This window comes from Cygnus atratus, chromosome 7 (genome assembly GCF_013377495.2).
Source record: "Cygnus atratus isolate AKBS03 ecotype Queensland, Australia chromosome 7, CAtr_DNAZoo_HiC_assembly, whole genome shotgun sequence".
Classification (NCBI taxonomy): Eukaryota; Metazoa; Chordata; class Aves; order Anseriformes; family Anatidae; genus Cygnus; species Cygnus atratus.
Genome location: NC_066368.1, coordinates 29738149 through 30853158, shown reverse-complemented (window position 1 = coordinate 30853158; position 1115010 = coordinate 29738149). Strand labels below are relative to the sequence as shown.

The window sequence follows — 1115010 nt, the reverse complement described above, 5'->3', positions numbered from 1 at the left end:
GGGCATGGCATGTCAGAGCACAAACGTCACTACTACATGATGTGGGTGTTTGTAACTGCATTCAAAGATAAAATATTACAAAGCAACAATTACATAAAATTTGTTCAAAAATTAAAAGTAATGTGCACTCCACTTCTGCTACACCAACCAAGGCTAATACACCATGGCTCCATAAAGCACTGTATCATGCAACACTGCCAGTTGATTTCAGACATCACTCCCTATTTGGAACAAAGATTGTGGGCACCAGATAAAATCTATTGATTTCAGAGGCACTCTCAGAAGAATGAGGATGTGCTAAACCATTATAACATTTGACTGAAGATGAGTATAACTTCCCTTTAGAAATGTCTGGTATAGCCAATTTTAAAAAAATAATTACTATATTTGCTTTTCAAACATTTTAGACTGCTGAAATACAGTCTATAAAGATAGAGTAGATGAAGTGTGTCCCAATGATTCACTTTACAAACACATTCAATTGGTCACTTAGATCAAGATCTAATGGAGGTAACTTAAAACATTCATTTTACACTTCATAGAATATTTCAAGATAGATTAATCATGAAAATAATCAGGATGATTAAAAAAAAAGTGATGCATTTTGGGAAAACTGTCTGTTTCCTGAGTAAAACTCAGGAAAAATAACATTTTGAGTAAAACTCAAAAAAATCAAAAGGAAAGCCTACATTTTATTGTGGGAATATCATGGAATTTGCAAGTTAGCCAGGAACACAAAAAATTTCCACTACCGTAAGAGCAATAATTGTGTAAGATACTCAAATTATTTTGCAGCTAACTAAAATCACATGGAGCAGGTTAAATTTAAAACAAACCTTCCATATGTGAGTGTAAGAAATTCTAAGGCAGTCTTAATACTCTCAACATTTATTCCACATTTCTGATTTTTATTTATATATTTATGCTCATATATAAACCATTCACTAGGTTTAGGAGACTTTTTTTTTTGTTGTTTAAGATGACAAATCCTTAAAATTTCATCCAAAGAGAGGTAAACACATGACAGACAAATCCAATTATGCACCCTAACCTTAAAGGCTTCCGAATTCTATGGTATTGCATAAAGCAACAGCTTAGATTAACAGTATGTTTAATCATGTTATAATTAACAGCCTGGTTTAGAGCTAAGATCTGCTTACATAGCTAAGATATCAGTATAGTCACACCTAAGCTCCAATCAGTGAATTACTTTGCATAGAATGTAGATGTGTCCAAGTGCTTTATGCAACCAGGTCCTTTAGCAGTTAGCTTTTTTTGAATATTAAGGAATCAAAAAATACCTAAACATCTAGCAGCTCTTCATGACAATGAAAACTGCACGTGCAACATATGTTTGCATATGAACCTACTAACTTTAGTGCTGAAAAAATTAAGCTTAACCTTACAGATTAAGGATTTTTTTTTCTCACAAGTATCAAAGATCATCTTTGCAGCAGTCAGCTTACTTCTTCTGTGTTAAAATGATGGATAAATCAATTCAAGTCTTAAGATGTCTACCAAAGATCACCATCCTATTGCCTTGCAAATGCCTAAACAATAGAGGAGAAAACAGATGAATAATTAAAAACTGTAGAAATTCACACTTCCTTCTTTCCCTTGTACTACCACCAATGGCTTCTTGAAGATTTGAGAGAAACTAATTTTAAAAAAGTTTACTGCTTATAATGCTGTAGCAACTTCTGAAAGAAACAAAAATAGGAGTGGGTTAATTTAAACATCTCCATGCTCTGAAAGTTTAAGCTAGCAGGGTATCTACATAAACATTTCTCCTCCTTATTGATAAAAATTCTAGAGATGAAAACAAAAAAAAGCTTATCCCTTACTTTTTTTGGCTCATACCAATTATTTTTCAACTAACTGTGCAAAAATTATGCGCAAAGACATGATTAACCATTTAAAACGCATCACGTATTTCTTGGCAATGGATGGAGAAACCTTCTTTTAAAAATCCCTTTACCATGAGAATTGTGGCACAATATCGTGTATTTTTTTTTTAATCATTTTCAAATAAATTAAAATTATAGTTGATGCACCTATGAACTTTTCAGCCAGAATACATATTAATACTTAAAGGCATTACTGAACAAAAGTAATGACTTTATTAAAAAAAAGAAATGTCCCTTGAAATAGCTAGTTATCTATAAAATATGTAGCACTGTTAAATAAAGTCTGTACATCACAATAGAAAATAAAAATACTGCTATCTTTTGCCTGACCATTTACATTATGTGTACTACAGAATTAAAAAGAAAAAAGAATGTTAGAAGGCTGTAGTTGTTCACAAATCACATCAGTTCTGCATTACGCTTTTTTATCAGATGTATTTTCAAGGGAAATTTAAACATAACAAAACAATCTCCATGTACATACTTTAAGACAAAAGATAATCTGGCATAAAGCAATCTGAAGTTTTAACATTTTTTATTCAATTTTCATATTATTCCTTTTTTCTTCAAATCTCAGCTATGGCATATATGTGTGTGTGCACGCATGTATCTAATTATACACATGTACATAGGACTAGATTTTTTTTTTTAATAAAGCACAAAACACACTGTATAAATAACTTCCCTTTTTAAAGTTATCTAGAACAAGATTTACAGTACAAAGTTATAGGCACTTAAATTATCGAATAGGTTCAATGATACCAATACTGTGTTTTAATTCTTCTGATGATTCATGCAGTTGAAGCTTCAACTTTATCATACTATTTTCTGACTTCAAAGTAGAAGTGCCAAAGAAATTATAAATCATTACTTCTGCCTTACAGTAACCTCATGGAGGGGTTCTGGTTTTTAACCAACTTGTCTGGATCAGAGGAGAAAAGGAAGGAACTACAGTTTCTTGTGCATGCCAAACAGTTGGCACAATAGGACCAAATTTTGCAATTATACTAATTTATTGTATCTTCATAAAGTATCTTTCAATGCCATTCCTCAAAAATGTGGCTAACTAGAACATAAAACACCCACTGATTTATTTTTTCTCAATTCTTGAATTTTACAACTGTCCACTAAGTGTCCCACAGACATGACCTCCTGCATTTACATCAGAGCAACCCAGCCCAAAATCTTCTGCATGTTGTGGATCTTACCTTCAACAGTTCATGTATTCTGTTCTGCAGGTCTGGACCTTCACTGTATTCTCTAACCTTCTAATCTTTCCTCCTTTTGTGTCTTAAAATGATACCGGTTCTCAAGCCTTTAAAAACTTATCTTCTGCCTAGTTTTGTCGAACAGTGAGAAAGCATGCTTCTACAGCTGACTAATTCCCTCCTGTATGGAAAAGTTCAGACTATGACATGCACCTACCAGTGAGTTCCACTAAAGTGTAAAGGCAAAACCACAACATCAGTGGCCTTTCTGTTCAGATAAAAAGTACCCTACAGCAAGAATACTGGCTGCATGTGGCATTGTGAAGAATATACCAAATTTCACAGTCATCCAATTATGGAGCCCACTATTCTGTAAGCAAGATGACCAAGGCAGTCTATACCTCTAGAGAAGATTGTTTCAAGTGCTCTACAGACCAGGTAGGCATTTCTTAATTTATTAATTGTTCACATTTTAGCAGTTCTCCTTGTGACCTAAACAAGAGTTCAAATAAAACTGAGATTTTTGAAGGATAACTTAATGGCAAGGAGTAAATTCTGTAGCAAAACTCTAATTGTGGAGCCACACAATAGAGCCCCGATAATAAAACTTCGTTCATTTAAATGTTTTCTTATCTATTCCAAATGGCAGCAAAATAATCCTGGCACACACATAAAGGCATAAGGAACTGTTAAACTGAGTAGTATCACAAACAGATTCATAACCTACAAGCTGTTTCACAAAAACTTGGTATGGATTGACTAGGTTTTTATCAGGTAGAGGCAAATAAAAAGCTTATATTCTCCATCTCTGTTGAATCCATAGAGCTTGTTAGGCTTTCACAGAAAGCACTGTAATCTGAACATTCAATTCAGTACCCAGAGTTTTACTGGAGACTCACTAAATGTGACTGAAGTCTCAATGCAGCTCAAACAAAAACAAAATGTGTTATTTTACCAAGGCTGTCCATATACGTAGCATGTAGTGTACAGAGGCTCTCAGTATCACAGTCTATGAAGTACTGAAAGATTGGATTAGCAGCCTGTAGAAGCGTGGTGAGAAAATATACTGAATCTCAGTTATTTCCTCTTTCCACATAGGTCTCACCCATGTTTGGGTGAAAAAGTTCTAGGAGTCCAGCTTTGCTCTCCAATGTCAATTAACTAAGTCAAATCTTGACATCTTGTGATTCCACCATCTTGGCAAGCGTCTTCTTGATCCTCAAGGCAGTGAGTCTTGAGGCAGGATTATGAGCCCAGCATTCAGACATTAATTTCAATATTGCTCTTAAACACTGTTAAATAAGAAACAAAGGAACAGTATTGTAACAACTGACAGACCTGAGAGGTGTATAATTTTGCTTCACTGTCAAATCCAAATTAGAGAACTCAAGTCCAAACCTGTAACTTCCACATTTTCAGCAAATTTGTTCATAGAGAACTTCCTCTTCCCTTCCACTACCTAGTATTATAATAGTTGGAACTAACTGAAGTGTCTCTTTAGTTCAAAAAAGATGAATTACCACAACTCAAGAATATCAGTACAACAATGATAGCAATAAGCAGAACACACTCCATCTATACAGCAAAACAAACTGTAGACAACTTTCTCACTGAAAATGAAGAATTGACAAAAATTCTTAACCATCTAAAAATACTATGGGGAAAACTGGGAATTCCTATAAAGTAAATCAAATATTTGGAGAAGAAAAGCTGCATATGCAGCTTTCTGTGTGAAACAGTTAAGTCTTATTCATTGGATTCAAGCTGTGGCCCTTTAAAGGCACATTCATATTTAATATTTTAGTAATATCATAGCATAAAGATAATGTCTTTTGAAAAAGAAGGACTGATCTGGAATGTACCAGTAAAATGAGGAAAAAAATACCTATCACCATAGTCACAAGACATAATGCCATTAACAACCCTATTCCAGGGTCAGATATGCTGAGCTCAGGATATACTGTCCAAAATAAGGGTAATGAAATTGCTTTATATTCCACAAAACGCCTAACGTCACAAATAAATATGCTATATGCATTAAAACTATTAAAAAACAAACCAAAATTTAGTTTTAGCTTTGGTCAAAACACTAAAAAAACACTCCACTATCTAAATAGAGGATCTCACTTAGAGCAGTATTCATACATTTGGACACTGCTTAAGGATGTCTTCCTCTTAGATCACTGAAAAGATATGCAAAAATATGGTATTTTGAGTTGATTTCAAACAGATCTTTATCCTATTATTGCTGTGCGGTTCCAAAATATCAGAATAATTGAATGTAGTCTCTCTGAAGTTTACAACACTTTAATATTTCTAAACTAAAATAACCTTCTGTATTAATAAACAAGCCGAACTCATTCTTCCTTCCAGCATACTCACTTCATCACTATTCCATCTGTTAGATACTACTGGGCGTAGACGTTTGACACACACCACTTCTCTCATGTCCTCATAGGATGGATCGTTTGGCACCATGTCATAGTATGGCAACTGATACTCTTCAACAATACCTGGGGATGATTGTGAAAGAACAAGCATCGTTTAAGAAAAAAGTAATAAAATAATTAACAAAGAATGCTTCTACTCTCAAATTTCCTTAAGCAGGAGCAAAAATAACAATTTTGTACCAAATCAAATGCAACATGCCGTTATACTGTCATAAAAACCCAAAAACTTCATTATAACAATCGTTTATCAGAAAAGCTCCAACAACTATGAAAAGCAAGTTTAAAATTTAATCCCTTGCAGTTCCTTTGACTTTTTATACATAATATAGAATTTGGCATCTTCTAACCCACTCTATGCTATAAAGAAAAAGGGAGAAAGCATAAGATGGAAGAACAGTATACAAGCCAGAGGACCACAAAGGAACAGTAAAGAGAAAAGCAAGAATGAGTCATAAAAATGTGTAGAACACTGAATTAGAACAGAAGCACAATAAATTATAGCAAAATATCCCAACAATTACATTTTAGAGTTTGCATTGACGGCACAGTAGTTGAAATACATCTACATCCCACTACTTCGTTTTAGACCAGGTACTTTGGTTTTTGAGTAAGGAAAAAAACCCTGAGCTGCTTAATCGTAACAATCAGAAAGGTTTAGTTCACTGCTTTTCAAGCTATATGTTAGACAGGTTGTTTTGACTGCTTCAAAATAAGATAAGCCTGTTGATAGCAGGCTTGTTACATTATTTCCTGGAGAAGTGTTGTTAAAGCAAGACAAAGGCCTAGTAGATTTTATATATAATATTAGAAGTTTACCTCCTGTGACACAACGCCGAGCCATTTCCCAAATGATTAGCCCAAAACTGTAGATGTCAGCCATGATATACGGTTGAAAATGGTTTTTATTCAGGCTTTCATCTAGGACCTCTGGAGCCATGTAACGTTTTGTTCCCACTCTAGTATTCAGGGGAACATCAACTTCATTTGTGTCACTGTATGAAAATGTGAAGAAGTTAGTGAATTGTGGAATGCTACAAGATGTGGAATGAAATCCTATGTGATGCAATCATTACAACGTAAAGTTCCCATTTAGAAATCAATTTTTTTTTCCATATTTCCCTCTCAATACTACAATTACAATACATTGTACCTCCCTGAAAAAGATAATACACAAAAATAATTATGAGTATGGAAGATGGCAGTTTACATCTTGTTTTGCAACACATTAAAAACAACAAAAAAATAATTAAAAACCACTATAAAGATGCACATATTTGGCAGCAACTCAGATGAAAATTACTTGCAAATGCTTATGCTTTCTTTCAGGCACTAGTGTAGAAAGAGACATTTCTGTCTTTCTTGAGATTTAAAAAAATATATATATATATTCAATAGTACTGTTACCATATTTCTTTCACCATTTTCACCATTAATTTCATCAATTTCAACTCCTTTTATACTGTTTACATTTTCTATGGGATAATTTATAGTGAAACTATATGATAGCAATTACTATAAAAGGTCAGTTTTGAATAACGAATAAATTAGTCTTCTCTTCCTTTCCTCTACAAAACTACTACATGCCACAAGGAGAGGGTTTTTTCACTGTTCTCTTCTTAACAACCTATTTTCATCTTGATGCTTACCAGCATTCAAAAGATTAACTGCATTTTAATCTCAAAACAACAACAACAAAGCCCTAAAAGCATGAAACCTACTGACTCCGTCTCCATTTTAAACCGGATATCTGGTGTATTAAAAAGAATATATGAAAGAATTTTTTTCCATTATACAGGATTTGCCTATTTACCTGTTAAACTTGACTGCAAGACCCAAGTCAGCAATACAGCAAGTTCCATTTTTCTTTATCAAGATGTTTTTACTCTTCAGGTCCCTGTGTGCAATAGCAGGCTTGCCTTGTGTTCCATATATTTCTGTGTGTAGGTGGCACAGACCGCACGCAGCAGAATATGCCAGTTTGAGGAGAGCCCTGTTGTCTAGTGTAGTGCATTTCAGAAAATCATAGAGTGATCCATTTTCATGATAATCTGTAATCAAGTAAAGCTGTGTCCAGGATCCAGTTCCTTTAATATCTGCAGCTATAAAACCTATCAAATATATAAATAAAGTTACAATTTATTTGCATGTGATTTTTTTATTCAACAGATTTGGTAAGAATTCTTAAAAATATATTGTCTAGGACTGTAACAAAAGATACCCATTCCCCTTATGAAAACCAGTAACACAAAGAGCTAAGATTTCACCTAAACGAGGTCATCTGCACAGAGATAGCAGATGCATGTTTCCAACCAAGAGCAGCAAGAATCTATTATTTCTATAACATTTTACTGGTTATTATTTCTATATTTTTCTATATTTTCATTATTTCTATAACATTTTACTGATTATTCCATAGAAGAAGCCATATGCTCCTCATCCCATTCATTAAAAGCTCCTCCTCCTTCACCCTAACACAAGCCTGCCAAACAAACAACACACTGCTTCCTTACCAAGGATGTTTTCATGACGCATTAGAACAGTTTGGTAAATCTCCGTTTCTCGGAACCAACTGGCTTCTTCTGTGGTGAAAAAGACTTTGACTGCAACTTTTTCACCCCTCCATTTGCCCATCCACACCTCACCGTATCGTCCTTTTCCAACTTGCCTCACCATCTGAATTTGCTTGGCAATAGTGCGCTGAACCTACAAAAAAAAAAAAAGGAATGGAAGTGGAGAAGAAGAAAATCCAGCAGCTAAACAAAGGGTCATGGGCAAGCTGCTCGTCAAGCCCCAATTGCTTTGAATTTTAATTCTGTTGGAAAATTTGTTCTGTATTATTTTCCAATATTCTCATTCCAAAATTATTGCATCCAGGGAAGAATTGTATAACAATCTAAAAAGATATCAATTCAATTTCCTGTTTAAATAAGATGTATTCTCTTGCATTCTATTTCTAGATTATAAATTTATCATCCGTGTCACTTCCTAAATCTTTATACAAGTATTAAATGTGACATTGAATCAAAAAATACGAACAACCATAAAGCAATAAAAAACATACCTATTTCATCAGAAAGTAAAAACTAAAAAAAAAAATCTGAGTTCACTGAATTGCATACTTGTGTTACCCATTCAATGCATTTACATCTTAATGTTTGTAAGGCTCTAATTTTTCTTTGTGCTTTGCTGATGTCAAGAGTTCCCACAAGTAATCTAATTTTGTGCTTCGCTTTAGTTAACTAAGTGAAGATAGGTTCCCATACTTATTCAGTTTGTACTGTATGTTCCACAGTAATTGAATATTAAAAATAATTAAAGGATGAACTGCTTTATTCTAGGCACTCGGTACAAACCCAAACTTTGTATTTAATGGAGAGAAGTTCAGTGAAGAAAATCTTAGTTTATAATTTACCAGCAACGGTAGTCCTGATCCACTGCCAGAACTCTGTGACTGGTCAATAAGGTCTTTTAATGACTCCCCAGCTGGAATAAATGCTTCATCTTGTTCCAGGTCACGATTATAACAGTGCCTCTTTGCCATCGACTTACAATAATGCCTGCAAATATTAATGGTAGAAATAAAGTTGAGCTCCAAAACACTTAAAGTATGTAGTATATTAAATAGCTTTTTTCCTCATTGAAATGTACAAGTTTTCTTAAGAAAAGCAGATTTTGCTGTACAATTTTATCCAAAAATGAGATTTAGAGAGGTTCTTTTTAATATTAAAAAATTGTTGTAACTCATGGAGAGCACGTCAATTTATTGTGAGTCATGTACAAAAGCAGCATTTTTAACATGCAGCTCACAGCCAATGTTACTAGTGTAAACCACCACTGGTTTTGGATTAAATGAAAGGACTGAACCTTGAACCACAGCAGATGAGGCTGACACAGGTACATTGCTGCTGGAGCTGCCAGAATGATGCTAAGCTCCAGCAAAGGGCTGAACCAGACAGAAGCTAGTATGAAGTATGAACTACCATAGCTCAGGCAGTCGATTTTATAAACACAGCAGAAGTTAGAAAATACATCCTTGCCATTTAACGTTGGCAAAAACAGAATGTAAAGGTAAATCTCCAAAGCAGATCAAATTTTGGTATCAAAAGTGATTGAAGACCCAAACATACAAATATTATTGACATACTCCTGTTAACTGGATGCTTTAGTAAAGTTACGTGTAGCTTAGAAAACTGCAATGACTTTGTTATCTAGTGTAAAGGATCAAATTCATCTAAATTCTATGCTCTGAACGTTTAATTTTTACCTAAAAATGCAAACTTGTATCCACATAGACATGAAATTTAATTGCAATGGTTTTACCTCCAACCTATTCTGTTTACAATCATTTGGGAAATGAAAAATGTCACCGGTAAAGGAAGTGCTTTCCTTACTTGTAACAAAAACAGCTAAATAAGATGATCATGACAATTATGCAGACTGCCATAGAAATCAACACTGCCATCCAACGAATGCTGCCATCAAAAAGTCCATCTGTTGAAAAAAAAAAAGTTTCCAATGCAGTCTATTAATTAAACATGTAGCGTAAACATAGTTTATCTAAAACATGCAGATTACTACACCTAGGGCCCCCTACGTAAACTCTCAAATGTCAGCATTCAAGACATTTACGCTGGCAAATTATTAAAGCTTGCTAGACTCTAAGAACTACTCATCTGCTATTAGACATGTTCTAGGAATCCATACTGCTATCCCAATGGGAACGCTTATTAGAGATGAAAACATATAACAGGAATTCATTTAAACAGAAGAAGAGTTAAGCAGAATCTGGTGTCCCAGCTTGCACATGAGAAATTACAGAATTCATATATTCCAAGTTTCACAGTGTTCCAGATTCTCTAAAATTCAACTGCTTCCCCAGACTTTCAAATGGTATTAAAAGCAGTTGTGCAACAGAAAAAAAAGGGAAATGATGAATCTACCTCAAGAACATGAGGTTCATCTATCCACTTGTCTTGTTAATTTATTCATTTTTTAAACACACAGGAATCACAGTCCATATACTGGCTGAGTATTTTAAGAGTGAATAATGATTCATTAAGTTGTTATTCTTCCATTTAATATATTAGATTAGTAGCTTGTCATCAGTGACTGCAAAATTTCTTTGGGAAAACAGATCATAAAAGCCATGAAGAATGGCTGTATCACCATCACTGTCACTAATCATTATATGGTAATGAAAGAAAACAAACAAACAAACAAAAAAAACCACAAAGAGCCAAGAAAACAGTGAGTGAGGAATTATTCCAAACTTCATAAACATACATACATTTGTGCCTTTGGCACAAAAAAGGCAAACTGTATCATAGGCTGCATTAGGCAGAGCACTGCCAGCAGGTCAAGGGATGTGACCCTTGCCCTCTGTCCAGCACTGGTCACGCCTGGAGTACTGTGCCTGGTTTCAGGCTCCCCACCACAAGAGAGACATGGACATACTGGAGAGAGTCCAGCACAGGGCCATGAAGATGATGAAGGGGACTGGAGCACCCCTCCTACAAGGAAAGGCTGAGAGAGCTGGGACCGTTCAGCTCAGAGAAGAGAAGGCTCAGAAGAAATTCATCAGTGTAAATAAACAGATCAGAAGATCACATGCAGATCAAGAAATGAGTGAATGGAGTAAAAATACTGTAAGTGACTGTGGAGGAAAACTTCATTTGAAGTGGCAGAAAACTGAGAAAGAGTATGCAGTGTAGTACTGAGTTTCACATCAAAATGACTTAGTAAGGAAAAAACAAATTACTACAATACTATAATTACATTTTCTCCTTATTTTTCATCTGTTGTTCAGGAAGAAAACCTACATAGCATAAGTATGAATGCTTAGGAGCTGTTTACCTGTGCTATCAAGTGGTGGTAAAGTTGGTTGTAAATCCTGATTGCAGAAGTCAGTCCTACAGCACTCAATTGTCCGACGTAATTGTGCTTTTGGTGAATCCTGTTGAAGGAGAATTGAATAAATATTTGACTTGCAAATGTTTCCAGAGAACTCCATCAAGCCAGGACTCTACTCCAATCTTTGCTCAAGCACCATCAAGAGTCTTTTCTATCACTGCTCACCCATGACTATTCACTCCAGTCATATTCTCCTCAGTAGCAAAGAACAACATGCAAAACTCTATGATGGCAGTCAAGCTATGGAGATTTATATATTGCTTATGAAGTTTCCCTACATTATCTCCAAGGAGATCTTGGATTTTAATGACATCCCATTTTACCCATTTACCTTGCACTGGAAGTCTGAACCTTCATACTTCATGCAACCAGAAGCAAGCGTTGGTTCCCCATGTTCATCTTCCTCAACAATAGCAAAGCAATGCCCATTAGTTCTGGAATAAACAGATCAACTGTGCTTTACCAGCTTGTTTGGTGTTTAACATACAGCATTAGAGATTACCATGAACTCATTAAAAATACTGAAACTGTGGTATCTAAAAAAATTTTTTTTGTAACACAGTGGTTGCCATACAGTCTGAGATCAAACACACATTCCAAGCCCTATTTTCAAATAAAACACTGCGAGGATGTTTTCTACTAAGTTTTGGCCTTTACTACCCTCCCTCCCTACCCCCATCACTTCCAGATTGCTGGTAACCAACTACACGAAAGAGTTTGTTCAGAAACAACTAAAGTGGGTGTGTGAGTGGAGATGGGACCAAATCAGCTTATCGATTTACAATCGTATAGGTTAAAACAAACAAACAAAAAAGCTCAACATTTCCCTTGAGTCTGTTCTTGAAGCTACAATGATAACGATAAGCTGCAATGATGGAAAAGAAAGTCCCAGTATGTGAAAATTGGCTATCTTTATTTAAAAGGTACAAAAACCTGCATTAAAAAAAAAAAAAACCACACCAGAAAGCAATCAACAAACAACTCTGAACAGAACACCCACAGTCACTTTCTGATGCTGACAGCCACAAATAAAATTTGTTAATAAAAAAGGCACGTTTTTGATTTCAATAATAGATGAAAACCTCAACGATATTTTTAAGGAATCCCAAACCAATTCCCAAAAGACCGTGCTTTCCATACTTATAAAATAAAATGAAGATTTTATTAGGTCAAAATTCATTCACTCCCTCAACACAGACATTAAAGAACACAAAACCCCAAATACTTTTGTTTCCCAAAAAGATTGTTTAATTAAAGACACTCTGATTTGAGAAATGTAATTCCATAAAGTACCCTGCATATGTTCACTGCATAAGCGTTACTAATTCTCTAACAGCTTATTTCAGAATAATCATTCATATTGCCATTAGCCACTTCAGAGGCAAAAGAAATAAGGTCTACCCCGACTTTATACACTAGAGGGCGATAAAAGGCAAAAAATAAATATCAAAAGGAATTTTAAGACAAAATACTGGATAATATCTGAGAATTTTCTAGGTGTAGAGTTATGTTTGTAAAATACTGCCTGTATTTGCATTTCAAAACATGTCACCAGTGTTTGTTCCAGCTCCTTGGGTTCCACAAAAACTATATGCCAAACGACAGTTTAAGATACTTAATATGGTTTCAAGTAGAGTCAAATTACATTAGAATGCGACATGCTTTCTATTACATACCTTTGGGTTAATTCTTAAGGAAGAAAAGAGAGGGGCCTTAAACATGGAACATGGTGAATGAAGAAAAAAGGAAAGGGAAAAAGGGACATTTCAAGACATAAAAGTAAAAACATCTTAAGGAGGCAGATAATCAGTACAAAAGATTCATAAGATACCTATGCCTATCCAAGCTGAAAGCTACCCAGATGTCCTATGTTCAGAGACTCCCTCCCTGTCTTTCCCTCACTCACCTCTACAACTAACATACACATAACAAGAACAATTCTCAGTAAATGGCTATGTAAAAAAAATAACATTATCTTCTGAGTCCTATGTGAAGATATATTAGAAATATAAACAAGCATGCGGTCGTATCAGAAGGTTTAGATTTGGGTCATTTAATACTCACCCAGTTACAAAATGCTACATACAGGTCACTAAAACCTTAGTCCTTCAAAGCAGCTGGTGGGGGGCAAAAAGGATGGTTGCAAATGATTCTAAGATCCAGTTAAAGCAGTATTGTTTACATACAGGTGATTGTGGATTTTAACTCTCAGCTTTCCACAGAACTAGTCAGTTTCTAATCAAGTACAATCAAATCACTGAAGAGAACCTAAGTCAGCACACCAGAGATACTTCATGCTCTCATGAGCAAAAAGCCTCTTCCAAGAGCTTGTTCTACCCTGTATTCAATACTTACATGCATGTGTTATTAATAGCATCATCTGGACAATGTCCTGAGCAGTAACACTTAAGAAACGGTAAGGTGTCTTCTGGAGCAAGTGTTACCCCATTTGCTTGTTTCTTCTGGTCAGGATTTGTCTTCATTCCAGTGCCATGCAGCATGCTGTCTAGATTTTGTCCTGGACATTTAAAAAATAAAAATAATTTATTTTTTTAATACATTTCTGTATCTCTGATAACTGGTTAGGAACTTCAGAGGAAAAAAACACCACCACCATAACAGAATAATTTTATTAACAAATAATTATGCAAGATATCAGAACTCCCCTGAGATTACAGTAGAAATTCACGTTAATAATGTTATTCTAGAACTATCTAGATATTTTCTATCTTAGTAGTAGATCTTTCAGCCATAATCAACATAAACAGAAAGGATATTTTTCCTTTTTTTGAGATGGGGCAGAAAAGTAGCGATACAAGACTGGTACCAATTTTCTGAAGAAAGCCCTTCTCATTCCTGCGCTCAGAAAATCAAAATGCTGGCCGCTGGATAACCACAACAGTCTAATTTTATGCACGACCGAACATACTTAATATGCAATTTTGTAATTCTCTGAACTGAAGTCATTTTTTATGGATTCACAGTCTCACAGAAGAGCAGTAATAACTCCAAAATCTCTTGGGTTTTTTGATCTCTGTATGCATTAGTACTTCAAAACAGAGCTAAAGTAAATCTTGTTTGCAAATTAAATTTCAGTAAATGACATGAACATCCACACAAATGAGCTTTCAGAGAATAAAAATAGGGCTAAATAATGTTCCATGTAGCCTTCAATTTCTCAACATTAGTAGACTTGAGCATCATTTATTCTAGTTCATATTATTAAAGTGCTTTTCTGAATGTAGGCATTCATAAGAAAAATACCATCTGTCTTCTGAGGCAAGAACTTCCAGAAAAAAAAAAATTGGAACATTAACTGCCTCCTTTGGAAGATGCTTTGTTACCACTATGAGAGATGAGATTATCTTCATCCATTTCCTCCAGTTTTATCGCACATGTCACTGACAGAAAACCTCTTTCTATTCATTTCCTAACAGTATTCTTGGTACTTAAAGTCCCCAAAGTGTGAGCCAAATAAAGTCAGAAGAGTAGCGAACGGACTGTCACCTGCACTGACAAAATTTATAGTCAGTCTCTGTGGGATGCATAGCATGGAGAGAAAAGAACAGCCACCTGGGGCTGATGGAAGCTTTCAGGAATTCAGTTATTAATTCAGCAAGTGCAGGTACCTCAATACCTCTCAAAAAGATTTGCTACAAGGACAACTTTCAATTTATCTAAGAATAAAAGGTATTTTGGAGGACATTCATGGTCTCCTTTAACAGATTTTTGTGTCTTCTTGTCAAACCCACTGAACACTAGCTGTAATAAAAACATTACCCTAATGCTGCACCTTGTCTGAAAGACTTGCAGAAAAGATTAAAAACTTGTACAGCTACCACATTCTGCATGAGTCTGTTCTAACATCTGCTCTGTCATTCAGCCAAATGTGCAATTCAGTATTTGTGAAATTCGATCATTTTTTTTCTTCTAATTTTCTAATACAGTACACTGAGTGCACTGTCCTGATTCAGCCATTTCCCTGAAAGTACATTGTGTCTTCTTCAGATATAATTAAGAGTACATCCTAATTTACCTAAACGCTCAAACCACTAAGCCGTGTTTTATTTGAAATGTAGTTTTCAAACAGTACTTCAGTATTATCCGAGTTAAATATCTCCAATATGTGCAAGTTGTTTTTAACACCGGACCTTCTTGTTAACTTCACATCAAGTTTACCAGTGCAATAGGTATTTCCACTTAAAAAAAAAAAAAAAAAAAAGAAAATTTTCATGTATGAAATGGCAACTCCTCCAATGTCTGTCTACAGTTTTCTTCCCAGCAAAAACTGAAAAGCTCATTTTAATACTGTGCTGCAGACATTATACAACATTGTTTTCACATTTAAGAGCTCCTTACTTGCTCAGAGAACAGGTAATTCCACTTAATATTTACTTAAAGGAAAAGCCATTGCCTATGTACAAATATTATCTTTCCTTCTACTTCTGCTGAACTACTAAAGTATCTTTCCTTGATTTAGGAACTAAATAGTTAATATTGTAAAAAAACAAAAAACAAAACAAAACAAAAAAAAACTAACTTCAGGGACATTCCACCCCGAATACTTTACGATCTACATCTCAAAGTTGCTCATTCATCTTCCTACCCTGAACATGAAATGCGTTTTCTCAATTTGTTAGAAAAAAGCATCAAGGAACCCTTAATGCATGGCTTCTCCTAGCTCAGAAGAGAAAGAGCAAAATACTAAACCGCAGTTTGCAAAACATCCAGGCTAACATAACCTAAATCATTCTCCAGAGTTGGCAACAGAAAAATCTGTAAAGCACAACTTTTATTATTCACTGCCAGTGCAAAGGTACCATCTAACATTTTTATTTTATGACCTGTCTGGCATTTTTAAAGCAATATTATTCTTCTTAAACTAACACTGAAGCATGACTACATGTATACCACCCTTTAACAGTACATGTTAAGATGAAATTATTTTTTCCTCTTAATTTTTTTAGGATGGATTTTATAGCAAGTTTTATGAAAAATAAATACCCCAGGAAATCCATGCTAGATAACAGTATTTTCATATAATATCTTTGTATTTTGTACAGTTTATACAGGCAAAGATTTCTATTCAAAGCAAAAATACAACTTCATTATCTTTGAATGGGAAAGAGAAACAATACTCCATGGTAGCCTGCTTTTGTCTTACAGGCAATATTTGAATTGCACAAAGCAAAAGACAAAACATCACTTCACTCTCACCTTTTTACTTTCTAAGAGGACAAAGAGAACTCGTATTAAACAGGAAAGACAATTCATTGAGTATCAAGGGAAGGAAGAGCAAGGAAAATATTGAGACTGTTTGGGATTACTTCACAAGAAAGTTAATAGCCCACAGCTAGTTTTTACTCCCCACTATATCCTTCACTGTGATACTACAATTCAACCTCAGCATTTGAAGTGTGGTTAGTGCCCATCTTCAAGATGGTAGGTCTGAGGAGATGAGCAGGGATAGTAAGTTGGCTCCCATTCACCTGAGACGTGAAAGGGGCAGACCAAGACCCAAATGGGGGCACAAAGATGTTTCATTGCCTTTTTTTCCTGGTTAATAGATACTGAGTAAACAAGCAAGAGTGAATGAAGTATATAATAAATAATATTTTGTTTCAGGAATCATGCGGCACTGTTGTGCCAGCACTCTTTGTTATTGCCACACTTGAAAGCTCTGCCTGTCAAACATTCACTCTGCTTTATCTTCCTCTGGGTAGCAGAAGACAGAGATAGAGGATTACATTTTAGAGGTCTTGTGAAGCTACTTGACAATACAGTTAATGGCTTCTTTTCTACTACACGTGCAGCTGTCAGTCCCATGGATGAGCTAAGAAACACACAAACCTTACAAAACTAAGGGACTCTAACTTACAAGTTAATACACAACACTTCAAAAAAAGTAACCACATTTCAGGCACAGCAAAGCTCCTTTCTGCATTATTTTCTACCCTTTGCCCGTAAATTGCAAAAGCCTGGTGGAGCTAAGCAATATACATTAGCAGCAAATGAACAGTCACACATTGGAGAACTTGATCACGACTGTGGACCAATTTCAGCCTGTTTGTCCACCCTTGAGAATAATTCCATCATATATCATTTAAAATAGGAATTCCTCTATAGTAGATATTTTATCCCATTTCTAAAACTTACAACACTCAAATATCAGTGTGAGTTGGAGCATTCTCTTTTTGTGCAACCACAGTGCCAGAGAAAGAGAAGCTGATGGAACTTCGGTGTCACTTGCTCCAGACCATCACAACATTGTCTCACGTGCACTGCATTTCTTCTAACAGATTTCTAGAAGAAAAGTGTGAACAACTGCTGCTGACAGGAAGATGTTAAAATGACTTCAGCAGTAAACTTTTTTTTTTTTTTAAATAAAACCAGTTTGTTTTTAAATAAAACCTGCCAATGTATCATACTCAGCCGTTGATCAAAAACATCAATTATCCAAAGAACTTCTTATTCCAATCTTAGAAAAACATTAGACTGCAAGCGTATGTTAAGGAAGTACAGTATATATGAAAAACCGCACTAGGCTAGAAATGTAATTGAAAGCTTCAAACACTAATATGAATATGGATAATCCTAAAAAGGTATTGAAGAAGACAGTGAATTGCTATTAGCCACTGTGAACTGAGCTGCTCTCAATGCCAGGATGCATATGTCATTTGACCAAGTCTTCTGATCTAAGACAAGGTTTAACACAAAAAACAGTTAAGAAACACAGAGGGCAAAAAGCAAGAGACAGCAATACAAAAGCCAAAATTATGCCTATAATTTCTTATTCAACTATATCACCTCTATCTCCACAAATAAACTTGTAAGGCTAAAACTAATAGCCTACAGCAGTCAAGTTCTTCAACAGCTTTCTGAATTCATAATGGTATAGTTTTCCCCTGATTTGTTTAACAAAATTAATAGAGACATAAATAAAAACATTTTGATTCCAAAATAAATTATCCTTAAATGGGATTTATCCTTGAAGAACTACACTACTCTAAACATTTTGTTATGTTAGGAAGGCCTGGCTTATAAAAAAGAGATAGCTTGAACTTTTTTTATGTGGTAGTTTTAAATTACTTTTTCTTGCTTCACAATGCAGATGCTGCAAATCATCTACTACAAGGACTTATCACTTTTCTGCCTATAACAAGCTTTCACAATGATTTAACATGTACTGCTATATGAATTAAATCTTAGTACAACTGATACAGCTTGAAGAAAATATCAGTGCTTTCCATTAAAAAACACTAATAAAGAAAAACAACACAAAAATGAGGTTTATAGGTACAAAGAAAACATCTTCAGTACTTCTGTTAGCTCTGTATCTGGCATTTTTACCCTAATCATTCACATATGCTTTTTTTTTTTTTTTTTTTTTTGAATATATCAAGCCTGTGATCTCTAAAGACCAGGCACGTTAGAGGTAGCTCCATCTAGCAGAACTGGTCCCTAGGGGAAAAAAAAAAAAAAAAAAAAAAAAAAGACCAAAAGTCACAGCAAGTTCCCACCCTACTTGTTTAAAACCTTTCACTGCCACCCTCCAGCTACCCCAGGAGTTACACCATGGTGCTCATCACTGAGAGGTGGCCCAGCAAATGCAAGCCTCTGGTCTCACTTCCCTGAAATGTCATTTCTGAAGAATGTTTGCTGCTCTTGCGCTTTAAATACAAAAGACATAAGCAAGATTTTATTTATAATTTACTTTAAAAAATATATACTGCATTTTAATTTACATTAAATGTATTTTTAAAAAATAAAGTTACTCATAACTATCATTCAGATTACAATATGGAAATATATAATCTCTTTGTAATCCATTAAAGTAACTTAATCAGCCAAATATTTAACAATAATTGACAAGTTTTCATTTATAATAATTTAACAAGTTTATTGCAAATGTTTTAAAGATAGATGTGGCCATTAGTTGGGGAAACCATTGGTAAACAGAAGTACGATATTTTTCAGCAATAAATCAGCTTCTGAAAAGTCTAAATACCTTTTGCAGATTTTAGAATATTTTCTTCAGATTACTGAACTTAAACATATAAACTATTCCACCTGAAATTCAAGAAGTGCATAAAAGTAAACTGATTTTCTGTATCAAATCTTTACATAAAAGGAGGTACAATTCTGAAACAAGCCTCAACAGATTTATTTTCAGCTCACTAATGGACAATACCAACTTTAACAAGTCTTTCAATATTTAATATTAACACTACTTTAAAATTTAACTTCCAATAAACTTCTTCATGCATATTGAATGCAATTAATACTTCTTTGTAACTAATTTAAAAGGATTAAAATACTGGTCTCCTGCAGCATGTCTGAAGGACACACAAGAACGTGATGATCCACGTATGTAATATTACATCGTACTGTCAGGATACTGTATCAAAGTGCAAAACGTAGGAGAACACGTTTAATTATATTTGAAGCTACTTGACCACTCCATTACACATATTGATTAGCTCTGCTCATCAGTGCACTGTAAAAACAAAGAATGCTGCTCTGAAGTAAAACTGGTCCTCTGAACTGAAAACCTGCACTAGTGATAAGACAAAAGCATATTTACCATGGTACTTAATTGCCATTGAAGCTGACAAACTCTTGCCTTAGATGAGCAGAAGTAGGTGGGTGACTATGTGAAGCAGTAGTGAGTGCAGAACAACTCACAGGCCTCAAGATATTGCAAAGGCCTTCCACAACGAGAAAGGAAATACAACAATGTTTTTTGCATTTTGTTTTTTAACAGCTGTTACTCAACTTAGTTATCTGCTATCCAGACTCATTTTTGTTCATTTCTCTACTCACAGAAACCAGGGCAGCGTCCCATAAGCTGAAAAGAGGACCCAGTCCAAAAGGTGACTGCTGTGTTCCCCTGCTCCTTAGTACCAACAGCCAAACAGCAGCTGCTCCCCAGTAATTTCATGGACTTGCCTGCTTTCTGCTCTTGTCGGAAGAATATTTTCACATCAATCAACACATGCAACCACTTGTTTTTTAGAAGTTACCTATTAAGGAATGTGTGTACATATACTTGCACGTACACAGACATTTGTTATCTATCCTTCTCTCAGGTCTCGGTAAGCCCTGAAGCTCCCACTGTTCTGAAGCAGCCTCCAATACAACTGAGCGAGCAAACCTTGGTACCAGTCCCTGAAAGCACACTTGCTCAATGTTTCCTTGTCTCCCGTCTTCTCTCCTCTTTCTGTAAATTACACAGATTCTCTTCAATTCCTCCTATTGTGTGTTCTCCACCTCTGCTGGTTTCTATATGCACACTGATGCATTTTTGTAACACCTTGCAAGTATCTTCCCTGTCGAGACTGTTCTTTTCACATTAGATTTCCTCTTTCCTATGAAAATTTCAAATACTTGATAACTATCAACTTTCACACACACCCCCAAACACAACTCCTCCAAGAATGCAACAAAAAGCAGAGAGACAACTTTTTCTTGCCACCCCTAGAAACCAAACATATTTCATGTGTTTGAAGACAAGCCCTTAGGCAAGTTGCATCAAAGAAACAACATTTCAGCTAGCTCAACTTTCCCAGGACTTTCAGAACTTGCTCAGTATTGATTTGAAAGTCAGAGATATTCTTAAGAGTAATTCCTTCTTTAGAAGCTGAAATTTTATTTATGTTTTCCAGTGTATTTCAACTTAATTTAGTGAAATTTATTACTGTAATATACATTAGAAGGTATGCATTGAACCATTGTTAAAATTAAGAATTAATCTAGTTTAATTTTAAGTCACTGTAAGACCTACATATTTATCTTATTTCTATTTGGGAGATTAGAGAGGAACAATTTTGCTCCTTCAGTTGCTCCCACCTTGAGTAAAATACTGAGTATTGACTATGCTAACAGGTAACAATTTCAGTACAAAGAACAAAACAGATTTCCAACTTCTTCATTGGGAGAAGCTGATATCTCCTGCAAGAAGTAGCAAAACTGATTAAACAAGCTCTATTGCAAATTGCCAAGTCTGAAAATAACCTAGCATGGAAGAGATCTCCAGAATGCACCTGGTACCACACCCCCGGTCAAAGAAGGACCAGCTTGGAAGTTAGACCAGGTTGCTCAGAGTCATTCCAATCGAGTTTTGGACAGCTCTAAGGACACGTGTGACAAGTTCTCAGGCAGCCTGTTCTATGCTTGTTCACATTCACTGTGCGTTTCCCCACCCAAATTTTTCACCCAAATTTCATTTATTGTGATTTGTTCTCGTTACCAATATAATCACCTCAGAGCTATCTCTAAATATCTGTAAATCCAAACTTTAACTATACTTAAACTCTGCTATTTCTATCTAAATAGATTGAGCTATTTCTTGCTAACTAAAGATTGCACATTCACGATGGGATGAGGGACCGGTATTGAGGATTTCCCTCTCCCAACCTAATGTAGCCAAGACTCTGAGATTCATGTTTATTTGTATTGCTGCCTTCAACCTTGAAATCTTTGCTACGATCACAAAGCTTCAAATCAATACCCATGCTCTTCCCCAGTCCTGAAACGTGTGCATACACAGCCAAAAAGAAATGCAGCTTTAAATATCTTTAACAAACTGCAGTTCTGCACAGATCCAGAGAGAGGACTTGTGTTCCACAGAAGTTTAGCTGTGAACGTGAGTGGGATGATACCAGAACAAGCTGACAGATAATCTGCCTTGCACAGAAGCGCTCATCATTTATTCTCTGTGTAGCTGACCAGCTCTCTCACAGTCAATTCCAGGTAAGAATCTTTCATGTCAGTCTTGTCCAACTGCACCCCCAGGAAAAGCTAGGATCAACATGGGTAGAACACAAGATTTCCATTGTTAATTTGCAATATCAAGCAGTAAATATAAATGATAAAGTCTGGTAATCTGTGGAAGTGCTTCTCCCCACCTAGGTTAGCAGCTGCAGCAGTTCCCAGATACAGGTTAATAAAATGGATTCACTGACACCATCCTAACAACCACTAATAGGTTGTTAATATTAATAAATATTCTCTTTGCACCCATCAGAACAAAGTACAGCCAGTTTATTTTTTTCTCCATACAGCACTACTTTTATACTTAAGCTTCCTTTAAGCTACTTAAGCTACCTTTACACTTAAGCTTCAATTCCATATAGAGTCAGAATGAGGTGACAGCTACTTTGGTCTGTCTACTCCAAACACATTTTAATTTAACCCAATTTGAGAAAAGAACAGAAGACCTAATGACAACTGTATGTCCAGATTTTTTTTGTTAAGTGATGATCAACAGACTCACAAATGAGTATTTTCACAAACTTAAAACCAGGCTCTTATGACCACTATGTAGTCCCACCTCATCCAATTGAGTGAGGACAAGCAATTTATTTAGATTACTTAATGCCACACTATCTAGGGTGCTGGGAATGTTAGAAGGCATAGGGAATTCCACACTGCAATTTCTTCAGTGGGTCAAGTATAAAAGACTCAGACAGTTACAGGAAATTGCAATTCAGAAGGACACACCACAGAATTTCCTCAACTCTGCTGCTCACGTAAGTTGCTCCAGAGAGTACTATGTATTTCTGGTAACTATTCAAGCATTTGCTAAACTAGACTTATTCCATGATCTACCCTACAATAACATATGACCACTATACTATAACGCTCCTTGTTTTTGTCAAGCTTCTGCATGGCATGTCAAGCAGACAAGCCACCTGACTGGGAAAGAATGGTCCTGGTATTTAAACAGGGTTAAAACAAACTAACAAAAAAAACACAACCAACCAACCAACCAACAAAAAACCACAAAAAGAAACAACAAAAAAGCCACTGGAATACACATATTCTTCAGTTACAGATTAAAAATACACTTATTGCAGCTAGCAGACATCTACCTTGAACATGTAAAATGATAAGCAGGTAGGCTCCAAGCAATCGCTCATAAACTCTTAGTCGAGTCATTGTTCACTCTTAATCCTTCCTGTGCAAGGCAGTGGCCCTTCTGCTTGACAAACGTTGAGCTTAGTCCGTCCGGTGAAGCCTAATACAAGATTTGGTGCTTGACTGCAAAGATGATTTTGCAACTTTTCAAACTCTGTTTCCTGAAAGACACAGTAAAGCAAAATCTTAAGTCATTATTTGCATTTCTGGAAATAGAAAAAAACCAACTCACGATTCTTCATTGCACTGAGCATAACTAGGTTGCTCAAATAATTAAAAAGGCATATATTTATTAAGATTAATAATTTAAAACATTAGTTGTTTTTACCCTGAAATATACTTGGTAACAACCAGATCCACAGCATTTTTTTTTAAATGTTCAGATCAAACAGATTTGTTAACTCACTAGGTACAGCCATGTACTTTAGACTCTTACACAGCTAACATAGGTAACATTTAATAGATTAATGTGCAAAAGTTCACGTTTAAAAACCTGTTTCCTTTACATGAATTAAAGTTTATATTCATTATTTTTCATAAAGAAGAATTCAGCAGGGCTATTTTCTAAAAGAACAACATATTTTGTTACCAGATGAAAAATGCTTGCAAAGAACATAGCAACAAAAACCCAGCCTCTCAGCTGGATGAAAACCAAATTTGTACTAAAATACTTAGTTTAGTTAACTAATTTACTTTCAACATTACTTTCAAAGATTTTGTACTATTTCAGAAGACAAAAAACAAACAAACCTAATAACATTTAACATCGAATAATAAAAAAAATAAATTTCATTTAGTATCAATTGTATTCTAATCCCTCTTCTTGGGAACTAGCATGTTATACAGTGTTTGCTGGAGAAGACAAAGTTAGTCCAATCCACAGCATCAATGAAAATTTGTTAATAATATGTTAACTCCAATTCAAAATCCTGATATCTTTCCGGATTCCCAAGTTTCATGTACACAACCCCCCTCCCAAAAAATTACGCTATCATACGCGCACATCATTTGCTCTGAAATTAAACAGAGCTGTTCTCATTCGGTGGACAAGCACACAGATAAGACAGTCAAATTGAAAAAAATAACTTCTTCGGACCACAGTGGTCAAATATTACTCATCAGTTCAGTGCATATTTGTGGTCACGTTCTGCTTAATAAACTTTTTACAGTGATTAACAAAGGAAGCGTAATTAGGCCTCAAAGGACTACAGAGCGGCTCACACACCTAAACAGTTAAGAGAAACAAAAGCGATTTTGCAGGAGGAGGAGGAGGAGGAGGAGAACCCCGATTCTGCTTCTCTCCAGCCTCTTGTTTCAGTGGGCCTGACCCCCTGACCCCTGTCAGCCTGGCGCTGCTCATGAATGCAAACCCTTGCATTTGTGCAAGGATGTGCTGCAATTACTGCTGGTGGCCGCTTCCACCATAAATAACTCAATCTGTCTGCTGGTAAGACCCGAGAACTTTTCATTTTAATTAGTGCTTCAGAGGCATTTGCCATGGAGGGAAATTAGCGGCAGAGCCGGGAGGTGTCTGTCACTTCAATTCCGGCTGGGAAGGGGCACGCAGCCTCCGACCCGTGCCCTACTTTTCACACATCTCTGACTTCTCCCTAATGAAGCAACAAAGCGCTCGGGCGCTGGCAGCCGCGGGGCCTGCTTCGGACAAGCTGCCTCCGAGCTGCCGCGCTGCGCCTGGACACAACCGCAGCAGTGGTGTTTGCCGTGAGGGAAGGCAGGTTGTCTGTCCTACGGTCGCGCCGTATTTACAACAATATGCCTTGCAAACATCCTCAAACACTCCTAGCTTCAAAATAAACTTCCCCTCCAGGCACAAATGAAAGCAATGTGGTAACAAAACTATTCTCTCTTTAGCATTTCACAATCAAAAGAAATATAACCGATTCCGACAGCTGAAAGGGAATGTCCTTCTAATTACAAAAATGTCAGGACAGCAACATAAAACTATATATTATTGCTTTAGTTCTTGTTTCAATTGTGATGAACTTCAATCCTCAATAAAACACGTGGATGATATGAGTGGCCAACACCTTGTGTGTAGTTAAGCAAAACTTTAATTTACACCATTTTTGCAGTCCATCAAGGAAAAAACCCTCTAATAATCTGATTAAAGTGCATTTAAAAATCATTTCTGCACTTCTTCACGCAAGTTTCTGCAAGTAGCACCTATTCTCACTGTCTTCCACATTTCAAGAGGAGGAGTGTTTGAAGCTTTCAGAAAAGCTTACATACTGCGCAACACAGTACACTATCATAACATCAGGAAAAAATGGAAAAAAGACCATTTTAAGGCAATTCACTTCCAATTTCCTGGTGATTTTTGTTTCTGAGAGACAATCTAAGATAGTTCTCAAAAAATTTTGTCCAACATTGTAGGACGTAATGCCCTCAGTTTAGAACCCATATTTTGTACCTGGATCCTCCTTTCACTAATATTTCACTTTTCAGAAGACAAATATGTATAAATATATACATGAAAGTGTATGTAATAAAATGACAACAGGAACAAATTTTAATTCTCCATTTTTAAATCACTCTAGTTTTAGAATGCTTATCACCACCTAAAAGATACGTCAAAAAATGGAAACTAAAACCCAGCAGGACTGCGATTCCCTTCTGTTCCCCTGAAATGCATACGTGATGCCTTCACGTTGTTACTTGACTTATCTTTCTATAGTGTCAAGCATTCAAGCATCAGGTTTGCTGTTAGCCAGGAAAGCCCTGCAGCTGGTTCAAGGCCTTGGTTGATGGGTGCTATGAATATTGCTGTACTCACAGCTGCAGTGACCATGTCTTATGGTGTGGCAGGGAAGCTTAAGCCACAGATTTAAAAACTGACCAAACAAAAAATACAACAGATTTAGAATGAAGTGCCACAACACAAAATACATGAACATGTCCTGTTCTATTGCCCACACTTCAGAAGCAACAAACGTCAAAAACCTGACATGGGCAGACTGAGGCAGTTTATTCAGTCACCACATTAACATTCAACAGAGCTCCTCTGCCACAGCTATCACACAAGATTTGAGGTGCTTCTTATTCATCTTTCGAGCTGCTCTTCCTTTTTATGACTTCAGCTTCTGAGCTAAGCTATGACAATTAGTTCAACAGCCTATGCTGTTCCTTCTCAGGAGAGGAAACTGAAAATATTTAGTTCTTAACATTACCTGGCACTCTGATACACCTATATAGTTCCGACAGATTGAAAAAACAGACCATTTTAAAACAGACTAGGTGTTCCAGCAAACACCATACCCCAAAGAGTGGTTGTTATGACCTTTGTCTGAGAATATCTTTCGTTAAAACAAGACAAAACAACAAAAAGTACATTTGATAGAACTGAAGGGGCCACAGTTGCATCTCTTCCATGTTGTTCGTTGTTGATGGGAATCCAGAAAGACTGCAGCCATGCTGTAGCATACTAAGGTAAGCAATAGCTGGAATTTCTCCCAAAACTGCCTGGTATTAATAGTCTAGAATGACACAAATAAATGAGCACTTCAAATGTGTTAAAGCACCAATTAACTGCTGGAACATTGGTCTGCCAACACAGTAATGCTGAAGAACTTCAAAACTACAAGCCAATCAGTTGATTTCAAAGTCCTCAATGTCTATTTTTCTGTTATAACCATGAAGAAGTATTCAGCTATAATCTTTCAGAAAGTAATTTATTCCTAAATCATAAAGCCCAATTTGTCTACAGTGTAATTTATTATCTTTCTTAGAAATATTTTATTGACGGTAACGCTTTTGTTATTGTAACTTTTTTTTTTTTTGAAATTGGAACTCAGCTGTGAATTTATGAACCAGCATCGGCATCTAGCCCTACGCTCTGTATGACTCCAAAAATATGAAGCAAATGTGCACAAGATTTGTTGTATGGTCTGAAATGATTTTAGAAGTAGGGAATCTAGTTGTAATTGTTCTTTAGATGTGGCTCTGTAATATTTTTTAACAGCATGATCCCCAAACCAAATGAGCCGCACTATCCCAGATTTTAATAAAGAATGATAGTGCTGAACATAGCAACAAAGACAGTATTGTAAAAAGGGAATTTATCTTGTAAAAAGGGAATGTATCAGAAGAATTGTCAATCTCTAACTTCCCAAGAATAAGAACATTAAGTCCATTTCAACACACAGGATATGTTTCAAAACATTTGCAGCAGTACCAAGTAAATCTATTTGGCAAAGCAAAACTGGAAAATATTAAATGTAGCCCCTATGTGTAATGGGGGCAAGATGTGGTTTAGGTAATTATAAACATGCTGCCTCAATCATACGTACAACTTTGAGGTTGAACAGAATGCTGGAGAAACTGGATTGTCAGTCTAAGCCAGTATGCAACAGCAACTTTTCTATTACAACTATTAGAGCTTTAGAAAACCTGATATGGTGCTATAATTATTGATTTGCATGAAAAAAATAACAGTAAAGAATTCACTACGGAGCAGACAATAAGTAGGTCTGAGAAAAGAGATTACAACTGCAGTTCACACAACATTCAAAGACCTAGATTCAAGCTTATTTATCAACTTTCATTAGAGAAATGAGCACAAGGAGTAGGATGTTGATAAGCCACATTGGCTAACATGAATTGTCGATTCAGTTGAGTGTTGTTTCTACACAGGATTTGGATCACATGAACAATCGAAGTATTGGGACTGGAATGAAATACAATGGCACGACAGTGGCAAAGTTAAACATATTAGGAAGAATTTCTTCTCTGTGTAGCCTAGGAACTGATGCACAGGAAATAGCTATAACCAAGGACTCGAGTACACTAACTGAATACCTCATGTCAGGGACACTGGTGAGATGTGGCTAGGAAGGAGGCAAACATGACTCTAAGACCTCGCAGGAAAATTTTCCAGAGGAAACAGTAAAGCATGAAGAGCACTGTACAAGAGATAATACAACTGATAAATTCAGCATATGCCTAGAAGGACTGATAATATTATCTGGAGAACAGGAAAACCCTATGAATGGAGGAAAAAAAAGATTAATAAAGTGGAAGTTGGAAAGGAAATGGTTACACTTTGGAAATACAACATATGAATAAACACATGGAAAGATGGGCAAGCATTCAATCTGAAGAAAACTACTGGCTCAACAACGACTAGGTATGGATTAGCCATTAAAGTCTGTTTAGATCAGAAATTCGAAGACAATTTTGAAACCCTGGTTAGGTTTTAGGGAAGACCGTTAAATAGAGTCCAAAAACTTAATTTGTCTGTAGGTTATAAAGGCCACCATCTGATCTAGCTGCAGGTGATAGGAAATGAACAGACTGATCTGAGAGTCCTTCCAACTCTATGTTCATATTTATAATATAAAAAGAGCTGTAGTTAACTTTAGTCAATTCCACAAAAACAGGAAGTTTAAATGTAAGTTTCAGGTTCTGTACTGGCATAATTCTGTCAAATACTCATACAGGCCTATTTTCCTCAGACTTTTAAAACAAATCTCTATTATTTTATTGCAAGGCATGCCTACACAAACTATTTTAAAATGTGAAACTTAAACATAGCTAGTACAGAACTAGTTATATTAAAGTGTTTTTCAAATATGATACCTTAAAAATGCAGGTAAAACTGCTAAAATCTATTAAGAAATCAGAGTCAACGGAGAAAAAAAATGAAAGCCAGTTGCCTGCATGGCACCAACAAAAACTACTCCAAAGAAGGCCCTATTTGTTTAGGCGCTGATCTGTGCAAGTACACAAAAATAATTCCACTGAACTGCAGATTATATTAATCTAAAAATATTAGTGACTGCAAAATTTAAAAGCTAAAAAGATTGTTTGAATTATCTCCACGTTCTTTCTCCCTTCACAATCTGCTACAAAATTTGAAATATTAAATGAAGTGTGTGTGCATTATACACTCCTTGAGACTGAAATGAAGAATATATATCAGTTCTATGCAGAGGATGTTTATAAACATCTTTATAATGCACCTACTGCAATGGTGGATTTGTTCATTAAAAAACCATAAACCCTAACAATTACCTTCTGCAGCAGTGTTAACATTCTTAAGAAAGGACTTATTTGTGAGCAGCTGGAAGAAAAGTCACCAAAATCCACCCAGGAATCTAACAGAAATCTTACAAAAGGAAGATTTCACATTGCTTGCAAGTAACGAATGTGTGTATTACTGCAGACTTTAGAAAGCAAACTACTAAATTATGATATATCTGTCCGTTTCACAAACAAAGTTGTTAACCATGAAGAAATTAAAGCATAGCTGCTTTTTACCATGCCCAGCACAATTAGGTAATTGGGGACGCCACTCAATGGACTCCTGAATGCCCATCTTTCTGTTATTCTGGAATTCCAATTAACTGCTACAAAGTTTCTGCCATTAAATTAACAGTAATGAAATTCACTAAACTTACTTTCCCAGTGCCATCAGGTATTCAGACATATCCTTGTGTGTTATAAACATGACGCATTCTGTTATTTGAGCATATTTAAACAGGATCTCACTACATAGTTTTTATTCATCTTGACCCAGTTTCCCTCTTTCAACTGCACCACTTTTGCGATTAGCTGGCTGGGAGCTTCTGCACTTAAGAGAAGCGGCAAGTGGACACCCAGGCTCCTTCCTACCACAGAAAGCATCAATTTCTGCTATTCTACTAGGAGCTATCACCCTTAACTGGTTTTTAGTATCTGTTTATCGATTTTGCTAGTTCCTTACTGTCAACGCCAATCAATGCAAGTTGGAGAAAAAAGCCATTAAAATTGTTACAAATTTCACATCACTGTTGAAAGTATTATGTGGTCGTACTATACTGCCTATGAGACCTAGAACGTACTTTGGTTCTGAGCTATGAGTATTTAATACAAACAAGTATTGAATACAAACAAGACACGTAGGCTGAGGAAGGGAACATCCTTACTCTACATTTACTCCCATTTAAAAATGAACACACGGACCTGAAGTCAGGGCCAGTACCTTCAGAAATACAAATGCTTTTATCAGAAGGTTTTCAACACGTAACATACCTTTCAGCATTACAAAGATGACTAATGAATGTTTTAACAGCCTTACAGTGTGTTTTTTTTTTTTCTTAATTTAAGATCAATTGTTCATTAATCTGTGTCAAAAAATCCCCAAACCAGAAAACTGACAGGGCAAACTTTATTACACTTGGGTTGCATGGTGTTAGCCCGTTGCTGTTACACTGCCGGCCTTGGCCCAGCGCGGAGAAGGAGCCTCCTGGCCACCTCGGGTGTCCCAGCAAGGATGATCACGCAAATCCCCTGGTATGGGGCGAGTTCTCCAGCACCTGGATTTTGGTTGGCGGTTGTGGCACCCATTTTTTGTTTTGTGGAGCCTTTTCCTGGTGACTGCAGCCAGCCCACGGCCAGGCCTGTAACTGTCTGCAGTGGAGCCGAGCCACAACACGCAATGTGGCCTGGCTGCAGCACAGTTACCGCACGAAAAGCACTGCTCTAATGTCAGATTTGGTGCGAAGAAGAAAACGAGAGCAACGCATCTGCGATGGGTCGAACCCTCTCCCACCTCCCCATTAAATACTGAAAAACTGACTAGGAGCCCTCTCCCGCTGCCCCCGTCCCCTCCCCTGATGCCTTCCCCAGGCAGTGGGCTTTCTGTGGGCCTGCGGCCAGCTGCAGCGAGCAACGCAGCCCCCGGCCGGCCCTCCCCGTGCAGCCGCGGGCGCCCGACGAGGCTGCGCGCAGACTTCTTGGCTCCAGCGCCATTGTCCGCATGGCTGCCCCCTGCCCCTCCGCAGCGGGGATTAGCATGGCGGAACTGGCTTCCCCTCGGCGGCCAGCCTGCTCCCCTCCAGAAGACCTTCCCAACAACACGGTTTGGGGTTTCTACTTTTTTTTTCCCCTCCCTTCTCAGATTGTCTCCATCAATCGTCTTTTCCTAGTCAAGACTTCCCAGAACTAAGCATGAAATAAAGTGCTCAATAACCGTTGCTGACAAGGCTCAGAAATACCCGGCTGCACAGAGTAGTAATTAGCAAGGTCACCAGAGTCAACTTGGCAATGCTGCTCACAGAGCCTTTGCTCTTCACGCTCAAGTGTGTGAAATCAACTGCTACAATTTTACTTCTTATTTTAAAGGACATACTTCCCCAAACAGAGCGAGTAGCAAATAATTTCTAGGAGGAAGCAGCAGAATGGAGCCCCCTTCCTTTCATTTACTCCTGAAAGTGGAGTTTCAAGTTGAGAACAGGAGGGAGCAGACAGAAAGCATTATTGATCAACCCCCCCAACTGCTGGTAGTGACATCTTCAACACAGGAATCTCTGCTGCCTACCTGAAACTGCAAATACTTCTCTGGTATCTGACCAAGACACCATGGTGTCCCTTGTAATGCTAATGACATGCGACCAACATTAGAAAAAGGTCAACAAAAGAGAATTTCAGGAGAAGCAGACTGCTTGCCTCAAACTGTCAACACAAAATATAAACTATCTATATAAATATAAATAAATATATATATAAATATATAAAATATAAACTATAAACTGTCAACACAAATACTTTTTTGTTAAGCTACCCTTAAGAGGTAATTGATGTCCAAATTAACTCACACATCATTTTGTGAACAAGATAAACATAGCAAATGCTACTTCATAAATAAGCCACATCATTTTTTAAATCATCAAATTCACTCCTCATTGCTATGGGAAAGAGAAAAAATTTTCTTTACTATTATTTCCTTAATACAAACACAAAAAGACAAGACTAAGTTCAACATCATCACAACTTGCTAATACAAAATGCATCTTGGCAAGGTAAGCCTTGCTCCTCATTTTCCTCACATCCTTGCCATGCCCATGGAAGCACCATAGCCTGCTGATAGCAGAAATTTTTCAGGATAGCTGCTCTCACAAATCACTGTAGAAATAAAGCACAGTAATTCTCAAAAGCACAGTCTCTGTCAGTCTTCCAAAGAGGCCTTTTAATAATTGCACAGGCTGAATAAAGAAGTGGTAGCTGCTGCTCCTTCAAACTCCTCTAACACAGATGGGGCTGACGAAAAAAATATATTTTTAAAAAATATTACTACAGAAACAAAATTTTAGGTATGTACTTCACAAATGACATGTAACTCTCAAGTCTGTTATCCCTGTTAGTTACATTGCCCTTCTAACTTTAAATTGCTGAAACACGCCCTTTTAACCTCTTCTCATAATTCTCTTGAATTACACGATCAGTCAGCTAGCAGCCCTTCTGTCAGCCCTGAACCTCAACACTCACCCTGGAAACTCACATTGGGATATTTTTAAGAGGTTACAAGTTCCAGCCACAAAACATGAGGAGGTGACCACCTCCACAGTGAGGGCACAAGAAGTGAGCAAGCATTGTCGGTGGTAAGTCTAGCATAGCCTAAACCAGAATCACTGGCAGTTTAAATTAATATGCTGGGCTCTGAACAGCTGTGGCGATGAGCTGGCACATGCTCAATACTGCCTCGGAGGCACTGACCTCCAGCAAAAGAGCACGGAGCCCTCACACCAGCAACTCCTGGGGCTTGCGAGGACAGCCCTGACACATACAAGGAGGTTAACAAAGCTTCAGCAGGCGCAAGCAGGAAGGAGGGCAGGGGGTTAAACACCAAAATCCTCCTGAGAACAAGCATTCTGTAATTACAACATTCATTATCTAACCTCATTCTTTCCAACTTCTATGCAGTTCTCAACAGCAGAGTGATAAAAGCTCATACACAAAGCATGCCATGCTCACGTACAGAGTTATTTCACAAATACTGGAGGTATTAAATTAGATGTCTATAGTAACAAAGTGCTTCCACAGTACAAATCTAGAATTAATTCTGTGCTACATTCACTTTCTACTTTTATCCCCCGTGCTTAGCTTTTAATTGTGAAGTATGTAAGAAAGCATGATGGCTTTGGGAGAATTTTCCAGGACTAAATGAATGCAGCTGAGCCTCTCTGGCCCTGTTAGTATTCTAACAGGGTATTCTGCAAGGCTTGCTGAGATGAAAATGAGAGTTTAACCTTGATTTGCATTAAAGTTTAAGTGCATTGTAGATTCGCTTGGTTAAATAACTAGAGTAACAATGTGTCACACAAACTACTCCTCATAAGTTTGAACAATGTACTTTCATCGAATATAGCTTCAAAGACATTTCTAAATCCAAACACTGTAATCTTTCAATAAGTAGACAATGACAGAGTTCGAAGGTAATGTTTATACTTCAACAGTTATAGTCCCCTATTTCCTTCTAGTCAAGTGCTAAAGCAATGCTGTTAGATTTTTTTTTCCACACAAAATTCACTTAAACACACAAGAAGCACGACTAGAAAGCAGAGTAAGATTAAAATATTTAAACTTACAGTTTAATAGTTTTATTATTAGTATCTTTCCCATCAGTACTCATGAGATTACATCACTTCTTTTTCTTAGTGCAAACAGGTTATTTTAAATATACTAGGAAAGGAGTTATTCCCCAGTCATTCAAGATCACTTTCATGTAACGACCACATCCTGCCTTTTTCCATGTTACTTCTGTTAAGGCAATGACCACATTTAAGTCACGTAATCCTTCCACATCTCCACCAACAAAACCTTCTTTCTTTCATGATCCTTTATCCTTCACTGATCACCTCCTAGTTAGTGCACAAGTTACTTCATTTTTCAAGGATGAACAATGACCTCCCCATCCTTACACACACTTCAATAGTCCAGTGCATTTGCACCACAGAAATAGCCCATAAGCACACTTGACTTTTTACTACCATTTTATACTGCAGTAAAATAACTAGACACATCTGTCTAATGAAACTGAAGTCTAGGTTTAACCTAAGCTCCCCCTCCACTCCTGGCTTTAGTTGTAAGTAAATAAACTCTTTTCAGATAACACTATCAATATATAACACCCTATTAATAATTGATTTTTCTCTCTAAGTCAAAGAGCAGGAAGTAAGATTTATAGCCTGCTCAGAGACTGCCACAGTCCTTTAGAAACAAACAGAACACAAGACACAGCACTGGTTTTATAACTGGTCATTACATACAATCTCACACACCAGCTGTGCCATAAGCATCTGAACTTTCTGTTTTTACCAACTCCTGTGAAAGTGAGATAAATTAATATTGTCTTACACACGATGTGCTTAACTTCCCCAAACCTGCAGCTATAGGATATGGAGGAACTACTGTCAAGGTGAAGAACTCCACAGAGGCCTCAATGATGAGAATATAAATCAAATCTACAAATGGGAAAGAAAAAAAGCCTTAATAAAGCATAAAGGAAAAAAGAGTGGAATCATTACGATGATGATAATACTGGTTGTCAAACTACTACTTTCAACACTCAATGTAAACATATCAAAAAAAAAAAAAAAAAGCCCCGACCCCTCAGAGCATTCTCAGCAAAGAAATATTTTCTTGTTGACAGATCTAGATACACATACGAGAAATATTTAAGATCCAATCTCCTAAGTCTTTCTTCTTTGTTTTCATTCTTGGTTGTCTTTCTTTACAGCAAGATCAAGTATTGGCATCACCTGGTAAGGTGAAGCAGAGAGCAACCCCCCACTTTAACTTCACCATGGCTTAGCTGTACCAGTGATCTTCAGTATAATTGTCTAAGGGTTGAGGGTCACCAGACCCCATCCCTCTCACCTGCAAAACTTAAAAGAGATTCTTCACATCTCAAACATCAGGCTGAGCCACTAGGGCAGGTCTGTATAGTAACAGGTACTTCTTCCATTACAGCTGACGAGAGCAATGCAAAAATTAAGTATTACTGGCAGAACTCAACTTGCTGCTGGAAAGAACCATGTATGAACCCAATCCGAAACCTGTTTACATCGAGTGACTGTGACACAACAGTTGCATGCAAGCACTCCACAGGACCGCTGGATAAAAGAATGCTCAAGCACATGATCCTTGTCAAGCAATTCATACAGACTTTCAAGAAAAACACAGCTTGCTCCTGCATCATGAAATAGCCCCAAATCCTGTTCTTGCAATATATATTTCCTCCCATCTCTACCACTTGAAATCCTGCAAGTGCTTAACAGATCTAAAATTTTTTTATATCAAGAAGTCTAACGAAGTGCATCCCTGATTTCTGAATTTATTCACATTCTCAAGACAGAAACTAAAAAAGACAATTCTCATGCAAAACAAAATTACTTTAACTGCTTTAAGAAGTTGTCAGCAGGTTCCTCTTTCCTGTTCATAATTTTGTAAGTGAAGTAACTTCAGAAATTACTTTCTGAGGGCAGGAAAATTCAAAAAAGAGCACAAGTGTATCTTTTCTAAGTAGAACAAAATAGTACTGATTATTTCTGCCTCTCAAATCGAGCAGGTTCATTAGCAGTGCTCTTTGAACTTTCTAGATTATAAAATTGCATCAACGTTTGTAAATTGTTTTGGGTGTGGTCCATAAAGTGGTGACAAGGGAAAGGAGGAAACTAGGTAAAAACTTATGTTTCAGGGCTGGTTACTGTGACTTAATGTAACCATGCAGTAATGTAACCAGAATTAAGACTGATTAGTCAATTTAAATCTGTGAAGGAAAAAGAAAGGGTTACAGGAAAACCTCAATGAAGGGAAGAAGTTTTTATTGTGATTTGAAGAGCGTAAGGAATTATTTTTGGCAAAAAGGAACAGAAGAAGTCATCATTACTGAACCATCTCTAGCAAATGCAGCACAGTATCTTGTAATGACCAATCCTTTGTCACTTCCTCAGTATTTTTCCATTCCTTTTTCTTTTTTTCCTGTGACAGTTTTTAAACATTTAAGAAGAGTACAGAAAACAAAACCAGTAAATGAAACACTGTCGTATTATTACACAGCTCCACTGCAGTATTTTTACACACCTCTACTGAAGAGGCAGATTAGTCCTATTACCTTACCGTGGCCTTAGTAGGTCAAGAAGCAGTGTTTTGGGCAAGAGTATAAAACCCAGAGAACGGTTAGAATGCTCTTTGTCCAGATATCCCACTTCATTCATTTCTTCTGCTGCAAAACGTACCCATAACATCAATATCCACAGAGGCATCTACTCATTATGAATTTACCCATCTACCCCTTTAAATCCATTCAAAATTTTGGTCTCTACAACAGTTTACAATAACTGAATACCACTGCGTAGCTCTGCCCTACGTTTAAAAACAAAAACTCACAAACCTGGAAACTGAAACATTAATACTAACACCTTCACAAATGTTCTTGATAAGCAATCAACTGGCTGCTGCAAAGTACGTGAATGTGCCTTATCCAAACTCCAGTTTGACAAGAAAACTGTACAACTTCTTCCGCAATGCTTAGAATCATTCTACTACTCACCTCCCCCAGGACAGCGTAGGACATAGAGCAAGCTATTTTTGTTCATCCACTCAATCAGAAGCACAGTTTTAATATTCTTGATACTCTGGCACAGAGAAAAAGCACAGCATACTGAAGACATGCCTCCTAGATCACAGATGTATAAATACGTCACATACCATGTTGTAACTGCTCCCCTTAGATCTGACATTGAAGCATTTGTACATGAGCAAGCAGAATTATTTTTCAAAAGCTTAATTTTTAATCGTGACTTTCTCCTCATCCTTCAGCTTCAACCTAAGTTACATACACTAGCTTCTTCTTCTCTGAGAGGATGAATGGCCAAAGTATCTGTTGGCCACTGGGACAAATGTTTCATTTTTTTTGAGGAATTCATTTCAGATGGTTATCTGATCAGCTGTAAAAATGACAGATACATTAACACATTCAAAAGTAACATTTACAAGACCAAGGCATTAGAATATGTGCTCACTTCTGAGCGTACAGTGCGCTTCATGTGGGATTTAGTATTTCTAATAAATCCCACTGGTAACAACAAGGTCAGTCACTCTCACAAGTTCAAAATTTTTAAAAGATCTTTTCAGATGCTTTTTTTTTTTTTTCTTTCCAGTCACTGAAACAGTATGCTTTACTTTTTGTGAGACTTTGTGCCCACAGAAGGCGTCAGCAGCTGTTAATCTGAAAGCTTTTCATATGCTTTACCTAACAACTGAAGCAAACCATCCTTTTTCAAAAACTAGCAATTTGAAGCTACACGTCTGAGTAAGTGCAAGTATTTAAACACCTTGGAGGACCTTCTGCACAACTTCACTGTTGAAACTGATCATCTCATGATCCCTCTAGCATTACTCTGTCTCCAACACATTTGCATTTTCTATTAGTGTGACCAACTGCAGACCTTTAAAACCTGGGTGTATGATGCCCTGTATCTATTAGAACATGGAATAATCCATGCAAGATAACTTCCTCATTACTGTAAGCAAGCCGCAGCTTCCAGGATACTTAGACGAAAAAAAGTCACGAGCATCGAAGCTTCTGTTTTTTTCAGAAGTCTGTACACAAAACACACAAATGTAGGCAAAAACTTATGCCCTGCCCCTGCCTCCCCCCATGCATTTTCTCACCCACATGATTATTCTTGTAATATACATATTAAACGCTCTTTCTGACAACTTTTCACAGAGGAAAAACCTCTGAGGACTGTGTAAAACCAAGTCTTTGGTTCTAAATCAGCGGTCTGACTTGTGCACTCACAATGTCGCAGAAGATAAGGCCATCCACTTGGTCAGCTTTCTGCATGCACTTTGAGGTGGCAATAGCTAGGCTCACAGGAAGGGATGGATATAGGGCCGGTTCTGGCAGGTCACTCACTCTTCACCAAGGTAACACAGGCTCCCACAGCTCTCCAAATGCAGCTCTGCCATCACGTTTCTAAAACTTCGCAGTAAGGACTTTGATGTCTACGTCTCTATTTCTTATCTATTGTAATGTTTTAATATTTTACAGCCACCTGCCTTACTACTTTGATTAAATAAATGCCTACTGTGACAACATCGAACTCGTTCTGGTGAAGACAGCAGCAAGGCTTGCCTCATTTCCACTAAAGAAAATATTTGTTTGCTCATCCTACCTGAATAGTTACGTTTTCCTTCCTTAAGTTCACACTAAATAGATCGAGTAACCTTTTCCTTCATCATCAGTCATTCTAGAGTTGCGTACTTCCTTTATTTTTCCCCAAATTATATAGTCTTGCATTTTTCCTATTAGGTTGCTCTCAAAACTATTAAGAGATACAGCTAAATTAGTATTACCTTTTGGCAGACAGCCACCTCACTGGCCTTTTTTTTTTTTTTTTCCCCTTTTTCAAACTATTCCATTATGAAAACTGAGTATTTTTATTCCATTTTCTTACTCAGTTACAACCAAGCAGAAGTGGCTTAGAATCTATAGCTACCGCACATACTGGCAGCCACACCTGCTCATGCAACAGCTGAACCAGTGTTTTACATCTGTAACATTTTCCCTATACACACATACTACCATCCTAATATTTGGTTCATGTTACTAGAAGTAACTACTGCCATAATCACAAGTCACTTCAACAAAATGGGCATGGAGTAACTTTTTTTTCGTAGAATAACTTGCACCATCAACAGACAATTCTCCATTCTATGTATTATCAGATTATCCTGTTTCTAAAAAAACAGCAGTACATTTAAACTCAATGGCATATGACTAACCAAGCCATGAATATTTACTGCCTATTATTATTCAGATTATATTCCACTGTGGGTATTTTAACAAAGAGAAATTTCAAAACATAATATTTAGGTTTTAAAATAATGCAGTTACTCAAGATCCTTAAATCCTGTACTGTGTTGTAAGCAAAAAAATGTATTTTAAGGACATGATAAAAAATATGCCTTCTTTACCAAGACGTGGCTATAGTTCACATTTAATATTTTTAAGGATATCACATGTTTACATTAGAAATGATTAAACTAGTAATTTCCTATCGTTCTTTTTTTTTTTCTTTTGGACATGAAGGATATTATATAAGGACCCTTATCTAAACTAACCTTAGATTTTGCTATGTTAACAGGTAACTGTTTATTACTTTCAAATGCATTTTAACTGGACTCTTAGATTTATTTCCATGTAATTCTGTTTATCAACTCTAACACTTCAGAAACATTTCACCTAACATTTCATGAAGCACGTTATAAACTTGGAATCTCCGGAGAAGGTCATTCTTAACTTTTAATCCTAGCTCAGGGGATCCTAGTTCATATCTAATATTTTAATGTTTCAAAACAGTACCATCATAAATAAATGTTTATCTGCTTGGTTTTGCCTTGAGGGAGTAGGGAGACAAAACCTATTCTTCAAATGAAAACAGAACAAGCCGTGTTATTGTTTAGGAGATAACCACATCTTACCATTCTTAATCTAAACAGCAAGTTAACAAATAAGCAAAACAGAAAACTGTGTATGTTTCCAATTGCATATCCATGTTACAATCTCATCGTAAAATATATTCCCATTAATACAAACGTCTTCAGATTGTACGGTGAATGCATTCCCTATATACTTCTCTCACCTTCTTTTAAGTTCTTGAATTAATTTTCCATCCTACCATAAATTCCCATCCTCAGATACAGAAATAAGACAAAATTTAGCCTCCTCTTACTACATAGGAAATTGCTCAGATTTCTTTGAGATACACTACACTTTCAACAGTAGCTTCTGAGCCTGACAGGTTCAATATCAAAAATAAATAAATAAAGGGACTGTAGGACCGTATAACGTGATCTTCCTGAACCTGACAGTCCTGGTCCAGCAATCGGGAAGGTTTTTAACTTAAGCTGTCTGAGATTGAGATGGTCATGCTACTCACACAACCTGGGCTAAGCCAGGAAAAGTGGGTTTAAGTACTGCCAGGAGGATGCTGACCACAGACGAGGTATACTTTACTTTCCAAAAGACCAGCAAAATGTGTGACAACATGTTTTAGAAGAGAGCAGCTCTGCAGTGGAATCACTGTCACTTCCTGTTTTGATCAGCAGATTAAAAAGAGGACACATTTCTAGTTACTCCACTCCCGGAAAATGCTTTCAGCACACTGACCTGCATTTCCCATTCGTGGTTTGAGCCCAAAGTGGCTGAGCCTGTTTGTTATGGAATTAACTCCGAGCAAATAGTTTGCTGCCAAGGAAATTCAGTGACAGCTACCCCAACCTTACACAATAATAGCTTCCTAACTGAACTGAGATCTTGCACAGTCTTGATGGTTAATAAGAAAATCATCACAAGAACAACATCTCATCACTTGAAGATTTTGTTCTGAGACACCTGACGTGTGTTCCTGGCTACTAAACGAACAAGCTCCGTTCCACGAGCTGAGATGGCTCTACCACCACCACTTTGGGACTCTACAGGCACTAGAAGCTGAGAAGTAGGAAGCTATTCCAGAACCATCAACTGAAGTTACTGGCCAAGCAGCTCTGTATCACTGGTCTTTAATCTTCTTTTAATTATTTCCTTGCTAGAAGAAAGACAAACTAAGGGACTATATCACAGTTTAATGGAAAAAATACATAGAAGCAATCCAAGTTCAGTTTTCAACACTCTGAAGAAAACAAAGTAATCACACAACCAAAATCTTTATGTTAAATAAAGACACAACATGATACAGGAGACTAGTTGCAGAAGGTAATTAAGCATACATAGCCATACTGATTAGGTGTAAAATACTAAACCATATTTCTCCAATTACATCATGCAAATGCTGAAGACTTGCACAAATTCACAGCTACAATTAAAAAAAGATATATATCCTACTAAGACGTAAGAGAATTTTATACTCTCAAAAATAAAGTACAATTAGCTAAACTACAAGAAGTGCCATATTACCAAGAAATTCTGTATTAAAGATTAAAATAAACTAGGATTATTCCTCATCTTGAAATCTCAAAAACTGTCAGACACGTATGATATGCTTCACTGAACCTGAACATGGAGGAGATAGAGAGATTTAATTGCAACTTTTCTCTGTGCACCACCTAGGAACTAACAAACGAAGTTCCAATTTTAGATGCTAACATCTTCTTTTAAATGATATATATTTAAGATTAAAGCATTCACTTTCACAGAGTTTTGTGGGTGTCAAAATAAGAAATGGGCTAGAAAAATTCAACTGAAAGCAGGTCATGCTGTGAAATACAACACTGCTGATCTCACTCAAAGTATATAAATTGGCTGATCAACATCTGGGCAGATATACTCTGTCCACATCCAGTACTCATATTCTTTCCCTCTTTTGGCCTTCATAACCTTTTTTTTTTCATCTTCTGTCTATGTCACTTGGCTATTCAAATTAAATTACAAGGTATGAAAAGAGGAGATAAAACATGTAGGAACACAAACGACTGGCAAAATAACCTGTTTTTATTTGGTTCTAATATACTCCCTCTTTCTTGTTATTTGCATGTTTGTTGACTTACAAGCCCATAATCTTTAGTAAAAACAGAACAAGCTATGTCAAGATAGTGAAATCTTGTGGTGGAGCAGCGGTGTTATTTTACCTTTTGTCAGATCACTTATTTACCCATAGGGAAGCCATAAAACACCTCCCCCCCATCTATTGCTAATACTATTAAAAAAATATAATGGACATCGGGGAAGGAGTGATGGTAATCTATGGAGTTATGGTGCTTCTTTTTTGTTTTTCCATTTAATTTTAAAGGAAGACTTAAAAGGAAAATACAGATAGTATCTAAAAGACACATTAAACGAATTTACTGGTATCCTTTCTGTAGAGAGCTCACCTATACTTGATATCTCCAAACATTTACCTTTCCTCAAATCTCTTATATGAAAGGAGTGAGATTTTTTCATTAAAATTTAAAAGACTACTCACCTAAATACTGTGATCAGTTCTAAATGCTTTGGGAGTGGAATCGCTGAGAACAGTGGGCAAGAAACAATTGTTTTATGATGACCCTACCCCTTACAATTCTCTATTCTTATAAAAACTTGAGATTTAAGCAAACACAGCACATTAATCACTCTTCTCAATAGCAGATGTAGCTCTGGTGTTCAGAGCAGACTGCCTAGGTTAATGAAGCTATTTAATGCTACAAATAGCCCCTAATGTTTACAGCTTCCTATTAGTATGCACATGTTCCCCACAACCTCAGTTCTGAAATTCTTGTAATTACATGGCTGAAAACAGAAACTGTTATTCCTGGTACGAAAAAGAGTGACCTTACAAGACTGCCACATCTGTAGAGTCCTCCTTATTGATAAAAAAAAAAAAAAAAAAAAAGAGAGAAGAGAACTGTTATCTGTTGTCCAACTGTCTCTGTCATTGGATGAGAAATGATCTGCTCCCTCCCACAGGGAGGGAAAGGGAGGAAATTAATTTTTGGTCCTGTCACAGCGCAAAGCTTTTAATTTTCAGCACTACCCTTTACTTTTTTACGTAAGTGTGCTACATCTGTCCTAGATGTTATTTTAGCTGCAAGATGCACAGTACAACTGGCTTTTTAATTACCCTTACTTCAATATATGGAATATGGATTAAACACACAAAAAAAAAATAGCGCTTGCCTGTCTTCTTGTATTGTCAAGCATAGAATAACCTGAGTAAAACAGAAATATGAAAGAAGCTAACATACATCAAGACATGTTCAATGTAGACCAGATTAAGATCTTCCTCACCTGAAGTACTGTAGATTGACTACAAATCTTACACTTGCCAACACAAGTTTAACTTTATACCTTTGTTAATTTGTTTATAGTGTACAGGAAGTTACTACTTTTGAGTAATGACTCAGCAGAAGGAAAATACAGGTTACCTGAATTTAATGCTGATCTTTCCCTTGGAGCTTTTTCTCTAAAATTACACTTCCAAAAGAGGATAAATGCCTATATGGATAGGTTATGTGTGTCAAATATATGAATTCTGGTTAACCTTCCTTGGTTAATCTCTGTAAGTGGAGGCATCATCCTGCTTTAAGTGAACATTATTTTCTTGAAAAGGGGATTAATGTCAGTTTGTAACAGGGGCCACAATCTACAGGACTACAATAATTTGAGACACAAACTTCTTTTAAGAAAGAGCAGACGACAACTGATCAATCTTGGGAGCATAAGTCTCTGAAGCTGTCTCACCTATTATGAAACCCTGTTTCTACCCAAATGGGAAAGAGTGAGAGGAAGGGCCAACACTATCACATCTTAAACACTGTATGTGGGCATTACCTAAGTTCTAGTTAAGCAAAACTAGAACAGTGAGAAGCTAGATGTAGGAGGGCCAGTGATCACTATCTCGAAACAAAGTTAGTGCTGCAGAAGAGAGTTCTGAAATGTGTCAGAAATCTGATGTTTCAGGATGTTTGTACATCTTAATTACATAAAGGAAAAAAGCTTTAGACGCCACAAGGCAGCAAATTTGAAACAACACACCTCCATACCCATCACTCACAATTACAGGAATGACTGAGTTATCAAGGCAGTGGAATTTATCATGAAAAAACATGTTATTAATAGTAGTAGTAATAAAAAGAACAGCATAATAAAATTTTGTACCCATCAAGCACTATGCCAGAAGACAAGATGCCCAACTGGCACGTCACTTCGCAGCATAAATAGTCATTTACTTCAACTAAAGGATTACTAATAATTGTAACTGGACAGGTTGCAGTGAATAGAATTTGACTGATACGGTAAGGTAACTTTTTTCCAATATATCTCCATAAAAGAGGTCTCTGTAGCTGATACTGTTTTGTCTCTTTTCATAACTGAAACACTGAACAGAAACTAGATCAAACAGTTGTTTCAGAATGGTACTAAAAGCTCTGTTATCAGCATAAAAGGCTCAAAAAATTTTAAAGGAAAGATAAGGCGGCTGTTTATTATATGCATATTTACTCCTGAAACATTCAGAATACAGCTTTGCATGCATTTACCTTACCTCACAATTAGGAAACTGAATGAAACTGTATTGTACTTCAAGCTTCCTCCAGACTGTTTTCATCTGTACTTCCACTTCATTAGTTCAAAGGTGATACTACGGAAATGCATATTTCTATCAATCTGTAAAACAGAAAGAGAATTTGATTTAAGCGTTATCCAAAGAAATTGTATTGACAGTTTATAGTACATAATGCAAACTGCAGAAACTGATATTCAGAAGTACAGAAGCCCTCTGATATTATGAACTGCTCCTAGAAAAAAACTTCTTAGACACTTGCATTTGTGGTAGTTATACAGCTGCAGCATATTTGTAAAATACTGATACTAAAAAGCATTTAAATTTAATTTTATTTCTACTACATACACATTTGTCCTAGATGAAAGGAGATGCTTGGGAGGAGGGGTGTTAAAAACCCCTGTAGATAGTTTTCTTCTGAAAATATGCCTTTCTAATCTCTCCCAGTAACACTCTGATTCACCTGGCCTGCACCAACCTGATTAACAAACCACTAGGTTTCTCCAACTTTATTTGTTTTTAAAACGATGCAACAGATTAGAGCAAGGACACATTGTGTGGTGACACCAATGGAAAAACAACAACAAAAATGATGCCCAAGTCAATCTTTATTAAACATAGAAGAATCTGTAAGACTGAAGCCTCACAACAAAATTCCACTGGTGTCACCCCGTTAGTTCTAGTACACAATGAGCCATATACAGAGAAATAATAAAATATAATAATAAAATAATATAGTAAATAAAATATAATAATAAAATATACAGAGAAATAATCAGTAGGTTTATCATAGCTACACAAAGGTATGACTGCTCCTGGGAAGAAAAAGCAAGTCAAAAAGTTTGGGAAAGAAAGTAAAAATACTGGCAATAGGGTGGGTTTCATTTTTTGTTCGTGTTTTCGAACTGGCCTACATCCAAGCGTCAGAAGAAAGCAAGGAGCAGCAGGCTCTTACCCTGCATTCTAACAGTCGTAGCAAGCCTGACTTCTGTCAAGTCCCATGGATTTTAAACATTTACGTGGAAAGCTAATTTGGGCTTATCAGCTTTACTACTTAGATTCCAACTCGAGTATATGGCGCATATTGCCAGCTCTTCCCATTTTATCACAATGTCACAATTTGTGAACGCTTCCATCATCCAAAGCTTTCAGAAATATACAAGAATTTTATCACTAAGAACTTCTAGTCTTAAAACAGCAAAGATAACCTTGAAAGTAACAAATGCTCCAACATCAGTAACCGAGACATGCTGTTAAAAAATATACAACCAATCTTATAATGTAGTGATTTAATGCCTAATTTCTGAATGTGGAAGCCAACAGTACTGGCTGAACCATGAGCCTAACATGATTTCTAGCAGAGGAAAAGTTTCAGTGTCCACCTCTCTACTCTTTTCCTTTCTAAGCTATATAAGGACCTTTACCATTACAAGGTCAGGATACTTCTGTCTCCATGTCCATTTATAAGCACTGTTTCTAACACACTGAGGTTTAATAGTCTTGGTAATAAATAATAAATCTGTGTAAAATAGCAACCTGAAACCATCCTGAATATCAGATAGCAGCAGTTCTTAAAGACAACTGTCTCCACTGAGCAGACAGGCTGACACTTGCTTGCTATTTCTTCCACGGTAGAATTGGAAAAACATTCTTGCCATGCAAAGGTGTTTGTGGAGAATGTTTTTGCTTTTTTAAAGCAAGTTTGTAAAGAATCTGCAAAATAAATCCATCTCTCTCTCTCATCAAGACTCCAGTTCACCTTCTGTTGGACTCCAAAAGACAGGACTATAAACAGAAAAAGGTCAGTGTGCTTTCTGTTTTTACAGCATGGCCAAATCCCCTGTATCTAATATCTGATTTATACAAAGACCACTTTGTATTATTTAAAAAGCCTGCTTTGTAAAGGCATTTCTGCACACTGCTAGTCCTTTTTTTTTTAAACCATGTCCTCTTTCCAGACTCCCAAACTGATGAAAATTCTTAGTAACGTTAATTTCTATAAAGTATTCATTGAATTTCCTGATCTTACTCCCATGAATCAGATACCCAAGTTCCCTCAACAAACAAAATGATTTTAGTGAACTTCTTGATCCGCATGACTGTGTATGTTCATATTTGAATTCAAATCAGTAGTGCTCTTCAGAAACCAATCCCCCCAAACACAACTATTTTCCTTGCTTTACTTTACACAGCAAGGCAGCCTCCGTGCACAGGAAGATTTATTTTGAGTATATGTAGATCAGAAAACAAGCTTCAGAAAGCACATCGTATATACTCTAACCGCTCGCAGGAATCCAGCCACAGACTCAGAGGAGGACTGGTTTGAAACAAAACCCTCACAACCTGTATAGCATGGCTGTCAGGTTCTCAGCACCTGACAGATCTGATTCTCTTACGCCACACTGCTGGGTAATGTGGACACAGCCTCTTTAGCGACTTTCAGAATTTTTGCATCAGTTCCAAATTCATCTCTCCTTTTTTAAAAAGAACTACAAAACCTCAGAGATGAGTGAAGTTAATGCTAATTATTAATTTATGGGAGTAACCTCACTGTGTTCTATTTCTTCAATTTCTTTATCAGCATGAAATGCTACTTAAGAACATACTGAATTTTATGAAAAGCAATTGACTTAAATATTTATAGTTATCCAAAATGCTCAACTATTAATGGATTAGTTTTTCAAAATATTTAGTGTCATTCTTGATGGCATTATCCCAGAAGAAATGCTGTTGATAACCAATAAAACTATTTAATAAGTTATTCACACAATTCCATCTTCATTTTATTAGAACTTCATCTACTACAATGACTGCAAAAAGCACTAACAAATTCAAGAGTACACAGGCTCACAGCCCTTGCCACTAGTTACATATTGAATCCAGATTTATCTGGAAATTTTTGCAACATTAAGATTAAATTTAGGATCTCCATACACTATTAACTCAGGAATATTGCCCCCCAGTCTAAAGAAATGAAAAGAAAAAAACTGAATGACATTAATATACTAACTATAACATACTAGCTAACCCAAAGAGCTGTAACTTTGCAGACACCAACAGGCCACAGGGAACAGTCCAAGCACCCAGCGTGGGCTGATTTATTCTCGTTCGGCAGGAGGAAGGGCTCTCCTGCTAACGCGGGGCAGGAATGAACAGCCCTCAGCAGGACAGGCAGAACGGAGGGACTTGCAGCGGCAAAGCTCGGAGCAGAAACCAGACTCAGGCTGTGGATTCCTCCTTCTTGTCATCCCACTTATCTCTAGAATCAGCTTCCCTTCGCAGCAGCTCCCGTTCCTCCAGCTCCAGGGCCACATCCATCTCACTCCCTCACCCATCTACACCACTCTCAATGCAAAGGAAGTTGCCTGGCGCTTGACTTTCCCTCTGCTTTGTTTCTCCAAGTCATTCCTCCTGCATCCCCAACTGCCTCACCAGTTTTCAGCTCAGTTAACTTTATTTCTCTTAGATGATCTATTCCACATGAACACACCTTTTTTACATCTTGCAGTTGGGGAAAATTGGTAATCACCCTGTATTTTGAAAAGAATCAAAAAAGGAACCTTCAGTACAGATTAGAAATTTTAGAGCAGAACAAAACAGAGGTGGACGAGGGGCATTCCTATGTGTCCATAAACATCTAATAGCTGACAAATCTATAGCTGAATAACCACCACAGCTTTTAGTCCAGAAACAGACAGGAAAGGTCAGCACAGCGGAAGCCTGTAGCTGAAGGACAGAATACTCAGAGGGCTCTACCTTTAAATGGAAACTGACTTACTGACTTATGGATCTTAGGAACAGAAAGGTAAAAATGCAACTATTTGCACAGAAATTTCTGTTAAGCTCCTGTAACTCAGGTGTGCATTTTAAATGCAAAATTATGCATACTTAAGGAACACAAGTTTAGAAAGAACTTTAAAGTAACATACCAGTTAAAGTAATTCATTGGAATTAAGTACATGATCATAGAAGGATTCACGGGTACAGATTATGGGTTAAAGACTTGTCAATTAATTCCAGTTTCCAGTTACTTCTTCCTTACTCCTAACTAATCCAGCCACCACTGCTTCTCTTCTGCAGGGTTCACCAATTCTGACAGTCATACCTTTATCACAGTTTATGAAACAGAACTCTGTTTCAATGTTCCTGTGAATTCAGATCACGGGCTTGGGTGATACCAGACAGTTGGAAAACAACAGGGGCAATAACCTTCATCACTTGATACTTGGGGTTGGAGCAAAGGGAGAATGAGGAAATCAGGTGGTGCTGGCAACATGTGAGCAGTGCTGAAGGGTTCACAGCCAGCTGATGGTTCTGTTAACAGACAGGAGAGGTCTCAGAAGCAGATCTATCCATTCTAGGGCAAACTATAGCCAAAAAAGAAAAAAAAAAAGGCTTTTTGTTATAAATCTATGTATGCATAAAATATACCGCAAGCCCAGACTGTGACTGTGGAAGATGCTTTATTCAACAGTCTCATGACTGCCACTAGCAAATTTAGCCAGAGCTCCTATAAGCTAGAAACAGTTTAAAAATGGTGATAATACTGCTATGAGAAGTCTACTGTAGCCATGAAATTTGAGTGGAATTTTAAAGGGAAAGCTTCCATACCAAATTTCCAAATCCTACTTCAAAGTTCATGTCCAAGGATATGAATTTCTTAAGGAAAACCTTTTCAACAAATTTACATGTGAGTAAAACCCCACACTACATTGGTAAAGCAAATACAATATTGCCTGCAGCACACCCAAGGCTTGATGGCTTTGTCAGTGGAACACTGAAGGTATATGAGGATCCTGGAGAGCAAACAGTCCTTCCAAAATATATGGGACCATTATATGAAATAAACTGATGCTTAGGTCGAACAAGCTTATGCAGCCTCTAGACACCGGATTGCAAGGTGTGAAAGAAGAGCCTGAAAAATGGTATAAGCACATTTATCCAATCCTTGAGGCAAGCCAGTTTCGACTGATCTCCTACTTCATTAAGGATATATCTTCATGAAAACTGATTTTAAAATTTGATTTTAAGCCTGGCTGCATTCCCTTGTATTTTAATACAGAATCACCAATTTATTCTTGAGAGGTATTTAAAACGCAAGGAACAATATGATATTCCAGAACTACATGTCATGTTTCGCATCTGGCCGTGACTCTCAAAATCGCTCACGATATCACTGATCTTTTAGCACTTGTAAGTTATTCTCAGAAAGCGCGGATTTCATCATCTTCACTGAGTACTGTATGGATCCCTTATGGCAAAAAACCTTTTTATCATTTGTGGGCAGATTTACTGAACTTCAAAAATACTACCTTGAAACAGTTTGATGAAAACAAGATATTGCATATAAATAATACAGACCTAAACATCAACGGGTCAACTGAAGTACTAATCTAACCTGGCTGATGGCATGTGCAGGCAGGTAGGACAGTGAGTGCTGCTCACCAGTTCAAAATCTCAACCGACCTTTCATTTTCAGTCTCACAGGAAATACAGGGCAAATCTGTACAACTAAAAAACACAATACATCAGCTTTTCTTTAAGTCAGATCTCCCTCTTCCTAGGGAAAAGCTCTTCTCTATCGGCAGACTGCAGCCTTCTTCCTTCTGGAGCAAGATTTTTATTATGAACATTATTAGTTGCAAATGAGACCACTGGACTAGGCCTAGGACATTCACATAAGTTTTTACTCAGAAGGTATTAGAGCACTCTTCATCACATCTCACACCATTCTCTCCCTGTAAATAGGGGAGAGGGTCCCTGAACAACCTCAGGCTTTACTCGTGAGGCCTTACAACTGTGCAAACTTACACAAAGGCAGAAGACGCCCTAAGTAGGTAGTTTCTGAAGGACACACACTGCTTCACAGCTTGGTACTCTCCCTGTGCTTGTTATGCATTTCTGTTATCATCTGAGCTTCCTGCAGAGATACAAGACAAAGTGTTCTACATGCTCAAACTTCTGAAAAATCATTGCCCTAGGGCCTATCTGGAAAGATCAGAACAGAAACTCCTGAGTGAAACCGTAGCATGCAGTATGAGACAGACAGAAAAAGAGGATGCATTTTACGCAGTGACATGTATCTGTATAAATTGCAATGCACTGCACCCTCCAGAAGGCCTTGTGACACAAGGAATTTATTACTGGGGCCATGATGAAAATCCAGACATGAACCTCCTGAGATACTGACTTAGACCCGTAACAAAGGTCTGCTTTGGTGGTAGGGCCAGAAAATTCCACTAGGCTTTTACTTCCTCCTGACAGACGTAATCTCCTATAGCAGAAAGTTTAAGCCTTCTCATTCCTTAGCAGGATATCTTGAATATTTCACTCTGGCATAGTTAGCTACATCACCTGAAGTCACCGAAGGACTCCACAAGGCTGATCTTCTTTAGCTGCTGTGCAAGAAGGCTCTGCACTCACAAAGCAGCCTCAGTATTTCTTTTACTTGTCTCAAATGTTCTTCATCCACAGGTCCAATGAGTCAGACTGAAAAAATATCAGCTGACTCTCTATACTTTGGGGCTAAAAGCTATCTGACAACAGCCTGCTGTTGAATCAAAAGCAGTTATGTAGAATGCCATCCCCAAAGGCAATCCCATCAGCCTACAGCACTTGCTTGATGAACTATCCAGCTCTGATGCATCACCATGAAGAAGTCAAGCCAGAATATGACTTGTCAAGCTTTGTTACTAAAACAACTGGACTTAAGACTTTTCTTTGCAAGTACTTCTTTCATCACAGCTCTCCAAGTATCCCATACAGTCCTGAAAAGTGCCTCTGTTTTTAAGAGATCTAAAACTCAACTGTTTTACCTCAACTTTGGAGGTACCCAACAGAAAGCTAGCCCCCCCATCCACAGTCTAAGCTTGCTCTCAGAATTGTGAAGACTGATTGGCCTCACAATTAACACTGTCTTCTGCTGCATTTGACACCCCTGAAAACACGGCTAGCTGCGATACCATGTACTTAAGTCTTCCTAAATTTTGGAAAGTCGTCAAAAACACTTAGGCTCTATGCTGTTTAGTCATCAAATTTCATAGTCAACTTCTCAACGTGCTTCGAAACCTGCCTGGGCCCTGTCACTTGGCTAGTAGTTTGCCTTGTGCAGATAAAAGTAACAATAATATGTGATCACTTGGCACACAGACCTAGAGGCGCACATTCTTATCATAATACTGATCCTGGGAACGCTGCCCAGACTTCAATTTCTCTCTGACAAAAGCACCAGTGAAATCTAGCTTCTGCCTGTGCTGCAGGACCACTAGGCCGTGTTTTGCTAGGTGATCCTTTTCCTCCTCCCGCTACGATTCCTGCAAAAAGGTCAAGTGTTTCCTCAATCTGCCTTTTCATAGAGTGATTTAAATGTGATAAAGAATTTCAGGAATGCCTTTTTGTCTTTTTTTTTTTGTATTTATTTATTATATATTTGTATCTTACATTTATATACATATGTTACAACTTCAAAGTCCCAGGGGCTTGGACACTATCAAAATACTGCCTTTAAACTTACAAAACATTCCTCTTAGCTTACACACTTTCTGAATCCACTGAACACAAAAACCAAAACCTGGTACATGAAAACCATCCATCACTTTTTCATGTCCTTTCATACTAAAAACACAGTCAGAGCCATCACTGCAACAGTCCTGAGCACATGGAAACGGTGACAGAATCTTCACAGAAACCACGAATCCCTCACACAAACACACACACAAAATGGTTAAAGGCCTCCACCACAAGCAAACCCATCAGGTACGGAAGTTTTCCCAACAGAAAACAAAACGGCCTTCAAAAGGGACTACATGCTAACAACCAGGATCGTAGTCTGTCACTCCTGGGGGAAACAAGACATGCTAGAACTCAAAAAATCACTACTTTTTCTTTAAGATAAGAGAATATACACGGGTATTTTTGGCAGCTTAAACAGACTTTATGTATTGTAAGAACCCTTAAAATTAACTTTATTCTAAAATCATAAAAACACTTTAATACCTCAAAAAGTGTTCCTCCCCAAAAGCAATGTAAGCACCTGTGTCTTTGCTTTAACTCGGCCTTCTACAACAAAAGGCTCATAGTATGAATCCTTTCCACTTTGAGATCTGACACACAGAAAGCAGTCGAAGGCCAGTCATAACGTGTGTTTTTTTTTTTTTTTTTTTTTTTTTGATTCTCAGTGATGATAACAATTTACAAGGAATATGGAAACCTTAAGGTCCAGAAGTTAGCAACTGGCACAGAGACAGAGTTTAATCCTCCACCCCTGAAGCTACAAAAATACACATACTCCATTAAATGGCCTTTACTGAAACCAAAATTCTATTGGCATTAGAGGCACAAAAACACAGAATTCTTGCCTTGCCCAATAAAATCTGTTCTGCTAAACATATAAACCTTAAAATTTGCATTTGTTTCCACCATTGTGAAGTGAAATAAAAGAATCAGACAACTATCATTAACTCTTAAAATTGGCAGTGACTATTAAAGCAAGGGAAGTATGAATTAAGTTCATGCAGTGCACGTTACACCAATAACAGAGAGGAGACTGTATTTATATACTAAACCATAAATTTAGGCTCCTATTGATGTAATCCCTAGTAACACAATGGCTACTTTATTTTGTGTAACTGGTTAGTCATACTTTAATCAACACTCGAATTTTATTAAAACGTACTGCAAAGTGTTTCCCTTCAGACTAGTTAAGACTTATCAATACTGCTTTGGAAAAAAATGACTATAATAAGGATGGTCAGCTAGAGCTGACTAGAGATCCGTGCATGATTTGGTGATATAGATGACTCACCACCTGGAATAACATTATATGTAAGTTTGGTTCCCAGTAGACCCACCCATATTTCCCAGAATACAAACACATTCGTGTGAAATAGTGATAGGCCATGTGGAGAACCACCAGACTCACCTCCAAAAACCTTTAGAGCAGACAACCAAAGACAGGAGCCTTTTGCAGACAATAGCTTTTAGCTAAGAATAAGAGATCCCATCCAGCCCCCTGCTCTCTTCAGAGTCATTAACATACATTATGGTGGCACAACAAACCCAGAAAAGAAAGGCATATAAAAATACTACAAATTATTCTAGACTACTTCAGAATTTATTCTAAGTGCTGTATCTGAAACTTAACTATTCCCAAAGTCTATACAGTAGATTCTCTTGCATAAAATTTCATGAAGTCATGATCTGATATTCCTCCAGCACAAAATGTTCTGCACGGTTATCTTAAGGGATGGTCTGGTTTTATGCAATTAACTGATATTACAGAAAAAAACTATACATCTTTGGCAGAGAAGACACAGAACTAAAAATTTTGCCATTTTTTCATAAATCAATGGTACAAAACCCTTCAACTTCTATTGGTAAGGCAAAGTGAAGGTGTGCTTCATAACTCAGAAAGCTATATGATATTATCTTGGTAGCATTTGATTACATCTGATCTCAAGTGGACTGGACTTTCCTACATCTGTTTAAAAAATGGGGTCATACCTTCAGATGACCCTTCCCGATAAGGTAAGATTGATTTGTTATTCAGACAATGATTAGTCCCATCCCCAGAAAACAAGATTTTTTTTTGTTTTTGAAAAAAGATTATACATTAAAGTAAGTACATGCATCACCTCTAAAAAAAAAAAGTAATAATTACGGAATCAGAAGTATTTGATTTAAAAGTATGCACTAGGTACTTACCCTTGTAATCTTGGTCCCTGAAAATTCCCCCAAAATTATTTCAGAACAAAATGAATTAAGAAAATTAGAAGAAAAATCCTAAGTAATAAAATAAAATGGATCCTGCTAAAGCATCCTTTTACTCGTTAGAATCTTGGAAAAAATGACCACAAAAAGAAGTCACACCCCTTACCATCTGCATGATGATATGGAACTTGATTTGCAAGTCTGAACAATTAGGCCGCAGTGGCCTCAACTTCTCAAACAGAGCTCAACAGGTTAGAGAAAGGTAATGCAACACGCAGGAAGTAATATACACGGGTAACTCAGCATAGAGACAAAGCTGCCCCAAAATCCTCAGCCATTTTACCTACTAAGTCTAACAATTATAAGTTCGGAGTGCTGGAACACTGTATGCCTGTAGTTCTTTGGCCACCAAATCATGGACCCTTTCAACTTGATCTAATGACACATTTGTGGAAAAAAACAAAAACAAAACAAACAAACAAAAACACTACATACAGAATAGACCTTAAGGGTTTAGACAAACACAAGGTAGGAAAACTCAAGACAAAGCTCTGGAACACTCTGAAAAATTATCTAAATTTCCAATCTGGCCTCTTGCATGTCCTAGTGACTTATATGTTCAGAAGTGACTTAATTTCTGTCAATCTCAAATTCTCTTCTCCAAATGCACAGGACTACCAGTGCCTTCGTAAAGGAACTGAAGAAAAACAATCTTTTTTTTTTTTTTTCATTAAATTGTATTTAATACTGGTGACAGGTCACTTACAGAGAACAATTAACTGCTTGGAAACGGGTTCACTTTATATGGCAAGACCACCCATCTGTGAACAAATACTGTAAAAGACTGACTATATCCTGGACCGAATAACTTTACAAAGAATTTTTAAATGTAATCCATGAGAGGACTTAGGCACCACAAGCAGGATTTACCTGATGCTCAGCTTCTTCAGCCATGAAGAGGTTTTTGTCAACAAAGCTCTACAGCCAGAGGTTTGCTACTGCTCAAGCTGAAAAGAGCTCATCTGCTTAAGCCTGCTGAGAAGTCTAACCTGCTTGGTGTTCTGTATACATCTTTAACCACTCTAACAATGGGGGCATGTTAATGTGAATTGTAACTGTCAGACACTTTTCTTCAAACACACTTTTAATTCAATAATTTAGAGGTTGCACCATTGTCCTACAGGCTTTGGATGAACAGGGTGCTCCGAGACAGACCCAGAGAATGTAGGCAATCATTCTCCACTGCACCTACAGAAGACACACCACTTTGCAGAGCACAGCACAAGGCCCATGGAAGAAGGTGCCAGAGGGAGGAACTGTTTTTCAGCCAAACAATGAAGCATATGTGGGGTGGAAAAGGAATGCTGAAATATGGCCACAAATTTTAATATTTGCTTTAGAGCAAAACACACTCCAAACTATAGGTCACTTATTCTTGGGACACAGTGAAGGGGGATAGAATCCCCTTCATCTAAAGAAGCATGACTCCTTGGATTTCCTGTCGAAGAAAGCATGCCATCTGCAAGGACGGAGGTATAACCGTGTGGACTTGTTCTCTAAGGAAAGGATAAAACGATAACATAGTTCTCGGTAGCGTCAACAGTGAAGTCTACAGTGTAATAAAATAATATAAAAGCTTCCCATCAACACTGAGACGCTACATCAGGAAAATACATAATTTGTAAGTTATACTGCTCAGTAAGTTTGTTTGCTTTAAATTTCATGTTTATTTTAGTTCTGAAAGGCTTGCCTCCTTGCAAGAAACTTAGGATACCTGATGTTGTTGCTTTAATATGACTTCTCTTTAACAAAGGAAGAAAAACTCTGACGCTAGCAGCTTTTTCTACTTAGCAGAGGCACGAGAGCCAACAGCTGACATTTGAATTTCATCTAAATTCAAACAGGAAATACACTCAAACGAGTTATCAATTACAGACTGATTCACTCATGACTGCAGTAAATTCTTCACTGCCAGAAGACACGCTGGATATACTGCAGTTACGTGCACTTACGGTACACTGGGGTAGAAATTTACATAGATTTCCTTTTGCCTTTAACAATCTAAAATGAAATTCCTCACACCTGAAAACTGTGCCCAAGCAAACGAAGCAAAGCACACCCACGTACAGGACCACTTGGAGACAAAATTCCATTGCACAGAGCAAGGACTATCACAGGAAGATCTTTTCTTTTCCAGCATTGTCCTATTTGGTCCCAATTTATATTTAGGCTTTTACAAAAATAATCTTTGAAAAAAGCTTAAAGTAGAGCTATTTCAGATGTATGCACTATAACACCCTGTAACTTGAGTCTTTTAACAAAAAAGCTGGAGTAATAAATTGTACAGACACACTAAGTGATTAATTACCTTAAGTAACTGCTGCTTCATTATTACTCTCTGAGATATTCAAGAGCTAAGAAAACAGAGCATCTTTCCATGCTTCCTTAACCTAGGTATTTCACCTTCTATCCAAATAAGCGAATAAAATTCTTGTTTTAAGAAAGGAAAAATGCAAAAGGAGTTCAAATATAGAGCTAACCTCTGCCCCTCTCCACACTGAGAACCATCTGGATTCTATTAAATTGTCAAGCAAGTACCAGGATTAATACGAAGAGAAATAAAAGAACCACTGAAATGTTTAACATTGGTAGCTTCTTTATAGGCTATGCTAAATCTCCATATGAACCTCAGCTGATTAACACTTCAAATGCATGACATCTATTTTATAAAATTATACAGACCACTTTCACTCTCACTTCCCTGTGACTACTAAGCAGAATTGCAGCTAAAAATTTTTCGTATTATCCTACTCTACAGAGCAGCTGCCCAAGCAACTTATGAAACTGTAAAATAGCAATCAACATTGTGAAATTCAGGGGAAAGCAGTAAAGCCTTCCATTTAAGGTTGTCAGATTATCTTACCTCATATAGTTCTGTGCTTTAATGTTGTATAACACAGTGCAGATTATACAGAACAGAGTTCATGCATTTCCGAACCCAAAGATTCAGCAAGAAAAGGGCCTAACTCCAGACAAACACCTCCGAGGCTCTGAAGAAGTTCAGCCTCATCTAGGTTTACAATTAAGTGACAAGCTTGGATATGACTTACAAGCCTCACCAAAGGGAGCATTCCTCAGAATAGTTTCATACTTTAAATAGATATACGACTGAAGCATCAGTTTTCAGGTTGGCCTTCTCAGCATAACATCATTCCCACTGAACCCAAAGGCCAATTAATTTCCTTCCTCCTTGCAGAAAGGAATTTCAGCTCGCTGATGATTTCCTGGAACTTCAGCATTCTCCATGTGATGAGAATGTGACACACTTCGGAGTACTGACAGTTTTTAACGGATAGTTTCTAAAGTATTTGTGGGAAACAGAACCCAGATTCGGGGTAGCAACTTCCTTGTTCAGGTGAAGAAAGGTAAGATGCTGCACAAGAGCAAAATGAAAGGAAATGACAGGAAGAGTCATTTTTCCCCTCAAGGGTTTTATTAAAGACTGATAATTAATATTTTGCCTGTTTTTACACAAATATATATCAATTAAAACTCCAACACCAATACCATACAATTATACAGGATTACAAAAGAACAAGATACATACACAGAGTCATGACCACCTCTGCTTGTTTAAACCTCAAATGCAACTGGGGAAAAATGTAGGGGCTGTAGATTCAAGTCTTCTGAATTTGTAAGATGCTGCATTTAAAACAAAAAAAAGAACATAGCCCCTTCCTAATAAGCCACATAGTATAAGGAAGGTTGAAATAACCATCCTTTTCTTTATAAGTAGTTTTGCAAAAAAATGAAATTGACACAGAATGACACTGTCAGGCATAAGCAGGCTCTCTCTGTAGGAATGTCTCACTTTGCCCCACAGAAGTATACAGCCTTTCTAACTGTTGGCCCTACCAGCTCAACGCAGGGTCAAAAACGGGTGACTTCCTTGGCTTTCCTCTAACAGAAGGAGATTCTGCATGAGAAAGTATGTACCCAGATACGCCACTGCATTTACTTCAAGTGATTTGTTCAAGTATACACGACTGCAAGTCAGGAAACAGCTTTCAAGCATACAAGAAAGATTAGAACATCTGACTTGGTTGTGCCAGCTCTAAAGAGTCATGAGATAAAACAAGAAAAGTTACCAAAGTGAGCAGAAACAAATGAAAGTTTAAATAGAAGTTGTGCTGCATAAAAGGAGTGCTCTTGCACATTCCTTCTCACGTTAATACATTCTCAAAACTGAAATAGAACAAGTATTTGAGTAATTTAAACAGAACCACACAACAACTCAGTAACGAGCTTACAGCTCTTTATATTTAAAAAGAAAACAGAACTTGAAAGATCTAAGCAATGCAACTAAATCTTGATCAAAGAAGCATGCAATCATATTCTGGCAGTTGCTAGAACAGATGCCTGCCATTAGTTTAGTATAAGTATCTCCATAATCTAACTCATCCTTAGTTAGGAAGACTATCTGGGATAAGAACAAAAACAACACAAAACAAACGACCTTGAAGTTACAGGAAACCCAGGAATGAGTGAGTTCAAGATGCTGTAATATATTTTGCTTGTGCATGTATGTCTGGAAGTCAGGTGAGACCCAGAAATGCTCAAGTTCTTTGATATACAGAATGTCTGTCTCTAATAAACAAGAGTGTTTTATGGTAATTCAGTAATCTGATTAAATGAGTTTTAGACTGTCAAGCCAACAAAATGTCTAACTAGTTTGGACTACAAGGGTTTTCGTCTTCTTAAAAACGAAGAAGGGACTGGGGAACACATGGAGGCAACGACAACAAGGGACGCAGATACACGTGATCCAAAGCAAAGAACTCCTGACAGCATCCCTGCTAAGTCTTGCCAAGGCTTGCAAAAACACAGAACGGCCTCAGGTTATTTTGTGATGAATGAAGAGCTTGTGGGCTTTCCTTGCTTGCATGCTCACTCAGGGGTAAGGTTTATCTCTTTGTCAACAGAACCTAATACGCTGCAATTTGTTCAATGCCGATACCAGTTCTTAAATGCAGAGTTCAACAAACTGGTCTGGGAGAGGTGGGGTTTCCTTGGTTGGTTGGGGGGGGGGGGGGGGGCGGTGTATGTGTGTGTGTTTTGTTAAATAAGCTGAGACCTGCCTGTAGTTCCTCCCTACTTGTTATAAGTAGCAAAAACATTTTTAAGTTCTTGAGAGGAACATTCTTAGATACTGAAAAACAGCAGTGGTTTAGATACATAATCCTTATTGCACTATCGTAACTTGATCCTGGAACTGACAAACTCAAAACCAGCCTTGGAGCCCTATTACCTGCCTCTGCTGGGGGGACGAAAAGGGGAAAAAAAAAAAAAAGACACCTGATGATTTAAAAACACGATGATCAAGATGCTCTTAAAAGTACCAAATGGGTTAAGCCGAATACAGGAAAACACCAGCAGAAGGAAGCTATACCTTTCTGTTTGATTCAACAGGTATCGATTGAAGGAAGAAGAACAAGATTTCATTCTCCATCAGCTTCAAAGGTCATAAAACAAAGCTCATCCATTCATCAGTGATGTGTACAGGAGGGACTTTCAAATAACTGAGTAACTGGAAATATTTATACTTTGAATGGGATGAATAGGAAGAGGGCTGTTTAGGATATGGCAGAGGTAAGGGAAGGATGTGGAGAGAGAATGGCTTTGTTTCAGCCACCGCTCCTCCGCAGACCGATTAAACAGCTCCAGACCTCCGGCTGGCCATACAGCCCGGGAAGCGCCCACACCAGGGCTCCTCCACCCAGCCCTGCTGCTTCAGGTGTGCTGACTCTACACAGAGCAACAGCTCAAAAGCACATTGCCCACTGTACACAGAGTAATGAGAAATAATTTTTGCATTATTGCAGGGATACTGTATTATTTTTCTACCGGTCTTTCAGTGCCTAGACTATTTAAAACAAGATAAAAATACACATTTTAAAAATAATATTTTTTGACTCCCAATTACTCTGCTTAACTCACCCTTTAGTCAACTGCTCTTTCTTTCATTTGGTCACAACTGTTAAAAGCTTCAGTAGTTTAAGTGCTACCTAAAGTTGGAGATATTTTGATGAGCTACAAGGGCTTCTTTTCACTTAAAGACAAGACAGGATATGATGCTGAACAAACAGAAAAGGCCATTTAATACTTTACAATGTTCTGATGTTATGGTTTTAGGATAAATAATTGTGACAAACACCAATTATACAACACCACTGGGATACAGAGCTGCCACTGAAAAGCAGATAAAGAGCCTTCCAAGCCACTGTCAACAACAGTGAAACCAAAATAGTTTATGGAGAATCTAGGAACTATTGAAAATCATGACTTCTGCTATGGTGGGACTAAGAAACAGTGCACAACTATAATGGGAAGTTGCTTATAATCTGGTCTTATCTTTCATCTTATTATCTTTATTTTTTCCACTGTAAAAAGGCTTGCTCGGATGCTATTCAGTTTATGTGCTACTATAAAATAATGAAAAAAAGCCACTTTTCATATGAGAAATTTTTCCAATACAGCTGTTACAAAGAATATCAGGGGATGGAATTTCATTATCTAATCCTTTGCAAAAGCACCTCTACTTTGAAACCAATGATATTTAAATTTAAATGATAAAAAGAAGACAAATCAAAAGACAAGGAAGTAAACCTCAAATCCCAAGGAATTCCAAGGAAAGGGACTGTTTATTGAAGTCTGTGCTTAATCCAAGTGGAAAAACAAAACAAAATAAACAACCCCCTCTGCTACAGGACAACTAACTACTGGCCTGACATTTTCTTAACTTTTCTTTGATAAAACTACAGACACATTTGAGAAAGCTTTCCAGTTCAGAGATTCATTCTATTTCTTGTTGATGCTGCTATAAGTTTTAATTAACAATAAAAAAAAAAACATCAAATACACACAGTTTTACATAAAAGCCCAGAAAGATATTACATGTTTACATTTCCATGTTATAATGGTGTTTAGGGGAAAAAAAAACAACAGGTTATATAAAAGAAGCAACAGTTGCAGAAATGCTACCAATGCAGAACATAAATAAAGGAATATTTTGTTTTCTGGCTTAACTCATACGTATCACCTTACACATAAACATGATTTGCAAGCTAATGCTGGCCCTTTGAAGTTATCACCATACATTATATACGTGAGGTATAGAAATTGTTATTTTTTATCTGTCAAAATTGAAAGATGAAGTCACGGGACAATAGACTAACAGGTCTTACGTAATGCCAGTATACAGTTCATACCTGGAAAACAGACAAAGAAGAGCAGGTTAAAAAGATTCATGCCTTCAGTATACGGGGAATTTTCTCTAGTTTTGTAATCTGCCTCAAGGTTTCTGGTCCTCCATCAAGTTCCAACATGGTTTCTTTAACAATTTAATTTAAGCATTTAAACTAAAAAGGATTCTGGGGAGTTGGATGATAACATTCACATCTGGTAATATAGCCAAGAAAATCCAACTGAAAAAACCCCAACGGTTTACTAGTGTGAGACCTGCAGATAGCCAGAACACCAATTCAAAACCTGCCATAGTTTATTACTGATTATTGCAGAAATATCATTGTCGTTTGAGTTAGAAAACCCAATGTGCATAGACTTCTGCTGAACAAATTTGCTGCAAGTTTTTGGTTACATATATAAAAATAATTGCTTACAGGCCAACAATTTCACATATAGCCATTTCAAATCCTACCTCACAAAAGGAGGGTAGAAATCTATGATTAGCTCACTTAAAAGTGGAGGAGGCGGGGAGTTTATTTCTAAGTCTTACAATATGATTTTAACATTTGCAGAAAAAACACGGGTCTCACAAGAAGTACATGAAGAGTTACTCCTTTCCTGGCATACTGTTTCTTGTGTTTGTGAACCACTGCCAAATCTAACACTGACAGAAGAAACACTTCAGAACTTCAGCATTTTTTAAAGTCTTTCCATTGTTTCAAATATGCTCTTAGAAACAAACAACAATTAACATCCATCGTATTATGTTCCCTTTCCCAGGTCACGAACACTGATATTTTTTAAAAATATAAGAAATTGTTGTAGCACAAGACTACATACAGTTACTTTTGTTAATTCAGATGCTAAGATTTAAAATAAAATAGGAGCCCAGATCTATTTAGACAATTAAGTGGTCAGACAAGAAAAAAATGCTAGGCATCCACCCAACAGCTCCCACTGACAAAATATTCAGATTGAGATTTTCAGATAGCCTGTAGCACTAAACCATTTGGCAGCTCTCTGCCTCAGTTCTCTGTATACAGACAGGCTTAAATCAGGGAATAAGACTACCACAAGTAAGGGATAAACAGAAAAAAATAGTCTACATATTTCTTCATGCCACAACCTAAACCTTCAGAAAGGTAGAATTCAGGCCATCTGAAATAAACAAACTTCAGCGACAAGTAACTAATTTTAGAAACAATATGAAAAAAAATAATTCTGTGCGGTTGCCTTCCAAAGAAAGATCTACTAGAAAAGCTCACCAGTCTGACACTAAACACAAGCCATCACTCAATGCCATGTCTGTTAGCTGAGTTCTTCTCTCAACTGTGAAACAAACAGAAGATCCTGGTACACTTGGAAATTAAACACTGAAGTTCCAGTTTGCATTTTAATTACCTGATAAGCCATACAAATCAAATTTAACCATAGTAGACAGGTAAATATACGCGGCTGGTGCCGAACAATGTCAAGAGATTCCTGCTCCTGTCCTCTGCTCACTCTCTGAGTCGAGTGAAATGATGCCCAAATAAGAGGGACCCACCAAGCAAGCTGTTAGATGAGGCTAGGCAGCAGCCGAGAGCTCCCGAGAAGGACGAGGTAACCACTTACCACAAACCAGCAACCCCACATGCCTGATTTGCTGCTAGTGGCACCACTGACCCACTGAAGTTGGAAGGGACTTCTAGAAGCTGCTTACTCCAACCTCCTGCCCAACACAAAGCCAAAGTGAAGCTGAGTTACTCAGGACTTAGCCCAGTAGTATCTTGAACGCTTCCAAGAACAGCAATGCTGCAACTTCTCTCAGTAACGTGCCCCAGTACTTCACCATTCTAATTGTACTTTATTATTATTTTTTAAATCCCGTAAGAAGTTACCTTGCTGTTACGCGTAAACATTGATTTCTCACCCTTCCAAAATACACTTCCAGGAAGAGTCGAGCTCCACCTTCCTCAGAACACCTGCCAGGTGGCTGATGACACCAAACAGGCCACCGCTCGCCATTGCTCTGCAGGCGCTGAGCACCGAGGCCTGTCGGCCTATCCTCCCTCAGCTCGTGGTGGCAGCCTCCCAGCCACAGGTCACCCCGCTGCGGCCGGCTCTCTCCTCCTGGGGGCCCACACCCCGCAGGCCAAGCACACACAGCACCCGGCTATGGCTTCTGTTCCCATCTGGCAGAACAATGAGCCAAAACCATGAGGTTTAGTCTAGGTCCCACAGTGCCCTTTCCCCCCCAGTTGCAGACCAGAGACAGTACTCACTTAACCAAAGGATGAGGTTCCTCAAGTAACCAATGTGATGGGTTTGGGGTAGGTTTTTTTTTTTTTTGGACAGGTTAGTTCTCTGTCAGATCAGTACAAAGGAAATGACTTAACCCAGTCATCACAGTTGCTTGATGGAATATAACAAAAGCAGTGAAAGGTGCAGAACCACCTCTCCGGCCATTATCTCACTGCACTATCAGATGAACAAACACCTGAAAATTTTACAGAGAAAGCAACACTGGAAACATCCATCTGCACGGTTGTTAGCTCAAACACCAATTTATTTTAGTGCCAAAATAATTTTGTTGCTTGCCACGGCACATTAAGGGAAGTGTTTTTATGAAGATCTATGCAAACATTTTGCAAGGTAAGCATGTGTGGGCAGAAGCTACATAATTCCGATATGCTCGTTGCTAGCTTTCAGCCCAACTGCAGCAGCTATTTCAACTAAGGCAGAAGTCGGGTGCTGGTGATGTAGTTTTACAGAGTACTCTGCATCCACTGGTCTGCCCTGAATCTCAGCACAGTGAGTTCACCATCACCACTAAGCTGCTTGAAGTTTCTGACCTGGCACAAGTACCTAAGTAAAACAGAATACGAGTGCATTTGGAGTCATTTTCTCTCTCCTAGGCATTACACACAAAGATCTAAGCTTGACAATGAAGAAACCGTCCACCTGAATTGCACTAAAACACATTACAGATGTATATATTGGAACAAACAAAAACAATTTTTCTTCTTCTATCATATCTTTATATATTCTCAGCAGCAGCTGCATCCACTGCATACTGCTTTTCTGGAATAAAAAGATTTTCAGCCAACACTACACACATTTTCAAGGACAGTATAGGTCACAATGAGTTGAGCAAACACTAAGAGAAGTTTGGCCAAGGAATAGATGGTCAAGTCATTTATTTTTACTATATCCAGTCTCACTACGGAAATGAGATAGAGTCTCTTTTCATTTTGGCTCTTACAGGTAAATTCAATCTTCCTACAGAGTTTATATTCACATTTTAAACGTGTGCAGCGGACAGTAATTTGTGGAGCACAGATTTCTGATGTTCAGGCAGAGAAGAAAGATGCTTCTGGTAGGAGAGGGGAGAGACAGAAAAGACTCACTGCAGTGAAACAGAAAGGAACAGTTTGATCCTTGATCTGGGAGAACACAGGGATAAAGCAGCAGCAGCAGCTTCTAGAAAGAATTTTCATCAGAACAAGATACTCTCTGTGAGTGCTTTGTGCTAGCTAACTAAAACAACTGGGGAATTTTGACATAGGACTCCCAATTTCAGTGGGCGATTGCTTATATTTTTGGGAGGAGGGAGGAGAATAAAAGGAATTCCTTTGACGAGAGCTGCATTGCTAACCACAACCAGGATCATTTTACCTCTATTGCTACAAAGAGGTTACATGCCATGACGAAAAATTCCATGATCTAACAGCTTCTTATTATTTTACAAATAATGCAACCCCAATAAGTTGTATTTTTGCAGTTGATTTGTTCTGTACATTTCACAGCACTTGATATATACAGTGTTTACCATCCAGGCTCCAATAGATGTGCTATTTTGTATCCTTGATGAGACAGCCCATGAACAGAGCTGCACTTAGCTCTTGAAACAAGTCTGGAATCATCATTTATTTCATTTTTGTGCTCTCACAAAGAAGGTAGAGGCAAAAAATAGGGGGGGGGGCGTAACAACAACAACAAAACACAAAACAACATGTCAGAATTCCAAATTTTTATTTCACCCTTACTTTCTGTTACCTGAAAATATTTATGCAGCCTCAGAGAAGTACACAGGAGATGTGTTAATGACCTACAGGAGAAGCAGATATAAGCTGATATTGCCGCATCTTTAGACCATAACAACTGCAATAAATACTGCACAGAGCATTCTGTTCCAAAGTCAACTTGAAACTTTATATACAAACATAGTTATATTAAAAAAGCCGTAATGATATTCTCCTGAAGGTTTTCTTTTTTTTAAGTGGTGAAAGCTTTAAGAAGTGTGCGCTAAGTACACAGCCTCCAAGGAACAGCTGAGCACTGCTGCAAGGCAAACATTAAATGGAAATTATATAATATAATCCTTAAAACACACTACTTCAAATTGCTATTTTGTATTCATGAGAGGGGGAAAACGAGCAAAATACACCAACCTCCATCTCCCTGAAAACGATAACCATTTATTTAGAATTTACGTTAAGCTGTAAATATGGGCAGCAGCGTGAAACACCAGCAGGACACCGGATCGGAGTACCAGCTCTGTACCCCTCGAAGAACCAAGCCTCAGCGCACTGATCCCTCCCCAGCACCCCCTTACAGGGGCCGCGGTGGCCAGCAGCACCGCGCAGAGACACAGACGCTTCCAGCAGCTGAAAAACAAAAAAAACCCCGCTCCGAGAGCGAGCTGGCTCCTAACACCGCCCGCGCTTACTCGGGGCAGAGGAGAGACAACAGAGGGCCGGGGCCGAGGCGCTCCCTCTCTCTTTCCCTGCCTCCCCCGGCCGGGCCCCAGCCGCAGCCGCCGGGCGGGGGCCGTGGGCGGGGGCCGGGCGCTGTGCGCGGCCGTAACGCGATCGTACCCGGCCCGGCACGGCGGGAGCGCCTCAGCCGCCCGCACAAAATGGCCCCGGCCGGGCCTGCTCTGCCGGCATGGGAAAGAAGGCTTTTTTTTTTTTTTTTTTTTTTTAAATAAACGTGCCTCTCTTGAAGTAAAATGGAGGAACCGGGCCTACCGCACGTTTGGCTCCGGCGCCTGTAGCCGGTATGCCCAGTTATTTCCCCTCAACGCGGGCGTGCTCCAAGCCAAAGGCGAGCCTGCTCCTGGGAACAATCACTGCTTCCTTAGGCCGCGGAGGCCTCGTTGCCTTGCTCCAGCCCCACCTGGGCTCCAAGCCCCTTGGTGCCAGTGACCTGGGGAACACAGACTGCACCCAGAAACGAGAGCCCCAGCAGGAGTGCTGTGCCTTAGCAAAGGCTCATGCACCAGAACCGGGACCCCCGCATTCACAGCAATGCCACTTCATAAGCCCAAATGAAAGGGGCAACTACATCATAAATTCACTTTGTTTTTCAAACTATATCCATACAGTTCACGATGCAACCACACCACAAAGTCTTAGTTTTCACCCACCCGCATGCACTGAAATAACAAACACCATGAAGCTATGCCTCAAGAAAACACAAAAGCTGATCTTACAGACAAACCCTTTCCCTCTTTTCTAAGACGGTGCTTCTGTAGCACGAAAAAGGCTGTTGCAATTCAGAGTATTTTCCTGTAAACAAAATAGCCAAGATTTTTACCATTCTGAACATACTGAAATTAGTAAGATGCCATTATCCTACTAGATAAGAGACAAAGACTTGCAGAAAGTAAGTAATCAATCATTCTAGTAATAGCACAATGTAAGAAGAGAGGGGAAAAAAAACACGCTGAAAAAACATTTTCCAGCAGTAGTAATTTTACTTACTCAACACATTACCAAATGTTATTCTATCAGGAACAGTGAAAAGAAAAAAAAAAGCCCTCAAGGCACCTTGGGAGGGTTGCAAGTCTTTAAGGCATCAGTATGGCAACGAGGAGCTCACACTGACTTTCTTCTTACACGACTTTCATAGGAGGTGGTTTATGCTTTTGTTAGCTTAACTAAACAGGACTCTGTAAAACGCTGGTAAGGGTGGCAACCTCTACCAGGAAAAGACCTTTAGACAGTGTATTCTGTGTCTGCAGAATCGTTTTGTTCGTGTAAAAACACATCTCACTAGCAACAAAGGCTGCCAGAAACTCTTAACTGTCATCAAGTTCTGGGCCTAGATTTTAAAACATATGTAAGAAGTCAGCAATGGAAATTCAGAGCTGAAGGATCTTTAGATACACAATCCTTAACTCTCAGTTTCTGGTTCTGGTTCCCAGCTACAAAATGGAAACAATTTCTAATATGGAGATGTTGAACCGGAGCAGTGTTTTAATGATAAAACCCCAGAATTCAGTAAGGAAGGTCAAATACCACTATGATGGGGGCTTCCAGAAGACCTAAAATCTTGAAAAGAAATTACAGTAGACTGGATGTTTATAAACATCACCCTTATCTATATTCTAATACATTTAACACCTTCCACCCCCCAGAAAAACAAAACAACACACAACAAAACGCTATGGATATTTTTAAACCTTAACCAATAACCATTGTAAGTATCAGAAGCACCAACAGCAAACTATTTTACCCTTACATTCTAGGCAAAGTAAATTCAGTGTTATTATTTTTTTTTGTGATGTATCAGAATAAAAATCTTACACGGATGCCTTTGATACTTACAAAATATAACCACTTTCTACACAATATCTGTATTTACTGCAAATGCTGACTTAAATTTGCAAGACCTTATTTTACAGAAAGCAAAATGGTTGCTTTCCTGTATGCATTACATGCGACACCTTCAATTTTTCACATTATGCAAAACTCTAAATCTTTACTCACCCCCCCGCCTCACCCCCCCCCCCAAACAAAAAGGTATTACAGCTCTTATCTGTTACTCATCTATTGAATTTATTTCTGGAACAGTTACTTCTGATCTACAACTTGGGATCTGACATCCAAAGTTCAAAGCAAGGTCATGATTTCTAACTGTATTTTCTGTTTTACTTCACATTTCTGTATTAACCTCAAGGTAACAGGAAATTTCCCAAATATTCTAAAGTAAACAATCAGTTATTTTTCTCTTAAAATATATTTAATAATGCTTACTCGTTTGGAATAAAATGTATTCAAATTGTTGGTCAGGAGTGGAAAAGCAAGTATGTTTACACATTAAAACTGAAGTTCAAACCACCATAACATGATTACCCGACAGATATTAAATGCTTGCACAACGTTGTGAGTGTTGAGTCTTTTCCAGAAGGCCTACATAACAGTTCCATCCTCAGCATCTTCCCTGCAGTCATGCCTCCCTCCCTCTCTCCTTTTCTTTACACGTCAACTCCCCTCTCCCACAGGTTGTGTTCTGGTCCCCAGGACCTTTTACTCGTGTACTGCACACAAGCACTATATATATATATATATCGTATATATACGATATATATATATATATATATATATATATATATTATATATATATATATATAATATATATATATATATATTTTATCGAAGATATTCTCTGCTGGTGCTCTGCTTTCCAAGAGAGCAGTTGGAAAACATGACTCTGAAGTTTTATAAGGACATTCACAAATGCCTTTAGTACTTCACTTCAACACAGATTTCATTCCAGCAAAGATTACAACCAGTAACTGGAGTAGAAAAAAACAAAACTGAACAGATAACCAAAAAAATCCCCAGAACATACTGAAAAGGGAGAACAATTATGAAGGATTAGAATTCTGCCTTCTTCCCCAGACTTTTAGGTCTAAAATGAATCCATTATTTTAGGTTGTTATTTGATCTGTATATCTCACACAGTTCCCTTTTTTCCTTTTTTTTTTTGGTCAAAACAGGCGCATCATCAGTGGAAATTATTGTAATAAATGACAAGTAGTGTCAGGAAATATACCAACTTGTAACAAATTTTGTGGCTTCACAATCACAACCTTCTCTGAAAGCTACAGACCACATATCAAAGAAAAATACATAGCGAAATGGTGATTATCAGCAGAAAAGAGACAAAATAAATTACACTTAAATAGTTGCACAATAATTACTGTTAAAAAGCAGTACTGAAATGGAAAATATCCTCTAGCTTCTTTTCCTAGTGCTAATCTTAGGTGTACAGAGCCTGACAAAAGCCATTCTAAACCAACCATACTTCTGAACACACTTCATTTCATGAGAGAAATGCAATTGTGAACTTTACTAACAGCTTTAATAAGCACCACTTTAGACACCAATCCGTAATATAACTGTGCCCAAGTAGTCCTAGTGTGTTATAGCTGAAGTTAGTCTAACCAAATGAAGTTATGCCTATGTTACTGCTTTCAAGAACAAGGAAACAATCTTCTGAAATATGCAACTAAAAAAAAGTTATAATTAAAATATGCTTTTAGAAACTTGCACTCTGTAAATTAAAATAAACAAAAACAATAGCAATTGGGAAATTTGTTTTCATGAGGATAAAATATTTCGTGGTATACCTCCCAAAACTACAAGTTCTGGACAATAATCAATGCTTCCCACTGGAAAGAAAATGCACAGCAAAAGCATTCAGCAAATCCAGCATTTTTAAGAATAAGTGACTCTGTAACAGACAGTTTATACAAAACCTGTTTTCTAGAATAATATAATGGATTTGGCAGGTGGAGGAGTGTGGACTGCATACATACTAATGTATAAACATGGGTACTTCTTGGACCTTGTTGCACATTTCAACACTATTTTTAGATTATTCTCTCACAGCAACTGCACTGGGAAGATGGCATTTATTTCTATCATGTCCACTGTCAAAAAGTGAGTCTTCTGCTTCAAGTGCAGCAGTTCTTTGGAAAATACATTTAAGTATACTGTATTTAACTCTCAACTATATTTCCCTGTTCACAGCTATGAGCCAGCTCTGCATAATACACAGAAAAGAGCATCCACATTTCACTTACTAGATTTATGCCCTTTCAAGCTTCTTTTGACTGTGTAAAATTGCTTGGATCTGGGAACAGAATTTACGTTGCTACATAAAGATTCTATTGTTTTCTCTGTTCTTCTGAAGCTTGGGTTACCTGACAAAAACAGAACAAAAGAACTCAGTTGAAGTGACGACTCCTGCCCCGGCCATGAAGCCAAACAAATACCATGGTATTTCTTGGTTCTTACACCTCTCCTACTTTTTTCATTTCAACTTTTCTCTCCATTCAGGAAAAAAAAAAAGTCACCACCCATCAAACAAATTGCACAGCAGGCAACAGACCTAGGAAGGCCTGGTTTCCTACAGATATATGTTTTCTTTTGGTATGCATATTTTCCCAATGCAATTGCTTCAGCTGTCCCCCCATATCCTGTAGGATTTCACTCTCACCATCCTTTGCAGTGTAGCCACTTTTCTACTGACGTGCATATTCCTCTAACCACAGCTCTCTACCCGTCTCCTTCCCACACCTCCTGGTGCCAAACAATGCCTCGCTGGCTGGACTGCATGTGCATATTGACTTCCCCTCATCAGGCATAACAAGCTTACCAAACACTTCTGATGGTAATATCCTTCACCTCTGGGGACATTAACACAGCTTGATACCTTTGAAACCAGAACAGGGACAAATCCACTCCATAACATTACTAAACACCTAATCTCCAAGCTCGCTGATATGTGCAGCTCGTCTTTGAAACTTTCAGGATCAGAGCTTTGCCAAAATCCAAAGTCTCACATACTACATCAGATACAGAAACACTTCACTGAAGCAAAGGACAGCACTGCAAAAGGAAAAGAACAAAGATGAATGTGGGGACAGGAAGACAGTTTCTGCTCATCCCATTTTGCCTGAGGGGTAAGGGGAGAACGTGCTCAGCGTACACTAAGAAGTTAAACGGGAAGACTATTATTCCAGGCAATGAAAAGCAAGTTCCCAAATGGCTAACACTCCGACAGCGCAGCTCTGCCCACGAGCACCTTACGCTGCAGTCATGCTGCAGCTGGCAGGGGCATTCCATAGGCCAATACGGTGCTCGGTCTGCCCTCAGCATTACCATGCTGGACTGGCAAAAAGTGGAGCCTATGGAGAAAAAAAAATAAAAAAATTAAAAGGGAAAAAAAAGCTTTCAGGCAGTAGTTTAACTTCCTGCGGCATCACAGGAGCCCCAGTGCTGCTGAAAAGGGCAAGGTAAGGATCCACATGGGTGGTGGTAATGAGCGCAGAACTGGCCTTTCTAGCGCACCTAGCTGTTGGGCTTGCTTATCTGTAACATAAACCCGCCCTCAGTCTGCTAGTTAGTTATTCGTCTAGCAGATTTTCATTGCAGACATCAATGGAAGCCTATCTGGCTGTAGCACTGCAGTTCTTAGGAAACTATATCATCAGTCTTTCCACAGTAAGCAAAATAAAATACCTGAACAGAAAACGTTCAAGACAAGTTAGACAGCAAAAACATGTTACTTCACGTTTGATGGCAATATCATTAAACCAAACCCAATGAATGTGTCAATGAAGGCAGCTAGACGCCAGCGCAATATAACAAAAAGTAGGTGTTAAAGACACTTCTGAATACACAGCAGAGAAGCTGACATGCCTGGGTGTGTGTGCTAGTGTGATAAAAGGCCTAAGGATTAGCATAGTGATTGTACCAGATGTCTGGCTGAGTCCTCTGCTTGGGACACTGCCTGTAACCAGACCTGTCGGGAAAGAAGCGAGGAACTGCACCTTCCCTTGCCCCCTCAGAAGCCCACGCAGTTCCTAACCCAAGTTACAAGTCACCACACTATTGCCATTAATGGGCACCTCCTTCAACGCATCTGTGTCATCCCAAACTTGTGCGATACTTTTGGCCCAAGCCACACATTCCTCCATTCACTCTTCAACTACAGTATTCACTGTGAGAGGGGCAAGGAACTCCACATTTTACTGTGCTTGTAGCCTGTCTTTCCTTATGTTGTGGAAAAGAAAAAACAGCGGTGAAAATCATTCCCTATCAATTTCTTAATATCATTTAAGGTTTGATAGATTACCATCACATTTCCCGCTCAGTTGTTTTTCTTCCCCTGACTCAAGAAGCCCAAGTCGTATTGCATCCCATTAGTACTGCTGGGAGAGGGGAAGAAAAAATCCACAAAAAAATCCCAACCTTCTAGTTTTAATGGGATCGTTGAAATTGTGTTACCAGAATTATATAATACGCATGTTTATGTATAATCAATGTGCACAGCTGCATAATCACATTTTTAAAAAACGTATAATGACTCTATAGAATGCTGCTTCAAAATTGGCTTAAGCTTATTTAAGACTGTGCTGATTGCAAGAAGGGAAGTGCTGCTCCTCCTCTCGCATTACTTCACATCTGGTCTCATGCTGAGCTGGAGGGGCTGAAAATTTAGGCCTTTTTTGTAGGGTTAGTTTTCAGTCAGATTAGCAAGCAAATCTGACCTTCCACCTGGCCACAATTACTAGCGCTGATGCAAAAGTGACAGCAGAAATGAAGACAAAGAGGAGGATGGAAGAGAATAATAATAATAAAAGACTTCTAAGACTTCTTAATAACTGTAAGCAGGTAGTTACAATCTAAAGTTGGATCTTCACAATGAAGAGCTGTTCAGAAAACTACCCAAGATCTCCCAGAAAGTTAATACCTACTTTTGAGTCTGTTATGGTTTCCCCCCATCAGAATTAAATCCCATTGCACTTAGTGTACCTCACTGCTATTTTATCTTTCAGACATTCAGTAGTGCTACAGCAAGTCTACAAGCCCTGTATCCTCTACAAGTTTCACCACTGTCCACTCCCCTTTCCAAATCATTTCTGAACACACGAAATGGAACAGGCCCTGCCACTTGCTTCCCAAGAGGCTGTCAGTACCTTTCCACTGTATGAGTAACTGCAAATTCCTTATTTTTTTCCCGTCATTTCTTTTGTATTCCGTTACTGACACACAAGAGAATTATCTCCCTACTTTTTTTTTCTTTTTTTGGGTGGGGGGGCTTTTTTGCCTTTTTTTCTTTTCAGTGGACATAAATATTTCCTAACTTCAAGATGACTTTATGAACTGGATCATTGCTAACCAAATACCTGTTGCTCCTTCAAAAGTCTAATAAGGTATGACCTCTCCTTATAGAAGTTGCATGCCTCTTCCCCAGTCTGTGTATACGTGTGTGAATACTTGCATACACACATCATAGTTCACTATACCAGTTGGCCTAGTTCCGAATATCTCATGCCTATAATACTCAGTATTACCATCACGTCTGCCACCTTCACTTTTTTTCTCAGAGCAAGCAGATTTAAAATAGTAAAGTGAATAGAGAGCAAATTCATAGTGATTCTCCTCAAAACTCTTGACCCTGGTAATTTATGTGACAAATTACACATTCCAGCACTTGGTTAATACTCTGCAGCAGACAGAAGTTAGTTAGCAGACTCATAAATACAAGAAAAAAAAAATAACAAAACGAAGAAACAAAAACAGACTGGGGTGAAAATTATTTACCACTAGCCAGAATACTAAAGACCTTTCAAAAATGCTGAAACCTGGTGACTCTGCAGACAGAGAAAAAAAAATTATGCTAGCAGCTCAACTATTTTCAAAGCCAGAGCAAGTGGCAAAGCCAGTATGGAGGACAGCGAGTTTCCAGTTAGTTCAGAAGAGTAACCTAGCAAGAACGGTGCCTTCCCCCCAAGTCCTATCTAAAAAGCAGTTGGTAGAATTGCTTAAAACTTGGAAGCTTCCTTCCCTCAGGAAGATCACATAACACTTGTTAGATGAATTCTCTTGAATACATTCAGGCACAGCGCTGCAAACAACCAGGCAGATTTAACAGCTCCCTTCTCTCCCTTCCTTCCCTCTCGCAACAGCGCAGACCCACCCTACCTCCTTTTGCACCAGCTCTGGTTCATCATGTCTTTCCGCAAGTCATTTTAACTTGCTAATCCAGAAGTAACACGCTGATTCTCCCTCTGGCTGGGTTAGTTGTCTGCTGTACTAGCGGCCTGAATTAACTTAGAGGGGTACAACCAATGCCAGCCCAGGTTAATGGCACAGTAGATGGAGGAGGTAGAGGATCTGTTCACTCCACACAACAGCTGAAGTATTTGAGAGACATGGCTCCCTTACTCATCCAACTTGAAACAAACCAATAGAAATTGCAACCGACATGGCAGTAGGCATGAAAAAATTAAGAATGAAAGGCTAAACTGAAAGATAATATTCTGAGAAATTCAGAAGGAAAGATAATGAAAAGTCAAGGATTTAAGGAAGAAAGAATGTAAGGGAATACCTAGATTTGTCTAGGTTAAAACAGGTTTCTGTAAATTAAGACCCACCAACTAATGCCAGATTTACAGAGACAGAGAATGAATGCTGTGGAAAGCAACCCCTAAAAACTGCCCAGTGCTCACAGCAGGGTGAGCTTCCTCACACCGCCCAGAGTCGCTCTCGGTCAAGTTCTGGATATCTCTAAGATGGGAAACTCCTCAGCCCCTCTGGGCGACCTGATCCATTGTTTGACTAACCTCACAGGTTTTATTTGTTTGTTTGTTGTTTGTTTTTGTTTTTTAAAAGGCACAAGAGTGTTTCTGATGGTTAAATGGAATTTCCTATATTCGACTTTGTGCCTACTGCCTCGTGTGCTGTCACTGACCACCACCGAGGAGACTCCGGTGCAGTCTCCTTTACGCTCTCCCCTCAGGTATTTATACACGCTGGTAAGACACCCCTGAGCACTCTTCTCCAGGCTGAGCTGTCCCAGCTCTTTCAGCCCCACTTCACACACAGGTCCTCCAGTCCCTCAGCACCATCATGGTCCGTCACTAGCCACCAGTCTGTCGTGTACGGGGAGCACAGACAGGTCTCACCGGTGCCGAGCCGAAGGGAACAACCGCGTTCCTCGACCTGCTGGCAACGCTTCCCAGAGCAGCCCGGGACACCATTCACCTGCTTTGCTGCACGCACACGTTGCTGGCGTATGGTCTGCTTGTCCACAGGGACCCCAGGGCCCTTTCTGCAAGGCCAGTCCCCAGCCTGTACCACCACAGGATCTCAGTGGGACGGTGGCCATGCGGCTGCACGCACACCTCTGATTTCTCCTGTTTGTTCCCAGTATGTCCCACAGTATGTGGCAAGTGGAGTCAAATCAAAAGAAGCAAATACAAGTAGTAAATTGTGTGGAGGGAACCGGCACACTGACAAAGCTTCAGCAGTGGAAACCTGTCACACTGTGGTGAGGTCAGAGATGCTGGAGGGAGAAACAAAAAATGACAACAATGGAAAGCCAACTACTTCCTGGGAGGAAAAGTACAGATAGAAAGGAAAGAGGTGCGATGCAGTATTAAATGGAGAACGATGAGCAGTTCTCTGTCTGCTGGAGGAGGGCTCAGGGGGAAGGAAGCACCCAGCGCCCACCTCACCCCCTCCTGTGTTGCAGAGCTCAAATCCATCCAACCTCCCTTGCTGTCCCACTGCCTTGTGTCCTTCTGCCTGAGCCCTCCTGCCCCAAGCCCTATTTCTGCTCTTTCAAATCCTCTAGAGACCGTCACCTGTATTTGCAGTTCACTCAGAGCTTCTTTTCTCAATTTCTGAAAAAAACACCTTTAGTAGTATGTTACATAACCTCAATGTTTAAAATTTGGGCCCAAATTCTTTGAAGCAAAATTATCTTGGTCGTAACCTTTTTACAGAACAAAAGGCCATCACAGGCTCTTACACTAAGTAAATCACTGTTTCTATAACCTGTGCTCATAGGCCTATTCTAATAAAAGTAAATTTCAGTATCAACAAGCAACTGATTAAAACCAATGCTATCAGAACAGTAGGAAGAAAAAAACAGCACAAAGGAAGATGTAAAATTACACACTTTTATATCTTAATAGCTCATGAAGACATTTTCAATTAAAACCAGAACTCTTTAAAATACTAAGATAGTGTATACAAACATGCTGTGGATACATAAACATATTTAATGTCTCCAGTAGCTTCGGGTTATTGGGATTTAGGGAGAAGCTGCCACAGAGTGGTGTAATTCCACAGTTGCCTGCTGCAGACTGTCTCACGCTTTCCTCCGGAGTGCTAACGCTGGCCATTGCTGGGAGCAAAACACTTGAGACTGGTTTCTTTATCTGTACCATTCTTCTTTTACTAGTGCAGTGTCATTTCATGTGTTTTTATTGGGTTATTTTTTCTGTGACCAACGCACCTTTGAAATTAAAAGCCAGCTGAGATTAAAAGATACTCACGAAGAACCACTGAGAAAGAAAGTCACAGACCTTCATGCAGAGGACAGGCTAAATGCTACAGATGCTTGCTGACAAAGGGCATTCTTACCACCTCGTCCCTCTGCCTCTGTTCTCCCCCATCGGTTTCTAAGACTATCACCTGAACTATTCCAAAGAGGCATAAATATTACACAACAGCATTTGAAACTCTGAGAAAAAGTTTACCAATGCCATTTCTGCAGCAGAACCCCTGCCTGAGGAATGCACAGCTGCCGAGCAGATGTATAATTTCAGCATTTAGATTCCATTATTTCAAGGGTGATTTTTTTTTTTACTAGATGTTTTCAGATTTTCTATTTCCATCTGTTTTTTGACCTCCCTCAGTTTAGTCCCCTCCTTTCTGTTTTAGTTCATTACGCCAAAATAATTTTCTAAATTGGAAACATCTCTACTTTTAAAAACTTGTGAATTTGAAGAGAGATGGGGGAGTGAAGCAGGGCCAGGGGCGGAACAAAAACAGACAGTTCAACAGAGGCTCGGGTTTGAATAAAAACTGTCCTGTCTGGGTCGGGTTTTATTTCACAGTTCCTGGTTCAACCCAAATTGGCAAGTCTCTCTCACTGCATTCCTTCCATGAAATTTTAAGAGCAGGAAACTAAAGAATATCAGCTATATGGGAACGTTCCTGCACTTCACCATAGCCCTCTACCCTAACTTTTCAGTAGGAAAGCATTCCAATTCCTCATTCTTTCTAAAAAGAGTTGTATTAAAGAAACTGTAATTGTAATTATTTTTTTTAAATGTAACTCACCATGTACCAGAACAGTGTTACAAAACATTAAGATCAGTGTAAACCAATACCAGTGGCTGTCAACTTCAATTAATTCAGTAAAGATTCGATTCATGTAAAAGTAGCACCAAAGAATGGAAATGGAGTCAGCACAGTTCAAAAAAAAAAATTCACTCAGCTAACCAAAGCAGAAGACCAAGGCATCAATGATACAGTCATTCTTAAACGGGTACACACTATGAGTTTTAAAGAAAAATTATCACTAATAGAATCACTGGTTCAGCTTGGAAAACGTGACAGACATGGCTCCAAAACCTATCAATTTTCATTTTGACTCTAAGTTCACAATAACGATTTACCACTGATTTCCAGTCAAGTTTGGGATCAGGCTCTTACATGGGAGGTGTGAAGGTGCATGAATGTGTTTTTTTCTCCCCTCAAATCAAGAAAGAGTGGTTAATAATTAACACTGTAAAGGCAAGAGACTTCAGGAAAAGCAAATACAGAAAATTTCAACAGCTACAACAGTGAAAAGGAAATAGTTTCCACAAACCAGGTCTGTATTCTGGACTTCTGAGACTTCCTTTGATATCTATTTGATTCCCAACTAATCCCTGCTACATCTGCTTGTATTTGTATCAGCCAAAACACAGTAAGATTGACACTTCTTTTCTCCTCTGTAAGATGGTGAACTGAGGGAATACAGCCAAAGAATTGCTAGCTGCTTTCACATTTTATGCTAAGGAAGTTGACTGAAGCCACCATGAAAAACAATTAACTGAAGAAACATGGAGAAAATGTAAGTGATTTCAAACTTCTGTGAAGAGCTGCTGCAGTTACAACGTATAGTAGAAATTAAGCCACAATACTGTTGATCTGAATTAATAATACTGCCCTTTTCCCCTTTTAATGTACAGCCAACCTACCACGTAATAAAACTCACATTTAAAGCTACCACATTTTCATCTCTATTTTGGGAAATTCCGTTTGGGGGAAAAAGAAGTATCAGAGCACTGAGCTGCACGCTGCAGGTACCACACCCCACCAACTATTACTTCACAGATTTTATCGTATCGGAACCTTTTAAAGTATTTAAATAATGCACATACCCTTCATGCTATTCAGAACGCTGTTTCCCCCAACTAACACAAACACCAATGAATTCAGTACATGCAACTGGTCCCAGCGATGAGCTCACAGGAAGCGCTCCATCAAGACAGCCCATTTCACTACAACAATAGATCGCATCGGGAGAAACTCTGAGGCAGTAACATGCTGGACCTTAACTAAGTCTTGGGTGTTGCTTCTACTTTTACTTATACAACCTATGCATTTTAACACATTCACAAACTAGAATCGATTTTCCTGCTTTAATACTTATTTTTATTTACTACACCATCACATAACAGTCAAGCTGAGTGAAATGCGCAGAACTCGAATGAAATAGGAAGGCAACTACATGACACCCATTAGAAAAAGGCGAGGAGTAAAGCTATCTGGGTTATAAATCTGACAGATAATGATCATATCGTCTACAGCATCCTTGTACAGCTGAAACAACGGCGCCATAATCAGAAACTAACACATCTTATCTCTACCGTAACACGAATGAAGTCTTCCATCCTCTCAAACTACCCAAACCACTACAACAGTAGTTGCTCCACCTTGATCAGACCCTCCCGAGGCTGCACCCTACTGCCTCATGGATCGGGACACCGTCTCTCAGAGAAACAAGAGTAACCTAAAATTCACCCTCCCTACAGAAGAATGAAATTCTCAATATTGAAGACTCTGGTGAAAATTGCTTGGGGAAGGGTGGCGGCGCAAAATAAATACCCAGAGTGAAAAGTACTGAGCATACCTTTCTGGACTGAGCCCCTCACAAAATGGCTGTTGGGTGTATATCATTAATAAGAATATTAAGAATGCTAACATGATGTTTGCTCTCCAATTAATATAAATGAGGTGACTACTTCAACTTTTTGCCCTATTTCAAGGATAACCTATTACAATCTCCATATTATTTTTTAGGACACTATATAGCTGGCTAAATTTTGCATTTGTTTTTAAACAGTTTTTGAATAAATAAAACCGTCTGAGAAAATCAACCACTCTACAGACTTTACTGATATTTTTAAGTGTTACAAGAAAGAGAGAAGAAATTCCCTGCTTTCCCTTTAAAGTACTAACTGTTTTAGAAGGCACAGAAACTCCATGACATCACCATGACTAGGGATAATCAGCAAGAGTTTGGTAAAGCAACTGCAGAAGATTTTGCAGATCTTGTTCAAGAAATAAAAAAAATAAATCATCAGCTAGAGGCAAGTTTGCTGTCCAAGTTAAGCACACACACTGTCCCCCCACCCCCAAACCCTGCATTTTGGGAATGTTAATGAGTGAAACATGGCTCTAAGCACTCCATCAATGCTTAGAGTCCATACAACAGCTCTGAAGTGATCTATCTTTAAATTACTGTGACCCTTTCATAATTTATTTACGGAAAATATTAAGGTACATGAAGCAAAACCCAGGCACTGAAGACATGCTCTTTTAAAAACAAACAAACAAACTGGGGAACCAAGAAATACCAGAAACTTTCCCAAATACCCAGACAGACGAGACTTGAGCTGATGCTTGACAAACACAGGAGAAAGGTCCCCATGTGTAACACATCCCCGTCACATCCTGCCTCGTCTCGTTTATCCACCCAGTTGACCAAAGAAGTTACAGCAGCTCCGCATGTCACACGTTTACCTGCCATTGGAAAGAGGCGCTGTCCTCATGATAGAGGCTACCAGCCACAATGAAACAGAGGGCTTGTTCTTCTCCTTTTTTTGTTTTTAAGGACTTTGGAGGTGAGTTTGGTCCTTTTGGAAAGTCTGGCTATACCAAAATCGGTGTAAGCACCAATATCATCTGTTCTTTGATCCCTTCAATGAAGGGTATGTATTCAAACCCTTAACTGTACCTGTAACGCATTTGTGCCTGACACTGCTTTGGAAAGCTGTAGAAGTTCTTAGTTATATTGACTGATGCACAATTTAAGAGATATTCCATTAATCCAGAGTTAATACCACTATTTTCAATGCAATTTATTCTTTTAAAATATACACATAGCCTGCATTGGTTTCTCATAAAAATTTAAGTTAGTGAATATTCAAGCAAGTCCTTCCCTACTTTTTTTTTTTTTTAAATACATCGCATAGCTGTGTAATCTTTATACTTCTTCTTGGAGAACAAATACAACATTACCATCATTCCTAATTTTAAACCAAGAAAAAAAAAATCAAGCCATCCATCAACTACTTGCTTTTCAGGACTGCAGGAAGCAGACAGAACCATGCACTGGTTCTTCAGAGCGCTTTTCTCTTCGCAGTGCAACCCTCCATGGCATTTCATACCACAGCAATGCTCATCTACAGCAAACATCCATTTTAAAAGAACCTAGCTGACTTGGTGTAGTGCAGATCTGAAAAAGCACCACATTCAATCCTAAATGGGATCAAAATCTGGCTGGCCCTAACTTGTAGTAGTTCAATAAGCATGCCAACTACTACGTATAATACAGTTATTGACTTTGGTCACATCACTTATGGTTTAGACCCTTCATTCCTGAATGCAGGCACCCAGAAAAAGCACATTTATCACTTACTGTACAATATTATGTATTTATAATTCCCATAACAAAGCATTCAATTCTCATTGCAAGGGTCTTGATGAGCACCATCAAAACCACTGGGAGTTGGATCCCACACATTGGGGTTAGGAAGCTCCACTTGATCAGTGAATTCCAAGCTCCGGGGTATTCTTTGCTAGCCATTTACCAACAGCTGCCTTCTCTGCTTTGAGTAGGGGCTAGACCCGGTAACAATCAGGGGTCCCAAACCTGAACAACTTCATGATTTCAAAGGTTAAGACTCAGGTCCGGCCACATAAACTCACTGTCCCTGGAAGAGAGCTGCCAGTGGGACACACGAAAGCCTGGCAGCTGAAACTCATGGCTGCAAGAGAAGATCCTCTACAAAACCTCACGTTCAAAGCCCACCGGGGCGTGCATGCCCATTCATACACACAAAACCCAGGGGCAGTGACACCACAAACCAGTCACCTCTAAGGAAGTAACAGATGTACAGCAACGACACCCTGCCTCCTGCGGACACCTGCTGTCAACAAGAACTTGATCCCGACTGCTACAAATACCACGACATGGGGGTTTCAGTGGATATAGACTAAAATGAAGTATTTTAACGTATGATGGTCTCATGTAGGTTTGTATTTGAGGACGAGGTTCTGCCACAAGCCAGAAAACGTGTTCGATCCAGCCGAGCCTCCCACCTCCGAGAGGAGACCTTCCTACGGGCAACAGGCCCCGAAGAACCACGGAGAACAGCCGGGTACGGACCGCACGCAACCGAGGCCCGTCGGCGGGGCGCGGGGAGCCCGGCTCGGAGGGGCGATGGCCCCACAGAACCACAGCGACCGCGGCGTGGGCCCACCGCGACCCCCGCCGCTGCCGAGCCAAGACAAAACGCACCGCCGCGGGCTCGGCGGGAGGGAGGCAGGCAGGCCGGTAGGGCGCCATGGCAGCGCCTCAGCCTCCCGAGGCGTCGTGCCCGACGGGAGCCCGGCCCGGCCAGCCCCATCTTGGGCTTAGGGCCCGGCGGGCAGGCAGGGCCCGGGGAGACGGAGGGACGGAGGGAGGGCGATGGCGGCCGGCAGGGCGGCCCCCGGGCCCCCGCAGGAGCCGTCCCGGGCCGCGGGCAGCGCCCCCAGCGCCGCGGCGGGGCGGAGGCGGCCGATCGGCGGCGCCGAGGCACAGGGACGGGACGGGACGGGACGGGACGGAGCCGGGGCGCTCCGCCGGCACCCGCGGCCGCGGCCCCGCACTCACCGTCGCTGCGGGCTCCTCATCCTCCGCGGTCGGGGTGCGGGCGGACGGACGGAGGCTGCCGCTGCCCCGCAGGCCGCGCCGGGGCCCCGCGGCTCCGCCGAAACGGGTGCGCAGCGGCGGCCGCGCTTCGGGACGGGTCGGGCCGGGCCGGGCCGGGCCGGGGGGAGGAGGCGGGGCGGGGCGGGGCGGGGCGGGCTCGGCGCAGGCTCGGTGCCGGGCGGGCGCTCCCGGCGCGGGGCGGGGCCGCGGCCGGCCGCGTGCACGGCGCGAGGGAGGGAGAGGGGGAGCGGGGGCGCGCGCAGCCCGACGGCCAACGGCCGCCTCGCGCCGCCCCCCGCCCTCAGGCGGTGGTTGAGGGGCGCCGGGCGCGAGTCCTCCCCCCCCGCGTGGCGCGCGGGGCGGCCGTTGGGTGGCGGCCGTTGGGGCCCCTCAGAGCGGCGGCAGCCGCCCCGCTCCTCCTCCTCCTCCTCCTCCTCCTCCTCCTCCTCCTCCCCATCCCTCCCCACGGGCTCCCCGGGATAACGTTGGCCGGGAGGAACCGGCCGGGCCTGCTTTTCCTCCCCCGGAGCCCCTCCTCGGGCGGGAGCGCGGGCCGCGGCCCAACGCCGCCTCAGCCGGCTCGGCTCGGCGCTGCGCCCCGGGCCCTGCCGCCCGCTCAGCGGGGGGCGGCCTGGGAGGAGCGGCGGAGGCTGGATGCGGCCGGCGGCTGGAGGAGGGACAGGCTGCCGGACCCGCGGAGTAGGTGGTGCAGGGGATGAGTACGGCAGCTTGTGTTTGAAGCGAGTTGGGGGGCCTGCGTGCGAGGTCGGGCGGCCGGCGAGCAGCTGCGTGTGGAAAACTGAGGGCCTCGAACGGGCCTTTTGGCTCTGTGGAAAAATAGCACTGAGAAGCCTGGCATTCCAGTGCCTCTGTGAGGGATGAGAGTGCCGCTGCAAAGAACAGAATTATTTGCTTTCTTCCATTTCCTTTATCTCTAAAGGAATAAGCCCGGTTAGTTAGACTGGAATATATTATAACTCGTGCAATGAGCTTCTTTGCTCGCTGATAAGGTTGCTAAAGGCCATAATTTGCATTGCATTTCTAAGCTCCTCATCATTAGGGCAAATTACCAAAGTAACAATTTGTCTGTCTGTCTTCAAGGGATGTCTCCCAAGAGCAGCACAGAAGGAGCCTTAATGACAATATGCCATATGACAAGGAGGCTGCACAGTTCCCACCCTGCCTGCTGTTTTTAATCCTTCACTCAGCAAAGTGGCAGCAGGGTTGTGTTGTTGACATGGTCTTGCCTTTCAGTTGTCCCATGACATGGTTCTTCTGCATCAAGAACTTTGTACGCGAAGCCAGCTATGGGGGCATATGGATAACAAAAACCTACTGACTTTACCTTTGCTGTAGCCCCAAACACCCTTTAATCATCAGCAATTGCTAGTGTCAAGATGCCTGCCCAGATAAACTGTTTCTAGAGAGTAACCAATTGGGAAACAATCTCCCTCACGGATGCCAAACAGCCACATGTGCTTATATTGTGGGAAACGCTGGTTTGCTCACTGTGACGGCCGTTCCGCAGTCCAGCTCCAGTTTGCGTGCTAGTATCAGATAGGATCTGTGTTGTGTACTCCACTCCAGAGATGGCACCTCAGCGCTCTCACATTCACTATAGTTCACATGCATCGTACGCACAAATTGTTAGGCAAGTGCTTAGCCTGCACACCGTCCCATATAGCAAAACAAAAGAGGAAATGTAATTTCAAACCTATCACCTTTGCAGACTCTTTTAAAATGCAGGCAATTAAAGGCACATCTAGTAACTGTAGGTGGCCAGATACTACAGTGAGCAACATTTACAAATACAGGTCTTGCCTTACTAGACTTTTGGAAAAAAAATTCTGATGATGCAGAAAAATCCATTGGTGTCGAAAACAAAGCCTGCAAGAAAGAAAAGCTCACGGTGTTCATGCCAAGCAATACAGAACTTGTATGCTTATGTTTATAATTTCAAAGGAAAATATGAGTCTGCTGTTCCTCCACTCTGTCTACTATCAGATTATAGCAACAGAATAGACACTCAATATGGAAGAAGAATGCAACATGCGTGTGTGTACTCCCAAGCAGAACCAAAGCTGTTAGAGCTAGCATCTCTTTAAATAATAATCTGCGTGGTAATACAGTCCTGGGCTTCTCAGATGTTGGATAGTGATTTGAATCCAGCGAGCCTGGATTCAGCAAAAGCCACTAGCCTTGAAAGTTGTTTGACAAAAACAAATCTATTTCGAACCTTGTACAAAATAGATCGTTTTCAACCAATTTCTGATAAATAAATTTGCAAATCACAGAAGTTACTGGCTCAGCTGCTACTTTTTAAGGCACTCAGGCACTGAAGTGATATCACTCAAGTGATAGCCCCTGTCAGGTCAGAAGTAATGTTGCTGAGGATGAGGTTTGCATCGCCATGCCAATGTGTCTTTTTGCTGCATTAGTAAGGAGTATCGAGCTGTGTAAATACTAGTCTTAATCACAAAATAAATTTAGTAAAAGGAAACTACATTATCATAATATATGGGCTGTAGGAGACAGAGCTGAATCTTGATGTAAAATGATGAATCAGAACAACCTTAAAAGGTATTTGGATCACAGGATTGTGAGGGATGTCTAATGAAACATCGCGTGGAAAGTACTGGTATCTTTCAAAACAGTGCAGGACTTACAGTATGGTTCCAATTTTGTGTAGGTATAAACTGTTTTTTTAAAACGTATGGATTAACAACAAAAGTATGAAAACAATGTGTTTAGACTAAAATTCCGCACTGACAGTCATACAGCTGTGTGAGAAGAGGGGATTGCTGGCCAATGCTGATGTGTGAGACATTCGACCTGGTGATGCAAGAGCCTAGTTGTATTTCCCCTAATGAGAGTAACTGTGAAAATTTAACCTCAGATTTTTGTCAAGGATAACACGAAGAATCAAACCTGTTTTGTTCTGTTTTGCTCTGTTTACCTTGCGGGATAGGTAGAGATACCTGTTTAAATCAAAGACGAATACTTTAGGTGATAGGCACTCAGAAAGACGCAGGGTTCCAGTCAGCTAGTTATCAGTAACAGACATCTCACCTGGTCAGGATTTAGGAATCTGCAAAAACTTGGACACGTCAGGTTTTGGTAACATGAGGTATTTATTTTGTTAATGGAGCAACACTCATAGACACTGCAGTCAGAAAATCTGAAAATAAACGTGTTCATTCTACATTTGGCCAGGATGGGCTGTGGAAGCCTAGCATGAAATACAGAAAGAGCAGTTCAAGACTGTCAGGATGAAGAGAGCTGTATTACAAAAATAAAATCATGATTTTTGGATAGCCTTCCAGCTGCTTTCTTTGTCATTTCCTCTGCAGAAATTTCTTACTAGTTCTTGGAATCACTTGGGAACTGCAAATCTTAAATATCAAAAGAGATTTAAGAACAAAGGCGTATGTATAGGTAGAAGGTCATCCATGTGATAGGACATTATCTTTGTAGATCCTTCTTCACTTCAGTCTCTGGAATTCATATGTCTAAAATCTGTGGTCCAAATGCATTTTTGAAAACTGTTTGCAATTAGATGAGTGCTTCTTTGTTACTGTTACCAAGATAAATATTCCATGTTACATATTAAGAGAATATTACCCTTCAGACAGGGACACAATTTTTTCACTTTAAATGATGTGAATTTGGCTTTGCCTTTTTCCAGAATTGTTTTACCTGAAAACACATTCTTTTGATTATAGATTAATTGAGCTGTCTATTAGTTAGACATGTCATGGGTTGTATTAAGTGTTTTAAATGTAAGCATAATTAATTTGATAAGTCAGAATCAAACAATCTGTGAGGGAAGGTGTTTCGCAAAAATTTGTGCTCATGAAGCACTGATATTAAAAAGGAGGAAGTATTCATCAGCATTGCAAGCCCCGGGGAACCTTCAGCCCAAAAGGCGTGATGTGGAACCCGAGCATGGGGCAGGACTGGAGAGCACTGGGAGAGACTCCAGAGAGTGCCAGCTCAATGTGCAGAGCACAGGCGGGAGGAAACAGGAAACTCTTCCCACAGTGAAGCACTTGGTGTATTCCACGGTTCCTTCTTGTTCTCTGCCAACCAGATTCTTCTTTAGCCTTGTGCACGCAGACAGCGAGGAAGGAGGACATAAGAGCTGTCTGTACCTGTGACATGCCTTAGGCAGCTGCTGTAGGATGCAAATGGATTCCTTAATGAGCCGTGTAGTAGGGACCACAACTGCATCTTGCCAAGGGTGTAGTAATGGGAGTGTTTTGCCTGATTTTACAAGTGCTCTAGGAGACATTTTGCAGTCAAGAACCAAATTTCCTGTTGCTTTTTCTTTTTTTTTTTTTTCCTTTCTATGCCTTGTTGAGCTTCGTGTTTCTGTTTTTTCTTGTTGTTGTTTTGGTTTTTGAGAGCTAGGAATATGTTTTCCCCTATATGCAGGCAAATAAAATCTAGAAAGTCTTCATTTGCTCTGACAAGATTAAGTGTTTAGGGTTAGAGTCTAGTGCTGATTTTTAAAATGACATTCAGAGTTAACTGCCACTCTGCAGTGCCAAATGATCTGCAAGGAAGCTTTAATTATCAGCTTCTCTCTGAGAATATTTATAATACGTTAACATATATCTGCTTCTCTACCTTTTATTGTAGGAGGCGTTTGTTAGTAACAAGTTTGTTACAAGTTTGGGTAATCCTTAGATCCAAAACCATATCCTATTAGCTTTTCTCCTATTGATGCTGAGGCTTCAACTCTTCAAGACTTTTTAACAAATAATTCAGTTCTTGACCACTGCCCTTTTCAGCTACAGAAACTGAATGCTAAAATAGAAAATGTTTTTTAGCCTGCTGTTAAACAAGGAGAACTCTTTATAGTACAGAAAAATGTCTGTCTTGATATAACTTTGTCCTCAAGAGGTGTGGATTCAGGCAGCTTTGTTGCTGGCAGCTATGGTGGGTAGTGTTGGGATTTGCAAAGAGGGACATTTACAGAACTGAAAATGTTGTGGTCCAAGGTTGTTAGAATGAAAGAGATCTAAATCCTATACAAAACAAATGAACCAAATAATTATAATTAACCATGAATGCATCACCAGTAAATAAGAAGAAATGCAGCAAAATACTCTCATTTACCTCTTTTTTTCCATACTCTCACACAAACAATATAATACAGGTCCTACTAAATCAAAAAGAAAAAGATATGCTTTTATTTCAGTCACAGCAGCCACCTAATAAATCTAAAAATATGTAATGAAATTAAAAGCATAGAAATTAAGCTTTTCTCCCTCAGTCTTGAAGATACTTGAATATGCACGGGAACTTGAACAAGTTTAAAAAAAAATCACGTGCAACTAAAAGAAACTCCCGACAAACAATCTGTAACCTCCTTTGCTTCCAGTGAGAAATGGCCTGTGTCTGCAAATCTCTGGATTTGGCAGCTATACCTAATTCAGTTCAAACTCCCACTGACATCAGCAAAACATTACCTGATTAGGAATGCAGGATTGGATCTAAGATAGTAGCGTATTAAAATGCCATTATAAATTCAAAAGCTACTACCCAAAATATAAAATGTTCAAAGCAATTGAACAGCTCTCAGCGTACACGTTCAAAATGCTAAACAATAGTAGCTATTGCACGTGTGACCATCAGGAAACGCAGCTGTGCTTCTTTGTGTTACAATTAATTGCTTCCGTTGTATATAAAATTGAAAGTATTGGTACTCTGGGCGGAAAAAGGATATCCTGATACACTGCTCCTGTTTCCTTAGGAAGGCCTATTACTGAACCTTTCACCATTAATCCAGTTACAATGAATTATCCTGTGATGAATAAAGGAAGGGTAAATTGGGTGGTTAATTGTAATGTTAACGGCACTTTCTCTCTACGTTTTCACACTCTTACATTTATATCTAACTTTACTCTTTTCACATGTGCCCTCTTTGATAGCAATGGTTCACTTTTAAGTAGTGGAACTTAATAATGAAAAGTCCAAACCAAACATTTGGCTTGAAGATTGTTCCTTTTTCTTTTAATGTTACTAGATCAGAAGAAACCAGAAGACTTTGTCACTGTTCGTTAGCAGGATGAGTAAAAATCTTCTCAGCTTAAGTTCTTGTGGCCAAATTCTCTGAAGCTGGCACACAGAGATGTAATTTTTATCCTTCTGTGCCAATAAAGTTCCCGAAGCTGGAGGGGGATGGGATGAGAAGTCTTACCCAGAGTTAGGAAGCAGTAGTAACAGCCCAGCATTTCTGTTATGCGCTTTTTTTTTTTTTTGGTGAGAACTATGTGAGAGTAAAGACTGTTTGAGGTTGTACAAAATAGTGCAAATCTGGTCCCTAGTGATATATGCTGCCCCCAAACTTTAATATCTACTTTTTAATAACACTGAACTCTTCTTCGTAGGGAGCTTCCAAACAGAGAGCAGCTTCTGTGATGGCTTAGAAAATCAGTGAAGTCTCCAACAGCCACATAAGTCTATAAAAGGGGGATAATGTGTTTTGTATTTGCTACTAAGAATTTAATCTGTCAGGATGTTCCCCCTAACCATACGCATGCATAGGTGTAAGTAACACCACCAGCCTGTTTAAAATCCATAAGATGTGTAACATCACCAAATAAGTGATGTGGGGGAATAGTGGAGTCCTTCAACATGAGCACAAATAAATTCTGCCAAATGAACCGAAATCTTTGCAAATTTGAATTCAGTCTAGTCAGGGTCATAGAAAAGTAATCGCAGAATGCCAACTCAGAAGAGCTGCCATTGCAGAAACTGGTCTACATAATACAGATGGCAGAAAATCATCATCCACATAAAATACAGTTGTATTCTCCTTCTTTTGCTGCAGCAGCTGGCACTGGAAATACTGTCTCAAAAGCTAACTGTGCTCTGTCATTATTCCATAACTAGAGTTTAGATTCAGGTATGCTATATTTGATGTGATAGCTAGAACCTGAACCCCTCTGGCTAGGACTACCACATTTCTTGCAATGATTTTTTGGCCAAAAGTATGTGCAGTGTAGCATAGATGCTGTGTAATGTACATCCAGTAAAGCAGAAACTTTCGGTAAGTGTCATATATATTGTGTATCCACAATAAATCTCAGTAAATCTGGTATTTCCAGGATGCATTAGGCTGAGTACATTTCCACTAGCTTCACAGCACATTACTTTGCTTCCTACCCCCAAATTATTACACAGCTTGCAAGCATGTGTAACAGTAACTCAGTTCAGGTTTCCACATGTGCAGAAAACATAGACAAATTTATTACGTCCTCAGAATCAGCACGGGATAGAATTTCCCGGAAGAAAAAGAAAAATGGTCATGGAAGATGCAGGCCTACCACTGGCATTAGGTACTGCAGAGCAACATCTGGTTGTGAAATGTATTTGTTTTTTGTTTATAATGCATAAATAAAGTTCTTACTTGTCATCTGAAGTGGTGTGTTTTTTATATGAAGCCAGATTTTTGAAAGCGTGCCCTCCTTTCTGCTCCCATATCTCCCATGCTATGCCAAGTCTAGAGGAGCTCTCTCGTAAAGCACAAATACCTGACAACAAAAGCTAGGTCTCTGAGTGCGTACAGTTTAATGCTTTATTATTACGCTACGTATAGTGAATGGACTATACGACTCCAACAATTTAGGCTGAAATACTGCAAGTATAAAATGCATCCAGTTAAAGGGAGCCAGAGACTCAATTCTGAGTAGAGTCTCCTGTTTCAATTCACGCACGTGTTCCATACATGAATTTATGCATGGTTGCATTCATCAGCATTAAGATGTCTTTAAACCAAGCTAAACCTTGATCCCAACACTGCTTTCCAGTCTATGTATGATTAGATCTTAAAATTAATAAAATACTGTAAATGTTTCTTTTCTTCTGAAATGAGAGCCTTTGAGATTATGGATATAGATATTTATAAAGCTTCCTAGAAATCCAGAGCAACCCCTATAATGCACCATAAGAATAAAACATTCCATAAGAACAGCAACTTTCCTAGCTTTCTGGTAGCAAGCTGTATTCCTTCCACAAGGACCATCACCTTTATTAAACGGAAAGTTATATTTTTCTTTTTAATGTACATCTCGTAATTAAAGGAAAAATAAATAATAGCTTCAGTTTCAGAAAGACCTCAACTCTGTTTCAGTAACACTGCACATAGTAAGCAGAAAAATTTCCATAACATCTTTGTCATTAATGAAAATAATCTGAATTCTAAAGTAGCAAGATTATAAAATATTTTACAGTAGAGGAAGATGTATTAATGACACTTTATGCATATTTATTGATTATTCCCTCACAGTTAAAATCTGGAAAATTTTAAAGGAAAAACATGTTCAAAGGGTTAGTTTCTTATAAAAAAAAATCAGTTAGTGCTTATTACACAGAAAAATCGTGTGACTCAGTCTGACCGTCCTTATTAATACATTTGTTTCTGTTTTCTTTTGATACAATCTTCCTGAGAGAGGAGGAACTGTATTTTTAACAGATATCTAAGGGCATGTTTTATATGCATACGGCAAAGAATTTGTGCCTGAATATAATCTGAATCTCATCCATAACTCTCTGATTTGGCCGAGAGAACAAAGCATTTCATTGTGCATTCAATAATGGTTTCAGCAATCTCATTCACGCATTCCTTTCTTTCTTAATCAACAGAAACTGGCAGAATTTAAGATTCATTATTTAGGGGGAAAAACAATGCCAAAGCCTATAGTTTTGAAATCACCATTTTCTTCAGAGCAAAGTATAATCTCTCTTCTATTAAGAAGCTCTTAATGCAACACCTGTCAAGCTATTTTGAACCATGTCCTTCTCTAATGAACTTTGCTCTGTTCACTTTTTGCACCCTATTAGCTGGCATAGTACTGTGCCTCTATTGCTTCCACTTCCTACAGCTGAACTCTCCTGGGATCATGGTGCACTGTTTAGGCACAAATGGCTAGTGCAAAGGTTAAAGGTCAGAACAGACAATCTGGAAAAACAGCAATTCAGAACTGACAGCAAACTGGGTACATTCTAGTCATTCTTATGAATTGTTTTACCTTAAGCACACTGTAAACAGAAATTATGGTATAAAATAAAATCAGAGTGTGCAAAGTTGCAATTCCTTATGCTGTACTTTGAAATGCCATCGAAAGCCAAGTCTGTCCATTTATTATCTAAGTTTTTAATTAGGTTTAATATAATTAGTTGTACCTTTAAAAATACCGCATGCCTGAGGGGTGTGGATTAGGAATGCACAAAATGGCTGTTCTAATAAGCCATGCTGCTATACGAAGATATCCTTTCATTTGGAAGTACTTTTTGGCACTAGAGTTCAATGAGAACATTTAAAGCATTTTGTATATTATTTAAAGTCACTTCTGCTAAGAAACGGAAGAACACCCACCTGAATTTAGGCAATCAAACTTTGTTCTCAGATGCATCCATGTAACCCAAGACAGAAGCTACCCATTCCTTGTAAAGTTACTATAAACAGTAGTTGTTGACACAATAAGGTCTGTGAATATACAAGTCGTGCTAAGTTACAACATGTACTGTTAGTACACTACATCTTTTAAGCACACTAACATTTGTTTAAAACAGCATAATTTGGTTAATAAAACATTCAAGACTGATATACAATAAAGTTCAAACCAATGCTTTTACTTTTATTTTCAAATCTGAAGTAGAGAATACAACCTTGTATACGCTTTCTTATCGGTACTACATAACTAAAAGCTGTCAGCTGTTCACATGCCATATTAATAAATATACCCAAATCATAAACCTTTAAATGTATTTGTACATTTCTTTTATTACTAGACTGTTTTATTCATGTTGGCACAGATAATCCATGCAGAGTACAGTTACTCACACCTCATAAACCATGCTATATTCTGTTTCTGAAATAACTAGGAACTTAAGAAAAATATGTATCTAAAAGCAAGGGCACTTGTGGCATCAAGTTGACATGTCACTATTTTATAAAACCTAGACTTCTAGTATGATCACTGCAGGCAGGAAATCACTCAGTTTCAAATTCCAATGTTTATAAATACTAAACAGATTAATATCTGCTACCTGGAGACAAGTATTGCCAATAAATACTAGTGTGCCCAGCATTAGACACTAATAAGTGTGTTCAGTGCTGTGGACATTCACATTATTAAACATAAATATGAATAGCCTTTAACAAAACATTTCACCCAAAGTGCTGACCACTGAAGGACCAAAGTAAAATACTTTTCCTTGTTTTAAATTAATTTTAGAAATGTGCTATGTGTGAATCCAATACACTAAAAACTAACATGTAAATGAAGTCAGGTCAGTGTTCTGCTTTTTTTCAGATAATAAAAGCAAAGTCTTGTTTGGAAATGTTTAATTTACTCTTTTCTGCAAAAACAGCAGAAAAAGAGAAAAAGCATTAAGATCATTTTTGAAGCCTCTGACTGAAAAGAAACTGAACACTTTTTAATTAGATAAAAGACGGGTCTTCTTATTTGATCATTCAGAGGTCCAGGATCTTTATTTTATTATGTAAAGTCCCATGTTAATTAGAATGAATATAAATATTTAGAGGAACTTACGACTTATCCCAGGCATCAGTTACAAGACATAAAACATAAACAAGTACACATTATTCATCTTGCAAACACTATTTTTGTACAGCATTTATATTCAGTGATAGTTGCAGGGCCCTATTTGGAATTACAGATCTATCTACGCATCTTCCCCCCCTTATCACAAAGGTGAGATGTGGCAGAAGAGTATCAGCAGTTAGGTGGGATTCTACCCCTGTGAAAGTTAAAATACTGTACTACTATTCACAAATTTCTGGTTCGCATATGTGCAAAAAATATATTTTATTATAGATATCAAGGGCAGGTAAGTGGATTGCCTACTTTTGGACCATATTATGAAGCAGCACAAGTCAAAACAGGATATTTATTACATGATAATCCTCAGGGTATCTCTGTTCTTCACTCAGAGATATCATTGTACCTCATACGGTGATATGTAAACTAGCTTTAATCTCACTTGCTCAGACACCAGCTGGAGTCAGGGCATGCGTTACAGTGCAGATTAGCTGTCCAAGGAAATTTTCAGGACTCTGTCAAGTTAGTACAGCTCCCACTGAAGTCTGTGCTGCTACATTTTCTCTGTTGGGACTCTGCAAGCTAGCTCAGCTATACTTACACATATTGCATTCACCCTTCTGCACTGCTGACTTCAAAATTACTAGGTGGGATCCTGGATCTTTCTTGCTCACCCCTTCTGTATACATTCATATGTGAGCTTCTTGTACCCTAATTTCTTGCTACAAGACCTTTCCTTGACTGTAGCACGTCATCCTAGCCATTCCTCCCTTTCACCCTCTGCCCCACCCCGAGTATCTAATATGTCAACTTTGTGCAACTGGCCTTATCTAGCTCTTCCCTTCCTCCAGCCCCAGCTTCAGTAAGGACTTTCCCGATCTCCTCTACGCCTCACCTTTCCACACCCAACTGGAGGCCTCCCAAGCCCCCACATTCTGGCTGCTGTGGGTGCTCTGCCCTCTCTGATCCAAGCCTCACTTCCTCTGCCCCTGATGGAAGTCCTCCTATGTCCCGCACCACTGTGCACCTGAGCTCCGCACAGGCTGACCTGGGCCACTTCAGCTGGCAATCTCCTTGTAAACAGGGAGAAAAAAGGAGCAGTCCCAGCCTTGCAGCCTACCACCATCTCTGCACAGACTGTACCCCTGCCAAAGCTGCATCTGTTCTCTCTGACCACCTCCAAAATGTTATGATAGAACCGTAGTTACAACCTTCACTCCTTAACAGTGACAGCAGAGGGAGCTTTTAGGGACACTGAGGGTGGAGAGGGAGGGAGACACACACACACACACACAGATTAGATCATAAAACTCCTGAGGCGTCACATGCCCTAGTATTTTGTGTCCTGCCAAGGAGTCTGACTCCCTGTTTTGAGAGTCTGATGTTGATAGTAAGAGACTAGTCCCAGTCAGTGGGTAACACAGAAATCTGCCTACGGAGCATCTTCATTGCAGTCTTAGTATATAATATGCTGATACAAATTCTCTTAAATAATAGAGAATAATTCACACCATTTTGTTGATGGCATTCAAAAATTAAAAGGAAATATAGAATTGTCTCACAGTTTTAAAAAGGTATTTAATGAAATTAAATATGATTGATCATTATTTAATTTCCACGACTACAGTTAATTCTTCTGGAGAATATTATAAGCCCAGAGCTTTGGATTTTGTGATCAATGGAACCAGATTTAAACCAGCCCAGCACTGACTGAAAACAGAAAATGTGTTTGCTATAGAAAAACAAAAGGCTTTGCATATAATGTAGTAATTTTAGAATAATTCATGCGTAAAAAATCTGACCCTGTAGCACTCAGATCAGATCACTGCTAAGATCAGTGAGAACTATGATACCTACTGAATAAACTCAGGTCATACATGTCAGAATTGCCACAGGCAGTTTAGGTTGTTATTTTTTTCCAAGATGTGGACTGCCTCCAAGCTAACTTAGTTCACATTTTAGAACCCCAATTTTCTTTTATTTCCTCTTTCCCCCACTTCTCCCCAAAGCTTTGGATAGCTTTTCATCACTAAAAAGACCTATTTTCTTAAAATGGGCATTACCCATAGGAGGGAAAAGGCAGACAGTGCCAAGTCATTCCTGGTTACTCAAAACAGAAGGTACAAGAGGGTGCAGGTGGCACCAGAATGTGGCCCACAGAACTCAGCCTCAGCCTCAGAAATACTAATTCAAAACTGTCAGTACTACAAGCTGTCAACACACAATCACAATTCTCATTTAAACAAATTAATAAAACTTGAATAGAGATCAGGCTTTCCATTTTAAGTCCACTTTCTATTAGACATAACTGTTGTCTTCAATGCAAAAGTCATTGATATTTAAAATTAAAAATTCAAAATCATTACCAGTACTACAAGTATTGCTCTTCTGAAAAAAAAAAAAAGTTTGATGAACGTTTGAGCAACTTGAAAGTTGTAGGATAGAGTAGGGAGCTTTTGCAAGCTATTTACCACTTCCTAGTTGTAGTAAATGGAAGTGAGTCATCATTGTTAATCAATGTGAAGATCCAGATGTAGATTCCAATTTCCCACTGATATCAATGGGAATTAGAAACCAAAGCAACTTTCCATATTTTTTTTTCCACAAGAGAAAAGGCAATCTGGTTTTGAATTAATAGCCATTTTTCCTTTTCAGCCAGCCCTATTCCATTCAATTTAAGAGCAAGCTGGAAAAGCCAGTTGTCCTTTTCCATTATGATTTAAAAGTGAGGTATCTACCACCCATGTAAAAGCCCAGTGCACTAGCAAGGTTGACCCAACTTGCTTTTCTCAATCTTACGGGGGTGTGGAAGGAGTTAATTAATTCTGTTTCCACTTCATTCTCAAACTAAGTTAGTCATCGGCTCCTAGGCTTCCCAGCTACATATGCATTCAAGGCAAACTTCTTATTTGGAAAGAATCTAAAGTATTTGATGCTATGAGGTAGCACCACAACATAATGGAATAGCACACACTCTTCATAGAGAAAACCCTAGCCTATTTATTTCCCTTTGAAAGCTATGGCCTTTGGTTCTACATACTATTGTTCATGTAGCACTTACTCATTCTTTGTAGGAAAGAAAATGAGTTATTATAAAAAGGACTTTTCCTGTTATTCTTAAACACTAGTGTGTGGTCTAAGCAGTAAAACCGCTGTGGGCAGTTCATTTGAAACTGTATTTCTATATTACATTTTATATTACAGGTTTTAATCCATATTTCTCCAAACTGCTGCACTAATAATCTATTTTCAAATGGACTAGTTCTTTTGTTTTTGATTATTCATTCAGTAGGTTTTTGTATGAACCATGCAAATGCATGTTTTGCTTATAAGAAAGAGATTAAAATTAAACTTCAGAAGTATCAACTTCCTAGCTTTTACCAAGAGAAATGCTAGTCATGGATATCAACTTTGTAATTGCCCAGTTAGTCATCACTTTTTCCCAACATTACTGACTTCCAAATCTTTTTTTTAAACATTGATGGCATGGGCATGTTTCTTGCACAGTGGCTTATCCTTCTTGGAGTAGAATGGTTGACCTTCCAAATTCACATGGCATACCTAGAGTTAATAATAAATACAATCAGAAATCACAGAGGAAAAAAAGAGAGAGAGAGAAAGAGAAATGGAGAAAAAAGAAAGAAATGTGATTATCAATTTGAACTGTATTTTTTTTCTGCCCACACATTTCTTTGCCTATGTCTAGACAACACAATACAGAAGTATGTTTGATTTCCTGGGTCAAAGTGCACGCCCTGGCAGGTTTCCTACTCCATGCTGAAGTTAGGTCTTGGTTTGCATCAGCTCTCACCTCTGTATTTTCCTGCCACCACTATCCACTAAGTTCACTAGTTTCCATTAAGATGAAATCTGGACGCTTAACCGTCTTCAGCATGGCATGTGCATAGTGCCTATGCTGACCTCAAGGAACAGTGGCACACTCAAGCACATGCAGCTGGCTCAGACTTTAAGACCTGGATTCTGATCCTTGTAATGTACAATTTTACAATTTTTAACAGCTCTGGTTAGCTACTATGGCCCCAGGGGTACCACCCTGCCAGGGTACCAACAGATACTCATTCCCCTCGGTACTTTGTCCTGATATTGGTGTTTATGTGATCAAGGAATGAATCATTCAGACAGCTGATAGCACTGAAAACAAATTACTTCTTACCAGGTTCTTTTTCAACCAATAGAATTCACTGCCTGGCTGCATAAGTGCCAGCGTTGACATAAAGCATGTGAAAATGCATGGCTGAGGGCGGGGCAGCCCAGATTTAGATCAGTTTTAACTGCCCTGGAATTGTATGGATATCCACACAGGGCACAGCAACACCACTTGCAAGGTCAGAGTTAACCAGAACCACTTAAGGAAGTCAGTACATCAGAATCTAGGAGCAAGAATAATGACATTGTCCCAAATGCTTATGGCAGGCTTAAGACCTCAGTGATGTGCCATTTCATGTGGAAGGAAAACCATGTGAATGGATATAAGGAAAAGCATATCAGAAAAGGTCACTTGTTTATTTGCATATGACTTTTAGCTGACTGAAACTAAAATTAGCTCCTGCAAAAACAGCTGTGAGAACTGCATTAATGAAACAGATTTCACCTCTGCTAGAAACTGGGTTACTAATTAAATAAATACATAAGGATCCAGTTAAATGAACAAGCAAAAAAGAACAGGAAGTGTTCAGGTAAAGTGTCTTATAAGTGACTAATAGCTGTTAGCTTGTGAAGGAAAATGGCTGTCTTGGTATTGCTTTCTATGTTAGAATTTCAAAGATATTTCCATATTCACAGAACACCATTGTGCTACTCGCTTCATGTACCCTTGAAAGACCGGTAGCCAGCTTAGCCTAAGATATTTATGAACATTTTTATACTTCCTCCTCTTCAACCTGAATTTTAAAGTTCAACAAATGTTAGAAATTCTCACTTGTGGTGTGGCCAACATACTATTTTTAGCTAATTAGATGTTCTAACTATTACTACCTTAGGAACAATATACTGGGGAGCAGCACAGCTGCATGAGATCTATATGAAAAGTACCATTTATCATACGGCTTTTACTACTTTGTGCGCATTGTGGGAATACGGCCACACTATATAGCTGTATGCACACCACAGACTAAAGAGTGTGACCAACTTCTCTGTTCATTACTGTTCATTATCTCTAAACAGACTCCTTGTTGCAAGTTTCATCAAGCATTCTGAATGGAATTGTAAACTGTGCTGCTTTGTAAAATTATGGCTATCCTCTTCAGTATGGTTTTAATTTATTCTATATCCTGATTTATATTTATTTGGTAAATACTGGAAAGAATAATAGCAAATAGTGCTGTATGTAACAGTACATACAGACTCTCTAAAACTGCATGCTTTATTAAAAAGCACTCACTTGTGATGGTCAAATTTAATAATTCTAATACAAGTTTACAGAGGAGAAGAGAAATGACTCCCATTCCACTCCATCTGCAAGTAAAAAATGAAATTCAATCCCTCTGCATCCTCAGGCATATGTTAGTCATTTCTGCTTCCAGATCTTCTGATGTTACTTAACAACTTATGATAAAAGTATAAAGAAATGAGATAGTATTTGGTATAGAACCTACAGCACAAATGAAGCAGGTATCATGCCAAGTGTGTCCAAGGGCTTCAATGAATTTATCTCCAGCTTCAACAGGAAAATCACAGCCATGGCATTTTGTGCTGAACAAAGCAATATAATCTAAAAACAAACAAACAAAAACAACCAATGAATTTAGAACAAATTCTTTACCATAATCATATTACACCCAAGAGAAATAAAGTTTCCAGTGAATATTTTTTATTTTTGCCCAGAGTTTCGTACTACATTCAGTGAACCCCTCCCAAAATGAAATTTTAGAGCTGCTTTTTTCATTATTTAAATACAAATTCAGTGCAACACCCTATGTCAGTACAGAACTACAAGCTGTCATCACAAACACAGAGAACAAGCGTAAATAGTGCATGAAATTCAAAGTTATGTTTCTCACATTAGTTTAGCTTTAATGTATGTGGAAGCTATTTATACGGACAAATATGGTCATACAAAGCACAACCTAATGGCCAGTGAGTGTTAACTTTAAGGGTGGTGTAGAAGCATAGTTTAAGTTTCCATGAGTACATTTATTTCATCTATTTAATATTGAAATGCTATGCTTTTTCTGCATTAAGAAAGAATGTTATAGAAACCCCATACTGGCTGCTTAATACATTTTTATTTTGAATATCATGTCCAATATGGAATTACCTTGCCTTGGAAAAGAATAGCAAAAACTCAAAAGATATATGGAATTTGTGAGAGAAATTAGAGGCTATGGGAAAACCTCCAACTTTAAAGGGTAGGTACCCAGTCATTCATGTTGTAGGATTTTCATGCTTCACTAAGAGTTACTCTGTTATGTAAAATTTGATTTGCACAACCATAAAGACTGCATCTCCAGAGAGACTAGGCCAGAAGCATGTTAAATGGATAAGGCTGAGCTTACAGTGGGAATACCAGTTTAACCTTTGCCTACTTCCTGACCCTGTCAGACAACTCATTTGCAAGGCAAGCTCCAGTTATTAAACCATATTACTCTTTCTGTACTTTCGGAAATCCTGACCTTTTCTGATCTTAGTTGGCAAGAAGCAGTTCATTTGTACCAGCACTCAAAAAGCAAAATCTGTACTACCATGTGTTGCACATCTGGGCAGAGCTCTTTTCATATGTTGATCAATTGTAGGGGGGAGTAGAAGTATTAAACAACTTAGTAGAGAAAATACGGGCAGCAAACCACACATACTGTATTGAAGCACTACCAGACGAGTTTCTTGCCCCTGTAATAGGTAGCTTTCTGGTGAATAGAATCTACCAGGCAAGGTACACGGACAGGAGCAAAAGTGGAGGGAGAGAAATGAAAGGTAAGGTGCTCTGGAACATAGAGGCAAAAAGACCAGCACTCTGCCAGTCTATCATAAAGTGGAGAAAAATACCAAGAAGGAAACATTTGTCTGTGCAGACAGTGGAAGCAAGATCCATTCTGGATGGGTAGCTGGTTTTATTTTATTCAGCAATTGCTTTATTCGTCTGTTGCTTCCATACAACATAAAGCACATGATTACTAAGCAGTGTCCCGTTTGCCATACCTTTCTCACAGTATGGCTCTCCATCTTCCATGTGAAAGAGGCTATTCCCAAATGGCTTCTTACAAGCAGCACAGACAAAGCAACTCGTGTGCCAAGTCTGTCTTAGGGCATGCATCACTTCCTGTAAAACAAACGAAAATCTCCAGCAGAATAGCATGCACTGCAACTACCTACTGAAGAACAAATACAAGGCAGAGATGTTCTAAATGTTTAACTTGTATATCAGCCAGTTTCTCTCCTCAAAAGAAATTACTGTGACAGAAACTGAGCTCCTTTGGGAAGAGAGAGGAAATTGGACTGCAAACTTTCTAGAGCAATGTATTTGCCAAAAAGAAACAACATAGTTCAGCCAGCTGTTTGTATCAACATGCCTAGTTGCTGTAGCAGGAAATATTCTGCACAAAGATTTGATTTTTTTTCTCCATTGTTCTAACATTATGAACTCTTCGATACAAGAGTGTGATTTGTTAATTAAGTTTTAAAGGACAATTTTATCTCTAAGACCAAGAAATGCATACAAGTGATAGGTGATTTAAGTCTGATGTTTTCAAAGCAACTTAGATTATGTACTCAATTCTTCAAGACTCTCACAAGAACTCTTTAAAAACTAATGTGAAAATGAAAATAAAAGTTCTTAGATTTTAATTTGTGATTAGTCTAAAAGAGTCCGTATGTGTGTTCCTAGGCCATGTGTTCATCACAAAAAAAAGCAAAATCCCCGCAACTGACATTCTCTACAGAAAAAAAAGCTTGATTGTGTACAGGTCACAGTTTTTAAACATTTTTACACATGCTTGTGATGAACCATACTCTGTAATTGCAAACGCTGTAAAGCAACTGTAAGTCTCTTGTCACCAAAATGGGATGTCCTTAGACTCCCACCATGCTCAATTGCTTCTTCCTCCCCTACACAGATACCACGCTCATGAACAAGTATTTATGTGACTAAACCATGGAACAGACCTTTCTTTATCAGGCTACCTTAACCCTTAGCAGTTCTTCAGTCGTGTGCACAGCCACACAAAAGTTTATCCAACACCAAGAAATGGATAACACGGGATAGGAATAAATGATTGGAAGCAATGCAAGGGTTTAACGACTTCTGGCATGAATATCAGCTTACAGTATTCATGAACGTAAGTTACCCAAATTCGTATGTTCACCTGAACTCATGGATAGAGTCATCAGCCAGACTCTGACAAACCTCCTTTTTAGTCCTATCTATATAATATGCATCTTGAGCAGAAAAAACAGATTTTATCAGTTTTTTTCCATCCAGTACAGAGCAATCTGTATTCATTTTTATGTTGTCATACAGAAGTCCTGTAAGTCCAAAAGCTGTTGTACTGAGCTCTGATGCATAGTTACCTGCTAATTTGTCAATTGTACTTGTGCCCAAGAGTATGCTTGACAGTGCATCTCTGTCCAGATGTCAAAGGACCAGATGCTCAACTGGAGTAATTTTATTTAGCTTTGTTAACTTCAGTGAAATATTGATTTAAAGCAGCTGAGAATCTACATCTAATTTTATGTTGCTTCTGATTAAATATGTAGATTCTGATTCTCTTTTGAGCAATTTTAAATCTCCATTGACTAAGACAGAAGGGACTGAAATCTATTTCCATCCTTTCAATCCAGTGAATAGGCAAAATTGTCTAATTTATGTTTACCATATATCTCATTAGAGAATCACCATTGAGATTCATTAACCTCTGTTACTGTTTGCAAAACAGTTATCACTGATAAATAGGTTTGGATCCATTTATGAACCTCACTGAGCTAAGAAGCAAAAAACAGATTGAGAAATCTTATTAATATAAATAGAGGCAGCTGGCATCTTTGCTATTTTCCTGATGAAAATCCATAATGGGGAACTGATTTGTGCCAGCATTAATTAGATAAGTTAAGTCAGTACTCTCTGCTGTAAAATTACTCCTACTGCTGCAGCAAACAAGACTTGGTTGGAGCCAGAGCTTCACCATAAATGTCTAAGACTGCCATCCCTAATTGGCAGTTGCAGAGAAAAGCAAAAGCATCTACTCTGTCAATACCACTATTTAGACAGATATCAAAAGATTACAGCTAAGCAGTAAATACCAGTGTGGTACTTCTTGCTTCCTCATTTAAGAGGTTCTTATCATATATTCACTGTAACTCCATGCATAAACACACTGTTAAAAGTATCTTGTGGTAGTCCAGCCTCATTACCATCTGCAGTATGTGTAGTGCATATTTAGTTGCATCTAGGCATGAGTATATTAAGAAAAGAAGAGGCATCTATTTTTGCCTTTCTGGAATTCAGATCTTTTTATTTACTCTTTATTTTCTTAATTAGAAGAGGTCAGCAGAATCCCTCTCAGCAGCTGTGTTGTTAGCTAACAGTGAGGTACAGCAAGAGCAATCGGCCTCTTCAAGATTCCTGACTTCTCCATGGAGCTTTAGACTAAGTCTGGTATAAAAACATCCCTGTTCAAGTCCCTCTGACATAAAAATAAGGAAAAGATAGATAAGAGAAATATGCTGTGTGTTCGATAGCAAAGGACAATCCAGAAAGTGTTATGTATTTACACCTGAGAGATGGTAATTGGATTACACATTCTAAGAGTTGAATAAAGTACAGAAATATCCCTGATTTTGGATACATAAAATTTGTTATAAAATATGCTTTTCATTCTGAAATTATCAACAGCCTAGGAAATTATTATCCAAAAGGGAAATAATTAAATATCTGCATTCATTGTCTACAGTCTAAATTATTTCTATTTTCAGTGAACCATGTAGCTGGAGAAATGGTTCTCTTGCTTACCCCCATGATCTTGGTGTGGCACCTGGCACAGGTTGGTGCAAAGAACTGCTCATAACAGCGCTCACAGTACACACTATTCTGCTCTTCCACAAAGCACATATCAGCCAAGGAAGTCTTGCAGTAAGCACAGTTAAATTCTTCTGGGTGCCAAGAGCGACCCATGGCGACCAAGAAAGGACCCCTGTAAACAAACATGATTTGTATTGAAAAGGTATTGAGTGATACTGATTACAAACCCATTTTGCTAGATACTGCATCCATGTATAAGAAGCAATGAAAAACTATGAAGGCACATATTTAAAAGAAAACCTGACCAGAAATGGTACTTTGCACAATTATTACTAAAATACTTTGCCAACTGGTTAAAATATTTCTTTATTGTTTAGACATGTATATTACATTTATAAACAACTGTTGGAAAAGTAGTCAATTGTTTTTGTATCTGCAAAGCTGTAAGTGATCTTTGTGACCAGCTGCAAAGACAACAGGAAAAGACCGATGTATGTAAGACAGAAGATTAAGCTACTATTTGTAAGTATGAAAAGGCAGGCAAATTTCCAAACCTACCCACCTACACCTCACGAGAGCTCCTGTCTCCTGCCTTCTTTTCATTTCAGAGACTGCTGCATCCTGCATGTACTAGAAGTGTCAGACTATCAGATGACAACTTGCTGTTTTATTGTATGGAAGACAAGTTGGTTTTGGTGATTTACTCTCAATTGTAATTAGGTGTAGCTATCAGGATTTCATTCTTTTATTACTGGAGACTTTTTATTTCAGAATATATAAAAGGCGACAAGCAGCAGTTCCACATCACAAAACTAGCTCCTTTTAGTGGGTAAGACTGCATTAAACATGGTTTACTTCAAGTTGCTTAGCAGTCCACAGAGTAACACTGGGCACTAGTCCAGCAGAATGAATTGGGAGAGAAGGGAGAAGCATGCTATGAATCACTGGTAATAAAGTGTAGGCATTATCTTTCTCCAGACACAAAAGCAACAATTACATTTGGCTGCTGTTCCAAAATGATGTCTCATTCCTTTTCTCTCTACCATGCTCCCCTTGCCCCCCAACTCTCTCAACATAGTGGTATGTACCTCCTTCAAGGAGTACTGTAGGGACCAGAAATTTGTTTAAAAAACAAACAGTGATTTGCCACAGCATCTGTGAAACAAACAATTAGCATGTATAACTTTGCAGTGATAAAAAGTGAACCACACAATAGCTAAATGAGTTCTGGAAATGTTAAATTAATGAAGCAGACAACAGACATCCCTGCTGGGTAATTTAACTGAGTCTTAGGCTCTGGTACTATATATTAACATACAATAACCAGTCTCCCTGTGATATTTTCTTTTCTGCTTCATCCCTCTCCAAAACCTCATGACCTTACCGAATTATGCTGTTACAATGCCCACAAAGAGGAGTTCGGCTGCTGGCTGGAAAACGCTCAGCCCTCTGAATTGTTCCCCGGGCTATTGCAGGAGCCTGGGAAGAAGCTGAAACTGGAGATGGGTAAGCAGAAGTTGAGGCAGGAGATGGTACTGGAGCACCCCTTGGTAGGATGTTCTTTGTGATGGTGGTGGTGGTTTTTCCAGGTGCAAATTTCTGGGAAAAGGAGTCATCCGTTACCCAGGGAGGACGGCTTGCAGGCTCAGTGTTGGCAGGGGTGTAGGAATGAACTGGTGCTGGTGCTGTTTTAAGTATGCCAAAAGAAACCAAGAAGTATTTTAAAGTCTTCTCTTCTGATAGCAAAACAATAACCAAAGGTTCAGATGACGATTAATTATGGTCTGTCCTATTATCATTCATTAATTCTGGACTGAAGCCAAGGATTTCAGCACAATCACTGCCTTTTAATCCATGTGCATTATAGAAATGCTTGCCTCCTGGCTTTTACAGATTTTATGGAAACCATTTTCAAAGATCTCTCTTCATTTTCTAATAGGAATGGATATGAGAATTTTGTGATAATTTAGAAGGCTGCTGTGTAGTCTGTTTAAGACAGGTTTAAAATTGAAAGAGCAGATCACGTAATGAAGTTTTGGACAGAATTCCCCATAATTTCAATAAGAAGTTATGCTGAAATTTTGATCTCATTATATGCATTAAAATGCAGTGTTTTCCACAGATGTCACTATTATTTATCATTTGTAGAAAGTTATACTCCTATTTTCTGAAGAAAAATAGGCTCACACGAAGCACAAAGATAGAAAGCACTGGAAGCAACACTGATGGAGCGAATTCAGCTCACATGACCAGCAAGACAAAGGCAGCGGCACTTAGAAGAAGGCCAGGCTTGTGGTTATAACCGATCTCAGTTCTGTTCTTGGCTCTGCCACAGATTTCCTGTATAACTTTGAGCAAAGTGTAGTATCTCTGTGCTTCAGTTCCCATGTATAAAATAGAAATATACTTCCTTTCTTCCACCCTTCGACTATCAGATAAAATCCTCAGCGCAGAGACTGCCTCTGTGTTTGTATGTACCAGGCTTTAATCTTGGGTGGAGCTTTATCACATAAAAATAAGCAGAAGCTAGAGCCTGTACATACTGAGTTTTCCCTTTGCCCTTGCTCTTTTCAAAACATCAGATCTAGCATTGTGTAGGACTGAAGTTACTGCCTGAGAAACTGCCTCACTTTGCCAAGTACATGAGCACTAAAAGCAGTTTTTCCTTTGCAAAGAAAACAAGTGAAGGATTGTCAGTCTGAGGAGGAACAGAAGCTTGGAGAGTTGAAGTGTTTTGCCCAAATCAGAGCGTGTGGATTTGGGAACAGAAGCCAGGTCTCCTGCACAGTAAATCACAGTGCCAATACAAAATTTATAATTTTAAGGGGCTTGCAGGTAAAAAAGCTTTTCTGAGCAAGAAAAGGTTTCAGAATGCAGACAGATCTCTCTGGACAAAAAAGTGGTGATAAGATTATGTTCTACTTAACATTCCTCCGTTAGTTCACACTCTACCACATAGAATAACATGAGCTGATTATTGGCATGCTTGAAGCAGATATATATGAATCTACTGGGATCACCCTAGTGATCTCTCATTTTATTCTTTTTATTGAGTTCACAGTTGAATATAATGCACTTTCTTGATAAAACTTTATTATACTACAGCATCAACAATTTTTCTGTTTCATAAAACTGTATCCCACCTTAGCCTGAGGCTTCTTTTTTCACTTGGGAATGGTAAACAGTATTTAAAGATTTCAGAACAGAGAGTTTATATCCAATCTCTTTAAACCCTGGGGCTGTTGCTATTTATGTACTATGGTATTAAGCTAGGCAAAATTATAAGGCAATATTTCATCTCTAATTGGTGAGTTCAAAAGGCTCCTACCTATGAGGCTCTGTAATTAAATAAGGTGACTTCTAGCTCACTCAGTTTTGTGAAAGGATTCTCCCTCCCCCAAGAGCCAATTCTTGTTCATGCAAAGTAAGACACTGTATACCACAGAGGGCTTAACAAAATGGTCAGATATTCAAAACCAGAGATCCAGAAGTGAATGCAGGCCAGGTGCCATTTTTATGTCTTTTTTTTGTTGTTGTTGTTTAATGATTGTCTTTAGTAAGTTCAGGTTACAACCTCACAGTTTTCCACTTTTTCATCCTACATCTCATAATATCAATGTTCTGTTTGACTTTTCCCCGTTTGTTTATTCCAACCATTGTAGACAGCATATGATTTATCTGGGTTCAGGTTAATCTAGACTCCTTTGAAGGATAAACGCTAGGAATGCGTCTTTGTCTTTCATTCTCTCTACCTTCATCTATTTCTTTTACACTACTTTTTCCACTTGCCACTGTAAAAGGAAAGCAACAGTTTTTTGTTTTCTTCCCCAGTTGCTGAAAGAAGATGCCAAGGGAATTATTGAAAAATGACAAATATTGGGCATTTGCAACTGCTCTGATTTCTCCATAGTTAACTAACTTTTCAGCCATTATCATTTAATTTTAAAGGGTGGATTTATTACCACATTTTCTCCATGTGAACAGGCTGGAATCATTTTAAAATAGTTTCATTGTGATACATTAGAACTGTTTCACTAACTATGAGATTTTAGCTATTGTTATTAAAAGAGAATTATTATCTTACTATCTTATATCTCTAATCTGTTATGAACAGTTTTTTTCTTAGTAGCTACTGCCAAATAAATTCACCTTGCATGTTCATATATTTCTGAAGTCTTCCAACATATATGCAGCAGATAAGAGGTGCTCTTTGCTGCTAACAAGCACTAACATTCAGTATATCAGAGAACAGCTTCTCAGAATATCAGTATTCCATCAGCTGACCCTTAACTGTTCAAGAGTGAATACTTTAAACAATTCAGTAACTCAAACACTATCACCTGGTTTCTTTGAGCCCTCAGATTCTCTCATAGTAGGAGAGAAACAATAGGACTATTGTTACCCTGGGAGAATTGTAGAAGAGGTCTCTTAACAGCCATAGGAAAAAGCTGATTCCTTGCTACTCAGGAATTCGGAATTCTTCTCATCAGCTCTTAATTTACTGTCAATGGATATTTTCCTTCCAGAAAAAAAACCCTCCAAAGATTCATATAGTAACGTAAAGATTTGGATAGTCCCAAATGCTTTAGTTTGACATACTACACTGCTCAGAATATATGAAAGCACTATTGTTGTCTGGGGGAAGTACAAGCTGGAAGATGCAAGTACTTTCTGCCATCTAGTGCCCATGTTCAGAAAATAAATTATGTGCCTGTTAATAACATGTTACGAAATTTGTGGGACTGAGAAGGGTAAAGATCTCCCTATAGGAACAAAAATAAAAAGATTTTTAGCAGCAGAAAGTTTCCAGCAGAATTAGCTTAGTCAAAATGTTACTCTCTCCTCGCTTTATAGGGTAGACTTAATGATATACTTCCATCTGAGCAAGAAACTCAGCAATGCAGTTTCATTTTGAGATCATTTTCAGTGTAAACAAGGTTTAGTCCCCTTATATCTCAATCTGAGCCATATTAAAATAGTCTTGTAGACCTTCTTAGTGACTAATTTGGGTTTCTGGATATTGTACACATGGGGCTGTTGATAGGTGTTTTAATCTGCAAGTTGCTGGCTTGGAGTATTAAGGGAAGTAAGCATTTCATTCCCATTAACACTGAGGGCTACCATAAGGGAATCCCTTTGCTAAATTTTCCACTGCAAATCGTTATAGTTATATCCGTTATTTCAGCCTTTTCTCACAGTGGTTTTAAACAAACAGAAATCTAAAAAAAATATTTGCTAAAGTGAGAGTGCAGTTAGTACAAAGGCCTGAGATTGGAAGAAAAAGGTGGATTTTGTGGTCTCGTATGTCATCCTTTGAGAATAATTGGTCTTCTCAGAACAAGGTTGCATTTTACACTGCAGGAGAATTTATATGCATTGACAAAATTGGATGAGGAAATTTTTAACAGCCTTCATGGTTCTAATCTGTCAGTGACAGGAAACATAGGAAACACTTTTTACTCTATTTCTTCCCAAGCAGCAAGTTTGTGGTTGCTCAGAACTGAAGCTGTCTTTTAGAAACGGCTCACATTCCGAAACCAGTTTAAAGTGCTACTATGCTAAATGTATAATACTTGAAAAAGGTACCAAACAAAAAAACAATATCCTATAAAATCCCTGTTACCTCATGTGTCTGTCACTTTGGGGTTTAATTTTAAAGGTGTTTTAGAATCCCTTACTGTACATCTCAAATTTCTCATTACAACTTCCTTTGGGGGGGGGTAGCACAGAGGGAGGTGCCCGTCTCTGCTCCCTGGTCACTGATGGCAGGACACACGGGAGTGGCACTGAGCTGCACCAGGGAAGGCTCAGGCTGGACATGAGGAAAAATTTCTTCACCGTGACCGTGGTCAAACACTCTAAGAGGCTTCCCAACGAAGTGTTTGATGCCCTGTGCCTGCCAGTGTTCAAGAAGCATTTGGACAATACCCTCAGTAATTTAACTTTTGGTTAGCCCTGAGATGGTCAGGCAATTGGACTTGATGATCTTTGTGGGTACCTTCCAACTGAACTACTCTATTTTATTCTAAACTTCTAAAAAATACAGAGAGATTTACTGTTTCTTTCTCTGGCAACTCTTTACTGTTATTTGCATTTGTAATTTATCACATTATGTATTACTCTGAATTTTCTCTTGTCTTCTGGAATACATTATATCTTTGTTGTGCCTTCAAAATAAGAATTTCCCACATGCAGGCAGACAACACATACATTTGAAATGAGTTCACTGTATACATAGTAACACAGAACATAGTTTCCATACTGTGCATTTTAAGCCATCATTGTGAGGCAATGGGGCTCAAAACCAGCGATATAAGGTATTGCAAAGAAGATGCCCATCACAGTGGAAAGTAAAAACATTGCCTCTTATTCCAAGTCAAATTCAACAGTCAGCTTCTTCCTTAATAGATATACCTTCTAATTTATTTCTGTGGCAGGTTTGTGTAAACCAGTTTACACTTCCCCCCCAAATAAGTGTGTGATTTGATATTAATCAGTTTATTTAGGAGATACTTGGACATGCCACAGTTTGCTCTGAGCCATCTTACTGAAGTAAATCCTCTGTTCTCATCTTTCCTTCTTTTGCACCACAGAAATAATAACATTTGACTTCAGTGAGAATAGTATATGCTGACACACCTAACCAAAATCAAATGAGGAGAAAGTGAAAATTATTGACTCTGTGACCCCTAAATAGCTTGTTAAAGCTCCAAACTGGCTTTTTTCCACCTTTTTATATCAAATACAAAGATAAATCAATCTGTTTTATACCTAAGTAAAATTTTAACATTTAATTTTTAAAATTTAACGGGTTAATTTCAGTAGGTCCAGATACAAAGCATTACAGAAAAAAAACAGTTTAAGATTGTTAGAATTGTTGGCCTTTTCATATTTACTTGACTGTCAAAATATAAATAAACTTTTTAGTTCTCTTGCTAAGGTCAGAACAAACCTAATTTGAAACAGAACAGCATTTAGACTTATATTGTTGCCTCATGTAATTTGTTCATTTTGAAGGTTCACATTTTGGTCATCAATGGTTTTGGAAGTTCACTCCATTTGTAACACATTAATTCAACTGGGATTTAAATAACATCAAGGAGCATATTTTCTGCACAAATGAATAATCAAACATATTCCTCCAGTAATTGAATCTCTGGGAAACAGAAGCATAAGTATTTTAACAGGTCATTCTTTATTCCAAATATAAGCCTGAATTTTAGAGGTTCAATATATGGCCTTATCTATTTTGCAAATAGCCTACTCCACTTACTTCATCTCCTTCCTGACATATACATTCTCCAGATAGTTTATCAATTCTGAAGTGCCCTGGGATTCCTAAAAGGGCGCGCTAGGCTATTTTACAAATGCATTTCTTTGGAAAAGTTGGGTCACACATTGTTCTCAGAGACTTTTCCCTTGCTTTTCTTCTTCTTCCTCCTCCGTTTCACATTTTCCACTCTAAAGCATAATACAATGTAATCCTTGATCTGAAGCTGAAGCAAATCTAACAATCCAGCAGCATTTGATTCCATCTATATAAATCTTTTTAGATGTGTGTGTGTCCTATTGCAAAAATGCACATACTCTTTTCCTAAAAGAAATGCACATACATTTCAGTACTCCTAAGTCTCCTTACCTGACTGGTAGACAGAGGGCTTTATGCTGGCAGTAGTGATAACTCTTGGTTTTGAAGCAGCAGAAGCAGCAGGACTTTCACCATAGCTTGCAGAAACAGGCATTGGTGTATATGACTGGGTTGTGTTTCTAAAAGCAAAATGAAGGTATGAGCAACTTCATATATAAACAGCAGAAGTTACTGATTAGGAAATCAAGAGATCTGGAAGCTTCCATAGTATGCCAAAGGTATCGTCCTTGAGAGCTACAGAGAGAATACTTTGAGATTCATTAATCATTGCTAAGAAAGGCTTGGATGATTCTTCAGAAAGAAAAACTAGCTGGATACGGGTTTTAAATAATGCCAAATTGCTCTTGTCACAGAAGACAGCTTACTGAAGGAATAAGACAAATTCATTAAAGACATTCTCAGTTTAAGAATTGATCGGACGTCAGGAACACGCACAAGAAGTTTTGGTTTTCTGGCCCTTTACAAGCCAACAAGCCTGTTCCTGTCCAAGATAAATCAATGGGGGATTTCTCATTGACTTAAAAAGATTGCTCAGAAGCACTATTTATGGAATTTAATTACTAACTACTGGTTATATAAGCATAGTACTCATTTCAAAAAGATTAGAATGCTCTTTAAAAAAACAGTTTTCTGAAACTTTTCCATTTTTAGACTGAGATTAATTTATGTAAATTTTTCTAATGCTTGGATTCAGCTAACTGAAAAGCACATGATATGCAATACTGTGATGTGATTTCTGCATTCCTTGACTAAAAACCTTTGCTCGGGGTTCCAGACATCAATAAGGAATCATTTTTCTCCATTTTATGGCTCAAATAGTGATTCTGAGTTTGATTATATTAGCACATAGAAGTAAATGCCTCTTCTATTTGCTTGTTACTTACGATGGCTGTATTTGATGATTCTATTTGTAATAATTTTGATTCACAGACTGCTAAAAGAGCATAACAAACAAAGCAAGCAAGAGACAATGCAATAAGGAAGTACACGGAAGAGGCAACAGATAGATACTGAGATCCCTGCAGTAACAGAAACCATTCAGTGTTTAACATCTTTTATACTTACCTTCGTAACATAGCTTTACTCTTTTTCCTTTCCGTTTCACTGTCTCAATAAGCTAGATACCTATCTATTTGTGCTGAGATTTTATCATTTATTTCTATAGCATCTTTGGCTGTAAGAGACAGTTCGCAAGCATAAGAAGAGAAGAAATGTCCTGCTTTGCAAGATCAATGATTAATCTTTGCTTGTACTTTCTCTGACAATGGAAACAGATTCAGTCTGGAGAGCATGTTATAATTTTTACCTGTGACAAAACCAGCAAATTCCTTCCAGTAATGGTTAAAAAATCTTACAAACATAAAATTTTGATTTGATTTTTAAATAACACAACTATCCTGAAAACACCATTTTTTTCCTGCTCTGACAGTGCTTATACTACAGATCTAGTATGCTGAGCATTGCTGCCTCAAGCCGATTTATTTTGCTTATTTATTTAGACCTAGAAACATTGCTATTGCTATAATGATGATAGCTAGTTATTTCTATACCTAGTCGAGGACTTAAGGCTGGATTTGGGCCCATTTGGGCCCAACAGGCTCTCCAAGATAAACTATTTCACTGATTTTGTATTTACTGTAAATTCTGTTGTGCACTGTGCCATGATTTTGTAACAACCAAAGCACAGTAAGACTTTTTACTTTCCATTCAGAACATCTACTTCCTATTGGTCCCTCCATATCTATAATGCATAAGAACAGACTGTACTTGGGGTCACTGGACAGAGAATCATTCCTCTCACTGTAGCACAGAGAGGAAGAGTGATACTTCACGTACGCTGACTTCACACACGTCTGTTAAAATGCCTTTAGCTAAATATGCAGTATCTAAAGATTTTTCCTTGTTTAAAAATCTATTGTTCAAGGTAAACTAGCCCGAAAACCAGTAAAAAAAAACCACATACTTACCTTTACAGGATCAGAGATCAATATTTACTATGCGGATTAAAAGATTTAAATCATGTGTGTCATACAGCCTTAATCTGAAAATGGCACACAATCAGGAAAGCCTGCTTCCAGGGGTGCAGGGCCATTGGTGTAAAGACTCATTTCAACATCTCTTAACGCACAAAACACAAAGAAGTTCTGAGTCAGGTTAGTGATACTTAGACTGCCATGAAGAAAAATGTTTTGTTTTTTGTTTTTAAAGCTAATAGCATGATAAAACCATGCTACCAGATTTCCTTGTATGTGTAGGGAAAATAAGTTGAAAAGACAAAAACAATACCAAAAAGAATTGTATTCTTAGTATCAAATTCATGACAAAATTAGAAGCCAACTATGAAATATTTTACAAATATATGATGCATATTAAATACAGTAAGGAAGATAAAAAGGTTTGTCAGAGAAATAAAGTGTTATACTGCATCATTAAGGGTTTTAGTGAAGTTAAAAGATTTATCAGAATTTACTGAAGAAAAGGAAATAGCGTATCATTATAAAAAAAAAGAAAAAGGGGAAAAAAGAGAAAAAGAATGAAACAAGAAAGAAAGAAAAAAGATGTCCTAAGTGTCAAAGATGCTCTTAGGTAACAGGAAGCAATGGCGTATAAAAAGCAGTGAAAGCACCTTTACTGAATTTATCTGTAGCAGCCAATGGCATGTGACAGGCAATTGATTAAATACTGGCTCTGAAAACTATTAGTTGTAAGAAAGTAAACATTTCTAAGCAGATTTTCATGTTAATACTTCACTAGATGCCTATTAGCAGCAATAAACTGTTAAGTGCTTTCAAGGTAGAGTAGCTGCACAAAACATTTTTATACCTCTTCTTTGACTGGTAGCTGATGGAGGTGGAAGAATGCCGGTTGAAACTAAAATGAGACAAAAGTTGTATTTGAAAAGAATATACCAAGAAAATTGGGATATCTTGTCCTATAGTGAATTTCTTCATGAATAGGAGCTATTTTTAGTAAACGCTATAGTAAACAACATGTACATATTTATAATGATATAAGATCAGTATTACATTAGATTTTGCTTAAGTTAATCAGGGAATCACAGTGAAACCTCAATAAGGGTAACAAGTAAATGAGCTGAGTATATTGCTCCGTAAGCTGCTGTCATCCAATTTTGTTTACTTTTTAGTTGTAGAATTCTAATTCAACCACTGAGTCTTTGACATTCACCATCAATTTGTATCATCACAGAAAATTATGTATAAGTTTCTTTTTGTCAGTATCATAAGCTTAATTTATGTATCAGCAAAACTTGAATGAATGAATGTTCAATGTTCAGCTAAGTTTCCTAGAGAGTTATGGGTCAACAAGGATAAACCCCGCAGAAAGGACAAGCAGAAAATAGTTGAAATGGCAGCATCAAGCTATCACAATCAATTTCTCCATTGCAGTACCATTCTACTGTTTATGTGTTGATCGTAGCTCTGGGTGAACAGGTAGATTTTTTTCCTTGGGGAAACCATATCATTACAGAACAGATGATTCATTTATGTAAATACAAGTACTTAAGACTTTGCACAACATATGATCTGAGAAACAAGAGGGTTCAGAATGAACATGAGCCCTGTCTAAATGCAGAGCAGTGCAGAGCTGTGTGGCAGCAATCACATCACACAGGAACACAGGTCCCATTTGCCAAAAGTAACAGTAGGACCCCATCAGGTACCAGTTATTCTCCTCCATTTTGGAGAAGAGTTTTTCTTCCCTTTACCACAGACACAGTGCTTGGATTCAGACTCTAGAATCACAAGAGCTACCCCTTTTTTTAGGACCATGATCCTGACTCTCCATTGCTTCTCCTGCTTTTATATTCCCAGAGTGCTGGTCTCACTGGTTGCCCTGCTTTTACCCTCCCAATGGAATCACCAATCACATAAAGAGCTTTGTGGCTTAGTTAAAAGACTCCTGCTGTGCTTTCTTCTTTGTAAGCAAGATTGTAAGTGGAAAGGATTAACATTGCGAGTTTAAAAGTAAGGGAAATGTGATCAGTTAAAGATTAATGACTACAAACATCTTTCTTCAAGATTATGAAGATTTTACCCATGTTAGTTGTTATGTGTACATACAGCCTTGCTCAAAAAAGCAAAAGTAAGAAATAGAAGTAGATAAAACCGACCTAACAAGCTTTAAAAAAAGATTAAAATAGCTAAGGACATTGATCAAGAAATCCTCCTGCATTTTCTTGATAGACGTTTTCTAAAGTATCTGCAGGAAGAAAAAACAAACTATGGGATCAGTGGTGGGACAGCCTTAGACTCATTCTACCTGAACATATTTTACAAGACAGGTATACTGTTGTAAATAAGATTATCCATATAATTTTAGTTCAAAATAAAATATGAACTACAGTAATGCTCCAATGGTGTATGTCAAGGTGAAACCAGACCTTTTAAATCTGTATTTTTTCATGCTAATGCATTGCTTGATTTCTAAATGAAAACTATCAGATGCTCAACAATTTGAATTATAAATTAGTTTAGAAACACCTTTTAGGCCCTTAGTTAGACCACACTAGCTATAATATGTGGCAGTTTTAAAAATAAACAAACATGAAACTAGTGCACAAAGATAAAGAACGAATTTCAGCTGCAACATAACTTTCCAACAGAATGCAAATTTGCATCTTGTACCTGATTGTCAGGGAAGCAATTTTTAACAAGTCTTACAAGTTTCTGATTTGCCTTTATGTTCTAAGGCTTGTTGCATTACTGAACTACCCGGAAAGATATTACCTAAGAGAATAATATATACCTGCTGATAACAACGTTGTCGTATAACAAAGTATATGTCAGCATGATACCTCTGTCATCCATTGGCAAGTAAGATTTTAGGGCACTGGAACACAAAGCTGATTGCTGTAGATTTTATCTCTCTGACTTAGATAATTGCTGCCTATGAGCAGTAGCTTTTAGTAGTCTGATTAAAACATTGCTCTCTGAAGTGGACACCTGTTTTTCATAGATTCTCAGGGGCTTTCAGGTTGGGAAGGACCTCAGGAGGTCTCTCATCCAAGCTCTTGCTCAAAGCAATGCCAACTCTGAGGTCAGACCAGGTTGCTCAAGGTTTTATCCAGTGTGGTCTTGAAAACCTTCAAAAATGGAGACCTCTCTGCCTCTCTGTACAACCTGTTGCCCTGCTCGACTTGAAGGGTGGCTTAAGGTTTTTTCCTTAGCCAGTCAGAATCTCTCTTCAGTTTGCAATCATTGCCTCGTATCCTCCCACAGGAAACAACTGCAAAGGGCCTGGCTCTGTCCTCTTATAATATCGATACGTTACTAGAAATGAATTAATAATTACAAAGGATTTTATAGCTTCAAGGCCTCATATTGCTTCCCTTTGCTGAATGAAAGGCATGTGAAATTAAAGTGGAATGGATAATTCTGAATGAAGAAATAGCGTTACACTTGCTCTAATTTATTAGTTGTTATAGTTAGAAATATATTCTCTCATTCAAGATACTTAGGTACTTACAAGGTACTTAGACAGAAATTATCAATGAATAATACTTTTTTTTCACTGAAGTGTAAAAAAAACCTCTCTAATCTAGGGTGTGCAATAAAATAAACTTTATTGCAGTTTTACTGATGGATCCCTGAAAGTGATATATGCAATAAACGCATCTGTGATTTTATCTTTCTGGATTGCTACAAAGTTGTTCACTACGTAAAATTTTTTCATTATCTAATAATTATTCGTAGAAGAGCTAGAGCCTTTTATGAAGTTAATACTAATCTCAATGAAATTACTGCAAAAATAAGAAGTACTACATGCTCTATTACTACATGCATGCTACTACGTGAGACCTATTAACTAGCTCTTTTGCATAATTCTCACTGAAGTTAGTAGAACACAAAGGAAATCTCTCATGCAGATATGTAAAAATACACCTATCATATCAAGATTTATATGGGTCCTAAGATATAGGCTGATGAAATAAATAGATGTCCACTGACTGGCCAAAATAGTCAACTTGAATTTGATTTCATGTTCTCACTGATGGATACATTTCAGTCCTTAGCTTGGAGAAATACTAAAACTGAGTCTCTTCTGGAGCTCAGAAAAAAATAAATGGATTTTGCACACCAGTGTTATAAACAAGCTCAAATACACACAGTTATTATTATTGTTGCTTAATAAGTATGGGTCTTTTTTCGGTTATTAGAGACTTGTAACAGACTCCTAGAAGAGCTACATAGGACCCTATTCTCATAAAGCTATGCGATCATTCCAACTGACTGAAAAAGATTTGTTAGTTAAACAAACATCAGATAAAATAATACCAATGACATTTAAGAGCCTAATCTGAGCACAAAACTGAGCAAAAAGGCAGTGTAAGAATTACTTCTGAGATGTACTGAGCACTCATAATTTGAAAATTAGGTCCTCTTACAGTATTTTAAGATGGATACCCACAAATAATGAATTACCTACATAGCTAATCTCTTGGGAATTCTGCAAGTTCATACATAAAACTAGATGTCACTGGCAGTAAAAACCCTTGCAAAACCTGTTCCATTCTGTCCTTCCATTCTGGGTAACATTCTTGGTGACATTCACCAAATTCATGATGTAATCGAAACCGAACATATGACTATTGTACTTCCACTCAAATATATGGAATTGCATCAACAGTTAGTTTTACTTCTTATCTTTTAGCAGCTTCATACAGGGAATTATAGAAACAAAAAACCATGCTTACATCCTAAAATTCACAACTCTCCTGATCTTCTGTTCTGTAGCTATTTTATTTTTGCATCGGTTTCAGTGATGTGAAACCAACCAAAATGCTTTCAAGTAACAGTGCTTAGTGCTTAACTGCTGTTTTTTATGATACTCTTGAATAAGATTATTTTACCTCTAATGTGTAGCCTTCAAACTTATATGCTTTGTTCATTTCAAGCAACACCTTTGGGTGATTCGTAACTACATTTTGTTTTAAGGTAAAAAAGACTTGGGATAATAACCATTTCGAATGTATTGCTGACTCACTCTTTCATTATTTGTGAAGACTCTATTCAAATAATGAACCTTAAAATCTACTGCTTTTTCCTCTGTTAGTCTTGACAAAGTGTTAATGAAAGCTAAGAAAAAGCTTAGCAGTGGGACAGTACAGCAGCATTCTTTCTTGTGATAGATCCTATCTTTGCCTATCAGTAGTCTTTCATTAGCCACAACTAAGACTGTAATAAAAGGAGATCTGTGGTCCTTTGAAAGTGCATCAGATGCTTAAACTGTGATCCTGTGTTTTGACCGTGAGGGGGAAAAAAAAAGTCTATCATGCCTGCCTGGCCTCACTGAGGCTTGATGCGTATTTTCATTTTAAGATGGCAAAACCAGGACAAACTAACCAACTGAAATACCTTTGATCTAAAAAGATGTTTTGGTTACATATCCTAAGACTAAACCCTAGGTGTTTACTAGCTGGGTTTTAATGTGAATGATCAAGCAAGAAGGCTATTCCATTAAACACATAAGGCTTTTCAATATTCTTCACAAAACCAATCTCTTAAGAAGCAGAAAACCTTAAATTTGAGAGAGTAATACAGAACCAAAACAAATTTAATAAAAAGAAACAGAAATGAGCTTTGTAGGTATACCTAGACTGAGATGAGATAGCAGATGAAATAGTGGAAGCTGCTAATGACATGTTCTTGGACCCAAGGAAAGGCTTAGGTTGTGAAAGAGAGCTGGGGGCTGCAAGCACTCTGCAGAAGACACAGTAAAAGCATGAAAGCATGTACAAAATAATTTTACAGGGACAAAAATCACAATATCAGAACCAAGATTTGTCGGAGTTCAGGTACAAGAGGACTGCTGCATAGTCACCAGGAACCGGTTTTCTGTAGTGTACATCTGCAGACTTACAGCACAGCACAACCAAGCAACATCCCTACAGAACACAAGACAAAATGCACACATAATGTAAAAAATCTTAAAAACAGAATGTATTGAAAACTAAGACAGACAATATTTCAGGACAGGACTTTTGCCAACAATACATATTTTTACCTGCAAGATCTGAGGATGTTTGAGTCTGAATTCAAGCTAAACATTTTAATATGAAAGCAATACCAGATAAAAGATTCTCCTTAAAAGTTATTGGCATGATTAGTTGAGTAGAGGCATTTGTTTTTGAGGCATGTATTAGATAATTCATTTTTTTCATGTTACAGTTTCAACAACAGGATAAAATTGCTTAAGCCATATCATTATTTCAGGTGACATGCCTTTCAGCACAGTGCTGAATTACAGTATAATACCTTATTCAAACCTCCTTTGCTGGCTGGATGACTGGTTTTCTTGCACTAGAATAAAAACACTGGAATCCACTAGGTGATGATTTGGAAAAAAATGACTAAAGTGAAAAACTAAGTAGTTGGTATACATACATAACTTAAGTGAAATACAAAAAATTAAACAAGAAATAGAGCTAAGAACGCTTCCAAATCTATTTACAGAATTCTAAGATATGGCAGACTACATCTTAGATCTCACTTAATCAGTAATACAAACTACTTTAAATATGTGTTTTTCCTTGCATTTTTTAAAGCATGATAAAATATAAACATTTTAGGAATATTAATGTAGCAAAACCCAAAGAACGAATATACAGCAAAAATTCACTTTTACTATCCCCAAAACTACTGTAATGTGACAGCAGCATAAATCCCATCTATTTCTTCACAGACTGAGTCTTATCGCTTCTGATATACCACTATAACTCCTAGAAACTCACATTAGCTCTATAACTGAATTGCATTAGAAAAAAAAAGGTAGATCAAACTATTAGAGATGAATTGACTTAATACTCAGTGCACTCAATCATAAGATGTGTGGTTTTACTGGTCACTGTGCATCCTGTTCTACTGACATCTGCTACAATATGATAAGCTCAATCACATCAGTAAATTACTTTTTTTTTTTTTTTGAATCTTCCACTTTGTGTCGTACTTTAGAAACACTATTAAGACAAGCTGTGAGATGTTGTTTTGGTTTTATTACAAGCAGTGAAAAAACACTTTTGGTTTTAACCCCAAACTTTTTTTTTTTTTTTTTTGAAAATGTAAACTATATACCAGACAATGCTATTTTAAAAAAAAAAAATATTTTTAGGACATTTTTATTTTGCAAGTTCTTTGCAAACACGAACGTACTTTAAAATAAGAAAAAAAAAAAACAACAAAATACATAAAAGCATATAAAAAGGCTACAGCATGTACATACAACATTCTTAAGTTTAGAATGTGTATGCAGCATTTCCAGAGCCATACAGGGGTATATCTGCGAAAGGAAAAAGCAACGAAGCGTTACCTTTGGAAGGAGGATGAGAAAGACTCTTGCACTACTGAGGTGGGAGTGGTTGCTGGCGGTGTCATCAGACTGGCTGTATTTTGAGCAGCAGTAGCAGGCTGATGTGCTGAAGCATGTGGTGCAGGAGCAGAGGCAGGGCTGGTAGACACCGGAGCATGCTCAACAGGGATACTAATTAGAGTTAAATTAAATAAAACAAGAAGCATCTTAAAAAGGTGCATATTTAAACGTAGAGCATGAAACCTATGTTTGCACCTGAATCTGCAAACATAGTAGCAGGCTGTGTTACTGAGAGAAAAGCACAATGGGGGGGGGGGAGGGCGGTGATAAAAAAGACATTTGTTAGGCCTTTTCATATGAGCAGTTAAGACTGTAATGCAGTTTTTGGTCCTGACTGAAATTTATCCCAGATCTTATACAACACTGAAGTCCTCTTCCCACTGAAGCCAGCAATAGGGAGCGTGGCGTGCAGTACTTCGACAGTTGTATAGACCCTGTCACAAACTCTTTGAGTTAGGATAAATTTCACACGATATTTACTCCAGGAGCTGAAGTTTACATTAAAGAGTAAACCTCCTAATTAGATGAAGAAAAGCAATTTAAGGGATATTATTATAGTTTTGTAGCAGCAGGTTTCCTGCAGGTTCTTAAAGTCTAGAGATATAGTCAGCACACTTTTGTGCTGACTTCAGTCAGTTTTCTGCCATATAGGTACTGGAAAGATATGTTTAAGAGTCCACTGATTGTTAGCTCATCTCTGCCCTAAATTCACCCCATGTTATGCTGGCCAACCTATCAAATGATAAGACACCTCACCTTTTTATACATAAGAAGAGTACGTAATGAAAAAAAAAAGTAGCATAACATTTTACTATCTTAGGTTTAAAACCACTTGGGTGATGAGCATGAGTTATCCTTGGGGTCCTCTTGTGGCACAGATAAAATAAACATTTATACTTCTCTGTTATCTTTGATTGCAAAATAGATTTAAATGAACAAAGTCTAGTCTTGTATCCTGTGGCCATTTTGCTAACGTCTTGCACTGCTTGCTATGTGAGTGTGCAGTGCTCGTTAACATATTTTAGCCTTACACCATCACTCAGATTGGAAAGTATTATTCAGCTGTTACAGACAGACAAATTGGGTAAAGTTGATCCATTAAACAACCTTGAAAGATAACTTAGAGTTAAAAATTGAAACAATCTTTTGTGAGGTTCAGTTTGTCTCCCACTAGCTCTTCTTAACATCCAGTGAAAAAAAATATATATTTTGATGGATTTACAAGATTCTAGGTCTTTGCTGATTATGTCAATGAATTGGATATTAACAAAAGGAGAGTAATATGTATATTCATTATTTAGTTGTCAATAAAACAAAAATCACTATGTCATTTAAAAGTTCTCGGTGGGGGAGTGGGGAGTTCTGTCTTTCAGCCATTCTGTCTAATATTTTCTTTTGCTTCTCTCAGAAACTGATCTTACAAGTTGCACTCCTCAGGAGCTAGAATGAGTGTTTAGTACTTCAGAATTCGGGATACCCCTTGCTCTTCAAGGGACTGTCCCATTTCCCCTGTCCTCCTCTCATATGACCCCTTGTTCTGTGGGTCTGGTAGTCTAAGTGATGGTGTCTCTTATTTCAGCTAAGTATTTTACTGTTTGATTAGCTGAAACGGAAGCATCTTTGCTACATCCACCGATTAAACATAGCAAGTGGACTTGTGAAAATACTCATCTTGTTTGCAATTCTAGATTTCAAATCATTATGTGAAAAACTTTTGCGCCACTTTTGCAAAAGTTTGTTCATCATAATCTGCATTTAAATTCAAGATTAACTCTCCCTCTTGATGCATTTGCATTATGTTGTAAATTTTTCCACTTCGTTAATACTGCATCAATTAGATAGCTATGTAGCACAGTAGCTGTATCTTACACATCACAGCTATGGATCATGGGCTAGTCTATTACTGAGTTTTAAGATAAAGGAATACTCGCACAATTCCCCCCCCCCAGCAACAGCAGGTGCTGGAATTTTCACATTACAAGATGTTGACTCAAAATTTTGTACTTACACATCTTTGATTGAGCGAACATGAAAGGACAAACTATACGTTATTATATTCCATTTTATAATGGATTTTCATGCATGTCCTAAAAACAAACAATGATTTCACCTATTTTGTCTATTTCCACTGAAATGAAAAATTGCTACAGATATCAAAAGAATCAAAACTTCGTACCTTAAATAGAAGAAAATAGTGAGGTTACTTGTATGTCGTAACAATCTCCAAAATGTTAACCAAAACACATACTCATTGATACATATTAAAGAAAAAAAAAAGAGGAAAGAAGGAAAGAGGAGAATGTATGTAGACATGGACCTGTATGGAGACACATGTCAACTGGACAAACACATATGAACTAAATGCAAATATACTGAAATACCTTAAAAAAATTAAGATAAATAGAAAGAAATTTTATCTTACATGCTGTAATAGATTTTTAATGCAAGTAAAATGTTAGAGGCTTGGTCACATTCCTGCAGGGCAGAACACACTAACTGTTTAACAGAAAAAGGAAGTAGAATAGATATAAATGAAATATATAAAAACCTTAAAACTCAGGGTGATTTCACTACGTATGTGTACAGTTGGTAACTAATTCTCTTTTTATAGAATGAATTCAGACTAACTTGACTGTTTTTAATTGACCCACTATGAATTTTAAACAGATATTTTATGTAGATATTCAAATATTTTTTCCCCAAATCGCCACCTTTCTAGAACTTCAATTTATTATTATTATTATTATTTTTTAAGTTATTCAGGTGTGGAAGAATTTTGAGAGTTTGTAAACGTGAATGCTGTTTTATAAAAAAGTCATCTATTTTAACAGCTTCATTATTAAGTTTTCTATTTTAAACACGTATTCTGTACGCTTTTAATCTTTACGGTATTTTGCATTTTAAGGAAAATCAAAGGAAATGTATCTTCTGAAACACCTCTGTATTTGTGACAAACATAAAATGCATGATGTGAGTAAGTTAAGTGGATGAACACAAACACATACTCAACTGATTTTCACTCATGGAAAGTAACACAGATCAGTAGAGGTTAAGAGGATAATAATGGTTAACAACCATAATGAGGAAACAGAGCAACAAAGGCACTCAAACATTAAAAATAAATTGCAGATGACTCTTTGTGATCTCAGCAGAATCCTAAATTATGAGACTTTCTGTCCAAATAACAATTGAATAGATTATTACAGCTGCACTTAGTCTCCTTTATATAATGCATGAAGTCCTTTTTGTTTCAAGTCATCTAACAGATCTGTTGTATAAAATTGAAAATATAAGGGACAAAATCAAAATGAATAGGCAAAACTTATCTGTTTTACATTAGCATTTTTAGAATGAAGTGCTGGAGAAGATATTTAGAGAAAGACTGTGGAAGAATTTTGCATTTGAATATGGGAATGCTTGTAGAAATACAGTGAATAGTATCAGCTGCTGCTTTTCTGCAGAAGGTGCTTAATGGCTCTAGCCTGTATATTCTGGATGAAATCCTTAAGAGGGTCACTTTAACATGTAGAATCCATGGGAACTTGAGGTTGCTGGAATTTATGGAACTTACACATCTGCCTTTTAGGCCATGGGCATTTCTGTCTGGAAGTTAGAGATTGTTATTACCAAACCATTCCAAAGCTCCAAACCAGGTCAGTTACGCAGTTACACGTCACAGTGTACCTTTGATTACTGGATGAAGTTAGAGGGACTTTCTGGCCAGTAGTGATGAAACTGGCTTCCCTCTGACTTGTACCCGCTCCAAGCCTCACAGACCCCTTGGAGGCCACTGGCTTAGCATTGTCAGTGTTGGCATCCTTGGTGCATGACTGAGGAGGATGCCAAATACTTGAGGTCACATACTGTGGCGCATGTGTAGTAGCTGAAGGCCTGGGTAACAAAGATTACAAGGGAATTTGTAAATGAGATATTTGTTATCATGTCACCAGATTCCTAGATAATAGCAAGTTTTTGAGGGAGAGGGAGAATTCCAGCCACAGAAGAAGCTGGTTGCTTTAACAGAAAAAGGGTTGTTTGTTTTTTGTTGTTTTCAGAGATACTTGGTGTTCTCTATCCATGCTAAATAAAGCAGCACTTTAGAACATTAATACCTGCCCCTTTAAGACAGCAGTTATTATTTGTATGCAGCAGGCAAAGCTGGCGCAGGAGGGCCACACGAGAAGACTAACAAAGGTGCTGAACCTCTTAACTGAAAAATCAAGTCTGGGTTTAATAATGAAGGCTTCATTTGTCTGTCTTTTTCCTGGAAGATTTAAATCAGTAAATACCTAGTGTCCTCTTTTTGTATCCCTAAATTCCTTACACCATAGGAGATCATCATGGTACTGCATTTGAAATCGTGACAAAGCTTGACGGTTTACTACAGCTTAAGACCAGGAAAGGATTTAAGAACTCAAAAAAGTACCTTGTGTTAAATCTGGAAACCATATTGCTAGGCATATCAAAATAAGACACATAGCAAAGCTGTGATGATAATGGATGTGGAGAAAAGCTATGGTGTGACAAACCATGCAAGATTAAGGCAATGTAGTGTGACACTAACACCAGTCATACATCAGAAACTGTTCCTGGTAAAATCCAAAAGAAGAGATTTCAGTGGAGCAGCTGCACAGTCCTGTAGATGGTTTTGCAAAAGTCAAACAGCTACTGAAATGCTAATGTGTTACTTCGGTTTTCAATTTAATTCATATACACTTGTTACGCAGGAATCAAGGGTTTTATTTCATTCTTCTGACAAAATTCTTATTTTACCCAGCGTTCCAAGTGCCAGTTACCATTGCTCGTGTCATTAGTGAGGATAATGCTTACACTTGGATTTTAGTTCTATGCGACCTTTGTTCAAATGTGAGAAGTCTTAAAAACAAAGTAGTCGTGCACTGTTTATGGAGGGATGACCAAGACAGAAAAGCAGTGAGGTAAAATTTGTTTCATGGCATGAACTAATAGGAGGCATTTCTTTGCTCCATTAAATAATTGATCAGATTAATTTACTTTGTTCTATACTTGTGTGTACCTTTATAGATATATTTCTATATGTAACTGCAAAGTGTGCTGAGATTCTTTGGTAGAAAACCACTTTTGAATTGAAAGAAGTTACTTACAGGGGTATGTTTTGAACCTCAAAGCCCAGCAAGAATAAAACAACATATGCAAGAATCAGATATAAAAATGTTCTCACAATACCCAAAAGATTCCTACTTAGATCTTAAAAGCAACTTGAACAACCTAGACAAAGTTTAAAATGGAAATTGTTCTTAAAACCCCATCAAACGGGCAACATTCCATTTCAACAAGACTTGATAAAAGCTTCTCATTTTTCAGGCTTATAAATTGAGCTACTTGATCCCCCCTGCGCTGTTTCATAGTCTGTTATCATCTCATAGAAATTGGAACTCTACATTAAAAAGAAATGCCCAAAAACCTGCTTAGTTGCAACCTCTATCCTTAATTGTCCACTCAAATTGTACAAATTTCATATGGCTTTGAGGTAAGAACAATAGGGGTAAAGTGGAGGCAAATTGAATAGGAAGAAACAGAACACGCAGAGCAAACATTACCTCTTTTCTGATGCTGCTGCAACATTTTCCTTGTCTCTGTGAAAGGAGGGGATACCATATGAATAAAATAAATGCAACTCTAAGTGGTGAGGGGGGAAACAAACAAAACAAAAACAACAGCAAAGAAAACCAACCACACAGGGCAAAGGAAGATGAATTGAGGAGAAATGTTTGGTTGCCAAAAGCATCCTAGAGTGGTTGCTTGTAAATATAGCTGAGAGAAACACCTTCAGCTCTCCAAGTGAAACCCACTGAATTTGCAAGCTTCCTGTGAGCTTTTTCTCTTGTTCAATATTAAAGAAAAATGAAGAAAAAATAACAGTTACAAATCTGGCATTATCTATATATATAACTTTAGGCATAATTTTGACTTTAAATTAAGGTTCACTTTTAAAAGAAAAATACAATTGTATTCCAGCAAAACATAACCTGATGCTAACTCCAAGTGGTAAAAATCAGACTTGGGCAGTCCTCAAGGATCCAGTACTATGAAGTGATAAGGAATTAAATAGTTAACAAAGACTCACATTTGATGGACTGCATATGTCTGGCCTCACTTAAAAGTTCTCTGTCCTGCCCAAATAAGTACTAGTTTTCTCAGTTCTAAGTTTGATTAGAAACAAGAAAAGTCACCCCTTCAGAAGTGAGAAATAAGTCCACCTCAATTTCAGTGACAGAACATTAAGCTGTTATCCTGTAAACATTCACACACACTTACAGAAATAAATGATCAGTTTAAGTGCAAGCAACTGCACAGTTGTGGAAGAAGTTAACAAATGGGTATTTTTGTGAACACTATAATCCTTAAGCTCTAGACTCCTATGTTTGAAATCCAATTGTGTTAAATAACTGAGATAAGTCTCAATATTTAGCAATATGGTGGGCTACATCTTTTCTTAGTCAATAAATTGTACTGAAATTTCAGCATGTTTAAAGTTAAAATATGCCAAATTAGAGCACTTTCCATAACTGGGATCTAAAATTACAAGACACAAAGCAAATGCCCTCATTTAACCAACTGAACCTCCTTTCTGAAAAGTTCTTCAATAGAAGAAATACAAGAATTTATTTAACTTGTTTTGTTGAGTGCCAATCATTGCCTTAAATTACATTTCAAAGACTGTTCTTAGTATTTTCCACATTATTAGTAGTATTTTATATACTGGTCTGTGTTTGTTTATGTACACATGCATACATACACACATACACTTTCCTTAGTTTAGCACCAGTAAAGTTATAAACACCAGTCCATCAGCAAAGATTTGGGCATAGATACTCTCTACCCTCCCAATTTTTAAAAGCTCTTGACTAAAACGTAACCCCAAAATTAATGAATTGAAGCCAGACTTTCAAACACAGAAGTAGATCTGAAATGAGCCTCAGATGTGTCTAAGAATATTACTCTGGTCAGAATGGAAGAACCTGACTTGAACATAAATACCGCCTAATAAGATGAATTGTTCACCACTCTAAAGCAATGAGAAACCAAACACTATCTGTATGGTAACCAAGCCGCAAGTTCACTGGATGGTCCTGTGTTGGAAAGCCAGGCTGAAACAAAGTGGGGGAGGATGGATTAGAAACTGGTGGGGGATACAGGTAGGATAGGAAAGTGTTAGCATACCAAGAGCGATAATCATGCGCCAGACTTAAAAAACACAGTTGCAGCCAAAAGAGAATAAGGCATTGTTTATTTCCAGCATTACCAAATATTCATGAAAAAAATATAGGCAAGAGGAAAAGGCAGGCAGTTAGGGGTAGGGCAGAAGCAGCATTAAGCCTCTGGTGTTACTATTAATTTCAAAACTCTTCCACTCTCCTAGCTGTGGCTATACTGAAAAACGCAGAAGAATGTCACTTGACTGTAAGGTTGGAATTTTACAAAAACTTTTTCCCTGAGCATATCAGTATAAGATAATGTTGTATGACAATGGCAGGGGGAGTTTTGAAGGTTACAGATAGAGAGAGATGTATAGTAAACATACTTCCACAGAATAAAGCAAAGGAAAAGGCAGAGAGTAAAGGAAAGACAAGCTCAAAGGCACACAATAGTTCCTTGACTGTTTGCTTTCAGGAACTATTTCTCTTCCTAGTCAACAGGAGTAATTCCTGTTCTGCTAACGGTGAGAAAGGGTCAAGATCAGATCGGTCTTTTATTAGTGATCCTTGTATTTTGAGGAACAGGCTATTGAATTTCCAGCCTTTACATTCAAACTGTTTTTGCAAACTAAATGCAGAATTCATTTTACTTTTGAGTCAAATACATCGCCGGGACAGGCTTGGTAAACTTGATACCTTTACATGAAAGAATTTGGCTCAGGATATTAGGAACAGTTTGTATCTTTACGGTTACACAGGCTGCTCAAATAAACGACACTAGTTTTGAGCTACCTGGGCAAGATTTAATATTAATGTTTTTTTTCTACAGTCCCTTTAGGTCCCTAGCTAAAATGTCTTTTGATAGAAAGGCCTTAGTCAATGACTATTTGAGAGAACACTGCAACTCCCACAGCTTTCATTAAATATTGGACATGTCTCAAACAAGACTTTTATACGCAACAGACCGTCTATCCCAATAACTCGGTATGTTACACAATGGAAGCTATGAAATGTTTCCTTCTCATAAAGCCATGCTACATAATACAGTCATAAAGACAGAGTGAATGAAATGACTCAAATAGAATCCTTCCCTCCCCCACAATAGCAAGAGCTATATCAGTTGGGGTAACAAAACGCTAAGTTCATTTGCATTGTGTTCATTCAGCTTGTCCGTTCTACTGGACACTAAGATAGGACACTCAGAAACTTCAGAGAGCTTCTAATAACTGATTCTGATGAATCTGAACTGTATGTACTGGACAGCAGAACACTTTTATATTTGGAAACCAAATGTAAAAAGATTTCCGAACAGTCACGTACACGTAACAAGCAAATCGGGATTCTGAGAATGTGCATCTACCTTCACCTTAGAGGATCTAGACTCTCTTGAACAGCTACTTGCTGTTCCACTAAAACGTAGACACAGAATTATTTAATCTGTAATGAAGATCCAAAGGCATTGGGAAAGATTGGCATCCTGAGAGACCACACAGTCTTTCAACTCTTCTGTCTTTCAGTACTGAAGCAATAAACGAACACCATAGTTATTTATTCTCAGTATTGCCATGCAGCAAGTTGTTCTCATTTTACAGATGAGGAACTAAATAGAATTGTCCATGGCCAGATAGAAGGTCTGTGGCAGGGCGGAGAACTGAAATGAGTCAATCCCCAAAACTCAATTAAGTATTTAAAATATCAACTCTCACCCTCTTTAGTAAGAAATCATGGAGCTATTTTTATAAATATTACTATTCAGTTTATCAGTATTTTCCTGTATCAATCATCCAACAGTCTTCTATCAAAGAAGATGCCTGACAGATCTGTTGTCAAAGAGTAAATAGTAAACATGTTTATCTACGGATAAAATTTCCTTTTAAGAAATTGAAGTCACAAAATAATTTTAAAAAATTTTCTTATAGGTTATCTAGGGAGAAACTTGCATGAAAGTTATTTCCTAATTGTCTTCCAAACATTTTTTGACTCAAAGGCATAAGATACTGATACTGTTGGAAACTGTACACTGAGCTACACTAACTGCTGTTCTGATCCAGTGAGGCATTTTCTAGCTTTCTGTATTTGCAGCTAGGAATTTTTCTATAGACACATGAATATAAAAGCATTGAGATAGCTTCCCCCGAAGCTATATTTTTGTAACTGTAACAAACTATTATCTTAACAAAGACACCACAAGACACACAAAAAAATCATAGGCAGTTAACTGGAGATGACAGAAGATGACTATCATGCTGGTTTAGTTAAAACTTTAGCTTGGGATCAGAAAAAAGGAGTAGAAGAAGAGCTAGTCTCTCTTTTTCAGCCACTGTAGTTAAGAATGTGAGCAGCCCACGCCAAAACGATCACAGTATATCCTGCTAGTACGTCTGCTTTTCAAAACAGGGAAATACGTTTCTCCCAGAAGGTATCCTGGTTTGTGCAGACAGTGCCACAGAATAGGAAAAGCATTGCCATATATTCAGTGAAAAAAAACAGCCAACTCATTCTCAACAGGTAGTATGAAACTCAGTCAAAGCAGCTCACTAAATCACATCAAGTACCTCCTATGGATGCATTTTAGTGGCATCTACTAGTATGCTGTTACATTAAGCATTCAAATAATAAATACATCTAGAAATATAGCAGAATCTGTGTTTGTGAAAGGGAAGATAACTTCTCCAAGATTTATGTAGGGACATTTGGCATGCAAGTATGTACTCCAATTTATCTTATTGGAAAACACAGCACTTTAATAAGAACAAAGACTGTAAAATCCTGAGTATACAGAACAATTTAAGCTTGGATATTTTTGAGCTCAAAAGCTATTGCAGATAGTTTTCCCCTATCTCGGCCTTAGCTCTGTAATCAGATCTATCTGAACGGTACCCTCTAGCTTTTTAGAACCCCACTGGTAAAGCACAAACATCTGCCAGCAGGCACCTGAACACAGGATCAGAACTTTCTGTTTGTATTTGTGCACTTCTTTGTCTACAGTGCTCACAAGTTCAGCTATTGTACACTGAAAGCGATTCCCCAATCACTGAAGCATTCTCTCTCATCACGACCTCATATTGCTCCAGGGCAGCTGAGAGAAAAACAAGAACTCATTGATCTCACTGTCAGCTGGCAGTTTTTTAGAGCCAATTTTTAATTTGTGCACATTGATGGTGAGAAACTTCATACTTTCTCTACATGGCATTTTCATCTATTTGTAGGTGCATTAGTGCATCTTTTCTGCTTGGTCCCTGAACCAAGTAACTAAGTGGTACGAGTTACAGCAGTTGTCTTTTTTTTTTTTTTTTTCAGAACGTGGATTACATTTTATTTCACAGATTCCCTTAAGGGTTTTCTTACCTTCCCTCTCTCTTATTTGTAATCATATAACATTTTAGTCCACAACAACAATTGTTTACATAGAAATGAACTATTAGGAAATGGTTAGTATTTAGCATAATTCTGCTGACATGAATGCAATTTAGAAAAGCAGAATAAAAGGAAGCAGTGCCAGTGCTATGCCATCAGCCAGTTCTCCAGCTTGTCCTAAACAACGCTCTGTGAACCAGTCAGAATCCACAGACCGCAGCTCAGGACTTTGGGCTTACCCATGCCTATTGGAAAGTTGCTACATGCAATAACTGATTTTTCCTTGTTGGACTGAAGGCGATGGCAGAAAACAGAGTACAGTAAGAGATGAAGGCAGTGCTGTGCACTGGTATTTTGGTTAGCCATCGGCATCAGTGGAAGGATGCATACAGGCATCTCAAAAGTTGCACAGAAGGAATGAAAGTAATGTGAATTTCTGCCCATGCTGAAATGTGGACAGGAACATGCAGAAGAGTGCGATGGTAAAGAAGAGATTTTAAAATATAGTTCACTACACCCACACACAAAAGTGAATCTCGAGCTTTGACAAGATCTTTTAGCTTATGCATTACTTTATATATTTTGAGAAAGATTTCATTGTATTTGCTTGTTTCATCTGGAGGCCTCACTCTTTCACCTTTAAGCAAGTGTAAACAACTGGATACAGCAGACCTAATGGCTCCTATCTTTGATCAATGGGTTCTACAGAGAACCGGCTTGGAAACAAGCAATCTATGGTCTCTAAATTCACTTCTCCCACAGAACTTCAAGGAGTATTTGCAATGTTTTGGGAAGACATATTTGATCAATTTTCCCTTCTGGTTTCACTCCAACATTCCATAGAAACAATTGAGTTCATTCACTATTTCTATGTTTTTGTCACTCTTCAGGCACTAAAAGGTGAGTGGGGATCAGAATAAAATGATGTATTTATTTAGTGTAGTAATCATGGAATGGCTCTATGATTCTGTGATTACTACACTAAATAAATACATCATTTTATTCTGATCCTCACTCTCCTTTTAGTAACGATCCTTAAACGTTAAAAAAAAAAAAGCTAACCACAGAAGTCTGCCTTATTTTGTGTGCTGTTGTAGAAAAATAAGCTACATCCTTCAGAAGGACTTTTGCTAATCTGCCTAGCAAAAAGATAGGAAGTTTTTGACTGCTGGTAAGTCAGCAAGGCTAACCATTGGAAATTTTGGCAAATAAAGGGATGAAGGCACCTTAGCTTGTCTTGGTGGCATCAGATGGCTTTGTTAAGCAGAATGAAGAACGTTACTGTGCTTGGGAGCAAATTTTAGCCAATTTTTTTTACAAATATTGCAGAAGGCGGCTGATTAAAGAAAGCCATCATGTGGTACTACCAAGATCTACTACTGTCATGTACTGTGCCAAAACTCTAAATTTTTACATTTGCAAAGTGGAATTTGTTCAAATGTCCCGTTATTTTCTGAAGGTGTAATGATAGTCCTAGTCACTGAAGCCTGTGGTAGACACTGCTAAAGAAGCCACAGAATCACTTATTCCCTGTGGGAACCTGAGTGTACAACCGAAAAACTGGTCACCCCTTCCTGTCCATGAAGGAGGCTTCAGACAGCTCTGTGATACATGAGTTTGACTTCTCAGAAGTGATAAAGTAGACCCTAAAATATCTGTCCCTTACTACTGAAGATATACTCCACAACTGTACATAACGAGAGAGAAACTGCAATGAAGAGAAAATGACCTCTACGTTTTAACATAGCAAAAAAAATTTCTTCTCCTACCCATGCAGGCAGGCCTGAAAAGAGGGAGGCAAGGAAGGGAGCCACAGAACCTTCCTTCTCTTGCAATTTTTTCATGCACAGAAGGAAGAGAGGTCAAGTTCTCATGCCTGCTTTCTTAAAGGCACACTCTTGCCACGTCCCATCAGCATGCACTGCATGCAGTCAGTACTCCTGCTGCAAACTAAGCGCTGTAAGAGGTGAGGAGGAGGCCATTTGAGTAGAGGACAAGGCAACAGTATTCAGGAAAAGGGTTAGTTTAGATCAAACGGTCTTACACCACAGCAGAAGATGAGCATTTCCCTGTGTCATAACCAGACAAGCAGATTTACCTGGAAGGCCTTTTGGTTTTGATTTCCTAGTGGCATCAGCTTTGCTGTATCTTCATTAAATGCTTATAACACTAGGCTTTACTGGCAATATTGCGAAGGGCAGGGTACTAATATCACTATCCACATACTACATTTTACTATACTTATTGACATGGAGATTATTTAGAAGACACTATTGTCACCAACCCGGTGTCCTTTGCTCAGCAAAACAGTCATGGTTCAGAATACATTCAACCTGGGAGAGGTTCGCCTGCCCCTTCTCAGAGCTATTTTGAAGTACTACATGACTCACTAGTCTTCAGTGGGGAACCTAGTCTTAGCCTTATGTTCACTAACTGAGATTAGTTCTCCTAGGTGAAACAGCGGACTTCCACAAATGGTCAAGAAGCGCTGGAAGATGGGGTTGGTTAATCAGGAGCAACATACAATGAGAGATGAGCCTGGACATATTAAAAATAGGACTTAACCAGGCCAGCCTTGACCTTTAGCCGCAGCAAAGCTAGTGGCTTCTCAAAGCTACTGATGAGTTCTCACCAGATCTAAGCCTGTTACAGCCTCCAGCGATGCTATGTAGTAGAATGACAAATGCAACCCAGTTTCTCCACCTTACAGAAAAGCCTGCCTCCTCCCCAGGAAGGAAAACAAGGCCTGTCAATAGTTACACAAGGAAATAAATATAACGTTCATTTCTGGGGCTCTAAGATCACCATGACAACATAAAAGCAGATTTTTGAGGTGTAAGAGTTAAGCAACTACAAAGCAAAATATAAACGAGAAGCTGGAGAGAAAAAAATGACTGACTGAGTTTAATTAATGAAATTCAACAGTTTGGAGAATTTTTATTTTTTTTTAAGGGGATTGGACTAAGCAGTAGAAATATGCTGTGGTAAGCAATCTTGCATTAGGGATTAATAACAACACCTTCACAAAAAGGTCTTTTGGTCTTTCATTTAAAAAGTTTTAAAACTTACCAACTACTGAAGATTTTTTCTATTACTTTTTTTTCTGTGCTTACATAAAGAACTGAAATTCTAAAAGCTTGTAGAGCATTTAGATTCTATTTTCTAGCCTCCAGGGAAACAGATAGTAGCTATATCTCTTTATGAGTGAGTACATGGTATATATGCACTGTTTCTTATTAAATCTACAGAAGCGGAGGTAAGATGTCCCCTAATTACATTTGCATTAATTTCATACCTAACCAAACTATGCTTTTCTGATCATTAAAAGGTATCTTTAAAAGTAACATTAAACATAAACATTCATACATAATATAGACATTTTGTTTTTAATTATAGTACATGCAGTAGGTGTATTTGAAATAAATAGTATCCATGTTCTGTTCATAAAACATTAAGGATACACAATTCTAGTTTAAGTGCAAACTCTCTCATGTACTTATTCAGAAAACTATTTAATTTGGTTGAAAGTTTCAACTGGAAAATTTTTTACTCAGGTACATCGGGTGATTAAGAAAAAAGTGAACTGTGTTGATATTTTAAATTTTACCACAATCTTCCACACAGAAATAAAATTTACCAACTCTGAGTTGATGTCTGATCTAAGCAACACTCAGAAAAAGTTAAAATGTTGCTCTTATTTTATGCAGTTTCATTATGCTGATTTTCCACAGATGCTAGTGAGATAAGATCAGAATTTGTTTGCATTGCCATAAGGAAAATATAAATGAATGTTGTACATTAAATAGTATGTTTACTGAATTGCTATGGTACTTATATAGAAAAAAAATGAAGTGCATTTTAAAATGATATACTGCCCATGTGGTCTTAAGTAATACTCAAACATCTGTTTTTTTGTTTTTGTTTATAAATGTCAGCTAAATTTTTTTTCCTTCTTTAAACACTCATGTATTTGGTTGATTCATGCAAAATCCTCTGTGAATAGGAGTTCTTCCTGCCCACAAAACGAGAGTTTAAGTGTGCCTTGTTCCTGTACAGACTGTTGATATAAATTGCAGATGCTTGAAATCAGCAAGAAGTGTAAGATTTTCAATTGCACACATTAATCTCTTTGATCAGAATTACTGCTACCAGATAAAGGCACCTAATCTGCAGTTTAAAGAATTTTATAACAAAATTATTTCCTTAACTGGACTGTAGGCAGGGCTGCAACATAATTAACCCTCTGCTGCTGAAGGAGAGACCTATGCTTTATCACCAGAAACTTCTGCTTCAATCACTGCTAAGGACTCCTAATGCAGATTGCTGTAAGGGTTAACATCAACTGTTTCTACGGAAACCATAAATGCAGTTTAATTGAGTTGCATTTAATGATCAGAACATAAACTAGAAAGGGAAGTGATACTTCACTTGGTGTACTTTATACAGAAACATAGGGGCCTTTTGGATAGATGTGCTGCATTTTGACTGACACAGTTTAAAACTGAAGCATTGTTGTAATGCTGAAACAAAGATCCCACTCCAAGCAGCACATATTAGTGTAGTACCTTTGCTGTGTGCACATATTAATGCCATTATTGCCAGAGAATGCATAGTATTCAAATGGATGTCTGTGATGGCATTATCAATAGGTTGTCATCTAACATCTATCAATGATGCCATGTTCTCATTCACAACTAAGAATGTACTTGTTCATTTCTGTTGCTGTTTTTCCAACTACTTTGTCAGGTTTATTCTAATTCACCTAATTTAAAGGTCAGTAAGAACTACGGGTAATAGGGGAAAGGTTTTTGACCAAATTTTCTATTGTGGAAAGAAAAGTTTACCCTTTTTCAATAATCAGTTGAAGCAGTTATTTTTTCAAAACATAATAAAGTACTGTGTAAAACAGGCACATAATTATTTTAGTTTTAAATCCTTTTATTTCAGGTAAAGCATGCTGCTATATACAGAAAAATGTGGGTCAAAGCAAGAACAATACAGAATGGGCAACACATTTCTTAAAACTTACAAGATGCTTTTAAAAGCTTCAGTGCACCAACAGTACTATATATTCTTCTCACTCCTAAACACATCTAGCAAAAAGTCCTGAACAACCACATTCTATCCCTATCTTTCATCTAATGACATATTCAGGTTTCAAACAAATCTTACAGCAATGGTTTTAGCAAATAACTTTTGCTAGCATAATATATTGAAGACAAATAACACTGCTAATGTCTTATTTCAAACAGCATTATTCAACTATGCAAACTAAGCATGCTGTATTTTAGCAAACTTTAGGCTAGGTTCAGTCAGCTTTCCTTTTCATCTTGCTTTCTCCTATTTAATTATCTTTACAGCCTCAGAAGAACTCATTAAAAGCCGAATTCCTCATCCTAAAGTGAATAACTTTACTCTCATTTTCTCCTATAATCTAAGTCAAGAAAGTACAATAGTAATCTTTTCCTTCTATCTGTATATTGAAGTTACATCGAACATCATAAAGGACAAAAGCTAATCTATTTTGTATCAAAGAACATGAACAGGGTTGTATGATTATTTTTACTTTTGGTGACAGTGAGTGGATTCCAGGCTAACAACAGAAATCTATCAAAGACAGGCACTCAGAGAAAACCCCTAGCAATAAGTGTTTCTTGTATGTGTGTGACACTCTTAGGCTCTAACTCAGGACAGCAGTTAATTCTTTACTGTAATTCTCTGTCTCACATATTTACCCGCTAAATGTGGGCTTTTAACTTTTAACATTAAGGATTTGCGCCGACAGGCCGTGATGCCAGTTGCGCAATTTGGCAAAGCGTGGGCTGTTACGTTCCGTTTCAAACCTTTCCCTGTGGCATGAAGAAAGAGAGAGAGAGAAAGACAGAGACAGAGAGAAAGAGAGAGAAGAAAGAAAGAAAGAAAGGAGGGAGAAAGAAAGGGGTTAGGGAACATGACTACCACTCCCCTGCCTTACAACTAGGGCAATAGCAATTTATTTGGATTTTTTCCCAACTTTCGAATCAGTGCGAAGAAGGCTGGGCGATCCTTTTTAGACTGTGTATGAAGAGTTTTGCAGTTGTTCATTTCTGAGAAGTAACTTGATATAACTTCATATTCTGTGACTTTTGCTTCGTATTACAGGGCTGCTTTTGCTAGAAATGCAGTGTAATCCCAGTGTTTTCCTGCCAGCAGATTCTCTTGGCTCTCCCCTCCCCAACCCGAGCAGTCAGTGAAAGTTAATTAAGTAGAAGAGCAAAATCAATGCAAATATTTTCCATTCTGTAGTATCTAGGTCAATGTGCATGTAAGTATAGATACATTGATACATTTACCTTCTGCTGTCCTGTAATCAGCCACAGGTTTCAGCAGTACTTTCTATAGGTTTTCTCAATAGGAGTGAATACAAGCACTGACAGTAGCATAAATATTTCTGGCCATAATTTGGCCAGAATGAAGTGGGATTTTAAAAAGCACTGTCCTGTGAAGTGTCAACCACCTCTTGTGAATACCTTTGACTGCAGACTGAGGCACTTGAGCAAGTTGCAAGCAATGTTCAGCACCTCTCAGAGCTTAAACTTTTCTAGATGTTCTAGAGTTTGAATTCAGGTTTTGCAAATAAAAAGGTGGAGGAAGATGACATGGGATGAGAGCATAGTCAAGGAGATGTATATCAAACAGAATGGAAAATGTTATTTGCAAATGTATTTGATTCATTGCAAACAAGTAATTTTCCCTTCATTATTTAAACCCCAAATGCAAGACAACCGTGTTAACGCAGCAGAACTCGAGAGCGAAATCAGCCAGACAGAAAGGAACAGACCAGGCTGGTTTTAATCTTCAGTCTGAATATAGCACAAGACAATAAACAGAGTAAATGTCAACAAATTCACTGATATTTCTAATTCTTCTTTCTAAATCTAAGGGTGTCTTGGTGTATGGCTTCTTGAATTATCTTTTATATTTTTAAGTAATTAAAAAATATGAAGTATTTCTAGCTGAAATGCTGAAAATTCATGGTGACATTTTTTCAAGTTACATTGTAACATACTAGTTACAGTGGGTCTTACATTAAATTTAAGAATTCCCTTACTGCTTCAGAGATATACCCCTCCATTCAAGGAAGCAGTATTAAGAAACATCTGCTTGACTTGAAATGGATATCATCTTTCTGGGAAGTATTTCATAACAGTCATCACAACAGCAAATTAATGTTTTCATAGCAAGTTACAATTGTACGCGTGCCTTCAAAATAGCAGTAACATGAACAAAAGGCTGTCATGCACTGCACTCTTTAGGATTAACAGAAGGGAATACTCTGCCACCTGAAGATTCCTAAGCTTTTTAGGTTCTGTTCAGAGAGCGTGTCAAGAAGTTGGAAGGAGCAATCCAAAAGTAAGTTGTATGTTCTTTTTCCAAGCGTTTGGAAGAAATCTTTGGCCTTATATGCTGACTACACTGAAGAACTGACACAGGGAGACAGAAGAAAGCACCAGAGAAGGATTGCTCACAGTATGCTCTAGGACCAAAGTTCTCCATTCTAGCTGTTTAAGTTTTGGAAAATAAAGTGTGGTCCCCCCCGCCCCCAGAATGGCAAAACAGTTCAGGATTAACGCAACACTGAATTATACAAGACTGTTTCCACAATTCCAAAGAAGCCTTTTGCTTTTGGGAGTTCAGGAAGCCTTACAGCTGATCCCAAATGGCAGGCATGGGGCAAGGTGTGGTTGTACAAGTTACAGGGTGTCTGGAGAAGACACTAACAAGGAGTTTCTATACTCCATTACTGTGGTGGGAGAGGAGAGTTCAAGCATGAATTTTGTGCATCTGACACAGGTCCTTCTATCCTTTACAAAACCAAAAGTGGCAAAGGACCCTTGGATGGAACAGATGGGGTCCAATAAACCCAAGAGAACATATGATGGACACATGCATAGCCAGGACTATTGCTAAAAAAAAGTCCAGAGGTGGAGTAGGTACAACGCTTGAGGCAAGCACCACGCCACCAAGATTAGGCTATCAGTCTGCTAGGCTATCAGTGTGATAGGTAGAAGGCCCCTTGCACCAGAGCTCATACCCATGGCACTATACCACTGCATAACTACCCAATATATTCCCTTCTGCCTCTGCTACCAATGAATGTCCTTAAATTTCTCTAGGTAATGCAGCTGTGCCTACATACATTCAAAATCATTACTGTCCTCGTGAGAGGGGAAAAAAAAAAAAAAGGATAACACACACCTCAAAACTGCAGAAAACATGCACTGTACAGCAGATATAGTCACGTACTTTAAATTACTTCACTGTTCTCAACATATCTAATACCATGTTAATTTCCAATACCTAGTATTTTATAAACCCACAGACAACATCTAGAAAGATTACTTCTTTAAGAGAATATGCTACTGTCAGATATGCATACAGGGGAACTGTTAGGTTCAGTACAACATTTTAAATCCCACCATAATAAGGATTTGGATGTGTGCTATTACATCAAAGCACATAATGCACAACACGTTCACTACGAATTAGGCTTGCACATTTGAGGGAAGAAATGAATCCACAAGGAATATAACGTCAAGCCTGATACTCAGACATCCAGCCATGAACTTCAGTGAACTGCAGTGGAAGGCTTATAGCAGACATAAACTGAAAGTAAACGTATTGTATTTTCACAGGGATGATGACAGACATCTTTCTCACTGACTCAACGTTTGTAACTTGCTGTGATCAAAAGCTCAAAGCCTTTATGAAAGACACACGGCAGTAAAAAGAAGAAAAGGAAAAGAAGTAGTAGGAAAAAACACGCAAGTGGATCGAGTATCAAAAACACATCACAAACCAGCCAGTTTATTAGAGAAGCTACCATGATATAGGGATTTCAAGTATGCAAACAGAAAATTAGGCTGCATGCAGGATGCTCCAATTAAACTTCAATTTTTAAGCTGTGCAAAAGAACCTCTAATAACTCTTTTTCCTGGCCGTATAGGACAACATAATGTGATCACTGGTCTTTAATTCCCTGTTATCTCGCTGAATATACCCATTTTATCAGCATTATTGTTAGGTCCTAAAAGACAAATACACTTCTCCACTAGCAAAAGCAGTCCTGTGCCTCTATATTCTACAGGTTTGGGTTGCACTAATTTCAGACAAAACATAAGCAAATGGTTATGGATATGGATGGAAACAACTCCTTTACTGTATCATTCCAGATGAATCGGGTATCAGTCAGGATCATCCAAATAAATTGCACATAAGTTTCAATGCTATCACAACATTATATATTTTCATACAGTTACACCATCAAGCAGTTACACAGGGCTTGGTCTTAGGATCTCATTGCATTCACACACCCAGTAAAGTACATGAAAGTTGCATGTGCAGAGAGCTTTCAGATCTGAAATCACACTTTTTGCACCGTCTTTCCTAAATACATGCCAATTTGTTACCCTTTTCATTCAAATTATTCTAACTGATAGCATTTTAATTTTTGTGACATTTAAGTAAAAGTGTTAAAGTATTTTAAGACAAGAAAATAGTAGTATATGCTTGTATTAATGCTGTTTCAAAATAGTATTTGGTTATCAATAAAGAGAATGCCATATTTTTCACAGGGAGTTTCTTACCTTGATCTCCTCAGGGCTTCCTCATCTGGATCTTGCACTGCAGTTAAAAAGGGTTGCAGTTAGAAAAAGAAAGAAAAAAAGAAAGAAAGAAAGAATTGACTTTATGATAAAATTACAAGTTCTTTAGAAGAGTATCAAAAGCCTGTCTAAAGGTACACTCATGCTGACTTTGCAGCAGTAGCTTTTATAACAGTGGGAAGAGGAGCAGTTCCCTAGAGCTAAGAAGCAGGATGTTAGGGGGAAAGTGGCTATTACAACTACTTTCTCATTCATTTATTAGCAGTGTTTCACAGCTGTAGGCAATGATCCTACAGAGAGGGTCTGCTGTTTTGTAAGAAAGCATCAGAGGCAGCAGCACATTTATACAAGGAGAAAATACTAAGTATTTCCCTGTGATACGGGAAAGGGCCCTGACCTTCCTTCTCTCTAGATCACAAACAAGATCTGAGGTTAGTTACCAGTTGGTCAGAAAAACATTTCCATAGTCAATAAGCAACAAAGTTCAAACTCCCATTACATTCACAGTAGATCTAGGTTTACATAAAAAGCTGACAGAGAACCATTTGTACAATGCAAATGATGATCCAGGAAGTCACTTCTATAAAAGACTGTTACAGGAGAACTAAGTTCTTTATCTTTTCTGTGATGAATTGACAGCTTTGGTTGTCTAAAATGCTGAAAAGTGAAAGATTACATAGATTTGATTTGTAAATATGAAGAAGTTCGGGGTCACAGATGTTCTTCTGCTGAGACCCTTGGCAGATCAAATAATTTGCTTCTTAAAGCAAAAGTGAGTTGTAACACTTTGATTTCCTAGTTCCCTTTAGTTACATACAGGGCTCTCAGATCTTAGCTCTCGGTGACAATGACTATAAGCAGGACGTGAATTGTCCTGGACTATCGGTCACTAATACTGATGCAAGAAAATAAAGCCATAAATCTAAAACTAGAATGAAGGGGGTGTTTTGATATTTGACTTACTGTATTCCGTTCCAGTCATCTGGGCAAGGATGCGGAAAGACTTAGACTGCAGATTGGCAGAACGGCGACCCCAGTCTTCAGTTTCATCTTCAGGCTTGTTCTGAGTTTTAAGCACAGCCTGATACACCGGAGAGGCACTGTCTACATGAGGATCTTTAATAGGAAGGGTACTGCAATTCAGAAAGTGAAACGTTGTGAAACAGCACATGGTAACTTTCATCTCAACCTCGCTCTGGTCTTACAGCTTCTTGTCCAAAATAACAGCAATCTAAAGCAAGGCTTTGAAAATATCACTTTTAATGAAAAATACATAGATCAATATTAGGTGAATTAACAGAGATTATAACTTTGAAATGACCTGCTATCACTCAAACTGTATATTCAAAACTATGTGAAAATGCATGGAAATGTCTGTTCATGATTCCTCAGCCAATGCAGCCACAAGCTTATGGTGGTTATAACAATGTGTGATGGTAAAGGAGACTATGCCAGTCAAAAATATTTATTTATTTCTCTGAGCATTCTTGTCCAATATCATTTCTTACAAAAACAGCTTAATGTTGATATTATGTTTTGTTATAGTTTTGAGACAGTGTACTTTAAGGTTGCATTTAAAAATGGAAAACATATTTCATTATAAAAGTAATGTAATAGGCTTTTACATTTTTTTCCAGAGATCATTATTCTTAGCCAAAACTCTGAATTAAACATCCAGCTGCCATAACTCTGGATTCATCATTTACTAAGCTTGTGAAACATAAGAAATTTTGACTTGTACTCAAGACTACCGCCCATATTTTATATCTAAAATCTTCAGCAGCAGAACATATCTCAGGCTCTTACAATGTCCCTAATTGCGTTGAACAGTGATATATCCAGAAACTTCCAGTTTTGTACACCTAAACCAAAAGCTACAAAACTCTGTAGCACAAACGAGGTAAGCTCTCTTTGATTAATAATGCAAATGAGAAATAGACTTACTAATAGCTTTTTTATTTCTGTGAAAATTTCTGCATAGCACAGTTTAAATAGTGACAGAACTGCAGAAATATACAGTGAGGGAATGATGTATGCAGTCATATAGTAATTTGACTCCATGCCTTCTGTAAATACAAGGTCTATTTCTGCAGCAAGTGATTTATTGTAACTGGTTTAATGTGCTATTCCACGTAGAGCTTTGCAAGCAGCATGCTCAACTTCACAAAAACTGAGAAATGACTCTAAAAAGTGACGGGCCATATGGTCCAACTAACTCAGTGCTATAAAGTTCAGGGAGCAGTCACCTGCTGTAAAAGTTGCTTCTGTGCTTCAGGCTCAAACTTGGAATTCTTTAGGATGCCATTTTGCAGAGAAAATCTACAAGGAAATTGTTTTTGTGCTTTTAAAGTATGAGAGAAATCAATAAAAAGCCCCAAAGTATGTCTGGCATTCCACAAACAACAAAAAGTTACACTAATAAAAACATATTACCAGGTAATGCCTTAAATATCTGTACTTTCCAGCTGACACACATCTCTACTTCACATTGCATAACATCAGCTGTTTTAATGGATTTGCACCTGACAATAGCATGGATGCATTCTTCAGGTAAGACTGCAGTTGGCTCAGAAACATGACGTGTGCTTACATACGTTACGGACTCGCAGCGTAGGCGATACAGGGTTGTATCACACCCCAACTGCTTAGGACTATTTTTTTTTTTAATAAAAGGAGTATTTATATTCCTTATAACCCCTGAATATGCCAACTTCTCACTTTTTTGAGGACCCAGCTGGGCACAACCAACAGTTCCTTTTCTTTTGTGTTTCAGTACGGTTACCTACATGGTGGAGTGTAGCTTAGGGGAAAAACCTAAATAGGAATCTTTAGTTCAAGCTCTGAAAAAAAAGTTCCCCCAAAGCAGACCCAGGTTTTCAAGTTTCCATTTCTTCAGGCATTTGTCTTAGTATTGACTAAGCATGCAGTATCTTTTGTCTTATTACTGTCCTAGGTGACTGCTTTTATCTGGCCAACAGTTAATATAATCTTACACTTGCAATTTAATGCTGCTGAAGTTTAAAAAACTGCTGGATATGATAGCAAATTTCACAACTGCAGACTGCTGCAGACTGGATAATAAACAACTACATAAATAATACTGCTGATTTCAACCATGGACTACTGTGGCAACAATGGTATGCAAATCATGGACAGTTCAAATTCCGTTCTTTAAATGCTCTAGCTAAAATGCTTTATTCTTATATTATCACCAGTATACAAAGAAGCAGTTTAAAAGTGTATGTATAGATATGCCATTTGCATAAAGGTAGTTAAAACACCCCTAGAGCCTAGATCACAAATTTTACAGTAGCAATGTGTGGCATTAATATGACATATTAATATCTTTGTGGTAGATGATTAAGGCAGGAAATGGAGCTTGGTGAATAAACCTTCTCTAGCAAAGTGAAATACGCTCCTATAAATTGAACTAGATTAATGCAATACATTGGAATATTTCCAACTCTGTCTTTAATGCAGCAGGCCTCTTTCTTTTTCTAAAATTGTAATTATATTGCAGATGAGTAACTAGGACATATGAACCACTCAGCATGGAAGTGCAAAACACAGAGCATCGCTAATTATAAGCACTTCATAAAGCTAAATGTGACAGTTGACTCTTAGAGATAGCCAGATGATGTACATAACAATGTTAATAAGTAGCTCTTATATCTCTTGTTAATTTAATTTTTTTTCCATCTGGGTGTGCATGTGCAGAAATATCATGCATCTTTAAGCACATTACCTCAAACTGATGTTACTGAAAAAAAAAATCTGCCCTAAAGGGTTAGATCTTTTGAAGGTTTTTCATACAATCTCCTAAGATACTACAGTAGGATACTACAGTAGGATTTGACAAAAAAACTTCTCTCTTTTCCACATCATCATACAGGTCAGATATTATTAATACTAAAACAATCTTTAAAGACAGTCAAACCTCTTTGCTAAGTACAAACGTGATTTTATCTTTCACTTCATTATAAACTGTGGCTTACCATGTGAATCACTTCCTGGAATCATTACTCAGTTTTAATTTGACCAAGTCGATAACTGGTAAGTAAAAACGTAGGAAGGACTATAGATTTCTATCCCTAACGTAAGCATTCAACAAAATATTGTGACATAGGATATTAGACTGATTATACCTCATAATGAAAGCTCTGAAAGTTAAAAACAAAAAAAACCAAACAATTCCTGCAGGTTGGTAAATCATGCAGCCAAGCTGACTTACTGTATAAAATGCTAGACTTTATTTAGTTTGTACAATCACATTATTGGTTCTGCTACTGGAACTGTTAGATCTTAATCCTCATAAAATTGTTGGATTTACATCTGCTTACATGAATTGTGATTTTGGCTGAAACGGCCTAATGGAATTCAAAAGAGGTTTGACAGATATGTACTTGAAATACCTAACCACAATGTTTTATTGCAACCAACTCTTGGTTCTTGGTATATCAAAATCAACTGTAACAAAGCAACATAGAATAAGAAAAGACATGAAGTCAGGACAGTTAAACATTGCTACCTTTAAGCTCCAGCATGAGGTCTGAGTTAAGTGCAGTGTAGTTTATAAGCTTTCCTTTAAGTTTTCCTTGGTGGCCCAGTATATGTGGGTTATTTTCTAAGCAACATACACCTGTGCTGATCTCACTGACAGGAAACATCGCTGATTTCAAATGGTCAAACTGGAGAAATAATCCTTATGCAAATTCTAATGACACTGATAACAAAAGTAAACAGTGTTTCCAGCTATTGCCTGCCAAAAAGAACCGAAGCCCTTTGGATCTGCAGTGCAAGTACACTTACTGTCTTACATACTGCCTTGTGGCTTCAGGACTTACCTGTAATGTAACACTAAAAGCCCAAAGAAGAGTAATTAAGTGCTGAGACCACATTATAGGCAGAGAATTGAGACCAAATGAATCAGTACACAATTTGGTCTGCTTTTATATGAGAAGCTTCTCATACAATTATTTCTGCATTAAGCAAATTCTTATCTCAGACTTGATCAACTAGCAAACTAAAGAATAGCCTCAGTTTCCACTGCAAATTAAAGTTCAGAATAACACAAATGTCAAAGCAACACCTTAAAGAAATGAGTTACGTGTTTGATCAAATGATTGCAGGTCAGTCAATGGGTAGGCTGTTGTTACATCAACAAGAACCCTGCCTTTATATCTAGATTTAAAATGCTGTGTTAATAATACAATCTACTGAGAAGAACAAAAAAAAAAGTTACAAAACAGGCTGTAACACACAGCACAGCAGATTTAAAGAGTTTTCTGCACCTGACTGAATGTAGAAATAGAAACACGAGTTTCCTCTGGAGTCAGGTGAATGTTAGGCTTGGGAGTCAAGTTTTTAAGCATTAAGTACTATTTGCATTATATAATGCCATAGCATTTAACAGAAAATACCAATATATCAATCCATGCCTATGAAGGATGTGAACCATTACAAAAACCACAGTCACAATGAATTTCTTTCATCGTACTTTGCTAATTGGAAAGATGGGTCTACTTAACACCTGTGGAGATTCACTGAGCTACGGTCAACATGAACAAAAGGTTGAGAGGAAAGAGTCCTCCTCTCAATTAGGGAGAGTCGTGATGAACACAATGAAATAATATCGGTGCAGAAAATTAGTGAAATAAGAAGTCTAAAAAATAGAAATGGCCAGTAGAAGGGAGCACAAGCAAATACATAAAGTATCTGCATTTTGAATAAGGCTGCAGCTAGCATTTAAAAGAAACTGTTTATGCGTGTTGCTGTACCTATATTTCAGTGTCATGTGATAAGCAGTTAAATTCTGTTTTAGGTAGAAAGGTACTTGATAAGAAAGAAACAGCACTACATTCGTGCCACATATAATTTCAGTTAAGCCATAAGAAATGGGGATAAGTTTATCAGATAAGAATTGCAGAAATATGCACTAGAAAAGCAAAATCATTAAAGATCAATGGATTTTGCCATAGTCCAAAGCATACCAAAGCATATGCATAAGACATATGCATATGTACAATATGTAATCTAGGGATAGGGATAATACAGAACATTCTGTTCTGAATAATAAAACAGTAGACAGTACTAAATAAATACGTCACATTCTTTATGTATCAATCAAAATCCCACCCCCTTCTTTTTTTGAACTATGCACATTAATACAGTGGTTATTACAAAGCACGGTCATGATAAGTGTAAAGTCATCTAACTTCATATATAGTGCACTAAATGTATTTTGGTGGGGTTTACCATTTCTAAGAAGAATACTAAAAATAATTGTTACATTTTCTAATTATCCACCCTTTTAACTTCAAAATAATAAAATGCTTTCAAGCACTATCTAGAATTGATTTGTATTTTTCACGGATAAGATACTCCAGAAAAAAGAGTCAAGGAAGAGCTGTTGTCATGCACATAGGGGTTATTAGGTGTATCATGCAGAGGAAGAACATTTCACACAAAGAAATAATCTTACCCAGCAAATTCTCCACCTTGGGCTTGTGCCTGGCCTGCAATTGCATCCATGATAGCATCTTGGGAATACATGCTGATCGGAGTGTTATACTGGGCATGAATTATAGTAGCCTTGCCGCCTAGGCCTTTCACCTCAATGGGTTTGTGTGTAGACAGGGCAGAGTCCTTCAGGACATTGGGGTTGAAACGCTCCGTGAACTCCGTACTGGGTTATGCAAGAGTGAGGTTCAAAAGGGAAGGGAGGGAAGAAAGGAGAAAGGTGTGATAGTTAAGTGGGAGAAAAAGCACCAAGAGAGGAGTGTGCATGCATACTCACGGCATCTCACCACAAAAGCTTCTGTTCAGAGAATAAGAGACAACATAATAACAAGTAACAGCTCAAAGCTGGCTGTGCTCATGGATGGCATTTTTGTGTTGGCTCACAAACGTGCTAACAGAAAAAAAGGTGAGAGTTGTCACTTTAAAAAAAAATCCCTATTTGTACTATTTACAGATATTAAAATTATATTCTTACATGAATATATAAAGTGTATACACACATATATACATGCACACCTGTATATATCCATACCCACGGATGCATGTAGGTACTTCAGAGAATTCCCAGTGAAGGGTCTTACAAAGTGCTAGGAAGTGCAATGGGGTGAACAGATGTCAGCTTCGCTATTATTTAGGTTACAGTGTTTTTTGTCTGCATGATTAATCATAGTGAAATTTAGTACTCAAAGCTTTTATTGTTCAAAGCTCTCTTTGCAGAATCTAAATTAATCTGCACAAAATCTGCAGGTGGCCAAAATGTTGCTGTAACATGATAAATGCTCAGTCTCAAATCAAAATACCTCACACTGCAATCAATGGGACAATTGCAGTTGGAGGGTGTAGCCATCCTTTTCCAGGGGCTTCATTTACAAGGAAGGGCATTTATTTGAGAAATTGAACCATAAGCAAGATAACTGGAGTTCCCATAGCAATAGTCAGTTTAATGTCAGACTTCCACCAAATTGCACCTGGGTTCCTTGTACCACCTAGCTGTATATTGTCACAGTCCTAGAGTGAGGACTGAGGATTGTCTGGAGTTTTAATGAAACATCTAGAGCTCAGCTGTCAGTCACTGAAGTAACCACTCTTCTCTAACCTGTGGGAGATAAGATTTAATATCCCGTGTGCTGTTCTTATCTTGCCAACAGCAGGAGGATGACAGCAGTATAGATTCTGGATGCTCACCAGAACTGAGCAAAACAGAGCCCATCCTTTGAGAAACACAGGTATGTCACAAAGGTTTCATTTTGAACTGAGCCAAAAGCTAGAAGTGGATATATTCCACCCCCTCCCATCCCATCCCATCCCCCCAAAAATCTTATTTTTAAGATCATTTATTTTTAAATTAGTCATATGTTTATAATTTATAAATAAATTTATATTTATATTTTTATATATATATATATATTTATATAAACACACATTTATAGTTTATATTACATATTTATATATATTTATATGTTAATATTACTATATTTTTAAGATTATTTATTTTTAAATCAAGTTTCTTTTTCAGTTTAAAACCACTAGACCATAAGTTTATCAGCCAATGCTAAGTTTTGGTGAATTTCCTCCTGTGACTGAACAATATCAGCTCTGGTAGTGGAACAAGAGTGTTCCTGTCTGTCATGGGTTAGCCACAGGGGGTGTTTGAGTGTTAAATCTGAACCATCAACTCTGCATGGAGGAAAATGGAAAATCAAGTAAAGCTGGTAGCCATCTGGCTTAGTTTTCCAGTGATTATGAAAGGTGACGTGCCACCCCTGAATCCAGCCAGAGGACTCCGTTATGCTTTCAGCTTTTTTAGTGGTGGGATGCCCTGATTGAAGATGGGCTGTAGGAGAGATACGATTACACACGACTCAAAACTACTTGATAGAACATTAACAGCAACATGCTCAAGAAACAGAAACATACATACACACATGCTGTATTACAGCCATAGCTTTTAATTACACACACCACTGTAAGGGAGGGAAACGGGAAGCTGCATTATGCTTGCAGTGCAAAGTGAAAATCATCTTTTTACAAAGACATTTTCACATTTAAAATGTCCCTTCATTAGCTATTTTCAACTATGACAATATTATTATTATTAAAAAAATCATCTGTTGAAACGTGATGTGCAGAGATGTGCAAGCTGTTATACTCTTGACCTTCCAGCATGCACATGCCTTACTCTAACAATGGTCTTTTCTTTGTAATATCCTCATCAATCACCTGATCTTTAGGAACACAAAGGTCCTTGAAATCTGGAATTCAGTGTTCTCTTTTCCACACACTATTAGACGTATTGAAGAGATTCTAAACCCAAGATCTGAGAAGATTATGAATGAAAAGACAGAGGTTGAATTTGCCACTTCTAAAGAATAATGCTCAAAACAATTGGTTTCCACAATCAATTACATAAATAAAAGCTACTAACCTTAGAACAGCCTAAGCTTTCCTAACAACAATAGTCATAGTGATTTAGCCTTTGACTCATGGCATTTAAACAGTTTCAGTGATGCCTTCCAATAGTTTTAATCATATTACACATACCAAGGCAAAACTTTCACTGAAGTCAACAAGATTCCCATAAAGCAATAGAAAAAGGTACAGATTTTCAGCTGCAGAGCTTTCGTTATAACCCTGGAAGTAAACAGAAGGCATGAATACTTGTAAGGGATGCTGTGCTCCAGGACAAAGTGGCAGAAGTAAGATCCTACAGACAGCCGGAGCAAATGTGCAAAGTGAACGGGATTTTTCTGCTAAGCTGGAAAAGGACTATTGATGATACGGAAAAATGAATGCCAAAGAAAGTAAGATAGTAACACCCCTATAATGTGACTTCTGCTTTCCAATACAATTGTAACAATAATTATCAATGTAAATTGGCAAGAACTTCATTTGTCCAAAGGAGCTATATCATATGCAGGACATCACTCTCACACCTCATAAAATCAACTGAGAATGCCAGACCAGTGTACATTATATGCATTAAATATTATTTCAACTTTATGTCTTCTACTGCTTCTAACCTTCTCTTTTCAGTTTGACATTTAACCAAGACCATTATTTATTTTAAGCTGAATTTAGCCCAGTCTCTTCAGCAATTTCTTGACAACGCTCAGTTCAGAGACAGAAGCAGTAATTTAGAGAGAACCCTCTGCCCTTATCCTAGGAAACTAAAGATCAGAGCTGAGGACTCTGTGAACTTCCCTAAATAAAGCAGATCAATTACAACTTCAAATCAGTGGTGTCTTATTATTTGGGGAACATTTTTACTCAGGTCAATTACTTTTTAGATCTTTTCAATATCAGTATCTAGTACAAACCTAAATGTGAATTTTAGTGGAGTGGGCCTTCAGAAATTAACTTAATACTTACGATAAAATATACATCACTAACAACACATCAAAAAAGGCTTTGATCAGGCTCCCCAAATCCTGAAGGCATGAAGATTCTTTAAAAAGTTAGGAGGAATCCAATCCTGACTGTAGAGATGAAAAAGTCTGGAAGTATTTATAAGAACTGAGCAAACACAGATGCTAACTCCATTTGCTGTATTAGAACATCACCACGAAATGGCAAACACATCATGTGCTTAGAACATAGCACCACTGGACAGCAGTGGCAGCATATGACACTTGCCATAACAATAAGATTATTTAAAAAAAAACAATACTTGTAAGCAAAACACAGCAGGAACACAAGGGATCATGCTACCCCAGAAAGCAAATCTTCACACATAGAGCATAACACGAATACTTGGCACTGTATAGAAGCGATACTAACTTGGAAGTGGTGTTGGTTATAACCTAAAAGAAGAGAAAGAGAACAAACAACATCAAAAACAACTAAACAGAAAATAACAATAGTTTTTAGAGTGCAAAGGGCAAAAGGTATTTACAGAAGCTTACTAAAGCTTTATTTTCGGACCATCTACAAATAAGAACAAAAAACAAATGCATGTCTGAGAACCCCAACATGATTAAAAAAGGAAAAAATGCAGGGATTATAGTTTATCCACTAGGACTTAGCAAGGTACCATGGCATTTTGGCTGACCCTTGATTTTATTGCTGTGCATCCCTGAATGTGCTATTGTCAAAGTCTATGGTAGAAAAAAGAAAAAAAAATATTGGCAGAGTATATCCTCATCTGACAATACCAAATGAGCTGCAGAAATTATCCTCTTCCCTCAGATACTAAATATTCAGGGGTGAAGTTTGTTCTCACGCCATCCTCAGAATTGCTATTGCAAGATTGACTTTTTTGTCTTTTACTTGCTGGAAAATACCCAAAGAATGTTCTAAGTCTAAACCTAAAGAATATGCCTTTAAATTTAACAACCTCTTGGCTTAAATTAAACTGCACCTACATTATGCCAACAGTGGTGTAAGCCAATTAATTTCTGCATAGTCATTCCTAATTTTCTGCACATGAAATGAAGAGAGATTCCATGCATTCTGGTTTTCTAATTTGGCTATCCAAATCTGAACGTTTTATTCCATGTGTTACGTACACAGTATGAAAAAAAATATGGTCATCCTATATTCTGCTTCACTCCATAAACAAGAAGAGACTCTGATTTGCATGGTCATTCCAAAGGAACACAATACCAGGCTCAAAACGTAGGCCTTATGCAGGCCAAAGCTTGCAGCAACGAAGATAGCATGCTCAGACGGTAATATTATATTATATTATTGGCAAATAACTCTTTCTTTTGGATGGAAAAATAGCTTTAACAGGCTGCAATACTTTTTCCCTTAGTTTCTTCAAAACTTAGATAACCAGTTTTTTGCTCTTATTCCTGAATGAAGAGTAATTTATCATAGGTTGAGCAAAATAAAGAGAGTCCAGCATCAGTTAATAAACATTTCTTCCTATTTAGCTGCACAGAATGCTGTTGACAGAACCGGGCACTAAACCTTCCAAATTGCTGCTGTAACATGGCTGGATCTGGAGTGGATCCGGGATTGATACAAAACACTGGACAGCAATATTAGAGTGACATTCAAACTGGATTTCTCTCTTTCTGCTTTTGTCTTTGGGAACCTTTGATATACTGCCTTTTTTTTTTTTTTTTTATACACACACAGTCCTTTTGCAATTGGCTCATCCTGCTGCATTTTTCATGAGCGAAAAATACTCTAATGAGAAAAAGCTGCAGTAAAGGATTTGCACTTCTGCATTTCCATGGAAAAGCAATCACAGATCACTGTCTACAATTACTGTTCTACAGCCTCTAAGATTCAAGAATATTCTTCTAACTTCATAAACCCTATGTTAAGCCAAATATATCAGTCTGTTACAGGAACCAGTAGAGCTATATTAGGAACAAACTGCAGCCTGTAAGCACCTCAATGATCCTATATCCATTTTAGGTACCTACAGGACAGCTGGACACTCATTTACAATGAAACATGGTGTAACAGTATCATTTTCTGAAGTGGACTCTGATGGCTGCTTTAATCCTCTAATCCAGGTCTCTGCCTTGCAGGTACAGTTACACTTCAAAGGCAGAACTGTGGGATCCTTAAGACAGGCCATAATGACAGGAACCGCTTATTTGCATGTAAAAATATGTCTATAGATAAAAAATCATTACGTCCACACACTAGGAACAGCTCAACAGCCACGTTATCTCAGGAAAGATTTTTTTAGACGTGAAGTCGTTACTAGTTTCCTTCAAAATGAGTAAAGCTTTCCTTCTCTTTATGTTCAGTGTGCAATGAAAAAAACCTCTCCAGTTCAGAGCCACACACTATTTTAGCTTAATTCTAAATACGGACACGCATGAAACACCCAACTTGTTGCTCACAGAGGTCACACAGTAAGAAGCCAGTAACCCAAGCCACCTGGCACGTACACGCGGGGCAGGTATTTACTGCCCTTGACCTACAATGTGAAAAATAACTTAGGCTGGAATGAAAAAGAACCACGTTAGAACCTATGACTCACTCTTCATATTTATTAATGCCCCCCTTTCCAGAGCTTTCAGCACATAAAGTTCCACACTTTTAACAAGCCACCTCTGTATTTTCCACCCTGGCCCAGGATGGTAAAATCTTTATGTAAGAGTGTATCAGAGAAACACATGCTTTGTTATTCTTCAAAGCTCAAGGAAATAGTCTCAAGATTAATTTTAGTTTACTGATAGGATTTTCCAAAGGGTTTAGCTAAGCCTCTGACAGCAATTCGCACAATTAAGCTTAAAAGATTTGATGAAAACAACACCAAATTGAAATACAAAATACATGTTTAGATCTACCCCCAAACTTGAATTTTTTTTGGAGATTTTACTATACTGGTAAGTGGATGTTCATGAATGCATAATAACTTCAAGTTTTAAAGCTCCATAATTTAATAATCTTTGTCTCATCCAAAACAACAAAGTCCAGAGCTGATTTTGCAGGTCTTACAGTGCTTTCCCTGTGTGCTTGTTCATATATGAGATCAAGACTATCATGGATGATATGAAGTCCCAAGATAGTCGCACATCCCATGTTACTATCTGCAGAGCAGTAAGAAAGATGCCTCTCACTTCATGGGCAACACTCCAGTGGAAGCAGGAATGAAAGATTTAATGAACTCTTTTTTTTTTTTTTTTTTTGCATGTAAACAGAGATTCAGAATGCTCTAAAGCTCAGAGGAATTACTTGAGAAGACACATGTACTTAATAGCTCTTGGCTCTTCCATCTTTTCAGTTTGCTCCTGAGCTGCAGGATAAAAGCTGATTTAACAGAACATATAGATAATTTTTCATATATTTTATTTGTTCATTATTCATGTTTAAAATATAGACTGTTTATCACTGCTACGGACATTACAGGCAGTTAGTCAGCAAATTGACTCAAATTTTGCTCAAACTCAGAAAAAAATCTCAGATGGTTGTTCCAAGGTACAACCTTCCTTTGTTATTCAGTGTATTGCCACGGGTGGGCACTAACAGAGAGCTTTAATTATATTTGGCTGTGAATGCACACATAAAAAGGAGACAAAGTGTGGAAAAGCAACAGAGTGAAGAAAGTGAAATGTTTCCTGCAGCTACACTTCTTTTCTACCCCAATAGTCACAGTCATTATATTACGTAGCCCTATTGCAATGCTCTCTGGCATCAAAAATGTGGTTCACGTTGACTCCAGTGAGTGGTAAATGCAGCTGTGTTGTAATTTTAATAATAGAGAAATACTCAGAATGCTGAGCCATCCAAAATACAGTCCCTTCACACTCACCCCTTGTGGATGTTAAGAAGGTATGTGAAGATAGTGGGAAAAAGACAGTGAGATATACTCCCAGGAAACTTTGTGTATTGAAATCAGACAAGAATTGGTTGTCCTGAAAAAAAATGTAAATGAGGAAAGGAGCATTTTGAGGTTTATTTTGCTGATCTTGCTTATTAATTTAAACTATTTTCCTTTAAACAAGAAAGGCCTTTCTTAATTATCCAGTATGAGAAAAGAGTATAGGATTTCTTCAGATAAGTTAATTAGGATTTGAAATGCTGACTGCTCAAGAGTTGTGATGAATTATCTAGATTGCATGAATCATCTAAAGCATGTGTATGTGATCTTTTATAGGAATTAAATATCCTTTGCAACAATTTAAAACCCTTAGTTTTACTCTTAGAAAGAGCTTCTGTAATCAGATATAAAGTACTTGAAAATATGCATTTATTATCACACCTTGAATGGATTGTCTGATTTTTTTCCTCATGTAACCAAGTCCCTAGTGTTGAAATTACACTTCTTCCCATATTCATAATAAGAAACTTCTCTTCATTTTTAAACACAAATAAACAAATTTGAGATTTGTTTGCAAATTAATACATGAAGGCAGAAAAAGTTGGAAAACTTGTTTAATATAGCTCTTTCTCATGTACTGTAGCCCAAGCTGCTTACTTTACACACCTACCAATAAAACAGTCTGCAATACACTAACACTGAAAACCTTGACAGTGTGGGATCAAAGGCAGCATCTGCAGATTTTACCTTCTTAACATACAAGTTAAGAACAAAGCTGTGAGATCAGATGTGAGACAGATGATGTTCAAACCAGAGGATTCAGCAAATTGCGATTTTGACTCATTTTGCATAGGAAAGCCAATACATTAAGGAATTATAGCAAGACACTGCAGTACACTAGGATGTCAGATGCTGGTCAAAGCAATTTCTCCTTTATAGCAGCTTCTATAATGACTGGTATGGATACTAGACTCTACAAGACTGCGTGCATTAGTTTAAAATAGAAAATGCCAAAACTCTGAGGTGATTACTTCAGTCATAGTTCTTCCTCATGCTCTGGTGATTATTGCCAATCCATATTGCAATTCAGATACCAAAGACCAAGAGTTATTCTGCAACTGTACTGTGTATATATTGTGGGGGGTACTATGCAATTTAAAGATTGTTCCAGACCTTAATCACGATTACAAGACAAACGTTCAATAGGGTAGGTACTAGTACATTCATTTTTCAGCAGAATCATACTTGAATATTATTATGAACTTATTTAAATATTAAATATTTTACCATGTTACCTACCCTCTAGGAAGTCCACCTTCTGAAGCCCTTCGTCTGAGACTTAATTTATGCATCTCAGCCATTTCCCTTAGAGTCTCTGCTGAGTAAAGGCCAATAGGGTTGTTATACTGCCTTGCAGGGCTCAACTGGTGTACAGGACTATTGCCATCAGCCAAGGCAGGGCTTAGTTTTGAACCTAGATTACTCTTTGCAGGTGAAATGTCAGGAGTCACAGACTGAGAGGACATGGAAGATCTAACTGTGGTAGTCTTTAAGTAGGAAGAGCTATTTGAAAAGCTGATCTCTTGCTTGTTGAGGCAGCCTGAAAATGTTCCATTGGTTGCTAAAACACTACCCATAGGCCCAGTCGCCGTGTTAGTTAGAGGACTGAAGGTTGTTCTGTTGTCATTGATTTCCCAAGCAGGTTCCTGTAGTAGCAAACATGCAGGCCAAGAAGAGAAAAAAAAAGAAAAGAGCAATCATAGAACACATGCAAAAAATAACACATCTGCAATTATTGCTTTTTAAACATATCAATAAACTCGCAATAAATAGATTAAGGGCCAAAGCATTCAACCTTTCAGGAAAGATTTTAAATGAAGAATCTCACTGTTTCAAAATAAAGGAAGCAAAACATACTCAGGCATTTTTATTGCTTTTTAGTTCAAATCAACAAACGAAAGCTTATCATTAAAAAAGCATTTACTACTAGTCAACCTCATAGCAATAACTGCATACGAAGACAACACCGTCCATTAAGTTCTAGGATAATTAAGAAATCTTAGAAGATGTCTTGAGGTCAGAATTATTTGAAATAATATACAGACACAAGAGTCAATCTCGTTATTATAAAAATACAATTATTCTATTTTTCATAAGTACACTTGAAGTTATTGAAGCCCACACGTTGCATTGCTTTCACAGGCTCTCATTCATGCTAATTAGGCCATGCAGCATGGTTAGCAAATAGACCAACTGGACTCGAGAACAAGTATCCGCTCAATGGACAGGAATAGTCTATTCTGATCATTTCTGCATGATTCCCACTTGAAGGAATGTGTGCATGAGTATATAAATGAAGGTTGTATGATCCTACAGCTATGTCCCAGATAGTGTTTCTAACTAGGGCAGCAGGATGTATTGTTTTAGTCAAAGTCACAGCTCTCCTGACAACAGCTATACCCATAGAAGTATGGTGCTGTGCTGTGCTGGTGCTCAAATTAGAATCATACTAACAAGAACTCATCCTGGAAAAAGGCAGTACCATGCTTCATTTTCATAAATGATTTGCTATTGATGGAACTCTGTGAAACTAAAGTAAAAGGTACTATCAAAAAAGAAAAATACTGCTTTTCTCACAACACAATATAGGAAACAGAAATTGTCAAAAAAACAAAAAAAAACAACCAAAAGCTGAACGTCAATTAATAAATACAGCTCATTCTTTCAGTTTTGAGGAAGTTACATGTAAAAATTCTGTGCTCACGTTGACTAAAACATCCTATCCCTGATTCTGCCCTTCAGTTCAAGCTTATTCTGGAGTAGCACTATTGAAGTCACTGGGACTGGAGAGCACTTAGCACTTCACAGGAAGCACTGAGTACACTTTGGGTTAAATCACCTCTTTTCCTTCCATCTACTGGCAGTGTAGTGACTGCAGTTCTGTACTTTTTAGAAGGCTGCCTACCTGCAGTATGGACAATTTTATCAAAGAAGATACAAACTTCTCTTTCAGGTGGGCATTTTCTATCTTTCCTCTCAGTTCCCTTATTCATATTTTTAAAAAAATAAAATAAATTACAGTTGAAGAACATTAGTTATGGTTTGATATGGAATTTTTTTTATTTTTTTTTTAACTATTCTGCTTGTCAGCCTTTGTCCTGATAATACCTAACTCTGTGGTTTCCTTTTTTTTTTTTTTATTTGAGCAAAGCTGTTTCCATACGTGCACTATATTAATCTTTAAACATGTCTGTTCAGCAGTTCAGGCTCTCTACATGCAATGTCTTTGAAAATATTTTGGCAATTGTTTTTTGGGAGGTTGCTTCACACAATGTGAAGGAACAATTAGCATAATCAATTATGAAACTGCCTAATCTAGGGTACGATGCAAAAATTTTTCATGTTTAAATAAGAAAAAAAAAAAATCAATCTACAGCTGAAGTACCCAACAAAATATTTGAATGCCTGGCAATTTATAGATTTCTCTAGAGCCCATAATATTGATTTGTAGTTTATCTCAGAAACTTAACGTCCTGGCTCCAGCCTGATTTGGGCTACATGTGTCTTGCTAAAGGAGGAGGATCACTTTCCCCTCTCCCTCTGAACCTACGACACACTGCAGCTGTAGCTGGTACCCAGATACCTGCCTGCTCCCAGTTAAGAGGCCCACCAGTAACGCTGCCAGCAGGCTGCAGTCCAGCCTGGGGGGACAGGAACAAGGAGGGGACACTGCTCTGCAGAAGGGATGGAGCTCACAACCTGCTCTCAGTGAAAGCCAGAACACCAGCAGGTGCGGGCCTGCAGGGACATTTTGCCTGGCACTGCTTTGATTGCCATATGTAATACCCTACATGCACTTCCCCCAGCCTTTTATGAATCACAGGCCCGAGAATAATTTGGCCTCTGATTTTCTGCTTCTGCTACTATTGGTTACCATTAACATCATTTACTGATTTTCATTTTAAGGTTCACTAGAAAGATAAATATTTTATATTCTCCTCGTGGATTTTTCTATATTACATATTTAAGTTCAGGGGTTTAAGGAGTTTAGGGGAAAAAAATCAAGATAATATGACTTAGCTAATTATAATTCATTGCAAAAAGCAAACAAACAAACAAACACACACCCAACAAAATTAAAGGTCTGGAGGATAAAATTAATCATAGCATTAATACATTTAAGACATTTTGATTCAAACATGTAAGTCAGATAAAATGAACTGGGAACATTTTTTCATGGCAATAAACAGGAAGAGATTTTAGCTGGCAATAACAGCTGCCCGAGGCTGTTGAAATAAATAATCATAGAAGTGTTTTTCAGACTATTCTTTTTTTAAATAAATAAATAAAATTGAATTACGTACTTCAGCCATTACACCCTGATGTTGAAAAGGTTAACCAACCAACCTTAAGCGGCCTACTGCAAGTTTCCAAGTATCGATAAATAAGCAGAAAGCACAGATTCTCTCTAAAAATGTTTTTAAAAAGGGGCACATGCACAAGGATGTGTTCATAAATTAAGTCACCACTTGTGCAAATTAATTTTACTTGCTAGCAAAGGGGAAAAAATAAACATTAAAAACAAAACAAAACAATATGGAGGCAAGGAAGAAGAAACAGGATATAACAGAGCTATATTAGTTTGTAACCTTGAAAACTCTTTTATCTGAATTTACTGTGGGTTTCCTTTCTAAACCATGTAATAAAGGGACATGCAAAGAGTTCTAATTATACAGTATCAGTGTTAACTACTAATGAGAGAAAAGACATATTTCCTCAATCAAAATGCATTTTTGTAATTTTGTGTTACTGGACATTAACATTAAGCAAAGGGAAAATTATAGGTCAGCCGTAAGAAATGACAGTTGATGATTTTGCCAAGCTTTATGACATGAACGAGCTTTGGTTTTACTCCTCAAACAATTTCCAGCTGGAATACTAGCACACTAGTAGCCCAATGGTAGAAGTCCTAGGAACCCAGCAGTGCCAGGTTAGCAGCATCCTCCATTTTGCATTAATACTCATGGTAGTTTCAATGTAGGTGTTTTCCCTTTATCTGGAGAGAAAGGAGTGGAACAGAAAGCTGCCGTTTAATTTCTGCAGAAGAATTACTGCCCAATAATCAGCTCATTTAGCTCTTTCCTGTGATTTACAAAGTATCTCTCATTCAGTTTATTCTTGGGATGATATTTTAGAATAAACTTTTTTATTTTTTCCCTTTCAGTTCAGTTGCAAAAACAGATCAATGCAGCAAAAGGATTTCTGAAATGTGAAGGTCACATTTCTAATACTGAGCAGCAGCGTAGCCACTGGCACGACATCTCATGAAACTCAGCAATAGTAACAAGCACTCTCTTGCTGCCCAGCTTTCTCATCCCATTCTGTCTCATAGTCTCTGTGGCTGGAAAAGCAAGCTAACATTTCCACTTGTGCCAGTCTGATGCTACTCTTCAGCCGACCAGAAGAGGAGGCTCTGACACTGAGCAATGGGCTTCTTCCCTGAAGCAGGATGCTGTGATCTTGCAGCAAACCCTTACACTACGTGGGGAAAACTGGGTTTTGATTTCCCAGTGTAATGTCAGTGACTAAGCTTGAACTGACAAACGTAGAGGAGTCTCAAACTTTTGGGAATACAAGGAAGCTATGAATCAGCTCAATTTCCATACTGCAATATTTTATCCTTTTCCTTATAAATATTTAATTTATAAGAAAGGTAAATGCTCCTTCTTACATATGGGAAAAATGAGAAACAAATTTATATAGGAAGATACTTTACCAGTTTTTTGGGTCTTCATTTGACAGACCAAGTTCTATTTGTCTGTTCCTATGACCATACAGCCTTTCATAAACTCCTCCACCTTTTTGCACTTCTGGGAGAGCAATTTTAAAACTCTTTGACGACAGTAATGAACTTGACCTCCCCAGCATGCCCAAGAAGAAGCTAAATGTTACCTTAAGCTTTTTACAGAAAAGAAAATAGAGGCACAATGGCATTAAGTGACTCTGCTCAAAGACACCCAACAAACAGCTTTTGGCTCAGCCTGTTCTTCCATACTATGCTTTGCTAAAGAAGTCAGTCATCTCTTCATCTATTTTCTTTTAGCCACACAGGTTTCCAATTTTGTCATGAAACAAGTCCTAAGCATTATGAGATCCTTAATGGGACTCCGGAGTAAGCGTGCTTGGAAGTGTAGTTATATAACCAAAATTAAAGAGGCTGTCTAAATACTTTTACACAAAGAGGCAAGTGTTAAAGATACGTGTTTAGCCTTCAAGCTTCAGCTCAAACATGCTGAACTGCACTGAGGTCAATCCTCACCTGTATTATGTCCCCCTGAACAGCTGCAAGAATTCACTGACTGTTGATGACTTAGTCTCAAGTCTGTGGATTCATGCTTATTCTTGCTATTTGAATGCTTTCAGTCTTAGTTATGCCCTCCTCCCAGCTATGCCTCATCTGTGCAAAATATCTGACCTCAACTCATCCTAAAACAAAATTGTTGCATGTTTGATTTTAGAGAAGGAAATGGTGAAATTGCAAATCAGTCAAACTCTTATTTCTAATAATAGTTCTACAGCACAGCTGATGCCATACTTAGGGTTGCAGAACCTGTATCATCCATAACATGGATCAGGTCAAGAAAGTAAGGAGAAAATGTATGTTACTTGGGGAACATAGACAAATTTCTATCATGCTGAAGAACTCAGGATTTTCTTAAACCTTCCTCACATCTTTTTAAAAGAAGAAATACATGCTTGAAAATTAGTGGAAGTTAGAGTCAGATCGGCAATAATGTGCAAAAGAATTCATGTCTTATACTAAGACACTAAACTTGCAGATGCAGATTCTTTAGCTAACATTGCCATGCCTTAACCTTGACCCAGAGAGAGGCAAGAAAAACTTCCCTTGATGTTCAAGGACAGCACTACCATGAACATTTTGTAAGGCAGTTTTTTTGCTATTTTGGATATGCAATTGAACTCACTTCATGTGAACCATCAGTCTAAACACTGTCAGGCAGGGATATGGAGGAGACAGCTTCTTGCCTATGTGTCAAAGAATTCTTCATTTCTACAGTGATAACCACTGATATAAATAATAAAGGGACAAGCAAGGAACCTTGATTTTCCAGTATATTTATATATACTTAATATATTTTATATTTATATATATTTAACATACCTTATTTCAACATCCCCATACAGCTCTTTGCATGACTGAAGACTTTTTATTCTGGATTTTGAGACCTGTTTTCCAATGGTTCATTCCCTTCCAAACCACCCTCAGAGAAGTCTTCCACTTTCTACACTCAGCATTACCTTGATTACTTTCTAACAGTTAAAATTACTGTTGTCTACCTCGGTTTTTCTATTATTCAGATACATGCCTTAGCCCAAGAAGACATAAAGCTGGGTTTCACAATTCCTGTTTTTATATCTGGTCAGAAGTTTCTGTACTCCAAAACATAAATGTCACTCCTGGCCTGCTACTGGTACCCCACTCCAGCACTCCACTGCTGCCTGTTCCCCTAGGCCAAGGACTCTACCTAAAAAAAATGTCTGAATACTGTTAGAAAACCTGTTCCTCACCATACCTTCAGTTAGAAGCTACCTCCTCCCACAGACAGGTCCTTGTAAATCTTTTTTCCAGCTGCAACTACTGCCTGTAGCCCATTCAGAATAGGCTACCTTCAACATCCCCTATAAACCTTTCCTAAGCACCCACACAGAATGCTCAAGTGTAAGACAACACACTTTTGAAAAAGGACCAAGTCCTTTGATTCTCATATCACTCTGAAGGATTAAAATAGAAAATGTGAAGTGACCTTTTACTTTATATCTTTTATGTCAAAGGCATTTTTAGGACTTTTAAAAAACTACAGTGTGTGAAGTTAACTCTTCTATAGGGTAGTTAGTTACAGGAGAAAATAGTTTTGTGTGGTAAACAGCTTTGAATGTCTATGGCAGTAATTTTAAAATTAACACCTGCCAGGGAAGAAGCGCACCTAATATAGAGCCAATAAAAATCTGATGCATCTTTATACAGGCTTTTATGTACCTGTGGTGGATGGAAGTAGTCAAATCTGTCATACCTGCACAGGTGTGATTGAGGGTCTCAAATGATAGTTGTCAGTCTTGTGTTGGTGAATAACTCTGAAGAGAGATGTGTACTTGCTGCCTTGAATACTAACAGCATTCTGTGTAGTTCTTAAGGAAAATAAGTACTCTCTCCCTCTTCCTGCACTTCCACTGCTGGTGCAGTGGAACACCAGTACAACTAAAAGAATGATCCTTTTTCTTCTAGGAATTTATGTTTGGTGACTTACAATAACTTTCTCCCAGAGTGTATTTACAAAATCACGACATAAGCAGAAACAACTCTGAGGAAGATAAATTATTGATTTCTTTTTCCCTTGCCGAAAAGTTTACAAGATCCAGAGTGAAATAACATTATTTCTGTCTCAACTAATAAATAGCCATTCAGGTTCATTTCAAACTTGGCAAAATAAAATTGAATCAAATTATTCTCCCCAAGTTCATTCTCTGCTAGTTTGAATGTGTCTGCAGCAGTTAACATGGATGATGTTTACCTTCTGAGCTCTGAATTTGGAAAGCATGGCATTTATTAAAAAAAAAAACCATAAAAATTATCTACGGAAATCAGAACTGCTAAAAACTGAAGATCACCTAGTTCCCCATGTATTTTAATTTTAAGTGCTTCTTAGTTATGTTACAAGGTTGGGATGAAACTGCCACTTACAGAATGGGTAAAATTACAGCAATGGGGATTTTACCTCCTCTCCATTTATCTAATTAAGTCTATCAGCAATACAAACATCCTCCCCAGTACTTTAGCCTAAGGATGTACACCATCTTTCAGACACCCTTACTTCTCAGTGCCTCCAAAATATAGATGATGAGTTGCCAGGTACAGTCAACGAATGATGTTTCTTTTAACACGAAAATTTAAATTATGGAAGATAACCAACTTTGACAACAGAAACCAAGCCATCCGTTTTCTCTGTCACTTGCTGTTATTCACTAAATTGACTTACCTTCTCTTTTATTTCAATGCTTATTTAATAATACAACAAGAATGCAATATGCAAGTCTTCAAATGCCCTAATATGTCCCCTTTCCAAACCACTGCCTTTTCAGTTGCAGTCAGGATTTAGTTACACTGAGGCACAGTCTAATGGGCTTTTCCTGAAGAATAAACAAAAATAAGTGTATATTTTGAAAACTTTTGGTAGATTCTAGTAGTCTAGATGAAAGCAAAATCAAGAAGACAACAGATTCCAGCTGCTTGATTAGACCAAATTGTGTCAGAGGATAGCAAGATGCTTTGGTTCTGCTAATCAGAAAATAGCAAAGTACAAATTCACAAGTACACTGCATTATAGGCAGTTTTGCTACCTGTGCATTCATTCCATGTTTACTTATCTGGGAGGGCCAAAATCTATTTTCTGTAGTAGGTTTACCTTTACCCATTTTTTTTTTTATTTTATTTTTTAACCTTTACCCATTTACCTTTACTATGGTAGATAAAAATGTTAACTTTGGATGAGTAGAAATGTGTTACATACCTTCTGGTGGGGAATTACAGCTCTGGGAGAGTCAATTTTGGGTGCTGTGGTTGAAACTGGCACTGGACGTTTAGATCTGGGGATCAAAAAAAAAATATTAATCATGATTCCTAATTTTTGGATAAAATTTTACATTTCATGCAAAAATGTCGCTTCATCTGGAGTGAAAGCTAGGCAAAGCTTAGATTTTTTCTAGTGATCACACTGCTTTTCCTACATTCTCATTTGCAAAAGTCTTCGATGTCTGAAATAAATAAAGTTTGATATATTTTCTCTGAATGATGAAAAGCTAGCAGTTACAGAAGCAGCCTCTGACTTGGAAGATCATCCATTTTCCTCTACCTTGTGACGAACTGAATTTTTATAGATGCCAATCAGCCACAACAAGAGATAAATTCAGGTTTGGGCAATGCACTGGAAAATGGGACATAGAAGTCTTAAAATGCAAAAACTAAACTTTGATTCTGAGGCATCTCAAGATCAAGTCCTCAAGAGATTATTTAATACCTTAAACTATGTAGCAATTAGCATACTTCAAACTCCTGTACAGGGAGAAACATGAGCTTCATATTAGAGAATACATAGTTTCATCAGGAGTAGATCACTAGCTAGTTAACTGCACTCCAAATGCCCACCTTTCACCTGCGTATGATAAATATATGTACATGATAATTTAAAAAAACAGAGATAATCCTTATTAAAATGATTGCAAAACACACTATTCACCCTTTCATTGAAACATAACAAAGAAAGTCAATAAAGCACAGTGACAAATGTTAACTGAAGTACTTTAGGATGCCCCGGTAAGTGAAGACCTATTTGTGGAGCTTTTGTGAGAACCTGTGCAGCCCTGAATAACCCTCTGAAATCCTCCCAGAAAACATGGGAGCACAAGAGAAAATGAAATGAAAAACGTACAAATAATCAAAGGAATTGGAATTACACAACTACTACCCTGTTGCCAACCAACAGATCAGTATGCCTGGAATTCTTATCGATAAAGTTACATTTCAAAATTAGGATAGAGGAACAAAAATGAAATTAATATACTTAAAAGCACACAAAACTGTTACTCAGGCAGAAGTGATTAAGACAATTGGAACTGTTCAGTTTAGAGAGGAAATGAGTAAGGGAAGACATTACAGGGGCGTAGAAAATAATGAATGATAGAAAAAGGGGAATAAAGCTGTGCTCCTGGACATTAAGTGAAATTGAAAAGACAACACATGTACAATTGATAAAGGCAAACATTGTTTCCTAGAGTACTTGATTAACCTGAGGTGAAACTCATTGTTACAAGACAACATTGAGACAATGAGAATAGTAGGATGTCAGAATGGGTTAGACAGATAAACTTAACAAAAACTGCAGAAGATGCTTTAGGTTCAGTAAAAATTAGTAGCCATCCAGATTCTCAGTTTTCATGGCATAACTTAGATCGACAGTGGGAGACATTCCAGGCTAGCTTCATTCCTTCCTTACAGAGGGCTATATTGCACTTTCCTCTGAAATACCTAACAGTGGCACCTATCAGAGAAAGAAAACTGAGCTAGATAAAAGCTGGGCTTATCCATCGTGGCAATTCCTGCATTAATACCTAACTTCATGTTGAGCTGTGTATATGGCTTTAGTTGACATACATAAAATACCCATGTAAGCAGAAACAAACCAACCAATGCTAGGAAAAATGAGATAATAATCCATAAAGAAACTGGAAAATTTTTTTATAGAAGAGATGGAAATTACGCTAGTTTTGAGAGTTGAAGTCAAAGACAATACCCTAATTTGAAAATGAACAATCTGAGGAGACAATGAAAACCGGTATTTTGGTAAACAATAGGCAATTAACCTATGAATTTCACTGGCATACTGTATTCCTGAAACAAGAGGCTAGAAAAGGCACTAATGCTGATATTCACAGTATTCACAGTTGGACTATATCATAGTATACTTCCTAAAAAATTAATTATATGAGAAATATATACCTTCAAGTTTCAAGAACAAAAGCTAACCACTAACTGCCTAGAACAAACTTTCCTCAGGCGTGTTACTAACTAATTTTCCTTCAGGAGTGACGCTCCACCGTTCCTCCAACCATTTTAGCTTAAAAAGAGAAAAAATAAATCATATTTATGTGACATGCACACTTACCATGAAAGATAGCCAAATCAGAGAATGGAAAATATATATATATATATATATATATATATATATCAGCTGCGGCCCAGAACAAAGAGTTGCTGAAAACTGACAGCAACAATTTATGGATAGGCAAAGATTTAGGAAGAGATTCTGATCCTCCTTCCATTGCTGTCATTTCTCAGTAAACCCAGGTATTTCTGTGAAGTTGTTGACGGGGAACTGGGCATAATCAAAACCAGAGCCAGGCACAGCAGACACTAAGTGTCCTTTTTGCTTTGTCCAGTGATTACGATTTTCAGTGCTAAAGTTGCTCAGCAATTTAAAAAATTTTTGTCACTTAGAGCGATATAGCAAACATATACTGCATGTCTGATGCCAAACTGGAAAATATTTGTATTGCAGCAAAGGGATTTATTTACCAAACTACTCCATCACTTCTGTTGTTTATTGTCTATTTTTCTCAGTCATTAACTGACCACAGAAGATGTTGTATATCTTTCAAATATTACTGATAATGTACCTCTGTCATTCACAGTGCTATCCGCCTACGATTTACATTTCACACTGACTTGGAGATTTCAAGATTTTACTTGAAATCAAGGAGGCTCCTACATCTCTTTGCCCTGGATGTTTGTAGCTGTGATATTTAAAAACAGAATGATGAGGGTTGCTGGATTTAAGCACAGGTTTTCACCAGAGAAAAGGGCAGAAGAGGTGAAATCAATTTGTGGAATGAGAAACTTATGAACTTACAAAGTGATTGTTTACATAAGAGCTACTATTCCTGAGAGAAACATCTGCAAATTCAGGACATTTTTTTCCTCCCCCTTTTGCTAGATTAATCTAATCCTGCAGCAACACTTCTAACTTACATTTTTGCTTTCCAGGTCCTGAAGGTGCTGCTGTACAAAAGCAAACCTAGGTTTACATTTTAATCCACTGATTGCAAAATTATTTTATTCCAAACACTCAGGGAATGTACTTGCTTAGTAGGGCTGTGAGGAGGATGAAAGTCCAAATTTCACAAATGGTTGTGATAGTTACAGATCTGATGTTGAAATGTTCAATAAAGAGAGTTTTTTCCAGTCAAAGCAATTAATTTGACATCAACTTTCATGCACTCTGTTCTATATTTTCAAAGTTAAAAATGGAAATAAAAAGCTCGTTTCAATATAAAACCCCCCAGCCTTAAAAGATGAACAAATGAATCATTCTGGCATTTTTGGAATTCCTTCTCCCACAGTACTGGTCCTCTTCCTTAACGAAATTCAAAAGCAAGATGGATCTAGTTTTGCAAAGCAGTTCCATTTTGATGTAACTGCTGATAAAACTGTCAAAATTTCTACTTGTTCCCACCTACGCAAATACATCTTTAATTGAAGAGCACTTGACTTCAATCCTGATATTTTTGCACTTGCAGCAAAGGTTCATTAGGAGTCAACTGCATTAAGAAGAGCTGCCTGCCTAAGAAGGGCTACCAGAGAGTTCTGTAACGCAGGAACACTTTAACCCTTCCTCAGGGGAGCATAGTACCATACTTGCAGAGAGGTGACATGATCTAAGAGATAGCAGCTCTTTTTCATTTGCACATGACTTCTTTTATATTTTACAACTTTACCAGTCAGCATCTCATCTTCACTTTTTGAATTCTCAGGACAGCTAAAATCAACATTTCTTTTCTTACAGTAAGCTCTTGCTTTAATTTCCTTGCATGTGAGCACTCGCTCTTTGAGCATCTTAACAATTGTATCACAATGTCTCAGGCACTGAAAAATGGAAAAAAGATCAAGTCCACAGAAAGGTAATAAAACAGATTAAATTAGGGTTAGAAATACTCAGAAAACATTTTACCTACTTTACTTTTAATTAAATTGAGTAATTATGGAGTGGGTCAGCACACAGTGGGATGCAGAATATAGTTTACAGAGTTGGGGTTCTGATACATATTTGTTTTAATGCAATAATATTTATATTAATTAAAATTTGAAAAGAAAAAGTAAAAAGGCCAGACTAAATGTTCTTCATGGTCACCAATTTGACATGTCCATCTTCAGCCAAACAGCGAATTACATTGCCAAACACAGAAGCTTCTTATTGTTTCTAAGCCTTGCAAAGAAAATATTGTGTCTTGTTTTTAAGTTCTCTAAGCGCTGCTTGGGACATCAGTAAAACAGCCTCAGAAACTTCAAAGAGAATCACAAAAAAAAAAAAAAAAAAAAAAAAAACCCTGAGCATTTCACAATACTTCAAATATCACTGTGATCACTGTGGGGCTAGGACAAGGCATGGTTTTCCCTTATCGGGATATCATCTGTGCCTGCAATAAACTTGATAAATACTTCCATCAGCAGTTTTGCTCTCTCTATTTCAATGGTGAACACAAATATTAGTATTTGGATGGATGACTGATTTGTTAATTATTTCCCTGCACTGCGCTGCACTTGGATGGATTGTAGGACTGGCAATTATGCTTTCCAAGTCTAATGCTCATACCCATAGCAATATGTGAAAAAAATAAAAATAAAAAAAGCCTTATTCATAAATGTGACCAGCCTGAAGGGAAGCAGCTATCCAAATGTCTGTGAAAGAGAATTTGTTTGCAAGTATGTAATACCTGACTCCCGTTAGAAGGGATCCGAGCAAAGGCTAGATGCGCATGTTGTGGGAAAGGGAGGGAGAAAGAGAGAAACCTTGGAGAGTTTTGTTGAAGGAAGGAATGGAAGAGAACAGGAGAAGAAGTATGTATGAAGCTGTGATTTTAGAAAAGGAGTATGCATCTAAAAATGTTGGAGAAGCAATCAAATAATATCCCCTTCTTTTCTCTTTGACTCCTCCTGCCACACTGCATAGCACCTGCTCCATCTTTTTTACCCTCCCCCTCCTTCCTGCTAGACAAAATCTCTTCACTCCAACTCCTGCACAATCTGCCCTCGAGCCTGTTCCCTCCGAGTGGAGTGCCTGGCTACTAATGCCCCCATCACCTCTTAGTTGACTTGACATCAGCCCTCAGATTCCTCCACCCCAGCAGCAACTGTGGGCAGAATTTAGATTGCCAAGCTACAGAGAAGGGTTTTACAGAATCAAAACTGAGAGACTGAAATAGAATCAAAATAATCAGAGAGTTCAGAGCTTAATCGTCTATAACCTCACTTGAAATCCCTGAGTTCAGCATAGTTTTTATTATTCATGATTACATGGTTGTATTTATTATTTCTAATTACTGCCAGATGCTAAAAAAATCTAATTAAGGTAAACAAGAAAATAATAATTTGTTAGTAGAAGAGAAGGACAAGGCATTTGGGTTATGGAAAGATCTAATAATGGAGAGCAGAGAGTTACAAAAAGCAGGAGAGGCGCTGTCTTTATTCAGTGCTTGTATGTAGCCTATCACAACCTGGTCTAGAGATGTGAATCACTCTCCCCAGTAAACATAATAGATAAGAATTCTGAAGACTTGGACATCAAAAATATTTCCCTAAGTTCTTTAGCTGAAAAGTATCTGATGTGAAACATAGCCATTTCCCCTGCCACGCAGATAGCGTACCTCTCATTTTTAGACTACACCATTCAAGTACCATCAGGCTCCAGGTCAGTCTTGCAACTCTTGGCTTCTCAATAACTTTCTAAAGGGTGAAAGTCATTCAGCTAAAGATTACAGAGCAGCTCTTGGGGTTGCTGTAGAGCATCACCCTGAAGAACCAGCACCAAAATCAGGGAATCACAGCCAAGCCTCAAAGGTATGAGGATGAATCTATCTCCTTTAAAAAAAAAAAAGTTCACAAAAGAATAATAAAAAGCTTAATAACAACTGCCTTCTGTAGACACACAGGAGTTCAGGTGTTGTCCAAATCCAAATAGGCTTCTCATGTTATACAGATGAAGTCTATTTTTTCCCCTTGCATCTCGACTTTTTCTAAAAGCGAAAGCCAAACTCTGGATACTTTGAGCATCCTGACCACAAATAGCTTTGGGTTATTTTAATTAATTTAAATTTATTTCCTGAAGCCGTTACTGACGCACATTTACTTGGCTGGTTTTCCTGTAATTCCTCTTACTTGGAACGTGGACATTACAATGTGCCACATGGCTTTTAGAGCATTTCTAATTGACATACACAGCATATATGGAAAGAAAAATTAGAGAACTGGGATAATTAGATCTTAACTACAGTTCAACTCATTTATATAGTCACTCTTTCTGTTTCCAAGCTAAAATACGTCAATAAGCTTTCCATAAATAACTTTTTTCACCACCTTTTCTGATTGTTTAGAGGACATGAACTGTTGTGTTGTACATGGAGCCAAACACCCCTTGGCACTGTCCCACCACAATAACATTCAGTAACCACTGTCTGGGCAAAGCTTTAGAGCTTGTGAAAGACAGGAAAATCTTCAGCTGTTGCCACAAGCAACTGACATGTTTGCAAGCACTACTTGGAGATACCTGCAGAGATGCACACCCTACTTTGTAGTGTGCCGATACCTATATATTTACATCTTGCTTACTAGGCAAAACAGACAAATTAACAAAGACTCTCAAGAAACCCAAATTGAAAAAAAATACATATACCACAGCTACTACATGGGTCAAATGCTCTTTCTTCACCAATAACTGAGATTTGATGAAAAAAGAATGAGGCCTGACAGCTTTTTTAGTGGCTGATGGGCATGCAACACCACAATAAAAAGGATCCAAAGGAAACCAGTAACCTCACGTACACAATAATGCATTTCAAGATCGATCCTGTAAAGCCTTAGCATTTTGCCTGATTGAATGATTCCTCATTCCACTTCTTAAAAACACTGTCTCAGCCTTTCCAATCCGATTGAAGCAAATAATTTACATTTTGACACATCCATGCTTAGGCCAATCAACATTAATCACTAAGAAAAGGTCCCAGCCCTAACACATTGTGACCTTCTTGTCAGCTGTAACATTTGGGGTAACATATCGGCTTCCTGGTTGCAGAATGCAACCAATAACTAACTGTGTGTTAGAAAGATTATAACTGTCATGTGTATTGAATTGTGTAAGCCCATTGACTCTGATGAGATGCGCCAGTGATACTCATCATGACCTTTCCATGGTGAGTGCAACGTAATACATACAAGAATTCACATGGAGATTATCTTTAGCTCATCCATAGAATATTTCTCAGACAAATAAAAGGATGATTTTAACCTCACTTCTGAGCTGGTATTTGGGGGACAGGGAGGAAGTGATGGGCATGCTGAGAACCGTTCTAATCCCCAAGCAGAATCTTGCTGTAATGAAAACTTCACTGTCCTTTAAAGCCTTGGCATATATCCACAGTTTCCAGACTCTTTTCTAAAACTAACAAGGACACTTAATGCAGCGAGTGTAAATAGCAGTCCACTCAAGCTGCTCGTGTAAGGAATATATTTATATTCATTGCAGTTACTGACATTTATATTTTATTTTCCATGGAAAAAGCTACTCATCAATTTTTAAAGCATTAAATGTTACTACTCAAAGATGGTAACTCACAGCCTTGTCGAAATGCCAGCCTAGCATCTAGTAACAAATCCTACTGTCCTCTCATACCTGCATACAGAGGGGATTGGGTGGGCAATGGGATTCACCTCTATTTCAACAAGGACTGAGGGAGTACCACTTGTCAGCTCATAGTAATACAGGTTAACTTCCTTAATCCACTAGAAGAGTATGTCTTTTTCAATGCTCTGAGCATTCAGCATCATCAGAAATTTGGGGAAGAAACTGTGGATATTGAAGGTAAATGGTTGTCTGAAGTTCTAGAGTCAAATGTCTAGGCAAAATAGTCTCACATCACATTCACCATTATTGTTACTCTCCTTTTTTCTACTAACCTGATTAAAATTTTGAATTCACACATAATTTGATTAAGTAAAGCATGTAAACATCTGACTACTCAGCTATCATCATCTTTCCAACAGTAGATTTTGGAATACCTCTCCTGAATTCCGGTACATGCAATCACCTACAGACTGAAGTGCCCAACTGAGTAACTGTCCTATGAGGAGAGGCTGAAGACCCTTGGGCTGCCCAGCCTGGAGAAGAGGAGGCCAAGAGGTGACCTTATTGCTCGCTACAGCTCCCTGAGCAGGGGAAGAGCAGAGGGAGGTGCAGATTTCTTCTCCCTAGTCACTGATGGCAGGATGCAAGGGAATGGCACCAAGCTGTGCCAGGGAAGGCTGAGACTGGGTATTGGGAAAAAATTATTTACTGTAAGGGTGGTCAAACACTGGCACAGGCTTCCTAGAGAGGTGGTTGATGCCCCATGCCTGCTGGTGTTCAAGGGGCATTTGGATAATACCCCTAATAACATGCTTCAGTTTTTGGTTATCCCTGAAGCGGTCAGGCAGGTGGACTCAATGATCTCTGAAGGTCCCTTCCCACTGAACTACTCTCGCCTATTCTGACTTGTGCAGGTCTCCAAAACACACTGTCCACATGGTTGCAGATCTCAGTACTCAGCCCAGTCTGGATCAGAATTACTCCAGTGAACATGACATGGAATATCTAACATTACACCAGCTTTGAATTTTTTTCCTGATATTTAGCCAGTATTTTCTTGATTTAACCTGTAAATTCTGCTGATAATCATAATAGCATATTTAAACAATTTCTGTAGAACTCAGGAAGGGAACAGATTAAAGGGCAGTGCTTAATTCTTTTTTTTCTTTTTATACGCTGATATTCTTTTCTCTTAAGTGTCATCTAATTTCAGACTATATTTCTATGGCAATATGAACATATTTGTACTTGAAAATATGGTAAGAGCCTATCATTTCTAGTGAAATGTTATCAAAGCAAGTTGAAATGTGAGTAGTGTGTTTTGAACACTTAAGGCTGAGTTGTTAAATACTGTGTTCTGATAGAAGACAGGCATTCATATCCATAGTCCAGTCTGACATGGTAACAATGGACTTGCTTCTGCATCCAGTAATTCAGAAGTCCTCACTGGAGTCTTGATTGGGTCCTTGTCCCCTGAACTTTTCAGTGCTGCTGTGCTAGCCATTGAGTCCCAGGTGGGAATCCTGAGCTGTAAAAGTGTTGCTGCAGTCTCATCCAAGAAGCAGTCGTTTGGCACTGGGAATTCAGTTTCCAGGTTTTAAGATAGCAGTTGAAAGGCAGTAACAACGAGTTAAAACTTAGTTACCCCCAGAATGGACTACAGGAGATGCATTCAGAATGCTGAACGCAAGCACTAGCAAATTATCACTAGCATCAGTGTTCCTTTCAAAAACAGAAAAAAAAAAGTCACATTCACATGGGCTCAGATTCTCCTTTTATAATTAAGTAGTGCCTGAATGGAAGCATCACTAATCTGATGAATGTAATAAAATCATTCACAGAAGGAAAAATTTCCAAAGCCATACTTTTATTTTCTGTTTGGTTTTACTGATAATTTCCTTTTTGGCAATGTTTCTACAGAATAATTGGAGTACCGCTATTTTAAACTGTGCTTTCATGACAATTGCCTACAGAAAATTGTTTACCCTTAAACTGGTATATACACCCTCTTCTAATTCTTCAAGCATAAACCCAGCCTAGATCTGGTTCTGATTTTAAAATGTGCCTATCAGCAGACGTAAAACATGCACAGAATTGTTTACTATTTACAGCTTCAGACAAACGAAAGCAGTTTACAATAACCACTGAATTTCCTTTGCTTGCAGTTTGCTGTCACCACAGGCTTTATTTATAGTAGGCCTGAAATAAATACTGCAGAATCAGCCATCTTTTGGTACTGCGCAAGAAAAGGAAAGCTATTAAATATTTACCATAAATCTCTCATAGCTTTGCCTCTGATTCTTTCCCTTTTGCTAGAAAAAAGGATTATTTAGCTCCTGATTTTCCAGCAAAAGGTAGTCAATTGTGGCTGCCTGGAAGTAAATGGTGCTCCATCATTGGCATGCCCTTGGAGGGGAAGGTTGTGTCAACGCCCACCAGGCACAGAAGGCCTGCACCTTCCCTGCTCCTCTGCAGCAGCACATGGTGATGCCAAAGCAGGCGTCTTAGAGTGTCACAGGAATGCTTGTGCCAGCAGAATGAGACACACTCATATTACAGCACTTTCCAAAACTAAGTCAGTACATTTGGTGAATGTTTTCCAAGGAGGCTGATCAGATTCCTGGAGTTAAGATCAAATGAATGTTGTGGATGCTCCAGTGAAATGTGTTGACAAATAATACTGCACTCATGCATTGCATTTACTGTGAATTTAAAAAAGAAACCTATTTGTAGCAAATAAAAATAGATTTTGCATGCATCTCATTTTTCACCTGTGAAATGAATGCTGGAGGACAATAAGCAGATGGCCTAGTCTCTGTGGGACAGACATCTAGTTAAAGATGAACTTTGACTGGCCCAGAACTAAAATGCCTCAGGGCAGCTGTGTAGCTCAAGTAACCGATTAGAAACTGATACTGAAAAATGACTGAGAACTAAACTCCAGTAAGGCACAAAAGGATTAAAAGCAATCTCTTTTTCCACCAGAGTTCATCACAGAGTATTATCATAGCCTTCCACAGCATTGTCTTGCAGAGCTAGCACCATCTCATTCAGTACATCCTGAGTAATATGGGTATCTAAGGAATCACACAACAGTCTGGGTTGGAAATGACCTTAGAGATCATCTCCTTCCAAACCCCCTGCCACGGAATAATGAATTCGCTGCAGCTGTATAAGTATCTAATGTTTTAGAATATCAACATTATTGTTTGCCTGAATATTATTGTACCTCATGGAGCTCTACTGTGTAACAGTGCTCAGTGTCAAAGAACTTTCTTTCCTTCTCCTCTCACTACTGCTCTCTCTCCTGCAGAGAAATGGAATTCACTTGCTAGATACATTCTTCTGTTTTCTAAACTGAAGGAAGCAGAGCTGGCCTGGCCTCTCTTTCTCTAGGATCTAGGAATAGTCCAAATACTTCAACTCCTTAACACAACTCTTGCCTCTCTGCGTCCTTTAACTTCCCAATAGCAGCACAGGGAAGCACACTACAAGTTTGAGAACTAGGTATCCAGAAATTGAAAACAAGCAGTCAGAAAAGGCAGCATTTCACTCAAAGGCCAGTAACAAGTCAAGTTCTGACTGCCTGATCAAACCTCTGGCATAGTTGGCAAGACCTCCATTCACGTTTTGTGAAGGTTCATGTGAATCCATAGCAAGGATGAGGTGATGAAAGGTAAATTTAACAGTGAGTTTAGGGAAGGAAGTGGTCAGAAAACACTTGACACCCACAACTTCCTGTAGATATCCCATAATGGGATATCTACATGACAAACATGGACAATTGAGCGCCGGCCAGCACTCCACACCAAGCACTCACTGAAGAGCTATGTTAGCTACACTGAACAGTGCAGATTGACAGTACTTGAAGAAACACTGTTTGTGTACTCAGAGAAGTGCAGATTCTCATTGTTTGGGCAGGAAAGTATGGATGGGCAGTCTTATTGCTTCCCCTCTGCTATATTTGATGTCTTGCAGTTCTATGTCCTGCACAAGTGCTGACACCATGTACGCTTTTCTTGACAACCAAATAAAAAATAACCAGTCCCCCACCCTGAAAAAGAAACTCCACGGGGAATTTAAGTGTGATAATAAACGTGAGTAGCAGCAAACAGTGTCTGAACTGTCAGGTTATAAACAACGCTCATGAAACCTTCTTGGTCAAGATCAATAAAAGGAAAGGCCATCACTCTTGAGAGCCAATAGCCATTAGAAAAATAAAAAGCTTTTGGTCTCAGAGTGCTTACGTCTAGATTTCCTGTTCCACTGCATCCTCCTTGGCATTATAGACTAAACAAGCGAGTTCCCTGTGACTTTAGTGCTGCAACAGCGGAAACAAGCCACAGATGGCCTGGTAAGGCATTCCATGATCTTGAAAAATGTTTTGTAGAGCAATATGACTACTTCACATTAATGTCCAAGATAATCAGAAAGTAGAGCTTAAATGTTCCTATCACAGCAATCAATTCCTAATTCGCATATATGACTTTCCATTTGAAAGGATTCCTGCTTCCAAACTTCTACGCATATTAGATAATTTAGTGTCCCCATCTCTATAGCATGTACAGAAATTAGTTTTTGTTTTCCATAGTAGTAGTACAATCCACTCCAGCTCCATTGCTGCAAGCTATTTCAAAACAAAAACAAAACAAAATAAACAACAACAACAACAAAACAGTCTTTTTCCCGGTAACCAGGTCACAGAAGATTTTGATTTTGTCCTTCTGTTCTTTCTGTGGTTGAAAATTATAACCACTTGTGACCTATCCAATATTTTTTTTGGGGTGTTAACTATTCTTCCTCTCACGAATGCAATTTTCATAAAATTATGTGTTGAAAAATTTTATCTCAATATAAAACACAATGATCCAACAGAAAAGCAAACAGATGTTCTAAATATCAGAAAGGTTTTCCCTTAACTTCCAAATAACTCAAAACAATGTAAATAATTTTTTAAAAAGGTGTCATACATATCTCTTTATCATTAACATTCATTAGAATGGAGTATAAAAATGTTGGAGTTGGCCATGGGATGAGGATTCAACTACATGCATCCAAGATATTGCCCCATCACCCTAAAGTATTTGCAGGCCACAATAATTCTAAACGGCCATTTTTTAACTGGCTTCTGATATAAAGCCCATTTCAGTAAGTTTAGGATCAGGCTCCTGGTCTGTTTTATTTCGGCTGAAAATCTTGCGTAAGCACATTAGAGAGACACTTGCACATCATATGAGGTGGTAGAAATCAGTCCAGGCATCTCCCTATCTTCCTTGCATTTCTTGAAACAGCTAGACCACAACCTCAAAGAAAACTTTGAGAAAGTCTGAAACACTTGAAAAGTGGAAAGCTCTATTTTAAGCTCTTTTCTGGGAAATATATAGATCTACCCAGTGTTCTCACAAAAGCTAACAAATATGTTGCAAATTTGTTAGCATCTTTTCACTTTGTGTACTTATTACCTGGGACATGCACTTAAAGACAAACTTGAAAATTACAAAACAACGTGGGAAATTCAGCCATACATCTTTCTTTAGAGTACCCTGCTATGTCTTAGAAACCTGAGCTAAAGCTCTGTGCCCCTTAGGTGTTAGCCTGTTCCTGATGCTACTTAGCTCAACTCTGTATCAATATAAGATTTTCTGATACGTTCTCAGGAATTTTACTTTCCCATTACAATTTTTCTAATTACCACTTTCTATGCCAGTCTTTGCCCAGCCTATGTAAAAATTACCTCCTCCACAAGGCAATAAAAATGGCAGTTACTTTGCTTCGTATTGTAACAGAGCTGTAAATGTTAACGCAACTATTACAGAAAATCTCTGTGCAAGGTTATTTGACTTGAGAGCAAGTTTTCTAAAAAGGAAGCAATACTAACCAGGAAAAGTTAAGAGATCTGTTATGCGAAGGGATTCTGCAACTTTCAATCTCACAGGTGCTAAACCATGAATAAATATTCTCAGCCTGCTGTGGGCATGCACTCTGGGGATGACAGGTTCCCACCATTGAATCACAACACTTGTGATATGATGGCTGTTTCTAGAATAGTCACTAATAAATGACCAAACAAAACTGCATGTTGCCCACGTGGGAATGAGCAAAAGAAACATCACTGTTGGACTTACTTTCTAACAAGAGCCTGAATTCACAGGAAATACACCTGTATTCAATGGGCTAAATTCAACACAGAAACACTCACATAGCATATCAACCATACTGATACCTATAAAAATCCATGCCAACTTCTGCAAGAATCACAGCAGATTTTGACTGTCTACTTCATATCTGTGCCTGCTTCAAATAAATCTAACAGGCAAAGATGAAGCACATATCCCTTAGTCATGAGTTTCACAGGAAGCCCTTTGGAAAGCAAAAATTTTAACCTAAATCAACTTACTTCTGAAGAGTAAGGCTCAGGTTATAGCTGGCGGACTTGATCTTGTTCTGAGCCTCTAAGTGGGTCATGCTGTCAGTGTTGACTCCATCGATGGCTACCACAAGGTCCCCTTGGTTCATCTGTGACTGTGCTGCCTTGCTGCCAGGGGTGATCTATGTGGGAGAAGAGAGAACAAAAAGAAAAGTTCTTATCTGTGCAAGTCATTCTGCACACAAAGCACTTCTACAGAACCTGTCTAGAATTATAATGGGAGATTTCCCTCAACTACTGCTATTGCTACAGCTATTACTGTGCGGAAATTAAACAAACTCAGTTAACTCACATTTCTGAAAAGGACCGGGACAACATCTGCTTGTCATTATTTACATGTTAAGAAGTTAAATCCAGTGTAGTGGTTCTCTTACCACATATTTTCTCCTCTTCAAGGGGATAATTATAATTACTTATATTGGAGTAGTATACAGAGACATTAGTCAGAATTGGAAAACTAAGAAGTCACTATCTGCAGCATGATTTGTTGTGTTTTTCCTCCTAAAAGTCATTTTTCCCTAATTAATTCATTATCCTGAGCTGACAGAAAACGGTTGTGTGTGAGGGGCCTTGGACATGCTTTCCTTCTTTTGTAGTGATCTTTACAGGAAATAATTCTTCTTAACCTTCATTTACAGCTCCATTACCAAGATACACCACTACATATCCAAGATAATCTCATCAGTCTGTTGCACTTGACACTCAAAAAAAACCACAACAAACACCAGCACATTTAGAAATAAGAAGCCACAATGCTCTGACTACAAATCCAACTATTGTGACAACAGTTTAGAAATTCTGGTTGCTCAGTATGGCATTGCACTGTGTTAGCTCCAGATGCCTTGTAGAATGCATCTTCTTCAAGAGGACAGTATCCTGACCTCCATTTTACATAGCCCGCTCAGCCTGCAGCTGTATGACATTGATTCACTACAGCCATCTACTGAACTTCGCTCCATTAGGGAACTCCAACTAAAAGAGAAGAGCCTTCACATACCTTCAGCCACTTTTTAGTGAGCACATCAGATTCGTCCTCTGCTCTCTGCACTCAGTATTTAGAGGGTACAGACATAAGCTGTAGTCTTTTATTTTTTAGGTACCCACTTCCTTATATTCCTCACTTAAAAATAATAATAATAAATAAAAGACACTAAAAAAAACAACACCACCAACAAAAAACAACACAATAATCTAAAATGCTACAACAAAGACTGCAGTCAACAATTCTCTTGTGCCTTCTGTACATTGAGCATAAAATGAGATGTGTGTGTTTGTAAGCCAAAAATCTTGTGTGACAGGGTGAAATATGTTGACTTCTCTCTCAGTTTCTCTGATTTCTGCTTCTTCCAATCCAAAATTTAGATGTTATATCTAAAAATAAAGATACAGTGGGTAACTACAACTGACACAGAATTAGAGTCAAATTAAGAGCCAGGAGATGGTCATACTAGTGACTTGGTTTCACTTACTCTAGTGGGATATTTTCTGCCTAACACTTTTAGAAAACACTACCAAAATGGAACATGTATTTATCAGAAGAACCTATAAAGCACATATTCCTGGGCAAATTTGGATTTTTAACTATGGCCATTGCACTGGCCTATCTGAGGCTAAGAGCTACAGAAGAGCTACAGAAAAATTGTGAAAAATAAGGAAATGGTCATGATCACGGCTTACCAGCCAGCAAATGAAAGGAAGGGGATTTATAGTCATCTCTTCAGCTACGTATAACAACAGTAACAAATTCTGTGCTATATTCATTCATACAGCTCTACTGTTCTAACTCCCATTTCAAGAGCCAGTGCAGCATTGATGTCACTTTCCCTCTAAAATTCAGGTTATTATAGCTGCATAAACAGTACTACGTAAGACTTGCAAGTTTTAAAGATCGATCTAATTTATTCTGTCCATAATTCAGAATTGTAATAAGCATCAGGAAAGGATTACTTCTTCCCCCCGTCTTCTCACTGGCTAATAAATATGCTATGTAGGTTAATTGGTTCCCTACAGCTTTACACAGGAGGCACTGTTAAAATCCAGAATTCTAATTTGTAATCAAAAAATCAAAATCAAGAAATATACCTATTTTAGATAGAAGCTAACAGGCCTATCTGAGAAACTTTCAAGTGAACCCAGAGCGTGCAGTTACAACGGATATTGAGAACAGTCAGCAATTGTTGGGGACAAAATACCAGTGTACATATGGAGATACAGGAGAGCCAAATCTGAAGTGTCAAGGCACTTTCAAGACTATCTTGTTCCCATTTTTAAAGATCCAGCAGAAAGGAATGGAATGCGAAGTGTTTTTCTGTTGGCATGCTCCTTACTTTGAAAATTCAGCTCTGATCTACTATTTACTTACTAAATAATCACAGATAGAGAAGATCTGTCTTTGTGAAAATTTCAGAAATTATTTTCTATTTAAAAAGTTTAAAAAAATATATTTAAAAAATGAAGCGTGAATGTTAATTCAACCTCAAAATTAGACTGAAAATCCAGACCCAATTGTCACAAAGTCAATTCTAGTTTGCTTGTATCCCAGCTTCTCTTTTAATACAAAATTACAAAAGCAATACTGAATATAGAAATATAATACTGTCAACGTAAAATATAGTTTCATTTTGTCCACTAATGTTTTTATCTTAAAACATCACTAAATCTACACAGAGCTATTTCAGAAAACCTTTGTAATGGTCTTAACTCACTTGCTCTAGATTACAGCACAGCCTTCGGATGCTAGGTGTTGCGAGTGACTTTATTTAGGGCTACAGTGAGACATTTGCCAGAGATTCATGGTATAGCTATAATATCTGTCAATTGATTTAAAAGAAAACAAAACAAGAAAAACAAGCCAGGATACTGCTGACAGTAAGATATAATTTTAATGGCATTTCCTTAGCACCCCAAGCACAGACTTCATCTTGAAAAGCAAAGCATATTTCACCTCTCTCAGAAGAGCACAGAAATACTTGCTGCTTCAGAGATGTGGATTTTTAGCTCTCAAAAACTTCCTACAAGACAGACATCTGACTTCCAATATCCCCAGCTTAAGGCAAGTGGGCTGGCTGGAAGTATCACATGTTGCTTTGAATGCACCACAGAGAATTCTTACTACACTCTTTTGTGAGGAGAGCTGTATACTGGGTGAAAATATAGCACAACAGTGACAGCTGTGCCCTAAAAAATAAGTCTGCACCGGGTTCAGAGTAAGTGCTACTTAGCAGGAGTCCTGGGAGGCAGCGTACAAAGTGCAGCTGCTGCACCACCTTGAGAGCAGCATGTGTTCTCGTGCAAGCCCCCTCAGCTCCACTCCAAAGGGAAAGAGACAGGGATCAGGCAGCATTTGAGTGGCTGAGTGTTAAAATACTAATGAGAATGCTTGTATAAACAGATGGATGGACACAGCTTCCCTGCCCCCAAGAAATTCCTAATTTACAGAGACAAAAATACATACAGATGCCTACGCAAGTGAGAAGGTGCTAATACTGCAGCTTGTAGCATTAGCCAGGGCATCTTCTTTTCCTAGGACTTGAGCTATGCCTGCCCCCTTCCTGACCCAAGCCCCCAAATCAACAAGTTAAACTTTTTCATTTAAGAGCAGTATCTCACTAGCACTAGAAATATGCTAAAGCATTGGGAATTAATACCCTCTTCTCCTCAGGATGTCTAGGACAGAAGAAAATATTGAAAGGAAATGTTCCTTTCCATAGTCAGAAAGGCTAAAACTCTGAGATAGGATATAAGCTATCAGTTACCAGAGGCTGTAGCACATATTACTACAAGAAAAGAAATGGACAGATGCTAAGGATCATTAGAAAGTAAAATCTATTACCCTGTGGAGAAAGCAGCATTTAATCTCCCTCTTAACTTTTTGCCACTAGATTTTTATATAGAAGTTTCCAACAAACCTTCATAGGCTTTCTACGCACTGAGGCTCACAGTGTCTGGGAGTGGCAGGAAAACTTCCTTGTTTTACAGAGGGGCACGACCCACTGGAAGGGGACATTGAAACCCCTCTGCAGACCAATTAACACTGAATGCCCATATGAACCAACTACTTATCTCTGGACTGGAGACAGCAGTTCCTCTCCTACTTACATTGTGAAAAAGTTAATCGGGGAAATTTATATTATTGTTTCCCTTCCCATCCCTGTCTCCATAACAAATGTGTAACAACTCCCAAGGGAAATTCATTGGTTTTCTTAGACAATTCTGGACAAGAAATGACAGCAAAGAAAAGGAGTAAGTCACTGGGGTAGTTCATCCGACAGAAATTCACCATTTCACCCTGCACATTGCCAGAAGGCATGAAACAGGAACAAAGGAAGAAACAGCCTAGATAGCCTTCCCCATACAGCAAGCATCCCACTATCTTTGATGATGGCTTTTTTACCTTCCAGGTCTGGATGGGAGAACTGAGCAACTCTGATTAACTGTAAAGGCATGGGGCTGCAGAATACTGCGAATAGAAGTCCTTGTACATATCATTAACCACTCTCAGAGAAAGCTGTAAAAAGCAGCTACCATTTTCCCAAAGACAATGTCTGTCTGTTTTTCAGTTTACTACAAGGCTTCTTAATAAAAATAAATATTTTGCTTGGGTTTTAATAGGAAAACAAACCCCACCTTAAATAAATGCTCAGGGGATCTACAAAATATGCCACTGACACCTTGAAGAGTTTCCATTTATACTAAACAGAGCCGAGCTGGCAAGCTGCAGAGGCATTCTGAAGTGGCCTCTCAGCCTGTGCTTCATCTGTAGTTAGGAAGGAAGATTACAATACATGTGAGAACACCCGAAATAGCTTTAATCTACCTCCCTTGCGTACCAGGAGCCACAATGCCACAGCAGCACGGAGATTTTGTAGGACAGCCAGTCAAAGGCTTACAGTACAGGACACTCTGTGCTGAGATCTGTACTGCAACAGCAGAACTGCAATTAGCGCTTGAGCTGTGCAGTTTACCTCTCAGCCTTGGGTATGCCAAACCATGGTGGAATGCTACCTCCATAAACAACAAACACTTACATTCTTCTTAAAGCCTCTACAAGGCCACCGTTCATCCACAATATATAGGCACTTCAAGGGAAATGACTGAGAAGCAGCTCTTTTTGCCAAGCTAAATAGACCCAGGTGATTAAAATAAGCCAAAAGTGAAAGATTTTCAGCTGGGAAATGGAAGGACGCACATGGTCAATACTTAGGGAGAAAAGGCTTTGAGGAATATTTTAAATGAATGCAAATGCTCTTGTCCCTGATTAGGAGGAGTTGCAATCATTCCCTCCTGTGTCCCCTCTCCACCTTATCCTTGTTTAAAATAAAGGACAATCTACAGATGAGATAGTCAAACATGGATGGGGCTTTTGAAAAGGATGTGTTGGCATAGCCAGAAGACTATTCAGCTCTCTAAATCTTGTATAACATTACTGTTAATAATCTCTTTTCTCTTTTTCTTCACTGAAAAATAGCTGTTACTCAGCATCATAGCATGTACTATGTATCTTGCAGAAATGAAATGGAGGCAGAATTGGGTCATACAACAGACTTTGATTGTTTTAAGGAGCAAGTTCTTTAGTATCAGAGTTTAATGTCCTTAAAGCAAATAAAATTTGAGAAAATAGCTGAGGTATTGATGCTTCATGTTCTGGCAACCCAGTATATGTGAGTATTTCTGTCAGCTTCTACAGGACAACTCCCTGCAGCAAAATTACACGGAGCTTGTAAGTGCTTGAAGGATTACAATTGCCAAATTTCTTCAAAGTTTCCCCCTTCCTTACCTCTCTTTTATTCACTTTGAATTCATTTTAAGGCAATTGATAAGGTAATAAATTGATAACGTTCTAGTAAACAAATCTTACCTATCGATATAACCTTTCAGATTGTCACAGCTCTCAGCTTCTTGAAATCTATTCTGTTTTTTGACTTCCTGATACAATTTGTCTCATCTCCCACTACAAGCATTAGCAATAAACTGAGGGTTTTATGTCTTTTACTATTGGCCACTATGGTAAGATTTTGTATAAGTTCGTTCTTCTTAAGGCATTTCATTGCATTTAACTAAGACCACAATGCTTTATGATCTGACAGAGTTTTGATCCATTCAGCAACAATAAGGCCTCTCTGAAAGTGCATTTGAGACAATACTGTTTTAGCTTGGCATTTAGTGGCCCGCAGCCATTTCGACATTAAGCAGCTCAGAATAATAGCTTTGACTTTGAGCATGTCCTGAGGATGGGGCACAGATATGTCTGCTCTATTAGTGACTCTTCTGCTCCTGTGTGTTTGTAAGTTAGGATGCTTTGATGCAGGCTTAGACTTAACTCTTCTTTAGATGTGCATGTTTATTGAGTTCTTTTTGTTTCTGGCTGCCAGAGGAATAATTCCTCCTCTGATCAACAAAACACTAGCTGCCGGTTTGACACAGCAAATAGCAGTCCTGTCTCTAAATGAGAAATATGTAGCATTCACCTCCATGCTTTGCCTGCAGACACTACGGTAGCATTGTACACATAGTATAAGAGAAGATGAAATGTAGCACATGTCCACAGTGACAAGGATGTTGAATCAGAACTAAATTTGCAGAAACTACACCCAATAGCATGTCACTATTTTGTCTCTAAGGTTTTAGAGGCCGTATTTCCCAGTGTGAACCTGTTTCAGTTGGATGGCCCAACATTATCCATCTGCTATACAACATCAGTTACCTATCAAACACTCTTCTTAACTCCAAGAAAAAGTGTTTTGCTCCTGTGGCATTCATCCATGCTTTGTGAGAGAATAAACAAAAGCACGAGCTTCAAAATGCCAGCATGAAAAAAATCCATAAATTCAAATGAATAAAGGAAAAGGAAAAGGAAAGAAACCAAGATCCTCTGAGGAAGTGCAATGCAGAGTTCTTTTGTAATATGCTGTGCCATGTTTAGTGGACAATATGACATCCTGCCAGGTATCCCTGCAGATTCCTTGGATTTTCCAGCATTTTGCTGGATGTTTCATGAAGCAAGCAAAGTTCTAAAGACGGGATGTTTCTTTTACCTGTTAAAATTTAACAGCTTAAGCTTTGTTCAAGCTTTTGTATCAGAGATGCCAATTCCCTTTGAAGCGAAAGGAACCACATTTGTTTAAAGGGAATTGATTTGAACACATGGATATAATCTCAATGTTTACATATAACCTCAATATAATCTCTGAAAGGCAAAACTTGTGATGATGAAGATTATAAAAAGACTTATAAAACAAAATTATAAGATGACAATCAGAATTTAAATAAAAAGGAAGAAGCTTGTTTTACTGGTCCTTTACCTTAACTAATGAGAGATGTGGCTGCTGCTGAGGACAAGGCTTTGACTTTTATTGAATGACGATGCTGACCCTGGTTTTGGGTGTTTTAACCCATTACAGTGGTGGGTACAGCAATCTGCAAAAAGTTTCCACCTAAAGCTTGAAGAGAATAATGAAAAAGCAGATCTTATTTGACAAAGTACCAGCCAGTGACATATATGGCTTTCTCAAGGCAAAAGCCTTCCCTCTAGGTGAATTTTACATCCATCAGATTTGTAATCCTCTGTTGCATAAATGTAGCTAAGTACCTTCCCACACATCACACAGTGACTTCAGGGCATGTAGCAGTATTAAGCTCAACAGTTTTCAAAATGTGTTTTTGGTCTTTTTTTTTTTCCATGAACATGAACTATACAATAACCAATTTTTATGTGACTTCAGAATGGCTTCCTGTTTACAGACAAAATGAAATAATAGAAATGAGATGTTTTAACATACTGGTACTGTTTCTAGCTAAAGGCTATTTCAGACTCAAAATAAAAAAGACAAAGGAGTAAGATGGAAAAATAGTATCAATTACTGAGAAAAAACATTGATTTTTGTTCAAACACTAATTCAAAAAGGGTATATTCAGTGACCGTAAGTTCACCTGCTTGCCTTCTCCTCTCCCCTCCTCGCAATCAAGCTTGTGATGAAACAGGAGGCCATGTAAATCCTGACAGCGTGGACCCTGTACAACATGGGTCTCAGAAGCTTGTTTCATATCTTGTCAGAAAGAAGTTAGATCAGCTGGATTAGCTACATACAAAGGTAACCTGGACTGATAGCCTTTTTTCCCCAGCAAGTACTTCTTCATCAGCCCCCTTCCCTACCTGCACCATTTCGTAGGGAGAATCTGAAGAAAAAATCTTTTACAAAACACTACGCAGAAGACAGAAATAATATGTTCTGAAAAGGTACAGAAAGTCTTCATTAAACTAACATCAATATTGTTTATAAGCCAACATATCCTGAAAGGTACAACTGAAACTACAGGTAAAGTAAGAACTTGTAACATCAAGAATGGTGCACTGAAATAAAGTTCTAACAAGGATGTCCCATAAATTTGAAAAGCCATAAGCTGATGCAGAGGCAGATAATTTAGGAAGAGCTTTAAGGAATGAATGGTCTCAGCTAGTTAATATCACTTTGCCTATGGTGAGTGGCTCTTCATTTAAACTGCCCTATGTTCGAAGATCCAAACAATGCCACTCACCTTCATCACTATGTCTTCTATTTTTATGCCCAAGTTTCGGGTTGAAACATGACTCAAAAATTCCCAAGCACTACAAAGAAAGATATTCTTGGGGAATTTCCATCCCAGATAAAGGAAGGAATCTGTGATCTCATGATTCCTAATTCAGCAGAGTGCATAGTTCAAGCAGCCTCAATTTGCTTTGGATAAGTGACTGAGTTTTTAATTTGCTGAGTTTTTTTTTTTTTTTTTTTTTATACTCAAACTCCCAGTCCCTCTAGAGTTCTCTAAAATGGTACAGCATTTTTACTTTACTATCCCATTCAGCAGCATGTTCCCAACCTTGTTAGAAAAATATATCTACTTCAACAATAGGAAGAGCACAAACTTTGACTTTCGTAGGAAAAATTAGTTATTGCTGTGACAGTGAAGAAATTTGGATCCCTTGCCAGCAGTAATACCAGGGGTCTTGCCTATTTTTCAACATTCATCTACCAGTCTTTTAGGAGCCCTGAGAACCACTCTCCTGTGGACAAGCTAGTCTGGAGCAATGTTTCACTCAATTCTTTTTGGATATTTTGCTTCTCTCCTGTTTTACCTCACCTACATTTGGTGTTCACTATTTAATGGCGTAAGCAACACCAAGTTAAGGTAGGATTATTCTTCCAATGCACTCAGATTTTAGTAGAGTGCTCCAGGTAGGGCCTTGAAGCACACCCTCTATGTCTACTTCAACTCTCACTCCTCTCTACATTCCTACTTCTCTCCAGTAACTAATTGTACTTCGAAGAAAAGTAACAGTAATGACAAAAGATGTCTACAAATTTCGTAGCATGCTCAGAGGTACAGAAGCTAGGGCAAATGTTTGAAAATGGATTAGGCATTTATCTAATAAACATTCTTACGTAACAAAGTTTAGATGTGTAAGTTTTATGTGAAAATCATCCTTATCCTCCTTGGTATATTTAGCTAAGCTTTATCTAGGTGAATGTGAACATGTTTTTTAGTTTAAAATACTTATTTATGCTTGAATCAGACCATGGCCCACTACTATGGATAATGAAGCTGTGTAACTTACATATGAGAATTGTTCCACAAGGTGCTTCACTTCCATTCCAAAACTCTATTTTTTATCTTTCATTCCTTCCTTGTAAACTGCAGACCTTTTTCTCAGAAGCACTGGAGTCAGAGGTTGTAACGAGCTACGTACCTAGCCACAGTAAGTTTCAAAATTCAGCATGCCCAAATTAGGAATTTTCCTCTCCTGCTCCAGGGCAAATACACTAATTATGATAATCTGTTTTCATATTTTGTGTTGGAATAGATGTTCACAGGACATCTATTTAAGTCCATGGAAGGAATGCATTCAAGTTAAAAATTTGGCTTAAAAATGTTTTCTTTGGCCAAGCAAGATACTAACTTCTGCAGTGGAGCATGTCAAAAGCAACTGGCTTGGAGGAGGCAGCAGGGAAGTTTGTTTGATCAAGAAAATTTCAGAAAGTTTGAAGTGGGCTGCCTCTCTGTGCCCAGTTTGTCTTTTTTTCTTCATCTAGCACTAAATTAATTGCTAAACAATGAATTGTGTAGATGATGAAATAGAAGTAACTTTAATGGGGATTCCTGCTGCTAATAAAACTGTTACTTGTCTGATACAAATAAGGAATGAAAGGAACATGTGGAAAAACAAGCTAACCCTCCACTTTGATCTCAAATGAAGACTTAGCTAAACTGCAGAACAACAAGCTTCATCATCCTGTTTTGTCAGAAAACAAGCCTCTGAGTGGCTAAATTAAAGTGCTGGTTTGGACTGCATAAAGCAAAAATGTCTCTAAAGAAGACAAAAGATTGATGCATTCCCCAATATCAACATGCAAATCTCAGATCCAGCCAGAATTATAACTGATGGTATTATGAAAGTTCTGTTCTAGGCAAAGTTATATTTACAGTAATGTTTTTCAGAGCTGTACACCCATGCACAAACAATCTGTAGGCATTTTGGAGTTTTAGTATGTTGTCAGTTTGATCTTAGCCAAGTTTCTCTAAACCCTCTTTAATCAGGAAATTACTTCGTGAATGACTGGCTCCCACCCCTCCTAGTCTTTATTTTTCACTTTTTTTTTTTTTTTTAATATCCTTCTTTCCCTGGCCGCATCACACTCACTAAGATTGCTCACTCTCATGAATCATGTTTGCAGAGAAAATATTTAATAGCTGTAAGCAACAGAGCTTTGATGTGCTCCACATCAAGAACGTGCCAACTGCAACGGCAGCAGAAAACGTTTCTCAGAGTGAATATGCACCTATTTAACAACGGGAGGCTTTTACTTCAGATACCAAGAACCGGAAATAAATGAAAATTAAGATTGCTTGGACAGTAATTGGGCAGCTGGGGAGATTTCTGTGGCACACAAAAGTGCCAAACAGAGCAGTATTCATAATCTCTCTTTAGCCAAGGATAGGTCTTCTATTTATAGAATTATAAAGCTCTTCAAGAGACTGTAAAATTACATACACATATGATATGGGAGCAACACATGCATTTTACATAGAACTGCCTAATGAAGTCTGAAGATCCTCCCGAACTTTTACTAGACATTTTCAAAATAGCACCACAGATTATGTCCATCTGGTGTTCTCAGCTGGTGACAGGCATTTTCTTCCGTCTGGCCTTTCCCTCTGCCTTTTTGTACCATTTCCAAGCCTGAAAGAATTTTGGCCTCTACCTGCTGCTTCCACTTCCAGTGCATCTCCTACACAATTCCAGATAATACCAATGAGTCTTTTGGGTCATACCCAGTCCAGGATATGTACAAATAAAAATCATTCCCATCCCACACAGTGACATGAGCCTCTTATTCCATATCTAGAAAGCAACAATTCATGTTTCATATTGATGCTATTCTTCAACAGCTATCCAAAGTCAGGGCTTGAAAAAGACAATATTACCAGGTCTTTAGTCCTGAGTCACTACTAGCAATAGCATTTTACCCGCAGAATTTTCTTATCAATTTGGAAAGACTCCCAAGGTTGCAGAGGGAAATATTAAATTGAAGTGATAGCTGATATTAAAGCTACATGCATCAGTCACACAAAGATGATGTAAATGCAAACTTAGATTAACCTATTAGTCTGCTGGTAAGACACCAGAAATGTGAGGAAATTCCTTTTTTAAACAGCGAGACATTGACTGCTCTCTTCCACGTATGCACAGTGCCCAGTGTAATGGGGCCCACACCATTCCGGACACTGTTCCTTAGGGTAATACAAGTATTACAAACAAGCAATAAATGTGTTTGAGAGTGAAAAATAAGGCATCAAACACTGTTTTGGGCAAAGAATACAGAAGACTAGTATAAAGTCATCACCTAGGTATTAAAAGGAATTCTTAACAAAATACAAAAAAAAAAAAAAAGAGGAGAAACCAAGACATAAGACTTTAAAAAAAAATTCTGGATGCATCAGAAAAGAGCAAAACTGTCTTCACTCTCCACTTCAAAACATTATCATTCCTTGTCTAACTCTGCTGCTCGGTGAGAATACCACAGACAAACAGAACTGACATGAAAGCACAGATTTCAAGCTCTGTTCTCCTCTGTCCTGCAGTCCAGGCAGTAGCTCTAGCATCAGCTGCAGCCCTCTGAAGAGATGTGCAATAAGTGCAGAGCTAAAAGCTCTGCAGACAATAAGGTATTGGTCATATCTCTTGGGAGGCCCCTTATCCTTTTTTTATCATGCATGACCCTGTAAGAATGTGCAATGTGATAGTTCAGAGAAAAAGCACTAGGCTGACAAGCTGGGCTTTTGCTGGCTGCAACTCAGATATGACACAAAGTCATGCCCATCTTATGTAAAGACTGATAAGAAGGCAGTGTGCTGTTTATACTATATCAGTGTGTAATTAGAAAGTCTTGCGCTTGCATTAGTAGGTACACTGATAATCAGCCCTCAAAAAAAAAAAAAAAGAACTGAAAGTCTAAATATCAAAAGCGGTTAAATCCTTCTACAGAAGTAAGAGGAAAGAACAGAACTGTTCAAAGATAAACAGCTTTTGAAACAGCATGACTACAAGTACCTTCCCCAAGTGAGGTGTGAATCAAGCTGGTGTGGAAGTTTGTGAGTCAAGGAGTCTCACGCAGGAAATTAATTCCTTTGTGCATGCTCCTCCTGTGACCACGGCCTGTCTGGAAGACCAGACAACTTCTGTCTCTCATGTTGACAGGCAACAAGAAAATAAAACCCCTTTACACGTAAAGCAAAAGCACTACAAAAATATTATGGTCCTAATTTGCTATTACTTAGCCCAAAGTTATTCTCTTGAGTGCAAATGCAAGTATTTTAGTTTCTCTGTTAACAGCTTTGTAGCACTACAAGTGACTGCATAGCTGCCTGGATATGGTAAAGCAGTTTATATTTTCACCTCAGGCAAAATATCAACAATTTCTTCTCAAATAACATTTGGAAAACATACCTTTAATTTACAATAGGATTCCAGAAGCTCTTCTGTACCCCTATTGTTTTAGGATAATGTTTGCTGGTTTTATGAATATGGAAATAAAACTAAGGATGGTGGACAGCCTGGTGCTTGTGTCCATTTTCTGTCCTTTACTTTGCTTCCATCTTGAAGAGCACCCTTCCTGCTCTTATCGGTAGTAAGAGCTTGAAAGTCCATCTTACCTTTACATTAGAGAAACCCTCTCTAAAGAGTATGGCTGGGGCCACTGCAAACTCCACAAGAGAGCAGGCTGGGCCCACACCTAACTGCCCTCCTGCAAAAAAGCACACCTTTCACTTTGTGACAGACAGAATCATAGAATCATGGAATATCCGGAGTTGGAAGGGACCCATAAGGATCATCAAGTCCAACTCCTGGCACCGCACAGGTTTACCCAAAAGTTTAGACCATGGGACTAAGTGCACAGTCCAATCGCTTCTTAAATTCAGACAGGCTTGGTGCAGTGACTACTTCCCTGGGGAGCCTGTTCCAGTGTGCGACCACCCTCTCGGTGAAGAACCTCTTCCTGATGTCCAGCCTAAACTACCCCTGCCTCGGCTTAACACCGTTCCTGCGGGTCCTGTCACTGGTGATAACGGAGAATAAGTCACCTGCCTCTCCACTCCCCCTCGCGAGGAAGTTGTAGACTGTGATGAGGTCCCACCTCAGCCTCCTCTTCTCCAGGCTGAACAGGCCAAGCGACCTCACATCTCACATCTGACAGTCCATATCTCCTCTAGTATGTGAGCTGAAAGCTAAGTACACAGTTTTTGCAATCTTTTGAATAAATGACATGTAAGCTTAAATCACAGAAACTAATATTTGAAGATCCCTGTGTTGGCAGAATGCAGAAAGCTATCCCACGTTAGTGGCAGAAAGACAGGAGAACAGTCCATCAACAGGATCCAACTACATTAATTTGCAGTTCCATTAAGCAACTCCTTGTCAGGACAAACCTATGAAACATGAAATAATGAAAATAAAAAGATACACACAACAGATTTAGGAGAGACTGAATTTCAGATTTCAGAGTTGTACACTTAGCTCAGTGGGATGAAAAGATGTTTACAAAATCTTCTGAAGTAAATATGAGTTAATATTAAGAAAGTCACTTTTTTTTCCTGAAAAAAATCTTTTGTTTTCATTTATAGCTTTATGTAATAGATATAACAATTCAACTGGGAAACATCATCCACATACAGGAAGTGCACACACTCAAATCCTATCATAAAATATAATAATGCCAAAGAGATTTAGGGGTCAGATTTTACATAGCTATAGACAAAGTATTTGTCAATCCTTAACACAGCTATTTCCATAGCAGACAGTCATTTGAACTGTGCTGACATTAGTAAAGGAAAAAATACTAATCCATTTGTTACAAGCTTGTTATCTAACCTACAGTAGTATTTTCTGTACTTAGAAATACAACCTTGTATTTCTGAAACTTGACTTAGGAACATTCAGTGTAACGGCATTCATTAATACATCGAACTACTTAGTTGTTTTAAAAAATTCAGTTTCTTTGTATCAGAATTTGTTTTGCCATGTTAAAAATGAAAGCATTCCCATTCTGTATGAGGCCTGTACTTACACATATATGCCCCTATTCCGTGAAGGGCAGCAACCCAAATTATTACAAGGACTAAATGCTAATTAATTCTCCCTTATGAGTTATGATAAATGATTTTAGGGTGAAGCTATACATTTTCCAAAGGGGCTTTAATCACAGTTCTGTTGACAGGACTTTCAGTATGGTGGTATGCTCAGTACTACCCTGAAGTAGCTGAAGTATGTGCCACAGCAGGTGCCACAAGTAGAACATAGATTTGCTTTGACATCAGAACACAGGGTATACAGTGAGTGCAGAATTGTTTTATGGGTTTAAAAAGCATATGTCATGAATGGTTTGGAAAAGCAGAGCCTTTGGGGTACAGCATTAGAGTCAAAGCTAAGCTAATTTGAGAAAATCTTGCCTCATTATGGTAAAAGATGTTTGTACTTTATGACTACTAGAATATCTGTTATTAAAGAAACATTTTGCCCTCTAAAGCAAAAGCTTGCTGAAATAAGACCAAAGTATTAAAACACTGTTGGAGCTTTAATGGATACATTTCTGCCATAGAATTGCGAAAATTAAATATACATTTATTATACAAAATGTAAAAACATCAACATTTCACATTTTTGATAATGATGTCTTGATAAAAAATTCATCTTTAATTTTTGCACCAACTCCCAGTGTCATGGGGCACTGGTAATCAATGATAGTCCTAGTCATTCAGTTATAAAGTGGCATAAAACATGACATCTTTTACCAACGAAAAGATCTCTCTGCATCTATGACTTTGTGTGTCCATAACCTAGACTGATCAATTCCCTCTAACAAAGTAGGAGATGAAGAGCACCTCCTTGTTAGCCATAGCTATACCTCCCTGCTGACACATAACACTTCCTACAACCACAAACATGCATACACTCCTCCACTTTTCATGATGATTTGGAAACTTTCAACACTATTGTGATCTGTGCAACAAAGCTTTATAAAAATTTCTTTCTAGCTTCTAACAATTTTGGCCTTTGTAATGGCACCCTACAAAGATGTTGATGATTCCATTCCTAACACCTGAGCAATGGTAAAACCATCTAGTTTTCATTTTCACAAATTACTACTGACCGTTCTTGGCCCATCTGCAAAATCAATTTATTGTCTTACATATGAATTAAGGTCAAGGATAACTTGCAAAAATGAAATGAAATATCTAACCAGTCTGCTTGATAGCCAGCTTATAGACATGAGGTACGCCAAAACTGTAGCTAAAATTAAAGATGTGTGAAAAATAATGGAAACATCCCAAATGCCACGAGGAAAGCAGCCTACGCAGTGTACTTACTTCCTAGATTAACCTTAAGATAAATATATACATATATATATATATAGACAGAAAACCTCAAGCCTAGCTCTTAGATTAAAACTTTTCAAGCTAGATTTTCAGATATTAGAAAAAAAAAACAGCATATTCCATGGTGCTCAGTATCCTTAATGGAGTGATGTTGGCTTAAACCAGGTTAAAAAATATATATATTATTCTTATATTAGGGAATGTAGTATTTCTCTTGCAGAAATAATTTTATTTTTACATTAAGTGGTATTTTTTCCCCCAACCTCCTTTTTGCACAAGTGATTGAGAACAGGATTATTGTCCTTCAACTCTGAAGGGTCTTTACAAATATATTTCCCCTGTAACTTCATAGAAGTAGTGGAATTATACCAGGAATAAATCTGTTCCAGTATCTTTAGTTACTCTGTTTGGAAACCAGTCATTTGCCTGACCTTCAGTGCAATGCTAAAAACAGAGTTTGTCTGTCATCGAGAGCCAGTGAGATTTCAGATAAAACAGAAGTCATGGCTCCTGCAATGAAATTCCAGGACTGTCCATCAAAAGCTTGCCAACAATAGCATCTCACTCAGTCCATACTTCCATACTTTTATCAAGGTAAGAAAAAAGAGGAGATCTGACATTTGGAATTGGGCAGAGATGGTACCATTCCAAAGTATGTGAAACCAAAAGGATTCCTTAATTATATTCTACACTCTACTTAAACTTGTGACTTGAATAGCTTTAGTTCTCTAATGGTTCCAGTCATTTCTCACACTTCTCAGAAGTGTTTTTTTTTTTTTTCCTGTTCAAAATAGTCAAAGTGAAATATCACTTATTAGACTATATGGAGAACTGTTCTTCTCACTACCAACCCAAGAATCAATATAAAATAACATACAGATCAACACAAAATCTTTGTTCTAAGCCCAAGCATAAAAATTGTGAGCAAGCACTGAAGTGGAAACAGGACTCTTTGTTCTCCAAGCGTCTAAATTCCTTGTTTAAATTAAAATAGATGACTCTTGCATTTATTAGAATATGAGGCTTTCTTACAGCAGGGTAGGTGCCAGGTAAAGCTTGAACTTTCTTCCTTATGGCCCTATGCCAGTATATAGGTTTAAAGCCTTCTCTCCTTTTTCAGACCTGACCCTCTCATTTCTCTTGACACTACTCAATCCAAACTTAAACCTCAGTATACCGTCCCATAGTACAGAATGCTTTGAAGGTGAAAGATATGCAAAGCACAAATCACCAAAGTAATTTCCGTGTTTTCTAGGTATCTGTTAGTACACACACATCTTGCTTACAACCTCACTACCTTGGAATAAGTTTACACCTCCAACCTTCGTCCAGCCTTACAGTTACTTCTTACTTAGGTTTGCACTTACATGACATAACCATGCTTATGGATGGGAGTGGGTTGGAGGGAAGCTAGCAAAAAGGTTACCATGTCATCCTTAACATCGTGTGCTCATATCACAAAACTGACACTGCATATCTTAATCCAAAACCACAGACCCGTCCTAGTCTCTCTCTCACTAGTCTCTACAATGAAAATTAGCCATAAAAATAGAAAATGGAAGTGTCAGAGGTAAGAACAGAAAGGAAAAAGACAATGTCAAGACAATGTCAGGGCTCACAGGAAGTGAAAAGAGTATTTCAAGGCTAAACAGTGATTAAGAATCATATTATCAATTTTTAAGAACAGCTTACAGACAGCTCTCCTTCAAGGTGATGTTGTGGCCCTCTCCCTGTTAACTAATTGAGAATTTTAATAGTGCAAGCTATTTGCAATACGAAGTGAGGCAAATCACTAAAGAAATAGTATCAAGAGACACAACCGAACCAATGGCTTTTTGCTTGTGCTGTCACAGCAGTGCCCCACTCTGACAAGTTCAGAGCCTGTTGGACAGGCTTTGTAAATTCACTGATGGCCATCAGAACTATTGTCTAACTAGGCAGAGCAGACAAAAAGACTAGAAAAAGAAACAAAGCACTAGAGCTAGGAGACAAATCCAAGTCTCAGGTGTCTTTGAATGCTAAATGAATTAAACTGGACAAAGTAAAAAGACACCATCAGCACAACCTAGATTTTTACTTATTCTGGTAGTACAGCAAAATAAACTGGACAAAATGTAAGTGATGGTGTGACAAATGATAGAGGGAAGGGTATGTGTGTGTATATATATATATATATCATGAGGATCTGTTCAACACAGACGTTTAAGAATAAAGCATGAGAGATTTTTCTATAGGCCACTTGTATCCAAAGACAAATACACAAATCATATGCAGTATACATTCAGGAGAAGACATGGGGAGAATATTTCTTGTGTACCAGCAAAAAATATAGAACTAAACTCAACTAAAAATACACCAAGGACATTGAAAATCACCATCATCATCTATTCTCACGATGTGATATCTCTGTAAACAAACATGCTATTATTTGATCTCCTTTTATTAAAACAAAACAAACAAAAATAGGGATGTGGAGTGTTTAATATTATGGAATCACTAAAATACATGAAAATATTCAAATAAATATTGGGAAATTATTTGACATTTCAACTTTACCTCAAGGTGGTCACCACCAACTCTTGGATGGCGAGTCAGAATTTAGGCAGAAAAATGGTTTTAGTTTATGACACACTGAGTAAACTATTTTTTTACTGAGTATCACATTAATGTAACCATAGCATCAGTGGGAGGATATGAACAGAATATGGCATTCGCGCTCCTCTTTTTTCAGAGTTGTTTTGGGAATTTAGTTTTTTTTTTTTCCTTGATAATCCTTGATCCATATTTCTTTATTATAAAAAGAGGTGAACTGAAGTGGAAAAAGATAATATTTTAAAGAGTTCTTCCTATACTACCTCTTTTTACAGAATTAATAGACACTAAGACACTGTCATACCAGGGAGGATATATGGACCAGCCATTACTCTCAGACAGCAGCCAAGAACAGGTACTTTAGGAGAAGATTAAAACTAAGGACTGCTGACCTTCAAGCCAGCACATTCACTGTAAATGTTCTAGAATTAAATGCCAAAAAGATAGTTTTTTCCTAACATGTTTTTCTACACATTGAACAAGGATGCTTACCAATCAACTACCTGACATGAGCTCTTCCTTGGCCTTCTAACATTGGAGACACATTTAATGTTGGGATCCAATATTATTTTTTCCAAAACCAGTGGAGGAGGATCAAGACTAAATTTAGTCCAAAAGGGTAATGTTATTTACAAGTCCTCTTAGCAAAGCTTTCCTCAGAAATAGTTATCTGAACGTCCAGTTAATACGAGGCAAATCATTTTAAGTGGTAAATTATTTTACAACTACTCCTTTGTCCTGTTTCCTGGCTGACAACGGAGTTTAATTAAAATAAAAAAGTTACAGGACAAATTAATAATTGAGCTAAACACTCATTGTGGCAAGAGAAAGAGACATATCACAGCATGAAACTCAGATCCAGTTCTGAGTTCCAGAACTTCCCCATGGGAAGGATCAGCATCTTGCACTGTACTTATAAAATATAATACTGTACCAGAGTGTCCTGCCTCCTTTCCAGGTTGTCTTTAGGACACATGAACTCCAGGGAATTGTGGGTGGAGTGTATGAAAGATCTTATTGCAGCTGCTTGTACTGCACCTGTTCAAGGGATAAATAAAGCAGCTAAGTTCTAGTTTTGGTTTCATTCGCTGACAGTCCCTTGATGCGGAAAGAAATGATATACCACCTCCTCATCTTGTCAATCATTCCGCAAATATGTATTCAATATTGTGGAAGTGATGAATTTTCCCCCCAGAATGTTCCCACAAGCTTGGATAAGCTCTCTGACAAGTCACATACACACAGGGAAAAACTTATGGGTCATTGCTCCATACTCTTCCAGACAATAACCCTGTTCACATAAATTATCAATCCTGCAACTTCATCCCATTTTTACCAGGAAAGGGATTAGAATTAGGTCTATATGAAACCAAAATTAAAACTGAATTAATTCAAATTCTCTGGAGCTTACAAAAAGTTTATTCTGTCGTCCCCTGCCACCCCCCCCCTTATTTATGTCTGATTTCCAAAGCTTGAAGCATAATACCATACTGTATAAAAGAAGAAATATGCTAGATCTTTATGCATTGAAGATCCAGACCTTTTTTATGTGAGTCATTGGGGTCTTTCCATTGACATTTGGGACACAGACGTGCATCTTCACAGGGCACATTTTCCACAAAAGCTTGCTGTTACTCTGCAGGGCAGATTTTTTTTTTAAAAAAACTGTTTTTCTTGCTTGCATATTTCTTTAGGTCTCCTAAATAAAGATTTCTAGAAACACAATCAAGTAGATTATGTTAGCCTCAGAAGACACAACACAGGTTTAGAAAAAAGAAGCACATTCCCATATTGGGAAACTTCACTGTGCTTTACCACTAAGAAAAGGTGGAAATGTTCACAATGACCACCCATTAGTATTTTTCAGGAAAAGTAACATGTCCTACTATCCACATTCAGCAGATTTTCTTCAGAGAAAAGGTTGTAGATAGCCATCTAAAGCTGTGTTCTGTAGGGTCAGGAAGTGAAGCTCTGCAGAAATGTAGCAAAAGAAGGGAATTGCTGACGAGCAGGACAAAAACATTAGATTGTGGTTCATAGGATGTGTGGTTGTAAGAGGAGGAAAGGGTCTTCCAAAAATTCTCCATGGAAATATACTTCACTCTAAACACAGAAATGATACTGGCATTAGCTAAAGCTTGGGCTCCCCAACGCAGGGTAACAGACTATTTAACACAGCAACGCATGTAATCAGAGAAACAGGAAACCCCACAGCTACACACACAACACTTGTTAGCCTCCATAAGGTACCCTTTTTAACTAACCTCTTCCTGTATTGTTTCTACCAGAATATTCTTTCCACCTTCCCCTTCAGTCTTCTATGGGAAGTTATAACACCTTGTGGAAGGATCTGTGATTTTCATGTTCCAAATGCAGTCTTCATTTCCTTGCTCCTCCGCTCAGAGTGCACTAAATTTAAACGTCACTGAAAGCTGGAAGCAAAGAAAGGATGGCAGACCCCAGTGAGGGAGAATGTGTGGGGCTGAGCAAGGAAAGGCAGGCAGAGGAGGCAGCCCACTGCAGCCTTCTAGGCGTACAGAAGCAGGAGACAGCACAGTACCATCCCACATGGAGGAAGGATGAGTGCCAAGAGGCAACATCAGGGCTGTCCCACAGGACGACAGTCCACAGCAGTATCAGTACTTGTCCTTGCGGTCATCTGAGGCTTCTGAGAAGAGATTGCTGTTCAGATGGGTTTGGCTTGTTGTTGCTCAAGAAAACAGCAACACTTGCAGACTTTTGACCACTTTTTGTCATCAAGAAAGTAAACATGTAATAGTGAAATCTTGTTTGCCCCATCACATATAGATAGCAAAAGGACTTGATCTTAAATAATTTGTTAGACCATTTAAGTAAACAAGTGAGACAAGAATCTTCTAGACAGGAAAGTAATTTTGACAGTACGGCAGGAAGGTATTTGTACTTTGCAACTCCTGACAAAAAAAATCATCAAGAAGACTATCCATTTATTTCCTAGAGTAGGTAATCTTAACCAACCCTGATAAAAGAGAACATCTTGTTTTGGCTGTCTATTTCTTTTTTAAACACCTGCCATAGTACCAACTGCCCTTGGCCATTTTTGAACTGGCTATGACTAGGTAAGGAGAGAATGCTGACATTCTCAAATAGAGCAGGACAGTCCCAGTGACCCCCAGGATCAAGAAAAGGCAGCCCAAATTCACCCTAATACCAGAGCATTCTGATTTGGCACTATGTACCAGAATCTGGGGTTACATGTAGTATTTTTGGAATTTTGGATACCATGTCCCATTCCAGAAGCTTGAGGTAAATGTAGCATTCGTTCCAAATCAAAATAGCTTCCTAAGTTACAGGATGCTTTAAATATAGAATGAGAGTCCCACAGCGGCTTCTGAAAAGCATGCATGCCACCCTAACCAGGTATAGTAAGTACTACGATGCCTTACGGTTGTTTTTTTTTTTCATGCCACAAAGACAAATTGCCACTAACACTGGCTTTAAATTGAATAGCCATAAATTGTTTAAAGTGTGTGTCCTTGAACTAGTTACCTTTAGTGAGAATAAGGGTTTATGCCTTTAGTAACACGTATGGCTAACCAAGAGCAGCAAGTGAGGGAGCCAAAATAGCCCAGCAGCTGGAATTTGGACTTTAAGCAAGGGAAAGGAGGAGGTATGGTGCCAGCACATGAAAGGCTGAGTTCCTCCTAATCCTCAGCTGCCATTGCTACAAATCAAGTGTATTTAGAAGGATTTTGGGGAAAGGTTAAAACCTATTTATTCAGAGTCCAGGCACTAGACACTTGTGGCATAGATAATCACAACTTCAGCTACGCACGTGGGAGGTGCAGAAAGTAACTCTACCCTATTCAAGGGATTTGCATGCCTTGAAGACATTTGATCCATTACATCTTCCTAAAAGAAGAGCAAGAACTCACTGACTTTCTGGAAAAATGGCTGTTAGCCACTGCAAACAAAAAGAAGAGTCACCTTGTAGTAAACACGTTCAAGATGTCACCTGGAGACATTTGTAAGCTGGAAACTAATTCTTTTCAGGTTGCCTACATCCAGAAACAGAGTGCTTACAGTCAAAGTGACCAGAAAAAATACGTTATTTCTTCCCCCTACAATTAAGAGCTGGTTGCTCTTGTTCCCCAAAGTCTTTCAGAAGAATATAGAAACAGCTTCACATTTGGGGGAAAATTATACTTTTCATAGACCCGGAAAGGAAAGTATTTAGGACTGTTCCCAAAGGACACCTAACAGGAGAGCTGGACTAAGCTTCAGGGCCATCCTCAGGCTGGCAACTCATTTGATCAAGCTTTTATTTCGCTGAGCTGCTATTGTAAGTTAAGGGCCTAATTAACATTCATAATTCTTTCCTCATCATCTATACAGCACATTTTGACAGATGATACTTGTTTGTTTTTTAATCTACCATATTATGTAAATCATGGGTCAACACAATGTGACTCAACAGCACATTTGTTGACATCCTTGTCCTCACTCTGTACTGGCAAGAATTCAATTCTTTATGAACTCCTATTTAGTTAAATATTATATCATACCTTTATGAAGTTAGGATTTAAGAAATTTGACAATTTTAACAAGAAGCCTATTCTGAAATTTCACTCTCACGTAGCTTTTTTATTAAGACTTTAATTACAGTAGTACTAGAAGGAACAGCCCTTTCACATGCAGTATAAACCATTCTTTTCAATTAGCATTATTCATTTTAAAGCATGCACAGCTGACATTGTCAGACACAGTTTAAAATTAATTATTTCCATAAGACTTACAAGTATTGATTTTTATCATGCTCAGCAAAAGTTTCCCTCCTTCTCTCATCCTCATGATCTTTCAATGGGGATTAATAACTTACCAGCACACTGAACAGCCAGTTCTTTCTGCAACAAAACCCAGTGAACAAAGAAGAGCGGTATCTCATATCACATTGGACACCATTTAATGTTACTTTATAAAATGGTGGCATCTGAGGCACTTATGTACAGAAACTTCTAGCTATACACAAAATAAATCACATGTACCAAATAGTGGGCTGGAGCTAGCTGATTCATCAATCAATGCTAGATTATAATGAAGACCTTTCCTTTTAACACACTGCTTTAGTACTTCAAAGGCTACTGAAGGCTTTTTATAGTTATATACAAACTGGATTTTAAAAAAAATAAGGTACTCTTTACACTACTAATTAGACAACAAGAGTGACCAGATGAGAACCACTGTTGCTAGCATAGAAAGTTAATGATAACATATTGGCAGAATAAATTTCACTCTGTGTCACACTAGCTGTAGAAGACTTGGCAATAATGTATTCAGAATGGAGCTAATGACAGTGCTATCTGCTGTGTTATGGAAAACTGCCATTTGCTGAGTTCAAATATCTGACACTAATAAAAAGTATCACCTGAAAAAAAAGTGTTCAGCAGCTTTAAATACATAATTTAATGGTTACCTCCTGTTGCGTTTACTGGTTCTAAAGGATCTGCAAAATTATGTTCATTAATAATTAAGTGAATTTGACAATTTCTTGAAATACTACATCAACTATATTCGCAACTAAATTAACTTTAAGCCAACGGCGGAGGAATTTGTCACACCAGAATACCCAGTTGCCAGGGAACACTTAAATGTTAAAACAAGATAAAAACAAGATAAAAAGCAACAAAACTCATTTGAATTGTGGACTTGTTAGGTTCCTTAGGTTAAGAAACCTCCTCCTCTTCCTTCATAAAGAGGCAATAACTATGTTTATCCCCACTCTTGAGCTTCTCAGTTTCTCACCATTCTTGGGCCCCAGTTTCTTAACACACGTAACATTATGCTTCCTATTCAAGGGAAAGGTTATGTTTCCCTCTTAGAGGAAAAAGCTGAAAAGTCACTATGGAATTTATTTTTTTTTTCCTCTCCATCAAGAAATACTGACTGTATTTATAACCGAGTTAGTAGTTGCATAGATTCTATTCAGTCTAGCTTTTTCATACACTGAACTCTCCTACAGATAATGCCACACCAGCACTGGTGATTCAGATACAATCACAACACAAAGAGAACAGCTGCATTTGGCAGGTCAAAAAGAAAGGGCTTCAAACCCACTGGTTATATATTATGTCAGAACAATGAGAGCCACAGGTTTTATTATGTAACATCCTTTAAGCTAGTACTTCAGCTATTACAGACTGTTATTCGTATTAATCTGGCCTACATTCTAACAGTGCTAAATGTTTCCCCTGAAATTCAGAACAGACAGAATTGAGAAACAGAAGCTTAAATAGAGCTATGCATGATGTCTGCAGAGATACTGCATGGAGTACATAATACTGTTTATATACTCCTGGCCTTCAGCAATAAACTTAGTATTCAGTGATTACTTTAATCACACAAAAACAGGTAAGAGAGGCTGCCTTTCAGTTCCAAGCACATCTTTGCTTTAAAGGAAAAATCATTAGACCAAGAGCTGCAGTTAGTTCCATAACCTTCCTGAAAGCTATTTGGTGAACATAATACACATTCAAATCACATTGCATTATGATGCTGAGATTTCAATAAAGACTCTTCCACTGGAAATCCTGAGTTTAAGGATGTAACAATAAGCCATGTGGATTTTTCAGAATGTTTTCTGAAAGGAAGTTAACAAAATATTCTTAGTTATGTCATGATTGCTTAACCAGAGGGGAAGAGAGTAGATCTTATGATGAAACTGCTTTGTGTCCTCCCCAAAAAAATCAGGTGTTGGTTAAAAAACAAACCTTCTCATAAGTTAGTGAGCAGCTTACATGAAACATCCATTGTGATTACTCCTCAGACCTCCTCAAATACCTCATGGTATTTGCAGTCAGGACAAGGAAAGTTGTCTACCTCAGAATATCTACCACCCTACCTCTCAGACAACCGGAACAGCCAGCTTTAAATCTCTGCTCTGCTTCATTCAGAGCAGAGCCTTGAACTGAGACCCCAGTACCCAGGAATGTTCTGATCCCCAGGTCCCTGAACCCATAGTATTTATTGAGCCAGAGAAATAGAATACAGCTATACCATTAGCTCCTTCCCTCCTAGTACAATACAGATTTGCCACTCATGCTTGATGAGAGATGCAACCGTATCAAACAACTGCCCTCTATACTGTACTGTCACTCACAGCGTTAACGCTGACTACTGCGATACCTCAGATAAACAGTACCAAACCAGGGGTTTTAGGAGTTACTTGTAGAGTTAAGGCTCACAGAAATGCAATTATTTCTGATAACTGTGGCTCTAAACACACCAGAATTGGATTGCAATAGTTGGAGAGCATCAAGTAACTAGTGTTCTCTCATGTTACCAACACGTCTGTACGTCCAACAAATGACTATGTATAATAAAAGTCAGAATTCTATGACTTTGCATGGGATGACTGGATCGTTCAGGAAGTGATCTAAAAGTTACAGATCATCTCAAAGAAATATTGATGCCCACAAAATAGGTATTGTGTTACAAACAGATAAGAAAGTTTTGGAGTGTTCTTCAAAGCTGCACTGGAAGCACTTCATTTCCCTGTCACAAGGAACTATTTGAAGTTAAACTGTAGAAGACAGGAAGAATGTGAAACCACCTGTGCTAAGAAGCTACCACAGTTTATCAAGCCATAAGACAGTCTTTAGATTAAAGTCCAATGGCTTAGTCCTACTCTCAGAAGTTGATTCAAAGTCATTTGAGTTTTTTGGGGGAAAAAGGGGAAACATCTCTACTTATCAGTACTTAAAAGGGAAGGCTTTTAGAAGACAAGGCTTACCTGTTAGCTTATAGAATATCAACGATTCTAAATACTAATCTGTGGCTTTTAGGATTGTGAAGGACTTCACATTTGGAGATGAAACAAAAACTCTCACATTAGAGTTCTGGCTCTAGAACAATAACTGCTCAGTGATTAGATTCACCAGACATGGATGCTTAACATGTGACGTGGACTCAGCGTTTCAAATGAACTTGTTAAATGTCCTTAGTTCAATCAATGCAGGTACAGCTCACTCTTCTGTTTGCAATATATATTCACCACATGGCTATCCAAATGACAGCAGCAGAATGCATAGTGCTTGCCCCTGAGGTTTCCCTGCCTTCAAGCATAGAAGTAAAAAGCCAAGAAGGAATCCCTTTGCCCATCACTTGCCTGTTTTAAGGCACTGATACCTGATAGGTAATAAAGCAAATGGGAGTACAGAATAAATATTATCACATAGTTCCTTGAAGGAAAAGCAGTCACAGTGAAAGGATGACATATGTATTCCAGGGAATGGAGGAAAGACGGGACGTAATCAGGAAAAGGTGCTAGTAAAAGCATCTTTTTAATAAGGCATCTTTTCCTATTCGTGTTTCCCGTTTCTCCTCATTGCACTTACATCACGACCAGATTTCAACTACTTCTTTACTTAATAGAATAAAGCCAAAATAGTTCTCTCACACTTTGTTTAAACATTGTCTCCTTTGACATCAGGTTCTGACTTTTCATTTGGAACCCAGGCAACGTTAAAAAAATCCTCTCTATTAGGAAACAAAAAACTGACTGGACAATCACAGAGTGAATGTACCAATCATAAGCTACTGCACTGTTTTGGGTGATATTTCTGCATACCTTTCAGCTCACTGCATCACCTGCAAGCCAGTCTGTCTTACTAGAAAAGTTTGCTGTTATTCACAAATACACAAGGAGACTCTGCTGTCATATCTATCCATGTACAATCACACCACCTTAGGTAACTCTGCAATACAGCACTTGAACTATACTTAAAAGCCTTCTTAGGCAGGATTAGGTCTATAAAATTAATTAATTTTGCTCACTTCAGACAGTTCATACCAGCAGTAGGAGAAAATAAACTGCTTTGCTGCCCACGTTAATTTTGGAAGACCAGATTTGCACATATGACCAGGCCACCTGTGTCAGCTCTTAGTGGTGCCAACAACCTGCAAGCCCCATTCACTTCAGTAGGAGTGACAGATGCTCAGCTTCACTAAGAGTCAGCCAGTATTATTCTCCTACCTCTGGTACCTGCCTATTACATCTCATGAAATAATTTGTTCTAGAGGGTACGATGGCTTGTGGGGTGGGGACTAAAAAAATATCTTTAAAGTCTTCCCAGATAATTTTCTAATTCCATTGTCAAAGGAGTGTGAAAACTGCAGAGCGACCTTAACTCCTCTCCACTTGTTTTTGACTCCTCTCTCCTCATGAATACCTTGGAAATTTAAGTACAGTTTTTCTTTCCCCATAAGACGGCAATTATGATTGAGTACAAAGGTCACCTCACTTATGACTGTAAATTGCTGATAATGGGAATATCTGATCTATTTGAAGATATACTCATGTAAAAAGATGATAAAGTCCTTATAAGGTCTATTTTTTCTTTGGCAAAGGCCACGTGTAACACTGTGTTCCAATTAAAAATATCACAACTTGCTCCTATTCCAGCCCTCCCTAAAAGAAGCTATGTTCATTCCTGCATGCCTGCTTTTTCCCTAAGGCAGGCTACAAAACCCAATCTGAGCCAAAAGCAATCCTCTCAGCTAAGAACTGGGCCTCACTGAGGAAGATTTCAAAACATTTAACAGTGCTTTCTGATACTACTATTGCTAGAAATTCATCCAGCTGTGTGAAAAGGTAATTCCACCCCACCTCTGTGAATCCAACCACTGCAGTTCTACTCCTGCTCGTCACACGATTCTCAAAGGCCCCAGGAGAATCACATAGCCTTCGGGCACACTGAGCTTACCTTAGGAGATCATAACCTGTGACAACGGGTTCGCTTTGAAAGAACTGTCATTTCATTTCTGCATGTGTAAGCGCCATAGCCCCAGATGTTGAATGGCAGACTCTGTGATTGAATTACTTATAAAAAAAAAATCAACACCTTACAGTGCAGGCTGCAAAATGTCATGAAAATGCCTACAGAAGTATGTTGGTACCTCTCCGTACTTAATTTGGGTGCAATAAAGAAATACCAAAACTATTTACCAAATACCAAAACTCTTAGTGAAATTAATACAAGCGTATGAAGTAAATTTATTTTTGTAGGCTTTTTTTTTCCCTTTTTTTTTTGGCATTACAACACAGAACAGCTTCCTTTGCAATTACTGAAGAACAAAGACTGCTTTTGCAAAAGTGTTTATGAAATGTTCTTCTCATTATAGGACTTAGTGTTAAGGTAAATATATCTCTATGGAGAAAGGAATACTGTGTATTAGAGTAAGGGAGATCAAATAAGACAGAGCTTTACAGTTTAAATATGAAATAGGGTAGTTAAGGTTGCAGAAGCTCACAGATGACTCTGAATCACAATTGCTGCAGGGATCTCAATTTGGTACCTACAACAGACTAGTTGTTTCACTATGAAAAAAATCTTTTCAAAGCAGTGTAGGTGGCTCCCCCCCAATGGAGCAGACCATTTGTTTGCGTTTTATTTGTTTATCTGATTAAATCATTCTGGTATTCCTTTTAAACACTGTTATGTAAGTAACCTCTCTTGTCATTGCTCTGCAAAATATGCCTTCTGCAGGTGGTCTGTGGAGGAACAAAGACATCTCTAAAAGATCTGAACATTCTGGAATAGATTTGAGACTGACAAAAAAGGAGGAAGCTGTAGGAAGCAGCATAAAGCGGAAATCTCCCAAACCAAAAGTTACATAGAACTATCTAGCTTGGTTAGCGAATAGCGAAAGGGGAAAGCTTATGAATTTCTTTATGGCGACCCAATGATTCAAAAAAAAAAAAGCACAAAAAAAAACTTTTAAGAAACCAATTTCTTGGGAGTGGCAGTGGGAGGAAGAGATGGCTAGAAAATAAATGGACTAATCTGTAATCAACAGATACATGAGGTAATTAATTATTAAGTCACATGCTGTTTATCAGCTACAAATGGAAGGCTTCTGCATAATTTAAGTCTGCATTTTAAGCACTATCTTCTGCTTGACGTGCCTAATTTTCATCCAATTATTGCACCCCCTCCAAGAGGTGGACATATATCCTTATCTTTGTCCAGTTTGAACAGACCAAGACTTTACATATTGACAAGCAGTTACATAATTATTTTCTAGAAATACTATTTTGTATTCCCATTCATAGTTGTTCTACTCTCTTCCCCCAAAACAGACAGCACCAGCAAGGCCCCTGTCAGTAGAAAAAGAGACAACACCATACAAAATAGAACTGGAAGCTCATTTAAAAGGAGACAGCATCATCATTCTTAAAAATATACAAACAAGAAATGTCTGAGACAGCATCGATGCCAGGCTGTGCTGTGGATTTCTGTATTTGGAGTCTATATTATATTCTCTGATTCTTTGTTCAGACCTAGCTGCAAAGATCCTCTATTTTACTTGGCCAGGTCAGAGCATACATACAATTAGTTTACTGCTACTTTCCAACCTAAACAGGCCCAATGAGGCTTTTTGTTCACTTACTCTGGAGATTGTCAAGGGCATGTTGAAGTCCTTGCCCCCCTGCAGTCGGAAGCCCCATGGTCCAGGTCCATTCAGAGTCACGCTGTAAGCCATCCTGTACCTCCTTCACAAGGCACCAAGACACTGCAGAACAGAAGGATGGGGTAGAGTGATGGGGTGAAAAAACACAGTAAGAAGAGGGCAGAGTTTTATATAACGACAGCAATTTTCTTTCTGCCTTGCCTGTTCAGTCGTGCTGGGATATCACCTAAGAATAGATGGGAGCTATAATGCAGATGCTGATATCCCAGCTGAGTAGGGCCCATAAAAGGTTTGTAACCAGACACCTACTATGCAAAGACTTCATGACTCAGAGGTCTAATATAGCCCCCAGGGAGGGGGGGGACAGATCTTTCTAGGCTTCTCAAGACCCTCTTCATGTTCAGTTACTTCACGGGCAAAACACATTTGGAATAAAACATGCAAATAGAATCCCATGCTAAAATCCCAAACGTACAAATCTCATTTCTAGTCTATTAAACAATTACATAACCAGTTGTAATTTCTGATTCAGCAAATGTGTATTGTACAGTGATACATAACATACTACAAACAAGTTCTTACATATATATATACACACACCTTTCCATACATAGCAGAAAAAAAACACCAAAAATATGTGTTTATCTTCTCTTACACTGATCTGTTAAACTGAAATAAGTACCTACTACACACATGACAAAAAAACTTCACAACTTCATTTTTGGCTCTTGCTTCCATAGCCTACACTTTCTCAAGGGACAATTAAAATTTATTCTCTTGGAATGCAGATAGAAGTATGAGCTATTTCTAAGCAGCATTTAATTTCAATAGCATAAGCATAGTTTCATCACATACTTGTCATACTGTTTTGATACAAGTGTTCTAAAGGCATGACAATTAAGAATACAGTTAACTAGCTGCTTCCTCAACTCACTCCATAATTTTTCATGGTTTATATACCATTTGTGTTAGGTGTTCCATAAAAAACTTTATAACCCTTATTTGGTAACACGGGATACATTTCTGCCTTAGACTGGGAATAACTAAAGCACAGAGAACAAGAGGGAAGGGGAGAAGCTGCTGGCAGAACTAAAAAGATAAACAGCTTCTGCTCTTCGGATAAAGCTATAAACATTAAATAACACTCACCACTTTCAAGTCATTAACATGTGCAGGAGCTCCAGAAGCACTCTAGTATATCTCTGCAGCACCCTTGCTTTTACGCTCACATTACAAAGAAATTCTCATTACGTTCAGGTGAAAAACAAGCACGGACTCTCCTCTGATAATCAAAAAGACAACCAAAACCACACAATGCACTAGTGAGGGAGCTCCATTTGGTAGTGTGCCAGTCTGCCCATGCACCCATCTTAAAATGTCATAGAAAACTGATGGTGAAACTACAGAGAGCAAATATTATCATGGCCTCAGCCTTTATCTGTGGAGTTGATCAATAATTTTTCAAAACCACATACGTCTTAGTTTGTTTAGCATGCAGAGTGACAGAAAAGCCATTTGTACAAGGAAATAATTATGCACCACAAACTGTAGACTATACCACATAACCACATTTTTCAGTCCAAGGTCCAAATCAAACCACAGAAATTCACATGGGTTTGACTCAGACAGTAGAAGCGGCGCAAACCAAAACCATAGCAAGACACAGTTTCAAAGAAAAAAGGTTAATGTCTCACAAATACTTATGGAGCATGTTTACATGAACTACATTTGTAAGCTATCTCTGTATGAGGCCAGAAACAGTGATGTTTGAATGATGACTTAAGAGGGGGAAGAAAAAGGACTTTTTGCACTTTGAACCACGCCACTTTCAGCCCTTCCATTTATCCTGTAGGCCTCTTAATTCAGATACTGATTTTTTTTATTATTATTATTTTTGAAAAGGTCACAGGCACACACAAAAGAAATGTCCACTGCACTATTCCTCTCCTTTTTCTAGGAATTCACTGTGTTTTTCTAGTGCCTTTTTTTGGCTCCATTTCAAAGGTTCAGAAAAATATAAGAAAAACATGAGTAAAACAAACATGACAAGTCATTGCTTCACTAGTAAAGAAAGCATTATAGAAAAAAAATATTAGAAGAGAAGTTACATTTATATGGATGATGAACTCCATGCATGTTACCTTCCTGTACTTAAATCTTCAGTCATTTGAAAAAAAAAATAAAAAAAATAAAAAAATAAAAAATGGCAAAAACGATAACAGCATAAAACTGCACAGACAGCAAGCTGAACAGACCTAAGCATTAAGAAACAGAAATGCTGCTTAATCAAACACTATGTGCTTCTATCCTACTTTCACATCCGCAACATGCCATCTGCTTATCAGTTTAGGACATCTGAAAGGGTTTGTGAGATCCTTCAGGCTGGGTTGGGTGCTATGAAACTAAAGTGGTAATCTCATTAGGGGCACTCACATTTGAATGACATGTTCAGCTGAGGACACTTGTTTCTACTGCCTTGGTTTCTGTCTGTGTCCATACAAACATCCAGCGTAGCTTGGCACTTTTACAAAGAAAGTGCAGGGGATGTGCCTGCATCCTGGCCCACGTTGCCCTTCGACACAGCAGGACCTCTTTCATGTGCCCATGCAACCACTATCAGGTCCGCAGTTTTCTTTTTCCAGGCCTAAGTCCTTTCCTCCTGTTTTTGTTTCCCCTCTGCCAACCCGCAGAAAGCTCCATATTTAATTCTGAAGAACAGCAAACAGTAAAGAAGATTGTGGTGCAGTCACAGCTTCATTTGAGGGGATGCTCAGTGTAGCTCGTTTGCCTTCTACAGAATCCTGCTACAGGCAGATCAGAAAGCCTGTGATCCACCCAGGTGATTATTTCAATCCTGCCTTGTTTTCAGAGGTGAGACACACAGATGCATTCACCATGTCATGTATCCAGAGCAAACACAGGGAACTGGACTGGTGCAGCAGGTACGGTGCCATCATAGCTACCGTCACAAACCTCCACAAAACCTTCTGGGAAACCTGGGGATGAAATGAACTGTGTATACATAGTAGACAACCCTCTTGCTTTCAGAAGCCTGTGGTGTTTGGATTAGGTTTTATTTGCTTTACATAACCACCTATTAGACTGTTTCAAAAATCACTTTTTGTTTGCTCAAATAACAGCATTTTGTTTCTCTTGGGGTGCCTTCTTTCCTACATTCTCTAGCTATGTCAAAACCTATGACGTGCATACAGTTCCCTTCCTTCAGACAGGAGCTATGCTGAGTCAAATGAGGCCACTGATGTGAGGAGTGACATTTAAAGGAATAAAATATATATTCCAGGAGCCAGGTGACATTTTCTCTTCAGATAGCAAAACAAAAATTTGTCCAGAGCTCACAAAGCCCCCCCAGAGTTGTCCCCAGGTGACTGATAGGAACAGCTGTGAGGAAGCTGGATGGGTACCAGGCACCACGGGGCCCGCAGTGCCAGCAGGCTCTGCGCGCAGAAGCATGCTGCAACCTTCAGCAAATGCCGCAGAGCCCGGGCAGAGCCATCCCTCCAAAGCTGCGTCAGAGGCGTTACACTAGCGGAAACAATTCACATATGCTAGGAGACCATGTGGTATTACAGCAAAAGGACTTTAGGAAAGCTACAACTGCACGCTCGGGAGCGCATAGCCATCAAGTGAATGAAATAAAAACCACTAGTGTCAATGCTAAATTAAGATGGGAGGAAACAAGTCATGGAAATTCCAATTGTTCAAGTTGCTACCACTTCGTTAGGCTGGCCACATTACTCATCATGTATTTTAATTGCAATGTTAGATGTGCTCCTGGGAGAGCCTTGAATTACTGCTACTGCAGCAACAAAGTTGTATCATTCGTGTCATTTCAGAAGTAGATTGCTTGAAAGTTTATTTGACTTCTGATCTGCAACAGAATGTGTGCTTTGACACACAGAAAGACACCTGTGAGGTCATGGTTGCTATAACCCTTTATCGTTTTCTTTGAGCAAGCAAAGTACTTGCACTGCAGAGAAAAGCTGTAATTTATTTACTGATAAAAAGATCTTCACCAAGAAGGACCAGAAGAAAGGACAAAATAGCATGTATTTACTGTATAACGGCTAATCAGTACTAAAGAATTTGATACAAATATATACAAATTCTATATGTCATCAATGGAAAACATTTTTAACTCTTAATTCCTACCCTGCCAATGTCAAACCGAACGTAGAAGTAACTACTGGGAGCAAAGATTTTTTCAGCACAAGATCATTATTGCTCCCAAAGCAAAACTATTCTACAGTGCCGATGAGCTCATTGCCATCTCCTTTCCTTCACTGCTACAGCCTAAACTAAGTTCAATTAATCCTCCTTCTACTTCCACGTACAATATTGTTCACCCATTTAATCAAAATCCTTCTGTTCTGACAGAATTTCTTTCTGAGTTCCTCTGTCAAGTTGTTTTAAGTCTTGTACTTTGTACTTTCTTCAGAAACTAAATTTTCTTCCCTTGGCTTCAGCAAATTCTGCTTTGTCAGTATCTTTTTCACATGGCGGTTTACAGGTCCCAACAGAATGTAGTATTCTTAGGGAGACAGCTAGAGCAGCATAATGGAACATTTTCTCCCTTCTCTGTAACACAAAGCCTTCAGAAATACAGCTCAAACCACTTTCTGTTTGGCCTTTTGCTGCTGCCCGTATCACCTTACCAATTCATTGAATTTGCAGTTTACTCTCACTTCCAGATCATTCACCATGAATACTTTCACCATTACGGAGAAAAAAAATACACTTTTTTCGATATTAAATACTCTTTTTTACTCTGCTACAGCCTCCTTTTACTATGACGAAAGAGTGAATACACACCATAGAGCAGCCAACCTTCATATTTAGAAGATTTTACGACTTTTGAGACTATGTTAAACTGCAAACCACACCTGTGGAGAGGGGGAGAGAGACAAAGAAGATACTTTGGGAAGGGAGTAAGTCACACCTGTCCAGACTATTTACAGCCACTTTCACCCCCATATTGCAAAAAGACTTCAGTGTGTGTTACAAACTTCTCGCCTTATCAGCATCTCAATCATGGTTTTCAAAGGCACCCACTACAGCGTGTAATACTTAACGCTTCTGTGGCACCTACTTCACCAAGATATAAAGGTTTTTGTTTGTTTGTTTTAAAGAGAAAAAATACCCAAACACCTGTTGTTTAGGTAAACGTTACCAACTCCTTTTTACCTATGGAGCCAGAGTGCTTAGGTTACCAGCTTTAGGTCACTAATTGAGCCAAGAGCAGCAACTGGATTAAAATGCAGCTTAGTTTCAAAGCAGGTACTTGAACCAGAAAGAAGGCTGCAACGTGCTTTGCTGTTTTGTTTTTATTCTTCTTGCCTGACTCTGGGCTGAAACCAGAAAAGCAACCCTGCAACTACTCTAATTTGTGGCTTGCTGCAGGGAATCCTAATCAACAGTTTTGGCTTAACGAGAGAAAAGAGCCAAGAAGAAAAAAAAAAAAAAAAAAAAAGGGAAAGAAAAAGGGCTGAAGAGGCTACGTGCAGATCGCTGTCAGCTCCACAGGGCCAGGGCCAGAGCTGACATCTATGTCACAGGATTTCTACGCTGCTGGCTAGCTGCCAGCGTGCCGGAGGCTGGGCACGGCACGAAGAGGGGACAACACGATGAAGGGACAGCACGGCTCAGAGGACGGACCCCGCGCTGTCCCTGTCAGTTCACCACCTCAGAGCCCCCTCACGGCTCCCTGCGCCGCCCTGATGGAGCAGGGTCCCCCTACGTGCACGCCCACAGGTGCAGCGATGCAGGATTTCATCTTCAGTGAAGAAGGCGCCCCAAAGCTAGGTTTGACCCAAATGACTCACCTAGTTTCTGCCTTCCCAGCACAGCCTCCCCTGGGCAACACCTTCCACTACAGAAATTTTCAATCCGCGGGGAGAGTTTTAAAAGCGGCAAGGGGCTCCCACCCTGTACCCTCCTCTTGCCAAAGGCGCTTTTCCCCTTGGGCCAGAACAAGACCCCCGTTTTCCACCCCGCCGCCTCTGCCCCGACCCACACGGGGGCTGCGCGGCTCGGGGCTGAGCGGCCGAGCCGCCCCCGGGCTTTCCCCGGCCCCACGGCTGTGGCGGGCCCCTCTCCTTCCCTCAGCGCCGCGGCGCCACCCACCTGTCCCGGCCGCCGGAGCGGAGCTCGCGGGGCGCAACCGGTAACTCCAGGGGCCGGCGGGGAGCCGCGGGCCCTCAGCGGGCGGCGCTTGCGGACACCGGGGCACAGGGGAGCGGGGAAGGGCGGCGGCACCGCCCGCCCCTGAGGGCCCCGCAAGCGGCGGCCGCCCCCCGGAGCGTGCCCGGCGCCCCCCGGCTGGGCTGGGAGGAGCGTGAGGGGAGCCGCTGTTGGTGCGGGGACAGTTACTTTACGTGCCGCTTTGTAGCGGCCGGCTGTGAACTGAGATCGCCTCTTGGCGTTGTGGCAGAGCAGGAAAGTGGCAGCAGGCTGTGGGGAGCCGAGCGCCGGGGCAGCAGGTACTTGGGGCCGGGGGGCGCCGCTGCCCGCAGGGAGGCGGCGAGGCACGAAATGGCGGCCGGGGGGGGTGGGAGCGGGGGCGCCCTCGGCGGGGCTCGGCTGCAGCCTCCACCCGCCGGCCTCCTCCCCGCCGGATCACGTGGCAAATCGCTGCCTTCCCCGCTGCGTCGGAGTTATTTTTATTTATTTATTTATTTATTATTACTACTATTATTTTTTTTTACTTGCCCGCTCTCCGTGTCCCGCAGGCCCCTGTCAGAGAGCCCCGAGGCCGGTTTTACCCTCGGCCTCGTCAGCGGCTGCCTTCTCGTGTCAGCCCGCCCGCCTGTCCCGCCAGGCTGAACGCGCGGGAGGCTGCTCCTGGCCGACGGCCACCCTTTTACGAGTTAAAAAATAAAATAAAAAACCACCAAAAACCCCAAACCCGACAGGCTGGCGCTGCCTCGCGGACGGGCCGTTAGGTGCGCGTGCCCGCGGCGTAACGGCCGCTTCAGCACCAGGGACAGGCCCGGCGGGTCCTTGTGGGATCCTAAAGTCAGTGCAACAAAAAGCGCTCAGCATCTTTTCCCCTTCTGCCACAAGAGCTTCAGAACTTCAAGAGCTGTTTCATTTTTCAGCGTTGAACAGTGCTTTTACCATGCTGTCAGCCTCTATCTTGCTAACATTGCACCAAGAGGCTTTGATTCCCTTTGGGAAGATTCGGTGGAAATAAATGAGGGCAGAACCTGATCTGACCTTCTGTGGCACTTCTGTGTACTCTGTACTAGTTTCATCATATGCTATGTGTATTTAAAACCGTCCACAGCCCCAGAGTAGCATGTTTAAGGGGTAGGAATTGTAATTGTCAGAGGATTTTTGCAGTGGATCTGTGTTAACAAATATCAGGATGAAAATACATGCTTTGCTCTCCTTGGAGTTAGCCTTTGCTCTCTGCCATCCGTTGAAGTCCTCATCAAGTCTGCTGGCTTGTAGAAGCCCTCCTGCAGATGAGAAAACCTGATAAAGTAGCAGAAACGGTGACTTAGCTGGAAGATGTGATACGTACAGGGGGAAATTATCTGTATTTGATGATAAATAAAGTGATGATCTGTTAGATTATTCTGTTCTACACGGGATTGAAAAAAATCATATGAACATTTAAGGGCATATAGCTGAACCTGTACAAGACTGTTAACAACTTGGAATCTGCTCCCTGGAGAACGTTGGCAAGGAAGACTGTAGGTTGGCCTGTCATCCTGTTCTGACAAGAGGCTGATGGGTTCTGCTTCAGAATTTGGTTTTGTTTGAAACAAGGTTGAATCTGCTAGCTTGTGCATTGATAGCTAAATCGCTCAAGGCCAGAGAATTTGAAAGTATGGGAGCTCAACCTGCTCAGCAGTCTCTAAGGGAGCCTACAAACTGGTTCCCGATGACTTGTGCTGGTCTTTTGGAGGGACAGAATCCCCGATCCTCTTTTTCTAGCAGGCACTGGTCACAGTATTAAACTTTCATTTTAAACGATGTTTTACAAAAATGTTGCTGACCTACCAATGGCCTTGGAATAGTTCTGTGAAACACCTCCAGGATCACTAGTTGAAAACTAGAGACTGCTGGCAGGCCGTCCTGTGCAGACAACCCTAGCTGCTCTCTGGAAAGTGGCTTACTAAAGATTTAACTGTCCAGTCTTCTCCGAGACTCAGTCTGTGTGATTTGCTTTTGACCCATGCGTTTCAGCCCAGCCTGGGCAATTTTCTTTCTTGGGAAATTCTGATAGTTCTGCCAAGGGTTAATTCTGGGTTTTCTCCAAATCTTTCTCCAAGTCTTTTGTCCAGTTTTCTAATCACAGTCTGGTCTCCCCAGCTGCTTCATTGGCTGTTCAGCCTCAGATCAGTCACAGAAGGATTGTTTTCCTCTTAAAAATAAACAATCAAAAAAACCCACGCCTCACATATTTCATAAATTCCTGTAATACGATTTCATACCTGGTTATGGTTATGAGGCATTTTGATAAGCTGTTTGCCCAATTTAGTTGCATTGAGTGTGAACTGAAGGTACAACCATTGCAGATGGAGAAGTAAAAGAGTGATTGCCCTCAGCAAGGCTGGCCTCCTCCGCTACCGAGGGGTTCCTCGCCAGTGACGCTGTTAGGGAAATAGCGAGTAAAGTAATACATTGCAGCACAAAGTACGGATGTGCGTTCTCCTGGGATAATGCTTTTGAAATCTGATCTCTTTCCCTCGGCCACTGAAGGGGTTACAGTTCTGAGTGCAGAAGTAGTGGTGAGCGAGTGATGAGTGTGGCTTTCTGAGAGCTTTTGTTACTTTGATTGCAACCGATAACAAAATATTACCTTTAGTCTGATTTGCACTGTGTAGGTGTTATTTCTCTGTGGTGACTTTGATGTGGCTGTTGCAACAGAAGAGCTCACTTTTAGAAGAACACAGATCTAGGGTGCATTTGCACTCCATTAGCTCCAGTAAATGAAGCCTTTACATTTGTGACTGCGTTTATTGCTTACCACTGTCCTTTGCACATGCTGTGTAAGGGGGCTGGAGATTCAGTGGTCTGTTCCTTCTGTCATTAGTGAATAAAATCAATTTGCAAAACAACCCCCAGTTTTCACTTCCCCTCTAATAAAAGCCTGGAGGAACTCCGTTAAAGTGAACACTATAGGTACGTCCAGTAACAGTCTGATTGACATGGGATTATAGCTTAAATATTGACATTGGCAAAAAATCTGCCAAAGGAATCTAGTATTTTGGGTCTTCACAGTTATTTTACTTAGCAGAAACTTTACAGAAGATCTTAGGGAAATGTACCAAGCATAGCTCAGTTGAGAATCATCTTTTTAGTGTGGTTCTACCTTGTAAGACAGAGATCTGTTGTTCCCATTTTCAGTCTTTTACCACTTTTGCAAAGTTCCTAGTGTTGCCAACATAGAAGGGCAAACTCATTGCAACTCATCTTTGCTCAAAATGAGGTGGTTTTTTTTTTGAACTTTGCTCAAAAATAAAAAAGAAGGCTGTCAATATGGTAACCTTCTTGGACTGTTCCTGTCATTTCTCTGAGCTGCATTATTAGCATAATGTGCCCAGCACAGGGTCAAAGCAGAGTTAGGGCAGGAGGTAATTCAGGATGGGCCGTCAGCGGGATGGACTCCAGCAGCGCAGCTTGACTCATAACCCAGGCTGCTTTCATGCTTGGGGCCAGTCCAGCCTCAAAATGCCTACACAGTATCTACAAATCTTGTGGTCCGATTTTAGACAGAAGAAGAGCTTGAATTCTCTTCAAGTTTAAATTTGGTCTTTTTTCAGTTTATCTAAGTGTTGGCCTCTTAATTCTAGCTCACTGTTTGTCTGTAAATACTCAGGTGTAATTGCATGCTCTCTGAAGGGAAGGGTATTGTGAATGTCTTCCTGTCTGTTTCACTTGATACCTCTCTGCAACTTTCAGTTGTGGGCTGATTAATCCATCACTGCAATTTTCTTAAAACACAAACTTCAGTCCTCTGTTTTGGTATGAAAAAAAGCTCACAGTTTGGGCCCTTTACACAAAGCCTTCAAAATTTTGCAGCACTCCCAGAGTAAATGCTTTGCCCATTGAAAGATAAACTTGGGTACTGCGGTAAATTGCGTTGTCAGGGTTGCAGAGAGACTTCATGCCATACTCTCACTCAGTGCTGATTATCATCAGTGCTTACCACAAAGTAGTGCCAGCTGAGTATCAGTCTTGTTCAGCTTGGTTACCTGGTGCCTTGATCTGATGATTTGTTCAGCTGATCCGATTGGTTTATTGAAACAATTTGAATTGTGGCCTCTGAAGACTAGGGTAAACTTAGCTGAGAAAGCCGAGCCAGTTGGCTCTTCCAAATAATGGCTTAACTCAAGCAGCACTTTTCCTTGAAAACTAAAGAATTTGGAGAGCATTAAAACATACATTCCCAGAACCTTTTAAAAGAAGTATTTAAAAACAGATTTATGACCCCTGGATGGTCCAAATGAAGAGACTGTCCATCTCACCTACTTCAACAAACCAGAATTAACAAATATTTTGCTCTATCACTGGTACATTCACTGCATCAAAGCAGTAAGTGTGTGGTAAGGAGGAGTGGAACGACCACACTCCTTCCACTCCTGGGAAGTGGAAGTCCAGTGGGTCGACCCACTGGGAATGACTGCAGGTGTATGGGTGTTTCAAAGGGTAGCATCCCAGTGCCCCACCTTTCAACATCCCAGAGAAATTTTCCTGGCTCTTCAAGCATAAAGTATATTTGTTTAACACCAGTGCCTCAGCAGGTACACCAGAGTAAACTATTGTTGGAGTAGTGTGCATATTAAAAATGAAATAGAACAACCTAGATTTAAACCTGAACACAACGGTTTTCCTTTAGTACATTTATGCTAGCAATCTGCTTTGCCAGCTACATAAATCTACACACGAGATTTCTGTGCAAAACTAGATATTTGCTGCTCAGCGTCCATAGGAGTCTGTACGCAAATTCTCCAACAGAATACAGTGACAGAACAGCTTCAGAGGAGGACTTAGCTATTTAGTAATGATGTAACCAAAGTCATCTCAGTTTTCATTTGCACATTCGTCCATTCCTTTCTTAGTGCTTTCAGTCGTACTGGCAGTAAAGGAGGAACTGAACTCAAAGCACTTAGGGATAACAGGCCTAAACACATCACTGCTGCAGTAAATGTGGATTCACAGATTCCTAAGGACCTGGAATGACTTTGGTCCTCAGATTCCATGTTGCCAATCTTCTTAACCATTCTTGCATTTTTTCCTAATTTCCAGCTATGTCTGTGGCATAGGGCTATACTAGCAGTAGCTTTTAACTCCTGTGGTTCACATTGTTACTGCATCTATGGATTCATGATCTCCGGTTGTAAGAAGCTCAGACACTTGATGTATTAAAGCCTTTGGCTTATCCAACAATGAGAGGTAGAGCTGCTCACACAATTTACGGATGGCCAAGATGTGTTGTAATACTTTTGGAAGAGTTACAGAGGCTTATGGCTAGATTAGAAGGGCAGGGTGAGGGAGTGTGCTGGCTGCCACAGGCCAGTGTGATCCCTAATGAATGTGCTGTGTGCTGGTTTTTAAGTAGTAAGATAAATCAAACTGAATTAATTCAGAACAGTTTAAAATGACAATGACATGCCACAAAGTCTTCTAAGAAAGGCAATTCAAAGGTTAGGTTATTGTACAACTTGCCAGAAAACCCTGTGTTAGTGTTCCAGTTTCCATTGCAGAGTGAATGTTGCAATGAAATATGTGCTGTGTGATTTATTTTTTTTAAGAGATCTTGCAAATTGAGATTAAGTAAAATAATAACAGTCAAATTATAACTGAAGTCAAGTGTTTCTTAGGTAGAACCAAGCCACTAGCTCTTGGAGGGAGGAAGCAAGGGAAGACAAGTGCCTACGAGTTAGTTTTATGTTGAAACAGAAACCTCATGGTGTCCTCTTGACTTGTCAAATCAACCGATACTTTGAGTGTAATTTGCACTGAATATATAATAGCTGAGACTGTTATATTAGTACTTAGCCAAAGTATTTCAGTTGCTGAAGTTCCACTAAATGCTCCTTGCACAAGCAGGATCCTTTTTCAGATATCTCTTCACTCCTAAGAGGTCTAAAACTGGGGATGAGATACTACTATTGTGAAAATCTTAAGCAAGTAGGAAACTAATCATTAAGACACAAAGTGCTCAATAGGGGATGTTGCTTTACTGCCATGGGACTTTTTGTTTTCTTTTGTTTTAACATTGTTAATTGGCAAATTTAGAGCTCATTTGAGATATCTGTGAAGTGCTTCAATCCTCAGAGAATCCTCCTTAAAAAGTGGGTGAGAAATTACATTTCTCTGGAACCCAGCTTCTATCAGGATCTACCTCATGAGACTGAAGTATTATATAGTAAGTCCTTACTAGTGTTAGGACTGTTCCTACCTGCATGGCTTTGCTGGTAAGGCCATGTGGCCCTGGCCAGCTTTTAGCAAAAGAAATGCACTGATGTTAACTAAAACCCAAATCCTATGTTTCCCAGAAATAGTTTCCAATGCTGCTGGACAGGCAGCTGCATTGTTTTGAAAACTCCTGCGGTAATTTCATTTTTAAAATCTGGAATTCAGGCAGCTCAAGCTATTGCCATGTTCATGACCTGATCTCATAAGCAATTGCCTTTGTGCTGTGACCCAGTAAAAATGGAGCATGTTTGGCTGTGATGGGGATTCTTTCCATTTCAGGAGGCAGCATAATGAAAGGAAGCTGGCAGATACAGCTCTCTAACCCATGCTGTGGCCTCCTTAGCCCCTTCTCTGAAATCACTATGGTTTGGGTCCTACACATGAGAAAACTCGAGGAGGTTTGAGTCAGTGAAAGAAGCAAGGGGAAATCTGACGCCAGATGGTAACTGTCGTGTTCCTTTTGGTGATAGTGGCCTACAATAGGAAAGAGGAGAAACATGTTTTGTACAAAGGTATTGTGCTTCATGACACTTCAGGATTCTCTGTCTAATTTACAGCCACTTTATTTTGATAAATTGTGAATTATGTTTTCTTTTTTGCTTCCTTTGTTCTTGGCCATCCTCTTAAGTAACAATTTGGGGTAAATCAGGAATTAAAATGGGTGTGATTTATTGAAATGGAGTTTCACGGGATGTTTCATGGAGCTTTCATGTTTTTAATTCCTTCAGATGAAATAAATGACCCCTGCAGTGTGCAAAGTGTGCTTTTACTGTCAAAACTGCATGATCCATTTCTTATCTGATTGAACACAATGATCCAGGACCTGAAAGATTGGTGTGTTAGTTTTTTTTTTCTTTTTTTCTTTTTCAGATGAGAAATGATTTTCAGAAGGAATCTATCCAGTGATTGTGACCTACCACTGAGCTGCCTGATGCTACTACCTCAACTCCGTCCTTCATAAGATTAATCACTCTTCTTACTTCGCTGAACAGCAGCAGAAAGTGAGTTTTAATTAGTGCATCTGGAAAACAGCACTTCGAATAAGATGTATGAATACACTTAAAGGGTTCTGACGTGCTTCTGTTACTCAGAGACTTCAGCTGAGGACAGCAGCATCAAAAGGATTCATATTTTAAAATAATAGTTGAGGGATTATTATAAACCTGGATTCCATCTGTTTACATGCTAAGGTGGAAGCATCCATGCTTCCTTTAAAAGCCAGGAGGGGGCTGTATTTAATTAATGCTGGCATTGCTGCCTGAGAACATTGGGAACTGCTTGGAAAGAGGTACTCTAAGTGTGAACTAGGGAGAACTAGAAGCTGGTGACACTTCTGGGAGGCAAGACCCTGGAGGGCTTGAAGGCTGGGCTGCTCCAGGACCATCCTTGGGGTGATGGATGAGGATCTTGGCCATAGGATCTGCCTGGTAAAAGGAGCAGAGATCTGGGCTTACAGGGTCTCCAGAGGTCAGGGTTACAAAGAGAGGTGAGGTGAGAAACAGCTATTTCATGTCAGGCCCTTGGAGAGGGTAAGTGAAGGCCTGCCCTCTGGAGTAGCTAGCAAAGAGATGACTGGTCTCTGCTGGGACTGGGCAAAATGAGAAGAATCTCTAGGAGATGAGGACTGAGTTGAGCAGACTCTCTGCACCCAGTGCAACAGGATGATGGTGAGTAGTGGTGTTGGGAAGGAGTTTCTAGATTCAGATCTGAAACCTGTGGTTTAAAAAGAGAAGAAAAATCCTGGTTTGTTTTTAAACCTGCTTCTTATTTTTCTTCATTTTTAAGTGGACTTTCATAGTATGTCTAATATAAACAAATACAGGGAGAGGTATAACCTGAAATGTTGAGTTATATTGTATTCTTTGGCTATTCTTCAGTTATGTGTTTACAACTATGACCAGTCTAATATATATTTTAATAATACTCAAAGTCTGATGGAGATCTGATTTTCTCAAAATCACAGCCCAGCGCTGGGCAGATACATTGGAATCCAGAGCTTTGTAATGATAGCCACACTCTCCAGACACTGGAATTGCTGCTTAGAGTTCTTAATAATATAATCTTATTCTTTCCTTCAATAACTTCCTTCTCCCACTGATAATTTTTGCCCATTAATAGAGCAGAAACCTTACCCATGAGGCATCAGCCCTCTTTAAAGGATCTCTCACTTAAGATTGTACGCGGTAAATTAGATGCGTCTCCCCATAGGTCTGTTTCAGTGCCTTCTCCACGGATGATAGTTTTTCTTTTAACTTACGTACAGCAGAGGAAAAACTTGATTTGGTGATTTGTAATATACAGCTTCCTCAAGGTAATACATTATTATACATAGGGCTCTTCAAAGAATGTATTCAATTGCATAATACATATTTTTATTAGTTATGTTTTACCATTAAAGTGCTGATTCTACTTTACTCTTGTAACAAAGTAAAATATACCTGTAAGTGGTAACTGAAGTCAACTTGGTGAGTGTGTCTATAAATTATTTCTGTTGAGTACCTCCTGCTGAGAAAATGAATTACTATGCATCCCTCATACGCTTCAGTACAGTCTCTGGCTTTCATCTGTAATTATTTCACAATGAATTTTTCAGACTTTTTGATAACCATGTAGTGAAAGATGAAAATGTGAACAGTTGAAAAAAGAAGTATTATTTCCAGTTGTGAATCTTGGAATGAACTGCAAAAGCTAGAGAGTAGCCTCATGATGATGCAGAGGATATTATCCCTATTTTACAGCTAGCAATACTGATATACGAGATGATTAAGTGATTTGCCCAAGGTCACCCATAAAAGATGGGGAAAAAACACCAAAACAGAATCTTCAACTTCTGATTCTAGCTTTGCATTGTTGCAGTACTGTCCTTTCTCCTCTTTGTAAGAGTTGGTTTTATCAAAGTGCTTAGTGCTTTCTACATCAAATCACAGTTTGCGGCACAAGTTATCTATCAGTATTAACCTTGGCTTTACAAAGTGTCGAACTTAGGAGACTTATTAATGTACAGTTGCATGGAGTTGGGAGCAAATACTAAACTGGAAAAATATCAGCAAAATCCAGTAACTTTTAGTACAGACCTAATGTACTTTTAACTCTCTCATTTCAGTTATATATCCTGAGGGGTTGTGTAAATGTCTATGCATGCGATTAACTTTAGGCATCTGAAAAAAAATGTTAAAAATCAATTATACCAGTCCAAAGTGCACATTTGGGCATGGATAGTACATTTTAAAGTACTAGGGCTTTTGAAGGAAGGGCTTTTACATTAGGTGTTTGGTCGCTTTCTGTGTGAACCTTCAGGCATGGCACTTTGTGCTAGGGTACAGGTGTTCTGTTCTTCTAGTCAATGGAAAACATACAGTAATTGTAACCATGCCTCTAAGTGTCCCACAATCTATTCAAGAAATGTCCTTTATGAAACTTTACGTAGGAGCACTCATGCTATCCAATTATGTAGTGTCAGATTTTTGTGGCTGTCTCTGAACTGTCTTCTTGTACACATCTGGTAGTTACAGTAAACACTAAATACCGAGGAAAATGAATAATGGCTTTGTTTTTACTTTGTGGATAAAGCATGCTTTGCAAAAGTTCCCTTGAGCAAATTTTTTTTTTTTTTTACATATATGTCATAGTCACATTCTTAGTGGCTGAATCTAATTATTCCTAACAAAATAAAATGCTGAAGCTGGATGGTGTTACTGAGAGCAGATTCTTTGCGGGGAGGAAGAAACACATGTAAACTTATATAAATTAATGTGTATTGTAACTGCACTATCATAATGTTTCCCATTACTAATGTAGGAGGTAGCTATCTCCAGGATAAACTGTAATATAAGAAAATCACATACAACTCCGTAAATGTAAGCACCAGACAGCGATGGACTAAGAGGCACACCATGAGCTTTTTTTCAGGTCATGCCTGCGTTAGATTGCTTGCGGAGACAGTTTAACCTGAGCTGCAGCTCTCTCTTTCTGCTCTACAGCATATCTGAGGGTTGACTTAAGCCTGATAAAGTTAAAAAGCATTTCCACTAATTCTACTTATTCTTCAAGTTACAGATAGCATCAGAAGGCCTAATTAGGCCTTTTTTAAATGTGAATTTCTGTGCTTCATGACTGTGTATGTATTCTAGTAGCCCAAATGAAAGTGGATATTAAAAATGGTCTCCCACATAAAATCTCGTTGGCAAGGGTTGGTTACAACTTCCCTGAAAGCAGTCAGAAATGTTTTTCATACTGACTCTCAATCAATACTGCTGTTTGTGTAAGCTTAAAAAATTAAGGAATGAGAAAAAGGTTTCTGTAAAGGGGGATGAATCCCTTTCCATTTTTCCCAGCCACTGGTCCTACTATTTATCCCCAGTTTCAGGTGAGTCTTAATCTTAAGAGTCAATTTCATTGCCAGAAAGTGTTTCTAGGTAGTATGCCAACCAACCACCATGAGACAAGTACTGTGGCCTAATATCATGAGATCCTGACACCTCTGTACCCAGTGAGGTGATATCAGTGTTTGAAAAATGTACCAGCATTTTCCTATGCTGACATGACTCTTCCAGCATTTGCTTTGCTCTGTGAGCCAGGTACATAGAATTCCCGTGGTGTCTCTCCAGCGGAACCTGGCTGCTGGCAGGACTGCTGTAACCAAGCTAATGAAGAAATACTTTTCTCTAAAAAAGAGCTTTTTTCTTTCTTTTTTTTTTCCTAGTGTTGCACTTTATATTAGGCTAATAAGGCTATATTGGCTCTTGAAAAACTTTGCTGGCTTTATTAGGCTTACACTGCGCCGATCATCTATTCAGTCTACTGTCCTGATAAGGGATGTGTGAAGTTCACAGTTGTCAAGATTTGTAAGTTGTCCTATTTACAAGTTTGAAAATGAGCATTTAGGCTGCAAATCTGATGGGGTAAGGAAGATACAGTAACCTTCTTTTTTGTTCTATATAAAATGCTTAGTGCATGGGACTGTAGCCCATGTCTGAGGTTGCTAGGCATGACAGTAGTCATCAGTTATTTCTTTGTTATAAGAGTGCTTTTATATAAACCTGTTTATAACGTGGGACTTTTCACATTCCTATGACATTAACAACTACAAAGCTACAAGTACAAGTGTTTAAACTGAGATACCTGTTGCTCAACAACTGAAATACCATAGACTGATACTAACGTTGCTTTGCAGATAAAGGCCCTCTCTCTTTAGAGGCCTGTGGAAATTGTTGTTTCAGAAGCAGAGACATGCAGCTGCCCTGCCAGAGTTACTGAGATGCTAATATCTTTCCTTGAGGGATGAGAGAAGGATGAGGGCTACACAGAGCACTTCCTGCAATGGCCTAAGGAACACCTGGCACCAGTCACACTGAGAGAAATAGGGGCACATGAAATTTATCCACATTATGCCTTAAGGGGTGTAGAGACCCCCAAAAAGCATTGGAGGTGCCTTTTTTTTTTTTTTTTCTGAATGTCAAACTTGCTGTTGGTTTTATATAGGACTTCAAAAAGAAAAACCGCTCTTTGCTACCAGAGTGGAGAGAGACCTTTTCTTTCTGTTGGTTACAATAATGCTAGTAAAACTGTGTTTACACCCCTGTTCTGCAGGCTCTTTGATAGCAGTCTGTATCTGTCTTACATGAGAATGTGTGCAAATTTACTCAATGTCATGTGATGTCACTTTCTAGCCTAGTGCTGGATATAAAATTGTTTCCCAAAAGTATGGAAGACGAGGCTGTAACCTGCAAACCACAGGAACTAAGATCCTTGACAGTATGTGAAAATTGGAAAGACTGGCAGCTTGCAGCTGCCTTCCTAGGCTGTACTTCGGTCTTGACTTCGAACAGCCTTCTGTTACACGGGGTCATGATACCTTCATTGTAGGACCACCAGTAGAGCACTCAGCAGTTTTGCAGAATCGCTTGGAGGACCAGACGAAACATTTTCACTTCTGATCCAAGTTTGAATCTGAGCTGGAGCCCATGGAGGTAAAAAGCATGTCTGTGAACTCACAACAGTGCTTGCTGTTGCCTTTGCCAGCAGGCTGCTCTGTCAACAGCTGCTGTAGCACAAAAGGCCAAAGGGAAGTGCCTCAGTTTTGCCCTAGTCCTTTCACACCTCCAAGTCACTGGAACATACCAAGTGCATGGTAAACTGCAGGCAGTCTTGCCAGTGCAGAACAGGCTGTACAGTTGACTTTAATTGAAACATGAATCATCGCAGTCCTAAATTATTTTAATCCAATCAGTCATATCTCTGTTAAAGGGTGTAAAGAGACAGCAAATCGGAAAAAATGGCTGCCAAATAGAGGATACAGGACACAAATAAAGCTGCTAAGATGAGATGGAATATGAACTAATAATGATTTATTCCAAATGCCACTGGGGTTACTATGCGGATGACTTGGAGACAGATTCAGGTGAAATGAGTTTTGAAGGCTTTCCCCAGAATGATTTTTCTAGTGTCGGTAGAGGTGAAGCAAAGTCAGAGCTGTTAGTTACATAGGGAGTACACACAAGAGTTTTGAAATGCTCCCAAACAAATTCTCCCTAATTAATATATGCCTTTCAAGCCTCTTGTAAGTAGACAAGCACTAGCAGCTGCAGTTCTTTTTATAGATACAAACTAATCTCTAGTACATGTTGGAGCTGAAGGATAGACGGAACAACATGCTGTAGATTCGTGGGGCTTTTCCATGCACATACTCTTTTTATACCCTCTAAAAGTGGAAGAGAATACAGAAGAGTGTGTAGTCTTCAAGAATACTTCTTGGGAGTAAAATCATATCAGGAGTGAAGGGTCTAGCTCTTAATGACATACCATACACAAATGGCATCTTACTAACACGAGAAACAGCATGTGTGAGCTTTGACCTATTTTCTTGACAGGTTCTACCTTTTGCAACCCATATGAAACAGGCAGAATTTGCTAGCATTTCTTCTCTATTTTCACATGGCCTTCATGACAAAGGATGGGAAGAATTACATGCTTCATGTTTTCATATAATTGTAAAAGCCAAGAGAGTAAGTCATAACAAAATTCCTTAGGCTTAATGAACATCTTTGAATGTACTTCCTGTTTGAAGGTGATATGTTTCCCCCCTTCTTTTTCTTTGTTGCTAGCTGTATATATTATCAGTTTAATATTGTTTTCTGCCTGGAGACAATATCCGGTAGTGGGAGGTGGAGGGAGGAAGTGTACTACTTCTTTTCCATTTCTAATGCCTATGATTTTATTTCCATAAAAACAGCCTAGATTGTGAACACTTTGTTTCTTTTGGTGGTTTATTACCTGTCTGAACTGGCCAGTTATTTATGATCTGATATTTGGCTGCTTCAGAAGTCATTATCACCTCCATTTCTAATTTTAATAACTATTCTCTTAGTAAACCTCAATTCAAGTAAGTTTCCAAAAATTTGCTTCAAATCAGTGCCCTGTGTCTTCTGGAACCCACTGAAGTTGTTTTCCTCTCAACGGAATAAATAAGCATGTTACATTTTTAGGGTCTTATGGCTTTCTCTGATGTGACATAAAGAAGAACTGATTTACTTAGGATAAAATTGCTTGTGGGGTTCATTCATTCAACCAAAGGGAGAACTATTGGGGCTCCCTTGTTAAGAAGTGTTTCAATAGCTCTTTGTGCCATGTGCTTTTAGTTTTAGAAGGTATATATTCCCCCTGTGGACTGACTATACCTCATCATTCTTGTGATACATACCTCTATAGATCGCAAATTAATTCTCTCCATTTATACTCATGCTCTAGAAGGAGCACCAGGGAAAAGCAGAAAATTACTATTATTTCATAGCACTGTTTTCCTTTCCTTTCTGGGGAAATAAGTACAATCTCATGGACTTAGTCACCGTGGAGAAATCCTTGGCTATAAGGATGCTGCTGTTTAGAGAAGGCAAAAATTGAAGTGCTAAACTGGGAATGGTGCAGATTCCACACATATGTAGAACAATGCTTTTTTGGAGAACTACATCTTCTCCCAAGGCTTAGTTTGGAAAAGCACATCTAAAGATATAGCACTGTGAAGTGCTGGAAGGCAAATGTACTGAATTAGCCAGAAGACATTTCAGTACAAACACTGAATTGAACTCTGCATTCTTCTCATGAAACATGCTTCAGGGAAGTTGGAGGGGGCTTCCAGAAAACTTCTTATAACTCTGGAACGTTGGCTAATTGTGGGTTAAGTTGGTGTTTAAGTGACTATTGGATAAAGAAGCTCAGTATGGAAAGGAGTGTAGACTCGTTGTCAGTGTGATTCCTTTCTCTTCCCCCAGTATCTCAGAAATTAAAATAAACATCTGAGACTTCAAATTACTGCTCAAGTGCATTACCTTTCAATTGCATTCTACAAGAAAATGAAGGAAAATGTGTTATTAATGAGAGAAGGGAGCACTGACTGTGTGATTAAGTTTTCATTTGCTTGAGGAACTTCAATAACAAAGAAACCATCTCCAGAAAGTAAAGTAAGTTTTTCCCCAAATAGCTTTGAAGTTAAATCACAGTAAGTGAACAAAGGCCAGTTTTGGATCTCATACTTCCCTTTCCTCTCAAATTAATCATAGTAGGCTTGTAGGTAGGATCCATGATGTGGTAGAATATACCTGAGAAGAGTAAAATCCAAGCGAAAGAAATAACTTTATGAGCTGCATAAAGAAGAAATGATAAAATTGCAATGTGATTCAGATCAAGAAGTGAACCACTGGAGACAGTTCTGATGCTGAACAGGTTACTCCCCTTGATTTTATCCTTGCTTGTCTTGTGTTGGGTGTTTGTAGGAGTGTTTCAGGATGATGTAAGATGGTCTTCTGGATTCAGCTGGTCCATGGTTCTTGCAGAGGTAGTAGCTAAGGTGATATTCTGTCTTGCACCACTCAGCTATTGAAGTTGTTATTCTGCCTGTGGCTTTTGATCTTAGGGCTTAGGAAACCAGACCTGTATCCAGAAGGAAGCTCTATACCTTGCGCGTTGCTGTATGTTACTATAATGCTGGGTACCTGGGCTGCAGATGGTCTATGGCGAGGCTCTCCTTTTCTTGGTCCAATACCGTTCAGGCACTCACCTCTCTAAAGGATGCAAGGATTTAAAAGAAATGGAAAATGAATATCTACATGGAGATCAGATGGCATCATCTATGAAAATATGGCACATATTCAGATCAGCACTTTGCCAATCCCTACTACTATCTCAGTGCCAGACTGAAAGGATGGAGAAAGAAGTAGATCTGAACACTTTTTGCTATGCCTCATGAGGAACTCATGAGGAGAAAAAAAAAGTTAAATAAGATAATATACTGAAGCACAGACTTCGCATTTGCTACTTAACAATCTGGTTTACTTTGATGAAATACCAGGCTAATGACAGCACATTCAATTGTGGAAAAAAGTGCTGACGATGTGCTCAGATGGTCTATGAATTCAGTGAGGTAAGGAGTCCCTCCATAAAGAAACCTAGATAGATGACAAGGCACCAGTTTAGGTTCACTGGGGCAAGAAATGATGTAAAACTTAGGAAAAACAGCATGGATATTTTGAAGGGTAAAGCCAGTTAGAGAATGGAAAACAGGATTCCTGAAAACAGGAATCGAGGGAAAGATTAATTTATATTCAGTAGCAGCGCTTAGCTGTCAGTAGCACAGGACCAAAAAATGAGTGTTAGGATCAGGCTAGCAATAGCTTATAGCTTAAAAGGATTACTACTGACAATAAAGGGTTAACATGTTTGTATTGCATTTTGATTATTACTGCAAAGATAAAACTGGCTTTTCTTCACCTATCAACTCTCTTTCTCTTATTTCCCTGTCTGTCAAGAATTAGGGCAAGTTGATTCACTTGTGGTGTGTATATATATGTATATATATGTATGTATAGAGGTATATGTATAGATATATATATATCATTATGCCATAGCTTTACGTGGAAGCTTTACATGTTACATGGAAGAAGAGAGAGACACTAGGACAGCAACTTACTGAAGAAGTAGTATGGCACGTTTCAAAAACTTACCTGTATTTCCTCCATGTTGCGTTTTTGTGCTGTCTTGCACTACCCAAAACAGAGAACATGAAATAGTTACCAGTGTGGCTTTGCACAGGGGTACTTGCCACAGATTACAGCTGTCTCAAAGGGACGGCTATCTGAACGGCTATCTCAGCTTGCTTTGTATATTATTCAAAAAAGGTGTCATAAAATAATGCTTCCATACTCCACTAAAGAAATCACAGACATCATCAGGGAACCTACGGAATTCAAAACAATACTCAAATTCTTTTAATAAGTTGGTCTTCAGGAGAACCCTGTAGTACATGTGTTCTATATCAATCTCTGCTTAGTTTCAGCAGTGATCTACTCTTTGTGGACATATTTTCTGTATACTGGTGGGACTTTTGTGTAATTTTTACATGTCAGCGAGTAACTTAATTTGCTCAGAGACTGGTAGTGTCAGCAGTTTTTGTTCCCTCCCTTAGTTAGACCCATGCCAGATATTTAAATAACAATTCTTACAGTAGGTGCAGCGGAATACTCTGCAACATTCAATTCTACCATTGGTATGTCATCAGCATCTACAGCTGCCTGAAAAATGAACACAGACAAGAAAGACATAAACGACGTATAGGTATGTCACCATATCCTACATATGTGAAATAAAAAGGGTGGGAAAAGGAAAGGGAACAGAAGAGGAATGTAGTAATATACTACATGTAATCTTGTACTACTGAATATGGTAATGTCCTGAATATAGTGTTGTTTTTTTACCTCTCACTGTATGTGTTCATTTCATAGCAAATGATGAGACAACAGAAAGATGGATCAAGTAATTTGGGAAATATAAGGAAATAAAAATATTACTGAATATACAATTAAAAGCAAACACAAGACAACATACCGTTCAGATGCTAAGTTCAATATAATAGTTCCTTTGCTTGTCAGAAGTGTAACAAGGAAGCTGAATAACGAACCAGGGAAGTAAAAATCTGATGACCTTTTACAGCCTGAAAGTCATTACTTACTGTGTTAACTCATAGGTTATTCCTATGTTCTAGGCAGGAACCGTCATGATTAATTATGATAAAATGTGCAGATTTGTTAACCTACCAGTTGTCTGAGAACTTAGATACTATACAATCTGTTACCTTCTCAAAAATCCCAGAATGATGTCTTTGCAGTTTAGGTTTGGTTCTTAGGTTACTAGTTTTGGTTGTGTCTTTGCCTGTTCCATAGGAGACCTGTCTGCTAGCAGGACTAGAGATCATACTGGTGATATCGGTTTCCATATCAGTACAGCCCTAAAATGAATACAGCAAAAACAAGCACTTTAGCTTTCTTAGATTTCTGGCCAGATAGTATCATAAGAATCAGTTTTGCCTAAACAGAAATTGTTAGGGAGACAGACGCTGCATAATATTTTTACAGAAACTATGCCGCGTGTGAACTTCATAAAATGTTTTGCTTAAAAAGAGATACAAACAAAACCACCAAGTCCAAATTTGGCTTTTTTTTTTCCCTATAGGATTCACTGCAATTTAAAACAAACAAACGAACAAACAAAAAAAACATTCTGTTATAGACTAGTGTTGAAACTTTTCTAATACACCTGGTCAGTCACTTTAGAAACACTTTGTTCCATGAAGTAGTTCTAATTTATAAACTGTGTTTCAATTAATGGGAGAACATACAGGGAAAAAACAAAGAAAAACCTCAAGAATTTCCTAGGAGTCAAACGTTCTTTTCTGAACTACCTTCTTTTCCTCACTCTGTCAGCCTTTTCACTACATTTCGATTGAACTAAGAAGTCAAAAGAACATAGTGTCTAAAGAAATTGAAACGTCACTGTTAAAAACAACACTCAGAATGCAGAGCTTGACTGCTTAGATACAATGATTACCTTGACTATGAAAAACAATCACAGAGAAAATAATGGCCTTTTCATATATTTGGAAATTGTATTTAAAACAATTACAGAGTTACTAATGTAACTTTGGGTAGCAAGAGAGAACTTGGGATGCCAAATATTTGCCTTGTTTCCAGCTGCTGTGTAAGACATCTGGCTTCGCTTACACTGGCAGCAGCAAGGTGTTGAGGTCGCCTGTGAAAACAATTCTTTAATGCATTTGTTGATTTTTATCTATGTCTGATGATTAATGTTTACAAATACAGCCCACTTCACCTTCAGAAAGCATTACCTGTATCCTTAAAACTTTGTTTTCACTAGAGAATTGTTTAGTGACAAGAAGTTTGCGGTTTTGTGTGTCCGGACTCCAGATCTGTGGTCAGATAAGTACCATCCTAGAAGGATGGTCAGGCTTTCAAGGGTGCTCTGACTCTTAAGCTTCCTTTACTTTCTAAAATTCCTCTTGTTCCATCTTTCCACCCTTCCTTCAGTGTCACAAATGGGAAAGAATACAAAGGGCTACATTTTGCTCTTACACATCAGCTTTCTGTCTTTCGTTTCACTTTGACCCTTGACTTTTTCTGGAGCTCTTGTAATAAGCACCATAATGCTTATATGCTTAATGCTTAATGAAACACCTAGAGCAGCTACCACTTTGAAGGACTCTCTATGAAAATTAATTACTCTGCATCTTCCTTACTGATTCACTTTCAGAGAGAGAAGATAGTCGCCTTCTTCCTTTCTGCAGCCCACTTGTCTCAGAAGACTGGCTGGTTACAGTGGCTTGTCTGGAGGAGGGATAGCTGCTGAAAGATCGTGAGTCTTTTGGAGAAACTCTCAGCAGGGATCCAAGGAAGGGAACATATGTTGCAATGGCTGCTCTAATGGATGAGAGGTAGAACCAGTCAGATTTTTTCTGTTAGCACAAAAATTCAGTCATCATAAACAATGCGTTTATTCAGAGAGATGGACTTACGCCGCATGGACTGGAAAATTACTGGGCACAATAAAGGGTTTTCCAGATATCCAATGCCTCATAAACAATCACCCTGCAAGATCACTTATTCACAGTGTTCTGTGGAATTCAAATTTACTGCTTGGCAGGGACAAGGGCATTAAAGTACAATTCTTTGAACTGAAGGGAGCTATTAAAATGATGTTTTATCTGCTTTCAGCTTAATCAGGGCAAAAATAAAATTCTGTCCCTTTAAACTGAGCCTTGCAGAAGTACCACATAATGAATTATTTTAATCTTCCCCTAAGCAGCTATTCTAGCTTCTTCTTGCACATCTGTCTGCCTGGTATCTGTAGAGTAGTACAAAATGTGCAGTTATATTACAGTATTCTTTTTCTCATATGCAGCATAAGGAAAGTCTTTTGCACAGCTTTTCTCTCCCTCCCAGCCTTTCCACCTAGAAGTCCGTGCCTGCCTCTTCTCCATCCACTTCCCTCATTGGTCTGTGTAAAGGGTGAAACAAAAGAGTACGTATGGCTTTGCTGCCATCCATCAGATCCCACAGCCTGCATCTGAACTTGATGTGGTAATCACCCTAGATGTTACAAGCCAGAAGAAATACTATCTGAAATACGGAAGCTTGAAGAAAGGTGGGGAAGACACGCAAAATAGGGAAGGAGTGGCTTGACTCACTGAATTGCATCCTTCCCTGGCCTGGTTAGTTTAACAAACTGCTATTTGTAACACTGACAGATGTCCAGATCTCTCATGAAGATAGTTCACAAAAATTTACGATGATTTCCTCTGAGCTAGGAAAGTCTCTATCTTTTATCATGTGATCTGTAAGTACAGATCAGCATTCCATAAACATCTCTAGTTCCCATCTGCACAGTAAATTGTTCCAAGTACAGATTCCACTGACATTTATATGGCATTCAGAAATTTTCTTGGGGAAGGGAAGGTAGTCTTTCAGAGGTAGAATGAACAGGTGAAACAGAATTCAGATACTAGTCCCTTAAGTGACAAAGTTACTGTCTGATATTTTCTGGTATATATTAAACATAGCTTACAAAGTGAACTTACCTGTATTTCGGGTGAGTGATGGCATAAATGATGGGGTTATGGATAGCAGAAGCTTTGGCAATCACAGCTGGTATTGAATTCATGAAGGGTGTTAGAACATGTGAATACCTAGAGTAATGCAAATGTATTATATATTTAGTATTGAGTTCTACATAGTCTATGCAGTTATACACTGATGAGAACCCCTAATTACTGCTTCTCCAAACAGTGAGAGTGCAAAATTTTACATCTTTTTCCTGCAAGGATCAGCACCAGCCTAATTGCATTTCTGAGAAAGGTGACTTTCTTGGTGCTTCTCTTGCAGCACGTCAATTTTATGACTCAGAGGTAACCCTTGTATTGCTTACCCTAGGGAGAAAGTCTTCCTGCAGGGAGTGAATGTGCGTTCATCAGAGTATCTATCTGTTCAACACTCAACAGATGTACTTGCTAAATTAGGATAACCTAATGGGTGTGCAGAATGAGGCATTATAAGGAAGGATAATTAATAAATCATTTTTCCTTTTCAAACTTTGCTTTTTGCCTGATCTGATCTAAAAAAGAGGGGGGAATGTCTCTTATGGTGTCATATGTTTTGCTTATGTTACTGTGGCCATGCATATATACAGGTTATGAGCCTCTAAAGTATACAGAAATTATGACTGATGTCCATCTGCTGCGCCCCTGTCAGGCAATTAATTTGAAGATAGCCTGAAGTAGCCCACAGAGTCTTGGTCAGAAAAAAAGTCAATAGAACAGCTCAGACCAAAATAACAATAACATTTCACGGGTGGTTTCTAACAGGCAGTTTCTCCATGGACCTGCTTAGGGGCTATGATGACCTCTTCCTGCACTGGTAGAAAGTGCTCTAAGTGAAACGGCCCATTAAGTCAGTCTTTCCTTCCATGGATATAATTCCTTCTTTGTCACAGCTCTTCTTCCTGAGAAGGCAGTCTAAGCTCTGTCTTTCACTTAGCCTTGCATTCCCACTTGTATTCCTGAAATACTCAGATTATCCTGTCTCAGAAGGTCTCTCATATGAGTGCTGCAAACAAACAATGAAGAGGATTGCATAAGTAGGTGGCAGTTCATCATCCTGGTAAAGACATTTTTCATCATATTACGGGTAGGTTTACGCTCCGTGATGAGGAAATGGTTTGCCAGTGGTAATATAGGAACCATTTTGTCAGCTGCTCAAATGATGAGATGTCGTTTCACCACTAATTTAAAGTTTTTCTCTGATAAGATTTGTCCAAGTAACATGTTCTTCCTAATACAATATTTAACATGGTTGATCCAAATCATTCTTTCAAAGCATTGGTTAGAGGAGTAATTCTTCACAGGGTCTGGAGACCACAAAACAGTATGACCTTTATGGAATGGAGTTTTAGACCCTGAGATGAGAGGCATGGTGCTTTGGTGAGAATGGCAGAGCATTCAGCTGACAGAAACAAACAGCAGCGAAAGATTTTGTTTAGACTAACCACTCGCAGAAAGTACAACTTTAATGTAACCTGGAGATCAACAGTATTAGTGGTCATGACTGTGTTCTAGCTCAGTAGTCCCCTTCCAAAGGGGGAATTTTATAAAGGAATTTTTTGAAGGAGTTAAGATTCTTCTTTCTTTTTTTGGGTATGTTGTTGCTCTGTCAGATGTTGCTCTGTCATTAGTCCAGGACAGTAGCCACAGACTTCATGTCTGCCTTCATGTCTACCTTCCACTGTTTGGCATGCAGTGATTTTTGTCTAAGTTCATTGTAATAAAAGGCAACAGAAGGCCTCCAGGCTTGGTCTATTAATCTCTGAAAAATCCCAGAAGTATTGCCCAAAAAGCATAGTTCAGAAATAGAGGAAAAAAGCTGAGTGAAGATGTGTTGCTCACCAGCCGTCTTTATGAGCAAAATTTGCAAATTCTCAGTTGTCAGATACTGCACAGTTATAAAATTGGCCATTTGTTCAGATTTTTGTCAGTATGAGACGTGGGCCAAAAGTCAAGTTCAGCAGGTACTTGATCATCCTAAAGTAGATGCTGAATCTTACAGAACAGCCTGACAGTTCTATATGGCTAAAATGCTTAGTTTAAAGCATTTTTATTTTTTTTTTATGTGTCTGAGAGCAAGTAGTGCTGCAAGGTAGCTATGATGCATTTCTGTGTCTTTCTTTTCATCTATCTCTAGTGTTCTCACATCCCCAGTGTGATGGTCTCACATCCCCAGTGATCCCCAGCAATACCAGACAATAAAGCTGTGTGTAGATTCTGCATTAATAGTATCACACTTCTGTTGAAATTACTGTATAAAACACTGGTAATTAGATGAACATGCTTATGTGATTTATATTTACTATAATTTATACTGAGCACCAGAAAGCTCCCCAAAGGAAGTATGTACTCGTCTAATTCTGAGCTTGCATATGCATGTAAGGAATTTCAGCAGTTTGATGTAACACAAGCAAACAAATAGACTTTTGTAAATAGAAGAAGTGGAGAAAGAATCTCCATTGGGTGAATGTTTTTGCCTCCCCTAGTTAGCATTTTGCTGCTAAATAAAATTAACATAGTTCAAATGTGCAAGCATAGAGAATCTGCATGCAGAAATCACTGGCAGTTTCTTATCTTGCTAGTAATAACCTCCCTATTCCTGTTTTTTTTTTCTTTTTTCTTCTTGAAAAGTTGAACTAAGAAAAAATCAGTCACTGTGTGCCTCATTTGTTAAATGTCACTCCTGAATATGTTGTTGTTTTAATGCACTTCAGGCATTAGACTTGACAGGTATCTTTGACTTTCATCTGTCTTTCACAATTTCACACCTTTTGCTTTCACTGAATATTCCTTTGCTGATAAATTCATAATTACCCAGCAAAAGCTACCAGGGCAACAACAGAGTATGGTGACCAGGAAATGACATAAAGCAAGATGACAATCAGTGCAATCTTGGCCAGCTTCCACTCATTTTTCATCCTCTGGTACTGTTTCTGTAACTCTTTATTTCCGTGTTTGCATCCAAATGTCTGTATAGACCTAGGGGAAAATAAACATAAAACAGAAAAATGGAGATAAGGAATTAAGCAAACTACTTCATAAAATGTGGCAACAATTACTCTTATGCTATTTTGTAATATGTCTTGTACTTTTATTGTATGTTTCTGTTTGTATGTGACCAGTCCCTTGCAATTCAGTGTACTTCTGTTGGACTAATCAATGGCAAAAATCAGTGGGAAAAAAAAAGTCCTGTACCAGAAGAATTTCCACATATAGCATTGTCCAATTAACTTGAATACCTGATTTATTAAATATAGTTAGAGAAATCTTTGCTTTTGTAAGTCAGATTGTGGTACTGTACTGTCACTCTGCACTTTCTGGCTATGCGACTAGATATGCTGCTATCTACAGGACAGATAGCTACAGATTACCAATGTAGTGGCAGACACTGGCCTTTGTTTTTACAATAGGTTTTGTTTCAGAGACCTGTAATTAATTTTTATCTCTTTTTCACTTTTTGTCAAACATGGAATTTGCAGTTTAATTCCATTTTTCTGTGGAATAGTTTTTATACTCAGTTATTAGGCATCTCTGATGTCCCTTTAGTATTTTTTTTGTTGTTGTTAGAGTTGGTTAATTTCTATAGTCCTTTCTCATCATTCTGATTTCTGAGGCTGCTACTCATACCCTTTTCTGTATCATTAGCAAGAATCCTTAACAGTGCTGGTGTAAATTCAGAACCCTGAATGGCCCTTCTAAGAACCATACTTCTTACCATGTTGACAGAACTCTTGTTTCCTGTCTCAGTCATGCATATGAACAAAAAGTAAAAAAAAGAAATGTCCATTTTTGTTTTGTTGGTCCTTGTTTTAAGAAAATAAGCAGTCATTTAAAGAAAGAAATAAAAACTTAAGACTGTTGGCTACTTACTTGTTTGCCTTCTTGATAGCCTCAAATATAAAGACATAGCTGTATATGATAGCAATTAAAGGAATGAAAAAGACGAAGCAGAAAAGCAGCATTGTGTAGGCGCGGACTGATGGTGTGAAAGTCATGTAGTCCCAGGAACAGGAAGTCAGCAGACCTTCGGGAACATATGCACCTAGAAAGAATGGCAGGAGAAGGCATAAACCATGAAGTGATTCTTATTGAGCATTCTGAATGCAAAAGTTAGAGAAAGATACTCAGAATAACATGGGATTTAGACCCATTCTCTTCTAGGGGAGAAAGAGTCTAAAAAGATACATGATTCTTTGTTTAAACTACCTCTTTTTATTTTCATTTACTCTGTTGCCCTACTGTTTTTAAGTTTAGCAGTCTAAGGCTTCAGTAGATCTGAAAACTGAATAATTTTATTTCCTATCTTCATTATAATCTAAAGCTCAACATAGTCAAAGGGCATTTCTCCAAATACTTCAGTTGGTCTTGGATCAGACCCATGCTGTTTTCAGATCTGCCCAATTCCTCTCAAATTGCTTTCTTCCCAAGGAGTGAAATGAAACTGAAAATGAAGCTATAGCTACCACTTCTTTAAACTTCTGCATATTAGAGAAATTTACTGTGCAAAGGGGAGTGATTTAGTGTGCAGGTCAAATGAATATAAAGTTGAGTACGTGTTTAAAAAAAATGTCATACATGCATAATATTCTGCCTGAAATAAAACCGAATCTTTTTAGAGCAACTATGTCAAACAGGTAAAGAAATTGTCAACAGCAACTTATTTTTCCTTTGTATTTTAATTTTCACTGTTTACAGTGGTATTTTCTGTTGAACTTTTGAAAATACTGCACCAGATGTGCTCAGATGCATCCAATTATTGTGTGAGAGTTAGTACTGTGGATACTATTAGAATCTAATTATAAGACAACAACACCCTTCAAGTAATTATTCTGCCTTCTGCCATTAAGATTCCAGAATCTAAGACTGTATTGACATTTTGTTCTTCTAATACTGCCTCATTCAACCGAAGACTGCTTCTCCCAGTATTGAGGTTTGCCTGCTTAAACATGCCTCATGTTTAAGGGGGACCAGACTGACAATAACAAAAATCTACTAAAACTCAACTCAGTAACTGAGTTTGTTGCAGCATCTTTTGGGAAAACAAAACATTACTGTATTCTTACCTCAACTGAGCTGACACATTCTATTCTGGAATTAGGGAACACAATAATGGGCTGGAGTTTTTGAATGATGAGTTCATTGTAACTTACTGACTGAAACTGGTGACTCATAGGAAACAAATAAATGGTACCGAAATGGATTTGATGAGGAAGAATAACAGAAACTCTTTGTTACAATGATCAAGATGCTGTATGTGTGTTCCAATTTGCATGCATGAAATTAACATTTACAAAAGCAAATTGGTTAGTTATTACTAAATGCCACCCCTACTGGAAGCTTTAATGAAGATACCATTGGCTGAATGGACAATGTGACCGACACCTAGTGCTGTTTGCTCATCTATAATATAGTCAAGACTTATTCATGATGTACTTGCACAAAATATTCAGACTGTATTCCTCTTTTATATGAAGAAAGAAATTCAGTTTGCCACCACTCTCTTACACAGCACCTCTGGGAAGGAAAAAAGCCATCAGAAAAAATATAAATGTATCTATTTCACTTTTATATAGTTCAGTTTAGCTCAACAGAGGTAGGTAGAGGATAATAGGCAAGGACATCATTCATAAATTTTGACCTTTATTTTATCTTTTGCTCTTTGTACAATAAATAATGAGCTCAAGGAGAAGTGCCAGTGTCATGTAATTTGCTCATATGCACTGGGTGTTTTTTCTTCTGATTGAGATCTTCAGTTTCAATATGCTTTTTATCAGTTTTTCTCAAATTGATTTGTTGATGCCTAATATGCAAGCCATTGATTCACCCCCTCCTATACCTGTAACAGACCAATATTTAATCCAGTGATATGAGGGAAAAAAACTTGTATTCCATTTCACTTACTCCATCCAAAGAAGGGTGGGAGGCTCCAAGCCAAAGAGTACAGCCAGACTCCTACCAGGATTATTAGGGCCTTCTTCTTTGACATCACTCGAACAGAAGCCAGAGGTTTTGTGATGACAAAGTATCTGTCCAAGGCAATCACCATCAAAGTGATCATAGATGTAATGCCAAAAAGAGCTCCGCAGAAGGCATACAGCTCACAGCCTTTCAATGAAGATGACAGAAGTAGCAGTGAAATTAATCTACCCATGCTAATTAATTTCTGGGAGGTTCAAGTCTGTGTTTCCTATCAACTAATGTCTTCTGGAATTCATAAAGCAATGGAACTTCAGTTTCGCAGCAGTTGTAATACTATTTCAAAGCTACTGTTTATCTTGCTAATTGTATTATCCATGGAGATAAACTTCAAAGATTTTGTTTGCTTCGATTGCTGGAGACAGCAATACCTAATCTATTTTCACTCATTGACTTATGATGTCAACTTATTGACTTGATGTTCCTACTGGGAACCTTTCAGCAGTCCCATGTCTTGTGTAACTCTAGTGTTACTGCAGCTCCTGTAGAAACAGCTGGTTTGTTCAACAGTGTGTTCTAGTGACTTTGGTATCATGGAGTCATTTACATCTCAAAGTCAGTGTAACTGGAGTAAATATTCAGACTATGAATATATTCATGAGTGATTTGAATTATTCAAACAACTTCACAATTAGAAGCCAGTTTTTTATTTATTTATTTATTTATTTTTATTTCTTAACATGTGCAATTCAACACTTCATGGAAGTGTTTTGTTTTTTTTTTTAAAAAAAACACATCAGAGATACCAACGGCATGTCTCATATTCCTCCCTGTCAATACCTATTAATGAGGCAAAGACTTGTCTTCCTCATACTGTAGTTATAGAGGAAGAATGAAAGCACATTCCTTAAACAGGCTTTTTTATGCATTATTGATTGTGGGCTCCTTAGGACTGATTTGTGCACCTGTTATACCAAAGGTGAAAATCCCACTATTGAAGTCTGCAGCAGATTTGCTGTTGACTTCAGTCGTGCAAGTTTCACCTAGGGTTTAAGACTCTATTGCAGGTGCATCGCCTTCTACCTGCCGGATCAGAGGTTCTGGAAGGTCAGAATTAAGAGAAGAATGATTCAGCAAAGACTGAAGGCTGTGCATTATGATTGCTATACAGTCTAAATGGTGAGAAAGGTAGTGGATAAAAATCAACAAGAAAGAGCAGTTTTGAATATTTGATAGACCTTTTTAATTTTTTTTTTGTAAGAGGCAGCTGACAGAATCTGTACCATCTCTTCCCTTGTGGTTGAATCCCTTAATATCATCGTTCCTTTTATATTTGCTATTTAGATTGTAAACTGGTTTGTACAGGAATCAGAGTTGATATTTTTCTTAAGTACCATTGCAGCTTTTCGCGCAGTCTAGTCAACTCTTCTCATGCAACCACGACCAGATATTTTCTGTAAATCACACATTAACACTGGCTCCCTCAAGAACATTTTCTTACAGGAAATGTTCAGTTAGCATTTTTGATGTGAAAACTTGCTTTTGCTAAGCTTTCCAGTGCAAGTCCCTGAGCAGCTTATCTAGAAGGCTGTTATGCTGGTGCGTATTGAGTTGGTGGTTCTTTGTCACAGGACTCTGCCAGTAACTACTTGAAGAGATGATTGGGGAAGAATGCTGGCAAGGAAGCTGCCCCTGTATCTTACGTTGCCAGTGTCTCCTTTGTATCTCATGTGTGTAATTTTCCTGGAATTGTTCAAGGCCAGGCTGGATGGGGCTTTGAGCAACCTGGTCTGGTGGGAGATGTCCCTGCCCATGGCAGGGGATTGGAACTGGATGAGCTTTAAGGTCCCTTCCAACCCAAACCATTCTGTGATCCTATGAATTGCAAGTGTACCCCAGGGAATTGTAAGTTAACTGGCACTATGGTGAGAACATACTTTGTGATTTTTTATAATTAATAAATAAATATACAAACCTTTCTCACCAAAAATCCAGCGTCTGTGGAGACTGTTGGTGAAAAAAACTGGAGATTGCGTAATGGACATAAGGAAGTCACTGACAGCTAGATTGATGATGAATATGTTGGCTGGCTTCTGAAGGGTCCTACTCCTACAAAGAAGAGATCAGAAGGAATGTTGCTAAACACTACTGCAGTGTTAATTACGTTGTTATTCTTTCCTGTGAGCCTTGGCAGCTTCACTAACACCAAGGCACGCTACAGAGCAAGCTAGAGCAGAGTGCTTCTCATTTCCCCTGTGAGGGAACGTAAGCAAGGCTCAGTTTTTACACCCTTACACTCCTGTGCATGTTAGAGGGTTGTTTTGATAACCAGCTCAGCGATGGGGATAAAGCACGTTGGTCTCTAAATACTCTGACCCAGTGCACTGCATGTCCATGATTAACAGGAAATTAAAGCTGATGTACTCTATGGATTTGCTGGATCTGGGTCGTGCTGAGCTGCGGGAAGGGAGTGCATATCTCCCTGATACTGATCTTCTGAGCAGTGACTTCCAAATACAGGGATTAGGCAAACTCACTAGGTACCACATCAAGCATTATGTTTTACATCAATTCTGCTCTGTGACACGCATTTCGCTTGCCCAGACACTGATTTTGAAGAGGGCTGTAGCTAGCCTAGAGCATATCTGACCAGCATATGCTATTCATAATATTATAGTACAATGCCTTAAAGGGTACACATAAAAGCTCAACTGAGAGCACCTCCATTAGGGGTTCATTGTAACTTTTTTTAGCTCCTTTTTCAAACTTTTGGCCTTACATAGAAACGAAAACTATCAGAATAAATGATAGGTTCTTTGCACTGCTCCACAACCAATCAGTAGGACTGCTGTCCCCTAACTGTTGGTTTGGGAACAAGGAGATATTAACAGGTGCTTAGGGACCACTCGTTTTTATTCAGTAATCTGCAAAGTTGCTGAATGTATTTCTGTTTCAGACAGCTGGCTCAGTTTTGCGATTTCTTGAGACTGCTTTCTAGGCATCCAGTGTGTTCTCCGAACTTCTGATAAACTCGTTACTTTGCTATCAGTGTCCTTTTTTGTCTTTATAGCATCTTCCAATGAAGACAAGCTGTGTCCTCCACTGGAACCACAACTGCCATGGTTGGACTTCCTGTATGGGACCAGGCAAAGAGCTACGCTAGATCACTTACTTCATCCTTGTCTCACATATCTGGTCTGTGTGCCAGCATCTTATCTGTTCTTAAGGCCATGTCATCCATACTGAAGTGTTGGTATCTACTCTGAATGCACACACTGAAACAGAAAATGTGAGATTGCCTGGGAAAACTTGCTGCCATTTTACCTTTTTAACCTATCATTTACTACACCAGATAAATACAGGCTCAAGACCCAAATTAGTTTGGTCCATATTCCAGTGATTCAAGTTAACACCATCAAATTGTCATATATTTGTTATTGTTTAGGTTTACGGTAGTGCGTAAAGATCAAACATAAAGCAGGAGCTCACTGGCTTGACATCATTCCAATGCTCTGTCACACAGTGCTGAGTGTGACAAAGCAGAAGCAGGGTGAATAAATAGGAATGGTGAAGATATCGTTGTTGTCAGAGATCAAATATCTTTCAGATACAAAAGCTTGGATGTGGCTTTGTTGAAAGGAAATAAGCCAAGTGTTAGAAAAAGTAAAAATGAGAGACATTGCCAGTAAGGAACAGGGAACAGAGTAACTGAGAAGTAAGCAGCAGGATGAAGGAAACATCTAAAATAGTGAAGATAAGTGAGAGAGGCAGGTACAAAACGTCCCATCAGTGCACTACAGGAACTGTTCAGCCAGTAGCAAAAAAATTCACTGAAAGTTTTCTGCTCTGGCTGCATTTTTATCACTTGGTATATCGGGGTGATTGTTTGCCATTTTGCTACCAGACCACGGTTATTGGGAATTCAGAGGGGAATGGCAGGTTGCCATTTTGTTTCCTAGAGCAGTGTCTCAGTGCATTTACAATGGCAGTATGTCTGCACTGCATGCAGAGTGCAGTCCTGGTGGTGTTAAAGTTCATCCATTTCAGTATTTAAAAAAAATCTAAACCAAGATACCTGCAGAAAACATAGATGACCAGGAAATTACCCAGAGTTCCTGTGATCCCCACAATAAGAATGACTGCTCCAATTGTGTAGTGGGCATGGTCTGGGACATCCACTGTAGGAAAGGCACCAGGAACACCTTTCGCTGTCATCTTCTATGGAGTAAAGAAGTCATAGGTATAGGTCAGATTTTACTGAATAAACTGACACGTGCTTCTGTAGAAGGGGAAACGGTCAAGAATGTGAAAAGCCAGCAAGCAAAAAAGTCAGAATAAGCTAACTGATTTCAAATTACATTTACAGTTGATCATCTTCAGGGGCTATGTATGCTATCAGCAGCACAAAGGTCAAACATTGTTTTATGTGTTTACAGTTGATTTAGACTTCTGGTGGAGAAAAGCAATCTATTCTCTCCCAAAAGAAAGAGAAGGATATGGAAGAGAAAAAGAGACAGGAAGGGACCATTTGTATTGCATCTGACATTAAGTAATGAAGTGCTTAACAAGTAAATTTTCTGCAGTTTTCATTTAATGAAAGTGTCTGTACCTGTGAAGTGTGATTTCTGTTGTCCTCTAACATCACTGTCTTAGAGTTCTCTAATGAAGTAGAAATTACCTTCTATTGATAAACATGCATTTAATCCTTTAGCAGCATGGCTATTTCATTTCTCCCACTGAATAACTGCCCTGAAGACTTAGTTACCAAAAGCCTGGCAGCACTGAACAACAGTCTTTTGGAAAGTAAATAAAGGATTAGAAAAACTAAACCACAGAAACTTTATAGCATGTGTCTTGTTTGCATACCTGCCTATTTTCACTCTGGACTGAATGAAGTTATTTTGCTCCCTGTGAAGTTTGTGGTAAAGCACATGATGAAAACGTGTTTTACCTACTGATAACCCATGGCAAAATTCGCTAGGCAAATCTGAAGACTGCAGCATTTTAAATAATAGTTTAAAACATTTTCGTAGTGTCAGGAGCCACACAGAGTGTTTAGACCAAGTGACCCCAGCTAAGTAATGAAGTAAACAATAAGTCTGCAGCCAGGAAGCAGGATGACCTAACAGAAATTGAAGAGGACAGCCAAACTGTCACTGTTCTGCTGCCTTTTTGATATAAGGTCAGGCAAGGAGATTTAAACACTCACCTCTGTGCATGTGCTACTGTCCTGAACATGCCCTGGCATCAGCTCTGATCAGCTAACGTAGTTATGATAAATACCAAACCCTATACCCATTCATCCACACAGACGTATCCTGTCTCTTCTTCATAGCCAGGTTTTTCTCGTCAGGGGTGGCACTCGCTCAGGAATGGCATGCCGTGACCACTGCTCATAATTCAAGTCTGCAAGCTGCAGCCATGGCATTCCTCAGCTACTGGGCTACAAGAATCATGCCAGGGTTGAGAAGAGCCCAGGAGGTATCTTGAATAGTTTATATCTTGCCTCTTGTAAATATTATCAGTCTGGCTGTGGCCTAGGATCCAGGGCAAGGGAATTGCTTGTATCAAGGTTTGTGCCTGTACCAAGTGTAAATAATGCTTTGAGGCTGGATATGTTCTTTCCCATCACAGGTACTGGTACAGCTATCATATGCTGTCCTTCTTTCCCAGGAAAGGAAGGTTGCTGTTTGGAAAGGAGGAAAGCACGTAGAGGTATGTAGGTGTGGAGTTCTCACATTCTTTCTACAGTTGTGTCAACCACTGGCATTCACAGTTAGAGCGGAACTCGGAACTCGGAACTCGTGATTGCCTTTGACAACACCCCAGTTATCAAAGGACAAGAGTATTTCCAGACAGTAGGGGCAGACATTAGCTCTGAATAGATCTCTGAGATTGTATTCAAGTTACGAGAGACAGTTTACATTTAAAACCAATGTGCCAGTAGCAAGAGTCAAACCCCAGGAGTGTCTGAAATTGTACAGGAAATTGTCTCTGCTTGTGTGCTGAGGATCTGCCTGCAGCAATCCTCAACAGGAAGAGTGTACTCCCTGGGTTTCTTCATTAGCAGGGATGAGATGCTGGACAAATAGTCTCATCTCAGAGAGTGAAAATGTAGCTCTGGCTATTGTTATAATTGGAGCAAAACGTTATTATTGCACTAAGGCAGATATGCTAACTGAATGACAGTAGCATGATGTTTATTGCTCAGGTTCCTTCAGCAAGTGTAAGTTGGCCTCACATCATAAACATCAGCGGGCATCTTGCCCATGTAGAAATTGCTACACTTAATGCACTGCCAGTAAAATAACACAAAATCCCATGTGAATAGCAAGTGGGAGAGTCTGAGATAAAACTTAAATAAATGGGATCAGGTCTTCTTTGGTTTGGGCTTATTATTTTTCCCCTTACCTTTATGGCTAAAACATTTTTTAAACTGCTGCTCTGCAGAGACTTAATCATGATTATTAATGGAATGGAGATTTCTGATGTTTTCCCCCGTAGCTATCCATTTAATCAGAACTGGATCAAGGTAACAGAAATGAAGCAACTAAAGGAGCTTGTTTTGGCTACAAAGAACAGATTTAAAATGGCTTTGATTTAAATGAAATTTGTGGGGGACTAAGGACAAGGAAAAATTTGAAAGATAAATATAAATACACAGAGAAATATCAATAGAGGAAAAGGTTATTTAAGGGACAGCAGAAGACTTCCAAACTTCTTACTCGGGGATGAAACAAGTTCAGAATGAATAAAAATGTCAAGTGTGAAAAAAAAAAGGAATAAAATTTATAATGGAGGAGTGATAAGACATAAAAAATACTAAATAGATGGGGAAAGAAGAGGTCTGGCAAAGAGAAATAAATTCACATTTTAGTGTGGACTTCCTGGAGGCCTGTTATTTTCACCACAGGATCCAATTATCTCTGTTCCCCAAGAAATACATTTGATTATAAAAAAAAAAAAAGTCATTTCAATCTTTTTATTGGAAATACTGGTCTGATTCAAAATGTCTTTAAGTCAGAGAAAGGTGCTAACCAAGCCAAAAGGCATTAATTAGATCAGGCCTAACCACTTCAAATTCATCCCTGAGTTGCATGCATACAACTTCCTCGCTAGGAGATGAAAACACATGCCTGTCTCAAGATCATCTTACAAGGGGAAAAGATAGCGAGTGAGAAAATCAGGACAGCAGGATAATTGAGAAATCAGACAATTCCCAAAGCTTTTCTCTATTCATTTTCTCCAGCAGATAAGCTTTGTTTAGACTCTATCTTCTATTGTCACCCCCCAGTATTAGGACTTGGGTGGCATGAGAGAAAAAAATCCCACTGTTGCAATCCCCACCATAGCAATTGTCCTTTGTGAATGCTCAGCCTGAGCAAACTATTTCAATTGCATTGTTAACACAGAACATCATTGCTTTGCATGTTCTTCTGTTCAGCCTTCTTTCTATATACACTTCATAATGAAGTTTAAAAGAATCAACAGGCAAAACCAGCACTTCATTATTTCTCTTCCAAGTAGCATGACAAAACAGCTTGTTTTATGTAACATGATTCAAAACATCACCAAATGAGCGAAGAAGCAGAACTGTAAACCAAGAGGTTGGACATCTTCCTGTGGGTGAACAATGCACTACAACTTCCCTGAGACAACAAATAAAGGCACTTGCATCTGAGGCCCTGGACCACTGGGTGCCAGTATACCCACAGGGTTACTGTGCTGTGGGTAGCTTAGACGGTTATTAATTCTGTGGGAAACAGTTCATTGGGAAGCATCAACTTCCTGACAGTCAATGTAAGTATTGCACATTTCTCAAATAAGCAAACAGAATGTTTGCTTGAGAAGCTGTGGAGGACATCGAGGTAGTAACTGAAATGTAACATGATCTCTTCGCTGCAAGTACTGAGGGTCAGTTTGAGAACGTATCTTCTAGCCAAGGATGGCATTTTAGCCATCCTTAAAAGCAGGCTTTATAATATTGCTTGGGTGTGTATGAAAACTGGCCTTTTGCTAGAACTGTAAAATAATTTGTAGGTATAATAGGCAAGCTATTTATTATTTACACTGTGGTTTTGCAGAATCAGGTGGATAATTAGGGTTTGTTAAGGAAGCTGGGAAGTGGTCGCTGATTCATTCCGGCAGACGTGACAGAACACCAGTCTGCCTTTAGCCAGGACTGGGTGTCTAGCAGAGCTGCAAAACGTGCTTAATGAACAGTGATGTGGGAATTCCTTTTCCACCACAGAGTCTTAGCAGTTGGTCCATACCCTAAAACAGGGTTATTATCCCTTCGAAAGAATAATCTTAATGGAGGATATTTTTATCCTTCATATATAGGTGTAATCCTTTTCTAAATCCTACTCTGTCATTGCCTTAAGAGTCAGTGGCAACAAGTTATGAAGGCTGCTCCACATCAGTGTATTTTCTTCCAGCAGGTTTAAGTGTGTTCTTGGAGAAGCGCTAGAAAAAGAGGGAAACAACTACATTTAACACAGTCTGCCTTCTTAAAACGTTCATTGTTATCCCTAAAGAAATGCTTGTCTGCTGCCTATAACAAAACAGCTAAAGCAGAACTGGCCATATTTTCAGCTATCATTCACTATCATTGACTGAGTCTTAGAAGCATGAGCTGCTTTTAGGGAGTTTGGAGAAAAAGAAGCATTTGATAGTTGGTGAAATCTGTTTAAATCCTTGCTGTTCTGGCCTTGTCCATGTAAGCTGCAGCACAACGTGGAACCTCTTTATATTTACTGCCTGCTGCTAAAGCTGGTTGCAGGGGAGGCAGAATCCTTCCTGGAGGGCCAACAAGAGGAGATACCCTACTTCTTTGGGAAGAGAGCAGCGCACAGGCCCTTCTGCTAAGGCCTGGTGCAAGCAGAGAAGGGGTAAACATCAACCAGTTGCAGAGAGCATCAGTGTGCAACAGAACTCGTATTTCGATGTGTAATTTGCTAAGACCCTGCAAGAGGCTGGTCTGAAGAACGTTGTAAGGATAAAGGAATTCTGCAGTTAAGGACAAAGCCCTGCACTCCTTAGTGTTTTGCCTAGGTTAAAATAAAATCTAGACCAGGAATATTTGATGCCTTCATCTATTCTATCTTGGGAATGTTTTTATTATACACATTTTTCTAAAAAGGAGGTTTTCTAAGTAGCTATTTTAAAATTGTTAAGAAAGCAAACAGCAATACCAGCTCACCTCTGAGTAAGTTCTAGTAGAAGACATAACATGGTTGAGAGTCCTAGTGACCCCTCACTTCCATGGCATGAGAAAAATATTTTTGTCTAAGTGAAAAAAGGACATTGTGCAAAGAATATGGTATAACTACTACTGGTGAAAAAAAATGTTCAGAGTAAGAAAAGAAACGTTGTTTAATTGCTCTTCTGAGACGTTGGTTACTGGAATTCGACTAAAGCTAGGAGTGATGATGGTAGAAGCAAGGCCACAGATGTAAATATTTGTACTGAATATAAATCACATTTGATGTAGCCCATTCCTCATATTCTTCCTATTGCAAGAGTGTAAAGTAAGGTTTAGTTTATAGGAAAACAAGAAATCCACATAGGATAGAATTTGAACATATTTGGTTCTGAATGATTGATTAATTGATTTATTTCTCTGACATTGTTTCAGAAGTTGGGAACAGAAAAGACTAAGACAGGGACATTTTTCAGCTAGTCCTGCCTGAACACCAGATGGATTATACCTAACAAGACAAGGAAAGGGAAATGTGGACTACTATGTTGTTGTTCTGAGGCATTCATCTAGCTTTCAAACTGTAGTCACTGGTTTTGCAGAATGACTGTTTTAATGGAATAGAGCCCAGTTCCTAAACATGGCAAGTTTGGGAGTCCCACTTTGACTTTGGCAATGTATTGTGTCTCTTTGTTCTTAATTTTCCTACAAACATTGGTAATGAAGTTGCTGATTTGTACAGCATGGCTTATAATATCAATAGTAGCGTTAAGCCTTTTACATTATAACAAATCATATAGCTTGGAAAAATTATCAGAACTGAAATACTGTCATTTCCTAGAGTTTCTAGGTGCAGTTTTAGTTCTGCCTACCTACCAGAGTCTTCCAACAACTGATAGTACTTATTTGTCTTCACAGTTCCTTACTCTGATTTCTGAGCTTGCCTCTATTGGCACTTTTTCTGTGATGACAGGCAGCACAAAGAGGAGTGTAATCAATTCCACCTCAATTGTGGTTTCAGCAGGGTGACGCCAACTGCTAAGCCCTCATTCCAGTAGGCAGCAGGGCTTTCCATGGATGATGTTTGTCCCGTTGAGCAATTTGGATGGCAGATTTTCAATCCTGTCTTCTGGATTTAATCTCAGCCACAAGCAGCACACATTGGTTTAGGAGAGTTTCAGGACTGAAAGCAATCTTGGTATCAAATTAAAATGTAAAAGTTTGAAAATACTTGACCTAGGGAGAAGAAATGGACAGATAGTTTCCTCTTTCAGCAGAATAAGGACAAAAATAATTTTGAATTTTCCAGTGTGAATCACTCTGTCCCCAGAATCCTTTTCCATTTTGCTATGTGCTCTCCAGTCCCACTTCTCCCTCCCTGCTATGTTCTGCTATCCTCTTTCATTATGTTATCCATCTAATTTAGTTCGTAAGCGCCTTGGCTCAGGATACTTCTCTGTTTATTTTCATGTAATACACTGTGCATTTCCAGGTTTTATTAAAAAAATAAACAGGCTGCATTATTACTCTGTAAATAATAAAATATTTACTGCTGCTTTATTATAAATTAGGATCAAAATGTAACACCTGGTCCAACATGCTTTATGCATAAAAACTTCAGGAGTGTTTGAAACTTTCACTTTTTTTTTTAAGTAGTCACTGGGTGATATGGCTCATTTCAAAATACCTGGGGTGACCACATCAATGTTTTAAGTTGAATTTCAGATTTCAAAAACTCCAAAAAACAGCGTGGGTCTTTTTTTATTATTTTCTTTTTAGCAGTCTTTTGTATGAACAGCAGCCAAATAAAACTTTGCAGGTCTAATAGTATATAGAGATACATAGCCAAGAAAAGATTTCTTCATTACACCCCACAAACCAAACCGGAAGGGTTCAGAATATTTTTAGAAAGCCCAAAGAGACTCCATCCTGAAGTGTCATTACCACAGATTCGCACCATCACACTTTAAAGGAATTTTTCTGTTAGCATTTAACAACTGAGAAAGAGCTTTGGTAGAACTTACCTGGAAAACCTTTCTGAAAAGCTTTCTTGAGTAACTGCAAGTAACAACTCTTCAACATTTACATAAGCACTTTCTTACATTTACAGACTATTACAGAAATGATGGGGATTTCCATTTTGAATAATACCACAAGCAAGCATTGTGTTTGAACTGCTGAACAACTGTTTAACTTACAAAAACATGCTCTTTTTATAGTTTGCAACATATTCAGTGTACTTTGCCTCCCTGTCTTCTGCCCATGTAAAACTGCCAAAAACCAGTGTTTCTACAGTCCTTTCTGCAGTAGATAAAAACAGAAATAAAAAGGTTTTTAAGTTTCCATTATGTTGTTCACTATTGCATTACAACATTAAATATGCACATGTACCTTAAATGTCCATTTACAGTTCTATAAATGCCAGCTTCGCCAGCAGAACTACCTGCTACAGCTTTTAGTGACAGAAAGCACTTACTGTTGGGGCTCTAAGAGGCAGGTCCATCAGTGTGTAGGCAATCGCTCCCGAGTCATTCCATGCATCAAGGGACTCCACAGTTTTGGTGCCGTTGGGGTCCTCAGAGGGACAAAAGATCCCCCTTTGAATGGGCTGACTATTCATGTGAACAAAATCTAAGCAGCAGCAGCAAAGAAAGCAAAGCTCCCCCCTGACTTTAAGTCAGCCAATTTATCTTTGTGTGTGTGTGTGTGTGTGTGTAAAGCAGATTGTCAAATTGTCCGTCTGGAATGCTGTGAGAACTAGTGCAGAGTTTCTCACTAAAGCTTCAGATTGCTTTGCTCCATCTTCAGCTTAGCAAAGGGCAGCACCAGCAGATTCCATTTAAATACAGGAGCTGCAGGGTCTGCACATGCCCAGTTTGGTGCGTGTTACATCCAGATTCAGGCTTCACTTTAATGACAGTATAAAAGTGATGCTCACTTAAAACTATTGTTTTGTTTTGTTTTTGTCTTTAACAAAGTTATGTCTGAATTGCAATGCTATGTCCACAGTATCACTGTATGAAGAGAAAGATGGTTAAAGGTTGACTTTGCTAACTCTCTAAAATATTAGACTTCACTGCTCATTGTCAGTGTATTGGTGAATTAGTTTTTTGTACTCAATGATTAAAGAAAATGTATGTGTACAGTTCTGCTGAAATTGTCTGAACTCAAATAGATTCTGATATTTAACAAAGTGCTTGTGTGCACTTCTGTCTTGTAGAATTTAGGTCATGGTTATTTGTTGGTCCACTTCTAAAAATAAACAGGAGAAAACAGGGATAAAACCCACTGACATCATCCTTTTCTGCTCTTCAGTTTAAAAAAACACCAAACACACACGCAAATGCCGTAGGCAGAGAACAGCAAAAAAACATTTGTTTCAAGAGTTGTCTGCTTTCTTTTTTGGTTTTGTTTAGTTGGGTCATACATGAGCAGATTCTCATTCACACAAATCTGCCTTTACATTGGTTGCACTGTACAGAGTTATGAGTTACTCTGTTCCCAGCTGAAGGCCCATTATAATGGTAAAGTGCAGTTTAATTGCAATAAGGTATTTGGCACAGAGTGTGGAAAGGCTGTTCTAGCACATACTGCAGCCTGAGTACGAGTATGACAGGGTTCAGGCCTTCCAGCCAACATCAGAATGACCCTACTGCAAGGTACGAGCTTCATTGCAGTTGGTAACAAAAACAGATGGTGTGAACTGTTTCTGGAAAGGCTTTGTGAGAAGTTTGTGATTGTAGCAGGGGGAACTGTGTTCCCTCCGCTCTGCACAGACTCTACTTCTCATGTACCCTTCCTTAAATTCACACCTGCACTACCTGACCTTAAATTGAGGGAAAAGGGTTTGCATTTCTTTGTATGAATGGGAGGCGTGTCAGTACCATGGATGTGTGTGACCTGTGCCTCCATATCAAAAACACTCACCTATAGTGCTGCAGATTCCCTTTCATTGCTAGTCATTTAAGTAAGGTAGCATTTATCTTGTATCACCAGGCCACTGAGCAATAACCAGATGAGAGACTTCTTAGATTCCACAGGCTGTCAAACTGTGAGACTTTAAAAATAATTATTAGCAGACCAGTTGTGAGAGGCAGAGAGATTTCATCGAATAATCCCTGCCCTGCAGAGTTAGGTAGGCACACCCAAACTTAGTTTAAACTAGCTGTGGCTTGAGGCAGAGTTGCACTCAGAGATGGCTAATCGCCTGACAATTTTTACCTTTGTTGACTGAGATTCATTCTATAGTCATTTTCTATGATATGCTCTTCCCCTCTTATCCACATTTAGCATCATACACATAAATATCAGAGTTGGATGTGGTGTTAATGGTATGAACTTCAAAAGAAGTTGTCATGAACTTAGAATCCATCACTGTGTTTTCTTAAATATGTGGTTTGGCTGCTACAGCAAGCATATAGCATACTGTAGGTATAAGGCTGCAAATTATGATGTTGACATTATGATTTTGACATCTTGATGGACAGGACCTTTTTGGAATATAATCTTGCATTTTACTACTATAAAGGTAGGAGATGACAGAAAGTCACAGTATGAAATTGGCAAGAACTTGTACTGTCTTCCACTAAGGCATATGAAGGGAGTACAGCAGAAAATACATTTAATGATTGAAGTGGAGAGAAAGGAAGGAATGTGAGATCTCCCATTTGTGTGAACTTCATGTTCAAAGAAGTTGTATACAGTTACATTCTGCTCTTACCAAATTAATACAACAATGTTCAATACATAAAATCTTCAGGGACAGGCATAAATACTAGATCATAGACGTTTGACTCTGTTCTTTTTTTTTTTTTTTTCCTCAAATCCTCTTAGTTTTCTCCTTTATATCGCAGTTTTGGGCAATGCCAACATTCAGTCTGTTTACATACAGCTTGTACATTACATTTTCCTTTTCACTGGGTCACAGATTACATTTTTCTTCCTTCCTATTCCCTCTTCATGACAAATCAATGCACTGAAAATGTTTCATGCGCAGTTAGCCTGAAAACATCCGTCTCTTTGGATGGCATCCTAGAGGAGCCCATAATATGTTTGGCAGAGTAATCAAGTCATAAAGTAAATTTGGTGCTTTTAAAAGTAAATCAGACATTATAGAAACTGTCTTCTTGCTTCATTAGATTTAGCTGTGTTGTACATGTCCTTCCAGACAAATCAATTTGATTAGTTCATTAGCTGCTGAGAATGTATTATGACAAAATATGCAGTACAAAGGAAAGGAAGTTTCCACCAGAAAGAAGTGGATGCTAGTCCAAAGTGGGCTATTGATTTGGTGTCCTTCCTTAGCCTCCGGGGACTGCTTTTGAGAATGCTAAGCAGTAGCAAGCTGGGTGAAATCATTTTTGAAAATTATACCCTAACACTAAGATTTTTGTTCAATGGAAATGTCCTGATATGGTTACAGCTTTCTGATCCTGTGTTGTAGCTAATTGCTAGAAGCAATTCAGGTGACCTATTTCGTATGTGATGCCTCAATTTCCTTGGAAGAAGAGGAATCATGTCCTAGAGCTGCACAAGGTGTGAAGCATGAGAAATCTCATTCTCTGTACATAGTGTTTGGGAAGTAAGGCAAAGATACGTACTAAATAATTCACAAAACGTTTTCTTTTGGATTTTCATCTGTTTTATATGCAGTATTAAGCCAGAGAGAACAATTCAAAATAATTTACTGAGCAATAATTGTTTTTCTTTATAGGTAAGGCTATTTCACTTCAGTCATCAGACTTACAGACTTACGGATCTGGAGGGAACTTTGCCCTCTGTCTTTCCTGTTTACTCCTGACCAAAAACTTACATCTGTTGTATCCCTGCAAGGCATAATGGAGAAAATGTATCAGTTAATGACCCCTGGTACTTTCCAAAGCCTCTCTGCTCATCTTAAATTTTTCAAACACTTCCTCCACAGTCTTGTGTGTGAAACACAGCAGAAGTCCATTTGGCTTACAGCCCAGATCTGAATTGCCATTCAGAGTCAGTTCTGGAGAAAATAAAACCTGCCAGAATTCCTCTCTCTGAATTCTGTCATGTTGAGGTATGGTGAGAACATCCTTCCCAGTTTTAGAGCCCTGACTTTCAACTGCACCGCTTGCTACTGATAATTAACTCTTGTTCATAGCTTTTTATAAAACACAGACATAAACAGCACAAAGACCGGGGACTCTGGGGTCCTACCATGAAACTGAGAAAACTGCCTAGCAGAACAAAGGAAAGATAATCCACGGGTAAAGCTTAATTAAAGTCAGATGAGCACAGGATTTCTTTCACAATCAGTGAAAGGGAACAGTTCCTTCTCTTTGTCTGGGAGCTCTGTGTGGAATTAGGTTTTGGCTTGTCTGCAGGAACACAGAGTGGACTGAAAGAAAGGGGAACCTGATGCTTAGAAGATAAACAGGTTGCTAGGAACCTGAAGGGCCAGGAGAGTTGGAAGGGCTATGGTCAGCCAGGCATGAATGTCCCTGAGATATATTTACACAAAATCACCTGGGCTTCCTTAAACTCTCCTCATCCAAAGCCAGGATGAAGAAACAGGAACAGACCACTCAGTAACGGGCGAAGTAAACTCTTACTCTTCTTTGAAAACAGATACAGTTCTGGAATTTGAGTTACCACAAACTAGGAATGCAGAGAGCATGGAAGTAGAGTGTTTACAAGGCTTACTAGTAAGTTAGGTCATTTTTCCCCAGTTATAATGGGGAGAATGAGAGTGATAACCCTGGTAAAACATTCTGTGGATAACAAGGCTAACCTCAATTTCATTTCACTAGTGAAAAATGTAGATGTTTTTGTTAGAGGAGCATCAAATTCTTCTTGCTTTGTGGGACTGACAGTCTTCATTTCTTTATGTCTTCATTTCTTCAGTCTTTTTATCAGTCAGATTTCTTCAGTCTTTTCATCACTTCAGTCTTCATTTCTTCTTGCTCAACTTCAAAAAAAAAAACAAACAACACCAGCAAACAGCTGCTTTCTAATGTACCAAGTACAATTTTTTATCCTTGATTAAAAGGCCCACCTCATCCTCCTCAGCAGCTGGCTAGGAGGTTTAAATATGCTCTGCATGCCCTCCAAACATGCTATCTCCTCCTGTAAGTGATGGGATAGAGGAAGACATTATTCATTTGTCACTTGAGAACCTACCCACTTTCAGTATGAGCTTTTCCAAAGGCACTGCCACACTGTAAGAGTCTGAGTTCATCACAGCCTTCCTTCTACAATCCCTCCTTTACAGGATTTGTCAGCCCTAGGTATCTGCTGTACTAATAAATGTTAGTAACACCTGAAAACATGCTTCTCAGAAACATTTTCAGAGGCCTGCTTTTGTACCAGTGCCTGCAACAAACTTACTTGCTTACATAGGTGGGTGAAAATGTGTTGTTCGTTTTACACAGATATCCATTTTCTACTCTCTGTATTCTTTTTGTCTTTTAACACCTAAGATTTATCAGGTGGAAATTCTCCCCCTTCCTAACTGTTCCCAGACAGCGTGCTGCCATTTTGGCATCCCAAATAACAAAGTAGGGAGGGGGGTGTCTTCTGTGTGCATCTCCTTTGTGCTGTATTAATCGCAGAAATTAAATTTAGTTGTTCATGCCTGGAGTAACTTGGCAAGGGAGGCTGAGGCAAGAACACTCTTTGTAAATAAAATTGTTAAATTGAGTACAAAGTTTTGTATGGCCCTTTATGGGAGCATGCTCTTGGGACTCCCCAAAACTCAATAGACAAAATAGAAAACAGTAAATCAAATCAACAGAGTTTCTGCTCAGCTGTAGAAGTGAATAATTCAACTCATAGGTAGTTCTGATTTTACAGGGTAGCCAAGATCTGTGGTGAACAGCAAGAACAGGGACCATGGAGCAGTTCAGCCCCACAGCAGCAGAGTGAGAATCTGAGGTGAACTGAGTACAGATGGGCCAGACAGGAGAAACAGTTTAGAAGAGTCCATTCAAGCACAATGTTTTTCTAAGACTTACAAAAAAAAAAAAAAAGTCCCTTCCCTCTTCACCAGAGATAAAAAGATTATGTCAGTCTTCTCTGCAATGGTACCAATTTAGGTCTGTGACATGGCATTAGACTGCCACGCTATGGCAGGACACCCTCCAGCCTCTCCTCTGCCTTAGTTTCCCTGGTAGTATTCCCAGTTTACTCTAGTGGTTTATGGCTTCAAGGTCAGGTAGCTTGAAGAGGCCAACCCACCCCTGTCCCTCTGGTCTTTCCTCACAGAGTAAAAGAGCCTGAAGACGTAGTCACACACAGCACTCTCCAGCACAGCCAAGTCCAATCTGCAGTGCCCCCAGAACAGCTCATTAACTTGCTCCCTGGGCTGAGCTTTCAGGTTCAGCCTTCCCTGTCTGCTATGGCTCAACCTCTGCACAGAGCCTACCCTCTCTGGGGAACTCTGGTTAGCCAAGCTCATCTCAGATAGTTTCAGTTGGTAGCTTCCCTAATTCCAGTTCCTAAATAAGAGTTCCCACCTTTCAGCCCTTCTCACATGTGAGATGATAAAAAGCAAATTGTACTGGTGCAGTTTAGTGCCTACTGTAGTCAGTGGAAAAATGGTATTTTAAAAATTATAAAATGTTGAATTGGTAGCACTTGTTCTTTTTTTTTTTTTTAAATCTTTTCTGCATATGTATGCAACAGTTACTTCTGAAATGCAATGAAGTCGGTGACTAGAGCCTATCATGGCAGGATGTGGGGGGGGGAGCTGCACAAGTGTCTTGATGGGTAAGATACAGGACAAAAATGGAGACAGCCAACTCTCTGATGGGAAGACTAAGTGAAGAGGAACAATGAGAAGCAATTTGTACCTACACACAGCAGTCAAAGTGAAAACCCTGGGGTTTGAGAAATAATAGCTCATGATAACCAGAAAGTAAAAAAATGTGGTCTCATCTGATATTAAAGAATTATCATCTTTATCCACAAATAATAGGACTATTGTTTTCAAACTGTCCACAGAGAATACATATACTGCCCTAATGGTTATGCAGCTATTTTTCCTGGCACGTACTGTCTTGTCTGACAACATCCCTGTGCAAGAAATCCTGTCCTTTCTAGAAGTATCATCAGTGATTCTGTTAGAAGAAGAAAAAAAAAAAAGCAGAACAAGACAAGACTGTCAATCCACTCGTGGGAGAAAATTATGTTACTGCACTAATAAGCAGGCGGCTTTATCACTGACTGCAGCTTAAGTCTCAGCAGCTCATAGCTATTGCAGGTGTCCTTGCTTTGCTGTTCTATCTTGCACTGTGCCCAGTGCTTACAGGAATCTGGACAGGATGAGTAGGAAGAAACAAACCACTCAGTAAAATCACCAAAATTTCAAAATCTTCTGTTTGAATTGTTTCTAAAGACAGCCTGAAAGAGTGAGTGCAGGTGAAAAACACCAGCGGATGTTTTAGCTGAATCTGTCATAGATTTCAGTGACGAGTGCCCTGCCAGAGACAAAATGGCCAGTGGCAGCTGAAGCAGGAGGTGGCTCAAACTACAGCAGTGGGCAGGATTCTGTCAGGACTGTTGAGAACAGAGATGTTCTGAGGCATTTCTCCCTGCTGCAACTTGAAACCTCTCACACAGAGTCCAAAATCAAACAGACATAACGCTTAAGCTAGAAGAGAATCTACTGCAGCTCTGTAATCAGAGTGTCTCTGTGTACCGAGGTGTAAAGCCATATATTTCTTTATAAACTGCTCTGCTAGGGCTGTCATCCAGCCTGTCATCACCATGGACTTTGATTCCCCAAGTGTTCATGTGAGGCCTGTACAGAAACAGAGCTGCTTCTTTGTCTAGCTCTCTGCAGTAAGGACTTATTAGTACTTACTCTGCTAAATGCCTCATCTGGATCCTCACTGACTTCTGTTTCAGTTGCTATGACATCCTTTCTCTCTGACCTTGATTAATGGAATGTAACAGGCAATTATCACAAGGATGCAGACAGGATGCAAGTGTGTTGGTGTGGCTGTGCAAGCAGTTAACACCGTGGCTACGTCCCACCCAGTCTGAGCCCTTTTCAGCTGGATCCTGTCCTCTCCCAGGTCATTGCTTTGACTGCTATTGCTGGGCATCATCTTAGCTCCCCCTTTTCTATTAAATCATATATATATATGATTCACGTCCAAGGGCCTTGATGGGGTGTCTATCTCCAGCTTACCTGTCATCTTTCAGACAGTGCTGGCTTTCCAGCTCTCATACCCTGTCAGCCAGTGATGCTCATTTCCATCATTCACTTAACACAGCTTCCAACATGCATGATTTACTTGTCTTCATGCAGTTTCTCATGCTGGTGGCAGTGGCAACAAAAGACATTGACACTGGCTAGGCTGCAGGCACATGGAGCCTGCTGGCTGTATTGTCCGTGCTGACCTACATTGTCTTTTTCTTACCTGCTACTTTCCTGCCAGTATGCCTTCACTTCTCTCCATATACTTTGATAATAAGTCCTCTGGAGCAGAGACTTTTCACTCGGTGCTGGTATAATGCTCTGACTTGGCTAACGTTTCTAGGCATGAGAGTAATAAAAACAATAAAATGGTGGACTTCTGTTCTCTGGTAACATCATAAGTTTCCTCATATATACTTATTTTTTGCTGATGAATTAGTAGTTCAGTATGGCCACAATACAAAGTCAACTGAAGCTCAGGGTTGTCTTTTGATATGTATGTAGATTTTTTTTTTGAAGATTGTTTAAAAGGAATACAGAAAACCTTCTATTTTGAATCAACAAATATCTAAGAAACAAACCTATATGAACCAAAATGATGGGAAACACTAGCACTTATCCTCAGAAAGCCAAACTTATTTTTCACTTCACTCTAATTTTGTAGTTGTGCCTGCTTTGTACAAAACTGGCATTCCTGTCCATGACTTGCAGATGATGCTTCAAATCATGAAATCATAGTTGGGTAGTAATTTTACAGCACAGCAGACAAATGTAGACAAACATACCGTCTTTATTAAATTTACACATTTTTCACTGAAAGCGTATGTGAAATTCACGTGTGATCAGGAAGACTTTGTACTGTATTCTTTCTGCTCTTTCTAGATGGCTACCAGTTTGCTTGAAACAGCACGCCACACTAAAACCATGCATCTTTAAATACACAGTGAGTTTCTGGGCCTGATTACCCAAAGCAGTTGAGCTATTTCACACACCACCATACCACTTCCTTCTTGTGCCAACTGATATTTCAGAATGTCACCAGCAGGAAATGACTGACATCTCCCTGTCTAATGAAAACCTGGATCCCATGATGAAAGACATCATATTTAGATGAGCCTTATCTCACTTATGAAAGATTGAGCATCTTCTTTTCCTGGTAAGAAAACGAATGTTTTCACTCTCTCTGCAGTTTCAGTAGTGGGACTTAAGACTGCAGAACACATCAATAAAGAATGAACACTGAGAGATGTTTCTCCCTGATTACAGAAACATTTTGTTGTTTCTTAATCCTTTTTTTGCAGCATTTAGTAATGAAGGGTAGTTTTCTCAGAGCAAAATTCTCGTCATCTTCTTTGCTCCCCCCAAAAAACATTACTCAGTCAGAAAGTTAAGACTCTGCCCTTCTTGGATAAAGACTTTTTTTTTTATTAAATAAAAGCATTGTTGCTGCCTCATACACAAGAAGCAAAGGTGCTACATTTTATCATTGTTTATTTGTAGTAACCAATTGTCAGGAGGAAGAAGTAATGAGAAATACAGTCGCATCTCGCTTACACATTCAACTGAAAATGGAAGGTTCAAAAAACCCTAGCCATGCAATCAGTACAAACTATTGATTGCTATTGCATTCCTGACTATGAACATACTTAATCTATTTGGTGTTTTGTTTTCAAATTCATTGACTTGTGGAGTTACTTTCTTGCATTTCTTTTCAAGTGAGAAAACAAAACTGTTTGTTTTATATTTCAGAGGGAAACATCCTTGTGCAGCAATCATAACTAGTTACTGTCATCAGACAGCTGCAATGGTTTTGATGTGCTCTGGTGTCTTGCAGACAGCAAGTCAACAATGATCACGTTGGCTACTCTGTAAAAGGAATAGAAAAATAATCTCAGAGCAGCATTCTGAAGTTGTATACCAAAGAAATTCAAACCTATTTTCTGAGCATAAACATTTCACACATAAGGCATAGTGTATCTGTTAGGACTTGACTTCACAGTTCACCAAAACAGATATTCCACAGAAGGTATGGAAAGTTTCTGGGTCATTTTGACCTTACAGAATTAAGCTGTTTTGCAATTCCATTGTGGATGAACTCCTCAGGTAACATAGATCAACCCAGGGATGGCAGCCAGGATCAGCCGAGACTCTTGGCTATCTGACAATCCCATGGCCTCAGGGCAGGTCTGAAGTAAAACTGTGGAAAAAAAAAAAAAGAAGCAAGTCAGGGGCAGTGAGAGTACACAGGGCCAGACCAGTGAGTTCCAGAGCCAGGCACAAGCAGAGCTGTGCCAGAAACAGGTACACAGTGAAGGGCCAGGCCTACGCTTAAATGGAGCCCTATAAGCAGAGGGGTGGATGGGCCCCAGGCAAGGCCGGCCAGGGCAATTAAGACCTATTAATGCAGTCAGGGTCCTGACAGATGCTGCTTCTCAAGTTCTTGAGAAATTCTTAGTATTAGTTTTTTTCTGCTAAAATGAAGTCTTAATAAATGAGCACATTTCTCAGGTACAGAGTGCTTACTACCTTGCACTTAACTGCTCCTTAATACCCGTCTAACATCTGGCCATTTATTTAGGGTCTTAAATTTATAATCTTCCAACATTTTGGAAATTCTGAGCAAGAGATCTCACAAGGGATATTTTTACTTCAAATCACCTGTTTCATTACATTAAAGAAAGATAGCAGGGTTTAATATGTCTAAGAACATAAGAATACCAGAATGACCATTCTGAGTCAGTCCCCAGCTCTAACCTCCAACATCAGGCTCAAAGCAGCATGCTAGGAAAGAGTGCAATAGGGTGAGATGGTTGCCAGAACAAACCTGCTGAGACACAAGCTCTTCACCTCCTTTTTCCTAATAACTGGAAGAGAAATCATTCATCTCAAAATGGCACTCATGTTTTAGTGAGACTTTTTTTTTTTTGTAGATTATAAATAGTCTTACTAGAAGCTCCGAGATTTTTAGGATTTGAAGATCCGAACTCTGGGACTAGTATTACAGAGAAGTGCTTGCAACTGAAGCACCCAGAATGGCTAGCTGAGCATTTAGGAACAGGGGTTTTACATACTGCCCCATGGGTTGTTGGGTATTTAGTCCTTTAATGATCACCTGTGCTAGTGCCTTCTGGTGCACTGGTTCCTGAATTTCTCCTATATACTTGTGAGATCACTTGATGCACTTTCATCAAACTAAGAGGTTTGGGCAAAAAATTTGGAAAGAAACATTTCAGCTTTACTATGGAATAACAGATACTCCATATCCCACAGATAGTACATTTTGCTCTCTCTTCAGTTTTGGGTTTTACAAATACGTATTTTGTTTCAGCTGAATCTTACAAATTGTATGTGGAATCCAGCAACTGAGGTGGATTATTTAAGTTCTGTCATTTCTGTAGGAGCAGCAGTTTTCAGTCACATGTAGCTAGCAATTTTTATGATGTATGAGCCAAGGTGAAACTCAGGAGTTTCCCTTGATCATTTTGTCTCTGTACTGTTGAAAGGACTTCAAATATCAGTACTCCTGTTAGCAATTTACATTATAAAAACGGAGTGATGACTGTGCTATGAAAAAGCTCTTTCAAGAGAGGTTTGGTTCCCCCCCCCTTAACAATAAATGTTTGAAAAACATGGTGTAGACGTTATGACATGCTACAGACCGGGCAGCAATGGATACCAACAAAAGCCTGTAACTCGTATTTCTAGTTGCCACAGGAAGTGAAAGGAACAGACACCTTTATTTACCATATGTCTGACCAACAGGTGCTATTTTCCCACCAGATTTTGCCTGAACATGTCTGAGAGTCACATTATTATAAAACTATACTGACCCAATGCATGTGAAGATCTAGATTTAACTTGTGTGGGGGTATTTGATCATTAAGAGCAGCTGTTACTGAAAGTCATTATTGGAATACCATACAATGAAAATCTTGCAAGCTTTAATAAGAACAATATCATTTTGGGTGGACTGGGGCCATTGATTAGTATTAGAAACAGTGTAGTAGTAAAAGCACATTTTTCCAGTGATTTTAACTGCTGTGATTTTTACCTGATAAACAAGATCATCTGCTTCCCTGGGACAGTGTCCAGTTCTGGGTTCCCCAGTACAAGAAAGATGCAGACTTACTGGAACAAGTCCAGCACAGGGCCACACAGCTGGTTGAGGAACTGGAACATATTTTATATGTGGAGACAGCTATAGGACTCTTCAGCCTGCAGAAAAAGTGGCTTTGAGAGCAGGGTTCGATCTCAATGTGATTAAATATCTGGTAGGAGGGAATGAAAAGAAGAGCCAGACTCTTCTCAGTGATTTAAAATCCAATAAAAACAAAAAATAAACAACAAAACAAAAACACAAATTCCCTGAGAACACTAGAGGGTGGTCAAACACTGGGACAGGTTGTCCAGAGAGGTAGGGGAGTTTTGATCTTTAGAAATATTCAAAACCCAACTCACTATAAATCGAGAAGCCTGCTGGGAACTAGCTGTAGCTGACCTTGCTCGAGAAGGGAGTGGACTAGATGATCACAAGAGGTCCTGTCCAGTCTCAGTTTCTTTCTCTGACTGTAGGAAGAAAACTAAATTCTTATTTACCAGATGTCTACTAGCCAGAACAGCAGGAGGAACATAACAGATCAAAAAGTCTAATGTGAATAATATAAAAACAACAGTCCTGCATGCTAACAAGCTCTGAACTCAGCTTCAGGTACACAAAAAAAAAAAAAAAAAAGATTTTTCAGATTTTCCCCTCCCTTTCTCCTACCACAGAGTGAATGCTGACATGAAGAGTTAAACACTGGATACTTATTCAGGCTGCTAATTCCATTCATACTTTCGGAATAATGTAATTCAGAACTTGATAGCATTTAGTTATAACTTTCTCAGTTTGTAGACATGAACAAACGGTAACCCAAGTATATTTTTCCCAGCACATTACCGTATACTAATAGCTCCTTTCTTGAAATAAAGTATGCTAATGGACAAGTCAGAGAAGTTAGTTTCTTTGTCCAACCATTTGCCAGTTGTTTTCCTGTTCTGTCACTTGAGAAGTCACAATGGAAGCACCTACTGTCATTTAATATCTGTTAATATAATTAGCTATGTTAGTATACATTTTAAACTCAATTTTGTCTAACAGAAGATTTTTCTAGATAAAATAAACACTTTGTAATAAGAAAATGTAATATGTTTAGTTAGATAGCTCCTTTATTGCTGTCCAGTAGTCTACAGCAACCTCTCTCCTCCCGTATATACAAAAAATTTTTATGGTTTTTATTGCTAAGAAGTTCTACTAGAAATGTATTTGTTTCATGTTAGAAAAAGTAGATTTAGTGCCATTCTGATACAAGAACATGGTTGTCTGCCAAAGGAAGCTTCTAAGATGCTAAGGAAACACCCATGAAATGTGTCAGGGCCCATGTCCTTCATCAAAATAGCCATGCCTGCTTTAATTGACATGTTTTTCTAGTTGACACAATGTGCAGATGTTCTTCGTAGCACAGGTGCCCCTCTCCAGCTGAATACAAGACAATTATAGCACAATATCAATTTAAGAGTATTTAAAGACAATAAAAAGCAGGAGTATCCACTTCCACACTGTAATTACTCTGACAACTTTTGTGCAGACGAGCCCTTCAACAGTGTTCATTGTTAAATTGAACCTGAGTTTCAGGCCAGTGGTTATTCTGCAGCACCAGGGTTCCTGCAGGTAAGGAGTATGTCAGTCTGGCAGCTTGGGCTTCCCTGAACTAGCTTCACACAGCCCTGGCTCTTAAGGACCACAGTGATTGACTTGCCAGGTCTTTCACCCTTCTCTGAACTATTTCTCTTCAGCATCTGATGGCCTTGTCTTGATTGAGCAAGATATAAAAACAACCGCCCTCTTTGTTTTTCCTTTCTTTAGGAAAAGAAACAGTCATAGGTATTCAGTGGACAACAGTCCAGCTGCTTAGAAACTTTTCTGCACAGGAAGTTTAAGGAAGAAACCTTTCTTCAGGCTAGTCTGCAATATCTAGAATTCTACCAAACATTTTTGTTTACAACAGATGTTTATCACGTTTTGCCAGAGGCTTGAACAGTTGGCAGCTTTTCCTAAACATCAACTGTTAGCACAAAAAGTACAGGAAAGCTGACATACCTGCCCTTTTACAACAAATCATGATAAAGAACGTTGCCAGCTGTAATATGAATTTTTCATTTTCCCTTTACTGAATTTCAGAAGAAATTTACTGTTTACTGCAATGAGTTAGCATTGTATGAGGCAGGAGGTTAACACTGAATTAGCAGGAGGTTTACTTGCTTAAATTCAGGGTACAACTTCACACTGATTTATTTTCCAGTAAATAAATACTACTGAGTTGATTGAAATTAAATCTTTTTCCTTCACAGATATTATCAAGATACGCCTTCCAACAACCTGTACCCACCCAAAGAACTTTCTGCTGCACTTCAAAGTGACTGCTTAACTCTAGGTCTCCTTGCAGAAAAATAATGGCTAAAGAGGTGACAAGATCTAATGTAGAAAGGCATAACCCAGACATGTGGAACCAGGTACATTTTAAACTGTTTTATAACTCCTCTTGCACAGTCACCTGCACTCTATCATTTAGAACATGCACAGGCCTTGGTTTACATAGGCATGTGACTTTCATATTATCCTGTCCCACAACCGATGGAGGTGGCACACATTTTTAACAATTAACTTAAGTAGCTAAATCTTAGAGAAGTTTAATAGATAACCTAGTATTGAGTAAGGTTTCTCAAAAATACTATTTAGTACTTCAAGAAGTCTGGCCTTGAAAAATGGTATAGATCATCAGTGCTGATGGCCCGAATATGACATCTAATTAGAACTGTAGAACAAAAATAATGGGGGACTTAAAAACATAGGTGATAAATTAAATAGGTTAGTCAACAAAATGTCTGTGGTCTAACCAAAGACATAACCTATAAGACACCTGTAGAACAGCATGCAAAAACATATATATATTTGATCTGTACTGAATATGGAGGTGCTAATGACTGAGGTATATTTGTTCAATACATAAAGTAATTGGAAAATGCAGAACAGGAGATGATAGCTAGAGGAACATGCACATTGTATAAATTACTAGTTAAAAGGAGCTTAATAACCTTTGGATTCAAGGGATTGAGGAGCTAGATCTGGTTGTGTGCAGCTTGGTCACAGCCTGGATAGCACCCTACCGTAAGGCCCTGAATGGAACACAAGAAATCTAGTAGTGAGCCATTACGTACCTGGGCACTGCAGACAGCTCGGTCCCTTGTGGCATGAGGAGCAAATGGCTGTTGCAGTGAATAGGAGGCGGCAGCTCCAGCATCAGCAGCAGGTTGCAGTCCCTTGACAGCAGTAGCAGCCAGGGCCAGAGCAGCTTGTGACCAGTGGCAGAATCAGGCTCTAGAAGGAACAACGAATATGAAACACCACCATTACCTTAGAAAAAAGTAATGCTGTGGATGCTCGAGTTTTTCATTTTTGCCCTACCTTGAGTTTTCTAAAGTTTAGTGCAAGTTCCTCTTTCATAGAAAGTAGCTGGAAAGGGCCTAACATTTAGATGAGTATTACAAAAACAGGGGTTAAGGGGAAAACAGGACAGTGGAATGGGACAGACGAGCAGAGGAAGGGAAGGAGCCTAGCAAGGAACCAAATAAATCAAGCAGTTACATACCATTCATCTAATAACAGTAACAAGAGGTGCCAATTCTTTATATTTTAAGAGCAGAAATAAATCTACTTACAGCATTAATCGGTAGTGCTTGAAATCAATATTGTAACAGACTAATGGATCTGAAAAGTCATTAGTGGCACGTAGGAAGCTTACTTCCTAAAAGTAATCTGCATGAACATTAACATTAGAGCTAGTTAGAGAATATATAATCTTGCCTGTGCAAAAACTGATATTAAATCTTCCCAAGTAACCTGAAAAGCAAATTCTTATTTTTTTTCCTATAAAAATCCTAAAATTCCTTTTAATAGGTCCCTCAAAAATTTTGGGTAAAGCTTCTGAAGTTAAACATTTTTCTGAAAAATATTGAGAAAGAAAGCAGATTTAACTTTTTCAGGTTTACATCAGTAAAATTCTTAGAAAATTTCTAGCTCAACTGTCTTTTACTGATGGGCAATATGTAGAAATTTATTTCAGTAAAGCTCTATCTAGCACCAAAAGTTAATGATGTGGGAAATAATGAAGTACAGTGACTACACCATCTTGATTCCTTTGCTTTTAGCTAGATAAAGCCAAATAAATTTATCTATTATATCAAGAAATTGAAAGGCTGTTGCATTACAGGAACACTGTTGCAGACTTTGTTATTCTTTAGGCTTATCAAAACCCTTGGAACCTTTCTTCTAATAAAGAAATCAAATGTATTTTTGTAAGGAATATCTACTGACACTGAGCATGTTGATCTTGATAATAGTTTTGACATAACACTTACATGAGAGGATTACAACTTCGTAATGCAAGTTTGTCACTGAAATCATCTGTTCAAAGAAGGGACTCCTCTGGAAGAGCAGCTGTACTTCTTCAAGAATGGCCTTTGCATCCAAGGCAGATGAAAAAGGTCACTCCCAGGATTTGTTCATGAAAGACAGATGCTGCTATTAAAAGTCGATACTTGTTCCCATCCTGTTTCTGTGCTCATTCCTATCATTTATGACCCTACAGAAGACAGCTCTGTTCTGGAAAAAAAATACTCTGAAATTCTGTATGAATTATTTTTAAAAGTAACCAGCAGACATACAAGACCTTCAGAACGTAACACAAATGCTGATTATGTTACATTTCTCCTCACACTATAGGAGATTTAGTAACTTCAAGCACTACTATTAATTTGCTTGTGTTTTATCCTTTCAGTCCCTTTCTTTTCTTCCTTCTTTATGCCTCAAAGTTGCTGTTTTCTAGAGAAGTGCATTAAAAGAACCAAGTGTGAGATCTAACTGGAAATAACAAATTAAGTTGAATACATCTACAAATAAAACAAATTCTAATAAAACTGATTTCTGAACACCTGGCAAGTTCCAGAAGCGTTTATAAAGAATATATTTTAAAACATTACAGAAAGCCTGTAAGAACCAGTGTAACATAGCTTAACATCACTTACTCTCTATCAAAACTGATAACGTAGTCCCAAGCTATAAGGACATGAAGTTTATAATAAATAATACTAAAGCATGTGTTAAATTGCATTAATTTTAATGGTATCTGTGTGTTGCAGATTAAACACAGTTAGCTTTATCAATCCCTCTGCTTGTTAGGAAAGTAAATATTGATATACCTGTTTCACTAACAGATCCTTGCTAAAGAAGTGAATAATTTACAGTACACAAAATCTGGAGGTCTGGCTGTAATGAAGTGGACTAAAGTATACCCTGGGTAAAAGCAAAAACTGCCATTAAACCACACAATGATAAAGACTGGAAGGAGGGTTGAGTTCTTTCAAGAGTTAGTATATTAAGATAGAACTACTTTATATAATATAGTACATACCAATCTACCAGTTCAGAGCATGTCATCCTAGGGGTTTGAAGCCGGTTGAAAATACTAGATATAACTGTAGAAGAAACTAATAGTGGGATGGGCCCTCAAAGAAATTGTGCTCAGAATTACTTAACTAGCATTCTGTGAAAGACTGAGAGTTCAAGCATCAGTTCGTTTATTTAAAATACACTGTTCTTGTTGCACTGTAAATTTTTCCTTAATGCTGAAGTAACTTCTGCTCTCACAATTCCCCTTACTCAGGTCTTCTGCACAGACCTCCCCCCCCCCCAACTGTTCTTTCATTTTCTTTCAATCCTTTATTTCTTCTTTTATTCCAAATGGCATCTTTCATTCATTCTCCTCATTCTTACTTAATCCTTTCTTCATTTTGATATATTTCAGTCTGGGAAAGAATAAATATTTAGCTTTGTAGGAAACTGGAAAAGCACAAAAGCAAGCTATTTTTCATAACAGGATAACAGGGAAGTGGTGAACCATGTCTGCAGCAGCCTAATTTCTGGAAACCTAACAGTCCTTGCAGGGAATAATTCAGAGTTCATCTGCAAGTCCCACTGATTCTGTGTTCAAGAACTCCTTGTGTGCTCAGAAAACTAAGAAGCACGCTAACTTTGTAACAAGACCTTTGAGATGCTATCACTGCAACATTTAGCACAAATTTAAGGACTTACCAGCTAATTAACAAAGAATACATTGTAGAGATATTAATGACAAAATGAGAACAAGGAAACATGGATTTCCCTCACAAACACACATTACTACATGTTGCTGCACGCAGTGCACCAGTTGAATTACAGTCACTTGGAACAGCCTGCATTTACTCTGAAATTAGCAATTTTAAAAAAGGTTCATGCCCAGTGCTAGAAAAATATAACTAGATATAAGACCCTTGCTAAATACATTTTGACCTGTTATTTGCACTTTAGTTTTAAAACAATATCATTCTGTTTTTAGAAGCTAGATAAAGTGAATGGATTTTCTTTTAACAAATACCATTAAACTAAAGGAAGTTTTGGAGGTGCTTAGTAAACTGCTAGTTTTTTTTTTTTTATAGTCTAATACAGTCCATTGAAAACTAAACAATGTAACTGGGTTTGTGTGTTGTTCCTTCATTTGATTACATTGTTCAAGCAAATGCAATCACAGCAAGATTAACTTGTCTCTGATATAAGACACAGGGCTCAGCCAGAGGCAGTTGTTAAAGTTTCATATCTGTTTTACATGCAATTAACTGTTTTCAAGTCAGAACTATCTGATACAAACAGGGGGTAGCTTGTTTTACATGTGACAAGGGCAAACTAATTTATCTGAATATGGTTTCATTTGACACTGTTAAATTGAAAGCGGACAATCCCCTTACTTACTACCTACTTTATCACATGACAAAACTACAGTGCCTTGACTTCATCTTTTCTGCAGCAAGATATCCAGTGTATATTTGTTACTTTATAGGAAATACCTTTCTTTAGTGAAATGATAGCCTCAACTAAGCAAGGCTTTCTGAAACAGTACAGCAAGAAGTGTTTTAGCAAAGAGCCCAAGTCCTTAGAAAGACCTTTGCCTGTTCATAGTTCTTTTGTAATACATCCTCTGTACTTACCTCTTTCCTTTCTTTGTTCTCATCTGCAATGAAAGCATACAACAACTTTCTGAATCTATAGTAAAGTAGTGTTCTACCACTGAGACTATCCTCTCATCACAGAGCCCATGGAGGACCAGGTTTCTCATACTTTTGTCTCCCTTGGTTCTACTTTGAAAACAACACTTGTTACAATCTTGGTAGTACCTCTCGTAATTCCCCCTGCCATAATTTGGCAAAAAAAACAACAACACATCATTTGGTTTGAGCAATTCTCAGTGCTTGAAAAGCAAGTTCCTCCATAACGCACCATTCATTAACATGATTAGATTATATTATCTATTAGATTATGATTAATCACTAAGATCTCCAGGAAATTTGATTGTAAGTGAGGCACATACTGTTTGTTACTTCAAGCCACCTGCTCTAGTAAGGTTGGAAATTATTCAGCTGCTATGAAACAGTATCATATGATCAGATTTTTTTGTTAGCCCACTTACCAATTTGATTATAGCAAGAGGGAAAAACAGCAGCAAAAGCATTTCTTAATTGTTAGAGAAAGACTAGGAAAAAAAAAAAAAAACAGAACAAGTCACTGGTGAGGAACACCATCTTATGATCATTCACCACTTAAGGAAGGTCCTCCGTTGGAAGTTGCTCTAAGGTTTTTTGATATCTTTATGGCCAACTTGTTTCAGCAAAGAAAGGAAACCATTACAGTAATCCACAGTAAGCATCAACATTTGTTTCTATCCCTTTTCATAACGTACTACAGCATTGTCCAATTCAGACTGTAAATTGTGATTAGCAAAGAAAACACCAGTTAGGCTGTTTCTCAAGAATCCTGTGGCTCTGTCACAAAACTAGAGTTACAACAAGAGAGACCAATCCATGCAAAGTTAAGCTTGAACGTAAGTAGCCTTTCCTAAGCAGAGCTTTATTGCAAGGACTCTGACTTGAGTTCAAACAATAGCAGTAGCTCTCAGTTGCATTTTCCAGAAGCAATGTTTAGGTATAATAAATCAATGCAGTCTAACACACACTGGTGGTACTCACTCAATATCCATCACCTAAAATTGTGAGTTGAGAGGACTTGTACATACTTAACTCTATTACCTCCTTCTGATCTAAGAGTGGCAAGCCTTGAAATTCTTGACCAGGAACGAGCTCAGGCAGAGCACTCGTCTTTCAGCTTTTTAAGTGTCTAAGAATCACAATGATAACAGGGATATTATTGTGTTACAAGTAACAGATTGGATAAAATTGTTTATGGGCTCATCACTTAACAGTGGAAACTCTTGCTTTGAGTTATTACAGAACTAATACTTCATATGTAGGAAAGGCATTAACACCAATTTGAGTTTCATACGAGAACCAAGTGCAATTTAAACAATACTGTGATATAAATAATGTGAATAAGAGCATCACAGTTATAGACAGAGGGAAATGTTTTCCTAATGAAGTAGGATAATTGTATATAAGGCTTAAATTAACATATAATTATCATCTACAGTAAAACTGAGTGTAACAATCTGAATTAGTGTTTAAAGACTCTTAGAAAAATAGCAGAAGCAATACGCAATGCAACAGTATGAAACTCTTACTTTCTTATAATAGGAGGGTTTTAAGCATGAATCACCTATGGAAATATTATTGAATTAATTCCATTCCTGTAGCCCATATTGAATTACTACCATTCATTTAAGAATATAAGAGAATTGGAGTACTTGACTCAAAATACTACTTTCAGCAGCTGAAACCAATGCAGAAAGCTTTGTGCCAGGAAACACGAAGGACCAGCAGCTCTCCAAAGAGCTGCAAACCAGACATGGTAGCACAGTCAGGAGAACCAGTACTTCCATCAGCCAAGGACCAGTCAGTCCCCTGTACCTCTGAAAAACAAGCAGGACAGGCCCAGGGAGAGCAGCTAGCAGTGTTGGTCTTCATACATACTCTTAAGAGCAATAGAGGATATGTGATCTGAAATCAAGTTAAGGAACCACATCAGAAATAGATCTAAGAGATATTCAAGGTCAGATACAGCTTAAAGAGTACACCTAAAATCACACTAAAAAACTGGAGTCCAGCTTAACAAAATACAGCAGTACTAAAACTTACACACCATCTCAAACAAAGGGTAAGCTTTTAAGGCTGAGCTTAAATAGAGCTTCTGGACCCGTGGGCAGAGGCATGGGTGGAGGTACCAGCTGGAGCTGGCGAGGGCAGTTAAGGCCTGTTAGTTCACTCAAGGCCCTGACGTGTTGAAGGTGCTCTTGCTTCCCATGAGAGTGGCTTATTTACTGCTATCTGTGCAGCTATTCTATTGCTATTTCTTGTCAGACTTGATAAAGTTAAAACAAAAAAAAGAAGCCTCTCTTTCAAAGTTGCACTCTGGTTGAGCAAACTTGAATTACATTCCCAAACATTCCTCATGTGGCATTTAAAGCTACCATAAACTCTCTTCAAGCTCATGATGTGAATGATATTTAAGTGATTTTCAACTCCTCTTTTATTCTAAATTGGACTTTAACAAACCACCACGTGAAACAGCCATGAGGCTGTTCCATGTTTCCACTCCTTTTATCAACAGAGCAAGAGTATTCTGAATCAGGAAGAGAACAGAAGGCATGTCAACACCATACAGAGCACCATGCACAGATGCGGGTTTGGATTGTGGAAGCGGAATGGAAACACCAGTACAGTACTTCTTCCAGGCCAATAACTGCTGCTGAGCACTGCTTTTCAGTAACATTAACCATTCTAACCAGAGTACAGAGCTAACTTCGTTCTGAAACTTATTTGGCTACCACTAGCTTTCTCCTCTGCACAGTACGATAGCACACGGCATAGGTACATTCAAAATGATCTATAATAAAATAGATTGAGCTCTTGGTTTTCCCTTTGGAGTCATTATAAAGATCCCAGATATGGGGAAGATATACACACAGCCTGTTCTGCAAGGCATTGCTGGACATTCTTTAAAATAGCAGTTGGAGCGAAGGAGAACTAGCCATACTGATTGAAGGATCATACTGTGGCGCTCCTACCATATTCCAAACAGTAGCTGAATGGCTGCAAATGAGCACAGGCAGGACAAAATGTTCTGAGCTTTCACAAGGCTGACAGGAATGTGATCACATGCTGAGCAGGCACGAGTCATGTGCAGAGCCAGCTGTGCCAGTAACTGCTTGAAAATTAAATTGTGAAAGCAATGGGGCCTATGTAGTCCTCTGATATCTGTTTGAAGCAGTACAATTCTTCCAAAATATCCTCGGTTTGTCCAAATACAGTGCTTGAGAAGCTGTGGATTCTGTGAAGAACTGTGTTGCTTTTTTACCTTTTGTTTAAGATAAGTCAATTATATGTGCCAGGGCCAGGAGTGATTAGGCCTTAATAGCAGTAACCAACCGCAGCTGGGACCCACACCCACACACATACTTACTCTCTGACCATGGGCTAGGAGCTCTACTTAAGCTCAGGTGCGGGCCTTCAATATCTGTTTGAATTTTGTTGTAGAAATGCTATTCTGTAACTCAGCTATGGCCTTCTTGGTTGTTGGCCCCAGTCCTGATTTACAGCCTGGCTTTGTATCTTGATTTTGGGCTTACCCTTGTCACACATCTACTGAGCGCCCACCAAGTTTTGTCTGACTCTGGTTATTTCTGCTAGATGAGTTCTGGCCTGAAGTTTGACTGCCTGGCTTGACCTTGGACCTGCATCATCACCAGAACTTGCTGTATAATCTAGATGCTTGATCAAATTTGGCTACTATCCTTGAGTCAACCTTGCTCAGCTAACGGGGACTAAGTGCTACTAGCCTTGTTACTGTACTTAGCTCATTGTCTATTAAAGAAAAGCTAGTTCTTGCTGTATCCTGACAAAATGAAGCTTAGTAGCAATAGAACTAGTTTGTATGACTTTCAGGCATCTGGAATGACTGTATTTGTATTCAATAGAAAATCTCAACGTTCTTGGTACCAGTGCTTTACAGCTCATGGAAATCCCTGTGCTTGTCTTCTTGAACTGCCCTTCAGGCCATTCTCGGAGTTTGTCACTTGTGTAACCCATGTTTAAATTGCATCCTAAAGGCATGGTTCTTCCTTTCCTATCCTGAGGTGCCTGTTCTAGGTGCCAATATGAGCAAGCATGCAGTTGTGCAATAAGGTAGTATAGAGAACTGAAAGCCAAGCTGATGGAAGCTGAGCATAAGGGGTGAGACAGGCTTACCTAAACAAAGGAGAGTAGAGATATCAAACTTCTTGTAGCTTTGCTTCTAGTTATGCAAGAGTCACAGGATGGCTTTGGTTGTTCTTCTACTGCTTCTGAAAGTGATTACAGGACAATTATTTGAGTGAAAACTTTACTTAGTGCTTGAGACAGCCCCTGCTGTCAAATCTCAGTGGTAAAATAGTGACAGGACAATCCATGGATTACTACATGTAGTTGTTTTAGTCTTTTCTTGTCTTATCTTAAAAATGTTGTTAAAATGTTTGTTATGAATTACAATGGGCCAAACTGCAACTCAGATGTGACCACTCCTGTAGTATCAGTCAGGTCCTACTGTACTTTACAAGGGGGGAGGCCTGCCAGGCCAGATACTGTTCTCAGAAAGGTAGCCTGCTGAGGAACATTCCCTTCTCTCCAGAGCAGTGTTTTTGCCACTGAATGACTTCTTTTTAATGAGCAGCTGTAAAAGGCTGCAAAAGATGGCAGCTTTGCATTCTGAGTGTCAAAAAGAGGAATTTCCCCTGTCCAAAGCCATGCAGATGGAAGACAAAAAATGTTAGCAAGGCAAGAGTAGTATTTTCATTTTGTACTTCAGAAATTGGACATGAAGTAATGGAGTTGTGCAAGGCTATTCAGAAACACAGGCTGCCTGAGTCCCAGCCTCATCTAGAAGACCTATTTGTGTCCTTGCTTGCACAGAAGAGGACATTCTCCCAGAAAGAAAACAAATTAATTCTGCCTGATGGATATTACTAGAGAAGATACTGGCTGTTTGGTAGCAGAATCTGTATTTGTGGATGTGAGTTATCAACTCTTCTGTCTATGGTAGTCCTTTTGTTCTGTGTGAGAGCTGTGAGTTAACTGAACGACATGTTGTATTGAATTCTGTTGTGTGATGTGGTGTGTTGGCAAACTCTGTAGTGGAGTGGGATCAATGGTGCCAATACAGCAGTTCCCAGTCAAGCTAAATTTGCATTCCTCATAAAGTGCTACTGCTGCCTCTGCAGGATTCAATTTCCTTTCTATTTTTATATGATTTTCTAAGTCTGTAGTTAATATTAACTGACAAGGCCAGCCGAGAATCTTGGGATTTCCTATTACAGATAATTAAGGAAACTACTAATTCATGTACAGACAGATGCCTTGTGGTAAATTGCACTGCATGAATATCATTGCCTTCACTGCTAATTCTTATTCCTACTGATTACCGAATTTGTCTTATACTATAAGGTTCTATAACATGCATTGGGCTTTCTAACAATTAGACATGTAAAGAAAGCAAAGAAGCTTTTATTCTTAAATTTTTCACTTTTTTTTTGAGTCAGTTCTCCAATTTTTTTTTTGTACCTAGAATATGTGGGAGCTTGCACTTCTAAGCTTTATTAGTGGAGCTTTGAGAAGAGCTTAGAGGGCGAAGGAGGACTTATATTCATCAAGAACTCTTCCAGTGCACCTTAGTTGTTACCAAAGTGGTGTAAGATTCTAACCTAATGTAGAATCGAGCTTCTTGTTTGTCTCCAAAGAATTGTCTCTGAAGAAATTGTCATCAGGTAACCTCAAGAATGGGCTGCTCCACAATGGAAGGCTGCCAGGAGCTGAGGCTGACGGGAAGGTAGGCAGGACAGTGGCCTTGCCAACAAGGGTCGCAATTCCATGAGACCTGTGTGGCAAGAACAGAGGAGGGGCGGTGGTAGTACCACAGTCATCACCAGGCAAGTCTGTAGTGATGAGGCATGCCCAAGGCCTAATGAGAGAGCCAAGTCCGGCTGGGGATCAGCAGGGCACATTGCCATAGCCAGGCGTAGGTTTACCTACAGCATAGCTATGGATTAGAGGTTGCACTTCAAACCTGTTGAGCCAGACCAAGTATGAGGGCCTAAACTTAAATGCAGCATGAAGCAAGGCAGAGAAAACCCTGGTGAGGCTTCTCACAGCTCTTGCACACAAACCAAATGTTTGTCTGCATCATGTGTGAGCTGGCTGTGAGCACAGGCAGCCAGAGTGGGGTGGCGGAACCTGTTGGAGCACTCACATAGCAGTTGTAAACTACTCTGTTCCTGAGCTGTTTCCCAGACAGGAGGTAGGAATTTGGGTTAGATGGATCTACAGTCTTACGTGATACGGCCATTGTTAAGGTAGTGTGTTAATAAAACTTTGTGGCCTTAAAATCTTAATCTGACCATGCAAGAACAGGACTCCAAAATTCATCTGAATGAACTGCCTCAGATTGAGCAGATTTAAAGTGTAACATACTTTTGTAAAATAGTGTTTGCTTATTAGCTGTCAGCATGAACATATAATGCTGTATTCAAACAAGCAGGTAGCTGTGATCTGAGGTACAAAGCTGCATTCTTTAACATCTTGTGGAGTAGAATTGTTTCCTGAGAGACTGGCTGTTTACCTTGTCCGTTGTCTAATAGTTTGCTTCCTGTCCTCTAGGAAGGCACACGCTGGGGTCTCCTGACTCATACCTTAGCAACAAGCAGAAGGTTGTATTTGGATTGTAACGTGTCTGAAGACGATGCAACATGAGCAGAGAGGAAGGAGATCTGTGCTTGGGAGATCTGTGCTTGGGACAGATCCTTCTCAATTGTCTCCTGCAGGAAGAATATGAGAGCACTCTAATTGGAGTTGTACCAGTTCGCTCTCTTCTGCCCACACTTGGTCCCAACAGGAGAGACACCATGGCAGGTCTGGCTCTTGCAGTCCTCTGTCCCCGAAGAGCTAGCTTCAATATGCTGACTCAGACCAGAGACATCCTACCTGAAGTACAGGTGCAGCCCTCAGCTTAATCAGTAGAGTTGGTACTTTGGAGAGGGGAAAAAAGCTTTGCTGTGTTTGTAAAGTTCATTTGGAATCAAGGAAACACAGCAAGTATGGCCTGAAGGAGATAAGAGGCTAATTCTTGAACTGGCTCACCGATAGGCAGTTCATTCAGTTGAATTTCCAAGTCTTGTTCTTTTATGTCCAAATTATCAAATTGAAGGTACTACAGCTCAATCAAAACTACTAGCAGGAAAGCTCAATGCTAACTTGCGTTGTTTAAAAAAAAAAGTAGATTTTGGAATTGAGCATGGAAGATGAGCAATCAGTACAAATAAACAAGACATAAGTTTAATATAGCATGATTGTACTTGGCTGAGTATCCTTTAAAACAAGAATATGGCAGAGCACAGTCAATGGATTGTGACAAGCTCCATCGCACCAGCCTCCTTTTCTAGCTGTGTTGTACTTCTGCTTTTATCAAATTCCGTATATTCGTATCTCAGCATGGTTAGCCCCAATTATGATCATCCTGATATCTGTTAAATGAGCTGCTTTTTACCAAGCTTAGTTTCCAAGACCATTAAAAACAAAGAACAGGGTTTGCTATTAACAGCACAAAGGCAATCCATGTACCTCCAAATTGTTACCAGTTCTTTATTTCCTCTACCTGGGAATGCTGCAAAAACATATCCCATAACACACTTTTTCTATTGATCAGAATAACCAGCTGTGTGCTGAGACCTGTTATTTCTATTCATGTACTGCAGCTGCCCTAACCTACAGTGTTGGTTTTACAGAAAATGTGATATCCTGTGGGCTCTAATTTAGGTGCTAATAATATAGACAGATGAAGTTAATATATTCTAGGGTAGCTATTAGTGTATATATATGCCATCTTCAAAAAGTGTATGGGTCCCTTGGCACTTATCTGTATATGTAGTTTATCACAGTAATCCTGGTGAGAAGGGACCTCAGGAGGTCCCTCATCAAACCTCCTGCTCAAACTAGGGTCAGGTGTCAGGTCAGGTTGCTCAGGGTTTTATCCAGTTGGGTCTTGAAAACCTTCAGGAATGGAAACTGCACAGCCCCTCTGAGTAACTTGTTCCTTGGCCTTCCTGAGGAGGTTTTTTTTTCCTCCCCTGTATCTGCAGTTGGAATTTCTTGTGATATTACAGTTAAGTCCATAGGTAGATGCTATTGTAAAACAACTATATTGCAGTTCAGCTGTTTTAATTAAGAGTGACATCAGATGCATAACATAGTGCTGAGACCTGCGTGGGCCATAGGTGAAGTGCTGGTGATGGAGACAGAGGCTGATCTCTGTAAAATGTGTGCTCCAGGAGGGATATAGGAGCCCTACTCATGCTGCAATTAATTGCACTTGGAGCTCTGTCTGTAACTCAGCCAGGGTAGAGGTTGTTACAGAAACAATGCCATGACACCCTAAGTACCCAAAAGTCAAAGGTGTGTAAAACTAAATGATGTGTAAACACTGAATTGGTCTTCCATACCTTGTTTTCCCAACAAGCTTTATCTTCCTTCCCTGCAATCTAGGCAAGATTCTTCTGTATCTGATGCTGCTCATATCTTTGTAGAGCTGCAAAACCAGCATGAAATTGATGTGATTTTCTTTCACTGCTGCCCAAAAGGGGCTGAATAGCAGCCCTGGAACAGAGTAGGCTTGTTGACTTCATTCTGCAGCTGCATGACAAATCTGCCTCTAAGCCTGCAGCTTCAAGAAGACAGCACAGCATCTGTTCACATAAAAGATAGCTTTTGGCTTGTCTTTTTTTTTTTTTTTTTTTTTTTAATAATGAGAAATTTAAACTATTTGGTTTAAATGGAAACTTAGAAACAGGTGACTTAGGCTTTCCTCACTTGCCAGGAAAAGCTTCCCACTTATTGTTCACAAAGGAATGAATGGATTATCCTCAACTTAAATTAAATATTTTTGCTCCACATGTGGGGAGTTTAACATCTAATTTACAAGAAGCTTAAATCCTGGTATAATAATTATATTCTGTTATGTGAATCTGTTTAGTCAAGGTGTGAATACAAAGTCTCCTTAATTTTTATGGGCTTGTTCTTCCTATATTCCTCTCTTTCTGTGTGCATTTGTTTGTCACCATGACAACTTCCCATGAGTTTGTCTGACACTGTGCACTTCAGCAAAGTTACAGTTAACCCTGGGCCTGAACAGAGTGCCAGGGAATAACATTTGAGCGTCCAGTTTCCATGACCTCATGCATAGTTCTGCTCTGGAGTCTGATGCATCCATGTATGCAAGTTTTAGAACAAAGAATTAACATTTCCTTCACTAGATTCAAGCTGCAACATATTGCTATTTCTCCAGTACCTTTTCATTCTAATTATATATACACACTACTGACATGTTTGTAAAATCAGTATTAAATTATCACTTAAAATATTAATAGCCTGACATATAAAGGTATCCACATTTCCTTTAGAAGTCTTTTTTTTATAGTCTAGCTTAGAATTTTTTTTGAGTACTGGGATCAGCATTTAATGTGCCAGTATTCTACCTTAGAACAGAACTGCCTCACACCTGCCTCTGCCCTCTCCAGTAACTTAGAAAAATATTCCTGCCTCTGCAAACTTGCCTGATCTGTTTTCTTTAAGTCAGGAGTAATTTTTGAACTTAAATTATGGTACTCAAAAGATCTGTGCATTCCTTGATCTGGGATGCCCATGCTGGTGTCTATGGGAGCCATGTTGATTTGTGCTGCTGGGTGGTGGCTGCTCATTGCCATGCATCTTCACCCCTCCACACATTATTTTTGGTCTCTTGGGAGAGTGCACAGATCTTTTGAGTACCAGGCACTGGGAGACTTTACCAAATTAGGCTTTTGGAGTGGAAGCTTCAGTTCCTTGAATGACTTGTAGCATGTTTATTTGGGATATTTAGTTTAGTTCAGTGATAAGAGTGCCTTAATGTTAGAAAAGGTGAAACTGAGGCAACTCTAAGCCTGCCAGATGCAGTAAGGACAAAGTTTTCAATTGACTTATGGATGGAATTGACCCTTATCAATGTGATGTCTATTGCCAATTGGTTGACAAGACTGGTTAAAAACCTTGCATATGCTATTTCCTCTTCAACCTCAGAACAAAACCCTCAGTCACAAAGTTTCTTAAATATACATGCCAATACACTGAGTTAGCTCTCATAGTGGGGCCTACATTAAAAGTACTGCTTCTGCTTATTGTGCTGGTCCTGTGTGCTCCTGTTGGTAGCTGCTGTGTCTCTGGATGTACATCATGCATAATGCATCCATTCTCTGAAGCAGACCTGTAAGAAATGTATAAAGCCTTGCATCAGGCTTTGGAGTTGTAGGGAATAACCTGAAAGACGCACGGAGGATTCTCTTTTCCTAAACAAAATATCTCAAATATCTGAAATGGAAATTAGTTAGCTCGGTTGCATTACCTGATCAGAAGGGTATGTAGAAATGTGACAGCTGTATTTCTACTATAAAAAGAGCTACTCATTCCAGTCTTTGCTGAAAGGCTACTGGAAATAGCTTCTTTGAATTGTGATTCTGGAGATGGGAAAGGTAGGCTAATCTTTCTGTAGTCTTGCTATTGAAATAGTGTTCCAGGAGCTTTCTAGGACTCATCATGAAATCTCATTAACAGGGTGAGAAAGGTCAGTTTTCTATCACCTAACAGAAAAAGAATGCACAAACTACTTAACGAAAGCCAGAAAAATGACTCCCAGCTATCTCTTAGTGAATTTATTGGTATTTATTCTTTTACAAGCAGTGGCACAAATCATGTTCAGAAATATCTGTATGACCTACAAGACTAATACAGCTGTGACAAACCAGTTCAGCACCACAAATAGGAGGGATTTCTTAGAAGCAAAAACACAATCTCATCTGGCTGTGCTAATGGTGATGCAATTTTAATTACTGGAATCCATGCAAAAACACATGCAATTGAGAGCAAGTGAAGATGTATTAAGTTTAGTTTCTGACTGTAGTTAATGAAATGGTTAAAGAAATAGTTGGAGACATGTCAGTGTACTCCAAGCCAAAAATCCACTGCACTATTCTACTGTACTACTGTCAATAGTAAGATATGATTTGACAATATCCTTAGTGATAAAAATGCAGTTCCAAGAAGTTTGCAATCAGATGGCGTCAAAATCCTGTTTTCAAAAATAAGCACAAGTTTTTCCTTCAACTCTAACTCTGAATTGTAACATGATTCTCAGCCTGAGCTGCCAAAATGAATATATTTAGTGATCCTGAGGGCAGGTGCATAAAGTAATGCTTCAGCATTCAATAAATGTTTGGTAACTTCTTTATTTACCAGTAGGTGTCGCTGGAGTCCAGCAAAGAGCTATTATTACTTAAACACATCTTTTCTACTTGATCGGACCTTCGTTTCATAAACGTTTGGTATTTGTACATGTTGACTTATATCCAATAACAATGAAGAAATACAATCAGTGCCCTTTGAGATATGTTTTTTTCCACTCTTTCAGCTACTGGTAAGTGTTGATGGATAATTCAATGGCTTGGGAAAGAATTTTGATTTTTTTCCTCTGCAGCATGCCTGAATTTGGTCCAAACTGAAAATGACTAAAGTGATTATTCAGTGCAAAGGTGAAACCAGTAAGCAATGTCTGTATGATTACTCAGCCTTTACTCAATATTCCATTGGCAGGGGGGAAGAAGATGATGGAAAATCAAGCCAGAAGACTTGGATCTTCGATTTCTTTGGCACCTACACTGAAAATTACAAAGCCTGGGAACTCAATGGGACAGGAAAGATCTGCACTGTCAGCCATGGAGCAGCTTTCTGCAAGTCTGAGATAAAGCATTTAGGGAGGAAATCTAGTGGAAGCTCCACTTCTGGTGTCTGTAGGTACCTACCTCTGGAAATAAGCAGTATGCTCTTACTGGTGTCTATTTTTCTCCAGTCTTATAGGTAAATTACTTCCAAAGAATACAAATAAAAGGAAACCTCAGAGGTTATCTGTATAATCACCTCTCAATAGCTTTGTGCACTAGTACTTCATTAGTGGGATATTTCTTTGAAGATTTGGATGTTGCATCCTATAACTTGCATTAGGAGACATGGAGCACAGCACTGATCAAGGCTGCTTAGGAGTGAGCTGAAGTAGACTGTGAAATGATATTTCTTGTTTTAATGAGCTCTAGTCCTTTTTTGCCATGCCTCTGCTAGGTAGGTGATCAGCAATGGTATTTGGGTTAAAATGCGCTTTCAGGTACTCATGTATTTGCTATCTGTAAAGCACAAAAAAGCACCAAGTAGACACCTGTGGTTACCAAATGTTCTAGCTGTTTGAGATAACATATCAGAAGATGAAAAGAAAGGGGAGTTAGGTTTTGTTTTCCCTCAGTTATTAAACAGATACGGTAAAAGCGTTCTTCATGAAAACCAGCAGGGAGCCATTATGAGTTATTTGCAGCAGTCATAGCTTAAGCCTAAGCTCTTGCATAAATGCGTTTCTCCAGTCTTTCAAATATTTACCAAGGAACGACGTGATACACTGTAAACATTCATCTCAAACTCAAGATCACACATCCACTGGATAACTATAGTATAAGGAGGCTGTTACAGACCAGTATTATTAGGGTAATAATGTGCTTTTGGACAGTAAACACACAGGGCCTGTTCTGCTGTCTTGAAATGTGGCAAGATCCAGTAAAGAGTTTTGATATGTCTGAAGAACCAATTGAAACAAAGGTTCTTTTTTAGCCTTTTGCTAAATTTAAATACAATTCTGAAATACTTTATCACTCATTAGCAGGCACTCCTGCACGTGGTCTTTGACCATTTCACAGAGCATGGTAATGTTGTATGTAGTGAACCTTGTCAAATGCAGAAAGGATTGCAGAACTGGCACCATGTGTGGTGCTGGGTGTACAAAGTTCTTGTGCAACAGGCAGAAGACATTACAGCTCTTTACAGTACTGCACTCTAATTGGAATAAAGGGGTAAGTAGTTGGTTCGGAGCTGTACTGTGGCAGGAAACAACAGTAGCCACAAACTGATATTTTTGTTGCCTCCTCCTTCTTCAGGAAGAAATCTTCACGTAGTTATTTTTTAATTTTTATCAGTTTTATTTGCTAGATAATTACCTCTGCCATGAGGTTCAGGGGTGCATTCATCCAGTTCTCTTTAGTCCTGCAAGCTTTCAATTGTTCGTGGATTTGCTTTTCCAGTTGTTGTTTGTTTGTACTTTGTATCATTGTCTACAGCTTCCAAAGGCCACACATACGGGTCTCAGTGCAGCAACTTAGTTGTTTGACCTGACATTGCTATGGCTTAATGTTTTGTGACTGCTATAGAAGTGCTTGGTTTCTGGCTGAGTTCTACTCTTTTTGAAGAACAGAAACAAGTATGTAAGAAATACAAAGGTGAAAACTAAAATCTTATGAATCAACTCAAAAGGGAACAGAGTGATTATAGCATCTGTGTATAAAGAGCCACACAGAAACCTAATAAAACAGAGGAGAAAGGAATGTAATGTATTAGTGGTGGTCACGTACAAGCAGGTGAAGGAAGCACATTAGTGAAATAAGCAACAGTAATGGCTGCTACCCTAGGAATAGAACAGGGCAGTCAGTTCCATCAAGCTCTTTATAAGAAAGAAGATTTAAAACACCAATTGCTTTTTGCATTGCCGTGTCTTTCTCTCCCCATTAAGTTCTATGTCGGTACATTTTGATAGCTTTCATTAAGGACTGCCAGCATGAAGACAGATAAATTCAACAACAATGAGAAACAAGTTCTTAAAAGAAGAATTCTTAGAAAACTTCAGGGAGGAATTTTATCTGCTCCTCTTGTAAGGTTGCAAAAGATCTCAGGCATTTGAGAGTCAGCCCCACTTAGTTTTGTAACAGAGCAATGCAAACTTTATCTGACCAAAGAACCTAAGCTTCCCTTGCTTCTTTTGCAGTGGCAATGCAGCCTAACTTTAAATGAGTGTGCCTTTTTTTTTTTTTTTTTTTAACCTGGAACATGCTGGCATGTTGCGAAGTCTTCATGGAAAAAGGCACAGGCAGTTACTCTCTCAGCAGAGCTTGCTGAGATAAACTGCATAGCAGAATAAAGTTGACCTTGGCTATTATAACAAGGTGAAAGCTACTTTGTGCTTTTCCCACTAGTATTTCACCACGGGTTTTTCCAGTAGACTTGCAGGCTGATCACCTAGGGAAAAAAATTGCTCAGAACAAACACTGAGAATTTAGCCGTAGGTGAATGACTACTGTTGGTTCATCGAGTAAAACTAGTATTTCCAGAGGCTTTTATGTTGTAGAGATGATGCCGCCTCTCATATGATTGCAACAGATGGGTGTGCAGGCTGGAGAGAAGGTGGAGTAGCACAACTTTTTTTTTTTTTTTTCTGCTAGCTGCCTGGGTCTGATTCATTAGTGCCAGTATCCAGAGACCTCCTTTTATCCCCTCAAAACTAGCTCCTTGCTGCACTCCCATAAAGCATTCCTTTGTTCTGCTCAGTGGTACTTCTTTTAACCTTTCAGTTATGAAACTTAATGCCTTGTCTTGGCCATCTTGTATGATGAGAAAGCTGCAAGATAAATACAGAAAAACATGATCCCAGACTGTATCAAGATCCCCTACTTGAATGCCTTTCAGCCTTCTCAGGGATCAGTGTCAGAGAAGTAACATGCTGCCCATCGGGAATGCTGTACTAAGAAAAGCTGTTCTTGACAGAAATCACACTCGGATGCACAGGGGGCTGCAGGTCTCCCCTCCTTCCCTCCCACCCCTGCGCACTCTGTCTGATCTGAGCGCTGCAGCTCTTGGCACAGCTGTTTTCACCCACTCCCATGCTGCCACTGGTGGTTTTGCTGAACTTCCTCCAGCACACATTAGCAGTGATACTAATGTATAAATAACTATTTTCAGAGCTGCTTCAGAGAGGTTGACTAAAGCATGGTAATTAGTTACTTAATGTGTCTCTTTACCCTCCCTTCTTTGCTATGCAAATAGGAAGGGGGAAATTCTAGCCCCAATGAAGTGAAATGGCAAAGCCCTGAGTGCTCTCACCCAGGTGTGCAGGGTGACACTTGAAGGACAGGAACAGGAGGAGACAGACGTTTCACAAAGAAAAAGCAAAACACATTGAAATGTTTAACATTTTAAGTGGTACTAATTGAGACATGAAAGCACTGCAGCAGCTGTGAGTGTATCAGGAACAGCAGGACATCCTCTTCTTCCCCATCCCTTCCCACCTGCAGAAGAGGTGAGGAAGGAAGTACTGTAGGAAGCTGGTGAGAACGTGGGAGGCAAACAGTGACTAGGTGAGACACAGAAGAAGGGGGAAGAGGAGAAGAAGATGCTGAGTGGACTCAGGTGCTACTGGGTTTCGTAGTTCTGGGGGAGAAGTTCTGGGCATTAGGAAAATGGGGAGAGCCTGCCTGTGAGTTACTTGTTGGGTAATGCAAAGGAGGGAAGTGGGGCAGTGGGTTACTGAATTTATTCTCCCTTGGTGGGAAAAGGAGCGAAGCAAGGATGCATTACGCTGTTAATTTGTATACTTGATATAAAGGATACCTACTGCTATGCTCCTCCTAAAATCTGCTTGTAGCCTCATGTTAAGCTGTCAGATGCTCACTTTGACTATAAGGCAACGCCACGAAGCCTTCCTGACAGTTTCTGGAAGGACACCGCGGTCTTTATCTTCTGCGTATCTGCTGCATGGGAAACCTTCCATTTACCTGCAGTGTTGCCTCTATTTTCTTTTGGAAGAAAATCTAATCTGAAACAGTTTAAAATGTTTTAATGTCTGCTGGAAGATTGAATTCTGTGAAAGGCTCTGTACTAGGCTACAGCTTATTTTGAAAAATCTGGCTTGTAATTTCCCATTCCCTGCCCTGAAATCTCAGCACAGAACCTCAAAAAGAGAACTGGGAGGGCCGTAGGGTGTATTAAGATGAGATGTATCCAAATAACTGTCTGTCCTTCTTATACATTCCTCCTCCTCCTGTTTCACTTCTCTCTCTCATCTCCAGCTTTGATGCCTTTGTGCTGCATCTTTCAATGCTTTCTAACTTTATTATACATAGTAAAAATGTTAGTTTCTTTTGAGGGGGGAGTTACGGAATGCAATAGTAAAGCAGTATGACATACACTGGCTTTCCAGAGTAAGTTTTTAAGATGGAAAAGCTGGAAATGTAAGATGGCTGCTTACCACCCACTGCTTTCTTCATGGAGGCAAATGCCAAACTGAAGTGTTTTGTGTGGTTTGTTTCTTGTGAAGTTTGTGGTAGGTTGTTTTTTTGTTGGTTTTTTTTTTGGATGAAGGGAGATGGCAACTATCAATAATAGAATTCCACACGAGGAATAAGATGCCCATTGAATTCCACCCTTTATGAGAACTAAACTTACCTACTGCCAAAAGTAGATGGGGTTTGGCTTTTATTTGTTCTGTCTTGTTGCCTGCATATTTGAGGTAAGCCAGATAAAATGGAAATAGCAAGGTTTAACATGTTAATTGCCAAAAGTACTGAGTTACTGGGAGTAAAATTTTCAAACATATCTAAAGTAAAGTAGGTGTGGAAAAATTGTCCCTCATTTCAGCTGCTTTTTATCATAACAATGTTTGGTTCCCATGATCATTTAAGTAAAAGGTTTTACTGGACTTACAGGCTTCTGCTGATACTTAAGATAGGACAGTCAGCACATAAATTAGGTTAGCATCATCTGCTGGTCATGTGGAATGCCACCATGACCACAAATCTGCAATGTGTTAGATTACTCTGTATGGAGATTTTATGAAGACTAAAAATACTGTTGAAAATACAAAGATAACCCATGGGTTCTAGGGTTATATGAGAGCTTTCAAATTATACCCAGTTATAATCACTATACCACAAAATTCTCTAAATTACTGTTTAAATGATATAAGTAGCTCAGGCTTTAAGTCAGAAACTTATTTCATTTCAATTTTTAACATAACTTTATATCGAAATAGATTTAGAAACTATTTCCAAATAGTTTCTTGGTTTCAATTCCATATTCTTCACTTCTGATTCTCAGGATAATTTTTTTAATGTTGTAAAGGTCTCCAGAGAGCCTCGAGGTATTTTGAGCTCTCACAGTGCTGTTCTTCCCTCTTTGTCTAACAGATCAGTCACCAAATAAGACTTTTAAACTCATGCAATGGATAGCTAAACCAGTTTGAGTTTTGCATGCTGTTTTACTCTTGAAGTTTAAACAAGCTAATTAGTAACTCTGATACAAGAATACTCACAGGAAAAAAAACACTTATCCCCTTTTATATTCAAATTCTATACTTTAAAATTTGTAACCGGTTTTCCATAGCTCTTCCATAACTAAGTCAGCTGTTTAAGGTATAAATAAACCTGTAAACCTTCTTTGAAACATAATAGGCGCTTCTATGATATTTCCAATCGCCTTGTATTTCTCACAAGGCCCAGTTTATTTTATCTTCACTTTCTTGAGCACCAACTGTATGGTGTTTTTTACAGAGCACGTTCAGTGTGTGTTTGTTCTTCAAAAGTTGTACCTACAAGCTTGTGACGTATCAATAGGTGGCAGGTAAAGGCAAGCAATTGGTTTACTTGAGGGATCATTAAACAAAACATTACTTCATCCAATGCAAGTTAATGGCTTTCAATAAAGAGATGTAAGATTAAAGATTAAGAAAAAAGCCATGTTTCTTAACCAGAAGCATTGAGACAACCCTAACCTCGTGTGTGCAATGAAATAGGCCTCTTATTTTTATTACTGCTTAACATAAATAAATAGCGTTTGGCACATGTATTTTAAAACCGTTTTGCAGCGGGCTAGTGTGACCAGAAGGGTTGTGAAACCACTTTAGGTTCCAAGGCTGGGATTTTTAAAATTATTTTCCGCTTTTGCGTTGTTTTTTCACTCTACGTGAGCCACTCTGAATCTCCAAGGTGCGCACGAACACCCTGTACGTGGGTGGAGGTGTTGACTTGGGTGGCAGCGGCAGCACGGGGCAGGCCGGGCCACAACCCCGCGGGCACGGAGCCGAGCGGGGCCGCTCCCTCCCGGCCAGGCCGCCTCCCGTGGGGGGCTCCGGGCGGGCCGGGTCTAGGCCGCCCCGAGGCCTCGGGCCCCGCGAACTACAACACCCAGCAGGCACCGCGCGGCGCGGCGGGGGCGGTGCCGGCGAGGCGGTGCGGAGCGCAGGCGCGGCGGCGTCGCGCTGCGTTGAGCAAGGCGGGGTGCGATTGGCTACGGGCGGCGGCCGGGCGTGGGCCGCGCAGTGACGGAAGGAGCGGGGCAAATGGCGGCGCGATGGTCCCGGGCCCCGGCCCCCGCGCGGCGCTAAGCCCGGCGCGGAGGAAGCGGCGCCGGAGGAGGCGGCGCCGGGGGCCCTGACGGCCCTAACGGCTCTAACGGCCCGCGCGGCCGCGCCACCGGCGGGGGAGCCCCGGCGGGCAGCGCCTCGGCCAGGCGGCGGCAGCGAGCGGCGCCCGCAGCCCCGGCCCCAGCCCGCAGCGCGCCGGGAGCGGGCCCGGCCCCGCCGCCACCGCCCTCGCCCAGGTGGGTCCGGGACCGGGCACCGGCGGCGGAGCTGGAGCCGGGGGGGGGCGCGGCGGGGCCCGGCCGCTGCAGGCCCCGGGGGGGGGCCGGGCCGGGGCCGTGCGGTGCGGTGCGGGGCTGCCCCGCGCCCCGTCCGGGGGGAGGGGGCGGCCGGAAGGGAAATGACATCAGGCGGCGGCGGGCGGGCACGGCCTGACCCGGTTCCGCCCGCGGCCCCGCGGGGGGGGGAGGGAGGGAGGCAGAGGAGGAACTGTCACCGCGGGCCCTCGGCAGCGCCCCGCCGCCCCGCTGCCGGCCGCGCTCCGTCCCTCGCTTATGTAAGGCAGCGGGGGGCGGCAGCCACGAGCGGGGCCGCCCCAGGCGCTGCCTGCCCCGCCGGCCCGGGCCCGCCGAGCCCCCCCGCTAGGCGGGAGGTTTATTTCCCGGCCTCGCTCCGGGCTTCCTGCGCCGCTCCGGGGAGCGCAGCGCGTTGTGAGGGGAGAGGGGGCAGGCAGCGGGGGCAGGGGGAGGCTGGCCGGGGTTTTTGCTTCACTCTAAGCAAAAAGTAGGGCAGAACTGTAAGTAAAGAGTAAAAATCCAGCCCCGTGCGCGTTCCGAGGTCAGGAAGCGCATCTGTACTTCCTTCTCTTTAATCTTAGGCTAAGCTGTGCGTTCATACCGTGTAGTACTTATCTTCCCTCAATACTTAGCTTTCATCCTGTTTACATACTATAGAATATACATTCAGAACTTCTTACGAAACAATCTTGATTTTTAATCCTATAAATAGGTTGATCTATATTTTGGAACTCTGCTTTCTGAAAATGAAGTCCTCTTGACTACAAAAACCTTCTCTTTAAAGCTGCTAACCAAGTCTCTTTAAATATGTCATTTTTGCAGGTGCTAAAAACATAAGGTGTTGGAAATATTTGAGTCAGGCTTTAGGAGAGGAACATTCGCTTGTTGCGAGTCTTTTTCTCACGAGAGTTACATAGAAATTCAGATGTTAATAAATATTTCAATTTAGTTTCAGTCATTGTAAAAACTGGCCTTTCCTGTATAAAGTGTTCTGGTGTTGCAGTTGTAAGCATTTTCAAATGGCCTAAAGTAGAGCTAGTTACTCTGGTTTGGGGGGAGATCTTGGTTTTGCTCTTGGATGGAAGATAGGAGATGAGCTACCTGCAGGGGAGCAAAAAGTACTGGTTTGGCAGTGTCGTGCTTGGAGCAGCATGCAGGAGGCTCACGGCTCTGTGAGAAAAGGGATCAGAGATGGGGTTGAAGAGTAACAGCCACCAGAAGCACTGGTGGTCTGTTTAATTTTCAGCAGTGATCAGAAACAGTCTAGGGAGCAGCAGAATTCTGGTTGGTAGGTAAGCACGTGCCTTTAACGCCCATCTGCTAAACTGCTGGGGAGAGGAGTGTTTCCCCAAGTGGTTGTTCCCTTATCTTTGGCATCACAACAACGCCTGGCTGGTAAACTTCCAAAGCTCAAATTTGATACTCTGAATTCACCAGGGCTTAAAGCTGGGCCTAGGAATTGCTTAGTGCATATAATAAGTGAAAGTTAGCCTGGTCTGATAAAGGGAGGCTACTGTGGGTGGGACTGTCTTGCTAGAACAAAGTGGTGGAACAACATTTCTGGAAACCTCTGGCTCTTTTGGCAGAAGCTATGCTAGTGCTTCAGGTTGATAAACTGTGTGTCGAGATAAAAATGTGCAGAAAGACGATATATCATTTATTAAGTGGAATAATAATAAAGAGTATTGTCTAACAAATAGTTCCTATGGTAACTTTAATAGTGATGGCTGTAAGCCCTATTTTTGATATACTGTCCTGTAAATGAGGGCAGTTGACACTTAAAAAGTTGGATTTCTCTGAAATGCTCCCCTACCATCCCTTAGCAGGCTTTTCTCCCCTATGGAGAGCAGCTTAAGACAGAAAGATGGACTTGATTAGATTCAGACCGACTATAAAGAATTACAGTTTCCTATTGATGTTTGGACCAAAATAAAAAAGGAGACACATGCTGGTGTATAAAAGAGTTACACTTGTTTTTATGTTGTTATTTGTTCTATAGTTGGACTACTTGTTTTTTTGGGGGGGAAATCAGCAAACTGGTCTGTCATCCTTCTTAAATCGAACAAAAGTAGGAATAGAACGCACGCAAGGAGCAGTTTAATTTTAATTTTAAGCAGTGTTCCAGTTTAATTTGTTTAAATATAAACTTGATTCTCCTGGCAGAGCAAGCTGTGAATCAGGCTGCAGTTGTAACAGCCAGTGGACAGTCAGGGTTTGTGCTTGTCTGCGTAACGTGTCCTCCATGTTCCTAGCAAGGGACTGGCTCCTTGTTCCTGTCCCTTGATCGAATCACGTGCTCGTGGAGGCTTGCTGTGTACCAGTCTTTACCGTGACTGTGCAGATAAACGTGCTTGCTAAGTAGGTCCGAGTGTGTGCAGAGAACGTGGAGTTGTCATCATTATTTGTGATGAATTAGTATTTAAAGTGTCTGTAGCAACTGAAATACTTTGAAAATCCTTATATTTTTCTACAGAGAATCTAAAACCATACAGTAGTATTGGACTCTAGCAGAGAGCTGCACCTTCAGATGTGGTGAAAATACTGTTTAGTTTCCTGCTGATGCTTTGTGAGAGGAGTACCTTCTATACTTCAAAATCCAAACGTAGAACAAAGCAATACCAAAAGTAATATATTTGTAGCATATTTTTCATAAGGCCTTGTTGTGCTATGTCTTGTTTTATAAGTGTGCAAGGAACTAAACTTTGCGTTACGTTGGTAGATGAGCTGCTCATTGCAGAAACCTCAGATGTAGTGATGTTCACAGGTAGATGAGTTAGTCCTTAGAAAGGAGCAGGTGATGTGTCTGTCTAGTGCTTATGCAAAACGTAACTTTCGCCTGTGCTTGTAGGCCCAATAAATGGCAGAGGTGCAATCGTTTGTACTAAAAAGTTTGTGAATTTGTTTCTCTCTTTCTTTTCCAACAGAGAATATGAAACAGGAGCCAAAATGACATCCCGATTTGGAAAGACCTATAGCCGGAAAGGGGGAAACGGCAGTTCAAAGTTTGACGAAGTGTTTTCCAACAAACGGACCACCCTTAGCACAAAATGGGGAGAAACCACCTTCATGGCCAAATTAGGACAGAAGAGGCCCAGTGTCAAACCAGATATTTCTGAAGTTCCTAAAAAACCCAAAGTTGAAGATGAGGTAACAGAGGATCCATTTGGATTTGACAGTGATGAAGAATCTCTTCCTGTGTCTTCAAAGAATTTGTCACAGGCTAAAAGCTCCTCTCAGCTGGACCCCAGTGAAGCTGCTCAGTCTGAGGACTTTGCTTCTCTCCTTGAAGCTAACAACAGAATAAATCAGCCAGACAGCGGAGAAAACATTGCATCCAGCAAGCAGATACCTTTTGACAATACTGTTCCTCTCTTAAAAGAAAAGAGCACAAGCAAAAATGCGGAAGATGGAGAAAGCAAAGGCAGCAGTGCTAAACTTGTACCTGCAGGTACGTTTACTCAACTGTCCACTTAGTTTTATTTGGTTTTTTTGCTATTCTACATTTAGACTTGGTGCTTTCTGGGGTTGGTTAAATGTTCTAATCAAACTGTAGCACAACTCATTCTTCATGTAGAGGATATTTTTACTAAATACTTTTAACTAAAAGTGCCAAAAAACATTCTGTATTTTGCATTTTGGCCTGAGATCCTCGGTACACAAATCCTTATGGCTGCAAATTCAGATACAGTGCTTTAGGTTCCACATGGTATTTTAGTCTACCTTATGTAGAATGGAATAATAACCTTCCTTTTTAAAATTCATTCTGACCTCAGTGCTCATGTCTTTTTTAAGATGTGGTGTTACATAGTGATGGGTTGGTAGTGGTAGAATGCCAGATTTTTGAGTAATTGGCTCTAATTTAATGCAGGTACATAGGTACTTCTGTGCAGGTACAGCTTATGATCTGCCTGTTCAGTGATTTGTATAGATAAAGTAGTCATCTGAACTTTAGCTGCCTAGAGGTCTGTGTTTTTTTTTTTTAATTAGCACATTTTTATCAATGTGCATGTAAAAACCTTCAGATCTATCAAACAGAATTCTGTTAAACTTTTAGGAGCTCTTTTCAGACCCAAACAGTTCGTAAGAGATCTTTATACTTTAGAAAGGGAATTCACAGACCCCATGGTGCTGAATGCTTCTGTAATTTTGTTCAAGTCATTCTTAGACAAGATCACATGTCATATCTCATTAGAAGTTTTCATATAATGGGCTGATTAAACCGTAGCTTCTAAAATTGGGCAGAAGATCACATTAGATGAACCTTGATGAAGCTGACACCTACTGACTTGCTCTGGATTATCATAATCAACTTTAATGAGAAGAAGTTATGTAACTTTGAATTCTCAGATACAGTTAACTTATTCCTGGGATCAGAAATTTGAGTGGACTTTTTTGCAATAGACAGGAAAGATGCTGAATAGTGCAAGATACGCGTAGCTCAGTAATTTGTGAAATAATCTTACTCAAGAAAAAGCGTGGAATGTTGATGAGACTTTAGTTTGACAGAAGGATTGGTGGGATATGTAGTGTTCTTTCAACTTTACTCTTATTTTTGCTGCTGAAATTTTCCTGTTTTTCATGTTTGGTTTTTTTTGCAATTTTTTATCTGTAAGTATGGAACACCTTCAGTCTGGAAATACAATTTATGCTTTGCTAAGTTTGAATTTGGTTTTCTTAAGAGATTGGAGAGATTCATCCCCCAATATTTACAAGGAATGAAATAGTAATGAGTTTTCCTGATTGTTGATGTGAGAATGTAGCAGAGCAGGTTTTAGAATGAAATGGCTTCCACATAGAAGAGCATTGTTAGAGCAGTATTTTTCAGGTAGGAAAATAAAATATATGAACTGTGGGGAGAAAATTTGTGTTGCATAAAAGGCTGGAAGGAACAGACCTCAGCAGTTTTATTGGTGCTTCGTTGTTCTGTTACTGTGGAAAATAATATAGAATGCTTAAAACAGAAAACCTTTTTGTGATTTGCCTGTGTAAATTCCAGAACTCCCTGTTAGACAGTGCCACGTATGCCATAAGTATATATGGCTCTGAAAGGAAGCTGATGAGTCTCGGTGGATGAGGCCATCAGTGGTGGTGGTCTGGATGCCAAGAGGGAGGTTACCTCGACAGCTCACTGAAGGAACGAAAGCTCGCCTCGCATGCTTTACTGAAGTATCTGGCACTGGCTGCAAATCAGCCAGCAAGTGAAGGACAAGGTGGTTCTTGGCCTGACAACGCTGTTGTTTCAGAATGTATTCTTATGGACGGTTTACACCCAGTCATATGAAGATATAAACCCATTTCATAACTCCCAGCTTCAGAAATCAAATACAACTGATAGCGAATCTTTGCGTAACATCTTATTAAATAAGTGTAAGGAAACCAAGACTGGCAATAGTGTTTATTTTGGACAGGAAGTGTAAATGAAACTTTGATAGTTTAAGCAGATATTATGCTTGTGCGTAGACTTAACCAAAATAAATAAAAACAGTCCCTGAAAATGTCACTGAGAGCATTGAGCAATTAGAGAGAGTGGTGTAGTCAGCCACTATGAATGTAGCTACTTCAAACGCTTCTTTGTTGCATTGACTAGTGAGTAAAGTTTGATGATACTGGGCTGTCTTTCAGACCTGCAGAGATTTAGTTTGCTTGATATGTGATGGGGGAAGAGGGAACTTGGGGGAGAAAAACAGAGTAACAATAAAGAGGTGGTTTCTTGGTATGTGGTCTCCTAACGTATAGCTCATGTACTCGCACTGCTTCCACATCATTCCCTTCCCTAATCGTTCTCCCCTTTCTGGTGACTCTTGAACTCTGCCAGGTTCAACCAGACTTGTTCAAAGGGCTTACAGATTCTTGAGGGAGCAAGTTCTACCGTAGTTGAAGAGAGGGAAGGAGGGGGAAAAAAAAAAAGGCAGGCAGGTAGAACAGTATTAATATTCCCAGCGTGAGAGAGACTGCAATGTGAGCTCAACCTTAAAACCTTAACCCACACACAGCAGTGTATGTCTAGTAGAGGAAACTAGACTAAGTCTGTACTGATGTTCGTGTTGTGCTTGTTAACTTAAGTGCGATTTACGAGTCCTTGTCGTGATATTGAATGGACAGTGCGTGAGCCAAAGTCTCAGGGCTCCCTGATAGCATGTGCCATCGCTGGATCTTAATCCTTATCTCAGAATAAGGTGAAAACTGAGACTGAACACAGCTAGCTGAGAACTATGGTTTGATCTGCTAACTTTGCTCCAGATGAGGCTCCCTGCTTCAGTGCTTGTTTCTTTGGTTGTTAAAATGGTGGTGATGCAACGTCAGTTAATTTTAACTACTGTTTGGTATTAAAAAGCAGTCCCCTTTTTTGATTGTTTTAATAGTTGTGCAACCTTGTTGTAATGCAGTTGGGGATCTGTGTCGTTTATTTAAAATGGTGTGCCTTACTGTTTTTTTAATAGCCTTCAGCTAGTACTTGTAACCATCTCATTTTAAAGGCTTTGAGAAGCTGTTAACGTGGAAAGCTTCTCATAATCTTACCCTTATGTTGCTAGATCGAGACTTAACACTGTCTGAAGAATGTTCATGAGTAATCCTGTATGTAACAGGTAATTTACAGAGAGTAGGAGTTTAGGTAACTTAGAAATAGCAAAAGAGTGTTCTGTATTAGTAGTCACTGCTAGGTCACCTTTGTTAAGGTAGAACTTGGTAGCTAGCAAGTAAGTTGAGTCACTTGAAAATTATCAAGCTGGTAATTCATATCAAGCAAAAATGCAACAGTTTATTAATTAGGTAAACCTTTTATGAGATACTGGCAGTGGAGTAAGATGAAAACCTACAGATCCATACTTAGTTGGATTTCTGAAATACCCAGGAGTTTTTTTTTTAAATGTTAGACTTATTCTGTGAAGCATAAACTAAAACAGTATTAGACGCTGGATTCATGTTCACACAAGTTTTAACATAAAAACACTTAAAGCACTGCAGAGCAAATTGTGAGGTGCTAGTTTCAAAAAATTCTCTAATAACTTTTGTTAGAATATGTTAGCTTGTCTGTTGAAATCAATGTTGTGCATTTTTTCAGGTGAAATGTCAAGTCAAAGTGTGATGCAATTTAAGAAATGGGGTGACATTTTGTAACTACGTTAGTGTATGAATATATTACAAAATGGATAACTCTTGTTTCCCTGCTCCAGCCACTTCGGTTTAGGGAAATGCTGCTTATGCACTTCTGCCATTCTTATGTGGTGAGTTTGCTGTCAGCCTTTGTGGCGTCCTTCTTTAACTCGGGCTTCTGGAGGCTCTACTCCAAGGTGTCGATGTACTTCTGTGGAAAGGGCACTCATGTCGAGTGATGTTTCAAGTGGTTGGATGTGTCTCATCTGTGTGTGCCTCGTTCCTGTTCCTGGACTGTGTAATAATACTGCTTAGATTAATTCTAAGTTAAAATCTAGGTGTTTTAAATGGGCATGGATTGCTTTAAGTCTTTTGTGTTTTAAACCCTGTGAGTTCTTGAAAATATATTTTATTTGGTGTAGAGAAACAGAAAACAGGATGGTTTAAAATGTCTTCTCAGAATACAGAGCAGTGTAGGAGTGGTATCCCTTTCTGCTGTGTTGTGGTGTTAAGTATAGTTTTGGGGGTTACTGTCTAGGCAGTGCAATTTGAGTTTGTGCTTTTTTTTTTTTTTTAAGAATAAAAGGACAAATGATAGCCTATCAAGTATTTGTGAAACTTTTGTTTCTTGCCAAATATTTAGAATATTTATGAAAAATGCTCTACTGCATATTGTCATTTGTTATGTAGTAGTACTCAAACAAATCTTTGTTCCCTAAGTTCTTTCACTTATGGGACTGTAAGGAAAAAATTGGCTGTGTAGTGTGTGCTGTGTAGTTCTTATGTATTTCTAGGTAGGTTTTTAATGCCCTTGCTTCTTGCTCAGGGCTCATGTATATATCAGTAGCAAATCAAAATGACAAATGCGATCCTGCTTAATAACTTGGGCTTATGCAGTGCAGAAGTGAATGATTCAACTGTGCTTAACCACTTCAGGACCCACTATGCAGAGTCTGGCTGTATTTAGCTGCTCAAAAGGAGTACTGAGGGAGTAGTGTAACTTGCAGAAAATGGTTGCTCTGAAAAGAAGATGGTTCAAGTCACCGTGTCTGTTCCCTGCAGGCGGTCTTGCTAGAACCGTGACGGATGTGTCTGCAAAGCCTCTGCCACCTGATGATGTGGGTGGTGGAGCCCTATCTTCAGAGCAAAGTTTCAGCTTCTGAGCTCTGAGTTTGGTACCACTTCGTAATTACATTTGGTAGCAAGATTTGCCAGGGTCGTATCTTCAAATTCCTTTTTAAGCTTCTATTTTGTGTTTTAACAGTGGCTTGGACATTTAAGATAATACTTAGACTTGAGTAATCTTACCTTATCTTCCTTTGCAGGGCTGTTTAGTACAATTTATTTACCTCTTAGGGAAGAATTTCAGTTAAGTCATGTTCTGTCCAAAAATGGAGCAAAAAGTTGGGGGAAACTGAATGAGGTCTGTGCATTTGGCTGTCTTAGGAGACAGCTGGTAGCAACCATGATTAAAAAGAACAGCAGCTGTCCTCGGACTGGCTCAAAGCATTAGGAAACTGATAGCAAGGAAGGGGAAAGGTTTGAAAGAAAATATGTACCCGTAGAATTTCAGTGTTGTGAAGCTTGTCTAGATGGCTGCAGTTAAGTTGGGCATACAGGTAGCTGGAGTTTATCTGCTCAAGTCTTCTCTTCTTTCTGTAGTTTTTATGTTTCCCCTTTTTTGAAGGGGGAGGTTGTCCCGTCTCCCCATGCACGCAGTTTCCTTGCTGTGATGGTAGCCGAAGTTCAAACTACTGTGATGTGGGTGCTCGTTTTTTTTTTTTACTATAACTCAGATACTTTGAAGATTCCCTCCTTGCCCCCTTCCCCATAGACATTTTTCAAAAGTCTAAAAGGACTGAAATTCTTCATAAATTCCAGTATTTATACTGATTTGCTAAAATAGCAATACTGGAGGAAACAGTGTTTGGGAAGCAATCTTCTGGTTTCTGCAACCCATTTTTCCTAATGAGAGGAAAAGGTACTCTGTATGTCTACATACAGAGCACATGATTTTTTTCCCCAAATCTGTAGCTACCCTTTCCCAAATTATAGTGAGCTTCTTAACCCCACTTTTAGAATCTATACTTTAAAAATCGTTCTTTATTTATAGACTTCATTCATACACTTCATTTTTTAAAAGATCGAGTTTTTGACTGTCAGAAGGTCTCTTGCCAAGAGCTTCTCTCATGTTTAACAAGTTGAAATAAGTTAGCATTCAGAACAGTTGTTCGGTGCTTCTAGAAGAAAGCCTGTTAGCAGGCATGCTGCTTAAGCTGACCAAAGTACGCAGGAAAGCAGAAAACAGTTGGTAAGGCAGTCATTTCAGGTTCAAACAGCTGAGATCTGCATTAGTATTACTACCTTAAAATTAACTATGGAAAATGTTCTTCAAATTCCAACTGTTGGTTCATATGTTCATACAGGAAACTGCTACTGTATTCAGTAAAGGGTTTCAACATATTTATGAGTGGTGTCTGAACCCAGACTGACTTAGGAGTCTCAGGATGCATTTGTTCTAACGGTTATTAGTGCTGCTATGTTACTTCTGTGTGGTAAGCCCTTCTGAAAAAAGTTGGTGCCAGCTGTTTGTGTTGCCCATGACACTGTCTGGCGTTCCCTGCGAGGGGGAAGTGGTTCGCTTCCTGGATCAGCTTTTCTCCTGCTGCTCTCAGCAAGCGATGCCCTCCAAACTACCAAGGAGGACGAATGTGGCTGTTCACTGGACTTTCTGTCAGAGGTGAAGGCATGATACAGCTCTGAAAACTCCTGCTGTACGGAGTATAGCAGCTCTTCTGACAGTTGGATTCAATGTTGGACAAAGTCTCATCGCTTCAAGACTGTTTTAGTTTTAGATTTCTGACCAAATGGTCTTGCTTGCACTGTTGTAGAGTTCTTCATTGCGTAATTCTTCATTGTTAGATCAAAAAGGAAGGAATTTCAGCATTACTTCTTAAAACTGTGATATCTCTTACACTTCAGAGAGCTGTGGACTTTGGTAACAAATTGGGTGTGAGCATTGATAACATGCTCCATGGTATTTTTGTTTTTTTACATAATAAATCAGTGTATATGGAGTCACATTATAACTTAGATTGTTATCAGTGTGGATAGATAGAAATGCAAGGCAATAAGGTTAAGAAACAGTCCTGTTTCTCTTGCGGGTATATACTTGTGGAAGAAAAACAGACTTTAAGTGAGGTTTAAGGAATGTTGTAGAAGATTTTAAAGCAAGATTAGGAAGAAGAGTGGAGGAGAAATGTCAGTTTTTCCACCTGTAAAAGGCAAGCTGAAAGACTAATATATATAACTTGGATGAGAATACCTATCTGGGAAAATCGAAAGGACTGAAGTGCAAGGGGTCATGTAAGGGAACTAGTAGGGCTTAAATTTGATAGAAATTGAGAGACAGGGTATAGCTGATGACAAGCAACCTAGGCTAATTTTTACTTACATTTTAAATGGAGGAGGAAGTGCCTTCAGTAGCGAAGGAGTAAATTAGTCATTGTAGCTTTGTTTCTCACTTCCCCCAGAAATGTTTGCTGGGAAGACAGTCGTGCTAAGCACGATGCTGTGTGCAGTTTGGCCAGGTAAGTACGTGTAGATTGGTATGAAGATGGTGATGAGCTATGCAGTGACTGAAGATGCAGTGAAAGACCGGTGACCAGGCAGAAAATCTGCTGATTGCTGGCTGAAGAGGTGGTAGGTGAGAGGAAAAGTAGTTAGATTGTTACTTAAAAACAAACTTCCTATGTCTTTGAAAATTAGGCCTGGGATAAAGGCAGGTGATTAGAAGTATGAGTATTTTTCTATGCAAGAGGGGCAGTGCTTGTGTCAGGCTGCCCCTGCAGCCTGCAGGCAGGCCTACGTTTCCACTGAAATATAAGGGTTTTAGAAACAAGTGTTACTCTGGCTGGTAGCAGCTATCATTTTTGCATCAGCATAAGATAGCCTCTCAGAATGGCCGTCAGTAGCATGTCCTCCCAGTGGGGAAAAAGTCTGTGAGGAGTTGCTTTGTATGGCTCAACAGAGGTCCAAGGTGAGAAACAGTCGCGTGGTGCTGTGGGTGGTTTGGTCCTGTGCAGCCAGCCACGCGGGGAGGGTGTTGGGCTAACAGCACATCGCCTTCGGGAAGCCACTGGAGAGCTTGGCCCAAGTTTTTCTTACAGCCCTGTAATAATGTGTTTGTTGTTTACTTGAGAAATTCCTTGTTTATTGAAAATGTGTAGTTCTTTTAATTGTCTGGCATGTTGCATAATGCTGGTGTGTGGTTATGCTTCGTTAGATGGGGGGAAGAACTGGGGGCTGTATCGTGACTAACGGACCCACAGACACCAGCACAGGCTGTGTCCAGGTTTACAAACAAATCTGCTAGGTGTGTGGAGTGAACAGAGTGACTGTTTAGAGATACCACGTTACCAAACTTAAAGGCTGCTATTAGGTGATAAGGAAAAATAAAAGATGTTTTCTGCCTCACAAGCTATATGCTTAGAGTAACTAACTGACATGAAGAGGTGTAGTGTAATTCAGAACTCGATTCATCTACGTAAGCTTATTAAATAGTAAATTTGGACTTTTCATATAAAGTACTTAAGAATTTTTACTTTCAGGGTGTAACAAGAAAAGCAAACTATTCTTAAGGAAAATAGTTCTGTGATAGCAGTAAATTAAATCTCATCACTTCAGGGTTTTCAGTGAAATTCTGCAAAACAGGGATACAACTTAAAGCATCTGCAAAGAAGCAAAACAGTGTCTGTCCAACCTGCACGTGAACTTAATGGGAACTCATTTTGTTTCAAAGAGAGTGAAGAATGAGAGTTACGTAAGAATCAGTAATCGTAGCTTTGGAAGTGGTGATTCTATAATTTTAGCTATTTCGGTGATTGTCAACCATGAAACTAGTCTTGAGAGTCTAATCTTTTGAGGCTCTTACGCTTCTTATCTTATGTTTGTGCTTGCTAACAGGCAATGCTTTGCCAGATCTTGCGGGCATCAGTGGATAATGATGTTATCTAAGTGGTAAATTTTTGCCCATTTCTTAGAACTGTGTATTTTATATCCATAAGCTTTTTTTTCTGTTCCTCAGCTGTTCAGTCATAGGCAGAAAACATAGCAAAGGAGTCTACTATGTAACCTTTTCTCCTTACCAACCAAAACATTTGATTTCCAGTATAGAGTAGAGGAGAGAAACTAATGGAACTCATTTTCATATTTGGAGGAAAACATGGCTTTTCTGTGGTTAGTAAGTCTGCTAGTTTTCTGTCCAAACCAAAGAAGACACTGTATGTCTTGTTTGGGCTCTCTTCCCAGAAATGAAGATTATGATACAAGCGCTTGGTAAAGAACTGTCTTTTCCTTTAGCTTGGCCAGCTTTGAGTTGTAAAGTGATGTAGCTTTATGCCCTGAAAAATTGGTGATAGTAAAATGAAGCTACAATAAATGAGTGTTTGGGCACATCAGGCAGAGCTATAGCTCATAATGAGCTTACAAACTGTTTCTCGTCTCCTGTGTCAGTGGTCTGTTCACGTGCTGTGTCCTGTTAATGTATGTGCCCTCAATAGCTGGCGATATCAGAAGGTCTCGGATACCAGTTTTTATTCTTAATCTTACCGCTGCTGCCTTCTTGATGTTTCTTTTTTCTTGGTGATGCATCTGTCTGGGTAGTGAGGTCTCATTTGAAGAGAAATAGAGGAATGTGAGGTTGGCATTGTGCCGCCTGCCTGCCCTTCTAAAGATGTCATTGCCTCTGACTAACTTTAATGTCTGTACATTGGCAATAAATTCTGTGAATTTCTGTGGTTTAGAGTAAAGGAAACTTAGTTCAAGTCTGTAGATCTGTTTCCTCTGTGTAGTAAGTCAATCATGTTCTTTTCAGTTTTAAAACGAAGGCTTCCCCAGCTTGTTACATGGCAGTGAAGGTGCGTAACATCTCATCGCACATCAGCTGTGGAGGGCAGTACATGTATCGCACGTAGCTTCAGGATGCTTCGGTTAGCAGCCATCAAGAATTGGTACAAGTGAGAGAAAACTAACCTGGAGAGAAGTTAGTAGGGCTCATGTTTAATACTGGCAACTCTTTCTAGAGTAAGAGAAATAAGCATTCATTTTGCATACGTGGTAATATTTTGATATCTGAGCCTGTTTTCTTAGCATTGCAAGACTACTATTGACTGTTGTTTTGTTCTCTTCGCCTCCCTAGTAACTTTGGTTCCAGTAGCCAGTACAGGTCAAATCTTGAGTGCGAAAGAGAGATTTCAGAGATAGTGGTATTTCAAGTGTTGTGGAAAATGGAGTTGAACTGATTCATCTGTTGCTTTCCCTTCTCTATTCCATGGATGCTTGTAAGGAAAATGCAGTTGTAAGCGGGTGCCTAACCCATCTAAAAGGTGGGACCTGCAGCCTGCGCTACCTCCTGCCCCATCAAGTGGGCCAGTGCTGGGGGGCTGCAGGGACAGCCGTGCGGTGGGTCATGGTGCTTGGTCTGCTTGGTGTGCCCTTGGGCCCTGCTGAGCAGAAGCGAACCTCCAGAAATGGCGCTCTCGCAGGCAGAGGGACTGGTCTGTGCTCACCGTAACTTCTCCATGGCAAGTAAGGCACTAAGGCTCTGCTGCTGGAATGTTGACAGAAGAATATGGTGTTTGACTCCAGGCAGTTAGTGTCAGGCTGGAAATGTTGATTCGATTTTGTGAAGGTGAAATCGATGTTTTCAGACTCAGAGCCAAGCAACTTAGTCTTGTAAGTTAAATGGAAATTAGATTAAACTGAAATAGGGCCTGAGGTGGGGTGTACATTTGCTGGTGGTTGGTTTGGATTGTGGTATTTTTGCCAACAAAAGTACTTGGTTTCCTAAAGGATTTCTTTCCATCGACTTTGTTTAGGATTCCTTCTTGGTTTATGCTGTACCCTAAGGATCAGGGTATGAAATGGTTAACTGCAGATTCTTCCGTGATGGCAAGAGGGTTTATCAGAAAAGATAAATTTCAGTGTTTTCCTCTCCAAGTAAGAATGCTCAGTCAAACTCTGAATCTGCTGTGGGAAGTGGAAGGAGCCACTTTTATGACTTCCCTTTTCTGCATTGGCATGCTTACTGCTTTTAGGCCCTGCCTGGAGCAAATTTGGGCCAAGTTTGTATTAATGCAACTGTAAACACCATTATGGTGAGCCATGAGCTGGAATGAGGATGGCTGCTTGTAATGCGTACCCAAATGCTAAATGTGCAGCACTAGGTATTTAGTCGTTTCAGTGGAGTTTCATTGCTGTAAATACTCGAGTGTGTCATCAGTGATGATATGAGAAAATACCAGTTTGAGCCGTCTAAAGAATTCTGATAAAAATCTCAGAAGGTGTCCAGGCAACAAGATAAGTGGCTCTAGTTTGACAAAACAGAAAGGGTGTGGCAAGATGGATGAATCCTGGAGACGCTCCCAGCTCCTGGCGCACTTGTGTACCCGCTGGTGCTCCCGTCCTCTCCCCCTTCTCCCCATGTACTTTTTGGATGCTTTCTGCTATTCTCTAGCTATATCGTCTTTGACAAGCACCAGGCAGAAAACTCTGCGTTAATTACTCACTGCTACAAGGCATCTTTGCCTGGCTACTCTGGGCTGTGCTGGCCTGCTGCAGCTCTCAGTATTGCAGCTGGGTTTTGCCTGGTCTGTTCCTTGTGGTATTTGCTGCTCGTTGTAGGTGCTGAGGCCATGCTCACATGTCTTTGAACACTGCCTTATGCTTACAGGTGTTGGTCAGTGGCTGTTGCGGTTCTGTTGCTTATGCAATTAACTTCCCCTTACATTTACTTTGTGTTATCAGAGGAGAGAAGTAATGAATGTGCTCCATTGTGTGCAAAACAGTGGGGGGACGGACAGAAGTCAGGTTTAGAAATACTCGGGCTTCTGCGTTTTTAAAAAGCATATACTTTGGTCTCTGTTTCTTTGCTGTTTTGAATAGTATACAGTACAAAGTGACTGGAGTCACTTAGTCAACAGTGAAGGTAATTTGCTAGATGTCCTTTGTATTGGTTTTCAGGAATCTGTTTTTCTTATTCCATCATCAATCCAGAAGTGAAGCTTTTGAGCCATGTGAATAGAGCAATCCTTAAGAGTCCTCTTCTGCCTCTACTATAGAGAAAGGTTTGTGTTACTGTGTCCTGCTCAACTGTTCCAGTGTGGCTTCTGCTCTGGAAAAGCTACTGGATTTAATTTTTTTGTTGTTCTTTAAAACAATATATAATTAAAGATCGAAGGTAAGAAGCATAATGGAAGTTGTCTGTCTTAGTTCAACTACAATTATTCTTGTGGGTGACGTAGAATTAAAAAGGAAGTGATTCTTTTTACTCTGAAAGCAGTTTCTGGAAGCCTTGCAAATTCTTTTTTTAAGACCTTTCACCATCTCAACAAGTCTGTATGGTGTTTTTTGCAATTAGCATGATTGAACCAAATGTTTTGTGGATGAGGAGATTTTCTTCATTGTACTATGTGAAAAAGAAAGAATTAGTGATGCTTCTAAGGGTTATTTGGGAACACACTCTGAGGTAGTTTTTTCAGAGGAAAAGCCTTTTAAGATAAGGGTGAGATGTATTATGGGTGCTTAATGAAAAAATGAAGTTGAAATCTGAGACATCTTAAAGTCAAAATTATGAGAGAGATCCAGCTGAAGAATGTAGGTGTGATATCTCTAAAGGAAATACTTTTCCTTTTCTTAAAAAAAAAAAAAATCCAAATAAATGAAGTCTAGAATAGCATTCTCCCTTTGTATGTGACCTTCGAAATGAAAAGCTGAGTAGTAGTTCTCCTGTAGCTACTCGTGATAGTCACAAGGCACTTTGTGTTCTGTCAAATGTATGGAAGAGCGTTTCTTCCATCTGCCCACTAAGTGACTGCTTATGTTAAGCATGTATTTGAAAAAAATACAAACAGAATGTAGACTAGATGGATATAGAGTGAATATTATGCAGGTCTAGGTGGGCTTTTGTGTAATGTTTAAAGGTTATTATTAGAAAAATGTTTATTATTGGAAAAGTGGTAGGATTTGGGGAACTCAGTTACGTTCACACAGTTTAAGCATTTTCTTCTGTCTAGAGGAAGAAAAATTGAGTGTCTTGCAGTGTGAGAAGTTTTTATCTCTAGCGGTCATCTTACAAAGCTGATGAGAATAATCATTGTCGCTCACAGCTTTGTGAAGTTCGGTCATGTTTATCAGTCTGTGAAAACATCCTATGTGTTTAGCGAGAAAGAGTAGAAGTTTCATATCTTCTGTATTCATCAGCAATTCTTAAGACATCCCTATCTTTCCACTAGAAACTAGAGCATAAAATAAGCAAGGGATATGTATGTATGTATGTGTGGGCGGTTTTATATTCATTAACATTTAATTTGCCTGCCAGTCATTTAGATTGGTTCTCTAATACTCTGGTAATTAAATTCTAGAGATTCAAACAGAGCAAACAAATCATGATTAGTACAGGAGATTGTTATGGTTCTTTGGAATATTGTGCTAACACCTGGAAAAAAGACTCTCCTGTGGATTATATAGCCGTGTGATATTGCTGATCTGAGATTTCTTGGGAGATTTCTTCTGGTATTTGAGCCCCAAAAGAGCCTAATTGCAGTTAAAATTAGGAGGAAAAATTACATGACTCTTTTGAACTACAGAATATCTAGTCATTCACAGTTAGTACTTCTAAAATAATTTCTCTGTGCTTTCTGCATCTGTAAATAAGTTGACATGTTACACGTTTATTACAGTCCTGCTAGCTTCAGCTATAACAGTTACTGCAGACGGATATAGTAATTTTTAAAATCAAGGTTAAGTTACTGGGATCACTGGTATCGTACACCTTTGGCAATGAAGGATTTTCAGTAATTTCTGTTCCAGAAGCTTCAGCCTGACTGCTGTTGACCCACTGATGAAAAGATGATGGCATGAAGAAGTATTCTTTGAGGAAGTACTTACCTAAATATCACTGCGTAGTTTTCCACCAGTGCATTATGATGACCCAGACTTCAAGTCAAACTTTTTATCCTGTGTACAGAAAATAGCTTACTAGTTAAATTTTTCATCAACCTTGCTTACTAAGAGGAAAAAAAAAATCTCATAGCAGTTAGCAGAGGGTCCCAAGTATGAGGTGGTTCTCAACTGCTGGTGTCTGATAGGCACAAAATGAGTGGGGAGCAGGCTGGCTCACTGCCACTTGGTTGCTGTTTGCCAGTAACATTTCATGCTGTATTGAATTACTGGCTCAATGAGTGCAAAAAATAGGATGCAATGCTCTGCTGCTAGTTAAGTCTTTTCAGAGAGGACTCAGAATTCTGAGTTACTTATGCACGTATTCAAAGAGATGCAGTGCAAAGGCAGTGGAAGTCCTGCTGTGGTACAGAAAGAGCTGTTAATGGGGCGTGCTTGCCTTTAAAGATCACTTTTTGGAAGTGTCTCTTCAAAAAGAAGCACTGGTAAAACTGTCTGATGGGGATGGAATGGGTTTGTTATTTATTAGTCAGCTGAGCTGACTGGAGAAAGTGACTTTATTGACTATGACAGATGAAGAGAAGCAAGGAATTCAGGGCTGGGAGGACTGGTGTACGCTGCTGCTGCTGCCTGAACTCCGTCGGATCGAATTGTTCAGTGACGCAGGCACACAAACGCTTTGTGTGTGTTTGGTAGTTGTCTTAGAGGCAGCAGAGACTGGCGCTGAGGGGCTAATAAGGGAACCCAGGACACGAGTTGGGTTATTGGGTCCGTTGGGAGTAGCAGCACAAGGAGAGCAGCGGGTGGCTTGGTGATGTGTGGAACTGGCAATGAGAATAGGAGCCACATAGGCATGAAGGAATTAAACAACGCCATCGTGGCAAGCCCAGGAAAACGGAAATGGGGAAAATAGATGCGATGGATAGTTCTGGTCATGATGCACCTCTCAGCTGATGGCTCGGTTTGCCCAAATGTGGCTGCTGCAGTGAGGGAACAAAACTTTTTCCTCACGTAATAGGTTGCAGATGACTGGATGGGACTGTGTTGCCTGCTTGGAGTTGTACAAATACTGGGCTAATTTTAGCCCATTCTGAAATATTCTAGAACAATGTGTAGAATAGTTTTTCAGCGTATGTAACTACATAATCAAAATCAATGTTCTCATTAAGAACGAATTTTAGTTATTTGTCATGTGGATTTATTATTACCCAATGTAATATCTGATGCATGTTAGAAAAACTTATTTTTAATAAAAGCAGTGCCGGGATTGATAGAAAGTCAAGGATCATCTTTCTTACAGGGACGTAGCAGAAGAGAGCTTTAGCTCTTACTTAAACTTCCTGGTAAAGAAGTGAAACATTAAAGTGGCTTCAGCAGCTAACCACTGCTTCAGAACTAAGGAATGACCAGAAGAGTTCGGGGGTGTGTCTTAGATAGTGATTTTGAGTGAGAGACCTAAATAAGTAGTCCCTGAATATCTTTCCTTTTAAATATTTAATGCTCTTTAAAAAATATTTTTTACTTTTAAATAGTCCAGTGTTTTTTAAAATCTGGGATTTTGAGAACACAGATGAAAGTATGTGTTACAGAGTAGTTGGTTGAAGATTCATTGGTATTTTTTCCAATAATTTTTTGACAGTGGTAGCTTGTGTATATCTATAGATACAGATACATATATTTGTTTGACATCTTCAGTCTGTTTTGCAGGCTCGGTATGTACCTCATCTTTTGTGCTTTAGAATACCAACTATAGCTGTAACAATAATGCTTCAAACGATGACGATATAACACTACATTTCTGCAGTACTCATCTCAAAAAAAATTATTGAATTATTTGACTGTTTGGTTGTGATGTGCATATGCACACTTGTATTGCATTCCTTCCCTGGGAAGAGCAGATGAGATTTATTCCTGATATGCCATGCAGGTCTTCAAAATCGCAGGCATCCTTAGAATAGGAAAACCTTTCCCTTTACAGAGAGACATGCTGAAAGTCTTTTGTAACAATTCAAAGTGTTGTTTGGTAAGCGAAGGCATGCATATGTTAAATGTGTGTACTTTAAATGTTGCGTAGGTTTTATTAATCCAAGTAAATATGCGCTCAGATATGGAATAGTAGTGGGAAGGCTGCAGTTCAGTGAGAAAGTCTGGAAATCAAATTTTGTAGGTATAATTTTCTGGTTTTCATGCCTACGTGCTACAGTGGCTTTCAGTTACACAGTAATAAACACATGGCAGGAGAAAGAAACATAGTGTATGCTATCAGGCTCGCTCTTTAATTCTAGAAAAACTGATATTGTTTGGGCATCCTGGATTAATACTGTGCATCAGATTGAAATGATTCCTTGTATTATGTATTGATCGTGCAAGACAAAGACTGAACAAGATTCCATTGCCGAGATGGCTAGGACTCCTGTTCTTGACAGAATTTAGTATTGTATGTTATATATTCTGTGAAGTGTTTTTTTCTTTTTTTAATTATTATTTCTAGCTGAGTATTTCAACTTTTATGACAGGCCTCAGGTGGACTCCCAGAAAACTTGGATGCAGTGTGAAATATTACTTGTCTCCCTGAGGAATTTCAGCTAGGATTAGACCATTTTCCTGTAAAACTTGACTTGGTAGTCATTGCTTTTGGTATATTTTTTCTTTAGAGCCTAGAAGTTTTTTTTACAATTGCTATGAGCAGGGACACTTAGATGATGCAGTTTGAATCTGAAAGCAAACGAACAAAAATCCCTGGAACAGTATTTGTGCTCACTTCCTTCACCAAGAAGGTTGAAACCTTTTGGTCAGTTCAATGAAACTTCTCTGCCGCTTGGGTAAATAGTACCTGATGAATGCAGTCGGGACCAGTGCTAAAGGATGCCAAAGCCTTTGTTTTAGTTTAGGAAGCATTTGCTACATGACAAAGCCAAAGCTTAGCAGTTGTGTTCTGCCTGTGGAGCATCTTCCATTACTGTGGCCTTCTGTGCCTGTCTCTTGACAGCATGTTCTCTTCTTGCCTTTCGTCTGCTTGTCCCTGTCACAGTTGCTTCTGTTTCTGCGGTTTATCTCATCATGTGATACTCTTCCGCGCATCAGGGGCTTCTGCATCCCAGTCGGACTCCTTATCTTGCTTCTCCTGGCCCATGCTACCCCTACAGTGAGTGCTGATACTGCAGTAGGCACCTGGGTCTGTGTGTGCTGGCACTGGCTGACACAAGTTCTAACAAGATTTCTTGGAAAAAGCATGGGCAGGGCTAACACACTCGTGCATTGTTTTGGGTATGTGTGGTGCAGCAACAGAGTATGGCAAATGCAGATAAAATCTTCATGAAACTCGTGTACCAAATCCACCGACCTTTGGTTGGTATTCAGGGAAAACAAAGGCAATGGTTTCCATCCACATTCTCTGCTGTCTCAGCTGGCATTGCTATTCTGGTCAGCTGAGAACAGACCTGACAAAAAGTGCTTACAGCCACATCTGCGCTCCTTGACAGCATAAGATGCAAGTGTGGCTGTGGGCTGGAGAAGTACAAGACTAACTTTGGCAGTAGCTTTTCCTCAGATCTGTGGAAGTATGTTGTAAAAACGGCTCTTGAGAAGTAATTCAATTTAAAATTGTGATGAGGATTAATTTTTCTATATTTCTTCTGGAAGTCTAAATATTTTCATTTGATGCAGCAAAACGAGATAGTTGTTGATGTGTGTGCCGTTCTGATCAGGGCACATGATTGAGACCTCTAAGATACAGTTTGTAAGGGTCTGTAGCATGTTTAGTACAGATTTTACTGAATGACTTTTACTTGTTTCAGTTACTATCATAGGCAGTGGACTATAGGGTAATTTTCAGGAAATTTGCTTAATTGATAGGTTCTGTAACTCATGCTGATTTCCATGTCTACTGTTACATTGCCTTGCTGCTATCTAGTCCTTAGTTAGACCAGGAACATACAAATGAGTGGCTGTAACCTGCTCCTGCATCCCCTTTCCTACTATAGTTGGCTACCATAATGCATCTTGTAGTATTAGAAATGAGCATGTGCCAACATAGCCATGCCATTGATTCACGTGTTTTCATGTTACCAGTTATGTTGCCTGTTCTTTTCAAGTACTATGCAAAAGCAAGAAAGCTCTTAAACTAGGGCAACTGAAGCAGATCAGGCACTAAATTGTGTATCACAAAAGTTGATTAAAAACAAGGATTTGCGAGGGACAGCACTCTTCCTAAGTGAAGGAAGGAAAATAATACTTTTTTTCTAATGTCATTAGAAAATGAATTATAATCATCCTTTATCCCTAATTATTCATTGTAAGACACTGAAACAGATTGAATGGTGTTCTGACTTCATAGAATATTTTGTTGCAGACTTCTCCTTTTTTGTTGAGGTTGTGTACATCAGTAAGTGCTTCTATTTGGGGGATATTTTTTTCACGATGCATTTGTTTTCAAAGTGACACTTAATTCAAGCTGGTGTGTATTTTTGCTAGGGATGATGAAGAGACTTTATAACAAAGATTGTAAGCTGGAAGACGTAAAATATATCAGTGTTAATTAGGAGGATTGAGCCCCCTTTAATGATTTTTTAAATTAAGTACTGAATATTTACTGTTATAGTGATTTTTTTCAAATTTGTCTGCAAGGGTGATTATTTTCTTAGTAGAGCTTTTTGCTAATAAATTTATTTTCTTTCTTTTAGATAAAATGCAGAATTTGAATGAAGATAATGAGAAGAACAGTCATTTCACCTGTGAGAATGCTGAAGACAGTAACAAAACCAATGCTGAAACTACAGATGCTTCTAGATTCAATGCTGAAGCCAAGGACTTGCCTGATTCTTGGGACTCCCACATCGGAAAAACATCAGACTCTCCATCAGAAGCATCTCAGACGAAGGGGCCATTAAGAACTCATTTGTATGAATGGGAGGATGAAACTGAAGATACCAGAACTGGAGAGTATATGTTAGATTTTGACAGTGAACAACTCTCAGAGGTGAAGAGCAAGGATGAGGAGGGTGATAAAGAAGATACTGAAAATCCAAAGGAAGCCATTAGTGAAGAACTTGTGCAAACTATTCCTAGGCCAAGCAACTGTAGGACATATTGTAGATCTAACAAAGCAAAACCACAGGGGGCAACAAATTTTGACAAGCTAATGGATGGCACTAGCCAGTCTTTATCCAAAGCAAACAATGAGTCAAATAACGATGGTCTGAACCCAGCAAGAAAAGCTTCTTTAAGTAGTGGGACCAGTTTTAGAGGGACTGTTGGACGGACTAGAGACTACACTGTTCTACATCCATCTTGCTTGTCAGTTTGTAATGTTACTATACAGGATACCATGGAAAGAATTGATGAATTTACCACAGCAACCCCTACTGACTTAGGAGAAGCTGGGCGTTTAAGAAAAAAAGCAGACATTGCTACTACAAAAACTACAACCAGGTTTCGACCAAGCAATACCAAATCCAAAAAGGATGTTAAATTAGAATTTTTTGGGTTTGATGATCAAGATGAGGGAGGGGGAGATGAAGGTGCCTCTAGAAGTTCTGGGAGTTCCAATTACAAAATTAAGTACTTTGGGTTTGATGACCTGAGTGAAAGCGAGGATGAAGAAGAAGAATGGCAGGTAGCGGAAAGGAAAGCTAACAAAAAACGAAGTAGAACTGCACCATCTTCCTCACTTCAGTCAACCTCCGAGAGCAATGAAAACTGCTCCCAGGATAGCCAGCTCAATACTAATGCAGGTAAACAGAACTCTTCTGGAATACATGGTAAATATTTTAATTTAGTTAGCCTTTGTTTTGTTCTTTTTTTTTCAGTATACTGAAGGGTTCATCGAACAGTACTCTTGGGTTGGATATCTGAAAGTTACATTTGCTTATTTCTGCTATGGTCTTGTTTAGTGTTTTGTAGCAACCTTGAAATATGCCAGAGGTAGAGGGTTTTATTTTTTTAAAAGGAGTTTCTTAACTGTTTTAGTGTGTTTTGCATACAGTGCCTATGCCTGGCAGGCCGATACCTTCCTACAGAAGCCCTGTGTCAACCCCAGATTACTGAGCTGAGACAGAAACTTGTGCTTTTCGAATGCATTTGTAAACAGTTTGCACCTTTCTCAAGTGAAAGAGGCTCTGGGGGCTGGTGGAGTGCCAGTCAGCTACCTGACTTTGGTTGTGCCCTTGCATACTGAAGAATTTCTGCTTCCAAGTTTTCAGCAGCAAAGCTGCTATCTCTTTTACATAGGCGGTACGTTGGTGTATGTTTACACACATGAATAAAAGTGTTCATTCAGAATTTGCTAAGCATGTTCTGGTACCTTTGAATAATTGGACTATTGCTTGGTGGTCGTTGTGGTGACTTTGATCAAGGCTGAAGGTGCGTTGGTGAAGAAGAGGAGGAATAACTGTGGGGAAAGGTTTCTTTCAGCTTTTTCTTACTGAAAACGTCTAATACCAAAGCTTCATGCATGTTGGATTAAGTGTTTCAAAACACTGCTAATACTCTAGCGAACTTCTTGGCCCTCCACTTTGAAGCATGAATCTGCAAAGAAGTTTTTATCCATTCATTGATGGTTAAGACTTCTGGCAAAATGTGTTTTATGGCAATGGGGAGATGGGAGAACTCGAGTCTAGCCTTGCAGATGCTGGAGAAGCTGTTTTTTTCCCTTGTGCAAATTATTTCTGCTAATATAATCCAGAAATAACATTTTGTAGGAAAAGATCTTCATTTCTGTCTTCTAATTTTAGTATTCTCTAGGAACAGAATTGTCTTTAAGACCTTCTAATTAAAGATTAGAAGAAGACTGAAGACTTTGTAAATTTTTAAAGGACCGAGTTAATACTGATATTACAGGGGAATATTGTGTTTTCAAACAAAAATACTTGAAATCTCAAACACATTACGGTGAGAGACTTGTATTCCAGCATCTTTGGAAAACGGGTTTAACTTACGGGGCTGATTATGAGGTACTCGAGCTGGGTTCCTTTCTCTGACTAGCCTTTGGTCAGCTGATGATTCCAAGGAAAAAAATCCCTTACACAGTTAAGGCAGCTGAGATGCTGATCCATCAAATCATCCTTTCGGCTACTGTCCTCTGGAGCCTCCAAAATATCTCCTGTTTGCATTCAGCACTGTGGTCACAAAGGAGGCTGTTATACTCTGACGTATCACTGATTAGTTCTCTGACGTGTTCCGAAGAGATTGCCTTGGTACAGGTAGATGTAAATTTTTGTGGTTTCTCAGTTTCTTAAATGCACTTCTCCAGTGCCCAGGTAAGAGCTGCCTCTCAGTATGTCCACTGATGCGTGCTTCCCCTGTATTTGTCTGCTTTACTCAGTCGATTCCTGGTTTGGGTTACTGGTAACCAGGTGAGATTTGACTTTTGAAAAGCAAAACTTGAAGCTTTTTCCTAAGTTACGGCATGTTCCCTAGCTCAGTCCTGTAGTACAGATTATAAAGACAGGGAGTCTAATGTTGCCCTGAAATTTGTAAGTCTTTTTGCTATTTCCTGTTGTCTTCTCTCAGACTTCTTGTGACCTTTCAAAAGGTTAAGTGTTGTGATCACTCTGGACAGCCATTTGATGATCCTTAAATATAGTGATACTGAGTTGGAAAATTTCTTAAGGACTTTTGGATGTAAACCTTATGTTGAGGTGAAGTAACTTCAGTAAGTTACTGAAAAAAAGCTGCTTCAACATTCATGGAAAACGCAGGTTTTGAATCCAAATTCAGAAGCTTTCAGAATATGTTGCACGTAAAAACCTTCTTCACAATTTACAATATTGAAAGGTTGTAGTGCTTGCTACCTGTGTTATGTGTGTGCTCTTCTTTTTCATACTGATGAATAGACCTACAGATCAAAATTCAGTGTGCCAATTCCAAGATGACAAGTGAGATGCCAGCTCTTCCCTCTGAATTCCGGCTCTGGAAATCGTTAGACGAAGTAGTCATTTTTCTCCTATTTTATGTAGACTCAATTTTATTTTACAGAAACACTATTGACCATGTGGGCTTACTCCCAATGTAGTAGTCTACATTTCGGGCATTTTCACAGAATTACCATTGGTCTCTCCTGAGGAGCCACCAGTCTTTGCAGGGACTGTGGAACAAGTCAGGGTTGGTGGCTGGCTACTGCTTGTAGCTCAAAGAATGAAGTCATAATGTCTCTGTCTTGGAAGGAACTCAGTAAGAAGATGATGTGCACAAGCAATCAGATGTTTGGTAGAGATAATTTTGATAAGGTAACATCACCCAAAGAACATAAAATCTGTGGTGCTCTGTTAAGAGCTGTCTGACAGACTGAAGCATTGAGCTGTGTCCAGTAAGGGTTGTTCAAAGGCATACACTTCCCAGAGCACACAAGGCTTTTTCCTCTCTGCAGCTTGAGTGAGACAATCTCCTATGTTATTTATCAGTATGGGAGAAATGTTTCCCATCTACTGTAAATATAAGACTCCTAGGAGCTTTGAGATCTGTCATGGTTCATAGAAGGGTGAACTGCCCTGTCAGCGCCCCATATCAGCAGGCACAAATGCTGAAGCCTAGGGATGGCTTTTCATGTTGCATGTGCTGGCCTCATCACTCACCATTTCAGCAGGGAAGGGGGTGAGGAAAAGCCTTTGAGAGGTAGCTGAAGGGGGTTGTTTATAGGGAACAAGGCTGAAAGAATGGAAAGGGGATGTGAAGTGATAGGACGTGAGAGACTTTCTTGTTTGTTTCCTGTTTTCTTTTAAGAGAGTGAGTTGTTCTGGGGGAATTGGTCTCAAGATGCATAAAGGTTTTAATTTTTGCACAAAACTCCTAAGACTGACTTTTGAAGTTCTATGAATAAGGAGTGTTATATGATATAGTCAGCTTTTTGAAAGAGATTTGGTGCTTTCTGTTGCAGTCTCATCCTATTTTTGCCTTAATACTAATTTGGTTACTTAAAATAATCCAGACCTATTTTAGTGAAACACATTTTAGAATCTTACCCTGAAGTATTATGCAAAGATTTTCTAACTACGCTGGAAATGGGCTATTCCTCCCAGGCTGGGCAGAAAGTAAATTTGGTACACAAATGCAACTGTTCCTGCAAGTCGAGTGCAAGGAAGCACCAAAGACCAGATGGGTAATGTTGTTAGTGCAGGAAAAAATGCAAAGTAGGTGATTTCAGTTTGAGTTTGAGACGGTCTCTCACTGAACTGTGTCTGTTCTGTTCTTCACTTGACCAGTAACCTCGTCTGACGTGCTCTGGCTTTTAAATTCTTAGGCCCTTTTCACAGACTCTTCTGTTTTAATGGAGGTACTTCATCACTTTGAACCTTAGACTTGTGGTGAAGCACTCAGTTCCAGCTGAAGTTGCCGTTCCTCTTCGCTACTTGCAGTCCAGGCTTCTCTCACCCTGGCTGCAGCAGAGGCCGCCTTCTCTCTGGAGCTGCAGCCTGCCAGGGGCTAAAAATACCGATTCGGCTGGACTAGAGCTGAAACTGTGCTGGTATCGTTTCTGTAGCCAGAATACAGGATGGCTCTAGGAAAGAGAAGCCTTTAGTACCAAAGTGACTTAATTACTTGATTGTATTAATTAGTGGGGAGTTGTATCCAAGAGCAGTCTGAAGTAACGGCAAAGAAGAGAAGGTAACTTTATAAATATATATGCATATTTATGTATTTAAAAATAAGCTGCAATTTTGAATAGCACACCTGCATCTTTGGGGCAGCGTTAAACTGCTGGAAATAACTGCGCCGTCAGTTTGTTTTCTGCTTGCCCTCAAAGGTCCAGTCCTGTCCTGGCTGTGTGTGGTTCTGGTGATCTCTAAGATGCCTGACATACATAACTTCTGAACTTGCAGCCATGGAGGACTTCATTTCCCACCTGTTCAACTGGAACAGCCAGGACTTTGTTACTGCTTGCTTTATTACATTTCCCTTTAGCCAATGACAATGAAATTATTACAGAAAGTGACAGGAATTTAAATTAAAAACTGAGTAAAATTATATGTTTCGTTATCTTAATACAGATTGACATAAACAGGATAGCTCAGTTGCCCTGAAACATTGCATTAAATGAAGATATCAAGATCTATATTCTTTAATGTGCTTATTTTTATTTACTTCATGTCCTTTTTCTCTATAATTCTCATAAGCAGCACAGTAATTAAGGACTACAGTATTATTGACTTAAATTACACCAGCAGGTATGTTGTTATGGTAGTATAAGCATCACAGCTTAGCTTTTGCTGTGTAAATCAGTTCTGATATACCACTAAATGCCTGTCATGCATTCATTTTCCTTTCAGTGATCAAGATGAATTTCTTATATTCTTTCTGGAAAGTCACGTAGCTTTTTCATATCAGCATCTAGCACTCAGTGCATTTATGATGAGTGAGCTTATTTTTTTCTTTATTTACATCTCATTCCAAACGAAATCACCTTAACAGGGTAAATATTTTTAGCCAGTTACATTGAAGTCCTCAAAGCAGAGTCCTGTTTGGACTTCAGAAATCTCCTGCAGGATTACTGTCAGGCTCTAAAACAAAAGTTGGTTGGCTTTTCCTCTGGTTTTGCCTTCTAGTTGATATTTGAACATCTTTCTAATTTAGGTAAGCCAGACAAGTGATCTCAAAGATTATAAATGACTTGAAGATGGTTGGATGGAGGAGCAAAGGGCTTACATGCTTCTATATTGAGAAGGCCAATATCCTTACCTTTTTTTCTAAAAAAATATATATATATTAAAAAAATCTATATAAGAGAGCTGCTAGAAAACAAACTTCATTAACATCACTGCTTGCACATCTACTCATGCCTTTGCCTGGCTGAATTTATATTAGTAAAAGACTCTTCCCGCATTGTTTAACTGCGATTTGAAAATGAAGTTGGGCATAAATGCAGACTGATTTTAGGATATCCAGAAGGCCACAAAGGGCATTGCTTAAATAAAAATAATCCAGATTATTTTATGAAATTAATTATAAAAGCATTTGATGTGCTAACATCATCAAAAGATGAAAAATGACTATAATAAATAGAAGTTAATTTTTTAAAATCAAATTCAAAATTATCTAATTTAAATGGGATAGTTAATATCACACAAGAGTAGAGAATTCAAACAAAGGAACTTAAGTGATTTAAAAATTGTGGCCTAGTTGGTTTAGAGCGCTACCAATCATTGTCTATCACAATACCAGCTCCAGGTCTCTGCTGTGAGGCACAAATTGTTGGGCTGATGGGGTGGGTTAAAACCTCTCCTGTGTTTCTAGTGCTTTGCATGTTTGTAGTTACTGTGGACAAGCGAGTTACTTTTTAGCTCTTTATCTGGAAGAGGAGGCTCTGTCTCTGTGGGTTTGTTTGACCTTCTGTTGGAATTGCAGTCAGGGCCTGTCTTCTCTGAAGTATTTCAGAATTTGTAAGAATGTGCATCCGAGCAATTGGATTGGACTCCTTTAATTGGGAAGTGCCAGTGAAGAGCTAAGTTGACTTTTATGTAGATTTGGAAGTAGTTTTGCTTTATTTAATTAAAGATAAGGGGAACTGGCCTGTAATTTTTTCCGTCAGACTTACTTTATCCAAACATCTTTTAAAAAGCCCCACTTACTTTCAGAGGGATCATTCATGCTCCTGTGCTGACATGGGCTGAAGGGAAAACCAGCTGGTGGGGGCACAAGGCTGGTCCTCTGGGTCTCTTGGGGCGGGTTTGCTGCCTCACAGTGTTGCCAGAGCTGTCAAACTCAGTGATTTAAAATAAGGCCCCCAAGCACTTTAGGAATACTTATATCCCAGGTACTAGCTCAATTTTGTGTGCTTCCAAGTGCAGTTTGAAATTCACTTGCTCGGTTTGCATTGGATTGCGTCATCTAGGAATTTGGCTGGTCCTGTTTACTCGATGCACTGAGGATTAAAGTAACTGATCCAACCTGCTTGTATTTTTGCAGTGCAGCTTTCAAATAGCAGCTGCTTTGGAATAGATCGGTTTTCTACACGGTTTATCAGATGAAACAGTGCTTCTCTGTGCCTGTCTTCATTTCTGTTTTGAAATTTTATGGTAACTTCTGGGTTGTGCCAAGTCAAAGAACATAAGCTGCTCTCCAAGGGATGATGCTTCGAAACAACACAAGTTTAGAGAAAAAAATAGGACAAGGATTTAATTAGATCAGTGAATTGCAGGTTTATAGTCCAAAACTGGTGAATAGAAATACTGATAAAGGAAGTAAGGAATACAGCGGAAGTCCGTTTTGGGGGCCTTCAGGCTGACTCCTTCCCAAACTGATGGCTGCATTTTTTTTATTACTGTTGCAACAGCACAAGCAAATACAAGCAGGCTGCCTTCGTGAGACACAAAGTAAGGTCAATTCTTCATTCCTGTACTTGCAGTAGGAAATATTAATCTCGTAGTCTTGTACTTCTGAAGACCCTCAGATGCAGTTTAATTTGTCTGGTGCTCAGCTGTGGCTGTAAGCTGTGAACAAGCACATGTAAGCTGTGACCTGGGACTCAGAGGAGTGCACGTATGTATGGGGAAATAATAACTTGAAGATTATACAATGGGCTAGAGGTGCTATAGTGATTTTGGCAGTGTACCTTGTAATGCATCACCTGCATACTATGACTTTTCCAGTCAGTAAACCTGAGCTCCATCAAGAGCTATGTTTGAGTTGAAAACTGACTTTATGGTGAAGATTGTTTGATTGTTATATAACTTCACAAGTTACATGTTGAAATCTTAAATGCAAGAAATGCTTTAACAGTTCAACAACTTTCAGTAAGGTTTTATACTTTTTTCCTTTTGCAGAGCTTCTGGAATTCTCAGAGGATGCATCCGGTGTGCCTGAAGGCAATAAAAAATCCACAAATAAACAAGGTGATAAATCTAAGGAAAACACCAGGAAGATTTTTAGTGGGCCAAAGCGGGTGAGTAATAATACTTAGACCAAGTTCTTATTTTAATCAGCTCTTCAGTGTTAATGTTTCTTCTTCTATATTTAAACAGGCCTTTTGTCCTACTTTGTATCTGTGCTTGGATAATCATTCTTTTGTAAGATTATACCTTAAATGTGGAAAAGGAAACCTTTCTTCCAGTGAGAAAGTTCTTGTGTCAGTTACTGGGAGTATCAGATGCAAGTCTGAACTCATGGGTTGTGCAACGGTAACTTACAACCTTGATACGTTCCCTTCTAGATGGTGCTTAAGGCAAAGCACCGTTAGATGCTGTGTGGACTTCTTTCTTCTCTCTACTAAGCCATATGTATCACACTGTAGGATTGAACCTCAAACCTTTCAATTTGGCATTGGTGTAATCTTTATAAGGACAAGTGCTTTTGACAGATGGAAAAGTAATATTTTTTTCTTTAAAAAAAAGAAAAGCAACCCCAGATCCCATGCTACTGTATACCCCAACTATGTAGCATTCAGTATGAGTTTGCCATTTCATATTGTGAACAGAGCTTGCTTATTTTGCTAATGCTAGGTGTGTTTTATTTTACCTGTTATTGTAGGTCACTCAGTATTTTGAGGCTTTTGAAGAAGTGCATACAGCGAAAATTATGTTCAGCTGTTCAGCTGAAAGTTTACAGTACCAGGATCCATGTGATTTCCATTAAATGAAATTTTTATGACGATTGTCCAGGACACCTATTTTTAGCACCTAAGGCCTTTTAACATGCTTTTTGCATCGCGCATTCCCATTGTCTGGACTAGAGTGTAGTTGTCTCACAGTTATTGCAATCCAGAACTGGGGTAATAAGAGAGAGAGGGAACTGGAGAGGGAAAAGCACGTGTATTTTGTCTTTGACTTTGATTTCATTAAGTTTTACAAGACCCAGAAGGTGTATACTTGAATATAAACTTCTATATGCAGAGGAGTTTGTTCAGTAGTCTAACAATTCTAAGAGATTTAAAAAAAATATGTATATTTTCCTTTGATATGTAATGCTAAAAGATCTCAAAGCTAGTTAATTTCTTGTATTGTAAAGTATCTTCACTTCAAGTATTTTAAGTTTTTTTTGTTTGTTTTGAGAACTGTCATCTTTTTTATCCCCCCAGCTGTGTTGATATATAATCATTTTTCGTATCAAATGTGGTTCATGGGTAGAAGAAGGAGGGCAAATCTGTAATATTTTTCAAAACACACACGGGAATATTTTAATTTCAGGGTATGTGTGACCACTAAGTATTTTCAGTTGTAATGCCCTTTTGAACAGAAGTACTGCTTCTTGGTGCCTGGTGACTTTGGGCAGAATGAGGAGCCCTTGGCTGCCGACTCTTGCTTCTGGAGTTTCAAGTCAGGCTGTCGATAAGTGAGGAAGGTTTCTTTTAAAGAACAGAAATATTTCTTTAAGACTGGAGTTCCTCTGCTTCTGCTGATGATCATTTTTACAAAAGATCAGCTTCTTCTCAGGCAACATGATAGAGCAGACTGAGAAACAGAATTACTGAGAATGTAAATTTGACTGAACCTGTTTTGCTGTATTTTCACAAGTGTATAACATCTCTGGGTGTTCTGCTGAATATGGATTTTGTGTGTGTGTTTAAGTACTAATATACCTCACATACTATTCTATGATAACTTTTTATTTTGTTTTTGAATTTCTGTACTTGAAATACTTGAGGGTTTGTATGAGAACTGTTTTAATTAATTTTGAATGTATATGTGGAGAAAACCTTACAGCAGTATTGTATTATATGGGGAAAAATTGATTCAACTCTGGAAGATTCTCAGTTGGGAATACACTTAATTCAAGTGTGAGATGTGAGAATTAAGCAACCTTTTTGACCCTGCAGTGGTATAATGGACATAGAAGTAGAAATTGCTGTAATTGCAATTCAGATTTTAAACTTTAATGTTCTCTAATCATACAGCTGTTACATGGAGTTAATAATAAAAAAAAAAAGCTTGTAAAGCTTCTGGTGGTAATTAGAGGTGCTATAATTATTGTCCTAAATTATAGATATAAACTCTTAATCTCAATTCTATTTTAATGGAATTTTCTTTCTGGGAAGGGAAAGAAATGAACTAAAAGTACTAGCCTGACCTTACCTACCTGATCTTATTAAAAATACAGTAAAATAAAATTCTTGCACCTTCTTATCTTTTTTTTCTTTCTTGCAGGAACTAGCAGTTAAAAGTATTAATTATTTTCTGCTAGGTGGTGATGTTAGAGGTATGACACTTTGTGTCACACTGAGCTGAAAAGTAAACAGCTCTATTAGTTGGGAAGCAACAGGTGGTATTGTTAAACTTCAGTAGATCCAGAAAGCTGAAGAATTTTTTTCTAGTCTGCAATCAGTAGGGCTCTTGCTAACATTCATGCTTTTTGAAATCCAACCATCACGCTCCAGTGTTCAAGTCCAGTTCTTGAAATTTGGAGCATATGTGTAGTAAACGATTACAGACATTAATGATTGCTTCTAATGTCAATAGCAAATATGTGTTTCAAAAACTGCTTTTAATATAAGAAACCTCACTAAAATCACTGACTATTCATACAGATAATGAGCTTAAAAGTTGCAGTAGTGTGTGTACTTTATGTTATGTATGTAAAGCCTTAACCTGAATTCTACTTTTAAGTGACTTAATTCTCTTTATCCTGAGCCTGAGTTACAGGGGGGATATTATGTACTGTAGCAACGTAATTATGTACTTACAGCATATAAATATTAGCGTTACTTGACTTGCAAATTATGGGTGTGAAGCCTGCATGAGTAACATCTGCAAGAGTTTGTTTGCAGCTGTCTACAATTTTAGTTCAACTTGTTCAGTAACTCACCGTCCAGGTAGTAAGTCTGGGAGCTCTGTGTGCCTGTGGTATGCTTACCTACCGGTCCTGCAGGGCTTAGTTCTCCTTATACAGATGAAACTAATTCTGAAGTGCACAAGAACTTTTTGGTTGTGGTGCTCCAAATCTACTCAAGACTAAAGACTTGAAAATAGGGACCATTTTTTTTTTTTACATGAGATTTCTTGCTTCTGCCCTTCTCACCACAAATTTGGGCTGGAGTCAGCAAATAACAAAAAATCAGTTCTGCAGGAGTACTTAGTACAGTTCTCAGTGGTCTTACGCCATGCCACTAAACAAAAGCTGGAATAAAGCCTTAGAAATGGAGAAGAGAGAAGTAGTCTATCCTCAAACTTAATCTTTTGATTATCCTTAACAAGTTGATGAGTATGTCTGGTATTCTGTGCCAGAGCTATACGCTCAGTTCAGTGTTTCTCTTGTCCAGCATGCCATTTAGGTCCTCTGAATCCCAAACAGGTTTTGGGATTGTCCTCTGCTCTTAAACCTTAAATGTATGATCAGGAATGCCCTGTAACATTGTGCTGGTCCATAGTCTGTGGCTATGGGAGGCCAGCCTAGGCAAGGTGAATATGGATTACCTTTGAATATTCCAATGTAAGATTGTAAATAGAGTTACTTATCTTAAAAGATGTGGAAGTCTTTCAGCTTAAGGGAGCAGGGGGAAGACTCTAATCCTGTTGGTGCTCTTCAGTGCTGCTAAGACATGGGAAGACTTACTGTGTCATGTGAAGTAGGACAAAGGAGGTATAACAAAAACAAGAGTTCTCCTTCAATAGACGTGCACCTAAACAGCTTGTGTTGTGTTTTCTCAAATGGGGGACAAGTAGTGTGAAATTTCAAGGTACTAGGTCAGTGCTGTGTCAGGATTTCAGTGGTTCTGTGCTCTAGAATAAGGTAACTTTGGAAATTAGTCTTTTGGAATTAACTTCTTAGATTTGGATTTTTTTTGCACTATTTCAAAATATATTGTAAAATTTTTGAGTATATTTCATAAAACTTCTGTGCTAGTATTGACAGAATTCAGTTCAGTACAAAAGCCTATCAACTTTCCTGAGAGAATAAAACATCTACTTGTTATGATTGGTAACATAAGGAAGTGAGTACTTGCTACGTGGACGGTCTGCATCAGGGATTCATGGGCAAGTGTTCAGATTAAAAACTAACCTGGCTTATTAATGACTTGTGATGTCAGTTAAAATTTGTACATTTCTCTTAACTACTCACTCTTGCAATGGCAACTGGATGTTTATAAACAAATTTAAACTACCTTAAGTATTTCTTTCTCTTTTCTTGATATACTTAATTTAAATAAGAAAGTTTTTTAAACTCACATGCTGAGATTTTGCCCCTAGAATATCTGTTATATGACTGTAAAATACATCTGCCTGATGTACACGGTGAATGGGATGAAGAACGTTACAGCTGTGTGTTTTTTTTTCTTGTTATACATTCATTGGATTATGTGGGAAAAGGTATGGAAAAACCTCTTCACCGCTGACACTCTCATAGTGTTTCATTTGTGCCGCTTACTCAAGTGCTGGACCATGGGGTTCCCTTTGCAAAGCACTTCCATTGATTTTAATATATAGCGTATTGCTTAAATTATTCCACTAGCATAGAATGCATTAGCTAGGAAAAGTTGATCTTGTTGTGCATTAAAAAATAAAAGAAAATTCTAGGAATGTTTTGGCTGAAAAAGGAGTGGGGGGGGGGGGAAGAAACTTGACAGGAGTATTTGATGAAGCTGACTTGGCTGTCCTTTTGCCATACCTGTTCACTCCTGTTCCCTTCTTCCTGTAGTTTCATAAGGTACTGAAGTGAACGTAAGGTACATATTGAACTAACGCAAAGAACTCGCGTGTGTTTAGAAAATAACCCAGTAAAAGGAAGCATTTAACACAAATCCCAGTCTGGTTCACAAGGAGACTGTGGACAATTGTATCTGCTCAGTTAAGGGAACCAAAGAAGAGGAATTAAGTCATCTTAACCTGGTTAAGTCAACATTGCAACTGAGAAATGCTCACTAAACACAGCCGGCGTTAGGAGGATTACATGCATTACTTTGATCAAGTGGCATTAATAGAGTTAGGCATGACAGTAATGTTGAATACATGAATGAAATCATTGCTGAATTCAGATGTGGCTTAGCCCAAAGACTGCTTCTGAACTCTGTGGCCAAGATAGACCTGGTTTAGTCGTAACCCTCTAGACACACTTCATGTTTTATTTGAGTTTTAGGAGTAAGTGCTGTGTTTTGCTACAGCAGGATACAGAAACTTGTGTGAATTTTCAAAGCGTGTTTTTTGGATTGATCAATTGGAAGGGTGTGTCAAATCACTGCTGTTTGAAGAGCACAAATTTCCAGGTAAATTGGCTATCTTAGTGAGTGCTGAGCCAGTGAAAAATATTTTTTCTCCTTGCATGACTTCAGTGTGATTTGCAAATAGCAGGTAGCTTGTTATTTAATCGCATCTTTCTTGTGCTGTGAGCAGTTTTTTTTCTGAGTAGGTTTTTATCGAGTTCTTCGATATTTCTATTATAAATTTTAGGCACTGTGAGAAATGGTCAGTCCTTGAAAATAAAACTTACATGTGATCCTGTTGTTCCTGATAGGAGTTGTGGTAATGCAAGTTTCAGCGTATAACCTACAAGATATTTTACAGGCGGATGTGAGCTTTTTCCCCTGGTGCTTTATGCTGACTAGAAGCTATAAATACCAGCTTGAAAGAAATGCTGCGTCTAGGTTTACTTGCAGTCCAACATGAAATGCTTCTACCTGATCTTTGTAAGAATTTTGAAATTGAATAAGTAAGAAACCATGTGTGTCTCTGGGTTTGACTAATTAATCTTACGGCTCACAAGGCAATGACGTGTGTGGGAGGGCAGAGAAACTCTGTGGTGAGCTGTAGTTTTCCACTGAGCTTGTGTGATACTTTACGGTAGATGTTTATTGAAGATATCCTGCAAGTAACATTTATTTTTGCTTGCTTGCAAATGAATCTGCATTTCCCCAATCCAAACCGAATTTTTTAAAGATCTCTTTTAGATTTGATATTTAATATATGTGAAAATTAAATGCTACAGCCTTAGTAGGTTTTGGTTAATTATTTTTCCATAGCTTAATTTAAGTGAATAGTCTTTGATAAACAGCAGTGGAAATGTAATTCTAAAGTTGTGCTACATCAGTCGTAACCCTTTCCATAAATTTAACCATAGGGTCAGAGTAGACTGGTCAGAACTAATTCTAAAAACAACTGCTTATGCTTGATTTGCATAACCATTAGAAAAAAGAGTATCCCACCAGAAGGATGAACAGTTATAGCAGGGCACTTTTTGGGTGATTTTTAAATAGCTGATGCTAAACACATTGAACTGTTTTTCTGCATCCTAATTTAGAATGTCAAAATAACTTTTTTTTTTAACATTTTTTAACAGGAGAGATTATTAGTTGACATTTGCAATTTTGACTCTGTTGAGGAGTTGAGCTGAATTTTGACAATCAAAATATTCTGTAGAATGCCTGGCTTCGATCAGCGTGGCGTTAAGCCAGCAGTCTGTTTCATCAGCAGTTTGACAAACAGCAGTAGTCGGATCTGACAACCTGTGACAGCATGTTGCTGCTTCTGCAGTAAATTCCTTTCATTTACTGGCCGGTGCTTCTGGCAGATGGTCTGCCCAGTCCTGAGCCTGAACTGTTTTTGTGGGTTTTCTGTTTTGTCCAAAAACTATTAGTTGCAATGATGAATGACTGATGAGCTGTTCTAAGTGCTAAGCAATGATAAACAGTTTGTGTACTTCAAGCAACTTCTATATTGCTGAAACAAAAATGAATTTAGTAAAGTAAAAGACGACAAAAAAAAAGTGCTTCTAAAACAATTCGTTAAAACCAAAGTTTCATATCAATATGGCTATTTCAGTAAACCTTTGAAAAACCAGATTCTGTGCTAAGCATGTGTTTCGTACTGACTTCCTACTGGTTATTATTAACATTTTTCTTATGTTATTGCTGTAAGTAGACCAAGACTCCTGCCCAGCCACCCCACTTCTCCTGTGCAGTGTCAAGGAAGGGGTTACCAGCTGAGGCATGGCTTTGGCTCTGAGAAAAGTGGGGGTGCTAAGTGCAGCGTGAAGGTAACAGGCCAAGTCCTCAAACAGGGATGAGGAGCAAATGTGGGAGTTGTGTGGGAATCCCTTTCCCCTTGTGTGTACTTTACACTTTTAAGGAATATCAGCTTGAGTGGAAGCTGTATTTTATCCTTCCAGCTCCTACTGTTACTAACTCTCCTTAGCCAAGAAGCAAAGATCGTTTATTTTGAAACCAGATTCTCTTGCATTTTTACATTCTGTGTGTGTCCCCTCCCTCCCCCCAGTTGTAATTAACTGTGTTTTAGTAAATTAGGCATTACAGGATAACTGTAGGATAAATTAAATGCTTTGCTACACAAGGCTTCAGTCCTGTGAGTTCTAAAATGCCAAAAACGCTGTAAGAGAGCGAAACATAGCAGTTTCATTTGCCAGTGGGAGCTTAACTTATATGTGGATGAATATGTAAAATTGTTCTCACAGCTCCCATACGCTGTATGAGCATGGCTGGTTCACTCAGCTCTCTTGGGCCTTTATTTACATTAGGTAACAGTGCAACACAACATGAGCAAATCTTGAGTGTGAAACAGTTCGTGCTGAGGGCCCAGCATCGTGTGTGTCTGTCTGTCCGTAGCAATAAAGTGGGCAGAAATTTTGTGTAACAGCGTTTGCAAGGATGTGTTTGTCAGTAAATGTGGCAGTACGGATGCTTGCTGGCTGATAGCTTTTCTCTTCTCTTGATTTGAGGTGATGTGTCTAACGTGTTGTACCCTGTCCCTTTTAATTAGAATTACTGTAGGTTTCAGGCCACGTTGGTAACAAGAACCATATGGCTTCTGCTTCCGAGCTGACCAGCTTTGATGACGCTCGGTGTAAGCAGCGTACAGAACACCATTATTTCATTCTGTTAAAGAATGAGTCTCATGTTGATCAAGCTATCCTGTTTCTTCGAGCTAATTATCATGTTGCACTTCAATGTTTGACCCATCTTGTTGTGTCCTGTAGGCTTCCTTTTGAGCTATGAGGAAGAGAAAACATTTTGCACTTCTTCAGAAATCTGATGCAAAGAAAGCTTCAGTGCCATTTATTTCTGCCGATGGTACTCTTAAACCTTGTCTGATGACCAGCTTGTAGTTGTTCAGCCATGTGTGCACACAATGTTTGTGTACAGCATGTTTGTAGGGAGAATAGTGATTAACAAAGAGAAGGGATACAGATAAGATGGAGAAAAGGGAAGAAACGCTTTGGGTAGCCTGTAGTAGACTGGCTCTTGCACTTGTTCCTTGGGATCTTTTTTCTTCCATTTCTTTCAGCCTCTACAGAACCACAAAGTGCATACAGTCCAAGTGGTCACTGTTCTGTGTTTTAATTCAAAGGCATATGTATGGATCATATAGACTGTTTCTCTAGAAAACTGTTTTCAGAGATTGTGAAGTCTGTGTGGCAAGCGAGTCTCCAGAACCATTCAAATTAGTGGGATCTGTTTGAAGTGTTACTCCACTTGAAGTAAGTAAAAATGTTCAGAATTTGCTTCACTTAAGAATCATCAGATCATCTTTCCAAATATGATTAGCACATAACACCGAAGTAACTAATGGATGTTTGGTTTTTTATAGAGACATAAGAGAAAATATTGAGGAAAACATTAAAGGAGATTGTTATTATTAAAACATCAATATTTAATAATAATAAAGGAGCTTTTTCCCATTGTAGTGCAGTTTTTTTTATGTAAACATGAAAAAGGATTTTCAATAATGTAGCACAAGTAGAAGAATTGGATATAGCAATATTGTAGTCTGTCATATCAGTGCTTTGGAATACTGTAAAGGAACACTGTGTCTAGATGTTGAAAATGTTTTTACAGCCCGGCTCAAAACAGATTTTATATGAGGCAATCTGAAGATAAATGTATGCTTTGAAAGAGTGATTGAAAATGATGGGACTCTCTCGTGACACTGGTCTTTACTAAGAGGTGTCCACAGAGCTATTACCAGTAACTTGGGAATTTTGCATTCATGTGTTGAAAAACAACAGCTGCTCTGTCCCTGTGAACAAAAGAGCTTACTTCTTTCCTGAAATGACACAACAAAAGCTAAGATACCGATTCTAGCTGTATAGATGTTTCTGTAGATAGTGTTAAAGCAAACCTAATTTTGTTTGTTATTCTAAATGGTATAGCAGCTCATGAGTAAGTGGTCTGTGGGACCCAGAGGTGATTTATTGGCACTAATCTGTTGCTCTGATCCAAATAATGGAGATGCGATTCACATTAAGAACACTGAGTAAATGGCTGGGTTCTGTTTTGCTTCTTGTTTTTAACTACTGTTTGAACCTGCTGTCTTATCTGAAGTCTAGATTAACTTTTCTGTCTTACATACACATGGCTGAGACTGTGCTGAATTGATACCCCATCTTCCTGTTTTGAAGTGTAATTTATTTTTCTTTGCTCTGAATGGATGTTCATTCCTTTCCTTTTTCAAAAGAAACAGTCCCTTATGAGTAGTTTTCTTGCATAACATATTTGTTATATTTTTTCCTCCTCAAAGCAAGACATTCAGGGGAGAGTAGTGCTCTTAATGACTATGAATCCATAGTGATAAATAATAAAATACTTGGATTTATTTGGCTTTTTTTTTGTAGTTTTGACAAGCATCTGGTATGTGGTTGTCTTGAATGCCCTTCAAATATAAATAATGCATTTATCAGGATATCTATTAAAAATGCGTGTTTTTTTCCCACTGTCTTCTACCTTGGAAAGCATTCTTGCCTGCAAATAGCTGCTGTCTTTCTTGTTTTGCTAGTATTTTCAGAATGACTCATGTCCCTGGCTCTTACTTTCTGCTATTCTTACATCCGTGAATGGCAGGCAGTACCGCATCAATATGTGCAGTGTGCCAACTCTTGAAATTTCGGCTTTGGAGCTTTCAGGGATGAGAGGTTAAGCATGACCCATAGTTTATGCTCTTTGGAGATGATCTTTATAAAATTGACAACCCCATGCATTTTGTAAAAATCCCTGGCATTAGTTGTGGTTTTGCATCCCAGCTCACCCCTCAGAGCCACATGCAGAGTCCCATGGTATAATATACTCTTTACACCATCACTGGAATATTTGCACTCTTTCAGATATCTATTTGTGTGTAGACAGCTGTCAGTGCTCTACATATGAAAAGGGAAACTCTCTGCTAATCAGCAGAAGCTCTTAGAGCTGATTAATATTGCAGAGCTTATTTGCCTTAAGAACACAGAATTCAAAGGAGCGATGTACATCCACTTGCATCTCTTCATAGTTAATCTTGAGAGGAGGAATTCTGGAAGACAAGTCTGCGTTATTTGAATAATTGCAAGGTTGTCTTGTCTTTAAGAGAGACAGTTTCTTAAGTTACTCCTCCTTACATACTGATGTTGCATCTTCAGAGAAGCTTATCACAAGCATTTGAGCTGCTGTTTTTTTGTGCGTATGATCAAGTCTCTGAAAACTGTTCACCAGGGTTCATTTGATCTTTTCTGTGTTACTTTTCCTGGCTACAGTAATCTAAAGCAAGCCTATACAGTGCTTACTGATCGGTTGGTATTGGTGCTGTCTTTGCAATTGTTTTGAAAATTCATCTTTGTGTGTTGAAAGGGAAAATGTTGAAGTTGCTCTAAGAAGTGGTTGTAAAGGAGGGATATATTTATGTCCACATCTGTGTGAGTGTGAGAGGCTCCAAGATATCTGCATAATTTATTAGAAAAGATTTCTAGAAAATTCTGCTCTAGAAAATATTTCTTCAGAAAGAAAGTGGGTTTTCTGCAGGTGTTTGTGGTGGCTGAGTTGTTAGTGTGAGACAGGATGCAGCTGACTGGGGAGGCATGGGATCACAGGTGAAATTACTTGGATCTAGAAGTGTGAGGTAGTACTAGGGAGGGGGGCTAAAACTCATCTTCCATGGAGTTTTGATTTTTAAGTAATTACCATTTTCAGTTACAGTTTGGGTTCTGTTAAAAAGGTAACTTTTAAATGAAGACCGTCATTTCTAGAAGCAGATGTTTATTGCTGGCATTACTTGATTTCTCACATAAAAGTCAGATTTCTTCTATATTGTGTTGCTTGTGCCAAAGCAAGTTGCAAAATGCTATGTCACAAAACACTGGGATGTTCCAAATTTTGATTTTTAGAAGGGGGTTAAAGAAAATCATGGTAGGAAAGCTCATTTCAACCCCAAGGCTGCCAACACTTCTGACTGGCAATGGGCAAGGGCTGGGCCCGACTGCTGCTTAAGCACATGAGGCGAGATGAGCCTTGTGAGGTGAGGTGATCCTCACGCGATGAGCCTCGTGTGGCTGCGCTGCCCCTGCGCCTGCTGAGGGCCGAGCTGGGTTTGTCACAGTGCTCAGGGTGTGAGGAAACCAGAAGCGCAGGCAGGAGGGGTGCAAGCAAAGGCCTGATACAGCAGGTGAGCACATATAGCGTGCTCTTCCCCAAGCTTCATAAAACCAGGAGTCGTGCAGCAGCAGTGGAGCCTGCCTCAGTCTGTGCCACTGTCATTTGTACGTCAGGCTATGAGGTGGGCATGAGTCCAGGAGACTGTTCTGCCCAGCCTCACGAGTGGGCTGCATCTCCCTGCCACGTCCCCGCTGGGTGCTGAGCCCCACGCTGCTGTGGAAGGGGCCTGAGAAGCTTCTGTGCTGTGTGTAGCTGCTGGACAGCAAACTGAGGAATACTGCTGTGTTTGTATCCCTTAAGCAGGGCTAGAATAATGTTTGAGGTTATATCTGAATTTGAGGCCAGTAGGAAGGAGCATCCTGTGTTAACAGGACCTTGGCAGCTGTAATGCATTACACTGTTGTCAGAATTGCAGTAGTCAAGCTTCCCTGCGAAGTTAATAAGAATCCTACATGATATTTTCACCAGCAGTCATACTAAGCTGAACCGGATACTAAATGCACTTTGTACTTCCTTGCTGGTTGTTTGATAGTGTGTTATTTTTTTTGAATTACCCCTTATATCATAGAATCATAGAATATCCCGAGTTGGAAGGGACCCACAAGGATCGTCGAGTCCAACTCCTGGCTCCACACAGGTCTACCCAAAAATCAGAATTCAGACCATATGACTGAGAGCACAGTCCGAACGCTTCTTAAATTCTGACAGGCTTGGTGCTGTGACTGTGTCCCTGGGGAGCCCATTCCAGTGCAGGACAGCCCTCTCGGTGAAGAACCTCTTCCTGATGTCCAGCCTGAACCTCCCCTGTTGCAGCTTGATCAGGATAAGGTGCCCAGAAACTTGCACCCTCTTTGCCCCAATATAAAGCATGCACCAAGATACTCTTCACAACTGTTCCACAGATTAAATAAAGTGAATATGTAGAAAACATTCAGTGCTTCATTGCCATTACAGACGTTTCTGAAGCATTGTATCTTTCTTGATTTAAGAAAGCATCTTTATTACTAAGTTCTCTCATTTGTTCACCACAAACCCTTATTCAAGTTCATGGCAAGAACTTGTTAATCAGAAATGTATAGGGGATAATACCTATGTCTTAACCACTGTGTCAACAGTCAACTATTTTCAAATGGGGATCTATACAGCACCATTTTCCTGGTTTTGTGCAGACATCTCCTCTCAGAACTGTAGAAGCATGAACTGTTTTAAGTTTCTCAGTTTAACTCTTTGAGCCTGGTGCGATTGTCAGGAAATGGTGTCAATTAGTGCTTCTGCTACTTGGGAAAGTTCAAAATTTGAAACTGTTGCAAAAACTTCATTTTGTTATTGCTGTCTGTGACTGTTGTGGCTAAGAGTGGCTGCTGAAAGACTTCCTATATCCATCACCTCAAAGTGTCTTGTTTCAAAGAGGTGCTTTGGAAAACAGATAAAACTGCTAAAACAATTGTATACTTGCTGATGTTTGGTATGTGAGCTCTGCTTTTAAAAAAAAAATAGAAAATCAACTGAGGTAAGTTTCTTAGGACCACAACAAAGTACAGCGTAGGAGGAAAAGAGGCTTTTCTCTTGCTTGGAGACTGAAATGATTTAGGGCTTGACAGATCTTTTGGGCTCTGAGAAACTCAGCTGAGATTTTCATTCTTCTAGTATTCTTCCAGGTTTTGTTAGTCAGGCCTTTCTCTTCTTGTAAAGAATGGAAGGATGTAGCACAACGGGGTTTTAACAGTAACGTAGAAACTCCGAGTTACAAAATCTGCTTACCAGCTCTTGAAATGCTAAAGCTTTGTTACACTTCATAAGGTGGTGTGAGGTCCATAGATGATTCTGCTAGGTTTGCTACACATAGCCCACATTTTGACAAAACGATTTTTAGTGCCCAACTCCTAAAAATATTTTTCCACATTTAAAATACTGTATAGGAGCATGTGAGAAGTTAATGTAATTAAATAATTTATGCAATATTGGAAAATAGTGGAAAATTATAATGGCATTAGTCTGAAATATTTTATGCAATTAGACTGGTAAACTCATGTGCTAGAAGTACAATTCTATCTTAGCTTCCTCAAAGACTTAATTGTATTTCCCCCAAATTGCAGGACAGTAAATTTTGCTACATCTTTGATTTGTCTTGATGCATCTTTGGGCAGGAAAAATAAGCTTAATTTATTAATATGGATAAAGGTATTTTATTTCAGTATTTTTGGTTCTTCCAAGCATCAAAATCTAGGTTGATTTTGCATTTTGATTCCAAACTATTCATAATTTCTACTGATGTGGTGTTTACTGTCAGTTTTTTTCTCAGTAGATGTTTTTGTCTTTAGGAGTGTTGCAGACCTTTTGTATTTGAATAAATTTTAAAAGGAGGAAAAATCTGAAATATTTTAGCCATTTGTTTTTTGCCATTTGTAAGGGTCCACATGTATGTAAACCCATAAGATGCTTCAAAGCCTTTCAGATTTTCTGATATGTACTGTATTGACAATTTGAATGAAAACTTGTGTTGCTAAGATGAGAGAAAGGAAAGAATGAAGCTCATTTTACATTTTACTTTGTCTCTTTTCTTGGTATAGCCATTTTTGAAGTATATAGTGCCTACAAAGAAATTTGCATAAAAATAAATATCTTGATTTTTATCTTGTAGTCTCCCACAAAAGCTGTATATAATGCTAGACACTGGAACCAGCCGGAATCAGAGGCTCTGCCAGCACCACCAGTTTTGAAAACTCCCAGTGTCCCAGTAAGTAGACTGTTTATTTTTTCTCAAGTTTAGTGAATCTCCTTTTAAGATTGCCTGGTATTCTTTGGAACCAATGGAAGTTACTGATAGTTGGTAATGTCACAGTGATTCAGAATCAAGTCCACTTTGTGATGTGAGACACTGGGTATTTGAAAGAAAAGGAAATTGTAGTGGAAATACTCTACAATGGTATTTTCCATATGATTTTAATTTGTGGATACCTAAAAAATACTCAGAATTGTGTTCCCTAGCCTGCTGAAGTTAAGCTTTCTAACAGTGGACCCCATTTCATCTCCTGTGAGAACCCGAGGAATTAACTTGCTAATACCCATAAAAATCAGCAATCTGTAGGTCAAAAAGAAAAAATCTACAGAGAGATTTCATTTATTTTACCTTTTATAGTGGAGTAAAGTTTTGTTAATATCTGACTAGAGCCTTTAGCAGTATAGGAGAAATGAAATGTTCTTTATATACGTAGAAAGACCAATATTAACATATCAGATATAAACATGTATACAAGGTGTTAACAAGAGATGAAAACAATTCTTAAAAAAAATCTTCAAAAAACAGTGTTTGTTCAGAGCTTCAAGGTAATGATTTTTGGATTGTTTTTAAAGAATCTCTGAGAATCCAGGGACTTGGACTTACGTACATGTAAAAGCTGTTACGGATTATGCTAGGAGGACATTGTATATTGTCAGCAAATGTCACTTTATTTGCCATGTTATTTGCATGAGAACAGAAATCAGAATGCAGTTATTCTAGCACTGATGTGTCTTCAGCTTTTGTTGTCACCTGTTTGGGTTTTGTTTTTTATTTCTACCTTTGTGTGCTTTGTTCTGATAATAGCTCTTTATGTTTTTTGCTCTGTGGTTTTTTTTTTTTTTTTTTGCTGTCCTTACTTTATTCAGAACGGCCTTCCTTCAATGTTAACTGCACTGCCTGGAAAACACAGATGACTCATTAAAGTAACTATTAGCAGTAGTATTTGAGAAGAGCAGAATTTTCAGCACTGGGTTTTTCCTTTTAAAAAAAAAAAGAAAAAGACCCTAAACTCCCTGCTCAATTTGAAGTGTGTGCATTTGAACTGAAGCTTTAATTGCTCACTGAACCTTTGTATTGGTACTGACTTTTATGAAATACTCTGCTAGATAACTTTAAGGCAGATTTTGTCTGAGTCTTCTCAGACAGTCTTTGAATATATCCTCTTCAGATTAGTAGAATGTCTGGATCATCCGTATTCAAACAAGACATTTTATCTTTTGTCAAACTTCCACTTTGGAACCATCAATATATTAATTCAGTAATATGGCAGAGGTTTGACTGAACAAACTAATTAGGGAACCTGTTTGTGGGTTTTCCTGGTGGTGGGGTGATGTGTACCTGAAGTTACTTCAGTCACATTTTTTTAACATTGATTTCTGTGTCTGATCAAGATTTAAGAGTAATGAGGAATGAGCCATGTTCCAAATGTTCCGCGGGAATTACTGCACAGATCATCCTGCCTCTTCAATTTCTGTACATACTTGTTAGCTGAAGATACAGATAAATTTGTTTTCAATTTATGGTGAGAAACTATAACATGCAAACTGTGTATGCCAAATATTCTTCCTTGTGGCCTCTCCAAAGTCTCTTAGAATTTTCTTTGAAGGGGAAGCCTTTAACCAAGACTTGGGTGAGATCATTACCCTTCAGTGGATCTACTGCTTTCATAAACTAAGACCAGAGTCCTCCATTAAGTGCTCTAAGCCAGCTTTTCAGGGTGGTTTATTATCTTTTTGCCACCAGAGCAAATATTGAAGTGCTGCACACTGATAGAGGCAGTGTTTAATGAATACTGTGTTAATATACCAGGTTGTTTTGGCTTCTATCTTAATTTTGACTGCTAATGTACAATGTACAGCAAGAAGGCTTTCTTCTCTAATATCCCCTGTAGTGCATAACAGTTGATGCGTATTCTGTGCCTGCTTTCAGTTCTTTCCTACCTGTTGTATCTTCTAAATAGGTTTTGCTGTAGTTTCTGCTGTAGTATGCTGTTTCTAAAAAATAAAAAATAAAAAATACTAGTAACACAAATATGTATAAGGCCAGTGTATGGAAAATACCTATTTGAGGCTTTCACCATGCTTTCCTTACTTGTGTGAGAATTATGATACTACAAAAATGATGTTGGTAGTCTTCTACCTGCAGACAAAATACACTTTGGAGTGTCACGTTGGTGAGGTTAGTTTCTGATAGCTATACCCAGAGTACAACAGTGTGGTAGCCTCCAGTAGTTAAAAATGAGAGCAGTAGACACAGATTTCAGCTCAAGATTTGTTGAGACAATGATTCCTCAGTGCTGTGATCCTATGCAGACCATTGGGCTTAACGATGGTTCAGTATAGCCACCAATTCAATCCTGGAAGCTCCAGTTTGAGGGGGTAAGATACCTGTAACTATCAACAAATACTTGTTTTGCAACCGTCAGATTTGTTGCTTTACTTACCCTTAAAGAACCACTGTAAAGGATCCTTTTTTTTCAGTTTCAGAATTCACTGGAGTATTTCTGACTACTTAGAACTGTTTTTTTTAACTTAAAAATGCATGTACTTTCTGACACTGTTAATTTTTTTAAGAGTAGGTACATTATCACACTAGCTTAGGCAAATCTTAGCAGCGTAAGGCAAGGACTAAATAGTCCCAAAATGTGAGTTTAACAATTGCACACCTGTACTGTTTCCTGATGTATTCAGTGTATGTTTACATGCTCAAAACATCTGCCCATTTTAGCACTTTCTTATTAATAGGTAAGGCTATCTTCAAAGGAGGCAATTCATAAAGATGATGGAGTTTTTAAGGCTCCTGCACCACCTCCCAAAGTGATTAAAACTGTGACAATACCTACTCAGCCCTATCAAGAGATAGTAACTGCATTGAAATGTAGGAAAGAAGACAAAGAAGTAAGTATTCTTAACAAATTTTTAAGATAAAGAATTTTTGGTAATTCTAAGTACTGAAGGAACAGTGTCAAAATGAAATTTGGCTTTTCTATTAAAGATAATATTTTTTTTATCTAAACAGTTGAATGGCCTTCCTTGACTTCTTAATGTTTCCTTGCACTCGAAACTGAATAGATTTAAAACTGTACTTGTTAAGGTTATAATCAATCCCAAGAGCAACTTACCTAGGTCAAAATATTTGTCTCTTCCAGTTATACACTGTTGTTCAGCATGTAAAGCACTTCAATGATGTAGTGGAATTTGGTGAAAATCAAGAGTTCACAGATGATATTGAGTACTTGCTAAGTGGATTGAAGAGCAATCAGCCCCTAAACACACGTTGCCTTAGGTAAGATATCTTAATATAAAACACTGAACTTATTTTTAAAATAAAAATTGAATTAAATACCCATTAAAGAACTGGCCAAACTTAGAAATGTCATTTGGTAGTTAGTTACCCAGCACTTCCACTGTAAAGTGTAATATTTGAAAATAATCTTGAAGATGACAGGCTGTGACTAATCAAAAGTAGTATGAAGGAGATGAAAAGATGAAATAGAAAACTGCACAGTAAGATGCATCTTCAAAACCTGTTTGCCTTACTATAAATTAAAAAAAAAAAAAACTTTGTTCAGTGTGATTTTTGAGTTGTATACTATGTTTAAAGAAAACATCAATTCTAAAATAAAATCTGAAAGATTATAAAGTGTGCTGACTGTAATATAGAACTAATCTATGGTGATATGCTAAACTCTCCAACTGTCTTGTCTTCATTCTTTGTTGAGAAGTAACATAGCTATCATCCACTGGAACCATTGTGGCATCAGTATTAGCTGGTAGCTTTCCTAAGTTGTCTGGAGTACTCATTGCACTTTTAATGTTCCAGTTGCACACTGTCATGAAATTGGTATAAAAAATGTTACAGTTGGGCTTAGAAAAAGTTTTTGTGCTGTAATACTGGGTTCCATTGTCTGGACATAAAATTAATTAGTTCTGTACCCACATAATTTATTATCTTCTGTTTTGACACTTGTGAATTTCCTCTCTGTTTACCACAGATAAAATGCTAGAGAAAGGAAAAACTTGAAACCTAAGACGCAAGTGTTAAGGATGCTTAGTGATTTGGCTGTGGATGAGAAAAAGCTTAATGATTTCAGGAGAGTTACTATAAAAACAACTTATTCTTCACATTCCTCAAAAAAAATAGTTATGTTGCTTTAGTATAAACTCAAGAAATCTGTTATCCTGTTTGCATTTATGTTCTGAAAATAAATTAATACTGTCATGACGAGTCACGAATATTTTTCACGTTGAGTGTATTTTCCACATTACACTACCTCATATGACAAGCTTCCTAAGAGCTTAAACCAACTTCTAACTTCCCAAAATTTTATTGTGTGGTGTAACTTACATAAACACCACAATATTTTTTTCTTTCAATTAACAAATGGAAAGGAAGTCATTTTTGTAAATAAAATCAATGTGTAAGGATAGCAGCAGATGTAAAAGAGTCAGAAGCTGGTAGATGAGCTCTAACTGGTGCTGCTGTGATAGGAGACAAAAAGGCCTAGTTGTTTTTAAAACACTATACCATATGAATCTCATATTGTTTCCTTGGTAGTCACGGATGACTTGATTCCAGTATAACTCCCATGTTACTCTACATTTTAAAAGCAATATATTGCTAATTGTCCATGTGTTGGGCTGTGCTGGGAACGACAAGACAAAATTCTAACAAAGATAGGGGAGAAACGTCCATTTTGAAAAATAGAACTGTTATCATTGATAAGACTACTGCATTAACTTCAGATTTTTCCTCATATTAGTAGTGTTTTTCATCAACTATAAATGCAGAAATATTAAGTATTTTCTAGCAAAAGTAGTGTCAGACATGAGCACAACTAATCAATCAATTAAATAGATAACTATTAGATTGTGATGGAAGCTCATGTTCATAATTTCTGAATCCATACAGAGCTCTCCTGTGCCTCTAAATCGGTTTCATGTTTGATCCATTAATATTTCATTTTTAATATAACTATTTCAAATTATTTCAAGTTTTGTTTGAAAGAAGCAAGTTCAGGGAATGCTTTCAAATCCTGTTCTTGGCCAACATTTGGTAAGCAACTGCTGAATAAAATGCTGGTCTCTTTACCGATTATAAAGTTGGCTTATACAAGTTTTAGAAGAAACATCCTGACAAAGCTTGTTGGGGACTGAGGTATATGGTCAGTTGTGTTTCTTAGACTTGTTTAGCTACAGTTTTTGTAAATATGGTGATATTAGTTGTTCTAATTCAGAATTATTTTTTTCTAGTGTAATCAGCTTGGCGACAAAGTGCGCCATGCCCAGCTTCCGAATGCATCTGAGAGCACATGGGATGGTAGCCATGGTTTTCAAAACACTGGATGATTCCCAACACCACCAGGTATGGATAGATCGTGTATTTCATTTACAGTTTAGCCATACCTGTCTACTTTAAGGTCAAGCATCTAGTGTAGTGTGTATCTGGAATCAATAGTGTCATTTGAGAAACTTGAAGAGAAATGAGAAATAAGTTATTTGTGTCCTAATGACAAGTTCCCCTTCCACTGTTTACATGTTTCTAGGTTTGGACTCGTTTTTAAGAAAGCTTTTTAAAAACAGCTTTATCGTTTTATTTTTCTTCAAAATAGATTTGAAGGAAAACTATGTTTTTCTTTCAAATAAAAGTACTTGAAATTTAAAAGAAATCTTTTTATTTAAAGATGGCTGTAAGTGCTTATCTTCACACTTGCTTGCATGTGAATTGTTTCTTTTTCTCTGGCTTCTGTGGGGTTTCTTGCATGGTTGGGGCTTGTTTCCTTGAGCAGTGCAGTAATTGCATTTGTGGGATGTCTTGAATGTGTGCAGTGTTCTGTGATAAATTTCAGAAAGGTAAATTTTCAGTTTTTATGCTGATAGGACCTGAGACTTGAAAACCCAAAGCATTTTGTCCTTTTCTTCTTACCAGTTTTACAAACTTAATTCAGCTGTAATAGAAAATGCTTCTTGTGGGTGACAGTTCTTTTTTTTTTTTTTCCCAGCGGTTGAAAACCGTGCATCTATGGGGTACCCCTTGAAGTATTGTTACAAAAGCTGAACATGGGAAATATTACTTGAAGCAGATGATAGTTATGTGTATCCAGTCAGGTTTATTATTATTTTTAAATAGCTCAAGAAAAATTTGTACCCACAGAAATAAACATTCAAAAGATTGCATTTGGCATCTTACAGTGATTGGGGGGGGGAAAAGCTATCGAGTTCTAACTAGCTAATTTTAGAATAGAAGCTTTCTTCCCCTATTCATCACAAATTAGCAATGGCTAACTGTGAAACATATGAACCAAGTTCAATGTGTTCATTATTTTGTGAGCTGTCAAAACAGTGCTGAGTGATACTAGCATAAATAAAGTATAGTCATGCTATTCAGGACAGATACCACCACTGAGTTGTAAGAGATCTGCAGAGGACAGCTACAGTCACTTGGAAAATGTACAAGCTTTCTCAGTGTATTTTAGGCTGTCGTTTAACAGTTACCATTACTCCTTCATTTTTCAAAAGAACTTGCTCATACAGTTCAGAAGCAAATTGCATGCTATTATTAGTCTGCAGTAGCAAAAAGCATTGATTATATTCACTATTTTCAGTGTATCTGATGAAATGCTCCCTTCTGTCAAGAAAAAATGGAAGTTAATGTTTTAATATATATTTCTTGGTGTATATTACGGTGTTATAAAATCACTGATTTATCAAACTATTAATAAATACTAAAATATGTGCTTTAACTACTGACAGCATATGTTTCAACAGTGATCTTTTCTGCATAACCTCACTGTCTTGTTGTTTTGAGGTTGTTTCACTGATTGTTTCACTAAACTTTTTTAAGATCGATAGAAATTTGAGTATTAGTGCAAGGTAACTCTAGAACAATAAATCACACTAGGCTCAACTTGCATGTCTCAAATCCATTTAAGATGAATAAAGAGTGGGAAAAAAAAAGGTACAACTATTTTGTTGCTATTTTCTGTCAAGTATTTTGGAGATGGGAGAGAACTGTCACGATGATAGTGCTAATGGAAACAAATACGAGTGTATCCTGCATTCAGTCGTGCTGTACAGTGAGCAGACTGGAATAGCAGAAGACTTGCTTATTTCCATAAATGTATAAAATAGTGGTTGCAGAGCTGTAGTTTACTCAGCAGAGAAAACAAGATAACCAGTTATGTTATTGAGCTGTGCCCCCAAAATATTTACATGAAAAGTGCTTGCAGCACATAAATTTCTTGTAGATCTGTCTTTTAAGCTGCAGTTTCATTTTTTAAGCTGACTTTGTCTCTTTAGCTGTACACTAAAGGCTTTGGAGTATTGTTATTAATCTTTAAACGAAAATCTGTATTTTCATTATAGTTGTCAGTAGTTAAGCACAGAAATGTGTTTTTGTAATGTCTTCAGCATGTAAGTCAAAAAAAAAAAAAAGAGCACAGTCAATGTAGTGCTGAACCCTAAAAAATAACCATCTGTTCCCGCAAGTTGGAGTATAAATAGAATGAGCAAGGGAAGGCAAGGATGAGCGTGGGTGTGACTGGCCTGCTGTTTCTGGAGTAAATGTTCAACTAGGATGTCTTCCTGAATACTGTAAAGTATGGATTGCAACTCCATAGTTAAGTATGCCTTAAAGTTTCTGTCTAGAGCAAATACTATTAATTTTACTCTTTTCTCCCCACCACAACACTTGTTAGGAAGCAGGATGTGTTTTAGGCATCTTCAGGAATAAAACGGGAGGGAGGAGGGGGAGCAGGTCCACTACTCCAATCTGTATGGGTGGGATTTTTTGAGGTTTTGATTTTTGAGGATCAAAAATGAGTTGTACAGATTTCTACCTTTTCAGCTTCAAATTCTACGTATGATAGGGTATGAGTTTGTCTGAAAGCTGTGTGGTTAATTGTCTTTAACATTTACAAAAGACCGGAGCAAAATGTATGATATTCAAGAGTTACTATTTTTTAAGATTAAACCAACCTGTCTGTAAGGAGTAAGAAAAATGAGCTTTAGCAAACAATATTGGTGGCATGTAGTTGAAGCAGGCTCATCCTGCAGTTTAAGCACTATTAATATTTGAAGTCTTTGCTTATTTTGCAACATCATTGTTTTCCGGTTGCTCTTGAGCACTTGGAGGCTTACTGGCCTGGTTGCTTACAGGTTTTCCTTGTTGCAGGAATCTCATTCCTGTTAAAAGTACTTACTCCCCTCCTTTTTGCTGTTTGGCAGTGCTCCTGCAGTCTGAAAGTTTCAGTATAATTTCTTAGTCCCCACCTTGGTTCCTTTCTGATCTAAGCATTTTAAAACCTGGGTTGGAAGGTCTGAAGGGAAGTGATGACAGATGCTTATGTGACGGAAAGCCGTTACTTGCTGTGTGACAGGAAGTCAGTTGGAAAGGAAGCAACCGTGGGAGAAGTCAAGGGCTTGGTGCAGAGGCTTACGAAATGAGTCTGATTGCCATTATCATACTTCAGAGTGTCTGTGAGTTAGTGTTCTGTGTAGCGACTGAAGAGCAGTCTCTGGCTTCTTGAAATGCCTAAGAATTGGTAGTCCAGATTATAAATTCTACAGTTTCCCTCTTGACTGCTCTGTAGTTTGTATTTCAGAAACTCTTTTGAGGGCTTGAGCATTTTTCTACCAGGGAGGTCACCTTGATAATGCTGGTCACTAGAAGATAGTTTTTCATCGATGTTACTAGAGTAGGTCTCCCATTTGATGAATAACAGCGAGGAGTGCTTTGTTACCTTTGTTTTATGTGGAATGTGTTTTTCCTAGATCCTGTTCTAAGAACTGCTATTCTGAAGGAACGGAGTGTAGTCACTTTCTTACAGTTTAAACCAGAAACGGTTTCTTGAATGTAAATGATAAAATTGCAAGGTTTATTCGAGAAAGACAGGACACACATTTTCCCTTAATTTCTTTTCACTGTATGGGCAAGCTGCAAAGACTGCTGCCTTAAATGATCCAGGTGACAAATCTGGAATAGTGACATTCATAGCTAAGATGGATTTTTTTCTTTTTTTTTTCCTAAATAAACTTATGTCTTGAGGTTGTACTCATGAAAGGAGACGTAGATTTGGAAAATTGCTTCCTTTAGTATTCCAAATGCATTTTATTCACCTCTGCCCTCAAGGGTTTCCTTGACTCAGACAGAAAGGAGTTTTAACATACCTTTTGATAGACTGTCAGCTGCCTAATCCTGCTTTGGAAATGCTGGTACTGCTTCGTATGACCAGGTATGATTATCACTTGCTTCTAAAATAAACAGAGGCAGCTAATGATGGCTTTGATGGTTAGATGAACCCTTAACAAAATGTTAATCTGTTGTGACCCAGAAATTCTGCTCCTTCCTGTTGAGCTGTGCAACATTCACATCCCAGACTTAAATTAAATTCACATCACAGAATAAAACTTTTCTGCAAAAGCTTTGAAATTACCCTATATGCAAAAAAAAAAAAAAAAAAGATGCATGTTGACTCTTCTTTCAGGGTTGAACTCAATAATTAACAGTTATTTGTAGTAAAACACAAATGCACAGCTTTTTTTTCCTCTGGATGTCTAGAAAGGTTTCTGAAAGTGTTGTGCCCAGCATAACTTGATTCTCCTTGATTTTTTTCTTCTTTGTTATCACTTGGACCTCACCTGGATAGATAGGTCTCTTGGTGCAAGCGCTGTACTTGCCAGCACTAGGGACAGGTAGCTCTGGTCTGACCTCTTCACTCCTACTGTCATTTGTCTCTTTCTGACCTCCTTCTTCTGCCTTTGCTTTTCTGGATATTCACAAAGATGAATTTTAATTATTTCTTGAACTTGAAAGTTTAAGTATTCTTCAGCCAGTAAGAGGTTCCTATATACCATTTCTGTCAACTCTTTATAAGGTAGAGGTGGTCAAACTAATAGGATTAGCTTGTTAAGAACTGATGGGGAGGAGGGCTGGTTTGCTTTGTACTTTGGCTACTTTGATAAAGCAGAATTCTACTGGAAATTGAAGGTGTGTGGGGGGGAAAGGTTTGGATCAACTACTGACAGACAGACCTGCTTGATGGGATCGGAATGTATGTCGCCGGGCACTTTTTCGTTTTCCTTTCATATGTGAATGCTGTCTTTATGATCTCTATCTTTTCAGTGTTTTCTGTTACCAGCTTAACTCATCTAACGAGAATTTTCACCTACCTTGCCACATGTCCTGTACCTTTTACTTTGTTCCCCTGCCGTCTGTCTCTTCTGTAATTCCATATTATTGGAGTTAGTGCTGCTTATTCTGTCTGCAACAGAGTCCCTTAAAAGTAGAAAAACCTGCTTTTCTACCAGGGTTTTGTAAATGTATTAAATGATTTGTGTCTTATTTGTATGGGTGAAGAAAATGTTAGTAAATTGCTAGAATGAGTCCATTTATGTACTGGAGTAAGTACTCATGCAAGTGCTAGTGGAGACTGGGACTTGTCAGGTTTTTTCTTTTGTAATTTATCTTGTTTATTAAAACTTTTTAAAACTTCTACCTAACATGATTACTAAAAATATATTTATTTTCTTTCCTCTCCCAACCCAAGAATTTGTCCCTTTGTACAGCAGCTCTAATGTACATCTTGAGTAGGGATCGTTTGAACATGGATTTAGACAGAGCTAGTTTAGATCTGATGATACGGCTTTTGGAATTGGAACAAGATGCTTCTTCTGCCAAGCTCCTGAATGAAAAAGACATGAATAAAATTAAGGAAAAAATTCGGAGACTTTGTGAAACTGTTCACAACAAACATCTTGATCTCGAAAACATCACGGTGGGTATTGTGCTTTTGTTTGAAAGACTTGACACTAGTGGAATGTTTAATAAAATGGAATTAATAGTATCGGCTTTAATTTCCTATATCACAACTCAGAATTCATGACGCTGTCTGCAATTGTAAGTGTTGCAAGTGTTTTCTTTTATTGAACTTAAAATTTCCTTTATAAAAGGCAGATGAAGTTATGTTCTTCAGCTCTCTGGTTCACTGTTGACTACTGGTAAGAGCAGTTCGTTAAAGGTAGCTATTAAAACAAGTAACAGCCGTGTACTAAAGGATCACACTCAGTTTGACTTTTGTTTCTCTGCCTACATTTTCATCTATGTATGTTCATTCACAAAGAGTAGTGGTTGCTATGTGGGAATAAGAGTGTTGTGTGTTAAACTAGAGTTGTCATACAGGTACTTATATTTAATACTAATAATATTGTCTGTCTTCCAGAAACCAATTTTTCTTTGCAGGGAGTGTAGTAGCAGGTCTATCGATAATCTTATGTGTGGATAAGGGTTGGTTTTTATACTTCGTTTCTCAAGCATACTTGTTTTTTATGAATGTATCTTCAGATGCAGCAGAGTGAACACATTTTGTTTAAAAATAAATTTGGCCATGGCTCGATGCTAGTTATTGAGCTAGCTTGAAAAATTAAAGGGTAAGTTGCAAGTCTTCTAAAAAGAGTATTTTTAAAGACTTGATGACAGATTGACTGCATGAGTGGTCATAGATGGCACAACTTAGTGCTTTTGCTTTCATCATATTTCAGTATAACACGTTAAGATGTTAATTTTTTTAACATCTTTTAATACTTTCTTTAAAGTTTCAAAGATTGTTATGAGGTTTTTGCTATTTTTAATCCAGTACTTCACAGTGACAGGAGATCTGATCTATTGCTTATGAAGTGAGCTTTTTAGAGTTTTATCTCTGCAAGAGATGTTACAACTCATCAGTAACCTGAAGATGAGATTGTGTTCAGTCTTAGAGTAGTTTAAAAGATGATATGCCTTGATGAACCGGCATCTTCTTCTGTAGTTCTAGTGACTTTTTTTTTGTCCTTTTGACACCTCAACCCCAGCCCAAATTTCAGATGTGGAACAGATAGCTGAATTGGTATGAAAAGTCAGTATTACATAGCATTAGGAAGAGTTGAATTTTAGGGTAGGAAGATAGTCTTGATGGCATAATTCTTAACCTTGATAAGCAATTTAGGGTGACAAAGGAGAATTATTTCAGTGTTTCAGTTTTAGGCATATTTCCTGTAAGTATGTGGAATCTGTAGGTAAAGAACTCGGTGACTTTTCTGGCCTTTCGAATCTGCAAAAGCAGAATAAATTTGAGTTGATGTTCTCAGCCTTCACTTTAGTCTGTTGTGTGATACAATCTTAAGATATCAACACAGAACAAATTTTGTTTTCTATGTGACGATTAGCAAGGAATTAGTGTAATTACTGTCTTAATTCTGAAGACTCACATAGCGCACTATCTCAGTGCCAAGATATCTTTTGCACTACAAAATGCAAGACAGATCTGTTTATTAAGCGTGGAACAGCTGGTGTAGGTTCCTGATTGCTAAAGCATCCAGCCATGCTGACCGCTGTCTCCTATTACAGCTTTTCTTATATTCATGGTCTCAGTAGGCCTAATGTTTTTCATGAACTATAATTTCGTTTTTGTTTTCTTAAGCATGAGTTTTAAAAGGGAGAGGATATATTAAAGGGACTCTGTCCTGCAAGAGATACGTCCATGAGAAAAGAATATTATCATCACAGGTTTCATTTTTTTTTTTCCTGAGGCATCTTGATTTCTTAAAATTATATCGAGCTGTTGTTGCAAATGTGTTAAATACTGTAGTACCTCACAGATGGAAACTGGTTCCCTCCCAGCTGTGCCATCTAGAAGTAGACTATTATAGTGTACTGAGAATATTTGCAAGCCAAATGATATGAATAGATTCTCTGCCAGTTTATGATAGTTGCAATGGTAAGTTGAGACAATAATGAACTTCATGTGTGGAGCATAAAGTTGTTTTTCACATTGATCTCTGTCATGAGGTATAATATGTAATCTGTTTTGTACCAGATGACAAACAGGCAGAAAATTTTAACAAAAAATGCAAATTTTGGGGGGGGTTATAGAAAAGATCTGTACTTTTTCAAACTCAGACATAAACACTGAGAAACAGAAGGATTGCAACAGCTATTTTGATAGCTCCATTTTGTGCTTAACTAGTTATACGTTCGGTTTTTGAATATGAGCTTCAATGAAGGTGACCAAAGCTGCCCATATCTTTAACGCAGACAATGTAGTTTGTGTGACTCTGTCTGGAAACTAGTTTGGACTAATTCTTGAGTATTCGTAAAGGTGTTCAAAGGATTCTGTTTTCTAGACTGCTATGAACAACATTGAAAATGTAAAGCCAGAAATTGAAAAGGACTTCCCTGTGCATTCAATTTGTTCCAAGTATTTCCTGGTTTAGGAGAAGATCAAACCTGAAGAACTTAATCTTCATGATAGCAAATTGCACTTGGCTGTCAGTCAGCATAGCCCAGTGTAGCTGATGCTTGCAAGCTAGCTCTTATCTGTTGCATCATGATGAAAATGTTCAGAAGTGACTTCTCTTTTCAGTTGGTGAAGGGTTATTTTGTTTTTCAGTCTCAGCATAAGGCTGAAATCTTAAGGAAACCATGTTTTGAAACTTTGGTCTTAAAATTTTATAGTAATTGACATAATACTCATCAGAATCATAGAATTATTAAGGTTGGAAAAGACCTTCAAGACTTTCCTCAAAAGCAAGAATTAAATCTTGAATAACAATTTTTAGTATATACATGTTTTTAAATGTCGTCTTGTCCAGTTGTATGAATATCAAATAATATTCTCCTGGAGTTTTTGAAGTCTTACTGCCCTTTGTAGGAAGACTAAGTACTGTATTTGAAATACTATGTGGACTTTGAGGTTTCATGGAAACACATACAGAAGATTAGTTAAATCCTTTGTAGCCCTTAAGATCTCTAAGGAAAGTCTCTGTTCAGCTTCTATCAATCTGATTTAGGTTATGCCTGGCTTCAGATACCCATGTTACAAAATTTTCAAGCTCAATCTGAAAGCATGAAAAATTTTCTGAAGATGGGAAAGCTGTGGAGAACTAGGGATCTGTCAAACTGCTGTCTGCAGGTTCCTTCCCTTCGTCCCTCAAAACACTTGCTCATTTGGTTGGCATCAGAAGGGCAGTTCTACATCCATTGCTTAAAATGTTGTCTGCTATTATGCTTTTAACTTAATTTGTAAAAGTGAGGTTTTGGACCTTGTATCTCCAAGTGATAAGAAAAGTTTGAAACCAAGTGGGCCTAACTTCCCTCCTGTGGGAAGACTGAGTGAGTGGCTGCTGGCAATTAAAGGTGGTTATCTGTTGCCAGGGTGGTGAAACAGTGGCAGGAGTAATTGCAGCTCTGTGTTTGTTTCCTCTGTGATGGGGAATTGAGATGCTGCTGACTCAGTGAGCAATGACCTGTTGTAGATTTGCTGCTGCTCATGTTCTCTTGCCCCCCATGATGCTTTCATGACCCAAGGACACTTCCACTTACGTTGGAGAAATGCAGTTACTAACCTGTATGCTCATCAGTGACTCTACTGCAGAGGTTGCTTCTTAAAAAAAAAGAAAAATGAAAAAAGAACTTTTGGGTAGTAACTCTTCTTTATCAGCATTGATCTTGAACTTTCTTCTCCTTGGAGATCAATAATCTGGAAAAAAAAAAGGAAAGCAGCTGAAGCTGTCAAGGTTGGTGGGGAGGAATCATACAAATAATAACTTGGTTTTCAAAGACAACAGGGTGTTTATTCAAGCCTGGTGAGTACTGTTATTCCCAGGAGGTGCTGAGGTTTGCGCTTGTATCCTGGAATAGGCTGCACGTCTCAGAATAAGCACAGCCCTCCTTGAAGTGTTAGAAATCAAATGTGTCACGGAGGGAAGATAACTTTAAAGTGGTTGAATTTGATTGACTTTAATGGGATCTTATGGCTTTTTCTCTGGCTGTTCGTTGTTGTATTTGTGGCACATTAAATTATTAGGCTTATAGTAGTCCACATTTACTCATCTGTTTTTCAGAGATTACAGAATTCAATATTCTGTGTAGATATAAATCTTATGCATATTAGACATGTGTACATGTATGTATATAATGTTTTATTATTAACATTTGGTTTTTTTAGAAGCTTTTATAAAAACAAGATAAACAGTCTTTTATAGATGGGGTTTGTTCTGCTTAAAAACATTGCAGGAGATTAACTAAGATAATCACCTAAAATCTGTTCAACTTCAATTTGCAGGGAGTAAGCTTATCTTCAGTGCTGTAGAATTTCAGTATGCATTCCTCTTACGAAAAAAGAATCCAGTAAATATAGTAAGGTTTTTTATCAGCATCGTAGTTGAATTGTTTTCTTTAGTGCATTTAAAGTAAAGTCACAAAAAACTTGGTTAGAAACATGTATTTTACAAAGCAGCAAAGCTAATGTATCTGGGGAAAGAGCAGTGTTCACTGCAGGTTTTTTCCTACCTGGCTATTTTGTTTCTTTCCTTTCCTTCCACCACTAGTCTCTTTTGACAAGAGGAGAAGCAGATGAAAAGACGCTGTTTAGACTTTCTAAAATATTAAAAATATCTAGAAAAAGTTGAGAATGCTAACGTATCTTTTTAATCAGTACCAAGGTTTTGTTTTTTTTTCAGATGCACGCATGTCTCTATCTGTTCTTGCTCCCTCTGGTGGTTTTTCTACTCAGAAACTGTAATTTTGTTTTTGTATGATGTGTATTTGTATGATCTGATGTGTTGGCTGCAGCTGCATATGACTTCACTAATTCTGGAATCTAACTCTTTCAGACCGGGCATTTAGCAATGGAGACATTGCTGTCTCTCACCTCAAAACGAGCTGGGGACTGGTTTAAAGAAGAACTGCGACTTCTAGGTGGTCTTGATCATATTGTAGATAAAGGTATATTGGAGATCCTGCTTTTACAGTGTGCAAAAAATAGTAAATCCAAGATGTTTGATTTTCTTAATATTAATTTTCTTTGCTCAAGAATAGAAAAAATGATATATTCTCAATTTTTAAAAATGCACAATTTTATGACAAGTTATTGGGAAATATTAGTGACAAATCTCTGTGTGGGATTGAAAGTACATTAAAGTACTTTGAAGTACTACAAAACAATGCATCTTTAAGATATGTGGACTTATTTGCAGTTAAAAAACAGAATCATGTACTGTACAATCTCTTAGTAGAAAATAAAATATACAGATAGGTAATTAGTGTTGCAACAATCACAAAATTGTAAAGCCTTCTTTTAATTTACCTGGAAATGTAACAATTTTGGAATGCTGATCATGTCTTTGAGATTGTTTCCTAGTACTACAGGGTTTTTAAGGTGTAAAACACGGTCAATAGCAACTCTCTGAATAGCTAGTTAAATCTGAATGCTTGGCTTTTGAAGACATCTTATTGACAGTGGAAATTTTTTTTTTGTTTAGTTAAAGAATGTGTGGATCACCTAAGCAGTGATGAAAATGAAGAGAAATTGGTTGCTTCGTTATGGGGTGCAGAAAGGTGTTTACGGGTCTTAGAAAGTGTAAGTATGAACATTAAGTTTCTAAAAAATGATTTCTCTAAAGTGTTCTGTAAATATATAGTTATATAAGTAACAATAAATGTTTTAATCAAAGCTCTTAACATTGTGAGGTTTATCAGTGTTCCTGGAATATTGGAAGTTTTGTTCATTAATGTAGAATATCACTCACTGTCATTAAGAATAACTGTGTATAACCTGATGCTTTTTTTTAAGTTCCTCTGAAAAACTGCTGTTTGTTTTCTTTTGTCATGAGTTTGAGTTTAGCGTGAGTCTAGTAATAACTCAGCATAATGTGTTTTCTTAAAACTATAAATTGATATGTATATTATTAAGAATTACTGCATTCAGACATCAGCTAGCTAAGTGCTGAAAGAGCAAACTGCCTTGAAGGTCACACTAGGTCTGTAGTCAGTTGATTGTGTATATTGAGATGGTAAATGTTTTTCAATGAGAAGTTTGAGGAGAATTAAAATGTGTGGTAATTTTTGTAGAGCTTGAGAGAAACCTTGTGCATATGCTTCCCTACAAAGCCTCATTTTGTTGAGTTTCATATTTGTTGTTACTCTTTTTGCTTGTGACATTGTAAGCAAATAGAAAAATGTGATGTTTTAGAAATACTGCTCTGCACGTCAGAAAGGGGTGTTCATGTTCAAAGTACAGGTCAGTAAGTCTTAATATCTTAAGCCTGAGTCAGAGGGCAAGTAGCTGCAGTGATACTTCTTGACTAAAATAGCAAGATAAACTCAAGGGTACTGTAAAAGTAAGCTAAAAAATGAGTATAATGAACAAATGCAGGTGTGGCTACTTAAAAGTTACAGCACCTATCCCTTTACTTCAGAATAGTGAGAGAAAAATTTTCAGATCCAGTTTCTGCTATTATATTCCATGGATGGAATTGCCAAGCAACAGCAGAAGAGACTTGTTTAGTGGCAGAATACTCAAATTTGAATTTGAGGATGGCTTGTGATATAGTAAGATCCTTAGGAATTTGGGAGAGAGGACAAATCAGCACACCATATAATAAAAATTTAAGAAGAACTTTTACTGTTCCTGTAAATCGATTCTGTATTCCAGTCCAAGAGAATTGAGGAAAAAGTTTATGGTTGGATGTATAATAAGCTGTCAGAAGTGGAGTTGACATCAAGTCTTAAATAACAAAATATTTACATGTATATGCATGCGCGCACATGCATTGGGACTACAGTGTCCCAGGATATAGGTTCAGGTTCTGCTGTGGCAGAATATCTTCCCACAGAGTTCCTGTTTGCGGTGTATCAGGGAAGATGGTTTTATATGCAGTGCCCCAATCTTGTGGGATTACTTAAAAGGTAGAAAGTCCAAGGAAATCCTGGTACAATAAGTGAAAACTGACTGTGGATAATAACCAAGAAAAATGGAACTAAATAAAGTGGGGTGGTAGTGGAAGTGAATAGTTCTTTCAAGGAAAAGGTCGTCTCTTTTTTTTAACGCTACTTTCTGCTCCCCTTTTTAGGTTACTGTGCATAATCCAGAAAATCAGAGCTATCTGATAGCATACAAAGACTCGCAACTCATAGTCTCCTCAGCTAAGTAAGTTGTAACAAAATACATTTTTGCATAGCTCTGCATGTGATACAGCAAGAAATAAATTTGCTATACCAGAAAATTCTAGGGGAAAAAACTTAATTTCTGTGTTGCTTTTCATTAAGTAATGTTCAAGTTATTTTAGATGAGGGTATTGGTAACTGCCTGAGTACTAAGAACATGTAGTTATTGTTGGTTCTGTTGAAGTTGCAAACTGTGGATTAAGATTTTAGTACCAAAATAAGATGAGCACAGAAGAGAAGCTACTTTTGGGAAGCTACTTTTTTTCGATAGTGTTTTTATTATCTTAAGTGTTTGTTGGAATGGTGGAGCATAATAGTGAATTGACAGTGTAACTATAAGAATAGAGAAAATTTGTTCTGAACTGTTCTCCCAGCCCCACTTATCAATCAGGATGAGGTCCCAGTTGACTGGCAGAGATTGAATCCCTCTTGCACTGCTCAAGTGGTTCATAAGAAAGCAAATTAGGCTGAAAATTTGACTGTGCAGACCTCACTGGAAAAAAAAATGTCGTGGTTGTAGGCTAAATATTTTGAGTGCTCTTTAAATTAGAGAAAAAAAAATCTACTTACTGTGCTAGTTGGTCCAATATGTACTTCTGACATCTTAGTTTTGTTAGTAATTGAAATCAGCACTGTCACTTTGTCAAACTAATATAATGCGGTAGAATTATGTCTGGTTTGGTAGTGTTATGAGATGAAGGCTGCTTCTGCTGGAAAATCATGTGTCACTTACTTATCACAGAATAGGGATAGCTCTGGGGACAAGACAGGTGAACAGTTAGAAAATACTATCAGAATAATGTTGTGCCTTGATGGTCAGAGGATATGAGAGGCTGTTTGTAGGGAGAGGAGATGTGTCTTAAGACCTTGCGATGAAGTTGGAAAGAAAAACGAACTTTTGCACTTGAAATCTCAAGCTGTTAAAGCTCTAGGCAACGAAGCTTTTCTGTTTTTGTTTTATTTTCACAATTTCAGTTGAACTCATAAAAGATTTTATAGGTGACAGGCTTATCATCTATCTATACAGATTAAGCATCTTACACTTTTATCAGAAAAACACTGCATAAATTCCATATTTTCTGTTTTCCTGTTGAAATATATATAAAGTGAAATACCCTGTATGTTGTCCAGGTAATTTTGTTCTGCATCTTCTCTTTGCAGAGCATTGCGGCATTGTGAGGAGTTAATCCAGCGATATAATCGTGCTGAAGATAGTATCTGTTTACCAGACAATAGGCCTCTGCCTCACCAGAATGTAACCAACCATGTGGGTAAAGCAGTGGAAGACTGCATGAGGGCCATCATTGGTGTCTTGCTCAACTTAACGAATGATAATGGTAAAAACAAACAAAAAATACACCTCTTCTGTGTTACAGCGTCAGAGATAGTATATTAATGTAAACCTTTTTCTTATACTGATTGTTTTTTTCCATGTACAGTGCAGTAAGGCAGTATGGTAAAGTATGGTAGATGCTTGCTTTGTAGTAATCAGTAATTGGATTTTGGGAATTCGGTGAATAACTGCCAGTATGAAGTGTTAACAAGATGCATGCTTGGGCCAAGAGGGCCCAGTTCATCCTGAGGGCCAAAAGGTTTTATCCATCTGCTTAAAATAATATAAAATATAATATATAATATAATAATAATATATATAATAGATTTATATTATATGTTATCTTGTAAAAATTGAGCCTTTTAAACTCTTTTTGTTTACAGAATGGGGTAGTACAAAAACAGGTGAACAAGATGGTCTGATAGGCACAGCTATGAATTGTGTGCTTCAGGTTCCAAAGTTCCTACCTCAAGAACAGAGATTTGATATTCGGGTGCTGGTAAGTTCTCATGTTTGTTACATGAATATTAAATGATTTGCTGCCTGCTTGTGTGTTTAACTGCTCCAATTTCAAATTAAGGAGCAGTCTCTACAAACTTCATTGACCATGTCCTTAGTGAAGTACTTAAAGGAGGTTTCTGTAAGGTCCAGGGAAAACTCTAGGATTTGACGGCTTTGAGCTCTCCTTTTCTTTGTGCTTGATGGGAAAAAGTAGATGAATTGTGAGACTTAGGTAAATAAGTCTGAATTGATAATTTTCAAATGTCTTTTCAATTTTAGACATATAGTGGATGTTATTGTTTGAGATAAAGGCAGTGTCAAATTTACTTCAGCATACATAAAATGTGTCTGTGGCCTAAGTAACACTAAAACTGCACATGTGAATGGTCTTTCAAGAACAGAAGCTAAAGGTTGGACCCCTGAATCCCTAATCAATAAATTAAATCTCACTTTTAAAAACATTTAAAATGGTTTTGTTCAGAATTGAAAAATCTTGAACCTCTATGCAGAATTCTCAGTTTTGCTTCATATTTCTTTAAATCCTAACCCCGCCCTTTATCAAACTGTTTTATAAAGACGTTAGTATGTATGTATCCTGGGAAATATACAGCCTAAGGACATTCTGATAATTTTTTTTTTAGTGTGTGTAATATTCTTTGATTCTCCAATTCTTGCAGGGATTGGGTCTGTTGATCAATCTAGTAGAATATAGTGCTCGGAACAGGCACTGTCTTGTCAATATGGAAACATCGTGTTCTTTTGACTCATTCTGTACGGGAGAAGGAGATGATAGCCTAAAGATAACTGGACAGATTGATGCTGTTCAGGCTTTAGTGCAGGTAAGAAATGAACCAAAAAATGTGTTTTTCCTGTAATAGTCACCATTTTTCATTATCAGACTTTCAAGGAAGAAGAAAGAACTCAGCAGCGAAGATGCTTGTCAAAAATTTTTTGTTGCGCATTTTGAGAATGTAATACAGCATGGTGAGGGAAGAGGGGTGCTACTCACAACTTGGCAGCATTATTACAGACATCTGAAAGCTGCTCTTGTGCTCTGCAGAGCTTTCTTGTTCCTATATAGTTTATTCCTCATGCTGTTTTTAAGCAGTTGCAAAACTTGTAAGCTACTTGTAATTGTAAGCTTCCATAGATTTTTAAGTACTATTTTTATGGGAGTTTAAGATCATTTTTTAAAATCATGCTTTATCAGTTTTTTAATGTGAATATAATACATATGAGTTTGAAACACCATTCTTAAATGTTGTATCGACTAACTTCTTAAAAGAAATCCACTAATTATGTTGGTGAGTAAGCTCCAACATGCAACCTAAAATAAAAGTAACAGGATAATTTACAACCTTATAAACTTATCTCCATTAAAATTACGGATTTTTTAGCAGTTGTTCCATTTCATTATGTGAAATGACTGTCCAGCAGCAGACAAAAATGTCAACAATCAGGATATTAATAATAATAAGTATTTCAATGTACACAGCTCTGCAAAGCAATATTTAAAACTGGTGGTTATATGATTTGGGAAGTAATTCACAAGATGTAAGTGCGCAGTATGAGATTGGTTAAGTCACATTCACCTTAACATGACTTGCTAAGTCATTTTAAATTACCCTTTCAAATTTCAAATTTTTGCTTTTTATGTATCAAGGGAAAAACTCAGAGAGCAATGAGAGGATAGTTTGCATGAAAAGAAAAATGAGGATTGGTAAAGAACTAAAATTAAAAGTTGGCAGATTTTCTTGTCACTCTTCAAGCTGTCTCTCAAAGAAAGCAGTTAAGCATTTTTGATACCTAAGAGGAATCTGCCAGTTGGTTGAACATTGGGGAGCGAGGGAGGCAAGCCTTTTCTGTAGAGCACAGCATTAGTGTTGTGATAAATCACGTTACCCTTTGAAGAAGAAAAGGCTATTGTGAAGAATAGTATTGAAGGCTACCTGTATTAATGGGTGAGTCGTGAAGGAGAAATATACTTTCAAGTATTAATTCCATGTGTGTAGGGTTTAATTTATAATAGAAATATTTCTGAATTTTTCCCCATCAGCTATTTCTTGAGCGTGAGCGAGCGGCGCAGCTGGCTGAGAGCCAGACAGATGAATTGATTAAAGAAGCTCCCACTGCTCAGCATGATAAGAGTGGGGAATGGCAAGAAACAAGTGGGGAGATACAGTGGGTCTCCACAGAAAAGTCAGATAGTACTGAAGAGAAAGATAAGAAGGAAGAAGATGATGAAGAACTTGATCTTAATAAAGGTATGTTGGAGGGTTTTGATGAGCTCAGAAAAAGGCAAAAACTCTGCAATCGCATAAACTCTTAACTTGTCCTCTACTTCCTGTTTATCTGCAGTCCGCTAGGCTGAGATTTCCTCAGTGTATTCCCCACGTGAAGCTGTTACAAAGCACGAGTATGAGCAGTTCAGAGTTGAAGCATGTGAAGTGTGTGTGGGGGGGAAGTATTACTCTTTACTTAATAGTGCCTTCTGTCTGTCAGTCCCTTGAAAAAAAAAAAAAATTAGGCATGTTCTGTGTAAGAAATTCTGAAATGGAACTTTTAGGCCTTTGTAGTTTTCAAGGCCTTTTGCAGAAGAACAATATCTGCCTTAATTTTGTATTCCACTGCGTAGTGACCCTTCTTGTTTCATACTCCATTCAGTTCTTTTCTCTTTTCCCTGATTTACTTGCATGTATGCTGCTTCTGCCTTCTGTCCCCATCTTCTTACTGAGTTCTTCTTGCTCCATCGGTGGTATCTCAGGTACCTGTGTGATGCCTTGAATGTGCCTCATCTTTAGGAATTTATTTCAGGAATTTGAACATCTTTAAGCTGAATTACATGGTTTGTTTCGGGAGAATACAGCTGGTCAAAAACATTAGTTGTTCTCAGTTGAGTGGCTCATGTTAATCTTCTGATAGCAAATGCACTGCCTTGCTTTTTCCAGCCTTGCTCTATATGATTCCTCGTTTTTTCAATTCCATCAGCTGTTGTCTGTAGCTATTTGTGGTTTGCCCCCCAAAATGCTGAGCCATTAGCAAAAAGTGCCATATCTGTTACTTGTAATATGAAAATCTTCTCTTTTGTGTAAATCTTATTGGCTTATAGCATCACAGAAAACATATTTGTATTTTGTTGTGTTAAACATACAATTTGCCCATTGAAATGGTATGACAATAAAAGTACTATAAAATGTAACGAATTGAAAGAGAATGAACACCATTTTTCTGTTCAAGAATGTGTGCTTCTGAGTTAAGTAAGGAGTTCGATTCTTGCCTCTGAAGTCTCAGTGCAAAAAGATATTTTGTTTGAGAAAATAGAATTCTGGAAAGTGATAATGAAAGATTGTATTTGAAGCAGTAAAAGATACCAGTTGCTTAGAGGATACAATACGCTGTTGTCTCTTTTTACAGCTCTTCAGCATGCTGGGAAGCACATGGAAGACTGCATTGTGGCCTCATACACAGCATTGCTTCTAGGCTGTCTCTGCCAAGAGAGTCCAGTAAGGGAATAAGTCAATAACTCCAGTAAAATATTTAGTGAAGTAATAATTTGCAGTGTTGAAATGGGTTTATTAAATCAGGGTTCAATGTGAGCTGGTACACTGATGAAGCTAACTTAATGTATATAGTTCTATGAAAAATTGCCACAAGTATTCTATCCAAAACAAATCTTTTGAACATCAATATGTTTATCAAAGAAAAACAGGAATTGAACATTAACCTCTTCTGCCTTTCTACTGTTTGTTGTTAGTCTTAGCTCACAAATGAACTAACACTGGAAAGGCGAAGGAAGGTTGGCTAGCCTGTTCTGTAATGATAAAAGCTTGCTTCATTTTTCAGCAGTTTCAATAAGCAAGTTAACATCCAACTTGTTTTTTTCATCCTAGTCTGCTTTTTTATTTCCAGTGAAGTTTGTATGAAATTGTGTATGTCCACATTAGTTGAAGATGATTACCTCAGGTTGGAAATACATAATGGAAAGTTGAAGTTAAAAATGTGGAACTCTGGCATTTGAAAACTTCATAAACTTTCCTGTCAAATACATGCTCAAATGAAGATGAGGTTCAGCCTGCCTTCAGGCTTGTTTAAATTTACCATGATGGCAAAAATGTTCTTGAGCATTCTGTTCTGTACTTTACAACTTAACTTTCGATTACCTGTGTATAATTTTAGTGTTTGGAGAGGTACTGATAGTAAGTTCAAATACTTTCAACCCTTGACAGTTATGAAGGGAGATTATTTCCATGTCAGGAGAATAGCCTGGTCATTTTTTTGAGTTCTTGATAACCGTGTAGGTCCTGGGGAGGTCTGATGGTGGTCATGATCTTTAACAGGGAAAAAAGGTAGCAGGAATTGCTGTTTCCAGGAAACAAACAACTTAAATGTATGAGTTTTGAGGGACTTGAATCATAGAGATGACAGCAAAAAGCCATCTTAATCAGGCTATGAATACATTTGTCTTGCTCCATCTCACGTGAAAAGAGTAACATAATTCTTGGTGTTGGAAAAATATTTCACAAATTAAAATAAGTTTTTTTTATTTCTTAGATCAACGTGACTACTGTGAGGGAATACTTACCTGAAGGGGATTTCTCAATAATGACTGAAATGCTTAAAAAATTTCTCAGTTTTATGAATCTTACTGTAAGTAATACATATATATATATATATATATACCTATCAAATCAAATATATATTTGTGTAATTGTGTTATTTGCTAATAACCCATGCCTTTTTAGAAGTTTTTACTATTTCTGTATGTCTTTAGAAGAGCTTAGGGTGATTATCTGTGTTTTTAAGTATTGAAGACCTGTTTATATGATATTTTTGTAGTAAATAAAAGGAAGCTACCCTGATTCCATTTGAATGCTACTGTTCAGGAAAATACTGTGAATCTTCTTCCTGATCCTAATTATTTTTACTGATAAGTAATTCTAAACCCTAAAATTCTGAAATGAGCATAGCTCTCAGTATTTTAGAGGTAATATTACAATTGCTTATTTGTTACTTCTTTCTCTTATATTTTTCAGTGTGCTGTTGGAACAACAGGCCAGAAATCTATCTCTAGGGTGATTGAATACTTGGAACACTGCTAGATACTTAACTTCCGCTGCAGGCACTCTAATGCTGGAGCTACCCTTAGACAAAAGAAGAAGTCATGAAAGAAGTCCTTGAAGGATATACCAAGAGCATTCATCTGTGTCATTCGTGTTCGGATTTTTAAGGCTACCTGGTCTCTTAACCATGCATTCAGCATTTTCTAAAAGACAGTTACTACATCAATCTGCAACTATCAAAAATGAGGGGAAAAAGGTTCTGAGGAAAGTAAATAAAGAAACCATGCTGTTTATGATGCAGTGCAGTATTTAAATATTTTTGGCAGGGTTTACCCTCCCTATCTTTTTTCTTGCTTTGTTCGTGACAAGTTTCAAGGAAAAGAACTTGCTGCTGATAGTGCAACTGCTGTTTACTGTTGAGCCACTGTTTCATGCCAGCCAGGTGCAAAGGCAGCTTAGCTACTGAGGTATCAAATGTTCTAATAAAGAAGTTCTGGACAGCAGCACCGCTCCTATTTGAGTTTAATTTGCTCTTGCTTTTTTATTACTAGATTATTCCAAAATCATAAAATATAAATTTTTAAATACTTTTGTGATTTTAACTACTGTCTATATTTAAAATTTGTTGGAATCCAAAGAGGCGAGGATTGGATAGTTTATTTTTTATACTGTTTTGATTGAAATTAGGTTGTTGAACTATTTCTCAGTTCTAAAACTGTCATGGCCCATGTACTGTAAACTGATAGACCATAACACTTTGTAGTTCCAAGAAACATGCAAACCCATAGACACATAAAGCCATTTGAGAGAGGGAGTGTTATCCGCTAAATAAAAAGCAATTGTAAAAAAACAAAAAATTGTACTGTTTAAAAAAAAAAGAAAATGATTAAATCCCAGGTTAGTTTACACTTCTAATGAGCAAAACCTTTGAAATGCTGTTTTAATTTGTTTCAAGGAACCGCTCAAGATGTATTTTATAATGCTCGATACAAAGAATTTGGATGTTATAGGGGGAAGAATTTTAAAGAAGCTAAAACACCAATGGGGATTAATGTTTCCAGCTGACATAATCTTTCTATTTCATTCTTCTGTAGTATGACAAAGTTTAAATGCATACAATACAAAGCCTTAAATTGCTGATATAGCGAAGATTTTGTTCAGTCTGAGGTCTAGTTCATAGCAAAGCATTGTGTTTGAAGACTTAAATGGAACAAAAAATCCCAGAAGTTACATGACTTTGTTTTTTAAAAAACAATAAAAAAACCTTCTTGCACTCGTTATTCAGACCAACAGAATTGGTAATTATTTTTATTAAGCTGGTCTTGAATATTTGCAGACTGTTCTGAGATCTGCTTCATTGACATTTTTAAATACCTGTATGGGTAGTTACATCATGTTATTCCATTGAATTTGTAAAACTTGAAGCCATAAAAATATTAGTTCTATGTATAATGAGGGGGAAATAACAGGAAATCTAACCTGCTTTTAGATCTTGTGTTATCTCCATGTATAAAGTTACAAACTCGTGCTTTTGTATCAGTGCCAGCTGTAAATTTTTTACATACAGTGGCTGCCTTCTATGTCTTCCTATTTTTGATAATGCAGATTGTTGGGAATTCTGTAAGGAAGTAACTGATTAGCAGCAAAAATCCAATGTTGGTCATACTTTTTTGCGTTTTCTCTCATCACCTTCTAAAACTTAGTGTATCAGTGTAACTTAGAAAAGTTTTTGAGGTTGTATTCCCCTTTGTTTAAAAACTAAACAAAAACAGCTCAGTATTGAGAAACAAAAGCTGTATGTAAATCATCTCTATCAGGAGGAAATTAATGAGTATTTTGTCCATCTAGTCTTCTGATTTTAGAGATTTTCAATTATAGTGGGATTTCAAAATGATTATATAGTTTCTGTAGAGTGATGGCAAGAGACAATACAGATGTGATGTTGGGGGGAAAAGCAGGGACAACTACCTTTCTTTGTTACACTGGTAATTATTTGGGAATTGATTTACCTCAGTGTTTAACAGTTTTTTTAAATGTAACTAATTGTCAAGCACTGACAAATGCAGATCTTTTTTTTTGAGGGTGGGGGGAGAAATCACCCTGTGAACTGCAGTGCATTTTTGTGTGTTAGACCCTCAAATAACTCTGCATTAAAGGGTACTTGAGGCCAACTTGCAAATTAAAGTTTTAAAGTAACTTTTTTTCCATTGTAAATATTTGTGTAAATACTCTCAATTGGAAATTAGAACAAGTAGAGTACTTTTCTGAATCCAATCCTATTTTTATTTTATACAGTATTTCTCAGCTGTGATCTTTGGAGCAAAAGCCAACGGCAGGAAAAATAGTTTGTACCAGTTTCATGAAGTATGTCTTTGGGTTTTTGTAAATAATTTTAACTCAAATAAAATTGCTACTTTCAATACATATCTTGTCTTTTAACATGTAATAAAGCACTCCCCTGAGTGACTGCAGAACGAAGGCAGTGTCAGGTAAATTTTCAAAAGAAAAACATAATATAAAAAGAGGCCTAAAGGTAGTGCTGTATTTTGCATTGGTGTTTTGGGACAAGAGAATTAAGTGCCTGGACCCCAAGTTGATCGAACCAACTAGGGCTTGACATTTTTTGGAGATGTACTGAATCTCTTGATACATTTTTGGAGTTCTCCACACAAGTTGCTATTGATCTTAAAGCTGAAGGGGCAGGTGACAGTTCTGAAGAGCTGTAGTTGAAATAACAAAAATGTGTAAAAGCATAGGGGAAATGGGGCAGTTCATGTTATGGTGATCCTTTTTACATTATGAAGAATGTTAATAGCTGCTTTCTTCAGCAGAAAAAAATGAGAAAATTAAATTGTGTTGTTCTTTTTGTTAATAGGAATGATGCTTTAATTGATTCATGATGAATTTTTTCCATGTAATTTTCTTAATTGATCCAACTATGATACAGGTACAATATGCAGAAAGTCATCAGCTATAATAAGGGCAATTGAAACTGCTGTGTCATCTAATTGCCACTCTAACAAGCATCAGCATAATGGAATTTTATTTCTGTGCTGTGAAGGGGTCCTTCTGGAGTTTGAAACATGGAGCAGTATGTTACTAGTATGTGGCACTGTTAAAGGGAGATACAGCTTTATGTAGGCAGGTGTTTTCTATGAAATTCATAACATGCAGTAAAAGAAATATTTCCCCTAGGCTATTTTGTCAGTAGCTATGTAATGGAAGCATTATTTGTGGGTGCTTTGAGATGACATCAGCATCTTCAGATTAATAGGACAATTGTGAAGCTTCTGTAGATGATTTGGGAGTCAGCCTTTCACATAGATTATTTCATTTTCAGACTGTTTTGAAAAGTAGGATTTCTGCATAATAACAAAGTAGTCTGGCATGATCTGTATAGCACTGATTTATCAGAAGCTTTATATAAAAGCAGGTGATAGCGTTGGAGATGATTTCTCAAGCTGGCCTAGTGGAGTTGGTTTTCTGCTGTCAGCAGATTGAGTCTCTGAGCGGGAAGACTGGACAGCAATCACAAAGGTATAAAAGCTTTCTTCTTACCATGGAGTGGAGCATCTGTGCCAAGTGTGCAGCTGGAATAGTGCAGTTCTAGGGAACTGTTATTGCTGTATGGCCACTTCTGGGTGGACAAAGATGCTGGTGGGAATTACCGGTTTTTTGTTCTAACTTTTCTGTAACAGGACGTTCTAACAGGCATTCTTGGTGTTGACTGTGTTGGTAGGCTCAGATGCCTCACTGAACTAATGGAGAGATGTTTTTGGTGTCCAATGCACTAGCAAGTATTCTGTTTTCCCTCATTTTCCCTTTCTGGATATCAGTAATTTCTTCTTTGGGTATGTGGAAGTCACAGCATATTTAGGTAGCTGGGACTGTTACCAGGCCTGCCTATGTGGCCTTCTCAGTAGAGTTCTTTTTCTTCCTTAATGCGCTTCCTTGTTCAAGCAGCAAAAAAAGTGTACTTGAGTTCAAAAGGTAAAGGAACTTAAGTTGTTGCCATTCTTTTCTATCAAGCACTTATTTATATGGTGGTTTTAGTTTTGTGATTTTTTTTTTTTTAAGACTGAGATTGGAATTTGTCCTGAATCTCCTTGCCAAATGTTTTCAAAACCAGGTCAATGTAATTCTTGCTGCTGCTGTTTCTCATCCGATGTGTAATACTTTAATTTGCCTCTGGATAAAGGACACTACTAGATTCTTTTAGCTACGTGGAACAGAAGCCATTCATACATGTCCTTTTTTTTTACCTGCCCTTCAGGTCCCCTGTCTAAGGGACTCTAGTTTATTAAGACATTAGCAGCACCAGTAGGTGCAGATAAGTCTTACTGTAAATAAAAGTGAAACCATTATAAATAATGGAACTGCTTGAAGTACTTTTCCAAAAGGTAGATTGATTTACTAATGCCACAAGGATCTTCATTCCAGCTGTGAAAACTGACCTCGATCTGCAGCTATAGTGAAGTCTCAGGTTGCCACGCTTGGTATGGTAGCTGTTAGTGACAACAGACCCTGCCTGGAGATGCAGGGGATGTTGTAAGGTGTCTTGGAAAAGGCAGACTCACTGGGAGGAAAGAACTACACTAGAGAGAGTGCCTTAAATATGAAAGACACATTTGTATCTTTCACCTCTTTTTGTCCAAACTGTACCTCCAAGTCTCTTAACCCCCATCTTCTGGTACTACATGTTGAACCTCTGTTTCATCAGCTTACAAGTAAAAGCCAAAGAATTTCTTGAAATGTGTTCTTGAAAGCTAGGTTACTAAGTAATAAAAAGAGTTGTGAAGATGTTAGTACCTAATTCCTTTTATATCCAGTATATACCTTAAAATTCTAACCTTGCTTAGGTAGTCCAAAGATATCTAGAAGATTCATTGCTGGATAAACATTAATAGTAGGGTAAACTCCCGCAGTGTAAAACTTGGTGATACAGAGTAGATGAATGATGCATTTTGGAGTAAATGGAAGAGCAGCAGGGATTTTATTTAGATTTGCTGTTCAGTATTGGAATTCTTAATCAGTTTCCTGTTTTATAACAGAAGATTTAGTTGTCTGCATTTATTTTCCCAAAAGCGGGGGAGAAAGAGTGTTAACCTAGAGCATGGAACGGATTAAATGGTTCTCATTCCAGCTGTAAAGATGACTATGTGATTGCATCCTAGTATGACAGTTCAGTGTTGGTCAGGTGAGTGAGTTGGTGTGATTGTTTTTTACTCTTTTGCCGGAACTTTATAGCTCTGTCACTTGACCTCCTTAAGGGGATTAAATGTGTTCTTTACATTGAAAATAAAGACACTGAAAAGAGGATGCTCTACTGGGAAAAAGGTTTGAGTCAAAGATGCACTAAAGACTTCATGTTTAAGTGTGGAGATGGTTATTTGTCACCTGAAGAAATATTTCTGTTAAAAGACCTGAAGCAGACTTCATCAGGTTCTTCACTTGCATTTTCTTTTCCTTTAGTTTCACTGATGTTTAATGAATCTAATAGAAACTAAAATGAGAAAAGTTACAGGGACTATGATTTGAAGGAAAAAAACGAAACAAAACACAAATGCATAAACTAGAAATAGTTTAGTTCTTTCCAGCCATTGATAGACATGAAAGTGTTAATTTTGCTATGATAAATGTCCTAGTGACAGTTCCTGCTGTTTGGGTTCCTTCTCCATTACAATATTGTATCTGGTAGGAAGCCTACAATGTAGTTAAAGTAGTCTAAATTCAGAAGTCAAGCAAGCCCTGCTGAAAAACATATGGGAATGTATGTATGTTTGTAGATAAACCCATCCACTCATCCCTCCCTATGTATTTTTCTGTTACTGCAGAACTAATGCATAAAAATCAAAGTGAAGAGTGTTTCTGCAGAAATATGAATGAGAAAAAGAAATAAGTTGCTTTTGTATCAAATGAGTCCATTCAAAAGCTATACATACTCATATTTTCTGGGAATGATCCCAAAGTTCTACAACTTCTGTTTTACAGATGTGGTGTTGGGCCGTTGTCCCACGAGTTTGGCTCTTGGTAACATTTCTGGGACAAAGTTTTTAAAATATCCAGCCTGCATTGTTTTCCAGTCAGCTGTTTAATTTATAGTTAGTATCTGAATGGAATGTAAGTACAAACCATAAGGAAAAACTTGCAATGAGATTACCTTGTGTCACAGCTTTCCTCTTAGGCATGGATTTAGATTCAAAATGTTGATCTTCAGGTTACTGAGCCTCAAACTTAACAAGTAGTCGATTAATGTATTACATAAAATTGTGTAGCATTGGTGTCATTTTGCTGGCTTGTATCAAAGTTTTGTCTTAAGGAGTTTTAGGGCAAAGCTTGCTTATCCAATTAAAAAGGTCATATTGCTTTTCCAGTTTCAAGTGCTAAAATGAAATCAGACTCTAGTGGCAGAAACAGAGCATCATAACTAAATAGAATTGTACGCTAAATAGAAGTGATGCAATTGTTGTTTGTAGTCTCCTTTGTCCTAGCTATTTTTATAACCTGGCAGTATATTTAGTTTTACTATTAAAAATTTAATGTTCCCAATGGAAAAATCAGATTGGAATTTGTGTGCTGCATATAGTCACATCATATACATCTGATTTTAAACTGGAGCCTTATCTCACAATATTCTTTTTTTTTCCTTCATTTTTTCCTTCAATCCTTCAGATTACAATGAGATTCTTATTGAGGATCCTGGGGGATGGGGGGAATAGCTATTTTATGCCAGACAATCATAAAAATTTCTTCTTTCCTCTTTAGGTGTAGGTTATACTGGTTCTCGAAGAATGATTTCAAATGAGACAAAACAGTATTATACAAGACTTCATATGTCAGTTATGTATTCCTGTAGAACATCACTTAAAACTGCTGGGACAATATAGTACTCTAGAATGATTTGCTAGTCTATTATATATCCAATTTAAGACTGTAAATAACTTCTCTTTAGAGAGGACTAAATCCATTTATGTTCCTCAGAAGAGGATATAAATATACAGCTATGCTATTGTTGTCATCCCATGTTAAGATGCTTATACAAAGATTAAACATACTGCAACTGTAGTTTTGCTTAACACCTGTGGTTAGCCTTCAGATTCTCAGTAAGGAGAACGGGTTCGTGCTGCACAAGATGTAGTTTCAGCTTTTTAAAATCTTATGAAAATCACTTAATGTGCCACGGTATTTAAATTTTGCGCTAGCTGGGACCAAACAAAGTGGTTCTTGAACTACAGCTACCTATGTAATTCTACCCTTGTCTGTGAGGATTTTCACTAGATATGATTTTCAAAATGCTGAATTAAATGTCTGAATGTTCTCTTAAGCTAAGTTCAGTCTACACCTTTTCCTGTGAGAAACACTTATCAAATGCTCAATATATGTGTAGTTCTCAGCAAGACTGAAAAACCTCCTGAATCAGTGTAGTGTGAGCATGAGGTCAGACCCAGGGGAGGCTGGCTGGGAGAGGTCCATGTGGCCAAGCCTATGCACTTGAAGAAATCCACTGAGCAGCAGGGGCATGATGCCAAATACATCAGAAGAAATCAGCATGTTTACGCAGATTTTGCTGAGGTCAGTAGAAGTGGCCGGGTTGGACTCTGGCCTAGGAGCTCAAGCTGTTCACAAAGGAAAAGATGGAGTGGGAGAAGGTTCTCGATCGGGCTGCTTCTGTTGAACACCATCTTCTGCTGGTACTGGAACCCCCCTGTGCTTCCTAGGCCTGAATGCAACCCCCTCTGTGTTAAGTGGAGCCATTGCTAGCATCCTTCCAGGGAGAGGAGCACTCGGCACCACTGAAATGTACTTTATCCCAGGTCTAGCAAAATAATAATAATAAATTGCATGTTGGAAATGTTGCAGCAAGGAGAGCCAAAGAAGCTCTAAGCCCAGATTTTACTTAACTACTTTCATACATGAGATTCCACTTAAACATTGTATGTGGCTTGACTTTCCAAATAGGACTTGTGCTTTTAGAGAGGTGGAGATGATCTTCCTTTCATACAGGATTTTAGGAATATATGTATGATTAGGATATCAGGAAGAGCAGGACTGTTCTGCACAGCCTTAGTCACTGGCTTGGTTGATGATGTTTCCTCTACACCACCCACTTATTTCAGGAGTGCGTTAAATTTTCAATGTCCTGAAGATGAAGTGAGAATTCTAGACACTCAGATTTATGAAAGGAAATAATGTTAGCATGCTACTGCTAAAGCTTGTTGGCCATCCTTAACAGAGACAGATAGTGGGGACAGAAGACTTTTAACTAACAAGCTTTCCATGGAGATGAAATTAGAGCTAGAGAATTGAGGTAGAAGACCGGCTATGTAAACTCTATCAGAAGGTGGATCAACATCTGGGCCTGGCATATGGTTGCACAGCACTTCTGTTCTGAAGTGTCAGGTATTTCTTGTAAGAACAAGACGGCACTGAGAGCTATCGGGCTCCAAATGGGCTAGCAATCAGCTGGTGAGTGCCCTTCGCTTCCTGAATGAGTTTTCAGTAGTAGCTCATGCTGTCTAGAATGGGGTTGCTATCTCGCAGCATGTTGCGAAACATATCACCTACAAACACTTGCGTTGAAGACTGCATGCACTACTGCATCACTAACAACTTGGCTGCAATGTTGAGAATTTAACAAGATACAGCAAAGGTCAATATTCTGCCTTAATTTGGTGGTACGTGTACATCTGCAAACATGATGGAAGGTTCCAGAACCAGACTGGGAATAGGTTGCCAAGTGCTTTCTTGGGAAACAGCTTTGCTGTCTTCCATTGACTGCTGTTGGAAATCATGATACACAGCTGAGATCTCTTTACATCACCCTCTATACCTCTTCCACCATCTCTTTTTGACATCACCACTTAAAGATTTTACAAGAAAAAAGTCCTTGATTGCAGAAGTGTCTAAGTCTTGTCTTTCGGTGTGAGGAATGGACTTTTATTCTCTTCTCTTCTTGTTTCAGGGAAAGAAAAAAATTCTCTTGATCCAATCCTCAAGATTCTTCTAAAATGGCTTCTGTTTCAGGACATGGATGCTGACTTCCATCAGTCTAAAGTCCCAATTGCTTCTTGGTTTATGGCCCGGATTTCCAGTGCCAGTTTCACAGAAATACTGAGCATACTGAAATTGATCAATCCTGAATTTGCACAGTGCAGTAAGGACCGGCAGTGACCAGTCTGCAGAGTACCAGGGAGAAGTAGTAGAAAATGGGAGGCTGTTTACTCAGGAATGAACTCACTAGCTGATAAATGCAAAGCAATACACATAAGGAAAAATAGCTCCATATTTACAGGAAGTTAGATGGTAAATTAGCTGTTGCCAGCAGTACAAAAAGTCTCAGACTATTCAATTTCAGCATAAGGCAAAAAGACAAGTAAAACATTAGGCATTATTAGGAAACAAATTGAAGAAAAAAAGGAGCCATCTTCATCTCACAGAATGTATCTATGATGTTGCCTCGCTTTGAATACAGCATAAATTTTGGAAGAGAAAGAGAGAGGCAGAAAAAAAAAGCAGCCTTTTTATTTTCTGTTCTTCTGCTTTATACCCTGAACAGTTAGCCTTTTGCAACAGGCAGAAGAGGTTCAGTCCAGAATTCTTCAGCTCAAAGCAGAAACAATGAGCGGAGGTATCTGTCAGGGAACAACAAATGCAAATACGCTGTGGAAAATGTAACTCAGAAATGACTGTTTCTCCCAAGAGCTCTCCTGTGCTCTTCCTCCCAAGAGCAAGTTCAGTGCAATCACTAAGCAGTAGAATATAAAATAAGCAAAAGGAAGTATATTTTAGCATAGCACAGAATTAAACTGTGGAACTTGGTATCTACCCCACAATACTGGGAACTATTCACTCTGAACTTGTTGCTACTTAGCACTAGCTTTTGTACGTAAGGCAGCTAAAAGTCACTGAATTGAGGGGGGGAGTAGCGGCAGGTCTCCCTGGTATCTACAGCAGTTGGACTCTCCTTTCAAATCTGCAGCAGACCCCCCCCTCCTTACTGTGCCTCTAGTCTGTGGTAGCACATATGCTCTCCAGTGTGCGCATGCAGCAGGAGCGGCTTTATTTGGAGCCTAATTCATTGGTTACCCAGCAGTGCCCCAGATGCTGCTATGTTTCAGGATTAGCTGGGCTTAAAGAGTCATGTCCCTGGATGACAATCCTAGAGTGACAAACTGGCCTGACCCTGGGACCGGCTTCCCCAGGGGGCAGGGAGGGGGTTTCCACCCCTACTGCCAGGGAAGGATTTCCTCGCACATGCTTGGAAGGTGGCAGAGGTCTCTTTCCATTTCTGTTTCCCATGCCCTTGGTATTTGTTTTCCAGGGCTCACTGTTACAGAGCTCACATTTATTCCCTTCTTGCATCTCTTCTACCACTAATTTCCCTTCACCTCCCCGCTATCTTCCAGCCCACATATGCCTATCAAGCCTATTATAAATAATCTGTGTTCTTTTCAAAAACTGAGTCCAATCTGAATAAGCTGTTGCACTCAAATTTCATTTCCAAAAATACTAAAATACCATGTCGAGACAGCTATGCCAGCAGATATCACTCACATTTCAACCCTAGATTGGTTTCCAGCTTCTGAGGGCTGGAGATGGATTCAGTTCATTTGTCAGACATATCCCTTAAGCTGTACAGGTCACATGAAACCAGGCTGGCGAGAAACCTCCTTACCCAGCCTTTCTGCTGGTCATTGCCTGGTACATCACACATGCCTTTCAGGGGAGCTCAGCTCTTTCTTTAACGCTGTTCTCGCTGTGGCTTCCTGAGCGTGACAGGGAAGAGGCTGTGAGATGGGTTCCCAGCTACAGCGATCCCTGCAGGGGCAGCCGAAGCTGCAGGCACGCTGCTCTGTGCCTTACAAAATGCTGGTGTGAGGGCAGCCTGCGTGCTGAGAGTTGTGGCTGTTAAGCACCCGTGAAGTGGCAATGCTGAGGCCAACATCTGTCACACACTACTCGTTCTGGGTCCATCCGAGGAAGTGTGAGGGTTTTCGCATAGCTAGGAAAGTCAGCCTTTAAACAGGACTCCTCAGACTTAATTGCATATGGAAGTGGCGCTAATTCAGAGAGCATCTAGCAGGAATGTATACTGCACTGGCGTCAGTCCTGCTCTGTGTTAATTATTAAGGAGTGGTATTTTTAGTTCGCACTTGCAATAGATTCCACAAGTCTGCGACTCTTTGCAATGTCGAGTATTTAATTAATGATAACCTTTATTTTTAAGGTCCTATTGCAAACAATAGAGATGTTCTGTTTGAGGAATGTTTGATTTCTCTGCTGCTCCTTCCCTGCTGGGAAGGCTAGACAATTGTATGAGTTTTAGCTATGCTTTTTAACATTACAGAGAGCCAAGTCTGACCAGGATATAAACATAAATCCATAGAAGGGGAGAGGGAGAAAAGGTTGATTTACAAGAATATGGAGCTTCTTCCAAAGAACTGTATAAATATCTTAATTACAACAAATAATCTGCTATTTGTCCAATAAGGGATGTATACTTTTTAAAATAAGTAAATTAACTTTTAATTGCAACACCTGCAAAAAACCTTTCATACAAAAAAGATAATCCTTAAATAGTTGGCAGCTCTTAGTATCACTTGCCTAAATCCGTCGACTAATTTGCATGTAAGACCACATTACCATGACAACTTTTATATCTTGCTAAATTCTCTTCTTACTACTATTTTTTTTTTTCAGTACTTTCTTCAAGAAAAGTAATCTGTAGCTTGGAATCCCCTCCAAACGCAAGGACCTTCATCCTGCAGCTCTGAGTGCACTTTGAGTACTACTACAATAACGTACTGTAATAAGAGGCTTAAAGCATGTTACTCTCAAAACTTTGTTTATGAGCAAAGAGGAAATGTATATAAAGCCAAGAAATTATTGTTAGTATAATTGAAATCTTGACAGTATAATCTAAGAATCATTATTAGTCCTGATCTAATTATTACAGAAATCAAAACCAAACAAAAAACCTTACCAATGTCTCAATACAGTAAAAAACAAACAAACAACTTCTATATAGAAATGTCTCAATGATAATACAGTTAAAAATATTATACTCACAATTCCTGGCACCTTCCCTTTTTCTTGGTGCTGTGTTCACTCTTTCACTGCTTCTACGGGTCCTCAGATTGGGGGCTTCAGTCTGGTGCTAGGTGGCTTCAGGCCACTCACCAGCATCTGGGGTCTTTTGCTGGGATTAATAGGGTGGTGGCGGCTGCTTCTTTATCACTCTGCAATTCACTTGGGTCCTTTTTATGTTTACCAGCATGCTTTTACACCTTGCTCTTTCATCATTGGTTTGCAAAGCCATGTGGTAACCAACTTTACTGTATATATTTTACATATTTACATACATATTTGGATTTTTTTTTCTTTCTTTCTTTTTGGTTATGCATAAAAAGTGGCTTTGGCTAGCTTCAGGTCAAATGGAAAAAAGTGGTGATTTCTTTATAGCTGTTCGGTCTCTGGTGGCCAACCTCTGCCTCACCTTTGTGCCTGTATTCCTCCACACCACATCCTGTCTCTGCTTGTCAAGGCCTCTGCCATGGTCCCTGGCCTGTACTGGCTGCACGGTACATCATTACCTAGGGTGCAAGTATCTTGTTCTGCACAAAACAGTAGCCTGTTACTCCTAGCTGTATAGAACTAGGGTGGTACTGCACAGGAGTAAGAAAATGCAGAAAAATTATCTATGGCCACATGGCCAGAGGAGAAAAATGCTGTTGCAGCTAAACCAGTTGGAAAGCAAACTGCTGGCAGGTCAGCCCAAACAAGGCCTCAGCTGTGAGGCAATTGCAAACTCAGTGCAAGGCCTGTACCCTATTACTGATGGTGGTGGTCTGAGCCTGAGCTGCAGGTCACAGGCCTGTAACCCTCACAGCAGCAGAATGCAGCAAGTGTTACGGCACATCCTGCTGCGGTGCGGCTGTGCTCCAGCTGCAGTCCCAGCAGTACCAGGGTAAGGCTCAACAGGTGCACAGCACCAACATGGGATCTTTACTGCCCAGGCAGAAAGAGGACCTGGCCTGCCGCTAAGGTTTTGCTCCACGTAGGCTGGGCAGGCGCTCAAATGGAAAAATAGCTTAGTGGTGAGATCAGCCTGTTCAACCCAGGGAACTGAGAAGAGCAGCTCATTATAAAAATAGCAGGCGAAATGAGGCAATTCTTCTGCCTGTCAAAGAATGGGGTAAAGCTTCTCAGGCTCTGCTCCGCGTGTTTTGTTAGGTTGGGTTACCTCTGTCCTACAAGAGTAAAAATTGTTGGCAGAGGAAATGCTGCGTTCACAAGTATCAAGTGCCAAGCTTTTAAAACTTAATGCTACATGGCAAGCATGCTTTGTTTTTATAAAAAGGCTGCCGAACCAGCCCCAGTTTCAGCCTGAGATTTTAGATGCTGGCTTCCCTATTTTCAGGACTAGGGACTGGTTTTTGCTGGAAGCACAACGAGGCTCGGAGTCTTTCAGTGCTGCTGCTAATAAACGCGTTCCCTGAGCCGGGATGGGCAGCAACCAGGGTTGCCGAGCCTCCTGCTCGGAGGCGGAGAGACCGGCGGTGCTTTGGGCTCGGCCGGGGGGCTCCCGGGTGCCTCAGGGCAAGACGTCCTCGGCGGCTCCGTGCCCGGGGCAGCCTCCCCTCAGCGGGCGGCGCGCTGCGGCAGTTGGTCCACGCGCGGCAGCTGAGGCGGGAAAGAGGTGGGCGCTGAGCCCTGACAGGAATCCCCCCGCACAGCACCTCAGGGAGGGCTGAGAGGCAGCGCGGCGCCCGCGTTCGTGCCGCCTGGGTTCGTTTTGTCGCCGCTGCCCCCCATCCCCCCGCTGCCACGGCGGGACTCGGGGGGATGTTGTCCCGTGGTGTGAGGTGCCCCCAGAGCCCCCACGCGGCGCCCGGCGGCCGGCCCTGACCGCTGACAGTCAGCCCTGACGGAGCTGAGGCGGCTGAGCGCGCCTCTGCCTCAGGCGCTGCCTGGCGCCTGCCAACGCCCGCTGAGACGCTAGGGCCGAGACTCTGGGTTTGGGCACAGGGGACGGGTCCCCGAAGGCACACGGGGAGGAAGGGGCTCCCCGGCCCCGCTTCTTCGGCTGCCTGCCGGCTCCCGGGGCGTCCCTTGAGGCGGTCCCCTGAGGCGGTCCCCTGAGGCGGTCCCCTGAGGCGGTCCCCTGAGGTGGTCCCCTGAAGGCTTCGCCAGCCCAGCCGCTCCGCGGCGTTTGTTTGCCACCAGGGGGCGGCACGCCGAAATTTTCGCTCTGTCAGTGTTTGGGGCATACTAACTGCAGCTACGGAATTTCACGTGGAAAAGTTTTTCCTCTCATGGCAGAGTGACTTGTTAAAATGGAAACTTTGTGGAAAATAGACCGTGTCATCAGTGTTTGGCGCCACACATTTACTTCTCCCTGCCCTGTACCACACAGTTCTTTCACCCCCGTTGCTGTCCTGTATGCTCATGACCTGCTTTCATTCTATGCAATGGGTATTTCCACAAGCAAAATATTTCAAGAGCATATTTTAATTTGAAAAATAAATTTGAAAAAGAAAAACAAACAAACAAAAAAAGAACTGGACTTCTGTACAGTGCCATATGCTCAATGTGCATTCAGGAGTCCAAATGGTGGCTGAGGATTACATGTGTTGGGTAGCCTGTGGAAGGATCAGCGTGACATTGGAAAAGGTAGTTGTGGAAAGTTAGGTGTGAACAGCAATGATTTGCTGTATGTTGGAAACTGATGTAATCTAGTTGGTGCTGATGACAAACAGATCCGATTTTGAGTGACCAACATAAACACTGATATTTCTGTGAAGATTAGAAAAGAAGCTCTGCAGTGTGGGGTGATGGTGTTTGTTATTTGCAAGAATCGACATCTTAACTTGTCCCAGGCAAGTAGCAGAGTGTGTGACTGCTTACCTTCCTTTGCAGCCAGAACAGAGTAAAGGATGCATGCACTTTGACTGCCTTCAACTGTGGCACGTTGTCACAAAGTGTTGCCATCTCACTTCAGGAATAAAAATATTTATTTTTTTGTGGTCTTGGTCTGTGTTTTTTGTATTCGTTGTCTATGTTTGTACCCTTTGCAGTAAGTAGGAAAGCTTCTTTAGGCAGAAGGCTTCCTTTCTGTAAGCAAAATAGAGCAGCTCTTTATTATGATGTTTTGTTTAAGCCTAAAAGTAATTCACCATTTTCTTCAACAAAATTGTTGAATCACAAACTGAACAAAAGGGACAACTACATTGTGTTATCTTTTGCTTGCCTTTTTTTTTTTTTTTTTTTTTTTTTTCCCCAAGGCGCCACTGTATTGCTGATTTAAGACTCTAGTGGAATATGGATTAATAGAAAAGGATCGCTCTTGCTGTAGTACTCCTTCCTCAGTTCTGGAAGCTTAGAAGGTTTTTGACTTCTTAAGGAGTTTCACTGCCAAAAGCACTTTCTAATTTCTATGGTTAGATAAATACTAAGATGGAATACATAGCTTGTTTTGTGTTTTGTTCCTGACCCTGTCCATTACAGAGAATGAAAAGGACTGAAAGTGGTTCCTTGTTAAAATCTAGGCATGCAGTTTCTATTTTAAAACTCAAGTGGATGGGATTTTTTTATACTACACTACTGCTGACTTGTCTCTAGTTATACATAGTTCTTTGCCCTCTGTCCAAGCTGTTTTTAACTCCCCTGTTCTGTTTTAAAGAAAAGTGAATTGAAAAAGAAACATGCTTATAATTCAGTATTTTTTAACCTCGATGGAGATGAAAATTGAAGTTGCTCTTGAGGGAAGAATAGTAGATGAACCAGAACTATTTAATAGTATCATAGTCATAATTCATGCTGGTCACATCTTATTATAGAAGTACAAATTGTACTGTTCTTGAAAATTCAATGTTGTTTTTTTTTCCCCATCTAAAACAGGGATTCGATGTCTTCGTTTTCTATAAAGAACTTGGTGTCTTCATTGATTTCACAGCATGAAATCTTCAAGCAAAACCTGACTTCTCTAAGGAGTGTGAGGTAAATGTTAGCTTGATAGCAGTTATTAAAAGCTGAGTTGTTTTTTTTTTTTCCTGCTGAGTCACTTTTTATCCTGTATGTTTCTAGGTAATAAGTAGCTTGTTACTAACGTTTTATATGTACTTAGAAGTATAGGGAGGTTTGTGTGTATGCTACATTTGAGAAATTCACTTGCACCTAAGCCAAGTTCCTAATGATTATATTTAATCATTATGATCATGGGCCCATCCAAGTTAATGTGAACTGTAGTTAGACACTGCCTAGTGACAGAACTTCAGCATCCTCTTGAATTCAACAGGATTTTCTCTGCTAGTAAAAACACAAAGGAAAAAAAAAGGGAGGAAGTCATCCTCTTGCAGATCCATGTGTGCTAGTACTGCTTGCAGCTGCTCGTAGTTGCTCCCCAGGTATAATTTCTTGCCATCAGGTCTTGTTACCTGTTGACAGCCAACTGAGCAGTACCTGCACAACCCTAGTTCTGCTTCAGTCAGATGTCAGATCTCTGTGGCTTCAACAAGTTGAACTGCTGATTTTGCCAGCTCTGCCTACCATAGCTAAGGTACTGGAGGTACGATCATCTCCTTGTTTTTAACTGATGTAATTATGCTGTCAAAATGTTAATGTGTAAACCAAGCTGCAGTGTGTTTGCAACACTAGTGTGAACTTGGCTGTTCTAACACTTCCTTCTAATTACAATTTGCATATTGCAATTATTTCAGCTGAAGAGGATTAATAAGGTGAGAGTTGCTTCTGTCCTTGGAACTAAAGGGCATGGCTCCACCTACCACCAGCTCCAGAGCTGTCTCAGAGGCTCTCCTTGTGGCAGAAGAACATGGAGAGCCTTGTTAGGGCAGAGGCCCTACAGCCTCTCAGCCTGGGTGGAGGTGTGTATGGCTGTGAGGAGTGTGGTGGCAGGGGAGACTGTGGCAGGTGAAAGAACCGGTACTATATGGACCCTTTTGATGGAAGCAGTACAGTTAATTTGCTGCTTTCTTACCTAGCTACAAAGATCCCACCCAAAACTAACAAGGCCCCTACAGCAGTTTATATTAATGATGACATTCCAAAATCTGTATTTTAGCATTTTGGAAAATTTGATGCAGTACAATGCATGAGACAAATACTTCATCACGCTTGTAGCAGTCATCAAAGTGGTTCTGTAGGAGTGGGAAGGGAGGGAAGAGGTAAATTCTTGCCCTGACAAGCTTTACAATTTCTTTTGAGACGTGTAGAGCACAGCAGAAAGAGGAACCAGACGTTTTTCTGTGACAGCCACAGATTCTGAAATGAGAAACAGCATGTAGGAAAATTCAGCCAGTAAAAGACTGGAATATCTAGCCACTGTAGAAAGCTTTTAAGTCTTTCAGTGCTATGTCTTCATAACTGAAGTGTTACTATGCATGGATGTTGTTTAGGAGGGATGTAGCTCGAATAATTTTTCACTTTGATGACCTGGACCGATGTTCTGCAACATCAGAATGCTGGAGTAGGGAGCATTGGTTTTGATTCCTTTCTGCTTAGTTCAAAAATCTGCAAAAGCTTTATGTTAAGTGACTCAAGATTGCTGGTGTCTGTTAGTGTTAAGTTCTACAGAAGACTTACTTCTCATTTCCTAAGCCCCTCTAAATTTTCAGTGTTTTTTTTTTTTTCTTCTAAATCCTTGGTTTAGATCTTTATCACAGCTTAGCTGAGGAACATCAGTGATTTTTACTTGCATTAGTACATGACCATCAACTTCACCTCTAAATACAGTTATTCTGTTGAAAATAAATGCTTCAGTCTTTCCAAACATATGCCAACCCAAAAATGCCATATCCAGCTTTTGTGATTAAAATGAATGACAATTTCCTTTTTCACAGCAAAGTCACTGAGAAATATCTGAAAATGCACATTTCCTTTAGGATAAATACAGTGTGGCCTACAGGTCAGGGAACACAGCCCCGTGGGTCAGGGGCAGGGGAGTGTGCTGTGCTTGCGGGGTTGGACAGCTCCTCACTGCTGCGCTGTGCTTTTCACCTTCCCCATGCAGCGCTGCTCCTGGGGAAGTCAGGCACATGTTTACTAGGGAGATCTATTGGAGCAAGAATGAGGGTGGTGCAGAGGCATTTGTCTATGTCTCTCCCTCTCTTACTTTTCACCTCATGCCCCTGAATGGCCAGCTCCAGAGCATAAAAACAAGTGGTTGTTGTAACAGACAAAACAAGCCACAGAAACAATGCCTAATGAACAAGCTCATTGGTAACCTGTTCATTTGGAGCAGACATTGCAAGAGTAATTGGCAAAGGAGTGTGAAGCAGAACCAGCTGGCGGGGAGCCCTGTGATGTCCTGCCCCATGGCCCTTTCTTTCTTGCTTGGGAGAAAACGTGGTAACCTGCATTCACAGCCTTGAAATTAATCCCATTTGACACTATTCCACAAAAAAAAAAAAAAAACAAGAGGCACACCACTTTCCACTTTGATTAATCCAATGTGAATCAGCTGTAAAGACAACCCCTCCCATTATGCCTTGCCTTTCCACATGCTCTTGAATAGAAATTAGCACAAGGCTGTCAGGACCTTCAACTGGTTCTGAAATCTAGGTAGATAGGAAGGGGCTGTGACAGCTCAATTTGCTTTGCTTATTCAATTGATAGACCATCCAAGGAATGAAAAAGTTGCAAGAGATCAAAAGGAGCTGTTATTGTCCTCGCTGTCCTCTGATGGGTTTCAGATTTTCACAAGAACAAAGTGTCCGTTCCTGTGCAGAGGGAAAGACTCTTTTCCATAACTGAAACACATTTTGTCCAGGCTTGTCCTCCTCTTCCTCAGACCCTTCCTGAAGCAGGTGTGTTGTATTCATGGACATCTTTTCTTGGGTACAGATATGTTATATATATCCATGCTACCTTTAAGGACGGACACCAGCCTCACGTTGATTTCCTCTCCACATTGAAACATAAAAGCAAAGGTTGAAATGAAAAGCTTTGTGCCAGTCAATGGGCTGAGAAGGGGCAGAGCTTTTCTTACAGAGCTCCCTGGCACTAATGGTTTTAGCTTGAGAAAATGAGGTGTGTGCTGTTATACAGTCTGTCTCGAGTCCTCTCTAATACCGTATGAACCCATTAAGCATTGAGCTGAATCATCTCAAAGACCATGTTTCTGTAAATTCTGTGGAAATGGATGGCTGAATAAAGGGGAGATTCCACTTTTCTGGTTGTTTTCAAGAGGGCAATAACATATTCTGAGCTACTTAATTTGAAAACTCAATGTACCTTTGAATCAGCCCTTCTAATAACTTTTATGTTTTCATTGTCGATTTCTCCAACTCTCAGAATCCTTGGAAATTTTAGTTAGTTTTTTTTTCTTTTTTTTTCTTTTTTTTTTTTTCCCTATAATCTGTTTTGCATGGCTATTGTATAATACAATTCTTTAGTGTTTTCAATTAAAAAAATGAGAATAGCATGAGTGAAAAATACAGCAAACCACCATTGAAACACACTCCTAAATTAGAGAAAGCCTTGCAACACAAGAAAATACTAAAGAGTGAAAAGAAAATGATCAGATTAGGAGGGGAAGTTTTGCTTTAGTGTTATTGCACTGAGTATTAGCAGTGAGACTCTCACAGCACAATTGTCAGTGGAAAATAGCATTTTTAAGGTAAGGTTGTAGAAAGCTTAAAGACAAACTTCACATCTGCAGCGAAGTGAGAAGAAATGATGTCATGTTAAGGAAAAGGATCTCAGGCCCTGCTATATCTGACATTAAAATAAATAATAACTGTAGTGACCGAAACTTGATTAATTTCTGAGAAGGAGAAAGAAAGAAGAGATGGATTATTTTATGCTGTAGCACTTTAATCCAGTTCTTCCAGCAGTAGAAAAATGGTGATTCTTTATGTCTTCAGCAGAAGTGATAAGAAGCATGTGTCTGCTAGATTTCAGTCAATTCTCATTAGCTCCACTCCCATTACAGTCTCAGAAAGGTAGGGCTTGGGAAAAGGCAGTGTTTTGGTTTCCTATTGCTTTCGGCAAGGTCTCAGAATTACAGATTAAAAATAAGGAAATGCATTGTATTAAACATGAAATAACAGCAATTTGCACACTGTAAGGAAGAAAGCTGAAAAGATGTTAATAAGCATTATTTATCTCTGAACAGTGCACTGCTGCCTTTGTATGGCTAAGCTGGAAAACTGCATATATGAGTAATTTATTGTTTAAAACAGCTTTAAATAACCACAAAATTCCACCATGATCCTTGCTACTTCCTGTCATCACTGAATGTGTTGCAATCCCAGTCGCATTCTGCACTGTGCGAGGGTGAAGCAGGCTCGGGTTGCTAACATCCCCCGTCCCCAAGTCTGTAAACAGAGTTCTTGCTTTCATAGCCTTACCACTTGAACTTACAGAATTTTTGTGAAATCAGCATATTCCTGCTTGTCAGACAGTGCTTTTTAGCGTGAATTTAACTCAACTTCTGAAGAGCCAATAATACTTGAAAGCATTCCAATTTACATTGTAACTCATGCTTAGATGATAATTCAGTCTAGAAATCTATGGAATACTTTGGTTACATGAAAACAAATATCCCGCCCTGAATGGCAGTCTCTTAAAATCAGTGGGAGGCTTTTCTGATTGACTTCTGCAGATCTTGAGTCTGACCATTATTTGCTGTCTCTTTGAGCAAAAGGTTTCAGGCAATTTCTCATGCGTTCACATCTGTGTAAGGTTCAGTATGCCTCTGCTGGATGGTTGTATTGATGGGGCATGACTCAGCTCTGCCTCAGCATTCTTATACTCAGTGTTATAGGCTGGACCTTTTTCCGAGTATAGGCAGGGCTGGTAGTACTTGTACCCGTTTCTGTTACAAAAATGGCTTATGGCTTATTTGGCTTATAGCACAAATAAAGCATACACAGCTTTATAAAAATAAAAGCACAGCATACAAAGCACAAATAAAATAGAAATTTTTCATTTTAGTGATATTTTTTTTTTCCAGAATACAATCATGGGGGGATATATAATGTTAGTCCCTTATTTTGGAGCAGATACTTAGTATGCAGTAGCAATGATGCTTCATGTCAGGGAAAACTCTTCTACTCTGTACGCACCTTTGAATAAATGTCAAACTATTTAAACACTGGCGTTTATATATGTTCAGCAAAGACTGGCTAGAGCTTAACAGCTAAAATTTCTACCCATACAGAGGCTTAGACAGTGAATTAGCTAGTGAACAATGAATTCATACCCCAGCTCATTTTGCCCTTGTATCCTGTGTAATCAAGCCCTAGGTCTGCTGTAAATCATGCTGCTTATGAAAAGAGAGGTCAGAAAATCAAGGTGTAATAGAAAAAATAAACGAATGGGAATCTCTAAACAGTTTTATGAAATATGTTATGTCTGTTGTCACAGAACATTTTATTGCTAGATATTGCTATAGCATTAGGAAACAATTGAAAATCAACATTGAAATCAGATCTAATTCCTACCCAATGTTTTTTGTACATGTTCTTTTATATTTTGGACTTGAATAGTATTTTCAAAATGAGGATTATTTGGTTGGTGGTTTTCTTAAGATAATGTTTTCCTTTCTCGTGTAGGTGACTAATGAAATTTGTGTGCTTGTTTTAAATTTCTCTGAGCAACTTTGTAATATTTTTTGTGTTTTGACAAAAGCTGTTTCTTGGCATAAAGTGAAGAAGGAATAGCACTCATTGAAATAACCATATCTATCACGTTGCATCATTAAGAGAACAGGCTGATGAATGTGTCATTCTAACAGCAGACAGTTATATAGAAAAATTGATGTTGACCTTTTAACACTTTTGGTGACCCAACCTTCTTTTAGGAAAATGGGTAGGTGCAATTTCTCTTTCAAGAAAGATTTATTGTCACATAGACCGCAGGCTGGGAAAATGTGAACCAGTCTATTGCTATTTATTCCCTGGTCAGCTTTGATCCTTAGGCCACTCTATATAGGCTTCGTTATACCTGTCCCCGCCAGATATTCATTATAGGGTTTATTTTTCCATCACAGTCTTTCTGAAACTGTGATAATGACTTTATTTTAACTGTATTAATATCTTTGGAACATACAACTTTAGAATGTTCAAGTGTGTAACTCAGGGTGATTTCAGAAGAGCAATTAAGTTTGCAATTGTATTTTGGAAGACAGGATCATTATGTACCTTTTCCTTGTACTGTAGTAAGTAAATCTGTGACACAAATACTCATTTCCATGTCAAAACGATATTGCGAGTGACATTGGAGTTACATTTAAATCCGAGTAGCCTTTATTGCTGAATTTCAAATCTTACATCTTGGCTTTGATATCAGGCTCTTGAGAATTACTTTGAGTATTCTGTGAAAAGTTAACCAGTAGCCTGAATTCCTGAAACTACCCCAACTTTGTCTTTTTCAGACTTTTAATGGTGGAATTGTCTATAGCTGCTAAACCATTATTTATATAGAATAAGTGACTCTCCAAGTTCTGTTACATTTTGTTCTTTTTATTGACACACTAATTACTGGAGCTAGCATATAGTGAAAACTGTACTCTGCTCCTGCCCTCATCTGTAATCTGGAAGATAATAAGGTACCCTTAAATGCTTTTCTTTCTTTACCCCTCTTGCAAGATGAGAGTGGATCAATAGAGAATTCTGGGGCAAGCTGAGCTGGTTTTGTAATCATAATGGCTACCAATTGAATCAAGTAAAATTAATTCACTCAAATTGCTTATCTATTGTAGTTATTTTTAAGAATTCTGCTTCACAAAACGTCTCTTCACATGAATACATTTTAAAGGAAGTATCACAAAGCAATTTGTGGCTTGAAATGGGTTTCTTTGGCATGCAGGTGACAACTGAATGCCATAATGAAACAGTCAGTAATTACATGCAACTGGGAAATCTTGGTGGTCCCACCGGATCAGTTACAAAGTTCTGGTCATTTGCAGATGAGTGGCTGAGTAAGTAGTTAATCGAGCGTGCACACTAATAATAGGAGACCTCTGTAACCAAGGGCATATGGTGGGCCTTGTTTCACTTGAATAGCTCTTCCGTTAAAACGACTGTATTAACCATTAGGCTTCTCTAAGCTTGTTTTCACTTAAATCAATATCCATTGTGTTTCCTTTGTCTTTTAATAACCTTAAAATTGATCTATTTTCTCTTTGATCATGGTTAGCTGACTAGGGGGAGGTCACAGTTCCACTGCAGTCACCTGTCTGTTGGTTTAAGTTGCTGACAATTTCCTTAGACTCATTGTTACTAATTTCAATGGATTTGTTTTAAATTAGGAGATTAGAAAAAAAAGTTGAATGTCAAATCTATACCAGTAATTAGGAGGAGGGGGGGAAAAAAAGCCTCAAGCTGAGCTCATATGAGCTGTAAAAGACAAAATACAGACTGTGACCCTAAAGTAAGACATGATTTTATTTCTAAAAAGCTTACCAACACAAGTTGCTGAAGCCTTTTCAGGCTTTATATTATTTTTGACACAGCCAGATGAATGTGTTGCCAGGCTGCTCAGAGATTTTGAATTAGCTCTGTACAGCCTACAGTAAATTTAGACTTTAAGAGAAAGTTAATAATCCAATCATCTGGTTAATTACCCCAAAAGGTAGGTAATGACATAGGTATTTAGTGTGTATTGATAGTGTTTTGCTTTATAATTATAGGCTTTCTAGGCTGAAGTACTGGAATATTTTTTACCTGCAACCTTTTGTTACCTTTGCTTTCTTCACCTACTCTGTGTACAAGTTTAACTGGCATAGAACATAATAATTCTTGAATAAAAACCAACAAACAAAAACTTCTTAAAACATTCTCTTGATTCAAAGATATATTTAAAAACTTGCTTACTTTAGTTTTGCATATTTTTCTGTTGACTAAAATATTATGGGAGGAGGTAAGTGGGAGTTATTTGCAATAGCTGAATAGCTTGCTGGTTTGCAATCTCCTAGGCTCAAGTGATTGCTTTATCAGTGGGTATATTTTCTCTAACATCTTTTTTTGTTTTAATCCCTTTGAGTTAAGTTTTTAATTTTGACAGTTTATTCAATGTTTTTCTTTTAAGAGGCTTTAAAACATTCAAAACTGTACAGACTGTGCTAGAGAATGCTGCTTTGTTGGAGAAAAGCATAGCTATGTCTCATTGGGGGTATAAACATTAATCCTTATAGACCTAGTCATGAGGCAGGGTGTGGCAGTCTAATCGATTGCAGTGAGTCTGGGCCAAACTCAGTTTAATTTTTAGACATGAAATACAAAGAAATGAAAGGCTTCTTCAAGTTCCACACTAGGCATCCTGTACAGATAATCCCATTTGAGATCTTTGAGGTTTTAACCCCACTACAACTGGTTGCCATTTAGCCTTACTTGCTGAGCACTGTAATGTAGGAAAGCTGAAAGGTAAGTATAATGATTCTGCTTTTTCTGATCTTTTGTTTTACCTTTCCTACTGCTTCTGTATTGCTGTTCTGGAATGCTCAGCAGAGGTGAGGAGTTCAGCGTGTTCCATAGGGTAAATTTGATCAGAAGCGCTGCCCCACTGAGTGTAAGGTAACTGAATGTCGCTAATATTCTATTCGAAATAGTCCACAGTTTCCTCCGACTTATGAGTGGAAATTTGAAACTATCCAATGAGACATTTCTCCTAGTCAGTCTTGACTTGTGCTGATCCTTCAGAGTCAGTTTCCTGAATTCTAATGTCCTTAGGTTGTGCTCCGGGGCAGTGGAAGATGCATAAATATTCTGTTGTGAATACTTATGATTACCTTATGGGACACAATGAATTTAATGCATATTGTCTGGGTTCTTTAAAATGTGCTGATCAGCAAATATGCATGCCTGTAAGTCAGTTCAGTAGAACGATTGTGAAATAAAAACACTGTAGAACACAAAGCAGAGTTATTGTAGGACTAGGGCTTTAGAATGTCAAAAACATCTAGAGAATTTAGGAGAACAAATCCCACTGAGAGTCAAAGGGATTTGTATGGTTAAATCCTCCAGTTGTTTTAGAAAAAAACTTATTGTAAATGAATAAATATAGGGAAACTGCATTCACCCTGTCCTAGTTTTGAACAAGGTTCCTATAGCACAGCAGTGTTTCTGCAGCTAGACAGTTCTGAGTGAACTTTTGATAAAAGAGGTCCTAAAGCAATCCTGTAACAACAAACCAGTGTATCCACTCCAAAAGGAAGAAAACAAGTTCAGAAAATAAATAGACTTCACATGACAGTAGGTAGAGAAACCTGAAAAGTTACAAAGAAGACAGAAGGAAGAAAAAAAGACTCCAGAGGTATTTTTTTTTAAAACATTTATATATATATATATATATATATATATATATATAAATAAATAATAGCTATCCTAACTGATGGTTAAAAGAAGTGTAACTCTTGTGACTTCAGAGGTTCAATTTTCACTCCTGGTGTTTTCAGGAAATAGATTTGGTTGTCTGGAGTATATAAATCTCCATTATCCTGCAGTGGATGTTGTCTGCTTCACTGCTGCCTTTCATTTAAAGACTATACAATACCGTGTTATATCCAGCCCAACCATATCAATCGGTTACTTGGGAAGGTGATTTTTTGCATAGGCTGGTGTTTGCCTGCAGTCAGTCAAGTGGAGTCTAACTCAGCTCTGTTTTAGCTTGATACATATCTACATTAAATCCAAGCATATTGGAGGGAGCCCAAAAGCCCAGCAGAAGCCCAATCAAATGATAGTTTGCAGTGTGCACCAGGTATATTTCTCAAAAGTGCTTTCCTTTGAGATTAGGTTTCTGTTACAGAGTTCAGTGTTGAAGAAGTGTTATGCTTATCACTTTGAGTTCAAATGCTGATGGCAGAGTAGGTAGAGACATCCGTCCTTTAGGAGTTGTTACTGCAGTGCTGGTAATTCCTCCCTAGTTTAAATGGGTAAGCCACTGGAAGAATATTGTAAATATACTTGTGTTCTTTTTAAAGCAAAGCAGTCTTTTTTATTGTTTGTATTCCAAGAAAGGTCTGAAGAAAGCCTGAAATTTGAATATGTATCTTAGCTTCTTTTTCCATGCTTTCTGAACCTGTCCGATGTGATTACTTCATATATTCATTTGTCTCAAGTGCAAGGGTTTTACCTTATTTTTTTAATAATATTTCTAACGGATGAGGATGTAAGAGGAAAAAAAAAGTAAAAAAACATGAGAAATCAGGAAAAACCTCTAATTCTGCCTACTCAGACTGATGAAAGGAAATGTTCAGCCTTTTTATATTGCCCTTGTAGCTGTCATGATAGCTAACCACCTCTTATTTTGTTTTGTTGGAAGCAAGCTCAGTCAGAATTTCTAGATCCTCTGGGAACTGTTTTTGCGTGGGACATGATGGGGCAGCATCGGAGATTTAAAAAAGTGATTATCATGACAGTCAACTATTCACAAAGATTTTGTGCTTCTCATTCACAGATATCCCTCTTCCTTACTGGTGTTTGAATTATTTCTGGCATATTTTGCTAATAAAATGAATTATTTTTTCTAGTGCTCTGATGCATTCACAATTGCTTAGATCACTCAACAGACAAATGAATACCCCCTGCAATTTAAATTACACCCCAGCAGTCCCTGAATACTAAATATTTACAAAGCGGGTTAAAGAAATACTGTGAAACAGAACAGTTCTGCTGAACTGATGAACAGGTTCTTCCACCCTTCTAGTCAATAAGCTAGTGGATATAACGCATGGAGTAGACCACTTCTTTTAAATTAAAAAATATTTTTTGTAAATTAAAAATATCCTGTTTCTTACCTCCAAAATCAACAAATCAATAGAATTGATTCTAAAATCAGCAAATCTAGCAGTATTCTGAATGGAAATCTCTGACACTGCACAGCCCTTCTATACTGAAGAATAAAAATGGTGACAGAGATGGAACAGGTTTACCTTGGCACCTTCCTAGGTATTTACTGCTAAGAAAGCCATCCACCCCCTCTCATCTGAATTTTAAGACAGGATACCTGGCTGTAAAATATGAAATAAAACAGGACAGCTGTCATCAGAGCCCAGGAATAATGGGAAGAAAGAACATTTTGAGAAAAATTGATAAAAGGAGAAGGGGAAGGCTCTATTAACTATTGAAATGGGGAGGTTGGAACAAGGCATTTTATTTTTTATTTATTTATTTTTTTTAAGGCAAGCTGTATTTCTGTCGTCTGGGAACTGGGATGTTCTGAGGCCTAGAGTTTGTAGAAGGCCGGTAGGAACCACAAGCAACAAGAAAAAAAAAGAAATAAAACAAATGTAAATGCATCACATCACCTATGTGAGGGGGAAAACTGCATAAAGATGAATATTTTGAAAGAGAGAAAAGAAGAGTCTAGGATTGGGGAAGGACTTTTCAGTCTCTCTAGCTCAGAGGGCTAAATTCACTCTGAGTGAATGAAGAGCCAGAAGGAGGGCATGATATTCTGGTTTGAGAGATTGATTATAAGCTTATGGAAAACGAAGAGACAACAGGAACAGAATTTTTCAATTGAGAAAAGATAGTTTCTATTTTGAGGTCTATTAGCTTCCCTTGTGACTGGGAGAAATGATATATTAGTATTTCTGTGGTAAGTCAGGAGAGATAGAATTTGCAGTTATGGGGAAAAGCGAAAACTAGTCAGCAAATAAAGCTGTAGGTCTGAACTGTTTGACTGTTGCAGAAGTACCTTTGTATATGCTCTACAGTTTTTATTCTTTGAAATTTCACTATTCAAGAAAAGTTTCTTCAGGACCTGCAGAACTCTGGGTGAGTAACATCTTATTTTCCTACGCTGAGACACTTATGAAGAGCAAAGAGACCAAGGGAACTGACTCGTTTTAACAGTACACCTGCACCAGGAACAAATATGGCTGAGGACCAAAATTCTGCTTATGCATGTTGGCTACCTAGCTTCACAGTAGTCCAAATTTTAAATACAGCTTTTCACTGAGGAGGTAGATGACTTTGAATTTGTGAGAGGAAAGGGCTATCAACAGTTTGATAGCACTGTATCTTGAAATGAGCTGTTTAGAGGCATTAGTAGTACAAACCACCCTGCCTGAGTCTTCCAGTATGCCCTTACATTACTGTAGAAAGCGAGAACCTCCCAGGAGGTGCGAGAGCAGAGTTTTCAGTTCACTCTGCTGCTGGCAGCTTGTTTGACACAGCCGGAATGGTGCCAACTGGTGCTGGCTGGTACAGAAGGAGTCCTGAGTAGCTGTTCAGATCAGGCACCCTACAGCCAAATTAAGGGTCTGCTTTATTTTCTCAGTAGTAGTTCTCAATATATTTCCATTCATGCAGAGGGGATAAAATTCCGTTACTTATACCAAGGAAAAAAGGTGCAAGGAATTGTTTATGTAAAATTCAAAGAGAAGATTATCTGAATTACCCTCTGATAATGGAGGCACACAGAATTAATGATAAAGGTACACGCCTTTGTACGTCAGACCTTTGACTTTCTAATCCTGCCCAATTGCTGCAGTCATAGAGATTATTTTTGTGAGCTATTGCTCAACAAAAACAAAACAGATCAACCATAGTTTGTGGAATTAAATCAGCCCTGTCCTGAGCCATTGAACACAAAATACAAAGCTTCTGGCAAACATAAAGAGAAATATAACCAGCCTGTTCTTAAATCTGAGCAAGGAAAATGCATTTGCTGTAGCCGTAAAATAAGTGACTTGTTTTAAAAGACAAAAAAAACATCAATACGTTACTCTGGAGCTACTTTTTTTGCAGTACAGAATTGCTCCAGTGATCACAACAGTCAGGGATGGAGAAAGACTATTAATTGAGTCCGTTCCCCTGCACTCATAGAAATAATCCCCTGATGCAAATACATGGTTTATTAAGGTTGCAATGTACTTGCTAGGGGAATCAGATCTCTAATAACATTATCTGCGGAACTCTGGAGGAGTAATACTTCTTCTCTTGATGTGCACTGTGGATGGTTTGCACCAATGCTATAAACTGGTAAAAGGAGTGGTAAAAGGGCAATGGCATGAACATAAAGCAGTAAGAAAGGCCATTTGAATGAAGTCATGTAAGCTCAGGTTATCTGAAGGCATCGAGTGCTTTCAAAATATGTCAGTTTTTGATGAGGAAATTAAGATATGTTGAGACATACTTAAATTCTTCCAACAGATCTTGAATTTCAGCTCCCATCCTAGTACACTGCAACCTAGAGCAGAAAGGAGTGCTGAACTCCACCGCAAGTCTGAGGGGCAAGTGTGAGAAGAAGTAACAAATTCTGATGCTATTGGAATCTTCTCCAAATAGCTAAATGAAAGGCCAAAAGAATAGTTCTGTAAGTCCAGACTGAATAGAGAGAAAAGATATAAAGAGCCAGGTATTACTGTATTTATTGTGGAACATAATTCAATACAGGCTTTTGCTGAGTTTGCTGTCCTCTCTTCTCTGTGTGATGTGTGGCTCTTGCTCTACAGCTTAGCTGCTAACAGCAGAGTTGGAAACAGCCATATGGTACAGATGTCTGTGGTTGTATCTTGCCCAGCATTTCCTTCCTTCCACCTACTTCAGGCTTTTGTAATTGCTGTGACTGCCTCATGTGTACTTGTAGGTGCAATGGTGGGAGCACTAGGATACATAAAGTCATGGTTTTAAGCCACTGTGTTTGTAAATTGCAAGGCACATCGGGACCCTAAACTCTGAAACCTGGAGATAGCACAACTGTGTAAAAGTCTTACTTGGGTCACAAGAGAGCGCTTGTGATACATGCCTCATTTTAAACTGAGATGATGTTTTTATCACAAGAGACCCAGTTCTTCACAGTAAATTTAATTCATTCTTCACTTGCCCGCCAGATCCTCAGGTCTGCTTCTCTTTTTTCCATTGTAGGAGCTGATGTCTTCGCAACAGCACATGAAATGCAGTTGAGACTAGTATTTTTGTTTATCACGTCGTGCTTTACAAGCTCCATTTAGAATAGCACAATACAGAGGAGAAGCCCTGAAATCAGGGCTATTGCTTTTCCTAGGATTTTGGTTGAGGTTTCTGAAAGTTGTAATTCACTCAGGATTTCAGTTGGACTCACTGCCAGGGCCCCCCACAGAAGGAATCGCTAACCCTCAGAAAACAGATCTAGGTGAGGATGTTAAAAGTTGGTCATTAAAAAATCAAAATACTTAATCACTAATGATTTTTTAAAAACATCAGTCTTTTCTTTAAAACCCGCTGCTAATTGCTCACCTGTGCATATACATGTAGTGTTACAAATTTGGGATCTGAAATGATATCAGTTTAAAGCTTTGATGTTCACCTCTTAGAAAGTTAGTTACAGTCATTTTCCCCCTTCCGTGAGAGGAAACATCGAATTAATCATAGATGCAAAGGCTGCCTGCAGCAAGGTAGCTCATTAAGATTTGTTTTTGCAAGATCTGTGTTTCTTTCAGAATTTTAATCTCCATAGTATTTTTTTTCTTTGGTTGGAGTGTGTGCAGTATTCTGCAACAATGAAATGCTTTGCTGGGCCATTTATCATTCCTTGCCTTGAGCAAAGTCTATACAATTATTTTTTTTGTGCTAGTGTTCCAATCAGAAGTTTTATTGTCCTGGTATCTGCAGGCTTCTAGAACTTGTGCAGTAGAAGATTCACATTAGAGAAAATGCATTGTTGCCTCTGAAAACCCATCCTTGGAAGTTACATCTCTTTGCACAAAGTAAACTGTTTATTTTTCCATTGCTATTCTCTGGCTTATAGCACCACCTACGAGTTTCTGTCAAATTGCAGGTGCAGGCTGATCTTTGCATGGATTGTATACCTTCTTCCATGATGCAGCTGCAATTGCCTGCTCTTCCACATGCTTAGGAGAGCATCAATGACTTCAGCCATAGCAATTTGCTGCTCTTTAGGACACTGTAGCTCAGTGATTTTGTTCTTGCCTTAGGAACCACTGAACTTCATCCAATTCTAAACGTCAATACAAGTCCCTGTATCCCATTTATTCTTCTGTTCTGGATTGTAATTAACAAGGGCAGGGGAGGAGCAATGGAAGGGAGTCTTTATTAACACTGAGGATGGTCCATATGCCAAAACGTGGTAAACTAGTATAAAAGGCAGTGGTGGAAAATCAGGTCCAAAGACTGAAGGTCATTATGGCCAGCCAAAAGCAACCTTACTGTTTCTTCATCAAGTGGAGAGGTGGAGCTTGGTGCTAAAACACCTTTTTTTTTTTTTTTTTTTTTTTTTAACTTTTCTGAGTGTTGTCAGTTTGACAAGTTTGATTGCTTAAGTTCTGTGAGAGAGAAATCAGTGTCAGTCTGTGACAGGGATAACAAAGCTGCATGCCCCAAATATCAGTAAATTATTGCAATGGCTGTGATATGTAATGGCCTAGGTGGAGATTTTTCTTCCCTGTCTTTCTCAGAGCACAGTATTCCTCATGTACTTTAATGGCATTACGTACACTTCGGGAAATGTTTATCTGTAGCTCTGCTGTCAGTTAATTCCTCTCCCCACTGTAGCTGATAAACTTACTCTGGTGGAAGTTATGATGATACTCGTTATTCTTTCATTTCTGTTATAAAACGGATGTTATTTGTACTTACAAAAATATAAGGCACTTACCAATATGGAAGCACTTTACAGCTATCAGAAGAGATCACAGACTGCTCTTGCAGCTGCTGTAACAATAGAAAACGAAGCTTGGGTTCATACAGGTTCTTCTTGCTGTTGTTATGCAGAAGAGAGAGGAGAGTATTCTGTTCCTTTTGGGAAGATTATTGTATAAGTCGCAAAACTATGTTTGTCCCTTAACTACACATTTACCAGTTTATCGAATCCAAGCATTAATTATGATTTGCTTGCCATATGCCCATTTGAAACTTTCCACAGTATGTGTAATGCAATCACAGTCACTGGTTTGATTTGGGTGACAAGGCTATTAGACAAAGAAAATACTTGGTGGAGGAGAAGTGGAAAGATTCCCAGAGCAGTTGCTGCCTTGTCATGGTGTTATGGCAATTTAACAGTGCCATGGGAAGCTGCAACTTCAAACATCAGAGCTTTGGGACAAGAAGGGGGCTTTGGCAATTCACTATGTGGTTCAGGAAGTCTTGGCTTTGTTCAGGATCAGAAAAGAGATGTTAGAATCTGTTTGGAACCAGCCGGTGGTAGAGTGCTACCGCAGACCCTAAGACCCTCATCAGACTTCCCATGTGACCTTGGCCTGGTCACATGGACTCTAGTTACACGAGCAGCTGCCAAGAATTTCAGAGCTTAAAAAATTACTGCCTTGCAGCCAGAAATTTCCACCTCCTACTGAGGTGATGAGCTGTCCTAGTTAGTCTCTTCTGACTTGGAGTAGAGCAGCATGCACAGGCTGGCTTGGGCTGGTCTATTTTTCCTCTGCACTAAAACAGACTGGGAATGCACAGAGAACATTCCTATTGTCAGTTACTCCTCCATTCATTTTAACCGAAAGAAAGAGCCCCTTCCTACCTTGGAGAGAGATGGCGAGAAGCTTATTAGCTGCTTGGATACTGTGGAAATGGAAGGCAACTATGATAGAACTGGATTTTTAAATATAGCATTAAATTAATCAAGGAAACAGAGCTCTTTTTTGATAACTGCTTTGATGTTGAACCGCATTTGTTTGAACTGGTAAGGTTTCTTTTCACATCCACCTTGGTACCATGGGACACAAACCTCAAACTCAGTCTTCTCTCTGAAGTCTTTGTATTCAGACAATTGAGGGGTGCATTTAATACCCCTGTGCCCTCAGCAGTACAAGTGGTAGCTGCTCAGTTATTCCTAGTTTCTGTGCTTTAACTTCTCTGCCTCAAATTACTCATCTCTAAGAGTAGGTAATGTGGTACTTACATCACCAAGTAGCTGTTGTGTATTGGTTAATAATGTACTTTAATTGTGGAGGAGAGTTGGGTAAAGGCTAAGTAATACAGCCTCATTATGAGAGACTGTATTTACTTTTGATGCATTCTATTGTTTTGTACCTCTCCTGAGCCAGGAGTTTCCAGCAGTTAAAATTACCAAGGTGGAATGAGCTAATGCACACTCACAGCCTTAGCTCTGTTGGTTTGTTTATATTCTACCAGCCTGGGGACTGTGCAGTCCTAGCTTCACAGCATTGCAAGTTAGCACTCATTATTTCAAAACCCTACAAGCCTAACTCCTCAGCTGTTGTCTTTAAAATGCACTGATCTAGACTTTTGCTTTAGGCTTTTAAGGCACCTACAGGGCTTTGGCCTTTTTCCTTTAGCAGCCAGAGGGCTAGATCAAGTCTTAGGAAGGCATTTGCTCATCGGGAGGGAACTGGTTCCCAGCTATTGCATCTAAAACCACTATACTTCACAGCAGCTGTGACTCATACTCCCTACATTGCTCTTAGTACAGCAATAAGGGGGAGGAGAGACATGTTGGCTTCAGATTCATTCAATTTCTTGTATGCAACAGAGATTTTTACATTGCATCTGATAGATGCACAGATCATTTGTTATGTTTCACCTTCCTCTTTAACCTCTTTATTGCCTCATTTCCAGGAAACTTGGAGATAAAAGTAACCACAAGTAACAGAATGGTGTTGCTTTCAGCTGTAGACAGGCAGAGATGTCCAAAGGATGGAGCAGCAAACCACTGCTATTGGGTTGGTCTCAGGCTGTGCAAACAGTGGCTTTGTAGGCTCAGTGAAATCACTAGCTGAAGACGTAAATGGGTAGGTCCATGATGGTGACAGCACTTAATTTTTAGATCATCCACTTTCTGCTGCTGTTCCTCCCTGACCTAGTTGCTCTCCTTCAGCCTCTTCCGGTCTGTATTCTGTCGCCAGGCCCACACTGGGAAAAGTGTTTTTTTATTTTATTTTATTTTTTATTTTTTTTTCCTTAGCCTATCTCCTAACTACACAGCATGCTTCTCCAGTAGGGTTAGGTATCGTAATTTTCTAGAATGACGATTTCAAAGATGTTTTAGAATTTACTACAGCACTGAAGTGTCTGTGCCTTTTAGTAGTTGTGTGGAAATTGTGTGAATATTCCCAGAAAAGCATTAGCAAAATAATAATAATATAATAAAGTATTCCTAGCAAGAGAGCACATAATCTTTTAGTGTAAAAGAATCCATTAAATTCCCAAGTATATTACTATTACCAGTAGGTGGCTTGTCAATGTTGTGGTTTAGCCCGGCTGGCAGCCAAACACCACACAGCCGTTCGCTCACCCTCCCCCCTCCCTCTCCGGGATGGGGGAGAGAAACGGGAAAGTGAAGTCTGTGAGTTGAGGTAAAGACAGTTTATTAAGACAGGGAAAAGAATAACAATAATAATAATAATAATAATAATAATATTAATAGTAATAATGTGTACGAAATAAGTGATGCACAATGCAATTGCTCACCACCCGTTGACCGATGCCCAGCCTATCCCCGAGCAGCCGGCCCCCCACCCCCTCCACCCCAGCTAGCCACCCCTATATATTGTTCAGCATGTCGTCAGATGGTATGGAATACCCCTTTGGCCAGTTTGGGTCAGCTGTCCTGGGTCTGTCCCCTCCCAGCTCCTGCTGCATCCCTAGCCTGCTTGCTAGCAGGACAGAGCGAGAAGCTGAAAAGTCCTTGACTTGGTGTAAGCACTGCTCTACAACAATTAAAACATCAGCATGTTATCAGCGCTCTTCTCATTCTAATCCAAAACATAGCACCCTGCCAGCTACTAGGAGGAAAATTAACTCTGTCCTAACTGAAACCAGGACAGTCAAAAACATTTTTTTTTCTTGGGTATAGTCCTATTTCATCACACAACTGTGAACTTCCTGACAGAATTACTAACTCCTGGTGGTAAACTTTGAAAAGCATATTGTTTGGCTGCCATTCTGCTGACATTTTTACATTGTTTGTCCTTCCCTCATTTCATGTTCATGTCCAAATACTTTTGCAAGAGAAAGAAACTTAGTATTTGAGAATTCATCTGCTCCTGCTGTTGCTTTCCTGACTGTAGTCATAATCAACTTGTGGCATCACAGATGGCTGCTGTGGAGGTGGTTATGTCATAAGACTATGGTTTCAGGTGGGGACAATAAGAACTAGGAGCAGAAGAAATGTAAAGTAATTATACAGGTTTCACACTAGCTACTGTAATAATAAAATCAAAAAAATCACACCTCCTGATCACAGTAGTGAGGCAAAATTGTTTCTAAACTGAGAATAGCTGAAAAGTTTTGCCTATCATGTCAGGTGCTCCTTTGGATTTTGTTAATTTGCAAATCAGATTACCAACTGCTAGACAATAAAAGATTTGGTTTAGTAGTGTGTATCATGGGTTTTAGTTAGCTTTTACATGTTACATATAGGAGAGAGGTAGATTTTTTTTTTCAACATAGTAACAGATGCCCACAGTAATCCAATAATTTATAACAAAATCTGTTAGCCTGAGAACAGTGCTTTAGATACCTGTGGGCACAGCTGTAATAATAATTTAATGCTTTCTTTTAGCAGGATACCTTGGTGCCATACAGAAAAGAAGGAAAGCCAAATGATAGCAGAATACCAGCTGTGGAAGCTTCAGTTACAGGGAAATCAAACAATGGCTTTCATATGGGGGGACAGCGTAAGATGCTGTCAAAACTTTCTGCAGAACCTCTGTTGAGTTGGACACATCAGGAGGAAGTCTTGTGCTGTCTTTGCACACATGGAAGTATGCTTGAACAGAACACGTTTTTCTGTCAAAAACACCCTACTTTCCTTCTGTTGTGGTTTAACCTGGCCGGCAGCTAAACACCACACAGCCGTTCGCTCACCCTCCCCCCTCCCTCTCTGGGATGGGGGAGAGAAACAGGAAAGTGAAGCCTGTGAGTTGAGGTAAAGACAGTTTATTAAGACAGGACAATAATAATAACAATAATAATAATAATAATGATAATAGTACTACTAATAATAATGTGTACAAAACAAGTGATGCACAATGCAATTGCTTACCACCCGCTGACCGATGCCCAGCCTATCCCCGAGCAGCCGGCCCCCCCTCCACCCCCGCTAGCCACCCCTATATGTTGTTCAGCATGACGTCAGATGGTATGGAATACCCCTTTGGCCAGTTTGGGTCAGCTGTCCTGGGTCTGTCCCCTCCCAGCTCCTGCTGCACCCCCAGCCTGCCCGCTGGCAGGACAGAGTGAGAAGCTGAAAAGTCCTTGGCTTGGTGTAAGCACTGCTCTGCAACAATTAAAACATCAGCGTGTTATCAGCGCTCTTCTCTTCCTAATCCAAAACATAGCACCCTGCCAGCTACTTAATTAACTCTGTCCTAACTGAAACCAGGACACCTTCTTATCCATTTCAAGAACAATGGAAGTAGTACTGTGAGGCCTCATTTAGCCCAGATTCTTCTCTGTCCAGTTAACAAATATTCTGCATCACTGTTTTTAAGAATTAATTTGACCATAGTCCTCTAACTAATCACAACATAGTAACTTCTTCTTGAACAGTATTAATTTCCTATTGGGGATTAATATATGGAAATGCTAACAAGAAAGGTTTGCTTGAACTCTTCTCCAACTGCTCTTTACCTGAGGGCTTGGTGCTGCAGACTTTTTCCCACCTGATCATCTTAGTGCTTATATCGATCTACTCTTATTGCCTGAACTGAATTGCTGCTTGGGAACCTTGCACGGACATTGTATTCCCCCAGCTGAGTTCTTGAGTTGGTTCCTTAGCCAGAGTTTGGGTACGTAGCCCTGATGGGGCCCGGCTGGGAGCCTTCATTTGCAGGTTATGTTCGTGTAACCTGGTTCCTAAGAGCCATGAAGGGCCTCTGTCCCCTTGAGGGATTTGTGTACTCTGCTCTATGTCTCAGTTTTCTCTCTGTAAAATGAGGGTGGACTAAATCTGCCCATAAGGTGGGGAGTGCAGTGGTAATACATAGTTCAGCAGGTAGGAACAGCATCTACTGAAGCCTTCTTTCATTTCCTTCATCTTCTGGGGAGAGTTAAGCTTGCAAGGAAAGTGGACTTCTGAATGTTGTGAATCACTGACCTCATTTCTGTGTCACTCCACTGGCCCTTTTACTACTTCATATGAGTCTGCTGATAAATCTTTCATCTTTCCGTACACTATTCTAGAGAAATTGCATGTGCCAGTTACAAATACCCTCTCCTAGTATTTCCTTTTGTTAGTCTTAACCTGCTCATTGGCAACTCAGAGCAGTATCCAGTATTAACACACAACATGATGGTCAGTATCAGACCAGTGATCCTAATTTCATGGTCCCACTAAGTACACTGTGAGGACACTTCTTTTTTTATGCGGCAGCATGTAACTCCACTGGTGAATATCTTACAGAATGCTACATTCACATGCTATCAATTTAATGATTCCAGTTCAAGGTATTCTGTTCCGTTGTTTTCATTCCTATCATTTCTTGTCTTTGGATCTCACTGTTAAACATGGGATGGGCTTTACTATTTAACTGAAGTTCACAGTAATCTCATAAGATTCTTGCAGTTAAGACAAGAATGTTGTTAATTTCTTCTGTGTGTAAATTTATCTTTTCATGATTTTCTTTCTAATATTGCTTGCTGAATACAAATCCTGCTAGAACTGTTAAGATGTTCTGGGTTTTGGGGACAAGAAAAGCTGTACTGTAACTGTTTTATTCCTGAATAAGTAGAAGGTGAAGTAGGATGAGCTCAGGTGGGCTCAGCCCTTTCCAAACTTATTGGGTTACTGCATTTGAAATGGAGAAATTCTTTGCTTTGTGTTTATTCTTGTTCTCCAATTCAATTCATGCATTTGAAAAAGTAGGAAGAATTTTAAAAAATATTTGGTATCTTCAGATTTCAGGAAAGAGTTCCTACTGTGTATTTCTGGCTTATACAAGTCATCTGTTTAAAAAACAAAAAAAAATTCTCTGTTGGAGTATTACCCTCCTGTATATACCCATGACTTTTCCTTCCTTGAAGTTTTGGGCCTGTTCATTTTTTTGCACCTTTTTTTCTCTGTATCCACTGTTGCTTTAATTTCTCAAAATCACTTTACATTTAGGTCTTTATCTATCTGCTTTACCCCTCCAGTGATGAGATCACCCACTAAGCTGACTCTGCTCACGAAAGCCAAACAAGGTACAATTAAGAATTCCCACTTTCAAGTAGATGTAAACAAATAAACAAAAAATTAGAGAGCCCATCAAAGGCCTTGGAGTGCTTGCTTTCTTCTAGAGAGCAATGTGGCTTGAAAAATTATGTATACTTCACTATTTCTACACTGCAGGCCATGTGTGGGATATAGGGGAAATCTGAGAACTGCTGAACATATTCATAGTTCTCTGTGCACACAAAATCTGCAATCAAATTGACTATCATCATGCCATCAGGTTTTCCTTTATGGTTGCAGCTGGCTCAAATTGATAGTAAATGCTAGCATTGCGGCTGACTTCTCAATCACAAAAACACCACTGTCCTTGCATCTGACTATTCTCCCATAATGCAGGCTCCCTCCTCCCAGGACTCAATTTCAGTGCCACTGAACTGGTGATAAAACCTGAGCACTGACAGCACAAACAACTGACATTCTTAAAGGTAAACATGAAGACTTATCACTTGGCTGCTGCTGCTGCAGATTTTGATAGGGAGATGAGTGTTGGGTAGTGCCTATTCCAGATGAGAGGTTGCAACAGAGGGGGGAAGAAAAGTATCTGTACTTGATAATGAAGCAGTACTTAATAGGTCTGACTTGTATAACTTTGAGGAAGTTACCTCCCAATCAAATTGTTGCAATTAAATACATTTTCAAATTGCCAAACAACGTAAAAAGTAAAGGTACTTTTCATTTTCATTTTATATTAGTATGGATATTTTTACCTACTGGGCAGAAATACTGTCAATTTGACAGGACTGGGATGGTCAAGAATTCTAAATGATACTGCATGATGGGCTTATCATGTTGTTTTCGTCTGCTTAGTAGGTCCCAGATGCTAAAACCTGAGTGTCTGAGTGCAAGTTACTGTGCTTTATAATGAGGTTGGCCCATCCTTTGCTTCCTGATTTCTTTGTTCATAGTTTCCACAGCCATAGAGAATATGTAATATTGATGATCAGATCTGAGGCATACTGGCAGAGCTAACTATGATATTAGGTGTTTCTTCTACTTATGACTATACCATGTTTTAGCTTGTACAGACATTGTTTGTGCTCTCCATAGAGCTAATTATCTCAAGTGCAAATTCACTCCTGTGCAGTTCTTCTTCTAGCTTCACGTTTAGCCAACAGGACACCTCCCTCCACCACGCAATCTGTGCTCAGCTGCTGTTCAATCCTGTTCCTGCTTGTGTTTCAGAGTCATTTGCAGCTTTGAGCTTCACCACACGTGAACTGCACTAGAATTTAAAAATAAGCGTTCTCTACTTCTCTAGTTTGCCTGGTGGCTGATCTAACAGGCAATACTATTTACTACTATTTAATACTGTTATGGGGTGGACTGACATGTGTATAAGAAATTGAGAGCATATGTCAGCCCATGGCAAAGCAGAGTTTTAGGTTGCAGCAAATCTGGATTCCAGGTAAACAAACAAAATATCTTAATTCGGGGTCTGGTACTGAATAGAGGTGAAAAATCTAACTTCTTTTCACTATTCCCTAGAGGTCAACATCCTAAAAACTCCAGATGGTGTGAATTGATGCCCACCTCCTGTGTGGTCACTCTAGGGTCATTTGGCCACCCGTAAATTCCAGTCAATGCAAGGTTACCTAAGAGTTTTGGTTTTTGTTTTGCTTATCATTGAGACTACCCTTAGTCTTTAACCTATGAGAAAAAAAAAAAAAAAAGAGTAGGGTGACAGCAAACCAACACAGAGAAGCAAATAACCCCTGCCCGGTACATTGGAAATTCCTAATCTAATTAGCTGATTAGGTTTCAATTTCTTACTGATACAGGATTAAATATCCTGCTCAGTGACAGGTGACAGAGAAAAGAGATCACAGCTGTCTTCTAATAGGGGACTTCCTTTGGGGACTTGCAATTGGTAACTCCATCAAAGATGGTAGTTCAGGCCTGTACAGCGTCTTCTTGATTTCACATTATGAAGCTGTTTATCATGCAGACCATTTATTTCCTGACCAAGCAAGGATCAGATGGATAAATGATTGGATATATGCTGCATATCCAGAGTTTAAAAATATCTCTGTGAATCTGGAAAAAGGCAGAGATACTCCACATGAGCAAGGGGAAAGAGTGCTAATTGTATTCAGTTCAGGAGCATGAGTTGTTATCTTAGCTATCAACACCTTATCAACAAGTTGCATCCCCATGTAATATCCCAAATCTACCTGTTGCCTTGCTTCCTGAAGCATTTCTACAGCCCCTCCCTGAAGCAAGGCTTCTCTCTTGATTTGCTGCTTGTTTGTGTGAAAAAGCTAAGGGCAAATATAACATTAAACCTATTTCCTCCTCTTTAATAAAATATTAACTTTTCTGACAAGGGCAGTAGCCTCAGTAGCACAGACTGTATCCTAGGCTTGCTTCACCATTGCTTGAGATGGTGTCTGATGCTAGGATGTGCTCCACGTGCAATCTCTTACAGCAGAGCTGCTATATCTGAGCCACGTAGGAGTGGCCCAAAGGCTTCCATCTATCTTTGAAACATCTCAGTGTTGTCTTTGTTGTGAGTGGCTTCTGCTGCTGTTAATTAACATGGGTTGAGCCCTATTGTTTGCCAAGTTGAGACAGCAGTGTGAACAAGTCTTGCTGCAGGAGTTAATAGGTAACGCACTTTAATTTTATTACCTCTCTTTGAGGAGAAAGGGATTTTTGACCTGTTTCTTTAAGAAAAGATACAGTCTGCTAAGCTTGAAATTTGTAGGCCTGTTTAGTGTTTATCTTTAACCTATGCTGACTTCTGGAATAGAATACCCTTGTTCTTCTTTTGAGGAAGGCTTTACCCTTTAAAGAAAGTCCAGCATTGTGCAAAACTTTAGGTGGCTTTCAGTTACAATCTTCTGTAAATCATAATGCGGGAGGATGGACAGAACATGGAGAGCTGGGATTGCTGTCCCAGGCTGAAAATCCAAAGCAAGATTTCTTAAATTGTTCTGGGAAAATCTGTAATGGTTCCCCATCTTGGAATGGGATCCAGTACATGTAGGAACTTTGTGTGTATTTGGTTAAATACTTAAGAAGCTAATTTAGCTTAATAAGGATGTTTTGAGGTAATAGCTGGCCAAATGGTATCTAGAATTTCGCAGCATTCATTTTCTTTCTCAGTCTGTTTTTTGTGTGTGCTACAATAAAAAAGCAGTGCACTATATCAGTCTGAAGTGAGCTTTTCACTGAATGGATTACAAGATGCAAGAGTGAACGTGTTGTCAGATTCAGCCGTTTTGAATGTTCTTTATGACAGTCTTCAGTTCTTAATTATGTTACGTTAATTGTATATTTTTTGTTTAAAAGAATTACTCTTTCATGTTCAGAGTGTGGCAACAGAACAAATAATGAGAAAAGTACAATCTTTTTATCATGTTCAGTTCTCTCATGGTGTATTTGTGTGCCTATCTGTACAAGCTTAATAATGCTTTAACCTAGTTTTTTGTATTTGCTATGAAATAAGGTTCATAGAGGCTCATGACACTAACCTCTAGTTTAAATCTCAGGAGGAGGGGAGCACACACCTTGAAAATACTGCTTTAGGTAGCCACATGCTAGATTCTCTGGAATTATGCAGACAAACCCTGAATTACCTCTTCCTGGTGTGCATGGCTATTTCAGTAAATTAGAATATGATTAGAATAATTTCCAAGTTGTGTTGTCACATCATGAGCATCGTTGATAAGTAATCTGAGTGTGGTAGGTGGAAGAGACCTGGAATACAAGTTCAGTTCTAAATTCTTTAGCAATGTGTATTTCTTTACCTCAGAAGCAAGAGGTCTAGTTTTGAACTTCAGAAATAGAGTGCGTGAGGACCCTGAGGAAAGCAAAAATGTATCACCTTCATATCTGGCAGATCTGCTTTTGTGAGAAATGATAAATACAGATGTTAGAGTTCTGCAGTGTGAGCATCAGGAGCAAACGTCTGCTATAGAGCAAGTAAGATTCCCCCTGGCTCTTTGCATGATCTAGGGGTCTGTTATCAGTGAGGCCCCATTGCTAATGGAGTGCCTGGAGAAGGGTATGGACAGTAATGAACTGCAGAGAGCCACATCTACTAATAATCAATTACAATGAAGGAATAAAGCTTAATTTTTGAGGTTCAATTTGCAGAGCAACAGCTAAATAATAATAATAATAAAAAAGGCATTTTGTTATAAATAACACAAACTTGGTTGGTAAAACAGAGAGACAGAGTAAATGTGTAATCTTGCAATGTTTTAGTGAGTCACTTTTTGGAACAGAACACCACTGTGTTTGCTTTTGACATTTATTTGTCTCTGAGGGATGCTGCAAAAATTGAGAGAATAAGATTAAAAAATAAAATAAAAAAAAATCCCAGAGCTCTCAGATGAGGCAATTGTATACAAGACTGCAGAAACAAGTACAGAAATTGACCTCCAGGTGTTCAAAAGCAGTAGTCAAAGCTGTTTTTACTTAAGCAGTGGAATTTATTAAAGTTAACTCTGGTATAGTTTTGTCACAGATCAATTTTGTCAGAGTGGTAACGTGACAGACTGTTGAAAAACAGGTGCCAACAGAATGCAGCTCATTCTGAGCCTCATTTTCCTGCCACAAGGTGGTTGAATTTGTATCCTAGGTGAATAATAACATACTGAAATCTCTGAAATTAATAAAATAGCTCCTAAGAGTATAAAACTTCTTCAGTCTCCATGTATATTATAGGGATATACTCAGCAGTTGCTCTTCATGTGAACACTTACCTCCATATTATTTTTTGCCTCTGTTCCTGAACGTGGATGGTGATGATGAAGATGAAAGCCCAAACTGATGATGAAAGCCTGCTGACTTAAGTTTTCAAATGAATCCCAAGTAAGCCACAAATATCTAAATATTCTGTTGATTTTTTTTTCTTGTCAAAGTCTCACTGAAAAAGTGCATCTCTGAAATAAGAAATTTGGGACATATTAGAAAAATATAAGTTTTCAATAATTGTTGCCTCCCACCCCCCATTCCTGTTCCCATCCTTAAAAAGAGCTGTTATTTAGTAATAGTCATTTGATCCTGGGTATCAATGGACATAAAGTAGTGCCTGGAAAATAGCTCTTTAAACTTACAGTGTGCGAGGGATAGCCAGAAGAATACTGTCCTGAGTGCTGGTACAGACCTACTCTCTGGAGGTTAATTGAATAAATGCCTTAATTTTCTTCTATTTTTTAATGAGTTTGGGATAATTTCTAATCAGGCTTTAAAGTGTGCAATAATGGAAAAGCTAACTAGATTTTCTTTCCAACCCCCTCCTTTATCCTCGAGGGAGGAAAGAAGTTTTCCTTATTTCAGAAGCTGCTAAAACCACTCATTCAGGATTTGTGCCTGCAGACTCTGGGAATTACATAGGAATTACTAAATTTTCATTCTCTAAATAGCCAGTTGAGAGTCATTTTCTCAGCTCCTGAGCACAGGCTGAAACAGAGAACAGATTGGACAGATGTTATGAAGTGCTTTGTGTAGATATTCTCAATTCTGAGACCCAAAGCACTGACGAAAAAGTCTAACAAGAGGTGCACTGTCCAGAAGCTAGTGTTATACACAGGCCAAACACCATTTCAGGTAGCTAAAGAGGCCCCAGAATTACCTGGGTTTGATGTTTTTCTGGAACAGAGAATGAGAATCACACTAGATTATTTGAACGTTTTTCTGTTTGAATTATGGGGGATTGAGGTATGGGATAGGATCTAAAGAAAAATCAACTGCATTTTTGCTTATAATATGAAGATTAAGTATTTCACCTCCTGACTCTGAAGAGGAGTCTGATGAGATAACTGGTAGCACAACAAAAGCCCATCAGAGTTCTGCATATTTACATTAGAGGATCTGGAGGTACCTAGGCTGTCACACTTGAAATTCTCTGCTGTTATTGCCTCCCCCCCGCCCGTTATTGCCTACCCCCCCCCCCCCCCCCCCCCCCAGCTGGAGAAATTCTATTCTGGATTCCTCTTTTAGTTGGGACATGAGTTTTCAATTTGAAAACAGAAATTTGCATTTACTATAAATTAAACTTGGCAATTTTTATGATTGTTTAAGTAAATCTGGATCTTCTGTATGATTTCATTGCAAGTTCAGAAGTCTTTGCTCTGAAATTTGTTCCCTTTCCTCTGTAGCCTAATGTATCCTGCACCTCAGTTCAGTTTAGCTCCTTGCCTGTTATGAGCAGCATAGTTTCACTGGTTGTGAAACTGACTGGAGAGCAAGTCAATACAATGGCTATGAGGAGGTTTCTCCACCTTTGCGTGGAGGATGGAGGCTTTTGGTGGTTTCTGATCACGTTAGTGCTCCCACAGTGTTGCTCTGGTCTTCAGCTCAGGTTCATCACTGTATGATCACTCTCTCAGGGATTACTGAAGCACTGACAATTGCTAGCGAGTTCCGTTTAATTAAGATTAATTGTCCACTGTGCAGGGGGGCATACCAGATTTCGAGATCTGATCTCCTACCACAGTAATTCCAATTTCTACTTTCATCTGGGATGTTTCAGTGCAAAACCAAAAGGCAGATGAGAGAACTGAAGTATTTCTGCAGACTTCAAGTGGAGTTACATGGCCTGTCACTATGCAGAAAATTCCCAGATAGATGAACAACTGTGTCCCAGTTAGCATGAAGTAATTCTGCATCTCCTGTGAGCTTCTAGACATCTTCACCTTCATTCTCCACTTTTGGATTTGCAGAGGGTTGAGGATGAAGAGTTTTCTTGGTATTGTTGCTTTGTTTTTGTTTTCTTTTCCCACCTCCTTACATTCCTAAACTCCTCTTGTATCCATACCCTGAAAAACTGAAAGTTAAGTTAAAGTAGCCCCTTGATTTTTTGCTGGTATGAGCACAGAAGTGTTTGAACAATTTTTCATGTGTGTGCATGGGATTTCTTTTTGCCCCAAACAAGGATAAAATGAAAGTTTAGAATTAAACTTTTCTGTTTTGCTAAATGACAATTCAGTTTTTGCACTCACTGTCTAGTTAGCTAAGACCTTAGGAAATTATGCCATTCTCATTAATGGATTGTTTATTTTGAATAGTTCTGAAAAGCACTCCAACATTGTTGGATAGAAATGTTCTGCGTGGTGGTACATTTTGTGTGAAATACTTGACATTTTAAAATTTGGTTGGGAAGGTAAATGAATTTAAATGTTAATTTGTTACAATGAGTTTCCATGATGAAAAATTCAAAAGGTCTTCTGCTCACATTTTCAGGTCAGGAGAGAGTTTGACTTTTACAAGTCCAAATAAAAGGGATTTCTACATAATGCATCAATGGTGTGTAACTTCAAAGGGAACTTCCTGGGGCAAAGTTTCAGTCTGTCCTTGCCTAACTTCTCTGCTGGAGGGGGCTGGAGATGAGGGAATAGGCACAGTGGGTTGCTTGAAGGATTAGTGAAATAGTACAGAGGCTTTCACTTCCATAGTAGATCATCAGCTTGTATCCAGCAGAACTCATTACCACCGACCAGCTGTTAGGGGTCTTTGCTGATTGCTAGCCCTCTTTACCAAGAGGCTGATGATACTGCAGCCAACATCAACCTGAGCTTTTGAGACAGAATGAGAAGTCAGTGACAGCAGTCAGTGTTATAAAGCTTCTTGATCTGAGGACCTAGTGAGTTTGTTATGTAATCTGTGCAGAGAAATCTCTTGCAGGATCGTGGGTTTGAAGAGACTGTTGAATTTCAGCAGGTGTGTAACACAATCTCTGCAATAAATGGAGGCTCCATTTTTCCATTTTAGAACAAGTTAGGCTGGGTCTTTGCCCCCCCTCTGCTGCTGCTGGAAGGTTGCCCCAGGTTTCTGCAATGGTCTCTGCCTTTCCAGACTGCCCTGGGTTGACTTCTCCGTTCTAGACATAGGAGCACCTTGTCCTGAGGGATTTTCCCCGAGCATCATGGATGTAAACGTGGAGCGTGGCAGACCTGGACTGCATGCAGGGCAGTTAGCTGTGTTGTGCTTGAACAGAGAAGTCCAGAGTCTGTAGCAAATGCTGTGGTCACTGACAATTGACCCTGTGTACATAAAGATAATTTGCATGTGGTTTCAAATATGTGGAGTTCTTTTACTTTAGGAAAGTGGGAAAAAAAAACACACACTTTTTTTTTTTTTTTAATGCGGTGGTACCTTTGCCTGCAATAGGTGTGACCAAGTAATTAGTTTTGAGTTGTTTGACCTTTGTTTAAATTTAAAATTAGAATCTGGACATGTCTCAAGAAACAAAACAAACCAAAAAAAGCTTTTAAAAAATGGAATCCAATCAAGAAACCATTTGATGAATCTTAAATTTTATTTTTCTGCTTTGACAGCTATTGTGTCAGTGATCATTCCAACTCTGTTTAAAAGAAATTCTGTTCTAAAGAATAGTTCTAAGAGAGCTTCATGTTTCCCAGGGACTGGGAATCATGCATGTAATTTTTCAAATTAATGACAAGACTTGGATTGAGTGTGTACTTTTAGAACAAAACTGTCTTGTTAAAAAGCACTGTGTTTAGACAGCTCACAGCAAAAGGAGATTAAATTGCAGGATTGGACTTTTATATGGCTTGATTGATGAGAAAACTATGCTGCAGTATTCATTGTTCATCAAATATCACTTGGTCAGTGGCACTAACAAAAACAAATATGTATTGGATGCACGATTAAAAAATGGTATTGCAGAAATGTGCAAGTAGTTTCAGTGAAGATTCCTAGACCTCTGCAGGGGCAAAAAGCTAAGAAATGGTGAAACAATAGTGTGAGGCACTGCACAATGTAACCAGGGAGACATCAGGCACAGTCTTCTCCATAGAAAAGGACTGCTTTTTTGTGATCTCTTACCGAAGGGCATTGCAGGAATAACCTGCAAGTGTTTTTATAAACAGCTGCTTTCTCCAATTTACTTTTCTTCTCTCTGCACCCGTTTTGAAAACAGACAACCCCAACTCTTTAAGGATGTCTTTTTATTGTCACTCTTCAGATGTAACCGCCGTTGCAATGTGTTATACCTGCACATTACAAATTATGTCTACCTAGCTGCAGCACTTTTATCCACAAGAGGGGATTGGAAGCTTATCTATATGACTGTCTGGTTTAGGTATCATATATATTGTTTTGATTAATACACTACTGAGGGTTATTTTATCAGGATGAGAGAAAACCTGCAAGATGGATTCCTACAGTGTTAACCATTTAGAAAAAAACTGTTGCCATGTGGTCACAAGTACATTGTGGACATATTTAATATACATTCTCTTCCTGTCTGGAGAAGTGGATTTAGCAAATGTTGGCTTTTCAGGATTTGTACATGTGTGCACGCAATAAGAGACATGGGGATGCAATTTCCTCTGTAAGAGCATATACGCTGAAAAATAAGCAGGAATTGCTTGTTTGTTTGTAGGGATCCCGGTGTATGTGTGTTAATACACTCATCTAAATGTGGTGTTTGTGCAAATCAGTCGTGTATTACTTGTGTATTAATGTGATGGGAAAGATTCTCTAGCAAATATCCTCTAGCCAGTCTGTATGGAAACTCAGCTATGGTCTGTGAAATGTTATCTTGGCTAGTTTACATAATTCCCCAGTGAATCAGTTTGAACTCCATTCCTTTATTGGATTATTATTATTTTTTGGAAGGTAATTCTCAATACATTTGTATTCATGAGGCAATGGACAATAGGTAATTTAACACCTGCTATCTAGTCTCTGTCAGCAAATGGCCTTCTCCTACTGGGATTTATAGTTACTTCATATTTCAAAGGCGGAGAATTCAAATCCTGTTCAGTTTGCTGTGCTGTGAGCAGAGCTATAATATCTCATCTTTTGCACTGCCTTTTAGTCTGGTTTTAAAGTAACAGTGCTGCCTCTAATCCAAAAGAGAAGAGCTAAAATCTGGAGGGGATTAACAATTGTTTGATCCTGTCAAGGTCATTTTCCTCTCTAAAATAGGAAAAGGTGACAGTGGGGGGAAAAAACTAAGGGAAAATTAACCCCAGTTCAATCCCATTTACTGTGAATATTTTGTGGGCTTCTTGATTTAGTCCCTGCATTGTGTCCTCCTGTTGATTTTTGAGGAGGAAAAACCTATATATAGGTGTGAGGCAAAACTGCACGTGTGTCCTTATATAACTGAAGTCCAGAGCTGTAATCTGCAGAGGCAAAGACTGGCTATTTGTGTCTGTGTAGTTCCTGCTGGGAGGTCTGACTTAGGCTCTTTTGCATTACCCCTTCCTCTCTATTTCAGATTCCAGTTCAGGTTCCTTCAGAAATTCTAGAGAAAGTGTAAATTAGGAAAGGGGAAGATTTTAAGAGAGACTGGCATCTCTCTTGTAGCTCACATTGCATTCCCTTATTTCAAAGGATTGAGGCTGATTTTTAATTTATTTATTTTTATTTTTATTTTCATTTTTTTTATTCAGTACCAGATCTGTAGAAAGAGGATATATGCTACATTCACCCTACTGAAAAAGCCCCGTGTTTGGGAGATCATCCATATCTGCAGCGGTTGCTCTAATGTTAATCAATAGGAATAAACTAAACTCTACTCTGTTGTTTCAAAATGAGAAAACTGCCTTTTGGTTAGAAAGTAATCATCACTGCCTGATAGATAATAGACATTTATCATTATCGTCTTCTCACAACAAAACTCTGTGTAGAAGTGTTCACTCCAGGTGGCTGAGAGGCCATTAAACTAGATTGAGTATTCTTTTGGTATTTTGGCCCACATATTCAACAACCTATTGTTAATCTCTGCCTCTATCTTAACAGATTAAGAGTACTCAAATTCATTATGAATTTTATATCATTAGAGATGGGCCAGAATTTGGAGAGAAGGGGTACCTCCTAAATTAGTGATTTTTCTAACTTACGGACAGAAGCATTTTATTTATAACCAAAACATGGGAGTGACTGGGGAGAATAACTTCTTCCACGGTAGCCTCACAGAAGCAGGAGGATGGAGCAGCCGTAGCGGCTGTACTGAGCAGTGGAGTCAGGGCGTGCGATATCTGCACGATATCTGTGCGATATCTAGTGGAAGAGAATAATTTAAAAGACCTCGTGGAGAGCTGCATCTCAGAGAGATCATGCAGCCTGTGAGTATCCTAGCTAGGTTTGCATGCTGGAGTACTGCATCCCTTTTAGCTGTGTTCTTTTGGTATGGCAGACTATGTCAGGGAGCTAGGGTTACTTCTGTCCAGATGAAGGTTGTCCCCTGAACAGAAAGGGCATTGGTTTGGGGGCATGTCAGTCTATAGCACCTCTGCAGTGCACTAGGGCACACCTGTAAAACAGATTTTTGGAAGATATATAAAATGGAGCTCCAGCTCTGCTTTACGTTTACAGAGGTAAATACACCTTATGGATGGTTTAGTAGGGGCTTTCTGTTACCGTCTGTTGAATTTTGCAATTTCTCTTCCCTCTTGCTCTAGCATTTGCAGGTCTCAGTAGCAGAATTGTTGCTTGGAAACTCCATTGTCTTTTTGTATTTATGGGTAGAAAAGAGTGCTCAATTTCTGTAACTTGATTATCATGACTTTTGCGTAGATCTAATACTTCTTAACAAAGGCCATTTCTGAAGTGACAGAGTAAATTCTGTGGATATACTGTGTGATAAACTGTGTTTTCATCGAGGCTGGAGCTGTTCTGATGTGAACATTTGTCGGTATCATAATTGAGGCAAAAAATAAGTTGCATGAAAATGATCCTATTGTATATGTACTACTGTCGATGTACTATTTCTGCTTCCGTCTGTTCCCTGGAGTAAGAAAAAAAACTATGAGTGTTCAGGTTGCCATCGTCCATCTGTGGGTAAATTTGGTTGTTTTTAAATATGTTTGGTGTGTTTGTTTTCTTAATTTTCTGTTTTAGTTTTGCAGGGTATCCTGACAATCTATTTCGTGTCTTCTGGAGAAGACAAACTTCAATACCTATTAACTTGTGGTAAAAATGTAGTCTCAACATGTTTCTTTGGTGTTAGAAGTGAACACAAATTTGACTTTCTTGGTACAGAAAGACTATTTAGAGTTAAGTTTCTCTGAAAGAAAAGAGCAAGTGTGACTCATTGTATCTCAAGTCTTGTTTCAGACTGCTTAAGAAACAAACACTCCCTCCTATTCCTTAAGATTCTCATTCCTAAATAAAAAAATCGTATGTCAGGAGGCCTACTCTGTGATAGATTCACAAATAGTATGTTTGATGCTGACAACTGCTTTTTATCTCCCATATATATTAATTTAAAGGAGTGTGTAAGTATCCACCTGAGTTCATCTTAAAGGACTCCTATAGAACAAGGAGGATTTGGTTTAAGGAAAGTTTAGGAAGCAGTCATAAAATCAAGAAGCCTGACACCCACCCACCTTTTTTAAAGTTGGTCACTCTGACCTTTGCTCTTATATTTTTGGGAATCAGGTAGAGAGATTCTGAACTGCTTTATAACACTCTTGGTCAAATTCATTTCTGTCTTGTTTGAATAAGTTCTATCTACAGGGTCCTAATTTCTCCACTCACCCCTGTCCTTCAGGAGCTTATTTGAGGAGCATATTATGAATAGATGTTCACAGCTTGGCAAGGAGCTTGGTGCAACGCTTTTTGAGTTTGGTTTCTTTTGGAATATTCATGTTAAGGGTTTGGTTTGAAGGAGAGATTGCAAAACAGTGACTGTTGTCCTTTTTCTTTATTTTTTTTTCTTTATTTTTTTCCTCCTAATGTGTTTTGGAGAAGTACAGAGAAGATTGGATGGAGAACATGGAGCAACTCTCTTTGCTAACAGCATTTGTTCATGATGTGCTTTGAGAGAAAAATAAGAGCTGCAGTTGCCAGCTGCAGTTATGCTCAGAAATCCCAGCATGTGAAGGTGACTCTACCAGCACACAAAGCTTAAGAGGGCCTTTGTACTTATTGTCATCTGAGTTTAAACATTAGATCCTGTGTTTTGTGCGTAGCAAAGAGTTATAAAGAGTTAAAAAGAGTTATAAAGCCATAGCAAAGAGTTATTTTCACTCAGTTTCCAGGATGTATCAGAAGGACTGAAAACTGAGCTAAATGCAATGTTAGGCTATATGAAGTGTTAGATCAATACTTGAAATTAGTGTGTGTAATGACAGCTTTGAAACTGATGTGCGTGTGAGCATGATTGAAAATTGCATTGAGAATCTCTGAAGAGTAGCTTGGGGACTCATTTTGTTTAAAACGGAAGGAAAACAGTATCTAGGCTTTATAGTAAGTGTTATGAGTGAAGTCTTCAAAGGTTATTTAAGTGCTTTCTTGCTATTCATCATCTTCAAGAGTAGTATTAAAATTTCTGTTCTAGGGTACAGAGTTTATGGGATGCTTTTTTCCATTAGGATGGAGTGGGCTAATTGCAGATTGCAGTTTGGCTAATGCTTGGATACTTTTTTCTTCCCATCTGTGGGGGAATTTTCATATGCAATTATATGTATCTGGACTGAATAAACATCTATGAAGTACAACAGAAATGTAGGAATCCTACATTTGGGGCGTAGCCTTCCTTTAAAGGCTGGATGTGCACTAGCAAGCATCAGCAGCTGATCCGTATTTCCACATCACATCTCTTGTAAAGTTTAGAGGCTTAGACTTTCTTCTGTGGACCCGTGTAGCAGTCTGAAGGCATAGAATGGTACCAAGGTACTTAATTACCCCTATTATTCTTACCTCTATTATTCCAGTGCAGTCAGAAACATAGGCTGTTTGCAATCCTGAGAAACTGGTTTGTCTGTGTACTGGGATTATAAAGAATAAAAGGAGAGAAATGTGCTGCTTCAGTACTTTGCCATAAAGGGTCATTCTTGTTTTCTTGCAGAATATAACTGTAGAAAAAGACTTATAGCTCCCCAGTTAGGAACAGCCCCCAGTTAGGGGCTAGGTTATTTTCCTCCATTTGTGGTTTGGATGTTTTCAGCCAAGAAGAGAGCAACCTTCTTTCTCATTTTAAGGATTTGAGGATCTTCAATATTGGACCCATAGGCTCATTTACTGCCATCCAAAGTTATTTATTGTCAGGTAGGAGGCAGCACAACAGTTGTTCCTGCATGAGGACTCTCAGTAGACTTTGCTCTTAAAATTGATCATCTAGAAAATATTTTGTGAAGAACATTTGTTCCCAAGCACTTCTCTCTATGGAAACTGTTGCTCTAACTTCCCACTGATCATTTAGATATTAATTCCTATGATTTAGTGTTTCATGTGTAGTCTGCAGGTCTGTCTTTATTTTTAAAAACAGTGAAGTAATGGGATGAAAGTTGGCTTTGGCATAAGATAAAAATGAAGATGACCCACTGTTTCGAAAACAGTTAATGCTGGAGGCTTTTAATTCAGTATGGCTTTAACTATACCTGTTGTTTGGATCTGCTTAGCAGTCTGTCTTAATGTCTGAGCATGGAGCTGTGTTGAAACTGGCCTAAATGAGGTTAACTGGAAAGAAGAGAGCTGTTGTCAGCATGAAAGAGAGGCTGCAGAGAGGTGAGTCAGCAGAGGCTTAAAGCAAAACCATGACTTGCTGAGAAGTGTGAGCACCAAACTGTGAAGATTGTTAATTAAATGCTAGCAGTGAGCAGGTGGGAGAGACACATGTAACAAGACAGGAAGTTATGTAGGGTGTGCTTAAAAATAAAATCTTTGAAACAACTGATTTTTTTTTTTTTTTTTAAGAAAGTCTTTCCATCCAATCCAGTGTGCTTTTAGGATGATCTGGAGTTCCCTAAATGTGAAGCAGTTCCAGACTCCTAATGGCATAGTATGGAGATTGACAGTGCCAGTGGCCAAGGCAAAAAGGTCATTCATGGAAGTCTGGCTGAGACAGCATAAAAGTGTGCTAGTATCTTTAATGATACTACATCGGGTTCTTGCAAACCTGATGTTCGGGAGAAGTAAGTATTTCCAGCAATGACCAAAAGATATCAGACTTCAAATTGCTGTGATGTTAAGGGTTAACAAGAGGCTTTGTATACAGTCTTGGAAGGGCTGCATTTTTCTTTATTTTGTCACACAGCACATGCTTGTCTAGACAACACACAAAGTGAAATCCTTGACCTTTCTTATGAAACTTTGAAAGACCCTGTGGCACTGTACATAGGTGTAGCATGACTGCTCTGTGTGTGGAGGTGGTGTCTGCCACTTTGGCTAATTCTATCTGGTGCACTCTTAAAAATTCTTTTACAAACTTTCTGGTAGCAGAGAACAGCCATTTTGTTGTACTTTTCTTTTTGTATAGTGCTAGTACATTCTAGGTAGGAACTCTTATTTTCTGTTTTCTGTAGCAGAATCTGTGGCTGACAGCATGATATAGGTATTTTAAAGATGGAACATAGAGAGGCACATACTATACATGTAGAATATTTTACTCATCTTTCTTGCTGGCTTTATCTCAGCATCTTTTGAAGGCTAAGCTCTGCCAGCAAGATTCCTTGAGCTTTGAAGGAAACCATACTATTAGAGAACTAACTTTAAGTATACCTCACTACATACAGTGCAAAAATAACAATAATCTACCCAGAATCATCTGAGTATTGAAATGAATTGCCCATATAAAATTTATACGGATGTTTCTTTAGGAAGTACTTTTCTTCATTTTGCACATAGCAGCAATGAATATATAACAGGAGATCTGCTGGATTACCTTTCCCTGCTAAAGAATTTCTCCATTTTGTTAAGATGATGGAATTCTTTAGGATTTATTTGTGTCGTGTACATTAAAGTAACCATGGAAGATGCCAAAGAAGATTTGCTATCATCATGGATCCAAATATCTTCTTTTTTTTTTTTTTTTTTTTACCACTCCTATTGGTTCAGGTGCTATTTCTAGGGAGTAGAAGGAAAATCAGTTGCTTTGGAAAAAGGTATTTCAAAGTATCCTAATCAGACAGAGATAAAGGTCTTTCATGCCTTCGTCAGCTTCTAGGGCAATTTTTTAGGCACAGCATGACTTACAATATTCAACTAAGAAAAGTTGCAGTTCTATGTAGGCTCCAGTTCTTTCTATGTAGGCTCCAGTTCTGTGTTTTCTTCAGTGATATACAGTTTGGTAACTTGTGGTTAGAACTGTGAAAGTAAAGACCTTTTTAAGGGAAAAAAAGTCTTATCCCATATCTTAGAAAATGAGCCCTTTTCTGCGTAATAGCTACCAAGTATGTATATTCTACTAAGGAACACTACATGAAGAAGTCAGCCTCAGAACTAACCAGGTAATTGAGTTAAACTGATGGAAATAGTTTGAGGTTTCTTGGGTCCAGGACACAGCTTGGGCTTCTTCTTGCAGTAACTGCTACACGTTCCTCAGTTTTAGCCTGTAGCTTGGGTTTCCTAAGTCATTTTTCTGTATATTAGAGACAAAATCTGTATATTTTCTTAGTGTAAGGTAAGCAGAGCTTCCTATAAATTCAGTTTAGGAGCAAGGGTGCTCAGAAGCACATCATAAGGAAACCTCTCTCAGGAACTTTGGTAGAAGTACTAAATCTTTCTCCTCCCAGCACAGTCTTGCTGAGATCATCTGTAAGGCAGATAGGGAGCTTTCTTGCATCCATTGACAAGACAGGATCTCTTCAAAGAACATTATTCCTCTAGTAAAATGAGCATTTTTAACAGCACCCCCTGGTGACTCTTGTAGCAATGTTTCCTCATTTAATTATAATACTCTGAACCTGGCTCTTTGGTATAGGTGGCATAGCTAATTCTTGGTCATTTCAATTTGTCTGTAGTTTTCTTTCTTGTGTAAGACAGATCATTGATTCATGCTTGTTTGTGTAAGATGATCTTAAATTCTTGCTAGACAAAGATACTTGCTACTGTGAGCTTTTACAGCAGTTAAAAACAATATTTAGCTAAAAATAGTTAACTCAAGGTAATTACAAATGGTTTGAAGGTGGAGACATCACCTCAACCGTCACAAAAGGCAGAGATAACTTGTCATCTCTAAGGTAATGTTAACTAGTTTACCTAAAAAGTGAGCTAAATGGCAATTTATTAACTCCAGAGGTTAGACGTTTTTTTCTTCACCATGACTTCAGTTGTGGATCAGGCTCTAGCTGTTAGTTTAAATTATAACAAACTGTTCACAACAAAGTGGAAGCTGACTTGCTTTGTGCGTGCTCCAATATTAGGTTGCCATCAGATGCTGCTTCTGGTATAGGTAAGGTTCAAATGAAGTATTTCGGGTTCATGAAATACTTTATTTTTTCAGTACTTCATTTCTTATTTTCTTAAATAAGAAATAAATTCTTTCAGGCATTTTTTTTTTATCATATCCTGCATCGAGTCAATTTATGAGCTTTGAGCTGCAGCTCAAAGATTGCAACTGGAGCATTAAGCAAGGTGAACCTGGCATGCTGGCTAGGTATGTAGATCATTTTACTGCAAAGGTCAATAGACACAAAGAAGAAAGTTGAGGTTTCATCAAAATGATATAGGGACAATAGTGAATTAAGGGTGGAATTTCTTTTCTACTCTTCCTGGTATGCTTCTCTTCTGCTGTCGTGAAGAAACATGAAAAGGACATGTGTGACCTGACTTGGCAGGGACGGTCAGGCCCCAGTGGAGTCCCATCACTGGTTGCCTCGAGGAGGGTCACTGTGAGTGTAGATAAGAACAGGAGAGGCAGGTCATGGATGTTTCATTTATTCCTAATCAAGCAAAGGAATTGCAGGGAGCTGCATAAGAATTGCAAAACCTGTAGTTATGTTGCAGCAGCAGTTTCCCAAATGCCTAACTGAAAGAAGCAATACTGCAAACTCCAGTGATTTAAAAGGCTGTAGTTCCCTGTCCTTGTTTGGTGGAAGCAACCATCGTTACGATGATATGAAAAACATGACAGAACAGACTGGTGACTGCTTTAAGGATGGTTTTGAGCTCTGTTGATGGAAACAGGGTAATCAGGATAAACAGCCTCTGAGATGTGAAGTTTAATGTTCCCTTAAAATAATCATATGGTAGCCTGCAGTAGAGGATTGATAGTATGTAAGAGAGAAAGCTTCCCTCTCTTTGGAAGGAAGGCTTGCTGTGAGGAAGGTTTACAGGACTGAGTGTTATACTGGAAGAAGAGAAGATTGGAGGAGGTTAAGTAAACAGCTCTGCCTGTACTTGCACTTAATTTGAGACATTTAGGAAATCAGCATTATATAGTGCAATATACTAATTATGTGGGGTGTTTTTCCCCCCACCCCCTTGCAAACATGGATATCAAGATAGGATCCATTTTTTTAAACCTCCAGAGGAGGAGGCAGTTGTAGATGGCACTAAAGTTGTTGCTAAATCTAGCAAACTACTTCCTAACTTTCACAATGATCAGCTTGAATTTCTGCTACCAAGTACAGGGAATTGTTAACTGTGTGTGACCAATTTCATGGCCAGCTTTGTGCTTAGTTTTGCTTTCTTATTGATCTTGTCCTATTACTGTGGAAAGGATGAAAGTTAGCATCTAAAATAGGCAAAAAAGAAAAAGAGTGAATGTGTTCTGCCTGTGCCCTTAACCCATGAAATTCCCTCTGAGAGTCCTGTAAATGAAAAGTACTGGTTAAGTATGCAAAAAGAATCCAGAAATCCTGGGGAGAAACACCCTTAGGCATAATTCTGCTTCCAATTAAATTTCTTTGGAATCCTGGTTTGTGTTATACTACTCCATGTAATATGTAATTCCATGTAATATGCAATTCCAGTTCAATTTTTTAACCAAGTATGTTGATTTGGGAGGTGTTATTGCTGCTACAGTACTTTCACAGACTTTTGATGATAAGTGCTGCTTGCTTGCAGTAGAAACAAGAGTGAACATGCGAAGCAGTAGGATAGAGGAACAAATTTTCTTCAGGCATATCTTGAAGTGTGTGGGAATCTCCTCCTTTCTGCTTTTCACAAAAGGATGCAAATTGCTTCCCCTCCCCCAGATTGTATGCTGGGTAAAATTCTGACAACTGAGTTTAAATGTAAAATCCGTGGAATCTCATGCAATTTTCTTTGATGTAAAGTCGATGGTGCTAACTAGAAAGGAATTTCAGAATTTAGGTTGTACAGTGCAACTCGCCAGCAGTATTACTGTGATGCAGCACACATTGCTCTCATATTGCTGTTCTCATGTAACCTTCCACCTAGATACAGCAGGCATTGGTGGAGAATTTTAATCCTTGGCTTTTCTGAAAGAGAGACAATGATTTTTACAGACAGGGGATGGCACTGTTGCACTGCAGCTCTTCAGCCTTCCAACCAAAATGTCTCTATTTATAAAAAGGTTGTGGTATTTACCAGGAAGGGAGCAGATGAACCAGATGCATTATTGCAAGATTTTCTTGAAATAGTTCTGCATAAAATATCAGATCTGGGTTACCGTGAATTTTATATTTTGATTAAAAGCCCCAAAGATAATGTGTTAGCATGCACTCTAAATTGCATGTTAACAGTACACTTAGTTTAAGGCAACTCTATTTATTTTGGATTTGAAATGAAGCACCTATTTGAAGCTTTGAGAAATCATTAGTAATACAATAAACTCTCAGCACCATGGCTGTAATCGTTTGGATGAGAATTCAACCAGCAAGCACTTGGAGAAACTCCCTTCTACCTTTTTTTTTTAGTTTTGGCTTATAACTGCAAACTTCCTTTCTCCAAAGCCTTAAAATGTTGTTGTCTTCTGCAAGTTACCCAGAAATTCCCCGGGGAAAGAGGACAGTTCTAAAGGATGCCTAGTCCGCATGGGCAGGCACAAGTGTGTGTATGGAAGCAACCTTTGACTTGCTTGTCTTGTCTGACCACAGTCATTGGAAAGTGGCAGATAGACCAAAATGATTTCATTTTAAAGATGAGCTTTGGTGTGTAAGACAGAATAGATCTTGATCAGTGCCTTCGACTTGAGCTGGTACTTGAATGCAGTCTGAGCCTGTACTTGAGCACTGGCATCAGCACACGGCAGTGCAATATCTAACTCTGATTCAATCATTTGATGATTCTCAGATGGAGTCCCGTCTGAGACGTGCTGTTAATCACCTCAGTCTTGAGGTGATGAAAGTATAGGTAATGACAAGAAGGTCTGCGTTCAAAATACAGATGGTAGAAAAAGCTGACCAGGCTGTCACTGTAATATGAAGGCTAAAATTAACTCACTGATTCAGTCCCTTTTCTTGGAGGAGTACAGCTACTTCTGGCTGTTTTCCACCAGTCCACTGTGACTTCTTTAGTTTTACTTGAATGGTGGCTGTCTCATTTTCACCTGCATCTATATTTCAGCAAGGCATGGACAGTTGTCCTGAGCTGCACTGTGCAAGTCTGATGAGGTGAGTCAGGATGCAAAACCCATTGGCATTCATGTGTCCTGCTGAAGCCTCATCACAAACCAGCCACTTCCACTGGTACTGTGAAACCTCTTGTGGAAGAAAGGACCATGTCTGTGACTACCAGCAGAAACATCTGAAATGAAAAGAATGAAACTACTCTAAATATATAAATAAATAAATAGGAAGTAATGTAAGTGCCAAGTCTGTCTGTCTTTGAAAATTTTCCCCTATCCTGAAAATGTATGACTGAGTCAACTGAAACAATCTGTGTTTCTTGATGTGACTCCATGTCACATGTTTTTTTTTTTTTTTTTTCTTTTTAAAGGGAGAGGAAGAAAATACAGATTAGTTTTCAGGCCACTTTACTTGGCGCTTAGAAAAAAGTTTATATAAAATATGCACTATGCTTAGTTCTGGGACAACTTTTTTTTTTTTTTTTTTTTTTAACTCAACTTGAACTCACCTCTTCCCACCTCCATCCTTCCTGCCGTTTGTGGGAAGAACTGAAAGAATGAACATCTTTACTACCGGAGCTTGATTTCTCACTTGAAGGACAGGCCCTATTGCTGCCTGCTGAGGTGTGTAGGTGACTCAACTCTGAGGCCTTCCCACTCTAAGGAAGTCAATTTATTTTCTGGACAAGATAAATCAGATTAGAGATAACCTGTATGCTTCTGTGACGGTATCAAAGGCAGCCAATCAAGCTAATAATAGCAGCATTATTACAAGGCATCTGATTCTCATCCATCACTAGAAAGAGATAATTAACTAAGAAGTCCTTTGGCTTATACTAAGTCCATACCTAGATCCCAAGGGTCAAGTGCATGGAAGGCATGTACTGAGAGCAGTTTTACAGTCTGCGTTAAAAAGAGGAGTTGAAACGTTGGTCGGCTATTTTATGATACTCTGGTGATGACTTCTGGAGTATGCTTCTTTCAAAACTATATTCAACTTATCTTTGCTGAGTTGCTAATGATCGTTGCTAGGCAGGAGATTGATTGTTATCCTTAGGACACCTGTAGAAAGAGATTACAAGGATCTAGTGGAAAAAGATGCTGAACCTTTTTTTCCCCCTGGCATTCCCCAAATTTTAGTGAACCACTAACACAGGAACAGGCTAAGGGCCAGTGGAGTAGCCAGGAGCTGGGGGCTGTCTCAGAAGACTCCTTGTCTTCCTTCTGGCCATCACAGTCACATTTGTGAGGTAGCCTGGAAATATCATGAATAGAAATACACTAAAAATATCCCAGCTTTTGTTTCCTTTGGGGGTTTGCATAGTAAAGGTAGCATTATTTCAAGTGCTGTTTTATACAGTCTACTCTTCATTAGCAAAGTGCATTTTTCACCTTTAAGTTTTACCTGATTGTGCTATGCACATTTGTGTGGTAATGTGGTGACTTCTTCCTGAAAAGTAGAAATGGGAAAAGTGAACCTTTTAGTGAAGTGCTGTTGGAAGTACTGTTGGAAAATTATTTCACTTAAGAATTTTAGAACATGACATTACCTCAGGGGCTTAAAAAAGAGAGAGCTAAATTTCCTCACTTATTATTAATTATCATTATCTTAGCCTATAAATTCAAATTGACCATACCTATTAGAAAACATTCTGTGGAACATCATGCAAAACTCAGTGTTCTGCATTAAGTGCTGTCACCAAGCCAAAGTACTTGACTATGGTGTTCCTCTTGCACTTCTGCCTGCCGTTCATGATGAGGAATGTCTGTGTGAAACAAATCTAAGATATGTAGCACTTATACACTTAGCACTGCTGAAATTGGGCTGTGAGTCAAAATGTTGATGACCTACCAGGCACTGAAATGAGGCTGATGATGCGTAAAGTGGTGAAATGTTTATTTCAATACTTAGCTGATGATGCACTATTTATTTTAAGAGTATTGAACTGTGTAGTTGTAATAAGGTTTTGAAAGGCAGTTACAAAATGTCCTGATTGTGTATCTGCCACAGCTAGAGATGAATCTGAACTCAGTAGCCAAATACTCCAAATACTGCTGGATTCCAGTTGCTCAATATCTAAACCTAAATCTGGTTCTGTATTGCTATAAAATCGACAAATATGCCATTATGTGGAGACATATATCTAGTAGAATATTCCTTTACGAGGCATCCTGGGTTGGACTTCAAGATGTGAACTGTTGCACATTTCTGTTTGGATAAGAGTTTTGGATGTAGACCTTTTAAGGTTACCATTGTAACTCAGTCATTTTCTGACTTGTTCCTTTACAGAGGGAGTATTTGCACCAACACGATTATGTTGTGGATTTATGGATAAGCATTCAGAATTTTCCTTCCAACATGCTTGTGTTAGTGTTGCTTCATCCATTTAAGCTACATCCTTGAAATCTTAATATTTTTTCCTGCTCTTGAAGTAAATTCTTTTAAATTATTCTTTTAACTAGGAGATTCCTAGTTTTTTTTAAAAAAAATCTTTTACAGACTTGCAAATAATGTCTTTCTTTAAGCCATTATACTATGACCACTCCTATTTTGAAAAGATCTATTTTTCATTTCTTAGGGTTGGAAGTACTTTATCTTTTCACCTTAGTTCATTTGATCCACAGTTAATATTGCTTACTCTGAAAGAAGAACTTGTGTATAAAAGGTCATTGAGTTATAGAGACCCATAATGAAACTGTCTTTGGAAATGATTAAAGATGTAAAGCAATAGTGGCCGTAAGAGCTGTTTGGGCTGCTACATCCCTGCATCCTTTCTGTTTAGAGCAAGTAATCAAAGGGAGAGTTTACAGCCCAATCACGTTTTTTTCAAGCTGAGAGGTCTGAGGGATGGCACATTCCAAAGTGTAACATGCAGGGGCTGAGGGAAAAGGATGTGTGGGATGGAAGTGTGTTAACCAGATGGCTCCACCTTGCAGCTTTTGGGAGTCCTTAAAGGAAGTGAGGGAGAGATCAAGGCAGCAGGTCTCTGCCTGAGAGGAGTTTCAGTCAAAGGGAGATCTGTGTGTGCTCTTCACCTCAGTGGTTCAACTGGACAAGGTTTGAGCACACCCTGTAAATAAACTCCCTTGTACTTCACTTTTCATATTTCCAAGCACCCTATTGTTGAGTTGGACAATCTGCATTGTGCTAATGGGGTTCTTTTTTTTTTTACTTCTGGACATGTATAAGCTTGTATTTACCTTTTCTTTCAGATCAATAAAACAAATCCAATCTTTATAACTCTTTGATTATAGTGCTCCTATTGATAAGAAGTTCTGGGCAATGGAAACCACTCAGTATTTGGCTCACTGAAATCTGTGCGCTCCTTGGTGACCTTTAATTTAATTTAAATGATCCAAAATACCTCTAGAGACCTGTCTCTCTAGGCTAAGCATGGATGGTATCGCACTCTAGGGCTCAGCTGAGGGAACTCTGTGGCTTTTTAAAGATGAAGCATGTGGAAATTCTAGGCTACCACAAAAGCGCAAAGCAAAATATAGGAATGATAAATGTTGCACAACCTATAACATTTCTCTAACAAACATACCACAGTTAATACCGAAACACTCCGTGGTACCCATATAAGAGCAGCCTTTAGTCTAACAAGGATGAGATATTATTAGCAAGCATAAGCTGAATCATGGCAATATATATTCTCCAAAGAGGTGGAAACAACATCTATTTGTGTTTGCACTTAAGGCAGATTTCAACATGAGGGTACATTGATTATTTATTTGCTGCATCTAGAGACAACCACCATTCATTTATATGAGTTTGAACAAAATTTAAGTAGTGACATTTAAGTAAATTACAGGCAATGTTTTTCAATTTTCATTTTAGAATTATTTGTGCCACCTGAAAGCATTTTAGTTCCTGATCTCAGCTTTTCTTGCTGTTATTCACTTCTTGTTACTGCATCACATTTCATAAGCTAAGTGAGGTTGCCGTGGTTTGTTCCGACGTGGTTTACTGAATTGCCTGATCTGCTAAACCTAGCTTCCCTTAGTGTACGACTCTCTGAGTTTTGTAAGAATAGCTCACTGACAGTGGCTTGCTACAAAAACAATGTTTGACAAATATTTAGGAACAAATAGAAACTTCTCCATACCCACCCCCAAAGCCCCAATCCATTTGCACTTAGTCTTAATCTTCTGTCTAAATTCCAGTTTTTCCCGTAAGCTCTATCTTTAAGAGAGAGGAGAACACATGGTTGCTTTATGGGTACATCACTCAAAAGATTGATGTTGGAGGTTGGTTGGGTGCCCTTTCGTGAAAATGCTATGTGTTTTTGATGCTTGATGGTCTTCCTTTGACTGACTGAGGCCAGGCTGTAAGTAGCATGAGCTGCTCTTTGCGTATTAAAAAAAAGCAAATACAAAGTTATTGTCAAGAGTTTCCAATTTACCTGAAGTACTTATGTCAACCTGTCTTAACACTGAAACCTGTGAACAGTCAAACAGCTACCTCATTTTTTGGTAGAAATGCAACAATATCTTATATTTATCTAACCTCTAAGAGAGCAACGAATCTCATATTCTGGGATGGGAGGCATTATAATCCTGTTGGTTAAGACAGGCTGCTTTTTGTTGTGCTGTAGACAAATAGCAAAGAAGACAGTTCCTGTCCCAGGGAGCTGACACATCCAGTTATCTGACAGGCTGTGACAGAGGAGCACAATGAAGACTTGAGGTAACAGCAGAGACTATTCAAGGTGGCAGCAACTGAATGTGGAAACAGAAATCATATGTTGATAACCCTAAGAAACTGCCAAATCATAAATTGTCCTTTATGGAGCTTAGATATTTCTTCCTGTATTTGCTTGACCTATGAACAGCTCTGTATTTGTGGCTCCTGTTGGGATCGATAGTCCTAATTAGACCTTTATCCAGCGATATAACCCCTTCCAACTTTATGCTAATATGAATACAGGGTGACCCATTTCACAAAAAAATCAATCACAATTTCATTAATTGCATTAAAAACAGCAGATTATGCTCAAAGGGAAACTAAGCTCTGAATATTGGGCCATTTGGTGACTTAATTAGATGTTGAAGTCAATGATAGTCAAACTTATTACTGTTGATATACTCCAATATTAACCTTCATTATGAGTGCTTTAATTTCATGGCTAATATGCAAGAACAATGCAACCTTTAGGTACTGACAAATTGAATGCGGATAGATCTGATTCTAATTCTGTGCTTTAAGATATCTTTTTGATGCCTGTGTTTTATTTTTCTTTATTTTTTTTTTCAAGGAAAAAAGAGTAGTTGCCATTTTGCCTATAGTAGTTTTAGATCTCTGTGAGCTTCTCTCATGAGACACCTTCTCCTGCAGAGATCAAAGAACAAAATCACTTCTATCACATTTGTGGATCATTGCAATATATGATTTTGTGTGTTATGCTATTTGAATGACTGATTGAAATCAATTACATGAAAGTGTAAATTGCTTTTTAAATAGATTAAAATCAGAAGACAGAAGATACACTCTTCAGCATATCTATCCAATCTATTTCTTGATGTTTAATGGCTCAAGTTGTCATAACAAAGGCTTTAGCATTACATGCTGTAGCATTATCAACACTGCTGAACTGCAGCTCCTGAACTGTCAGAAATTCCATGCATTAAAAAGAAACCAACAGATGGCATTTTATAAACCCCATGTTTCATTGTCCTATAAATAGAGATTATCAAATGCATAATGAGCACCCAGCAAGAATAATATTCCTTCTCTGTTAACTACATTTATTAATCATAAGCAAGCAACTAATACCTTTTTTGTCTCTTGCTGATAAACTCTTTGTAATATACACGGTGTTATTATTGTAAGGTTGTGTTCATCTGTGAGTTAACATTTGAATGTAGATGCCAAAAATGCAAATGGCACCCACTTTTTTTGGTCTTCTGCTAATCGTATTCCTATAATGTGCATATACGGGCATTATGATTATGTTGTAGTTAACAATAAGGATGGATTTCAAACAGTTGGAAATCAGATTTTCTTTTTCTAGAAGGAAGGGTGGTAACTGGCAATTAGGTATAACGTAAGTCTGAGCTGAAAGGAGGTGAAAGAAATTGCTTTTAAAATAATAATAATGCCAGGTAGACAGAGGTGGCTTATGGATGCTGTAACCAGCTGTGCAGGAGAAATGCCAAAAGATGGTTATGGGAGCATTTGGAATGTAGAAAAGTCAATCTAAAAGGATGTTTATATATATGAAGGATACATATATATATAAACCTTACTTTTTATTATGCTTCTTTAAGACTATTATTCTGTGTGCTGTCATTATGAGACTCTTTCTGTTGTAAAGTTACTCTACCTTTTCTCACATAATTCCCTTAAGGTTATTTATTGTTTCTTTGTTGTTGTTTGTGAAAGGAAAGCAATGAGCTGCTTTTAGTCACGTAAGAAGTAATGAGCTAGACCATCCTGTTAGAAGAAAATAGGTTGACAAATCAAAATTGTGCTTTGGAACAGAGAAGTTATCAAAGAGAAAAGAACCCCTATTATTTGGCACATCTCCTGTCAGCTTGATTAAGGCCTCATTGAGGCTATATCCATGTAGTAGTTTTGGATTTGCATCAGCAGTTCCAGTGATTCCTTGGCAAAGATTCATCTTTCCAAAGGTAACAGTTATCTGGGACTTCCTCAGCTTTCAAGAAAGAAGATGGTGCCTCCCAGCACTTAGTTTGGCTTGTGGCATTCCAGGGTTTATATGCCCAGTTTTACGTATGGGAAGTAAACACTTTATTATAGATGTTGCTATACTTTTATTTGAGAAAATACTCATTTTTACAAGGAAAAAAATATTGCAAACATACAAAGAGAAGCTTTGTTCTTTTGTGAATTGTTTTGCACTGTTTGTCAGCAGATAATGTCATGAAAGGGATAAAACTGCCTCTTTGTCTTAACAAGTAATTAAACCACTAGTCTAATAATAGTCTCATTAATAGCTATTTGTCTATTAATCAAAATGCATACAGAATGATTACAGAACTGGGATTTGGACCTGTGGCTGTGAAAGGATATTTAGGGTAGAACTTGAGCTTCCACTATAGTTTTCTTGGTGCAGCCCCTCTGCTGCAACATGCTGGCCCCGAGAGCTGTGTTGGCTTTTCTGGATTCCTCCTTGGGGCTAGGGTTGGCTGTGGCTGTGGAGGAGGGCTGCATTAATGCAACTGTTATCCAGCCAGCGTGCTGCTGGGAGGAAAGGGAGTCTAAAGCCTGGGCTTCGAGCTATCCTTGGGAGGGTTGGGACAAACCCACAAACTCCATACCTGCGCAGTCATCGCGTGCCCCCTGGTATACCAGTCTGTTGCCCTTGTCTATGATGGTGATCATTAAATCATAAGCAAGGGATTAGTTTTATGCTCCTGTTGTTTATATTAGAGAAGCAAGATGTCAGAGCCTGGATTCTGTTCTAACATATGCGTTACTGTCGGTACTAGACTCTGCTGTGCTTGTTTATGAGAGTATTCCCAATAAACTTTTCACTGGTAGGGAAATGAAAAAGGACTGGAGAGGTCCTAAGAAGTCAGCTTGGAAAAAGGCCTCATGCATTTCAAACTAGCCAAGACTTTCTGGCCGCTGTGTGAGCTAGAGATAAGGCATAGAAAGCTGAGATTTTAACCTTTACTTCTTGAATCTAAAGGGAGACCTCGTAGTCTTACTTTTCTGCCTAGTTCTGTAATGAGTGGAGAGGAGTTGCCTGATTGCAGTATGCATGTGTGTGTTTCAGTAATTTTCCTACCTCTTCTTGAAAAAATAAAAGAAAACAAGTTCCATGTTAATAGACATGCAGATAGAGAAAAGAGGCAAAATGAATAATCCTGCTGAGGGAAGGCTACACTGTAAGTTTATAAAACAGTCTTGCTACAGTTGTAAACAAATTCTGTCTTGTATAACTACGTGTTGCATTAGTGGGTGGATGGACAGGCCACCTCAAAAAATCTGCAATAGTAAACATAAACACTTGAGTGAATTAGATTTTGAGAACTAGGTAGCAAAGCTGAAAAGATGCTGTTAAAGGTCATCCTTTGGTCACTTAAAAAAAATAAATAATAAACACAATGCAATAGTATGTGATAAAAATGAAGCTTTAAATGGGAAGTAAAATGATGTTGCTGTGGAGCTCAGTAAGTCGAGTTTATCAGTTGAAAACCAGGGAATTCCACTTCTGGCATTAGGATACTTCTCTTGGGTTGGTTGAGGTCAGGCTGGCTGCTGGCTGCTTGGCTTGGCTTCCTCACCTGTATTTTATTGTCCCTTGAAGTTTGAAACAGTATAGCAGCATGGTTTATGTACATACAAGCTAGTGCTGCCTGGTGCCTTATTGGGGAAGGGAGCTGGTACTTCCTTTAAATACTCTTTGTGTAGCGTTAATCGGAAGCAATACATTCTTTTTCCTGTGAAGAAGAAAGCTCGTTCTTTTTGTGAGCTGTTTTGGTTATCCTTAGCTGTATTAATTTAGTGATCTGATCCTTTGAACCTATTGATTTAATTGTAACTGTTCACTCAATTTTGTTCATTGCATTATTCCATTTTTAATTAGTTTAGTAAAGCTGTATAGTGAAGTATCTTAGCACCACTGTTTTTTTTTCATTTCTTGTTCAGCTTTGAGATGAAATCCATACATATTCAGAACAGATTAATTCCACTATGCTGCAACGAGAGTCATGAGCTCAAGGTTACTGGAACCAACACAGGAGAAATTCACTTGCCTCTTGGATTTGTTCCTTCATCAGTGTTCAAGAGTCCCCTGTAGTCTCAGACAGTATCCTGGATTGTTTTTCCTTCCATAAGCAATAGAAAGTTTGATTTTTGTGTTAATGGAAAATCGTTTGAGCTGGTGTGGTGCCACCTTCATCAATAGAGAGGTGTTCTCACCCTGTGCAAGGAAAATCACGATTCCCTTCTAACTGCAGATAGAGAGAACTTCTGCCCCAACATTTACAAGTCTAAATATAAGAAATCATTGCATTTTAAAACACATTCTCTTGGGCTGTGTTGGCCAAAGCACAATAAAATACGATGGCAACTACTGATGGAATTGAGCGGACAAGCTACTGCCACTGAACATGAGAGAAGCTTTGGATTTGTCCCCGTGCACCTGGTTGGCAGGGGTCGTGCAGGAGCCATGTACGCACAGCTTGACCTCAGGGCAGGGAGTGGTGCTGGCTGGCACATACAGGCTCTTTAACATGGCTAGGCAAATTTCCAGAGTCGTTCTCCAGCTAGTGGCAGCTGGCCCTGCAGTTGGCCTGCAGAGCTAGGGTATGTATCCACATAATGGAAGCTTGTGATCTTGTGATTTTTATTAGCAGTGATCTAGATGTATAAAATATGAGTACATCCCCGGATCATCATGATGATCTGTGACACTGAAGGACTGAATAGATTTGTTTCTCATCCTGTGGAGAATGTGTGTGGGTGGGGAAAGAGACAGAAAGATGTCACTGTTGGAGAGCTTCCACTTCTAGGGCCAGAAAAGCCTCTGCTGAAAACAGTAATGAGCCCAGGTTATAATGCAAAGCTACCAGTCCCAGAAGATTACGCAAGGTCCATGTGTACATCTTCACTTTTATTTTGAACAGGGAAGAGGGAAGTTCTGTGTTACTAACATATCAGACATGACATAACCAAAAATTTGTTAAGCTGGGTGTCTTGGGCATGTTGGGTTGAAAAGAAAAACAGTTGCAGGGAAAAAATAGTCTGTCTGTTAAATCAAGTACTGCAGTTAATAATTATGTATGCTTGTCAGGTTTGTTTTCTTAAATGGATGAAAGGATGTAACTGAATTGATATAATGTACCAACGAGCATGGTTTTGCAGGGATGTGTTCTGTTCTAACTGCTCTTTACTATAGTAGCAATTTTATTCAATGTGGAATTTAGAGGCAGGTGAAGGTTCACTAAAAGGTGTCTATAACATATTTATTAAGAGACTTATGTGCATAATGCGGAGGTGTTCGGAAGCTAGTTTGTAGCACAGAAAAACTTCTGAGCTTTCAAAAGAAACAGCCTTGGCTTTGACTCATTTCTTAGGCCCGGTTGGCCCTTAATTAAGAAAAAATCCACAAGTGCAGGTTGAAAAGATAAGCTTAGACGAAGCAACAGGACTTAAGGGTGGCAAATGCTGCTATGTCTCCTATCTCTCCTAAATGCATTTTACTTGGTAAAATATAGGAACTATGTGGAGTGATTGAATAATAGGTGCATCTTCAATTAGTGTTTGTGCTGGATTGCTTTGGACCCTGACTGTAAATCTGCCCCTTGACAGGGGAACCTGCCTTACTTAATATGTCTGAGTCAGGTGGTAGAGTCCAAGCTCTCTGAACAAACCTCTGGCGAAAGTAAAATATGCTTTATCTGTAACAGTAAGACCATCAAAAGCATAAGTGACTAATTACAATTTAGAGGTAATGCTCCAAAGGTAAAGAGGTGAGGCTTAGATACAGAATCTCGTTTTATTGTAGCATGTGATGTAAAGGTCGCTGTGTACTTGAGGATATATATTCCTGGTGCTTGTTAAGTACCAGGAGTGAAAGAAGGAGTTTGTAGTAAGAAAGGTAAGGACTGTCTATTCTTGATTTTTTCTTCACCTGCTGTGTAAAAAGGAGTGTGTTTAGCTACGTGGGTAACAGGCTTTGTGGATCAGCAGATAGATCAGCACAGATGAAGGCACTGGTGCACTCAGCCTTCCCAGCAGGAAGAAACCAGAACTAGGAAAGTATGGTCCTTCTGTGTTACTGCAACAAACCTGCTTTGCAAACTAGGATTCAGCTAGCAAAGCAGTAAGATAACTAGGAGATTTCTACCAACCTGGGAGCCAGTGGGGGTATGAGAAAAAGCACAAGCAGCGCAGAAGTATTGGGGAAGTATTTACAAGTTATTTTTGGAAAGGAGTAAGCAGCACCCCAGGGAAACTGGTCATGACAAATCTGGAGGACTTCTTGAGAACATAACAATTCTGTTGTAAAGATTTTCTACCCCAAGTATGATATTTAAAATTTAGGTCCTAGAATATATATATATATATTTTTTTTTCTTGTTCTCCTGTGTATAATTTGTTTAATGTAAAGTGCTCTTCCAAGATTGGTTTGCTTACTTGCTTGTAGAGCCTTGCATGACTCAGAACAATATGTGAAGAACATGCCTGTGTTTCCAGGGAGCAGAAATCCCTACCTAGGTATGCTCTGAAAGGTCAAATTCAATTTAATAAACTTATCTCTTAGGAAATAAAAGCATTATTTTTAGCTAGTGAGGAGGAAAAAATGGTTTGCATTTAAAAATAATAATTCTAAAGCATATTGTGTAAGTGCAAAATGCTAAAAGCTCATACTACTGAAGTCATACTGGTGTAAATCCTCAATACTTGTTGAAGTCTGCAGCATTACTTGTTACTAGTATTACATAGTCCCTGTAAAGAAAGGGATGTTGCTGGGGAACGTAATTCAAATTTGGTCCAAAGGCTGTATCCTGCCAGCATTTTTAAAATAAGACTCCTAATCAATGCCATTGCTTAGAAATCAATGCTGTATGGTATAGACATATATGATAATACAGCACTGCAGCAAAAAAAGCTATTTCAGTTGCAGACTTGCGTTCAACTGGATAGTACACAGCCGTAGTATAATATATTGTTGTGTAATGCAGCACTGTTTAGATCAGAAGTAAGATAGAGTGTATTTAAAGATATTATGAAAATATCAATGAACTTAAGAGCTTTAGAAAACACTGGTCAGTGACGTTTCCCAAGGGTGCCGTGGCAGGGACTGTGGCTCGCAGTGTGCTGGATGCTCAAAGTGCTGCCTACTTTGCATCATCCCTGCCCTTTGCATAAACTCTTTATCACAATATCTTTGACGTGTCAGAAGACCAGAAAAAAACTTTGGGGTCTTTATATGCAGTCGTTCAGAACTGGTGAGTCAGGTGAGAAATGTGTGGAATAATAATCTGAAGTTCATTTCTAATTGGAATCAATGGAAAAAAGCCACTAAAAGCACTGAGAGCCGTTGTAGTGCAGGTTGGGCTTGTCTCCAGAGCTTTTCCTATCTCCCTCAATATAAGTTTTTTTGTTTGTTTTTCTCTGTTTCATACTGGATTAAAAAAATAATAAAAAATTGGAGAGCTGAAGTCCTGTCATTCAGATCAGCAATGAAGCTTGGTTATTGGACATTTGCATCCAGACTCAGCTACATGGAATGGTCTGGACCTGAGGACCACATGAAGCATTTTCTGTTTGAAATTATTTTAAACATGAGAAATATTTGTACTTAGTGGATGATTCACAAACTTGAAATTACTTGAAATTAACCATTTGACCTGCCAAAAAATAAACCTACCGCGTCTCCTCTACACCTCCTAGAGAAGTAGGACAGCTGACCAAGTGCAGTAACTGGGGAAAGGAACTTGATGTTCTTGTTCCCCCCTAAATTGAGAACTGAATACAATGTTCATGCAACAGTCCACTCAATTAGTCATGAAATGAATCGGTGACTCTGGTGGGAATGGAGCCCAGGAATCATGGCCCTTCTGCTCCAACTGCTGGATTGTACTGCCTTAAAAAAAAATAAATAAAAAAAAAAATTTGAGCAGGAAATGTAAGAAATGCTATTCAAGAAATATGGTCACAGTTTGGCATACTGGTTGGTTTGAATTCCACCCCCACCACCCCAAGTGAGAGATGTACAATAATTGAATGCTTCGCTAAGATTAATTTTAAAGTCAGGCATACAGTGAGAATCAAGCTGATGTTTCTGTTATAAAACCTTCATTTCATCCATTCATTCCTAGAAACATGAGTATGAATTATGAACTCCATGACTGGCAACCTTTTCCTGAAGAAAACACATCCCTAGGAGAATTTATTCTCCCCCTCTCTGTGTGTGTGGCTGCCATTAATGCTAATGGAGTCACTGAAAAGGCAAATATGCCCTTGTTTGCACAAACAGCTGCAAAGTAGATGTTGCAAAGCCATGCTGGGAAAACAAAACAAAACAACAAAAAAAAACCCCTGCCAACACTCCATGACACAGCGCTACAAGTCAAAAGACAGACCTTACTAGCTGGAAGAAGTGGTCCATTGTGAGTCAGTCATTAAATATAATATGTTTTAGATTGGACTGTTGAGAAAGATCAGGTTTTCTTAAAGGTAAAATTACTTTCCACTTACAGTACTTTTCATTGTGGAGCTTTTAAAGGACTCTGCACATATAAACTGCATCAGTATTTAGTGATGGCGAAGGATTGAGTTAGTGCAATTGAACAGGTCCTTCGTCTTTGGCTGAGATGCAGCAAAGGGTAGTGTTCAGGTTCCTGGCTTGTAGCAAAATCTTTCTGCTTACACACTTCTCAGTGGAGTTTACAGTGAAGTAGGAATAAACACAAGATCAGTTACCATGTCTTGGCTGGAGGGCACAACTTTTCAGATGTGTTCAGTCTTTTCTGGCCATCTGCCTCACCATGCAGCAGCATCTATTTTACTGGTTTTGTTACTGTCTAGGTGGGTTAAGTGAGAAGCAGCAAGAATATGTTTGGTTTTCCTTTTTGGACTTTCCTATCTCTTTGGACTGCTGTGATGGCAGAAGGACAACTGTTTTAGCAAGGCCTTGGTATCTGTGAAAGGCAGCTCCTTGAACAACTCGTGAGACTGGACTCTATGTTCACTGTGGATAATTCAACATGAGGCACCCAAGATGGTTTTGAATAACTTTTAACAACTTGGAGAATGGATGCTGAATCATTTCTGCTCTCCTGTCTGCCCTAATATCTAAGAGCGGAAAGATGGTTGGATCTGTTCGGTGGAGAAATTTGTAATGTTTTTCCCTCTCAGATGGGTGCCAGTGAAGTTAGTTCAGAGATTTATTTTGATATGGCTACTATTAAATTATGAATAGCTAATACTTTTTTTTACTTGAGGAGCTGGCATCTCTATGGACTTGTACTGTAACACAGAGGTGGCAATCATACCTTTTTTGTTCCAAAACTCCCATTTTTTTGAAAAAAGGTTCTGTGCTCAGAAAAGCAGCTTACAGAGTTTAGCCCTTTCCAGTCAGTGTCCAGTGGATATAATGACATGGGGGTTGCTTAGCAATGAAGGAGAAAAGATTTTTCCTGTAACTGAGTTACACTCGCATCCCCAGTGGTCATGACAGAGGATTCTTTGGCCACCTGTGTTTTAGAGCTCTCTACAAAACACCTTGTGGTGGTAGTAAGATGTTGTGAATAAACAGGTTCCTTTTGAGTTTCTTCCAAATCAGTGTTTATTAAATAGAAATGCTGAGACAAAGATTAAACTTACCAACACTGATACAGCCTGCCTTGGACTAAAATAAGAGTGTATTTATACAACTAGGAAAATGTGGGAGGTTGCAAAAGCCTGTATAGGCCCATGTCTATTGTGAAGAAAAAGCCTGCTAAAGAAAAACGAGGCATGAAAAGGCCCAAATGGAAGAGAGGAGTGGGGAAGTAAATATGAATTTTATCATGATGCATCAGATATTGAATAATGGAATTAAGCAAACATAAGTATGAATTAAATCAAATATAGGCTGTGTGTACTCTGCTGAACTAAATCAGGTAAATATTTGAGATGAATAGTGCTTTGCCTACTTTATGGTATCTTAAAAGGCACATCAGTCCAAATAACATGTTGACTGTTGCACAGTTTCAGATTGTTTTGTAGGCACGCAACAAATTAACCAAGAACAGCAACAGTCCTGCTGTTGTGGTTTAACCCCAGTGGGCAGCTATGCACCACCCAGCAGCTCGCTCACTTTGCCCCAGCAAGATGGAGGGAAGAGAATTAGAAGGGAGAAGTTAGAAGGTTTGTGGGTTGAGATAAAGACAGTTTAATAGGAAAGAAGAAAACAAAGAAACAAAAACCATAGCCAAAATAAAAACACAGCCCCAGAGAACAACAAGTGATGCAGAAGGCACTTGCTCACCACCAGCCAACTGGCAGTGCCACCAGCTGCCGCCCTCCTTTCACTGCTGGCCGTGAGGTTGCATGGTATGGAGCATTGTTGGTCAGTGGGGTCAGCTGTCCTGGCTCTGGCACCTCCCAGCTTCCTTGCTGCCTGCACAGCATGAGAAGCCAACTTCTTGACTCTATAAGCACTCTCCTGCAGCAACTAAAACACGGGGGGATTATCAGCACATATTCATCACAAATCCCAAACACTTGCACCATGTGAGCTACTGTGAAGAACATTAATGCCATCCCAACCAAACCAGCACACCTGCAAGGAACTCTGTAGTTCAGTAACCTCTTCTTGCTCAGGTCCATTACTCCTGGAAGGTTATCATGCTATGCTATCAACCATGAAATGAGCAAAGAAGGTTTCAGTAAGCTAGAGGAATTTTCAATAAAACAACTGAAATCTTGGGCTGTCACCACAGGAGAATGACAATATGACTTTAAATACAAGAATTCCTAAACTTGTAATTTTTTTTTCATTATTGTTTCCAAAGAGAAGGAGAGCTATTTAATTTCTTTAGAAAAGGTGCAATGAATATATCTATATATTTTCTGTTACTATAGACCTTCTCTTGGGTATTGGTAAAAGAGGGAGATTGTGACAATGTTGTGTATAGAATCTTTTTGTTTGTTTTAATGCTTACAACCCCTAGACTGAGCAGCTAACACCTGGAGAAACTTACTGCATCTTCATGCCTCTATGACTGATAGAGAAGAGGAGTTCCATTCACTTTCAGAGAGAATAATAATCATTGTCACAAGCACCTGCATAGCCCTTTAAATATGTCTATATATCCAGCTTTTACCTTAGCTAGGTGTAAATGCACAGGCCATTATGGATCTGTGCTGTCAGGGGGATTGGAGAATCTATGCCCCGCTCCCAGCCAGCACCCTTCCCTCTCCCTGCTAGAGTTAAAAGATTCTCGAGAAAACTCTGGGGGTAGCTTTGGAGCAGATTATTTCCCCTGTCTAGGCTACCCACACTGTCAGTCTTTATTCTGTTTTTCCCCTTCCCAGGCAACATCCATAATTTCCCTCCAATGCTTCTCACCCTGTTTTAAGCACTTAACGTTGTTCTGATTTTTACATGGGGAAGCCTCAGCAAATGCCTATAGCAAATGGAAGGAAGTTAGAAAAAGGCAGAAGAAATGCTGAATCTTAAAGGCACTCCATTTATTCTGATCATAGGCTACAGTACAGTAAAAGTCTCAATGTTCTGGTCCTGCAGAGCTCTCGCTTAGGAAGCAGCTTTGTGCGTGCTGTTGTATGTGTGCAGTAAACATCAGGGGCTTTCCAGACGCAGGCGTTCCCTGCAGCCATAGTTCTGGTGATGTTCACAGTATGCCTTGTGCTTGCTGTGGAAGCAGAGAGGGACAGAGCCCCAAGTGCTGGGCTCAGAGCGTGGCACTGCACCAGCCTTTCAGTCCACCTGTCTGGGGTATTCTACATTTCTAATTGCAGTGTAGTTTTCAGAGTTGTATTCAAGCCGTTCTCTCCTGGTAGCAAAAACCAGTTGGTGCAGGTTTCATTCCGTGCTCTTTCTGACAACAGAAATAAGCACAGAGATATCTCATGATAGGTTAGCTTAAAATCACCACAGTGGTTTGCAAAGGTAATAGAGCTGTTAGAGATGTGCATAGAATTGCATTTGTTGCCAAGGAGTTGAACTTTGAATAGTGACTGTTACTTGAGTTGGCTATTTACCTTGCATATTTCTAACGAGAGGCCTTTCTTCCATGGGTGCTGTAAATCCAGTGGTACTTTATGTAGTAATGTGCGTGGAGTTGTCCCCTACACAATGACGATGGAATATCATGGCAACTTGTAACGTTCTTAATATGCAAAATGCTGGCAAATGGATTAGTCTGTTAGTGCTGACTACTGTCTGAACAATGTGCACCCACCGCAAAATGTCGGCGCTCTGCCCACTGCGAGCAGTGGATGGCAGAACTGAAATTAACACTCCTGTTTTTATCAGGCTTAGAAGTTCAACCTGGATCCCTTTTTTATAAGGAGGGAATCTAAAGGGGAAGGAGTAAGTGTTATGAAAAATCTAATCTAAGCCAACTTAAAAAAAATAAAATAAAATAAAATAAATCTGTGTGGCAATAGTTTCAAAGGCCTGACTTAAATCAGGCTTGAAGCAAGATGCATCGGTGTTGATGCTACAGCTCTCCATCTTGCAGAGATGCTGCTGAAATTGCTGTTCTGCTGCTGGGCCTGGTGGCTCTGTCCTTACAGATTCCTGCTCTCCTTTCAATGGCTAGCTTTGCTCCCAGAGGTTTGGAGGCCTTGATCCAGCCCTCTGATGGACAGCTGCAGCCACTAAGGACTTTATCAATGCTGAAAGATATGACTGTGGATCGTGGCTTGTTTTGCTTTCCTACTTTAGCACTTCTCTTCGTTCAACTAAACCGAGCAAAGAAAAGCAAAGGTGGAGTGGGGGTAGCTCTGCGCAGCTCTGTATTTGGGGTCAAGGTGACCTCCAGTTCTGCTTTCGCTCTAGTGCAGACAAATCTCATTGTGCTTTGCATGTTACAAATGAGTTTTTATGGCATTTGAGGTTTCCTCTGGGCTTTTTCCTTGTTTCTTGTCCTTTGGCTGTGACAACTAGCCCTCTGCCCTTTTTGGGGAGCCTTTTTCTACTGATCTATTTTATAGTTGTTTGGGCTCCTGACCTTTTTCCTGCTCCAGGAGGAAGGCCTCCTGGGCCTGGGTCCTTGTCTGTATGTAGGGTATTTGCTCATGGATTTCTCAGGAAATTCTTTAACTTGTCTAATTCACTGCATTTTGGACTTTTAATATATTATGCTTTATTATTAAAATAGCAGCCAGAGGACTTCCAGCTGAGGTTGAGGCCTCACTGTGCAAACTGAAGAGGCAAGCCTGCTCCCAAGTGCTTGGAGTATAACTGGCTGGGATTTGGATGCCTATATAAATTGCAGGGTTAATAGCTGTGTGTTTCTGCAGGTTCCTGGCCAGGATCCCAATGCACTTTTCAAACACACATAAATTTAGCCTCCGTTCCTCTGTGGAAATCAGAGATTGGTTGTGTGGCAACACGTTGACTCTGCCCCACGTAATTCCCACACATGTACTTGTTACTGACATATATATGACGGTGGTCAATACAGGTGTTTAACTTTTTAAAGAGCCTGTGTAAGTCACTAAGTGCATATTGATTTGAAGCAAATGTAAATTAGAATTAATTTTGACTTGCTAACGTAGTCAAATAAGGAACATTTCTATTGATCTTTGTCTCAGAAGCCAATTATCTGGATTAAGTGTTTTTATTACATGAAATATGGCATACGGTATTTAATCATGCTGCATTGATCGGTGTGCAACTGCATATTTAAGACAAGGACTGTAAGTAAGAGTAGTTAACGAGTGATTTATTTTTAAAAAGTGTGTCTCCTTGTACATTTACTCCCCACTTTTCCCTGTTCAAAAGCCGTGCCGGCGACTACCCCCGAACGGGAGCCTGTTGACGCATGAGGATCAACAGGGATCCGTGTTGGCATCACCGCCACTGCAGCCTCCTCCTCGCACCCCGCTCCCCCTGTACGCCCCCCCGGCGGCGGTGCAGCTCCTCCGAAGCTGCTGCCCCTGAGCACGAAGCGCTTTTGCCGCACCGCGCCTGGGTTAGGCAGGGCTGAGCGCGGCGATCCTGCCCGCAGGGAACTCACCCCGGGGCCGGAGCGCGGAGCCCGGCTGCCGGTGGCAGGAGCGCGCTGCAGCTGCGGGGGGGTCGGGGATCTGCGAGCGGGGATCGGGGGCAGCGCCTTAGCAGCGGGCTCGGGGCTGCGAGGCGGCGGGGTCCTGCGGGGTCCTGCGGGGCCCGCTCTGCCTGGCGGCGTCCCCGCGCTGCCGCTGGCCGGGTGTCCGCGCCGCTACAGCGGGCCGTGCCGCCGCCCGCAGCCTCTCGCTGATCTCGGTGCCATCCTGCCCTCGCCTCGTTTTCTTGGCAGTAGTTTTAATTACGTTTCAGGCTCCTGAATGAATTTGTTTTCTCTGGCTCCGCGGCGTATTGAGACGCTCGTCACGTTTGGGTGCCTGCAATCACTGATGCGTTTGTTTTAGGGGATGAATTAGTCTTCTGAGCCCGAGCATGTCCAATTTCTGAATTAGATTTCACTGAAAGCTGGAACAAAACAAAACAAGAAGCGGGTTTGCTGCGCCCCCACACCCCCAGCCCCCAGCGCAGGGGGCAGCCCCCCGCTCCCACCTGGCTGCAGGTTGCCAAGTCGGGCGAGCGGCGGCGGGCGCGGCCCCGTGCCCTTACCTGCGGGCTGTCACACCGGCACCGGGACCGGCACCGGGGCAGGGCGCTGGGCATCCTCCGGGCGGCGGCCCCGCGGGACCGCCTCGCCCCCTCCTCTCCTCCGTGCGCCGGGAGCACCGCCACCGGGGCAGGCGCAGGGCGGCCCTTCCTCGGCGCCGGCTCCCCCCGGAGCCGCCCGGTGCCCGCTGCCCGCCGCCCGCCGCCGCCGCTTTGCCGTGCCCCGGCGGCCCCGAGCTCCGCAGTCACGTGGCGCGGGGGGCGGGCGGCGGCGGCGGCGGGGGGGGCGCTCCGCAGTTCGCGGGCTGCCGGCGCCCCGGCACACACACACCGAGCGCTGGAGGCTCCGGCGCGCCGCCTGCCAACCCCGGATCTACCGCCGTGCGTTTTTTTTGGCCCCCGTTTTTTTTTTTTTTCTTTCTTTCTTCCCTCCTCTTTCCCCATCACCCGTTTTCCTCAGTCTTGGAAAATCCTCCGTGGGAATTTGGGATTTTTTTTTTTTCCTAGGCGGGTGTCAGGGCATCTTCCCCCCCCGCCGCCTCGCTCCACCTGCCCTTGCTCGTTTTCTCTTCTTTTCCCCCGTCTGCCTCGCCACCAAACCCGGGCTGATGTGCTGTGCGAGAGGCTGGAAATGGAAGTGTTGATGCTCTGGCTTTTCCCCTGGATATTTCAGTGCGTTTCGGTGCGGGCGGACTCCATCATCCACATCGGTAAGACAGGGAGCGCAGGCGGTGGGAAAAGAGGGACGCGGCAGATAAATAAACGGAGGCGTCGCCTCGTTGCACCGCTGGAACGCGACGGGCAGCGGCTGAGCCCAACTCCGCGGAGAGACCGGAGGAGGGAGGGGGGAAAGACAGCCGAATCCCCCCGATTGCAAAGTTAGGGGCGAAATGCGGGCTGTGCCGGGCCGGGCCGGGCCGGGCTGCGGGGCGGGGACCGCCGGGGCCGCCGCTGCGGTCTCCCATGTGGCCGGAGAGCCCCGTGCCCGGACCTGTTTACGTGGGGAAGGCTTTCTGCTCCCCCGCCGCATCCCCGCCGCCGAAAACAGCCAGCCGGCCCCAAAAGCGGGCAGGAGGAAGGCATCGTCTGAACGTGCTCGCAGGGAAAACTTTCGGGGAGATGATCCCTCGGCTCGCATCCCCTGTCATAGCAGGTGTCAGCCGAGCCGGAATGCGGGGGGAGAACTTGGCTGGGAAAGGGTTAGAGGCGAGGTTTGCAGCGGCTCCGTGCGTGTCTGTGTCTGTGCGCGCAACTGTTGGGGTCTGAAGAAGAGCTCCTTAAAACCCCCGGGCAGCAGGAAGGCTGGATCGGCGGTGGGAGGAAGAGAGAGGGGTGAAGAAGAGGCGAAGGGAAGGCTGCTGTGAACTTTTATGGCTTCTGGGAGCGAGGCACGGTAATGTCCGCGGGAAGGCTGGCAAGCAGAGGCGAGGCTCTGCAGTCACCTTTTGGCTGGCGTTGAAAGGTACCGGCAGGAAGGAGATGAGGCTGGTTAGGGGCGGAGAGGGGGGAGAGCATCACTTGTGGAAGACTATGATAGAGGAGGAGACGGGAGAACGGCCGGGGAAGGAAAAGCCGTCATTCCACCAGCCCTTTAGGGAGGGTGGGAGAATTAAAAAAAAAAAAAAATAAAAAAAATAAAGGAAGAAAGGAGGAGGGGGCCGGGCCGGGAGCGGTCCTGGCGAGGGATGCTCCGCGGGGACGGGCGGGGAGTCCCGGGGCGGGGAAGGGGCGACTGGGAGCGGCCCCGTAAGGCCGTTACCGGCGGGCAGCGGTCCCGGTGCCGGCGGAGGAGGCTCCGGTCTGCGCCTCTCGCCTCGGGAGCCCGGGGGCGCAGCCCAAGCAGACGGCATTGCGGAGCCATTAGGCAGCAAGGGGCAGCCCCGGCCGCAGCCGGGGGACTCCGGCGCCGGGGCGCCCCCCCGGGGTTGGGAAGAGCCCCGGGGAAGCGCCGAGTCCAGGCAGAGGCGGTCCCCGCGGCTCTGCACCTCGGCCCCGCTTCTCCCGCGGGGCACGTTGTCACCGCAGCTTCCCCCCCGCGCAAACTTCAGCGGCCCGGGCACGCAGGGCGTGAATCAGCAGCGCTGCCCCAGCCGGGGACAGCGCGTTTTGCTCCCGCTGCCAGCCCCGCAGGTCTGCCGCCGCTCCGCAGGGCAGGGCGGCAGGGCCGGTGCGTGCACACACCCGCTCGGCAGACGGGGCATCTTACATAACGCCTATCGCCAGCTGCTTCCGCGCTAACTGCATAGGCAGGACGGCCAAATGGCAGCTTGCAGGTTACGGGACGCAAAGCCCGTCTTCGCCTTCGCGTGGGCGCGACCCTCTGAATACCAGCGCTGCCCGCAGGCAGCAGGCGGGGGGCAGAAAGTTGGTCTCAATCCCAGGGCCGCCCCCCTGCCGTCGGTGCGGGTCCCGAGCCCCCTGCCCGGCCCGACGGGGGGCTCCGGGGCGGCGGGCAGTGCCCTCACTGCCTCTGCCTCCTTCCTCCCCGCAGGTGCCATTTTTGAAGGCAATGCTGCCAAGGACGACGAGGTGTTCAAGCAGGCGGTGTCGGATCTGAACCTCAATGACGACATCCTCCAGAGCGAGAAGATCACCTACTCCATCAAGCTCATCGAGGCCAACAACCCCTTCCATGCGGTGCAGGAAGGTGAGCCCCGGGCGGCACCCGCCCGTGCGCGGGGAGCGAGTCTCGGCGCCGCCGGCAGCCCCGGCCCGCTCCTGGCGCTCGCCTGGAAACTTTTCTTCCGTCGGGGGTCGGCGCTGTCTTACAAGGAAACGGGAGGGATGGCGTGGTGCTGCGGCGCCATGCCGTGCCGTGCCGTGCCGTGCCGTGCCGGGGCAGCCGGGCTGGGGGGGGCAGCCGCGGAGGATCCGGCGGGGCCGGGGGCTCCGTGTCGCTTCCGAGCCCGCAAGAGCCCCTGCCCTCCGTAGCCGAGGGACAAAAGCCGGGCAGGGCCGGGCAGAGGAGCGGCTCGGCCCGGCGGGGGGCTCCCGAGGGGCCGTGGGGACGGCGGCGGGGTCTCCCTCCCTGGGGAAGCAGAGGCCGGCGCTTCCCGAGAGAGGAGCTCCCCGCCGGGGGGCGAGGGGAGGCCGGGGTAGCCAAGTCGCCGGCTGAAAACCTGCCAGAGTTTACAAGATCTGACAAGTAGCAACGTAGGTAAATCATTTCGATTAGATTTTTTTTTCTCTCCTCTTCCAAAGGGAAACGTTTAAATTAATCAGCTTGCCTTTACAAATAAGACTTGAAAAATATATTATTTGTGATTTAATGAAGCCAAGGTTAATTATGGCCTATGTTATTTCAGAAGCTGCATTTTTCAGTAGTAATTATTCTAGAAACAGAGAGCTATTTATATACCCAGACTAGAATATTTAAAAAAATGATTCATCGCCAGCCTTGCCCTTACTTTTGCAGAGCACAGAGTGAATGTTTCCCTTATGAAAATTTGCATTAATCCATATGTATTTATATGTAAGTTGTGTACATGCAAATTATGGATACAAAATTACACCAAATGTTAATTTTCATGAACTCCAAACAAATTCTTCTGCTATATTCTTTCCCCCGGTTAGGTGCTACTTAATACGCACATTCAGGAGAAACAGCAATATTTACCTTTTCATGGGCCCGATCCCATTAACAATGGGATTCCTCCTAGTGCTCTGAAAGCTTTGCAAGGAGGTATGAAAAACAAGCTTTATGAAAATGGAAGAAGGGGGCTTTAAAACAAAACCCCGCCCACACAGTCACACACCAGAGGAAAATAAAAATCTCTAAATAATGGTGGAGTTGATTTATTGGCAAAGATTAACTCAGAACAATTTCATCTTCCTACACATGCAAAAGCTCAGTGTCCTGTATTGGAGCTTATTCAAATTCATGAAAGTGACAGCAGTTGGCTGGCTGAATGATTGCTTTCAACAATGTCTCTTCTCAGAAGCAAAACTTTATAAAACTATTCTGAGTGCCCTGGGATCTGAGCTGACATTCTCGTGGACAGAGTCCCTTTGCTCAGTTTTGTTGAGCAGGAGGGAACAGTCAACTGGAGGATTCTTCTTGATCTCGTAGGATTTTGTTGTTGTTGCTGTTGCTCTGTTTTGCTATTCTTGAATATTGCATTTAAGAAGACTACCTTCAAAGCAGAAAATCTGTGTTGAAAATCCGTGCTGAAGCCACAGAAAGGATTCTGGCCAGCTTTTTAATCTATTTGATACAGAGTATTTGTGCTACCTGAATATATGTAAATAAAGATGTTTCCTCCTACCCTTTCCAAGATGCTCTTTCAGGGCTCATGTGTCCGTTGCATTTAGAATTGCTCTTTGATGATGTGATCACATGCTGGAGAATTAAGGAAGTGATTGATGAATGCTCACAGTTCCAAAGAGAAATTGTCCTCCGTCACTACTTCATTAAGGCATATCAAGGTGTCTTCTTTTGGGAGGGCTACGGAATGATCCTATCTGCGAGTAAACACCTTGTCACTGTGGGCTGTGGGAGAGCTAAGAGAAGAGTGTCAGCCTTTGCTCAATTTCGTGGCTTGCTTTGTCAGTTTGGGTCTGGTCTCTCTCTCTCTCTCTCTCTCTCTCTCTCTCTCTGTGTTTCTCTCTTTCTCTCTCTCTTTAAGATTTGATTTCCTACTTTTGAAACTGTTATACAACATGCTGACAGAATGATACATGGGACATAGGAGTTGCTGGGCTATTCTTACCGTGCAAAGTTGCTCTGCTGAGTGTTACTTGGCGTCATTCTGACTATTCAGAATCTCATTGTATCTCACTGTACCGGTGCCCTGCTCATTTTGGTAGAATATTGCAGAGAGCAGTCGAAATATCCTGGAGCAAATCCTCTGCCCACACTGCTTGCAGAATGTTGCTGCTGCTACATAAAATGCCCTGACATCCACATTATTCTTCTGCGGTCTTTCTAAGCAGTGCCATGGAAATCAATGTTGCAAGCATTAGTTTCATAGCGATGGAACTTCTTATAGTAAAAAACAAACTAGAAATAAAAATAGACTGCTGTGACACTACTGCCAGAATAGTGCACACAATCAATCAAACCACAAATATTGTTTTTATTTGAATCATCTTTTACACAATTTTATGAAAGGACAGTGTGAATTATTCCTTAAGCCCTTTTTAAAGAGCGCTGCAAGCCAAGGACCTTCGTTTCAATGATACTGTGCTGGTGAAATTACGGAAAGTCATTTTTCCATGTAACAAGGTCTATTACACAGTAATAAGACTTTAGTTATTGATGGTGATGGTTATTAGCACGTGTTTGACTTGACTTTCCTTGTGCAGTCGGAGAATTTCTGCGTGGGTAGGAAGCATGGAAAAGCAGTACCTGTTGGGTTTTCTCAGTAGGAGCCGTGCACTTGCGGAACTGAAGGCCAAACAGAAATTAATTTGCCTTTTGTAAATGGAATAGTTTTCGGTGATGGAAGGTGCAGTGAAATGTTGTAGGATTTTGAATATAAGGGCTCTAGGGACTTTGCTGTAGAGAGAGGAGGGCACTATTCTGATAGTTTCTGATGACTGCAGTAGGGAAATAAAATCAGAGGCCCTTTTTCTTCAAAGACTTGGTGGGCGCTCATGATAATAATGGTTGTGTAGGGTACCAGAGAATAATAATTAGCAAAAATTGTAATTGTGTTCCATTTTTGTCTTTTATTTCACCATACATTGCAGAAAAAAAATCCAGTTGTGCTGATAGGTAAAAAGATTATTTTGGCCCCATCAAACTCATGTTCTATAGCAGAGTGTGGCAAGTGTATGGAAGGAATTCCAGAGGCAAGGGACGTAACAGTAAAGAACAGACAGACTCTGGTGTATACATAAAATTGGACTTTGTTGTCTGTTTGTGCTTATGAGCAGTTGTTGCATTTTGTCTTATATTGCTTTTATGCATATGGCAATTACTGGAGGGATAAATTTTTTTTTTTCACTGGCTATCACAAGAGAAAATATACATGGGGAATCATTGTTCTTTTCATACAATTTTAAGGAAATCAGCCGAAATCACAAACGTGATCTTAGATTATATCCTAGCTTCCAAAGGAGCTATGTGCTCAGTTTCCAATGATGGGAAGGGAAGTAGTAAGTGCTTGTTTGCGTGTGTTGTGTATTTAACCTAGTAGTGTGGTAACCTTTTTGTGATTCAAGCATTCAAATGAGCTCAAAGGTATGAGAAACACTTCAGAGCTTTTGGTTCAAATTGGGATTTTTGAGCCTGCAATTGGTGTTGAAAAGTGACTTTGCGTGTGACATATGGGTGGCAAACAAGTTTCCAGCTGGTCTTGAAAACGTGGTGGTATGTTTAAACTAAAAACCAAACAAGTCTAGTGTGTAAGCTTTTAAGATGTCACTTTTGAAGGGCGAATAGTCAGCAGTAGGTCAAAACTGGGGCACAGGAAAGCTAGTACTTAACTTTCTTAGTGCTCTTTGGAGAAGGAGATCCAAGGGAAATAGTAATTCAGAAACTGTTTAAAACCCTGTTTCTCAGTGAATGATGCTTACACATCTATGGCGCTTTCCTGGAGCTGAAACTTGCTGTTCTCTCTGCATAGCAATTTCAAATGAATTGTTTCTAATTTGAGCAGCCTTGTATGTATGCTTGTTGATGTTAAAAAGCTGTCAGCTCTGGAAACCAGAACAAATTTGGAAAATCAGAATGTGATTTGAGAGCAAGAATGGTGTTCCATAAATGGGTTTATTGTCAATCCCATGTATGCTGCTGGGTTTTCAGAGCAACTCAGAGTTGCAGATTTTTTGGATGTCTCTTGTACACCATTGAGTGAATCTGATCTCTTATCATAGTGTATAGGACTCAGGAATGATATGTGCTTGGCAGAGTTCTTGAACTATCTTGGCTCAGCGCATATATTTCAAGTTACTACCACAGTTGCTTTCTAACAGTTCTATTTGTTGAGAAGGCATAAGCTGATCAGAGTGGGGATAAGTAAGGTGAACGAGACAACTGGAGAATGGGGCTTGTTGGCTCCATTGCTATTCTTGCATTTATTTGCCTGGCTAAAATCCCAAGCAGAGCTGTACTTGTCATATGTGTATTGCCTGGTAGTAGGGAACCGCGGAGGAGCAGAGTAACTGTATACTTACATGTGTGCACATATATTGGGATTTTTGCACATAGCTCATTTTGCAAATACGAGACTTAATTCAGGTGTAGTGCAGGTGACCCAGACTGGAACCCAAAGGCAGGTCGGAAGTTGTGTCCTGATTTTAGTGAAATATAGAGTTCAGGCTTCAATTAAAGGGCTGTTTTCTCTGCTGGGAGGATTTAAACTTGAGTGGCTATTAAATATAGAAGAGGAAGACCTCTTTTCACAGCCGCTGTGAGAAGATAGCCATCAGTCATGGTGATAACACTCCCCTTGCCCTTGGGTGAGCCCAGATCCAGCCCTTTTTAAAGCTGTGTCGAGTAGGTGTTTGTGTAAATGCAGGGCAAGGCATTTTGTTTGGCTGAGCTAGGGTTTCACATGACCCAGCAGTGAAGGCTGTAGTTTATAGAGTCAGGATGTTTTAATACCAGAATGGAAGAGTACAGAGAAAAAGGAAAACATAACAAATACAAACAGAAAAAAATCTGGTAAAAAATAATAAAATATTACATATAGAATTATTACTACTCTTATTTTATTTTAATCCATGATTTATTGATTGACTGCATTGAATTGGGGAATTTGTTACCTAGCTAGAAGAAGTATCATAGGTTGGACCTACATTTTAAACATAAAACATAAAAATAAGTTCTCTTTTGACCAGAATAACAAAGGAATGGTTTATATCAATATACTGCCTATTAATTTTTCCTCCCATGGTTTCTCTCAAGTCCTTCACTGTCACATAACGTTACCTTTGTCTGCTCTTCTTCCACAGCTTGCTTGAACACAGATTTCACACTGTTTTCATCAGGACATGGTGTCTTGTTTAGAAGTTTTTGGCAGTTGAACTCTGATCTCTCCAGAAAGAACATATTGTTACATACATTTTTTTTCTAGTTTTAATCTGAGCTTTCAACACTTTTCGAAAACCACCCAGGAAGAGTTTATGTAAGGGATCCCTCCCCTGGTCAGGGAGGCCTTGCTGTGTAACTACACATTTTTTCTACTAGTCTGCTGCAGTTAAAAGCTGTTGCTCAGAGGGGTGAATGAGCTTAACAGTTTTACCTCCTTGTGCCCTTTGAGACCAAACCAAGACTTGTTAAGGACTGCCACAGTGAAGACATCTGTGACACTGTTATATCATTGTGCTTGTGTTTTTATGCTCTGTAGTTGCATGGCTCAGTGTGTTATGAGCCAGGGTGTTTCAGAGAGTTAAAATCCCAGCAAATTAAAATGTCTGTCTCTTCCGATTCTTGTGGTTTTGTTATGCTGAAAGCAGGAACCTGCAGATATCTTCTGTAGGAAGGAAAGAAGCCAATAGCCCATAAAGGAGTCCATTTGGTGCTGAGGATGTAGGCAAGCTGTTGGCAAACATCCAAATATGCATTTGTTTTGTTGTTTCTTTCCGCATGTTACTCAGGTTCTGGTCAGAGTTTAACTGCAGGTACAAAATATTTTGTACTTTTGGGAGGCATTGCCTCTGAAATGCATCCCTGCTATTGCTTTTTTTTCTTTTTTTTTCCTTTTTTCCTCCCTTCACTGGGATGTAAGGAGATTAATTCCATCGCAGCCATATTCTCTGCTTTTGGAGAGGTTCACATTATTTTGGGCTGGGTCTGAGCTGCCTGGCAAGCAAGCTCCAGACAGTGCCCTACATAGGAGTGCAGCAGGTGGTGAGGGGTCAGGGGATGAAGGAGGAGCTGTGTTTCCCAGCTTAGCATCTCAAGGTAGAAAGAGGAATGGGTGTCGTGGAAACAGTGGCAGTGTGGGTGGGACACGTTCTGAGCCCAGGGTCTTGCCCCAGAAGTGATGGAGGGGTGCAGGGCTCAGGTCCCAGACGCTTCCTGCTGTGGGATGGCAGGATGTCTTGGGTGGCTGTGTGCTTTGCAATGGAAGGGGTTTAATTTTGTCTGAAATATCATTTTACTACCTCCCTCTGCATAGCTGTCTAAGCTCATTTTTTCTCTCTCTCTAATATGCAGACTAGCTAACACCTTTATTTCCACAACACGTGTGGGCCACCCATCTATTTCAGGGTTTTGTGCAAAAGAGCAGCTGCAGGTTAGGCGACAATTCTTTTTCAGTACCTAATGGTTTTCCCCACTGATCCTGCTGCCAATCCTGCTCATTTATCAAGGAGCTGCAGTTGGGTTTCTTATTCTAGGATTTCATTATAGAAAATATGCTACATCATTAACTTGCATGCTAGAAATTATCCCAAAAGATCAGAAATAAGCAGTGTTCATAAAAATATTAGCACATGTATTTCAGGGTTAAGGATTTTCTTTTTCTGTGTTCTTTTTTTTTTTTTTTTCTTGAAGAAAATAATTTTTGGAGTGCTTTTGTTTGTCTGAAGCAGATTTTCTCAGTTATTATTGTGGAGGAGGATCTGGAAATGTGAAATGAGTATACAAAACTGCCTCAGCCTGATCTAGTTAAAATAATGGGTAAAGAAAATTATCCTAAATTGTGAAATATAAGCAGTATATATGCATGCATATATATCTGTGCAAATAATCTAATTGCTAGACTTAACTGTAATGTGTCCAGCAGGGAATACACCTTAATCTTTTCTAGGTTCAGAGTCTTCCAGATACAGATGATTAGAGGACTGACTAATTATTACATTTTGAATTGTGTCTTAATCCTAGCAGAATGAAATCAATGTATTATTTTGATGTGATTTATCATGGTGTGGTGGAACCATACAATGAAAAGAGTTAAAACTACAGATTGTTTGAACAGAGGGGGTATTATCATGTTTATTAAAAATGTTTGTGGCTTACCATAGTTATTTACTGGAAGGAAAATAAAGCGTAGTTATACAACTACAATAGTGCCTGAATGTAAGACTTCAGCACAGTAAGACTGTGGATGAAATAGTTTCTTCCGATTGAACTTTTCGCCATCTCAGAGAAACCACAGTCAAACTCTTCCTTGTTTTTTAGGCAAAGATCAGAATGTTTTTCCCACTTTTATTCATAATAACTTCCCTCAGAGGGGAATTCCTGCTGTGTCTTTATTTGTCACTGTCATCTGTTGCTTAGAGGTGTTTTTTGAATTTGCCCCTCAGAAAAAAATTACTTAGAATGCATTGGTGGAATCATACTGCTGTTCATACTGCTGTGTAGGTCTTATAATTATATGACATTAAGCTTTTTTTTTTTTTTTTCTTTTTTTTTAACATCTGTCTTTATCTGGAAGTGCCTTGCCAGAATGGAAATGGCCCACAAAGCTGTTGCTTTTCTGGAAAGAAATTTTTCCATAATTTACAGACATTTGAGTTCATGCTTTGGCCTGGCTTGAAAAATGGCTCACATGTTCAGTTATGCATTTTGACATATTTTTTTTTTGGATATACTGGAGTTTGCAGTGATTCTTCTTACATGAAGAAATGCTGTGTGGTTCTTCCCATTTGTAAACCTGCTGAAAAAAAACAGATCTGAAGCTGAGGGATGAAGCATTTTACGTACAGGGCACATCCAAGACATGCAGGCTACTGTACACAAAGGTGTGTTAGTTCTGAAGTTAAAATCTAGGTGCCAACCTGAAAATCCTTTCTATTGCACTCTTTGCTGAGGATGGGTCCAGCTACCACTGATCCTTGGTGTAGCTCTTGAATTGTTAGGGTTCTACTCCATGACAAATTTGCAGTGAGACTGTTATATAGCATACAACATTTTGAGATCTCCATTTTATATCATATATAGATCTGTAGTCCTTTCAGAAGCAGATAATAATGATATGCTAATATGCCAAGATGTCTTTCATTTACATAACATTAAGGCAATAAATATCTAAAATGAGAAATATGTTGAAAAGGTTTCTTTTATGTTTTTCCTAATAGCTTGCATTTAGTTGTAATTTGGAGACCTGCTAGCTGTGCTTGAAACTGTTCAGGTTGGTGGTGGGCTTGAAGTGCTTTTTATAGCCTGAAAGGTTTGTATTATCAGAAAAAGTCTGTCTGTACAAGCCCTGCTGATGTTAAGTTCCTTTCTTTTGATCCCCTTGTGGCATCTTGGTTCCTGTCCATTATTTTTTTCTCCTTTTGCCTATTTTATTATATATTCAGATATGCAGTAAGAATTAATATTGGAAAGCACTAACAGCTCACATTTAAAGGTAAGGAGAACCAAGAGGCATTAATTTCAAGTGGTATTTGGCTACATTAAAACACACAGCGGGGTTTCTACTGCTTGACCTTACTGAGAACCATTCCCCTAGCAACCTTTCATAAAGGGAGTAAAAGGACAGTAAGAAAACACTTTTTTCCTTATATTCAACAGAATAATATCTAAGCAATGACTTGCTCACTTAAAAATAAAACAAACTTAAACCAAAAAAACTCTTGGTCCAAGCTCCCATTATGTATCCTGTTTCTCAGTTCAACCATTTAGTCCTCTGTTTTTTAATTTACTTACCTGAGTCTTTGAGATTTTAACTAGTAGCAGTGCTGATAGATTACTTTCAGTATCCTCAAAATCACATTGACAATCTGTCTTGTTCTTATTTAGAAAGTGAATAAAAGGATTTTCCATGTAAGTGAATGTTTGTAAAGTTAATGAGAATTGTTTTTGTCAGCAGGTAAATGACTCTCCTCTATACCATTACTTGATAGGAAATACCAGTTATTTGCTGCTTGGTTATACTTTCAAAGTAGAAATTGAATAATGATATAGAGCAGCATTTACATTGCTCTTTGTTTTTGTAACCTCTCAGCTCCTGGATAAAAGTAAAACTTGGTTTGGGGGAAGATGGAATTGGTTTTTGGGAGACAGAGACTCTCGGTGTCTTTTTGGTGTTTGCAAAACTTTGGCTTATTTTTTCTTTATTTAAAAAATGCTTTAGAACTCTAAGGGAGGCTATGCTACAAAACAAACATTGTTTTGTATGGAATATTAGCAGTATTTTAATCCAAAGACCAATGTTTTCCCCATTTTCTATGCTCTTGAGGATATTTCCTACTTGAGGAATGAGATCAGTCACCTGAGAGACAGAGGAAAGGACTTTAGGATGCGGTGTGTGCAAGGGTCAAAACACAGAGGACTAGGATATTGAAGTGTGCAAGAAAAAAAAAAAGGAAAAACCCAATTACCTGCTTAAAGTTTATTTCTTTTTATTGAAACTTTATTTTTCTTTTCTTTCATCTTGCTTCTGTCTGTCTGAAATACTTTAGTCACACTGGAAGTACCAATGTTTTTGATATAGGTTGGATTAATAATGTAACCCAAAGAAAAAGCTTGCTCTCCCTCTGGTCTTAGCAAGATGCTTGCACAAGAATGGATCTGGATTTTTAGAGAAGCTGGAGAAGGGCAGGGGTGCTACCCTGTTAGCCAGTAATCAGCCTGCAGAGGCAGGCATTTCCCTTCCTGAGAGAAGAAAAGGCGTTTCCAAAGCATGCTCACAGGGCAAAATGAGGAAGGATATTGTCCAGCAGAAGTTCAGGTCAACTGAATCTCTGCTTTTAGAAAGTCACCTGCCCAGGGCTGCTTGAAGTGACAGTGCCTGTAAGTAGATTAAAGTGTCGTACAACCCACGTGAAAAGTAATTTCACATTTCAGCTATACCACATTTTTTTCTTAAAAAAAAAAAAAAAAAAAAAGTAAGGGACTGTGTATGCTAACTCTGGGGGAGCACTTGGAAGGAACATCTTGCAGCGAAGCTTTTAGAAAGGCAGTATCCTCAGCCACAAGTTAGAATACCCGTTAAATGTGTTACAGTGCTTTGGCAGCCGGTGGGGTCTTGCCTTGCCTCTGGACGGGTGCTCACAAAGTCAGTTGTGGAGGCAAGCAGAAGCGCTGTTGTCAACCATGATTAGAGCCAGCCTTCTCAAAGCAGGTGGCTGCAGTCATCTTCCCTTCTCTGCCCGTGGCAGTGGCGCTGTTGTGGCAAGATTGGTTCACAAATGGGTTTCAAAAGGCTTAACGCCTTGTCATGTGCTGAGGACAGCTTGCATTTTTGTGACCGTGGTGTGCCCTCTTTGCTTTTACACCGTTGATTAAAAATAAAACATTATGTCAGCTAAACCTCAGAGTCAACTAGGCAATGCAATGACTAGTGGAGCCTGATTCTTCTTGAATCAGATCTCCAACCCTAGTTCTCAAATTTTCATTAGATTTTTTTTTTTCTGTCTTCCATTAGAATTTTTATTTATGTATTTATTTATTTTTTACAATAAGCTAATACTTATCTCAGGAAGAGCTCTTCCTTTTGTCATCCATTTCATTTTTTCTTTGTGCCTTATTGCCAAGTTACATACTGTATAGTTGTTGCTGGTGTTTTTATAGTGTTTTTATAGTTTGGGTTTTTCACCCAAACTCCAGTTTCTCAAAGTCACCTAGCTGGTGAGGCATATACTTTCCTCTCTGTGTTTGTCCTTTTCAGAGCTGCCTTCTCACTTGCAGCCAACAGCGCCATGCCCTGTTTTGTATGGACAACAGCAGATTCATCATTCTAGTTCCTAGTGAGGTTTGTAAATGTAAACTCTTTCTCTGAATTCTGATGTCTTTTCTGTACCTGTCTTCTCTTGTATGGTAGCACATTGCTCCCCCCATACTTCCCTCTTCCCTGCCACTGCTCAATGCAATAGATTTTATCAACATGCCTTTTATGGTTTGCTGGATTATTCTATTTCCATTGCATTTTAATCATCTTGATGACAACATCTGTTGGCAGCAGTACACAGATGTTTTTCAGGGCATATTCTAAAGTTTGTAAATAGTTACTATATCTACATGAGAAAACTAAGGGTTTGTCTTTCCCATTTACGTTAAAAGAAGCAGAACTGCATTATGGAAATGAAGTGTGGGTCTATGGGAGACTTGCTGTCTTTCAGTGACTGCCAGGGGAAACCTTTAAGTTCCACACAGCTTCCTCTGTGTTACCTGCTGCAGAGAGCCCAGGGTCTGTATTACAGAATTATGTCTCTCAACCTGCTTTCACTGGTATGACATGTAATCTTCTTCTCTTTTTAATTTCATTTTTGATTTTAACCCTCAAAGTTGTGCTACTCTAACATCATAAGGGAGTGGAGAACACACATAAAAGAGAAGCCAGGGGTGCTCCTCGAGAACATCACAGTAACTCAAAAGAATGACAAAATAGCAAGAATGCAAAAAAGAAATTACAACAGTGGTCCATTATATTTGCTGTAGGGCATTCTGACAGTGCTGGCAGTTAACTGCATTCAGGTTAAAATGACAGTTTGGTCAAAAATTCTTCATAAAATACTAGTGAACTAGAAGGCAGATTGTGTATTGTTATAGTTTTGTGCCTTTTTGTTTTCTTTCTTGTGCTAATTGTCTTCAACGAGAGGTTGTCCTTTAGGCAGTTAAACAAGCAGAAAAGTCCCTTACAGGTATTTAAGAAATAAAGTTTGGTGATCAAAGACAGGAGTTCATGTCCTGCACTCATGGTGGCAATGGGGCTCCAAACTATATTTTGCTAATCTTGCTAATCAGTTTTTCATTGCCACCAGCCTGCAGGTGGCAATTATTTGTAAACCAGTCTTGTCTCTTGCCTAAGAAGTTATGGGCAGTTGTGCAGAGTCAGTGGTAGTGGTGCATGTTTGATAGGAAGCTGTATGAGTAAGGCTTGGAACAAGATGTGTTGATCGTGATGTTTTGGCTCTCTTTGAAATTTATTTTCTCAGAAAAACAAGAATTAACTGTTACTTAGGGTAATTAATAGAGAGAGATTATTTTGGATCTCTCTTTTGTATGTAAAAGGAGAAAATGTCCTTTAAAATGTTGTTCTTTTGGGTTTTCAAAGAAGTAAAGGTTATAGTCTGTAACTTGTGACAGATTTATAATGTATAAAGTTGGGTTTATTTTATTTTTTATTTATTTATTTATTTATTTATTTTTTCAGAAACAGCACTGCCAGTTGCCCAAGGGTGTAGTTTACCTTTGCACAAAACCTGTGCACAGAGTGTAAGTTAACTGTAAAATTCATACACTATAAAATGGCAGTGCATGAGACCAAAGAACTACTGTACAAGGCCTTGGAGAAAAGTATGTATCATATGCACAACACTTTACCTAGTCAAATTCAAGTTAAACTCACTCGCAACATGGTCAAGAGACAAGCAGGAAAAAGGCTTAGGCCTGCATTGCTCAGTTCACTTCCTGGGACAATTTGGTGAACTGACAAGGTAAGATGGATCTCTCTGAGGTTGAAGAAATAGGAAGAGTTTCTTCAAATGGAAAACAACATAGTGACAGCTGGAAAAGCCCTGTTGGGTCTGGTGTCCCTGGAAAGTGCCTTAAGGCAAAATAAAGGCTTGTGCCAATTTGCCATTTAAATAAAGATGTTTGTTTTTGGAAATTTGTTTGCAACTGTTTTGTTGGTGAGTTGTATTGTCCTTAGAAAATACAAACAAATACAAGGATTTAGAGAGTTCTGACTTTTAAAAATCTATCTCCATCTCTTCAGGGTTACTTCAAATATAACATTTGCAAATAGCTGGTCAGATTATCAGATTAACTGGGAAATAGTCATGGGTCCTAGGGCCTGTGGAAAATGCACTTTGAAACTTGGAATTTTAACTGGGATCTTCAAGGTTAGTGAGTTATTATAATGTTAGTAAAGTACTTGAAAATTGATAGAAAAGCTTATGATGCAGTTGATAAAATGCAGATTAGCTGAAGAAGCTGTTCTAAAGCTCAGATAAATTCACATGAGAGGAAATGAAACAACTTCTTAACAAAAGTCTGTTTATATGAGAACTATATGACTTTATTTTTTAATATTTCTGTTGAGGCTATATTGATGTTAAAAATTATGTCAAGTTATTTCAGCTTTTGGACAGAAAATCTTCTAAGAGATATAAACATAGAGAGATACAAATGCAGATGTACTTTGGTCTTGGTTTCGTAAATCTAACTTTAAAAACGTCCTTTGAATTTCTTATGAAGAGGTTTTTACTATGAAGTGTGTCCATGTTCTTTCCAGAAGATTGCCAGTTACCTTTTTTCCAGGGTATTGGTGTTTGCAAATAATGGCTCACATGGGAAAAGTGTGGCCATCAACATAACAGACTGTTCACTGCCCTTAAAAAAAGTCTGCAATGCATTCATCTGGAATAATGTTGAGATTTAAGCTGAAGATGGAAAATATTTGCTGACAGGGCTGGCCTCAAGGCATTCTTTTTCATTCCTAAATGCTGATAAAATTGCTTGAAATATTCTGTAGTGTATGGAAGGTTGTCTCAGGATGGATATATTGGCTTAAAAAAAGGATTATTCCATTCTCCCTATAATTATATTCTCTTTTTGATGAGATAGCTTTTACAGGAAAGCTATTTTATTTTTTATTTTTTTTCTACAGAAAAATTAAGTAAAATAGTTGAGGGTATTAGTTATCTTGACACAGAGGAAGGTCAGCTGATCTGGATGCTGGATGGATCGCTCTGGATACTCATGAGGTTTTAAACTGTGCAAGTTTGACTCTAACTCTGGTTGCTGGTGAATGAGAATTGCTAGCTAAAGAGAAGTGGTGTTCTCAATGCAGTTTCTAATGTGCTTGCTGAGTTCTGCTCAGCAAGGATAATGAATGTAAAACTTTAAGTTCTTGAGCTCTGTAGTCATCCTTGGGATTGGAGTTCCTCTTCCCAGTGCTCATGCTGGGTTATCACATGCTTCATGCCTCTTTCTCACCTGTCTGTAGGGCCCGAGAAGGCATCTTTCTCTTGAAACATTACCTAAGGTACATGGTCTTCTGTTTCATCTCATTTCCTTCCCTCCCTTCTCTTCACTCACACTCTTTGATCACACTGAGTACCACCAGTCTGGCCAAAGGATGTGATGATGTGTTTGGTGTCTTAGGCTGGTACACCGATTGGCTAATGCAGTTATTGCTAAACTTCATGTGGTTAAATCATAAATAGCTTAAACTAGATTTGGACTTGTGAAGAATTTTTAGACCCTGGCCATATAAGTACGAACCTGTTACTTATTTCATTTGTACTCTGTGTTTTGTGGATTGTGATCCATTTCTTAGGAGTGTCTGAACTATTTGACATAACATATCTTGGTATTGTTGGTGTCAGCATGATGGCCTGAATTTCCTTTGTTCATCTCTTGAGTCACATGGTAGTTCTGGTCTTTGGTCTTTTACTGAAGACTTTGGGATGACTGTATGCCAGTTACTTTCAAGCATTTTCAATTTCCATACCTCTGGAAAAGTTTGTGAAAGGGGGTGATAATTTAAGTCCAATTTACAACAGACTTCTTTTTTTTCTTTTTCTTAATGCCCAGATTGGTCTATGAACCACAGGCTGAAACCAGTGGTATAGGATTTAGAAAATGTTCCCTGGTCTTGCTACTCTAGGTTGTTTTCTGTAGGGAAATACAATGTGAAGGAGGAGAACTCTAGGTTCTTGGACATATGAACCCCAGAGAATTAAAATGAAGATGGGAATTTGGGACATCTAACAACCATAAACTCAGATATTGGTCTGCTTGCCAAGCTGGCTGTGCCACTGTCATAATGCGGACTAGAAATCTTTAACAGCTATACTTCACTGCTTGTAAACTAGTGAGTGATTATTTCATCCTCTGTTTATACCATTCATCAAAGCATTCAGGCAAAAGCAGCCTGGACTTGGCCAGAAACCACCTGTTATCCTTGTGTCATCAAAATTCAATTTTGCCTAAACTGCTGAGATGAGAGCTGTCTTAGCTCAACAGTCCTTATGATAAATACATTGTCTGCTTTGCCTGTGTGGGAACTGGGTCCACATTTCCAAAAGGCCAATAGGAAAATAATCGTAAGAATGGACTGGTGTGATGAACAGAGTTGAAGGAATGGTGAGTGTTCTCAAAGTTACACCCCTTTAACTCAGATACAGGCGATCATCTTACAGGTGATGGCACGCTCAGCCGGCTAGGGAAAGACAAACAGTATAGTGTAACCAGAGTGACTGCCTCCAGCTAAGTGATGAGTCGCCGTGGACTTGACTGATTTGTAAAGACGTGGAGTGATTAATTTCTAAGAGAAGGAACTACAGTCTGATATAGGCTATTCAACACAGGCACTAAAGTAAGGACTATATTGGAGGAAGTTATTTGTTGAAAATTATTCAATATCCTGTAGAAGAAATGGGCAATAAATTTGCTTGACTGTCTTCATTAATCCCAAAAGCACCTATTGCAAGACTTGTTATGGAACCCAAAGTAGGTATTAAATCTGACTGTAAAAATTATAGAAAACACAGCTTTAAAATTCATTGCCTGTTTTACTAGCGATTGGCAAATAATTCCTAAAATGAGGCATTTAAGGGGCTTGATCAGTGGAGTTCACAGTTCTTGGAGTCTTGATTAGGGTTTGGGAGTGTCTAGGTCTTTCAAGGAGGGCCTGTTTGCAGATTTATGATCAGTGTCAGATGTTTTCCTAAGCTCATAGCTGACTATTGTACAAAAGTAAGCTAAGCTAGCCAAGTATGTGTGTTAGGAGAATGAAAACAAACAATTCCCTGCAAGGGTCTTCCAGGCTGTAATGCCAGCCTTACGACTGGGTCTTGATATCCATTCTTAGGAATATCCTTAAAGAGAAAGGATCTGCTTATTCCAAAATGCACACTGCATTTACTAATTTACTATGGCTTTAGACAGTGAATCTAGAAACAGGTCTGGCAAGAGAGATGGCAGAGCTGTAGCTGCGGTAACTGGGTAGTACCAAACATACAGCAGATAAGAGTTCTGAGCCTATAATTTTTTTATACACAAAAATGGCTACATGTAGCACAGAATGTTTTCAGTAATAGATTAGAGATCCATCATTAGTTTTTAAGCACTCTCAGAAGCTAAATGAGAACAGAGCTTTGAAAAGGCATGTAGGCATCTTTGCTCTTATCATCCTACTGAGAAAATGTGAAACAGGAAATGCAAACAAAATAAAACTCCTGTTTTAAAACCCCATTCAATGAGATATATATATAATAGTTTTGGGCCCCTCGCTACAGGAAGGACATGGACGTGCTCGAGCGAGTCCAGAGAAGGGCGACCAAGCTGGTGAGGGGTCTGGAGAACAAGTCTTACGAGGAGCGGCTGAGGGAGCTGGGCTTGTTCAGCCTGGAGAAGAGGAGGCTCAGGGGCGACCTTATCGCTCTCTACAGTTACCTTAAAGGAGGCTGTAGTGAGGTGGGGGTTGGTCTGTTCTCCCACGTGCCTGGTGACAGGATGAGGGGGAATGGGCTAAAGTTGCGACAGGGGAGTTTTAGGTTGGATGTTAGGAAGTACTTCTTTACCGAAAGGGTTATTAAGCATTGGAACGGGCTGCCCAGGGAGGTGGTGGAGTCACCATCCCTGGAGGTCTTTAAAAGACGTTTAGATGTTGAGCTTAGCGATATGGTTTAGTGGAGTACTTAGTGTTAGGTCGGAGGTTGGACTCGATGATCTTGAGGTCTCTTCCAACCTAGAAATCTGTGTCTGTGTCTGTGTCTGAGATTTGAAACATCAGTTGAAAAAAATCCTTGTTTCACTTTTTTTTTTTGAAAGTTGAAGCAAGTGCAGTTCTTCTGTTGCAGATATTTCCTTATTAAAAAAAAAAAAGTTTCCTAATAGATACGTCTTGTTTTATGCTAAAACCATCCTGCAGAGGAATTTCTTCACAAAATCCTTGCAGTCAGGGCAGACTGATTGCAGCACTGCACTGGGCAGTGGCTTCGTGGCCGCTCTGGTGTCTCCCTTACAGGCCAGGCCTCTGCCAGCCTGGATTTGTGTTCCAGGTGACGGCTGCTGGCTCCAAAGAAATGCGGCCCCTGCAGCACTTGCTGCTGCACCACCTTGTGTTTGCGTTTGCACTGGAAGTCTTCTGTCAGGTACTTCAGTGGCCATCCCAGTGTCATTATTTCTCACAGAATAGTGCCCCCCCATTCAATATGTCCTTTCATGAGGAGCAACTCTGTGCAAGCTTTAACACGAGTTGGATCCCATTAGGAATCGCTGTGTTGTATAACAATGTGTGTTTTGTAACTTCCTATAAAGCCAGTCCTGTTTGATTTGGTGCAACAGAAAGGAGGCATATTTCTGTTGAAAATAGTTTTCCTGATAGAAATAGCTATGGTGCTGGGATTTACCTTTCCAAGCCTAAGTTTTTTGATACTGAACGTTTCCTATTCAGAAATAGCTGATTAGCTGGAGGCTCAGAATAAAATTAGGAGGTGTCAGAAAGGAATATCGAAGGCTGGTGTGTACCTTTTTTTGTCTGTTTGATTAGGGAATGCTTTTTAAAGCATGGGAAACAGAGAGGCTGTCATCCTTCGTACTTCTAATGGTATGTCTCAGTGATGGAGCTGTTAACTGCTCTTGAGATGGCACTGTGGATTTCCTTTCGAAATAGTCTTGAGAGATAATGCTGCTTCACCCAGATCCCTGGTGACATGAAAGGCTGAGGAGTGTGTGTCTGATTTACAGCCCCCCAAAGCCATCTTATCCAGGGGAAATCTTCCCAGGAGTTTCCATAAAGATACTTGAAAAGAACAGATCTCTGCTTGCACGGGGCTGTGAGATCTCATAAAAAGGAAAAGCATGGCAGCGTAGAGGATTTTTTTTTCTTCACTTACCCCCTAAAGACTGAAATTGGTTAAAAAATCCCCAAACCTATAGCCTATCACATAGCAAAGAAGGAGAACTTGGCTTAGACAAAAGTTTTAGCTTGATGTAAACCTTTGTGTTTTGTATAATGGCTGTGTGTCAGTTCAGTGTGAAAGACTCTAAAAGGGCTTTTGTCAAGGGGGATTTAGGTGAACACAGCAAGGCAAGGTGATACTATTACCGTCTTGTTTCACATGTAGTCTTTGTCATTTTAGCAACGTCAAAGTTTCTTGCAGTCTGAATGTTCCAAAGAGGCAGATAGATACATGCAAACGCATTGATTGTTCAGGTTGGTTATAAGTTTCAGACTTGCCAAGCAGAGTTCAAAAATCCTAGTTTTTATTCGAAGTAGGAAAAAAGGGAGTCACTTTCCACTAAATCTGTATTTTCTTACATGGAAATATTTTAGCATTCTAGACCATTTTACCATCTATCACTGCATAGATACTGATATGGTTGCTCTGTAATAATATAATCTATCTGCTCTACCTACTTGTGAGGAGCATTGTGAGAATTAACAAGTTCTGATAAGAATATTCAGCGTGTTCTTAAGTATTTTATTCAGAGATATCTTGCCTTCACTACAAGAACTTGAAGTGCTTTTCTTTTCTCTATTTGTATTAGAATAAAAGGTCAGGAAGCAGCCTTGCACTATTTTGACCTGAGAGATACGTTTTCAGATGTTGGGGTATGGGTGGGTGGTTGTACCAGTTACGTGCAATAGTATCAGAAATGGATGTTCCTATTGCCTTTTGATGGGTTTGCACCAAAAGCTTTCTGTTCCTATGTGTCTCTTCCTCACTGGTGTCTGATTTTCCATCTGAAAGAGAACTCGACAGCACATCTTGTGAGTGACCAAATTGAATAGGAAATGCAAAAGGTTCTGTTGAAGCTGCAACCACTAGGCTGTATAGTAGTAACTATTTTGAGAATGTTTTCAACGTTGTCTGAGGTTTTAAGCAGGACAATCAGTAATACTTAATTAGTTGATTAATCACACACACACAAAAAAAGCAGGACTTCAGTGAATGAGGATCACTTTTACTTAAAATAACTCTTAGCTTTCTAATTAAATACCCTTGGTCTTACCTTCTTTTTCCTGACGTTTCTTCAGTTCCCTGTGATCAGCTACAATGTTTTTAGATCTTTTTTTTTCTTTGGAGGAGGCAGGATCTTGCATGGAAGATATTTTTATGATATTGAAAAAAGGACTGTTATTTTGTAATCTTGAGAGTGGCAGTATACTGTAACGATGAAAAATCCCTGCCCAAGTCCCTCAAGCCTTGAAATTATTTTCTGTCATCTTTCCCAATCCTTCCTGTGTTCCCCTTGTTTTACATTTGTCCTCAGTGAGCTACTTGAAGGCATAGTTTGGCCCTTCGTACCTGCCTGTGATTTTCTAAAAGAAAATAAATAAAAACTGCACTGTTTGTGTTTACCTTTTAGACTCATCTTCATTTGCTACATACCTTTGATAGCTGCCAGAATGCATTTCCAGCTTCCTTGAAGGTTGAGTTTATCTCCCTTCAGATCTAATTATGTTCTGCAACTTTACTGCCCTGGGAAGCAAACGTATTTATTTTTCATCATGTTATCATATTTTTTTCCTTTAGAACATCATCTCTTCTACTTTATTCCTTTTCTGAATGTGTGAACAACATTTTTTTTCAAAATTCTTGCTTTGTATTCTGTAAATAACCGCACCCCAAGCAAGTTCCCTTTCCAGATGTATTGATGGCTCTCTGGCCCCTCTCAGTCTTGTTTCCTCCCTTATTGTTTCACATTCCTGTGCCATGAAGGATTTTCTTCAGGTTCATCTGTTTCCTTCCTCCCACCCACTGCTTTTGGTTTATTCCTACTACACCAGACTTTACTATTTTTTTTTCTCATCTGTCCTTTCATTTTCCTAGTCTGCCTTTAGTTGCGTACATCCCTTCTCTTCTCTCTTCTACTAGGGAAGCCACAGAGTTGTCAAATGCTTGTGATGTAGCGTGTCTTTTCCCCTAGTACTTTCAGAAAGCTTATGTGAAAAGAAAAAGGAAGCAAAAGTACACATTTCTAATGGTGAGGGAGACCAAAGTGCAAAGTGTCCTTGTGCCAGAAGAAAATCCTTGTATTCCTCACTCAGGAGAAACCTGAGGACCTCACCCAGAGTGGAAACCCTTTCACCACACCTTTCTGTTTTGTCCATGTTTTTTATCTTAGACTGGATGTAGGTAAATGTGGTTATGTGGGAAGTCAGAGCACGATCCATTTAAACTGACCTGAACCATCCAGGTCTCAAGCACATTGCATGCACACCTTTTCTACATCAGTCGTTCTTTCAGATTTGATGTATTCTGGAATATGTACTTTCTTCCTCTCTATCTATGCTCTATTTCCTATTTACAGTGGAAGAACTGAAACATCCCATCCTTTAAGTTTTCCCCCCCCTCTGCGCATTAGCACAGCTGGAACTCTAAAGGATACACTTCAAATGAGCACTGAATTCTTATATTGTTTGCAGCAACAAACACTGCAGTCACAAAAAGACTTCCATTATAGTCTCTGCCTTGGCTCTTGCTTCCCACCAGCACCATGGTTTCCCCTTTCATTTCTACTATTCATCTTTAAACAGCATATGTTATCTGCAGACACAATGGAGAGACGAGCTCTTCAGAAATGTATGTAATAATAAGACATTCTGCATGCTATTCAGCATGAGGTGGCTGGTGCGTTGGAATCTGTCCTTCCGTGGGAAAATAGCGATTTGTTGAATTAACTTTGCTTTGGAGAAGTAAGGTAAGGCAATGTCCCATTTTCCAAAAGAGTAAGGAAAGTACTTCATGTTAACCTGGTTTTGTGGATTTTATAAGTAAACATGAAATACTCAGTTATTCTCATGAGTTGAGGTAACATGAAATCAATTTGTTGAACCAGGAAGACAATGAACTTTTGCTTTTGTATGGGGTTTATAGTGCTGAGTATGAAACCAGGACAGAGCTGTGGGTTCAAAAGCTGAGTCTCCAGTTTGCTCATGAAAATGGCTTTGGTGTGTGACAGGGAGGCATGGGATTCTGGTCTTCCTCAGGTGAGTTCTCTTCCCTTAGCAAGCACTGGGATTTTGTACACTGTAGAAAGAACATTTTGGGCACAACAACAGTTAAGTGACAGGAGACTTCTGTGTGCGTTGATAGGAAAAGGAGGAAGGCCTTGGTTTCACTTCTTGTTCCCTGCAGGTGTCTGTGCATGTTTGTTAGGAGGAACGAATCTCCTTAGAAGAGACCAGAGGAGGCATACATGCTCTTTCATTGTTGTGTGCTTGGTGTTGCTTATTGATACATTAACAGCAGCCTGCTATAAAAACTGGATGTGCACAGTCGGCTGTGGTTCATCTTACCTAAATCAAAGGCTGGAATTTAGGTTCTCTGTATGTGTAAGACAAGTTTACAGCTTTACCCATTCCAGAAGCTTCAAAACAGCTAATCTGGGGTCTCTGACGGTCAAAATGATTGTTTAAAGGAATTGTGCATCTGCAGACTTATGTTCTGAGTTTGGCTGAGGATCTGGAGTCAAGGTTCATTTTGTTAAATGATAGGGTTCTTTGTGAGGTCTGGAAAATAACAAGTCCAGAACCATGCAGTCATCATCATCATATAGCTACATTCTGATAAGTGAAATTTATATTTTCGTTTACAGTGTTCTGGTAGATACAAAAAATGTGGGAAATTAGAGTCACTGGGCAGAGACTTTGGTGTGTCCTCATTGTGTCTCCCCCTCCCCCAATTATGTTTGAGTCTCCCCAGTTTTGTGTCTGAGAGAGAAAAATGTGTCCCATATTGTCATTACTACAAAATAATTCCTGCAGCTAAACTGTGCAAGTTTAGTGTGAGACCAGGGGGATTATCATCTACATCATGCTCTCCCTGTGTATGCTTCTTTGTGTGTCTTTATTCATTTTCTCTTTAAATTTTCAGTGTTTTCTTGTTAGTCTGTCTTTCTAGCAAAATGAATTTATTCTTTCACTTTTTTATGAAGACAGAAATAGGATGGACATAATGAAAATTATTTTCAAATACTTTTAGTAGAAAGTGACCCCCATCCTTTTTTATACTTTAACTGAAATTTAAAATATCTGAACTAATATTAAAAATCTTCTACAGCACTAGTAGTAAGGATAATCAAAGAGGCATCTCCTTTACCCCTTGCCATTCTATGAGGTACATCCCTTGGTTTTCCATTACAGACTTAATATTTGGGAATCGGAGACAGAATAGAGTGACACTTACTGACATTATGGCTTTTGGAAATATGGGCTTTAAGTCACTGCATTTTAGTAGGGTTTATTGAAGATCCAAAGTACTGAACATGTCTTTTCAATTTAATTTTCCTTCATTGCTATAATTGGAAATACAGAAATGCATAAAAGTCAGTGTAGTGTGATGGTATGTGGCTATCAAAAACTGCTTGTGCTATTCATATGAAATTTTAGTTAGATCCTGGTAGATTTTGTATTTGCCAAACATGCAGTTCTGGGAGGTGGAAGAATAAAATTGACAATTTTAGGGTGAAATGCAAGTAATTTTTCTCAGAAAATTTAAATTAAAAAGGTATTGCAACATTTCCTTGCAGTGTCTTCAAATAAAATATTGTGACTTTTTGCTTTTGGAAATCAAATAGCCCAGGGATGAACCCTAATAGTTGTTCACATTAAGCAATGGCTGGGAAATTTCTGTACCCTTTGCCAGCTTTCTTTTGTCTCTAGGTATTACTAACCAATCTATCCCAATTTTTGGCCCTAAAAATTCCACAAATTAAAAGGAATTATTGTTGAAAAAATAAATATGATGTGCATTAAACATTAAAAGAAACATTCTCTTTTTCCAGTGTTTTGGTCCTGTAGCAGATTTTCTTTCTTCCTTTCTCCTCCTTCCTCCTCCTCCCTTAAAAAACACTTGTTCCAGCTATAATTCTAAAAGCTATAACTGGTAAATAATTATGGGTAAATGAAATATCTCAGCATATTTCTGTACATGCTGACAGCCCTGTGTTCTATTATTCCCTTCAGGGAGAGAGTACGTTGTGAGAAATCAAGTCTGCAAATTATCTGCAGTAAAAATGCATTATTTCTGGCAAAGCTACAAATGGGTTGCCTGTGTTGATGCATGCTCACTGTGCCATTAACCATGTTCCTTAATAACTATTAATTAGTTTCACTGGAACTCTGGTAGTCCAGATTAATTGCAGTAGGAGGGCCAAGGAGAGCAAAAATGCTCCTTTATTTCACTGCTTCTAAGAGTTGACTGCATTTATTGATGGGAGGCTGCCTTTGGTCATTCTCTAACTGTTTGAATGATATTAGTTTTTTTGGAACTCTTTACTTGTCATGACCAAAATAACACCTATTAGCAGTGTTCAAAATTGTGATTGGGAAGATTAGTGCTCACCTCCTCCTCTGCATGCCAATATGCAACTTTCAGGACTGCACAGATAGTGTGAAGGTAATGTTATGGGATTTTCCTTCCTCCAATTATTTTTTCATCTAGTACTCTTTGTTACAAACTTGGCAAACAAAATAAGGACAGAAAAGCAATGCAGTATTGACTAATGTCCCGATGAATACAAAACAGAAATTGTAAGAGGACAAGTCACGAGAATCTCTTCCTTTGTTCTCTGAACAAATGTATCTCCTCATGCATCACAAGGGAGCTCCCATTACAAACGTCTGTTCCAGGACAACTATTTTGGTAGAGAATTGAATCTTCTTTGTTTTATCAATTTTAAGAACTGGAAGATTGTGATTTTTTTTTTAAAGTTCTTCAATAAGTCTTGTATCACGGGATCAGTTCTATTGACCCAACTCAACAGAGTATACCAGATAGATTAGCCACAATTACTGTTTATATGCAGCATTGGCTGGGAAATGTCAGTACTTTTTGAAGCTTCATCTATTTCCAGTTACTACCTAGCAATCATTCCATACAGGAATTAGCCTTATTAAAAACTTCGGCCATATTTTTAAGTTATTTATGAAAAGCAGTTAATTCTCTCTCATTTCAGAGTATTTCTGCAGGCAGACATTCTTTTATCCATTTCTGGTATGTTTGTTCTCTAGATTTCTTGGAATGTTGTTAAAACTCATACAGAAGACTTATTTGTTATGCAGTTTCTGATGTGTCCAATATAAATGGTATGAGTAGCAATCTTGAGGTTTGAAGAGGTTATCATAACATCTCAGCAGCAGCAGAAGACTCGCCTATGCATATTTATTTGTTTACTGTATATTCCAAATATATTTTTTTGATTTTCTATTGTAGTTGACCTTTGGAAACAACGTGGTTCAGGCTCTTTTACTTCCACTCCCTGAGAACCTCTCCCATCCTTTCTCTGAATGAGCATTTCCATGACTGTTGGCTTTTCATGAACCCCCCGTTTGTTCATAAACTGATGTGTTTTAAACAGACATTTATTAAACACTGATTGTTTTCTTAATTCTAATTCTGTTTTTCTCTGATATGGTAGCATTAATTTGTCAAAAACACAATGGTCATATTTTGTTTCTTGAGAAAAGCATTTTATTTACTCATTTTGCAATATTAATGTGCTCATACTAGTTTCATAACTTTCATGTCACCATCAATATCTTGAAAATATACTGTAAAGTTTGATGGTTTATGTTTCTTACAGGTTGTTTCTAATTATTTTTGATTTGGAAGAGGTAGAGCAGAACTTGTAATTTGTGCAGCAATACTTCATCTGAGTTACAAATACAGATCTTAAAACTGTCAGGTATATTGGTTTAAAAGAAAAAAGAAAGAAGTTACCATTTAATCTTAGACTACTGCAGTTAAGAGGGAAACGCTGTCTCATTCAGGTCACTTTCTAATTAGGAAGCAGGTTGGTTGGACTTTGAGCAAATTGCAGGCTTCCAGCTGTAGCAAAGAGCTCCAAAGCTTTTAACTCACTGAGTTGTAATTCAGGTTTGTATCCCACTTAAAGTCCATATGCTTGAAGAATCTTTGAGCTGTTATTAAAGACACTAAATAAATGAAACGTACAGAAATCAAGAGGGAATAAGAACTCCAGAATTACATTAATAGCATTTGCTGGTTGCCTTCAGAAATTTCTGTGTTGCTAGGTTCTCTGCAGATTTTGTGTATTGACTGATCTTTTCAGAGGCAACCTGCTGGGCAGTGGAAAACTGCCATTTTTTTTTAATTATTATTAATTATTTATTTTCTGTATTGACTGAGTCTTTAGAAATAGTTCAGTGTGAAAGCAGGGAGGCAAGGGATGTGGAGTATATTAATGAAGTCACCTGCATTTATATTCCTTCAGACTATATCCTACTTACAAGCGAAGAATTAAAGGATACCAGCTGTCTGTGACAGTGATACTTCATAAAGGCAATGGGCTTATTCATTTTGTTTTGGTAACTGCTAACAGTCTGAAGTAAATGTGAAGGCTTCTACATAAGTGGCTAGAAAATTATCAGCTATGATCGTCATCATCAGAAGGTTGATTTTCTGTCCTTGGTAGGAGTGCAGTAGTATTTGTAAAGCTCTCATATTTAGTTTAAAGGATACTGGAGTTATTTTCTACCATGACTGTATAGGGATAAAAAGAAGTAGAAGAAGAATTGTCTCTTCATATTGCATTTCTTCTAGTTATGTAAAAAAAAAAAAAAGTATCTTTTGTTCTGATGCAAAGCACTGATAACACCTACTTTTCCTTGTCATGAAATACGGCAGGCAATTCTGTATTTTTCTAAATTGGCCCATTCTCTTCAAATGGATTACTTCTGTGAGCAGCAGGGTTTGGTTTTTACTGTAAGACTTAGGCTACAACCTTAATATGTGTGTGACGTGCTCTTTCTAGGCTTTTTTTGATAATAGACTGATCGGATCTCAGCCCAATATCCAATAGAACTGGAAGTAGGTGTTTTGTTGGTGTTGTAACAATTTTGTTCTCATTCTTTCGTGCTTACAGATGTTTATTTTGTTTGTTTGTTTGTCTTTTTTTCATGATATCTCAGAGTGGTGTAGTCATTCTTTTCATAAGAGATTATACATAGAACAAATGTAGGGTCGGTTCACTCTTGCAGCTAGACTTCCTAAGACAGGTTTCTGAGTGAATATGGCATGAATGGTCTTCATTGGGACTGCACCCTGTCAGTCTGTCTGTGTGGGTGTGAAGCCAATCTAAAACCAGTCTTATTTCTGAATAATGTCTCTGTGATTTTCAAAAATCAGAAGTGAAAACGTAAAGAAGATAGGAACCTATCTGTTGAATTCATGTATTCACGTTGTCTAATGCTTACATTAAATAAAAGTAACCAAACCCCAAAACTCAGCCCTCATTTTTTCCATTTACAAGGAATTCAGAGGAAGGGACATTGGAGTGCCTTAATACCAGACTGACTCTACTTGTCAGATTCTGCACCTTTTAGTTCAGATAAGATAAGACCTATTTTATTCTCATTAGATTTATAATCCCAGAATTACTTTCAGCACAGATTGCTTAATGGAACAAAATTATGCCTACATTAGATAATATAGTAGATTTTCTTTTTGACTGAAGAAGTGAATATGACCAAACTTGCACATATATATATATATATCACTCAGAGCCTTTTAAATTGTCAATTAACTCTTGGCTTCAGTAATATAAAATGGATATTAAAATGTAGTTTAGTGATTAATCCTTGAGCTTCTCTCCATTTTTATACAAGAGTTTTTATAGTTAAGTTGCAGTCCTAATTCTGTGTATAAAATCATTGTACATCTGTTGCTCAGAATAGACAGGATATTGGAATTCCAAATAGGTACATTTTTTAGCGTTATGATAGGCATCCAAAATGGTTTTGGTGGTAAGGCATGGGTGTTATATGGTTGTATTTACCATCTTACTTTCTGAGGAACTTGTTATTACATTTTTTTCAAATACTTATAGACACTTGGAAACGGGAGAGGTGAACCCGGTCTCTGACGTGTTATCCAACTGTATGGATATTTTATAGGACAATTTTGTGCATATGAGTTTGGGGCTCTCAGTTTGCATCTGTACCACTGTGTTTTACTGCTGTAGGTCAGCATTAAAAGGAAAGAGAGGTAAAAGTGAAAATTTCTTCTGCTGTGGAAATATAATTGTGTGGCTGCTTTGTCTGGTTGTATGTGTAATTCTGTCCAACTATTATACAGAGAGGCATGTTGTAGCATGCTAGTGGAAAAGACCTAGTTTTTGTTTCAATGGCACATAAAATGAGTAGAATGTTATTTAATTCCCCAAATTCCCAGTCTGTAATTCACTAGAAGACATGATTGGTGAGGAAAAAACAGCTTCTTGCCATATAATGGTCTTACTGGTCAGTAATGGTACATGGCTTATTGAAAGAACAGCTTGCAGGTGTAGTGCTGTAAGAAAACAAAATTGTTTCATGGCAGAAAAAAGCAGAAATAATGTATGTCTATTTGGGTTATGGTTCAGTGTGATGCATGAAACCGCGTTACTTTGTCACTTGGAAGATGAGTCTCAGAGAGAACAGATGAAATTCAGTATGTGCTGGCTTTTAACCAGATTTTAAAATACTGTAGAAAGTCATAATTTGATCATTTTATTATACTTAATGTGGAAGGAAAACAGTCTTTGTAGTCTTGCTAGCTCACCTATGTATGTTGTGTAACTGACATACCAATTAAGTCTACAGAGGTCCTAATGAACATTTAACATGATCCTCACAGCTGTGTGTAACCTAACACTTAAAACTGATGTTGAAGTAATGTTTTTTTCATTGTTTGACTTGATACTGATTTTCTTATTCTAGGAAGTGATTTTTTTAAATCCTATCTAGTATATTACTGGGAGATGTAATATAGATTTGATAATGAGATTCATTTAAAAACTCACTGTTTACTATTAGGTTTAGTGTTGCTCAGATGTTATAAGACTGGTGAAACAATGCTCACGTTTGGTTCTGTGAGTACATGCAAGTCCAAAGCCATTGTTTTGCAAACAGTGTTTCCTCCACACTGAGGCCAAGTGGACTGTTATTTGTGCTGCATTCATACTGCATATTCCTGTTGAAGGTAAGTGATATCCAAAGAAAAGTTTGTCTTTTCTCCATCATTATTTGTGTGTAGTGTTTTTCAAAATGGAAAAAAAAATAAATCCCGGGATCTTTCTCGTTTTGCAATCTTTGTGTGAAATATGTGACATTTTCCTTGAATTATTTCTGTTGTTGAAAAACCTGTGTCACTACTGAAGGATGCAGCCAGATAAGGAGTGACAGTGAGAGTTGTTGTCAATATTCTGATTCTTGAAGGTCAGTAGATTTACTCTTTTTAGGCTTGCCATAGGCCAAACTGTTTTGCTGACACTGTTTATATACGTCCAAATCACTCTTTAGAATTCAGTATCTGCAAAATATTTAATCTTTGTTCTTTCATAGTATTCACAGGAGTAAATCTGCTGGAAGATCTCACATGAATGTACTGTCTTTATGACTCTAGCTCTGCTGTGATTACCTTTATAAAAGAGGAGTTATAAGCCAGTGAGTTCTGCTGAATTCCCTTGTTAACAGCCCCTATATAGTACAATGCTTATTATACCTAAGGGAAAACTAATATAAATGATATCGTAGTATGCTGTTAACAGGAGGGTGACAGTTTCATTTGCACTATTAGTTTCAGGTTAAAATCCTGGAGAGCAAAATATTTCACGTGCACTTGACTATAATTAACCCCTTAACGCCTTTCCCCCATGGTCATGTCATTTAACAAAGCTTCATTTGCAGTGGCTCTGTAACACAGCATGTGCTCCTACACATGCAAAGACCACTTCAGTGATTCCTTCTGCTGGAGACTGGTTATACTGTAGGGCAACTTGGCAGGATTAATTACTCACTCTCTGAGTTTTGTATTGCTGTTGCAAATTTTAGATGCTAAGACAGTAGGCAATTTTGCATTCTCAGAGTCTGTTACTACCTTCTGCTTTGAATTCTGTTTTTATGTAAATACTTATTGCTGGTTTCTTGGTTTATTCCGTATAGCATGGATACATAAAGAACAGCAAACACAGTTTTTCAGGAGATTGCTGGTAAAGTTGGATGAAACAGAACATTAGTCACATCATAAATGGAATAGAGTTTATGCACTGTTTGTTTGTTATATCTACAGCACTTAGCTGCAGGATCAAACTGTGTCCTGCACTGGTCTAACTTTGAGATAGAGAGTCAGTCCTCTTGAGTGCTTCACCCCTCGCCTCATACTGGTGTTGGGCTACAGAAAGATAACAGAGCACAGATGGTCCTGTTGACATCAGTGCTTAAAAGAGGCGTGTGGCTGGGTACTTTGCTGAGTTTCTACCAGGATGTTTTTCTCAGACATTGCACAATAAACATCCTGACTGGATCTAACGTGTTTCATTTGTTACTGTTGGCCAGGAGAGGTTAGGTCTTGGACAGCAATTCTTCCTAGTGGACTTGTGGCAAAGGGAGAATAGAGAATAAGGGTTTGTGGCTTGGCACCTTGTAGCTTATAGTATTGAAGGTGAAATTGCTAGGAATAATCTTTTAACTGCAAATCAATTGCTTAGCTCAAATGATGACTATCTGCTTGGTGACTGTTATACTATTAATGAACATGTTTTTTAAATCTCTGTGCATTGTAAAATATACTAGATACTTTATCAATCAAAGTCAGTCAGTATTAAGAAAACTAAGATTATTGAATTGGAAGAGCGGAGCAAAGAAAAATAAGTTAACTGGATAAATTAGAAAACAGACAAGTTTCACTGTTCCTTCAAACATCATAGAAGCATAAAGCATGTGAGTATGTTACCATGGTAAAATGCTTCCCTGAATGCTCTCTCTGCTCGCTTTTCTTGTACGTTGTGTTTCATCCTGCAGCTTAGTTGTATAGGTAAATTTGGTTTCTTTGAGATTTGCATTTGCTATAAGTTTGTGCACCCCTATTTATTCAATGGGATCTGTAGTAGACATTAATTAATGAAACAGTAGACTGTAAGAACGATGCAAAAATCACAATGATGTTTTGTACTGATTTTGACTGAGTTACAGTTAATTTTCTTCTAGTGGCTGGTATGGTGCTGTGTTCTGGAGTTAGGAGAAAAACAGTGCTAACACACCAATGTTTTAGTTGTCTTCGAGCAGTGCCCCCACAAAGCCAAGGACTTTCCAGCTTCTCATGCTGCCCTGCTGGCAGAAAGGCTTGGGGTGTACAAGGAGCTGGAACCAGGACAGCTGACCAAAGTGGCCGAAGGGGCGGCTATCCCACACCATATGGCATCCTGTCAGTAATAACAGCTGGGGGAGTAGGCTGGGGGGCCTGCCACTGCTCGGGGTCTGGCTGGGCATTGGCCGGTGGGTGGTGAGCAATTGTATTGTGCATCACTTATTTTGTGTATATATAATAACAATAAAAACAGTAAAAACAACAACAATAATAATTTTACCTTCATTTTCTGTCCTTTTAAACTGTCTTTATCGCAACCCATGAGTTTTACCTGTTTCCAATTCTCCTCCCCATCCCACCGGGCAGAGAGGGAGTGAATGGCTGTGTGGTGCTTAGCTGCACGCTGGGTTAAACCACATGTTTTGAGAAATTGATGTCTGTATCATTTATAAGAGCTGGAAACTTACACAGATTACATATGTTTGCATTGGAAAGTCAAAATAATACTACATGGTTGGATTAAAAATTAAGTAAGGAACAGAGCGTAGTAAGAATAATTCAAATTCTTTCTGTTTTAGTAATTGTTTTATACTGTTTAAGAGACTGTATCACTATATAAGTTCCAGAGACTATCACTATAAAAACTTATTGCATTTGAATATGTTTTTTTTTTTTTTTTTTTTTTTTCCCCTGTTGATTTTAGTATTAGTTTGGAGGGAACTCCATTTCATTTTGAAATTAAGGGAAAATAAACAAACATTCACAAATCAAAGGTATCACTGAGGAAGTTAGTTGCTAGGGGAAAGGTTGGACAAAATGGTCTTGGAGGTCTTTTCTAACCTGAACGATTCTATGAGCTGGCAAAGTGCAGCTGTACACTGGAACTATATTTACTCATGAGCTCTTCAGATTCTCCTGGTCAGTGGGGTCTAGAAAAAAAAATTAAAACTATTTTCTGACTTGTCTGTCTAGACAAAATGAGATATTTTCCCTTCCTTCTGCAGCAGCAGTATTACAATAAATATGCGTGGGATATTCCAGGGCTTGTAATCTTTTTTCAGTCTAGAAGATTAAATCCTGTGTGGGGAATGGTGTACTTTATTTAAAGAGCAATTACTACAGCCTCTACCATCTACTTTAGTCAAAAGGAATAATTGATTCTCTTTCTCCTGGTGTGAATCTAGCTATTCAGACTGATATTTTCTGAATTTTCATAATACAAATTGAGAATTGCTTCACTGCTAAGCTTAAAAGGTGGTAACTGCACCTGGGCTGCCTCAAAAAGGTCATGGAGACTTAGATCACAAACTTCTTTTCATCTCTTTCCCAGTCATTTTACAAAACCATATCCTGCCCAACAGAGTACTAAATAAAGCGGCTGCAGCAGGCATCCTTGCCACAGTGAGAAACATGACCATGTTTCAAAATTCATTTTTTTTTTGGTCTTCTCCATTCTGAACAGTGATTGCATCTCATAAACACGAAGGACTTGTAAATGCTATGTGCTGATGACTTATTCAGGCTTTACTTGTGAAAAGTATAATCTATTCTGCTTGTGCAGAATTTATCTATGAGAACAGTTTTACCTCTTTAAAAAAATATCTGCTGATGCTGCATGACCTCTGAATTGGAATAAACATTTAAAAGTGCATAAAATCATCATAGCTAAATAAACTGGTGAACTAGATGTCCTTGTATGCTGTGAATTGCTGCATGGTCGATGTTATTGTGAGGACATAGTGATTTCAGATGGGATTCCCTGTTTTGCTGGTGATGTGTTCTTGTGCATTGTGTACCCGTATTGTCATTATGTTTGTGCTCCTATTTTGTTTTAAGTAGTAAGATGGTCAGCTTTCTCAACTACTATGAAGAAAGTTAGGTAAATGTCCAGAAAATCAAATTTGAGTCAAAGAGGATGATGAAGTGTTCATGTGAGTCATAAGCCTAGGGATACTTCTGGTGCTCTGTAGATTTCTCAGAGGAAAGCAAGAAATGTTTCTGCTGCTGCTATTTACTTATCCTGCAGTCTCTCTCTTTCTCTGAGCTGCTGTTGCCACAGTGGGAGAAATGTTTCAGATGGATATCCAAACCTGTGTTAGGAGGTGGATTTTCCTTTTTGAATGAGTTTCTCTTTTTCTTTTTGTTATTGATAAATTATAGGGGATTAAAGTTTTCAGAAGTATTCACAGTATGTGTTACCACATTAGTAAAAAGCCACAAATCGTACTACACATTAGAAACTACTGACTTAGGTAAACTGTGCCAAGCAACTTGAAGAAAATAAAAATTTCTTGCAAAGTAAAGGATACATATCTTATCAGGTGTGATTTTTCTTCTGGAAATCTAAAATGCCATCTTCTTACTTCAGTCTGTTGACACTGAAGATTAGGGAGACTCAAACCTGTTCATGTGTAAATTTAGGTGGGAATGCTTTCATTATGTAAGACCTATGAGATTATTATAAGAAAATCTTTCTATTTCTTATAAATGAAAAAGTATAAAATAGTATTTTGCAAGATTGGATTTACAACACAATTTACTCAGGCAGGGAAAACATGAAACTGTAGGATTAGTTTGATCACCTTCCAAGAGATGTAGTATGTTGGAGGAATCCAAATAGTGTGATATGTTCAAGAAACATGTAAAATATTTTTTTACTCTTCTAGTTAACACGTGTGACTGGTGCAGCATATTTTGAGTGCTCAGAATTATGTAAGAAAGAGTTTATCTTATTACTATCAGATCTCAAATCTCTAAATGCATTCATGCATCTAGCAATACTAAAATATGAACATTTATGTTTTCGTTGTATTTTATATATATATGCAACATATTGGCTTTGATTGCACTAAAACTTCAGGACAGCCAAGTACACTATGTTCATTTGTGAACTGGATGCATTATGCAGTGTAAGACTTCCTGAAATTGGTGTTGCATATATGCAAAGCATCTTTTTTTTTTTTTCTTTTTTCTGATATACTTACTGTGAACAATTAAAACGTTTATTCCCCTCCTCTTTTCAAATTTTTGTTTGGGAATCATCTAAAAAAATATTCAAGGGCTTGTTTTAGCTTTTACAGCTACTGAATCATTATTAGGTGCGTTTAAGTGACTGATACATTTTTAATTTCTGCTAAATTCCAGTAGTTTTCCATCAGCACTTCCCATTTTCTTAGGAAATGGGGGGAATCTGGATTACAGAAGAATTATCAAGCACTGTTATAAAAAGGAGGAAAAGCTATCTGTCGTAATACTAGGTGCCATAATGAAAAGCAGACAGGGTTTTACTGGTGTCTGATTATTCAGTTACAATAATAGTTTTCATGTCTGTTGCAGTACAGTACCAAGTCTTGTAGAAGATATGCATTGAAAATGGCTTTTTGATAGACTAAATAAATATTTAGAATCTGAGCTCTGTAAGGCTGGATTCCATTAAATGAAATGTTCAGTTTGTTCAAGACTAATGACTTTCTTTCTGCTCTGGAGAGCTGGAAAACAAGAAGAAAATCTGGTAGGGTTTCTGGTGTTCACTGACATGGGGGTGGAGGCAGTCTCTCTAAATGAACTCAGAGTTCTTTGAAACAGCACGTTGTTAATGATCAAAACTATAGAAGATTATTAAGCCTGCGAAAGATTGGCTTTATGTAATAGAAAGGTGTCAAGTTGCTTAGCTGGAGCTGAGAGAATTAAATTCATTAAAGGCGGTGAAATCAGGCCTCTGGTGAGTACAAGCATCCACTGATCAATATAGCATGCTATGAAGTAAAGGGGAAGGATCTGTTCAGAATGCTAATGCCATGTGGCCGCTAGAAGCAACAACTGGGAGCTGGAGAGCTGTTCCGTGCTTCCTCCTGTTCTCTGTGCACCACCTGATGCAGAGCCAATGCGGCCAGCCTCTTTGCCTAGTACTAAAACTGTGTGCAGGGAATAGCACAAGGGTGATGATAAGAAAGGAGTAGTTCTGCGTTCACGTTTTGTGTAACTGAGACTTGGAGAATTTTGTCTGTATGGCTTCAGTCCTATGTAAGGTGCAACTGCCTTGAGTGGTCAGCTATTGCTGTCATCCCTGTGAAAGGGCAGCCTTAGTCTTGATGCCTTCTTCTCAGTTTCAGAGCTTTGAAGAGTGACTCACTGCTCCTAGGATTGAAGATTTTGGGTAGTGGCTATGCTGGAGTGGAGGGATGTCTCTGCAACAACAGGGCTTGCTTCCAGCCCTCTGCAGCAGCTCTTTAGACCTGACCTTGTTTGACTTAGCACTCGGAAGGTTTGAACTACTTCTACCTCCTTTTGCTTTGAAGGAATTGACCTAAGTGAGCGTTAAGTTTAGTTTCTAAAGTAAGGTGTGAAGATAGTACATCCTTATAAACTGTTGCACTATTGTGTGCAAAAGCTGTGAGTATTGGTTCCTCATGGGCTAAAAAACAGCTTGCAAGAGCTTTGTGTTGAAGTGCTCACAGAAAATTTAAATCTTGGGAAACCTGAGTTAATTTTTAAATTACCCTGAGAAAGAGAAGCTTCATTATCTTTAGGAAAGATTTGTATTAATGGTAAATTAATTTTTGCTTTGTGTTAAAAATACGATGGTACTGACTCATTGACAGAAAGAGTGTACATGAAGGGGCTTGTCACAGATTGTTACTGGAAATGCAAATAAAGCTTGCAAGGAACCAGGACTTATTCCCGGTCTTCTGTTGTTTTACATCTAATTTGTAAAAGCTTTCAGGATAATTTACTTAAATTTTTTTCTTGAGTGCTTAATCTAAGACTATGTAAAGGCTGTTAGTCTGTGTGCGATAGGAAGGTATGTCTGCCGGTTGAATTCTGTAGATGGAGACTTTCTGCTATTTTCATATAGTGCAACAAAATCTGATTATTAAACTGATTGCATGCAATGATGCTACTGCTCTGAAGCCTTTGCAGTTACTATTGTGAAAGAAATATACCCGTTTATGAAATGAATCAGTACCCTCCGAAGTGGTATGGAGTAAACCAAGGAAACGATCTTGTAAGAAGTTCTTGTCTGAAAAAGATCTGGCATGGCTATGAGCCTTGCAGCAAACCCATCAGCCATATTACAAAAGTCTAAAGTTAGAGAGAACAATGTTAATAGTTTGAGACAGCAGTAGTTACATAGTCTTTTATTGCCTATGTACTGAACAGGCTTTGAGGCTTAAGTATCATCAGAAAGCCTTATATACCACTTAGCTGCTTGTTGATAATGGTTTCATATAAATTAACAAAATGAGATGGCAAAGAAACTGACAATACCCCTGAAAATTCTAGTAGAGTTAAGGATGAGGAGGATTTTATATTTGGCATTTTTCTGTCAGAGTAACTGGTGGGCTGTTTGCTATTTTTGTCCAAGGTAGGTGGGAGAGGGAATGAGATTGACCTGAGGGAATGGCATGAAGCTGCAACAGGGGAGGTTCAGGTTGTATATAAGGAAATGGTTCTTCACCCAGAGGGTGGTCAGGCACTGGAACAGACTCCCCAGGGAAGTGGTCATGACACTGAGCCTGCTGGAGTTCAAGAAGCATTTGGACAACAGTCTCAGACCCATGATTTGAATTTTTGGTGGTCCTGTGTGAAACCAGGATTTGGATTTGATGATCCTTGTCGGTCCCTTCTAACTCAGGATATTCTATGATTCTATGCTTTTTTTTTGCCCCAGTGATGACTGCACTGGTTCACAAAGAGCCCAAGACTGCACCTGAGCATGCTGGTTCCACTGTTCTGAACAAATGTGAATTAAAGAGCTATCATCACTGTACTTCTATTGTTCTTGTACAATAGTCTCTCTTACTTTTAGACTACAAAAGACTCTTTAACTTTTAGGGTCAACAGTGCAAAATGATGCTTGTTTTAAACTGTTCAAGTTTCGGGACTCTTCAGAAGTGTGCATGTACTTGCTGTCTAAATATTTCAAGACTTCTTATTTTGTACTTAAATGTGAAGTATTTTCTAAAGAACTTGCCAAGGTCTTTCAGGGTGCAATAAGAAAAATGATGGTGAAGAATTATTAGAAGAATTATTTAAATGCAGATCTGGGAGGTGGAAACTTGTAACATTTAATCCCAGTACTAAAACTAATCCTTCTGTGGCATTTATTTCTCCTAGGTTTCTCCTAATCTTATTAGTACAAAACTATTTTTATTACTAACTGCCAGACATCTATCTTCAGGCTCTAGCAGTTAATTCCCATGTCTCAGTGGACCCATTATACAGATGGGGATGATACTTTTCTGTATTCTACCATTAACTTGCTGCTGTCATTATGGCTCAGATTTGGGAACAGTCCTAAAGTCTTTGGTTCGTTGTGTTTGTGACTTGAGCTATACACCTGCTCACAGTAATTTTAACTGTATGCATATGTTTTGTCCTGGGTAAGGATTATTTAGAAGGAGAACGGAAGGGGCTAACTCATATTTATTTAAAATTTAGTGCCAACCAAATTGCTAGTTCAAATATATCCTCACAGTAATCAACAAACAGTTATCCCAGGTTTATTCTTTTAAAACTATTTGTGTGGCTAAATGACCAATTGGTTCAATAGACTGGTTGCCTTTTTCAGACTATTCCTTAGGAATGGACTGTTGAGATAAATGCTGTTAATTAAATACAAATCCTTTTCTCGATTGTGCAGAAACAGCCTTGCTACTGGTTCCTCTCCTAATCTTGTTATAACAGTCCCCTGATAGGTCTCATTAGGTTGTCGTGTTAGCTGATACAGAGTCTTTTTTTACCGAGGAACAGACAGAAAAGTTAATCTTAGTCAGTAGTAATGTGTCTCAACTGCTAAAGGCTTTTTCCTCTTACTTTATTCGCTTTTGTTTACTCTCATCATCTAGTTCCTTTTGTTCTGTAGCCCAAAACAATAGACATGTATGAAGCTAGTAATTCATTTACTTTGATTAGTTTTTATTTAATCTGTCATGGTTTATTGAATTTAATTACTTTTAAATCATTAACTTAAACTGAACAATGCAAGGAGGAGAGAATAGCCCTGAGTGTCTTGTACGGTGTGAATGGGGCATGCCATGAGCTAGTTCCTGATTTGCCATATAAAGGAACTTCTCCAGACATAGAGATTTGTTCAAGGATACCTTCTATTTTATCAAGGGAATTTATGGAGATATCATTGCCTATAATTGCACTTGTTTCTTTGTCAGTGACTTTTGCTGAAGGTCAGCTACAGCACTGGCTTTCAGTTACTCACGATCCAAAAGACCGAGTCCTTTTAATTCTTTTAATAAAATTTAAAAAATTAAATTAATTAAATTAAATTTAATTTAAAAATTAAAATTCTTTTAATAAAAGAATGACTCTTTGTAATATAAACACTTGTAGAAAGTCGCACCTCGAGTACTGTGTTCGGTTTTGGGCCCCTTGCTACAAGAAGGACATGGAGGTGCTCGAGAGAGTCCAGAGAAGGGCAACGAAGCTGGTGAGGGGTCTGGAGAACAAGTCTTACGAGGAGCGGCTGAGGGAGCTGGGATTGTTCAGCCTGGAGAAGAGGAGGCTCAGGGGCGACCTTATTGTTCTCTACACGTACCTTAAAGGAGGCTGTAGTGAGGTGGGGGTTGGTCTGTTCTCCCACGTGCCTGCTGACAGGACGAGGGGGAATGGGCTAAAGTTGCGCCAGGGGAGGTTTAGGTTGGATATTAGGAAGAACTTCTTTACCGAAAGGGTTGTTAGGCATTGGAATGGGCTGCCTAGGGAAGTGGTTGAGTCACCATCCCTGGAGGTCTTTAAGAGACGTTTAGATGTAGAGCTTAGTGATATGGTTTAGTGGAGGACTTGTTAGTGTTAGGTCAGAGGTTGGAGTAGGTGATCTTGGAGGTCTCTTCCAACCTAGGTGATTCTGTGATTCTGATTTTTCTCTAGAGGTGTGGCTCGCCACTGAAACTTTATAATTGCAAATATGCCGAGGTGCAAAATCAGAAAATAAATTAGGAAAACCACTGGAAGTGCCACACTGTTAACTGAATGTGGTGACTTGGCACTGATTGGTTCATTTTTCATTCTTTTTCTTATGGCTGTATACCACGTGAATGTGATTTAGGAAAATATGTTTTTTAGCAAGATTATTTTTATACTAAAGCCATATCATAACATGGGCTGATTTAGTAGGGAAGAGAGAGAAGATGTATGATGCCCAATATCCTCAGATATTTTGATAGTAGATGTGAATCCAGTAGAAGCTGCATGCATGTGATTGAGGATGGAATTGCTCCTCAAGTCTTTTAGTTGGTAATCTGAGAAAATTCCATAATTTTAGTAGAGTTTGCATCTTGCCACTGATTTGGGGATATTTTTGCAAAAATGAAAACACTTTAGAAAAGTGCACATGCAATAAATTATTTATAGAGTATAAAAGCAGCAAATATAATGAAGTCCAAGCACAGTTTTGAATCCTAACTGAATTCATAGCCAAAATATTGATTAACTGTATGTGATCTTAAGGATCTGAACGTTTGTGTCTTTATTAAGTTGGCCTATTTTTGTTATAATTCTAGAAAACTTTTGGCTTCCCCAAAGTTATAGTAGTGAGGTAATGAAGCATATAACATAGGATTAAAAATAAGTATTGGGGCCAGTACTGGGGAAGAAAAGGGCAGAACACCTGATAATTTCAGCAGTCCGTATGATTTGATAGGGCAGTCTTCCTTAACTTAAATTGAATTAACAATGTGATGAAGTGACTGATAAAGAGCACTTACCAATTTCGTATTTCACTTTTTCATGGCTGTTTGCAGAAAGTTAAAAGTGTCCACTAAACTGCTCATGAGAAGGTGAACCAACAGATTGATTTGGTCCACATAGATTTCTATCATGGAAAATCAAAGACTGAAATGAGGTTGACTCTTGAAAGCCCTTTGTGGATGGTCTTGAATGACCTACTATGAGGTTATATCATGATTTAAATTTATATATATATATATTAGTTTCAGAATGAAATCTGTAGCGAGAGGAAAAAAGTGTTTTGTTTATTTTGAAAGCAGTTTTTGTTTCTTTATCCAATTTTCTTGAAGAAAATATGGAGGAAAATGTTACACTGAATAGTTTTCTTTGAGTTTAATAATATACAAGAGGTAATGAGTTGATTTTTATTAAGCCTTTGATTATTGAAAGTGGGGCCATATTGCAAATGCTCACCTTTACTTTTTGTGAAGAATACCTGGTGTACCATCTGTTTACTGTTCCACTGGAGACCAATAGTTTCAGTTTTGTCTTTGATTCCCTCACACTTCAGATGGAGGACCTCAAATTCTCCCATTTCTCAGAAATATTGGTAGAGAAATGTACCTGCTGCTGCAGAACTCTTTTCTCTCTGGAAGTAATTCTCTGCTTTTCCTTCTCTCAGTGCACCCCTTTCCTTTTGAGTCCTAACTTGATTAAATATTTTGAGGATTCACAGTCTGGGGATTTTCTTCTTCCTTCTCAGAAATCTTTTGATGAAGTGCATGTATCCTAGGAAGCTGATGTCAAGCTAAACTGATCCCCACAAAAGACAGATACCAATGTGCAGTGCAGCATCAGGTGGACAGCTCATCTGTCCTGGCTTCCAGATCTCCATCCTCTTCCAAATATAATTTTATTCCCCCGTCTTTAATGCTCTGTATTATGTGCATGACAAATCTCCAGCTAAGCCTGGCTCTTAGGAAAGGAATATAGGTGGAAAAAAATATGATAGCACTCTTTAGGCAACACTGAATGTTCATTTATATTATTCATACTTGAATGGACACAGTTTAATCCCATTTGGAGCTGCTTCTCTAATCTTTCTACTACAGCATTTGTAAATACATCCATGATGCTGGTTGACTGTTAAAATAGGGACAGATGAGAGTATCCTTGGAGAACAGCATTGGGAGTCCTTGCCAAGTAGCTTTATGTTTTAAGGAGCAAAGAGTGATTGCTTGGCAGATGAAAAGTGGGTGGGCTGATTGAAGTGTGGGTGCTGGTATGAATGAAGAAATAAAACTGAGAATAAGTGCAGGAAACAAATGTGCAGGTAGGAGGGACAAGGGAACTGTTTACTCAGCAACCTAATAGCCTTTTCAGCTCCAGCATAACAGCATTAAAATGATCTTGGTGATTTTTGCTTAACTGGTTGACAGCCACAAGTTTACTGTTCAAACCTTTCTCGAATTTGAATGTGTATAGGTTTGATGAAACTTGTAGCATGTTGAAAGCTGTATCCGGCAACACTGGAGTAAGCTGTGGTTTTTAGCATGAATTATCATGCAGGGTTTAATTTGAATTGAGAGTTTTCATACACATTTTCTGTATTACTAAGTGGTCAACTATTCTTATTTCTGTTAAACCTGAATTCAGACCAGGCCTAAATACCTGGCCTTTAAAATATGTAGTTAGGTTTTGATCTTCTAACATTTTTACATTTTTGTGGATAAGACTTTTTTTTTTTGTTCTGGCTTTGTGCATGGGTAAAGGGAATGATAAATTCATCTACAGGGCAAATACACTGTCTCTTTTTTTAGTATATCCAGTTTTCAGAGACCCAGATTCAGCAATATATTGTACAAAAGGGGACCTGAGGAAATGTGTTTGAACAATAAGGAGAGCTGGTAAAGCTGATTTTCATGTGTAGTGTAATAAGAAAAAAAGACATGAGGGATTACTTTTTTGTTTGTCCTGAAGGATCAAAGTCTACAGGTCTTCAGAGATGTCAGGATACACTTGAACAACAGCCATTCCAGGTTCTGCCTTGTGTAATGTGGGTAGTACAGCCTTGTGGTACAAAAATGGCTCCCATTTTCTCGGTCAGCAGAGCCCTGTGGATATTCTGACTATGAGCATATGATGAATTATTCTATGGGAAATAACAAATGTTTTCCTAAAGCCCATATTGGATTTTTAACATGCATCTGCTACTTTACCAACAGCCGCCCACATGCTGCTACAAAATCATAACATGCACATTTTGGTCTTGGAAGCAAATGTTTTGTATAGGCCTTGACTTCTACCTCAAGTCCCAAGGACCAAGGATGGTCATAAAATGTCTACATTTTTTTTTTTTAAAGGAATACAGCTTTTGTTTGTTTAAATGATACCAAATGCAATAATATCCAGGTGTCTTAAACTCCTACCAATAGTAGCAATGGAGAATTGACAAGTATTACAGGCTGAACCCTACAGAAAAGACTGTCACTTGCAGAAATATAGTGAGCACCTCCTGCTGCTACTGAAAGTACTTGCATGAAGACAACATCTGGCCACCTGTGGTTCACAAGAGCTGGAAAGTGGTTGGCATCTCTGGTAGACACAGGCAGGAAAAAAAATCTTCATCTCACCTTGCAAAAACTCAGTCATCAAATCAGATGGTACTTTCACAGTTAGCTAAGCGTACATAACACATGGGTGGCTAAGCTTTTAAAAAATCAGCTTTCAGTTTTTAAGACCTGTAGATTAGGAACAGAATAGAGCCTTACGTTTAGGAATTGATATATACCCCATAGTTTAAACAAGGAACAGATCAAAATCTATTCTCCCCTTTGCTTGCCTAATGAAGTGCTGTATTCTGCACCTCATCCTGTCATTATAACTGACAATGTCAGCAATGAAAAAAAGAGATAAAAACTATTTAGACTTTCCAGTCATTTCTGAAGAGACATTACAGAACAACCCCAAATTTCTTTGGCAAGTTTATTATCACAGGGGCAAAGTTTTAAATGATGCAGTGCTAAGCCAATGTCTATCAATGACTTCTAGACTAGATTCTTGTATCTGAGCCTGACCTAGCTCCATCCGAATAGAATGGAGTGACTCCTAATATCCCCCCCCCCCTTTTTTTTTTTTTTTCAGAAGTATTCTTGCCAATGTACAGGGGGAGTAGCTTTAAGCTGTCAGTGTCTATTGTGTGAAGCCACACAATTGCATTGTCTTCCAGAGTTATCCAGAACTTAAACAATTATAGCAACGATAGGAGTCTGGCCGTACAATCTGTAGTGCAGTAAAGGAGGTTAAAGGGTAATGGTTAGAAGAAAAATGTGTTTGCTCTTCAGCCATTGGTTATGAATGAACCCAGGGACTTTTATTGCCTGGTTAGTAAGAATGCTTCTATTTGGGGAAAGAGAGGGTTCATATTCCAAATACTTTTAATATATGGATTGGTAAGTAGGGTGAGCTGGTCCTATTCTTGCAAATGTGTTTAAAAGTAAAATAAAAACCTATGCTAAATAACGAAATTTCAAAGAGGGGTGGGAAGAGAGAGAGGATATTAGAGGACAGTTTCTTAACTTTGTTTATCAGTATTTTTCCTTTTGTTGAGTTTATTACCTCATGGATCTGTTTAATTTTTTTGTTGTGATTTTTTTTTGGATGTTTTTCTGTAAATTTTAATTTATAGTGTTGGATTTACATAATGACTGTAATTACATCTAATTATAAGTCATCTCCCCACTGAAACTTGTAATTACAGAATTATGATGTATAATGACATCCATGTTAAATTTAGTGGGGGAAAATATAGAAGAAGACCATGGCAAATGCATTTAAAAATGAAAGTATATTGGAATTGAAAAAAAAACCAGCTGAATGTGTACTACTTGGACAGGTTCTTATTTCAGTAGTGTTCACTTCCCCCCCCCCCCCCCCCCCCCCCCCTTCCCCCTTGGAAAATTTGATTGAGTTTCTTTTTAAGATAATATTTTACTTTCTCAGATTCAGAGAATGAATTTTAGGATTTTTTACTTATTTTTTTCACTGACCAGTAGTTGTGCAACATTTTGTCTAAGCATTTCATTTATGATTTACAATTAGGTTAAACCAGAGAATTAAAAAGCTGCAAACTGTGTAAGAAGTACAAGAAATAGAAACAGATTAAAGGAGAAGATCTTTTGTGTCTTAAAATCTACTTTTTTTTTTTTTTTAAGGAAAAGTAGGGCTTTAGCAGTAGTAAATATTTAATCAACAACCCAAACTTCTCTTAAAAAACAGAAACTGCAGCCTTCATTGTCTAATTAGAAGAAAGCTTTAATGAAAGGCACAGACAGCGATTTTAGAAGTTGATTTTACTGTTGTGAACAATTAATTTTATAACTGAGATCCAACTGAAAGATTAAATTTTTTTTAGTCCTGCTATAGATGGGATAGCAGCTAGATACATAGATGTGTAGCGCCGGTAGGCCTTGACAGGGATGCTTGAATATACTGCTTTGTTTCCAGGGACAGTGTGATTTTGATCTCAAGAAGGTAGAGGACAGAACCAAGTGACTCACTGAGTTGCTTTGTGTTGAAGGCTGAACGTCTAACAGAAATGAGCATCTCTTAGTAGAGTTATAGACTCCCAGGCATCATGTGGGGTATTGAAGTATTTGTGCAATAGTACAGGCATTTGGAAGGGCCACCGTACACAACTTTTCATCAGTAGGTCCGTAAAATTGCTCCCAAGGAGAGTCTGGAACATATGCTGCTGCAGGTGATGTTGCAGAACTTCAAAGAATTTAAGTAAGGGAACTCTGGAAATTCTGGTTAATATTCTATGATGAGAAATTCCAGTTCATCTTGGGCACACACTGAATACTAATGGATGATCACTTAATTATTCTGGTGCCTCATATTTATATTGCTCTAACTGATTTATGCTTGGTATGAGTGAGGAGGGAGACAGGCCTTTTTATAACAGAAAAGTGCAGGCTTTCCTGAGGTCTTGAAAACAAAGTGCAGTAGGCGAGAGATGGGAAAATCCTGACTTTTGGCACATCATGGTGAAAAGCCCCAAAGGTTCTAACTATCCTGTGTTGGTAGCTAATCCTTTTTGAAAGCAATGACAGTTGCTTGCAGTCTTCTAAAGGAAGCTGATCTGGCCCAATTCCACCTTCAAACAACTCCTCTTCTGTTGCCTCCTGAGAGCCTCTTTTGCCTCATCAGTGCAAGGTCAACGTTTGACCTTGCAGTGAGTTATCTTGTGACAGATAATTCTGTTCACAGTGCATTCTTTTGGCAGTACAGTCTTGTCAATAGCCTCCTCTTTGAAAAAATGCTTCCTGGGATTCATTTTACAATCACCACCCCATTTATAAATGGGCTTTTTCAGGCAGATGATGGTTGAGCTGAATTCAAGCACAGTCAAACCACATCACTTATAACACGGCAGGACGTTCCTCGATAGGCTGGATTTCTGGACTTGTTTATTAAAACACAAGACTTAAACACTAGACTCCACTTCCTCTCACAATTTCTTTATGCCCTTCCCCTCACAGTTTCTATATGCCCTTCTCCTCTTTTCCATTTCAGGCAGAGTAACAGCCTCCTTTACGTAACTGCCGGCAGCACGCATTTTACAACCGTACAAATGAAATGAAACCATAGAGCATCGTTGAACCACAGGCATGATTAAATATATTACAAGCTACGAAGAATAGGAGCAACATGCCATGAAGGCATCATCTATCACAATGTATGTGGGGGGAAGGAATCTGTCAACTCATTCTATGCTAAATGTGTTAAACTGATAAATTGGTACTTACACATGTGCATGCATATAGCTGTTTAGTCTCAATTTCGTTGTAAATAGATGGGAGAAAAGCTAAATGCCTGTGAAGACCTCTCAAGCTCTTGCTATGAAGTTAGCAGATTCTTGTCTGAAAGTAGTTTTCTTCCAAATGAAGTCTGAAAGCAGTTTCTGTTTGACTGAAATACCACAATGTAGAACAAATGAATGACACGTTTAATTACATCTGTGGAATTAAATAAAAAACACTGCTAGAACATATGCATAAGGGTTGCAGCTGAGAGTTTTATTTTCTGAGAAATAAATTGGTTTATTTATTATTCATAAACAGAAATCACACAAAATGGTATTTGGTGTATCTGGGTTCTTTGTCTTTAGCTTCTCTCTGAAACCACACTTGTTGAAAGAGCATTTCTCTCTTGGTGTTTTCAGAAGACACTTTCTGAGCAGCCCTTAGATACTAGACAGTGGCTCTTAGTTTTCCACTTATAAAGGTGTGTTTTTTTAAAAAAAATATATGCATATAAAATGTGTGTGTGTTTCATCTACCAAAAAGTTAGTTCATAAGGCAGAACAAAATATTAATGCAAGAAGTGAAAAAATAGATTATAGTTTGCTATAAATGGCTATGTGATCTACTTGAGTGGTGTCCAGGACACGTGGGGATTAGCCACTGAGTATGTATGAGCTCAGATAAAACAATCTTAGGCTTCTGTTTAGGAGTATTCCTGTACAAGCATGGGATTTGGAATCAGTTTCTTTACCTCTGTTTCAAAATACTCAGTGGGAATATGACAGGAAAGCCAAAGTAGCAGGACAGCAATTTGTTATTTGTGGTGCAGTGACCCACGCAGCTACCCTGAGCCTAAGGATGCAGAGCAGTTGTGTCTGCCCAGATTCTTTTGGAGCAAGGTGGTCAGGGGTGGAATATAATCAACATTTCTGTGAAGGGAAACAGAATAAACGCCTGTCATTCAGTTGGTCAGTCTCTCCTTCAAAATGACATCTCTCTCCTCGGGGATGTTTGTGATCTCCTCTTGCTAGCTGTTAGTTTCTATACTCTGTGACAATATGCTGTTTCACAGACCTGAGTATTTGTGGTGAATTAACTAGGTGTTGTACCATTTCATTGCAGATGACATTTGTTTAGTCAGGTGTCAGGTGATGGTATAAAGCTACCTTGTTTATATTCAGTGAGGAGTGTGTGGGCACCAGGCTATCTTTTGATGTGGGTTGCTTGAATCAAGGTGGGCTGTTAATTGAGAAAGAGTAAGTCCAACATGGTGAAGTTGTTGGCAGAAACAAGCTAAAGGTAACTATAAGAAAAAGCAGGTGGGAAAGCAAACACCACTGCTTCTGTGAATACTACAAAGGGAAGAAGGGAAGCCCCTTTGGAAGAAGAGAAAAAAGGATGAGGTTGCACCTGGATATGTTCCTTTTTGAATCTAGCTGAACGAAGAACTCAAGCTGTGGTTGAGAGACACTGAGAAACAAGTAGACCCAAAAAGAACTGTATGAGATTTTACAGTAAAAGAAAAGTATTAGGGCAATTGTAAAACACTACGCTGTCATTCTCACTGAACCCTGGGTTCCCCAAGAAACTCACTGGCTCCAGAAACTCACTAGGTAGGATTAGTGATGTCTGTAGGAATAGAAACAATGTTTTCTGCTCTTTTGTTTTCAGACCTGTCTATCTGAGGAAGGAAGAGGCAGAGGAGGAAAATGCCAAGGCTGGTTTTCTCCTCTCTTCTTTTCTTCCTCTCTCTTCCTGTAATGCACTGTATCTTAGCAGCCAGGCTGCAGGTAAAACAAGTGGAGCCACGGCTCCAGAGGGAAAAGGAAGGTATGACCTCTTAAATACCAGAGGTGTGTTCTGGTTAGTAATGCTCAGCTAGACAGTAGAAAAAATATGAATAGCTAAGCTGTTGATAATTGGATGTTAGGCACCACTGCCAGTGTTTGAATTTCAGCATATTGCCTGTCTTGGGACACTGTGTCACAGCCATAGTCTCCAAATGAAAAGGGGGAAAAAAAAAGAAGTTTTTGAACTTGTATCATCAGTTCTGTTATAAACTCCCAAATATTGTTAGTAAAGTTCATTTTTTAATTGCTTCTTATTATTAACATTGAATTTGCTATATAACAATTTTTCATTTATAACAAAACAAGGTCTTTCTGTAAATAAAGAATTTTTTCTCAGAAGGCTACAAAAAATATTTGACATGTCAAACTCAGCGTGGTGCTGGGACCATCTAGGAGAAAATCCAAAGAACATTGAAGTTGATGGTAGTGTTTTCAATATGCTCACTGGCTGGTTAGGGCACTGACGGATTGTTTCCTTTGACTGACTTTCAGAAGTAGTTAAGTAATGTCATTAATGGAATTTGGTGTTACCTGTTACCTTTGAGTGAAAGTTGATGTTAAATCTGGCAAGAGTAAAATATAATGAATTAGTTGCAAAAGACAAGGAACTAATAAAAATCAAATTTCCAGTACAAATTTCATGTGGTTGATCAAAAGGCAATTAAAAAATCCATGGAAATACATTAATTTTAAAATGCAAGTTGAAATAAGAGGAACAGACAGAAAATTGGTGAGACCATGCAGAAATTTTTCTTGTATCTCTGTGAATTTAAATTATTTGTGAATGCCTCTTTAGAACATAATCTTATGATTTCTTCACCAGTTGAACAAAAATTGACAATTTAAATGTTAGGTCTAGAGCAAGGGAATATTTTCTTCTTACTTGCCTACTGTATAACCACAGTTACCTGTTCCATTTTTATTGGCAATTTTCTGAAAAGAGGGTTGCTTGTTTCCTTGGGGTATTTTGTCTGAGAATAATTATTTATGTGGAAACAAACCAGGGGACATTTTTAATTTTTAAAGTAAAAATCACTAAGTAGGTATGATCCATTTTAAAAATCAATTTTCTTTCATTCAGGGTTTCTTGTACTCCAGACAATTGCTTTTTTTTTTTTTTTTGTCATGATGGCATGGGTGACTTAAGGCTAACAAATCTTTCAAAATGACAGGGTGCACTTGGTGCTCTGCGAACATAAAATGGGTTCTGTCTATCAGGGTTTTTAGAGAGTTTTATATATGGTGGAATTCATGTCAATTTATCTTGGTCAAAGCTAATATTAAAATCACTGTCAATTTCCAGGTACTTCTACTATACTGGAAACTGTTGCGATTGGTTAACATAGTCATGTTTACTGATGTCAACTTGTGATGGACTGTGTGAGTAAACAGAGGAAGAAAAATATTTAATATCTGTTATAACAGACATCCACATTTCAGTGAACTATGAAAAAGTACCTATGGGTAAAGTGTGTTATCTCTTAAAGTGTTGCTAGTCACAGAAATGTATGTGAAATATAAATGCTTTTTTTTTTTTTTTTTTGTACTGTAATACTTGCAGAGAGTTTTCCTGGAGTAAAAAAAAATAAGTATATAGTCATGAACCAGAAAATAGTTTTCTTGTTTGATAGATGTGTCAAGTTCCATCCGGTAACAAAGATGAGGCTGGATATGAATCACAAACTTTCCTGTTCCATGCATGTTCTAGCATAAATCTGATGTAGCCACAGCTGTCAGAGGTGTCACCTCACGTGTCGCTTCATTTAACCTATGTGCAATGAGGGCCCCTGAATTCAGTTCCAGTACTGACTTGGAAACTGATGAGGATAAGAGTCAGAGAAAGTGGGGAAAAACATATGCTCCAAGGAAGTTTGCAAGGTGCAGAATGAGAATCAGAGCTTTGTTTCATTGGCTGCCAGAGACCAGTTTAGTCTAGAAAATGGAAACATTTTCATTTGGAAGCTGTTTCTCAGCTTGTTAAAGAAAATGAAGAAGTTTCACTTCCCATTGTGCAAGAAAAAGCAGTTTGAACATGAGTACGTCATACAAACACACAAGTACTGGTCCCATAGCCCATGCATCAATATGATTATGTGTAATACCTGGATTTACTTTCTTCCTTTATGTAATTCTCACATCAAATGGATAGATCTGTCACATGCCAGCAAGGAAGAAGCTTATTTATATTATTATATGTAGTATATCGTTGCGGAGAGCTGCCTTTTCTTGTATACATTAAAATGAATTAGTCATATAGAAGTTAGAATCCAGATTCACAACAATTACATTCTTAACATCAGTTACCTTCATTAACACCACATCAGGTTCAATTTCAGAAGAAACATAATTCCAACAATACCTGAAGCCCCTTTTAGAAAATGTATATAGGAGTAGGATGTTGCATTTGCCAGCTGTTTGAACTTCAGCATAGGAGATAACTCAAGAGATGTTAATGCAGCAAGAAAATCATTTTGTTCTGAAAAGGCTTCACTTCATTCATCTCTGCTGACTTTATAGAGGGGCCCATACAGCACTGGTGGAAGGCATGTTTCAGCTTCTTGTGGCTCCTGGATGCTAAGCTGTTTGGTGTTTAGCAGACAGGAGTCTTTGAAACTCAGCATCTACCAGGGCTGGGAATGACACAGTGCACTGATTTTAAACAACAGAACAGCCTTCAATGTGGTGAAGAGAGGCAAGGCTTTTGTACCAATGAAGTACTCCAAAATACAGGCCTCTGGAAGCAACACAAAATATAGGCCCACATCTAGGTATAATCATATGTCAGAAAGATTTTTCAGGATAGCAAGTAATGCAGATTCGAAGAATTTCTTCCACATTGAGATTCGTTTTGAATGAAACTGTGACAGACACATGAACAGCAGTTCCTCAGGCATTGTGTTTTGTGGAAAGGATGTGTAAGGTTTCTGAGACTACTTTCTGTGCTGAAGTAAAGTGTTTGTGTAAGTGGGGGACATGAATTCAAGTATTACATGAGCACCATTTGCACTTTTTTTCCTAGCACATCTCCAGTAGTCCAGTCCTAGGCTTTTTAGGTGCAGAAGCTGCACCCTTGTTCAAAAGGATACTAACAGGGGAGGGTTTATTCCCTTCTATTTTTATAGAAACTTTTACATCCTTTCTTCCTCTCTTTTTCTTTTTCTACTTGTTGGGGGAAAGAATAAGAATGTCATAAAAGCCTACTGAAAGCGATCTTACCCCAACAAATGTTCGAGAGACCCGTCTAGGTGTTTTTAATCCTATGTAATCTCCTGCAACAATTTTGTTTTCATGATAGTTTTGTCCAGTTTCAAAGATTCAATTTCTTAATGTTTCTAGGCTCTTTCCAGGTTCCATGTTTGAAATATAACATGAGTTTATAACTTCACAACATTTCAGCTTCTTGTGGCTGGCAGGTGTGAGAGCATTGGAGGGGTTGGGCTTCTCACTGCCTGGGTTGCTGCATTTCCTCTGCAATATAGAAAGAACTGTTGTTGCCTTGAAATGTGGCTTTCTGACATACTTTTCTTTGGTTGTGTTCATGACCCTTCTTTTGCTAGGATGAGGAAGATAAGTTGTATTTTTTATTAAAAAGAAATATATACAGAGATTTGGTTCTCTGTAAGATGTACACATGGATTAGTTTGCTGATTTGAGATCTGATTATCTACTTTTTAGAAGGTATTTTGTTACTTAGAAGGAGCAGAATTAGAATTTAAAATGTATTAATTCTAAAATTATTATAAAATGGCCATTTTCTTTTTAGGTGATGTTTTAATATATCTTTTGATACTGCATTTTTGAGTTGTCTAACATTTAACACTTCTGCTATGAAAGCCATCATAATCCAATTTATATAATGAGTTAATTGCTGATTGCTAGTAATTGTTAATAATAAAATAGTCTGATAATTACCCTGTAGTAGGAACTCTGTACAAAGAGCAGAATTCCAGTTCTTGCTGAGTTCCATTGTTCATTTCATTCTTATTGTTCATCCTGGAAAGCATGGTCCTTTTTTTATAGAAGTCACCTCTCTTTTTGATGGGAAGCTATGCCAATGTGACCTGTCATGAAGAGAGACGTGATCCATGAGAGTGTTTGCCTCCAGAGGGATTTCTGTGGTTTTGCCATTTTATAAATGTATGCTCTTAAATGTTGAAACATGTATTGCCTTGAATTAGTGTGAAATTGATCTGGTCTTAGAATGAATCAGGAAAAAAAACACAATAAAAGAGCACAGAAATATACTATCAGTGGATTCAGCAGTCTTAATTGGTAAACAATAGAGCTGTAACTATTTTATTTTGATTATATTCACTAACAGAGTAATTATCATTTTAATTGATATGTATGAACAGGTGCTTATACTGAAAGCAGTTTCAAACTGGGATGCGTTATGCTTGAAAAGTAGCCTGGGTGATTGTTCTCATTAGCCGAACAGATGGCTGGACGTTTGCTTGCCATTTTATGGAGAGAGAATTATAATCTGACAATATTTTACATAGTGTGAAGTATTTATAAATCAATAAAAGATGAAATTTATACTCAGTGTAGAGTAAACGCAACTCACATGCTGGGGAATGGCATCTCCCTGATAAATATCAAGCTACTGTTCTAATTAACTCTTTTGGAGAGTTTACTTTCAAGTGCAATGATGCTAGGTCACTGACATGCTCGGGAGTATGTGGAAGCAGACCTTCATATCATGGATTTTAGTTCCCTTCCCTGGACACCATGTGTCTGATTTTGAAAACTTCTGTTTTATGTCAAGATGAGTGTGTGAGCTTTTTGCTTCAAAAGGAAACCAAGAAAGAAGTACTCTGTAAGCAAGAAATGAAGGCAATCACCTTGAATTTTGGAGTGACAGAACAGAAATGTTTGTGTTGTCTTTTCATATTCCCAGAAGTTACATAGACACTGGGCTAATAAATGTTCTTAGGTGTAGAACTTTTCTGGTTTTGATTCTGGATCCAAAAGTCATTTTCCAATGAGAGACTTCTTGAACCTTGTAAAGTCTCCTGAGAAGTCTGGCTTCCAACCAAAACCAATCAACACCTAAAACAATAAATTCAAGAAACCTGAATCAGAGTATTCTTAGCAGAGTTTGCTTGGGACATTTTATTTTGACAGTTACAAGGTATTTTAGGTAAAGCTGGATTGGTGGTGGCCAAGCACCTGTTAAGTCTTTTAGGTAACATCTCTTGCTATGAAATTCTGCACCAGAATAAATCCTCTTGGCACAGTAATTCTTTCCAGAATGTTGACTGCAGTATCTGAAAGAGAAACAGATGACCAGCTTGAGGGATCAGCAATTTCTCTTCACAGACTTAAGAGTGCTTGATGATTGCTTTGCTTTAATATAATGTTCCTGTTAATGAATGTCGAAGAAAAAAAGATTTATGAAACTGTAGCAAAAATAGAAAAATGTGAAAAAATAATTCATATTATGGAAAATATTCTAAAGTACTCATAACTTTTTTTTTTTTTTTTAATTTTGAAGCCATAAAAACTCACCTGTTTAATGTTGAGCTATGGCTTCAAACCTGGGAACAGATTTGTGGGAGCTTCTTAGAAGTCTTCTGCTTAGCACTGGGACTGAAACCAAGCTGTAGCTGCCTGCCCATTTTACTGCCCTCTTTTCATGCCTCCCTAACCACGTGTTGGGCCTTCTTATTATAGGCTTTATTTCAGCCTTTGATCCAAATGACCCTGCAGCCACACAAGAAGCCATGCTGGCACAAAGGCTGAGAGTGTCATGGACAAAGTGCAGTATCTGGGACCAGAGGGAAGCAGGACTTTTCTTGGTAACAGCAATAGTCCTTTTTTTTCTGTTTTTAGATGCTTAAACTCCTGCTGTACCTGGAGTCCCTTGGGTGCCAGGCTCGGTGCCAGGCTCAGTGGGGTCCCTGATGGGGCTGGCCCCATTGTGCCAGCCAGTGTGCTGGCCCCATTGTGCCAGGTGTTACTCTCTTAAATGAGCAGCTATGAGTCTCAGATGGTATTGAGCTGAATAAAAATGATTTTTAGCATGCTCTGACTTTCTCTCTTGTATGGGGCAATGTCCCAGGTGTACAGCTTCCAGTGATTATTCTAGCTGCACTTGTACAGTCAAACTTTCAGGAAGTCCATGTTTTGGTTAAGGATTTGAAGCTAAGACACAGAATCTTTCACTCCAGACAGACTGTAATGCACATTGCACCTAGAATAAGTTGTCTCCTCCTTGGTCCTATGGGGCTGAGAGATAAGGCATTTCATGTTAAGTGTTGAAGACATTTTTTGGTGCTGAACAACATTCCTCTTCGTTTGTTAGTGCCAGGGGCTTCAGAACAGTAAATAACATCAATAGATTTTCTCATGTTTTAGCCATATTGTTCTGCAAACCAAAGACAAGGCAAAAGACAAAGCTAAAAAAGAGTTGTTTCAGTCAAAACGTGATGAACAGCACACTTTTCTAAAACTCAGTTACAAATCATTCTGTCAACAAACTGCAGTTGCTTGGCCTTCCAAATAGGATGGTCACCATGGTAACAAAAAGTAACAGATACTTCATTTTCCCCAAACCTTTATTCATGTCATACACGGAGTGGGAGACCATCTTTCTTTCACTGAGGGAACAGGAGAAATATTTTCATTGGTGCTTGTTATCTGCTGGAAGATCTTTGCCAGCTCGCGGAGTACTGGAAATGGCTGCTAGGGCAGGTGTTCCTGCAGAGCGCCTGTGTGTGCAGGGAGACTCACTCAAGCACAAGTTGAGACCCAACCCGGTAAAGCATTGAAATGGTCCATAATGGCTGATGAATTACCAGGGGAGCTGAGAGGAGGAGGGAGGGAGAAGTGAATGTTTGGTCCTACTTGTGTCTGAGTGCTGGAAGATAAAAGCAAACTTTCTCCAAAGCTAGTTATCTTTATTTCCCATGGCAAATTTATCATCTTTCAAGGGCCCGGAGCTCATAAACACACACCTGGCTCTTGAGTCGCAATTTGCATATTGAAGCCTCTTATTGTAAGGCTGCTGTACTGCAATAGGCAAAGTTGTTTTTCCTATTATTGTAGATGCAGTCAGTTCTTTCTTAATTTAATTTTATAAACATCTCCATGTATTTTGTCTGCAGCTCTGACAGGCCATCTGGAGCAGTTTTGTTTTCCTTCTCTTGCTTTTGTCAGTTCCACATTGAATGTAGCCCTTCTCTTCGTAGTTCAATTATCATAGAGAATATAAGGAACCAGAATGACTCCGTTCAAACTGAAAATGGATCTAGAGCTAAGTTCCACATTCAGCCTGGTTTCACTTGACATACTTCAAAAGTGTCTCATGAGAGCAAAGCACAAAGTTGAAGTAAAATTGTTGAAAAATTCAGTTGCCTCTTCTTTCCTTCCACTTCTCCCTACTTACTCTTCTCTGTTACTGCTTTAGGGAGGGGCTTCTCTTCTCAAAACTATTTCCAAAGGGTTTTCTTTGCTTGGCTTCAAGAGAGAGCTGGAAAAAAATCCCTGATAGAGTTAACTATTATATGTATGAATAAATATCTGCATCATATATATGTATATATATATTAGAGAAGCAGTTTAATGTCTGGAGACTTTGATCAAGAGAACAAGTTTTCTAAAAGCATCGAAACTGATGCTTTTCACCTTCCCTCTGACTTCACCCTTCACTAGCCATTGTCTTTGAAGGAGATTTGTGTAAATGAGTGTCAGATGGTTTTGAAAAGCAGCATTGTTTCAAGGTTGGTTTTGGAGGAATTTTTTCCCAAGTCCTTGCTATATTCAGTGTTTTGACTGAACCCAATGGATTTACCATGAAAATAAATCTGTGCTCCTCTTCTTGCACAACATAATTATCAATCCTCTCCTATTCTTCATAGAGAGATGTAATTTATTTATTTTTTGTTCTTTTTTTTTTTTAAATGGGATTTTATGATGAAACATTGATCTTGAGATTTCTTGTGTGTAGTCCTTAATTACAAGTTAGATGTCAGATTAAAATGTGAGTATGGCATTTCAGTATTTTCATTTCAGTATGGTATTTTAAACTTTCACCAAAGGGTTAAAAAAAAAATAAGGTGGTAGATCTGTAGTCACCTTTTGGCTTCTGTTTTAAAGAAGAGAAACTAAATGTTAACAAGGGGAATTTTTCATTGATCCAAAGAAAAATGTTGGCATAGTAAAAATGTTCACTTGAAAAGAAAGTTCAGATAATTCCTTTCCAATATTCAGCTGAAACACAAAACTCAAAAGTTCTGAACGTATTAGGAAGGGGCATGTCCCAACTCCTCTCTGTCATTCCTGTGCTTTGCTCTCCCTGGTGATAGATAGGTTGCTACTACCACTTTACTTCTAAAGGAAATGTTATGGGGTTCGGGAAGCTGTTCGTTTGACATGCTGCTAAGGGCATTTGGGATGCTTTTCAAACTATATGCCTGATTCCTACAGTTCTTTCACATAATCAACAAGCAGACCTAGATGAAATAGATAATACTGTTAAACAGGCTTATTATTTGGCCATATAGGTCAGTAAAATGAGAACACCTTTCATATCCTTAGTCAGAGTGCTCTGGAACAATTCATGCATGGATGAAAGCATCCAAATCTTGTGAGGGCATCTTTTGGGACTGTCTGCTAGATTAATTTCACTTTGGTTTCTGTTTCCAGATAGTATCAATCTAGATAGATACTCAAACTGATTCATTATTTGAGTAATCATGTAAAGTTCCTGATGCATGTTGTTTTGTTCTTTTTGTATTCTGCATTTTGTGCCCTCATGATTATTTTCATTTAAAGATACGCTTTCTGTCAATGAGATAATATCTCTAGTGGAATTACTGTTTTAATATATTATATATCCTAACAATTTGCTCTCTTCCCTATGTCATTCTAATTAAAAGTAAACTATCTAGATTATTTCTGGGAAAATCTACAATAAAATTTGGACAGGTTTAAAAAAGTATAGGAAAATATTTTCTTGGTTCTTTTATTGCCAGCAGGTGACAGTAATCTGGTGAGACTGTTCTGTGTAGTACAGCATAGTGATGCACAAAACACAAAGGAATATGGCAGAACTTAAAACTGCCTATGGTGTCACCACTAACAGCATGACATATATTGTTTTTTTTTTTTTCTCTTTTATATTAAACATATATATTAAGAAACAATAGATCAAATATAATCTCAGACTGTAATATCTGATTACGTACATGCACAGTTTTTCAACTATGAAGCACCTGAAGGTTAGATAATATAGTTGATGGAAACCTTAATATAGTTGATGGAAACCTATCTTAGTTTACATTAAAAAAAATAATAAAAAATCTGATTTTCTGTAAAATTACTGGCCTAGTAGACTGCTTAGGTCTGTGGATGTGAATGAATAGCATGTATGATACCATGCATTTGGATAAAGAGATTTCAGTTTAATATACCCTTTTTTTGGAGTGTGAAAAAGTATTTAATGCATGATTATCTGATTAGAAGTATTTGAGGTATATATATCAGTTGGAAAACTTTGCCTTTTAAAACAGGTGTGATTAAGCACTGGGCAAGGGTGATGTGGGATCTTTGTTGGCTGACTGGTTTAATGAGATGGCTTTAAACAAAGATCAAAGGATCACATGAGCTAAATACCAGCAACATGGACAAGTGTATAAAGCCGAAAGTCATTATCCTGCAGCACAGGGACCAAATGATTTTGGTAATTTAGAAAAGATGATGAAATCAGCAGTCTGGTGTGATGGTTTTTAATGAATGATTTTGTAATAATAGAGAATACAAGATTTGGTATACCATGACATTTAAATAAGGAGTCATTATGGGAGTTAAAAAAAAAAGTGGCGGATGTTCAGCAAAGTCTTGGAATTTGTCAGATTTGTTAACTGATAAACAGTTTTTAATTGAGTTATTGTTGGTAGGGACAGTATGAAAAGAGGGAAATCATTGCAACAGCCTCCAATCTGCTCTAGAAAAATCTGGTGCTGAGGAAGTTTGTTTAGGTGAGAACTGCTAGAGGGACAGAGCTCATGATAGTTAGAAAAGAAAAGAAAGAGGAAAAAGGTTTTAAGAAGGCAGACATACAACTTTAAAATCTCTTGAGGGACAATAAGGAAAACAGTAAGGAAGGTGACCTGCTTTCAAATAGATGACATTAACAGCATAATTCAAGATTATTCTTGTGTGGAAGAAGGATAGCAGAGGAGGATTATTAAAACACCAACTTGGCTAAATCATGAGCTCCCCACTGGTTTTAAGTGGAAAGGGAAATGAGTTAGTTTACTAAGAACAGCCATAAGAGTAGCACTGATTTATAGAGAAGTACTTAGAAAACCAGGGCTGAAAATTAGATGTGTCTAGCAAAAAACAGTAAAGATAACAAGAAATACTTCTTTAATTGCATTAGCAGAAAAGGAAGACCAAGAAAAACTGTGGTCCTTATCAACAGAAGTGAGATTTTTCAGCAGATGGTGTTAAGAAGGCCAATATTCTTAATGCCTTTTGAAAGAGAAAAGTCTTCATCAAAACAATCAAGTATAAGCAAGAGAGTAGCAAAATTAACACAAATAACAAAAGGGTGAGATATCTCCCAGCTTGGGAAAGACTGTTGCACTTTGCACTTAACACTTTGATTGTTAAAATGTTTTCAGATTAGCTCAGTATCACTTTGTGATACAATATTCAAAAGCTGCTGGAATGAACCTCAGATCAGCAGTGGCTTTCCTTTGGTAGCCTCTGGAGGATGCATAAAGCTGAAAGACACAGGTTTACCCACCTTTAAAAGAGGCTAAGAAGGAGAAGGAGAAAGGGTTTATTAATTTGGGCAATTCAGTTCCTAAATACATTTCTGAAACGCACAAGCTGTTTGTAACCACCTGCAGTTTGAGGAGAAGATAAGTCGCTGCCAATCAGGTCAAGCAAATCTGATTTTGGTCTATGCTAGGAAGAGAAGACCTTGTCTGCAGGGTTGAAGGAATGGGTGCTCTGTATCTTGGTTTTATTACCACTTTTGCAAGAGTCTTTCTTGCAATTCTCTTGCAAGCTACAGAAATAGTCTTGGTAGAGCTCCTACGGGGTAATTGCAAAGATCAGAAAATTAAAAGAAGAATTAATCAATAAATCCTGTGTGTACATATTGGTTAATTTGTCATGCCTTCAACATCTGAATTTTTCCTGAAGGAGGAAACCAACCCAACACAAATACATATATACATATATATATATATATACATTTGTGATAACATTGCTTATTGCTTGCTGTTTTTTTATTCATAAGGTTATAATGTGTCACAAGCACACTGTGTCTGTTTACTGGTCCATGTGTTCAAGTGAGTAAAAGAGTGGCTTTCTAAAGAAATTCTATTCAAGGCATGCCCAAGCAGAGCTATTATACTGCATGGATATTTAGAAATGTGAACTTCATCAGTAACTTCAAGGGGGGTTTTTTGTTTTGTTTTGGTTTGTTTTTTAATTTTTATAGTTGCATTACCTAATGATGTCAGTACTAACCCATTATGTGAAATAATGGCAAATATATATGTTTTGAAATAACAATTAAAAAGAAATTATTTTTGGCAAATTTGTAAACATGCTAACCTTCAGAAATAAACAGACTTACTTCAAATTAGAATTAAAAGAAAAAGTACCTTTGTACAATGAAATGGTACATCCTTGGAAGAGTACCTTATTCAGTGTTGGTATGTACATTAGATAGCATACAAATATAACTTCCATCTTTCAGTATTAAATTCATATTATATATATATTTAGGTTATTTTGCACTTAGATAGCTCTCACTAACTTAACCTTCATGTCTTGTGATAACAGTACCAAAATATTATGGCTCCAACACATCACAGGAAGTGGTTTTTTTTATGATTAGAAAGGTGCTACAGTCTTTTTCTCGCATTTTGCCATCCCTTCTCCCCCTCTGTCACTTTATCAGGAGTCCTGTTTAGCAGTTCTTGTCTAGTTTCTAATTCTGGCTTACTGAAGCAAACATATAACCTTGTGTTTTTTTTTTTTTCTTCAGTGGCTTCATATCTTACTGGGAATCATGCACCATTCATTATGGTACTCATTCCTAAAAAAATCTGTAAGAAACATTATCTTTTATATCACTCCTCAGTCTTTATCTTTTGATCTGATGGTTGAAATAGTTGACAGCAAGAAAGCAACAAACAAACCTGTTTACAAAGAGGTCCCAGAAAGCCTTTTGTTCTGTTTACGCCATTGTGCTTGCCATATAACAAAGAATTTGGGGGAAAAAAAGTGAACAGCCTTGAGGAATTTCTTACCTTCTGCTCAGTAGAACAGGTTAAAAAACAAACAAACAAACAAAAAAAAACCCACCAACTTTAAAAACAAAAACAAAACAAAAACAACACTTTAACATAGAGTCCTTAAAATAGAGGTTAGTTTTCTTTTAACAATCTAAAGAAAGTATTGATTTGACAGAATCAAGAGGACTACTGACTCCAAAGTAAAGGTCACTGTTTTACTTCAAGAAGTTATCAAGAGTAATGCAGCAAGAAATAGAGCCCTTTGCAAAATCTGATGGCAAATGAGAACTTGTTGGAGTAAAATACTAATGACTGATTGGTTTATAATGTTTTTGTTTTCTTTCTGCTCTCCACCTTCCAATGAAAATATAGAGAAATAATCTTGAAGAACTTAAAAGTTACATTTTAGTGAAATGAGTGTAAATCTATGTTATGTCTATGCTTTGTATGTGGATAACAAAGAACACTAGTGAATTTTTCATGGTCAGACTGGATATAACAATTGTAATTGACAGGAAATGTTTGCTGGCTGATAGTACAAGCTATTGGGTGTGACATCCCATATATACACTCTGTGCAACACTATTAAAAAAAAAACAAAACAGCAAAAAACAAAACTCTGCAATGAACTCCATCTAATTCTCTATCAGCCTTCTCTACATCAGCAGCTTAGGAGACTAAGAGAGAAAAAGCTTATAAAGGATAAAATTTTTCTTTTTTCTTTCTATTTAATTATATTTTAATTGCATTATAAACCTAGCTCATAGTCAGGCTTCTGTTGCTTAGAAGATACAAGATGTCATGAATGTTCTCAACAGGATGCTTGACCTACAAGACCATGGAAAGATCTACATAGTCTGTACCTCTTCTTTCCCTTTCTTCAGAATTGCTTATAATTACTTCGAGAAGGGATTGCAGGACAGAAGAATTGTCCAGAAAGTCTCTTCTCTGCTCCATTTCCTAAGGTCTCATGGTGCCTTGTGATGTAGAAGCATCAGATAATGTTATGGCCAAAATACAGGTGTTTCTCTTTTTGAGGCCAAAAACGCAATTTTGTCACAATGTCGGCAACTTTATTGCCACATGCTGAGCACTGGGCCAAGACAAGAGAGACATCCAGGATGCTCTCTGTGAATGAGGATATGGGATGGGGAAGACATTCCTTTCCCCTTTATAAGCAGCAAATACAACATAAGTGATTTTAGCCTCAAATATACTTAAACCCAGCTGAGGCTGCTAGTGACTAGTCCATCCTGTAAAGCCCATCCTCTAGAGTCTAACCTGTAACAGCTTCTGCCAGCTGATGCAGCGAGACTGCATTTCAGGTCATAGAAGTCCTGATTGCAGTTCTTTCTTGTGAAAATGGGGAAACAGCTGTACAGAATAGAACCGGCTATCTTTTTTATATTTTATTTCGAATGCAAATTTCTGTAAGATCCAGCAGCCAGAACTAAAGCATTGGCATCTGTGGTTTGGTGATATTAATTTAGATGTTTGTGCCAGGTTACTTTGTTAAACTTTTAAATCATGTTTGTGTACTTATTTTTCCATAAGACCCATAATCCCTTCTGTGCACAGTGGCATATGAAGAAGGAAGGTCTGTTTATAGCAGTGTTTGGTCTTAGTTATTTCTGTTTTAAGAAACAGAAAAATAAAGTACAAGTATTTTAAACATTACACTAACTGCTGGTCAATATTATCTTTTAGTAATGACAATACATGCAATAAAGTTGTCCACTACATAAGTGCATAGAACTAGGTATTTAATTTGAGTTTAACAGTATATTTATCAGTTGGGAAATAAATCAGTTGGGAACATATAGATATGTATTAGCCATTGCATGAGAAGTAAATGTCTTATAGCTGTTTAATGTGTCTAATATTTATATGTTGTCAGCATACTGTGATTAACATACTACTAAATCCTAACAGATAACCAAATGAGTTAGTTAAGCTGCACTCCCCTTCTCCTCCTTTATTACTGCAGCCCTACCCTGTAATTGGTTAGCACTCATTAATTATGCCTTAAATATTGCTAACCTTTTTGCTCATGTAGTACCTCTGCACTGTTTTCCCTCACGTGGCCTTGTCCTGTACTCCATATACATGCTTAAGCTGCAAAAAGTGGTTTTGCAAATGCCTGTTAGGTGCTGTGTGAATGTACAAACTCGTATGTGCTGACTGATCACTAAATGTATGCTTCCTACATTCACAGTTTTGCATTGGACTTTCCAGTAAACTGGAGCTCCTGAATTCACAGGTTGGGGCAGGACCGGTAATTAGGATATATCCCTTTGGAGAGTCAGTAGATGAAAGTACAGTAGAAAATAAAAAGGAGTAAGAAAATTGGAGATTAACTAATAAGGCTGTATTTCTTAGATCAACAGGACCTCAGAATTTTTTTACTCTCCAAGAGGTAAGGGCCTGCTGACAGAAGCTAATTGGCTTTATTTTACTGGAGCAAAAGGTGACATTTATTTTACTGGAGCAAAAGTCCCTGCGGACTCAGGAGCTCAATGGAGGCTGGAGCCTGAAGTGACTCTCATGTCTCTTTCAGGTGGAGGCACAGCTCTATGAGCGCTGTGACCCTGCTGAAGTGACAGGTAGAACAGGAGACATGCTGATCGTGTCTCCTCTGACGCCTCCAGGTCAGCACAGGGCCTCTGCTCTTTGTGCTTCCCGCCAATCCCCTGGGAGTGGCAGTGGCAGGTGACTGGGGCAGTGCTGACAGTTGCAGCAGCCCTGAGGAGCAGGCAATATGCTTTGCTCGTGGGCTGCATCCTAGCTGCCTGCAGGGCACTGCACGACTTACAAGACTGTGGAAGTGGCTGGGTTAGGTTGTTCTCACGTAAGTGAAAACGCACGTCGTCAGATGCAGTAGTGAGAGCCTTCCCCTGAGCTGCCTGGCTGCCTTGCTCTGAAGACATTTGTAGTCAGCCCCCAGGTGGGCAAGATGTAACTGGGAGGATGGGAGGACAGTGATGACTGGGTCCTGAAGAAATTGCCTGCTCCAGATGGCAAACTGGGAGCTGAGCACAAGTGCAGAGATGAAGTCTCCAGGTACTGGCAAGGAGGAAATGGGAGAGTAAGGAAGCGGTTGGTGAGAGCTTCCTCCCAGGCACCCCAGGTGCCCCTGGCTGTTCTGTCACTGTGTCTCAGGGACAGATGCTGTTATGGGCCATTGCATCCCCATTTGGGACTTGGTGGCAGGAAGTCTGCATGGATAAACAAGGAGCTTCTGACAAAACTCAAACACAAAAGGAAGCATTCGAGATGTGGAAGCAGGATCAGGTCACCCATGAGGAATACAGAGACAGTGCCTGAATGTGCAAGGCTGGGGTTAAAAAGAGCCAAACGGCATCTGGAACTGAATCTCGTGAGAGCTGGGACTGCCTAGCTGGGAGAAGAGGAGGCTTGGGGGGATCTTATCAATGTGTCTAAATTCCACACAGAGGGGAATAAAGAGAGCAGAAGCAGGTTCTTCTGCTGAAGAGAAGAGAGAAAGTTCATTCCATTTCTTTGTCAAGGCAAGACAGCTTCTGGCCCACTGCTGTATCAGTAAAACTAAAGTAATTCCCTTATTTTTTGCCATGTACAAGTGCATTTATTCTATTTTATGAAGCTCCCAAAAATGGCTATTCTAGAGGGTGGAGGAAAAAGTAATTCTAATTTTCAATGCTACAGCATAAAAGATACAATAGGCATATGACTTCCTATTATCCATTTGGCAGGTTATTTGTTTTGTTTTGTTTTGTTTTATTTTATTTATTTATTTTATTTTATTTTATTTTATTTTTAGTTAAGGTTGTCTTTCTAATGTCTTTTGTCTAATTGAAGAAATAGTGATAACATACATATTTAGAAGCTGATAAAAAACAAACATGACTGTTCTGGGGTGAAACTTTGAAATTGTAGCTATACGTAAGGTATGGTATAGCTAAAGGAATATCAAGTGCCCTATTTTTCATTTTAATTTAATTTAACAACAGAGTTTTTATGTTCTTTTAAAACAGGGCACTAACAGGAAGAATAAACTGCACAAAGAGACTTCTATTACATCAGCATAGGATTGGCTTTGCTCTTGTGTCTTTCATTTCTGAAATTGTTGGCTGCCAGTTTGTCTTATCCTAGGACATCTTTTGATTTATAGGAGTGAATGTTTTCATTGTCTTTTAGAATGAGAAATTTGTACATGCTGGATTATCATCACAGGCAGAATTAATGTGGTTAAGATGTGGAACTTACTTTTCATTTCTTCTAAGGATATAAAATAGAGCTTCATCATTTCTTATAGTATATTGCAGGTATTATAGTAAAGCAATAACAGAAGAAAATCTGCAACAAGAAATGGCATACGGCATAATGAATAAAGTTGACTCAAATCTGACGTACCTTCTTGCCAGAATCTTATGTTATTCCTTTAGTAGATAGGTGGGAAAAATATTGACAGAGGTGGAGGAATGACATCTGTTTTATAGATGCTGGAATAAATATGCCACAGAGGATTAAGACAGTCTTTGCCCAAGGTCATGAAATAATTTAGTCAAACAAATTGGGAGTAAATATGATATCTACTACTTATGTGTTAAAATGTGACAAAGCACTCCCCATTTTTTTTATACTGATTATTATTAGGCCTTTCTCCTGTCACTTCAAATCCCTTACACTTTTTTTTATTTCTTCTGTAGGCTATTTCTCTTTTTCTCTTATGACAGTTTTATGTCCACTTTATTATACTTTGTTACTGTGGTCTCTGAACATGAAATATAAAATTAAATACAGTTGGGCCAGGAGAAAAGCAAAACAAAACAAAAACAAAACAAAACAAAAAAACAGCAAAAAACAAATAGAATAGTTTCCATCTTGGTGAAATTCTAGTTCAATAAAATCGATTAAGATCAATTTTGAAAAGGAATAAAATTATAAAAACTGTTGTAAAAATTAAAATTAACCTTCCCATTTAGAAATTAGATATTAAAAATCAGTACTGCCATTAAACTTTCAGATTTTATTGACTCAGCAATCTCATATGAAAAAATACTGCAGAATTTGTAATGAACTACCATTCTCCTTGTCACTTCCATCAGGCTGCATTGCCATGCTAGATTATAACAATAGTGCCAAAGCACAGAAGAAAGAGGAGATGTGTCCTTCATGAGGTTAAGGGATGTTGATTTTTTCCACATGAATAAAGTAGTGCAAAATGCATATCAAAATTAGAAAGTAAATCTTTAAAGTTTCATTACAGAAACAGAGCAAAGACACTTGGTATATAACAGAAGTAGTAACAGGTCCCTGTAAAGTGGACCGCGGTTCCTGCTCTATCACTCTTTTTTTTTTTTTTTCCCTTTCATTTTCTTGAACAAATTATGGCTGTCTGAGGGAAAAAAAAATAATTCTCTTGTGTTGCACTCTGTCATAAAGTGTTTTGTGGTATCAATTTCTCCTTTTTTAAGGCTGGCTGCATTGACGATCCTATTTTTTCTTTGTGACTTGTCTATACCTGCATGTTATTATTTTTGGTTGGGTATTTTTTGGAAATCTGTTCAAGTCTTTGTATTTGTCCTTGTACTGGGATAATTTTCTGGGACAAGATCATTGTTTGCATATGGCATACATTTTTTCTCAGGAGCATCTTTTGATGGTTTGGCCATGCAGAGACCATATGGGCTTTTATGCTTCACTAACTTTGTATGCTATTTTATTTTCAAGTCAGATTTGCAATAGAGAAAATTAGAAACTTTTTTAATACACTCTCTGATTTTACTTTGTGCTGGTTTTATTTTTTATTTTTATATATTCAGAAGTTTTGTAAGCATCTGTGTTCTTTATCTGTAATGAAACTTTTTCTAATTTTTACATGGATTTTGCTCTGATTTAGTCATGTGGAAAAAATCTTCCAGACTTTGCCATTTTTACTTATTTAATGATTAATCTAAAAACTAAATTAAATGAAACAGTCTAATTGTCTCAGGACTGACGTAAGCTCACAAATTTGCATTTAAAACAATATACTGATTACATTTTCATCCCACACCTGTACTGCTTTTTGTCATGTCTCAAGTACCTAAAACATCTTCCAAATGTGATGATCCTTATTACATCTTCAGCATTGAGAAGTTTTCCTTTCCTTTCCTTTCCTTTCCTTTCCTTTCCTTTCCTTTCCTTTCCTTTCCTTTCCTTTCCTTTCCTTTCCTTTCCTTTCCTTTCCTTTCCTTTCCTTTCCTTTCCTTTCCTTTCCTTTCCTTTCCTTTCCTTTCCTTTCCTTTCCTTTCCTTTCCTTTCCTTTCCTTTCCTTTCCTTTCCTTTCCTTTCCTTTTTTCTTCTCTTCTCTTCTCTTCTCTTCTCTTCTCTTCTCTTCTCTTCTCTTCTCTTCTCTTCTCTTCTCTTCTCTTCTCTTCTCTTCTCTTCTCTTCTCTTCTCTTCTCTTCTCTTCTCTCTTTTCTTTTCTTTTCTTTTCTTTTCTTTTCTTTTCTTTGGTTGTACTTTTAGAGGCAGATGTTCTTAGAAAAATATGACAGTTGGGTTCTCAGTTTCTATATGCTTTTCTGTAATTTGCTCTGCAGTACTTAATTCCAAGTGAATGTAACAAGGTGCTCTAGAGGAGCTGGCTAAGACTCTTCCAGGGCAAGCACTCAAGGACTAGCTGCAGAGATTTATGTTCCTAAAGAGGTCAAAGCACTGCTGATACGCAAAGGAGAGCTCTGCTTACCAGTGTTTTCCTTTGGAGATTTACAAGCTGAAAACAAATTAATAGGAAGGAGTGGATGTTGCTTAAATGTAGTGATTAGTGGTTAGTCCCTTAAGAAACTGCACCATGATGGCTGTATGGGTCTAATTTTCCCCTTTGTGCACACACAAAACTTCCGCTCCCATTTATGAGAATACACTCAAGTGTCAAAGGAAGAACAAACCCTGTCCTTAAGCCATCAGAGCAAGTCTCCTTGTTTCTAAGCATGAGTGGAGAGGATAAGTGAGACTATACGTACAGACTGGGCGACAAGATGCTGGAGAGCAGCCCCGCAGAGAGGAATCTGGGGGTTGTGGTTGACAGCAAGTTGAATATGAGCCAGCAGTGTGCCCTGGCAGCCAGGAGCACCAGCCATATCCTGGGGTGCATCAAGCACAGCATTGCTAGTCGGTTGAGGGAAGTGATTGTCCCGCTCTACTCTGCGCTGGTGCGGCCTCACCTCGAGTACTGTGTGTAGTTCTGGGCACCACAGTACAAAAAGGACATGAAACTGTTGGAGAGTGTCCAGAGGAGGGCAATGAAGATGGTGAAGGGCCTAGAGGGGAAGGTGTATGAGTAGCGGCTGAGGTCACTGGGCCTGTTCAGCCTGGAGAAGAGGCGGCTGAGGGGGGACCTCATCACAGTCTACAACTTCCTTGCGAGGGGGAGGGGAGGGGCAGGTGACTTATTCTCCGTTATCACCAGTGACAGGACCCGCGGGAACGGTGTTAAGCTGAGACAGGGGCAGTTTAGGCTGGACATCAGGAAGAGGTTCTTCACCGAGAGGGTGGTTGCACACTGGAACAGGCTCCCCAGGGAAGTAGTCACTGCACCAAGCCTGTCTGAATTTAAGAAGCGATTGGACTGTGCACTTAGTCCCATGGTCTAAACTTTTGGGTAGACCTGTGCAGTGCCAGGAGTTGGACTTGATGATCCTTATGGGTCCCTTCCAACTCGGGATATTCTATGATTCTATGATTCTATGAACTCTGCTTTACTGAGAAGAGTTTTACAGAAGCACAATTGGAAATATAAAAGTCAGTTTTATATTGTACCAAAATGCTAAAGGCTCTTACACAGGTTTAGGCTTTCCCACCCCATCAAACTGCTAGTCAAATGTAAGGGAACCACCTGTCTCCTACATCTTGGAGAAAGGAGGGCACTTCTTTTTGTAAAAGCTTTCCCTTTCATATCCCCTCAGTCAGGGTGGTTACAGATTGCAGTGATTACAATCCAGCTCATCTAGTGTGGGCAGCAAAGCTGTATGCCACCTTTATGCTGAAGTGCCAACACGCTCATCAGTTCTGTTGTAACAGCTGTGTAGCAGTGAAAAAATCTTATAGTTTGTGCTGTGGGCCTAAAGAATCAAAGGAGAAGTTGGGAGGTTTGACACAAACCCAAATATTTTAAGCATTTTCCAGCAAAATGCATTACATTTCCTATGCTCTGTAGGGAGAGTTCAAGTGATTTTACAGTGGCAGAACACCTGCAAGCTCATAAGTGAATGTGGGAATTTAGTAAGACCAGCAAGGTTACAGTGATGCTCAATCTGCTGGTTTCTCATGATGCTGAGTGGCTTCTCACAGCTTGATAACTACACAGCAATCAGAGGGGCTTGCCTTTTGACAAAAGGCAAAGGGGCTTCTCTTCCTTTTTTTTTTTTTTTTTTTTTACTGTAGATAGAGGAAAAAGTAAGAGCGGAGAAAAAATATTTTGGATGCATTTGCTGATACATCCAAATTATTAGCAGCCTAATGATGTTGTAGATCTCTTAGTTGCAGCTCCTATGGGTAGCAGTAGTGTGTGGGAGGTGAGCTTACTGTGAAAACAGCAGAAGTGCTTGTTTGCTGCCTTATTGATAAGAAGGAAAATTCAGTAGTACTGGTATGTTACAGCTGGGTAAGTTACATTCTGATGTGTTTCTTATGGAAAAATCAGGAGACATATTTATGCTCTGAAAAGTAACTTAATGTTTATAGGAGATGCAGGGGTTGGTTGGCAGCATACTTCATGGTCTCCTTTGAAATCTGTTTTCGGAGAGGATTACTGCTTCCATCTTCTGTTAAATTTCCTTGTAGTTGTGTATGGCTAGAAGCTCTCAGAAATGTATGTGTATCTGGGACCTAAAACATCAGAAGTGAAAGCAGAATCTTGGATAAACGTGTTTACGACTACTAATTTGAGAAGCATTTGGATTGAAGCAAGACTTCTTCCTTTCATCCCATTCTGCACTTGAAATCTTGCTTGGCAGTAATTGTCTCCTAACAGAATAGCTGTATTTATCTCTAAAATACCTGAGGAGCTAAACAATACCTAAGAGAGCACACCTTTTTCCCCCTTTCTCACTGCTTGCTTTTGACTTATCTTCCAGGGTTTACTTTAACAGTATCCATGAAGTTGTATTTGCAGAGAAATGGGAGTCCTGTAACCAAAATGACTGTGCAAAATGCACTCCTTCCAGTTTTCGTTCTCTTTATGTTTCCTGCCATGTTAAGGAGCTTTCAGCTTTGCACTATGGCAGTGGAAAAATGTAACAAAGACATTTTGCCCCGTAATATAGTGCATATCTTTGCTGTTAACATGAAAGCTCTCCAGGGCATGACATGATTGTTTTTTATGTTGGCTGATTGCGTTTTGATGTACTGTACATTTACATAACTTAGAAAATACCGGTGTGGGGATGACAGTTGTGAAGGATGACAGAACTGCTAACTCTTCAGCTTGTGACTGCAGGAAGCATTACCAGAAGTTGATTCTGGTGTAATTGTGTTGTATAGTATCTTCCACAACTGCAGAATCACTGAGTTTTTCCAAAAAGGAGTAGTTTTCAGTGAATCAGTAAATGCTCAGGCAACTGTAACAGGTGGTAAGTTAGAGTTTCTCTTTCTTATGCTCTCTGTTCTAGTTTTTAAGCCCGTTTTTTTTTTTTTTTTAATAATAATGCTATGCTGGGCCAGTTCTGTTTGGGTGTGGAAGACCTTTCCAAGGGCATGCCAGTGTGTTGTGGGGGAGTCTGATGATAATGCACCATTACTCGGACTTGTATTGTCCCAGTTCTTCAACTTTTCTCTCGTAGGCCTCTTTCCTGCTTAATGAAGAAAAAACACATACTACAGCTACTTTATGGTGTAAAAAATCTCATAACACATAGTGAGAGCTGTAGCATTTGCCACTTTTAGTAGATTTTCCTTATCTACAAATTTATTTTATCATCCTTCTGCATCATCATTATGAGCAACAAGCTAGAATATAGTTATCTGAGTTTTGATTTAGTGATTGTGATAGTCCTCACTTCCTGTCCTGAAATTGCTGTAATTAAGTAGCCGACCTGCCCCTCAGAAATGAGTGAAGATCAGAGACTAGAGATGAGGTCACCAGTCTTTACACGTTGGTACTGTGACAGCTCTTTGAGGTTCTGGTGCCTTTGTGTTGTCCACAGATAAGTATAGATGCTGACTAGTTCTTCTGCTATGGAGAAAAACCTTCTATTCAGCTAAGGAAATGGAACTTGTTAAATTCTCTGCTGTTTTAATTTCCCCACTGGCCTGAGAGACAAGAGTTTTGAAGGTCACAAACCTATTCCTCGGTTATTTTGCAGCATGGGTTTATATTTAGCTGGTCGTATTTCAGTGTCACTTTTTATTGAAAATGCATGGAGAAGGGAAAATAATAAAGTAATTGTTCTGTCAAGGCTAATAATCTTCATTAAAATCTAATCTGTTTAGTGGGTATTTTTCAGTTTCTTTAAAAGATTGTTGGAAATCAGATTATCAATAATGTGTTATACAAATTTTTTATTGATTCTGTCAGTTCATCTTTTCATAGAAAACTACATGGCAGTCTGTCTATTTCCCCATATTCTTACTTACTAATGGTATTTTTTTAAATGTAAAGGCAAATAGTTTGCAGAAATTTCAGTTTCATGGATTGCCTCGAAATCACTCTTTTAGGTTGATCAGTTAGTTACATTTCTTTATTTGGTGTGATTAACATGTGGTTTGATGGTAAGAATTTTGAAATGCCTTGTTGCTCCAATTTTGATTTGTTTATTCTGAAAGAAGAAACCACACGGTCAATCTTAAGACAATATAATAAAAGATGAAGTCCGTATTACTTTCGTCCCAACCAAACTAATCTTTATAAGCATTCATCTGATCACTTCCATCACTCTTGACCCTCCTTGATATGGAGGTATCTGGAAAGTCCCAAAGAGAACATCTTAATGAAGCAGTACAAGCAGATGAGTTTTAGAGTGGAAGGAACCACAAGAATGTCAAATTCTGAACAAATTTATTTATTTCAAGAATACTGAAGAACACAGCTTACAGTAGTTAAACAGTCACAGAGTTGTACACAGTAAACAGCCAACTTACAGATGGTGGATTAACCTAGTCCCTTTTTTTTTTTTTTGTCATATTGCAAGTATTTTGGAAATGAAAACAGAGCCAGACTCTACTTTCTGTAGTTAGCACCTGGAAGTGTTCAAAGACACAATTCACTTGTCAGAACCTGTCCATGAATTTTCTACCACTTTGAATTTATACGTATTTTTTGTGGGTTAAGTTCTAGAGACCTTTGTGTCCTCATGGAGGAAAAATCTGTACAATAGAACTAGCTTAAATTGAAAAGAACTTGTGATTTTTATGGTGTTTTTTAATGAATATGTAGATCACTTTCCAGCTTCCTGCCCTACTTGGGAAATCCATATAGCAGTGGGTGATGTTCACAAAGTCGGTACTGAGACTTGCCACATTCTATATGTAACGCTGGCTCACTCTGCCTTCGGAACCATTCACTCTGTGTCTGGGATAGCAAAGCAATTATAGTAGAGCACAGTAAAATTCTAGTAAAATCATAGTGTTTCTTTTCTTGAAGTTTTAGCTCACCTAACAAAACTAAGCAGTACATGTTTAAATGAGTAGCATTACTGTATATAATTTAGCTAGTGCCTCTATTGTTATTTGGCAATCAAATTGCTTGGTTACCTTTGGGAATACTATCACCTCCTCTTCTGAAATCCCTCACCATTCCTGCAAATAATGGTCTCAGTTTGATATAACAACAAATGTCTAATAGACAGGCCTAGAAGAAGCCAGTCACAAAAAGTGTATTTTATGAATGTGACTTGATAACACACCTGATTTTAAACATGCTTTAACTACCTAATGAACTAAACCCCAAAATCTGAATGTAAAAATAAGTGCACTTAGATCTGTTTCTTGCATAGTTATTGCTATTGAGAGGTACTCATCAGTTCTTCAGGTCTTGTGTTCTTCACTCCTTTTCACTGCCCTCCTGAAGATGAAGTGTGCAGCCTTTGCAGCTTCATGTTAGGTCATCTTTTGCCATAGAGATTATTGATTTTTTTTTAAAGTTATAGAAAGATTTAGCAACACAAGTGTGATATTTCTTTAAATTATATTCATATTTAAGAATTATCTATCCTGGCCACGCTTGTTTCTAATCCTCCTGGAAGTACACAAGTTTTCAGGATATCAGTTTCTTTAATTTATAAATCTTAATTTCATAGAGTCATGGAATTTAGGTGGATTGCTCTGATCCTAGAAATTTTTGTTGGTATCTGTACTTTCTAATATATAAATATAAAAATAAATGTATAAAGAAAGGTACAGGATACAGGACTTTTCACAGGGACTTACGGGAGAAGTTCTAATTCCAGCTGATTGCCTCTTCAGTTGAAGACTGCAATAAAAGTTGAAGAAGTTTGTGTTGAAAGACAGCTGTATGATTAAATTGGTGTTTTACTTGAGTGTGAATTTCCTCCTTTAAATGCACACAAAAATTGAATTTGAGTCTTTAAAACAGGTTTGGATCACCCAGTAATTTTAAACTTGTTCATCTATTTCGTAAATACAGAACACAGTGAACATATTTTAGGCAAACAGATACGCATGCTCTGCAGAGACTCTAACAGAATGACAGTGCATGGCTGTGCAGATGCTTGATAAACATTTAGCATCCTTTCTGCTAAGTGCCTTTTCTTTTTTTCTCTCCCCTCCCCCCCATAATTGGGGGTTTTTATCACCATGTCTCAGTTCTAGTCCCTCACTTACCCATACTATTCTAGTGCTGGTCTATTTCCTGACACACACTCTTCCTGTCTCAGTATGCCACTATTCAAAACATATAGCTATACCTGTCTCCATTAGCGTGCAGCTCCCTCTGACCAGGACAATGCTGTCTTATGTGTCTGTGTACATAAGGTTGAGCTCAACCTGTGTAATTGCACTCAATAACAATACAGCATCTTTCCTCCAATGATATTTACTATCCCTGAAGTATTTGGTAAGTGAATATTTGACCTTATCTACTAGTGCAGGAACCATAACTATTAGGATATATTCATATATTCACTAGTGTTGTGGCCACCTGTAAAAAATTTTTGTTCATTTAGATATAATTAATGTACTTTTGAGCTGATAGGGCATCAAGAGCTGCAGAGATAATTAATTAGGAAATTATTTTTGTATGCATACAGGTGCACTCATTTAAATGTCACTGACTTCATTTAGTGCTGTGCTGTGAGTTTGGACACACTGCCAATTTGATGGAGTTGTTTCTTTCTTCTTTAATTTATATATTGTAAGATACTTAAGATAGTTTGTTTTATTTTGCTTTGGTTTTGTTTTTAATCTTTGAGGAGCTCAGATAATAAATAATTTTTCCCTTATAGAAACAAAGTCCTTTTTTTTAATGTTGGTGTTTAAACACTTTAAAATAGCAATAGTTGTTTTAAAAATTTCAGTTTCAGTGTTTGGAAAGCAAGAAGGGAAGGAGAACTGTTTCTTTCTCAGGACCAGTGCTTTACAGAGAAAATGTAGAAAACTATTTTTAGAATGTGGTAATAATGATGTAATAGGTAGCTGAGTTAACATTACTTGGAAGCATCTTTATAATTACTCATACAAATTTTCAAGGAAATCTTTTTCCTGTTTTGGGGGGAAAGACATTCTGCTTGGAAAATAATATTGTAGTGTGTTACTCCTCAACACAAGTCACTGAGAACCTGATCTTGAGGCAAAGTATTCCCTGCCATTCGTTCCCTGTCCCAGCATAGCTCCCCAGGTCTGGCTTAGTCTAAACAGTTTCCTGGCAAACTGTGTTAAAAAATGATGGTCTGGATGAATCCCTTTGGATTTGTTGCAGGGCTCAGGGAGTCATAGATTGTGTTTTGTTCCCATCCTGAAGAAAACAAACTTTACTCATTGGAATGAAAGAAAAATTACTTCTATATGCATATGACTAACGTTACAAAATCTGAAAGTCATAAGACAGAATTTTAGGGCAAAAATGTAGTCACTGTTCTTCGTGTTGGTTTATCAGTATTGTTGATAGCTTTCTTAGAAGTCTGTTTTGGTGGGTTTAGGGCTTTAAAATTTTTCAGAGGATTAATGCAATGCTCTTAACATTTGAACTAAACACAGTTCAGTTAAGCCATTAATTTGCACAGAAAGATAAAGTGCTTCTCCTTCCAATCAAATTACACTGAGCTGAATTTCTAGGTCTCTTTCTTAGCAAGGGATTTTATTGCCTACACTCTTCAGACCAATCTCTATTACACCATGATCTTTGCTGTCTTATGTTTCAAAGCTTACACACTGTAAGAAGTATCAGCCGGTGTGTTGACATGTCTTCGTATGAAGGAATAGTTCTTGACATTATCAGGGAAGAAAAAGCAGAGTGTAGAGGAAAGAAAACTTTGCCAAATACCTTTCCTGCATTAAGAGAAAACACAGAACTTTTTCAAAAAATGTTGTAGCAAAAAAAATACTGTACAAAAATCAAAGCCCTTTTTTTTTTTCCACCCATGAAAGGTATTATAGTGACAATCAGGATGAATTATGTTTACTTGTGTAGTTGAAGTATACTATCTTTTACAGTGTCTTCCTGGAAGAAAGTCTCAATTTTTTCAGTATCTGCTTAGGCAAATATATTACTGAAGTATCTACAGAAAAAAGTAGGAGCTGTTCATTAAGGCACAAAGAGACAAAAAGGTCTCTTGCACAGGGCCTAAGTATTAAAAGGGTGCCAATGCAACTGTAGTGGGCTTGGCAGGAGGATGGCTGGAACAGAAAGATTTCTGCCTTGCTCTGGACTGCAAAATGTCATTACAGCTCTTCCCACAGTATTATGTTAGGATTCCCACCTTAAGTATCCTCTACACGGCCAATGCTCATCCTTCTGACCATCAGGGAAGAGCTACCAAGTGAAGTCATATGTCCAAACCTATTCCTGATCTGACAACCTAGTCCAAACTACATTGGCATTTTCTGCTCTTGTAGTGCTTGACAAGCTTGTCCATAGATTCTCTTACCACAACTAATTTTTCCAGTGTTATTCATGTTGTGAATTGTTTTCCTGATGCGTTGATCGTTTCCTTTTCTCAGCTGTCATTTTAATGCACTTGAATTATGGCTCCCCATTTTTTTTTGTTTGTTTTTGTTTTTTTTTTATTAATGTTTCCTTTCTTTCTCACTCTTGTTTTTTGCACATTCCTATTTACCAATGAATTTCATTAACCTTTTTCTTCATCCAGTCTTCTATCAGCTGTTAAGTGACAAGATCTAAAACAAGTCATTTTATTATCCCCCATGCTTTTGTCATTACAACCACTTAAAATTTTTACATATTTAAAAAATGTTATTCGTCAAGGTTTTAAATGAATTTTGAAGCCATGTAAGAAAAGTACCCCTCTCTAGTAAGGCATTTACATGAAAACGTAACTACGCTCAGAGTCAAAATGCTTCCTGAGCAAAGTTCTTAAATTAAAAACAAAACTCTGGGAGATAATTTATTAAGTTATTGCTGTCAAACATTTTGTATTATTTCCATTGTAGCATGTTATCAGGTATTGCAAGATGCTGTCTTTATGGCCACAGGTTATTCATCAATCTCCTTTTTGTTATGCTCTCTGCTGAAACTTTTTCTTATTAACTGGTCTGTTATTTTGTCTGTGATGATAACCTTTATTTCATTTTCTGAACATTTACTCAAAATTTTTTCTGCATTTCCTAGTTATAGAATAATTTTTCATTTCTTAAAATAATAACAGAGACATTAAATCTCTTTTCTTCATTCTGTAAAACCTGATCATGTATATCCATTCAATTTATAAATACTAAGCTTTTCCAAGAACTTTTTATCAGCTCTTTGTCAATGACTATTCCTAGACTGTTTGTCATACAGCTGAATTGCCTTTTTTTTTTTTTAAATGTTTATATCAGATAATGGAAGGATATAAAATTATATGTGTAGTTATTTACTGTGAAGCTCACATGACTTAGAATGATTAAGCTCTCATGAACTTAAGGAAAGAAAAATGAGCTTGCAGAATATTTGACTGAGTTCATAGCTGATGATTACTGTAATTCAGTATTCATAGTGAGAAAAAATAGTATCCATGAATTTTTGCTTTCCCACTTCCTTGCATTTTAGATTAGATTTACATGCAATACTTTTTTTATTTTTTTATTTTTCTCCCCTCCAACAGTGACCTTGCAATGTTGAAATCAATAGGACCAATGCTGAAAACAGCAGGACCTTAAAGGACATATCAGCTATCAACTTCATGTTTTGATACAGTTTGTTTGAGTCTAGTCTTCATGATGCTGCTAGGGCATGCTGTCCAAGTCCTTCTCCTCTACATTAGAAGTTTTTCCAATGTTGTCCAGAAGGCTATGAGGTTGGGCTGCAAATTTTGAATTGACTGAGGCATGTTGGTTTTTAATCTAAGATGAGGTAGCAAGCAGGATTGATTTGGTTAAGTGCTCCTAATCGTTTCTCAAGTGGTTTCCATTTTTTCATTATCCTATGTTTTCCTAATAAATTATAAGAATTTCTTTAAGTGTATGGAAAAAAATACTCTGAGAATCTGGAATGACTTAAGAAAGTTTAGGGGAAAAATAAAGTATTGTGGAAAAGTTTGCTGTGTATGGACTGAGACCTTGTTTAATGTTAGCATTTGAAAATATAAAAGGCATTTGAAGAAAGAATGAGCTAAGGAAGACTCAAAATAAAAACAGAGAGCATGAGAGTTTGGCATAGTGGAGTAGGCTCCCAATGGTGATCAGAGCCCCATGGTTTCTCTCATTATGAAATTGGAGAGGGCATAGCTGTCAAGTTTGTCATAAGAACTGTCTCACGTTGACTTAGCAATACATTGCCTATTCTGAAACATGTTTTCAATCTGTTGCAATTTTTAATGTGGCTTTATATAAAGATGTGACTCACTTAAAATGATAAACGCTTAATAAATCTAATCTAGTAAATACATCTCTGGTGACTGGTAGGCAGACTTGATGCTTTACAATATTATCGTGTGAGACAGAGGGCAATGCACTAACAAAGCTTTTGGTTCTCACATAAGTGATGTGTACTAAAAATTGATCTCTTCTAAATTAGTTATTAATCATATATCTACTTTCTTTTGGAATATCTTGACTAATGTAATAAATAAAAGTCAGTTGCTGAGCTCTAGAGAATGCAGGGTTGTATTTTGCTCATATTTCTCATGTGATATTCAAAATTTTGGAAGACAGCAAATCAGTTACTGTTGATCAAAAGATTATTCCAAGAGAAGAAGGTGAAAGTTACCTTCATGTGAGTCATAAATGAAAGCTCAAAAATCTCTTGATACAGTAAAACATATACTACACTAAAACAAATGTTTTCCTAGCATCGTAATTTTTTGGATTATTCTAAGGCAACTCTCATCTGATGTCACCTGTAGTCCTCAGATTTACTTTATCCTTTTCAGGATGGTTTGGGCCTCCGTATGTAAGTTAAACGCTATTCAAGTTCTCATCTTGTTATTGGTTTCTTCTGGTTAATGGACTAATGCCAGGTGTCTATATAGATTATTTAAACCTGCTAGCAATCTGCAATATTATTGACCATTCAGGTGTATTTCAATATTTTTAGAATCTCATGTGGGTACTTGTGTTCATGCTTAAGAAGCTCCACTACATTTAAAAAAAAAAACAAAAACAAAAACAAGGAAGAGTTTCTGAGTATGGTTTTAGGCAAATTTCTTATGTACTGGGAGCTTTGTGGTCCCAAGTGGCACATGCATTTTCCATCACCCCTCGTGATCATATCTGTTTGTGTTTGAGATCACTCGATGGAGCAACAAAATACTTTGGATTGCAGTGCCATAAGGAAGTAGATTGTGTGCTCCTCCTCTTTCTCACTGTGTCATGAGGCATGAAAGAGTCTTTTAGCTAATCATCCAGAGTTTTACAGTAAAGAAATAAATGTAATTGATTCTATGTACTTTTAAAAGTTTAAACTATTTCCTGTAGTGATGGTTCTAGGACAATGGACTATCACATTTTGTATTTTACTTAACATTTGTTTAGAAGTCAGCTGCGTAAAAATACTTTAAGGTGAGACATTTCATGATCAAAACAATATCTCTAAACATTGTGTTGCTAACTTCAGTATTTGGAAATAAAGCTCATTCTCCCAGGAGCTGTGCTTTGGTGATGGTCATCAATTACCAATTGCAGTAGAACACAATTTTTCTATTTAGGTAAGGAGCCCAGTGTTACAGGAAAGTGAGGTTTCTGTTTTTCTTTTTTTGTTGTTTGTTTTTTTTTTTTCCCAAAAAGTAAATCTCAAAGTTCACTTTCTTTAATGCAATGGCATCTGAATTCCCTATGGTTCAATTTGGGCCACTTGGGGTATAGGTGATAACAATTACTGACAGAGAACACAAAATATTTTTGCAATGCTGGGGCTATAAATGTTTGTTCTGTGAAAATCTCCAGGGTTGTTAGATTTCTCCCCTGATGTGATTCTTGTAACACTCCTTTATGACGATGCATCCCTAAAGGAAAGGTTACAACCCTCTACCGTTGGGTGGTTTAACTGCTTGCTTTTCTTCAAAAATCCATCAGTGAATGTGTTGCTTATGGATCAGATGCTCTGGCTCAAGTCAGCCACTGTACAGACAAGTTTCAGATGATACACTGTGCAAGATTCCCCACAAAATTTTGCTCATATGTCTCAGGCTTGTCTGCAATGCTGGCAGCTGTACTGCATGAGACCGAGCCTTCAACATTTAACTGTGAATGGTGTTGCATCAGGTGATGGTATTGTGAAATGCTGTCCCTTTATTCCAGAGTGACAATTTGTTCCCCAGGAAGTGAAAAGGATCTCTCTGCACCAAGTGAGACACTAAAGGAGTCCATGTAATTGTACAGCCAAACTCTACTGGTCTGTTTTATGTAGTTTATTGTAAGTCTCAGTTCTGGCTAATCTACCATTCTTTCTTTTGCACCGTATCAAAACAAATTAGAAATAACTTCAAAAGGGTAAACGCTAATAATGAGTCACTTAATTCAATAGCCTCTGCTGTCAGAAAATTACAAAAGTGTATTCGTTCTTTGCATAGGCAGGGTGCTTTCATTGTCAGTCATGAGCTTGTGTCCAAGGGCAAGCACTATGAACATTAATAGAAAGATTTCATAGGCATTTCATGCCTACCACAACTCATTTTAATTATCTTGTTTTAAAGAAATAGTTTAGCTTGCAATAAATGCCATGCTGTGTTTGAATACTAATGTTTCATACTCTAGTTCTTAAAATGTAGCACGGAATACAGATAGGACACAATAGACTAAGGGCTTAAGAAGCCCAATTCCTGTACTAAAATAACTTCATCATCTTTTCTGATCTCTTCTTCTTGTCCCATTCTTCTGCTTCAAAATCAAACAATAGAAACCACAGCCTTTCCTTGGAAGCGGAGAAGTGACTACACCTGCCATAGAAACAGAAAGAGATTCCTTTCAAAGTCTGTGGGAGATATTGGTCCATGCTATTATTATTTTTGTTGCATTATGAATAATAACAATGTGCTAACACTAAAAGCCACTTACCAATATAAATCCACATTACAAAAAGGATGGTAAGGTCCTTGAAGGCACCCAGAGGAGGGCAACAAAGCTGGCGTAGGGCAGGAGGACACGTGCTGTGAGGAGAAGCCGAGGAGGCTCAGGCTGCCCAGCCTGGAGGAGAGGAGGCTGAGAGGAGGCCAGGAGGCGACCTCACAGAATCACAGAATCGTCTAGGTTGGAAAAAACCTCCAAGATCACCTACTCCAACCTCTTACCTAATACTAACAAGTCCTCCACTAAACCATATCACTAAGCTCAACATCTAAACGTCTCTTAAAGACCTCCAGGGATGGTGAGTCAACCACCTCCCTGGGCAGCCCATTCCAATGCTTAATAACCCTTTCAGTAAAGAAGTTCTTCCTAATATCCAACCTAAACCTCCCCTGGCACAACTTTAGCCCATTCCCCCTCGTCCTGTCACCAGGCACGTGGGAGAACAGACCAACCCCCACCTCTCTACAGCCTCCTTTAAGGTACCTGTAGAGAGAGATAAGGTTGCCCCTGAGCCTCCTCTTCTCCAGGCTGAACAAGCCCAGCTCCCTCAGCCGCTCCTCGGAAGACTTGTTCTCCAGACCCCTCACCAGCCTCGTCGCCAGACTCTCTCGAGCATCTCCATGTCCTTCTTGTAGCAAGGGGCCCAAAACTGAACACAGTACTCGAGGTGCGGCCTCACCAGAGCCGAGTACAGGGGGACAATCACTTCCCTAGACCTACTGGCCACGCTGCTTCTTATACAAGCCAGGATACTGTTGGCCTTCTTGGCCACCTGAGCACACTGCTGGCTCATATTCAGCTGACTATCAACCAGTACTCCTAGGTCCTTCTCGGCCAGGCAGCTTTCCAACCACTCATCTCCCAGCCTGTAGCGCTGCTTGGGGTTGTTACGCCCCAGGTTCAGGATCCGGCACTTGGCTTTGTTGAACTTCATACAGTTGACCTCAGCCCATTGGTCCAGCCTATCCAGATCCTCCTGCAGAGCCTTCCTACCCTCGAGCAGATCGACACACGCACCTAACTTGGTGTCGTCTGCAAACTTACTGAGGGTGCACTGGATCCCCTCATCCAGATCATCGATAAAGATATTGAAGAGGACCGGCCCCAGCACTGAGCCCTGGGGGACTCCACTAGTGACCGGCCTCCAACTGGATTTGACTCCATTCACCACGACTCTTTGGGCCCGGCTATCAAGCCAGTTTTTAACCCAACGAAGCGTATGCCAGTCCAAGCCACAAGCAGCCAGTTTTTTGAGGAGAATGTTGTGGGAAACGGTGTCAAAAGCCTTACTGAAGTCAAGGTAGACCACATCCACAGCCTTTCCCTCATCCACTAAGCGCGTCACTTTGTCATAGAAGGAGATCAGGTTCGTCAAGCAGGACCTGCCCTTCATAAACCCATGCTGACTGGGCCTGATCGCCTGGTTGCCCTGCAAGTGCCGCATGATGACACTCAAGATAATCTGCTCCATGAGCTTCCCTGGCACTGACGTCAAACTAACAGGCCTATAGTTCCCCGGGTCTACCCTCCAGCCCTTCTTGTAGATGGGCGTCACATTTGCTAGCCTCCAGTCGACTGGGACCTCCCCTGATAGCCAGAAGTGCCGATAAATGATGGAACGCGGCTTGGCCAGCTCCTCCGCCAGTTCTCTCAGTACCCTCGGGTGGATCCCATCCGGCCACATCAACTTGCATACATCTAAGTGCTGTAGCAGGTCACCAACCATTTCCTCGTGGATAGTGAGGGCCACATCCTGCTCCCCATCCCCTTTCACCAGCTCAGGGTACTGGGTATCCAGAGAACAACTGGTTTTGCCGCTAAAGACTGAGGCAAAGAAGGCATTAAGCACCTCAGCTTTTTCCTCATCCCTTTTAACTAAGTTTCCCCCCGCATCCAGTAAAGGACATCCTTTAGTCCTTAGTCCTCCTTTTGGTGTTGATGTATTTGTAAAAACATTTTTTATCTTTAACGGCAGTAGCCAGATTGAGCTCCAGATGAGCTTTGGCCCTTCTAATTTTGTCCCTGCACAGCCTCGCAACAGCCTTATAGTCCTCGTGAGTGGCCCGCCCTCTTTTCCAAAGATTATAAACCCTCTTTTTTCTCCTAAGCTCAAACCACAACTCTCTGTTCAGCCAGGCCGGTCTTCTTCCGTGCTGGCTTGTCTTTGGGCACGTGGGTACAGACCGCTCCTGAGCCATTAAGATTTCCTTCTTGAAGACTGCCCAGCCTTCCTGGACTCCTCTGCCCTTCAAAACCACCTCCCAAGGGACTCTGCCAACCAGTGTCCTGAACAGCCCAAAGTCAGCCCTCCGGAAGTCCAAGACAGCAGTTTTACTGGTCCCCTTCCTGGCTTCGCCAAGAATAGAGAATTCTACCATTTCGTGGTCACTCTGCCCAAGACAGCTCCTGACCACCACATCTCCCACCAGTCTATCGCTGTTTGTGAACAGAAGGTCTAGCGGGGCACCTCCCCTGGTAGGCTCTCTAACCAGCTGCGTCAGGAAGCTATCTTCCACACTCTCCAGAAACCTCCTAGACTGCTTTCTCTGGGCTGTGTTGTGCTTCCAGGATATGTCTGGGAAGTTGAAGTCCCCCACAAGAACAAGCGCTGACGATTTTGCAACTTCTGCCAGCTGCCTGTAGAACTCCTCATCCGTCTCCTCATCCTGGTTCGGTGGTCTATAACAGACCCCCACCAGGATGCTTGCCTTGTTGGCCTTGCACAGAGGTAGGTGCTGGGCTCTGCTCTCTGGGCACCAGTGGCACCAAGCTGCACCGCGGGAGCTCAGGCTGGGCAGGAGGGGACATTGCTTTCCTGTGAGGGTGGCCAAAGGCTGGAGCAGACTGTCCAGTGAGGTGGTTGGTGCCTCACGCCTGCCAGTGTTCAAGGGGCATTTGGACACTGCCCTCAGTAACTTCTGGTGAGCCCTGAAGTGGGCAGGCATTTGGACTCGGTGACCTCTGAAGGCCCCTTCCCACTGAACTGTCCTGTTCTATCCTATCCTATTCTATTCAATATATAGATACAGTGTTAACATGTAGTAAGTGCTGTAGAGATGGCCAGATTCTCTGGTGTGTTTGCTTGATTGAAGAGGTGTTTCATTATATAGTGGATTTTTATTTTATTTATTTAAAAGAAATCCTAACCACTAATTACTGGAAGCCATCTAACATGTACCATGTGTTTAACACAGGCAGTGACTCTCCCCTTGCTTTTGTGAGATCTGTGCTAATGCAGTGCTATTCCTGAGTCTGGTTGACATGAAGTTCTATAAATGGAGATAATTTGTTTTGCCTATTGAGGCACTAAGTTGTCTGAGATAGGACTGTCTCCTCCTATAAACAGTACTTAAAATGAGGTGACTGTAACCTCAGCTAGTATTTCTGGGTGCTGTTGCATCCTAATACATATAATATACAGTGACAGCCAAAAATGAAGGATTTTCTCTTGCTTTAAGGTCCCTTGCTGTCTAGTTCTCTCTCCTCTCCTGTCTTCTGTATATATTCCCAAGCCATTTGTGCTTTCACCTCCTTCTTTCCTATGATTTTGAAAATTCAGACCTAATATATTAAGTAGTAAGAAGCCCAAGGCACCAGTGTTGTATAGGCAATCAATTATTCATGTTCTTTTCAAATATTTATTTGTGTAGTGTTAATAAATTAGAAGACAGGAATGTGACCTTTTCCTCTCTGCGAATGGGGGCAGCTATCTGACACAGCAATACCTTTAATAGGTCTTAAAAGTGTAATTGCATGGCTCTGACACTTAGGTGTCTGTTACTTATTTTTCTTGGTGGCCATTATAGTAGAGTTGAGATTTTTAAATAAGGCTTCCACATATCAGGGTTTCTTTCATGTGAGGATTTTGGTAAATGGAGTTTTATGAGAGCCTGCAACTTTTAGACAATGCACTAAATCTTTTAAAATGCGGATGCTACATTTTTATATATCCCGGTGTATTTTCATCTTGCATCTTGTCAAAAGATACTTGTTCATGTTTAAATCTTTATTGTTAAGATGTTATTGTGCACTTGATTTGTGAAGGCAGAGATTGGTTTGATAATTCAGGGTTGCTTGCAGGTTTGTAAAAAGAAATTTAGCAACTCATGGGCTCCACAGCTCTGTGGTAAAGTTTGGATGTATAATGTTTATCCTGGTTCACAGAGAAACAAGAGAATTTTCTTTTCAGATCTGTAAAGTTGGTATTGCTAGCTTGAGCTATTTAAATGAGTGTAGACTTAAGTGACTTAAACTAGAGATTCATTCATAAGGAGGTTGTTGGGTTTAAGTCTATACTTGGATTATAAAGCACTGCAAGGTTAGTTCTGGCCACCTGTCGAAGGCTGTCATATGTATGCTATCATAGTTCAAATACCACTTGCAAACAGACTATTCCAAAAGCAACTGACTGTTTCAAACTGTTTTTGCCAAACAACTTCAGTAAATTAAAAATATATATGAACAACATCATAATAAGCAGCTTAGAGTAATGGAAAAAAGCAACTAACTGTCGTGTCCCTTGTCCCCCTCCGCCACTTGAGTCTTCCTAGCTAACAGAGGAGTTCGTCATGAAAACAATTTTTAGTACTTGTAAGTTTAATGAAATATAGCCATAGAAATTAACTTGATGCCTGGATTTTTATCCATTCAGATTTTTTGGTTATTTCTTAAGCTTATTGTGCTACATTGTTTCTTTTATTTTTGTTTGTAAGAACCAAATAAGAAAAAGTGGAAAAATAATATTATAATAAAATAAGAAAAGTGGAAATCTGAAGTTGATTCTCCTAAGAGCTGTGGCTGTGCACTTGAATGGATTCAGTACAAGCTTCAGGACCTTCAGGACCTTCATTTATTTTCAAATTATTATTTATATTTTCAAATTTATTATTTTTTTATTTCATCAGAAAAAGAAAATTTAGTGTTTAGCCAGTAAACAGAACCCTTTATTGTTTATGCACCTCAAAATGAAGTGCATTTAAAACTTCTCTTTGAAAATGAGTCACGATGTTCCAAGCCTGCTTTTTATAAAGAGAAGACAGTCTTAGATTGAGAGCCTTGTAGATTCATTACATGACAAAAGTGCCAGAAAACACTTTCCAAGTGAGTTGGTGTCTGGGACCACTTGAGAAGTTGGTTCTACGTTGATTTGCAAAGGTACTGAGAAGAACTTCAGTTTCATGAGACGTTATTGTGTGTTTTGGGAATTACAGAATTGCAGAAGAATGAAGCATGTGTCCAGCGATCTTTCTGGTCTTTTTCAAAGCCTAGTTTGTCTATGCAGCCATAAATAATACTTTTTCTAACAATGTATTCCTTATTTAGATGTCCTATCCTGAAAAAAAAAGAAACTATATTCATCCAAACAGTTAGAAAAATTGGAGTGTTGTGTGTTGTTGGGAGGAGAAAATTAGACCTGTTTTTCTCTCTCTTCCTTTTTGAATTTTGTCGCTGCAAAACTGAAACATGGGCATGCAAGGTGCAGAAAATAGGACATACCATCACATCAGTATTTCCTTCCTTACACTTTCTTATTGATTTTTGGGAGACTTTTTATCAGATGTCAAGTTTTTAGAGCATGCTCTCAAATTTTGCAGAGGTAGTTTAGATGTTTCAGCACACTAGATTGCCAGTTGAGATAGACGGAGACTGATCAATGAACTTCCATTGAAAGTTTCAGTAGAATCGCTATTTTCTTGTCAAAGATTCTGACACAGTTAAATTAGCTTTTTCTTTATAAAAAGCTTTTGAATGTTGTTCAGTTCTCTCTCCTGTCTTCATTTGCCTGGTTTGTTTTCTGAGCACCAGTGTATTAGGCAAGTGTGTTTTCAAAGCAGCTTTTCACAATTGGCTTATGCATTCATTTTTCATTTTAATACTTGTTAGTATGGCTGAAACTTCAGGGTTATGTCAAGGCGCATTCAGAAGCATAGCAGTGTTGGTGAACAAACCTTGGGGCAACCCTGCCAAATCCAATTTGCAGTGCTGCAGAGTCTGTATGTTTACAAAGTATTATTGTTTGGACAGTGTACTGGGATATATGTTTTTGTTGGAAGGATTATGGCCAGGTAGTCCCAATTTACCTCTAGATGATCGTATGTCTGCCTTTCATATTAACTTTTATCGACAACTACATTTTCCTGCGTGCCTTCAGGTGTAGGATAAATGTCTGTGTGAAGAAAGTGCAGTCTAACTTGTCCAAGAACTTGTTTGTAGATTAATATGCAACTCAGAGCCACCAAAAAGCCATCAAAATCTTTTTAAAAATTTTTGAGATGTATTCAACACTTTAAAGCTATCAAATGTATCTAACAAATAATTTGCCTACTGAATGGTAGTTGTATATTGATATGGTTTCAACATACATAAAAATCTATAGATACCATTTTTTTCCAGGCATCCTTGGAAAGGGTTTAGTGTGTCTTGATGGGGAAAAATTCTCTGGGATTTTTTTTCCTTGCCTTTTAAATGGTATTTTATTGTTTTATAAGAATCCTATGCCTTCTTTTTCCTTCCCTCAACTATGTCATTGGAATCTTATAAAATGGAGCACTGTATGCACACTAGAAAAATGCAAATTTATGCAGAGTCACACTGCTTTGAAAAACAATGCTACCAATAGATTTTCCTCAATAGAGAGAACTCCCCATTCCTTCAGGATTGGTCAAGGGTGCTGTTTTCCTATGTTCAAAGCAAAAAATCATATTTGCTAGCTGAAAGGTGAAATCTTACCAATGAAGACATTTTTTTACATGGCAATAAAGATCTTTCTGTGCGTGTCAGCTATCAGCAGTTCCTGGGTCTTTACTCTTCATCTCTCTCTCATCCCATTGCATCTCCTCTCTCTCTTTTTTTTTTTTTTTTTAAGAAATAAATGTTGCAAATTTAATTTAATAAATGGGTTTTATTGCGGTTTGGTGTATATGGTATATTTCTTCTGATTGGAACAGGCATCTGCTCTGTTGTATATGTTGTTTCCCCAGAAAAGAGATGAGCTTTTACTAGAGTGATGGTGGTAGGGCTACTTTTCTGCTAGGACTTCGAACACAGATCTCATCCCCTAGAGGCAAAGTGACCAGCAGTGCGTTTCCAGAGAGAGTCCTACTTTCAGACAGAGAGAGCCTGCTCTCTGAACACAGCAGTGGATCTGTTGCCATTTTACGTACTTTCATACCTGAAGTACTAGCTGACCTACTTTTTGGCTTTGATTTTAATATTTTCCTTTCCTCAATAACTCTTTTTCTTTTACCAATAGTTAGTATAAGTTCATCTGGCTTATCACTACAGATGTAGTCTCATCTCTTTTTTTCTTTGGATTTAATCTGTGTTGTACTGAGTCTGGTAAGCTGCACTAAAGTCTAAGCTTTATTTTCAGTTATCATATTTCTTGCTTTCCTTGCTTCTGCAGAATCATTGACAGAGAATAAACAAAGAAAAGAACTAAAAGTCATAGAATGTATCTGAAAACATTAAAGCTTTTTACAAAGAGTAAGTATAATTTAACTTTATAGCTTTGATCTCTTGCATATATCCTCTAAAATGACACCCTTGCTTTTTTCTGGAACCCACTAAGATTATAAAATAAGTTTGGAGAAAATGTAAGGCTCTGTAGGAAACTTTATGTTCCATTTCCTAGATGGCTGCCTAATCACTTATTGCCTTTTCCTCAATGATTTTTTGAGAGAAAAGCCCACCCCCAAATGCACTGGGCCTCAGTGTTGGGATACAAACCTAGGAAACTGAAGATTCTAATCAAAAGTTGGCTTAGAATTTATTCCTTTTTAATGTCCTAAGAAAATGGACACAAATCCTCTAAGGAGGAGGATATTGCGCTTCATATGATCTAGCAAAGTGCTATAAATATTATGTTTTGGGGTGAAAAGACATCTCTGTTTCTAGTCTCGTGAACTTTCCAAGCCACAGAAATATTTTTCAAGTTGAAGGTATTAAATGTTTCCCAGTTTCACAAATATTTTTGGAATAACAAAAAACTTTTTGCCCCAACAAGTTATTCTAAAAAAAACCAACAAAAACAAACAAAAAAAAATCTAAACCAGGAAATGACTCTTCCAACCTCCTAAATTTGATGTGTCATTCACTGATGTATATATACAAAAATATGTAATTTCAGAAAATAAATACACTCTGTTGAACACTTTATAGCCACTAAATTGCAAATAAGTGTTATTTCCTACTGTTTCTGGTAGTGTTTTCTGTTTGAGTAGGGAAGGTTTTGTCATTGTTATATTTGTTACTAGATTTTTATGAGCAAGATTTCCAAACTTAACATGGTAGAAATGCTTTTCTGGTGTAGAAAGAAACTGCAGGACATCTCTGTTTGTATATTTATTTGATTCAAATATGAAATTCACTTATATCCGAGGACCTTACATGAAAACTTGAGTTTTATGATAGTAAATCAAGTTTTGCTATTTGTTTTAATATGCATTAATGAAAATAATTCAGTATCTTAGCACCATTGAGCAAGTTGCTTGTAAGAATTTTGTTTTCATTTAAGTTTTCGTAATGATAAGCTACCAAAAAATAGTTATTGACTGTTAGAAGAGGGTTGTAGCAGAAGCTTTGGTACACTTAGTCACTACTTACCTGTTGCTGAAAATTAGACTGTATGGTGAAAATAATAAGAAAAGAGATACCTATCAGTTTGGCAAATTAGCCTGATTTATTTTTTGGCTCTATAGAATGGAGAATTACCTCTTCCAGTTTGCACGAGTACATGCACAGTGCAAGGAGTGATGTGCTTCCTTTTATGCATGGCTCCTTTAGAGTAAACACATTCCCATGACTTCATATCAGCTGCATTGCAGTGATCTTGTCTAGCACCACAGAACAAACTATGCAAGGCTTAAATATCACATCGTTAGAGATGGAAGAGACTACTGAAATGTTGTAATTTGCAGACAAGGTGAAGAGACTTTGCTTTAAAGGCCTGTTATTTTTTCCACAGAGAGATGTGAATGCTTCATTTGACTTCTGTTTCAAATTATACAAGTTGTGAGGGTGATAGGTGGCTTCAGACACTAGGTATTAAAGTTTTTCATCTCCAGGTCACCACTTCAGATTCTGCAAGGATCAGAATCATTGTGAAACCTTGCTACCAGACTGCTGCTTTGCCAGTTTCACACCGGTTTCCAGTGTGTTATCCCTCTTACTGCTATCTCTCTAATAGTTAACATCGTGATTAACAATTTGATCAATCACGAAAGACGGTGTAAATACAGAATCAATTTTTTCGAACATATAGGTACCTTTCCAAATTCACAGCAGTGCAAAATTGGCATTGCAGGAAGCTTGGGCTTCTTCTGTCTTCCAAGAGGAAATATTTATTGTCCAGAGTTGTTAGACTAGAATCTTCTACTTGTTTCTTTCTATAAGTAATAAGAGAAACCTTGGCTATATGACATTTGATGTATTTACGTTTGTTTGTTTTTCTTCAATAATTTAAAACTATTTGCCCAGACCCACTGCACTTCTTAAAGGGATACATGTCTGTATTTTACTTCTGCTCATAGCTGAAGAATCTGTGAACTGACCTATAGGAAAGTCTGCATAAAAAAACAAACAAACCAACAAAAAAACCTTTCATAGTGAGAATGGGCCAACTCTGAATGCTCTGGCTCTCTCTGAAGTGATCATGTTTTGTTTTGTGTGTAGAAAAGATTAAAAGAAATATGTTTCAGAGAGTGGGATGCTTTCTTGTTAAAGATGTCACTAAGAATTTTCCATCATGGTAATGCAATATGGGGATACGCAGCAAGTCCACGCTGTTCCAGATGGGAAACTTTACTAATTGGTTAATTCTGCTTTAGTGCCTGGCCACCGGTTGGGGCCATGGCACAGAGAATTTTACATAGATCCAGCAGGGAAGCTTCTGCTTTATATTATCTTGAAATAAGGAAACAGCTTTGAAGAAATGAACCTTTATAGTGAGATTTTCTTAAATTATAGCATATTCCAAGATCCTCCTCTTTAAACCTTCATGTGTATCACTATTTTGAAGTTTAAATTAAAATTAGGTCTTTGTGTTTTAATTAGGATCTGGTACCCTCAAGACAGTGGCTAGTGATTCTGAAAATGAAAAACTCCATTTCAGTAAATTTGCTAATAATAGATTTTGCTTTTGACCTGTCATAACTACTAAGCAATGGATCTGTGGACAGGATGGGTGCACTCAATACTACTAATTCAATAAAGGAATTTCTGGACATTCAAACATCCACCTTTCTGGACTGTGGGAAACTTTTTTTCTTGGAGTCACTCCATTCACTTAAATGCACTTACAGCAGATGAATTTGCACCCTTAGGTCATACTTGAGGAATAATATTCATCATTTTTTTCACTAATCACAAAGTACAGAGGGATTTTTTTATTTACTTATTTATTATTTTAATGTGTTTAAAGACAGTGAGAAGCCTTGAGAGAAATCAGTATATAGTAATGTAGGCTCTTCAGAGCTTAGAATTACTACAGTGGGATCTATGGGAAAAAATGGAGTGTCCTCCTGCAGATGCAAACTTGCAGCACACAATTTGTGATAGAGATGAGGCTTAAAACAAGGTCACTTAAGTAGTTCTCTCCTTAACGTGGCCATACCTTCTGAGTTTTGTGTGCGTATGTTCTCATTGCTTAAAAAGAGCACAATAGTTTCTCAAAGGTTTTATTAGGAATGACTTGGGACTGGGAATTAACACTTTTCAAATAAAAATGTCCACTAAGATTTGTGTATGTCTCAGGTACTCAGTATAATTATGGTAGGCTCATAACCTTGTCTGTTTGGAGTTATTATACTTCAACGTATTTTGCTGGAAAAAAAATAAATCGTTAGAGAATTGAAAATGGAAGTCTATAGGAGTGTAGGCCAGCTTAGCTTTATCCATAAGAAGGAGCTTGAGATTTAGATTGGTTGAATCCTTCTGTTCAGTGTTATTTACAACACTGCTTTCAGCAATACCTTTCTTTTTTGTACTTTAGCAGTGACCAAAGAGACATTGCAGATCTCTCTCTCCAGAGAGACTTGCAATTAGAAGATAGAAAAGAGGCTTAAAAAAAATTCAGAGAACCTTTTAGCATGCCCAAGGATGTAGTACGTTGGGGATAATTTTAAAAAGACTAGTGTCAGACATCAAATAGACTTGTTGTAGACTTAAGTATTTATTACATTTTGCATTGGGTGCTTTTTTCTTCTCAGGCATATTAATTGCCATACTAGTAGGTGATTCCACCTACAGTGAGCGTATTTACATTTTCTAAAGGCATTCCCATTCTTGCAAATATTTTTCTATTTTCACAGTGGTGGGAGGAAGTGAAGAACCTCTAGTCCTGTGGTGAAGTCAGTTTAAACATTTAAATAGCAAATTCAAATCAGAAGTGAGACACTTAAAGAAATTACTTTCTGCTGGAAGATATATTTGAGTTTGTGTAGGCATGTATATGCACACATTTACACCTCATTTATACTAGGAAGCATAAAAAAATGCATTCACCAGCTATTAAGAGCTAACTTTTTTTTTTTTTCCCCCCAGAAATTTCCAAGTGCTCCATATCATCATGTTAGCCTAGCCAAACATTATCTCTGCATATCGCTACCTGATCACTGGATTAGACCTTTATTCATTCTTTGGCATTTGTAATTCCTGTTTGGGAATTTTCTTGCCAAAGTGGGCAGTCATGACAGCAACTTTACGGGGACTATAAACTCATTGCAAGTAGATCAGCAAGCATGTATCAAGATAACATGCCTAATACAAGCTGGGTTATAATCAGCTACCTAGGAGGTAAACAAAATTCATTTTCCCATCCCAGTCTGCCAATTTATCTGTGTTTCTAGTGGACAGTTGTGCTTATGTTACCTAGAAATGTTTAATTTATAATTAACTTTGTTTTGTAAATTGGTGAAATAAGATGACATCTTGTCTTCTCTCCATGCCACTAGCACTTTGTGAATCAATATACATGAACTGAGAGAAGTTTCTTAGCTCTAGCAAGGAGATGGCTGCAGCAGAAAAAGATAGGAGTCTATAAAATCTTGATCAACATAGAGAGGGATCAACTGCTCAGTCTATTCTAATGCAAGCGCTAGGGTTTATCAGGTGAAACGAGGAGGTGGCAAATTTGAAATGAAAGAATGTGTTTTTTCTTGCAACAGATTGCTGTGGAGGTAAAATCTGACATCAACACAGGGAAGACTGGTAAAGTTCATGGTAGATAAATGTACTGAAAAAATACATAGAAACTATATACGTCAGGAAACCCTAGTCTGAAAACGGTTGGATTCCTGAGCCATGCATACTACATTGAAGTTAAGAAGAAGTTTATCTTGTCCATATTCTCTTCTGTAGGAATCCTTTCATGAACCATGGTGTATAGAAAGCACTGATATTTGAGAGCATAAACATATGGGTAGAAGAAAATGTATAATTTTTAACTGGAAGAATGACAAGTTTGTCCATGGCCAAACTAGTGATGAAAATATTTATTGACTATGTTAGCCATGTTAGGTATAATGTATGATTTGGAAGATATTTGTGAAGTTTAAGTAGTCAAGATTTAAAAACATTTCTGAGATAACAGTGAAGTCAAAAGAAAAACAAAACTGACAAAGAAACAATGAACCACAACAATCATTTGTAGCCTGTAATCTGTTTTCCTGTTCTGCAGTTCTTAGGCATACTATACCAATCTTTGCATTAATTCATTTATCAAGAAAAACACAAGATACAAAGCATGCTTTTGACAGCCAGTAAATGAACACTTTGCTATCTATATCTTCTATATCTGTTTCTGTAGGAAAAATCAATAGGAGATTGAATTAGCTGAAAAATGCCAGAAAGTAAATCATGTTCTGGAGTATTTATGCCAAAGCATTGCCAGACTGGAAGATGATTTTGGTGTAGTGGGGTTTAGTGGTTGGTGAGATGATGAATGTCCGAGTGTTTCAGAACAGAGATCTAGAATAGACTGGGTGTCAGAATATGAATTAGAGTGTGTATTTGACTAATCCTTTGGTATTATGAGCCTCTATTTCAATAGCTGAAATACACAGCTCTTCAGGAGAAGTGTAGTAAAAAATTTGGTACTGTCTATTTTTGCTTTATATCTTGGTTTTATCTGTTGTTTTGAGATAAAGTCTGCATTTCAATGTGAAGAAAAACACAAATACAGACAATTTAAACTCGTTTCTTCCAGTTGCAGTAAATAAATTTGAGATTCCATTGTAGAACTCAGAAACCTTTCTGAATGTTGTCCACACTGAGCCTGCCACGAAATACAGCTAGTTCTGCTTATGTTATTGCTTAATTTGCAGAAATGCATTATCCTCTTTACATTTTTTTTTCTTAAATTTGTCCTTCCTTTTGTAACCTAAGGAATCTCAAGGGACATCTGGAGGTCTTTTCCATGTTCAGGAAAGAATGAGGAAGGACTCTGCTGCAAGAAATTAAATTGCTGGTGCAGAAAGTAGTTGAACACCACAAGGTGCTGCACAGAGCCTGAAGAAGTAGTTCAAAATAAACATGCCCTGAGTAGGACCCTGTCAAAGTGCTTGTCTACTGTAAGGATGTGAAAGAATTCAAATACCAGAGGGAAGAAAGCTTTGAAGAGTAGCTGTTTATCACACATGCTTTTGCTCACTCCTATTTAGAGATGCTTGCAGCTACTTTCTGTTCAAGCCATACAAGATGCATAAAGAGAAGCAGATTGCTTACAGGCTGGTATCATAACACATTTTAGCACAGAGAGCACTGTATTAGCTCCCTTTTAATTCTGTGCATGTCAGTACCTTGCCCAGCTAATACTGCCAACATGTTTTCCCTGGAAAGCTTTAAACAATATGAAAAAGCACTTTGGGAAAGCTTGTAAAATTCAGTCAATTTGTCACAGTGCTTTATAGTTTTACCACCTTAGTCAGTGGAGACTGAGTGCTGCATATCCAAACCAAAAATAACAAGCTGGACCATTGCTGCTTTTACATGTTCTAAATAGTCTCTGATACACAAACACCATGTAAAAGTGCTGCCTAAAATTGACTGTGATAGTAGATACATCAAAAACTACAAGGCAGATAGGCCATCTGGACAGCGAAGTAAGCTTCTGGAGGTGATTGTTCTTATTCTTCTTTTGAAGAATATTCTTGGTTTTGATAGCAAGTATTATTACTGCTTCAGTAAGTCTCTCTAGCTTCATTCAAAGACAAGCTAAACAAATTAAGTAAAACATACGTCGTGGTGCCTTTAAATGCATGGACAAACAATTAACATGGGATAATGATACACTAAAACTATTTGTGGTAACTCTCAGAATTAATGTAGATATTGTGAAGATTTTGTGAAATTGTTACCTTTTGTTTTAGTGCTAAATATTTGACAGACATGCTCCTGTAATTAGAAAGGATGAGAAATATGGAATTGCTGCTTGTAGGGGCTTCTAGAATTATTATTATTTTTTTTAAGATGACTGGTTTGCATGCATTCATATGAAAGTAGCATGACTTTGATAGCCTAACAGAAAACTACAGACACGAACCAAACAACGTAGTAATTCTCACATCGAATAGGTAATATCAAGGAGGTAATATCTGGATATTTTTTTTTCATATTCTGAATCCACATTTTCAAGGACTGATAGGTTTTATCTGAGTCTCAAATGGACCAAACCTCCCCACGCTCCAGAGTCCCATAAGACACTAGTGGGAAGCAGCTCTTACTGAAAGTCAAGAAGATTAAAAAGGAAAGCGTTATTTTTTGACTTGATTTGGGTGAAGCAGCAAGATGAAGCAATGCCCAAGGGAAACACTGAGTGTGTAGTAATGCAATCTAAAGATAGCCTTCAAAATTCGGTATCTTATTTTTGAAACCATCATGTCTCGTCGTTTGTCTTAGCTGTTACAGAAAACACCTCAAACAACTTTTTCTTCATTTTCCCCAAATAACAGCACTTTTATAGCAATGTTTCACTTCAGATATTCACAGTATCTTGTACTCAAATTTGATACTGTTGTGAAACAGCTAGTCTCACTACTTGTATTCTGACATCCTCTTGCTGTACTTGTCCCAGCAGACCTTTCTTTATTTATTTGCTTGCTTTCATGCAGACAGCTATTCCAAGACATTCTGCAAAAGAGAAATGTGCAGGGCTCCTTTGACACAGTGACATGTCAGTCTTGGTGTTCAGGCAGCACTTGGCTTGCATTTGCTCTACAACTTGTGTTGCACTTGCTGTTGCAGCACTTGGTCCTCTCCCATCTGCTCTTTACTAAAAAAGCAAAACCACTGTCTTTTCACCATTCTCTCATCCTTTGCAGTTTGACTTAGAAACAGACATTCCATGAAATGCATGCATATCGTGTGTATACGTGTCTGAGTATCGTGTAATATGGGCTCATTGTGGCAGAGCAGTCTGTTTCCCAGTCAGCTGTTCCACAGAGGCATGCCATGCAAGCTGTATGAAATATGGCTGTCAATGAGTAGCTGGTTTACTGATTACTCTTTTTACAAATGATACATTTGCTTTTGTTGTGTTTGTTATGGTTTTCTTAAAATCCTTAGCTAGAAGATAGCAAAGCAAGCAGTAGATGTGGCATTTGGCACAGAGAAGAGAAATGCCAAGCGTGGGGAAGGGTGAAAAAACTACAAAAATTTAAACATATTACAGGGACAGCAGATCTGCTTCACTTTAGGTGTTGCTTGTACACTGTTCTGAATCTATTGTCTGTGTAGCAATTGTCAAGGAGAGAAGATGAGAGAATGGAGTGATGATGGTTATCTTTTTTTTTTTTAATTTTCTTCCATATGATTATTCATGATGTTTACAATATCAAAATTAACAGCTCTAAAAAGAAATAATTGATAGGCACTGTGAGGATAATGATATTATTGTGGGGAGCTTGGTGTGCAATAAATGTGACTTGAAAGGAATCTGGAATTGGAGATGAATGTGTCAATGGGAGGAAAAAAATTAGTAACTGTATGTGATTTACAAAGCTAAATATTTGTTAACATTATATTTCACATGCAGAATAAAAAGACAAGGATACCAAATCTGAACACTTGCAACATTTCAGCATATTTTAAATATAATGATTACTGTAGTTATTTAGCATAATGACTAAAATAGTTGCACAAAGTACCTTATTTATAGCAACATTTGTAATTAGGTACTTGAACATTTGTTATTTCAGACAGGAATGTCCTGTAGAGCTAACCCATGTGAAAAGAATTCTCCAATTAAGTAATTTACATATCGTGCTTGTTTCTGTGAAAAAATGAAAAGAATTTTCTTTTTCTTGCCAGTTGTTTTTATTACTAATTTTATTTTTAAGGAAACAGTGTAAAATAACTCTTATTTAATTCTTAAATGAGACTTAGACTCAGGGAATGTCTTCAGAGAACAAACATCACAATTATTTTCCAGTTGGAGCTCCCTAAATATTATTATTTCATGGGGATTACTTGATACAAATCTGGTCTTGAAAATTGTTTTTATTGTTTTAATTCTCTTGCTCTTTTCCCTCTTTTCCTTTCTGCTCTCACCCCAAAAAATAAATAAAAAACCAAAAACAAACAAAAAAAAAACAACCAATCCAATACCTAACAATAAATACCTGGGTATGAGATACTCCTCAAAATGAATCAAGTTAATCTTTTGCAAATTAAATATTATCAAGTCCCTTAGCAAGTTTTCTCTTTCTTTCAGCAAAGTTAAATTAATGTAAATTAGCAAATGAGAGGTGATTGTGACTGGTGTGCAAGGCACATTCTGATGAAGACTATTCAAATGCACATCAAAGCTTCATCTAAAGCCTTGGATTGAAGGAAACTGCTTTGCTAGCATGAGCATTTTGAGTGCCAAACATAGAAAATGAATTAAATATTTAGGTGACATAAAGATTCTCCTGACCTCTGCTGAAGTAGTTTCTAACCCTGTGGGGGCTGAAGTTTTTGTATGCGGAGTTCCTCCCAGTCCATAGTTCTACCACTGATGATGCACAGGATGTTGTCTTGGAGGGTGAGAAACTTCAGGTCATATGCTAGCTCATCTGCTCGGTTTGCATCAGACTGCTGAACTTGGGTTTCCTGCTCCCTAGGGCTGTTGTGATCACCGATCCTTTGAGTTAAAAGGGATCATGCCTGACCTCCTTTCTTCTTTTCCATCTGACCTAGCTGAGATACTCCATAGATTTTGTTCATATCTGTAGTCTCTGTCAGCACCATAGCTTTGTGATTTGCAGTTGCGAATACACAAGCTCCCCTTGCTCAGTCTGAGGAGTCTGGGTGCCGATTGCAGGGCTGCGGGTTCCTCTTGTTGAAGGGACAAGTTTGACACTGTGATGGCTATGTCCAAGGAGAGATTTTTCATTTTATTAGGAAGGCTTGTTTAACACTTAGTACAACATAACATCTGATTTAAAGACTGTGTACTGTGGGTGATAAATGTCTTTCTGATTGAAATCCACTTTACTACTTTTAGTTTAAGTGAGGGTGACTGCCAAGGAAGAACACCACTACTGCAAGCTTTCCTTTCAAGCTCTGAAACACCTCAAGAGGAATAGAGAAGTTGTGAAACTTCTACTTTTCTCTGGAGAAAAAAGTTAGTGTAGGCGACACCACCTAGGCTCCCATTCCCAAATAATTTTGCCAAAAGTGAAGGAATGAAGAAGTTGTCATGTGGGAGATAAGTAACTGTGGTTCTGGGCTCTGAGTTTTGGACTGGCTGCTGGGTTCAGTCAGCAGAACACTCGCAGTGTTCTGAAGATGTTTATTAATAATAATAACAATGCATTAATGTCCTTTATGACAGCTTTTATGCCTTTATTTAAGGGTGGTAGTGACCCAAACCAAATCAGGAAAGAATAATAGTATCAAGCTCAAATTTTAAATATTTACTACTGTGAAAACATGTCATTCATGCCCATTAACACTGATGGTAGGTTACAAAGAGGAGAGTTTGACCTTCTGTTTTCTTAGCTGTCAAATACTGTTAAATGCTTATATATACACTTCTGTTTCCAAAGATGCTTCATTCTTCTGTAAGAAATGCTTGCTTCTCTTATTTTTCTGAAGAAGCAAAAGATGTAGCTTCATATAGTGCTTCACACCTTGCTGGAATGCAGGGAAAGAGGCCCTCCTTTGAGCCCTATATGTCATACGCACAAGCAGCTGAAGCTGTTTCTACAGCCCCTTAAAAACATGATTAAAACTTGATTTTAATCAGAAAATACCAATTGGTTGAGATAGTACCATCAGCAATAGTCACTCATGTCTATATAAGACTTTCCTGAGAAGGGGGCTGAATGTAATTTCAGATAACGAATAGCCTGCTCGTTAAGTTTAACCATTGAGGGCTGTGAAGTCAGGCTATTTCTGGCTGAATGTGTAAGTGTATGGTGTCACAGAGTTACACAAACACTTGGCATCCCTTGGGCAAGGCACTTGCTGGGATATGAGACCCCAGTGTTCTAAATCGGTCAGAATAAAGCTAATTTATGAATAGAATCATAGAATCATGGAATATCCCGAGTTGGAAGGGACCCATAAGGATCATCAAGTCCAACTCCTGGCACCGCACAGGTCTGCCCAAAAGTTTAGACCATGGGACTAAGTGCACAGTCCAATCGCTTCTTAAATTCAGACAGGCTTGGTGCAGTGACTTCTTCCCTGGGGAGCCTGTTCCAGTGTGCAACCACCCTCTCGGTGAAGAACCTCTTCCTGATGTCCAGCCTAAACTTCCCCTGTCTCGGCTTAACACCGTTCCCGCGGGTCCTGTCACTGGTGATAATGGAGAATAGGTCACTTGCCTCTCCAGTCCCCCTTGTGAGGAAGTTGTAGACTGTGATGAGGTCCCCCCTCAGCCTCCTCTTCTCCAGGCTGAACAGGCCCAGTGACCTCAGCTGCTCCCTCTAGGCCCTTCACCATCTTCGTCGCCCTCCTCTGGACACTCTCCAACAGTTTAATGTCCTTGTTGTACTGTGGTGCCCAGAGCTGCACACAGTACTCGAGGTGAGGCCGCACCAGCGCAGAGTAGAGCAGGACATTCACTTCCCTCGACCAACTAGCAATGCCGTGCTTGATGCACCCCAGGATACAGTTGGCCCTCCTGGCTGCCAGGGCACACTGCTGGCTCATGTTCAACTTGCTGTCAACCACAACCCCCAGATCCCTCTCTGCGGGGCTGCTCTCCAGCGTCTCGTCACCCAGTCTGTACGTATAGCCAGGGTTGCCCCGTCCCAGGTGCAGGACCCGGCACTTGCTTTTGTTAAACTTCATGTGGTTGGTATAGATCAGAATAAAGCTAGTTAGTAGATAGAATTTGAATGCTGTGGTCATCAGACTACTGGCTGATCTCTGCATGCCTCTCTCTACCTTGCAGTTCAGGATTTTTTCCCCTAAAAGTGCAAATTTCCAAAAGTACTTGGAATATAGGGTGTAAGTTTCTTATCCTATCTTATTTATGTGTGAAAAGCTGAAGGCCTCTGGATATTTCTTCACAACAATCTCACATCTCTCACATTAGGACCTTTCAATGACAATCCCAAACTCAGTGTCATGGGAAGGGGAATATTGTAAAGATTTGTGCCTGACCTATCTGTGCCCCTTTTTGTTAAGCCCAAGACCTGATTGTTAATTGAGAAGAATTTAAAGCTTTTTTTTTTTTTTTTTTTTTTTAAGCTGAATTTTAAGAGTCTATTTAAAGGCTGTATTTGAAGAGGCAACACTATATCCATAACATAATATTTTAGTAGGCATTTAAAATGTAAAATGTGAACTCTGTGAAATATTCTGTTGGCTTACAGAACTAATAAAAAAGAGTAATATTTCAAAGCCATCCCCTTTTATTTTCTATGGTTTTCCCATAAGCTTTCTAATGTGTCTAAATGTTAATCTAGAACATACATTCTGATTTCTAAGAAAACACATTTATTAAAAATTATCTTGCATTTCTAAGTGTCATACTCTTAGAGTACAGCTTATCACAGCATGATGGCTTTTGAAACATTATAACACAACACAAATGTGGTGCCAGGTAACATGACTAATACTACACAGTGTAATTAATGTAATACTTCACAATGTGAATGCTTTTTATACGAAATAAAAACGCGAGTGCAATTTTCAAAGATAATTAACAAGTAAAATAACCTGAAAGGGATGTCATTTAACTGTTACTCAGTGGAGCAAACAATGTCTATAAGACTTGGTAATGTACATCTCACATGCTTGCAGACTGTGCTGTTGGAGTTGTGGATAAATGTACCCGAGGAAATGATAGCAAAACTGAAAAAAATAGAATAATTAAAAAAAAAAAAAGATAAATTTATTTAATTTGTAGAAAACAATTGCACATTGCTTGAACATAAAAAAAGAAAATAAGTTTTTCTGGAATTTGTTGATTATTTATAGCTAAGCATCTCCAGTATGGTGATATTTATGTCAGGTAAATAGAAAATCATTGTTGCTTTTATGCAGTCATTGGTATTTGGCAGACAATGTTGAAAACTGTCTTGTAAAAAGCAAAAAAAAACCCAACCTTGAAATCAGAGTTTGATCAGGGAAAAAAGAATGAGCCTGTCTTCAGAATATAGTGTCTTGTTAACTTAATTTTATATTCTTAATTGTGCTCAGTCTTCTTGTAAAAGGGATAATGTCAATTCTCAACAATAGCACAATTGGACTTCTGCCTTAAAGAATTCCCAAACTTTAAAAAAATCCTATGAATTTCAACTTCCCCAAAGATGAAGGTCAAAGAAGCCCAGGAGGAAAAGTGTGAAGAGAGGCTGGGGAAAGGGGTTATGTACAGTTCCTGGAACTGACAAAAATCCTGGTCAGACTGCATATTCTTTGCTTCTGCATCATACTCAGAGGAGGCGTTGTATATGATGTGAAACATGGGTGAGACTTGTTTCTGTTTGGCAGTCAAGCAGCTACAGTTGTTTGCAAACAAATTTCTCCTCTGCTGCAGGCCGTAAGTCAGCAAAGCCCAGAGTTCAGCTGAAATTAGTAAGGCTTAGCGATACAACTAAATGAACCGTTCCCCTGGGTCTTTTGCTGAATATGGTACCTTTTAAACCTTTGCAGTATCTATACGCCACATTCCTCTTTTATACAGTAAATACCAGTATCTTCATCTTTTGTTTGTTTCTCTGAGTGGAGCTCTGTCCATGCTAGGATCCCGCTGTGCTGCCCTCACACAGATTTGCTTGCTGCAGGGGAGGATGGGGCCCTAAATAGGGTGGGCTCCTGCTACAGGTGCCAGAGCAGGTTGTTTTACTCTGCAGTTGGCTGAACTCACAAGCATTTCGGGAAGCTGGGATTTGCACAGCCATCTAATAGACTTGGCTGGGCAGCCAGTAAGTAAATAGTAACATGAAAGAAGGATTCATAGCGTGAGCCTCTGAGGCTATCTGCTCCTGGGGTTATCCATAACATCCAGCCCCAGTGCCTTGTCGGTTGAAGAAATCCATATTGTCATTGTCTGCTTTTGGTTTTGTGACTGAATTAACAGTCACAATTACTTCCATACTTACTCTGACACCTTCAGTACGTGAACATGCAGGGTGAGATTTTCTCTGTGTGTGTCTATGTATATAGCCAGAAGAAAAACAGCTCTAAAGTGAGAAAGATGTTATTTTGGTGAAACATTTGTCTTTCAATAGTAGCAGGCATAACGAATGTGAAACCTCAGAGAAACATTTAACTACTCTAACGCTATATTTTCATAGTTAGCAAAGGAGGCAACATACGATATTTGCTTTACAAAATTCAACCCTCCCGTGTCTCGTGTGGAATTTAAATGCACCTCATTACTGTTCTCAGTTATTTTCTAGAATGTCTTAATTTAATTCCCATCCATTCTCCCCTGTGGCCTTCAAAGAAAAGAAAATAGGTGGGGCAGACAAATTGGGAAGTAGAAAAATATTCTTTGTCAGCTTTTCTGATTGTGTCAGGTGCACTGCAGAAAAAAATAATCTACATTATCTCCTCATCCAAGTGGAATGCTAATCAATATCAAGGACTAAGAGAACAGCATTTGACAAATACAGGATGCTACCGACAGTTCATGTTTTAAAGTGATCAGTCTTTTTAGATAGCAAGTCTTTTTTGATAGCAAGTTGCTGTTAACTGTTGTTTTAAATGGTGAAGTCTTGAAGAGCACCACTTACAGCCTTGAAAAGGAGACAGCACTGAACTATCCTTTTACCTTCTACTCCCCCTCAAAATAAAAATGTGTTAAAATGTATTTCTCATTTAACCTCTTCGCTTAGAGAATGATCATAATAAATTCTGTTATTAAGGCTCTTCTTCTTTATGCTATATTTTTCCTTTCTGGACAAAGTTTTTCATACATTTGTATTCATTAGTACATGACATTAGTACATGTCATTATTATTAGTCATTATTAGTACATGTCATTATTAGTACATGTCATTAGTACATGACATACAGAGAATGCAGTAGTATTAAAACAAGTTACATAGGACAGATTAAACAATCTCAAAAATAAAAGATGTGCAGGTATCATCAGGAATATTTTCTGCTTTAGATAGTTTTTACTTTCTGAAGAATATTTGCTCTCACACTGGCCTACAATCAGTAGAAATCTTCAGGTCTAGAAAAAGTAACACCATACCACCTCACTCCTTTTTAATATGTTGTGAACTAAATGTGAGCTCCATGTTTTCCATTTACTTCTTTTCTGTTTTTTTTTTTTTTTCAGCAAGGTGTATAGTAGGGGCAGCCTTAGTTGGACAAGAAAATGAAAGCAGGTGACAGTCCCCCTTATTAGATATGTTCTAATTATAAATTTAGATATGTTTTAATTACAAATTAGATATGTTCTGATTATAAAGTTAGTCTCTTGTTTCCTGTACACAAGGAAATGGGATTTTTACAACTCACTTTCCCCTTTATGGCATATTACCGAGAAGTGATGTTTTCAGAGAGCTTATTGCTCAGCATCTCATACTGTGACAAGTGAGGTCAGGTAATTAATGGGGAAATATTTTACGGCACATTTATTATTATTATTAATTATTATTATTATTTAAATGAAAAGTTCCATGCTTTACCCAATATTGGGAAAGAAGACATGAACCCAATTTTGAAAATTCTCATCACATTGTTTCCGTAGCCTTGTATCATATAGTGGCTAAATGGAGCACCTGTATATTTTCTGTGGGGCAATGATATGTAATTGAATTTCCTAGGTTAGTATTTTTGTGTAATAGACAGTGACTATCTCTAAATAGTGTCTGTAGCTAACAGAGCAAAAGCCATGCTGCTATAGACACTTAATATTAGAAGTAGTCCTGATGCTTGGAATTGAAGCAAGTGTGTTTTTGCGTGGAGGTTTATATTTCTTCCCTGCAGGTACACCTGTGATAACCATCAGGTGGTGGCTGTGGTGTTTGGCCTTGATGTTCCTTTATGGATCATTGCTCAGCTGTAGAAGCTCTTTATGCTCCAGGAAAACTTTAACAAAGGGAAGAAAGGTTTGGACAGTGCCCTTGCGAGGTTTGTGTGTCCATGCCTGCTTTCCACTTACCAGAGTGTGCAGGCAGCTGTTGATGCTACAGCCCATGATCCTCTGTCCTGCTCCCTCTGGGGATGTGCAGCCATGGCCTGAGAGCCCATGTGTCCTCAGTAGTGCCTCAGGTCCAAGCTGGAGCTGCACCTTCTTGTTTGTGGATGGGAGTTAAGGCAGAGTCCCATGTTTGATAAGATGCCAGCTAGTTCAAGAAAACATGAAGTAGTGTCTTTAATGTGCCCGATTACTCTTTTGGAGAAAGGGAAGGGGTCAGGAGAAAAAGAAGAAGTTGAAGCTCTCCTCCTGTTTTATCTGTTCGATTACACTTCACACTGCATTTTGTTCTTTACCAGGAAAAGGAGCTATTAAAAAGCAGTCAGTGGAGTGTCAGGGTGGTCCATTTACCATGTAAATGGCTATAAAGGAGTACAGAGTCCATAATTAAATCTGGTGCATATTGCTCCACATATTATTATTATTACTATTGTGTAAGTTACTTTATGGCGTAAGACCTCTCTTCATGGGCTGAGATCCTATTCTGCCCACTGTACAAATTGCCTAAAATTTCTGTCCTTGTGCATCTTGTCAAGTACAAGATGCAGGCACAAAGGTAAAACTCTTCAGGCCTCTTCCTAAAGTTTTGAAGAGCTCTCTGTGTAAGATCACTCTTGAACAAATAAAAATTTCTTTCTTAGGAAACCTTTCTTTCTATATGTGCCTTAGAAGAAAAGATGTCTACCTCCTTTTTCTCAAGGTATACTTTACCACAGTAAGAGGTGTTCTCTTTCTCTACTGTAATACTAGCTTCACATGGCTTAATGCTTACTAATGACTTCAGCTTGGCTCTGTGCCATGAATCCACCTATGTCTGTAGCCTTCAACAAACCAAACTGGGAAGAATATTGGAAATCTAGCTAGAAAAACCCTCTTTAACTTCTTTGGCAGAGTGCCTGGAAAGGAAGAGAGAACACAGAATCAAAATAAATTACAGGATTCAGAAGTGCATTAAATTAAACCAAAGAAATTGCTTTCTCCTTGTATTAGTGACTACTGATAATTTGAAACACTTCAGCCCTTTGTTCACTTTGTTATTTTAGAAGAAATGGAAATAGAGATATAAGAACAGAAACCTTGAGTAATAGTACCAATGGTTATATATCAAAGTGGTAACTTAAGCTGAAATGTTTTGGTTCAGTGAAGACTCCCTAGAGTAGAGTTAATTTTAAAAGGTGTAAGAGGGATCATAAGATAATGTAGTGTTGGGAGAATTTTTGAAGGTCCTCTTGTCCCCTTGCTCAGAGCAGGGCCAGTGGAGACAAGGTTGCTCAAGACCTTGTCCAGTTGAATTCTGAATGTTTCCAAGATTCCACAATCTGTATGAGTATCAGCAGGCAAGGTATACATTTCTCCCACTTGTTAAGGGGGTCTTCACCACAGTTTCTTACGACAGGAGTGCATTTTTATTTATTTATTTATTTATTTTCCAGTTAATAAATAATATTGATCTGTCTCTGTGAAGAAAGAGGTTGTTTCCTGAGATGGTCAAATGTTCATTGTTTGAATCAATATTCTTTGGCCATTGTTCAGATGGTCCACCAAGCTATTTGTCTTCTCTGAGGATTAAGAATTCCCCAAAAGAGGTTATGTAGGTTCAATATAAAGTGAATACTAGTAGTCAGTGTATGTAAATTGCGCTCAACCAGCAAATCTGATCAGGTTATTTGGCTCATCAACTTCAAAAATAACTACAGCTAGAGAGTTTGAAGTTTGTCTAGTACGAGCATGCAGACCTGTCACAGAGTTCTGGATGCAAAGATCTTTCCACTAGGTTAGACTGCAACTTCCCTTTGAAAAAGTTGACCATGTTCATAAAGTAGGAAAAATAGTTCAGAAAGGAGAATAATCACTGTAATTTTGTCCTTGGCTCAGTGGCAAAAAAAAAATAAATAAAAAAAATCACTATCAACAATAAAAGAGACATTTATGGTGTATACAACACAAAGGGGATCTCTTCATTTCCTGTAGGTGAAGATAATCCTTTATTTATTGTGCAAATATATAATCCCAGGGGTGAGGATTTGTTGCAGAAAGTGAAATATTCACCTCAAAACAATAAATCAAAGGAACTTCAGTCCTTAATTTTTATACAGTTGTTAATCTTGGATTCATTTATAACTGCCAGAATCAACTTCTTCCTCTCAGTGCTCTGCTTGTCAATAAATGCTTAAATAAAGAGAATTTCTAAAGATGGACAATAAAAGCTTTATAAATGTAATACCAAGCATTTTGTCCCATTGGAATCTGGTAAAATCCAAGGGGAGTAGGTTTTAAAAGGACATTCCTTGGTTCTTGTCTGCTGTCCTGAGCATCTGAATAGTTTATTTTAAATATTTATTTGTTTATTTTATCCTGTGCATATTTCATTGGCTGTGACTCTCAGAGACTTCCTTCAGCATTTGTTTTCCAATCTCTCTCTCTTTGTCTTCCTTGATGGCTTTGTTGTAATGGAAGGAAGATGCAGTCTGTTTTCTAGGAGTTGTCTGGATCAGCATCCTATTGTTTCAGAAGCTGGAGTGGTTCAGAGTAATGAATGCAGTGACACAGTGGAGGAGACAGACAAGTGAAGTTATCATTATTTTGGAGCAAAAAGAAATAGTGTAGACATGCCTGTTAGTACTAGGGGAGAGAAATGAGTCTCCAGAGAGTAAATCAAAGGACGTCTTTGGAAAAGAAGGGTGGCACATTCCCTTGTAGTTCACAGGAAGCTAGAAGAGCATAATTACTCTGCCCTATCAGAGAGGATGAGTAAATGACAAGGCCCTCCTTCAGAAAGGTTACAGCTCTTTTTCAAGGATATTACTTTGGTCCAACTATGAATTAGAATTATTATAGTTATTATAGGACAGTTCTATTTTATAGCTATTTTTTTCTATAATACATGCTACAAGTTATTTTATTTTACTATTTGAGGTTTGCTTTACATAGAGCGGAGCTGGCAATTTCAGAAGCTTGCTAGCTTTTGTAACTCTGAAGCATAGCATATGGCAATGTAAACTACAAATAAGTAACTTGAGGGAAGAAAGGATTTTACGGTTGCTTATGTGAAAAATAAATGAGAGATTATTTGTAAAGAGAGATCTAACATAAGTTTAATTGAATTTCTTTGCATTTAGGATACAAGGAATTAATAATTGCAAATTTAAGTATTTAATGGCTAGTGGTAAACAGTCTTTCAGTGAGAATAATGGGCTAGAGAGATTACTGGAAAAAAGAGAGTTTACCAGTATGTTTCCTGGGTATTTCTTTGAGATGACCAGAATGCTTCGTGATGTTTTATGATTTTTTGTTATAGTTTGCCCCTAAACAAAATTCTGAGGCAGAAAAGTGATATTCTTAGCAGAATATTGCTATCCTTATTTTAAAACTGGGTAACTGAACCACAGGGTGGACTGTGGCTTTCCTAATGTGAAAGAAGATTTGTGAGACAGAACTGAAAGTTGTAACTTGTTTTTCCATGTCCCAGGCTAAAATCCCAACTCCCAAATGTGTCTGCATTTTAGATTGCAGTAGAATCTGGTGGTTTGGTTTAAACAAGCTGGCTTAGACATTGATAACAATTACTATGGTGGAATGAATTTCATTGCAATCCAGATTACTTTGCCTTTCATCTCTATAGATTATATGCAAGACTACTGAGCTTTATGAAAGCTTGGTTTCATATTCCTAGTCTAGCTAATGGAAAGGCAATTTTAGGGTCTATCCACTACACTGAAGGGTTTTGTATAACCATACTCTGTTGTATAAATGTACCCTGTTCTGTGGAGTGGGAAAGCATGCTTTGTTAGGTTAAGTCTTAACTTCTTAAGTCAAGCCCAGGAGCTATATAATTCAACCAGAGTCATAGAATCATGTAGGTTGGAAAAGACCTTTAAGATCAAGTCCAACCATCCACCTAACTACCAAGTCCACCACTAAACCATGTCCCTAAGCACCACATCCACATGTCTCTTAAACGGCTCGAGGGATGCTGACTCCACCACCTCCCTGGGCAGCCTGTTTCAATGTCTAACCACCATTTCTGTGAAGAAATTCTTCCTGATATCCAGTCTAAACCTCACCTGGCACAACTTGAAGCCATTTCCTTCTGTCCTATCACTTGTCACCTGTGAAAACAGACTGATAACCTCCTTGCTTTCAGGTAGTTATAGAGAGCGATGAGGTCTCCTGTGAGCCCCCTTTTCTCCAGACAAAACAACCCCAGTTCCCTCAGCCACTCCTCATATGTCTTGTTTTCTAGTCCCTTCATGAGCTTGGCTACTCTTCTCTGAATGCATTCCAGCAACTCGATGTCCTTGTAGTGAAGGGCCCCAAACAGCACAGTACTCGAGGTTCAGGCTCACCAGTGCCAAGTACAGAGGGACAGTCACTTCCCTAGTCCGGCTGGCCACAGTATTCCTGCTGCCATCGGCCTTCCTGGTCTCTGGGCCAGTTCATGTTCAGCCAGCTGTCAGCCAGCACCCCTGGGTCCTTTTCTGCCAGGCAGCTTTCCAGCAACACTTCCACGAGCCTGTCCCACTGCATGTGCAGCACCAGAACTTAGCCTTGTTGAGTGCCACACAGCTGCATGTGGCCCATCAATCCAGCCTATCCAGATCCCTCTGCAGAACCTTCCTGCCCTCAGGCAGATCTTTTTTTTTTGTTCCAGAGTTCCAGAAGATCTCTGTTCACCCAGAATATCCTGGTTCTGCCACGGATAATGGATGTGTAATGTTGCTTGGGATACTTACTCACTGCGCCCTACAGTTCTGCTACTGTGAACTGGAATCAATGTTTTCTTGCCTCTGGACAGTGCCACAAGACTACAGTCATGTCTGTAAAATGCCAGGAGCCAGGGGTGAAGAAAGTCATAAAATTACACATCTAAGTCCCTTAGACCATTGATGCTTTGCAGCTTTGTAACAACCCAGACTGTTTGTTGCTGTAAAATAGAAAATGAATATCATAAAATCTCTACATCCTGTCAAAGTCTAGAAATGCAAGTGTAGGGGAGAGTGGAGAAGGATGAATGTTTGATATTTCTCTCATTTATTGTTTTGAAACAGAAAAATAAATAGTGTATTATTGCTGTAGATGTAATCTCAGTTACTGACTTCTAGAGTAAGGTTGCAGCCTGCTCTATGCCAATTACTGATGTGATCTTGCAGAGGTTGGGTAGTGTTGTCAAATAAATTTATTGATGAGTTTTCTCCCTTTTATCTCCTTAGCATAGCATTATACCTTGTCTAAAATTCCTTGTTTCTTCTGCTGTGGTAAAAGTGACCACAAAATTTTGGAGTGAGTATAATTCTATCTTAATATAATCACCTGAACGTAGGGCTGCCAGAAGGCTGTGTATGTCCACGCACATAGATAGATATGCAAGTGTCCAGTGAACAGAGAATTTTAATCAAGGAATACTCTGAAGCCAAGAGCTAGGATTGCATGAAATTTAGTCACTCTCTGCCCTGTAGTAACTTAAGATTGAAACAATTTTGTAAACCTTGGCTCCCTATCTCGGGTAGCTAAAGGCTACAGGAAACAGGCTTTTCAGACCATCTTGCTTTAGAACGAAGTAAACAATCATTTAAAGGATTAGAGAACAGATAGAGCTTCTTCCCCTTACATGCTGTTATGGATAATCTTTCTGGAACAAAAAGACAATGTAGAAATGATGGAAAAAATGGTCTGTGACTGGATGGCTGAGGTGATTGATGAGAATATAGGATATTTCATGTTTCTGTCATTTTTTAATCCAGAGCAGGAAAAAGTGCTATGCTATGACAGTTGTTGAGCGGTCTGTGCAAAATTAACCAGTGCTCTTTCTACAAAATCTAAAACCTGTGTCAAAAGTTTAGATTAAATTTTAGAGCTACTTAGTATTACAAATTTTTACAGTAATGCCAGTACAGTATGTGAGGGGAATTCTGAAGGCCAGAGTGAGGAATAAAAAATATTATTCTGAAACTGGAAAAAAACCATTGACATACCTTATAAAAAGAAACTACTTACAAAATTTCTAACAACAAAGGCTTAATAAAATAAAAACATGGGGGAAGGGTTAAAAATAGGACAGGCATTCTGATGTTGTTTGAGTAAGTATTTCTCACTCTCCCAAGAGATTGAGTTAGTTTATTCAGGAAACTTTTTCATGCTTCATCAACAGATCTTTGACACTCCTTTTGTTAGCAACTTTATGTTTTCCTGAGCTGGACTGAGGAGGAGAATGTTACATCTGAAAGTTCATCTTTCATTACAAGTTTTGTACATTATCCATGTAAGACATTCGTTAACACATAATGCAAGATGCAAATTAAAATGATCTAATAAACTAGCCCATTACACAGCATAAAATAACACATCTCTGTTTTGTAAGCCTAATCTTTGTAAAGTCTGCTGGTGTAGGCACTCAGATCAGTCTTCTGTGCCAAGAGTTGTCCTAAGTTTCCAAGTAGTTGTGTAATTAAGCAGAGTCAGCAGTAGTTTTTTGATCATGGCTTCTTCGTTTTGTTTTCTTCCTTAATTACTAAGGTCAGAGTCAAAAGATCTTGTGAGTAGATGCGATATGTTTTGCCCTACAGGTATTCTTTGAAATTCCCCACTGTGTGCCTTTTCCATAAGTTTCCTTTCTGACCAAGGGTACCACGGAGGTACTCAGAAATTCACTCTGCAGTGGGTTTTTCTTTCCCCCTTGACTGTTACTGGGGAACTTTAAATCTTGGACTCTTACAGACTGATGAAAGCATGTTTTGCATTTCTACACCTCTTGCCTTGATGTCAATGTTTGAAAGCAAGAAAAGACTCTATTAGCTTAATAGGTTTGAGAATGAGAAATGCCCCCAAACAGATATCTGAACTGAAACTGAAAGCCTTCTAATTACCCGGGCAAGAGCAGAAATTATGCTTCATGAATCATTCAGAACAAGCATGCTTGTAATCTTCTTCTTGATTATACTTTTCAGTTGATACACTGAAAACACCCTCCTTCCTCAGTTCATTTGTTGGTGATGAGTTTCTTTCTGCCAGAACTAGGGCTGAGCTGATCCCTCCTGCCTGGTTCTGAAAGGTTCATCCTCATCGCTTTGATTCTTTAATCACGGCGAATCTGAAGCTCTATAATGGAACGGAAACATGTCATCTTAGATGTTAAGATGATGCACGAATATATCACTATTGATTTTCACCACGCAAAACCTTTAATTTAGCATATTAATATTAATTTTGAAGTAAATTTGAACTTTAGCTGTACTTAATTTAGTGATGGCCTAATTACACAGTTCGATACAATCTAATAATCGAGGCTAATGTACAGGACAGTAGAAGATTTTTCTTTGTGATTTAGCTGGCAGCAAACACTAATCTTTGTGTTTGTTATCAAAAAAGAAGACATCTGAATCTATAGCAGTATTTGTCTTTTCCTGGCACTCAGTTCCTGCTTTCTGTGCATGTCAGAGTTTGGTTTATTGTTTCCGGTTGTTCTGTGTTCCTATCATTCATTTTCATTTCTGTGTTTTTTCCCTTCCCTCTGTGACGCATGGCAATAATTTATTTTCCTCCTAGGCTGCTAAACAACATACTGATGTGTATATTGAATCTCATGCAGGACATTTTTGTTAGATCAGAAGCAGTGACTCAGCTTTCTCCAGCCAGCACAGGGCCAGCTGCTGAGTCACTTTGGCAAATGTCTGGGTTTTGGACAATGGTGATGAATGTGACAGTAATCAAAGAACCCCTAGAATATAGCTACTGTTTGTTTTGATTTCTTTAAAGGCTGATACAGGTACAACTGGAGTGAGAACAAGTTTGTATAAGAGTGACCTTGATCATTTGAGATCCTGTGATCATTTAAGATCCTGTGATATAAAAATAAAACTTGGTTGCTGTTCCATTATGAGAAGACACTTCATAAACTGAGTTCATTCTTGGCATAGATGCTGAAAAGGTAAATCAGGAATAAAATCAGCTTGCTCATCTTTATTATTGTACTTTATGTATTTGTATAAAAAGTTAAGGAGAAATTCCTCACTTGTTTTGCATGTGTGCATATTTTCTTTATGTTGTATGCTGTGTTATTTTAGACTGCTTAAAAACATCCTTTACTAATAAACATGGACTAATAATTACTGCAATGCAATCCCACCCCCTGTTCCTCCTTCTTTCTTTGTCTAGTGACTAAAAAATGATGATTCCAAGCCATCAGTCATCATGAGTAAAAACCTGATCTGGCACCATTTTAGATTTCTATTCTGATATCGCTGCTTAGATGAAGGCCTTAATAAAAAACAAAATTAAAATAAGGGGCATTGCAGTGGCTGCTAGAGACAGATGGTGTTAATTGATTTTATTTCTTCCCTTCACTTGCTTTCTTAAACAGAAAGACAATAATTGTTCCTTATCAGAACAGAATTTTGCTTGTCACTGATATTTAGAGAGGTTAGACTTAAAGCTCTGTACATTTTAAGATTGTAAATAGGATAATGCTGTAAATGCATAACCTTAATACATGAAGATTGACAGGACTGATCAGATAAGTAAGAATGTTCTTTTTGTGAATTTCTTTTTGTGAATTTACAATTTCCACTTGTTTGCCTGCAGGTCTGCAAGGTGGTGGGTTTATTTATTTATTTAATACTGCGGAGCCCTATGCTGTTATCAAATTAAAGTGATTTAGTTATAGTTTATCACACATTGTGGTAAAGGAAACCTGTTGTGGATGGCAAATTTAAATAAAGGAAAGACAATTTTTTCATATAAAAAAAGATATTTTTTTAAACAAAAATTGAGTGTTATGCTGGAGTTTAGGATACAAAAACTGGTAGAATGAATTAACTGAACTAAGCCAAAGTACTGCCATGATCCTGACTTATTCTTAATTCTTTTGTTCTCCTTTATTAAACAAAATAAACATTCCCAAAAGGGAAAATGTAAATGTATCCTTGGATAGGTTTCTAAATCTGTGGCTAGATTATTTGGTCTGCTATACCATGCATTTGGTCTTGCTTTCCTTGTAAATTGGCATTGGAAATCAGACGTCATATAATACTAATGTAATATTATAATAATAATCCAAAATCATATTGGATGTACCACAATCTTCAGTGATATCTGTTCCTTTTGGAAAAGCTATGTCTTTGAAGAGTGGAAGGTCATCTGATCTCAGAGAGTATGTTCAGAAGCTCCTTTGGAAACCTTTGGTATATCACACCATTTCTGAGGCCTTCTACCCTTTCTGAATTGCAGCTTATTCCTGAAAGTTTTGCAGAACACTTCACAGAGTTTTACCATTCCCACTTCACACACATTTACTCTTCTGTCTAACTCAGGGACCACTCCCTTCATTTTCATACCTCTACCATGACACCCTGACTGGACAAAATTCGAAGAAAAAGTGAAAAAAATAAAAAGATAAAAGTGTCTGTTTGAGTAAGTTAGTGCAGCAAGGATCAGCTCATAAACTGCAAAACAGACCATCTCCAGAGCAATGGAAGTGTCAAGGCACATCTTATCATGGCCGCTTCTAACATGTATCCATGGAATCCCAACAACAGAAATCTGTTATAGGGCATAATATGAAGTACTCTGTTGTAATGTGATACTGTGAGGTAAATACAGGAGTGTGCTGGTGAATCTCATAGAATTTCAATCTTTAGATTTAGATTTTCAGGACAAACTGTAACTTTCTTGTCTACGTGTTTTGTTTATTCTCAATCCCATAAAAGTGAATAATTCTTTTAAAATTGCTTAACTGAGAGCTAGTGAAAATAGATATATTTTGAAGTTAAAGAGCAGGAACTGATTTTGTTTAAAATAGTTACATGGCAACTTTCTATTGTTCCCTTGCTGTTTTCCTTCCACTTTCTTTTGGCTTGTCTCAGATTGTTGCATCTCATCCTTCATGTCTTTTACTGGCTGTTACACCTAGCGGATTCTCTTTGTCAGGAACTGTCATTCATTTTATGTCTGTACAGGGCCTAGCACAAAGAGAACCCAACCTTGTCAAAGCCTCTAGTTGCAAATAGTAATGCTAATAATTAAAAATGGCACAAGAAAATTGGATTGAGACTGGAGTTTGTATGAAACATAATATTGAATGTAATAAAAGAAAGTCTTTAACGTATAAATAGGTTTGAGAAGATACAGAGTAATCAAATTCAAATGCATTTTTTTTAGTACTTTTCATGTCATGTCTCCCAAGGTGCTTTACAGCACAATAATCATGATTAACTCTGGATTTAATCAGGGAACTAGTACAGCAATCTACAAAGTGGGACAATGAGTTAGAAGAGTGTGGAGTTGGTGAGGACCCTAGTGATAATGTTACAATTCATGAAGAGATGTCAGCGAAACCCAGAAAGTGCAGGTGTGACAAAGTACCTGGGTAATCAATTCAGTGTTTCAGAGGAAAATTTGGAACAATAGTCCACAAACATTTCTTAGATAACATAATAATGTGAGAATGGGAGGTATGGGATATGTATTTTGTTTTAGGATGCTGCTGACACATTTTAAGAGGAATTATAGCACATTTTCAGGTTTACTTCAGATTTGCTTTCATAACTGTTTTTAAGTGCAAATATCTCTCAGACATGAACTCTATGAATTGCAAGTACTGGTTTCTTGGCAACCACATCAGGAATTCACTATTTGTAGCTAGAAAGGAGGGTGTGTTTTCAAATAGACTGGGAATTTAGGGGTTTTGAAGTTGTTGATGGTAATGGAGGTTTATGGTTTGCATTTTATTTTATTTTATTTAATGTTGCATTCTTGCCCTCAGACCCTTAAGTCAAATACGCAATCAAAGTGGTGAGTACCAAACTAATCTTGAAGTACCTAAATAGTGAAAACCTAGGTAATTTTTCCTGCTTATTAGATGACAATTTTTTGAAATAGAAACTTCCCTTTTAAGGATGTTTCATCACCAGACAAATTAAATAAGGTATTTTTATATGTGTTGCAGATGGATAATGATGGGGGACTCACTCCCCATGTTTCTGAGAGATGATGGTGATAGGAACTGGGAAACTTTTCCTGCATACAGGCTTTGGTAGAAAGGGAAAAGGTTGTTCAGGTGTGGAGGGAAGAGTCTGGGAGGGATAAAGGGCATTTCATGCCTCAGTATGGCCCAACAAATTTCAAGTACCATTTTTGTCTTCTTTCTGCTTCCCCCCTCCACCTCACTGCCTCGGATTCAGGGTAAATGTTCACTATACTGGATCTTGGTCACACACTGGAACAGGCTCCCCAGGGAAGTAGTCACTGCACCAGGTCTGTCTGAATTTAAGAAGCGATTGAACTGTGCGCTTAGTCACATGGTCTAAAATTTTGAGTAGACCTGTGCGGTGCCAGGAGTTGGACTTGATGATCCTTATGGGTCCCTTCCAACTCGGGATATTCTATGATTCTATGATCTTTGTGGAGCATGTAGAAACAGATGGATGTCAGAGAGAGTAGGCAGTAATCCAGTTGCTAGAGTCCAGGTGCCTGATGTGCAAGCAGTATAAGTTCGAGCCATATTTTTTTTTTCTATATTCTATATGGTTTCCTTAAATTGATATTAAAAAGTAATAGCATGGATGAAGAATTCCTTTTAAGTCTTTTATTATGGTGAACAATTAGAATGATTTATGTTAAGATTGTATTGCTTTCTGAGCAAATGAATTTGTGGTGATGAGAATTAGGTATGATTTGGTAAGATACTGATTCTACTGCAGTTCAGGTGAAGTCAAGAGAGAGGTCAGTGAAAGGAGAAATATGAGTTATTTTCATTCTCTTTTTGGGGTTGTTGACAAAGGCTCTACAATGCATCTTCTGAATGTGTGTTGGATCAAGATTTTAGATTGTGGACTCCTTAAGATTATGGAGAGTTTTAAAATTATTCCCTAAGGGATTTGTATCCTGCTTTGGATAAATGCTGGCTATTACTAATAAAATGGCATCATTATCATGACTGCATCAAAGTTTATTATAAAGCTTTTCACTTTGTGGCCCTGCAATCTAAGTGTCCTGCTTATTTAACAAATGTAAATGAATTGATCTCCTCATACCTTCAGAGAACAGCTAATTTTTCTGTAGATAAGGAACTCGTGATAGAGATTATTAAAGGAGTTAACAGGTTTATTGTGGAGTCAACGGCTAGAAACCAGATTTCATTCTCCCTCGCCTTCCCTCATTTTATCCAGCTTTGTTCTGCTATATCCCTTTGCCTTGGAATTAAGCTCCTGTGAAGGATGTGTCATTCTTGATGGCAGTGGTTGTCCTTTTGTCTTAACATTTTATTATTATTATTTTAATGCATTTATTTTTATTTTGTGAAATGGAGATAGAAGTGCTTATATAGCCTTCAAAGGGTTTAGTAGCATTGGCTGGTTGAAAGATGCAGAACGTTCTTGAGACAGGCAACTGGGACTTTGCTTATATATCTGCTCAGGGAAGAAGAAACTCAGATTAATACCCTTTTCACACCTGGAACTTCTAATGTCTCCCTGGACGACTGATGGCTGCAGCCAATGCATTGTGTCTTTCTCAAGCTCATGCTGCATGAAGCCACAATCTACCCATATATTAATTATTTATTAAATGAAATATTTATTGTTTTACTTGCTATTATTTTCAGAATCTCTTGACATAATTATTGCTGTGTGCATTTTGCTTACAGGTATTTTAGTTTGTGCAGGAACAAAGATGGTACAATATAGATTTTAATTTTAAGAGTTAAGTAAAATCTAGCAACATATAAAGAACAACATACCTAGATGAAGTATGAATTATGCTAAAACAAATGACATTACTTTTTACTACTTCCCTCTGGAAACGGGCCATGTTTTTTAGATGAAATCCAGCAATTCAAATGAATTTTTTATATTACTTGCATGCAGCAGGATTCATTTTCTCCATCATCTAATGGATAGTGTTTATTAAATATGACAAACTCAAGAAACTGAGCTTTCAGATGCAGAGGGAGATGACTGCCTGCATTTGTTTGGCATCATCAATTTATCAAGACTTTCATCTTGTGCAGGTGATTATAGTTTGAGTTTCAATCTCTTCTTGAAAAGTTCCATTATCTTAACACTAGTATTGAGGATTAAATGATATTTAGGAAAACCACCAGAAATATTTATTAGAAATTTTATAGATATGCTATAGAGTAAATGACTTGTTATTGCCTTCATTACTTTGATTCAGTGGAGAACATCGTTTCTTGAAGAAAGAAGTATTCTTGATCCTGCTTCTAGCAAGGTCAATAGCAAAACTTTTGCCTCTCAGAGATATGGATATGCATCTTTTTGGGCTCAAGAAAGATTTTTTTTCTTCTGCTGAGGACAGATTTTGCATCTGCAGCAGTTCTTCCAGCTGAACTGTCTGTCTGGCAATGAAAAGACTGATTGCTCTCATCACTGAGGGACAGAAACGTGCATCTTTTCTCCTGATGCTCTCTCTCCTTCTTAAACACCATGGAATATAGCAGCCCACCTGCAGGAAAGCTGACCTTGTTGCATTGAAATCAATGGGGATAGTTACAACTGACTTCAACACAAAAAGGGACAAACCTAGATTTACACAATCCTTTTAGCAGGTACCTTGAATTCACCTCTGTTTTCTAACAGTTTTATACATGCTATAGATGCACAGGGTAGTTAAGGGGTTCAATTAAGGGCCAGCAGATGACTCCAGGTGAAGGACAGATTGGAGAGCAGCATGTGGGCTTGATGTGCAGCAGGGAAAAGCAGCTGTGGGGAACTTTTAAAAGGGAATTTGCAAGACCTGGCTGGAGTGTGACCTTGCTGGGTGCAGAAAGATGGCTGTGGTGCTACTGGGGGCAAGGCGTTGTGGTCTGTTGGATGTCTGCCTTTGAGCACAGTTGTAGTATTTCTGTGTTTTAGAAGGAGATGATACTAATTGCCTGTGCAGGTAACAAATAAGATAAATCTTACTTTTTTTTTTACAAATATTTACGAATTTATAAATAAGATAAATCTTACTTTTTTGGGGGTCACTTTTGCCCATTTTGACCATATGGCTTTAATTTGTTTGGGAAAAGTGTTTTATTTTTGTGAACTAGGTAAGGCATAAATCCTTTCCAGGGCTACCTTATTGTGAGATCAATGCACGGAAAGTATTTGGGGCACAAAAAGTCAAACGAACCACAAGGCTGAGGAAAAATCTATCTGCTTTGTAGCCCTAACAGCTCCTTTGGGTAGGGAGCTATTGGATTGCTACTTATCTGGTATTGAGATATGTTGGATGCCTGAAAGTCACGGGCAGGTAGCTGTTGTGCCTGCAGAGGCAACTCTGTTGCATGTTCAGTAATTATAATATGTATACATATGCACATATAAAATATTATAAGGTATATTTCAGTAGACTTGCATGCTGCTTGTTTTAGTGCAGTTTGACTTCTGCATTGTCTCTTCATTGTTAGAAAACCAGAATAAGATGATGATGATTTTGATATGTTAGGTTATGGGGCTCAAATGAGCAATACAAATTGTGGAAAAAAAGTATACCAGGAACTACTTTGTACTTGCTTATCTATTTTTATGCTGGGTAGCAAGCATTGTGCTCTGTACGCTGTGGATTGATTCTCTCCTGTTACTTGTTTTATGAAATCCTTTTCACCTATGCAAAGTGGATGCAAAAGACACAGAAAAGTCTTACTCTTAATGGTGTTGTGGATGTAGGAAACTATACAAGTTGCGAGATAATACATTGGTAGTCATGGTTCTCTTTTTGTAACACTATCCCCTTTATAAAACTAGAGGAAGTACACTTAGAAAGGTGACTGGAAAAACTTGGCAATGCAATTGCTAAGCTTGGGTATTAGGGAAGTAAGACCAAATTTCTTCAAGGACCAGTTGAATCCTACTGTGGTTTATAATCAAGGACGTTTCTGTTGCATTTTAACAGATGGTTGATTTTTATTCTTCTACTAGATGCCTTATTCACATAAATTACAGGACTATGAAATTAAACAAGGTGTACCCTATGGTGTACATTAATTACTAGCTGTTAGTAAACACAAGTTTTTTTGCATTGGCTTGTTGCAGAAGCTGGTGAGCAACTGCTCTGTGGTAACATTTGCTTCTATTTTGATGGACTTTTTCACCTTTTGTGAATGTTAATGGCACATCATGAATTACAAGGCTTTATTTCAAAGGCAGCAAAAACTGTGAGGCATCTATCAGTGGGGAGGGAGTTCAGTGTTCTTGAACTACCAGTGTGTAAACGAGCTCCTAGATGGTGGTCAGTGAGCTCTGTGGAATGTTGGAGCATGCAGGCTTCCAGCTGTGAAGGATTACTCTTGATTCCACTAGCTCATCTACACAGAGGTTTTTATTTTAGCTCACACTTTGAATGACTGATTCGTGTCATGGTGTACATGCATAACCCAGTACGTTGATTACTTTTTTCTACTATTCATAGCACTGCTTTTACATTGCTCTATCAATCATAAACTATCATCACTGAGAGCTCTTATCTGGTGTGCTGCTAATAATGATAAAGCTTGCACTGTTATTAACTGTTTGTGGTGTGGCAGAATAGGTTGCTTTACCTCTCAAAAACATGTATTTCCTGAGAGGTGGAAAGAGTGGTTGCAATTGTCAAGGATGGCTACTCTAGTTGCCTGCTACGAGTCTTTTCCCACCAGGAAAGCTTACTGGGTAGTGAAGCCCAGGCCCAAGTAGCTCTGGGAGGGGGAAAAAGGAGAACTTAATTTCATGAAACAGCAGTGTCTGCAGCCTGCCCTTGGGAGCTCCAGCCAAGCAGCGTACATCTTTAGACCTTCAGCTCCTGATAAATGGAACCTATTCCTGATTCAGGCCCAGATCTGAAGTTGAGGTAGCTCCTCTACTTTAATATAAGAAGAAATGAATTAATTTATTTGATAATCACTCTGTACAAGGGATTTCTTCCAACCCTCTCAAGTAAGAACATAGGGAGGATGTATTTATTCAAATGTTGTAAGGTATGTTAGAGATTTTTCTCTTCACTCTTGAGTTGTCTTATCTCTTTCCTGTCAGATATATGCAAAACTTGAAGGTTAAGTGTCAGCTGTTGCTGAGACCTACCACAATCCAAATAGAGCAGTGTATTAATTTGGGATTATTGGATATGCTCCAACACAAGTGGTTAGAACTTCCAGAAGCTCTGTCCTGTCCAGAAGTTGCATCATGACATGTTAGTTTGCTTGTATAAGTACTTTGTTTCTTCCAGAACTATGTTCTGTGTCAAAATCATTTAAAAAAAAGTAATTATATTTTTTTTAGAATTAAAATTCAAAGTTAAATATTTTAAATTTAAGTTCATCAGACACTTTCTTCTGACATTTATTTGAACTTTTGTCTGGATTTATTTATTCAGTAAGGATCTGTATTCTGAACTGACAGCTATAAAATATGATTAATTTTAACCATGAAGCTATAATTTCTCAAAACTTTTTTTTTGTAACAGTACTATACGGGGAAAAAATAATGAAGAGTCTGCTGCTTCTGGACAAATAATAAAGCAAACAGTCAACTCCAAATTTTTTACTTTTTTAAACTCATATGTAAGTCTCAGTATAATTGGTCATTTTAGGCTCAGTATGTGCACATCTTGCAGCTTGTTTTAGCTCACAAGTTTTAGTTTTTTTTAATCTGGTTCAGATAGGCTGACTTTTCTTCAGAGAATTTAGAAGCAGAGGCCTGCATGTGGAAGCTGATCTTTATGAGGCAAAGATTCATAGCAATTTATTTCATAGGAAGTTTAAGCTCTTGGCATAACGGCTTTTTCAAGTTAATCTTGGAGTGATTTTATGCTTTCATTGTTGAGGAATGCATTGTGCAGTGAGGATCCAGCTGTAGTATCTCTGGGGACTGTAAAAACAGCACCTGTGGTTTGTCTACCTTTGCACTCAGCTCGGACTGAGCCTCTTCTTTACTTCCAGCAGAAATGAGAGCTATGAGAAGAATTTTTTTCATGTGTGAATGAAGATACTGGACATGTTTTCATAGGTGATGTCCATATAAAGTAAACTTGAAATTGCAGCTGGGACTCAGTTGCATATGGATGTGTGAGCTTGAATCAGCAGGCTTATCATCAGCCAGTCTCTTCCCCCAGTTACCAACTTTTGGTTTGTGTCATGAACCAATTTCAGACTCACAAATTGGGCCTTTTCAGATGAAATTAAACTGGAAAATGCTCTCCAGGAGTACACCTAAAGCTGCTAAAGGACTCAGCCTGTGGCACTGAATCAATGGTAGTCCCAAGTTAACCCTTACCAGCTGATCCACTGCTTGGGAGATTTGCTCACATTGTTTTAAGTTAGTTGCTAATATACATAAAGCATTCAATTTGTGTGTGTGCGCACATGCTTGTAGTTCAAATGGAGTGGGTCATTTGGGACTGAAGTTGAGTGATGGAGGGAGAGGTGTGAAATACCTGTTGAGGTGAACTGAAAGCATCAGAATGGAAGTCCTTCTCATTTGGAGAAAAAAAAAACTTCTATTTAAACTTGGATTTATTTTTTTTTTTAGTTTGGGGATGGATGAATGAAAATCTCACCTTTCATACTGTTCACAAAAGACGGGGTGATTATGCTTTCTTGAGATATGGAAGAATCATCTTTTGTCTCCTTTGAGAGTTAAACACTGCTCTCCACTCTTATTGTAGCATAGTAGAGGCCAGCTTTGTAAGTGATTATAGGATGGTTTATTTGCTTTCAGCATCTTGCATGAAGGAGTTCCACTTTGCATACAGTATGCGTTTACTAAACTAACAAGGTGAGGGAGAAGGAATCAGTCCCTGATCCAGTCGTATGGTGCAAAATGGGACAGCTTCATCAATTTGCATGGTGTATGTCATGTTTTTAATGAAGATTAATTGAGTTCCAGTTTCAGGACTGTGCTAGTAAAAATATTTGAAGAAAAATATGGTTTAACTTCCACAAGATTAAGCAAATGCAGACTGGAGAGAGAGGAAGAAAGGCCCAATCTAAGTAATTAAGGTTGTGCAAATGTGTTACTTTCATCTTCTGCTACAGTTTTCTTTTTCTACATATCTTATACATTTTCTTCTCGATCTGCCTCCTGGGTGATAATTCTTTTTTTTCTCCTCAGAGCTTGTTGGGCCATTGTGACTGTCAGGGATAGTGTCACACTATTTATCCACAAGGATGAGTTCTGATTTTTGTGTTTTTATTTTGAGAAAGTCAAACCTTTTGATGGCTTGATATGACTGGTGTCCTTTGTGAGGCTGGACTATACCTTTTGCAGTGCTGAAAACCATTTTTTTTCCCTAGGGGAAACAAGAATCCAGCATACTGGAAAAATTACATATATCCATGCTACTACCATTTTTTGTGTGAGCTTTCATTTCTTAACAAAGCAACATGAAACCTATGATGAAGCTAACTGATGAAAATACTGTCAATCTGTCTCAGTACTCATTCCCCACAAACACAGGAGTTATGCAGAACATGATAACCCAGCTTCTGATGTGGTATCCAAGAATTAATGTGTTGTGAATAAAAAGCTAATTCTAAATGTGGCTTGCAGGTACTTGGGACATGCCAGTTAACAGCATATAACAGTTGGATGTTTTACATTCAAGGCTCTATTAAACTCATGAATACTTTGTCAAGCAGTTCAGCATCCAAGACTCTCTAGCACTCTGAAACATTTGTAATCTGCTTCGTACATTGTTCCATGACATGGTAAGAAGCTCAGTATCTCCCCCACTGCTTTATGAAAAGGTTAGCCTTTCTCTGGCCTGAATAATACATCAGTACTATAGAAATGTTTATTAGAAATTGTCATTCTTTAAGTGGTTTCCAAACCATTAAAAACATCCTCTTCAATCAAATCCAATACAAAACAGTAGTAAATCATCTTTATTATCAATACAGACTCTTACGCCAGCTATGTTTCCCTTGCAAAGCACAAAACTGTTTTGTTTATAGTTTCACTGATGTCATTCAACACCAAGTACCACAGAAGGCTTCTATTGCCTCCACCTAGTTCTGTGACAAACTGTCATACAGTTCAAATACACAATAGCTGTATGAACTCGATAACAACACTATGTGACCTTGGAATATCCTAAAAAAACTTTTAAGTATAGAAACATTTAGCACGATTGCTTTTATGGCTTCATTCAAGGATGCGTTGCTCAACTACACAACTCCTGTGGGAAGTGAGTACTGAGAAATAGATAATAACAGTTTTTCAACTCTGCTAGGTCTCTGACAACAACTGTGGAAAGAAGTCAACCGAATACTAATATTTGCTGTGCAGAATGGTCAGAAGGCACTGAGAGGTTTTTTGGGTGCTACTGGAACTGTATGTGTTATGTAGTCACTCAGCAGCCCCCATGGAAGACCATGCCTTTGCAAATCATTAAGCCTCTGGTTACGAGAAGTGCTCATCATGCTGGAGACTGAGCACTGATAGCTGACTGTCATTATATACTGTTACATTGCTATCTTTCGATAAGGTGGTGAGTAACCTGCAATCTGTGATTCCCATCTTTGTTCAAGGAATATAAGTAATGGCAGTTTCACTGGGCATTTTGGGAAATGAGTTTACAGCCTTATGTGCTTAAAACCTTGTTTAGTTCTTTAAATTGAAGGAGTTGTGTTTTGGTAAAATGAAGACCTGATAAACATTGCCCTGCAGGATAGTCAGTGTGGTATTTGTCCAGCTGCTGAGCTGGCATGTGAGTAGACTTCTTGTGAAGTCAGCAGGAGCCTCATCTCTTTGAGCTTAATGTTTGCCTAACTATTTTTTCAAACTGAATCTTGCCTGAGCCACAAGCAGAAGGAAGATAAAGAAGGATGGGGAAATGAGCAAGTACTATTGGGATTTTTCATCCAAAACTATAATTTTGACCTTTGCTTCAATTTTTTCTGAAAGTTAACCATCTCTCCTTTTTCTCCCTTGATTCTGCTGGTCATACGAACCAAGGAGGAAAAAGCTCTACCCTTTTTCTTCTGCCTGTAGCTGTGGGAACTGGCTTGAGGTAGCTTTGTTAGGCTAATGGGTCACCTTGGTTTATCTATGTATTCATGAAACTGAGACAGAAGACTTGGTGTATGGAACAAAGTCTTGAATGTCTAAATATAACTGTCACTGTTCTGTATCAACTTCTTACCACCAAATTTCCATGTGAGTGGAAAGCTTGGCTTGGCTTCACTGATTATTCAGAGATTCCTCACAAAATAACTGTTACCTGGTTACACCAAGACCTCTGTTTTGTGTTTTTTTTGTTTTTAAACAGTGGCTATGTTACATTAATGGTAATCAAATCTCTCTAATATTACCATTTAAATGTTTTTTCAAGAATGTCTCTAGATTGGAAACATTTTCTTTGATAGCTTGTGTTGTGGTAAGGCACTGCTCTTCAGGCGGTATGTTTGCTTGCAGGATAGTGGATTCAGCTTTCTGCTCTTGCATTGGTCACATGACTCCATTTGCATGAGTATTAGTGGTCTCTCCATTTGATATAAAGAATATAATTGCATGTATAGATTGTGCAGTCTTCCTCAAATGCTGAGTCTATTTTCTTTTGTTGGGAAAAATCTATCTTTTTAAAAGTACTGTGCCTAATTAAAGGTGTCTATGGGCTAAGTTATTCAATTTAAGCTGAAAATACAGCTTCTGAGAGTTGTCTACAACTTACTGAAAAATGGTTCTTCTGTTCTTTGTTTGGAAGATAAATATAATGGTAAGTTTGTACTTCACTTTTGTTAAGGCAGTATGTGCAGTAAGTGCAATTTCCCCTACTTAAAAACAAGACACTTCTTGCATCTATTCATGTGTTAAAATATTCTTTACAACAATGGACACAGATGAGGTACATGCATCTTTATATAAATGTGTAGAGTAAAATATAGCGAAGACTTTAAAACCAATGAAGACTTTAAAACTAATAAAATCATAATTTTCAACTACAGAGATTCATACTTCAAGATAAAGTGTCTTACACTGACCTGTAGACTACACGTTATTAATAGTAAAATATTTGTTTTAAAAAATTGCAAAGCCCTCTGAGAAAAATATGGTTAAGTGAAAGATTCTAATCTACTGATGTAGCTTAGAGATAATTTGATCAAATGTGAAACTCAGTAGTGGTACTTTATTCTTATGAAACTGCAGAATGTATATTTGAAACAAAGTAGTTCTTCACTGGTAATTGTCCTGTCTCCCCACTAAATAACCTTAGCCACTTAATTCGAGTATTTTAAATATGAAAAGCAAGATCTAAACCATTCTAAATATTCAGAGAAATATATTTGGGTTTGTGGTTTTTTAACTAATGAATATGAATTTTCTGTTGTGTGGTAGGAATAATGTAAAATACTTTATGGATCTGAAGAGCTTAATGTCTGTATAATATTAGGGAGTTAACTTTTTATCATTATTTTAAAGTTCTAATTCCTCAGAAATATTTGCTTACCAATTAAAAACATTTAAATCTTCGGAAGTCATTTGAATTAGATACCTATGATATCATTTATATTATAACATAGACTTCACATGTATTTAGAAATTGCCAAAGGTATCTTGAATGATAAAGAGCAACCGGTGTCACACCATGCTGTGGTGTACTCCCTATAATTTACAGGATTTCTTTTGTTTTTAATCTTGTCATTTTTTTGGTCCCTGCTACCTATGAGGCTTCTCTTCCTTAACATGTGGACTCCAAAGGAAAGGGAAAATGAAAAGTTATAAATTTTAAGCATTTAATAAAAGCAACCTAAAACAGTCTCATGATCTATGAAAAGATTACAGATTATAAATCTTGTCTGTGCACCTTTCAGAGCTGGATCTAAGGGGTGTGTAAGGATGATTTGGAAATTCCCACTTGTAATTGTGTGGGGTTTTATGATGCTAAAGCTGTAACCTGGATGCGGAGAAAGACTGAATAGGATCTTTTTGGAGCTAAGAACAGTTTTATTTTCAAATCTAGGGCTGGAGCAATGGACGAAAGTGAAATATTGAGATAACCTAAAAGTCTGTGGATCCTTTCAGGGTTTAAAAGTTAGAGGTGTTAGTGTGAAGTGGTGTAACAAATTTGCATTCACCACAAATACTACCTTCATTGGATTGCATCCATTTGTAGAAATAAGTGATATTAACGTTGACAGAAGATTAAAAGTTTCAACTCTACAAGTTTTAGGATGCTTGTCTTTTGCTCTCCTCTGGTTTAATAGAAACTCTTCCTCTCACTTGCAGCAGTAGAATTTTTTGATGTTTTCTTTGCAATTACTAGGTCTGTTAGCCTTACTACCTTTCACTTATAAGGTGTTACTTGTTAATTTTTTGCATTATTAGTTTTTATTGCGTTAGCATTTGCTTCTGTAGAAAGCCCTTGACTAATCAAAGGGAAAATCATAACTTGTGAAGCAGATATAGGTATAATCTCAATGTTTTGTCAGTGAGCTGCCCTATCCTTGGGGAATCGCTGCTGTACAGATGAGGTCACTTGTTCTCAGGAGACACTCGCTCTTAAGCTTCTCCCCGGAGAGCTGAAAATAAAGGTGGCAGATATAATGAGGGTGTTTTTCTGTGGGTTCATGCTCAGCAGTTAAATACAATCTCCCCTGCCTTTCCAGACGTGTCAGAGTAGCCTTTAGAGATTGAAGTCAGTGAAATTCTTCTAACTGTCAGAGCCTCAGATGGCTTAGCACTTCGCAAGATCAGGCACTAGATGGTAACAACCTTTGTGCACTATTGACTTGGACAAAGGTCAAATGAATGACCTGCAGGAAAAAAAAAATAGACTTCGCGCTGCCAAGGTTTTCTCTTCAAAGCTTGGCAATCCTGCTGTCGCTATGTTTTGTGCTGCAGGCACAGCATCAGTCTTCCCCTTGTATGTGATGCAGGAAGGGAATAAGGCATGCGGGATAAGTGGCTCTGCTCTCCAAAACAACATCAACATCACTCTCTCTCTTGGACCAGGGAACTAAAGCTTGAGATGACTGGAGATTACATGCAATTCAAAACCAGTCAAGTTGTAGTTTGCAAAAGATTTTTTTTCCACAAGTCTGCCTCTGTGCAAACTGCTAGCAATTCCTGATCATTAATCAATGGAGATTATGTGGTGGTGGAGATTAAATTTTCTTTCTGGAAGGCTGTCACACAACAAACTGCAAGATATTGTCACTTGGTGTGGATGACAGGAAGGGAATAGGTGGGAGGAAGAGAGGAAGGAGTCTGAGATCCTATCATTATCACTGGATGCACTTACTGTCATTGTTACCAAAGATAAAGTTACTGAATTAAAAAGGACTTTTCTCTTGTACACGTGGAAGAATACCTATAGGAAGTTCTGGTTACTTTCCCTAGTCAGGGATCACTTGTCCAGCTGTGGGCAGGCCTCCCCACTCTGGGCACCGGAGATGGTGCTGGTGACCAACCAGCAAGCAGAGAAATGCTTCGGCTGTTTATGGAGCTGGTCTTTCCATCCAGAACTAGGATAGTGCTATGGGTTATACTTTCAGCATATCACTGTGACACAAGGCAAGTTTATTGCTTTTCCTTTCTCCTTTTTTTTCCTTTTTCAGTTGAAGCAAGAGTCAGCATATACTAGAAAAGTAATTTCTGTTGAAAGGAGTCTTCTGTTGTCTTAATGGGAAAATGAAGTGAAAGGAGGGTAGTAACATACTACAATGCAATAGGATTATATCTCAATATTATGCTCAATTTTTTTTAATGATTTCAACTACAGTGATCTCTTGGTTTTCATTGCAAGCCTATTGCTGAATGATAAGCTTCATCAGATTTCTGAACTGAGTGCCTTTTGGATTTTGGTGATCTAATCTATTCCTGCAATGAATCAGCCAGTTATGGCTGTTTTAGATTAAAAAAAAATAATAATCAGGGCGTTGGTTGGATAAAAGCTGAGCTTCCCATCTCCAGGTATGTGGTTACCTCCTATACAGAACATTGTTTCAGAAATGGCTATTGCAGCACATCTTCCATTGATACACATCTGTACTAGTTGCTGAACTGTGACATAAAACCTCTTCCCGTAATAAAGAACTCACTTTTGGATGGATTTTGCCTTTTGGAAATAAGCTGTCTATTCTCACATCCATGCTGGTGATGGTTCAGAACAGGAATATGCTTTATTTTGATTTCATAGAGAATACTGAAGAATACCAAACTGATGAAAGCACTAGTACCTGTATCAGTTATTTTTGCATTAATGTGAAAAAGCTGCATGCCCAGTTGCAAGCAGAGGGAGACAGACAAGTCAAAAAGGTTAATTACTTTTCCTTTCATACCCTTATGTTTGTTTCAAATGCTCATCTCTTGTTGTGCCTGAAGGAGGCCAATTAATCTTACATACTTTTGTTTCTACCAAACGAACAGTTGTGATGTCTCACTGTTCTTTATAAAAGTGTGGAAAGTTCTGTACTGAGGAAGAATGCTAACAAGAATAGAAAACCATTTTGCTTTTTGCTTTCAGAGGCCTTTTTGAGAGGCCATATAAAGCTAAAACTTGTAGTGAACTTGGTATGAAAGCTCTTCCATCAGAAAGACAGTGGGTTATACTTGGAGAGGACTGTTGTCTCTTCTTCTCTCTACTTCAAAGTAGAGTTGTTTCATTTCCCTGCAAGCTGTATTCAGAGGTAAGGCTTTCAAATAGAAACCCACCACCAGGGAGACAGACCATCTCCCTTAGTACACTGTCTGTGCTTCCCAGCTTCTCCGCTATTAAATGACTTGTATCGCAGTGGATTTGTCACAGTGCTCTCTGACTCTTCCCTGGCTGTGTCGAAGAGGTGATGGAGTTCTGCCTGCTATTGCACTATTTATTTTCATAGCTCCATAAAAACAGGATAAATCAGTGTGAAGTTGTCTAGTGGTGTCCTTAAATCTATAGCAAGGCACATCTTTGTGTTTATCCTTATTACCCTCTCTTGTGTTTTCTGACATTTCAAAGTGTTTTCTTCAGAAGCTGTGGGGATACAAAAATGTCTAACAGCAATTCTCCCTGCCTTCTGCAGTCAGTTAACTATTATTTCATGTCTACTACATCAAAAGCATACAACTTATTAAAGCAAATTTAAGAATCTTTTATTCTTTCTTTAAAAATTCCCCTTTGTTTATATCTGTACTTACAATGTTCCTCCCACAGGGTAGCGTTAGAGTTGCTCACTATTCAGTTTAACAGTCTGATAGTTGCCTCTTGGCTGGCAGAAAATCAGTAATATATCAGGAAATTTATTTTGAAAGGATGTCAGCGTGAGGTCACCATGTAGAAAGTTGAATCAGAGGTCCAGTAAGCTTAATTATTAGAAATGGTACCTGGCAGAAGAAGGCAAAGTACTTCAGAGGTGGACTTAAAGGCTCATGCAAAGGGATCTCTGATCTTCACCATCAAAAAAGGTTAAAAATATTTTAAATTATCACTTTTTTAAACACGACACCTTTCTTTCTCTTATTCTATATCTTCTTTCACAATTAAATATTATTATTCAGAGCCACTAATGATTTTTCATTAAATAAATTTCCATGCCCTAAAAGACATAAAGCCTAAAAGGCATATCTGCAAAAATACTTCAGTGTTGTGGAAACTTTGCCAGTGATGTGGTATTAAAAGCAAACAAAATAAACCAAGACAAAATATTAAAATGAGCTTTGCATCTGCATTGCCTTTAACCGGTCATCTAACCAGACTTCTAAATATATCTTAACCCTTACTGTAAATTCAGTGAAGGGAACTCCACAACTAGCTGGTTAATGATAGAAAGCATATTTGGCCCACAATTACAAATAAAACTGAGGAAAAAGTACTTTAGTTAATTTATGAGCCTTACAAATTAAACTATTGTAAAGTTTGTTAGTTAACCGGATCTTTAAGATAAATCAAAAAGTATGTCCCATGGTCCTGGTTCCCTAGTCACTAGAGGGACCTGTCAGGTTTGTTGCGTTTCTTCTCTGCATGAAAAACAAGAACTGTGAACACTTAGGTGCTGTCCCAAGTCAGAATCAGCTAAGATACATACTCAGGTCTGGGAGCTGAAGGTGCTACTGAGCCATGCATGAAATGCAAAATGATTACTGGTTTTATTTTTCAGGCCATGGGTACAGTGGTTGTTGTCTTAAGTATCTTGGTGGGCTAACAGACCCATCAAAGGTGATACTGAGCTGCTAAAGTCTTTTGTGATGTTATGTATGACTTAGCAGATCCTGGATCCCCATCTTCTCTTTCAGCCTTACATCTGTTTATTAGATAGGACAATTTAAAAGAGCCAGATAAAGACACTATGTATGCCCCTTTTCATGTTAACTTTTGTTACAGCATTACCACTGTTCTCCGTGTAGGAGGTTGTGGAAGGATGGAATGGGCTTGAACTCAGCAATGAAAATTTATTTATTAATGTAAAGGAACTGGATATTTTTTTGAGGATGAGACGTACAGTTATTTCTGCAGACTAACTGGGCCTGATGTGTATCCAGCAGATGTATGTATCATATGGACTGACCTGAGACTTCATTTTGCAAATAACGCTGTGCGTAAGACACAAAAGTAACAAGGAGTAGGGAAACTTTGGAAGGTTACGCTGTGCCATGGAGGCAGGAGGTTACTACCAGTCAGCATCAGTTCAGGCCCAGGTTCTCTGATTCATATTTGGGTCTGTACTTATCCAGATTGTTCCTTAATGTTTTTGTATAGCACAGATGTTTTGTAAAGCTTTAAGTGATTCTATTAAAGCTTCCCTGGATGCCCAGACCTAGTCCTAAATCTGTCTGTTGGCATTACCTTATTTACTTTCTTACTGGGAAGAGTGATTTTAGCTAAGGGAATGCTGGATTGCTAACACACAAGTGTCTGGGAAATAGTTTAATTTTCTTCTGTGTGAATCAGTTGGAAGGCTATCACTCCGAATTGAGAAACATAATGTATGTCCACCCACCTGGCAGGATGTAGGATAGGCTTTGTGGCTCTTTTCTGTTTAGCCTTGAGGAAGAAAGTGGTTATAGTGTGACTATATTGGGCACAGGTGGTTTTCTATAGCTCTCAAATAAGCAGTGTTCTGGTAGTTGAGGGACTCGGAAAAGTTTTATTGAAATATGTATGGCCTAAAAAAATCATATTCATGCATGATATGACCTGTAGAAGTGGCTAGATATTTCCAAACACAATTTCTCTAGGCTTTGCCTTTTGCCTTGGTTTTGAATAGCATTTGAGAGTTGACAAGAGACTGTCTTTAGTTATTACAATATTTTGTCTGATGTATTTCTCCTCTCTTACTGCACTCTGTTAGTTGAATCTGTTAAAGCCTTCCATTCATAAATGTTTATCAGAGTTGCAGTATTAGAGTAGTGAGAAATGGTGAGGGTCGTTTAGCAAGTACAATACCACACATGGAGTCAGGAGAGCTCTTCATATTTCTTCCTGCCTTTTCTGCTCTCCGGGATGCGTCCAGTTTGCTTTGTTCCTCAGTTTCTTCCTCTTCAGAAGAACAGAGAGAAACAGATTTGTTTGTATAGTCTCATACAATGATTTTTTTGTTAAAGACTGGAGTTGTTTCGTAATCTTTGATTGCTTTTGCTTTCCAGCCAGGTCCCTTCCCTGGGCCTGAGGTTTATCCACGACCTAGAGGAATCTTGGATAAGCAATGCGAAGAATTAATGATTTCTCTTATTATCAAGTTGTGATGAATACTCTGCCTTACATGGCTTCAGAAATAGTATACTTAGAAAAATATGTAGAGAATTATTACTGTTTTTTTTGCTTGCTCTTATTCTGCAGTACAGAGAAAGATTTGAAAAACAAAACTTCTTATGCTTTCATCTTGCAGACGTCTGGTTCTTGAAGTACAGAGCGGGTCTTTACTGGACAAAATTTAGATTAGATGTAATGAAGTTGATGGTGAGTGGTGAAAGGTTCTGTACAGAATAGCAGAAGTGTCATGTGTACAGTCAGCTTCACTGGCCAAACGAATGAAGAATGGGAACTGCACCAAATCTTGTAAGTAGATTTTATGAAAAGAGGACCGATTGTTTAGTAAAGTCTCCTGAGAATTGAATCAGTATGAATTTCCATAGTAAGTCTATTGCAATTGTGCAGAAGAGTCAGTACATAGTAACTGTATAGCTGTTCAACTCCAGTAGTTTTTAAGTTGCTGTTTAACACATAGTAATTACCTTATTCAGTTTTAATTAAATGTGAAGTCATGCATATTGGAAACATGATTTACAAATTTTTCAGAGTAATGATTCCGAAGTGATTTTTCTGGGCATTTCAAATCTTACTTATGGAAATAAGATTCAGTATAATTGTTTTTCTTTCTATAAATTTGGCCGTAGTCTTGCTTTCTTGACCCATCGCTCCTTTCTCTCTACCCTACTATACAGTAGGATTTGTAAGTCTGAAAAAAACAAAGATTGAATTATCAAGTTCTTCTGCTTTGAAACCCTGCCAGCCTGTACTCAGTAATCCCAGATCATTCGCATCATCTTGGTTTGTCATCAGGTCACAGGCCAGGCCAGAGGGAACAATTGTATAACTGTCAAGGCAGAGACATGGGCACTATCATTAAGGAACTGTGAATCAAACAGGCTTCTCTGGTATGTGTACAGCCCCTGGGATGATGCAAATCACTAGTTCTGTATGCTGAAGGTCTTAACTTGTGGAATCTGTGCACAATTGAATTGCTGTGATGCAACATTAGTTTTTACCAAATTCTTCTTAGTGAAGTCAGAAGGGAAATGTTTAAGTATTGATGTTGTGGAACACTTCAACAGCACTGTATGTGTTGAAATGTACTCTGCAGTGAGGAAGCAACACCATGCCACTTGGAAGCCATCTTACCATGTCTCTCTTACTCCACAAAGTATGACCCCAGCCCTGTGCACTCTTATCTGCCTACCTACTGTGTGCTTCACTTTCCAAGAGCTGAGCCTACATTCTCACCTGGAAGAGCACAGCTTGGTACCTGGGTGCTGTGGAAGGGGAGCTCACTCTTGTGCTTTCTGGTGGTCTATATGCCCTTTTGCTGTGTGGATGCACAGAGCAGAAGCTGTTCAGTGCATTTATACAAGACCAAAGTTCTGTGTTCGTGGTGGATCACATGCTAATGGAGCAGCACGAGGGTTGGGCTGGGAGCTCTAGGAGTAAAGATCACCTATGAGCCTCAGGCTGCTTGTCGCCAGGGTTGGCCTAACTTCTTGCATTTATTCACAAGCTTTTCAGGTGTCCAACTGAATTACAAGAAACAAAACTGTGGACACTCCCGGAGAGAAAGAAGGGAGGCTCATCAAAACTCTACGTCTATGCTACTGTGAACTTCCAGATGGCATGTCACTTTTTTTTTTCCAGCGCAGAGCACCCTATGGAATTTTTCTGAGGCAGAATAAAACACATTGAATCAGTATTCCATCTTAGTACCCTGCAAATGCCTGTTAGCAAGACTCTCTTGTCTGGCACAAAGACGCTGTGAGTTAGGAGCAACTTGGGTTAGAAATCCATGTGCCAAATAACTTAGTTTCTTTCATCACGCCCAGCAGATTTTATTTAACATGCAGACTGCTCCATGTTTGGATCATCTGCTGACATGTACTTCCTTCCTGTAAGTCATTCGGAAGACAACTGGTTTTATCATGCATCAAACACATTCAAATGCTTACTCTTTCTAACTTGCTGATGGAACTCAGCCTATTTTAGTTGAACTAGCACTCAAAATAAACACAAGTGCTCATCATAAATATTTTCTTTGAAGAGTCCAAGACATAGAACATACACTAGTATTCATATTTACAAATCTTCAGACTTAATTAGCAATGTTGTATATGGAAGAAATCTATTTGAAATGCTTTTAATTTTTATTCACTCATTCAGGTTTCCTTCCCTCTCACCTTTCTTTTTGCTTTTTTTCATTTAAGCTTTCCAGATGTTGCTTGTGCTTATTTCCCCATATAAACTCATATTCTAACCTTCACCCTGGTAGTGAAGCTGTAGCAATCTTCTAAATAACACTCTTTGATTTTTATATGGAAAAAGAACAATGAGAACACAAGTCACCTTGTAATGAATATCATATTTTCTTTTTGTCATCCATTAAAAGAAAATGGAAAAACACAGAATATAGTGGTGGCTCTTTTCTGCAGATGTATCTCCAACAATTGCTTTTCAGTTTGTAATCTGAAAACAGAAGACTCATTAAGAATTGTCATCCCAAGGAAAACACACACAGAACATCCACATTCTATATGTGAAACCCATGATCTCCAGGTACAGCTGTTTGCTGTTGTGCTGAAGTAGAGGTAGTTCCTCAACTGTGAAGTTCTTTTCTTCAGCTAGAGGCAGTCAAGATTGGTACAGCTGCTCTATCTGTAACTCTCTTTAATGTGTTCTTCTGCCTGCTTACAGCAGCTGTGGTACTACCTGGCTGGATATTTGATAATTTATTTCATGTCAATGTAGCTTTTAATTTCCTTTCCTGGAACTGCTACCCTGTTTTGCAAGGGCAGAGTTAGAGACCAGCATGTTTGTTTCATAACAGTACATGAGGAAGAGAATTCATCTTTTTGAGAAAGTGGATTTCCAGCCCATGCAATGCTTGGGCAATGGAATTACAAAATTGGAATTATTGTCTGACTAGCGAAGGGATAAGTCCAATTTAAAATAGGGGATTTGTGCTCCTCCAGCTGTGCATCTAGTTTAGGACTACCAGTTACTCTGTCAAGTAGCAGTCGGCTTAGTGATCTGAAAGAGAAGCTTTCATGGGAGGAAGCATGCTCTAACTGTCCTATTTTTTAGTACATACAAACAGCTTACTGTTTGTGTATTCCTTTCCACAAGGTAGATAGCTTCCATTTAAAACAAAAACCCACCATTTTTCAAGGTCTTTGTCATGAAGCAAAAACCCCTCTGTTGGTAGGAGGGTACTACTAGTGACCCTGAAATAGCACTGTAAGACCATAACAACTCCTGCTTTCATTCCCAGGCCCCTTGAGTTTTAGCAGACATAATGCCCTCTGAAAATCAGCCCTGTCCCAGTACTGTAGGATCACCTGTTGGGTGAGTGGATTTGTTAGAACAGACCCTAACACTTACATGTTGCTTGAAACCTGTATGCTATAATGTAGGAGTCTGTAAGCCAGAGGCTGGAGTTAAGTTCTACCTTCACCTGGTACCAAATAAAAATTCTTGAGAGTTTTCATCTTTCCTGCCTCTGGAAGGAGGAGAGAAAGCACACTGTAGGAGCAGCAGGTGACAAAATGAAACATCCTCATTACTGTTGAGATGGACATAGTTTCCTAGCAGGGATGTATAATCAAATTCTTGTACATAGGGTGCAGTAGGTACACAAAGATTTCTTTTTTCTGAAAGAGTCTGAGATATATATGTGGAAGTAAAAAAAAAAAAAAAAAGACCAAATGCTGCTGCTCTGTGTTGTCATCCTGTTTTGTGCAGGAACACTGAACTGCTGTCAGGTCTTACTGTACCATTGGGAAAGGGGTAATGTTTCCTCAGTTCAACCTTTCAGTCACTGCGTCAGCCTGTGCTGGAGATGTGGTTTTATATATTCATCACACCCATGTTTGTCCTGTGGTTTTGGCCTCCCTTAGGGAAGAGCTAGCCAAGTCCTAGCACAGGGAGTTAAAGTAGTTTTGTAGCTGCTGCTTCAAATATGGAAGTAGACTAGAAAGGGAGGTGTAAATATTTGCTCTGCCTATTCCATGTCTCCTGCTTCCCCTGCTCTCCTTCCCTCCTGCCTGCCTTCCTCCCTGGAGGCAGCTGAACTCTGGCCTCACACCAGTGGGGACCAAATGAAATGAAGACCCTCAGACATGCTTGCAAATCTATTAGTAAAGCTTGGCTGGTGCTTTGTTCTGTGTGATTTATATTTGGGGCCCCTGAGGTTTGATCCGGTTAGCTGACTTATTCTACTTGACATATTTCTGTCTCTGGGTTTTGTGACACAGTGAATGTTAACTTAAAGGAAATCTAACAGCAATGTAAATTATATGTATTTTCCAAGTTCTAATTGAAATGGAGGATGCGTGATTACGAAGTAACATCTGCCACCAGAAAGTTTGTCTTATTTTTTCCTTTATGCCTATAGTGGAAGTGCAAGAAGCTGGAAGCCTCTTGCTCAGCTTCACCTGATCAGCAGTAGTAGAAGAGTGTTGAGTAGCTGCAGCTGTGACCATTTCCTTCACTGCTAAGTAGGTGTGGCAACAGTTCATATCCCCACAGATGGAGTCAGGAGCAGTGAAGCTTTTTTCTTTAGTGGTGATAACAGTATGCTGTAGAAGGGCTTTTGTTTTTACGTTTGACCTGCTAGTATCAGGTGACTGTTTTCCCTGTGTAACTCTGGCACAAGTTTGTGTGCTGCTTTTGGAGATGAGCACTCATGCTTTTGAGGCGCTTCATAGGAAGAAGTAAATCTTGCCGTGTTCATTCTTCATAGATCATACAAATCAGACATGCAGGTGCTTTTCCAGACTTCAGGAACAATGCAGCAGGTACTCTGTAGTGTCTGTGCTTTATGGACTGCTTCTGCTGTTTGTGATGCACTAAGGGCATGTCTGGCATTGTACGCAGAATGAACATGGCATAGAAAGCACATTGGGAAGGAAATAATATGATTCTACTGAGGAAGAACTTGGGATAGCTAACTAAAAATCTTCCTTGTTGGATCCATATGTCACCTTAAGCAAAATACTGCATGTAATCAAATACTACAGAGTAATTATAAAAAAAAAAGTGAGAACTTCAAATCTATATAATGCTGTTTTTTATTGGATCAAAGTACCAACATTTTTAAAAATAAACGTGCAACTTTTGCTATCATTCATATAGAACTCTTCAATTAACTTATAAGGTTTATTAATAGTTCTTTGAAGAATTCTGTTTAAAATCTGCCTACAGTTCCTGGTACTCAACCGTTTTATTTTGTCTGTGCTGGCTAATGGCTCTGCTTACTTGTTGATACAGTGCTTAAGGAAACGCCAAAGTCTTAATCAAGATTCAAAGTCTTATCTCAATATACATAATTCAGTAATTATTAAAATGGTTTCCTTCCTGCCTCATCTGTTTTTTTCTGTAATTCACACTTAATTTGAGAGGTTGAGAGCTGTTGGCAGAAACTCAGTGTTTACATGTGTTAATTCACTAGTTTATTATTGGTGCTGTGAATTGGAATAGTCAGTTCTGCCCCTTCTATCGTGGATTTATAATCAAAGTTTAAAAATTAATACCTAGTTGCAGACTTAGATATTGAAGAAAACAATGAGGTGATACCAGCCGACGACATAAATGTTAGTATTAGTTTACCAACTGTCTGACAGGATAAGCCAGCCAGAATTAAATAAAAGTATTGTGGGAGAAGCTGTTGAGGTAGTAAGCCAAGTCCTTACAAATTGTTTTGCATGAGAAGGGGTGAATTTGAATGCCTTGTTTATTGTTTGAACCTCCAGCTTCTGGTTTCATTGGCTGTGGGAGAGGGAGAATGTATTGGCTCAAACCCCTTGAATGCTTTGTACATTCATTTCTTTTTTCCCTTTTAGTTTCAAACTGAAGCATTGTAGTGGAGCTTAGTGTAGAAGAGTTTTTTTGGTTCTATCCTGTGCTCTAGGAGGCAGGGCGCTGCTGGAACAACTGTGCTGAATGCATGGATCATAACACAGGCAGACTGTGTCCTGTTTCAAACAAGGTGGCCTTCTGTGATCTATCTCTGTAGCTCCCCTGGTGTTTTTCCATTACTATTGCTATGTTCTTCTGCTATTTGACTGAAGGTATAGCAACAAGATTTAACATGACTGCCTTGCCCGCCTGACTAGAAGCAATTAGTCTGTGTAACATGAAAAAGCAAACCCAACCACCCCTCTTCCTTCCATGGTCTAAAACTCAAGCCAGTCCCACTCAGGTCTGACTTGGAGGAATGTAACTCCAACTGGCTATGGAGGTCATGTGGAATGGTCCCAGTTTTGGAACAGGTTGAATCCTTTAATCTGGAAACTGCTACTTAAAGGTATTTGAAAAGAAATCACATAAAAATGCTGCACCATGGTTGTCATCCAGTGTTATAATTAGCATGACAAACCTTTTGAAAATTGTTTGTTCTACTTAACATCTCTTATTGCAGTAATTATATTAGATTTTTTTCTTAAGATGCTGAGGGGTCAACAGCTAGAAATCCAAGGTTGCCTGTGGGTCTAGATCAGTAGCACCTCATGTAGTTTTATGGTCATTAAACAGTCTGCAGCTCTGTGGTAGGGAAGACAGTTATGATTTATTAACCGGGTGGTGTGAATAGCTAAATCTTTCAAGCTGTTCAGGTCAGATTTTATGTGAAAATTCAGATGTTGTAGATGTACACACTACCCTCAGTCCCTCTGGTCATGAGATGCACCCAATTTAAAAAGGATCCTGAAAAGGAAAATTGTTTTGTGCAAGATTAGGCTTGCTTAAGCTAAGTAGACTTAGTTTCTAGCATGATACGTAGCAGAAATGAGAAGATCTCCAAGCAATTTAAAAATGCATAGGCTTAAATAGAAACTTTGGCTGAGATTATGGGGGACATCTGTAGTTTATCTAAACTGAAATTCTATTTTTCCATAGTGGGGAGCACTACAGGACAGTGTTACTGATAAATATATTTGATCAAGTGCTGCTTCAAAGAATTCAGGGACTTTCTTGGTGTTACTCCTAGCACAGCAAGGTGGCTGAGCTAGTTGGTTTTCCTATGCTGAGCCAGAATGGTTTTCCTATGCTTCCTTATAAAGACCATTGGGCTTCCAGTGTGCGCCACTGGTGCTGGGCTGGCCAAGGGATAATGCAAAGCTTTCCTTATTTCCATCTTGGAAGAAAGTATCTTGCAATTGATAGAGGGAAGAACGATCATGTCTGTTGAACTTGTTCTTGCATTTGAAGTTTTAAATCTGAAACAATATATGAAAGATAAATGAAAACTACAACTTCAAATAATGAAAGAAGCTGTCCAGGAAACTAGTAATGAACTTGGCAGGGTGGAGTACAAAATCCATGGTAAGACTGTAGAAACAATCAAAATATGAAAAGGATGCTAGGTACCAGTGCAGTAGTCTAATGTCCAATTTCCATAAGGCCATGTCCCTTTCAAAGGGGTACAGCTGCTGCACAGAAATGATCTGCAGGAAGGCAATGTAGTGACAAAGTTTAGTTTACTAGACATTTTCTCAAACTGTGGTATGATTTCTAGACTCATGAATGCATTTACATTTGTTTATGATAATGGCAGCTTGCAAATGCTACCTGCTACTGTTAAAATTTCTGCTGGCATTTCAGTTGTGTTTTCTGAAGATTTCAGTTGTGTTTTCTGAAGCTATCTAAAGGTTAGAGGGAAAAAAAATAATTTGTCACATTAATTAGCAGCACGAGTATAATAGCCAATGTTTCTTTAAGGTCTGAACCTTAGGATTACTTATGAAAATGGCACAATTAGTCAAAAATCAGTATAATATTTCTCCTAGGAGTGCCTTAAAATGCTTGAGGTTAGGTGCACAGGTTGTCTGACTGTTGACATTTGATGGTGGGGCTGTTTTTGGAGGGTGGGCAGGGACATGGTGATGTGTAGTGTAAACATTTTCTTTAAATAATGCAAAGTAAAGCTTTATTTCTCTCCATGTTTCCAAAACAAGAATGCAAAACTGCTTTTTCAGCATCTATGATTTAAAATGAACCTTTTTTTTTTTTTTCTGGTAAAAGAAGGAATAAAAGCAGCTTGGTTACCATAGCAACGAGTATGTTGGGCTGCGGCTTATGTATCCTGAAGCACGTGGAGCTTATGGCTGGAGTGTTGCTCTTAGAAAGCAAAAGGTCTGGTTCCCTTCCTCCTTGCCCTCTGCAGAATACAGCAGCAAGCCAATTGTTTAGAGATACAGCTTTGCTTTTTCCCTTCCTCGCTCTACATTATCCCCAGGGATGTGTCTTTCCCTGAGAACTCTGAGCTCAGGCAAAAGAAATAAGGTGAAGTGCGACTATGACAATATGTAAAGAAATGCAAATGCACAGAAAGTACTAATAACTTTTGTTGAAATGTGAGTGACTGCAGTGTGGAGGCTTGTTTGGCTTTTGCAAACAGTACAGGGTAGAGTGATCGTAATACAAACAAAAGTCATAACATCGTCTTGTGTTTTCTCCCCTGTTATCCTGTTTAACAACTAGTATCATGCCAGTGCCTTAACTAAAGGCAATTTCAAGCTCAGCTCTGGGAAATATTTGTTTGCATGAAAAGGACCAAATACATTTGTTGTTTGGTGTAGAGAATGATAATTTGCATCTGGGCACGAGCTGCTTTAGGGCTGTGACTCACTGAGAACATTATTGACTGCTTTGTGGCCACAGAATGGGAAGCTGTTTTCCATGAAATCCGTAATGATGCATGTCTAGACTATGAATTTTAATGCCCAGAAGGAGTTAAAACAAAGCCCTGTGAAGGAAATGCAAAGACCCTAATGACTTCTTAGGACTTTGCATCAAGCTAGCTGTTGAGTTGAGGAGTGTATAGCTTTTCTGACAGTCCTTCATGAGATGGTGCTTGAGGACTTGTCCTGGCTCCACAGTTACTCTCTGCATTGTTTTTTTTAGAAGTACCCTGCTGTCCCCTCCATTCCCCAAATAAACCAAACCCACAAACAGATAATGGTTTGCTGGTTATGTCCATATTTTTGCAGCCCAGTAAGCTTTAATAAGGAGAGAATTCAGTTTCAGCAAGTTCTAATGTTGATGATGAATGCTGAAAAGGATATCAGAAAAACTTGAGCAAAATTTGGCATGGTAAGACAGCTGCTTGCCTGGAAAGCTTCTAGAATGGCAGGAGGTTTATGCCGTATTGTGTAATAGACCTGTTGCAAGCCACCAGTACTTGTTCCAAAAAACGTTCACTGAAGAGATACCATTTTTTTCTTTGATAGTTTGTGTTTATTGCCTTTCTGTAGCTCATTCTAATTTCAGGTTAATTGTGTACAATTTGATGACAATGTGCTGCGTCTACCAAATGCAAATTCTCTGAAGTCTTTGAGCAGCATTTCATCTTAATGAAAATGCCACTTGGAAGGGAGAAATGTGGTTTAAAAGCAGAGGTCAATTTTGGCAGCTAATGAGTTGGTGTAAATGAACAGAAATGTCTTACCAAGGGACATTTTTTTCCTTGAAATAGCGAAATGTGTTTCCTTTTCTCGTTCTGCTCTAGTAGCTACTCAGGAAGGCATGATCTTTTTCTTATGGTAGTTTCTAAGAAAGTGTTCTTTAGCAAGGCTTCATGACTCTGGCCCATTTCTAGTACAGATTAAAGTGCCTCTTTTATTATAGCTGGGCATCTTGTTGGTCAGAGATCTGAATGAGTAAGCAGAATGGAAGGTTGCATGTGTTTTGAATAATCCGTAGGGATTGGAGCGATATATGTGACTTCTAATGAGACAAAGATGATGACGTAGCTTATAAGATTTTTCTGAAGCAAAAAGAAAACCGATGTTTAACAGACTAACTGTAATGTGAAACTCTAGTCCTACGTCAGCTTTGTTTTAAAAAATATACAATGCCAAGATGAAGACATCTGAATCCAGAATTTTTATTCATGTCAAGAAAAAATAGCTTAGTCTGAAAGGTTGGTGATTTCCAATTTATCCATGGGAAATGACCTTGCTGCATGCTTTCCCCCCTTAAAAGGGGAAGAAGTCATTTTTACTCTACACAATTCTTCCCCCTGTGCTGCTCATTGAGCATTAGCCATGAAGCTGATAGTCTGAACATTGACGCTGTCTGGACATAGGACAACAAGGCTTTAATTACCCAAATAGAGTGAAAAAGTTTATATCCCATTAACAGTCCTCCAAGACTAGAGTACCATAAAGTGTAATCACTTAATGTGTGTCTGTAGCATTAAGCATGTTTAAATGAATGCCAATAAATGACTTATAAAATATAATTCATTACAAAAGTCGTGGGCATATCTAAAGTGTTGTACATTTCAGAAACAATCATTAACTAGAAACCAACGAAAATGGATTTATGTGGTTAGCCTTTTCTTCTCAGATGAAAAGTAATTCCATCTTTTGAACAAAATCTTATACCATAAGCAACATATCTGGCGAATACCAATGGTATTTAATTGGTAAACCTGTGCAGAAAGATTTTTTTCTTCTGTGAAAAATTCTTTTGTAAGAACGTTTGGTCTTATAACCTTTTCCTAGTTGTAAGTGTGGGCACTGTTAACAGGAATGCTAGCATCAGAATACAGATTTTTCTCAGAACCTTGGCAAATGATTAAACTCTGACAGGGAGATTTTTCATATGCCAAATGGGAATTAGGTGCCAAGTTCTCACTGACTTTCAGCATCTGACTGCTGTTTATTCTTCTGTTAATATTCCTTTACATATATATATATACGTATCTGAAGTAATTTGCTTCCGCTCGTGTATCTTTATCTCCTTCTTTGAGGCATGTGTGAGGAGGAGTGTGTTGTAGGATTTGGACTGTTCATCAAAAAGAGCATCATCTGTGTGCTGACAGCTAGTTGAATGTGATAGCATGCTGTATGTGGATCGCAAACCTGCGGAGTGGAAGAGGATGCGAGCAGGATTCACCTTCTGGTGACCACGTTATGCCAGCAATCAAAATGAGTTACTCAAATATATAATGACCAGGTAGTGGCTGGATTCAGTGGGTTCAGTGCATATACGTCACCTGCCAAGGCACGGCTGTTTTGGCCAATAACTTCAGACACTGTCCTGCCCGATGTCTGCAAGCTTCTTGACTTGGATCTGGGGTAAGAGGTTGCTATTTCTGAATTTAATATAGCTCTTTGCTGTCTCAGAATGGAGGAGGGTGGGTGAGATGGGGAGGGAAGACCACAAAAGTCTCTTGAAAGCCTTTGAATTTGGATGTGGGGATGTTAGCACAATTAATTGATGTTAGAATCTTCTGCATTGAAGTTTTGGAATGTAAAGCCAGTTGGCTGCTTATGTTACAAAACTCCAGTGTGATGCTAAGCAAATTGCACCAAATCAGTCTTTCTATAGGTTGCTAATTGTTCCTGGATTTTACCGGTTTTGAACCGGATAGCCAACATTTCTAATGTGGGTTACTCACCATTCCATGCGTAGAATGGGTGCAGTGAGCAAACCATGTTTTTCTAGTACTTGCCTGATTAATAAATGCATGCCATAGAAAAACTCTGGTAAGAAATGAGCATTTGCGTTTAAAGCTTAACGTGTGGAAAAATAAGGGGTAGTCACTGACACTATTTTTCCCTGTTATTCAAACCGCTTATTAGGTGAGTTCCTTTTTTTCAGTGCATTGGGTAGCATAAGAAGACTTCTGGGTGGGGGGGAGTAAGATCGTATAATAAAGATTGTATAACAATGCAAGCAAGGCTGAACTGATTTTGTTTAGGCAATCTCTGCTGCGTAACTTTTTATTGTAGGGGTGTTCATGGAGGTGTGTGCAATTCTATTGCAAAGTGAGTAACAGTGGGTAGTTCATAAAACATTAATTAAGCCATGCAGTGTGTCTGTAAGTGAATATTTCTCAATAGCTGGGAAATTGTTCCCCTTTTTTTCTGAAATATATTCAGTGACACAAGGTCAGTCATCAGATGGAGAACTTCCCTTGCTTCTTGACCCAAAGGAGGAACTGAGACAATAATTCTAAATAGTAATTTTCTAAGTAATAGCTAAGCAGTCCTCTTATTTTAAGTAGGAACATTTCATTAAGTTTCTCTGTACTTTCTAGGTAATGGTTTTTGAGCAGCATGTTATAGCTTTATTTATCATATATCATGTATGTATCATGTACTTATATAATACGTTCTAAAATGTATTGAAATATATTTAAACTGTACCTTAAACTGTAACACAATAACTTGTATAACTTTAAACTTCATATAATTGCATAGTTCTTCTTTTATAAACTAAAATTGCTTAGTTTTAAAACTCTGCAGTTCTGTGGTTTTGACATTATCAATGATAAAGAAGAGGATGGTATAACCATAGCACTATAGAAGTACCCCAGCACAAGTGAATCAGTCCATCTACCAGCTTGGTAGCTGTTAGCCCCCCTCCGGAGGGCTGACTTTGAGCTGTTCAGGACGCTGGTTGGCTGAGTCCCTTGGGAGGCGGTTCTGAAGGGCAGAGGAGTCCAGGAAGGCTGGGCGCTCCTCAAGAAGGAAATCTTAATGGCTCAGGAGTGGTCTGTAGCCACATGCCCAAAGACGAGCCGGCATGGAAGAAGACCGGCCTGGCTCAACAGAGAGTTGCGGCTTGTGCTTAGCAGAAAAAAGAGGGTTTATAATCTTTGGAAAAAAGGGCGGGCCACTGAGGAGGACTACAAGGATGTAGCGAGGCTGTGCAGGGAGAAAATTAGAAAGGCCAAAGCTCATCTGGAGCTCAACCTGGCTACTGCCGTTAAAGACAACAAAAAATCCTTTTACAAATATATCAACGCGAAACGGAGGACTAAGGAGAATCTCCATCCTTTACTGGATGCGTGGGGAAACCTAGTTACTAAGGATGAGGAAAAGGCTGAGGTGCTTAATGCCACCTTTGCCTCAGTCTTTAGCGGCAATACCGGTTGTTCTCTGGATACCCAGTGCCCTGAGCTGGTGGAAGGGGATGGGGAGCAGGATGTGGCCTTCGCTATTCATGAGGAAATGGTTGGCAACCTGCTACGGAGCTTGGATGTGTGCAAGTCGATGGGGCTGGATGGGATCCACCCGAGGGTACTGAAAGAACTGGCGGAGGAGCTGGCCGAGCCGCTTTCCATCATTTATCGGCAGTCCTGGCTATCAGGGGAGGTCCCAGTTGACTGGCGGCTAGCCAATGTGACGCCCATCTATAAGAAGGGCTGGAGGGCAGACCCGGGGAACTATAGGCCTGTCAGTTTGACCTCAGTGCCAGGAAAGCTCATGGAGCAGATTATCTTGAGGGTCATCACGTGGCACTTGCACGGCAACCAGGCGATCAGGCCCAGTCAGCATGGGTTTATGAAAGGCAGGTCCTGCTTGACAAACCTGATCTCCTTCTATGACAAAGTGACGCGCTTGGTGGATGAGGGAAAGGCTGTGGATGTGGTCTACCTTGACTTCAGTAAGGCTTTTGACACCGTTCCCCACAACATTCTCCTCAAGAAACTGGCTGCTTGTGGCTTGGACTGGCGTACGCTTCGCTGGGTTAGAAACTGGCTGGATAGCCGGGCCCAGAGAGTTGTGGTGAATAGAGTCAAATCTGGTTGGAGGCTGGTCACTAGTGGTGTCCTCCAGGGCTCGGTACTGGGGCCGGTCCTCTTTAATATCTTTATCGATGATCTGGATGAGGGCGTCCAGTTGCACCCTCAGTAAGTTTGCAGATGACACCAAGTTAGGTGCGTGTGTCGATCTGCTCGAGGGCAGGAAGGCTCTGCAGGAGGATCTGGATAGGCTGGACCAATGGGCTGAGGCCAACTGTATGAAGTTCAACAAGGCCAAGTGCCGGGTCCTGCACCTGGGGCGCAACAACCCCAAGCAGAGCTACAGACTGGGAGATGAGTGGTTGGAAAGCTGCCTGGCCGAGAAGGACCTGGGAGTATTGGTTGATAGTCGGCTGAATATGAGCCTGCAGTGTGCTCAGGTGGCCAAGAAGGCCAACAGCATCCTGGCCTGTATAAGAAGCAGTGTGGCCAGCAGGTCTAGGGAGGTGATTGTCCCCCTGTACTCGGCTCTGGTGAGGCCGCACCTCGAGTACTGTGTTCAGTTTTGGGCCCCTCGCTACAGGAAGGACATGGACGTGCTCGAGCGAGTCCAGAGAAGGGCGACCAAGCTGGTGAGGGGTCTGGAGAACAAGTCTTACGAGGAGCGGCTGAGGGAGCTGGGCTTGTTCAGCCTGGAGAAGAGGAGGCTCAGGGGCGACCTTATCGCTCTCTACAGTTACCTTAAAGGAGGCTGTAGTGAGGTGGGGGTTGGTCTGTTCTCCCACGTGCCTGGTGACAGGACGAGGGGGAATGGGCAAAAGTTGCGACAGGGGAGTTTTAGGTTGGATGTTAGGAAGTACTTCTTTACCGAAAGGTTTATTAAGCATTGGAACGGGCTGCCCAGGGAGGTGGTGGAGTCACCATCCCTGGAGGTCTTTAAAAGACGTTTAGATGTAGAGCTTAGCGATATGGTTTAGTGGAGTACTTAGTGTTAGGTTGGAGGTTGGACTCGATGATCTTGAGGTCTCTTCCAACCTAGAAATCTGTGTCTGTGTCTTGTGGGTTTTGTCGTGCTGGATTCTTCTATCAACACTAAGGCTAAGGCAGGTATTTACATTTTTTAAACAATAGTGTGTCAGGTCTATGCTGGGTATTTAGAAAAATGAAAAATTTGTGTAGAAGTCTCTCCTTTACAAAAAATGTTGATATAAATCAAATGATTGTAGCACAGTTTTTAAAATTATTAACTTACACAATACTGAAAATGGGCAAAGATATCTCTTTGGGTTGACAAAACTCAAAACATGCATTTAGACATTTGAGACAGTAGAAAAAGTGTTTGGCATTGAATGGAGCATTTTATTTGCAAATGGTAGTTTCATAATATTGTTGTATTGATAGATCTAATGAATTGTAGATGGAGCTTTTATTGCTTTAAAATCAGTGTGATGTAGTTTCAAATAAAGGGTACAAAATTAATGAAAAACTGAAATGCTTTGTTAGAAAATACCAAGAGCTTTTTGTCTTTAAAAACATGTAGACAATTGGACACTATGGAAACAAATCTGTTAAAACTTTCTTTGTCACCACATTTCCAAATTCTGTTGTTCCTTCTATGCTCTTTTGGTTTTCTGATTTGAGAGGAAAACCTGGACTGAAAGACTTCACCCAGCCTCATCTCTGCATACTTTTCAAGTAAGCAGGTGTTGTAAGGTAAACTGCTCTTTTGTGCCTTCCAACCTTTGGAGAATCTCCCTTTGCCTTTGTTAAAATGGTCTAAAGGTTGATACACTACCTAAGTGTGCACACCAGCCTTTAGATGCTTGTACTCAATTTTACTGCTTGAAAAAAATTTTCAGATTGCTCCTAACCCCACTTAGCAGCTTTATCCACTGCTTGGTTCATTTGTTGCATTAGCTTTAGAGAAGCTAAGAGTGAAATAACAGAAGGATAATCAGGTCGGGGCTCCCTGCAGTACATGTAGGGCGATGTGGGAAAGCCAGCTCTGAGCTTGTCTGTGAGCTTGGCGGAGAACACCTTGCTACCTGATTGTGTTTTAGAACTCGCTTAACTCTTCTTAAGACAAGCAAAAACTCCCATAGATACTGAACTATAGCACTGCACGGTGTAACAAGTTGTATAATAGGCCCAAGAAATAATTGACTCATAAAGTCCATCCATGTATCTGGAGATGACAAAAAACTGATCAGGAAGAAAATGTCCACTATTGCCAAGAGGATAACTACAGTGTGGAAGAGATATGAAATACACTAAACCTATAGTACCTCAGCGCATAAAAGAGACTTTCAAGCCTTTAAGTTCCTTGTTGAAGGCATCCTTTTGGTATCTGATGTGCTGGAATGGCTGAATGTCAACTCCTGCAAAAGTGGCATAAATACTGTCAGAATAAAGCTTGCTTTAGTAAGATCTAGGACAGGAAGCTCCTGCTGTGTTAAAGCCACAATGAGGTAAGTCTGCTAGTGATGAGAAAGCTGAGTGGGAACCCACTTAACTCAGATTGAGGAATTGCTGCTCTGCTGAACTGGATTCAGACCAAAATGTTTGTACCTATAAATTACTTAAGTACTTAAATTTCTCAGGGAAATTTAAGCCCCTTTGGTGTGGGGGCTGGTACTGGGAATAGGATTCTCTGGGAGTTTCGAAATGACTCCTATAGCATCAATCTAACACATAAGTTTTGTTGATTTAAAACCTTTTTGGCTCCAATGTTGTCTGCCATTCCCTCTAGGCACCCTTACCTCTGAGATGAGCACAACAGAGCATGTACTGACTGAAGGGCTTTAGGCATTATGAAGGCTTGATTGGAAAAGGTCAAAAAGATGACAAAACTGCTCTGGGTCTCTCTTGCTTGGTAGATCTTCATTTTCAAAACTTTGGTTAGTTGGTATTTCAGAAGAGGGAAGAAAATATCTTGGCCTGGGAAATAGTTCAAAGTTGAAAGTAGACCACGGTGGCAGCTCGAGAACTGTTTGTAGTTCTCTGGACCATTTGTAGGCCCTGAACCTAAAGCCGTTTATGCTGGTGAGTGATGTTTACTTTGATTAGTACGGGGGAGAGGGGAGGTCTGGATCCATACTGTGTCCCTTGCCTGTTCAAAACATCCCTTACAACTGTTTGTGAAATAGTTGTATTGAAACAAAAACTGGTGAAGTAGAAATCCCAGGAGAGGCGTTCAGTCACCAAATTTTAAACTTCCTTTTGTTATTTCCATGAGCGGCCAAACCACAGGACATGATGAAACGTCCCCAAGTTTTCTGTCAGGTATAGGATTCTGGTGACAGAGCAGGATGGTCACTGGGTGCTCTGAGGCAAGCCCCAGCTCTGTGGCCAGGCTTCTGGTGCCAGCTCAGGCAGGTGCATGCACTGCTGCCAGTGGGTTATTGGCTTAGGGCTGAGAGTGACTCTGTGGCCAGTATCCCAAGGTCCCCGCCCTAATCTGAGCCCTATAATATCATATTAACAGATAGATGACTGACCTATTTATTTTCAGAACGATTTGGGAAGTGCTGTGGGTTGCATGATGTACAAATCTAAGATTTAGAGGATTACTGGAGAACATTAAATTGTTGTGGCTGGATTGTATTCAGTCTAAGAATCTATGATCGTTCTTTGTGGAAGTTGATACATAATGTAATTTTAGTCATTACAGGCTTCCTGTTTTTTTATATTTGAATACTTCACATAAGCCAATAAACTATTGACGATTTTTCAGCTTAAAAAAATTATAAAAGGTCCAAGAGCTCATGATGAATCTAATTTCTAAAGACAGATGTTTGTTCTGTATTTGGTTAACTTAGTCAGATCCTGGACTACTTGGATGAGGAGGGGTGTGTGGGAACTGCTCCTTAAGGTCCCACAGCTCCTTCCAGCACGTGTTCTGCAGGGCCCTGAAGCAGTGGCCAGGTACCCATTATGTTATTGAGCAGCAGCTGGAGGCCCGGTTACACTGAGACTTTAACGCTGAATAACTACTGAGCTTAATCGCGTTAGCGATGTAAACATTTCCCCAGCATAGATGGCATCTGTGTCTTTAAAGTGAGTAAGGTTTAAAGCTGAGTGGATAACAAAGCTATCCAAATAATGCCTCCCTTTCTAGGTCACTGCCTTCCTTTAAAGTGCACTTCTGCTCCGAAAGGCAATCAGTGTGAACGGTGTGCTGAGCTCTATTACGTTGGTGTTAGGTTTTCATGTATTATACATGTTAGTGTTATATTTAATATTGTATCTGTAAAAGCTGTGCTACAAAAGTTGTCAGGCTTCAAATAACAAAGTATGCTCTTCCCTCAGGAGATATCACTCTAATTTTAGACATTTGGAAACAGGATATAACAAGTAGAGATGAGAAAAAAGGTGAGAAGTGGATATATTACATCAGTAAACACTCTGAATTTACTCAGTAAAAGTGGAACATGTAGAAAGAAAGGTACATAAAAGAAAGAATGACCTTTGTTAGCCCATCCTCACAGTTGTCAGCATAAAATGAGATCTGGAGGAGATGTGAGTCAGGAGAATGGAGCAGACGGGAACGTGGAGGGTACGCTGCAGCCAAAGAGCAGAACTGGGGGATGCAAAGCAGGATTTGTCATGGGAGAAATGGCTGCCTGAACTATGGAGCCTGATGTTACTGCAGTGTAGTAGGTGCCAAATCCAAAGTCCCCAGAAGTTTTATTGATAATCCTGAACTGTGGATCTGGATGAAAGAAAAAATGTACCTTAAAATAGCCAGAGAAGCCAAGAAGGTTAAGGCTAAAAACTTTCTTCTGTGCAAACAAAAGGGGATTAGTAGAGGGACTTATACAAGTAAAAGAATCATGTCAAAAAAAAAAACAGCTCTTAGAAGCTGTGTTTTGTTGGGAGTGTGTCCCTGTGTGTCGGGTGCACAAGAAGAGAAGGATTTGCTAGTCGGATCTGCATGGATGAGAGTTTTTACTGTCAGAGCTGAAAGAAAAGGTCATTTCCTAGACACCGTGGTCTTTGTCCTTTTAGTTTTGCTCTTAGGGAAAGCTCTAAATGAGTTAGTGCAGGATGAATATGTGGCCCATGAAGGGTTTGCAGTGGAGAACACACACACTGTATTAAATTGAAATATGCATAAAAACTAAATTAGACTGGCTTATAAAGTGAAGTTGAAGCCAATTATGAAAATTAAGCATGATGTAATAGTTAATGAAACCAGTGTAGCAAGCATAGTGAAGCTATTCTGATTGCCAAGAACATCTTGCTTTTACAGTACTTATGTAACCATCAGGAAAGGCCTCAGAGTATTTTTAATAATAATCACCCTTTTAAATAATATTTATTTCCCCTTTTCCTGTGACATTTTATGCTGCAGGTAGGAGAAGTTTTTTCTTTAAACTTTTGTCTGTAATTTTCCCAAACAATATTCCAAGTTACATTTCCAGGTTACATGTATTTTTATTGTCATTGTGGGCTTCTGTGAATTGCATATACTTCAATAACAAAGAAAATTCAGGCTCCTGAGGGCTTTCATTACCCTTAAAAACTGAATGGAAGACATTTGGTTTTCTGCCTTGATTTTCTTCTGTTTCAGCCATCAAAATTTAATTTCATTAGAGGAAGGAAGTACCCAACAAAACACAAAGCAGTATAATATTGTGTTGGTTTTCTGATAGCACCATTCTCCAAACTCTTGTGTTCTTTCTTTCTTTCTTTTATATATATATATATATATATATATATATACACACACACACACACACACACACATATATATAACGTGGATCTGAGCCTTACAGAACTTGGTTTATCACTCACTAGAATTTCTGAGCCTCGTTCCATCAATGGGAAGCTAGATTTCGCTTCACAAATCCCAGTCTGACTAAAGCCATATTAAAATAAGCCTAATGGAAAGCAGTGTCCAGTTTAAAATAGATTTGTTTCCAGTATAGGCTGATAATAGGAGTCTGCTTGCTGTGGATTGCCTTTTTGTCAGCATCAAGTAGGTTTTATATTTGTTCTGTGATCACATGCATATAGTAAAATCTGAACTTACATCTAATATGATGGGCTGAAAGCTGAGTGATCATCTCTTCCTGAGCTTCTTATAAGATCTTGGGTAACTTAAGCTACAGGTACCTCAGTTTCTTATATACAAGAGAAATGTTAAAAAGTTTAAAAAGGGGTTCTCAACTGTCGAAGTCCACTACTTGTAGAAATACAAGCATTTGAAAATTTTTCCCTGGAAGGAGAAACAGTAGAGGAAGACACATACTTGGGTGTGGAAGGCTAAGGTACTGACCCCCACTCTGCTTAAACCTGTGGTGGTTTAAACCCACCACAGCACAGACCCAGCACAAAACCTCAGCCCAGAACTTATTATTGGCACCAGAGAGGCACTTCATTATGGTTTTCAATCACAATGATGTGATATTGCGAGGTACTTACTTTTCAGAATACCCGAAGCATTCTTGCTGTTTCATTTTTTTTTGTTCACACTTGTAGCAAACATTCTCTGTTTTCTTTAGCTTGTGTTTGTGGATTGCTGTTGTGGATTACCCCTTCTGCTTCACTGATTTGGGAAGCCTAAAGGAGAACATTTATTTTTTCTTTCTTGTATTGTCATCTTCTGGCTTCTCCTTCCATAAATGACTATCTAGTTCATCCTGCATCTTCCTGAATTAGCCTAATTCTGGTGGATGTCACTGGCTAGAAAACACAATCAGAACTAAATGCCTACTACTGCATGGATCAAAGGACTAGCCAGATAGCAAAGACAGTAACTTTTAATAAACCATTCAGCTGTAATGTTTGTTTGCTTTAACAGAGCACCATGTACTCAGCAATCCTGTTAGTCTCATGAGAGCATCTCTATGCCATGGGTGAATTAAAAAAAAATAAATTTACCATAACCTCAGAGTTTTAATTCAAAGCTCCTATCAGTTAGTTTTCAGTGAACTTGTAGGAAATGCAAAGTGGATTAAGTAAAAAACTTGTGTCTGAGCTGCTCCTGTCTGTTTGTAAAATGTTTCTTAGTTGGAAAGCAACATGAAATGTTGAAAGAGGAACAGAAGGAAAACATTAGCCCTTAAACAATTGGTTGTCTTGAAATGCACTCTCCTGGGCATCTGTACTTGCTCATGAGTACTTAAGGTTGTAAATAAGAATGTATAAAGAGGGTTGATAAATTTTGTGTTGTTAAATAGGACTTAATCTGAACCTGTGTTAATATCTAGCAATAATGAGAAATTGTTACTAAGTACTTAGCAGTTTTCCTGTAAGTTATGCACGCAGCAGCAAGATGCATTGGCTAACAACTTTTATTGTAGTAAAACAAATAAGATTGGAATGGAACCTAAACCTGATTTTGGATTACTAGTGTTTAAACATTGGAAACAAAGTTGATGGGTAAGACTATGCTTCAAGGAAAACTAACCTTTTGAAATTGAAGACACGCTCAGTTAAGGTTTCGATGCAGTACTGGTTCTTCCTGGACTTATGTGACAAGCTTTTGATTATGGTATTACTATGTTAATGGTCTCTAACTTTAATCTTTGAAGATGAATTAGTTAACTTTTTGTTTTGTGCCTCTGCTTAGGGAGTTGTTAAAGCTAATATGAGTTATCTTGAAAATAACTTCTGAGCTTGAGTGCTAATGTTTAGACATGAAAAACTGGAAACAGTGCAACAACTCTTTGCGTTGCAATTGCATCTTTCCATTACAATCTTTTCTATCTCAAGAATCAAAGATCCTGTGCAAAGAATAAAAGGAAAGGGTAATATGACAAGAACAGGAAAGGAAGAAAAAAGCTGATTCATATTTTTCTTACTTTATTTCAGAAAAGGTGGTGGTTGTAAATACGACGCAAAGGCTTCAAAAACAGTGAATAACGCTCTATTTCCTATATTGACCAAACAGAATAGGATTTTGTACCTACACAGAACCATCACATAAAAAGAATTTGTTTCTGTAGCTACAGTAAATGCAATTACTAAATACTATCTTTTGCAGATTCCATTGTAACTTCAGGTTGCTAATGATCTTTTTTCACCACCCCCCCCCCCCCATCTGGGCAAAATGCTCATTTTGAATTTAACATAATGCCATTTTCCATCTTAGTTAACTACTTTGTTAAAAGACTTATCTCTACTAATCCTAAGGTTCTGTCTGTAAGCGTATTACAAGTACTATTACTACTTATTTTCTGTATTGGAGATAAGGGATCATGTGTTTCCAGAGAAACATCTCTTTTCCATTTTTACTGTTTGCTACACACCACTGCAAATTCAGTGTGAAATCACTGCAGAGATAATTCATAATATTCTCCAACATCTTGCATTGAACCAGAGCCACCTGGGAGACCATAACATTATCTCTGGGAATACAAACTATGTAAATACAGACTTGTGACGCAAGGTTATGATAAACTGAATAATTTTCTTAACAACAAAAAAAGAAAGTAGTTTAAAAAATGTTTAGTTTTTACTTTGTCCACAAGAACCAGTTTTTTCTCAGCTAACTGCCTCCTAATTATTCTGTAGAAAGAAGGAGACTTGTCTATTTTTTTAGGCAGATTCTTGATGAAAAATGGTAAATTCAGTGAAACACAATTCAAGCTGAACAAATGTTTAAATAGTAGAATTTAAAGCACTTCAGTGGATGCATATATGAGGGTGGTTTGAACCCATGAAGGACACAGCAGGGAAAAATATGCATGTTTCTTCATCTTAGTCATCTTAGCAATGTGAGAACTTGCCCGAGAAGTAGAATAACCTCAGTTGTTTGCTCATAAGAGCTCCTGAAATCAGGGAGCTAACTTCTCTCATTTCATCATGACTAGATGCGGACTCAAACCATCATCAGGTTAGAGACTTTCAAAATAATGTTTAAATCAACATTTCAGTTTGCTGGACTGAAACAGGAGCAAAATTAACCTGTTTAACTAGAAGGAACATCCCTAAACTTCTTCACTTTGTTCATTTCTCACAGTGTGGCGTCTTGAATTTAGAAAAAAATGTATACAAAGAACAGTAAAATGACATTGGTAGTCCATGAAGTTTTCTGGGATACCAGAAACAGAGAGGGTCAAGTCTGCGTAGCCTGCTGTTTTGTCCCTCCAAAGGGAAGAAACAGATAATTTTGCTGTTTTCCTAGCTTGTCTGAAATATACCTGCAAGCGTTAGTTTTACATAAATATAAACTTTATATGTAACTGTATTTAGTAACTGTATTTATATACACAGTTGGTGATGTGTATGTATTTAGTGCACATACATCAAGTTAGAAGAAAGTTATCAAGTTGTTATTCTAGTAAACTTATCCTTGTTGTCTTTCTTGAACGGACTTACCTGCTCTTGATTTTCCAGTGAGTCAGTTAACAGTCTTTCTATTAGAAAAACAAACTACTCACAAGGACACGAGTCTACTGGCCTGATAGGTGAAATTTTATTCCAATACCATCTTTTTCATGGTGATCCTTGCTTGGTATTTTCCATTTTGTTGTATCTATCATTTGATAGATATGGCAAATATGCATGAAATTATTGACCCTAATTGATCTGATATGGGAGTATTGTTTAAGCTATTAAAAAAGGTGGAGTGACAATGAATTGTGTAGCCAGCTTTCCTAGACATGTTCTAAATCTTGTTGTGATGAGCAGTCACAAGACCTTGGAAAGCCAGAAGACAGGGCTGTTCCAGGAGTGCTTCCTGCAGTGAACCTTACAGCAGTGCCTTCAGGTTTTCAGGATGGAGTTATGAGTGAAAGTGGCTTAGCTGCTCCCTGGCAGCTTGCTTTTTTCCATAGCTGACAGCTGGCTGACACAAAAGCCACTACGTCAGGAAGTTCTGATACTAATTCTGTGATTTGTCCTAGCACAAGTAAGAGTTAGTTCTTGGTCATCTCTTACCTTGCTCAGTAGGGAAAAACAAGGGAATGACAGGGTTGAAGCATTTGGTAGGCAAGGGTTGCTTGCGTTGTTGTGTGCAGTTTTTTGGGCATTAAAAGGCATAGAACCAAGGTGACAGATTGTTCATTCCTTTTGTACACATTAGCACTCATAAAAATAGCGAAGTAAGGAGGAGGTTTGAGCATATTCCAGGCAGGATCCCAGCTCCCTCCATTTGGTACATGGGTGGTGTTTCCTCTTCTGGCACTCAGGGATTTGATTGTTTACACAGGTTTGCTTAGCGAGTACACAGTTTAAAAAATGATTTGACAGGAAAACAGACTTGCCTGCATGTGTGCATGCACACACAAATTCATGTGTTCTGTATGAATGCATGGTGCAAGCATGTTACTTTTGGCAGTCCCTCAGCTGGGTAAGGTGGAATCATTGCTCCACGCTGTATTTCCCAGCCGCCCTGTATTGTGGGCCAGCTTGTGTTCACTGCTGGGCTGAGCAGGGCTGTGGGTGTAGCTGATGTGGTGGCTTGGGACATGGAACCCAAGAGATGAAAGGGAAGGTTAACATTATTCTTCAGGACTAACAATTATTGCTTCTTACCTGAGGTACTTGGTGTCTGGAGGAGTATGTGGGGTAAGCAAAAGAAAAACAAAGTTGAGGGAGGACGAGGGCTTTGTGCTAACTAACAAAGTGGCTTACTATGGCTCACTAAACTGTATATGCAATTTTACACCTATGTAGCAATATTGATTAGTGTGTAGATGCTGTTTATATTGTGCATGATGCAACAGCTGCAATAGTGAGGTTTTATTGTTGGTTGCAATGCAGATAGTTTAGAAAAACTTAAATGCAGCACAATGAGCTAAAAATACTTCAATATTATATGAAGCAGAGATTATTTACAAGCTGTTTCATTTAAAAGCTATTCATCAGGACTCTCAATAATGCACTTACATGTTGAGAAAAATCTGTTTTATTGAATTGCTAGACTATTAATTCAGTCTTTCGTATTATTTTAATGACTACTTTTAAATGAAATAAAATGAGAAAATAGATTATTATTCTATATTTAGTTAATCTTATGGTTGCTTAAGTAGTTTTTATTTTTTTTGTGACAAATCCTGACAAAAGCAAACACTTTGTTCCAAGCTTTCAAGTTTGATATTAAAATGTAATACAGGAAGACAAGTTAGTACAGTATTAGGGTTGTAATTGGGGGAAATTTTTTTAAAGCTTGTTTTAAGGTCCAGTTTTGTTAACAGGACCACAGTCTTACTACAGGGCTGGTTGTAAAAGATCTGTGTGCCATCTGCGGTGTTTTAAACTTAGCTGGTTGTGCTGCATAGTTGTTTTTTTCTGTTGTATGAATTGTAGACTAACTGAAAGACAAAGATATTTCAATATTTCCTGATAGCCTTAGTGATTTCAAATGGGTCAGATTTAACATCTTCAGTTGTCTTTTTCTTAACTCACATTACTCCTTGGCAACGTTAATGAAGGAAAATATAAAGGGTGGTTTGAAGGATGAAATGACAATTCTACAAAGATCTAGAGCTTTTCCATTGAGGACTGATGTTGTGCTCATATCACTTTTGCATTATAAAAAGTATGGTAAGCAGGTTAATAAAAGTACTGGAGGTTTTATCAGCAGTAGGGAAGAAGAGAATAACTTCCTAAGTTTTCCTGGGCCCTACTTCCAGGGATGAATAGTCGCCTGTTACAGTTGGAATTCTGTTTCAACAAGGTTAGACCAGACATATTTGTTCATTCTTGTTCGCTCTATCCTTTTGTTCCTATTTTTCCTTTGCCACTACCCACACTTTTCCTGTACACCAGGTCTTCCCTGTACTTATCTTCCTGTTTTCTTGCCTTTCTCTCTCCCACTTACTGCCGTTAATTAGTACTCTTCTGCAAGCTGTCTTGATACAGATCTCCCAAAGTGATCTACGCTGGCTGCAGCCAACAAATAATGGCTGTTATCAAGCCCTGCTATCACAGTCTATTGGTATTGTTATAGCAGCCATGAACTGGCTGGCTACAGTGGAATTTCTTTCTTCCTTTCTGATTTTTCAAAATGGACAATTATTTTGCAGCCTGGTAGAGCTTGTTTTTATTTTTTATTTAGTTTTAATGTATTTTTGAATTTGAATCAGAACTTCAAGACTGATAGGAGCAGTGCATTGTATTTAGATTGCAATTACAGTATCAGGTTTAACTTCTGGAAAGTAACCTTTCGACTGGCAAAAAAAAATCTTAAAATAATGCTTTTGACTTGATCAAATAAAGGAATAAATCTTGGGCAAACCAATCATGGCCAAGTTTTTTTCAGATTTCTGAGACAGGCAAAAGATTGTTTTATAGGAGCGTGTCATTTCTGTGTTGCAGGAATGACAGATGACAGCCAGTGATTAGGAAATGCTTTTGTAGAGTTATTAGAGAGGCATTTAATAAGCAAGAAAAGTATTTTAGAAAATGCCACTGTACCAAGGATATAGTTTCAGAAGGAATGACAGTATTTTCTGTGACCAATAACCTGTCTACTGTTGAGAATTAATTTGAGATGCAAAGTATAGGAAAGGTCAAATCAGTTGGCCAGAACATCTCTGGGAAAAATGAGTGTGCCTTGTTGCAAACTATCTATGAAAAATGATAAAAGAAAAAAATGCATCTTGATATCAAAGTAGTTTATGCATTTCTTTGACTGGAATGAGAGTTGGGCTGGATTGTGGAGGCAGTTTGGTCCAGCTGAGAGAAACTGGCTTCCAAATCATAGCCGTTTCCTGAGTTGGCTGCTCAGTAATGCAACATTGCAACAATGCAACAATATTGTACTCATGTCACAGTAGGTATTTGTAATAAAACAGCATGCAATTGCAAAGAATCAGGGCTTGTTTTAGTCAATATTAAAAATTACCATCTCTTGCCTTTTGTTTTATTTCATTTAATGTATACTTCAAGTAAAAAGATCAGCACTGATGTTTCTTTCAATAGTGTATTTGCCTAATATTTGTGTCTTAAAGCATAAGGAAAAATCACAATCTTTCTGCTTTCTACCTGTCAAATCTATTGGAATGCTATTGGTATTCTGGTCTGTTTTAAAAGCATTAGAGGGGGATAAAGATAGTTCTGTAGTTCATTACAAGAGTACAGTTCTGAACATAATTGAAAAATAAAGATATGTTGCCAAAATGTGTGTCGCTGTGTCTCTGACTAAGGTACTTATAGGAAACCTATCACCATAGTAACAAAGTCTCTGCTAAATAATTACCAGCAGATTTCTTTTTATTCTCTTCTATCTTGTATAGCTTGACTATAGCTTTAAATGTAGGAATTGTGTATATAAATGTTTGCAGACTGTATTTGCAAGATAAACAGGATTTACAGTCCTGCAGGCTACAATCTGTGGAAACAATGGGCAGAGAAACCAACTGCAAACCGGTAGGTTTCATCATTTCATTCACTTTCAGTTACTGTGACCATTTCTCTGAACTCTTCGTGCAGTTACATCCACTTTGCTTTCAGGATTCTTCTGGAAAATGCTGGAATAGCTTACAAAATATGGACTCTTATTGGGGACGTTGTCTGCATCTACTTTATTTCTGTCTCCAGAAATACCGTTCTGTGGGAATATTATGTTTGTAATCCTGTTGTCTTTGGAGGAATCTGCTGGCCTTTACTCTTAGCAATTAGATTAAAAAAAAAAAAAACAACAACTTTGCAGGGTTTCCTCTGCATAACAAATTCTCAGTTCTTAAAAGGTGCTCAATGTGATCAGTCTGAACTGTTTTAGTTAAGTGACCATACCTCCAACATGGTCTTGCAAACCATTGCATTTTGGTTGAATAATGACATGGTGAGGTCTTCATGCTTCTTGCTGACTTGAGTTTCATCTTTTTGGAAGGCCAAATGGATTCATTTACGCTTGCAGATCATGCAGCTTGGGGCTTCAAAGAGCTGTCAGTTGAGTGATTTCTGACTTCCAGGGGTTTTCTGTCAGGTAGTTGCTGCTTATGTTAACCAGTCTATGAACATAAATAGAACCAGACTTTTGAAGCCAGTAAATCATTAGTGTACCCCATACAACAATTAATTGAGGTGAGACAGAGGTAAAACCTACGCTAGTGGAATTTGATTGTTCAGCCTCAGTTATTTGCCATTAAAACTCATCTCCTTCTCCTGGTGAGGAATAGCCTCCACATACCTGATCAAAGAAAACGTTCACTTTTTTTTTTTAAAGAGGGAAGGGAGAGTTTGCTCTTGCTCTTGACTTTTTCTTGTGAAATTCTTGTACAGCTCATAAGAGGCTCTGAGATTAGAGAATGTTGCTGTAGAAGGTTTTTTTAATGCTGCTGTATGGGTTGAAGCTAGCCCATAGCACATTAAATATTCATCTGTTTGAGGTACAGGCCTGAGGTCTCTAAAGACCCTAGCTGCACTATATGGTCTCTAGCTGAATGTGGGTTACCTTAGAAACAGCAACAGTAGCAAGACCAGCAGCACAGAGGACCATGTCATGGTATTTTGAAATTACCACAGGTAATAGCAGTTACTTTGGAGCTGTATTATAAACCCCTTACACCATTTTAAAAGCTTTTTTTTTTTTTTTTTTTTTTTCAGAAAAATGCATTTAAAACATTTTTCAGTGTGCTCTATCATATTTGTATAGTTGTTCAAACATATCTGTGGAATGTGTTAGGAGATGACATATTAGAAAGAGTCCAGAGGAGGATCATGAATATGATCAATGGTCTGGAGCATCTCTGCTATGAAGACAGGGTGAGGGAGTGGAGGTTCTTCAGCCTGGAGAAGAGAAGGCTCTAGAGAGACTTTATAGTGGCCTTGCAGTACCTACAGGGCACCTACAGGAAAGCTGGGGAGGGACTCTTGTCAGGGAGGGCAGTGACAAGACAAGGGGTGTAATGGCTTTAAATTAAAAGAAGAAAGATTTAGATTAGATGTGAGGAGGTAATTATTTGCTCAGACAGTGGTGAGGCACTGGCACAGGCTGCCCAGAGAAGCTGTGGATGCCCCATCCCTGGAAGTGTTCAGTGTCAGGCTGAATGGGGCTTTGGGCAACCTGTTCTGGTGGGAGGTGTCCCTGCCAATCACAGTGGGTTGGAACTAGATAAGCTTTAAGGTCCCTTCCAACCCAAACCATTCTATGGGAAGTATGGTTCAGAACAGTTTTTGTTAATATCATACAAGGAGAATTTACAGATATGCAGTTTAAATATTAAATAGAATCAAAGAGATGGACTGAATTCACTCAAATTGTTTTCCAAGGAACCAAACTTGCAATTTTCAGCACTACTAGTCCTTTTAAATCTATAAACCTAAGTATGTTCCTGAAATGGACATGGAACATCTCTGCAAACAAGAAGGTATATCCTCTGTATACGCTAGGAAAATTGTTAAAAGTCTGTTCACCAGAACATAAAATGTGTGCACACAGGTCTCATTAACCCAACCCATGTAGTTCACAGCTTTGATAAGTACTGATCCAATCGAGTTACCTAACAATAATGTTTTGCAGGGTAGTATGTTCAAATTCCAAACATCCCAATTGGTGCAAAAAGTGAAAAAGAACTTTTCTGCTTCTACAGGTGATTAATTTTTGGAAATGCCCTTGAAAATAACTCCTTGTGCTCTAGCCAAGGACATATCTATTAAGTCTAATCTGTAGTTTTAAATTCTGCTGGAGATGAAGATTTATGAGCAAGGTTAGACTAGACCATGGCAATATTGTCTTGGTTAGTATAACAGCAAAGTGTCTAAGTGAATTTTAAGCTACAGAAAGTACAATTTCTTGTTCATAGTATCTATCCCATTTAATCTGTATCAGGGAAGTCATGGATATAGCATCTTAATTATTATTCCTCTTAACAGACAATTGCTCTTCTACTGACTCATGTCCTTTGACAAATGGTTAGTTGCTCTTTAAGCCACTTCTAGACTGTTAAATAGCCGTGTCTTGTTTGAAGCCACATATCAAAGGGTGTGGCCTTTCAGTTGTACCTTGTATTTATGCATTTGACTTTATCAGTACCTCCTATTACTTTGGCTTGCGTATTCTAATTTCTTTCCTTTTAATGTCCATCTGTGACTGTCAAAACCACAAATGGATTTAACTTTTAAAGCTTATTACTGATCCTGATTGCTTTGGGGATACAAACATGAAAATAAACCACTTTGCTGTTATGTACTGAGAAATACAGAGCTTCTTCTGACCATTAATTCTTACTTAACAATAGCACAGCTAGAAGCGGTCACTTTCCACCTACAAGTAGTTTGGCAAAAGTGTTTCTTCAGCTTCATTTTACATTTGTTTAGTATAGAAAAAATCCCTTGATTCTGTGTAGCATCGTTTAGATACTCAGGAGCTTGCATAAAATTATTAGATACAATCCTGTCTGCCTGTGATAACTGCAATGAGAGTGATTTTAAATTTACCCATGTCATGCACTTTCAGCTTTCAACATCATTTCTATTCGTGTTCTTTCAAAAGAGAAAACTTGTGCAAAATCTAGATTTCTTTCAATTTCATCTCTGAATCTAAGACTATGCAGTGTAAAACAATGAGATATGCCTAGGGGTTAGCTAGGTCTAGATTATTTTGAATATACCATGTATGCTAAATGACAGGTTGTACTGGGGAGCATCACTGATTAAGAAAACTAGTCTATCTGGATTTTGGCAGCAAATTCTGTAACAATGAGTTTAAGTGAACAGTTATGGAGAAATATGCTGCTTTTTAATAATAATAAAAATATAGTGTTTGCATTGCATAATATCTAACAAGGGAAGACTAAGAATTTAGTGAGGATGAAAGCAACAGTAAAACTGAATTCTCTCTAAAGAGTTCGTAGAATTTTCAAAGAATTAAATCAATTGGTTATTACTATTTTTTTTTTTTTCCCAGAAATTGAGGCTCTTTATCCTGAAGGGACATTTTCATAGCAACTGCTGAATTCTATGGAGAAGTTATGGTCCTGGCCAGCCTGCTGCTGCTGAGCCTGCTTGACTAAGGGGTGGATGTGGTGATCCCACCTTTCAGCCTCAGTCACTTTGTTCATCTGTGAAATTAACTGCATTTTGTCTTAAGAGTTAACCTGGCAGGATTTTTTTCCCTAATGTCTTCCATTTACAGTTCAGAGAGGTAAACTCATCTGCCCTTTGTTTACAGTGGCTTTGGAGTTTTGTGGAGTCAAATTTACCATTTTTAATGGTGTAAATTGAGCAGAGGAAAACATCAGTTGTTCCTGTGCTCTGAATTACAATTACAGGAGTCCTTGCTCCTTGTGAGGAAGTAACAGGAAACCCTGTATTGAATAAACCCTGAATTGAATGACACAACTTCTAACACTTCTTTAATGCCAATTTTCCTTATACTTAGAGAATAAAAATGCACATAAAATACGTAACTGATGTAGTTGTACAGTTGAATTCAGTAATCTGTTTGCAGGCTTTAAGATTTCTAGAAAATGGTCTGCGGTGGTTAAATTGAAGTTGGCACAATATGAAGATTTCCAGTAGGGTTTTGAAGCGAAGATTGCAGTGGTATAGCTAGAAAAACCTGCAAAAATATTTTTTTCTTAATTATGATGTTCTTTGCATTTTCAAAACTGAGTTGCCATTGAACAGTGAGTGATATAGGGGACCTTTAATTGTTTTCAGATTAACAGCCCTTTATTACAAGTCTTTATTATCATATACAATCAATCCCCATTAAAGAAAAAAGCCCATGTTTGTGAGTTTACAGCGGATTTTAAATTTCATGTGGCAATCATAGCATTTATTATCTCCAAAAATTATTTCTTATCTCTTAATGAAAATACCTGTCTCTTTATCACGGTGATCTATGTGCCTGTTCTCTACCAGCTATTCAATGCAAAAATACTAGAATGTATCTTGGTTTAAATTACAGGAGAGGTAAATGTCATGGCAGGGCACAGCACTACCTTTGCCCTTTGAAGCTGATTCTAAATACAAGTAACTGACTTCCTTTACACCCTTGTTAAAGCCATAAATTTGAGTAATTTATCTGAACTCAGTGTTCAGTTATTTCTTCTCCCCCTTTACCTGCTTGGTATAAATTCTGTGTACACCAGGAGCTGTGTCCATATTATTTTTAAGAGCTACAAGCAAGCATTGTTTTCTCTTGTTGAAATAGATCACATGGAAAAAAATCACAAACTAGTGCCATGGGTATTTCCAAGGGCACAACAGTGCTAATGTAACAAAGAACAAATAAGAAAATCCACCACAAAGGGATTTCAAGTCTATAAAACAAATAACTTGTATGAATATGATAATAGACCAACTGAGTACAGTGATTTCCATTGGTACAGCTGCAGGTATCTTTGAAAAATGTAGCTGAATATTAATCAGAATATTTTCACAATCTGAAAACATCACTGATAGCTTCTTGGAATTCTGAAATTCTTATCCAGGAGTTGCAAGAAAGCTGTGCTCATACAGATAGGTCAGAATTAAAGACAATGTAGAAGAGGCTACAAAGCTGAGCATGAACACCCAAAAGGGGGAAAGTCATGTTTCCATTTTTCATTTTACTATTTGAAATTTTCATCAGAAGACCTCAAGCTTGACATAAAGGCATGCCATGTGACGTGCTTTTCATTCAAGGCTAATCTCAAGCCTTTTACAACTTCTGCATTAGTAAAATGCAGATATAAAGCAAGAACAGTTTGAATTGTTAGCTTTTGCTATGCTGTTGCATGAACCAGATGAACAGGCAGTCTGCATCAGAGCCTCAAGATGGCTTCACGTGTACTGAGATGAAATATGCAGATGCTTGGCTCCTTCCCTGGCCATGCTCTCCCTTCCCATTATGTGGTAATGTGTGTGGGCAGGTGTCCATCTGGTAGAGAGGGATGTCATTGCCATGGCAGCAAGGCCTGTAGAGTGCTGGAGTCCTGATCTGCTGGCTGGAGGCCAGCAATACTCGTTGCCCCAGCCTGTGATGAAACACGAGGACATAAAGCTCCAATTCTACTGTAACAGTATGTTTGTGTGTGTTTATATACATGCATAACATATCTGTCTTAAATGAGTGTAATTCTTGCTACTGTGAGATTGCTATTGATTTATGCCTGTGTAAATGAGAGCAGATTAAGGCTTGTTTTCTGGTGTTGTGCCTACTGTGGATGCATGTAGAGCTGGGCACTTTTTCTGCATGTGCAGTCTGTTGAGGCATGTGATGTGTGTGTATATATTATATTAAATTTATAAAGTCAGATTCAGACCTGATTAAAGTAAGCACAAAATAATTAAATTTGTTTTTCCAGCATTGAATTCAATCCATAACAGAACAATCAAACAAAAACAATGGAGAAATATTAATAAGAATAATCTTCCAAGAGGAAAAAAAAAACAATAAAAGCTTTGAAGTCAACCCAAATCATGTCTGCTATAATACAAATATTTAAAACAAAGAAAATAATTGTCCTTCAGTTTTAACTTATTTTTCAGCTCTAAAAAATCATCTTTTATTTCTAAAATCTGGGTTCAAGTTTTGGTTGCATTATTTGTTTCGGTAGGGCCTCAAGGTAGTTACTTACGGCTTTTATTCAGTAAAATACTTGGATAATATGCTTTTCTTACACTTCGTATCATGTCTAAAACTTACTACGCTTATCCAATAGAACTACCACTGCTGGCTTGACCTTGTTTGGTTTTTAGGTGCAGCTGCTTTGTAGTCTGGTAATTCAAACATTTGAGGCTAAATGAATTCTTACTGTTCAAGAATTAGATCATTATGCAACTCAATTACTTGAGTAAAAATATGTTCCTATAACATGCAGTAATTCAGCAATAGAGTTAACACCTCGTTCACACCTCAAAGAATTCAAATGCTGACTTAAGGAATTTAAGTGCTGAATTTAAATGCGGTTGTCTAGCATCACATAATTTGAAACTTGTAGATAAAAGATAACTTTAATAGAATCTTGGCTCCTGTTGTCTCATATCTGGCAGAAAGTGGATACAGATCATAGTATCTATTCAATATGATTTACCTGTACAAAAGCACAAAGGAGAAAAACAGTGGGGGGGGGGGGGGGGGGGGGGGAACAACTTTGAGGGGCCAGAACACCATTACTGTACACAATCATGAGCAAAATCAGATGCAGATGTTAACTGGGAAGACCAAATACAACACCATTTCAGGAATAGAATATTAATGATTAACATAAATTAGCTGCAAGATGACTTTATTTCATGAATGTTGCGTATGTGTTTGATTTGACTGTTGTACTATTTTCTGTGTGGATTCAAGCAGATTCTGGTTTAAAAAAAAAGTCTGAAAACATCCGAGCAAGTGCCTGATTGACTTGAGTACTGCTGTGTCACTTTACTGCCACTACAGGTGTGCTTTTATAGTAGTTTTGCCTCTTGACAAAGATTTGGGGATCTTCTGGGAAAAGAATTGTGGAGAGAATGAGTCTCTGAATTTAGACTGTTTCACAGAATTGGTTGTGACTGTAATCCCACACTTGAGGTTAATGCAATCAATGTAGTCTGCCTTACCTTAAATAAGCAAGAGACAAAACTGCTGGGCAAGTCATTATATATGTCATATGTTTATATATTTATATTTACAAAATATAATATTTTGATATATTTATATATACATGTACATATTTTATATAATATTTATATCATATAAAATCTTTTAAACTGATTTGTTTCATATAAAATCTGCCTGATGGTTACAACTGCTGATACATAGTCTTAAAAATTCTGAAACTTCTTGGCCATGTGAAGAGTTGTAGCTGGCTGCAGCCCAGTGATGAAATCCCTGAGCAGACAAGGAGCTGCTGCTAGTAAGGAAAGAAAACACTGCAGTCTGCAGCTGAGCAAGGCTAACAGAGTAGCTAAGGAGAGCTTGGAAATGCAGCTGAATGTAAAGTAAACCTGGTTCTTTCAGGGCAATTTTGCAGTGTGGTATAGAACAGGAATGGCAAGCAGTGAAAGCAGCTCCTCTTTGAGAAAACTTGAGGAGGAATCAAATCTTTTTAGACCATTGTTGGCAGCTCAGATACTTAGAGACCTGAGAGAATTTGATTTAGTTTCATTAAAAGTTCACAGTGGCAAGTGAAAAAGATTGAAACATCTTCCTTTCCAAACTATCATAGATATTATCGCTAAAGTTTGTCTTCTCAAATGTGATCATCTGGTCAGGCTGGTGCAAAGAAGATGAGTGCCGTGCTATTAATTTTGAGTTACATGGAGTGGGATATCTCTTTGGTGAATCACTTAGGTCCAGCTCAGTCTGGCAGAGCAGATGACACAGGATTGTATCTGTCACAGGTATTAGTTGTGCTTTCCCTTACAAGGACTTGCTCAGAAGGTCTCTGAAAAAGTGTCAGTCCCCACACAGTGAGTTTATTCCTTTCTAGGTGGGAACACTGAAGGTGCTGGTGCTACTGTGTGCTGGGAAGCAGTGCAGATTGAGCTATGCCAAGGATCGCAGCATGAAGGGCAGACACGTTCAGTTGTCTGTCAGGCAGTCACGTGGAAGTAGCTGCTAGGCTCAGCATTTTCTCTTTCCAGTTTACAGGTGCTAACCTGCTGTGTGCTGCACAGGACATTGGTGGGGTTGGTTGTGAGTTTTTGATCCCCAAAGAATCCTGAAGTGCTCTCAAAATGAAAAACTAAGTAATAGCAGCACACTGGCCATAGCAAATCCCAGCAGCTATTAAGTGGTTAGCAATACCTAAAGCTGTGGCTAGCACTATCATTTTATTGAGAGAGGGAGGCTGTGTTGGCCACAACATACAGATTAATTCCCTCTAGGCATTTTTGAAAAGAATCATGGGGTCCTTAATTTATCTTTAAAAGTCACTAGAGATAAGCAAAAAGAAACCTGGTTTTAAGTACTGAAAGCCGGTGCTTCTGTCAGCGCAGCAGAAGCAGTGCAACTTCCACATGCTGTGTAGGGCACCAGCAGGAGTACTTGAAGTACAGTTTTTGTGAGGATTTCAACATACGTTGCCCTTCTTGTTCAACCAGGCTGCTGATGCCTCTGAGCTGATGTTGTTGATGAAGTGCTTAATGCATTCTGTATCTGCACTGCCAGTGCAGCTGGATTCCTAATCTTGAAGAAGCATGAGTAAGAGGACCCTGGCTTGAAAGATGTTCTTTCTCTGACAAACTTCTTTGTAGCTTATGTATAGTACTTTTTTTTTTTTTTAATAACTGTGCTGACAGGTTTCACTTACAGTTCATTCTGCCAATTCAGAACTCAGATAATGATACTAAAAGGACTTTCAGTCTGCATCAGCAACAGCAGAACTGCTAAAATCCTGATGGAAGAGGAAGGATAGCATTTAGTATTTTTCTTTAAACTCTTGTTTTCGCACAAAGAAAGCTTAATGCGGAGATGCTATGTGTGTTCACAATACAATGGGCTGAATACCAGCTGAATGGGCACGTTGTACTTTTGGAAAATGTAATGTTTGATGGGATGTGTATGTATACTTATTTGGGGGTTTTAAGAGGGTTATGGTTTGGGGCGAGAAGGCTGAGGTATGTAAATCAGTCAAGTTGCATTGTTTTGAATGGAGGTATGTTGTCTATAAAGGAGACCTTGCTAGGAACTTTGCATGAGTGTAACAATGGTTGGGTTACTTGTGAAAGCAAGGACTGGGAAAAAAAAAACAACAGATGGGCAGTGCTTTTCAATGACACATCATTAAGAAACTGCCATGTTTTGACATTATTATTAGCATCTACTATTTTCTTAAACCCTTCAAAGTGAAAAAAATCTCACTATTAACTCTTCCCAATGTGTCACTAAATCTCTCTGAGAACTGGTTAAACAGGCAGTATTTGAAGAAAATGGCTTTTGACTCAGTTATTACTGATTATTTTATCAAGTTTTTAATGGTTGTGTATGTAAGCACATTACCTTGAGTAGATAATTTGCAGTTGAAAGAGACCCTCAAACCCTGAGTCAGTGTGAAGATTGAAAAGAATTTTTCTTCGTACAGCACTAGGTGTTAGACCCTGGCTTTTGGTGTAAATACTGGAAGTAAGGTGTATCACTGTAAGGTGATTTTGTGCTCAAGTATTAGGGGCTTATATTCTGGAAATACGGTAGGATTCTGAAGCTCTGGTCTATTTAGGAGCTGTGCTTTTTGTCTGGGTCAGAGTATTCTGAGAAATAGTGTCTAAGTGTTTTTTCGTTTTACAAGAAAAAATCTTCTAATGAAAATCCTCTTAGTAACAACTATAAAGCAAATAACAGCTGTTCAAATTTACTGCTAAACTATCTGTGCAGAACTTGCAATCCAGTGGCAGCAACAAAGGAACTCCTTTACTTGGATAAGAAAATAGTTTCCAACCTATGAATGCTCAATGGATGCTTATCTCAGTTGTGACTGAAATTTAAGGTAAAGATAGCCTACTTGTCTTTATTGTGAGCTCTACTGCATGCTTTGCTCTTACTCGTGCAGCAGAACTTCAAGAATAAAATGGTAGCCACTGCGATGTGCTTGGCAGATGGTCTTGTAGTGGGCTTGAGAGAGCTGCTTACAATGCAGAGTAAAGAGGAAACAGTTGTGTCTGTTTAGGATTTAGGGGAACCATCTTCTTACTGGTAACTCCAGTCTGGGGTTGAGGAAACCTGTTAACTGTGGAAGAGAAGTTGGTGAAACAGCTTTTTTTTTTTTTTTTTCCTGCAAACACACACGTCCTGCTTTTGAGAAAAGAAATGCATAGGGTGTCTGTGTAGGTTAGACAAGCCAAGACAGATTTCAACTCTATAGCAGAGGCCAGACTACAAGCTTTCTGTAATTGTTTCTCGCAAAGAAGACTACTTCTGCATGTGCAAATGCTTCTTAATGCAACGTGAAGAAAGTGGTTTCATTTTACTTGTTGGTTTTAATACAATGGTAGGGTTGCTTTGTCATTGCTCATACAGTTAGCAGCCAAAAGCTTCCGTTTTCAGCTTAGGCCCGGGAGAAAATGAAATAGAGGAGATGGGAGGACATGCACCAATGTAGTTCACTCTGGTGAATCTTAAGGCAAATTTTGGACTTTGGTACCCTTCTAGTTTTGTGTTCTTGTTCTTTTTTTTTTTTTTTCCTAAAGTCAAGAAATTAGTCTCTGCCTTATTCAACCTTATAATATATTTTCAAGAGTGTTACCTGAAAAGAAAGGGAGGATGTGTGTTTGTGTGGGAAGAGTGGATGTTTCTACCAAATTCTGGTGGATGTCGAAGATAACTCTTTGGTACTTGATTCTCCAGTCTGGATGGTCCTTGGTGGAAAGACATAAAGAGAGAGGCTTGGATTTGTGGGAAAAATTAAAAGATGGCCTCTAAAACTAGGAGGTTAGTTGTGACTTTGCAGATGAAGTCATATGAGCTTTCTGGAGTGAGGGGAGTTGTGCTGCAGTTCGCAACTCCTTGCTACAGTTCTGAAAGCACAGCAGTACAACAAGGTAATTTTAAAAGCAATTTCAGTAGTATAGATGAGAAGTGACTGAAGTCTAGACAAGATTCCAGTCGAACTGGGGGACAAAGTTGAGATGAATTTTGACATTTTTTCCACTGCTGCTCTTCTGGTGGTAATGGTTTCTTATGCTCAGCACTTCTCGTTGCTGGGAATGGCAAAGAATTGCTTCTGCATCCAGTGTGTCTGAGGGATCTGGCCGGCTGACAGGGAAGTATCTCTTCATGGACTCAATGACCCTGTCCCCTTGGAGACTGAAAGTGGATGCTGCATCCACTGACCAAGGGAACAAGGGATGTTCTGTGACTCTCCTCCCCAGCTTGCGTTTCTTCTGGCTGGAGCAGCAGGAAGGCTCACCATGCAATTGCACACTGCTGCTTTGCCAAGAATGGTCTCATAAAGTCCTTTCTTTGAACTCTGATGAGCTTGGGGTGTTGCAGAATGAAGGAATACAGGTAGTAGAAGGTCATGTCCCTGGGCCTTGACTGTGCTTATATCAAAGGATACTTTTAAAGTTGTTGATAATCTGTCAGGCACCATGATGAGATGCAGAGTAAACCAGAAACTCTTTGATTTCTTCACTGGTAAGGTTATCTGTATGCATGCCAGTCTTGTTTTCCTGTTCTTAGGCCTTAGGCTTTATACAGCTATTGATTTTTTTTTTCAAGTTGTTACAACATTAATGCTTATTCAGGTAAAGATATTTGTTATTTTCCCAATGCAGCTTCACAATTCATTAAGAATGTGATGGGTTCCCATGTGCTAGTAATGATTGCTTTAATTCCAGCGAACAGGATCCCTGACAAACAGCAGGTTACATATTCACTGCTAGTTCTGTGGTCCATTACAGCAATTCCTTTTCTTCTTCACTACAGCTAGCATTAGTATTCAAAAGCTGAAAGCGTGCTGGTGGAAAGTTACCTAAATATTTATGGAATATTGCTAGGGTCAGAGTAACAAGGGCAGCAAATGAAATTAAAGATTTACACCATGAAACAAACTGACTTATCAATCACCAAGTTGGCCAAATTGTGTATGCTGTTTAAAGAAGAGATATTCTAAGAAGATATTTTTTATGAATTTCAGCATGAAATTTTAATCTGTAGCTTTGCTTTGGTATCTGCACTATTTCTTCCAAGAGGAGCGGGTGGAGAAGGCATAGTGGGAAAGGCATTGCACAACTGACAAAGCTGGCTATTGCATAGCTTGATTTCATAAGAACAGTGTTCTACATCTTCTATCTGAATATATCAGTCTTTTACACACTCAAGGACCATAAATACCTTGTGTGAGGAAAGTAATGTAAAGAGAAATTAAGATGCAGCAACCTCATAAAACTGGTATGCCAGGTCATAATTAGGAATAGAAACCAGGAGATGGTCAGACTTTGCATTTAAACTTTGCAGTCAAACCTCAGGCTGGACAAGGAAGCTCACTGTGCTGAGCAGTGAGCAAGCTGAGAATATTTTCCTGTTTTCTGGAAGGATATAAGAACCTGGATAACCTGGCATTTGTATTAAATGAAAAGTGGCATTCTTCTGTTTTGTGGAAGCATGATACAACATATATTTTGAATGGAAATTGCCTTGGTTATTGAAATGGAAACCTCTGAGCACAGAAGCCCTGCCTTCATTATTCTGATTAGAAACTAAGTGTTTTGCAATAGCAAGCAGGTAGAAAAAAGCCAAACTGGAGGGGAAGAAACCATTTTTTATCGTATTTTTTCTATCTTCAGAATGTCGTCTTGTATCTTTGGGACAAGTGTGTAAAATTTTGAAAACCAAAGTAAAGCTGCTTGTTGTTGTTCAAAGATAAATTCAAGTAGTTCTCCAAAGAGGTCTCCATAAGGTGACAGCACAATGTGAATGTATACAAATATCACATACAGAAAATGGTCTGAATTGTAAGTGGCTTTAATTAGCAGCAGGCCATCTTTCTTTTGGATTCTAGCTAAGGATTCCATAAAAGAAAACCCCAGGAATTAACTTCATATTAATGCATTTTCTAGCTTTCTTGCAGTGTAGTGCTGAGTATCTAAATGGAATAAAGTGTGGTAGTTAATTTCAGTAAAATGATTATCAATTAAAAAAATAGTCTGAAGAAATTAGTATAAAAATTGCATGCGCATGTGTTGGACACCGTTCAGTTTGGTTAGGAAAACTCTAAGACTGGACCTGTAAGAACAAGTGTGTAATCTTCTGGTTAGATATTGAAGTAGCAATTATTTGCCCTAATTAGTGCATGTTTGCTAATGTCAGTATGGCTGTGTTGTTTGGAATCAGCATTTGTGTTTTGCAAATGAAACTGGTCCCTCCTGATGACTCACTGGAGCAGAGTAGTGTTGATAATCACCCAGAAGGGATTTTTGGTATGCTTGGAGGAGATACTTGCTTGTTTCCACTAGTGGAGTGCCTGAACATTAACATTAGCAAATATTTTTGTTTGCAGATAACTTAAAGTTCTTTTGCCTTCAAGGGAAATAAAACCACAAACAATGACGGTGAAAGAGAACAGAGGCCTAGAAGGGACATAGAGAGTTTTTAATTATTATTATATGAAGCCAAAGGATTCACAGAAAGGATCTGGAATTTACTCTCTCCTGATGATACTGATTTCTTTGTCTTGTTTGGTCCTCCTCCAACCCACTCCCCTGAGGAGCAAAGTATCTGAAGTTTACTAAAATCCTCAAGAGCTTTAGGCTCAGCATTGCCCTAAATCACATCAGCGGTGAGGGCTGCAATTCAGGGAAGTAACTTTGCATATTTTCCAGCATTGCTAACTGCACTCTGATATTAAAAGTAATATTTTGCTTAGAATTGAGGCAGTCACAGGCCTAGATAAATCAATCACAGTACATGAATTGGTCAGGTTTTAAATGGGGTCAAGAAACAAAGTGAATATCCTTAGAGATTCAACTTTCACCGCTTCTTGGCCTAAACCAAAGAAACAAACAAACCAACACGTGACCTGAAGAATAGTTCTATTGCCTAGTCATTAAAGAAAGCTCTGATATGTAGGCACTCCAGTCTCGTTATTCTGGCTCATTAATATTAGTCTGATGTTATGTATGCTGTATGGCTAGTGTGGAAATTCCAAGGACTTCACCAGCCTCAGAACATCCCCCCTTATTTAGTATTCAAAGAGGTGCCTGTCTAAACATAGAGTCTTTCTTCTGTATCTTCTGTATTTTCCTTAAACTGTATAATCTTTTCCCCAGTGAGAAGGTGCACACAGCCACAGATGCCCAAGTGAAATATTCCTCTTGTTACACGGTGAAAAAGTCCCTATCAATTAAGAATTTTAGATGAAGATATTTATTACTAAGGATCATTAATAATAAATGTTCATGATTTTTTTATTAAAGGCTAAGCATGTGATATGTGGTTTCTTCAACTTTTGAACCCTGTGCAATATCTAATTGAAAATTTCTTTGTGCTACCCAAGTTGAAAGGCATCTAATATTTCATCGCTATTTATTTTGGTTAGAGGAATTAGTTTTTCCTATGAAATCGATACTTCCTACAGAGCTTGTCTTTCCCTTGCTCTCTGTTTACCAGCTGCATGTCTCTCTTAACTAAGGAGGTGCTGCTAGCATCATTGAAATTGCTTCACTGCAAGAAAAAGTTGTACAGCAGCTATATCTAGGTCTGAAGAATGGCTGCAGGGAGTCACACATGGAATTATCTTGTGGCACTGACCACCCTGAGATGTGTAAAGGTATGTTGCATAGAGAAAACAAACAGGAGGTTTCATGTGTTGAGGCACTTCAGGCAGGGCCCTAAATACAATATCTTGGTTGAAAATAATTTGAAAAAAAACAAAAACAAAAACCACAAAACTGTGTTGATGCCAGGGAAGTTAGGTATGTGGTAGCTCTACAGCATAAAATACTGCTTCTGGGTAGTGGTCTGTCTAGAGAGATGCACGTGTATTTTCCTTGCTTCATTTCTTAATATCAAGAGTAAACACACACTAGAATACAGTGCTTCAGGTATTTAAAAATGTCTGCATGTTCTCCGTTTGCCTCTACATTTCCCATGGATGTGGGCTGTAGGATGAGCTGTACCTTTCACACCTCTGTCAGGCTTCTTGGAGAAACTCTTCATATGAAAGACTCCTGAGGACTTCTGCTTTTGTATGGAGTTCCTGGGTCCTAGAAATTGCTTGTGAAGTCAAAAGGGACTCTGCAGCACTGCATTCCCAGTACTGTGGGTTGTGTATTACGCACTTACACTCTGATATTTGAACTAACTGTTGTCAGAAGAGATATAGCTACTAAACAGATTTGTACATCTTAGTAAGGTTTTAGTAAGATTTTTTCTTTTTGAAGCAGCCTTGGAAGAATTCTTGTTGGTTTCATGTCCAATAAACTAAATGTGGTGAAAATAACAGTGGTGTTTTCATTTTGGAGTTTAAGACTGTCTGTTGAAGGCAAGCTTTTTTTTTTTTTTTTTTTTTTTAGAATTACGTGGTCTTGCATCACCTTTGGAATTTAAGGGGACACAATCAAAACTTGAGAATTGCTCTATTAATGTATTGACCTGAACATCACGTTTTGGTTCCATTCCCATCCTTGGGTATAATTTATTGTGAAAACGTCTGACTCTCCTGAACTGGTAGATTTGAAGGGGGATAGAGTGTGAAGATTGAATATCTTAATATAGTACTTAGAAGTACATCATCTTTCTCTACCAGCATGATTTTGGCTTTCTTATTGTGCCTGTTTCATTCTTGTCCCAATAGAGAGGCAGTTGGTTGCTGGACAAAACATTTTTTCATGGAATTGCCATTTTTGCATGGTGTTGTCTACTAAGGGTAGCTTTAAGCAGCACATGAGTGAAATGTTGTCTGCCATTTGCGCTATGCAGGTTAGCTTCTGTAAATTCCCAAGGCTGGTGGAGCTGTCCCATGGAGAACTGCAGTGTGGATAAGGCCTCCAGGTAAGGATGTTTTCCCCCCAGGAGCTGACGGCAATGAAATATGTGTATGAATACCCTAGCTAATCAAGCTGTCTCGTGCTTGCTGGTCAATGCAGCCTATCAATCTGGAAGACATCTCAGCAGAGATGGATGGCTCTCTGTCTGCCAACAGGGAGCCCAGACATAAGTGATGACTTCTCCAAAAACTATTCAGGAGTTGCCCTTGGAGTGGTGGTTGAGAAGTTCCACCCCACGAGGAGCATGATTGCTCTGGTCTCCGCTACATCACTGTGGTGGTTGATTTCCATGCTGCCTTACTGAAGGAGAAGCAGCTAGAGGCATCATCTCCTGGGGCTGTGATTTGCATTCTGTGTTTAATTAAAGCATGACAGTTCACGCTAGAGGATGTTAAAATGTGAAATGGAACACTGTTTGCCAAATATTAGGATTTTATAGAGACTTGGAAACTCATTACAACCCAATTTTATTCATAAGTGTGCAGCCTGTTTTGCAGGGCCCATTGATTTTTGGTCTTGTTCTCTTTTGGATTTCTTTCTTGCTGAGTTATTTCAGCCTCACATAATGCTGATAGAAATACACTGGTTGGTGACAAAATATTGGAGGAACAGGGCACTAAACAAACTGTTTGTCTACTTAGAAGCTGCTTCAGGGGACAGCTAATGAGGTAGAGAACCTTTGCCACAGTAGGTCATTGTTTTTTGTTTGATCAAATCAGTCAAATTTTAACCACTTGATAAGATCGTTGGCCTGTAAGAAATGTGGTAGGTATTTTGTACTGCTTGGTAGCTTTTTACAGGACAGCTGAACAAACCTTGCCACCCCAACAACTTTGTTGATAGTCTTAGAAGAGAAGTCAAGAATTACATAGGTAGGAACAGTCATGTGGATAACTCTTCATGAACACTTCATAAACTGGGTCAGCAATTTGGAACAAAACATGAATATTCCTCCTATCACTTGTGAATTGGATCTCGAACTTAACGCTTCGAAATCAATGATTAGCAAACGAATTGACTTCATTTATTCGAGTTTTATTATGCATCAAAAACCATATTATTTTTTACAAATGTTTAATGTCAGACCATTTGAATGACTTTTTTTTTTTTGGTCCAAGGATTTACAAGAAATTTGATGGAGTTCACCCTCCTATTAATTTTGAGGTGAAGTCACGAAGATGGGGGGGTCACTTTGCTGTTTTACTTGTGTTTTAAAAAATGGCTAATCACACTTGTTCTGTGTGCTGCAGAGCTGCTTTTCGGAGACAGACATGGTTGGTCAGTCAGCCATGTACATGAGTTATTAATGTGTAGATTCAGAGTTGATAGAATTATTCACAGTCCTGCTCTTTCATCAAAAATTGAGTTGTAAACCATGGTAAGAAGTGACAGTTTCATGTGCATGAGTTGAACATCTTTCTAAAAGTCCTTTTTTGATATTGTCAGATAACCTACACAGAATCAGAAGGCAACAGAATTTTTTTCCTGAGGGTGGGGAAGCTGGCAAAGGGGGAGATTGGGAAACTGTTAGTGAGGTAACCGTGAGATGGACTCTTCTTGTGATGATTTTTATACATGTAGAGCCACTACATAATCTAAAACCTGGTTTGATTTGCAAGGGATTTCTTTTGTGTGTGTGCAGATAACGCTGTGTATGTATAACTATGTTAATACTGCTCTCTACTGCCTACCTAATGATGCTGAAGGGTTTACATTGGAACCAGAGAATGGAAACAAGTCCCCACTCTGCAGAGTGTTTGGATTAGACTAATTTATGGTGGGGTACATGCAGTCCTAGGCAACACAAGCTTAAGCAGCCTGGACCACGTTAAGCTTCTGATTTGTTTCAGCTAGTTAGCAGTGGGTTCCATTATGAGGTTGATTCCTGAGTTGTTGAACCAAGGAAGTTTGATAAGTTAACAGTCCTAGGTATGTTTTATGATATTGCTTTAATTTGTATGTATTTACCGCTTACCATTTTCAGTTTTTCCTCTGCTTAATGGCAAGTTGTCCCTGTTTGAAGTTTGTTTTGCTGCAGCATGTTTCACATTGTGAAGATCCCCTCCAGGCAACATTTTTCTAGAGCACTAGGGGTAGCTAGATTGGATCTGCTAAAGGAATGAAGGAGAAGGCCATAGAGGGGAAGGCCGCTGATGTTAACTTGCTTTCCTTGTACTTTTTCCGTAGTTGTTTACACAGAAGAACTGTACTTGCACAGTGAATAGTTCCATTATGCGTGGATGTTTTCAGTTTTGATGTGCCTCCCTGATATTTCAGTAGCACATCCATTCAGGGTGAAGTTTCTGCTGTGGTATACATCTTCCTCTGGAAGAGGGCAGTGGTTTTGCACTGCAGAAGAAACGCAAGCATGGACTTTTTCCTATGTGTGTAGCTTGTATTTGGATATTGATTTCAGAAGGCCTTGAGAAATAATAGATGTAGCAAAGGGCTAGGTTTTTCTTTGTTATCAGTCCTTGTAGTGTGGACTCATCCTTTTAATTCACAGTCTCTTACCAAGACTCAGGAAAGCACCAGCACGAAGCCCTTGCTCCGCTCCCTCTGGCTGTGCTGCTGCCTGGCAGCTTCTGTTCCGCAACCAGCATGACTGTGGGAGCTGGGTGCAGCAGGGACTGCATGGTGACTGAGTTTGTGCTCACCTTTTCTAATCTCTTATACCATGTTCTCCCTGAAATGGAATTTCCTTTGGGATGGAAAGGCATGTGCAGGCATCTCTATGAAGAAGCTGCTGCTCTAAAGAAGTGGGCTTACTGCTGCTCTGCCCAAAGGTAGGGAGGTTTTGTAGAGCAGTGGGATTGACTCACAGGTGGAATTTTCTCCTAGAGGACTGTTTGCTTTCTGAGTTGCTTTTACTACCCCTGTAAAGTGAAGCAGGGAATGCAAAAGCATGTAGTAAAAAATTAATTTGTAATGACTTCTTATACAAAAAAGCTGCAATGGTGCTTAGTAGATTCTTTAGCAGAAGGCTGAAGAACCCCATCATGGAGTGGTTTATTCTCCTCCTAAATACAGAGGAGTAGAATTCTTTGAATTGTCTTTTTTTTTTTTAATCTAAGTCCCGAAATGGGGAGAATTATGGTTTTACCTGTCATAGGAAGTTAATATTGGTGCTCTTAAGTGAATTTCAGACTGTTCCAAGGTAATTTCACTTGTTTCTAATTAATAACATTGATATAGCTGTTTTCTTGGTTAGTTCCTATACTAGAATTGTCATGCAGTAAATCATACTGGACTGTAATTTCCTGTTGATGCTGAAATTTTGTAATGCATTGGCCTACTGGTCGTCTTTCACGGACATCCACAAATAAATAAACCAAAGGAAACTCTTGGTTAAAATGCATAATTAAATTTTATATGGAGTACTTTGTGCTATTTCTTGTAATCAAAAGATATGAAAGATGCGGATTTTAATCGGTTTCTGTGGGAGAGGCTTATTAAAAAGATCTTGGGGGATTAAAGAAGCAGAGCAGGAGAGATTATAGCTGTGTTAGTGAAGCATTCTTTATTTTAAATTCTATGCATCTTCATCAAATGTCTAGTGTAATCTGTGGACGTATGATGACAGAACAGACAGCATCCAGGGAATATCCTTTGCAGTGCTATATACCTATGATAAGACCTTATTTATGTTGCATCTGCTTATATTACATATTAATGTGTTATATCACAGCCTATTACATAACCTAAAGCCCCAACAATGAGAAAGGGGAGTGGGGGACTGAGCAGGAAGTGTCCATAATCTACTAGAAATATGGCTGAAAGAATTCAGCAACTCAAATATTTTTTGTGCAACTGCAAATGATCAGAAAACCGGGCAGATTTTAGCAGCCTTTGCAGCTGCAGTACTAGAATTTTTCAATGTCAGAGAAAATTTGCAAATGAGGTATTTAGAAAATTGTTGTATGTGCTTTTTAATAGACAATAGTGACAGTAGGTATTCAACCAAATATGAATATAGAAAATAAAATTAGATTTTAGTTAGTATTTTTCTGAAATTGCATTTTGAAAACATACTACAGCAGTACTACAGCTTTATTCAGAATAAGTGGAATTTACATGATAATCTCAGTTATTCTAAAATGCTTTTTTTAACTACTGTAGATTTTAAATGATGAACCAGAAGTACAAGGCTGAGTGCTGTTTTTATTCCTATGATTAGATACATATGTGCCCAGTACTTCTCACAGAAATAATTCTGGGGTCTGATCCTTTAGATGTCAACTGCCAGAATGTGCACTCTGCATCTTCACTGAATAAGCATTACTGCCTTAATGCCGATTGATGGAATCGGAGCTTTGACCCAGCCAAGGACAGTTGGCCATCCCGAAAGACTGTTGTTTGTGTTTACAGACTATATGCTAGCTGTTTTATGGGGCCATTTAGATGACAGTAGTTTGGTGTGAATTAATACTGAACAGACAGCACTGTGTATTAATTGTAGTATTAAAAAAATGGTATGTATGTGCCTTGCAGGTTTGCCACTACCAAGATGTTTGCATAGATTGCTACAACCTTTAATGACAAATTTTGTCTTCATTGTGAATAACTTGACAGCTTTTTTTTGAAGTCTCTTATCAAATCAATATTCTGGCTAACAACTCAATCACATCTTCAAGAGATGCTGAGTGATATTATTAGGACCAAAAGGACCAAAAAGGTCAAAACTGTATACCATCTTGTTCCAGAGACTTCCTGCATGACCTCAAGTTCAGAACAATCTAATTAACGTACCACGAAACAGATGGGTTTCTAAAATCTTCCAGGCTTTCTCCCTTATCTCCCTTAACTGGAAATCCATGTGGTTGTCTTGTTGTTACCAGAGCTTAGAGATGAGTTAGGTCATTTTCACCTTTAGTTTGTTAGGCTTGAAGATTGTGAGAAATCTGTAGTCTGTGTGAAGGAAACCATGAGGCTTCAGTGAGTCATGAAGTGTATTGTGTTGCCTGATAACTTTTTCTGACTCTAACTCAAGGGTCATTTGTTGTCCAAACTGCAAACCTCTTTGTATAGGTACATATTGGAGTATATGGAGAGAGTACCTTCATGCCTGAGAATGTTTAGGGAACTTGAAGATGTTCGCTGGCTGGCTGGTCATTTGAAGTAGGGAAATTAATTCTGATGGATCTCTGGCTCAAATGTGGATGATAGTCATGTACGAATAAAATCTCTAAAGAGAGCCTTAAATGTTGTTTTTTACTGAGGGTTTTCTCAGAAATGCAGTGTTTGATTCAGCTAGGAAGCAGTATTAAAAGTTGACTTCTGCAATTAAGTAGTAAAATCCAAGAGTTTTCACATAAAATGTCTGAGAAGTATTTTATTTTGGTTTCAGTTGTGGAGAAAGTTGTCTACAAATTTCCTGTGTAACTCGTTGCTTAAATCAGCAGACAGGAAATATGGGATACAAATGGAGAATTGTGGATTACAAGTTGCTATAATTACGGAATACTTGAAAATACTGTGCTCAGTGCTTTAAATGGGGAGGAATAAGATGTATATGCTGGAAGCGAAAATCAGTGTTTGTATGTGCAGAGCTCTATTAGTTTAAATGGCTTTGTGTATCATGTTAAGATTGAATTTGGCCAATCTGAATGACGTTCATCTTAAATGAGTGGAGACTACCCTAAGTTATATGTATTTAGAGTACCCTGAAATCTGGGTATTACCTTGAGGTTTTCAAAACTGTATGGTGCCTCTCTGCCTGAAAACAGTGGTAGAAGATAAATGCAATTTTATGGTAAAATGGTAAAAATCCATTGTGAGGAATGTTTGTATTGTGGTGAGAAAGTCTTCATTTTTGTCCTGATCATATCTAATACTTTTTGATCAATGTAATGCAGTTTTATTTTCACCACAACATGCATTTTTTCTAAACTAACTTAGCTAATATTTCATCTTTGGGATCTTGATTTACTATTTTACACTACCATTGCGTAATGATATGAAATGAATATGATTTAGTAGTCTTAGAGTCCTAGTCTTTTGTTCTGATTTAGAAAAAACAATCTGAAATGTCAGAATTTCCTGTAGAACTAAAAATCTACTTTCAGTCTCATTTCAAATTTGCTTGTTACTGCAAAATAGGGGAAGCATCTCTTGGCATAAGGTGGAGGAGGCACAGAATTCCTGTGGAAGACTAGAATTTTTCAAAAGTTTAACTCGATCTCTTATTGAAGTTCTGGGCTACAGCTAGTAGTTTGAACTGTATTTTCTGAGGGAAAAATGGAGTAGAATCATCTTTTTGAGGGGAAGCAAAAAGTAAAGATCTGGCCAACTGAACCAGGGAGCAAGCCTTAAAGGAGTATAGTATTATATTACCTATTTTTGCTAATACTTGTTATACCTACCTACTGAAGCTTCATATTATGTATGCTCATTGTTGACATTGTGAGCAAGTATGCTCACTGTTGGCACTCCAGATGTGACTTCTCAATGTATATTCACCATAAAATGCAGTTTGTGAGGTAATTATATTAGAGAGCTGAACTCTGCAGAATGGTTTAAAAGCTGGAGTATAATTAATTATAAAGTGACCTCTTAAAAGAGTAGATCTATTTCTTTAGCATGATTTAATTTCCTGATAGAGATTTTGGATTGCCATCAAAACAGAATTGAATCTGTCAGTGTCTGTGTCACTATTGCCATGTCCAGCACTGTTTGCCAGCTTTCATGAGATGTGAACTATTCTGTTGGAGAAGGGGCTGCTTGGAGGCCAAGCTTTCCAGTTCAAAACTTACTTTCTAAGTGCCACGGTAGTGCTGGTAACTACTGATGTTTCTATCATTTACTAGAAATTGTAATGAGATCAACAGCTCTATTCACAGAAGTGAAAGGGTGGAGTTGTCAGGTGGTTCAGTCCAACTTTTACTAAACTCTTGTCAAGACAGGGTTGAAGGAGGCTTGTACTTTGTAATTGCAGTGCTCGGGGGCTACAGCATTGATCTAAATCCCACTGCTCTTGTCTTTTAACTTTTTGTGCTATATGTCTGCAGGAAAAGTAGGTCATTCAATGGATAAGGCTTTTTATTTGTTTATTTTTTTTAAATACGACTTTTGTATATAAGCAAGCTAGAAAACTTTGTTTTGGAAATTTCCTCAATACCTGTCTAGCTCCTGGTGATTCTGGCTTAAACTATGTTCAGCTCATCCCGTCGAGTACTGAACCTTTCAGAACTGCTTGGCAATAGCCAGCTAGTGTGGATTGCCCTGATGCTGGTTATACTGATCAGTTAGAAACTGTGATGTGAGGCTAAACGAATCTTTCTGATTCATGAGTCTTTGTGATGATGGGGGGGGGGTTGGTGAGGAACTGTCTCATTGGAATTGAAACCTTTGGGAATGTATAAAACAACTGGAAAAGTGTTAGAAGGAATTTTGTTCCATCTGAAGTAACAGGTGCACAGCAAGACAGTAGAAGACTTTAATGTGAATAGGAGCAGCTTTTGAAAATATGAATATTTTTAGTAACTTTAGGTTAACTTGAGCAAAGAAAACCAGTTGGGAGAAAAGAACAAAAGGATGTTTAGAGGCAATCCCATTGCTCACTGTGATCCCCTGAGGGTGGGAGAGTAGAAACAAGTGCCAGGCTCTGCTCCATGGGTACCAATGGCACTGAGCTGCACTGGGGGAGCGCAGGCTGGTCAGGTGGGGGCATTGCTTTCCTGTGAGGGTGACTTAAAAACTGGAGCTGTCTGCCTGGCGAGGTGGTTGGTGCCCCATGCCTGCCAGTGTTCAAGGACACTGCCCTCAGTAATGTTTGTTGACCCCGAAGTAGTCAGGCAGCTGGACTCAATGACCTTTGAAGGTACCTACCCGCTGAACTGTTCTATTACAAAAGGTTGAAAAGACGTGAGAATTCAAGGCAAAAACTAATAAAAAATTGAGTTCTGAGATTCTCTAACAATGTGTCTTTGAGAAGAAAATGAATTGAGGTTCATATATGCAACAACATAGTACCGGGTTTGTGGAAAACCCACAATTAAGTTTGATAATGCTAAAACTTAGCCAACCAGAGACAGGTGCCCAGTCCAGAATGAAGGATGGGCAGCATTCTGATCCTGGGGATAGAATAGAAAATCATAAATACTTAAAGTAGAGAGGCATTTATAGCTGAAATTCCAGTCAAGTGTCAGCCTGGCATTTGGAGAAGGAGGAAAAATTGCAGTGTGTAACATGAATTTGCACGGACCAATAAATATGTCCATATGAAAAGGTGGTGAGCTCAAAAGTATTCCTTTTAGAAGCAGAGGATGAAAGGATACAATAGCAAATGAGCAGGACGTCTATGAAGAAATGTGGCTTCTACTGAATTTAGGGTAAACATATCAGTATGGTACCAGGAAAAACAGTATTATCTAAAGAATAAAAACATATGGGTAAAAATGAGGCTTAGCTGCTATTTTGTCCTTACTGTAGAAATATTTTAAGACGGTGTCTATGCAAGAAATAAGAACAGCAGTGAGTGTTTTGCTGTACTCTAGGAGGAATATCCCACATATTACTAGGAGAAGAAAGAGGTTTTAATCATAGGCCACTTTTAATTGGCTTAACCTCCAGTATTTTTCAGTGATGTATGGAATTAAAGATATTTTAGCTAGACCCCATTATCCTTAATTTAACAGGATGACAGTAATGAGTATGGTAGAAAATAAGACTTCTCTTAAGATGAGTGCATTTAGAATTGATCATAGAGCTACAGTAATTATACATCAGTGGTCATCCTCTGCTGATTTGTTCAGTGGGAGAAATGAAAACAAGAATATTTGGCTTCCCACATGGTGGAAAATGACAACAGAGATGCTGTACCTTACATATATCTAAGGAGACAGACAGGAAAGGCAGAAGAACCCTTCAGTATTAGTTAGGATCCCAAGTGCTGCTACTGCTTAGGAAAACAAGCTTGCATTTTTTCCACATTAGAACCAAGGGTTGGAAACTGCCACATTGTCATAAGGTGCTACTCTGTGGCCATATGTCACTTCCATCTTGGACATCAGTGTGAAGTTGCCCCATGTGGAGCATTGTTTAAAACAAATGAGGAAAAACACACGCGCGCGCGCACACAAAAAAAGTCTCTAATTGAAACAGTTCCTAAACCTTGCATTTGTCTGGGTCCACATTATGCTATAGATTACTCTCGCTTCTCCCTTTTGTCATCTGCAAGGCGTTACTTCCTGTGATGTTTCTGGCTGTGCTTGCAGTGATAACTGTGGCACTGCACAAGGGGCAAATGAGCATGTGTTTGTGGGAGAACAGGCACAGAAGGAACATAAATCCATCCACTGAGTCCTGGCATGGTGGTGCCCTCCTTCTCCTGTGTTTTGGTCAGGATGTGCTTCTGCTTTTTACCATCAGCAGTGCATGTGTTTTGTTCCTTCTGTCTCTTCATGTTCATATCATTACTTAAGTTTCCATGCACTGTATTAGATGCTGTTGTGTGGCCCATCTACATGTGGGGACTTTGTTTGCATTCGCACAGTACATTTTAAAGTTATTTCTGTGGATAACAGTTTTCTGTTAGCTCCATCACCTCAGATGCCATGCACATAATACAAATGTTGTGCTATAAAGGGGTGTTGCAGATTGGAACAGGAAAGGTAATTAAAGTGTTAAATTCAGAAGTGTTGGTATTTGGGATAACCCATGATGGCTGAAATTTGGTATAACCACTGATGTTGAAATCAGAGCTGAGATGTGCAATGAATTAAGTACAGAGCCCACTGCAAGGCACAGTGGTGAGTAATTGGGAGCTATTGTGCTGAAGCTGGGGAGCTTCTAGAACAAAGCAGAGGATTTTCCTGTCGTCTGTCTTCCAAGACTTTGGTACCAATGAAACTGGGGGGAAGAGTTGTATGGATTATTATTTTTAACCCCTCTAGAAGTTCAGTAGTTTTAGTGCCATCCTTAGTTTTTGGAAGAGGCTTTACTCCTTAGGACTTACTCCTGTGAGGTCCGGGTTAGGGTTAGTGTGAGGAGTAACAATGTTTTAATAGTCTAACCCAGTGAATAACTGACTGAGTGAAATCTTCTGCATTCCAATACCCAGAACTAAAACGGGATGAGATGTGCAGAAGTGAAGGCTGGGAAGCAGTTCCGCGTAAGACACTACTGGGCACAAGGGCTGGGCAGCTAAGGGCTCTGGGGGACATTGGCAGATAATACAGGTGTATTAATGGAGCACCAACACAAATTACACCTGATGCTGGTGCACTGGTAACTTCCAGCTTCTGAATACATAAGATAAATGCGTAAGCAGAGGGTTAATGCACAAACTCTGTAGTTATGTACTTTTGGACTGCATAAAAGTCGTTAATCTGTATTTACTGTGTCTAGTCTGACATTGTCAGGATGCTTTATTCCCATGCTGATCTTGCTTGCTATGTCTTGTGTGCTTTGTGTGAACAACAGACATAAAACCCGAAGTGCTTTTTCTGTAGTTCATTTCCTACTGATCTGAGGATTAAAGGAGGTATCTCAAAAATGAGAGTAGAAAAAAAGACTTTTTTTTGGCAGTTGAGAGCTAAAGCCTTTTAAAAATAATTGTTTTCAGTTTACATTTAATAGGGATTCTCATTCTGATTTAAACAGTATTCAATATAAGTCCCTTAATTGTAATATTACTAATCCTGCTGAACACAGCCAGAGTATTGCTTGTAAATGTGTTTTTCCGTGACTGGCAGTATGTTTACAAAGATTTTCTGCTCCTAGATCTATCTCTATTCAACCCTGATAGCAATGCCAAACATTATGAAATCCATTTTATTTTCTTTCTTAATCTTTTGTATGTAAACAACTTAAAGGTATCATCAGTGAGTGTTTTAAAAGCAGAAGGAACAATTACAAACTTCAGACAGATGAGCATGTTCCTTGTTTAGGAAGTATGTGTGTGTTTGTTTAGGAGCAGTCGGTTAAAGCCCTTTGGAATGGAAGGAACAAGCTGTCTGGTGCTGCACCATGGCTTGTGAGAGGTACAGAGGGTAGTGCGTGCTGTGTGGGCACTCTCAGAAAATCTCTAGCAGTGATGCCAAATTCAGACCATTGCCTCGGAGCAGAGGAGTCTGACATCGTGGTTCGGACCTGCCACCTGTGTGCATGTGGAAGATTCTCTGCATGAACACTGGTGCCGAGTGAAGTGTGCTGTCTAGGGAGAAGCAACAGGAGCAAGGAGGAGCAGCAGCACTTGCTGCACGAGACTGTCACCATGCCGTGCTCTGGCCACAGCCGGTCTAGTGAGGTGTGCTGTTAAGAGGGAAATGTCTCTTCCTGTGTCTGTATAGTAGCACCCGTGTGGTTCTCTATTCAGAGTGATTACAGCCTAGCAGTGAGGCAGGGAAAATTGTCACCAAAAAATTCACAGTACAACAAGCAAAAGAAAATTGCCATAGAAAATTATTATCTGGGTGTGTTTGCATCCTGGTTGCACTGTGGTTGAGCAAGGCTTTTTTTCTAGGGTTTGGGGGAGGAATCCTTATTAAATTCAAGGCCAGTGAGCACTTTCGTGCTGTTTTGGTTCTTTACTTATAATTCTAGTTCTGGTGCAGGTAGCACACCACGACGTACTTTGCACATCTTAGCATGAACTTGTAGTTCTCACAAGGGAGGTATGTCCTAGGGTGGGCTGGGGTGGTTGTCTCTGTAAGGACGCTTGAATATAGTGATCACAAAGAAAGCAGCCAGAGCAGAGTGGGATAGAGGAGCCAGAGAGCTGTAGAGAGAATAGAGGGAACTCTGTTCTAATTTTTGAGAATTTATTTTGCCTATTTATTTTTATTTAAACCTGTAGTATGAAAAGCCAATAATCTATGCCTAATAATCTACCCATCCATCCCCCTGAGGATCTGCCTCAGTTAATGGGACTTGAGGTCTGATTTGTTCTGCTTATGCAGAAAGTTGTTTGCTTCTTGGAAGCCCTTTATTCTTTTAAAGTAAAATGATTTATACTGGTGTAACTGGGAAGTGGGGAAGTATGGATTAAAGCCCTGCATGGCAGCAGCCGATCTGTGCCTGTTGTCCAGTGGTTGTAGCCTGTCATTTTTGCAGTGCCAAATACATGCTGGAAAATAAGTGTGCATCTCTAATTATATTTGAAATTTGAATCAAATAAGGAGCCTCCAGGTGCAAGCTGAGTGAGGGAGATTCCCTAGCCATCATAACATGTGTTTCAGAGCCAAGAATGAGAGAGGCCAGCAGATGAGAACAGACATCCATAATTTGTCTTGCTTCCACTGTTTTCACAGCCTGACCTCAGAAGCAGCCATGGTGTCTGGCTTTGGGAGGAAAAAATGTAGCTGGTGTTTGCTCATTAAAGGACCCAGTTGCTGTATAGAATTAACAGGGTGCAGAGCCAAGTGGGTATTGAAGCTGACTGCATACAGCTCTGTGCTTTGGATTTTGGAACTATATAATGTTGTACAAATTGTATCAAAGGCAGCTTAATTACCCTGTGTTTGTTTGTATATATGCTAGATCACAATGAGAGGTCAGCTATCTTATGTGGGAGATGAGAACTGAACAAGTCCTGTCTGTGCTCACACAGCTAAGTTTGCTCTGCTTCTGGGACCAAAAACTATTTGTCGTCAGCTTTGCATGTAGTACGGTGATTCTGCATTTTGCAAGGACAGTGTGATGAATGTTTTGGCTAGAGAATGTGAAAGTTTAAAGTATGGCATGAAAAGCATATCAAACTTGATTATCTTTCTGATAGAATTGCAAATTTGGTGAATGAAAGGAATGGAGTAAATGTCATATATTTGGGTTTTAGTAAGGTGTTTGATACTGTTTCATAAAATCTTACTCAAAAAATTGATTCAAATTGACTGTGATGGAGATGCTGCCATATGATCTAAGAGTTGGCAGAGCAACAGTAAACAAAGAATAATGCTAAATGGATATGGCTGGAGCTCTGGGAAATGCCTAAACAGGGAATAATGCTATATGTGTTCTGATGTTTAATAACATAGAAAATGAAGAATATAAACTGAAATATGTGGAGGTAGCGAACCATGATAGCTCCAATACAGAGGAAAATAGTTAAATAACACAAAGGAGTATTGAAAATTTTTAGAAATGTGGATAAAAAATAGGATCAGAAGATGGATGTTGAAAAACATAATCTGAATCCAGGCTGGAGGGAACAATAATAAAAAACAGAAAATTCAGATGCTTATAGTTAAATTTAGGAAATAGATTTTTTTCCTCTTCTAATTAACTCAGATTAATTGAAAATTGAAAAAGGCTTGCTTTGGGGCTTTTGTGTTAGATCCCCCCCCAAAAAAATAAATCTCAAAATCAGACACCCTCCTAACCCCCCAAAAAAAACAAACCCCAAGACAAGAAATCCCGCAAACCTGTCCTGTCGTTCGGTCTACCAATAATTATCCCACTCTTGACCTCCCTTTGGTACCCCAGGGATCTGTCTGCTGGGGCAGATGAGCAGGTTTTTTGCTGTCCCAGCCCCATGGCACTAGGAGCTCAAGCAGTGCAGAAAAGTTTCAAACAGCACTTAGTAGGCTGTACAATTGTGAGGAATAAAAACACAAAGACTGCTGTTTCCATGGATTTTTTTGTTATATCATGGTTGAACAGCATTGATAAATATAGTCAGTAAGAAAAAGAATTAATAAAATAAAAAGGGGAAAAAACCTCCATCCTTGCCTTCTTTAACATACAAATGAGTTCTTAAGTTTTCTCTCTGAATAAATGCATCCTAGGATTGATGTTTCTTCTGTAAGAGATGTTTGACAAATACGAATGAAATGCAGTACGTTAAATCTTCCCCTGGCAATGTACATGTAATCAAATCAAAGCAAATGGCAAGGTCATTGTGTATTAATTCTCTTTATAATTTCTGAAGTTGACCTTTTCCTGTGCTGCATCCTAATTAGCGTATGCAGATCTGCGGAGCTGTGACTGATCCATTCTGGGAACGTGCAACTTTTTTTCTCAGGTTTTGGATTTCTTTGGTCATCTGATAGACTAGACTTGCTATTCAGTATTAATTATGGACAAAATGAATTTGGCATTTCTCTCACATAGTTTTTCTCTGACTGGTGGATGCTGGCGTTACTGAAAGACAAAGCTAATTGGTATTTGGAGTTCAGATGTGCATAAATCCTGATGAACAGTGGGGAAAATACTGACTTCAGTAATTGAGATGGTTTCCTGTACATTACACCCTGCTTGGCATTCTTAATCTGTGAGAGTACACACAGCCTCACTGAACATGAATAACTGTAATATAGCAGCAAAGAAGGGAGGGAATCATTGAGAAATAAAATAATCAATTGATTAGAAATGGGTGAGTTGGCTATGGTCTTATGTTCTGTGCTCACCTAAATGGAGCTGTGTCTTTGATGTCAGTGAGACTACATGTGTGCCTGGTAACAAGTTCTGCTTAGCTTGGCATGGACAGTAAGATAAAAGGAGTAAATAGGATCTGATAACAGAAATTTACTAACATTTACTGAGAAGTAGTTAACTTCTATCTGTTTCCTATTACTGGCTATTCTATATTTGGAACTTCATCTACAGAGAAGCTAAATCACATGGGAAATTTCTACAAATATGCAAACTCAAGTTTGGGAGCTTGGGATAATATTTAGCTATACCTTACTGATGTCGCAAAAAATCTTTCTGTTCAGCAGTTGTATTAAGTGATGTGAGCTCATGTTTCTAGGAAAGTAGGTTGTGTATTGTACTATTACAATGAGAGTATTTTTAAGGAGTTGTAATTTAGTAAACAATATGGGTCATTATCTTCTATGACTTCTAAATATAAGCTCCTAGAGATTCACAGCAGCTATGAGAGAAGTGCATTGAGAATCAGTACTAGTCCCAGGGTGTTACTGTAAATCGCCTTGAAATACAACGTGCTGCTCGGTTGTGTGGGCTTCATAAAGGATGTGGGCAAGTCTCAATGTTCAATCAAAATCTACAAGGATGACTTGACATCTGTTTCTCTTTTTCTAAGAAACTGAAAAGATTCACTTGATTCAGAAAAGAAAAAAGTTTATCACAGTCTTTCTGTAATGATGTTGAGAAAATATTTCTAGTAGCAAAGAGCTCTTGTAGGAAAAAACCTCCACAAAATGGAAACTGAAATTAGGAAGAAAATGAGACTAAAACAGAAGAGACTTTCTGAAACAGGAAAAGGGACAAAACATTGGATCTGTGCAATTGAGCACGTGGTGAATCCTAGAAGCCTAAACGTTATGCAAGAGACATTTGGTAACATTTCATAGCAATGTGATGCAGCAGATAAACAAGGTAACTATAATTATATACTTCTAACCTTAAGAATATTAATCTTCATATTTATCGTACTCTTTTCCAACAAGTGAAATGAAGGCATGAGGTTTTTACAGGAGGAATTATCGTTGTTGTTTTTAAATAGCTTTCTATTAGATTTTTACCAAGTGGTCATTGACAGCTTATGTGCAAATGATGGTAAACCTTACGTAGCTTATTGTGGAGTATCTGAGTATTACTGAGTTCCAGATGCCTATTGCAAAGGCCATAAGAGAATAAAAGGTGCATTTCTGCTTGGAAAAGAGTTGAGCAGAATACAGCTGTGCTGTCACCGGGGAGACTGCAGGAAGCAAGAACATGATTGTGCTGTATTTGCACTGATAAAAGCCCACCTGGTCCTTGGTGCTGTGTGGTGGGCCAGGGTAGCTGCTGCTGCCCTCTGAAATCCTCCAGCAGCACTGCAAGCTGTGGTGAGATAAGGGCTGGTCACCAGAAATCCCTAAGACAGTTGTTTCCAGTCATTTATGTAAAATCTCATTTTAAAACTGTAGATCACCTCCTGCCTGAATATTAGCTGCTTTGTATGGTGTCTCTGATTGCACTCCTAAAGCCACAAGTTTCTGAAAGTTTGAGTTGCGGAATTGTTGCCCTGAATTTATATTTACATAGGCATGCTTTTATGGGTTTTGCTGCTTTTGCTTTGATAATTAGGTGCTGTCTGCTCTGTTATAGACAGTGGAGTGCCTCAGCTGAAGTCACTTGGACAGAACCAAGAACCAGTGATTCTGCAAGATTTATTACATCTTCATTTTATTTTTATTTTAAATATGTTAGTGTGTCCCATGGCAGAATGATAATGACTTTTAAAAACAATAATTAAAAAACAGCAAAACACAAACACCACTACCCCTCAAAAAAGAAAAAATATATACAGAAAGCCTTAGAGCATAAATATTTTAAAGCAGTAATTTTAAATATTTAATACTGTTATTAAACCACTTATGATGTGTAATAATAAAGCCTATTTAAAAATACATACTTAAAAATCTTGTTCATACAGCTCTTAATCCAAATATTGCAACCTTTTTGATGCTAAAATAAAAGATTCTTTAAGCTAAATAAACTAAATCTGATTTTCAAAGTAGTTCTTGTAATTCCAATCTAACTTGTTTTTCTCCTGATTCTTGGAGGCTGCTGAACAGTCCATCCATCTTACAGTTGTAGCTGCCACTTCCCTATCATTTCCCTAAACTAGACAAACTTGCAGCCATGATTGTCAGTTGACTGTCCACAGTCTTTTTGGGTACCCTGGGTGACTCTGAGCTTTTCAGGAAAGGCGGGTACAAGAACAAAACTGATGTTCGCTGTGCTAGAGCATGAGGAATTTCCAGTGTCCTAGCCCTCCACTAGAATGTGTTACTGTGATGAAGACTTTAAAAATGATTTTTATGAATAAGCCTTATAATGTTGATGTGAGACAGATGGCTACAAGTGTCCAAAGACACACACTATTAGTTAAAAATGTAGCTGTGTCAGTTTTCTTTTAACGATGCATCACACAGCTGAGGATGAGTTTATTCCACAGCATCTGGTACCTGCATAAACCCCATGCCCTTGGGACATCACCTAGACAGCCTTCGTCCTTCACTGGGTGGAGTTGTCGTTCAGTCTGTCTCACTCCAGCTCTTCCACGTAGTGCTGCTTATACAGTTGTCTGCAACCCCATAAGCCGTATGTGCAGCATGTATCCCCTATGAGCAACGTAATTATACAACCTTAATAAACTTTCAGCCTGTTGTTGATGTCTTTAACAAATGAAGCTCCTGAAAGACAAAGCGTGTGCTCCTTTTGTTCGCCATCTTTTCATTTTGAAGTAGTGCCAAACTAAGTAGAGGACATTGGTGGTTCTGATATGAATCTAGCTGACCCTGATGGGTAATACAAGTTGAACCAAGTGCTCTCCAGATGATATTTCAATAAGGAAAAACACACAAATACCACGTTGCACAGAGACATAATTTGGCCTTCCTGAACTTTGAATATGGAACAACTCAGGTTGAAGTAAACAAATGAAGTATTTCAAAAAGTACAGTATTTTAAGCTCCTGGAAAGAAGGGCAACGCACAGTTAGGATTAGAAGACTGGTTGGAGATGATAGAAAGTATCTGCTAGGCCTCCAGCTCTGTTTGCTAGAGTATGAATTTCTTTACTGCTTGAAAAGTGCACAGGATGCACAAAACAGACGTAAGGAGGTGCAAGAAATTAACGCTATGGAGCAAACCTGAAATCTTATGTCCTTGAACCTACAACATTTTTCCATTAGCTGTTTACAGCACAAGACAGTTTTTCTGATAGTATCAATTTAAGGATTACTTTAACTTCCTGGCATTTTCTGAATTAGAGAGTATATAATGGCCATTAAATAGGGATGCTTCAACAGATAAACAGAAGTTGAAGACAACAAGATTATGTATAGCCTATTCTTTAGATCCTGCTAGGGTTGTACGTCTTTCTAATGTTTAGAACAGGCTCTGTAGTTGTTTCCTACTGCAGTGGTATTTTTCATTCATTTCAAATAACACAAATGTCCCACTTTATTCTTTTCTCTTCCTTAAATTATCTGTGAAGAATGGGGGATTTATGCTGTAAGTACAGATTATAAAATATGGTAAAGAAACATTTTTCTGAGATAGATAGGACTACAGTAAGCTTTCTTGGCCTCCTATGGCTTGTAAAATGAGTATTACTTTTGTCAGCGTGCAGTTCTCTTTAAGCTCTCGAGTTCATTCCTTCCTGTTTGGTGCTGTGCCGTTGCTTTCCACTGTTTGCCCCAGCACTACTGAGCTCCTTGTTGGAGCAAGTCAGCTACGGAGAGGAGAGCTAATGGAAAGAGAAATCACTCTCTATTTGTGCAAATAATTTGCAGTGGCAAGTTAGTAAAATTGAATAAAGAAGCAAAACAGGATGAAAGATGCTCTGAGATGGAATCGCCAACTGGAAAACAAAAAAGTTATTGCAGCAGATGAGCAGGTCAGTACAAAGGAAGTGGTGATGTAGCAGTGCTCAATTGGGTGCAGATGAAAAAGCACCTAGACAATCAGAAAACACAAATAGAAAAACCCGGCAAGGAAATAACTCCTGGTGCCTCATAATATGCTGTTTGGTTTCACTGAGACAGGTAAAGATGTTCACCATGTTTTCTGAAGAAGATGAATTTAAATATAGCTCAGATTTTTTTTTTCAAGGAAGACACTTGTGTTTATTTGTAGTTATTAGAGTTTAAAAGAATTTCATGGTCCTGCATTTCTCCAGAATATATTTTGTCTTCCTGTGCTCCTGACAAATACATTCATGTCTGCTCTCTCTGGTGTATGCATCAAGTGTTTGTTAACAGGCATAGTTGTGCCCGTTGTCACGTGTCACCAGTGTCCTCCTGGGTTTCGAGGTATTCATTGTAGATGTACGTGAAGGTAACAGAAAAGTATTCCTGCAGCCTGGATGCAAAAGTGTCTTGTCAGAGCTTGGATGTGCTATTCACACGCCCTGTGCAGGCCAAGAGAACGTCTGTGTGATAACCTTCACCCAGCTTTTTCTTAAGATGCCCTGGAAGTGCCTGAAGCTCAAATTCTTGTGCTATGTGCAGAGGCGTCTAGTGAGTTTTAGGGTACTCTGGATCAGGCTGGAAATTAGCCTTGCAATACCTACACACTGTAGCCTTCCTATAGATGACAGCACATGTTATTTCTCTCTTTGAGCTCAGATGCAGTTTCTGGTTGAGCTGAGCTCAGTGTGAGATGCCTGGCTCTGCAAATGAGAACCCACAACAAGCTCCATGCGGTAGGAAGGGCATTTGATGGTGACTTGCATATTAGCTGGTGAGGACATACCTGTGTTATGTTTGGTGATGGCTTTTTGAATGCTAGCCAATCTGCAAATGCCTGTCCTTCTGATTTGAGGCTGTTAAAAACAGAAAGGAGCTCCCTATGTGTGCTTTTATGGATAATCATTGTTAGGGGGATTGGACATAGGGATGGGAAGATGCATGCAGTTCAATTGCTATTTTGATCTGGAATGACAGATTGCTCTTTTCTGGGTGTTTTATTTTCATAGCATTGCAAGGCTGTCAAGAAACATTTCCTGCTGCAATATACCGTGTATGTGTTCCTGCACAGAATACATATGCATTCACATACATGGTAATAAATTCCAGAACTGCTATTACTGCTCAGGAAAGAGAGCTTGGATCTATTGTGGGCATTCCTCTGGAAACACCAGTTGAATGCTTAGTGTCAGTAAGAAATGGCAAATAATTTTTAAGTATTCTAAGGAAGGGAATGGAGAACAAAATAGAAAACCTAATTTTTCAAGTGTACATCTGCATTTCAAATTCTGTATGCAGATTTGGTGATCCTGTCTTGCAAAGGTCACAGTAAAACTGATAAAATCTCACTGAAGGACAAGAAGAATGGTTAAAGGTGTGGAGCAGCCTGTTAAGGGAGCAGAAACACAATAGATTAGGACTGCTGCATGAAAAGATATGATAATAGTATATAAAATCATGGATGGTACAGAAATATGAATAGGGAATGAGTTACTTGTTTTTGTAGCATGGGTACTAAGGTGTGCAACAGAAACAGGACAGGATTTAAAATGAGCAAAAGTAGTTTTCCGTGGAAAGCGCTATAAAATTGCAGTTCGTTACCACAAAATCCCCATTGGAAAAGATGATCCACATTACTACAGACTTAAAGTAAGAAATTTTAAGGACTTAAAATGCACCACTTGTTATGAAAAATTACTTTTGTAGGCTACTAAATACAGTGTCTCAGAAGCCAGTTGTAACTCAGATTAATTGCATAAAACCACCAGAACCTCTGTGAATACTCACAGAGTATTACAGTATAGACAGGAGGGTCACAAGATGTGTTCTCTTCTTCAGAGAGCCTTTCCTTAAGTGCCGGCTGCTGGCCAGTGTTTATTTAAAAAGAAAAGAGTTGGGAGGACAGTAGTACTGGGCTAGATAGCTCCTTAATCCCTTTCAGCACAGTCATTTCCATGTTCCAAGTGGGGCTTTTCTGTGGTGCTCAGCTTTGTCTTCAGTTGTCATAAGATCTAAGAGTAGCTATTATTTATTTTCCTTTTTTTTTTTGTAATTCCATGTCTTAGCTGCAGGAAGTTGTTCACCCATCTGACATAAGGTAGAATCTGAACTTTCTGTGTGTGTATTTTTATTTAGTATGAATTTCTAGGTTTAAAAAAGGCTATAAAAGTTGCGCCATTTAGATGTCATTTTCTAAACTGCTACCATCCAATATATGTTGTTTTTTCTTGCTCATCCTTGGTGTAGAGTTTCAGACTAAGAGAACAGAAGGCTTCCTGTAATATGAATTAACTGTTTTGGTACCTGTGCTGAGAAACAGTTTTCAAAGCGATGGCAGGATGCCTAATAAACACCAAAGCAACCCTCAGCTTTGGCGAGGTGTGGTGGTTTTACTCGGGTGGGCAGCCAAGCTCCACCACAGCTGCTCTCTCACTCCCCCTCCTCAAAGAGGAACGGGGAGAAAATATGATGAAAAGGGCTCAAAGGTTGAGATAAGGACAGGGAGATCGCACAGTAATTATCATGACGGGCAAAACAGACTCAGCATAGGGAGGCAGATTTATTGCCTATTACTAACAAGCTGGAGAAGTGAGAAAGAAAGGAAAGAAACCAAAAGCACCTTCCCCCCCATCCACCCTCTTCCACCTCCTTCCCCCAAGCGGCGCAGGGGAATGGGGGTTATGGTCAGTCTACAGCACTTCTTCGTCGCCGCTCCTTCTCGGTCACTCTTGTCCCCTGTGCTGTGGGGTCCCTCCCACGGGATGCAGTCCTTGCTGAACCGATCCGGCGTGGGCTGGCCAGAGGCAGCAGCTCTTCAAGAACTGCTCCAGATATGGGTCCGTACCACGGGGTCCATCCCTCAGGAGCGAACTGCTCCAACCTGGATCCCCCACGGGCAGCAGCTCCTGCCAGGTCACCTGCTCCTGCGTGGTCTCCTCTCCACGGGCTACAGGTCCGGCCCGGAATCTGCTCCGGCAGGGGTCTTCCACAGGCCGCAGTCTCCGTCAGTGCAGGTCCACCGGCTCCACCGTGGTCTCCTCCGCGGGCTGCAGGGTGGAACCCTGCTCCACCGTGGTACTCCATGGGCTGCAGGGGGACAGCCTGCTTCACCATGGTCCTCAGCACAGGCCGCAGGGGACTTCTGCTCCGGTGCCTGGAGCACCTCTCCCCCTACTTCTTCACTGACCTTGGCGCCTGCAAGGCTGTTCCTCACTCCTCTCACTCTCCCAGCTGCTGTGTGTGGCGCAGCGTGTTTTTTTCTCCCCTGTCTTAAATATGCTCTCACAGAGGCACAAAACAACATCACTTATCGGCTCAGCTCTGGTCAGCAGTGGGGCCCTTACCAAACATGGGGCAGCTTCTAGATTCTTCTCACAGAAGCCACCCCTATGGCCCCCTGCTACCAAAACCTTGCCATGGAAACTCACTACAGGAGGCGAGGGGGAGGGACAAAACATTGCCAGGTAGTCTCAGTTTTCTACTTTATGATACCAGCAAAGCAATGTACATGAGACATAGTTGCTGTGACTGGCATACTAGGTCAGCTTCCTCATTTCTACGTTATAGCCAGATATTTTATACATAATGTCTAAAATCAGGTATTGGTAGACAAGTGTTGCTGCTGTTTCAAAAAAGCATCTCAGGATAGTGTTTTTTTCTGGTTTTAATCAAAATTGAAAACAACACAATTTAATTATTAGTGTTTAAGTAAATTTTTGAAGGTTGGATGGTGGATGAATTTTATCCTGCAGCTAGATGTTACTCCAGTTTTTTTCTCAAACACTGCATAAATTTCTACAACCTATATTTTCATTCAGCTTCAAGAGCATGTAATGAGAACAAAGTACTTTACACTCAGGTATCTAACACCATCTTAACTAGTCCAAAATGTTAAGCCATAAAGAATGCATACTTACCTAGCTCTTTTTTAGCTCTTTTAGCTCTTTTAGCTCTTTTTTCTTTTGCTGATGTCTTTAAACCCAGGACTTGATCCATTTTGTTGAAGACAAATTTTGAACTGTGATGAAATAGTCATGTAAAGCTGAGGAAGGAAGGGAGGCAAAGATGGGGAATGAGGGCTTGGTTTTGTCTTTTTTGTCTTTTTTTTTTAAGAGTAAATAAATTCAGATCATCATTTACCTACATAGCAGATAAAATATTTGAAATACTCGGTGTCTTCTTCCTAAGTCAAACACCATAATTTTCAGTGATTTTGGGAGTCTTTGAATTTCAGGTTTAGTGTTCTGAAGTTTTGAAGTAAGGGGTCTTACTGATCACAAGAAGCTATAGCAGTAGTCAGCAACAGGTTTTTTTGGCATTCTCACAACAAACTAAATATAATACAAGCTGTAGCTCACTGAAGAATACCATGCCTATTTTCTAAGGGTGTCTTAAAAGTTATCTGTCCTGAACAAAGACAGGAAAGCCTCTTGTCCCTCTGGATAATTGCTGCGTGTGTGTTAAAGGACTACCTGATATTCCTTCTTTCCTAAAATGAGTAGTAGCATGGTTCTTCAGGGATAATTTACTTTCCTTGTCTGTAACTATTGACAGTGTTGCACTTGTGGATTTTTTGTAGCTGGTTTATGGCTGAGCGCACAGGCCACAAATAGTGAATTACTAATGTTCACAGGAGAGCATTATGCAAGTCAGTTGACTTGGAAATACATATACACACATGTATTTTCAAGTATGTAGTATGTATATAAATATTTCATTTTTATAAATATAGCATATGCTATAGATGGGTAATGTCCTGATCTTCTTCTTGTCTTTCTTGTTATAGATCAGACTAGTAAGCCTGTTTTAGCTGCTCTAAGATTAAATTGTTTGAATGCCTATTCTGTGTTCTCTGATTCTGAAATTCAGAGGGCATTATGACAGTCCAGCAAAGATAATGCAAACAGAAAAGTGTTTTGTTAAGGGGTAAGTGAATACTTTTGTGCAAGATATAATTGGTATATCAAACAGCAAAATCAGCAGCACAAACTCTGAGGTGCTCCTCTCAAAGGCAGGAACCTGATGCTGTGGCAAGGCTCAGTTTTCACTATTTGCTGGTTGTTTTATCTGGCGGTGTATGTAAACCCAGTGATTTTATTTCATATGGATGCTTAGGCAGTAAAATAAGAACGCAGAAAAATGAGGGCTGTGGTTCTGCTCTTTGGTTCAGAAAAACAACTTTGTTTTCAGCCTCTTCAAAGTTAATTCTTAGAAGTATGATTTAAGTAGTTAATGCTTTTCATTAACGTGTTGGGATAAAATACTGAGGTCTGTGACATACATATATCGCCTTATGCTTTGCTGAACCACGACAAATACTTCAAATAAAAAAAATCAGTACAATCATGATCCAACTGAAATATAAAACTTCCTCTGAGACCAGTAGCAGCACTGTAGAAGTTCATTATGGTTTAATAAATCACTCACCACTTAAAAGGGTTATCTGCATGTCCTGAACTTGTGTTTCCATTTAAAGCCTCTTATGAGGGTATAAGAAATGAGTCATGAGGCTTCTGATTCCAACACTAAGCAGTGGATGGTATACTCTTGCTTCAGCCATGGGAAAGGACCCTCATTTCCAGTTTTAAGTGTGGCATACATATCCTAATGTGGCATACATAAAGGTGGAGACATACTGCTGGGGGAAGTTACATCCCCTCCTTTCTCAGGTGAATAATGGAGTGAAAATCCTGTTGAAAGGTTCTGTACAGGATTTTGTATAGAATTATGAAATATCCCTAAGGCATTTTTAACCCATGAGTTCCACAGCCAGGGAGATGGCAAACTTGATTCAGTTCAATACTGCATTGTTCCTTTTTTTTTTGTATGTGATATCATTTTCCTAGGAAATGAGACAGGCTTGTAGGGTGAATTCTGTGGCTCTGGTGAATCTTGAATTCCATCCCATTTTTCAAGATTTGTCTATAAAGGGACGACCTGATGCAGGCATATCTACTGCATCAACTCTGCGTCAGAAACACATGAGACTTAACCAGAACGTCAGACCTCCTGCTCTACCTCACAGTTGTGAAATACGTGCTGCTTACGAGCTTGCCTGCGCTGCTTAGTGTGGTGTAGTACTGGAAAACCCCAGTGACTTCAGAATGACCTAGCTCACATTCCAGGAGCTGATGCAGCTGTAAGCTGCTCAGTATGGATGAAATGCGAAGTCCACATACAGGTTTATATTTGTTCTGCTTTTTCCCTTCTTCTTAGAGGTAGCAAGATTTGGTGCTATTAAATGTTTAAAGATGCAGAAGTAGCTTTATAACCACCTCACTATTCTTTTGTTGGTTACCTTTTCAAGGAACAGCTATGAGATATTTTGCTGTAATACTGAGAATGAAATTCCATTAAAATAAGAGTGCTGCAGTGCCTCTTAAATCTTACTAGAGAGCTTGTGGCTTTTACTGAAATCACAATATAATTTTCCAATGCAATACCCAATTAAACACATGGCTTTACAAAACAATGTGAACTTCACATGGAGAAACATCGGCTCTAAGGTATAGATATTTTTCACAGTCTTCAGACAGTGCTACTGTAGGTAAATGGGAAGAAACCATTCTCTGTTAAACCCTCTCAGAAGCCAGGAACCAAATCTAAGCAGTGCTGGAGAAAGGGGGAATGGAGGTGAGCAGCGGTTGCAATTAGGGAGCTGTCTGCAAAAGTATGCAAAGCACGGGATGATCAGCACGGCAAAAACCTAATGCTGAGATCCCTAGAAGTTCTGTACTATAAATAGTGTTTAATATTCTCATCTCTAATCTGGACTAGGGAAGTGCAATTAGGGGGCAAAAATGTATGGGTGACACCAATTTAGTGACTCCCAGCAAAAGCAGGTGGGTGGGTAGCATAATGGCAGGTGAAATGCAGTGCTGAGACTTGCAAAGTTGTGCCCATGGAGAAATAATGAGTTACACAACTGTATTGCGGTTTATGAAAAAAGAGCCCAAGTGGCACTGGAGAAAGGTCAATGCAAACTCGTTCGGACTGTCATGTTTTTCCTCTTTCCTTTCTGGTGACTGTATTTTGTGAATATATACATGAAACAGATTTCTGTGTTCAGACAGAAGTAAATGCTGACTAATCACATGAAAAAGAGCAGAATCTTGGAACTGTTGTGTAAAAAAGTATTCATAATCAAAGGAGGGATAATGGTGACTGAGAAAGCAGTTGAGATCTTGTCATTGCAACTTCACAGGATGCAGAGTCAAGACTTAAAACCAGCAAGAATAATTTTTTTAATTCCCCAAATTAACATGTTGAATGCTCAGGAGCTTAGTACGATTTTTATTTTTTACATTTTTAAGGATGAGACTCCTGTACAGATAATTAGAAAATCCACAACTGTGTTTGATAGGATTAAAAAATTATAAAGAATTTAAATCCTTATGCTTCAGCACAAAAGCCATGGCAATATATTGAAGAACATTCTCTTATGGGAATATGGTTTTTGTATGTGCCAGAGTAAGGTTTCATAAGCTTTATGGAGACTCATGTGGTATTGGCGACTGATATGGAAAAGAAACTGACCTACACAAACCTAGCCAGTGTTATTTTCAAACCTAGTGTTATATTCAACGTATTTACCTTCAGTGAAGGTGTTGCTTACACAGGGTGCCAAATCAAATGGTGACAGAAGAACAATCAGAATAACAGAAGTTGCCAAGAGCTCCTCAAGTTTTGCACCAAAAGAAACTGTATTCTTAAGCTGTTGTTCAGTATAACAGTGACTGACTGCAAAAATGCATTATATTTTAAAATAGATCTGATTATGGACTGCAGAAGAAATACAAGGACATTTATTTACATGAAAAACAGTTGATAGGAATTCAGATTTCTGGTCACTTGCTTTTTATAGCATCTGCACTGTTATGCTTTCAGTAGCCCAGAATAATATTACATGTGATTCTGCTGTGCAGGGCCTGAAATGTCATGACAAGTACAGATTTCTCTTCATGCTATATTAACCATTTGAACAGAACATTATTGCGTGTTTCATGCAAGTACTCCAGGAAAATACAAAGAAAAGAAATAAACAGGAATGACTACTCATATGAAATTAGGCATTGCTAACGTTTGCCTGCATAAATTGTGTGACTCCTTTATTTTTTCCTGTTTTTTTTTTATTTTATTTTTATTTTATTCCTGTTTCCAGAAATAGTTTCTTAGCTAAATCCAATTGACCCTGTAGGTAACAAAAGTTTTGTCTGTCCTGATTTGTGTAAGTGGCTTAAAGTGCTGTGCTTATTGTGGCATTTACTGCACACTGAACAAACATTGGCATTCTTGGTGAAGTAGAAAGCCTGTCATTTTTGGGTAGGGTTTCTGAACCACAGAGACTGGGAGTTGTTTGACAGATTCACTCACCATTTCAGCTGGCACATACCCAAAGCATAGAAGGAGGCCAAGCAATGCTTTATGCTGGAGGCTTTGTGTAACTTGCCCTTGAGATCTCAGGCTCTTCATAGCAAAGAACTGAAGCAAGTGGTTGCCAGCTGATGCTCACCCCAAACTGAGTTTATAGAGGCTGTTCAGTTGCCAACATTTCTTTAGCTTGCAGACCCTTGAGAAAAATGACTGTCTGTGTGTTCAAGTAGCACACAGACTGCATGAAGCATTGGATGTGGGGACTGTTATTTATCTGAGAGACCCACAGGATCTCCAGGCTGCTCTGAGGCTCAGGAGTGATGCCCAGTGTGGTTGGTAACCTGAGGGCTAGGGCTCAACCCCAGTTCTGCTCGGGTCACGAAGGAACAGAAAAGCTCAGTGGTGACTGGAGAAGGGACCAAAGTCTTCTGGCCTGGGCAACTCACCTAGCGATTTGGCGAGGATTGTTGGAGCCTGTGATGGCCCCTGCCTGATGCTCTGAGCATCTGCATCCCTGTCCAAGGCACCCCCAGGGATGCAGTCAACCTGAACATCAGCCCCCAAGGAATATAAAACGTTGGGTGAGATGTGTGCCTCTTCTGGGATTTATGGTGGAGTTGAGTCTACTGTATGGGTATGTTAAAACCTGGTATGTGAGGAATTTACCTCTTACTGCATCAACAGATGCTATATGCATGTGTGAGAAAACAAGTCTGCACTTGTGAGATGAGGTATTGTCCCAAATACACGTCTGAGAAAGCAGAAGCTTGTAGGTGAGTATTAGAGAGGCATTTAGCAATACTGATTTGCTTAGGGAAGATGGAAGTGTGTCGTGGATGTATCCATACACAGGCATCACTGCAAATCAACATCACATTTGCATGAACTCTTTTCCTTGAGGGCTTCAAATAGAACATAAGCCACCAAACCAGTTACCCTTCTGTGTTTTGTTTGTTTGTGCTGCCCAGCGATGATCCCCAGGAAAGGACTGCTGGGATGGGGACTAGCTGAAGAGATTTCAGCTGTAGCATAATACTGTCAGCTGAGAATGCAAGTACCAGCTAGTATGGTATAGTTCAGCCAAACCCCTGTAGTTTTAAAGTTCAGAAACAAATTTTTTTTTTTTGTGTGTGTGTGTGGAAGTATTTAGGTTTCAAAAAATAATAATAATAAAAAAACCATGATCTGATGATATGTATTGAAATTTCAAGGTTAGATTCAAAATAAATTGTTTAGATTTTGTTTTAAAAGCTTTATATGGTTTTCATATGAAACTCCCTGTGGGTGATCTTTGTTTTGCAGAGCTTTATATTTAAACACCTTCAGCAAGGGTCAGCAGACAAGAAAGTGCCATTTCAAAATGTTTATTCTTTTGGGATTGTGTCTGCTTTCCAGTGCATTAGTGCCTCATGGGGTTGCCTGCTTATCTCCGTGGGGCTCTGTGTGCTCTTGCGATGCCTGCAGCTGCCAGAAGGCTGCATTGGCTGGTTGGCTTCTGGGGCTTGGTGTAATCCAGCTGCTCAATCTCTGAGCACCTTGTCCTGAATGTTAAAAAGGGGTTATCCACACAGTGTGGAAGTTTTCTTCTAATTAACACAGAGACAAGGCTATCTGGGAGTGTTGATAGAAAACACCACTGTTCTTTTTGTTATGTGTTTCTGTGCATTATAAAATCAGTTTATAAACTGAATGTTACCTATATACACAGTTTATCAATTGTCCGTGTACCTGAAATGTTGTTGTACTGTTAGGTTAACAAGTTGTCTTTATTCAGAGTGCATCTTCTCACAGAAAAGATGCTTGTGATGCAGGTTGTATGTGATTTGTTGTATTTTGCATTAGATAATTGTAATGAAATTGGGAATGGCAAATTGATGGCTGAATAGGCTTTCTGTTTAGGAGATCCAAATTTGGCTGACAATCTTGCATGACAGAGATATCAAGAATGAGATTGTGATAGTATCTCCTCCCTCATATAAACGGTGCTGTAAGGTTAAAAAAAAAAAAAAAGTTTTTCTGAATTACCGGTGACCTGGCTGGTGAGTTTTTAATCTTCAGACTTGTTGGACACAAAGTTTTTTGAGAGCTTAATTCAGCTACTGTCAACTCCCTGCTCCCCTGCCAACCCAAGCATAAATAAATGACCAACAGATGTTGAGAAATGTTTTGCCTATTATGTAATTGTCGTTCTCGAGAGATCTAATGAAGATACTCTTATTACTACTCCACACACATTTATCTAATTCATATAATCTTTCTTTTGCAGTCTTTCTGTTTAGCTGATATATTTGGTTGTTGCTCGCCAAAACTTTTTCATCTCATTTTGATGTTCAAAGAAGCTCTACTCCTTAGAGTTACCTGTAAAGTTGTGAACACTTGCAGCTTCTCAAGCATATATTTAATTTAGAAGAAAGGATTCATTCTTCTCCTCCTAACATCCAGCATGGAATCATTTTTTAACTCTGTTAACGTAGTACATCACTTCCTGGTCTCCTGCATGGATAGAAGTCCAACAGGTTGGGAAAATCTAAAGTAAGGAGGAAAAAGAAATGCATTTCATTACATTGCATAGATAATATAATGTATCCTTTACAGTAGATGTTGGCCTTGGTCTCCAGAGAGTTTGGGCTGTGTCTGGCATGTCTAGATGTAAGGCGTAAAGCACTCAAGAACAGGCTAGATTTCCCCAGAACTTTAAGCTTGCTTCAAGCTGGGGCATTATTACCACCCTCCATTGGTACTGTGGTGGAGGATAATATATTATGCCTTGGGCTGTACAGCTAAGGAACCATGTTACCAGTGGAAAAAATCACTTTTCTCTTGTAAAACTGAGAAATACATGTCAGTCTAAATATATGTGTAAAATAAGACTGATCCCTGTGGAATATCAGAAGGTAATAAATGTACAAGGTCATTGCTAGACAGGCGGTCTCAAGATATAGATTTGAACTATATAAAAATATTCTTATGTAAAAATGGAGAGCCATTCTGACAAAAGGCTCCTCTGAGAAATCAGCTGACATGGCTTATCCAGGAGGTAGTTTTTCCTGGTTGCATAAAATAGTTTCAGTCTGGTGAGGGAATAAATAGCAGTTGATTTCAAAGAAGTTGCTTATTCAGATGAATCAGGTCCAAAATACAAGTGGTTCAAAGTACGGTTTTGTAATAAATATTATAGGAAATGCTCAAGATCAGAACTATGAAACTTATTTTAGAGCGTGTGGGGTATATCTAAGTATGTGCATTCTAAAGTGTGTTTCAGCGCAAGAGTGCAGTTGTGTTCCTGAAGAGCCTGCCTGTCAAGACTTTAGCAACTTTCTAAGCCAAGGCACTGGACAGACCTAGGTAAAATTTCTGTTGTCATAGTCCTAGCTTTAAAATGTGTTTTAAGATAAGTGAGCTGTGACTAAGGTTGAAAGGGACAATAATAATAATAGACTTTTAGATAGGCTGCTAATGTGCAAGCCTATCTTGGTGATTTGAATTTGTGATGAGAAGAGTCTGAAAGTACTGGTATGTATTTCTGGTATGAGAAAGAGTCTTCTGGTTGCATAGACCAGTGTAAACCTTTATTTTTTCCTCCAAAAAACCAAGAGAGAGGTACTCAAACGTGTACTTGATAAGAGAAAAGAAAGGGGCAAAACAAAATGTCTCTCTCTCCTGAAGATGTAGAAACTCTGCAGTGGTGAATGATTTACCTTAAGGGGAAAAATGCATCTGCTCTGCTGTGAAGTTCCTATGAAAAATGCTTTGTGATTTGTGAATCATTTTATTTTGAAACTTTCTTCAGAGTTGGCTTATTTACAATGCATGATTTCTTTCTGAGATTGTGGATTCTATACAAAGATATGCCTGCAGCTGCTGAAAAAGTCTATTAAAAATGGGTATTCTCCCTTCCTTTTGTCTTTTATTTTTGACAAGCTTTTTGGTGATAATACAGAAGTAGCAATGGAAAGATACACAAAACTCCTGTGAATGTGGAAGGATTGATTACTGTTTAGGAAAAAAACAAACCAACACAGTTTTTAAAGACCAAATTGAAATTAAGGCAGGAAACTCTGTTCTTAGTGGGGTCTTCAGTCAGCTGATGACCAAAGGGTTCTTCACAATGGTCTCTCACCACTCATTTTAGGAAGGAGAGAGAAAAGATTACATGTGGGAAGAGACTATGGTGCAGACAAGAAAGAGGGAAAGAAAAAGGGGGAAAGGTGAATCTTTGGTCTGAAGATATATAAACGTGGAAGAACCATGAAGATGAAGCTGTTGAGGAGACTGACAACTGGGAAATACATTAGTATTTTTTATAATTTTTTTTTTGTGCTAGCTCAAGGGCTGTCAGGAACTACTTCAAAATCTATGGTACATACTTCAGCTGTCAGAGATCCTTGAATGAAAAATTATACAGTAGTCTAGAGTTTATGAAATTGGATTTCGGGGAAAGGGTTATTTTAAGTAAATTGGGAAGCTTGGAGAGCTAGTAGTAACCACTGAGCCTGCAGAACGAGGCTGCTATGTCTGAGCTCTCAGGATCTATACCTTGATGGTGTGTCTGGAGAACTAACCTTAGAAAGACAATTTCTCGCTTCTGGAGAGACTAGGGAAAGTTTAGAAGCCCACAGTGCCAGTTCTGTAGGTTACCAGAAATCAGATAAGATCCTAGAGGGGAAAACACCTCCAGGCCTGAGTACTGATAATTATTTTTTTTCTCTTGCAGTTAAGTTATTTTTATGAAAACAACTCAGTAATTACTGAAAAGTAGGGGGAGGGGAAGAAAAAAAAAAGAATGTGACAGTTTAGATGGTATACATAGCATGTGGCTTTTTAAATTCTCCCGAATAAGACTAATTTTTATAAAGATGATTAAAAAAAAAAAATCAGAGCAAGCATAGCAATTATACAGTGATAACTGGGAGTGGAGAGGGGAACCAGCACAGGGAATATAACATAGTTATGGTCAGCAAATCTAGGCTCTAGAAGTGGTGTTTATTCGTCTATGGCATTTCACTCTAACTTGATTTGTAGTGATCCTAAAATTTGGGTTCCTCTTGCAGAGTAGATGTCCCTAATGCCTCAGACAGTGTGGGAACTGTAAGAAGTGTTATAACTTTAGGTTCTATAGGTACTGTAGGTGCTATAGCTTTTTAACATTTGGTTTCTGACTTTTTTCCCCTTGGCCTGTCTCTTGAACATGCAGATCTAATGTACAATCTAATATATAGTCTCAGAAAAGCTGTATGAACCAATAATAAGGCATATTAAGAGATATAATTGAAGCCTTGTGTGAGAAGCTGGTAACATGAATAAATAAAAATCCTCATTTGTAGTGGTATTTCTGTTTACAAATTCACTTTTCTAATAAATCATTTCTTATGTTGTAACTGGCAAAAAGAAAACTGATATTTAAAAGCAGGATCCCTCTCTGACCTGCTCTTTCTCTTTCTGTATGTGAAGTGTACCTTTTCTTTCTCTTAAACCAATCTCTGCATGCCCAGGGAAGGAGTTGATATTTGGCATTGGCTTTTTTTTTTTTTTTGTCATGAGAGCCATCTTGTAAGTTTAAGCATTTTCTTTTTATCTGTATTGAAGAATTCAGTTCTTCATGCAAACAATGGTCAAAGGTGTTGCAGTGCCCTATAGAAACAGACTGAAGATGGTGTGATCAGAATTTCGTACCAACCATTACTTGTCCCACCATGTGAGATGTTTTATTTACTGTGTGTTTGCTCCTTAGGATGTGTTCCTCTCACTCAGAGCACTGGTAGCTCCCTTGGTCTCATGTAGGATTTACCCTAACCATGTGGTAGGAGAACAGGGACAGAATTATTTTGATCTGGTGTGTGACTAAAAGTTACCTGGAGGTTTTTATAATGAGATTTTATGAACGCAAACATAACAGCCAGTTAAGCTTTATTAGTAACATATACTCTAAGTAGCACCTAATCAGAAGCGTAGTAACGTTTATGGATAGATGTCATGAGGCTCAAGTTTTTCTCTATTATCTAATTGAGTAACTTTACCTAATTTTGATAACTGTGTAATATAAAGTTGAAGGAATTGCATACCAGCTAATGGCAGAGCCTATATGTGAAACAGGCTCTTTCAGAGGAAGTTGAGGTCTTTTAATAGCAGATCCTCTGTACATGGTTTCTTCTGGATTAGTCAGTTTAGGCTTGAATACAAGTGAAATACTGTTTTTGTTTTTTTTTTTTTTTCTGGGTCTCTTTTCTGCAGTGCATCCTGTAGTGTTTTTTTATAATTAAATGATTAGCTTGATATATACATCATCATATTTCATTTCCCTCATATAATTCAATACAATGTGTGAGCATTGTAATTAATTACGGGTTTTTGAAAATTCTTAGGATGCTTTAGAATAATGTGGTATGGGCATCACTTGTCTTATTATTAAAACATTGTTAGTATGACATTTTAGCCATAGCAACCTGTATAATAAGTCATAGTCTGTGTATACAATTGTCTCTAGTTCTTTCTACTTCAACTTTATTACAAAGAAAGTTTGAAGTGAAGGTCATACTTGGGGTGTGCCCCTTTCTGCCCTGCTTTGTTGTTTTCAATGTCTCTTGTGTACATCAGTGTCCTTACTCTTCCATAAAGAGTGAGGTTTGACCACTTCTGGATGATTCTTGATTTGCCTTTCAGTGTGACTTTTCTTTGAACTTTCTACTTTTGTGGTAGATGTGGCTTGGAAAGACACTCACCTCTGCCAAACCTGTGCACCACTCTAGGTTACTGTATTAGTTTTCAAAGTGGTCTTTTCCGTAGAGTGATTTTTCACATCTAGAGAAATGTTAGTGCAAGATATAATTAGGCCAATTTTAAACAATTTTGAATAATATGAGATTTAAGAAATATCTGCATCTGTGCTGACATGAGGTAAGCCTGTTCTATTGCACCACAGTACACAGTATAATATAAATCTGTTTATCCACAGGTTGAGATTTATTTTTTTTTTAATTAAAAAAAATGCAGTCCCAAATGCAGCATTAGAGAGGTCAGATCTCATTTAAGTATCAAAAGAAGTGGCCTGTTCTTTAAGCAGCCTCTGGGTAAAAGGTGCATAAATGTTGAGATGTTTTGAAAATCTGTCCTAAGCTTCATATTGGGAGCTATCAGGTGTGAAACTTGTTTGAACAACTGGCTCATTTCATGTATTTAGATGAGAACTCTTGAAAATTTGTAGGTTTTGATGTTTTTCCCTGATTTGAGTGCTGATTCTGCTGATTCCTTACAGCAAAGCTGAAGGAGAGAGAGAAATTCAGATTGATGCTCTAATAATTCAGCATAGTTTTATTAGATGTTAAAAAGTCATGGGTTTCTGAAGTTATTCTAGGGCAACTGCTAAAAAGCAAACTTTTAGCATGAAGAACATAGACTTGGACTATTTTAATGGCACTGATTTTGTAGCACTGTAAGCAAAGATTTTTGTTTTGTCTTGAAATACTAGTGCTGAGTGAGGACTTGTTCTTTTCCTGAGTATTGAGCAAAAATAATTTTGGCATACATTGTGTTTCATGTATGAGGAAAGAAGGGAGTGTTCCTTTTAAAGCTGAGTTTAGAAAAATGGAATAGCAGCTTTAGACCGTTGCTAGGCTTGGAATATTTGCATAATTCTTGAATGCAGTTGTAAGGATACGCTGCAGAGATCTTTCAATAGATCAACCATTAAACCCTGTCAATAAATATATGCTATAAATACATACCGAGTCACAGCTATACCTACAAACACTGCAAGTCTTTCGGCAGTTGGCATAGATGGATGCATGTTGTTTGGCAAAGCTGGCTGCCTCACTATGAGCGCCCTTCCCCAGCCACACAAATTGCTTCCTGGTGTCTCGAATGGCTTATGTGCTGTTGCTGTCTGTTTTGCTGGTAGAATTAACACCTGTTGGGGGGGGAATCATGAACGGGAATGATAAGGGTCAGTTCTGAGGATGTGCATGTCTTGGGCTGGCCTCTGGAGTATGAAACTTGCTGACCGCACATGGAAGTGACTGCAGCTTTTTCTGATTTTACTGAGTCTCATAATACTTAGTTTTTCTCTTGACGCAGCAGCTCTGATAGTATTATATATGCCCCAGACGCTCATTTCGAAGTCTTCTGCTTAAAGTTTAGGTCAGTGAAAGTGAAATGCTGCCTTGCACTAGTTTGAATTCGTCATTTTGAAGTACGTGTTTTCCTGAAGCACAGTAGCAGATCAGTTATGGAGAAGGGATCACACATCAGTGTTTTGGTTTGCTCAGAATTTTCCAGGGGAGTATGAGTGTGCCACGAACGGCACGTGTTCCCAGCGTGTTGGGGAAACAAGGGAATGGAAATCTTTTGCAGCTGGTTCAGAAGCAATGTTGTGATGCTTAGACGGATGTTCCTCCCTCCTGCTTTCAGCATAAGGCAGGATACAAAGGAGAACCATTTAAAGGGGGAAGTGAAAAAAAATTATTTTTTTAAAATCAAGTTTCTCTTGGTGCTTTTTGTGCATATGTATCATTGCTGTTAATTAGACAGGCAAGCAGGGCTAGTATGTTCTTTGCTTGTCAATACTGCTCGGAATCCAAACGAGTTTCTCAGTACCGAAGAACTGGGAGGTTTTATCAGCTTGTCTGGAGCTGCTATGTTTGACTGCTTTTTGTAAATAGAGGAGAGTGTTTTTCTTTTGTGCATGCCGGAACTGAGGCTGAACCATGCTGACATTAAAATAATACTCAGCGTGTACGTGCAAAACAGTCCCAAAGGAGGCGGCAAAGTTGGGCATCCCTGCTGAATGCTAATGAAGGTGTGGAAAAAATATTTTTATATCATTATGATTTGTAATGAAAGGCAGGTGAAAGAAGCAGAGGGTGAGAAAATGGAGTTTAGTCCGTGCTGAAGGGCAAAAGAAAACAGTTATTGAAGAACTTGCTAGGAGTGGAAGTCAAATATGCAGTATTCAATAAAGAACATAGTTGTTATGCCCCTCAAATAATTGAGATGATTTGTGGTTAATTCTACCTCAGATCTTGGGGTGGAGGGTTTCACTTCTACCTAGTGCCTTAAAATAGTATTGATCCCATTGTGAGTAATGTGTAGTTCTGTAAAACCAGGTGCCATTCAAAATTACCAGAAATGCTTATTCAGTTTTAAACATTATGCCAAGCTCTTATTCTTTGAGGAAAAACATTACTAATGGAATTCCATTTTGTTGTCAATAGTACGGTTATTCTGGCGGATTAGGTCTACTGGCGGATCAGGTACTACTTAATTGTTTTTTTAGTATTAAAAACAAAAAAAAAAACTAGAAAATGTTTAAATTCTGTGATGTTTCATATCTTTACTTGAATTTCTAAATTACTGTCTTAAAAACAAAAAGCTCAAAACAAACAAAAAAGTAAACTTTTTAAAATACATTATGCAGTCTTTACTGGGTCAGTCTTCCCAATCTACCCAAGTGCAAAGCCAAGCGATACTCAGCTATAAAGTAGAGTGTTGGCTATAAGGCTGCATTTGCTCTGAGATTCTTCCCCTCTTTGGAGGAGCTAGAGGGCAGTATCTGATCTGTCCTGTGTGAAATAAGGCCGCCTCTTTATCTTTCACTATTGCTCTCAATTAATGCACTTTTTTTTTTTTTTCAGTGGCATATGCCCTGATATCATGCTGGTAGCTTTACTGTACAGGAAGTACTGTGTTCAATGAAGATTAATCCAAAATTTTTACTTGGAAAGCAACTGGTGCATTTGTTGACCACTTGGTGGCATCACTCAGTTGTATGGAAACAACTGCTTTGCCAGTAGAGCAGCTTTGCTTCTGTGCTAGGTGTTAAAGGACTTCCATGTTTTACTTTAGCCTATTAAAGACTGAAGAGAGCTATTAATATGCTTCAGGACGTTAAATGAAAGCTACAACTCTAGTTTTGATAACTTTATTCCTTCTCTGTGGTGTGTTACTTACAATTTTGAATCTTTTCTTTATCTGCATAAAAGTCAACCGAAAGCTGGTCTAGATATCTCTTCTTTCTGCCCCCCTTGATAACTTTTCAAGGATGGGAGCTAGTGTTTTATCAGGTTGATAGTGATATAAATGCATAGCATCATTTTTTATATTTCTTTTTGGTTTGCTTTTCCTGGGAAATTACTTTTAACCTCCAATTGCTGCAGTCAATATGTATTCTAGGGAAAGGTGCTATGCAATTTTGTGACTTCGCTAATGGTAAATACTTGCTATAAAACAAAAGCGTTTTGCAGCCTTCATGCTAAAACTAGATGATGTTTCCATGTGTGTATAAACCAACAATAACATTTTACTGAAAATGATGAAACATGGTTGTAAAGGAGGAAGCAAGGCATAGTCACTGTTATATATAAAGGACAGTTCTGGTAATGTCAGGAGAGCTCTGACAGTTTGTGTATGCTGACAATGGGCCCACAAGGTATTGGGTAGTAAGGCATATAGTTGAAAACAAGTTTTTTCCAAATACTGCTTCCCCTGTGGGCAAAGCAGCACAAGGAAGGTGATGTTTCCATTGCGTGTCTGCTTTGTGAGTAATGGCTAGCAATATCTTTTTTGAGGGGTGTGGGGGAGTTAATATATGTATATATTAAAATCCCTTTTCTTCCACTCTCTCCCTTCCTGTTCAGGTTAGGCTACTGAATGCTTGAAATGTAATAAAAGAAATGCAATAAAAACAGCAACTCAAGAATGGGACAGTTCTTTAATATTATTTTTGAAACTTATTCCTTGTAAACATTTCAAATTCTCATGCTTTCCTTAGCTCTCAAGATGCTATTTTTAGACACTGCTTTGTCAGTGATATTCTGACATGCTGACTACTCATGTACACTTAAGCATGCACACCAATATATGCATTTACTAATTTTCTTGAATCTTTTCCTTGTAACTGATGGCCTACTGAAATAATCAGCATTATCTTAGAAAATATAAGCAATGATGCGTAGCTGATTTTTGGATCAGTTAGTGCTTTGAGCTGGACTACTAAGAATTTTCCTTGAAGTGGAGACTAAAGTATTTGGCTATAGGACTGCATATACCCATACAATTTAGGGTAGATTTTTCAAAACAAAAAAAAAGGCAAGAAAAAAAAGTATTTTCAACTGACTTAGCAGTTTTGTTGCAGTTGCTAAGATTCAGTTGCTAAGAAAAACACCTAAATTTCCCATATCTTATGGTTTCTAAGACCAAGGAGATAATGAAGTATGGAGGGAAAGAAAATTAGAAACAGTTTAAGCAATAATTCTTTTTTTTTTTTTCAATGTGTTATCTAGTGTCGTGTTTTTAGTTGGAAGTTATTAGGAAAGTAAGTAGCAAAAAATACCTGTGGAGGGTCAAAATGGCCATTTCACTGCTGGTAAATAAATACAAAGTTTCTGGGAAGTCCAGCAGGATTATCCATCTGACAAATACCGGCTGTGCTCTGTTCTCTTTGGGTCTCACTGTTAGTTCTAATTGGAACAGAGTCCATAGTATTTGTTAGGGTTTGCATTGCCCTTTTGAATGATAGGCTAGTCACTGATGCTCTCCAAGGCCCTTCTCACAACACACTGTTATACGTGTGGAATACTTTCATTATTTGAAATTATCAAGTGAAAGACTTGGTATCACGTTGGGGTTCTGAATGTTAGCGAGTAGGGGAACACAGGACATCAGGAGCTATTGGTGAAGCTATGTCAGACTTTCCTGTAGCTTCCAAGATAATCACACTAAGGACTGTGGGATCTAAGAACACCTGGTTTCTGGTCCCAAATACAGAATAATAGATGCTTAAATAAAAGGGAGGGAATATTTATTGTTCTTAAATGCTGTATCTAAAAAACGATCCAAGTTGGACTAGTTAGGAGGTTTGTTTGGTTTGATTTTTACAAAAAGAAAACATTATTTTTGAAACCCCACTTAGTGAACCATAAGGTTGAGAGAGTGTTTAAATGATTCTGATTTTGATATTGTCCTCAGTTCGTCAATAGTAGGAGTGAATCTTTCTATAGATCAATATTTTTAATAAAAATATCTTCAGTGATATTAAGATGACTTTAATTTTGTATGCCTGATGGAGTGGTTTTGCACAAAAGCATTTACATTTTAAAGATCTTTTTAAGACCTAAACAGAATGCAAATGTAGATAGCTAAAAGTCTTGCCGCTTTTCTACATGATTATATTTGTTGTGGGCTTGTGCTCCTGACTTCATAGAAGTTTCTCATGTACTACTTTAGAGACGTTTGTTTTTTGTTTAGATGTGCGTGAAAATGCTTCTCTGTTTGTTTGTTTTTTTTGCTGAAGGGACTGTATCATCATCCTTATTGTTTTGAGCTACTGTTGGGAAGGCTGCTGTCTTTTTTCTTCTTCCATCATCCTTTTTATCTCATCTTAGTGCTCCAGACAAATCTCCCAGAAGGACTTTTTTCATTTAAGTTAAAAACAAAAAAACAAAAAACAACAACAACAAAAAAACCTCCATGGAAACACATGGATGTGTTTCCTGAAGACCTTACGTCTTGATTAAAGATACAGTTTGTCAGCTTTCTGAATGGATATGTTTTTATCTCCTAATTCTTGACTATTCCAATGTTTTACTCAAAACCTTTAGGTACATCTGCTCACTTATAAATCAACAAATGAATTGAATTGCTGGTTAAATTTTGTATAGAGGAATAACACAGTAACTAGTTCCTTGTTTGTTTGTGTATAGCACATGATATTTTGCATGTTTGCTAGGCTATTTGGTAGACTTGCCAACTGTCACCTTCAGCAGAATAAATTACAGGCCTTGATAGTTTCAGGAAATACGGGGATTTAGTTTCCCAAAAGATATTCTTCCCAGAATTTGCTATATTTTCTTGAATTTGATGTTTTGATAATATCTTTTTTCCTTCTGGCTTTCAAAGATAAACTATGTGAAAAATAACTTATCAGCCAAATTGACTGGGACAATAATACTAAGGCAAATGTAAAGTCCCTCATCTCAGCAGGATGGTAGCTTTGAAACCTAATTACAAACACTTAAGTGCCAACTTTGTTAATCATTTCATTGCAGACTACTACATCAGAAACACCAGGTATGTGAGTGTGACTGGATTTCTATTCCCTTGCTGCATCTGATGTTCTCTTCCTTCATTTGAAAATCTTTCTAAGCAAAAAGGCAGCAACCTCTGAATTTTCAAACAGTAGAAATTTTTTAAAGCACAAGTTGTTTTATTAGGATAATCTTCCATTTGCTGTGCAGTGAAGAGCTCTTAAGGGCTAGTCAAACTGGAAAAGAAGAAAAAATATCAAGGAAACAGAGGATTTATCTGATGGGGTTCAAAGTGGGTAGGACTAGCTGTAGTGACACACAGAAGTGAGAGACATCAAGGCTTTGAAGTTTGAAGAGGCAGTGTGAATGCCAGTAGGTGGATGTATTACTAGATCAGAAATTAGTGGCAGCTGGTCTATTGATAACTGTGGCAACAAAGGAACAAGTTCGTATCCTATCCTGAATAACAGGAAACCACTGAAAGGGAGGCTGAAAGACAGTCATATTGTCATGTTGCCAGGAGCAAGATAACAGTTTATTTTGGAGTATTTTGATTATATGTAGTGTGGAGAGAGGGATTTAATTATAAGGAGATCTGAGCTAAAGCCCTTAATACAAATATCCTTATGAACATGGTGACAAACTTTGTTGTCCACATGTCTTGAGAAACAGGATGGCAACACAGGAAACAATGGTAGAAAAGCAAGATCTTAAATGTGATTGTAGCAAAGCAGAATTCTAGTGTCATATGCCACAGAGTCCTACACGTTAAAAAAGGCAGTAGAGATAAGGTGCAGTAGTATGAAAAAATCATAACTGGTCTTTCAGGCTCACTTGTGGTGTTAATGGAGTTAGAGGTGTGGTCCAAGAATGTGAAAGTTTACTATGTATAGCCGTGATGTTAGAGTCAAGTTAGAAAAATGGGTGTTAGAAGATTACCCAAATATATCAACCTGTGTTACTTCTGCCAATATGACAGAGATAACATCCAACACAAAAACCTAGAAAATGATAGTGCCTACAGAGGAGGTAAATGTTAGAAAATCATGCAATAGATGGGGAATTCGTCTACTCTTCTATCATGGAAATAACAGTTTAAGACAAAATGACAAGCAGACTTGAAAAAGAGAGTTGTTGAAAGTCATTTTCAGAAGAACAGGTTAGGAGAGATGCTTCACAGAGATGATTATAAATTGGATTAATTGATAATTTAGGAAACAGTCAAGGATAAACTTGAGAGATGGTCTGCTATTAGAAGAAAATATTGACCAATAACTACCATGAAATAATTTTATCTGCTAAAATAGTTTGAATGCAAATTTATTCTCTAAGTACGGCGATCATGTTTTCACCAGGTTAACATGCATATTTCTTGCAGTATGGTTTGTGGGATGTTGGTACCCTCTTAAAATGTATCCTGACAATGAAGACATTTGATACAGTAAATTAATAATTATTGCTATTCATATAGCGGTGAAATCTGGAGGCAAGATTGCTAGAATGTTGTGTCTTTTATCTGTAGAACTCAGATTTAAAAGCACTATTTCTTGAAATTTGAGATTATTACCTACAGGGTAAATAAACAGGAAAGCATCTTTGCTAGATGAAAGTGTGGTACATCTCTAGTAAATAAGAAAGATCACTTAAGATCAGTGTGTTTGGATTTCTCTCTCCTTTGTTAGTAAGTTTATATGAACCACAGTGCTTCAAATTTCTGTATTTCAGTTTTAAGGAAATAAGGATGGGGATTATGAAATTAATGTACAAAAAGTTCAGGTTCTTTTGAGTGCTTGTGAAATTATAGCTGAGGCACAGAATTACTTATTTACTCAGTCACATGATCAGGGATGCTTGACGGTTGCTCAAAATCCATAGCTAGTATAAAGTAAAACAAAATTACAAATACTTTCTCATGCCACAAAAATTTGTGTGCAACAAAGCATAGGCATACATGGGGGACATGGGGGGGGGGGGGGGGGGGAGGAGGAAGAGAAAATCCTAAACATTCTCCCCAGTTTTCTTCTGGGATTCTGTAATCCTTTCAACGTTCTCTTGGTAATTTCAAGATGTTTTAAGAGTTGATGAGATTTTTTTAATGAATTGGAGTCTGTTGTACTTGTGTAGTTGTGTTCCCCATTGTGTTATTCATGTACAAAAAACTTTTCATAATGCGCTAAAAGCTTCTCAGCACTCAGAACAATAAGGTTTTAGAGGTTGAACTTCTTGGAATCTGTCACATTTTATTCAGCGAAAGTCTTCTATTGAAAATGACACGCACTGTTTCATATTCTGTGATTTGACTAAACGTGATTCCGAAAACATGAAACCTTTTTCCTTAGTCATTTCAGTTTATATTGCCTGCTGTACTATCGCAAAACAAAGGCAAGAGGAGAAAACACTGTGTAGCATGTACTTTCAGGCAGAACACAGTCAATTGACAAAATATCAGAATGTAGAAGCTGATTGACTAATTCTTCATTTTAACCTATTGGTACAAACTGCAAAACAGTGAGTCCCTCAACCAAAACAGACATTGCTGAGGTATATCAGCTGTGTTCTGTGGGCTGTGCGGGGAGAAATGCGGGCTGTTTGTGGTCTGTCATATCTCTGGTCTTTTTGCTGCTAGTATGTGAGCAGCTTTTGATTAGTGTCAAGTGCTGAATGAAGTTATCTCTTGTCATGCGACTGATGATCAGTTCTATATTCCACAAATAAGTGACTGTCTAAATGCAGCATCCTGTCAGAAAGGGCTTTGTTTTTTCTCTCCTGTTTGCTTGTGCAAGTAAATTGTTCCTTCTGTGGATCTGTGTGGCTTTGCTTCTCTCGTCCTTGGTGGTGGCGGCAAAGCTCGCTGGCTGGTGCTCTCTGCAGGGGTCTATAGCTCAGCTCTGCTGTTCTTTCCCTCTGTTCCCACTTCTCTGTTTCCTGTTCCCCTCCCCTACTGTGACTAAATGAATTACCTGTATGGCATGTTCAGTTTTCTCTGGCATGTTCAGTTTTCTCTGGCAAAGAGCCTGGGAAATCAAATCTGTTCCTGAACCTGGGTCTCCCATTTGGCAAATGTAATGCCTCCCCGCTGCTAAATCAGGTCAGCTCTCAAGAAAAACAAAGAACAATTTCATATAACTATAATTAACACAGAGTAAATTTAGATAATGCAGCTGTTTAGATAACGCATATGTTTATTGTAAAGACCATCAAGAAGCACTCCATTTTTCTCTGTTGCATTAGGATACATGTTGAATGCTCTGTATGTAGAGAGGATTAAACATTTTTTGTTATTCATATAAAAGTGAAAAGTATTTATTTTCTGTCTGTTCTAAGAAGATACTTGGCGAAATGATTCATTGGTTGCATTAGGCACAGCTTTATGTATTTAATTACCATGGCTTTATATAATTATTTGATAATTAACAGTTAATTATTAATAATTATTCATAACCTGTCCCACTCCTTTGGCTCTTTGGCCTCTGAATGTGGAGATACAAAAGGAAGTGTTCAGAGGAGGACAAAGAAATCCTTCTAGCACGCTGTGTTCATTTTCTTACCACTGTTCAGTCTATTTCCACCGGAGACTGGTGGAGCTGCTCCGTGACTGGGGGGATGCGTGTGCCCCCCTACCTGGCACGTGTCCTGGCAGCCCCATAGCGTGTGCCATGCGTGGGCAGCCTGCTCTTCTGAGCCGAGGCAGCACCCAGGGAAGCGGGATGGTTTCCTTTGGGCAGGCTGTGCTTGTGCAGGTGGTCACCTGGGGAGCAATGCTGCTAAAACCCTGAGCAACCCCCCAGCCCTCCTCAAGGGTTTCCCTGGGGAGCTGCAAGGCAGGTGAGAGCTTGCTGTGCTGCCTGAGGAGCTCCTGGGGACAAACTGTACCACAACTACTGACTAAATAGCTGCTGAGGTATAGCTAGGGGCTTTGGGTGGAAACCCTTTCCAGTGCTAGCTGGACATCAGGGTGACTGACCAGAAGGAGCGAGCGGTGAGGGTGGCAGCCAATGCCCAGGCCGCGCAGGCCTCTGCCGCCATCACTGCCCTCCCTGTGCTTCCAGCTCAGTAACTCTTCGTTCTTGGAAGCAGGTGGGCTCAAATGTGTACGCTGTGTTTTTAAGTAGTACGTGCTTTCCCAGATCTTTTTACAGACAACTACAGTGTTATTAATAAATGTTTAATCATTCATGACTTGCTTTCATTCTAATGAGCACTTCTGTTGTTTCCTTGTTGCTCTGAGAGGCAAGCAGTGAATGTTTCTTCATCAATTTAAAAATCCTTCAAAACTCTCTTGTATAAGACACATCCTTGAAACTGAAATCACTCTTTGTTGTCCGAAGCCCACATCCAATGTGCATGACCAAGTTAGAGGTGGGTGGTGTACTTAGAGCCCTCACAGTGAGGGCTGTAATCTACATTTGCATCGGCTTCAGTCTGAAGAAACGAGGACAGTAATGGTATCTGTTCTCAACTTCGTCTTATCTGTACAGATTGCAGATACTGTCTCCTACTGTAAAGGTACAGGACTTATCTCTGAAAGGCTTCAGCTGATACTGTAGCTGAAACCTCTTCAGCTCTGTGTTAATGGCAAGGGTAAAGCCTGTCTTGTACCCTTCATAACATCCAGATCAGTCAAAGGAGTTTTTGAGCCTGCTTCAACCCTACTTTATTTCTTTTCTTCTCCAGCCTGTGACCTGATGACCCTAGGGATCTTAGCCTTAGTGACATCCACTGGCTGTGCCTCGGCCAACGCCCTGCAGTCCCTGACGGATGCCATGCACATCCCACACCTCTTTGTGCAGCGCAACACGGGAGGCTCCCCACGCACGGCCTGCCACCTGAACCCCAGCCTGGAGGAGGAGGAGTACACACTGGCTGCCCGACCACCAGTCCGCCTCAATGACGTTATGCTGAAACTGGTCACCGAGCTGCGATGGCAGAAATTCATAGTCTTTTATGACAGTGATTACGGTGAGTAAAGCAGAGAATTTCAGACACTATGAAATTGATTTCTTTCAACTAGGAAAAGGAGAGGAAAATATAAAAGGGGAGGGGGTAGAACTTGCTGGGTTCTTCCTCAGAAAAGGGCGAAGTGTTTTAAGTGACATGGGTCTCTGATTTGAAGGAAAGGTTGCAGTGAAAACTAATTCTCAGACAAGCAGCAGAGTTGCTTAGCAACACCTACCAGGACAGCCGAAGTTTGAATCATCTCACACTTTTTCAGTAAAATATTAATAAAGTGTTGACATTGATTGGCAGAGGTCATGTAGCTGTGCAAGGAAGTTCAACATGGCCTCTACCCATTCCCTGAAAACACTCTCTATCAAAGCTAAGTACTGTTCTCTTTAAAAATTAATTTTCAAAATAACTATTACCATATCTTTTTGCACATGCTTCCTCTCACTATTCTCCATTAGGAGTAACTTTCAGTGTTATACTTCTTGGCATTAAACCAAGAGGTAGAGTTAGCTTTTTTACTACATCTGATGCATCTCCTTCAGCAAATTTTTTACTTTGGTCTGAAACTTAGGGAAAAGAAGTCTGTCCAAGGAAATTTACTACCCTGTAATGGGTGTAAAGAAGCAATAAAAAATAAACCTTGCATTGTGCCAAGCTCTGAGTGAAGGGAAGTGTGTGCATATTTTTTGTTACCCTGCTCAACTGATAGGAACATTGTTCCGTATGATTAACTTAAATATTTTCAGTACTCTCATCTTAGTATATAGCATCTGTAATGGGGGAAATAAATTTTCCATGGAATGTTTTAAAACCATGTAAACACTTTGGGTTTAAAATGGGATGTGTACGTTTTTGGTGTGGTGACTTAGTATGAACAGAATATAAAGAAAGGAAATTGAGGTGAGATTGTAGTTGGAAAGATAATCTCACATGTATCTCTGTATATAGTTTAGATTTTATACAGCCTTCACCAACTACAGTGTAGCTTTTTATTTGTATTCTTACTATATTATGGAGGATTTTCATTGGCGAATCAGAGATAACATCTTTGGTTTTGAATTTGGGCCACTCATGTTTTTGTTTGTTTGTTTGTTTTTTAAAAAAAAGGGCTACGCAAAAGGTTGACTTGTTAGATGTGCTGTTGAAGAAGAGCAAATGACCAGGCAGAAGATGAGGATGATTTTAAGTGGGAAATCAATTGAGGCTCTAACATGCTTTTAATTATTTAAAATTATTTTAAGAATGAGAAGTTGCCATGATAACTTGCATTAGAAGTAAACTGTACACTCAAAAATGTAGCAATCTAGCAAATAAGCTGTCATTTATTACTGTCCTATATAATGCTCCACTACTGAATGCTTTGAAAGCAAAAACCACAATGTACATGGTAGGTGCTCTTTTGGTGTAGCCTTCCTGTAGTGATGGCAATGTTGCTATATAGCATTAGGGTTGGACTTAGAAAGATGAAATTATTCAAAGAGTTACTTTCAAGAAGGAAAAAAAATCTTAAGGATGCCTTACAAACATCATCTTATAGCTACTCTACTTTCTTTCCTTCTAATTTGTTGCTTTAACCTTCTAAACCTGAAAGAAATTAGGCTGCTTGACTCAGGTCTTCAAAGGGGGCAGTTTAAACCCCAGAGATTCCTGGCCTTGGTAACACTGCAGAAAACCTATGTAGAAACTGTTGTCACTCATTTTCCCTGGTAGCAAACCTGGTTACTATATTATCCTGTCTCTTTTTCTACTAATATAGGTTTCTTTGCCCTTCTCTGCAAAGAGTTAATGTCTTTATACCAAATCCTGAAGCCCTGAATTTACACGGTCTGTAAATTTAGATATCAAATTAATCTTTTTCCATTTACAGCAGACTGTCCTTCACCTGTCACCCATAAAACAAACACTAAAAGGGAATGGAGGATTGCTGCAGGTATTGTTCCTTCCAGTTGAGAGCATGTTGCATATTGCAGCTGTCCGTGCACTATTTCCTCTTTGTTGTGGATGGGACAACTATCTTATACTAATTCCATCAGAAGGATGTTTTCATAAGAATTTGGTTGGAGGAGTTTCTGTAAAGAAGCATTTGGCAATTGAACCTTGCCAGCTCTGGGCAGGCATTGGTTAATACAGGATAAATAACCTAGTGCCCAGGAAATTGCATGCTGAGCTCAAGAACAGCACCTGGCTCTCAGGGCATGCCCATTGCCCTCATTAGTTTGCTTCAGCAGAGCTGTGCTTATGCATGTTCAGTGACACTTCCCCGCTCAAAATTCAGGAGTTGACTGCTGGCCCTGAGGAGGGAGGTCACCTGAAGAACACGTGTTTGTCATTATGGAGGGTTTCCAGCATTGGGTGCTTGTAGTTTAAAAAATAGTCCTTCTCTACCTACTCTATGGAAGTTATACTATTCCCTGGAGTAATGTTTTAATTTGTCCATCTGCTGATCTCTAAAAACGGGCCAATCCCTTGGTGTCCTCCTTGTGGAAACTGTCAGGTTTTCTAAAGACAAAACAACATTGCCCAATTTAAAGAACTCCCGTGTTTACAGTAATTCTGTACTATACTGGAGCTGAAAAATATTTGCCTCATGAATTACTTGTCCCTTAACAGAAATACGTTTTGTATTATAATTTCTGCACTTGCTAAATTAAGGAAAAGTAACAGACTTCGCAGTCAGAAATACAGATTAGTCACTGAATCACTGAACAGCCTAAAGAAAAAAGACCTTAATAGATTTGGACTTGTGATAAAATATGCTTTATTTGACATTTTTTCACTGAAGCAACAGATATAAATCTGTATGCATAACTTCATTGAAAGAATGTGGTCCTTCACAGTAACATGCCTAAAATTCTGTTTTTGAACCTGTAAGAAGTGGAGAGAGTTCACAGGAAAGATGCAGAAATTTTAAAGAAAATTGCATAATGCAGAAGGGTTCAGACTGTCTTTGCACCTTACCTGAAACCAGCTTTTAGGTTTTGTCACTTTTGTGGTGAAGAATTGTATAGTAGCTTGGTTCTGGAAAAGTGACCTTCCAAAGACCTCAGACCTGAAAGCTGTAGCATTCGAACTCTTCTCAATGACAGAAGATCTACTGAGTGGAAGAAAGGTCAGTTAATACATACCCATACAGTTCTCCTGTATTTGTATAAGGAAAAATGAGCTTTCATACAATTACAGAGAGATTTCATATAAATAATGCATCTTTATGACTCAACCCTTGTTTTTTCACTTCTCTCTTTTATGGTTTGTGCATAATTTCAGAAGAGGCACAGAAATCTACTTCCTATTGACCACTATGGAAGTTTTCTCCTGATGAGACTGCTGCCTGATAGGAAAATGATGGTGAGGGACTATACAGTAATTCATGTAAGCCACAGCTAAGATAAGATGAGACAAATCTCATTTCTTGCTGTTGTGCTGTAAAGCTGTTGGAGCTCAAGGCTGGAATGGGAGAGACTGAAACCTATCTTTGACATGCTGTTCTCTGCCATATCATTTTGAGAAGGCTCTCAAGCCTCTCTAATGCTTTGCTTTCCCATGTGTGAAAAGGAAAGAAAAACCTTCCTCCCTGTGTGACTGAATCGGTGTTCAGAATTTCCTTAGGAATTCTTTAAGCAACAGAATTAAGTGGTACATTCAGGAACCAACCAATTCCAGTAAGAACTCAAAGGTTATCAGGGTCATGTTAAATGTGTTGTTTTACTTTAAAGGTCTGTATGAAAATCCCATGCTAAATCAGGGTATTAGATGTTAATTTTCTGGGGAAAAAAAGAATTGACCCAAGGTTGGCAATGGCTGTCATACAGTGCTCTGTGGCACTAGGTCTAACTACCTGTCAAAGACCCTAAAATAGCAGCTAGATATGTTGTCATCCTAAAAAGCTTCAGGTGTGCTGATGTTTTGAATTGCTTTTTCATCGACAGGAGTATGTTTTGTGCAGCAGCATATATTGCATCAGTGGTGTGCAAAGGCCTATGAGAAGTGTAATGTTTTATTTTGCCGACCTCCTGGATGTAGAAACATCAGTAATCAAATTTTCTGACACAAAAATTGGTAGTGTGGCAAGTTTCATATAGATTTATACCAACCTCTAAAATGACTATAGGTTAAAAGCAGTGGGTGCTGCCCACAGTAAGACGAGACTGGGTAATGAACAGTTGAAAATGTGCTTCTGGGGTTAGCAAATAGCTCTATGGTTAGAGGAAGGATTTGAGAAGGATTATGAGAGCTGGATGTGAAAACAAAAGCAATGAGGAATATCAAGTCATAGTTTTGAAGAGAATGTGAGTAATAGCTATGTTTTCACCAGATTAATTTTACTGTTGGAAGCGCTTTGTCTCTGTGGTTATATCAAGTCTCTCGGCTTCCCTGCACGTGCATATTTTACAGTGTAAGACAAAACAGTTTTTTTTATGACTCCACTTCGTCAGTGAAACGATACTAGAACTGTGAAAGGGAGCTGCAGTATTTTATTTCTAATTTTTGGTGTTGATAAGTGACAGTGTTATCTAGTTAAGAAAAGTGTTGTACAGAAGCTTTACAAAAGAAACTTTTGAAGAACTTTGGACCTTTCAAGACTCTATGGAGCTCTCTTCCTACAAGGAGGGAAAAACCCTGCTGCTGCTACTACTAAAAAAAAAAATATTTTTAATTTCATTTTTTTTTAAGAGTAAAGATATTTTTTTTGTTATACTCATGGATGCCACATCCATTTGAATGCTTCTGGATGAATCCTGCTATGTAGAAAGTACTTGGTTTTCAGTGTGCTGTTTCCTGTTTTGTTTTGTTTTGTTTGTTTGTTTTCACTACAGCAGTTACATGGTAGTTTTATTTCAGAGTCCTAACTGTCAAAGACCCTTGATTTAAAGTTACAAACATTATTCTATCAATAGTTTTACAACTAGCTATTGATCCTGAGATGGTCTCCTACTGTACTAGAGCTTTTGTGCAGGCCACTACTCATGCAATTGTTTGATCTGCTAAGGAAACTAGTAATGAAATTTGAGATATGCTTATTTTTACACAATTCCTGTATGTAATGCTGTGAATCAGATGTGGAGCATTGGCTGTCACATCAAAAGCAAAATAAGACATTTGCATATGTTACCTCCATCTTACTTGCTTTACTTTATCATAAAAATGTACTTTATTCTTGTCCGTATAACATTAGTTATCTTCTGCTTCTTGTATCATTAGCTCAGTTGTTGGACAGCCATTTCTACATCACTAGGGCTGCTGTATTCCTCTGCAGGCTTTTGCTGTGACCATTTGTTTAACACAAATACAGGGAATATGGCACTTGAGTTCTGGACCAACTGCGCATGTGTTGGTATGTGCCAGTTCAGCACATCTGACACTATCAGAAAGTGTTAGACGTTTTCTGCATGTGCTGTATGGTTGTGTTTACATGTGTTATTAATCGCACCTGGTTTTGGTCAGTTGGAGCATCCCAGCTGGAACTGTTGCAGAGAAGCTTGAGTTGGGATTCTTGTTTTTGAATATTGAATTGAAGCAACCAGCCACAGCCTTCATTACGCTCATCAATCCCCAACAGCAATGATGCAGGAAGGGAGTCCTTGGACACCTCTGTCATTGTTGGTGCTGAATAAAAATATAAAGGGAGGAATAGACTGGATTGTAGCTCTGTTCCTTCCAACAAGAAACAGGATCCTCTGAGCATTTTTTACGTGCAAATTCTGCACTGCCTGGTTATACATGTGTAACAGCGCTACTAGATGTCTAGACTGCAGACAAATACAAAATCTTCAACTTTTACCTGGATGGAATTGGGGGGGGGAGGGAAGAGTATGTCTTGTGACATAACGTATAATCACAATTACTGCTGCAGAGAATGCTAGGAAAGAAAAAAATCCAGCCAAGTTCTTAGAGTCCCATGGGGAGTTTATGATGTCATGGGGTAAAAGGAAAAAAAAAATTGACCTTTTGGATTTTACATTGAATTTGACCTGGAAGCTATTGAAGAAATGGTGTTGTGTGTTCCTATATTTATCCTTGAATCACTTTTCTGACTGTAACGGCACTTAAAGTAATTGGTCTACTTTAATTAAGCATGGATTTTTGTCATTTGTAATAGTATTTTTTTATTTAATAATGCATCACAGCATATAACACTAAATGTAATTAAAGGAAGTCAATTTCACTTGAAATTATTACTTATAGATTAATTTTAGTATGTTGATTTTTAAGGTATACGAGTAAGTGTGCTAACAGGAGCAAATAGCAAAAGAAAGACTCCCCCTTCCTCCCCTGTAATTCCTAGCAGAGTATGTGAGCAGTGGGCAGAGGTTGTTTCCCATAAAAGCTATTCACTAAATACTTTCAGGGCAGTGCCTGTTATGGTATACAAATGGTCTTAAAATTATGGTACAGCCTTTATTCTGAGAGCATGCTATCATAGCCTCCCTGGAAGTTCACTAGTAGAAGACACCACTCAGAGATCTTTAGGGAAACAGTTCAGGCAGTTTCAGGCAAATTGTGCTACTCAAATTTGAGGCAAGTTACTGAAATAATTTTCATCTTCTGAAAAGCTTCAAAAATGCTTTGTAAAGAGTAGATGGAAGTTCTCAAAAATCAAAATGCTGTGTGTGGTTCGGCACCTTCAGAACAGAAGGCTGGCCCCCTTAATTTAAAGTAATTACATTTAAAATCTGTTTGCACCTTAAAAAAAAACTTCAAAAGCGTGTATGGGGGGGGGAAGCTCATGGAAAAATTAAATTAAAGGTTTTATTAGAAGCAGTCTTTCACTGGTTTTTCAGCTCAGTCATCCGGTCAAAAGTAATTATTAGCCTAGTCCCGAAGGCATCACTGTGCATTCTTTACTTTTTGCAAATCCTTGTAACATTTTAGCTAACAGTCTCCAGGCTTGACTTTGCTGAAACCAGTGGCTATTGGTGATTCTATTTCTTTCTTTTTTTGTTCCCCCCTTTATGCTATGAAACAGAAAGATGTTTCATAACACAGTATAGTGTCTAAAGAAAGAGCAAAGTTCAACAGCCTGGAACTGGAGGGTGCAAATTAATTCATTTTGAACAGAGAGGTCTTCGAAAATTGTAGATGTCATTTGCAGAAGGTCCTATGTTCTCAGACTTTCTTTCCCTGACTGATGGCAGTTTGAGTCTCCTGACTTTTCAAGCCATGGCATAAGGCTAAACTGTTCAGGCATGTGCGAATGACAAGGAGAAATTTAAGGATGATTTGGTGTACTTGAGCAGGGAATCTGAGGAACTAATTCCAGGAGGGGAGTCTGTTTAGTTCACATTTGTTAGGTAGCAGATGTTTATACATCCATTTAGAAACTGTTCAATAAATGCATAGCTGGAACTTGAATGGTAGAAGGATAAAGTCTGTCCTGGAGGATGTTTGCAGGCCTTCAGGCAATAACACTATTATTCTGAGAAAATATAATCACATTATCTCAATATGCAGTGAACTTCGGTGAGTAAATTTCCCGTCTCTATTGTCTTTCATGGCAAGTATGTGTGTATGTAAGTATACACATATGTAGATATATGTATGCGCAGGAGTTCATATATGGGATGAAGGAAATGCTCCCTCTGCTCCCTTTCTGCCTTTGTCCACTTCCTCCTCTAAGCTTTCTGATGTCACACTGGACAGGATTTTTTGGCATTCTTCCTAGATGGGAAAGGTTTCTTTTCTGTTTTACCCAATTAAGAGTTGGCATGGCTTCCCATCACTGCTCTGTGTTGTCTTTACTGAGACAGAAATTCTAGTCCTTCTTCTCGTATTTTCTGTATTTAGATACTGATTTTTATTTGTTTTTCCTGTTGTACACCTTTTTGTGGGTCTCTTCAGCACTCTTTGTGGTCGGTTGGAGCTAGCACTTTGACCAGGACTATTCCTTTTTTTCTTCTGATCAATGATAAACTGTGAATGAATGTACTCTGAAGGATTCTTTTTGTTTCTTCTCTGCTAGTAAAGCACAGTGACTGAGTATGTTAGAGAACAGATATTATTAGTCATGGTCTTCATAGAATGAATTAATCTTGGGTGCCCCAATGAACATAAAGCTCCTGAAATCTTTGTGGAGCATAAGTATGGGAGGGAATGTAATTTTGATGGAGTCCTGAGGGTCAAAATGTTTTTCCTGCATAGTGTGGCTGTCAACAAGTATGCGCTGTTACCATGCCTACACTGCACTCATATGCTTGTGATATATTCATATACTTTTAAAACAGGCTACAGCATTTGTATATATATATGGTAGCAAAATTATTAGCACCAGCTTTTTGTTCAACATTCAGGACCTGGAAAGATCTGATCCATGCAATCCAAGACTGCATTTAAAAGTAAAGCCACAATTAATTTTCTCTTCTGAAAATACAAGTTAGTATTGTAAATAGTCTGCACTGCAGTGATCTTTGTGGAATATGACATACGTATTATCAATGCTGTGAATTAAAATAAACACAAGGGCTGTTCACTTAGCCCCCAAAGAAATGGAAGATTTATTTTGTGTCAGGAAGCAAGGAAGGAGAGAATGCTTTTCCTTAGCAGGAGGAAAAAAAAGGGGGGGATTTGAGGGGACGATGAACAGTAAGCAAAGCTTGATTGCTTTTCAGATGGAGGTGAATGCAAACAAAAAGCTACTCTTTCTATGAGGTTATTAATACAGAGAATGCTAATGTAATAAAGAAGTAAATTCTTGTCAGCGAAACATTCTTGATTCAAACTGCACAAGTTTCCATCTCGATGGTCTTTCTCTTCAGGAAGTGATCTATGAAACTATGTTACCTGGGCTCAGGACACAATACCAAGTTGTACACTTAGTCAATACTGGAGTCATTTGTTATATGCTACATTTATGACTTTATATTAAACTATCCATTCAGTGAGGTTCTTTTTATCATAGCATCTGAGCAATTTATAGTTTAATGAATCATCCTGCAAGACAAGAGAACTGTGCTTATTCAGTTGTATAAAAATTGCATAGACGTGAGGAGTGTTGGACCTCTTGGATTTGTGTGACTATAAAGTAGGCATCTTACTCCCCTTGATTTCAGTAAGGTTATGAAGGTCGTTGATAATGTTTAGCTAGCTGTCCACAGCTTTGCAAGCTTTTCTTCTTGGCCAGAGCAGTGCAAAGGTGGCAGAGATTTACTGTTCCTTTAATTGTGCTGTGCAGGCCTTTTGCACAGTCTTCGTTTCTGTTCTGGTGTATTTAATGCTTAGATCTGTTGCTTTGGGGAGTTATTTTAAGAGTTATTTCAATCATTTTAGAAGCAAATGCATCATTAGACTGTGGAATTAAACAAAAAGTGGAGGAAAAAATGCTTCACAATTTGTATTATTCAGAGTCAGAGCCCATTAGGAATGTAATCTCAACGTCTAAATTCCATTGGAGAGTGATTTAATATTCATCATGTTATTATAGCATTTGTTTAAATGGAAATAATGCATTATTTTTGTGTACAAATTGAGTAAATAGGATCAGTCTCATTACTGGGGAACATTGAGTCCTACAGAGATCCTTTTAATACTGGATGTTTTGTTTTTGTATCTCTCTTTGGTAATCAACACCCCCAAATAAGCTGTTTCTAACAAAAACAGATGGGAGAATCATAGAGGGCTTTAAGAAAGAGTGGAAAATTGAATAAGGATATCCCTCAATTTCATTGATAATTCCCTGTTACAGGAGAGCTCTGAATGGAAGTAGAGCTACTGTAATGCTACTTGGAGCCTGCAGTTTAGTTTATCAATTTGGAAGACCTATGGGGTCAGGAACTATTGACGGTACCCATTTCCCAGACGCCTATCTCATCTATCAGTAAGAATTGAACTCTTGGCTGGGTAAATTCTTCAGTTGATATGTAGCAGAGTTGGAAGGGAACTTGGAACAGTAGTTCAGCTCTGGTGCATGTTATGACCAGCTTGAATTTGATTTCCAATGTGACAGCAATTGTTTCTGGTCTGCCTCTGGCGCCTATTTGCTTGTATCATCACCAAAAGGTCTTCCTGGCAAAATATATTTGTAGCATGAGGGAAATAGGGAAATTATGCCTTAGAAGGAACAGTTATGTTTACACCAAAAGACCCAGAGATACTCAGTTCCCGAAATACAAAGCACCTTCTTTGCGTACTGGACTGTAACCCAAAGTTCTCATTTGCCCTGATACAATTCCTTACTGATTTTGAAAGTCATTTTGCTTTGGCCCACTGATATAAATATTTGCCATTAACAGAAGTTAAGATATGTCTTGTCTTCCAAAAGCCATTATAATATCGAGAACTTTAAGATAAGAATAATATATTAACTAGAACCAATGCTTCCTTGTAATCACCTTTATCCTTCAAATAACAGAATATTTACAGGAAGGAACTGTCCCTTTTCCATTTAGTTTTGTAAGTAAGGATATGAATCCCCCTTGCTGTGGAAGAATAATTAAAGGCCAAATTCTGACATCGTATTCATAAGTTGGCACAGCCTGAGCACCAACACTTAACCGGATATCCTACCAGGCACTTGTGGTCTAATAGAAATCCTGTTGGCTGAAGGAACAGCGGTGTGTTTTAATTTTGAGTGAAGATCTTCCCCGCTGCTCTGCATTAAGGATACTGTTAGGTTACCTTGTATGGAAGTAGGAGCTTATCAAATTGTATAACAAGAGCTTGGACTGCAGATATTTGACTCCAAATGACAGTTCTGGTACCCAAGGTGCACTCTGTCTTCACCAAGCAATATCTGGTGCTGTCCTGTGCCTCTGCTGGACAAGCTAGTGTCTGTGGTGGTCTGCCTTTTTTTCTCTCCCAGCTTGTGCAGCCACATAAGTTTGGACAAGCTGTAATTAAGTGAAATGATCTGTTATGGTATTAAGATGAATAACAAGAGCAGCCTTGCAGTGGGAAGGGTGGGAGGCAAGGAAAGAGGGTCACTTTAAATGTTGGATTATGGGCCAATTAACAGGGTTGAGTGAGTACTGATGATGGAAGTATTCAAGTTTTCTTTCTCAAATCCTCCTTACACCATTAGATGGGGGGAAAAATACAGAATGTAGTAGCAGGAAGAAGGGTTGGAACCCCAAAGCTAAGTGAGTTTGGGAAGTGCAGCACCATCTAAGTAACCTCCTACTGGCCATGGAGAGAAGTTACAGTGGTGTAATGGCAGTAATGTCACCAGGGGATAGAACTGCTTTTTGTTTGTTTTTGTAGAATCTCACCGCCCTCTTCCCGACTGCAGTGCCTTTTCTGGCACCATTCACCCTTTCTTCAGCAATTCTGTGCACTATGTTCAACTCTGTATGTAGAATGAAAGCGGCCCCTGTATTTGTAGGATTTTCTCTTATATCCAGCAATACTCTACCAGTTTGGATTACTATAATTTAATCAGTTTACTTTGGATCTGTTTTAGTAATAGCTGCTGTGCGACATTAGGAAAAAGAAAAAAGAAAACTAGTTAATTAGCAATAATAGAAATAGGGAATGTCTTTGGTTGTCAGTGAACAAGACATTCAGTGCCTCTTCAGAACAGTTGCATCAGAAAATTGTTTGATGGTTTATAACATGAGGTTGGAAAAAAAAATAATTCTCTTTAGTCTTAAGTGAGAAAGAACTACAAAGTTAGCAGTGAGATTTGTCTGCTTAGCACAAGTATTTAGGATGATAGAAGGCTTAATTTCACGAAGTCAGCAACTTCCTTGCAGTGTGTTTAAAAAAAAAAAGTGTGTTTAAAAACAAAACAAACAAAAAAAAAACTGTTTCATTTTGAGGGGAAAGAGAGAAGAAAGTTTTGTTTCTGGACTGAGATCTACTTGTGTATATCCAATTGTAAATTAAAGAATCTAAATTGGTTTGTTTAAAGAATAAAACATGAAAACTTTACCTTCTTTTTCAGTGAAAGGACGTGTATGATTCTCTAATGTAAGAACAGATGTACCAGTGTAACCTTAAATGAGTGAATAGTCTCCTTGAAATCCAGATTTAAATGAGTAATCACAGGAAGGGAATTGAAGAGTTTATAACCTATCTAAAATACTCAGATTGACTCCTGAATTCTAATCCTGCAGCAGAAAAGTCTGCATAATATAGGGAAACATCTGCATGAGACATTTTTAAGTAACACGCCAGGAGGCCCATGAAAATGGTATCAGCTCCTATCCTACAAAGCATATGCACATGCTAACTGATCTAATTTTAGACTGGATTAGAGGGACTGCAAAGACTAAATATAACTTCAGAATAAAATATATATAACTGTTTGCCAAGTGGGACTGTCTACATGTATGTGAGTAGTGAGTTGTTCAGTTTGTGTTGAATTGGTTCCTGAAAAAAAAAGACATCTGTGAATACTTTCTGCATGTGTGAGATTATCTGTCAGTCTGTGTGTGACCTGTTTAATTTTGATCTTGTTAACCAATTTCAAACCAATTTGATATGGCAGAGGCCTCAAACTTTTTCCATAGGTTTTGCAAATTAGCTGGTCAATATAGCAGGGCTCTGAATTCCTACTGTGTAAAAGGTTGCAGTGTGGGCTCAACTGCAGACCATCAGGCAGCAAAGAATCAACCCAGTGGCAGCAAGAGCTTGAGGAATCCCAAAAGAAAAGGGTGTTTTATAAGACTCAAGGGTATTAAAAGCTTTTGTCAGATATTATTGAACGTGAAGTAACCAACCCCAAGACACAGTCATAGGACTCACCACTGCCATTGCTCAAGAAACAATATGTTTCTAATGTTGCAGTGTTTAATCTCTCTTGTGTTAATTAACCTTGTTTCATTTTCCCTTTCATGTTCCCATTTTTCCCCATGTCAGGAAAACTCATTGTCGTTATATTAAATAAGGGATTGAGAGGGAGTAAACCATATCTAAAATGTTTCTAAAACACTCCATAGGAGTCACTGTGCTGCCTAGGATCTGCAAAATAAGTTAAACAAATAAATAATAATAAAGCTTTAGTCATGGTTAGTGCAACATCTACTTTTTGGCCTTTTCCATTGCTTGGGACTTCATGAAATGTATTCTCCTGTGAATAATGACTTCATGGTGAGAACAGACAAATTTGAGACCCTCCTGCTGCAGAAGGGCTGGCTGTGCCACCTGAGGGAGAGGAAAGTCCTTACAAAAGTAATGAGGACCCTGAGGCAGGAGGGTGTTTGAAAAGCTCTGCCTCTGTACAAGAGGAGTGCATTTTTGTTGTGGGTCTTTATTATTAATGTAGAAGAAAGATTACTCTTGTTATCTAGCAAAACAATAGCTAATTAGATCTTTGTTTCTTAATAACTATGAATGTTTAAGTGTTAAAACATCAGGAGGAACATCTGGGGATTCTTAATGATTGTTTAGAAAACAAATAGCCTAGTTGAATTTCTTCTTATTTTTGGTCATTGTTGTTTTTAACATATTGCTCCAGTATGATCTATAGGGACATTCATTTGTCAAGGATTTATTAGAAAATTGGGGTATAAGAATACCTATGCTTTCTGTGCGTAAACGTGAGTGATTTTGGAGAAGTGTAGCTCTGTGTTCCTGAATGTTATTTGTTAGCCACCTAACTGAAAAAATACCTTGGTTGAAATGCTGCTAGGAGAAATTGATATTGATTCGAGTATTCTCTTTAGCAAAACAAGCTAATAAAAATTAACAACTACGTGTTTTTTTGCCTTAATGATTTAAAGACTGGAAATTGGCAAGCAAAAGGAGACCTGTGGGGATATATGTAAATAGCTTTGTTTTCCCATATGTCATGGGTAGGAGGATGGCTGCTTCTTTAGCTAATTCTTTATCTGCTAAAGAGATGTTTTGTTAGGAGAAAAGATACTTTTTTATTTTAAGGAAAGGCGCTGATAATGATCTGAAAGAGGGTTTTAGAACATTTAATGTTTACTGTTGTTAATTACTGTGGTAATTGTATAGAACTGGAAATGTGTGATGTTAATGCCTAGTTTATTTATTTGAAACATGTAAATACATCCACAAGCAAGTTCTTCATTAGAAAATCTTGTGTAGGATGTAGCTGTTTTGTCAGACACAAGAATTTCCCTCCAACCAGTCTTATTGTGGGGTGTTTTTTACAGAAGGTGACCTGCTGATATGAAACGTCATATGTTTAAAATGAAATGAAGCTAGAACAGTGAATCTTAATGAGCACAGAAGATAAGATGCTTTGTTTCTCCTCTTGGAACTTTCAGTTCCCAATGAGTTTTTGAAGGTCCAGTGACAGGGAGATGACCAATTCCATTTCAGGGAAAAAAAAAAGGAAAAAAAAAAAAAAAAAAAAAACAAATCTAAAACTCTGTGATACTTATCACAAAGGATGTTGATGGCTATGGTGAGGATTCAACTGAAGTCCAGCCCCTAACGCTTCTTATTTAAACTGTAGTAAGAGAAGCCTACCTAAAATCTGGTTGTTCGTGCATGTCAAACAAACCGTTTGTGAACTCTTAGAGAAAATCACTCTTAGAGAGTGGCATGACCCTATTTCATCCCTAGTTTTGAAAAGAAACTGTGGCCATCACTTTATAATAGAGGTTGTATTCATTAGCATTCCTGTACTCAGAAGGCTCTTCTTCCTCTTTTTGACACATTGACCCAAATGACTGAGTAAGGCAAGAGATTATTGAACCAGTTGTTTTTCCCAAAGCACAAGCTTCAGAAGGGGGGTGCAGCTGTACTTACAGGCAGTTTTGTTCCATTTGTTTTAAGGGTGAGGAAGATAGATCAGTATTTATTAGGTTAGGAGTGGCTTCTGCGTTCATTTCTGGTTCCTCTGACAGCCATGCGCTTGGCAGTTAGTGTGTCTATTTAAAGTACAGTCTTCTCTGTCCCTCTACTCACTTCATGCGGCAAAGGAAATGTGGAGCCGCTCCTATAGAAATAATTGGTGAGAAGCCATGACTGGTGTCACACTACGCAGAGAGGCTTATATCTCACCTTAGTTGCTGAGGCTGCACGTCAGAGTCTTCAAAATGTTCTGCCTTTCACCCTTTGTGATCACACATTGCTTTAGAGACTTCACTCAAATGTAAATCTAGTGGACTGTGTTACAGCCTTGTCCTCTTTCCACTTGTGAGTTTTGTGAGTTTCCCTTCCAATGCGAAAAGTTGCAGAGTCGTTTGGGTAACCAAGGGGCTAATCAGGGGCTGGTCGTCTTCCTTTCCCTGCAGCCTTCACAGTTAGGGACATGCATCTTTGACACAGCAACTAAAAAAGCAACGCCATCTTTTTGAGAATGTGGAATTTGTATTGTCTGTCTGTCCTTATAACTAACTGCCTGTTGCTGAAAATAATTGGTAATATTTGAGGATCAGTAAAGGATAGGAGAAAAATGGGATAAATCCATATGTACTCAAAATCCTTGCGCATGTGAACAGACCATTTAAAAGGACTTGTTATATTGATGTCCTCATGCGGGGCATGTGTGTAAATCATATGTACATTGTATGTATGTGTGAATACAAGCAGAGCCATACCCATACCAATGTGTGTAGACAAAGAGCCAAGACAGTTTGTGCTTATATTGAGGAACCTCAGTTACCTAGAGTTTGTTATTAGAAATTCAGCTTTAAATACAGAGGTAGTGTAGAAAAACAAACAGACAAAAAAACACCTTATAGAAATAAAAGTTTGGCTTGGTAATATTTAGGCACATTAAGAAAAGGGATAAAATGAAAATATTTTTTGACAATCAACACCAAGCTAAGATGCCAAATAATCCTGAGTTGCTGAAGTTGAAGGGTAGGTATCATAGGCATATTTTCTTTGAAACTGCTTACAGCTCCCTGTGTTCTCTATTTGGTGTGCCCACAGCATGTGTGTTAGCTGCGTGTACAATCTTTGCAGGTATAAATGAATTTAAAACAACAACAAAAAACCTACCACCACCAAACAAACAAAAAAAACTTGGAGGCTATGAGTTTTTATTAGCATTATAACTTTTTGCTATAATTTTATTTCCATGTAGCCCTGCTAGTTTCCTTTCCCATTCTGCTTTCCGGATTAAAATTCCTTGTCTTTGGTCTGTTCTGGAGAGTGAGTTATTTTGGAAAGGTCGGGCTATACAGGTAATGTAATATTGTTGTGCTGAAGATAACATATCTGGCAAGCTGGAGGACTGTGAAGACGTTTCAAGTACTGTGCACTTACCATCCCCAGGGTTTTTCTTCTCTGTTCTTGCATTTTTCTTCTCTCCCCTCATATATCAAATCGAAATTCTGACTTCCATCACATAACATAGCATATGCCAAGCCTTCCCAAGATAAAACAACCCTGATGTTGCTGCTTTCACCATATGAAGTGCATGAAGTTTTTCTCCTGGACTTTGGCCAGTGCAGCTGGTATGCTGTTGTCGATGCACAACACACTACAGGTAGTGTGTGGAAGACCATGTTACCTCAGTTAACATTCATGCTCAGGCTTTGCTGACTTCTGAGGACATAATCTGATAGATGTGGTTTTTGAAGTTAGCTCCATGCTTATTATAATTAAAGTCAGACAAGCTGATAAATATTGCAAATGGTTGGCTGTAAATCCTGATGATAGTCAAGGTAAAATATGTTGTAACCTACTTCAGTAACAACGCTGAAGTAAAATTAACCAAAGGACTTGTCTCAAGGTCAAATTCAGCTTCTTTTCAGAGATTAGCGTATGTCCTAAATTAAATTGAAAGATAAAAATTAAATATGATGTTAAGATACTTGCAAGTTCACGTAGTAGAATAATTTAATGTGTATTTAATCACACTTTGAAGGACTTCCACCTGAATGTCCAGATATCAGAAGAGTACGTGCTTGGAGGCAATCCACCTATGAAGAAACAGTACCTTGCTATGCTGGTCTTCCCTTCTAAACAATTTTGTTTATTGTCAGGAAGCTTAAAAAATGGTAACAAACCCTACAATTTTCTTTCTGTAGTGTGTGTGTGTGTAGGGTTTCATATTGCTATTAAGGCAGTTGACGAAAGATATGCAGGCCAGCAGAGAAATAACTGTAATACAGGAGAATGAAGATGGCTAAGCTACTTTTCTCTTGGCCCCCAAGACATTTTGATAATTGACTACTTGTTTCTGCTACCCAATATGCATTAAAAGGGCAGTAATTACGGAATCTCAATCCTATCATGCTGTATTAATTTTGTGCTCACACTGTATTGGTCTCTGTTTCATTGTACTCAGACACGTCTATGATAAACATTATGACTGGATGGTAATTGAGCTTCAGATAATACTCTTTTTTTTTTTTTCTCTGTCCTTGTATGCTTATTATTGAAAGTTTAATATGTTTACCCAGATTTCCTGTATAGAAGTGATCATAGCTTTTTCAAGAGTGGAACTTGTTTAGATAGAAAAATGTTTCTATTTTCTTCTCATGATTGATGGCTTTTTTAACTGAAGATGTATGGCAGTAAAAGTGGGGGGAAGAATGGGCAGCAGGACAGCAGAGGTTTTTATTTTTTGTTTTGATATTATGAGTGCATCAAGCTAGGAATTGTTTCATAATGCTCTGAAGGATAATTTGTGTATCAGAATCTTTTGAACAGCATTATGCCTCGACAGTGGGGGATGTGAGTCATTACTTGCTGGCCATAATCCCAAGTGTCATTGACTTTGTTCCCTGGGAACAAACAATGGGAGCAAGAGGGCCATGCTATCACTGACAGCACTCTGCCTTGAGTTGTGACTTTGGAGAAAGGAGGTTTGGCTTTAGGAGGTACTTGGTCTTGTGTAGCTCCAGAAGGGGTGCCAGCAAACCCCAGCGGTAGAGAAGAGACCATCGACAAATGCCTCCTTCATGGTGAAAAGGCATTGTTCCTACAGCTCACCCCTCCTTTGACACAGGATGTTATGAGTTATGTAGCTTTGATGCCAATTGACCAAGCCGATGAATACAGTCTGTTTCCAGTTTCACAGTGGGAGCCAGGAGGGCCTGAGTTCTGGTCTCTGGATGGGACAGCCCTCTGCTTCCTGTTACTGATCTTGCACAAGTGAGGGTGGATAAGAAAACATCTACAGTGTATTTTTGAGTAATTAAGATCCCTGCCATTTCTAGGCCGCAAAATGCTCTTTTCTTTCATTAAAGTGAAAAATTGTTTTTGGAGTTTTTTTCCCCTGATAATATCTGTCCACCAGAGATAGATGCTAGGATCTGTCCACCTACATAGATGCTAGGATCTTCAGCCATTAGCAAGGGGCTGAAACTCCAGAAATGCTGTTCTGTTGTGACAAGACAGACCTACTGCCAAGAAACATTTGGTCAGTTGAGTCTGTCTGATCGTGGGTGGGGAAGAAAAGTAATACCACGATCATGAGCTTAAAATATATCAATATATCTCTGTTTTTATATTATTTGGTTTTTATTTTCTTGTAGGTAGCTTATTATTTTTATTATTTTTGGGGGGGGGGGGGCGGGAGGGGGTAGGCACAGGATATACAGTGAAGTGCTTCTACGTATTGTTTTTGTCTTTAGATATAAATATTATTTCTCTTATATATGTGTCTTTCTGGAGGATCTATAGGAGAGAAGAGCCAAATTAATGTCAGATGCAGATGCTTTTTTCAATGTTAATCATTCCAGAATAGTAGTAAACAATCAGTGATGTTTTGTAGCCTGGAATCTCACTTTTCCCTCTAGAATTTTTCTGTATTTTTAAAAACATTAAGGAAATTGAAAAGCAGATGGATATTTATTTTTAATCTCTGGAATTATTTTGCCTAGTTTTCTGTTCATTGACAGGTAACACTTCATATGTCATTGCTGCTTGAGCCAGCACATCGATCTTTGTGCAACTTAATTTGCACTTAGTGCAGACTTTGTCATTAACATCTTTTTCCATGCTTATTTCCTTTTAACCCTTGTATTTATTAATCATGCTTTTCTCAGTACATCAGACCTTACAGCCTTATGATGCTTTGCAAGTTCTGCATTACTGGAACCAACTTTCAGCTCTAGAAATACAACACACAACACCAATGATAACTTTACAGGGGACTTAGTTGAGCTGGCCTGCTAGGTGGTTGAGAGCTCATTCCTGATTTCCTCCAATTATTTTTAAGTGGAAATAGCTCTTCACGTTTTTATATATGAAGTATTCATGAAACATGACTCTAAATCTAAGCATTGTTCCCTTATGGATTCGTCAATGCGTTTCTGTCACATACGCAATTTCTGCTGGTTTGTTTGTTTTGTGTTTTTGTTTGCTTTTACAAACAAACTTGATGAAACCATACAAGGAAAACAGGTTTTAAAGTTTTTGTCTCCAGTTTCAACATCCTAATTTAAATAGGTTGGATCTGTAATTGCGCATTGAGTGTGAAGGAATATTTGTCTTTTTGTTACATTTTCCAATTTTTAAAAAACATTTTAAAATTGCTTTGGTTCAGAAAGGCTCATAACTAATAAAAATAAAAAATGTTTAAAAATAAATTAAAAATATATAAATATATAAATATAAATGTAAATATAAAAATAAAAAATGTTTTCATAACTCTATAGAAGCATTTCTTGTAATTTTTCAGTTTTCAGTTAATTGAAAATCTTGTTAAATCAAGGTAGCCACATAGACCTACTATGAAAGCTTTCAGGAATGCTTGATTATTTATATGTATGTATATGTATATATTCACATATACATATATGTGAATGTATTTAAGAAAAATGATTTAACATGCATGTGAAACCTATACTTATTTTTCATATTTATCAGAAATTAGAGGTCTTTTTATATTTATCAGAAATTACAGGTCACTTAAAATTTGGATGGAATCTGTTTCTTCCATAGTGGATATATTTTGGTTTGTGGATTTCAATATTTATGGTGATGAAAGCAGCTCCAAAAATATTCTGGGAGAGATTTATCTATCCCTATCCACAACACAGTATCCAAAGTTTTGGACTGAGTCTTTTGACGTGTGTGCTTAGGCCAATAATAAAGCACACTATTGAGGCTAGCAGTCATCTTCCCATCAGTCTTCACTGTTAACCCGCTGTCAATAAGGTCATTGAGCAATGGATTACTTGCCAGTTCTTAAATTACAGTGTAAGAAGACATAACATATTGCCACTGAGAGAATGGAACATCACCTAATATTTTCTCTTTAGAAGGTCACTTCTAGAGTGTTGGTATGTTAGTGTGTTTGGTTTTGAAACCAAGTGTTTCAGTCTATCATCCGCCACGCCATTTTAGATCAGATTTGTGGGGTTGTTTTTCACCATGTCATGTGCACCATGCTCTGCTTCAAGCTGACAGGATGCAGCATTATGGGACTTAGCACAATCTGACATACCTGAAATTCACATTAACTTAGAGCCTCCTGCAGCATTTATGGGGAGATTCAATAGGCCAATAAGTTATTGGTTTCATAGACTGCTTTGCTCACAAAGTGCACCCTGTAAGTATGGTTGGAAAATAGATGCTCTTCTTTCTGGTTGCATACAATACAATAATTTACAAAGATATGAAAATACAATTATTTTAATGTGAGCTACCTGTTGGATTTGAAAATGTTTGCCAACTGTCTCCACTCGCCTCTGCAAAACTAATCAAGTACATTCAGCAAAAACTCAGTAATGGCATATTAAACTTCAGTAATGTTTTATCCTTTGAATACAAAACACACAACCACAAAACAACCTAGAGTTAGCATGGGAGGTTATTGAAAAGAGTGGCTCAAAGAGCTGCTTGTGGATGTTGCCTCTGCTATGAGATAGAATTATTATGGCCATATCAATAGGGTTGCATTCTTTAAAGTCCATATTTCCTTAAAAGTACTTGAAGCTGAATTCTATGTGTAATTGCTAGGTAACAGAGGGAAACATGGTGAAAAAAAGGTAATACTAACTTGGTCTGTAGAACATAATAAAAATCCACGTCAATGGACTATTTCTTGACTGCGCAACCTGCCATGTGATCATCTACAAATTACCTGTCTCACCTGTATGCTTTTGAGTACTGGCATTAGCTGACATTGGCATCAGTACAGTGATAGCTGAATCAAATCAGAGTTGAGCTTTCTAGCAATAATGCAGTGCAAATATTTTTAATGATTCTGTGGAGCATATGTGATGTCTGCGCTGAGGTTGTGAAGTGCCTTATCAGCCACGCTATCTGGGAGAAGACAGGAAATTGCATGCTTTTGCTCTGTTTGTATCTATGTATTCATTTTCAAATGAGACTCTGGGCATTGCTGAGATGACGTGCTGAAGTGGTATTCTTTTGGGGTGATATGACACTAACAGCATCCTTTGATTTTCTTGCCTACATATCAATAGATTTTGAAAGACGACCTGCAATAAAACTTAGTTATGAAATGAATGACAGTCATTTTTTGCTGAAGAATGTTTTTGATAACTGACTTTCCTCTACAAAAGGTGTTTAGTTTTTTTTTTTTGCATACTGTATAAGCGAGGGAATGTGGAATCACTGAAACATTTTGGCCTTTCAGAGAAGAGTCCAAAGTGAGGGGTAGAAGGAGTGGGGGGGAAGTTTGCCCCTTCTTCATGCTTATTTGTTAAGGTGCAGGAGAAAATAAAATAAATTTGGGGTTTTAGAAAAACGAAGGTTTTTTGGGGGGGGGGGGGGGCGGGGCGGGAGTCTGCAGTCAAAAAATTCACTGGAAAACGTGTATGTTTTTAACATGACAATTACTAGTCACTTGCTGAGACTGAGCATACTGTAAAGAAGCAGTCTGAAGGTCCATGGAGAAATGTATGAATCGGAAAAAATAATAATAATAAAAAAAAATGTTACCAGCCACTTATGCAACTACCAGAAAATATTTGCACAGTAACAAATAAAATGGCAGGGCAGGAAGCTAGAAGCCAAAGAACTGTCAGCCTGAAAGGCAGCCGAAAATCATGCCATGAGGAGCTACTCACAGGGAGTCAGTCTGTCTCTCTCCAACTTAAGCACATGAATCAGCTCAAGACCCCCTCAGAAATAGAAGTCAGAATTAAAATTGTTTGATGCTTGCATCACTTTATTTTTTTTTCTCTGAGCAGTCACTGGAAGTACTACTTTGAACTGGTAATTGTAATAGTTGTAATATAGTTTCTGTCATGGCTGGGGAGCACCCTATGTTTCTGAAAGTAAAATTTGGATTAGCATTTTCTTTTTTTTTGTACCACAGCTTTTGAAGCTGTGTCATATTAATCTAATTGTTATGTGGTTAATTCAGGTACTAACAAGAACTAAAAGCCTACTGGGTGTAAGTGCCCTGTCTCCTAAGTGCAGCTTCTCCTCACACTGATCAGTCTGATCAGTCTTGGTCACAACATTATCAGTAACTGAGCTTGTTACCTGGAAGCTGGTTTGCATGCGTTTCTGCTAGCTGCACCCACACCATTGACTGCAGTGGAAGCAGCCTAAGATACAGCCACTACAAAGCTAGCTGCTTGTCATTAACTATCACATAGCATTCCTTCAAGGGGAAAGTATATCTGCTGAGTTTCTCCTAGCCAATTTCCACTTGCCAGAATTGCTTTCTGCCAATTTTGATCGCCTCATCAGCTGGGGAGTTCTAATCTGGGTGTTTTGTATGAAATTGTGACATTTCTTGCAACTATGCACTGTATCTTTGCAAGGTAGTTCTCCTAATTTAGGAAAAAAGAGCTGATGGGATGATACAGTAGCTCAGACTTAAGCTTTTGGTTTGTTTGGTTTTCACATTTTCTAAACTGGTGTGCCCAACCATGGTATTCCTAACAATTAAAAGCTAACATCCAGGTTTGAAAAGCTCTCTAGTTTTTCTGCCAGCATTACCTTCTTGAAGAGGTCCTACGTTTCTGGTGGCACTCCTGATAGAGGGCTGCACACTTTGCACATTGTGGAGGGAGGAGTCAGTGTGCCTATAACTGGCCACCTGCTCTTGGATGGCAGGGCAATGGGCCTCGCCTTGGGGCAAGGAGCTAGGGCTGTCAGATCTACTATCTTTGTTTCTTGCCCTGGAGGAGATGTTATTGCACCGTTTTCTACCAAAATCTTTAAAAGAAAAAGGGGATTTAAAAATATATGAAAAATATAAAACTGACTCCAAAAAGATGATGATTCTGGACTGTTCTCTATTGCAGTTTGGAGAATGGAGAGAGTCTGAAAGCATCAATAGATGCTTGGCTACTGAAGAATTCTAAGTCTCATGTCCTGCAAAATTTACTGTGAATAAAACATGGGTTTAACCATGCTTTCTTCAGCAAACCTGAATATGACACAAGCCTGAAGTATTTTCAAATATGAAGACCTCAAAGCCAAACTTTCTACATCACCTGTGCTCTGTTTGCCTTTTAACTGTCACGTTATAAAGATTATTGGCCATGTTTATGGCACACGTCTATCCACAGTGGCTCAGATTTGTATTTTCAACTTCAAAGATTAAGTACCAGATTTACAGTTTGGAAAACTTGGACAGAATGCTAATGAGCAGCTCTAGTTGCTCTGTGAAGGGCTTCTTATAGTCCACTTGAGGACTTTGCATTGTGAACAGCTTTCTCATGAAAAGATTCATTACAAGAAAGGCATTTGCTACTTTCTAACGATCACCTCCTTGTTCCTGGTAAGAGTACAGACAATTTCAGAGCTACTTTCTTTGTAGTACACATCATAGAAATAGGGACACTGATTTGGCCTTGCAAGTCCAACATCCATAAACTGGGGTGGATTGCAATCTGATATCCATAAAAGTATAGTCTTCAGAGGAATCCTTCCAACCAAAGGACTTATAAATGTTCATGTGCATGGATTAATATGTTTGCAACTTTCACTGCTGAAAGTGTGAGCCATGGGCAAACAGCAAGGCAATAATGGAACTTGGGACATCATCTGCCTCATCACATTATTCTTTCCTTGCAATTCCTCCTCTTTGGTTTCTGAAGTGTGTTTAGATATAGTCTCTGTTGGCTGCCCATGTTCTTTTGGATGCCATGTGAATCTGCAATATGTAACTATCTCATTCACCAAGTCCGCTGTTTTTGTTGACTATTCTGCTGCTCTAACAATGGGAGCACCTTTGCATTTTCAATCAGAGATGCTTCTCAGGTGAATGTGGCAGCTTAAGTTTTGTGAGGATGGAAACAACTATTGCTGACCTGCGCTACTTTTTATTTTTATTTTTTAAATCATAAGTTCAGTTTTCTAGGCTTGCTAGCCATGGTGAACCTGTTTTTTTTACTCATCTTTCAATCTTTCTCTCCAATGAGAAATTATTTCTCTCTCAAACAAACAAACCCAAAAACTTATCTTATAATCTTTCTAAGACAAATACTTTCTGACAATCCCTTGAATTCTCTCTATGGAAAACTATTCCTATTCTTCCATTTTTTAAAATTGGTGGATGCCCTGACAGTAATTCCCAGTACAATTATTGATGGCATTTTAAGCTAATGTTGATCTAATCAAGGCACAATAACAAAGTCAAACTGTAAAGAGACTGGACAACACTCAAAGTAACTTCCATGTGTTGCATGATGAAATAATGAGAGTTAATTTTAACCAGACACAGATGAAACAAAAGCTTGTTCTTTCATGGTGAGGTCTTGCTGTTTGGCCAGACTGGATATTTTATTGCCTTCAGCGCAACTCTGAGTCTGTGAAGCAGTTTAACAAGCAGCTGAAAAGACTGTGTGTTTTCTGTTTCATGCCTGAAAAGTGGTTGGTGGGTATCACAGGTAATCCTTGAAATGTCCTTGTGAACATTAACCTTCCATTCCTGTTGGATCAATAACTATCTGGGAGTAGCATGTAGGAACTCCTATACAGTGAGTGGGCTTTTAGATGTACGTAACAAAGAGCTAATGTAATAGCTTCAAGCAGAATGCTTTATAATTGCATGCAAAACATTTCAAATGTACTTCAGACTATTAATACGTGTCTAACTTCTCTGCTACCTCTCCTGTGTAATGAGGTAGAAATTGAGAGATTGTTGTAATGAGTCAGTTGCTAAAGATGTTGCTCCTTATTGAATACTTTGTTTCATCTGTTGCCTGTTTTTTTCTTAAATCTGTGTTTTGTTTGTATGATGGAGATATGTAAACTTTTGAAAGCGGGTTCATTTTCTCACCTCTACTTTACAACATTAGCTCTTCCTTCCCTTGCTTGTTCACATCATTTAATTGTGGTTGGTTTCTCTTCTCTGTTTGTAGAAAGATGTGTTAGATACTAATGGAGTTGAGAAGCCATCCCTGCGAGGAAGGCTTACAAGAGATAGTGTGGGTAGGAGATCAAATCCCAATTATATTGTTGTAAAATAAAATGTCCTGCACAGCTAGACTCACATACCCGTCGTCTTCACGTTATTGTCATGCTTATGTCCCCAAGGAGACAAGCACAGTGTTTTGGCCCTACATGGGCAGACAGGGGGCAGACCCTATGAAGCAGGAAAGAATGCATAAGGCATTTGGCTCAAATTATACCTAAGATCGTAGGGATTTTTCAGCAGTTTCCTTCATATTCAGGAAACTGATGGAAAGGTTCATGTGCAGTAACTTGCTGAACAGAACAAGCTCGTGTGCAGTTTTGCTGCTCAGTACTATCAGAGCAGCTATGTGGAGACCTTTGCAGGATTCTGTCGCTTTCGATTCTAGCAGGGAATAAAGTGTTGACACTATAAAGGGGTTCTACATCTCTGGCCTCCCACTACAGGGGGTACTTTATGGGAAAGAGCAGTATTGGAGTTGTGGGCAAAGAAAACCTCCACTGATTTTGGTTTCTAAAGAATCTCATACAAAAAGTGAGGAAAGATTTTTCTGGACAGTTATGACAGCTGCACGCACCGTGGTTTGTTTTCTCCCACAAATTGCTGCTCTTCTCTTCTAAGCACAGCTCCAGCAAGGAGTCAGGAAAGTTCTCTCCTGGTGCAAGGATGTACAACTAGCTAACAAACTGATTCTACTTTGCTACTGTCAGAAAGAAAAACTCCGACAGACTTAAATTTAAGGAGGGGAGAAAAACAAAACAAAACCACAGAAATCCAAACCATGGAAATACCTCATGGTAGTATCTCCTTATAGCGTTCCTTTCCTTCTTTGTCTCCAAAGTCCCTGGGACACAGTTTCACTATTTTTCTTCCAGGGAAAATAACTTTAGTCTTGCTTTTATTATATTTTTTTCTTTAAAAACAACAGACAGATGGACAGTAAATAGCTTATTTGCTGATGACAACCCGCTCTCCTCACTTTTCTTCCATAAATGTGTTTAATCAATATAATACTGATAAAATCAGCATCTCTGTTTCTTTTTTTTCTTCTGGGGATTTTGTCACAAAGGGTTAGGTAATGTTCACCACAGTCTATTATAGTCTCAAGGTATTTAATTTTAATTGAATTTTTAATTTTTGAGTTTTACCTGGCTAGTTAGCTCTGCTAGATTTTAGCCCATGTGCAAAGAAAGTGTTGTGCATTGCCTAGTGCAGAGATAAATGGTATGTATTATTAAAGCATATCACAATAAGTTTTCCTTAATCTAGATGTATAAATATTATTTTTATAGCTCCTAGTCTTCAAGTGAGAACAGAGCCACCATCTCAAAATCCTATAAAGCATTCCAAAAAGAAAATCTTTATCCTGTAAAACTTGGAAACAAATGAAACAAACAAACTTTGCTATTGTTTAAAATGATTATAGTGCAAGAAATAGAAACGTCTGTTCTAAACATAAAGACTAAACTGAAGAGGTAATATTGAATGACAAATTAAGCAGCACAGCAGAGGTGTTGTGCAAAGAAGGGTCTTGTCAGTAAAGAACTGTGCTGTGAATAAGGCTTTGGTCCCTTTTTGGTGCATAGCTCACAAAGCCCAAAAGCAAAAAGATAGAAAAGTTTGCAAACCAAGATCAGGTTTCATGGGAATGCAGTTGGAATGCAGTATGGAATTCTTTACATTTAAGTTTGGTAAAACAGGGCTTTGCTTCTAGCAGATGAAGTAATTCAGTCTTACCAGAATATAACCTATTCATTTCTTCAGTACTTGTGGTGTTTTTCTTGGAAATGAATTTTGAATGTAGTATGCTGTTTCAACAGTTGAAGCATGCTACTTTTAGGGACATGAATGGTAAATGTCTATTTTCCCTGAAATTATGGTGATGGAAAAGAGCAAATAATTACCTTTCTTGTTATAAGATTTACCATAGTGTTTTAGCATATAAAACTCCTGTTATGCAAGTTTTCTATTTGTGCTTTTTGTAATAGCTTAATTAGCTGTATTTTATGTTTTTACAAATTCACATGATGGGTTTGATCGAGAAGAGATTCTCTGACTGCATCCAAAGACAGTTTATGAATTTCTTTTTTTTTTTTTTTTAATTATTTTCAAAAGGCATGTAGTAATCTAATTATTATTCTAAAGCGATGGGATGGTAGTCAGGGTACAAAACTAACAGAAAGGACCAAATCGGATCATCAGAGCAGAAAGTGGTATTTGTGGTTGTTAGTATCTGGTTTTAAAAATTATCTGACAACTGCAGCTTTACAGCCAAAAGGCAGTAGTTTGCATTCTGTCTTGCAAGATAGATTGCCACAAATAGGAAAGTAGGCTTGAGTGTCATTGGCATAACAGTGATACAATTACAGTGATGAATTACAGACATGCAAAATCACTGGAAAGTGCCAAGGAGTTGTAGCTATCTTTTTTATTTTTTGCTTGTAATTTTTCTACCTACAGAGGTTACTAGCGTTATAATATAATATAATTTCATTTGGAGGATATTGCACATAATATCTGCAAAATATGTTAACTGCACATCTGGTGTTCATACATAGTAGGAACTAGTGCTTGAACTTGCAGCCTTTCTCGTGTGTTAGCACCAGTCTGTTTTGTATTTTATCCTTAGTATTCTTTGGAAACAACCACGCTGTGTGCTTTTATTGCATAGAAACATGGGGCAGATGAAACCCATCCTGTTCCTTTCCACTTCTGATTTAGATTAGAATTTATACTAATTTTTCTGGAGATGAATGCAGTCTTGAGCTCCTAAAGCAGCCCCATCTAGAACACTGCTTTCAAGTAGAGATTGTGTTAAAGTATCGTTTCTGAGCCAAACCTTGAAGGATTGCATGTGTAAGTAGATAGATAACGTCCTTTCATAGATGGATTCCCAGAACAGGGACTGAAAATATTAGTAGAGTTTTATTCCAGTCCTCCACTGCTATCATTAACTGCAACCGAAGAAAAATCCTGTAAGTCAGAATTATTATTCCTCTATAAGATAAGACAAGAAATTTCTCTAATATGAGAAAGAAACTGATATTTTTTTGAAGCTATGTTGATGAAGACCTTGGGTTAAAAATATTTGGCTGATCAGGAAGTAGGAGTGATTTGATAAAGCAATGGATTGGGCTTTTATTAGTGGACACTCTGTTCGCCTGTTGCTGACCTCTCTGTCTTCTCATGCTTCAGATTTTTATACTTTAGCTTTTCTACCTGCAGACTGGGACATCATTCTTTTGTTAAGTATTTTGAGATCTGTTGAGGGAAGACCTTGGTGTCAATATTTGTGAAATAGAAACGTTTGTGTAACTTAATCTACATTTCATGTTTGATATCTGTTTTTTCCATGTCCTTTATTTGAAAAGAAAATGAATATGCTATCTGAAAGAAGTTCAAGTGCTTCAGTACAAAGATCCTCCTTTTTTTTTTTCTTCATCTATAAGAATCAGTTTTTCAGTATGTGTCTTGTGTAAGTGTGGAAATAATAGCTTTGTGGGTTTTTGTGGTTTTGTTTTGTTGTTGAGAGCGCACGTGATTTAGATAGCTTTAGTGGCACTAGCAGCTTGAAATCCAGATGATTTGCCACCTATATTTTGATTGATGACCCTTCCCCCAATTCTCCCCACGTATTCCGTAGTACTCTTGAAGATGTTGCATGTATTAGGTGCATCATGTTAGCTCTTAATATTTTCCACCTCATCTTACAACTCAACCTTTTACTCTTCCTCAGTGTCTGTTGCGCATATAGGATGGGCTTTCAAATATACTACTGTTTATAGGCTTATGAACTGTGTTTTGAAAACAATCTTAGTAAGTCTGTTTTTCTCTTTTTTTGTGTGTGTGAAAGCAGCACACTTCGTTCAAGGTCTGATACTAAAATCGTTGTGTGGAGTTACCATGCTACTAGTAGTACTTGTTGGACCTTTAATCATTTCGTCAGTATTCATTTTTATGAGTCTGCTCTGCTTTGTTTCCTACAATTTCTTTGTATATATTTACTTAATATCTTTTTTCTCTCTCTTCAAGTGAATGCTTTTCTCTAGCATTATGAGAAGGATGATAGATAATGATAGACTTAGAAAAGTGTCTTAGTGAAAAGAGGAGCCAGATGAATCATGTGCTGGCTTAGTTAAATGACTGCAAAGACTACAGGAGTGACTTTAAAGACAATATGTTGGCATTGAACCAGCATAGGATTTGTTTGTATCTTTACTGCACTGATGCAAATGAAATTTGAAACTTCCTTCAGCCCAGTCAATGCAACAGAGCAGACCTATCCCAAACAGAGCGCAAAGTGCCTTAGGCTTGAATCTTTTGCCTCAAAGCCAAAGCGAGTAGCTGCAGTGAAGTCTGGTATGCTGATTTTTTACGTGCTTGGATGTTAACAGATTTGGTGAGTTTTTCACCAAATACATTTCAGCTTCACCTTCTGATGTTAGTTAACTGCTGTTTTAGCTGCTACCATGAAGACCCTATTTAGTGCTTTAGCATAATCAGTCTCCCCAATAAAGAGGTGTTGTGTGGGGATTAGACGCTAATCAATTTATTAGTTAATTTGTGTGGAACTCCAGAAAGATGGTTAGAAAATGTTAAATGTTCTTTGTACCATTCCCACCTTCCATTTCAGTCTGCCCTCACTAATCCTCATGGCAAAGTCTGGCTTCTGACTTGCCAGCCACTAGCTGATGCTATTTGGAGCTTTCTGAGTGGGCAGTCAGAGGTTTTGGGCTCCTGTTAGGACCTGGATAGTAACAGGAGTTAGCTGGCTACAGCCAGCCTTGAGACAATCAGCCAGCTTCCTAGTGCTGAATTTCCAAATTTGTATTCTAGATGATTATGTAGTCTTGGGAAACTTCAAGTTGCTTTCTAGGCACTTTTCTCACCTGGGTGATGAGGCTGAGCCCAAAGGACGCCTCTACAGGATGGTGCTTTGAGTACACAGGTACGGCTTTTGCAAGAAACTTTAAATTTCCTGACAAGACAGTTTCTAAATGTCTGTTTTATCATGCATAACTTTCCAAATGTATTATTTATTGAGCTGACATTTTTTTCATATACAGTACTCTTATCATTATGGTAAATTGTTTAGAAAATGATCATATTTCAGTTCGGTGCTACTGTCTCACCATCATTTGAGCTGTAGTAGCATAATGGCTTTGGGACAAACTGCATTTATATTGGGTTTTTGCCTTATTGAATGTACTTTATCGGACTGCAGACACTATTTGCCTTAGATGCTTTTGCGAAGTCTTTCAACAACAGAAAATATTTAGAAATTTCTGTCACACTGTGGCCATAATATTTAATGAAGAAAGTTTCTTTAGGGAATAAGGAGACTCGATCTAAGATAGTTAGTATGCTTAGTGCCTAATTTTCAGTGTGGCAATGTGGGGCCGTGGAGCTCCAGATACAAATGACGACCAAAAGATGTGGATCATCATCATCCATGGCTGTCTTGGGAGTTCTGTCTGTTGAAGTGAACTCGGTGTTTGCAGCTTTCTGCTGAAAATGTAAGAATATTGTGTACTAACTTTTGTTCTAAGACTGTTCTTTGTCTTATGTTTGAGTAGTGAACATTTAAGTAAATATGCATTTCTTTGGATCTCAGTTGCATATTCAGTGTTTATCAGAATGCCTGTATTCCTGCCAGTATGTTTTTTTTTTCTGGTTTTGTTTTGTCTCACAGAATCACAGAATTGAAGGGGTTGGAAGGGACCTTGAAAGATCATCGGGTCCAGCCCCCCCTGCCAAAGCAGGTTCCTTGGAGCAGGCTGCCCAGGTAGGCGTCCAGACGGGCCTTGAATATCTCCAGAGAAGGAGACTCCACAACCTCCCTGGGCAGCCTGTTCCAGTGCTCCATCACCCTCACTGTGAAGTTCTTTTGCATGTTGGTGCGGAACTTCCTGTGCTCTATCTTGTGGCCATTACCCCTTGTCCTATCCCCACCAACCACTGAAAAGAGGTTGGCCAAATCCCTCTGTCTCCCATACCTCAGGTATTTATACACATTGATGAGATCCCCTCTCAGCCTTCTTTTCTCCAGGCTGAACTGACCCAGTTCTCCCAGCCTTTCTTCATAGGGAAGATGCTCCAGGCCCCATATCATCTTTGTGGCCATCCGCTGGACTCTTTCCAGGAGATCCCTGTCTTTTTTGTTCCAGGGAGCCCAGAACTGGACACAGTACTCCAGGTGAGGCATGACCACGGCAGAGTAGAGGGGGAGGATCACCTCCCTTGACCTGCTGGCCACGCTCCTTTTAATGCACACCAGGATCCCATTGGCTCTCTTGGCCACGAGGGCACACTGCTGGCTCATGGTCAACCTGTCGTCCACCAGGAGCCCCAGGTCCTTCTCCTCAGAGCTCCTCTCCAGCAGATTGTCCCCCAGCCTGTACTGATATGTCCGGTTGTTCCTTCCCAGGTGCAGGACTCTGCACTTGCTCTTATTAAACCTCATTTGGTTCCTTCCTGCCCTGTCTCCTCGCTTTATTAAAGGAAAAATCATGCAAGGAATCCCAGTATCAAAAAGGAAGGAAAAAATTAATATGCTGCCCATGATAGCTGTAATGCAACTTCACAAGATACATGTTTTCAGGCATAATTTTAGACTCAAACTGTGAAATGTGAAATGTTCTGGGGTAACTCTCAATGTTTGTAATAACTATTTTATTGCTATTTTGTGTGTTTGAGGTTTTGGCCACTGAGTTCTCTTTGCATCTTATATATAGTTTTTCTGTCATGAAAACTGTAACATTGCATGCAATGAACTTCTGAGCAAAATAGCTGTGTAATTGCAAATATAGACTGGAAGAATCTACTGTCATAAGGATACCTGCTAATTTTGAGAACCCCAGTGTCAGAATCGTTTGGGAAACTGTGTTAAACTGGAGTTGTTTCTGCTCTCTACAGGGTAAGATTACATCATGTGCCCTTCCTATCCTGTAACCTCTGCTCACTTCCTTCCTTATCTGAGCCTTTTACAAATTCATGTGTTTTAAGGCCGGAGGGGTTTATCTGATCTATCCTGAATATCACTTATGCAGCAGACTGATTGAGTTATAGTGTATGGCCTGGAGAACTGTTCACCTTGAACAAAGGATCTTAAATGGAGGCAAATTTGCTGTTCGATAGTTCTCATGGTGCCAGTAGTCTGGTTCTCATGCCTCCTTTTTCTGTCTTGGGTTTATACTTGTTTATAGTTGGTCCTCTTTTAATTAAAAAAAAAAAAAACACCTTTCCATCTGTCCATTTTTTTCTGTTAACCCCTTTACATCTTTTCATCCTTGATGATCAATGCATCTTTTAGCTGCCCTGTTCCAGCAAGGAGGAAGAGTTGATGGATGTTCTCATTCTCTGGCCTCTCCTTTATGACCAGCTCTGGTTCTTCGAAGTTTGGATCCATATGTGCTGGCCAAGGCAGGGCAGCTGCTTGTCTTTTAAGGCTTCCAGGAAGGCATTGTTGAAAACGCTATTTTCAGTCAATCATTTCTCTCATCATCTGTTTTGATCTGAGTCTAGGAGCACTGCACAAGTAGAAACAGGTTAGTGTATGGCAGAAACTTGTAGCTAAAATGAAATGGAAGTGGAATTGGCAGGAACATCATCATAAAACCCATCACAATGTGACAGGCTTCAAAAATGAGCTTGGAAATGTTCTACAAGAAGTACTAATGGTTCTTCTTTTACTGCATGTAAAAGCAAATGAATTATGCAAAGGTCACAAGGATTTTCTTGGTTCTTATGTGCATGGCTGACATTATTGCTGAAAATCCAGTGTTTAATAGTTGTCTTCATCTTGGTATTTGGAATTTGTGTGCTATTATAAATCACTCTGGTCAGCCATTCTTGTCTTGTCGTGCACTGTTCCTTTCATGGTGCTTTTATGATGACATAAGTTTTTTTATGAAACTCCTGAAAGTCTTCTCTCGTGTTGCACAATTTTTTTGAGAGAGGATCATAGGCACAAAGATTTATTAGCAGGGTCTGTAGCTGACTTCATACATTTGTAGTGATGAAGCTTAATTTAGAGGAAAAATAAAATGTATCAGGAAATCTTCCAATATAGGTGCACTAGGAGGAAACCAAGTATAAAATATAAATGTAAATATTGTGATAGTGTAGGACCTAGCACCCCATAATTAGGTGACTTTAGTACTTAATATCACTCTAGTGAGATATTACTCTTGTCTTTCTGTCTTTTCTCACACCTTTAATGCTTTTATTTCTCCTTCTGTCTGCTCTCTTTCTCTTTTTTGTTTTTTATTTTTCCTGTCCTGATTTCACTTTTCTATTTTCCTGCACCAGGTCAAACATAGCAGCTGCTGAAGAATTGCAAGAGAAGCGTCTGTTGTGTGCACAAATGCTGTACCGTACGGGTTTCTCCAGCTACTCTGCAGCTGGCTTTTTATTTAAAATGCTTCTTTCTCTCAATAATTCTTCCACTGATGTTTTCCCCTCCTGATGTTCCAACGCAGTACACATGGAAGGCTGCTCATAGAGATCTGGTGGCTATAAGTGTGTGTGGGGGAAAAAAGGTGTGATGGATATGCTGCTCATCAGCAGATCTTTTTGAAAAAACACTGCAGCTTTGCTGCTTGAGAATAAAAGACCAATCTGGGTACGAGTTTCTGAGTTTAGCAGGGATAATGAAGTTGCTTTGTTTGCTGAGCATATACTTGTTCCAAGGTGTCTTGCTCTAGACAGACCTGTAAAATGCACATTGCAGTGCCACAGCTATAGACTCTAATTCTAGCTGACTACTGCGTCAGAGATCTGCTGTATGAGAGTTTTCCTCTGAGAGCATTCCACTTTACAGCAGTAGTGCTCCTAGTATTTGGCAAACGGTATTTTATGTCCTGATGTCTTCTGCAAATTGCTTAGTTTCGACTTTGAAAACCTCCCTAGCTTGCTAAGAGGTGTAATAGTCGAGAAAAGATATTGTTCCAGTTTGCATGCTGCAAAATATGAGTGGAGTTGAAAACGTGTGGGCTAAATTTTGAGCACCTCTATGAAATGTGATTGTCATGTAGACCCCTGATAACTGTCAATGTTGATTTCCTAGGCGGCTGATGTACTTATTTAGCTGAGAAAAAGATACGTTGCACTCATAAGTTATGTTGCTGTGCACTGAACTGTACAGAATGAAGAAACTATGCTTTTGAAAGGATGAATGGCTATTACTTTTTCCTAAATATCTTATCATTTATGTCTGCACAAGGTAAAGCATGAGTCAAAAGTAGTTTAGTTAGATATTAAGCATTCTTCTGCCAGGACTGTATACTGATTTTCAGAATGTGTTTCTATGCTTCCATTATCAAAATGGGTTAGATTACTATCTTTTACTTGTTATCTCAAATACAGACCATACATTCATATAGGTACCAGGATTTTTTTTATTATTTTGTAGTTAATTGATTCAGAGTAAATTCATGCCTCAAGGCAGTCAGAAGTGAAGTAAATGTTTGTTTAGAAGCAAATACGGTAGAAGCACTGAATTGGAGGGGGGGCAGGGAAGGGACATTTTCTTTCCTTCAGTGTGTTTGAGGTTTACATCACCAGATTTGTCAGCTGAAATTCAGTGAACTCTCAGAAAACCCTCTGATCCTTTTTGGTAAGAGGGGGAGTTGGAGAAACACTCATTTGTCTACTAAAAATGTTGCATTAAAACTTGGGCTAATAAATATCACGAATAGGAAGTGGAGAAGTATTTTGAAAGCATTTTTTTGCAGACACAGCATAGCAGGAAATAACCCCCCATTTTTTCCTCAGGTACAAAGAACAAATGCAATGAGTGAAATATTTCAATGCCTTTTAATATGTGATTCCATATACTCAAAGTATCCAAGGAAGAAGTACAAAACTGGCTTTAACTGTGTTTTGATTCAGCACAAAACTTTAGTTTGAAGTAACTCTGAAAGCATCACTGTCCAAAGATTACTGGAAGGAAATTGAGAGTCCGAGGTCCCCTGTAAGGTCCCCTGTAAAGCACAGAAATTGAGGTGTGTCTTATGCTGAGCATCACTGCCTAGCCTATCGCACTAATTGTGTTCTCCCCTTTATGCAATCTGCTAGTGGCCAGTCAGAGGAGAGAAGCCAGCTGCACCTTCCTTAGAATAGCATCCCTATTTCTGGCAAGGCCAGCTGAAGCTCAGGGCACAAACTGAACTGGTGATTAGCCCTGAGCCCAGAGCTTACACAATGTATTACAATCACCAGTCTCCTTCTACATTTTTCTCCAATTTCCGCAGTAGTTCCAAGTACATGGGATATTTTATTCCAAGAAAGGTGACATTATTTACAGGTGTACTGGACCCACAATATCTGAGATTTTCTTCTGGGAAGCAATAAATATATTACAAAGGAGCTGGACAAAGTAAGAAGCTTGAATAGCAAGAAAATAAATTAACTGGTTTGTATAAAGACCAAATCTGATCTCTTTCTGAAGCTCCTGATTTCAAAAGGTGAAATTGTGAGAAAGTAAAGGAGATAACTCAAATCTTGCTGAATAAAGGAACTCAAGAACTTGAACACAGGAAGTGTAATATTTCTTAAAAAAAAAAAAAAAAAGCTAAACAAAACCAGTAACTTTGGGAAGAAGCAGAGAAGAATCTTGTGCAATAATAAAAATAAAATAAAATAAAGAGAAATGCAATAAAGAAAAAAGATAACATAGTTAGACTTGCAAAGCTCGGTAAATGAATTTGTGTTTTGATTTCACTAAGATTGATCATTGACCACTCTGGAAAACTTAGGATGGCTAATCACAGCAAGGTTAAGGGAGCAGAGTGCCATGAGTAAATCTGAAATACAATCTGAAGAGTGTGGTATGGCTGTACAGGAGATGTCTGCTAACATCTCAGCTGGAGTTGTAAAGGACTGGCTTAAGATAACACAAATATATATCCAGTTATTGTACCCACTTGGGGTACAATGCAATTACTGTGGGACTGATGAATAGCAACCACAATGGTATATTTAGGAATTATGCTTAAGAATTGCATGTAGTGGAAGGACAGAGGAGAAGAGAAATAGTAATTTAAACAGACTTTGTCTACTTCAAGTAGTGACTAGGAATTTAGGAGAGGGGGAGAAGTTTATTTTTATTTTTTAAATGGGTGAAGATACATACATAAAAAGAAAATGGGATAAAAGCAGATGAAGTTTCTAAAGGCAAAATATACAAAGCTAATGTGATATCTTTCCTTGCTAAGCCTGCTAATTCCTGAGGTATAATAAATATAGTGGTTCTTACACATTGGGGTTTTAGCAAATTGTTCCATGCAACGCTATGTGGAAAATTGTTGGTTTCAGTGGTGGCTGATATAAAAATGGCAGTAATGTCTAAAAAGAAATGGGTGACCCATTGTGCTGCAAGTGATATATCAAGTCAGGGGGGATAGTGTGAGTTAAGGATTCGTTTTTCATTACTGGCCTTGTCCTGAGAGGTAGCGAAACAGGAAATTCCCTTCCTTCCAGGGCCTCTGCGCTTCGTCCTGCTTTGAGTCACGTGCACCCACTGTGATCTTGGGTGTTGCTCTCTACAGGAGAGCAGAACAAGGGTGAGGATGGTGAGCGTGGAGCTGACATTTCTCAAGAAAGCACACAGGAGAAGCCTGATGAAATTTTCTTTGTCGCTCATCTTTTTGGGATGTCAGGAAATAGGCCTTCCATTGTTTCCTGTGTTGGGGTGTACATATGGTAGAGTAATGCAGTAGGTACTCAAATATATTTTGAAACCAGGGCTCTTAATCTCTAATTTTCCTTAAAGGGATATATAACAGCTGGTATGCTGATGACAATGGAAAGATAAAAATAAACAGGGCTTCATTTAAAAAAAAAAAAAAAAAAAAAGCCTGACTACTGTCTGTCTTTTGAGGGGTTATATCTAATGAGGAAGTCTTTCTTTTACACACAGGAGAAATGCTGCAGATACTGCTTGTACACAGCCTGACAGATATTAGTCCAAAAGACTGCTTTATCTTTCTCTCAGGAAGTTTATAATCAGAAGTGTAATCCCAACCCACAGATTTTTTTCCTTCTCTTGACTGCTGATAAGTTCCTGTCTTGACAAAGTTATCATGGGAGATTTAGATGACTGCTCTGTGCTTGTTAAGTAGAGGGATGGACAGCAAGTTGTTGTTGCAATAACTTGAAACTTCTAATACGTTTTAAAAAGTGGTTATTTGGGATGGAGTATTGAGGACTCAGTAAAACTCAGGTAGTTATCATCAAAGGGATTGTTTTGGTCTTTTCAAAGTTCCCTGTCTTATCAGCAGTGTATTGTCAAGTTCTGTGAATTCATCAGGAGTATTGTGCTATTTGTTTTTTTTCTATTCCCATCCTAGCTCCAGGATTTATGACAATGTAATTACTGTAACTCCTGTTTGCTTATTTGTTTATTTAACAAGAGTTTCTCCTGTGCCTGATTTTAGGGAGGCAGAAATTTAACCCTGGAAAATCCAACTGTAGTGCAAGGTAAAGGTAAAAAAAAAAAAAAAATTGTTTGCATTTCCATCTGATCTACCTGCACTTTTTTAAGCAAGCATTACTGGTTTTGGAGTCTCCCTTGGTTCTGGATAGTTGAAACTGGCAGTACTGACTTTGAAGTCAGTAAAGCTGAAAAGGATAATATTAATACTAGGAAACATAATAAATGTGAACCCTCCTCCTCAGGGATTTCCCATGTCTGCCAGTAACCCCAGGGTGGTGTGACAACATAGCCTGAGGTGATGGAAGCACATTTCAGTTCCAGCTGTTCAATGAGGAGGAGAGGAGCAAGCAGGAAACACCTTGCTGTACCCATGTTTAGAAGCAGCAGGCAGGGCTATGTCAGAGAACCAGTGGATCTCAGATAGCTTTGTAAGGTTTCCATAAGTCTGTATGGTTTTGACGTATGTGCTCTGGAAGAACATTCCTCAGTTTTTATATTTACCTCAATATTTTTCCTTGTCAGTAGCCAGTGTACCCCCTTAGGTTCTGCAAAACCTACTGGACCGCTCTTCATTCTCCTCATTTTGAGAAACCCTGAAGCATGAGTAGTTTTGCTGGCCACATTGAAAATGCACTCACAGGAGATGTGTAGGCAAGAGGAGGAGCAGATGCCAGTCCTGCTCACATGGCCCTTAAACCATGGTTTGGTCTAGTACTGTTAGTTCCTACTTTCTTGATGAACCTTAGAAAAGCTTTTGTTAACTTGGAGGTACTGGTGCTGGTCTTTCGCTAGCCCAGCCTGCAGATAATACTAGTGATGCATCTTGCTGCTGAGTTTTCACATCTTAGCTAACCAAGGACACGTTACAGTCCACGTTAGAGCTGAGGTGCTGACTGTTGGGGTCAAAAAACACCCATGATCATATTACATTATGAGCCTCTGTAGATTTCTCCAAGACAGCCAGCTGCACTGGAAACTGTTACTTGCTAAGGTCAATACATATTTCATTCATAATACCCAGTGGAAACTCACGTGCTTAACCCATGCCTCCCTGCCAAGTTCCTATGGAGAGGTTCAGCAGTGATTACTCACCATTACGTCAAAATGATTTTATCAGTTCCACGGTTGCTCAGTTGTTAGTGTTAATTTTACAATTCTGTTCATAATCTGCACAATTGATGCCATTGATTGGCACTGAAACTGAGTCATCTGAACATGAGATGTGGAATAGACTTAGCAATACGTGAGATTATTCAGGTAGCAGTCAGCTCAGAGGAATTAATATGAAATAATTGTGTGTAGGCAATGTTATTGTGGTAAACTTAGGATAAAATGTTGTAGAAACAGTTTAAACTGGCTAGCTCACTGGTGGTCTTTAAAGCAGATATTAAAAACTAAACAAATGCTGTATCTATTTTCTTAGGGATTTTTCTCTTTTTTTTTTTTTACAGTAGAAAGAAAGTTTAATAGCTGTGCTAGTGAATGAGGATTTATTATACAGGCACAGACAGCTCAGATGTTAATATGTGTAGAAAAATTTGATGTAATGTGTTTCAAGTCTATGAAGCACAAAAACATTATGGAAAGCCGCAGACAGCCTTTTTATTTTCTCTCTGTAAAAAGCATGACAGTCCACCATAAGATGTTCTGTTAGGTTGAAGATACGGAAAGGTCATGGCAAGGGTGGTGTGCTGCAGGTTTTAATGTTTTTCTGCATTGATATAATTATGGCACTACTGTTTTGTTTTCTTTGCCTGATTATGATGCTGTTTTCCTATGTGGGAGACTAAAAAAGCTACAGAAATTGCTCCTTTTCTTCTTGTTGTGAAATAGTTGTAACATGGGTTACAATGGGCCAGGTGGTAAAATCTGAGTGGAGCTGAGCTCCCCATCAAAATAAGCAAGCGTGAGCAGTTTGTGGGTATAAGGCAAAATCTCCATCTGTGTTTGCAGTTAGCAAATATCCCCAAAAGCCCACCTAAGCCACCAAGATGAAGGAGGAAACGTGTAGCACATGTAAGACCAGATTAGGTGGGTTTGTGATGAACGTGCAGTCTGTAACTATATACTGGTGCAGTCTCAAGCAGGCATTTCAGGTGATAACAGGCTTGTGAATCCCCAAAGGCAGATGAGAGCCCACTACGCCTACCGTGATTATTTCATTTCTTGGTTGCCTGGACTCTAAGAGTCTGCCAATATTTCACAAAGTAGTAGTAAAACTGCTGAATTTGTTAAGAATGAGGAAGAAGAGTTCTTATGTATCAGTGAAATTAAATTTAGAGAGGAGTGTTTAAAATGTGATAATAGAATTAAACAACCCCATAATTTTGGAGAAGGCACAGAGCATGACACTATTGCACAGCAAGACCACTGACATTTTTGTTTTATGTTCAGATCATCTCAGTACTTACTGTAATTGGGTTTCCTTCATGCTTCATTTGCTTTAAAGAACTATGTATTTTTGGAAGCAAACACTAATTGTTGCCCTGAAATTTCAGGGAGCAGACATCCCTGGTCATAGTGGACTATGGACTGCTTTCCCCAGATGTCTCTTTTCTCATTTCTCAAATGTTGGGCTTCTAACATGCATCATAGCACTCATAGGTTTTCTTTAGAAAGCCAGCATGGTACAAAGGAGTTAGGTGGGCATATTTTGCTTGCAAGCTTGCTTTTTTATTGCCTGGCTAAAAATTCTATCTAGCCTGTTTCTGTACATTATGTATTCTTCCTTTCTGCTTAATTAAGTATCTCTTGATTGAAAAAGCAGCTGCTCTAACTGAACACCCTGTACAACCTCTCTGTCTTCTCCAGGAAGGACTGACATCATTCACAAAGCTCCAGTTAAGCTCATAACAGAGCCACTGAAGCAGATAAATAAGGTTCCAGCCTTAACTTCCAGTGAGTTTTGAATATTTTTAAAGCCTGAGTAGAAACCTCTTGAGAGGACAGAGTCAACATGGCATAATAGTTGTTGCATCAGAAACGCACAGCCAAAGGCTCCCTGTGTTTTCACCAGTTCTGCAGGCACACAGTGTTCACTTCCTTATGCCCAGAAGTGCTCCTGTCTTCCACAGAACAGGGCATCTTGGGTCCTTATCCACTTGTGCTCATTTTGGGATCCTGAACCAAGGCTTTCTGAGCGGCAGAGCCTTGTAGGCCTGCTTGTTGTAGCCATCACTGTGACTTCAGGCACTGCAGTGTTCCCCATCACCCAAAGAAACGGGCCATGCAGCGGGCTTGTGGCTAGTGTCCTGCCCTGGGGAGGAAGAAACTTAGAGGGTTTTTGTTGTTGTTGTTTTTGTAATTTTAGCTATTTGTGTCTCCTCAAAAGAGAATTTAGCCTCCTAATGGGTTAAAAGTAATATTAGTGTTTTGTCTCTTTGGATCAATGCATTTGCTGCCTTCTTGCTGCTTTGGCAGAGGGGATGGGGAGGGTTGACCTAAAGCAGTAAAAAATTAAGCTTCTGAGAGGAGCGTGAGAAGACTGTTAGTTGCTTGCCCCCCTGCTGAGATGTGTGGGTGTCTCATTGACCATACAGTGAAGTAGACAAATTTATCACTAGCGTATAGCATTGGTCACTGTCCTTTGCAGGAAGCATACAGGAAATAAGACTTACATACAACAATCTCATGATTTAAGGGCCTAATCTGATACCTGTTGAGGGCAATAAGAAGTTTCAAGGTAAATACAATGGATAGTACTTTACAGCCAGCAGTGCGATCCAGCCCTGTGCTGTTTGGCAGCCAAGGGAGGAGGAAGAGCATGTGGCTTCCTCTGTGAGGGATAACGAGGTGGATTATAGGAATGGCATTAGGCAGGTATTATATAGAGACATGTACAAAAAATAACACAGATTTTTGATTCTGGCTGATGGACTTCAATTTCTCTCAGTAATCATGTCTGTAAAAATGACATAAATACAACCTGTGCCTGGACGCTGCAGAGCGCTGGGAGGTGGGTGGTGCGTGCCAAGGCACTGCTGCCCTCCTCTACAGCCTGCATCCTGAATGGAAGTGGAGTGCTGCATGCAGTTACCTGGTCGCCAAAGAGAGGGCACCGTTTACCAAGTTAATAATTTATCATTGCCATGGCAACTACCAACCAGTTTCACGACTGGAATATTTCCCCAATAGAAGCTTTGTGTTTCATATACCAGGTGAATCAGACTAAGGGAAAGAAACTTGTCTCCTAATGAAATGTAGTTAGATTCTTATTAGACTGTGAAATATGTGAAATCAGTGAAAGATTTTCTCCTGTCTGACTAGGTTGCTGGGTTCAATTATTTTATCTAACAATGACATTTACACTGTAAAAGAACAAAAGGAGAAAAAAATTGCTGCATTTTAAAGGACAAAATCAGTGGTAGATGCAGACCACTGAATTGAAAGTCATGCTTTAAGAAGCAGGTATTGGTATTGGTGCATTTGCTGAGAAGTTTTTATCAGTTTTTAGAGTAGCTTTCTTTTCATTAGAAGGAAAGGAATTTCTCTCTTGAAGTGTATGGAGAGGAAGTCCAGTTACATTGAATTTGAAGACAAATGGATGAAGCAGGATGTTGAATTTTAAGCATCACAAGAAGAGGTGCTGCCGTTATTAATCATGTTTTAGTCTGCATCTAATTTCATCATCTGATTTATGATGATCTGTATGTGTATATATATTCAGAATGTATACATTTTAAATTGCAAATTAGGGAGGATTTGCTAATGTCATGGATTTTTCTTTATGTACTCACTTCATACTAAAATGCAGTGGTAATAATTAAATTGTTGCTGTCATAGGTGCAAAATGGCTGCCTGCAAAGTTTTCTGTGAACAACTGTCTGCTGGCATAGTCATGAAAAGTCAGAAAGACTTCAGTTGTCTAGGATTTGGAAAATAGAAGTTAGTGTGAATTACTAGCACATTGCTGTTTGAGTGTAGGTAAGGCAGGGTGCCTTCTATATCCACTAACACGTTGAGTTAAAATCTGCTGGGCTAGTTACATACCAGCTAATACCTTCCAAATCCTAGTTTAGAGAAACCAGTATGTGGCTTTAGTGGAAACTAATCTTTTGTCCCAGAAATAAGCTTATATGAAAAAAAAATGAGGGTTTTCATGCTGTTTCAGCTGCAATTGCCCTGCCAGTGTCCCCTAGAGGTCTTTTGTAAAAATTGGCATTGCTGTCAATCTCACATCTTGCATCTATCCTTGCAATACTGTATAGGGGGACCTTTTTTTGAGTATACTGCCACTAGCTCTGAGGCTATTTGCAATTCATCCTGTGTTACCCACAGACTTTCTGAGCTGACACGTGACTTGTCTTGTGGAATGAATGTTGGGAATTTTGTATTTCTGGTTCTGAAAACCATTTCAGAAGACAAAGTTTAGTTTATCAGATTAGGAAAATAACCCAGTTGAAAATAATCACAAAGGAATAATGACTAATGTTTAGTGTGTTTGAATTGCTCTAAAATACAACTGTCTGCTCAGAGTATCAAAAACTTGAAGAACTTTTTTTTTTTGTCTCTATGACTACTTTGGTCTCTGACTAGCCAGATTAAACCACCAGGATCAGGACTGTGCATTATTATTTTCATGTCTTAAGTGCCCTCATATTGTGCAGATATGCAGATGAAGATATTGCAGCAGTTACCTTTCTGGCAGAAATTAGTTTTAAAAGGTAACAGAAGGAAGTAAATAGAACAACAGTTGTGTTTTTCAGGTCAGCTTTGAATCATTAAGAAAGGAGTCATCCAAATGTACAAATGAGAAATGACTCTGCTAGGAGGCGGGGGGGAAACATGACTAACTTTTTTGTTGTTATTCCAAGAGGCAGTTTTCAATAAAAAAGAAAAGATTAGCTAAAGACTTTATAGGTAGCGATGGATTAAGTTCTGACTGTTCAGAGTCTGGGAATTCAGAAGATATGCATAGCTTCAAGAAAATTTAACACTTTTTTGTTTGTTTGTCTTCTAGTTTGATCATTGCCCAATGTAGAATATGCTCTTTTTCCTCTCCTTCCCTGAGCAATAACAAGATCATGATCTTTTTTGGGAAGAAACAGGGCTTTAGGTCTCCGTCATGTAATACAAAAATGAGAGGAAAGGCAAGTCTGTGTAGGTGGAAACTGCATGATATGTAGCAGTTTATTTTCTAATAATTTATTTTCTGAGAGTATTTTAGAAATATTCTGTTGTTCTGGAAGTAATTCTTAATTGACAGTTTGTCTTCTCCATCCCCATCTTAATCTTGATTTCTACCTGCCCTTCAATTAGTGATTACTTTGAATGCATGATTAATACTACTGCTTAATCAAGCTATAACGTGTAGAGTTTTGCAATATGTGCCTCTGGGAACTGAGGTTCTGTTAAACTTTGAATTCTTAATCTGTTATAACATTTGACATAAAATGCACATCTTGAACTGAAGGTATGACCTATATGTGGCAATTTGGATGTGGTTTCATTTCAGCAAGCATTCCTTGTAATTCAGTTCTCATTAAGTCACTGCCAAGTATCTCTGTCAGCCTTAGCAAGAATGGTTGTAGTTCCTGAAGAGCGATTTTGACATAAGAGTACATTAAGAGTATTCATGATATGAACATGAGTTCACAAAAATTTCCTCTTCCAGAATTAGAATCTAGTACTCCAGGTCCAAGTATTGCACAGTTTCATGTCTGCACTGCAAAGTGCTATCTTCTACCTTCTGCTGAAACCTGTTGGTGAAATATTAGGTAAGGAGATGCACTTTGTATTGTCATCCCATTGTTACTAACATTATAGCATGACAAAGAAATAACAAATTTATTGGTTACAACTTCCTCTCCATCTATCCAATGTGGGGAAAAACAAAAAACAACAACAACAAAAAACATTTCTATACTACTTTAAAAAAAATGTGTTACACCTTTCTGGAGGGCTCACAGCTAGTCTTTCTTCAAGATGCTTGTACTTTTACTCACCCAAATCACAAATTACTTTCTGTTGATTATTAAGCTTGCTAGTATTTTTGAATATCCAGTAATAATATTAATTTACAAATACATGAAATATTTAGAGTAGTTTCCTCTGATTATTTCACTCTTCAAATATTTGTACCAAGTAAAATGAAGAGAGACACTACCGTGATTGTACCAAAAGCATCTTCCAAGTTTGAATGGGTGGCCATGGTTTTCCCATGACTTATTCATATGTGTAAAGTTTAGCCTCTGAAGAATGAATTAGTTTTTCGACAATTCTTAGTAACTGTGTTCACGTAATCACATCGAGGTGATTTTTTTTACCATATTTTGAAGATGTTAAAAGTCTTATGACTGTCTGGCCTTAACGTTCTGTCACTGCCTCTGGCCATGAACAAGACTATAGTATCACTCTTTACTCTTGTTGCACGCATATAAACCCATTTAACATAGCAAGTAGTGCTCATACTTTGGCAGAAGGGAATATTATGTGATTTTGCATAACCTATGAAAATATGTAGGTAGTGACTGTACCTAAAAATAATTGGTTGGTGCCATTGTAGATGCTTGGGGTAATGTAAATTAGGCCATCTATGTTATCATACATTAGGCCACTGTAGGACAGGCAGGGGTCACTTATGAGCCTGCGTGGTTTGAGACAGCCCAGAGTGATATCAGAGATGTCATGAGATGCCTGTCTGTAGATGTTTGAATTGCTCTAATGTGTCTGATGAGCAAAAGTTTCAGTTAAAGATAGGTAACAGATGGGGATATTTAATTAGGGTTTCTTTTGGGGACATTCATTTTGAAGACTACAGAAAATACTGAATTAAATGCAGAAGTTAAAAGGTCTGAGTAATGATCCTATTTGGTTCTTAAATGAACTAGAGAGGTATAATTTCTTTGTTCTTGGAAGTGTTCTGCGTTTTTCCAAGACATTTGAATGAATGTCTAAGTTGCTTCAGAACATAGTTTAAATTCCAGACTCTGGGTGAATCCAGGTTTTGTGGCTTTACTCCTGAGAAAACTGGTGGTGTTTCCTTCAGAGATAAGCCATGGGTTTTTCTGTCTCTTCTGGTGACTGCTGTGCAAATGGAAGCTAGCTATCCTGCCGCAATACTGAAGAAAGGTGTGGGGAGAAGGCTAATCCTGACAACGTGCAATAATCTTTCTCATTAAATCAAGTTCTAATGGTCACAGTCATAAGTGAGTTATTTTAAGTGTACAACTTCTGATACTTTGGTTTTCTCTCGGCTATTGCAGGACAGTGTCCCCTGTAAGATCTAAGTCCTGCATGACACACTTCAAACTAGAAAGGCATGGAAAATAGGACCTTGGCTTTTGAAACTTTTCCACCTTAAAGAGACGGCTACAAAATGAGTCATTTTATAGATCAGTTGCACACCATAATTTGCTTAAATCAAAATGATGTCCTTCTACTAGAAACAAAATAATTTAACTTGACCATCAACTGTTTTGTATTCACTGGCACGATTTTGAATGAGGCTGAACAGGTATCTTGTAAAAATCTGGAGGGAAATAAAAGCCAGGCAAAATGTTTATCCCCGGGCAAGGACGTTTTATTGCAAGATTTTTACAGTACAGCCCAATAAAATTTTATTTTTATTTGGAATCGTTACTGTAAACAACATTGTAAGGTATGAGACAAAGAAGGAAGAGATGACACAACCAAGTACCGATTTTCCAATAATCACAAGAGGGAGAAATTTGGACAGAAAAAATATGCTAATAGAGGCATTAAAAAAAATCCTAACTTGTTTTCCCATGTTAAGTGAAAGTGAGAGTAAGATGTACTCTATTTTGTTTTCAATCAAAATTTAAGTATAGTCAGTGTTATTCCATGCATCCTTTTTCACAGTGGAAGCAGGCTGTTAGAGCTTTAAGTTGTCTTCACTTTATTTGCAGTAATGTTGTGTGTAAAATGGACACGAGTATAAATAACTGCACTGAAAATTGGCATATGCTTGCCTGGGTGGCAAGATTGGGAATATTTTGTTCCTTGCAATGTGATGGAAGATGTAAATTCCCTTAAGTGAAGAGACATTAAAAGTGAAGGCCTTTGGAGATGTTTCTTTACCTCATGCATTAGAGGAAAACTCAGTGCTATACAGAACACATTAAAGCAAGATAGCACGTGAGTTTTGTGTACATTTTTTACAGTGAAACTGTCTTTGTTCAAAGCTCTTTTCTCTTCATGTTTTACACTTGAGAGTTTTACAAGCAGATAGTAGAGACTGGCTGACTTGGTGAAGAGCTATGAGCCAAAACCCACCCACTGTTTTCCAGGGCTCTGGGGTGTCTTCTGATGGTGTGCTAGTTTCTCCAGAAAGGGAGCTTTATGTTTGCTGAGATCTGTGCCTCTTCTCTACCTTTGAGGCTGAACAGATCAGATAAAAAGAAGATAGAAGTTACTTTTATAGGCCACCCATGGTTGCTTCCAAAATCAGATACCACATGAGGAAATAGTGTACTGCTTTCTGCCATGCGCTGTTCATTGGTGAAATACTTTTTTTTTTAAATCTTATTGAAACTGTTAAACCAGATGTCCAATTCTGACACCTGTGGAGAATAGAGCAGTGGTACTCCTCAGTTGTTTGAGTCTGTCCGCGGTTTGAATGGTTCCATTGCAGTTAACGTGATAGAAACTTTTTTGCGACAGGAAAGCAGAAATTCTGAAGTGTAGGTATAGAAGTGTAGAAGGTAAAAGCCCTACCTCAACCAGCCACTGCTACCCATTGTCCTAGCACACAGTGGGTGTTTGTCATCTAAACAGGGAAGAAGTGTACTGTGGGATAAGGCTAGTTTGTTAAAATTGTTTAATTTTACATGCATATTTCTGTGAACACTGTGGACATCTTTGCACTGTCAGTCATTGCTGTCCTAGTGTTTGCTATTTCCTCAGCTGTGTCAAGTCCGATACAGTCAATTCCCTAGCTCTGACATCTCTCGTGCTTGCCTGTAAGACACCGTGCACACCTGAGCTATGATCTGAGCAATAAATACTGGTAATAACTGTGATTAGAAGCAGTTGTTGTGAAATCACAGACCACTTAAATGGAAGTTTGTGCTATATTCATCATTCATGTATGGAAATGTGTATGTGTGCAAAACCAGATAATCAAATTGATGTATATGTAGTAGGATATGGAGAGAAGCAATAGCTTGAATAAAGAAAAATGAATTTTGACCACTATTGTTTAAGCTTTCCAAACACAATTTTCATAAAATCTGACTTATGTGCTGTTCAAACTTGCTAGATATTTATATACTTTTTCTAAAACATATAATAATAAATATAAGGATTACATTGAGATCTCTATTAATGTGAAATATGTATACAAAAAGATGTTGTTTCATATTGTGACACTGTTCCAAACACAGTGATTTTATTTATTTGTTGAGCTGCTTGTCCAGATCTCACAGTTGGGCCCAAATTCTTAGGATTGCTTTTTCTCTGAAGGAATTAAACTAAACAAGACAGTAACATATAGAGATCTAGTCTATGATCCAGTACTGTGCAAGTAATGCAATAAAATGTTGTTATATTTTGCTTGTGTCTAAGAAGTTAAAACCCTTTTCAATTTACTTTTAGCACTGTCTTGTTTTAATATTGAAAATACCTGAGGGTCTGTAAATACATAGTTGCGTTTAAATTTTTACTGCTGCTCTCTAAGTGGTTCATTGGTGTTTTGTGCTTTTTTTTTTCCTTTTCTTTCCTTTTCTCATTTTCACTGATTTCAGTTTACATTCAACTTATTAATAGATACCGACTGTTTTACTGTCTTATGAAATCCTTGGGTTAAGCATTTGCTTTATCTGGGCTTCATACAAACAGTGTACAGGAATTTTCTGATAATTAGGCAAGTTTAGAACAGTTTATACCACTGTTTGTAACATTTTGTACAGCTGAAGTGGATTGCTGACTCTGCTAGCTCTAACTCCTCAAACAACTGATGTGAATTAGAAAACTCCCTTGTCTACAAATGATCAAGTATCTGATCTGAATACTTGTATTATTTTTAGAAATAAGATTTAGACTCTTAGATTATATGAATGCTTTTTACATTTTCATTTGCAGCACTAAGCATACTACTACGTGTTGGTGAGTTTTGTTTCCTCTCGTGACAGTGATTACCTCTCTAATACTTGAAGCGCTTGATAGGCTTAATTTTACTTATGTGAATTTTCTTTTGGCTTTCAGTAAGAATGGTCATACTTGAAATTAACCTGGAACTAAGTATATGTTTGACCCTTAACTGAGTTGAATAAATGAACTCAGTACTTACCTACAAAATGATTCTTGTGAGTCAAACTCGAGGCATGGAGGGCAGCACAGTAGCAGCTCATGTTAGAGGATTTTTATGCTGTATTTATTGAGGGAGTAAATGGAAATCTTTAATCTGCAAGTCCTTGGTGTTTCCTAGCTGAGGTTTGAGGACCATTGATTGAAGTCACGACTTCTAAAACCCTCACTTGAAACCCAGTTTCCTCTCATCTTGGGCTGTGGAGGAGCAGAATGTTACAGTTTCACTTTGACACAGTGGGTTAATGAGAGACTCGGAATCAAGATCAAAACTAAGTGGGTTGAAGCATTAAAATGAGTTAAAATATGAAATAGAGCAATTTCTCTAACCCTTTCCCAAAGTTCTGTGCTGATATGAGTGGCTGCTTTTCTACACTCCTCACCTGGAATCATAGACTTCACTTTGCGGCATCCTTGGTTAGAGCTGAAGTACTGGCTGTGGCAAAATACAAGGGTGTAACGATAGGGGAGGGAATCAGCAGCAGATGATGATTGTGGCTTGCCTCTTAAATCAGGTAAAACTGTTGTGCAAATGTCCTTTGCAATATTAATAATTTAAGAACCGAACGGTGGTTAAATGCTTGGGGAATGCTAGAGCCCTTAAATATCATTTTAGGTTGAATTGTTATTTATGTTTCACTTGAACTGCCAGTAGCCTCTAATATACGTGTGCTGGTTTGCATCCCAGCGTGGCAAGCGATGAGTTGCTTTTGTAAACTCAGGCTTTGGACCTTTGAGCTGGAGAAGAATGCTGTTCAATGGAGTTGATGGGTTTTGTCTTCCGAGGGAACAGTTTTGGCTGCTTCATGCTGAAGCCCTTCAGACCAGACAGTCAAATGCCACTTCTAGTTAAACACGCAGTCAATCACCACCTGCCATCCTCTGAGCTGGAGAGCTGCATCTTGTAACAGATACTCCCATTTGGTACAGTACAAAAAGGATTTTCAATTTCTTAGTCTAAGCACACGCTGAAAAGCCGCTGTGTTGTGCTCTAGAAAGTGGGTGACTTGTGTAACCTTATAGACAAGGTACTTTGAATACACTTGCTTAAGACTTCTTAAACAACACATACACGTGACCTTGTCAAAACACGGGAGCTTTCGCTCTGATTACTGGCAGTGTATTCTGTAGGGGGTGTTTGTTAGCTTCAAAGGAGAATCGGCACACTTGCCTGAGAGATCAGGACGAAGCTTACAAAACTATGTGCATCATTTGTAGCTGTCAAATGGTGTGTGCTTGTTTCCTCCTCCTCCTGTTTGAAGTTTGCATTGTCTCAATCCACAGATTTCTGTGCTGGCTTATCACTGAGGAAGAACTTCACCTCTCTTTTTGTAGCATATCCCTATGGGAAGGGAAGATGAGCACTTATGAGAATATTGCAAGTGCGTTTTTTGGTGCTTTGATTCATCTGACCTCTGCTTCCCTGTGAGAGATGGTCTTTGTGGTTCTTTAAGACCCCTGAGCCTCTGACCTCAGCTGTTTGATGTGAAAGACTCCCTGTAAGAGGCTTTCTCCCTGCCATACACACTCTAGTCTTTTGACTGTGAAGATCCACCAAAGGCATGCTCCTTCTAGGATCGAGGGAACTAGAAAATAAAGTTGCTTTTTTGCCCTTTTATAGTGTATTTTCCTAGTTTATCTTCTGTTCTCCACACTGCAAGTCCCATTGCATGTTATGGAGGCTAGTGTTTACCCATAGGCATAATTAGCTTGTAAACAATACAGAACCAGAACAAATTATTGTATTTAAGCAAGCTAGGAAATTGCAAAGTTTGTTTTCCTCTGGGAGCCGAGCTCCTCAGATCAAGTTAATTTCCAACATTAAATATAATGCACTCCTTCTGCTCTCATTTTTTGAGATTCACAGCTCCTCTCTTACTCTGGTTGGGTCCTCAGGTGCGAGGTGGCATCGTGGGCTTGCATCTCTGTTCTCTGCTGTCACACTTGGAATGGAACAATCTAGAGGCAACTTTTAGGCAGAGTTTAGAAGCACAGGTCAGACTGACCTTTCTCTGTGTCTGAGAGCTATCCTTGCTCCAAAGTACTGCTAGAGCAGTAATTGAATGGATCTCACAGTGAATAATAGGAAATGAATCATGCTTGTTTAATTTTTTTTAACCTCTCCACCAGCCTACAAAGAAATTAATCTGGCAGAAGTGTGTATAGCCTCTTTTTTTTTTTTTTTCCACCCAGGTTTCTGCCTTCCCTGATTACCATGACAGGGCATAAAAATACTAGAGATGAAGGAATACCTCTGAGCTGCTGCTCTGCCTGTTGCACAGCAGTAGCACGTTGGTCCTGCGCAGGGAGAGAGAGCTCACAGAGGCAGGAACCTGAGCGTGCAGTTGTGCATGTAGGTGTGCTGGGACATGTGGCTTCCTAGCGCTGCTTTCCTTCTCTTGAAATTATATTACCCCTTCCAAAGATAATGCAAAGTAATTCAGTGCTGTCGGAAGTGCAAACCTGGTATTTTTTCCTGTTAGGTCTGACCTGATTTTAGAGAAAGGGAAAGAGAAGGTGAATTTAGTATGCTGAGGGAGCATTAGTCTGCCTCTGTGGGGTAGCAGAGGTTGGAGGATGTGGTGGCTGAGCTGGTAGAATGAGGGCAAGGAATAGGTAGAGGCTGTGAAATAATTTCTTTAGGAAGCCCATGCACCATGTTGTACTGAATGGTTAACATACTTTTATCTGTGTTCCTGTTGTTTAGTGAACCCTTTGTGATGGTCATATTTATCTTTATGACCATGGACATACTTTAGAGTGGGTCTCTCTAGAACTATGGAGTTGGTGTTGCATGGTTAAGGGCTGTTTTGCAGCCAGCACTAAGAGCTGATGTGGTCAGGTGTATGCTAACCCTAAATTTTCAAAACTCTCTCTATATTTTTGAATGCACAACTCTAATTAAAATCAACAGAAACTGTAGAGCTGAGTTTGCAAGCCAGTGCGAAGTCTTCAGGATTACAAATTTTAGCCAGCAAGAGGAACTTGCTCCATGAATGCTGGATGAGCATGCTTGAAATAAGTGAAGTGGGAAGGAATCATCAAATAGTCTGCACTAGATACCATGGTGACAAGGATGGCATAAATGCTTCAATTCAAATCATTAGCTAGTTGCAAAGTATCCATACTGTGCAAAGTTTTTTATATTCTAATGCTTTTAAGGATAAATAGTTGTAAAAAACAACTATTAACGTGCCTTATTAAAAAGTATTTAGGTTTTAATCATTATGATTGCTGTTGCCTTTAAACAAAGTTACATTACTAGTGAGCTCTGAATGTTACCCCATACATTTGTTCTTAAACAATTAAAAATATAAATGAAATATGGAATAGAGTGTGTCAGTAACAACCTGCATGGACTAGGGTTGTCAGCAGACTTGTACCTGATCCCGCAGGAAGGGAGTTCATTATTTGGCGAGTTTGATATCATGGTGTACTGTGGATGCCTACAGAGCAGCTTAGTGGGCTTGTGCTGTGTCTGTGCTGATTATACTGCTGTTAGGGGGAAGATTTCCTTCCGGTAGTGTGTCAACATAGGGCCATTTCCAGGACCAACTCACTTGAAATTTTACACTGAGCTGAAGTCAGTAAGGTAAAAAGCAGACAGTAGTTACGTCTTCCAGGTGGTCTACTTTACCCTTTATTTTTTCCTGTTCCTTCTGAAATAGGAAATGCAGCACAAGAATCATGACAGATGGCTAAGGGGAGATTAAATGTCCTGACTTTTTTTCCTTATAAGAGAAATGTTTTTGATACTGTGTACTACAGATTTCAAAATGTGAACTTGAATTTTCATATTGCTGTGTTATTTTTGAAATAGGTATAAGGTATGTATAAGCTCAGCAAAGCTAGGATCTAACAGAATTGCCTGACACCGTGGTTTTAAGGCAGCTTTGATTAGTTAAATAAGCTTTTCGCCATCTCCCCATAAACTTTACTGAGTCTTAAAATAGGATGCAGTCTTTGGTGCATCATTACTGAGCTTACAGTTTCTGAGGCATAAACACCAAGATGCAAACTGTTGGAGCTTTACACTGCCAAGAATGATAACAAAAGAAAAAGGGGGAGGTTATTTCTAAGGTCCAGGATAGTTCTGGTATGGATTCATAGAAGTTGGAAAAGACCATTAAGATCATCTAGTCCTACCATGATCTCTAAATAGTGCTACTTTTACGAAGGGAAATGGTACCCTCTGATATCAGCTGAAAACTGACTTGTTATGCACTATGACAATAGCTGTTGTTCATCTCAAATTTCTGCCAAGATCCCAGACATTCGGTAGCTGTTATCAACTACTACAACTGTTATCAGTTGCTTTTGAGTAGTCTCAGTTGAACTTTTTAAAGTAACATAAAAATGTGGGGACAGACAGTATGTGCCTTGTGTATAGATATAAATAAATGAAATACACAAGAACATATTCTCCTTTTATGTGCGTCTGCCTCTTAGTTTAATTAATGATAGCATTTGTCATAGGCTTTGTAGCAAAGGCTGGAATTTTCTTAAGCAAGGCTTATATCAGACAACTTGAGTGGCCTGACAGGATAAAAATCCAGTTGAAGTGTTTGAAAGTGCAGCAAAGGATACAGTTAGGTTGATGTTAGGAACTTGGAAGTTGGTGGATAAAACTGAAGTTTTTGGTGAAGGATGCTCAGGTAGTAGTCTGTAGTCTGTACAACAGTAGAGTGGAAATAAGGAGGGAATAACAAGAAGAAGAACGCTGCTCTTGGAAGGCTTGAACTAGCAGCCTGTCAGTCATGAAGTTTCTCACAGGGTTATACAGTCTGAACAATAGAACAGAAAGATAACTAGCATTTTGCGTGAACTGGAAAAGGTGCTGGGGCTGTTGGAAAAGCTCCAAAGAGTACATACTTGGTGTTAAAAATAACATGGCCTATATCACAGTGTCGATAATACAGAAAGGAAATAGAAGAAAATAATAACGTTACGAAGAAAGGAGCAATAACCTTCTGACTGACCCAGTACATAGATATTCAAGTATTTGGGAATGGAGCTTTGCCTCTGCAGGTCAGTCAGAGAAGATGGGATGAAGGAAGAAAGACAAGGGAAAGATGCTGGAGGATAGATTAGCATTAGGGCAGGTCAGAAATGTTAGGGCTTGTCTGAAGTAAAATGTCTTATTAGAACATGCCAACTTTGTTTGTTTGTTTGAACTCTGTATCTGGATAACATGGCTTCCTACAGTCATATTCTAGTCAAAATGACAACACAACTTCCCCAGGTCAGCCCTTCTCAACCAAGATGATGGGAGGCCCAGGCTCAAGCCCTTGTTTTGTTAGATTCCCCAGACTTGTTTTATTATTAATGTTTATTGTGTGCAGTAATTGGTGACAGACTTGAAATGACATTTAACCTTCTCATTATGTTTAACTCTGCAACTATTTTGTGTGTGTGTTCAAATGTCTCCTTTTGCATTAGAAAATGAAGAGGTAGGATGACCTTTATGCAGACAGAGGATTTGTAATTCCTTCCTACCTTAAAATATACTAGTGCACCTCACTGAGATGTATACTTGGAATTTGAAGAAGGAAAATGTAGAACTACTTGGCTGGCACGATAATTATCTCTGATCAGTAGTTTATGAAGGAAAGCAGCAAAGCTGAAATTGGAATTTTAGAACTCAGTTAAAGACTTTGACACCTTACTCTGCTTAGTGAGCTACTGCCAAATAAATACACAATTGAATCTTTTTTTTTTCTAGATGACAAGATTTGAAATGAAATAATCATATTTCACTCCTAACTGAATTTTATTGCTACTTCAGAAGAGAAGGATTAATTTTAAATGCTTTCCTGGATATTCATTTCCTTTTAAACTGGAAATTGCTATAATCAAAATGAAAACTCTTGACAGTGAATTTAAATGTTCATCTTCTGTTTCTCATCATAACTTTGTTTAATAGACATCTATAGTTTACTGGAGAAAAGCCATTCTAATTCCTCACAGGAAATGAAAGTAATTTCTGTATTAAAATTTCAGTCTGTATGGTGAACGAAGGCTAGCCTACACACCACTTTGTTCTAAAATGGCGCTGCATGATTTGTTTCTTAAATGGATTGCATGAAATTATAAGACTTCAGATATATTGCATGAACTATATGAACAGACTGAAGAAAATTTAGTCTAATTATTCAATCTGGATTTATTTTCTGAAAGTGCAAGTATAGTATCATCCAGCCTGGTAAAGTCTTCTCATAAGGTATTTGACTTAAGTCTATGCAACTTGTCTGTGGTAGCTATCCAATACGAAATGAAAGGGTTCCTCTGATTTCTTACAGCAACTAGGACTGTCAAAACGCTTTCCAATAGCAAGATACATGGTTGTAGACATACGAATTCTAATAAAACCTCTTTGTGGAATAGCTTAACAAAATATCGAATGTTATGTTACCTGTACTTCTGGATTTTTTCGTCATCCATGGTGAGGCTTCTTGGATAGGCCTTTTTCTTTCTTTCTTTTTTTTTTTTTTTTTTTTTTTTCAAGTAGGCCTATATTATAGACCTGACATGGACTGATTTTTAGCTGAATTCTTGTTTATAAGTGTAAGTAGACTGGAATAGATCTTACAAGTTGGAAAATGGTCTCAGTTCCCTTAAATTGTGTCCCTGCAACCCTCTCTGTTTGAGCCTCCTGCAAAACCACCCACAATTATGTTCTGGTAATTGGTCATTTTTCTAGTTGATAAATCCTTCACAGCTTAAACTTCTTCCAAGGTCATTTATCACCTCTGATAGAGTGGCATATAACATCTCTGAGTAAGCTTTTAATTTCCAATGTGTAAATAATCACTCTCTCATGCACCTTAGGCTGTGTAGCTTTGTTTTGACTGAACCTCTGTAGTGGTTTTCTATCTTTTTTGGTTTGTTTGCTTTAATTAGTTGCTGTATAAGGTTTTATTAGTCCTATTCATTAATTATCAGCTTTCTGTTTACCGTATACAAAAATGGTGTATTGTGTAATCTGAAATGCATGTAGTGAACATGACAGTGCTGTTCTCACAGTCTGCTCTCACATGATTGACTGTAATCATTAGATCACAGCTTTGATTTATTGTAACTCTGGGCAGTGATAGTGGGTGATGTATCATGACAGTCATGGTATTTCAGAAGTAAAGTTCAAATTATATTTTAAAAGAATTTTTCCCTCCTTTGAAGCAACACATCTGTAATCCTCCAGTAGTGTTTATGGCAGCAGGTGACTAGTGATTGATTCTCTAAAGATCCTATTAGTCCGGCACTATTTTGCCAGTATAGCTTTTAATTAGTGGTGTTTTTTGTTTTGTTTTGTGTTTTTTTTAATTATCAGCAAGAATTGATTTTTAGAATGAATCACTGGTAGTATTTTTAATAAGTCACTGACTACAGACAGATACTAAATTCCTTCATGCTGCCAGTAAGCAATGTATGGGGATGGATTTTGTCTCATAGTGGAGATGGTTTTAATCTATCCAGACCCTGGATATTAAAGATTTTGATATTGTTTGAGTTTAACTTAACTAAAATTAGCTACTATTGGTTTTTAAAGTTTAGGCAACACTTGCTGGTGTTCCAAATTAGATCCAGAGTAAGGAACTTTTTTGTAAAGGAAAATCTTTCTCTTCCTCAAATTTAAAACATCTCCATCTGCAGCATGTTTCCCCAGCCCAAGAATAGCATAGGCAAAACTGAAACATTTTTCAGAAGTGCACCATCATACAAAAGAAGAAACATACCCACCTTTGAAATGGGCTACATGGAGACATAGTTGATGGACAAGGCAAAGCAAGACAAAGCTACATAAGCTTTTCTCCTTATGTGGTTGTCTTGTGTTGTGGAATACTGCAGCAGCATCCACTGAGATTTTTATTCTTTTGTGCCTCCTCTGTTCTGAATCCCAAAGGAGAGTAACTGCCTGTCCTTCTGTCAGAGCTACTTGCACAGATAGACCGTGGATGCTCCTTTTGATATCCAGAAGTGAATATCCATGTAACATCCCCTTCATGTCTTTAATGGCATTGGGTAGATCTTGTATTTCTAGGCTTGACTAGTAAGCGTCATCTCAAGTTCCTGTCCAGTAGCCTGGGAAACTTACTTCTCAATCAACTGTTCAGGTAATGTCCATAAATGACCCTTTCTTACTTCTAAATGAAAAGTCAAGCAACTTTTTGAACGCTATTCTTGTTTTCCCCTTATGTGTGGACTTCACAGTTTTATTGGGGTTTGTACTAGGAAGTTCTGAAACTGCGACAAGGCATCTCTACACGACATCAGACCTCCAAGTGTGTTTGATCTGCTGTGACTTGCCAAAAGCCAGAGGTAGGACAGAACCGAACTATTGGAAGGATCTAAGATCTCCTGCGGCTTACTTCCAATGCGACTCTGAAGAGCAAACAATTTCACTCTTAATTTTCTTTCCTCACCTGTCTTTTCTCTGTTCAGACTTGTATTTCGTCTAAGAAGGAACCTTCTCATGAAGCGCTGGCAGCACCTATCGCTGGGTGGCTGACATGGAGACTGGGCCTCCCACGTGCTGTTATTTTGCAACAAACAAGTGCATGATGACTTGATAACAAACGAGCATGAAGAACAATGGCTAGCTATTTATTCAAATGTGCCTTGTGTATTAGGATTTTTTTTTAGATAAAACTAAATGCTATATTGTTGAAAAGATTACTTTTTCTTGTAATAATAGTTGGGAATTGCATTTCTGGAGTCATAGATACCATTACTTTTTAGTTCTATGTTGAAATTCATCACTTAGGACTTTTTTGAGGGTGTAAATGGGGAGTGTCTAAATATAGTCTGGATGTATTCACTCTTGTTTTCTTGCTCATGTCCTTCAGGAGCTTTTTTTTTTTTTTAAGAATGTAATAATCACCCATTTACACTGGTAATATGGAATTTAACTTTGTATAATGCTATGGTTATTAAAACTGATTAAAAGTTAATCTCTGCCAATGATATACGTTACATATTAATACAGTTTATATTGTTGCATCAGCAGACACGCTGTGGCTGGCTGACCGAAATATTAATCTCTAGATGCCTAAAACTTACCTGTATGTGATGAACAAACCCAGTGTTCCTCTAATGTAATCATGGGTCTATTCATTTGCGTCCTTTCAGAATTTTTAACTAGTACTGTATTATCTTTTTCACCATGGCTCAAACACTTGGTAAAGGTTAATATTAGAGCTTCAATATTATAAATGATAATGCAATTCCCTGGATGAGTAATAAAAATGTGTGTATTCATTCAGTGTATGAGATTTAATAAGCATTATCATGATCAAAATCTGCTAGTACCAAAAAACTCCTTGCCAGTGTTTTCTTAATATTATTGCCTTTCCAAAATAGTTGGATGATGTTTGCTGGAATGACCACCTGCAGAGAAGGGCATGTCAGCCTGACGAGCACAGCCTGCTGAACAGTTGGCTACAGATTATTCAGGATCAAGGCAGCAGGAAACCATTAAAAAACAAAAACAAAAAAAACTCTTGTATGTAGAGCTGGCATTTCTCTTGTGTGCGATGGGGAAAGCTGGGGGTGTGCTGTTAGTTACCTTCATAGTTCTGCAGCAGTATGTTAAAAGAAAACACACTGTTAACAACTCCTCCTCCCCCCCAAGTAAGTAAGTAAGTAAATAAATAAATAAATAAATAAATAAAAATGTTTAGAATTACTTCCTTTTTGTAGGAAATCATCCTGGCCTGATCATGACAAGTTCTTAACCCTTTTCATGAGTTTGATATTGTTGAAGTGGAGCAATGGTTCTTCAGGGGCTGATTGTTCACCTTCTCGACCACAGCCAGGCAGTAGCCTACCCTGCAGGGCAGTGGTCTCCTGCTCCTCTGCAGAACAAAATGCTTCAGCCAGCCCTGGTTCCTCTCCTCTTGCCTTCTCTTCCACAACTGCCATCCCTTGCTGCAGCAGCTCTGGGAGCTGTGGGAAAGGCAGTGCTCATGGGGAGGTGATGGGAACTGCGGGAGGCATCATGGGGAGATGTGGAAAAGTGTCATCTGTAGCAAAGGAATGTTTGGGGTAAGCTGGTCCGCAAGAGCACAAGTGAATTAGGAAGGGCTTTTGGGATGTGCCACCACACCACCTGGCCATGTCCCTTACAGGACAGTGGCCACTCTGGCTGACTTGCAGTGCCTGGGAGCGCTTTGGCCTGACATTTTATTTTTCTGAGTGTGGGGACCACACTCTCTGCTTTAGAGACAATTTTAAGTGGTGTGCAGTCATTTGGGGGTAGGGGAGAAGGTGATATGTGATTGATTATGTGGGAGGAGGAACTGAGGTGAGGGTGCTCTGGTGTATAGGTGAGTGGATGGAGACAGAATTGCTCCAAAGGAAGAAACAACTTTGAAGATTTGATAACACTGCTATGAAGAGTGATAAACTCTAATTTTATTGAACTTCCATTTGTTATACGCATGTATTGAAAGCAAAATTACGCATTTATCATTCTCAATGTAGTGTAATCCATAAAAACGATATTAGATAAATGTAATGAACCTGCAGGTTATGGAAACTCTAATTTCCAGTCTATTATGATATTCAGCTGCTGTTAGTAGAGGCTAAAAAGAAACTGGGCAACTTTAAGTGATCTTGTGACCCTTTTGTTTGTAACAGAAATCAGTTAATATAAAATCTATCAATTAGAGATTGATTAGTCTCAATTAGAGACTAATTGAATGGAAGCTGCAACACAGACACTGTACAGCTGATGAGTCTGAGGCATGAGATGTCTGAGTGTGCGTATATACACCTTTGGAAAGTCTTTACAGAAGGAGAAAGAAGTATCTGTCTAAAGACAAAGATTTTTAAAAACAAGACTGAACCTCATTCTGTAATACAACTTCTCTTAACTCCCCAGTCGTATTATTTATGTAGAAAGCTGCAACTAACAGATGCTTGTATCTTTAAAGGCTATATTTGCAGCTTGTTTTCATCTTTCCGTTACCAATGTCACACGAAGAGTAAACACATTTATATATATATAAATAAAAGGGAAAGTTCAAACTCTTATCTTACAAAAAGTCTACAAAATATGAACTTGCCATTTAGGGTTTCTTTATTTTTGATTATATATATGTAAAATTCTGTACAGTTTTCTGAAGGGAATTGTAAATCAAAGTGACTATTTATTGCGATGGGAATAAGGGATAGGTTGGATGAAAAATAAAAAAGGCGGAAAAGAAACTAAGATATGAAACATCAAAGACTGTCAGATAAACATCACAAATTCATTTGCAGTAGTGAATTACAAAATCAGAAACAAGGAAAAGTTTTTGAACTGTTATTCTGCAAACTTATTTTTGTCATAATGTGTAAAATGCAAATTCTGATGATTATGTAAATTTTTGTATGATTTACGTAGTTCAAATGATACAATACATCTTTTGTGGGATATTGTCTGAATACCAATGTAGATATTTATTTTACATATTTTTAACCTGAAATTTTCAGAGTATCTGAGTTTCTCTACTGGTTATTTTTTTTAAAAAAATACACTGTTTTAAACATTAGAAAAGGCAGATTTATTTACTTTAGAGTGAGAGATATTAAGATAGTCTACATGTTTGTTTTTCTCTTCTTAGGATAGATCCTTTTCGGAATCTTGACATTGTCCAATTGTCCAGGTTGTGATACAGAAACTACTGATAGCTCCATTTGCTTTCTTCTCTCTTTTGGCTGTTCAGCATATACCCTTTCTTTTTTGACTTCTGAGGTCATGGTGTATGAAGCCCTCATGCTGATTAGATGGAAATTTTCATGAATCCTTTTGTATACATCCAAATCCTCATGCAGTCACCTCCTTGCAATGATGCAGCACTGCTGAGAATGTACTTGGGTTTTTGTGTGTTGTGTTTTTTTTTTTCAAGTTTATGTTGTTGCTTTGCTACTTTCACAAATAGTTTTTCAAGCGAACAGAAATGTTCATTAAATTCATAGTCTCAAAGTTTTAATACCAGAAAAATGTGACTCATTATGTATCACAAGAATATAATAATTTTACTTTCAAATTAGGCTTATGGGTTTTTCCAGCTATTGCATATCTTTTTTAAAAGTCTCAAATGGGGACTTGTAAACACTTAATTTGAACCACCACATCCCAAAGGAAGCTGTTCTAATAAGCTCAGTGGCTTTTGCTAGTCTAAAAAAAAATGTTTTATCTGTTATTTGATTGGTTTGTTTTAGATTCTGGCTAGCCGAATTTTCTCTGCTGTTTTTCTGCCCAGTGAAAATAGTCTATCAGAAATTTTATCCTTGTTTAAATTTTCATTAGACTTAAACTTCTCTTCAATAGTCCAAGTAAATTAAAGCTCTTCACTCTCTTGCTATAAAGCATACTTCCCATGCTCAATAACTTCTCAATAACTTGATAACTTCAATAGATCTGTTCTAGGTTTTTAACACCTCTCTTGAAGAGTGGACTCTGGACAGGCACAGCAGAGTTGAAGTAGCTGCTTTGCTTATGCCACTGACTGAAGTGACCACATATCTGTGGTCCTGCTTGATATTTCCTGCTTACACTTCCACGAAAGGATTTAACTCCTCAGGAGTGCAGGAGTTTTTCTTATTCAGAAGTTGTATAATCCAGTAAAGATTGGCCAAATGACTAGCCACTTAAAGCCTGTAGAAGTTTTCAAGCATGATTCAGAAATATTTATTTACTTTTAAGTATTTAACAAACAAAATTATGATTTACTGGAAACACCCTCTATAAACAAGTCTTTTCTTTTGGAAGACTAAGAAAACAGTATATTTGGGCATAAGAAAGCAGTGACATTCACAGGGGGTGAGAGTTGCACTCAGTTTCATTTAGCGTGTCCTCTTTGAGAGTGAATGCACTGATTCACGTATACAGCACTTGGAGGCTCTTAGAAGCTTGAAGACAACTTCACCAGGGAGATATAGGAAGATTTGCTACCATGAAGATTTCTATCAAACTTCCTACAATTAAGATTAAGCCTGGACAGATTACTTCTAATATGCCTCTAGGTATTCTGCTCATTGACATCATTTGATTCAGCGTGTTGCAATCTTGCTAAGTCCTTGTTTTTTAGGTTACCATTAAGAAGTGTTTCTGAATGCATTTCCAGGAAGGGGTTAGGCATAAGAGGGATAGGAGCAGGGCGAGGGTATGGGGAATTCTCCCTTTGTAGACAGCAGATGGGCACAGTGGGAAGGGGACCTCTGGCCTTGTGTTGGGGTGGGAGAGAGGAGGAGGAAGACGACGAGCTGCATCCATGTGGGAACAACCCAAGATAGCAGCACAGAGGCCGAGTTTTTCTGGAAGTGGAATTTAACAGGTTTTATGAACAAGATCTTCCATGTTGATGGATCCTTGTCCTGCATAAGTGCACATTGTCTGAAATCTTACACAGTGAATCTGATGCTTGGTTTCTGGATAGGAGTTTAAAGCAATAAATATCTTTGCCTCTGAGAAAAGGAATCCAGCTGTTTGAGGAGAAATTGACATTGTTATGGAGGGGCATTATCTCCCCTAGATAATGACATTATTATTATTAATATTGTTCTGCCTTTGGTAATGGAAAGATCCTTTCAACTTTTCTGGAATCCAGGCCTGAAAACGATTCTGTGGTGGTTTTGCTGTTCATTCGAATTATTGTCAACCTCGCTCTTTTTTTCCCAGTACGAGGTCAAAAACGTAAATGAAGTAAGAGGCTTGACAATGCACCTCAGTTTGTGTTGCGCTCTTACTTTCTGTTCTTTAGTAGTTGCTAAAATAATTTGCCTCTGTATTCCTATGGCATTCTGCAGTGTCCACTTGTTTCATTTTCACAGTCAACCTTGCTATCTCTCTTCACATCTCTTTAGCCCATGGGACTATGCACCTCACTAAATGTCCTGCAAATTTCAGATGATTCATTCTCTTCTAAGTAGATTTTTTACTCACTGTCTCTTCAAATTGTTGTCAGCAAACTGCAAAGTTCTAGAGGTCTTTTTATTTTTTTTTCCCCTGATGTGTTTATCCTCAATTAACTAGTCTATATGAATTCTAATATTCTTCCTTTGGCTTCTGTGCTTAGATTGTACCCTGTTTGCTCAAGGGAAATATCTTTATTTCTTGTTATTTATTGATATAGCAATGGAGTCCTATTCCCTGTCCTCACCTCTCGCACTGCAGAGATTTAAGCAGATGTTCATGTTTTCAGTAGGACTTTTTCTAGAAGTGGCTGGAAAAGGGTACTTATTTACACATGGCTAAACCTCTCTGAATGTAAGCACGCTACGGTAACTTCTTCTAATAAAGCTAAGGATGACTCTCTCTGCACTGAACAATTCAGTTTAATTACCTCTAACCCATTACATTGTTTTTGCCAAGTTGTATGTCATGGAATGAGGTGGGGTGCTGAAGAGGCTCTGTAGAAAAGAGAGCCCAGCTCATTTGTTTTATGATAGTTGCTCCAATTTGAGCTACCACAGCAGCTGGAGGCCAGTTACACAGAGAAAAAGCCTGCCTCATCTCACCCCTCATTCCTTGGGTGCCAGCTGTATCAGCAGCCAGTACAGGAGATAAGAGAAGGTGGGAGTTACCGTATTGGAGAATAATGTGCATGCACAAATTGGAAATACATGAGCAGAAAGGGCAGGATTTTATTTATTTATTTTTTGGACTTGAAATACTTGGTAATGGCGGTTGAAAGAAAGTGTAGATTGGATCCTATTATAGTATACCTAGCATTTGAGCTTCCTAGCGTTAGACACTTTCCAGATGAAAAACAGATCCCACTGTACAAAGAATTTAATCAGTGACCCAGTAACTCTCAGAAGCTTAACTTCCAGCCCTCTCTCTGGCGTTAAAGCACGTTTTGCTGGTTGTTCATTCTACTCTTTTGAGCAAAAGCACTATGTTCATACAAACACTGAGTAGTTGTTTCCAGGGGAAAAAATGATAATGATTCTTTTTCATGCAAACAGTAGATAGTGTACTAGAGCCTTGGAGGTGCCTGGGATGTGAGGTTTCAAATACTGTCACTAGATACTCACAGCAGTGGTTTTGGGGACATGTCAAAAGAAATGAAGTGTGAAACTGTATCTGCAACCTCTTGCCAGGAGGTTTTGAAATAAGGGTGTTTCCAGCAGCTTACAAGGGTGTCTCATTCCCTGAAGTTACAGCTGTATTGTCGATACTGCTGCATAAGTCATTGTAGTTTTGTCAGGAGACATGTTGAGATAAATATTGAGTGAGAAGAAAGAAGCCACAGATGAAAACTATTAAAGTACTCAGTGACCAAGAGCAGCATCATGGTAGTATGAAGAATAATTGTATGAATGAATGATTGTATGAATGAAGAGATTTGGAAGAAATACCTGAACTGGAATGAACCTTATTTTTGCTAAAAACTTGAAGAGATTAAGGCAATAAAATTACAAAGATGTCTAAGAGAACATTGCTAGGTGTTAATTTGCCTTCCAAAGATATCCAGCTGGCTTTAATAAGAAGTGGTCTTTCAGTGATCTGGGTTATGTTCTCCTGGCAAGAAGTCTCTTGTCCCACACCTCCCAGAAATTTAACATAATAATCAAACACACTTCAAAGACACCAGAAGTGCTTAGAGTGTATTATATAGCATCAAAGCACTATGATTATCACGATGTTTATACTCAAACCTGAAGACAACTGAAAGGCATCTGCTATGCTCAGAGCACGAATGAGCTCAGAGAATGTACATTAGAGCCCTTATCTGATCATTGCATCTATGATTATGTACAGTAAGTGGAAATTATCTTACAACTATAAAGAGGCAGAGCTTGATGTGTTGCATCTCAGGAAGAAAAGCTGGGATTGATTTCACCTGGAGTGAAGAGCAAAATAAAACATAAAGATAAGAACTTGGGTATTAATGTGAAAAACTGTAGCTGGTTCATCTAGAGTTCAAACAGGCTTCCTGTGCTTTTGTAGTAAAACATCACATGCTGAATTGTTCTCATGAACTCAGCAGATTTAGTGTCTGTTCCCCCCTGGCATTGAAGTATGTAAAAATAATGTGAATGTATTAGTTATATTTGTAATCTTTTATAATTTCCTTTCACTGCATTGTTTCTTAAGGAGATGGCTCTGTTTTCCCCTCTCCAGCTATTCTGCACGGCTGGGAAAATGAGAAGTCAGTAATTACATTAAAATCTTGTCCTTTCCTTGTCTATGGACTTTCAGATGCCTGGCAGTAACATACTATCCTGTCCTTTCTGGCATGAAATCTTGTCCTCTTCCAGGCTGTTGCTTTATTTGAAGTAACTGAAATTAGCACAGTCTGCTTTGACAAACTACGTTAAGGTGTGCAGGTCTGCCAGCACCCACCAAAGATATCAGCACCTACGCAGTGCTGCTCAGCCAGCGATGTTCCTCACAGCCTTTTCTAATGTCATTTTTTTTTCCCAGTGACATTCAGAATTGGCTAATGCCTTTCCAGTAAATTACAGGATATTAATGAAGGAATTAAGCTGACTGGAGAGAAAAAGTAGATCTCTTCATGTTAACCTTAGGGTATATTGAACTTCCTAACTGGCCTTCATATTAATGTCTGCAATCAGGAGATAAAAGCTTGTCAGATTTTGCAGGAGTTGCACTGAAACTTTGTCTTAATGATTCCTACAGTTGAATCTCTACTTAAATGTAGTGAGGTATGTAGCTCTCGTTTCATTTGTTCATAAATACGCATGGAATATGCTGTAGTAATACTGAAGTTTAAGTACACAAATAAAACCTAGTGTCACTGAAGTAACTTGAGAGAGAACTCTGAATACTTCTCGCCTTTGAATGCAGTTAGGCAGTTCTGTTTTTCCTGGCTAGGCATTGAAGTATCTCTGTGTGCAGGTTTTCAAATAACTTTATAGTACTTTGTAACTGGAATTTTTCTGGAGATTTATGCTGTTGACAAACTGGGACAGTTTTGACTAGTAAACCAAGGGCTCTCTTATTGTGCTTGACTGCTTTTATCTAAATGAAGTTATCCTAATTAAACTTGGGTAGGATGTATTGGTGGGGTCAGAAAAATCTGGGTAGTGTTATGCTCCCATTTTCTCTTATCCTTTCCTATAGCTGAATTTTATTTTATTTATTTTTTTTTAATGAGGAGGCAGTATTTTCCCAACTCATAAATATTTCTTTGCTGCTGCTCTATACAGTGAAGAGAAGAAAAGCTGTGTTTTCAAGATGGCTGTTAATTTTGAAATGGAGTGCCTCAGCAAAATGTGGGAAATTGCTCTTGTCTGGGCACGCATGAAACCAATCATAAGCATGCTTTTCAAGAGCAAGTTAACTGTGCCTTCACAAAAGCTGCGTTCTCTATCACAGCCACAAGCTGATAAATACCTGGCCTGTTGTTTGGAGAGGAGAGCTGGTCAGAAAGTTGTGCATTTTTTTTTGCTGTTTTTTCACTTCTGGTTTAAGAAAGAAGGGCTTTATATCCTGAAAGATAGAAGTGCATTCTACACGTTTGAAGTGTTTATCTCGATTATTACCACAGGAATAAATCACAGCATGCAGTAGCTATGTGAACACTTATTCGTATGTTGAGAGATTTCCTACGTAGGAGGAGACTTGGCACAGAGATGCCTCACACAAAGTTAAATAAGCACTGAATGTTGGTAGGACTGAGGCCTAAAACATCTCATTTTTCAGTCTGTTCAAATGTGTTGCTTTTGTTTACAATATGATGAGTGGAGAATCTTTTGGCACTAATCTTGGTACAGTGTACCACCTCAGTGTTACCAGTTGTCTTTTCAGTAATCATTACTCGTTATTTTCTAAAAGCATGGAGCTAACAGAGGGATGCCTGAGGAGATTTTAGCTGATGACAAACTATAAACAGATTCATGTGTTTATTCTCTAGCATGTTTTTCTTCCTCTGGGATCAGTTGTGTTGCTAGAGAATGGAGTATGTGTATTTGCCATCATAATAAAAGTAGTTGTAACACAAATGAATAATCAGCAATTGATTTTTTTTTTTGTTATTTGTTACTGGTTGTTACTACAAGATGGACTAATTGATGGTCATTATATGTGACATGAACTTAGTTTTTGTTTTCAGCTCCCTCCCACCAGCACAAGACATTTGTTATCTCAGTAGGGATCCTTCTTATCTTGTTTTTAACAGAAAATACTGGAGAACAGAGTCTGATTTTGTATCCTTTTATGTTTCTGTGTATGGTTTTATGGAGGCTGTATTGTAAAAATGGGCTTTAAAAGAGTAGGAAAGCAAAGAAGGATATATAATTTTTCTGTTTTTCTGAATTCAGTGTCTGAAGTAAAATGCACTTTATGGGTCAAACGGCCAGCCAAAGGAATGAAACTTATTTAAATGCTACCATCCTAATTACAGCCTGATGAACAATATTTAAGTAAAATAGTGGCCGAGGGTCCTTATTCCTGGATTCTGAGTTAAAATATGCTCACTGTTGCACTCAGCTTGCCAGCAAGTCACCAAATACTGGCCAAGTAGTTCGGGGTAGGCCTGTTCAGGCTTGCTCCACATGAGCTAGTGTCTGCGTGGTCGTGCAGCAGGGTGATGCGGAGCCTCGCTGGTATCTGCTGCCTGTGCTGAGATGGTCAGAGTGCTCTGCTCGTGGTGGTCAGGCTCAGGCTGAGGTTTGGATACAATGCCACTGTACCACCGTGTGCTGAACGCTCTGAAAAGCGAGGAATGGAGCAGAACTGTAGCACCCACCCACGTGGTATCTAGATTTCTTAGTGTAAATAATTGTGAGTTTCATATCATCTCCATCAGTAAGGACATGGTTTTCCAAAATCTGAGGTTGGTTGAGAAGCAGTACCCTTAGAAAGAATCCCTGGTTTCTCAGTGGAGACAACTCAACACATAGATGGTCTCACCAAGCTGAGAGCCTGCAGCTCTGACAGCCTTTCTGCTGCTTGTGTGCCCAGGGCACCTGACTTTTACTAGAACCTCTAGAAGTACTACAGTGGGAGAAAGCTTCCTCAACAGATTTGAGTTATTATTAGCTGACATGTGGTTAAGTAGGTATAACAGCAACTAGCTCCTGTAATGTGTATTTATAGTGTATACTTTACTATACAGTATAGGTGTTTATAAAGTACATTGAGGTCCTTAGCTGAAAGCTGTTACATAAATGCAAGCAATAATTACTGTTGCACATATAAAAGAGTAAAGTCTTCCTGCCAGTAAGCCTACCTCAAGGGGGAATTTAATTATCTGTAGTAATTTTATTGCAGTCTCTCTTGAGATTGGAATGTGTAGTTTTTAAAGTTGATTTAAGCAAGAGGGAGACTGTCTCTGCAATCTAGTGAAAGGGATATGATTCTTCCTTTTCTTTGCTGGACATTTGGCTACACACACTTCATGTAGCTAGACAGCATGAACCCTTCAAATTCTCAGGTGACTTCAGGTTTTCTCTCAAGGTGAAGAGATACCACCTCTTGTCTCTCAGTTTAAGGCATTTCCTCTGTCTATTCAAATTGTTTTGGGATGCACTTGTTTGCTTATCCTTAGCTTAGGGTAATTGGCCTTATTTAGAAAGGACATGCTTCATGTGTCAAAGTACGTAACCAAACTTAAAATATGACAACAATTTAACAGTATCAATAGCAAATGCATTAATGCAAATGGGCTTATAGTACCACAAACCTAAACTTGCTTTTTGTTCAGATTTTCTTATAGAATCATATAGCTTTAAGAAGGTGCATCTCAGACCTTCTAAAGATGAAAAATGCATTTCCCCAATGTACTGGCAGGTAGAGGCTTAGAATTACTTATACTCGGCCATAGCAAATATTAGGCTCAGTAATATATCTTTATTACGTTAAGATAATTTAAGTGGTGAAAAAAGAGTCTTGTGATTAAACTTAGGATATATATCAGCAAAAACATAGCTTCTGTCAATACATCTAATTTTTGGCTCATAAGAAGATATGGCAGGAACACTACATAGTGTCTTCGAAAGTATTAAAAAAAAGCATTAAAAGCATTAACAGCAGTGATGAGATGAGAGGCTGTTACAGCTCATTTAAGTGGTTTACCATTGGGCAAATAGTTGGCAATTATTGCACTTGGAAGAACTAAATGGATGATTTGAATGGAAATGCTAGTTCTTCAGTGAATTCCCTTTTTACAACAATTGTAGCATATGTCCACAATTTTTCCAATGGTACTGAATTTCCTGAGGTGGTTTTCCTTGTGCTTTTGAATGCTAAGTGTTAAAATCCAGCAGGAGAGACCTGTGGTTGACCTTTCATGCTAAATGTGAAAGGGCCATTGTTGCCTTTAAAAGGCTTTTGTGCTCCCAGGCCTCCTGGGAACCTCCAGTTACCTTCAGACTGGATCAGCTGTTTCAGGTATAAAGCATCAGTTCTGCAGAGTAACTTTTAACATTTTTAATAGTTATGTCTTCCTCCTATTAAAGTCAAATCTGGAAACATTTGCTTGTACATGCAACACATCTGGCTTTATATCGTGTTCTGTCTCTTTCTCATTCATTCAGGAATGGAAACTACCAATATCTATGATTTGTCTGTATTCATAGTCCCTTTCATTATTTAAAACTGTAATAACAATCTATGTGTGCAGTACAACTGCTCAGTAAAAATAATTGTGTCCATTGCTCAGGCTTCAGCCTTTGATATCGCAAAGGGGTTCTCAGTAGACCTTTGCATTTGATTAGCTCTGATTTACACATGGTAAATTTTCAGTTTCTTCTGAGAGGTGGTCACATGTCAGCCTGTGATGTAGATTTAAACGACAAATCAGTGTTCCATGTAATTTCCAAAACTTACATCATTACATCATTTCTGATAGTCTGCTTTCTTCTTTCCAGAAACATTTTTTTTTTTTTTTGTCTGGGAGAACCGACACTGGCACATTTTGTATTTGATCGATGCTAGTAGAACTATCTAGGAAAGTAAGGTGAAAAAAAGGAAAAGGAGAGTCCCATGGGTTCCTGAAAATTCCCAGGCTAAAACTGCTGAAGATGCACTGATCTGGATGCTCATAGTTTATATTGGTTTAAGGGGAAACTGTGATGGTCTATGGAGGACAAAGGCATTGACAGTTACAATGCAGAAATATACTAGTGGAGTGCATAGAAATACACAGAAACCAGATCTGCCTGAACAATTCCCTGTGCTGCAAACTGAATTGTTGGGAGAATGTTAGAGGGAAGCATCACTGCATGATTGCTCCTGTTTTATACTCTTTGTCAGAGACAGGTAATAGAGCTAGACAGAACTGGTCTCCTCTGGTACAGCTGTTCTTATGTAAGCTGAATACTACTATTAAAAACTATTTAATTTGTTGTGCTTGGTTTTATTTTAAGATTTTTTTGGAACAACTGTTGGAATAGAGCTATGGCTTCTTAGAGTTATTGTACTTGCGTGACTATTAGTTACTGAGTTCCTTCATTTCTTTAAGAAAAAAAGATGAATTGGTAAAAGCTGAAAAGGTAAAAATTGGCTTTGAGTTCTGACATATCTAAAACCATGCAATAAGGTCACTGTATTTTTTGTTTAGCAGAAAGATTCTGAAGAGAAACTGAAGAAAGAGGAAGCTAAATCACAGACTGTTTAGAAATTGTGAATTCCATTGCACAAAAATTATCTGGCTGATAGCAATTATCTTAGCACTGACTGTTGAAATACCCAGGCAAACATGTGGAAATGTGGTAGATGGAGAGAGAGGCTGCATGCACAGAGAGATTGTAAGAATACAAGGGAATAAACTCTTCATAAAAGTAGGAAATATGCCTTACCGATGTCACTTCACATTTCTGCTGGGCTCTAATAAGCATTTACATTCAAATATTAATATAGTCTTACCTCTCCTAACACACTTTGCTATTATACTTTCTGGTCTAATCACTCTATTCACACAGTTAGAGTCACATTGTGAGTCTTTTAGGTGAAAATTTCAGTGCTTTCTAAAAGTCAAATTATTCTAGATGATTTGTACAAAATAATTCCTTTCTGGAAGCATAAGTAGTAGTCTATTGTTTAAAGGAAGAGATTTTCATTATTTATTAACATAAGAAAAGGAGTTCCGAAGAATATCCACTTTGAGTTATCTAAAATACTGGAGTATATTTAAATCCTTCAGGTAGGTTGTTATCTCTAGCAAGGACCCAAAGATCGTGTTAAAAATCATTCATTCCAAAAGCTTAAAATGCAGCACAAGTCTAATCTTCAGGATGTGCATCTGTTTCTTGTATTGGTCTTTTTCCTTATTTCTTATGTAAACATCTTGCAGTTATGAAAAAGAGGGACAACAGGTGCTGTAAAATCAAGTGAATGAAACCCATGAAAACTATGTGATTTAGGAGACTTGTTTCAGAGTGCTTATAGATTATCTTCCAAATCACCGAATCCTGAAATGTGTACTTTATTCATCTTAAGAAATTAAATTGTGTGGGGGAAGTTTTCTACCCAATTTGCAGTCAAAAGAGACAAACCTACATTCAAGCAGAGTATTCTTGTATTAAAAGTAAGAAATATCCATTAAGAAAATGAAAACACTTTTTTGTCTTCTCTTGGAGCTTAAGCATAAGGAAAAAATGCCTTGATATTGTTCCTAAAACATTGGAAAAGGTGAATATATTTTTAGAAGTGTATAAATACTAAATTAATGAAACTATCCGAGTCTCCTTGATACACTTGGCACTGCTTAAACATATCACCAAAATTATACTCTAGTAAAACTAATAGTGAAAAAAGTGTGAAGTGTAGCACCTGCAATCAAGCAAATGAAAAAACTCAGAAGCTCAGCTTTTCCTGGCTATCTCATTGTTTTTCGCACTTATTTACTTTTTCCTTTTTCAAATGTACAAATGAAAAGATAGGTGTGGGTTATTTGAAAACATAGCCTGCTGATGATACTTGAGTCCTCCTAAAGTTTACTTGTTGATGGATAAGAATGAAAGGTGTGAATTTATTTCTTGGAGTTTCTCTAGGCTTATCTTCAGCCCCACCTTGATACTTCAGTTTACTATACAAAGTAGAATGGCCATGTGCTGCTTCTATTTCTGTCAGCCGGGGTTAGGAACTGGTGTTGAAAAGACACTATACTGCTCTCTACCTCTGGAAATTCCTTTCTACAATAAGCCCTCCTTAAAGGCTAGCTGTGCCCAACTGTACAGCTGTTTCACACAAAAATGTTTAACTTCTAAGCTGCTCATGTCAGGGCCAAGAATCACGTCCTATAACTTTATGACAACAGATGTTGCTGTAGACTCTACAAAGTTTTTTTAAATATAAATAAGATCATAGATAATATAATAAAAATGGATTGCTTTGTAGATGATGACAAACTTTACCTAGAGGAAGCTAATGCCACATTTAGTATTATAACATTATAGTTGTTTTCTAGTCAGCCAGCTCAGTGACCAACATAACCTCAAGCAGGAAATGATACATTTCATTATCTCTTGTAGTCCGATAAAGCCACTTTTATAGCAAGCATTTATTTTGCAGTCACAGTGGAAAAATTCTTATCTTAGCAGTGCATCAAGGCTTTCCTTACCTCCTTGTTAACAGTTATTCCTGAAATCATCTCATTCTTCTGTTGTCAGACCTGAATGTGTGGTATATCTGTCAGAATTAGGAAGAGGGCTCTGAGCCACAGAAATTCTCTCTCAAGCCAGATTTAACAAGAAGGATGCAAAGTTTATAAGAAGTTTTCTGCTCTTATCGATCTCTAATGACATAATTCCAATTCCAACTAGTTAATTTCACATGATTGTAGTTGAGACTAGAGTATCTTATACAAATCCAATTATTATACAGTTTCACAAATGAATTTTATGAGAAAGATTCACCTAAGTGCATTTTGTGTTAGCGTCATTTTCTTTCTGGAGTGCAGGTGCTGCCTCATCAAGAACTTTGCTGTTCTCTAAACAGAAAATTTCCGGTGCTGTTGCTGAAATCCTGCTTGGCATGTTAAACATGTACAAATCAAGTGTACACAGGGAGTTAGATAATTAAAACACTACTATAATTTTTGTGGTTGAGTGTAGGTTACACCCTGAGCAAAAGTAACTATTTGCAAAGCTGAAGGGGACAGTTGGCTATAGGTTGTGCAGTTAAAGCAAACTGCTGTTTCATTTGTCAGATACTCTAGACAGAAGTATTTGAGTTTGGATTGTTATACTTTTCATATGAAGTATGAAATAAATGGGTATGAGGAATTATTTTATTAGTAATTGTTCAGGAAAACTCTCTAATGTTAGAATCTCAACATTAATAAAAAGGAAAAAAAGTCACTGTTAAGACTACAGAAGGCAGCACATATATTTTAACAAATGCATTTATGGAATCCCTTATTTGTATTAAATTCCATATGAATTTTATATGTCTTATTTCAATTGTGAAGAAAATGAAGGATTAATGGTCATAAATGATGAGAAATAGAAAATCATGACTGAATTTTTGGAATATCTCTTTGAATTGTCATGGAACAAAGAGCAGGTTTTCTTTTATGTTTTGTGGATTTGTGATCTACTAAATGTAGAAGAAAATGAGGGCATCAAATTATTTTCTTATGTGACGTCAGATAAAATAAAACTTAGACTAATTCATTATTATTTATAAGCAGATGCTCCTGCATATGTGCATGTGTTTGTGTGTTTATGTACTCATACATTTTAAGAAATGATTGCCCTCTCGGTAACAATGGCAAATAATTATTTGAGAAAAAAGGTCCCATTAAGTAAGCAACTAAATTGGTTAGTCACCGCTGAAAACACTGCTCTTCAGTTCCCACTTCCACTTCTGAGTTCCCACCAAGCCTTCTCCTCCTCCCCAGTGCTATGTAGGAACAGACATGTCAGCGTTCAGGAAGATACAGTCATGCAGTTCTTTCTAATTGCCAACACTGAATAAATTCACATTCATTTTTATCTGTTAAAAACTGACAGATTGTGCTTGTACACTTGAGCTTGGACAGTTTCTTCCATCTCCAATTTTGCTTTCTTGTCAAGCTGGAAAAAGTATGAATCCTTTTTTTTTTTTTTTTTTTTTTTTTTTTTAATTAGGAAATAAGCTGTTTTCCTTGGGGGAAAAATTTGTGAGGGAATACAAAATGCTCTTCTACGTCCAAATAGTCTTACCATGTGCATCAGATATTTTATGCTGATCTACAGCAATATTTCTAACCAGTATATCAGCAGGTCAGCTGAAAACATAAGGCAAAAAACCTAGAGCAATATCAGCATGGTTAATCTTCGGTAAACAGCTTTCCGTTGTGCAGTGATAACTTGAGATGCTTGCACAAAAGACAGGTTGTTAGTAAACTACATATATAAGCTATTTTCTTACTGTTTCTCAAACGCTGCAGTAATTCTGAAGGACAAAACTGCATTAGAAGAAAAACCTTTTTCTAGTATCACAGATCCATAAAGCCAGTATAGGTACAGTAATGAATACTAGTTTACTGAATTTAAATTAGCAAAATCCAAACTTACCTTGACAACTTTAATAAAACGCTTTAACCTGTAGACAGTAGCTGTTTGTCACTGTCATTATTTCAGCACACCTGCAATATTTAGCACTTATGTGAGTGCTGAATTCTACTAGCATATTCCAGAAATGCCTGCGTAACACTAAACCCTGTCTTTTCCATGATGACTCAGGATTTTGGAGACAAAGCACATCTGGCAGTTATTTGATAGTGTGTTAGAACTGCTGTAGATTCACTTACCACCACCAAAAAACCCATGAGTGCACCTTTCCTGATGGGGGGCTCGGCTGGAGGCATTAACTTAACAAATAAGCCTGAGTTAGGAAGGCAATAAAGTCTGCTGTGGTTGTCACAGCACTAGCTTCATTTCTATTCCTTTCTGATATTACTCTGTAATTACAGCTGCTTTCTGAACCTGAGTTAATCATATTAACAACCATTTCCATGTTTGGATAGAAGTATGAATATACTCAAGGTGACTTCGTGTTTTTGGTTTGGTTTTAATGTTTACTAGTTATCTTAATTGACCCTGTTGTATTGCACTTGAAGTAAGAACTTCAGCTGGTGTAGCCTGCAAGATGTTGCTTGTCATGTTTCATACAACACTTCTTGGGCGAGGTGAAAGATGTTCATGTATATATTTTATGGCAACGTAACACCAAGACTGGTGGTGATCTAAGAGCCTATCCAGATAGTGTAGTAAGGAATGCTACTGACTTGAATAAGGTTGTTTTTCAGTCCCTGAACTTCAGTGATGTTTGTGGTATCAATTCTTAAAATTCTATCAGGTAGAAGTTTCTTCCAGGTTTTAAAAAGTAAAAATAAAAAACGAGTGTTACAAGCTAGTTTATAGAGATTATTAGAGCTGTAGTAAAGTTTTCTGAAGAGCCTGTTTTATTATGGGAACGATAAATATATCTCTGATGTGCTGAGGATGATGGTGTAATGGGCTCATGAAACTGCTTGAATTCGTCGTGAAGGAAAGAACAGAATCTGCCCATTTCTACTCTGTAGGAAGGCTGGGCCTGAGTGTGAAGAAAAAAGGCAATTCCTGCTCCTCCTTGCAGCCCCTTGGCTCTGGTGTCAAGGGGTGGTCATGGGGGACAGGGTCCTTCATTGTGAATGAAGGGCTTGGGGCAAGGATGTACTGACGGAAGTACCACTGTCACTGGGCTACAACAGGCTGTGGTTGGGATTGTACCAGAGGTCCTGTGAGTCTCCTCAGCCAACACATTTCCAGTTTCCTCATGTATTTGAAATAAGAAATTGTTAGAGTTACTGTGGGCAGCCCCTGCAGTTTAACAAAGCAGCAATGATGAGCCGTGATTGACTTTGGATCTTCAGTGCATAGTGCCATTTTACACGACATATCTGAAGAGACATCTCAGCGCAGTTACATTTACATGTAATCTCTGTAATGTGTGTTGTCCTATAGCTGGGTCACCATGCAGACCGAGAAGGAGAAAATCATTCCCAATTTATCAGATATATATCCTCATTCTTTTCCCCAGTAAGACCTGCTGTTCAGTTTCTGTCACTATTCATAAGAGTTTGAGAATCAGTGTTATGCTGTAGAGAAAAAAGATCCAGAAAGGTTCAAGCAACTTTTCTTACGAAGATGCAGGAACTTATTGGGGGAATTTAATGTGCTACATCCCATAAAACATTTCATCCCAAAGGCTTTGTTCTTTTTCTTTTGAAAAGGCTGTTTATTTAGATGGTTATTCTAACTCACACCATTCTGCCTCACCTAGGAGCTTTAAATTTGATACTAAAAGTACAAGAAGTGTATGTGAGAAAAGAGGATTAAGTAATACCTTCTTATCAAGATAAGTTATACGTATTTCAAATAAAGTTAAGGGCTCCTAATGATATGGTACAGGTCCTAATAATATGGTGATCACGTCACTGTTATTGTTGAGAGCAACCTGGTTTAATATATGCTTTGACCTTCTCATTGCTCTAAATTTCACTACAAAATAAATACTAAAAACTCTGACACTTATTACAGAAAAATGCTAATAGTCATGAAGGCAGAGTACAGTTTGAACCAGCAGGTTTCAGCATGAAAATATAATGAAATTTGTGTTGCTCCATGTTAATGTCCTCAAAAATTGGGTTAGGAAAACCTATTTGGCTCAATCAGCTTGAAGTTGAAGGACAGAACTCAAATGAACAGGTTTTGAAATGGTTTCCCCTCTTGAAAACCAATATTTTTACATGGTAATATATCATAACAGTTGGAGTCTTTGTGTACTGTTTCATAGGTTTACCAGTGAACAGCAAACCTCTGGCTAGGCAGGGATTTGTAGGAGGGGAAGGAAAAAGCAGGGGGGTCAAAAGGAGGGCTATGGATATCTTACTTTTTTCATGGGAAAAGTAGGCATGATCTTAAGTAAGTCAGGTTGTGGTAGGAGAAGTTTAGGTGTGAGTGATTTATCGCCCATGCTTCTCCATCTCCAGCTGGATTTCTGCATTTGAACTGTGATTTGGTTGGGGTGGGGCTATCTCTTTGCATGGTGTTCAGCACTGTGGGCTCGAGCTGCTGGGGGAGCTATCCACAGCCACACAGATACATGTACCTCTCTTCCAAAGAGTTGCTCAGAGACCTCCAGGGAAAGGTAATTAATGGAGTTTCCCTGTTGGCATTTGACTATGAAAGAGAGCTGTGGAAAACAACTGTCTTATACCTGTGAGGCTCTGTGGAGTACTCTTCTGACAGCACTGCAGGAAAAAATAAAAGCATTTTTCCACCTAATTAGTGATGCTTGCCTAATTGGCGAAGGTTGATGCAGTGGTTTTTCCTTTTCTTTTTTTTTTTTTTTTTTCCCCTCCCTCCTATGTTACAGATATACGCGGACTGCAGGGATTTCTCGATCAGGCCTCCAGACTGGGACTTGATGTGTCATTACAAAAAGTGGACAGAAACATCAGCAGAGTCTTTGCCAACCTTTTCACTACCATGAAAACAGAAGAGCTGAACCGCTATCGAGACACATTGCGAAGGGCTATCTTACTCCTAAGCCCACGGGGAGCCCAGACTTTTATTAATGAGGTCAGTGAACAGTTGTGTTTGTCTATGTTTCAGGAACATATATGATGACTTATGTGATACCTTGCCAAGTTTTCAGAAGTGGCAGATTTTAACAATGCTGGTTGGTAAACAACAAATATTCTGTCAGGTGCTAATATCAGAAAATTAAAATAACGTGTACTTCATGTAATGCAAACAACAGTAAGTGCAAGTGGACAGCATGGGCCAGATGGGCGCTTTTGATATAAAAACAGTTCTGTGGGGCAAGTCTTTTTTTTCTGGTTGTCTTTCCATACCATTACTCTTGACCTGGGTTACAACCACTGTCTACAAGTGATCAGAAAATCTATTGTGCTGTATTAGAAATTAAACATAATATGTCTGGGAGTGTTGTTTTTACTGTGGAAATCTCCAAACTCATGATAAAAGGTTGTGTTACTGATGTTTGGCAGCTGAATCTGTGTTTTTATCAAGTACGAAGTAGGAATGATATATTTGTCTTTTTTTCATGATGGTTTCTTGAAATCATCAAGGCTAATTAGGACAGGGATGTGACTGTTTGGCAAACTTGTAATTAATGTTGTGCTAAGGGCTAATTTTTGGCATTAATTTGTTTTATCCAGCTTTTTAAATATTAAACAATGAATTATTTTTGCAGTGCTTTATATGTCAGAGTTGAGAATGTGTTGTATCCCCTAGTATAACCTCACATATATTCATTAGCTAATAACTTGGCATTGACATAGTTTTTTTTATTGTTGTTTTCTTGTTTGTGTAACTAACCAGGGATAAGACTGAACCAAGAAATCAAAATATGCATGAGACCTCTTTCCAATTATCAGTTCTACTGCATCAGATCCTGCTAAATTAAATATATATATATCAAAATTTAAAAAAAAAGTTAAGCTTATTAAGATTTTTTTTATATCAGCATAAATAAATCCTCCATATTTATGTTCAATGGTGATTTAAAAAAAATTAATAGTGTTAATTTTATCATGGATAAATGAGGTAAATCTTTAGTTTGGGCAGGACTAGGGGCAATCTTAACTCCTGGTTGTGCATGAACAAGGAATGAGGGAGTACTCGCCTTAGAAGCATAATCAGCTTATGCAGCTCAGTCAGTATTGTTATTTTCTTCATAGAGGACCTCCAGCAAAAATGCATGAGTTAGTTTTCCAGTGAGTACTAACAAGGTTTCCAAACCAGTTATTGATCAGAAACTGTCAGGTGTGTTTTATTATGACCCACACAGGCTAGAAAGTCTTTTGCTTTTCAGTGTCCAAGACTCCCAGAAATGTTAGCAAGAATTACACGCAAGCCTGGTCAAGACCCCGCAGGTCTCCAGAGTGTAGGGGCTAATGTATTAAACTGTTTTAGTACTCACTTCACCTTAAAGTGAAGTGTGTATTATAGGCATTAAAGCTAATGATCTTGATATATTTCCAGATCCCTGCAGGAGTTTAGCTGTGGGCAGAAATGAAAAGTAATTTATTTGGCAATCTCCCTATATTGGATCTTGATTGATTCAGAAAACCTTTATAAAGGAAAATTTAAATCTTTGAAAGGATCTCTCAAAAGGCTTGAGACATGTGGTGTGCAACATAGGGAAGAATTCACTAGTGGAGACTGGGTGAACATTTCTTGAAGGGTTAATGATAACTATGATTCCTCAATATCATAGGCAGTAAGTGCAGCTGATGATCTACAGTGTGGTTTCAGGTGGTCTGCAATAACAAATTTCTGCTTAAGTGAAATACGTATTTTTATATAATTTACATAAATACATCATTCACAAGATGCAGCAGTATAAGGAAAATTCCTTTAGATTTACGTACTTCCACAGTTAGTAAATATTTCATACTATAGGTCAAATAATGACTAAAGCTGGTTCACTATCAATAATGCAGCTTGGAAGTTGTTTTTATTTCATTTTTTTTGACACTTTTCATATTTTGGGGAAAAAAATAAATCTCTAAAAGAGGTAAATAGAAACTTAAGAAAAAACGAAGTCTTCATTTTTAAATTTTGGGTATATTTTACTTTTTTCCTGTTTTAGCTCAAAATAAAATAAGAATTTAGAAAAATATATTGGATTTCAAGTTTTGCTTCCATAAGCTCTTCTTCACTGTATGGGTCACAGAGCACTGGAATAGGTTGACTAGAGACGTTGTGAAATTGGTCTGTTTAGAGATCTTCAGAAGCTTGTGGATGCAGTGCTGATAATCTCTGAAAAACTTCAACCAGTTCTAATTAAAGTCTGTTGGCTAATAATATATCTTGATTAAAAAAAAAAAAAAAAAAGTGTTGTACACAGACACTCCTGTATAATGCAGGACAAGAATAAGAGACTTTCTTGGACAGTGTCTGGATTATGAACCCTGGTGTAAATGATTATAACAATTTTTTCTAACCATAAGTCATAGCCATCAGCCATTTGAAGCTGGCATGAGATTTAATTTGCTGTTTTGATAGTGGAAGTGATACATTTTTCCCCTCTAGAAATATGGATCCAAATTTCAGTCCTCATCTCTTGAGGGGCAAGAGATCCTATTTGACTTTGGGATGCCCACAGTTAGGGGACTCTGAAATCTAATATATGAAAAACTTTATAAAGCCTAAAAGAATTCAACTTTATGTGTTTTTTGATTGATTGTTTTTTGCTTGTTTGTTTGTTTGTTTAGGCATCATTTTTACTTTGTATTCTCAATGCTAGGTTCTGTGATGTGTCAGACTCACTGCAGCTGAGATTACTGACTTTTCCATAAATTTTCAACATTTATTATTATGCTGTAGAATTGCTTTAACTGTAAGAGAGATGGGGGAAGAGAGAAAAAATAATAATTTCAATGGTATAGGTATAAACATGGAATTGACCTTTATTAGGAAAATGGAAGGTAAATACATTTATAAAATGTTAGCTATCCCTGGTTTTGCATTAAAAGGTCACTTTGGGATTAAAGCAAACCTAATCTATGGAGAGTGTGTACCTCCTTAATCATTTGGAGAAAATTGCTCTCTTTAACATCTGCAAAAATCCTTGATATTCTTGGCATAGTGCCATTGTTTGTTTTATATGCAAGCCCAGTCTCACTTGTAACAAGTATGTAACAGCAAAAGTGATTGTTTTTTATGATTATTTTATTTTTTTAAGGCCAGAGTATGTGACCTTGCTGTAAGTCAACATATAGAAAGAAAACAGGAAAAATCGGTAACTGAGAAATGGAAGGGAGGATTTATTACTTCCAGTTACTCTTTGGCTCAGACACCAGGTTTGGAGACTCAGAAGGCTCCCCTTCTGTATGACCTGCCTGTAGAGGCAGCCAGATTTCACCTGCCTCTTCCACTTGCCAATGAATAATTCTGGGGGGTTGCAAGTAGAGGGAAATTTGTATGGATTATTTCTGTCATTAAGGGCTCTGTATTACATGGTGACATGACAACAGTTCCAGGACTAGTGCTGAGAATGATAAGATAGGAGAGCATGACCTGTGAAGACAGGTCTCAGGAATGTTGCGTGTAGGGAAGCGCATTTGAAGTGCTTCTACACAAACGCACGCAGTATGAGGAATGAAATGGATGAGCTAGAAGTCTTGGCCCAGTCCCGCAGCTACGACATCATCGGCGTAAGCAAAACCTGGTGGGATGAGTCCTGTGGCTGGTGTGTTGCAATAGATGGTTACAGGCTCTTCAGGAGGGACAGGCAGGATAGGCGAGGTGGCAGGGTGGCGATGTATGTGAAGCATGGGCTGGACTGTGTGGAACTTCAAGTTGGCGATGGCAAAGTTGAGAGCCTCTGGGTAAGGATTAAGGGACGAACAAATAAAGGGGATGTCGTTGTGGGAGTCTATTACAGACCACCTGGCCGGGACGACAACACCGATGAATTATTCTTTGCAGAACTAAGAGATGCCTCGAGATCAACTCCCCTTGTCATTATGGGGGATTTCAACTTGCCAGACGTCAACTGGGATCACCACACGGCTGACACGAGCAAGTCCAGGAGGTTCATAAAGCACCTAGATGATAACTTCTTGGTGCAGGTGCTAAGGGAGCCAACTAGGAAAGGTGCCCTCCTAGATCTGTTGCTGGAGAACAGAGAGGGTCTTGTGGGAGACGTAGCAATTGGCGGCTGTCTCGGTCATAGTTACCATGAAGTGGTTGAGTTTAGAATTTATGGTGACAGAAGGAAAACTGCCACCAAAACTTCAGCCCTGGATATGGGGAAAGCAGACTTCAGGCTGCTCAGGGAACTAGTCAGCAAGGTCCCCTGGGAAACTGCTTTTGAAGGCATTGGCGTCCATCAGTGCTGGTCAACCTTTAAGCACTGCCTCCTGAAAGCACAAGATCAGGCAATTCCAAAATATCAGAAGTCAGGCAGGCGGAGCAGAAGGCTGGCCTGGCTGACCAGGGATCTTCTACTGGAGTTTAGGCGAAAAAAGAAAGTGTACGGCTGCTGGAAGGAGGGTCAGGCGACGAGGAAGGAATACAGGGATGCTGTTCGTGTCTGTAGGGAGAAAATTCGTGTGGCCAAAGCCCAACTAGAGTTGAAGCTGGCCATGTCTGTGGGAGACAATAAAAAAGGTTTTTTTAGATATGTGAACAGAAAAAGGAGAACCAAAGAAAACAGGTCCGCTACTAGATGGGGAGGGTCTCCTCACAGACAATGACATAGGCAAAGCAGAGACGTTTAATGCCTTCTTCGCCTCTGTCTTCAATGCTGATGATGGGCTTCGGGACCCAGGGTACCCTGAGCTGGAGGACCATGACGGTGGGAATGACAAACTCCCAACTGACCCTGAACGTGTGCGTGATTTGCTGCTCCACCTGGATCCATACAAGTCCATGGGTCCGGATGGGATTCATCCCAGGGTGCTTAAAGAGCTGGCTGACGTCATCACGGGACCTCTCTCAATTATTTTTCAATGATCTTGGGAATCTGGAGATGTCCCATTGGACTGGAAGCTGGCAAATGTTGTGCCAATTTTCAAGAAGGGTAAGAAAGAAGACCTTAGCAATTACAGGCCTGTCTGTCTCACGTCAGTGCCTGGTCAAATTATGGAGAGGATGATCCTTGAAGTTATTGAAGCGCACCTGGGGGACAATACAGTCATTGGTCCCAGCCAACGTGGGTTCATGAGGGGTAGGTCCTGCCTAACAAATTTGATTTCCTTTTATGGTAAGATCACCCATCTAGTCGATCAAGGGAAACCAGCTGATGTGATCTTTTTGGACTTCAGCAAAGCTTTTGGCACGGTTTCCCATAGGGATCCTACTGGACAAAATGTCCAGCATACAACTTAACAAAAACATCGTACGATGGGTGAGCAATTGGCTGACCGGCAGGGATCAAAGGGTTGTGGTAAATAGGGCCACATCTGGCTGACAGATGGTCACTAGTGGGGTCCCTCGAGGCTCCATTTTAGGGCCAGTCCTCTTCACTGTTTTTATAAATGATTTGGACGTGGGACTAGAAGGTGTTTTGAGCAAATTTGCGTACGACAGCAAACTTGGAGGAGTTGTGGACTCAGATGAGGGTGGAAAGGCCTTGCAGAGAGATCTGGACAGATTGGAGAGCCGGGCGATCACCAACCACATGAAGTTTAACAAAAGCAAGTGCCGGGTCCTGCACGTGGGACAGATAGCAATCCTGACTATACGTACAGACTGGGCGACGAGATGCTGGAGAGCAGCCCTGCAGAGAGGGATCTGGGGGTTGTGGTTGACGGCGAGTTGAATATGAGCCAGCAGTGTGCCCTGGTAGCCAGGAGGGCCAACCGTATCCTGGGGTGCATCAAGTACGGCATTGCTAGTCGGTCGAGAGAAGTGATTGTCCCGCTCTGCTCTGCGCTGGTGCAGCCTCACCTCGAGTACTGTGTGCAGTTCTGGGCACCACAGTACAAAAAGGACATGAAACTGTTGGAGAGTGTCCAGAGGAGGGCAATGAAGATGGTGAAGGGCCTAGAGGGTAAGACGTATGAGTAGCGGCTGAGGTCACTGGGCCTGTTCAGCCTGGAGAAGAGGCGGCTGAGGGGGGACCTCATCGCGGTCTACAACTTCCTCGCGAGGGGGAGTGGAGAGGCAGGTGACTTATTCTCCGTTATCACCAGTGACAGGACCCGTGGGAATGGTGTTAAGCTGAGGCAGGGGAAGTTTAGGCTGGACATCAGGAAGAGGTTCTTCACCGAGAGGGTGGTTGCACACTGGAACAGGCTCCCCAGGGAAGTAGTCACTGCACCAAGCCTGTCTGAATTTAAGAAGCGATTGGACTGTGCACTTAGTCCCATGGTCTAAACTTTTGGGTAAACCTGTGCAGTGCCAGGAGTTCGACTTGATGATCCTTATGGGTCCCTTCCAACTCCAGATATTCTATGATTCTATGACCTGTGAAGACAGGTCTCAGGAATGCACTAAACAGCCTGCCTAAGGGAATATTACTGATATACTTGAGAATAAAGAAGAAAGGAGGAGGAGGAGTTATTTGAGGTGATGATGGGTGGTCTAGCAGGAAGTTTTGACCTGAAGCTAAACAAGGAAATTTTTCCCCCAGAGAGGTTAATTAGACAATGTGACTGCTTGGCAAGAGAGGTCAGTGAGGTATTGTCCTTCAGGGTGTTCAAGAATGCATAAATAAAACACTTGGGTAACTCAGCATAGCCATCATTCCTGAACTAGTTTGAAGGATGTGCTAGATGACCCAGGGGTCTTTCTGAAGACTTATCAGGAAATAGTTGTTGTGTGAATAAATTCTGACTTTGTATGTTTTGTATAAAGCATGCTTGAAGAGGAGAAAGATATGGAAGAGATGCTATATGTTAGTGTTTTTTAAGTTTCCTATTGCATATTTGCAGTAACAGTTGATGAAGCTTTTTTTTTTTTTTCTTCACAGAACTCATGTGGTTTGTTTGGGATGTATATTTTAATGAGATTTTTCCTTAAAACTGTAGGTGATATCAATTGCTTTATAGATTTCAATCATCCTGCTTTCCAGTATTATCACTTTTACTTTTGTAAACCAATCAAATGGAAGCTGTAACACAGATGCGTGTGGTTATTGATTTGAAAAGAGAAGGAATTTTTGGCTTTACAAAACCTTTAACTCAGCACGACTTGTTTTTTTGGCAGCTTCACTGAAGTGCAAAATATTTCTGTTTGGATATGTCTTTGAGAATATTATTACTTGCAAGTCTGTCTTGCCTGTAAACTAGTAAGCTTACTGCAATAAGGTGGCTAGTATATATGCATATCACTGCAGCATGCCAGCTGAAAGCAAAACTTCATATCTCATATGCCTAGTACTGTCAACAAGAAAAAAAAAGAATATAAAAAATGAAGAGCAGATTAATTGCATTAAAAACTCTACTCTGTGCTGGTGTGGCCTCACCTCGAGTACTGTGTGCAGTTCTGGGCACCACAGTACAAAAAGGACATGAAACTGTTGGAGAGTGTCCAGAGGAGGGCAATGAAGATGTTGAAGGGCCTAGAGGGTAAGACGTATGAGTAGCGGCTGAGGTCACTGGGCCTGTTCAGCCTGGAGAAGAGGCGGCTGAGGGGGGACCTCATCTCAGTCTACAACTTCCTTGCGAGGGGGAGTGGAGAGGCAGGTGACTTATTCTCCATTATCACCAGTGACAGGACCCGTGGGAATGGTGTTAAGCTGAGGCAGGGGAAGTTTAGGCTGGACATCAGGAAGAGGTTCTTCACCGAGAGGGTGGTTGCACACTGGAACAGGCTCCCCAGGGAAGTAGTCACTGCACCAAGCCTGTCTGAATTTAAGAAGAGATTGGACTGTGCACTTAGTCCCATGGTCTAAACTTTTGGGTAGACCTGTGCGGTGCCAGGAGTTCGACTTGATGATCCTTATGGGTCCCTTCCAGCTCAGGATATTCTATGATTCTATGAAAAAGTAATGCTAAAACTATGTATTGTTGAGGCAGGATTATTTTAATCACTGCAATTCCAACAGCAGGTGAAGATATCAACTTCCAGAGCAATACTAATTTTGTTAAATAGTTAAAATTTCTCTCTGCCCTGTTTATGTAGTCACCTTGCTGTCCTCACTGGAAAGCAAGGATTGCTGTATTTCTCTTCTTACACTGGTTCTTTTCAGATGTCTGACTGGTTTAAAGAGGGGGGGAAAGAAAAGAGAAAAAAAAAAAAAGAAGTTTTTTTCTCTAGGCTTTTGGGATCATTTCACAATGATTTGTGGCATTCCTTCTTCTCTGGTCATTGAAGCTGCTGAGCACCTTGCTCCTAGAGTGCTCCCAGTTGGCACTTGTCTGCGACCAATGCTCCAGAGTTCTCTTTCCCTTCTGCAGTCAGTGACTTGCTCTTACTTCACCAGAGCTGTAGGAATAATTTATGGCATCTTGAACACTGTACCCACAAGTAAATGTATGAAATCTTTTTTTTGTAAGAAGCAAATACCTTTATTTTTCAGAATTTAACAGGAAAAAAAAAGTTTAATACTGATTTTCTGGCACTTGGTATTTCATATTGGCATACATCTCTTTTTTATTTATGTTGCAAATGTTCAGCATATTAGTCTGTATCTCTGTTTTATATACAGTATATAAACATCTTGAAATATTGGTGAATAACTTCAGGGAAAAATATTATGCCTCTTCTGTTTTTAGAAGGTAATTTCTTTGCTTAAAGAGCTGGTAGTGATTTGTGAGTGCTGGTAACAGAACTGCAGAAATAATTCTCTCAATATTTTCAGGTAAATTATGCCTGCCTGATTTTTACTAAATATTCTGATTTTCTATTTCTTCCTCAGAATTAAAATTGTCTGCTATTGTTGACATCTGCAATACAGTAAGACGCTTTCTGCTTAAAGAGAATAATAATTATAATTAAAACCCAAACAAACCTCATTAAACTGGTAAAACCTGACTGAAAACAAATTCTCCCATTTTGAAATAAATTGACTTAGAAGCAGATTTCTTTCCATTTGGCCGGATAGCAACAACAAAAACAACAACAAAAAAATACACCTCCACATTTTATTGCAATGAGTAATCCAAGGTATGGGATTGCTGTGAGAATGTGTTTGGAGCAATCATTTACTTACAGTATAGATATGTGGGCACAGTGTAGAGAAAAAAAAAGTCATACTTTGGTGAATAAATGACTTTTTAAACTGCTTACACAGCTTCATGTAAATGACATTCCTTTTACTAGTGCAGGTATGCTTATTGGTTATACTTTCAGAAATTCTTTTTGTTTGACTCAAATAGTAATGTTAAATCAGATCTCGAACCTTAGTGTTCCGATTGTGAGAAACATGAGGCTTGCATCCCATTTTGTACACCTCTAACAATAGAAGACAACAGTTTTGTGAGGTCTGGGGAACATCGGAGGAGAAAAAATTATGGAAATCAAGTACATTGGCAAGAGTTACAGAAAGTCCTTACGAGTCTAAAAACTGCTTCCCCAGCAGTTTTACTAAATCCCTCAATGTAATGTGTCTGGTCTGAAGAAACTAGATTTCAGCTCATGTTTTTATTCTGATGACTGGGCATTTATACTTAGGGGATCGCTTTTTTTTTTTTTTTTTATTGTCATTAAATCTGTATATACAGGAACTGGGTGTTCTTGCTCTTCTGGCAGGGTCAGCATTGATACATTACAGTGTACTCCAAGAAGGTGTTTGGGACCTGAGGAGCATAACTTCATGAAGGTCTGAGCCTTCCTTTTCGGTAATACTAATGCTGAGATGTCTCTGGCATCTTATATAAACCTATTGTTTTACCTGAAACCTCATTCTGGAAAGAAATGCAAGGAAAATGTATTCAATAATGATTTAGCCCATATGGAAATAAAAATAGATGTGATCTGAATAAGCAAGTTTAGCTCAAGTTTGCCTTGGGAGAAATAGTTAAAGAAGTCCAACTGGAATAGTCACAAAGCAGAGGGAACAAGGCAGAGACTTCAGGTAATGGTGTAGTAAGTATTGCTGTGGTGGAAAGGTTGTTGATGTAGAACACAGGGTAAATGGTAGGCTGGCTAGTGAAAGGGAAGACAATTGAAAAGAAATCACGGTCGTAAGAGTGGAAGAACAGGACAATAAACTCAAGAATTTGGGAAAGAACGGATCATATGATTATGGGAGGGAGTAGACATTCTAAAAACATTTTTTTTGAACAATTAGCATTTTAAAAAAATCAATAATTAACATGATGTAAGTATGTGAAAATAAAGGTCATATGATGGAAATGCAGTTTAGGTTTACCAAAGCTGATCATTTTAGATTACTGTAGTGAAATAATAGTGTAAGGCATACACTTTCATTCAAGAGAATTTCGTTCTCCTTGTTGAATTTCTCATCCATTATATTTTTATCTGTCCTGAATGTCACCCTTAAATATGAGAGCTGACCAGCATGGTGCAAGGTAGCCTGTTCATATGGGAGGGCCATGGAAAAGCTGACATGTCCCTACAGCTGGTGGATGTGGAGATTGTTGTTGATGTCCATGGAGAAGGAGCTGGTGGTAGCATAGCACTGATTCTGGGTTAATGAATTTCTCCTTCCTTGTATTAACATGGTCAGTTCCACCAGTTGACCACTCTCTGCACAAATTTAACCTAATGACTGGGGGATTCTAGCTATCGGGAGGAACTGTATTTATAGTTTTCTTTTGAAAGACGAGAAGCTGTTAATGACTTGGAAACACAGAAATGCCATGTTGGGTCACACACAATTCACCTTCTTTAGAACTGTTTTAATGGCATCCAGTATTAGCTTTTTGCAAGAGCTGACCCAGGATGACTCTCTAGTGAGAACTAAAAAAACACAGCTACTAAAAACTATCCCTCCCCCCAACTCCTTTGTATCCAAAGGCTGTTTTTATCAAATTATTTTACTTTAGGTTGTCCAGCTGACTCCTGGAACACAGGGTAATTTAAAGACAGATTTTTTGTGTGTGTGTTTATATATATACACACAAGTGTATGTTTGTGTGTATGTATTTTTAATGCAGTGGAAAGTTAAATTCAATACTCTGACATACCTGTGGTTACTATAATATATAAATATATGCAAAACGTTTCTCTAAAATAGTGTAAATCTGTAGGTGACTTTATCATTCATAGCAAGGATAATTTTCTGCAATTTAGGTATCATTTACCAGAAAGCAGAGATTGCTAATTAATTATGGATGATTAATTTTAAAATATGTTCCTGCATTTGCATTTTGTCACTATACCAATGTTTGTCTATTATAAGACTTTAGCAAAAGCAGTACAGCTACATGAGAAAATGTGTTTTCTGTATTAAAATCAGAAGAATGTAATGGACACGAGCTATTTACTGTTTTCCAGTTTTAGCTTTTCCTGTACATTCGGTGAATTGTTCAGCTTACTGTGTTAGGGTAGCTTGACTTTGAAGATTACAAAACACATACTGCAGTTATAATATAATCCATTTTTGAACTTTCAATGCCAGTGCATACACACCATGGTTACAGGTTAACTATTCCCATGGACACACCTACAAACATCTCTAATCAGAAGGACTGAATTGGAGCACAGATCTTCACTCAGTCAGTCAATCATCTCTCCCTTAAGATGCACTTGTAGACCTGGTGTTCTTGATTAAGAAAATCACTGACTCATTTCATTACTTGTTTCAGAGGTTATAGAGGAAGACCATTTATCCTGAGAAAGGATGAGTAATAATTGCTAACAGTAATTTGCACCTGCTTTGCATCTTTTCCAGAGGCAGTTTTTAATCACTTTTAGTAGGTTAAATAAGATGATATTTACCCAAGACTTACTTTTAGGTTCAAACTAATGTGGAAAATGATTTAAGCCTTCGCTAATTGCTTGCACTAATTGTATAGCACTGTTTGTGTGCGAGATAAAAGCTCAGGCAAGATTTACGTTGGTTTGAGAACGTGCATCCCAAGCAAGGTCTAGGACTGAGGGTCTGTTTCTCTTAAAGTTCTTGCCATGTTGGGCAGACAGCATGTGGCATAGGTGCAAGGGTTAGCCTTCACCGATGCAGCACTGCCCAGTGTGTAGGAGACAACACAAATTGTTATGCCTGCTTGTTCACAGTTCAGTGTGTCCGATCTCCTAAAGAATCCAAAACAGAGGCTTGTAAGGGAGAAATGTTCTTCTAAGAGAAGAAATATCCAGGATCCTTGTGCATCATGGAAAAGCAGTTAGAGCTGATTATATTAAGCTTATAACTTGAGACAGTGTGGTAACAGTGCAATAAGATTGTCTTTTCCTTGGGCCAAGAGTGTTCTGTGTCAAATGAATAGAACAGTATATCATCAGCTTAAAGCATGATGTGCCATGTCCTTCATTTATCTCTGTACCTTAGAGGATGGCAAATAACTTAAAAATTAGCAAAGATTTAAGATTTTTTAATGGGAATATAGTCCCATGAATAATTATTTTCCTACTGCTGCTGTTAGTACCACTAGTGCTATTAATAACTGCTGTGCTTATATTATTTGTGTCTAATTATGAACTAGGATATTATTTCACTAGGTGCTGTATGAACATGTGTTCCCAAAGAATTTGTGGCATACAAGAGGTGACAGACGGAGACATCAGGGGAGGAATTATTATGGAAGTTATTCAATGACAAAAATAGTGTCTGTATACCAGCACCCTAGCAATTAGCATTTTGAAAAGACGCATGGAGTTTTAAAATATTTGTGGGAACTTTTTAAAAATAGTGGCAGGAGAAGAAGGTTGACACCAAGGCCAAAACCTTGATGATGAAATAGAAGTAACGTGAAAAATTGAATAAAATGTATATGGTTTTGGAAAATAAGATAGATAGCATATCTTTGATGTAGCAGATAATAGGGGAGCTCTTGAAGCAATGTGAAGGGATGGGTGAAATGATCAAAGCAAGGGGTTAGAGATCCTCTTCGCAGCAGAAGTGTCTGTAAGATATGAGAGGAACTTGCAGTTCTTAAGGTCAGAAAGATGAACTTTGTAGTAATCAATATGTAATGTCATCAGAGCTGAGAAAGGAGTTTTAGCATTACAGAAGGGTAAAAAGAATTGTTTATTAGAAAGGTTATGTCTAAAGAAACTGAGATTTTGGGCTTATCCTGGATGAGAGGCTTTGAAAAAGTGAGAGTCAAAGATGACACTTGGATTGTAGTCTAAATTGGCAGGTCTTATTCTCTGCTTGTCTATTTTGACTGAGAAAAAGGACTTCCTTCTCCCTGAAGGGAGTGGATTGAGAAATCTCATCATCCCCAAAAAGCTTATGAGGGTATCCAGAAACCAGGCTAACAGTTTAGACTGAGCAAAACATGGAAGATGTGTCATGGTAGTAGATCAAGATTCATCAGCATGTGGATGGCAGTGGATCTTTTTGCTTTTTTGCTTGCTGGATGGAGTTAATTTAAAGAGAGGAGTTTACGGAGTGAACAGATAAGGGACCTTCGTCGGGAGCTTGCTGAATGTCACAAAGTTTCCCCTGGAGAGGCTGTGCTGAAGAAGTGGTGTGGAAGGAAATACAGGGGAGAAGTGCTGGGAAGATGAGATTTATCAAGAAGAAAGGTGATCACCAGCATTTAAAACAGCTGGCAAGTCAAATAATAACAATTTTAGAGTTGGGCTAAGAAAAGTGAATGAATTATGTCAGCAGGAACAGTTTCAGTTAAGTGCAGAAGGCAGAAACCAGAAGGAAGAGGTTCTCCTCTGGTCTCAGTCTAGAGGGATTCAAGGCAGTGAATTGCGTGTTAAATGGGCTGTAAATGAAATGGAGAAGGGAGGATGGGGGAAGGCTGTGAAGAAGGAGGATGTCTGAAATGTATTCTGACCTCAGGGAAGAGAAATACAATAAGAAGAATTTACTGTCAAGGTATATATAAGGGTATCCTCTGATGCCTGTAATAGTAGCTGTGTGGAAGATGTCCTCAGAGGTACTTGGGGCTGGAAGGCATTGCACGTGTGGAGCAAAGAGTCAGGCTGGTGGTGGCAGCAGTTTGGTGTAGGCTGAGGCTTGCATCATCTTTTTGGATGGACAGTGTGTGCTCTCCAGAGTCACAAATTAGGGGTTGGCCCTGTTTGTCCCTACAGATCTTATTGGAAATGATGTTTGCTTTGTGTGCTGTCCTCCAACCACTGGAAAGCTAAATAACAGTAGGTAGTAGAGATTTTTCTCCCTTCTCTTCCCACAATGAACAGAACAGCAGTGTACAGAATTCCTTCATTTTAGTCTTATTGGGAAAGGAGAGCATTTTCCAGATTGTCTCTGACAGTGTCTTCTGTGGGGCAGTGTAAACTCTGTGTCGTAAGGGCAACTTCCAAGAGTTTTAGTTTTTAGTACTTTTTACTGAAAAAATCTTCATGCTGAAATTTTCATTGAAGGAAATAAAATCATATTTGTGTACATGGATTTACTGTTGGCATATGACTTTTTTTGTCATTGTTTTTCTTCATTGCATTTCAGGGTTTTATTAAAACATATTAATTTTTTTCATAGATCACTTTACAAGGTTGATCTCTTTCTGTTGAGGCAGTTACCTGATGATCATCCCAAAGCACATTAAACATGGAGGTAAAAGATTGTTAGTCCCCTTCTTTTTCCATCTGGGGCGTGGGGTACAGATGAAGAAGGCAATTTACTAAGTTCAGTTGAAATGGGGATTGAACTTCTAAATACCAAACCAAGAACTTGCCCAAAAGGTCATCCTTTCATTTGATACTGCCAGGTATGTCTTTGCTACCATTGACCTCTAGTTGTTTCATTTGATAGAACTGATAGTCCTGTCACTCCAGTGATTCTTGTGTCAGACAAGCAGCCTTTAACCCATACACACCGTGTCAAATATTATGGCTCTCTTCAAATTGCAGGTTGGCTTTAGTTTCAGATAAATAATGCAGCTTGGACATAAACTCCTACAGAGCATTTTAAGAGCTGCTCAGGTAACTTTTAAAATTTGTATTTTATTTATTATATCAAGTCCTTTCACTGTAATGGAGTTATAGTTTGCTATAGACCATGCTCTGTGAATGAGATGAATTTGTTTGGCACTGACCCATCCATTCAACTTGAAGCAATCAGATTTAAAAGCTTTGCACTTTTATTAATGTGTGTGCAAAGAGTGATTGGATTCCAAGGACAGTCTTTAGGAAAGCACCTTGAGTGATTGGTATTGATATGCAATTAATATTTGCTTCCAATTTTCCGAAGGGGAGAAAAACTAGTTAAAAATGTTTTTAAATTATATTGAAAAAACAAACAAAAAAAAAACAACACCTTGAAGTATGACAATGACTGCATGTGATTAATGCAAGTATCTTGATTTGAAAATATAACAAGTTCCCCAACATGTTTTCCAGTAAATTATAGAGAATCTGAGATGTGTATTGCCACATTAAAAAAACAACAGCAATAACTAAAGACGATAAATAAATAAATATCCCTACCTTATAGTGTTCATTTTCTAAACTATATTAGCATTCAAGATATTTTAAAAATCGATGTCAGTTCTGAATGCGTATTGATTTAAAGTCGGAACAATCTAGCAGATATAGCACTTGAGCAAGGATGCAGTTATGAATAGCTAATAAACCTAATAAACCTATGCAGTTCAAGTCAGACCTGATAGTTTGCATAAAGAGGCACCCTAGTGCTGGAAGTGTCTCTGTGTAAGTAACATGGTTACAGTATCCAGGCCAAATATGCATCCGAAGTGTCCAAATCAGAAAGTGTGTGGCATGCGTGAGTGCTGAAAGAAACAGAGAGAAAATTGTGATAGAGTTGACCTAAGAGGCTTGATGCCAAGCCCTCTTAAAACTTTGGAAATGTATGGATGGGATTCTCACTGCTTGCTTCCTCCATTAAGACCCCAAAGTGCTGCTCGCACTGCTGCGAGCACAAGTCAGCCCTGGGTGGCTGTTACGTGTAAGGGCACATAGGGTCCTGCACATCAGGACCTTTCCTTTGGGAATTATTGTGTGTAATGTAATTTGTATAGAATGGAGCTTCATATTTTTTGGTGTTTCTCTAAAGAATCAAATAGAAGAATTTGTATGGAATTCTTCAGAAGGGTTCAGACAGCCCAAGCCATCAGAGAACCAAGTAACTCATGTTTAGGTTCCTGGTTTGGAAACTCGTACGTTTAGTTTGTTTCCATCTTCAACTTTTTCTGTCTTCCTTGCATTTAAGCATGTTTATAATTGTTTTTTTAAATGTCTGTCAGGATTTTAATAGGAGTATTACTCTCTGTGGAGAGGGATTAAAAGCCTTTAAAATAGTAATACCCATACAGTTTTTTAAAAAGAAATGTCTATCTGACGATCATCCAACTTTTTACCCAAGTATTTTTTAAAATTATATACATATTTACATTAAAATAATCAGTTGTTAATTATAATGATAATAGCCAGCATCATAAGAGCAAACGTATGACTAAAATGTAGGTGCTTGTATACAACCTACATAGCAAACCATACTACGAGTCACTTAAGGAGGTATTTAAGTGTGTGGAAATATGGAAAAGCAGAGAGTAGATGTGTGTGTTCAGTGCAACTGAAATGAAAATAAAGACACTGGAACACAAATGAACCCCAGAGAGTGCAAACTCCTCAGAGTTGTTCTGTTTCAGCTTGTTGAGACCACTTGCATTTCTGATGTGCTCTACTGATTTTTCCAAATACTGTCAAAGTCTCTAGGCGTAAGTAGGTGGAGAACGGTGTCTTTAAAATACTGTAGGTGTTAGTTATTGTTTCACACAGGGAACTTGCAATGCTGATCAGAGACAGTATAGAAAGCCTGCCTCACTCAGGCTCATTGCCACCAAATTTTCTGTGAATGGTAAAGACACAAGGAGTAAAATGAAAAAAGGTCAAAGCCTGAATATGAGTGAGGAGGGAAAAGTCACTGTGGTGCTGGCAGTCTCTCAAAGTACAGAGGCCTCTTGGGGAACGTGTGAGGAGTGCTTCAGTGCAAGTCAAAGAGAAAGTCAGCCAGGAGCTGGACCCGAAGCCCTCCACAGTTTAATGGTAATTTGTGTGGAAGCCGTTATTTGTGATTTCTAAGTAACATTTGTGGAATGCTCCAAACCCAATAGAAACAGAAAACAAACCTGAATGAAACATCTGAGTGGAAGTGTCAAAACCTCAACACACTTGTGAATGAACTGAGGCTGAAGAGTCAGTTTCGACATTTTGAGGCTGTTGAATAGGGACCAAAACATTCAGAGCTCAAATCCACACTTCTGGAGAGTGGAAGAACCTAAATGATATTTTGAATAATCATTTGAGGAGCATAACTTGAACAGAAAAATGAGCAAGTCTAACTCCTGGTCAGTGTTGCTTGGGAAAAGGTAGAAACTTTTTACTTCTAGAGAATTTCAAAATAACAGGGTATGTGATACATAAAAAGATTTTTTAATTATTATTATTATTTTCCTAACTCTTGTTAGGAAGGAGTGGCTGATGTAAAAAAGAAAATTCTACATTTTCTCATCACATTTTCCTGCATGTACCTTAGTAAAAGCATTGTTTATGTGTGTGTTCTCAGGCAGCATGGTCGTGCAGATCACTTTTGGGGATGCTTGGCCTCGCTCAAGTCCACAGTACTCTTGAAGGCATGAAATGCCTTAATGCCTGTAGAGTACACGTTAGCCAGTGCTGAGCAGGCTGCTGCTGTGGACCTGGGCTGCCAGGGATGTTCAAGCAAGAGATCTTGGCAGCAGGGTCTTCCCCATCACATTCCTCTCTACAGGCAGGATGGAGAGACTGCACATGTGGTAATTTTCCCATCACTTATTTTAAAAGCAGATCTTACAGTGCTCCATCTTATGTTCAGGATCACTTTCTGATGCATTCGAGAGTACGAGCTTGACAGGACTCCCATATCCATTGACACTTTCAAGATCAAACCTATGCAAGTGATCAACTTTGCTAAAACTTCCTTGAACAGAAGAACTCCACTGAGAGAAAGCCAGCAGTTCATTGCTCACAGCAGGGCTGGGGACAAAAGGACTGTAGGTCAGCTGTATGATAAAGAAGCACAATTTGTAATTTCCATCTGTTTGTAAACTTTTGTCAGAAGCTTTCAAGAACAGAAATTAAATGCCACCTGGCAGAAGTACAGTATCAAGCAATTGTAAACCACTATAAAAATCAAATGCTTATAATCATTTCTCTGAATCTGATTAGCAAATCTTTGGTTGTTTAAAGCAGTGTGCAACTCTGCATATACCACAGGGTTTCCTTTGTTTTCTTAAACTCTGCTCTTAATATCTGTTGTGGTTTAACCCGGCCGGCAGCTAAACACCACACAGCCGTTCGCTCACCCTCCCCCCTCCCTCTCTGGGATGGGGGAGAGAAACGGGAAAGTGAAGCCTGTGAGTTGAGATAAAGACAGTTTATTAAGACAGGACAATAATAATAACAATAATAATAATAATAATAGTATTAATAATAATAATGTGTACGAAACAAGTGATGCACAATGCAATTGCTCACCACCTGCTGACCGATGCCCAGCCTATCCCCGAGCAGCCGGCCCCCCACCCCGGCTAGCCACCCCTATATATTGTTTAGCATGACAGATGGTATGGAATACCCCTTTGGCCAGTTTGGGTCAGCTGTCCTGGGTCTATCCCCTCCCAGCTCCTGCTGCACCCCCAGCCTGCCTGCTGGCAGGACAAAGCGAGAAGCTGAAAAGTCCTTGGCTTGGTGTAAGCACTGCTCTGCAACAATTAAAACATCAGCGTGTTATCAGCGCTCTTCTCATCCTAATCCAAAACATAGCACCCTGCCAGCTACTAGGAGGAAAATTAACTCTGTCCTAACTGAAACCAGGACAGTATCTTAGCATGAAACTGTTGTTAGCTGATGATGTTGTTCACCCTCCTGGCATCAGCACAAGAAAGCCCCAGTTGGCTACTTGTATATACTAGTTAATAAGTAGGTGAAAGTGAGTAACAAGCTCTATATTCTTTAAACTAGAAAAGCCATGACCAAGTTTATTGGACAGCCTGCATTGCTAATAGTGGCTGCCTTAGAACATAATGGTCACATTAATGTTCCCACAACAAGTTGTAGATAATCTTTGTCTCTGTGTTGGTTTTCACTACTTTGAAAAATGAAATCCAGCTTTTCTAGCCAGAGGATTTGTGTCTTTCTCTTGTTCTCTTTATTCTACTCTCCTTTCAAACATTTCTCTTTGTGATAAATTTGTATTAACTCACTTCTAACTTCACTCAGTAAATAGACTGAGTTTAAGAGATCTTAACAGCAAATAATAGTGGTGATGTTATAATGAGTGACATAAGCACTTAATGAGATACATTTGCAGTGTTGCAATTGCTGGCCTAAAATTAGAATTAAGAATACCTACAAATCTTTTCAGGGAGGTAATAACCCAGTTAAAGAATTGTCATATCAAAGTGCTTTGCTTATGTATAAAGCTGAAATAAATTCTTTTCACTTTAACCAAAAATTTATCCAAAAAAAAAAAAATCTCCCCAAGCTACTGAAGCTCCTATGTTGACTGCTGTAATTAGAAGTGAACACTTATGTCCCATCTGTTTTACCAAATCACTGGAGTTATGAACACTGTCAGTGGCCGTGGGCGAACAGATAAATCAAGAGGCTAGTGAGATGCTCTAGAGCATAATGACTCCCCCCAGTTTCCCACTCAGTTCATTGGTATTGATTTGCAAATGAATCTGCCTGTTTGTTTATTGGAATCGCGTCATTACTTCAGCAAAGTGTTCCAGCCAAGATGCAGCAGCTTTCCAAGGGCCCTGGATTTCATTGTTTATCACTGTCACTTGCTTGTGGAAAGATCAGAAAAACTAGCAGTGGGTGCTTGTAATAACTTTAAAAATAATAATAATAAAAAAGTTACAAAAGTACTTTGGTGCTGAAGTTATTAAAGCAACTAAATGAAGCTTAAAAAATAAGAATGCAGCAATGCTCCAGCTGTGCTTAAATAAAAATAAAGACAATGTACTATGGGGAAACCATAGCTTGTATGCCATTGCTTTTGCTCATTATGTACTTTTTAATCTAAGCAGTCTTAAAATGAATGGTTATATTCTAGATCAAGGCTAAGGAGTTGTAGGCTCTATTTGTAATAGATACAGTTATATGGATATTTCAGAGATAACTCTTTGCTATTACTGTTTTGAGGATAAAATCCAGTCAGATTTTATATGGGTCTCATAAGACATCAGACAGCAAAGTAATCAGAGCAGAACAAGCTAAGTGGATGAATAGAGATAGCTTAGACAATGGGCCAAGACAGATATTTGGTGGAAGATTGTCACATCAGTGTCTCGGATTTGGATTTGAACTATCAATATAATGAGTATTTGAGAATGCTTTGATAAACTTTTATGTTCATCAACACATTCTTTGGTTATCAAGAATGACCAATTTCCATATATCATATTCACTTCAGAACAGTTAATGATTCTGAAGCAGTGTCATTTTCATGAAGCTACCTGCTTGTTGTGTCTGTTTTCCCTGAATCTGGTCCTGCTTTCTCTTGGTCTTGCACAAGAATGAGGTCTTGTCTTTTAAAAAATTGGGCAAGCTAGCATCATCTGTGTCTGAGACAAGAAAGAGAGAATGGAGTAGTGGAGTACAGCGTTTGTTTTGCCCTCATTCTAGCAGTGACATTTCCGTTCATCAGCTGAATCTTCTAAGGATGTCAAAATGTTATTGAAGAAAACCCCATGCAAACTCCCTCCAGCTCTTTGTTGCTTTTGACAAGAGTACATGATGTCCTCTTGTGTGCAAGAGAACTGTATCAAAATGGTTGGTTTTGTGCATTTCCTGCTACTTTTTGTTGGCAGAATGACTTCTGGAAAGGTTAAAGTAATCTATTCATCTAGAATTCTGGCAGCAAAAGTAGCCAGAGATTTGGTGCCAGTCCCCTTATTTGAGCCTGACCTTGCTTTTCCTCATGGTGCTCCCTGCTTATAGTACCTCTGTAAAACTCTTCTGTTTCAGTGCTACCAATATTTTTGGTGAGAAACTTGGGTTCAGTTGAGTTCGTGAGAGAGCTCGGTCACTTGTGCTGTTCTGAGCTTTTATAATTCCAGAGAAGAAATACATGATTTCTTTTCCTCCCTGGTGGAGGGAAAGGTTCTAGAAAGGGTGGTGCTTCAGTCTGGAATTAAGTTTTGATTTTCAAATACATTGAATTTATAGATTACTTAAAGAATAATCTCTCATGCTTTCTTGACTGTAAGCAATGAATAGCTCATGACTAAAATGAAATGGTTCCACTTTGTTTTCACTAATCAGTCTCAAAACCATTTATACCATTTATTGTGAATATGCAACAGAGTAGCACAGACTATTACTATTTCACAGTAATTGTCAAACAGGCAAAACTATTTGCAGATTTTCTGTGAAAATCTGGAAAAGCTTCAGTTGTTCTTTGTCTGATTTCTGAGTCATGTCATAATGGCATAAGTCCAAATGAATGCATTTATTGGAATTAACAAATTTAAATAATGATATCTTACTCTTTTGTTGTAAGGTAGCTTTATTGATTTTTAGAATGAGAAATGTTCATTTTTTCCCCACATATTGTAATTGTTCAGTATACAATGAAATGTTGTCATATATTGCTATATAGACAATCCTTTTGATTGCTTTATACTGAGTGATCATGGCTTTCAAATTAATTTGCTTTTAAATGTCAGCATGGGTCAGCCAGATTACCATTGAGTATACTTTTTCCTGTGTGATGTAATAGTCTTTGCCATCATTCAAGAAGCTCTTACAAAGGTATGAATTCTTGCTTTCACTTGAAGCTTCAAATAACTTGCTTCCCTACCTGATCCTTGGGTGCAACATGCTATCGACCATCAAGGGTCAGGTGCAACTGTCAGACATTGACATTGGCAGAAATGCCTTTGAAAAGTAAATTTTGGTGGTAGGGTGGGCTGTTTGTAATAGCATTCTGAGAGCCTTGCTCTACTGCTTTTTGTCTTTTCTATCTCAGTAATGACATATATATATATATGTTTTAAAACAGATCATTATTTTAAATCAGTAATATTTCATTCTGTTGAATGAAAATAGTGACCTGGACGTGGCCAGACAAGGGACAGTTGCTTTTTTTTTTTTTTTTTTTCTGAATTGCCACCCATTTTCTCCACAGAAATTTTAAGTCTCTAGAGGTACCCGAGCTCTGTTGAACTCTTCCTATGTTAGCACTTAGATTACAGATCTTCCTGTTTGAATTCTTTGCATGCATACAGGAGCCCAGAGGTGCCTGTCCCAAAGACACAATACTGTCTCCCAATTTCATAATGTAGTGTATGCAATCCCTTTCCCTGGTCCCAGCGAAAGTGAGTTTTTGATTTTACAGATAACCCTTTTAAAGGTGTGATTTTATAAATGCTAAATGAATACAGGCACCTATTCAATAATAATAATAATAAAAACGATTTAGAAAAGAAAAAAAGACACCACCTGTCATGCCTCTTTTAAATACACAACATGAGAGGTTTCCAAGCTATACCATGTCACCAGGCTCTTGGAGTTAAGTACCCTGAGTAAGCTAAGAAAGACTTAGAATGGCAGTGAATTTCTCAAAGTATCTATGGAAAGTAGAATTTGTTGCTTTTCCACCTGGTTGGTATTAGGCTTTTGAAGTGCTCTCCATCACTGTTTTTTGAGTACATCGCTGTTACTTGATAACATACGATTTCTGTAGACTTGGATGTAAGATCTGTCTTCATCTTTTCCTCCTTAATTTAGAAGAACATCTAGGCAAAGGCAACTCTTAGACACACTTATAAAGAGCCTTTTGATTCTGATTTTTTTTCATTTTCCTTTAAAACAAGTGCAGCTTTTTTTCTGAAAGCAAGAAAGGAGCTGTTTCTCCGTTTACTCTCTTGATACAATTCCTAAACATTTGGGAGCAAATCGTTAAAAAAAAAATTGTTCATCAAAGAAAATCAGACCTCTTGGGAGGCTATCAAAATAGAAAGCATAGAATGAAGATAAGAATTCAGACTGTGATTCTGCTAAGGGTGTTTGATGGTTCTTGAAGTCGAAAGCAGTCTGAGGAGCATTGAGAAAGGCTGCAGGGTCATGGAATTTTGTTGGAATCAGGGGAAATGCCTTTTGGGATCAAGTAACAGTGTGAAAATTCATGAGGCTAATACCCATGTTATATCTCAGGTCTGTTCAGGAGGCCAGCAGGATAAACTGAGATGCTAACTGCCTAAACAAGGACGAATTTCAGCCTTGAGACACTAACACTCAGTAAAAGTCCTAAAATGTTGAGACAGACAGTTGAGTGATACCTTTCTTATGTAGTCAACATTAGCAGGAGCACAAATAAAGGAATGTTTGGTGACATGCATTAATGCTGTGTCATGGAGTGTGTGTGTGTTGGGGGAGCGGTTTCAACATTATCCATGAGTTTTCCTAGCCTCTGCTTGTACCGTTTATTTGAATGCTGCTTGCACTATTGTCTGCTCTTTATTTATTCCTAATCTAAAGCACTAGAAGGCATATTTAAGATGAATAGGAAATATAAGTTTGCAGAAGAGCATACAAGGACTTGTATTTGTTTTTGTGGGCGAGTCTTTTGGCTTGCCTTGCAAGAATTCTGTTTGTATTTAATTTAAATATCTATGAACAAATAATGAATTTTAAATGGAATTTAGTGAGATAGCTTTGAGATAGCTGCTAGTTCTGCTAGCAAATAGTAAATTGTGTTTAAGATTACCAAGTGAAGTATGATATAAGCTACTATAAATACCACCAATAGAAATCTAATTCATTAGCTAAGGATGTAAATGAGTTTCTTCAAATACATAGGCAAGTTCTGTATAGATGTGTATATAGCACTGAATTTATCTTTTTATATATGTGTGTATCTTAATATACTGAACATAACATATATTGACTTCACTTTAGTTAAATAGTATGAGTATAGGTATATAGTATGAATTTAAAGGTGTAGACTATAATTGACTATAATTATATGTTTTGAACTTATAATTACAGATGGACTCATAAATTAGGTGTCGGAGATGTAACTACCATCTCTATACCCAAATACTTTACTGTGCGTTTAGGCAGCTTACTACCATTGCTAGAAAGTTATACAAACAGTCATGCATATGATTTTTAATGCAATTTCTAAGAAAGACTGTATGTCTGTGTTTTGGTTAAAACATGCTTGGTAAAAGCAAGCTAACAGCAAATAAGCCACATTTCCAGATGTCCTCAATGAATGACATCTTGCATGTCAAGTTGAAAAGACACAGTCTATCTTCATTTTTTTGCCAAAATCTAGGACTGCAGGAGGTCAGGTGGAAGAAGGGAGTAGATGATGCAATCATATTTAAGTCCAATGGCTGAAAAAGATAATGTTGTCTGTTGTTACAGATCTGCGGTGGTTCCAAATTCCCTTGTGTTTTTTTTGTTTTGTTTTGTTTTGTTTTATCTAGGGACATTGCATTTTTCTTTAATTTTTATTTTCTATGCAGTGTCCAATATGGGGACTCTTCAGCCCATCTCTCCCTGATTACCTTTTCTTAAGTGTATTTTGATTTTATATGCAACCATGTAGTTTTACAAAAATCTTTAAGAGTTTTCAATAAATGCAGCCAGTTTTCTGTCCTCTTGGTAATGGCACTATTTTGTCGTCTTCTTGATGAAAAAGTTGATAGCTAGATTATACTAAATTAATTTCTGATTTAACATTATGTCTCATTACTTCAGCTTCCTCCATGACTCATTAGTTGTCCTGCCTGTTCTCAGTAGCTTGTTGGGTCTCAGGAGAAGCAGATCAGTAGAAAATTGTTTACAGATGCAGCTGTCTCACATACATGCGATTTCGAACATGAGGGTCTCTGAGGCCTTTCTGTCATTTGCATGGTTTGTAGCAGAGCTATCATTATTTCATACTCTTTCAACAATAAGGTGAAATTCAGATGTTTTATCTGTTTGCCAGTGACTGTCCCAGGCTTGGCACTGTGAGAAATCACAGAGCTGTACTGTTGACTTAAGTCAAGAAGACTGACTGGTTTACAACCAGCATCCCTATTGGAACTAGAAACTAGAAATCTTGCTTTGTAATGCAAAGCCATGTAGCTATCCTATATGTGACATCAGGTGAAACGGGGCCCGCTTCTATTAAAGCAGAAAACTGTAATTGAGCTATTTCAGTTTCACTACCTTCTCATGTTAAAGTGTAATTTAAAAAATAATAATAATAATAATATTTCTATCACAGCCCTAGGCTATCAATTGGCAGATTGGTTAGAGAGCTAACCACATGGAATTTGAAATCAATTCAGTTTCTTAGCATAAACGCTACTAGAATAAAACTCAAGAAAATTTTAGAGGGGAGTGAAATTCAGACCTAGGATGGCACTGGGCCCTTGGCCTCAGAGTAACATCTACACATGACAAAAAGAAGGCTGTTGTGAAGAGAGAGAATGGTTATGAGGGTGTGTATGGCTGGACTCCTAGCACCTATTCTGGAGTGGTGTATGTGCTTGAGTACTGCTATTAATTTCTTTGATAAAATATTTTCCTGTGCCGATGTCAATGTATCCAGGATTGTGAGTTCTGAAAATTTGTCCTGAGAGGGTGCTGGAGGAATTCCCTGGTCCCAATTACTGTTTCAGGCTGACTGTAGAATGAGGGGAGAATTGTACCATCCCTGGGCTCACATTCTAAAAGCTTGGATTTTGTTACAACCAGTAGAGCTTTAAAAGAAAAAAAAAAAAAAAAAAAAAAGAAAAAAAAGTTAGTACTTCAGCTGTAATACAAAGTTAGATTTCCTTTGGCTTTCGGTCCCTGGACATCTCAAGACTTAGTGGGTTCTGCCTCTATCAGGCCATAGGTAATTTAATTCTACTCCTCCAAATCAGGTCCATGTCTTCATATCTACATCAGCTCAAATCTGAGGTAACCTTCACATTTTTTGCTGGGTCAGACTTCATTCGTTTCCCAGAGTCAAGTCTTCCCTCCTAAGAAATGGGGGTCAAATTAGAGGCAGTGGAAGTTTTCCTCTAACTCTTCCCCTCTTGTGACTTCTCCCAGGCTTCCTTCTTGGCAGCCTTGGTTCCCTCAGAAAGCAAATTCCCATCAGCACTGTGGCAGCAGCAGCTTCCCATCCATAACAATGAGCAAAGGTAATCACTTCTTAGCATTGTACTGCTTTTAGGCAAATACTTGCCAAGCTGCTACAAATAAGTTGGTATTGACCAAAAATAATTACCTCCTGAGAGATGTTCAGTGTGGCAGGCTGTGCTCATATGTCTGAAATCACCCTCATGTTCCCTGGAGAGCATACAACAATTGCTAAGACCCAAGAAATGAATCATTATGATCTCAGCCATCCCTTCATGATGGCCTCAGATGTCCTGGAGTGGGCAGATTGACACTTTTGGCTCTGAAGTCATTACGATGTAGCAATGGCCTGCCTGGATTAGATCTTGGACCTTTTTAATATAAAACTGATCCCAGAACCATGTGGGCTGAAGGAAAACAGACCTCTGGAGCAGGTAAACCCATGTGCTAGAGAGATGGATGCTCTTTGACAGAGAGAGGTCCCATAAGACTTGCAATCAGTTCCAAAGTATTTATCATTAATCATCGTAATTCTACATATATTTTATGTCCTTTTTATAGTCAGTCATTTTGAAAGCTTGCCGAATTCTTAATCTTGGTGATTTCTGTAATAAAATTTCAGTTTGTTTAATGTGAGAAAAATGTACTTTGTTTTAATGTGCTATGTGGCAAAAGAAGTAACAGCTCAAAGGCTACTTTCTCCAGAACATTTGTTGCTCAGTGTATTCTTATTACATCCCCTCTTCTTCATCTCCTTGCTAAAAATAAGTTGATCTTTTAAATTCTTCTTACTACTAACTCTCCTTGACTTTTGAGCATCATTATCCCTTTGAGTTCAAGTTCTTTCCCCTAATATAGAAGTACCATGGGTTTCCATGTGTGTTGTCTTGCAAACTGACACCATTAGTGAGCTCCAGAAAAGGTATTTCTTTTTTAAATAGGCCAAAAAATGGAATGAAGGAGGTAATTGTATGCATGCAGTTTATCTAATTATTACATGATAAAACTAAATTAGCAACAATACAAAATAATATCATTGGATACAAATAGTCAGATGGAAGATGATGATGTACAGATATGACCTCAGATCAACTTAAGATGTTGCCAGATTTAAACTGGGAGCAGAATTTATTAACCGACCAAAGACAAATTCAAACTTTTAATAAATAATGTGGCTTTGTTTTAAATAACTCTGTAAGACCGATGGCTTCACTCAGATGTACTATTTGTCTTTGGGGCATCTATCAATGAATCAATGTCCTTTATTTGACTGGCTGACACTTATTTAATTTTGTGTAATATATGATACATTGAAAATGCCTTTCAGGTTGAAACATTAATGACTGATAGTTACCATCATTCAAATTCTGCCTGTTACAATTCATGTTTTTTTTCTCTACTCATCAAGTTTACTAATAATGATTAAAGATTTTCTTAGTTACATTGCCGTTGACAGCACTGATGATTAAAGATACAGGCAGCCTGTAGTATGGAACAGTTTACTTCTGTCCATCATTGATCTTTCCTTTCATATTATCTGTCAGTTAGACCTAAGCAGAAGTAGAAGAGAGCAAGGTTATTCAGCACATTTGTATGAGTTATTGATGAGTAGACATTAGTTAACATAATAAAATATATTTTTTAAAAATGGTTATTAAGGGAGTGATATTTTTTGCTTATGAAAAGATTGGCAGTACATTGGAAATTAGATACTTGCAATTAAAACGAATAATGTATTACACTAATATATAATACAATGGTAGTACATGGGTTTCAAGTAATTAAAACTTGTACTTCATCTGCAGTTTAAAACTTCATTATGAATTCTCTGTCTCGTTAAATGGAAATCCCCCCTTCTTATATTGTTTTGAGGGAATAAATACTACTATTCCTTGAGTATAAGACCTGAAAAATAAAAACAATATATACGAAAATACATTGAAAATGGTACACATGGCTGATCTGGAGTTGTATTTAAGTACTACATGTCCTTGGTAAGTGTTTCCTGGCTTAGATGATAGGCACATGGCTAGACTGAGCAGACTTGGTTTCAGCTTCCGGCCCTGTCATGCAGTTGCTGGCTGACCTTGGACCTTGGCAGGCTGTTACTGTGCCGTGCCTTAGTTTCCACAGTGTGAGAATAAGCTTAATGATGCTGATCTCCTCTTAAAAAAGTATTTAAGATCAAACAACACATTGCAATGAACGAACATAAGCAATGGTTGGTCTTTTCACCTCTATTTAAAGGGAGAATAAATCTATTCATCCTCACATGAGAAGTTTTCTGATTGGTCACTGATACAGAAATCAGTGCTTTCTTTTTCCAGTCTGTGACAGAAGGTGTAACTTCAGGAAATTACTTTGTCTTGCTTCTGTTTCTTCTATTCCCATCTGTCAAATAGAAATCATCACCTTTGTATAGTGTTTTTGAATCTGTGGAAAGAAATACTTTACAAGAGATGAGCGCTATACAATTTACTCATGCTGTGTTTTAACCTTCACACCTTAAATGTCCTTAGTATACCAACATCTGGGGAGGTTTCATTCAGGTTTTCATTTGTAAAGAAGTAATTGGATATAAATATTTCTTAATGATTAAACAAACTTCTCTTAAACCATTTTCCCCTCTTTTTTTTTTTTATTTTTTTTGCCACTTTTATAGTAGTAAGTTTCAAAATCCTCCCTCAGTTATGCTTCCAATCCATCATTAATACTTCCAGTCCAATAGCTTCAGAGTGAAAAGTGTGGATTTCCACTTAATGATTTCCATCTAGTTTAATGTCTTAAACTTATCTTATTATTGTAAATATGCTTTTTGGCAGCATTGAATAGAATTCAGAACAGTTTCAGAATGATATATCTTTAGTAAAAATGTGTTTGAATACATTTGGATATCATCTTAGATGCTTCCTTATGGATATCTGAACATAATATTTTTACGCATGAAGACTGATATATGTATTTGAAAAATGCTTTTTAATGTATAATACACTTAAATGTATTTTCATATTAAATACATATATTTCCCATTATGTAGGATATAATGTAGCTAAATAATGTGTGTATTAGTTTATATATTTATTGAATTATTTTTAAAACAAGCTTAAAGATGCTCACTAATCATGTAGACTTCAGATTTTTGTAACAGAAATATGTAAAGATTAGCAAACATACCTATGCATTACATTCATGGTAATTATTCTGAGATCTTTCTTCCTTATATTTAAATAGACTATAATTTAACAGAATGAGATCTTAAGACATGATGCAAAGACACAGTCTGACTAAGGATGAAGAGAGATTCTCTTTGCCTTAAGTAGATCTTCAAATTTGAATTCAGGAATTCATTCTGGCGTCTTCCTAGGAATGCATAAGATCTTCCTAAATTGTAAAATGGAACATATGATGATGTCTTCATTTTCTGTCATTGTTAACTGGTTCATTGATCTTGTTTGTGTGTCTTGGTCAGTCTGTCATGTGAGGCTGAATACAAATCAATCTGTTTTGAGAATATTCACCTCTTGACCAACTAAGAGCTAGGCTACTTTTTGCTGCATTAACTGTTGACTTGCTTACTTCAGCTACGGTTCAGACCTTGACTACCTAATGCTGCCTGTGGTATGTAGATAATTCAACTGTTTTTAAACCCATGGAATCATGCCTCACTTAATATTTGCTCCTTGCAATGTGACTGCTGCAGTGTGTTCAGAAACATGTTAATCACTTATGTTCTGGAACACATAAAATGTACAGGTAAAATATGAGCTAATGTGGATCTCTTTTCCAGATTTTACCTAGGGGTAGAAATTGAGGAGTAATGATGGTATGTGTTTACTTCATGTGCAATGAAGTAGGCCCGTTCCTACATTTTGCATACTTCAGTTTCCTTTTATCTGCGTTCCTGCACACAATTTGTCACAGCACCGTAAGCTCAGATAGAAGTGCTGCTTTATTATACTGTGAACATGACCTTTAGATGGAAGAGCCAAAATGGCTCATTGAGATAAGATAGAACAGCATAATGAATCTGAAGTATTCGTAATTAAGCAAAAAGGTATTTTGTAGACTGGAAAGGAAAGTTTTACTACAGCTGAGAAGAAAAGCTGCAGATAGTGATAAAATCAGGGTAAAATAAACGACCGAGCTCAAAAACAGGTTTTCAAAACAATGAGAGTAACTTAAACTCCCTGCTGGGTCAGACCAATCTTCCCAGCATTCTGCCTCTGAGGGTGGGAGTGGGTGGTGCTAGTTACGGAGTGCGTGCAAGCCTGGCCACCCTCTGCTGCCCATCCTCTCCCCAGCAGCCACATCTGTTGAATTAAGAATATTAAAGAGAGGTATCCTCTAGTATCTGTTTTTGACCTGTTATCTATTATTTCAGATTTAGTGGAAATGCTAGACTCCACATCCTCCTGTGGCAACAAATTCTAGTTCATGACCCAAGATGCAAAGCTTTTATGGGCAAGAAAGGGTATGATAAAAATACATGGATATGTGATCTTAGCTGTCTGGTCGTGGTGGCATAATACCTAGCAGAATAACCTGTCATTTTTTCTAGACACAAATGAAATGGTAATATTAAAGGGGCTGTTATCTTGCAAGGACAAAGTTGTTTGGGTTTTCAGAGTAAGAGGATTCCGAAAATGAAGAGTCTTGGCATAAGATAGTGATGCAAAGGTACAATGGATTTTAGCCAAAAAATAGTTTACTGCTGAACAATGAATAATGGCATGTTCAGCTGCAAAGATTAAATGAGTTTGCCTGTATTTTGGAATAAAACTCAGTGTGTGCTTTGTGAAGATGAAGTTCCATGCTCCTGTCTCTGCTCAGCTACAGCTTTTAAAAGTGTATTGCTTACTCAACATGAGGAAACCTACAGGGACTGACAGCTATGTGAGGGGGTTGGCTTTTGGGATTTTGCTTTCTGTAATAAGATTTTGAATTGCCATTTTTTGATTAAAAGAGATGCATTCCCATCTAAGATAATTAACAAAATACATCTTTGAGAAAATAGTGCCCCCCAAATCACTGATTACATGACCAATCTCCAAACAACTGTGTTATTGATTTATAGATAGAAAGCAGATTGCCCAGAATTAGTCTGAGATTTCAAGCAGCTTTGTCTGTTGGTTTAAAAGGCAGTCTTTAGGAAGGAGAGATTCACAGCATGCACATCTTTTGTCATGTTATACAAGTAAATAATCCTTTTTGTACTGCTCAGCCTTCTGTCATGAGTAAACTGTAGGGTATTCCTGTTTTGATCCTTGATTTGTGATTACTAGCCTTTTCACGGTGGTCCTTCCTCTGTAGTTTAATACTTTGTTGTTATTTTCTTAATTGTTGACACTTTTGAGGCATGCAGTTTTTGTCAAATAGGATTATGCATGCCAGCTAATTAGGCTGATACCTAGTACCCCAATGAAGAAAAAGGAAAACAGGAGTGTAGCTGGAGACTCTTTCCTTTGCTATTAAGAATCTTGGAGGAAAATATTTTCATCTGAATATTTTGGAGCAAAAAAAATCAAATGTTTTGAATTCAGTTTTATAGTGGGCATAGTATTTGGTCAAATTAATATGAAGCGATAAAGAATGAGTTTATCTTCTGAAATAAAGGCAATACTTTCATTGTATGCAAGTGTGTCTCCCTGCACTAGTAAAGCATTTAGATGATTTATTCTAATATCCATTCATTTTTATACACAAGGCCTAGAATTAGGAAATGTGGATTTTTTTTTCAATACAAGACCATGTCTTTAGAAATTCATGTTCCCTCCAGCACAATTTCGAAATAAGAACAATTAAGTGTACAGTGGTTGACAACCTTCATACATTTTACAGATAAATACGTGTCAGGATTGGGATCTTATTGCTCCCTGCTGTTCCAGCTATAACTGTTTGTTTGCTGATATTTAACTGATTGTTCTGTAAAGTCCTTTTAGATACCTTAAATAGGATTGGAAATTGCTGTATGGAAAAGAAAAACTTCCATCTTCCTCTGTTTAAGTAATGGACAAAGATTTACTTTGTTGGGATATTTCAAGTACTGTCCTGTAGCAAAAATGAATTACAGATAAAATTGTATGCTGTAGTAATTGGAATTAAGTGCTTTCTTCTATTCCACCTGTTATTTCTGTGTAAAATTGTAAAATTCTTCTGGAAATATATCAAGTTGATGGCATCCAATGCAGAGAATGTCTAGAGCCCTTCCTCCTTCCAGATTAACAAACTGATTCATCATTTTTGCTTTTTGTAGAATAAATTCTAAAGGGACTAACAATTCACTAAAATACTGGGATGATTTTTTTTGTTTATAAAGACATAAGGATGGGTCTCTTCATCAATAAAGGGGCATTGTTTGGAAGCTTATCTACAGCAGCTATAAAACAAAAAGGCAATATTTTATTTTAAGCCATATGTCTTTTTATTGCTGTTTCTACATTTCAGTTGCAGGCTCTCCACTGAGCATTATTAAAAGGACCACTTGAGCATTTTTGCATCCCAAATCTCATGGAAAATTAGAAACTTCTTTTCTCAGTGTAGTCTTTGTGTAGTCTTGTCATGGTATTTCAAACTTGGATTGCAACACATGGATGCTGTGTTTCTGTGAGGTATAGGTTCTGTTCAGTTAGCTGTAAGTGGGCTGTCTTGGGTGTGGGTGGTCATCTAGTTGTGTTAGCATTTGCTTCAGATGGGTCTACAGAATGCTCAGTGACCTTTTGAGCATGTGTGTGTTTTGGGGTGTGTGCAATAAAATTACAAAATAGTATGTGTGTTTACATCACCATACAGATACGATCATTTCCTACTCGATTTGCTCTTCTTTTGAATGAACTGTTTGAAGTCAGCAGCCTCAGGTTGAGTACGTTCTAGTTTTCTGGACAAGGCTTTTCTCCTTGGGGTTACATTTCTGCTCCAGAATGGAACTTTTAGCCTGTCTGAAAGGATGTGAGGATAAATGCTGTTCAAAAGCCACATGAATTAATGGGCAGCCACAGGCCTGTTTCTCAAACTGTCATCATTAGCTGCATTCCCTCTATTCCAGAGAAATTATGGGGGAATGCAGCGAGTTGCCCAAGGCCGTTCACTTGATCAGTGGCAGAGTCAAAGAATCAGCTCTAAGCTGTTTCATCTCTGTCTAGTGCAGTAACTCCTAGATTGCCTTGCCTCGTCAAAGAAACCCTTGCTAATTTTATTAGAGCTCTTGGCAGACTTCAAGGATTTGACAACAAGGATCTGTTGACTCTTTCCTCGAAGTGGTTACCATGGCTTTCAGTGGGTTTGTTTCTTTCCCTGACAGGTCATGAAAGCTGCTAGTAAGACACAATTCTGCAGGCACCAATGTGTGTTCTTTTAAGTCCCGTTGTTGATGTTGATAACTGAATAATCATCTCTGTTACTACTATCCTCTGAAAAACCATCCTGTTCCCTGGAGACTCTTCTCAATGGAGTGCTACATTTTTCTGCTGGAAAATAAACAAAGCATACAGGCAGGAGTAAAAGAGATGGAAACCTAGAAAACATTAAATACTTCAGTCATTTCAGTTCATGTAAAATTGAGGTTTATGCATTGGGGAGAACTCCAGTAGTTAAATACTGTGCTTTCCTGTGGGCTGTGTACAGGTATGGGAACTTTTATGATACTTCACTGTGACAGGGCATTGTCTTGCCAAGCAATGTATAGGAGGGTATTTTTCATTAAGGAAACTCACTTGTTTATATTAGGTGTTTGGCTTTAACAAAAGGCTTAAAGTTCCATGTAGATGGATCAAAGACTGAAATGAATAAACAGGTAAAATGGTAACATAGTTTTTTTTTTTTTTTTTTTTTTTTAATGTAAAATTGCCATGGGGATTCTGCTGAATGTCCTTTACTCCTGTGAAATATAATGTGTGGATCCTTGCTTTTAACATCAATTATTTGTTTGATGGGCTTTCGAGAGACTGTCTTTGATGTTCAGTGGTAGCTTTTTCTAGTGTGACCCTTGATGCTTCTTCATGGCCGGAGACCACATCAGTTGTGAAAACATGAACAAAATCCCATTTAGGTTCATTATGTTTCTATTGATTTTTGTTATCCTTCTGCATATGGTCATTTGTCTTACAAGAACAACGCCACAAGAAAGCTGAATGCATTTGCATTTCTTTCTTCCTTTTGTGATCTCTTGACTCTTTCACCTTGGTTTAGTCTACTCTTTACATTTAGCTACCCAGCAGAAGACTTATGAGGCTTCATGAATTGATATTAATAAACTAACTTGAAAGGTTTGGAGGCCTCACAGATTTTAAGAATTGATTTTGTAGCTTTGAGGTAAATTTGCATTTTGCTTTGACCTCAGTAGATGAGGATTCCTAAGAGAAGACAGTAACATTTGGGACATGGCACAAAACCATACATGAGGAAATGGAAGCTAGTTTCCATCCATCTGCCCTGCTATTAGATTAATAATTTTACATGAAGCTATAAATTAAATATTTATCAGCATTGAAGTTTTCTGGGTAATAAATCTGTGTTGAAGCACATTGAAGAATGCTGACATTGGTGCCGTATGTTGTCCAAAAACAGCATTGCAAATAGATGCAATTTCAGCTTTGTAATGAGGTAGCCACAGGCAGTGAGTGACCCACCTCCCATACTAATTTTATATCAGTATGTCACTGTAAATATATATAGATATGCTTCTTGTGATAAGAAAGACCAGAATACAAACTTCCAAAGTTAAATGTGGAAAAAAAATGAGTGCTATCCTTTAATTCCCCATGATATGTAGGTTTAGTAAATTTACATGTAATTGCTTCCCATCCTTTCAGACAATAGTAAGGGAAATAAAATTAGCTGCAAATAGCACATCCAGAGGAACTGAATGGAAAAAAAGATGATAAGCAGTTTCATGGCATTTAATTTATATCTTAGGTTTGTAGTGGAAAAGCACAAACCAGTGAGTGGACAATGGGGTATTAATTCCATTTGCTATTTAAAGGTTGACAGCCTTATCACACGAAATTCACATGTTGCATTTTGTAATGTTGAAAATCGAAAACAAACTTGATACCTTAACATCTGGACATCTTTAGGAGCTCAGACAGTGCCTGATTGAGTCTGTCAGGAGCAAGACATTGGAAGAACAGCTGTCTAGTTCATTTAAAACCTCTTTTCAATTCTTTCCACCTAGTTCAGCTGAGTTTACTGTTATTTACAGGCTTTTATGTGCAGTGCCCATCACTGCAAAAGTTGGATTATGGGAGAGTTTAGCTAAAGATATTTTTTAATGGCCAATTTATTAGCCTCAGGCTTGAAACTACATATCTTTTTTGAAATACATGTTCTGTCTTTATAGATTCTTTTCTTCCTCCAAGGTTGAGTTGAGGTTGTGGTGACAGTAAAATTGTTTTGATGCCACAGCTGCATCAGTTGCAGGCAGCGATGCGGAAACTGACTGGCTCCATTGCTTAGGGTGTACTTTAATAAGGAATTAGTCTGCAGCCCTACAGATTGCAAATTTTGATTTGGACGGAACTTCACCAGAGAGAACTTAGGTACCATCAAGTAGCTGTATTGACGTGTTGGTGTTTAAATGAGATTTTCCATGTGGCACTTCCTACAAATGTTTAGACTTCAAATGCAGATATATTGGCTAAGTTTCAGGGAGGTAAACCTTCAGCCGTAGCAGTATCCCTTCTAGCATTAATTCAGGTTTGTTTTTATTAGATTTCTCTCTTCAGCCACTGCTCAGTTCTTTGAAGGTCTCCTGGCAGGCCCACACGCTCACCAACGAAGTCTGAAGAACAGTGCAGATGCCAGGGAGGGCACTCCGAATATTGTATGATGTGGCATAGCTGAGACACTCCAAAGGGCAATATATCCTGTCCTCATATGGAGTGTTTCACATCCCATGCAAAGTGTTTTGCTCCTATGTCCTCAACTTTTGTAGGTTTTTATCCTGACGCTGGAAAAATACCTGCTCAGGAGTGTCTGCAGGTGCACCACTCAGTGAGCTCAGGGCACAGGGATGGATTTTCTGTGCAGTGTGGGGGGTGGTTGCAGAACAAACAGCACACACATTAGGGAGTAGTTAAGACCCCCAAGGAAACACTGTTTTCTCAGATTGTCTGAAATTGTTTTTGTCCTCCCTTGTGAGATATGGGAATGTTCGTGTTTTTGATAGAGTAGCAGATTGCATGTGATCTACACAGAAGACTTTTTTTTTTTTTTTTAACCTGGGGAAATAACAATAGAAATATGTGACTAGTGGCATGAAGCAGTTTTAGGTAGTCTGAACAACGAACTGAAACAAACAACCCTCCCTCCACCCCCCCCCCCCCCAAAAAAAAAAAAAGAAAAAAAGGGCAATGAAAGGGAGATGAATAATAAATTCAGTTAAAAACTGAGAGGAAAGTGAGGCCATCACTAAAATGAATGCTGTGCCAGGAGACAAGAAAGAAGAGGCTCATTGCAATTGTCACCTGCCTAGAGAAATTTGACTGATCTCTCTGCTTAATCCATCTAGTCTGAGCCTCGTGCAAGGTGCAGATGTTAGGTGGACTTGAGATTCATATTTCCACCCAAAGGGTTTGGAAATCTCAAGGATTTGAAGATGCTCCTAGGTGCACCAGAATTTATGCATTGAAAAGGCAACAGATACTTCCAGTGCTACCATAGTGGGTTTGGGATGTCCTCAGGTAGTTAGAAGTACAGAGACTAGTAACTGTTGGCTTTTATTGAATATGAATCTCCAATAAATCTTTTTCCATTGCTCTTTCTGAATAGATCATACCATACTCACTATAATAATGTGGGGGTAAAAAGGTTATATGTATACATATATGTATATGTATACAACTGATTTTTTTGGACTGTACTTGAGTGTGTGATAAAGTATGTGTATTTACTTGTTTATTTGAAGCTTACCTAGGGCATAACCTTTTTGCAAAACAAAATGTTCCTAAAATGACATTTGTTTCTTCATATTAATTGGAAAGAAACTTCTGTATAACATGATGCCAGATGTTCGCTACCATCACAAATCACACCAGAAGAAAAAAATGCAGGCATAATTATCTAAGGAAATAATGAAGCTAGAAGTTTGGGGGAGTAATTTGTCAGGTAAATGAATCTCAACATGAACTGTATGAGCATGGGCTGACACCTTATTTGTCAGAAAGCTGTTACCTATTGGGGAGGACAACTGCTTCATTGTTCTATTCTTCTTTTTTTCTCTTCCTTGCTTTCCCATATGCTGCTCTCAAAGTAGATGGTAAAACTCTGAACATCCAAAGTGACGTGTTGGAAAAACTCTTGTTGAAATAAATACTGAAGGAAACTCAGACCCTTATAGCATTGCAAAGACTCTGCTGACAACTGTTGAAGAGGACAACATGGCCAAAGCTTATTGATTCTTTCTTTACTCTGAAATTAGTCATTAGTAGATTTTCAAAAATGCCACACCTCACCTAAAAACAGTTGTTTGAAGCTTTATTTCAGGTTACATGGGAGAGCTGTTATGCCAAACTAAATTTTATTTTGAGGAGAAAAAGCAGGAAAATATGTAGTTGGTAAAAGACACATGCCCCTGCAATTATACTCTTGACAATAAAACACCTTTCCAAGACAACAGTGCTAAGGAGATACATCTTGCTTTTCAAAGTCCTCTGTAGCAGTGCGTATAGGGTTTCACTGTTCAGTCAGTTATACCCCTGAGAACTCTTTCATATGTGTGGTCTTGCAAACAGTTGAACAAATTGGAGGGGAATTCTTGATCTGGAGCTTGAAACAGTCAGATACAGAATCCACTGAGATTGTGGAGCCAGCAGGCAGCCACAACTCAGTTCTAAGGGCTGGGGGGGCACAGCCATGTTGCTAGACCTGGCCCTTATCTTCCAATGCTAAAGCCAGAAGGGATGCGTACCTTAAAAAAAAAAGTTATTTACCTTTTAGAATAAGTTAACAGATCAACACAGTGATGAGGCTATAGCAACATAATGCACTTCCTCTACATAGAGCATGGAATAAAATTAATCAAAATCTTCATCTAGAATGGATCACATTATATTGCCTTAAAAATATAAATTGTTCACTTGTTGTAACCTCATGGTTTCCAGGAATTCAGACTCTGGGACTAACATCGATATTCCTGTTACGCTGCTCAGAAACAGACTTATTTGTGTTTTATGTGACTTCCAGTTATTATTTACATCTTAAACTTCTACTTCCATAACTTATTGTAATATACCCGCAAAGTCTGTTGTTGATGTCCACATGTGCAAGCCATATTTGTTGATCCAGCTTGAACAGGTGAAGCTGCCTGAACACTTCAGTTGCATATACGCTGTTTTTCGCAACTGCTGTAGAAGAGTTGCTGCCTGTAAGACCTTGCTAGTTTTTTCACACCATTGTGCTGTGGCTTCTTGGTGTATAATCTCATGCAGTTTTATCTCAAAATCAGTTTCTCTCAAAGCAAAGTTTGTCCATGTTGAGTTCTTAATTGCAGACACTTGCTACTACGTTGTAAACAACAGTCACCATTTGACCTGTTTTCCCCAATAATAGAATGAATGTGTGTATGTATGTGTGTTTGTGAGGAGAAAAATGTGGATTTGAAATATGAGAGGCTGGGATGAGTATTTTCTTCTGGGGTCCAACTATTTTGCAATAAAAAGAAGGATATAAATATATATATATATACATTTTTATATCTATTTATATATATAAACTGTCCAAACCTCCGAAGTCACTGAAGGATGTCTTAGGAGAGTGGCAGCTGTGACTGCAGTGGGGCAGGAACGGTGTGCGGAGGAGGGGTACAGCACCACTCCTCTCAAGGACTGCCAAGAATAAAAGATTTTGAAAAACGTAATTGTGGGTAATGAGTATAATGGAAGCTATTTTGTATATAGTAGCATTACTGAAACAGTGCTTCCAATTTTTCTTTTTTAACTTCAGTGAATATACTTGTTAAGATCAGATAGTTGTGTTATACAAACAACAACTAGAGCAAAATGATGCATGGAGTTATGTTTTAGGTTACTTATCACTTGTTAAATAAGCATGATGTTGATTGTAAGCTATTCTAATTTATTAATGTCACCAGGACTAATTTGTTTTGATGGCCTGTAGATGGTCACCACAGAGAAAAAAGAAAGGCAGTAGTGACCAGAACTCCCAAGGTATACATAGAAATAACAAAGTAAATACTTGGATATGATTGTTCCTTAAAGAAATGTGAATTAGGGAAGACAGCATCAGGAAAAGAGAAGAAAAGTTTTCACAATGGTGCTGCTATCTAGTAGAACTTGGAGCTCTAGGAGAATGAAGATGCAAAGGAGGACAATTCATTTTTTCTTTTTTTAATAAAAAAAAAAGTAGGTAAAGCTGTTTCAAAAGAAAAAAGTTGGGCTTAGCTCACCTGGGGATCCAAATATTTTGAAACTTAGATGAATTTCTTTTCTTTTGATGTTCACTCAAAACAGTTTCCAGTGCATTATGAAAACACATTGCTAATTGTTTCTACCACAATGTGACACAGACTTCTAAATACTCTTCCCCATTACTGCCACAACCCCCCCCCCCCTTTTTTTTTATAGCATCAGTACAGTGAAACAGATTTTACTGCCATTTGCTGTGGGGCAGCAAATAATGCATACTGCATTTTCTGCTTTATTTTGCCACTGAGAGAGGCTGGGTCATTTACTGAAGTAATGTTTCATGTAAACTGAGAATCTGCCTTCAGAGAGGTGGGTGACTTGTGGAGGCAGAGCCCTGCAGCGCCTGCTGGCAGCTTGCAGTGAAGCCGTGTCCTGCATCACGCGGGGATTTGGGGGAAAGGACCAGTTCATCTTGATGTGCTCTGCTCTCCCCTCATCTGAGGGAGAGAAAGGCACGGGCCAAAGACACAAAGCAATGCCTGCTTCACTGTGACAGTGTGTTGAACACCACAAAAGTGAACAAAGAAAAATGAACAGCAGTGCGGTAAAATAACTGACTCATTTGTTTGTGTATTCCCAGGAGAGCATGAAGCTACTGGTCAGCAGCGAAATCTAGTCATTGCCCCGTTCAAAAATAAAGAAATCTAATATTTACTTTGTCCTCTGCTGACTTCAGGACAGCCCAGGAATTGATATTCATGGAGGATATTGATTAGATTTTGATTTAGCTTCTGGTTTTCTCCGTGTTGGTTGGGGAGGGTGAGAGCAGCTGTCAGGTCAGACTTCCTGTCTGATTTTATCACCAGCTTATTGCAAAGGCATCTGACACTTAGCGCTGGGTATCCTTTTACAGTATTTGTGAGAAGTGAGCTAATGCAAGAGTAAATGAGCTAGCACTTTGGGTGCTCTGAGTGTTAGAGGGGCTGGTGGTTGGGCCTACAAAGGAAGGGGGTCTGCTGTGCTCACCCAGACAGGCAGGGGGGAATGACCGTGCTGCAACTAAAACTGCAAGTGGTCACGGAGAATATGAAATGCCCAACACGAGGTGAGATGCTCTGAGTAGTTCTAAAAGAGTCTGAAGCTGGTTCCTTATACATATAGACTGTCCTCCTCCTCCACATTATATTAGCAAGTGCTATTTTTGCCTGATAAAAATACAATCCAATGGAATAATGTGCATGATGTCATGCAAGGGATATCTGTTGTTGCTTGGTACACCGTAACATCTGTTTATCCCATATGGAGAGCTTTAGAGCAGTCTATATAGAAACAATTCAGCTAACGGAACATATTTTGTTTTTCCTGACTCATTATTTATTTTAAGAACTCCTGTTTGGTAAAGCAAATCCTTCAAAGCTTCTTCCCTTATTATTATTTGCCTATATTTTACTTTCATTTGTGAGGTATTCACAAAAAGTTTAACTGTGATGTACTAGAGAACAATGGCTTCAGGTGGGAAGCAAACAGTAGAAAGAGTTGAGCATACAAGAATGCATGTCTAATGGTGTGAGGTCTCTACGATGTGGTTTGGAGGCAGACCATGATGCGAATATAAGAGCTGTGTGGAAGCTGGGATTTGTTTACTCTGTATCACATATTTCAGCATCATCACATTTGTTCAGTGCTGCTAGGCCATTCTTACCTTCTGCCATAGAAATTTTCATCCCTTCCAAGGCCCTGTATTTTAAGCAGTGCAGTAATAGAAGGATAATATCATGAAGAGGATTTCCTTCCAAACCTAACCATGTTTTGTCTTACCTTTTAAAGATGCATTTCCAGGCTCCTCTTCTGTACATTTTCTTTGCATGCAGGAGCACACTTTTCGACAAAACAATACTATGGCTCTGTTGTATGTCTGATTTCTTCATTTAAATACATATATATAAATATATATATGTATATTTCTTTGGAAAGCCAAATTTTGTTAGTCACTGCCTCACAGCTATAACATGTAGCTTCTACTTAGATGATCCCCTCATAATCTGATCATTTTGCATAAGCATTAGAAAATGCTGACCTCGAAGTGGTGACTGCTGTATTTATAAATGGAAAAAAGATTAATTTAATAAAAGGTTTTAAAAGACTTCTTTGTAGAGTGTTAGTCTCTAAAAAAAAAAAAAAAAAAAAAAAAAAAAGCTCCATAAAAATGCAAAATATTGTTCTTTCAAGCCTTGTTAATGAATAAATTAATTTTCATGATTAAAAAACATACCTGGAACAAAATATAAAAAATAATATAAAAAATATAAAACATTCCAGGTGAAAATTAGGTATTCCATAACTGAGAGCCAAATGAAACTTTTCTATTTATTTTATTTTATTGTTTATTTTATTGTTTTTATTTTAATTAAGCTGCTCTTTAATTGAATATCATTTCAGTGAGAGTAATTTAAGATGTAAACAATAGTATTGCAAACCTTTAGCTGAGTAATTATGTACGTTTTAATTTTAGCTCTGGGGAAGGCTTAGGACTGCTCTTTGGCAATATTGTCATGTCAACTGGAAAACAATTAAAAAAAATTTAAAATAAAATAAAAAAAAATGAAAAACAGAAATGTCAGTTATCCTGAAAAAGAATTGTTTTTAACTGATGTGAACTTGCGTCAACTCTATGGGATATAAAAGGGATTTCTCTTTGTGTGAGTTACAGGTGGGCAGGTGTTGCAGAGAATGAATATGAGAGCTGCCGTTTTGTGTGACCTGAGCAGTAAAAGGAACTCGAGCAGGACATTTGTAAGCAGAGGTGCACGCTAGAGGGTGCTAGTATTTAGCATCACTGCTAGCATTTGTGTTCTGCTCTTAGGAAATAATCGAGGGGCTGTAAAGAGTTTTCTACACAGTGTGGGAATGAGCTTCGAAATTTCTGTCCTGTCTTTGCTATGTTGTTCTCCCAAAGTATTTACATTTTGGAGTTCAGTGAAAATTTTCAAGTAGTACTGATCAAATGCTTGTGGTGTGATTTGTTCAAGAGCCTTCCCATTACTGGAGGGATAGACTTTGCATTGAGTTCAGTAACATTTGAATCACTCACCCTTCAAGAACTGTAATACATTACTTGCATATTTCTAGTATGTCTTACCAACCTCTCTGTTAAACTTTGATTTCAGTGAGGGTTATGCCTTGTAGCTTTTATTGTTCACTTACTGAAAAGCATCAATTCAAAAAGTTGAGGGTTAAGATACATTTGCCTCAAGGTTAAGGGTATGGAGTTATAGGCATAGAATTTCATTCACTGCAACTGCTTTTTCTTCTCCAGTTCTTCTCTCTCCTAATTTCATGCATGAGCTTGCTCACCTATTTATCTGTCTTTAATTTCTACCTTTGAAGGTTGTACCAATCGGTTCTAAAATATCAGTGTTTTCTTGGCATCTCTGGCCAGAATTGTTTTGCTTTGGGGAAGTGTCAGAACATCAGCCTAGGGAAAAATTGGACCCTGTCGTATAGCAGAATTTGAGCACATTTGCATTTGTCTGTAGATCAAAGATGGCTCTCGAGGAATCAGGTAATCTCCTTCATCATAACAATTGTTCTTTCTCTCTGCACATACTTCCAGAGTGAAAGAAGACAAATAGTTGGGGAATGGCAAAGGGAGGATGGAGAGGAGTGGAAGAAGACAGTGAGGCCTTGCTACAGGCAAGCAGCTGTGGCCCCTCTTAAGGGGCATTTAAAAAATCCCTTTTTGAAGGAAGGCTGGCTGTTAGCAATGGGAAATGAAGAGGCCTAGTTGCAGGGAGCAGGGAAAGGAGAAATAGATCACACACGGGTGGTCTGGGTGCTCCCTCTGTGGGGCACTGGAGGGTGTCCCTGCCAGAGAAGGGGTAGGCAGATGCTGTAGGCGACAGTGGGACTGGACGTGTGATGCATGACAGATCTGCTCTGCAAAACAGAGCGTGGCCTCATTTGTTCTTTATTGTGTTTTCCCTGTCTTTGTCTCACTCCATGCCTCTTTCCATATTTCCCAATATTTATTCTGTCCCACAAGGTTCACCTTGTGCGTTTGGCTGTTGGTGGGTTGCTGACCTCTGCTGTCTCTAGAGGAAAACTTGTTCTTGTATCTCGTTGTAAATCATGTGCACCCGTCACGGGGCAGCACAGCAGAGACTGGCCTGGAAGTGTGGCACTAAGCGGTCTGTCTGACAAAGCTGCGAGTGGGTGAGGGAGCTGTGTTTTTTCTTCTTTCCATTTGGCCTCAGCCACTTGCTATCTAATTACTGAGCACCTTGTGTAGTGAACCATACAGTTGGCCTTTTCAGTGATCTTGTAATTCAGTCACTGAATCATAGTGACCCTCCCTTTTGCCTTTTCCTGATGTATTTATAAACTTAATACTCTCTGCCTGAGATAGCAAAAGTTATAGCTTGAACTTCAAAGATGAGGAGAAATTTCAATTCTCAATAATTTACTTGTGCGCTGCACTTCTGCAAAAAACAGGCTCATCTGTAATTCCCCTTTCTTCTTCTGCATCATGATAGCATTGCACATGAACTGAAAGGAAAAGCAAACCTGTCTCCTGATTTAAGACAGAGCTGAACTTTAAAATGTACTGTGTGAAGATATAAGGAAGTATTATCTAGGAACATAGTATAGCAAACTAGTGCCCATCAGCTTTTAGCTCGCAGGAAATCTTGCCATCTTACAGTGTTAGACTTGATGCAGCGTAAGGTCCATAAGCTCAGCAGCATAGGTGCTCAACCCAGAAGCCCCAAAGAAAACGCTTGGTTTCAGAACAGTGCTGCTTTTATACAGCATGTTGCCTAAACATGTGAAGTCTCTTCACTGTGAGTGCTACGTGCAAACTTTTCTTTCCCTCCATATATGCTTGGGATTGTTCACTCACAGGTCCCAGATGAGGATCTGTCTCAGTGCCTGGCGCTGATGAACCTTATGGGCAATTGAAAATCTCTGTCCAATTGCAAGCCTTTTTCCATCTAATTACAGGGACAAATAATATAGTGCTTAAAAATCCATCTATTTTACTCAACCTGGCAGTCAGAAAGTTAGAACTTGTCTCAGTGAAGAACATTTGAAGTGTACGTAAAACTAATCTTGGCTGTTCTGGGTCATCTGTTGCTACCAACCTTCAGCTTCTAATGGGAGTGGACTCTTTTAGGGCATTGTCAATTTTTTCCACATCAGCTCGCTCCCCTGTATAGCCATTATTATTATAGAAATACTTTTAATCTTCTTTTGATTTGTTTACCCTGTTGGAAGATAAAGTGCAATTTTGTGCTGCAGTAACTAGAGGAATATGCATTATGAAGTTACTCAGTATTGTCTGTCAGCTCTTCGATAAAAGCACAGGTTTTTAGCTGCACAGAAGCAACACATTAAAATGAAGACTTGAGTATTTTCTGGTAAATTGTGGAACATCACATAGGTATTTCTGTGTTTCAGAAGATCTCACAAAATAAGCATCCTTGGTGAGGAGGGGAGAGGGAGGAATTCTCTGAAACCAGGAGACTGCTTCAGTTGTTTTAACGGATGTTTTGCAAGTGGAAAGTTGTATCTTTGAAAAAATATGTACTAAATAACTAGGAGTCCAAAAGGCTTCCTTGCATCATTAACGGATTTATGTTGTTCTTCTGGCAGTGGTTTTTCCCATCATCTGTATTTCCTTGTTCAGTCCCATTACAGGCCTGTGATTAAATTGATTGTGCAGACCTTTGTTGAGGTCTGACAAGAAAAAAATTTAAAAATCTTACCAAAATATCCAGCACTGCAAGTTTGGTCACTTCATTATTTTGTCTGTAGTGGTTGATCACAATGTATTGTGCTTTTCTTGTACGAAACAGAAGAACTTCAAATATGTTAAAATGAATGTACTCGAAAATGAAAAGTATAACATTATTGTACTAATGACATCTGCCATGAGTTGGATTCTGCAGGGAGAAAAATGAGGAAGTTGCTTACAGTCGTTCATCAGATGATGCTCTCTGCCTATCACACCACTCCTCCCTTCTCCCATAGGCATCTGCTCTTCCCAGTTACACAGCATCATCCCTTTTGGAGGACGGGCCCAGCAGGCTGCTCTGGCCTCGAAGACACATAATGCTAACACGTTGCTAGGTTATATGCCAGGAGCTGGATGTACTTGGATCTCCCAAGCAATCCCTTGATTCCCCTTAGCTGCCTCAAGCATCTCAGTGTGGCATTTTTTTCTATATAAAGATCTAAAGATGATGTGGCATAACGAGTCTTTTCCCTTCCTGATTGCAAAGTGGTCTTATCCTTCTCCTGTTGACTTTCTCTTAACATTTTCAGAGCCTGTTGGAACACCTGCATGCACTGCCATCCATGCAGCAAGCACTGCTCTTGTCACAGGCTGCAAGGGTGTCTGGTATGGGGTGACATGGTTGGTGGGGGAAGCTGTGAGTTGCACTGGGCAGTTTCTAGAAGTATTGCTAGTGCAATAGTGACCTGCTGTGCTGCGGGTTGCAGGCTGGTGAAAAGATGCTCTGAAGGAAACTGAATCACATCTATCTGAAGGAGCATGGAGGTTTTCATTGCCCCCTCTGGTTTTGAATTTTCACTTCCTTCATTCTTTTACTTCCTCTGACATGTTTTTAGGGTGGAATCGAAGTCTCTTTTTTTGTGTGTTCTGCTTAATTCTGTGGAATTTGTTGACTCCTGTAAAAACATCTGGAGGTGGCTGTTTGGCAGTCAGGTGCTCCTGTAGCAGCACCTGGAGAGCAGAGCAGTAGTAAAACATGGGTCCTGGCTCACACAAGGACATGAAAATGGTTGTGCCAGATCACACCAGGGGCTTACAGGGATCAGCCTGCCTGTCCCTGGCAGCAAATGGGAATTGTAATTTAAGAGCAGGTGCCGTGTCAGTCCCTGAGCAACCAAACACAAGTCTTGGGTTGTCTGAAGAGCTTTACAAGCCTGGAGAGTCTGTAGTGGTCACATCTGATTATTTCACTTGTTCCCTCCCTGGGCCTGATACAGTACAGGAAAAAAGAAATGAGGTGCTTTAGCATCATACTTAAAACTGTGAGGGATGATGGATGTATGACCTACTGTCCCTCCAGTTATTTTGCTGACAAACATCTAAAAAAAAAAAACTGTTTATTTAAAAACATTCTGTAAAATATAATGAAAATATATAGAATGCTTTGAAAGCATAAAGTAGATTTTATTTGAGGTTTATACTATGAACTGCTCCCTTGATTTATATCCTAATGATCTGATTTATAGCCATTCATTATTTACTTTTATTTCTATGTAATCTGATGTCTGACCCTAGTTATCTTCTTTTAGGGCTATGAGAGGAGAACAAAGTTGTGATGCAAAACAACACAAATACTTAGTTCTTCAAAGACAACAATTTTCATGCATTGCAACAAATATAACAAATGAAATTAATGTAATAAATTCTTTGAGCCCAAATGGTCGTAACTCCTGTTTTTTCATTTAATCATAATGATTCCAATACTCCTGACTTATTTAATATTTTCCAGTAAAATAGAGGGTTTTGCCCATACTGACCTATGCAGAAAGAAATCATTAATAATACATCTTATGTGATCAATTAATAATGTTAATGTTCTAAGCATTTTTTAAATCACTTAATTCTCACATGACTTCTGGGAGATGACTGGATAAATATATTGTCTCTATAATTACTATTAAATGCTATTAAACAAGGCTGAATAATTGAAAAAAGTTCAACTTTCCTGTAATTCTATGAATTTGTAAAAACTGAAATTTAAAAATGTATTTTATATATTTTATATATATATATTTTATATTTATATATTTATATTTTATATTTATATATTTTATATTTGCTGATATACAGTATATGTTCAGCAAAATATTTCAATTTTTAAAAATTTTAAAAGTTTTAAAATTGGGTTTTAAGCAAACTTTTCTGTGTTTTTTTTTTTTTTTTTTTTTTCTTTCCGTTCATTTCTGAAGTTATTTCAAAGGGGTTAAGGGGGCAGATTGCCAGTCTATCAGTCAAGGGACAGTAATGTTGATTCACAGGAGCATGCTGGTAAAGAAACATACTAATTTGTTCTATGTATAGAGCATATACATATTCTATGCATGTATAATTTGTTCTATTTGTTCTATGTATAGAGCTACCTAGAGACCTGGAAATGTTTCTTATTTTTATGAATTTGATTTTTAAATGTTATTTTCATGTATGACAAGTTTTTATGGTCTGCCTGAACAAGCAATAGATGTCTGCCAAAATAATTTTCATCTGCCACACCATTGTAATATTTATGTGAGTTTAAAAAATAATAATAATGGGGGGGAGGGGATCACATCTAAGGTCACAGAAGGATTTCCTACTGTTCTGCATGAAATACCACATGTAATATTTAGCTTTGGTCTAACTTGCACCAAACAAAGACAGCTCATGCAATCTTTTTGGATTTCAGAAAAGCTTTCAATACTGTTTCTCACAGCATCCTTCTGGACAAAATGTCCGGCATACAGCTAGATAAATATATAATGCAGTGGATGAACAATTGGATGATGGGTCGGACTCAAAGGGTTCTAGTAAACTGAGTCCCAGTGTGCCCTGGCAGCCCAAAGGTCCAGTCGTACCCCAGGGCGCATCAGGCACGGCACCGCCAGCGGGTTGAGGGGGGCGATTGTCCCACTCTGCTCTGCGCTGCTGCAGCCTCACCTTGAGGCCTGTGTGCAGGTCTAGGTGCCACAGTATAAGAATGAAACAAAGCTATTAGCGTTCAAAGGAGGTCTGCAAAGATGGTGGAGGGTCTAGAGAGCAAGACGTATGAGGAGCAGCTGAGGTCCCTTGGTTTGTTCAGCACAGAGCAGAGGAGTAGGCCGAGGGGAGGCCTCATGGCGGCCTGCAGCTCCCTCACGAGGGGAGCAGAGAGGCAGGTGCTGAGCTCTGCTCTCTGGGGAGAGCGACAGGACCCGAGGGAACAGCATGGAGCTGGGACGGGAAGGGTCAGGCTGGATATCAGGAAAAGGTTCTTCACTGAGAGGGTGGTTGTGTACTGTGACAGGCTCTGTGGGGAATTGGGCACGGCACCGAGCCTGCCGGTGTTCCAGAAGTGTTTGGACAACGCTTCCAGATGTATGGGCTTATTTTTTGGTGGTCCTCTGCAGACCCAGGAGTTGGACTTTTGATGATCCCTTTCAGCTCAGGGTATTAATCTGATTCTAAATTCATGTCACGCATTGTCTTTTTTGTCTGATGCAAACCTGATACCAAGGTGCTATGGACCATTTGCTTGGCAAATTACAATGTCCCAACTTTGACTACTGAAAGAGGAAACTGACTCGAATTGATATATAATCATTACAATCCAAGCATATTTTTTTCAGTGCATTTGCACAGTTTAGTTAGAAATACATGATCCTAGGAATTGTGTCCAGTTTTGCACATACTAAATATTTTCAATGCTATTCTTCTATCTTTAAATTTCTAAATATTCTTTAAATGGGACAATCTGTTTAACCAAATTGTTGGTACAACATTCAGAGAAGATTCATGTGTAATTCACGGCATGAGGAATCTCTGACTTATGTTGCTTCTTATATTATTTGTCACTTCCAATGTGTCTATTTGCACATAGTTCTAACCAGTTGACTTCAAGCTGGAAACAAAGTCCTTTTTGTCTTTCTGTGGAGGAAGGAAATCTGAAAGCATATAACAAATTGGTTTTAAAAGTGTTTTGTTTTTTTTTTTTTTGGATTAAGTGTGTGGAGATGGAATCGATTTTTAAAAAATGAGTGGAAGAGAGCCTCGGAATAGAATATTCCAGGCTGCCTCTCCTGTGATGTGACTGACGGGCCCCAAGAGTCTCACACAACTGGTACCAAATCAGCCAGCACACCTCTTTGCTGCTTGTGGTCGAGTCCCTTTAGTGTGGAGAAGCTTCCTTCCGCAGTGCTAAGTTGAGCAGAAAACCCAGGTGATGAACCATTATTTCCATCTCTAGGAAGAGGCTGTGCTTTATCATTATGGAGAGATACTGAGAAGGAAGTAAAAAGGGAATGAGGGGAGGGAAAAGCAAGAGGAAACATTTTGTATCAGTGTTACCTGTACTATAAAATTACTGATGGTTCTCTAGTTCATGCTGCCTTTTATAAATACTGAATTCACCTTAAGTGATGTGAGTGTTCCTTAACTGCGTCTTTATGTGCTAAGGTTCTGCTCAGACCACATTTTTATGATTGTTATAAGTCTTAAAAAAAAAAAAAAGTTTCTTCTAGAAATGTTGTCAGAGATTTAACTAGATCATGAATTAAGTTGCTATCAAATAGAGAAAGTTAATACTATGAAACTTGTGTCATGTGGAGTAATTCTTCCAGTATTCCTACATTAATAATGATAATTTTAAAAAATCAGTACCTCATAAAAGAAAGAGTGGTGTATGGACAGCTGGAAGACAAGGGTATATTGGTGATAATTGTATTCCTCTCAGTGCCCATAATCCATATTGTTTATAAGCTTTAGAAACAGTCCCATCCTGCTTAGGATTCAGTTCACATTCCTCTGCCACATTCTGCAGCCATCACATTATCTGCAGAGGCAGGAGCGACTGCAAGCAGTACCAGAATGGAGCAACACCATGACTGACCTGGGAGATGACAGCTGTTTGCCAAAGCAATTGAAAAATAGTGCTCATGATCCCCCAAAACATCTCCTCAACAAATAAATATTCTTGGCAGGTTTCCATCCCCTTGTGCTGGAAATTGTCATTGCAAATCAAGAACAGGTGGAAGCAGAGGGATGTGGGCTGTGACAACATTTACCTTTCTGTTCTTGTGCCCTTTGGAATGAAGGATAAGTGACCGTGGTCCTCTCTGTGTTCCAAAAATGTAGCAGGTAATAATTTGTTATATAGGGCTGGCATGAAAGGGGGCTTTTTCCAGATTCATCTGCATAAAAACAGGTGACAATTGCTAACTGTTTTTCATGATTAAGACAGGATCCACTAGTGTTGCACTTATTGTTTTGTCTGATTTGCTGAGTTCCACTTTACTGATTTATTTTGATTGGAGTAAGACTGATTGCTGCCTTGGAAAACAAAGTTGTCCTTGAATGACACTAAGTATTACATTCCCCTGAACATTCATTAAGCCTCATGCTTTAATTAAACCTAAGCGTTATCAATAAGTGTCGGAGGTGCTAGAACAGAAGTAGCAGAGACCTGACATACCTGAGGATTTTTTCCCTCTTGCTGGAAAATGTTTACATCTTTGTGGAAGATATCAGTGAGGTTTTTGAGATTTTTTGAGAGAGAAACTACATTAAAATGTGATATTTTTTTCTCTTTTTTTTTTTTTCCTTATACCTTAGTTTTTGATGGTTTATAAAACACTTCTTAATTCTTAAAGGAGAAATTTGATTTACATATGTATATGTCTGTTGCTTTTATATTTTTTTACCATCTCTGTCAAAGCTAATGAACTTTTGGGGAAAGGAGGAAGCTACTCTAATAGCCTTCTGTTCAGGATCCAAAAGGTCTAGGCTCTGTTTCTATTACCTGTTGTGTGATGTTGGACAAATAATCTTATCTTTCTTCATGGATTTAATCTCCAACCCATCTTTGCTGGCTTCTTAGATTCTGCTCCAAAATCTGCAATCCTGCCTTTGCTTCGTGAATATTCAGCTCCCAGAACTGTTTGGTTTAGAGACCTCTAGCTTATACTTTAAGTGGTAATACTTTATTTTTTAATGAGAACCTTGCTGAGTTTCAATAAGTTCATATATCGTTTTCTTCCTTGCTGTTGTTACAGGCTACAGTGTTTGTTTTACATGACATCCTGCGTTAACTTCTGCAATGGCTTTCACATCTCCCACATACCTCTGTCAATCACCAAGTTGCCACTTCTCACTCATCAGTGGAGAACCAACTGCCTTGGCTCTGCCACACTGCTGTCACCCAATATTCAGCTCCTGTGCAGAAAGAGCTAAATATAAATCCTTTTTATGCATAGATCTAGAGTTGCTTAACACTTGGCATCTCCATTTCACACTGTTATTATTAAGGACACAGGCTGATTTCCCAGGGTCTTTTGGCCAAGTTAAGGGCTGAATAAAATGCCAGAAGCAGTCCTGCCCGTGAAAAAATCCAGGTACAGGCAGGTATCTTGATGTTTGACGTGGCTCAAGTTCACTGGGATGAACAAGACTCTATTTAATAAGAACCCATTTACTTCTGTCTTTGCAAGTTTATCATCACTGAAAGTATTTCTCTCATATTTTCTGCCTGTCACGTCTGTGCCTATTTAGGAATTTATCCCTTCTGCAGCAAAATAGCTGTTGTCGAGTCAGCAGTTTCCTAATATGATATAATAATAAAGAATGTAAGAGATTTTGGCAAAAAATTTGCTTAGTGTATGCTATTTTATGATTAGGGATGGCACCTGGGCTTTCAGGTAAAGTGCTTGAAGAATTTAGATAATAAAATACTGTGTTTTGTGCACTTTTGCCTCCTAAAAAGTGACACATATGCATTAGAAACAGAGTAGAGATCTTAAACAACTACAGATTTGCTTTGGCCCAGTGAACTCTGGAAAAAATAGGGAGATTTTGTCCTTTGCCCTTTATTACTTATGATTGTTCACTCAGGTGAGCAGATTCAAGCATTGCACTTCTGGAGTTTAATTTACCAACACTGCTATCTGTAGAAAATGCAACAATGTACATAATGAGACAGCCATAATCGGAATTTGCTAAGGTTTATTAACACCTTATCAGGACTGTGGAAGGCTCAGCACATATGCACTTTTCATTTGCATTATCTCACTTCATGAAATTTGAAAACAGCCTAAGCTAAGGTGTTCTCTATGGCTCATTAGATCCTCAGAGCTTTGACAGAGGGGCATTGGTTGGATAAATCAACCACATGTAATGCTAAAAAAAAAAAAAAGAAAAGAAAAGAGCTTGATGAATGTTATTTATATTTGAGATTTAGTTTTTAATTACGGAGTTGTGTTCAGGGTGTTGTGGCTGCAGAGGCATCCTATGTTTGCAGAATTATCCTTAGGTAATGACAAGGACTGTGCGGAGCTGAAGTGCTATTTTTTTTCTGGTGAATCCAAACTATGAAGAAACAAAATGCCATGTATTGCTTTGTAGCAGTAATTGTGACTGAATGATCTGTTAACCGCTGTCTGAATTCTGGTTCTTAAAAGACTACAGAAAATTCTGGCACGTACAGAAAAGAGGAAAGAACAAATGAGTTAAGGCCATGAGACAGGATAGTCTTACATTACCTTCTTGGGCTACGTCAGGTAAAATGAGTGTGTTTCTGAGGGAAACACCACCATCTCAGAGGGTGAGTGTGTCATTCAGGTATCGCAGGCAATGAATTTTTACCTGCTTGAAATTGGGGTGAATAGGAAGAGTGAATTTGGGTTTGGATTTCTTGGAATTGAACTGTTTTAATGATTTATTTTCAGATTAGATTCTCAACCCAGGCTGGGCCTACTTTCTCATGTTGCCTTGATTGCATTTCTGGGTAATTAAATTTCTGTATATAAGCCATTTTGGACATACCATCTAGTCAATCTCTCTACCTTGACTTGGTGCATGCCTACTGTATAGTGAAAGGCACTACAGGTGGTCCTAAGTAGCTTTCTGGGATGGCTGTGGGCTGGAAGGATTGCAGTAGCGCTCTCAGGTTGGATTAGCCTCCTGTTACTGAGCTGGGGGTCCGTGGCTGCGTTAGCTCAGAGCTCCCTGTTCTGCTGTCCACATGTAGCACAGGATTGCCCTTGGTTCCCTTCCTGCAGTCTGGGACTCACACAGTATTAAACACATCACAGAAACTTCCCAGTGATTTTCATCTATTGAAAAAAAAAATCAGTTTGCCCTAATCCAAGGGTTCTGTATTTTCATTGTTCCTTCACATGCCAGCAGTGAAGCAGTCACTGACCAGAGCTACCAGCAGTTTTAGTACTGCAGGGTGACCCCTGCTCACCCCTCGGCCACTGCCGGCTGCTTTGCCAGATCTGTTTCTGAACTCCGCTTTCTTAGGAAGACGGATCAGTCAATACCACCCAGAAACCAGGATCAGTCCTGGTTTTGTCATACAGGGGTTTTTGTTTAGGGTAGTGGGGTCTCGTACTGGATACAATGGTTAGCCAGTTCCCAGTGCTGTCCCACCCTATAGGTGCCCAAATCCAAAGAAGCCAACCTGCAATTTCTCTTTGATCTCCATGGATTTGTACCGTGTATTAATTTCAATTACCCATTCTTCAGGTGCTTCTTATTTGGTTAATTACTTTCGCCATGCCCTAAGCGCACACAGAGGAACAAGTGCTGCATTCGTGCTACTTTTGAATATCATCTTCACATATTGCCCTATCTACACATCTGTCTTTACACAATTCACAGGTGTCTTGTTTGGAGATTTGTCAGTCTTTGATGGATGCAGACACCCAACTTGTATTTTGTCATCCAGCTCTTCACTTTCACACTCTGCAACCACCCTGTGGAGCTACAGTAACTACATTAAATATGTTCAGGCCTGCTCTAAGTTATAACCCTTCACTTGAAGTTACACTCTTCACTATTGATTCAGAATTGGCCTTCTCCAAGACTTGCAGCATCCCTTTTGCCTTCTGTAAAGTTTTTTCCTTTCATATATCATTCCCCAGTAGTCAACTTTTCCTTCTTATCAGAGAAAACCCAAGGCTTTGGTTGAAGACATGGTATGTATACTTTTCAGTATATATATACCCACCTTCTAGTGTGTATTTCCGGGCTACCTTTTTAGCCTCTATAGAGTGTGTCTCTGGAAGTCTGATTTGATCAGTAGGGGATGTAGCCTTTTATTTACCCTTTGCTCTTACCCCTGACTGACTCCTGATTATGTGCCTATAACATGGTTCTGCCTCATCACTCCAAGGCAGATGCTGGGCCTGCATTTCTCATAATATCCCAATTTTACCCCCGTGACATTACCTAAGTCCTGTAAGAACTGCCAGCGGAGATTTTGGGAGGCTTGACAATGCCTTCAGATGTGCATTAAAGCTGAAACCAAGAAGAGACATTTACCTTATTTAAATGCAGTGCTGATAGCGTAGCTCATCTGCAGCCAGTCTTGAGAGAGGAATATCAGTACAAATGATTTTCTACTATCAAACCAGTGGGCAGGGATTAAGTCTGAAATACTGAAATACTGATACTAACTACAAGCATTGATAGTCAAATGATAATTGCTCTCTGCCTTCCAGTCTTGTAGCTTTTAATTTTAAAGTATGGTAGTTTTCCAAAATCATGTTTCCATAGTGAAGTGAAATTTGATATTATATTTAATAAACTGCATTGACTTAAGCAGGAGCAGATAGTCTGGCTTTGCTAGGTCTGCAGAGCTGCGTGGCTACAGGTGAGCTGGGTGACAGAGCAGCACATTCAGCGCTGCACAGAGCATGTGATAGAGACAGAGCAGAAGCAGATACCTTGGTCTACTCCTTAAAATACAACAGATTTAATCCTTTTTCAGAGGTGTTGTCTTGCATCTGAACTTGGACCCTTCCTAAGTAGGTAACCCTAATTCCACAAGCACCTTTTTCTTGCGATTGCTGGCCCTTTATAGTGCCTCCTGCAAACCTGCTGAGGGTGCCTCTGTGTCACCATCCAGGTTGTTGATGAAGATAATGCAATAAGAGTCCTGGAACCGATATCTGGGATACTGTGCCCACTGCATGCCACTGTCAACAACCAGTGGTGACCCACTGATCACAGCCCTTTGAACTCGGTGGCTTGGGACACTTCCAGCCTACCAAAATGTCTGTTCTTCCAGGCCATACAATTGTCCTGCCAAGTGAGCCTGCTGTGTGAGTCAGTGCCACATTCCTTTATGTGTTAATACTTGTAGTCTTAAATTTTATTCAAATTTATCTTGAATGAATTGCATAATTTTTATTATTTTTAATCTGTCTTTTTAAAATACTCTGTCAATCAGAAAATGCTTGTCAGTTGAAATGATTGCTCATTAAAAAAAAAAAAAGTCAACATTACTTCTCCAGCACTAGAGGAACTTAAGCTAAAGAAATGAAATTAACTTGTATTGTTTAGATTGCATTTTACTAATCAGAACTGCAGGACAACACACATAGTTTGAATAACACCTTCTATTTAGGTAACATTTCTAGAAGGTTTCAAGGATATTTGACAGGTTCAACTGAACAAGAATAAATCAAAAGAATAAACCAATTCAATCATCATTTATATGCCAGAAGAACTTATTTGGGGATTTATTAGGGATGGAATGCCTTCCACTTGCGGAAAGGTATGCACGTTTCTTCACAATAGTTGGAGGAGACTAGCTTTGAGTAGCTCTTGATGAACTCACCAAACCTCACATGCAGCATCAGCATTGCGTCAGAACAAATACGCAACCTACGGTTTGTCAACAGGCACTCAAAATTTGTGGCTGTTCCATTGCACTTGTGTTGTGCGATGAAAGTGATTTCAATTGGGCTGGACAGTTGAGGGATGCAACCTCTCTTGTTATGAATGGCTCTGAGCTTGTTTTTTCATTGTTCTATATCCTTTAGGAATTGCTGGATTTGGGTATGTGGTGCATTCACCTTTTTCAGTCTCACATTACTGTTAAAATAATCTTAAATAATTTTGACAAGAAGAGAACAGAACAGAATGAAATCTCTTCTTCCATTCCCTCTTCTCCTTTCCTCTGAAGTAAAAACAAATTTGTCTGTGCTTTTGATGATTGTAAGTGACTGAATGGATTTTCTTCAAACTTTTTAAACAAATTTTACATGTAAGCAGCAAAAGTAACCAAGCAAAAATATATGAACCATAAATTCTATCTGGAGACTGAAATACCATAATACATTTCCAGATATACGCTTCTCTGATGAAAATGATTTTCCAACAATTGTTATAATATTGTGATTAACTTTTAGGAGTTCAGTAAAATTAGGTGTGTTTTTTTCCACATGGTTACTTAATGCTTTGATCTTTAAAATAACCTTTTGCTTATTACTGCTTTTAAAATTTTGTATGTATATTTTTATCTTACAAGAAACGAAGGAGCGTTTAGCTTGTTAATAATGTGAACTCATGTCTTTATCTTGTGCGCTTCACGCTGTTCAGAAACTGTAAGAGGGCTGGTATCTTGGTGAAGACAGTTTAAAAAAAATTACAAGGGTGAGCAGATTCCGAGATATTCTCATCTTTGAATGCCTTCCTCTGCCTTTTCCCATACTGGGTTTATGTGCTTTCAAAGACATGCTTCTCTGTTGTGCCGTCATCCAGTTCTGCACAATCGCTGAGACAGTGGTTGACTGGAGTGGTGCCTTTCATTAATAACGATTGATCCAACCTTCCTTTTTTATGTCTAAATGGTGCTGTTAAGTAATCTCTAGCATATTACTAAAGTAAAATTATGGTGCCAAAGACTAAGTCAGCATGTAACAAGTTGATGGTTAATAGGTCTGTCTGCACAGAGCATCAATGGTTATTAAAAAAGCAAATATTTTCTATGTGCAGTAATTTTACTTTGATACAGAAGATGTTCCTTTTCCTTGCTACATTGTGAACTTCAAATAAAGTTTAAAGTGATATTTCCCCCTTCCTGAGACTTAGCACAGCATTTTGATGTGGTAGTTAGTTGATGGGGAAACCTTTTGAAGAGTGAGAGCTAACAGACTACAAAATAAACAGTGAGGGCTTCTGGGCTGAAAAATAAATTATGGAATTCATGCCAGAGAAACTGGACATGCCTGTAGTCACTGACACAGGGAGGACTGAAAGACCTGCCTTTTTTTTTTTTTTCCTATCTAATTTTCATAATTTCCTTGAGTGTTTGAAGATTGGGGGGGTTGGTTTGAGGTGGCTAAAATTGTTTCAATGACAACTTTTAATTAATGTGGGTTAGTCAATTTATTAATTGTAATTTACTTTGTAACAATAGGAATGATGGAAAACTGATGAGTCCTCCAGCTGACAAGGGTGGTGTTTAGAAATGTAATGAAACTGTTCACTAAGAGTCTTAATTAATCACCGAATTGTGTGCACTGTCCTTTAGTACCAAGTCTTTTTAACTTCATTCTTCAAAAGAAGTAATTGCGCCGTTTCTCAGGGCTGCTGCAATACTGTAGCAAAGGGCCAAAATAATTAATCATCATAAGGCAGCATAAGTGATTTCAATCTTGTGTTTTTATGATCTGTGCTCAGCTCACTGAATATGAACCTTCCACTTCGTTTACCCCTGTATGTTTGTTTATTATTGCATCCGCGTGCTGATTTAGATATGCTAATTACAACGTGCCTAGGTACGGTGATGGCAGTTACGCATTTTCCAGAGCTTCTCAAGCATTTCACTGTGGTTATCTGCACCCAGGAAATTCCTGTATTTGATAAATTAATTTGGCATGTTTCTGGGCCAGTGGAGAATGTTCCTGTGTATGTCACAAAGATAAGTTGGTGTTGAGAATAAGCAGCTGCAGAGTTTTGTTCTGATGTGGAAGGATTTGGATTTGGAATTGAAGTTATTGTGACTGTAGGCTTTCCTGAGAATGGCTGCTGTTGGTCCTGCAGCCAGAGCACTGCTCCGAGCCCTAACGCTCAGCCAAAGATTAGGTGTGGCTAATTTGTTGTCAGACAAATCTTGGAGCAGTTTTTCCAGAAACAGAAAATAAAGTTCTGAATACCCTAAAAGAAGCTTATGTAAAAAAAAAAAAAAAAGTAGACTTTTGCATAAAAACCTGGTTGTGATGATTTGTATCTAAATCAGTTTAAAGAACGTTCATTAATCAGCCTGTTGCTTTTCAATCCAAACACCTGTGTAAATGCAGTCTGAGTGTTGTACAGACTCCCTCCGTGCAATGTGAATACGAAAGTCTGTACGGCAGTTGCAGGGTGTTTTTATGGCTTTTACTAATGCCTTCTGCTTTTTCTTCCCATCTGCTGCTCAACTTTCAATATTGATTAAATGGCAGCATTCTCTTTCCTGTAATCAAGGTACTCTGTAAGGCCTGCTACAGGAAATAAAAAATAATTAAAAGAAGTTAAAACAGTTTTGTTACAAAAATGAATAAAGGCAGCATTTTGTGTGAGCACAACTTATCATTGCATGAGTGCAGAAACAAACAAATTTGCAAAACTGCAATCCATATTTACGTGTATTTCTGAATAAGTGTGAATACGAATATTCTATACGACTTCCGAAAGAGATGCAGAGATTATATTATTTCTCTGCATAACTTTTATCTTTATGTGTACTTAGTGTGCCTAAGCAGATAGTAGTCTCTGGTTAAAGAAGTATTATCTCTTTTGAGGAGGGAACCAAATCAGAAATTAAGTCATTTGGCCAGCGTTTTATATAGAATCTGTTGTATTGCTGGAATTAAGTAAATTCATTACTCTTTTTAGATGTAAAAAAAAAAAAAAGAAAAAAGAAAAAAAAAAGAAAAAAAAAAGGATTTCCTCTTCAAGGCCAATTGGAGAAGTATTTTTTCTCTTTATATACTGGAACTATATCTGTGCTGGTGAATTGATCTTTAATAGTGCAATCTTTTTTTTTTTTTCCCCAGCTAGCTTTGTTCCATTACCTCATTTTGTTGCATATACAGAGGTATTTTGTGCCAGGATCTTAATCTAGTGTTTAAATGTAAGCACATGCAGAGCTATGTTGAGGTCAGAGAGCTATTCCCATAGGATGAAAATAAGCAAGGGAGAAATTAAACTGCATGGCAAGAAAACTTTATGGCAGAGATATATTAGGTTGTAAAACAGTCGTTTTAGGGAAATATTAGAAACCCATTCACTTGAGAATTTTATAACTAGAATTGACAAAACACTAGAAAATGGTCTGTAGAGGAAAAGTTGTGCAATGCAGAGCTAGATGAAATAGGATAATAGAGCTTTTCAATCTTGAAATTCAATGATTTTGGGATACTGAGCTAAATCACAGCTGTGGTATATACTTCACAGACTTCCATGTGTTATGAATACATATCTAAAAATTGGCCCATTTAGACAATGAATATGCAACTGGCTTTTCTTGTTCTCCCTTGATAGCTAGCTTAAAAGATATTGTTTGGGTAATGGCAGCCTACTCCACTTACACCACATGAAATGCACCATTCATGTGATGATGGTGCATTAAAGAAAGATGTGTGAAAAGTATCTTTCTTAAAACAATCCCAGTAAAGAAAGAGTTTGGTTTTTGTTGTCCTTTTTTTTTTTTTGTCTGATTTTTGTGTCCAAATATAAAAACCTATTCATTGTTGGTAGCTAGAATGTGCCAACCTTGATGAAGTACAGAGCTTTGGAGTTGTATTTCCTTTACAACTTGGTGTTATCCCATTTGATTGTTGACAACAAACAATCAAATTGTTTTGATTGTTCCCTAACAACCTTTCATCAGTTGAATTTCCCAAGTTATTTCACTTGTAGAAAAACAAAACAGCATGGCCATAGGTTAAAAAATAATTAAAAAAAATAATAAAAAGGAATGCTTAATCTTGCAGTGATTTTTTATTATTATTTTTAATATTCATGTTATTTCTTTCTTCTTTTTTTTTTTTTTTTTCCAAAAAAAGAAGGAATTTTGTTTGTTCAGAAACTCTTGCAATTTCATCTCTCTTAAGAGGCGCCACTGTGGTGACCAGAATTCATCACTATCTGCATGAATTCTATGGTTTTGCTCCTTAATTTACATTTAGGAATGTTTTAGGAAACAGTTTCAAAAGTTGTGAAGTTTCCTTAAGCTGAAGCTTGAGATATAAATGCTCTTAAAGCACTTAAAGCAAATTTGACATGCAATATAAATGTCATTTGTCTTTAAAAGCCATTAAAATGAAAGTCCTGGAAGAAACTGTTGTGCTGTAATCTTTAAGGTCACTTTAATGAAAATCTAATTTAAAAAATCTAATTTAGAACATTTGTGTGCTGATGATATTTTACTACAAAAGCCATGGAATTTTGCCTTAAGTTATGAAATTTTAAAAAGAGCTCATTTGACTATTTGCTATACTTATGTTTTCTTTTGATCCCTACAGACTCCTCTTGAGTAGAACTTCAGTTTGCTGCATTTGACTTTATGTGGTCTCAAACCAAGAGAGATTTTGAAGCAAACTCAGTTTGGCATGTTAACATATCTAGTTTAAAATTTCCCAAATGCAGAAAAATATTTTATTTAAATCTGTTTTCCTTTTAGTAGTTTTAACTTGACATGTAGAATCAATACCAATGGAAGAATCTGTGTCTGTGAGTCTGAATTTATTTATTTATCTGAATTTATCCAGGACTGGATACATTCTGAAATTTAAACACTGGGAGAACTGTTTTTTACTTGCTTCCTTTATCCACATGGATTATTCAGATGGATATATTTTTTAGTAAGACAATCTCTTATTTTCTTCATGAATTTCATTTGCTATTCAAAGTGATATATAAGTATATAAGGAAAAAATATATACTTATAATACTGTAGCACATTGGATGTACATGTGTTGAAGTAAACAAAAAAAAAAAGAGGACATAACCAAAAATCATCTGTTAAATCAAGGTGATTTCCCTCCTTTCATCCATGTTTTGGAGAATTTTCCCTATTTATCAACTAACAGAACTTAAAGTGAACTTGAATTTCACTGCAGACAATCATTGATTCACATGAACCAAAAATCAGAAGTACACTCAGCCTCCTATGGCAGAGTTCAATCACAAGTTTCCAAAGAACCTTAGTACCAATAATTCTTCAACACTGAAAAAGGAGAGCAGTGTTTTGATAACTGAGCTGTTTATTTACAGTTTCCTGACACTCTTATATCTGTGCTTCATCCTAATTGGCATAAGCCGTTGCTACCTCTGTATCCACTCTGCGTGCTCAAATCTCTCCTTAATATTCTACAGTGATTTTCATTTTTTATCTGCTTCTGAAATTTTGTCCTACGTGATTCAGGGATAACAGCAGCAACATCCTGAATTGCACTGTACAATTTTGTTGCACTTTTCTCTGTATTTTTAACTTTAGGAGTGCTTGTCATAGGGAAAACACTTGTCAATGCCAAATATTTTAGGTCCTGTTTCTCAGAAGGTATTGTGAATTACTTCATCACATAGTGGTTAATTGTAGGATGTAATATTACCTGTGTTTGGGTATAAAAGACTGTGCGTAAAAATAGGATCTCTTTTTCTGAACGCTGTGCTAAAGTAATGGTGCCTTGTGAGCACCATGGTTAATGGGAAGTGATTTGTAAAGGACTGCTCTCCTGCTGTCAGAACAGGGGTTTACATGTAAGGGCGTGTGTGTGTACATACAAGTAGTGACAGTTTGTAATTTCATATTGATCTTTTCACCATCAGAGACTCTAAATCTTACAGTTATAACGTGGAATTGATGGCCTTGAAATTTAGACTGTCAGGTATAAATGGTTCAAACGTTGCCCTTGTTTCAATCACGTCCAGAATGTTTTTCCAGAAGTGGTTCTGCAGGAGATTTTGAAACTGGATTTTTTTTTCTCCTGTTAAAATGCTTGCACGGTTCCTCTGAAGTTAAGAAATTTATGTGGCTTTACTGAAGCAGTGAAACAAAAAGACATCTTTGGGATTCCTATTTAGTTTATTGTCTTCATTATTAGTCTTAAAGCACAATGATGTATAATGTAGTTGATATTAAACTGGAGGAAGCTGAAAACAGATTTATTTAATTGCTTATATGAATTTCTGGCAGGTATCAAGTACCTTTTGAGAACAAGCACCCCGTTGATAAGAATTTGGGTATTTGTAAATTTGGACAAAAGAGGTAATACCGCGCTGGCAGCATTTTGCATCCATTTACGACTGTTTAAAGCAGCAGTTAAAATGTGCCATCTGTAGTCACCAACTGCTTAAAAAGAGGGTCAATGCATGCTCACTATTATCTATTAACCTGGATCAGGACATGTAAAATATCTTGTGAGTCAAGTTACGTGACGTTTCTTCACGTAACACTCAAGTTGACTGGGAACAAGCTGCAGGTACAAGCTGCATTGCCAGTCCTATGCCTTGTGGTGTTGGTTGTGAGGCTGGTGAAATAACTGCGTCGTGATGGGGAGAGCACTGGACCAAAGCCTGGCTGGGGCAGAGGGGCTGGCTGCCCACAGCAGCTCCTCTGCACCTTGGCCGGCTCATCTCGAGTCCTCCGTCTCCTTCAGCATCGATACAGTAACACGTGGTCTTTCCTCTGTTTTGAATGATCTGAGGCTCTGCGCTGTTAATTAATGTTCCTCCTATTTTTTGTCCCTCCCTCCTGCACACCTTACTGGGATGTGTGTTCTCCCTTGGGCATCGCCCAAGGCAATTGAGTTTGCTGCCTGTTTGACCTCTTATCTGATCGCGGGTAGCAAATTTGTCTTTGAAAGCATTCTGCTTGTGGTAGCGTTAGGTTGCTGTGGTAGCTGTGCAGCTGGGAAGCACACAGAAACAATTTCTCCATAATAGCAAATAAGGCCAATAAAGTACACATTGTGGTCTTTAGCTGAAAGTTTCTCCAGTGGCTTAAATTTCCAATTTTGGTAATCCAGGAAAGACTCCAGAGTTTTCTGGTGACAGGGGTTTGTGGGCACTGGCATTACTCGGTGTCAGACCTTAGCAGCCAAAGCTACAGTTAGGTCTCCAGGTCTTCTCTGTGATTTTAGCGCTAAGTACTTAATTTTTGCAGAGTAAACAAATGTAAAAAGTCAGCAACTTCCCACTGGGATATACAGTAGATTTATCCAATAAACTATTTTAATTGCCTGCATTTAAATGAAAGAACATTCGGAGATGAAGATTTTAAAAATTAACAAACTGTTAAATGATCGGCACAGTTACAGCAGTAGCAGGGAATGATTGCTGTGACTTAGCAGAGGCAAGACACCTTTTAAATTCCAACAACCACGTATAAGACTGTATCTTCAAAAATTTCATTTAGATGCAAATGTTTTGGAATATGATGCATACACAGCCTGCCTGTGGCAAAATATATGTGGATATTGTGACCAATATGGGTTCTTTTTTTCATAAATTTGATTGCTAAAGGAATTCATAGTAGGTTAGGGAAGAAATAAACAGACGGAGAGCTGAAGAAGGGCATGGCAGGCTATGTTAAAATAGAAGAAATTTATTAGGAATGTCTTCCAAGAGATCAGTATTTACAGAGTTTCTGTTATAATTCTACAAAAATCATTCATGTGCGAGAAAATTTGACTTACATGTTAAGGTTTATATCACAGACAAATGCAAGAGCTTAGAAATTAAATGCATAAAACTTGGTTTTATTATAGGATAATGTTTATGGGTGTTGCATGATCGTAGGTAAGGGAGGTAGGTAAGGGAGCGTAGGTAAGGGAGGTGCCTCTTTCTCCAGATCAGTGCCAATTGTCTAAAATACATTTGTGCATACAGATGGACTCTCCTGGTGTAACCCTAAAGTGCAGCACAAGACCTGAAGCATGGCAGACGCCCATAGGTATGGTGTGTGTATGTGTTGGATTTTATAGACCAACAAAGGGACGCGGGGAAAAAGTTGCACTATAAAAAATCAGGGAAATTTTAAAGGGAGTTTTGAAAGGAACTACAGGATAATGACATGAGGCTTTTAAAGGACTAGGAGAAGCCTGGAAATAACAGTTTTGAAAGTCAGTAAATCTTCTGGGTTTTTCACTGAGAGCCTGAGCAGCATAATGAAGTGCTGGGTTTGCCTCTCTCCATTTTTTAACCATTTTTTGTTTGTTTAGGATTTTTCGGAAGATTGGGAATATTAATAACAGAAAAGTCCTGGAGAAAATCAACACCTGTAAATAACTAGCGGAGGGTGGTTTGCAGTTGCTGCTGAGGGAACATGCATCAGATGAGAAAGTATATATTAAAAATCTGGCCTGTTCCACCTGGCTATTTTTAACACACTGCAGAAAATGTGACTGATTCCCCTATCTGCTCATACTTTTCTCTTTGAGCACTGGCTGTCATATTTCTGTCGCATGCACCACATTTTTCAATAGGTTGTCTTTTTTTTTCACCCTGTGCCTCCTCTTATTACTCCATTATGAAGATTATAAATATGTGGAATTGATCTCAAAATAGAAGCACCCGGTACTATTAACTTTGCTGACTAAGAGTGACATGGAAAGCTTTTTACTTTCATGTTGTAATTTTGACTTTGATCCCATATCTGTGGGTGTTGTTTTTTTGTTTGTTTGTTTGTTTTTTGTCGCTTTTTGTTTTGTTTTTCCTCCAGTCTGAGCTTACTTCCAACTCAGGGCACTTTCTGGTGAAAAATATTGACAGGCACACAAACTACACTGTTAGGCTTGTCTTTGCCTTTTCATTATGGAGAAAGTATTTCCACTTTTCTAGATTGACTCAGAGACCTAGTCTTTAGCTGAGGTACAGGTTTTTTTTGTTTTTTTTTTTGTGTGTGTGTGTGTGTTCTTTCTTCACAGAAGTCATCTGGCAAATCATTTAGGCACTAGGCATTTAAACAAATAACAGCCATTGTTATAAGTAAAAGTTTGTACATTCTGGTTATTACTTGGCTGTTGGAAAATAGAGCATGTTTACTTATATTATGAGTAGCAAATTGGAATGCCCATTAGAAAGCGTCTTGTATTTAGACAAAATCGTCTTTAATAGCTTCATTCATCATCATGCATGGAATGACAATATCTGTGCTTTTTCAATCCCATCCTAATATTTACAAAGCTAGACGCTGTTTTTTCCTGATTTATTTCTTGACACAAATGGTAGCAACAGAAGAACTATTTCTCCTTAGGTAAACTTGCTTTTTCCAATACACTGATTAGGTGGTGTTGATTATGCCAGCACACTGCACACTGAATGTACATAGGTAAATAAGACTTGCTTGGATTTTGCTAAGCACTTTTATTTCTTAAATTTTTGTCAAGATTCAGTTTCACTGGAGAAACATTATTAATTGGCTTTAGCTGTGATGTTTTAAATAGCCCTTACCTGCCAATATTTTCAAAGTATTTGATGAAAAATCATTAATGTCAATGGAATATACTTTTCTGTTAGCTTTAGCAAGATTTAGGTTAGGTACAGAATATGTAGGAAATACTGAAAATGTTCCATTATGCCAAGATAAGGAACTAGGCTGTGACCCTATTTTGCTCTGAATGTATACATTAAAAAATAAAAATAAAAAATATGTTCTACCTGGGATAAAGTACCTCTGCAGCAGGGATGCTAATTCCAAGCCAATGGCCATCCAGGAATGCAGAGCTGTTAGTGACAGGGAATGGCTGCACACCAGCCTCCATCAGGCAGAGTGGCCCCTTTATGCCTGTTAATACCCAGGCCACTTAGAGCTACTCTCAGAATCAGCATTTTAAAATTAGCTTTCATCTTTAAGTGACTAATAATACAAGAAAAATATAATAAAAATATAATAAGCAGTGTTCTGAGATGATCATTGGCCATTGCTTTGCAGGTTTCACAGAAAATAACCTGGATAACGCTTGTGTTATTACATTTTAACTAAGCATAATCTATAAAAGAAAGCAGTAAGGCAGATGTGCCCAGCTTTCCAAGGCAGTGCAAGAGGGGTCAGGCAGGATGCAGTGACAGAGCGGTGGAGTCTGCAGTGTGGCTGGTGGTAGAAGTGGGTTTGCCTCGTGGCCAGTCCATGGGAGAGGTCTAATGGGGTAGTTTGTAGGTAACTGAGGAAGCTGAGATCGTAACTTCCCCTGGTGTTCTTTTCTAAAGATTTAAGGCTTAGAAAAATTCTGTAAAATGGCAAATTATTATAATAGTCAAGATTCTTAGGATAACATCAACTTCTAAAACATTATTTTTCCCAGAGCTGCATTTTTATTTTTTTTACAATCAACCTGCTGATTGGAGAGCCATGCCTATCATCACATATTTGTGTCAGAAACTGAAAGAGAAGTATCTTTTGGCAAAGTTATAAATGGAAAACAAGTATAAAATGATTATTTTCCAGGGATGAGAAACCAGAGTGTAAATCTTTCATTTCAGTATGTATGGCACGTAGATTAAAATATTCGTATTTTGAACTCAGGTACTCATCAGAAAGAACTGTTTATTTAGTTGCTCAGTTATTTCTTGCTGTAAATGGTAGACTCAGATCCTATGATATATTTCAACAAATGTTTTAGTTATGTATATGTTTTCATATTGTGCAGTATGCTTTATTGTCAATTGATTATTGCATAAAAATTTTGATTGATTCTCCTTACACTTTAATTTAAAATCATTTTCATGAGTACTTTATAAGGTTTTGAATTTATTTAAAATAACTAAACTCAACACAACTCCAGTGAAAATATCTAATTATTGCATGGCAGAAAAAAGGGGAATGTGATCAAGGGACTTAAGAAGACATGGACCTTGGATGTATACCTCTATAGGAAGCAGAAAATCTTTAGGAACCTGTTCTCTGTGAGTGGTTTTCAAGAGGAGAAGGTCATCAGTCCTGGTCAGACATGCTTTTGTTGGCAGAGGTTTCTATGGATGAAAGATCTGACGTTGCTGATAAAAAGTCAGGAGTTGAGAAAAATGGGCTTGATTATTGGGGGGGGGAAGACCCTGATGAACACGATTGGGATTATTTCTATATCACATTAAGACTTTAGAATTGTTCCATCATATTTCTCTGCAGATGATGCTTCCAACACCATTGTTTGATTTCATTTGTTGAATAAAATCCTATTATTTAGCAATTCTGTACTAGGCAACTTGTATTACAGATTGTCAAGTGAGTTCAGCTTTTAAGAGAAAAGACTGATTTACCCCCTTTCTTTTAGAAATCCTATAGTTGGTGGTAATGTTAACTTTTCATTGTGCATGTTGTTTTGTGGTACATCTTTATTCTTAGTTCTAGGAGAATTAATGCATAAATAAAAATCCACTGTTCCTCTGCTGCTCTTCTGCCATTTAAATCCCTATTTATCTCACTCTAGGATGCCAGAGAGGAAATTTAATGTTGAGTATTGGTTCAATAAATGTCAGAGAGGGCAGGCAGTTTATATCCTCTTTTGCAATAAACATTTAGTTCTCCTGACAAAGGCAGCATCAGAATATTGGAAGGGAAAAATTGGTCTAGTGGCCTCTGCTTTTTTTCAGAAGCTGAAAATGAGGAATGGCAATGGTGACCATGCACACAGAGCTGAATCTCCAGAAATGATGTGCTGTCAGGGATTCAAATACTTTTCTGATCAAAGTAGGCATTTCTTGTTTATGGTGTTGAACTATGTGAATTTTGGTCTTGCAAAATGTTAGTGCTGTTTTCTTCTCATCTGTAAATATGGGGTAGGTTTAAATGTTTCATGAAAGTAGTCTCTTTGCACATATTATTTTTTGTATGCTTTGTTTGCATTACAGTAAAAGGCAATTACGTGTCTTACCTATCAGGTTAATGAGCAGCTGGAGACTTATTGGGCTAAACTTGTGTTGTAATCCCGGGTGTGCGTTAGGAAAATGCAGAAGTACTGCTTTAGAATACAACATCATGCAAGTTACCTACAGGTTGCTACCGTGACGGGTGAGTTAAGAAGACAGGTCAAAGAACAATGTGATTTTCTTTTATGTAGTGTTAATGCATGTTAGATGTAACATTTTCATGTTACAGTGAGGAAGGTAAGGTACTAATGAAAATGGAGGATTTTTTTCTAAAATAAAATATTTTTCAGTTAGAGGTGCTGAAGTTAAATCTCTTGAGTACCAGTTAATTGCCATGTCTATCAAGACAGTCCTTCCCTTCCTCATTTATCAGATTTGGAGTAACTAAACTTAGTTTCCAAAGGAGCTTCACTAAAGCAATGAAGTGGTAGCATGAGCAGAGATAGACATCTGAAGAAATCTAGATTAAGATTTAAATTCAAGTCTGCATGCCTGTAGGCCTCCCTTGATGCACTGGGCTAAGTTTGGTGAGATGCAATACTCCAGGACTGCTTATTTGGTGTAAAACACATAATGGTTCGGAAATGCTGACAGCATTAAATGTTATATATTGAAAAGGGTAAGTTCTGTGTTAGGTGGGAATTAACTAACAGGTTTATAGTATTGTTTAGAATCAACTATTATGTAGTACATAATATATATCATATTACATACACAATGTATATGCATTATGTATACATTAAATATACATAATGTATCACATGTATATGAAATGTATGTATATGACATTGTGTTGTTTTTTTGAAAATTACAGAGATCCCTTATCAATGAACTTTTTAAAATACATGTAGTTAAAAATTCTCCCCATTCTTCAAATCTAATATATCTCATCTTCACATGCCCCCATGACTCATACATTGAAGTCTTTCCATTTATTTTGAGCTCTTCTTACTACCTTCCTGCTTTTGCTTTAAGCTCATGCTTAAAAACAGGAGGAGGAAAGCCCTCAAAATGAAGCCTGCAATTTGAATAGAATTAGAAATACACTTCAGATGTAGACTTTCATCCCTAAGTGTGGTGAGTCCTTTATGCTAACACTTCTCTGTTTTGTGATCTATCAGCTACTTGTTAATGAAACTAAAAACAACTTAGCTGAGTAAGAATCTCAGTCCTTTTGTCCTTGATAAAATGAACAAGTATAAGCAGATGGCTGACATGAGTAAAACCATTGACAAAACATAACTTTCTGCCGAGAATAAGAAGAACACAGAAAATTTACAAAAGCTGCCTCTTCAAACTTCTCCTGGACACATCACTTCAGGCTGATGAAAGCCCCAACCATCAGTGTATTTTTTTTATTTTTTTATTTTTATTTTTTATTTTTTGATCCTGGAGAATGCTGGGGCACTGGAGAGCTGGGTGTATAGGACTGGGGTCTGTAGGCCTGTGATCTCTCAACCAGCCTATGCTGTTATTTACAAAGAGGAAAAAATATATATATATATATATATATTGAGACCAACAGGCTTGATAGATAACAGTCAGCAGGAAGGGATCTGAAGCTGATATTGTGTCACAAGATGAAGCAGTCAAAGTGTCATGCAGTTGCAAGAGCAGCAGGTGTTACGCTGGGGATTACAGGCAACAGCATCACTTGCAAGACGTGGTGAGCATCCCCTCAGTGCTGCTTAGCACCAGTCACACCTCAGCCGGGGCTCGGGGGTACCCTGCTGCCTGGGCGCTGCATGCTGGTGCACACCACCTCTACGGAAGGACTGACTCAGTAGGGTTAGTTAGACTCAGCACAGGAAGTCTGGAGGAAAAGGAGGACTGTGGTATGAGTGTCAGAGCAGCGGCTGACAGGACTGTGCCTTCAGACTGCAGGGTCTGTCTCGTGTCCCTGCTGTACTCTGTATGCATCGGGTGTTCTTGGATCTGGCCCCAAGCATTCAGCCAGCAGCGGCTGTATCCTAAAGTAATGATCCTGTTAAACAAGTGTCATGCAAGCATGTCATTTGGGCTGTCAAAAACAAGGAGGCCAAGCGTGATCACTTTTTCTCCCCTTCCTCTTTCCCAATTAAAGAGCTTGTTACATCTTTCTGATAGTTTAATCATTAAAAACCGTGGCTGTGAATCTTGACGACATGCAAATCAGGGATGCCATCTGTTGATCAGTGCTGCGAACTCCCCGGGCTCGGTGCTGAGTGAAGCTGGCGCTAGGTGTGCTTTCTTTACTTGCCTTGCCATGAGTGTACTCACATGATTCGGAGATCTGGAATGAGATGCCCGCTCTTTACCCTCACTGTGAGCTTATTTCAGACAACAGAAGAACAGGTTTACCTTCAGTGTCCCACTTTACCATAGCCTAAAGAAAAATCTGCAAGTGAAATTCCTGTCCGTTCTTCACTCTAACTGAGTCAGCTGAAGGTGCTCCCTTGGGTTGTCCCTGCTGGAGCACACCGGGCTGTTTCCCCCTCTCTGTCTGGCCCAGTGTCCAAGTAACCTTACAAAGGTGGACACATTCCTTAAAAACTTAACAGCTGATATTTTGAGTCAGAGCAGTGGCCCATCTTGGCTTCTGTCTGTAAGCAGCCAGTAACAGGGGCTTAACAGCAAAGGCAGTGGGCATGTAAAGAGATGCTCTCAGCATTCCTTTCTCCTAGTTTCAATAGTCCTGGAGCCAGGAGCTGCATGAGAAGTGGACTTAACCTCTGTGAATGTGCCTACTCCTCTCTTGAAGGAAGGTCTTCTTTTGATTTGTACTCATTCTTTGGAGGTGAGTTACTTTAATGCTCTTTGTGTGGAGAAGTGCTTTTTTTAAACTGCAATCTGGTAATATCATTTGGCTCTGTCTAGATCTTGAATAATCTGTGAATAATCATTTTCTATTCAACTTCTCCAGGCTATTTAAAAATTTAGAGCTGCTATTCTCTCTCTCCTCAGTCATATCTTTTTCCAGCTGAAAAGCTGTAGTCTATTTCATCTCTTTTCATGTGGAGGGGCCATTTGACTGACATGGCCAACTTGTTTCAGTATTCTTCATGGAAGAGCCCTTGTGGTTGAACCATTTCAGGTCATTACGGAATTAATAAAGAGCCGTGTTTTATTTGAAAAGACTTAAAATCTTGTACTGTACTACCAAAAAGGTTACAAAAACTTTAAAATCCTGAAATGCCACTGTTGGCCCTCTCACACCCCACCCCCCCCAAAAGAAAAACACAAACAAACCCAGACTGACCTACATACATTAATTCAAAAGGAAGTCCTACACCTAGTAATTCACTGTGAGGATGTCCATTCCTTCCTGGATAGATTCGTGTAAAACATACTAGCATTTAGAAGAATTTGTTTCTGCAGGCTGAGGCAGAATAGTACATCGCAGTTTCATGATAAAGAAAATTGTTTATGGCTGAAGAAAAGTTAATGTCTTCTATCATCTACCAGAATAGGACCATTAAAACATCAATTACCTTACATCATGTAGTGTTTCAGGGAGGGATATATCGAAGTCATCCTGTCCAGTGCTCAGAGTAGGGCTGACATGGAAGTCAGCGCTGAACTTCAAAGCTGGATTTGCTTTCTCATGGCACTGATTCTTTGACAGTGATTTGCTATATTTTCTGATTGTGATGTTGTTGCTTTCTTTTGTTTGCTTGGGTAATTAACATTTACTGTGGCCTGTGTTTTCTTTTAAGTGCATTTACATACATCAGTGCCCAAAGGACTAATTTAGATTCAATTCTTGCCTTTAAACAAACAAAAAACCCCTTAATATTTATTTTTTTTCTTTTGATACCCAGCATCCTCACAACCATTAGTTCAAACTTTGAGAGCTGCAACACAGTCATCATATATCTGAGCTTATAGGTGCCTTTGGGATTTACTGTATGAGTCTTCCTGGCAAAGACCTTTTAGATAGGTTCATTTCTGCTGTACCTTTACTGTATACACTGGGGAGCAGTTTTGTGTGACTTAAAACCGGTAACTCCACGGCTCCGGTTTCCTGCATTGGTTTCTAGTATTCCTGTGAGGAAAAGAAAACCCAGCTTTACTGTTTTCCTTGAGCTAAGAAGTTGAAGGGGTTTTATGCTCCCTTTCTGTTATGATGGAGCCTTATTGGGTCTGGCTCAAAGTCTCTGACATGCTCTCCTAGAGCTGATCACTGCAGAACTTGGTTCCTTGTGTTTATAGCAAGATTTTGAGTACAATAACACAATAACATGCATTTTTTATTTGGTTTATCTGTTTTTATGACCTTGACAATTCATTTCTTGTGCATGCATGAGACTGGTGAAATACCATTTCAAATAGTTTCCTGTTGGGCTGACCACTGCGGCAGAAGGGATTCTGTTTATTTTTTAGCAACTGTTTTTTTAGAGACTGGATTTTGAAAGCATCCTACATGGGAAAAGGTCCTTAGACCCACATTAATTACAGTAGAAACAGGGTCCAAAGTGCATATTCTGTAGATGAAAGATGGAGGAGTGAGTTGTCTTTTGCTACTGTTTTTCACTTAAATGCAGTTCTGTTACAGTACGGAATATGGCCAGCTATAATATAGTTTAAATTGCTCATTGGAAAAACACTAAAGTGAACATGGTTTCTGATTAATAATTTTTATGATCTGGTTTCACAAAGCTTCTAAGTGTCTTGTAAAATAGGCTTTCTGTGCAGACTGGCTGTTAGTCATGTTCCTTTGGAAACTGAAATTCTACTGATATTAAATGCACATGGTTAATAATGGCTTATAAAGATGCCAGAACCCTTGCATCAAAAGGACCAGCTGTATTTGAGACACTTATACTAAATGTTACTTAGGAGCTTATATAGCCTACTTTTCTTTTTTTCTTTCCCTGTTTTGATAAATTGGCTTTGCTGTCATATATGAAAATTTGGACAAGGGAGTTTCTTGAATTCATTAACTTTGATTCCTTCATAAGTAACTATTTTGGTAAGTCTGTTTATGGAACAGAACTTACCTGCAAAACAACAGATGCACCATGACAATGCATCATAGAGGTTTTTAGGCTTTTTTGTACATACTGGAACACTGAATCTCTCTAAGACATGTCCAGACTGATTAGACAGGCATTATACTTATTTTGCCCTGAACATTGGTAGAAGAAAGTTCATTGATAGGAGAAGAAAGATCATTTCTTATCATTTATAAATTGAAATTTTCATTCCTAACTAGTACTACCATGTATGGTAGAGTGCTGGAATACTTCTGATACTGCAGTGACAGTCAGTTGTTTAGTGTTCAAGTCTGTGTGATACAAACCAGATGTTATAGGCTTTAATAATGCAACATTTAGATAAAATGTTCAGCTAAGCAAAATTTCAGGAGCTTGATTGTATTCTATTTTTTATGACATGGAGGTAAGATATGGACTGCTACCATTCCAGTGATACAGCATAAGTAGGCTTCAGTTCATTTGATGTGACATCATTCCCCAGACAGTCGTGTTTCCGTAAATGCAGAATACTCTTTTGGCTAATAAAACTGGAGACAATCATCATAACAAATAATGTGTTAATTTAAATGTGGCCAATGGTGTATATTTTGGGTAGATCAAACTTCTTGACAAATCAAAGGTGCATAGAAATGTTCTATGCTGTTTTTACTTAAATTTAAATTGAAACAGTTTGTTTTAAAACAAATCAATATCACTGAATTCTCTGCAATCCAGCACATTAGAGAAAACCGAACAGAACATAAACATGCCTAATGTAATTAATTTTCTTTGTCAGATACAAGAGAGAGATACAAGGTAAACTAACAATAGTTCATAGAATGACATTTATTTCTTTACAGTGTGACTTCTAAATGTCACTATTCTCTTAAATTCAGTTGAAAGCAAAGAATCAAGTTTACTTTTTCATTATTATTTTTGCATTAAGCTATGAGAATTTATGGGTTGTTTATTCTCTCAGTTCCCTCTATTCCTCACTCGTTGAATTACATTAGAGCTGTTCAGACTGTAAAACATTCCAGGCAGACACAGTTCCCTTTGTATGCCACATACAATGTATTTTCTGTGTTCCCCCTTATTCTTGCTGTGATTACCAGGAAAATTTCCATGAAATGAGATTTTATTTTTTAAGAATTTATCCACTTGTGCTACTAAATCCCATTATGGTGAGAGCATAAATGAGCGTTGTCAAGGGGATAAGTAACAGGAGAAGATGAAATTTTATGAAAAAAAGTTTCCATTCCAAATGGACCTAAATATGTCAGATAGTTTTGTAAATTGTCTGCATGGGTGAAATATTGTACCCTTACATCTAGAAAGTTTTCAGTTTCTTTCAAGAGTCTTCACAACAATGATTTTTTGTTATTTTATTAACACTGTTTATGAGGAAACAAAATGTTTAGAAAATAGTTATTGTCACATTAGAAAGACACCATTAACCTTTATCTTTATTTGTTCAGTATGACATTTCCAACAAAATGATTTTAGTAAAATTTTTATGCTAAAGTAATACTACCAGTTTTGATTTGTTGATAGATACCCTCTTGGTTAACTTGAAACCAAGTTTCCACATAATGGCTATGAAATCAGTGGATAAGAATTTTTCATACAGAGCCTCAGAATGCCATTACATATTTTTTAGAAAATTCATAGTTGTCAGAGCTTGAGAGAAAAATTACATTTATATAACTTTAGCAGTTGATTAGTCCTTGGGTATACTGCAGAGAGTTTTATAAGTGACTTAAATATTGATAAGGGATGTGTTCTCTTGTTCACTGAAATAAAAAGTTGCAGTTTGAACTGTTGATTTCCAAAAAGCTGCGTATAACAAACATTTTACTGAAGCAGTGCATTGTTGCCTAGTGTTATTTATAGTTACTACTCCTGGTATTTTACTTTCTTTTTCCCTTCCTCATTTCTACTTTTGTGAATCTTAATTTTAAGAGTCTAAAAGTGTTTTTAAGGATTTCCAGACTGTTGTAATGCAGTATACGTAAACCAATGGTGAAGCCAAATATTTTACTCTTTGATGTGTTGGCTACCTAACAAGTAAGGTTGGCTATTACAATTAATTACAGTGTTCCAATTAAGATCACCTGTTGCTATGGTTATCTCATTGCTCTGATGTGCTAGCATCCACTGCATTGCTTTGTTGAAGGCTGCCAGCTGCCCTGCTGAGGACTGACTTTGCATTGCTCCGAGTGGCTGAGTAGTAGTAGTCCTGGGGTGATATTTTGCAAAAATCATGGTTACTTAGACACCAGGGGGAAATACTTTTTACACCTTTAAAATAGGAGATTCTGCACACTGGAAGTGGCTTAGTATGAAATAACATCTTGTGTATTACTGCCGAAGAATTCTATATTCTCTACTGAAAGTACCAGTCCATTAAAGCAATTCTGTGCAGCCCATTGCCACAGGGTCTAAGTTTCTGACAACTTTTTATGTTCTTAACTTCACTGCCTGACAGAGATTCCAGCCTTGCCAATGAGGAAGTAGGCAAGAGAGACAGTAAATGACTTGAATGAAATGAATTGCATAGAGCACATCTGCAGTTTATGGCTTTGGGCTGCCTTTTCAGTCCTGGACCAGCAGCTCTTCCCAGCCCAAAGAGGCTTGTGGTCATTATAAACAGGATTTTCACAGGGACTGCCATATGTTATGGCGTTGTTCTTGCACTGAAGTGCTCAGCATTTTGAGAACTGAGTGCATTTATAAAATTATTAATACGTTCAGAGACTCTTATCGTGCTACTTATGTTCCATCTGAGAAGTGGTAGAGAGAAAAATTGCTATTTCTATTTTTAGAGCACTTTCAGTGAGCTTACACTAAAAAGGTCATCTATGTACTCCTGTGGTGCCTTGTGTCAGAGAACAGGATCTCTAGGTGCTACCATGAAAACAAATAGTATTTTCTAATTGTAACAGAAACCAAAGATTGTTGGAGGTGGAGTATCAGTCATAAGTCTCCAAAGTAAAGTAAATGTTATTTAACATTTACTTTGCAAAAGCACTTAGAATTGCTTGCAAGATTGGGCTCTTCACTAGGCTAGACACTGCAAAATTTGAGTGAATGACTGTCCTATTTCATTTTAATAAACTTAAAAAAAAAAAAAAGCGATCTACACCCTCTGCACAATAAAAGGCCAGTATATTTCCATTTACCAGAGTCATATTTGCAGCCTGTTTGTAAACATTTTCTTTGCTGAATGTGATTTAACTGTATTAGGGCATTTTTAGAGCGGTAGATGTGAAGATGTATGGTTTGTGGTGTGGCTGATACATCTGCTTGTGTTTCGGGTGCTGTGTTAGTCAGGCTATCAGCCAGGCAGCTTTTTAATAATCTCTAATCTGTAGCTGCAATATTAGCAGATAATGTTGAAGAATGATTCCCTTTCTAGCAGGAATCTAGGTTCTTCTTCAGTTTAGTATTACAACCGCTAGATCCCTGCAGTGGCATTTTTTTCCTCCGTGTATTTTCTAATTTGATATGCTTATGCTTGTTTTTTGCATTTAACATGATGATGTTCAGTCTGGACTCATGTTTCACTATCTTGGAATTACTCTGAGTTGTTTTATCATAAAAGAATCTCAAATTATTGTGTGTATTAGGGGGGAGGAGAGGCAGAGAGAAGGAAATTAGTAGGTGGTGGTTGTTTTTATCCTCTAGAGATTCCATTCACACAAGTTTGTTGCATCATGCTGTTCCTGACAGTGTGGCTTTCCCAGCATCTCCATTTCAAATGCTGTTCTCTAGAGTCAACTGTAAAAGAAACATCTTTCTCAGACAGAGGACTTTTTTTAATCTCATTCTCTTTGCAGTTCAGAAAGGTGTGTGTAACTAGAAACATCCCAAACTTCACAGATGCATATAGGTGATGTGCAGATAAAATAGTGCCCTTTCAAAAAAGCTTCCTTTTTTCTTTTCTTTTTTCCTTTTTTTTTTTTTTTTTTTCCTGATCAGATAAATCAGAACTGCCTGACTGTGAGACGGATCTGTCGTTTTGGTAAGCTTAGGAGATAATCTTTCATATTTTTCATTTGGTGACATGTTGCAAACAGAAGAGAAAAAGGAACCTCTTCTGACAGGAGAGGAGATGCTTCTTTATCAGCAACTTCATTGATACTGATGCTGCAGTGCTGTAATCTCTCCAGATTGTAAAAAAGAATATATGTTCTTTATTTTTGTTATTTGATCAGTTCACGTGGGACTCAGTAGCTATCGTATCTGTCACCACCGTAAGTCACACCCTCCCTGTATAGTTAAATTGAGTTACATCCATTTGGATGAGAGCAGAAGCACTACAAAATAACTCTTGCCCATCTTAAGGTGGTTGCCTTTATGACTTGACGAATTGTCTAATTTGGGCTGTGACCCGGCTGAATATTCATCTGGAATTAAAAGTGATCTGGAAAAGTAATATGAAGGAAATTCTGGAACTTTAGACTTTTCCTTTCAAGAGGGTGTTGCTCAGCGTCCTTCATGAGGAGCAGACTACAGCTGCTCAGAACTCGCATGAAGTCCTTTTCATAGGGTTTGAAGGAAACTAGACAATTTGAGTGTCTATTTGTTCTTAGCACAAATAGGGCCTTACAAATCTGCATGAATCTTCTTCTTAGGACAAAAATTTCTTGATGTGTGCCTTTGCTGATTTGCCTTCATGTGCCTGTATTTGCTCATACCTGCTAAGACAAGTAATTCATCCCATACTGTGTGCAAAATAATGAACTTGGCACTTATGCAGAGGTTTTCAACAAAACATCTCAAAGCTTTGAATCTCAAAGATTTCAAGCATTAAACAATTTCAAGAGCAACCTAGTGGGAATTAACAGCACTGAGTGCAACGCTAGAGATGGAGGACAACATTCTGATGTGAATTTTTTCATCAAGCTGTCATTAAATTAAAGCTGAAACTCTTAGGTCGTTCTTTTTGAATAATGTCTTGCTGGAAAAATAAACTGCTTGTTTTAACCTTTGCTAAATAATCCCTCTTAAAACTAGTTGTTAACTTTTTAGAAAAATGATAAATACACAAAACTTAAGAAATGGGAAAAATAAGTTTAAATTCAATTTCCATGTCAGATAGGAAAGTAACATAACAAGTCTCATAGTATCAAGGGAGGTAATGAAAGTGATCGGAGTGTAGAAATACTATGTATTCCCAACAAAAGTTTTGTCTCCAATGTCTAGAACTTTTTTACTTTTTGCATCTTCTAGTAGCCTCTCAAAAGTACATAATTATTCAATTCTTTGGCCATATGCCTTTGGAAAATAGCTAGTTCCTTGTGATTTAAAAGTAATGCGTGGAACATGTAGTTTGTAAACATACTGGGTGTATATATAAAATGTAACTACACAATTATTTTTTATAGTAAAGAATTGTTTTTCATTTTCTGATCTGGTGTTTAAGCAGAACTAAAACCCACAAATTCAAGACTGTAGTTTGATTTGTGTGTGATGCACAGTGACAAAGTCCCACTAACACAGCCTCTTAAAAAATTACTCAATGAATACTTAATTTTATATTTGCTGCAGTAAAGTAGTAAAGCATTAAGATGTATCACTCAGCTATGTGAAGGATAATTTTAGCTATATATAACTTTTTGAACTCCTCATTGAAAATATGGGTAGTAAAATTTTGCTAGCAGTTATATATCAGTGGGAATCTTTGCTCGTAAGAATTTGGCAAGGATCTTGGCAACTGGTAGAGTGTCCAGCAGCAAAAACAGTAATTTTTAAACTTCCAGCAGAGTAGAGCTTAGCTTTAAGTTAAAGAACATCTCTCTTCTTTCTGCTGGTGTCCTGCATGACCTGTTTAGAACAAGTTTTCCTTTTTTTTTAATATACCTGACGTTTATAAGAGAGCATCCCAAGACACAACTGAGTGGAAAGAATCATTACCTTGCTCTTTTATTATACCCTCATTTATTCTTCTTCTTGCTTTCTTTTACTTTTGACAGCTACTGCCTTGGCTATCATATCTTTGAGCAAAGAAATCCAAATGGATTCAGAAGCTCTTACATACTACTAGTCATTGTTTTTACATAGACATGAATTGTAACTCTGCCTGTGCTGGGCGGCAAAAGAAAGCTTCCGACACTGCAGAAATGTTAGGGTTTCATCTACTACAGAAATGATGCTAGGAATATATTACCGGAAGGAAAAGGTATTAAAGTAAATCACATTTTTAATATAAACGAAAAAGTCATGGCTTCAGCTTTAGTTATGAAATTTTGTAAATCTTCTTGAGTCTCACATTTCAGGTGCAATAAAAATGCTAAATATTAACTTTGAATTTGTATATGTTCAATGATACCACAAAATCATTCTGTCACAGATGAACAGGATTTTTTGTTTGTTCCTAGACAAAATGCTCTCGTTAGAGGGTCTACATTTTAAAAGGTTTGGTTTCTTTTCTTACGTGCTTGAGGCAGAATGTTGAGTTACAGTAACTCTTGGGAAGGGAAAAGATTCACAGCACTTTAAAGCTTTGTTTGAAGGAAGATAATGAAGATATCTGAGACCGCCAGTTTTAAATACGTTGGGGATTGAATAGTGACATTTGATCCCTGGCAATTATTAAAGGCGCTTTGCACGAGTGCAAGTGGAACATAAGACAAACGTGCACAAGAGCAAATATTTACTTGCTATTGCTTATTAACAGTTAGTCTAGGGTTCTCAAATGAAACCCAGCAGGTGAGAAGACCTTATGAGGAGTTTTAGAAGTGTGCATTATATTATGCCTTCATTAAAGAGTTGTATAGGAGGGAAGATCTACGGCAGTAATAAAGAGAAAGTTCTGGTAAGTTTTTCTCCAAAAGAAGCAATCGCTTCTAGTGCAGAGCCAGCAGTAGTGGAACCTATTTTCCTCTCTTCCAGATCATTGATGATATTTATGACTGAAAACTGTAATAATATATGGGTCAAATAGCTGTATGTTTTTATCTTGCAATTTGCTTTTTCTCCTTGAAGTTCTTAGTCTAATGAGGTATCAGCACAGGAAATTCAAAACTGGCAAGAGATGCTAAATAAACAACGAGGAGAAAATGAAAAGCTGGCCATTAAAAATAGCTACTTTTTGGCTACTTTTAAAGCCTTTAGTAAATTGCTAAACAAGAAAAATAACAGTAATTTGCACCAAAATGTATGACTGGAATATTGGGAAGGGGAGGATACAGCTGTGAAATCCTGACCCGGTTCAAGATTTCTTGACCCTCTTTATCCTACTGTGGCCTGTCTGGGTCTTGACACCTAATTCTTATGCCTCCTGTTATCACATTTTTAGTTTTCAGTCTCTCAAATGAGAATTTATACAGGTATGCAGTCCAAAAACTTAATGATAGAAAATTTCTATTAATTATCCTCTTCCCCGAAGTTTCAAGAGCTGAATGCTGCATATGAAACTTAATACAAGGTGTTTTTCAAATGCTTTTTTTCACACCATCTAATGAAACGTAGGTTATTAAGTGCTGAATTTTCCATGCTGCTGTGGTGTCCTATCTGACTCAGAGAGACCCCTGACCTTGCCATGGTGAAACTCTCTTTGCTTTGGTGGAGTGGTTCCAGATGTGACCAAACCCACTGGAGAACAAATACACTATGCATACAACTACTGAATAAAGATGCTCAGCCCAGTAACATTGGCTTCAATTAAAAGCAATTTCAGAGGCAAAACTGCATGCTAATAAGCTCTACCCTCAGAAAAGTTACTAGTTAGTGGTATTTTGATCAGTGCCCTGAAAAATGACACTTCTATAGGCGGTCCTCAGCTATGGGCATAACTTGTAGTTCTTCTGAGGGCAAAAAGGTTGTGCCAGAAATCCCTTATGTTTAGTGATCAAATTTGAACAAAAAATCACTTAGGAGTTACGAGAAGTTGCTCCAGTGTACTATAATGAAGAAATATAAAATACATTTATAATGATGCCTCCACTCTTTCCTAATGCAGTTTGTACTCCAATATTATGCTCTGGCACTATGCTTAGCCCAAACAGAGATGGGAAAGGAACAGAAGGGATTTATCTCACTTTTCAAAGCCCTGTTGTAAGCTGCTTGGCGAACCCTTATGGTGATTTTAATTTATGCGTTAGCTGTAGCTAAGCCAAAGACAAAACTACTGAAGTACTAGCTCCAGCCATTTCCCAATCTACTCCCCTGCATATAACACAGGCATTATTGGTCATTTCAGAATAAAACACTGTTTAAGAGAAAAAGAAATGTTTTGACATTTTCTAAATGCAGTATTTTGACTTCTATCTCATTTCAAACCAGCATCTTGTTAGATGAAGAGAAGAAGGTATACTTTAGGACACAAAGTTTGGTTTGAGTGACTTTTTTTTTTCAGTTGACCCCAAACTGTATTTTTCATTTTTGTAAGAAATAATTTTCTGAAAAAAAAAAAGACTGTTTAAATCCAATTGAAAAAAAGTTTTATGCATTTTTTCAACTTGTCTACCAAACCAAAAAAAGAGCTATTATTCACTGAACTCTAACCAAAAGCATTTAAATACAGGAAATTACAGTAGTATATAATTAGCCTTGCCAGTAGATGTAAAAGATATATATATTCATGTATAAAGAACAGACTTTCTTGGTCACAAAAAGCATGTACTGTATGACATTGCAGAAATGACTAAGCATTTTAAAGTGGTGTGTAGAGGAAACATTTTATATTTGTTATAATACATAACATAACCATCCTCTGTCATCTTCAGCATTTTTTTTCTGAAAAGTAAGGTGTTTTTTAACTTGTGTGAAGCAAGAGTTATACCACTATTATATTAGGAGTAAATCAGGTAGCCTTTGCCTTCTAGAAATATTCTCAAAATATGAGAGAATTGTGGGAAAAGGAAAAAGAAATTTAGAGATTTATTACTTATTAAAATTTCCTAAATGAGGTGTCCTGCAGGAGAAGCGTCAATATATTTAAATGGTATATTAGCTGGTATATTTTCTGTTTTATGAGCATATTGGGGGGGGGGGAAGCATTGTATTACAGATATGTCATGTCATGAGTCACAGTCAAAGTTGTTCTCTTTTATATCAGAAGTTTCCTTTTAGTCAGTAGCATATAGGTTATGAAATCCCCAACTATCTACGTTCTTGCTGGCAGAAAAAGATACTGTAAGGAGCTGATCATGGAGAGAAATTATAGTGTCATATAGCAGATTTAATCCAGTTTTGCAAGATGGTATTTTCTTTTGGGACTTACACTGTATTATCAGGTAGAATTTTAATGTTAATACAAACATTACCTATATATATGATTCACTTTTATTTTTTGTGTCACAGTGAAAAAACAAAACAAAAAATAAATAACACCTCATCCAAATAAAACTTCAGAAGCATCTATTTTGAGATCCTTCTGAATGTGCAGAGAGAGTTGAGGAAATAAGGGAAACTGAGGAAACACTGTAATGTGAAAGGCAAGGATATGTTGATCCTGAGGGACAAGAAGTAATAAACATTCACAGTACCCTTTCAACTACTGATTGCATTGTTGCATTTAGTGTCATTTTAATGTTGGAACTTTTTTTTTTTAATAACTCTAAGATTCCTTGTTCCCTAGTTTTGATTAATATGTTTTGCTTTATTTACAACAATATTATTTATTTTCCCCTAGGCTGTTTCCTTTTTATAGCTGTTTAATTTTATATTCATAAGTGGATGTATTTTATGTCAGTAAGTATAGAGTCTTTGAATTATACAATATGGTACTGTTAAATTTAAGTCAGTATTTAATAAGCATTTACGGTTTAAAAGATTTAAAATTCATCTTTTCAGATTATATATATTTATTTTGTGCTATATTAACACATAATTATGTAAAATCAGGATTTTCAATCAAAATGTGGATTCTTGTTCAGGAAAATACTCGAGCATGTGCTTAGCTGAAAATGGAGAGAGGAGAGATGTTTTCAGAAACAGGAGTGAGAGACAACTAACTCAGAATTAATCATGTGCTTAAGAGCTTTGCTGGGTCAAGGGCATGGCTGGCACTTCTTCATGGTTCAGGCAGGCGGGACTGTATTTCTTATGGTATGTTTTATAGTGCAGACAGTCACAAAAAATGAGTTACACTGAGATCTCCATTGTATGACTCATACCGCAGTTGTTTCTTGATAGTGTGATTCACACCCAGGAAAACATTGTGTAATGAAAAGTTGTCCACTTTGTGAAATTACAAAATGGGCAGGGTTTTTTTTATTATTATTTAATCTTATCTTCACTTCAACAATAACTAATTCTCAGTATTTGAAGATGAGTCACAGATTTTTCTACTGTGTGTTATGGAAGTACACACATATCTCTTCTAAACGGTCTTCACATTTTGTTGCTATTTTAAGAGACTATTTGGCCTCTACATTGCGAGCCCTTCTAGAAAGTCCCTGGTGTTGGGCTTCTTGCCTTCTGTTAACACTGCTCCCTTGTTTTTTACTGATTCTGTGACCTAGGGGCTGGGACACAGAGCCAGGCGGTCCTGCAATTAAAAGTGGAAAAAGGGAAAAGAGCCAAAATGTAATGAGTTTTGGAGAACTATGCTTATTGCTTCTATTGCTATCAGAAAAGCAAAACAGGAGGATGTCAAATGTTGTTTCTGAGAGCAGCATATTCCCTCCATGCCCTTCTGTCGCCCCTCTGTGACTACACACACTGTGAAAGGTGGATTTGGCACAGAGAAAGCAGACTTTGGCATCACTACTGCTTTGCTGCTGTGGCTAACCTAATGTTTTCATCACCAGTGCTGACGGACATGGCTGAGGCTCTGAACTCCCAGCACAACTCCATCCCTTCATTGTTGGGCTAGTCACAGCATCATGGCATGCCGACCTGCCACTCTTGGTTGGAGCATCTCAGAGCTACAGGCCTGGACAAACAAGGAACAATCTATAATAGGGTGGACTTCTCTAAGCTCATCATCTAGGTTTCTTCTGTAATCGAAAGACACCTTTGAAGTGTGATTCACTAAACCTATCTTGAATAGGATGTATTACTGTGGAGCTGCATATCTATTTCTATTGATTTGGTATTCTAGTGAGCTGCTTGGATTAGACAAGTAATTTTATACACCTAAAGTTAGCTGAGATAAATCTCTCAGAAGTGCATGAGAAAGAAAGACTTTAATGTGTCTAATGGTGGAAAAAATGTTGTTGGAAATAAATTGTTGCTCATTACCACATTTAGCTTTATTACCTAAACAAAAAGTCATTAAGTGGTGTTGTGTGCAGTACAGATAGCTGTAAGGGACTGTGCCTTAGTCACCTGATGACACAGGATGTTCAGGTTGACAGTAATGACCATTTCATGAAAATTACTTATAAAAAAGAAAGTATTGGAATCGTCGTATCTTAGGACTGCATGAAATGCATCAAAAAGCTAATTGCACTTCACAAAAATCTCCTCGGTTTTGCAAGAGGTTTAATATGGTGAGTCATTAGTGATATTTTCCTGAATAGTCTTTTGAAAAGTTCCCCCTTGCTGTTTAAGTGAAAGGACATTCTTTTCTGCTCAATAAAGAACTGGGCAGTTAAAACCAAAAGGCATTTGCACCGCCATTCCAACTGAATGTTATTTCTTTTTTAAAGCAAATGTTGTATGGGTCAGAAATTGACACTTTGGAGTAACTATTTTCAAAGCCTCAGGAAGGATGTGGTGAAAATAAACAAAACTTAACAAACAAACAAACAAAACCACCAACACTCTCAATTAGAAAATATTACTATTCTTCATGTGTCCCACACTGGCTGCGTTTGAACTTGGAAACATACTCCATCTCTTTCCTCTTCACATTTTTGCCTGGCTCTATTGTTACTGTTCTGAATTTCCTAAGTCCATAGAAATGCAGAGCCATTCCAGGATGCCCACAAAACTCTCTATGTCCATCAGAAAACTGGCAATCTTGCTTCATAATGAGACAGCACAAGCGTTTGGAAACTGTGTCACCCAATAGCATAAAATTCTGTTCCATCTCAAATAATACGATTTTAAAAAATGCTCCACAGCCACCAACAGAGTTTGGTTATCCTGGTGGGATGATGTTAATGAGCGAGGACCTCTGGCTACCGTATGGCAGTGGAACTAGAAGGATATTCATATTCAGTTTTGGCATTGCCTTTTACTTCTTTGGCATTGACTGTACAGAAAGGAGTAAATGGTAGAGGTATTGCTTAAATCCATTAAAACATACATTGCGCCCATTGAAATCAGTGAGTTTGGTCCAGCTGTATTTGTGAGCTGAAATGGTCCCAAGTACCGCAGCACTGAGATACACTGCTGGAGGTTCACAGAAAATGCTGTACGAAGATTATTATAGACTGGATTTCTTTTTTTTTTTCCCCTGTAAAATATAACTCTCAGTTCCTATCTTGTCTTGCAGTGAGCCTTCATACCCAGACTCTATTCAGCTTTTCCTTGTATATGACTTACGAATATGTTAAACTGTGGACATTTATCCTCAGGATCTGACTTTGTGTAATTTCAGACAATGAAAATCCCATCATACTGGATGTGTAATAAATGATCAGTATGAACCTAGATTGAATTTGATCTAGTGTCAGATGTGAGAAGGTCCATATGTTACATGAATTTTATCACGCTATTTCCCTAAGCCTATTTTCATGAGTGAAATGAAGTTACATTTTGTCAAAATATTAAAGGCATAATGTATATCCATGTAATTTATCTGTTCTTCCTTTTTTTTTTTTTAATTCAAAGAAAATTTGTATTCTGTGAGATGCATTAATTTCTTGGAAGGATTTTCTGCCAAAAAATCCAGCTGGATGATTCCTTTTGTTAATGATAAACACAAGTTGTAGATTTGAAGAAGAGCAAGAGCTGAAACTTAGAGGAAGATTTTTGTATAAAATTATAAATGTTATACTAGAGAAACACTTTCTACTCTAGTAAAAAAAAAAGCCACCTTTTATTGTTTATGGGGATAATACTGATAATTTTCAGTTTTGCACACCAAAATCAAGGTAATATTTTTCCCCTTTCGTCTGATAATCTGAGTGAGATGTGGTTAGATCCCTCTGTAGCTAGCACCTTTTTTATCTTCCTCTATGGTGTGGAACAAGTCCATGTTGAAGGAACAGCTTTTCAGTTTGAGTTTTGATTTTTATCTTTCCCTACTTAAAGCGAACAAAGAGGAAGGTCTTCTCCTGCCACACCAATTAACAGAAAGTAATAGAGCTCTAAAATGTTGAACAGAGCTCTTTATATAGAACACTGTTATACAGAGACATCAGTGTTGCTGCTCATGCCTGCCGTTAATAGAGACTTCCAAATATTACCCTAGAGTGTTTGCATTTACTTGCAAATTTGTTACAATGGTGTAATGGAGTAAAAGCCAAAATTAGAGAATTTCAAATAAAGAACTAAAGAATTCAGAGAATAATGAAAAATAAATAAATAAATAACTTAATACTAGAATGTAATTTGGGGCGTAGTTTCTCTCTTGAAAGCAAAATATTCACTGTAATTAGTTCTGTGTTGCTCCCCACCAAAGCTTTTACAACACAAGAGTATATGTATGTACACAAATACATTGATATATATGCACAAATAAACAGATAATACCCATATTCATTTATACATCTGAGCAATCTAAGTTTTCCCTGGTCTTGCAATTGCAATAATGCATCTGTTTCAGAGTAGCAATCACAAGGGTGGCAAATATTAAAACTCTCATAAAGTATAAATACTCATAGGCCTTATTCAAAAGGTGCTCAGCCACAGACCACCACGCTGAGTTTGAGTTCTTTTTTTGAAGAGTCACACAATTTTTCTCCACTTCATGATGATGCATCCAAGCATAAGTTTTAGGGATTGTCAGCCCTACTTATTTTTTTGCTTGATGCTGGAATGCTGAGGCATCCTGAATCTAGGATTCTGTATGTTCTCTACATGCTTTTAATGCAAACCAGGTGGTTTGCAGATTTTTTTTTTTTTTGCAAAATTAAGATGTAAGCAATCCTAATGAGCTGCCATTATATAACATATCAAAAATTTCTGTCTATCCTGACTCTTTTAGATCTCAGACATTACGTCTGTGTACGAGCTTAATTGTGGGATATTAAATTTTTCTTTAAAGCACATTAGCAATTGCCGGAAGGAATCTGAGCTTTGGATCAGCTCTGGAGTCAGTCAAGTGTGAACTGGTTATGGGTACATGCTGCCAAGTTTGCAGGGGAGTACAAAAGATCTGTTTTCATTTCCTGCCATGAATAAATTCTAAAGGTATTTGTGCATTCTGATTGTCAGAGAACAACTTGTTCCAATTCTAGTTCAATATATATCAGTTCATCTCTAGAAGATTTTTCAAGTGTTCTTAAGTTTTCTGTGAACACTTTCTTTTTTGGTAATCCTTATGAGCAACCTTTTCATGCGAATATTTTAGCACAGTGTTGGAGTATGTACATTTTGAATATGCTGGATTTTCGAGAGATCCTTTATTACATTTTTCAGCTTTCATCCTTCTGAAAATCTCTTTGCACACATATAGCTTTAAATGAATGGCTGTTAATAGAACATCCAGAATCACAAATACCACTGAAAAAAGACTGCAAACCCATTTCTGAATACAACCTTCATAGCTGAGGAAGCTCACAAGTGTTCATTCTGAAAGTCTGCTCCATAATGTGTCCTTTCAGAATGAAGTATAGCAGTTGGGTAAATGCTGAGGAGATGTGTGGAAGCAGGAAGAAGGGGACAAAGAAAAAATACTTCTAATCCTTAGCAGTTGCTTTCACCTGTTGTTACTAGCTGTTAGAAAGATGATGGGTTGAGTTGGTTGCTTTGTTAAAAGTGAGATATTGTAAGAAACATACTGGTTTTGACTGGTTTCTCATTTTCAACATGAAACAAATCCTGAGGTATATATTTGTTTGTCAGTAGGAGTTATTTTGCACCAATCCAGACATCAAATTTTCATTCTTAATTTGTCTCTAGAGGTTTTTGTTTGGTTTAGGCAACATTTAAACACAACATTTTCACCCCCACACTTGTAACCTTCAGAGGCAGACCTTATCTATACCTGCCTCTTGTTCATACTCTGACACTCACTTTCACTGTGCAGGATCTGAAGTTAGCATCAGCTTCCCTGTATAACTAAGTCATAGCCTCTGAATTTTATCAAGGTCCAGACTCACTGGTATTCAGGTATTCTAAATGTGTTATCCTTTACCCATTAGAAATCATCTGCAGTGAGTTGCAACTCCCTGCAGATGATTTCTGTCCACAAGCAGTTGAGCTTCATGTAGCTGTTTTCCTCCTTTCTCTGTCTGGTCTTGCTTTTTCTTGTAGCAAGAGTGCTGCTCAGAAATGACCTTGTTCTGCTATGGCTTTCCACTGTGTATCATGACCCTTCTGAACAACCTTCAGATGCTACCAGGTGATCAGTCTCTGTTAGTGATAGTTAGTTCCCACGTTATACCAAGGTACAATTTCATGGAGAATTTATTGGGCAAATCATAACATGAGTCATACACTCTTAACGTTTATACATAAAAATTTCCAGACTGTTTCAGTTGCCAAAGACAAAGCTTTTTTTATCCTTTTATTTTTATTTATTTTTTTTTCTTTTTGTGTTTCTGTGTGTTAGGTCTTTTTTAAGGTTTCTAGCTTTAGATTTTAAATGAGAATTTTGTACCCCTAAAAATGTACCTTTATCTTGTGTACTTTTCTGGGTTTTGCCTTGGTAGTTTCTGAGCCTTGGAAACATTAATAAATTTTACACACGCAGCAGCTTTATGATCTAAGGAAGCATTAATAATGTCTTTTATTTTGGGCAATCAAATATTTGGATATTGAATCACTTGCTTAAGGTTAAAAATTAAATCTGGAAAGGTCAAGGAGTTTAAAATTGTATGTATTAATTTCAGCGTACATTTTGCTTAAATACACATGTACCCAGTAAAAATACTTCAAGCTACTGTTGTGTTGTTGTTGTGTTTTTTTTAATTATTATTATTTTTATTTATTTATTTTCTGTAACATGCTTTGACAAGGAGCTTCAGTTTGGAAGTGGTATTTCTAAGCATATTTCTGAATGTGCAGATTTATGTTTCATCCTTGTAAACTGTAGCCTTCACATGCCTTACAGGGTGTCACAGACATGCATTGCTCTGGTGAGCAAAAAACTTTTTTTTTTTTTTGAATGTGCAAAATGATGAGAAGTATCTTAACAAATGCTGCTTTGCTGCTTTAAGAGATTGTTGCACCTGGTGTGAATCCAGTAAGACCCTTATGTTGGGCAGGCCAATGCTAAGGGCTGTGTGGGATAAAGTACCCTTGACTTATCTTTGAGCTTGCCTCAATACTTTATAATTTCACAACACATATTACTAAAAGGTACCACTAGATAATCTCGCCTTTTTGGTTATCATGTGCCATTTAACTTATTTCACATTTCTTATCACATTTAGCATAAGGGTAAGGCAAGGGGAGTTAACCTTTCACAAATCTATTCACTGTTTTTTTCTCCCAAGTACATATAAAATCTCTATAAAAAAATCAAACATTGTATAGTTCTAAGTGGAATTACTCATTAAGTAGATCTACTTGAAGAATTTGTATCAGTAATTTCCCTTGATGAATCTTAACAGTAACCTTGTTAAAGAAATACAAACCAAAACTAATCCTATATTCTGCGAATGAATCAAAGCTATCATTCCTTGTATTCTTAATTATTGGTTGACCAGTTATGGATTAATTGTTTTATTTTATTACCTGAGATGAGCATATGGATCCAAGGTATGTAATTCTATACATCACCCCTTTATTTTCGTTATATTCTATAATAATTAATACTTTGTATTTTCCTGGGCTTTTTGAGATTTGTTAATAATTAAATTTGCTGGTTTAAACTACCTGTCAGTTAAGTCCTTTAGGATTCTGTTGGCTTTTGTTATTTACTCATTATACTGAAGTATTTTTCAGAGAAAATATATATTTTCTGAGCTGATGTTGTCTGGTAGATTAAGATTCTTCGTTTTTGCCTAGTAGAGTAGGATTCCTGATGAAAAATTACTTTGAACAAAGTGCCAAACCAAGGCATACTGTTTAGCTTTTCTGAGGTAATATGTCTATACTGTACTTGAGTTACTAAAGATTTGCATGTACTTCCAAAAAGAAACAAAACAGTAGTCCTGAAAAGTTTTTGGAAGAATGAATTTGTAATATCAAGTAGACTGAAGAGATTTTCAGTGTATTTGAGCAAGCAAGTGAATACAGGGGGTGACAGAGTTCTGTGAATTATCTTTCTCTAGGCATCATTTGGTATCTTCTAAAGACTTTTCTTCCTGTATCTCCCTCTTTCTCTTTGTCAATCAGTCCATTTGCTTAAGGACCTGAAAGAGGGGTGAGTTTGCATTGTGTTTCCAAAGGAGTACATGATTGCCTTGCTGCCAGACCAGTTGTCCTATGTAATTTGCATGTGTATTGAATAGACATCTTATGTGACAAAGGCTAAAGATTGTTCTATTGATTCAGATTGTATACATTCCTCAGCAAAGGTGTGCAAGTACAGAGGAAACCATGTGTAATGCTCAAAGCTGTTACAACTTGTTAATGCCTTGGGTGGTAGCCCAGACCTTGCATAAGGATCTGTAAGGCTGCTAGGAAGCAAACCTGGTTTGTATGAGATAATTCAGTGAACTGTTAACAATCTCTTGGGGAAAAAATATCTATCCAGTGTAGCTGTAGGTCCAGGTTTTTGCTAACAAAGAGAACAAATTAGTTTCTAACTAATCAGTATTTGCAAAGGCAAGACTTTTGTAGTGATGGGTTGAGCTTAGCTGGAGAGAACCTGAAACTCTGGGTGAGACAGGAAAGGATCTACTTGGAAAGAGTTGCCCCAGATTCCTGTTGCCAGCTGAGGTTTTCTGAAGGTGAAAAGATTTATCTTTTCTCCCAACCAGTGTCTGGGAGGAGGGGGAAAGCAATACAGGAAGAGGAAAAGCTAGAGCTTGTGCCAATGCACCTCAAATCTTCAGATTATCTTAAATGTTGTTTTGGGGAGATGGTGATGAGAAATGTCAAAGAATATTCTCAATTTGTTGCTTGAATATCACCACCATATATGTGCAATGAGAGTATGTGAATACACGGATGCCTGTGAGATAGCTTTTGTCTTTGTACAGCACCCAGACTCACTGAATTATCATTGTATTATGTGCAACGTTGATAACCATTCTCTCCCCCAAGAGATCTAAGAAGGTTTGAAAAATGAGGGTGAAAATACAGTGTATGAGGGACAATAATGGAAATGTTAGCACTAGTTAGAAAGAAAGAATTACACTTGTTTAATGCTTCAAATAAAGCAAATTATTTTGAAAAAGATCATTCCATGTCTACTGTGACTCTTGCCTTCCTCTCCCTCTCTCCTTCCTTGCTGTTTGCATTGTAAGGCAGAGGTGGGGAAGAGATGCTAAAGCAAGATTTGGGAAGTGATATTTTTTCTACATGAAAACAAATATTAGAATATGGTGTATTTATTTGAGTTAAAATTTCAACCTTTTACAGAATTTTTAGATAATATATTTAGAGAAAAAATGTTAGCTATATTTTGCCATTTAAGATAACAATATTCGTTTCTAATGCGTGCTGATGCATTCATTTACAAAGGATGAACAGGCAAAATAAATGTCAGAACCTCCCTGTTCCTGGTTTTCTGTTGGCAGTTTGTCATGGGTATTGTGATAGAAGTGGTAGAACGGATTTGAAGGATGATGAGATCTTGGTTTTATCTTTAGAAAATACATGTGTGTCATACATTTATATGCAAATGAGAAAATTCTGCTGTCTGATAAAAGGAGAAAATTGTGTTGGTGTTTTCTGCTTCAAAGAGGTGTTTGATGATTTCTTATATTTACTGCATTATATTGTTTCAGCTAATACCATACCTACTTTAAAAGGTATAAAGTCCTTTCGAATTTCTTTACAATGCTTGTGGTCAGCCTTGCGTGAAAAGGCCATTTGTTCTTCCCATATTAAAGCTTGTGCTTTCATGTAGTTCCGAGAATTTCCTATTACTGTAAATTAATTTCACTTCATTAAGTGGTTGGGTCACAGGCAAAGGAATAATAGCAGTCAGAGACACAGGAGATTACTGGTTTGAATAATGGTAAATTGGCACCCACCCGCTTGCTCTCTAATATTGGAAAGAAGCTGCTGGCTGTCAGAGCCATTTCATTAATCAAAAAAACCCTACGAATGTGAACTTCTAAGTTAGACAAGATAAAATTATTATCAACACGAACAATATTTTACAGTGTGGAACAATGGATTCTAGACCCTATGGGAGACTGTGACATGATAGTAAAGATTCAGCTTTCTGTGTTACTTTGCTGTTGCTGCAGGTCACTTGTGATTATTTCAAGTCATCCATTCAGCAGCAGTACATTACACATATAGAGCGCAATTATGAAGAGAAGACTCTAAAGAATGGAGAGTTGATTATTTAAATATTAATTTGTCCTCTATGTAAATTATTATTTCTTCTGCCAATATATTCATTAAAGCTGTTGTAGTACGTTTCTCCCAGAGGAAATCATAAGACCTAATTGAAACGTTTTAATGAGAACTGATAACTCGTGTTTATTTCATATTCTTTCTTCTAGGCCTGGCCTAGTGCTTATTGAAAACAACAGAAAAGAGTTCTTCTAATTTCAGTGGATTTCTGACTAAAGCAGTAAACCCTGAAGGCAGCTGAAGGGAGTCATTTAGCCGAGATCCACCTCTCCATATACTGAGTAGAAAGAAGTAGCATAAAAGGCACTCAAAAGCATCCTTAATTCAGGTGTTGCAGAGGGCTGTAAAACTACCCTTTGAGGAGCAAATTGGAAACTACATGGTGAGAGAAGCTGCACAGAAAGTGCTGCAGCTGCAAAGAAATTAGCCAGCCCCCAGAGCTTTGTGAATTGTGGTGGATACTTCTCCAGTGTTTGCTCTGAAACACTGCAGAGGGCCTCTTTTGTTTAGCGCAGAGAGTAAATTTCAATTATTGGTGTTCCCCTCCCCCCCCCCCCCCCCCTCCACCAAACAGGGCAAAATTGGTATTGATTCTGCTTCCTCTGCTTGGACGTGTATGTGGTCCAGAGTTTCAGAGTCACAGACCTGGCTGGAAGAGAAAAGGAAAGTGTATGCCTACAGTGGGGGCTTCCGGAAGCCCTTTGGTGCTGGCAACACACCATCAGTTCTGTTAGAGGGTGAAGGCAGGGGAAAAGCTGACAGGGCTTGCTTTCACTAACATGGTATCAGCCTTTGATACCCTGACACGGAAGGCGTGTTGATTTGTTGTTCCTAATTTCTCCTTGTAACCATGCTTGTCATGAGATTACTCAAGGTGAAAATTCTGTTGTGAAGATTAATCGGTAATTTATCATTCTTTCAAACTTATCCCTACTATATATGATACATGTCATGTAACTTAGGCTGACAGAATTCTTTACCTAGGTTATTATACAAACACATATGTAAATTCTAAAGAGTGATTTTTGAGAGCGATTACTCAAACATTTTAAATCCTACTTATATAAAAAGTATGGTACTGAAAATTTGAACCCTGTCTTTGTCACTTAAAACATTGAAGGAACTTTGATTTTTGTATCAGGAGGCTGTTTCTAACTTTTTTTTTCCCCCCAAGCCCTTCATTTTCTGTGGTAATAGTTCAAACAATGATAAATAGAAGACATCTCAGTTTATTTCAGTTATTACCACAATTATTCATTTGAGACAGGTTTTGAGACTTTCAGGCAATAGGATGGAATAACAAAGTCTAGGAGTTTTATAGCAGTTTCCCAAGCTACACGGGCATGTAACTCAGAGCAGGACTTGAGAATCAGTCAGTATATTGAGCAATTAATCATCAGTTATTAAATGAAAGTTCAAGTTGTGTAAATTATGCTTACTAGTCATGGAGAGAGATTCAGGCCTTTGTGAAGTCTGACAAAGCTGTATGACATCCTAGTTGTTTTTTAGTTGCATGAATAAAACTATTTAAAATCCAATCTGGGGTTATGCTTTTTTAGCTGCTTTTAATCCATCATGGGTTGTAGTACTGGAATTTCAAATGAGAACAGTGTAAGAATGCCAGATAGTTTTGGTTGCCTTTTTTTTTTTTTTTTTTTCTTTTTTAAGGCAAGAATAATTTTTCTAATGACTTTATAGCACTTGGCTTATACGGTAGCTGTACCTTGTGTTAGAGGTTATTTGGAGGGTATGTATGCACATATGCATAACTTTTACTTAAATAAGACTATGTATCAGCAGTTATGCTAAATGAAAATCGAGGATTGCAAAGGCTATTCACTCCTGTTTACTGATGCCAAGAAAAAGCGTCCTCTCCATATTATAACTAGATGGACAGATGGGGTAGAAAATCATTTTTGCAGGCCGATTGTCTTGGCTTTCGAAAGCTGGTGAAGACTTATTTTGCATGTTCATTTCTCACAACACAATTTCAGGTGGCATAAGGTCACAACCCTTGACGATATAGAAGGTGAGAGCTGGTGAGTCCTGTGCCTCCATCCCCAGCATAGAGGCAGAGCTCTCTGAGCAAGAAGGCTTGTCTATAAAGATAAAAATGAGTTTGGAGTAACTGAAACTGAGGAAAAAAGCTTGGGTTGGAAATTAGCCTTTTTCCATATACCTTAGTAAGCCAACACAGAAAACAACAGAAACACGTGTGGCTCAAAATACCAGCTCTATCTTTCATTGTAAAAAGAGGAGAATCAATGGTGAAGGTTTTGTGCAGCTGCTTTAGACTCTTCAATGTGTTTGGGGAGTCAGGAAGGAAAAAGTGTTATATGGTGTATGGAGAGAGGAAAAGTTTTCTGTTTGTCGAGTCTATCTACAGCTAGGGGCAAATGGTTTCATCTGTCTCCAGGTTTAGAATGAAGGAAGAAGCTGGTGAGGACTTGAGAATAAAGACTGGTCGTGTAGTTGTAATTAATTTGGGAAATATATATTCCTCTGAAATACAGAGCTTGGAGTAGCTAAGGGAAAGCAAAACTACAGCACAGGTCTTTTCGTTTGACTGATAGTTTTTCTGTTTCAGTTGTGCAGCATAGGTAGCTAAGTAATGTCTTACGCTTGTTGAGGGGCAGGAAGAAGTCAGCTGATAGTCAGCCAAGACAGATTTTAGAGAGAAGAGCTGTATAGACTTAATGAAAAGAAACAGAGAACAACTAGAGGTTAGGGAAGGTGATGTTTGAGCATGGTACGTAGACTGCTGTGAGAGGCAATTTGCACAGAGCTCAGTCATGTGGTATCTCATTTGACACAGTTAACTGAAGTGGTGAAATGTGCTTTCAAAGGCAAGAGTAAATCTAGCGGGAGAAATGGCTTTTTGCCACTTGTCCCAGAAGTGTTGCCCTCGGTGGGAAAGTTATTGTTTTCCCAGAAGCAGACAGATAATTACAGTAATGTACATATTCAAACCTCTTCAAAGGACTGCCCTCTTATTCTTAAAGCCACAGAAGGGAGTGATTACATTATATAGAGGCAGAAGAGAATCAAACTGTGTGGTCCAATGATTTTTATTATTTACCAAGTACATGCCTATTTTGACCCCTCCCCCCCCCAAAAAAAAAAAAAAAAAAACACACACAAACACACACAAAACTACTTAGAGTCCCTCTTAAAAATCACCATCCAAACTAAGTGCAAACTTTTTTCTTGTTAGCATAGCTTTTAACACAGATCTGGTGTTCTAGATCACACACGTCCTTGAATAGTCACAACAGTGGCCTGCCTATCTGTGCCAGTCTTGTTTTCCTCAGGCAAAATCTTGTTTGAGATCCCACATTGGGCTGTGATTCCCACAGACTATTCTTTCTGCTGTGTAAGGAAGAGTGGGCCTACAGGAGAATAATGTCAGTTTGCTGTTTGCTTAGAAACAGGATAGATACAATTAGCTGAATGCGTCTAATTCCGACTGCTGCTTTTGTGCTCAGTGTCAACTCATTGTGTAAAGTGCTTTTCAGCTTGGTATTTTGCTTCTGAACAATGTCTTAGTAAACTTTTAGAGTCTTTTGTCGTGTCATCTGCTCAGCAGCAGAGCCAAAGGCATTTCAAAGCTTCCCTGATGCAAGCTTCCATCAGCTAAATCAGAGGTAGCTGACTGAGCATCGCTCTTGTTGGTGCCTGTTTCCATTTAGTGACTGCTTCAGCGGATGGACATGCTGAAGGATTTTAACTGCTGTGCACGTGTTTGGGTGAGAGCTGGAGGGAAAACTGGCAGTGTCACAAAGCAGCATGAAGTAAGCTGCTCTTATTAGACACCTGCTGCTTCTTGGTAGGTGCTGAAGGAGTGGTGCAGGTGGGCGCTGCACGGCAGCACCCTGTGTTTGCAGCCCGTGGCGCTCCGTCACCTCTGCTGGGCCAGGGCGCAGCAGGCTGTCTGTGTGACATGGCACTCAGCGTGGCCAGGCCAGCCATCAGCTTCTTGGGTCAGCGCCACAAACACTGACTGGGGCAGGTCCTCCTTTTCCCTTCACTCCCTTATTTCGTGTGTACTCTGCATCGGTGGTTGTATAACCCTGTCTCCTGTGAGAAATGGGGCTTAAGCAGGGAGTTGTCCACAGATTTTTCAAGGGACAGCTTTTTTCTTTTTTTTTTTTTTAAATTCGTTTTGGTTTGTTTCCTGTGAAGAATTCCTTCAAAAGGAAGGTTCTCAGGCCCAGTCACCCTTGGTGTCAGTGGTTGCCATTGCACGGCTAGGCCTCAGCCCTGCAGGCCACCACTGCACGCAGCACACAGGCTGAGGCCACCACTCCCTGAGCCTGCCCCGGCCCTCCTGCCATGCCCTCCCCACAGGTATTTCCAACAGCCCAAATGAGACCACTCCTCGCAGGTATTTCTAACAACATATGAGGCCAAATTACTGGGTTTTATGGCACAGAGTGCCCTGAGGTAGCCAAGCCACAGCCCCACAGGGCTGCTGAGGGAGCACGGCCAGGCCCAGATCCTCCATCGACCCCAGTGCCACAGCTGTGGTGCCATTGTCATTTGTAACCTGGGAGAGGTCTCCTTACAGGGAATGACCAGCAGCTGCCAGGGTTAAAGCCCTGAGGGGTCTAGGGGGAGCCACACATCTGCCTCCACATGTACTCACATTCATCTTATGTCTATAAACACTTGAACGTTTTGCCTGTATTAGTATGTTCCACCTCGCATTTGCTTTGTATGTACTGTTTCTCTATTTCAAATCTACATAATCTTATGCATGTATATACCTGTTTGTATCTCTCTATGTACATATGTAAGCACACCCATATAATATAGAGGTGGTTGTTACTGCATGTCAAATCTGAGAAAATTTGCCAGCAGTTTTCCAATAAGTTTATGACAAATCCAGAAGTCTGTTTTTCAGAGTCTCTGCCCAGTATGGTAACAACACAGTTCTGTTTAAAATACACTCTATGCTCAGAGCTGGACATTTTGCAGTCTGTCACTCCTTGCCTTCTCTGTCAGAATATGGCCGCCTCTTTCTTACCCTGCAGCTTCCTTTTCCTGTATGTGTGCTCCTCCCCTCCCCAGCCAGCAGTGTGCCTATACATAAAGGCAGGGGAGATCACTAAGATGAGTGCATATATGCATGTGTCTGCTTAACAAGGGAGGGACAGGGTAGTTCTGGATTCTGGCCAGACAGTTTTGCCCGTGAGCTTCAGATTCACAAAGGAAAAAATACTTCTGCTGCCTTCTAGCATTCAGTTGAAAACAATCAAACCCCAGGCTTACTAGTAGCTGCAGGCATGATACAATAGGATATAATTTGCAAGTGCAAACTTACAGTGATACACTTGTAAGTTAAGGTTTTGTTTTCAGTATGAATGCTGTAATAGAGAAGCCATAAAAGGAATGGATTTATGTACATGGCCAAGAGTACATATCTTCAATGTACTCTTCAGATGGTGATATCAAATAGGGCGATTTTAAGAATCATCTTGTGGTGAAGGCCTGAGGATTATTAACAGAGTATCTCCAAATGTGCACTGTTTTCTTCTTCGGGAGCAGAAAAGAGCAGGTTCAGCACATCCTTTGCTGTGATGAACCCTTTTGATGCTACTGAAGGCAAGAAAGAATCAAGATTTTTAAAACCAGGATTACTACAGAAGACCATGACCAAGGATGAGTGACTTGAGCCCCTTGCTCTGTCATGTGCTGAGTGAGACACTTTTGCACTTGATTTTTCTGCTGTCATTTCTGACTTGAATATCATCTTTTTATTTATTTATTTATTTATTTTGGCTGTTCTATTGCAAACTCATTGTATATCATCTTGGAGTTCACCAGTTTGGAACTGGTACTAGCCTCTTTCGAAAACCACACAGTAGAATATGTTTTTTTTTTTTCCCTCCACAGAATTCTGGTTGTCATACCTATTTTCATCAAGGAAGTAGAGGCTAAGATTTCTTTGCTTATATTTGGTGTATATTTGTAATATGTATATTTTGTGATGAGCTGGTAACTGAGTTACTTTACTCAGTCATATGCACTAACTAGCTCTTAATATAAGCTTCTAAATCTATCAGTTTTGGAGGATTTGAAGAAGTATTTCAGGAACAGAAGACTCTTGAGAATGAAATCTTGTCCCCCTTGACTTGACTGGAGCTAGTATTGATCCCATGTTACATTATTAATTCCTGGACCATATGGTTTGCATGAAAAAGCTTGCCCCCCCCCCCCCCCCCCCAAGTTCTTCAGAGCTGAAGTAATCAGTTGTCTTTTCTCAGCCCTAAATTCAGAAAATACCAACTCAGCTACCTAAATAGAATGAAAAAAATACTTCCTTTTCTCTGACAGTCAAGCTTTAGTAAATAATAAAGATTATGGCAGACAATTCTTATCAGAATGGTAAAGGATTACTGCTTTTGTACTTACTGCTTTAAAAATTTAGAACACCTTAATCTTTTAAAAACAATTTGGGTTTGGAAAAACAAATTGCATTGAAGCCGACAAGCTGCTTGCCAAGTGCCAGGAGACGCAATTTGGAACATGTGAGATATTAAATCTCAAATGTCTGAGTTCCTAATAGGAACATGAGCTCAAAATTAACTCTTCTAGCTCTGGTGTAGCATGTAATGGATAAAGTGTATATTTTGTGTCTTTGTCATAAAACTCAGAATGCTACTGGTTCATTTCTGTACTGCCTTAGAGCTGTAAAATGAGAAGTGAGCTCCTGGCTTACTTGCTCATGTCCCTTGAGAACAGAGGCCGCCATAATACATACATACATATTCCATAAGTGCTTTTATATATGATCATGCACTATTGAAATTGAGCTGGCTGTATTTTGTCCTGCCACTGCTGTTCTTGAAGTGAATTCAGAAGCTCATCATAATACTCAGAAACCTTTGTATTCTCAGCCAAAATGTATCTATAATCCTATTTGTACCCATTTGTCTTTGTGCCAGCATTGTCATGTGAAGTTTAGCAATGAGGATTCTTTGGTGTTTATCCTCCTGAGGTACTTAAAATAGTACTTGAAATACAGGAAGTGTATTTTTTTTTACAGTTTTGCTGCTAAGTAAACTATACAATCTTAAATTCTACTCTAATCCCACTAGTTACTACAGGAGTCTGTCTGGTGTTGCTAATACTTCCTTACTCAATTGACGTTTCATCTGATACATCTTACAGGCTAACTTTGGGAGTACAAAAGGGTAGATCACAGACAGTATACCTCTAATAAGCCCCTGATGTTTTTCAAACTGAAGAAAAGAAGTCTCAAATAATAGCAAGGTGGTTTTTTTTTCTGTTCTCTGAGTGCATGACTTTATTTTTAATACTACTGAATTTCACTGTAACTATGTTATCTGTTTTCAGAATTCATCATGTTTTTAAATATTCTCTAGATACCTCTCTATTTATCATACTTCCCAGTTTTCCTAGGAAGCTAGGAAAGTTTCCTTTACCAGTATTTTCCAGAATCATTACTGATAATGTTAAATAAGCAACTAAAGCTCTTGGGTTGAAAAGGAGTAACTGCTGAGAAAATAGGCTAACTATAAAGCTCAAGATCTGAGGATGGCTGAGGAAATTTGGAATTACTTCAAGGTTCTCCATTATGAAGCTATCAGTCTTGGCTGTGCTTAGCCTTGTTTAAATCATGATCATGCTACCCAACATGATCAATGATTATGAATGTTTTTTCCTCTGGCTTTGAGAACACTGTACTGTATAATGTACTTTACTGTTTTGTAAGTGAGGTGTAGGCTGCTTTCATTAGCCATAAGGGAAGTTTCCCTTGTGAGTCCTTTCATATATGTATGGATGGGGTAATAGAAATCAGTGCTAAAGATGCTATATCACAAGTAAAATGTGCTGAGATTTTAAAATGAGAAACTATTAGTTTCACATTTTTCTTCCTCTGCATTTATACAGAAGCTGAGGAACATGGAAATTTGAACACAAATCTGTGTTTTTTCTAAACTTTACCTCAGAAACAATGGGAGGAAAGTTAACACGCTAAAAGTTATTCATTTTCAGTAACAGAATCAAGGAATAATCTGTTATGAATGCTGTTTCCTCTGGAGTTGGAAGATAACCTGTTGCTCCAGACAATGTAGAAAAGTTCATTCTCAAAGAAAAAATTGTGTATAACTTTGCAAACAGTAGGCAACCTTGTGTTAGATGAAATGGAAATTGCTTCTAAGAGTGGAATATGTATTCTTAAATTAATGACTTTGCTATACTCTTCTGAATAACTGCATGCAAGCATTCAAGAAAAGTATGTTTTCCAGTCAAATCTTCTCAAGCCACATTACTGTGATACATATATATATATATATATATGTGTGTAATTCTTGCTACCAGAGATTTGCCAGCTGATGAAGACTGGCGGCAATGAGGTAGCAACCATCATGTGGGCTCCAATGCATCTCTGCAAGCTTTGAGAAAGTGTGGATGCAAAATATCAAGGGTTTTGACTCAAATAGTGAATATTTGTACACCTACTAGGAAGAAAAATCTGTGAACAAAATATGAGCTTATCTGTGCCTGCTTCTCATTGGTATGTGCTGTACATGTACACAGTGCTAGCAGACTGCTGTCTTTGCCTACCTGTTTGCAAAGCGTTGCAAAAAGTCATTAAGGTTGTGTAAAGGGAGAGTTATCCCTTCCATTGCTGCTCCCCAAGGGTTTCTTTCCTCCTAGGGCAGCCTGAAAGAGCTGTCACTTGACCAGTACATACATGGAAGTCTCATGCAGCATAAAGAAAGGCAAATAGTCTTTCTTCCCAGCAGACCTGCTCAGGAAGAGTCTTCTGGTTTGAGATGGTTAAGGTGATCTTTCTGGTTTTTAGTGCTCGCACAGCCTGTGGCACAGTTTATGCATGTAAAATGTACTGTGACTGACAAGAAGGCCCTCAGATCTGTGAGGGTTTACTTTATTTATGTATTTATTTTGTGATTTAAAATGGGAGTGCTGCAGGCAAAAAAGGACTGTTTTGAAAGTGATTATGTTTGAGGCTGAGGCAAAACTAGTGTCATCTTCTTTCCTTTAAAACCAGGCAGCATTCTTAAGGAATTTGCAGAGAAGGGATAGCATGTATATGACCAGATAAAAAGGTGTATAATGGGTAGGTAACCTTTGATGTGGATGTATCTTTCCAGTTTTCTGGAGTTTAAAAAAATAAATAAATGTTACCTATGTAAAATAACAGCCTTGCATTATGATCGTCAGCTTTGTGCAAGAGACTGTGAATCATTATTAAAACTGCAAATTCATGAAAATCACAGGTCTCTTGACACTGTAGTTTGGTCCTTCAGGTTCAGAGCTGGTGCTGTGATACGTGAGTCTGGGAGCTTCAGCTACCTTGCTGTCAAGATGAAGTACACTTCTTTTAAAAGAGGAAATTAGGAATGTACTTTTTTTTTTTTTCTTCACTGTTTTGTGTTGTGTTTGTGCGAGAAAGTTTGCATCTCTCTTTAATGATATGGTTATTGTCTGCTGTTTGAACCTACAAATAATCATACTCTCTAAAAGTCTGCACAAACTTTCTAAAACTATACTGAACTTCCCATGCAAGCTCAAGTTGGAGCTTAGCTATTATTTCTGAACAGAGCTGAGGAGGCGCAGTGTATGAGACTGGTGGTATGCATTGAAATGCGTTACCCCTGGCTACGGAATGGCTGCTTGTTTTCAGAGTAGTGGGCAATCATCTGTGCTGAAAGTAGGTTGATTTACAAAGGGTAAATGGCCTGACAAGCTGTTTTCAACCTTCATACCTATGTGTAGTCAACCCCATGCAGGCATTCCGGACAAGCACAAAACTTAAACTGCTCAAGTGTTTTAGGTGATTTTTTTTCTGCTTATGTGGGAAGGGGAGAACCAAAGCAAACAAACAAACAAAAACCCCACAGCCGCCAAATGCTGCCTAGTCCCAACAAATTTTAGTTTGTTCTCTTTAGTCTGGCTCTTTCGGGAGTACATTTCTTAACAAAGCATTCAAAATTGTCTTTAAAAAGGTGAGGCTTTTTTATAGAATATTAATGTACCAAACCTGTTATCTTCAAAAAGGAATTCAGTATCTAAGTGAGCAAAATTTAGCCAGTCTTTTCAAAGACTCCATTGGGTCTTCAAAGTCAGCTCAGTGTGTGACTTTGGTGAAATTTGAAGTACAAGATTTCTGAGAGGTTGTGTTCTTTAGTTAACATTAGGTTTATATCTTTACAGAAATGTTGCTTCCTGACAGCTGTGCAATTATCTGTTGTCACCACTGTACCATGTAGTTAAATGGTCAACAGTTAGGATGTTTATAAATAGTATGTGACACTTGAGCTTTGAAAAGTAAATTCTTAGTGAATGTTTTTGGAGGAACTCCATATACAGTATTTTGCTTGTATGTACTGTTCAGTACAGTACTTGTGCTTCTATGTACTGTAAATGGAATGGCAACAGAGATCAAATATAATAAGCTTACCTATAAAAGAGAGAATAAGATTGAACAGAACCCCCAAGGTAATAGATTTAAATGATTAAGGTAAAAATAATAAGCAATGTCATATATATCACTGTAGTAATCAGCGGTGTTACAGCCATGTAAGGATCACAGAATCACCTAGGTTGGAAGAGACCTCCAAGATCACCCAGTCCAACCTCTGGCCTAACACTAACAAGTCCTCACTAAACCATATCACTGAGCTCTACATCTAAACGTCTTTTCAATACCTCCAGGGATGGTGAGTCAACCACTTCCCTTGGGCAGCCCATCCCAATACCTAACAACCCTTTCAGTAAAGTTCTTCCTAATATCCAACCTAAACCTCCCCTGGCGCAACTTTAGCCCATTCACCCCCGAAAAAAAAGCACTCACACAACGCCTGAGAATCGACAAGAGCTGTTTATTGCTGGGACACCTTGCAGGCAAGCCCGTGGGATGTCCGTGGTGTTTGGTGGCTCCAAGCTAATGCTTGCGATGGAGCCTGAGCAACGAGTAGCGGGCTCGCCGGGCGCTCCTGTGATGCTGTTGGTGCCCTTGGATGGCAGAGCACAAAGACATGCCGCAGTACTCCCATGCCTGTTCTGGCCGAGGTGGATCCACTTCCATTCGTTCCTCCACATCTGGTGGATCCAGCTCCATGGGCTCCACGGTGCTGGGCAGAAGGCTAAGCCAGTCCTTGCCCGGGACTGCCCAAACGGGATGCCTTCCGTCCGGAATGTTCTCAGGCCAGGGTGCCGAACCAGGGGGTTGTCCAGTCCGACGCCTCGGTCCCATGCCACTGTCGCCTTGGTTTTCATGCATGGATCCAACGCTGCCCTCTGGCTTACGGCCATTGCTGGGTCCCGTACTGTCTCCGGGACTATTGGCACACCTCTGCTCCCTGCGGCTGTCTGCCTGATGCTCCCGCCTTCGCCCCACGTCACCATTGCTCCTATGGTAAGGCCGAGGCCCCCTGGGTGCTTGAGGGGCCGGCCTGTTCCCTGCATCGTTGCGGTGCCAATGGTACCGCCTGTATGTGTCTGTGGGCTGGGCGCCAGAGGTCCCTTGGGCACTGGTGTCTCTTGTGCTGCCGGCACTATCCCTCCGCCCACGACACATCTCCTTCTGGTCAGGTGCATTCCTTCTTGGTGCTTCACTGGACTGCATCGCTGTCCTCGCACACCAAGGAGGCCTGCTGCTCGCCTTGCTCTTCTAGTCGTCTTCCTGCCGCATGAGCTGGCAGTCAGAGGGCCTATATGCTCAGCAAATGCTGGGCCAGCTGCAGGGGGCCCGTTTTATAGGGCCCGCAGCAAAGGCGGGGCAGTGGTGGCCACTGTGACCTCAGCAAGCCTCTGTGATGGAGTGGCCCATGCGTGGCCAAAGGCGGCTGTGTTGGGAGTGGCCTGGAAGATGCTCTCACGTGGACAAGGAGGAGGGTTGGGGCAGCTGAGGGACCCTTTTCTGGGGCTGGCTCCCCCGGGCCACTTGGCTTGCCAGAGAGAAAGGCTGCCCCTCGGCCACAGGGACTGCCCTGCACCTCCCGTCCTGTGCCCTGGGTTTATTTTTAACACTTTATTTTAGGTAATTTCATTCTATTCTTTACGGAAAAGAACAGAAGCAAGGTGCATCTTCAGCCCTAATTCCCACATGTGCTTTGTGCTCCGAGTGAAGAATTTCTTCCTCACATCACATCTAATCTAAATCTCCCCTCCATTTGTTCAAAGCCGTTATTCCTGGTTCCATGGCTGCACTGCCTGGTAGAGTCCCTCTCCAGCTTTCTTCTAGGCCACCTTTATGGGTAAGGTTAGGTGGCAAAGCTGGCCTGCCTTGGAAGACAGACAGACAAAAACAACCCAAAACCTTCTGAATTTAAAGTTACACAGAGCTATCTTTTGGCATTCACTCATGAAATGAACAGTGCCAAAGCATCGTGAAATGCATACAACAACAAGAACAACAAAAAAACCAGAAGTTAAGAGTATGCACCACAGAAACTTTCACATGCCACTGGATGCTCCAGGCATGACTGGTTCTGCATACATTTTGCTTTGCAGAAAGCATTACAAATGATCTGGGAAGCCAAACCACAACGTATCAATTCCTATGGAGCATCATTTGTTATGCAAATTGTGTAGGAATAGCAAAGAGACATTTCTCCACCACAAAAAAAAAAATAAAATGTTAAAATAAGCTACTCATGGAAAGAGTCATTTACAAAAAGTTCTCTTTTTAAAATACTCGAATTAAAAGAGTGGGATATTACGTCATTGCTAAACACAGTTCCTTTTGATGAAATAGAATGTCCTTTTTGTTTTGGAAGATATGCTAATTTAGAATTAAAGAAACTAGAAATGAAAAGCTTCAAATGAACCTGATCTACTTGACTAATGGGCATTTTAGGCTCTGGAAAATGTTCAAGCCAGGCTGCTGTTGCAGTGCATGGTTCCTCTTCCTCTTTTTCTTATAATATTCTTCATCTTCAGTGGTTTTCTTGAGTAAGATTAAACTTCTAGGTTGCTGTCTTCTGTATATTTATTTTTTGCTGATCACTTATGGCATAAGTAACAGGAAACTAATGCAGTACAATTTTAAATTATGTTATTATTACCTTTCCATTTGTGTCATTATCAAGTCATATTGTACAAAGATAATAATTAGCATTCAAAAACTGTAGGAGCTTGTGTAAAGAGGTGAGGAAGATTTGGGTCATATTTACTCCTATTTTCATAAAATGTCTTATTAGCAACTGAGAATGGTACTGCTTCAGTTGTTGGAGTGTAGACCAAGAGTGAAGTAATATGCACTGTGAATGATCAAGAAATGTGGATGCTGAAAGCACATTGTGCTTGTAGGTTCTTTAATCACTTCTACGAAGCTAATATGTACTGAGGTTGTGAGCTGACAGCTTCTGTTGTAAATGTCGGGAAAATAACTGCACCATTGACACGAGGTGGTGATCACTGGAAGATATGTACTCAGCCTGCTAAGTGTTTTTTGTCAGCGTGGGCATGCACATTTCTAGGAAGATGTTGAGGAAGGGGAGAGTATTGGATTTCTGGCAAAACTTTGTTTTACTGAAAGTACAAGTTCTTAATAAAGAATTTCCGTAAGAAAGGGTCAGGTTCAGTGGATTTTCTTATTTGAAAAAGTATGTCATAGAACCATTTTAAATTACCATTTTAACATTTAGAGAAGGGAGAATTTCGTATTTGTTTGAAATGACATTTAGAAATTTTAATTTTGCTGTATTAAAGGGGAAAAGTAAACATACACTCCTGATTCAGCTTCCTAGAACTGAGTTTTTTTCTCTTCAAGATTTCCTTTAGAGTTTGGATGTGGTACTGTGACCTGGGAAGCTTTATTTTAGTCCCTATACTAATGGTAGCATTACCAATTCAGCTTTAGAAACAATATCAGTTTGGAGTATTCTTCACAACATTATAAATGTTATAAGGAGGTTAGACTTGACTGACATTTCTCTTTGAATTTTTAGAAATACTTTATTACAGCTAGTAATGCTTATTTTATTTATTTATTTTTAATCTATTAAACATTATAAGAGTTATGATTCACTGGAAATACCAAGTGAAGAGTTATTTATTTAAAATGTAAAAGAAAAAAAAGTTCTAAAGAATTATGAGAATCTCAGTAATTCTCAGAGAAATTGTTTTTCAGTGAAGTTTTATTACCTATGCAAGTCAGCCATGAACACGAACCACACTGTTTTATCTGAAGGAGTTGCTAAATATAAATCAAGTATCTAAGTGATATAGACTGACCCCACCTGCTCTATCAGAATGGACTTTCCCATATCTTCTATCCTTAACTTATTTGTATCCAGGACATATACACAGCTTCTTAGACATACAGGTTGCTCTTTGATAGTATGCAATTAATTACTGTCAGATGTGTTGCATTACAAACTTGGTCTACATGTTGTCTTTGGAATATAACCAGTTCCTTGATTCCTAGTATTTTTTTTTTTTTCCTGGACATCCAAATCAAAAACAGAGACATTTTTAAAATACAAATCCATCTCCTGCTAATGAAAGTCTGCAGCTGGAGCTACGTTTGGCTCAGACTTGGAAAATTGCATAAAGATAATATTGATTTTGTTTTTGGAATATGAGACAAAGAATAAAAAAAAGACTAGTTAAATCCTTTCTCAAAGGATATGAAGGGAAAAAAAAAGTTGCTTTTAGAAGCAGGTCACTGGTTTAACCTTGTTTTGGACAATAGGAGCTAGAAACCATTTTTTTTTTTTCTGGAAACCTGTTCAGTGGCAAATGTAAAATGAGCAAGTAATGAATTGTAAGGGTTGAGAATATCTTTTAACACATTTGCAAAGAGCTGAGAATTAGATGTGATTACTTTCACAAGCCCTTCTTTACTTATCCTTTCATTGTGAGTAATAAATATGTTATTAAAAAAAAAAAAGTTTCTGTCTAATGCTGGCTGCATTAGAAATATGAGGAAGGAAAAGTTGACAAAGGCCCTCAGATGAACCAGTACTTTGTGATATTTGTGATATTTGCCAGCGATGAAGCTGGTTCTCAGTGGGGTTGGAAGCTGGAAGACAACTGCACAGGAGGAGCTGTGTGGCAGGGTCTGGGTCCCGGGGCTGCCTTCTCGAGGTGGCCGGGTGTAGCTGTCGGTGCCCACAGGATTACTCGCAGTGTTGCAGGTGTATCTGCTCTCTGCTGTCAGCTGCCATTACTCAGTGGTTGGCAACAACTCCGCTTTTTTTCTTTCAGTATCTCTTAGGACGGACACTTTCCAAGTGATTTTGTAACCGTGAACTCACCAGTTCACCTTCTAATTCTTTTTTTTTTTTAATTTTATTTTATTTTTCTGGAAAGCTGTGATGCTCTTTATTTTCCCACCATTAAAGTGGAAAAAATGTACAAGTAATATCCTTTACTATTTTGATATCCCTCCTAGCAAAACACGCTGGTTCTTCTTTTGTATAACGTATTTCAGGGTGGCAGCCCTTGTTTCCAAAACTGTAGACACAACAGGACCATCTGTGTTTTCCATCTGTAAGACACTTCCGTCTTGGATCCTGGGGCTGGTTACAGGGCTTCCAGATATTCCTACTACCTATTCCCCCTCGGCACGCAGTAAGGAGACAGTAGGGTTAACTATATCACAGATCCATGGGAACCTAAACTCCTCAGCACACGCTGCTGTCCCTGGAACACCGTTTGCCCGTCTCTGTTGGGACGCTCATCAGCATCTCGCCCTCTAAGTTGTGTCTGGCTGCTCATCCCTACATGCCCTTCTATGCAGCCAGTTTTTTACTGTTAATGCTGAGGTGCTGTCCCTTGCAAAGCATCCAGGTACTGTAGAAAATAGCCTTCCCTCTACTACCCAGTCATTATATGCTTGGAAATGTTTTTAGTTTCAGATTTTTGGAAAAGGGCAGGAAGGGACTGCTTCTGGTTGGCTTGTTTGTTTTCTGCAGAATTGCTTTGTTTGTGAACATAGTGGTGTTTGTTGCTTACCTTCCTAACTTCTCCCTTTAAATCTGCAGCTGCCATTAGGTAAAATAATGAGCAGAGTTAGTTACTCAGAACAGCAACATAAATGTTTGTTCTCCACAGGATTCCAATAAAATAATGTTGTCATGGATTATTGGCAGTAAATTATTCTGTTATACATTTAAAAGTAAACAAAACCATCTACATGAAAATATCTGATCGTTTTTCATGAAATATTTCATTCTTTTCTTTTATCATTGTTGATATAGGATCTGAAATCTTAATGCTCATATTTTGATTTTCAGTGTCCCCCCTATTTCATTTCTATTGCAAGTGCTCTCTACTGAGAAATTATAAACACAGTTTTCAACATTCACTGCTCTCCTTCTCTTTGTCCCAGTCTGGCCTGGTTCTGCTAATATCATTTATAGGTTGTCATGAATAGTGATCCATTGACTGAGTTTTAATTCTTTGGTTTGGGGTTTTGTATTTTAATGTCCAGTTGTTGAAATGTAATTGGAGAGGAAGAAGGGGATGCGGTCTCACAGCACCTCTTTTTTGCAAATTTGTGGAAACTATTTGCTATGCTAAGGTAAAAAGAAAGGAAAGATGGATACTCTTTAATTTCCAGTGTGCTGTTCATCTCAATAGCAGATTTTCTATTTGATAGAAATGTTGTGAGGCATTACTCTCAAAGTGTCAGATAGACTCTCTATGCATACAGAGGATATTAAAAAAAAAATAGGATATTTTGTACATATTTTTTTCACCAAAAATTCATTTTAGTGTGTGAATTCTGCTCCAGTGTATTGCAGAGCTTTTCCTTGGCTGCGGTGATCACAGAGATTTCTAGCCTGCTTTCTTTAATAAAGGATGCATTTATGAAACAGGCTGTAAAAGATCTTTCAGGATGTTTTGTAGACTTTTTTTTTTTTTTTTGAATGGCTGGAGTTACAAGCTTAAACATTAAGATCTTGAACAGCTTGAATAATTAAAAAAAATAATAAAAAATGGGTGACCATAATCTCCCAAGTGCTGATACTTTTTATTCTTTAATGAACAAGAAGCTATATAAATTGCAAACATTTATTTATTTATTTTCTGAGAATTCTGAAGGAATTTGTTTACGATATCCCAGGTCTCCAGGACCTTGCTCTTCACACTGTTTAATTTCCTTGGGCCTCTGGCAATACACCTCTGATGCACTGGTGTTATCGAAAGGTTGAAATCTCCAAGAAATCTCTTTCAGCAGTTCCTTTTAGGATATTTTAGGGTTCTTTAGGGTAACAAGTCAGTAAGTATGGTTGAAAGTCTGAAGCAAAAAATGGAAACACAAGTTTCTTCCTCCTCTCAGAATGCCTGGGTTTAGAATAATGCTTCATGCTACGTGGTGCAGTTCTAAACAAAAGATATTCATAGACATTTAAACTTGCCTACCTATCGTTATGTTTCTAAATACATTTCAGGCTTCTTGAGTGCAGAGGCATTGACTTCTGTAGGAGGTGCTGAATGGTCTAGCATTCTGATGATTAAACTTTCAGCATCCTAAATTTAGGCACCTTGTTTTAAAGACCTTGACCCAGATATGTGAACCCAGAAGAATGAGTTAGAATAATTCATTTGAAATTCCTGGGCTTTTTCAGCATCCCAGACATAACGTTTATTCGTACAAATTGCTCGCTGTTGCAGATAAATCACAAAATGTAGCCAATGCAATAACTCTGCACCTGAGCATTATTTAGTTCTGCTTTGCTAATGTTGGCAGCGCTTTGCTTTTCCTCTATATGTTACAACACCTGGCTATTTTGGCTTTGTCTGAAGAGTGTGTTAGACAGGGAATAGGAAAAAAAATCTGCAAGTTTTCATTACTATTCACTTTCCTAGTAGCTGCAGTCTCTCAATTAGGTGGTCAGCTTAATTTTCCAGACAGTTTAAAAGAAACACAAGGTAGACATTTAACCAAGGGAGACAATTTTTCACTGCATGCTGAGAGGAGGATTATCTTGTCAGAGGTGTCATCTTTAGTGGTTCACATCTACTTTGACACCAGGGAGAGTTGCATTTGCCATAATGCTGTTTACGATGATGATGAGAAATACTGCATTCTGTCTGTGATGATTTTTCTCCTTGACTTCTTTTCGGTTTCTTTTTTGGGATTTTTGTCTCTCTAAAAGAGTATATCACCTTGTGGAGATGAGAAATAGATTGAGGTATGTGTATCGCCCACAATTTTCACTCTGGTTAGTGTAGTCTGAACAAGTGAGTAAAATTAAAAACAACAACAACAACAAAACATCACTTAGGCAAGTAATATACAGGTATTTCTTAACGGAGTATAAATGAAGAGTGACGTTAAAACTGTTGTTGGCTACGCAGCCAGTTTTTGTTTTGTTTTCTTGCTAGGATCAGGTAACAGTACTCCCTTTGCCCATATTAAGGATGAATATCTTGTCATTGCACTTAAGCCTTGTAAGTTGTGGGCGTTTATTCTGAGCCAGTCATCTGTAGTCATTGTCATGAGAGAAGGTGATTCATCCCATCTGATGCTAAGTATCCAAGAGTCTTATTATGCAAATGTATTCTGGAGAGGACGGCGGTTGATGATGTTCCTTCCCAGCCCAGTGCCGCAGTCTGCGGAGCCTCTCTATATCAGTGAAGTTGTTTTTGAGGCCACACACAGTGAACAGGGAAATTATCCAGGTTAAAAAACGGTAACTGGAAGGATTTTGGTCATTTGTGTTTGTTTTTAACTAGGTTCATTTCAGTGATTCATAGGGCCATTTATAACATGGCTGTAAGAATATTTGCCCGATAAATGGGGTCCTATTGTCACAGAAGAAGAAAGGCAGTGACGTGAAAAACTGGCTTTGTGTAATGAACTGCCTCCTGAAATACATGTGTACACTGGGACTGTCTGGTTTTATTAGGTGAGATGAATCCGCAATAGTTGTTTAACTATGTGTTAAGCAGGACATTAGCAGTATCATTATCACTGTAGTGTACACCTCTTGATGCTTGGTATAGCTTTATTAGACTGCAGAATAACTCAAGGTGAGATTTTCTCTGTTAGACATTAGAAACAAATTAGAAACTTCCATGTATATCGCCCAGTCCTTCCACTGAGGTCCTCATTACCAGTAGTGCTTATTGTGCTAGGGGTCTTTTCCAGTTTTACCTTCCTGGTGAACCATGAGGGTTATCTGTGTACTGGTAAGTATGTTGTCTGATGAGGTGGGCTGTTTTAATTTATATGTAACGATTATCCAAGTCCATACCAGGAAACCAGAAAAAGTATCCATGCAAATTATAACTTTCTCTTGAGTCTTATGTAAATCTGAAGAGAGGCTGACTCATATGAGCTTCTCTTGAGTGTCTCAGAGTAGTGTTTTTAACTAACTAGGTTAACTAACAGTTAATCTGTCAGAGTTGTAATAAGGCAGAGGCAATATATTTTGGGAGGCATGTTGAAAAGAAAACCAGTCTACCAGGATCCATTATAAATGTTATAAGGAAGCTAAAACTCATGTATCACATATGTACCACAGTTGTTCATCACAGGACCTCTTATCATATCGATGTACCACACTGCTGCAATAGGCCTTCCTGGTACATCTACAGAATATCTTCATGATACACAGTACTTTGGTTTAGATACAGAAGTCAGAGAAATGTGACTGCCACCAATAAGGTACCTTTTGATCAAGTAGCAGTGAAAGAGATGGAAAAAACTGTACTGAAACAATGCCAATGGCAATGAAAGCAATCAAAATGAGCTGTTACAGTACCTTTAATGTAAATTCTCTCTGGAATATGTTTCACATGTTTTATTTATTTTTATTATATTTCTTTTTATTTTCGTAGGCTGTGGAAACCAACCTTGCATCAAAGGATAGTCACTGGGTCTATGTAAATGAGGTAAGAAAGTCAAAAGAGACAACATAGCTTGTTGCATTCATTTGTCACCATCTTCTGTTTCATGTGTTTTAATACACCAAACTGAGTATACCCTTTTACCATTTTTGCTTTTTGAATGGTACAAAAGGTAAACTTTGGTGCTGTAGCTTGGCTGTCTCAACTGAGTTGGTGTAGGTTGAATACCAAAGGTAAAAATAAAGCTTCCAATATACATTGTAGCATCTGTGAGACTATTTTAACTTCATGTTGACCTCACCCTGATGTCTATTTTCTAAGCAGAGAATATCTCAAAATAAATCTCAAATAAATACATAAGTATCTGCCAGAATCTCACCCTTCACTGCTATGAAAGCCTGTACTCACATACCATGAAACGAAAGAGTTGCAAGTTTAGCTTGTTAAGAATACGCATTTACATAATATGCAGGTTTTCTCTAGTGCAGAATTGTGTTGGTGTTTTGGCTAACATCCAGGATAGCATGGATTTAAAATGTGAGATTTCCTCTTTGCAGCAAACGGTATCCTGTCCTGCTACTATGGTGATTTATTTTACCTTAGTACCATGATGCCCTAATGGGAATCAATGCAAACTCATATTTAAAAAGCTGTGGAAAGCTTGAAATGTTGTGCCGTGTATAATCATTTATAAATCACTGATTGTTCAAGATAAATGGCACAATTTTATATACTTTTGTTTTTAATATTGATTCATTAAAGGATAGCATAATATCTAATTTTAAAAGAGCTGTATTCACTGCTTTAGTTTTATAATTTAAATGCATAATCTCCAATTTAATAACCAATTCCTTTGTTAATTTCTCATTCCTTTCTTTGCACCTAGCTAATAATTTAGGATAGATTACTTTTAATAGTAACTGTAAATTGCACTGTGTGGCATTAGAAAAGCTCCGTAATTAAGGGGGTGGGGTGGGGAGAGACTGAAATCTCTGTTTGTAAAGGCTTTACAAATTTTTTCTAGGCCTTGTTACATTTATGTACCTCCTGATTTGTCAGCTGCAGTAATGGCCCATTACAAAATATCAGCAAGATGCCCAGATAGTCAATGTTTATATCCGCATAAAGATAACATAGTGCATATTTCCTTAAACATTTATTGGGAGGGAGTGTTTGTGAATTTGTTATTGCTGCTGTTATTGTTTTGATGTTAAAACTCACTTCATGAAGCCTGAATGTGTAACATCACAAATAAAAACCTACAGCACTCATGCACAAACGTGCATACATACATAGGCACACAGACACAAAAGGTGTCTGCTCTTATTTTGAGAACTTTAATTTTTCTCTGTTATGGCTACAGACTGGATGGGGAGGCAAAATTCAAATCTAAAGTACAAATTAATTTTTCACAAGAAAAAGAGCTCAATTTCCATGCAACCCAACAAAGTATAGGGAACTTACTATTACAGGCACAACATGCAATATAAATGAAATGTATTGACACTTATTAATACGCATACTTATAAATATGTCAACATGCAATTAAGTTCAAGTAAATGCATAAACTTTTTCAGCTTCCTGAACCCAGAGAAAATAAATCTCCACTAAAAGAGAAGGAAATTTAGATTACCCTTCCCCCTGTTGTTTTTTGTTTGTTTGCTTGTTTTAGGTCTTTGTATGCTTAGAGCTATTGTGAAAATAAAACACTTTACACATCCACAGGGGTGTATCTGTAAAAGGTTGGATTCCTTAGGGCTTGCTTTTTATTTAATAGCGTGCATTTCCCTACGCTAACAAGAAGTCAAACTGAGTATGTTGTCCACAAACGTTTCCAGCTAGTATCAATGAGGACTGCATGGTTACTTGATGGAAAATATGCTATTCCTTGACTGGGTGTGGTTAGGCACTGTGATTTGCAGAATGGAATTGACTTTAATTCCCAACAGCCAAATCAGCTCTTTTGATGCAGTTCCATCCCTAGCCTGCCAGGTGTAGTGCATTCTGTAAAATAATGCCAAATACATGTGATGAATACTGATCTTGAACACCCTCTCACTATCTGCTCTGTCTCCCACCTCTCATCAAGACCATGAAAACCTGAAATTCAGACTTATTTGGCTATAGTAAGAACAGCTTTTTAGTACAGTGTTATTTCTACAAGAATTGTATTATTAAATCTTACTTGAGTTAATCATACTTTAGTGTCTCTGCACTGATAACCAAATCTCTGTCCCATATGCCAGAACAGGAGTTAAATTTCAGAGTTTCAACTTATTTTATCACTTTAATTTTTTTATATAAGCAACATTACCAAGCTAACTTAAAACTGTATGTCTTGTAAGCTTATTACACTGCAAATGAACAAATGTGGACTATTAGAGTTGTATTCAAATTGCAGTGCTCTGCTGTCAAGAGCCTGCGTTTGTTAGTATCTAGTAACCTGAGTCTCTGCTGAGGTATCCATTCAGTTTGGATGCTACTGGTGGTGCAAAACAACTCAGTCATCTTTGGAAAAAGGATTGGAAGGCTGAAACATTTCTTGGCAAATTTTTCTGGATAGGAGAATACATAGAGACAGGTCTTTTCAGGGAACATCATGCTCTCCTATGTCCTCTTTGAAGTCATTATTTGCCTTTCTCCTCATCTTCCAATATGTCATAACAACCGTACTGTTTTAAAAATAAACTTTTGTAAAGCATGTCTACTTTTCTCATTTCAGACATTTTATATTTCAAACTTGCAGATCTATTGAAAGTAGTGAAGATACAAGGGGAAAAAAGAAATGTATTTCTAATCACCCTCCCTATTTTAGATTTTTTTTTTTCTTCCTCTTCACTTTTATTTAACTAGAAATACTGAATGATTCCTTGCATTCATTTACGTAGTGGCCGTATGTGAATTCTGGGTTAATCATGCCAAGTAGCTTTTCAGAAGCCAAAATATATGTGATTTTTAAAACATTCTCGGAAAGGCAAACAACTCTTGAGAGCAATGACTAGTCCATGCTTATTGGGAGTTGCCAATAGCCAGCAATTTTGACTCTAAGGAAAATCTTTTTGAACATATCTAGTGTTCTGCTGTTTCTGTGTTCTCTGTGCTGTTTATGCCTTGATGTGTTGGTGAAGTGACCTACTGGCTTTGATAGATGTGTGTTGTTTCTTCTTGTGGCATGATGCGGGACATTTCTAAGTGCTCCACAACGCTACCTTCCCCCACTACTTTTTTTTTTCCCCTGTCTTTTTTCTTGTTTTCATTTTCTATTTTATTTTTTTTCTGTTACATTTCTTTCTCTTTGGTGCCTGATATCAAGCATCTCTTCTGGTAACTTCTGACATTTTTTGTTCTCCCCTTCTCTTTTTTTTGCATGTTTAGAGAAGATGCTGTGCACTGCCCAGGGCATATGTCTGTGGGAGAAGCACAGCAGCAGTACTTTAAACTGAATTTGTATGTGGTTGTACAAGAAACAATTCTCTAGGAGTCTGCATCTGCTTTTTTTGTTAGCAGCGGTAGAAGGTCTGCGGGTATAAATACCACTAGAAACCATGTTTCCCATTCTGTCATACGTTTCATGGTTTAGAATTTTTCTCTGTTCCAAGGGGGAGAGAGAAGATGAAGGAAATTGTTCTGCAAAACTGAACTTTGGACAAATACATATATATATATATATATATATATATATATAAATTAAACACAGCGTTTTATTTCTTTATATCAATATATCTATTTCTAATTCCAGGTTTATTCATTCATATATATATATGAGTTCATTATTTCTATGTATAAACCAGTTAAATACACAAAAAAATCAACCATTCTTCATGGAAATGAAGTGGCTACTGAATGTAACTGTTCACTCAAATGGGTTGTTTTGCCATTATCAGATCCTTTCTTTCATCTTTTTCATCACTGTTCAAAATTTTCCTTGAAACGTATTAGACATGACAGGACAGAGCACAACATTACTAGTTGAGATTGGAGAGAACTTTTCCTGAAGGACAGGTAGGTGTGAAGAGAGGATGTGTAGTGTTGCGTGTCCTAACCACACATACTTGCTCTGAAGCAAAGGAGCAGTGGGAGTCAGGCTTGTTGAATACCTGTGCGGAAATACAAACAGATACTGGAGATGACTTCTGTGCATCTCTGACAGAAATGTCCAAGGGATTAGAAATAGTAATAATGGTGGATTTTAATTTCCCAGGTAGCTGAAAAAGTAATGCTGGAGCACAGACAAGACTTCACAGTTTCTTGTGATTGACAGTGTTATCCCTTCATATTTAAAAAGTTAAGGACAACAGTCAGTTCAGATTTCATTAAGGCTACCGAGAATAGGGATAATGGACTTCAGCTAAGAGGTTCTTCCACTTGACAAATTTAGGGAAGTACTAGGGCTTTTAGAAAGATAATATGATGAGTATGGGATGTCAGAAGAACTATGGAGTTCTGTGAAGAGAAGACATAATAAGATATTTTGGTTCAGTAAGGATATTTTTACAGATCTTGAAATCAAAGAGGTATTCTACAAAAAAGAGTGGGGAGAAAGGTGGATAACTGAGGAGGAATGTAAAGGCATAATAAACAAAATGATTACAAAATCAGATTGAGGAGCAAAATCAGATTGAGGAGCAAAAAAAATACCAGGGGTCAAAAAAAGCAACAAGAAAAGGTTGTATGTAGTAGAAGGTAAAGTGTAATGTGATTACTAGGGAAAAAAGCAAGTGAGACTTTAATGTTTTTATTGACATACTTGATTCTGGCTTTATGGAAAGTATTAATTGTAACCAGTCTGCTAAAAAACAAACAAACAAACAAAAAACAACACATGTTTTAGTAGTACCAATTTATTTAGATAAATCTGAGGCAGTCCACCAGATGAAATCCAATATTGTCCTGAGTACATTGGCTGTGGCTACAAAATAGCTAGTAAACGCCTGCTGCAGGAGCAACGTGGAATCATCATAGTTAATAAACAGAATATGAATCAATACTGTTGTGGTCTTGCAAAACAATCAAATCTAGTTCGTAGATATATTACTGGAAAAATCCTTTGTAAGATAAGGGAGGCAATTATTTTGCTCTGCTTGACATCAGTGTGGACTTGTTGGAACCATATTGCAAGTTCTGGGCAAGACACTTTAAAACAAAACAAGAGGATGCAGAACAATTTTGAAAATCCAGAGAGAACACCTAGCATGATGAGAGCTTGGTAAAATATGACCCATGAGGAAAGGCTGAAAGAATTATTTTTTTTCCTGTGAAACTCAGGAGATGAAACAAATGTATAGCAGCAGAACAGATAATTAAAAGAAGAATGTGATCACATGTTCATTCTGCAAAGATAAGGGAAATGCAATTTAATCTTCAGCAGTAAAAATTAGATAGGGTATTGGGAAATGATTTATAATCTAAACGTCGTAATGAATAGGAGAAACTTCCTCCATTACCTTCTTCCGTGTCATCATCTCTATCTTCATACCTTGTTCTATTTTTGTTGTTGTTCTTCTTCAGTTTTCAGCATCCTACTCACGTTATCTTAGTGTGCTAAATATTTTCAGATCTCAGTTTGGAAAGACAAAGACAAGTGTGTGAACACCACTGGGTATTACTTTTCAGATCTGCACCTTCTGTTCTAGGTTATTTGACATACCTTTTTTTAATATGTGTATGACAACGACAGTTTATACAAATAGTCACTGTATATGCTTCTGATCAAATAATTTATTTGATAACTTTGCTGACAGACATGAAATTTATGGGAATTGTGTCTCATGTTCATTTTTCAATCAGCAAGAAACTTTATCTCAAGCCTGCTATTGAGCAAGCCAGAGTGATTGTTTGATTACTTTTTGTTAGCCAAATCCACCTTTGGGGTAGCTCCAGAGATTTGACTTAGCCAGGGATGAATCTACCATTGTATTTCTAGATATCAGTTATTCGAAATGTATATTGTGATTGCACATACTTTTGATAGAAATATACATAGTAATGAATTGGTGACACCGTCAGTGCTATAAAAATAAATTTAATTGTAAGGTATAAAAAAATAAGTCAGAAAGCCAAAGGTTAGAGCTTGTACTTGACTACAGTTTTCATTTGTTGCTTTTCCATTGAACTGATTGTTGTTGGTCCAGATTAGCCCTCATCAGATCAGATGCAAAGGGGCCTTTGTTACTAACACAAAATAACCTATTATTATGCTGATTTTTTAGTGTTAGAATTACCACATCCTCTACCACGTGGAATAGCAAATGCTGAAATTCAAACAATATTCACTTCTAAATTCTCATCTGGAACTGTAGGGATTGTGGGAAGAACTGGTCGAAATTTCATGACATTAGTTCCTTACTGTGTAAATTATCAACTAATTACATGGAACTCGATATAAAAGGTATATACTGTGGGGAAAAAAAAATACTCCTAATAATCAATTAACTACCCATGTGTGTAGTTGTCATGGCAAGACACTTAGAGAAAGGAGGAGTTCTTTCTAATAGAGCAAAGCTTTGTTACTTTGCAAAAACTGTATCGTGCATTCTTCCATTGCATTTTTCTGTGAACCACCGTAAAGTTGCCAGAATTAAGCTTTGTAAAGGAGAAAGGAATCATAGTTTTGATTGCCCTGGTAGATGCACTAGCACAGTTCCCAACATTTGTCTGTGTTCCTGGGGACTACAAGGTGGATGATTCAATACAATTCAAGATATAGTTTAATGCTATGCAGGGTAGCTTGACTCTAAGGCTTAGTACGGCTTAATTCTTTATCACTAAGAAAAACATGTTCTGTTGTTTTTCATATTTAAAAACAAACAAAAATAAATCAAACAACTTATGCTACAGCACTTTAAGATGGATAGCAGAGAGGTAAGTTGTATTTGTAATTGCTCTTGCAAAATCAAAGATGCTTTTTTATTGTTAGCATATTCTAAGCCAACCCATCTTATTGTGCTAACCTGAGCTTAATAACTAGGGCTTTTCAAAAGCCTTATATCTTTATTTTGCTGCTTATGTACAGTGCTAACCATAAATACAAGTATTTAAGCATCGGTGATCAGTTTGTTGTTGATGAAAATCTGAAATATATAGCATAAGGCTAAAGGAATAAAGTAGTCTACAGATTCTAAATCCATAGGAAAGCAAAGTATTCAGTAGTTAGAAGATTAATGAAATTCATGTAAGCTTCAACTCCAAAATAAAACTAAAGTCTAAATAACATCCAGAAAAAAAAGATGCTTCTGTATATTTTCTATTTTCAATCCATGAAGAACATTGGAATGGAAAAGTTGGAGGCAGTGAGCACTGGCAAACTACTATATCAATTGCAACTGTAAAGTATTTGGATAAATTTGTCACAACTGTGCTGAAGAGCTGCACTCCTACTGTCAGAAGTCCTCGCAGTTGAGGATGAGAAGGGAGAAATGAAATAGGAAGAAAATGCCTTGTAATTTCTGCAGGAGTAGTAATAAAATGATTTGAAAACATAACAAGAGCACAGGTTTCATCAGTGGCAAGAAATCATAGGAACCTAGAGTGTTAAAAGGACTTGGGGAACTCTGCGCTGTGTTGAGATAATGTTACCCAAAAAGTTTGGGTAACCATATTCACTTGAATATGAGTCAAAGTTCAGACAACAGTTGACCTTATTCTTCCTTTCTGGGCTGTTGACGCATTCTGAATGATTCTGGTTATTCTGCTAGCACATGTATTGTAGAGCTCCATCAATTAAATAAAGCTTTCCCAAACTCAACCCAGGTGATAAGACAGAACCAAGTACAGATAAAGTTTCTGTTTTATTGATGCTTTTCCCCCTCCACTTCCAGAGCATTCGCTCAAAATGTGCTTCTGCTAATGCTTCACTGGACTTTTGCTCAATTTTCTCATGTCTGCTGTTTTATAGGTCTATTTTCACCACCCTGTCTGTAAGAGGCAGTTTGTTATATGAGAGATGAGAAAGTGTTCCATTGTCTCTGTCCTGGTGTGACGTATTTCTTGCTTTCCATTTCTACCCTGCAGCTCCATTGCTTCTGCCAATAGTTCTCTCTCCTTTTACCACATAGGACATGCCTAGTATTTCTGCAGTTATTCATCCCTTTTCTTTCAGAATCAAATGGCTTCTCAGTCATCATCTGGGCACTTCTTCTAGAGGAAAATAATGATATAGAGATCTCTATAAAATATTTTTCAAAGATTGAGAAAAATGAGCAGAGAATAGCATGGCAATTATCAAATAAAGTGTGTCTTAGCAAGCTACTTTATCTCTCTTTTTTTCCTGAAGGGTAGCATGTAGGAAGATGTTAGGTTATGCGTGATGAACAGTGTCTTCCTAATGCAGGGCTTGTAGAGTAATCTTGGGAAAACTTCTGACTTCAGAAGAAAAATCCCTTATGAATGCAGTGTTCTTCAATTTTATTTGGAATATCTTTTTCATTTTGGCTAGAAACGCCTATGTCATGCCCTCTGAGTGACCAACAGTCAGACCCACAGGGGTCTGCAAATAGTTATGGCTTCATTTTTACTTAGGTAGAACCGGGACTGTCTAGAATTCTACTCAATCTTTCTGTCTATACGGAAGTTAGTTCCAAATTTTCTTTTAGAGAGTCACTGCAAGTGATGATGCTGGTATTTATTCTGATAATAAGAAGATAAATATTTTATGCTTCTCTGTGCCTTATTTTGTTTGAATAAGGCAGAATTTTTAACAATACTTCAAAATGAAAGTAGGGCAAGCATTCTAAGATATGCATAATCTTTTAAAATGATACAAAAATGCACAGTTTAAAAAAAAAAAAGAATTAGAATACTAGAAAACTGGATTTTTTTTTTAAGATCTAGCAAATTACACATTTCAATGCAAAACTTAATAATTTACATGTCTAAATTTATTCCAATTTTATTCCAGTAATGTATATTTACTACTTGCCCACAGAAATCTTTTGAATGCTATCTATGGTACTACAGATTTTTTTCCCCCAAAATTTATAATTTTCTTATATGCCTGAAATATAGATGTGTGTGTGTGTGTGAAACTTGACTGCATATGCACCTGCATCCTGCTCAAAGTAATTTGTAGGGTTCAGAATTGACCTAATTCTCTTGCTGTTGAATTACATCGAAACAGTCTTAGTCAGTTAGGAGCAAGGTTAGATGAGTGTGTTGTTATGAGTTCTTTTGTCAGTGAAATACACATTAAAATCAATGGCAATTTATGTTTTGTCTAGCTTTAATAGCTGTCATTTTGCATGCTTTTTTTTTTTCTGAGATAATTACTTTTTATTATGGAATAATGTTTTCTTAAATCAGAGGATCTTTTACTGTATAGGCACTCACAATGATCTGAGACAGACTTCTGGGCACCCACTGAAGACTCCTTATAACTAGAAATAAAGCTAATTCAATGAAATTATAATCCTGTGGGGATTTTTAGGGGCATTGGGTTAAAGGAAAAGAAGTGAGCTAATGTCAAATGTGTGGGAGGACAATGAGGACAGAAGTTGGACAGGTGGTCATGCAGACTTGTATTAGAATGTTTTCTGTGATATGAAAAATGTCCATGACTTAAAGTATTAACCTGTATATATATGTGTGTGTGTATGTGTCTGTTCATGTGGGATACAGGGAAGCCAGAGTAATATTAAGGTTGAATAAATCTATCTACAGAGTGAGCTGTCAAAAATGTCTTAAAAACTGCTTATTGTGGAGGATGTTTTCTGAATTTTCAACTAGTGAACAAGCGTCCATTTATAGATGTATGTAATGCATTGAGAGGAGCAAGAATAATCTAACAAATAGCGTTGATCCGAATGCAAAAATTCTGTGTATATCTGCAGCTTTGTCTCCATGAGCATCCTTGTCCTCATTGCCATTCAGTTTAATCCTCCAGCTTTCTCAGGGATATTCTTTCTGGAATTCTCTTTTTGTTCTTTAAATTATTAATGTCATTAAAATTTATATTATTCTGTCATTACCTCTAAGAAAATAGAGATTGTAATGTGAAACATAATTGTCTCATTTTGCAATTTCTGTTATGATAGTTGGGCACAACTAGGGCAGATTTAAATATTCCCCTGAGCAATATGGATAGGTATTAAGAACTAACTGAAGTTCTTTTTGTGCAGATAAATAAATAGATAAATGAATTCCCCCAAATGACCAATGTATGTTAGCAAATAGATAAATTAATGCTACAAATTCTTGAAGAGTGAACTTTGCCATTAATATGTCACATTAACAGAAAATAGTGTTTAAAGGAATACCTTTTCAATGTTGAGTTGGGTGGTGAGAACTACTAATTTTACAGATTTACACTTATGTATGCCTACCAAACTATTTAAGTGTTCCCTAAATTATTTGGACTATCCAAATTCTTTCCCTTAATGAAGGGAAAATACAGCATAAGGACACATATATGAGAACATCCTTTATTCCTGGGAAAAGTGCTCTCTCTCCATCCTCATTCAAGAAATACAATATTTACAGGCCTGACTGCAAATTGCTATTTGAGGTGCAGGGCAATTTTTCTTCCTTAAAACATCCCAGAGCCAAGCAAATGACACCATCTGTATTAAGTAAGGATTTACCCCTGTTGAAGTAGTAACATCATGGGTTCACTAAAGTCTGAAAGTGGGCATTTAATATGGAATTTGGTGAGGAGAGCTTGCATGGCCAAACCAATTCATAAGTACTATTTAGAATGCAGCGTTCACACCTAGTACAGAAAGTAATTAGTGTGCTGTCTTGTGATGTGTAACGATCCATGACCACGATTGGAAAATTGGGGTACATTTGTTTGGAAAAAAAGCTCTAGGATGGTATTAAATGAATTGCTTAGTTATCAGTTTCACGTTGTGAAGAGAATTTTCCTATGATGAACAGGAAAGAAAATGTGTAACTTTTAAACAAATAACTAGAGGAGTAGAGTTTAATTATAAGATCAGCATGAAATGTTTTTTCCTCTGTGACTTAGAACTATTTATTGAATATATGCTGTTACCCTGATGGATATAAATGTACAAGCCAACTTCACATATATTTATTTCTTCTTTCTTGGATTGTAGGCTTTTTTTTTTTTCTCTGTATTTATCACAGTCAGAACACAGGTGACCTTTCTACATGTGACATTCAAAATTTCACGTGCTTCTAAGCCAGAACTGTGGTTTTCCTAGAAATGAGCCCTTGGGGCCTACCGACGCCATGCAAGGCAAAGGGCTGCAGCCACGCCACTAGGCCAGGGAAGCACAGCCGGGCCGCTCTGGTGAAGGACGGTGGTCACCTGCCCCCCTCCGCATTTGAGGCACTCAGCCTCACTGTCCTGCTTGTGGAGCCACCCCAGGTGCCCCACTTTGTTTTGTAGGTGCCCCTACAGCCACGTGGCTGTACCACCACCCTGGCTGGAGTCAGCCTGTGGTAGGCCTAGAAAGGCCTACCTGTTTTCTTCTTTGACCGTACAGTGACTAGGCTCTCCCATACATGTGGCATGAGTTGAACTGAAGTTTTGGATGATTCATGGTCTTTTTCTCAAAAGATATCTCCTGATTCCAGTCAGTCTGAGTTTGCCAGTCAAGGGATGCAACCTAGAGGGTTATAAGTTAAGGGTATCCCACAAACCTGTTTCCCCCTCAGACCGCAGTGGCAGAAACTTAGACATCTTTTGTGGCATTAACACCCTCAGCCCCAGAGAAGAAGAATCGAAGGCCGCTCTCTGAAGGACTCTACTAGAGCTCAAGGGTCTCCTGTGGTGACCCCCTGCGAGGCAACAGGTGCAGCCCTGAATTTTCTATTAATACTCAAAATCTTTGGCTTCTTTTAGAATATATTTATTTCTGTTTTCACTCAGCACCAGTTGATCTGTCATTAATACAATGAATTTCACCCTCTACAAAGTTAGAAATTCATGTTCCTAAAAAATGATGGGAAATCAGCAAAGAAAAACTAAATTGAGCCAAAGTTACAATACTAGTCGACCGTAACAAGTAATTATAACAACCCCATGGTCATTTCACTCACAGCTTGACAGAGAAAATGGCAAGAAAAGAAAATATTTTTTCTTGAATGTTAAAAGTACAGAGTCAAGTTCACTTCTGCTGATAGCACATTGCAAGGTGTGGGCTGTGGTGACAAAACGGACAAGTACAGCAATACAAATTGTTGGCAGCCCTCTGAAAGAGGCCGTGTGTGACCTTGGCAGCGGGGTGGCCCAGATCTGCAGATTGCAGACAACCTGTGCTTGAGATGGGCTGATGTGACTTGCAAAGCTGCTGGTGGCAGTGGTATGGAGCTCGGATATCAAGCCGTTCCCTGAGAAGGGTGCGCCTGAGGGAATGAATGCAGTCTGGTGCAACCGCCTGTCATTTCCCATGGTGAGCTCCTGGTAGGAAATAGCCATCACAAGCTGTACCACTGTTATGATTTCAGGATCAGCTAAGACCATGATTTTCAAACTATTTGTTCCTAAGGTAAAAATAGAGGGTTTGTTTAGATACAAAATACATAAATGCATGTGGTTGAGTTGGCTTCAATTGCAACGTAAGGGCAGTCAGTAGATGCAGGATCTGTCCACGACCTTGAGGTTTCCTCATATCTTTCTATGATTCTGTGGACAAAAAATTACTACAGATCATACAAAATGAGGGCTGCAAAGATGGTGAAAGGTCTAGAGAGCAAGACGTATGAGGAGCAGCTGAGGTCCCTTGGTTTGTTCAGCACAGAGCAGAGCAGGCTGAGGGGAGGCCTCATGGCGACCTGCAGCTCCTTCACGAGGGGAGCAGAAGGACGGGCGCTGAGCTCTGCCCTCTGGGGACAGTGACAGGATCTAAGGGAATGGCATGGAGCTGGGACAGGGAAAGGTCAGGCTGGATATCAGGAAAAGGTTCTTCACCGAGAGGGTGGTCGGGCACTGGGACAGGCTCTGCGGGGAAGCCATCACTGCACCAAGCCTGTCAGAGTTCAAGAAGTGTTTGGGCAAGGCTCTCACATGTATGGTCTGATTCTGGGTGGTCCTGTGTGAACCAGGAGTTGGACTTGATGGTCCTTTTGAGTCCTTTCCAACTCAGGGTATTCTATGATTCTATTTATCCCACATTATTCTGTATGCAGAAATTCACATTCATATATGTGTCAATCCCTACTATAAAGTTTCACATATTTTTGATTTCATAATGTAGATAACCTCAAAAGTCTTCCCTGAGTCATTATTATAAGGATTAGTCTGCATAATTTACTCTTTTTATGGGAAAAGTACTTTCTTGTAACATTCTCAGATGTAGGGGCCCTGTTTTCTAAAGATGGTAATGTTTTCTATTTGTTGTTTTGGTCTGAGTATGTAGTGAGGTTCTATTCTGTTAAACTAACATTTTTTCTGTATACATTTTGTTTGAAGGCTTTTCTTGTTTTTTACTTAGAAACCTATTGAGACCATCTTGGTGCTTCTCTGTGAGGAACTACCTCCACAATATGTTAGTATTGCCAAAGTAGATGGTACTGTGTTAAGCTGTTTTCTTTTGTTTCAGATGATTAATTTAAAAAGTGCTGTTATTAAACACAAAATATGAACATTTGTCCTAGAAAACACATGCATCTGTAACTTGTTTTCTTCCACTGTCCATTTAAAAACATTTATCAAATAATGAAAGATAAATATAAAATGTCTAGGCAGGTATATATTTTTAAAAGTCTGTGTCTCCATTCACAGGAAATCACCGATAATGAAATATTAGAGTTGGTACATAGTGCTCTGGGGAGGATGACAGTTATCCGGCAAATTTTCCCGCTCTCAAGAGACAACAATCAGAGGTGCATGAGGAACAATCACCGAATATCTTCACTGCTGTGCGATCCACAAGAAGGCTATCTTCAAATGCTGCAGGTCAGTAGCTGTGCCCAGCAGAGAAGTCCATTTTAGGAATTTGACATGAGATAGTTTTCTGTGACTGAATTACCTCAGAGGGAGAATAAAATTAATGCAGACAAATCTGTGCATATAACTTTTGATCAGCTTTTCCTGACTTAATTCTTTATTTCCCAGAAACGAGTGCCTTAGATACGATCTTATGTCCATTAAATACTAGAAAGCAGTTGCACTAACTCAGAGGTCGTTTTGGATATAAAAAAGAAAAGAAAGAAAGAAACAAAGAAAAAGTTGTGCCGTTATAGTATTGTGGTATCACTATTTATCATATTTATGCCTATTAGACATCTGATGTGAAAGAGTTAATCTGGGAGGATAACAACTTTGATCGATATTAGACTGTGGAGCATTTCATATTTAGTTAAATGGACTGAATCCAGCTGATGTGTTCAATCTGTCCCGTTTCAATAGTCTCAGAAGTCTCTCACAGCTGATGGTTGTTTGAGCATGTGAAATAGGCACTGCTAGTTTGAGTTCCAGATTTTGGTAATAGATTTGACTCTGGTGCAGGCAATATGTCAAGATTTCTTGGTAATTTATCCCAGTTATCAAAATTTTTCTCGCATTAATTTCAGCTTAAACATAGTTTTAGTAGCTATTTCCAATGATAGTGCAAGAATTTTGAATCAGGTCTTAGGCTTTTGATAGGACTCTCTGTGTTTCTAGTTTACTTTAGTTATGGCTAAGAATTTCATCTGTAGTACTTTTGAAGCTGCTGGATAAAACTGAAAACTTTAGTAAGATTGAGTGTACAAGCTTGGTGACAGCCTTTTTGTTGTAAATTTGATCTTAACCCAAGATGGTGTGAGTATACAAAGGTCAAACCTGTGAGTTGGGAAGAATGGGTACTGTGTGTGAGGGTGAGTCTATTTAGGGCTTGGTTAGGCTGTGGGGAAGGGGCTGTCTGCAGTCTGGGCTTCTGCAGCATGGTCAGGAAAAGGGCTCTTCCCAGGGGTTAACTCACTCTCTGGCTTGGAAGAGCTTCTGCAGAGCGAGGTGTGAGGCTTACAGGAAACCAGGAGAGGAAGGGAGATTCCCAGGAAGAGAGATGCGTAGGGAGAAGTTTTTCTAAGGAACATGGATGCAGATGTGTGTCGTATTTGTTCGGGCCCTACTAAAAAAGGTTTTAGCTGTAGGAACTGAAACCTTCAAGGAAGGGGTATGGGTATTTCCTCCTTAAAGAGAACCTCTACCTGACTCAGATCAGAGTGGGTTTGGGGGGCAGACTTTGGGAAATGCCCATAACATGCACTGTCTCTCTGAGCACTGGTCTGCTCTTTCTGTGTAGGGAAAGTCTGTGCTTATCTTGGTATTAGAAAGACATTTTTGATCTTTGTTAGCAACTTTGAGGTATACTGTAATGAGAACAAAGGCCACTCGTTTCAGAGGATCAAAGCAATTTCCAGCATGTTGAAAAAATTATCTATCCTGCACCAACAAATCACTCATTGGGGAACAATCTTGCATTATGACAGGATTCTGAGTATTTCTGTCTATGCTGGTTTATGCATAATGTAATTCAGAGACTCATATGAAGGGCTGGCAGACACCTCTCTGAGGAAGTTATTTGCTAAACCAGTAATTGGTTTGCTAGCATGAATAGCCTCACACCCTGTTACTGAAGTTCACTGACAAAGGACTCTTTAGGAATCTAAATACCCTTCCTACTGCTTCACAAGTGTGGGTTTTGAGAAGCAAAACATCTTCAGCATTCAGATTTTCTGTCCTTCAGAAATATTATACTACTTTAGAAACAGTTATTAAGAGAATGGAACAGTAATGTTATTCTTTACCCATTAGTTCCTTCTCAAGGAACTTAGAAACAAGAAAGAGGTGCACAGAGGTGCACAGGTGTATAGTTAGTGTTGTGGAACTTGATTCCATAACTTTCATGTCCAGCTACACTGAAAAGGAATACTAAGAAAAATGAAGGGCACTGTTCACTGTTACCAGTCTCTCAGATTAACCACACTCAGTAATCCTGTGTTATTTTTAAGTTTCTACAAGTTGAATATAGGATGTTTTTGTCATATGCTGTTATATCTGAAGCATATCTGCATTTTTTCATAGGCTTTGCCAAAACATCTTATGTAACACCTTGTGGGCATAGAGCTCATATTCATTTCTAAGTATGACTGGCATATTATTAATGGTCCTGCAATTCAGGTACTTCCAATCTTCTGTTTCCCTTTTCTTGCTTAAAAAATAGTTCTGACCTTTTGCCGTAAAGAAGTACATCACTAAATTACCTGTTACCAGAGGCTGCAGTAGCTCCTAGCTCTGTGTCAGGCTGCATGAATCCACCAGAGGCATTGACCGCCTGCTGGCACTGAGTCCTTGCATTGCTTTGAAGTAGTTTGATTAACACCACAGTTTGGAAATCCCTGGCTCATGCTCCCTTGGGCAATTTCATATTAATAATTCTTTGTTGTCAAGGTTACTTACCAGCTATTGTTGGTTAATTATTTATTTAATGACTTTGAAGAAGAATAAGCTAATCTCTGTCAGCCTCTAGCTGTAAGATTTTATAGGGGAGAATTTGGCATTTTTTAACAAGCTAGTAAAGAAAGAAACATTTACATCATGGATTATTAACTTTGTTCTGGCTAAATTAATGAAAATCTTTTTGGCATGGTTTTGTTCTCAGTGTCTTTACTACCATATCCTGGAAAGTTGTTTTTCAGTGGGTGATCATCCCAGTTTGGCATTCTGACAAGGCTTTTAAAGATCAGGCTGTTCTGCAAGCTCATCCAAAAACTCATCTGTTCTGAATGTTCTGTGGAAATCCAATCTTACTCCATCAACCCACTTGTCAAAATTTTGCTCATACCCTTATTTCTTGCACATATAATATGCCCAGCTGAGTTGCTGCTTCAACTGGAGAAAAGTATTTATAAGGTTTTCTGTCTCGGTCATTTTATTTGAATTCACAAGACTATATTAATCTCTGTCTTATTCTTCATATATGTTTTCTGTGTCCATCTCTTCTACTTTTTATTAAGCGTAGCACTTGTTGTCTTCCACTGATGATGTGTATCCTGTGGTTTGGGCCATCAGCATTGTCAGTATCGCCTTATCTGCAGAAAGAATACTGAGGCATGTTGGGATTTAAAGTCAAATCCAGTTAATCCTATATGCCTTGTAAGTATGTATTCCTATGTGGCATTTGAATGGTGTTTAGCAAGATTACCACTATTAAACTGTTTAGATGATTTCAGAAATAGTTTTACACATTCAATTTTAAGAATTTTAATGCATGATCTATTTCTTCTTTTCAAACTCTTCCTTTTTAAATATTAGCTTTGAAGCTTGTCTACAGACTTAATTTTTGACGAAGATATTTTTTCTTTCTTCAGATCATTCAAGATGTGTTCAGTTATAAGATAAAAATGTTTTTCTGGTTAGGTTTTTAAAGAAATATTTCTCTTTAGAAATGTGATTTCCTTTACAGTTTCCTTCTTCCCTTATTTACTATTTAGACAGTTGATAAATTCAATCTATGTGAGAGCCTGTCTATATTAAAACATATTACAGGGACGCAGGATATCTGGAGTTATTTAGCATGGTCTGAATATATAGTAAGATTAGAAAAGCGAAAAGAAGAAAACTCCATCAAACTGTGTCACAAAAATAATAGTTATTCCTCAAAGGATTCAGAGTTCCACTTCTCTGTTGAAGAACTATTCCAGGCATTGCTTTGACATATTCAAAGAGAAGATGTTAAGAAGTGTGAGAGGGTATTCCTTGAAACATCTGCTCTTCTTTCCATGTGAAAACTTCATCCGCTGAAGATTTGACCATCAGACAACTTTGTAGGCATCTCTTAGCAGCTGTTTCTTTAGAGCTACATTTTTGTTTATGAACTATCTTTCTTTCAGGAATTGCTGCAATGTAACCACTATGCATGGAGGTGGCTTTTTTTTTTTTTTTTTTTTTTTCTCAGAAGCATTTGGCTTCATAAACTTAAGGGCCTGATCCTGCAATTTTATCCAACTAAACAGCCTGACTGTCATTTGACCTATTTATACTGCTGTTATCACACAACTGTTAAGTGCTACTGGGAGCAATAAATATTGATTGAGCCATATTAAAAAAATATACTTTCTGTCATAAAGGATTAATAAGCCCCATTTTTCTTTTCATTATAAACATATATTTGCATGCCTCTTTAACAAAGCAATTTCGGACTATTGGCCAGATGTTCAATCACAGTGGAAGCTGTTTTCTTAGCACTACATGAATGAAAATTAGTCTTGAACTGACTTCAGCACCCATTGCATGGGATATCTTTCTCTCAAACCCTATAGCATGTCTTTAGGTGTGTTAGCAGAAGTATGGGCTTAAAAAAATAATAATAAAAAAAAACTGATGCCCTCTGACCAAGTGCAATTTTGTGGCAGCCTGGAGGTTTGAACCTGTGGTGGTTTTACCCTGCTGGGCAGCTAACTCCACATAGCCACTCCCTCACTCTCCGTCCTCAAAGGAAGAAGAAATTACTATGTTTTCCAAGCTCAAGGGTAGAGATAAGAACAGGGAGATCACTCACCAATTACCGTCATGGGCAGAACAAACTCAGTGTAGGGTGATTAATATAATTTATTGACTATCACTGGCAGACTAGAACAGTAAGAAATTAAAAGCAAACTAGGAACGCCTTCCCGTCATCCACTCTCTTCTATCTCCTCCCCCTGAGCGACACAAGGGAACCCCTAATTATTTATATATGACAGAGGGTAAAATTATCATCTTACACTCTATTTTTCCAATTCCAGTATTACCTCCTGTCCTGCTGTCTGACTCTGTTATTCTCAGTATGCTTTATCAAGTGTCTCCTTGGACAGTGAGTGTTGGCTGTGCCAAATTCTTGAGATGTCTGGTGAACAAAGCCAATGTCCTTCAGCTGACAAGTTTGAGCTTTACACTGTAATCCAGGCCTTATTGCTAACATGTTGCTAGAAAACATATTGAGTATGAAAACACACGATTAAGAGAAATACTCATAAGAGCTAGCTGAAGGACAGTGAACATTTAGAAAATAGAAACTGTATGTAAGGAGAAGAGTGGTGTGAGATAGGTAACCAGTAAAAAGAGGGGAAAATTGAAAAAGAAGTAAAGAATGTTTTTTTTTTTTTTTCTTTTTTAAGGGAAAATTTCTGGTAGTGTAGGCTTCCAAAGAAATCTTCAGAAACCCCATTGTTTGACACACTTAAAACTAAACAAAACTGGACAAGTCACTAAATAATATACCAGTTAATTTCCTTAACATTGTAGGGCTTGACTAAATATACTTCTATGGTCTGTTTTTCTGTTGTTTCATGAAAATTTTATTCAGGTTTTTGTTTGCCTCAGTGATAATAAATAGCCCTTTGGAAGTTTAAAGCTGACATTTGAGTCTTTAATGAAAGTTTGCTTTTTGACACTGTTTTTCTCATGAATGCCAGACTGCTGGCTGTGATTTTGTTCCCCATGAGCAGCAAAGCATGTATTTAAAACATAGACATTCACACAAAGTCTACAATGGGCTCTGCAAACTAATTTAAGAAAACAAAATGGGTCAAGTTGTTAGTGTCTCTGTCCTAATAATATCCTTGTAAGCGTGCTGTTATAAGTAAACAAACTGTTGATCTTCACTACTCCTAGAAAGATGCATCCTGTCATTAGTGACACGAGTGCCTAACTGTGGTTGTCAGTACTTGAACTCTGAAAGCTGAAACACAGTTTTAGTGCGTGCTGGTGTGTGCATACGCAAACACAATGATATCACTCCCCAGGCAGCGAGCATTTCTGCTGCTGGCAAGCTGTGCTCAGTCTGAGCTCATCTTCCATCTGCTTCATCCTTGGAACTGACTGCTGTGGCCACTCACAGGGTGATTTTGGCAGCAGCAGGGTACAGATGCAGAGTTTGGGAATAAGTTTTTGAAGCAGTGGCATCTGGGTGCCTGCTTGTCTTCCCAGCTGATTTCTTCAGTGGTCTCATCTGGCTGGAATTCTGTCTCTGCTAGCAACTCAGAAGTTGGGGTCACTCTTTGTGGCTTGCTGTTCTTCCCAGAAGAGCACTTGTCTATGATTAGTTCTTCTGAACGAGCTAAAAGCAATCTTCATATTTAACTTTAAATTCGCTCTGGAAAATCTCACAGAATTCACATGGAAACCTCTTTAAAATCACATTTAGTAATGTAAATAGGAAAAGATTTCCATTCTCATATTGAAAATTTCTGCTCTGTTCAACTAGTTCATGGCACCTTTTTCTTCATTGTGAAATAAAGGTTCCCAAGAGGATCCAAAATGTTCCTGAAATAATTTCTAGAATATATAGCAGAACATACCAAAAGTTACTCACGTACAGTGCAAACTCTGTAATATATTTGTAAAACAGTCAACATCATTCTTATAGCAGATAGGTCAGAAAGCATTTAGTAATACTACATCTAGCTCTTACAACTCTCATCAGTCAAGTGAAGGAGGAACTGAAAATTACGGTTTCTTTCTCCAAACAGGACAGAAATGAAACACTTTGTTCTACTCTAGGAATTTTTGTTTTATCAAGGGGCATCCCTGCAGGCAGATCATGTCTGTTCCTCCTCTGTTCCCCCTGAGAATATATAAGTAAGGGAAATAAGAAACGCTACAGAGCTTGGAAAACCCAAAGGAGTCAAGTCCATGGACTTATTTTTTCTTCTCCCTTGGTTTGCTATCAATTCCGAATAGCTATTTGAAAACTGATTTTCAAATATACTGTTCTGTTATGTCTCAGACAGCACTGGTGGAAACCAGGTATAGCTGATCCCTTGGTTGTCTCACAAATTCCTTCATGGGTCATTTTTGTATGCAGGCGGGGTTTGATAACTAAAAATTGAAATATGTGTGCACTTGCAGTAACAACTGTATACAGGCTTTGTCCAATCACCCCTTTTTCATTTTGCAACATCACTATTCTGGAGGTTGTAGCAAACTTGTGATTTTATGGAGAGGTTTTGTGGAAGACATTTTTCTTCTAAAATAGTCTTCTAGTCTGGAGAAGAGAAGGCTGAGAGGCAACCTCATTGCTCTCTGCAACTCCCTGAGGAAGGAAAGCACAGAAGGAGGTGCTGGTCTCTGCTCCCTGGTCACTGATGGCAAAGCTGCAGTAGGGGAGGCTCAGACTGAACATTAGGAAAAATTTCTTTACCACGAAGGTCGTTAAACACTGGTACAGGCTTCCCAGCGAGATGGATGGTGCCCCGCTCCTGTAAATGTTAAGAGGCATTTGGACAATGCCCTCAGTAATATGCTGTAACTTTTGGTGAGCCTCAAAGTGGTCAGGCAGTTGGACTTGGTAATCTTTGATGGTCCCTTCCAACTGAACTATTCTAGTCTAGTCTGTTCTAAAACACAGTGATTGATGGTGCTATTGAAAGAGATTTAGGTATTCAGCTTTGTAGGAGCATGTTGTGAGCAAGGCTATTATGACTACCTTGCTTTGAAGAAGCAGTGAAGGCCTATGGAATTGTTGATGTATTAAATGGAATATCATAGAAAATAAAGGAAATTATTGTAGCAGTGGATTTAATGTGAGATCAGGCCAGAATATGTATCTTGTATTCAGTAACGTTTTTCTACACAAAAATATATACATAGTAATGAATTCAGGCAGAAGGTGATTATTTTGAAGAGTTTAAGTATTCTTATTTTTATAGCTCAGAAAGAAATTAGGAAAAAAGAAGATGAAATATACATCACAGTAAGATGATGGTATACCTTATCTCCTTTCTGGAAATATTGTTAATTCCTTGTATAGAACCCGTACTATTTTTTTTTCCTTTCTTTTCCCTCTATTTTTAGTAGACTGGAAATGGCCAGGTAAAATAACAAAAACAAAACAAACAACAACAAAAAACACCTGTAGGCTTGAAGGATGCTACTGTTCAGCTGTGCTCTTACAAAACTACTCAGGCATCAGATTAGAACTGGAACCATAATTCTGTTTGCATATTTTGTATTCTAAAAAGAATTGTTAATTATGTGAATAAAATTCAACTTACTTTTCCATTGGATGTTGACCCATCAGTGAGTAATGGGTAAAATAAAAGTTAAAACTTACAAATGCATGCAGGTCAGTATTGCTGAACACTTAGAGTATGATTCTATGAGAAAAAGTACTTTGCTGATTAAAGAGTACCATATACTAATTTTTGGGGTGGAACTGGAGTGGCAAAATTCCAGTGGATCAGTGTGCACAGCATGATGTGCAGAGTAGTCTTTCCATGACAAAAAATAGTAACTTGTTGCGTCCCCTGCAAAATTTACTTCTGCCTTGCTATGCATCTCTAGATTCATGACAGAAGGAAAGAGATAGTGTGAAACTCTGCTTGTGCAGACCCTTCTGTGCTGTCATTTATTTTATATCATTCTTTCAAATGAAAAAAAGAAAACAATTGTGAAACAAAATCCATTATGGGACTAACTAAAATATACGGGTTAGGTTGGTAAACAAGTGATTGTTTTGTTTTGCTGTACAGCATGAAGTGTTTCAGTTGTATGCAAGGTCACAGGCTAAGATAGTCAAAAATATCTCTCAGGCTTTTAGTACATTATACATGGATAATCATGTCATAAAAAGTAGATAAGAAAGGGAAAGCACTGCACCCAAGTACATCTTGTATTTTACCTTAGAACTCTCTACTAGCAAACTGTTTTTGGGAATGAGGCTGCATTTTCCCAGACCTGGAAAAGAACAGTGTCAACCTGTGAAAATACAAAGCATTTCTGCTTTGTGGCTGTTCCAAGGAAAATTGACAATAAGTTGTCAGTTAAAAGTGTGGGTTTAATCAAATTCAGTGGGAGCAAAGAGGATCCTGTCTCTCGTGGCATGTAAAAAATTTCATTTTTCCTTACATGTAAAATGTACTTCTAAGCAATTTTTTTTGTTATTGTTGTTGTTTTTGTTTGTTTGGTGGAGACTAGAAGAGGAAAAGTGTCCTATTTAATAATAAGGATTTGCTTGGTTGCTTTATTTGAAAGTTGTTTGGAAAATATCTGTGGAGTAGGGAGACAAATGCAGTAGAGCGCAAGAGACTTAACAAATCTAGAAGCTTACTTGCTGGAGCTCATATTAACTCTTTAAGTACATACTTTTCTTAAAAAGAGGAGATCTGGAAATTAGCTGCTTTGGAAACTCTGAAAAGGAGGACTAACAAGATCAAGTGGTGAATATAAGGAATGCGTTTTTTGTTTTTGTTTTTGTTTTCAGGAAGGCTAGAAAGAAAAGAAAGGAAAGATGATGACATTAAAACTAGCTATACCAAGTGGGTGAGATTCTCAGTGATAGTATTTCATGGATTTTGCATTAAGATCCCTGTTTGTATTTAGTCACTTAAATAGGTGGGTATCCTCAACATTTTTGTGTGTATTTTCTTCCTATTTTAATTCTTCCAAAATGAGTTTTTATTTACATATTTGTTAAGATATTTTGGTCAGGAAGGGCTGCAGGGTAGATCCGGGAAACTGTAGGCCTGTTAGTTTGACCTCAGTGCCAGGGAAGCTCATGGAGCAGATTATCTTGAGTGTCATCACGCGGCACTTGCAGGGCAACCAGGCGATCAGGCCCAGTCAGCATGGGTTTATGAAAGGCAGGTCCTGCTTGACGAACCTGATCTCCTTCTATGACAAAGTGACGCGCTTGGTGGATGAGGGAAAGGCTGTGGATGTGGTCTACCTTGACTTCAGTAAGGCTTTTGATACCGTTTCCCACAACATTCTCCTTGAGAAACTGGCTGCTCGGGGCTTGGACTGGCGTACGCTTCGTTGGGTTAGAAACTGGCTGGATAGCCGGGCCCAAAGAGTTGTGGTGAATGGAGTCAAATCCAGTTGGAGGCCGGTCACTAGTGGAGTCCCCCAGGGCTCAGTACTGGGGCCAGTTCTCTTTAATATCTTTATCGATGATCTGGATGAGGGGATTGAGTGCACCCTCAGTAAGTTTGCAGACGACACCAAGTTAGGTGCGTGTCGATCTGCTTGAGGGTAGGAAGGCTCTGCAGGAGGATCTGGATAGGCTGGACCGATGGGTTGAGGCCAACTGTATGAAGTTCAACAAGGCCAAGTGCCGGGTCCTGCACCTGGGGCGTAACAACCCCAAGCAGCCCTACAGGCTGGGAGATGAGTGGTTGGAAAGCTGCCTGGCAGAGAAGGACCTGGGAGTATTGGTTGATAGTCGGCTGAATATGAGCCAGCAGTGTGCTCAGGTGGCCAAGAAGGCCAACAGCATCCTGGCTTGCATAAGAGACAGTATGGCCAGCAGGGCTGGGGAAGTGATTGTCCCCCTGTACTCGGCTCTGGTGAGGCCACACCTCGAGTACTGTGTTCAGTTTTGGGCCCCTCGCTACAAGAAGGACATGGAGGTGCTCAAGCGAGTCCAGAGAAGGGCAACGAAGCTGGTGAGGGGTCTGGAGAACAAGTCTTACGAGGAGCGGCTGAGGGAGCTGGGATTGTTCATCCTGGAGAAGGGGAGGCTCAGGGGCGACCTTATCGCTCTCTACAGGTACCTTAAAGGAGGCTGTAGAGAGGTGGGGGTTGGTCTATTCTCCCACGTGCCTGGTGACAGGACGAGGGCGAATGGGCAAAAGTTGCGCCAGGGGAGGTTTAGGTTGGATATTAGGAAGAACTTCTTTACTGAAAGGGTTGTTAGGCATTGGAACGGGCTGCCCAGGGAAGTGGTTGAGTCACCATCCCTGGAGGTCTTTAAGAGACGTTTAGATGTAGAGCTTAGTGATATGGTTTAGTGGAGGACTTGTTAGTGTTAGGTCAGAGGTTGGAGTAGGTGATCTTGGAGGTCTCTTCCAACCTAGACGATTCTGTGATTAATTTATGCCAGAAAACTTTCCAAAGTGACTAGGTTCTCAATTTATGTTGATCTCCAGATTACATGGAACATTTTATTTCTTAACATTAGGATCTTAACACAGTATCAGAAGTTTACTTTTAGACGTTGATGCAACAGTATTATATGTTTAAGCTTTACAGCTGGGTGATGTTTTATAGGAAGTATGTAGCTGCATTAAGTTCAACAGCCATCATCTTCTGTGGTGAATTAGAGAAATCCAAATGTTTAGTGGCAAATTCACAGATCACCAGGGCTAAAGCTAGATGAATATCTTTTTAATATAAACAAAATAAAAACAAAAATAAAAAATGCCATGTCTGGCACCTAATGCTAACTGGTAGTTTGAGTTTAGTAAAGAGTAAATCAAGACCCCTGAATCTGTGCATTGGTTTGAAGAGTACCTGTAAATGCTGCAAGCATGTGGAGAGCACCTATTTATTTTTATATTTTTCAAACGCCTTCTCCTCGACAACTTCCGCTGCTAAAATTTTACCACCTACAGTGGATACTGCCACGTGTCAAAGATCTGATTTTGTATCCACAGCTGTGTCTTGGTTTGGAAAATTTTGGAAAAGGAATGCTTGAATGTTACTAGTATGTTGTTCTTACTACGACCTTTGTAGTCAATTATTGCTGCTGTTATCTCTCATAAGGAGAATAAGGAGGCTGAAATAAATCCTTCCTGAGAAAGTAGAACAGTGACCAGTCTCCTTTAGATTTGGTGGAGAGATGATGATACCAAAATAATACTGCTCTTCCTCCTCCCTCTGTGCAAAACAGATGCATTAGTGTTATATTTTGCTATGCCAGAAATTACAAAGATTGATCAAACAAGAGAAAGACTAAGAGCTTAATTCAGTTCCATCGTTTTCTTCTTGCTGAAATGACTGACAAAGTAGTAATCTTTGTCTTTTGTTGATGGATAGCTGTACTTCTTCTAGAGCTTATGTTTGAGCTGCAATCTTTTACATTTTTACATCTTTGCATTGCAGTAGGGTAGGTAACGCACAGGTAAAGCAAGTGCACCAGAGTCCCTTGGCCAGAAGAGCCCAGGTGCCAAGCTGAAAAGAGAAGGTGGGAGTGAGCACTGGTGTTTGTCTGAATTGCCTTAACTGTTGAATATCTCAAACATGCCTAGATAATAATTTTTGTCTTTTTGCTTTTATTTTTTTTTTGTTTGCTTGCTTTTACAGTTTCTTTTAAACAATGCTTAAATAAACAGAGAGGCTCCTTCTTATTATTGTTTGCAGGTTTCCAACCTGTACCTGTATGACAGTGTGCTTATGCTAGCCAATGCTTTCCACAGAAAACTGGAGGACAGGAAATGGCACAGCATGGCAAGTTTGAATTGCATGAGGAAATCCACCAAACCTTGGAATGGAGGACGATCCATGCTAGAGACAATTAAGAAGGTGAGAATAGACAAACCACAGTTGTTTGAGCAATTGAAAGAATTGTTCCAGTTCTTCTAGAGATTAGCTGCTTAAGAGGTTTTTGACCTCTGTTTAACTTCTCTTTGATTTATTAGAAGCAAGTGATTTACAACTACTAGAAATGATCTACTGTTATTAAACAAGCCAATGATTTATTACAAACAAATTACACACACTGCAGTGTTGTTCCAGTGATATGTTCTACTTCTGTTGCTATCATAGCTACCTTCTGTGGAGGTAATGTGATTAGAAGCAGTCATACAGATGGATGTGTGCATTTGTCGTAATAATTTCCTCAAGAGAACTTAAGGAGCTTGAGGGGCCAGCCAGTGATAAGGTTTAAGATTTAGGTTCAATTTACTGCAGCTCAACTAGCTTCATAAGTTAGCTGAGCATTGGTAACTATCTATTTATGTACTGTAGCCCAGAGCAAATGCAATGTGATTTAGCTAAGTTGTCACTAACAATTACACTGTCTTGCAGCATGTTGAATTACTTAGATACGGACAGTGCTATGACTTTGTATATGCATGGTAACCTCTTATATGGAAGATATTTAATCACAAATACTAGTGGAAAAAAGTACTAATTTTATCCTATGATAACTTTAGCAATTATTTGTAAAAAGAAACAACCTGTTTACTCATATATATCGATGAAATATTTTTGCTTTAGTAAAATGATGCAATTTCATTGAAGTGTTGTGTTATGCTCTGACCAGTCTTAATGGCACCATCTTTTGTTGATAAATTAACTCAAAGTTTAGTGTAATTTCAAGCTTCACTGCTACAAACCCTCAAAAGCCCTTAGTGATACTTTTACAGAGAGTACTCAAAATAGTACTTAAAATTTGATCTTTTCCTCATGCCTCTTTTGGAAGCACAGCAGGCATTACTCTTTCTTCTGGACTTGGATTTCATGCGTTTGAATTCAACACCAGACTCAACCCACTGCCATCAGTTACACTGAAAGGCCATTGTCTCGTGTTCCACCAAGGTCCTCCTTTTCTTTGGTGTCTGTCACTATTAGAGATAAGGACCTGAAGACTTTTTGACAATATGTACAGTGGATATGTTAGTGAAGAGATATTTCCTCAAAAAATATGTATGAGTTTGTCTGGCACTGTTAGAACTATGGAAGAACATGTAATTGCTACATTTAGAGTTCACTGTAAAATTTTTCAAAGAAGATTTGGCGTATCTTTAATAGAAAGGAGCGTTTCTAAAGGCAAATTTCTTCAATTCTAAAGTTTTTGCAAATTGTTTCCTTAGGGCCATATAACTGGGCTTACTGGTGTTATGGAGTTTAGAGAAGATGGCGCCAACCCCTATGTTCAGTTTGAAATACTGGGCACTAGCTACAGTGAAACATTTGGCAAAGATGTCCGGAGGGTAAGGATATGCTGCTTATTTCTCTCTTTTGTTTTCCTCTAAATAATATACATTCTGTTTTACAGGAGAAAATGTTATTTTCTAAGAATAAGTAGGAGCTATGCTACAGAAGATATTTACTATAAAAGAAATATTTTCTAATTTCTCATACGCTTAAATGTTGAAAGCTAATTTTATACTGGTAGGGAGGAGTCCTTCAACGTGTTTTCCAATGTACACTAATGATATAGTGACATGACAGTGCTTATGAACATGATAGTGAAGGCTGCACAATTCTACTCATGTATTTTATTTCTAAAATGATCTGACATTTGTCTTACTAAGGAAGCTAACTGAGATTATAAATTACTCAAACAGAAAAAGGTGTAAGGTGTAACTGCTGTAAGAATCTGAAATAAATAAATTAGAAAGCTCTAGAGAAGATAATTTGAGAAATGGCTGATGCTATATTGTACAAAGTAAAGTATTACCTGTCAGTTGTGACTGGTGGAGCAAGGACAGACTGGGAGTAGGGTGGTTCCATGGTTCCATGTTTATAACATAAACTGTCATGGGCTGAGAAGGCTACCAAGAACATGTTCCCGTAGAAGGGATGTTTCAAAAACAGGTGAAACTCTGACTTGAACAGTGAGGTTTTGATTGGAACCCAATCTAAAATATGTCCCTATACTGGTCATCTGGTTGAAATACTGATACTAATACTATATATTCAATGGTTCCAATATTAAGCAGAGCTGAGTAAGCCAAATTCCATGCAAAATTAACTGTTATGCTATTTTCTGTTCTTTGGCCACTGTTTCATGTGTTTCATTTTGATTTACCTGAATTATACCAGCCTAAATGGAAAAACGAGTTAAGATCGTGTGTTTACGTTATCATCTTGAATAGCTTAACGTGAGATTCTCTCAGAGTGTAATTTGGCATGACTACTCTGGACATGGAGCCAAAAGCTTGTGCTATCTGTTAGAAATTCAAAAGAAGGAAGAGAGGCATTTGCAATGCATAGAACTGCAGGAGATATAATTGAAAAACCTCTGTTGCCAGAAAATGTCTCTGAAGACTTCAGATTTGTTAGGCACCCTCCTATATTGACATGACCAGAAAAGGTTGTTTCTCAGTCCACTTTACTTGATTTCTGGAAGTTTTCTACTGCAAGCGAGGAACTCTAAGTTCTGAATACTAGCTGAGTGATGAAAAATTAAGATCATATTGGAAATAGTGTTTCCTATTTAATAAATCAGAGTTGGCATGGGAGGCCTAGAAAGCAATTTGGGATTATAAATAGAAGTACATACTTAAGTTTATGTACAAGTATGCAAAACGGAAGTATCCAGTGCCATGTTAGATGCTTAGGAGTACCCTGTTGTGTTTCCAGCTGCCACTACAGAAAAGCATGAGTCTCCTGTCAGTGCTGTGTTATTGCCAGCAGATACCTTGGGTGCCATCGGGCAACTCAAGTTCAGTTCCATTTTGATACACATTTCCCAAGTGACTTTGAATAAATCATGTAATCACTTTGTGCCTTGATTCTCCTTTGAGTAAAATTGGCATAATTATCACTCAGAACATGTTTGAGACCTTACATGGAAATTATGATGTGTTAGTATACATTACTACTTTTTTTTTATATATATATACATAATGTACATTTCATATATATGCAAAAGCTTTCAATTCAATATGTGCAGCACACTGACCAAATTGGGGTGTAATCCACATGTGTGGAGATAGCTACCATATCATGCAAAAGAGACCACAAGGCAAAGAAATGGGAAAAATGACTAAATTGGAAGATGACTAAAATGACTAAATTGGTATAGTACAGATCACTTTTGATCCCTAATTTGCTAATTTGGGATTAGGTGGTTAATGTAGGAAGGCTTAACTCTTTCTTTGGATGTTAAATGCAGAACATTACACAGTTCCAAAAATGAAAAGTAGCATAATTCTAAATGGATAAAAAGCTACTGGCTGTGTAATACTACTCTGAGTTAAAATGAAGTTCTGAAAATGATCCTCTTAGCCTAATAGAGGGAGAGCAAAAAGTCAGCAATATGCAAGAGCATATGCCCGGCAGTCTATGGAAGAATTTAGAAGAGACAATATTTCTCAGAGAAAACTACCATGGAACTACTGGTATTCAACTATTTTGACAGCCTGACTTTTTATTATTGCAGCAAAAATATGTTACAGCTCAGAAGTACTTTTAAAAGCTCTAAAAGTCATACTTGTCTTCTTTATATTACTTGAGTGAGAGATCAATTCTGATTTATTGTCAGTTGTTTCCATATCAGCCTTTCCTCAGATTTAGCTGTGGAGGGACACATTTTTGGTGCAAAACAGAGGTACTTTTCTGCATGGTTTTCATTTCCTCTGTATGAAGAACATCTGTATCTGTTCATTCCTGCCCTGACCCTACAAAAAGCCTTTGCACTTACGATCTGTGACAGGGTAGTGCAAAGGAATGTAACAATGAGTGTTGAGGCTTAAAGAGAATCCAGTCAAAAGGTGTAATGTACCTTGAGACTCAACATTCATTAGAAAGTCTTTTGTAGGGCCTTTTTGCAGAGGCATCTTGACTCTTCACAGTTGCCCTGAGATCTGGTCTTTCTGCAGCCGCAATTGTTTTTAATTTCCCCTGGGTGTGACTGAGTTATGCGTGCAAGTAAATATATGTATTTCCTGTCTTGGTACACGTTCTCCTTTCTTCCACAACTGCAACATCATATTTTTGTGGCAAAACCTTATAGTGGCTTTCATGTTTTTTTTTTTTTTTTTTTTGTATGTGCTTTCTTTTCCTTTGTTTGGACAGACTTTAATGAAAGGGAAACTTCAGAAAATGCTCTAATTTGGTTTAAACATAAAAGAACAGAGAAAGTCACTTAAGGTCTACCAACTTGCTTTACAAAAGGCTGAGGTGATTGCCTTCTATTCACTGTGTGCATGTGGAAGTTAAAATACGATGTATTCATGCTTAAAAAAAAGAGACTGGTGTGATGACCAATCAGGGTGTTTGAAGGTTGAAGGGATAAGATTGTCTGAGAAACTGAAAAAGCTTAAATACCTAGTACTTGGTGATTGCTGTATGATTTATGTTCCTAGTGCATATAAACACCTTCTAAAATAGCAACCTGAGCATCTGTATATTTAAAAAAATAAATACAAAAGGAAAAAAATACCCACAGCCTTGTAGATACAGACATAAAGGAACTGTAAAAAGTATAAAATAGAACAACAGAATCAACTGAAAAGACAAAAACTAAGGAACTTTAATACCTGATGCCATGCTATTGTTTTAAATTGAATGAAATTTGAAAGAATGAATGAATGAAACACAAACATAACATGGAGAAGGGTGGAGGGTTGTGGAACTATCTACAAAAAGTAGTATAACGTGCAGGTAAAGCCTGTGAAAAGCTGGAATGAGGCTAATAGCCTATTATATTCAAAGCTCTTTTAGATTGTCATTAGTAGCTGATATAAGACCCTTTCTTCTCATTTCACCTCTCATGCCCACTCCCTGTCCTAAAGGTGTGTGCATCAAGTCCAACACCATCCCTGGTTGCTGTTAATTGCTGGATTACCACTGAATGCTCTTCCTCTGAATGCAGAGTTTACCAACATGGCTCTTCCTTTTCTCATTTAAATTTTATTTTTCCTTTATTCATTTTTATTTTTTTACCCACAGAGAATCATAGAATTATCTTGGTTAGAGAAGACCATTTGTGCCACAAGGGACATGGATGAGTAAAGTTTGTTCACATTTTTGTTTTCGTCTTAAGTTTCCTTTGGTTCATTCCCAGCAGTGGCTGGGAGTGATCAAGTCATTTTGCTTCAATGGCTCATTGTCCCCAAGTGTAGCATGAAATTGAGCTTTGTATAATGTTTTGAACTCTGATAGAAAAGGATTGTAACAAAGGTACTTAGCTGCTAACATCAAGAAATTAAATGAATCATAGTATTAAAAATTGTATATTCCTAAGCGTTGGAGAGACCATCCCTTCAGAGCTAGTTTGTAATTGTCGGTGGCAAACTATGTTTATCACAGTAGAAGGGACATGAGGTGGGAAAGGAGGTCAGGTCTACATTAATTTCCTCTCTAGTCATCATCTACATTATTAATTGTTATTAATGAAAGCCTTTCTGTAACTTTCTGAACATCTGTGCTGGTTCATAATTCTTGTATTTCTGCAATTGGATGAATTCACCACAATATAATAGTTTAATTATCCAGCTGTGAGAGCAAAAATAAGAGTTAGGGCTCTAGAGTGGTATTCCTGACAACTCACTAACTCACATTGATCTCTTGGGATATAAACCTGCTTGTTCTTGCTTGTTTACGAATACAGTGAATACAATAACCCTACAACTGCCCTTGTAGGGCTGTGATTAGGCTTAGTTTAGATAATACTTATAAAGAGCTTTGAGATTATCTTCATCTTCATCCCTGGCAGGAAGATCTTATGTAAATGTGGAATGATATTGTTACTTAGCATATGTTATGACAGGGATCATATTTTTTAGAGCAATCTGCAATTCTTTTCCAAACTAGCTGGAATGAAGGCAGAATTAATGGTTTACACTCATGCTGTATTTCACAAGAAACATTCTGTTCAAAATGATAACATTTACCATTGGTTATTCATTTATGTCAGTTGGTATGTTTTCATTCTTTTTAAATTAGATTTTCTTGAATGATCATCTGCTTCCTAAAGAGTCATACTTGTTTCTTCCAGTACTTCTGAGGCAGATTGTAGAAGTCACTGTAAGTAGTTTTGTGATATGTTTCAAAGTTGTTGAAATCCCTTTTTTGAAGTCGGATAAAGTGCTTGAATTGTGATTGTTACTTTTAGATGAAATCTCATCATTATCATGATGAGAAATCATATGCTTCTTGTTCATTGCAAAAAGAAACTGCATTTTAGGGGTCTGCAGTGTTTACTGCTTTCACCTGTAAGAATATTGCCAAGTTGCATGATATACCAGTAAAAGTTACGTACTGAAGAGAATGATCTTAGGTGGGTACTACTGTAATTGAATCAGTTTTACTCGTATGGAAAATACCTAACTAAATTGTCTTGGTTTAGACATAAAACAGATGCCTGCCTCCTGTCAGAACACTTCATAAACATGCACTTGGGTATGGTAACTCAGTTTAATCTGTGTTGCCAAGATATCTTTCAGCTGAAATGTAAGACTGATGATCACTAAAGATCCTTTGTTACCTGCCAAAGGGAAGGGGTAATAGTTATCTGATTCTGGGTAGAATGCAATTTTTGCATATTTACATTTGCTTTAACTTTCGCTTACTGCTTGACTGGATTGAGTGTCATGGTAGAATAATTTGGAAAAAGAGTATTGTGATTCATCCTATAAATACATTGCATCAAACTGAAGAAAAATCTAGGGTATTTTCCTCAAAATACAAATCTATTTCATTTTTAGTTGTAATTTTCAGTCCAAGATGGATATCGGGAGTAAAAATAAATGCATTTCTTGCAAATTCTACAAGTTGCATTATTAATGGTGAAAAATATAGCTGAACATATAGGAAAATGGCTATGATCAATTTTTAAACCATAGAGGAGTACGATAGAAGAAATATGAAGAACCAAACCTGAGTGGTGTTTTTTTCTGAAATGAAGTGGGGACCCTGTTTGCCCAAGTTCTGCAAATTAGTTCTTTGCTTTGGGAATTGAAATATTTTGTTCTGTATGCTTTCATTGCTTTCATTGTAAAACTATAGCTGAATTATTTTACTCAATAACTGAAAACTAAGCAAGTTTAGAAATGCTTTTTTTGTTGTTGTTGCAAGTATGTGATACATTTTTCTTTAACTTCTTTGTTTTGTTTAATGTTTGGGGAAAATATTGCCAGTGGTTCTTTATTTATGGAGTTTTCATCAAAGCTCCTATAATTTAGTGGTGAATGTAGAATTCTTTGCTCATGTGCATGTTATGAAGAAAAGTTATTTCTATACTGAAGCAGGTCGAGATTTTCTGAGCTTAAGACCAAGTGAGAGGTACTTGAAAACAAACAAACAAAAACAACAACAACAACAAAAGAACACCTTCTGAATTTTTTCTTAGCATTTTGGAAATCTAAAGATTGAGATAATTTGCTATTCCTTCTTGTACAACGTCAATATGGAGCAAAGGCAGTAAGCCCACTAATCCAGAGAAAAAGTGTCAGTCTGACTGTCGTTTCCACCCTAAGGAATATCTTTCAATTGTGATGTTTGAAAATCACACCAAAATGGGAAGAATTTATTGCAAGGTGTCAGACTTGCATTTCAGCATCATATCTGCTTAGCAAAATCCCATTGAAAGATACTAATATTAATGCCAAAATACATGCTCAATTATTTTGACTAACAAATCAAATAGGTGTCATCTTGGCTTTCATAAATATATGAACAAAGGATATCTAGTATCTCTTCAGTTCTAATCTGATTTAAGTGTCAGGGACAGTTGCAAGGGCTGTACATAATGGAAACTGCAGTTTCCTTTCAGCAGTGTTTGAAATGCATTTAATTCCTCTAATCATTACTGTTGCTTTATATCATTTGGTGAACTTCAAATACATGTAGGTATACATGTAGGTATACATGTAGGTGTACAGAAGGAATGTATTATTTGAGCAATAATTTTTAAATCCAGGATAACTATGATGCCTTCATCTGTATTTTGCTCTGCATATGTTCAGTGTGTCAAAAGATGGACATTTAAATGTAGGTAGTTAAGCTATTTGGTCATGCTACAAAATAGTAGATTTAAGAAAAAGTGGCATGGCTTTTGTTTAGTCTTATTAAAATAAACAACAGAAATAGAAATAGAATTTTAAATAATTCTGGTTTTGCTTTTGCTTCTGCTATTTCATGCCAGAGTATATTACTACATACCAATAAATACTTGCTGTTCGTATTATCAAAAGACAAATTTAATGGCAAGATTTCTTAGTGGTCAGCTCAAATGTGGGACATGAAGAACTTGTAGGTCTCAGTGCCACAAGCTATCTGACTTGGTTTGGCTTAGTTCCTTAACTTCATTATACATTAAAAAAAAAAAAAAAAAAAGATAACCTTAATTCCTCAGCTTACTCTTTTGGAAAGATACATGCAAAAGGGCATCAGAGTTCTGATTAAACCTCTTTGTCCAAGCTCGCCAATTCACTGAAATAACAATACTGGGCAGAAATTGCCCGTCGGTGTTCCAGTTCCTGGCAGAAATGCTTTTAAATTCAGGACTTTGTTTTTAGACCACATGGGAAACAATTAAATGGGTATTTAAAAAAAGTACAGTCTATAATCAGTGCAAACCGGTGTCAAGGAAAGAATTCTTGAATACACCTGCTCCAGTACCGTATCTTTTGCTGTGTAAGTGAAGGAAATGGTGTATTTGGGTAAAATATATACAAAACAAAACTTATTTTCCATTTTGGGACAATGTCCTTTTACTGGAATGGAGACAGTATCAGACGTAGGTAATAACTCTTACAATGGAAGATTCCTTCTGAGCATGATATCTATGTGGCATGCTATCAGATTATTGGATGTCTGTATTTTTAATATGTTAATTACTGCAATGGACAAAAATATAAATAGAGCTCTCCAACCATATAACCGCTAACAGAAAACATTTTGAAGTTATATGTTGGCACCAAAATATATTTATGTAATGCGTGTGTATATTTTTGGTGTTTTCCAGATGAAGTAGGTACATAGGCAGAAGACAATAATAATTAAAAATATTGACAGTATTTGAGAAGTCAGTTCTCCATATTTTGCTGCAGACTGGAATAGCTATTAAATAGAACAACACATTTGAATTCCACTTATAATTAGACCCCTTCCAAGGGTCAAAACCAAACAAAAATGAACAACAAACCCCTTGAATAACAAAGCTCACCAAAATCCACTGTTAGTGGAGATTATTGGGAACAATTATGAGAGGTTGAATCTGCCAGATGAATCTGCAGTTTGCCCTAGGAAGGAAGCCATGCCCTAGCTATTTTAAGTGAAAAATATAATTGCCACTAGCCTGGATGGAAAATGGGATAAAGGTGATTTTCTTAGGTGACTGGATTCCAGTTCAGTCTGAGCTTAAAAGATCATTAAGAACCTGAAATGACACCTGGATCTGAAATGGTGACTAGAGTATCACAAAGAAGGGGGGTATTTCATTTACAGTGATCACATGCACACAAGAGTTATTTCATGAAGGCAGGGCACATGATCAGAAAGCATCCTGTTAGAACAGCGTGGACCAGACAGAAATGTCATGTAGAAGAGCTGAAGCCTGGTATCTGCAAAGGCCAAATCACTTTGCAGTCAAAATTCTCTCATGAACAATTATGCACCTGTCCTGAAATCAAGTTGGAAGTTGCAAAAATATCTGATTGCGTGCCTTAAGCCCATGGGTTGTGTTTTGTTGTTGTTTCTTGATTTGTTTGCTTGTTTTTATACATAGAATTGTACTGAGCATGAAGCATGGAGGATACTGGGAGAGTATTCTGTCTATGAATTTAGGATTCCCTGAAGAACCAGAGTGATGCAAATCTCCCTATTCATTATTAACTTTTGTATCGTGCTTTGAAATCAATGGATGAAGATGCTGTCTATCATGATATAATTCTTCTTCAAATGAATGAAGGAAATCTGTTTGAAACAGTACTTTAATGTAGTAGGACAGCGCTAGCCTGCCAATATCTACTTTACTTGCAACAATATCTTTTCTATGAAAAAATAAGTTGCGAAGTCCCGTGGAGTTTATTGATGAGGTTTGAAGAACTCAGGTGTTGGGCTTTGTTGGAAATCAGATGTAATGGGGAAGAAAAATCCAGGGAGTCTCTGTTATAGCAAAGGAGTCAAAGAGAAATATGTTGCTGATCATTATTGAGTCAAGCAGGTAGCCAGATAGAGGCTTTCTTTTAGGAAAAGAAACTGTATAGAATCAGTTACATCTGACTTAAGTTATTTGCTTAAAATTGAGTTGCCAAGCTCAGTTTCACTGAATATCATAACTAATGAGAAGAAAGAGCTTGCTTAGTTATATCAGTGAAATCTGCTCAGTCAGAATACCACCAAACAGTCCCTTCGTAGTGCTTTGCTTCAGGACAGGTGCTTACACTTGTTCCAGCTCTGTCTGGTTTCAGTGCTCTTTTGTCTAGTCTTCCACTGTCAGAAAACTTTGAGAAAACAATTGGTGAGGCACATCCTGTATCCCATGTGTACTTTTTTCTGGGGTAATGTGTCTGGCAATGACAGCTTTTGCGTTATGTAGTTAACTAACAGTCTGGTGATTTTACTGACCTGTCAGGGGAATCTTTGGTGTCAGCAGGTCAACCCAGTATTTTCTCCCCATGTTGTTTTTCTTAAATTCTCAAATTCTTAAGATTATGTTAATTGATAAAGTAGATAGTTGAGATTACAGCATCTAGGAATGGTATAAGGCTGATACCAGTTCCTGTTTTTTTTTTTTTTTTTTTTTTTTTTAAGTAAGGGCTGTAATAAGTAATAATGTAATAACCATTTAAGGAATACAGGAAGTTTATAGAGTACAAAAATAGATATTCTTTTACAAAGCAGGCTAAAACTTTCCAAATACAGTGCTTGGGCACATAAGTGACTGAAGGGACTGCAGCATTCAGTCCCTGGAGCCTTACCAGAAACTAGTCCTAAACAAGTACAAGAATTGGCAATTGCTTACATGGAAGAGAAAAAAATAATCCAATACCCAGCAACTAGCAGCATGGGTGATATTTAATACTAGGAGAACATTTCAGTTCAAGTAGTTCTAGCACCATCTATAATTTTCTTAAAGCTTTATGTTCAATTTGTTCTGCTGTAAGATTAATAATACAGTAAGACATAAGTTAGTAGATGCTTTGCAAGATTGGTGTCTGAGCTGTATTGAATCTAAGCTGCACTCTCTGTCACCCTCTGTACTCTCATTCAAGATCCCATTCAATACCAATCTACAAGGGCAGTGGAGCTATTTACATTTCAGCAGCACCTGGGGGCTATGGTTTTGTTATACAAAGAACTGCACAGATAGTTAACTATATTATTATTATGTAATACATAAACCATGTAGTTATGTATTCAGAAAAATGCTATTGTAGTTTTGCCGTACTGGCAGAAAAATGCAATCAAAAAGTAGATTTTGAGAACATTCAGTATTGGAACTCCTACAGGGTGTTTGTTAAGATAGGGATGAATAGCTTTGTGGGTCAGGTGCAACATATGTTTTTTGGGCTTCAAATTTTTCCAGGCTAAGTATAACAAGCACTGCTGTTCATTGTTCAAATTTGTGATTAAAATAATTTGAAGAATGAGAAGGGACCAGCTCACTTCTGGAGCTGAATCTGAAGTTCTGTTTGCCTTTTTTTTTTTTCCCCTCTCTTCTTTCCTATGTTTTAAAATAATTGGGAGTGAGGCATTTCTTGGTAAGTTTTCTGAACTTGTTCAGTGATATCACAAGGTAATTTCACTAGAAATTTTAGAGAGAAATAAGTGTTGCTACTTCGTGTTTTTATTAGGCTAAGTAAGGGCAAATGAGAGCACAAAATGTTTACTTCATAAGCATGCAGGAAGTGCACTGAGCTTTTGTTACTATTTTTTATTAACTGATTAGATTTGGAGGAGGACTTCTATAGAGTTACTGAAAGGATATTCTAGTGCTTCTTTTATTTGAACACAGGGAACACAGTAACCAATGAAGCAGAAAACACAGATTTGCTGTGTAAGTTAGCTTAAAATGAAAGTATGAATCTGAAGCTTGGGTACTGCCCAGAGCCTGCTACTCATTACAGGACATTTCACTGTCTTTCTTAGTTAAAAGAGTATGTCCAATCTTCTCTGCATCCCAAGACAAATCTCTTATCTCAGGGTCTTGTCTCTCTGGGTTTGATTCTCTTCCTATCATGCATCACCCATGCATGTTTAATTCCCTGCTACAAGGTCCTTAATTGTGTATTGCCTCCTGCACCTTAGAAGCACCTCTCTGTTGATGTTCAAATGTCCCCAGGGAAGCCAAAATCTCCCGTATTTCACCAAGCAATTTGTTGTGACCCCACGTGCAATCTGGCTCTGAAAAATCGGTGCCTTTCTCTGCACTGCCTAACCACAACCTTTTAATAGAACATAACATATAGTCATACAGTGGACTGAGAGATCAAATAGATGCTGCATCTATTCCACAAATCGATACGACAGAGCAGAATTCAAATCAATATTGGTTTCTTCTCTGTTTCTATTTTGAATCTTGATAGGGGGTTTGGGCAAAGACTGATAAATTGTTCCAAGATCTATAACTGTGTTATTTTAACTATAGTTTGATTTAAGAAAAAGTGAGAAAAAATGTAAAGAAATGCCTAGTGGTAAATCTGAGAGGAATAAAGTGAGAAGTTTTCATATATGTTTTCATTATTTATGTGATGTATTTCTGTAGATTTTGCCTGTGGGTGTTATTGCAAGACTTCTGTGCATTATCAGTTCTACTATGTCAGCCATGACTTACCACCTTCATAACACTTTATCCAAGATGACTCCTGTTTGAGTCTTTTTAATCATCCATATACCATGATCTTTCTCTATTTCTTCCATTCCCAAGACGCAGTGCAAAGCAGTCATTTATCATAGCCAGTAAAGAAAGATAAATGGAAAGTATGGCTTGTATTGCCTTTTGTTAACATATTGAGCTTTTGGTGAGAGTCAGATTTCTTAAGGAGAAGAGTTCAGATTAGACTGAAGAGGCATTTTTCAGAATTAACTAAAAATGTAAGGCATTAAATAGAATCGGCTTTAGAATAATTACTGTGATTAGATTATTTTTTCTGTGTAATTTACTATGATTTTTCAGTTTCACAAGAGGGAGCTTACCCTAGTGCTATTTGGTGTTTTAGCAAGCATGCTGCATGCAAAATATCTCTGTAGCAATGTCCTTTGTGATACAAGGTGGTACATTACTGAACCAGCCAAGATGGCAGGGATGCTCAACGTCCCAGCAAATCACGTGGTTTCCCCATTGCTGACTGGTTGTGATCATTGAGGTAGATTTGTCAAGTGTAACATAGTTCAAATTGGGCAGTCTGATGAGGATATGAGAATATTTATTATCTGACAGCTGATTCATCTGTGAAGAGTCAGAGCTGCCGCCATTAAAACCTTTGTCTCTGCCACAGGGAGACTCCACTTTGAAAAATTAATAACCATCATCTTAAGGGAATCTTTCTAGTAGGAAAAGGTATCTGCTGGTAGAGGGGATAAGGGTGGACATTATACTCTCTCTCTGACATATGTAAAGCACATTAAATTGGAGTCTGCTGGCACTGCCTAGCATAAAGCAGCATTCTTATTTGCATTAATGTTGTTGTGTTGTTGTTTAATTGCTTTTTTATTTTGTTCAAGAGCCAATGTGTTGTCTGCAAATTTTGTTTCTTCTATATATTCTTTATAATACCACTTAAATATCGTAGGAAGTCCACCTCATTTATAGGCTAAGCTATAGCTGCCCTTATTTTATCCTAATAAAACCATGAAACAAATTTCCTTACTTAAAATACATCATTTGCCCTTATGCATTATCCTCTGGCTTCAGTTGAGGAGAACAGTACAGCCTATTTATTGACCATTTACAACACTTGAAAGAAGGTCTTGCTGCTCCTATTGCCTGCCAGTCTGTATTTTCTGTTCTCACAGATACTGAGCAAAATACAATATAATGGCCTATACTAGTTTTGCTGGTGTCTCTGTACAGTATTTATGGTAGGTGTTTTGAGTACTGATAGTGGATTTTGAAGATAAGTCACCTATTTTCTCACCAATGGAGGGACTTGATGAAGGGAAGTAAAAAAGTCAGCTGGAACTCCTGGAAGGTCAGGAGGAATTGGAGCAGCAAGGATCTTCTCAGCCCTCTTCCCTCCCGTCTGTCCCAACATATCCTGCCCACATTAATAATGCTCAATTGTTCCATGGTAGTTGATCAGGCTGTAGCAATGATTAAATATCCTCTCCTGTATTTGAATTAACTTTCTTAGATGTAGGTGGTATAAAATGAGTTACAGTGATGCACCTACTGCTTCTTTGGTTTTAATTATTTCAGAAATCCTGTCTGTTCTGAATTCATAATAACCACAAGTATTTCCAATATTTGGGTATTCAGAATCAGAACAGTAGCAAGGCTCTGTAGAGGCAGACTTTCCTGCTGAAGAGAGGTGTTATAATTCTGATTTTGAAATGTCTAGGACATTTCACTTCTCTTGTTCTGCCCTGCTTCAGTCAGTATTTCATGGTCCAGTCCAGAAAGGCACTATATAGGTTAATACTGATCCAGATCAATGAGCAAAAGAGGTGATTGTTTTCCTTTATCCTTCAAAAATTAACAGCTTAAACCTGAAGCCATGTGTCTGTGTAAAGACATGATCCTGGACATAGTCACTGCTTCAGATCCTACAGGGTTCACCATGCTTCCTCCCTATCACCAAAATTAGCCTTAACAACAACAACAGATTCTGGGATAGAAATCAGGATGTCTGTTAGTTTAACCTGTCTTAGTTCCAGAGTTTCTTTAGTTCTTGTAGGCATCTCAAGATGCCTGATGACAAAATAAGTCATGACAAAATAAGTGGGGGATAAACCTAGGCAACAGAAAGTCCTCTTGGGGGGAGTGAACTAGGAGCCCAGGCAGCTAATTTCAGTGATTCCAGAGACCAGTGAATGCAATCATTAATGAGGAAGAGACTTCCAGCTGATCTGTAACTTAAGCAAGCTGACAAAGTCTGTTTAATTGAATACTGGTTTGACTGCCGCTCTGCTGAAATCCAAATCAGGACCGGTTCTATTGTCTTCCAGAAGTATATTTAAAGTGTGCCTTGTCTTGGGTACCTCAGACTTCTTATGTCTCCGTACGCTGAATTGCAATTTAGATGTTCTCCTTTTGTTTGTTGCTGTAAACCATTTACATCAAAATCTTTAAATTGTGGGAATGACTATAAAATATGCAAACTCATATATATGCATGCATGCATATATAGATTTCTCTGTATCTTAATTTCCTTTCTGGCATATTAGAATATTCTTTTCCTGTCAGCCACTTAAAAATATATATTCAATAAAAGTCAACAAAAAACAGTTGTTCTGAGAGCTCTGTATGGACACACATGAAGATGGAAAAAACATAGTATTAAGATTTGTTCTTTTACTTTGGTGTGCTGGCTAATGCTGTGTAAAATACAGACTTCGAGAAACAATGTGCCCAGAATAAGTGCAGGGATGTAAGAAAAATAGAAAGAATTTATGGGTAATAATCCTCAATAAACCTGACAGCCAATATCAGCTTTTCATTTAGCTGATTACAAACTGGAAATATGGGTATACTTTCCAGACTGTACATCAGGTCATGCATTAATATTGTTGTGAGGAAGAGTCTTTCCTTATTTGCTCTACATAATATTTTGAAGACAGCCCTGTGACCTCCTTTCTAGTGCTCTGGACTACCCCCATAGCCTGGTTGGAGCACAGGCGTTGCTCAGCTCTCACTCTTCGTCTCAGCAGAGGAACTGGGCTTCAACACCCAAAGGTTGAGGTAGCAGAGCTGGGTGAATTTGTTCTGGTCACCACACAAGGAAAACAGCCTCACATCTGTTCGGAGATGCTCGCATGCCACAAACATGCCACCAAGTACTACAAAGATAGTGACACCTGTGATACTTCAGTTTCCTCTAGTATCTAGAATTAGAAGTTACTAAATCACTTAGCCACTGAGGAACACATGATAGATACTTTCAGGCAATGCCAAAAAATTGGTAATAGGCATTCTGGAGTTCAGAAAGAAGTGGACAGAGGGAAAATTTCAATATAGGGAAAATACAAGCTAGTTTACTGCATGAAGAAGTATTTATTTAAATCCGATGTATTTTTTTCAAAATAATATTAGTTTTTGATAGACTGAGAGTTCATTTGTAGTCTATGCAACCTTTTCTTCCCATTTTTCAGAATGCTAAGGAAAAATTTTGCTAATTGGTTTAAATGTTTTGATTTTCAGTTAATTCCATGCAGAGATTTAAATATATATGCACGCACTCACACACGTACCTTAGCTGTTTTCATGTAAAAGATGAGGAATTCAGTCTTGAAAACCTAACTAAACGTTACACTGGTATCAGATATAATAAGTAATTATTCCTTCCACTGATACTGGCAGGCAGTGAGTACAACCAGTGCAAGCAAGAGTTTTGCACATAGAAAAGGCCACATGTAATCTAGCTAAACATGCAAAACATATCATAGTCCTCTTCTTGTTTTTCTTTTCCTGCTGCCTCTTTTTGTAATTATTTTAAACACCTTTCATTTGGCTATATGTCATTATGAGGCATATATATGCCGCAGTTGAGAGGTTATTGAAGGCATGTATTTTCTTTTCATGAATGTGTATCTGAGTCTAAATTGATAAAACTGACTTTATTGTTATTTACTTTCACTTGAGATTTCTTTAAATTAACTGAAACAGAATGCTCAAACTCTACTGATTGCTAGCTAGGTGTATTTTGTTGTTTTTCTTGCTTCAGCTTTGGCTGTCTGACTATAGGAAAACTGTCTCCCTAACTTTATGTTCATGTGAAGACCTTTGTATATCTGCAGTTCTTTATTTTTTCTCTGGAGGAAATTAGACTGTCTTTGAAATGAGTTTGATTGGATTTTTTAATTCTCTTATGATCAAAGAAAATCAGTTGATTTGCAATGACAAGAAGAATATATAAAGGTAAGAGGTTTGTACAAGGTTTTTCAACAGGTTCTGTTAGTTGCAGCATGCGATAGGACTCTACAATATTATTTACAGCCATTCACAACTTTGAAAAGATACATGTTTAAGGTTCTTATCACAGACATCCTGAACTGTGGGAGAGTAGTCTTACTTACAGAGTTATTGTCTGTGTGCAGTACTGTGATGCGGCACAAGCAGTGACATTAAAGTTAGTGAGGTAGGATGTTCTTCAAGATACAGACACAATTACTCAGGCTGTGACACAGCTGTGACTAACTATTAGCTGACTTACCTGGGGAGGACATCAGTGATTGACTGGTGGCTGCAGAGAAGCAATAAACAGTTATGTCAAATTGTTCAAACAAAATTCATTAACAATACAAAGATTCATTTTCTGAATTAGCCTTGTATACAGAGTGAATATAAATATCCTGTCTGAAGACCAAGCTAGAGAACAAGGTGCATAGACACACTGATTTCAGGTGTGCTTCAACACAAAAAACTTCAAATATCTCAAAATGACAATCTGTGTTTGGCATAACTGCGCTCAGTATCAAATTAGCTCTTCTAAAAAAAAAAAAATCTTTCACTGTTTTGTATGAATTTGCTAAGAAGAATCCAGTTATTTGTAGTTACAGAAGATTGTGGTCTGCTTGAAAAGCTCCCAGGTAGATAGTTTTTCTTTCTCTTAATATGTGCCGTCAGAAAAGTGTCTTATATATTTTCTTTAACTAAATTATTAATTCAGTTTGGGGGAGCAGGATACAAGTGCACAGAAACTGCCTTATTTATCAAAATGCTCCCAACCAGTGTCAGCAGTCCATATTGGTTTTGTATAATTGTTTTAAGGGATATATCTGCAGATGGGGAAGGAGGAGTAGGAAGGACGTTGAAGAAGAACATCTGCCTGACTTCTTGTGAAAATCAGATGCCTCTGAGGTGACCAAAGTCAAACAAATGAAGTCCAGGTGAATTTGTATCTGATCACAATCTGACTGGGAGAGGTTCTCATGTGCCCAGCCTGGTGGTTGGCACCTGCAGACTGTGCCAGGTTGCTGAGTTGTTAAGGTATTGGACTTGTTCCAAGGCTAGGGCTCACTGCTGTGCTGTGTGCATATACTCTGAGGCATGGCATTGTTCTTTCTGCACTGTCCCTTTCCTATCATATATCCTTCGTTTCCTTTACATGTATAAAACCGTTGGCTGTAATCTTTTGCTTAACTTATTCCTTGTATTACAGTGCAAATTAGCCCACTTGTGCCTAGCTAGTTTTTCCCTGAAGTTCATTTTTAACCGTGCTGTTTCTCTGTATTTGATGCATTCTTAGCTGTGTTAGTTAAAGCATGAAGTAAATTGACTTCTATTGAGATGAATATAAGCTGCTGGAATCCACCCCCCTGAAAACTCCCTTGACTTCTCCCCTTCTCTGAATCTTACTGTCGTGTACTTTGAAATTATTTACCTAGCATGTTTTAAACTGTTGACTTTGTGAAACAGCTGCTAAATTTCACCCCAGAAATGACTGAATATATCTGAAAAAAAATATGAAGGGCCCTTTAGGATGAAAATCGCTATACCACAATGATTATCTTGACTGGTGAAATTCTAAACTGCATGTGGTTCTTTTTTCTTCTAAACAACAAAAAATAAGAACCATTAAAGCATTCAGACATGTTAAAAACTTCAGACTTTTTTTTTTTTTTTAAATAAAACAACAGACGTCTACCTTTCTAAGGTTTTAAACAATCTTTCAACTTCAGGACTTGGTTATGTTATGCCCTCAGGAACCTATTCTTATTATAATTATGATCCAAATGAAATATTCTCAAATAGGAGCGCTTTTCTGTGGTAATAGCACAGTAGATGTTACAGTGAATTGATGATTGTTTAAAAGCTTTTTGCCAGTATGAAGTAGAATGGTCCAACATCTTTGAAACAAGACACTAACTTTGAGTTTAAACAAGAACTGTAATAAAGGAGAAATATGTTCTTAGGAAATGCATTGTAAATTAGTAGGTTGAAGATGAAAAGATTGAAATTATTAATAAGAGTTTTTCTTTCACTGCACAAGAATAACTCGTTCATGCTGTTGGAAGTTTTATGGTTAAAATTAAAGGATCTATGTTTTCTCATCATTGTTCTCGTCACGTGTTACTTTAATGACAGTGAAAGTATGTCATGGGGTCAGTTTAATAACCAGTAAATGCATATATTTTTGTTAATGTAAGATAATTTGATGAATATTATCATCAGTCATGCAATTTATTCTATGTTCTAGAATTTATGTGTGAGCCCGGAACAGTGGCACTTCCAAATCTGGAAAGATAAGATCATATGAGTTATGTGGTTAGTTACTACTGTATGTGACTTCTATGGGTTTGTGTGTCAGTGCATTTTTAGTCTTCCCTGTGACCTGACAGAGAGTCGAGGTAGCTGAGGGTGTGATCCACACTATCAAGCTTTCGACTAGCTTTGATAGATGACCTTCATGTCTTTCTTTTATTTTATTATTTCTGTACTTTGGAGATCCCTTTCAGATATGAAACTTGGGACAAAACATACTGAAATCAACGTGTTTGTCATGTTTTCCGGCAAGTTTTGAAAACCCTGCAGAACACTCACATCTCACTTACTCTGTAGACCAATTAAAAAAGTGATAGTTCTGTTAGTGATTAATCTGGTTAGTATCCTGTTTGGTGTCTGAAGAGTCTCTTTTGCTTTGTTTTGCTTTGTTTTGCTTTGTTTTGTTTTGTTTTGTTTTGTTTTTGTTTCTGACTAAAGCCTGAAACCTCTTCTGGCTTTTGTCTATTTTTTTTCAAGTTGTTGTTTGTTTTTCTTCCACTTTCAGAGAAGAACAAAGTCAGTGAGTCTCCTTGTATGCTTTTCATTATGAGGATAACTAGCAGTTGAATAACTTATTTATAGACATATGGAATATCCTCTGGTTCATTCTTCATGTCAAAGTTAGATGTCTAATATACACGTATTCATTTGAATACAGGTCTAAGTGTTTATCTTTGGTCCTTTTAGTACAGGAATCCAAACTGGGGTGCTTGTAGTGGTTTCTTCTCGGTTTAAAATCAAGACTGTCTAATTGCTCCAAAATCTGATAATGGAACTGGCTTTCACAGTTTGTCTCCATCATGGGGAAAAATCAATGCCTTAGATTTTGATTACCTCTGATTGGGATTCTTATTTTTCCTCTAAGAGTCAGGTTCAAATTTTTTCATACAAGGAAATGTCCATTAGTATCCAAATGCAAAGAAGAGTGCATTTATTGATCTGATATCTTTCACTTTACTAAAAAAAAATATCCTTGTTTCGAAAATAGGTATTCTTTGTACTAATGTGAGACTGAAAACCCACAATGGATGGATTTCTGAAGAAGGCTACTTAAAAATACAATTACAGCTTAGTGGAAATTTTGTTTGTTTTTGCTTTTAATTCAGAACTTTGAATTCATACGCATTTCAATTTTTCTTTTCATTGTGGCAGAGCAATCTAGACCAAAACAGTGATAGTGCCTAATATCGGTACATAAATAATGAAAACAAAATACGAGTTTGTGAGAAATTCTTAACCATCAGTCTTGATATGTCTTTCTAATTATACATTTTAGAATGTATATGTAATTTGAAAATCCAATTTCTACATAAAATTACGTATCCATTATCTGGTAGCTAGGCAACTATTCTAGGTTTTAGAGACCTATACTGAGAAATAATATCCTGTTCTCTCTTCCCTCCCATTCCAGTGAAGTCTTGGATGTACCTTACACATTCTCAGCTGTTGTGGCAGCTCCTTGAAACAAGGGAAGATGACTAACTTTTTTAAAGAGGATTGATAAAAAGCCTGATTTAGAGTGCAGAAGCACTATAAGCCTTCAAAGCACCTTGGTCCTAATCACCAGTGTCTCCTGTTGGCTCTTTTGCTGAACTGTGTCCTGCTGGTGACATCTAACTGTGCCAGCTTCTATGCAGCATTATGATGAATAAAAAAAAACCACAAGTTTTTGAGTATTCCACTTGTTGTAAGCTGCTGGTGTTCATACGCTGTTCTCAAAGAAGTGAAAAGCTGGTGAATAACTTCGGTGTCTTATATCCTCCTTCAGAATTTCACGTTGTTTTTCACAGTTTTGAGCCACAGTCATTTTTCTATGGGCTGTATCTCTTCTGGCTAATTTGTTTTCTGAGGATAGATACAGAGGGTGGGTCATAATGTGCACGGTGATATGCAGTTTATATGTAACTTGAAAAAGTCAACTTAATTGACTCCAGGGGCACAAAAGAAGTTGTATTAAATATGAAGTAAATAGTCTGCTAAATTAACTTGGGGAATAATGAGAACAGTGTGGAGGAGGATACAAAGGAGACTGAGATGGGGCAAACAGAATTGGGAATACTAAAAGCTAGACAAGAATGGATAAGTGGCAAATAATTGTATTTTTATATCAAAATTAAGCTATTGTTTGTAACCATTATGGTAGTTTAGTGAAGCAATGGCAAAAAAAAAAAAAAAAAAAGAAAACTAGAGAAAAAAAGATGCCAGCCACAGCTGTAATTACTGAAATATTCTTCTGATAGGTTTAAAATTAAAGTTAATCTTGTTTATTTAGTTTGTAATAGAATGTTTGTCCCATGTCTGCTATAAGAGATTAGAAGACATTATTGACTGTCCTTCCACAGGAAACTGATAGCAGCAATCACCTGCAAGGGGAAGTTATACTCCTTTTAAACCAGGTGATTAACCTTGTCATATTTCTGCTGGTATAACGGATAATGCCGTCAGATGGTTTTGAAGCTCTTTCTGAATTCAACATGTTTGAATTAACTGAGAAGAGAAAGGCTATCAGTATAGAATGGAAGGGAAAGAAGACCACTAACTGTTCTTATTTTCTTGTGACCCTACTGCATGTCTTGAGCAATATACAGAGCTAAGTGAATATTGTACGTAAAACCATATTTGTAAAAAAAAAAAAAAATTCTTCTCACATTTATGTACTTTTATTTATAAATCATTGGAAAAACTCTGGTTCTGTAAAGTTAAACAGTTTTATTTTGCACTACAGTTCCAAAGTGTAGTTTTCATGTAAACAGAATGGCATGTGGACCACTTAATTACATTAAAACAGTTTAAGGCTTCTGCTGTACTTTAGGAGATGTGAAAAGACTGATTTGCCATTCACTTGTTTCAATCATAAGTTAAGAATGACCAAATGAAGCCAATAAAAAGTTGGAAAAAAATAAAAAGCTGTAAATAAGATAATTTATCTCCAAGATATCACTTCATTAGAGATTTCTCTATGATAGTTCATTGATATAGATAGTTTATGATGTGTGTGTTCACAACAGTGTAGTACAGAAAACAATAATTTAAGGCAAAGTGTTCTGGAGTGTATGTTCCTGAAATGCAGACAGCAAATTGCTAGGTGCTTTACAAAGACATCACTAGTAGAGTCAGCTGGAACCTCGGTTGGCATACAGTGGTATAAATGCAGAAAAGGCAAGAGATCTTGACCAGATTTTGCCAGTTAAGGTTCTTGCTTGGAATATAATTTCTAATTTTCTTACTGTAAACAGGACTGCTGTATTAACTCTGAATATTCATTACATTACATATTACTTCTGGTATTATGCTAATAAAAAGGGGAAAGAGCAGGGCAATATCAGTGTTCTACTAGCATAATTCATTGCCTTACCTTACATTTTGCTCCCTCTGAAAAACTTGTCATAGTTTCTTAACAAGGGATTTCTCATATCTGGATCCACACTGTCTTTAAGGGTTTGAAGGTCGGAAGGTGGAACACTGCTGTTATCCTACAATTCTCTTTTGATGTGTTAGAACAGAGCACCTGGATGCAGTATGTGTCTTCTGGATAGGTTATTCTCATCTGAAATAAAGAATAAATTGGAATTACTTTGGTGTAAAAAAGACTGGTTTGCTGTCCCGCTCCTTTTCTCAAAAAGGACTTAATTCTATAACATATGAGAACCCAACCAAGTCTGAAAACTTGTCTGCTAGCCTTTACTTAAAATGAGTGGCTGGCTCTGTTGAATTAGTTCCTCTGGGGTTCTTGAATATGGATTTCAGGATCAGAATCTTTCTCTCACGTGTCCAGGTGTAAAAGATGATTAATGGTTTGTTGAATAATGGATGATTTTACAGACTGTCTTGAAAGGGATGTTTTTGAAATGTGTCTGTTTCGTTTCGCTTTATCTCAGCATTTGCATACAATAAAGTGAATCTTGAGTGGATGGGAAGTGCTGCTGGAGGTGAGGGCAGCTGCAGGGCAGCTGCATCTGCATAGCTATGTAGCCGGTACAATAGCATGGAGTGGTGGGATCTGCCTCATCTCTTATGGTAAATTCAAGGCTGCAGGGGCTTGGAAGACTAGAGAATTCTGATCTGGCATTATTTTAGGCCTCTCATGTTCATATTTTACAGATCACGATTAGAAAGCAGTGGAGTACCACATTCAGAGTATGCTCCTGCTGGAGTTTTGTTTTGTGCTGTTTGTTCCTGACAGATTTCTCTAAGCCATAGAGGAATTATCTGGACAGCTCAAGAGAGAAGCTAATAATCATATTTATTTGTTATAATGCTTTAAATTTCAAGGAAGGGTTCCTGATACAAAGGCCTTTAACCTGAGTGTATTCCAAAATTCAGAGTGACTGTTGGCATGTTTAAATTATTTTCTGAATTGAGGCTGAAACTTTGCCCATTGCTAATATACACAGTCCTTTCTGACTGCAGTGGGAGCTTCATACTTGCATCCAAGGGCAGGTTGGCTGGTGATGCGTAAATTCCATGGAAAAAATCTGGATTGAATGTGATGACTGTGTCACCGTACAACGTTGTAATTATCCTGCAAGCTCCCTTTATCATGTATTGGCATCTCTTAAAATGAAAAGATAATGCTGTTTGGGTATGAACAGGAAAGAATTTACTGCACTTGTTTATTGTACCATGATTAAATTATAACATCACTACTAATGTTATAGTTAATATGATAGATGTATTTGAAACTAAAACCTCCAAATTCTAAGAAATTATAAAAGACAGAAAATGAGCAGAACTAGCACAACTCTACTGTATCTGCCATTTTCTTTTATATATTTATTCTGCAGTAATAAACTGAGATTGCATAATACCAATTATAAGCATACTTGCAGATGTTAGTGTTTGGTATCAGCATTTAGAATTCTGCTTACTATGCTATAGAGAAGTGATTATATTAAAATACAGCATTTCTATAAAGTAATTTGAGATTGGTTAGATTATAATATCTGCAGAATGGTGGAAGGAAGAAGACTTGAAGGAGTCTTTATTAGATAGCTCATCAGAGACACATCCAATAATATTTTGCCATGACATTTGAGGGTGTTCTGGGAGAAACAAACAAACGTTCATCTCTTTAAAGTATGCTATTTGGCTAACACACTGATCATTCTGTCAGGTGCATTAGCATTAAGTGATGTTTCTGGTGAATGCAATCAAGATGAAAAGCTGCATGTCCCTGCTTTCTGCCATCTCTTCTGATCCGTGGCGTTCCTTCTCCTCAGTCCTTAGTGTCCTTCCTTTTCTCTCCCTCTTTGCCTCCCACCTTCTGTCCTTCCCTTTTGTGTTTTGTCTCAGCATTCTGTTCTCCTTCTCTCAACTCTGTGTCCCATTGCTTTTTGAGATTTAAACTATGTCCATGCAAACATGCATATTCTCTGTTATGTCCATCACCTATGTATTATCATACACAGTTCCTGAAGACCTAATCACTTTTCTTTTCCATTATTGTTATTTTCCATTGTTGTTTCTCTAGTAAAGTGGTATTAGGATTGCTAGTGTCCTTTTCAAAGAAATTGTTTTTTCTTACTTTCAAAATACAAATTTTTAATTTTACTCTTCACCTGAGAAGTGGCCCAAATTTTGTGACTGTACTTCTCAGAAGTATGCCTCAATTGTCTTGGTTTATATATCAAAATACAGTTAAAATTTTGCATAGTGATTGATTAGAATATGAGGACTCTGGCTTTCAAATTATCATGGAATATTGGCAGGGCCCTGCTGGAGGAAGGTATATAGTGTGCAATTGAGATTTAACCTAAAGACTAGATTGCTTTTGTACCACCTGAAGTTTTCGTATCTTGTCATTCTCAGCATGTAGTCTTGTGTATTAGACCATTTTCTGAAGCATATATTGTTGTGACCAGATCTTCACTGAGAGGAAAGTTGAAAAAAAAGGTTTTGGACAACCAGATAGTATTATTGTTTAAGTTCAGTGAGAATTCAGGTAAGACACCACAGATTTTGCAGCTGACATATCCCACCTCAGTACTCCCTTCTCACAACTACTTGTTCTTCTGTTCAGAAGCTTTTGTTCTTACCAACATACAGTTTCTTCCTCATTCTTCCTCTTTCTTCCTCTACCACTTTGTTCATTCCATACACTTTTTTTTTTGTTTTGTTTTGTTTTTTCCATTCTGTCCCCAGTTCTTTCTATCAAATTTGTAAGGGGATATTAATTCTAGCTCTTAGGAGGCTGTTAGCTACTTTCAGGCACTCCTTCCTCCTACAGGAGGTTTTCTCTTCTTTGCAACCTGTCCTTTGACATTAACGTGATAGAGATAGGAATCAAGTCTGAAAAGAAAGTGAGGGTCTTTATGGTGTGCATCCTCTACAGGTGATCCTGCAGGCCAGAAAGGAACTCTAGCTGTCTTCCTCCTTCTCAAAATAAAATAGGAAAAACCCTTTCCAAATGGTTCCCTATTCATCAAATGGTGAGGTGAGAAATAGTAAGGATATCAAATTGCCTCTTTATAGACTTTACATTCAATGCATTCTGTAGAAGACTTATGCTGTATATGTTAGAAACAGTAAGTTCTGTGCTGTAATAATAGATAGGTGACCAGCTCCAGTCTTATTGATCTGAATGTCAGGGTATATATGGTTCCTAACCTTAAATCATTGGCTAAACTGAAAATAAAAGTAGCTGAAAAATGACCTGAGGCATCTGCAATCACTGGGCTTGCAGTTTTTGTGGGTTTCAAAAACAAGGGCAGTGGTAGAAAGATCTTTTTGTTCTCTTCATTATCATATACCTCCGCTTAGAAAAAAAGGTAAGCTGAACTCTGCACAAAAACCTTGTTTTGCATGCTGTTACTTAAAACATTCTTTTTCTTCCAGCAAAAAATGTCGTACTTCTTATGTTCTCCAGCAAATATTTCTCTTTAAAAGCTCTGTCCAGAGAGAGACAGACAGGAAGATAATTTTTGATCTGCTTGTTTGCATTAAGCAAAATTATAAGGGTGTTTTAGTCTGTGCAGGTGTGAGTACTTAGCACTGTCAGGCTTTTTTCTTTTTTTTCTTTAGCCATAGAGGCTAGAGATTTCCTCTTTAAAATTAGAGATGTGATGGTCTTATATGACTCCAGCATCTGGAGACTTCAAAGCTTTTAATCAGACTTGCTGGCAACATTGAAGTTAATATTTGCAACCTAATTCATAAACCAGCTAACCTTATACATGATACATGAGCGGAATGACAGCCAGTGCTTGGCACCAAATCTATCGTCTTCCACTTTATATTGCTACATTAGTTCGACCAATTAAAAAAGAAAAAAGACATGCTTTCTGAACAAATTCAGGCTTTACCTAATAGATGGCAAGCACGTGTTATGCAGATTAGCTCAGACTGCCCGAAATGTGTTCTGCCATGACTTTTGATTCAGATTCAATATTATACATTAAGTGCTGATCATCCTAACAGTGAAGTTTCCTTGGAATCTCCCCTGCAGAAGCTCTGTGTCCAGCATTTTCAGTTGCATAGATGAACCTTGCTGATGTTGAAAAGGACTGAGATTTGATAGCCCAGAGAACCAAATTAATCATGTATACTGAATTAAAGCTTTTCACATAGTATTTGGGAAAATCATACCAATATAAAATCAGCTGTAGTGCTAGCTGGTTGGCAGTTTTTCATTGGAATGGTTTTCTGGTGGAGAAACTTGCATAGGAAAGCATTTATTTCAATAAAAAATATTAAAGTTAAATTTATTATTATTTAACTGACCTGAAGGGCTTAACTTTGACAAGATAATCATCATCATCGTCATCAAAAAAAAAAAAAAACAACATACATTATTATACTGTTCTAATATCTTTTGTCTTGCATCATGGGTTAGGTTTTTCTCACACGTTTCCTGTATATGGTGATCCTGAGGGAGTGCAGTACATTGTAGGAATTTATTTGGTGGGTTATATACTATGGTTTAGCTCCTGGTCTGTAGAAGGAAATCGAGGACTAGAATTGAAATGAATAGAAAACAATAGGAAAATGTGGTTTAGTACTGTAATGAATGAGATCTGCAAAGGGTTTTTCCAAGGTTTACACTGTCAGGACATTTTGTTTGAATTGAAACTGTCTAAACCCAGCTTAGATTTCTAGGTTTTCCTCTGTGGAAAATCTCAGCTCCACATCCCATTTCAGGGGGAAATTAAAATGCGTGGTTTCTCCTGCAATAGTAGTTCTGTGTTTTGTTCAACCCTGATCATAATGAATTGAAATACATACCTGAATTAGTGTGATATTTCATGTGAGAGGAATTCTTGGGCTGCTCCTTGAGAGAGAAACATTTTCTTAAAGGAAGGACGGTACTTACATAGTAGAATCATTTCTAGGAGGTTTCTGCAGCATCCATATTTGTAGAGGGGTGCAGAAGGAGAAGGCATCAAAAGTGGATGTGGTTAAGCATTCCTGCTGGATTTCTGTTCCCATTCAAGTAGTCCTATATAGCACAGGTAACTTGTTATGCCAGGAATGTTCTAGTTCAGGAGCACTTTACTAGTGAGCGACTATAACAAAGGAAAGTAGTATTAAAGTGTGCATTTGGGATTTTGGTTATTATAAATTAGATTCTTTGAAATTTCATTTAGAACCAAGAACTAAAATGATGTTGGAAGGCTCAGAGGATTAATTCTTCCTGAACAATAGACTGTCACTGATCACTCTGTAAAGTAATTATGCCAAATTTAATTATAATACAAGCACATTGTGTGATAGTCATAGCATGCCCAAAAGAGAGTTTGAAAAGGTGCCTCACAAGCATATGGACTAGCTCTGGGAGCGCAGTGGCAAATTACGCATGCTGTAATTGAGTACAACTTAATATCAGGCTTTGTTAATTAAAGGTTTGGGGTTGTGTGGTGTGGATTCTGGCTGGCACACTTGGCTTTTCAATATCATCAGCATAATGGAACAAACAAACTTTTCCTTCCCCATTTTATAGCTTCTGCCAAAAACCTTTAAGACTTCCAGTAGCATTAATGTGTTTATATCAATTGGGTTATCTTTGTGGTGGTAAAACCAGGAGTGCCCAAGTTTTTACAAGGATGGAAAAATTACCGTCCCTCTTTCGGGTACTTCAGTTGCAGGGACTGCACTATCATCTGCACATAGCTTTCCGTATCATCCACCCTTGCAGTATTTTTCTCCATGCAAAACTAAGGATTCTACTTCACCATTTTGGGATTCTCTCTTCAGTTTTACATCCAACTTCATGTTGGATTTGGACTAATTATGGAAATACTATTAATTAGAAAATCAAGTGCTGATCCTGTTTACAGTTCCATCCCTCGCTGAACTGAGGGAGCCAACAGGATCAGAGCCTTAACAGAGCCTGTCTGAATTTAGGCTGACATTAAGATGCTTGGCCAGAACCTTTTCCTGGGTAAAACAAAACCTGTGTGAGACATATATAAGCAAAATGAATACAATAATGAAAATGAGATGTAAGTTGGGGAAATTGTTGGGGAAATTGCTGGAATGACACAGTGCAGTGAGCCTGAGCTGAAGTTTATGGCACGTTTGTGCTTATGTTATGCCAGGGCAAATATCTTGGGAGAAAGCTAACAAGATCTAAAGTATGGATGTCAGGAGTAATAAAGTAGGAATGGTGGCAGTGAGACATATACACACCTTTGGTTTGTATTGCAACACAGGGTATTTACTATAAAGCAATAAAGATGTTTAGGATCATAGGTCAGAACTAGTGAAATGAATGCAGTTGTGCTGAGGTTACCAGGTTTGCACTCATAGCAGGGCTCAATTTGGCTTTACATCTCAATGGGAAAAGTTAAAAATAGATATCTGTGAAGACCAGGAAAGCTGGTCTAACCTAATATGCCTTCTTTTTTTCCTTCTTTTATCTTATTTATTTTGTATTTTTGTGTATGCATCCACTTTGTTACATGGAAAATCTGGTCAAAATATAAGTCTGGTTAATCTTTCTACATATCTAGCACTGAGGCTACTAACACCCTGAGTTACATTGCATAAATTCTAGTGTATGCAGGGGATGGTGCCTGCATATACATTGCATTTTTGCTCTCCCTTTCTTCACTGTCCCAAAATACCACAGTTGAAAATAGTTGTTCAGTAGAACTAGTGAAACTATTGAAACAACAAACAAGAAACAGCTGTCTTCTCTGTTTTCCTCCAGTGTAGAACATTTTGTTTTCCAGGTCATCTTTGCAGAAGTATGGTATTTGCATGGAAAGTATAGAAAAAGGTTGTTTAAAAAATATCAAAAACTCTGTGTTGTTTATTTTGCTTCACAGTGTGATATATTTACCTGAAGCATGTTAATAGACAGCTTTCTGCAGTAAGTTGCATGCATCATCATTGATATGTTTTCAGATCCTAAGCCATACCTGTCATAGATGGGAAGAGTATCAGTTTGTTTTATTGAAGAATATTGAATGTGGAATCTGGCATGAATTGTAAGGTCAGCAGTTTTTAGGTCTGTGAAGAAATCTGTGTTGATGTGGTGGTCTGCTTGTGAGGATAGGAATGATGTGCTGGTGACTGGCATTGTCTGATGTGATAGCTGGTCTTTTAGCTTTGTGAATCTCTTTAAACAAAAGTTTGTGACATATTCATATGCAGTCCATTATACAAATAAGCCAAGTTCTCTTTGAGAATTTCTGTGTATACATGCAGCTTCTGTAATGTTGCTAGTCTAATGCAGACTGAAGTCCTGATGGAAGTCATTTACATCAGATTTATTCATACTAACAGCAAACTCCTGTTTGTTGAGAGGTCCAATATTATTTCCCCTAGATGACATAATACAACTTCAAGCCCTGGAGAATTTGGTATAAGTAAAAATAGAGTGAATTTTTCCAAGGGAGAAAGAGTTAACTAGTTTAAAAATCTATGAACACTAATTAAGAATATGCAGATTTTTTATTTATTTACTTTTTTATTTATTTAATGGTAGCTCTCCATCCACAGTGACTGTGACATTTGGTGCTGGAAAGCAATTTAAACTTAGCCACGTTCTTGCTAGTGTAAACTGCACAGGCAGTTATGCATATATACATACATATATATGCCTACATGTATTATGTGTATATACGTAATGCCATAATGCCAGTTGCCTGTTCCCTAAAGGAGAGATGGACAGAAGTTGTTATACATGACAACCCTAGGTGAACATAGGGAGGGATATATTTTTTGAAGGAGAACATTTTAGGTCATTCAGTTATGATCATGGATGATCATGTTACTGTGCAGGGTGAAGACAAAGTCCTCTGCTGGAGGAGCTGTCTCTAATCAGGATTTGCCTTTTGGAGGACCACCTGAAGAATTGCATCTTGTCACTTTTGAGATGCAGGGCCTGTGACCTGCATACTCAGTTCAGATGGGCAGCCAGGTTTTTCACTATGTTTTGGAAGAAAAACACTAAAATCTTTTGCCCTTCCTGCACTCCAAGAGTGAGAGAGTGCCTGTGCTGCTACCAGACTGACAGCCAGCAGCATGGGAGCCCTCCTTCTGCCTCTGGGCAGTGAACAGACGTAGCTCTCATGGTCTGAGCTGTCAGTTCTGGAAGGACCTTGGCTGTCGGAGTTTCTTCTCCATCCTTGACTGTCCATTTTGTATGTCCATCTGAGCACAGGCTGTTGACTAACTGTGGCTATGGGAGCACTATTTAGCAGCTTTGTATTAGCACCATTTGGGTGGATGTGATGTTGGTATTTGTCACACAACATTCATTCATCTCCCGCTGATAGTTGCTACAGTTGGAAATCTGTCGGGGAGATAGTTTCTCATCTGTTTAATGCAGGCCCTTCTAGATCAGTAACAGGCAAGTTTTCACTCAACTATCACGAGATACTAGTTCCAAAGCAGCTGGGAATATTGTACCATGGAGATGTGGACAACAACCTGTAATTATTAACGTGCTGTTAATTTTGTTTTCTTTTATTTGATTTATGAGCAAGACCTGTAGCCTTCAGAAATTCTGCAAGGCAATTCTGTGAATTACAAAAAAAAAAAATCCATGTTGGCTGGAACATTTGTAGATGCTGGATGAGCTTTATGCAGACAGAAAAACAGTCTACAGAAATGCTGAAAGTTCAGCAACTGCTGCAAATTCCCCATAGTTTTATGAAGAGATGCCGGAAGCCAAACACCAACAAACAATTTATTTTACTCTGAGCCTAGTGAAAGGAAGGAGATTGTTAGCTCATAGCTTTCTACTTCATGTACACCACCTTTTGCTTATGCAAGGGAAGGGCTTTAGGAAGAATCCCAGCTAATATAATGAAGGAATTTATCACTTTTTTTCTACTGAACTAAAGTTTCTTCTTCCAAGAAGAATTAAGTAATTCTGCATTTTCCTGTGCATACAGTGGGTAAGCATTTATTTTCCAATTCCTAAGTATATCTTATCTAAATGTATTCAATTTATATTGGCAAGTGACATTTGCTTTCCACTTGCCTTGTTCAGCTGTGTCTGCATTTTAATGCTGAAATGCTGGTTGAAGAAAAAGCAGATTTTTGAGTCAACTCTTCTCAGCTTATTTTAAAGTAAAGATTTACTGTATCAGAAAGTTGGATTTCTAACACCAGTTTTCCAATTTTTTATGGGCTGACTTTGGCCACTCTTTATTGTTTGCCTAGGGGTTTGTGTGTGTGTGTGTCTTCTACTCACATCCCCAACTAAAATGTATTTGGAAGAACTAGGAGAGATGTAAAGGAGGAAAAAGCGATCAGAGTTGCCAGATTACCTCTATGTGAGCAGACTATTGAGACTGTAACTTTAGCTCAAGAAACGGACAAAAAAATGGGACTGTGGCTAGGTGTTTATGAAACAAAGAGATGAAAGGACGAAATGCGAACAATTATTCATTTTTTCTCATAATAGAAACCTAGAGGATACGTATTAAAATGAACAGGCAGCTAGCTTACAACTAATAAATGAAGGTACATTTTCACAGACTGTATGCTTATATTTTGGAATTCATTGCCACAGAGTGTGTGGAAGAGAGAAGTTTAAATGGACTCAGAAGACCTTAGGAAAATGAATGCCTGATAGGTCTACTGAGGTAATAGTCTTTATATTGCATTAAGGAAAGATATCTCACACTTAGAATTTCATGAGAGGGAATACTGATTTTTTCCTTAAATGTATAAATGGATGGATAACAATCACCATGGCAACGAAAAGAATATCAGGTTAACTCAGTAAGGAAGGGATTTAACGAATGTAATGCATGTAGTTTTCCCCCCCTCAGATCTGTTTGCAGCAGTTCTTTGCCATATTTCTGCATATTTCTTAGAGGGCATTGCCCATTGTAGCCCCAGTGCTGTGTACAAATACTCTGCTGTTTGTTGCTGAAAAAATGCTTGCCTCATAGTGACAAGGAGCCATTTACACTGTAGGAAAAAATCTTCTCACACGTTCAGGTGGTAGTTTGCAAATGAAATCTGACCTGTGGGGAGCTCCCAGAGCCCTGCTGCCTTGTCCTGCAAGGTCAGGGCAGAGCCCAGCTTGGCAGTCAGAGCTGGGGCTGCCACTACTCACCTGTGGTCCACGAGGCTGCAGAATTTGTCTGCTCCCACTGAGAAGTTAGGACAAAGCGTAAATCATTTCTTGTTTTGATCGTTTTTCACCTGTTGAAGAGCTTTCTTGGCTCTTTGGGAAAATCATAACTCAAAGCATCAGGTGTTATATTAAATGAGGTTGTAAGTCAAAGCATCAGGTGTAATATTAAATGAGCTTTGGAATACTTGCATAAACTTACAAAATCACTGAGTCCTTCCAAGCACAGTGTAGGGCTCTCCCTATAAAGCTTCTTGGAGATGGGTGTTTGTTTGTAAAGCTATGGTAGCTAATCTGAAAGGCAAGTCTTTTAGCATTACAGATAGTACAAGCTGTCCTTCTTCCAGTATCTATAACAAGATCTGGTCAAAATTCACTTAAACTCTTTGCCAGGTAAACCTTGGCATTTATGGTGGTTACCTAAGTCACAAGAGAAGACTAGTTTCTCTTGGCCAACAGGTCTCATAAAATATTGCTTTTTAAAATTTTAATTTACAAAACAAACACACACACATACACACACACACACACACAAAAGAAAATCCATCTAAGATTTTGATCTCTGTGTGGCAAGGTTTTAAATTTATTTTATAGATTAAATTTATGAATCCACAACTTTTAATTAAAATGTGAATAAGAAATACTTTCCTCTCAAATGCTGTCCTTATTATTTCAAAGCTGTTACCAAAATATCATTAAGTAATTAGTTGATAACAAAGATAGAAAAATGAAATAAAATAACAAATATATATAAAATTAATGGAAAACATAAAAAGACAACAAATCTCAAACTCTTGAAATTTCAGTAAAAATTTTATTTTGAAATATTTTTCAACAAAAATATTCTTGAAGTTGTGGAGCTTTTCAAAAGCACATAGAGTTCGAGAGAAGAGCATTTTTCAATACAGAATTGACAAGCTAGCTCGACAGGTGATATCAAAGAAAGCGCTGAACTTTGCTTTCATTCTTAGGTGTCTCAGTACCATCAACCAGAATCAGAAAATGAATTCATGATGGCTGAACTTCAGAAGGTCTGCAGCTGGTGGAATCACATCATGGTCTCTTAGTCATATCACAAAAGAAAGAGGCACACTGTGAAAAGTTCAGTTGTTCGAACTGCAGAACTGCAGATACATAGGACTTCTTGAATGTGTAGACAAATTCAAAAGCACTCAGCTCACGTAATATTTGAGAAATCCAAGAGTGAACTCGCCCCACAAAACAAACAACAACAACAAAAACCCAGCAGATGTTTTGGTGTAGCCAATAGTAGTGTGTCAATTAATCGCATACGTGTAGAAAGACTGGAAAAGATACGAGGCTCTGACGGTTTTCCAACTACTCCATCATCTCTTGTTCTCACTCCCCAGTAAAATTTTCAGCACATCACTACAGCTGGATATTACGCTGCAGAGAGCAGGAGAAGAGCATGTATAAAATCAAAAGGAATTTTTATTTGTTGTTAGATTCAACTTTTCAACGATCTTTTTGTCTGCTGAGCTCACTATTGCATATATAACAAGGATAGTTCTGCTCTCAGAAGCTAGTAATCTCCCACCAAAAAGCATTTGGAAGCTTTGAAAAGAATCTGCTGTCTGTGTGAATTTGTTTCCTTTTTACCCACGTGTAATTAGTAATGGCAGATGGAATTGGTTCAGTTTTGTCCGCAACTCGCTGCTCTTCAACACCCTGCCTTTTCTTTCCATATTTAACATTTAATGACAGCATTTGGCATATCTGTGGACTCCAGCACCCACCAGCTCTCACTGGGCAGCATTTTTTTTTTTTTTTTAAACTGGAGAAGGAAGATGAGGCGCGGTTGTTTGTCTTCCAAATAGCTAACCAGTAGCAAGAAGCTCCTGCTGTAGTTTTTCAGACAGTCACTTATGACATCTGTTGCAGACTTTTTATTTGGATTAGTCTAACTTTTATGATTACTTACCAGTTTTAATTTTATGCTTAGAGGCATGGTTGTTCATATCAACTGGTAATTTACAGCGCCCGTGGGAAGTGCCTGATTCAGCAGTATCTCAGGCACTCACAATTAGCTTATTCAACCCTTAGAAGAATTGTGATGCTACACATATATCTTGGGCTATAGCAATGCTTCTCTCTCATTCAACAGTATTGCTATGTTATGGTGGTGTTATATCTCAAAGTTTCGAGGAGTGGGCAGAGTGCAGGTGGACAGAGGTGGAAGTTATCTGCCTTCTTTACAAAAGAAAAGCCTGCAAGATCCTAGAAGAACACAGTTTCAATTTATTTTCGGTACCACTTTCCCTGCATTTTGATTTTGTGTTCAGGAAATGAAATGCAAAAATCTGGGGACAGAGTAATACTTGTCAGCACTTTATAGAGACGCTATCAGAGGATAATATTCTTTTTCATATTGTTTTTATCACTCTTGTGATCACTTCATATGTTACTACATCTTTTCCAGTACCTGTGTTGCTACAGTGTCCCTTCACTAATTTTTTCTGTTTACAATCAGCATGTTGCTGTCACTGTTCTTTCAAAGGCTAGTATTAATTGAAGCAATTTACTCTACCAGAGATGAAGATGGCCTAGTTGTACTTTTATATAATGAATACTAACAGGTTACATTTATCTTGTCATGTTCTGTCAGCTCCTTTTTCTCCACTTCATGCAGATCTTCTATCCCATACATTTTTGTTCAGGCTTGGCACAGGAGTACATGGCTATGGAAAGAGGAGCAATCCTGAATTGGTGATGTTGCTCTTTCATTGACTTCCTGGCACAAAAATGTCTCGCTCTCCCTATTAATGGAGCAAGATCCTATTTTTGCAAAAAGATAATAATTTGTCTTTCACCATAACATTAAATTTGATGTATAAGCAATATAAAATATAAAGTATGTGAATCTGACCCATTCCCAAGGATTATGAGAAGTCTTATACTGGGTCGATAAAAGCTGTAGAGTTACAGAAAACTCTTATTTCAATTCTGCATAAAACTCCTCAGTCACAGTACTGCAAATAGCTACAATATACATAAATGCATGAACAAGAATATCTTGGTTTCTTTAATATTATTAGTATAATGCATAATGTGTCTAATCTTCATTTATGTCATAGAGCTGTTATATGTAAAATAGTGGGCTTTTAATAATATGGCCATTGCATTTAATTGAACTGAGCTTTGGCTAATAAAAACATTAAGAGAACCTCTTCCTCTCACTTCAAAATACTTTACATTCTCTGCAATGAAGAACCGTAAAAAATAGTTGAGCAAGGTACTTCTGAGTTATGCTAGGTGAAGTCAAAATTGTTGATTGCAATGGATAGCTGAATTTGTAGAGTAAGAACTGAATCAATACTTTCACATAGGCTTCTAGAGAATGTAGAGTATTAATGCTGAAATACCTCTACCAAAGACTCAATTTGTAGTCTACTGTCCTCCTAAACTACCCTCACAGTTCTGGGTTAAGTGTTGTGGTCTTTCCCTCTAGGTTTTCCATATCTGTTATGCATCAATTATTGTAAATGACATGGACTCTGTATTAAAGATTCTGACTAATATCTGGGTAATATTGGTTTAATACTATATTTGTTCTTGCATGTAAACAAAAAAGTTTCTGATTTTAATGTGTTTTTAATGTAATCTTCTCAATTTGCATTGGGTTTAAGCCCTTTGAATTGCTTTGAAATTTTCATTTCAACTTCTGCAAATTTTCACCTTGTCATTATGCAGCTTCTTGCTGAAGTACCTTTTGTTTGCACAATTGGAGGTTTGTCTTCTCTTAAATCTTGAATAAGATTGCCATGGGGACAGTCCATGTGACAGTGATTCAGTTAATGCTACTCTTCCCTCTTAAATGTGAACCTGTTCCCTTACATGGTTTGAAGGGCATTATGCTACTGCAAGGGCAGTCTTCATGTGGCGTCTTAATCCTAGACATTTGCCATTTATCTCGCAGTGCTTCTCAGAAGAGCAGTGGTGTATGTCCTTTTCCTGACACATGTCAGTTCAGGTCAATTGCTCTTTCCTACTCAAATCCCTCCTTCAGTGTTCTTGAAGTTTCTTTATTTTCTATTCTAGGTCTATGCTCAATTAACTTTATGTAAGTGTAGCTCTCAGGCTTCAATGGTATTATGTACATTAGCTAAGCTAAAGCACATCTCTGAGTGATTGTCGGATGGAACCTTAAATTGCTCCTGTGCACTTTTTGATAGTTGCTCCCTCTCTGAGTTGTAGGAATGACTTCATTTCAGCCATGGTGAATGGATTTTTACTGGAGATGAAAGTTGAGATTTTCAAATGTTTAGGAATTATGCCACTCCACAAATAGACTAAACCAATACCTTTGTCAATAATTGTATGTCCATATTAGCCTTTAAGATGATGAACAATCCAGTCATTTGAGATCTGGTAAACTGATTTGCAAGGCTAAACTTTGCAATATGGGACTCAAATCAAGTTGTTCCACATTTAAGTATCCTAATCACTATTGGCTTGGATCTGAGAGGCTCAGAATTCTGTGAAACATGGGTTCAGGTCTGATATCTCTGGTGAATTCAGCAACCACCAAGCTGTCAGGCTGTTATTTGATTTCTTTCATGTATGCGCTTACTCATATCTGGGATGTGCTAAACCCTTCCCATGAAAAAATGTTTTGTTAAAAGGGCAGAGCTTGTCTGGATATATATATATATATATTTATGTTTCTCTTTTCACAGTATGCATTGAGTATGAAAGAATGTTTCCAGTAATGGTTTGGATTTCATGTGAAAGGGTCTCTGTAGATTATTTGAACTCAGCAGCGGTAGTTCTGTTGTCTTATATCCAGTGTTGTGTCTAATTTTCCAATTTCTTAGTCGTCATTAGATTAGATATTCACAGTTGCTTCTTTTACTGTTCTTGTGCTGACTCCTCTACCCCAGTGGTATTGTCCTGTTCTCCCAATGATTTTCTTCCAGCTTGCCTAAATCTCATTCAGACAGATGTTGAACACGTTATTAAGACTGTATGTTCTTCTCAGCTGTGTTGTGACTGCTTTCAGTGCAGCCTGTGCCATGAGATGTGTGGAGTCCAAAATCACACTGTCACTTCTGCAGCCATACTGTATTAAAAGTTTGTGATTCATTTGCAGCGCACTCTCACCCTGCACAATTTTTTAACATCAATTTCCGTTTTTTTCTTCAACTGATGTATATATACTTCTCACTTCTTTCCTTTTCATTAATGTTTATTTCTAGTTATGCCAGATGCGTTACTATTTCTTGTCTGTTTTTTTACTACTCCCTACTCCCATTTATTTTTCTCTCTGTTCTAGTCTGACATATTTACAGTGCTTTCCAGTTTTGAGATATCTTTGCATTTTAGACATTTTGTTTTTAGTAATTTGCTATTTCCTGTTCCAAATCATTAATAAAGCTATTAAGTAAATAAGATAGTAATAATGACTTGTCATAAATTACCTCAAAACTTCTCTCTTCATCTTCATATATCATTCTTTGTTGTTGCTTAGAAGGAGTTCATAAATTATGTGATATTGTCCTTATTCAGGAAATGAATTCAAATTGTCCTAGATGTGTTTTCACAATAACCTGTATGAAACAAAATTGAAATTCAGTTATATCACCTTCATTTCTGTTACCTATTAATTTTGCTATCAAAAAAAAACAAAAACAAACAACAGTCAATTTTGCCCAGAATGGCTTGTTCATAGTAACATCTTGCTGCCTAATGCTTATCTTCCTATTATTCTCTATAGATGTATTATTACAATTTATATAGCACCAAACATTTACAAAACACTGAAACTAGAATAAGCTGCATACTTCTCCCTAAAGACATCACATTCTTAAAAGCCCATTAAAGCAGCAAGTTACATCAATGTGCTTCACTGTCTCACATAGGGTCCTGTTGGATGAACAGCAGTGAGATGGTAGCCCCAGAGGATTTGGTCTTTTCCTAATCCAGCATTTTTTCATACTTTATATTGGCTAGGCATTGCCTTCAAAGGGCTTACTGTCTCATGAGATGGATGGTGCTGTTTTCTGAAGTATTGGGAATGGGAGAAAGCAGCTTTCCATCATCTCCCTCTCCTGCTCTGAACTTTTAGCATGCAGCTGCAATCCTTGTGTGGCCTCGTAATGACAGACTGAGTGTTTTGAGTGTTAAACAGGATGTGATAAAATTTTCATCCAAAAGACTAAGTTTATGTACCTCTTAAGACTGGGCTCACAATCCTCTGCTTCATAGTTTTGGTATGTTTTGGAGTTCTCCGTGGCTCTACGGCTATGGGTGTGTAGGTATTCTCATCATACCAAGTTGCACAGCTTTGATACGACTTGATGATGGTTATCTCGGAATTAAACTCATACGTTCGGCTTAGCTTTTAGGTTTCTAAAGGTACAGATATGTCTACTGGGTCTTTGAAAGTGCCAGTGACTGAAGTAACTGTTCAGGAGCCCTAACGTGCGTTAATGTTTTGAAGTAGATATGTATATATGCATTTTAATAAATATAAGTACTTTATTAAATCTCATAGGGAAACATAAAATGTCCAAGAGTTGCTTAACTTTCTCATTTCTGAGTTTGGGTCCTTAGGATTCCTAATGTGTAGTGATACCTTGCTGCCCAAAGATCACAAAAGCTAACTCAGGAATTTACCTCTTGCAGCCTTCACAGCAGACTTATGGAGTTTGCCACAGACTGATTTTCCTATCCAAATACACCAGCATTCTAATGATAAGAATTCCAGTTTCCCTGTCAATGCTTGGAAGCAGGCTATGTCTTTAATACAAATAAAATGCAGAATATCAGAATAGATTAGAATAAACATCAGACCTAGATGACTTGCAGTTGTTTCACTGCAATCAAAGTAGGGTTATGCTGGAACACAGAGCACTACCTTAAATTAGTTTAGTTGATCATCTTGTCCAGGTTCTTATCGTTAAAAATGCTTGTGCTTCAGGGTAGAGATGTTAGAACCTTTCTAATAATTTTGTAGCTGTTACAGAAAAGAATTGTATCAGATTTGCTTGCACGTATGAAAATTGATACCTTTATATTTTCTTAATCCTATTTTATGTAATTACAGATTATATGACTGCACAGTTCAAAAGGATTTTTTTTTTTTTAATTATGATCCCATATTTTACATGAAAAGTTTTTGGTACCCACAAAACAATTCCAGTCTTAAGAAAAGGAACAGATGTTTCAGGGAGTCCTGTTGATTCCTTAAGAAGGACTCAAAGTCCAATGTGTGAATCCTATTAATACCATGCTGTGAATGATATTGAACAACAAATCTCTAGATTACTGATACATTGCATTTAAAAACAATCCTGGGATTCAATGTAAATATTTGCTTTGCTTACTATTTAAATTGATTCCTTTTTATTGCTTAGAATTGCAACATAAGTGTCCAATTTGCTCCATTTACTTAATGTACCACTACTGTATTTTACATTTGCCTCCTGTAAACTTTATTTTTCTTGTTTCTTTTTTTTTATTATTATTAATATTATTTTAATTACTGTGTTTGTTTAAAGCCTGCTTTTATAACATTAAATGTTTCAGTAAGTGGGTTGATACAGGTGTCACTATCTCAGGGCATGAGAACTGACTGCCTCTCTCTCTCCTATTTGCTCTTTGTTAGAAGTCTACAAGTTTCAAGGCAGGGGTTCCCAAATTTAATTGGTTTGGATAGTGTAACCTTGGCTCCAAATTTGTTACCAGACAAAAGTTTTCAATTTTTGGTAAGGTAGAATAGCATGCTCTGTCTTAATTGTAGCCCTTTCAAACGCTACTATGCATGTTAAAAAAATATGGGTTTATATTTCTTAAGGGAATCACATTTTCAGTGAAAATTAAGGATAATATTTAGAGTGTTTTCATACTTAAAATAGAGTTGGATAGCAGTGGCATGCACTATTTTGACAGTAACTACTGCATCAAATACTTACATAATGTAAATGGTCTTATTCACTATTGTGAGAAAAACATTAGATACTCACTTTTTATGCTAATGCCAGTTATTTACTAGTAGTTTGGGATAATTTTCATCTCCATTTGTTTGGGCCCAAAACAGACATTTGCCATAGTCCAGTGGTTTGAGCATTCACAGCAGAGTTAGGAAAACTAATTTCAAGTTCCTTATTCAAGGAGTATGTAATTATTGTGTAGTACAGCAGCATGAAAATACAGACTTGCAGACAAACAGCTGTGTAACAAACAACTGAGTTGATAATCAGTTTCAGCTCCTAAATGAGGAGGCACACAGGCTCTCAATCTCATTGATCAAGTTCAAAGGAGGCTGTAAATCTTGCAAATCTATGTTAAGTGCATGCAACCTTGATTTATTTGAGCAAATGGATCGTCTGCCTCATTATGCTGATGAGGGTCTTCACACTTCTGTGGAGCTGTTTCTGATATTGTCCGGTTACCATGACATTTCAGTACGATATCCCCTGAGGAACTAAGCTCAAGTAAGCCTTGCGCAGCCATGAGCTGCATAATTGACAAAGTCATGAAACTCCTTTGTTAGAGTATGGCTTCTAATTTATTGATGGAAACTCAGGAATCTGAGAGTTACATTGTTGTCAGATATTCTTTGGAGGTCATGATGGGTATCAGTACTTTTCAGGAAAACATCCCAGCATGTTCATGAGGCATACTGTGGATAACATACATTCCCATTTCATTTGACATTCCCAGGCTGTCTAGTTGTGTAATTGTTTCAATTGTGTATTGAGTATGTGTGTTTGGAGCTATATATTGTTTGTGGGGGTTGAAAACCATGTTAAAATTATTTTGAATTTCTCTCTCCGAGCTTTTCCTTGCAGTTCTGATTGAAAATGCAGTAAATATTGATAAAGATCAGAAATGTTTATTGAGTCAGAATTTTGCAAGAAGTTACCTTTTTGTCTGAATTTTGCATTTGTTTTCTCTGGTTTGTCTTTAGTGGGTCATTGAGCTTCTGATGTATGTCTGGAACTATAAGATAATAGCCAGCAATATGGCTGTTTAAGAAAGAGAAACTAGGTAGAAGGTTTAATCTGAAAAGCTTTATTAAAGTAGCTGTTTTCAAAACCTTAACTCCCATAACCCAGAAACTCAAGAATCAAAAACAAGCAAACCAAACAATAACAAACACATTGTCATTAAATATATTTTCCAGAGACCACTGATTTTTGAAATACATCCAATAAGTGCTGATTCTGCAAGTAGTTGTTTGTCATAATTGGATCTAAAAGCCCTAGATCTCCATCAGCTGATGGTTGTTCTGTAATCTTTGACTCGAGAGTTCTGGTAGGAACATGGTACATATTTCTACAAAGAATGAAACTCTAACGGTCTTATCAAATAACAGCAGTACTCATTGTGTTTAACAGTGCTGGAAATTAGTTTCTCAGGCACTGATCTTGACAGGTCAACTGTCACAAATTGGTGTATGTATCTGTAAATGTATCGGTCCTATAAACAAAATTCTGTCTGCAAGAAGTGGAAGCCAAAATTGGCACACTTCTGAACAAGAGAAATTTTCTGAAGCACAGAGATGTAAAGGAAAAAATCCCTTCTGGAAAAGGTTTTTCTCATGTTCCATTTATGAACTTTATCTGCATCATTTGCCTTTTAGAGACTGGAAAATTTGTCTCTCCATACAGAATGCCATGGAGTTCTGTGCAGATGTGAAATATGCTTCTCCTCCTTGCACTTACCCCTACTGCATAAAAGAGAAATCTTTGTCTCTCCTTTTGAACAAAAGGAATAGACTTTGGTTTTGCACTGGCATGTTTCCAGCTATTTTAGGAATTCCTATTGTTAATACAGAATGCAAAATAGAGGGTATTCAAAAAGTTTGACCTCTGTAGGTGAAATCAGATAGGGTTTTTGAAGGGAAAAGGAGCAAGAGAAGCAATTGAAATGTCAGCCCATCAGTGGTAGAGAAACAAATGAGTGTTTCATTACTTGTTTTCAAATAAATAGTGATTATCATCTGTATATTGTGTAAGCCATTCTGGCACAAATCTTCCCTGTCTCTTTACCATAAACTTACTGCATAGGACAGCTGAAGAAAGCTTAGTCAGAGCAACATTCTTTACAAATTTAAGAGAATATATATACCCCACGTACCAATACCCATCTTTGAAATCTGTTGAACCATACTGATTTATGTCAGCTGACAAATTGGTTAATTTTGCTTAGCAATAGCAAAAGCTAACATCTGGACATATTTCAGAACAAGCATCTGAATTTGAATTTAAGAGATATCATAGCTATAGGTATCTACCCATATTGCTAAAGATGCTTTTATGTAAAAAACATAGTTTGTCACTCCAAACTGACATTACAGGTGGAGAATTTTCAATCTGAGATACTTCAGCTTTCAGGAGTGTCATCAGAAAGCTTAATACTATTACTCAGTCATTCTCCTTTTTCATCCTTCAGGTCAGTTGGGTTAAAGGAGGTATAGCTTAATTCTTTTCTTACCTGTCTCTCAGGTTGAAGATTTAGTGATTATAGAATAATTTTCATCAGTTGTACCTGTGTGATGGATATGATGGCCGAGTAGTCACTAAATGTCCCGATCTTTTTAGTTCCCTGTTTTTCTTCTGCAAGAAAACAAAAATAAAACTACACAGATCTCCCTCACGCAATATATTTGTTGGTTTGACTGTTGAGGCTTTAGGATATAACTGAAGTAATAGAAATGAATAATGTAGGACATCTAGCCATAGGCATTTTCAGTAAAATAAGTTATTTCCAAGAAGATTTTGACTTGCTACATGAAGCTTAGCTTCTGGCAGGAGGAAGCCACATTTAACATATCTTGGACTGAGTTTAATTGCTACAGGGCATGCCTTCAGCTAACAACACTGCCTCCATATATGTGAGTGTAGTATTGGTGTTTAAGAGTACAGCTAAAAACAAACAAACAAAAATAAACAGTTTCTACTCAATACTATTTATGACTCTTCCAAACAAAATGACACCATGAGTTCTGTTTGAAAGTAAAAGGAGTGTCTGACTGCTGCTGCTGCAGAACATATTCAGTTTGAATAATCCAAAGGTCACTTAAGATTGACTTTTGTATTGAACCTCTTTTCAGAAAAAGCAATAAAATTGATTTTGAAGTGCTAAATTTAATTAAAAAATAAAATATTTAGATGTAATATTCTGTGGAGTTATCATGAAAATATGTATCTAGCATCTAGCAGATGCCTACAGTGCTCTTAGAGTTTATGAGATATTTGATCATGGAAGCCTGGGAGGCTGAGAGGATGTCATTATTTTACTGATGAGGTAGAAGTAGGGCAAGAAGAGAGAAAATAGGACTTAATATAGGATCTGAAGGAAGCCCAAGACAGAAGAGGAGGCAGTTTTACACCATAGAATCTGTCAAGAATTTATAACCATCAGCAAGCAAGAGCATTGTGCATCAGGAAAAATGGTTGGTCTTTGATAAGCAGTAGAGAATGACTTGAAAAGTAGGAGGGAATTTGATCAGAGAGGAAAATATGGGATGGTAAGACTACAGATAATCCCAAGGACTGTCAAGCAATATAAACTTATTAGAGAGAAAAGTCGTATAGTGATCTGGGTAAAGTAAGATGGCAAATACTACAGATAATAGAGCAGTTACATTACAGGCATTGATGAAAATGCATTCACACAAAAGACTAGTTTGTCTGTGCTCTGAATCTCACTGATTCTGATTGTGTGTTTAAAAAAAAAAATCCTCTCTATATCTACTCTAGATTCAGTCAAGCTGCTGCAAAATGTTCATGAAAGTATTAAAGGGTTTCTGCCTACCAGTCCTTCAGACTTACTGTACTTTCTGTTCTAGTTGGCCACGTGGGACTCTGAGAAAGGACTGAATGGTAGCCTGCAAGAACGACGTCTGGGCAGTGACTTACAAGGATTGACACTCAAAGTGGTGACTGTCTTGGTATGATGCTATTTGAGTTCAGGAAACAAAATGCTCAAAATAGAAAGGATCTGACTATTTTGGGTGCTTCCTTCAGAATTTTTCCCTATCATTTTCAATTCTGCATTTTTGGATGATCAGTTACATAAGCAAGGAAGATAGATGATGGCCTTATATTATTTTATGTATATCTGTGCAATGTCAGAAATGTATAGCATTGTTTGCTTGTGCTTTTTTTTCTGCATTGTAATTCATACTGGGCATGGAACCAGCACAAGGTCTGAGTGCACAGGACTACATTTCAGATACGGTACTCTAACTCAGACATGCAGTTTCTAGTACTTAATGGATTTTAAGATCAGATGGACCAATTATGATAATCTAATCTTGACTCTTGTACACTGCAGGCTGTAAAATGTAATCGAGTGTTTCTTCCATTGAGTTCGTAACTTCCTGTTGAGATAAACTACGTCTTTTAGAAAGATATAGACTATGTGTTTTTAGGACTGCAGTTTGTTACTATTCTGAGTGGTAGCAGAGCTCCTGTTAGCTAAGTGCTAAATTAAGGGCAAATTAAGGTTTGAATGCATTCCTGCCTAAGGTACTGCAGTTCCTAGATTGAAGAATGTGATGTCTTTGTGTTTTTTATTGTTCTTTTTCTGAATCATGGTACAAATAGGAAGTAATGCACCAGATGATTAAAGCAGTCTCCCCAGCGTTCTTTCCTCTATCAGGATCAGGTAACAGGTGAGGTTATGGTATAGTTTACGCGGGAGGTGACCAAATTCCTTCCAGAAGGATGTCAGCACCACAGGACAAATGCAGACAACCGCAGAGGCTGTGCAGCTGACACACCCAGCAGAGAAGGATGCCTATGTCTGACTGAAAACATACCAAAAAATGCTGTATTCCTTTATCTCAATATATACTTTACTATAAAATACTCTAGAAACTAATACCCATGAAAGTTATTGTTGGAATTTTCAAAATTTCAAAAATTCAAAAAATTCAACACTTTTAGCAGTTGTTTTGAAAGATTAATCATTGTCAGTAAAAGATGGCTTTCTCAACCTGATATGCTCTGAGCTGGAAAGCAGTAGTGCTCCTATCTAAGGCTCATCTGCTTAACTTAATATCTATATTCTAGACAGTTAGTTAAGACACTAATGTAGGTGTCATTGCCCTCTTTATATTCAGTGAGAAGAGGCAGGTATTCCAGAGAGTATTCATCCTGCAAATACCAGGAAGCTGACAGAGGGGGCTGAATTGTTCTGTGGAGTTTCTGCTTCCTCTCATGAACTGTGTAAAACCCAGGACCATGGATGTAACTCAGCTGCTGAAGCACTGGTGCCTGGTGGGGATGCCTTGGAGTGTTCCACCTGACCTGAGCTTTTTGCTGAGGGGGTTATGAGGGTCTTGAAATCTGTGCTGAGTTGTCCAGAATTAACTCAGGAAACATCCATTTTGCTTAAAAACAACAACACCTTGTTTCAAGTATCAGCTAAGATATTGTTTTGTTCTCAGGAAGAACCTTTTGTGATGGTGGCAGAGAACATACTTGGGCAACCAAAACGTTATAAAGGATTTTCCATTGATGTCCTGGATGCACTTGCCAAGAATCTGGGTTTCAAATATGAGATATATCAAGCTCCTGATGGTAAATATGGACATCAGCTCCCAAACAGCTCCTGGAATGGCATGATTGGAGAACTTATTAACAAGGTACACAGAAAAGAAGCTGCGTTTGAAAAACAAACAACTAATAAAGATTCTTCAGAGTAGGATGTTTAAGCTTAGTTAAGGAAGTTTTTGAAATTCTCCCCTTCCTCCATTGGAAATTACAGGAGACTGAATTAGGATCAAAGAGCCAGTACAGAACTCTTCTGAGCTATGGGTGGCTTGAATGTAGTCTAAACCATGCTATTTAAGACCTTTTATGTAGGGTAGGAACTATAGAGTGTGTTGGTCTGTTTACTCCCACCTGTTATCAACATACATTATATCAATGTAAATCTGTTTATATAGATGTCAAAAAAGAGTATAAAAAGAGAGGGTGTGTGTGTGAGTGAGTACAGAAGGTATGTATTCTTAACCGATTAATTACTTTTTTTTTGTCATTATATATTTGATACATGACTTGTAGGTATGACTTTCTTTGGATCACTGTGTGGCAATATGTTTCATAAAGATCAACTGATGATTCCAAAATAGGAAAAGTATCAGTAATAATATACACCATAAAGAAGTGTTTTGAAGGACCAGAATTTTAAACTGAGCTCAGGATTACTCATTCATTTAATACAAAGAGGACCAAATTTCTTTGTTAATTAAAGTCTTGCAAATCAGGAGTAAGTTAATTGAACTCTGTTGAAGTAAATGGGGAAAGTCTGTAGTTTAGAATCTCCAGGAGAATGAGATTAAAATGTATTTTGTTCATGGTCTTGCTATCTGACATGGGACAAATGCTAATCAAGACAGAGAATCAAAGGAATTAATATTCCATGTCTATGCCCTTTGTAGAAAAGGTTACTCTTCTACAGTGGAGTTATTACTGAAAGTGAAAGCTTTCTCATTATCTAGTAAGTAGGTGTCTCAGTGTCTGGTAAGTAGATGTTTAGGAAGAAATAGATGCAATTAAAGCAATAGCAAACGTGTATGATAATGGGATATACTTGGTTGGTGCTAGGAAATATAAAGGATTTTTTACTTATTTTGCGTTGACATAAGCTATTTGAATTTCATTGACTTAAAAATCTGGTAAGAAATCCTGTGAAATTTCTTTGGAAATTGCATTCTTTGAAGTAACAAAGTATTTATAATAGTATTTCTGCTACTAACTTTTCCACTGCCTCCAAAGAATTTCAAAGCAGATCTCCTTAACCTAATATTTGGCCTACTTTCCCAACAAAACACAGAGATAAGAAACAAAAAGTACATTTTATTTTTTGTAGCAAACTGTTTTGATTAAGATGGGAAAATGATCAAAAACTAATTGCAGCTCTTAAAAGCTTTGGGAATCTTATTTATTAAATACTTTTATCTTTCATTGAGTTTGCATACTCTTAAAGGACCTAGTATATGTAAAACCTGTTAACTTTAAATGTTGAGGTCAAAGCTGTTCCAGGAGCTTAGTTTCCTTTGGGGCGTTCTTACAGTTACTAGTTTTTGCAGGCACTTTATTCTTTGTAAAAACAAAAATCTTCCCCCCAGTTGTCATATGAAATCCATTCATTAATATGGGAATTTGGCAGGTAGAACAGCAAACACTAGCTCGTCACAATACACAAATACCAAAAACACAAGCTAAATAAATTTTGCATGGGGAAGGAGTAAGGATTTTTTTCTTAGTAATCTTGTGATGACAGTAGAGTAAAAGAAGCATTGATAGAGCTGTGAGATGTGCATGGATGGTGCTTCTTCCTTACTGCTTGCAATGCATTGGGTTAATATGGTTTAGAGTTTTAGGCATCATTTGGAAAAGAAGTGAGGCATAAAGATTAAATAAACTGTGTTTCATTCCAGACGAGTCAGGGTGACTCTTTTTGTTCAGTAATACTTTGACAGGTTACATTTCACTGTTATGCTTTAAACCAGTGCAATTAATTAATGTTTGATAAAACTGATTCTGATTTTACTTTTTAGACAATTTATTTTACTTTGTCTAAATATGTTAGATTTTAAAAAGATATGCACAGAGCCACTTGCTTTTTAAAAAGCTTCTCTTGAAGGCTCACGCTAGCAGAATTCATGGTGAAAGAAGGAGATCTGACCTGTTGCCTTTGTCTCGCAGAGAGCAGACCTAGCAATCTCAGCCATCACTATAACACCTGAAAGAGAGAGTGTTGTGGATTTCAGCAAGCGGTACATGGACTATTCGGTGGGGATCCTGATCAAGAAGCCCGAAGAGAAAATCAACATCTTCTCTCTCTTTGCTCCTTTTGACTTTGCGGTGTGGGCTTGTATTGCTGCAGCCATCCCTATAGTTGGTGTCTTAATATTTGTCTTGAACCGGATCCAGGCAGTCAGGGCACAGAACGCTTCCCAGCCGAGCCCTTCTGCTTCCTCCACCCTGCACAGTGCCATCTGGGTTGTGTACGGCGCCTTTGTTCAGCAAGGTACATAGTCTGTTCCAGACACCACTGATGGATGTTCAGAAGTGTTCTATCTTGTTTAGAGCATTTCAGGACATGTTAGTCTTGGCCAGAGTATTTCTAAAGATGAAAGAGAAGGTTTGTACAAGGAGGTAATGTGTTTTTTTATCCCAGGTAATGAACAGTGGGAAGGGGGGGATTTGGGGGATTACATTATGCTTTTCTGTTCCTCAGAAAGTCTAGTGAATCCATTCCTGACAGACTTTTCCACTGTGAAAATGATCACTTGGTAAATCAACGTCAGAGCTGCTTGGCTCAACATTACAATACTTCTCCAACTCAGAAACTAGCACCTTTTCTAATCCTTTAAATGTGATTTAAAAAAAAAAAAAAAGTTTTTGAACTAATATGATAGAGTTTATCTTTCTGTTCTTTGAAACAAATAGGAAAATGTTCTGAACACTGTGTAATGATTTAATTCCAGGATATTAGTGGTACTTCACCATTAAACTTTCCTTATTTAGAATATTATTCATGTTCTGTATGTCTGATCCTGAATAATGCGTGAGGGAAACATTTTGAAAGATTATTTTCTAGAACAGTACCCAGGGCAAGAAGTTGACTACCTGTTGTAATGGAAGTAATGCTTAGCTCACAGCAAAAGGGATGCACAAATACAGAGGGTTACTCCAACAAAGTTCAACATATCAGAGCACGCAAGGGAGAAGTTCCTGAAACATCCTCATTTTCCCTGTTTACTTGTAGGGGGTGAATCTACTGTCAATTCTGTGGCTATGCGCATTGTAATGGGAAGTTGGTGGCTCTTCACCCTTATCGTGTGCTCATCCTACACAGCAAACTTAGCAGCATTTCTCACAGTATCAAGGATGGATAATCCTATAAGGTAAGAGCCTTTTCTTAACATGAAGCTGGAAACCTGGATTTCACAGAAATGTATTACGCATTTGAGCACTCATTCTTGCAAGAAGGAGATAACTCTAATAAAATACTCTTCTTATTTTCAGTGACTGCTTTCTCTTTTCCCCTCCCCTCCCCTTCTCCTTCACTCCTACAACCCTCAAATGAATGGAAGGGACAATGGCATTTTAACTGTGTATTTTTGAAGAAGAGTTGTCTTTCACGTTTATTTTTATTTTGCTTAACTAGAGATCTAAGTGCTTCAGCTATCTGTATTTCTTTGTTGAACATCAGAGAGGAACTACTACTCTAGGGAACTGTATATTGTTTCACTTCTCACCTTTAATGTGTTATTTCATGTTCTCAATATTTTGATATGCATTGCTGTTTATGCTATTATATGCATGTAAGATGATACAAGTGGACTTTTTAAAATATAGATGGCTTGATTCCGTGGCATTATTTGCAGAAAAGACTTCTTCTCACAGAGGAAAAGATAACCAAATCTGACTCCAGGATAATAGATGTAATACAGCAGTCGTTTGATTAAATTTATATATAATTTGCTACATTTGTGTTGGCAATATTGTGATGATAAATTACAGCTTCTGTAACAAACTCAATTTATCTTGCACCTTTGACTTTTTCCCCCGCTGCCTGCCTACTAATCCATATCGTACAAGAATATTTTCAATAAGCCAGGCCTCTGAGCAGCTCCTGAGGGCTGCTGGTTGTTTGTAGGCATGTTTAATGTTTGTTTGTTTTTCTTTAGAAAATGTAACAGTTAAACAAAATTTCCCCTTTTTCTCTCAAAACATGGACAAAATTTCCAGCTTCACCCTGGCATGGAGTACTGAGAGGACTGTTTATTGTCTTTATTCACTGCTGACAGGATTAGAGTCTGGTATCTCATGTTTGATCTGACAGCAATTGAGTGGAGAGGTGGCTAGAGGACAGGCAGTGCAACACAGGCTCTCCTAGAAAATGCTGAGGCAAAGATTTTAGGTGCTGCTGAGTGACACAGTTACTCTGTCAATCTCATTTGGGGTTTCACTGGAAAACTGGGACTGGAATCTGTGCGCAGCACCTAAAACAGGGCTGTTGGCACTTACATGAGACTGTCTCTTAGAGGAAAATAACAACAACAAAAATGCTTTTGCCTTCTCTATGTTATCTGCACAGAAGGACAGAAATAATTGCCATTGCATACATGCAGGTAATACAATGCTTTGTATATATATACTGCTAAAATTATTACAAAAAGAGCCCAAAATAATGAAAAGTTCTGTTTTTAAATGAATTTTCTATTAGTTGGGTTGGAATAAGTAAATTTTAACTGTAATAGAAATAAGAACTGCAAGTAATTTCTGGAAATGACATGAGAAACTAAAGAGAATAAAACTAGTGCACAGTATCTCTGAAACCTGGCTGTAAGACCTCATCCTACAATGTAGGACCAAGGTTAAGCTCAATGAATAAATTGTTCTTGAAACCCAGGACAGAAATAGTTGTCTGGAAGGCTTGAATAATGACCTTCTGAATGATTTCTGATTTTCTTGTTCCTTCATGGTGGAAGAAATTGTCAGGTTTACTGAGCACCTCCCAGAACTTAGCAAATTTCAGAGGACAAAAGTGTGATGAAATGCAATGAGGAATCTGGGAAAAAAAAATAATTGGATTTAAGAACTAAGCTGCTTGATGAGTATATCAGACCTTAGTGGCTGACCTATTACAATATCTCCAGGTGGTTTTGATTCCTCTTCTTATTAAAATTTTTAATAAGGAGAAGTTATTTGGGTAATGGGGCTGCTTGACGTTGTCACAGGACTTCAGAGTCCATTCTGCCCTCTACTATTAGAGATTACAGCTGAAGAATTATGATTATATGCCTTTCTATACCCAGTGGTGGCTGCCACTTTCCAAGTTCCCAGTATCGCATCCACTTTACAAGGAGAGGATACAGAAAGTAGGAAACACTACTGTGGTCTGCAAACACCAGCGGATAAATTCATGCGTCAAACCAGAAATGGTTTTTGTTATTTAAATTACTGTAAGGCCCACCACCTGTGCTCCAGCTGCTTGGCTCTAAAGGCAGGGGTCTCTATTATTATTTTTTTCAGCCATAATGTGGATTATTCATACTGTCTGGGGTATTTAAAGTGGTCCCAGATGCTTCGGCTTAGGCACCCAAATCCTTTCCCAGGTAATCTGAAATGGTAGCTGTCAGAATACTCTGGGTTGATGATTAGTTGGCATAACCAAGCCAGTTAAAGGATTTGCTTGTCTTAGTGTGTTTATGGCTTTTTTACAAAGTTGGCAGAATCTCCCTGAGATCTTGCTACTCTAAGAGGTTTGGTCTAAACTCTCCCATCAAAAACTGCTAGTGCCCCAGGAGACAGGAGATGTGTTAAAGAAGTAGGTTCTCTGGATGTTGAAACTCTACCTGTTTCTAAGCCATGATGAAAATATTTTCACGTCATCAGTCATTAGGAGAAACATCTTACCCATTTTTGTAGTGTCAGGTTTAAAACAAATATGTTTCCTGAGAAAGTAAATTATTGCCTTACATGAATGCATCATGGCCCGGTGTTTCAGATCCAGTAGCACATAGCTTCAGTGTGGTATGATGTGGAATGAGTATTTTTACCTTTATAAATTTGCCTTTGCGCTTGCCTGTATTTTATCTTTTGTGGACCCAGAAAGGGATAGTTACTTGAAATCCATTTGCTCCCACCCAAAGAGGTGCAATGAAGTATAGTTGAAAATTTGCTCACCAGCTGAGAAGTACCAAATCCATCTGAGATTATTCCCATGGTTAAGAAACCAGCCCCTGTCTGCTCAGTGTGTGCTATTATCTATCCCCCCATAGGAAAGTCCTCTGGTGTTCAGAATTGCTGCGCTAAATTGCCAGCAGGGGAGAAAAGAGTTTTACAGTGCTGCAGAAGCTGCAAAATGGTTAAGATTTTCATTACAAGACTGATTTTGTTCCCAAGCCCCCTCCAAAATAGCTAATAAGTGTTTCAGCATCAATTTTGGCATGTGCGGTCTGTGACTAGCAGAATAGAAGTACATTTTATTGAATAACTAGCTGTCAATCAACCCAGTGATACTTACCTCCACAATTTCACTGCAAAACAAGTGTGTCATAGAAATCATAAATGGTATTTATTAGAAAGGGCTTGGCGAGACACTCACTGAAGCAGTGTTGAACTGTTGGAAGGCAGATTTTTTGAATTAGCATGTTATGAAAGCCTGCTGATAAAGAAGGCTTTTAAATTAAAAAAAAAAAAAAATCTCACAAGGCTTTTCAACCCTACCATGAGTTTTAGAATCTGCCTGTGGTTCACAGAAAGGTGAAATACCTGGATAAGGAGGCATGGGGGAAAGCAGCTCTGATGTGCTACCTGTATTTCTGTTTTTCCTGAAAGAGACTTCCTACATCCCCAAGGGGTTCCCAAGTGTTGTGCTGTCCGGGTGCCCAGATTGCATGTCAGAAATGTACTTATCATGGATAGAACAAAGACCTCCTCCTTGGTTTTTCCAAAAACCTCAGGGACTTCATAGTGTGATAACGAGGAGAGGTGCTGGCCCTCCTCCTGGCATGTTGGCAGGTGCTGCCCGGCTCCTTGCATGTCCCGGGTGCCCCTCGCTTGCCGCACTGTGACAGGACAGTAAGGACAGTCAGAATGCAGAGTTTGAGACCCACCTTAAAACCTTAGGCCCTTTAGGAGACCAGGGATAGGAGAAAACAGCTGCCCTCTGCCCAGACTGCCCTCCATTCTCAAGTTGCTAGTAGGGTTTCCGTATTCATGGAGATTCACAGACAGGGCAGTGTATGCTTAAGCAGATTTCCTGATTATGTATGGGCAGAGGAGCGAGATACTACCCTGCTCCAAAGGAGATGGCATTTCTGTGAAAGAAATTGCTGGTGGCAACCACTTTGGAGCTTGGACTGCAGGGCTGTGATCCACTTTCTGACTTGTTAACGAGCAATTCTTAATTTTTGTTTTCAAGTAGAAATCTAGGTAGTGTTTGTAGCCTGTGCTAATCCTTGACAAACCTGCTTAAACTGAAATGATTTATATTTGTTCTAATATTTGCAATCAGACCTGTGTGCAGCTGAGAACCCTTCTAATGGCTCAGTCTTACAAATAAGGGCTAAACTACTACAATAGTTTGTTCTTTCTTTTGTCATATTACATTTTCAACAGCCCTTGGATCTGCTGTCTGACCTTCCATTTGTAATTATGGATTTAATTAGCAGTGACTGAACTTCCAGCTTCATTTCTTGTTAACAAGCAGACTACATACAGTTCAGTAGTGCAGAGATATTCTTAAACTCAGGTTTAGGAGAGCTTGTCTGATAAGAGGTATGAATCATGCAGGAAAAAAATAGGACATGAAAAGTAAGCTATTTGCAAACTGAAGAGTTTAAATTTAAGATTTTGTCAAATTGATACTTAATATTTGGGGCTGCTATGAAGGTTCTTAAAGGCATCTGCATATATGCTTTCATAGTTTGCATAGAAAAGTGTTATATATGCTTTTATAGTCACAGTTGTTTCATGATCTAGCATTTCCTTATTTGCATTTTAATTCCCAAATTTCCATGTGTTTTGGTGACAGTGGAAAATTTACTGCAGCCTAGTAAGGGTGATAAGTCTGGCACTTGGAAGACTTGGGTGCAATTTCTTTTTCTACCACAGGCTTTGTTTGATCTTGGCAAGCTTAGCCTCCTCTCTATCTCGGATCCCTTTCTTTATAACAGAGTAACATTTTTTCATATCTTATATGGCATGTTGTCAGTTTAGCTGCTTTAAAAATCTTGGCCAGAAATGACCATATTATTATAGCTCTGCAGGTATCAAAAAAGATATAAATGTTCTGGGTTGCATTAAAAAAAAAATAAATCTCAAAATATTTTAAAAGAAAATGAGGAAAGTATTTTGAAGATGCCAGCTAGAAGGAAATGAACAAAGGTTTCATCTACTGTATTTAAATGGACTTGGTATAGGACTAGTAGCAAGAAAGTCACAGAAATCTCCCTGTATTTGCAGTGATTTTGCCTTGAAATTCCTTGTTTGAAAGCAGCCTTTCTGTTCTTAATACCACATGTGGCTTTCTACATATTTCATTGAATTTTCTTTTATCCTTAATTTTCTTATGTTGAATTTGTACTGTGTTTTGTAGTGTCTGTGCAGCACCTCGGGCACATTGACAGGAGGCACGTATGAATGGGCACGATAAAAAATAATTATCGTGATTATTATTTAAGGCCTGTGAGCAAAAGCTTCAATCATTAAATAACTAGATTAAGTAAGTTCATCTGTAAAAATGAAGGGTAAAATATAATAAAAGATGCAAGTGAGTGAGTGAGGACAAAAATTCAAAATATTTCTTAATTTCCAGAATATTCACCTTTTAGAGCATGTAGAAGAAATGCCATGGGAAATGCTCTGCAACCTGTGCAGCAGGGCAGCAGCAGTCAGCAGCATTCCTCCAGGCACAGTTCAGAACAAGACACTGTGTTGTGGGCAGTGCTGGATCTCCATCATTTATCTTTTCATTTCCCTTCTGCTGGTGGTGTGGCCCATTGGATGCTTTTGGGAAGTCCAGGGCTTCACAAAGTCTGGAGCCTCTTAAAAGTCTTTCTGCATGTTGGCATATGCTGTTCAACTGTGGTTTAAAATGGATCCTAATAATTCCTGTAACTGAGCAAGCAGGCAAGCATGGAAGTGTAAATATTTCCCAGGGATATTTTTTTCTGGGAAAAATAAACAGCTGAAAATCAAGCTTGCATTCCACCCCTCCAGTTGCCATTATAAAAAGATGGCATATATTGGAGATCGATGGAAAGCCAAGAGCATTGAGATTCCACACCCTCTTCATCTCTGCCTTTACAACACCTGTATTAGAGCATCTCTTCATTTATTCTTGTTACTGGGAAGTTCTGTGTCTTAAGTGGATTGAGGCATTAACTTTTGATGCACATACAGTTCAGGGAAATAAATTATTTGGATATGACGTTACCAAAATCTAGCATCTGCGCAGGTAATAACATGATTTTTTAAAACTGCTTTTTATTTTATTTTATTTTATTTTATTTTATTTGCTTTGGAAGGTGGAAAATCTAGCAAGAGCAGTAACCTTCACGAAAGCCCATCAACACTTACATGGATTGGTTCAAATCCAAGATTTGATATGCAATCTCTTCTTCTCAGCTCAGATTGCATTGATTTTGATGTCAGATTTTCTCATGTTCATATTGATTATTCACTGGCTGTCCATAGAGTAGAGTGACTGTATGCTGTCTGCATACATTAAATTGGCCCCTGACTTCAGCCTTTGTTATAGTGTGTGGCTTCTTTTTCTTACAACGATAATACCTTTGGCTTATTTTGTTGTGTGTGCTTTTTTTCCCCCTATTTGACTCCTAAGGGATAAACAATACAAAATACAGTAACAGAAGAATTTTGCCCAATAGGATATTTATATTTCTATTGTTTTTCTCTAAAGAAGTTGATATAATGTCTTTTATGAACTGATAATAAAATCTAATATAACAGGATATTAAGAAGGAAGAAAAAAATGATTACTACAGCAATTCAGACAGAGATAGCCGTAAAGCTCTAAATATCTCCTAGTTGTAAAACTACCTCAGTCCATTATTTTTAAGGATAAAAACAGGAATAATAAGAAATATTTCATAGTGAATTCTGGTTTGGAAATGCAGTCTTGGCGAGGAACAACTGTTAAAATTGCCAAAGTAATTTAATTTTCTTTTTTTTTACATTTTCTTAAAAAGTAAAATTACTTTGCTTCTTTTTTTCATGTGAATATACAATTCGATGTGTTTGCCTGTTGGCCATATTTGCTTTTATTTTGGACAGAAAAACATTGTTACATGGCCCCACAGTATATGTCTTTGTCAGAAGAATGTTTAAACAAAGGCCCTCGAAGTGGAAAGCCAAGTAGATCCGGAAAAAAAAAAAGGTACCTTCATGACACTTGCTGGTGAAAAAGCTGCCCAGAAAGCAAGCAAGCAAACAAACAAGAAACCTGTAAAATGACTTGTATTTTGTACCTTTTATCTGTGCTGCTCAGAGTCATTAGTGTAACAGTGAGTCCTATTATAAAAGTCACGCAGGTTGTTCTATTATGTGGTAAGATAGTGCATATTTTTGCATAGGCTTCAAAGTCCTCTGGAGTCAGGTGATGTCTCTGAAAGCATCTCTGCAGACAGAACAAACAAGTTAATTGCATTTGCAAAATGACCAATAACTAGTAAGCTCTATATCACAGTAAAGTTACTTCCTGTACCCTGCTCCCTGTGAAACAACCACATAAAGTTAAAAAGTAGTTCTACCTAACTTGTAAGAAGGGAAAGTTGTACCTAGTTTCCTACTTGCTCTCGGCTCAGACAGGACATACATGAGCTTCCAGCTCTGATAATCTGCTGTGTATTTCGAAAAACGCTTCATTTGCTCATGCCAGAAAAAGTCTTCTCTTCTTGCACAGTTCTTCAGCGACATTTCCACATGAGCAGTAGTGCTGCCATTTTCATAGCACACGCATTCAGCACCAGAATTCCTGGCCTGCCTGACAGCAAAAGTAATTTTCCCTCCTTCTATTTGCTACCATATATTCTGTGTCAGCAGGATAACTGTGAGTGTAAAGACCTGCACCGTATCATTTCTTTTTTAGATTATTTTGGATGGAAGGAGGAGGAGGGAGGAGTCTCCAGCAGGAGCACAGGCAGACTGCTTGTCCCGCTGTCTTCCCAGAGTAGGGGTTGGTTGGTAGCACCAACCAGTGTCACCATGCTATGGCAAGTCCTGTGCTCCATTAGATGATCTGTCTTTCATGTTGTGAGGTTTGAATGAATAGACTGCAATTAAAGTTAAGTAACAATCATACCTCCTATAGTCTAAAAGCTTAGTTTGTACAGTCACTGCAAAAGCTGATCTATTGGAGCAAGGCTCTGCAGCTTTTCCTTCAGCGATTAAAAATTGAGCATGTCACTGGGAACTCAGTGGGGGCAAAAAGGCCTTCTAGAGAACATCCACCCTACAGAAACCTGCACAGCAGTACTGTGATCCTGTTGCACCCCTTCTCTTGCACAAAATATCTTCCTCGCAGCTACCTTTCAGCATTAAGAATTGAGTAGCATTGTTCACACGTCACCCTATCTGGAAGCTTTCTGCCTATGCTGAAGGTTGCAGGATTACAGCTTTGTTTTTGGTGAGCTCAATGCAATCTCTTATTGCGTGTTTTGCTGAGGAAGTCAGCCACAAACTAAGAGATAAAATTTTGTTTGGGATGACAGGGGTACAGGCATGTGTCCTTTTGCCTGTTTTGTTGTGGACACAGGAACTTCAGACACGGGATGAAGCAAACAACTTTGTATAGTAACATCTTAAATCATGTAAGCTAGATTCATTAGTGTCGTAAAGGAGATTTAGTTTTGACTTTCTGATTTTTCTTCTCTGTGTTTAAACAATTGTTGCATTCAACTGAGTCAAATGGCTGTACTACTCCTTTTTAGTTAAACTTAGATAAAAATGCTCTGTCTTAACATGAGGTGGAAAACCAATCTTCCCATGTAAAGAAAAGGCTTTAAAAAATGAATATTCTCATAAGGAGATTTAGAAACAATTCCCAATGATACCTAAAAACAAGCAAAACAAATAAAAAACCCTGCAACAACAAAACACTTTTAATAGATGCAAGTTATGTCTTTTGGGGAGAAAGGAGTTGGGGGTTCTTATTCTCCCTGGAAACTGAGATGGTGCTGTTCATTTGCATGAGTTCTTTCCTGCTAATTATTGTGTTGCAGAAGTTTTTCTAGAAGGAAAGAAAAGTTTTCTGAAAATAATACTCTGTTGCGAAGAGAATGATTGCATATGTACTTTCCACTTCCTGGGCTTATTGCCTTACTGAGCAATGTTCTATTCTGCTGCACACGTGCCCCCATATAATGTAATACAGCGTGTTTCCAAACTCATCTGGTGATGAGGAAGAGAATGGTGTTGCCTTGGAAAAACTATTTTGATGCAGCTGCCAAGGTTCCATTAAAAGAAATGTAATCATGTGCACTAAAGTTGTTTGCCTTCTAAACCATTAAAACCAGCCCAGGAGAATAAGCTACTGATTTAATTCAATTGATTTATGAACAGTCATATCTATCTAAAGAAGAACAGAAAACCATCAGGCAGAATGGGGTGGATGTTAGCTACTGTGCTTCTTCTATATGGCAGTAATGCAATTTCCAAGGTAGTATTTCAAGGTGTGAAATTAGGCTGCCCAATAAACTAATTAATCTCAATATAAGGAACAGCTAGTTGGTTTTGATGCGGTGCTGTCAGTGTTTCTAGTGTGAGGTTTGGTATTCAGGTGAGACTTGTGTGTGGGGTGAGGAGGAGCAGGCAGAACAGCAAGGTCTCTCTCTTCACTTCAGTGTACATCAGGATGAGGTGGGAGGTATGCCACATACCGAGCACTTGCCTTTTGGGTCCTCTGAGAAACAGGCAAGTGGGCCTCCAGACTTTAAATATGCATATGTAATGCATGCACTTTAGACATCAATAATAATTGCTGAATGCTATATGTGCTTTCAGTATTAATGAAGAGCCCTATGTTTTGATTTCCCAAGAGTACCCAGCACATGTTCTAGCAATCAAGATGCCTCTTCAGAGCCTTTCTGTTTTCTTCTCCTCTTTCTGTCAACATTGATAGCTTCTGCTTTATTCCCTGTGGTAAGGGAAGGGTGTGAAGCTGTTTTCCAGCATCACTATGTACCTCTGAGAGATCTGAGCAGCTTGAATCTATCCAGCCCCTCCATCCCAGCTGTGAGACTGCAGGCAGCAGCCCAGAGCTTTCTGTACAGCAATCCTCATCCCAAACCATGAGACAACTCCTGATAAATCAAAAATTAATAAAGAGCTGAGCAGGACCTTACCCTACACTGGGATTTCATGGTCTTTAATGGAACTACTTACAGTATAATGATATACTAACAGTCATGGTATAAAGTACTACTCACCCTGAGTAAGGGCTTTGCAAGCCAGCACCAAGCTGCCAAGCTTACCTGTTCCCCACTCTATTTAATTAAAAAGCTACTCTTTGTCGTCTGAGTGCAAAACAGACCGGCAGCAGTATTGGTACTTATAACATCAGTTGTGGAGGAAGAAAGTAATTTCTTCCCTCTCAATCTTAATCATTAATCTTCATTAGGATTTTTAGCTTCCGAAAGTGAGTGATAGAAGACATCAGCATAGCGAACAATTTAAAGTGCATCTGCATAAATAATAGAGGTAGTTTGTTGTTTTCATTACAGGTAAAAGCGTGTGTCAGTCGCCAGATGTGTTTGATTCAGACAATATGATTTTCATGCCAACTTTATGATATGTTTGATTTAGGTGAAGTGACTAAAACCTGCTGTTGGGACTGAATTGCTGTTAAACACCAGCTGCAGCTTTTATTTTAATTAATATTGTGAGGAGTAGAATACCTTGCTTTAATTAATGTTAACCCTTTATGGTACTCAGAAAGGTCACAATGACAAAGTGGTTTAAAAGGAAAACAAGAAAATATTCAAAGGTAGTCCAAAAGATATTTCTTCCTCCAAAACGTGCTACAAGCTCTTGAGATGTTTTCAACCTTTCCTTTTCCTGCGTTGTATGCATTTTTATTTCCTCCTCATTGTTAAATGAATTATGGGGTGTGGTTAAAGGATACAAGCTAACCCATCTTTTTTAGCAGGATCGATTATTCTAGATTTGCAGAATGAGCAGCTCATAGCTTCTCTGAGTCCCCTTCCAGTCTTTGAAATGGATCTCTGAGTGTCTTATAGATGTGCTGTTGTGCAAATTTTCCTTTATTGGTTTTGAAAATCTGCCCAGTGATTTAGTAGTTTAAATGTGGATCTAAGCATACAAACTAAAGCTCCAAGCTTTTGAAAGCCTGGGCTTGCATCTTCAAAAGATTCTAATGTGATTATTCCTAACATCTCTTTGTCTGACTACTTCTTACCATTGTTAACTTGCAAATATGTAGGCCAGACTTGGATGGGTGATATCTCAAATGTATTAATCTGTTAGAAATATGGCAAAATAGGGTGGTGAAGAGAAATCCCGTAAATGTCCCCTGTAAATTTAAAGGAAAGACTTCCCCTTGTATTCACTCCCTCAATCAGACAGTAGATAAGCTTATATGGGATCGTGACAGAAACTTCCTTCAGAGATCACAAACTATAGGGCGCCAGTGGATTCAGATGCAAATCCTCAGAAATTAGATTTCATGGGTACTGCCGTTTAAGGAACCTACCTGTGATGCTGTTGTTTGATAGTTTTTAAAAACATTTTCAAGCAAAGTAAACATAACTTCTGCTATAGGGAACATATAAATTCATAACTAAAAAACAAAACATAGTTAATGGAATAATCGGCAATCTAAGTGACTTTTGCTCTTAGTGCCTGGAGAAGTTTTGGATAAGAGGCAAGTTATAAGTATAGTTAGATATGTTGGTATTGCAATTGAGAGATGTTTAGCTTATTTTGAACTCCTTAACAGATTTCTTTATGTGTGTTGCTCAAGCAGAGCCGGAATGTCAGCTCTGAGCAAAATAACTTCTACGATCCAGTAACAAGTCAAGTCACACTTACACAGATCGTTGCAGATGACTGGAGTTGCTAAGGTGGTCCCAAAGAAATCATTTAGAAATAGCAATGGGTAGGAAAAAACAAAGGTCTAATTTTGTTTAGAGGAGAAACTGTTTTACTGATGATGATGATAATCTAGTTTGATTTTTGGATCCAAGGTTGAGTCTCATAGCCAGAAAAATTATAAAAGTCTTTTCTTATTATTATTTAATTTTAAATGGGCACTCTTCCTAAATAAACTGCTGGAAGGTATTAACAAGTTCTATGAGCAATGGGACACAGACTAGTTGTATGGATTTTTTTCCTACATTTCCCATATTTCTTTGACTTCACCAAAAATGCAAATTATTCTGAGATCAGTAAAGAAAAAGTGAGGTTTCATATGATGGTATAGAACATTTCTGTTGCATCTCAGACTCTTAAAAAGTAATCAAAGCCTACAAATGTTTTGCTGATACAATGTTCGTAGGCAATGATTAATTACAAATAAAATCATAAATGTGGCAGTGTATCATTTATTAATAGCTTTAACTGTGGCTTTGCATTTCATCAGTGGCTATACATGCTGTTTGTTCCATTCTTTTAGGAATTAATCATGCAGTAGCTGTGCAGGAACACAGTCCCAGTGAAAACACAGTCTGCGTTGAAATGATTTTGTTTGCTGTGTTGGGATTTTAGAAGACAGCTTAGTTTAGTTTTCTTGTCTTTCCCTTTGCACTTAGGAACTAAGGCTGATGGAAGTTGTTTCAAAGAAATTAAATAATTGGAGAGACTGGACAAGTTCTGTGCTTTAGTACATTGTGTACATATTATTTGGCAATTTTGCTTTGCCTTTCTCTTTTTTATTTTTAGTCTCTTTTTCTGCTAGCCCTTGAGTATGTGCTTTGGTGTGCGTGAATGTTTTCCCCGATCTATGAATGAAGTTCAACAAGGCCAAGTGCCGGGTCCTGCACCTGGGGCATAACAACCCCAAGCAGCCCTACAGGCTGGGAGATGAGTGGTTGGAAAGCTGCCTGGCAGAGAAGGACCTGGGAGTACTGGTTGATAGTCAGCTGAATATGAGCCAGCAGTGTGCTCAGGTGGCCAAGAAGGCCAACAGCATCCTGGCTTGTATAAGAAGCAGCGTGGCTAGCAGGGCTGGGGAAGTGATTGTCCCCCTGTACTCGGCTCTGGTGAGGCCGCACCTCGAGTACTGTGTTCAGTTTTGGGCCCCTTGCTACAAGAAGGACATTGAGGTGCTCGAGCGAGTCCAGAGAAGGGCGACGAGGCTGGTGAGGGGTCTGGAGAACAAGTCTTACGAGGAGCGGCTGAGGGAGCTGGGCTTGTTCAGCCTGGAGAAGAGGAGGCTCAAGGGCGACCTTATCGCACTCTACAGGTACCTTAAAGGAGGCTGTAGAGAGGTTGGGGTTGGTCTATTCTCCCACGTGCCTGGTGACAGGACGAGGGGGAATGGGCTAAAGTTGCGCCAGGGGAGGTTTAGGTTGGATATTAGGAAGAACTTCTTTACTGAAAGGGTTGTTAGGCATTGGAACGGGCTGCCCAGGGAAGTGGTTGAGTCACCATCCCTGGAGGTCTTTAAGAGACGTTTAGATGTAGAGCTCAGTGATATGGTTTAGTGGAGGACTTGTTAGTGTTAGGTCAGAGGTTGGAGTAGGTGATCTTGGAGGTCTCTTCCAACCTAGGTGATTCTGTGATTCTGTGATCTCAGCAGTACTGGTCCCTGTTAGTTATGCTAGGTACCCTAATAAACTTCTTTAGGGCAGCGAGAGAGAAACAGTCTCAGCCCCGTGATGGAAGGGTGACAGAACTGTTGCCATCACAAGTGGCACAGGGACACGCATCAACCCCTTCCCCTGTGGCAGAAATAAAGCTGGCTTTAGTTTCCGTCCCCCACTAAATCCACAACTGGATATCATGCTTTGCTTTTGGTTGTGTCTAGTACTGGGCAGTGAGTCCCAGTCCAGACAGGGGCTCATGGATGCCACCACATTGGCAGCTATGACCATTATCATCATGAAAACAGCTGCTGTAATAAGCAGCTGCTGCAGTGCCATTACCTGCTGAGGGGTTCAATCACTATTTGTTTTCACTGTAGTAGAAGTATGTAGTTGACATGGCAACGTGGTTTGTGACACATGCCAATTGATTGGTTTTTCCACTGGAGGAAAGTCCCTGCATCTTTGAAATCATATGTAGCAGCTGTTCTGCTCCACTGATGATTACAAGCGCATATATAGCCATAAATGCCTGCATTGTTTGTCTCCTTTAGTGATCAGGAAATGTTTAGCCCTGGTGTGAAGGGCTGCAACTCCATTGATTCAGTGTAGTTTAATCTACCAGTGCTTATGGCTTCCCTCGCAGAAACTCCCACGAGACTTTTTCTGCTAAAGCTTTTGTTGTTTAAAATAAAGTGGATGGTATTTTTCATGGACAGCTGATGAAATGAGCTTTATGTGAAATCTGGAATGATATATTTGCTGGTGAAGGACTTGATCCTGCAAAGTGTTTATTACGCATGCAAGTACTACTGCTGATTTCTACTGGACTGCCTCTCGCAGTGAAGTTAAGATTTTGCTTAGTGCATTTTCTGAAGAAAGCCATTGCTGTGCACATCGCCACGCTGAGGCACAATTAAGGGTGGTTAAAGTGACTTGCTTTGCAGTGAAATGGAACAGTGCAGAATTTGGTCATGTCACTGTAGAGAAGTTGGAAATTCAGTGATTGATTTAAGAGCTCAGTTTGATTTTTCATAATTTTGAAGAAAGTCAAAGAGATGCACAAATTATAACCATGGACCAAATTCTTCTGAAGTCTGAAGATATTAGACGTGGAACTAAACCTGCTTTCCTTTAAATATTCCCTGTCCTGAGGCTACTGCCGTTCCAGCAATACTTTGAACCGTCTTATTGGCCTCATTCTTAGAGGTAATCTTTAAAGTGGCCTGTATTTTCATTTATGTATTTTACATCCAGTTTAACAGATGCTAGTAACAGTCCTATATGTACTGGCAACAAATGCTTGAAATTCATAGAAATGTTTCCTTTTTTTTGGGGGGGTTGGCTATGGATATTTACTTTTTAGGCTCACAACTGCTTAAGGTAGGTCTATTCTAATGTTATCTCACTATTAGCTAATATATTGCTTTTTTACAATATAATTGAAGGCTTACTGATTACTGGCTGCACTGGTGTTTAGGAGGACTACCTGTTATTTTTTTATTAATTTTTAAGTGGGCTTGTGCTTTTATAACTTGGATTTAGTAAGAATGAAATTTTTCACACAAGCCTCTGATTAATTGAGACTATCATCAACTAGTGGCAAATTCTATCTATAACAGATTTTTTTTTTTTTTTGTCTTCAACCAGCTAAACTTCAACTTGGGTAGACCAGCTCTAGAGAATGTTTTTACATGGAAGTTTGAACTCAGGTTCAGATGTCTTAAGACGTTTTCAATCCACCCATAAATCTTCCTTAAAACTAGAGATCCAAAGACCAAAGTTTGGTATCTGTGCATAATGGACTAGGGCCCAAGTCCTTTGCCTTGGTGCTCCATAAATGGATATTAAAAGTAAAGAGGACTCAGGTTCTGAACTGAGGGATCTTCTGTTCATATGTGTTTAAAACCATAAATTAGCCATGCCAGCGCACTACAGCCCACAACCTTGATTCAGCTTCACTTCCAAATATTTTCCAGTTTTGCTCTTGCTTGCCTCAAATGCCAGCTGTTTTCTCACTGGAGACATGTACGAAGGAGCAGCTGATACTGCAAAGCTTGCCTGGCTTCAAAGTCTCTCAGTCTCTTGGTGGTTAGGCTGTGTGGTCATCAGCAACAAACGCCATTTTCTCATTTGTTCTTACTCTCTTGGCAAACATATCCATGGATGGTCTAGTGCTGAGCAATTTTGTATCTCAAAATGTGAACACTTCTGCAGTTCACAGAGCATTCTCTTTCAAGCCTTTGCTTTCCACTATTGATAATTTATCAAAAAAATCTATTTTCAGATAGGATTTTATTTGCTAGGTTTCAGCTCATAGGTAGTTCTTGGGTTTACACTGTCAGTATAAGGTGGTCAAATCAATTCAGCTACTGTCATTTATACTTAGAAGTGTAGTGGATTTACTTTTTTCCCCAATGTGTAAAACACAAAATTCCCTCCAATACATGCTGTTGACAAAACTCATAGTTAGGAACTGCAGGAGTATTTAATTCTGTAGATGTCATTAATTTCCAGGTTTTGAAAAAATTTTGAAAGAAAATAAAGTAATTTCAAGGTATTTAAAAAGCAGAAATTTAGGACTTGTGGCGTACATTTTTCGTATCTATTTCTAAGGCTTCATTTACGTAAAGCAGCTTAAAACTCATCTTCTCCAGGTTGCTTTATCTTAATGGCAGCCGTCACCTGAAATATTATGCTACATTGAGCAATAATCTTAGAGAAGTGGCTTCCCTAGGTAAAATAAGAACATCGCTTTCCCTGCCAAATATGGTAAAGCACTGTGTTTTAATATTTCTGTATGATTTAGGCATTAATATTGATGAAGAAGATCAATTATTTTAGTGGAGAGGAATTATTTATATTGCATTGTTTTCAAAATGTATGTAGTGATATGACGGGAGAGGTTATTCTAAAGTGTGCTCACAACCTGGAAAAGCAAGGACAGAGTGCTGATTACTACTTTTATGTCTAACCTCAAGCTATATTATTTCTACTGGTGTATGTGTAGATGAACAAACAGAGGCTAAGCATGAAAAATATTGCATCATTTTAAAATAATACTGTGGATTCAGAAACTGCTGAAATACTAACTTTCCTTAAGTAATAGCAGACTGGAAAAATCCCCAGTTTTACAGTGTCAGAACATTGGTGGTGGTGAATGCTAATGAGAAACTACCTCAGAATCAAGGAGCTGCCACTATGCCCATTATGGTTTCTTTAAGGCTGAAGTCAAGATAAAATGTTACATTTATTACTGTAGTATAGAAGAGGATTAAATCATGACGTAGCTCTGCCAGGTAATTAACTTGTTTAAAGTAATGGACTTTACACATAGGGTTACAGATGTGCAACATTCTCCAAACTTTTTTTTTTTTTAAAAAGAAGAGAATGGTAAGGTTGGGGGAAAATTCAATAGGTAAGTATTTCTTGACTTAAAGTAAGTAAATAAATAAATAACAGTCATTGTTACTATGAAAAAATATATATATTAAATATTTAAAAAAAAAAGGTTTTGAAATGAAAGACACCGGTTGTCTTTCTGTGTTGTTTTGTTGTTCTTTATTTTGGTTTTGTTTTGTTTCTTTGCAGTTTTGTTTGTTTGTGTTTTTATTTTTTAATACCTTGATCATATCTGATGATTCTGAGTAACAGTTTTGGGTGAAACAGCCCTGCAGCCTTACAACTGAGGCTGCAGTTTTATAAATTGAGTTAATTGATCAGCAGTTACTTAAAAGTACCCAGTGACAGGTTTAGTCTGTCACTTAGACAGGATTTGTTCATATTATTCATCCAGAAATTATTTTATTTATAGCAGTTCTAGAGTAAAATAAAGCTATACTGGCAAAACCTTTTTAGGCTATGTATCTACAGCTACACTACTCTTTTAATGGTAAGAAAGCATCTCCAAAAAGTGTAACTTAGCCAGTATTTTTATCGTGGCAATTATTTCTAGTGGTCTAATTATAAATGTTAGTACAACTATAGCCTGAATGTTTGTTCCACAGCATATGGTTTATGTCAATATGTTTCTAAAAAATAAAACAAATGGTTTTCAGTTGACTCTACATGAAGCAATTTCAACTCCACTGGAAATTATTTATCTATTGTAGCATTTATCTTGCAGGCATTATTGCACTGGTTAAATATTTCAGCTGGTAATACAGTTCTGAAGGACAACATTTTTGTTTAGATAGACCACAGGTACATTTACTTAAATCAATTGGTTTACATGTACTTGCCAATTATAGTAATCGCACAGTGGATGTATTTATCTACAAATTGAAGGTCAGCTCCTATAACTGTAAGTGTGGAACATTGGCTTTTTCTGCTTTACTAGTTTTATCTTTAATCACACTTACAGAGAGCCCTTAATGGGTTGTGAGATCCAATAATTGAGGTGGCAAGGTTAATGGGGCATTTTGTTATGCTACACATTTTTGTTGCAAATAATTTTATATATTAAATACGTGAAATCTTTGCCATAGGAAAGTGAGCCAAGAATTGGAGTTGCTAACAAAGGTGGTTTCAGCTGATGGCTGGTCACAAAAATGAAAGAAGTCAAAGAACAAAGAGAGCAGCCTGCGATGCTAAGATATAACCACTCTCTGAAAGCTGACAGTGAATGGTTTTGTCTAGTGATGGAAGATCTGAGGAAGTTAAAATAACAATGTTTAGAACCTACGCTTGTGATTATCTTAATTAATCCCCTAAAAGATAGGAGATACTAATATCCATTCCATGTCTTTTATGTATGTGACCTTACCCACCATACCCAGATCTTTTGATCACTTCTCCAGCTTTGGAGATGCTGAGCATTGTTTCCACTTTAGTGCAGAAATAAAATTTACATAGAGACAAAGAAATCTTTTATGCAGAATAAGATCCATTGTCTAGAGCATTCCCTGTCAGGACAATTTCTGAGATAATTTTGGCCAAGTGGTCCGCTTGGTAAAGATATAAGGTTATTTTCTCACCCAGTCATCGTCCTTCTGAATTTATGCTACAGGAACAACTCGCAAGCTTGGTTACCTGCTGCAACCCTAGCTGTGTCCTTTAGTGATCTTGTGTCTCTCAGAAGACATTTCCAATGTTGGCCATAGTACAGAGAATTTCCTCTGTCAGGAGCTGTTCTTATAATACATCAAATGGGGCACTGCAAGGAAGGTGCATGCAATCCTTAGGACATGCAGCATTCCAAATTATCTCTTCTAGGAAAACTCTGCCAGATAAAGGGATGGTAGTTGTCTTCTTCACAGCACCCAAGCAAAGTCTGTGCTTCCCTCCCTGCCACCTGCGCTGAATACCTGCTTACTGGGCCAGCAAAGCACTTGATTTACACCCAGAATTTGCTCAATGTGCACTGCAATGTTTAGAGAATTGAAGAAAATGTGCTGTTCAAAAAGCAAGATGTACTGTGCTTTTGTACAGCACTGATTGTCAATAAAATGTAATATAGCTAAAACAAAAGTAGTGGTTGTCAATAAAGTATGATTTAGCTAAAACAAAAGGCACATTTCTGTCAAAAAGCTTCCACTGTAATAAAGGCAATAGAAGTGGTCTAGATATTCACATTATGACACATTATGAAAACTAGAGTTGTTTTTTTAATGTTCAAACTCTCATGTGCAAATTTTCAAACAGAATGGCAGCATGAATAGTAGACATTTGTAAAGTTGTTAGCAGCTGAAAGTTGTGTTAAAGAACATTAATTAAAAATGCTTCTGCTAGTATGCTTCTGTATATGTGCTTCTACACGTACTGAAATCTGTACATCAAACTCTGAAAAGGGTTGCCACAGAAACCCTCCTGTGTGTATCGAGTACCTTTCTTAGTCATTTGTACATAAAATAGACAGAAATGTGTCTTTTAACAGTCAGATCATCCATTCCCAGGATATAAGCAATTCCCTGTGATATGATGAAATTTATTTTAAAAAATAAAAAGGAACTAAATGTAGCATGTCATCATTTAGATCAAGACTGGAGGAAAAATGGTCCTGTTCAGTGAAATGTACCGGAAACATTTAGGAGATCAGAATATGTTTCAGTACTGTTAAACAAAGAGAGAGAAAGGATCGGCACGAATTCTCTCATTTTCATTAGAATTTTTAATATCCAGCAACCTCCAGGGCTTTCATTTGTATTTTACCAAAGGGGTATATACAGTGAAAGAAATAACAGGTCTGGGTTTTGATGCAACTCCCAGAGTTAGCCCAAATCTGCAAGCGTGCGGCATATAGAGAGAAGACCTGCTCACAGTCTTACTTAAAGCTGCTTAACAGCTTAAAATGATAAAAAGTCCTTAACACAATTTAAGAATTTAAACCACTTAAAATGTTAGAAACAGCTTGTGAGTTGGAAGGGTTTTTCTTTGGCAACGGAACTGGCAGACTCTCACAGTGCCTGCAGGTAAAGGGGCCCTTCGGGACCAAACCTGGGAGGCCTGCAGGTGACATGACAGAGAAGATGGAAGAGATCTCTAAATATTTGTACGTGGGTTTTATGTGGTTTTATGTCTATGTGCCTAGATTGCTGTCCTTTAAATAGCATTGTGTGGAACGTTGCAGTGGTGTAAGGTGTAACTAGTGGGATGGCCCCAGTGAAAAAGGGAAGAGGGTGGCAGAAAAATACTGTCTGTGGCAAGTCTTCAGCTGTGGAAAACAGCTTCAGCTCATGGGCCAAAGGAAGACTGCCTGGGAGCATTTTGAAGAGATCTTCTGCAGGAGCTGCCAGACAAAATGTTTTTCTTTTACGGTTCCAAGAGTTGGCATCGGGTAGGAGGTGGCATGAGTGGGCCTTTCAGATGTTTTGAAGAGGATTTTTTTTTTTTAAATGAAAGGTTGTTTTGGGAAAAAGGAATTGGGTGAGAGAGGCAAGAGGGGTTGTTTTAGTTTAATCTCACCCAGACTTAGTTGGTAGCTCATATGAGAAGCATCAGAAGTAATCGTTATTATGTGAAGTTATATATTTCTAAAACAAATTCTTATTTATGAGATTTAGCTTACTCCCTGCTGCCTCATGCGATGGTCAATGGTTGAATGTGCGTTTGTGTGTATGCACAGATGGAAAATACTGTACCATTGCAGAAAGTGAGACTTGGGGACAAAGGAAGGGGGCACACGAATGGAAATCAGTGCCTCGTAGAAAACTGATCGAATGCTTCTTTTGATGGCAGTGATGCCCCTTTAAATGTTTTGAAACTTGGCTTGGCTTGGTTTTCAGTGACAGAGGCAGTGATTTACACCTTTCTGTGCAGAAAAGGCTGTAAAACAGGAGTGAATTACATTCTGTACAATTTGAAAATAAATGATGCATTCACAGTCACTCAGGTTGAGGCCCATTTACACTTCCAGAGCAGTATGATGATGAGTAAATGAAAGCTAGACCTGTGTGTGAATGAAAAATGTCTGTTTTACCAGTGGCTGTGAAAAGACAGAGAAAGAGATGGTGACTAAGACTTACTGGAAATTGGAACCCAGACTTTTATTTGTTTGTTTAAAACAGTGGTATTGATTTGGAGTCAGATGGAGTATTGGTGTAACTACAAACCAATCCCACTGAGTTCTGTGACATATTGCTGGTGATGCTAGGTGTTTATATTTGCATTCTTAGTTTTATCCTGTGCTTGAGGAGGTCTGTATTACACTCCCTTCTTGTGCAAACCTGGCACAATAATGTTTAGTGTGGATGTTATCTAACAAAAAAAAATCTTTACTGAGGTAAAAAAGAGGTCAGGTATAATTAATGTCATATGATCTCAATTCAATTAAATTACTCTTTGGTTTTCCTTTATGATGAAGGCAAGAGATATGCAAATTCTACTTGGTATGGTTAAGTTCGTTTTGACTAAAGACAGACACATAAACCATTTAATGAATTAAATTTCAGTCACGTGTTATGTAACACTAATATCTCAATATTGCTTGAATTTCAGAACATTTCAGGATTTGTCCAAACAAATGGATATATCTTACGGTACAGTCAGGGATTCAGCAGTGTATGAATACTTTAAAGCAAAAGGGACAAACCCTCTGGAGCAGGATAACACATTTGCTGAACTGTGGAGGACAATCAGTAAGAATAATGGGGCAGATAATTGTGTATCAAACCCTTCTGAAGGCATCAGAAAGGTAAGACTGGATTACAGGGTTCTTTATTTAATTTTTGTGCTGCATCAATGCTGTTTGCTTGAAGTTAATAATGTTAAGTCCCATTAATGCAATTACACTGTAACTTCAAACAAAAATATCCTTATCTAAAGTTTCTTTTAGTAACTCAATGGCAAATAAGAAGCATATTCTGGAGTCATGGTTTTGAATTTAAGTACTTTAGCTCTGCCTAAATCTCCCGTATTAAGGTCCTTCTTTGGCTCTGGCCATAAGGCTTCTAGCTTTCTTGGGTGCTCTGGAAATACTCATCTTCAATATCATTCTTTGTATTATCCAGGTAATGACACTTGTCCTTTGCTCGCTTATGTGTGTGTTTGTTCATTTTGTTTTGTTTTGTTTTGTTTTTACCTGAGGATTAAACTAGGTATTAGAAACATGAGCAAAAATTAAGAGATTCACTGAAAATGTACTAATTTTTCTTAGAACAGGAATTTCATGCAAAATGTTGTTTATTCCAGGCTTAAAAAAAATAAAATTAAAATTAAAAAAAATATATATGCATATACTCTTTTACCTGTCAGCATGCTTTCACCTAGCTTTAATTTCTCTTATATATGACCGTGCAATTTTTTTGGTGAAACTGAGCACCGATGTTGGAATCAAGGTCTGATATATATATATATATAGTAGCTTGGGATTCTATATGCTTGTGCTTAGTCCTGTGATGAACAGCCCCGGGTGAGATTAGGAAAATACAAGTGTCCACACTTTTTCTGGCACCCTTAGTTTGCCACTCTTCCTGTTTGCTTTCCATCTTGTAGCTCAGCAAATACAGGTAGTAAATAACATCAAACCACATGTGTCTGGGAGTACTTTATGGCAGAAGGTACACAAAAGTAGTCAGTGAAAGTTTAATGTGCTTCTCCTTTAGAGAAAAGTGTCTCCTTTATTTGTCAATTGATTTTTTTTTTCATGAAACAACAGCTGTTATTAAAGTCTTGATTATTTGATCAGATTTACTCTGTTGTCAATGAAACACTGATTTGGAACAAATATATAATTAGTTCCTCATGCTTTTGTAAGTGAGAAATAAGAATGTTTTGGGGCTTCGGTTCTTTTATTCTTTAGAATTTTTTCTCAATAGTCATAGGGAAAGCATCCACAATTTACTGGGTTTTACAATGCCATTACAGGGCTGAACACAGTGACACAGGCCATTTCATTTCCCAAATCAAAGTCCTTTAACATAAAATTCCCAATTGTTTGTGTGGTTTCTGGATAAAATCCTTATTTTATGGGAGAAAGACTTTTGCCTCTCCCAGTAAAGGAATATTTAGTCAACAGTTTCGGTTCACCCTCCTTTTTCTCCCAGTTCCTAGCTGAGCTTCCTAAAGCTCTATGCACTTGGCTTAAAAACCCTTTCTTCCTCTGTACAAGGCAGAAACCTGGCTATAGCCAAGTCTGTGGTGTTTTTTTTTGTTTGTTTGTTTGTTTGTTTTTAATCTGCTCATCATTTTGTGAAAATGAAACTTCCATTTCGAGACTTTCTAAACATTTAAAAGGAAGTAGAAATAGTGCAAATAGTGCTGTTAAGTACTTATCTATGTAACGTGGCATTAAATACAATAATAAAACAAATTACCTTAGGAAAAGGCACATTATTTTACTTCTTTTTATGTTTTGTTTTTTATTTTGTTACCGTTCTTATGTCAGCGGACAGTCTCTAGCAGTGAGACTACAAATACTCTTATTCTGTAAGCCAGTTGCTGCCATTTATTATAGCTAGATTTGGCTAAGCCTTAAATATAGCTGTAGACTGGCAAGCTGTTTAGATTACCAACTGCGTTGTCTTTAGGGAGCTGGCTTCTCTGCCTCATGTAAGTGATAATAACTTTTTTATATTAAGTTTGATTTTAATATTGTAGGGTGATTTTTATGTAACTTGATCAGCTCATTCAATTAATGTCAACGACAACCAAATTTACTTCAGTCCCCAAAGCTGACCAAAGCTGCTATTTGATTAGACACATAAATTGGGTTTAATATTTAATAACATTGTCAGCTGAACACTTGTGTTTATAGTTTAAATGTCACTCCTGCTAGCTCATTGAGTTTTTTGAATAGAGACAAGTTATCCATATAAAATATTATGGTTAGAAATTCTGTCTTTCTAAAGAAGAAATGATGTCAGCAAGGGAAATTGGACTTGCCATCCGTAAACACATACTGCTGCATGAAAGGGATGTAAATGTACCTTAAAAAATGTATTGTATCGGAAAAGGAAAGTCTAAATCCCTCTAGCATATAAAGATACCTTAGTCATTTCTCTGAATGAGGATTTGCCTGACACAATGAAAAAAAACCACAGCCATATTACTCTTTCTCCTTTCCTCCCCCTTTCCATTTTCTTCATACAGCAACACAGTGCAGCTGCAGTTACAAAAAGAATGCTGCTTTGATGCAAAATGGGAGAGTATTGCTTATTTATGGTACAGGCAGGTATTTCAGTTGTTTGTCTCAGTTCGATTTACTTCTCTTCATTTCCAGGAGATGTTCCTATTCCCTTTGACTGGCTAAAAACAAAAGGACAATAGTGGAAGAAAGTCCTGAAAGCTTTTGTGGCATTTAGTTGCCATGGAAGAGGTTGCTTTTTCAGACAGCACAGTCCCTGTAGCCACAGTGACCATCTCCCATTGTCAAGGCACAGCTTTTTCAACACAAATACAGCCATGGAGAGGGCATTAATGTGCTGCAAAGTCATGTAAGCGACAGAAATACATTTCAGAGCTGAGGGTACAAGTTGCTTTGTTGTACTCCCAAGGCAATTGAAAGTGGTCATTGTAGATGTAAAATGTCCTCCTCTTCATAAATGTCTCTGCATAGACTAAGAGGTGGTTGCCAGACAAATCACAAGTCCACACAAAATGCTATTTTGCCACTTGAGTTTTCTGGTACTACAGAAGGAGATTGACTAATGCTGTTGTGTGGAAAGTTTCTTTCTGGGTCAAGCTATAGCCAGGAACTCTCAGAAGTGTGCTGTGGGTAGCTCTTGCAGCCTTATCAGTGTTGGTTTGGGAACAGCATATGTTCCTAATCCAATTGCAAATCTGAATAAGTTGTTTGCAAAATACCCCGTGGCAGTCGGTTCTTTAGGATAATTATTTGTTATCATGACTTTCCAAATGACCTGTAGCTTTTTTCATTGTGAGCAGCCATTTTTGCTTTGAAAGAATGAAATGATATGGTCCCTATATACTCCCACATACATCTTTTTATATATATACATGAGAGAATTAAATTGTTATTGTTGTGTTTTTCAAAAGCTTTCCTTTGATGGAGACAGTTTGTTCCCCTGTCCAATCAATTTGGTGCCAAAATTTCTCTGAATCCGTACTTTTCCTCCTGTGTATTGCTTTTGATGAAGTGATCAAATCCAAGTACAGTACAAAATGTGAATATATCATTGATTTATGCAATAACACAGTAAGAGTTTATTCCTTCCCTTTTTGCTTCCTTCAAAAAGTTTCTCTTCTTTAATGAACAATAAATATTGAGATCTTTTCTTGTTGAACAAGCACCTCTCCATTTTTAGAGTACAAGTAATTTAAAAGTACAAGTAATTTAAAAGTTCAATGAATAGGATTTTCTGAAATCTTTTTTCCTATATTGTCCACGCTGAATTTTGCATTGTGAATTGTTGTGGCTCATCAGTGTGTTTTCATGGGTCCTCATAAATTTCTTCATTTCTTGACCTACCAGCCTTTGGAGTAAAAGCAAATGCCCAAATATATTACATCTTGCAGCCCAACTATATTACATCCTGTAGTGGCTCCTAATTATATTAATTTTTAAAGAATTTCAACAAGATTAAATGACATGTTTTCTCTTTCGTAAAACTCTGTTGCTTCTCTTATATCATTTTTAAACAGAAAATAAATGTTATCTGAGCCTGTTTTTGAACCGTTCCTCTAGTAACAATGTAAAGGTCACTTTTTGATATTTCTGTGGTACCAGCCACATAATGGGATCAGCTATCATGACACTTCATTTTTGGCTGTAGATTAATGATGAATGTAGCATTATTCCACTTTTTTCTTCAGTGTGGTAGCTTCCTCCAAAGTTTCAGATGAATCACAGACATATCAGTGATGAACTTGAAGTTCATCTCATTTCAAGTTTTATTATTTCTTACCAAGTTTTCTTGAAAAAAAAACATAATTTTACAGTCAGTAAACCAGGGTCCTTTGAAAAATATTCTTCCATCTCCCTCCATGTTGAAGAATAACATTATGAGATTGGCTACTGCTTTTCAGAAGTATTACTGTTCTCCTTCTGGTCCTTCTATCTAGGAGGCAATCTTTCTTGGCCTTTTCATTTTTCATGATTGTGAAGAAAAATTTTAATGCAAGTTTCTTTTTCTCTGAAATCTGTTTTCTTAAACCTCTTGAATCAAAGATAAATCTGGTGTCTTTGGTGTTAACCACTACAGTAGTTCCAACTGGGTGGAAGAAATGAGTGCTTCTTTGGCTGAATTTCTGTTAAAGATGTTTTTGAAAGTTTAACTCTGAGTTATTTCTGTTTTGTTCTGCAATATGCCTGCATGCTGAGAGTCACAAAAAGGCCATAGAAAAGGAGGAGAATATCAAAGCCAATTTGAAGTCTAAAGTATAAATTGTATCTTATTATTCTGTTTCATTTCAGTCATTCTTTATTCAGGCTATCTTACTTATTCTCAGCTGGTATTTGCCACATTCCCTTTTACCCTCTCTTTCTCTATATTTTCTTTGCAATGATGTCTGATCACTAGAACATTTTGATTCTATTTTGGGCCGTAAAACATATAATTCAGGCTTTAGATGGCTAAGCTGTGAATGCAAGAGCACGAGGATATGGAGCTTTGCTGCACTGTGGTCATGATGCAGTTCCATGGATAGGTACACCTCAGTACAGTGTCATATGAAAATAGCATAGCTATGTTTCCTGCCCATACATCCCATGGGTCAGCGCCTGGTATTGCCTATAATTCTTAGTCAATCTACCTCCTCCTAGCTGTCACAACAGCTATTAGGGGAAAGGGAAGCATGCTGAATTTAGACAGCAACTAAATGTTTGGTCATAAGGAAGCTTTCTATGCAATGAGCACTCTTAATAGTATGAGATCTCTACTCTTCAGAGAAGAAAATGTCACAAGTGGAAGAAGTTTTGGAAGAGAAAAATCTTCCCTGAGGGAAGAGGAATCTTTGGAGAGTCATTTTTTGATAATCAGAGGGCAAGCAGTCTCACATTCAGTATTTCTGGAAGTTAAGAAGTATACCGAATTAAGAGTTTAAAGCTCAGATTCCTATTTATTTTTAAATGGTCAAGATGTCAGAGAAATAGTTCTCTACATTTGTGATGACACTGTGTGGAATTATTTGTCATAAAAATATAAAATTGATACAAGAGAGACCTGGTAGACTGTTTATTGCTACTTACATTCGTAGGGCGTAGGATAGCAATATTGCAAATGCAAGAGAAGTAGACCTTGTTAAAAGATCTGTCTAACCTTGAAAGTCAGTGTACAAAGCTCTTCTACATAAAACAAAGTGCAGAAAACTGGGGCTTGAATGGTAGAATCAATAATGTGATTTTTCTCTAGACACTGCCTTATAATTGAAATCGAATATGTGAGGAAGACTGTGTTCCTCAAGTATTAGTAAGAAAAAGATGAGGAATATAGGACATGTTGTCAATGTTCTTTTTTTGTAAACTGTTAATTTGAAAATATGATTTATGGAACGATTCTGAAACAACTAAAAGACGCAGCTATTTAAAAAAAAATCAAAACATTTTAGCACAGTGACTTAGACAAAAACTTTTTTTTTCTCTTTCTGTACATATATCAGGCAAGTTTTTGTTCTCTAAAAAAACACAGATTTTGAATAAATTCTGTGCAGAGTAACAAATGCTATTGTCTTTGGTCCCATGACTATGTCCCTTTTAATGCAGTAGAGCTTGCACACTGTTTTCTATCATAGGTAGTAAAAGCCTGTGTACTCTTTACCATAGAACACAACCTGACATGTGCACAAACAGGGCTTGTGATGGTTCTTCCCTGCCAGGAATGCCTGTGGGATTAACACCCATTGTCTGTTGTCCCTGACCAAGTAGGAGGCCTATCAGCACCATCACAGATGTGAAAGCATGAAATGAGAAATGTTAAAGCCCATCACAGGAAGAGCAGAGGGCAAGATGCAGAGGTTTGCTGCTAACAACCCAGTTAGTTATGGGTACATGATCATTCAGAAAATACCTTTGAAAAACACATTTTAGGCTTTCAAGAGTATACGTTACCAGCTGAATATAGGCTAAATGCCTTGAGGAATCCCTCCCTCGCCATCCTTTATTTTTTATGCATCCTTGTGTTGATAGGTTATGAAACCTTTTCTGGCTGTCACATACAGTAAACAGAGATTTATTTGTTCTTTCCTCATTTCCACCACCATTATTAGTTCAGGTAGACAGCCAGGGATACTATTGCAGGTGTGGAAGTCTTGCTCTGGTCTGGTTTCATACAGTACCATTTAAGTGAGAGAGATTTTTATAAGCATGCTTGTTTAGTAAGTTGTGTCAGTTAAATAAATGTATGAATTTAACAGTAAGCTCCTGTAGCTCTTTTTTTGTATTGTGTAGTGTAGCAATTGTTGTCTCAAGCTACATACATTAATTACTGTTACTATGAACTGACCAGGTAGGTAGCAGAGGAGAAAGCAAACCACACTGGTGACATACACTTAAAAAAACGTATTTTCAAAGTGGTCAGTACAGGATCATTTAAATCATACCAAAAAGGAAAGCTATAACATGTTTTTACTCTGGCTTAACTCAGAACCAAAGAACTTGGGGATCTTTGAGTGCCTGGATGCAGACAAAATGTAACGGGGGAAAGAAGGTGGATTGTGGCAAGTAGCTTACAGAAAATCCAGGCAAAACCATAATTTTCAGTTTTATTTCCCTGGATTCTATCTACTAGAGGATAATTCACCCATCTGATTTATTGTCATGTTTAAACAACTGTCAAGGACTTTCGAAAGCTATGGTTTATATAAAAGGATGGTGAAATAAAATTAGCTTAATTGCTCAACTGCGGAATTCGGCATAATAAAAGATCTAAGGGAGTCTTATGGGCTTATAGGTACGATTCAAAACTGAGCTTACACAAAATGGAAAATACATGGAAGAATGTCAGCACTGCAGCCATTGGCTAGGGAAGCTTGGTGATTCAGTTTCCATGAAGAAATATAGGAAGGTTTTCAGCTTCCCATCTTGCTTTGTTGTGACCTAAAGAAAGAAAGATATGAAATTACCCAGAGGTGTTTTGTGTGTGTGTGTGTGTTAGTGCTTTTTTTAATGTCTTGGAAGTCTGCACTCGTGATTATTCATGTATTTGCATTAGACACTCCAGCCCATCTGCTCCATTGTGCTCTATAGGTTCACTAGAGACTTAAAAACATACTAGTTAAATTTATTAGGAAACCAATGATTACTTTAACCAAACAAAATGATGATTTTTTTCTCTTACTGAATCCCTATCTAGAGACTTTTCTTACATCTTATGGTGTATTTACATGCAAGGTGATTTACATTCATTATATGCACTACATGCAGGCATTGGCTTGAATCCCAATTAAGGCTAACTTTAAGGACATCTGCATGGGTGTGTGCTAAAATAGAACAAGATTTGTCCCAGAAGTGAGCTAATAGGAGATGCTGGTGATTCTTCTTGTAAAGAAAAGAGGGAACTTTATTTTTAAGCTCAGAGCATGCTTTTTTGTTACAGGGCTGACATAGCTCTTGGAGGGCACTTCTTTTACTTACACGTTTACTTGAGAGGAGCTGTAAAATTCTTGTTCTGGTGACTGAGATGATTAGGAAACACCACTTCATGCTCATCCTGTACTTGTCTAGTTATATAAATGTATGGAACTGGTCCCACTCTTGCTAATCCATGTTTCCTACAAAACATACATCAGATCTCATCAGTTAAAGCAATGGCTTTGATTTATAATTAATTATCTGTTATGTAAGCCTTTCCTAAACTTACAGTTGACTACGTCATCCCATGCACTCTCTCTATTAAAAATGGAAGATGTATTAGGGAGTTTTGAAGTAGAGGAGGTACAGCTGGGAAAAGCATAGGTGAGGTGAGGCTGGGATGGAAGAGTGTTGGAAACATATTAAGGTGTTGGAGGTCTACAGATAAGCTGTGATCTTAATGAAATAAAGCATGGAGTAATGAAAAGCTAAGGGTTTATGTATTTGCCTTTTTTTTTTCTCGTACCTAGAAATGTAGTTTAGTTTATATCTTGTTGTGTTCATGATGTATTTACAGGCAAAGAAAGGAAACTATGCTTTCCTGTGGGATGTGACAGTGGTGGAATATGCTGCACTGACAGATGATGAATGCTCTGTGACAGTCATTGGAAACAGCATCAGCAGCAAAGGATACGGAATTGCACTCCAGCATGGAAGCCCCTACAGAGATCTTTTCTCCCAGAGGTAAACCAAAACAAAGCTTGTTTTATAGGATTCTTTTCTACTGCCAGCGTGGCAATCCCATTGGTGGTTCACTTCAATTTTGGCATTGACCGTTTATTGAATAAACTTAATTCTCTTCCTTCTGTGACAGCAGAAAGGTTATGAATTCAGGCTTCAGTAAAGCTGCTACTTCTACTCTGTGTGCATCTGCTTAGAGAGGAAAGGACTGGAGATGGTGTGTGGCCTCACACCTCCAGGCAGCACTGGCCCTGGCAGAGAAAAGACCGGTGTCCCCAGAGCTCTGTATGAGCTAGGGGAAAGATAAAAGAGAGATTCTGGATTCCTACTATGCTTTCAGGCTATGAAGCAATGTCTTTCATGCAGCAAGCAAGTAATAATGTCTCAGTTTATCCTTCAGGGTGGAGAGACAGGTTGCAGCCTTACAATAGTACAGGAAAACAAGAATTGTTGAGTATTGCATGGGACTGGCAGGACTTATGATATCTGTGGCATTTCAGTGATCTCTGAGCTATCAGATGTGAGCGTCTTTTTCATGTCAGCATGTACACTGAAAGGAAGACATGCAGTTGTCCAGTCACATGTGGCCTTAGCAGAAGGTGAGCACTTCTCCAGGTGGGAAACTGGCACAAGATTTCCCCATCTTGCTCATTCTTTAGAAGGAGTAAAGCTCCAGCTGCATAACCAAAAAGAAAGCTGCCTCAAGAGAAATCGTTGTTAGTAAACAGCAAAAACAGTTATCAAACCAAATCCAAAATGAATCATTCATGGCGAGAAGGGACACTTCACAAGAGGCAAAACAATGATTAATTAGCAACTGTTAACACTAATTCAAGCATGAAGTAACAGCACTGGAGTAAAATCCTTTTGAATAAGCCACATTTGCTGAAGTAAATCAGTTGGTCGCTGCTTAAACAGATTTGTATTAAATTGTGCACAAATAGTAGCATGTTTAGTCTCATATTCTTTTGAAATTATTGTGGGAGAGCAGCAGTGGAGTGGGCTGTGTATTTCACTAGTGGGACCATCTGTTGCAGCTGAATATAGACAGATCAGCCATGACTAACTGGAATATGGTGATTTCCCTTGGGAATGCTTCTTGCACTGCAATGGAATTTCTGACAGTCATCCCTTTTCTAGTAAAGTTTACCTGCTGCTGTGACTAGAAAGATACCCTATATAGCAGAGTTTCAGATGAATTCTACATAGGGGTGGTGGATGGCAAGAAAGTTTTGAACTTTAGTAGTACATATAAGAGGAAAATAATGGAAAGATGTAGAAAAATTGTCATTGAATTTAATGCTTGTGTTTTCAAATTTCTGCAGGATCTTGGAGTTGCAAGAAAGCGGAGATCTGGATGTTCTTAAACAGAAATGGTGGCCACGTATGGGGCGTTGTGACCTGAATAGCCACACCAACGCACAGACAGATGGGAAGGCACTCAAGCTGCACAGTTTTGCAGGCGTTTTCTGCATTTTAGCAATAGGCCTTCTTCTTGCCTGCTTGGTGGCAGCACTGGAGTTGTGGTGGAACAGCAACCGTTGTCATCAAGAAACTCCGAAAGAGGTCCATAACTTTTATTCTTATCACAATTAAAAGTAGAAAACACAAAAGAGAGAGCAAGTGGAAGGCATGGGATTTTAGGTGCTCTCATACAATAAATTTGATTTATTTTGATTCGCCATACTAAACTTTGCATATAACTTTTCGGGTGGTTGTTTCTAAACAAACAAGAAACCACGACATGTCTTTTGTGCACATGGAAGGTGCCAAACTGACAGCCCTGGAGACTAAAGTCCTCTATTTATTTATAGAGCAGATACAGCATGGGCAGCAGCAGTGCAAACTTCCCCACATTGCCTCACCAATGTGCCTCAACCCTGACCTGGAGAGACCACCTTTAGGGGTAAGAGAGTAGTTCAGAAACATGCCCTCGGCCTCTCTGCTGTGAGTGACAGGGAGGCCAGTCATGGGCACCCAGTCGTGCCAACTGTGCTGATGTTTTCTCTGATCTAAGACCCCATCCACTGGCTGTGAGAACTGTGTCCATCTTGCACAGGCTATACAGCTGCCAGCAGTTGGTATTCATTTTCCTTCATGGCTGACCTAGGCTAAGTTTGAAGAAGTACATAAGCAATTAAAAATAAACCATCTAGTTATTACTGAATAAGCCATATTGCCATGACACCGTTTAAATGCTTCCTTTCTTTTGAAATCAATTTTATTTCTAAACCTAGGGGCCTCTGAGTAAACTGATTTTCATATGACATTTTACGTAGGAATATACATCTGAGAATTTCTTGGTTTTGAAATGTTTTGCCATGGTAGCAAGTAATAGTTAGTAATGCTATGATAGAATAATCAGTCCATACTCAGATCTGTTTTGCATGAAGCCTGTATTTGTTTACATAGATTAAATGTTTAACAAACTAACCTCTTGTAATTTCTGAAACAGAGGCATTTGTAGGTGCTTTCGTCTTGGAACAGATGTTTGTTACAACTAAATAATAGCAGCGAGCTGCACTACAGCTGGAAAATAGTACATAGCCCATCAATTCCAATCTATGTTTCTCAGATTGCCAGGAGTATTACAATAATTGACGTACCTATCACCTGTAAGCAATTCTGCCAAATGGGATCTGAAGATATATGTTGCAGTCTGTAATGTTGTGAAATATTTATCAGTAAGATTCCATTCCTCAGAGTTCCTACTTCTCCCATTTGAATTCATCCATCAAGTGTCAGTGATAAACATCTATATTGTGTTTGTGGGACAAAGCTGCAAAGTCACTCGCCTGTGGCTCCACAGCGTATAATAGCAAAAGAGAAATTTTGATTAAAAGGAAGCATGTCTCCACGTTGCACAATGCAGCACTCCAAAAGCAGCCACAGAGAGAGCACAAGTAGGTAGTCTTGCTTGTAAACAAGCTTTCAAATGAACATAAATGCACATTTAATTGTTCTTTGGTTAAATACTGTAGAGTTTTGCCCTGCTGCTTTGTAGAATTCACTCCACATTAGCATCACTAAGGCCTAAACCTTAGCAGTAGACTGTTTAGTTACCACTGTGAAAGCCCAGCAGGGAAAGGGGCAGGGGCCTTGTCTAAAGTGTCCTAAGGCTACATGTACACAAGCATTTGTCTTGCCACAGTCTGGAGTGCGTTCTCCTTTCAGCACTCAGGGACTCACCTTTACACATCTTTGTAGAGTGAGATGAGGATATGCCCCAGAGGCAGGATTTCATACAGGTAGGGTGAAAAAAAAAATCAGCCACTTTTATTGCAAGGAGTTTTAAATACTTAATTTCCATCTCTAAGGAAGAATCTGTCTTCCTGACTTTAAATGCTTTCTTTATACCCATTTCCTTCATTTCTCTTTTTCTTTTTCTCTCTCTTTTTTTTTTTTTTTATCTGTTACAGGGATTATTACAGATCCCTGTATGCCTTCTTCACCCCTCTTATCACCTAAAATACTGTGTTTTCTCCCCTCCCCACTCCCCTCCACTTTCCCCTTCCCTACAGTGTGCTGGAGGCTGCTCCTCACATCCTCTTTTGCAGTTTTCATGACGAACGGTAAAATATTTTCAAGTTTCCATCTTGTAAAGTGTACTACAGTTACCCATATGGTAAAGCTGTACTCAGGAAGATCACATCCGTATGGGAGTGAGTCTGCCCATAGAGCATAACTGGTCTAGGGTTAAGCAGGACAAATTCAAGTCAGGCACAACACCTGTGAACAGGCTCAGAAAAGGTTGGTCTTGTGGGTGCTGCTGAGAGAGAGGGAACAAAGTCGGTGGGAGTCCTGGGACAAGTAGGTGTTAAAGCTGAAAGAGAAAGTGAGCGTTCCAGACAAAAGGGCACCAGGGATGACAGTTCACAAGTGCAAGCAGATGGAGGAGAAAGCATAAGGATGGCATAAGGGGCAGACAGGGTTGTACATCATGAGTGGTCCTGAAAGAGGACAGGCTGGTGCAGAGAAATGCAGGAGGCTAAAAGCATTTCTGGAATAGGTCAGAGTAGCTGGAGAGAACGGTGACCATAAAATACACTTTAATAAATTAGTGAAAGGATGTAGCAAACATTTCTTAGTAGATTAGTTAGCAGAGATGTTTAGGTACTCGTGAGGAGGGACTGAAGTGGGATTCCTGATAGCTACTGTAATCAAGATAGGAACCAAGTTTTAGAAGAGATGATGATATGCAGATTGGATGAAGATTTTCAATTTATTTAAGGAAACTAAGTTTCAAAACTTTGGAAAGGATGGGTCCAGGAACCCCTCTGCTCAAGCTACAAGTCAGGGACAGTAACTGAGCTGTGGGGACTAAAAGAAAAAAGAGGATTTTATTTCAAGGAGTAATGTATTTAGGGATATCTCTTTTCTGTAACTACATATTATCCAACACTTCTACAGCAGTGGCCATAATAACAGAGCTACAACATGCATAGCACATACATATCATTAAAATCTGCCTCTCTGCAGCATCTGATACCCCATCCAAGTCGTTAGTTCAGTAACAGCTGCCAACTTAAGCCATGCTGCTGACTTCATTTTTCTTCTGCTTCTTTTGGTAAGGCTGTGGAAAAAAATGAGTATTGTTGTATCACCTAAAAATTGTGGAAATTAGAATTTCTCCTGACCATTTTCTTCTGTGAAGTGCAGAGCCTCAGAAGGTCACAGAATGGGCCAATACTTTTGCAGACCAAAATAGTACTTTGGCTTTGGTAGTCACCTCATGCAGAAAAAGAATAGCATTCTCTGCAATAGCCATCATAAAGAAAAGGAGGCAGTCAGTGACTACTGTGACCCTTATGCTGTTAGGAGCTTTGTAAATCAACTGTAGAAAATTGGATTCAGGTTTGAATGAGGGGTCATCATAACTTGCAGAGCTATTTTATAAGTTCCTGTCTTTGGCTTGACCCACACGTTGGTTCTATCATGCCAACTGGGGCCAACTCAAAAAAAACAGAGATATTGGGAAGATTAATATTCAACTACTCTGACAGATTCATGGCGGGGTTGGGCAGCTATGCAGCTTGCTGGAGTGAAAGAGAGCATTTTAGAGACTATAGTTTTGTCCGTTGAGGGTCAGCGTGAAGCCTGTAGCCAAAAGAATGTGCAAAACTTTCATTATCATTGGAGAAATGTTTTCAGCTGACATTAAGGTGATGGTATGTGCCAGTGCCTAGGGTTTTCCTCTTCCTTTTTGTATTCCTATGGCTTCTGTAGAGATGATCTTGAGCCAATACACTGAGATGTTCAAGGACTCAGAGGTCTGTGTGGTATAAATCACAACTCTTAATTACAGTGAGTGTAAAAAATGCAGTGTCAACTATGTAACTGGGGGATGTTTTTTTTGAATCCTGACAGCATATCTTGGACTTTACAAATATAGATTGTATTGGTGTTATCTTTTTTTTTTTTTAGCTCTCCTCAAAATTAAACAAGTTAAGTATAATTTCAACCCATTAAGTCTGTTCATTGAGATGAACCTCCAGAAAAGATGGACTTTATTTTCCCAAAACACTCAATTGCCTTTGGTTCACTATTCTGTCATGCAATCAATAGTGAAATTTCTTGCTTCAAGAGTGAAGACTGGGTTGGTATTTTTGTTTGTTTGTTTTTGTTTTTCCTTTCAGGATGTATATACAGGATATTTTGATTCTATTTGAAGTAGATTTGCAAAAACGCTTCTAATGATTTCTTATGTGAAAATCATAATGTGATCCTTTCTAATGCTTCCTTATCAAATCAGATTAACAACAGAAAGATTAGCTCCAACAATATCAGGAAAATTGTATAGCTGCAAGACCATGCCAAGTTAATCTTTTAGGGTTCAAGTTTGTCATCTATTAAATTTGGAAAGATATTTGGTAGTGTTTAAGTGCCCTTATTACTTTCTACTTCAGGAACATTTACATTTGGTTATCTTTTTCAAATTAGATTTTATAGAAATTATAATCAGCTTTTCATAATTACTGTTAATGCTCAGCCATCCTATACTCACTGTGAAATTTAGTCAGCTCATATGTTTATTGTTAAAATCTCAAGTTTTCACAGTCTGCAATACCAATACCTAATCTTTAGATTCTGATAGACTTGAGAGATCTGGAGAATTGTAAAATGAAAATTGAAAATTAACACTGGAATATCTGTTCAGTCACTCTGCTCTATGCCCCTTCTGGATAGCTGAACAATCACACAGTTATTGAAACCCAGTAGCATAGAAATGTCAAGCTTTAATTATCTCTGTATTTCTATATCTTTTAGTCCCATGCATTTATTTTATGTTCTCAGTAAACTCTGATATAATTTGCATCATTTAACTGCCAAAAACTTCACCACATCATTACTTTGTTCCTATCTTTTATTTCATTTGACGGACAGTTTTCAAATGTTCATTGTTGTTTTGATCCAGTATAGCTGCTTACTGCAACGGACTCAGCAGCATCCTTTGTGCTTTATCAGCTATGTCTTATTGCAATGTACTGTTCCCCTTGAAGTTTATTACCTCTGAGATCTCTTCAGAACTATTAAGAAATCACTCCTTGTTCATCCACATACTGTACTCCAAAACAATAAAAACTTAGAAGAAAAGATTATATATCATATTATTCATGGAAATAAAAGTTGAATTTTTCACTTTTCACAAGATGTGTTCACTAAAAACAAATTAACAGAGAACCTCGTATCAAAGAAAATTAGTCACTTTAGGATATTATACAAGATAATATCTTTGCTGGGAATTGATACTTGTTGCATCTTTCATAAAGGATGAGATTGATTTACATATTGTTAATACAGATCTTGAAAGATGATGTTAGAATGATCTCAAGAAATTCTTGGTTTGATTCTTTCTTAGCTCTGATAATATATATTATAAATCAGAAATGTATTTTCTCCAGACTGTGCTACTCCTAGCAATGTGAGTGTTTCATCAGCTGTACCCAATGTGTTTGTGATTTTGTAGTGCATGAAGATTATTATTTTTTTTAGTGAATAAGGAATAACATAATTTTCCATGTACTCATTTGCTACTAGCCACTGCCTCATAACTTGTGTCCAGTTTATAATTCATTAACAATCGTGATCTTTGCAGCTTAGTTTCTTAACTTGCTCTTGCTTCTGCAAAATCATTTTGTTTGACATAATCTTTTCACTTTTGTTCTCACTTTTTATTTTCAAATTATTAAAAGGGAGCAGCAATTCAAGTACTGTCTGGAGTGGGAACAGACTTGTGTACTAGTAACAGCATCTTATCATTACTATTACTTATTATTATTACATTGGCTACTCCCAAGACTATTTATTTTAAATATTTTTGAATCTCAAAAAGCTTATACTCTACAATATTTTCTAGCTCTGTAGTATAGCGGGAGGTGTAGCAAAATTCCTCTGAAGATTACCACAAGTATATTGCCAGCGTTCAGGATGAATGAAAGAAAGACTTTATCTCTTTCCATGGCAGCCTTACATGATCTGCCTTAAATTCCCCTGCCCCCATGTTTGATGATATGCAAATTCCAGCCTACCTCAAAAATCCGTACTTCCAGCTTTAGCAGTCATGAATGTTATTCACTAGGACTTTCCTCTGGCATTAGAAGAATATGAAACCCAGTGTACCTCAGAAATGGAAATATGAGCTAACAGATATGAGTCCAATGGATCAAAATTTGTCACAGCTAAGAATTGTGATCTGCACCATATTCTCCTACTATTACTCCATGGCAATTGAGGCTTCCATACCTTCAGCATGGTGTCAGCAATGTTGGTTTTAATTATTAAAGTCTTATGCCTTCACCACTGTTTTCACTATCCTCGTCTTTCTCTTTGTCACTTCATTTACATTGTCTCCTTTGTTATCTTTTTATCTGACAATTTGATTTCCCCTGGGATGGTTCCTTTTGCGAGTGAAAGGAAACATGAGATCATCAAGCTGATGTTTTATTTTCCATTCATTGCATGTCTTCTATATTTTATCTTTTCTTTTTTTTAAATTATTTTTTCTGTATTTTTATGACGTCTGAAATCTTTGTACATTTTTTGCTCAGTTGCATATAAGTGATCATTTGTTTGTACCACTGTATTGTATTCTACTTTTCTAAGAAAAAATAAAGTGTTTTTGGGGAAAATAAATAATGCAAACACTGGCAAAATAATGCATTTTAATGCCATCTAGAAATTCAGTTTCAAACTAACTTTGAATATAATAAAATTAAAAACTTCAGCTGGCATTTTAAAATCAGCAAAGTAGTGTTAGGAATCAGTCATTCCAGAACCCAAAATTTAATGTTATTTCATGACAAAGTACAAGCTCGAAGTATCAGTTAGAGTCCAAAAAAAGAGGATATTTAAATTGCTTTGTACAAGAACTGAAGTGTACCTTAACCAACTCAGTGTTGTCTTTTTACATGAATGAAGAAACAAGATTTTCTCCTTAGAGGTCCCTAATGGTGATGCAGATATTCTGTAATATCTGATCACAAGCAGTTTGTTCATCCAGAATCCAACGCAATCGATAAAGTCTTGCTATTGATCACCATAGATCTATGTCCAGGTTGCAGTGGATTAAAAGTGACGTGTCTACCCCATGACTAAGGACATTTGGCCCAGGCTCCTGATACCCACAGTATTCAAGCATCCATTTGGTGCCAGCATATGTCCCCAGGTGCAAGGAAGCGATTTTTGTATTTTGTTTAATTTTTCTGTCAGTCATATAAGAAAAATGGGATTCTTAAGGATATGATCTAGACTTACTTAGCATAAACTCTAAGGAAAAAAATAAAAGGAAAAGCTGAAGAGAAATAAGTTTAAAAAATGCATGTTGCTGTACGGAGAACTCAGAAAGAAACAACCTGCTTAGAGTTCCAGTTTGGTAATGAATTTAAGTACTTGCTTAAGTTGCATTATATGACCTATCCCAGAGAACTTCTGTGGCTACTCATGTGCTTGGCATGAGCTTATGTGTTTTACTGAATTGGAGCCTTAATGTGTCAGATTCTTTTAGACTCTTCACACAATGTTTACAGAGCTAATGTTTGATATTTTATCTCAGCCTACAGTGGGTGGTATTGGAGAGTTGGCTTCTTGAGGAGGTTTGAATGTTCAGTAATAATAAAGTCAGTTAAAGATTAAAATTATAATAATAATAAACATAAAATGTGACTGCTTCCTCAAGATTTGGTTGTTTGTTTGTTTGTAAAGGGACCTGGATGTTGATCCAACTAATTGTTTTAAATGTGTACATAAATTAAATAAGATCTCACCCAGCTCAAACTTCCATTCACCTTAGATATAAGATTAAACTTAAGTTGCTTTGGAACCAGCATGTCTAAATCGTAAACTGGAATTTACGTGTATACTGAAGTGATTTTCTGGAGATGTCTACAGTTTTTGTGCAGCAAAATCTGTTTAGGACAGATAGGTAGCATATTTTAAACTTGGTCAGACTCTTTTAAAAGCTGTTGGCTTCTTCTTGAAAAAGAAAAATATTAGTACTAGTAACTTACCATACAGTAATAACAGGCAACTTATAAATCTATTTGTCCATTGAAATTAATCATTCTTATAATACCTGAAATAACCTGTTTCCTATTATCAATATTAGAAAAATATTAAAGAAACCCAAGTGCTACTATTGTGGAGAATAGGTCTTTTTGCTCAACATAACAAGTGGTATTTTTTTCAGAAGTATTCATTATCTGAGAGTTCTCTGTTAGAACACCGTTGGACAGATTTTTCAATATGCTGAGCTATCTAATGATTTGTCCATTTCTTTTCTCATATTGAAATAGGAGCTTGGGCTGTTTCCAAAATATGCCCTCAATGGGGATGCAGAAACCTTTAAAAATAGTTTTTAAGTAAAATACACACGACTGATAGTCAGGAGTAATAGTTTTCTAAGGTTTTCACGTAGCCGAAGTGGAGGAGGAGAGGCTTTGCAAGGCAACTGTTGCTGGGCACCAAGAGGGCTGCAGAAGCAACTCCTTGTGTCTCCTGTGCCACATCTCTCTGGTACTGTGGCATGATAGGAAAAGTGGGAATTTTTCAGATTTGGATTTGACTAGGCTAGAATGGTGAAGAAGGATGGTGACCAATCTGTTATGTCTGATGTTCCAGTAGCATAAATCAGACTGGTAAAGGGTAGCACTGCTTTGTTTTGGGCTCAATGGAGTGAAAAATTATTTCCTTTATGAACTAGATAATAATTTAGCATTTAAAAATTGTGTAAAAGAATGTAAAGAATCACCTTATTTTTTAGTGAGTTTTGGAACAGAATGTTGGCGAACTTAATCTTTACTTTGTAAAAGAATAATCTGTCATCTCGCGGGGTGATTTTCTGATGTCATAGTTGAATTCTGAAACCACCACCATCTTCAAGGACAATCCTGTTTGGTTGCAGTGCCTAGAATTTGCTATTTCAAACCAGAAGTATAACAAATAATAAGTATATGTTTGCTAAAAAGAGTGAAATATTAAATATACTGTTAGCCTCACTGTTTTGATCCTTCTTTTTCTCCCCACATCTTCCTTTCCCTTTCTGTCTGGAGATGGCCAATGATGTGAGGCTGGGCCTCAGAAGTATGGTGAGAATTTATAATAAACATACAGATAATTGGTTTGTTGTTGAAAATGCCTGCACAGATGAATCCTTGCTAGTTTTCTCCTCATCATTACCTCTCCCTGGAAGTCCCCTTGAACCTGATCTTTGTGTTGTTGTAAATGCCTGTAACTATAATATATGCAGAGTGTACACAGTAAAGGTTTCCCCATGTCCTTTCTCCTAAAAAGAGTTCCTTTGCAGAGACATTGGCATGCTTACAGCATTCATTCACTACTGCATTTTGCTGCTTGTGTTGGAAAATTGTTTTGTGCATTCTCTTATATCCATTTATTTTTAACCTCATGAAAACTGTGGAAACATCCATATAATGTGAACCAGTCATTCATTTTCTTTGTAGTTACCAGCTTCTAATGCTTGTGAACCAAGTTTGGTAAGGATTTTAAAGCTTGCATACTTCAGCATGATGTTAAATGTCCCCTTCTGTATTAACGAATGAGGATGCTATCGCAGCCTCTTACCTTCTGGGTTTGAGTCTGCTGCTGGTTGTGAGGACTAGCCACTATTTCTGTGTAATTGCACTTAGCTCATGGATTACACCGAATGTGGGAGTAGGTCATTGAAAGAGACTAGGGGTCTACCTGCCATTACCTAATTTGTAACAGATGTGCCATTGGTACTCTTTCCTCCATATTTATTCACACTGTGCTGTATAATGAGGTTGCAGTTGAAGAGGAAGAAAAAAAAATAAGATGTTCAGCTAGTTTAAATTGGTGTGCATCATGTGCTCCGGTGGCCTGGTGGGGAACTTACTCCCCTCCTGGCCAAAGCTTACAGGCCCAGAGTATGGGACAGTCGTAACCATCTTCAGAATTAGTTCCCTGGCTAGATGTGGTTGTAGGCTAAATGAAGCCACCCTGAGCAAGGGGGACAAGGTGAGTGTGGGAAGATGTGGGCTACTTCATGAAACTTCTTGCTGCAACAGCAGTTCTGTAGCAAGTCACTGCCACTTCATTGGTCTTTGGCTTTTTGTTAATAGTTTCTTAATTTTACTAATTATAGGTATTTTTTGGCTGTGGGAAGGTGGGAATGAAATTTGGCAATGTATCTGAAGGATTTTTCTATCACATTTACATCGACTTTGTAGTATTCCTTAATTTATATTTTTCAGGTTTACACACAGGGAAAGAATATTGCTGTCCCTTCATAATAGAATTTCTGCTCTCTGGTGAAGGAGAGCACCTCTTAGTGAATAAGGTAGCCTCTTCTACATATTTTTTATGAAGTTTTATTTCATTGAAGATGATTACACATCAATTGAAATTAATATTTTGCAAAACTCTCTGATTTATTTTATTCTTTCAATTGGATAACAGTCTACTGGACCTCAACCAATGTCAGTCTCAATACATTCTTCTAACGGCTGTTTTATGGATGATAGCTTACTTAATTGCTTATTTAAAATCCATGGTATTGTTTCCACCAGAAGCCTGATTACAGAATTGGGCCTATTTATAAAAGTGCGCTTTCAAGTAGACTCTTGAGGCGCATCTGTACTTATTTCTCGTAAGATATTGTTACGGTCAAACCAGCATCTAGCAGAGTACACTCAGAAACCACTCTGCAAATTTTATGTAACATTAAGTGCTGTTTGACTAGGTCAGTTGCCTGTGTTAAATTAATGACAGCAAACATACATCATTGCTGCATCTGTTTACACATCTGTCTGCATTTCACTGCATTGTCGACTGCAGGATCTCTAAAAATAATGACTATGGCAAAGAGATTTGTGTTAAAAAGGGGCTATTTGTATTATATAACACCATACTGTGTTGTCATTGTTTTGCAGCACATCTATTACTTATATCTTCACTGCTTTTTCTTCCTGAGCAAGCCAGTTATGTCTGGTTTTGCCACTTTGTCGCAACCTCACGGAAAAAAATAAAATTACAGTTCTACATATGCAGTAGTTGCAGCTGAAAGCGATGATAATGAATACAGCATTTTAAAATAAGTCTTTTCTTAAACAAATGGGGAGCTGCTGCCTCTTCATTTCTCTTTAACAAGCTAAATGTTTGAGTCAATGATGTCTGAACCACACCAGACAGAGGCTGGGAGCTGGGTGGAGCTGTCAGTTTCCATACTGAGCTGAGAGAATAGCCAGTGGGCACCTGAGTGGGGAAACCTTCCTGTTTTGCTTTTATTTCTCTGTTTTGTTTTTCAGTTATGCAGTTTGCCTGTCTGTTCATGGAAGTGTCCCAGAAACTTCCTTCCTGCGTAGCTGGGTACATGTGTGCCTTCCATCATTCTGTCTCTCATGACCACTGATGCTTGTATCTTCCACGTATGCATATGGGTTAAGAGGTGTTGCTACATGGATGTGAAAGGGACTGGCCTCTGACCTGGCCAAGGTCACAAGAAGGGATGTCTGTCTGAGGCTGGGGCTTGACTCAACTTTTGAACCCCAGTCCTATTTACAAAATTGCCTAATTTTCTAAAATAGTTCTTTCACAGTATGAAAATGCATTGTTAACATTTAACTCTTGGTTTGGTTTCATCCACTCACTGAAAGATTATCCTTCATATTGTCACCCAGGACAGAAACAACCAAACAAAACAGAAATGTTCTGTAATTGGTGATTAAGACTATATTGCTCTAAAAGATCTCAAGCATTATTTTCAGCATATCTCCTGAGCCTTATTAAGAACTGCATTAACAGGCTTTTTTTAATACTTGGCACAGTTATCTGCATCTGACCGGGAGGTATCAGCACATTCATGGTAGTCCCTCCATGTATGTGCCTGCCTGCCCCTGTTGGCTATGTTTTTGTTTTTTGTGTGTGTGTGTGTGTGTGCTTGATATTTAGGGTCAGGATCATCAGTCTTATACTTATCCTCTAGTCTGTTGTGGTTTAATTTGCATGTGTGGGGTGCAGATGTGGTTCATCACAGTTTTGGAATAGTTCTAGCATTAAATTTCTCCAGATATCCACTCTGTGCATTTGGCCCTACTGAAACTACTTCATCAACTTGTAGTCTCTAGAATTTGAGGTTAACTGATTCCAAATCTCCCAAGTAGTTTCACGTTCTTTTAATCTGACTGCCCACACGCTTTTCTCAGAGCCCACTGTCAGAAGTCACAGAAATCCAGTGATTACACTTTAAGTCATCCTATCAGCTTTTTTATCTCACCATAATTTCTCTCTGAACGATAAAGCCAAACTTAGTTAGCTCTGATAGGGAGTCACAGTTTCGTGCAGTCACTGTTGTGCAGAGCTAGTTGTTTTTATATAATTCAGGTAAGCATCCTTCAAATCCATGCAGACACTTGCCACAGCGTGCTCCTGCTGTCAGTCATAGACCATTGAACCTGTCGCTCAGGATCAAGTGCTTAGGATGTATCAGAAACATGCCCTTCATTTGCCCTTACGGAACTCAAACTCATTGGGGAAGAAGGACATTTAAATTGGTATTTATGAATAAGATAATTTCCTGACCAGAAGCAATGTTTGGGTAGCTGTTTTCCTTAAGCTGGAGAAGGATAAGCCTGTGTTTATAATTCATTTTCCTTACACGTGATATTTTTTTCTTCCTTTTACTGATTAACTTCTTCAACTGATCTATTTGTAGCATAACATTAATATTGAAAATAGAATTATGAAGGCAGCAAAGGAAAAATATTTGATCTCCTTTTGGCAACAGAACCATATACATTTATCCAATAACTATATATGAAAAGTGACATTGAATTGGCATGAAACATCAGAGAGGTGACATATTTATAATATTAACTAAGTTTTGCATATTAAGTAAAAAAAAAAAAAAGAGAGAGAGAAAAGAAACCTTCAGTAATGTGCCTGCCCCAGACACTGAAGTATTAGGTTTGGAGCTCAGTCATTCATCTCTGAAAGAGAATGAGCTGGAGCTGGAGCCAGAAACGAGAAGCAGCAATGCTTGCTGCAGGGAGCTGCCTCTGGCCAGGGAAGGCTCTGCACTGAAAAACCAGCACACAAAACTCCTCGTTGGCTCCAGCTTTTCCCTTCCAGCTGCCAGATCTGGTACCTCTGCCATTCCCTAGCTCCACGCCTCAATGTGCTAATTTATACTGATTTAATAATTTCAATTCCTTAATTTTGCCACAGAGATGCAACAGTTGATGAGAACAGTTGCAGCATCAGAAAGTTTGGAATCTTTTGCAATGCTACATTACCATTTCACAATTAAGATGACAAAGCTTCAGGAAAAAAAAAGCTAGCTAACTAAGGGTTTTAAGGTTATAACAAATGGCTCATTTTTAATAAGAATTATAGAACTAAAAGTAAGGGGGAATACTGAATTGACAAGGGAGCAGAATGTCATAACTTTTTAGATTTGTTTGTTTGGCTTTATTACCTCTTAACCCTTTTCGTTTATCTTGTTACTTTTCTGTAGCATATGTTTTATTATTGAATTTTCCAGGAGACCAATAAAGGAAAAAGATGAGGTTTACAGAATTTACAAATTCTGCAAGCTTCACTTGTCAAATTAAGCTATCACAACACCTTCCATTCTGGAAATCCTAGGATTCAAGGCAGTCTTCAATTATGCAAGGAGAAACTAATCTTTTCAGGTGTTTCTAATCTTTACTTTTTGAAAAATCATTCTCTCAACATTAAGACAGTTTCATACCAAGCTTGACATTTTGTTATTTAGCTGCTCTTCATCTAATAAGACAAAGAAAAATGGAAGAACCTTTAAAACGTGTTTTTATTATTCCTCAGAGACAGAGTTGTTTTCCTTAACCTTTACAAACATTTTATTTTAGTAACAGAAAGAAGAAATAATGTGAACTTCTGGGCTCTTGGAAGCCTTTATTTTTTTTTCCCTGATCTTAATAAGGCCAGAAAGTTGTCCTTAGGGCTGAATAGAGTTAGAGGTAGGCAAATGAAATCTCTACCCCTACCTACCTCCTAAAAAATAATCCCCAGCATTTACTTCTCTGCTTAATTTACGAAGTGTTCTGTAGTAGATCAAAAGTGATGTCTGTGTTTCACTTGTATAAACTTATGTTTATATTGTGAAATGTTATGCAACTGCAAACGCACCATTTCTGAGCAATTCCATTTCTGGGCTGGACTGTGTAGAGAGGAAGGGAGGGTAACTCTGTTAGGCTAACAGAGGGACACTTCCAAATGGTGTGAAAATTAATAACCCCTCTGGTCTGAAGCAGGAGATGTCTATAAAGAGCATCTCATCTGTGGCTTTTTATGTTTATACCTCAAAAAAGCTAAGCTAAATATATAACAAGGATTAATTCTTTGAATTTTATGACATATTGTGCACAGATGCTCCAAAAGAGGAGTGCACTTCATTCACTAACGTGTTTTTCCTTGGCAAACAGTTGATAACTGCGTGTTGCAAATACTGGAGCTGCACCATTCCCCCTGGCTTGGCTAGTTATCCCAGTCGCATTACTTCTGTTCCCATAGCAAAGCAGGATGGAATGCACTGAGGATATCCTTGCCATCAAAAAATACAAATACCAATAAAATGTTGATGTATATTTTCACTCGAAATGATCTGAAGAAAGCATTAGTATTTGGTAAAAGCTCATAAAAATGCAAATGAGTCATGAACATTTCTCCAAAGTCTTATTTAGGAAAATTTGTTCCTCTATTATTTGTGCAGTTCCAACCTGAATTCTCTACTTTTTCTTTTCTTGTAGTAGCAGATTGGCAAGAAAATGGGTCCCAGATAACTGGAGTGCAAACCTAGGAGTCTAAATCAAAGTGAGCAGCTTTTCTGAGAAAAGGAAGTGTAGAACAGAGGACCTGAAGAAACACCATATGATGGGCTTCTGGGAGTTAGTTTCATTAGACATAGATGTCATCAGACACTGCGATAGCCAAACTTTGCAGATAAGCAGGACTTTGCTGCAGGCTTTTGTCGGTAGACAGATAAAGAAAACACAAAAATACCTGGTGAGATGCTGCACAAAATGAACCTGCCCACGGAGGTCGAGCCCTTAGTCCCAGCTGGGGATAATGTAAGAACACTTCCTACTCTTGCCCCCAGTCCACAGTTTTACTTCAAGAAGTAGAGATGCATAAAATCTATAATGAAATCCATGTAATACTCTGGCCAGTATATCACAAATCCTTAATTTACCTAGCTATGGAGTTCATGAAGGAGCTTCTGCATTACTGCCAGCTTAGTGCATCTATAAGTCTAACTTATAGAATAAGGAGCCTGACATGCCAGGTTGGTAAAAGGACTTAACACAGCCGTACCATCTCTCTAGTCAAGTATTGTCTAGGCCCTTTCTGCCACAAAAGTTTTTATTTATTTATTTGCCATTGATTTTCCCTAATTCAAAATTATTTGATTAGAGGATTTTGCTGAAAAAGCAGCATTAAAAAAATACGGTCTGTATGTGTTCCTCTGGTGAGGCAGATAATATTGCCAACATTCTGGGGAGCCACACAGGGAGTTTAGTGATTTTTTTATGGAAATGAAACAGGAACCCTCATTCCACTGATTAAGAAGGGAAGTGAAAACTGCTGCTCAGCCTTGTAATTGTTGAACAATTGTACTCCACTTGAAATCAATGGGGATTTAGCCAAAGCTGAGGACAGAGGTATGGGTTCATCATCATGTAATGCTAATTCTTTTCTAAATCCATGCAGATATCAACAAATCCAATGGTTCCTGAGTAACGTAGAAGTGGTTTTAAACCACAAGGCGAGAATCAAATCTGTATTTGTTATTGGCTGGAATCAAGGGCTTTGGAGCTAATTTGTGTGTCAATTTAAGGGTGAAGGCAAAGTTGCAAAGCAGTGGATGACACTGGAATAATACTGTAATTTGCTGTGCCCCACCTGAAAGGTAGCAGTAAAAGATCACGAGGAGTGGCTGGCACTGACACTGCAGACTGCTCTGTTCCCAGAGCCTAACTTTTGGCACGAATAGGAGTGTCTTTAAGGCTACTGGTGTTGGGTTTAAGCAGCAAGGACTATGTAGACCTGTTGGCAATCGGGGATTACTGGAACAGAAAAGTTTCGGGTAGTCCCATTTCCTAGCCTGGGATTTTGCTGGCTGCCCACTGCAGTTTGTCAGAGCAAGGGATGCCTCCAGTTCCAGGCCTGATGGGCTTTTATGGATGCTTTGCTGCTACTCTGTCGTATGTTGCATCAAATAACTACAACTGCAGATCACAGCTGTGCTTTATGAAATATAGAGAAATGAGATAATACCTTTTTATTTGCAATGCACTGCTAGCTATTAAAATTCAGTCATAACAGCATCCCAGGTGGGTGACTTTACCCTGCCAGTTTTGTTGCTTTCCATTTTGGGCTTCCTGCATACCACACTGAAGAGATAAACAGCAGGTGTAGGTCTTTGCTGCTTCAAGTTTTAAAGACAGCTTCTTTGGCCGTGTTTCCTCCTGGAAGCTAAAATGTTTGGCAAGTGGTGCCGAAAGTCCTGTGAGGAGACCTCTCTGGGAGCGTTAGGTGACTCATTCTCTCAGGCTAGCAATGCATTTTCTAAAGACCAGCATTGCTTTCCCAAACACTGACCACAGACCTAAACTTGTACCAGATGAGGTGTCAGAATGACAGCTTCTTGTCAGTCACACAGCTGTCCAAAACACAGCTGAGTGCTCCCCTCCTCAGGGCTCCCAGAGTAGGTCTCCATCTCAGTGCCCTTCCAGGAGGTCCATTGTCCTTGCCAGGTAGGTGACACAGGCCTCCCTGCTGGGAAGGGAAGAATTCTTCACCACCACAACCCCTGGCCAGTAGATTTTGGCACAAGAAGCAAGTACCCGGGAACCAGCTAGGCTGTGCACGGTGTCACACTGATGTAATCCTTACAAAGTGCACTGCAGCTAGAGGAGTGTTGAGCTGCCCTGGGGTTACAAGGCAGCAGGCTGCTCTCTGGCTCGCTTGTTCGCCTCCCAGAGGCTTTTATCCTGGGCTTGTGCAAAGTGAGCTAAGGGCTTGTGGGGTGTGCTGGTCCCTGCTGCCAGCTCCTGTTGGCTGAACCAGAGATATCATTTTACCTTCAAGGAGGATGGCATTGAGAAAGAACATCAGTGGGTTTTGCAGGTTGAGATTGAGCTGGTGTTTTCTTCAGCGTGTGTTTCTCAGCTGGAGACGTTGGACAGACTTTGAGGTTTTGCACAGGCACAGATGAAATCGAAGCGATCTAATGAGTAACCAGCAGCTCCCATCACACACAGGGTGGATAGGGGGGCGGACGTGAAAGGTATTTGTGTCTGAACTGATTGTTCTGGTCTCTTCCTCACTAGGATAAAGAAGTGAACCTGGAGCAGGTCCATAGACGCATGAACAGTTTAATCGATGAAGACATAGCCCACAAGCAGATCTCTCCGGCGTCCATCGAAATCTCAGCCCTGGAGATTGGTGGCATGCAGCCAGCTCAGACCCTGGAGCCGGTACGCGAATACCAGAACACACAACTTTCTGTCACCACCTTTTTACCAGAACAGACAACTCATGGTGCCAGCAGGACACTCACAGCTGCCTCTGGCAGCAACCTGCCGCTGCCCCTGAGCAGCTCAGCCACCATGCCCTCCATACAGTGTAAACACAGGTCGCCAAATGGAGGACTATTTCGTCAGAGTCCCGTGAAAACCCCGATCCCAATGTCATTTCAGTCTGTGCCAGGGGGAGTCATTCCAGAAGCAATGGAGCCCTCTCATGGAACATCCATTTGATGAAAACAAACAGTAACACAACCAGCAGAGCTTTTTAATACAAAATTTAAAACAAACAAAAAAGAAACTCTTACATTTTTCTTGTATATACATGTAAATAATGAAAGAATGAAGTGGGGTAAAAGTGTATTTTGAATATTCCCAATTTTCGAAGTCAGTAAAAAACAAAAGAAAAAAAAAACAAACAAAAATGTATGAATGACTTTGTAAATTTTGTTCTATATGAATAAAAAGGCAAACTACTTGTGATCGTTCTCAAGTGCCAAAGAAGACCAGTTACTGGGACTGAGGGCCATAATTTTTTTTTTTTCCTGAGGATTTCAGCATATATTCCATTCCTGTTCTTTTTGTTTTCAGGGAAAAAAAAATATCCATTTCCTGCCAGAAAAGTTCACCGTGCTCAGACCTCTCTTTTCCCCAAAACCCTCTCGATGGCAATCCATTCGGAGAGTTTAACAGCTGGTACTAGCATAACAGCAAAAAATATTTTAAACCTGAATTATAACTAAAACCCAACAAAAGATGAAAATGAACTTTTGCCTTCTAAAAAGGATTTAAACTTCCACATGGTTTCTAAGTTTAAGCACAGATTATTGAGTTGTGTATTTATATGTTTACTGTGCTGTGGGGCTGTTTTTATTTAGTCTTCTGTGTTTTATATATATATATAATATATATGTCATATAGCATATGTATATTATATATATAAATGTTTTGATAAATAGCAGGTTTCAGGTTATGGGTAAAGCTGTTATGAAAAAGCTGATCTTTTTTTTTTGTGTGTGTGTGTCTTATATACACGAATGAAAAAGGGGAGTAACCAGTGGCTGACAGGACTGAGAGAAGGGGGAGCTTGAACAGGCAGGAGATAATGGCACTGCAGCGACTGTGCCCTCTGATGCCATTCCTTTCTTTGAGATTTTTAAGGAATTTGCTGCAAAATGGATGTGATGCTCACTGTTGAAGTCATATCCCTGAATGATAAGGCTATCCTCATGACTACAAGCACAGCTCTGCTTTTTTTTTTCTGTTGATTTTATAAAGAGAAACATTCTAATGGCCATGTCTATAATCTCGGTAGAAATGGCTCTAAAATGTTTTTTTTTTTTTTTTTTTTTTTTTGTCAAATCAAAGGACAAAGATAAAGCAACATATATAGCTAATTTAATGTCTCATTCTGCAAATATTACTAGTGCAATTTCATATGACAAAAAAAAAAAAAAAAAATCAAAACCAAAACACATTGTTTCCTTCCCAAATAGTAGTTCTAATGTGCCCCCTCCTCACCCACTGTTGCTAATGGACCATCAGTTGCTTTTCATTCAGAATTGGGATAATTCAGTATCTTCTCAAAAATATCCCTATAGCTATGTTGCAATTTCCCTCTGTAGCTGGATTTCTCCACTTTATTAGAACACTGCTATTTGGAAAAGGCTGTAGATCTTGGTGCAGCAAAATCACTGCCTACATGAAGGTGAAAGATTGTGTTTGAACAGAGGTAAAAATGCATTTACATCCCCGGAAAGTCAGCAGGCAATCTAGGTCAGACTTTTGGATACATAAACATTCCATTGATTGCTCCTAATTTGATTTGCATAATTACTCAACAGGTATATTTATGAGATGATAAAAGTCCCCAAATTTTTACATTTATAGTTCAAGCGGTAGGGAGGAAAAATCAAAGTGGGATATAAAAGCAGCCTAATGGAAGAGCATACTCAGCATACTGTTTAAATGAGGACTATTGATGGTGAGCTTCCAGAAAGAGGACTCTTGCAGGGATTAATTTGTCAAGTCGGTTCCTCATGAAGACAGCACGGTTTTGCAGCCTGGCACAAATTGCACTAATTGCTTCAAACTAATTAAAAATGAGTAATGCTCTAGTCAGCTGACTAGGTTTATCTTATTTAGACACTTGGCCTGCATAAGCTTGGGATTTTTTTCCTTCCTCTTTTGTCATACTTTTTCCTCTTATTATCCTTATAACCCTCTGGCCACAGGAAAAAAATGACATTTTTTTCCCCCCGACTTCGTCCTGCCTTCCATGTGTGTACACCAACTAGTTACGGCAGAACGACCTTCACAAGAAGGCTATGCACTCCTAGGTACCTGCAAAGACACAAAGGAGAAAGCATGCAACTATTTGTGCTGGGAAAAAATTCTCTTTTCTATTCCCAGTTTAAGATTTCAGAAGAGATGCAAGGAGCTGCAAACGTGCAAGTTGGGGCTCAGCTGGAGCAGGTGCTCCCTCCCCAGCAGCACCAGCGCAAGGAGGCCATCGCCCCTCGTCCCGAGCTTCCTCCGGGTGCGGAGGGGTGAGCAGCTTGCTTGGCTACCAAAGTGACCACCCAGACACATCTTCCCTCCTGGACAGCGAGGATCCATGGTGAGCTGCTGGTGCACAGCAGTGTGGCCACTGATGCTGGCTCTGTGCCCATGTTGTAGGAAACAAGCTCATCCACGTCTGCCCAAGCTGATCCCTTATGCTTTCCCCACAAAGCATGCAAAGCACAGAGCAGGGGCTGAAACTGCTTTGCTGAGGAGTCATCACTTCCACAAAATACATTAGGTCCTTTTCATGTTATAGTCTAAACCACAGTGCTGAATAATTTAAACTGAACTGCATTTGTGGAATAAATTGTGAATACAGTATATTTGGGGGATTAACTTTGACATTCTCCATATTCAGTGTTCTCCTCCTAGCTCAGTCTTACCATGTGCTGTAAAGTTTGGAAGCGTGGTTTAACTTTTAAAATGATGCTGGATCCTACTGTTTATTATGCACAGACTGTGAATCCCCTGTTTAAATGCTCTGCAGGATTACATCTAAGACGATCAGAATCTTGCAGCACCAAACCACATGGTTCTCACTCAGAAAAGTATTTAAGCATGTGTGTAAGCCAGCCTACAGAACATAGCTGCTTTATGCAAGGGCTGTAGTGCTTTGCTGATTACTGATGGAGTTAAATGCAGGTCTCATACTAAATATATGGCTAATTTTAAGCAGGTGAGTGAGCTCACCAGTCTCCCTGGGACTATTCAGTTGCTTAAAGTTAACTGTTTAAAGTGCTTTGCTGCACCAGGGTCTATACTGTAAAAGTCACAATCCGTGATGGCTCTGACACTGCCTAGTAATTATTTGTTTATATAAAAGTTAGCAAGTCATAGCTTGGGCCTGTCAACCATGGCAGAAAGCTTTTAAATCTTTCATGTGATGGTGGTTTGGTTTTAGATTATTTAAGTAAATCACCAGGTTCTCCTTGAACATAAACAGTGTTTCTTTCCCATAATTTTTCAGTTTTCAAAGTAAATGCAGAATGTATGATTTCCATATTCTGTCTCCTGTTTTATATTTATATCTTTATTTTGACAGATCAAAGCATTCACTTTCTATATAATATGTATTCACCACACACTCTTGCATATATATATACATGCGCAGTTATTCACAGATGAAGTGAGAAATATAATTTCCATGTGATGTAAATGAGCATAAGCTCAAAGCCCTCACAGAGCTGTGCGTGCTTACACCACCTGCAGTTCTGACCCTTCACTGTTAATAGCTGGCAAGCAGAATAATTGCAGAAATTCCTGAAAACTTTGAAGTCCAAGCTGTGCCCTTAGTTTCAAGCAGAACTTCCCTCTGAGGGTGCATGCTTAAACAGAGGAATAATGCCTAATCCCAAATATCCCAGATCCTCAAGGATGTTTACATTGCAAAGGTGGCTGTATATGAAATGAAAATTGAGTGCCTATACCTTCCTTTTATTGCTGATGAACTTCTGTGAAAGTGACATCTGTGGCAGAGCACTTGTAGTGCGTCTTGTTCTATTTATCCATTAGTTTAGAAATGATTTTATTTTCATACAAAAATGTGACTCAGTTTCTTCTATTTGCTTGGTTATCAATCTGCTTGCAATCTGAAGGATGCATTGCTTTATTTCTTAGTAGTACACCACGTTTATTCCATTGCAATGGAAAAATAGTAACTGTACTTTTAATTTCAGAGTTGAAGCTTGATAGAACATTTTAATGCTGAGTTACAACTACACGTGTGCAATACTTGTCTTGCGAAGTGAAATTCCCAACACCTGCCGTGCTTTGGTAACCTGCCACTGCTGTGCTGTAGATGAGGGCTCAGCAAAACAACTCACTCTCTCTTAGTCTGCTGATAGAATAAAGCATGTAAACCTGGGTTCTTTCATGTGTAAGTCAGCAACCCTCCAGTGAAAGGACCAACCAGGCTGGATCTCAATATACAAGGATTTGGTTCTTAATATTGGGTTTGCAAGCACTACTTCCCATAATCTTGTATTTGGTGCCAGCTCTGGGAAGGAAAATGTTTTGAGTCTCAAAAATGAAACCAAAAGAGGAACTTATATTAATATTATTATTTTGAGCACTTAACATGGTTTTGAATTTGAACTGTAAGCCAAAATAGCTTATAGAACAAATTTCTTCTTAAAACCTGTTCAAGTTTAGGTATGCATCTGCTCTAAGAAAGGTTAAAAACTGTTGGCTTGGTGGCAAACAGAGCCTCCCTTTCAAAGGAAATCAAGTTACCAAGATGGTTACAACAACCGCAGTGCTCAGACCTTTGTATTTTTTTATTTTGCTTTGCTGACTGGAACTTATGTTGTGAACAGCTAGATAATGACATAGATCTAAATGCAACACGTTTGGGGGACCCTGTTGGAAATTTCCCAAAGAATCTACGTCCTTTTGCAACCCTGGGAAATGCAAGGAGAAAGGTAGAAGAAAACTGTGAAGAGAAGCGAAGTATAAGGTAACAACGACCATGTGGTGAAGGGGGAGGGAGGAAAGGGTAGTTACAACTCATGTGTCTTAAATGTCTAGCAAAGCTATATTGCTGTATCAGAAGCAGAGATTCCATCATACAAGCAGTTGCCTCAATTAACTATTATTTCCTTAACTTTTAGGAAATGAATAAAAGCAGCATTTGTTCTACCAGAAACAGTTGTTATATTATTTAAGAGCTGGAATTATTTGTTTGGTGGTGCCAGGTTTTTCGGCTTGGCTCTCACTCAGGTGGGGAAGATCAGCTTTGATGAGCAATGCGCACCTGGGCCAGGTGTGGGCTGTTTGCTGGCTGTTTGCTGGCTGGCCCCGGCTTTGGCTGCAGCTGGAGGAAATCAGCCCCACCAAGCTACCCACAGGGCTCCAGCTCCCCGGTTTTGGGGTGTGGGTTGTGTGCCAGGTGTATGTGCTCCTTGGGAGAAGGGGGCTGCTTTGCAAAGACTTGCATTGGAGGGGAGCAGTGAGTGCAGCAACGTGACCTCTCCAAGCTCATGAGGTAACTAATGCAGATGCAAGTAATGTGTGGGGCTTCGTTCTCTTCTTTCTGTTTTTTTTTTTTTTTTTTTTTTTACTTATTCTTTTCCAAGTTGAATGTCAAGATTCAAGGATGGATTTTTAATTCTTTTTTTAAAATGTACAGTTACAAAGTTAAATGCCTCCTCTCCTCTTTAAAAGGTTATCACTTGGCTTGTTTGGGGCTCAATTAATGGTAATAACTTCATCTGATGTTGCAAAGGGGTGCTACCATAAAAAAGGTGTCTTGTCTCTTTTTGTTTCTCTTGTAAGTCTTATTGGAAGATCTGTAGTATTTCGGTAGCTGTTCAGTTTTGTTGTTGCTCCAGTTACAAAACTCTATAGTTCTAAGAGCTTATCAAGATTTCTAATTGTTCTTATCTCTGTGTAACTCTGTGTGTTGGGGGAAATAAGTTCTCACAATCATAGATAGGCACAGATATGGGAAGTTGTAGGGCAAGGAAGAAACTCAAACAAAAAAGGGCTAAAAAATATTTGTATGTTCTACCAAAGGTTCAACTGCTTGGATGCCTGGCTGGGATAGAAGGTAGTTTCTGATTAATAATACACTATAAGTGGCTCTGTTGTAGAAATCATCTGAATAGTTTCCAGGTGCGAAGCCACAGCTCTTTGCACAACATGGTCCCCAGTTGTTTTCAAGATGAAGAATATGCCTTTTCTTTTTGTTTTGTTATAGTGCTGTAGATGAAGCTGTATGTGGAGAGAGATGGAACCAGGGGTTTTAAAACAGTTTTAGCTGATTATCAGTCTGCTTCTGAAGTCTACAGTGCTGCTCCTTCATAAAAGGAAATAACTTTGAGAGTTTCTGTATTTCAACTTTGTCTTTTTTTTTTTTTCTCAAAAAAGGCATTTGTTTTCTGATGGAATTATTTTCCAAGTGGCTCGTTAGAGCGCAGGAAAATTTCATGTGCAACTATAAGAACAAAAGAGCATACAAACATGCAGGTGAATCTGTGAGGAAGAGAGATCACAGGCTTATGCATGCTTCCTGTATTTCAGCAGGAAAACAATTCTGTTTAATGTACTCTTAATGACTTATATTGGACCAATCCCATAAAAAATTAATGAGGTTGAGGATACAAAGGATGTAACTGGTACACCCGGTGCTGCAGTCCTGTGCCCTAGCTCATCCTGCCTGCTGTTGTGTCCCATGAACAGCAGTGACCATGTGGGGAAATGGGGGCAAGATGTGGTTTGGGAGTTTCTTCAGCTGCAGGCAGTTCTCACCTACAGACTCATTTGTTGTCCTGGCACTCTTAACAAGGATCCCAGAGGAGTGAGCTTGGCCCTGGCTGGGAGGTGCCCCTCAGCAAGGATGGGGGAGCCTGGAAATAAAGTGGGGAAGGAGCTGAATTGAGACCATGGCATGGTATGGACCTGGTTTTATGTGGAGGCTGCTTCATGCAGTTAACCTTATTCTCATAAAAGTGTCTTAAAATCCACATGATACTAGGTGGGATGTTTGGGTCAGGCTGATCCTGGCACATTAAGCAGGTTGGGCCGTGGGCTGCTGAGTCCCTGCTGCTTGATTTCCTGTCCTGTGTTGAGGTGGGACTGCCCATCTCTTCTGGGCAGTGACTGGCTGTGCAGCATTTAGCCACCACTTTTACAGGATGTGAACAGTTTCCTGTTGCACATTTGCATTCTTGGCATTGTCTTGTCACCCATGTCAAAATGTCAAGCAGAGAAATATGCTTTCAAATGGAGCAAACCATTTGGATCAGGAAGGGTTGTCTTGTCCACATGCTTGTAATATCTGCCACAGAGGAACAGGAAACAATATCAACACAGTGACTTGGTAAATATGGTAAACTAGATTTCACTCCAGACTGCAGCTTGCCTTACATTCAGTGACAGGGAAAAAAATCTGTGCTCTGGGCACTGCAGAGCTCTGTTGTGAGGCAAGCCCTATGATTTTTGAAAGTAGAAGTCTACCTCTAGCATGCAGCAAATGCTGGGTGCTGGGGACGAGGGGCACTTCTGATGGCTGAGATACCACAGCCAGAAAATGGTGGTGGCGTGCTAAGACAGGACAGAGATCTCAAACAGGGAGAGATGGTACTCTGGAGCGGTGCAGGTACATAACTATGAGGCTGTAAAAAGACACATCCTCCAGCACTAACCTGGATGTTAAACAGCTCAGCAAGTCCCAGGCCCTTGGTTATAAAGCCTGCTTAGTTCCACAGTATTAAGTGCCGCAAAAAGTATATTAAACCTTATATTAAGGACTCAAACAGGAGACAGTGAAAGCATGTGAAATGTAAAGTGGTAAATTAAGCTATCAATTGAATTATTCTTTATCTCTTAATCCCTCTACTTGTGTGGCTCTTCAGAGGAAACCCTCCTCCCCATTTGGGGAGGACTGCGGAAGCAGAATGCTCTCCTCCTGAAGGCAGGGAGAGCAGCAAAAACCACCAGGCCTGGGTGGAGGCAGCTTCTGTTTGCAAGAGGCAGACTTGAGCATCAGCAGGACAAGTGCGTGAACAGCGAGGGGAAGGAGATGGCCCTGATGGAGGATACAAACCTTGTCTGCTGTGCACTGACCCTGGCTTGCAAATCCAGTGTGCGTAGAGCAAGATAAAAGGCGTGGTTCCGCTGGCCAAAAATTGCACAGCTGAGTTTTGAGCTAAGATCTCAGGTTTTTGTTTTACCTGAAGGTGTGTGGTAAGATGCAGTGTTACAGCAGCAGGCTGTGCCCTGGCACCCACTGGAGCAGCTTGGGCTTTCTGATGACCTTAAGCTGTTGTAACAGGTGTTAAGAGTAGAAGTTAGACAAAAGGAACAACTCTTTTAGATCTCTGTAAAGCCTAAGGGGAAAAACTAGCTTTTTTCTCATAGAAAGTGTTCATTTTCTCAAAGACAAAGTTTCTGTATATGTGGCACTTGATGAGCAGATAACAGAACAATGTATTGAGGAAAAAAATCTTCCTCTAATGTTTCTGATGTTTCTGGAGGCTTCTTCCTTCCCTCCCTCCCCACAGGAATATAGCGATCAGATTTATTTTTTTTTTTAGTTGATTTTTCATCAAAACTTGCATTAGAAATGAGGATACGTAGTTCCATTTGTTAGGAAATGCATAAGATTGTGTTTAACATGGGTGGTCAGTATTATACTAGTAGAAGTTGAAATGACTATTCAGTGAGTGGCAAATTGAAGGTATTCACACTTAGAAACAAACATTAAAATTTAATTTTGCTTTTGATTTGAAGTAATTAATTGGAAATAATTACCATTACTCACCTGGCTTTACTTTTGATGGGCTTATTAAGTCATTATTGAGTGAGCAATGGCACGTGTTGATTATGTTTAGATGTCACTCTGTTTTTTCAAGGACTGGAAAGAAATAGTTCAAGTATTCTGACAGACTAGAAGGAGGGGTGGGAGAGTAGGGAAGTAAAAACTGATGCTATGATTGGGCCTGAAACATTTGAATTCTACCAACTCTTCAGTTTCAATGGGTCTTATAGGCTTAACTCCACTGAAACCCTTTGATAGTCCCTGATCAAAGTCAAGTCAGCTCACCATTATTTTGCACATGTCGCTTCAGATATATGGATTGAGATTTCGAAGCTGTTTCTGTATTTTTGGATGATTAATTCAAGTCCATACCCTAATATTTGTGGAAGACTTTTTTTTTAATCTTTGATCAGTTTGCAAACGGGTGTTTTGGCTTTCCACTTTCTCTCTGTCTTAGGCTGTTATTGTCTTACATAAGGAATGAAAGTGCTGTTTACAAAGGCACATAAGGGTGAAATGTTTGGCTTTCCATGTTCGTTAAAGCATCTAATGCATACCATCAAAATATATCTTAAGTAATTGGTTGCTACAGCAAGGCCATCATATACTTGGTAACCTGGTCAAGGTCTTGATGTGTGTAATGAAGTTTAACTTGATCCCATAAGAAAAAAAATCTCCAAATTCTTAATGTTTACTTATGCTGGCCTTTTATTAGACACCTGTTCTCATAGGGCTCAAACTCTAAGTCCTGTGAAAAGTTCAAGTGTTCAAAAAAAAAAAAACTAAACTAAAAGGTAGTCTTTCAGCACTGTAAATAAGATATTACTTCACTATTAATGTGTGTATATATATAGAGAAAGAACATTTCAAGGGCTATCAATGCAGATACCATTAAATAAACTGCAAGCAAATACTGCGTATATTCTATTAACGCTGATGATATCAGTATTTTTTTCTTTGGTTAATTTGGTTCAATAATTCATACCGTATTCACTATCTGAATAAATATGCATTTTAAATGAGATTATATTTCTTAGCATGTAAACACAAAGGCAATGTTAACTCTTGCAATGGGAGTAGGAAGGAATGTTCATCTTGTTTGCTATATTGCAACTATCAGATATGCAAAGTGCAATGATTTTAAAAACACAATTATCATGGCTAGGTGAATCAATCTGAGAAACTGAAAGCACTTTTGAGGAATCGAGCACAAAACATGGTCCTTCTTCCTGTCTGGAAACCTTGAAATTAAAATTTTTGGTTCTCTCCAGCTGGGTTTTTATTTTTGCTGTAATGTTTTCAAAACATCTCTTTTCCTAGAAAGAAAGAGATAAAATGTGTAATGTTTCTCCCTTGTCTTTGCATCTTTATCTTTAAGGCTGCAGAGGTACGTGCTGTGTGGGGGGTTTTGGGGTGTGTATGTTCATGTGTTTTGTTTTTTTCTTTTGCTTGTGGTCGTCTTTTATTTTCTTGGTGGGGATGTGTTTTTGGTAAGATGAATAATAACAATGTCCCAAAAAAGGTGGTCCCGAGGTCTTAGCCTTAATATCCAGGATTTACTTGCTGTATAGCAGAATCTTATATTTCCCAGTGTCATCTGTGAATTGGAACAGACTATGATTTATCCACGCGCTTCTCAGAGAACTAAAAACTGTCCTATTTCTGTGGCTGGCATAAATAAGGATAGCCTCTACAAAATATGATATCACATGGTAGCTAATTATGTCATCCTAAGGCTCAACCCATCTTTGATGTGTGTCACAGGTAGTAATTTTCTCAGGTTTCTGAAACAGAACTTTAAAAAAAAAAGCAGTAGTGAAGAAGCATTTCACTCATCCTAATGTGGTGATGTTCTGTGTTTGCTTCTGACTTTTAGGAAGCCTTACGGAGGTTGCAGGTGATAATGACATTGTTGTGTGTAAGACTTTTCTGGAGCTGCAAATTACTGCCACCGAAAGATGAGATTTTTAACTATTTTTTTCCTCTTGAGATTTTTTTCCTCTTGTCCTTCTCATATATTTAAACAGTCCCACTTGCAGATATGAGTTTTAACACTACTTTTTAATTACTCCTTGCTTCTCCTTTTGGGATTGTGGGCTTGAAAGCTTTTCCTTTCTTAAAGGAGTGTGTCTCTCTGTATTTGATGTGGCTCACATTAAATGATATTTCCTCCACTGGACTCGTCTGTATGTTATGGGCTAACTCAGGCTATTTGCTTGCTAGCTGATATACACTCATCCAGCCAAAGTTGAGAGAAATTGAGGAAAAAAGTCATCTGACAACGAAAAGTAAAAACTTTTTAAAATTCCATATTACCGTGTCTGGGAATTTAATAAGAATTTGGAACTTTCTCTCTTGGATGCAATGTATTAAGTTTCACAATAAAATAATTGCCAGCAAGAAGATGATGGCTCTGTTTCTCAGCTCAGCTTATTTTATCCTTGTGACTGCTGGTCTTAGTTGCTGCACTGGCCACTCTTCTGTATTTTCCTCTCATGTCTCTCACCACAGCCAACTCCAGCAGTGAGGTATGTGCTTGCCCTCATGTACTGTGTGGTGATGGGGCTGGATGAAGTGGTAAATTAAGTTGTCAGGCTCCATAGGGATAGGGAGAAGAAAATGAAGCAGCAGCTGCTGTCTTGAAGTCATCTTCTCAGCCACCACGTGGTACCCTTTATTTTAAAACACCACTGGCAAACTGAGCATGGGGCTGGAACCTTGGGAGTGCCTGAACGGAGGCCTGGGCCTCCTTGGTTTCAGCTTGGGCCTGCACCCATTGGAGGTGTATTAGTGGTCTAACTCCTATCTCCCGTCTCTACAGCTCATGTTTTTCACAGCCTGATGCTAAGCAACCTCTCTGGTTTAGGCACTGTGAACCTCTCTTTGTCCCTGTAGATACGGGAGACAATTGTGCTGGGGTACATGAAATTGCCCATTCTCTGCAACAGGCTGAGTACTGAAGCATTCATGGATGTGGTGCCTCTGCCTTCTTTTGAGGAGAGAAGGATGAGGTGAATCTTCATCTACCATTCATAACCTAACTGCTCTAATTTTGATTATTTTATTTTAAGAACTCATTGTATGCAGTTACGAAATGTGAATGAAGGCACAAATCTGGTACAGGCCTCTGTTAGCAAGTACATATGTGGTAAAACTCCATCTTGTTTGCATGAATCAATTTGTTGAATACTGGGTAGCTCAATTGGCATGTGTGAAACACTTGAGTTTTAGTTTTGACCTTTTTAATTGTTTGGCTTTTACATTTAAATTGATTCTGTGTCAGCTAAATATTACCTTCATTAGAAAACAAAATATGCAGCCTGGCACCTAATGTTTCCATTAGCTTGTTTAAATAGTATGCAGGTTTGGAGTTGGGCCAGATTGTTTATCCAGAGATTATTTTTAATTGGATTATTGGTACATAATAATTGATATATCACTGATCCATTATCAAAATATATATGTATTTGAAAGTGTTCTGACACATCCTGGTGGAGTTTAATTGAAATGTTTACTCCTATATGGCAGCATAACTCTTTCTTCTTTTCACACAAAATGATCAAAACCAAATGGCTTGATGGTATATTTGATATAAATTTCCCTCTGTCAAAAAAAAAAAAAATCTCTTGCTCATTTGAGATGCATCTTTGAGTCCTTTATGTATGAAGGAAGCAACTGTTTTTCTCTGAACCTTCAGAATGGGTATCTTCTTTATGTAGAAAATTGAACCAAGAGCTTTTTCTTAGCTTTCTCACAAACATTTTCTTCTTGGAATGCATGTCCTCTGAAAACTGACCAATTGTTTCCACCTCTTCAGTTTGTCTTTTAATAGAGTATAAGGAGAAATTGTTAAAAGATAAATTCATTCTTAATCTGAAGATTTCTTATCTGTTAAGAACAGAGTTGCACTAAGAAGCGCTTTTGAGGAACAGCTTCAAAGTATTTTTGAACGTGTGCCTTTGTTATGTCAACTGGATCAACCTTTCTGACTTCCTAAAGGCAAATAGGTTGGAGAAGCTGTCTTTTTTTCTCTTCTAACAAGCCACAGTGGTTAGAGCAGGGTTTTTGTGTCCCCACTGCCCAGCCCCACCCATATACTTGTTCTTGTATAAACCTAGCTGTAAGTGATAATTTGGGAGGAGGGGACTAGAGAAGAGCAGGGACCTGTTGTTCTGCTCAGCTATTGCAGCCCCAGAGGCTGGGGGTTGAGGGACGAGGGGACGCTGCCCATGAGGCCCTGCCTGGTGCCTGTGGGGCAGGCTGAGGGCAAGAGGAGGGCTGGGCCTGGTGGGGCCTGGTCGGGCCTGGTCCTGCAGGGGCCGTAGGCAGCTCCCACCCTATATAGCCCCTGCCTTGGTTGGTTCAAAGGACAGTATCTGCTTTTGGACCAAAGGTATCACCAGCTCACACCTCAGCTAGTTGTTTTGTGAGGTGTCTCTTTTTTTATTTTCCTCTGTGCTCTCATCTGCAAGGATGTAATTGTGGCCTGTCACTCAGAGCTGCTCTGTTTGAGAGAGCAATGACAACTTTGCCACGTCTTCTCTCAAGTGACACGCTGAATTTTTTCAGTAAGCTTGTCATAAACATAAATCTGCTTCACACAGGTGTTGTTTTCTACTAACTGTTACTTGACCAGGCAAAATCAGATGGTTTTGTGTACACAACCAGTTTGGTACACTAACATTGGCTGTCCTGAGCTGCCTGTGTACAAAATGGTGGTGGGTGGGTTGCTGTGTGCCTGGGAGGTGCTGGTGTTGTTTTTGGCAAGCAACTGTATAAATGTGTCAGCCTGGTTACACAGCTTCTGCAGCAGGCTTTGATGGCTCCTGTCCCAGAGAGACCAGATGAATACACAGGAAGGGCTGGAGCCTAAAGGAAGAGCAGTTTTGTAGGCTGTCCCCAGAGTGGTGTTTAAATCCTGAGCCCAAGTCTGAAAGCTTGGGTTGCACACCTTTTTTGATGTAAAGATCAGTCTAACTGTGGAGAAAACGCATCTTATGGCTTCAGTGACTCTGTTTTATGTCTGGGGGAAAAAAAAAAGACATGTTTTAGTGCTGGATGGAGGTCCCCCTAAGGAGCAGGCGAGGCAATGACCCTTTCATGTCCCTGTGATTTTTCCAGCTGGGATCTCCCCTTTCTGCCTTCTGTATCTTGAAAACTCTTCAGCTATTCACATTGATGAAGTGTCTAGATTCTTCCAATATGTTCTTCGTTAATCTTCTTTTTTTTTTAATGGTTTTAAGGTAAAACCTTTATTACAATTCATAAGGAAAATGTTTTTATTTGTGGAGTTTTTTCATGAGAGGAATGAAGTCTCTTTTCTCTAGCGATGCCTATTCTTCAAAGCTCTCTGACTCTGCCCAAAAAGCAGTGTTCTTGACTGAAGAAAAAACGTTTCTAGTTAAATGTAATGCCCAGTTCATTCCAGAATATCAGAAATTATCATATGCAGTTGTGGTGGTTTTACTCGGGTGGGTGGCCGAGCTCCACCACAGCTGCTCTCTCACTCCCCCTCCTCAAAGAGGAACGGGGAGAAAATATGATGAAAAGGGCTCAGAGGTTGAGATAAGGACGAGGAGATTGCGCAGTAATTATCGTGACAGGCAAAACAGACTCAGCATAGGGAGGCAGATTTATTGCCTATTACTAACAAGCTAGAGAAGTGAGAAACAAAGGAAAGAAACCAAAAGCACCTTCCCCCCCATCCACCCTCTTCCACCTCCTCCCCCCAAGCGGCGCAGGGGAATGGAGTTTATGGTCAGTCTATAGCGCTTCTTCTCTGCCGCTCCTTCTCGGTCACTCTTGTCCCCTGTGCTGTGGGGTCCCTCCCACGGGATGCAGTCCTTGCTGAACTGATCCGGTGTGGACTGCACACAGGCAGCAGCTCTTCAAGAACTGCTCCAGATATGGGTCCGTACCACGGGGTCCATCCCTCAGGAGCGAACTGCTCCAACCTAGATCCCCCACAGGCAGCAGCACCTGCGTGGTCTCCTGCTCCTGCGCGGGCTCCTCTCCACGGGCTACAGGTCCGGCCCAGAATCTGCTCCGGCAGGGGTCTTCCACAGGCCACAGTCTGTCAGTGCAGGTCCACCGGCTCCACCGTGGTCTCCTCCGCGGGCTGCAGGGTGGAACCCTGCTCCACCGTGGTACTCCATGGGCTGCAGGGGGACAGCTTGCTTCACCATGGTCCTCAGCACAGGCCGCAGGGGACTTCTGCTCCGGTGCCTGGAGCACCTCTCCCCCTCCTTCTTCACTGACCTTGGCGCCTGCAAGGCTGTTCCTCACTCCTCTCACTCTCCCAGCTGCTGTGTGTGGCGCAGCGTGTTTTTTTTTTCTCCCCTGTCTTAAATATGCTCTCACAGAGGCACAAAACAACATCACTTATTGGCTCAGCTCTGGTCAGCAGTGGGGCCCTTACCTAACATGGGGCAGCTTCTAGATCCTTCTCACAGAAGCCACCCCTATGGCCCCCTGCTACCAAAACCTTGCCACATAAACCCACTACAGCAGTATTGTCTTTCTTGCGTACTAAAGCCAGCACATTCTTCTAGTTTAAGAATTTCAGCTGTGTCTAACCTTGCTGTAAAGGTGAATGGAGATAGGGACAATTTCCTGCTCCAAATGAAAAACAAAAGTGTCATTTCTGTAACTTAACTTCTGTACCTCCCTGTCCTGGCCAGGGTAAGGATTCAAAGCCTTATCTGCATCTTGGTTTGATGCAGATTTTAATTCAGCTGGAAGCAGTTCACAGCTGCTGCCTTCTCCTTATCCCTGTGCAGCTCTCTTGAAGCCAAAGCCATCTGTCTAGGCACTGAGCAGCTGTGAGTACAAACTTCCTGGTCATGTCTCAAAAAAAGAAGCCCTTTCCTTGTTCAGGATAATATATGGTGGCCTTGTTGGCTGTGGTTGTTAAGATAACAATAAATGTTGTGTGCCACAACCAAGATAGGGACATCTTTCCACCATTACTTACATGCATGCAGCTTTCTCTCCCCGTAACCTTTCTACCACTGACTTTGCATTGTCATTTGGCTTGTAGTGTGCTGCCACAGGAGCCTTCCTGGAGCCATGAATCAGATCACTGGTTGGAGGCCAGAGGCCCTACCAGAGCTAGTGGGAACAGTTGCATCTGTGTAATTTAACACTGCTTATTTCCATTGAGCAAGGGGGTACTGAATGACAGGTGCTACATTTGGCATTGCTGTTGTGATTTTTGTCACTTTAATGACATGCCTAGTTTCCATTTGTTTCATGTAATCAGTTACTAAACAATTACAGAATTTCTTAGCACAGTAGGATGACTTTTGGAGGCCTGAAATGTGCCAGCCACCACCTAGCCACAACTCTGCCCTGTCACGGCACCTTAGCCTCTCTTCAAACCCTTACTTGCTAGGTCGCTGTAACCCCTCATGGCTCTGAACTGATTTATGCACAAGTTCTGGGGCTAAAATACACTTGCACCCTGGCCTATCTGAACAAGCATTACACTTATGAAATGTGAAATCTGAAGATAAATGCAGGCTATAAATAGGATGGTTAAAATGAGGGGAAGAACTTTTTTTTACGAAGTCTCTGATAAGGACCTTGGTAGGATTAAATTAGTTTCAGTGTATCCAAATGTCAGTCTTCTGCAAAGATCATCTTTTGAAATGGAGTTTATCATGTTGTGGAGCTGAAGCATGTAGGAAGTTCTTACAGACAATAGGAGGGATACTTTCGCGTTTTTTTTTCTTTTAGAGTATAAACTAAAGCCTCCTCTTTGCAAGAATAAATGAAACAGTTTCTAAATAATTCACTATATATAATTAGCCAAGTATTTAATCAAAATCTTTCTGTAATTAGAGACGTCAACTGTGGTCTGTACTTGCAAGAATTTGGCAAAGCTTATTTTTCCAATTTGGTCTAAAAATTGCTTCTTTCCATTTTGTCCAATGTGTATGTAACTCATTGTCGATGCAGAGGTAGATAGATTGTCTTTTTTCCTGTTGGAAAAATGTAGTAAAATAAGTGGAGAAGATTAATCAGCCAGCTAGAACGATGTTGCAAGAAAATGAAGAGTGCTGTAGAGGTGGCAAAGGTGACCCTACTGGTTGCTACTAAGTCACTATGGAAGAGATGGTTGATGGATTTTTTTATTTTTTATTGTCAGAGTCATCTTGCTGAGCATATTTCCATGTTGGCTGTGAAATCTGGGCTTATATGGGGCTCATAGCCACAGTCAGGGTACTTCCACAGGATGGAAACTGTAAGGAAAACATAGCCATCCACTGCGTACTGATAGCCAGCATTGTATCATGAGTTATCGTGTCTCTTAAGCATTAAAAGGCCAATTTCTCTGTAGAAGGAACAGAAATATCCTGGAGGATTGTACAAATGGAGATTTCAGCTCTTACCTCAGAAGGTGAAAGAATGAAAATGTACCTGAGGTGGGTTTTGTTCACATATAGCATGGCTCGGCTTACTCTTTTGTCTGTAGTAGTGCCGTGTTACCTGTAGCTTATGCTCTGATTTTGTGAGTGATTGCTGTTAATATGTGTTTACAGGCTTTACCCAAGAGATAAATATTTTTTAGTTAACTTCTTTGAGGAGACAATGGGTTTTATCACTGAGTTTTAAAACAAATAAAAAACAATGCATCAAGCCAAGCCATTGGACTTTGAAAGCTTTTGTATAGGACTGAAGAACTACCAAAGCCTTGCTCTATCTGTAATACTGTAAAATTCAAATCCTTGTGAAGTGGTAAACATGCTGTTGGCTTGCTGGGAGGTGTCACCATCCAGCTGGCAGCAAAGCAAATGTCTCAGTGTTGGACAACTGAAGCTACTCTGGATGGTGCAGGATTTTTAGGGGTCTGTGCTCTGCCAATGTGATGCACATCTGCTGTGAAGTGGTATCCATCTCATCTTCTTGGTGTGCTGCTCCGTAACTGCCATGGTCTACAGTACTTTGCCCACACGTTCTTGAATAGTTGCTGGATTCCATGTAATTGAGAGAGGTCTCTGCTGGACCTCTTATGGCAAAGCTCTTCAATTAGACTTTGCTGAAATACCTTGTATGGCTTTCGTCTTTATTTTTACATATGTGTAGAAATATATATACATACGCAGTCCATGATTGTACAGGAAGCCTGAAACTACTCTGGGCACATGTGTTGCCTAGGTGAGGACCCAACCAGTCCCATTAGGGGGAATCAGTCCCAAGCTGCAGGTTTGGTTCTCCTGGCTGAAGGTCTCAAATTATGCTGCGCCAAAAAGCCAAGCTGCATTGATCCATTTCTAAGGGGTAACAAGCCAACTGTACCTTTGCAAGTTGGTTTTTCTACTTTTTTTTTATTATTATTATTATTTATTTAAGAGCTGCTGTTCATTCACTTGCAGGTGACAACTGGCTCTCTGTTTACCAGTCACCTGCTGCTCTGCAGGTGGCCAGGAATGTTTCAAAAGGAACATTTCTACCGGATTGGAGTGAAGTGGGTAAGTGAAAACTAGCAGTGATGTGAGAGAATGGGCGCTGTGCTGATGCGAGATAGGGTGATGGAGAAAAAGCAGGCTTCCTTCCTGGAGGCTGTGAAAACAACTATGTTCCGTGAGGGTTTCCATGAAGCTGTAACTTTTGTCAGGAGCTTAGCGTGGTCAATTTGAAGCTTAAGGCACTCTAAGAGTAGGCAAAGACTCTACAGCACCATCTCTAATTCAGCTTGGTGTTTCTGGAGGGAACTGTCTTTTTTCAAGGAACTTTTCTGTAGTAAGAGGCGATTAATACCTGCTTATATTCCTAGATGCTGGTGTTCTTATAACACTGCACAAGCAATTTTTTTTTTAAAGTACCACGATAATGCAGAAGAATAGATATACTCAGTAATGAGCCAGGCCCCAGGCATATTTTAGAAACGTGAGGGTGAAAGACAGGGTGTTGGTTTATGATTTTTCCTGGAGAAAAAAATACCAACTCTCTACCTTTATCAATCATTTATTTCCTCTGGAAGAAAACAAAACAGACTCCTGACAATCTTGCATCTAACTCTGGAAGTCCCTATGCCTCTTCTCCAGCCAGGATTTACAGTCCTCTGTAGATTCCCAGCACCACCGTGCTGTTTCTTAAATGAATCTTAAAGGGCTCATTTCCTTAGTTATATTCCCATTTTATTTAATTACACTTCCTGAAGAGAAGCCATTCTATTTTATGTTTAAGGCTGCTATATGCATGTGAAGCAAGAGGTAGATAGAACTGGTTTAAAAAAAAAAAAGTGTGAAGCTCTTTGTAACTGAAACGAAACTGTGACTGTATCATCACCATGATATATGGAAAGTACAACTCTCTATTGGTGTTTTATTTGTTTTGAATTCTTTGATTTCAAGTAAAACACTAGGAAAATAACTTTTTTTTTTTAATTAAGGCCTTAATTCTAGTCTACAGTGACTGCAAAATTTCCTCTGGTTTTAAAACCTTTGTCTAAAAAGACTGAAATGACTTCTGTTTTGTTGAAATAAATCTGATTCCGTGAATCCGAAGGGAAAACTTGGTGTTTCCAAGAGTGTCTACTCTTTACAAGTCTCCAGGAGAGACTGCTTCAACCTTTTACTGCCAGTAGGCAGGCTGGTTAAATGGAAGATAACTGATCTTTGAGGAGCGTTATGCCTAGGTTCCCAGGGTACAGACTTCTGTCTGAACAAAAATTCAGTGTGTGAGGAGGGGTATGGGGAAGAAGAAGGTTTCCTTGGTGTTACTGGAATGCCCAGTTATGACTCTTGCAACTGCTCTGTCTTTCTATTTCTCTTAAGTCTGTAGTTTAGCCCTCCCTGTGCAAGTTAGAAGCATTATTGGTTCTCCGGTTTCTTAAGTGTATATTGGCTGGGATACAAAACCAAGCTTGGTGCAACAAACCCCGTTACATTTTCATTGTTGTAGCTAGGTCTAAAGATTGATGTGTAGACCATGGCTATGCATTGCTGCTGTGAGATGTAAAAGTAGCAGAAAATCAGAAATAAAAAAACAAAGTTGGTTGCATAGCTGTAACAGTCAATATTAAAGAGAAAAAGAGAAAATAAACAACAAAACCAGTCCGATACTTGCTCTGCGGTACCCATTCTTGCTTAATCTTAGTCCAAACAGATATTGATCAACAAAATTGCTTTCCAAGGTCATTGCTCTGGTCAGAGCCTTGCACCAGAGATAAAGCACGCCCGTGTTGCAGGCAGGAGCGGTGCCTGATGCAGCCCCTGAGAGCTGCTGCTCCTGCAACCAGAAGGCTGACATGGGTGTGGGGAATGTCGGGGGCTTCTGGGGGTTCTTTGGATCACCATGACAGCTGGCTGAGAGCTGATCTTGGGACTGCGTGGAGTAACCCAGGCTTTATTTGAGTTTAAAGGGATAATTTTGACGTCTGCAAGTAGAATTTCTGTCTGTTGTTTGTTTTAATGCAAGATTCTGAGAGCGCTCTTACTATATGTGAACTACTTGAATATTTTTCAATTCACAGTAAATATTTCTTAGTTCATGTTTTGCAAGTGAAGTGAGGAATCTTTAAAATGAATGGTGCCTGCATGAAGCTTGTCTGGGGACAAGCTGAGTGAGCTTGATCAGTTCTGGGAGACTTCACCAAGACCCTTTTTCTTACACACGTGCATGCACCCACACTAATGGCTGTTCAGAATTTACTTTGAATGCAAAGTACTGGGAAACTTATTCCAAGAGATGTTAGTAATGGCACCAGAAAAAAAAAAGAAAACAAAAAACTTGAATGTTCTATCCTTGGAAGCACGACTTCTGTTCTCCCTTTTGAAAATCTGGTTATGGTAGATATACTGGTCTTGAAGGTTTTCTTTCAAATCACTTGAAAAAAGGACAGGCCTCTAGAAGACCTATTTTCAGCCTCCTTGAGGTAGGAACAGAGAGGAGACTGTGCTTTTTGGAAGCCTGTCAGCAGCACCAACTAGGAAAGGCCAGTTCTTGTATTGGAGGAAAATACCTCAATTCCACTTAACTGAAGACATCTTTGTGTTAGATTGTCCATTATAACAGAGGTACCGCATGTGTTGAGAGAACTAGACTCATTTGTTTTTGTTTTTTTCTTCAAAGATTTTCAATAACCACTTTAAAATGGCTTCCATCCTGCTTTTTGTTGTGGAAAAGAAAATGTTTCACCATTCTTTGTTACAGAGTATAAAGCACAGATGATGCAGACTTCACAGCACTCATGCATTTTACCATTGTCCTTGCGCTGGTGTTTCCACCTATCTTGTGATCTTTTCTTAACTACAACATTAGCGTTGCAAAGGCATCACATAGAAGGTGGGTTGCAGATGTGACTCCACAAAGACGCTTTCAATCAGCATGATTCTGTCTTAGAAGCATGCACCTGAGTTTCCTTAATAATAAAATATACATTAAAAAAGAATACTAGGAATACTATGAATCAATTATTTTTTTACTTTATAGTAAATATTGCTTAGCTGAACTTCTCACTCTGGCTTGAGTAACTTGTGTTCACCTATAATGGAGATTAGTGTCTGAAATAGCAAATGCAGTTCTTAAGGCATCCCCAGCATCTCCCAAACACCTTATTTCCCCATTTGTATGTCTGCTCTAGAGGAGCTGGCAGGCTTGAGTGGATTTTACAAGTATATCTCCACTTAGGTGTGACAGAAAATCAGCCTAACATAGTCATTTCTCTGGTGCAAAGATTGATAATTGGTTGCAACTGGTTACCATTTTCTAATGATCTCTGTGCATAGACAAAGTCATCAGCTATGTTCCGTGTAATTGCATTCTTTAAATGTGGCTATTTGTGGTAGATTATAGCTTGCAACTACAAATGCGTTTGAGTAGACAACAGACAAAGTTCATTGGTTCTCCTTTAAGCCTTATCCCAGCAGCTTCCTTGGTTTTAGTGCAATTGCAGCTGGCTTACATCCAAGGGAGGAGGTGAAAGCAAGGCTTGAGATGTACTCTGATCCTACAAAAATACTCTGCCTCAGTCCGATTCTTCTGCTTCTCGGGTTATATATCAATATAACTGTAACAACTTAGCTTCCACTGGTGTGTAATATTTCTTAGGAAACTAGAATTAGCAAGAACCAGTATAGCACAATTAGCAAGGAAGTCAATGCAAAATAATCAAGCATCCTTTCGTTATGCACTATGTATTTAAAACATCAATGTATTATCACAGAGATTTGGGGAAGGTCTTTGCTGGTCCTCGCTATAGGTTGTACCATTCCAAAAGTCGGTACTGATTTCGTTTTCAGTGTGTCAGGTAGCTTACAAACCCAAGGAGTAAAAGTTGCAATTTTTAACCTTTAGTTCTTAAGTAGTAATATGGGCTACAGATAGTTTTCTTTTTTTTTTCTTTTCAATTTATTCTAAGGCCTGAGTGGTAATTCAGTCTTCATGCTAGCTTAATCTTCAGCTCAGCGACTGCCAATTACAACTGAAACACGGTGATGCTGCCTGAGCAATTACGTTCCCAAGGTCAAACAAAAATGAGAAGTGACCACTCCTGTATCAGGCCTGGGCACCTTGATGCACGCAGGACTCCTTCTCAAACGCTTATCTCACTTCACTGAAAAAGAGCCAAATCCTTCAGCCTTTCCCAGTGTCTTAATGACCATTCATCTCTTTTGCTCTGTCTCCCCAGCACCTGCTTCAACTGTATTTTCCTTTTGAATTCTTTTAACGTGCTCGTAACTCTCCTTGGTGTCAGAAAACACATTAATGGGTGTCTGCCTTGACAGAAAACTTGGGACTGTATTTATGGAGCTCACCATGAGTCTCTCCCTCGAAAGTAACAGGATATGTCTTTATTCTGTCTTTGCATGTATATGTGATGACATACACACACTATATTTAAAATGTGAACACTGTTATTTTTATTGTGGAAAAAAACTCCTTTCCTTACATGTGAAGGGAGCTCCTTTTAACAATAAGTGTTGGGTGGTGGGACTGTTCCCCACTGGGATACTGTGGGATGACTGCACAGCTCTCTGCTGGGTATCAGCTGCCTCCAGAAGCTTCTGAAAAGCTTGTGTTGTGTATATGGTATCAACCACCAGTTTTGAATGTGGCACCATGGCAGGAGCATTGTCTGACCACATGGGTGTTCCTTGTTACTTGGCCGGACTCCTGCAGTATGAAGCACGCTACAGGTCTGGTGATTTAGAGGAATTTGACGGTTTTCCAAAAAAAAAAAAAAAAAAAATCTGATGAAACAAAATCTATATCTTGTTTCTTGAAAGTTTCTTGGGAAGCATCTTGGAAAATCTGTAGCAAGCCTCATAGAGGGAATTCAGTGAAGTATTTCTCTGGAAATATCCATGGCAAGTGATACTGTAGCTGTCAACGTGCCACCTTGTCTTTTTAGTAAGTGGCTAAAAGAAATTAAACTAGGCTATAAAAAATCCAAAAGCGTTAGGGGGAGAGGAAAAAAAAGCCTCAACACCCAAAAATATACATACAGCAGAAATTAGTCTCAAAGCCCTCTCTTTCCATGCAAATTTTCCTGGATTTTTGTAGAGCTAAACCTTTGGTGAAATGCCTTTTACTTGTCCTTAGTGCAGGAAAGGGAGGTCGGAGGCCGTTTGAGTCAATATTAAGCATCATTATTTCTTTACATACTGCTAAACACTGACTGTAAATACCGCACCCTACTTCCAATTACTCATGTCTTGCATCAGCTTCAAAACAATGAACCTGGTCTTACGTGTAATTAAGAAGGGAAGGATAGAGCATCCTGGGAGCGTACCTCGGCGCCACTGTCTGCCTCTCGTAGCAGAAGCATGAAGCAGGCAGCAGCCCCTGACAGACAGGAGCGTATCAAGATAGATTACCAAGCGTTTACAAGTTAGATCAAGCAGAACAAGAACTTCATTTGAGAAATGTTACATTAATGCTTCGCTAGACAGACCTCGCTACTGTAGAATATTAATAAATGAGGCATTATTTGTTAAATGAAGGGGGGTGGGGGGTCAATACCTGTGCGTTATGGAAGAGTGCTTGCACTAGAGGAGGATTTTTTTCTTTCCTAGCATATCTTTCCTGGTCATTGGCAACTGGGCACACAGACTTCAGAATGGAGGGCTCTTTTGAATTGACTACAAGCATTTTCTACAGAGATACGCAAAGTCCCCTTAAATTTTGTATTAAATGTTTAACTGCTCATGTGTTAAGAGATAAGGGAGAAATAATGTGGGGAAATATGCAAACAAGTTTAAAAACAAAAACAAACAAAAATAACTCCAAATCTTTTTTGTGGTGTTCTGGTGTTCCCTCTGTCCTTGGGAGGGATGCTCCCATGGTTTGGGATGCAAAGCAGTCAATTACACAGCAGTGGCATGGGCACGGAGGTCTCCTACAGCAGCAACTTCTAGATAGCACAAACTATGCTCTAAAGGATCCTGCAGGTCTCTGATGTTGGAGGACAAACGGGCATAACTTACATGTTCAAGGCCTTCCTTGAAGGAAATTTGCATGCTGAAACCAGTTTGTTGACTGCAGTACTGAGCTTACCTGGCGGTGGCTGACCTTGTTGTGCTATCTGTAGGTCTCTGCCGTTACCAATATTTTCCTTTTGGTGAGGAGGCAGGGGAAGGAGCAGATATCAAAGCCTTTTACAGAGATAGATATATCTTCATTGGCATTTCACAGTGAGTGCATTTGTTCATCCAGGAAGCATGACTTGTACGTACCATGAATTTGTGATGCGCTGCTCTCAGCCGATGAGAGAGGTTGTCTGTAACATTGGCAGCAGTGGGGAAGACCACAGCTAATCCTGGTAATCCTGTGGTTTGTTTATGCTATACATATTTATCTGTTGTAAATGTATGTTTGATAGGCCGGGAGTTCAACAAAAGTGCATTTGCCTTTAACCTTGTAATGCAGCAATGGCTGCCAAATTAGCTCTCAGGAGCAGAGGTCTGTGCAGCCTTACGTACTGCTGGGAGTGCCACGTGTGCAGCCCTGCTGATGTTTAAATAAGCTTCCTCTGTGCAAAAGCTGTTCCTTACTGAATGCGGGAGGGGTAATTTGTGCTCGTTTGTTAGCAGTAAAGCTTCAGCGATGCTGTGCACCTTGGGCCCGGTGTTACATACAGCTTTGGCTGTGCCTTTATCCCAGGTTGGCAGCAAATGCTGCATTATCTGCTTTGGCTCAGGCCACCTTTATACCTATTAGAGAGATTTACAGCAACCCCGTGCTTCACAGAACGGTGCAGGGTTTTGTCAGGGACTGTGTAAGTTCCTGTCAGCCACAATGCGGGTCTGCTTGCTGCTAGTCCCATTACCGTCAGATGAATTACTAACTGCAGCACACGCCTGCAGCTGCAAATTGCCAGAGCTGGCTGCCTGCATCTGAGAGCCTTTGCAGGAGGCAGATAAATGGCAGAAGTTTAGAGCGGGGCTTGGCTTGGGAACAGAATTCCGCTGAACCAAAAGAAATACACAGGGTTTTCCACACTTGTTTGTTTGACATCACGGGGATAAGAACCAGGCAGTTGGATTCTTAGAGGCCTGAAGGAGGTCTCTAGAAATTGCACCGGGATTTACAGCATCCCTGGGATAGGGATGCTGCAGTATCAGTGGGTGCCTTTTTACCCAGTAGGTCACAGGTTTAAGCCCTGTTTCCACTCAGCTGCACCCCTGACTATTTTTCTTGGGGAGTAAGCAGTGGTCTTCAATTAGAAATACTGTCCTGAGAAACACTTTTTTTCCACTCCAACTTCTGTTTTCTCATAGGAAGCTTCTGCTTCAATACATCCTCATTTTGAAAAAGGAAAGAACAGCAACTATTTTTTTTCGGAAGGTTTCTGACCTGCTGTATTTTAGAGGATGTGCTACTGTGATAGCTTGGATGTCACAGAAGTAAGGTCCTGCTATTACTTCGCAACAGAGATCCTAAATCCTTTTGTGCTAGAGAGCCATATCAAAGCTCAATTCAAGCGAGAGTCTGAGGCTTTTGCTACTGAGGGACATGGTGTTTCCAAGGCACCTCGCTGTACATAGGGAAGCTGCAGGTACGCTGTGATGGCTGGAATTAAAGGCTTGCTCCAAAGCCTGGTGACTTCAGTGGGTCCCCAATTATCCTGTATGTCGTCCTTTTCTTCTGGTGGGGAGCTGGCAAGAGGGTCAGAAATAAACTTTGTTCAGCCTCAGGGAGCTGATCTGGTCTTTGTTCATGCACAGTTGAGGGCTTTTGCTCTTCCAGCATGCCTCTGCCTCTCCTGATGTACATAGGATGGCCAAAATCAAGTTGCCACCTTTATGTAAAGGCAAGATAGGAGGGGCTTTTGTGGACATGTGTGGAAATTGAGCCCCATGTGTGATCCTCTCAATAAGCTGCAGATCTTTTCATTATTTGCAATGCTGCGGGGGAGAATTTCAATGACACTCATAAAGAAACTCTTAAATGTGAAAAAACACATTGGCTAAAACAACCTTACCAGAGGTGATCATCCTGCCTGGATGGGTGGATAGCAGTGTAGCCAGCAGTTGTAGAGCAGTGTTGGTTTGTAAGGGATTAAGTGTGCTTCAGTAGGTTGATGCAGACAGGTGATGAGCATCCAAAGACTCCTGCGGGGCTGGTGCAGCTCAGCGCCTGCTGTGTTTGCTTCCAACACATGCTTGGTTTTTCTGCATGATCAGCACCTCTTGGCTGACTTGGCTCTATTTATTTGCAGAGGTGGTAATGCAACAGAAGCTTTAAGGCTCCCTGAATTCCCCATTTCCTCATGGGAGGTACACTGAAGCTACCATGTACGTGCACACTGAATGCCTTCTGGGGAAAAATGCTGAAATAAAAGCATCAGAAAGATATATATATATATATTATTTTATAGTGCTTTCACTTAACTCTTCTGTAGTGTTCAGTAACAATAAAAAGAGGGTGCTTTGGTGCTGGGGTAGGCATGTTTCTTTTCTACCAGAGGAAAAAATGAAATCCTCCTGCATCGGTAGCTGGCTCAGGTGAGGAAATAGTCAGCATCGCACTAATTTGCCACTGGAGCAGAAATGTCAGGAAGGATTGTGAAAATGCACTGATGGTAGCAATTATATTGATAACCTACTATTCCCAGAAGCAGGGAAATCAATCTTGTACTGACAGGACTCTGACAAATTTCTATGAAAATCAGAAAGGAATCAATATTCGTTGTGTGATAGAAATAGCTGTGAGGGCTTTCTTGTTTTTCACGGGTTTTCCCTTTCTTTTTTCTTCTTTCTCAAAACAATGTGGTTGAAAACACTGCAAATGAGAAATGAAAAGCATTAAAAGACACGTGTCATTAGTTATGTAGAGTGGCTGCCTGACTAACCTGGCTTTCTTTATAGTTAGTTGTATGTAGTATTTTAATGGCTTTGATATTTAGGAAGAGTGCTCTCTGTGAGCACCTTGTTCTGTGCTAAGGAGTGTAGGGGTTTACGTTATTGATGGTGAATTTTATGTTTAGACTTTTTTTTTCCTCTGACAGCTCTGGATCTGAGCATTAGAAACAATTTCTTTTACCTTCTGTCCTGCCATGAGTTAGCTAGAGTCCATCACTCTGTTAAAGACACACTCCTGAAGCTTCACCTCCTTGATGATCCTCTGCTTGCAGCTATGTGCCAGAAAGTGATTTTATTTGGTAGTACACGAGTTTTGGTGTCCCACAAACTCTTACCTTTCATCTTCTCAGAGAAGTTACAATAAGCATACACCAGCTCACAATCCTTTCAGACTCCGGTTTCCAGCCCTTCAGTGTGTCACAACCATACTCTTTGCACTGCATTTCATTTTGGTTTTCACACTAGTGGATTTTATTTTAGTTTTAACACATATGGAAAAGGGAGCATTTGGACCTCAAGAGCTTTCCACTTTGAAACATAAGCAAATTTATGATTGGGAAGCTGAAATGAAAACAAAGTGTTTTGAATGCACTGATATTTTTTTCTCCAGATTTTCAGTTTGTTCCTTTGAGACATTTCTTTTTTAACCTAGTTTGGAGTGGGGAGAGCTGTAGAAATGTTCTGGCACCTGCTAGCTGAAACGGGTTATGCGAAACTAGCAACAGAAATAAGGGAATAAAGTTGACTGTCCCATCTGCATCCTGTTGCTTTCTTGTTATTCACTACACTGAGAAGAAAGCACAATATTTTGCAAAAAAAAAAAAAAAAAAAAATTAAGCTAACATGAAGCCATCTGAATCCTACCAGGTTATAAAGGACTGCAAAAGATATGAAGGCAATGGTTAAAAGTTCATGAGCCAAAACCAAATTGCATACCTTTAATTGAGAATATGCCCTCTTCAGCAGTATGTGCTAGGAAAGCAGAAGCTTTGGAATATGTTAGATTGGGAGCATTAAGTCTGACTAGGAATTACGAAATGAAATGTTTAATAAAATCTCAGTAAGAAGTGAAAGAACTCTGCTCCTTGAAGCCATCTGTCGTAGGAAATGTAGTTGCACCCAACTGTCTGGGCAGAGCATTGGCTGTGCACTGCAAACTCACGTGATGGAGATGCAAAACGTGAATCCGAACTGCTGGAAAGCCAAACCTGCAAAGGTTTGGACCCCTTTATTCCTGCCAGGAAAAATAACCAGACAGGAATTCTCCATTATTCCAGCAAGGAATAATAAGCCAAAGTCACATGCCATGTGAAATGTCACACTTCTGCAAAGAGAAGCTAGTGCTAGAGGGTGAGAGGAAAGTTTGCTTTACCACCACGAGGAAATAATGTAAGTGTATGTAAGTGTAAAGATCTACAAAGGTGTGTGAGGAAAACCAAGGGTGTGATGCTGCCTGCTCCCTCCTTTGTGCTGTGCCCTCTGATGATGATATTGCAGAAGTTAGCAAGATGCCCAGAATGAGCTCTTGCAGGCATTTCCCAGAGCAGAGCAGGGATGTGGCTGTGCAGGGAGGCGTCCTCAGGGTGTTGTTGGGGCAGGGGGATGCAGGAATGTCTTCTCCAGGTGCAGGAATAGATCAAATAACCCTAGCATCCGCTGTCTGCTGCTGTTCTTCTGTTCCTCTCTGTTGCCCTCTCTAGTTATCTCATTATCTTCCTCCTTTATTAAAAATTTCAACCATTGTAAAGACAATCCCAAGATGGGGATGCAACAGTGTACTGCTGTGAATATGGTACAAAGAAACATGGATAGTAAAAACAACTTATGTTCTACAGTAAGTGGATTTGAGGGACACGTTCTTACTGTAATTAGAATGTTGCGACAGTCTTTGCTAATCTTAATTAGCAACACCAGATTAGCAACTCAAAGAAAACTGTAATGCCAGCAGCTAACAAGTTTCTTGAGGCAAAGGGAGCTAATCCTAAATTATTCACAACTGACTTGTACACAGTGGACATGGAGAAGGGCAAGTGACTCCTTAAAATAACTAATGTAAAAGCAGTTCTTCCACTGGAAATGTGTTGGTCAGAATTGCTCCTTGGGTTTTGTAGGCTGGCCTTGTTCCAAAAGGTTTTGAACAGAACTGGTCCTATTGATGGAAAGAATCCCATAATGAAAAAGAATTTTTGAAGTGAGATTTTTGTCTTGGTGTCAGATTAGCACAAGCGGCCTGGCTTGAACATTTTCCTGAGTCTAAAATATCCATTAGTCAAGTAGATCAGGTTCATTTGAAGCTTTTCATTTCTAGTTTCTTTAATTCTAAATTAGCATATCTTCCAAAACAGAAAGGACATTCTACTTCATCAAAAGGAACTGTGTTTAGCAATGACGTAATATCCCACTCTTTTAATTTGGGTATTTTTAAAAAGAGAACTTTTTGTAAATGACTCTTTCCATGAGTAGCTTATTTTAACATTTTATTTTTTTTTGTGGTGGAGAAATGTCTCTTTGCTATTTCTACGCAATTTTCATAACAAATGATGCTCCATAGGAATTGATACGTTGTGGTTTGGCTTCCCAGTAATTTGTAATGTTTTCAGCAAAGCAAAATGTGTGTTGAACCAGTCATGCCTGGAGCATCCAGTGGCATGTGAAAGTTTCTGTGGTGTATACTTGTAACTTCTGTTTGGTTTTTTTTGTTGTTGTTGTTGTAGGCTTGTCACCATGCTTTGGCACTGCTCATTTCTTGAGTGAATGCCAAAAGATAGCTCTGTGTAACTTTAAATTCAGAAGGTTTTGTGGTTTTTGTGTCTCTGTCTTCCAAGGCAGGCCATTTTTGCCACCTAACCTTACCCATAAAGGTGGCCTAGAAGAAAGCTGGAGAGGGACTCTACCAGGCAGTGCAGCCATGGAACCAGGAATAACGGCTTTGAACAAATGGAGGGGAGATTTAGATTAGATGTGATGTGAGGAAGAAATTCTTCACTCAGAGCACAAAGCACATGTGGGAATTAGGGCTGAAGATGCACCTTGCTTCTGTTCTTTTCCGTAAAGAATTGAATGAAATTACCTAAAATAAAGTGTTAAAAATAAACCCAGGGCACAGGATGGGAGGTGCAGGGCAGTCCCTGTGGCCGAGGGGCAGCCTTTCTCTCTGGCAAGCCAAGTGGCCCGGGGGAGCCAGCCCCAGAAAAGGGTCCCTCAGCTGCCCCAACCCTCCTCCTTGTCCACGTGAGGGCATCTTCCAGGCCACTCCCAACACAGCCGCCTTTGGCCACGCGTGGGCCACTCCATCGCAGAGGCTTGCTGAGGTCACAGTGGCCACCACTGCCCCGCCTTTGCTGCGGGCCCTATAAAACAGGCCCCCTGCAGCTGGCCCAGCATTTGCTGAGCATATAGGCCCTCTGACTGCCAGCTCATGCAGCAGGAAGACGACTAGAAGAGCAAGGCGAGCAGCAGGCCTCCTTGGTGTACGAGGACAGCGATGCAGTCCGGTGAAGCACCAAGAAGGAATGCACCTGAGCAGAAGGAGATGTGTCGTGGGCGGAGGGATAGTGCCGGCGGCACAAGAGACACCAGTGCCCAAGGGACCTCTGGTGCCCAGCCCACAGACACATACAGGCTGTACCACTGGCACCGCAACGATGCAGGGAACAGGCCAGCTCCTCAAACACCCAGCAACAGGGGGCCTGGGCCTTATCATAGGAATAATGGTGACGTGGGGCAAAGGCGGGAGCATCAGGCAGACAGCCGCAGGGAGCAGAGGTGTGCCAATAGTCCTGGAGACAGTGCGGGACCCAGTAATGGCCGTAAGCCAGAGGGCAGCGTCGGACCCGTGCATGAAAACCAAGGCGACAGTGGCATGGGACCGAGGCGTGGGACTGGACAACCCCCTGGTTCGGCACCCTGGCCTGAGAACATTCCGGACGGAAGGCATCCCGTTTGGGCAGTCCCGGGCAAGGACTGGCTTAGCCTTCTGCCCAACACTGTGGAGCCCCCTACTCATTTCTCAGGCTCCATCGTAAGCATTAGCTTGGAGCCGCCAAACACCACGGACATCCCGCGGGCTTACCTGCAAGGTGTCCCAGCAATAAACAGCTCTTGCCGATTCTCAGGGGTTGTGTGAGTGCTTTTTTTTTTTTTTTTTTTTTTTGGTGGGGGGGAGGGAATGGGCTAAAGTTGCACCGGGGAGGTTTAGGTTGGATATTAGGAAGAACTTCTTTACCGAAAGGGTTGTTAGGCATTGGAACGGGCTGCCCAGGGAAGTGGTTGAGTCACCATCCCTGGAGGTCTTTAAAAGACATTTAGATGTAGAGCTCAGTGATATGGTTTAGTGGAGGACTTGTTAGTGTTAGGTCAGAGGTTGGAGTAGGTGATCTTGGAGGTCTCTTCCAACCTAGGTGATTCTGTGATACACAAAGTAAAGCTTACCTGGCAGGGGGCATCGGTTGGATGCAGAGCTGGAAGCATAGCAGCAGCACAGTATATTTGCTAGAAAAGGCATCACCAGCTGGGCTCCAAACCAAAGGCTTACTGGCTGGACAAGCAATTTGCAACTCTTTTTATGGAAGTCTTTGTATCTGGAAGAAATATGATAAATATGCCTTCAGCATCCCTGTGAGATGCAGGTATTTCGGTACTCCAAACAACTTAAGGTAGTGAGGCGAGTTCTCCGGATTTCCATCGGATTTCTTGGAGTTCTTTCATATACATCTGTAGCCCAAATATTCTGGCTGATCTTTCTTTTTTCAATCAGGGCTATTTTAATTCTGGGAAAGTAGCCCTTCTATTTGGCAGCACCAAATCTGAACTTAGCCAGCCAACAGAATATATTATATATGAAGAACATCTTTTGTTTTATGTCCTTAAAAAAAAAAAAAAAAAAAAACTAGTGTTAAACTTTTTGAAACTACTACTTCATATAAAAATAACTTTTCTACTAAAAAAAAAAAAAATCCTTTTATTTGCTTTCCTTTTCTCTTTCCCAAATAGTGGCAGTAAAGTTCAATGATGCCCATACTCGTCGAGTTGTTAAATGAGTTTGTGTGTTAAATATATTTAATATGACTCATTTTCAAAGACAGAAGTTGCATTACACTCTTTAGGCTTGTTACACTCTCTTTAAGGTTAGCTTGGCTTTCCAGGCCAAAGCAGAGATAAACAATCAAAATAGTGTTGGGGGGGGGGGAGAACTTATCCTTGTGCACAGAAACTCTTTGAAATTCGTTACTGAAGACTTGTAAGTCTTCAAACACAGACTGTGCTCTGCCTTAAGGCCTGGGATAAGACATCGTTTGTCTGTCTTTTTCTTCTCCAACTATTTTGCTGTTTGGTTACAACCAGTTAACTTTCCATCAAAGAGAATTATTTTGTTTTGTGATGACAGCTTTGTGCCGTTGCTGAAGCTCCATTTTAGCACTTCAGAGACAGTATTTGAACTGGGTAAACTGAAACAGGGAAAATCCAGAACCTGCTGTCCAACCCAACCAGATGCAGGTTCAAATCAGAGTCGCAAACTTTACTCAGACTGAAACTTCTCCAGGCTACTTCTCAGACTGAAACTTCTCCATGTTAGACGTTAGCCTCCTCTTAAATAAAGAACTCTCCAAGTTTTGCTAGAGCATCTCTGTGTAAGTTTTGGAGCACGGGTATGAAAGCCCCTTGATGCACACTTGTCCATTTGGCACTGACAATTTCTGCATGTGTGCAAAGTGGGTAGAGAGCAGCACCCTCTGTTGGACTAAAGGTTCTTAAATATTTTTCTGTTTCAAGAAATGGTCACTTGACTTCAAAAATGGCTTTTGGAAAAGTCAACCATATGCCTCGTTGCTTGTAAGAATAATAAATACCTCTGAGCTTTGGCAAATCCTGAGCTAAATGACTTCAGGGTCAATTTTCTCTAATAGGATTTATCACTCGTTGCATGCTAATTTCTGAAGGAAAAGGATCAGAAGTGACATATTGAAGTGCAACTGTACAGTGGCTTTCATGGGAGGGAAAGGTTTCATTGTAAATCCAGCGAAGGGGCTCGGAGCCCTGTTTGACCTGTCTTCACCTGACCCTTCTTAAAAAGGGTTCCTGGAAATACAGCACATGGTGAATTAATGCAGGTCGGCACTAACCAGTTCACTCCCTTTGGGTGTGCAGGAGCCATGTGCCAACCACAAGCTATCACCAATTCTGTTGTGTTTTTACCCTGGGCTTTGTGGCAATTTGGACCAAGCTCACCACACGTGCCTCACCTGTACCTGAGAGCAGGGTCTGAGCTCGATGTCACCCTTCCTTGTCCCCTCTCCTGCCTTAGTATGTCACTGGCCCTAGCACTTGTCTTTGGCCAAGGTAAATATGTATGTGTTTCAGCTGTCTGCTTCTGTTATTCTGGCTTTTCCTGACCTGATTAACCTGGTTAAGCCTTTCACTTTTACTTGTACTTGCAACTTCCCTTTGAAGGGGAAGAACAAAAGCAAAATGCTTGCTGTTTTGGCTGATGAGCTGGTCGCAAGGAAAGCGGTGACAAACGGCTGCGTTTACTGGAAAGCTTTTATGCTTTGGATTTGACAGTGCTGTCAGAGGTTTTGTCAAGAACAACTTACAGTTTCAAAGGTGCTTGTGGCACTGATGGTTGGCAATTGTCAAATAAAATGGGATGGCTAACAGGAATGCAGGGTTTCAAAGCGGTCTTTTCTCCATCACAGAGACAAGAGTCCAGTTTGAGGTGCTCCAGCTCTGACCTTGTAAGATAATTAGTGATAAAGGATTCAGCATCTGCCTTCCATGTTCAAGCTTTTGTTTCTCTGTCCAAAGGGATTGCTTTTAGTGAATAGAAACCTAAAACAGACAGAAGCCTCAGGACTTGAAGGAAGGTTTCTGAACGTCTATGCAGGGACCAGAAACATTGCCTTGATTTTTTTTTTTTAATTTAATTTTCCTGAAGCTCTCCTGAGGTAACAGCTCACACAGAGGTCATGGACAGTGGGCCACTGCTTTTGATGCCTGAGTGTCAACAGACCTAATCCAAAATCCCCTAGTGCAACAGGGGTATAGGAGTGTGCCCAGATTCACTGGGGCATAAACGCCCCAGGGAAATTGTTTTGATTGATGAGAGGCCGACGGAGTCCTCTCCGGCCTCTTGCTGGCTTGCTTTGCTGTGTAAGATCCCAAGCTAATGAGGAGACAACTCTTTGGAGGCATCAGCTCCAAGGCTTCCCAGTCAGTTGTCTGAGTCCCTTTGCTCCATCAGTGGGCTGAGAAGGAGACAAAAATCTAAAAGCTCTCAAGGAAGACAAAATGGACCAATGGCTGTTCCCAATGCTTCCAAACTGAAATAGAGCGAAATGCTGCAACTCCCAGGCTGTCTGCACAGCTCCCAGATATATTTAGAAAATTAATTTCAGGCTCTTCTGGTTTCTGCTTTTTCACCTTTCTTATTTAAGAGGCCCCAGAGTTGAATTAACTTCCAGGATCCTTGCTGTGAATTCAGCCCCGGCCACTGCTGCAATCACCAGGTGAGCCCCATGTGAACCCTCTGGGCTTGCGTGGGTCTTCTCATAACAATAGCCATTGTCTCACCTGATACGGATTGGCTTTTTTGGCTGGAGTCTCATCAGACAGCTATGAATAGTGAATGAGCCTGGAAGATGATTTGTCCTTTCTTCCCTATTGCAGGATGAGACCAGATAGGAACTGAATGTCTTCAATAGGGCAGCAGGGCCTGTTCTCTAGATAAATAAATTATTTCAGCTTTGAGAGTTGTCAAATCAGAGCTTATGACCAGCACAGAATTCAAATAGGCCTTTTCCATGGCTATGGGTATAAAACGAACAGGTGAGATAGTGCCAAGCAGAAGGAAGCTTGCAAGGTCCTATGCTGTGCCATGTGCCAGCAAATCGTTTCTTCCTCTTCCCCTTCCTCCCACCTCTGAACTGTGGTTGACAGGGTTATATCTCGTAATGGTGTCGCGAAGGAGGAATCAGCTGAGTGTGGAATGATATGGGAGAGTTTTGAAATAAGTAGTTTAATAAATGGTAGCATCAGATATAATATCTGGGAACTTGTTTGCTTTAGTAAAGGATAGTATTTTATTTCCCTGTTGTTTCTGAGTTTATCCATGGTAGGGACAATTGCATAAGAAACAAGAGCCACGTTCTATGTCTGCTTTGAAGCAACGTGTTGTCAGTAAGTGAAGAACATTTTCTTGAGGGCTTTTTAGAGGAAAGACACTGATGTGACAGCTTGTGATGAGATCAAAAAATGTGAATTTATGACACTGACATTTAACTGTGGTGCCCTGAGTTGTCTACTCACCTCCACTGGCTACAGAGGAAATGAATGGATTTGTGGTTATTCCTGACTATTAAAGATATAAAAAAAAAAAAAAAAAATGTAGCAGAAGACATCTCTGCCATCCCTAGTTGTGGATGTGCAGAAGCAAAGAACTTCAGAGGCTGGGGAGAGGCAGCAGATGGCATTGTTCAGGTGAACCTCATGTTCAGGTCAACAGGGAGAGCTTTTTATTTCTTATTTTATTTTATTTTTTTAATGCTGCTGTGGACCCTGTGGGAGTTTCAACTTGTAAATCCTTGTGCAGCCTTAAAATCTTGGAAATGGCTGAGGAGATGAGGGAAAGGTTTCAGCGGCACTTTGAACTGTAAGTGAAAGCTGCTGGTGAAATATAGATGAAGTTGGATGTAAATGTCTGTATGTCTGTGGGATGGTGGTGCAGGGGTATCGGGGCTTGAGGAACAATGGAATTAAAAATGATAGCAGCTAACAAGTCTGTATAAAATATCCCAAATCTATATAAATGTATAGAAACAGTAATAAGTTCCTTCAACTATTCTAAAAAAAATGTAGAGAAAAGAGAAATTCAAGGGTCAAAGCTAAAGCCAGAATACAAGAATTCCTCGTCTAAAAGGCTCAGCCCTTTATAAGTCAAGATGAGCACTGCATGCTCAAAAGAAACATTCATAAAGGGATGCTCAGTAAGCCTAGATGTACCCTACAAAATAAACACTAAAGGACTGGCTGCAGTAATAACTGAAGCAATGGGGTTCTAGGGAAGCCAAAGCTCAACTTAAACCCCTAAAATAAGGGGAAAAAATAAATTTATGGGAAAGTACAAGGCCAGCTTAGGAAGATGGTGTTTGTGAAGCTTGACAAAGGGTGTCAGCGCTGGGCACAGTACCGGGGCCAGGCTCCTGGTGGGCTGGGATGTGGCGTGGACCCCCACGGAGCTGGTAGCAGTGCTGGGGCTGGAGCAAAGCAGTGCCCATTTGCACAGACAGGGTCTTCCTACAGGTGTGGTTCGAGAACTGCGATGTGTGGTTAAAAAATGCTGTGAAAGACAAACAGCAACACTTTGGGAGAATGGCAGTTAGCTTCATCCCAGGGTAGGTAAAGGTTTGCTGGTGAGAAGTGACCGATTGAGCTAGGAGCTCCCTGTGTCAGGTGGGAGCTCGTACTTGGGCATCAGCCCAGGTGAGGCTTGTCAGAGTTCCTGACCACTCAGGACCTAGGCAAGTAAATACATCCTTACCTCGTGGGCTGGAAACACCTCCCTTCCTGACCCTGCTCCAGAGTTAACGGGGTGGATGGCTCCAGGCTTTGTGCTGGAGGAGCTCCGATGTTCCCCTGTGCACAGTCGGAAGGTGAGGAAGTAGGAAGGTGAGGCGCTGCGTTGGCAGGTAGTACTGACAATGAAGCATCTCAGCCTCTTAGGCTACATCTTGTTGAGAATGTTACACATATCTTGGCTAACAGATGAACGTTGCTCAGACATCGTAAAGCTGGGGGGAACCTGCAGCAGAAGGGAAAAAAATAAAATCATTGTTATTGCACAGATGTCAAGGTATAGAGAGTGCGTCCTGTGAAGAGGTGTAAGGGAAGATTTTTCATTCGGACAGGCTGGCATTTTCTGATTGTATTTAATTTTTACAAGGTTTTGAAACTCATCATGGGCTGTATTTCCTTCTTGACAAGGAGCCCCAGGCTATGTTCTTCCCTGTGATATGCACATTGGTCACTAAGGCTGCGGCAGCACTTGATCTCTGCTTTGCGGGGAGGGCTGGTGAGTTGGGAGCTGCTCCTGGGCACCCCAGGGGCTGCCTGCGGAGAGGGGCAGAACGGTCAGGGGTGGGAGGAGGCAGAGGAAGGCCCAGTGATGTGGGAAGTTAGTGAAGGAATAAACCTAAGTCTGTAAGTAGTGTATATGCCAGAAAACACAAGGCAGGTGGGGGGAACAGCTAATCAAATTTCCCTTTCTCAGTATACCTTGCTTTGAGGGTAGGCATTTCAGAATTTTTTTTTTTTTTTTTTTTTTTTACAAGGCGTGCGGGAAGATGTTTATAATCAAATCCATTTCAAACCTTCAGCCAACTCAGGGCCATGGTAGATACATACTTTACTAAAAGCAGTCATTCTTTTCAGATACCCCAAAAGTTTATTTGGAACATACTGCAATATTATATGTAGCTATGACAAATGCTCAGCGGTGCTAGAAACGTATGGTAAGTTGGAAATGAGAAATGAAAAAAAGAAACATGCCAAGCAGTAGCATCAAGCAGAACAATATATAGAAAAATCAATATTTCCCACTCATGCAGCTCCCTTATAGGGCAGAAATTTCCTAGTTACTGTGAAAAGCACAGAAATAATAATTGTTGCAGTGAGGAAAGCATTTAAAAGAAGTCATGGGGAAATCCACAATGATAGGGAAAAAGCTCACCAACTCAGTTCCCAATGAAGTCAGAGTGTTTTTTTTTTGTTTTGTTTTGTTTTTTTAATGATAACTTGACCAAAGAACAAAACATTTTAGCAAGTCTAATGAAGAGCGGCTGAGGGAGCTGGGATTGTTCAGTCTGGAGAAGAGGAGATTCAGGGGCGACCTTATCGCACTCTACAGGTACCTTAAAGGAGGCTGTAGAGAGGTGGGGGTTGGTCTGTTCTCCCACGTGCCTGGTGACAGGACGAGGGGGAATGGGCGAAAGTTGCGCCAGGGGAGGTTTAGGTTGGGTATTAGGAAGAACTTCTTTACCGAAAGGGTTGTTAGGCATTGGAATGGGCTGCCCAAGGAAGTGGTTGACTCACCATCCCTGGAGGTCTTTAAGAGACGTTTAGATGTAGAGCTTAGTGATATGGTTTAGTGGAGGACTTGTTAGTGTTAGGTCAGAGGTTGGAGTAGGTGATCTTGGAGGTCTCTTCCAACCTAGGCAATTCTGTGATTCTGTAGTGATAGAGAATATTTGCCACCACAGGACTCGTGTGTTGTGTTTCCAGTGAATTTCAAGGGTGGATAATGGATTGTACAACAGCCTAAAACAGAACATTACTAAATTTTACTAAATTCTATACCTTTCCTCCAGGATTTCAGTCATAAATTAGAATATTAAATATAGTTAAAACTTCTAAGAGAGCGCTGGGCACAAGTATTCACTTTAGCCGAATTATACTGTAGTCTTGTTAGAAATCGCTGACAGCTTCAGTGTTATGGGTAGTTACAGATATAAGTAGACAAGTTGCCATCAGAAGATGGCAAATACGGTGATTTTTACAAGCCAGTCTGTCAGGAAATGTGCTTCTAAGACATTAATATGCTTTTCCATGAGGTCTGGTTTAGATCCCTTATGTTACGGAAAGTTGAAAGGAATATGGGCATTTAGCATTTCAATCACCTTTGCAAATCTCTGAGCTTCTTGGAAAGTGGCAAAAGGGTAAGCAAGCAGAGTAAGTCACCTCATTTATTGCTTGTTGGTCATGCAGAGAAAATATTTGATGATAGATGTATGAATGCAACCTGAGGTCAGAGGAAGAATTGCCCAAGAGGAGTGCAGCAAGAGCAAATATTAAACTTCTGTGGTTTCTTTCTCCTTTGCATTTCTGTGTGAGAGAGACAGGCGAGTTCAAAAAGTTTGAAATGTGTGTGGTCACACCTTTCTTTACTTCAACTCCTGAAGCTCCTGAAGAGGCTTGCTGAGTAAAGCATGAGAAAAAGTATGTCCAGGTGCAAAGTCTTAAAGTTTGCTGTGTTAGAGAACAAAGATGACAGGATATTGGAATGATGCTAAAGGTCTAAGTTACAGAAAGCATTTAGTCCTTGCCACGCTGCCTTTGGCCTTTCCTGATTCCCAAGTACATGGAAAAAGGAACCATGTGCAGAGACTCTAATGAGCAGTATGCCGTTTTTACAGCAGAAACTGCTTCCTCTTAGATTTCCTCTTAGCGAGTTTCCCAATGGCCTGCCTCAGCTACCCTTTGCACATGAAAGGTGTTTCTAAGCGTCTGCTTTCTCCGCATTGTGCAAACTCTTCAGGCTGTTCTTGGAGTTAAATTAATAATTAGGTGCTGTTGTAAGGGAAGTTAATTTTTCCTCTGCTCCAGGAAGGGCTGTTTGACAGAGTAGCAGTCTTGCACCGAGATTCTTGGCGGACGTAGGGATGGCTAAAGAAATCAGCTGATGTCCCCAGCAGTTACTGCAGTTACATGGATAGTCTGTATGAGCAAGTGGTTCTTCTAAGAGTCCATTTAACAACAACAAAGTTGTTAGCCTTATTTACATAAAATATTGCTGCTTTTATTTCAAACAGGAATGTGGGGAAAGGACTGTGTCTGAGCACGAGAAGGGAGAGAAGAAAGCCCCTTGCACTTGGGGTCAGTTCTTTGCCTACCTTGCAGACTTCTCTTGTAATGGACTTTGAGAGACCCTGGCTACAAGCAGAGATATACTGCATGTGTCTGTGCTCTGTTATAAAACACCTGGTGGCAGAAGTAAAGATGCCATTAATTCTCCTTTAAATAGGAAGATGTCTTTTTGCAGCTTTTGAATTACATTCAAAAAACACAGAATCTGCTTTGTTCATTCAAGTACGGAAAGGCAACATTATTCTTTTGCCTCCTCCCCAAGGTTGTTAATGCACTGTGGTAGGCTTCAGTCCTGGTGTTGGGCTAATTTCTGCCAAAACGAAGGCAATCTGATCTGCCATGAAGCCAAATTAGGTTGTGCTTTTCACTGTGCTTTTCTGCATCCATTCTGGATGTAAACCATAGCAACACCATTTTTTGGGAAATCTGTAGCAGCACCACATTTCTGGAAAGCTGCTATGAGAACAAACCAACCACATTCATGTAATTGCAGAATATGCACAGGTTACTGGTGTGTCTCCCAAAGTAATAAATCATTTTTATAATTATTATACATAAAGTAAATAGTTAAGGAGGGCAATTGCAGAAAGAAACTGTAGGGCAGGACTTGTCTCTTGGGAGGTGTCTGTGAGGTTCTTTGCAGGCTTGGAGGACTTTGGCTAGCTGCCTTTTCCCCTCCTCTGCAGTTTAGTTAAATGCTAACACCGCCCCGGAGGGTGTTTGGGGCATTTCCAAAAAGAGTGGGCTCCTTACACACATGAAGGTGGCTGTGCTAAGAGCTGGCCCTGATCTGGGAGGGGAAGTGCTGTTGGAGGGAGTTCCTGGAGCAGGTCCCCGTGCCCGGGTCTGCACTTTCTGCTCTTGGTGCTGCAGTGTCGTGGTTGTGTTGCTATGGCATCAATCTAGAAATAAAAGATAAATTGTGCAAAGAACTTGCCAAAAAAAAGAGTCCAAAAACTTGCTAAGAAACAGCTTCCTGAAGAATCTAACTCTAAATGAGAAAACTGATAGAGTGAGAAAGGACATGGAGGGACAAAGCCTCGCAAAAGGTCTTGCAGCAGGGTCAGTAGCAGAGCCAGCAGTTAAAGCTGGGCAGAAAAGTTAATCTTCTTCCCAATTAATGTTCTCCTTGAAGGCAAAAAGCAAAATTACAAGAGCTTTCAAGGAGCTTGCTGGAAGCTAACCAGCCTGACTCCTTGGCTCTTCGTTGTCTCTGAGCTGTAGGAGAGGTATCCCAACCTTGATTACGAACAAAGCACCCCAGTCTGTTGCTTAAAATTAAAGAAAAGTACATATGGCAGGGACACTCATAGCTTTGCTATTTATCAAGCCAATATCTCCACAGATGTCAGGAGTACTCAATGAATACTTGATGTATTGACTGCTGCATTTAGTAAATCATACGCGTTAGCTGGCTAACTGCATATTTTATTTGAGATGAATAAATATTTTGTCATCTTGCTAGGAACTGACTGACTGTTAGACCGATAAGAGTCCATTTTCAGGGGTTTCTGTTAAAGATCTTCAATGCAACCAGAGTTAGCATCACCCAGAAATATAAAACGATGATATCCAGTGGTACCAGAGCCAAGAACTTCCCTATCTGGTGTTTGCTGATTTACTCAGAAGTGTTAGAAGAATTAAAGAACCCCAGAGTAGCGGAGAAAGGAAATACACTAAAATCTAGGAAATATGCCTCCATTTTAGGTGCAAAGATTTTGCCCACCTGAGCTACATCAGCCCAGGACTATCCTCCTGGGACTCTTCCCACAGTTGTGGGTGTGCAAGGGCCTTGCTAATCAGGCTTTACTCCTGAGGCCGTGAGCTGGGGGATAGACCAACTGCTGTGCATGCTGCTCTTGTGCTCTGCTGCTGGAGCTTCTGTCTCTGCTATCCCAGCTGAATTTCCTACAGATGAAATAACTGGATCTGCCTGCAGGCTTGCATGTGAGTTCTTGCCTTGGCCCTCTCTTTCAGCAGCCTTGCTGCGGCCCCCCAGATGCTTCATTACAGCACCTGCCCCACCTGTAGCTGACCCATTAGCCAGTGCTTTTAGCCAGTATTGCTGCCCGTTCCTACCCAGGAGCACCTCTTGCAGCCTTCCTTTTGCTGTACTTCAGCTATTTTAAGAATCAGCTCAATTACCCACTACAAACATAAAGTACACTTGAGTGGTGTTTGTCACTTAGCCTCAGTTTCCCAAAGTTAGCGCATTGGATGCGTTCCTTTCCGTGCAGGGGTCCTCCCCCTTTGGAGTTTTTTTAGGAGGAGGAGGATCATGCTCTCTATGTTCACCAAAATTTTTAAGTGTGGATTCCCAGGTTGTCCTAGGTTAACCTCTTTCTATGTTAAACAATGATTTAACTTTATATTTTGCTTAGACATATGGAAACATAACCCTGTAAAAAGTACAGTACTTCAATCCAAAGCGTCTTTCAGCCTTTTGTCATGTTTTGTCTTTTTGTCTTCTCAGAAGGCCGTTAAGAACCAATGGTTCTGCTTTAAATTTAAGCTTTAAAAAATGTCTAGTTTTGTTGATACAATGTTTGATAACATATTTCTGCTAAGGAAGTCAGTGAAAATATTCTTCAGGATAATGTTTCAGGCACATCTTTCAAGCATTATGTCACACCTTATGCTTGGCCTTAAAATGATTCTGAATTGAAATCATATTCAGGGCAGCAAAAAGTGTATATATTTTCTTTCTTGCCTTTTGAATGTGTTTTGCTGCAAACTCTGTTCACTGCTCAGGTTGCTCCTTAAAACTGTATGTCTGCTTTTTAAGAAGTTTGTAACAGTTTTTGTGAGCGAACAGAAGAGTTTGCCTATCTTTGGTTCCTGGGAAAGCCAACAATAACTTGCCTCTTCCCTGAGGAAGAAGTCCTTGGGAATTTTTATTTTCCGTCTGGTGCTCAAACCCGTTTCTCAAAGCACCTTATGGACAGCTGTGCTCAGGGTGCTGCCTGAGCACATATTGGTTAAGATTTGTAGCAGGGGTTGGGTGGTTTGAGTCTAGTGCGGAGCTCACAAGCAATGCCTACAGCTGAGCCCTAAGTACAGGGCTGGTGGTTTGGGGCCAGGAGAGAAAGATCAATGGATGCAGCTTTAGATACAGCAGTCCTATATCTGGTTTCTGCAAGCTATCAGAGGTAACTTGTCTCACTGGGACTAACTCAATGGCTCTTCGAGACTTGAGGCAAACTCTTGATTTAACTGTGATCTCTTTCCACCACTTGTGTGCAAATCTGCTCCGTCATGAAACAACTGCCTTGTAGTAGCATGGCTGGAGTGTTGCTAGGTCTACATTTCTAGCTTGAGATTTGTATTTGGTTTGGAGGCATAAACAAACTGCCACGGGCTGAGGGCAGTAGCTTGCAGAGGCTAGGTGCTTGTCTCAAGGAAAGGCAGGCACAACTGCTGCCTATCGAGCCTGCCTCAGCCAGCTTCTGTTGCCCTGAGGGCTGCAAAACCCTTCCTGCGGTATGAAAATGCTGCTGGAGATGGGGAATGTACTGTGTGTGTTTCAGTCCTTGCACTTGCCTCTTTTTCAGTGTTCTGTAAGGATGATTTGCACTTCCTGAAGTTGTGCGTGCTGTGACAAGGATTGTCTGTGGAAGTACCGACTTTCCTAAAACACTTCCACTGCTTAAAGTGACCACAGACTATGCCTGAGAGCCCCTAGACCCTAAGTTGGGTCAGGTTAACTTGCCTGAGCTTTTATCAGCACGTTTCCTTTGTGCGAAGGAGGTGGTTCTCCTTCCTTGTCCCATCTCCTGCTTTTGTTACCGAAGCTCTGGTAGCTCAGTCGCTTGTAGTGAAAATAAATGCAGGGGCTGGACAGGACTTCTTGGAGGTCAGGGAAGTGCTAAAGCTACGAAGAAGTGTTTTGAAATAAGAGGTTTGTGGAGAATAATGGCATAAAGACAGTCAGTGCTTATGGTCACATATATGTGCAGAAGTTATTTTGAGTCGCTGTGATATAGATAACAATGGCATACCTAAAATGTTAACCTCCTTTCTGTGTCCTCCAACTCATTTTCCATCTTCAGGGCTACACTTCAGATAAAGGAGAGCAAGGCTGTAAGGGGGAGAAAAACAGACAAGAATGTTTTACGACTGAGAAAAGCAATGGAAATGTCTTAGGTGCAGAATGCAACGCAGTTTAGCTTTGAACCTTGAGCCCAGTGTAAATTAGATGATGATGAGCTTCGTGCTTCTTTGTCTTGATAATTGCCCAGGTGAGAGGTAGGTCTATTAAATGAGGCTGAGCATCTCCAGACTGCACTGCAGGTACCCCTGCTCCCTTTGCTACCCTTCTGTATCCAAACAGGAACTTCAATAGCAGCAGGAAATGGATTGGACTGCGGTACAAAATCCACACACAAAAGAAGAAAATTACTTGTCCTTTCACTTTCTTACCTCCGTGCTTTGCCATTTAAATAACACAGGTTCAGCCTCGGGAACTTGAATGTGTTGTATGGCCAAGCCAATTACTGCACCTTTTGAGGAACTAAAGGTGCGATGTTCAAGTCAGTGCTCCAAGCTTCCTCGTGGACTTCATTGCTCAGCTTACAGTAAGATGCTGAGTTACTGGGTGAGCTGCGTTGTATTGTCACTATTAAAACTAGACAGAGCAAGCCCTGTTGAGTCTGGCTTCAGTCTTTTTAAACCACCTTTGCAAATTTCCTAGCCCCAGGGGCAGATGGAGGCCAGCATGACCCTCTGCATGCATTTGAGCAGCCACAAATCTCACCTGAATCCTGCCTGGTACAGTCACAGGTGACTTTGTACATCCTGTTCCAACTTCTGCTAAAACCCTTTAATTCAGACGTGTTTCATGTTGAAGTTTCCTTCCTGCTGTTTCAGGAGGAGTTTAGATGCAATTGTCCAAATGGTAGAACATGGAAGTTTGGTGTGACAGGCGCTTGAACACCCTCTTCCCAGGTGTTGTCCAGCTCAATCTGTACTCTGGTTAATCCTCTGTTGTGTAATTCATTGTTATTTTACTTCAGCTGGAAATATTGGGGGAGCGGGGGAAATCCTCAACATATAGAAATAAAATTAAATCCCCCAACACTCACAGTCAAGTGTGGACATCTCAAGTGACAGGTGATAGAGATCAGGAGGCAAAGCACGGGATAAGATAAGGCAAGGTCCATCATTAGAGATCCCATTTTCATAAGTGTCCAGGGGAATAACTATTATGAAAATAATGGAAATTATTCCATGTGCTCATGGTTTGGAAGCTGTGTTGCCCTGGAACGTTAATCCTGAATTGCCTTCTATTGCTGAAGTAAAGGGCATGCACTGGATTTAAGTGATGGTCAGCCAAGGTGCTTCAAAGCGTATAAGTCATTGACCAGTCGAGTTTAATCCATGCAAACATACAGCAGATTACAGCCTGATAGGATCTAGTATGCTCTAAAGATCCTACTGTAAAACTTCCTGTCCTCATGTGTACCTGCTGTCTCCCACCTTGACCTGAATGTTTCCTGGTCTGGCTAGGGGGAGGCTGTTATCCGCGGGCTCTTTGGCCAGCAGCAGTTTTTCTAGGGCTTAATTGCCTTGGCTGCCTGAGCAGGCTGTCCAGCTGTCAGCATGGGCAGAGGGAATGCTCTACCCGTTCTCTTATTTATTTAGCTGTTTGATATATCGTGCTCTTCTTTTATTACCTGTCACATCCTGCCCTTTTGTGCTTTACAAGGAGCCTGTCCCGCAGCAGGACGCGGCTGCCTGGCAGGAAGATGGAGGTCTCGCTCCATGCAGCAGTCAGGAGAGCGGTGGGAGCGTGGCATCTGCTTGGCACTTCTTTCTCTTCCCCCACCGGCTGCATACATTATATCTTGAAATTGCTGGGCAAGAGCATGAGAGCCCAGTTAAGCACGTCGGTGATTTGAAAGGTAGTAAGGCAAAACACGAGTACTGATAGCTTGAGCCAATTGTGCCTGTAAACATCTCGAGGAAGAATTGCATTGGGGATGCAGAATTGACAATCAGCAAGGAATGCCGATGCTACAGCCTCTCTCCTTGATTCATTGGTGTTGTGAAAACAGCAGCACATCTTTCCAGAAATCAACATAGGCGAGCAAAGGCTATTTAAGTATTGCAACTGATAAATGAAAACAAATCACCAGGTAATATCTTTACTTATCTGGCAAGTGTGTCAAAATGCAGTCCAAATTGCAGACCCAGCATAAGGAGAAACCGCATCATTGATTGAAGTGCTGCTCTCACTAGAAATAACATTATGGGCAAATTAACTGCTGACATGCACTGGGTAGAGTTACTGACCTAGCAGAGTATGAACTGAAAAACATTACCAAGTTAAAAAGGTGTTTGACTAATTTTACTTGTGTAAGTGGCTGTGTATGGAGCAAACCAGGGAAGAAGCTGGCAGGCAGCATTACAGTCTGTGGGTTGGGTTCATCCTGCCTGCAATGCCTACAGGGCGAGCGGAAAGCCTCAGGGGAGCGTCTTGCCAGTGGGAAAGGAAACACCTCCAGAGCTCAAATCGTTCACTTCAAACTGTTCTATTTTGGGTGCTGATTAGGTTCCCTTCCCCTCCCTCAGGGAGGAATAAAAGTACACAGATAACCCATTCAGTTGGAGAAACCTATATTTAGACAAAATTACAACTTTTGTGCCCGCAGCTCCCCTGAAAACAATGCCAATTACCAGCTCCTAGGGATTTCAACCTTTGCTTGACGTTTTAAGGGAGGAAAAATACCTGCAAGAGTTCAACTCCGAGAAGAATGCCGGACAAACTAATGTGTCAGGAACCATCCTCACTATTACAATTTGGCTAACTGAAAGAGGGTGTTTAGTAATTCTTTATACACACACACACACAAATGTGTACACATTCATCCTCTTTTCACTTCTTCCTCTCTTGTTATCCTATAGTTGTGGGGTAAATTAAAGCTGAATGAGGCCTGATACCTTCCTCATTGACACTCTCCTCATTTAGCTTCCTGGGACTTCATTTCTAAGTATCTTCAGAAAGTTGTTGTTCTCTGATATAGCCAGCTTAACAATAATATATCCTTAATTTCCTAGTTACTAATTAAAGTTTCTGTCCTTTAGAAAACCATAGTGATTGAATGTTCAGAATAGACAATATTTGATAAATGTAGGGTTCCTAGCTGTGTGTCCACCCACGATAGTACCTAGATGTTTCCCACCTTTGGGAAAGGGAAGTCTATAATTTTCCAGTGGGGCAACTCTTCAAGTTGTGGTGTGTTGTGAGTTCTGACGAAGTAAAAGCTACAGCAGTAAGTTTCAGAGAGATTTTAAATTTTCTGTACCTCTCAGCACAGTGGAGCATGGCTTATTTTAATTAAAGTCTGGTTTGCAGTTGGAAGGATAGAAGAAATGGTCCCAATAAAAAAAAAATTAAGACTCTCTAAAAAGAGTCTCATGTAGAGTTTTTTCCTTTCTGTAAAATAAGTCGCATACGTAGAATATGTGACAGTGTCGTATAAAAAGGCTTTATTGGCACTTGTTGTAATGACTTTCATAACTTATTCATGAGTTCACCGCTCACGAGTAATTTGGTCATCCAAAATACAGGCCAATAAAGCTTTTATCTCATACAAAACTTTTATCTCATACCATACTGTCATGTCTTCTATGCTTGTGGTGGCTAGATAAGTAGAAGCATACAAGCAGAATGTTGTAGATCCTTTAAGGGAAGAATTAAAATAGAATATAAGTTCAGCTGTGATGAAGGAAAGGTGATTAGGTGAAGAGAAGCTGATAAAACCACAAAGACCAAAACAAACATGTTCTGGCTTTGACCTGATAAAATTGATACCAAATTTTAAAGTGTCTAGGATTAAAAGTGCATCTGAAACTGGTGCTTGTGATAATTGCTGCCTATTCTTGTAGGTCTCCCTTCTGCCTTTTTAATTTTTTAATCTATCTACTTGAGTAGCAGTGGGACAATTAGTTATGTATAACTGAAGTTGTACTACTCTGGACTCTTTTTATGACCTCTGGAGGTGTTCAGGAGGGAATGCTTCCATGCAGTTGAGCATAGATCAGATGTAAATCTAAAATCAGGCTGTCTGCACGCACATAGAAAGCAATCTCTTATAAATCTAGTTTGACACGATACCCTATTTTTAGCTCTGTGGTACAGTATCATATGACTAAGTGCCCCAAGGGTATCCGCTGCTCCCACAAAAGAGGAGGACTCCCACCTCTGGAAGGCAGGCTCACATTTGTTATGCTGCACAAGAAATATAATGAACTCCTGACTAATGTGACATTTCATAACCAAGAGAGTTTGGGTGCCTGAGCTTGGAGATAACGTACTGATTACCATTCATTTCATTTCAATACCACTTTAAATCAGTGGCATGAAACTTATCATCTGTGAGCCTGTTTTTCTGTCAGATTATTCAGGCTATATACAGCCCCTTCTTGCAGCACATGAAGATCTGTGCATCTAAAATACTTCCTAATGTATTTTTAAAAAAGCATATACAGTGCATAAAGGAGCAGGGCGGATGTCTCCCCTGCCTGCACCTGTCCATAAGTAAGGTTGGTAAAATGTGTGGTGGGCACGGGCTTTCTTTAGTGGAAATGGCATAAAGACAGCTGGTTACAGAGGCACTTCTGCATGGTGGGCAGGTCTTCCTCCTAGCTTAAATGAAGGAAAACTGGCAGCATGGGTAAAGGAGGGGGACAGTTTTTGCATTAGGAGCTGTGAGTGATGCTGCAAATCCTGACCTGAAGGCATTGCCTCAGTGTGAGTGGGGTACTCACTGTCCTGGATGTGCTGGGAGTGAGACCTGGCTGTAGAGGGAATAAAAAGAGGAGGGCAAAGATGTGTAACAGTGAGAATGCAGTAATTGAGACTGGTCCACAAGTTTTCTGGTAAATATGATGAAGGTAGCTTTAGGGTCACGGAGCCTAACAGGACTGCAGTCCTTGACTGAAGGCAGGCACGGCTGGCCTGTGAATATACCCTCAGTTAACAAACATGTTAAGGATTTTTTTTTTTTTATTTTTGCCAATTTGTTCAAATACTTGAACACTGTCTTAGTAACCAAGGATAGCTATTGAAAATGCATGGCTTGATAAAGTGGATGCCTAGGGCTTTGTAAGGCTCTCCCAGCCTTCAGGCTGGTGGCTCCAACTTATTGCACAGTGTTGTCCACTGAGCCCCAAATGCACATGTGATAGTTGGGGTAGTTTGTAAGCTCAGTCTTTTTTATGGATATTCTAGATATTGAAAATGCTGCCTGATATTTACAATCCTTTTAAGTTTTTTTATTTGAACAATTTTTCAGTGAAGGAGACCTTGTCATCTATGATTTGTTGAATTATTATACAAATAGGCGCACACATTTACTGTTCCTATTCCTTCCTCTTCACAGATCTATCATTAACTTTTGTCATTTACAGTGGTTCTAGCAGAGACTGTGCATTGTGTTCTGAATTTATTGCAATCTAAACCACAAAATAAAGTTGTGTACCAGACATTTTGCTTATTGACTCACACTGCCGTATTCTGTGAGTTAAAAAGAAACAAAGCTATTAATGTTAACCATTCTTCAAGATAGGACTTTAAGGGACTGTTTAATTTATTATTTACTTTTTTATTCTGTCTGCTGAAGAGTAGCATGTATTCCTCCTGCCTGCATGTAGTTACAGCTAGTGCCACTGCACTTAACAAGGTAGGAGGTCCCATCAATTATATTTTTCAGTGTATCTGCACGAATGCCACAGCACTCAGATTTTACAACCTGCTGCTAGCATGCGAAACTGATTGTCAGTCCTCCAACTGTACAAGTGTCATTTGCAGGTTAAAATGACTGTAAATTAATTATGTCTTTCTGGAGGATGGGGGCAGTGGATAAAAATGTCTAGATCACACAACTTATGATGGCTCTCTGCTGTCTGCTTGAAGGGTTATTAATTTTCACCTCCTTGCCTTTCTTCCATACCTCTTCTAAAGGTCAGTAATGAGGGTACGGCTTACAACCAGCAAAGTAGCTGTCCTGTTCATTTTGTTGCATGTGTGGTTTTTTTTTGTTTTGCTTCGCTTGTGTGAATATTTTCTTTTCCGTAAATATTAAAGGGAATTAAAACTGGATTAATCCTTTATTATTCTTTTTATTGGGTTAATCTTTTATTTTTTTACTCTATGGGAATAAGAGATGAGGGAATTGAGTTTTCATAGAACCCCCTGATGGTGTCCTGAATCATACACAGACTTTCCCCCCCCCCAAGCATCAAGAGCCTAAAAAACCATCAAAGTCTACACACTCCACAAGGCTACTTATTTCGCCTTTAGATTCTGCTCTCGGAAATCCCAAGCCATGTTAATAAGATAAGGTCCTTTATGAAATGAAGCACTTCTGTGCAGTGTTTTGCACAAGATAGGAGAGGCCTCCACAGAGAGCCCTCCTATCGGAGCCAGTCTGGGCTGCTGCTGCCCTGCCCACACTTAAATTCTCCTACCACTAAGTTCTATTCAAAATCTGTACCAAAGCCTTCCCAATTTTTTCCATTGAAGCTGTTTTATTCGGTGTGACGGTAGTGGATCTCATTTGGGTTGGGTGTATAATAGAGTGTATATATGTATGCTAGTACCTTTGTCAGGGCATCTGATTGGTAGCTCCTCTAGTGGTGGATGTGCAGAGTAGAACATTTCAGTGTCCACAAGTACTAAATGCTCAGGCTGAAATTAGGTGTTTTGGAATTGTTTTTCCAAAATAGTCACATTTTCTGAGGATTGTTTAGTACTTTCTGAAAATAGCAAGACCTAAATCACTACAAGGAGTACTTGATATTTTAAAACACGTCATCGTGAAAAAGATGCGCTAAAACATATCAGGATACCAGAAGAAAATAACTAGTTTATATTGTCACTCTCTCAGAAGGTTTCTAAGTATACTTCTGTGGTGTAAAGAGACTAGGTTTTTGATGTTTGATATAACACGTATTAATATGGTGCCAATTAAATCAGTGCAGAGAACAATATCCCCTTTTATACATGTGGATATGTTTGGCTCTAGTCTGCACACCATGCGTCATGTATGTGTTAGAAATAAAGTTTATTGTGAACAACTCATTATGGAATTTAAGTTTCTTTTCCAAAAATACTGCAAGTTTATGCATACTCTCAGCTGTTACAAATGCTTCTCAGCTGGCATGTAAATCATTGATAAAAGTGACAACTGGAAAATGCAAAACCTTCTATATAAACTTCAACTGAAAATAATTTTTGTTTTCAGCTGCAAATCAGAAAGTGACACATTCCAGCTGCAGGTGAAAAAATATTTTAATTCTGGATTACCACTCTGTTTCCTCAGGGGAAATGATTTAGGTGTCCTGCATTTGTCTCTGCTATTCTCAGATTCTCTCTTCAGTGATGCATCATGATTTTTCTCTTGCGATGGGGCTTAGTGGAGTGTGGTGCTAGATGTATGAATGTAATTTAATGGCAGATAAAGAGGAGAAAGGAAGAAAAGACACATTTATTTTCTGTAAAGAATTGATTTTTTTTTTTTGGATTGAGATATTTTGCTATTTGTTATTTTGGTAAGAAAGTGGACTTTAGCAAAGAAAGCAACCTCTTATCATTTAAAAAGAAAGTGCTCAGTTGAAAACTCAGTATTAAAAGATGTTGACCTATCATAGCGAACAAGAACATTGAGAGAACAAGAGCTACTGTCAGTATGCAGAACACATCTTTTGGTAATAATACATATGGATGAGAAAATTATCCTGTGAGAGGCATATAGTGAAGAAATCTTGATTGCTTTCTGGTGTTATTTATATATTTAAATTAGTTGGAATTTTAAAATTAGTATATGCAGAAAACAAGGAGGGTATTTAGGACATACGAAAATTTTATGGTAACAACTCTATTACTAATAATTGCAGTGCTGCAAGTCTGATAGAACTCAATAAAAGTCACTTAATTTACACCAGAATGAGATACAAGAGATGAGAAATGAGGCGTTTTAATGTTTTTTAACACTTGGACGCAGCAAGGAGATCCTTTCCCAAATGTAATTGGGTTGGATAGAAGTGTTATTACTGCATGCTGAAACAGAGATGTTTGGTCCTCTGTCAGTTTGTATAGCTGGGCTCTGAGGTGCAGAATACGGAGAAGTTGTTCGATGCTCTCTATCTAAACCATGCTAAACAAAATATTGAACTCCTATAGACCTTACTTTCTGTTTTTCACTGGCCTTGCCAATCACTGAAAGTTTCGATGCCTGGTTCCCAAAGCCTGAAGCCGAAGTCTGCTTAGGCCATGGGAAGAAAAGCTGTGACTGCAGTGGGTATTGGAGGCTGAGTCCTCTGGAAAGCAAGCTTTGGAAAAGGGATGTACCTGGTGCGTTACTGGAAAACTCAGGAAAACTTCTGCTTTGCCAGATTTGGAAATGAAATCCTTTATCGCTCCTGTTCATTGCAGAATGATCTGTAACGTGTGATCTTTTTCCAGAGTGTATTTGTTACTGCTACTTTAACTTTTATATGTTGTACTCTCTCCTTCCTATGTGGATTTAGTTATTTCAGGAGGTTTTTTGTGTGTGTGAATTTTTTTAATCTTTAATCATACTTAAATGAATTGAGTTATACATAGCACTTGTAATCATATTCAAGGGGACACAAGTAATCATATTCAAAGGGATGCAAGAAGGCTTAGGAAGGACTTTCAAAGTGCCAATTGTCTGTAGGACATAGACCCTGGATGATGACTTGCACGTGGCCAAATAAATCAGGCTGCAAAGCTATAAAATCAATGTTACTTCATATTGTTTGTAAAAGAATTAGTACAAATAATCTGACTTCAAAGCTATAAAATTGATTTGGGTTCGTGTGTTTTCATAAAGCAATTAATATGAGGCCTCTGAGCCCTCTAGGAGTAGCTGCTCATGATTCTCAACTTCTGCACGGCCTCAGCGCTGTTCAAATGATACCTTTAGGCCACATTAGCAGAGGTAATATTTGAGAAAAGCATCACTGCTTACAGAGAGTTAAATGGACAAAAATCACCCAAAGGAACTCAAAAGAATTTGTGGGCGCTGCAGAGAAGCGCTCACAGAAGACTGAGATGCTGGTAAGCAAAAAGAATGAAATATCCAATTTCAGACTGCTCTAATTTTGTCAGTCTCAGCCATAGCCATGACCCGTTAACAGATACATTCTGTTAGATGTATATTCTACGTATTACCCTCCTACAGAAAGTAAGTGGAAAATTCTTGTAGGCAGAGGGCTGAGTGAAACTTCTTTCATGAAACTTTTTTCCAGCAAAATATGCAAAACTTGCCAACTGTAAGGTGCTTTGCTAATCTGTATTTACTTCATCATTTTTTGAAAAAGTTCTGAGAGAGTCAAAACCTTTAAAGGAAGTATTGACTTATGGTTTATATAGGAATTTTATCAGAAATTCTCTTTAATAATATTTTAAATTATGTGAAGTAAAAGAACAATAAGTAAAACTTCCTAAGATATGATGATGTTTTAATTTTTTGACTGTAAGTTTACCACACACATACGTGTATATATATATATATATATATTTTTTTTTTTTTCCCACTGTGGTCTAATTTGTGAATTTGCGTCACATATAATAGGTTTCTACAGACTCTGCCTTGGCCTCTGAAGCCAAGTGTAGTAACAAATATAATAGAAATAATTAATCATACAAAAGGAGATAGAAAAAGAAAAAAATCCTCAATAGAAAATGCTGAAAGAAGAACAGTACTGTGCTTGATCTTACATAGTGTGTGTTGATACCATGTCATAAAAATCTCATCAAGAGTAAAAATCACTGGTAGATGTGTATATCTTCTAGTTGTGGTTCCTATGTTCTTCTTCCTGTACTTGCTGCTTGTTTCTTGTTTCTTTGTTTCTTGTACTTGTTTCTGCTAGCTCAGGGTGAGGAAATGGGGAAGAAAAGGAGAAGGTTTAAAAACAATGAAAAAAAGCTGGAGCAACTGGTAGGTTGGTACGTCTCTTGTTAGGAGACTGGATTTTAAAGGTGAATTTTAGCAAAGCTTAAGTTCTTAAACAGTCTTTAAGAAATACAGCTATGCCTAAGTGTGAATGCGGGCAGAGGGAGGTTTCAGATGCTTTTCCAGCAGAGAGGGGCAACCAGGGATGTGGCTAGGGAACGCCCCAAGTGAATCAGGCTGCTGCAACCTCTCCCTGCCTGCCCTGTGAGAAGGGTCTGTGCAGAAAGCTTTCCTCCCCAGACACATCGGGCTGCCTGAACAGAAGTGCAGGCAACACATCTGCTTGTGTTAGCCAGTCCATGTCTGGTTTGGGGATTTGTAGCATGATCTCCCATTGATTACTGCTCAGGGTATATTTATAGTACACATTTTCCAGTTAAACATAAATTAATTATCATTTATATTACAATATTATCCTTGGGCCCCCCAAGGCTGCTAGTTCTGCACAAATTTATGCTGTAAAAAATGCTTCCTTCTCAAAGAGGTTACTGTTATTGTATGTAAATCTATAAGGCAAAGAAAGTCTGAAGAAGCTTTATCATCTCCATTATTTTCTCATCCTTGTTTCAAATAGAAAACCCGAAATAGATTAAATGGACTTTTTTTTTTTTTTTTTTCCATGGGTCTTGGAGAATTTCATACAGGAGACTGGGAATTCAGCCAAAAAGGTCTTGGATTTCAGACCACATCCATAAATAATCAGTTACACCAACAGTCCACATAAATATCAATATTGAACGTATATATAAATAATAACAAAGCACTGCAGGAGCCAATTCATTCTGCAATAAAAAGCCTACAATGTTTGAATCGGGAATTCTCAAATCTAAAATGTGCTGTCTGCTGTTCTGCAGTTATTAGTTCAAGTTACATTTCCTGGGTGGAGATCCGGTGTTAATGAATATGTGCTACCTGAGGCTAAAATCTGAGCCTTGCAGAAATAGATTGTATTTCTAAATTTAGCAGTCTCTTAAACTCTTGATGTGTGTGTACTTAACTGAAAGCCTTTGCAAAAATATCAGCTTGTGTTGTTAAAAAAACAAAACAAAAAAAAAACCAACACCATTTTCAGATGCTGTTATCATTTTATATTATTAGATTTGTTATAGATGATACGTGTTTTTGTTGTGGCTCTGGGGTAGCCTGTTAGCTTGATGAGGGACTTGATGACTGCAGCCCTGCGGAAGGGGAGCTGGGAAGTCTGTGTCCGGAGCGCGTTGCCCTGTGTGGAGGGTGAGAGGGATCCCAGTAGGGTGTGGAGTCCCTTTGCCTCCCTGGTCTGCTTCGGTTATGACCAACTCCAAAAGGCAGCCCAGGACAGGTCTGGGAAGCCCCGCTTATTGGAGATAAAGATGGTATTTTTCCTGCCTCTGTGTACCTGCGCTCAGTAGCCACAGGAAAACGTAAACCCCCTAGGTTCCAATTTAATGAAAACAATACTTGTAAAGAAGAGTGGGGACATCCCGTACTATGGAAACTTGGGATCTCAGTTTCTTATACCACAAATTAGTGTTTTGCTTATAGTTGAGCTAATTAAACTTTACCCATCCATTTTAATAGATCCTCAGTAATAGTTTCACTGAATACAGCATGAGTAACATATGTCAGGCATGACTCGGGTGGAAGTTTGTGTTCCTGGGGAATGAGGCAAGTAGACTTATGGTTTACATTTTATCCTTAAAGCAATTTCTAATGTGGACTGTTTATTTTGATGGGAAGATGAGGCTGATAAAAACCTGCTCCAGGTTTTGCTTAATAAATTCTCTATTTTAAGAGAATCTTGACAATATGAAAAATGAGAAATGCAGTAAAGCCCTTTGTTGAGGTTTCTGGCATACTGGTGACATTTCATTTCAGAGTATGCAACCTATTTCATTCATATATGCTATTTAACTTTTTTCTTTGCAAGGTAACATATGAAAGAAATTATTATTGAAGTCTCCGTTAACATGAGAAAAATTAGGATTTGGAGGGAAAGAGATGGGACTAATCAGTGGTCACATTCACGTGGTCTGGGAAAAATCTCCCAACTCTCTAAAGCCAGATAGAAACCAGACTTTCTGCTGCTTTCCTGCCCTTTAGAAAGAATCGCCATCATAAGTGTAAGAGATTTGGTTAGGGCTAATTTTAGGAGTGTGATGATCCATAGTTTTCATTTGCTCGTAGGGGTTGCAAATTGCTAATGATCTGCAGCAGAAATTAATTATTGCTAATTATCCCCTTTCAGCCACAGCTCAAGTCTTCTTTTAGCACAGTGTGTGGATGCAGGTTAAATGAAGTCCAAATTTCATTCCCTCTTCTGTCCTTGAAGTAAACAGCAGATCATGTTCCCTCCTTGCATGCAGGTACAGGAATGCAAGGGGTGGATGCTTGTCACGTTTCCAGAGGCAGAGAGGACGTCTGTATTTAAAGCCTAAAATGGGATTAGGGCATCTCTTTTGTCACAGATTCACTATTGCTTCTGGGGCTTTAAGTAGTATGAGGTGAGAGTGATATCTCTCCCAAACAAATATATTGAGGGAGATTCTGTGTGTGAAGAAGAACATTGCATCTGGCTTCGTGTAAGTGAAGGTCACGATAATACTCCACATACACTGTGCAAAATGATGCTGTTTTATCCACAGTCTGTGTATAAACAGGTGCACTGTTATTGAAAAGTGTAATTTGCAGAACGTAACAGAAATTAATTATACAAAGTGATTCCAAGATACCTTTTGTCAATCCGGTAAGGCAAACTACATGAGATTTGATCTATTCCGTGGTTACATTGCCTAAACCAGACACAAAGTTTTGATCAGCCCAGGGGGTGTGCTGAGCTGTGCATCTCCTCTGCCTCGGTGAGCTGAATCTGGAGGTGGACAGAGAAATCTGAAAACACCCACCAGCAAACTGCAGTGCTGTCAGGGGACAAAGATAAGTCAAAGTGTGTTGTTTTTTTGGTTTGGGGTTATTGTTGTTGGTTTTTTTTTTTTTCCTACCCTGTCACAAAGCTATTGTAATTTGGCTTTGTAGTGAGCCAACTTTAATGAGGCTAGAGCGTGCTTGTTGGCAGTGTGCGCTCTGCCTTGTACAACCTCAGGAATGCATCAGCTCTGAAGGCACCTACAAAAGTTAGCCAGCAGGACAGCAAATGCCTCAATTTCTGCATTTCATCACATGCATAATTGCTGTGACATTGACCTACGTACTTGTGTGTAATGGCAGAGTTCTCCCAGCAGTGAAGGTGGAAATTTCCAGGGCAGGGCCCAACAAAACATGCTTTCTTCTTGCAGAAGAGCCACAAGCTCCTCTCCTTTCATTAAATATCCCAGCACTTAAATGGCTTCTGCAGTCTGCAAATATGTTTTGAATCTCATCCCTCTCTGGCTTAGAGGTGTGATTTCAGCTAAAAGACATGAATGATCTTAGAGACAGGGAGAGTTTGGGACATTTTCTTCAGCTTGTGTTCATGTGGAGGAAAGCAGAGACCACCAAAGCCCTATTTTTAGGTGCTGTCATTTTTGAAATCAAGTCCCCGTGGTGAATGTAGCCTCCTGTTGACTTTAAACCATCAACTGCGAAGCTGCTACTGCTTCTTTCACCTGTATCTGGCAAGTCCTCACACAACTCGCTTGATGCCAGTCATTCACTGGTGGGAACTGTGATAATCTTGTCTGCGGCTGCATTTTTAAGGTTTAGGTTAAAAATCTTTCTAGCAGACCTCATCTTTTTGAGACAAGCAACATAGCTAAAATATTCATTTACTGAAGGGACAGAGTATTTTTAAAACAAAATACCATGCTGCTGTCTAAAATCTTGTAACTTCCCCTATTTAAAGGTAAAAAAAATAAATAAATAAAAAAAATCTCTAGCACAGAGAACTGAAATGAAAAATAATCTGACTCAAAGCGTATGGGATTCAAACAGTTTTCTGTCAATTTGGGAAATCTTTATTCTTTATTATGGTTCAATCTGTGCTGAGAAGCCAGAAATGTTGTACTATTTGGAATTTTTTTATTCAGTGTTTTTAGCTGGATTTTGAGATGACTTGGTTCCTTTGCATTTGGTGGGGTGGCACCCAGGCAGTGAAATCTGGAGCCCCTTCTGAGAGGGGACGATGGGGAAATGGATATTAAAACAGGCCGGCTGGAAGAACCAAAGCTTAAAAGGCAGGATCAAGAATATTTGTCCCTAAGAATTTTAGAGCAGTGTATATGGGAACTGGGGGGATGTTGCCCACAGCACCTACTGTGGGTCAGGGTGCCTGGTGTGAGGCAAGGTGAAACAGTGAGGGAGGATGTGTCCCTCGGGGCTGTGGTGCATGAATGGGACATTGTGGCAGGGTGTCCACCGGTGGGCCTGGGCAGTGGGTGAAAATGGGCTTCAGCAGGTGTTTGCCCCAGCTGCTGGGAGCTTCCCTTCAGCTGCCCAGGTGATGAGGACGGGCCTAGGGCTTCTGAGGGGCACGAAGCCACCTGCTGCTGGTCAGCTACTGCTTTCTTGCTTCTCTTACCCCTGTGCGACCTGCTGTGATCGTTTTAGCATCTGCAATAACAATCTGGTGAAAGGGTACTGCTGTAGAAAGCCTATTATCTGAACGGTGAGAACAAGAGCCAGTAATTCCCACATGCTTCTTAATGGCACCAGTCTGCTATGAAGAATGGTTTTGTTTCTGTGGAGCCAGCTCTTCTTAGCCTCGGCGTATATCTCTATTATAAGCCACAGAGAAAATGAAGTGTGTGCTCGTCCCCTCCGTGTGTGGCAGGCATGAGTGCCAGTCTCTGCATCCCAGGGCTGTCCGGGACAGCAGCCGGCTTTCAGGGCCCTGACCATTTGGGCTGGTGGCAATTAGCCATGTGCTGAGACATCTCTGCTCCCTCCAGCACCTGCCCTTCCTCTGCAAGAAACCCAAATGATGGCCCTCCTACGTACTCCTAGGTGTGCTGAGGAGATGTGCTGTACCAAACTGTGCACCCTGAGAGCACGCTGCAACCTTCATTACAACAATTACTGAGAATCATTTGGCTGGAAATGCTGGCGCTGTCTTGCTATGAATCAATCAGTCGTTAACCTTAGCAGTATCGACGTGTTCTCACTATGCATCTCAAGCAGATTAATAAACAAAAGAAGAGTTAAGAGCCCGTTCTGCAGGCTGTGAGATGTATTCCTGCATTATTGGGTCTGGATAAATAGTGACATTTCACTGTGTTGTGAGAGCTTTATGAAGGAACTGCGATGTGGGAGAGGGAAGAGACAATGGTGCTGAGATGTGCTGATAAAGAACGAAGCTGGGTAAAGCAATGGGAGTAATGCACGTGTGCGTGCACATCTGAAAAGCATCTGGCAGTGAGCTAACACTGGCTAGGTAGAAAACCTTTCAATTTCTTCTGTCGTGTCATTTGTGATCCCTAATTTCTTGAATCATTCTGGGAACAATCCACATCCGTCTGCTGAAGAGAAAGGAGGAGAAGAAAAAGAACAAAGTTTGTGTGAAAGGACATCTTTTCGATGTGTCTTTTTAAGTGACCACACTTGAGAACATTTGCTTATGTCTTGCCAAACATAGTCCTGTGTATCGTGAGCTACCTGAGTACTTTAAGACACTTTTTTCTTTAGTAATCCAAAAAAGCAGGAAAAGTGTCTCATTCAGAAGTCTGTCTCGTGGCAGTGTATAAAATGAGTGAGGTCCCCTGTTCCATTTCCCCCTCCCAGTTTTTGTTTATAAATCCTGTTGGCCAGTGGCACCCAACCACTGGCTGCTGGCCAACGTGATGCCCACAGGGCTCTTAGACATTTGCTGGAACAATATTCCTGTCAGCAGTCCAGCCCGAGGAAATACAACACTACCTACGGAGCTGTAGGTGCCCAAGGTTTCTGCTTGCAACAAGCCAGGGCTGGGGACCTCCCCTTCAGGGCACAGCAGCCTGGCTGGCGCAGTAAGGGAGACACTGCCATCCCTGGGAGCTGGGACAATGTTGGCCACCGCAGCTCGGTGCCACTTGCCAGCCGCCTCTCACAGCAACGCTGGCACCTTGGCAGGCAGCGGAGTCCTGTGATGGCAGCCAGAAATTTGGGATGACTGAGAGCAACCTGCTTTTCATTACCTGGCTCCTCCTGGGTAAATAAGGGAGCAGATGTGACAAACACAGCAAACCACACCGAGCTCCTGCGTCCTGGGCTCTGCAGCTGCCTGTGACAGCAGCCAAGCTTCCTGACTTCAGTCAGCAGAGAGCGGGCACCAGGTCTGTAGCTGTCTAAAGCAGGCAGCCTGGAAAATAATGTCCTTTTTACAAAGCATGAAGCACTTCGTTGACCCTCCTGCATAAATGTTAGGACCTATGGGCACCTGAATTTGAAAGTCCCAAACCTGGATAAGCCTTTATGAATGAACTGAGTATCTGCAAAAAGAGGTGCCCAGATGGCATTTGGAAAAAAATGCCCATTTCAGTGCCCACGCACCAAGTGTCCTGGAGCTTGACAAGTCACCAGAGGCCTCGGCAGCTTCATTTTTCTTAATTTCTGACATATGTATGACTTCAGCTATGACACAATTAATTTAAGCCATTAGCGAGAGCTGGATCTAAGCCTTTATAGAGCCAAAGGGACTATATATTGTGTTTTAGGAATGAAACAAATTCTGCTTCTATTGAGCAGGGGTTACAAGGGACTAATCTGCCTTTGGATGTGGTTCTTCAATCAGCTTAAGGTAGTTCTGCTGCTGGGTAAGGTATTTGCTGCTCTGAGTGCAGATGGGTCTTGGGGATACTCAGAAGCCCTTGCAGCAGTCATCAGTTTGCACAAACCATCTGATAAATTTCAGATAAAAAGTTATTCCCAGGCAGACTGATCTGAAGCTTATTGCTTTGTTTTTTTTTTTCCTTTATCCACATCTTTAAAGTGTGTTCATTCGCGTCTCAAGCAAGACCTTATTAATGACCTCCTGTTAGCTTCTCTTTCATGAACATGAATATCTTCATGCAAGGTTTTGAACGTTCATCTTTGTAAAAACCTGACCTTTAAAATCAGCACCAGTGTCTGGCAGCTTTATACAATCTTCATTTATACTAAATAATTTCAGTCCATTTTAAAATTTTCTCAATATTTTTTATCCTAAATATATATGTATATAAATAATTTCTGAAGTGTCCTAAGTTTTAGACCTTCTATCCAGTTCTATTATACTGTCTCTGATTTTATATATACACTAGATATATTTATAGAATAAGTAGTTCTTACAACTGAATATTTAAATCAGAATGAGGAATTTATGAGGTTTTCTACATTAGAGTGTTCATTATAAAACCACAATGTTCTTTATCACTCTAGCATCTTGCGTTATTCTTTTATGCAACTATACAGATTGGTTTGAAAAAAAAACCCTCTGTGGCTATCTCAATTTTTAATCAATCCATACCGATTAGTTGTGTTTGGTCAGATGTGTAATATAACATTGTTCTTCTGCTGTGACTAGATGAACTCACAGCTAATCATGATATGAATCATTACATTTGCAAAGCAAAATCCATTTTCTACAAATTCACTTCTCATGAGCGTTTTTTATAAAGATGAATTGCTGAAAAGCAATATTTTTGCATATATTGGTCATTTTTAAGTGTCTCCCTTGAGCAGCTTTAGAAATTACTTGCACCTGATTTGAAGCATGGCAAAGCAGCCAGGACTCAGAATAGGGCTCCCATGGGTGTTACTGGTCTGAGTTGCTGAAGTGGAAGGTGATGAAGTTGGAGGAGGGAACCAGCCTGGCCTGCCCCAGCCCCTCCACTCGTACAGAGCGTCCCAAAGTCCTCTTTAACCTAGCTTTTTCTGAAGTTATTTGGTTTAAAAATTACTGATCTGGACTCAAGTAGCATTATCTCTGTGCCTGTGGTTGGTGTCGATTTAGTGTCCATTTACCCCTAGGTTATTCCAGTCTAGTCAAGCCATACGAAGTATGAGAATCGAAGAATTGGAGGCAGTGCTGGGAAGGAGCAGCAGGGCAGTGGGTGCAGAGACCACGGCATCCACATTGGAGGTGCTGGGGGTCCCTGGGCTCGCCCTGGTCCTGTCCGTGGGCTGTGCAGCTTTGTGGGCGGCTCACCAGCCGCCCCTCGGTGTGAAGTGTGGCGGTGGGGGCAGCATATTTTTGCAGCAAATGTTTGTGCTTCCGTAACCAGAGACTCAGGTTAATGTGTGGTTTCCTGCCAATTTTCTCATGGAGGAACACCAGGAGTGAATATTCCCATTGCATCAGTGTTTTCTGTCCGACCTTCCTTCCATTTAGAGTCCCGTTGTCATATGCCCTTGAGATGCATTTTCCCCCATAAATTTACCTTGGTAAATAGCCAAGCTCACAGCCTCAGCACGTGAATCTTGAACAAGGTTGCACATGGGTGAGAAGATACAGGAGTCAGTGGTGGGTGGTCTCAAACTCACCACAGCTCATGAGGCTCAGGCCTCTTTTGGATGCTATCCCTGGTTCCTTGTGTAACGCTGGGCATGTCACTCAGCAGAAGCTGGCAGCTTGTCGGAGCCACCGGTAGCTGAGCGGTGCTGGAGCTCCTCGGGAGAGGGTTTGTTGCAGGGCTGACCCCTGAGCTTGGCACTTCATCTCCCATGGAGATGTCCTGGCCCCAGCTCTGCTGGAGGGGAAAAGGATCTGAGCAGAAAAGGAGGGAAGACTGCAGACCTGCAGAGTCTTCAGTGGAGTTTGAAAAGACTGGCAGAGCAAAAGCAGGGGCCGCAGCTGCCCTTTCTCCCTCTAGTGTCTGCTCATCTCTGTTGGCTTTAAATGCAGGCTGGTACCTTTCTGAACCTTTAGTTTTTATCTGCAAATGGGGATTATTGCTTTCTGTCTCACAGCCCATCCTGTCTGTCTGTCTAGGCTCTCAGTGGTACACAGCAGGAGGAATTATATAGATCGAGCATCTGCTGCAGCTGGGACCCAGTATCTCAGGGTGTCATTAGACGCTGTAGTTACACACAAGATGGCAAAAATGAAGTACCAAAATGAGAGAGACATAAAAATACAGTGGTAATAGCACTGTGTTGATAAAGATGAGTGTCTCATGGCACTCCTTGAAAGCAGAGAGGAATTCTCTCTTGTACGTTATTTGCAGTGATGTTAGCATCTTGATGCTGCCTTTAAAAGAGAGAGAGGGAGAGAAAAATTCCCAGAGAATGAGATTTTCCTGTGCCTGAAGGAAAAGGATGGGAAGGTGTTTGTCTATGAGTGCACACAGAGATGAGATGAGATCGTCACCCCATGGCACATCCAGAACAACTGCAGGAAGCAGAGTGTTTGATTTAACGCTACAGGAGCAGGATACGGCACTTGAAGATCTCATAGGTGGTTAGATGCCTTAACACTGTATGGATTTAACTCCAAGCACTTGCAGATTTAAAGAAAAAAAAAAAGTTGTCTCTGATGAGGGAGTAAGAGTGCATAGCATGAGCTCTCCTCCCAGCCCAACAAATGCTCTGCAGAAAGCAGCCAGCCCGCAGAGCAGGAGAACCTCTCTGGGTGGACAAAGTCCCGAGGACAGGTCTGTATGGAGGAGTTCAAGGTGCTGATTAGAATGTATTTGTTCTGCCTCTCTTGGAGAACAGCAAGTGGAAAATACGATTTAAAAAACTCAGCCCCCAGCTCCTGAAGAACTAGAGGAAGTGAATTAAATTACTGTAGGAAGAGAATAATAGCTGGTAGAAGTGTGAAGTGTTGATCTTATGTATTTTTTGCACATTGTAGAGATCCTTAAAGGCTGTCAGCATTTTTAATTAAATATGACAGCTTGACAAAAGGAGCAGCTAGGTGTGAAACGCATATACTGCTGGAGGGAGGCTTTTTGCACCACAGCGACCTGGAATCGGGATGTCGCTGACTGTGACCTTCGCTGTGCTGTGCAGGGCAGCCAGGGCTGCAGGCAGGGTTGGCAGCTGTGCGGTCCCCAAAACTGGCATACCACGTTCATTACTGCAGGAGCAGGGCACTGTGTGAGCACTGTTGCTGCCACCCGCCGCTGCTATTGCCACGCACCAAGTGCCAGCCCTTCCCCCTGACGTGGAAGCTCGGTTTCTTGTTGGTGCGTTGGACCTACCTTGAAAAATGCTGAGAAACCACATTTTCCTAAGCTTCTTTTTGTTGGGGAAACAACAACAACGTAGTTGTAAGATTCTGACATTTAATCTTATTATTATCAGAGACCAGCTGTGACTGTAACCTATAACTATGCTCTTTCTACCATTACATGGCTTTTTCATTATGTGCTACCTCTAATGTAAGACTTGCCTAGCTGAAGTAACACTTGCTGCGCTTCGGGCATCTGTTATTAATTAATTTTCTATATACTGTAAGAAACCCAGTCACACTAAGTTTATTTAGCATAGTGTGTGTATTTAATGTCTTCTGATTATGCTTTCTTTGCTATTCCAATTGCAGGATTTCCCTGCTATCAGGACACAGTAGCCTCTGCTGCCCTGATGCAGCAGTATCTGTCTGTACCTCTGTCGTCAGTAGCTGACTCATAGATGACTTGAAATCCAATCAGAAATGGAGCTGAAAATGCTTAAAAATTGTCAGTGCCATTTCAGATTTTGGAAGGACTTGAGTATTTCAATATTTTCAAGATGAGAGCCGAGTCTATTGTCTGTTCGACTCTTGAGAAACTACAGAAACGACAGCCAGGCAGAGCTTCAAGTGAGACGTTGTAGAAATGTGTTCTTCCATCTAATTCATGAAGTAAAACTACCTTTCAGTTCAGAAAAATGATCTGGATTTCTCGAGTAGTAGGGTTGTACACTCGTGCGTAGCACAACCTTCTCACTGCTGTGAAAATTATTCAGGTAGAAAGATATAGTCAGAGGGGACTGCATGTCCTGGAAAGAAATGAGTGGGAAACCCTGTGCAGGAAAACTTTTAGTTGTACTCAGCTGAATGTAATTGAGCTATACTTCAGTGGTGCAGAAATAGAATCTCCTGTGCCCCCAAGTAGGTGAAAAGTTCAACTAATCCCTCACAACCACATAAATTATCATTTGATATTATCCCCGTGGATTTCTAGCACTCGTTCTGCCATAATTCGTCCTTCGTATCCTTAAGCATAAACAGTCATCAATGCACAAAGGTGCACATTTGAAACAAACATTCTTTGAAAAGAGTGAATTAAACATTATGTATCAATAACATATGATTCGGTGTTGCCTGTGCATTATGTATTTGCCTACGTCAACGTATAAACAGTGTGGTTAATGACAAAATCAAATGCTACCATATCTGTTCTTACATTAATTATCATGCCTGGAGCAGCATAGGATTTGCTGCTAAAAAAAAAAAAAAGGAAATAAACAACATGCAACAGTGGAAAGTCCAGCTCTGCTCTTGCTGCTGTGGCTGTGAGCTGCACGGGGATGGGAAATGCAGTGAGAGCGCTGTCAGGGGCGTTGGAGGTGAGCAGTGTTGGACGGGGAGACCCCTTCATCTCAGAGGGGCTGGGAGATATCGAAATGGAGAAATATCGATGCCTCTGCCTGGTGGTTGCAGATCTGGCCCATGTGGCCCTGTAGCCGCTTCAGAAACTTGTACAGGATGTGAATACCACTGTACAGCCCAGCATGGGTAAAATCAAAACAAAATGTGTGTTCAGCAGAATGATCAATAAATGTGTTCCAACAGGGGCTTGACAGCGTAGCTGGTCATTTTCTGCCTACCTGCTGTTGAGGGAATTTTTTGGAGGGGAAAAAATAAAAAATGAAATCTCTCTTCTAAAACCATAAGTCAATTCAGAGGAAAACTCTGACACACGCCCAAACAGCATACTGCTTTTTAACCATATCTGCTTCCAGTTTCAGGGTATGAATTTATAAGGTTCCGTTTGTTCATTAGCATTTTTGTTACTCGTTTTGATAGACAAAATGATAGTCTTATCACACCCTCTGCATACAAAGGGCTGAGCATGTGAGTCTGCAGTTTCTATACACCTAGTCAGCTGCTAAATTATTGAACTTTGATCTAATTCTGCTAGAAGAACTGGGTTATACTAGGTTCCTTTCCTTAAGCACTGGCCCATTGGTCGGACTAAGATTGACACAACTTTCCACTTCAAAGGTTGTTTCGATTTATTCCTGCTGTTAAAACAATGTTGAGCCTTTTAGAAAAATAGTGTGGTTTTGAACAGTTTTGGAAAGTGGTTTATTTGCCAAAACAAGAGTATGGAATAGTACAACAATATTATGCATTAGAACAATATTGGAGAATAAACTCTAATCACTTTATCAGAAATCAGAACAACTTCCGAAAAAGTTAGTATGCACATATAAATATCTGACATTGTTTTCATTTTTAATAGATTCATAGATCTACAGAATGGTTTGGGTTGGAAGGACCTTAAAGCCCATCCAGTTCCAGCCCCCTGCCATGGGCAGGGACGCCTTCCACCAGCCCAGGTTGCCCAAAGCCCCATCCAGCCTGGCCTTGAACACCTCCAGGGCTAGGGCATCCACAGCTTCTCTGGGCAGCCTGTGCCAGTGCCTTACCACCATCTGAGTAAATAATTTCTTCCTTATACCTAATCTAAATCTTCTCTCTTTTAGTTTAAAAGCATTATTCATTGTCCTATCACTGCACTCCCTGACAAAGAGTCCCTCTCCTGCTTTCTTGTAGGCTCCCTTTAGGTACTGAAAGGAGGTGACAGAAAGGTAAATGGTGCAAAGTAATCCAGTATGATGTTTAGGAAAGGAGAGAAGGCGCATTTATTCAGAAATCTTTAAAAGCTGCACTGACTTCTTTTGGTTGGTTTGTTTGTTTGAGTGTAGGTTCAGAGCCTGAACACAACAGATAAAGCACATGGGAGAACTGCATCATCTGTCATGGTCTTCACTCAAGAAATTTTCACACTAACCCATTCTTTCTCACCTCTAAAATCTCTTCCATAGAGGTTTTCATTTAACTGGAAAGACTACAAAATCTATTTCTAGATGAACCCTAGCAGGAAAGGTTAGCCTGGCAAGAAAGCTGATTGCTTTTCCAGTTCAGAGCTGCTTTTGGAAACGATGCCTGAGCCAGAATTTGCATCACTTCCAAACTGTTAGGTGCTGCCTGAGGTGGTCATTTTAAACCTATTTTAACTAAACTATTTTCTGTCATCAAAAAAGCTTTTCTTTTTGGGGGGTCTCAAGTTTCAAAGAGTGAGAACGTGGGACTTCAAGGAAACTTTGATGAGGAAAATATTGAAATAGCTTTCCCCCACCCCCTTTTGTTTCAGTGAGCCCAGACTGGCTTGCACTATCCTCATTGATCTAATTATTTCTTCCTGAGCCACGATTTACCTTCCCAAACTACCCCATCTTCCTTTGCTCTGAAGTTAAATCATTAAATAAAGATCATAAAGAATAGAAGTAATTCCCCGGATTCCCTCATTAACAGTGTCCTCTGGCTTCCCCAGCTCGTGCGTGCAATGAGAAGGATCAAGACAGCACTTCCAGCTCCCTCTTTCCCCAAGCCCTTGGGAGGAAGCCCATGTCTGGCATCTCCATAGGTCCGTGTCCCAACCTTCCCCCTGTAGCTCCGCAGGAGGGACGGGCATGCCTGGAGAGGACACGACACGTAGCTAGCAGCAGCGAGAGGCCTGGTTGTGGTACCCTGCGTGGTGCGTCCTCAGCAAACAACGCGGCAACTTCTGCCCTGTTGCTGCTGCTCTGGGCCCTGGGAGCCAGCCAGGAAAACATCATCTTGAAGTGATTTGCAAACCCTGTTAGAGTGCTACTTAGAGAAAAACTGCTGGCTCTAATCCCGATCTTGCATGAAGCCTCAGCACCTAGCCTGGTAGAAGCAAGATGCTTTCAGGAGGCTGAGGGGAGTCAGCCTAATTTTCAGGGCCAAGGAGGGAAAAATAACTGATCTGTATGCCCTTGATGGGTGAACCTGACCCTGCATGTTTTGAATTTGAGTTCTTTCTTGGCTCAGCTAGAAGTGATATTCTTTTAAAATCTCAGTTAGAGATCACAGAGAAGCTCCCAGGGGAAAGACGTGTCTCGGAGCCCACCTCGCCTTTGGCTCCTGAACGAGGAGGGGTGTGTCTGGGCAGCAGCGAACACCCTCCTGATCTCAGCCCCGAGCCCCCTTCTTTAGGAGGTTCTGGCTGGAGACAGCTCTGGTTTGTCCCTCAGGTGATGAACTTGTGTAAGATCTGAAACCAGCCCAGGGAGTGCTACAGAAGAGCTCAGAGGCACGATCATCTCCCTTTCTTCCCATCCTATTATCTTTATGAACTGAGGAATTTGGGTGGTTCTGCACCTTTACAGTTCAAACTTACCCTAAGGCCATGTAATTCACACTGGACTAGGGGAAAAATATCTAAAATATCAAGCTGTGCAGGGAAAGGATTATTTTGTTTTTGCTGGTGGAAACATTTTTTGAACTTAGCTTCTAATGATTGATTTTTAGTATTTATTTTTTTATGGTAGCTAATTAACAGATGTTCGGCAGCAGAGCTGCCTCTGTGCACGTTTCCCTGAATGGAGCCTTTCCAACTCCTCAAGTAAGCCTGGACAGTTTCACAGAAATCCTCTGTAGGGAAAAAAGCCTCGTCAGCTGCACAAAGGTTAATTACCTGAGAGGCTGATCCTGTCCCACCACTGCTCCAACGATGCTTCTGCTCGCAAGCACCACGGGCCCACACCATCTCTCTGTGCCCACATCCTTCACCCGTAAGCCCACCCCAGCACCGATCCCATAAAGGCCTTCCCACAGCAGCCCAGCCGGGCGTTATCATGCTGCCAACTGAGGCTTGCTGCAGCATCCTCTCTGTGCACGGAGGAAAGGTGCAGGATTTATCTGTGTTGTTTCTCTGTCCTGTTGTTCTTCCCACGTACAGCAGAATAATTACATCCTAGAGAGAAAAAAAAAAAAAAGAACAAAAGCAGAGCTTTTGTCCTTATCTCTTCCCACTTCCCTGCTTGTTCTCTTTTTATTCAGTGATGTTTGAAATGGTTTTCCCTTAAACATTTCAAAAATGTCTCCATCTCCTTCCCTCATTTTTAATAATTTTTTGTACAAAACATTATTTTAAAAAAGAGATCCCACAAGATGATATTTTTTTTCGCCTCAGGAAGACCTCCAGATTTGGAAGACAGGTCCCTTTTGAAGACAGGGAAGAGTAAACCATCCAGTGTTTGAAATTTCTGTTCAGATCTGCTTTTGGTGCCCACAGTGCTCTCCCAAGAGTTTGGGCAACATTTACCCCTGAGGTAGCAATTAATGATGGAAACTTTAAGTGGAATTACATTTTTTTCCTGGGGGAAGTCTGACTGCCTTCTTTGATGAATTCCCCATATTATTGGACAAGTAATTTCCCTAAACCTGTTATTCTGGATTGTTATTTACTTTGGTTGTAAGTTTTTTTGCTAAATTCACCACAGTATTGATCATTCAACATTCATCAGGATTTCCCCCCCAAAAAAAAACCCCTATCCCTCTCTCACTATGTAGCATCTGGTCATCTCAGCATGTGATTTGTTTTTACTGATTCCTGTGCAAAGCAGCATGCAAGCTCCTGTCCAAAAATGTACCTTTCTAGCCGATGGTCTGAAAACACTTCTGATATCTCATTCACTTCATAAGACAGGAAAATAAGAGTCAAGTATCCACCCAGAAGAAACCTTGGATTGCATTGAGGCTCATGGCAGTCTGTGGGAAAACTGGCAGTGGAAGAAAAAGAAAAAGACCTCCTCCCATCCCGCTGATGGTAAAATCTTGCTGAGGACTTGGTGTGGTAGCACTGAACACGTGCACATGCTCTGGTCTAACATTTCCCCTTATCTCTTAATTTATGCCTTCATTAAGCTTAGTCTAAAATGCTGATTCCATCAGAGGACAGAGCTTTGATGAAGAGCACTGCAGTTCTGAGTTTCATTTTGTTTCTTTTTATTGCTGCACTTCTTTATATTGTATGTGCACTAAAGAGAAATGTCATCTCCTATTTGGCTCTGAGCAGAGTCAGAACTTTAGTGCCATACTTAGGCTCGCTTTAGCTTGAGTGGGTTACTAAAACTAATCAGCGTGTATGTCTGACTGCTGCTCCCAACAAGAAGCAAGGCTTTCAGGAGCTTCGGAGTTGTTTGGTGAAAGCTGAGAGGTTTGCTTTGGTTCTGTGAATATCTCTATTTTCTGAAAGAGAGCTCTCTGACAAGCGTGTCTTTCTTTACATGAATTCTGACCTGTCTAATATCAGCAGCTAGAGATACAACTACTGGTCAGCTTGTGATACGATCTGCATCCATCACACATAGCCCTCTGCTTTCTGGAGAAAAGGAGGCTGGGTGAGACGGTGACCACCCGGAGTGTTAGATGCTTGTCCAGAAGGAACGTTTTAAAATTCATCAGCTGCTGTTTGGGATATCATAGAGCCTTCTGCACTACTGAAAAACAATGCCACATGTTCCCACTTAAAAACTTTCTTAAAAATCAAATGCCAGAAAATTAAAAAAATCTGGGATTAAAAAAGGAAACCTGGGGTGAAGTATCTGTTACATCTTTAATTGCATCCTCTGCTAGGATCTTTTCCTATAACAGAGGGCATATGATAATGAGCATAAAAGTGAAAAGTCAGTGTATTTGTGTTAAAGAGGGATATACGTTTTCTTTATGCTCAGTAGGAAAGTCCTTTTTTGAAGCATTTATTGCAGAGTTTTAAAAAAATAATTCATAAAGGAAAGCAATTTTACCAGGAAAATTATGTCTTAAAAGCTGTTTTCCAATTTACAGTGCTTTGTTTGTCTTTTGTCACGACAAAAACGTTCAGCATGTTTCAGGGGTCCATACTTTTTTATCCCTTCTTCTACTCAGGAAATGTCATTAATCTGCAGAAAAGATGGAAATGTTGGCAGTGCTGCTCTTAGCAGGAATCGCATGTTTCTAAAAGGAAAAATATTTGGTATCTCATCACAGACACAAGCTGATATCTGAACCCCTGCGAACAACCTGAGGCAGGTTTTTACAGTCACCAATGCCAAAATTCACTTGGGAAAACAACAACAACAAAAAAACTTTCTCAATTTCTGACCACTAATTACAATTAAAACCAGACTTTTCCGTTTTCCCAAACAGATGGGAAAAAATCAAAATGTTAAGTAGCGTCATTTTCACCATGGGGCTCTTTCAAATGCTCTAAGCTTCTGGATGGCAGCAAGATTTTTGGTTGAGTTTTTCTCCTTGTGTTTAGTCCCAGTAGCCCTAAAGGCATGAGACAGAGGAGCTGCACACAGCTCTCTTCAGCACGCCCTGCTTGTTTTCTCTTCTGCTCAGTTAGCAAACTTTACTCAAAGTAGGTTAATGTTTCCAATGCACAGCAGGCTCCAAAACCGAAGCTTGATTTTTATTTTAATGTTTTAACCTGTCAGCACTCACCCATTCAACAACCTCTTCTATCTATTTACCTAACATGGGATATTTTAAAATGAGATTCTCTAAGACGTAGGCACTATTTTTAGAAAAATAGAGGGGTTACTTTAAAGATAATCAGGCAATTAGCTTTTCTGCAATGACAATTGTGGTTTGTCTTTTCCTAACTAAGCCTTTACTTGTGAGAATTTTCATGGGGAATCATCCAAGAAGAACAGGAGGCAGTGGGACTTGCATCAGAAGGCAGGTGTATTTTTGGGTAGTCCGCATTTAACGTTCTCCCCCTCACCATTACACTTGCATCAACTTTTCAGGCTCTGAAGACTTTGGACCTGGGCTCTGGTTGAAGACTGTGCCGTGATGGGGATGCAGGCAACCATGGGGCTGCTGGTGGCGCAGAGGAAGTGGATACAGTGTGGAGGCAGCAGTCAATGTGTAAATATACATTTTCCTTCTTCCTTTTGAAGTCAGAGACTTTCGGGATGTTTCGCTCTCCTTGTGTAGCAGTGACCCATCACCAGCACACTCCCAGGCTCCGTGGGGTGCCAGCATCCACCAGCAGGAAGCTGGGAACTGCTCCCAGCCCCCGGTGAGGTGCTGGTGGTCAGCTGCTCCCCTCCGTCTGCAGCTTAGGGAGTGCTGCTGCTAAAACAGCACAGTATCAGAAGAGCTAATGGCTGTAAGCTTACATAGTGGAGTTCATGTCTGACAACATTTTTACAGCAAGCTCTGCGTGATTGTTGGGCTGGAAGAAAATGATAAATCTGCGTTTGTGTTTGCATGTCCTTTCGGCTGCTCATCAAACCCACATACGTCCTGGGGAAGTGTCAGTGGTGCTCAGGACTCTTTAAAAAATCTGAGTGGAAGCTAATAAGTGCCTTTTGGAAGGACAGGTCTGTGTCTCAGGCTTATCTTTAAGAGGTGGGCTCATTTGTCAAAACAGGGAGGCAATACCTAGTGAAAAGTGCTCACTGCAGTGTGTCAGGAGCTGGAGAGTGGGAACTATTAATGCAAGTATGTGGCCTGGAGGAACAAATATATTGGATGATCTCCTAATGGATGATTTTAAATCTGAAAAAAAAAAGTATATATACTGAGTATATATTGCTTATATTGCTCCATCTGAGTTATTTGCCTGACTTTGATGAGAATTCTTCTTTCTGTGTCACTGTAGTGAAAAATCACAGGGAACTTCTTAATCTGGGGTAGGGAGAGACTTTATGCTCCAAGTTTTAATATCTCTGCACTTATGAAATATGTTATAACTTGGGTGCTTCTCATGAGAAGCCCTAGAAAGCAGCAGAAGTGGTTTCAGAGGCAGGAGTAGAGTTAGAATCACCAGTGTTAAAAAAGCAGTCTGTGTAAACTGTTTTACAGCTGAAGAGTTATGCAAAGCCATATCTTACCTTGGCCTCCTGCCCCAAACTGCATGTCTGTAAAGCATTCCAATCCTGCCTTGACACATTTTATAGCAGTTTTCAACTTTGAGGGAAATAAAGTAGTTGTTAAAATACTTCTGCAAGTCCTGTGGTCAGTCCCAGCAGCCTGCGGACCAGCTGACCTACGAGACTATCTCAGATGTGTGTAAGACAAGAAGTCTTCTTGGCTTATGTGCTGGCTGCTGTTTGCACTCTCACTGAGGAGCCCTTGCAGTTCACACTTAGAGAGATGCACGACTGCTTGGTAAATGTGTGTTCCCCACTTGCTGCTCGCTGCAACTCCCCGAGCTGCACCGGGGGAGCTCAGGCTGGGCAGGAGGGGGCGTTGCTTTCCCGTGAGGGTGGCCAAAGGCTGGAGCAGGTTGCCCAGCAAGGTGGTTGGTGCCTCACGTCTGCCAGTGCTCAAGGGGCATTTGGACACTGACCTCAGTAACTTCCAGTGAGCCCCAGAGTGGTCAGGCATTTGGACTCGGTGACCTTTTTATTTCCCTTCCCACTGAACTGTCATATTGAATTGTCTAATCACAAGTAGCAGTTGTTTAATCTTAGCTTAGAGGAGGTGCTTGCAAAAGATGATACCATCAGCTTCTGGAAAGTAAAAACCGGTTCTAAACAAAAATCCATGGGAGCAATGATGAAGAACAGATTGTCCACACGCTGTGTACTTTGTGGCACCTAAATTTTTAGTGCCTAAATCTGAATTCCTTCAGTGGTTGGATACATTTGTAGTTTCATGTACACCAGAGCCTTAGGGGCAAATCCTACCAGTGCAGATCCCAAAGCTCTGGCAGGAACCAGGCAGCAAAATGCCCTGGGTGCAATCACCTGCATCCTGTCCCCGTGCACCCTGAGGCATCCTCCCTGTCCTGCCCACCCTCCTCGAGGGCCTGCAGGTGGGAACCTCCTGCACTCCCACCTCTGATCCCAGGTGGTTCCCTCCTTGCATGGGGAGGAGGGAAATTTGGAAGCAAATGGGCAGAGAATGTCAAAAGCACACTGTTTTTTATCTATGAAGGGCTTGATCCTCTTTGCACTGACATGTTCCTTGCAGTGCAAAAGAGGAACTGATGTGTGAATTAGAGCAATTTATGCTCATGTAAAGAACTTTATGATTCTGTAATTAGATGGGCATCTCCACTGAAAGTGCGTGTCAGCAGCTGAAATAGATGAGAAAACTGACACGTTTTGTTTATATTGCTCTCAATTCCTCTCTCTCTCTTTTAGATCCAGAGTACAGTTCAGACGAATGTCTCTCTAGATTTTGTCTCCATAAGAGGCTCTTACTGCAACTGCATGCTATTAAGAGGGGCTTTGTGTTATTATTTTGAGGGTGTTTGTGTGCACTGAGATAATGCCACTCTATAAATGGAATGCTTTTTGCTTTGTTTTTAAAATAGTTTTCTGCTTTTAATGAAATAGTTTTTAAATAGTTTCTTGCGTTCAAAAGAGCAAAATACAGCTGCTACTGGCATCTGATTAATGCTTGCTATTTCATGATAACTGTAATTAAATTCAGCTAATTCTCCACTGCAATATTTATGGAAAACAAGGACCAGGAGCTTTAGTTTAACATTTATGCTGGAGAGTATAAGGGCATAGGAAATAACTATAAAAACCTGCAGGGCACAGGCACGGGGTGACTTGTAGGGATCTTGGAGCTTCCCCTTTGTATCACACTGGGTGATGTGGAACCAGTACATGCATGCCCTCCCTTATCATGTCTCCTTTCTGCCTTGATTTCTTCTGCTGCAAGGGATGTGTCAGCAGAGAAAAGTTGTTTGGGGGCTGTGGTATGGAAAAGATTGCATCAAGCTCTGCCTTAGCATGCACTGCTGCTGAGGTATCCCTCCGACTGGGCAGCCGTCCAGGGGATTTACTGCCACCTTTGTCTGCCTTCAGTTTACGATTTAAGAGAAGAAGAGAGAAACATTGTTCCCCTAGCGGCTCCTCTTTGGTGACAGCTTCTGAAATATCTGAGCTCTGACAAGCGGATGCGGCAGCAGTTCGTGAATGTGTTAGTGGTTTAAGCAGTGCCACAGCTCTCCGCTCATCACACGTACATTAAGCGATGACAAGAGCGTCTCCAAAACTGTTTTTTTCCCTGTGTGGCTCTGCCTGTCCAAACTGATCATAGGAATCCCTGCATCCAGCTTTCCACATTGTTAGCTAAACCACTCTGTTTTATTGCTTCGTAGGCAACCATTCTGATAAAACCAAGTTTTTGCTTTATATGTTCTGAAATTGTGGCGTGGTCTGACTAAAATGTTATCCAGAGTGTGTCCACCAGGACGCAGAAAAATATGTCATTCTGGTTGCACACCAGGTGAAGGTCTGATCATGCAGTAGGAGAGGTGCTAGGGCACACAGTGCTTGAGTGACAGTCGTGACAGGGGATGTGTCCTCCAAACAGACAGTTGGAGGTGCCTGTGTAGCAGCTGGCTTCCAACTACCAATTATTTCTTAGCATGGTTCAGGGGTTAAAGCGTAACTCCAGCCTTGGGACATCTTAGATAAATTTCAGCCATACAGTATGTACCTGGGTACCAGTTACCCTGGTGTAATGTGGAGATTAAAGTAAATCTTAAAAATGTTTCACTGGGCTGTTTCCTGATCCAGACAAAAACATCCTTCCTAGAGGAGAAAGAAAAAAAAGAAAAAAAGCTAAATATTTTTGATAAGCCTGACAGTTTTAGAATAGAACATTTCGATTTTCAGTTTCAGTACTAGATGCTTTTTTTTTTTTCTATGCCCTACTTTCTTAGGCTTTTCTCGTAAAGTTATTGTGTGTGTCTAAGAGAGTAGAGCTTGCTTGTCTTCCTCGAGTTTATTTAGAGCTTTTCCTTGACTAATGCCTTTTGTCACAAGTGACAGTGAAAGACCTGTTTGGTAATGGAGATCAATGGAGATGAAGGTGACATTTCAGAGCAGTGTTTTAAAACTATTGCATTAGTATTTATCTGACCATGGCGCCTAGGAGCACTGGATCATAGTCTAAGAGCATGGTGACCCTGTAACTTCTGTCCCTGCAGTCTTCCTCTTAAAATGCACATTTCCCCTCTCCGTCACTCTTCTCCCACCCAGTACTTTTCCTATTCACCTTTTTTCTTGCCTATACCAGAAGGCTCTTTGTCAGTCTGTGGCCTTACAAATTTCTTCTCAAAAGACCTCTCACACTGTCGGGGGGGCTAAGAGCCCGTTGGCTGAAGGGGGCTTTGTCAAGAACCGATCGGTGCCTTGCTTCCCCTGGGTCACCGCGCCTGGCTTTCGCAGGGACAGAGCCTTCGCAGTGGGGAGCGCTGAGGGCATGAAGGGCATCGCTTCCTTCTATTCCACACCGAGAAAAGCGTAGTGCTGGCACTGAGCAAATCAAGGAAGTGTGATTTCATGCTCCAGCTCGGTCCAAAAATTGGAGTGCCCTGAAGATACTTGTGAAAAGTGCTAAAGTGATAGACAGCTGAGAACTTAAGGCCTCTTTTTGCTTGGAGAAAGATGTACAGCAGAAGCTAATTGTCATCCTCCATTATATATTGGAGCAGTCAGCTCTGAGTATATAGTACAGTTCATTTCCCAAACACATTTAGGATTTAATCTGTATCTTCTTTACCGAGGAAGCCAGGAAGGGTGGCGGCTTTCAACTCTGCAGTGATCTGAGACCACCATATACTCAAATAAGTTTCAAAGCAGCTGTCAAATTAAAGCACTACCAATGTTGACTGGATTTGAGTAAATATTTACTGCCATGCGTAGAATTACTCCTCTCTCTACACATAAGCTCTACCATCTGTGTCCAGAAGCACTGGCTTTCGAGGGCTGTTGACTTGACATCCTCTGCACTTAATTCCAGAATAAGAAGGTCAATTCAGATAGTGCATAATATAATTACATATAAAACATGATCTCAGTAACTTCTGTACACAAACAAAATGAAAATATATTAATAACCTACCACATATTCTCCCCAGTTGTCTTGCACGATGTCATGGCAATACATTTAGCACAGACCAAGCAAAAGAAAGACAGATTGCTTTCCCAGAATTTGCTCAGCTAATGGAGAAAAATCCACCCTGATCTAAGCTAGCTCCAGCAGTTTCTCAGAAATAATGTCTCAAGCTCTCATGCCTTTAATAAAGTAAAATGTAAAGCATTTCAATGGAAAACAAATTCTCCATTTTGGCATTTGTTGCAGCTGATAACTACAGTGCTGGTTTCAAGCGGAGCTAATTACATTTCTTCTAAACACTGTTGATTTCTTGATTGCTAATGTGGTATTTGAGAGTCAGTGATTCTTAAATGTCAGCTTAAGAATCCATCTTTACCAGTCTGAATCCCCTAAATGCAGGCCTTGTTTTACCAATATTCCCAGTAAAGAATTACTCTCCACTACTGCTTGTCTTGCAAGTAAGACAAATAACAATTTCCAAAGGCTGGATTTTTTTTCTGTACCACATTTAATTGGTGGGAGCATGGAGACATGGAAACATTTTCATTAATGCTTCATTATTAATCAGCGAAAGAGAGATGCAGCTCTTGAGGGAACCACTCAATGGTAAATTCCCTCAACAATTTACTGTAGCTTCCTTCAAAGAAGCAGTTCTTTGAAAAGATAGACAGCCCTATTAGTGCAAATGTTGCAACAGCACGATGACAATGAGCTTCCCTTTTAATGTGCTTTTTATGAAAGGGGAAAAAAATCCCACTACCTGGATAACTCCAAAGTGCTTGGTAAACAAAGCAAATATTATTTTTTTCTGTTCCGTATTGCAAATTTTTCAAAGGCTTTATGGGCGCAGTTTTCATACAATTTTTGGTTGAAGAGTCCCATATGTTCTACCTTTCTATTTTTATTGTTTCCACTTATTCTTCTTTGTACTTATTATAATACTTTATCTGTTACTTGTTTTCAATTGTTGTGATATTGCAATGTAATAGTAATTAAGGCTGTGTTTAGATTTCAGCAGAGACATCTTTGGATGTCCTGCATTGAGCTTCTACCTCCATGCATCCCCTTCGGAGGAGGAGAGCCTCACTGTGACTACGTTCAGTGGTTCTTATTCCTGAGCTTGCTGTAAGCATTCAAATGATCAGCACACAAGGCCTCTTGAACAGCTGTAGCAAGGACTGGGAGGTGCAGAACATCTGAACCTCATTTATGTGTGAAAAGGGGAGAGAGGGGAATTATTTTGAAATGGGTCCTTGATGGCTAGCATGAAAAAAGATGTGAAAAGAAATCTGGATAACTAAGTTTGTTCTCCAGTCCTTGCTATTAATCTGCTTATAGGGAAGTCTGTAAGTGTTGGTCTTGGGACCAGTGCTCATAATATCTGGTAGCTCTTGCCAGCAGAACTCTTGGGTTTTTCATTATTTTTTTTCCCGGAAAATACCTTGATCACATATGGAAATATTATTTTCCCACTGTGAGGAAAGAGCCTCTATGCTGCTACCAGCAGTTATGCAGAGGCCTAGCTAACACAGCCTCCTCTTTCACTGCCTTGGTTGCAATTGGCACCTCTAGGCAGTGACAGACTAATGGGATGTGACGGATGGATCTGTTATACAGCAGTAAACCATGCGGGTGTTGCTCCTTGCAGCCCTCAAGTATGCCAGATCACCCTGCACTGCCCTTGGGTTAACCAGCTAGCTGTGCAGCTCCACAGGTTTGGGATGCAGTCCGCTGGGGCCTGGCAGCCTGAGCTCTGCCCTTTTGCAGGAGGGTGTGCTGTGAGCTGGGGGTCTCCTGGCACTGCCAGTGAAAGTAACAACCACGGCAGTGCTCCAGCGTCTGGCAAATATTACTCGGTGCTGAAGGCAGAAGAATCTACTCTTCAGGCTCACTCTATCTCCGTGCAGCTTCCTAAAACTTTTTGCTTGCTTCCTGGTTGAGCTAATTGTCTCAAGCACTGTTGTCCTCCTGAACTGCCTGGTGCTGAAGCTCCTCTTCCTGCGTTTCTCTGGTTGGGTGCTGTGTCACTGACTTTTGTTCTCCTTAAAATATGTTCAAATGCTTGTAAGCTTTTTGGTCTTCCTGGGAGCATTCGTTCATAACAAGATATCATAGAATCATAAAATATCCTGAGTTGGAAGGGACCCATAAGGATCATCGAGTCCAACTCCTGGCACCACACAGGTCTACCCAAAAATTCAGACCATGTGACTAAGTGCACAGTCCAAACAAACTCCAACAGGCTGGCTTGGTGCCATGACTACTTCCCCGGGGAGCCTGTTCCAGTGTGCGACAACCCTCTCAGTGAAGAACCTCTTCCTGATGTCCAGCCTGAACCTCCCCTGTCACAGCTTGACACCATTCCCATGGGTCCTATCACTGGTGACTAAAGAGAATAGATTGGCACCTGCCCCTCGTGAGGAAGCTGTAGACTGTGATGAGGTCCCCCCTTCAGCCTCCTCTTCTCCAGGCTGAACAGGCCCAGTGACCTCAGCCGCTACTCATACACCTTCCCCTCTAGGCCCCTCACCATCTTCGTAGCCCTCCTCTGGGCACTCTCCAACCGTTTCAAGTCCTTTTTGTACTGTGGTGCCCAGAACTGCACACAGTGGTGAGGCTGCACCAGCGCAGAGCAGAGGGGGACAATCACTTCCCTCGACCGACTAGCGATGCCATGCTTGATGCACCCCAGGATACAGTTGGCCCTCCTGGCTGCCAGGGCACACTGCTGGCTCATGTTCAGCTTGCTGTCAACCACAACCCCCAGATCCCTCTCTGCGGGGCTGCTCTCCAGCGTCTCGTATTTATAGCCAGGGTTGCCCCTTCCCAGGTGCAGGACCTGGCACTTGCTCTTGTTAAACTTCATGTGGTTGGTGATTGCGCAGTTTTCTGATCTGTCCAGATCTCTCTGCAAGGCCTTGAGGGCAGAAAGGCCTTGAGGGAGGAAAGGCCTTACAGAGAGATCTGGACAGATCGGAGAGCTGGGCAATCACATGAAGTTTAACAAGAGCAAGTGCCGGGTCCTGCACGTGGGATGGAGCAACCCTGGCTATACGTACAGACCGGGCGATGAGACGCTGGAGAGCAGCCCCGCAGGGAGGGATCTGGGATAGGTAGAAGATATGGTATGGGAAAAGTATCCCATTTTCCTACTGCTGCTCGATCAAATAATATTTAGGCATGAAATTCCAACATCTGTAGACTTGTAAACCTTTTTAGCCCTAAGGATGAAAATACTTGGGAGTGGAAAAACTGAGGAATGCAATTAAATTGAAAATATAGCAAATTACATTCTCATACATTGTGGAAGAATGTTTTTCATTCAATTAAAAGAAAATAGCACGTCTTTTTGCCTACTTTTTTCTCTCTACAGGATTTGTTTTCTCAGCAATGCAAATCACATCAGAGACATCCATAAGACTATTTACTGCTTTCAGCTCAAATTGGAAGGGCAGCAGGCAAGAACTTGTATATTTATCTTCTTTTTAACTCTCGTGAGAGAGTCACAGACCTGGGACCTATCATGACTGACATAGCAAGTCATTAGATAATTATATGGAACCCCCTTTTATTGAAGCATCTTTGTTAAAATGTGCATGCTAAACAGAATTTTAATAGGCTATGACTCTAACTCCCTAAGCTTCAATTTGGTAGCAGAGAAACTTCAAGTGTTTTCAGCATTATTTTATGAACACTTTAAACAGATCCCGTTATAGGGCAAGAGTTTTTGGAGATAGATGTTATTTTGCTTTGACCTCAAAGCAAATGTTTGGTAATATGCTTATTGTGATATAAAGCGTATGTACGGTTTCAAGCTATAATGTCAGTGAGTTCTCTCTAGTTTCAGCCTTACTGTCCAGCCCCCTCTATGCCTTTCTGCCAGGTCACCAGGTCTTTCCTTTCGGTCTAGTGCCTCTACTATATTTTATTATTTTCCACTGGCTGGAGTAGGATCAAGCCTCTGCATTGTTAGTTTGATGCCTTTCCTGACATAAACTCCCCTGGCTTACCTTTCTATCCATCTCCACACAGGAAGAGGAGATTCTCTTCCTCCTGGGCACTTCCTTCACTCAGTGCCAGGAAAGCCCCAAAGATCAAACGCTGTGAATGCTTCGCTTGCAACAGAATACATTTAATTCTTAACAGTGCCCAGAGCTTCTTGACATGTGTCAACTGAGCGTTTGTCACATGTGTTAGTTTGACAGCAAAGAGATGCTCTCTTCCCACATGGAAGCCTAGACACAAGACTCTATTTCTGTTCCTCTACAAAATCATGAAGCATTTCACGTTTCTTGATTACAGTGGTTATTTAAACAAACAAACAAACAAAAAAAAAGGAATTGTGAGGAATAATATTCTTTCTTTAACCTTAAATTTATCAGATTTTTTCTTTAATTTAGTCTATAAGAGGAAAATTTCATCTTGAACTCAAGGAGTTCAGTCATACTATGAGCCCTGAATATACAATAATATGATAGAAAATATCAAACATCCCTAAATTTAGATATTGCTACTGTTTTTCTTGTAATACTGCACCCTAGGAATCCTCCACATGGCATAGATCTAGAGCTGCAGTTGATCATATGTTTATTAATGTTTATGCAGCAACATAAATATGTATATTTTTATGCTACAAGTCAATAAGCACAACCTTCTCTCTGTTGTAAATCTGTCAAAAGTCCTCTGGAGACCTAGACTCATAAGGCTCCTAGTCTAAGGTGCTTGTAGTATGAGCTTCTTCATAAAAATAATTTGAGTGACTCACTCTCCTGAGGTCTGTGGAATTATTTGTATGTATGGAGGAGAATATTAGAATGGTTTCATACATTGGTAATTGATGTAGGTGTCTGTGTGAAGCACTTTTATCTGTTAACTTTCCTTTCTTCTTTGCCTTTTCTTATTCTTTCTTTCTTTCCTCCCATAAAGGAATACGTAAAGCTTCCCAAGGCTATAAATCTAGTCTTTTTTCCTTCTCTTTCTTTGAAACAAATGCATGATGAAATGCTGCCTCTGCTGGTGTTTGCCCACCAGAGTTAACCCTCCCATGAGGGCATTCTCCTAGCCAAGATCCAAATTGATCTTTTGCATGCATAAAATCTCAAACATCCCATAACATCTATTCATTTTTTGCGTATTAGATGTAAACAGCAACAGATGGAGATTGTAATAGCTACATGAAAATAGGGGAAAAGGTATAGAACATTTACACATGGCAAGAAGGAAAAAAAAATTTACACATTTCCAAGGATCCTTGGAAATTGCATCTTGTGTGGAAGTTACAGGGTCGTAATTCTTTCTGTGTGACAGTCATGTTCAGTTATTTTGCTTTTCAGAACAACTGTTGAAATCTTTTGATGCATGTCATATAACAATTTTGTTCATATTTCTTTGACACTAGTTTTCTGGCCACATACTGTACATTTTTGAAACAAAGCTCTCAAACCTTGAAAAAGGATTTTCTTCCTTTACTTTTGATTCTGATTGTGGGAAGGGAAGATTTATATGCATTGAACAGCCATTAAATAAAATTCACAAAGAGGAATCGCTATTTAAAACCTGTAGGTATTACGTTTAATGGAGTAGCCAATATTCAAAGAAAATGAAGGAGCAAACAAAAGCAAACACTTTCAGGTGGAATCTACTTCTAAATAATAACTTTGACACAAAGAACATTTTCTGAATCATCTCTTTTCATACACAGATGCAAACATGAGGTAGTGATACAAACCTTCAGGTTAAAACTGCTTCTCGCTCTCGAGTATTACAGAAACCAATTAGAAATATTAAAACCAATCATGAGACAGTGGCGATCAAGACAGTCATAGCCACGAAAAATCTAACACCGCCTTCTTATTAATAAGATTTTCTTTAAAACTGTATTGATTTTCTGTAGTTGCCCTGTTTTCTCCATGGCCAAGCAGGCGATGAGGAGTGTAAAGGCAGACCTGATGCTTGCCTTGGGGAGGCTGGGCTCAGGGTGCCCAGAGCAGAGGGGGCTGCACATGAGGGGCTTTTGTCCAACAAAGCCTCAGAGCCGTTGTCCATCTTGCTCTAGATGTTTATCTGTGGTTTTCCCTTACTAATTCACCAGGAGAAAAATCAGTCATGCCTAAGTAATGTACTCTAGTAAAGTTTTCATTGAAAACCATGAGGAATATGTGAAAGGAGTATGGAAGATATGCGTGTCCAAGCTGCTTATTCCCTGGATGTCTCTGCTGGGCTCAGGCTGTCCACCTTTCAGCAGATGTTTTCCTCTGCATGCTCATACAGTGTAAAATTAACCAGGACTTTGGTCTAAAGTATCTCTATTAGTAGATCATTTAAATGGTTAGCCTAACATACTCAATTTGGCATTTGTGTTTTCCTAAGAGCATGGGTTATGTCAATTTGTTTCATCCTGTACCCAGCTGTCTGTAATTTTGCTATCAATATCTATGTTTTTATGGTAACTTAGATAAGTATTACTAAATTATGGTGATTTTATAAAATCAAAAAAAAAAAAAGCCATTAACCTCAGCCAAAAATAATCCAATTAATTTCCAGTCAAATTGCTTCAAGATGAATTTGCAGTAAAATTCACAAAAAAATTAACCATTTCACTGCAGAGTAAATCAAGTATTTAATTCTCTTCTTCATCCACTGCTGTAGCAGCAGAGCCGACAACAGTCAGTGGATGATGATACAGGTATGTTCTGGTCTGAGGTCCATCTTGAGGACAACGTTGTGTTTTTTTTTGTTGTTGTTTTTTTTTTTTAAATACCAGCAGCTATCTGCATAGATGCAGAGCCACAGTCTCACTGTGAAGCATCCTGGCTTGGCTCTGGACATAGGAATGGCTTCTCCAAAGACCTCAAGGATAAATGAGATATGAATTCTTTTTTTTTTTTTTTTTGCTGTTTTACCTGCCATAATGGACAAATGTATTTCTACACCTTGCATCATTTCTGTTCTGAAAAATACATGACTTACATTGATCAAACTATACCTGTCCTGCTCAAGACTCTACTAAAGCTGTTGGATTAGGAAACTGAATCGGTACAAACAATTTTCTTATGGATATTTCTATTAATAGCTTTGCATTTTTATTAAACTGGGATACACCTTAAAGCCTCAGAAGCATTGATGAGCTGAAAAACTGAAGGAGAATTTGTTTGTTGTCAATTTCTGTGTTGTAGTGCTTTTCTAGGGGCTTGTTTCATTCTCTGGGTGAGCTCTGCCTGATTAATCCTGGATCACGGGAGCTACACAGGACAATGGCTGGTTCCCAGTGATGCCTGTCAGAACTTCTGAATGATTGAGTCCCCCACAAATTTGGAGAGTTTTATTTCTTTAAGGCTCTCTTGGGGCTTAACATTTCTTAGGATAATTGGGAAGAATTGCAGCTAATATTCATAACAGAGCAATTGTCACTTCAAGCCCCCAAATCCCTGGGTGATAGCTCAGTGCATCAAGTGACCTTCATCTCTGGATGACAAATGTGGAGTAATTAGCCTGAAGAGTGGTATGTCTGAAAAATGTTCCAAATGCTCCAAATTCCCAACCTGGCCAGCTAGAGACTCTTTTTACCACGAGCCCACTCCCAGGTAGTTCACAATATACATCTGTGAAAAGCTCTCAGATGAGGTCTCAACCTTAGCGTGGATTCCTTGCATCCTTCTCCCATCTCACTGTGTGCACTCTTCTTCTTGCCCCGGGCACTCCTGCAGAAGCAACCTCTCCAATATGGAGAGGGTGAAAGGCTGAGATTTCAGCCAGCTATTCCTGATGTCTTCAGCTTTTTTGATGTCTTCAGCTTTTTTTTTTTTTTTTTTTTTTTTCCCCCATTCTGTTCCTAGCAACAAGGAGCTCAGCCCTGAGTCTTACCAGGACTTTCTACATCTCCAGCATTACTGAAGAAGCATAGGAGGGGGGAAAATACCTGGCAAAATAAATGCATTTGGGAAGGGAAAAAAAAGAATTGCCAGCATGAAAATAAATATACAAGGAGGAGATAGATGAATCATAGAATCATTTAGGTTGGAAAAGACCCATAAGATCATCAAATCCATGAGAGGTATAAAAACAGACATAGAAAATAAAGAAAAAGAGAAAAGGGAATAAGCAGGCAAAAGGAGAAACATCATCACATGCTGGGTTGATTTTTATTCCACTAAGGTACTTCAACGGAGAAAAAAATATTGGAGATACTGACTCAGGTCTCTGTCCTTCCCTAAAGCTGCTTATGTCATGGGTTATCAATGCCAAGATTGTTTCTTATAGTCTCTTCTAGCAAGAATATGTTTTTCTTTTGTCTGTATTATACCCACATCTCACGTCTTCTATAATTATCCTTGTGTTGTGTACTGTTTAGCTGAAGATGCTGATATGTTTTCCTTATGAATGTGGGTTTTGTCCCCTTCTGATTCCTATTAAATATGCCAAAGTGTAACTACTATTACTAATGTGGAGAAATAAGGCACTAAGTTAACTATTAACAGTAAAGCAGAAAAAGCTATCTGGGAGTTGTGCATGCAGAATGGACGTACAACGCCTCTACAACCTCTACAACACCACTCTAGGGTGGGACCTACAAGGAATAAAGCATAGTTTCAGTGCATTTAAGCAGACAAGGATGGCACAGTCCTTTCAAGGCACAATGTTATCCATTTAAAGTATACCAACCTGGCGGTTAAATACATCCTCTCTTTTAGTGCACAGAGCTAAAATTCTGAAAGAAAAAAAAATAAAACTGAAACAAAAACACAACAACAACACACACTGAAACCCTTCTCTTTTCACAGCCTATAAATCATGTGCAATATCTCTGTATTATATAGCTTCCATCATGCCCACAATCATGTTACTGGAGCCTAGGCTCAGTGTAATCATTATCCACTATCTGTCTTATCTTTCACTGTGCTGGAAAACACCCGCACACTTAAATTCAGAAATGATTTTATCCATAGAGAAATGAGTAGCTATTAGAAATGTCACCATTCCCCGCCATTCCTCTTGTGTTTCACCTACACTGGTCTGCCTTTTCTGGGGGGTATAAATTATTTGTTTTCCTTATGGCAGATATGAGTCAAAAAATAAATCTAAATGTGCTTCATTGGTGCAGCTGGGAAAACCCTGGCACTCAGGGTAGGCTGCACATACTCAACAAGGTCACCTTTCATCTCTACCCACCGCTGATGCATTTTCAAGACGCGGTATCACGGCGGTGGAGCCGGCACCCTTGCCTGCTGGCTGCCATGTCCGGCTGCAGAGCGCTCTCACAGGCTGGCCAGGGGCTGCAGGACTCGGAGCAGTCTCCTGCAAGATTGTCCCTTGCCTGCTTGAGTCCTGGCAGCTGGCTGTGTAGGGGGTCTGCCTGCCCATCCAGCAGTGCAGTCCCACGTCTTTCTTCCACGGAGTTTATCTTCCTCTTAGCCTGATTTCCAGACCGCTGATTTCACTCAGTCTGCATGGTGGCCTTCTGCTCAGTTTCCAGTTTTCTTGCTGCTTTTTCTCCAGAGGCAGTGCCATCTTTTTGAAATCTGATTTGGGGGGGAATACATTTCCACTTTGGCATCAGTTAATTCATCCTTAATCTACTTGTTGGCTACTACAAATTCCTGGTTTTACACAAAGAATATGTGCACTTTATTCCTCACAGATTTACATGCATTTTGAAGTTCACATAGAGAAATGAGGACAGAATCTGTCCACTTTCTGCCTCGCACAAGTGCCACAGGAGCTGCCAGTGGCCCAATGGATGCGCCATGCTCCTGGTACAGCTGGGGAAAGTGCTGGGGCCTGGCCCCTTGTGGTAGCTGGCAGCAGGATCTGGCTCGGGAGAAGTGCACAGCAGCAGAAAGGGGCAGCGCGGCGCTATCTCTCACTGGAGCCAGGACCAGGCTCATTTATTACCTGCCTTAAGTGCTGTTGGTTTTGCTTTTGCTATCGTTTTCAGGCTCCCTGCCTGACTGCAGGCTTCCCGTTGCTCCAAGCCCCAAGCAAACCTCCAGGCACACGTGTGTAAAGTAAAGAGGCAGGGTTGGGAAGAAGTGCTGTTAACACCTGAGTTAGAAATACAAGGTGAAGGAAAGTAAATCTGTTGTTTAAGGTATTATCTGGCTCTCAGTTTTACCTGAGGTGATATATGAAGTCTAGGGCAGAGAAGGGAGATGAACCTTAACCTTCCATTCAAGTGCATTTAACCATAAAACTGTCATTTGTCATAGCATGCATGATGAATGCACAAATACAACCACTTTCCACACTGCTCCTCGTGGAGGATTTTACAGTTATGACACTGTACAGGGATCAACCAGCTTGATTTAGTTCCCTGCATCTGCTGTACAGCCTCCTCAGCACCGTGAGGAACCCACCCCTGAGGCTGACATGCCTCTTCTGAGGCACCATAAAAACGCATAGATCTGTGTTTGGAAAGCTCCGTGATGGGAGGATGCCAGGGCCAGGGAGATAGATAAAGACTTTTAAACTGCTTTCTGAAAGCTGCTCCTGGGAAGTATTTCTTTGCAGTATTCGAAAGCTCTCTTAAGAAGTTATACAATCAACACCGGCTGTAGAAATTGAAGCATATGCAATATTAAAACAAAACAACACTAACAACCAAACCACACCACAACAACAGTTGTCTAAAGAGGGAGCTGGGCCTGTAAGCTCTGTGTGTTTCAGACAGCTCATACCGAATGTCCCAAAACACTTTGAGCCTCGAGGGACCAGTGCACTTCAGTGAGTAATCATGTCACACTGTTCCTGTAACCTACATCCTCCTTGCCTTTACCCCGGTGCTAGCGCGAGGATCTGAGCTTCCTGGAGCCTATTAAAAGAAATTTCCGTTAACTTCCACGGGCTGGTACCTGAATTCCTGATGCAGGTCCTCGCTTGTCTGACATGTCCACTGTTTAGATGGAGGGTGCTCCGCGGTGGGCTCCTTCCAGCTTCCTGCCCATCCCCTGCAGCTGGACCTGTGCAGCATCCCTCCTTGCAGCTTGCACTGAGATAAGGAGGGAGCCTCATCACCCATCGTGTGCCCAGGCCAGCTGGCCTCCAGGGCTGGGGCATGGGGAAGGTGGCTGAGGCCTCACCTGATGGCTGAGGAGCTCTGCCAGAAGCAAGCAGCTGCAAATGAGTCAGGTCTTGTCAGCAACCCTGCAAGGGTTTGCTTTAACCCACAGATGTAGGCACAGTTACCCCTGGTGTGATTGCTGTCCCTATGGTTGAGGGAGCACTGTATGCATCACAAATACTTTTACACCACCAAAATAAAGGATGGTAGTCCGCCTTTTTTTTCTTTTTCTTTTTTTTTTCCTTCTGAAAAGCTTTCCTAGGAATCAAGGACTCCTGGTGGAAGTATTTAAACCTTCCAAGCAACCATAATTAAATAAACAAATATCCAGTATACTCTTCAGGTGCAACTGGTACCACTTGGGCATTTTGGCTTTACTTGCCTTGGTCCACTTAGCTCTAGTGACCTATTTCTTATACATTCAATGTCCTTGTCTTTCAGATGTGACAGTTTAACATCTTACCATTTCATATTGTTTGGTATTCAATGCTTTTCATATTATTCTATTGTAACTTCCAAAAGGCAAATTACTCAGTACTTTAAATGAAATACCTTCCATCCAATGCGACCTTGGGCTGAAATCAAGGGTTTGTAGTCTATCCTCACCTTTATTAAAAAACATAAGGCATCAGCCTTCACGTAGCTCAAATACATTTCCTTACATGGTGACATACCATGCCTGATACCTTTGAATTCCTCAGTATGAATTCCTATTCAGTTCACTCAGTGTATTGAATATTATTTAATTTTCCACATGCTGTGTGATTGAACGCTCTGATCATGGAAACAGAATAGTCACACAGCCTTGCACTGCTTTCCTTTGCTGTCTCTCATTTTGTTTTCCCTTCCCACGTCTGACGATTAAGCACTTGCTGTCTCCCTTCTTGTGACCAAGGGGTATTTTGTACTTCTTTAGCCCCATCCTCAGTACCAGGATTCCACAGCCCTGACTTGGCAAAAGCTCAGCAATTGTCTCATCCTTTGTAGCAGCCACCTCCTGCCCAGCTCTATCTATGTATACGCATGCCTCCTCATATATATGTATACATAGAAAGGTAGAAAAATTGATAGCTTTTAACCTATCTGAGATTTCTAGTTTGGGCTGACCCCAGGGACCTCTGTGGCTATAGCACAAGGGCTCTCGTGTCACTGCTTTTTCTGGGGTCTCAGTGGCACCCGTGACGTGGTGGCATCCATGTCTTGCCTCTTGGTGCTCAGGAATACATGACTTCTTGTACCTGGTAGCATATAAGTTTCGGACATGAAGTTCATAGGGTTAGAAATCTGGGACACCTGTGCCCTAGATACCCGGAACAGATCTCCTAGAACTAGTGGTTTTATGTAATTAGGGTAGAAGCCAGTATTTAGGCTAACAAGGGAAAATGTGTTTTCTGTTCAAGCACAAAGCTCCTATTTCTCAAACAAATTCAAGCACCAGCTTCTCTGCAGAAAATCTCCAGCTATGTACATCTCTTTCTAAGACAATATCCATGCCTGGTGGTATTGGTTTTAGCAGTTACAGCTGGCCTAAAGGAGCATGGAAAATGGGCAATTTATAGGGTATCAACACCAGTGTCTTGTTCAGGCACTGTCATGAGAAAGTTGCTCTATATGACATATAGACAAAATTTCTGCATTCTCTGTCACTTATTGTACAGATTAAAGGAAAGATAACCTGTCCAATCATCATTATATGCTCAGAAGCACAGATGGAAAAATCTATGTGTATCAGTTCAGTAAGTCTCAAGGAAACCTGCAGAGGAAACAAATGACCCACAGTGAAAATGTATAATACTTTACAAAATTGGTACCTGGGAGCCATGTGGCTAAACTAGCAGTAAAAATGACCCATTCTTTTCAACAGGAAATTATTTCTCCCCTGAAGTATAGAAAAGAAATTTTTAGTCTGTTTTACCACCTGCTCCTCATCCCTGTGATCTGTGTATTCACTTTTGATTTATGAGGGAAAGCGGGGTTCGGGGGGGAGGGAGGGAATCAGGTGAATTTTAAATGACATGTATCAAGATCATAATGATTTGTTTTTTTTTCTTCTAGGCTATTTTTTAAAAATCCTATCTTTATACAATAGCTAAATTGTAATTGCTTGCAAAGCTAGAGATTTTTCTGTTACGTCTCATCCAATGTTTTATCAGTGCTCCTCTGTCAAGAAATTATTTTGCTAAAGAGTACAAATGAGCTATTGGATATGCAGCGAGGTTAACTCACACATAATGTGACTGCAGGTCATATCAGCTCTTACCTTTGTTCTTATTTATATTAATAACCTGTATGTATGTCTACATATGTGCATGTGGGTGTATTTAATGCTCCCAGAAAGTGTCAGTTTGACTCCCCTGTCATCAGACACACTGTGCAGCAGTGGGATGATTTTGCTGTTGCTCTTCAATATGTGAAACAGAGCAACCGAGATATGCTAGACATGTTATAAGGCCATTCTAAAAATAGATATAAATATTTTTGTCAAGCTAAATAAACACCATCAGTATAAAGGATGGATTTTCTCACCCTCATGGAAAACCATGAGACTAGATGTATAATTTGCCTTCAAAACTTCTGTCAAATGTCTAAATAGCTCACAGGATGTGGCTTCTGTTAGCCTGAAGAAAGGCAGTATCATTATAAAAGACAAAAAAAGTTGCTTGTTGATAATTCTTACCTGAATTGCTAGCTTATCTTTAACTCTAGTAAAACTTTGCTCGCTTTTCAACTTGTGGAAAAAAGCCATCTTTCCAGGCACCTCCGTGCCTCCAGCTCCAGTGAGGTTATCTGACTAAACTGCTGGTCTCCTGGCATGCCCAAAATGAATTTCCTGATTTTTGATGGCATCTTCAAGGTGATTCCTGTAGTCTCCATGGTTATTCACTTTCTGGTGGCACTTTCTAATACACCGTGGCAACCATACATTATGCTGCCAAGCTTGAATTAATTTGCAACCAAGCTACAGAGTGGCGCAAAAGATAAAGCACAGAAACAAAACCTGAACTGTGAAGGAAATTGCATGAATAGAATGCCACAAACAAAACGTGTTGACAATTAGCTATACAATTAAATCCATGTAAATCAATTAATTGCATGCTTGAGTCACTGAGGAGCAAGCAGATCATAGTCTAGCTGGAAGTGCCTACCAGCAGACCATGTAAAGTACGCTGTACTATATTTTATACTACAGTGTACCAAAGTATACTAGAGGAGCCCGTACTGAAGAATAAGGGTCAAAGGAACCAAAGTGCTGCAAGTAGTGTCCAATTTCAGTTTCTATTTCCTGTCAAAGGCATCTATATTTTCTTACATCTTACCTTCTCCATGCTGGAAAACAAGCAAGGAGTTACGTGTACTGTGAGCGTATTTTCCTCTTATAGATGAAGAATTGGTTGTTAAGCTTTCAAAGAGAGACCTTAGTATTTCTGGATTCTGTTATCTACTATTGCCAGTTGAGAAGAATAAAAATTGAGATGGTAAAATCCAACAGAAATCGATCGAAATGGATGTTTCTAAGGGTGCAATTAAGTTATTTGAAGTCAAATTATACAACTGATATTTTTTAGAGAATCTGGGAAATTTGGATATAATCAATACCAGGATCAAATGTCTACCACTGTCCTTTGGAGAGATAATTCAGTACAGCTTCTTTACATAAAACTTTGAGGAAAAAAAAAAAAGTTTCACTGATAATTCTGCTGAAATATTTTCTTTTCTCTGTAATTTTTTCTTTCTTTCCTGTTTGTTACTATTTTTTTTTGTTCTATCCTTTTGCTTAGAAGTTTTTCTTTGCAATTTTCAGCTCCAATTATATGGGAGGAGTAAATAACATTCTTTAGGACTTGTGAATACAAATGTCCAATGAATTGGAAGAACAGAGCCTATATAAAGACTTAGTTTTAAATGTGGTATCCCTGCTGCAGTAGTATAATAGCAATGTGTTTTTCCAACTATTTATTTTTCTCACAGTAATGCTTTTTGTGTTTCTTATTAAAAACTTCCCGATGACTAAAAATTACTCTCCTAGTCAAGGTGTCATGAAACCAAGAAAGCAGGAATTAAGCTCCTGCCCTGAAGATGCTTCTGTAGGTACTAATAATACACCAGTTCTCTGGCTTATTTTGTGACAAAAGTTTGCTTGTGAAGCTTCTCATTGAAAGTTCTAATGTTACTCCAAACTAAAGGTTGACTTTGTTTGAAACTGTAAAAGAGTTCTATTTTTAAGAGCTGCTGTTTTGACTTATCATCCTTCTATATCAAGAGAATGTCAACTGCATGACAGAAATGCAAGTCCAGGGTGGAGGAACAGATAAAATTTATAAAGATTACTTTTCTGGAGAATATTGCCTTTTGTGCCACTCCGCTGTCTTGTCAGAATTTTGATGCAGACAAAGCATTTAAGAGTCTCCCTTTGCTAATAATTATATCACAGACTTTTCTCTTTAAAACAATAACAGCACAGTGTGTGGCATTAACAGCCCTAAAATCATCTAAGCCTGAAAATCTATCTTGGAACAATTTTAGAATTCTATCTTTGACTCTTTAAATAAATAATACCAGTCTTCTCTCTTTTCACATTTTAATATATGTGAGGCCTAAATATAGATGCTATTCTTTCGGGCTCCATAAAACAAATGTACAGTATTTTCCATATATATCTTAAGGCAAAATTATTATGGAGACTGACCTTTGCGCTGTTTCTTATATACATCTGAGTCTGAAATTATTGTTCTTTAATTATTGTAGACAGAGGTACTTTACTTGAAAAATGGCTAAATACCAGAATGTTAAATTGAGTTCAGTAAGAATAAATCCATTTAGTCTGTTTGTTTAGCCAGTTATAAATCTGGATGAATTCTTGGGGTGGTTAGGGGGTTTATCAAGGTGTGATTTGTTATCCAATAAGTGTGGATTTTGTTCCTTAAATTCTGTGTTACCGTATTTGATCAGAGAAATAAGCTATTACGTCTACCTGAGAGCTAAGTATGGAGAAGCTTCAGGATTAATAAAACATACCCACCTATTTCATAGGTTTGTAATTTCTGCATATAGTCTGTGAGAAAAATCGAGTTTATACAATAAAACAGAGCACTTTGGATTTTCAGTGTTACAGCACAGGACTCTTTTGTTGTCTTTTCATGAGCAGCTGGGTTTAGTCTTGGCACAGACCTGGTTCTCGGCTCACAAAGACCTTGTCCTGGAGGAGCTGGCTCCACACTGCGGTTTGCATAGAAGCTTGGTCCCACACACACTACACTTCTGGGTTTCTGCTTTCCCAGAGGGTCTGGTGAGCATGTTTCCCATGTGCTACTTCTTGGCAATAGAGAGCTGCTGCCCTCTGTTTGGCTCAGAGCTTCTCTCTCAGGCAAACAACCCAAACCAGCTTCCTCTGCAAAACACGGGAGCTGGATAAGTAACACCAGAGGCCCATAGATCCATTTCAGGACCTGAATCAAATCTAATTTTTTTTTTATTGATCTGTATTGAGTATAGTTATCTTTAAAAGTCAGGTCTCCACTTTGGAAATAATACCTCATCCTTCATAGCTTTTCCATCTTTGCTTCTTCTTTATCGCTATTTATCTTTATCAGCTTCTATGGCATTATAGCCAGAACAGTGCACCACTGAGGAACACATCCAGCATGTGATGAGGGAATAAATCCGATCATGCAGGGATGAATAAATGTAGGAATTTACAGAATGATATGTTCACTCTCAGCACTTCTCAGTTTTAATGTAATATTTTTTTCAGATATCCTTTTTAATCTTTATTTTAGCCTTAGAAACACAGTGTTTTTACTAATAAGGTGAATGTAAGCTTTTTTATTTTGTGTTACAATGTACAATATCTGTACCATACCAGCACAGTGCTGTTTCATTATTTGTTTTTAATGCAGGCCATATTGAATATTGAAATATTTACTATAATGAGATAAAAAAGACCACATACAGAATGTGTTACAATTGTGCAAACAAGATGTTTGTGTGTTTGCACTGTTCCCATTAACATTATACAGTGCTTTAAGTGGTAATGAGCGCATCCTGGAAATTCTAACTATGAGACTTTCATAAAACTATAGGTGAATAATGAATATTAAAATAAACAAACAAACAAAAAACAACTGAGAGACACTTTTATGTTGCACCTGAAGTCTTCTAAAGGGGGCAGTTACTTTATTATTGGGTATGCTATTTGCCTCTCACCGTTTGTCCAGTGGCCTATTTTCTTTTTCTCAAAAGAAAGAAAAGTACCTTCTTCACAATGTGAAGAAAAGACTGGTAGGGAATCACGAATGTGTAATTGGAAAAGAGAGAAAAGACTCCGTATTTTGCATAGTATGGGCAGCTATTCTCAGATACGTCTTCTTGAATAAAAGAAATAATACAGTCAGATGAATGTGAGGATGGCATTCACTGCTCCCTGCATGTGCTTTCATTAGGGACTAACTTCAGTTTCACACTACATACCTGTGCAAGAGATAAATAATAACCCCTTACATCTTTGTGCAGACTGCTTGAGTTAGGGCTCTTTGAAGTGAGTGTGCCATCTAAGTGCCGTGCACGTGCAGGAGTCCCACAGAAGACTCAGGAGAGTTTTTTCCTCAGGAGATTTATTTTTATTTATTTATTTATTTATTTATTTTAGTAGAGTGACATTTTCCTCAATCTGTTTGGATCTTGCATTACTCGTGAGCACTGTCTGCAGCCAAATGGGAAGTATGGCCACATTCTCCCTTTTATCCAGACTGCTTATTGAACATATCTGCACTGAGCACGATAACATCAGGATAAAGAAACACAGTTTAGCAGAACAATATGCATGATAACTTAAAAAAGAAATCCAGGATAGTCAAACAGAATTGGAATTAAATTTTAGAATATCTGGAAATTAGATGCCTGATGTTTTGCTATTAATAGATCTATCAGACTTTCAAACACTCAGATTAGGCACCAGCACTAATTGATAGCTGCATGCTGAAAGGGGAAGGATTTATTGCAGCTCCTCAACTAGACAGATTAGCACTCTTTGGCAGAAATAGGAAGTTTTATTTTTGAGGACGGGATGGTGAAGGAAGGTGGTGTACGTCTAGCACGGAGGGACTGGTGCTGTGCAGGGACAGTAAGCTGGTACAACCGTTCAAGCAAGAAGCTGGGGATGGATCAGGATGGACTCTTGGGGACGGAGGCTAAGGCAGAAGCAGAAGATGGTATTACGGTTTAGACACTGAATAGTAAAGTTAATGGCCCAGGGAAGCACAGAGGCCTAATGCTCAGGCTAACAGGGAAGACTTAGACACAGCAATGAGGGCAAAGCAACATCTCTGCTATGGCACATGGTGCCAGGTCTCGAGCGGGTGCGCAGGGGTGCAGTAACCAACCCCCGGCATGGCACAGCCTTGCTGTTTGCATCTGCTCCCAGTCCTTGTGCTTGGAGCTGCTCATCCGCAACCAAAGGTCCCAAGGGACAAATAAGAGCAGTATCACATACACCATATAGAAGCGTTTCTGAATAATATGCTCTCTTTGCAATGGTTGAGAGGAAAGAAGAAAGGATTTCAAGAACATTTATTGGATGTATTCACATGGTTTTCTCCTGGGGTAGTGATATGTTTAGAGAAAGTCAGCAGATGATTATATTTACACACTGAAAGAGCTTTCTGATACAAAGCAGTTGTAGTAGTATGAACTAAACTTTTTTTTTTCCAGACAGTTAAAAAAGAAAGGCAAATATTTAATACACATAACATTTTTGTCATAATCGTGTAACCCAATTAGATATTTCCACTGTTGTAATATATTGGCTAACAAAACCTCATATGAAGAAATGTACTGAAATCAGAATGAATTGCTGCCTGTGTTCACTAACGTGATAGCTGCCATAAATGCTGTGATGCTATAAAGGGATTATTAGTCATCTTGGGGAATTAAATCTTGAGAGCTGAAGGCTGAAAGCTTATCTTGTGTTGGTATCTGCCTGCTAGAGGGTATTGAAAAAAGAAGTTAAAAAAAATAATAAATCATTTTATTCATAGAGGGTCCAAGAAATTGAGAGTCAATGGCCTGCTCTCCTGTCCTTCAGGTGACTGGTATGTTTCCTGTTGATCCCAAGGAGCCGGTGTCAGGCCCTGCATGACCTACCCAGGACACCAGATGGGACCACGGCTGTACAAAATGGATTCCTGGTCTCGTTCGTCCCCTTTGCCCTTGGGGTAATGGCACAGTTGGTTTCTAACCCAAAAGCCCTACTCTGCAGCCTGCTCTCACCATACCTTGAAGCCCAGCTTCTCTTAGTTTGCTGCTGGGTGCTGGAGGTAGATTTGTAATGCAAAAAAAAAATTACAGCCTACATGCATCATGTTGCTGGTGCCATTATATTAGGCTAATCACCACGATGCAGTTTACTGAAAGCTGACAAAAACATCAGATAATTGGGGCTTCATTGTAGCTCGGTCTATGGACGATTTAATGTAGGAGAAATCAGGTTAGGGAAAGCTCTGAATATGTATTTCTAAGGGGAACAAAAAAAGTTTTTTTCTCGCCTCCTCTCACTGCCTTTCAGTCATCGAAAGAAATCATGAAAATGACACATGAGCTGCTGCAAAGCCTAAAAATAAGATAGTTTTTATTTTATATTTGGAAAGGGAGATTAGTTTGTTCGGTGGCTATTTTTCTTTTCATTTTTCTTATCTTTAAACAAGGTGTCATTTAAAAGTAGACATTCACTATGACAGGAAAAAAGCAAACAAACTTACTGCCTATTATTGCTGGGGAGGTGGATAATGGGAAAGCAAGAGAAAAGTGGGAGAGAGTGAGGAAAGTGGGGGCACTGACAGCGAAATACATTTGTGTGGGTTGGGTTTAGCAGTTTGAGGCAGGGAGATAGTTAGTCAAATCTCTTCACAGTTATACCCAGAAATAAAGAATAGCCTTTCTCTCAAAGAGAATTGCCCATGAACCATCCTTGAAGCTAGTGGTAGGTAGGCAGGGTCTGAGAATGCTGCTTGCTAATTGTGTCTGGGTTAATTGTGGCCAGACCAAATGTGCAGCCTTCCAGTTCAGCAAAGTAAATGCCCTGAGGTTAAAAAAAAAAAAAAAAAAAGACAACTAAATGGGTTCTTTTTGTCCAAATTATCCGTATAAAATTAATCCATACAAAGATTTATGACATTGGTCATTTTATGACATTGGACATTTGCAGAAATAAATAAATAAATAAATAATAAATAAAAAGGCACAACTGGAAGTTCCACTGCTGGAACAAACTAGGTACTCTCTGTAACTATTATTATTATCTTCTTTTCTTCTCTCGTTAAAATTGAGGCTGGACTTTCCAAACGTTCACATGACTGCATCAGGCTCTCCCTGCTCCCACCTGGCAGTGAGTGTACAGCTGGAAAAGACCTGGCGTCCATGGGGCAGGATGCTGGGCCTCATCACCTGCACAGTTCATCTCTTTCTAAGGTTAGATGTGCCTTACTTGTAAAGTTATATCACACTGCTGATAATCGGTGCCCCTCTCCTGTCTGTGCTCAGCCAGTGATTCCCAAATGTTGCTAAGCCCCATATTAAGGGCCTAGGCACATTTACTCACCCAGGACCCTAAATGCTGCTGTTTGTTCTTTAGGGCTTAAAGTAAAATATCCTGTCAGGCAATGGCTGAGAGCACAGTGGTGACACCTAGCTAATGTCTGTGTACATGTATAGTGACAGTTTTTTCTGTAAATGGTCACAATATAAAACCTAGAGCAGCATATGCCGCCACCTTTTGGGCACATGGTGACAGAGACAACTAATAAAAGTGAAGAGAGCAGTGTCTGCATGCTGTAAGGCATAGTGTTAGCTCTCTTCCCTAGACAAGTGTCCAAGAACTTCATATGAACTACAACATCATAGGTATTTTGATAGGATATTAGATTTTTCAGGAAAAAAAAAATGATAATTGCCCATTCTCTTTTGAATGTGGCTTTGGTGTCCGGAAAATAGAAAGGCAAGCCATGGACACCCAGCTTGTTGGCCTACTAATTGCTTTCTAAAATCCATGTGTTAGCTTCATGTAGAAGATAACTGTGTGCTTTCAAGGGAGATTTATTCTTACCCTCTCAAGAAATATCATTGTCTTTTACTGAAGATACGGCCACAACACAAATCTGAGATCATTTGATGGGTTACATGACAAAGTATATACAAAATAAAACAAATGCCAATCTGTCTTCCTGAGACTTGCCAAGTCCTTCATTTCTCTGAGCACCTCTAATTCTCCCATTTATAAGAGCTTTTTGAAGAGGAGATACTCATTCAAAGCCTTTTGTTATTGTTGTTTTTCTTTAAGAGCTTGATATTGTGGGAGGGAAAGAAAGAAAGAACGAAGAAAAGGGTGGGAAGAATGATCACCTCTAAGGAAAGCAGCTTACTATTTCAGGATCCAGGCAAAATCATTTTGGATGAGCATCAAACATATAACACAGCCAAAATGTTGTATTTTTATCTTTATTTTCCCCTATCTAAAATAGAATATTTGACAAAGCCATCCATCCCTTTAAATCTACTCTCAACTTTCTCACTTCACCAAGTTCAAATTTGCTGTACTTCTCAGCCCTGAGCGGAGTGTGGGTGTCAGCAATGTGCAGGTGATGTCATTTTTCATCCCTAACACAAGGTTTAATTGACACCATCATTCTGCACCCCTGCTCCCACTCTTCTTCCACCTCTTCAGTTTAAACCTCGTTGTCCCAGGCCTTTTGGTTCAACACACTTCAAAAATGTGTTATAACTTCATCACTTAAAGTCTTCTCTGAGAAAGGGGATCTTCATGACTCCTTCTCATTCTTACATCCCTGTTGATATGGAGATGAAAAATATGTCCAATATATTTTTACTTTAGTGATCCCATCCAGTGATAACCTCTTTGGCACACAGAATGAAGGGATGACACTGCACCAGTGGTGGACTGGGAACTGGCCATTAGTATACTTTGAAGGAATTACAAAGATTTATAGCATTTATTTCATTATTCTTAATACACAAAGCATAGTGTTTATAAATCATCTCTAGTGCATAAAATTGGTGTTGGAATATCAATTGTTATATAGCTATATTAAATACATCAACGCAATAAGCTCTTGGATAAGATATTTTGTCATACCTTTAATCTACTCAGTGAGGAATCCAGGATAAACAGTAGAAGTTTTACCTTTTTCTTCTCCAGTGGAATGTTTTATTACTTGAGGAAACGTAAGTTTAGAAAACAGGTATTTGGGAATCGTATAAAGAAAAAGGCAAGAACTTAATTTCATTGACAGACAAAAGCTCTCAGTAGCCCAGCTCCTCTGTTCCTCAAAGGGTCTTCCCACTCCATATGTCCTAGGTGCTCTACCAAAAAAAGAAAAAGAAAATAAAGTAAGAAAAACAAACAAACAAAAATTAAGAAAAACGAACACACACCCTGTGACCAAAGCTCTTCCTCTGCCTTGTTTTCACCCAGCTTTCATTTCTGGTTACCAGCTTCCTCATAAACACAGTAAATCGAGGATCATTCAGCTTCATAGCCTGTCTCCATCCTGCTGCCTGTAGGAGAAAAAGCCTGCTCATTTCAATGCAGCTGTGACTGCTGTGCTGGCTGGAAGGCAGCGGTGACATTGCAGTCACTAGAGGAACTCAGGACCGCAAGCCAGCCCTTTTGAAATCTGGTCTCTCAGGCTTCTGAAATTGCTACGCAAAGTCACAGTTTAGCATTCAGTGCTTAGTTAGTATCTCCCTCATTATGGTTACATTAGAGGTAGTTGCCTGTGATTAGTTAGTGAGACAATTAATGAGATAAAGTCAAAATGTGAGAGAGAGCATACTGGGCAATTCAAAGGTTAAAAGGCTATATTGAAACACATCTGGTCATAATTAACTGTACAATTTCACTTGGCCAAACATCATTACATGCAACTAAATGAATCTCATCTTAGCTGACTGACACTATACTATACAGTCATTGCAAGCAAGAGACAAGATGTATGTGACTTGCAAGAAAAAGTAAAGAGCATGCTTCCAGCAGTGGCTTATGGTTGAGAGAAAGAGAGAGCGAGACAGAGAGAGAAAATCACTGCCAACTAACTTCAGTGTTTTGGCTCCAGTTTTTTTGTTGTGATTGTTTTTTTAATGTTTTACAAATGCAGGTTTAATACATGGTTGCAGTGATTACATTTTTGTCCCTTATTGTGTTCAGCTAATTCTACAAATGGAAAGAATTACTGAAAACAGAAAAGAAAATGGTGTTCTTAGTGCATATGTGATAGGAAACAGTAGAAATTATGATGATGCATGAAACAATTGATAATTTGCCAGCCAATTGTTAAACCAATGTTGAAGGTGATTAGTTTTTGTCTAGAAGTGGTACCTATGTGCCCTGCTGCACAGGACAAGTCTTCTCCAAAAGAAAGGGTTTTCTTTGAACTGTGATTTGAATAATGCTCGTAACCACAACTACTTTCACCATCTTATCTCTCCATCTTCTGTTCTGAACTATTAAGTGTTGCAGCTGTTTAGCAATGTGTTTGTAGACATAAGACACAAAGAAGCTTGAAAACTTGAAAGCTAGAATTGTAATGATGAGAAAAGGTAGGAATAATTACAACTGTAAGTTGTAGTGATAAACAGCTGGGCTGATAATTTTTTTTTTCTTAAATGTTATTTAGACTCATGCAATTCTGTTTACAGCTTATTTCGACATAAGGCGCCATATGGCAGTAGATGAGTGGGTGCTAACAAGAGCACGTCTGAGACAAGTGTGTCTCTGGGTGCCCCTTTCCCAGCCACCCCGGAAGGACTCCGAGTGGAGGCTTTTGCCTGGGGATGACTGAAGTTTGCTGTAGACTTTTCCTGGTACCAGCCCAGGTGTTTGGGTGGCCATCTGGCACATGAATAATTTAATGAACAAGAAGACTGTTCCAGGCCTGTGTCTTTCATCAGGATGCATCACTAGGATGCTTTGTGATACCATTAACTAATAGAGAGACGTCTGACTGTGCACTCAGGTCCTCATCTGTGCATAAGCCACACAGCCAACGTGTAGTGGTGGGATTGGGCTTGTGTCTGGGGCTGCCCCCTGGAAAGCAAGCCGAAAGCAAGGGCGAGGCTGGGGCACCTGTCCCATCCCTCCCTGCACAACTCCAGCATCTGGCTGCACTGCCGGCATGGGTCTTCGCTTTCATTTCCATTTCATCTCCCAGTCCTATGTCTCTTAATTATCAGCTGTGCCCTGCACCTTAGTTTGGGATTGTGCTAAGTGCTCAGCCTTTTTTTTGTTTGTTTGTTTCATTTTTCCTCACAGCCTTCCATGTCTGTTGCCCATGTATTGCATGCACATTTAGCTGAGGTACTCACACATCAGCCTGAGAAAGGAGAAGATCTCTGTGACCTCTGCTGTTGCCATGACTTGAAAGCACCATTTGATAATGGCATTGATACATTTGGAAGCATTCATTTGCATTATGCATACAAACACACACCCACAATTTCATCTTTTTCAAGGAAATCTGAGGGTAAAAAGGCGATAAATTGATATCCAATACCTCACCTTTGGATTGAGCACCTTCTGCTCAATAACCAGCTCTGGAGACAAAGCCATTGCTCATCTTAAACAAGGCCCAGTAAAACTTAATCCTGCTAAAAGATAAAGCTGAGAGGAGCTGAGCTACCATTTAGCTGTGGTTGCAATGGCATTTCAGAGGGCAGTGGGACTGGAGTGCCTCCAGAGCTGGTGCTGAGCAACCCTGCAAAGCAGAGGGTCCTTGTGTCAACAAGTGAGCTACACAGACATTGAAATAACTACTTCACTGTAAGTGGAAAGCCCACTTCCATGTCTCAGCTCAGTCCTGATGGCCCAGGTCCTTGGCATTAGTCCCGTATTGGCACTACTCCAGTCCCTTGAAGTCCTCGAGGCCTGCCTCGGCCTGGGGGATCTGCGCTCTCACTGCATCTGGGTGCTTAACGCTGGAGAAATGTGCTGTAACTTCTAGACTTGGGCCCCTATTCTAGGTTCCTGCTAGAAACACTTCCTATGAATATTTTACAACCCTTTTAAAATGTATTCATTTTACAAAAATACCTTTTGTATTTGCTTTCCATGAATATTTAAGCTGCTGGCTTTCGCCATGCAAAATCTGCGTGGAAAGGTGTTTTAAATCCTCTGTCTGGCACGCTCACGTTGGCTCAGTCCCCATCAGAGAGGAGTGCCTTTTGGGATCAGCTGCTGCACCTGAACTTTTAGGTGAGCACTGGGTGAGGGGAATGTTTCTCATTTCTACTCATTACTTTTTGATGGCTTTTAGAGCTTTTAGATTCTGAAAGTGATGGGTCCTCACTTAAGGAAAAACATGTACCAACGGATCACCTAATGAGAAGAACTCATAAATATGGAGGAAATGTCAAAGATGAGCTGCAGCTAAGTCAGGTCTACAGCCACTTTTCCTGACCCCACTGTGATGACTTACTTTGTCACTCCTTGTGGAGTGCATGCACCTCCCTGTATGCTCTCCCTGCTACGGTTTTGTCCCCCCGCAGCACGAATAAACAGTGCAGCAATTGTATGTGAGCAGGGTGTGTTGGGAAGTACTGAAATAAGGCTCTTATTGGTAGCACTCTTTTTGCTTTTTTACATTTGCACTGTAAGCCCATCTAAATTATATATCAGACTGACGCAGAGCTAAATTTGTGCAGAGAAATTTGTCATTCTCCATCATTCTGGCAATATTTCTCCCTAGGGGACAATTATAGACTGACCTGTTTGTGCAAGAAATTGCTTTGTATCCAAGATAATTATTAATCTGCATACTGACAGACAATGATGACAACTCTCTTTTTCTCAACAGATCTTGTCAAGAGTTGTGTGTTTATATATATGTATACATAGCTTATGTATACCCATGAATTATAAATAGCATGCTTTATTTGTGTTTATATGTATATGTTTGAGTACATGTATTTTATTAATGTGTCAACATCTGTAGTCTGTTAAAATGCATCTAACTATATAATTTAAAATTGCACAGTGATTACATCATTATATCTAATGTACCTAGAGATTTCCTTCTTATTCACCTATACTTCCTTTCTTTTATTTCCTCCTATATTTATGTTACTTGTGACTGTATGTGGCCAAAAAAAATGCTTCGGTTAGCATATTGACTATATATTTATATAGAGAATATATATATGAAAATAATATCTATTAAATATAATACTACATGTACTATATTAAAATCATATAGATTATATATATTACAGATACATAATATATATGTTGTTATATATATCCTAGTCTATATGTGCAGTTATATATCTTATACAATAGCAGATAGTACCATATATTATACATTATATTAAATATATATGTATCTATATTATATATTATTCTATAATAAAGGTTATATTCTATATGCATTTAATATATATTATGCAATATATAATTGTTTATATAGTATGAAATATTTATATTCACACACTATATATAATATGCGCTATGTAGTATATATAATTATATATTATACATTTACATTATAAATCTATATTATTGTTGTGGTTTAGCCCGGCTGGCAGCCAAACACCACACAGCCGTTCGCTCACCCTCCCCCCTCCCTCTCCGGGATGGGGGAGAGAAACGGGAAAGTGAAGCCTGTGAGCTGAGATAAAGACAGTTTATTAAGACAGGGAAAATAATAACAATAATAATAATAATAATAATAATAATAATAATAGTAATAATGTGTACAAAGTGATGCACAATGCAATTGCTCACCACCCGTTGACCGATGCCCAGCCTATCCCCGAGCAGCCGGCCCCCCCACCCCGGCTAGCCACCCCTATATATTGTTCAGCATGACGTCAGATGGTATGGAATACCCCTTTGGCCAGTTTGGGTCAGCTGTCCTGGGTCTGTCCCCTCCCAGCTCCTGCTGCACCCCCAGCCTGCTCGCTAGCAGGACAGAGCGAGAAGCTGAAAAGTCCTTGGCTTGGTGTAAGCATTGCTCTACAACAATTAAAACATCAGCATGTTATCAGCGCTCTTCTCATCCTAATCCAAAACATAGCACCCTGCCAGCTACTAGGAGGAAAATTAACTCTGTCCTACCTGAAACCAGGACAATTATATATAGATATAAGCAAATATATAATATATAGTACATCTTATACACTGTAGATTGTAAATTATATAATATTAAATACTATGCACAATATAGTATATATTATGGTTTAACACACATTATATATTATGCAATAAAATATTTTTAATTACATTACATATTATATACTATATGATATAGATGATATACATTATGTATAATATACTTTGTAATGCATATTTTTAGTATCTGATATATAGTATATATTGTATATAATATATAAACATATAAATTATATTATATACTGCATGCTTACTATATAACATAGTACAGTATAGTGTGCTCCATACAGTTAATAAAGTATATTTTGTGTAGTATATAATATGCCATATTATGTAGTTTATACTATGTAGTATATAATAATAGCGTAATATATAGTATATGTAATCAGCGTAAGCTTTACAGTTGCTGTTTCCTAACAAATCATCTTTTGGTCTTTCTTTATAGAACAACTCTCTGAGCACAAGTATGCCATTAATTACTTTGTCTATAAGCAACTTGTTCAGTCTGATTTATCACATCGATAGTAAACAGGTACCACCATTTCAATTTCTTGCCTTATAGAAGTTTTTCTATGATCCTAATCAATTTATCTCCATTCTCTGAAGAATGTTTCTGCCATCCAGACCTTTTGAGATGCAGTAAGCAGAACACAACAGTCAAGTAAAGGTGTACTGATTAATAAAGTGGCAGTCTGCTCCTTTTCTATTAAACCATATTCCATTTTAGCTGTGTTAACGTTCTGGCTGCCGTTCCACTACTCTTGTACAAAGAGTACAGAAGCAGAGCAAAGGTGTGTCTGTGACTGCAGGTCCCTGCCCTGCTAATGCAGACTCCACATGGGAGACAGCTGCTAAAGTGTCTGCTGACTGGCATAGCTCGGTATGAAGCATTCGATGTCAGACTGCCAGGTACTCTGGGGACAAGTTACGGCTCTTAGCATTCATCTCAGTCCTCAGGAAGTGGGGACTGATTTGCAGTAAATAATTTTTAATCTGCATATTTAGCAAATGTTGTGGGGTTTGCTATTTTTTAACTTGTTTAATTAACAGTAGCTTTAGTAAAAGGGTCCTGTGTGTGTCACCATCAGGGTCTATGTGTAAGAAATGCTCTTCCATGATTCAGCACCACCACGACAACGCAGTGCGACCGCTGAGGCCTCTGGCACAGGTGGGCCTGAGGCAGTGCTCCTCAGGCACTGAGCGGTCTGCGTGCCTCCTCTCTCCTCAGCTCCTGGGAGAGGTCAGGAGAGACAACAAAACTTCAGTCTCATGTTAATGACATATAAAAGGTCAAGGATGTAATGGCAAGAGCTCCAAAGCTATATTTGCTAACCAGAACACCAAAATGAAACAAATACTTCTCAGTGAAGTTAATACTGCAATAACTTCATCACACAGTGCTTCAAGAACCAGGCCTCAGGGTTTCCTACCTCTGAAATGGATGCCAGAAAGCACCGCTTCACATTCAGCAGTACCAGGATCAAACCGTACCCATCCAATTCCAAGCTGACTGACTGACAGAGTGCTTTCATAAAGGAAGGCAGATCAAATGGGTAGGTTGCCTTTTTTAATCTCACAAAGCCTCACTTTGGCCGTGGGCTTGGAAGAAGCATCTTTCCTTTGGGAGATTTCTCTGCAAATGGGGTGTTACATATATTTAACTCTAGAGTTCGTGAAAACAAACTAACAAGTAATGGGAAAAAAAAAAGGGGGGGGGGTGGGCAGGGCCATTATAGGCTCATTTCCAAACTGTAGTGATGTGTGCCAGCAAAGGTGCAAGTGGTTTGAATCAAAATTCTTGAAAACAGTAACAAACACACAGTATGGCTTAGATTCTGACAGTCTTTTTAGTTTCCTCAACTTTTGCATGGAGCAAATGTTTTGAAAGTCACTGTTGAACAGCAGCTAATATACACTTTCAAATTAGGGTGAGTATCCTAAACAGCACACTGCCGCCTTACACAAATGCAGCCCTGGAGTTCGACCACCTGCTAGGTAACACCAGCGGGTAAAAATAAATCTCCATTTTCAATACTTCAGGCTTTCAGACCTTTAGTTGTTGTTCATGCTAGAGGGGGTTTTTGTTGTTATTTTTTGTTTTTCTTTTTGCAGAGCACACATTACTGTCAGTTGGAATACTAATGGACATCAACATAAACATCATCTCCAGGGCTGTTCGATGAAACTATCTAAGGCTGATTGTCTTGAAATTAGCTTGACTCGTATCTGAAAATTGCCAGTGATTAGCTGATTATGGTTTGAATTGAACTCAGATTGCTACAAAAAGCTACAAAAAGTCATCCTCAGATATATTCTAGTAAATGATGCCTCAGTTGCTGCCAGCACTTGCATTAGGGATGAAGGTCTATTACCACATCACATTGACGGCAGTCATTTTAAAATATATATTCTGCCTGGGGAGACTGTCTCCTGGGGAGAATGCTGTCTTCTTACTTTTTAACCTACTCACTAGGTGAAAAAAAAAAAAAGAAAAAAAGAAAAGAGAGAGAGAGACATCACTAACAACAGAACAGATTAAATTCCTCCCTATGAAAGGAACTTTACCCTTTCTAAATACAATTATTATAATTAGAGGAGTGGCTCGATCCTAGTGGCTTACTGAGAATCATCCCTTCAATACTAATAGTATGTGACATTTAAAATACGTTGATATAAATCAAATGCCCAGTGCTAACAATGTCAAGCAATAGGCATTAGGTCCATTGGAAAAAAGAAAAAAAAAAAAAAAGAGCGTTATTTTGTCATAATCATAAAGTTCTGTGAGAAAATCTGTTTTGATTAACTCCTGCTGATTTAAGGTGTTGATACAAACAACGGAAGATGCTACCAATTTCACCAATCCAAAACTAAAAAGAAGACACATATTTGACATGTATGTGTATGTGCCTGTATTTCTTAGAGCTGAACTAAACACAGTTTAGTTTCATGTAGATAGGCAAGTTCCTCATTCTTTCAAAACTGGCCAGTTTTGAGTGTTGGCTCTGCATGGCTGACAGCCTGCTCTGCTTTTAAATGCCTAAATGAGTTTTCACCCTAGAGAAAAGTCCCTTATGCTCTTTAAGTGGGAAAATGCACTTGTGCTCTAGCCCTTCTGGCATTACCAAGCATATTGCACAGAGGGACATCAAAAAGGTGTCTGTGTCACGAGTCATATGAAAGTGCGCAACAGGATACTACCATGCCTTTTTGTACAGGCATCAATTTAGACTACTTGCAAGCAGTACTTCTTTCTATTTTTGGTTCAGATGTGTCTTTCATCAACAACAACAACAGTATTACTCTGGTGACACCACACGAGGTTACTGAGAGTCCTGCACTGGAACCACTCATTTGAGGCTTGAGGTTTTGGTGTAGGGTGTGTAAAAAAAACAACAAAACAGAACAAAACAAAAAAACACACCAGATGCCATGCTTGAAGTGTTCATGCTGGAAGCGGTTATGGGACACACAGATGACTTGAGCTCTAATTGCCAGGACCAGGTGGCAGGCACAGCCCTGTAGGACAGCATAGTTAGAAGGGACCCCAGGAGGCCCCTGCGCCAAGCCCTGCTCCTGCCCGTGGTGGGAACCCCAGGCCAGGATGGCTGTGCGTCTGACTGCTGTGTGCAAGGCACACTGAACACTGGCCTGGAAACAGAACCCACAAAGTGACAGGCTTCTTGTCAGTCTGAGGTCTTGCAATATCCAGGTAAGCTCCTGAAACCTAGGGTTAGGTATGACGTGTGTCAGTTTTTACGGTAGATGGAGGGCCACTGGGAAGGTTTCAGGGACCAGTGCAGGCATACTTTGTCATAAATGAGCTGGAAAATTGGCTTAGCAGGGAGGTGATGACATTTGCTCATGCCAGCATATGTGCTTATTAAAGGAGAGGGGGGCACATGATACGAACTGAAGAAAGACCCTCTGAGACTCAGTGACTCTTAAATGACTAAAAGAAAATTATTCCAAAAAGATTAAAAAAAAAAAAAAGAACAGGAAAAAGAAGGAAATATGCTTTAGGGTTCATAGGCCAGGTACTGAGCGCAGAGGCCATCATTGGGCACTATATTAAAAAATGTGTTTTGCCTCCGGTGTGATTACTTTGTGCACTGCTGCCTCCCTCGGCTCCATCTCAGGTAATGGTGTAGCAGAACTGAAGGTGATCCCAAGGGGGAGGATAGCAGCCAATGTCTCCTGGAAGGACTAAGTACTCCGAGGTGTAATACGGCAAATTAAGATTCTGGCGAGATTGAACTGGGCAACAGGAGAGGGCTTGTGTCAGGAACAGTCATAGTTATCGTCTAATACAATCATTAGATATGATCAAAGGAAATTAGCAGATGGCTGCTAGTTCCAAAACAAACCAAATGAAGTGTTTATTCTGTCAGTGTGACTGTATGCTGAGAAAAAGCTTTGCTTTAAGGTGTTGTGAAGGTTAAATGGCTGCAGAACATCAAAAGCATACCAGATAAAGACACTGAGGGAAAAAAAATCCAGGAAGGCTGAAGAAATTACCTGCCCCTGTGGCTTAGAAATTAGCCACCATATAAATTCCTGCTGGGTGGGTGGCCCCCCAGGGGGACATATCAGTGCACATTTGCCCTGTTCCTAAGTTCATGCCCAGCTGTCTGCTGGAGACACAGTACATGGTATGTTGTGCTACTGCAGGAGTGCAGGCTCATGATCCCTAGCCGTGACAAACCCAGCAAATTAAAGGGCTTACAAATATTAAGGTTGCTAACACTGAGTATTAACTTCTGCCTGGATAGACTCAGTGCTTGCTGACGTAAGAGCTGAGAATAAATGTGTGATGCCTGTGCTCTTGAAAGAACAAGGTGGATCTCTTAAAAGATAGATACATTTTATAAATGCATTCATGCTATTTAACACCTAAAACCGAATTCTGACCTTACATATGTAGCATGTATCCCTTGTCTGTCTGCTTGCAAATTAACTAGAGTGACTAATTATTTAGGCTTTATGAATTATTTAAATGACCATTATAATCTCTGCTGTTAGATTAAAGAAAAATCTGTCATCTCCAATTCTTAATATTTAAAAATATATCTTTTTTTAAATCTTTATGCTTCCTCCACATGCCCTCAAAAGTTTCAAAGTCCATGCAAAACCAAAGGATGAAAATACATAGCTCAAATTTGAACATCTATCTTAAAAAAAAAAAAAAAAGCATGAGTCGTGTGCTAATTAACACCTAAACAAAAGGACCTGTAACAAAGATAAATCTGACATTTCCAGGCCTTTCTGTTCAGCAGACAGATGGAAATATATTGGTATTTTTATATTGGTATTTTATTTTATTATGCCTTCATTTTGAATTAAGGTTGCTCTTGAGTACAGTGTAGGCTTACTGTATTAGGACTTTGAAATGGCGTATGGGAGGAAACCTACAAATACAGTAATGGATAGATGTGTAAAATCCACAGCCGGCTCTACAAAAAATCAAAGAAAGAATGCAATACTAATTCTCTCCTTCCTCAGTGCCTTTCCTTCACTATCTTATTAAACAATCTCACCAACTGAGAAACTTCAGGTAACCTGGACAAATTATTAATTTTTGTGATGCAAATGACGTTATTTTTTTCTCCCTGACTGAAGTCTGACTCCTCTGTTCACCGGGAAGGGAGACGGTCCCACGAGCAGGCCTGATGCCTCACCTCCTGCAGAAAGCCTGCAGCAGGCACAGAAGATATCTCTGGTGAGTCGCCAGTAGCTCCATAAAAATCACACAGAGCTTTTCTCCGTGTGCCCTTGGCACCTGCAGGTAGGCCATTCATCCTGGACTTAGATGTTGGGTAGGAAGAGCTGTGGCCCTTAAAGGGGGGGGTTATTAACCCATTTTGTGCGTGTGCTCGTGGGTGTGTGTGGGAGGGCAGCCTGGGCTCTCGGAGGCCTGTGCTGGCTCCAGCCCTCAGCTGCCCAGCCATGGCGGTGCGAACAAGTCTCCCCGGTGTGCCTTGGCCATGCAGTACCAGGGGTGTGTACAGTGCTGAGAAAACAGCAAGGAGGTGAGATCCCCCAACACTAGCACCAACTGCAGCTGTCAGCACGAATCATGACACATTAACTACTAAGCCAGGATGGCAGCCATTTAGCAAGCTTAAATATTTAATTTAGAAACAATAGTAGGTCATTTAAATAATTAAATTCAAAAGAACACTCGGGCAACTCACAACATCATAACGGTTTCATTTTATTTGACATCAGTGTGTACATTTACTGCAAAACTAATTCCAAAAGCGCAGGAGGTGAGCAAGTCGATGTGTCCTTGGTGCATCGGCCTGTCCCGATCCCTTGCCTTGGCTGCTCTGAGGCACAGGTAAATGGTGCAAGTGCTCCCATCACTTCTCCCCGTAGCCGTGCACACCAGCACCAAAGTGCTGTGCTGTAGCCTTTGCCTTGGCCAGAGTTCAAGAGGTTAAAAAAAAAAAAAGAAAAAGCAGAGTACAGCTGTTGCTGTGCCAGCTGCTTGTGGAGGACCACCCCTTGTCCTGTCCCTGAAATGCCTCAGCTGGCTTGAGAAGTGCAGGTAACACCTATCATGACAGGTCACAATATCTGTGTGAAGGCAAGGGCAGTGTGGCCTTGGGCACCTGCTGCTGAAGTGAGCATAAAAGCCCTCATCACTGCTGCCTGCATTGCTCATGCCACAGTGCCAAGAGTGAGGCTGGCTGCTCTGCTGACGGCTTCACGTGGTAAACGGTGTAAAAGTGTCTAGAACAACAGGACGAGGAGCTCAGGGTTGCCAGTTTGTCTGAGTGTGCCTAGCCTCAACATAGGTTTTCAGTTTTTCAGCTTAAAAGCATTATGTAAACATAGATTGATTTTAAGTATTGATAGATTGATGTTAAGTATTTCAGCATGCCTAACTACTTGGTCAGAGGCCATAGGTAAGTAATGTTTAGGAACACATTCTCTTAACAGTGTAGTAAAACACTTGACTGGCTATGCAGCATTTTCTGTCACTGACACGAGGCTTGGACATTGATGGGGAGCTGAAATGTTAGCTCCTTGCAGGTAAGAAGGCAATCGTTTGTGCATTCATTTGAAATATTAACTTTTAGATCAAATGGCAGCATGAAACAACTGTGGACTGCAAGGCTCCTGCCAGTAATTAATGACAGGTGAAGCTAAAAGCTAATGAAGCACATTAAGAAGAGCCCTACAACGCCAGCAGCAAGGCAGTCTGCTGCGTGGTGCCATGTCAGTCTGTTCGTATCGCCAGCCCTTTCAGGCACAATGCTCTGCGGTCGCACACCTGCCGCTACTGCCATGTCCTGCTGACTTTTCTACACACCACTGGGAAGACCCCAGGGTGGGCAATCCCCTGTACCATGTCACTGGCTACGTGAGGGTGGCAGTGAGGGACCCTGCTATGCTAGGGCTGCGCAGCACCTTAGGAGGTCGCTGCCTCGGGGGCACCTTCACCCACTGCAGTGTTTGCCATTCCCAACACGTCCTGCAGATTGGCCGCCTAATTGTCGTACGGGGTGGCGTGTCGGTAGGAAATTTCACACCCATAAGGTGGGTAAGGAGCAAGCAGGAGGCCCCTTCAGCCATTCTGCAGAGGCAGCAAATTTCAGTAAGGCAGAAGGTACCCTCGTTGGCTGTCACAGCACAGTCCAACCTCCACAGCTGAACGGTGTAACACATAAAAAGGGATACTGCACTTTTAATAAAATATTAACATTGAAGATGACACACATCCATAAACTTAATTACACATAGTAAATATATTAATTCTCAATCGTCACAACAGTGTTTTTGACAGTCTCATTCCTGCTTACCTCATTTGCATCTGTTTGATTAGGGAAATAGACCTCCAGTATCTCCACTCTTTATATATTCCTCATCTCATATAATGCTGCCTGGGTTTACAGGCATCCTCTTTGGGACTTACGTCCCTCTCAGATGCCTATCAAGGTGTGGCAGTTTTAACGTCAAGTAGAGGCTGCTGGGGAAACTTGCCGACTCAGTGCATCTCATGGTATCACAACTCCTTGCTATGCCCTTGTGCTCCCTTTTCCTTCCAGTACAATCTGATTTCTTGCTGCTGGTCAGATGTAGACTACAAGTTGATGGGAAAGTGAAGGAGACTGCATATTTCCCTGCCACTATTGACAGCTCATTAACACTGCACCCCAAGCAGCAGCACTGTCCCCAGACACTTGGCAAAGTCTCCTTCAGGATCATTTCTGTTCTCTTCCCATCACAAAACCCCATTATTCTATCAACCTATTAGCAACTGGGTATTTTACTTTACGTTCAACTATGTTCCCAGAGAAGGAACAAGTTATAAAAGTGCAGTTTGGACTAACATCAAATGTATTTCTTGATGAATTGCAGCCTGGTAGACTATTATGAAGGTTTTGAAAAGTAAAGTCTATTAAGCCTTTCAATAAAATAATGCTGTAACATACTGTACTTTTTTCTCCAAGGATGGCAAATATAATACAGCAATACCTATAACTGACTGGAACTTGTATTTGTCAGTTGGTATTTCTGTTTTCAATCCTGTTTTTTCCTGGGATCTCAAAACCCCACTTAAATAACGATGGGCCATCACTGAGACAAATCTTATTCAAGCAGCTCCCACCAGCCACAAGAGTAAGTAGAAGCCATGTGCCATTGAATGTGTGATCCCTAAACACAGCCTGGCGACCTTGATTTTAAACATAGCTCACCAAACTCTGCAGTCCACATCTAACTAATAGTGAATAGTTGCCTCTGTAAGCGGCACCTATCCAACAGCCCCATCTCCTCGGATCCCTCGCCAAGGGCACTGGTCCTGCGAGAGACAGCCATCAACACAGGTCCGCTCCCATCTCCCAGAAACCAACCACAGCCCTCGCTTCAACCCTGATGTGGATCCTGAACGAGAAATTCTTGTTAAATTTAAAATACTGTTTGCTATCAACCTTAAATACAGGTGACCAAACATGTTTAAACCTAGCTTAGCTGGACGATGTGACCTTGGCAAGTCTAAATTGCTATCAAAAAATTATGAGCAATTTTCTACAGTAGATGGAGAAATTAAGCTTTTCAGTTTTTCAGCTTCTGTTAGGAATACAACCTTAACATTAACCCTGATATAGAGAGAAACCACAGAAGGAACTACAACCTTAGCTCTAACAAATTCTCCCTAAAGGATAATGGCAAATGTCCTTAACCTTTGCACATAGTTGGAAAATTAGTTCTAAAGCACTTACAAAATTATCCACAAAATTCGGATTCTCCAGCATGAAGAAAAGGAATCCCCCAACATGTCACTTCTCAGAGATTCCCAGCAGACCTTGCAACTTCCCCAGGGAATGAGGTAAATATTTCTAAAACTGTTTTCCTAAAAGAAGTGCTTGCTATTGTGCAAGAACATAGAAATAGATTTGAAATCTATTTTCTCATTTACTATATTTTGAGATTGGTTGGTAAGGTGTCTATCACAAGAAAAATTTTAAGCACATTGAGCTAGAACTGCATTAACACAGAAACTGATAAACTCTTCTTAGTAGGGGCATTGTCCATGGAGTTACAGTGCTCCCCTATGTTCTCAGTGGCCCGTATGAATAAGATCAGCTCTGTTCCTCGGAGAAATGCAAAATGAATCAAGACCAATGTCAGGCATAACCTCTGCTCCCAGACTTGGCAGCTTGCAGGATGGTGTCCCAAGGATTAATCATTTCTTTCCACATGGTGTTCCCATTTTCCCCAGCTGTATAGCTGGAGTAATGAATTTCGTGCAATAATGAGCTTAGCAAAGAACACTTCAAGAGTATCACTGAAACTACTGGTTTTTAAGAAGGTGAGGTTTCCAAGCAACTTATGCACGAGAGGCAAGATGTATCTTTGTTTAGAAACCAACAGCAATAGTCATCCCCATGCACAGGAAGCTGAATGAAGAGTTTGTTGTTTGGTAACTCAAAACTTTCTTTTTAGCAGGTTAAGTCCTCAAAACTCCAGTGGACATAAGACAAAACAACAACAAAAACAAACAAACAAAAAACATCATGCAGGCACTGAAGAAGTTCAATCATCATTGTAACACAGGGGAAAAAATCAGTTATATAAATTGGGGTAAACCTCAAACAAACAATGAAAGAAAAAAGTGAGAAAAGTTCATAATGAAATCATACAAATTTGTAAATAATTATGGACCAATAATTCCCGTAAGTACAATGTTCTAGAAGTAGTTGCCTTGTGGGCAACATTAATTACATCTAATAACTTTAATAACTTTTTTATTTGTATTCTGCTTGCATACTGTAACAGTCAAGTAAAAAGGGCGGGGGGGGGGGGGGCGGCAGCTGAGCAAATCATAGATATTTCGCCTTGAAGTACTGTGCTTCATTTATCATGAGCTACAGAGGATGCACATCTATCTATAGACCCTAAGTAGAATCAAGAGGTTAAATCACTAAAAGACCCTTCCTTTGAAGTGGCTGAGTTGTGATCCCCTGGAGACGCCACACAGATGGTTTTTTGCTCAAACACAGAAGCAGCGAGTGTCATGGTGTCATATTTGAAACACTTGATCTAAAGTGTCCTAGATTAGCAAGACAGTTAGGGAAGGATTAAGCAACAACCAAACAAAGCCTCCAAAAATACTACAAGTCATATGCTAAGCCAGGACAAACCAATTAAGAGCTTTTGAAAGCAATTTCAGTTTACACCAATCGAATTTTAAGATTCCACAAGATCAGACAGCAAGGGAAGTTTTGTAATAGTTCACCATTATCATTTTTGATGACCAGGAAAAAAGGAGAGATTTCATAAAAAAGGGGGAGGAGTGCTCTTCTAAGGTCTACTAGGAAACAGAAAAAAAGTATATATATAGACAAAAAAAATTGACAAAAGATTTCTACTCAGTGGTCTTTCAAATGATGCTCTGACCTGTTTCCAGAGCTGTACAGAAATTCTTAATCAAATGGAAATTAATATTGAAATAAAAATATTAAAACAAAAAGAGTGGAAATCTTGAAAAGACGAAACCCTAAAACAGTAAAACCCTTTTCTCCTGTTTGCCATTTCTTTGCTTCCTTCCAAAAAAAAAAAAAAAAAAAAAAAGATTTTTCCCAAGAAGCAACTTCTTGGAGAAATTCAGCTATTAACTGAATTATTATGAAACCTCAAGGCAACAAAGAGCTGGTACAAATCAACTCCACAGAGAATTTCCTACTTTACATGTAAGAAGCAGAAATAGATATTGCTGGGTTAGATAGTAGAGCCTCAGAATAACTCTTTCATTAAGTGGGGAGGAAAAGCTTTTCTAACTGCCCTTCTGTATTTAGGCCATTGTATTAGCGGACTTTTGGGGTCTACTAATAAAAAACCATATATAACCTTATGTACAGTGTAGGAGATGGGAAAGAAGGAAGTGGCAGCTAAAATTATCAACCTTAAGTTTATGGAAGTGGACAGGGAACTGACACTAAAGGCTATTACTTTCTTTATTTATAATTATTGATTTTTTTGTTGCTGTATTTAGTGATGTTGATGCTGTGCTCTCTCATGCACTAAAAGTGTTCTCCTGGTTTCACTTGCAATTGAAGGAATCTTTCCATGTAAGCACACCCTGATTAGGTTTTGCTAGCATCAAAACCAGAGCTTTAGATAAATTACTTTAAAGTTGTAAGAATAACCCCACCAACAACCAGGGTTTACTTGTGCTTTCAACATTTTTCTAAGTGCTTACTCATGGGGCCTGTGCATATTACGCTCAAGCTTGAGACTAAATTAAACTGGTCAGTGTAAAATACAAACCATTTCCAGGAACTTAATCATGTTCTAGCCTATGCCTGTGTATGTTGGAATTATGGAAATAGATGTAGCTAAATTCAGGTACTATGCAATACCAATTTGTAATAGTGCAGACATACAGATTACTGATGGCAATATACATAATCTCAAATACGCTATGATTATAATAAAATAGTTCAGAAAAAGTGATGGAAATCTGAATGACAGGAGAAACATTTCCCAGAAATCCCCAGCTTTTTTCCTAGCTGAGAAACCAGATGAGAATGAAGACCCAGAAGACGCCCCAGCCTCAACGAGCAGTCGAACAAAGCTGGGGAATGTACTTGCCCGTAATCTCTTTGAAGCCTCTCAAGTGCAGTTGACCATGCCTGTAACACAGGTTCTGTTTGTTCTACTTATTGCTGGAAATGCAGAGAAAAAAAACACTGTTTGAAGACTTTTCCCATGCTTACAGGGAAAATAATTAGTAGTTCAAGTCCACGTACTGTTAAAATCTAACACATCCAGAATACTGACTGTGCCAGTAAGCGCCAGTCAATGGTGCAACTCAAATGCTACTAGGAAAATCAAAAAGGGTCACCCAGAACCAGAGGGCCAAGCCTTAATAAAACCACAAGGTAAGCATGTAAAAGTGGAAATGATAGCAAAATAAATATGCCAAGTGTATCTCCCTGCCTTCATTTTGTTTCCTTTTTTTTTTTTTCTCATTTTTATTGCCATTGGTTTGCTTGCTTTCATTTCACCTCTTTATTTTATTTATCAATAATAATATACGCATTAAAAGACACAGTGGACATGTTAAGTCAACCAAGAACTTTTAGAGGACACCTGCTTGAGAGGTGTCACTCCTTGAACAAAGCAAGAGTATCTGAAGCTGTAGTTCTTCTTCCAGTTTGGAATGAGCAACAGGAATTATCATTTTAGAGATATTCTTAAAAAAAAATCTTTTTTTTTTTTTCTTTTTAATTAAACTAAAATATCTATTGCTGATTTTATTTAGGAGTTTGGCTATCATCCTTTTTACTTAGTAATTTTGTCTGAGAAACAGTTTCACTGCATACAATTCTCTACCCCTACTTTGTGTTATTTAGTTGCTAAATTCATCTGTTGATCATAAACTTCTCCTTTTGGCAGGTCTATAGGATAACCTGTCTTTTTTGATGAGCTATGAAACATTCTTTGTATAGCCTAGTTTGATAATGGTAGAGAAAGAAAGAGGTGGCTTCTTGGCATCATGGCACACACAGACGTTTAATTGTTAAATGTGTATTTAGTTTAAAGCTATTTTGCAGTAAAGTAATATTTTAAATGTACTAATCATATTTGTGTAAAAATAAATGTAGAATAAGACATTCTGAAATTAGCAGCCAGGTTATCCCCCAAGTTTACAATTTTTGCAGACATCACTTTTTTTTTTTTAATAAAAACTCGCTTTTTCAATGTGAAGGCTTAAATCAATATGAGTAATAGGCATTATTATCATATGCTAAAGGAGTGATGTGGAAGTTTTATGCTAGAGTTTTACATCAGCTGTTAATTGTGACTTTGTCGACACAGACATGAATTTCTCTTACAGTTAGTGTTAAAGCCAAGTGGCATGTGAAATAGCATGAAAATATACAAAGTATGTGCTGCCAGCTAGCTGTACTGTCAGATTACGCAACAGAACATGTTTTGTTAAAGAGAATATATAGAAAGACAATTAAAAGAAAGCCAATGTGTCTCCTTTGTCCTACCTGCTGCCTATGGATCAACTTAACCTTTGCAAAGAGGAGAAGAGAAAACAGTGGTCTCTCTGGAGCCATTGACCTTGCTGGGGCTCAAGGAGTCTCCTGCAACATGGATGATCCCACCAACAAAACACCTGAAAGGAGCAGGGGAGCTTGCCACCATGGGGGTTACACTCAGTGCCAGCTGCAGAGAAATAGTGGAAAAACAGAAACTTTTCTAAAGGCTGTGGACTATGTTGGAAAGCCCCCCACATTTGCTAGATTGTAATAAACAGGGAAAGAATAGCTCTTGCCACTATGGTTAGAAGTCTTCGTGCAGTGGTAAGAAGAGGATTGGTTTTCAGGCTTGCTATTTAGTTCATGCCAGCCATCGACCCAATTTAGAGAGTGGCCCTGTTATAATTTATTCTGTGATCCTACCAAAATCATAGCTCTAAAGAGCAGAAAGCTCTAAGAGAAAGGCTCATCACAGTCTCAGTCTTCAACTGAGTTTGATTTTCTTTAGTGTGGACCACTGACAATTATAAATTATTTTGTAGGAATTGATCATTAAAAGAGAACACTTAAAAATCAATTCATTTTAGAGGTTAAAATGTGACTGGTTGTTTTAATTTGATTGGTAGTCTTCAAAGAGGCAACATTTTAATTTAAGGGTCAACTTGTTCTGAAAGGCTAACCAATCATGTAATCTAGATAAGTCTCAGTCTAAATAGGACAAAGATGGCCATGCATAATTAAAGTATTCAAAGGCACCTTTGTCAGCTCACTGCAAGCGTTTGGGATGCCTTGAACCATACTAAAGGAACACTCATTGAAGCGAATAGTTTAAAAGATCTATCATATTAGTATGGATAGTGAATCCTAATACATACTAAGAACTAATTTTAATTTAGTCATCCCTATGTGATGAGAATTTGTAAAAGAGATTAGCAAGGTTTGATTATCTCTACTTGAGAAAACGTGAAATGTTCCATGTTAAATTTGCAAGTTTAACTCTATTAGTTTCTTACAAATCTTTTGCTTTTGCTTTCCATAGCTCCTTCTCTACTTATGTCACTTAATAAAGCATAACAGTTCACATAGCTCTGTCTTTAACTAAACACCAGGAAATCTAGTATGCTAGTGAAGAATGTTTTAAAAGCTATTTTTCATTTGATTGTCGTTACAAAGTCTTCTTAGTTATTTTGCAAATAAGTAGCCTATTGCAATGGAAATTTCATTAACAAAAAAAAAATCAAAAAAATTATTTCTTCGTCATAAAGTAAGAGTTTTCTTGAAAAAATAAATGAGCACAGAATATACTATCTTGAGCTCAGAAGGTCTAAAAAATATAACTTTATTTACCTCTTCACACCTATAAGCTATTGCTGACAGCATGCCTATCAACTGATACCTAAAGGTTCATATATTCTGTCATATTATATATCTTTATATATATATATATATATTTTTTTTTTTTTGCATGAATTGGATAGTTTACCAATCTTCCAAATACTAAGTTTTTCATTTTTCAGAGAAGACTCATTAATATAACCCCAGGAAAGGTTAAAGACCGAACTGTATGATCAGGAATCTGAGCTCCTGATAGACACATCAAAAGGAAAGCAGGCATTATTGCTTTTTGTAGATCATCAGATCTACTTAGTGGTTCACTCCGTGTTCTTCAAAAACCCAAATCCTGAGTCCTTAGTATGCTAATCTCTTAGATCATATGAAAAATCAGAAATGGGAATAAAGAGAGTATTCTTATATTTATGTACAGATTTGTTAAGGTTGCAGTTCAATCATTTGCCCAGAAATGAAAAATGGACCTTTTGAGTGAGTGACAGACTAGTTCTTTACACAGTGGATAAAAAGGCAGGAAGACATAAATTGGTATATAAAGGTTAATATTTCCAAATACTGTGAACAAAACTCTTAGGGAGCTGAAAATAGTTTCCTTCTTGGCATTCAGTAATTGCACCAAAGGTTATATTATGATGATATGCAAAAGTAGGAATCCTGATTTCATTATTTTTCCAAAAATAGATAATTCGAAAAGTAAATAATCTAATATTAGGTGACAGAGCACTAGTCTGCTGCAGAAAGAAGGTGTACAAGACTCCCAGGCTGGAGCAAAGCTTCAGGGATGCTTTGTTCAAAAACGGAGTGGTTTTGTGAGTAAGGAGGGAAAGGCAGCATGCATTAGGACTAGATGTGTTATGCAATCACTCTGTGTCTAGGGAGCACAACAAGCGACCCAGGTTAAATTATTCTTATCAAGGCTGTGCCAGTGTTTCTTGGGACCAGGGATGGTTCTGCTGAACTCCTGTGGGAACACAATTCCCAAAATGAAGTAGGTGTCTAGACTCCCACTGCAGCGTGCAGTATTTGAATAGAAAGTGAAGGAGCAATATTTTCTTCCTATTTTCAGAAACTAAATAAGAAATCTTATCCCAGCCGCCTGCCTGGAAATGGAAGAACACATGCAGTTGACACTTGCTGCCTGCAGAATTACAGCAATTTGAATCAGACTTCTTGACCAACTTATTTAAGTCCCAGAGACAAAAAAACTAACCCTGAAGTCTACCTCTCTCATGAACACAGCAACAAAGGCGAAGGATATTGCCAGTCCTGGGACAAGTGACTCTGTTATACCCAGGGCAGGCCCAATCTGATGCTATGGATGGAAGCTGATATTCTAAGAGGGAGAGAAAGTTTACCTTCAATTACTAAAGCACAAGGTAATACCAGAATGAATCAGTCAGCAAGGCAGTAACTTTGAGATTACCTGATGTCTTCCCTGTAATTCCCTCCTTTTTTTTTTCCAGGCAAAGAAGGGGGGGATAACCGTGACAGGAGATACATGATACTTTTTTTATTAGTTCTTGTGAGCTCATTTTGGAAGCCTAATAAGGTGAATTACCAACTTTTAGCCCCTCATCCCAGAAGGTGGGCCTCAGTCTTCCTCCATGCAAATTGAAAACTTTCAGTTCTTCCACAAGGCAGTGCAGAAATAAAGCAAGTTTTCCATAAATCAGAAACAATGTTCTATGTTTACACATAATGCTGTCAAACAACCCAGAACCAGACACATTCAAATTCAGACTAAACACAGACCACCTTAGATACCCTCTTCCTGACAGGCTGCTCTTTTACAGGAGTCCTTCTGGTCTGAAAACTAGACTGAAACCAGGCTCCGACTCCACGCTAGTTGTGCTCCATATGGCTCCCCTGCAATATTGTGATTTGATGGTAAGCCTCATCATGATAGATCTGATTCACTGTAGATTTAAGGTACTCAGTGAAAATTAAATATGCTAATGGTACCTACTCCTTTCCCTAGTGGTCATTTGGGGGACTTCCATACTCTGGGCATACAGTTGATAGAGGAAAATCTGTTACAATGAAGGGATCACATTAATAATTAAGGTCACTGAGATAAAAATAACTACAGTTGTATAACCAAGCTCTTTATGTTATTAAGATTTATAGTGAGAATTATTAACTCTAACAGCTATTTTATGTCAAAGCAATGTCCATGAAATAGGATGACCTTTTGTCTATTACCTGTTGCATTTACAGCATCAGAGTTCCAGCTTGATGAGTTTCCGACTTAGGCCAATTTCATTACATATTCTATTTATACCACTTTTTTTTTTTTTTTTTGGATGGTTGTTCTCCCAGGCAGAAAAAAAATCTGATATGTTTATGGCATGCAAACTGGAAGAATCTCAGAACATTTTCAGCTAACTACAATGGCTATCAAATACACGGTTACACTGGCCTTGGGTAGGCTGGAGCGGGGAATGAAGCACTGACTCTAGCGACCCAACAGGTTAACAGTGGTAAATACTGCATTCTTTACAGTAATAGATTAATTTTATACATGATAAGACTCCTGTGATAGAAATTAAAGACATCACAGGAATGATTTGAAAGGAATGGAATTCATAGAACAACTTTCGCTTATTAAGATTACAGCCAGGGAAAATTGCCTAAGCAAGTATCCAAAGCCTTCAAAACACTTCCTGACTTTCAAAAAGCCTTCCTCTCTGTGTGGGTATTTCTGCCTAGGCTGCCGCATGGCAATCTCCATCAAAGCAAAGACCTCCTTGTGTTTTGGACCTTAAGGAAACAGCTGGAGTTTCCATTCCAGCTCAGCACCAGGAAGATCCAGTTGGTACTAAAATCCTACGGTAGTCTGACTGAAGGATGCTGAGCCAGATGAATGACAAATAAACAGAAAAGGTTACCTAAAATACATGCTGGGGTGGTTGCTAGAGCATACAGAGAAATGTGAACCACCTTGCCATTTTCTCCCCTCAGAATATTGCTCTCACAACACCTATGAAAGTCCAAATGAATTATAAGAGTAAATTAGTCATATTGTGGTTGAATGGTTTTAAATAAAATTGACTATTAAAATGTTCCAGTCTTTCTCTTTCTCCTATAATGTCTTTATTTCTCCTCTGAGATCCGCAAATTACATCTCCCCCCAATTTACTTACTCAGGCTCTCTACTGAGGTATAAAATTTTTAACTGGAGTATTATTTGATCCTTCATAGCCCTTGAGTAAACTTTTGCTGACTTTCCTCTTAAAATGATTCAAACAACAGAAACATTGCTATATGTCTCCATGAAATAATTAACAGTGCTAAATTTTGCACCAGCATCATTAAACCTTGGGACTAACACTCAGTTGAGATAACTGAGGCCTTTTGCATTTCTTGTAGATTAATGACTTAATGCTTTCTGTTGGAGAAGATATATCAGCCTGAATCCCTCTGCAGGTGAAGGAGTAGCCTTATGATAAGTCCAGATAGAATTTCTTTGCTGTTAAACAGTGAAAATTAAATAAAAACAAAACAACACAACAACAACAACACAACATGAGAAAACCAAATAAGTGAAACACTGCTAGAGAATTTGAATGGAATTCATACAGTGGCATTCATTTCCCTACAAATTAGGGTTGAAATGGCCATTGTGTCAGGTGTACTGCAGGGCAGCTCCAGCTCAGCTTATGTCAGTGGTGATCAAACTAATTTTATTTCATAGCTGTATCATATCTTCACCATCCTGCCTGTATCAAAGAAATGTTCATGCTATAAATCTGTAACAGGAAAGACTGAACTGAACAGTGAAAGACGCTACCAACCTTTATCACTCGTAACTGTGTGGGAAGAACATGTGGTTATTAAAACTAAATAGGCTAAAAACCACCACCAACAGAACCCAACCCAACCACTAAAACTGCAGCAATGTAAAGCACAGTGTGAATGTTAATCATATACATGTCTAAGCTCACGTTTCAATAAATCTTCAGCAGGTGCAGAGCAATTCATGAGCCTGTGACAGCAGCCCTGTACAGCATTTCACACTGGGAAGGAGGCCCTGAACGCCCTGGTAGCTTTGGCAAACCCTGCTGAAGACAACGAGACCTACTTCATTAGGACTACAACGTGATGCCTTTGAAGACAAGAATACTGATTTGCGACATGGAGAGGAACACCCATTTTTCCTTGTGCACTTGCTATGGGTTATAACCCAATGCAGCTGACTAAAAACATCAGTAAAGGAAGAAATTTGGTAATTTTTAGATCATCCCTATTTGGCCACCTGCTCTGAGTAAAACAACTGCTTACACAGTTTCTCTTTGTTTTTCTTTTTTTTTTTTTTAGATAATACTCCTGTCAAAAAAAACGTGTTTATCATATACTCTGCAACAAAAGCATCTGGTAATTCTAATGTGGAAGATCATCGTTCATATTATTACTGTTTTCAGGTACAACACCCCAGTGTGGATATAGCCTAGTGTTTCACACACACCTGTATTTAGTCTACTGTGACTTTATTTAAGTGCTTAAATAAATGACTTGATATTCAAAAATTCTGATTACCTACTGGTCGCTCCTGCTGGCTTTTGACTGACTTTTAACTTTGTGAGCGCCTTCATTTCCACAATATTTCTTTTCTTTTTACACAGCAAATACTAATTTTTACCATCCACACTGGTGGTTATGATTTTATGCACTGACGATAGCCTGCTTTATTTTAAACCACACCACTGCTCTGTTAAGTATAAAACCACAAAGCATTTTGGATTACAGATTACTCTGCCAAACGGGCATCACAGCCTCAAAGATTTCTCTCTTCCTAGGAGAGGAGTAAGATCTGCATAATTTGTATTTCATGACAACACAACAGCTCACATTCTGAATTACTAGTGTTATACCCTGATGCGTGTCAGCAATGGCATTGCTGTGCTGGCTGGTTATTTAACAAAGCTAAATTAATTTGTAGCTGTCAGTCATGTTTGCCAGATTTGCTTAGATTCTGAAATTTATTGACAAGCTATAATAACCGACATTTAAATTGTCTGTTCTTGTAGAAGCAAACACAAAGCATGGAGCTAAAATATGACATTTAGTTCTAAAGGTTGGAGGAGAGGAGAGGAGAGGAGAGGAGAGGAGAGGAGAGGAGAGGAGAGGAGAGGAGAGGAGAGGAGAGGAGAGGAGAGGAGAGGAGAGGAGAGGAGAGGAGAGGAGAGGAGAGGAGAGGAGAGATCATTTGCTACTTCAGTAATTCTTCTATTTAAAGGGATTTTCTTAAAAGGTCTAACATATTTTTAAAATATCATTAGAAGATTTAAATTTATGTCCTCCTGAAATATATATATATTTCTCATATTCCTTGAATGTTTTTTATTTTCTCTTGGCAGACAAGTGCAAAAGGGTACATTCATCCTTCTCCATACCTGTACTACTGTCTCATTCAAATCCTACTCAGCAGGCAGTTTGATGATGAGGGGACTGAGAGGTCCTGTCTGTACCATTTTTGCTGCTGCCATCCGGGACGGGGACTTTCAGCTTCCTGTGTGCCATTCTTCCTCCTTGCATGACCGCCCTGATGCTCACACATCCACAGTGATGGGGAGGAAAGTGGCAAAGGCTCCAACATCCTCCACGCCTCCAGCAAGGTGCTGGAGGGCAGAGAGCACGTACCTTGGGACAGCTTTGTGCCACAGCACAGGGTTGATCACAAGTACATAAGGAAGTGCTTCTTAGCTGTGCAGGTGAGGGAGCGCTGGCATGGGCTGCCCGGAGAGGTTGTAGTCTCCTCCTTGGAGGTCTTCAAAAGCTGCCTGGACATGGTGGCCCCGCTTGAGCAGGGGTAGGCCTGGGTGGCCTCCAGAGGTCTCTGCCACCCCAACCATTCCATGAGTCTGTGATGACATAGTCCTGAGATTATGTCAAGGGCACCTGTACTACTAAAGAGTAACATTACTGCTGTAAGCATATTCCACAGCAAACACAGAAAAGACACAAACAGTTAACCTTTATTATTTCTTGTGATATCAAATGCTCCCCATGTTATGTTTGTTATGTAGGAGTAACAGTTTGATGAACTGACCACTGTTTGTATGCAAACTTGCCTGACTTCAGAAACATCAAGACCAGATGGGAATAGTATGTTCCTTTTCCATTTTAAGATAAATGCTCCACTGCAAGACAGACCAATGATCCAGGTTAGACGTCTGTCCTTCCCTATTGGCTCTAACATAAATCAGTGAACATGAACACATATAATAGCACGTGCTACCAGCCTGAAGGGTCTGGCATGGAGGTTTGGCTCAGCCTCAGAAGCTCATTTGCTCAACTTACCTTGAACACCTGAACAACACAATCTCTCATATCTATGAAAGCAAATGAAAAAATCCATGAACTGAGCGCTCTTCCTGGATTTTAGTCATTTGGCTTTCATCAGATCCTCAGACTGTGCACACAGGCCTAAGGGAAAGAATCAGAATACATTTTCCAGGAAAAAAAAAGTCTGAAATTTGAACGGGGCCGGGGGGGGGGGGGGAAGGCTGATGTCTGACCTGCACAATGCCACCCCTCCCCCTGTCTGGATAGCTTTTGTAGATGGCTTGCTCTTTCAATTCCCCTGATTGTAACTGCCAGCACGTAAAATGAGCCTCTTGTGTAGATTGCTCTTAGCTGATTATTGTAAAGAGTCTCCACTTCAAATAAGGGGTTAAATCCTCCCTCTGCTACATGAGAATGTTTTTCTTCAAGCTGTTTGATTGGCCTGTTGCTCGTACGTTCACTCTGTGGTGAAGGACTGGGGCAGTGATTGCAAAAATCACACCCAGCACAGCTCCCTTAAATCTACTATTGTGTCAGAACATAAAGAGCAAAACTAACTCCTGCTCGCCTTAAAACCTAGAAGGTTTTTTTTTTTTTTAATAGTGGACACATTTTAGAAAAGCAACAACATCTGATGCTTTAAGTCCTTCACTGGTCCCCTAATGATGACCGACTGGAACATTAGAGCATCCTTGGCTTCCCTTCAGACCTTTTAACTACTCCAGCTGGTCACTAACTGCTCTGTAAAAAGACCTCGGTGTGACACATTTGTACACAATATGGATCCTGCAGGTTCTCTATCCCCACAGCACTAGTTAGGCAAGTGTTCCCTTCATGTACTGGCTATGCCCTGCCTTTCAGGCAATGTATATATATATATATTTCTCTTTTTGCCAGCTTCTCTGACTTCTATTTTTAATATTCAGTTAACTTTGTAGAAAGTAATTATATTCTGCTCATTCTACACCAGCTGGTATTTACTTCATCCTCCATCAGGCATCAACAGAGCATGGGGCTGCAAGACAGAAATATTACTTTGGCAAGCATAAATATTTCATTTTTCACACCACAAATGCGTTGATGATTTATTAATTAGCCTAAAGGCCTGCTGCTTCTGCATAGCTGAGTAGCAAAATAACTCAGCTACGACGACTGAGAAAGTCTATGGCTCACATCCCATTGGAAAGCTTTGACCAGCAGCATGTCTGAAGGCTAAAAAACATTTCCAATGGGCCAAGACCAAAATTACCAAGATAAATCTTGGCTATTACCACCTTTGGACTAGCTTTGGAGAAATGCCTTGTCAAATTTCAAGCAGCAGCAGCAGCTCAGATACCAGCCTGGTGCCGGCTCTGTAGACAGAACCTGTCTGGCTGCTGTCAAACACATTCTCAGCAGAACAGATACTCTATGGCAGTCACAATACTCACGCAAGCTAATAAAAGCAGGAAACCGAGTAATAGACTATTATTCTTTGGCATTGATAATTTCAGCTTTATGCTGGCAGCAATATCTAGCTTTTTGCTTTAAAAAAATAATAATAATCCTGAGATTCACCTTTTACATTTTAAAAAGAATATTCTTATATCTTGATTTTAGATCTTATATCTTGATATTACTTTAAGAACAAGTTGAAACACTGCCCACTTCATTTTACTTAAAAATTGCAATAATTTAGAAAGAATCTCCTAATTTAAAATGAAAAGCAGGGAAAGAAAAGATAAATATATCAAAATAACTTATACTAATTTCAAAGAAGGATCAAACACCATTTCAGTACTGGAAAACATACTAGCATTCCCATTTTGACTCCATTTGCTTTGATTTTTAATTATACTTAAGTATGATTAATTCTTTCTAGGCATGGATAAAAAACTGGACTGGACTGCTGGGTTCAAGGGGGCAGTGGTTCAAATCAGTGGCCTGTTACAAGCAGCATCCTCAGAAGTCAATACAGGGGCTAATGCGTCTCCATCAAATAGCCAGAATAACTGCACCCTGAGCAGCTTTGTAGGTGACACAAATTGCAGGGCAGAGAGATCTATCAGAGGGCAGGGCTGCTGCTTTGGGAACACGGACGGCTTCAAGGATGGAGCTGGAGGAGCCTCAAGGAGCTCAGCAGAGGCAAATGCAAGTCCCACAGCCTCATCCCAGGCAGCTATAGCAGGAGGGTAACCAGCACATTGGGAATGATTTCCCTCCGCTGGGCACCTGGGAGGCCACAGCACTCATGGAGTTTCCTAAAACCTGTCCCTCACTGGGGGAGAGATATTGATACCCTCAAGAATCAATATCCTGTGCTCAAGGGCTAGAGCGCATAGTGTACAGGAGGGGCTGATGGAGCTGGGGTTGTTCCACCTTGAAATGAGAAGGAAAAAGGGCCACCAGCTGCAGTCTCCAACCACCAAGAGGGGTTATAGGGATGTCAGAGCCAGACCCTCCTCAAAGGAGGGTAGCGAAAGAGTGGGGAAATCTTCAGAAGTCACAGCAAGAGCCGGGTATAAGGAGATCTTAAAAAACAACCAACCAAACACCACAAAAATATTAAGCACTGCAATGGTTGTCTAAAGAGGCTGTGGGGTCTCTGTGGTTGGAAGCATTCAGTGCTTGGCTGGACGAGCCTTCTGCCATCAGATTGCTCTTTGAAGCTAGCCCTGCTCTGAGCAGTAGGTTGGACTACTTAACCCTCCCAGTGGTTCCTTCTAAGCTAAATTATTCAATGATTTCTTGATTCAGAGAACTTAGCAGTAATTGCTATTTATATAGTCTACTTAATAATGGATGTTATTTGATATTTGTATCACAATTTTTTGACCCTATTCCAAAAAGATATCTGTTCTCTTTCCCTGCAAGAAGTCTCTTTTACACTCTTGAAAATGATCAGACATGACCAAAAGAGCAGCAGTTCCAAATTAGGGGAGCTTTTTAGTGCAAGGTTCTCAAAATGTAACCTTTTGTCCAGTTTGGTTTGAAAATACTTTTTAAAGTATCAGAAGTTTCCTTGGAGCTAAATTCTGCCTGGCAGTCGCAGTGCACTTGCACACACATCACCTTAATTCTGGGTAAAATAAAGCCTGTGCTTTTGGCTATCTTCCCCTCTGGCCTCATACTAGGACTTTTCAGCAGGATGTTTTGAAGAAATATTGAGATTGGTGTTATCAGCAATCTGCCTTTAGTTTTATTATTTCTCTTTTGCATGACACAGATGAGACTTGGGGAGTGGTCAAAGTGCACAGCGAGGCACCATCACTGCCCAAGACAGGAGGTGGCTGAAGTGCCAGGTGGATGGTGGGAGGGCTGCAAAGGGATAAAGAGAGGTGCCTATAAACATCAAAGCTGGGAATACAGCCTGTGTCTCTTGGTCTCAGAACAGTGCTATCTGATAGAAAAAAGCTGGTATGGGGGGGAAAAAATCATTAAGAATATGTCTCTTGCTGACAACAGTCTGCCTGAGGTTAAAGACAGAAAGCAGATGCTGTTAGATGCCTTCCCAAGGGTTATTTTTAAGGTTACTCCTGCTCGCTAGATAAACACTACAAGATGACATGAGGGAAAAAGTAAGGGAGACACCGATGCCTGCTTCATGCGTGTGCCAGCGGCAGGAGGGCAGCGGGAAGAGGCAGCCCTGTAGCCTCTAGCATGTGCCGGTTGCCCACCACCAGCCTGGTCACCGCACCAGGGGAGGTGCAGAGGTGCCAGTCGCTGCAGGCTGGCAGGGCTGCGAGCCAGCTGAACACGGGCACCAGGCACCTGGCAGCAAAAATGGGGCCATTCAAAAAAAAAAAACAAAAAACACAACGGTTGTGATAGGATTCAGCAAAATGTGAATAAACAGAAGACACAACTCCTTTTGGAGGATTTCCTAAGTGTTTTGCCTTGCAGGGAACTTGCCACAGCCAGAACACTCAGAGTCCACCACGGTTTCCTTGGACACTTAGCATTTTCTCTAAAAGGTTCATGAGAGAATTGGTCAGTTCTCACCATTTGGTTACTAGTGAAGCAGTGCATGCTGAAAACGTGGTGGGTGTTTCCACCGCAGCTCTTCTGCTGCCCTCCAGAGAACATCCAACTGAGTACTGTGGGAGCTGTGGGGCTGCCCTTCAGTCTAAGCAAGTTGTGAGAAACTTACACATCGAGACCGTGGTTATTTCTCACTTTCATACTCTGCATTTTGAGATAAAAACAAAGGTTTTGGTCAACTTCACTCATTTTGCTTCAGCATGGCTTTGGCAGTAAGCCTGTTCTAAAAGGACCCCCACAACTGTGTTTTAACACAGCAAGCATTGACTTACCTCTGGATCCACTTCTCTCAACTCTTTCTAGCAGCTGCTGTCAAATGCTACTTTATATATGTATACTTCACTTTATTGCATATTAATAATGCATGTGTTGTTTTTATTAACATTAATATTCCGTTCATAAATGTAGCTTTACTAAATTTTCAATTTGTATAACAACGGACTTACATGTTAATACACCTGCGACTGCGAATACCTTTTAGATGGACAGTTGCCCATTACCTTCTTAAACAAGCAATAGTGTCACCTCATTACCTTATACAAGAAGACACTGAAGGTTCAATTCCCAAGACAGAAATCTTCATTTTCTTTGCTTTGTCTGGCAGTTCCCTGCACAATAAAGATACATAACAGGAGTTGTTATTGTAAGGGAGGAGGTAATGCAAAGTTTCCTGTTTGTTGTTCTTTTTTTTCACTGAAAAATTCCAGACTTTTCATTTCAAACTACTGCACAAAGATGTCTGAGATCTCACCCATAATATAGATTGTCACATTTTCTGCCAATTTTATACTTATAAGCCAGAAGAAAATTGGCATTAGACACAGTTTTGTTTATTTTTTATCTAAAAATGTCAATAAAATATTATAACCTATATCTGAGAAATGTCTCTCTGCTGCCCACATGCAATATTGTGCTCACTGCTTCCAGGCAAATCCTTTGTCCCAGGATGCATTTCCACGTGGTAGGTACCGTGGGAATTACCTGATGAGCAGCTTTGCCATTCCTTTGTTGCCTTATGCCCTCAAAGAACTTTGCTTAAGCCAAGAATTCAAAGTTATTAATTATCACCGTGCTGACTTTTTTTGGCTGCCTTGAGCTTATGTCACTTATTACAATATATAATGCATCGCAGCTGTGAAATGGGGCACCATAGCAACAAGGGCATGTGGGAGATGGCTATTAAACCAGAAAGGTAGGTGTGACAGAAGGCCTGGGGTTTGTCAATAATTCATGCTTTATGGCAAGAGGAAATTGATAAAAGGCATTTAAAAAGAGGTAAATCTATTCTTTTTCTGTGATCACGTAACACATCCTTCATGAAGATGTGAACTAACACCTCTAATAAAAGGTAAAGGACACACAATTCAGAGGCTGATCACTCAGATCTCCATTTCCTCACTGTTTCCCACAAATCAAAATGAAATACTGTCCTTGAAGGCAAGAAAGAATGAGCAGCTTCCCAGAAAAAGAAGGGACAAGAGCCAACACTATAGGGACAAAACTGTTTAGCATTCTGCGTGTAACTTTGCACCAATGCTGCAATGCTGCCCTCGTAATCCACACAATCACTTGGCCTAGCGGGAGCCAGGCCGAGTTTCTGGAAAACAGTTTCTGGACACACAGGAGCTCCTTAACACCCTCCCTGTTACAAAGTAACCTGCAATCTGCGACCACCCTTTTAAGCCGTGAGATGGATGCATCTGCATTTCTGATACAAATGGTTTCTTGTTTTCTCCTTGCATCCATTCAACCTGGTTCCTAAGACAACTGCTACTTCTCAACAGATGGGAAACCCTCAGCCTCTACAGAAAACAATTGCAGAATAAGGACTGGGGGATTGGTGGCTTTGTTTTGAGTGAAACTGAGACAGCTTGCCTTTTTCCTCTCATTACAATATACCGCAAAGGGGCACGGCTCATGAGCAGAAAAGACACGAGATGCAGGACAGGTGTGTTGGTGCAGCTGCAGCATGACCTGGAGATGGCAAGCACCAGCCCAGAGCATTTCCTACACAGAGTCCTCAGCTGGAGACCTCGCAGTTGCTGCAGGCTTCTGTAACGTTCCCTGCATTGTACGTACTTGTTGAAGTGCTGTTGATGCTTTTCTATCCAGAAAGAGAAAAAATTTTCCTCCGTCCTAGGAGAAAAATCAGTTTCCAGGATACCAATGTCATCAACAGTCAGGACAAACTACTTGTTCTCCTCATCAGCTTTTGTGGGAGCAAAAGCACCTAACAACTTGCCAAATACAGTATGTGGCCAAAAGATTAGCTGTCTTGCAAAAAGGAATTAATCATGAGCAGTCCTGCTGAAAATAATGGAAATATTTAGATGGACAAATACTATCATGGAAGAAGATAGCCTAGTTTAATAGCAAATAATGAAAACTAGTGAAAAAGAAATAAGTGAAAATATTGAAGAAATGAAAAATTCATGTTTAAGTGCTAGGAGAATTTTGTAGTCAAACCATAGTGATAGGAGCTCCTGTTTTGGCCAGCAGATCTATAGCTCTTCCTTGAAAGGAAAGATGGGGCAAGAGAAGGTAAGAATAAGAAAATTAAGCAAGGACTGTTTTCATCAAAAACTTGGGAATAGATGCCTTGGCTGCAGTGCGTTTCCATTCCGGTTTAGATTGATGTATTTATCCAGCAAAATCTAGAAGCTTTTCTGAGGTGATGTTGCCAGTGGTGGCCTTTAGAAGATTCTGAAAAACACTTTAAGAGAGACAGGAAAAGGAAAAGTTAACCTAAAATTAGATTGTTTGCTCAAGCATATCCAAATGAGATTATGGTGTGAAAACCTACATATGTTCATCTTTCAATGCACCACTAACTAAAGAAAAATGCAAGATTTGCAACATAAAACTAAGAAGATGAACAACTGGTGTAAAACAAAGGCATCTTCCTCAAAGCCATCAGTCGATGGTATCTGGAAATCCCTTTTGCTTTGATATTTGTTCAGTTTGATATAATTTTACTAATGGTGAAGAATGAGATCATTATAATCTACTGCTACAAAAAAACCTAATCTACTGATCTAACGTAGAATATAAATCTTTATTATAATCTGCATGGTCAAGCAGCTCAGATCTCTCTAATCTCAACACTGTTTCTGAACCCACTTCCTTGTTATACATGAAGGAGTTGGAATATTGCAGGTGGTTTTGATGATACAGGAACCACACAATGATGCGACATCAAGAGCTTTATCTTAAACTGAGTTCTGTGACTGAACATGCCCATGTTTCCTAGCTCTCAAAGATCAGGTATTTCCTATGAATATTACAGATAATATTATAGGGAGTTAGAGAAAGAAAGGCATCAGGTTTCATAGCCCTGATGATGTTCAGTGCAGGTATCTATTCTCTGCAGTTCAATGCTGCCAAATATTCAGTGTGGGGAAGGGGACAGGCTTCAGGGGAAAAAGGCAGAGAAAAATCTTAGGTATATGTGGAGTCAGCAAGGAACTCCAACTATAAGTGAATTAAAAAATGAATTGACCCAAGTGACACAGGTCCGGAGTAGTTTCATTAGTTGTGCTTGTGCAGTAGCTCCCTCTGGGACCAAGGGAGACGTGTTCCTCTGCATTTACGTGTGGCCTCAGCCAGCATGAAGGTGAATAGGTTGTGCTTTAGCCTGCAGCACCATTAAGCCTGTATAAGAACATTTCTATGCAGCTTTAACATAGGTAGCCTACAAAGGCTTACTTTTAAAGTTGTACATGAAGTTACATTGAGATCAGTATTCCTTTTACATTTGCTGAATTTAAGCAAGGGACATCTCTTCTCTCTTTACCTTCTGTCCCATTCTCTTTTCCAGCAGCCATAAAGACTATCTGGAAATATACCAGTAAAAGATTTATTCAAAATTGGTCAAATGCATTCACACAGAAAGCTCCTGCCAGCTTTTTCCATAATCCTACCATGTCATTCTTACGTGATCTGAAAGATAAGGTATTAACATCCCTAAGGGGAAGGAACTGATACTGATGGAACAGAGATGGCTACAGATAGTGCTGCATTATGAAAGTTAACAAGTTCACAACTCGTTCTCTGGGAAAGGTTGGCCCAAGCCAGCCTTCCTGGGCTGCATGTGAAAGTCATGGAGGCTTTCAGAAGTAGTGTGCTATAGAGCTATACGTTGCTGAAAAGCTAGCAGTTGTCTCAAGTGTCTTAGTAGTGCCTTGCTTTGTTCTTCTGAAGATCTTCTTAAAGGTTGGACTAGATGATCTTGGAGGTCTTCTCCAACCTACACAATTCTCTGATTTGTAATGGCAAATACATCATTCCTTTCTCCAACATGTGGCCAAGATATTCTACTTACAGGTATCTGAGAATGCATAAAGCAGCAGACACTCCTTAGAGAAGTACCCCAGTTTCTTTAAAAGCTCTTTAGTGCTTTAAAAGCTACAGAAAAATATATTGTAAGAATTTCCTTATGAATCACAAGAACTTACTATATTGTGTTCTGACAGAAGGGAAGTCTACAGTACAATTGTCTCCTTCTTTGCAGTTTTTGTTTCACAATAGAAGTATTTTCTTCCATTTCCCCTTCTGTATGAATTTTTTTTTCCCGCTGTAGCATTTCATGTTCAGCAACAATGCTAATTTACCAGTTATTCTTTGCAGCCCTGTTTAATTTGTCATGTACATGTTTACATTTAGATTATGCATTTCTACCTTCTTTTTTTTTTTTAATTGGAACAAATGGCAGTAAAAGCACATTAGATATAATGTTTACATCCAAATATAAATAAGCATGAATTTCACATGCCCTACAACAAGAATAAAATCAAATGCTGCATTTTGTCACCTAGCAAGGCCTACAGTGTGAGGCAGAGGGAGCAGATATCCAACACATGCACTAGAACCTACATGGAATAGGTTGAGGGAAAGCATGATGAAGCTCCACTCCATCTCCCAGCACTGCCCTGCCGTTGGAGAAGGCCTTCTCAATCTGACTTTTTCCTAAAAGGGCAAACGTCACCAGTGGCACCATGAACATAACCCTTCCTTGTCATAGTCACAGGCATCTGAGAGCTAAAACAGCCCGTGAGGGACAGCTGCAGGCATATCTGGCTTGGACCTTAAGCTGAATGACTCTGAAGAAAAAAAAAATTAATAAAAAAATCAAATGCCAGTTACCCAGCAAGCCAGGAGAAATGACCACCTGTGATAGCTCAAAACGATCTCTGGAAAATGAGAATCCCAATCTCCTGCTTGTTTTCTAATTCTTAATAACCTTTGATCACAAACTACACTCGTGCCATCTAATGAATATGAATAGGGTATAATAATTTCCAGAAGCAGCATAGCAATAAGCCAAATTCTGCCTGATCTTAGCGTTATCCATAGAATTATTGGAACTGTTTCCCTGTTAATCATCCAAATGCTGGTGCAGGGGAAGACTGAATTCTCTCAGTTATAAGTCTTTCACAGCAGCAAATGCTCAGTTTTTAGGATATCAGCTTTAAGACACTTCTTTTTTCTCCCCACACCGGAAAATTCCATAGCAGACCTTAAAAAAACTAAATAAAATGAACTTTTTGCTGAATGTAATAGAACCAGTGATGCTTTTTTTTCTGTCATTTCTTCCTTTCTTTACCTTTGGCAATCTCACTCCTGAAAAGGGCAACTGAAACACTGTAACTCTCCAAAGCTGAAAAACTTTCTTCATCTGAGTTTCATCTTTGCTGCAGAAAGGGTTTAGAAAAGCTGCAGAGCAGCAAGAAAGTAGAAGGCTAAGTAGATAAAAATAACCAATGGGGAAGAATAGATATCACTTACTACACAGAATGTCAAAATAGAAAATTGTCTGTTTCTCTGCCTATGTCTTCCCAGACTTTGCTGGGAGGGAAACATTAAATATTGAAGTATTTGAACCTATAATTTATTTTAATTATCATGTTGAGAAAGCCACCAAAAAAAACCCAACCAAACAAACAACAAAACAAACAAAAAAACACAAAGAACAACACAAAAATTACTTAATTCAAATACCTCAAAATGGCAACAGCCTCAAGCATTTGAGACGGAAGGTGAGCGGGGAAGAGATGTGTTTCCCCATCAGGAGTGAGCTCTGGTGGGGCTGTTATCTCCAGCTGCCGAAGTGGCCATGGCTCGCCCCTCTTCTCTCCCAGAGGAAGGGCAGGTGATGTGCATGGATCTGCTGAGCTGCGAATCCACATGCAGAACCGGTGTGCCATAATTACATCACTTCAAACATCACTAGCCAAATAAACTAAATATTTGTCCCACCAGCTCTGGCACATGCGGTCAGGGGCTGTAAAAACATTGGTCTCACGTGCAGGACCTGCTCTGTAGGGCCAAATGCTGGTGGCCTGAGGCAGGTGCCAGGCGAGGAGCTGAGCCACAGGGCCTGGCTGCGCACAGCCCCAGGAAGCGACTGCACCGTGAGCAATGCTAAATGCCCCACAGATACAGGTTTCAGAAGCAGTGGAGGAAAAAGGATCCCTGAGGATGCCCAGAGGGAAAAAGCACAAAAACAAACTATCCGTACAGCTGCTTATTTTGAGGTTTAGCTTTTGCTGTTGTGCTGGGAGGTACAAGCAAAGCGAGCACCAAGGAGCAGATGATAATGAATTATCTCAGTTCTTGCCTGTATCATGCACGGGCTCTGAGGGCTGGCTGGAGACACGGCTCACTTCCACAAACACACAGCACTGAAAGGTGAGCAAACTCTGTTTCTGACAGCCCTGAGGATGCCCTAGTCTCCATTTCCTCCCCAGCCCTTACTGCTCTGGGAGGAACAACTCAAACTGATGAATAACAAAGAGGAAACAACATTTTCTAGCAGTAGCAGGAGGGTATGAAACCACCTTTTTGCTGCAGTCAATCCTGCACAGGTCTATTAACCTCATCAAAGAGAAGACCCAGCTGTTTAAAATAACAGCACAACAGCTTTTCTGTCTCTTCTGCTCCAACAGCAGCATGAATCCTCCTAGGTGTCTCCCCTTGCAGAACTCTGGCTATGAAATGCTCCTAGGGTAATGATCTGCACCTTGGGAATTTGGAAACAGTGTTCTACTCTTTAGGAAGAAAAAATGATATGATATAAGGGCATGGTATGATATGGTAAGAAATAGTATGATATGGTATGATATAAGGGCAGAGAAACATAACGTTAGGTTGACATAAAGGAACAGGCAATTTTCAGAAAGTTTATCTGCAGCAGATCATAATTTTCAAATGTAAAACCTATTCAAGAGAGAAGAAATCAAACAAATATATTGAAGAACATATTCCTTGCTTTTTTCCTGAAGAGAAGGGAAGAAAGTACATTAGAGCTGGTTGAACAATTTGTAATGAATAATGTAGCTAGGTTCTACCTTTGCTCTGTTTGTGTATTGTCAGTGAACACTGGGTTTTTCCACTGTTTATTCACTGTTCAAAAAAAAACATTTGCCAAACAATTCCTATGCATAATCTGTTCTCAAATACAAAAATACGATCTCAATATGAGCACTTATACTTTAGGAAAAATACTTGAGTGATGCAGGCATGCATGTTATGCATAAGTTGCTCAAAGCAAAAGTTTGCACAGTAAATCACCATGATTTGTCCCAAAATATAATTCAGTGAACAAGATGACTGAGGCATGCTGAGGAGGGCAAACCAAAAAATCCAGCCAGGAGGGGGCCTGGAAAGTGCCCCAAGCACCCAGGCCCCAAGCCACTGCTGGTGAACACAGGGAGACTTCTCACAGCTTTGCAGTTAAGCTCACAATTAAAAGTAAAATAAAATAAAAAAAATTACTAGCTTGAATTCCTTATGCCCACAGCTCTGCAGGGCTTTTCTCTGAGAATATAAGATAAAGTACCTCCTATGTCCACCACTCTGCTATTTCTCATGCTTTGCTTCCCCTTTCTGACCCTCAGCAAGTAAATTAGAGTTATTTCTCTCCTCACTATTGCATTTCAAGTGCAAGCACATTACAGGGCTAATGCATTTACAGCCACCTCCTGAGCTGGAATCTCTGCATTCATATACTGGCTCCCATTAGTCTTCAAGTAAGTCACAGCCCACAACCCCTTGGTGTTCAGATCCCAATAAGCTGGGCAATCACCCCCCTGTCCTACAGCCAGAGACAGGCCCGAGGCATTAGGTGCAATCATATCTTTGGTGGCACTGTTGTGGCTGCGGTGCAGCGAGAAGGGCTATGACACAAGCACCCTAGATTTCCTACATGGGTAGTCCTGACAGTTTCTCCCATGGACTGTGATCTCCAGCCACCATGTATCTATTAGTTTGTTCAGCAACAGGGGCCAAATCGGCCCGAGGTTTATTACTGTTTTATACGTCACTTCTGAAACATGACCTAGGACTCTGTTTGTAATGTGGTTTAGGAGAGATGAAAAAGAGTAGGCAAAAATTGATGGAAGTAAAACCCCATTTTCAAGCTTCAGTGTCTACTATTAAGGCTGAAGAAAGGACAGATTGGCTAGTAAAAGCAGCACATCAATTATTTTCTTTTGCTTTTATTATAGAAAATGCTTAGAGGGAAAACAGACATGGCATCACCCTGTATCAGCAGATTTAGCACTTGCTGGAATAGATGAGAGCACCATAAACTCTGATCCTGTTAGAATGAGAGAATGTTTCTCTGCTTCGAGGAAAAGACGACAAATCTCCCTGGATGTGGCTCTTTTAAGAGACACCACAAGCTTCAGAGATAAATCCACCATGCTGAATAGCAGCATCACACAGTCAGAGCCCCAGGGGTGGGAAAGGTCAAGAACAGCAAATAAAAACACAGTATTCTCTCCCAACCCTGTTTTTATTATTAACAATTAAGAATACAAACCCTTGATACAACCCTGCCAGAGAAGAGTCGACGGGTAGCACAAGGGAACTGCAGGGGTATAAGAGGGGTTAGTTTCATTGCAATCCAAGTTTACACCAAGCTTTGAATCGGGACGTGTAATAGAGTGCCTTGTGCTAGACCAACTTGATTTGCTAGAGAAAGTCTTCAAGTCAAGTGACAATTCAGTTTGCAAAAAAAGATGATTTTGTATTTAGAAGACAAAGCTTTGTGGGATGAAAGCAGAGGTAGGTGCCAATACCAGACTGTTTTTAGTAAAGCTGCTGGGATGCGTGGGGAAATTGGCTCAAATGCATATTTCATTCAGTCCCTGATTTACTGCTGTTAGTCTTCGTTCTTCCAGCAACTCAAAATATGCTGAAGTAGAAATAGAGTTTAATCTAATCTAAGAGGAGTTCCACTCTTTACTACAGCAGGCTCGCACAGACATGGGTGTCACCTTAATTATTTTTTGCTTCTTGTCTTCAGCTATACTGGCCTTCGCTGCTCAGTCAATGAAAGCTGTTATACAGCCGACAGGAAATTTCCCAGTTGAAAAATATGCTGAGTGCCAGCTGAAACTTGCTGAATGCCATTTCATCAAGCAGCCACCGTGCCTCTTTACAGTGTAAGTGATAGACTGAGGCATGAGACCTCTGAGGCCCACAGTTGCCTTGGCCTTGAATGTTGTTTGCCTGCTCTTAAAGCATCTTGTCCTAAGTGCCAATTATTATTCAAGAAGCCTTTTGAAATTAAGCTCTCTTCTGGGTTGCAGAGGTGTGCTTTCATTTTTATTTTTTAATGTGGATATCACCTTGCTTTTTTAATACAGTGAGGAAATGGAGGTCCGTTGGCAATCACACTCTCCTGTAAATTCTAAGATTTGAAACTTAGCACATAGCGACCCATCCGAGGTGCGCAGAGCAACGATAGAGCTGGATACGTGTTTAGTACAAGTTAGGTTCTCAAAACTCACTTCAGGGAAGTTACATACCTAAGAACTCTTTGCTTTTGAAAAACTTCCTTGGGCATATAACTGGTCTAGCAATGTCATTTGTAGAGTAGAGCCACCCCTGTGCCTTTGTCACTCAAAAACTATTTAAATCAAGTATATGCAGCTTTCTGCTGAAGGTTGAGAGGCACAACAGATGACCACTGCATATGAAATGAAACTGTTTTCAGCTGTTAGTTTTTTTTTAATCTGTCCACCTCCCCTATTACCTCACTCCCCCGCATGCAAATACCAACTGTGCCCAGATGCCTGAAATTAATACTTTGTCTATACACACCTTCCAGCTTTATGACTGATCTGTACATTTTACTGAACTAAGCCACTTGCACATCTGCTGGGTTTTGTCTACACTTACAAGAACTGCAGCAACATTTTCCAGTCCCCATTCGTCTATGAGAACACACTCTAGACAGGCTCAAAAAGGTAGAGCTGCTGTACCCTAGGTAACAATGTTGTCAGAGTTTGAATTTTTGGCATAACTTTCAAAGGCTATGAACCATTTCATAGACTAACAACTCCAGATTGCACTCGTGTTAGGAAAACAGCCCACAGAAAAGTTGAAAAGGTTGCTTTTAGGCATTTGTTTATATTCTAAACTTGATTTACCCCTCACTGGTCAGTCATAAGCCATTTAAATTTCTCATTTAAAACAGAGCAGCTACAAATCCTTCTGTTATCTAAGCATGTCAGAAATGAAACTTAGATTGTTTCTTGCATTTCTTTTATCATACTAGTTCAAGTGCATGCCACGCATGAAAGCTTGGTCTCTGCTTTCTTCTAGCCAGAAGCTTTTAATCCTCTTAATGAGCGACTTACCCATTTTACTTAGTCTGGTCAGATACAAAATCATCTGTGCATTCAAAGAATTACAAGTATGGAGCAACACTGCATGAAATTACCTCAAGGAGTTCCATATGGCTCTTGCTATCTGCAAGACTATCCTACCTAATAAACCCAAGGGATTCAGACAACATATTTACAAACCCTACTCATCGATTTTTGCCTCTTTTCCTCTCCTCATTAAACAAGACAGGTTCTCAATTTAAAGTCACCAGTTAACAGCTAAAAGCAACTTCTATAGGTTCTGTAGCAAGTAGGAGTGACAAAAACACCTCCTCTACCACTTCCTGTAGGTCAATAAAATATAACACGATGAACCATCTGCTGCTCGTATAATGGAGAAAGGCTGGAACAACACATCAGAACTAATCTCATCTTTTCTGGGTTGTCTTCATGAGTTAAACGTAACCCTCCCACTATCTACATGGCAGAGCTTCTGACGTAGCTCTGGGATAGCAGAAGGTACTCCACACACTAACCACCTTCTCTGCTTCCATTCTCACTACAACCAGCTTACAGTGAGTGAAAACACAAATTAAATTACCAAAAACACCATTTATGAATTTCTTACAATTCTCCACAAAGGACTAGTTGTTAAACACTGTCAACAAGGCAAAAGCAGTGAAGGTATGGCATTAATGGTCAATCCGTGCATCTGGGATGTTCACATCTGGAAGAAAATCTGAATACAAGTCAGGGTACTTGCATACTAGATGTAGGGCGGATGGGGAGCAGAATGCCCCCCAACAAAGTTGTAGGAAATGCATGGACTTAACAGGGGTACGCATGGGGAGGTGCACACCACAGGGCAGAGACGAGACAACCCAGCCTCCTGTTTGGCTCCTGAGTGCTGAGGAAAAGCAGTGAAGGAGGGCAGTGGGACACCAGAGTCAAAGTTAAGGCTAACACCCATCCCAGATGTGCACGTATCTTAGTAAGTGTGGAAACAGTGCAGCCCCTCGCTGTGAGAGCAGCCACCTTCCAGAAGCTGTCCTGGCCCAGCCCAGGGAAAGCTCCCAGCGGCTGCTATATGTGTAATTAATTATTCCTTGCCTCTCCACCTCCCAACAGGCTCTGCTGAGAATACAAGGTCCACAGAGAAGACTGATAGGATTTTCCATAATGATTTGTAACACTATCTGTGCCCTTCTGCTGGTGTAAAGGCAAAAAAATAGGAGATGAAACACTTAATTCCTTTTATCATCTGAAGAATAAAAAGGGGGAGAGGACACCTGAAAAAATAAAAGACCTTTGATATAAAAGTAGGTCTTAAGTTGTCCTATATTACTCAGCAGTTTAAAAGAAAATTTTATTTAATTAAGAAAAATCTTGCTTGAAATAGAATCAACTTTAAATCAACCAGATTCATGGAACATCAACAATTTAATTTCTGGGTACTATTAAATAATTACTACATCTCTTCTGATATTAGTTTAAGCTGAAAACTAATTTCCTTAGTCATGATGGACAAAGGTTCAAACATTAGCATCAATGTATCTGTTATTTCTACAGTCATTTTTGTGATTAGTCACTGACAAACAGCTTAGACATGGTACGTAAGTCTTACCTTGCTTTGACATTCTGGCTTCACCTGAAATTCAAACAGAAAACAAGGAGCATTAATCCAACAAGACAAACAAAAGAACACATCCCCTCTCACCAACAACCGACAAATTAAACCAACTGCTTTGACAGGAAAGGGAAATCCCTGCTTGTGTAAATATCATAAGTCAGTTTTTGTTGTTATTGTTGTTGGTTTTTTTTCTTTTTTCTTTCTCCCCAGTTTCATCTTGTGCATGATGATGGCATGTTTTAGGTGGAGGCAGCCTGTTAAATGTCCAGTTAAGCCACGACTTTCCAGAAGGAGAGATGCCCATACTGTTCTCTTCCAGACATTTCTCATAGCAATTTTTTATTTCCTCTTTTATATATAAAGCTACAATATTTAAAATATTTTTACTTCAAGTGTTTTTATTTTTGGAACATAAAGCAGAGGGACTATTACATTTCTCAGAGCTTCCATTCAAAGTTAACTGTTTGAGGTCTTCTAGGGCTGCTTGGAACTGGAATTGCAGAAGACTTTTAGATGTATCACAACTTTATGTACTGTCAAAAATGCAAAGTGATTAATGTGGCTTTTAACTCAATCTCTCAGAAATAAGGTCTCCCAGAAAACAGATTAATTCACAGATTTAAGAACAGGAAGGTTTCTAAAATAAATTGTTGTCCATATTGAAACTGATAAATAGCAAATCCTTCCAAACGCATTTGAATGTTCTGCAAACCACTATGGCATACACAACACAGCTCAGTTTCTGCATCAGATTTGCCTGGACTCAGCCAGAATGAGCTCACGCAAGCTAATGAAGCTGCCTCAGGAAGGCAACTTGCTGCAACTGAGTCCTACAGCAGCTGTGAACTTCTTTACACCTCAAAGTGTGAAGCGCCACCACAGCTGGCAGCATTCCTGTTTTCAGGGAACAAAGGTTTCACATTAAGACAAGATTGTTGCCCCTTAAAATAAAGCAGACCCAATCTATCAAGGTGGTAAATCAAAAGCACTGGCAACCCAGTGTCACCTTTTTATAGCAAGGTGGCTGCTGCCACCAGACCTGACATTATCCTTGAGCTTATTGCCGCTCTGAATAAGACCATGACTCAAGACTATTTTTTGTGTGCCAAGGGTAGGATGGCTTCTTCCTCGCTCTTGCTATGTATGCCACTTTAATGTCAGACCCTGCCTTTAAGCTAATTAATTAATCCAGCCAAGGGACACTGATCTATGTCTGACACTGACCTCCAGTTTGGAAGAGAGCACCTCCCAGTACCATCTCTGCTCACCCACAACTACATACTTGCCACCCTGTGACACTTCAGGGTGGCACTGCCACACACCTCCCCAGCCTGCTGTGCCCCACCACACTGCCCACCTCCCCATCCAGGGGCTGCAGGGTGTCCTGAGGGCTGTGACTTGCTTTTCTTGAGCACAGGGACAGGGGTTGCTGCTTCTCCTCTGCAGGAATACAGCAGGCTCTGCTGGCCGCTGGGACTCACTTCTGTGCAGGGTTCTCGCTTTGCAAAAGATAGGCATTTTTTGCCAGACAGTTGGCAGCTTTGTCCCTCTCAGGAGCTGTCTGTGAGGGTCTTTCAGCTGCATCCCTCCCATCATTTTGACTGGCCATAGGAGAGAAACAATATTTAAGCTGACAAAACGCTAGCTGTCAGACACCCTGAGGGAACCATGTCACTGTTGACAGGGTCTCATGCCATGCTGTAGCAATAACAGAAATTGACCCATTTTGAATAATTAACCTGTAAATTTACTTGTTTTGCTAGGAAAACCTCTTTTCAAGACTTCCATCTTATTGAACGAAAAAGAACTAGGGAGAGCAACCCCCCTTTCCCCAGAACCAACCCTCTTGTCTGGAAACACCCTCCCAGTCTAGGCAGGGGTGCCACCACACTCTAAACAGAGGTAAGGTGGTGGGATCTCAGCACATTGCCATGGGGGCTCTGCACTAAATCTGGGCTGGCATCCCACGGCCAGAATTGTTTGAAGGTGCAATACGTTGCTCATGTTTTTGCAGGGCAGAATCCCATTCTGCTTTCCCCTTTGCCACCAGCACTGTTTTTCCCAAGCTGCCCGAGCCATTCCTTCACTGTATGTCCTGCTGCTTCTCATTTGTATTTTAGACTGTTGCTTTTTTCCACCACCACCCCTCATCATGTACATCCATGCCCAAGCCATATAATCTGGGATTAATTGTTCCACTCCTGCTAAATGTCATCGACTTTTGGCTTATTGGCTCATTTCTTCTTTAACATTTTTTATTTAAGGGCTAAGTAAATGGTAATAGCCAAATAAAGCTTTACCCTGTATATAAAGGGCACCTTCCTTTTTGAACCCTGAGGACAGTCTTATACCAAAGCATTTCAGTACAATTGAGGCAAATGCATGAATTAACATATATTTTATTTCTGAGCTCAATAGTTACTTTTCATCCACCATTACCCATTTCTTATTTTTACAGCCTTGCAAAAGAGGAAAAAGAAATCAGATTGCTTTCCTAAAAAACAACATCCTTACAGAACAGCAAGAAACCATCTGAAGCTCTCCCTGGGCAAAGTTTGTACTTTCCAGAATTGGCAGGTGCATGCAAGGAATGTGACACAAAGTGCAGTTTGTGTAACATGCCAGAGTCCTGGCTTGACAGCCAACCGCTGCCTCAGTCATCAGCGTTGCTGCCTTTTCTCCTCATACTCACAGGCAGCTTTGACACTTGTCTGCAGCTCCCTGACCTCCTCTGCAGTTTGCATCTGGCACACCTATGGTGCTCGTGAAGTAAAGGCAGAGAACAAGCAGCAGAGGCAGTGTTTCTGACCAGGGTCTGACATCCACTGCTTTAAAGTGAGTTGCTTCAGGCTTAATACTGGTCTTTGCTCATAGACGCTTTTCTGGAAAACACAGGCAGTGAAGTAAACCTGACCCTGCGCTGGTCCTGGTCTCAAGCAGGGCAGGGCATAGGAAATCAGTCACAGCAGAGCCTGGTGCAGGGGAGAGGGGCAGGAGGGGCTGACCTGAAAACAGCATCTGAGCAATCTGACAATGACTGTGCTGGTGCTCAGACCTTAAAAGGATCGCACAACGCTCTTCGTGGTTGTCCAATTCAGACAAAAGAAAGTTAAAGTCTTCTGTTTGTATGCCACAGGGCTATGTGCCAAGTGATACACAACTTACCCCAGGAAGGTGGGAACAACAATTCGCAATGCTTATGCTTTCAGGCTTCAACCATAATCCAAACTACAGCACTATTTATTATTTAAAAAAAAAAAAAAAAAAGAAGTAGATGCAGATCCCAGAGTACGAAAGCCAGTGAGTTTGCTCACCCACACAAGCACTCTCACAGGAGAGACATCTCAGGACCATGCTGCTGCCCCAGGTCTGGGAGCAGGCTTAAGTCTTGCAAGGGCTCTTACACGAGTTTAGCAAACCAGTCCTGGGAACGCTACACACTGTCAGACCATTATCTCACAGCTCAGTGGAAGCAGAGGACACTCGGACCTGCTTGGAGCCGCTTACCAGGCCCAAAGATCAACCTTAGTATCTTTATTATGCACTTTGAAGAAGAAACGTGAAAATATTTTGGGAGGACCAGCTTGTTCACACAGAAAACCTCACATGGATTTGCCTGAAGCAATTCATGAGTCTACAACAACTGGCCAAGTAATTTCAACAGATCAAAACAGCAGGAAAACATCAGGAAGAAAAATAAATAAATCAAGGCAACACCTTAGAAACACTGTCTTTCCTTTCCTCATTTTGAGGAAAAAAAAAAAGTGTTTTGAAACTCATACAAATTCACTCCTGAACAAAATTCCCTTGCCCCAACAGAAAGTAAAACATTAATTTGGGGATTAAACTGAATTTGTTAGATATTTATACTGGCTTCCTCCTTCCGCTCCTAAGAAGGACCCAAGTAAACAAACAAACAAACAACTACCAAGAAGACCCAGAAATTTCACTCCCATCTGAGCTGAATTCTTTTCCTTATTCAGGTCATCACCTGTACAAGACAAACTGACCAAACAACCCAGCCCCACCACCCTAAAAGGCATATTTATATCCACATATTTTGTAAGCCAAAAGAAAAAATGCCTTTTCTGTGTCAGTCTAGGAAAGAAGAAGAAAAACAAGCTTCTCTGCAGCAGAGCTGAGGAGCCCCCACCTGAGGTGCTGCTACAGGCCTCCTGCCTTGCCAGGTCTGCTCCCTTGTTTAGGGGTTAATTGGTGCACCTGAACCCAATTAATGGGTGGCACAGACCTGCAAAGCCCATGTCTGAGGGTGGTGTCTCTGCCCCCTGCGTCCCCATCCCTCACAGCTGCTCTCATGCTGCACAATGGTGCAATATGAAATTAAAATGCTCCCATAGCTGATACCAGGTGAAGACCATTGCCTTTTCAGAGCAAGGCAGGCACTGCTATGCTTTATGTTCCTTTGGAGTCTAACCTGCCACCCTC

At 38.8% G+C, this 1115010-nt stretch overlaps 5 protein-coding genes across 16 annotated transcripts; 2 read left to right on the top strand and 3 right to left on the bottom strand.

The window, feature by feature from the left end:
* Nucleotides 1-2325: 2325 nt before the first annotated feature.
* BMPR1A (bone morphogenetic protein receptor type 1A) lies at nucleotides 2326-82128 on the bottom strand. Its single transcript, XM_035562285.2, has 13 exons — nucleotides 81960-82128; nucleotides 44202-44323; nucleotides 23349-23555; nucleotides 13831-13993; nucleotides 11807-11909; nucleotides 11419-11518; nucleotides 9957-10056; nucleotides 8978-9122; nucleotides 8076-8268; nucleotides 7376-7673; nucleotides 6382-6557; nucleotides 5498-5628; nucleotides 2326-4407 (listed from the first exon to the last, which is right to left on the bottom strand). Exons 3-13 carry the CDS (start codon nucleotides 23413-23415, stop codon nucleotides 4282-4284), a joined length of 1602 nt encoding a protein of 533 aa, XP_035418178.1. The 5' UTR covers nucleotides 23416-23555; nucleotides 44202-44323; nucleotides 81960-82128; the 3' UTR covers nucleotides 2326-4281.
* Nucleotides 82129-135864: 53736 nt separating this feature from the next.
* On the bottom strand, nucleotides 135865-207197 carry LDB3 (LIM domain binding 3). The gene is made up of 8 exons (XM_035570252.1): nucleotides 207105-207197; nucleotides 177147-177298; nucleotides 163091-163166; nucleotides 150053-150075; nucleotides 146238-146441; nucleotides 140720-140889; nucleotides 139739-139775; nucleotides 135865-135961 (listed from the first exon to the last, which is right to left on the bottom strand). The coding sequence occupies exons 1-8, from the start codon at nucleotides 207195-207197 to the stop codon at nucleotides 135865-135867; spliced, it is 852 nt and encodes a 283-aa protein (XP_035426145.1).
* Nucleotides 207198-228439: 21242 nt separating this feature from the next.
* On the bottom strand, nucleotides 228440-251129 carry OPN4 (opsin 4). The gene is made up of 12 exons (XM_035570378.1): nucleotides 251103-251129; nucleotides 243503-243645; nucleotides 241403-241536; nucleotides 239413-239616; nucleotides 237382-237553; nucleotides 236326-236490; nucleotides 233494-233601; nucleotides 232156-232336; nucleotides 230698-230850; nucleotides 230069-230137; nucleotides 229571-229609; nucleotides 228440-228631 (listed from the first exon to the last, which is right to left on the bottom strand). Exons 1-12 carry the CDS (start codon nucleotides 251127-251129, stop codon nucleotides 228440-228442), a joined length of 1587 nt encoding a protein of 528 aa, XP_035426271.1.
* A 37019-nt stretch (nucleotides 251130-288148) lies between these two features.
* WAPL (WAPL cohesin release factor) lies at nucleotides 288149-359905 on the top strand. Of its 4 annotated transcripts, none has more exons than XM_035570504.2 (19): nucleotides 288149-288446; nucleotides 291428-291951; nucleotides 310241-311290; nucleotides 318314-318432; nucleotides 332468-332563; nucleotides 335353-335505; nucleotides 335757-335893; nucleotides 337861-337972; nucleotides 343155-343382; nucleotides 348256-348367; nucleotides 348904-349001; nucleotides 350494-350570; nucleotides 351749-351924; nucleotides 352304-352419; nucleotides 353099-353260; nucleotides 354478-354685; nucleotides 355836-355924; nucleotides 356973-357068; nucleotides 357455-359905. In XM_035570504.2, exons 2-19 carry the CDS (start codon nucleotides 291450-291452, stop codon nucleotides 357518-357520), a joined length of 3597 nt encoding a protein of 1198 aa, XP_035426397.1. In that variant the 5' UTR covers nucleotides 288149-288446; nucleotides 291428-291449; the 3' UTR covers nucleotides 357521-359905. The 4 variants fall into 4 exon arrangements, with proteins under 4 accessions (XP_035426397.1, XP_035426457.1, XP_050567833.1 ...); XM_050711876.1 differs by lacking the exon at nucleotides 288149-288446 and adding an exon at nucleotides 288640-288763; XM_035570564.2 differs by lacking the exon at nucleotides 335353-335505.
* A 75406-nt stretch (nucleotides 359906-435311) lies between these two features.
* On the top strand, nucleotides 435312-969927 carry GRID1 (glutamate ionotropic receptor delta type subunit 1). 9 transcript variants are annotated; one of them, XM_050711998.1, is made up of 19 exons: nucleotides 435312-435403; nucleotides 437514-437669; nucleotides 640157-640249; nucleotides 654595-654879; nucleotides 732022-732227; nucleotides 844241-844294; nucleotides 857644-857697; nucleotides 857934-858107; nucleotides 870258-870419; nucleotides 871712-871831; nucleotides 915291-915392; nucleotides 916896-917093; nucleotides 919162-919486; nucleotides 920228-920366; nucleotides 941691-941886; nucleotides 950237-950403; nucleotides 951726-951966; nucleotides 952220-952306; nucleotides 969246-969789. In XM_050711998.1, exons 4-19 carry the CDS (start codon nucleotides 654606-654608, stop codon nucleotides 969672-969674), a joined length of 2928 nt encoding a protein of 975 aa, XP_050567955.1. In that variant the 5' UTR covers nucleotides 435312-435403; nucleotides 437514-437669; nucleotides 640157-640249; nucleotides 654595-654605; the 3' UTR covers nucleotides 969675-969789. The 9 variants fall into 9 exon arrangements, with proteins under 9 accessions (XP_050567955.1, XP_035394002.1, XP_035393987.1 ...); XM_035538088.2 differs by lacking the exons at nucleotides 435312-435403; nucleotides 640157-640249 and adding an exon at nucleotides 435416-435732 and having other exon boundaries at nucleotides 969246-969779; XM_035538138.2 differs by lacking the exons at nucleotides 435312-435403; nucleotides 640157-640249 and adding an exon at nucleotides 435416-435732 and having other exon boundaries at nucleotides 952215-952306; nucleotides 969246-969375.
* The last annotated feature ends 145083 nt before the right edge of the window (nucleotides 969928-1115010 follow it).

Bases quoted from the DNA above. Each gene is read 5' to 3' on its own strand.
- BMPR1A (XM_035562285.2), bottom strand. From the start codon at position 23,415: ATGACTCGACTAAGAGTTTATGAGCGATTGCTTGGAGCCTACCTGCTT. The intron at 13,994-23,348 runs GTAGATGTCTGC...TTAAATGTCCAG, and splicing joins TATCATTTTACATGTTCAAG to GACAAAATCTAGACAGCATG. The intron at 5,629-6,381 runs GTAAACTTCTAA...AATCATCCCCAG, and splicing joins TCGGCGTTGTGTCACAGGAG to GTATTGTTGAAGAGTATCAG.
- LDB3 (XM_035570252.1), bottom strand. From the start codon at position 207,197: ATGGCTTACAGCGTGACTCTGAATGGACCTGGACCATGGGGCTTCCGA. The intron at 177,299-207,104 runs GTAAGTGAACAA...TCTCCCACATAG, and splicing joins TGCCCTTGACAATCTCCAGA to ATCACCCCTGGCAGCAAGGC. The intron at 163,167-177,146 runs GTAAGTTGATTT...TTTGATCCCCAG, and splicing joins CTGAGCCTTACTCTTCAGAA to ATCTAAACGTCCAGTGCCAG.
- OPN4 (XM_035570378.1), bottom strand. From the start codon at position 251,129: ATGGACCTGCCTCTTAGAGCCCCAACA. The intron at 230,851-232,155 runs GTAAGGAAGATG...TATTCATTTTAG, and splicing joins CTCTCTCTGAAAGTGAATCA to GGCTGTACTGATATGGAAAC. The intron at 230,138-230,697 runs GTAACAGATTGT...TTCATTTTTCAG, and splicing joins ATTCTGGGATTTTTGAGAAG to GCAGCTGTAGATGCTGATGA.
- WAPL (XM_035570504.2), top strand. From the start codon at position 291,450: ATGACATCCCGATTTGGAAAGACCTATAGCCGGAAAGGGGGAAACGGC. The intron at 343,383-348,255 runs GTGGGTATTGTG...TAACTCTTTCAG, and splicing joins TTGATCTCGAAAACATCACG to ACCGGGCATTTAGCAATGGA. The intron at 351,925-352,303 runs GTAAAAACAAAC...TTTTGTTTACAG, and splicing joins CAACTTAACGAATGATAATG to AATGGGGTAGTACAAAAACA.
- GRID1 (XM_035538088.2), top strand. From the start codon at position 435,654: ATGGAAGTGTTGATGCTCTGGCTTTTCCCCTGGATATTTCAGTGCGTT. The intron at 654,880-732,021 runs GTGAGTAAAGCA...CCTATGTTACAG, and splicing joins CTTTTATGACAGTGATTACG to ATATACGCGGACTGCAGGGA. The intron at 732,228-844,240 runs GTCAGTGAACAG...TTATTTTCGTAG, and splicing joins CCCAGACTTTTATTAATGAG to GCTGTGGAAACCAACCTTGC.